Raw genomic sequence first — 1,153,433 nt, 5'->3', positions numbered from 1 at the left:
CAAATCACTTTCAAGCTTTCAGGCTATGCGGACTAGATCATTAAGGAAGTGAGTAATTTGCCTACTCTTCACTTAAGATGCCCAAGATACTGCATCTGGAAAGAATCTTAGACCTACCTAGACCACCAAATTCAAACTGCTGATTTGGAAGATGGAGACTGAGCCCAGAGAAGGAAGGGCGTGTTCCAAAAGCTGGTGGCAGAATCAAGGCTTAGCTTCAAGTCACCCAAAAACCACTGTAGAGTTCTCTCTACAACACCAAGTGTCTTCCTTTTCATTATCTATATGTGTGCCTGTATTTTATGTATCAACATACACGTACAATGTATACATTATATATAAAATGCGTGCACATCACACACAAATATGTGTGAGTGTGTGTGTGTGTACACACACATTTATTCCCCCTGCCCATTTCTTCCACAGTCAAACTATGGGGACTAATGACTTACTTTGAATGTGGTGAAAACAAAATTACTGAACATACTCTATAAATACCCGACTATAGGAACTTTAATTAGAAAAGTTGAAACGACCGTAGTAAATAGAGCTGTCTTAGAGTACAGCTGTGCCTGTTCTTTCTGCTTGAGGATTTTACCCAAGCAGATTTTGAAGTTGGAGATAATTAGAGTTTGGAGGTTGAAGGTCAGAATAGGAGTGGAGAGACATCAGCCCTCAGAAATCCTAAGTGTTTCAGGAAAGGCAGTGTGTCGTTTTCAGGAAAAACAACAGTTAAGTTGCCGTAAGGGTATTCAGTGAGTGAACACTGGATAATCTGCTGTAGGAACGTGAGGAGCATTTCACTGGGAGTCAGAAGACTTGAGTCCTCTTTCCATAAGTGGCTTGCTTAAGGCACATGCCTCAGGAGGACTTCTGTGTACCTATCTGTAAAAGGAGATGCGAGCACCCGTAATTTTAAGAGCCAATGTCAGTAATTAACTACTTCTGTAGTAGCTATTTCAAGCTAAATTTTTTTCAATTTGTGTTTGTTCATTTAGTCATTATTTAGTAAATACTTATTGTCTGTCTATTATGTGGTAGGTATTACACTAGGTCATGGGAACACGGTGGTGAATAGGATATAACATTCCTGCAGGAATTCAAAATCTTGTCGGGATATTCTTCATTGTTGTACTTTTAAGTGTCCTCTTTGTTCTGGACACTAACAGACTGTCCTCTCATCCAAAGTCAGACACTGGATAATAAATCTACGTTATACTAAGGAATTCAGAAGATTGAGCAACACAAGAACAGAAGAGCAGTAGATCCAGGGCCAAGATATTACATGGAAAATATGATAGAAGAGGAGAATTAACTGATTAAATGGGGAGTGGGGAGTAAGCACAAATCAAGGGTCCTATAAGAGGCCAACAGGTTCAAATGGTGAAATGACATGGTATAGGGTCAGCCCAGTGTTCTTCAGAGTCTGGGCTCACTTTAGAATTACTGTGGCCTGGTTGAAATGCAGGTTATAGGATTCCAACTTGAGTTTTCTGGAATCAGAGGCTAGGAATAGGGATAGATATCTGGTTGGTAACAAATACTGTAGATGTTTCTTATGCCCGGTAAAGTCTGAAAACCACTGGACTAGGTAATTGTTCATACTGCACATAATTAGAAAAAGAAATGACATTTTGCAGAACTTAATAAGTAAAGCTTTGATGAGTCTTGTTCTTAAAATTCAGAAAACAAACTTCATAATAAGCAACATAGCATCCATAAATTTTCTACGTTTAATTTGTAGAACAAGTATTGATTGGAATACTAGATAATACACACACAATTATGTTTCTCTGATTAATGCCCTGCTGTGAGAAACTATTACAAATGAATTCCCTGACCTCTATTTTTTCCATTTATTTCTAAATATTGAGTGTCCTCATATGTATGGAAGAGCAAAAGAAAAGGTTAAAAGAAGAGAATACTGAGAGACAGAAAAGGGATATGATAAACGTTTTGCCTGAATATAAAATTATATTTGCTTAAGCATAACACAGTTTCATTTCATGTGGCTCTGATGATTAATATCAAAATGATTTAATTGTGATTAGAGAAACATATTGAAACTGAGTAGAAAATTTTTCCAAATTGAATTGCCTATAAACATACATATATATTGTGAAACAACAAATAGACAACTAAAAAGAAATTAATTGTTTAAACAATTTCTTTTCATGAGCTTGAAGAGGCTAGCTTTTTGCTTGTGACTTTGGTGAGCCAGTTCCTGATTTTTTCACAAGGTGGTGCTATAAATGTGACTTCTCTTTACTGAGAAATGTGACTTCTCTTCTAAATGTTGGGAATTTTGGAAAAATTGGAAGGTTAGCTACCAAACCCTCTGTTTTACGGTTACTTGCCAGTTAACACTGAAGTGTTTATCAGCGACTTTCTGATCACCTGTTATTGGCCATGAGATAATGTACAAGGAATGATCTGGAGAAAAATATGACATCTACTTTGCTCTCAAGGCAGGAAGGGAAATTCTCACTGTAGTTGCTTATGTATCCTGAAGTGATAGATCTCTAGCTACAATTCCCCAAAACATAGTATTGTAGCAAAAACACGAGAACAGGAAATTCTCACTGTGTTTGATTCATCAGGAGTAAGGCTAATTTAATTTTTCTTCTTCATTTTCTCTTTTTGGTTTTCTTTTTACAATTTGCAATTCTGTAATTTGAAAGAAATGATGAAATCTACAGGAACTGAAGGCTAATATTGTGTTAAATTTATAAAAATCTAGATTAATGTGGTGCTCTGGGAATTTGTGTTTTGATAACTAGTTAAATTGTTGTGAATAGTATATCATTATTTATATTTTTGTTCATGAATATGTATTCTGTATGTATATGTATTTAGATATGTATATTCTGATTAATTTAATTACCTTGTATACATTTTAAGTAGTCCTCTCAGAAAATATATTTATTCTATATATTTTAATTGTCTGTGGGAAAAACATTTGCTGTTATTTGCAGTCTAAGATATAATAAAATCTAGAGAGGAGTCAGAATTAATGAAATTTATTGCATTAACTTTTCTCCCTCCACTCCCCAAACTTTTATTTTTGTTTCTATTTTTCTTTTTTTCCGCCTAATCTTGGGAAATTTCATGAGCATTGAGAATCTTTTCTTTTTGTGAAGGTGGTAAGGAATGTAGAGCTAACCATTTTCATCCAATTTCTGTGTTAAGATTCATATAGTCCTCACACATCTATACCCATGTGGTTTTGTGCTCAATAGTACAGAGCTTGACTTTAGAAACTGGAGCCTAAATACAACTTAATCAATTAGCAGAATATTTAGAACTGGAAGGGGATTTAGAAATAATCTAGTTGATTGCCCTTTGTGATATAATGAAAAATATATTTTTAGACTTTGTTGCTGGTTCCTGGCACAGAGCTCCTAAAACCCTTGGAATTCCTGAGTGATAGCAGTGTCTTGTTATCCATAATGAGCCCTTTTGACCACATCTGAGTTTATGCTAATGAGGTGATTCTTGAGGGGCACCTAGATAGCTTCAGGATGGGGCTGGTTGCCAGAAGAAAAACCAACCACCTGATTAGACGATTAGTTTGAGCCCCCTACCCCCACCCCCGGGAGGGGAGAGGGGCTGGAGATTGAGTTTAATCACCAACGGCCAATGATTTTGTTAATTATGTCTGTGAAATAAAACTTTGATAAAAACTCTGAAACAACAGGCTAAGGGAACTTCCAGGTTGGTGAACACATAGATGTGCCGGGAGGATGGTGTGTCTGGAGAAGGCATGAAAGCTCTGCACACTCCCACTTCCCCAATACTTTGCCCTATGCATCTCCTCTATTTGATTGTTCCTGAGTTGCAGCCTTTATATACAGCTGTAATTGTAAGCATAGTGCTTTCCTGACTTTTGTGAGTCATTCTAGCAAATTTTTGAACCTCGGAGGTGCATTGTGGAATCTCCCTAAATTTTTAGTTGGCCGGGGTGGCCACTGTGGCTGGCATCTGAAGTGGAGACAGTCTTGTGGGTCTGAGCCATTAACTTGTGGAATCTGAGCTAACTAACTCTGAGTAGTTAGTAACACATTTGAATTGAATGATAGGCCGTCCAATTGGTGTTGGAGAATTGTTTATTGTTGGAAAATCAAACACTCTTTTTCCAGTCAATACTGACGGAAAGTTTAAAACCAAAGCATGGTAAGTGATGTGACTAAAATCATGCTGCAAAGTACACTGGAAGGTGACAAAACTTACAGGAGACTCAGGCTTCCTGACTGTCAGTGCAGGATCTTCTCTCTACACCTTGCTGCCCTTCTATTACACGTTCGTTTACGTATCTGCTTTTGATCCATTATCAGAGCCCAGTCTTCTGCAGGTGATAAGAGTTAGGAGGAAGGGGTAGGAATTATCTGTACATTTTAAACCACCTACCCCAAGAGAGGGTTGAGAGAGTCAAACGATTATTCTGAATCCCCAAATTGTCAGTAGATCTCCTAAAATTTCCAGAGACTTCTAGTGAGTTCTAATCTAGGGGAAAAAATTCTCTCTCATTAAAAAAAGCATGTTTAAGAGGAGTGGAGAGGAGCTAACAATAATGCCTTACATTTCAATGGGACTTTGAAATATAATATTCCAAGGCCCTATCTCATCCATTATCTAGTTTGCTATTAATAACACTGTGAGATTAAATGGTAGTATACACTTTGACAAGTGAAGAAACTGAGGCTTGGGGGATGTTGGGGTCAAATAAGCCACCCAAGGTGAAGAGCTATGCACAGTGGACCAAGACTGGGATCTTGGGCTTTTGACTTCTATGTTAATACTACCTCTCAGGATCACAGAAGACCATAGAATGGTAATGCATACCATAAAAATTTACTGAGTCAACTATGCATTGTATGGCAGGAATTAGGAAGATGAATAAGATGTAGTCTCATTCTTCAAATGGCTTATTGTCTAGTGTAGGTAACAGACACATATAAAAGTCTGGTATCACACAGAGTGATAATTCCATTGCAGAGCTTCCTTCAGAGTACTGCAGGGGCAGAGTGAAGGCAGCACTGCTTCCCTTCTGATTCAAACCACCAGCAGCTTTCACCTGGACTATTATCCTAACTTTCTGTCTTCTTTCCCATCTTCGCTCTGTCTCTGCACTGTCCACTCTCCTCACAGAAGTAGGATCATCTCTTAAAATGCTAATTAGATCATATCAGTCCTCTATTTAAAATCTTCAAAAGTGTTCCCATTATTGAACTTAGCATCAAATTTAACCCCTTTCAAGGCCCTACAATACCCTGTAATATTTGACCTCTGCCTATTACCTCAGCTTTCCATATTAGCACTTTCTATTCTGTTCACTATGCTCTAGCCACATTGGCTTTCTTTGCACTTGTCAAATATAGCAAGCTTATTCCAAGTAATTTTCATCTTAGGACCTCTGTGCCAGAAATATTCTGGGCCATTTGCTTGGAATGCTCTGGGTTCATATTTTTGCCCAATTGCACCCTTTCTCTCTCATCTATTTATTTTTGTCATTCAGGCCACAACTCAGTCCTTTTTCAGAGAACTCTTGCCTGATGACCTTAATTACAGCACCCTTCAAACCTGACTGTCCTCTAGCGTATCACTTTACTTTACCTTCTTAAGACCACTTAACATTCTCTAAAATTATCTGTTTTTTTACGTTTATCTCTTCATCCCTGTCTTCCCCACACCATACCCACTGGTCCTGGCTCCCTCTACTAAAATATAAGCTCCATGAGATCTGAAGACAATGCATCTCATATTGACAGTTGAATCCCCAGTGTTTAAAGTGTTGCCTGGCACATATGAGCACTTGATGTTTATTTTAGAAATATATACATTTTTCCTAGGAGGGTTGGGTGAAAGTTTCAATTAGGAGGTGACATTTTGAAGAATGAAGCTCCAGCCAGAGAGACTTCCAAGAAGGTAAAATGCCAGGTTTGTATATTGAATCTAGAATTACATATACTTAGGCAATTATTCATCAAATCCCCAACTCTGGAACAGAAATCTCTTTTTCTGGTGAATATGCTGTGTAAGTATAAAATACATTTTCCACTTAGGCTTCACATTATTTTATTTTCTTCTTCTTGAAACATAAACTATATGATCTGTTCAAATAGGACATCCACTAAATCTTTGAAGAGTTGTTGCTGATTTCACAAATAAGACTGTTTTACAGAGGAATGAGAATGATCACATTCTTTCTAACACTGGGTTGCCCTTTCCCATCTTCCTGACTTTCTTCCTTTCATCTCTGTACTTTTTCTCCCTACCTAAGCTCGGGCTGGCCAGCGACCCCTAGAGACCATCATTGTTGGCAGCATTCAGGGACTATGCCTTTGTTGCTGTTGTTGAAGAAACCCACACACTGCAATCGTACCTGCCAGGTCACCTAAGATAGAGCTCAACAAAGGGTAGAGGCTATTATTCAGGCAATTCAAGTGAAATAACAAGTGCTTTATTGCCAGGCAATTTTGCTTCTTTCCCTACTTCATTCTGGCTATGGGGACAGTTTGAACCGAGCTTCTGAGAGAGCCCAAGGTACCTTTGTGGAACTACCAGCTGTTCTTCCATTTCCTCTCTTATGCCGTCTGTGACTTGGTAAAAAAAACCTGTCCCTAGGTTTTTTTTGTGTGTGTGTGATGGGGTGGGAGAGAGGATGATGTGAAAGTCCTTACTGCACCAAGCCAGCCTATATTTCTGACCTTGTGTTAATGAAGTCAGGCAGTTTTATTACTGTAGAAAAGCACTGCAGTATTCACTCCCAGGCATATTGGTATGAAAACACTGGGGCATCTTTGCAACAGTTTACAGAGGGTGCTTTATGTTACTTTAATTTATTTCAAGCAACACTTATTGGGTATTTATTGTTATCAAAACCCCCTGCTTGAAGGATGTAGACATGAGTAATTGAATCTAGAAGGGATATGAAGGGCAAGTGTGTGTGTGTGAGATACATAAAATAATAGCAATGTTTTAAGTAACCTCCTGTGAGGAATTTAAAGGAGGTTAAGATCTCAATATGGTAGTGGTTGCAAAATAAGAATTGGTTTCAGGATGGCAGATTCATTTGAGGCGGATCATGTGCGACCAGCTTAAGTTAAATAGGATAACCCTGGGTTATGAAAGTCATTTTAGCTTTAAGGTAATGGGCTAAACATGAGAAAATTTAGTGCATGTTCAGAAAATTGAATAGGGCAGTTTGGCTGGAATGTATGGTATTAGTTCAGGGTTATGTGAAATGAGAATAGAAAGATAGAAATGAGATATTGTGGAGCTCTTTAAATAACAAGGAAATGACTATCTTATAGATGATGGGGAGTTTAAGAGCTTTTGAGTAGGTAGTTGATATGGTAGGAGGTAATTCTAAATAGATTAATTTAGTAAGCTGTGCAGGGTCCCCTAAAAGCAGAGTATCCAGAACAGAGAGAGCGAAACCATATCAGGTGTTTTACTTGGGTGATTCTATGTTTCTGAACCAGGCACATGAAGGAGAGTGGATCAGGTAGACACATCATCATATCCAGGCTGCTCAATTTACGGTATTTAGAGAAAGAGGGGAAGGATGATGATACTGTCCACAGAAAGCGAGAAATCGTGAAAAGGTGCTCATTTGTGGGTCCACAAAAAACAAAGACCCCTGGTAACTTGCTTGTGCCCCATCTTATCCTGAGACCCTTTCTACCGAGTAAGTAATTTAAAATAGACTTTGACTAATTTTTATGATATGATCTCATGCCCCAAGTTGCAGAGTTAGTTCATACTACAACTCATATGGTAGACAAAGTGAGAAAATTCCTTGGCTTGAGGTGGAATTCAATGTCTGTTCTATCCTTCTGGCAGGTCTTAGTGCTAATGAAGCTGCATATAATAAAAGGTGCATAGGCTTTAAAGGCATGGACCTGAGTGAATCTTGGACCTGCTACTCAGTTATGGTGTGATCATGAGAAAATTCAAGGAAATAAGTGTATGAGCCAAGGCTGTTAAGAACTCTCTACATATGATGTCTTTCTCTATTTATTTCACAATATATTGGCAATCCTCAGTTGTAACTACCCTAGACTTTCAGTAGAATTATATTTTTTTCTTGCTAGGCTTCTATTGCATGTGGATTGTTTTTTTCTGAATTTTGACTCAAAAGAATATGTTCTTGAAATGCCAAGATGGCCTTGCAAGAAGACTATCTTCCCTAAAGCAGCCTTATAGCTGAAAACTAGTTCCACCAAAAGTCAGGCATGTCAGAAAGCATTGCACCTAAAGAAATCAGAGTCAATGAAACTCAGACTGATGGTTTGATAGGAAATTTACTAAAATGCCAAAACACTTCATCATAGCCCTTGTTGTTAGAATTTGGGGAGAATATGTGGGTTGGAGGAGCTGGAATGTGGTGTAAGGTTATCACTGAATTATGGCCTGTTCTTTCCATATTTGGACACTAGGTTCATAATTTATGGAAGAAACTGGCATAAAGAGACAGCTAGGTTAGATAGGTACTTGTTCATATGAGTATTATTCAAATAGTTGGGACTGATTTGTTACTAGAAGAATAGTTTTACGAGGGACATGAGAGCTGAGTTTAATACTTGAAGTTCTATCACATGAGTGCCACAATTTAAGACTAATAGTAATATATACAGCTAACAGATTATGGCTTGATTGAGTGGCGAAATCTAATTGTTGGAGCTTCCCAGACTTGGAATGGAATGTCTAAGGAAATATTGACCTGCATTTAGTCAAGGTGGCTAAGCATAACCATTTACTCGTTTGGTCATAAAAGAAAGTTGTATATTTAGTAGAAAACGGACCAATAGACTTCTAAGGGCCTTTTCACGAATTGCTTGAAGAAATTGGATTATTCACAAGATTTTAATAACAGTGAAGGGCCAGTCTCTGAATCAGCTTAATCTGTCTGTGCTTAAATTTACATTTAAACATCAACTAGAAAAGTTGTTTAGGTATTAAGGTTTAACAACTTCAGGAGATAGTCAATGAAATTATCTACTGTTAGGTTAATAAACACCAATACATCTATTTTAAGTTAATCAGTTCACATTTAATTAACGTTCTCCTGTCTCATTAATTATAAATTAAATGCATAGTTGGCAAGCTAAACTGAAAACATTTTCCAGAATTTATGCAAAGCACGAATACAAAATATGTTAATGGCAGCTGGAGGCAGAGCAACTTCAATACTGTGATGTTTAGCAAAAAGCATGCTGCTATGTTGGTGAGCAAAACCCAGAAAGACAATTAGACGTCTCTATTAAATGCGCATTTTGTTATTCTGTGAAAAAATGTCAAAGGCGTGTGTGGCATTGTCATGGCAACGATGGAAATTTTCCGTCTATAATCACTATGTGCGGATTTAGTAACATTGATTTCATTTTACCTATTCTGGGGGCTATAGTTCAGTGTTCAGTTTCTCCTGGTTAGTTCAAAGACTGTTAATGTAGGGTAAATTGAAGTAAATCGAAGATGCAAAAGAGAGAACTGAACTGTAGCTAAAAAACATGCTGCAACTGAAAATAATATGATGGCTAATTCTCAGAAGAATGAAGAACAACCAACACATTTACTCTATTTATTTCTAATGCTTAGATTTAAGTGAGAGATTTTGTCTTGGATATGACATTTAGTGGCCATAAATAAGTATGATCTGTTGGGAATTTATTAGGAATTTAATTTTATACAAGGGACCCAGTGTCTCCCGAACAGTCAAATATTGACTTCTCTAACTTGTGTAATGATTTTTTAAATAAAGAAACAATTTTTGGAGACATTTCTCTTTTACCCGATCTGTAAGACTTATCCAGTATTTCCCCTATATTATCATTATTATGATTCTTCTTTCTTCCCTCCTGGTTTTCTAGGTTTCCCAGAGGAGTAGGGAGCAGTAAATATTCTCTGTTTTCCCCATAGACATGCCCATAATTTATAGAAATAGAAAGACTTTTTTCTCAAATATTTTGAGAGTTCTTGACCTAAAGAATTGAAGAATACAAAGGATTAAATTTACTGCTGTCTTCCCATGTTGAACACATTATTCAGTAGGTTTTAGAAACATGTGCTGGGGTAACAGGTGAGAAACAGCATAATTTTTATATAGAAGGGATATAGTTTCATTCGGGGTTCTTATCATTTTAAGAATATTGCAGTCATGGATGGGTTACAGAGTCATCAAGACTTAATAGGATTTCCGGGATTAAAAATAGATCCCCAATCTATTTGCTTTAGTCTTATAAATATTACAAGCATTCTGCATTTTAGATCAACTAGAATTGTCAGGTGATAATGGTGATACTGATTTCAATGATTAGATGACATGCCCTTGATCTTATGGCATGAAAAGATTGTTGCTCATCTATTTTCTAAATTAAAGTCAAGACTTGAATATCAAAAGGAAAACCAAACAAAAGAATCAGGATAGAATAATAATATACATAGTTCAGAGGTTGGACTTCTTTTGTTCTGAAGGTACGGTCGTGTCTTTGCAATTTTATTTTCCTGTATATAGAATTACCGTGGATGTAGCTATTGACCTATGTGAATTATTTAAGGCGTAACAGATAAGAAATGGCTATAATTTGCAGCATTGAAATGATCATTTCACCCCCTTTTTCTCCTCCGCCATTTCACTTTAGAAGTCTTTTGAAAGTACAAAAGAAGATGAACCAAGGTTAGTGACCACAATGAAGGTTAAGGTAGGCAACTTGGAAAAAAAAGAGTTTTTTGTCAATAAATTAGGAATTTGATTTTATCTAAAGTGGAAAATTTTTATAGCAGGAGACTCAGATGAGACTACCTTTTAGCATCAACCTCTCTGAAGGGAGGAGTGAGAGCAAACAGAACGGGGGAGCCACATGGGGGATATAATAGAACTCTCTGAATCCCTCAGGTAGAAGTGTGAATGCCTGAGTTTTTGTTCCTAATCTGTTCAAGTTGGGTTACATGACCTTAGGGAAAATCCCTTTACATTCCTGATTCTTAAGATCCACATGTATGAAACGATTTGGTTGGAAAGCAATATTTCGAGGTTCTTTGAATCTCTACCATTCAATAGCATGGCCACCCAGTCTGGAAACACAGATGATTATGTAATAAATGGGTTTTGATACATCTTTGTTTTCTTTCCTTTCATTTTAAGGGAATTCATTTGTATTGTATTTTATAAAAGTATCAGTCTTTGATCCATGAGAAACTTCTTAAAATTCTGCCTTCACTATAGATCCATTGAGAAGCACTATTCTAGAAGATGATAAAAATGAACCAAAGTCATTTTGAGTTCATGTAAATGGAAGCAAAAGTCATTTCTTCTTATTAAATAAGAGACTTCCAGGCTTCCCACCTGCCATATTTGACCTTTGTAATTTGATTTTTGGTGTACTCGCCTACCCCTCTTACTGGACTCCACGTTCCTCAAGGTCAGGATCATCTCTAAATTTCCCCCTTTTACTAGTGTGTGTTTAATCATTAAAGATAACCAGTTTGGTACAGGAGTTTGTTATTGATTCATTAGACATTCCTCTTGCCTAGAAAAGAGCAGGAACGATGAAGAGTGGGAATATATCGTACTTGACTACTAGGCAAAGACAATGAGTCATTTGAATTCCCTCATCCAGGGAAGGCAGCACACTTCCCTAGCCACTTAACAGATGCTCAATTGCTCTCTTTTGTACTCTGACTTTGATGAGGGTTGCATGGTGTCTAAATTTAAACTTCCAATGTGTCGGTTATTTAACTTCTAAGGTAGGGGGGAGGTATCACTCCCATCACAGGAATGTTTTGAGGATCAGCTTTTACAGTGCAAGACTCTAAAATATTTTGCATGGGAACACTGTTATTTTGAATATTTACTGCATGCTGTTTACTCAGCAGGTCAGTACTTTTCTCTCAATTTTATGGGGCAGAGATGGTGAACAGGAGAGAATTGGAATAGACAATACTGCAGATAAAGAAGCTGAGACACCCAGAGAAAGTGAGTAACTTGCCTGAGGTCACCCACAAAATTAGTAATAGATCTGACACTAACAATGAAGCATCCTCATCCCCATTTTAATGTTCTTTGATCTATGCTGCCCTACTCCCATGAAGTAGTTTCAAGCATCTGCTTAGTGTGCTGTGTCTAGTGCTCACATTGCCCTTTATTGAAATAGATAGATCGATATTGAGGATTAAAGAAATGATCTGATCTATTTTTGAAATTGGAGAGGTTTGTTTTTGATACGGGAGGTAAAGGTCATCATATAGATAAAAGACATTACCGTGCCATGCTATGGATAAGCAGAATCAGTGTTGAAGATGTGTCTTTAAGAAAATAATCATTATCTGTTATAAAGCGCTTACTTTATGCCAGTGTTATTTTAATTGCTTTACCGATTTTAACTTATTGAATCCTCACAACAATCTTGTATAGCAGTTACTATTATTATCATCATCTCTACTTTGCAAATGAGGAAACTCCTGCCTCAGAGGATAAGTAATTTGCTTAAGGTCACACAGCTGGTAGGAGCTTAAATTAGGACTTGAACTAGGTTGTCTGGCTCTACTCTCTGTGCTCCTCCCCACTATGCCCTACTGTCTCTCAAAAGAACTGTTTTATCTTTTCCCTGGAGAACTTTTGAAATAAAAAAATGTACAAAGTGGAAAGTAAAGCTCATCCTTGATCCTACCACCCAGAGATAGACACTGTTAACAATACTGAGCTGTGTTGTTGTTTGCCAATAGCAAATCAAATGACAGGAAAATATCCCGTTATGCATTTCAGCAGCACTGTAATTCAATGCTTGAAGTTCCTTTGAGTATCTGTCATTGGATGTTACAATACGTCCAGGAGTAAGATTGCCTCAGAATATTTGGGGCCCTGTAAAATAAAGGGCTGCGGTTTGAAGGTTTACTTCCTATGACCTTAGCACCACACTATGTGCTTCTGGCCCCTTTGGCCTGCTGGCAATATAGATGGAAATGGGCCTTCTTAAAGGAAGTGCTCACCTCTAGACAGATGGAAGCTTCCTATGTATCTGGCCCACCTCCAACCATTACCTAAAGTATAGGCAGGTGGGTTTTGGTGCATCATTAATGTGTGTGTCTTAAATTTATAATGATAAAGCTCTTTAGAATTCGTGATGAAAGTGCCTTTCTGTATGTAAGCAGTAATTCCATTGTTATCAATAACATGACAATAGTGAGAGTAAATCCCGAAGGAGGCATTTGAAAAATAGACAGCCTTCTCCAATTAACACAACACAAGCAACTTTAAGCTCCTTGAGCTCACTCATCTGACTTAGTTCAATAAGGGAACTGTTAATAGGAATCAAAGTTCAGGATAGCATTAGTTCTTAGCTTTGCAGGAATGGGCATTTTCTGGGATCTGACTTAAGCGTCTGAGTGCTAAGCATGAGCTCCATTATATTCAGTAGCATTGTGTCACTAATGAGCAAGTTTTAGGGCCCGCAAATGAAGAGAATTTATTATGTTCTTTAATTTTCTTTTTGTACCTTAGAAAATAATTTAATGCAAATATGCATAATCTCATGAGCAGGTAAAAAGGGGAAAGAAAGTGCTGGTTTCAAATGCCAAAATCCTTTGGCGTCCTAGAAAATGCATGTGGCCTAAACATTACAAATCAATTTTCTTTGCTGCACTTGTCATATTTCTGATTCACGCATTGCCTTTTACTGGTTTATTATACAACCTGTTTTCAAGGTGATATTATTTAATTCTAAGGGATAAATTGCTTGGGGTGTGTGTGTATGTAGAGTCCCGATATAATTCTTTTCACTTGAGCTTCCAGTGAATTTTTAAACAATCTTGGGGATAAAAATCTTTTGTTTTTTAATTATTTGAAAGTAGACAATATTGCTGACATTTATTCTCCAATTAAATCATGATTCTTACAGCCAAATGATGATGTAATCATTGTGAGTTACATAATGAAAAAGGAAAATCAAATAAAGTAGCCACAAATTTAATAAAAGATTTCTAAATGGCAATTCTGGCAAGATAAAAGTGCAGAAAATTCCATTTATTAAAATGCTTTTGGAAGAGGCCAGAGCTTGTGCTGGAAGCTGGGAAGAAACAGACATCCGTAAGGTATGGCTTCAACCTCGTGGAACTTATATCCTAGTTGGGTAATGAAAACTAAGCAAGTAAGAGTGAGGACTCAACTCATAAACTCTGATGCATATAAAATAGTAGAATTTTATGTGTATAGGTTATATCTTATTGCTATATAATTTTCATTTTTATTATTGCCGTAAGTTACTCAAAGAATTTTTGAATATGGAACTACTCTTTCCATTTTGGGGACTGGGAAAATTCAGGTATTAATGAACTGAGCAGCTTGGCCCTATGACTAATGAAGAGAAAAAAAGTTCTTGAGTTTCAGCCCTCAAGTTCTCAGTCGCTCTTCACATCTTCTGCTATTCTAAACAACATGCTCTATTTGTCACAAAATCACAAGGTTGCAATCCATCCTTCTTGACACTCTTGGTGTCACTTGACACTTCTTGGTAGAAGGAAGCATTAATGCCTGACTCTAAATCAGGCAATAGGACTGTTTCCATACTTGAAGATAAAGGAATGTATGACCTAGAGATGCCTTAGATACTTTTTTCCTCTAGGGAGCTCTAAGAAGAGACTAGCTGGCTATTTAGTTTAGACACAGAAAAATTCTGGCAAGATGGGGAAATGGAACTGGCTAGAAGATGTTCAAAGCACATTTCAGCCTTGAGTGTTTATGATTTCTTAAATCCTCTATTGCTATAATTCTGAGTCTAAGAGCTAATTGAATACTAGGATGTGGGTAGAATTAGAATATTTTCCTTGACAAATCTTCAGAAGAGGGCATCTTTCCGAAAACAATACGATTTCTTGACAACATTCTTTGCCATTGGTTATGACATGGAATACTCTCTTGGACAGCAAAGACCACATCCCAATCCTGGAGACAATGCAAAGAACTTCAGCTGACATGTTTGCTATTCCTGCCCAAACAGTAATGGCCACTAGTAACGCTCTGAGTTGGGTGAGGAGAGGAAAGTGAAAACTGGAGTCCCTATCTTCCTTTTTAAAGGCTTACTGTGCACTCACTACTTTTGTACGGGTGCCCTGTGCTTGAGCCAAACCATTACACACTTTTTCCTGACTATGACTTACGCCATCTTCGTTCTTCACCTCCTTAATATTTATTCTTATCAAAATCTTATAATCTCCTTATCAAAATCTTATCTACTTTCAAGACCTTTCTCAAATGCCATCTCCTCAAAGTCTATTCTGATCGGGACCCACTCTCCCTTCATTGAGAGTCCAAAGCATTTGGTGCTTTCTGTGCATGCCCTAATCTCTCTGAATTGTGTAAATTTATGTTCAGCCTTATCCATTCTCCTACACCCTGAGCTCTATATGTGGAAACTGTCTTCTACTTCTCTCCGTATCTTCCCAATTGGCTAATATAGTACCTGGCTCCCAGCAGGCATTCAAAATATATTTTTTACATTAAATTGAATGAAATTCTAATTAAATCTATATCCATTTTCAACTTAAATGGAGCTAATTTAATAGGTTAATGAATATAAGTAAATACACTTATACTTACCATAAAAGATAGTGTTATATGGCTATTAAGAGCTCAGGCCTTGGATTCAGACAAAGAAAAAAAAAGAACCTTGACTCTGCCACTTAAATTACTTGAATAAATTATTCAGTCTTTCTTTTCCTTAATTTTCTCATATGTAAAATTAAGGTAACATTTGTACCTCTCTCAAAAAGTGGATGTCAGATAATTCTGGTAATATATAAGATACTATCTTAAATAAGGTAATTTGCGTAAGCAGTTCAGCATCATGCCACATAGCTATTGTTTTTATAGTATCAGGTGCTAGGGATCTATTGGTATATTTATAGCAACTACTGTCCTCAAGCATCTTGCAGTCTAGTTGAAAGGACACAGAAGAAAATAGATAATTAGAATTCATTGCAATAAGGGATGTGCGTAAGTGGTTTACTGATAAGAAGCATCTTCTTTTTAGCCACCAGTTACTTTCATGTATGCTTGCCAATTTAAGCTGATCACAGGATCAAGAAAATATATGCTTTTCTGCCCAGCAGTTTAATGGCAGTCTAAACTTTCAGACTGAGGAGCTACGTGGAGGTTCTGAATTTATATTAGCACTAAATGAGTGTAACATATAATCCCATGGTCGGAGAAAGCCATTTCTCCTAGCATTTAGTGTACTTTAGGGCATGAAGAGTTATAAAAGTGTTTCAGTCAGCAGTTCAAGAGTCAAACTTCTGTTAAAAATTTATCTTCAATAAAGCAAGCTGAAGGAATGTGATAGTCATAGAATCACATTTTAAAGAATTTTAAAACTTAGAATTATTTTATCTATATCTCGTTTTACAGATGATGAAACTATGACCTTTAGAAGGAAGATGACTTGCCCAAAGTCATGTAGCTTTTAGCTGGGAGAGTTGAGGCTCTGAGGACACCTTATACAACTTTCTAGAATGTCTTAATGTAACAGCTACAGCTTTACATCATTAAACTTAAGAATTCAAGTACCCTCGCCTAACTTGTTACACAACGAGAAATTGCTTCAGGCACCTCTGGTAGATAGCCATCTATCCTATGATTTATCACATACAGTAAAGGGGAACTCAGTACTTTTCTAGACCAGCTTCACTATTAGACAGCTTTAAATGGTAAAAAAGTTATCTTTTCCTTATTCAACTCCTTCCCACCTCCACATACTTAGAAGCAATAAAAATAAAATATTGTGCTTCTGTTCAAAATGACACTGTGAGCAAGCAAGATAGGGAAATTTTCAGGTGTCAAAGATGAAGATTGAATACAAAGCTTTAAAGTGAGTGGGAGTAGTCGCCTCATTTCACACGGTATACTAGATTAAAACCATTGTGGCTACAGGCCTTTTAAAGTCCACCCAGAGGCGAGGATCATGCCAACTAGGGAGTTTCAAACGGAGCTCCCTTCATATACCAGGAATCTGCAAGAGATGCCTGTTATTAGTCATAGTAGTAATAATATTATTATTTACCGGTACTAGAAAAACTTAGCCAAACAAGCTAAGGGTATATTTACTTGCCCCTGGCTTTGGATAGAAAACTAATTATCTGAGAGGTGTTCGGAACCTTGTGCTGAATGAAGATATAGGGCAGGAATTGCACTAGCTGTTCAACGCTGAGAACAGCAGAGAAAAATATAGATCGACAGTGGCGCAGTGGTTAAGTTCGCATGCTCAGCTTTAGCAGCCCCAGGTTTACCGGTTCGGATCCCGCACGTGGACCGACACACTAGTTTTCAAGACATGCTGTGGCAGGCATCCCACCTGTAAAGTAGAGGAAGATAGGGGCCGGCCCCGTGGCGCAGCGGTTAAGTTCGCACGTTCCGCTTCTCGGCGGCCCGGGGTTCGCTGGTTCGGATCCCGGGTGCGGACATGGCACTGCTTGGCAGCCATGCTGTGGTAGGCGTCCCACGTATAAACTAGAGGAAGATGGGCACGGATGTTAGCTCAGAGCCAGGCTTCCTCAGCAAAAAGAGGAGGACTGGCAGTAGTTAGCTGAGGGCTTAATCTTCCTCCAAAAAAAAAAAAAATAAAATAAAGTAGAGGAAGATAGGCATGGATGTTGGCTCATAAAAAAAAAAAAAAAAAGAAAGAACGTAAACATAATAACTGTTATGGAACTGGTGAGCCCAGTAAGGATGGGCGAAAGCAATTGGAAAACCACTCTTCAGGATGGAAGAGAGTGACCACTAAAAGTAACATTATAGGCAAACATTTCACCCCATGGAAGACCACATGTAGTTATGAAAAGCAGCCAGGGATTGTAACAGATAGGCAAATTGATACCCAAGGGATCTGAGAAGATGGACTGATGTGACCAGAAGTGTAATTAAGTATGTTTAAATGTTGAAAAATAAAAAAGGAAAAAGAGAATCCATGAATCAAAAAGATTTTAAAGAGAGAATAGACTTAAGAAGTAAATTTGGGAAAAAATCAAATAGAAATCCTAGGAGTGATAAATATAATTGTCGAAATAAAAACTAAATGGAGTAAAACAAAAACAATCCTTGTGAATAACTTTGGTAACAAAGTAACCAAGAGTTAACACACAAACATGCAATAGTAAAAATGCCTTCTAAGTAATTTCCGGATTATAAGAAATCATGGTGTCTTTAGGTCAAAGGGTAAAGTAGATTCATAATTCAAACCTCCTTGGCTCCAAACATTTAGCGGTAAAATTGTATATATCAGATAGATAGATTGATAGAGACAAGGAAGACATAACTGAGAGAGACAGAGAGGAGAAAGCAAATAAGACACACAAGACATAGCCAGAATAATACAAACATAACTATCTCAGTGGATCAGATACAGAGAGCAAAGTGGTTAGTAGTAGGAGAGTTAGAGTGAATGCTGTGGTCTTGATTTAAAACCAAATAGTAACTGAAGGCTTGGCTCCTGAATGGTAAAAGGGAATAAGTATTCCATGCACACTGGGAACTTGGAGCCAATTTTGCTACTTGGAAGAAGAGATGGGTGTGATATTTGTTCCTTAACTAAGGAGGCTGAAAGGAACAGTTATGCATGGCTGCCTGCAGCCACAGTTTATATGGAATCCTGAACTTGGGAGGTGAGGGAAGGATACAGATAAAGCCTTGAGAATAGGAACTGAATCAAAACACTTTGTGGCTGAATGCTCTGCAGCGTCTCTATATGGTTGCAGGGTTGGATCTGGGGAATGTTATTATAAATGTGGTTCTAGATTGATGGGCTGAAGGATACAAGTGGAAACTGCTTGACAGTGAGAGGTGAGTACAGAGGGATAGTAGAAAAGTCATATACAAATAAACCAACATATTTCCTTGAAATGAACCTGGAATCTTTAATTCTAAATGCATAAAGTTATTAATGCTAAGAAAAACAGCAAGGAAATCAACAATTAGATTTATAATTTACTCTACATGAAATTAATTTTATAGAGCATTTTGATAAAGACTTTAAACTAAGCGTGTTATTTAGTTCTAATAAATCACTGTTTGTTATAGTACTGATACATTCATTCAAATGGGACTGATTAAAAAGAGGTAAAATAAAGCAGTGGATGATAGATTGAAAAGATCCAATCTGATGTCTAATCAGAGTTCCAAGAGAATAGAGAGAATACCCCTGAGGCCACATTTGAAAAGATATTGAGATATTGGCTGAGAATTTTTCAGAATTGAAGAAAGACACGAGTCATGCAATAACAGCCAAATAAGATAAATAAAAATAAAAACTAGGTTTTCTGCTCAGAGTCTTACCAGACTGAAATTAAGGTGTTGGCTGGAGCTGAGATTTCATCTGTGGCTGAGTTCTCTTTCAAGCTCAATACTGGTTAGCAGAATTTAGTTTCTCAAGATTATAGGGCCAAGAACCTCCCTTTCTTGCTAGTTCCAAATGGGGGATTTCTCAGCTCAATGAGCACTTTACCCTGCCACATGACTCTCCCTACAACATGGCAGATTGCTGTTTCCAAGTCAGTACTACAAAATCTCTCACGCTTCCAATCTCTTCTTTCAGGGAGGTCCTAATCCTTTTTAAGAGTTTAATTGATTAGGTCAGGCTCAGTCAGGATAATCTCCCTTTTCGTTAACTCAAAGTCAATTGATTTAGGACCTTAATAACAGCTGTAAAATTCCTTAATCTTTGCATATAACATAACCTAATTTGGGGAGTGAAATCATTATATACATAGTCTTACCCATACTCAATTGATGGTCTAAACTCTTAAAAATAATATTTCTATACATTAGTGACAACATATTAGAAAATTTAATAGAAAATAAAAGTTACTGAGCCAGCCTTGATGGCCTAGTGGTTGAAGTTTGGTACGCTCTGCTTCGATGGCCCAGGTTTGGTTTCTGGGCACCGAACCACACTACTTGTCTGGCAGTAGCCATGGTGTGTTGGTGACTCACATAGAAGAACTAAAAGGACTTACAACCAGAATATACAACTATGTAATGGGGCTTTGGGAAGAAAGAAAAAAAAGAGAGAGAAGAAGATTGGCAACCGATGTTAGCTCAGAGTGAACCTTTCCCAGTGGAAAAAGAAAAGAAAAGTTACTGTTTACCATAGCTATAAAAAAATACGAGATGCTGTGGTAGTCAGAATTCTAAGATGTGCCCCAGTATTTTTCTATCTCAATGTACATGTCTAGACTATGAAAATTATGGATTTTACTCCTGTGATTAGATAAGATTACATGGCACAATTGAGCTTAGCTGGGTGGGTCTAACCTAATCATATGAGTCCTATAAAAGGACAGTGTGTTCTCCAGCTGGTAGCAGAACAAAGTTAGAAAATCACACTCTGGTTGGCCTGGAAGAATGCACACACATATGCTGTGAACTGTCAATAGAGAGAGGCAGCCTTTAGGAGCTGTGAGCTCTCCCTAGCCAACAATTAGCAAGAAAATGGGAACTTCAGTCCTATAACCCCAAGGAAATGAATTCTGCCAACAACCTGTATAATCTTGGAACAATCATAGGTGATTTGACTTCTTAGAGTCAGAAGAGTCTTAAAACTTATAACCATCTGCTTGTTTAACAGATGAGAAAACCAGGACCTGGGGTTATAAAGCCACCAATCACCAGGTGAATGGGAGAGGAAGGCTATGCATTCTGCATTGTTGGGCTTTTGTTGTTTTGAACTTTTGTCATTATCGTGGCACAGAAGCTTATTTCCACACTTGCAAAACAAAGGGATAGAGTTATACAGTCTTTCAGAGTAGCTCCAGTCTAACATTTGAGAAGTTTTAAGGAGTGAAAGCTGTGTTTGACTTTCCTCTAACCCACTAGAACAGTCTCATTTTACTATCTGGATCTACAAAGCAGCATTTAGACTAGGCAGAGGACGAAGAGCAATGTCTAGAAGTAAACAAATAAGATTTGCACTGTGTAAACAAATCCAGAGGACTCTCCGGAAAACAGCTTGAAAGGGCAGCCTTACAGCGTCACAGCACTGCCGCAGGAACAGACCCTCGGTAATGGGACAGGCTTTATTTGCCTGCACACTTTGCATTTGCTTTCAGTCAGATGGGAAGGCACAGCTTCTGCCAGCCCAGCACAACGAAACTCTGTCTCTGTTTATGTCTTAGTCCCCTAGCTAGGAGGTTAACTTTGGGGAGAACAGATGAAATGCTTTGGTTTGTCATTTATACCACTGTGCACAGATGGCTCTGAGGCATCTATATGATCTTTCTCAGTACTATTTACTGCTCCTCCATCCGGTCCCAGGAGACCAGGTGTGAAATCCAGCACTAAGCAGTTCTTGCTAGCTGTGAATTGCGTTGAGCCAAAGAGGCCATGTGGCTGGACTTTGGAATGTGAAATAACATCATTACTTATACCATGAAATTCAATTGCATGTTAACCAAAGTCCTAAAATAGGCCCCAGGGAGGAATTTTGCTCTTTCTAAAGATGATATCACCAACTTGGGTTATCACTTAAAAGTAACATTTTAATTTTCTGGGTATAAATATAGACATTATTAAAATTTATTTTATTTGCTAACGTAATTATTGAGTAGTATGTTTTCCTTTGATTCATTAGATATTTATTGACATCTTACTATGTATGGGTATTGCTTAAAGAACTGTTAAAAATGCAATGATAGCAAACGTATGGTTACTATTGTCAAGCATCCCACAGTCTATGGGAAAGATTGTGGTATGAATGGAAAAATTACATAAGAAATGCAAGAAGTGCCTCTTTGCAAGGTTAGAGGAAGGAGAGATGATTAGCTGGGTGAGGCAAGCATGGATTTAGGATGGGTTGATGTTATGTTTGCTTAGCTTTAAAGCATGGGAAGAATTTCAAAGGATAGAAATGGAAGGGACAGTCATTTCACACTTATGAAAGTCATCTTGATGTGGGAAGGTATAAATTTCATAACGCACAGAGCAAGAAGTGGCAAATAGTTCTAAATAGCCAAAGCTGAGTTCTTTTGCTTTCAAACCGAATAGAGATTTTTTTTTTAAACATTTGTTGCATGTGATAGATAGAACTGCATCCCCCATTTTACAGAGAATGGAACCAAGACAGATAATAATAATAGTAGTTAACATTTACTGGGGCATCATGTGCGAGGCACTGTTCTGAGAGGCCTTCCAAGTGTTTCCTCATTTAATCTGTAAAACAAGCCTTATGAGGTAGGACTGCATTAACCCCACCCTACTCTAGAGAACTGAGATACAGAGAGGTTTAAAAACTTGCCCAAAGTCACACAACTGCTAAGCATAAAGTGAGCACTGATCTTCCCAGTCTATATTCAATATTTTCTACTTACCACTTATGAGGATAAAAGTAGGGAAAAAGGCTAGGCTTAGAAGTTTGCAATTAATTCGACAATGGGCCATTAAAATTTTTGAGCAGAGAGATGCTCAAAACTAATGTTCAGGCAATATTGAAAGAAGAGAGAAGCTGTAGAGAAGAAATAATTTAGAAAGTCATTGCAGAAGTTCAGGTATGAGATATGCACCAGAGTTGTTCTAGAAGAACCATTGGCATGGTCAGGCTGGCTGCCGAAATGTCCTGAAGCTACCCTCAAGGAGTTTGCTCTTTGTTCATAACGAAACTCCTTCAGGCCCAATTTGACCATACATCCAAGAATCTTCATGAGATTGGTTTGGTTATGACACTTTCTGGGTATTCTAATTTGCTCCTGCTGTTGGTTTTAAAGAGACTTACCAGGCAAGATTCTGCTTCTGTGATGGCCAAGTGAGCTCATAACAAATTCACTTTCCCACAGATAACAACTATAATCGCTGGAAAAAATGCAAAAAAGTAACTACAAAAGGATCTGGAGAGTGAAATGAGAATTGAAACTTGGAAGAAGGGCATGCACATGATGAGTTTCTGCTATTTTAGCCTGAGGGCAGGTAGCATTCAGTGCCACGTGTAAGGACTAAAACTCCAATAATTTGCAGAATTTCTGCCCTGAAAAATCAGAGGACAGAGTTCAGGGTAATAACTGCTTCTGAATAGTAAGGTTACAACCCCAGAATAGATAAAGCCAGACAGGAGGATCCCAAATCTGTGTATAAACTTTGCTCAAACCTCTGGTTGACTCCTGAACCATGCATATGTGGGCAGACTCTAAGCAACCTCACTGAAGCAGAACAAAACAAAACAAAACAAAAATCTAGATTGAGATTTGACCTGTTGCCTAGAAGACAAAGGTTGCAGTTTATATCCAACCAAATAATTGCCTACTAAGCAAAAATATCATCACTCTTTGGAAGAATAATTATAGCCCCTTCTCAAGAGAAAAAACAATCAATGGCGGCCAAACTTGAAATGGCCCAAATGTTAGAATAAGCAGGTAAGTACTTTAGTTGGTTAATAAACTATACTTAATAAGATACAGGAAAATATGCTTATAATAAATGAAAAGATAGATAGGATATCTCAATGGAGAAATACAAACTATGAAAAAGAAGCACTGGAAATTCTAGAACTAAGCAGAGTCAATATGCTCTTCATCTTGTGGTGGAGATTGACCCAAAATACCATGGGACCCAGAACAGAGTAGACTTGAGAGTTGTTTTGAGAAATGGTTGGAAGACCTCATGACTACAAAACCCTTTCTGACCCACTCCAGTATGCCTGAAGAGAAACAAGGAGAAAGTTTTAGCCAAAGTTCAGTGGTTGAAAAGAGTCCTCTTAAAAGTGTTTCCTCATGAAATATACTGTTGGAAATTTCACCATTAGAAAAGTAACTCTTTAAAGAACTGTTATCCTTTACATTATATTTTGAGAGCAAAGTGTATGTCACGAGAATCAGATAAGACTAAGGGAGAACAGTGAATTGCACCACCAATGAGATCCAGGCTACAGAATAAAAAGAATAATGATCCACTCTCCATTTTTGCCTGCCAGCTCCCTTGTCCCTCACCTAGAACAAAATCCAAACGTGATCTTTAGGATATATGATTTGCCTGTTTATCTCATTTAATTATATACATCCCTCATACTTTCAGGAATAATTTGAGAATACTTAAAATACCACATATTCATAATAAAGAGGTATAGCTATCAATTTAGATTTCAGAAGTCATGCAGAGAAATAAAACAAAATAATAAATACTCCAAAAACCTGGGATATGATGGTTTTAAAATTGAATAATATATTTTGCTTTGACTAAAAGTTAAAGACAATCTTCAAGCGTAATAATAAATGATATTAATAAATAATGATTTCTTAGTCATTAAAATGTTAATTATGAAGACTCTAGAGCAATGTGGAAATGCTTCTGCTATGACTGACAAAAGCAAATTACAAAATTGTATATATAACTCTGTGTATAACTAAAGTTAAAACTGTCTTTGTTAGGGCAAGATAGAGAAAATCAAGAAAAAAGCAAAAAAGAAGAATTATACAAATGAAGGGATATTATTGTGATAGTTTTTTCTTAATTTATGTCATTATTATGTTTATGCAATAAATAAACTTTAAAAAGCTTTGCCCTTCTGGCAACTAAGAATACAAGGAAACAGGATTAGATTTTACTTTGATCATTAAATGAGTAGTAATCTTTGAATGAAAGAAAGTTATTAAAAACCTAGGAGTTTTAGAACTCTCCAGACTTGGAGACACTCTGAGATTCACAGTGTGGGTCTGAAACCACCCTGATGTGCTCTGATGAAGCACATGGATTTGGGAGCTCCATCTGCCCCTTTGCCTTCAACCCACAGAAAACCAGAGGATACCCTGAGGATGGGCACAGAACATAGGAACCGTCTTGTTATCTGATGATACCAATGAGACCTGGAAGTTTTGTTTTGTTTTTTCAAGACATTCTTAAAAAATGATTCTCTCTCACAAGCCACTTTGGCACAAAGGCCATTTAAATTACATTTCAATCAATAATGCAAATAGTGTTCCTTCAGGTCCAAGAGGAGGAAAGTAGCACATTATAAATGATTTCCTGAGTTTCAAATAGACTGCAGATTTTTGCAGTTCTTGGAGAAAATGAAGGATGGCAATTCCCACATTAGGTTCTTGTCTTCTCAGTAAATGTGTTTAAGTCATGAAGGCACTGCCACACTCATAATTCAATTAGTAATTGGCCGGCAGAAGAGAGAAGCCGTGAGGATTGGACAAAAACCCCTTAAGACACAGAGACTGTACAGTGCTTTATACTAGTTTGGTTCAGATCCTTATACACTGTCTGTTTTTCAAAGACTTTTTTATGAATCCACCTTAAAGAGGTCTCTCTCTTCTCCCAATCAAACAGTTCTTAATTTGCCCTCTTCTTATGGCACTAATCATATCCCAACTTCCGTTATCCCAAAATCTCTGATCAGTATTTATGTGACATCAGGTAAGCCTTCTTAAATTCTGAAATCTGAATATTTCTCATGGATAAAATAGAGATAATCATACTGGATGCATATGTTTTCAGGAAGATTGCATAAGACAATATATGTACAATGTTCAGCACAGATCTGAAAAAGAGTGAATGCTCAATAAACTGTAGCTATGATATACTTTCCTCATCTCTTTTACTAAATTTTAGCTTCTTGAGAGTTAACTCTTTAAGATTAATCTTTTTCTGCACTAGAACGTCAGAGAAGTAAAGAGATAATACTGACCTGGTCTCTGGAGGAGAACATTCCTGAATTATAAGCACATATTATATAGATAGAATGCTTGCTAATTACCCTCTACTACATCTAATGTCTCTGTCTCAGTGAGTATTGATCACGGAGGAGTTCTCGACCTTTCTGTTGGTTCATTGGCTTGTTTGCTTCCTGTGTTTTGTTCTGATACAGCTGATAGATGGGGCTGTAAAACTCCCAGGAAGTAACTTAACTTTGTCTCCCACACAAGATAGCAAACAGAAAGGGAAGAAAGTGTGACTGCAGTTATTAAAAGGGAAGTTTTATATCTGTTCTACTTTATTTAAAAGAGAGGAAAAGAGGTACACCATTAAAAACTATTGATACTTTAGCTACTATGATACCTAAATTATTTGTAATATACTTCACAATTGATCAAAAATTAGGAACGTGGACCATGATTCATTTGCTGAAAGCAGCTTTAATGATTTCTATTTTTCAGAAGTCAACTTTATTTGACCCAGGTGAGGGTTTTCACTTCCTCACGTCTCTCCATATTCCTTTAGAGCTTTCTAATAACAACTTTGATTATCAAATAATATCCTTGTCCTTTTCTAATCCTTATAATCATATTTAGGGATGTTTTCTATATAGTTAATACACTTGGTGAATTCCAAACTTTTAAAAAATACATATTTGAACTTTTTGTGTGTTTTCCACGACATTACAGTGGCTTAAATCAATTAATTCCTTTGTATGTTCATTCTCTCTAACAGAAGGATCTATTCAGTTTATCAGTTTGTCTCATATAGTCTCTTACACAATACCTTTTAGTTTAATAGTATTCAAAGGTCAATAGATGGAAGACTGTCCTGGAAGGTAAATCAGACATTGAGATAATTCACCAGAGACTCACATCTGGTCATATGTATTCTTCCCTATACAAAGCTGAACTGAAGTCTTTCTATTTTGTGCAGAGGAATGATGAAAAGCTCCAGAAAAATTCAGAATTTCACACATTGGACAGTTTTCATCATTTTGTTAACTTCTCTAGCCCTTAAGTTGCCGATTTACTTACAATGTCACAATGGAGATTCTGGTTCATTCTTCTTTCAAGGACAGATCTGATAACCCTAATTTTAAGGGGTTGGCGACATAGAACACTACAAGAACTGAGCCAGAAAATGATGTCTCTTACTGTTTTGGGTGCATTCCTGTTCAGGGGTGACTAAACAACGTGCATCCCCTGAGATGAAAAAAAATCTCTCTAACAGCGGGTGTATCTAGAGACTACAGAGGCTGCAGCATCAGAAAACCTGACCCTGATTCCTTGCCTAATGACACTGGCCCACGGAGAAACTCTGATAACTACGCAGAGGAACTGTGTGTCCGTCTATGTTGTTTCCAAGGAACAGGCTGTCTGCAAGAGAAATCTACCAAGATGAAATTACGGGTAAAACTGTGGGAGGCGCAATTAGCATCACAAATTGTCAGGGGCTTTTGAGAGTTATTCACTCTTAAAAATACTATAATGATCAGCTGTCTCAGGATTCAGCCTTTATAGAAGCAAAAATAAATGTCAGTTTTAATCTCCCAATCGGTGATTTCTCAAAATGAATCTGGCAAACCATCTCACATCTATCTTTCAACATGCCTGTGAGGAAGAAACTGGAGCAAATAAATGGAAACCCCAGCAAGGTAAATGAGTAACGATGATTGCATCTCTCCAATTTATCTTCTCTCTCACGAAATGAGTGGCTGGAATTTGAGATTACCATGGGGCGGTTTGTTAGTGATGGCAACTGTATGGTTTTAGTTTGGAAAATGTGTTCAGTACTGGGTTGTTGAGGAAAATGAGGTTGCTTTCAGTCTTTTCTCTTAAAAAATGACAAAAAGTGATAATTTAATTTTTGAAGTCCAATGGCCAAGTACTCAATGACCAATTCTGCCTAAATTCTCACTTTTGCAGGTAAAAATATCATCATAATTTCGAAGAAGATGAATTTCAAGGAAGTTGAAAGCCAAAATTTTAAACATAGAGCAAGAATTAGAACTTCTAAAAAATAGTTTATTATTCAAAATATGTATTAAGCACATTTGTTTGGGAAGTGTCCTGCTAAATGTTGAGGGGACAGAAATAAAGAATATATTTGTGTCCATAAGGAACTCTTAATTTAGTAAGGGAGCCAGATGTGTAAAAAGTAATGATAAAACAAGAAGGAAACAGATAACTTCCAGAACAGAGGCAGAAATAGCATTGATATAATGACTAAGTTATTTTAAATATTTCAGTGTAGACTGAATATATATATGATTATATATAAACAAACATATATATTATGTATATATTATATATAAACAGCATATATTATTTATTTATGTGTAATACATGTATTATATATACACGTAAGTATGTGCATGTGTTTTTATATATATATATATATAAACACAGATAAATGTAATCATAATCATTGTTAAGCAATTCCCAGGTACATCTGGAATTTCACTCAGGGATACATACTCTGGACATCAGTAAGCCTCTACCCCAGAGGCAGCTATGATGGCTGTATTTCTGGAACTGTTATCAAAGCTTTGCTAGTTTTCATCCTGAATGCCAGAAATGGGTATTTAGTGGTGAACTTGGTGTCCTGTTAGTACAATGACTGGACAAACCCTTGAAATGGTCTTTTATTGGTGAACTTAATGCTTTCCAAAAGAGATCGATTGTCAGAAATATTTGAGACATTCCATACACTTGCATGAACAGGGTCAAAGAATTCAGCAAGGCCTGTATCAACTAAATCCCCAAATATCTAGGATCTAGCTGTGAATTCTGACTTCTGCTTGCCCAGCGAAAACTATAAGAGTAACAACTATAAGAATAACAGAATCCCACCTCTGGAATCTTGTCGTGACTATCTCCAGTGAATTTTTCTTTCAAGGTGATATTTTGAACCCTGAAAGAACAAGAAGGCTGAACTTTCTTATGGCCCAGAACAGATTATACAATTTATCTTGCGTTAAGTTGATAATAGAGGTTTAGTTAATAACTGTCTCTAATGAGGCGAAATTTGTTCTGAGGCCTGCTCTGTTTATAACTTAGTAGCAAGGTTGTTGAGGAGAGTTTACCAAACTCAAACTTCTTCAGCATCTACCATTATCTGCCCAAGGACCCTGGACCTGGGCGTGACAGATGGTCTTAGGACAGTTCACAAAAAGCAGCTTCTACAGTTTGAAATGGATAATTAAGCATGTGAGTGGAAAACATCTATCGGCACCAATGAATACTGTAGTTCATAATTATGTTTCCATTTTGGTATTGAGCCTATCCCTGATTAATGGCTTTTCTCACTTTTTGAGCTGTTTTTCAACAATTGAGACTTATTTCCTGGCAGATATAACTATTTCTTAAAAGGCCATCTACCTTGGATATTTTCCATGTGGCATATAATACAGCCAATGTTTCACTGGAAAGAACGTAAAGTTCAGAAGGAGAGCTACATGAATATCATATTGAACTAATCGATTTGGGCATTAATTTACATTTTTATATATTGATTTTTATTCATAAGACTTCTAAACAGGTTTTACAATTTGGTTCACAAGTTCATGCCTGTATCTGTCAAAATTTAGTTATTTAAAATCATTTATTATAATGACTTCCATGGAAATACGAAAAGGCAAAGAAAAAAGGAAATGTGAATTCAGTCTAAGTATTTTATAGGACAAGTAGTAGTGTCTGAAATTAATGGAGGGGAAAAGTGCCTATTAGGTCTATATTCACAGTGGCAGGGAACAAACGGTCAGCATTTCACATGGTTATAAGAGGTAATGGGGGTAGCGTCTCTAGGCGATGATAACTGTGCACTTCCCTTTCCTACTCTTCCTGGAAAGGGCTTTTATAGGACATTTACTAAATATTATTTATCAATGACCTGCTAAGTAGGTCATCTGTGTTCAGATTTAGAGTCTGATGTTCAGAAGAATTTCCTGAACTTGGAGAGTATGCAATAAAAAATCTGAAATAAGATGGTGAAGTAGAGATTAGAATTCACGCCATTAGTACACTGAGGTTTAAAAGGGATGTTGACATCCACTGTTGAACAGTTTGATCTCAGCTGTTACTTTTCAACCTTATCTATATCTATTTTTCAATCTTATCCATATCTTAGAATTACATAGGAAGATTTTAAGATATCGATCCCCAGGTCACATATAAGACTAATTTACATATGCATCTCTTATAGTGGGACCCAGGCATCAATATTTTTTAAGCACACAGGTAATTTCACTATATATCTAAGTGTAGGAAACACTGGTCTAAATGACAGCAAAAAATGGTTAAATCCTCTGACAATTCAATTAGCAGAGATATTTATGAGCAATTAAAAGAATTTAAAAATAAAACCTTAGAGGGCTGGCCCTGTGGCTTAATGGTTAAATTCAGCACTCTATGCTTTGGCAGCCTGGGTTCACAGGTTTGGCTCCTGGGTGTGGACCTACAACAACTTGTCAGCCATGCTGTGGTGGCAACCCACATATAAAGTAGAGGAAGTTTGGCATGGACATTAGCTCAAGGCAAATCTTCCTCAGCAAAAAAATAAAAATAAATAGAAAGAAAAGCTTAGGGCTGGGGAAAGCTCTGTGACAGGTGAAATTTTTCAATGTCACCGTAGCCATTAATACAGAGGTAGTGGAGCTTTATTTTAAAAATATTTGAAAAGAAATAAGTCAGTATGAAACATTTCTATACCAACAATCTTATCATTTTAGTCTAAAAAATGCTCCAGAAATATCTTTTTATCCTTTTGTAGAAAGTAGGAACAAAGCATATAGTCATTGGGGTTGTCTGGAATATGGAGACAACAGAGATAAATATAGATATCAGAAAGACATAAAATAAATATATCTGACCTCTTTTCCTTAGCCTTTAGCTATAGAGACTAAGCTACTTAACCCCTCCATTCCATTTATCCCTTCATTCTAAAGTCATCTAGTAGGAAATGAAGGGATGCGTGATCATTAGATTTGACAAAGAACTGTCATTGCTGGGAAGTAATAACAAAACACTGTTTACATCACTATGTCTTATTTTCGGGGGATTTCAATACAGATAAGATAAAATGGTATATAATACCCCAATATATTTATGAAAGTGCTTTTAGAACAACTGCTCAGAAATATTCTTGCAGATAGCCAGTCAACTTTGACATAGTTTCTAATGAATTCTAAGATACTAATTAGTACCATCTGTTGCAGCTGGTTCTGTGGCTTTCTTTGTTGTTACTTCTCAGAATCATAGAAGCTTCTAAGATTTTTGGATGTGATAAACATATTTTTCTATTTACTCCCTCTCTCCCCTTTTACTTCACATTTTTCAAGAAAGCAGAGTGGAATACGTTATATTCAAGACCACCACTAGTGCAAATTTTTCCCAGGGTAGTTTGAATTCGGTAAGTACTTTCTTATTTCTCACTCCTACCTGATAGTATGTTAATCCACCTATAATGCAGGAGTTTCCCCAGCAAGAATACAGTGTTTTTGTTGTTATTTTCTTGTTTACTTCCTATGATGATGCCTGGTCCCAAATTTTCGCTCATTCAGCCTAAGAATCATACTATTGTGGTCATTTGTCTGTTTTGGCCAGGACTCCTATGTTCTCATTGGAAAGGAGGAAATATTGATGATATATTTAGGTAAGACTTAAAAGCCTAAATAGTCCTAAATTTATTGTGGATGATTTATCAATAATTATTATTAAAAATATCCAAAATATGTCATACAGAGCAAACAGTGCCTGTGAGAAGTTCCTTAAAAAAAGTATTTGGGTGAATAAATTTCCAAAGTTCCTCATACATTATCTTCCTTAGAGATTCATAAGCCAAATTTACATTCTGCAAAGACCACAGATTGTGAAACACTGGTCTATCAAGGGCAGAGTTGATGAGCAGAGAAAAGTGGAAGCTTTTTAAGTTTGGAGGGAAAGGGAGATGATATTCTACTAAGAATACTAGCTTGAACTGGTTAAGCTTAAAAAATTGTAAGAAGAAAGACAAAAATTTATCTATAGGGGACAGCCCAGTGGCATAGTGGTTAAGTTTGCATGCTCTGTTTCAGAAGCCCAGGCTTGGCAGGTTTGGATCCCAGGAGTGTACCTACACACCACTCATCAAGCCAGTATGTGGCAGCATCCCACATACAAAGTAGAGGGAGATTGACGCAGGTGTTAGCTCAGGGCCAATCTTCCTCATCAAAAAATAATAATAATAATTTACCTATATACAGATGACTCAGGGAAAGGGAGTATGAATTTTTATTTTTTTTTGCCAAGGAAGATTTGCCCTGAGCTAACATCTGTGCCAATCTTCCTCTATGTTTTCTATGTGGGACACAGCCACAGCCTTGCTGGTGAGTTGGGTAGGTCTGTACCCAGGATCTGAACCTGTGAACCTGGCTGCCGAAGTCGAGGGCATGGAACTTTAGCCACTCAGCCATAGGGCTGGGCCCGGGAAGTATGAATTTTATAGAAGCAAATTACGCACAGATCCTTTCCTAACATAACTTATCACCTAATAGAGGATATAAAACAAGTCTGGAAAACTAACATGAAGAATTTAAAATGACTCACAAGAGAGGTACAGATAGGATCCTATGAATACTCTGTGCTCGGAGAGATTATTGTCACTTGGAGATGGGGTGGAATCAGAAATCCCCATGGAGCAATGGCATTAATTGGGCTTTAAAGGATATACTCGAACAAGAAGAGAAAGCATATTAGGCAGAGATGGATACATAGGTAGGAGCTAGAAGACACGGATAATGCTCGGGAGGAGAGCACATTCTATATTTGGGTAGAATATAGGGTGGGAATAGATGTGAAAGCTTGGCAAGAAAGTGGTTAAGTAATTTTAGATCAAGAAAGATTCAGGTTCAGGAGTCAGCTTAGTAGATAGCTATTTGAGGAAAATTAGGTATAAGTAATAATTTTTGTACTGTGTAGCAATGAGGCATACGTAGTAAGCAATTTACCCCAATGACCGTGGCCGGTAGTACATTTTGAAGTGGAACTTGAGAAGAGAGTCAAATGAGAAGAAATGAGAGAATTGGGCAAAGCTAACACTGCCCTCAGGTCATTAGGAAAGCAATCCAGAACACAGCTGCTCAGGCTGTAATGTGCCTGCCGATTACCTGGGGATCTTGTTAAAATGCAGATTTTGAATTGATGTGTCCGTGGAGCCTGCAACTTCAAATCTAGCAAGCTTTCATGTGCTAGGATTTGTTTGCTCTTGCTTTTATCTTTTTCCTTTTTGCTAATTTATAGACCACATATTGAGTTGTAAGGATTTTAGAGCAATGATCCCCAAACTTGACTACACCTACCAACTCCTGGATCCTACTTACAGAGAGTTTGATTTAATTGGGTCTTGGCATCAGCGTTTTTAAAAGTCCCCCAGAAAATTCTAATGTGTGGCCAATATGAGGAGCGTTGCTCTAGGTTCTGTCTTGAGTTAATGTTTCTTAACCCTGGCTGCACATTGGAATCCCTCAGAGAGGTTTTAAAAATCCCAGCGCTCAGGCAGCATGCCAGACCAATTAAATCCAACTCTCGGGGGAGGGGCATGGGCCTTGGTAGGGTTCAAAAGCTCCCGGGTGATTCTGACGTGTAGCAAAGCTGAGAATCGCCAACCTGGAGGAATTCAGGAATTTCTGTCTTGCTATCCCTGGCCGGAAGCCTGGGCCTCTGCAGCTGTTTATATACAATGTACATGTTGTACGGCTGTCAAAAGTATTTTCTTTCTCTATATCATTATTCTACAAGCTTTCTCTATTTTTTAAGATTTTTATTTCTTTTACTTTTTAAAATTTTTCATTAAAAACTAAGACACAATATTCTTATGCACATGATAGTCCATTGTCAAATCTACCAAAAAATAACAGCCTATATATAGATCATTAATGCAAATAAGTCCAGTTGTCTAGGGCCTTTGGTTTGGGGGTGAAGAAACAAAACCATTTTTTTTTCTGAAATGAAAGTGTTGAGGAATAAATACACCAATTAAGGGTTGAGCCAGTGGGCTTAGTTCAGTGGTCTCTCACGGGTCTGCACTGGTAACACATGACTACAGACAGGCTCACTGAAAACCCAGAAAATACATGTGAAAATCACTGTAGAATAGTGAAAAGAAAGCGGTGCTGGAATTAGCAGATCAGGATGAGGCAGGGAGGGACAGCGGGGGTGATGCACGCAGGGGTGGGGGCTACTCAGAGAGTTTGGCCCCGGCTCTGTTACTGACTCATTTATGGGGACCTCAGTTTCATGGTTTGTCAACGGGGAAAAAAAATTGACACCTACATGTAGGGTTGTTATAAAGACATAATACTCATGACTATTTTGGTGTAAATTGAAATGTGCAATACAAGTGTCAATAATTAAAGGCACAGCATATCCAGAACCCCAGGAGTGCTGGTAAATAACCCTCATGTTGTCCAATCCTTTTTTTTCTGTAATCATTGCTGTCAAGCGTGCAGGTACTCAGTATAGAAACTTAAAACTCTGTTTAGGGTTTGACGAATAGTTCTCAATGTGAAATGATCATTTGGGGGAAAATCAGAGACAGGAGAAAGTTGAAAAAAAACTCTTGTCTTGATCCAACCTTACTTTTTTATACAACCCAAGATAGGATATCATTATGTCTTTATAAAAAAAAGCTGAAATCATTATTCAGGCATGGATTAACAAGAGCAATTTTGTGTTGTCTGTACTGAATAGATAGGTAAAACCATAAATCATAAGTTGTTTATGAACTTAGAGTAAATATGAAATCCATCTGGATTCAGATTTAGCAAATTGAAGTAGAGTCATGTGTCACTTAGCGGCAGGGATATGTCCTGAGAAATGTGTCTTAGTTGATTTCCTCATTTTGCGACCATCACAGAGTGTAGTTACACAAACCTAGATGGTATAGCTTACTACACACCTAGGCTATATGGTATAGCCTAACGGTCCTAGGCTACAAACCTATACAGCATGTATTGTACTGAATACTGTAGGCAATTGTAACACAATGGTAAGTATTTGTGTCTCTAAACATAGAAAAAGTACAGTAAAAATGCAGTTATAATAGATAAAAAATGGTACACCTGCATGGCGTATCATATACCGTAAATGGAGCTTGCAGGACTGGAAGTTTTCTGGGTGAGTCAGTGAGTGAGTGGTGAGTGATGTGTTGGCCTAGGACGTTACCGTGCACCACTGTAGACTTTATAAACACTGTACATTTAGGCTACACTAAATTTATAAAAAAGTTTTCTTTCTTCAATAATAAATTAATCTTGGCTCACTCTAACATTTTTCCTTCACAAACTTCTTAATTTTTTTAAATTTTTGACTCTTTTGTTATAACAGCTTAAAATACAAACACACTGTAAAGCTGTCAAAAATGTTTTCTTTCTTTACATCCTTATTCCATAAGCTTTTTCTGTTTTTAAAATTTTTCATTTTTACTTTTTAAACTTTTTGTTAAAAACTGAGACACAGACACACACATTAGCCTAGGGTCAGAATCTTCAATATCGCTGTCTTCAATGTCACTTCCAACATCTTGTCCCACTGGAAGGTCCTCAGGGCAGTAACAGGTGTGGAGCTGTCATCTTCTATAGCAACAATGCCTTCTTCTGCAATATCTCCTGAAAAACCTGCCTGAGGCTCTTCTTGAGGAGGTGTCACTCTTTTCAGAAATATATCCATGAGTTTTGCCTGTTTTTTTTGTTTTTTTTTCATCATAGATTTGCTTGTAAGCAGATAATGCACCATGACCTTTCCTCTCTGTTAATGAAAACCTTTCAGTGCTGGGGGCCATGTTTTCAGACTTTTTAAGGAGCTCATTGAGGCCTGCAAAACCTTCTGCTAAATGCTTCACTGTGAATTTTCTTGGGGGTCCTTCTTTTTCCTCTCCTGCAGTTTCCTTTCCTCTTGCCTCTTCCTCAGCTATGTGTTCCTATTCCAACAACTCCTTATTAGTCAATTCCTCAGGAACCTTTTCTAGGAGCTGCTCAATATCATCCTCATCCACACCCAGTTAAAGTTGTTTGCATCTCAACCACAGCCTTGTTGATTTTTGCAACCTCCTGATCCTTGGCAAATCCTTTGACGTCATGGATGAACCTCTTGAGCGTCTTCTTCCAGATGCCATTCATACACTCCTTGGTGACAATCACCCCAAGTCCAAGCAGCGTTCCTGATGCAGTCATAGCTGTCGTAATCCTTCCAGACGTGCACCACTGTCTTTGTAGTGTTTTTCTCGGTTGCAGCAATAGCCTGGGCAAAGGTCCTCTTAAGGAAGCAGGTATTAAAAGCTGCTATATAATAACTCCTTGATCCATTGGTTGAATCAAAGAGATGGTGTTTAGAGGGAGAAACACTGCTTTAATATTGGAATGAAGATCACCAATAAAAGGAAGATGTCCAGGAGCATTATCAACGATAAGGAAAATCTTGAAAGATATGTTATTCTCCAAACAGTACTTCTCCATTTCACTGGCATAGCGATTCAGGAGAGTTATGTTGGAAAAGGAGTTGGGTTATCCATGACTTCTTGTTGCTCCTGTAGTGCACTGGCCATGTGTGCTTGTTGATATTCCTGAAGGCCCTGGAGTTCTCGCTGTGCCAGATAACAAAGGATTTCAATTTGTAGCCTTCAACATTGCCCCCAAGCAAGACTGTTATTCTGTCCTTATCAACTTGAAACCTGGCATTGACTTGGCCTCCTTATGGATGAAAGTCCTCTTAGGCATCCCTTTCCAGAATAGGGAGGTTTCATCCATATTGAATATTTGCTCTGACAAGTAGTTTTCCTTCACAATCAGCTCATCTAGTGTTTCCAAAAATTCTTCAGCTGCCTTCACATCAGCACCTGCACACTCACCACTCACTTTCACTTTATGAATAACAATTCTTGAATCATGTAAAGCACCCAGAGAGAGCAGAAAATTCAACATCATAGTTGGGTTTAGCCTTTTCTTTCAATATCACTAATAACCTTTTGGCATTGGCAGTAATGGTCATAGTGTTGAAGGGATATTCTTCTGTGTCTGGTCTTCATTCCAGTTCATTAGAAGTTTCTCCATGTCTGATGTTTCTCCCTTCTCAAATTTTTGTTAGTTTCCTTGCATTCAATGAAGAAGATTCTTTAACGGCTTTTGTTATTTTGTTCTTGTTCTTCAGGATCATAGCTTTGGTGGAATGAGACATGCCTGACTGGCAACCAACCAATAGTAGTCACCGATTTTCCACCTTCATAGTCCTTAATCACTTATAATTTTGTTTCCAGGTGGATCATTCAACGTGGCCTCTTACTAGCAACATTAGCAGTGGATTTTGTACATTTAGATGCCATGATGAACAAACCAACATGAGATTAAATCAAGCACAAGAGAAACTGATGCAATCAAGAGATGGAGTAAACACAAGCTATATAAGGCTGTTGCCAGCGTAAACCAGCGTACTGTTGTACAGTAAACATTTTTTTATTAATGGAAAGACTACACTCTAAAATAATGATAAAAAGTGTAGTATAGTAAATATATAAACTTGTAACATAGTTGCTTATTATCAAGTATTACGTATTGTATATAATTGTATGTGCTATATTTTTATACAATTGACAGTTCAGTAGGTTTGCTTATAACAGCATCACCACAAACCCATGAGTAATGTGTTGTGCCATGACATTACTATGGCTACAACATCACTAGGCAATAGGAATTTTTCATTACCATTATAATCTTATGGGACTACCATCATATTTGCTGTCCAGGGTTGTCTAAAACATCATTATGCAATGCATAACTGTATTTCCTTATTTTTCTATGCTATAATCTGATTAAGTTCTTGAATCTATTTCTAATATATTAATTCTCTTCTCATCTGGGTCTCAAGTACTGATAATTCCATATACTGAACTATTTCAATTATTTAGGGTTTTTTAAGAAATCTTATTTGATTCTTTTTCAAATCTCCTTGATCACTTTTACACTTTTGTGTTCCTTGTTCATATTTTCAAGCTTTTTAAACAAATTTGATTTCATGTGGCTATAAATTATTTAAAAAGATGTTTTCTCTTTTTATCTAATGCCAAGTTTTGAGACAGAAATTTCCCTTGCAGGTCCCTATTGAACTCTTCACTTCTTGCAGACCCAAGATTTGTTCCTTGTTCTCCATACTTCTTGAGGTCATGAAAACCAAAGTTCAGCTTTCTTTGATTTGGCAAATGCCCTGTGATAAAGGTCTGTTTCAGTTCCATGTTTACAACTCTGAGTTCCTGTGTTCAATTGTTTTTGACCCCTAAGAATTCCTAATTTTCCTGCAAGATTGACTGTGCTTTTAGAGGGATGTGTTTGTAAGAACATTTAACCTAGCAATTGCAGTTGATATCAGCAAAAGAGTTTGTTCAGTTATCAAGTCTATTTTATTGTAAAAAATATGATTTGATTTTTCTTGTTTATTACACTTTCTCCAAATGCTAAGAGGTATAGGAGGAGCCTGGTACTTGGGCTGTCTTAATCAGTATTATATCCTGAGCACTTGGAACAGTGCCTGGCACATAATTAATATTATTGAACAAATTAGCAAATTATAAGTATTTCCATTTTCTTTAAGATTTATTTATAAGATTTTGATCAAATACAGAAAAATGTTAATAGTGATTACAACTAAGTATATTTCTAATACTTTTCTGTATTTTCTAATTTTTCTCCAGTGAATATGAATTACATTTTAGTAAGAAGATATTTTTAAATTAGAAATTTGAATGTCATATTTGATAAGCACACGTAAAAATTTGAAACTATCTAAAGAAAAAGACTAACAGGAAATAGAACTTCAAGTGAACAGTGGCTATCTATGGGTAGTGGGGTATAGTTGTTTTTTAAAATTTATTCTATGAAACTTTTATACAGTTGTACATTATTTTTAATAAATAAAATATTTATTTTAACTCAGTAGATAATCCATATGGTCTAAAGGTAATTACTTTCCTAAAAATTCTATATAAAATATAAACTTTTATTTTTAAGCTAAAATACATTAATTGCTTAATATATGTGTGGCTGATGCTAAGTGTCTTGTGTATATCATCTCAATTAATTCTCAAAAGGCAATGAAATATTCCCCATTTTACACATGAAGAAACTGAGTAAAGTCAAGGAACTGATCATACATGATCATACATGTGTGTTAAAGATTGTAATAACAGAGAAATGACAGCTGCCAAGTGAGAGAGAGAGCTGGAACCCTTGGACATCCTATGTGTGTTCTATCCAAGGTCAAAACCATTCCTTTAAATACTGCACTAAACTGGCTTGTTCCTTCTGGGAAATGAGGTGTTCCTATCCTAAAGCATCAATGGAACTTTAGGAATACTCTGCCTGCATTCATTTGCTAGGGCTGCCATAACAAAATACTACAGACTGTGTGGCATAACAGAAATTTGCTTTCTTGCAGTTTGGGATGACAGAAGTCCAAGAGTAAGGTGTCAGTAAGGTTGGTTTCTATTGAAGACTCTCTTCTTGGCTTGTAGATTTCTGCCTTCTTTCTGTATCCTCACGTGGTCTTTCTTCTATGACTCATACTCTTGGTGTCTCTTCATTTGTCCTAGTTTCCTCTTCTTATAAGGACACCAGTTATATTAGATTAGAATTTACCTTAATAACCTGTAAAGATTCTGTCTCCAAATAGTCACATTTTGAGGTACTCGAAGCTAGGACATCAACATATGAATTTTTAAGAGAATAGAATTCAGCCTATAGCACTGCCATAGTGAAAGAAGTGAGCAGAAATGCAGTTCCATATTATTGATAGCTCTTGAGGATAACTTAAAGATAAATAAGACAAAATTTTTGAACTCTACAACATGCAAACTTTGGTTAATATATATGGATATTTCAGTTGATTATGTTGGCAGTTTTGCAAGCTACAGATATAATTTGTTGTTGTATGAAAATTTGTTAGAATTTAATAGTGTGATGGTTAACTCTTTTTTTTAAGACTTTATTTTTCTAGAGCGCTTTAAAGTTCATAACTGTGGGAGAAAGATACAGAAATTTCTTATATATCCCCTGCCCCCACACATGCATTGCCTCCCTTGTTCTCAGCATCACTCACCAGAACAGTGCATTTGTTACCAATGATGAACCTACATTGACACATCCTAACAACCCAAATTCTGCAGTTACCTTAGGGTTCACTGTTGATGGCGTACATTCTATGAGTTTGGACAAATGTGTAATGACACATAGCCATCATTACAATACCATACAGAGTATTTTCACTCCTCTAAAAATTCTCTGTGCTCTGCTTATTCATCCCTTTCCTCACCCTCCTGGCCCCCACAACCAGTGATCTATTTATTGTCTCCATGGTTTTGCCTTTTCCAGAATGTCGTGTAGTTGGAATTATAGAGTATGTAGCCTTTTCAGACTGGCTTCTTTTACTTAGTAATATGCATTAAAATTTCTTTCATGTCTTTTCATGGCTTGATAGCTTATTTCTTTTCAGCACTGAATAATATTCCATTGTTTGAGTATACCGCAGTTTATTTATCCATTCGCCTCTCAAAGGACATCTTTCTTGCTCCCAAGTTTTCACAATTATGAATAAAGTTGCTATAAACATCTGTGTGCAGGTTTTGGTGTGTACATAAGTTTGCAGCTCCTTTGGATAAATACCAAAGAGCATGATTGCTGGATCACATACTAAGAGTATGTTTAGTTTTCTAAGAAACCACCAATGTGTTTTCCAAAGTGGGTTACCATTTTGCATTTCCACCAGCAATATGTGAGAGTTCCTGTTGCTCAACATCAAGCATTTGGTGTTGTGGGTGTTCTGGATTTTGGCCATTCTAATATGCATGTGGTGGTATCTCATTGTTGTTTTAATTTGCATTCCCCTGATGACATATAATGTGAAGCATCTTTTTGTGTGCTTATTTGCCATCCATATATTTTATTTTATTTGGGGAGGTGTCTATTAAAGTCTTTGGCCCATTTTTCAATCTGGTTGTTGTTTTCTTATTGTTGGGTTTTAAAAGTTCTTTGTATATTTTGGGTAACAGTCCTTTATCAGATATTTCTTTTGCAAATATTTTTTTCCCAGTCTGTGGTTTGTCTTCTCATTCTCTTGATGTTGTCATTTGCTGAAGAGAAATTTCTAATTTTAATGAAATCCGGTTTATTAATCCTTCCTTCATGGATTGTGCCTTTGGTATTGTATCTAAAAAGGCATCATCATACCCAAGGTCATCTAGATTTTCTTTTGTTATCTTCCAGGAGTTTTATAGTTTTGTATTTTACATTTAGATTTGTGATACATTTTGAGTTAATTCTTGTGAAGAGTGTAAGGTCTGTGTTTAGATTCATTTTTTTGCATGTGGATGTCCAATTGTTCCAGCACCATTTGTTAAAGAAACTCTTTGTTCCATTGTATTGCCTTTGCTCCTTGTCAAAGATCAGGTGACTATATTTTTGTTGGTCTATTTTGCCTCTCTATTGAAATATTTGTCTATTCTTTCACCAATACTACTCTGTCTTGATTACTATACCTTTATAGTAAGTCTTGAAGTCAGGTAGCATCCATCCTTCAGCTTTGTTCTTCTCCTTCAATATTGCGTTGGCTATTCTGGGTCCTTTGCCTCTCTGTATAAACTTTAGAGTCAGTTTGTTGATATTCATAAAATAACTTGCTGGGATTTTGATTGGGATTGTATTGAATCTATGAATCAAGTTGGGAAGAATTGATATCTTGCTAATACTCAGTCTTCCTATTCACGAACATGGAATATCTCTTCATTTATTTAGTTCATCTTTAATTTCATTCATCAGAGATTTGCAGTGTTCCTCATATAGATCTTGTTTTGATAGATTTATACCAAAGTATTTCATTTTTAGGGGGTGCTAATGTAAATGGTAATGTGTTTTTAATTTCAAATTCCATTTGTTCATTGTTGGTATTTAGGAAAACAATTGATTTTTGGATATTAACATTGTATTCTACATCCTTGCTATGACTGCTTTTAAGTTCCAGGAGTTTTTGTCAATTCTTTCAGATTTTCTATACAGACGATTATGTCATCTGTGAACAAAGAAATTTTTACGTCTTTTTTTCCCAGTCTGTATATCTTTCATTTCTTTTTGTTGCCTTATTGAATTAACTAGGGTTTCCAGTAGGATGTTGAAAAGGGGTGGTAAGTGGGGATATCCTTATCTTGTACTTCATCTGAGTGGGAAAGCTCCAAGTTTCTCACCATTAAGTATGATGTTAGCTGTAAGTTTTTTGTAGATAGTCTTTATAAAGTTGAGAAAAGTTCCTCTCTATTCCTCATTTACTGAGAGTTTTTATCATGAATGAGTGTTGGATTTTTTCCAATGCTTTTTCTGCATCTCTTGATATGATCATGTGATTTTTCTTCCTTATTCTATTGATGTGTTGGATTACATTAATTGATTTATGAATGTTGGACCAATGTTGCATTCCTGGGATAAATCCCACTTATTCATGGTGTGTAATTCTTTTTATAATTTTTGGATTCAATTTGTTAATATTTTGTTGAAGATTTTTACATCTGTGTTCGTGAGAGAGTATTGACATTCAAAGTGATTATTGTTTTAATTGGATTAATATCTACCATATTCATTACTGTTTTCTATTTGTTGCCCTGTTCTTTGTTTCTATTTTGTCTTCCTTTCTTTTTCTGCCTTTTATAGTTTAGTTAAGCATTTTATATAATCCCACTTTCTCTCCTTTCTTAGCATGTCAGTTACACTTCTTTTTCTGATGGTCGCCTTAGAGTTTACAGTATACACTAATCAAAATCTACTTGCAAATGACACTATACTACTCCATGGGCAATGTATCTTATAATAACAAAATAATCTTAATTCCTTTCTCCTGTTCCTTGTATCATTGCTGTCATTCATTTCACTTATATATAAGCATACATAAATATATATTACACATAAGCACACATAATCATATATTGTTACTATTATTATTTTAAATAAACTATCTGTTGCATCAATTAAGAAGATGAAAAATAAAGTTTTTATTTTAACAGTACTTACTCTTTCTTCTTTGCTTTTCCTTTATTTGTGTTGATCTGAGTTTCTAACCTATATTATTTCTTTCTGTTTAAAGAAATTCTTTTAACATTTCTTGCAAGCAGGCCTATTGGGATCAAATTCCCTCAATTTTTGTTCATCTGAGAAAGTCTTTAGGATGATTTCACAGGGTACAGAATTCTAAGTTCCTAGACATAAATCTCAGAAATGTGTGAAAAACCCCCTGTGACTTGATCCCCCTGGAGTTTTTAATTCTCAAGACTTGTCCACACAGAGCCTCCAGCAATTCATGAATTATAGTTCAAGTTTTCCTACCTATTCAAGTGAAGAAATGAAAAGTATTTGTAACATCTGTAATAGTCAGAAGTTAAATACTGTTAGGGGCTGGCCCTGTGGCTGAGTGGTTAGGTTTGCGCACTCCGCTTCCATGGCCCAGGGTTTCTCCAGTTCGGATCCTGGGCGCAGACCTGACACTGCTCGTCAGGACATGCTGAGGCGGTGTCCCACATAGCAGAGCCAGCAGGACCTACAACTAGAAAATACAACTATGTACTGGGATGCTTCAGGGAGAAGACAAAGAAGAAAAAAAAAGATTGGCAACAGATGTTAGCTCAGGGGCCCATCTTTAATAAAAATAAAGATAAATACTTCTAATACATAACAATATTGTAGTATCAATATGTAAATATCAAGATGAATGCACAAGTTTTTAACAGGAAATTCATGAAGAATGATCAATGAGTATATGTTTGATGGCTAATTTTATGTGTTAACTTGACTGGGCTAAGGGATGCCCAAATAGCTGGTAAAACATTATTTTTGGGTGTGTCATTGAGGGTGTTTCTGAAAGAGATCAGCATTGGAATCAGCAGACTAGTAAAGATCTACCTGCTGAGGGCAGGCATCATACAATCTGCTGAGGGCCTGAAGGAACAAAAGGTGGAGGGAGGGTGGATTCTTTCTCTCTCTTCTTGAGCTGGGATGTCCATCTTCTCCTCCCTTGCTCTTCTGAGTTCCTGGTTCTCAAGCCTTCAGACTCCAGGACTTACACTTTTTCCCTCCCTACTCCCCCTCCCTAAGCCTTCAGCCTCAGACTGGAAGTTACACCATTGGTTCCTGTGGTTCTCAGGACTTCAGACTCACTCTGAATTATACCACCAGCTTTCCCGGTTTTCCAGCCAGACAGCATATCATGGCATATTTCGGCCTCCATTACCATGTGAGCCAATAATCATAGTAAATATCTCTTATATATCTCTATATATCCTATTAGTCCTGTTACTCTGGAGACCCCTCTAATACAAATAGTTGAATTCAACAAGCAGCTATTGTGTTCTAAGTACTGTCGCACATTTGTTATTTTAAATAAGAAATGACTTAACTCAACACTCTAGAGGCTTGTAGTATAAACCAGTGTGGGACAGAGAACCAAAAAACATGTATATTAAACATTGTCATAGCAGAGAAAGCACTCAATAAACGACAACTGCCAAGTCAACATTATGAGAGATATAAAATATGCTGGATATTAAAAGAATAAATAGATAGCATTTATTAGGGGCAGCCTAGTATCAATCACTTATTATTTTAATTATATGATAGTTTGTGTTGACATTTTTTCCCACTGATATAAATAGATGAAGAAAACACCAGCATAGCTTTGGGCAGACTATGTTTGTTCAGACATGATTAAAATTCATTTGAAAACATCTTTTGTTTTTATGGTGTCTGACCACTTGACAAGAAAGAAGATACTTTGTAAATTGATATTATAAAATGGAGTGAGTAAGATTTTTCCTTAGTGTATCTTGGAAAATGAGTAGGAAGGAAAATGATTTCAGTCACATAAATAAATGTCTATCAATTCAAAAATTTCAAGGGTAAGATGATTACGTTTTTCTAGAGATGTAAGAAATAAGCAACGGAAGCTAAATAATTGAAGTAAATGCAGAAACAATATAAGAGTAGGAGAGAAAGATTACTGATTAATATTTTAAACAGGGAAATATTGTCTCTCATCTCAAATGGTGTGGTTGGCAACGTCTTGTCTTTTCCTGCAGCTTTATTGAGGTATATTTGAGGTATTGAAGTTGCATATATTTGAGGTATACACCGTGGTCATTTGATATATTTTGTGAAATGATTACCACAATCAAGCTAATTAAGACATCCATCACTCAAATAGTTACCTTTTGGTGTTTGGATGGTGAAAACACTTATCTACTTTCTTAGCAAATCTCAAGCTAATCTATATACTAGAATATGGTATTATTAACTATAGGCACTATGCTGTACATTAGATCCTCAGAACTTACTCATGTTATAACAAAGTTTGTACCCCTTAATTAACATTTCTGTATTTTTCCCACCCCCATTCCCTGGCAACCACCATTCTACTCTCCGCTTCTGTAAGTTTGACTTTTTTAGATTCCACATACAAATGAGATCATTTCTCTCTTGGGCATGTTTCACTTAACATAATGTCCTCCAGGTTCATCATTGTCCTCCAAGAAATGGTAGGATTTCTTCTTTTTAAAGGCTGAATAATATTCCATTGTACGTGTGAGACTATATATGTATGTGTGTGTGTGTATATATATATATATATATAATTACATTTTCTTTATCCATTCATTAGTCAATGGACACAAATTGTTTCCATATCCTAGATATTATAAATAATGCTACAATGAATATGTGATATCTCCTCAAGATACTGATTTCATTTGGATACATAGCCAGAAGTGGGATTACTGGATCTTATGGACGTTCTATTTCTAATTTTTTGAAGAACCTCTCTATTTTTTTTCTTAATGTCCATACCAATTTACATTCCCACCAACAGTGTGCAAGGGTTCCCTTTTTTCCACATCTTCGCCAACACTGGTTATCTTTGTCTTTTTGATAATAGCCATCCTAACAGTTTAAGGTGATATCTCATTGTGGTTTTGATTTTCATTTCCCTGATGATTAATGATGTTGAGCATCTTTTCATACATCTTTTGGCCATTTGTATGTCTTCTTTGGAAATATGTCCACTCAGGTCCTTTCCTCTTTTTTTAATCAGTTTATTTATTTTTTGTTGTTATTGAGTCATGTGAGTTCCCTATATATTTTGAATATTAATCTTTTATCAGATATATGGTTTGAAATTATTTTTTCCCATTATGTTGACTTTTCATTTGTTGATTGTTTCCTTTGCTGTGTAGAAGATTTTTAGTTTGATGCACTCCCACTTGTTTATTTTTGCTTTTGTTGCCTGTGCTTTTGGTGTCATATCAAAAAATAATCACCAAGAGCAATGTAAAGGACCTTATACCCTATGTTTTCTTCTAATGCTTTTGTAGTTTCAGATCTTACATTCAAGTGTTTAATCCATTAATTTGTATGTGTGATGTAAGATAAGGATCAAATTTCATTCTTTTGCATGTGGGAGTACAATTTTCCCACCACCATTTATTTAACAGACTTTCCTTTCCCCATTGTATATTCTTGGTGCCCTTTTCAAAGATTAGTTGATCATATATACATGGGTTTATTTTGGGGCTGTCTATTTTGTTCCATTGGTCTGTATGTCTGTCTTTATGCCAGTGCCATACTGTTTTGATTACTATAGCTTGTAATACAGTTTGAAGTCAGGAAGTATGATACCTCCAGCTTTGTTCTTCTTTCTCAGGATTGCTAAATGAAAGAAGCAGGGACACTTCCAAATTTATTTTAAGAGGTCAGCATTAAGCTGTCATCAAAGTCAGATAAGGACACTACAAGAAAAAAAATTACAGTCCTACATCTCTGATGAACATAGATGCAAAAATCCTCAACAAATACTATCAAACCAAATTACAGAGTACGTTAAAAGGATCATACACCATGATCAGTGGGATTTATCCCTGGCATGCAAGGATGGTTCAATGTACACAAATCAGTAAATGTGAACAACATATGGAAAGAATGAAGCATAAAAATCATATGATCACCTCAATAGATACAGAAAAGCATTGACAAAATTAAACCTCATTTCATGAAAAATCTCTCAACAAATTAGGTATGGAAGGAATATACATTAACAGAATAAAGGCTGTATATGACAACCCCACAGCTAACATCATACTTGATGAAAAGCTGAAAGTTTTTCCTCTAAGATCAGGAACAAGACAAGGATGTTCACTCTCACCATAGTATTGGAAGTCTTAGCCAGAGAAATTAGGCAATAGAAAGAAATAAAAGACATGCAAATCAGAAAGGAAGAAGTTAAATTGTCTCTGTAGATGGCATGATTTTATACATAGAAATCCCTAAAGATTTATAACTAATAAATCTGTTATAACAAAGAAATTTAGTAAAGTTGCAGGACACAAAATCAACATATAAAAATCAGTTACATTTCTATATACTAGCAACAAACTATCAGAACAAGAAATGAAGAAGCAATCTCATTTATAATAGCATCAAAAGGAATAAAATACGAGGAATAATTTTAACTAAAGAGGTGAAATCTCTGTACACTTAAAGGCAGGAGACATTGATGCAAAAACTGAAGACACAGATAAATGGAAAGACATCTCATGTTCATGGATTGCAATAATTAGTATTGTTAAAATTTCTATTCTACCCAAAACAATATACAGATTCAATGCAATTCCTATCAAACTTCCAATAGCACATTTCATAGAAATAGAAAAAATTCTAAAATCTGTATGGAACGGCAAAAGACCCTGCATAGACAAGGAAATATCTTAATCCCATAAATATAATAGTAGTTCAATGCTAAAACAATTGAAGATACCAGTAAACTGCACATCTCAGCATAAATCTGAGAAGCTATTAATGGAGCTCTCATAAGACGCGTAATCTGTTTGAGATTTAATCGATAGAAATCAACTGATATAGAGTGGTCTATTCTATCTGTATGTCTGCTTTTCTGCCTAATGCCCTCCTTTCATGAATGCTACTGTGTTTCTCATACTTCTGGACAAAGTAGAACAAATCTTTGATTTTTGCACTTTAAAAGCAGTATTTCTTAAGTTATGAGTAAAAGTCTCCTTTAAGAATTTAACAAAAGCTTAGACTCTTAGGAATATTTATTCAATCAATACATACGCGTTGAATTCTAGTTTGTATTGGGTATTATTTTAAACACTGAATATAGCAATAAGCTGAAAAGACGAGATCCCTTTTACTCTAGTAATAGGAGAAGGCTAGTCAAAAACAAAATATAAAAAGATTATTGCAGATTGTGATAAGTTCTGTGAAAGAAATAAGCAGATTAATGAGATGAAGAATAACTGTGGGTGGAGAACGATCATTGCCAGACAGTTTTAAAGAAGGCATCTCCAAGAATTTTATTTTTGAGCTGAAACCTGAGGGATAAGAAGGATTCCAGGCAGAGGGAGGAACAACTTCAAGCCCTTAATGATGAGAAGGTCTGGATATATTCAAGAAAGAGAGGTGAAAACTGTGGCTGGACCACCATGAGATGAATGGAAAATGATGTGAGCCTGGGCAGGTAAGCAGGGAGCATTGTGTTTCAGTTCTTGAAGGCAATGGGAAGTAATCTACAATTACATTTATGTTTAATAGGATGCTTTTGAAAACTAGTAAGTATGATCTTATTAACATTTTTAAAAGATCTCCCCCCTCTCTCTATTTGTTGTGTGGAGGGGCAAAAGTAGAAGCATGGAGACCATTTAGTAAGTGATTTTAGTTGACCAGATGCATATACAAAGAACCCCTAATACTCAACAATAAGAAAACAAGAAACCAATTGAAAAATGGGGAAAAGCTCTTAGAAGACATCTCACCAAAGGAAATATGCAGATGGAAATTAAGTCTATGAAAACATCGTTTGTCATTAAGAATGTACATTTTATTTAATTTTTTTTTAAAAGATTGGTACCTGAGCTAACATCTGTTGCCAATGTTTTTTTTTTCTCCTCCCCTCAAAGCCCCCCAGTACATAGTTGTATATTCTACTTGTAGGTCCTTCCAGTTCTGCTATGTCGGATGCTGCCTAAACATGGCTTGATGAGCAGTGCTAGGTCTGAGCCCAGGATCCAAACCGTTGAAATCCTGGGCCACTGAAGCAGAGTGTGTGAACTTAACCACTCAGCCACGGGGCCGGCCCCAAGAAAATACATTTTAAAACAACAATGCAAAATGGTTCAGACACTGTGGAAGTTTGACAGTTTGGAAGTTTCTTACAAAGCTAAATATAGTTTAGGTATTTACCCAACTTACTTGCAAACTTATATCCACACAAAATGTTTATAGCAGCTTTATTCATAATTGCCCCAAACTGGAGGCTATCAAAAGCCTCTTGAAAAGGTGACTAAACCAGCTGTGGTATATCCATAGATGGAATATTATTCAGTGATCAAAAGGAATGATCTACTAAGCCACCCAATAATACGGTTGACTCTTAAATGCATACTGCTTAGTAAAATGAGTCAGTCTGGAAAGACAATGTAATGTGTGGCTCCAATTATAGAACATTTTGGAAATAGCAAAGCTATGAGGGTAGTAAACAGATTCCAGGGGCAGTGGAGGGTTGAATAGGTAAAGCACAGGGAATCCTTTTTTTTTTTCTTTGCTTTTTGGTGAGGAAGATTAGCCCTGAGCTAACATCTCTTGCCAATCTTCCTTTTTTTTTTTTTAAATCCCCAAGCCCCAGTACATAATTGTATATCCTAGTTGTAAGTCAGTCTAGTTCTTCCATGTGGGATGCCACCACAGCATGGCTTGATGAGTGCAGTGTAGGTCCACACCCCAGATCCAAACTGGCAAACCCTAGGCTGTTGAAGCAGATTGTGTGAACTTAACCACTTGGACATGGGGTCAGCCCCACTAGGAATTTTTTTAAAGTGATGAAACTATTCTGTATACTTATATAGTGGTGTTTACATGGCACTATGCATTTTTCAAAACCCACAGAACTTTACAATACAATGCATGAACATTAATATATGCAATTAAAAAAATTATTTAAGAGTTTGGGGGTCCAAGATAGAGTGAAGATTATGATTAAAGAATCTACCTGAGTTAAAATTCATGAAACAACCTCACAGAAGAGAATGGGGGAAAAGATGCTGCTTTGGAAACAACTGGAATCTGCAAGACTAAGGTCAAAAGGAACTACACATAAGTGCTACATGCTAGTTGATAAAGTTGTTTCCCGCAAAGGTACAGGTTAACAATTCTGAAAGCTGTTTCATAACATCGAAACTGAATAACTAATTTAATGGATGGCAGATGGTGGAGCCAAGTGTCTCAACATTGGAATGTGTGAGAGGTTACAGATAAACAAGGGTATGAAGACATATAATAATAGATTAGAGATGGAGGCATCAGTATGAACTCATATTTAACTAAATATAGAAACAGATAGCTACATATAGTAATAGTTATAGATAGGTGTATATACACAGGCTGGTATATATCTTGCTCCATTAGCTGAGAAGACCTAAAATCATTGCTATCCCAGTAGGAATGAGAACACCCAGCACCCAGATCTTGGTTTCTAATATAATTTCTATTACTATTTACCAGTGAAGGAACTAGACCTCCTTGGATAAATGGCTGTCTCCAGGTCTGGGAAAGAAAATATACAAGATGAGCTTGGAGCTCTAGCACTCCAGAAAATTAGTGCTTGAAAAAACACAATGATGGAGATATGTCGAACAGATCTAGGAGCCAACTGAAAGATCTTCCAATAGCCAATACTGGAACAACTTGAACAACAAAATGAAGTAATATTGGATTATAATCAAAATTATAAAATAAATATTCATGAGGCCATCTGATAGTAATAAGTAAATAGGAGAAAATAGACAAATCTGTGAAGAATTCCAAATAATTTATGTGAACACTCCATCGTATAGCAGGTGAACTATAACCCCCACTCCTTATGTGTGTATTGCACGTGGTACTTTCTTTCTAAAGTACTGTATGAAAAGAGGGAAAAAGAGTAACTTTACAATGGATAAGCCAGACGATCACTAGGTTAGCCCATTATCAGGATTAACATCAAAAGTGACAAGACAGGTTGTCAGTACACCCATGATGTGATGTGATGAGAATGACATTCTTTGCCATTTTTAAATTTTAATTATGTGGTCTTCCTCTCAAAAACCCATAACGCCAGTCTAACCATGAGAAACACATCAGGCAAACACAACTGATGGAAATTCTTCAAAATATCTGACCAGTACTCCTCAAAACTGTCAAAGTCATCAAAAACAAGGAAAGTTTGAGAAACTGTCACAGCCAAGAGGCATCAAAGAGACATGATGACTAATTTTAAGAAATGATAAGGATGGGATCCTGGAACAGAAAAAGGTCATTAGGTAAAAATGTGAATAATTTTTATTATTATTCAATGTGAGTAATCTATGGACTTCAGTGTATATATCAATGTTGGCTCATCAATGGTGACAAAATCTTACTATATAAGATTTTAACATACTGTCTAAGATGTTAACAATAGGGAGAAATGGGCATGAGGTATATGAGAAACTCTCTGTACTATGTTTGTAATTTTTTGGTAAGTTTAAAATTATTCAAAAAATTCAATGGTAAAAAAATAACAATAAGCAATCCAATTAGAAATGGTCAAAAGATATGAACAGACATTTCAACAAAGAGGATATACAGATGGCAAATAAGCTCATGAGTTCACTATCATTAGCCATTAGGGAAATGCAAATTAAAACCACAATGAAATATCACAACACACCTATCAGAATGACTAAAATGAAACAATGATCCACCAAATTCTGATGAGGATTTGGAGAAACTGTGTCACTCATACATAGCCAATTAAAATATTAAATGGTGCAGCCACTCTAGAAAAGTTTGGAAGTTAAAAATAAACATGCAATTGCTATCCTGGGCCTGTATCCTAGAGAAATGAAGACCTATGTTCACACACACACTAAATCAAACAAATTTGACAATATAATATGAACACCATTATGCCAAAAATTTGACAATTTATATGAAATGGAAAATGTCCTTGAAAAAAAGAACTCACAGAAGTTGACACAATAACAATGAGAAAATTGGAATAGTTTTATATATACATCTTTAAATCACATTATCAAGAACTTTTAGACAAATGAAACTCTGGGCCCAAGTGGCTTCAAATGTGAATTTGATTAAAGACTCAAGAAAGAAATGATGCCAATATTATGATGCCAATCAGACTTGGTTGGGAAACAGGAAGAAGGTGCTGCCCAAATCATTTTATGAGGTTAACATAAACCTAATAGTAAAACATGGCAAAGACATTACAAACAAAAAATAATTATGACTCGATATCCCTCGTGAACATAGACACAAAAATCTTTAACAAAATACTATAAAATTAACCCCCAAATATATAATACAATATAAGCAATTAAATTTTATCCCAGAAATGCAAGCTTGATTTAACAATCAACAATTGATCCATGTAATTGACTATATTACCAGAATAAAAGAAAAAAGTAACTGTTTCAATATATGCACTTGACGAAATTCAACGCTCATTGATGATAAAGCTCTTAGCAAAACAGGATTAGCAGAAGCATCTAAAAACGTATCACGTTATACTGAAGAGTGATAGACTGAACAGTTTCTAGTTAAGATCCAGTAAAAAGCAAAGAAACTGGATTTCTCCATTTCTATTCTAAACTACATTGGAGATCCTACTAATTGGAATATGTAAAGTAAAAGCAAGAAAACATATAAAATTCACAAATAAAAAAAGTAAAACTGTCTTTTTTGGTAGATGTCATTTTTGCTTAAAAAAAAAAGAATCCCATCAAATCTATAAAACAACTGCTAGAACTAATAAGTGAACTTAAGGTTACAGGATAGAGGGTTAATGTAAAAAATAGTTTTCATTTTCATATAAATGTAAAATAAAACTTTTAAAAAATCCATTTACGATAGAAAAATATAAGAAGGAAAACCAAGTTTTCCACACTAAAACTTACAAAACGTTGTTGAGAGAAGTTAAAGAAGCTCTAAATAAATAGAACGATGTATTTTGTTAATGGGTTGGAAGATCCAATATCATTAAAATGTAAATTCTCCGCAAAATTATCTACACATTTAATGCATTTCTCATCAAAACTCTGTAGGCTTTTTTTGTTGAACTTGACAAGCTGATTCTAAGATTTGTATGGAAATGCAAAGGACCCAGCCTTACCTTGCTAAGCACTTTCTTAAAAAGAACAAAGTTAGAATAATTGCGTACATGATTTCAAGACTTAAACAGAAATCAAGATAGTTGGAAGTCACAAAATGTTAGATATATAGGACAATGGAACAAAATAGAGTTCAGAAATAGACCTACACAAATTTAGTTAGCTGATTTTTGACAAAGGTGCCAAGGTGATTCAATAGGTAAAGGAAATTCTTTTCAATAAATATTACTGGAACAATTAGATTTCCATATGGATTTTTAGAAATGAGATAAGAGTGCCCTATCGCATACCATACACTGGAAATTGTGTATAGACCTAAATGTACAATGTAAAATTATAAATTTCTAGAAGGGTTAAGAAATGTTTTCTTAGAACACAAAAACCATGAACCATTATAAAAACTTGATAAATGGAACTTAATCAAAACTTAAAACTTTTGCTCCTTGAAATCACTGTTGCTAAAACCAAGAGGAAACCCATAGACTGAGAGAGAACATTCACAATGCATATATCAGACAAAGAACATGTATCCAGAAGATATAAAGAATTTTCATGACTAAAAAATGAAAATGAAAACAACTCTATAAAAATAGGCAAATGATTTGAAAAAACGCAACAGCAAAGAAGACATACAAATGGCCAATAAGCACTTGAAAAAATTCTCAACATCATTAGTCATCAGTGAAAAGCAAATTAAAACCACAATGAAATGACACTACACAACTTTTAGAGTAACTATGAGTAAAAAAAGACTGAACAAACCAAGTATAAAGGGCAACGAGCCCTCTCATACACAGTTGGTAAGAATTACAGCCAATCATGAAGGTGGGGTCATTGTAGAAAGAGAAAAAGTTTGAAGGCTCCCTAGTCTTTGCACAGAAAAAACAGATTAAAAAAGAAATATCCTTATATCCCAGTTCAAATATGACCTCTTCTGCTAACTTTTCATTTATTTGCCACCCGTCTCCTCCACAAAGGTAGACAGTATTCCCTCATTCTACTTTTGAAACACCTACTATGTATCATCATCTTGTTAGGTGACGAAAAAAAAAAGCTGTAGCCAAGACACACATTCCTGGCTGTCTTGGGGCTTAGAATATGTGTGTTTTCAAAATACTGTGTTGATATTTCTATCACAGCACGGTTACAATATTTTACATTTAGCATATGTGTGTCTATATTCTCCACTAGGTTGCTAGTTGACTATCAAAAAGGATACATGTTAACTTCTGTTGTTGTTTCTTTTTATTTCACAGCACTCAGCATAGTGCTTGGCACGCAATAGGTACTAGAAGGGAAGAAAGAGAGGAAAGGAAGGAGGGAGGGCAGAAGAGCCCATTTAGTTTAAGCTTTTATCTATTTGAATATTTCTCAGAATCTGAGGTAAACGCCATTTCCATAAAATTATAAATCTAGCACAGTTTAAAGAAAAATGAATCTGCCTCCTAAAAAGCTAACCCTGGGCCCTGGGTTCATTCTCAAGTAATTATCCAGTTAATTTGACATTTATCCAGAAGACTGGCTACCAAGCCGAAAGCCAGTTTAGACAATATCAGCAGCTATTTCACAGGGATTCTCACAAGTGCTCATTTGTGCCTGCGTGTGTGAAATTCCTGCTGAGAATTTGGTGTGGGGACCAGCCAGGTGCAACATCCCAGCTGGGCCACCGTCTTCCCAAGCCAATCTTCCAGTCAATTGCTTAAGTGAATGCGGCTAATTGCTCTAGTTGAAACAACTGCCTATTTGCCTCTCAGCCTCCAAAACCACAGCTAGTATGTTGGTTCATAACCTCAGGAGTTCCCTGGATGAAACTCAAAACTGGCCCCTGAACATAGAGGGCAAGGAGAGACCAAAGAAAGGCGAAGACCACTCCAGATTCGTAGGTGACAGGTTTAAAGAGCAAGAGAACTTTTAGACACGCGTCTTGTCTTGGGCAGCCACAAGATGAGTAGATGCCTGCACCCATCTACCAGAATCTTAAAAGTTTATAGAGGCCTTAAGAGGGTTCACTTATGTATACAGTCCAGATGGTCTCACATTGCTCACATGCATGACATGGTCTAACACATTGCTTTCTTAAGGTTGCATCCTTGAAGTGGCTTCTAGTGGGAGAACAGTGAGCAGAACGTACGTTCCAAGGACAGGGGAGGGGGTAAGAAGGCTGTGATTGCCCAGGTCAACCTCTAGATGACTTCCTCCAACAGAGTAAGATGGACTGCCTATGGATTCCATACTATGATTGTACAACAAACCAAATGTCTGAGTCCACTTTATGAACCCCTCCTAACATTCCCAGAAAGATCCTCTTTTCTTGATGTGCTGGAGTCAATAAGGAAGAGAGAATCTAACCCTGCAGCATGTTCCTGACCACTAGAGTTTTGTAGCGTTGCCTCAAAACTAGCATCATACTGAGACAAAAAGGGCCGGGCAGTCACTGCCTCAGATATTAAGAAATAAAGAGAAAATACTACTACTAATAATAATAATAACAAAAACAATGACAACAGTTTTTATTTTACAGTGTCCTAACCATATATATAAATTCAAAATAAGTTCGTGAGATAAAAATATTGCATGCATTATCCAAATGAGGAAAGTGAAGCTAAGAGAACAGAGAAGAATTTAAGTCTGGTAATCTGGAGCTAGAGGTGGCCGTAATGTTCCCCTAGTTGAACCCCGCTTTAAATATGAAGAAAGAAGTTCGAGGGAAATAATAAATATTACCGTATTACAGAAGTAACTACAACACTATCTTTGCTACAGAAGCATAACTAGAGATTTCACTTGTAAGAAGGACAGGCTAAACTAGATCCATAGGAGAGGTTAGCCTGAGTTATACTCACTTTTCTCCTAAAACTTTTGCAGTTGCTGTTTCCTCTGCCTAGAAATATCCTTTCTTAGATATTTACATGGCTCAGTACCTCACTTCATTCACGTCTCTGCTCTGTACATGTCATTTCTTAAGTCAGCCTTCCCTGACCACTTACTCTAAAATAACAACCTCTGTTACTTTCTATTCCTTTACTCCATTTTACTTTCTTCATAATGCTTATCACATTCCAACATCACAGTTTGTATTTATTTGTCTACCTGTTTATTTTATACCTCACCCCCTAGAATGTAAGCGTGATGATGGAGGAGTTTGTCTTATTCCCAGCTGTATCCAGAGTGCCTTACAACAATGCCTGGCACAGATGAAGCACTCAGTAATCATATGTTGAACTGACGGATAGATGAGTTTTCTGAGCAGCTTATAAAGGTCGCTGTTTAAAACAGTGCACTCTAATAGTTTCTCCATATCCCCTTATGCATGCAAACATACACACAAGCACACGTAGCATCCACACTAACAGACATACACACTGGCACACATATATAAGAATTTTTGTCTTTATCAAATTCAGCAAACACTAAGTATCAAGATTTCCACTAGGTTCTGTTCATTTGGGTACAGTATATTATGGAAGTGAAATGGGCTCAAGACATGGTCTTTGCCTTCAGAGAATATCATTGCCTGGGTATAATGAAGGAGGAGACAACTTCTTTTGAGGCAGGCTTGGGTATCATTGACTGGTTAACTCCACGGAGGTTGATGACACAGAGATATATATTATTATATAGGAACGACGTGTTGCCGTATGACATTTTGAAAGGAGATCTGGAAAGGTTTCCACAAGAAGTCTGGAAGAGGTAAGACAGCAACATTTCAATCAGTAGAGAAGGATGGAGAAAGACATTCCAGATAGAGGACACTGTGTAAGAAATGACATAAAGGCATGCAAGGCATGTACAGAAACCGTGTCCAGGGTCCTAAAGGACTGACTAGGTGGAGGCAAGTTCACTGAATGATTAGGTTGGTGCCAACTCTTGGCAATATTTGATTGCCATTGTAGACATTTGGAATTTATTTTCTTGGTGGTGGGAAGCCATTGATGGATTTGCCTAGTGGAGAAACAGTACACAGACATTTTGTAGTATTTATTTAATATCAGGCTACATTCTAAGAAATTTCATACCCAAATCTTGTTTAATCCTTTCAAGAAATTTGAGAATAACATTGTAGAGTTGAGGAAGCAGATTCTTAGAAAAAATAAATAACCTGAAAAGGTAAAATGCTAATAAGTGAAAGAAGGGGTTTTAATACAGGTCCCCTGATTTCGGGTTCAGGGTTTGCTCTATTCCACCTAGCCTGATTAAATTTTCAGTTTAAACATTACTTTGGACACATTATTTATGAGAGACTATAGTGAGAAAAAATCTAGTTATGGAATTCATTTAGGGTCTTCTGCAAAAAAGGGAAAAAATGAAATAATGAGAGCCTGGACTAGACCAGGGGACTGGAAATGAAAAGCCAGATGGGGTAGGCAATGTGAGGTTATTACACAGACCACTGGACAACTGGCTATTTTGCCTCTGGGGTAGTTCAATTTTGAAGAAGGAGATAAAAGCAAATTGCATTTCATTATTATTTATTTATTTGGTCAACTAGCTTAAGGGAAGAAAAATGAAAACAGCAGTAGAATGTAAAAGCAGCAGCCAAGGAAGACTTTGGAAAGAATGGGCACTATAATTTCTTTTCTCCTCTATCATTCTTAAACAAGAGATAGCAAAGCTTTCAGTGTTTGTAGGTTTCCAAATCCACCCACTCACACCTGTTCAGAAACATCTGTTTTCTTGTAAAACAGAAACTGCAAAAAATAAAAAGGCCAGCTAATAATAACATGGTGAAGAGAAAAACTTTTTTGTTAGTTTATTTAGTTTTATTTGGTTTCTCTATGCTATTTGGTAATTTTTAAACGGTATGTTTTGAGAACTAAACTGTACATTATTGGTTAGACCTAGGCATGGATTTGGGTTTCCGGTATTTTCTTATTTGTTAACTTAGTTAGTGCATCTGTTGTTTTTATAAAGTTTTATAGATATGTTGATGTTATGGGTATTTTATGTCATTTTTTAAATTTATTAAGATTTGGAGATCTATAGAGCAAGAGACAGTCTGAGAGATAGATATATAGAGAGGATGATTCTGAGACTATACATATATATACGTATATTATCCATTACCTAAGAACATAGTAAAAAATGCTGACGTCTTTTGTTTTAGGTCTGTAAAGACCCTAGCAACTTGAAATACATTATGATCTAGTGAAAACAGTGAATCTTAGCAAGGGTATATCTAGCTAAGAAGACAATATATTCGACCCTAAGAAATGAGTGGAGGAGACAGTCATACAACACCGGGAGGGAGGCTATTTCAGACAAATTTAAATAAAGGTAAAGATTTTAAGACCAGAATAAGTCTGGAATTTTCAATGGATAGAAAAGTCTAGTGTGAATGAGGTGAAAGAAGCAGTGGGAGGGGAGTAAGGTCATGCTTGTCTTGGAGGCTAAGAAAGAACTACTTTTTCTATTTACAATGGAAATTCATTGGAGTGTTTTATTCAAGAGTAACAGTTCCAATTCATGGGTTCTTTTTTCATTTTATTTATTTGTTTATTTGAGGAAGGTTAGCTCTGAGCTAACATCTGCCACCAATCCTCCTCTTTGTGCTGAGGAAAACTGGCCCCGAGCTAACATTGTGCCCATCTTCCTCTACTTTATATGTGGAATGCTGCCATAGCATGGCTTGATAAGTAGTGCATAGGTCTGTGCCCAGGAGCCAAATTTGCTAACCCGGGGCCGCAGAAGCTGAGTGCACTGACCTAACAGCTACGCCACTGGGCCAGGCCCCCAATTTATGTTTTCGAAAGTTTACTCTGATGACTCTGTGGATAGTGAACATAGGAGTGCAGGGGTAAAAGCAAGGAGACCAGTTAAAGGCTTTTACAATAGTCCAGGAAGAAATGATTGAAGTGTTGGACTGGAGCAATGGAGATGATGGCAGGTGTTCATATCTGGGATAGACAGTGGAGGAATAAGTATAACTGGTAATAAATTAGCATGGAGTTTAAGTCTCTAAATTCATATTCAACTGGTCTATGTTGCACAGAATTTCCTGAATTTTAAAGAAGCAAAAATAATCTGTGATATTTTGAATAATGATTAGCACATGAAGTATTTAAAACAGTTAAAAACTAGAACTTCTCTGTTCAATGCACAATGGTTTTTAGTATCTAATTTTCCCTTAGGTATTAATAAAGTCATTTTATCCATAAAAGAACACTGACAATATAACACTTATACCAAACACAATTACTCATTTATGTGATTTATTCCTTATAACAGCTTCTCACTGTCTTAGTATGTCGTATATCTGCTTTTAAACTCGTTGAATCGGCAAGTTATTTTAGCAGAGATTTTAATTAAGGTATGTGTCATATATATGAATTTCTACACAATCAGGTCCTTATAAACACACAAGTGTTTAAGCAGTGATTTATTTCCTGTGTACATGAGACTTAGGTCATGGGTTTCTCTGTGCATGAGTATAACATAACCAAGCCATTTGATAGTAAACATGGCTAATACGTTTAAATAAAAGCCTATTCTCAATCTAGAAAAATGCCTATTTAGTTGAAATTATGTGAACAGTTTATATTTTCTGCTAAAGAGTGTTCAAACGCAAGCAGTGCTTGTATAATGAGATAGTCTACATTAAGCTTTAATAATGGCTTGCTGCATGATCATCACAAGGATAATGTGTGTAATTTATCACACCTGCCATTGAAGGAGCTCTAAGAATTTTGCAAACAACCCCTCATTAATCTATTCATTTAGCATCTTTTCTCTTGAAAGTTTCTAAAGCTATTTAAGAAATTATGCAGCAACTATGGGAAAGAGAAAGGTTTTAGTTTTGGGGCATTCAGTAAAAAGAAATAGAGTGAGATATAAGGTCTCAAAGATGATAAATTCCAAGTGAAACTATCTGGAGAACTGTCACAATCATATATGTGATAGATTCCTGTTTTGTTAAATCAGGAAATGCCCTAAAATATTTAGATCAGGTTCCTCATTTTAGAAGTTGAGCATCCCTGTCCAGTTCTGCTCTCCCTGGAGGTTTGAAGCACACTGAAAATGTGAGGGTCTGTTGCTCTAAATAAATCTTTGTGTTGCTCCAATGCTGTGTAATTATATATTCAAAGATTGTTTTCCATGGAACTCAAATTGATGCTGTGTTTATGCATAATATACTTGGTATTCTAAAATGTTATGAAATATTATTTATATTGTTTAATAATAAAGATAAAGTGTATCCTGAATATAGTAGTTAGGGTATACGTACTTGGTTGGCGTAAAATTTTAGGCTAGCTAGAATGTTAACAGACAACAAGTAATTGTTCCATAATCTTATGAGCTCTTCATGTATCTATTTACATCTTTAGATTATTGATTTTTTAAGCACTTACAGAACACTTTTATTTGGTAGATGTTACATGATTTTCCCAAAACTCTGACCCTTAATCAAAGATTTCTTCAAGAATAATAAATACCCTGAGAAAAATATTCTCAGGGTGAAGAGGGGAAGGAATGAATAGGCGGAGCACAGGGATATGCAGGGCAGTGAAAATAGTCTGCGTGATAGCATAATGATGGTGAAGGCGAGCAGAGCAGGCTTCCCAACATACGGCACTTCAGCATATTGATCATTCTGAATTAGAGTTACTTGAGAAACAGCCGGTGCAAAAAGGTCACTCTGACCCTCCTTTGTCCCCCTGAAAGCAGGAAATAAAACTCCCACGTGAAGCTATCCTCCCTGTCCAGGAGGGTGGAAGGCATCATTATTACCAGAGAGAGGGAATTTAGGGCCAAGAAGGCTGTGCAAACAAGCCTTGTTACTTGTTCAGTAATTTACTACCCCAAGCTCAAACTTCTTTGTCTTGTCAATTCTTCACCAATTTATTGTTTCTTTGTCTAAAAGTTATAAAAGCTGGCTGTCTTGGTCACTTCTTTGAGTCTCATATTTCTATGGGCCCCCATACACAGAAAATGAAATTTGTTTTTCTCCTGTTAATTTGTCTTATATCAATTTAATTATCGGGCCAGCCAAAGAACCTAGATGGGAAGAAGGAAAAAGTTGTTCTTCCCTTCAATGGATACATGTCATTGTACATCTGTCCAAACCCACAGAATGCACAACGTCGAGAGTGAATCATAATGTGAACTATGGACTTTGGGTGATTATGATGTATCAGTGTAGGTTCATTGATTGTTAACACCTGTACCACTTTGGTGGAGATATTGATAATGGGGGAGATTATGCATGTGTGCAGGCACGGTGTATATGGGAACCTCTGAACCTTCCTCTCAGTTTTTCTGTGACCCTTAAACTGATCTACAAAAATAAACTCTTAGGTACCTCGTCCTTCGGGCCCTGGTAGGTGGGGCACAGGGGATTCACCTCTAAGGCAGATCTTCAGAGAAGTGTCTAGATCACAGATGAGGTGATCCAGCACTTGGAGCATCTAGCTTTTGTGGACTTTGGCAGGAAAGAGGCCAAGGTGTATCTGGAGAAAGCCATCACCTTTGCCAACCTACTCCATGCTGTGGACATGAAGGGGTGGAGCCCATGGAGCCAGTATTGGGGGACAGATGTCTATTCTTGAGATCCAGCATGTGGTAGAAAGCAATTGTTCTCAGGACCTACTACAAACTTCCATTCAGCTATGGAGGAGTATTTTGTGCTCCCCGCACCCGGCTCCCGGTAATATCTCTTTGCCAAAGCTGGATGAACAAGAGCCCTTCTCACATGGCTGCGTAGCTACTCTGGGAAGGGTTACCCTGTGGACACATGGAAGTGTGACTATAGTATTTTGTTATTATGAACACTAATATTCCCACTTCCTTTGGTCACCTGAAAAAAATTGATGGTTAAATATTTTTTAGTAACTAACTCTTCTGAAGACAGAATTGAGAAAGATCTAGCCAAAACAAGGCAAAGAGTTTCTGATGCTAATGGAAGTAAAAGGTGTTTTCAGTTTCCAAGGAAATGGAGCAAGTGTTCACTGACAGGCTGTTCAGTATGCATGACGTTATTCCCCTTGATCTCCTCCCCAAAAGACTGTTTACCAAACTGCACTTAAGTGAATTTTTCTATTTGTGTAACTGTTAGACATTGCATCTGATCACTATGTGACAACCTGAGTTGTCTTTTTTAGTTGTTTCTGTCCGCCTGAGCAGACTTTTATCTATACCAAACACACTTGAATTTGTTCCTGGGTACCCACTTTATTCCAAGCAGAGGGCTGACTTCCTGCTAAGTTCTGAAGAGTGTTCAAAGCAGACTACACTTAGGAAGTCCTAACCTTGGGAACTCCTTAACCCCAGTTGACTTGTGTACATTAAATAAGTACAGCTTTTTATATGTCAATCATATGCCAATAAAGTGTTTTAAAAGATGTCTTAATTAAAAACAAGTTTAAAAATATAATCTGAGGATAAAAATGAATTAACATTCACTTTGATTTAAGAAAACACAGAAATTTAAAAAAGGTTACAGTGATAGTTTATATTACAAAGAATAATTCATATAACAAAAGGGTATTTCACTTCACAAAAACGTTCAATATAGGATTTGTATAGACATCACTTTAGATATCCTTGTTTAAACTGCATATTTTGTGTTGAAATATTATTGAAAGCTCGGATGATGAGAAATAGTTTATACTAGGAAAATATGTAGATTCTTCCTTAGAAGTAATACATTTGGATGGAGTTGAGAAGATGCAAAGTTTTGTGAGGGAGTAGCAGAGAGCAGATGCAGCCAATTAATTATGTAAATGTCAAATCAAACATCCATCTATAGGTGAAGTGGGTTAGGCAGAATAAAATGTCCTATTAATTAGAAAAGGACAGTCCCATTTGGAAGTGGCATATGTCGATATAGATGTCTTTCTAAATGAGTGGGATCAGACCATCTATTGGATTTAAAAATAATGTCCCTTAAACCTGTCTCAGGTTTAGCACACAGCATGCCATCCTTATTTTCTATGATATCAGAACCAACTGCAGAAGAAAGCTGACAAAATAACTCAAAACTTAAGTACTTCTTGGGACTGACTACAAGCCTGAGAATGTTTGATCCCCCAAAATATTAATTGTAAAAAGAATACTTGACAAACACCTGTGTGGTCATCACTCTGTTAAAGTTTACCCACATTATCATGATGCTATCAAAATATAATTTTTATCATGAAACACAACATTACAGATAGGGTTGAGTCCTCTGGGTGCTCCCCTTGGATTCTGTTGCCTTCCTTTTCAAAAGATACTAAATAGGCTCAATTTTGCATTTGTCAATACATTCATAGTTGCATCAGTTTACCTCCTATATTTGCTTTCATTGAGAATGAATTGTATTATCTTGTAAGCTTTCAGCTTTATATAAATGATACCATGCTATACACACTTTTTTGCAACTTGGTTTTTTGCTATGATCTTATGTTCTTTGAGATTCATGTTTGTCGATATAGATAAATATAGTTCATTCATTTAAATTGCCCTGTAGTAGATCACATTATGAATATATAATAATTTATTCATCCATTCACCTGTTGATGAACATTCAAATGTTTTTCTATCATAATGCAACAATGTTCCCTTTTGTTTATGTCTTTTTAATCACATGCATGTTTCTCTGGAAATTGTTTCATATCTTTAACTTTACTAGATATTGTCAAATTGATCTAAATATTTACCAGTATATGCTCCATCAAAAGAATGATCATTTGTTTGGTTTCATTTTGAACTACACATATTATTGTGAGGTTTTACATTTTTGCATGATATAGGTGAAATATTATTTTAAGTATAAATTAGCCTATTTTCTAGGAAGTATGAGCATCTTTCCACATTTCTTGACTAATTAGTTATCCTCTGATATGAACCTTAACCATATTCTCTTAGATTGTTTTCTTCTTTCTTATAGATTTCTAAGATATAAATGTATTCTGGATAAAATATAGAGTGGTAACAGAATCTAACAGACTTTGGGGAATAAATATATAGAAGTTTGCAAATCTTCAGTGATGAATATGATAAAGCCTTATTTAAATACTTTAACTAAGACCAAAACATATGGAAAGATATTTCTCTGTACTGTATGAAAGACTAAGCATCATAAAAATGGCAATTTTCTCCAGAGAAATCTATCAAGTCAATGTAGTTCCAATCAAAATCTAAACAGCACTTTTAAAAATGATACTTGATAATCTGATTCTAAAATTCATATTGAATGTGAAGAATCAAAAATAGCCAGGAACATTTTGCAGAAGAAAAACAAGCGGGAAGGTGTATCAGCCACCCCTCAGGCATCACCCCAGATCCTCTTGGCCTCCCAAGCTATTGTTCTAGCCACCCCTGGGGCATCTCACTGCCCTGTGTCCTCCAACCTGACCTCACCTCCGCTCATGGGCTTGCTGTGTCCTTCTTGCCTCCTGCTTCAGGGACTCCCTGTTCGTACCAAGTCAAGAGACTCTTCTCAGCCCCAACACGCAGACAACATGAAAGTGCATGAGAATAAATTCCTGATGAATAAATTCATTGCCTTTCTCCCCCCGCACGGACACTCTAAGACTCAATGTATACTGCTTATTTGAGGACCATCCTGCACATCCAGCAATCAGTAACACTTCAGGGCTCACCCTCCTTCTGGCTTCACTCCTCTTGTCCCTCACATCTCTCCCTCAGGTTGCACCCCCAATAAAGCTGCAGTATGCAAGCTTTCTACTTCAGGTTCTGTTTCTTGGGAAACCTAGAATAAGGCAGAGGACCTTGCCGCTAAGACAGTCAGGGTTATCATAAAGCTGTGGTTATTAAGATAATTTGACATTGGTGCAGGGATGACAAATAGACTAAAGGGACAGAGTAGAGTGACTCAAAACAAACTCACACATACAAAGAAGCTTAATAAATAGCATGGGAATGCCATAAATTACTGGGGAAAAGATGTACTATTCAACAAATTATGATGAAGCGGTTGTTTTCTATATGGAAAAAAAAATGCTTCATTGCACCCTGGAGAAAAGTCATTTTTTTAGCGGATAAAAGGCTTGAATAGGGAAAACAAATCTTTAGACTTCTATAGGAACACATAGGAAAATACAGAGAATATGACCTTCAAATATGGAACAATTCTCTTTATATATATAAAAAGTGCAAACTCTAAAAGAGAAGATTGATAACCTTGCCTAAATTAAAATAAACATTCTTGTTTTTCAAACAACGCTATAATAAAATGACAAGAAAAGCCAAAGACTGATAGAAGAAGATACGTATAAAATAAACAAAGGCCTAGTATCCAGATCCCATTTATCTTACAGGTGTCTTGTAGATATATCCAAGAAATGTATAAGAAAAAGAAAAACAGGGGCCGGCCCGGTGGCGCAGCGGTTATGTGTGCACGTTCTGCTTCGATGGCCAAGGGTTCACTGGTTCAGATCCCGGCTGCAGACGTATGCACTGCTTGTCAAGCTATGCTGTGGCAGGCATTCCACATATACAGTAGAGGAAGATGGGCACGGGTGTTAGCTCAGGGCCAGTCTTCCTCAGCAAAAAGAGGAGGATTAGTGGCAGATGTTAGCTCAGGGCTAATCTTCCCCCCCATTCCCCCCAAAAAGAAAGAAAAACAACCACCTAAGAGAAAAATAGTTAAGGATATGAATAATCATTTAACAGAAGAGGATAACTGAATCATCAATAACATATTAAAAGATGCAAATTCTAAAGAATGGTCCAGGATACAAAAGCTGTATGCTTGCAACTGGTATGAGAGTGTCTGTGTGGTTTCATTTCCGATTACACACATAGGTGCTAGATGTTTATTTTTTACATAATCTATGTGAAATTATTTCCTTTTAAGTAAGAAGCATTATTTAATTCTCATAAAGTTCTATAAAATAAGTATAATTAATACACTATTTCAGTGATATAGAGACAGGCCCAGAAAAATCAGGCAACTTGCCCAAATTCCTACAGCCAAAAAGGGTCAATGTCAAATTCTGAAATCAAGGAGTCTGCCTCTGCGCTCTGTCACTTTTTTTTAACCATTATGCTATCCTTGCTCTCTAAATGAACAGTGGCAAAACTGTTTCTTCTTTCCTACTAATCCTAGTACCTCTTATTTCTTTATCTTTTCCTAACAGGCTTGTGCAGACAACTGATACAAGGTTAATAGAAGCTCTAATATCAGGCATTCTTTTTCTCTTCCTAACTTTTAAGGAAAACTCACCTAACATGTCAGTTCATTACAGGGTTCAAGTTAAAACACACCAAGTGCTCAGAACAGTGCCCGGCATGCACTATGCACTCAATAATATAACCTGTGATAGCCAATATTACAATCCTGACTGCACCAGACTGTGAAGACAAATATGAATTTTATTTAAATTTATCATGATTAGTTATTTAGTTGGATTTATTTCCTATATCTTTATATTTGCTGTTTACCCAGATTTTTAAAGCATTTTCCCCATTCCTTTCTTACATTTGACTGGAATGATCATTGATTTATTTTCTTTTTGTCTATCCACAGCTTTTTGGAAATTACATGTTCTATATATTTATATAGATATAAAATATGTAGCATATATTTTAGAATCTTTACTTAAAATTTAACAAGCATATTTGATCTGATGAATTCTAAAATTATCAATATGTCTAACTTTATCCTATAATAAAAGACCTTAGTAGACTTTAAATCTGATTATCTCTACCATCTTAGGTGTTTTTTGTTGTCTTATATTTCATTTCAACTTATTTTTGTGTTTCCAAAATTAATCTACACACACACATTTGTTTAGATTTATTTACGTGTTTACCAGTTTCTTTTCTCAGAATTTTCTATTGATTTTCACTCTTTTCTTCTGAGATCAGTTTCCTTATTCCCAAAGAATTTTTTATTTTTTCGGTGAGGATTGGCGGAGTGGGTCACTTCTCCCTGACTCTATGGCAGTGACTTTGTCCTTTGTCAGATGTCTGTCTGTCTCTTTCTGAACTTCCACCTGTTATGCTATTTACTACTCCTGAAAATGTCACACAGTTATAGTTATTGTTGCTTTAACATGTTTTGCTATTATGTGGGGACTTTGCATGTGTGTGACATGTATACACAAATTTATATGTCATTATTATTCTTATTGGGTTATTTTCTCAGATACATTTTTTGGCTAATTTGTTTAATCTTGCTTGAATTTATACTTAATTAATACATTGAGTTGGCAAGAGTGATCATTTTCAAATTTTAATCTGCTTTTACGTTCATTAAAAAAAATACTTGCAGTTAAATTCATATAGATTCCAAATGATTCTTCTTGAGTTTATTCAAATATTTTATAAATTGGATTCTTAAGGTGAATTAAATTTTCCCCTTGTCTATTTATTCTTTGACTGCTTATGGCTAAGAAGTAAAGTTCTAAATTTCTGAATACTTATTTTGTGATTGGAAGCCTCTTAAAGTTTCTTCCCAGTTCTAATTGTTTTACCAGTTGATTCCATAGGCCTTTTATGCAAACAATCACCATTTGGAAATGATTATTTTGCCTTTTCTTTTTCAACATGTACACTTCTCCTTTTTAAAATCCTTGCATTATTGCCAGAACAATTTTGAGTAACTGCAGAGATAGTGGTTATATTTGACTTATTCCTGACTTTAAAGGAAACGTGGCTAGAAATTCATCATTAAGAATAATGTTGGGGCCAGTCCAGTGGCGTAGTGGTTAAGTCTGTGTGATCTGCTTTGGTGGGCCAGGGTTCACAGGTTCAGATCCTGGGGCAGACCTAGCATTGTGCATCAAGCCATGCTGTGGCGGCATCCCACATAAAATGGAGGAAGATTGGCACAGATGTTAGCTCAGGGCCAATCTTCCTCACAAAAAGCAAAGCAAAGAAAAATGTCGACTATAGGTTTGTGATACAAATTCACCTGAATTGTATTCTGGATATTTTTAATTTGACTTTTTAAAAAATATACACTTCGTAGAGTGTGGAGTAAGGCTCTAAAATATTTTTCTCACCAAATAATAGACTAATTATGCAAAAACAACTTATTAAATTCATGTTTCTACCATTGACTTGTGATGGATCTTTTATCATGTATTAGATTACTAAATGTACTAGTGTTTCTTTTTTTTCTTTTTTTTGAGGAAGATTAGACCTGAGCTAACATCTGCCACTAATCCTCCTCTTTTTTTGCTGAGGAAGACTGGCCCTGAGCTAACATCCATGCCCATCTTCCTCTACTTTATATGTGGGACGCCTATCACAGCATGGCTTGCCAAGTGGTGCCATGTCAGCACCCAGGATCCGAGCCGGCGAACCCCAGGCTGCTGAAGTGGACCGTGCATACTTAACCACTGCGCCACTGGGCCAGCCCCTAATTCTTGAGCATGTAATTCTTTAGTTCTTGTGTCACTCTGCTCTTGTGCTATACTGAGACTCGTTTAATCATATCTCTGAAATATGGGGCGCTTGAACAATAGTAACAACAATAAAATAATAATAATAATAAAATGACAGCTATCATTGAATAAGCATTACTTTGTCTAAGATTTTGAACTGTTTTATGTGCATCATCTCAAGTACTACTCAAAACCATCTTATTTATATGGTTATGCAGATAAGTAAAATGCAATTTAGCAATTTAAGTAATTTCTCAATAGTCATAAGGCTAGTAGCAGGAAGACTAGAATTCAAATATAAACCTGTTGAATTCAAGGTCAGATAGAATAGGTGATCAACCATCGCTATCCGTCACATGGTCGGTTATTTGAAACATAAAAGGTACTATAGAGCCTCACAAGTTTGTCTTGCCTATATCTATAAACCCATGCCAAGTGGTGGCAAATGCTGTAAGATTTCTTTTAATTTGATATGTTCATTAAGTGTATTTACAGCAGCATTCACATCTCACATATCTGTTTTTATCCAAACTTTTTAGAAACAAAGGTATTATTTTGTGTACAAAATACACACAGCAAGTATAGTAACAAGAACCAGACTGTTACCCAGGCATTTGCCTCTCCTCTGTCCATTGATAGGAATAAGTTTTCCATTTCTACACTGTGTGCTCTAGTCTGAGCCCTGTTAGTTTACTGTATAAAAGAAGGAGGCTAGATTAGATAATTTATGTATCTCTCTAACCTTATGCGTAGACAGCAACTTATAAAGGGAGAAGTAGCATAAAACATGGAAAGAAAAGAACTGCTGTCAAAAACTGATTCTGAATAAACTGGCTCTTTGGATGTAAAAAAATATTTTCTATTTTACACTGTACGCAACAGAAATTCCAGAGTAAAACCTTGAAAAGTAAGCCTTAATATTCGAGAAGAAAATATTTTCTATCATCTCAGTATAGAAAGGGATTTTTAAAAAGAGGAATTGGAAAGTATAAAGCGTAAAGAAAAAATGGTAGATTTGACTACATTAAAATTAAATATATAGCTATATGAATATATTAAAATACAAATATATAAAACATTAAAGTATATTAAAATACATGGAATACGAATACATAAAGTTATTAATAGATATTCATAACATCATGTGATAGATATATGTTATGAACATCTATTAGTAATAGATATTAATATTATACAAATGTATAACAAATTTAAAAATGTCAGAAATTGGGAGAATATACTAGTATCAGTAAATAAAAGATGAAAAAACCAACACAGAATGGGAGATATGTTTGGTAGTCTTTAAAAAATGACTATGATTTTCCACACAAATTTTTTTTTTAAATATCAAAGATAATAAACAGTTACTCTGTTTAGTAGAAATGAGGTTTCCTTTTGGGGTGATAAAAATGTTTTTGAACTAGATGGTTGTGGCACGGCATTGTGAATGCACTAAACATCACTGAATTGTTCACTTTAAAATGGTTAATTTTATGTCATATAAAATTTTCTTCAGTAAAAAAATTCAAAGATATTAGGTGAAGAAAGTGTTGCTAATTTGATCACTGAAACGATTATTCGAAGTTAGATTCTACTATAAAACGGAGAACAATTTGATTATAAGTTTAAATATAGGATATAATCATTTTAATGTACTAAATATGAAATGAAAATGGATGCTTCTAAAGTCCTGACAAGATCAAGGACAGAAAAAGTTAGAATATATCGTCTTTCATCAGACGTCTGGCACACTAAGCCAGAGCGGTGTTTGATCAAATATTATGCACACTGGAGAAAATGTTTGATTTCCCCAGAGTCAAGGTTAGATGACTACCAAAGTGGCTTAGTCATTCCCCGGGGCTGCATGTCCAAGGTACAAACATTGTTCCCATTTCCTTCTCTTTTACTTCTTTCACTTTCCTTTGATCACCCATTTACCCTAATCCCTAAACCATAGTTAACTACACAGATAATCCCAGGATCTCATTTCCCCCTCCTCTAGCCCACTCTCTGAGCCAGAGCTACATCAGATCAGGTTGTTCAGAAAGAGCTTCATTTAGAGGGTTGGGCTGGAAGCCCCACAACACAATGGTTAGAGCAGGTGCGCTTGGGCCACCCACTCCTTGGCTTCCAATCTCAGCTGATGAGAGACTGATGTGGGTTCCTGATGTCAATTATGTGACACTGGAGATGTGACTTAAATTCCATATACGTCGGTTGCCTGATTTGTATAATGATGATGATAATAGTACCTACCACCAAGGCTATTGTGATATCATAAAAAAGAGTTAGAAGAGCCCTTTGAACAGTGTTGTCACGTGGTAAGAGCACAGTAAATTTTAGCTACTGTTATGATCATCATCAAAAGTACGGTCTCAAAGCAAAGCCCCTTTCCTATCAAGGCACAAAATTCCGCTGCTATGAAGTCAAACACTTTCTGAAATATGAATGAGTGAAGTTTCAAGAGAAAAAACTGCACCACCACAAATCATACACACCCACACACACAGAGTAATTAATTGATTGTACGTGTGTGAGTATTTCATCGTATGCAATTGCGGGAGCTGGTTAAACGTACACATAAGGCTGCTGTCTTTGTGTCTAGTGCTGGAGGCTGAGGCAGGAAAGGGGAGTAAAGCAACAGTCATCTATTTGTTATACTGGGAAGTTTGGTGCAGGGGCCCCGTGTGCTGTGGCAGGTCATTTGCACGGCTGCTTGGGGGCAGGCTGCCCTTCTTAGTGTGGGACGGTAGCCGGACAACTGTTACTGCACTTCCTACCAGATTCTCCTTCAGTTTCTCTGATTTCTCTCCCAGGCTGTTTGCTAATCTAACAAAGGACAACCGTATCATTCAAGTTGGAGGGTTGAAGGTGGTGCAAGACTAGGATGGGTCTCAGCACTTCACGGAGCCAGTCCCTGCTCTTGGGTTTGTCCTCACTCTCACCACTTTATGTTCATCTTCCACTTCTAACTGCCTGTTGATTCACCAGGCCTTCCAAATCTCATGCAAACTCATTTTTCTGGCTCTCACTAATACATAACTCTTCAGTGAAGGGAATTCTTGGAAATGTAGTCCCAGCTTAGCTAAACTGAGAGAATACAAATCCATCACAGTCCACCCCTTGTCGAGTTCGCATCCATTTACATCTCTTTTAACCATACTGAACTTAAGTTCCAAATAAAGATAATAGCTAAACCATGCTTCCACCTAACATAACGCAACTATCCCTCACGAAATCAAAAACATGCAAACCCTCTCCCACCAACAGGCTACAAATTCCCTTAACCTATTTTGGGATGATGTTCATTTCTTCCAGCTGAGTCACGTTCTGCTTTTGATATTCTGAAATGTAAATACTGAGATATAAAATTAACTGCTATTAATATATTTTATCATAGATAGTAGGGAAGTGGGAGAGGTAAAGAGAAAAAATAGTTAACATATACACAAACCTATTCATATCAAAGTAAAGAAGAAATATGCGTGACTAATACGGTTCACATTTCTGCAACTGGTCACATAGTCATAACTGGTATTTATAACTACTTCTTCCACTACCCATTCTATGTTCCCTTTATCTTCAGTAAGGACCTGGTCATAATTACTTGCTGGATAGGATGTCTCCCACCTTTATTCTTGAAGAGTATGGACCATTAGCAGAACTGCCTGTATTGGGCCATTAAAACTTTTCCACTGACTTTAGTCACAGGATATGCATGTATGGAGAGCCATCCCAGCAGATCTTCCTGGATTATTATAGACATATTCCACCTTATCCCCATTGTGTAGTAGCGATATATAAAATCTTATATAGATGTATATAATCATATATATATAATTTTTATTATATATAATAAATATACGTACATACATTACATATATATGTATACACATACAATCAAATAAAGGACAAAAAGTTTAGCATAGGAATTTGACCTATGCCATTGTGGGAGCTGGTTAACTAGTCAATGTAAGGAGGTTATACACGGGGCAGGCAGCGTAGAAGGGAAGACAAATGTGAAGCTGGTGAGAACATGGACAAACTGGAACCCATGAATGCAAGCTGGAACCCATGAGGGCAAAGGGGAACCCACCTCAGCCTCTCGCCATCTCCAAGCATCCAATTTTGGTGCTGCAGGTATTCTGCAGGTCATGCCAATGCCCTTCAACCTGGACCTAAACATGCTCCTGGACGAGAAGTCACAGAAGCCAAAGGACGATCAGGGGAGCGACACTAACTAGGAACTCCTCATAGAAAAGAATTCTGAAAAATGTGCTTTCAGCTTACCTAAGTTGGTGCAATATGTATTCACCAAATATTCCAAGTCAGGGAAAAAAACATTCACCCTGGATTATAACTTAAGAGGTTTCTAATCTTCCAGAATTTACTCCCAGTGTTGCTTGTTTGTTTGTTTCCTAAAATCAGAGATGTACTCCCTGTTTTAAAGATGAAGAACATTCTCCTAGAAGTCAAAATTCTGCATTCTAGACTTAGTTTTGCAACTCAGTTAGTTCGTGACATTTAATGATTTGTTTAGCCACTGTAAGGCTCTGCTTCCCCACCTGTAATTGGGACAAGTGAATCCAGCCTCTCCTCATTCAATAATTTGTTGATATAAGTGAACGAAATAATGAAGGTTGAAATACTCTCCAACTTATAAGGAGTAATGTACAAGCAAGTAACATAATTATTAAATCTGTTTTTGCTTTTGTGAACAACAAAGACAGATGATGTCATCAGAACTGCAGAGAATATAATTGATCTTAATTCCTAGGTGGCCCCAGCCCAGGTCCTTACGACATTTTTCCAGCATTTCAACAAACTGCCTGCTCTACTTGTAAGGCATTTTCTGGCCATGTGGCCAGCAGTAGGAAACGAAATCCATTATAGCCCCATGTAGCTGGTTAGCTTGTTTGAACTGTCGTTTAGCTGGGCCTTCGGTGTCTTCCTAATGATCTCCCTGGAGCAAGGTTGCACGCAACCTGTCACCAAAGCAGCTGTTTGCAAAGATGCTATTTGCTTTTATTTTATGGATTAATATCCTTCCACACTTTAATGAAAAACATATAATGTATGTAAAAATCCCAGAAGAAAATGTAGGAGGTTAGCTCCTTAACATTGGTCTTGGCAATGATTTTTTGGATTTGACACCAAAAGCAAAACCAAAAAAAGCAGAAATAAACAAGTGGGACTACATGAAGCTACAAAGTTTCTGCACAGCCAAGGCAACAATCAACAAAATGAAAAGACAACCTATGGAGTCGGAGAAAATATTTGGAAATAATATATCTGATAAGGAGTTAATATCCAAACCATGTAAAGAATACACACATTCAAGAGCAAAAAATAAAATCCAATTAAAAAGTAGGCAGAGGAACTGAATAGACGTTTTTCCAATGAAGACATACAAATGGCCAACAGGTACATGAAAAGATGTTCAACATCACTAACCATCAGAGAAATGCAAATCAAAACCACGATGAAATATCACTTCACACTTGTTAGAATGGCTATCATCAAAAACACAAGAGAGAGGGGCTGGCCCCGTGGCCGAGTGGTTAAGTTCGCGCGTTCCGCTGCAGGCGGCCCAGTGTTTCGTTGGTTCGAATCCTGGGCGTGGACATGGCACTGTTCATCAAACCACGCTGAGGCAGCGTCCCACATGCCACAACTAGAAGGACCCACAACTAAGAATATACAACTATGTACTGGGGGGCTTTGGGGAGAAAAAGGAAAAATAACATCTTTTTTTAAAAAAAAAAAATAAAACCACAAGAGAGAAATAAGTATTGGTGAGGATGTGGAGAACCACCTTGTGCACTGCTGGTGGGAGTGTAAACTGGTACAGCCACTGTGGAAAACAGCATGGAGCTTCCTCAAAAAATTAAAAATAGAACCACTGTATGATCCAGCAATCTCACTTTGGGGTACATGTCCAAAAGAAATGAAAACAGGATGTCAAAGAGACATCTGCACTCCCATATTCGTTGCAGTATTATTCACAATAGCTAAGATATGGAAACAAACTGTCTGCCAATGGATGAATGGATAAAGAAAATGTGCAATGTACATATAGATGTATAGAAAGAGAGAGAGGGAGGGAGAAATATTATTTATCCATGAGAAAGAAGGAAATATTGCCATTTCAGACAACCTGGACAGACCTTGAGGGCATTATACAAGTGAAATAAGCCAGAGAAAGACAAATACTGCATTGTGTCACTGATATGTGGAATCTAAAAAATAAAAGTCAAACTCATAGAAACAGAGAGTAGAAAAGTGGGTTACCAGGGGCTGGGGGGGGGGGGCGGGCTGAGGGAAATAGAAGGGGGTTGGTAAAATTTACACACCTTCACCAAAAGATGAATAAGGTCTAAAGATCTAATACATAACATGATGACCACAGTTGATAGCACTGTACTGTGTAATTGAAATTTACTAAGAGAGTAGAACTTAAATGTTCTCACCAAAAAGGAAAAAAAAATAGGTGTGTGAGGTCATGGATGTAATTAACTAGATTGGGGAATCCTTTCACAAGTTTGAAAACATGCATATACCCACACACACACACACACACACACACACACACAACATATAGGGCAGTAGGCCAAGCACTGTGGATGAAGTTTGGGGTGGGGGTGATTGTTGAAATGAGAAGAAATGAAGAGGGACAAATAATTTTCTGCTGATAAAAAACTCAGAGTCTAGGCGCCAGCCCAATGGTGCAGCGGTTAAGTTTGCATGTTTCACTTTAGCAGGTCGGGGTCCACTGGTTCGGATCCCGGATGTGGATCTATGCAAGGCTTGTCAAGCCATCCTGTGGCAGGTGTCCCACATGTAAAGTAGAGGAAGATGGGCACAGATGTTAGCTTGGGGTCAGTCTTCCTCAGCAAAAAGAGGAGGATTGGTGGCAGATGTTAGCTCTGGGCTGATTTTCCTCAAAAAAACACAAAAAAACAAAAAACACTCAGACTCTAGTAAGAAATAGACAAATGAGATAAGAGGGAGAAATTGCTATGTGAGTCAAAAGAATGGGGATTTGATGTCAGGGCAATTAGGATGAATGACATTATGAAGAAAGATATGTGTCACCTGGATCTTGAAGAATGTTCAGAATTTCATTAAGTAGAGGTAGGATATGTTTGTGTTGGAGATATGACATAGGGCAGAGGGAAGAGAAAAGATCATGTCTGGAAGAAACACGACATGAGAATGATGAACATGGACCAGGATAATTAAGAACACGGTTTGTGTATGTTCCAGACAGCGGAGGACCGTAAATGCCCACAGACTCAGTTAGAACTTCTCCAGTGAGCCAAAGTGAGTCATGTCAACAGGGCTAGTGATACAATCAGAGCAGTGCTTAGAGGATTGTTCTCTTAGCCACAAGGTGAAAGACCAAAGTCTGGGAAAACACTTGGCTTGAATTAGCGCCTGTATGGGGAAAAGTCTCATGGAGGGTGGAGATTGTGGTCCAAAAAGGAATGAACGTAAGATGCAGGCAACAAAGAATAAAATAAAGACATTGTGTTGCATCGGAGCTCTGTCCTTTTTAAATCATTACGCGTTCCTGTCTGAAGTGAGATATATTCCTTTGACAAAAAAAAGTTGAGTCAGGATTATTCGGTGCAACAGCATCTTTTTGAAATGTTATTGCTGAAAAAATATTAAAGACAACCATGGAAGCATTAGGGTTCTGTAAATCCACCACAAGCCTTATCCTCATCATTTTGGCTCTGAACGATTGGCATTTGGAAGATCACTCCATGATGCAGAACTAATGAGTGAACACAACTCTGCTCTGGGAATGGCTTCATGTGATCCACAGGTGAGCTGAGCGTCCGCTCACGTCTATGGCCAACAGTAAAATTACGGCATATTTGAAAGTCAAATGATTCACAATGTCTCCTCCCCAAACACAACTGAACCACCATCCAAAACTGTGCTCACTGACATGCACCATCACCCATGTTTTTGTATCTGACACCAAATTAATGCAGCACAAAAACTGGCCAGAGGCCAGCCTCCCATCTTACACTCATCACTTGCTTCTCCCATTTCATCTCTATCCTTATGATTTCCCAGTCATCCCTTGCTGTTTTAATTATGCATGCTTCCGTAATTTGCACATGCCACATGCTTTTCTCTCTGCTTAGAGAACTGTAATCCCCTACTCAATCTGTGTGAATTATTATTATTCTTTCTCAGGAACTCAGGGTCATTGCCATTTATTCTAGGACATCTCTGACTCAGTCAAAATCTCTTAAGAAATATTTAGAGGGTTATTCATGCCTTTATCTGCTAAGACTGTACCATGTGCATACTTCTAGTGTTATACTTAATCACACATTGAATTATAATTATCAATTCATATATATCTCGCAGAAGTATACACTCTTCCATAGTCCGCATTTTGTGCAATAAGCTATCTCCAGCCGTATTTTATTGCCCTACTCTTGGTTACCCCAAACCTTATCTTTTACCTGTTTCTAACTCATAGTGTTTTACAGTGTATAACTTTTTGTAGATTACTTTAAATCATTTTTAGTGCAAGATGAGGTATATATAAATGAATAAATGGGTGAATAAACAAAAAAATAATCTCTCCTATTGTTCTGTTCAATTCTTGAGGCAATCACTGAATTCTGGTGACCTTTGATGTCTCAGAAGGTAGCAGAATAGATGGCATATGGCAAGTGCTCAATCCAGTTTGGTTCAAAGATCAAGCCATAACCTTTTTTTCAGAGCTACTTTTGGACACTTTGAAACTAATAAATTGGCATTTGTACCTTAACTGATATATTTTATTGAAAGAAAATGCACATGCTTTTAAATGTGAATAAAATGTTATTCTGGTTATGTAGATAAATAAGAATATAATTCAAGTGTTCTTCTTGGTATCATCAAATAGACCAACTTCAGGTATTCTGCATAATAGGTATATTGTAAATCTCCCTGCTAGAAAAAAAGGGTAAAAAATAAGAGAGGTGTTTTATGCTAATGTACACTGTCTACCTCCTGCCTTAAAAATCACTTCTTTGCATCCTGCTGATCTCATGACTCCATTCTATTGCCAGTAAAAGAAAAAAAAACTTTAAAGTTGATTTTAAAAGTACACATGTATTTGAAATTAATGGAACACTGGAGTTAGATAAAGGGTGTTGTTGTTTGGTTGGTTGGTTTTTAATTAACTACTTGGCTTAACTAGGTTGTATTGTTTGTTTCTTATAACTGGTTACCTGTGCAAATATATGTGATGGACTTAAGACTATACATACCTGTACAAATGTGTAGTGAAACTTTAAGAAAGGTGGTAGAATGAATATTCTTCATGATGGTGTAATCACATCGTGCATAGTTTTAAATAAAACAATCCTTCTTAAGGGACCCGTATTTATTTAATTAATTAATTCAACAAATAATTATTGAGAACCAGCTTTGTGCCAGGCCCCTGTCTTTGGCTCTGAGGATAGAGCAGTGAACAAAACAGGTGAAATTTCTGCCCTCATTTAATTAGTGTTTTAAGTAGATGATCTATGAATAAATGTGTGACGCATCTGTGGGTAACACTCATATGATGACAAACAAATCAATATAAAGGAGTGAAGTGAATTGATAGATCAGTCGGTCAAAAAAAAATATCTCTGAAGAGCTAAGACAAGAGCAGAGGAACATCTGGGGAAAGAGCTTTCCTGGCAAAGGCAACAGTGTATGCAAAGGCTTTTGTATTGTTTTGTGACAGATCAATGCAAAGTACCTCAACTCACTTGAACGGTAAGAATTGTTGAAAGAATTGGTACTCACAGACAGTCTCCTCAAGTCATTAGAATCTTAATGTTTTGATCATGGAAGAGCCCCTACTTTTTACTGTTTTTTGATGGTATTTTTTGTAAGGAAGATTGGCCCAGAGCTAACATCTGTTGCCCGTCTTCCTCTTTTTGCTTGAGGAAGGTTGTCACTGGGCTATCATTTGTGCCCATCTTCTCTATTTTATGTAGGATGCCACCACAGCATGCCTTGACGTGCCATGCTAGGTCTGCGTCCAGGATCCAAACCTGTGAACGCTGGGCCGTCTGAAGCAGAGCGCACAAACTCAACCACTATGGCACCGGGCCAGCCCCTGTCTTGTTTTGTTGTTGTTCTAAAAGTCCCCAAAGGGATGTTTGTTAAGACCAATAATATTATATTGTTAATAAGAGTTTTGAAAATATTAAACCTCCCTTTTGGCATCTTGCTTACTTATTGTTAGTTGCCATCATCTTAAACAATATAACAACCGAAAGCAAAAGTGTAGATAGAGTGAAATAATAGAGTATAAGACATTTGAATGCAATATGATAAGGGAATTAATGTTGGCCCAGAACGCTGATTATTTGAAAGTCCTGAATGAGCAAATATTTTCATAAGGAAAGGTGAACCCAGTTAGCAGAAGTCAGGCCACTGACTGTAGATCAGAACCAACGCCCTGTCTACCTCCAAACTCCAGCAAAACTCATCTGTAATTATTGATTTTAAAGGAGTCACTGCTGAATAATGTTTCTTTATTTATGATGGTGACTATGAAGTTAAAATAGAGAAATTGAAAGTTGCTTCTTCAATGGAAAAATATGCAGGATTGAAACAAAAAAAATGGTCACAGGGGCTGGCCCAGTGGCATAGTGATTGAGTTTGTGGGCTCTGCTTTGGCAGCCTGGGGTTCCTGTGTTCTGATCCTGGGTATGGACATACATACTACTCATCAAGCTATGCTGCGATGGTGACATACATACCAACAAAAAAAAATAGAGGAAGATTGGCATAGATGGTAGGTGAGCAACAATCTTCCTCAAGCAAAAAGAGGAAGATTGGCAACAGATGTTAGCTCAGGGCCAATCTTTCTCACCAACAACAACCAAAAAAAATGGTCACAGTATTAGGACAGAGTGGAAACAAAATCATTTCAGAGATTGATGACATATCTTTACAGTCTTGAAATATCTGTCTTATTCATTAAATTTATATTTTGATCAACCACTTAGGCTGGCGACATATTAAAGTCTATTAACCTTCGTTATTTTGTCCTCTAAGTAACTTTGGATAGTGCAAGAACAACTTTAAAATTGAACGGATTTCTTTCTGCACTGTAAAATATGCTGTTTGACCTTTTATGTTTTTAACAGAAATGCTTAGTTATTCTAAAAGTGGTTTGATATGCCATTATATTGGCCATAAAATATTTCTTCCTGTAATGTCCCTTTTGCCCTTTCTTTCACCATTAGCATATATTTTATACTTTCAGTTCAATGCCTGAGATCACTTCCATGGAGAGAAACTCCTAGATCATTTGTAAAATTGAAATACTATACCCAGGACAAATTCATTGATAAGAAAAACATTTAAAAATTTGAAACATCTTTTTATTGATCTTCTCTAGGCTCAAGATACAGATATAAATAATGGGGACGATAGGGTGGGAAAGGTGTTAGAGGCAGAGGGAAAACCTTGCTAAAGGGCTATTGGATGCAGAGAACAGTGAGAAGAGAGCTGAATCTGGCAGGCACAGCAGGGCTGCAGGAGCCTAAGAGAGCCAGGGGACAGAGGGGGCGAGGGACAGCACAGGCAGCCGTGCTTTCGGACACTGTGAACCTTCTGCTGTGTCTCACCAACCTAATATTGGCATGGCGTCATATTGCCTTGAGAAATAATTTTAAGTGTTCACTTTATGAGAAAGCGAGCAGTTGTTCCCTGCCTCCTCTCTGGCTACATTAGCAGCTACTTCTGGAAGCAGGAGATCAAATTATGGGCCTTGAAAGCTGGCTATCAAATGTTATGACAGGCAAGAAGATAGGTTTCCTAACTACTCCAAGAAATAAATGCTGAAGGCTTGAATGAAGGCAAACAGGAAGAAAAATTAACACTGAAAAGTCCTGAGTACCTACAGACAAAGGCTTTAGAACAAGGATCAGAAACTCAAGATTCTACTGGGGACAGTAAGGTCACATGTATCATGATACTGGCCAAGTGAGCTGCAGAGCACATATCTCATCGAAAGCTTCAGGAGATGGTTCTGTACAGAGACAGGAAGCCTGCCAACCAGGTTTTATGTAAAAACTCCCATTTATTGAAATAATTAATTTTACATTTAGTACAAGTATAATTTTTATTTCTTTTGAACATGGTATTTTTTCAGCTTTATTGAAATACTCTTCGTGTACACAAAATTGTCCCTTGTTAATGTATACATGTTGATGAGTATGGACGTATGCATTCACTCATGATACCATCACCACAGTCAAGGTAATAAACATCTCCATTGCCTCTAAAAGATTTATGTCCTCTTGTTTGTTGTTGTTGTTGTTGTTCTTTTTTGTTAAGGACGCTGAAGATGAGATCTACAGGATGTTAAGTGCACAACGCTGCATTGTTAACCGCACGCACTATATTTTATGGCAGATCATTAGAACTTACTCATCTTGTATAACGATAGCTTTATACCCATTGAACAACTTTCCATTTCCTTCCTCCCCCATTCCCTGGCAACCACCATTCTATTCTCTGCTTCTCTGAGTCTGACTATTTTAGATACCTCATATAAGTGGAATCATGAAGCATTTGTCTTTCTGTGACTGACCTATTTAATAGCATAATTTCTTACAGATCGATCCGTACAGTCACAAATGATAGGATTTCCTTCCTTTTTAAGACTGAGTAATATCCCGTTGTATGTATAGACCACATTTTCTTTATCCATTCCTCTGTTGATGGACTTTAAGGTTGTTTTCATATTTTAGCTATTTTGAGCAGTGCCACAATGAACGTGAGATACCAAGTTTTGACAAGGATGTGGAGAAAGTGGAACCCTTGTGTACCATTGGTAGGAAATTTAAAATGGTGCAGCCATTATGGAGGTTCCTCAAAAAATTAAAAAACTAGGACTTCTTTATGATCCAGCAATCCCACTCCTGGGTATACATCCAAAAGAATTAAAATCAAGGTCTCAAAATAGATATCTGCACTCCCACGTTCAAGAACTCCCAAGTTTTTAAAATGTTGCCATTTAACCCAAATCAGTTTAAAATATTATGCAGCCAAAATAAAATACATCTGATAGTCACATGTAATGATGTTTTTGACTTCTGAATCAGAGCCATACGGAAACAACCCAATTGCAATGCTGTGTGTAAATGTGAACTGACAGTTGATCTGAGTTGTGCAAGACAAACATAAAGATTACTCAAGAAAGCACTTGAACACATTCCAGTATTTGTACTGACTGGAAGTTAAAATAGTCTGCAATTAATCTAATGGGTGCCTTAGATTAATTCAATTCAGAATGTTTGTCTTGAAGAGCATCTGTTTCTATCTATGGGCAGATTTTGCATGGCGAAGATATATTTATATATATATGTATCTTATGAGTAGACACATGTAAGAATAAATAAATACAATTCTACCATTATTTATATGCGAATATAGTATTAATAATATAAATAATAATACAATAACTAACAATGATGGAACTAAATTGTGTGTGTGTGTATGTGTGTTAGGAGTATTGAATTTGAAGTTAGGATGCCTGAGGTGGAGTCGCTTAACAGCTATGGAACATTAAGCAAGTTACTTCACTTGCTTAATCCTGAATATTCTCCTCAGTGAATAGGGCAATAACCCCTACTATTGCCTAGCAGGATTACTATAATAAGGATCAAATAATATTACAGGTGAGAGTGTTGTGTCAAATCATAATGTTTTAAATAAGCCTCAACATTTGGTAAATTTGCTTTTGTTGCTCAGACAACGTATTCTTGAAACAAAGAAGAAAATATAAGACCTGTGACAGTTGGCATAATTTACCAGTCACGTAGCTACAAACCACAGCATGTAGGACACTTCAATATGACTTAACCCCACCAACTTATCATTGTGAAAGTTAGCTGTCTGTGTTTGCTAACAATATCTATCAGTACTGTTTGCTACTGAAATTAATAAACTAGCAGGAGAAATCACTGATAGGGGCTTAGAACACTTTCTTCTTAAGCGATTCAGAAAGAATCTCCTGCAAATCAGCCATCCTTTCTGTGGGATTCTTAAGCATAAAAATCAGCCTGCAGTGACACAATATCACACAATTATCCTAGTTGAGTAACTTCTTTCCAAAAGCATAATAAGGAGAAACTCAGCATGAGTTTATATAATACTCATTATTCAAGGGTGTCAACATGGTCAGCCAACTCCAGAATATAATAATAGCAACAGAGAGGAAGCCCTACTAGCCTTGGGCATCATGGGAATTTGTCCCTCCATCCCTCATAACTCACTGAGTGGGACACCATAATAATACTTAGAGTTTTATCCAAGGCTGAATAACTAATTCGTATTGATATGAGATTAGTCCTCAATATGAAGTAAGTTTGTATTTGCAAATTTTATCTTTTCACATTAGTAAGGATTAAGATGGAATTACCAGTTGGAGGAAGGTGAGAAAACTGTATATTTAATTCCAGTAAGACTACCTTTAAACTGTCCTGTCACCTTGGACAATTTAACCTCCATTTCCTCGTTTTAGTGTTGTCATATATAAAATTAGAGGGTTGAATTAGGTGATCTCTAAGGTCCCATGAAGTTGGAATATTCTATTATTTCTATGGGTTCACCAGATACTTCACTTTGGAATTGACCAAAAATTGATATCAAGTGCATACCAGAGCCAGGAATATAGTAAGTAATGAATAAATATTTATCATTGTTATTTCACTTTGGCTCATTGTTTTCTTTCTCTCAAACATTCTGAAATGATCATTGCTTTAAATACTTTTATATCATTTCTCTTAGGTAAGATGTTATTAAAGGTTAGAATTAAATTTGCTCAGTCACTTTTCTGAATTAGGAAGGAGAAAAATAGTGTACATATTTTTGGTTGTGTTTCATCTAGCCTTGGAAATATTTTGTGTATAAATTTCAAGAAGAAAATAACCTTCAGAACCTTGAATGCATATGTGAAAGCATATCTCTGCAGAACTATTTAAAGAAATTTTCAGATGCCAAGACCCTTACAAAGCAACAAGCCCATGTTCTCGCCTTTGTAGAAATAACAATACTCAAGATCACAGAGTTAGGTAATAGCTCATGACAGAATCAGCAAGTGATACGACTTCTGATTTAATGTGGAATTTATTCATAAACAGTGTCTTGCAGGTGGACATAGTTTGAAAATAACAAATGCCTTATTGATTTATGATCTATTTCTATATGTGGGAAAATTGACATCTTGTCAAACAAATGTCATAGTAATGATGTTACTCTAAAGAACTAAAATCTGTATGGTTACATTGTTCTACACATTTCAAAAAGATTTAAGAAGTTAAGTTTAAAATTCTACCTACATGCATAGTCAAGATTGCTTGTCAACCACGATTATTTATTGAATACAGTTTTGAAATAGTCTGGTGGTGAGAGGGGTGTGAAATGCAAAACAAATCCTGCCCCTCTCATGTGCCCGGGAGGACAAAGTGATGCACATGCATGTGTGGTCACACACACACCTCACAAATGTCACAAAACAACTACAAATGGCTAAACTGCATGAAACTAACAATTCATACAGTAAGAGGTTAGAACAGAGAAATGTTAGTGAAAGTTAACTAGTGGGGAGCTCTCCTTTAACAGGTGGGACTTGAGCTAAAGCACGAAAGATGGCTAGGATTTGGATAGGCAGAAAAGAGAGTGGAAGGTCATTCTCAGGAAATATAAGGAGAATATTCTCAGACTATTTGGAGCCCAGTCTGAGCAATTTGTGGGGAAGAAGAGGAACTGTCAAGAAAATTGTTTCTACCTTTGATCACAGAGTGTAACAAATACATTGAACAATAAGGAGGTGTCAAAGGGACATTCATACTGGGTAAAGAGCTTCATCCAATAAATAATATGGAATTGGGAGTATGGGAATAATCCATTAAAGATAAAATATGGCAATGCCATGAAGGATGGGCTAACTCTGAAAAAAAGCTAGAGAGTAGGAGAACAATTAGGAAGGTTTTCACGAAATTTCCGTACAAAGTGAAAATGGTTCAAAATGAGACTAGAAAAATGAATGAATGTAGCATTTTAAGAGAAACACTGCTGGCATTTGATTGCAGAACTGCTGTAAAGGGTAAAATAGAGAAAACCACCCAAGTTTATTCCAAGATAAAGAGAGACTGAGGAAAAGCCATACTGCGGAGATAAAGTCTTCAGGAAGAAAAGGCAATTCATCACGGGTATTGGAACAGGACAGATGAAAAGGTTAGCGGTGTTGAGTTTGAATCTTAACGTGGTAAATATAGAAATGGAATATAGAAGAGAATATGAATGTGATGAATATATTTGGGAACTGTCAACTTAAAACCATGAAAATAGATATATTCTATATGAAAATAAGTATGATGTGGTTTGTATTATTTTTAAGGTTATAGACATTTGGAGATTGTAAAGAACAGTATTGATCTTCTCCTCAGGTAAAAAAAATACTCATATTAAAACATGCATAATTTTGTACATAATCCAGACTACACTATTATATTGTCTTACACCCTTTGGAATGGCTATAATCACCAAGACAAAAAATAACTAGAGAGTAGGAGACCATTTCAGAAGGTGCTCAGACACCATTTACCTTATCTAAATCTCAGGATGGCAAAGCTTACTTTGGATAACCAAGAGCATGAGGAAATGAAAGCTGAAAAAAGATTATTGTATGCCAACTATTATTTCAATATTTGCATACATCATTTTTATACAGTATTTTCTTTAATCTCCATAATAATCAATGATGCAAAAATTACTTTCTTCTTTTACAGAAAAATTGCAAAAGAGTAAGAAGAAAATAAGTGAACTGAGGGTTCTGAGCCTTCATACATCTTTACCCTTGCTGAAGAGAAATTATTCTGACACTTGTTAAAATGATAAGGAAGACTTCATTTGAGACTTTTTCAATACGATAGAGACTACTACAATAGGAGAAAGAGATTGAAAGCTCAACTCCAAATACCGCAAAGATAGCTGGGGATTTATAGCCAATGAGCAGAGTGAGGGGGGTCAGTGGATGAAAAATTGATAAGAGGAATTTGATTAGACATGAAGGGTAGAAGGATTCTTGCTAAACTGGATTTTTGATAAAGTCAGGCCAGGGTGATCAGACACTAAGGATGGAGGTATTCTCAGTAAACTGGCTTAGCAGATTCTTTGCTAAAATTGGGCTCAGCAGGCCAAAGCCAGGGCCCAAGGATGAGGTCTACTCAAAAATAAAGATCTCAGAGAAACCCGGGTCAAGGAGGGAGCCTCTGTCAACCTCTTCACTTTGCATTAATCTCTTCATTCAAAAATATTGATTGAATTAGAATTATGTGACAGGCACTGTGTTAAGTATACTGAGATCAATTAGACAAGTCTGTCCCTGCCCTTATGGGGCTTAAATAATTGCTACTCCTCCTTTATGTCTCAGCTCAGAGATCTCCTCCCCTATGAAGACTTCCCTAACTTCACCTCACCTGGATCTACATCTACCATCATAGACTTGCGTCTCCAGGCTATAACCTCCTGTTAATTGTCTACATATCCTATTAGATTGTAAGCCCTGTAAGGATATGTTTTATGTCGGCCTCGTTCACTCATCCCCAGTAACCAGCACTAAGCCTGGCCAAGTAGTAACTCAGTAAATAGGTAACGAAGTTTGTGAAATATAAACATTAAAAGACAGAAACAAAAAAGTGATGCCAAATGTTAACCAAGAGAGATGCTAAAGGTATGTTGTTTCTCAGATACAAGGACTATAGGAAAATTCTAATGAATGAAGAATTGAAAAGATGCTATCAAAAGTAGGAACCCTGGGGACCGAGTGGCCAAAGTTCCATGTGCTCCCTTCAGCAGCGCAGAGTTTGTGAGTTTAGACCCCAGGTGCAGACCCATTCCACTCATCAGCCATGCTATGGAGGCATTCCACATACAAAGCAGAGGAAGATTGGCATGGATATTGGCTCAGGGCTAATCCTTTTAAAGCAAAAAAAAAGAGGAGGATTGGCAACAGATATTGGTTCAGGGTAAATCTTCCTCACATACACACAAAAAATGTAGGAATCCTGGGGCCAGACCCATGGCCGAGTGGTTAAGTTCGCTGTGCTCCACATTGGCAGCCTGGGTTCAGTTCCCAGGCGTGGGCTGGAACCATCCATTGGCAGCCATGCTGTGGCAGGGACCCACATACATAATAGAGGAAGATTGGCACAGATGTTAGTTCAGGGCAAGTCTTCCTCAAGCAAAAAGAGGGAAATTGGAAGATGTTAGCTCAGGATGAATCTTCCTCAGAAAAAAAAAAAAATAAGCATCCCAAGATTTTTGAGTTACTGAAGTCTAGAGTTCTTGGAGGACCAAATGGCTGAGATTTCAGACATAATTCGTTAGAACATAGAAAATGGACTTGATCTTGAAGCAAATGACTCTTGGACCAACTATAATACTTTTAGCCAATAGAAGCTCATAGAGCTCAGTTTAATTTTTGGTTTAGTAGATGTCTTCCGCTGGACCTCACTTTTCTCATTAGCAAAATGTGGGTCAAGGACGAGGGAAAGGTTGGCAGTGAAATCCATGAATATGTCGTGTAATACATATGAGCAATAATTCTAAGAGTCTATGATTCCTTGGCATACCTGTGTGTTTTGAGGCACTAGAGGGTTATTAAAGGAGTTAATTAAAGAAATGGTGACATGGGGGTTGTGGTGGATAGTGGGATCTAATTAATAATAGCACACCATATTTATTTTTGTGGAGCCAATTTCCAGTGTATTTTGTCTAATATTAATATAGATATACCCAATATACTTATTTCACTTGAATTTGCCTAGTGTACTTTTTCTCTTCTTAGACTTTCAATGCTTTGTAGTTCATAAATTTTTGTTTTTGAGGATGATTAGCCCTGGGCTAACACCTGCCATCAATCCTCTTCTTTTCACTGAGGAAGACTGGCCCTGAGCTAATATCCATGCCCATCTTCCTCTACTTTATACGTGAGATGCCTGCCACAGCATGGCTTGACAAGTGGTGCATTAAGTCCACACCCAGGATTCAAACCAGTGAACCCCAGGCCACCGAAGCAGAACATATGAACTTAACCGCTGTGCCACTGGGTTAGCCCCTGTTCATAAATTTTTAAAAAATATATTCTTTGTTTTGCTCTCTGTTTTTTCTCCCCAAATCCCCCCAGTACATAGTTGTATATTTCAGTTGTGGGTCCTTCTAGTTGTGGCATGTGGGACGCCACCTCAGCATGGTCTGATGAGTGGTGCCATGTCCATGCCCAGGACCTGAACCAGCAAAACCCCGGGCCACTGAAGTGGAGTGCGGGAACTTAACCACTCGGCCAGCTGGCCCCCTAAAAAATATATTCTGAAAATTTGTATTTTAGCCCTATATTAATTATGATTTCTCTGTGCTTTCTATTGGTCCATTGAAAAATATTTTCTTCTTTTTCCTTTTCTGTTTCTTTTCAGTCACAGCTTTTCCATATGCTGGTTTAGAATTTATATCAAAGCTAATACGTAGTGGTTTTTCTATAAATTGTAAAATTCACGTACACATTGTAATAAATCCTACAGCTAATCTCTTATCAAACAACACACAGAGAGAAGAATTGATTCCCGCTACCGTTATCCCTCTCATATAACATTTCCCACATACTGGTCAGGATTTGTTTCTATCTTAATTGATTAATTTTGTAAACTGGATACTATTATTGTTGTTTTATATATTTAATTTTGGGTTTTAATTTTACTGAACTGTATCATTTTCTTTACTCACGATTTCTTCTTGCACCTTAAACATGACTTTGGAGCTGGTTTTCTTTCTGAGTAAAAACTATGCTCTGAAGTTCCATTAGTTGGAGTCTGTTGGTGGAACATGCTTTCGCTTTGTGTCTATCTGAAAGTACTTTTATCGCACCCCCATCACTGAAATTAATTTCAACAGGTATAGATTTATAAGATTACTTTTTTTTCCCATCGTCTCTGTAAAGATATAATCATACTGTCTTCTGGATTTTAGTGTTGCCAATATTTAATTATAGGGCTTTTATAGCTAGTCTATATTTTCTCATTAACTGCTTTTAATTTTGTCTTTGGTATTTTACTATGACATTCCTAATCTGGGTTTTTAGAATATTTACTCTTCTTGGAATAAATTACTAAATGTAGGGAGTGATGTTTTTCATCAGTTCTCCGCAGTTCTCCGCTATCAACCAAGTGTCTTCAACTATTGCTTTTTCTCCATTCTTTTTCATCTCCTCAGGCTCTAAATGGGTTATATGAGACTTTCTTACTCTATCCAACATAACTTATGATCTCTCTTTTTTTACTTTGCGTGTATTTTTTCTATGTTCTTCGGTCTGTTTAATTTCTTCATTTCTATTTTCCGTTTCGCTGATGGAAGATGGGTCCTCAGCTCTTCCTACTGTATTGTGCTTTTTGTCCACTAAGCTTCTAAATTCAGTTACGACATTCATATCTAGAGCCCACATTTTATTCTTTTCAGATATACTTAGCCATATTTTCCAAAGCATCCTTTTCCTTTAAAGATATTAAACCTATCAACATTATATTCTTTTCTGATAATTCCAATTATCTGCAGCCTTTATGGGTTTGACGTTTCATTTTCTTTTCCTACTGATTTTTTTCTCATGGAGAGAAATATATAAATATTTTCTCTTTATTTGTATGCATATATTGATTTTTTATTTTAGTTTCATCATATTACTCAGAATTTTGTGTGAATTCTTGGAGACTTGGTTTTAAAGTGCATTGTACTAGAAAAAGTACTTATTTTTTCCAGAAGTCTGGGGATAACACCAACCTGGAAACACTTTAAAGGAAATTTGCAGCTGGGGGATTTTTGTTACCAGAAGCGGTAGGACATCTGTCCCCGGATTCACATAAATGCTGGCTTGCTGCTAAGAATTCTCAAAGGAGACTTCTTTTCTTTTTACTTCAGCTCCACTTGGAATCAAATAGAAAGGTTTCTGCGAACTCTCTCTAGGCAGGTTTTAACCAAAGGAAATACTACAATATGACTCAAGTTAGTATGTTTTAAAGGTGGAGAAAACCATTATCAAGTTTCTTCACAATGACAATGGCTATTACGTGCTCTACTCAATTTAATTTCAAAGTGAATAAAAACATTTCAGGAATTTTCCTGGCTTAGTTTCTTATAACGTAACTAAAACAACCAATACTACAAATGCTAGGACAGAAAACCACCATATATGCTATATTTGCCATTAAAAATGGTATAAGATAAATAATATTTGCATATTAGAGTTAAGGAAGCTACTTAATACTTCTCAAAATTTCTCAGGATGTGTCTGGGTCTGGTTTATTGATTTTCCTGGAACATAATGATTTCTGAAACAGAAACAATAATTATGTATGCTTCATGAAAACCTCGATTGGAGATGCTCACCCCGATGCAGTCACATCAAAGAAGACCGAGATCTGTCTCATTTCAAAGATAATAATCATAAACCTGACACTCAGCTGAAATGTACACAATTAGCCACATTGTTAGCACCTCTTTTTGAGATGGTTTAGGTTCTACTTGTTTTTACTGCTGTCTTCATTTCATTCTCCTTTTTAGTAGTCACTTATAGTGCTATAACATGTGGTTTCTCCATGTTATCCTTCTAGTCTATCCCATGCAACAACAGAATGGATAACTGTAATCTCCATTCACTCCAATAGTGAAAAAATGGATGTGGATGAGAAAGGTGAAGTGATTTACCTAAGGTCATGCAAGGAATCACTGGTTGAGCAAATAATGAGAAATCACATCACAAAATCTCTAGCTCTAACCGTTGAATCTGCCTTGTTCTTCTGGAAGAGATTTGTGAAAACATCTTTCTCCCAATAGCAAGAGCCGGGGAGCTTACAGAATGTCAAGTTCCTATATCTATCTAAATGATTAAGGACAAAGTTAAGAAAAAACTTGTGGTCTGAACAGAATAGTTGTAGGTGCACTTTTCCCCAAGATTTTACCCAAGGTATCTGGATCTTTTCAAATAACATTTCAAGGTAATGCATCTCAAATGTCAGCATGGTGTGCTGGAAGTGCCATCCTGGCTTTCCCAGCTTTGAACCTCCTTGCTTTATAAGAGGATGAATAACAACTTCCAGCATAGTGAAAGACAGGCAATTTGATTGCAGGAGGAAAAATAGAACCTTTTTTTAAAGAGTAAAAAACTATTAGCAACTTAAAGATATGTAAAATAAATAGAATGTACATGAAATGATTAAGCTACAGAAGGGTTGGCTATTGAATTAAAATGTGTCATCTCGTTGGCATTTTGGGAGAAAGCCAAGACAGCATCCAAAATGTTTTTCTTAGTTACGAATAAAAGCATCAGGATATATAGCAATTGTGATCAAAGGAATTCAGACAAATTGAAGTGAGATGAGATGTGGATTCCATCAGCTCAGCAGGGCGAGTATCAGATTTATTGAACTCAGCAAGGACAGTGGGTGAAACATCACTGTCTGAGCTGAGAGAGCCGGGCATACAATTCTCTGTCTTTAAAAACAGACAATTGGGAAAGCATCATAAATATTTTGATTTTTGAAAGTTAATTTTTTGGGGGGACGGTGTGTGCTGACTACTTTTTTGTCTTTCAATGAGGAGTACAATAGTTGAAAGGAATATTACTTACAATTAATTACAATTAATTAATTGCAACCTCCCAGCATTCCTTTCTGTCTTTTCCTTTTTTGTTTTTGAGGAAGATTATCCCTGAGCTAACATCTGCCACCAATCCTCCTCTTTTTACTGAGGAAGACTGGCCCTGAGCTAACATCCATGCCCATCTTCCTCTGCTTTATATATGGGATGCCTGCCACAGCATGGCTTTGACAAGTGGTGTCTAGGTCTGCACTTGGGATCCGAACAGGTGAGCCCCGGGCCGCCAAAGTCAACATGCGAACTTAACGGCTGTGCCACCGGGCCGCCACCTGCCCGCACCCCGCCCCCCCCCCCCCCACCGGCATTACTTTCTTTAGAAATAAAATATAGGCTTATTTTCTCATTTCTTTCTCTTTGTTTCTCCTTTCTGGTTACTACTTCTAAAGTAAAAATAGTTAACATTGAAAATTCAAAACAGATATTAGTAAACCACAGACGAGAATTTGTAATTGGATCTGATCAACAAGGGAGCTTCGGGGGGACTGAGGAAACTTAATATGATACGTTTTCTTGTAAAATATAAGCATTTTCTGAGGCTCCTATGCTGGAGAGGAGGTCACTGACACTGAGCTCAGAGCAGCAAAGCACTCGCAGTTTACCTTCACTGCGGGTATTTGGTTTTGCTGGTGGTTAGATAGGCGGGAGGAGATATGGGTTTAAGGAAAGAAAGGAAGAACTGGTACTAATGGAAGTCTAAGCAGCTATCCACCATCTATGGGAGCTATGTCAGAATGTTATTATTCTAAGGTCGAGTCAGTGGCCTGCGCTGAAAGAAACCAGCCTGGGTTAATAATAAGACAGAGTTTTAAAAAAATCGAAAATCTGCCAGAGGTCTTAGGCAATGGTACCAAACCACAGTGAACTGATGTTAAGGAGTCTGAGTGTTGCTAGCAAACTGTCTCATTCACAAGAGGGCTAGAGATCATCTGATGTCATGTAAAGAGCCCGTTAGCCTGCAACCAGAGGACGAGGTTTCCAATTGCTGTTACTGAACACATTAATTGGAGGAGTCATTTTCCTTATGTGGGCCTGAATTTCCCAACTATTGAAACATTAGGAATGGCTCTTGCATTTTATTTTAAATTTTTTTGCAGAAACTTTTAAGGAGTCACTCTACAGAAATAAATGCACAAAGATTTTTCATCCAATTCAGGAGCTTTATGGACCACTTTGGAGTCCATGGATCCCAAATTCTCTCTAAATTAAGCTAACACTAATTCTAAAAGCTTATGATCATAAGATTAAAACAATGTTAGAGGCTTAAAGGTGAGTCCAATGTTCTAATTTTACGGTTGTGCCAATCGAATGTGAGAGATTTAAGTGTCTTTTTCATATTCAGAGCCGCACTGGTAGGACTATTATTCTGTCCTCTTGCTATCCGGCATTATTGCACTTCTCTTAGCCATGTCTCATCTTTTCAGTTGTTTTTATGTTTTGACCACCACTGCCAACCTCAGCCCAGCCCAAGCATCTATGGTTTTGAAAGCTTCCATGATAGTGCACACAGCAAAAATGAATCAGACGTAGAGGGGAAAGAGAAATTGGAAAATCAAATTAGTGCAATAAAAGGAGAGATTAGGGCAACACTTAAAAATCAATTAGGCAGCATCCAAAGGAGATCATATTTATTCTTAGGACCTAGTTAAGTGTTCATTGTTCTTGCTGTACTCTCCTTCGCCCAGCAACAGCATTCTCATTAAATTGAACACTGATGTCATTGCCACTTTTGGGTTTAGGCATCCTATCCAAAAGTAATTGATTGTTAAGTGATGAATGAGATGATTCATACACAAACTGCAGTTTGGAAGGCAATTTTTGAGCTGAATAAATAAAATACGTATGTATATACTATATAGCCATTTTTGTCCTCTATTTTAATAGCATTTTACAGGTCTATTTTACATCCAGTGAGATGAAAATTAAGCAGTTGTGCACAGGTTTCACAACATGAACAGTTTTAAAAGAGATATAGATTTCTTCTTTTAAACAGAAATTCATCCATCATTTCTTTGAGAACACACCTCCCATGCTTTCATGTAAATATCCTTATATTTAAAAATTAATTAAAAACATATGTTTTCTCAATCTTCCTTAACCTAGTCAAAGTAGAAAGAAATAAAAGGTTCTTATAGCTTCTCCTTGAACTCCTACCAATATTTAGATTTTTTTCATAAAATATTCAAAAGATGTATTTGCACATTTTTGCATTGTGTTGTTAGGCAAAATTTAAGGCTAAATCTCAAAAACGCTGAGTAAACTATAGGAGAGTATGATTTTTTAGATCTATTACTAGCTACGTGGCACCAAATTTTGCAAATTTCACTTCTTTCTCTGACCCCTTTTGAAAGCATATCTGAATGCAAGCAAATGAGTGTGACATTATCTAAGGAAATGAACTTCCATCATCTCTAATGGCAAAATTTGAAAATAATTCCCATATTTTGATGCTTAAAACTTTTATTTAACAAACTACATCTAATACCCTTCCTATTTTACTGTGTTGTAGTTGCTGGGTCTGCTCAAATATTTCTGAGTTTCAGGTGATGAGGATGTATCTCTGTTTCTCAGACAGACTGCAAAAGTCAGACAGACTGACTTGGAAAACTAAGGAATGAAGATGGAGGAAAGATGTAAAAGCGTTGGAGTGAGAATCATGAAAAAGGGCTCAAGTCTTGGATATCTTTCCAGTGATTTCTGTGGTCTTGGGCAAGATCTACTCTGGACCTCTTCTTATGTAAAATGGAAATTTTGAACTAGGTGAGCTTGAAGGTCTCTTTTACTCTTAATTATGCAGATGCTTTCATGAATAATTCTCAAATAAACACAGTTATTCCCTAGAACGTTCTGAGAGAGAGAAGGATTTTCTAAATGAATATTAAAAACCAATCTCACAGGACAGGGGAAAAGAGGCTATCATTCCAAGTTTTAAGAATTAAAATTAGTTTTCTTTCCTGAAATTATTAATATTTTGGATATTAAGGAGAGCTGCTTGTTCTGAGATTCTTACAAAGGTGACCATGTGTTCTTTTGTGATATTTTTTGGAAAAAGTCTACTGAAGACTTCCTAAGGTTACTCCTCCCTTTCATTTTGGTAAGTATTAAGCCGTGCTACATAAAGTGGTACAAGATTATGATTATTTATCACAAATTCTTAGTTTAGGCTTTTTCTTTTCTTTTTCCCAGCTTTATTAGGGTATATTTAACAAATAAAAATTGCACATGTTTAATGTATACATGTTGATGAGTTTGGACATCTGCATACAACCATGACACCATTACCACAATCAAACTAATAAACATATCCATCACTTCCGAAAGATTTTTTGTATTTTCTTGCTTTTTTTTTGTGGGTGTGTGGTAAGAACACTTAACATGAGATCCACCTTCTTAAGTTTTTAGGTGCACAGTAGTCTATTGTTAACTACAGGCGTTATCTTATACAGAGGTCTCTAGAACTTGGGTTCTATTCCTTGACCTTGCACACATGTCCATTTGGTGAAAACCTGCTCAAACTTGAGTCTCCTTTAAATTTTCATGAATCCCCTATCTTTACTTCCATACGTGTTATTCTTCCACTTCTGAATTCCCATAGTCCCTTGTCCTAGGGCACCTTAGCATATTCTCCCTTTTACTATATAGTATATAGGACCTTGCATTAGTTGTTGACTCATCCTGGAATACCTTCGCCAGACCTTTCTGGTTGACTCTTTCTTGTCATGCAAGTCTTAGCTTGCATTCCACCACTACAAAGAGATCTCCGACCATTTGAGACCAACTTCCCAGTCACTGGCTATTCTATTATCGTATTTTACTTTCTTTCTAGCACTACTTTTTAAAGTTGCTTATTGTATGTGTCCCTCATTAAAATGTATGCTCCCTGTCTGCTGAGACTTTGTCTACATCATTTGCTATTGTATTCACAGTACTTTAGAATGGTGGCTAGAGACAAAGATGCTCAATAAATTTGTAATGGCTGAATTAATCTTTTAGTCCATATAACTTTTTCCATTTTTCTAGACACTGCATTAATCTGTGAGTAAAGTTGCTTCTGTTCCTCTTTTTCTCTTCTGTAATATCTGACACATGGTCTTGCAGACCAGAAATTCTCAGTAGGTTTTTCTTTTTTGTGGTGAGGAAGACTTGTCTCTGAGGTAACATCTGTTGCCAATCTTCCGCTTTTTGCTTGAGGAAGATTGTCAATGAGCTAACATCCATGGAAATCCTCCTTTCTTTTGTATGTGGGATTCCACCACAGCATGGCTTGATGAGCAGTGTGTAGGTCCATGCCTGGGATCTGAACCTATGAACCCCAGGCAGCCAAAGTGGAGCACACAAACTTAACCACCACACCACTGGCTTGCCCCTCTCAGGAGATTTTTTATTAATAGAATTGTACTAATGTTGCTGAAAAATCAGTAGATAATTGGAACTGTTACTCTCACTCTGTTTGCAAAATGTAGTTTTGCTTGTAACATCATTTCATTTCATGGACACTTGGTTAGATGAAAAATAAAGAAAAATGCCACAATTTTAGAATGCTAACTCAAAAAAATTGCATATCAAGGCAAAGCAATTGTACTCCCAAAGGTAACTTGATTTAGCTCCTTTCTAAAAAATTGTCTATATCTATTCAACTGAAATTTAGCAAATAGTGAGATTATTTAAAAGCTATTTAAAACCAGAATTCTTATAAGAAATCAAAAAATATAATTGTATATTTTTAAATGTAATGGGAATTTTTTGCATAGATGTGGTCTGATCACATAATAATCAATCCACCAGTAATATAACTTTTCTACTTATGATTTTAAAATGTCAAATGATGTACAATGCTTTAACTGACCTAAAGTATTAAGAAAAACAGCATTGGGATTTAAATGAAGCAGATAAAAGCAGAAGATTTCTGAAATCTCTTGTTTATTTTATATGAATTGGGGAATAAATCAAAGTAACGTATTATTCCTGAAACATAGATTGGATGACATTAGCAGCCGACTTGCTACTTGAAATTAAATTTGCTACAAAATTAATATGAATTACAATGTGGGAACCAGGAGAGACTCTAGAAGTCATGCAAATGAGGTACTTTATAGATGAGGAAACTGAAGTAAACCAATTTACTCACTGTTGTTCAACTAGCTACTCTGAATTAGTGAAGCCTTAAAGCTTGGTTAGATGTGCAGATGCAACCTCTGCTTCTCAGTCAAATGCTTCCTCCAAAATATAGCCTGCTGATGCCTATTTTAATCTCACAGTGCATCAAGTAGCAAACTTCTGAAACAGATACCTAGCAGTATTGAGGCTAGTAGGTTTTGGCTTATCAAATTTTAAAATATCATTTATATCAAAAAAGGATTGTCAACCTTTAATAATACCTTGCAATCAAATAACTAATATTAAGGTGCCGGCCTGGTGGCATAGTGGTTAAGTTCGTGAGCTCTGCTTCCGCTGCGTGGGGTCCACCATCCAGGATCCCGAGCACAGAGCTACACACTGCTTATCAAGTCATGCTGTGGTAGGCATCCCATACATAAAATAGAGAAAGATGGGCACAGATGTTAGCTCAGGGGCAATCTTCTTCAATAAATAAATAAATAAGCAAATAAAATTAAAATCATATCTCTTGCTGAAAAAAATTTTCTTTGGTCATTTGGGAGGCACTCGTGTATCTAATTCTGCTTTTTTAAAATGAAATATAGTGAGATCTGCATTGTGTATGCTGAATGGCATTCTGGTTATCAGAATGCAAAGTAGAAGAGAAGGATGTAAGCATACCACTTTAGCGTGTATGTTAGCAACATTGATTATTTCAGTTGCAAATGGCAGGAACTCAACTCAAACTACCTTATGCAAAGAAAGCTCACTAACTGGGAAGGATAAGGTAGTTTAGAAGTTAAAAGGAAGAGCTCAAGAAAAACAAAGCACCCAGGACAGGAATTATGCACTCAGCAATGCTAAAACATTTTTTTTCTCTCTCTCTTTCTTTTTCTCTGCTTATCTATGCATACCTTCATTTGGCAAAAAGCCTTATTCTCTATCTTTTAAGTAAGAAATGGCCCTTGGCATCTCCAGCATTATTTCTTCTCAGTTAAGCAACCCATAAAACAAAGTGGGAACTTCTTTATTCCAGGTCGTATCAATATTAAAGAAGATCTTGAACTGGCACAGCTTAGGGAACCTGGCCGCAGTGGGAGGCACGGGAATCCTGGAGCAGCTTGATGTGATTGACATTTTTCCCAAGAACTGCATGCAACTGGCATAGTGTGATTTCCCAAAAGAAAGGATGCTAAATTTTGAAAAGATGCTAGATTACAAAGAATATATACCCCCTAGAGTATATTTGATAATGGAATCTGTCATGCTAATCTCTTACATGTTAGTTATTTCGGAGATGTCATTATCAATTTTCAGTACTGATCTTACATAGCTTGCAAGTTTTCAAAGATTAAAATATGATAAAACCTACTATTGATGAAGGTGCAGCAAGATGGGTCCTCATATAACTCTAGTGGAAGTGTAAATTGGTAAAACCTTTTTGTAAAGCAATTTGATGTGTTAAGAAGTTAAAATATTTCACGCTCTTGGATCCAGCAATTCCTCTTCTAAAAGTAGATTATCTAAGAAAATAATAAAAAATGTGGATATGTAATTTGTGCAACATTTTTAATAATTTTGAATATTGGAAACAAAATAGATGTTGAACAAAGTTGATTTAGTTAAATATAAGTATCTGATGGGCTAATATCCAGATTACACATACAGATCCCCTCCTCACACGATTTTGCTAATATATTGTGTTTGCAAGTTTGAAGGGAAACAACTGCCCTTATAAACTGTTGGTAAGAGTGTAAATTGATCTAAACTCATTGGAATGAAATTATAAATTAGATAATCATAAAAACATATATCAAAATTAAAAGTTAAAATATAGACTAGCAATTTTATTTCCAGGAATTTATCTATAGATAGTGTTGTATGTACTCAAAGAATGTTCACTGCAATATTGTTTACAATAGAAAATATGTGGAAATAAGTTAAATGTCCACTGACAAGGGACATACTAAATAAATGCAGCTAAAAAGAAATGATCTAGATCTTAATCTGCAAAATATATTAAATAAAAAAGCCGGATATCAAATACTGTCTACAATAGACCCTCATTTATCTAATATTCTATGAATATGCTTGCATGTGCATAGCATTTTTCGGGTAATTTATGTAGGAAATAGACAACAGTTGCATGACAGACATGACTGGTATTCATCTTACATCCAGTTCTCCTTTCCTTCTTGGACATCCAGAAGATTATATTTTCCAAACTTATTGCAATTACCTTAGAGCCATGAAACTAGTTCCTGGAAATAAAATGCGACTGGGAGTGACTTTTGAGCTGACAAAATGAAAAGACCTTTTAAAACTCTCCAGTCTCTCTCTGTATTCATGCAGAAGGTCTTGTGTTGAAACGGTGGAGCCACAAGATAAAAGCAGTCTAGTTGGCTGACTCACATATATGACAGCTGCGTGAGGGTCACCAGGACAGGCAAGAAGTTTGCAGGAACAAGAAGAAACTTTTACTGTGTTAAGTGTTGTGGATTTTGCATTTTGTTTACCACAGAATAAATCTAGTCTATTCTGATTATTATAAGCGTTAATTTGGGAAGCCAGATGTATTTAAATCTGCCTTACTGTTGTAAAATATAGACTGTTAATTGTATAATGACTCAAATGCAACAGAAGTCTATTTTTGCTCACTGAATGATCCATGGAGATTCTGCACTAATTGTAATGATGGAGAAGGGCATCTCTTATTTCATATAGTCATTCAGGAACTCAAGGTCATCAAGTTTGTAGTGTCTTTTCCCTGTGGCTTTCAGTTTCCCTGGATATTAAAATTCAGCTGGAAGAAGGACAAGGATCATAGAGAATTGCATGTGGGAGGTTTTTATGGAAGGCCTGGAGGTGACACATTTTACTTCTACTTATTGGCTAGGAAACTGTCACATGGCCATATCTAACTGCCAGCGAGGCTGAAAATGTAGTAATTTGGTTGTGTGCCCAGGAAAAAGAGGAAATGAATTTTTTTAATACAGTTTTTCTGCCATGGATGAAGGGACTTGCTTTTTACTATATAACCAGTGATTACTGGGCATTTAAATTTAAAACAATTTATTTTACTTTTGCATGAACATAATCACAAAAATGACATGAGGAAATGCTCATGACGCATTTTTGCTTTAATTTTGTAAGTTTTTTGTCATTATTAAAGTAGATACATGTCCTTTATAGAAAATGTAGAAAGTAAGGTAAAAACAAGCAAGCAGAAAAAGTCATCGATCACCCCCATGATCCCACCATAGCAATCTTATTAGGGTAAGTGAAATTACTGTCCTATTTTACAATTGAAGGTGCTAACCCCCAGGGACTTTAAGAAACTTGTCAAATCTAGGAAGTAGGAGAGTTTAGTGGAAAGAAGAGCCAGGGAAACCTTCCCAGAGGAAGACACAAGGATGGAAAATGAATTAGTAACAAAGAAACACAACTCACAAGTTATTCTAGAATTGTGCATTTCTAATTACACCGAGAGAGGGAATAGACTAGGAGAAACATGTCAAAGCAAGGAAGGTAATGAAATCAGCTGTATATATTTTGTGTTTGAGGTACAAATTGAAATCGAGGGGTAACTGTCCAGTAGACAGTATGGACCTGTGTACTAGAAAGAAGACTGATCAGGAAATTGAGATTTATGTGTCACAATGGCAGTGGTTCAAGGCACTGGTATTCAAGGAGAGGCAGAAACCTTAGCTACAACACAATTTGAGAGTTAGATGTTTCACAGATCTTTGAAGGCTAGAATTGGTTTTCGCTTCTTTTGATAATGCCCTGATCTGTTGCTCTAAACAGCTCCCACTGGAACAGTCAGAATTGGACACAGCATGGGAGGCCGGACAAGATCCTAAATAGTGAAAGTGGCAACTCGTTGGCCGCCTGATATCAAATACATCCAGGTGTTCAATTGTCTAGGCCCCAAGGTTGTTATTCTTTACCATCGTGAACTTCCATTCCTGTAAGTACCAGAAGCAGGGAGCTCGAAGAATTTATTTTCCTCCTGTGTCTGTTGCTAATTACTCATATGAACTAGGAGAAATTAGTTTTCCTCCCAAGGCTCTGATTTCCTCATATCATAAATGAGAATAGACTAAATAATCTTAAACTAACTTCCAGCTTTAAAACCCAGAATTTATGAGTCATCATTCCTCTAAGCTCCTGAAACTTGATACTTTCTTCTGCTTTGTTGAAATTGCTACCCTTGTTTTCATCTTATGGTCTTCTACATTTTTAAAAGTCTCATCTCTCCTACTAAACCATGATGACCATAGGGCAGAAAAGCAATAGTTTATCTCTGTGTCTTCCTCTGGATCTAATACAGAACTTTGCACATAGTAGGAATCTATAAAAATTTAAATGATGAAAAAAGACATAAATGTTCAAACTGAAAGCTTTGTGTGGTGTGCTGATTTCTCTAATAATAACGTGCTAAACTTTGAATCCATGATCATGAAAAGGATATTCTAGAACCACTGTACTTAGAGCATGATTCTTCCTGGACAATTGTAGAATAAGGTTTGAGGAGCCACAAAATATTTCTCATGTTCTAGAAGGCTAATGTATTAAAAAAAATCTTTGAAACATATACCGCAAGGATCTATGACCTGGAAAAACCTACTGATTGCAAATTGTGTTTCGGATGGCAATAACCCTTTATTCTATTCCTTGGAACCTTGGCCCTAAACTGCTTTGACAGCTTGTCAGGAAGAAATCTTGTCGAGAAGGGTTCTCCCTTTGGAAAACTTGTGCCACTAGTGAGAAAGAGAAAACATAGCAAGCTTGTTTCATCCAGTTAACAAAGATGTGTAGGTTGTCTTGTTGTGCAACTGGGCAACTGGCAATGGAGGAAGTTAATCTTATGGTCTATGAAAGCCTCTCATTTGTGGTGACAAACTCAGGAACTCAGAGCCCTATTAACTCTCTCCAAACCATTTTGCCTTTTTCTGCTTTTATAACTGTAGCAATAAAAAAAAATTCTCTTTCCTTGTGTAAGCAGGGATGGTTCAGTATTTGTATCAACACATTAGAAAAGACTAGATAGTTCATTAAAATGGATCTTGACTAGATAGGATACTTAGGTTTATATCTTTCTCTTTGGCATTTAAATCTTCTGCTGAATGGTGTTAAGGGAAAAGTACTAAGTTTATAGTTGTAAAAATTTGGAATATATATAAATCTAATACTTGCAGGCTGTGAATGCAAGTTATTTCACAGTTTTGTCATTTGTAAATGATTGTGATGGTACTACATCTTTTTCTGTCATACTATCATATTGAGAATGACTGTATAACCATTTGTGGAGTTGTCAAATTGAAAGCATTATACCAATATATGGTTATGCCATATCACCACTGTCAGACATATATTGCTCCAAAATATTTACAATCACTCATTAAATAGGATGTTGCATCTTTACTGTGTTATGCAATTAATGAGCCATTTTCATGTAGATGTGTCTTCAGAATTTTGCCATACCCTATGATCATGCATTATGTTTTACCCTTTGAGTGACGAAAAAAGAGAGATGCAAAAATCTTCTGTGATTTTTCTCAATAGTAATAATTAAGTCTCAAGATTTGTGGTTCTTTAATCCAAATCCACTATTTTCTGCTTCTACCATGCTATTTTAAACAGATCCCTTGAACGACACTGTCAATTGAGATGATATTTGGACAGATCCCTGAATGAAATGAAGCAGCAAGCCATACCAAGGAGAGGGCTAAGGGTGATCTAGGATGAGGAGACAGTAAGTGCAAAGGCCCTGGGTCAGGGAAGAATTGTAGTCTTCAAAGAATACTAATAAGTCCAGTGTTACTGAGGTTAAATGAATGAGAGAGAAAAAGTGGAAGGAGAGCAAATCAAAGACATGTACAGTTTTCTGAGTACATAGTCCCTCAGACCATGGTAAGTGTTTGAATTATGTTCTATGAGCAGCAAAATGGCATTGAAACATAAATAAGGGAGCAATATGATTTAATTGATGTTTTAAATGGAGCATTCTATCTCCTGTGCGGAGCTTGCAATTTAGCAGCATAAAAGTGAAAGCAGGAACAATATTTCAGTGGTCAGAATAGATATCCTAGTGGTTTGAACTAGAGTAAAAGCAGTTGGGATAATGAAGAATAATCAGATTTGGATGGATTTTTAGGGTAATGCCAACAATTATATAGATTTGTGGAATGAAAGGATTGAGAGAAAAAGGGTAATAAAAAATGTCTCAGGTTTTTCGCATGAGCAACAGTGCTAATGGTGGGGGAGACTTAGAGAAACAAGAGTTTGGAGGGAGAAAATCAGGAGTTTGGGCTTATATATATTAAGTTTGAGATGCTAAAATGTCCCAGGGAAGAGGTCGAGCAGTCATATGGATATAAGTGTTTGGAGTTCAGGTTTTAAAAACAACAAGGAAAAGCTCATATAACCATTGCTATATGCCAGGCACGTGTCTAAATAGTCTGTGTGCATCAACTCCTTTGACGGGTTAATAAGGCTTTGTTTAGGATGTGTCTAGGATGCATTCTATCTGCAGGTGTCAGAATACCTGAGAAATTGTAGCTTAAGCAAAGACGCTATCCAATAACCTCATGTAACTATGTATCTTCAAGTAGGTAGTTCTAGGTTGGATTATCTTCAGTGATATCAACTATCTAGACTTTTACTAATTTTCTATTCTGCCATGCTAAGCATGTTGACTTTTTTCTTTAGGTTTATTGCCTGCTGGCCTCATCAGCTTCAAGAAGCAAGAGCTTATGCATTTGCATTCAAGACAGGATGAATGGGCCAAGCCAATTAAGCAGAGGGCTTTTCTTTATCACAGAGGAAAATCTTCCCTAAGGAGGTTCGGATCAGACTGATGGTTTCTTATTTCTTATTGAACAGATTTTTTTCCAAAGGAGTTAATGAAAGAAATTACCTCTTTTTACTTTCCTTCCACTGCTTTAAACCAGAGATTTGCAGAGGAAGTCTTATGGGACACAGCTAAGAGAGAAATTATGTATTGAGTTAAAATGTAAACAGAGTTGAAAACGCTCAAAAAAATGACAATCACAATCTCTTACCACACCCTACAGTGTGCATATGTGGTTGGTGGATATGTGTGTATGAATAGGTGTGTTTGCATATATTTGTGACTATCTGACATTATTTTAATGAAATGTCTTAAAATTATGGAAACTTTAAATTAGAATAAACGATAATCTATGGCTCAAGATCCATATCACACACTTGATCTTTGCCAAGGGATTCAACTTCCCTGTTACAGAATATTAAGAGCAGAAAAATCTATAGATAGCAAGTAAAATTGAAGAGAGCTAGAATGAGTTTTGTAAGAGATACGCGATACTGGAAATACCAGGACAAATTTTCTTTTCCTAGAGATAATCATTATTAGTTGTAACTTGTTTTAATTGCACGCCTCTCTTGCCCTCCGAGTTAGATATTTTAAAAATTAAAAATTGATTCTGTAAAACTCATCGTCATCCTACAACTGTAGCCCTTATGCTTCAGCTGCTTTTTAAATCAGGGGAAGGAAATAGCTAAATTAATGAGGAAATTTAAGGAGGGATACTTTCAAAGAAAAGTAATGAGAAGCAGTTCCCTTTGGACGTATTCCTAATGTTTAACACAGGAAACCTTCAGCAGTCTTTTACGAGTCACAGAAATTATCAGGATGTAGGCAGTGTTTCTGGATAACTTAGTGATATCAATCTTAGCATGGGACTACACATAGTAGGCAAAATATATGTTACTGAATTTTATTGCAATCAGCATGGTATATAGTAAATAGATTGATTGGCATTTTAGTATTTCTTCTGCCATTTAAGACATGCCATTCATGGCATGATTTTCTAGCCTACCGGTCTTGTTGGAATCTGAAGCTCAGAGAAGTGAAAAACTAGTCAAGGTCATGCATTAGCAGAACAAGAACAAAATGTCATTTTCTGACCTCAAGCTTGGCACCGAGGTTGGTAAAAGCCAGCTAATGACTTTTTCCTGCTTAGTATTTACCTGAAAATTAGGTCGTTTTGAAGAATGGTATTGAGGATAAAGAGGCTTTAAAACAGGGCTGCTCATTTTCTTGGTATTTAAATTCCTTCCTGATAGCTATTATATACTGAAAAAGACAGTCTGTAGGACTTTGCTTCTGGAAAAGTGCATGTTAACTGTGGGAAAGAAACTGAGTAAGCAAAGACATGAGTTCTCTCTTCTGAGAAGGGTTCAGAACCTCCTCAGTACCTCCCTGAACCTCCCTTGGGGTCTCTTCCTCCTGCTGTGTGCTCAGAGAAGGAAGCTCTCAGAAACCTTATGGAGGACTAGTTGTTGATTATGCGTTCTGCTTAGAAATACCCTCCCCACTACCTCAGTGGGAAAAATACAACTCATTTGCAAAGTTTAGCATCAATATCACTTATTGTATGTGGTTTTCCCTCCAAGTAGAATTATTGCTTCTTTCTCAATACTGTTGCTTTAAGTGTCTATGTACACGGAAACTGTCCTAGAAGACAGGCAAACCAAAGGTGTGTCAACGAAAATAATCCATAACCAATCTATAAATGAAAATTTGGGAGAGTTTATTCTGAGCTAAAATGTGAGGACCATGGCCCTGGAGAGTCCTTCCACAAAGGAACAGAGCACTCCAAAGAAGCGGGGGGCTATAGAGGGTGGTTATATACCCTCAAAGAGGATGTTTCACATATGATTGAAATGTCCCTCTTACAATAGTCACAAGACTGCCCTGTGGGCACAGTGTTTGATGGACACAGCAGGTAGTGGGTCTGCTATCTTGGAGGGCACAGCAGGAAGCAAGTCTGTTGTCTCGAGCTGGGTGATCACAGGTGAGCGCAGCAATCTTTCCTGGCCTAAGGAAAGATGCTTAATCTTCAAGGAAATGCCAACGTTGGGAGGGGGAAGGGAAGTTGCACCTTTATCTCAAGGGCCTTTGTTCTTGCCATAGGAAATGTCTAAAGCAGATATACAATGCATGCTCAATGGCCACAGTCAAGCCCTTTTGGAACAACAAGGTCAGGCCGAATTAGGTTTACACCAAATGGCTTCCTCATATACTCCAATATATCCTATTGCTTGCCATTTCTATTTGTCAGGTGTTTACCAGAGACCTACTTGGTGGTTCCTGGGTTCCATTTTGTTCAATGAATCCTATTGGAGTGTCAGAAACTCTTCATGGCTTCTCAGCCTCGGAGATGCAGCTTGAAAATGAACAAATTCTTTAAGAAAAAACATCGGTATGCTAAAGATTGTGCTCACCTTTCTGCACTTCTGTCCTCTCTGATACATTGGCCTCTCAAGTATGATGGCTCTAGAAGATATTGATGATGCCTTCAAGTAGATCCTTTTAACTATTTTTTCCAGTTTCCTAGTTGTTCTCAGAAGAATGGTTGATCTGCTATAATCTAGGCTACCATTACCAGGAACAGAGATTATTACTCTTAGATTATATGGTAGTAAAACCAAGCAAATATAAATTGTATATATAAATGTCTTTTTCATATCAACTTTCTTGAGAAAAAAAGTCATACAAAAAACTACATTCATTTAAAAAGTGTAATCAATGAGTAGTGACAGCTGTGTACACCCATAAAATCACCATTACCATCAAGATGTATAACATTTTCATCATTCCTAAAAGATCTTTCCTGTAGCTTTGCAGTCAGTTCCCTCCTCCCCCAGCTACAAGCAACCACTGACCTGATTTTTATTTCCATAGATTAATTTCATTTTTATAAAGAGAATTATATCATACTATCATCTCTTTGTGTAGCATCTTTCTCTCAAAAAAATCATTTTGAGATTCATCTCTGTTGTTGTATGTATCAGTAGTTTATTCCTTCCTATTGTTGAGTAGTATTCCATTAAGTGGACAACATTTACTTCTTACTTCATTGGTTAATGTGATGATGAACATTTGGGTTATTTACACTTTGGGGTATTGCACATGAAGATGTTATGAGCACTTATGTATACATCTTTGCATAGATATCTGATTTTATTGCCTTCTGTAAATATCTGAGAATGAAGTGGTTCAGCCATGTGGCCCGCAATTAGTAACTTCATAAGAAACTAACAAACTGTTTTTGTCGGTTGTATCAATTTACATTCCCACCAGCAGTTTATGAGACTCTCAATTGCTCCACATTGTAGCCAACACTTGGTATTGTCAGTCTTTTTAATTTTAGCTAATTTTATGGGTGGTTAGTAGTAGCTACTTGTGTTTTAGTTTGCTTTTTCCTGATGACTAATGATGTTGATTATCTTTCCATGTATTTATTGGTTATTTATGTATATATTTTTGTAAATGGCCTGTTGAAATCTTTTGAACATTAAAAAATGGTTTGTTTGTCTTCTAACTATTGAGTTGTAAGAATTGTTCATATTTTCTAAATAAAAGTCCTTTGACATATATATATTTATGTATATAAAGTGTTTCCTCTCTTCATTTGGATTGTCTTTTGTTTCCTTAATGGTATCTTTTGAAGAGCAAATGTGTTCAAGTTTTATGAAGTTCCAATTTATGAAATTTTCTCCTATGGTTCTGTCTCACATGTTCTATTTAAGATGTGCTTTCCTACACTCAAATCTTCAAGATTATGTTTTGTTTTGTTTTAAAATAGATATTTTATGGTTTTAGCATTTATATTTAGGCCTATAATCCATTTAGATCAATTTTGTGTGAGTTAAAGTTGAGATTACTTTTATTTTATTTTTTTCAAACTGATATCAAGTTGTTCCAGAGCCATTTCATGAAAATACATTTTTTTTCCCTATTGAACTGGTTTGGCATCTGTTGAAAATCAATTCACTGTACACATTTGGGTCTATTTCTGGATACTCTATTCTGTTCCATTGATCTATATATCTATCCTTAGGCCAATACTGTATTGTTTTGATTATTACAGTGTTACTGTAATTTTCAAAGTCTGGTAATGTGGATCCTCTCAGTTTTCTTTTGTTTAAAATTGCTTTCACTATTCTAGGTCATTTGCATGTTTATATACATTTTAAAGTCAACTTAATCTTTATAAAAGAGCTTTCTAGATCTTTTATTGAGATTTCCTTGAATTTATAGATCACTTTGGAGAGATTTTACATCTTAATAATATTGATTCTTCCAATTCCTACATGTGTAATATCTCTCCATTTATTTAGATTTTTGTTAGTTTCTCTCTTCTCTGTAGTTTACAGTGAAAAGATCTTGCACATATTTTGTTAAGTTTTTATTTAAGCTTTTATGATTTGGGGGTGAATATAAATTGAATTTTTAAAAATTTCATTTTCCATGTGTTTCCTGCAGGTATGTAAAATGAAGTTGATTTTCTATCCCTTATATATCAAGGAAATTTTGAGAAAATTGTTATTTTTATGTTTAACCATATATTTACTATTCTAATCTGTATTCACTTAAACTTTATTCATTCCCAAAGATTTGATTTTCCCTCTGATATCAATTCTCTTCAAGCCTGAAGAATTTTATTTGCATTTTCCATAGTTTTGCTTTATCTGAAAATGTCTTTTTTTTGGAACTCTGTTCTGTTTTTACTTGATACAAAATTCTGAATTTAACATTAGGTTTTTTTTCTTTCTAGACTTTAAATATGTCATTCCACTGATGTCTGTCCTTAATGGTTTCTGATGTCATATCCACCATGATTTGAATCATCATTCCCCTGTATGTAAAACATTCTTATTTTCCGAGTGCTTTCAACATTTTCTCCATACCATTGACTTTCAGCACTTTGATTATGATGATGTTCCTGGGTATGATTCTTTTCAAATTTATCTTGTTTGGAGTTTGCTGATCTTTTGGAATCTATAAATGGATGTCTTTCACCAGATTTGGGAAGTTTAAGTCACTATTTCTTTTAAAAATTTTCTGCCCTAAATGTTTTCTTTCTTGGACTCAAATTACCTTTGTGTTAGAACTTTTGAAATTACTCACAGGTCTCTGAGGCCCAGTTTATATTTTTTTCACAATATTTTTTCTCTCTTCTTCAAATTGGATGATCTCTATTGACGGATATTCAGGTTTACTTAGATCCTTTGTCATCTCTGTTTTGTTACTTAACCCTCTCCAGGAAATTTATACTCCAGATCTTTTATTTTTCAATTCTAATATTTCTGTGTTGTTCCTTTTTATATTTTCTATTTCTATCTGAGACTTCTTATCTTTTATTTCTTGCAAGTGTATTTTTCTTTATCTCACTGAGTATAATTATAATAACTGTATTTAAAGTTGTCTGATAATCCCAATATCTGGTCATTTTAGGATTGACATCTGTTGATTTCCTTTTTCCTTCAAAATGAGTCATAATTTCTGGCTCTTTGTATATGAAGTGACTTTGGATTGGATTTGGGACATTATGAACACTATATTGTATAGGTTCTAAATTTTGTTATAGTGCTTTACATGGTGTTGGTGCTTTTGTTTAGCAGAAAATTAACCTAGACTCAAATTAAAGATTACACGTTTCTAGTGGCAGTGGTCAGACTGTAGTTGAACTCTTTAAACCTGAACTACTAATTGCTTTCAGTTTGCCTCGGCATGCACACTTCAAGAGTCAGCAATCCAAGTTTTAAGGATTCTTCTTCTCTGCATTTTTCCTTTCCAGAGACCTGCTTTCTCTGGGTTCTCTCCCTGATTCCTCTTCTAAAAAGAACTTTTTCTATCAGAGTTATAGCCACTCCTTGCCCAGTATTGCTGCTGTGATTGCTTTGGGTGTAGAGCAGCTAAAAAAAGAATGTACTTACTCCCTGCTGGTCCCTTCAAAGGATGCTTGCTCAGCTTCCATCTACAATGCCCTCAGGTAGTTGTTTTTTGAAAGTCAATAGCTTTCGTTTGTGGGAAAATGGGCTTATCAAGAGTTTACTCTTCTATGCTGGAAACAGAATCCTGGTATACATATCATAGTAAGGCCAACAAGAACTCTATTTTAAGCCCTTTTCCAATCAAACATCCTGTAAAATTTATTATTCCAATAAAATTAAGTTATGAAGATGGACAAATTATTTTTCTCTGAGATATTTTGTGTGCACACAAATTGTACCATAGTCAAAATATTTCCTGCCCTCTCTTCTTCTGCTCTGAAGCTTTATCCATGGAAAGATTATTGCATCAATCCCATCAATATCAGCCATTCACCAATGACGCATGGGCAGAAGTTATTTGGATGACTTTTCAGCAAAAAAAACAAAAAATTAGAGCTATTACATATCATCATCTTTCTTCCTGCCATGAAACAATTATATCCCACCCTGCAATGCACATGAACATGAGTGAAAAATAAATCTTTGTTATTTTAAGCCTAAGATTTTGGGGTCGTTAGTTACTATAACACAACTTAGCATAAATTAGCTGATATAGACATACTGTATAATTTAGCCTGAGCTGACAGGTAGTATATATGAATATGAGACTGACAGAATGTGAAGACAGAGTCCCTCAGTACACATATTAATAAAAACACAAACAACAAGAATAACAAAAAACAGTGGTTTTAATAAGTAAGTTCATGTTTCTTCAGAAATAGAAGCATAAAGTAGTGAGCAAAACTACACCAAGAGTGAGATGAGCCAAATTCTGTCCCTTATTTAGACACTAACTAGTTGTATTACCCTTTGAAAGACACTTGACTCTTTACCCTTTGGTGTCCCCATTTCTGTAGTAATAAGGTCACCTACATAACCTCTGAAGGTCTGCTATCTCTATCAAATCTAAGATTTGATGAATAACAGCAAAACAAAGCTCACAGTCACTACTTCTCTGCAGTGGGGTACTTAGAGTAAAACCACAAAGTCTTCTGTTATAGCAGAAGAATACTGTCTACAAAAAGAAATACCTGGTGCTCTAACCTACATATTAAGTCATTCATTTATGCTTAAAAATGCTATGATACCTCTTGCTCTTTTCCTCTGCTGTGAGAGTGGGTGTATTATGACATTTGCGATGTGATACAATCATTAGTTTTTAAAATATCTACAGGCACAAAGCAGACTGAGAAAACTTCTCAATTCCCAAGGATGTCACATTCTTCTAGACAAAGGCTGCTCCTACAGCCTATTTCCTGGGATGAAAACTCATATGGAGCAGAGACAAGCAAAGCCATAGCAGTCAGTGTCAACCTACATAAAATATGAGTAGGTAAGTTTGCTGTTACTGAGGTTTTGGTGCTGTTTGTTATGCAGCAAAGCTTACTGTTATATGAAAGGTGGTACCGGATATGAGTATTGCCCTAACAAAATACCCTAAGTTATACCACTGGTAATGTATAGCAGGCCAGTGATGGAACTTTTATTGGCGAGTGGAAAAAATGTCAATGGATATCAGCATGGGTAAACATTTGGTACACTGAAGGTATTGAGAACTTGGAAGGCAAACAATGTACCTAATAAATTTGTGGATTTAGGGGAATAGGTTTTGTGATGCAAAATTTTACTACAGTTTTTGTTTATTAGCTACATTAGGCAAGTAATACAAGACAAGTACTACTGTTTGTGCTCAGAAAAGTATTGGCCCATTTGTAAGCGGAGATGTAAGAAAAAGAAAGACTCAAGAAATTCTCTGTCTTGGTAGGGCTAAGATTTGCAACTCCTACTCATGTCCAATAGATAAAAGAGCAAACAGAGCAATTATTCAAAGATTCAGACTCAATCCCAAGGTGTAAACCAAATCAAGGATGTAGCCATAATTCCCTTTGTTAAGATATTTCTATAGATTAATATGGGTTCCAATACATTTTTTTAGTTGAACATAATGGCTCAAGTAGAAAAGACTAAGAGTGTTCTCCCAAAGAACTTTTGGTGTAGAGAGATACAGTATTTGAAAAGTATTGTGGGTGTGGATAATAATGCAGTCAATTGAAATCCAAGCTGAATTAAAAGAGATTGTGACTGTCACGTGAAACAATCCTTGGTTTTCAAAATATCTACAGATATAAAGTAGGCTAAGAAAACTGCTCAATTTCCAAAGAGGTCATGTTCTTCATTGCTTTCTTCAGATTTGGACAAGAAGGATAATGGAAAAGAAAGGAACACTCAGATGGTAGAATAAAGACTCCTGGAGAATAATGAACTGTGGAGTCACTTATAGTAAGTAGGACCTGGTCCCAATGAAGATAGATTACCAACCATGAGGGTAAGGAATTTAATAATATTTGTCCAATAGAATTTAAGAATTTCTGTAGCCCAATGACTTCTGGGTGCTTTCCCTTCTCTCCTCTTCAAATGGGGTGTGCATTAGAGTGTGGGGGAACAGAAAACTTATTTTTTTAATTCACAGGTCTCTGGACCAAGAGGAACTATATCTGGATCTGATGTAAAGACTATCGTGAGGTCCTGGACTTCAAAGCTGAGAGCATGAAGGGATGACACTTTAGGGTATCTTCCTTGGGGAAACAAACAGCGTATTTTTCATGCAGAAAGGAAAGAAGTAAATATTCATGATCAAGAGAGAAGTCTTTGATAGATCACGCTATTTTTTACCATCATTAACTTCTTCTCGGGAAGAGGATTGTACTTGCTCAGCAATTTCTGTGTTAATTCCCAATGCCTCCTATGGGAGCAGTTTACATCCGCAATACATTCACATGGGGTTTAGCCATGTAGCACACTTTGGCCAATGCTTTATGAGCAAATGTGATGGACTCTATAGATAATCAGAAGCTCTTAGAGGCATCTCAACTTCCTGTCTGTTCTTTTGCTCTTCTGTTCTCTGGCATGAGGATGTACAGGGCCCACATGGGAGATAAACCTTCAGCCTGGATCCCAGAATAAGACAACTTGAAAGGTAGGGATGGAACATGTCCACAGACTGAGCAAAGCTCCAGATGAACTGCAGCCTACACGTCAATGGAGGGATAAATAGACATTTGGTTTTGTAAAAGCTACACGATGAAAATGATCCCAACACAAAGCTACTATTTTTCCCCTTATATTTTAATAGAAAGTAACATTTTTTAAGACACCTCTGTAGGGAAGGTAGTTTGTGCTATTTGAAATATATATGCACATATTTATAATTTGTAATACAATTCAGGATACATATCATGTTAGATTCTATGTATGAGCAGAAAATAAGACTGTACCTCTCCACCTTATATTCAGAACTGCGAGAATAACCTTTTGCAAATAAGTCTCTCTGGACTTCACATTCTTCTGTCAAATAGAAATATATACCCTGTCCAACAATCTTTGAGGGTTTTTTGAGGATCCAAAAAAGATAGGAAGCGAAAATATTTTGTAAGACTTACATTAATGTGCAAACTTTGTTGTATAAAGTTGAAAAGATATACTCTTAAACAACACTGATACTAGAAAGAGCTATTCTCTCTTTGAAATTAAATAGTTTTTTGCATTTAATGTAGAAAATGCATTTGTTGCACAGAGGTTCAAATATACACTTCCCACAAGGAAATCACAGAGGGAAACATGTACTTGCATAAATGAAACCCTGAGGCTCTGTGCATTCTTTAGCACATGCCTTCAGTAGAGAACAATTAGATGTAAATAATAAAATTCCTGTGAATTTTATCATCTTTAAATATAGTAGAAATTGATATTCATACAAAGATTGTTTGCTAAAATTGTTCAGTGATTCTGGAGACCAAATTCTGATCGTCATCGCTCTCTGAATATAACTTTAGCTTTTTTTGGAGAAAATATATTGGAGGAGAGGTGAAAGTTTCAAATTCTTTCTTTTTAAGTTCTTTACCAACAACACTTTCTATGCAATTATGGTAAAAGAGGGACTGTTTTATTTAAATCTTCATTTAATGTGTGAGAGAAGATGACTCAAGGGATATGATGAGAAGTGAATTCCAATTATGTGGTGAATACTGAGCCAGTCAAGATTTTTACATATATTAGTTAATTTAATATGCCATTGAGCCTTTTTAAAGCACATGTGCAAATTTTGTCAGCATATCAGCCTGCTGAACATTTTTGTGATGAGAAGATAGAAAGTATGGCAATGTTTTTCTCATCAGGTAATAATTTCCTTAACTGCAAGTTATTAATATAACTCATTTAAAAAGTGCTTACCAAATGACTGGTATGTCAAGTGTTCTGTTAGCTGCTGGGGTGTCTGGAAGAAAAATTCAACCTCCTATCAAAGAAAAATTATTGTGCCTCTATGGATTTTAAGGTCTCATGGTAGATGATGGATATTAATTTTAAAAATTACACAAATGCATATGACTAGGAGATGTCATAAAAACTATGAAGAAAAAGTACAAGTTGCTTTGAAAACATCTAACAGAGTCCAGGGTCCAATATAGGGATGAATTTGAGATTTTCCCTGAAGCAATGATATGTGAAATTAGACCTGAAGGATGTATGGAGGTTAAGTAGGTGAAGAATGGAGGAAAGAAACAAATTTCTAGGCAGGAAGAACAACATATGGAGATAGTAAAGAACTTGATGTCTGCAGGAATGTGAAGTGGCTGATGTGGCTGGAACTAGGGAGCAAGAAAGTAGGTTGCGATGAGATGAGAGCTGGGCAGAGGCTCTTGCAGTGCCTTTAGGTGGGGTGAAGAGTTTGGATTGTATTCTATTTCATTGCAACTGCAATGAGGAAGATGTAGAAAAGGTGTGAAATGTTTCAGACAAGCAGAATCGCCGTACAAAGGCCCAGGGGTATGACAAAGTATGACCTAGATGTGAAACTGCACAATGCATGAAACCCAAGGCATTCTTGTTCACTGACGAATTCCATTTCACCTGTCGAAACGATTCTATGCTCCTAATGTCTTTTCTAAATTTGTAAGAATTTGTGGACTTCTGGTATCCTCCTCTCTTACTCTCAGCATATTTACGAATTTATTTTCTTTCATATTTTGTTACTGTCATGTTAGGGGATTTCTGAATTCTAAAGTAACTGAAGTCAATTTCTGCATTGAAATTTCACTTCATTTGGCCATCAGAAATTTCTTGAACTATCACACCTAAATTATTTGCTTTTCAAACATATTTTAATATCATGTAGGGCAAATCACATCTTAATGGTTTTTTTTTTTAATTAAAAAATAAATTACGGTGAAAAGGGGCTTACAGAATCCGAAGCAGAAAATAACTTGGGCAATATCAAGTCCATATCATCTGAATGAAAATGTGAGTAAGAGGACCAAAAGTAAATTGTCCAAGAAAATAGATGTGATCACCACATGGAGCAACCTTTTAATCCAGCCTCTCCACCTCCTACCTCATTTCAGAGATTAAACTGGAATTTTAAAAGTATTGGCTCATCTCTGATTAGGTAGATCATTAATAATAAATGTAAGATATTAGGACTTGATTGATTTTTTATGTAATCTTGTGTGTCTCTTGAAATTATTTTCTAGGTTTCAGGATCTATATTTCCAATTCAGGAAGGATGGTTTAGGGATAGTAATATTCAGGCAATAATATCATGGAGCCAATGAACCAAATATCTGGCTTGGGGAAAGAGCACCTAAGTGGAATCATTTCAGTGTCTCTTGGAAAGTCCTGGTTGGGCAGGGGGAGGGGGAGAAAGCATGGGGGTGGTTCTCTTTGACCTTTTTAGTATGGAAGACAATCAATTTTGGGGAACTGTTGCACTTTACAAGCTGTTAACAGTTATTTACACCTTAAGCAAATAAAGGAGCAAGTTTCATCTGAGGAGTGAGGGAGAAAGCAAGAGGCTATTAGGAATACAGGGCTAGTGTGGGAGAAGCTTCCTCAGATGAAGGGAGAAGCTGAAAAATGAGGACGAGTCTGAGAGTTCCACTTTCCTGATTCGCCTGTGTTTCATTCAGTACTGGAACAAGCCATGTTTTTTTTCAAATGGACTTTGTAGCTAGTCTATTCATACATCTTTTTGCTCTGGTACTGATTTCTTTTACATTACCAAGAAGCAGACTGTTACCCTAGCAACCTAAGTGTCAGATCTCACATACAAACACCTCCACTCTTCAAGGAAAAGATCACACATTCGTTGTAGATAATAATGTGATCAGAACAGATAATTTTTTCCAAGTGTCTTTTTAAGGGAGGTATACACTTGAGAGGAAAAATAAAACAATCAAAGCTTGTAGGTAAGGAATATTTAATCTTTATATTTTAATTGGTGACTAGTTATTTCATGCTTACTTGCCAAGTTTTTATTACATATCTTCTTAATATACATATATGCCTACATATATTTGTATTTCCCAATTCTTATATAAACAGTAGCATATTATACAAATTTTCTTCGCTTTTATTTATTCAATCTCAATGTATCCTAGAGATTATGCCATAAAAGTAAGTAAAGATATTCTTCATTTCGTTTTACAACTGGAATGTATGATCTTTAAGGGCTCCTTAAATTCTGACGTTTTATTTAGACTCATGAAAAGAAGCTATATCTATTATTAGTTCTGTATCTAATCTTTTTCCTCTAGGCTTGTTTTTACAATATACTGCTTTGTTCAGCAGTTTCTTACAGAAAACTTATTAAAAAAATAGGAAGGGGGACATTTAGCTCTGAAATCTCTACACTCTTCCTCCTTTTGTCATAAGGAAGTGCCCTCTACTTCAATCAACAATTACAGTGTGTCTACTATGTTTTGATCACTTGGTTAGGTACTAACTGTTCAATAATGACAATCATATTTGCTGCACTCAAAGTGCTTAAAGAATAAACAAAAGGGGTTGTTCTGGGCTGAAGTTTTATATTCCCTCAAAATTCATATGTTGAAATCCTAATGTCTAATGCAATGATATTTGGAGGTGGGACATTTGCAAGGTAATTAGGGTATGAGGGTGGAGCCCGCATGAATAAGATTAGTGCCCTAATAAAAGAGACCTGCAGAGCTCCTTTGCCCTTTCCTCCATGTGAGGATTGAGCTAGAAGACAACATCTATGAACCAGGAAGTGGGCTCTTGCCAGACACTAAATCTGCTGGCATCTGGATTTCAGACTTCCCAGTCTCCAGAACTGTGAGAAACAAATTTCTGCTGTGGATAATCCATGCAGTCTATGGTAATTTGTTATAACAGCCTGAACTGACTAAGGCAGGGATCAAACTGTCTTTCATCACTGGTAAAGATTTATTAAGATATCAAAATGTGCTTCTCAACTACCAACCTACTAAATGAGTTGATTTATCCAAACGCATCACAGTCTAAAAATTGTTCTAGAAAGAAGGAAAGAACTGCTTTGAGTAGTGTTATGTGCAAGAAGGCTGATCTGAGATACAGTTAGCATGAGGCTGTGGCTAGATAAGGCCGAATCTCACTCCGAGAGAAGCAAATGAGAGATGAAGGAAGACTAGAAGTTCTATCTTACAGAGAACTGGGGAAGGGTGTTGAACAAGGCTTGAAGGTATGAAAGAGCATGATGTATTTGTGGAAATGGAAGTGATTCCACGTGGTTTGAGCCCAAGTTGGTGGAGCTCCAGTGTTATATTAAACCACGCAATAGTGCAGATTATTGGTATTACAGATTTATGATCTCCACTCTTACTATGTTCTCAAAGCTGAAACATTATTCTCTGAATCCTTAGGTTTCTCCCCTCATCCTTTACATTTGTTCTTTCAACATGTCTCCATATTTTTCAAGAATTTATTCTACCATTTCCAACCTTTTTCTCCATTCTATTCACAGAGAAAATATATCATAAGACAAGAACTTCCTTAACTTCTTGTCCCCCTGATCCTAGACTTCCTGGTATTCTGTCATTACCATTTCTATTTTTTTTCCCACTTTAGTAGAAAACTTGACTTTTTTCTGTACCAAGAGTTGTGCTATCACCTTTGTTGTGGATCTAATTTCTTAACACCATTGGGACTTAGTAAAAATTACATTTGCTCTTGAGCTTCAAATTATCTCACTTTACCAAACTTTTGCCATAATTTAAAAAGCGTTTTTACAATTTTGTTCAATATTGTGTATAGAATTCATGTAGAAATGTATTCTTCCCATCTGATTTACATGGACTTACAGGTTAAAAGATAAATTAAAAAAAATTCTCTGCCTTGAAACTAACAAAAGAAAATTCTAGAGTGAAGAAGAAACATTAGAAAGTGGAACCTAAAAGGAAATAGCTTATGGGGCCTCTAGATTTGATATAGCTCTGAGTAGCTGGAAATTGGGACTTTTCATCCCATCTGGGATGGAAGCACTCTGGGAATGGCAGATTAAGGACCTCAGAAAATCTACTTCTCCATGAAAGCAATGAGAACACTGGCAAAATCTGCCAAAATCACTTTTTAAGGACTCTGGAAATTAACCAAATACTTGAAACATTCCAAAGAGTGTTATTCAAGGAAAGCAGCTGTATCTTGTAATAACACTGAGCTTTGTGGTGTTTTTAACCTGCCTTAATTCTATCTCCTTTCCTCAACTCAGTGCCAGCCTTGAAAATCAAATGTATTACCAGCAGCTTCACAGCCATGGGAAGGGACAGAACAGGATTGAAGATCCCCAAAAGCTCAATCCCCAGAGTATTATTAGGGTTTGGCCTGCCTAGAAGCTCACTGAAAAGCTTCATTCTCAGGGATTTTCCTTATATGACTTCAGCAAGAAGTAACTCTATGTGAAAAGCCCTATTGCCAGGGCATTTTTCAGAAATAATCTGTGGCAAGTTTTTAACATTGCAAGTGCCTGAGGTGGTACTACCAGTTGGGGCTAACAAGAGGTTGACTGAAAAGAGAAAAAACTTAGAAATGAGATGTCCACAATGTGCTTTGAAAATCTTTGCCATATTCTTGGGAATCTTGAAGTCTACATGCATGAGCAGGGGTGTTCATCTGCTCAGGAAAGGCCTGAGAAAGTACCAAATTCTCTTTATCTCATATGGAAATGCAAAGGACCCAGAAGAGTCAAAACAATATTGAAAAAGAAGAATGTTAGAGACTCACACTTTCTGATTTCAAAATTTACTTCAAAGTTACAGTAATCAAGACTATGTGGTACTGACATAAGGACAGACATATAAATCAGTGGAATAAAATTGATCCAGAAATAAAGTCATACTTTTAGGTAAATTGGCTTTTGACAAGGGTGCCAAGACAATTCAATTTGGGATAAAATAATCTTTTCCACAAATGGTGCTTGAACAATTGGATATAAACTGAAACTTGCACGCTATATACAAAACGTAACTTAAAATAGGTGGTAGACGTAAATGTAAGAGCTAAACTCTTAGAAGAAAACATGAGTATATTTTGACCTTGGACCTTTGATTAGGCAACATTTCCTTAGATATGATTCCAAAAGCACAAGTGATACCAAAAAAAAAGAAGGATAAATTGGGCTACATCAAAATAAAAAACGTTCGTGTTTGAAATGACATCATCAAGAAAGTGAACAGACAATCCATAGAAGAGGGAAAGATATTTGCAAATCCTATATTTAGTAAAAGACTTGTATCCAGAATATATAAAGAACTATTACAACTCAGCAATCCATTTAATTCCCAACATGAGGGATAACATATGCATTAAAGAGGCAAGTAGCGGGGCTGGTCCGGTGGCGCAATGGTTAAGTGCACACATTCTACTTCGGTGGCCTGGGGTTTGCCGATTTGGATCCTGGGTGCAGACATGGCACCGCTTGGCACACCATGCTGTGGTAGGCGTCCCACATATAAAGTAGAGGAAGATGGGCATGGATGTTAGATCAGGGCCAGTCTTTTTCAGCAAAAAGAGGAGGATTGGGAGCAGTTAGCTCAGGGCTAATCTTCCTCAAAAAAAAAAAAAAAAAAAAAGAAGCAAGTAGGGGCCAGCCCTGTGGCTGAGTGGTTAAGTTAACGTGCTCCACTTTGGTGGCCCAGGGTTTCACCAGTTCAGATCCTGGGCACAGACCTAGCACTGCTCATCAAGCCTTGCTGAGATGGTGTCCCATATAGCAGAACTAGAAGGACCTACAACTAGAATAGAATATACAACCGTGTACTGGGGGGCTTTAGGGAAAAGAAGAAAAGAAAAAAGATTGGCAACAGATGTTAGCTCAGAAACAATCTTAAAAGAAAAAAGAAGCAAGTACTGGATTATCACATGAAAAAATAACATTTGGAATTAAGGAAAGAGAGACTGCGAGGGAGAAGGAGGGGTAGAGAGAAGAGGGAAAGACTTGGATAGGAAAAGAATCACTAATGGCAAATCTGAAACACAAGCCTCCAGTACCGGTCAAGGTAAAATCTAAGTGTATGCTGTTCACATAGCTACATAAATTTCAAGCTGATAAATGAAGATAACTACCACATGAGTGAAATGAATAGAAACTCAGCAGAAGCACATATGAAACTTTGATATAAGTATGTTACTGAAGTACCACGCTTCCACAGCTCAAGGTACCTGGAATGCCTACTTAAAACAACCCAATTAAAAATGAAGTACTAGTAAGAAACATTAATTATATGAGAAAATGTATTACCAATAGGGAGAGTTACAAATATTGTACCGTATAAATACAGCAATAAATAAAATAATAAAAATAATATCATACTGTGATATGGAGAAAATATAACTGTCTGAAAGAGATTTCTAAATAAGTATGTTTAAAATCTAAGTAGAGAATAGGAGGATTTCTACTTCTGGTGAAGGCGAAGTAACATCAATTGGATTTACTCACAAAGTTTAAAACACACAAACAAACGAAAATAATATGTAAGAAAAATTGTTTCAACATATTGGACACCAGGCCACAAAGAGATGGGAAACAAATGAGACACAGCCTACATTTGCCCCTCTTACTGCCTTGAGAGTTTCCAGACCATAGCACAATGAGAAGAAACTGAGGTAAAGCCCAACAAACACCGAGTTGAGGAAACGAATCTGAGAATCCAGGGAGATCAAGGCTGTTAGAGTTCATGGGGCAGAGTGCCAGAGAGGAGAAAGCCACACACAGAGAGAACATTAGAGATCTGACAATGGTCACCTCCAAGTATTAGGCAGGGTATTGTTTAGCACATGTGTGTGAGGAAACTACACAAGCCTAGGAAAACAGCCAGATGAAAGATTAGATGGAGTAGTGCCCAGCACTCAGACAAGGTAGGAATAGTGTCTTTTCTCACCTGATAGAAAGTTATAATTCCATAGGAATTAAGTAGAGTACTGCGGAAGATCTTGCCTCAGTATTGGGGAATATTTGGCCCTAAATTGAACCTTGCTCTGGACAAGACTAACACATCTTAAAAGCAAGACCTGAAAGGATAATCTGTTTAAAAGTAACTTAACAGCACCCTGAACAAAGCTCGAGACTATTTATAAGAGTTCAAAACTATCACAACTCAATAAGGTGAAATTCAAAATGTCTGGTTTCTAGTCAAAGATACCAGAAAAATACAACTCATAATGTGGAAAAGCTTAATCAATTGAAACCCACTTAGAAAGAACACAGATGTTACAATTAGCAGACAAGAACATTAAGAGTTTTTATAACCGTATTCCATATGTTCAAACAGTCAAGCAGAAACGTGGAAAATACTTTTTAAAAAGATCCAAATCTAACGTCTAGAGATGAAAAGTACACTGGATAGACGTTGAAAAAGAAAATATCATGGAACTTGAAGACATAGCAATAGCAACAAAAGCTATCAAAATGAAACACATGCACATATACAGAATAGTAACAAAAAAAGAACAGATCATCAGTGAGCTGTGGGACAACTTCAATCAGCCTAACATACATTTATTTCACTCCCTGAATGAGAAGAGTGAAAGGTGTGGGCAGAAAAGATACTTGAAGAAATAATGGCCAGACATTTTTTAAATTTGATGAAAATTATAAACCCACAGATCCAAGAGCTTCAACAAACTCTTTGGGGGGAAAATGGTACATCATAATCAAATTGTTCAAAATCACCAATGAAGAGAAAAATCTTAAAAGCAGCCAGTTACTTTATGCACAAAGGAACAATGATAAGGATGATAGAAAATTTCATACTGGAAATAAAGCAAATAAGGAGACTGTGGACAATTGTCTTTTAGACTACTGAAAGAAGAAAGCCATCAACCAAAAATTCCATAAATAGGAAAATATGTTTAAAAGAGGGCAAAATAAAGACATTTTCAGACATTTAAAAGTTGAAAGAATTCACCACCAGCAGACCTACACTATACAGAATATTAAAGTCCTCTCGTAGAAGGAAAATGGTTGGTAATTTTTATTTATTTTCAAGTTCAATGATTCTTTTCTCTCTTATCTACATCATGCTAGTTAGGTAATCCATTCTTTTATTTCAGATATGGTATTTTCCATTTGGTTCTTTTATTTATTTTCTATTTCTCTGCAAATATTTCCTATCTTTTTAGTTATTTCAAGTGTATTTTCCTTTACCTCTTGGAGTATAGTTCTAATAGCTGCTTTAAACTCTTTATCTCATAATTCCAACCTCTGGATCATCTATCAGTTGGCTTTTGTTGGTTGTCTTTTGTCTTGAGAATCAAGCACATTTTCCTGGTTCTTTGTTGAATAACTTTGGATTAATTTTGGACATCGTGAATATGTAGTGGATATAATCCTCTAGAGAATGCTTATGTTTGTATGTTAACCAGTTATTTAAAGGTCATAATTTTTGCTTTGCCTTCTGTTGCACAAATCTCTGTTCAGTTTCTAAGCCTTTGCTTTGCTGGATTGTGAGTGTCTCATGAACATGTGGTCCAGGGGTTAGACTGAGAACTGGGAGAGTTAATACCCAGGATTAGAGTCTCCCCTTTTCTAATTCTCTTCTTCTCAGACTCTCCTCTCACTTTCTGCCTCACGAGAACTCCTTTCTCTGGTTCCCCTGGCCAGAAAGTTGTCAAATTTTTGAGTTTTTCTCCAGTGCCACTAAATAGCTCTGTGACTAGGATAAAACTCAGGGCAAAGCCATAAGAGGAAAACAAAGTAGAACAAAACAAGAAAGTCCTCCTGAGGCAGGTCATTTCTTCGATTTTTTTCCTTATTCTGTAGTGAGCTTGTTTTTGTTTATTTTTACACATCCTCAGTTAATTTTGAATTTTTTCCAGAGTTTTTAGCTGTACTTGGCAAGAGGGATGGGCTATAGGGTTCTTACTCTGCCATACGGAACTCGACATCCTACGCGTTTAAATTCCTTGATTGAGACTGTTCTGTGAATAAAAGTGACTAGAAGATTTTTAAAAATTTTCTCACTGTAGCCGGAATTATCATAGAATAATGAAAGTACAATCACAAAATGATCATAGGAAACCAAAAGATGAGCAAGTATTAGCCCCATGTGTATTTTATGAAACTGTGTACTTCAATTATAAAAATTAATAAACTATTACTGTACATTGTGTAAAGTATATATGCAACCACAGTACAAAAAACATAAACAGAATACAGACTGCAATAATGATTGCTCAGATGAACCTGAGATATACTGTCTTAAGTGTATACTAATCTGAAAATAGACAAGATGATTAATATCATATTAAATACAAAGGAGAGAGAGAGTAAAACACCCAGTCTGTTCCAACATAACCCCAAGATTGAAAGCCAAAAGAAGCTGATGCTTTAAATTGCAGGCAACGATTTGCAATTAAGCAGCTGTACACATAGGCAGATCTATGTAATCTGCTGATGGATGAGTAGCAGCATTTTATTTAATGCTATTGAATCACTCTCCTGAGTAATGCTGACTAGTCCAGCTAATGCTAACAGAAGAAGTGTTATTGAGCATGAGAGTGAGGAGAAAAGTTTTTAACTCACATATATGCAGTAAAACAATGCAAAAACTGTACAGGAGAGTGATAGGCTAAAAACAACCTGATAAGTGCACAATTTAGTATTATGGTTATGTTTTTAGGTGAGGAAGAGTAATGGGTGAGATCAGGAAGGATACACAGGAAATTCAAAGGTAATTTATTTTTTTTGAAGTGTACCAGTGTTCACTGTATTGTCATTCTTCATATCTCAGTTTATTGTCTAAATATTATTTTGTATCTATCAATATTTAGTAAGAAATTATTAAAAATAAAGCAGGCTTAAGACATGAAGAGGCATTTCACAGAAGAGAAAATAAATGAACGGCAAATATAAAGGAAATATACTTAATCTTATCGGAAGACTCATCTACTGCAGATGACAATGTAAATAGTTACAAACTCCTTAATTGGGAATTTCTTAATAAATTTCAAATGTACCAATTTCTGGCACAATGATGTCACTTCTAGGAGTAAAATCTAGATAAAGTTTTGCCTTATACACCTACAGACAAGGACTCCTGGATAGCAATGCTCATAGTGACATCTTTTGAAACAATTAAACTCTCGATATAACCCAAATGTTCATTTCCATTAAAATGGATATCACTATGGTACAGTCGTGCACCACGTAACCGTATTTTGGTCAATGATGGACTGCATGTATGATGGTGGTCCCATAAGATTAGGACCACACAGCCTTGGTGTGTAGTAGGCTATACCATCTAGGTTTGTGTAAGTACACTCTATGATGTTCACACAATGACGAAACTGCCTAATGACGCATTTCTCAGAATGTTTCATATTTAAGTGATGCATAACTATACTTATACAATAGATCTCTAAACAGCAGAAATATTAATGAACCACATATATAGATATCACAATTGAAAAACCTTAACATAAGGTTGAAGAAAAGAAGCAAGTATTGGAGATATGCATCTTGTACGATTCCACAAATTTAAATTTCAAAAACAGATAAAACTATACACACATATACACTTAGGGATATGGCTAAAGATGTAAAACTATAAAGAAGACCAAGAAAATAATTGACACAAATTTCAGAATCACGAGTGACTTTGGGTGGGAAGCAAGGGGATATGATCAAAGCAGATTCACAATGGGCCTCTGAGGAAATCATTATTTTATAACCTGGATGGTGCATAAACAGCTCTTCATTTTATTATTATTTTTTAGACATAAACTTATAAACTTATAGGCCTCTTTATATGTACATTTCATATTTTTGTTTTAAGAACACACTACTACTTATATTGACCTAATGTTCTATATAGCTCATTAACTGTTTTGACGTGGTCTAAGGAGCAAAAAAGAAATATTAGCAAATTTTGTGCATAATAAAATAATTTCTCTCATTATTACAATTTTTCAGTTTACAAACCACCTTTACAATCATTGAATTTATTTTCATTCGATCATCTCTATCCTCTGAGATAGAGATAGAACAGAGCTAATTCACCATTTTATAGATGAAAAGACAGGTGATTAGAGAATTTGTCACTTTAATAAGATTATATAATGGTTACATTAACCCAATAGAATGGGATACTACATGAAAACAATTTTTCATTTCAACTTGGTCTTAATGTATTAACTTTTTAGTACTTTGTTGAATTTAGTTTGCTAGTTTCTTTTTTTTTTTTTTAAGGATTTTGCTCCCCTGTTCATGAATAAGACTGGCCAAATATGCGAGTTTTTCTCCTAGTTAAGTTTATGCTATTGATTTCTGTCCTAACTGCACTGTAGTTAGAAAATATTATCTGAAATCTACCAAGTTTTTGAAATTTGTTGCCTAAAAAATAGTCAATATTTATTATACTTAATATAAGCTAGAAAAGAATGCATAATTCTTAGTTTGGTGCAATATTCTATACATGTAAATCATATAAAGTTTAATTTTCTATTGTACTTTTAAATCTTCTGTTGCTTTACTTAATTGCTCTCTGCTTGATGTAAACATTACTGAAATAGCTACATTAGAAACCTTGCCGTATGATCCTGGGTTTTTAAATTTCTCAGTATAGCCTACAAATTATTGTTATATTTGGAGTCTGTGTTACTAGGTGATTGTAAATTTAGAATTATCATACTTTCTTGATTTACTGAAACTTTGTCATTTCATGATGATCTCCTTTGCCTTTAGTAATGCTTTTTGCTCTACAGTCCATGTTGTTAGACATTATCCAGGCTCCTCCAGCTTGCGTTTGATTAACATTGGGGTAGTGTATATTTCTCTATGTTTAAGATTTTTATCTGGTTGTCTTCTAGAACTGGTAGTAAGGTGCTGTGGTTAAGAGTGTAGAGATCTTAGAACAAAGCCTGACACATATTAAGTGCTTACTAAGTGATGAGATGCAGCATGCCTGATGTTTAAGAGCTTGGGGTCTAGAATCACATGCCCTAGGTTTCAAATCTTGCTCTGCCACCCATGAGCCAAGTGAACTTGGGAAATTTAAACAACTCTTCTATTCCTTTCTTTCCTCATCTTTAAAATGAGATAATGACATCTCTACATCATAAGGGTCTGTGTGGATTGAGTGAATACGTGTAAGTATTTAGAAGAACATATAGCACAAAAAAGTGTTATATTAAAGTGATAGTTTTAAATGTATCTCTCTTACGTAGTATATCATTGGAGTTTGCTTTTCTTAATTCGGTTATAATCTTGGTATAGTAACTGGAGATTTTAGCCCTATTTCAATTATCTATTGATGTAAAATAAACCACCTTAAAATTTAATAGCTTAAAACAACAACATTTTCTCATCTTTTGTGATTCTCTGGGTTTACTGGGCTCAGCTGGGCAGCTCTTCTGCTCCACATGACATTGATTGTACAAAATCACCTGGGGGCTCCACTGGGCTGAAACATCCAAGAAGACTCACTCACATGGTTGTCAGGAAGGACTTACCTGGGGCTCTCAACCAGTTTGCCCTCTCCATGCTGCTTGCTCTGTTCACACCATCGAGCCGACTCTGCACAGGAGCACTCCAATTGTGAGTGGTCCACGGAGGAGGAAGTGAGAGCTGACCGTTCTCTTAAAGGCGAAGATTGGAACTGGCACAAGGTCACTTCTGCTGTGTTCTATTGTTTAAGCAACCTCAGAGCCAGCCCAGAGTCAGTGCAAGGGGAAATGAAAACCACCTTCCAATGGGCGAGTAACAAAGAAGTTGCAGCAATGTTTAATCCACCACAAGCCTGTTCATATATGATTCTCTTATATCTGGATTAATTTACACCAAATTTCCATGTCATAATCTCAAATGTCTTACTTTCAATCGTCTTTTTATACCTTCTTTCTTGTCTTCGTTCAAATGTTTGAATTCTTGCCTATTTTTAGAAGTTATGTACTCTCTACCCATTATTTTCGGGATCGCCTCATTAGCTTTGCCTGTGTCTACTAAACTTACCAAAATCCAACACCAATGCCCCAGACATACTAAAGGCCCCAGGACACTTTAAGTCTAATCACTCTCTTCCCACCTACATTCTACTGTTATTCAGAATTTTGGTTGTAGCCTGCTTTTACTCAAATTAAATAGTATAACCGTTGTTTGATATAGTCGTTTCTTTTAGACATAACCATTTATTTATCTTTACATTTGTCATCTTTTAAAATTTTTTTTTTTTTTTTTTTGCTATGTCTAGGGATGGATTTTATTTTATGCATCTTTCTTGGAGCTCTTCAATCCGTGGACTGATTTTTCACATCAACGGGAAATTGTCAGCCATTAATTCTTCAAATACTGCCTCTTCCCCCTTCCCTCATTCCTCTTCTGAAATGAAACTCTGATTATGTATATTAGATTTCTACACTCTAACATTCATGTCTCTTAATTTCTCATATTGTCTGTCTCAGTTTTTACTCTCTGACTACATTCTGGATCCTTTCTTTGGATCTATCTTTTAGTTCACTAATTCTGTCTTCAGTTGTGTCTAATATTCTAGTTAATCTACCCCGTAAACTTTAAAATTGCATTTATTATATATATTTAACTTCCAGAAATTCTAAATGCTTATTTTTCAAATATTTTTTTACCTGCTCATGTTTTCGAACTTTCCTTTCTTTAACTGTATGTTTTATATTTATACTGTAGTCTGTGTCTGAAAAAAAGGTAACATCTGAAGTCTTTTGGGTTTATTGTAACTTTTATTACCACCTGTTTCTGTCACTTGGCTTTATTCCCTGATGTCTATATCCTGAAAAGTTGTATGAATAAAATCTCAATTCTCTAGGGTTATACAGATATACTTAGAGTAGAAGCAAGCATTGGTACTTGCTTCTTTTCTAGGAATATATATCACATACGGAATTATGTACATATCTTTAATATATGATTTGGCATTTTAGTTGTTTTAGTTGAGAGAATTCCCTACCTCTCCTTCAAATTGCAAATTGACATTAAGTGGTGGACCATGCTATCTATTTAAGGAGTTATGACCAATACTTTGAAAAATAGAATGAATGAGAATGAAATGGAATGGAATAGAAAATATCAGGGCGCATTATGCATAACAGTGATAGTATTGTTTTGTGAAAAAAAAGATGTTTCTCTACTTCTTCCTCTTTCCTGCCTTTCCCTCCCTCTCACTCTCTCCCACTTTCTCTCTCTCTCTGTTGTTCAAATTTAAAAGTATTTTTTTACTGTGTGTTGCAATCAATAAATTTGAAAGCACATTTAAGGTATCTAATCTGCCTTTGGGTAGTTAGCATATTACAGGATCCTTTTCTGATCTTCCTTATTTGCACAGTCTTAGCACATAAGTGTTTCTTTAAGAATAATCTACCTTACTTGAACAAATTGGAATTCTCTGAGTTCCTACAAAATACCCACAAGAATTTTTTCGTGGAGTTGTAAATATTTTTACTTGGATCCCAATGCATTCTTTTAGAAATTCAATTTGCTTTAGGAAAATAACAAAATCACAATAATCACAAAAGGTAATATCTATAGCCATGTCTGAGACACTGTTGTGAACATTGGCCTTCTCATTGAAGCTGTCTTCATAGAGCTGCATCAGACTCACAGGCAAATGATGAGAATCATGAGCAAAAAGCCCAGTGTGAAATACTAATTCCATCATCTCCCCAGCTCCGAGGAAAGGAAATTCTTTTGCAGATTCCATCAGACCGTCTCTCCCAGGATTTGCTGCTATTCCTGAGCAGAAATTCCCAAAGACTGTGTTAAGGGGGCCCAAGCTTCCCGCCTCTGGAGGGTGGTATAGTCTCTGTGACTCTGAGCTATTAGTGCACCTTGTGACAAGAAGGTATGGAATGCCTTTCCCTGGAGTGCAACCTATTCTGGGCAGCCACCCACATCCTCATGAATATTTAAAACCTGGCTCTGGCGCAGCCGGCTGATCCGTGTCCTACTCTGGGAAACAATGTATAATGGATCACCACTTTTGCCTCCCTCCCTTTCCCTTCCACAAACAAACACAGGATGCCTCTCTGATTTATTTACTTCTAGAATGCACGCCAGCAAGGGAAAGCACTGCAGACTGCATAGTTCAACATTTTACAGTCATATTTTATTAATTTTTCCTCACTAAATCCCACAACATTGACCTAGCTGACTTTCTTCATAGGAAAAGCAGATTTCTAGATATTATAGCTTCGTGTTGTGGAAAAAGAAAGATTTAAACTATTTAGTTAGGACTCTTGATTTCTGACTCTGCCAGTAACTACCTGGGGGAGGAGGGGCGGTATTGTTCTCCAAAATATGTTGTCACTTTCTCAGGTGTAAAATGGGAATAAACCTGCTTTGATTCCCTCATAGCGATGTTGTAAGGATTATGGAAAAATGTTATCATATATTTTTATATGTATAAATGAATGTTAGGAAATCTGGCACGGTAGTTAAGAGGCAGGCCTTGCAGAACTGTGTAAACTTGGGTAGGTAATTCACCTTTTTTGAGCTTGTGACCTCACCTATAATGTGGAGAAAAAAATATTCCTACATATGAGGGTTGTTTGTAGGATTCAATAGGGTAGTATGTGTATGATGTTTAAAAAAATGCCCATAGATAGTAGGTTTTCAGGAAGTGCTTGTTCTTATTGAGGAGACGTACAAACATTCAGTTATAATTGATGTGGGATCTCCAATGGGCTATAAAGATGTAAGTTTCTAGATGACAGAGATGTTTCTATACAAAGCATAGAACATTTTGACAGTGGGGACAGGAAAGCTCCCAAGCTCTAAATAGAATTATAAGCCTAAAGGATAAAACGTGACCCGTATTTCTTTTCACTCGTCAGCAAATTGTTATTTTTGTTCTTCTCTCAGGAAAGCCCTCTGTGGTCAGTGTTTGCTGATCTGTCTGTGGTTCTACCTGCAGCTTTGTGACTTGCATTCTCTTTAAGATTTCTTTCACAAGATAGCTTACTCACTCCTGTTGTACTTGATACTTCCCTCAAGGAAACTGGTCCCTGGGAATGTCAGGTGGCATATTTCTCCTTTCCAGAACTTCTGAATAAGTTCACTTAAAACAATGATGTAATGATTTTGATGAACCAAAAAGACACAAACACTAACTTTAATTATGCAGTTTGCTTATGGACAGTGATGATTCTGTGTAAACTTGCACTGTGAATTTATTCACCAAAACCATAGTACTATCATTTCGTTTCTTTGTCCTATATGGCACATAAAGCTTTGGGAGCACTAGCTGCAGAGTTTGGCTTTGTGTATTTTTTCCAGGACTCTATGCTTTGTGACGTGACTAGGAAAGAGGGAGCTTGTGACTTTCAGCTCTGTTCCAGTCAAATAATCTATTCTATACCCGCGTTTTTGTTCCTCTAGACTGTTTTTGATTAATTTTCCACCTTTTGAAAGCCACCAGCCATGAGCAAATACCACGTTACCTCTGTTCCTCCAAGGCATATCAATGATAGGCTCAATAGAATAGTATCAATTCTCTCTTCTTTTTTTTTAAAGATTGGCGCCTGAGCTAACTGTTGCCAATCTTTTTTTTTCCTCCTGCTTTTTTCTCCCCAAATCCCCCCAGTATATAGTTGTATATTTTAGTTATGGGTCCTTCTAGTTGTGGCATGTGGGATGCCGCCTCACTGTGGCCTGATGAGCGGCGCTGTGTCCGAGCCCAGGATCCGAACCTGGCAAAAACCTGGGCCACTGAAGCGGAGCGCGTGAACTTAATCACTCGGCCATGGGGCAGGCCCCTCAACTCTCTTTAAATACACTATGAAAGAGATTCGCAAGTCCTTTCACCAGTGGCTGCCATCTTGACATGGTCCTTAATTCTGTTTTCTTTCCTCAACCCCTGCCCTTGGTCAGAAATGTTTCTGATCCCCACTTTATCTTCTTATGATCTTGCTTCCTCTTGGTCTCCCTACCCTTTACACTACAGCATCCACAAAATTTATTATGAAAGCAATAATAAAATGGAATAAGCATGATAGCAATAGAAAGAAAACAGATAAACAACAGCAAGTATTTTCATAATTATGGAATTTCAGAGCTGAATGCCATCTTGAAGAGTTCACTTAGAGAGGGAAGAGTATAGAAAAAGTGTTGCTATTTATACGATTTCTCCTTCTTATATAAATATCAAACACTTATAAGATATTAGGGCCAAAGAAAACCTTAGAGGTTACTCAGTCCCTTAGTGAATCAAAAATATATATTGATTTCCTACTGCATATTGGGAAGCGTTCTTTGGCACTGGATATGGCAGTGAACAAGACAGAGAGAGATCAAGCCCTCACGGAGTTTATACTTAAAAAAATTTTTAAAAATTATTGAAATGTAATTGACATGTAACATATTAGTTTCAGGTATACAACTTAATAATTCAGTATTTGTATACATTGCAAAATGATCACCACAATAAATCTAGTTAATGTCCATCACGACACATAGCTACGAAATTTTTTCCTGTGATGAGAACTTTTAAGAACTACTCTCTTAGCAATTTACAAATATGCAATACAGCCTTATTAACTATAGTCACCACGCTGTATATTATATCCCCGTGACTGATTCATTTTTAACTGGAAATTTGTACCTTTTGACTCTCTGCACCTTTAGATGAAGCTTATACTCTTTGAGTGGAAAGAGATACTAAATAGATTTTAAAAGTAAATAATCATGCATAACTTTAGAACATAAAAAATTAGTTGAAATAGGATAAAAAAGCCTCTCTAACAGGAGACATCTGAATTAAAACAAAAATGATGAGAAGATGGCAGCCACGTTTCCATCTAGGTAAGAATGTTCCAAGCGAAAGGAATAATAAATGGAAAAGCTCTGAGATGAGAGTGAGTTTGGGATGTTCAAGAAACAGAAATGTGGCTGGAATGCAGTGAACAATGCAGAGTGCAGTGGGGATGACAGGGAGGTGACAGAGGAGCCATCTGACATGGGGCCTTGTAGGGTCTGGTCATTGGCCGTGGTTGTGCTATTTACTGAGATGGGAAATGCTTACTGGACAGTAGATTCTGGTGGTGAGTCTCTGGGGTGAAGTGTGGGGAATCAATATTTCTCTTAACAGATGAAGGAAGAAATCTTCAAGAAAGGAGGTTATTTCCCCTTACATTCTTTATATAATTGAAACAGGGCTAGAAATAACGCTACTTAACTTTCAGTCCTATTCTTTTCCCAGCCCACTCCTAGCAATGAGTAACTTAGATGTGACCATAGTTTTCTCAGATCTATCCATTGTGCCTCCTGGCCCTTATTTGCTGCTGTGGCTCATTGACAGGGAGCACACTTATGTTTAGAAGTGCAGAAAATAAGCGATCTGATTGCTAGTCTCCTCTGCCCATCTTGGATTTTCAGTAGGTTTCACTACGGGATCATTTCCTTTCTTTCCACATTATAGGATATTCACTAAAAATAAGGCAGCAATATTTTGGCATACATACACAGGAAAAATTTATCCCACTTCTGGGCTGAAACTGTCCCCTTGGGAAGGACACAAGTCTTTCAACTACAATCTGAATATTATCCACAGTTGAGCCAAAATTATATGGTGAAAATAATTACACATTTGCCTGACTAAAACTCTTCTGTATTTTAAAATAATTTCTTTTCCCAGCTGATGCTGAGCTCTGTATTAAATCAGAGGCCCTATACTAAAAATATGCTGCAGTGTGGGAAATATGGTACTCCTCTACAATGTCCCATTAAAAACAATTAAGAGGCTATTAGCTCCTGCACAAAAAAATAATGCAACTATTAATCTTCATGCTTAAGTGCTGACAGGTGAAAAGAAAATAAATGACTGAAACCACAAGGATAGTTGTCTAAAAAGGAAGACAAAAACCTTTTTCTTCTGCACTTTCATGTACAATTTGTGCAGAATAATTTTGTGTTTTGAATATTTTTCCCCAAATATTTTAGAATTACAAAAGGTGAGAAGTAAAACAAAACTTTAACTCACTTTAGAATTTACTTAACTTAGAATTGTTAATTTCAAGCTGTCTATTTTACAAATGAGGCAACCTATATCCGGAAATGAGAGGGACTTCTCAAGGTCACATAGCAAGCTGGTGGCATATCAGGATGAAAATCAGCTCTGATGTTGCTCATAAGGCCCATCTCCCCTGATTTCTCCTTGCCTCTTTAGAAAGTCTTCATTTTCTTCATAAATCTAATCTCAGAATATCATAGATTGCATTTCAGAAAAGGAAGAGATGCTTAGAAATCTTCCAAGGAAAAGAATGCTGCTAAAAATATAGATATTTGTTATTCCATAGATGGTCAATTTTATCTCATATCAAGAACATCAAGATCTTTCCTTGAAAATGTGGAAATTAATAAAAGAAACTTTAACTAAAATAAGGTTTAGTTTAAATTAACTCAAGTAACCTAAATTAACTGAATTAAGATCCTTAACAGGAAGACCTATAGGGGGAGCTCTTGTGCCCTCTCACACATGGTCAATTATACCAAACAGGAAGAGAGGGAGGCTTGCATCTTGGACAGGAAGTAAAACTACGTTACTACCGAAGGAAGATTTCTCTCCCCACCCAGCAACAGCCCAGCCAATGAGAAGCTGCAGCTCAGCCAAGGAGAAGCCATTGCTGCCCTGAACTATCACTTTTCCCCAATGGACTTTTATGTAGAACAGCCTCTCCCTACTCCCCCTTCTACTCTATAAAGGCAGCTCCCTTTCTTTGTTGGGATTTGCCTATGGTTTGCCACAGCATGCACATTCTGAATTGCAATTCTTTTGGATATTCCTGAGTAAACTAATTTTGAGGCTTTTCAAGTTAACAAAAAATAGTGAGGAAAACACATTACACCTGATCCCCTTTGTGAATTGTTTCCAGGTTAGGAAAGCTATTGTAGGCCCCCTGGGCCCTCCTGTGCCACTACTTCTAATGGCCTGGGTCTACATATAGCTGTTGCTTTATCATGGTTGTACTGAGTCATTAGATATCTCCTTGTGCCTAAGCTTCAAAAGGAAATTTCCTTTTAAAAACTGTTTTCAAAGAAATAAGCTTTGGGTCAAAAATTAACTGACACCTTAGCCATATTAACAGTCACTGTAGAGAAGCAGGATGAAAAGGGCATGAATACAGATAAACAGTATTCTCATTTCACAAGTGCCTCTGGGCATCCTGGTTTAGAAAGGAAGATCTTGAATCAAGTGCATTTCTTTTTCTTTTAGTTTTATTTTTTTTAATGGAAAATGATTTATAGCCAGACAGAGAAATAAAAAATCTGCTAATAAAACAGCCACTAATAGTTTATAGTATCTCCTACAAGACAACAGTTCATCATATTTGGATTGTGTTTCCTAAGTGTACAAGATTTCTTCATGTAATCATTTTATTTGATCCTTTCAACAATCCTGTGAGGCAGATAAGCAGGGGTTATTATTCCAGTATACAGGTGAGGAAACTAATACCGAGAATGATAAAGTGATTTGCCATAAATAAATAGAGAAGCTGAGACTTTTGGCTGGACCTTTTTCCTGTGCTCATTTCACCATATCATATCACCCCTCTCTTTTGGAGTCCCCCAGGATTTAAGGTTTTAAACCTAGGGCCATCACAATCCCAGTGTGTTAGGTTTTTGTTCCCAATGCAGAGGAGTTTCCTAGACAAAGCAGTAAGGTATAAATGAAATAGTATTAGATGAAGAGATCTTGCTTCTAGTTCAGGTTTAACTGAGAAAAATCATGAAACTCTGGGAATCATTGATCGATTAAATGAGTGATATCTATCAGAAGATTTCAAATAACTGTTGCAAAGAGAGTTGGGTCACTTCATACAGATTTTTATTGTTGACAGAAGACTAACAAATTCTTAACAAGATAGAGCACAACAAGGGAATGCAGCCAAATCCCCAATCAGACTAGTGGATGCTACTCCCATTACTAAAAGGAATATTCTATGCTTCATGAGAGAGGCACAAGATGGTTTCTACCAGGAGTACTGGAACCAGCAGAGCTGAGCAGACCTTTATAGCCAGCAGGATTTTCTATCTGAAGTGTTTATGGGAGGGAGAATACAATATTTCTTTGTTCCATGAAAGGTTCACCATTGGTGTAGCTCTTGTGTTGATGACCAATACAGACATTTTCCCTGCCTTTCTTACACATTGTTAGTGATAGTAACAATAAGTAGATCAAACCCTATTTTGCTTCCTTCAGTTGTGTTGATTGAAAACGTTCATTTGATGGTGTCTTTTGTGAAAATGTCCATGTCTTCCTCTGCTTGAGAAGGTAATAAATTGGAACACTGGATCACCCAAGACTGAACACAAGCAGATCTAGGTGTTAGTGAGTATATAAATACCTACATGTCTACACACAGACGCACTGAGCATGCATTCTCAACAACCAGTAATGGTTGTTGCACATTTGTTTGGAGAAAGGGCTTTATGTATCAGTAATGTGTCATTGTTAACATTTCAGTGTGCAATTCATTGTTTTTCTCTTAGTTTTTTAACCATAGACATTCTGTACCAACTGTATGCATCTTTATGCTCTGGTAAGGTGATATACTATGATTATTCTATTGGTTTAAGGCTAATTGTTTTGGTTCTTGAAAGCTGTTTGTGCTAAGAAAGCCCACTTAAGACAATAGTACCAAGTAAAATGAGCAAACCACTAGAGTGAGAAGAAATCGGTATTAACAACATGTCGTCTTTAGTGGCAGACAAACAGTGGTCAAAGTTTTGGCCATATTGACCATTCATTAAGTTTTAGTTTTAGGAAAACTGAGCACTAATCCAGTAGACATTGCCTATGGAATCTAATATGAAAGCTACCTTTACGTCTTATTGTTGGTGTACCAAAGAAGAAAATCTTCTGTCTCACTGTACAAGTAATTAGAAATCTAGACTTTATGACTCCCTACCCCTACCCTGCCCCAACAGTAAGGATGTGATTCAGAGGGAAACAAGCACAATTCCTATTTGGTTTCCTGGGCTGTCATCCAAGCAAGTCCTCTTCACTGCAGCTTTGAAGTATGACAAAGAAATAGCTGCCCCAGGTGGTGTAGCAGCACGATGCCTTCACACTGCAGGAGAATCTCATCAAGGAAAATCAGCTTGGTGAGAAATATTACTGAAGTGATTTAGAATGATGGCGTTTCAGAAGGGAATTGCTAAATAGAATTCAAAAGATTACCTAGCTTGACAGTTGTGAAGAGAGAGTCTTTCCTCTGATAAAAATCCCCTCATTCTCCTCTTAGCCCTTTGCTCCCATGTTTGTGATTTAGAATATCAGTGTAGCTGATTTAATATATTATGTGCTCATTAAAAAAGGATACTACATTAAATTATATTTTCCCTTTTGTCTGCAAACTTTGTGAAATAGATAAATATACCTCATTCTTTTTCTTGGTCCTGATATTTTCATCATTAAAATGGAAATAATACAATTTTTAATTTAGATTTTTATTAATTGAGGATATTTGTGAAACCAAGTTTATATTTTTGTAAATTTCGAAAGGGAAGAATGCACTGTATATAAACACAAAGTATTGTATTTGTACATAAGAAGATCCTTATAATCACCCCAAACAAATGCATCATTTTTATGTCAACAGAATTTTCATGTTCTTAAAGGAGGGAAATTTGGGGCGCTGACCCTGTGGCCAAGTGGTTAAAGTTCCATGTGCTCCGCTTCAGCGGCCTAGGTTCACGGGTTCAGATCCCAGGCGTGGACCTACTCCACTCATCAGCCATGCTGTAGAGGCATCCCACATACAAAAAAGAGAGAAAGATTGGCAGTGATATTATATCAGGGCTCATCTTCCTCACCAAAAAAAAAGGGAAATTTTAATTCAAAATATTTTGTTAGTGGTAAGATAGATAAATATAATTAGTGAGAATGTTCCTATAGCAATTTTATTACATTTGTAGAGTGGAATGTCATTCACATAAGAGATACATGGAATGGAATATTACAGTTAAAACAATGTGAAATGAAAATTTACAGTGATCCATAAAGAGTATACTTCTGACTTCATGGGAAAATGGTTCAACAAGCAAAGGATTATATCATAATGAGAAAGTGCAGCCTCATTTCAATCAGGCACTCATAATATTATTCTTTCTGTGACTGAAAGCAGGGCTTGTTTTATCCCCTATAAATTAATATTTTACATGTAAACAAAAGCCCCAGACTGTAATTTACTAAGAGAAATCCTAATGATTTGTATTATGATTATTCAGAAACGTATGTATCTTACCTATTCAATTGGAAGCTGCTTATGGATGAGAATCGTCAACCTGTCTCTTCTCCTTGAATATTATTGATGGGATTATTGGTACGTGGCCTAAGACCGATTATTTGTTTCTCCCAAAATTCATTCAAGAAACATTCTTAGACATCTATATCAATTCACTGTTTCTGAAATTCTATGATGAGAGGCTCTATTATTTTGAGTTAAGCATCTCTATACTCATTGGAATTACTGAGTGAACGTGCTCCAGTTATTAACTGAGATTGATTTAAAGTATACACATAGATTTCAAACCTATTCTTTTTTCCATAGATGGATTTTGGGGAGTAGAATCAACTAGTTCTACAAAGTGGCATTTTGAGCTCCATGGCGATTTTAAAGGGAGAGATATTTGTGAGTTAAAGGGTTGTCATTGCATTGGAAACTGCCAATTCTGCCTGATGTCTAAGCCGGCTGCGGTTAGAGGTGTTGTAACTACAGGGATGATACATAGAGAAAGGCTACCTTGTCCTCTTGGGGGCAATTCCATGATGGCCTCATGGCCCAGAGTTTTCTCTTTCATTTTACAGGGGCAGACAGGTGGTTTATGGGCTCTCTCAAAGATAATCAACTTTTGAAGGTTGATTTCACATTAACCAAAATTATTTGAAATTGAGAGAAACCAAATGAAGGTGGTGAAATTAACTTTCCAGTGACTGAAAGATTCTTTTCTGATCTTCAAGATTTGGTATTCAAGGTCCATGGAAAATAAGAATAGTCATCATAGTAGTAGCTTTTTGAGTGTTGATTGGAGTATTAGGATAGAGACGACTTGAAGCTTCCTTCTAGGTTCCATGGATTGAGAAGAATCAAATTTGATCCAATATGGGCACTCTCTTTATGTGCACACATTGTATTGTGTGTATTGCTACATATTATTGCTTTTTTAAATTAAAAATGACTTGACATGGCTTACTACATGTGATGTCCAATGAAGTGAAATTTTAAGTACCTCATTCTAGTGCCTAGAGTTATTGTAACCACCTGACAATATAAATAAATAAAATATTTTCCAATTATTTTTCCAATATTTACATACACACACACACAAATTTTTCCAATATTTACATACACACACACACAAATATATGTAGTATTTATCAAAACCACTGTGAAATAATCCAATCCAGTTCGTCGGGGAGACATGCTGTTCACTTTTTTTTTTTTTAAAGATTTTATTTTTTCTTTTTCTCCCAAAGCCCCTGGGTACATAGCTGTGTATTTTCAGCTGTGGGTCCTTCCAGTTGCGGCATGTGGGATGCTGCCTCAGCATGGCCTGATGAGTGGTGCCATGTCTGCGCCCGGGATTTGGGCGGTGAAACCCGGGCCACTGAAGCAGAGTGCACAAACTCAACCACTCACTCGGCTATGGGGCTGCACCCATGTGCTGTTCACTTTTATGGCTTATTTGACTCTAGCTCCTGGTATGGGATGACAGCCTCAACTGAAACTCAGCTTCCGAGAGGATCTGATTCCCTAGTCCTGAATAAGTCAACTCTAGGTTGAATTATTTGTTTTTCTAAACGGTCAGAGATTGTGCTGGTAGACCTGATATGGGATCTATGAAAAAGTTCTACAGTCTAAGAGAATAAGATGCATATAATACTACAGAGAGATAGGACAAGAATCTTTATTTGTAGATTTATATTATGAAACAAATCAACTTAACACAGCTTCTGGTTTTTGGCTCTCAATATAATTCAATAAAGCATACAATCTATGAAAGAAGTTCAAAGATGAGATAAAACAACAATCTGAGACAACAGACTGAGATGAAAAGGCAGCTGGCTGAGAGGCAGAAATAAAGAGTGAACCACAAGAGATAAGAAACTGTGAAGAAACTGAAATTGCTATTACAAAAGGGCTTAGTATCTCTGGTTTAAAATGGCATTTGGCTTAGAAGAACCTAATAGATTTTGCTCAACTTTTCTTCTGAAAATGTTATGAAGAAACGCCTTTCACGATATTGAAAACGAAGATTGATAGAAAAATAATCAGAGAGAAAATAATTCAGAGATGCTTTTACTGGTATTAAAAAAGTGCTACATAGATTTCTGCTGCAACCTGCCTCAGGAACGTTGCATTTGTTTTTTCTTCTGCTTGGAATATTCTTCCTCTCACCCCACTCACTTTTAACTATTCAATGAGTTGACTCTTACTGATTCTTCATATCTCTGTGCAAATGCCACATCCTCAGAGAAGCCTCTGTTGAAGGCTAGATTAGGTCAGATCCCTTTTTATACTTTCTCTTGACAACGGGCTAGCCCACTAGAATAAAGATACTTAATGGGAGCAGAAAATTTGTCTTTCTTAGCCGATCTATCCACAGACTTTGGATTAGTGGTTGGCACGAAAAAGGCACTCAGTGAATATTTGTTGACTAAATGAATTAATGATTAAATTGCATTCATCTGAGTCTGTTATTAACTGCTTTTGTATGTATGGTTGTTTGATTGTGTTTTATTATTTGATCAATAAGCTCCATGAGGCTAGATATATGTTATGCTCTGTCTGTCTTAATCACCACTAATGTTGGCACCAAACAGAAAACTAGGTACATACTAGACAATTAAATATTTGTGGAATATTTATTGCATATTGAAAAAGTACTGTAGGCAGAGGCAGAAACATGAAAAGCCTTGGTAGCACTGACCAGTAGGAATTACAGCTGTTCCACAGTAGTAGATAGTCATGCTGTGAAGAAAAGAGGAAGATGGCACCAGCAAAGAGTACGCGTATCCTGGTGGAAGACTAATGGAAACTTGGAGGTGTACATTTTAATCTGTTCTCCACTTGAGGTCTGTTAATGGCGTTTAACAGCCACATCAATAGACAGAGAGTAAGATAAAAGCAATCCACTCCCCCGTCTGTTAACAAATTCCAACTTTATACAGATTCCATGTTGTCTGGGGATATATAGATTGTTTTGGAGGGGAAACTGAAAATTTCTACTGAACAAGAGAAAGGAATATTCAGAGGTACAGTATTCCTCTGAAAATAGTTTAATTTACAAGACAGAGGAACTTTTTAGAAAATTATTTGACATCCTCAGAATAATGCACGAGGATATAGAATTCCACAGATTAGGAGCAGAGTCATAAGGGAAGAAAGGCTGGAGATTAAAGGAGAACTAAATATTAAACAGAAGGGAAATAGATGAGACAGGGAAGGATTTCAAAGAAACTAAAACGCTATAGAAGAAATAAATCAGCGTTGGACACGGTCATAATCAGAACTTATTCTGAGTGCATGTGTATCAGTAACAAGAAGCACGAGTTTGGGAATTTCTTCTAATATTCCAGAAAAAAAGAATATTAAAATTATGAGATTGCCACATTATCATCTTCTTTCTCATAATTTTAATATTCTTTTTTTTCCAGAATATTTTAGAAGCTTGACATTTTTGAATAAAAGACTGGAATAAATGGATCAAAAGCAACAATAGGAGAAGAGTATTTCTTTGACATAAGACCTGACAGTGCAAATCAAAAGAACATAATATCTTCAGGGTTAAACAATGGGAATGATATGAGCACCAAAACATCTTCAGGCAAAATTTCTAAGCTACATTGATAATTTCAAAGGATAAAACATGACACATATAAGCGTATACTCTGATTTTCAGCAATATTTAAAACTAGGAGAAAATATCGTTCATTTTGAGGGACATTATTAGCATCCAAGACTTTTATATGCTGCCAAATAGTTCTTTCTGTATGAAGAAAACAGAAGACTTTCAAAAATGTATTGGCTCAGAAAATACGCCACCTGCATGTCCTTCTTCTTTTTAAAAAAAACAACCCACAAACCTGAAAATGTACTCCAAATAACTGATCAAGCAAATTTAAGAGCCCAATATAGGGACACTTAGGGCATAAATTCTTATTACGATGGTGAGTATACAAGCAAAGTTTAGAATAACTACAGGAGCAAAATTTATAATGCAATAAAAAAAACCTACATTATTTTAACAACTATTTAAAATTAAATGAGGGAAAAGGAGAAATGAACATTGTAGTCAACCAATTGCTGAAATAAAGGAGAGCTAAAAAACAAACTCTTTTATACTCGATTCCAGGAAGATTTGCTTTTATCTAGCAAATGCATATGTGATGCTAATTATTTTTTACTTCTTCCATGTATTTTTTCATATAATAACTCCCTTTATAAGAAAGATTGCTTAGATAATATTTTTAGAGAAATTTAATCAAACTTTTGGTAGACACAAACAGGATGCATACCTTCCAAAACACTAGAGGAGATAAGGACAAAGAGAAAATCACAAAGGAAATAGTAAGAATGTGCCAACAAATAGGAGGAAGAGAACATGATGGCATAGAGGAAAGCTAAGTATTTTATTTCAAAAAGTAAACAAAAATGACATTAATCTTAAAATAAAAGTAAAGACTCTCCAATTGGATTAAAGTTATTTTTGGTTTACAGGAGTCATGCCAAAATGGAAGTTTTATGGCTATGAAATGTAAAAATTGGGCACTATTATCTCAAGGTGAGCAATGCATGGAAGAGATGATGAGAGAAATAGAAGAAAGATTCAAAGAAAAACTCTCAAGACAAAGAGAAGCATCCTCTACTAAGAAAAGATATAATTAGCAGTAAAGATTTACCCTAGACACCTAACATCTTTCTATTCACCAAAGACAAATGTTCTGCCGATGTGTGCTCAGACTGGTTTCCCCACCCCTATTCTAGGACTTCTTGGAACCAAAAGTAATCCAGACCCTGACTGACTCTTCCTGAGAGTCCTCCACCTTCTCCACCAACCAGAAATTTGCTAATGTTAATTATTTTGGCAACTTTCTAGTCAATTAAGTACACCATGCCATAGCTGGTTTTCCTTCTGTGCTGTATTCTCATCACCATAATGTTCAAGCTTCTTTTTCTTTGACTCAAACCCCCATTACTCTCTTATCTTCCAAACATTAACACTGTATCCTCTGGGCCCTGTGCTTTTGATAGCTAACTTTGTTACTTCTTGCCCTTTACTGAAAATATACTCTCTTCTAAGAACACTATTTCCACTGCATCTGTCTTAAACAGATGATGCTCATTCTTCTCACACCCCATACGAACCTGGGTAAGGAAGTGGTATCTGCATTTTCTTACAAGCACAGTGATATTTCCAGGCCATTGCTATTTCACTCTTTTAAAAACCCTGTTCCTTTGAGGCATATGACGTCCAAGTCTTCTGTCTTCTACTGTCCTCATTACCACCACCTAGTCACTGCCCTTTTGACTAAGTCAGTGGATTATCATTCAGCCTGGATTTCAATGCTGACCGCTTCAACCATTCGTTTACCCAAATCCTCAACTCCATGTTCACCCATTGCTTTTACCTGTAACACATTTACTCCAGATCCATCCATATGTCATCTTCTCACCTGCTATATTCTAAATTGGATGAAGACCTTTACAGACACAAAAGTTAAAATATGTATGCTTCCCCTCACACTCTGACATGTGCAGTTCAAAATAAACACAATCTTAAATCATAACATAAATGTAAAGCATACAGAAAATTCTGATTCTTTCCTCAAGACTACTTCCATGATTTTCCTTGAAATATGTGCTAAGTCTCCATGTTGGGCAATTCAGTATGGATTAGATAAAGACTCCTGGATAATGAGGAGAAAATCACACCATCTTTAAATTGGTGCCTATTATGGTTACTATTGCCGCATAATAAATTATCAGTTCAGAATTGTAGTACCACTATTTTATTATACTAATAAATTCTGTGGGGCAGGCATTCAAACAAGGCACAGTTGGAATGGTTTATCTCTGTTCCTTAATACCTACAGCCTCAGCAGGAAAGACTCAACAGCTGAGGGGTTATTTTACCACTAGGCACCGGAATCATATGGAGACACTCACTTATATGTCTGGTGATTAACGCTGGCTGGTGACTGGGATCTCAGCTGGGGTTGTCGGCCAGAGCCCCTATATGTGGTCTCTTCATGTAGTCTGAGCTTCCTCACAGCACAGAAGCCTCCAAGAAGTTGGACTTCTTCCATAGTGGATCAAGACTCCAAAAGTGAGTGCCTTAGCCAACGAAGCAGAATATCATGTGTTCCAGCCTAGTCTTGGAAGTCACACACTATCATCTGCCAAATTCTATCGGTTACCAGTGAGTCATAAGCTTGTCCAGATTCGAGTGAAGGGACATAGGCTCCATGCTCTTGATGGGAGAATTTGCACCATTTTAAAAAAAACGTTTTAATTCCATTATAAATGTATGGTTTCCTTTCTTAGATGAACCTATAGCAAGGCCCCCAAATCATACTAAATAGTTAACTCTCCCTAACATTCTTCAGAGTGACTGATTCAAAATGTTTGCTCTTGTCTTAAAACACTTAAACCACCTTTAGTAGCCAGAATAATAAGATAACACCTCAGTGATCTATACACTTGTATAATCTATCCCTTGAGTGTGGGTAAGACCTGTAACTTGCTTCTAACCAGTAAGATATAGCTAAGATGAAGGGCTTTTTGTGATGCAATTGAAGTCCCTAATCAGTTGACTTTAAGTTAATCAAAGGGGAAATTATCCTGGATGGGCCTGACCTAATCAGATGATCCTATTAAGAGAGAGTCTAGAGATCAGACTTTCCTGATGGCTTTGAAGAAGTAAATATTCATGAGCTCTACAGATGTAATGAAATGAATTTGGCTAACCACTTGAACGAGCTTAGAAACAGAATCTTCCCAGGAAAATCTCTAGATGAGAGCACAGCCTGGCTAACACCTTGATTGCAGCCTTGTGGGACCTTGTATAGAGGGCCCAGCAAAGCCATGCCCAAATTCCTAACCCACAGAAACTTCAAGATGATCAATGTATGTTGTTTTAATTTGTTAAATTTGTGGTAATTTGTGGCAGAGCAATAGAAAGCTAGTATACTACCATAACTCAGTGACTCAGAGAATATTCTTGAATCCTATTTTCCACATAAAATAGAAGGCATCCAGTGGGAACTCACTTCTTTATGACCACGTCTGAAATTTACTTTTCCCCTGTAATAAAACTGTGGTTTTGTTTTTTCTATGAAGATGGAAATGCTTCCTTTCTACATGATTTGATAATACCCTGAGGTAGAACTTGTAACAATACTATTCCCTGAATATACTAAAATAATATGAGAAATTATAGCAAAACAGCAAAAAGTTTATCCTCTTGAGATTTTCAAGATTCCCAATAATATTGGGAATTTTATTGAGTCCTAATGTGTGAATGAATAAAAAGTAAAATACATAATTTGGGAATATCTGCTTCCAGCTATGAGAGAGTGGCTTGTAGCAGATCAACCTCATTTCAAAAACAACTAGAAAAACAACATCAGCAACAATTGTGCGAACAGAATGGAGAGTTTCAGAGGCATCCAGGGCTTGAAGGACCATGAATCCTATAAGAAAGGAATTTCACAAATGTGAGCCCAATGTGTCCTTGTCACTGGTTAAGGCTTAAACTGTAGATAGTGACAGCCTATGAAGCAGGAGAGAGGGAGATTGATTAGAGACTGAAGAAACAGCAGAGAGTCTGGCCCTATAGCACAGTGGTTAATGTCCTATGCCCTCTGCTTCAGCAGCCCAAGGTCGTGGGTTCAGATCCCAGTCACAGGCCTACTCCACTCACTAGCCATGCTGTGTGAGTGTCCCACATACAAAATAGAGGAAGATTGGCACAGATGTTAGCTCAGAGTTAATCTTCTTCAGCAAAAAGAAAGAAAGAAAGAAAGAAACAGCAGAGGCTTCTTCTGTGATTTTACTAGACTAGAGACAGAAATTAATGTTGGCAGCTAGAACTTGAGGAACCAAGACTTTGGAGAGAAAGGAGGTATATGGAAATAAGCCTAAAATTCTGAGCTATCTTTTTCTTTGAAGAATTTATCAATTCTTAAACTGAACCAGCCAATAAGATGTAAAGCCGTAGGGAAATATAAATCTCAGAAGAGCTTTTGGAAGCCTTACAGAGCCAGGGAGAAAAAATCTGGAGTTCTGCCCCAATCAAAGTTGAAGATTATGGTAAAAATTCCACCCACATGCTGCTCTCACAATTCCTGGGAGATACACATTAAAAGTGGGGAACAAACCCAAGCGGTTTAGAATCTTAAACACTAGAAATAATACTTAAGCACAATAAGTAATAGAATTGAGGAGAGATGCTCCTATTCTAGAATCCTGCCAGAGGACTAGGGAAATCTGCTATGGAGGAAGCCTGTACAACTTTTCACACATATTGTCTGGAATTCAGTACAAAGTCACCAGCAATACTGAAGAAATGAACCAAACGTAATAAAAATGGACAATAGAAACAGATCTACAGGACATATGTAGTAGTTGTCAGAAAACTATTTTAGAATAACTGCGATTAACATGTTCAAGGAAATAGATGGTAGAATGGAAACATTCACCAGAAAACTGGAAGCTCTTAAAAGGATCAAATGGAATTTATAGGCTTAAAAATACAATTGTTGAAGTAATAATTCAATAGTAGGGACCTTCTTAATGAGAAGATTACTATTCTAGACAAGTAGTGTCCAAAATGATAGACACTAGACACATGTGACTATTGAGCACTTGGAAAGTGGCTATTCCAAATTCAGATGTGTTGTTAGTATAAAGTGCACATTGGATTTCAAAGACTTAGTACAAAAAATAGTGTAAAATATCTCACTAATATTGTTATATTGATTACATATTAAAATGAATCTGGGGTTAAATAAAATATTAAAATTAATTTCAACTGTTTCTTTTTTACTTTTTAAAATGCAGCTTAAAAAGAATTCAAAATTACATATGTGGCTTGCATTATATTCCTATTGGACAACACTTACTTAGGAGTAGAGTTATTGAAAATAATTAGACTGACACACGCAGAGAGAAAGGAATGGAAAAACATAAAAAAATATAAGACACATATGGGACATGAAATGTCAAAATGCGTGTAATTGGAAATCCCAGAAAGGGAAGAAAAAGAGAGAAAGGATGGTGTAGAAGTAATACTTGAATAGATAAAGACTGAGAATTTTCCAAAACTGGTGAAAGAAATTAATGGAATCAAGAGTTATGGTAAACCGCTAACAAGAAAACAAGTACCTCGGCACATCATAGTAAAACCGCTGATGACTAAAATAGAGAAAACTTTAAAAGCAGGTAGAATTAAAATACTACAAAAGGAGCCACAACAGCCGGTGGTTTAGTTCTCAACAAAAATGATAAAAGGCAGAAAACAACAAATGGCACCTTTAAAAATTGCTGAAAAAGTAACTGCCAATCCAGAATTTTACGAGAAGCAAAAATATTCTTTAAAAGTTCTTTTCTAGCAAACAACTGCAAGCAAAATTGCATTGAAATAAATACTACAGAGAATATTTCAGGCAATAGACAACTGAAGAAATCACAGAAATGTAGAAAGTAATAAAGAGCAAGAGAAATGCAAAAATAATGGGCAAAACTAAATATTGACAGTTCAAAAAAACCAAGCACAATAATTTCTTGTATGATTTAAAGTATATATAAAATTAAAATACATGACTGTAATAATACAAAAGATGAGAGCTGGTGAATAGAATTGAAACATATTAAATCCTAGCATTGTTTGCAAAGTGAATTGCAAACTAACACTACATTGTATCAGACTTTGATCAGTCAAGGATGATATAATAATGATCATGTTGTTGGTTAAATCACTAAAAATATGGTAAAAGAATGTATAACTAACAATCTAATCAAGCTAAAAGAGAACTATAAAAAAAAGCCTTATTATTTCAATAGACGGCAGAAAAAAGAGAAAATATTCAGGAACATAGGGGTCAAAAAAACAGTGAGATGTTAGATAGGAACTAAAATAGATCAATAATTGCATTAAATGTAAATGGAACACAAGCTTTAATTAAAAGACAAAGATTAGGGGCTGGCCCCGTGGCCGAGTGGTTAAGTTCTCGCGCTCCGCTGCAGGCGGCCCAGTATTTTGTTGGTTCGAATCCTGGGCGTGGACATGGTACTGCTCATCAAACCACACTGAGGCAGCGTCCCACATGCCACAACTAGAAGGACCCACAACAAAGAATATACAACTATGTACTGGGGGGCTTTGGGGAGAAAAAGGAAAATAATAAAATCTTAAAGAAAAAAAAGACAAAGATTGTCAGATTAACTTTAAAAGTATCAACTTTATTTTTCCTATAAGAGGAAACAAAATGGTTGAAATTGAAAAGATAGAAAAGATATACCCTAGGAACACTAACCTCAAAGACTCCCATATAGCTATACCAACACAATACAATGTAGCCTTTAACAAAGTAGGATTACCAGATATAAATAGGGATGTTTCATGATGATAGAAGACTAAATCCACATGAAGATGTAAAAATTGTAAATATTATGACTTAAAAATTAGCTTCATAAAATGGACAGAAATAAAAGTTGAAATAGATATACCAACAATCAATGGGAGATTTAAAGACTTCTATCAATAACAGACAAAAAAATTGCAAGATTATGAACAATCTGAACACAATTCAAATTGTTAGCATACAAAATCAGATCACTTATCTCCAGTTAAAAGTGATTTCTGCCTACTAAACTCCAATGCAACTTTTCTGAAGTTTTCTAAAAAATTTCCACATAGGTACAAGAAAAGAAGAAAGTAGCATAATTTCCACAAATGAGACGCATGATGCCAGCTTCTTGGCAGAATTAACACAAAATAATGAGCAGTCAGAGCTTGAAAATTCTTACCAGAATTTCAGTATATTGTAGAAAACAACAGTTTCTTCAAGTTGAAGCCTGACAAATTGTATGAATATACAGTACCTTCTCCAGAAGATTATAATAGAACCAGTAATAATAACACACAAAACCAGAAATCCATTTCTCCTTTTACCACTACAAAGCTACTCTGTTAGGAGTTAGGGCCCATTCGTGTATTCTAAACTGAGAAAAAAAGTTGACATTTCAAAAAAAAAGAATACTGGAAGAGAAATTTGTAATGCTTCTCCTTTCCTCCTCCCTCCTTTCCATTTAAATAGTTTACAAGAGTTTACTTGAAGTAAATAATGTTTGTCCCAGAGGAATGTATCTTAAAGCTGAAATTCAGGGTCTTAGGTATCCTAAGAGGACCATAAGCTTTTTCAGATGCTTCTCAAACACCACGCAGATGCTCCTATTCCAATGACTTTGAAGTACGCCTGCCTCAGAAACAGGAAAGTTACTCCCAACAAACTGATACACTGTAACATTGATCATTCTGATTACGTATTTGGTTGATGACTGATTTTATAAATATTTTTATTTTTTTAAAAATAAATTGTGGTATGGATTTTTATGATTTTTCCCATTATTATATAGTTACTTTTATTATTTCAATTGCTCTAAATACTTACATTGTATTGGCTGAGCTAATATTAATGTTCTCTAAAATTATTTCCCTTTCCTATTGGCCTGCAAAGACTGAGTTTCTGTAGGCAAGGATCACATCCAAATCATCTCTGTTTCTTCACTGCTTAGCATAGTGCCTGACAACAGTGGATACTGAGGAGCTGTTGGGAGAATAAATATGTTGTATGCTGTGGTGATTGACTGTGACATGATCCACTGTTTTGATATTACAGATGGCATCTCAGTAAATTACTTTGCAATAAATAGAAATTAAGAATATAGACAATGATATATCTATAGTTACACTAACGTCACAAAATTCTTTGAAAGGCTCTGGTCCATTGGCATTAGTGCTGCAAAAGAATTTTGGTCAGTCTGTGAATTGTTGATACTAAGATTAGATCTCAATAATTTTTTTTATTAATAGTCTTTATTTTTCAGAAGGCATTTTGATAGCAAGAGGAAAAAAAAATATCCACAGTTTCCAAAACATTGGTCGAGACCAAAGCAATTGGTTGCTTGACTAACATTTTTTAGGCGATTATCTTAGTGGTAGCTTATTGTCATATTCTAGACCTTTTTCAAGGAAAACATCATTTAATTTATGGCAGAATCCAAGAGAATCTTTGCATATACCAACAGATGTTTAAGCGCTAACAAAAAAAAGGTTTGGAATATTTTTAGATATAATTAACACAGCACATGTTATAACTAATTTGTACCTTTAAAAATTGCTTGCAGCAATTTTCCTCTTTATAAATAATTTGACCTTGAATAACACAAGTTTTAGGGGGTGATATAAAAACTTCTGAATTAGGGGCGGATTTAATCTTGGGTTTCTCTAGATATTTTTCGCTATTTTTGTCTTCTTTGCTGTACAAAAAAGCTACTTTCAGAAATCAAAGCTATACATCACAAGAGCGACTTAAGTCAAGGAAAAGTTTCAGATGTTTTAGGTAATTAAGCAGTAATTAATTTTAAGTCAATTAATTATTACTTTTATCCAAATTAAGCATCATAATTCTCGCTGATGCTCTAGAATATTGGGGGAAAAACATTGAATATAAAACATAGAATTTTGGGGGAAAAGTTATTGTCATTATTCTAGTTTATTGTATGTACTTAAATGTAACTGCTGTCTTGTGCTGTAATAGGAGGCTATTCTTGGAATAGGAAGTCAGTACATTCTATTGTGTTATCTTGATATCTAAATGTCACTGTTTTTATTTGCTTGAGTTAAGAGGAATTCATAAAATAAGATATAAAGCAAACTGATTTCTCAAGCAATGCTTGGACCAGTGCTTTAAATATATTCATTCATTCATTCCTTTATTCAAAAAGCATATACTGAGTGCTTGTTACGGGCCAAACACTATTCTAGGCACTGTGGGTATAAATTAAATGAGATAAAGTCTCTAACCTTGAGGTGCCACCGTTACAGATGATGTGAGAAACAAAACAGAAAAGATGATTGTACCACACGTGGAAGTGCAATGATACAGACATGCACAAAGCATTATGGAAGAATAGAAATCAAATAGCTCACCCAAACTTGACAATCACGGATAGGAAGAGAATTTTGGAGAAGACAACTCTTAAAAAGTCTTAAATTGTAAGTGAAAGATTATGGATTAGCAGAGAAAGATGTTCCAAGAAGAATAGTATGAGCAGTGGCAGAGAGGCCAGAAGCAATAAAGTTTCTGAAAGAAAGGTAGGTAACACCCGTGTTGGAGGGTATTGTTCAAAGAGGAGAGAAACTGGCAATACGACTAGCAATAGGCAGGGCCAGTTCAAGAAGAGCCTACAAGGTAAATTAAGTTCAGGAAATTGAATTTGTAGGCAATTTGGAGCCACTGAAGCACAGTCAGTGCGAGAGTCAGGTGGTAAATTTTGGATGGCAGAGAGATAATTTTGGAGGAGTATGGAGAATGGTTTGAAATGAACAAGCCCGGAAGCCATCAGAACATTTGCAGTAAGCATGTGAAAGGTAATGAGAGGAGCTATAGAAACTCAGAGAAGGAAACAGATTTGAGAAACATTTAGCTAGCAAAATCAGAACTACATGATTATTCGGAGAGGGAGGGGACAAGGGTGAGTTTCAGGTGGATATCTTGGGAGAATGGGTGAATGATTGTGCTAAATTATCTGCTTTCCTCCAAATTTAATACAAGAATGAGAAATTCGTATCACCAGCCAGGTGAAAAGAGGCTTGCTACTTCCAGAAACCAAGGTAGTTATCACAAGAGCCATTTAAAGTCAGGGCAAAGTACAGTTCTTTTAAGTAATTAGTTTGATAGTTAATATTCAGAAATTATTACCTTAAATAAATTAAACACCGCAGTCTTGGCTGAAACTCTAGTATATTGAAAACACATTTTTTATTTTATCTGTGAATGTAAGTTATTGCTATCATATACCCCCATGTATAACTGTTGTCTTATGCTTGAGATCTGTCAATGTGAAGTTAATAAATTATTAATTATTATTAAAAAGTTCATTCCAGGGTTTTTATTATTTAAAAACCATTATTATAATTTGAGTATATAATAATTGTCAGCCACTGTGCTATGTGCCAAAGAGGCAGAGGAGAAACATAGAACCCCTGATTATAAAGAGTTGTTTTAGCTGAAAGATGGCTTTTGAAATAGTTTTTTTTAGCATTAAAAAATACCTTTGATGAAGTGTTAGGATTTTTGTCCGTCACAGAAAATTTTACATCTCAATCCGTGAATAACCATAAAATACAAATTTACTCTCAGAAAAAATATAGTACTGGTCAGTTATCAGTCTGAATTGTATTGAAAGTTTTATTACTTTTTGTATTTGGAGACAATGATCAATTTTTGAATCATTTACGTGACCTGAAATATAATTTCATATGTCAATAGAATTGCTACTGCTGGTAATCAGAGTAAGACTGACTTGTGAATTTTCTTTACTTACAATTTCTCGCTCTCATATATTTTTGTGGGACAATCCAAAAGTATAAAGGTACAGATTTAGTCAAGCTCTGGACATTTTCTATTCACAATAAGGATGTGATTCACCTTCTGGAAAAATACATCTTTATAGAAAGTCTGTTTGTTTTTGGATCCAGTCCTCCAAGTATGAGCTTTTAATATTCTGGTTGTTTCCAATAACTGAGCCATCAGGGATATATCCTCAAGATCTTTCTTTCACAGATGTCTCTGAAGTACAAAGGGATTGTGAAAATTTTGGAGGAAAATCTTTTTAAATGGTGAGTTAAAAATTCATAAAATGTATTGACTTAATCTGGCTTATTCACTGAGTGAGTTAATGTAATTGCCATTGTCAGTTAAAGAGTCAGAAGGAAAAATATAGATTATTTAACAAAATTTAAAACCATCACTTTATTAGTAAGGAATGTAAGTTTCAGAGACATTTTTTAAGTTATAGATTCCTCAGGGTCAAACAGATTGATTAAAGAAAATAACAACTTGAAACCATGTTTCTTTTTTTATAATTCAAGTGTATTGAGATATAACTTAAATATACTTAAATTCCCCCCTTTTTAAGTGGATATTCAGTTCAAAGAGTTTTGACAAGTATATAGAGTCATGTAACCAACACCACAATCAAGATATAGAATATTTACATCACTGCTTAGTTCCATTATGCCACTTAATCAGTGCTCCAGCCCCTACCCTGGGCCCAAGGCAACTTCCCACCTTATTTCTATGCCTGTAACTTTGCCTTCTTCAGAATCCTTATAAATGGACTCATCCATTACGTAAACGTTTGTGTTTAACTTCTTTCATTCAGTGTAACTATTTTGATATGAATGAATGTGTTGTATATACCAGTCCTTTTTAATGATAACATTCCATGATAAGGATGTACTGCAATTTGTTTATCCATTCACCAGTTGATGGGCATTTGTTTTTTTTTAACAGTTTTTGGCTCTTACGAATAAAACTGCTATAAACTTTCTGTGGAGCCCTTTGTGTGGACATATGTTTTTACACCTCCTGGACACAGATTGAGGAGTGAGATTGTTACATTTTAGGATTTAACTTTATAAAAAACAGGTGAATTGTTTTCAAAATTGGCTTTTTGTATGTTGCATTCCCACCAGGATGCATGAAACGTCCAAAGACTCTAAATCTTTGTTAGCACTCTGTATCGTCATTTCTTTTTCGGTTTTAGCCATTCTATTAGGTGTGTATCTTGGTTTAGTTTTAATTTAATTTCCATTTTCCAGATGACAAATGATGTTGAGCATCTCTTCAAATGTGCTTGTCATCCATATCTATTTTTTTTTAAGTGTTTGTTCAAATCTTATTCTATGAGCCATTTGCTTACTGGGTAATTTGTAACATTACTATTGAGTTATAGCAATCCTTTTAAAATTATGTACACAAGATCTTTATTAGATACATGTCTTGCAAATACGCTCCTCCAATATAAGACTTATCTTTATATTTCTATGTGTCTTTTGAAGAGCATACAATGTTTATTTTGATAAAGTCCAATTTATCAATTTCTTCTATGGTTAGTGCTTTTTATGCCCTAAGAAATTTTACCTAACCCTGTTTCATAAATATTTTCTCCTCTGTTTTCTTCTAGGAGTTTTATAACTTTGGCTCTTATATTTAGGGCTATAATCTATTTCAAGTCATTTTTTAATATGGTGAGAGAAATGGTTCAAGAATCTTTTATTGTATTGGATATGCTGTCCAATTCTTCCATCAACTTTTATTGAAAGGTTATATTTGTCCATTGAATTACTTTGGAAACTTTGTTAAAAAAATCAGTTGACCACATATGCTTGAGTCTATTTTTATGATCTCTATTCCTTTTCATTGATGTGTATTTTTACATTAATATCACATTCTCTTGATGACTGTAGTTTTGACTACAGTAAATCTTGGCATCAGGCAGTGTCAGCTTTCCAACTTTGTTTTTCAATTTAAATATTATTTTGGATGTTTAAGATTATTAGTATTTCCATATAAATTTTATAATAAGCTTGTGAGTTCCTACCAAAAAGAAAACCAGTGGGATTATGATTTGAATTATTTTGAGTCTATAGATTAATTTGAGGAGAATTGAAACTTTAACAATAATGAGCCATCTGATCTTTGATCATAGTTTATCTCTGCACTAATTTATGTCTTTTTAAAATTTCTCTCATTGATTCTTTATATTTTTCAGTATACAAATCTTGCACATATTTTCTTATAATCATTCTTAAGTATTCATGGTTTTGATGCTATTGTAAATAGTATTTTTAAATTTCACCTAATTTACAATGTTAGTAATTAGAAAAACAACTGAATTTAGTATATTGACTTTTATTTTGTTAACTATTAAGCCCACTTATGGGATCTAGTAGCTTTTATTGGTAGATTCCTTAGAGTTTTAATCATATCATCTGTGAATAAAGACATATTTGTTTTTGTTTTTTTAAAGATTTTATTTTTCCTTTTTCTCCCCAAAGCCCCCCGATACATAGTTGTGTATATTTTTAGTTGTGGGTCCTTCTAGTTGTGGCATGTGGGACACCACCTCAGCATGGCCTGTTGAGTGGTGCCGTGTCCGTGCCCAGGATCTGAACAGTTGAAACCCTGGCCCTGAGAAGCAGAGCCTGCGAACTTAACCACTCAGCCACGGGGCCGGCCCCAAGACATATTTGTTTTTGTCTTACCAAATCATATGCGTTTTTTTTTTTATTGCTTTATTGCGCTAGCTAGGACCTTTAGTATGATGCCAAATAGGAGTCATGAGAAGATACGTTCTTGCATTTTTCCCAGTTTTATGGGGAAAGCATTCAGTCTTTCGCCAGGAAGTACAATATTAGTCGCTGGTTTTTAATAGATATTCTTTATCATGGAGGAAGTTCCCTTTTAGTCATAGCTTCCTGAGAGTTTTTATCAGTAATCAATGGTGCATATTAACAAATGCTTTTTCTGCATCTATTGAGATGATCATATATATGGTTTTTCTCTTTTAGTCTGTTAATATGGTAAATTCCACTGATTTTTGAATGCCATACTAAACTTTGATTTCTCAGATAAAACTAATTGTTCATGATAAATCATCTTTTCTGTATACCCCTTCATTTGCTTGTAGTTTCCTTTTCTTTAATGTCTTAGGCTGGTTTTGGAATTGGGATAATACTGGCTTGGTAAAAATAATTGGGAAGTGTTCCCTCCTCTTCTATTTTCAGGAAAAAATCGTGTAGAGTTAGTGTTATTTCTTTGTAAGTGTTTCTAAATATTTGGGTATTTTCCAGATGTCTTTCTGTTATTGATGTCTATTCTAATTACACTGTGTTGAAAGAAGGTAGTTCGTATTGTTTCAATTATTTTAAATTTGCTGGGTTTGTTGTTATGGCACAGGATATCTATCCTCTCTCTTCATGAGTATTCCATGTGTAATTGCTGATAGTGTGTCCTACAAATGTCAGTTAGGTCCAATTTCTTTCTTTTTTTTTTTTTTTTAAGTGTTACTTTTTTTTTTTTTTTTTTAAGATTTTATTTTTTCCTTTTTCTCCCCAAAGCCCCCCGGTACATAGTTGTGTATTCTTCGTTGTGGGTTCTTCTAGTTGTGGCATGTGGGACGCTGCCTCAGCGTGGTCTGATGAGCAGTGCCATGTCCGCACCCAGGATTCGAACCAACGAAACACTGGGCCGCCTGCAGCGGAGCACGCGAACTTAACCACTCGGCCACGGGGCCAGCCCCAGTTAGGTCCAATTTCTTGATAGCATTTTTCAGATCATTGTAGTCTTAACAGATTTTCTATCTACTTTTTCTATCCAATCTTGAGAGAGGAGTATTGAAGACTCCAGTTAAAATTGCAGATCTGTCTATTTCTCATTTGTATCAGCGTTTGTTTTTGTGTTCTTGAAGTGACGTAAATATGAAAGGATTATAATGTCTTCTAGGTGAATTGATTTCTTTATCATACTAATATTTCTGATAATATTCCTACTTATCTGATATTAATATAGTCACTTGAGCCTTATTTTATTAGTGTTTGCGTTGTATATATTTGCCAGTATTTTTCATTGTAATCTATTTACATCTTTATATTTAAAGTAACATAGGTTTCTTGTAGACAGTATAGACTTGGATTCTGCTTTTTTTATACAATTTGACAACCTCTGTGTTCTACTTTGAGTGTTTGCATCATTTACGTTGAATATTATTATTGAATGTATTGGATTTAAATTTAACATTTTTCGTGTTGTTTCCTATTTGCCTCATTTGTTCCTCATACTTTTTTATAATCTCTTCCTGCCTTCCATTAAATGAAGTATTATTTATGATTCAATTTTGTCTCCACTATTGACTTGTTGTTATGTTTTTTTAAAAATTTGTTTTAGTGGTTTCTCTAAAGGTTTATGACATATTTATCTAATTTATCATGCTCTAAATTCAAATAGTGTCTTTTTTTTGTATAATGTAACAACTTTAGAAGAACACTTTATTTATATATACCTTTACTTCTACATATATTATAAAGCTGATGATGCATTGTAACAACTTTTATCTAACAGGAATTTATCTCTTAAAACAATTAGAACAATATTTACTATTTCTGATGCTCCCCTTTCCTGTAGATCAAAATTTGCACTGCTATATACTTCTGACTAAAGAACTTTCTTTAACATTTCCTATCATTAAGGACTGCTGGTAATGAATACTCACAGTTTTTGTTTGCCTGAACTTTCTCTACTTTGCCTATTTCTGAAAAATATTTTTCTTGTGTATAGAATTGGGTTAAATTTTTTTTCTCTCAGTACTTTAAAGATCTTGAGCCATTGTCTTCTGGATTTCATAGCTCTCATGAGGGCTCCTGTAATTCTCAACTCTGCTCTCTTTTATATAGTTTCTTTGTTGTCTGAGAGCTTTTAAATTTTAGTTTTCATGTTTGGTTTTTCCATAACTTGACTATGATGCATCTGGGGGTTTTTTCTTCGTTTTTGTTTTTTAACATAGTCTGCTTGTAGTTCTCTGAGCTTTTTAAATCTGTGTTTTACTGCATTTTGTTAATTTTAGAAAATTCCTTACTGTTCTCTGTTCAATTATTTCTTCAGTTCTTTTCTTTCTTCTTTTTCTGGAACTAGGCTTACACGTGTGTTAGACTGTTTGCTAATGTCTTACAACCCTTAGCTGATGGATTTCCCTCACTCCTTTTTCTCTTTGTTGTTCATTTTGGATAATTGCTAGATTTCTTAGAGTTCAGTAATTCTGTCCTCAGAAGAATTTATCTCTGACATCATGGTTTTTATATCTAGTATTTCCATTTTGGTATATTTTATAGTTTCCATCTCTCTGATGAAATTCCCTGTCTATATATGTTGTCCACATTTTACACCAGAGTCTTTAACATATTAATCATAGTTATTTTAAAGTCCTTGTCTGGAAGTTCAAACATCTAGTTCACCTCTGAGTCAGAATCTGTTGATTACGTTATCTCTTAACAGTGGACTTTTGTTTCTTTTCTTGCTTTTGGGGTGTCACATGATTAGTGATTGAATGCTAGACAGTGTATAAAGAAGAATCGTAGAAACTAGAGTAAATAATATTTATGCCAGAAATGGACACACCTCTTTTTCCATCGGATAGTGTGGAGGGTTGAGTCAGTCTAGTCAACAGTTTAGTAAGGTTTGAGTTTCATTATTTTTCTAGTTTCTACAGGCTTTGAATTTTTCTAGTGGAGGCCTAACAGTATCTTGTGGTTAGTGTGGGACCTGGGGTGCTGGCACATTTTTCTCAGTATTCTTGTACCACCTTCAGCTTTCAGAAGTTTCTGCTCATCTAAGTCAAAGAAAAGGTTTCTTTCCATGCTTTTCCCCTGCCCCAGTGGTAGACTGTTGATTATTATGCAGTGCTAGGCCTGTGATGGGAACAGTGGATATTCTCAGTTCTCTTGGTCCAACGCCATTCTTAGGCGGGGCCTGTGTATCTGGGTCATGGGGATAGGACCTCTTGATATTTCTTTCCCTCCTACTCATGGCAGCCAAACTCTGCCTTGTATCAGTGGCAGGACTGGGGTGGAGAGTTTCCCTTCCCTCCCTAAGTAGTGGTAGGCCTCTGCTTTGTGCCAGTGCATTATCCTGCTGCCAGTAATTTTCTGCTGTTCCTCTCCAGAGTGAGGCAGTTTTTGCTTCTATATATCCTCTCAGAGGTAGTGAACCTTGTCTAATTCCTGGAGGTGAATGGGAAGATTTCCTAATTTGCAACAGATTTTGTTTTATCCTTCACCAGAAGCAATGCATCTTTCCCTCATATTCAGGGAGAGAATGCTTGATGTCCCTTCTCTATATTAGAGTTTTTGGGTTTTTTTGACTTTATATGTAGGTATTTCTTTGTGCCTCTACCCCAGCAACAGCCAATTGCCCCTGTATGTCTATGAAATGGACAGGATTTTCTTCAGTCTCCTGAACAACCTCTAATATTTTTTCTGAGCACCCAGTGGAAGCTTATTGAAGAGAGCTTTGTTTCTGGGACTCCCACACCCAGCCTTTATGAACTCTCTAAAATTTAGAGGGTTTCTTCTTTTTGCTTCTATGCTACCTCTACTGTCAAAGGTGAAAGTGTCCATGGTCCCATCTCTGCTCAGAGGGACTTATAACTCTTTGGAATTCAGTTTACTTGGTTGATTTGTGACCTAAGATTTACGACAGGTTTAAGAAAAATTACACATTTTTAGATTATTTGGATTTTTCTCACTATTCGGATGAGAAGGACATTATCTTCAGCTTTCTATATCCTAAGCATAATTAGAACGTGAACCCATGAGTCTTGAAGGTAATTTTTTATTTGAGCTTTATTCACCTATTGGTAAATATTTTCTATGCTTTCCTATATTTACTCTGATGACATTGAGGAAAATATAAAGCAAAGAAGACAGCATGTTATAGTACAGCATTGCCCTTAATCCTATAAAAAGCAAGCAAACAAATAAAACAAAGCAAATAAATAAACACTGTACTTCCTGGTCAAATTAACTTGGAAAATACCCACCTCACCAAAGTTCACTGAATATACAGGTTTATGATTATTCCATTGGGCTACATTTTTAGGCTTTTAAAATTGTATTATCAATCCATAAGATGGGATATTATGTTTTTTATAATTGTTATTGTATTCATTCAAAGTTCATTTAAGGGTACTGACATATTCTGGATTCGTGTTTCCTGAACTCCTTAATTTTTAATTGTATGTGTGTGTATGTGAGAGAGAGAGAGAAAGAGAGAGACAGAGAGAGAAACATGATGGGAAATACACACTACAATGAAAAGAAATTTGGATTAAGTTGTATGAGACCAGGAATTTGATTCCGTTTCCCTACATTATTGCTTTGTGAGCTTCGGCACATTGTAGCTTTTGATAGCTCCACATGTAAAATGGAAATTTGGATAAACTTACAAAAAATTCTGTTTCAATCCTAAAATTCGAATGGGCTTGGATTTATAATCCAAGCAAAATTTACCTCAGCTTTGACTTCCAAGGGATAATGGCCTGACTTATGGAAACAGCCTGTGTCATCTATTAATTAAATTTGTCTAATAGCTTATATAAATTTGGAGATTGAGAATATTAATTTGAGGCTCACTAGGATCTGATTTTACAAGTTTTGCTCTTTGTAAGATGTGAGTCCAGTGCCTCTTTTCTAATTCGCTCCCTACCCACTCACCACAATACAGATGAGTTTAAGTTCTTTTTCAAAAATCTAGGTGTACACTCTTATCAGTAAAGGGATAATAGAGCAGCTATTCGTAGTTATTTCTCCACTCACCAATTATGTACAGTTAATTTAGAGAGAGTAGAAATAGAAAAGTCTCAAGGTTGACAAAATATCCTTGAGTAGGCTTCTTATTTCAATTTCAGAAAACTGCATAATTTTAAATAAATAAAACTGGTCTGCATAATTTTAAATAAATAAAACTAGTTAAATGCTCAGAAGTAGTTCAGAGAATTTGAGGAAGTAGGGCCTTTGCACTTTTATATCAGTAGAAAGGACCTGGCATATTTGGGGCCAGCAGAGATGGGTGCATGGCAGAGCTTCTCTCTCAAGTAGCTGTGTGATGTGATCTCAGATGAGTCGTCTCCCCTTTCCTCAATTCAAATTCTCTCATATGTATAAATTGAAGATAACAGTATCTTTCCTCCCAGGATTGTGAGCATTAATTGAAATAGCCTATGGAAAGCCTTGATAGTGCCTGGGACATGGTAGTTGGTGTTGAATCTGAATCCCTCTCTCCTTATATATAAAAAAATGGGGCAAACAACCTCTTCATTACAGCATTATTCCAATTTTGGCTTTACAAGAACCAAGTATGTGTATGTGTCAGTCCCCAGTAGGACTGAGCATCCCTCGGGTGGAAGTCATCTCTGCATTCACAGTAGCTTTAGTATAGTCTCAATATAAGACAAAGCAATAATATTTTCTGTAACATAATTTGAATCACTGATCTGACTACCTTGCATGAGTTGAGGTGTGGTAGATTAGATAGTGGGCATAAAAGCACTGTATAAACCCTAAAATACAAGACAGGGAGAGTCTAGTGATGGTGATGAAGACCCTGTCCCTGCTCAATAGGCAGTTACTCTGCCACGGGTGGGTGGGAGGAGGTGTAAGATAAATTAATCAGAGAACAGTTCAAGTAAAACACATAGCACTTAAGTTTTGGGTTGTTGCAAATGCTTTATGGAAGAGCTGAAGAAATCCTTTCTAGAGATTAAGGAATAACTCTAAGAGTAGACTCTGCTAGAACACTGGAGGAGAAATCTGAAATGAAGCTTTATCAAGCCGCAAGGGAAATACATTCTTTCCCGGTCAATCCTCCTGTTTTTGTAAACAATTTCCCTCTGCCCTTCCCCTAAACACTTGTCTCCTCATAATTCTAACTGAGACTCCCTTTTTCTTATCACTTTATACTTTCAGACTACTTCATACTCAGCTATTGCTATGGTTTCAGTCACCCAAGTTCCAAATGAGAACCTTCAAGATAAGTCTCTCTCTTGAAAACCTGTCTTCTATATCCAAAACCCAAAAACTTTCTTTAATGAGAGTTTCACACCAAAGTCTCACAGATAATTTAGAAAACTCAGATTCCATAAGTGATGACCTGATTTAATTCTCTCTCTCTCCACCCAAATCCCTATCTCTCTAATGGTCCATATTTCATTGAATGACATCACCATCCACTCAGTTTTGCAAGCTGGGAATATGGGCTTCATCTTAGTCTTCCTTATCTCTTATCTTTCACTGCCAAAATCCAGTCCATCGCTAAATCTGAATCCTAAATATCTTTCTGTCTTCCCACCCTCCATTCCATTCGCTCCAGTTTTGATTTTCACCATCTCTCATGGAGCTTATGCAGCAGCCTCTCAACTGGTTTACCTATTTCTATTTCTGTTGTCTCCAATGCCTTCTTCACTCTCTAGGTGACTTTTCAAAACTGCAAAATTGATTGTGATGAGACAAAAATGAGCAATTCACGTGCGGTTCCAGTCTTTTAACAACCCATCCAATAAAGAGAATTCAAGCTTAAACACCCAGAATCTTTCTCTCTTTCATCCTCTATATTTAGAAATGTTATTGATTTTTAAATTATCAATTATATTTTTAATCCATGAAGACATTCCAGCAATAAAAGCTAACAATGCAGAGATGCCTCAAATTTTAATATCAAACTCCTAGGGAAAATAAAAGCCTAAAGATTAAAATTCTCTGGAAGTTAAAGATAAAGACATCAAAATTGAAAATAATTGAAGTCTTAAAATAAAATTATTTTGCCCTACTGAATTAAATGTCCAAAGAGGTTTCAGTGCCCTTGAATCTGTTATCCTGCTCAGTCTCATCTAGAAGAGTTCTTAATGCCTGGGGCAAGGTGATTTTTCCCTTGGCAGTTACGTTCTGGAAGCCTCTCACCAGCTTCAGGGTCTCAGAGCTTGTATTAGTTCAGTGCTCAGTCTCCAATGTGCCTCACTGTAGTCCTGAGAGTTAATGAGACACAGAGTATTATTAGGGCATTAACTTGAGAACTACTCCATTCAAAGAATAAGGCCGTCTACAGTCCCATGGCCAGGTTTACCAGGCAAAATTATGTTCCCAGAACCCACTACCTGAGGAAGGAGAAATTATGTTTTTAGTTCCGTCAGGATCCCAACTGACCTCAGTGGTCCAACAAATGCAACCTGAGAACATAAATTCACCCATGGAAAGTTCACCTAGTCACCTCAGTGTTGATTTGGGCCAGGCCATCCTGCATCTACTTGGCCCTGCCCCTGGAGAAGAGCAACTCTGGAACTTCCTCCAGATTAACGAAGAGTAGTCATCATATTTAACAATATGCTAAAAAACATAATGCTTAACAAAATAAAACACAATTTTACTTTTGTTTTGTCCCTGGATAAAAACTGCAGCAAAGTCATGAATTTTCTGCTGAATTTTAGATAATAGACAACCTTATGGTCATCTTGAGCCATAGCTCCTTGCTTGTGTTCAATCTGCTTCCCCTTCGAGTTTAAGTCACTGCAGACTGTAAAGGGAAATCAGGGCAAAGCCGGCTTCTCCTTTTCTCTCTGTGCTCACCTCCTCCCCTGCTCGCTCCCTGCTGTTTAGATTTCCCACCAAGGTTGGAGTGGGGAAAAGGTAGAAGGGAGAGTTCTTACTTGAACTTGTGCTATTGTGTGCTAGCTTTGAGCTCCCCGGGTGTGCCAGATGTTTAAAGATGATTCTTTTAATGGCTCTTCTCAGGTTTCCTGCTGAGCTCTTGTTCCTTCAATTCCTTGATGCTTCTTTCTTCCCTGCAGTGGTTTGTAGTGGTTCCTTCTGCAGCTGGGTACATCTAAGGGAATAACTCCAGCTTCTTTCTTCTTAGGTCTCCTAGACTCCCCAGACCACCCAGTGGACAGGACTCTGGATAGCCTCCAATTCTGCTTTCCTCTCCCAACAACCTCTGGGTATGCAGATCAATCCTCAGGCAATCACACTCTCCTAGCTCTGCCACCAAAGCTCTCATCGTCAGCCTTTCTCTTGCCTTCAAGATTCCCCAGAAAGGAGTCATAGCCCAGTGTATGTTCTGTTTTAGATTTCTCCAGCTTTACTCAGGCACAAATCATCTGTCTCCACCTACAACTGAGGAACTCAAACTCCCTCTGTTCTGACAAGTGTCCAGGACTGTCAAATGACACATCATCCTCAGGTCCTAGGTTTGTGTGGAGTCAGCCCACACTCAAGAACAGTTCTGAGTTCCTTCTACCTTTGGTCCTCTTTGCCCAGGCCATCCTCTAACTTCTACTTGTCAATAAGAGCCACACTCCCTTTCTCTCTCTTTTCCCCCAGGTCCAGGCTTATCCAGTTCCTATTAGGAGAACAAAATATCTATATATCTTACAAGCAAGATTTTCACTGTTACTTAGATGTTTGTGTTTGAGGTTGGTTCTTTGAAGCTTTGTTTTTGCTTTGGAGTGACTTAGAGAGAATGCTTTTCAGGGAATAAGAAAGAAAAGAAGGGAATGTACAGAGAAAACCTAGATTTATATTTTGAGTTATAACCATGTTACACATCCTCCCATACTAAATTTTTGCATACTTTCAAAGAAAGTTACTTCTTATCTTAAGGCTTTTCCTCCCCAAGAGTATAGGAGCCAGGGCACTCTGGGCTGTGTTTCACCGGGATGGTAAATTTTCAAGTGCCTCCTTGCAAGCACCACTATGAGCCATGTGGGTGATACAGTTTCTCCTGGTTCCCTAGATGAATACACAAACAAAAATACTTATGGATTAACCTGCCTCTCTATCAGGAAGGGGCACAGGTACCTATTTCACCAATTGGAGTCCCTTCTAAAAGAATCAGGGTCATTCACCTCTCTGCCTCCCACCTTGTCTTCATTTCTTATACACATTTGTAGCTTCCAAAGCCTCATTTGACCTTTTTTCTTTTTTATGAAGAATTCCAAACATACCAAATTTCATTGATTCTAAGGCACTCATGGTGTGGGCGGTTTAATTCTTACCTCTTTTTCTTCTTCAGTGGTCCATTGGCTAGCATCTAAGATTTGATAATACACATTGCATAAAAGTGGAGAGAATAGAATAATTAACATTCAATGATGATCCTTTAGATTTAATAATCATCATCTCTTTGTATATTCTTTATCTTTTTAAACTCTTTTTATTGTTATGAAATGTCTATTTTTAATAAGTATTTTAGTAATTTCACTACGTTAATCCTAAATACTATAGTTTCATCTTTAAAAATCTAAGTACATTTTCTCACATAACAACATCAAAATTTAAAAATATACGTTAACATATGCTAATACCAAATTCATTTTCAATTTTTCCCAATTACACTCAAAATAACTTTTTATATGTGGTTTGTTTGAATCAAATTTCATTAAAAGTCTCTTTTAATCTTGTTCACCGTTGCCCCTATTTTTTTTCTGACGTTGGCTTATTGGAGAAACCACAGCATTTCCCTTCTGGCTCACATTCAGGATTTTTCTGATTGCCTCCTTATTTTTAAAATTAAAATTTTTTTTTTGTCCACTATGTTTTCTGTGCATTAGAAATCAGAGATAGAGTCTTGGTTCTGTTCAGGTCCAATATTTTCACAAGTGTACTGCAGAGCTGGAACTGTTTACTTCATATTGTATCATGTGGGGGGACACAATGCCTGGTTGTACCACTTTTAGAGATGATCAGTTGTAGAATTGATTGTTGTCTTTCCACAGCAGTCTTCTATTTCAGTGAATGAAATAGTCTCTCAAATCTTTCCAAAGATATGAGAAGCATGTTAATGTTCATCTCTTTCTTTGTTTGAGTCTTTCTCTTTCAAACTATTTTTCACAAGTCATGGTCATCCATCCACATAATTTATGAGTAGCTTCTTCTAAGAATGATAGCTCTATATCAAAGGATTTTTTTCCTTGAATAAGAACACCAATTAGGATTCCTAGGTAAGTGTGTGAGTTGTGGTGATATACAGGCTTCCATTTTAGGTCTGACTAGGCAGGCTAAAGATATGCTAATATCAAAATGAGACTAGCAGTAGAGCATTTTAGGATATTTCCTACAAGGTAGAGATGTTCCGTATTTTCTCCCAACATGAGGAAGAAGGAAAACATGATTCTGGTCTGAAAAATCTAAATGCATATAACCAAAAATTGCAGGGAAAGAAATTGATTTAATCTCCTCTGAAATTAAATAGATAGGAAGTTATTTGATTTCCTCTGGAATTTGTTGAGTTCATAATAACCTTATTTCCTCCTTTCTTAGTTGAGAAGTGGTCAAAATACATTTCCTATCTTTAAAAACTAAGTACCAGTTTTCCTTTCATAGAAATCTCTAATTCTGATTCCTTGCTTGTCCTTGTTTATACTTTAGGAGTCTGAGTTAGAGAGGTACCCAGAAGGATTAATCATCATAATTCCATATGCATGGTCCCAATAGCTTTATGAACAACAGCAGAAAAAATACATAAATAAAGTTTCTGAAGAACATAATGTTCTCCAAGGTCTAGGGTAGGGGAAAGTAATAAAGTGATTAGGCAAAAAGATGCAAAATAGAGCAATTAAGAGCTCGCTAAGGAACCCACATTTTAAAATTAAACATCATTTCATTTGAAATGTGATTATAGATGTCTACTAATGTAGTATACTATGGTATTTAACATTTTGCAAGGTTTATATGAATTTCAGTGATACAAACACAAAGACTTTGGGTCAGAAGGTGACAACTGAAATACAAAATATGTAGAAAATGCGAGTACTTATTGATAGGCATGCCTATGACAGGAAGCCCTAAAGACAAGATATTCCTTTTGCATATGATGTTTCTGGGAGATGGTAGGCTGTGAGCTTGATATATTTTCAGATGGTTTTGGAGAGACACCACAAGATTACATCTTTTATTTGAACAAATCATCCAATTAGCACGATGATTATACATCATAATGGGTGAGAGCTTTGTTCTCAGAGTGTTCTTAAAAGCTTTAAGTTTTCATGGCAACAATGTCCATCATGAAATAAGTTTGGGAAATATTGGGTTAAACAAAGTTAAACAGATTTCTTTCCTGTGGACTTTACAAAGTTTTCAGTATGTTTTGTACATGATGATTTCTCAAGGATGGAGTATGACAGATGGTGGTTTTGAAAGTTTTTTGATCACATTCCTCCAGACTTTTCTTCTTCTTCACATAGTTAGTAATTTTTTATTGTATGCTAGACACTGTGAGTGATCCGATGTAGAGACTCTGAATTCTATCTATTAAAAATTGAGAGTTTTGTAAATTTTACTCCATCAGACATTTAAACTACTGACAGATCAGATTGTTCTTGTGAAAGATTGGCTTTAGACATTATTAGGGTGGATCCATTTTGTTTTTGTCCTTTGTCCTAGGTCAAATGACTTTAATCCTAGAAACCAGTCCTTGTTTTTAAAGTATGACTCCTCTGTGGTTTCTCTGATAAGTTTGAGAGGCTTACCAAGCCGCTCCAAGTTGACAAGACCTGAATTTACACCTCTATTTCCACAGAAACATACTGTTGCTGATACCTCTTCTTCACTATTTCAGGTTTCCAGGTGCTGCTTTCCTTGGGACCCTGACTCACACGTGCATACTTGAGGAGTTACCCAAGGATTTGAAGGGTATTTTTATGCATATTTGGATGCTTGCACTTTGTAGAGACTTCCTTTCCTGGATTTCTCCCCTAAAATTCACAGTCACTCTGGCAGCCCTGTTCTCTGATATGTGGCTCATCAACCCAATAAAACAGACATGTTCTCTTTGAGATCCATCCCCTATGTGCCACACCAACTGATTACAATCCCCTTTTTAATAGTACTCTTTGTGTTTTACTGAGCACACAATAATGATTGCTACTAAATAATGCAATCATTGAATCTAACGTAATCCAAAAAAATCTATACTTAATATATCCTGATTAAGATAATATGAAAGTTAAGGAAAGCAAAGAATTGAAATATATATTTACCTGAGCCAAATATCGCCAATGCTAATATTTTGTTATAATTTTCTTATTTTTCCATACCCATAGCACTTTTAAATACATGCTTAAATTACATACAGTCATGAGCCACATAATGATGTTTCAGTCAACAATGGACCGCACAAATGACAGTGGTCCCACAAGATTAGTACCATATAGCCTAGCTGTGTAGTTTGCTATACCATCCAGGTTTGTGTAAGTACACTCTGCCATGTTCACATAATGATGAAATTGCCTAGCAGTGCATTTCTCAGAGTGTATCTCCATTGTTAAGCAACGTATAATTATAAAATAATAAAATATTGTAACCTGCGCCTCTCACATAGAAACACTATGAGTAATTTTCCACACAAAGCATTTACTTTTTAAAAATTATTTTGTAATAATCATCAGGTTTATTTGATCATTCCCTGCTGTTTAAATTTAGTTTTTCCCTCCTAGTAAGTTTTATATTTTTATAAATTCAGCTGAGACAATTTTCTTTATAAAGCCACTTTAAATTAAACATTATTTCCATAGGATATTTTCCAAGAGATAATTTCTAGGTCAAGGGATATAAACATATTTAGGACTAGTAATAACGCATTAAAATAGCAATGTATGTAAAAACTTTTCCACCATACCTTTTCAAATTTGTCCATTGTTGTTTTGAAAAGAAGGGCATTAATGCAATAATCAGTCAGGGTTGTTACATTATTTCTGTTTGCATTTCTGTGTTCAGTAGTGAGTATATGCATTTTCAGATTTGTTTAATTAACGTAATCACTCGTGTTGATTAATTTAATAATTTGTCTGTTGTGGTCTTAGAATTATTCTCATTAACTTGTGCAAGGTTTTATAAGACTAACGTGATAACTGCAGTCATTTATAAATCCAAGTAGTTTCTCCAGATCTTTCTTGCTGAATCACATGTTTAAGTTATTAGAGTGATGCATATTCAACTAAAATCAGCCCTAACCAGTATAATCCTTTGCTTGTGCTATTCCCTCTTAACTGGTCTTTTTTCTTCTTTTCTTACTTCCTGTATCACTTGCCATGGGTCTCCATTAGCAGCCAAACTAATAATTTTAAAACATAAATCACAGCACATCATTCCATGCTCAAAACCATCCAACGGCTTCCTGCCACATGCAGAGCAAAAATCCAAAGTCCTTTGCATAATTTCTAAAGCCCTGCATGATCTCAAACTCGGCTCCTGCAACTCTTCTTCCCACTCAATCCACTCAACCCTCACAGGTCTTCTTATCTTTCTTGGACCCTCCATGCATATTCTCCCCTCAGGGCCTTGTATTTGATGTTCCCTCAGACTAATGAACCCACCCAAATATTCATATGGCCCAATCCTTTTCTTTATTAGTTCTCTGCTGAAATGACATGTCCTCTATGATGGCGTCTTCACATCATTCTTTACCCCAACTTCATTTTTTGAAACCGTAAGGACTTATTGTAAGACACACATGCTCGTGTGCATGCACACACACTTCTCCCTCACTAGAATAGAAACTCCAGGAAGGGGTTTTTTTTCATTTCTTTCTGTTTTTTTAATGTTGTGTGTATTTGACTTGGAATAACGTCTGTAACAAGATGTAACAAAGAACATTCAGAAAAAACTTAAAAATAAAAGGAAAAATTGCCCATAGATTGTGCAATCACAATCACTGTTAACATTTGGGCATCATTTTAAGTCTTTAGAATTTATGAAAAAGTTTTTAATTTTGCATCTAGAATAAGTATATTCTACTTATTTTTTGAAAGTTTTGAAATCTTTCATTCAACTTTTTACTTGACCCTACTTTATAAGCATTTTGATGTCATCTTATAGTCTTCATAAGCATTTTAAAGAGCTGAAGATTATTCTTCAGTTTAAACTTAATTTCATTTCAGGGTCACACTATTTTCTTTAAATCTTAGCTCAAATATTCTACAAATTAGTAGGTATCATCCTCTCTATATTTATTGGTGAAGTTTTAATTGTCATTTTAAATTATTTTAAAACAAAATCACCTTTTCTTTTCTTTGAAATTTACATTTTTGAAAGTTATTTACTTTTAAAAAATTATAATCGAGATTAAAGTGTTTTTATAGTGTATAAACTTTGCTCAAGTCCAATATATTAGACTAGAGCTCCTTTCTTTTTTTGCAAAAACTCATTTCTACTTTTTACCTGACTGAGTTTTCTAGACATTTTCTAATCTTACTTTTAAAGATACAACTTCTGTATTTTTTTAATGCTGCTGTTTTTCAGCTTAATTTATTTAGTTTACTTTTTTCTCTCCCATTTGATTTATTCAGCTCAGCTAATTTCTTTTCTCTCTATTTTCAAACAGTGAAAACATTTAGGTTTATGAATTTATCTTTGTTCATATTCAATTAATTTTTGTCTGTCTTTATTTTTAAATATTGACTTACAGAATATTGAAATTACACCTTGCTCCAATATTTGTATAAGAGAATTCTTTTGAACATTCAAGCAGTTGTTGAAAATTTTTAAATTATTTAAATTCATTTAATGTCAAGTTCTATTCAATTTTAAATGGAAAAATTTACTCTGAACAAATTCTTGTTTTATTATTTTTAAGTTTTCCATGGATCCAAATGTGACCATATTTTAAAAGTTTCCTTTGGTATATTTTTCTGTGTTCTACTACTATTTTATTAGTTTTATTAAAGCTTAGTATGGTTATTTTTAATATGTCTGTTTCATTAAATTAAAATGAAGCTTCATGTCTTTTTGCTTATTTTTCCCCTGGAAATCATGTATCTTTATATTAATATTGATTTATTGCTTGTTTGTGTTTCCTTGATATATTTGTTAATGCTTTTACCTTTAACCTTACTATGTCATAATGTTTTAAGCCGTACAAATTATGTTTTTTAATACAAACTTAAAAATGACTTTTCATAGTAAAGTATAATTAATGCCATATATTTTCTTGACCTCTATGCCTTTTCTTGTGTATCTATATATACACACACACACACACACACACATATATATATAATTATGTTCAGCATATAATTCAACTAATACCTAATTTTCAAACAATAAGTATGATACTCATTTACGAAAGATGAAGGAGAATATTTGTTTCACTAATCCATTTACTTGGTTGAAAATCTAAAGTTATAATTTCCAGAATTCCTTTCTATTTTGTTTTTCATGCTTTTTGTTTTATTTTTTTGGAGTCATGTCTTGGTTGTGTGGCTTATGTGTTTGAATAATTTTGGGGGGACTAATACACCTAAGCAATATGTTTTTCTAGACCCTGCATAAATAAAAAGTTAATTTTTTTAACTCTTTTGAGCAACAATTTGATTGAGTAGAGAATTCTGAGTAATGACCTCTTTCCCTTAATAGATTTCAGAGATGCTAGTAGTCCCTAATATTTAGGTTATAGACAAGAAATCTAAGATTTATTCTTTGAAAGTTAATAAGCTATTTTCTGGATTGGTCTATTTTTAAAGAATTCTTTTTATGTATCATTTACATTTTTCCTAATTGTTATCCTTTTATCCTTTTCTTTTGAATTTTGGATTATTTTCAAGATTACCATCTAATCACTTGTTTCTCTGCTGTGACATCATCCATTTCTTGCCTGCAATATGAATTTATATCAAACCAGTCTATTTTGTTTTGCATAAGGTCTCTTCTCACATAAATTTGACCATGACCACAACCAAGTCTTTAGATGTATTATCAAATTGAATCTTCAGAAGCAAACTTAATGTAAATTCTCTTACCCCCATTACAGATAAGGAAACAGAGACCAAGAGAAATTAATTCACTCATTCAAAGTCACATAATTAGTAATAGTTGAATCAGGTGTTCGAATTCTGATTCATTGTATGTCAGAGTCTAAGTTCCTCGCAACTGGGCTCAAATGCATTCTAAAATGTTCTTTGTATTTTTGTAGTGAATTCAGTTCAGAGGAAGAATTTTTCTCTGATGCCTGTCCTCTTCTGCTACAGAAACATCTAGAGGTCTGAAAGGTGTTTTATTCTGTTTACTCATTTGGCTATAAATAAAACTCTTATCAAGTCTGGAAATAGAGAATAACAAGGTTGTCTGAATATCACGTAGCTGCTTCATAGTCTTCTGTATGTCTGGTAGAATAGGAATCTTATCTTTAAAGTTGAAGAGAAGGATCATGCACAGTTCTTAATACTTATCATGTCATCAGGTCATATAAATTCCAGTTTTTGAGATAAACCATATTTTTCATCATCCAGGCTGATGGTTCCCACAATCAGGATGGCGATTCACCCTAAGGTGACCCACAATGATCCAAGTCCTTATATAATTCTTTCCCCTTGACTGTGAGTGGGACCCCTGACTTGCTTCTAACTTGCTGTATATAATATATGGCAAAGGTGATGGGATGTCACTCTTGTGACCATGTTTGGTTGCATGAGATGGTGTCTCAGCAGACCGGAAAAAGAGATACTCCCGCTGGCCTTGAAGAAGTAGATAACAATGTTGTGAACTCCCTCTGAAGACCGCCACATGTTAGTGAACCTGTGGGCAGCCTCCAGGGACCTGAAAGTGGCCTCCAGCCAGTGAAATGTTGGAAAACTCAATAGACAGCTGCATGGAAATGAATTCTACCAACAATCTGAATGAACCCGGAAGCAGATTCGTTCTTACTTGAGCCTCCAGATGAGAATGAAGCCCAGCCAACATCTTGAGTATACAGACTTCTGAGAGCCCAGGTAGAGAAGCCAGCTGACACGCGGCTGAACTCCCTACTCATAGAAATTGTGCAATAATAATGTGTTTTTATAAGCTAGTAAATTCATGATAATTTGTTATGCAGCAATATAAAATGGATATACATGGTTATTTACCAAATTAACCTAGAGGAGGTAGTTAAAAATACATAGTCTTGTGCATTTTTTAAAATTTTTTATAACTAATCATGATCTTGAGGTAAGACCACGCTTTCTAATTTTTTTTTGATAAAGCACACTGGACAATAATCCTCAGGATAATGTTTGAAAATCAGTGCTCTAGACACTACAAAGAGGAAAGCCTCTTTTAGTGAATCACAAGTTGGAGTAAGGGGCCTAGAAAAAATCCCAAGTATATTCATGCGAATGGTGTAAATCTGAGTCTCCACTTGTGGGGCAAATAAGTCTAAAGAGATTTCCTTTTCATTCACTTCAGGTCTCTTGAGAAGTAGAAGCCAAGACAGGGCTGGAAGTCAGAGATTTGCTGAGGGACATGGATGCAAATCACGAAGGAGAAGAGAGCAAGAGTAAGCAGTCTGAGGCTTCCGACAGTGATGCAGGTCTGACACTAAGGAAACAAAAAGAGAGGAAGACTTGGGCTCATCCTACCCTCTCAGACCTCAGCCCAGCACTAAGGATGCCTCAGCCAAAGGGAATCCTCAAGCAAAAGTTGCTTGTTTAAGCAAGAATGGTCCAGCTACTACCGCCACCATGCACAGTTATTGGCTGGGAGCAACCTGAGGAAGTATGGCTTCCAAGTTCATGTCTAGGTAGATCCAGTGATGTGGCAGCGGATCTGTCAGTCAACTATCATACTTAGAGCAGTTAATCTTAAAAGGGCATCTGGCCAACACATTTTCATGGCTACGTTTTTAATTAAGTTCTGTCATCCCCTTCTTAAATGAGTACAGCCCAATTTACCTAAATTAGGATCTCTTTCCTTTGCCAACCATCTGGCTGAGAAACATTCCTCTTCTTTCTAGTGAAAGAATAAAATGAATGTTCGTACTGTGCAAGTGAAATCACCTGAATATTCTAAACAGGGAGATGGCTTTATCAGTTCAGATCTTAGATGACTGTACAATTCAGTCAGATCAGATCACTTGTGCAAAAGAATTGACACACATTCACACTGAAAAGCTTATGATGTAATTGTCAATCATTGAAGCTAGTTCACATTATTAAAACAGTTCTGTCACCTCCTTACTGCCGATGTTTTGTTTAGTTTCCATTACACCATACAAGTTCTTACCTTCTCTTTTCCCCACTATTTTCTTCCTCCATCTTTTTCTTCAAACTTGGTTTTGTGAGTTCCTCAAGTAAAATCATGAAATTAGAACAGAACTCTTTAGGAATTCCAAGAGATAAGTTTATCCCATAGTCAGACCAAATTTTGCTTTCAGATGAAATTACAATAATAGAAATTTTAAAGAGAACTCTGTTCTCATGAGTAGACTTTTTGTGTTGCTCCCATACTTTAACTAATAATTTCTTAATTTACCCTGTTAGGCATAGTATCAGATGCCTTGAAGATATCAATTTATCAATGTATATAACGCATATTTTGGGGTGGAAGAACTTGAAACGCAGAAAGAGATGACACATTAGAATGTGTGGAAAGTAGTGATATATTTAAAAATTTCTATTAGGAATAGAAAACATTAAAGAAATTCAAAGGAAGGTTTCCCCTTTTCAAGGTGGCATACAGAAGTTGATGATTGAACTGAACCTTGAAAAAGATTGGCCACATTTGGGGTATGAGAAAATGAGGGTAGTTGGAATGTGCAGAACCTGCACTGTAGGAAGAAAGGAAACTTATCAGATAAGGAATTATATCCATTATTGAAAGAGATCTATATTCCCCTTTTAATGTCCTCAGAGCTCAGATTAGCCAGTTAATAGAGTAGTAGCAGCTCTTAGACTTTGCAATCTTGCTAAATACCGTATTCCAATCCAATCCCCCTAGAGCAGCACAGTATGTTTAATTGAAGATAAGGTAATTCTGGATTATTTTACTGAAGACTTTAAGAGATTTTTAAGGCAAAACCCATTAAACCTAGTTGCATTATATCATAGAAAAGAAAAAGATAGGAGTTTTATGAAAAATATCACCCCTTCGGTGGAGCTAAATGACTCTTTCATGGCTCAGATGAGGGAGGTTATTTGAGCCTCCAGGACCCCATCTCAGTACTAATTTTGAACTGAAGGCTTCTGCTAATTCTATTTGAGCTTTGCTGGAAGGATCCATCTGCAAATGCTAACACAGAGAATGCTCTTTATTTTATGGTTTTAAAAAAGCTTAGATTGATGGTGTCTTTTTAACACGTTAATTTGTCTGCCAAGTGTGCCTTTTCAGGATGGCTGTTAAAATTTTGTCTGCATCATAAATGTGCTACTTCCTGGAATATTTCTTGATTACTACATCTTTGTAGGAAAGCATTTGCCTTAGAGTTACTTCTGTGCGTGACCGTTTTCCTTTTCATATTTAAAGTTCCTATGGTACAGCTTTTGTTTGATTCCTCTTTATAGCTCAGCAATGTCCAGAACATAACAAGTACTCAGAAATGCTTTCTGGGGGGCTGGCCCCATGGCCTAGTGGTTAAGTTCAGCCCACTCCACTTTGGCAGCCTGGGTTTGTGGGTTCAGATCCCAGGCATGGACCTACATGACTCATCAGCCATGCTGTGGTGGCAACCCATGTATAAAAAAATGGAGAGAAGATTGGCACAGATCTTAGCTCAGGGCTAATCTTCCTCAGGAAAAAAAAAATGCTTTCTGTGTCCCACCTTCCATCACAATATCTCAGTGAAACATAAACTACATTGGGATGACCCTTGAACATATTTGTTATAAGAGATTAAGCACTCTCAGAGTGTTTCCAAGCTTTTTCTAAGAGTTTCCTATGGTACTGACTCATATAAGTTCAGCATCTGATTTTTTAGGTTCTTTCATATCAGCATCCTTATAGTGTAGGCATGTGGTTCCACTTTATAAATGGCCCTTGTGAGGTTTTCACTGTAATAGGATCAGGTGTGTTCCACTGGCTGACATGGATATCACTGCTCTGGCCATGGAGGGAGAATTCAGTGAGCATAATCTTTCCCTAATTACCCACAGCACAACTAAGAAAAATGTGTTATGAGTTTAAATTAACTTTATTGTAGTATAATTTATATATAATAAATGACCCCAATTTTAAGTGCATAGTTAGGTAAGTTTTGATAAATATATTCCCTCATGTAACCACCACCCCCATCAACATGTAGAACATTTATATCACCCAGAATATTTCCTTGGGCTCTTCGTAAGTAATCCCTCCCACTCTTGCTTCAGGTAACCATTACTCTTCTTTCTGTCACTGTGAAATAGTTTTGCCTGGTCTAGAGCTTCAAGTAAATGGAATCAAATAGTATGAACTCTTTGGTTTGGCTGTTTTCACCCGGTATAAATGTATTGTGACTTATCCTGTTGTAAAATGTATCCAGAGTTTCTTTCTTTTTGTCTCTGAGAATTATCCTGTTGTCTGACTAGCTTAGGATATGTCCTTGTGTTGATGAACATTTGGGTTATGTCTAACTTTTGACAGTTATTAATAAAGCTACTGTGGAATTCTTTTACAGAATGTTCAAGATTTTGTGTAGGTTATAGGTTTTGATTTCTTTCAGGTAAACATCTAGTCATGGAATTGTTGAGTCATGTGGTAGAAGCGTGTGTAAGTTTATAAGAAGCTACTAAATTATTGTCCAAAGTAGGGATATCATTTCTCACTCCCACCAGGAATGCATGACAGTTCCCTTCTTCCATCTCCTTTCCAGCAATTGGTGTTTTCAGTTTTTAATTTTAGCCATTCTTATTGATGTGTGGTATTACCACATTATGGATTTATTATACCTGTGTCTGATGAATAAAGATATTTTTGATCATGTTTTCATGCACTTATTAAGCATTTGTATATCTTCTGTTGAGAAACGTTATTGATGTTATTAATGAAATGTGGTACATTATTTTTTTAAGTTTTCAATCTTCAACATCTAGAATGCATTTTACACTTAGAGCATGTCTCAAGTAGGATAGAAAATTTTCATCCCACCTTTTCACTTTTTAACTTTTAAATTTTTTTTTATTATTTTATTTTTTGAGGAAGATTAGCCCTGAGCTAACATCTTCTGTCAATACTCCTCTTTTTGCTGAGGAAGACTGACCCTGAGCTAACATCTGTGCCCATCTTCCTCTACTTTATATGTGGGACGCCTGCCTGCCACAGCATGGCTTGCCAAATGGTGCCATGTCTGCACCCGGGATCTGAACCGGTGAACCCTGGGCCACCGAAGCGGAACAAGAGCACTTAACCGCTGAACCACCAGGCCGGCCCCTCATCATAATTTTTTTAAAATTTTATCTCATTGTGGCAAGACTACTTAACATGAGATGTACCCTCTTAAATTTTTAAGTGTATAGTACGGTATTGTTGACTATAGGGGCAATGTTGTACAGCAGATCTCTAGAGTTTATTCATCTTGCATAACTGAAACTTTGTGCCCCTTGATTAGTAACTCCCTATTTTCCCCTCCTCCCAGGCCCTGGAAACCATCATTCCATTCTTTGATTCTGTAAGCATGACTCTTTTAGTTACCTCATGTGAATGGAATCACGCAGTATTTGTCTTTCTTTGACTGATGTATTTCATTTAGCCTAATGTCTTCAAGGTTCATCCTTGTTGTTACATATTAAAAACTTTCCTTCTTTTTTAAGGCTGAATAATATTCTATTGTGTGTTTATATCACATTTTCTTTATCTATTCATCTATCAATGAATATTTAGGTGTTTGCACATCTTGGCTATTGTGAATAGTGCTGTAATGAACACGGGAGTGCTAACATTTTGAGGTCCCGATTTTAATTTCCAGAATACCCAGAAGAGAGATTGCTGGGTCATATTATAGTTCTATTTTAAGTGTTTGAGAAACCTCGTACTGTTTTCCATAGCAGCTGCACCATTTTGCATTTTCCACCAACAGTGTGCAAGGGTTCTAATTTCTCTACATCCTTGGCAACACTCATCTTTTGTTTTTTTGATAATAGGCATCCAGAATGGGTATGAGGTGATATCTCTTGGTTTTGATTTACATTTTCCTGCTTATTAGTGACACTAAACAGTTTTTCACATTCTATGTATGGCCATTTTTATGTCTTCTTTGGAGAAATATCTATTCAAGTCCTTACCCCATTTTTTAATTGGGTCATTAGCTTTTTAGCTATTAAGTTTTAGAATATTTTCCTTATACTTCTTGAAGATTAACTTCTTATCAAATGTGTGGTTTGCAAGTATTTTGTCCCATTCAATAGGATGGGTTTTCACACTCTTGGTTATTCTCTTTGCTACACAGAAACTTTTTACTTTGATGTAGTGTCGCTTGTCTATTTTTGGGTTTTGCCTGTAGTTTTGGTGTTATATCCATGAAATCATTGCCAAGACCAACATTGTGAAGTTTTTCCCCACGTGTTCTTCTAGGAGTTTTATGGTTTCAGGTCTTACATTTAAGTCTTTAATCCATTTTAAGTTATTTTTGTGTATGATGTAAAATAGTGCAACTTCATTCTTTTGCATGTGAGTATCTAGTTTTCCCAACACCATTTGTTGAAGAGATTGTCCTTTCCCCATTTGTGTATGCTTGGCACCCTTGTCAAAGATCAGTTTACTGTATATGCATGGATTTATTTCTGGCCTCTCTATTCTGTTTTATTGACCTATTTAACTATGAGTTTGGAAGTGCCTCCTCCTCTTCAGTTTTGTGGAAGAGTTTGAGAAGGATTGGTGTTAATTCATCTTTAAATCTTCAGAAGAATTTAATAGTAAAGTAATCTGGTCCTGTTCTTTTCTTTATTGGGAAGTTTTTAATTGCTGATTTAATCTCTATAGGAATTATAAGTCTGTTCAGACTTTCTATTTCTTCATGATTCAGTCTTGGTAGGTTGTATGTTTCTAGAAATCTATCTTTTTCTTTTAGGTTATCTAGCGTTACATACAATTGTTCATAGTAGTAATTCCTTCTCTATCAATAATTAAGTGTAAATAGACTAAATACCTCAATCAAAAGACATAGAGTAGCTGAATGGATTAAAAAAACAAGACTCAACTATGTATTGTCAACAAGAAACTCCCTTTAGATTTAAGGACACACATAGGCTGAAAGTGAAGGAATGGAAAAAGATATTCCATGCTAATGGTAACCAAAAAAGAGCAAGAGTGGCTATTATTATATTACACCATACAGATCTTAAATCAAAACTGTCACAAAAGACAAACAAGGACATTATATATTGATAAAGGGGTCAATCCACTAGGAAGATATCACAGTTATAAATATACATGTACCCAACATCAAAACACATAAATATATGAAGCAACTATTAACTGAAGGGGACATACAGAGTAATATGATAATAATAAGAGACTCCAATGCCCCACTTTCAATAATGAACAGAACATCCAGACAAAAGGTTGATAAGAAAATAGAGGACTTGCACAACACCATAGACCAAGAGGACTTATCAGAGAGATACAGAACATTCTACTCAACAGCAGTAGAATACATACTCTTCTCAAGTGCATGCGGAACATTCTCCAGGACAGATCATATGTTAGGTCATAAAACAAGTCTTAGAAAATTTAGGAAGATTTAAATTGTATCAGGTATCTTTTCTGACCACAGTGGAATGAAACTAGAAATCAACAGCAGAAAGAAAAAACTGGAAAATTCAAAAATATGTGAAAATTAAACAACCCACTCTTGAATAATCATTGGATGAAAGAAAAAATCAAAGAGGAAATTAGAAAGTAGCTCAAGACAAATTAAAATGATAACACAATCTACCAAAACTTATGAGATGCAGCAACAAGTAGTTCTAAAAGGAAAGTTTATTGTGATAAACACCTACGTTAAAAAAGGAAAAAGATCTTGAGTAAACGACCTAAAATCAAGGAGCTAGAAAAAGAAGAAATTAAGCCCACAGTTAGCAGAAGGAAGTAAATAACAATGATCATAGTAGAAATAAACAAAATAGAAAACAATAGAAAAATCAATAAAGCTATGACTTGGTTTTTTGAAAAGGTAAAATTGACAAACACTTAGCTAGGCTCCGAAAAAAGAGAGAAAGCTCAAATAAATAAAATCAGAAATGAAAGAAGAGACATTAAAACTGATGCCACAAAAATAAAAAGGGAAATAGGAGACTATTATGAAATGTTACACGCCGATAAACTGGATAACTTAAAAGAATTCTTCATATCTTGTGTATGCAAGTTCTTTTTCAGATATATGTATTGCAAATTATTTTTTCTCAGTCTGTGGCTTGCACTTTTATGTTCTTAGTGATGCCTATTATGACCAAATGTTTTTAATTTTAATGAGGTACAATTAATGTTTTTTCTTTTGATGTTTATGCTTGTGTTCTATCTAAAAATTTTTTCTTACCTCAATGGTATTATCATACTTCTAAAAGTTTTATGTATTTCTTTCTTACATTTAGCACCATGATGCATTTCAAGTTAATTTTTGTGTGGTGTGAGTTAAAGTTGTGGCTCATTTAATTTTCCACATTGATATACAGTTGTTCCAGTATGATTTATTCAGAAATTTTCCTTTCCTTGTTGAATTAAAGGAGAACCAGTTGAATAAAATCAGTTAATGTGTGAAACTATTTCTGGACTTGATGTTCTATGCTATTGATTTCTATATCTGACCTCACGCAAACACCACATGGTTTTGGTTAGTTACTATAGCTTTGAAGTATACCTTGGAACCAGGTGGTGTGAGTCTTTTAACTTTGTTCTTGTCTTTATTTTCAAAATTTAGTAGTTATTTTACATCCTTTCCTTTTCCATATATATTTAGAATCAGCTTATCAATTTTTATAAACAAACATGCTAGTATTTTCATTGGAGTTTTGTAAAAGTGATTGATAAACTTTGGAATAATTACAATCATAGCCATATTGTCTTAAAATACTGTCATAACCATGTTGTCTTCCTATATCCATAAACAAAGTATATGTCTTCATTTATTTAGGTTTCTTTAATTCCTCTTAGCAATATTTTTCAATTTTGATGTATAGGTCTTGCACATACTTTGCTAAATATATTCCTAAATATTTATACATTTCTAAAATTTCTAATTTTATTTTATTATAAACAAGTGGGACTACATTAAACTAAAAACTTTCTGTGCAACAAAGAAAATTAAAAGGCAACTTACTGAATGGGAGAAAATATTTGCAAATCATATCTGATAAGGGATTAATATCTGAAATATATAAAGAACTAATACATCATACAACTCAATAGCAAAGAAAACAAACAATTCAATTGAAAATGGGAAGGATCTGAATAGACATTTTTTTCCAAAGAAGACATACAGGTGGCCAACAGGTACCTGAAAAGATGCTTAACACCAATGATCAGAGATATGTAAATCAAAATCACAATGAGATACCACCTCATACCTGTTAGCCTGGCTACTTATCAAAAAGACAAGTAATAACAAGTGTTGGCAAGAACGTGAAGAAAGGGAACCCTTGTGCACTGTTGGTAGGAATGTAAATTGCGCAGCCACTGTGGAAAATAGTACGGAGCATTCTCAAAAAATTAAAAATAGAACTGCCTATGATACAGGAGTTCCTTCTGGGTATTTATTCAAAGAAAAATGAAAACATTAATTCAAAAATATATATGCACCCTCATGTCCATTGAAGCATTATTTACAGTAGCCAAGATATGGAAATAACCTTAGTATCCACCCATGGATAAATGGATAAAGAAGATGTGGTATATATATTCAAAGAAATACTATTCAGCCATAAAAAAGAAGGAAGTCTTGCCATTTGCAACAATGTGGATGGACCTTGAGGGCATTATGCTAAGTAATATCAGTCAGATAAAGAAAGACAAATACTGTATGATCTTACTTATATATGGAATCTAAAAAATCTAAGCTCATAGATAGAGAACAGATTGGTGGTTGTGGGGAGGTAGGCAGTAAGGGGTATGGGAAATGAGTGAAGGGAGTCAAAAGGTACAAACTTTCAGTTGTACAATAAATAGGTCATGGGGGTGTAATGTGTCAATTCCCAACCAGCATGTTTGTATGATGAAACTATCCAAGGATGGGGAGAGAGCTACCCAACAGCACCAAAGAGGACAATCCTGAGGATAGTAAGGACTAGGAATATTGCCTCTTCCTCCCAGCCAGAGCATAATTCCTCAACATTCATAGAGGATAAAGTAGAGAAATCAGAAGAATTTTGCCTCAGAATTAAACCTAGACTAAATGATGCAATGATATTACATAACAAAATATAAAAACAAAATAAAATATTTTCCAAAAACCTTAACAACAGCTGAGAACAAAACTCATGAATATTTATAAGAATATGAAAATATGTAGCACCCAACAATATAAAATATAATATCTGGAGTCCAATAAAAAATTACTAGGCATGAAAAGAAGCAGGGAAATGCTACTCATATGAGGAGAAAAACCAATCAAAATCAGCTCCAAACTGGTGTAATGTACAACATGGTGACTACAGTTAAGAGTACTTTATTGTATATTTGAAAGCTGCTAAGAGAGTAGATCTTAAAAGTTCTCATCACAAGAAAAAAAATTTGTAACTATGAATGGTGAGGCATGTTAACTAGACCTATTGTGGAAATCTTTGCAATATATACATATATTGAATCCTTATGTTATACACTGGAAACTAATACAATGTTATATGTCACTTATATCTCAATTAAAAAAAAACCTAACTAACCTCAAAGGATAGAATTAGGAGCCAGAGACATAAAAAGAATTGTTATAACTGTATTTCATATGTTCAAGAAACAAGAGAAAAGACTGAAATGTTCAGCAGAGACATGTAAGATATTTTTAAAAAAGCTAAATTGAACTTCTAGTGATAAAAGCAATGTCTAAAATTAAAAATACACTGAGTATGATTAATGGCATATGCAGTAAAGGGCTGAAAGATTGTTTGGCTGGATACAAAATCTTTGGTTCATTTATTTTTCCATTAATTTTTATTTTTTTAAATACTGCTTCAAGACTTCTGCTTCTGGAAATATAGAATAGATGTAAATTCTCTATTCTTCTCCCTAAGCATAACTGAAAACACTGAATATTATATATAAAACAAACATATGAGGACTCTGAAGGGTGAAAAGAAGAAGGCAGAATAGCTGGGGATCTTGCAACCTTAGGAATGACATGGTGGTGAGTTCCTTGCATTTTCTTTTTCCCTCATACATCCCTGAAACTGGCAACTCAGAACTGCCAAGGCTTGCTAACAGAAAAAGCCTCCCCAAAAGTCTGCTCTCTCTAGCAAAAGGACCAGGAAAGGGGCAACTTAGCAAGACAGAACACTTTTAGCCAATGACTTCTCTGCCAGCTGAACATCACAGAAAAAAACTGTGGCCCGACCCAACTCCACCCCTAAGTGCCAAGCAAGGAGCTTAGAATTCCACCCTCATGAGGTTGCAACAATGTATTACAACTCCTTTATCCTGATAGAGTGCTGACAGAGGGGCCCAAGAGGGAGCCGGACTTTCATCCTGGTTAAGCAATAAAGAGGTCCACCCCACCCCTGGTGTCAGTAGAGACCACAAGGGGAGCCAGAAATTTGACTGCATCCTCCAGTAATAAAGCACCACACTGTCTCCCCATTGGGGAGGTATAGGCAGAGGTTTGGTAGACAGTCAGGACTTTCTTTCCTGCCCACTCTTAAGGAGTCCACTCTCTACAGTGTCAGTGGAGGCCATTGGGGGAGCAGTGATGAGGTACGCCTATGCTTCCCAGCCAGGGAGTATCAGTGAAAGCCTAGCGAGTAGCAGTAATAAGGAGTTCTTTCCCCCGTGATTGTCAAAAGAGGCTGAGAAGGGGAGCTGGACCAGTGGCGTAGTGTTTAAGTTTGTGCACTCCACTTTGGTGGCCCTGGGTTTGCACGTTCAGATCCCAGGCACAGACCTACAGACCACTCATTAAGCCATTCTGCAGTGGCATCCCACGTAGAAGAACTAGAATGGCCTACAATGGGGATATACAACTATGTACTGGGGCTTTGGGCAGGAAAAAAAAAGAGGATGATTGGCAACAGATGTTAGGTCAGGGCCAATCTCCCTCACCAAAAAAGCATACTTTAAAAAAAAAAAGAATGTTTCGATGAGAAATTACAAAATGCATGAATCAAATGAAGAAATAGTCTTGGCAAAAAAAAAGGAAAACATGAAGAACCCAATGCTATGAAAAACACACAGGATCCATCTACATTATGGCTTACAACTGCAAGTGAATCTACAAAAATAAAACTTTTCATTAATTAAAGACACTGGGGGGCTGGCCCCATGGCCGAGTGGTTAAGTTCCTGTGCTCTACTTCAGCAGCCCAGGGTTTGGATCCCGGGCGCGGACATGGCACTGCTCATTAGACCACGTTGAGGCGGTGTCCCACATGCCACAACTGGAAGGACCCACAACTAAAATATACAGCTAGGTACTGTGGGGACTTGGGGAGAAAAAAGCAGGAAAAAAAAAAAGAAGAAGATTGGCAATAATTGTTAGCTCAGGTGCCAGTCTTAAAAAATAAATAAATAAAATAAAATAAAAGACACAGAACTGTACCCCCTCCAAAGATTAGTTTTATAGCATGATGATTGTTTTTAAAATGGGCAAAAGAGAGAAAGACTGACCTTGCCAAGTGTTAGAGAGAATGTCATGCAACCATTTTGGAAAAGAGTTGAGTAGTTTCTTGATAACTTAAACATACGTCTATCATATGTTCCATCCATTCCCCTCCTAGTTATTTACCCAAGAGAAATGAAGCACATATCCCTAGAAAGATTTGTACAGGAATATTCAGGGTAGCTTCATTTGTAACAGCTAAAAAAGGGAAACAATGGGGTCAGCTCTGGTGACCTAGTGGCCACTCTGCTTCAGTGGCCCAGGTTTGGTTGCCAGGCATGGACCTACACCACTCATCTGTCAGTGGCCATGCTGTGATGGTGGCTCACGTACAAAAAGAGGAAGATGAACAGCAGATGTTAGCTCAGGGTGAATCTTCCTCAGCGAAAAAAAGAAAGAAAAAAGGGAAACAATGAAAGGGTCCATCAAAAGGTGATTGATAAACAAATTGTGGTCTATCTACTCAATGCATACAAGTCAGCAACCAAAATGAATGAACATTGATACAGGAAACATAGTGGATGAATCTCAAAATAATTATGATTAATAAATGAAGCCAGACAAAAAATAGCACATAATATAAGATTGTATTTCTATGAAATGCAAATAGAGTGACAGAGAACAGGTCAGTGGTTGGCTGCTGATGAGGGAAAAGGGCTTGAAGGAGCAATACAAAGGCAAGGGAAATTACTGTGGACAGTGATGGATATGTTCCTTATCTTGATTGTGGTCATGGTTTCTTAGGTATACACATGAGTCAAAGTTATCAAATTGTATACTTTAAATATACGCATTTTCCATCAATCAGACCTCCATAAAGCTGTTAATAATGCTTTAAACAATTCTGTTCCATTGTTGCCTGGCTTTATATGTTGGTTTTGAAAATTCTGATGCCAATCTTCTTGTGCCTTTGTAATGCATTTTCCTGGAGACCTTGAAGATTTTATCTTTGCCTTTGAACGATAATAGATAACGATTAGGATATGTTTCAGAGATAATTATTCTGGGTTCATTTTGCGAGGTACATTGTGAGCTTTCTCAGTGTGCCAATTCAGGTCTTTTTCTACTTCTGGTTGGGATCAAAGTTGTCAAGATTAGCTTTGGTCCATTGTTTTCTTTTTCTTCATCAGGGAATTCAATACTATGAAAATTATTCCTTTCTTTTTTTTTTTTTTTTTGGTCTGTTTTCAGTTTCCACTATTTTTTTTCCAATGATTTTAATTTTTTCTTTACCTTATTTTCATTTTCTCGGGTTTTTTAAATAGAATTTTCATCTGAGCCTATTTTCATCTTTCCTGAACTTTAATCTTGTTCCTCATCTCAGGGCTGTGTGCTAGCATTGGATTCCTCTTTGCTGCACCAGGTTCTGGTAAACGTTTCCAGGCAGAAAGTCAGAGCAATTGTGAGGCTCAAGTACTTCATTTGTCTTCTCCCATCGTTGCACAGTTCTGTGCTTCTTCTGGTGCAATGGCTGAAGGAAATTAGTTTTTATATTTTGTCTAGTTTTTCAATTGCATTTGGTGGGAGGGCAATGACAATGTTTTCACAAGACAATGAAAATAGATTTTTGTTGACAAATATCCCAAAGTGTGGCTTATTAAATCTTCTCTAAATTGTTTTTCCAGTGATTCTGGTACTCTTGATTTTTCATCTTTATTGGTTTTGAGGATGCATCCCCAAAATAAGCATATTTATTATTTATAAATGTTATATGTTGTCTTCTAAAGTACTGCCTCCTTTGTGGAGCATGTATTCGATTGGTAACAACAAAGGATGTGATAAAAGTATAAAGTTCTACTTCTGGTTTCTGCGTAAGGTGTAGAGAACTGGAAAGAGTGTTGCTTTCACCATTAAAACAACAAAAAATCAGGGAAATCTGCCAAAGAACAGCGTGTCTTGTATTTATCAAAGACGTGAGGTTGCAGGGCCATCACCTAGCCTAAAATCTAAGGAAAGACAGGATTCTCAGAGGAGAAGCATCAAAGCAAACATTGCACTGGACAAAGGTAAACAGGTGAGGAAGAATTTAATAAAGGCTATTGCAATAGGAGAGACCAGAACTCAGTCTGAACTCAACTCCATGGAAACAAAGGGTGAGAGAGTTTTTAAGTACTGAGGTAAGTTAATGGAAAAGTCCTGGAGGATGTTAGGGGGCGTCATAGGCTGACCTGTGTTTTCTAATTGACTTTATCTAAAGGAAAAATAAATTTCTCATATCTTTACAACCGGAAGTAGCTTTGTAACTTGTAGCAAAACATCCACTGAAGTCAGGCTCCTACCCTTCCGCTGAGACTGGGAGATGGGGCACTGTCCTTCCGGATGATTACATTCAAAAGCAGCACTCCCAGTGTCCTTGAGAGACAGTTTCTGAAACTGGTGAGAGGCTTTTAAAAAGATTTACATCTCAAAGCGGCAGAAACAGTTTACAGTTGCAAGTTTTCTAAAGTAAATGCTCTTAAGAAATGGGAGATCAGGGCCTTAGAGTCAGCAGGAAGCCCGCCTAAAGTTTTGTCAAGCTGGTCAGATGGGATGCGCGCACTTGCTTACCTGGGGCAGACACGGAGTGTTATAAAAGCTAGGAAGAAGAATTTCGATAAAGTTTTCTGTAAATTGCCAGAAACTGAGTATGGTCTAGAATGAGACTATAGAACCACTGGGAGCCACAGACATAGTGAGAATTATCACCTACTTGCAGTTCTTTGTGGATCTCAACAGATGCTCATGAGAAAGATTGAGGGCAGGGCAAGAGACCACAGATAGCCTCCCTGTGGTCCAGGCCTGAGGCAGAGCAGCTGCGGTGCTGTGCACAAGGCAAGAAACTGCTGGATCCTTTTGCCCTTTCTTCCCTATGGAACAAAAGTCTTAAGTCGTTGGGGAAAGGCAACAAACCTGTTTCCCTCAGGCATAGAAGACCTATTGCAGCTGTAGGAAAAGATCAGGACAATAACCGTCCACTTCTGGTGGAGGGACGAGTTACCATCTTGGGCCTGTACCATGAGAGATCCCCTCCTGCCCGCAAAGGGACAGGGTCACTGAGAAGGCCCCACCTCTGAGAGCTATTAATTCAAACTTTAGTCTATATAATAATCTCCTCTACCTAATATCGCACATATTTTAAGGGTTCACCTATGTATGGCTTTTCTATTTTTTTTTTTTAACAAAATGTGGCCTAATGTATGTGAAGAATCTGGTACATAAAGAATATAAAGCATCTTACTGAGAAGTATGTTGGGGTGGGGGGGCGTTACTGAACCAGGTGCATTTTTACCCGCTGCCCAGAAAGCCAAACACGGAGATGACAAGATGGGAGCAGAGAGAGTTTACTCACAAGGGAGCCACATGAGGAAGTGAGAGCATGAGCCTCAAATCCACTTCCCTGAAAATAGGGACTCAGGGATATTTACAGGATAGCAGGCAGGGTGGTCTGAAAAGTGGAGGTAGGTGATTGGAGGTGAGGAGAGGTGAGGTAACTGATGATCTGCACAAGCCTAGTCAGACTCCATGCCTCCTCATAGGACCCACGTTCACAAAATGGCGTGTCAACCAAAATAATCCATAACCAATCTACAAATGAAAATTTGGGAGAGTTTATTCTGAGCTAAAATGTGAGGACCATGGCCCAGGGCCTTTCTTCCCGAAGGAAGAAAGGGCACCAAAGAAGTGGGGTGTACAGAGTGGGTATATACCTCCAAACAGGATGTTTCACATGATTGAAATGTCCCTTTTACAATAGTTGCAAGACTACTCTGTCCGCACACTGATTGATGGAAACTGCAGGTAGGTCTGCTGTCTCGGTGAACACAGCAGGGTGGCAGGTCTGTTGTCTCGAGCTGGGTGGTCAAAGGTGAGCACAGCAATCAGTTCCTAGCCTAAGGAAAGATGTTTATCCTTAAGGAAATGCCAATGTGGGGGGAAGTTGCACCTTTATCTTAAGGCCATTTATTTTTGCCATAGTAAATGTTTAAAGCAGATTTACAATGCATGCTCGATGGCCATGTCAGGCCCTTTTGGAAAAAGCAAAGTCAGGCCGAATTAGGTTTACACCAAATGGCTTCCTCATATACTCCAATATACCCTATTGCTTGCCATTTCTATTTGTCAGGTGGCATTAGCATGATCTGAGGGTGGAGTTTTTAGCCTCTTGATGTCAAAAGGTCACCTATTGGACATCTGCACAGACCCAGTTGATGAGTTGGTGTTCTCAACCGGCCTGAAGTGGTCAAGGAGTTCTAATTCCTGAAAAACAGCTCACACATCCATTTCCATGATGACCCAGGCTCCCAGGAGATGTTATCTACAGGAGCCTAGTGGGAGTCAGAGAGCATATTGGCTCAGCAACACAGTTAACAATGGGTGGGTTAAACAGGTAAAAGCTCTAATCAGTAATTGGAAAAAGGAAAAAACTTTAGTACCTACGTATTTAATCATCAATGGCTGTTTGCCGGTTTCAGGGGTAGTTGAGGGGAGCCTAGCAAATATTATGAATATCAAAGATTTGCAAGTATTCTTTCTCTCCTTGTCCCTACTTCTGAATAAAGGATGTGAAAAATGATGGCATAGAATCCTATTAGGCCTTTTTTCTGAAATTTCTTCGTCCATGATACCACACCCATAGCATGGTCCCAGAGTGATGACTGATATCTTTGAGTAGATGTTATTGCCCCATGATATAGCTTTGGTTTAATTTATTCTTGCACAGTTGCATTGTTCTTTATGCTTCTATGCTGCAAATTATTACAATATAAAAAAGAGGCTTTGTGAGTATGAGTGTACCAGAGGGATCCAGCAAGAGTCTTCTAGAGATATTCAAAAAGAATCAGCTATGCCCCTGGTGCCTAGTAATTTAAAGATACCATTGTGAGGGCTTTAAGGAGGACAATAATAAAAAAATAATAACTAAAATAGCTAAAACGTTAATCCCCACCACATTCCTATTCATTTTACAGCTCTTCATTTTACAGCTGAGATTTCTGAGATACAGAAAGTTTTAATAATTTATTCAAGATCACACAGTAAACAAGATGCTGGAATTCACATCCAGACTGTCATAAAAAGACCATGATGTCAATTTCTTTTTTTTCTTTGCAAAATGTTGTTGGTCATATGACTAAAGAGTAATCTAAATATTTTTGATTTGTCATTTTATTTAAAAGTTCCCTAGAGTATTTTATTAAAAGGTACAGATTCCTAGGTCTCAGTATACTTTTTCGTTCTCTACACCTTCTAAACCGGAATTTCTCAGGGTGTTCCTCTTTAGTATGCATTTTTAACAAGCATTCCTAGGTAATTCTTATGCACAGTAAATTCGAGAGCCCCACTGTGACTGCCTCCAGCTAATGTCACTCTCGAGCAGTTCTTTAATGAGCATGTTGGACAGCAGATTTGGGGGAGCTTCCAAGGAGCTATGCTGGTCCCTCGAGTATGGCAGCCAATTTTTGGAGCAGCATTTTAAGTTTTCCCTATCTCCATGTAAAATCTATTAGTTAGTTACTACAGGGAACTTCCTTAGCTGATCCTGGCAAGCTAGACCTTTCTCATCAGTGTTGTGCATCTGCCACCCTTGTCTAGCCTTGAATCGCCTCTCCTATCAGAAAGGTTTTCTGTATCAGGAAACATTTAAACACATGTAAAACTAAGTCCCTGTACAGCTTAAGGGCAACCCAGGTAGCAAATGGATGCAGGAAGAAGTGAGAAATCAGGGATTACTTAGACTTCCTAGAGAAAAGTTAGAAAAAAGAGAAATGAAATGTAATACGTACATTTACTTACTGATGACAATGGGGCTCAGCGTTTTCATTGAGCATCTGCTACATGATTTGCTCTCTGTTGGATGAGGTAGGCATGGATACCAAATAAGAACCTACACTAGTAATTTTAATACTGTATATCTGAATAGTATTTCATAGCTTTAAAAATGTTTTGACCCAAGTTATTTCACTTGACCTTCAAAAAACTCTTTTGGTAGGTAGGCAAATAGTTGGGTTTTGTTTTTTCTCCATGTTAGCACATAGTTGGTGCTCACTGAATAAATTTTGAGTGCATTCAGAAATAACCCTCTAGAAAACGTGATGAGAAATTAAAGATTCTTATCCGTGGTCCCAGAGCCTTTAAATCATACAAGTAAGTATTATATCCGTATCATTAGATATTTTCTGTTTTTCAAACTTGTCTACATTTCTTCCAATTCCTCCAAATATTATTCCATTAGACTCTTTCCTGACAATCCTATTTATCTCTGTATCCTTAGATCTAACAATGCCAATTAAAGAGTGAATACAGTGTATTATTCCTGTGCTTAGGAGTTTCCAATCTTTTACTGGAAATACTTCTCCATAAAAAAAATAAGTCAGAATACAGGGCAATGTATAAACAAGCCAAATAAATAAATTCATTAACATTTAAATACATTAAAAATTTAAAATGCAATAAAGTAGTTGTGGTAGGCAGAATTTCTAAAAGGGATCTCCAAATATTTCCCACTCTAATGCCCAAAACCCGTGAATATGGTGAGATATCATTCCCGTGATTATATTATTTTCTGTGACCTTAAGATAGGGAGATTCCCCAGGTGGGTCTGATCTAATCACATGAGGCATTAAAAGTAGAGAACTTTCCCCAACTGATGACAAAAGAGGCAGTGGAAGGGATTTGAAGCATGAGAAGGAGTTGATGCACCATTGCTGGCTTGAAGTGGGCCACATGGGAAAGAATCGAGGCAGCCTTAATTGTAGAGAGAAGCCCTCAGTTGATAGCCAGCAAGGAAATGGAGACCTCAGCCCACAGCTGCAAGGAAGGGCATCTGCTGAGAAGCTGAAATTTCTCAGTTTCCAGATTAGAGCCCAAGCTGGCCAACACTTTGATTTCTGCCATGTGAGTTCCTGAGCATAGAATGCAGTTGAGGGTTGAGGCTGCCCATGCTTCTGATCTACAGAACTGTGACCTAATAAATGCATTGTGTTAAGTCACTACATTTGTGCTAAATGCATAATAGAAAACTATAATAGTGGTGGCTGGAGTTCTCATGTAAGCCTTCATGGAACTTGTTTTTCTGAGAATGAAATAAATGTTAATTCTAAGAGTTTCTGCTGCTATAACAAATTACCACAAATTTACTGGCTTAAAACAACATGAATTTATTATCTTAACAGTTCTGAAGTCAGAAGTCAAAAATGGGTCTCACTGAGCTGAAATCAGGCAGGGCTGTGTTCCTTTCTGAAACCTCTGGGGGAGAACCCACCTCTTTGCCTTTTCCCGCTTCTAGAGGCCAGCTGTGTACTTCGGTTCGTGGCCCTTTCCTCCATCTTCAAAGCCAGCAGTGGCCTTTCATGTCCTTCTCACATTGTGTCATTCTCACTCTGACACTTCTGCCTCCCTCTGCCACATTTAAGAGCCCAGGTGACTACTTTCTCTTTGCCGTGTAACCTAACATATTCACAGGTCTCAGAGAATAGAATGGGGACAACTTTAAGAGTCCATTATTCTACCCACCAATAATATTTAGGAAAAAAAATATGCTGGTCAGGCAATGAATTGTACAGAAACTACCCTCGGTAAAATATTAATTGTACTTTATTTTCGCTCATGGGTGAGATATTTACTTATGCGTAGATTTTTTTTCTGGAAAAAGAAATGCTTGAAAAGATGATGAGCCTTGGCAGTCCATGAAATATTTGAACAGTTATGTGTACAAAGTTCTATCATGCTGTGAAATGTCCTCTTTATTGAGAATTGGATGGAGGAACTTATAATAACAATAATAATTTCTTGAATGATATAAATCTTTAATGTTTGAAAAATACTTTCCCAGACATTATTCTACTTATTTATAATGACATGTGTGAAACTTTTGCTGACTTTCCTGGGCTGCATTTCTCTCTTTTCTCAGAAGCATTTTATTTATTTTTTTTTCCCAACAAATGCATTTAATTAGCCCATGGGTCTTTGGGACTACTTTTATTGCTCACTTTTTTTTTTGAGGAAACTATTTTATTTAATTTATTTATTTTTTTAATTTCAGTAACATTGGATTATAACTTTATATAGCTTTCGGATGTACGTCATAATATATTTCGAATTCTATGTAGGTTACATCATGTTCACCACCCAAAAACTAATTATAGTCCATCCCCTCACGTGTGAGCCTAATCACCCCTTTTGCCCTGCCCCCTTCCCCTATGGTAACCACCAATCCAATCTCCAATGCTATGTGTTTTTTTTGTCGTTGTTTTTATCTTCTACTTATGAATGAGATCATAAGGTATTTGACTTTCTCCCTCTGACTTATTTCACTCAGCATAATACCGTCAAGGCCTATCCATGTTGTCACAAATGGCTGGATTTCATAATTTCTTATGGCTGAGTAGTATTCCATCATGTATAAATACCACATCTTCTTTATCCATTCATCCCTTGATGGGCACCTAGGTTGCTTCCAAGTCTTGGCGATTGTGAATAATGCTGCAATGAACATAGGGGCACAAGTATCTTTATGCCTTTGTGTTTTCAAGTTCTTTGGATAAATACCAAGCAGTGGGATAGCTGGATCATATGGTAGATCTATCTTTAATTTTCTGAGGATACTCCATACTGCTTTCCACGGTGGCTGCACTAGTTTGCACTCCCACCATCAGTGAACAAGGGTTCCCTTCTCTCCACACCCTCTCCACCATTTGTTGTTTCCTGTCTTGTTAATTATAGGCATTCTGACTGGAGTGAGGTGATGTTTCCTTGTAGTTTTGATTTGCATTTCCCTGATAGCTAATGCTATTGAGCATCTTTTCATATGCCTGGTGGCCATCCGTATATCTTCTTTGGAGAAATCTCTGTTCAGATACTTTGCTCATTTTTTAATTGGATTGTTGGTTTTTTTGTTGTTGAGCTGTATGAGTTCTTTGTATATTTTGGATATTAACCCCTTATCTGATACAGGGTTTGCAAATATCTTCTAATTGTTAGGTTGTCTTTTCATTTTGTTGATGGTTTCCTTTGCTGTGCAGAAGCTTTTCAGTTTGATGTTGTCCCATTTGTTCATTTTTTGTTTTGTTTTCCTTGCCTGGTCAGACATGGTACTTGAAAATACGCTGCTAAGACTGATGTCAAACAGCGTACTGCCTATGTTTTCTTTTAGAAGTTTCATGGTTTCAGGTCTTACATTCAAGTCTTTAATCCATTTTGAGTTGATTTTTGTGCATGGTGTAAGGGAATGGTCTACTTTCATTCTTTTGCATGTGGCTGTCCAGTTTTCCCAACACCATTTATTGAAGAGACTCTCCTTTCTCCACCGCATGTTCTTGGCTCCCTCATCGAATATTAGCTGTCCATAAATGTATGGGTTTACTTCTGGGCTCTTGATTCTGTTCCATTGATCTGTGCGTCTGTTTTTGTGCCAGTACCATGCTGTTCTGGTTGCTATGGCTTTGTAGTATATTTTGAAATCTGGGAATGTGATACCTCCAGCTTTGTTCTTTTTTCTCAGGAATCCTTTGGCTATTTGAGGTCTTTTGCTGTTCCATATAAATTTTAGGATTCTTTGTTCTATTTTTGTGAAAAATGTTGCTGGAACTTTCATAGGGATTGTGTTGAATCTATAGATTGCTTTAGGAAGTATGGACATTTTAACGATGTTAATTCTTCCAGTCCAAGAGCACAGAATATCTTTCCACTTCTTTGTGTCTTCTTCTATTTCTTTCAACAATGTTTTATAGTTTTCAGTGTACAGATCGTTCACCTCTTTGGTTAAGTTTATTCCTAGGTATTTTATTCTTTTTGTTGCAGTTTTAAATGGGATTATATTCTTAATTTCTCTTTCTGCTGCTTTGTTGTTAGTGTACAGAAATGCAACTGATTTTTGTATGTTGATTTTGCATCCTGTGACTTGACTGTATTCCTTTATTATTTCTAAAATTTTTTAGTGTATTCTTTAGGCTTTTCTAGATATAAAATCATGTCATCTGCAAAGAGTGACAGTGTCACTTCTTTTCCAATGTGGATCACTTTTATTTCTTTTTCTTGCCTGATTGCTCTGGCTAGGACTTCCAATACTATGTTAAATAAGAGTGGTGACAGTGGCCGTCCTTGTCTGGTTCCTGTTCTTAGAGGGGTAGCTTTCAGTTTTTCTCCATTGAGATTGATATTTGCTGTGGGTTTGTCATATGTGGCCTTTATTATGTTGAGGTATTTTCCTTCTATACCCATTTTATTTAGAGTTTTTATTATAAATGGATGCTGTATCTTGTCAAATGCTTTCTCTGCATCTATTGAGATGATCATGTGATTTTTATTTTTCATTTTGTTAATGTGGTGTATCACGTTGATAGATTTGCAGATGTTGAACCATCCCTGCATCCCTGAAATGAAATCCACTTGATCATGATGTGTGATCTTTTTAATGTATTGTTGTGTTCGATTTGCTAGTATTTTGTTGAGGATTTTTGCATTGATGTTCATCAGTGATATTGGCCTGTAATTTTCTTTTTTTGTGTTGTCCTTGTCTGGTTTTGGTATCAGGATAATGTTGGCTCCATAGAAAGAGTTAAGAAGCCTCCTGTCAGAAGGATTTTAAAGATGCCCTTGTTACAGCATTCCAAAATGTGTAATTGGATAATTCATTTAATATTTGTTATTAAGTACAGGGGCATTTCTATTATCATCATTGCTTGGGTAGTACCTGGTACTTACCTATGCTAATACATGTTTACTGATAATGAATATATCTTGAATAAATCAGTCCTAATAATTTATCCATAGAAAAGGAATAAAGAGACCAGTGATGGTTGAGGTTAGCATTACAGAGTGTGTGGCTCTGATTCTGATCTTGGTATCTGAACTCGACATACTTGGTGATCAAAATTTAGCTAAATTAAAAAAAAACTTTATCCGGGCTGGCCCCGTGGCCGAGTGGTTAAGTTCGCGCGCTCCGCTGCAGGCGGCCCAGTGTTTCGTCTGTTCGAATCCTGGGCGCGGACATGGCACTGCTCGTCAGACCACGCTGAGGCAGCGTCCCACATGCCACAACTAGAGGAACCCACAACGAAGAATACACAACTATGTATCGGGGGGCTTTGGGGAGAAAAAGGAAAAAATAAAATCTTTAAAAAAAAAAAAAAAAACCTTTATCAAAATAATCTGATCTCTTCTGTCATAGCATTCATTTCAAAATCTAAATTTATTCAACCTAAGATAATGCCTAGCTGAATAATACATGTGTTCTATGTTCTAGTTTTTATTTTATGTTAATTAATATTATACACATACAAATATCTATGCATATGCATGAATGTAGGAATATATGTCTGTTTCTGTCTTGAGAAGTTTAGTTTGTAAAGGCCACGTATAAGACTATTTTAGCAAATGCCAGCAAGACTTTTGAATGTTTTTAACACAATTTATTTTTAATATTCTTATATCACTTTATTAAAAAAAAATCTCCACATAATGACATGGAAGTCTTTTGCTTAATTTCGTCTTTTCTCATTTTTAAAAAAAATCAAACATCTTTATTATTACTGGAGTGTCCGGTTTTCCCTCTTCCTGTTCCCACAAGCTCCTAGCAGTTCAGAGTTCCAGTTCAAATTTGGTTGTTTCATTATTTTGACAATATCCAGGCACCAGAGTATGCTTCTGCATGCTCTTAATTTCTTTCCTTTCTTTTCCGCCTTTCCTAAGTAAGCATTTTAGCGCCTTTAGTGACAAAAGAAAACATAAACTACTATCTTTACATGATCTCATACGGGAGTAATTTCTTAGCTTCTCATTCTTTTTAATATTCAGATGAAAACAGTGGTGTAAATGAACAATCATCGGATCAGACAAAGGAAGGCTTAGATCCTAGAACGAACTTTCCGTTCACTAGTTACGTGACTTTGGGCAAATCCCATAGACTTTCTGATTCTAAATTTTTATATCTATAAATTATGCAAAATAGCTCCTATAGATGTTAAAGATATTTCAAAAATATCTTTTTTTCCCATTTCCTCATTTTATGCCTTCTTTTCAGTTATTTCTTTATAATTCCATTTTTTCCTCCATTTTCTTATTTACTCTGTGTCTGTTACATTAGTGATTGTCCTAGGGCTTATAGAATACTTCTTTAACTTATCGCCCTCTGACTTCAAGTAATATTTGCCTTTTCTGAGCAGTACTCATTCTAGTGCTGTTAATTCCCCAGGATTGAGGTAAGACCCATCTGCACACTCTATCTAATGTCCCATAAATCATAGATTTTCCCTTCTAGGCAGTGAAAGCAAACACTGTTCACAGCCGTGTTGAGCGTTGGGTATTTTTACCTCTAACTCTTGTGGGAGTCTCTTTCCTCAGCCTCAGGTCTTTTCCTTATACGCAGGCACAGATCACTTCTCAGCTGAATGTGTAAGGGGGGCTCTGCAAGTATCTGAAAATCTCTGTGTGTACCGCTTTCTCCTATCTAGGAAGTCTCGCCCAATGGTCTTCCTAGAATCACAGGAAGTCTGCCAGGCAACTCCTGGTATTGTAGTTTCCTATTGCTACTGTAACAAATCACCACAAACTGAGTGGCTTAAACAAATTTATGGTCTCATAGATCTACACGTTAAAAGTCCAACATGGATCTTACTGTGTTAAAGTCAAGGAGTCAGCAGGGTTGAGTTCCCTTCAGGATGTTCCAGGGGAGAATCTATCTCCTTGACTTCTCCAGCTTCCATAGGATGTCCAAATTCCTTGGATTGTATCCCCATCCTTCATCTTCAAAGCCAACAACATTGAATCTCTCTGACCTTTTTTCCATAGTTACATCTCCCTCCAACTCTGAACTGAGCTGAGAAAGTTGCTCTGATTTTAAGGTCTCATGTGTTTAGATTGTTCCCATCAAGATAATCTGGGATAATCTCTCCACATCAAGGTTCTTAATTTGATCAACATCTACAACCTCTCTCTGCTATGTGAGATACCATATTCACAGGCTCGGGGGCTTAGGAAAAGGACATCTTCGGAGGACTATTGTTCCTCCGAACGTTCCTGCTCTAAAGGTTCCCCTTCACTATGACAAGACCTAGAAACTTTCTCAAGTCAATAAACTGAACATAGGGCTTATCTCCCTTGTCTCTCATCTTCAAGGACTCAGAGACTTGTATTCAGTGTCTTCAATGCTGTGATTTCATATATTTTGTCTGTTTTGTAGTTGTTTAATGGGAATGAGTAAATCCAACCTTTTTCACTCCATCTTATCTATATGCAGAGGTACTTGATATCTCACAGTTTTAAAGTGAATTTCCCTGATTTCTCATAAAGTTGGGCATCTTTTAGTTTCTCTTTTTCTTTCGTTTATCTGCTTTGGCTACTCAGATTTCCTTGTTCTTGAATTGCCTCTTCATTTAATATTTTGATTTTTCTATTGAGAAGTTTATCTTTTTTCCTATTATTTTATAGAAATTACTTATGTGTTCTGGCTGATAATTTTTTACCAGTTGTGTGCAGTATAAATATTTTCTTTCAGTATGTTGTTTATTGTAGTTTCACTTGTTTCTGGAGAATTTTTATTCAGGGAAAGGTTTAATATTATTATAAACAGATTTATTATGTTTTTAGGATTTGTGCTTAAGATGTCTTTCCCTGTCATGACGTTGCAGAGATATCCTACCATATATTTCTCCTAAAAAATTTGGGTTTTTTTTCACATTAGGTCTTTAATCACCTGAAATTTATTTCTATGTAGGGTATGAAGTAGAGATTCTCATTATTTTTTATATGAATAACAAATTACACCCTTTATTGACCAATCCATCCTTTTCATAATGATTTATGAATCCTGTTGCCATTTCCTTTAGTGCCGTCTTTGGGTGATGAATTCTTGCTTGTCTGAAAAATATTTTTGATATCACCTTCATTTTTTAAAGATACTTCCATCAGGTAAAGAATTAGAGTTTGGCAGGTATTTTCTTTCAGCCATTAAAGATATCATTCCACTCTTTCCGATTTTCATGGCTTTGTTTAAAATCATCTGTGAAGTTCTCCTATTCTTTCAATTTTAATTTTCCTCTCTCTAGATGTGTTTTTGTTTTGTTTAAGGAAGATTAGCCCTGAGCTAACATCTGCCTCCAATCCTCCTCTTTTTGCTGAGGAAGATTGGCCCTGGGCTAACATCTGTGCCCATCTTCCCCCACTTTATATGTGGGACACCTACCACAGCATGGCTTGATAAGTGGTGCATGTATCCGCACCCGGAATCCAAACCAGTGAACCCGGGCACTGAAGCAGAGCACACGAACTTAACCACTATGCCACAGGGTCGGCTCTCTCTGGATGTTTTAAGATTTTATTTTTGTATTTAGTCTTTAGAGGTTTTACCATGATATACACAGCTGTGATTTTCTTTGCATTTATTCTGCTTAAATTGCACTAATTGCATCTTTGGTTTGATATATCTTTTGTCAGTTTTGAAAAGTTCATGGCTCCTGACCTGTTCTCTCTCTCTCTCTCTTTCTCTCTTTCTTAAACTTCAATTACATGAACTGCTTTCCCAAGTCCCATTTATCTTTTGATCTGTTCCGTATTTTCCATCATTTGTTTTGTTTATCTGTGTTTCAGTCCAGATTTTCCTGCTGTCTTAAGTGAATGATAAGATTCCTTCTTCATCTGGGCCTAACATGCTATTAAATCAATGCACTGAGCTTTAAATAATTATATTTTAAGCAATGCATAAATCAGAATTTCTAATAATTCTTTTTTGTACTTTCCATTTACCTCTGATGAGTCACTATCTTATTTAATTTATTAAACATTAATTGCATATGAATCATTGTAAAGTATCGTTCTGATTTTTAAAAAATCTAAATTTCTTGTGCATTTCTTTTCATTGTGTGTTATTTTCTCTTGATTTTCAGTCAATTTTTATCTGTGTGGCTGATTATTTTCAGTAGAGTGCCAGAAACTGTGGAAGAAAATTAAAGAGCTGCTTTGAGGCTCTGGATGACGTTATCTTCCTCCATATATAATTTACTTTTCTTTCTGGAAGACAGCTTAAGCCATTCAGGAATTGAATTAACTTATAGCTGGGCTTCAAATGCAATTATCCATTATACAAGCAGTTAGTGAAATGTGCCCCAAAAAATCAGAGTTGAAGGGAATAAGAATTCAAAGGAAAGATACACCTATTTTGCACAGAAGAATCAGGACATTTTCCTGAAAGAGGCGGGATTTGAATGGGATCTGTCTGAATAGCTAAAAGTTTGACATATAGCTTAGAGCAATAGATTGAGCAAGGACAGAAGAGACAGGAGTCAGAAAAGTGACTTTACTAAAGCACTTTTGAGGTTGGTGTAATATATTCAAACACATGCAGAAACATAAGCTTTTCATTATCATTATCCTTTTTTCTGTAGATATGCTAGATTATCCTTGGAAACAGACATTCTTTGTCATAATCAAGTGAGAAATAAGAAATAGTGGTTTTCTGATTCTTCTCTTTCTAAGCCAAATATTTTATAATATTGTCATTCTTTACTTGAAGAATATTGCTACCATTCTAGGGGACATTATCGCATAGAGCGAAAATTTGCTTTCCATTCAGCAATGTATGCGTGAATGTAAACGTTAGCTATTTTAATCACACCACGATTCAGCTCAAAAATTGATAATTATTTGTTTTTGTTTTTAAATGGAGCATAAATCCTCAGAATACATTGAATAAGATAACATTGAGCAACTTTTCCTTCATAGCTCAGAATATCATTTGTAAAATGGGAATTTAGCAGATTGTGTGTTCATTCATTCAACAAATATTAACAGAGTACCTTTATGCACCAGATATTTGCTAGTAATGTCATAGTGCATACTTTTATCGTAGAGTTTTTGTGAGAAATAAAGCAAATAATTATATATAGCATTATATATAACTGGCTTTAAAGACTTAACAAGTGTTTATAATTATTTTATTGCTAGCCATTTTTATACGTAGGGATTTTTTTTGATGATTTATTTGTTAAAGTTCATGGAAGTTCAGCAAAGAGAAATAAAGATTTTTTGTGACCATCTTGAAGAATTTAGGGACATTAATGTAGCAAATTACAACACTTCCGTAGCAAGTGCTTACCACACAAATGTGCGTGCGCGCATATTATTTTCTCCCTCTGTCTGCATCTCACTGTCTTTTGCATGATATATTTGCCTAGGATCGCAAATACATCATGCACTTGGCCATAATAAACAGTGTTTTGTAAAAAATATCTCTCATTCTCTACTTAAAAATGAAAGTATTTTATCAGAAGATAAAAACATGGAGGTTTTTTTTTTTTACAGATCTCTTATTCTTTACACGTTACCCCTCATCTCAATTCCGTGTTACCCACACATTATCTTATTATCCCAGATGAGCTCCTGAGATGTAAGGTTAACGCCGTATCAGGAAATTTATACTTAAGGTATTTTGTCTACTTCATCCCCCCTTGTAAGTTTCTCATTCTTATTTGTCCAAAAGATTACTTTCATTTTATTTCAGAGATAGCTCTGTTATTTTTACATACCAAGGAGAGCCAACATTTTTTCACACTTGCAAAAGATTTCAGACAGTGCTGAACAAAAGGCTTGCTGAGACACTGGAACGCCCTTCTTATCTCTTTGCCCTGGAAAACCAGCGTTTCCTTAACACCAGGAAAGGTCTAGCGCACTTTTTCTGGAATGGTCTCCTGAAGATATTTTAACAAAAAATAAACATGTAAAATTTAATTTAAAATTCTCAAACCTTGACATAAGTTATCTTACGTCATCTACATTTTAGTTCTAGGAGGTAATGAACTTCTTATTTTATGTTTGAGACATCTGTGGCTCAGAGATAATCAAGGAATTATGCAGATTACAAATAAAATGTTTACTGATTTCCTACTACATGGGAAGTACTATGATATGCTCTGTGGGACACATAAGGACATGCAGACTTGGTCCTGGCCCTCTGGGAACTCAAAGCCTCAGAAAAGTGTGTTGGCTATTAATACTTTGTATCTCAGTGCCAACCCTACCCTTGTAAGCTTTCTTCGCGATGCTTGCAGTGGGTCATGCAAATCACATTCCTGCTTTGCCTGCTGCCCTATGATAGTTGTGCTAATAAGGAGTGCTAGAGAAATATTAAAATGTACACTCCATGTTGTGCTGTTTTCTGTTCCTGTCTGCACATCCCAGTAATGTCTCTTTATTCTAGCACTGATAGTTGATTCCATGTTCCAGATTCGTCTCCTCCCTCCAAAACCAACCTCGTTGTGCTCCCCGAGAAACAGCAGCATTCATCAGACCACGCCCTTCCTGAAAGATCTGAGTGCCAGCTCCACAGGTTTCCCCTCAAGATGCTGAGGTCCCAGCACAGCCAGCAGTATCCCCTCAAAAGAGGTCTGGCTACCAGAGCTGAGGGCGCCTCCTCCAAGTTGTAGAGTTCTAACTTATCTCTTCCCTTTTTTAATCTTATATCCAGGGTTGATAATCGCTTCCTGCAGGAAATAGCTCTTTGTTATCTTCATATTTCTTACTTTGCCTTTTCAATCTTCAAATATTTATGCAACCAACTATTTATATATTTTTTTCCTTTTAAAATAGTTGGTTTATTTTATGTTTTCTTGACTGGACCCTGACTGATAGAGAACCATGGATACTCATATAAATGATTCTAGTATAAAGTAATCAATGGTGAGTATTATATAATATTGATTATAACATATCATGGAAATAAAAGACAGAAAAATGATTTCATGCCTACTTAACAGTCCAGGAAAGGCTTATAAGAAGACTTTAGGGGCCGGCCCTGTGGCCAAGTGCTTAAGTTTGTGCACTGCAATTCACTGCCCCAGGGTTTTGCCAGTTTGGATCCTGGGCACAGACCTAGCATCACTCATCAGGCCATGCTGAGGCGGCATCCCACATGCCACAACCAGAAGGACTTGCAACTAAAATATGCAACTATGTACTGGGTAGGCTTTGAGGAGAATAATGATAATAATAATAATAAAGATTGGCAACAGATGTTAGCTCAGGTGCCAATCTTACAAAAAAAAAAAAGAAGACAACTTTAGATTGGAATTGGGCCTAATCATAGAAAAGAAATGGGTTAAGTGGGTATGGAGCTTGTAGCATCCATACAGTGTAGTTTTCAGAAGCAGGAAAGCATATGACTCTTTAAAACTGGTATTAAGAAGTGCCTCACTATGACCAGACTGTGAAGGTATAAGAAGATGTGAGAATTTGCTAGATTTTACTAGATAAAAAGTATTTTTGCACCAAATTGTTAATCTTAATGTTAGTTCAAGGAATTTGGGCTTATGTTGTATTTAGTGGAAGGCCGTCCAGGCTTCTTAGACAGAGAGTCACATATCTCAGTCTATAATTTAGAGTGTCTCTCCAGGCCACATCCATGGATTGAACATTGAAGAGCTGGACTGTAGGAGTTTCTTTAAGAAGAGTGTTACAGGGGTCAGCCCAGTGGCACAGCGGTTAAGTTCACATGTTCCGCTTCTTGTCGTCCCTGGGCTTCACCAGTTCAGATCCTGGGTGCGGACATGGCACCACTTGGCAAAAGCCATGCTGTGGTAGGCGTCCCATGTATAAAGTAGAGGAAGATGGCCATGGATGTTAGCTCAGGGCCAGTCTTCCTCAGCAAAAAGAGGAGGATTGGCAGTAGTTAGCTCAGGGCTAATCTTCCTCAAAAAAACAAAAGAGTGTGACAATAGTCCAGGGGATAGACAAAAGCTAAACCAGATTAGTAACAGCAGAAGTTGGAAATTCAGTATAAGCAGAGCTGGTAGCATAAAAACAATGGTACAGTCATGTGCCAGAAAACAAAGTTTCAGCCAGTGATGGACTGCATATACTACTGTGTTCCCATAAGATTAGTCCCTATAGCCTAGGTGTGTAGTAGGCTATACCATCTAGGTTTGTGTAAGTACGCTCTGTGATGTTTGCACAATAATGAAATGGTCTAATGATGTGTTTCTGCTACTAACCAAGCTCATTGAACTGTTGAAATAAATGTGAGTAAAAACTTTTTGAAAACTTTTAGTACTGTGGAATAACAAAAGCAAAGGTGGTGTCTTTGATCATTTGGTGACATGTAATTCAAAGATTTTTTTGTTGTTGGTACGTTCCAATCTCTGTTTTCTTTAATAATTTTCTTTATCTGGACAGTGAAAATTGTCTTTATTTTTGCTTATTTGTTTTTATTTAGTTTGACGCTTCAGGCTAATAATTTTGAACTCATAGGGGAATGTTTAAAATAACACAAATCAACATAAAAGTCATATTTTTACGAGACAGCTGAATGCTGGAGTGGAGTCAAAGGTGAGGTACTTTTCTGCTTCCTCCATGGATTTGGCGTCTTGCCTTAAGCAGATAGTTTTGTGCCTTATGTCCTGTGTCTATAAAGTAGGTATATTAATAGCTATACCTTTACCCTGATTTTTTGGGAGTTTTGGGGACTAATGTGTGCATTGTTTCTTAACTCTCTGACAACTAGGTTTTTCATCAAGAGCCAAGTGATGTTTTCTGTGAATTTCTTACCTTTGGTATAAGATGCAGGAGTCATACAGATAGATTGTATCCTTCACTCTGGCATGGAACTTCTCTTGAAAGCACTCTTGGTACAGATTTATACTCACGAGTTTATCGCATAGTAAAGAATATTTTAAAAAGTAATTAACTTATGCATATATGACCTTATTAAGACTCTTTGCTCCTTGCCATCAAATTCTCAAAATCTCGATGTCCTTCCCCTCCTTCATAATGGTGAAAATTTGAGATCTCCCTTTTTGGACCTCATGGCCTTTGTAGCATCTGTATACTGCATGGCTCCTGTACTGTGACTCCGTCCAATTCCATGCAGCCTCATTTAAGTGTACAGCTTCCTGTTCTTTTGAGGTCTGTACCCACTTCTGTGGCCCTGGAGGTTATTCAGGGTACTCGGGTACTCCTCTTTTCTCATGAAATATCACAAAATCTGATCACAAACAGTATACATGTAGGTTTCATAAAATATGAAAGAAAAATCATAGTACCTTTTCCTTACTGCTCTGATTTCTTCTCCCTGGAACCAAAATCCTACCCTCTCTCCTCCTTCCACTCGTACACACCCTACCCCCAACAGACCCATGGATTTTCACTATTGGAAAAAAAAGTACTTCTTGCCTATCCTGGAGGCTTTTCTTTGCACGTGACCCTGAGGCAGAGATAGTCATCAGTCAAAATCTTCAACCCCACTCCTTCCATGGTGGCTGACCATTCAGCTGGTGCTTATGCATGTCCCACCCGGCCATATAATTTGGCTGTGCTCTTGTAACTCGGAGCTCTCTATTGAAACGAGAGTAGACATTTTATGTGCCACTTCCTGGCCTGGATCATAAAAGCTCCTGCAAACATTCCTCCATGCTCTCTTCCCCTCCCTTTGAATAGAATGACAATGATGATGACTTGAGAGGACTTAGAGATCACATATTGAAGACAGCAAGGCTTCAGTCAATTTGGGTCCTGAATGACTAGAGAGCAGAGTTTCCTCTTCTTCTTGACCCTGAACAGCTATCCTGAACTATTACAAAAGAAGAAGGAAAGAGTTCTCTTTGCTGAAATCATTATACTTCCATTAGAGTGTGTTTACTTCTAATGACAATGGCAATCCTGATTGGTAGTCCTGCTGGGTCATACTTATTTCAAAGCACATCACCATAGAAAAGCTACCAGTAATGTGAAACTATAACATTCCACAATTATCTAATTTGATCCTCATAACATGCTTGAGAAGTAACCATAGGTTGTTGATCTGGGAGGGAACAGTGAGTTTAGTTGTTTTTAAAGTTTTAAGCTGCAGTAACCTTTTTTCAAATGACATTATGTTGAGTCCTCTATAGAAAACGGATAAAGGTAAAACATTAATGTTTGAAGCAGTATAAAAGTAAGGATTTAGGGAGTGGAGTGGTCCAGAATGAGTCAACAAGGTTCTTCCCTTCAATAGTCGCCCCACAGTTTTCCCTGAGGCACTTTTGTGGACCTTCTAGGCCTCCAAAGAACACTGTTTACAGCACACTTACAGATGAGCTAACTGAAGATCTGAGACTCAATTTTATGAGGCAAACTGAATTGATTTTGTATCACACTTGAATTATTCTACCTTTGTGCTGTAATCTATACTTTACCCTCTGCCTGAGATGCCCTCCTCTTAGTCTCCTCTTTTTGGAATCCTAACCATATACAAAGTCCGTATCTGTGAAGCTATGTTAGTATTCTGTGCTGCCATAGCAATTTACCACAATTTTAGAGGCTTAAAGCAATGCAAATTTTGAATGTCACAGTTCTGTAGTAGGAAATCTTGATGGGCTCAAGTGGGTCCTCTGCTCTGGGTTTCACAAGGCCAAAATCAAGGTGGCGGCAGGGCTGTATTTCTCACTGGAGTCTCTGGGGAAGAGTCCACTTCCAACTTTATTCAGGTTGTTGATAGGATTCATTTTCTTGAGGCTGTAGGACTGAAGTCTTTGTTTCCTTGCTGCCTAGCAGCTAGGTGCTGGTCTTTGCTCCTAGAGGCCACCAACATTCATGATTTTCATGTAGCCCCCTCCAGCGACAGCAGGCTGCCTCTCATACTTTGAATCTCTGACTTCCCCTTCTGCAGCATCTCTCTGACTTTTGCTTCTGCTCTCAGCTGGGAGAAAGCTTTCCTTTTAAGAGCTCATGTGTTTACATTGGACTCACCTGAATAACCCACAATAATCTCCCTTATTTAATGTTAGTTGATTAGCAATCTTAATTACACCTACACAGTCCCTTTTGTTCATATAATGCGACATATTCACAGCCATGACACTGGAGAAGGTCATGGGGTCAAAATTCTGCCTACCACAAAGCCTTTCCTGAAAACCATCCAAAATGAGCTCACCTGCATTGGAAACTGCATCTCTCTCTCTCTCTCTCTATTAGTGCATCTCACAGTGCACTTACTCTATTCCACCTACTGAAAGTCATTTATATAATTGCCTTAACTTTCTTATTCAATTGTAAGATCCTTCCCATGGTGGTTACTTGTGGTTTTTACCCCTGTAGTGTCTAGTAGAGCTGGCACACTAAGGAATTTGGATGAACTGAATTGAAACAACTCAAGTCACAAAGTTAGTAAAGGCAGAAACGGGGCTAGAACAAGGGCTCGGGCAGGACTCTCAGCCCAGTATTTTCACTTCAATAATAAACTGTCTCTCAAACTTGCGTGTGTCTTGCTACTTTATTTCAAGCTTCTCTACATAAACACAATGTTTTGTCTACGTCTATGAATGCTTAGCAAGGACCATGGAGTTTCCTTTGATAGATAAGGAGAAACAGAATATAATAGGTAACATGGGTATGTTAGACTTTTTTTTTTATGAGAGTTCCTAACCCTCATCCCCTACCCAAGAATTGGGCATCATTTATAGATGTAGATTTTTAAAATACATTTTAGGAAAACATCTTTTTTTCAGTAAAAGAAGAAGATACAGGCTTCTGTAATAACCTTTTAAGATCTTGATTTATCTGTAATCAGGGCTGAGCAATCTGGTACTCTCTTCTATTAAACGCTTCAGTGAGCAGCCACACTCAAGTCCCAACAAATCCCAATATGTCTTAGATGCCACCTTAATTTACCAACCTGCCTTTAGCCTAAAGGCTTTTGCTCTTTTCCTTTTTAGTTGCTGTCCTGCTAAGCTCCTATTTGTACATTCTAGAGGAGAATTTCTCATTTTGGTGGAGTGATTATGTGCTCACATGTATGGTTGACACTGTAAACCTTTCAAAATGTGAGAAGCCGATCTTCTGGGACTGAATAAAAGCGGAGGGAGGTAGACAGAAGTAAAAACCATAGCTTTATTGTTTCTATATAGTGGAGAAATCATATTTACTATCCTTCCATAATAGAGATAGCAGCAGCATGCTATGCTAAACCTTGAACTGGCATCAGAACATGTGAATTCAGGCACTGGCTCTGCAACCCGCCACCTTGTTGACCTTTGGTAAATTACATATTCTCTCAGCCTGTTACCTTAGTCACAGAGGGAAAAATATATGCCTTAGGTACTTGGGGTCATTTTGAAAATGAAATGAATTTACTTTATGAGTTATAAAGAATAATACAAATTACTACCAAGAGTAATAACCCAATCCATTTTAAGTGTATGCAAATATATAAACATCACCATTATCATCTGCCTCCTCCTCTTATTTTCAGAGAAGATTAAAGAACAAGTAGGCTCCAAGCCTGGCTTGAGGTCAAACAGCAGGTTAGTCAAAGCCTGAAGGTTAGAAGTCAACAGACCATGATTCCCATTAGATTCATTGATTCCTTGCTGCTGCCTGAGCCATACTGCTTCTCTACAAAATTAATGCCAGTAAAATACAATGTACATCTTAATTGTAATTTATCTGCATTTTCTCAGAATTAAGTGGAGAGTTTTTAGGGACTTTTACTCACTTTTCCAAGAATACCTTAATTTTTAAATATGCTCATTTTCATCACATCTTCATATTTCCGCTCTCACCCTACATAGCATTCAAGTCTCCTGATTAATCTGTTGAAGAAGTTCATCTCTGTGTTTACTTTGAGGATGATTTCTAACATTTGCTAGGTCTTTATTTACTTATTCACTGTTGGGAAGAAGGAGGAAACTATTACGTTAATCTGGGACAGGTGTGAAACTAGAGCAGGGCAACTGTAAAACTATTCTCTTCTTCATTTCCACACTTAAGAAAGTCACATTTAAAGTATCTGTAATGATCAGACTTATTTATGATCTTTTTTGTTGAAGAATAACAACTTTGCTTACAAATAAACAAAAACTACCTGAAAAGATTTGCTTCAAAATAATCCAGTTGGCAGAGTAAGAGGCCATAGAGAATAAGACAAATGGAAAGCGGGCTAGAGGTGAAGCAAGATCATCCAGGAGTTGATAATTGATGAAGCTGGGGATTTTTTTTGTCAACTGTTTTACATTTTAAATTTTCTGTACTAGATACTAAATAAATCCATTTTATAATAAAAGTTAAAAGTACCCACAAAAGTATATTAATATTACTGTGGAGTAAAACACTTGATCTTAAGAATGCCTGTGCCTGTTTATCAACAAGGAAATACTTTCAGTAATTTTAAATTGCCTCCAGATGGAAGAGCCACTTAATCCTGGATAGATTTAATAAATGATAAAGGTTGTCTAAACAATTAAAAACTTAAAGATTGGCATCGATTCCTACATCTAGATCTTTCAGCTCAGAAATCCTTTTTGTCTCTGACCACCTTTGTCCTAGAATCTGGATGTGAATATAATTTTCCACTTCTAAGACCTGTCTTCACAAGGCTTATTATGTGCTATATGGAGCCCTTGCTGCTCAAAAAGTATCATATAATTCAAGCTACTAATAGATCAAGACGCCTTAGGATTGATTTCTGGGCTTAGAATTTTAATAACATCTTATTTTCATTGTAAGACTACATTTCTTTTTGCAAGGGTGATAAAAAGAGTTTGAAAAACACATATTTAACTAGCTGCAATTTCTTTATTAAAGCAGATGCTGAGAATCTTGACAGGTGTTATTTTCAGTCTCTCTTTCAGAGCTACATTGATCCATCATTTTTTGTGTCCTTCTCCCTAACTCTCACATCAATTTTTTTTGCAAGATGTTTGATGACAATCAACTGTTCTACATGTGCTGTAATAAATCCTCAAATAAAAGAATAAGCAGAATTTGAAGTATCACTCTTCAGGATAAATATGAAATGTCAGCACTTAAAAATCTTGACAGAGTACATAAAATGTCTTGGGAGACAGTATCCCCAGAAGGGAAAGCTCAAATTTGATTATCACATAATGTACTATACAAGGTTATAGCCAGATAGTTTATATAACTATATCAGTGAAATACTGACCACCCCAAAGAGACATTATCAAATGGTATTAATATCAACTTTTTTGCCTGAAGACTTATTCAGAAAGAAAATGTTTTTTAAAAATACAAGTAACAAAGTTTATAAGATTTGATTTTATGTGAGAGATCTCACATACTTATTTTCTTCCTTTTCATACAAAAAGTTATAATAACCATATATTGTGGCAGGCAGATGATGGTTCGTTATGTTGTTAATTTTTTTTAATTTACTAAGAATAAAAATTACTCAGAACACTTGAGGCTGAGTCACCACATAATGCTAATGGCTTTATACACTATAAATTCAGATTTGCATCACAAAAATCAAACACAACATTTACTACTTCAAAGAATCTGTACCTACTAGAAGTAGATGGTCAAGCAGTGACATGACCCAGCTATAGAAGCTGATTCCAGAACCGAAGGCAGGATGTACCTAGTGTTGAAGGAATAGAAGTCTTAGTCAAAATTCTGAGAATGTTCGACTCTAAAGGCTTCCCAGCAAGTGGCTTTCCATTAGGGGGACTCTATAGCACCTGGAAATCTGTAATTATTGTAGATTCAGAATAAGTGGGCAATCTTCAAATAAAAGACAAGTACATGAGTTGATAAGCTGCCGTATTTGGGTAAAGACGAACTATCCTGGGACAAAAATGAAGAGAGCAAAAGTGAAAAGGACTCTGGCTCTGACGCCGATGTTCAGGACCTTCATGGACCTCATTGATTCATTCATCCATATATTGATTCAGAATGTAGACTAAAGCAGAGGCAAAATTTCTGATTCTCATGACATTTGAGTCAAACATAGAAGGAAAAGGGCAGAGCTATAACTCAGAAAGGAAAGAAAGAAAGAGAAGGAGGCAGAGAAAGAGAGAAGGGGAGGGAAAGACTTTAAAAACCATAAATCTTTAAAGAATTAAAGGAAGTGTACTGAAAGTAAAAGAAAAATTACCCTTGTCTTACAAAGGCAGTCATACCCGATTTTGCTATTTAATTCCTGAATAGAAGTATGGCAATCACATAATCCGTGAAGTTAATTTATGAACTGCCTTTAGAGCTTACGGAAGACGCAACCCCACCATAAAGGTTCAAAGATGTTTCCAAGTAATTTTTCTGCCTAGTTTTTTTTTACCTTTTCAATAAGTTTTCCATAATTAATTCATAATGTAGTAACTATTTGAAATAAATTGCACTGATCTACATTGATTACAAGCTTTCAGTTCCTGCAAATCAATTAGTTGGATACAAAATTATAAATTGTCTTGTGTGGCCTTAGGGGACAGCACTAGGTGCAAGTAGAATTTGGTTTAATATGTGGAATAGCCTTCTAAGACTTTAGTTGTCTGACACAGTAATGAGGTATCTTGGAAGCTGCAAGACTGCTGCCATTAAAATTATTTATATGGATGAAGAATTACTTCATGGAGTATGTCGTAGGCTTTCTACAATAGGTACAAGAGGTACCTTTCCTCCAAGGTTTCATCAATAATTTCATGGTTATGTAACAATTGTAAGAATATCACAACCCAACCACAATTACAATTTAAAGTTTAGTACTTTTCACCTCTGTTCTTTACCAGTTTATAAGAAAGCATTCTGCTTGTTTATGCAAAAAGTATCACTAGCCTCTTCAATCTTAAGCTTCCACCAGAACAATGTGATTTGTTCTGATTTTGAGGATGTAAGGTCCACAAAGAGGACTAAAGATATTTGATATTAGAACCAGCCCTGATGGTCTAGTGGTTAAAGTTCCACGCTCTCCTCTTCGGTGGCCTGGGCTTGTTTCCAGGTCATGGAACCACACCACCCATCTGTCAGTTGCTAGGCTGTGGCGGTTGCTCAGATAGAAGAACTAGAAGGATTTACAACTAGGATATACAACCATGCTTGGGGCTTTGAGGAGAAGAAAAAAACAAAGAGGAAAGATTGGCAGCTGATGTTAGCTCAGGGTGAATTCTTCCCTGCAAAGAAACAATATTTGATATTAATTATAAGGCACTCGTAGTCTAAGAATTTTTAATGCCTGAATAAAAGTTAAAAACTCCAACTTGGGCTGACCTGGTGGTGTAGTGGTTAAGTTCAGCATGGTCCACTTCAGTGGCCCAGGTTCTTGGGGTCAAATTCTGGGCTCAGACCTATACCACTTGTCAGCCATGTTGTGGAGGCATCCCACAACAAAATGGAGGAAAACTGGCACTGATGTTAGCTCAGGGTGAATCTTCCTCAAGACCAAAAACAAAAACAAAAACAAAAAAACTCCAACTCATCTCTCATCTCAATTTGCCTTCTAAGAAGCTGTTTGGTCCACGGGATTTTATATTTGCAAATGGCACACATGACAACCCAATCTCCAAACCCTATTTACAATAGGGTACACTGACTGAAAAACTAAATCCACTGGAGGGAGCCCATGAGGAAAACGCATAGAATTATATACTGTGTCTTTAAACCAGGTCCCAAGGCTCAGAATTGTCATTGACTTCAAAACACTCTGAGTGAAAGAGATCAATATTCAATTTCACAAAGATAATGCAATACCTTGGAAAAAAAAAAAAGACATGTTTATCAGAAATTTTCCAAGGTATAAGATTTTGGGATATGGAACCAAACCTTGAAAAGTCAAACTACTAGAAAGATTTTTGGAGACAGCTGATGGATTAAAGACCGCTTTGCTGAAACAGCTGATCCCCCTAAATGTGCCAGGTCATCTTGAGTTCCCTAGATTCTCCCGCAATACTGGAGGCACTAAATATCCAGCTACTGAATACTGACAGCCAGTCTTCAAATGAATTGCTCCTGAAATGAAACACGGGGCCATTCTTTATTACAGGAAGCCAATTTCTTCCTTCTGTGATTCCAAATATAAAATTAAAGAAAGGACAATGATTTGGCTGACATTTTAAAATAACTTTAAAACATTTTAAATAAAATTGGACATCTTTATGGTAATGTTAAATAAATGGTATGAGGTAGGGGATAGCGTGTTTAAATAATTTTCAGATTTAAGGGGATAGGAAGATGTTTGCAGCAAGCTTCTTTGGCCATGATTCACAGCAAGGAACCACACTAAAAATCAGCCACAGGATCTAGAATTTCAGGCCTAGAAGGAACCTGAGAGATTGGTTGGTCCGATTTTCCATCTGGTGCCACATTCACCCCAGAACCCTGATAAACTGATGGCCAGTTTCAACCTGCAATGATGTAGAGCTTTATAAGCCCCAAGGCAGTAGTTTGATCTTTATGAATTTTTTATTTTTATGCAGCTTTAATCAAATTTATCTTTCTGGAACTTCTATCCATTGTTTATAACTTTAGAATGAAAAGCCCCATGTACTAAATCCAATACCTCTTCTACATGCTAGACGTTCCAGCCTTCTTATCTCAGTGCCAAGAACTCTCAGTCTATTCAGCTCTTCATCATGGATGTTGTACTCCTGTATGCATCTCGCCACCCTGGTAGTTTTCCTTAAGGCCATTTCTGGGTCATTAGCATCCACCTTAAAGAAAGCTAGCCATAACTTAACACAATTCTCTAACAAGACCACAGTAAATTGTTTTAGTCCCAATATTCTAGATCTTGGTTCTGTGAAAGTGGCCATATCCCACTTGAAACAGAGACGATATAATGGGTTCAACCAAATCCCATTACTCTGTCTCTCCTTGCCACATAACTAGACTACATTTCTCAGATTCCTTAGCAGCTAGGTAGAGCCACATGACTCAGGTTTGGCCAATGGAACATGTGTAGAAGTCATATATTCACTGCTAGGTCTGGCCTAAAACTATTCTCATGAGATTCTCTGCGCACTCTCTTTCTCTCTTTTGTCCCTCATCCCTCAGTTTAATGGAAAGCATCCAGTAGAGCACTCAAAGGCCTAATGGGATGGCAAAGATATGAAATGGAATGAATTTAAATCCCTGAATAAAGTTATACAGATGAGATTCCCCGACTCACTGTCTACCCTCATTAGACTATCAAAAGAGTGTGGAGTGCACTTTTATTGTGTTAAGCCACTGAGAATTTGGATATGCTTGTGAAATTTGAACTCAACTTGTCTCAGCACAGAGCCCACACATCAATACACACAATAGCGTAATAATAACTAGGAAATAATTATGACAGGGCTTCAAGTGAAATATTAATTGATAAACATTTTTTTGTTCACCTCTACTTCTTATATTTCTCAAAAGACAAGAGTAAATTATACCTTAATCCCAAATGTTTAGAGCAGTGTCATCAACATTTTGGGTGTTATGACACTTCCTAATACTAGAATTTGTGGCAGTAGACACCTGAGGGTGTTAAAAGACTCAAGTCAGCAACAAACAAGTCAGTAGTTATAAAACAATCACTACAAAAATTAACAATGTCTCTTAGTGTCTACAAAAGTTGTTCCAGTCACTACACACTTTTACTTATTGGCTCCTCAACACTATGCCATTATTTGAATAAAACTCCTTATTATTCTCAATTCCCCTTAAATTTTTTCACATACTTTAGTAAACTAATCTTTCTTTAGTGGCAGAGTGCTGGTTTCACTGATGTTGTGTTTCTTACTCATTGGTTATAGGACACTTTGTGTGACATAGCCTAAGATCGACATTCTGTATGACAGATATTGTCAGTTACATGAAGTTGCAAAAATGAATTTTGTACATTGATCTAAATTTTGCAGAACACTCGGGAACGATATGCTATACAGTAGTGTGCCACAGAATACCTGCTAAGAACTAATTGAACTGTTGTGTGTTTTTTTTGCATAATTTTTTCTAAGAATGAAAATTAAATATATATATTTTCTGTCTCTTGAGTAAATAAATTCTTTTTGCACTATGTTTGTAGTAATTTGAGGTAGACCTTGTCTAAATATAACCAGTATGATGAATTTTGGCTATTACATATATGTATGTTTGTGTATGTTTTTATGTATGCACATTCACGTTGTTCAAAGGAGACCAGTAGAATGGCTAGAACATTGTACTTACTTTGTAACAAATGATTTCAACTAACTTCCATGAGGTTTGGATAAATTTATAGTCTGCCACACTCACTCTGAGGAATGGAAGGGTTAATTTCAGCTGGCAACAAATCTCAGCCAGGCCCTGTAGCCCCATTAGTAATGTCGCACATGATTTCAGCAATCTCAAGGATCACTCCAACTGTCTCACATCCTGGAAATGTGTTTGACCTATTCAGGCAGTCGTCTGACTTTGATGGACTGATACTAAAATTAAGGTCCTCAAAGAGCTCCAATATTATATCACATTATACTTGGCCACATCTCATCATGCATCTCTTCCTGCCACTTAAATACTCATGCCTGAACCACATCAAACTACTCATTCTTCCCTTTGGGCTGCCTCCTTTCACCTCCATGCCTCTGCATCTGCTGATATCTGCTTAGAATGCCCTCAGAGTGCTTTATAAAACTATGTTGATTTTCCAGTGCCAGCACAAAGGCCTTCTCTTTTGAAAATTCTTATTTCTTTCCCCACCTAGAAATAATTCTTAGATTCTTTGCACCCTCAGATTCTTTGCACCCTCAGATTCTTTGTTTGTACAGCTCTTATAGCAGGAATTATAGTAGATTTTCGTGTGCGGGCTTATCATTCTTACTGGATGCCAACCTACACAGGAGAGGGATTCACGTTTCATTCTTCTTCCATGGCCAGAAGGAGTTGGGTATAACGTGCTCAATATATGTGTAGTGAAGCAAATGAATGTTTAGACAATTGTGAAAGTGTCAGAACGTGTGTTTGGAATAATTTTCAAATTGCATTTTAGAATTACTTTAAAATTTCAAAAGAAAAAATTAAAACAAGCTAAATTAATTTTTAGAAATGATTTAGAAGGCCTAAAAATTTTTGCATTTATTTATTTATTTATTTGAGGAAGATTAGCCCTGAGCTAACTACTGCCAGTCCTCCTCTTTTTTGCTGAGGAAGCCTGGCCCTGAGCTAACATCCGTGCCCATCTTCCTCTACTTCATATGTGGGGCGCCTACCACAGCATGGCATGCCAAATGACGCCATGTCCGCACCCGGGATCTGAACCAGCAAACCCCGGACTGCCGAAGTGGAACGTGCGCACTTAACCGCTGTGCCACCAGGCCGGCCCCATAATTTATTTATTTTTTGACAGTAAGTTTCTTCCTTTAAAAAAATAGGTGCAAATGCTCTGTGTCAATGCTCAATAAGATCTCAATCTGGAATTCCAAAATTATCAGAAAAACGTCCAAACTGAAACAGTAGAAACTATAAAATAATCTCTTGTTAAGATTTTCATTAAGAAATGCTTTCATTGTGATAGTTAATTCTGTGATTCAAATGTTAAGACCCAAAATACTTGATAATATTTTTTCATATTTTTCTCACTTTGTGTCATTGCAAATTTTATGTGTAGATTTAGGGAAAGGTTAATTATTACAATTAGAGGTTAATCCAATCATAATAGTTATATTTGGACAAAACTTCATGTCATATACCTGATTCAGTGAGAATGATACACTAAATATCAAAAGAGCATACAGAGGAAGTGATTTGAATTTAACATAATTGCATTTTAAGTAGATGAAAAATTTATAATAGACATTTCCTATTTTAAATGCGTTTTGCAAGTAGCAGATGATAGCTATTATAGCAAATTGCAAAAGAATGTAACAAGAAGTGATAAAGCGTAGAATATGAGAAAATGGTCTCCATGAGCTTGAAGATGAAGAGAAAGGTAAATACTAATAAAATAAGTTATTAATTCAAAACTAAGTTAAATTCAAGTATGTAATGTATGTTTGTGTGTATATTACTCTATCTGGAAAAATAGTTTATATACACGTTAATGTTTATTTCATAAGTGAATTAGTCACTCTTTAAAAATAAATGACATAGGGCTGGCCTGGTGGCACAGCAGTTAAGTGCGCACGTTCCACTTCAGCAGCCAGGGGTTCACTGGTTCAGATCCCGGGTGCGGACATGGCACCTTGGGAAGCCATGCTGGGGTAGGCATCTCACATATAAAGTAGAAGAAGATGGGCACGGATGTGAGCTCAGGGCCAGTCTTCCTCAAAAACAAAACGAAACAAAAATAAAATAAAATAAAAATAAATGACATGTACGAGAAACACTAATACGAAAAAGTAAATTCAAAAGTATGTTTCCCATATAAGAAAAAGTATCATTGTTATAGGAACTTGTCTAAGTTTGGATTCCCTCAAAAACTGACTTTGAGATAGGATTTGGGTGAAAGTAATTTATTTGCAAGTTGTTCCTGGGAATCACTAAAAGGAAGTGATCATAAGTCAGGAAAAGTAGGAAAGTTAATAAAGAATGCAGTCATGAGTGGGTTACCACTATGGTCAACTGAGGCTCAGTTTCTCTGAGACCCTCTGAGACAGTGCGTATCTCAGAACTGTTCTACTGAGAGGCAAATATTTGGAGGTGTTTATCCATCAATTTCCAGCCATCAGTGGCTGAGGGTTACTTTCTGGGTATCAAATCTCCAGCAGATACTTTCAGCCTGAGCTGAGCATGTTCTAGTGGCCAGAGAAGACCTGCAGACAGGAAGTCATCGGCTTGTATAGGTACCATCTGTAGAAGATCTCTGGGAAGGAAGGGATCTGAGGCTCGGGTACAAGTGGCATTTGGTACAGAATCATGTGGAATTTTCTGTTGTCCTATTTTCACTACATTCAGCCATTATTATAAGGCATTACGATCCTGTCAATTCATATTATCTTTCTATCAGGCATTTTAACCATCTATATGTCTATATATTTATGTATCTATTTATCCATTATATCAATCAGGGAATGTCTACTTATTATATTGTTTCTATAGTTTTAAATGATGAGAATAAAACATATTTAGAGGTTAAAACCCCTTCACATTTACAGTCATGTATAGCACACATACAAACTTACTTCTTTTTCCATTTGTGCGTGCCTAATTCATACTTTCCCTTTCCAGAAATCAGATTTACTCACATGGCAGCTAGAGTAAAATAACCCAAAAGGAAAACTGTACAATCAAATCACGAAAGTGAGAGAAAGATTTTTCAGTATCTCTGCCAACTAAAAAGAAACAGAATATTTCTTCTGTGAGAACATCTGATCCACCATAAGATGATCTATATTATAAAATTAGGTTTAGAGCACATTGAGATGAAATACCATAAATCACGTATGTCTTCATCTTAACCAGGGGAAAAATGCTTATATTCATGTGTATTTTGAATGTACACTATTTTTTTTTTTAGTCAACATGTTCCTACATTTACTTTTCCCTTACTATCCTTTGCTTCAAGTGCATATAATATCTTTCTACACAAATTATTGGGAGCATAGTTTATTTATTTAATTATACAATTATTTACCAGAACAACTTAGATGTCAGGCAATGCTTTGTGGGTGTTAGAGTTATAGGACAAATACGTCATCATCCCTGGCTTAAAGAACTCATAATTTATGGGACAGATTTACATGCAGCAACACTATAAAATAAAGAAGAACGTGTCATTAGAGGTATACAAGAAATACGCTAGAGGAACAGACGGGGGGAAGGCAGTAGTTAATCCTGACTGATGATTAACCAGGGGTTTACAGAGGAGGTATTTCATTTGGACCATGAAGAATAGGTGAAATTTCAATGCACAGAGATGGGGTGGGGCAGGGGTATACCTAGGAGAGCAAATAGAATAATTAAAACCATGGAAACGTTAAAGCGCATAGATTATTTTAGAAAATGGGAGTCTTGGGGATGGTTGGCATATAGCTCCTTAGTTGGGATGCAGAAATACTATGCAAGAAAGACACGCTGGGTTTAGGTTGTGGAGGATGGGCAGGAACTCACAAGGCACTTAAAGTTCTTTCTATCAGCTGTTGTGAGAAATAAAAAATTTTGAGTAAGAAAGTCACACAATCAAAACTGTGTTATATGAAGAGAAGTGACTGTGATTTCCTTGTGGAAATCACTCATATACAGTTACACAAAATGGGTGGGTGATTAGAGAGAAAAATTTATAAACGGGTAGATTTACTTCCAAAATTTATAAGCTGCCGGAGTTAACCATGTTAAAGGCAGAAGGATCCCAAACTACAACAGTAGCAATGGGAATAAAAAAATACAGACATTTCCAGGGTAAAAACTGTCAGCATTTTATGAACCACCAGATTCCAGAGCAGTGGGAATGAGGGCAGCTCAATATAGATCTGTGGTTTAGTGCACATTGTTGGTGCTCTGCCCAGAGTCCTTCTGATCCCTGTATCAGGTTTGAGTGTACTTTCTCCAGAACCCGCGTGTCTTTGCGCTCTCTTCTCTCTTTGCAGGACAGTGGAGAGTCTGAAATGCCTGGAAACTTATATCCCTGTAGGATGGCCTTTAAAATAACTGACTGATGGGAGAGTAGAAAAGCCCAGCCCCCTTGCCTCAAACAGCGACAAACAATGCAAGATAATTTACTGTCTGAGCTCCTGTGGGGAATAAGTTGAGGCTGGTACTTTGCCTAAAATTGCATCCCTGTTGATCTTTCCTTTTTCCCGGGGTGGCTTCCTCCACACCTTTACTCATTTTTTTCTGGGATCGCTTCCTCAATAATCACTTACACATGGACTCCTCATCACAGCGTCTGTTTCTAGGATACCCATCTGAAAGGGAGGTTTCAAGGTTGAAGCTTTTGATGAAATTAACTGAAATAGGGAACATGGGTTCCAACTCTTGGACTCACTTTATGTTGAACTCCCAAGAGCATCTCTCATTGATCTGTTTATGTTCATGGAAACGAATTACCTCCTGTTGGAATCTGAAGTAGAAGGTAGACAAACAAAGTGCTATCAAAAGTAGCATGGTCAAAATTTAAGGAAAAGAGACAAATTGGGAAGGAACAGGGTAAACTATGAGAGAGCAGAGGACTGTGACCACAGGGTATTAGAGCCTGACATGATTCCCATCTCTATTCTATCACTAAATTTTCCTGAGAGCCTCATAATTCCCTCCTTTGTGAAACGGGGCCATCGTGCGTCACTCTACTGCCAACATACAAATTCTTGGCTCCTTCCTCAGGAGACTGGTTCTGTAGGCTAGGGTGAAAAATGAACACCTGGACTTTATTTTTCCAGGTTTATTGAGATAAAATGTCAAATGAAATTGCAAGATATTTAAAGTGTATGGCATGATTATTTTGATACACTATATGGACATTGTGAAAAGATTCCCCAATTGAGTTTACACATCTATCACCTCAGTTAAGACACTTAAGAAGTGTTAATTCTCTGTTGAGGTACTGAAGAATGTTGTGAAAACTTTTCCAGCTGGCTCTAGTTGATTTTTAAATATATGTTTCTGCTAAATTTTTAAATTCTTTTTAATTCGTATCTGTAAGTCTATAACCTAACATAGAGGCTTGGACAGAACAGGTTGCCCATAAAAATAGTTGAATGAATGAATTCCATATGGTAAAGACTGAAGGAGAAATGACTTCTATGTTATATGACTGTAAGTATGTGTGTTTGTACAGATGTGTCTATGACAATGAATTTTTAAAATCATAGATTCAATAATATCTAACCAAGTTCTCATTCCCATAACAGAGTAGCTGTAAAACCTTAGTCTTCAGCTCTATCATATCTTTTCTTTTTGTTTTGAGGAAGATTAGCCCTGAGCTGTAAAAATTTGCTGCCAATCCTCCTCATTTTTTTGTTGAGGAAGACTGGCCCTGAGCTAACATGCATGCCCATCTTCCTCTGCTTTATATGTGGGATGCCTACCACAGCAGGGCTTGACAAGTGGTGTGTAGGTCCACACCCAGGATCTGAACTGGTGAACCTGGGGCCGCCGAAGTAGAACATGCAAACTTAACTGCTGCGCCACCAGGCCAGCCCCTCTATCACATCTTAATGTACTTTCTAGTCATTCAGCCCTAGAATAGTCTGAGGTCATGAAATCACCAAGTAACAAGGTCAAGCTCCAATCTCCCTCCTCCCGTTCTCTCTTGAACTTATTCCTATTAGCTTTCATTCCTCTCAATTCAGTGAAACTGTTCTTGTCATGGTATCCAATGATATCTTTGACAATGCAACAATCCTCATAAAATTCAACATTCCAAAGTATGAAACAATGGGTCACTCTCTTCTTGCAACAATTTCTTCCATTGGCCAGGCATTGCTCTTTCTGGGTCTTCTTATGTCACTTCCAATTTCTTTTTATTTCCTTCTTCCTGTTTCTCCCAGACCTCATTATTTCTACCCCTAAAATTACTCTCTTGGTAGGCTCATCTGTGTACCATCTCTATGTTGATCACTCTCCAATTTTTAAATGCAGCCTGGGCCTCTCTCCTGAACTCTAGTCTCTTATATCCAACTGCCTATTTGGAATTTCCATTTGGTTGTCCAATAGGCATTTCAAAATTAACATATCTAAAAATAAACTCCTGATTCTACTGCCCCAGTTAAACTGAATTCTTAGACTTCCCATTTCAAGTAAGTAGCCATAATCTTGAAGAAATTCTCAACTCCTCCCTTTCTCTCACTGCCACTCAACATCAAATCCATAAGCAAATCCTCTCATCTCTATTTTTAAAATATATTTAGACTTTGATCAGTTCTTATTATATCTACCAACAGCACCCAGATCCAAGCTGCCATCAAATCTCTACTAGTTAAGAGGATTCTTTTAAGTTACAAATCAAAATTTTTGCTCATTTGTTCAAAACCTATCAATGGCTTTTGACCAACTCAAGATAAAAACTAAATCCCCTAACATATACCATTAAGTTCTTCTTGGGTTTTTCCTATCCCTGACCTCAGTCCTTATCACCTATTACTGTCCCCCACTGCTCCAGCAACCCTGGCTCTTTGCTGTTCATAGGGTGTTAACACTTGTTCTCTCTGACCGTAAAACTTTTTTATGGATATACATATGTCTTATTTTCTTTACTTCTGGTTTCTACTCCAATTTCACCTGTAAAATGGTAACTTTTCCCCTCCACACTTCCCAGACCCCATATTCTACAGTCTTTATCTCCATTACATTGATTGTCACAATATGACATACATTCTTTACTTATAGATTTGCTTAGTATTTGTCTCTCTTTATTAGAATGGAAACTCCTTGAGGATAAAGAATATGTCATTTTATTCATTTCTGTATCCACATTTCCTTGAAAAGTTCTTGGAACATAGTAGCATTCAGTATGTATTTGTTGAATGACTTGTTGGATAAATTTATTCCCAATTCTGAATCGCTCCTTGTCTAATGTTTACATTATTCCTCAAAAACAGAAATCAACCTAACAAAGCATTGAAGGCATAGAAAAGTTCCATCAGATGACTTTAAGGAGAAATATATTGCCTAGCACTGACGTTTATAAATGCTTTACCTTTGGACATCTTACTTAGCTTTTTGAGTTTTAGTTTCCTCCTCTACAAGGAAAATCAAAAGCCCTACCTTTCAAGTTCAGTATTGGAATGAAATGAGACAGTATATGTAAAGTGCATAGCTCAGTGCCTGCCTCTTTATAGGGGCTTCATAAAACTAGTTTATGCCTTTACTTTCCAAACCAGGGATTGAGTCAAGTACTTTGGGACAAATACAATATGCTCACTTGCTCAATGCTCAATGAAACTCAGTACAAATATTACTAAGTACCAACCATATATATGGTGGCATTTTTGGTGGTAATTGTGAAAGAGAGAGAGAGAGAGAGATCATAAAATTAAAAAAGATATGGTATCATCATCCACAGACCTTACAATGTAGTAAGGAAATGGACAGTTGATTTACACCAACTGAAACCAGTCTAGGAACATAGCATAGTATAGGAGAAAGCATTGGATTTGGAGTCAGAAGACATTACTTTGAACCCTAGTTCATTGATGAACTAGTTTATCAATGAGTTTAGTTTCACTGATGACTTGCTGGGTCGTTGTGTGCAATGATTTTACTTCTCTGAATTTATTTTGTCACCTGTAAAATTTAATTGTTAATAATAATGCAACTGACAAATTTGGGAACTTTAAATGAAGATGGGTTGTTGGAGAATTTCTGATAAATTGTAAAACTCTATAAATAAGTTCAGTACATCTATAAGAAACATTGGGCATCCTTTTAGCTGTATTCCCATTGCATTTCCTGCACTGCATATTGGCACTTATCTCACATCATCACACATTTGTATAAGTCTCATCAGTGAAGTGAGAGTTTCTTGAGGGCAGAAATTGTTTTATTCAGTTTAGTTTTATGGTGAATATTTAATAAATATTAAAGGAAAGAAAAGGTAAGGAAAATGAATAAAAGCAATAAATGGTTATAATAAAGGTATAAGCATAACGGAGGGAATAATAAATGTCAACTTGCGTAGAGGGATAGAAATAGAGAAGACCTCTCAGGGGTGACATATTCAAATTGAGTCTTGAGAGTTGAATTGGAGTTTGACAGGCAAAGGATAAAAGAACATTACAGGTGCAATAAAGGCTCCTCAGCTGGGCTTAAAGAATAGGATTTTAGGGACTCATAAACTGATTATATATTTTTACGTGTTTATGCATTTTCTCCCAAGGTTAGGAACCATAGTTTTCATGATTTTCTCAAAGTTGTCAATGTCACAATAAAAAGTTAAGAATTATTGAGGTCAAGAGAAAAAGTTGAGCAAAAAGTAAATAGGGGGACAGCCAGAGCATAATTAGGGAGTAAAAATTTCTTATAACTGAGTTGTACTGACCCTGTACTTTCAAATGTGAAAAATGAGGAATCTTATTTTTTTCTTCTGAAAAATAAGTAATAGAATTTTCTTATGCTTCCAAACTCAATACAAACTGGCTTTCATAAGTGCCGATGCCTGATCTGTTATTAAATATAGCTTAAGTACTGTCCAGAGGGAAGAAAGATAAAAACCCATTTATTCATTCAAAACTGTCCACTTACTGATTCACAACAACTCTTTGAAGTTTTCTTGATTCTCTGATTCTCACTTATTCTTAAACAGCAGGATTTTAGTCTTTGATTGTTTCCAACTGAGTCCTGGCCTCGTTCCCTATAGTACAGAACAGCTGGTTGCCTATGGAATCCCAGCAGTAAATGCCAAGCTAAAGATGGGCTATAGAACACTATGTTTCAAGAACAAGTTAGATCTTCATTTTAAAAGAGTCGAAATTGTTCCTGCTGTTGAAGATGGCAATGATTACTATGCTCATTGCAATTCCGAATGGTTTATGCTTTTTATTTGTTTGTTCTGTTTTCCTTACAGTCAAATACCACTTAGATTTCTCCTTTATGCATACTATTAAATTACTCAGAAATTATGTTATCCACCACAAATCTTATAAAGAGGGGCATGCTGTCTGAGGGGCACAGACTCTTTCGTACAGAGGTCTCTTCAGGGAATGGTCTGCTGAGTTATCTGGTGAAGCCATTATACACCTTCTATAACCTTGGGAGAGGTGTCAGCAGCGTCAGGGCTTGTATCATCAGTAATGATTTTATACATCGGAAAGTCCAATTCACTTGATTAACAAATTAGTGGGGAAGCTTCACTCTTACCCTCATACAGGCTCCACCCATACAAACATGTCTTATCTAATTTCTTTCTGCTGGGTGAGTGAAGATACACTGTAGAGCAGAGATAGGCAAAAGGGAAGAAATAATGAACTCAGTAACGATAACTGCACATTTGTGTAGCAGTTTGCAGTTTACAAAGTACTTTCACAGAGTGTGACATACTGGAAAAAGGGTAGAATTTGCATTCAAAGAAATCTGTATTTGATTGGTGGATCTAGAGTTTGTAAAGTTGTGAAAACACTTACTCTGTAAGCTTCAGTCTTACTGCTTTTATAAAGAGGGTCATCTGTCTGTCTAGTCTACCTATCAGCGTTGTGGGGAGAACTGATTGGAATGAAATGAGACGTGGAAAGTGAAGGCATGGGTAAATTCTGAGTGCTCCATTGAGGTTAAACATCATCATCATCATCACCATCATTTCTTTGAATCTGCAGAAGGGAGAATAGCTTCTCATTTAATTAAGATTGAAGTAAAAAAAGTATTGAATTTTTATCTTATCATGATAAATAAATATTAAATATGCAACTAAGTTTTCCAGGGATTTTATTTTCAAGAGGCAATATTAATGGATAGTAAGATAAAACAACATTTTCAGTAAGATTAGTGTCTTGAGAAGATAAATTATCTCAATGTGGGAAAAACGAAAACCTACCTTAAGAGTGGAAAAATTATACAGAAGTCAAGGCACTGAGTTGAGGGAAAAGTAAGAGCGAGAACTAGAGAGAGAGTGGAGAAATGATTTTCAATACAACATAAATATCGGTCGATGAGATCAGGGAACAAGACTTGGAAAAAGTCCTTTCTCTAGCTGTCAAGACTTGTGAGAGAGAAAATGAGTAGCACAGTTTACTGTCTAGAGATTCTTATGTCTAAGCTTGAATTAAATACTTAAAAATAAAAATGTCAGAGATTGGAAAAGAATAAAAATATAGTTGATTTGTAAGATGATGAAAGAATTTTATATTGTAGAAAAAATTATCCAAAACTTGGAATCAAGGCAAAACAAGATCTCATGACTTTTCATGGCAATGCTAGAGCATTGTCTAACAGAATTCTTAGGAATTCTTTAACTATCTAGGGGCCTGTCCCTTTGATTCGGGCTCAGATTTTGAGAAGTTATCTACTAATTTTTATTTTTTTAACCAGGTAGAGATACAAATGAGTTTTGCTCTGTAGAAAAGATAACTCCATACATTTACTGCCTTATAGGACTCTAACTTAGCAAAATTATTCCAGTATGATTTTCCCAACAGACTATATAAATCTGTTCCTCAAATGCTCTTTGAACCAAGTGATTAATTCTTCTATTCATGAATTAAACAATTTGTGACATGCATTACTCTAAATTTGTACATCACATTTTAAACTTCTAAAAAATGACATTTTCACATTTTGTTTTACTTTTGTACCTAACATTATCTGCATACTTTTTTCCCAAAATTCAAGAACACAACAACAAATTTGGCAAATCTGTCTGATTTTAGTAGAATTTGACCTGTGTTTTGCATTTCAATAGCATTATTTTACCAATTTTTTCACTCTAATCTCATTGACCTGATTGTTGGTAAGCAGTAGCATTATTCACATTTCTAACTGAATGAAGTGATGCAGAAAGCTTTTTAAAATTTTAATGATATTAAGTGTTAAACATCACCAAGGATGCCTGCATCAGAAAAGAAATTAGGGTTTTTGACAAGATGGTGAACTAATAAAATCTACAGGCTCCCTTCTCAAATCCCAACTCAGGAAATATTAAAGATTTAAAAGAAATTGAGTATAAATTAATCTTATAAACTAATAAAAAGTTAGTAGAGAAACCAGTGAATTGAAAGAAAGGTGATTCTCAGTTAGTGCTGGAGGTCTAGTTGGTAGAAGGGCTGAGATGGTTAGAAATGTGTCAGGCAGGAAGGATCAAAGAGAAACAAGAAGAAACTAGTCTACCTGCCTTTTGGAGAGAACAGAGAGGTGGAAATACATATTGATGAATGTTTTCATTAAGGTTCTCCTGAGAAATAGAACCAATAGGCTGTGCCTGTGTGTGTGTGTGTGTGTGTGGGCGCGCACACACGTATTTTTCTCCCTCAGAAAGAGAGAGAGAAAGAGATGGGGCCACTAAAAAGTGGGAGGAAGAAGAAATTATTTAGAAGGTAATGTTAGAGGTAAAACTATAAAGCTAACAAAAGAAAATATAGACAAATATGCTCCTAACCTTAAGATGAGAGAGAAAAAGATCTTAAAATACCCAAAGTCATAAACTATAAGGCAAAGAAGAGACAATAACTACACCAAAATTAGATTTTTTTTGTTCATTATAGGACATCAGGAACAAGACAATAATCTGGGAGAAGAGATTTCCACATGTAGAGCGTTATGAAATAAGAATCTAGAATATTGAAAGAACTTCTTCAAAAAAAGAAGAAAATGAAAGGTAATTCCATAAAATAGACAAACTTTTAAAGGGGCTTCAGTGGTGTTCTATGTAACCCCAAATATGCACATTGAAACATCAATGAAGCATTTTATACAAGTCACATCAGATGGAAAAAAAGTAGAGGGCGGGGTAGGAGAGAAAGTTTAACACCAAATGTTTGCAAAGACAGATGTATCTGTTATGGTTAAATCAGAGAAACAACTGCTAACAGAGATATCAAATAATGTACTTATTACAGGGATTTGAACTTCCACAATTATAGGAAATGGTTAATCAGTCTATATGAAGCTGTAGTTTCTACATCCATGCTGGGCCTGAAGGGAAAGCGGTTAGGAAGGAAAGATGGAATTTTAAGGAGGGGAGTACAAGGGCAAATCAAAACCCACAGAAAGGAACAAACTGAAACATGTGTCAGACTTGCACTACCTCCAAACCTTCAACTGTGATGATGCTGAATGTGCACCTGACCCAGGAGTCAGGGGGCTGAAGAAGGACATCCGACAGGAGCTGAAGGAGCAGCGGGCCAGCTGCTGCCTCCACACCACAGAGTGCCTGCAGACCCAGGAGATCCAGAACGTGTGAGAACTGCAACAGTGTCTGATACCATTGCCGTGAGCTTTGGAGCATACAATGCTATGGTTCCTGCTGCTCTTCTGCTTCTCAAAACTCATACAAAAAGTCTTTTGTGGACCACAGTGAACCAGAACAATGCAGGGAAAGAAATTCTAGGAAATGTAATTCTAGCTTAACTAAGATGACCCAATACAAATTCACCACAGGCCACCCCTTGCCTATTTGGTATCCATATATATTTCTGTTAGACATAGTTAATTTAATATCCAAATAAAGACAACAAGAAAATCATGCTCTTGCCAAACATCACGCAAATTAAGCAGGTTCTTACACTTCCAAATGTGCAACTCTCTCCTCAACAGAAAACACACTGTCCCTTGATTGATCTTCGGGTAGCATTCATTCCTCTTCTAGTTGAGTCACATTCTCCCTTTGATATCCTATAACTTAAATATTTGGAAGTAAAATTAACTACCATTAATACGTTTTGTGTTAGATGGTAGGGGAATGGGAGAGGTAAGATGAAAAAATGGTTAATATATACATAAATGTATTCATGTTAAAATAAGAGAAACAGATTCTCATAACTATGACAGTCCTTGTCCCTACAATCAGTCACATGGTCATAGCTGGTATTTGCAACTACCCTTTTTCTACTTTGCTTTTAGCAAGCACCTTGGCTAGCCTCAGTTCCTTGCCTATGGAATGACAAAACCTTCATTTCTGAGAGTCTGAGCCATTAACATCTTCTCCTATATGGGTTGTTGCAGTTTCCCATTGACTTTAATCACAAGGTCCTATGAATAATAAGAAGCAGCCCAGGGGATCTCTGCATTCAGATAGACTCCTCCTTATCCTCATTGTGTAGTAGCAACCTCATCTCTCCTTGGCAGTCAAGATCAATTTTCACAGAAGATTCAGGAACCCCTTTTTTCCCTGTAGATTCTCTAGAACGAAGAGCACAATGTGGCCAGGTAGCATTCTCTCTTTCTAGTTTATGGAAACCACTGCCATGTGTCCTGGTAGAAGCATTGCTATATTCCCTGATGAAGCTTCTTTCCTTTGAAAACTGAGATTTCTGGACTAGTAGAGTCCACAGTTGCAGTAACAGGAGAGAAATTTTGCAAGTGCTTCACAAACATATTAATTCATAGCCACTACCTTTTCTACCCCTTGATTAGCAGATTCGTGAATCCTGGATATGGGATAAGCAACATATATGTTGGTTTCTAATTTAAATCATATACTACATTTTAAAGGACATTACTCCAGCCTCAGAAGATAATGTCCCCTGCCTGGAACCATAACTGAGCCTTCAAAAGGCCATTAAAATGTTCTATCAGGCCAGCAGCTTCAAGATAAGGGGAAATGTGGTAAGACTAGTAAATTTCATGAGCGTGAGTTCACTGTCTCACTTTACTTGCTATCAGATGAGTATTTTGTTTGGTTTGGTTTGGTTTGGTTAAAATAAATGCTACATGAAAAAACATGACAGTAAATAAGGCATCCCATTAACACACAGATAATGGATTTGGTAGAAGTATTGTGGGCAGAGAAGGCAAATCCATATCCAGAGTAAGTGTTTATTTCAGAAAGGACAAAAGATTGCACATTTCTTGGTGGAAGTAGTCCTGTGTATTCAATCTGACACCAGGTGGCTGGCTGATCTCCTGGGGGAATGATGCCATATTAGCGGTTCAGAATAGGTTGATGTTGTTGGCATACTGGACATAGTAGTGGCTAAAGCTAGGTCAGTCAGTGTGTCGAAGTCTATCTTGCTAAGCCCATGCAAAACTTCCGCCTTTGCCAACGTGACCATTTTATCATGAGTCCTTGAGGAAGGGCAGGTTAGATAATTGACACATATCCCAGAATAGGTCATTCTTACCATATTATTATTAAGAGCCTCCTTTGCTGAATTTGCTTGTTGATGAGAATTCATGTGGGCACAAATATCTTCAAACCCTGTGCCTCTTTGAAACCTCTGTTTATATACTTCTTTCTCAGATCTTTTAACTAATTTCCCCATCATATTACTTTCAAATTCTCAACCATCAGCCAAACTATTAGCCACTGCCTACTATTAAGTGTATATCCATTATCTCTAGCCTTTATAGCAAATTGCAAAATCTTGTGCATTGCTCAATATTGTGCCTATGATTCTCAACTTGATCTGTCAATTCAAAATCCCAGCAGGTTATTTAGTGGATATTGACAAACTGATTCTAAAGTTTACATTGAAAGACAAAAGACACAGAATAGACAACAGATTACTGAAGAAAGAGAACAATATCAGAGAATGAATACTATCTGACTTAAAGACTTATTACAAACTTATATTAATCAAGACAGTGTGGTATTGGTGAAAGACTGGATGAATAGATCAATGGAACAGAATTGAGAGTCCAGACACAGACCACATGAATATAGTCAACTGATTTTTGACAAAGGAGCAAAGGCAACACGTTGGGGAAAGGATAGTCTTTTCAATAAATGATGCTGAAATAACTGAACATCCACATGAAAAAAATTGGATGTTGACCCTAACCTTACACCTTTCACAAAAGTTAACTCAAAGTGGATCACAGACCTAAATGTAAAATGTGAAATTACAAAACCTATAGAAGATAACATAAGAGATAATCTAGACAACCTTGATTTTGGTGATATGTTTTTAGATGCAATACCAAAAGCGTAATCCTTAAAAAAATTCATAAGTTCGATTTCATTGAAATTAAAATCTTCAGGTCTATAAAAGATGGTGTTAAGAGAAAAGAAGATGAGCCAATAGACTGGGTGAAAATCTTTGCAAACATATATTTAATAAAGGACTGGTATCTAAAATACGCAAAGAACTCTTAAAACACAACAATAACAAAAATGAACAAAAGATCTGAACAGACACATCGCCAAAGAAGATACACAGATGGCAAATAGGCATACGAAAAGGTGTATAATACAGTGTCTTCATTCAGGCTGCTGAAATAAAGTATCATAGAATGGGTGACTTATAAACAACAGAAATTAATTTCTTACAGTTCTGGAGGCTGATGTCTGAGATTAAGTGCCAGTAAGTGCAAATTCTGGTAAGAACTTTCTTCCAGTTTGCAGACTGCCAACTTCCCCTTGTAACCTCACATGACAGAGAGAAGAGAAAGGAAGCAAGTACTCTTATGACTCTTAAAAGGGCACTAATCCCATTCATGAGGGCTCCACCCATATGACCTCATCTAATCCTAATTACCTCCCAATAGCATCACATTGCAGGGTGTGGTTTCAACATATGAATTTTGTTGGGACACAATCATTCAGTCCATAACAATTTGTAATTAGGGAATAGCAAATTAAAACAATGACCACTACACACCTTTAAGATGGGCTAAAATCCCAAACACTGACAATATCAAATACTACAGAGGATGTGGAGAAGAAGGATTCTCACTCATTGCTGGTGGAAATGCAGAATGGCACAACCACTTTGGAAGATTGTTTAGCAGTTTCTTACAAGCCAAACAGAGTCTGAACACGCAATGATCCAGCAATCGCCCTCCTAGGTGGTTACCCAAATGAGTTAACAACTTTTGTCCACACAAAAACTTGCACATGAATATTTATAACGGCTTTATTCGTAATTCCAAAAACTAGAAGCAAAGAAGATGTTCTTCAAAAGGTGAATGGGTAAACAAATTGGTACATCCATACAATAGAATATTATTCGATGAGTAAAACAATAAAAGAGTTATCAAGCCAAGAAAAGACATGGAGGACTTTTAAATGCATATTGAGGAGTCTATCTCCAAGCCAAAATCCTACGTGCTATCTTTCAGTCTTGACCAGAGGCAATTGCAAAGCCTTTATGTGGCAGGTCTCATCAGGGAAAGCTGCCCTCTCCACGCGAGACTTAGTGTACAGTCTGAAGGGAGGTACAGTCAAGTCCTCAGTGTCCCCCCCCCGCCCCACCCCAGCTGGCCATACTCATGCATGTCTGCCTTCCTAGCTCAAGCACCTCAATTTGAAGCCTCGTTATAGGGGGCCCTTGGCTGAGGCCTTTCTCAGGTACCTTTGCCATGACCACTGTATGGGGAGGCCTTGAAGACAGTTTTCTCCGCTCTGACTCCATATTCAGTACTTTTCCACTCCTTGCCCTCTGCCTTCTCTCCTCCTCTCACAAGTCCCATAAAACAGCAGGAGCCTTCTGTTCAGGGCTCCCTTGGCAGATTCTCCCATCTGCACTGATACATCTGACCTTCCTCTGGCACCATTCTATGGGGGAAAGGGAACACTGGGGAAACTGGTGCTTTTTCCAGGTTAACCTCTTCCTAACCCATCGTAGGAAATGATTAAAGGAGTGACGGTTACTTTCATCTTGGCTCATCGCCTTAACTGACCACCTCCACACCTGGCAGCTCAGCTTTCTCGGTCTCAGCTCTTGGCACATATTGCTTACTAAAAGAAGCCCATCTGAAAAGAGTAGGTACATACTGTACAATTCCAACCTTATAACACTCTGGAAAAGGCAAAACTAGGGAGACAGTACAATATCAGTGGTTTCCAGGATTCAAATTGTTAAGGTGAGTAAATGAGCTTAGGGGATTTTTAGGGTAGTGAAACTGTTCTATATAATATAGACTCTAGTGATGGATATATGGCATTATGCATTTGTCAAGACCATAGCTGCGTATAACAAAAAGAAGTGAATCAATATAATCTATGGACTTCAGTTAAAAACGATGTGTCAGTATTGCTTCACCAATTGTAGTAAATGTACCACACAAATGCAAGATGTTAATAATAGGGTAAACTCTTGCGGGGGGGGGGGTGAGCAGGGGAAGGAGAATAGTTGTATGGGAACTCTCTTTACCATATCCTTAATTTTCTATAAACGTAAAACTGCTATAAAAATTGTCTATGAATTTTTTAAAAATTGTGTCTACTGGGAGAATTTTCTGTTAGGACCATCCTTCAGGGACTCCCTGGTGGGACTGGAGTGCTAGATGTGCTACAAGGCCCAGATTTCTTTTTCCTGAGTCATTGGTCATAAGGAATTCCCCTCGAGACCATAGTTATAGCTTAAGCGGGAGTGCATATGGGGCATGAACATGGGCCATAGGCATCTCTGCCATTTATTCATGAAACTTACTGATGCTTTTATTACTTTCTCAAGCTTGTCTCATATATACCACTTCCATATGATGACAGAATGCTATTGTGCATGCTCAACTTTATAATTTGGTAAGTCAGAAAATGTCCATTTTGCAATAAGCTTCCAAGGTCATGTGACAACATGTTGGCCTATGGTCAGGCATTCTGTCTCTAGCAAGCCCTGCAGTAAGTCAAAAACTGTTGTCCAAAAGAAGAATAGTTATCTGTGAAGGATGGTATAGCTTTTCTCCAAAATCCTGAGGACTGTACTGTGATTCACCTGTAAATGCCTGTGAAATAATCCATATCTCATTTATATCTGCCACAGACAGTACAAGGACCATCAGATTTGCAGAGTCATATGGCTCAAGCGGCAGAGCAGCTTGCATGACAGCCTGGACTTATTGCAGATATTTGTCCTGTTCTGAACCCTGTTCAAAACTGGCAGCTTTTTGGATTAGTCATTTTATCAGAGTGTAAGTAGCATGCCCAAATGAGATACATTTTGACTCCAAAATCCAAAGAAGGTCATTAGGTGTTGCAGTTTTTCTCTTTCTTAGTTGCCAGATGTCGGAACTTACCCTTTACCTTGGAAGAGATATCTTTACATGCCCGGGATCACAGGGTCCTTACAAATTTCACCAATATAGAAGGTTCCTAAATTTTTGTGGGATTTATTTCTAAGTGGTCAATTGTCTCTTGGAGAAGTTGTGCCATATGAGGGGCTCAATATTGATCTCTGTTGATGACAAGTTGAGTATTCGAAGGCAGGTATAGCTAGATGTGCCTTGTAAGTAAGAGTCGATGCTGTTGGACCCATTTGTAGCTTCTGTCTCTGCCACTGTGGCCACTCCCTCCATTTGACCATCTATAGTGCCACTTCTGGCATGGCTAATGACAAGTGTTGAAAAACGTCAACTGGGCAGGTTATTTTACCCACTTGATTGTTCGGTGACTCTTTTATGGTGGGTGTTAAGAGGTGGTGTAAAACTTTTACTCTTTATGCTCACTCTCTTGAGTCCATCTACACACCTCTACCCCTGACTTTCTTGTCACTGATCATCCAGTCCTCCTCCCAGCTCTCCAATAGATGATCAGACCATTGGCCTCCGCCCATGACCCTGTATATATTCTCACTTCAAGCTGTGTTTCCTTCTGCACAAGTAAATAACTAGGTGCACTTCTTGCAGCTCTGCCCCTGGGAGCTAATGTCCATTTCTGGTTGTGTCTATGTACTGAACCAGACCATCTGGAAATCAAGTTTGCATACTTTCCTCCTCTTTCAGCTGCTCACACTACATAGCTATTGATTTTGTGCAAGTCCTGCTGCTGATTGTGGTTTGGCCGTACTTATTTTTATTCTAGATTTTTGTGGAATATTCTGACTCTTAGATTGTGAAAGATGATGTTCATGGACTTTTTAAATTTATACTTCTTGGTTTTCAGGAGGAGATTAGCATGTGTAAATACAGTCATGCATTGCTTAACGGCAAAGATATGTTCTGAGAAATGCATTGTTATGTGATTTCATCATTGTGCAAACTTCATAGCGTGCACTTACACAAACCTAGATGGTATAGCTTACTACACACCTAGGTATATGGCATTAGCCTGTTGCACCTAGGATACAAACCTGTATAGCATGTTACTGTACTGAATACTATAGTCAATTGTAACATAACGGTATTTGTGTATCTAAACATATCTAAACATAGAAAAGGTGCAGTAAAAACACAGTATAAAAAATTGGTACCCTTGTATAGGGTACTTAACTTGAAAGGGGCTTGCAGAACTAGAAGTTGCTCTGGGTGAGTCAGTGAGTGAGTGGTGAGTGAATGTGAAGACCTAGGACGTTACACTGCCATAGATTTTAGAAACACTGGACACTTAAGATACACGAAATTTATAAAAAAATTTTTTCTTCAATAATAAATTAACCTTAGCTTATTGTAGCATTTTATTCTAAAATAACAATAAAATGTATAGTATAGTAAATACATAAATCAGTAACATAGTAATTTATTAGAATTCTCAAACATTATGTACTGTACATAAGTGTGTGTGCTATACTTTTTTATGACTAGCAGAGCAGTGGGTTTGTTTACACTACCATTACTACAAACACAGGAATAATGCCACGATGTTACAGAGGCTGTCACCAGTAGGTGACAGGATTTTTTCCAGCTCTGCTATAATCTTATGGGACCACTGTCATGTATGCAGTCCATCACTGACCAAAATGTAGTTATGCGGTGCATGAGTGTACTACAGTGGCGGTATAATCATATTGCTATTTTATTTCCATTTTGCCAGAATCTATTAAAAAAGATGGAGGTGGAAATGATTGGTGTTCAATCGGTTTATAATTATATTGAAGGCAATTGTAGTATAAGTGATGGCTTTATAAGGCTAGAATCATTTTGGAAATGTTTATATCTTCCATGAATTATTATGGAGCTTTCTTGTCTCAATATTTCTCTATTGAAAATGTATAATATGTAGACAGTACCTAACATTTCTTCCTAACCACTTAAGTAGTCAAAAATACATAACTATCAAAAGAAATTTCTTCATTTAGTACTCTAGACAATAGGGCAATTTATTGCTGAAATTTTCAGTTTACCAGTTTTATAGTATAGGCACTTTGAGAAAGTTTACGTATTTCTAATATCATTTTACAAAGCAGTTGCAGGTAAAGTGAAATTCAGAAAGCAAATACAAAGAATACTTTCCAAATGCCGATAGCTCACTTAGCTCTGTCATTGACTTACTTTAAACCAAAAAAAGATATGCAATTCCATTTGAAATTTTGTAAGAGTTTTCTATTGTGTTCTTCTAAGATGAATGTCACAGGTATTTTACCAGGAGTCATTTATTTTCAAACCATACCGCTCAGAGTAAGTTTCATGGAAATCCTTCTATCCCTTCATATACTCACTCATGCATTCACTCAATAAAATGTGTACAGGTGAAAAAGGTACTGGGAAGACAGAGGCAAGAATATAATTTTGTCTTTCAAGGAGTTCAGTTTAGAAGTGAAGTCATATAAACAATAAATGATTAAAAGCAATATGTTAATTACCCTGCTGCAAGTACTCTAGTGGTAAATACTGTACCAACTCACTCTCCCAATTCATCTCCGGCCCCTCTTTTACTCACTCTTCAGTCGTGACGTACTAGCCTCCATGCTTGTTCTTGAACAAACCAAGCATGTCTCACCTCAGAGACTTTGCGCTAGCATTTGGCCATAAAAACTTGGAATTTAGGAAAGAAGTGTGGGCTGGTGGTAGAGATTTGGCAGAAGGGGAGGGTATTTGAATGAGTAAGTTGTAATGTTGAGAAGTAGGCATACACTATATACAATTTTAAAAGGGCTATGAGAGACCCAAGAGTAAAATTACAATTTAGGATCTCAAGAATCAAATTAAAAAGAGTCAGATAAGGAAACTAAGAAAGAGAGATCTAAGAACCTGCAGGCTACCTAGGAGAAAGTGTTGGGAGTCAAGGAAAGAGAACCAACGGTCAAGTACGAATATAACTGCTAGACAACCAATACGGAAAAGTATCAAATTGATTTGAAGAGAAATAAATTACAAATGAGTTTCAGGCAAAATGACAATGCAGCAGCAGAGGTGGAGTCCATTTTGCAGCATGTGGAAGGATGAATAGGATGTGAGGAAATGGAAACAGAGCATGGAGTATTCCTTTTGGAGGCCTGATTGAACAGAGAGAGAAAAATAGGGCCGTAGCAAATGCAGACTTTCCATGAAGGCAACGAGCTTAAGCTTCAAGGGCCATCATTTGCATGGGTCCCATGAGTGCAGGGCATTGCTGAGAGGTGTGGAATGTTCTATGCCCAATTGCTACAGAAGCATTTCCATGTAAACAACTCTGATAAATTCCCAGAGATCTCAGAAGAAAGGACCTGAATATTCTAGTCCTTGCTCATTTGTGGAAATTTCTGTTGTTCACAATAAACATTTACTTGTACCTAATCTTATAATTTTCTGGGGTTTTTTCTTAAAGAGGCCCCACAAATTGTAAAGCTTCAAACCTCACAAAATCTAGATCTTGCAGGTTAGCAGCAGTAGATAACAGGACAGGGTTTTGGAGGAATTTTTTTAGAGTGGTAGAAATGTGATTATATTTGCTTGCTAAATTAAAAAGAACTAGAAAGTTGAAAATTCTTGAAGCCTCAAAAGAAAAGATGGTGGTGGGACTTGGATATTTAAGAGGCAAGAAGAAATAAAGTTTAATATAAAAACAAGAATTGGTGTTTGACAAGAGGAAAGAAATCATTTCCTCTTGACAAAGATTCTTTGCTTGACCCAACTTTAGTCAGGCTCCTGCACCTTCTCCTAGGCCCAGCTGTACACTTACTTGTAAAACCCAGTTTTAGCAAGAACCCTGCTATGTCAGTTTAACCAGAATGCCCCATCCTCGATGTCTGATCACCCACGATATCTGATCGGGTTTCTCATCCTTCACCATTCTCCAGTGATGTCTGATCATCCTGGCCTGTCCTCAGGAAAGAATCCTGATAGGTCGGTTTAGACAGAATCTCCCTTACCCTTCATGATTCTTCTTAGTCATATTCCATTCACTGACCCCATAACCTAGTTAAAATTCTCCCTTGCCCATGCTATACTTGGAATTGAGCCCATTCTTTCTCCCCCACTATAAAATCCCATTGCAGTGGTCCCTATACCTATTGGGATGATCCTGAATACGATCTGCCTTACCATCTTTAACAAGGGTCATTGAATGTATTCTCCTTAATACTCTAAATCTCTTAAAAGGAAGTAAGAAATTGTTAGGGCAAAGATAATATCGTTTATGAAGTGAGAGCAACTAGGGAAAAGAGGGTAGAAAAGAATGTAAATTGAGGGGGGCTGGCCCAGTGGTGCAGCGGTTAAGTTCGCACCTTCTGCTTCGGAGGCCCAGGGTTCGCAGTTCAGATCCCAGGTGTGGACATGGCACTGCTTGGCAAGCCATGCTGTGGTAGGTGTCCCATGTATAAAGTAGAGGAAGATGGGTGTGGATGTTAGCTCAGGGCCAGTCTTCCTTAGCAAAAAGAGGAGGATTGGTGGCAGATGTTAGCTCAGGGCTAATCTTCCTCAAAAAAAAAAAAAAAGGAATATAAATTGAGGAAATTAGAGCCAAACGTATCTTAAAGATCATTCAATCTGCTTTTCATCTTTTTAGATGAAACTTCAACTCAGAACTAGTCCCAGCAAATCAAGACTATTGTTGATAACACGTGCGCTGGAGTTACCATCTTTGTAACAACCCAAGAAAAGAAATGATAAGTGTAGAAGTAAACACAATAGTTTTCACCAAGAATTCAGGGTGTTTTATCATTAATAGCTAAGAACAAGAAGGGCATTATTGGAAAACATCTTTGTTAAGAGTAGTAAGTGTAACTGTGCTGCTTTATCTTTTCTCAAGGGCTTACAGTCTTTATAATTTATCAGACACTATTTCAGCAGCAGTTTGAAGAAGAGTCCTCTTATTCACAGATGTACAGGGGACCTGTCCATGTACAGACTGATGAAACTCTCTGCAGTTGCGGTGTAGTGGAAGGAACACTGGACAGGAAGGCAGGTATCCACCTCCACGTCTCAGATCGGCTGCATGCCTTTGCATACAGTGAGTGTAAGTCTCTCTTTAAATGTTTCCACATTGTAGAGGATAAATTGCTATATCCACTTGCCTACCTCAAACAATGTTAACAGATCATTAATTACTAAATTATAAGAAAAATTAGTAGTAGCTTTTAAATAAAAAATTAATACATCCAGAAATACAAAAGAAATAAGCCACTTAAAAGTCTATCAAAAAATTCTATGGCAGTGGGGGCCGGCCCAGTGGCGCAGCGGTTAAGTGCACACATTCCGCTTTGGTGGCCCAGGGTTTGCCAGTTCGGTCCCAGGTCTGGACCTATGCACTGCTTGTCAAGCCATGCTGTGGCAGGCGTCCCACATAAAATGGAGGAAGATGGGCATGGATGTTAGCTCAGGGCCAGTCTTCCTCAGCAAAAAGAGAGGAGGATTGGCGGCAGATGTTAGCTCAGGACTAATCTTCCTCAAAAAAATAAAAAAATCTTGTGTCAGGGATGTCGTGACAGACATTACTGGTAATAAGAGTCAAGGGACCTAAAATCTGTCTCTAATAACTTACTTCGAATTTGGCTTTGGCAAATTAAGCAAACATCTAGGCTTTTGTTTTCTCATTTTAAAAAGTGTTTAGGAACTGCCTGGCTTAACCCTTAATCACCAAAAATAAAATTCTCTGTAAGAAACCTTTACTATGCATTGTTGCATTAGAAATTTGATTATTGAGTGTATTCTTTGGGCTTAATTCAAGAAGCATAGGCTATCTATAGTGCCTGTCAGAGCTCGTGCCCAGTTCTGGACAAGAGTAGTGATTATTGTCTGTTCCGTTAATTCCACATCAAGTTGGTCTTGATTGGGCTGCCTGTTCTGCTGCACATACCCCTGTTTATTCCAGTGGGCTGTGAGCAGATGGAGGACAGGACCTTATCTGATTTATTATTTTTAAATTCCTAATATTCGTAGAGTGCCTGGCATGTAGTATAAGTTCAATACATGTAAGGCGTTTTGGTGATGATGATGCACAGGAACAGAAAAAATACTGTGTTGGACCTAACAGTTGCAGTTGTTGAGGAACTGCAATCGTGACTTCTGTTTTGCAGCGTTGAAGTGTATGCTGGTAGATTACATCCAGTGCACTCCTCCGTCCATCCATTTATTCAATGAGTATTTATACCACTTACAGGTGGTATAGCAAATGCTGCAATTTGCAGTGTAGAAATAATCAGACACAGGCCACAACTGATAAAACTACTTCACTATTTTTCTTTACTACCTAAAGAAGACATGCGTATGTCAGAAAGTATTACATATGTCAGAAAGGAAAAGAAAGTATTAAAAGAAAGAGACTTGATTTCCAGTTTGGGACATGATGTTGTGTTGAGAGAGATGGAGAAGGGTAGACTGAATCCTGTCTTGCTCTCCCAAGAATAAACAAGATTAAGACCTAAACAGGGGCAATGATGTTTGTGGTGATAGTATGTGTGAAGAATGAAAGTAGTGATAATGTGTGTGACGTACAAGGTATAGTCAGTAGACATAAATGTGATCAAGAATTCAAATAGGGGAAAATAATTCAAGAAAGCTGTGTCAGGGAGAGTTTTGATGTTCTTCTAAAGAAATCTTTAAGTTGTAGGTATTAGAGAGCCATTTCTGACTTTTGATCCAGAGTAGGCTATGGTGACAATTATTCAACCGGATCCACTGTCTAAAGAGGAGACTTTAGGAATAATTGGCCTAATTATGGAACTGGTGCAACACAGTGAGGGTTGAAATCTCTGTACATTGCTTTGACAAGTTTTTTGTGTTCTGATGATTTACTTTCAGGGCAGGAGAATCAAGTGCTACAAATATCCAATCTTTATGCTATTAGAGACCTGATTCACTGTCTTTATGGAAGCATTTGTTTTTGATACTTCCCAGCTACCTTGGCTATGTTTCATTGTAATATCTGCACAATGAAGATTCTTATCAAAACTCCATCTCAAATGAATCAATATCCATCATCAAAAAGACAAACATGTCCTTCTGTGTTTGAATGTCTTTCTTGAAAGTCCTGAAGGATTGTCCACATGGATGTTTATGAAATAAAGGAAATGAACCATAAAAATAGATTAATCAAAGTGCCGTATAAACGCCTTGCATGGAGTGGTGAGAAATGCTGATGCAAACATTCAAGCACAGGAAACCACTGTTGCTTTGGACAACACTAATGACAAATGAACAAGAGCACCAGACGTAGAACTTCTAAAGCTGCTAAAATTTCAGCACGTGTAGAATTATGTCCTGAGCTATAATGCAAATTAAATTGAAACTTTTTTTGAGGAAGATTAGCACTGAGCTAACATCCGCTGCCAATCCTCCTCTTTTTTCTGAGGAAGATTGGCCCTGAGCTGACGTCTGTGCCCAACTTCCTCTATTTAATATGTGAGATGCCTACCACAGCATGGCTTGCCAAGCGGTGCCATGTCCACACCCAGGATCAGAACTGGTGAGCTCCAGGCCACTGAAGCAGAACATGCACACTTAACCACTGCGCCATTTTGAAATGCAACCATGTAAAAGGCCCACTAGACACCAGCCAACCTCTGTCCCTGGATTCCTTCCATTAAAAAGTATTAGAGATATAACTCAAGAACAATAATACTATCTGTTGGGATTTGCAACGTACAGTACCCAAGACAAGTACCAAATGAAACCAACATTTGGTAAAGTCGTCTGAAAAGATAAAGTCAAGCTTGCCTATTAACATGTTACAATAGAGTCAGGAAGGCTGCTCTCTTTCCTGGCACCTACCATTTGTCTCTCATATTTCTATCCTAAGGTACTATGCTTGCTGCTACTCAGCCATCAGATAGTCTGTGCTCCGAGAAGATTTGTATTAGATGACTTCAGTGTCCTATTCTCATCCTCTGGAAGGTGTTCCCTCCTGACAGTGTTCCACACAGTGCGTCTTTACTTTCTGCCCTAGGGCTGGTCCTGAGAGCTCACCCTGGGAATGCAAGTGGAACTCACAAATGGGAGAGACTTAAAATTCCCGAGGGCAATCCTTAGCCTATTGTGAACAGGAGCCCATGAATAAATGTTCCTACCTCCTATTGTTCAGGCAGATAATTCTGGGAAACATTTGTACATTTCTCAAAAGATCTAGGCAGAAACAAGCTCCCATTGCCCACAATGGTGACCTCAGTACTACTCTTTACATTCTTTTTTTCCTCATTTCCTGCCTCACCCTCCAAGGAATCCCACTCTGGTTCTCCGGGATCATCTTGAAAAAAATAATCCATCACAAGTCTTTCTCTCTGGCTCTGCTTTGGTGGAAAACAAAGCTAACAGAGGATCTTTGAAAAATATAACTATGATTTAGGCCTTCCTTAAAGCCTTTAATGGCTCATCATTTCCTGTGGGATATAGTCCAGGCTCCCAAGGGTGAAGCATGTAAAGTCTTTGATGGCATGGACCTTGACTAATGCTCTTGTCTCTTCTGTCACAGTTGATCCTCAAACACCACTACCTTGGAGTACTGGATTGCTAGCAGGTGCCTCATAATGCCATGATGTCTCAAGCGTCCACCCTTTGCACTTGTTTTTTACTACTTCTAAAATATTTCCCCTCGTCCTCTGGAAAACTCCTACACACCTTCTTTTGTTCAACTTTCCCTTTCCCTTCAGACACAATATCCCACTTCTTTCTTTGAGTCTCTAGAGAATTCTGTTGCATTTACCATGGTGCCATCTGTTAAGCACACTTGTGTATGTGTATGTTTCCTCTGCTTTGCTTAGCTCCACCAAAGACTGATAATTTATTTCAGTTTTAATTCCCAGGCACTCTTCAGTGTCTGATTCATAAACGATAGTCATAAACATTGATTGTATGGTAAAATAATGGTTAATCAATGAGTTTCACTCACTCTCCTGTTTAGTGAATTAATGTACCACTTTCTGTAGACGTAACCAGTCTCGTTTTCAAACTTTCCACGTGGACCTCTGGGCGGGTGTCTCCTTCAGGAACTGCTGAGATTGTACTCATCCTGGATGACAGCAGACTATGGCCACGTAATTCTTGAACAAGTGGAGTTTCACTGTTTATATAATTAAATGCTAATTGTACGTGCCAGTTTATAAGTGCTATGTGATTCTAATATGGTGCTTATTGAATGAGGCAAGGGGAGTTCTCTCTTAAGGGAATTAACTTTAGCATTAAACAATTAAAATTTAACTAATTAATGACACTGATGCATCTTCATTTATTATTTGAATTTTTTACTATCATAAAGATATTGTCCATACATAGGATAATGTGAGCACAATAATTTCAACAGCAAGATTATAGTTTCTCTTTTAAAAGGAGACAAAATGATAGAGAATGGAGGAGAAAAAGTATTTCCTTGAGGCTTAGAGTTATTCTAATCTGAGCGTTTTTTTTTTCCTTTTTGTTACAAGAAGGATAACGTAAGGACAGAATGGCATTCATTTGACCGGTTTAAGTAAAATGTGGCAGACTTGGATGCCAATTAGTGGTAAGTGGAAGCTGAGATAGTTGGAGTCACATCTAAGAATTCACTAACCTTTGTGAATCACTTTCATCTTAATACATGAGCCAAACAGATGCATAAAAAAATCAATAGAAAATTCCATTTTAATTTGAGTTTCAATCATAGAATTGTCCCAAAGAAGCTTTTAGCACCTTTAAAAATCAAATATTCTAAATTTTCCATCTTTCAGCTGCAAATGGGCTTATTTTATCCACTTAAAAATAATCAGTATAATTTGAAAAATTATTAGAGTTGGAAAATTCTTACTGTAACTAAAACTGCTAAATTTTTTGTTGGTTAAAGCTTGGGTGAATTTTTTTAAATTAATATTTAAAATTATGTATATATATGCACATATGTATTTGTCTATATGTACATGTGTTTATGTATACGTACATACGTAATACATATTCAGCATATTATTTTGTTTGTAGAGAACCAAACAATGTTAATTTGAAATATTTTTTAAAAGGTGAATAGAAAGTGTCACTTGTTTGTCATATAACCTAAAATCTTATTCTTTAACTTATCTCTCCAATACATATTCAGAATACTTATTTTTTATGAAATGCTATGAGAGATAAAAAGATGACTTCCATAGAAATAATTTGTAAAGGAAATGTTTTATTTAAGCATAACATTAATGCAGAAAAATACATAAATCATGTGGTAAGTTTTCATGAGATTAACATACCCATGTGACCACCAACCAGATGAGGAGATGGAATGTTGCTGGCATCCCATAGCCCCCTCATGTCCCTCCCAGTTACATCCTCCTCAGAGAGGAACTGACTTCTGATTTCTGTCTCTATAGATTTTTTCTACCTGTTATTGAAAAGTATATAAATGAAATCATGCAATTTCTACTCTTATGTATCTGCCTTCCTTTACTCAAGAGAATGCCTCTAAGATTAATCTCTGTTGTTGATTGTAGCAGAAGTTCATTTTATTTTCATTCTTGTAAGGTATCCTAATATTGAAGAACATTTTAGTTTGTTTCCGTTTCAGACTATAACAAACAATGCTGTTATAAACAATGTTTTACTTGTCTCTTTGTGCACATATATAAGTACATTTTTTGAGATTTTTACCTAAGGGTGGAATTGCTTCGTCAGAGGGTGTATAACCCTAAATTTAGTGGCTTAAAACAAAAATAAACATTTACTGTCTCACACAATTTCAGTTAGTTCGGAATCCAGGAGCGGTTTGTCTGTGTATTCCCAGCTCAGGGTCTTTCACGATGCTGTAATCCAGATGCAGGTCTAGGCTCCAGTTATCTGAAGGCTTGAATGGTGCTGGAGTCTCCACGTCCAAGATGGTTCACTCACATGGCTATGGCAGGAGGCCTCAGTTCCTCACCATGTGGGCCTCTCCATGGGACTGCTCGAATCCCTCATAGTATGGTAGCTGGCTTCCCCAAGAGAGAGTAATCCAAGAAAGAGCAAGGTAGAAGCCACCATGCCTTTTATGATCTGGTCTTGGAAGTCATACACCATTATTTCTACAATATCCTGCTGGTTGCAGAAGATAGCCCTATTCATTGTGGGAGGGACCTCTGTTGAGTGAATACCATGAGGCCTGGATCAATGATCCATTACGAAGCCTGCTTATAAAAGACAGTATGCATATATCAGCTTTCATGAATACTACTCTAGACTTTCCAAAGAAGTTGTACCAATTTGCATTTCTATTAAAATGTATATAAATTCTACTTTCTTCATATTTTTTCTAATATTTGGTTTTGTCAATCTTTTCCTTTTAGTCCTCTGACATGTGTGCAGTAATATCTCGTTGTGGTTTTAATTTGCATTTTCCTGATGAGGTTGAATGCTTTCCAATGTATTTACTGGCTATTTGCATATCCTCTTTTATAAAACGCCTAAGACTTCCAATTTTTGTATTGAATTGTCTGAGTTTTTAAAATTATTATTTATCAGGTTCCTCATCTTGAACTTAATGGTTTATATGATATACGTGTTACAAATATCTTCTCACACTCTGGTTTACCTTTTTGTTACTCACAAGTGGTGCCTTTTGATGAGCAGAAGTTCTTAAATTTAATGTAGCCCATTTTATAAATGAGTACCTTTATAATTAGTGCTTTTTAGATTTTTGCTTAAAAACTATTTCTCTACACCAAGGTCCTGAAGATATTCACCTATACCACCCTTTAGAACCTTTACTATTTTATGTCCCACAGATAGAACTACAAACCGTCTGATATTGATTTTTTAATATGGGGTAAAATGGCGTTGTAATTGGTGTTTTTCGTGCTGCAATCCAACTGAAGAAGACATTTACTGAAAAGTTTATCCTTACTTCCTTGTTCTGCAGTGCAAATTTTGTCATAAATCTGAGGTATATATGTGTATAGGTTGGCTTTTAGCGACTCTATTTTGATCCACTTATCTATTTGATGATAGTGAAACCTTACAGTGAAACCGCATTGTCTTAATTACCGTTACTTCGTAAGTCTTCGTATCTAGTGGTGTCTTTTTCATTTTGATTTTTTCAAAGTTGTTTCATTTATTTTAGATCCTTTACATTTCCATGTGAATTTTACAATCAGCTTTAAAGCTTCTTCCTCCCCTCTAAAAAGAAGGTGCTGAGGTTTTAATTAGGATTTTACTGAATCTATAGGAAAATTGAGATTAGAATATTAAACCTTTGATTCCTTTAATATGGTTTATATATACATTTATTTAGGACTTTAATTTTTCTCAATAACATTTTATTGTTGTGGAGCTGTCTTGCATATTTTTATTAGCCTGTAAATTGTACATATGTACAGTTGTGAATGATATCATTTGAAAAATAATTTTCTAGTCATTTTTATATGGTATAGCAATGAAATTGGTTTGTTCACATTAACATTGTATCTACTAAGCTTAAATGAACTTTTAATTCTGATAGTTTATCTGTATATTCTTTTGAACTTTCTATGTATTAAATTATAGTATCTGTGAATAATGGTAATTATATTTCTTCCTCCCATATACTTATAATTTTATGTATACTTATATAAATATTTAGATCCTATATATTTTATAGTTGCACTGGCTAGGATCTTCAGATAATGTGGCACCGGAGCAGTGGTGGTAAGTGTCTCTATTTTATCCTAGTTATGTGTAAGACTTTAATATGGTATCATTAAATGGGATATTTGCTGTAGTTTCATTTTTCAAGATTCCCTGTATCAAAAGAAATTCCCTTATATCCATAACAGTCAAAAACTCATTTTTTTCTCTTGTTTGTTTTAAATCTTATCACATGATTTTTCTTCATCTATTAAGATGGTCATATGATTTTCTCCCTTTTAAAAGGAAATGTGATGATTTATATCAATAATTAGCATTCTTTGAAATACGTGTAATTTGGTATAATGTATTACTTTTATATACAGTGCTAAACACTGTTTGATGTTATTTTGCAAAGGATTTTTTGCATTTATGCTCAAGAGAAGCTAGCCTGAGGTTTTTATTTCACACAAAGCCCTCCTCAGTTTTAATATCAAGGTTATGCTGGCCTCATAAAAGAAAATAGGAAATGTGTTCAATCTGTTTTTATTCTCTAAAAGTGATTTTTTATTGTTTATATTATTACTTCCTTAAATATTTAGAAGAATTCATCAGTGAATCCATGTAAGATTGCGGTTTTCTTTTTGGGAAAGATTTAAATATATACTAAATTAGGTGATGAGCCAGAGTTTCTATTTTTGCTTGTTTCAATTATGGTAATTGCTTCATTAATATTTATTTATTTACTTATTTTTACTTCGATTCACAGTGAAATATTTGCTTACAACTTAAAAATCTTCCCTTTGCCATTTCATTTTTCTGGTCCACGCTCTTATTTCTTAGTAAGCCTTCGTACTCTCTTTCCTTCCTATTTTCTTGTGGTGTCTTTGTATTGATGCTGTGCCGGATTTTTCCCTCTCAAGAATAGGTTAGATTTTTTGGGTCTGGTGTTTGGGTGAGGTTCCTATAAATGGTAGGAGGATCAGGACAGTTTTTGGACAAATCAGGCTTCTGCATATTTTTCTTTTGTCTAGACCTACCTTGTCTGCTTCCGTGAGATAAGCTGGTCCAGGGACCTTTAAAAACCAGTTTCATCCACCCCAATTCCAACATCAGTAAACAAAGAATTCAGCTTTAGAATTATGTGTGAAATACTCATCTCATGGAGGTTTTCAATTTGATTTAGTTTAGTTTTGTTTTGTACTTTTGGAAATATTCTGACTGTGCAGCCTCTCAGCCCTCTCCATTCTTCCTTCATGACCTCCCTGAATGGCTTCTTTTAGTTATCACACATGCATTTTAGTCAAATACAAAACCAATTTAATTGTCTTTCCCAAAAAATAGCTCCCAAGTCAGACTCTATTGTCTCAGTAACTCAGGTTATAAAACTTTGAATCATCTCTATCTCCTGTATCTCTCCTGACCTTTAGTTAACAAGGTGTTGCCAATCTTTTTTTCTTCTTCTTCTTCTTCTCCCCAAAGCCCCCCAGTATATAGTTGTATATCTTAGTTGCAGGTCCTTCTAGTTGTAGCACGTGGGACGCCCCCTCAGCATGGCCTGATGAGCAGTGCCATGTCGGTGCCCAGGATCCGAACCAGCGAAACCCTGGGTTGCAGAAGCAGAGCATGTGAACTTAATCACTCAACCACGGGGCCAGTCCCTAATTCTTTTCTTATTATTCATCCATTTTTTTTTCATTTTTACTGCTACTGTCCTAGATGAGGCACTCTAACTTTATGCTCTAAATGAAGTCATTTTTCTCTCTCAAGTCATCCTAAAAACATCATCAAACAAGTTTTCTTCAGACATAATTGTGCAGAAAATTACTCAATTTTGCACTGAAAAAAATCCCAGCCATGAATATTAATGACTCTATAGTCTGATCCCAAATAATCTCCAAAACATTATTGTACATTGTTTTTTCATAATCTTTGCATTCTCAATTTCAATAATGCTTTCTCAAAATAGGCACCACTGCCTTTAACTACTAACCCTTTCCTGAGACAATTCTGACTAAGGAAGAGATTATATTTGTAGGCTTTGACTTAGCAACTAAGAGTCTTGCATAGAATCAATATTATTTTTTCATTAAATATTTAGTGTAATTTCCCAGTGAAACCAACTTGGCTTGGTGTTTTCTTCTATAAAATATTTCAAACTACATGTTCAATGCCTTTAATAAATATATGATAATCCAGATTTCTTCTTGTGTAAATATTGATAGTTTGTGACTTTCGAGGAATTGGTAATTTCATATGTTTCAGAATGTATCAGCATAAAGTTGTTTATATTATTTCCATACTTTATTTTTAATATGTGTGGGATCAGTAATGATATCTATTCATTCATTCTGATATTGATTATTTATATCTATTTTTTCTTAGTCAACCTGCAGATGTCTACAGAACAGAAAAGTACACATTGTTTTCAAGAGACATTCTTCAAATACAAGAACAGAGAAAAGTTGTGAGTAAAAAATGGAAAAAGATATACCAACTGAAAGAAAGCTGGTATAGCTATATTAAAATCAGAGAAAATTGAAGGAAAAAATTCTATAAAAAATAGAGATGTTTCATGAAGATAAAGAGTCAAGTCAAAATAAAGATAAGAATTCAAAATTTGTATGCACTGAATAACAGCTTCAAAGTATATGAAGCAAATTTTGACAGGGCTAAAAGGAGAGGTGGACAAATCAACAAACTTAGTTAGAGATTTTTCACATATCTCTCAGAATAGTGGAAGAATTTAACACAACTGCATAATTTACAGATCAAAGAGACAAAATTCAGTGAGGATATAGAAATACTTGGCAAATATAATTAACTGATTTGGCCTATTTAACATATATGGTAAAATTCATCCACAAACTACAGAATACAATTATTTGCAAATGTGCATAAGCCATTTGTCAGATCAAATCATATCCTGGACCATAAAGGAAGTCTAAAAGAAAATAACCGGGGCCGGCCCAGTGGAACAGCGGTTAAGTGTGCAGGTTGCACTTCAGCAGCCCCGGGTTCACGGGTTTGGATCCCGGGTGCAGACATGGCAGTGCATGGTAAGCCATGCTGTGGTAAGCGTCCCTCATATAAAGTAGAGAAAGATGGGCACGGATGTTAGCTCAGGGCCAGTCTTCCTCAGAAAAAAGAGGAGGATTGGCAGATGTTAGCTCAGGGCTAATCTTCCTCAAAAATAAATAAATAAATAAATAAATAAACGAAAATAACAAAAGTATCTTCATGATCTTGTGATGGGTGAAAATTTCCTAAATAAGACACAAAATGAACTAAACACATAAGGAAAGATTAATAAATTGCATTTCATTAAATTTGCATTAAGAGAGTAAAGGCAACACAGAGATTGGAAGAAAATATTGTTAATACAAGTACCCAAGAAAAGACTCATATACGGAATGTACAAATAATTCCAACTGATCAGTAAAGAAAGGATTAAAAAACCCATTGAAATAGGCCAAAACAAAAAAAGAAAGAAATGGGGCAAAACTTTTGAACCAGCATTTCACAAAAATGGTATCTAACTAAGTCATCTCCAAAGTCTTCAGGGAAATGAAAATTAAAACCACAGCAACATAACGGCTTTGATGAAAAAGACAGAAAATATATAAAGTGCTAGCACAAAGGGGATTGTGTTAGATTGCTGGTCTGAGTTTAAATTTTTAAAACTACTCAAGAAAGCTGTTTGGCAGTACGTGCTAAAATTAAAAATATGTATACTTCCAGACACATCAAACTGAAGAGAAGTTAGTGCTTACCTCCACCAAAAGATGCGTGCACACATAGCAATATTATTCACAATGGCCTAAAATTAGATAAACACAAATATGCATCCATAGCAGAATAGATAGATATACTGTGGCGTATTTGTACAATGAAAATATACAGAGCAGCAGAAAATAATGAGCTGCTCCTATATGCAATAATATGAATAAATCTCTAGACGTAATATTGAGCAAAATAAGCCAGACACAAAATATTAATAGAATAGTGTGTATGAGTCCATTTATATAGAGTTTAAATCAGGCGAAACTAACCTATGGTAATGGAGGTCACCATGGTGATTATCTTTACGTATCAACCGGGATTAAGCAGGAAGGAGCCTTCAAGGGTGCTGGCAAACTTTTATCATGATTTGCACATAGATAATTTATTGAGCTTAAGGTATTTGCGTTTTAATATATACATCATGTAACATAAAAATATATATTAGAGAAAAGGCAATCACAAATGTGTAATATCTTCCTGATAAAACTCATTCATAATGTTTTACATTTGAGTAATTCTTTAAGTTTCAGAATCCTTTTCCAAACATTACCTAAATTAAATCCCCTCAGTATACCTGTGAGTTCAGCATAATGTATTTCTCAGACCCTTTTTAGAAAATGCGGAAGCTAGGTAGGGAGGAGTGGAGGGGACTAGGCAGAAACTTTAGATTTGAGAGGGCAAAAAACACCAGTAATTCTGAGTGACAGAATGGCTTACACGTCAATAACCAGTACCAGAGTTGAAGTCACATCTTCTGACACCAAAGCTTAGTATTGTCCTCTATGCCAGGGCATTTCTCAAATCTTAATCACAGAACATGGAAATCCCAGGTCCTGTGCTAGCTTGAAAACGAACAGAAAACTTTTCCTATCTTGAGTTCGAACCCTGGTCCTGCTCATCATCAGCGTTGTAACTCTGAACAAGTCGCTTTCTTTCTCTGCTTCATCATGAATAAAACAAAGGTAAAGGTAAATCCTTGCTGATCTCCGATGAAGGTTTAAATAATATAGTAGCTGTAAATACATTCTGCATACTATTTAAATCCAAGGAATTCTCCCATATGAATTTTCAAGAAGATGATTTTTTAGATCTACATACAAAACTCAACCTATTCTAATCTATGTTAACAAAATTGTCACTAAAATTAAATAGTACAAATATATAACTTTCTTGTTCAGTCTTGAAATAAATTTTTAAACTTTTCCAACTAACTGGTTTCTTGACTGCTTAAAATTCGTAGTAGCAATAGTTTGGGGGTTTTGTTTTGTTTGCTTTCATTGCTTTGAGATTAAGAGTACCGCTGTGACAGAGTCTGGAATGAACCTCAACTGTTCTTTTAGAATTGTAAGTGGAGCAAGAGAAAATATATTTAAAGTTGATCTTTCTACTTACTGCCAACTTCTGATGAATGTAAAGAAATTCCTTTATCAGTATATTTAACTTCTTCTTCTTGATAGGACCATATCAGGCAAACTGATATGGAGGAATCAGAAGGCTCAACCTGAGAACAATGCCTTGATTTTTACCCTGCTATCCACACATAGACATGTTTCTTTCTCATCTACACCTTCAGTGTTCTAATATCTGGTGTGATATTCAAAAAGTGGATGACTAGACTCACTATGAGCATCTGGTGCTGGATAAACACAGCCCTGCAGAGAAGAATTGTTTATCATTGATTATTCATTAAATTATTCAGTGTCCTTAGTTTAGTCTTTGTGTGCCAAGGACCTTCTGGTAGGCAGAATAATGAATAACTCCCTCTCCCCCCAAAAGATGCCCCATCCTAAAATCCTGCATCTGTGAATATGGTGATTTATGTGGCAAAAGGGATTTTGCATATGTGATTAAATTAAGGACCTTAAAATGGGGAGTTTATTCTGGATTATATAAGTGGACCCAATCTAATCATAACAGATTCTTGAAAGCAGAGAATCTTTCCTTGCTGAGGTCAGACTCAGAGGGAGATGGGAGTTTGGAAGAATGGTCAGAAAGATGCAATGTTGCTAGCTTTGAAGACGGATGAAAACGACAGTGAGTCAAGACATATGAATGTCCTGTAGAAGCTGGAAGAGGCAAGGAAAGGGGCTCTCCCCTATATTCTCCAGAAAGGAATGCAGCCCTGCCCATACCATGGCTGTAGTTCACTGGGACCCCTACTGGACTTCTGACCTATGCAACTGTAAGATAATAAATTTGTGTTGGTTTTTAGCTATGAAGTTTATGATAATTTGTTACAGCATCTATAGCAAACTAATACAGACCTTTTTGGTAGTGTGGTGGAGCTTTCAGACACCTTCTCATAATATTTAAAAATACGTAACATAAGATACAAAGACTTAAAAAAGAAACCAAGTATAAGCAGAAAAAGTTACCAAATATTTTTAAAAAAACATTTGTGATAAAATTACATACATATATATATATAGTTTTAATAAGATCTGCTATTGGGTTAATAACTATCATTATTTTGAAGTGCAGAGGAGCACAAATGATATTTCCAGTATCTGTAACAACTGCAATGCAATATGAAACTATATGTGATTTCTATTGCAGACAAAGCTATAGATATGCCAATTTTACCATAATGTCTTGCCTATATTTCTGATTGAGGAAAATTCTATATTTCAATTAAGAGTTAATGAAAATAAATACTTTATCACACCCATATTTTTTGGCCCTCTGAATTTTATTCATGGATCCCTTGCTAAGAACTGTTTTGTTGCTGGAGATCAAGAAATAAATCTTGCCTTTAAACCTCAGCGGATTAGAGAAACAGAAAAATTTTCCCGAGGAAACGTGATAAGATAGTTTGTCTACAGAATTCTGGGAAAACAGCTGAGAGCGACATTCATTCCTACCAAGGGTCCTGGGCAGGTTCTTGAAGGATAGGGATGTTGACTGCTGCCTTGCTTAACTCCTTTCTGCTAGAGCCACTGAAGTCCACAACCTGCAGGTTCAACCCTACCCACTTCTTCAGTTAAAAATTCTGGAAAACAGGAGTTTCAGAAGCCTTAGCTTAAGCTTAGCTTTATTAGGCTATGAGGCATTGTATGTGATGGGCTGATCATCTCTATCCAATCAAGGTTATTCTGGGTAAGGAATAGGTTGCAATTTTAATAAGACTCTGCCCAACTCTTATTCAAATGTTCTTTACAGATGGTCCTGCTGGATTTTTGACCCAGGAAATAGAAGTTCTCTTCTGCTAAGAGTGCAGGAGCGCTGATTCTTCCACTCAGATGTTTTGAGTTTATATCTTTGGTCCCTTACCCTGCATAGCTTAAGTTTTGTCAGATTTCTTGAGGGGAAAATCATCCAAGTCTTTCTCCTTCCTCTAACAATCTTTGTCTCCTAAGTTACAAAAACTACAGAAGGGGTCTTTAGAAGTCCTTCTCTCCCCAGTCTTCTGCACACAGCCCCCAAACTCAGTAAATGTCTCCTGCTCAGAACTTGCCATAAATCTAGCCTCCCCCAGGTTCCAGTGCATCACAGCAGCCCAACATGACCACTGAAAGATTGACTAGTTTCTCTTTTACACAATCAAGTTCTTTTGTCAAGGCCAAGCCCAATCCTTAGCCCTTAGCTAGAATCAGAAAATGAGCCCAGATAAAGAAAACACCTGGCGTTTACTTGTCTCGGAAGGGCTCTTTTTCTGTGAAATTTTAGTACATCTAGTCCCTGCTCCTAAGACTTTCCAATGCTCTAAAACTATAATTCTAGTAATTTACTGATCTGTTTCTGGTTTCACAGTGATAGTGTTGGGCAGCCATGACTTACAACATCCTAGGCAGAAAGGGAGGTCTCTCTCTACTATGTACTCTCTGTAGATTTGTTTTTCTTCCTGTGCTGGACTTCACCTACTTATAAATCTAAGGCATTTGGAAGTAATTATTTTTAAAGTAAGCTTTACATAATAGTTAGCTAATAAGCACCTAATGAACATAGCGCTGAATTAGGTGACCATGGTAGCTCCTGAAAGCAAATCTGATCTTTGAGTAGGTTATCACTGCAGATGCCTATGAGGATGTTTTTGTTTGTTTGTAATTTTTTAAATTGAGTTCATAATAGTTTTCATCAATGTGAGATTTCAGTTGTACATTATTTCTTGACTGTCACCACATAAGTGCTCCCCCCCTTCACCCACGTGACCACCCCCCCGCCCCCCCCCCCCCGCTCCCCTTCCCCCGGTAACCATTGAACTGTTTCTTTGTCCATGTGCTTGTTTATATTCCACATACGAGTGAAATCATCTGGTGTTTGTCTGTCTCAGTTTGGCTTATTTCACTAAGCATAATTCCCTCCAGGTCCTTCCATGTTACTGCCAGTGGGATGAATTTGTCTTGTTTTCTGGCTGAGTAGTATTCCATTGTATGTGTATACCACATCTTCTGTATCCAATCATCAGTTAATGGGCACTTGGATTGTTTCCATGTCTTGGCTATTGTGAATAGTGCTGCAAGGAACATATGGGTGTATATGTTACTTTGGATTGTTGATTTCAAATTGTTTGGGTAGATACCCAGTAGTGGGATAGCTGGGTCGTATAGTAGCTCTATTATTAGTTTTTTGAGGAATCTCCATACTGTTTTCCATAGTGGCTGTACCAGCTTGCATTGCCACCAGCAGAGTATGAGGGTTCTCTTTTCTCCACACGCTCTCCAACATTTGATATGTTTAGTCTTAGTGATTATAGCCACTTTAACAGGCGTAAGGTGGTATCTTAGTGTAGTTTTGATTTGCATTTCCCTGATGATTAGTGATGTTGAACATCTTTTCATGTGTTTATTGGCCATCTGTATATTTTCTTTGGAAAAATGCCTGTTCATATCCTCTGCCCATTTTTTGATTGAGTTATTTGTTTTTTTGTTGTTCAGTTGTGTGAGTTCCTTATATATTATGGAGATTTAACCCCTTGTCGGACACATGATTTGCAAATACTTTCTCCCAATTGGTGGGTTGTCCATTTTGATTCTAGTTTCTTTTGCCTTGAAGAAGCTCTTTAGTCTGATAAACTCCCACTTGTTTATTTTTTCCTTTGTTTCCCTTGTCTAGGAAGACATGGTATTTTAGTTCCATGTCGAAGAATGTACTACCTATATTATCTTCCAGGAGTTTTATAGTTTCAGGACTTATCTTCAAGTCTTTGATCCATTTTGAGTTTACTTTTGTGTATGGTGTGAGATAATGGTCTGCCTTCATTCTTTTGCATGTGGCTGTCCAGTTTTCCCAAGACCATTTATTGAAGGGATTATCTTTTCTCCATTGTATGTTCTTGGCACCTTTGTTGAAGATTAGCTGTCCTTAGATGTGCAGTTTTATTTCTGGGCTCTCAATTTTGTTCCATTGACCTGTGTGCCTGTTTTTGTACCAGTACCGTGCTGTTTTGATCACTATGGCTTTGTAGTACATTTTGAAGTCAGGGATTGTGATGCCTCCAGCTTTGTTCTTTTTTCTCAGGATTGCCTTAGCAATTTAGGGTCTTTGGTTACCCCATATGAATTTTAGTATTCTTTGCTGTATTTCCATGAAGAATGTCATTGGGATTCTGATTGGGATTGCACTGAATCTGTAGATTGCTTTGGGTAGTTTGGACATTTTAACTATGTTAATTCTTCAAATCCATGAGCATGGAATCTCTTTCCATGTCTTTATGTCATTATCAATTTCTTTCAGTCATGTCTTATAGTTTTCATTGTGTAAGTCCTTCACCTCCTTGGTTAAATTTATACTTATGTACTTTATTCTTTTAGTTATGATTGCAAAATGGAATTGTACTCTTGAGTTCTCTCCCTATAAATTTGTTATTGGAGTATAGAAAAGCAACTGATTTTTGTAAGTTGATTTTGTACCCTGCAACTTTACTGTAGTTGTTAATTATTTCTATTAGTTTTCTGATGGATTCTTTGGGGTTTTCTATATATAAGATCATGTCTTCTGCAAACAGTGAGAGTTTCACTTCTTCACTCCCTATTTGGATTCCTTTTATTCCTTTCTTTTGCCTAATTGCTCTGCAGAGCCGAAACCTCCAGCACTATGTTGAATAAGAGTAGTGATAGTGGGCATCCTTGTCTTGTTCCTATTCTCAGAGGGATGGTGTTCAGTTTTTGCCCATTGAGCATGATGTTGGCTGTGGGTTTCTCATATAAGGACTTTATTATCTTGAGGTAATTTCCTTCTATCCCCATTTTGTTAAGAGATTTTATCATAAATGGCTGTTGGATCTTGTCAAATGCTTTCTCTGCATCTATTGAGATGATCATGTGGTTTTTATTCCTAAATTTGCTGATGTGGTGTATCACGTTGATTGATCTGCAGATGTTGAACCATCCCTGTGTCCCTGGTATAAATCCCACTTGATCATGATGTATGATCCTTTTGATGTATTGCTGAATTCGGGCTGCCAAAATTTTGTTGAGGTTTTTTGCACCTATGTTCATCAGTGATATTGGCCTGTAGTTTTCCTTTTTTGTGCTGTCCTTGTCAGGCTTTGGTATCAGAATGATGTTGGCCTCATAGAATGTATTAGGAAGTGTTTGATCTTCCCTAATTTTTTGGAATAGCTTGAGAAGGACAGGTATTAAATCCAATCTGAAAGTTTGATAGAAGTCCTAAGGGAAGCCGTCTGGTCCTGAGGTTTTATTCCTTGGGATGCTTTTGATGGCTGTTTAAATCTCTTTCCTTGTGATTGGTCAATTCAGATTTTCTGTTTCTTCTTGATTCAGCTTTGGGAGGTTGTAAGAGTCCAAGAATTTACCCTTTTCCTCTAGATTATCCATTTTGTCGGCATATAGGTTTTCATAATATTCTCTTATAATCCGTTGTATTTCTGTGCTATCTGTTGTTATTTCTCCTCTTTCATTTCTGATTTTGTTGATCTGAGCTTTCTCTCTTTTTTTCTTTGTAAGTCAGGCTAGGGGCTTGTCAATTTTATTTATCTTCTCAAAGAACCAGCTCTTTGTTTCACTGATCCTTTCTACTGCCTTTTTTGTTTCAATAGCATTTATTTCTGCTCTGATTTTTATTATTTCTCTCCTGCTGACTTTGGGCTTTGTTTGTTCCTCTTTTTCTAATTCAGTTAGGTGTAATTTGAGATTGCTTATTTTGGATTTTTCTTGTTTAGTAAGGTGTGCCTGTATTGCGATGAATTTCCCTCTTAATACGGCTTTTGCTGCATCCCATTTGAGTTGGTATGGTATATTATCATTTTCATTTTTCTCTTGATAGTTTTTTATTTCTCCTTTAATTTCTTCAATGATCCATTGCTTGTTTAATAGCATGTTGTTTAGTCTCCACATCTTTGTCCCTTTCTCAGCTTCTTTATTTTAATTAATGTCTAGCTTTATAGCATTATGATCAGAAAAGATGCTTGTTATTATTTTAATTTTCTTAAATTTGTTGAGGCTTGCCTTTTTTCCCAACATATGGTCTATCCTTGAGAATGTTCCATGCATACTTGAGAAGAATGTGTATTCTGCTGTTTTGGGATGGAGTGTTCTATATATGTCTATTAAGTCCAACTAGTTTAGCTTTTCATTTAATTCCACTGTTTCCTTGTTGATTTTCTGTCTGGATGATCATTGATGTAAGTGAGTGTTGGGTTCCCTGCTATTATTGCATTATTATTAATATCTTCTTTTAGGCTTGTTAATAGTTGCTTTATGAACTTTGGTGCTCCTGTGTTGGGTGCATAGATATTTATAAACACTATTTCTTCTTGATGGAGTGTCCCTTTGATCATTATATACTGCTCCTCTTTGTCTCTCTTTACCTGTCTTATCTTGAAATCTACTTTGTCTGATACAAGATTGCGACACCTGCTTTCTTTTGTTTGCTGTTAGATTGGAGTATCATCTTCCACCCCTTCACTCTGAGCTTGTGTTTGTCATTGGAGCTGAGACGAGTTTCCTGGAGGCAGCATAGTATTAAGTCTTGTTCTTTAATCCATCTCCCCACTCTGTCTTTTTATTGGAGAATTCCATCCATTTATGTTTAGAGGGATTATGGATGTATGATGGCTTAATGCTGTCATTTTATCACTCATTTTCTGGTTTTCCTACATTTCCTTTGGTTCTAGTCCTGTGAGTTTTGATCTGCCCATTGAATTATGTGGTTTTTTATGATCTGTTTCTTTGCTTTCTCTTTATTTATTCTTTTATCTCTGTTCTTATTTTTTGTTTAGTGGCTATGCTGAGGTTTGTATTCAGAATCTCATGTATAAGATAGCCCATTTTCTGATGGCCTCTTATTTCATTAGGCTAAACTGATTCAGTTCCTTTCCTCCTCCTCTCCTAAGCTGTTTTTCTCATATCTTATTCCATCTTTTGTTGTGAGTTTGTGGTTAAGATGGCAGGATCATCTTTGTTTTTGGTGTTTTCCTTCCCTTTAGCTTAATGCTATAGTTGAATATTTGCTATACTATTCTGATTCTGTCTACTTATATATCTCCTTACTCTGCATTTTGTGACCTGTTTCTCTCTCTCTCTCTCTTTTTTTTTTTTTTTTTTCCAGATATGAAGGCCTTCTTGAGGATTTCTTGTAGTGGGAGGTCTCATTGCTACAAAGTCCCTTCATTTTTGTTTGTCTGGGAAAGTTTTAATTTCTCCCTCATATCTGAAGGATATTTTTGCTGGATAGAGTATTCTTGGCTGAAGATTTTTGTCTTTTAAAGATTTTAATAATTCATTCCATTCTCTCCTAGCTCGTAAGGTTTCTACAGAGAAATCTGCTGAAAGCCTGATAGGGTTCGTTTGTAGGTTACTTTCTTCTGCCTTGCGGCCTTACTATTCTTTCTTTGTCATTCATTTTTGCCAGTTTTACTACTATATGGCTTGCAGTAGTATTGTCTTTTTACATTGACAAATCTAGGAGATCTGGAAGCCTCTTCCACACAGATTTCCCTCTCTTTCCCTAGGTTTGGGGAGGTCTCTGCTGTTATTTCTTTGAACATGCTTTCTGCTCCATTCTCCTCTTCTCCTCCTTGAATACCTATAATTCTTATGTTGCATTTCCTCATTGAGTCAGATATTTCTCAGAGACTTTCTTCATTTCTTTTTAGTCTTAGTTCTCTCTTCTCTGCCTGGAGCATTTCAACATGTCTATCTTCAATTATGCTGATATGCTCCTCTATGATGTCCACTCAAGCATTCGTATTTTGTTTTATCTCTTCCATTGTGTCTTTCATCTCTAATATTTCTGATTGATTCTTCTTTATAGTTTCAATCTCTTTTGTGGAGTAGCTTATGAACTCTTTGAATTATTTCTCTACGTTCTCTTTTACCTCGTTGAGTTTTTTGATGATAGCTATTTTGAACTCATTGTCATTTAGATTACATATTCAGTCCCCAGGACTGAATTATGGCTGCTTGTCATTTTCTCCCTGGTCTGGAGATTTGATGTACTGTCTGATGTTGTTAGAGGAGGTAGGTTGGGTCTTACGCATTCTGATATTATTTGGTTGCAGTTACTGTCTATTGACACTGGGTGGGGGCCAGGAGTCACATATTCTGAGCCCTCCACCTTCAGCCGAGGTCCCAGGCAGCAGAGCTGCACAGGCTGGTGGGAGGAGGGGCACTTTCTCCTGTGTGATCTCAGGGTTTTCTCACTCTGCTCTCACTATCTGGTCTCCTGGGGTGTTGGCTTGATCAGGTCACCCCCATGATAGCTTTCACCCCATTAGAGGGCTTCTCTCTAGGCTGCAAGGGCCCTAGGGAGTCCTAGTTCCCATGAACGAGTGTTCCCCTCCTCCACTCCTTCCCTCACACATCCTCTCACAGTTGTGATCTGATCTCAGTCTTTAGGGGAGGGAGCAAAGCTTTCTCTTATCCCATTCCAGCTCCTCTGAGGGGGCTCCAGCCTCTCTGCCCTCCGTTGTGTGGCTGCGTGTCTCTCTCATGTTTTTGTGTTGTGTTAGGATGTCCTCTGTTGGAGTATGGATACCCCTTTTTGTTGTATGTTGGAGGGGAGAAAGTCCCCGGCGAGTTCACTTCACCATGATGCTGATGTCACTCCAAAGATGTTTTTATGTTTATATGAGGCTATCAGTGTGATTCCTTTTCTAGTACATTTTTTTGGCCTCATCTGGCACATTGTTTATGTAGATTGCGTATACTCTGTTCTTGTACAACGTATATTTAATATTTTGATATGTTTTCATCAATATCTTTTCCAATTCAGAGACCACTCACTTGTCAGTTGCTTTGATGCACTAAAACCTTTAGAATCTTTCTATTTATTTGATTTATTTCAGGTCTTATCAAATTTATTTCTGGTTGTGGGTTAGCTGCCTTTAGGCTTAAGTATAGACGTAGGAAATTTTTTTGTCTCAAAGTAAAATTTATTAAAGCTGTTGGAGTCAAGTTATTGAACTCTCTGAAGTTTACCTTCTTTATTGTTTTATATGATAGTATCCTATTTAGATAAGAGTTTTTATTGGATGTTCAGCATTTTCATTTGTATTATTCTATAAAAGGGATAATTCTCTACATTAGAGATTCCTTTAAATAATAAGCAGTCAGTGTTCGACAATGCCTTTTTCCAGCATTTGAAGTCATTGGAGTGACAGAAAAAACATCTAATTTTAATGTGCTTGGATTCTGCTACCTTATCAATGAACATAATTTTGTCTTCACCTACACAGGGTTTTTGTAGGTAGAATTGGAACTTGCTAATGAAGGTTGGGCAACATGCATGTCAATTAATTTTCAGATGATTTGAAGCAGGATCACCAACTGAAGTTAATATAGGGGCTAGACAGAGAAACTAAATTAATGATAAGAGCAGATAAAATGTCAGAGAGGCAGTAATAATTGCTGGGGATGGTAGAAAATTGTTACACCTATGATCTCTTTTATTGGGGGCAGCATCAGTTGAATTTCAGTAAATTGTATCTGTCTAGAAATGCACATCCAGTATAACAGATGTCAGATTTTTCTAGAGAAGCCGTATTTTTGTGTGATATCTCCTGATTATATTTAAGAAATGGGCTCAATTAAAACACGAACACACACAAACATATCTGCTGGTTTGATACCACCCATAGATACCAGATGTGTTCTTCTGGTTTAAAACAGTCAGCTTTATTTACTTTGACTTTATGTAATCAAAACAAACAGATCTAGTACAACTGAAAATTCATTCTGCTATGTGTGCATATTACGATTTATGATTTTGATTTCTAAAACCCCCAAATCTTACAATTCTGAATGACTTTTTTTGTGTTGATCACAAATTTTCATCACATTATAGCTAATATAACTGCTTAAGACTTTCTTGTTTTCAGTTCAATGTTATTCACTCATTCCATAGACATTTATTGAATAAACTCTGTGTGAAAGCACTGCTCTACATGATAAGCATTCATTATGAACAAAAAAGACAGGTTCTACCCTTAATAGTATGCACATGTGAATTTAATCATTAAAATACACTTTTATATATGCTACATAATTAAAGTAACGTTTTTCCCTCGAGGCATTTTTTTCAACATGAAAAGTTATTCGAAATCATTGATGTTACACAGACCAAAAAGAAACTGAGAGGAGCTCCCGATGAAGTTCTAGAGTTAAGTAAAAAATTGGAAAATACTTTGTGACTTTAATCTTGCCCTATTTTGGTTAATTTATGCCTACATTCTGAAAGTCTGCGTATATAGCTAAAATGTGCATTGTTTAAACCTTGTATGTCCCAGATTGTTGAAAAGTACACAGATTTTCTCAAACATATTTTCATACATATTGCCCGAAGAGAGTTTCTCTAACTGTAGTAAAATGATGCATCTCTGGAGGTTTAAGACATGACACTTGCTGAAATGGATATTTTAAAGAGCTAGAGGCAAACGAAAATGATTTCTTTCCTATCTTCTCAAGATGTAAGTTTTCAGTTAGTCTCTGATAGAGTTTAGAGGGAGCAAAATATCAAGAGATAGGCTCTTAATCTACTTTACAAGTTTTATTTATACAGATAAACAACCTGGTCATTGTTCTACATGTCCATGTTTTCTCAGCTTTTGGTAATGGCCTTGTTATTTCAGAGAGAAGCAGTCAGGCTCAGAAATTCCATCTGTTTTAATAGCACAAAGCCATCTTCCATACGAATGAGTGTGCCCTGGGATTGGTTTTTCTGGCTAGTGGTTTGGTCCAAGCTGAAAACACTTGGCAAAAGTTAGAGAGAATATTGTTTTCAATGAAGAGGAAAATAAAGGTTGAGTTTGCCACTGTTTCTTATATAATATTAGATATAGTGTTGAAAGGCTTATAGTAGATGAGCCTTCATGAGCTGCAAAACTTGGCAAAGCCAGCTTAGAAGAGGTGGATCCACTATGTGACTCTAGCCAGCACTGAGTTATGAAAAGGGCATTGGAATGCAAGTAGGGGACCTTGATGTTCTTTTCTCGAATCTGCTAATTACATTTTGCATATCCTTGCATAGCTCTCATTTTTTAAACCCAAGACTGTTGACATAATTTACAGGCCTACTGCAAAATGAAAATGTAGGAGTCCCTGTTCAAAAAGTATTAACAATTTTAAGATATCAATGACCAAACCCAGGGCCCTTCTAAACACAGGGCCCTGTGTGACTGCACAGCTCATATGCCCATGAACCTGGCCCTGCTTAAAACATATGGTCTTTATTTATAAAATCACTATGACTTTATGTACCCAACCTGAGCTGTGAAATTCTTATGAGGCTCAAATTGAATGTTGACAATACTTTGTAAATTATGAAGAACAATACTAATGTGAAGAGTTGTCACTTTACCTAGATAATCCAAAAGGAGCATATTTTCTCACTTGTGTGTGTTAGATTATTTCTCATACTTTCCTCTAGATCCTGGTCTCATGAAAGTTGATTAAAAAAATAATCACCATATATTCTGTAACAGATTTTTCCTGAAAGTCAATGTATTTGGAAATTTATAAGGACAGTTGTGTGTGTGTGTGTGTGTGTGTGTGTGTAGGTCTGAAGGTCAAAAGAAGGGTGTGAGCTACAGGTATAGATTTGGAAGATTGAATGAAAAGCTCACGATATGGGAAATATTAAGTGAGACCATTAAAGGGGGAATGAGCGAGTGACTGGCTGATAAACAGCTTGTTACAAAAGCATTCCAAGTAGCTAATAGTAAATAGGCAGATGATAGAGAAAAAGAATAAACAGAAGATTGCACTGGAATTACCTTTGATTTACTGTGATACCTATTAACATTCAGAAACAATGCCACACCCTTCAAAGAGATGGTCAGAAAAAAAGACAGAGAAGCTGGGCAAGGAATCACATCACATGGAAAATAAATGTAGTGACATTTGTCTTTCCTTTTACCACCTAGAAGGTCTGTGTTTTTTCTCCTGTTTTTCAATGTCATTCATAACCTAAGATACAGGAAAGTTCAAGAGCCTTTGAGCCACTGAGATTGAAACAGAAAAAAAAGTGAAAAAAAAATCTATGATTTTTTATACATGCTTCCTTTAGAAATGACTCAATATCGAATTACCTAATTCCAGCTCCTCAAAGTGTCTCACTAATATTAGTCCAGTCAAATTCCTCCTGCTTGCAATCTTCCCCTGTTTGCTGGCTTCCCCAAACTGCCTCCTGAGTAAGCTTTACACTACCCAGTTCTGCTCAAACCCGGCCTAATTTAAACTTGTTTTATTGGCCTAAAGATAATTCCTATTTTCCTTTTTAGGCCCTTCACGGTCTGGTCCAGCCTACCTTTTCTCTATCTTTCCCTGTTTTCACTCAGTTACTTCACATTCCAGTCCCAGTGAACTGCTTACAGTTCCTCAAACATTTCACATACCTTCTAGCCCCCAGGCCTTTGCACATGATATTCCTCTGCTTAGAACATTATATTCCTCTTCTCCGTCCAGCAAATGTCCTTTTCTTTAAAGCTTACACAAATATTCTCTCCTCTGTGGTTAAGTCCCTGCTGAGTTTCCCAAAGGAGAGTAACTCCTGTGGTTTTCATGATAGTTGTACTAATACCATGTGTTACCAGTAGCTTTGCTGTGGAAACACAACACTCATACCTCGTTCTCATAAAAAAAAAAAAAAAAGCAGAGATTTACTTCTTGCTCATATTTTGTGAGGGCTGTGAATTGTCTGTAACTCTGCACCAGCCAGCAGTCTCTTCTAGATCTACTCCCCTTGTTGCCTTCTTGTGGATTTCAGATAGTGGTTTTTCCATGCAGAGATTGAAAATAGGTCTGGTAACAGAAAATTAGAGTTGAGTTACTTTAAAACAGGGGTAGTCAGTGAAGGCCTTTCTGAATAGGTGATTTTTAAAGCTAGTATCTGAAAGATAAGGAGGAGCCATCTTTATAAATACAGAGGAGAAAAGCATGTCAGGCAGAAGTAATAACAAATACAAGACTGGGAAACAGGACCCAGCTGGGAATGCACCACTGGAGAAGAATGCGAGGAGGAGAGTGAGAGAAGATGGTGTAGAACAGGTAATCAACGACCCCCCCCCTTTTAAAAACAGAATAACTACTTTGTCTTTTATACTAATTATGATGGAAAGCCATTGGATGGTTTTAAGCAGGTGTGATGAATGTGATCTATGTTTTTGAAAGAATACCAGCTGCTGGGTAATGAATGTATTGTTGTGAGGCAAGAGGAAGCCCAACATGGAGAAGCAGAGAGAAAGCAGTTAGGAAGCTATTGCAGGAATCCAGGCAAGAGATGATCACAGCTTATGCTAAGGTGGTGGCAGTGGACCCAGAGCACATGGGGAAGGGTGGACCCTTGAGATGGGCAGGAGCAGTTCATCTTCATTACAGAGGGAAGGCGGTATATACTGATTATGGCGATGTGGGGGGATATCTTTTGTCAATTGCTTCTACTTTCTTAACGAAGTATGTGACAAGATCAATGACTGAGTGTTAGTCAGGGGATTCCTTCTGTGTTTTTCATTCATCCATGTCCAGTTTTCCTGAAACTGACCGATAGTTAAATTTAACTACAGTTGTAGGTTTTCCAAGCTTGTACAATAGAGGAAGGCAAGGTGAGAGAGTTAGAAGCACTTGCAAGGCAGTGTTTGTAATTCTGCATTACATATTCTAAGAATGGAAGGAAGGGATTAAGGAGGCGAACAATAGTGAGGTGTCTTAATCTGTTTACTGCTGCTATAAAAAAATACCAAGAACTAAGTGACATAACAACATTTACTACTTAGAGTTCCGGAGTCTGGGAAGTCCAAGATCATGGTGCCAGCAGATTCAGTGTCTGGTGAAGGCCAGCTTCCTCACTGATGGCTGTCCTCTCACTGTAACCTCATGTGGTCGAAGGGATGAGAGAACTTTCTCGGTGTCTTTTATAAGGCACTTATCCCATTCATAACTGCTCTGCTCTCATGACCTAATTACCTCCCAAAGGACCCACTTCCTCATACCATCACCTTGGGGGTTAGGATTTCAATATATGAGTTTTGAAGAGGACACAAGCATTCAATCTATGGCATGAGGAAATGGTAGGATTAATTGATCGGAGGTCTCAATACAGTTATTAAAAAGTTTAGAAAATGCTAAACACGTGAGAATGAAGCCTGAGGTATGAGTCACAGTGTAGAAAGTATGAATTTGAGATTTTTCAAGTAGCAAAGCTATTGGTAATCCTAAGATTTTAGGTGTTACCAAAGGACTAGGTGGTAGTGGCGGGTGTAAAAATCTAGTGGTGATGAGGAAGCTTAGGAAAACAAAGACAGAAGTATTGAAAACTGGAAATCACGCATAGTGGTCGAATAGAAGATGATGAATCAGGAACTAAAGCCATCAGTCAATGACCAGAGGGCCAGAAAGTGAAAGCGACCATGGGGACTAGCAGGGGGTTAATTCAATTGGCATATACTCTAAAGAAGCTGAGGAGAAAAGAGGTTGGAAACACATTTGAAGCAAGAGAAGGAAGGGACGAGAACACTGACTCTCATCTAGACCCTGAGATGTATAAAGTCTAAGAAAAGAAATAATCTCCCCTCCAAAGAACTGCATGGAAAATAGTGATATTAGGGGAATATTTAAAGAAATTCAGGGCTGTTGATGATTATAGATCATAAATTCAAAATCCGTAGTGGGAATGTTGGGGAGGGGAGAAATCTGTGGATAACTGGGTCAGAGAAGTCAATGCGTAAGTAATCTTGAGGGCAGGGTTGTGGTGATGATAATTTTGAAGAATAGATACTTTTAAGGGTGTAGATATTGAAGGAGTTGGACGTTTGACAGTGAATGAGGTGACTAGAGATCTGTGGGATGCTGGGAGGCAAAACTGTGTCTCTAGCCTTCTCAATCTGTAGGCTTCTAGAACTGGCAACGGTTTAGATATTTTTTTCTTCATCATTTTGGAGAACTTGTCTGGTTCTGTAACATTCAATTTTATATCTAATTGCTTCCTAATGTGAAACTCATGATGCCTCCTGAGGCATCTTATAGATCTTTCTGCATATTTTTGAAGAAGTTTCTATTAATTGAGAGTTTTTTTAAATGTTCTCGTTAATGCACCTAACCTTCCTATACGCCCCAAATAATAATGTAGGATGGCTGAAATCCTCCACATCATCACCCTGAGCTCTGCTGTAACTTTCATGACATCTGAACACAGAGACTCATTTAAAAGTGAGTCAAGCAGCCGAATGCAGTAAGACAGCTGGGTCTATTAAACACTTGCAGTTGCATTTCAATAACTCTCAATTTCTAAAATAGTGTTTCAACAAATTCCAGATGGCTTTCAATCTGTTTTCTTTATACAAATTTTTTTTTAATTTTAAACATATAGAAAAGTGTAGAAAATAACATACAAGAGACGTGTATAGGATTCTCCCTAGATTTAACAATTATTAACATTTTGCCTTATTTGTTTCAAATTTCTCTTTTTAATAAGATATTACAAGTATGGCGAAATACTAGCCATTCCTTTTTCCTCCAGCTTTATTGAGATATAATTGACATATAACAGTGTGTAAGTTTAAGGTGTACAATGTGATGATTTAATATGCATCTATATTACAAAATGTTTACCACAATAAAGTTAGTTAACATTTCCTTAACTTCACATAGCTGTCGTTTTGTTGTTCCTGTGGTGAGCACATCAAAATTCTACTCTTATAGCACTTTTCAAGTGTACAATACAGTGTTGTTAACTAGAGTCACCTTGCCATAGTTTAGACCCCTTGGAACTTATTCATCTTATAACAATGCTTGTGCCCTTTGACCAACATCCTCCGTTTCCTTAACCTTCAGCCCCTGGCAATCACCATTCTAGTCTCAATTTTTTTTTAAAGATCTTTGTTTTACTTCTGGGGAAGGTTCACCCTGAGCTAACATCTGTTGCCAATATTCCTCTTTTTTTTTTTTTTCCTCCCCAAAGCCCCAGTGCATATTTGAATGTTGTAGTTGTAAGTCCTCCTAGGTCTTCCATGTGAGCCACCACCACAGCATGGCAACTGACAGACAAGTGGTGTGGTTCCACGACTGGGAAGTGAACTCAGGCTGCCGAAGCAATGAAAGCCCCGAACTTTAACCATGAGGCCATCAGGGCTGGCTCTCTATTCTCTGTTTTTATGAGTTCATTGTATTAAGATGCTACATATAAGTTGGATCATACAGTATTTATCTTTCTCTATCTGACTTATTTCACTTAACATAATGCCCTCAAAGTCTGTCCATGTTGTTGCAAATGCAAGATTTATTTCTTTTTTTTATGGCTGAATATTGTTTCATTGTACTTACTATGCTACATTTTTTTTCAATTATTTTATTGAGGTCATAATGGTTTATAACATATTATTGTGTAATTTCAGGTGTACTTTATTATTTATCAGTTTGTGTATAGACTGCATTGTGTTCACCACCAATAGCCTAATTTTTATCCATCACCATACATATGTGCTCCTTTACCCCTTTCACCCACCCCTCATCCCCCTTCCCCTCCTGTAACCACTAATCTGTTCTCTTTATCCATATGTTTGTTTATCTTCCACATATGAGTGAAATCATGCAGTATTTGTCTTTCTCTATCTGGCTTATTTTGCTTAGCATCATACCCTCAAGGTCAATCCATATTATTGCAAATGGGACAATTTTGTCTTTTTTATGGCTGAGTAGTATTCCATTGTATATATAGACCACATCTTCTTTATCCATTCATCTGTGGAAAGGCACTTGGGTTGCTTCCACAACTTGGCTATTGTGAATAATGCTACAGTGAACATAGGGGTGCATATATCTCTTGGGATCATTGATTTCAAGCTCTTTGGATAAATACCCAGTAGTGGGATAGCTGGATCATATGGTATTTCTATTTTCAATTTTTTGAGAAATCTCCATACTGTTTTCCATAGTGGCTGCACCAGTTTGCATTCTCACCAGCACTGCATAAAGGTTCCCTTTTCTCCACATCGTCTCCAACATTTATTGTTTTCTGTCTTGGTAGTTATAGCCATTCTGACAAGTGTAAGGTGATACTGCATTGTAGTTTTGATTTGCATTTCCCTAATAATTAGTGATGCTGAACATGTTTTCATGAATCTGTTGGCAATCCATATATCTTCTATGGAAAAATGTCTGATCATATCCTCTGTCCATTTTTTCATCTGCTTCTTTGCTGTTGTTGTTGTTTAGTTGTATGAATTCTTTATATGTTTTGGAAATTAATCTCTTGTCGGATATATGATTTGCAATTATTTTCTCCCAGTTTGTGGATTGTCTTTTCATGTTTTTCATGATTTCCTTTGCCTTAGAGAAACTTTTTAGTCTAATGTAGTCCCATTTGTTAATTTTTTCTTTTGTTTCCCTTGCCTGAGTAGACACAGTACTTGGAAATATGCTGCTAAGATGATGTCAGAGAGTGTACTGCCTATATTTTCTTCTAGGAGTCTTATGCTTTCAGGTCTTACATTAAAGTGTTTAATTTATTTTGAGTTAATTTTTGTGTATGGAGCAAGATAATGGTCTACTTTCATTCTTTTCACGTTGCTGTCCAGTTTTCCCAACACACTTTATTAAAGAGATTTTCCTTTCTCCATTGTATGTTTTTATCTCCTCTGTCGCGGATTAACTGTCCATAGATGTATGGTTTTATTTCTGGGCTTTCAAACCTATTCCATTGATCTGTGTGTCTGTTTTTTGGCCAGTACTATGCTGTTGTGATTACTATAGCTTTGTAGTATATTTTGAAGTCAGGCATTGTGATGTTTCCAGCTTTGTTCTCTTTTCTCAGGATTTCTTTGGCTATTTGGGGTCTTTTCTTGTTCTACATAAATTTTAGGATTCTTTGTTCGACTTCTGTGAAGAATGTCCTTGGGATTCTGATTGGGGTTGCATCAAATCTGTAGATTGCTGTACATAATATGAACATATTAACTGTGTTTATTCTTCCAATCCGTAAGCATGAAATATCTTTCTGTTTCTTTATATCGTCTTCAATTTCTTTCAATAATGTTTAATAGTTTTCAGTGTATAGCTCTTTCTCCTCTTTGTTTAAATTTATTCCTATGCATTTTATTCTTTTGTTGCAATTGTAAATGGAATTGTATTCTTTACTTCTCTACTAGTTCATTATTAGTGTGTAGAAATGCAATTGATTTTTGTATAAGTTGATTTTGTACCCTGCAACTTTGCTATAGTTGCTGATTATTTCTAATAGTGTTCTGATGGATTATTTAGGGTTTTCTAAGTCACCAGCAACATCATCAGCAAATGGTGAGAGTTCCATTTCATCCTTTCCAGTTTGGATTCCTTTTATTTATTTTTCTTCACTAATTGCTCTGGCCAAAACCTCCAGTACTATGTTGAATAGGAGTGGTGAAAGTAGGCACCCTTGTATTGTTCCTGTTTTCAGAGAGGTGGCTTTTAGTTTTTCATTGTTAGGTATGATGTTGACTGTGGATTTGTCATATATGGCCTTTATTATATTGAGGTACTTTCCTTCTATACCTATTTTATTTAGAGTTTTTATCATAAATGGATGTTGGATCTTGTGAAATGCTTCCTCTGCATCTATCGAGATGATCATGTGATTTTTATTCCTCATTTTGTTAATGTGGTGAATCACATTGATTGATTTGTGGATGTTTAGCCATCCCTGTGTCCCTTGTATAAATCCTACTTGATCATGGTGTATGATCCTTTCAGTGTATTGCTGTATTCAATTTACCAATATTTTGTTGAGGATTTTTGCACCTATGTTCATCAGTGATATTTGCCTGTAATTTTCCTTCTTTGTGCTCCCCTTGCCTGGTTTTGGTATCAGGGTAATGTTTGCCTCATAGAATGATTTAGAAAGTGTTCTGTCTTCTGCAATTTTGGGGAATAGTCTGAGAAGGCTAGGTATTAAGTCTTTGAATGTTTAGTAGAACACTCCAGAGAAGCTATCTGGTCCTGGACTTTTGTTTTTGGGGAGATTTTTGATTACTGTTTTGATCTCTTGTGATTGGTCTATTCAGATTCTCTATCTCTTCTTGGTTCAGTTTTGGGAGGTTATATAAGTCTAAGAATTTATCCATTTTTTCTAGGTTATCCAGTTTATGGGTATATAGTTTTCTGTAATATTCTCTTATAATCCTTTGTATTTCTGCCTTATCCATTGTAATTTCTCCTCTTTCATTTCTATTTTTTTATTTGAGCCTTCTCTCTTTTTTTCTTAGTGATTCTGGCTAAGGGTTTGTCAACTTTTTATCTTCTCAAGGAACCAGATCTTAGTTTCATTGATCCTTTCTACTGTTTTTTTAGGCTCTATTTCATTTATTTCTGCTCTAATTTTTATCATTTCCCTACTTCTACTGACTTTAGGGTTTGTTTGTTCCTCTCTTTTGAGTTCTGTTAGGTGTAGTTTAAGATTACTTATTTGAGGCTTTTCTTGTTTGTTGAGATGGGCCTGTATTGCCATGAATTTTTCTCTTATAACCACTGTTGCTGTATCCCGTAAGAGTTGGTATGTTTTATTTTCATTTTCATTTGTCTTCAGGTATTTTTTAGTTTCTCCTTTGATTTTTATTGATCCAGTAGTTGTTTGGCAGCATGTCGTTTAGTCTCCTCATATCTGTGACTTTCTCAGCTTTTTTCTTGTAGTTGATTTCTGGTTTCACAGCATTGTGGTTGGAAAAGGTGCTTGATATGATTTCCCTTTTTTTTTTAAAGATTGGCATCTGAGCTAACATCTGCTATCCCTCTAAGAACAGGAACCAGACAAGGATGCCCACTGTCACCACTCTTATTTAACATAGTATTGGAAGTCCTAGCCAGAGCAATCAGGCAAGAAAAAGAAATAAAAGGGATCCACATTGGAAAAGAAGAAGTGAAACTGTCACTCTTTGCAAATGACATGATTTTATATCTAGAAAACCCTAAAGAGTCCACTAAAAAACTTTTAGAAATCATAAAGGAATACAGTCAAGTTGCAGGATACAAAATCAATGTACAAAAATCGGTTGCGTTTCTATACACTAACAACGAAGTAGCAGAAAGAGAAATTAAGAATACGATCCCATTAACAATTGCAACAAAAAGAATAAAATACCTAGGAATAAACTTAACCGAAGAGCTGAAAGATCTGTACACCGAAAACTATAAAACATTGTTGAAAGAAATCGAAGAAGACACAAAGAAATGGAAAGATAGTCCGTGCTCTTGGATTGGAAGAATTAACATCATTAAAATGTCCATACTTCCTAAAGCAATCTATAGATTCAACACAATCCCTATCAAAGTTCCAACAACATTTTTCGCAGAAGTAGAACAAAGAATCCTAAAATTTATATGGAACAACAAAAGACCCCAAATAGCCAAAGGATTACTGAGAAAAAAGAACAAAGCTGGAGGTGTCATACTCCCTAATTTGAAATTTTACTACAAAGCCATAGTAACCAAAACAGCATGGTACTGGCACAAAAACAGACACACAGATCAATGGAACAAAATTGAGAGCCCAGAAGTAAACCCACACGTTTATGGACAGCTAATATTCGACAAGGGAGCCAAGAGCATACGATGGAGAAAGCAGAGTCTCTTCAATAAATGGTGTTGGGAAAACTGGACAGCCACATGCAAAAGAATGAAAGTAGACCATTCCCTTACACCATACACAAAAATCAACTCAAAACGGATTAAAGACTTGAATGTTGCCAATCTTCTTTTCTCTTCTTCTTCTCCCCAAATCCCCCCAGTACATAGTTGTATATTCTAGTTGTGAGTGCCTCTGGTTGTACTATGTGGGGTGCCACCTCAACATAGCTTGATGAGTGGTGCCGTGTTCCATGCCCAGGATCCAAACTGGCAAAACCCTAGGCCACCAAAGCAGAATATGCAAACTTAACCACTAGACCATGGGGCCGGCCCCGATACGATTTCAATCTTCTTAAATTTATTGAGGCCTGTGTTGTTTCCCAGCATATGGTCTAGCTTTGAGAATGTTCCATGTGGACTTAAGAAGAATATGTTATCTGCTGTTTTTGGATGGAATGCTCTGTATACATCTGTTACATCCATCTGATCAAGTGTTTCATTTAAATCCATTTCCTTGCTGATTTTCCATCTGGATGATCTATCTACTTATGTAAGTGGGGTGTTGAGGTCCCATACTATTATTGTGTTGCTGTTACTTTCACCCTTTAGGTCTGTTAATAGTTGCTATATATACCTTGGTGCTCCAACGTTAGTGCATATTTATCCATAAGTGTTATGTCCTTTTGGTGGAATGCCCCTTTTATCATTATACACTGCCCCTCTTTGTCTCTCATTTTCTTTTTATCTTGAGTCTGTTTTGTCTGATATAAATATGGCAACACCTGCTTTCTTTTGTGTGCCATTTGTTTGAAGTATTGTCTTACATTGCTCACTCTGAGCCTATGTTTGTCTTTAGAGCTAAGATGTGTTTCCTGGAGGCAGCATGTTGTTGGGTCTTGTTTTCTAATCCATCCAGCCCCTCTGTGTCTTTTGATTGGAGAATTCATGCATTTACATTTAGAGTGTTTATTGAATATATGAGGTCTTAATACTGCCATTTTCTGTCTTGTTTTCTAGTTGTTCTATATTTCCATTGTTTCTCTTCCTTTGCATTTCTGACTGCCATTTCAGTTTGGTGGTTTTCTGTGGTGGTTTCCTCAGTTTTCTCTTTATTTATGAATTATGGCTCTGCTCTGATTTTTGTTTAGTGCTTACCATGAGGTTTGTATAAAGGTCTTGTAGATGAGATAGTCCATTTTCTGAGAGCCTCTTATCTTCATTAACCTAAGCAAGATCCATCCCTTTTTTCTTCTCCTTCTGAGTTATTGTTGTCACAAATTATTCTATTTTGTGTTGTGAGTTTGTGACTAAGCTGAAGTGTTTATAGTTACTTTTGATGCTTTCCTTCCTTTTACCTTTTAAGTTATAATTAAGTATTTGCTACCTTGTTCTAAAATAGAGCTGCAGTTTTCTGATTTTGTCTGTCTACTTACCTCCTTGCTCAAAGCTTTGTAGACTTTTGCCCTTTTGTTTCAGGTATGAGGGCATCCTTGATCATTTCTTGCAGGGGAGTCTAGTGGTGATGCACTCCCTCAGCTTTTGTTTATCTGGGAAAGATTTTATTTCTCCATCTTATCTGAAGAATTGTTTTGCTGAATAAGAGTATTCTTGGCTGAAAGTTTTTGTCTTTCAGTATTTTGAGTATATTATTCCATTCTCTCCTAGCCTGTAAGGTTTCTGCCAAGAAATCTGCTGGAAGCCTGATAGGGGTTCCTTTATAGATTATTTTATTCTGCTTTGCTGCCCTTAATATTTTTTCTTTGTCATTGACTTTTGCCAGTTAACTTTTATATGCCTTGGAGGTCTTTCAGCATTGATGTAATTAGGATCTGTATTGGCTTCATGTACTCGTAAGTCCAGTTTCTTCCCCAGGTTTGGGAAGTTCTCAGCTATTATTTCTTTGAACAAGCTCCGTGCTGCTTTCTCCCTCTCTTCTACCTCTGAAATACCTATAATCCCTATGATGTTTTCCTAATTGAGTCAGGCATTTCTAAGAATTGTTTCATTTTTTAAAAATCTTAGTTCTCTCTCCTCCTTCACCTGAAGCATTTCTATATTTCTAACCTCTAAATCACTAATTATTTCCTCCATTAAGTCAGCTCTATTTTTTAAGGATTCTAGATTATTTTTTATCTCATTAATTGTGTTTATCATATGCAGAATTTCTCCTTGTTTCTTTTAATGGTTTCAATCTCTTCGGTGAAGTGTTTCTTCTCATTAATTTTATTCCTGAGCTCATTGAACTTTCTGAGTTTTCTCATAACTCATTGAGTTTCTTTATGACTGCTATGGCTGCTATTTTGAATTCTCTGTCATTTAGGTTGCAAATTTCTGTGACTTCAGGGTTGGTTTCTGGAGACTTGCCATTTTCCTTTCACTCTGAATTGTTGCTGCAATTTCTCAGGATGTTTGATGAACTAATCTTTTGCCAATGCATTTGTGGTAGTATCAGGTTGCAGAGTCCACCTGCTACTGCAAGGGGAAAATAGGAGCTGTGTTTCTGATCCCACCATGGGTCTCTCAGGCATCTTGTTGTACTGTGTGGATATCCTCCCTTGGTCAGTGAATGTCCATTTAGTTGTAATTCAAAGGGGGAGGTATAAAGGGAACGGCTCACTCTGCTGTGTTACTCACGTCACTTCCTATATTACATTTTTAATCTATTTATCTGTTGATAGCCACTTAGGTTGTTTCCATACCTTGGCTATTGTGAATAATGCTGCAATGAACATACAAGTATAGATATCTCCATGAGATAATGGTTTTATTTCCTTTTGCTATATACCTATAAATGGGATTGCTGGATCATATGGTAGTTCTGTTTTTAATTTTATGAGGGACCTCCATAATATTGTCCATAGTGGCTGAACCAATTAACATTCCCATCAACAGTGCACCAGTGTTCCCTTTTCTCCACATCCTTATCAACATTTGCTGTCTCTTGTCTTTTTGATAATAGCCATTATAACAGGTGTGAGGTGATATCTCATTGTGATTTTGATTTGCATTTCCCTAATGATTAGTTATGTTGAGCACATTTTCAAGTGCCTGTTGGTTATTTGGATGTCTTCTTTGGAGAAATGTCTATTTAGGTCTTCTGTCCATTTTTAATTGGATTGTTTGTGTTTTTGCTATTGAGTTGTGTAATTTCCTTTTATATTTTGGATATTAACCCTTTATCAGAGATATGAGATTGTGAATATTTTCTTCCATTCTGCAGGTTGCCTTTTCATTTTGCTTATTGTTTCTTTTGCTGGGCAGAAACCTTTCAGTTTGATGCAGCGAGGTGAAAGCTGCCCTCAAAGTTCTGGGAAATGACGTCACCAGGGGTAGATGGGATATCACTAGAATTACTTCAAGCCACAAAGACTGAATCTATTGAAACCCTAATAATAATATGCCAACAAATGTGGAAAACAAAATAATGGCCTGCAAGCTGGAAATGCTCAGTATATATCCCAATCTTTAAGAAAGGAGATGTCAAGGAGTACAGCAACTATAGGATCATTGCTCTAATTTCCCATGCAAGTAAAGCGATGCTCAAGGGGCCACAACAAAGGCTTTTATTGTATACGGAGCAAGAAATCCTGCTGTCCGAGCTGGATTTTGAAAGGGGACAGGCACACAAGATTTAATTGTGATTATTTGCTGGCTACTGGAATGCTCCAAAGAATTTCAGAAGAAGGTTAATCTATGTTTTACAGACTACAGTAAAGCCTTTGACTTGGATCATGAAAAGCTATGGGTGGCTCTGAAAGAAATGGATGTACCTTAGCAATTGATTATCCTGATGTGTAACCTGTATTGTGGACAAGAAGCCACAGTCAGGACACAATATGGAGAGATGGAATGGTTTCCTATAAGCAAAGGTATAAGACAAGGGTGTATTTTTTCTCCCTATCCGTTTAATATATATGCAGAACACGTACAAAATCTAGCCTAGACTCAAATGAAGGATGAGTGAAAACTGGTGGAAGAAATATCAACAATTTAAGATATGCAGATGACACCATCTTACTGGCAGAAAGCAGCAATGATTGGACATGACTTCTGACAAAAGTGAAAGAAGAAAGTGCCAAGCAGGATTGCATTTGAACATCAAGACAAAAATCATGACTATGGAAGAACCACACAACATTAACATAGACAATGAAGACATTGAAATTGTTAGAGATTTTGTTTACTTTGTTTCAGTCATCAACTCAAACGGACACTGCAGACAAGAAATCAAGACTGAGACTTGGAAGGGAAGCAATGAAAGAATTAGGAAAGATCAAGTGTAAGGAAGTATCATTAGAGACTAAGGCCAAGAATATTCACATCCTTGTATTCCCAATTACTATGTACGGATGTGAAAGCTGGACAGTAAGAAGGCTGACAGGAAAGAAATTGATTCATTTGAAATATGGTATTTGAGGAGAGCTCTATGGATTCCCTGGATTACAGAAAGATGAATAAATGCGTCCTGGAGCAAATTAAACCTGAACTATCATTGGAGGAAAAATGATAAAACTGAGGCTGTCCTACTTTGAGCACATCATGAGAAGGCAGGATTCTTTGGGAAAGACAATAATTCTAGGAAAAGTAGAAGGCAAAAGGTAAAGAGGAAGACCAACTATGAGATGGATTGACTCCATAAAGGAAGCCATAATCAGGAGTGTACAGAAGCTGAGTAGGGCTGTTGACGATAGGACATTGTGGACTTCATTCCTTTATAGGGTCACCAGGAGTCAGAGCTGACTTAATGGCATGTAGTGACAACAAATTTCCACTTGTTGATTTTGCTTTTGTTGCTTGTGATTTTTGTGTTATACATATGCAAATAATCATTGCCAAGACTAATGTCAAGGGGTATTTTCCCTATGTTTTCTACTAGGGGTTTTATGGTTTCAGCTTACTTTTAAGTTCTTAGTCCATTCCAAGTTAATTTTTGTGAGTAGTGTAAAATAGGGGTCCAGTGTTACTCTTTAGCATGTGAATATCCAGTTTTCCCAATACCGTTTATTGAAGAGACTATCCTTTCCCCATTGAGTATTCTTGGCTGCCTTGTCAGATGTTAGTTGAACACACATATGTAGGTTTATTTTTGGGCTCTTAATTCTGTTCCATTGGTCTATATGTCTGTTTTTATGCCAATACCACACTGTTTTATTTACTATAACTTTATAATATAGTTTGATATCAGGAAGTGAGATGCCTCCAGCTTCGTTCTTATTCAAGATCCTGTTGGCTATTCAGGGTCTTTCGTGGTTTCATACAAATTTTAGGACATTTTTTTTTTTCTATTTCAGTGAAAAGTGGCATTGGAATTTTGATAGAGACTGCACTGAATCTGTAGATGGCTTTGGGTCATATGGACATTTTAACAGTATTAGCTTTTCTGTTCCGTGAGCATAGGCTATTTTCTTTTATTTTTGTCTTCTTCACTTTCCTTCATCAAAGTTTTATACTTTCTGGTGTATAGATCTTTCACTACCTTGGTTTAAATTTATTCCTAAGTATTTTATTGTTTTTGATGGTATTGTAATGGGATTTTCAAAAATTTATTTTTCAGATAGTTTATCATTAGCGTATAGAAATGCAACTGATTTTTGTATGTTGATTTTGTATCCTGAAACTTTACTGAATTTGTTTTTTACTTCTGTCAGTTTTTGGTGGAGTCTTAGGATTGTCTGTATATAAAATCTTATCATCAGTAAACAGAGAAAAGACAAATTTACTTCTTCCTTCCCCCTTTGGATGTCTTTTATTTCTTTTTCTTGCCTAATTTCTTTGGCTAGGACTTCCAGTACTATGCTGAATAGGAGTGATGAGAGTGGACACCCTTGTCTTGTTCCTGGTCTTAAAGAAAAACCTTTCAATTTTTCACTGTTGAGTATGACGTAAGCTATTGGTTTGTCATATATGGCCTTTGTTATGATGAGACCTATTCCTTCAGTACCTTATTTGTTGACAGTTTTTACCATGAAAGTATGTTGAATTTTCTCGAATGCTTTTTCTACATCTATTGAGATGATCATATGACTTTTATCCTTCATTTTGTTAATGTAGTGTATCATATTGAGTTGCAGATGTTGAATCATCCTTGCATCCCTGGAATAAACCCCACTTGATCTTGGTGTGTGATCCTTTTAATATGCTGTTGAATTCAATTTGCTAGTATTTTGTTGAGAAATTTTACATCTATACTTATCAGATATATTGGCCTGTAGTTTTCTTTTCTTGTATTATCTTTATCTGGCTTTGGTATCAGGATGATGTTGGCCTTGTAAAATGAGTTTGGGAGTGTTTCCTCCTCTTCAGTTTTTTGGAGACTTTGAAAAGAATTGGCATTAGTTCTTCTTTAAATTATTTGGTAGAATTCACCAGTGAAGTTATCTGGTCTTGCACTTTTCTTTTCTGGAGGTTTTTGATTATTGATTTAATCTCCTTACTCATTATTGGTTTGTTCAAATTTTCCATTTCTTCATGATACAGTCATGGTAGATTGTATTGTTTTTAGAAATTCATCCTTTACTTCTAGGTTTACTTCTGGTGTTTACTTCTATACACCAATTTGTTGGTGTATAATTTTTCATAGTAAGTCTTTTATGGTCTTTTGTAATTTTTTGGTATTAGTTTTAATGTCTTCTCTTTTATTTATAGCTTTATTAGTTTGGATCCTCTCCTTTTTTCTTGGTTAGTCTAGCTAAAGGTTTGTCAATTTTATTTATCTTTAAAAAAAATAAACTCTCAGTTTTGTTCATTTTTTATATTGTTTTTCTTATCTCTTTACATTAATATCCACTCTGATCTTTGTTATCTTCTTCCTTCTGCTAACTTTCAGCTTAGTTTATTCTTGTTTTTCTAGTTCCTTGAGATATAAAGTTAGGTTGCTGGAGTTTTTTTTTTTAAATGTAGACATTTACCGCTATAAAGTTCCCTCTTATCACTGGTTTGCTGCATCCCATAAGTTTTGGTGTGCTGTGTTTCCATTTTCACTTGTTTCAAGTTTTTTTAATGTACCTTTTGATATCATCTTTGACTTGCTGATTGTTACGGAGTGTATTGCTTAAATTCCAACATATTTGTGAATTTTCCAGTTTTCCTCCTGTTATTAACTTCCAGTTTCACAATTTTGTGATTAGAAAAGATACTTGATATGATTTCAATCTTCTTAAATTTACTAGGACTTGTGTTGTGACCTAACACTTGATCTATCCTGGAGAATGTGCCATGTGCACTTGAGAAGTATATATATTCTGCTACTGTTGGGTGGAATGTTATATATATATATCTGTTAGATCCATTTAGTCTAAAGTATAGTTCAACTTCAATATTTCCTTATTGATTTTCTGTCTGGATGATCTATCCATTGTTGAAAGTGGAGTACTGTAGTCCTCTGCTATTATTGTATTGTCTATTACTCTCTTCAGGTCTGTTAGTATTTTCTTAGTATATTTAGGTGCTCCAATGTTGGGTACATATATATTTAGAATTTCTATATCTTCTTGATGATTTGGCTCCTTTATCATTGTATGATGACTTTCTTTGTGTCTTGTTACAATTTTTGACTTAAAGTCTATTTTGTCTGATGTAAGTACAGCTACTCCTGCTCTTTTTTGCTTTCCATTTGCATGAAATATCTTTTTCCATCCCTACACTTTGATCCTATGTGTGTACTTGAAGGCAAAGTGAATATCTTGTACACATAATATAGTTGGGTCTTGTTGTTTCTATCCATTTAGCCACCTAAGGCTTTTTATTAGAGAATTTAATCCATTTATATTTAAAGTAATTATTGACAGGTAAGGACTTACTATTGCCATCTTGTTAATGTTTTCTGACTATTTTGTAATTCCTTTGTTCCTTTCTTCCTCTCTTGCTGTCTTCCTTTATGAATTGATAATTTTCTTAATAGTATACTTTCATTTCCTTATCTTTATCTTGTACATATCTACTACAGGTTTTGGTTTGTGGGTACTCTGATGCTTACTTGAAACATCAACATAACAGTTTATTTTAAGCTGATAACTTAACTTCAGTTGTATACAAGATCTCTACACTTTATTCTTCCTCACACATTTTGTGTTTTTGATGTCACAATTTACATCTTTTTATGTGTGTATCCACTACTCCTGAGTTTTCCCAGAGCTGTTGTGTGTGCATGTGTGTGTGTGTGCCACTGTCTAATTGTTGATCTGTGTGGAAGGATGGAGGCTGAGGTCTCCTACTTCACCATCTTGGTGATGTCACTCCTGCTCCATCTTATTTTTTAATTCTTCTACCTTTATTTGTAGGAATTTTTCTAACAGTCTATTTCCAAAAGATATAGTTTTAAATACTACGATTTATGCATTTCAATAAGTTACATCCATGATACTATATCGTATAGTAGGAAATTTCATTTTTTCACTTTACATTATATTTAAGACTTAGTTATCTTTGGATATATTTTTGTGCTTCCTTCAGCCTAAGTGTCATGTAATATTCTATGGTGTGAATGAATTGAAATTTGATGTTCTATTTCTATAATTAGGGACAGTCAGTTTGCTTCCCCTTTTTTTTCTGGTATTACAGATAGTCATCAATAAATATTCCTGAATGTTTCCTTTAAGACCTGACTGTATCATCTAGTCAAATTGCTTTGACAGTGACCTTTCACAGCAACCTCAAACACCTCAATTGTTGGGGCTTTTGCTGTATTTTAAGGCAAATCTTATTTTTTGTCTACATTAATTCTAATGCCTAGAAAGTTTTTCTTTATGTGGAGCCAAACTTTACTTCCCTGTAACTTCTGCAATGTAAGAAAATTTAGGGGATTATCTTTGGGATATGATGACTAGGAAGGACTTAAAATTTCAAAGTAGTGATCCATAAAGCAAAAATGAAATGAAATTGCTTACATAATAAATAATGATTTCTAGTTCAACTAATGACAGCATGGCAAACTTAGTACAGAGATGACAGAATGGGAGAAAATATTTTCGATGTCCAAGTGTGACTAGGAAGTCTTTCAAATAAGCAAGAAAAGAAAAGCAACTTCATTGGGGAGATTTCAAAGGATATAAACTGGCATATTACAGATTTTAAAAAAAGAAAAACTAGGGGCTGGCCCGGTGGCACAGCGGTTAAGTTCGCATGCTCCGCTTCTTGGCAGCCCGGGGTTCACCGGTTCGGATCCCGGCTGCGGGCATGGCACTGCTTGGCACGCCATGCTGTGGTAGGTGTCCCACATATAAAGTAGAGGAAGATGGGCACGGATGTTAGCTCAGGGCCAGGCTTCCTCAGCAAAAAGAGGAGGACTGGTAGTAGTTAGCTCAGAGCTAATCGTCCTCAAAAACAAACAAACACACAAACTAAAAAAGCATGAGAGAAGATCCTGAAAATCATTAATACCCAAAAAAGTACAAATTAAAACTACAATTAAAAGCCATTTTTCCCTATTAGAATGATAAAAATTATAATACTCGATAATATTAGTATTGTTGGAGGTAGAAGATCATTCACCTACTCCACTGGTGGGATTAGAGACTAGAGTAGCCATTCTGGTGAGGAATCCTGTACTAATTAGACAAATTAGGCATGGACATACCCTTTGGCGCTGCAATTCTGGGTATATAACCCAAATAAAGTCTCACACAGGTCCATAAAGGGACATGTACGAAAATGTTCTTCATGGCTTTATCCATTATGGTGGCGCAGGTGGTGGACATTTGAGGCAATCTTTGTGTCTATCACTCAGAAACTAGAGAGGTAAAGCACAGTAGATATCCACCATGGAGAATTATGCAATAGTTAAGAGTAAAAGGTTAGATACATACACAGCATAGTAAATAATTATTAGTAATATAAAGACTGAAAAAAATTTAAGAACTAAGTAGTATATAATACTATTTAATATATGCTTTTTGAGAACAAAAGCCAAAAAAAAAAATTATTCATATTAAACAGGACTACCTATAGAGTGGAGTAAGATTGGGTCATATTATGGGGATAAAGAGAATAAACGAATAGATAAATCATTGCAAAGAACGTGTAATTGACTCAACCTTTTGTAGTTGCAGTCTCCCAAAAAGAAAAAAATACTGTTCCAGCCCTCTGAAATCACAAGAAGTCTAATTCTTCCACATGATCAGCTCAACAGTATTTGCTCTTATCTTCTGGTTACACAGCTATGATTGCTTCAACTCCCATTGTTACTCCCATGGCATCGTGTCTAGACTCTTCACTCCTCTGGAAAGTCTTCCTCTGCTCACACAATGTTCAGCATCTCTTTTGCACTTTGGCATTCAGAACTGTCCATAATTTCCAGATCCAGATGTGGTTTGACCAGTAGTAATCTTATCTGGACACTTCATGTCCATTGAGGCAAGAGTTCTGACTCTTTTTTTTTTTTTTTACTGTTTATCCAATCCCTTTTTATGTTTTTTCTTTTCTTTTATTAATATTTATTTTATAAATTCTAACTTCTTCAATGAAAATTATTTCTTTCTGTCTATTTTTCCACACTTTCCTTCTATTCCCATGACAAACACTTTGCTAGGTTCTGGAGCTTTAGAAATGACCAAAGTGCAATCTTTGCCCTGAATATACTGGAGAGGGCATTTCTTCTGCAGGAATGCAAGAATCAGGCTTCTTTGCCCTTAATTGCCTAATCTAATTTCTTATGTTTACTAAGGAGTTACAGCAGTATCATTTCTCACCCCTACTGCTATTTTTAGTCAGCCATTACTCTTTTTGAAATCTCTATGAAATCAATAGACCTTTCTGAAGGGCCATTCTTCTTGATATGAAAACAAATACATCTCTACTCCTCCTGAAAATGTTAAGATTTATCTCTAGAAAGTTATCTGCCAATATCATTTTAATGTGCTAGAGGTCTTCTAAATCAGAAATTATTGGATTTTTTATCCCATGTATTTTATTTGTTAAGGAAAGCAATTCCTTAAAGATTTAGGAAAAAAAGTAGAAGCTAAGTTATAATGTTGGCATTGCTTAATTCAGGTCCAAAATCATAGATGCAGGGCAGGAAAGTACTTTAGTGAGAGTTCACAGATAGCATTAATGAATGTGAGTGAGACCGTTCTTTTTTAAAAATGTGATCAACCATAATTTGCACATTTTTTTCCCCAAAAACCAATTTTCTGTACATGTACAGGCAAGCATAAACAAAAGCTTCTCTCACATGTAAATATTTCTGGACATGAATAGACATATTTGGACTGCTTTGATTTCCCATCCAACTTCCCTGAATTTATCTACACTGAAACCTGACTTTATCTCCTTCACTCAGTTCTCCACGGAAGTGGTGCCTCTCTTTATATTAAAGGTGAATGTTAAACACCAGTTTCCTGAATTCCAACCTCTCTTTATATTGCAGCACTCCTCTTCCACCTACTATTTTCTTCCTCTTCTTTACATCCAAGCCGTTTCCTCATTGGTTTATTTTCCTTTGACTACACCAATCCTCATGTTTTTCCTTCCTCGACCAAAAAAATACTAACATTTTTTAAGCTTGCATCCTCCCCATATAATGATCATCTTTTCTCTCTTTCTCTTTCCAGCCATGCCTATACTTTGGATTTCTAATAATTTTTTCCTCCAACACTCCGTAGTCCACCGGTAACTTTACCAAAACTACTCCATTGAAACATGGCTTTCAATGTCAACGAAGCCATCCTAGGTGCTAAATTCAATGAATACTCTAATCCTTCTCTACATTGGCAATATTGGACACTAATGCTGAACTTTTCTCTCATAAAACTTATTCCTCCATTGAGTTCAACAACACTCCTTCTTTCCCAGTTTCTTGCTTAACTATCCCCTCTAAGCCTCTGTCACTAAATTTTCTTCTTCTGCCTACTTGTGGTATCCTTCAGAGGTATTTTCCATTTTCTGTGCTCTTCTAAATTCTCTTCCACTGCATCATTTTGATTAGAATCTATGTATAGATGACTTCCTAATCTATAAATTTAGCCCTGACATTCCTCCAAGCTCTACACACATATACCTTAACTGCCCACTGAATATTTTTACCACAATACCCCAAAGACATATCCATTTGAGAATGTTCAAATTATCAATGAACTCCTTTTTTTAAAAACTCATTTTCCACCATAATTCCCATATGAATTATTGGTGCCATCTCGTACTCCAAATTCAAAACCTGGAAATTATTCTTTACTATTTACTGTTTTAACCGCTTGCCTTTATAGCAAAATGTTTACTCATTCTTGTCAATTTCATTTCCCTAATTTCTCCTTGGTGCTTTTAATTCTCTCCACTCCTACTGCCATAGCCTTAGTTCACAATTTCGTAACCACTGGAAATATGTCTATATCTGCAACACCACTCGTTTTGACATATTGCAATTTTATATTTAAGTGCCTTTTTTGCCTTACCTTGGTCCTGTTGAGCTATCACAGGAGGTGAGTTTCTCACTGTCCTGGAAAACTGTCTCCCAAATCATCTCCTTTCCTATCCCAAATATTGCTAAGTTCTTATGCTCATTGTCCTTTTTATGATGTAAGTAACAAATCATAATTTGAAACATATTTTAAGTTGAGTTACACAAAGACCTTTGGCATACAAATATTATATATGATTACTAGATTTTAAAAATCTTATATTCAGATGTGTGAAATTCATAATTCTAATCACCTCTGTATTAATATTTGGATAATTTACTTATTCCAGCTTGTGTTGTGTTTTTTAGGTATAATAAAGGAATGCTTTGGAATCTTATTTTTTAAAGATTCACACCTGAGCTAATATCTGTTGCCAATCTTCTTTTTTCTTCTTCTTCTTCTTCTCCCCAAAGCCCCCTACTACATAGTTGTATGTTCTAGTTGTAGGTCCTTCTGGTTGTGCTGTGTGGGACACTGCTTCAGCATGGCCTGATGAGTGGTGCCATGTCTGCGCCTGGGATCCAAACTGGGAAACGGAGTGCGTGAACTTAACCACTCCACCAGTGGGCTGGCCCCCGGTTCAGAATATTAATTGCTCTCTACTCCAGAAGCGGATCTCCCTGATCGTGTCTCAGGATATATTTTGACATTGCTTCCACAAAAGGCATAGCATTAGGGTGACAGGAGAACTGCCATTTTTGCCCCCCTTTACAGAAGACAAACCTTCTCCTGACTTCTAAGATGTATGTTCTTGAAAACAATGGGCGGTTGCTCTGATACAGACATCCCACATTATCATTTGTTCAGAAAAACACTATCCATGACAGGAAGAAACTGTGTAAAAAGATCTAATTACAATGTGAGGCCACATTCTGGAGACAATTAGCACATCTTGGGGGTGTACATTGGATATCAAGTACCAGATGGTGTAATGTGAGAAGACTTGCAATTTGAGGAAATGGCAAGAGTCTTCGGAGTGAGAGCCTGGCACTTTAAATGGCTTTTCCTTAGAAGAAATCTTAAGAGAAAAAAAGAAGGAAAGAAAAGAAATGTGAATATAAGCAAGCAAAATCTCAAAATCTCATGAGCTCTCTGGGCAGATCATCTTAACATGTAGCAAAAGAAATATGAGAAGATCTTTGGATTATTCCAACCTAGCTATAGCAAACTTTATTTCATTTTATTTTCAGTTATGAAAGTAACAATAATATAACTTGGACAGTTATATGTATTATACAAGACACTTTTGTTTTCTTCTCATCATCCTCACAGCAAACCTGTAGACAATGCAGATTTTATCCCTGTATTGGAAAGGAGAAATGGAGCCTCAGAGAGACTGAGGGCCTCGGTCAACGTCAAACAGCTTGGATGTGATAGAACTTCAACTTGATTTCAGACCTTCCGACTCTGGATTCCATGCCCTTGTTCTTTCTATTGAGTGACAGGGCCTGAGTAACAGTTCTCCTCTAGGCTTTGCACTCTAAGAGAAAATTTAGCCTCATAAATATTTCTTACTCCAAGGCATAGCAAAGGTCAGCTTAATCACTGCGTGCTGTGGATCTGACCTGTCAGCAGATTGCCTCAGTGCTTCCAAATCTAAGGAAGATTGACCATAAATAAATATCATCCTAAACAAGGCTTACCCAAGGATGGCTTGTCTGGAGCTCTAATGATGCTGATGCAGCCAGTTAGGGAAGAAGCTCCAGCTCCATTGAAATAATGTCCTCGTTTATTGTTATTATTAAGATGAATCTACATAATTTATTTTAAATAATTTATGTCACATTGGCACCAGCAAAGAACAGTTCAGATACAGCTCTAAAAAAGTTCCCAGCAACTATTTCTTTTTCTTTCTTTTTGAATAAGCTGTTTATTTACTGTCTCTCTGTGTTTTGGTTGAATGACGTTGTGGATGAAACTATACTGAATTTAATCCTTCTTTTAGGTTCTCTTCATTCCATCAGTGTCCAGATGCTGCAAAATTAGTCAGTGACGAATATTACTCTGTTTTTTACTGGTGCATATAGCCCTGAAAAGCAAGGCAAGAAGCTCCTAAATCAAGACAGGCCTTCCAGAGTGTTGAACTTATTACACACATTTACAGCCCACTGACTATTTTTGTTCTAATTTCTCTGGCTAAGATTCCCTTCCTGCATTTCAAATGCTACCTTGCATGTAAAATTCACTGAGTTGCTGTCTTCCTCTTAAAGCGCTCCCATATTGCCCGTGCTGTGAGTCATTATTCTCTGCTCTACACTCCCACACTATGCAGATTCTTCGTACAAGAGAATACGTTTATTATTACTTGTTTCTGCCTTTATCTCTACTACAATGATTGAATTATGCTTGTACCTTCTGTAGTAACCAGCCTAGTATCATGCAAATTGTTGATCCTCAATAAGCGCCTATTGTATGAATGAAAATGAGAAATGATGTCATACTTCTAGAAGATATGACTATTGCTGTGAATCTCAACTAGCCTGATTAATTTCTTTCTGTTTTTAGTGATGAGATTTGTGAGGAATTAACAAGTCTTTTCTTGACAGGTAGGGGAGTTGTTTTCCACTCATTAATTCTGATTTGCACATGGATTAGAGACGAATACGCATTTAGAAAGGCAAAAATAAGAGAGAAAAGTATTTGACAGGAAAAGAACTCTAAGAACTCTAATGAAAAGAACAGGAAAAGACAGAAAAGTATTTCATATCCTGCAACTCTCCTCGGTATACGGCACCCTCCAACAAATAAACTACATACTGTTTCCCCAGCCTACCATGTTGACTTGCAACTTTGTGATTTGTCCATGCTATTAATCCTAGATGATACTTCCATTCCCCCCATCTAGTAATTTTTCAATTTTGTCTCAGCTTATATGTCACCGCCTACGTGAAGTGGTCCTGATTCCCAAGAATTAAAGATTTGTACCTTTTTTCAGTGCTGTCCGAGCACTCTGGAGGTACTTCTCTTATAAAATTGTTACATTATTTTACACTATATTGTTTGAATACCTGTATCTCCTTTTAGATGTGAGTTCCTCTAGGAGAGGAATGATGTCTTCTTTCTATACTGCCAGGCTCTTCTATAGGGCCCGACACACAGTTAATACTGAGTAACTACTTAATGAATTCGTGATTGTTAATAGCAGAAAGTATTTATCACCTCTATAAGCAAAGCACCTTGCTAGGCACTGATAGAGAATAAAAAACAAGTCAAACATGGTCAAGTCGTGTAAAAGCTTCCATTAGGGGGACAAAGGATATGAAGATGGAAAGAATAATGGGATCAGGAACCTGAGTAGTGCATCAAAATACGACAATTTCCATGGACAGACAAGGAGTGGGGAGAGGAGAGGGAGAGACAAAGCCACTCCAGGCTGAGGGAACAGTGGGTTATCATAGGAAGCTTTCCCGAAGTGAGTTAAAGGTAAACTCTATTAAATGTAAATAAAACTGCATAACTTTAAAGGAAACAATGCATAATAGATTAAAGTAGACTAAAACTGTAGACAACCCTCTGCGAACCCAGATGTGTTTAGTTTAGTTTGACATTAACTTAATGTACAGAAATTCAGAGACGTTGTCAAGGAAAACAGAATAGCATTGGGATGGCATGCTTTAGCCTCTCTTGTTTAAAACAGCAAGTAGCTGGGCATACTATCACCCCTTAGCATCAATTTATGTCATTAATTATACTCATAATTCATGGTCATGATTAGAGCTTAAATTGAACATTTGCATTGGGAACTATGAGGCATGCTTGACTCATGTTTTAAACCCTATCTAAGGTGGGCACTTGTGTGAAGGGCCGGATGGAGCCTTCTCCTTACTCTACTATTTAAACTGAGTTGACATCCTTCAAAATGGGATAATGAGCAACTCTCTGGTTTCTTGGAGAAGCATAAGTCCATGCCATGTTCAAGAAGCATCAGAGCATGTAGGTTATTGACACCTGGATGTATCAAAAATAATTGGCACATTTTTGGCAGTGACCCAGTGGAGAAACTGCAGAGAAGGTACTGGAATATGCAGAAAGGCACAGTAGAACTTTAAAACATTCTGTGTATAGAGACTATGTGAGGTGGGAGAAAGGGAGTCAGAGAGCAACTGAAGTGAGTGGTGGAGCTAGAAAAGATCTAGACATTGGATGCAGACAGCAGCAAGGGCTAGTGGAGGAGCAGCAACTGGTAACTGCTCTGCTGGGAGCCATTAGAGAAGTCAGTCTCAACTGCTGTGTTCACGTGGACTTGAGCTGTGCCAAAATCAGTTACCAATAAAATGCCATGCTCATTAAATGATTTATTTTGTAAATGAAATAGATAGAAGATTATTCTTAAAATAATGTCACACTCAAAAATTTGCACTCCAACAGGGTTTCTAGAATGGAAGAGAGTCTGCAGAGTTGTATCTGGAATACTGCTTTTATCTATATCAGTGGGTCTCAAAGTGAGATCTTCAGATGAGTAGCAGCATCATCTCCTGGGAACTTGTTAGAAATGCAAAGTCTCAGGCAAACCTAATGAATCAGAAACTTCACTGGTGGACACCAGCAGTCTGTGTTCTGACAAACCCTCCAGCTGACCTTGATGCATGATAAAAAGTTTGAGAACCACTGATCTGTAAGTCTGGAGCAATTGCCTGATGTAGATGTACTTTTCATACAGACGTGCTTATAAAGACGTTTATGAATTCAAACCAAAAATTTAAACATTCCACACTATTAGTTTTATTTCTCTGAAAAGTTGACTTGTACATCTCATCTCAAATCTCTGATTAAACTCATGTATATACTATCCTCTTTTTATAGAAATGATGGACGTCCACTGCTCTTTGCTGATGTGAGCCACTGAAGAACAAGGGGAGGGACGTAGCAATCATCATTTTCTTGGTCAACGATCACACTGAAAACCAGAACGACAATTTGCCGTGAATAAACCTAATGGCATTCCAGGCCCAGATTTTATGGGTAGGCTTCTTAGCCACCTCCAGAGATCCAGCACTTAGATGCCCAGAGGAAGCTATGACCAAGAAAAGAGAGTAATGCTTTTCTCGTGTAAAACTTCCAACTAAACCTGAGACTTACTTCAGTTATAAAACCAATTATTCCCCCTATCCAGGCAACCACTCAAAGCCAAAGTCTGATGATGGAAACTGAAAAATGCTATGGCCTAAAAAATTGAGCTTGCAAGAGTAACTCTGTGTTTGTGTAAGCAATAATACAGGGTAGCAAACACTTAAAATGCCATAAAGGTTTCCTGGAGGTATACTGTGCTAAATGAAATCAAAGGCTAAATGAATTTAGTCCCCAAGTGTTCTGTCTAAGTGGAAAACCTGCAGTGTATCACTGCAGTTAGAAAACGGTTATTTTTAAATTTGCCTATTGAAACTCTCCTGACTGTGTGCATGTAAATCCCATTAAAGTTCCTAGATGATGCGCACACAATCAGTGAGAGCCACGCAGCCCCCTAATGTTTTCTCTAATGAACTCTGACTCAGCAGGTAGGGGCTAATAATCCCACAGCACAGAATCCGTATTAGATTGCTTTCTCAGTTTATGGCTATCTGATAACAGTGCGACACAGTGTACACCTTCTGTCTGAAGATGAGTGCAGGGGTATGTTTTGCAGACTGAAATTTAAACATAAAGCCAAATTAGCCTATTTATGGTCAAAAGATAACAATAGATAATTCTTCCAAAAAAACCCCACCAGTCAATGTTTAAAGTAAAATAAAATAAAATTTAAAAAATAATAATAGGTGACTTTTAATAACAGAAAAGTGTGATAAAATCAAATACAGTTAAGGCTACAGGGAAGACACCACATGGTTTTGGGTTTTTTTTTTCTGTGTAAATTTGTTAGAAATCTGGCTTTCTTTATGGGAATATTCTGGTAATTTTGCAACGAAAATTGCAAAGCATTTATATATTTTACCTACAAATTCATTATCAGCAATTTATCCTAAATAAATAATTCAAGAAATAAAAATTAAATGGGTAAAGATATGCATCATGGTGACATTTTGGCTATATCTTCTTCATGCAGCCAGGTCACTTTCTATTCTAGACTTTTAAAGTGTAATAGAGAATATGGAAAAATCAGGAGTATAAAATGCAGTTAGTTTTTCACCCTGACCACTCATATATAATCAGTACCTATATTAAGACACACAGCTTTGCAATCACCTGAGATGCCCCCTCATTCCCCCTTCCAGTGACAACACTGCATAAGGTCAACAACTATCTTGACTTCCAACAAAAGTAAGTTTTGAATGTTTTTAATTTTATATAAATGAAATTGTGTACTCTCTTATAACTGGCCTCTTTTACTCCACATTTTGTTTATGAGAATCATCTACTTTCTAATTTGTGGGAAACACATTTTTATACATTGTATTTTCCAGTCCAAGAGCGTGGTATTTTATTACATTTTTTTAGGTCGTCTTTCATTTTTGTCTATAATATTTTGTAGTTTTCTGGTAAAAGTCATGCATACACTTTGTTAGGTATATTCCTAAGTATTTTTTTATGCTATTGTAAATAGTTTCCATTTTTTTAATTTTCAAAGATTTTACCACTGTATGTCAACACATCTTTAATTGACTTTCTGTCCAGCAGGCTTACTACATTCATTTATCAATCCTAATGCTTAGTTTGTTGAATTTTTCAATTCCTTACATACAAAATAATGTCATCTGTAAATAATGACAATCTTTTTCTCCTTTTCCATGCCTTTTATTTCCTTTTCTAGTTGTAGTCACTAGCAAGTCCAGTAAAGTGCTAAAAGTAGTGCTTATAGCAGGCATTCGTGTCTCATGGGAAAAACTTTCAATAATTCACCAGCAATGTGATGCCTGTTATGTGATATCTTTACGATTCCCTTTATCAGATCAATGTAACTGCCTTTTATTTTTAATTTGCTGAAATTACATACCATGATTATGTAAAGTTAACTTCCACTAATACTTACAGAACTTTGGAGAATGAAATATGTAGTGTACTACTCCTTGGAAGTTTCCAGGTGTGTAAAAAACAAAAGAAAAATTAAAGCAAACAAAATGTATGAATTTATGACATTATAAAGCTAAGACTTTTTCTTATTCTCTGTCACCAATATTTTAGCAGTCTAGAGAATGTGTTCCTATTTATTTTTGTATAGATAATCTTAACCACTTTGGGCAAAGTGCTATGTTATTCATAACTTTTCTAAATCTTATTACTACAAGAGTTTCAGTATTTTTTTCTAATGTTTTTAGTTTTATCACCATTAAAATGAGTATACTCATTGACTGTTTCCCATGGAATAAAATGGTAAAATTTATTTTTCCTATAAGTATTGTAAATCTATTCAAAAAAGGTAAAGAAAGAGTGATCCATGCAAAACATTCAGTCAGACTTTTTGGAGTCATGGAAACAAACTTTTGCATTATAGGCATTTTTTAAAAATTGATTTAAATAAACAAATTACTTTTGTATCACAGATGTAACCTAAATTAATTGTTGCCATGAGATTTAGGATTTTTTCCTCCAAAGTAATTCAAAACTTAGGGTTCATCAGCATATAAATTTGCTATATTCATTCCTTTTTGCGTACTTTATAATCTATTATTCAAAGCAAATGACTTGAATTTCACTGAAATTCCAATTTGCTGTGACCTTACCCTGGTGATTTTCAAAATTACCTTGGCCTCATGCCAGCCTAAAAATGCTTATTAAGTGACAGACTTTCCGGCTCAGCAACAGTGAGTCGAAAAGAATTATTTGTTAATAGATTTCAGATCAAGAAAAGACTAGATCTTCATGTTGTATGGATTCCTTTTTATTTTCTCATTTTACAGATGAGGTAACAAAGTACCAGAGAGACCAAGTGAGTACTGCAAGGTCACAAAACTTATAGGAATCTTCATTCAACTTAGCAAATTGAAAGCACTGAGTTTTGTTTTCCCGAATCCTACCCTATAGTAAGGCGAAGAGGACCTTTCGGTTTTAAGTTGCAAAACCTGAGAATCCTTATGTCTCAAGACAAATAGTAGTGTGAATGTTTATTACAATCCCAGACTCAGGATTTGAACTGTAGCTATTGCTTCTACTGAAGCAACGCATGCATATATATGTCCACACATAGACTTGAAATCAATTAAAATCATGTGGTAGAGAGGGACAATGGGAAGAAGGAAATGTGGAAAGAAATGATAGATTTTAAGCATATTGAAATAAATTGTCGTATCTAAACTTCTAAGCCTCATTTCTATTCTATTTTAATTCAATGACCTAATTACAAAAGGATCTTCTTAGTTAATCTTCTTCTCTTAATTGGCTTTTACAAAATACTTATACATCTCTGTGCTAATAGAAGAATATTCACTCTGTAACAGCCTGCCTTTTACTTATGTAGATTTCGAAGATGTGCTGTCCTCTCTCATTTGAAAAAAAGAATCTGGAAGTTTTAATTATTCATGATCAAAGCGATGAGTTTTGGGGAAAAAATGAGATTTGATGGGATATAAGATAATCAGCAGATCAAACATTAATAAGTATTTGAATATTTTATTGCATATTACAAGGGGACATTTCAATAGAAATCTGTCTGCTTTTCTTCTACATTAAGGAAGACCAGTTAGTCGATTTAACACTGAAAGCATTTTCCTACTGAAATAGTGTCCAACATTATGAAACAGGAGCTTGCATTATACAACACTGATTACGATTACAGAAACGTTTTCAAAACAAATCTCACACAAACTATTCATACGAGTTTCCTCCATCTTGCCCTTGCTCACTCCATTATTTGAGTTTTCTAATTAGAGCACTGATTGGACTATCCTCTGATAGAAGCCATGTTTCTATGCTCATAGTCAAGTACCAGAATATGAAAGATTGTCAGTAGAACCAACCATCAAAGTTATACAAGGTCTAAATTCACAACTCTAACTCACAGATTCTCAGCTCCACTTTTTAATCTCCAGACATTCAAGCAATATGCTGGACATTTAATTAAATAATATATCTGAGGTTAGTTATTTTTAACTAACTCTCAAAGGGTATAAAGATAATCAAAAGTGATTCCAATATATCTCTTTGATCGTTTTGAGTTTTCCTAACCTCTGGACTTGACAATCTGTATCTGTGCAATATTACCTTTTAGACCATCCAATATTGTAGCATGTCAGAAGTTTTATTTTGAGAGAAGAGCAGGAGGATTGGGCTTTAGTAAAGCCAATTAATAATCCCTTCAGAACATTTCTAGGAAAGATAATTATTTAATGGTTGATATGAATATTTGGATACTTGCTAAAATCTTTGCATTTATTTTGGATACTTTTTAAACAATTTCTTCACTGACTCTAATTTTTTTTAATTGATCATTAACATTCATCTCTCTCCTGAGATGATCTTGTACTTAATCTCATATAAAGATAATAAAATTCTGATCATAAAAGGCTAATGAATAAATGTGACCAAGGTGCCAATTTCTCAATTTTTCAATGCAAATTCTGTCCACTCACTATCCCTAGACTTGTGGCTGAATAATGGAAAAATCTTTACACGTACACAGATAATAACTATAGTGGGAGACATAGTTCAGGACAGTAATAATGTTACGGATATTTTAAAGCCTGATAGAAAGTGATTAATTCTGCCAAGAAATATTGGAAACTGAGAGGCACCATTAAACTTGAAAGTAAACTTGACAATAAATCTGATCATAAAAAAGAAATCAGAGAAAATATTTTTAGATCATGTGTCTAATGAGGGTTTAATATCCAGAATATGTAAGGAACTCAACACAAAAAGACAAATAGCCTAATTAAAAAATGAGCAAAGAATTTGAATAGACATTTTTCCAAAGAAGATAGACAAATGGCCAATAATCCCATGAAAAGATACTCAATAGCATTACCCATTGGGAAAAAACTACAATGCAACATCGCTTCACACCCCCTAGGATGATTATAATAAAAAAGATGGATGATAACAAGTGCCGGTGAGGATGTGGAGAAATTGAAGCCATCAAACATTTTGATGGGATTGGAAAATGATACAGCCCCTATGGAAAACAGTTTGGAAATTCTTTACATAGTTAAACATAAAGTTACAAAATAACCCAGCAATTTCATTCCTAAGTATATAACCAAAAGAATTGCAAATGTATCTCCATACAAAAACTGGTACACAAATGTTTATAGCAGCATTATTCATAATAGCACAAAAATGGAAACAACCAAAATGCCCATTAACTGATAAATGGATAAACAAAATGGGCTTTATAGCTATACAATAGAATATTATTCAGCCAGAAAAAGAAATGAAGTACTGCTAAATGCTACAACATGGATGAATCTTGAAAATATGATGCTAAGTGAAAGAAGACAGGCGTAACAGGCCGCACATTGTACTATCCCATTTATATAAAACATTCAGAATAGGCCAATTCGTAGAAGCAGAGAGTAGATTAGAGATTCCCTGGGACTGGGTGGAAAGGTGAATGAGTAGTGACTGCAAAAGAGTACAGATTTCTTTTTTCAGGTGATGAAAATGTTCTGGAATTAGTGGTGTCTGCAGAAGTTTGTGAGTACTGAAAAATACTGAATCATATACTTATAAGAGATGAATAATTACATATGAGAATTAAATCTCAATAAAAAAGAAATCGTTAAAAGTAGATGATAAAGTGATTTGAAAATACTTGAAATTAGAGCAGAAATTGTTCTGTATTATCTAAGAAGTAATGAAAATATCCCACATAAACAACAAATCTAACCCAGGAAGTCCTACTGCTGAAGAAGAATTGATAAACCAAACTTATATTCAGAAGGTCTATCCCATGGTTTTTTTTTTAATAGGAAGTCAATCCATAATTATCCTTCAGCTTGGCAGGAATTCCCAATAAAATAAAATAAAATTGGCCCTAAGAATAGATTCTATTGATATCTTTATATTAAATGTTTATTATATTTTGAATCTTTGAGAAATAAATCATGGATTTAGTTTCTTGTCGAAACCAACTAAGAAGTAAATGTTTATTCTCATTTTCAAATTCACTCAGACTGAGAATATTTAGCTAAGTATTAAGAACAAATCAGATTATGGGCAATTAAATTTTTAGGGCTCTCAGATGGAGTCAACCAAGATGGCATCAAAGGAGTCTCTTGAATTTCTGGCCTGTCAAGGACACACTGAATGTACAGCTATACACAGAGCAATTCCCTCTGAAAGAAATTGAAAAACTAACTTAGTGACTCTTACACATGGTAAGAATGAGAAAACATCCACATCAAAACAGGTAGGCAAGACTGAATCATGAAGAAACAGAAAGCCTGAATAGACCAATTACTAGTAAGGCGATTGAATCAGTAATCAAAAAACTCCCAACATTCAAAAATCCAGGACCAGATGGCTTCACTGTGAATCCCACCAAACATTCAAAAAAGAATTATTATGACTCTTTCTCAAACTCTTCCAAAAAGTAGAATAGGCAACACTTACAAACTCATTTTATGAGGCCAGCATTACCTTGATACAAAAACTAGACAAGGACACTAAAAGAAAAGAAATATCCCTGATGTACATAGATTCAAAAATCTCAGCAGAATATTAGCAAACCAAATTCAATAATACATTAAAAGGATTATACACGACAATTCGGTGGGATTTATGTCAGGAACGCAAGAATGGTTCAACATTCACAAATCAATGAAAGTGATACACCACGTTAAGAAAATGAAGGATAAAAATCATCCGATCATCTCAATAGATGCAGAAATAATATTTGACAAAATTCAACATCCACTCATGATAACAACTCTTGATGAACTAGGTATAGAGGGAACGTACCTTAACATTATAAAGGCCATATATGACAAGCCGACAGCCAACATCATCAACAGTGAAAAGCTGAAAGCTTTTCTTCTAAGATCAGGACCAAGACAAGGATTCCCACTCTTGCCACTTTTATTCCACACAATACTGGAAGTCCTAGCCAGAGCAATTAGGCAAGAAAAAGAAATAAAACGTATCCAAATCAGAAAGAAATAAGTAAAATTGTCATTGTTTGCAGAAGACATATTATATATAATATTATATATAGAAAATCCTAAATATTCCCTCAAAAATTGTTAGAACTAATAAATGCATTCAATAAAGTTGCAGGATACAAAATCTATATACAAAAATTAGTTACCCACTTCTATACACTAATAATGAACTATCAGAAAGAGAAATTAGGAAAATACCATCTACCCTTTACAATTGCATTGAAAAGAATAAAATACTTAGGAATAAATTTAACCAAGGAGGTGAAAGATATGTACACTGAAAGCTGTAAAACAATGATGGAAGAAATTGAAGAAGAAACAAATATATGGAAAGATACTCCATGCTCACAGACTGGGAGAATTATATTGTTAAAATGCACATCTTACCCCAAGAAATCTACAGATTCAATGCAATCCTTATCAAAATTTCAATGGTATTTCTTAACAGAAAAATTAACCCTAAAATTTATATGGAAACACAAACGACCCTGAATAGGCAAAGCAATCCTGAGAAAGTAGAACAAAGGTGGAAGTATCACTCTTCTTAACTTCAAACTATATTACAAAGCTATGGTAAACAAAACTCTATAATGTTGGCATAAAAATAGAAATACAGATCAATGGAATGGAAGAGAGAGCCCAGAAATAAACCAACATATATATGGTCAATTATTTATGACAAAAGAGTCAAGAATATACAATGGGGAAAATAGTCTCTTTAATAAATGGTGTTGGGGACACTGGAAAGCCACATGCAAATGAATAGAACTGTATCTCTATCTTGTACTATATACAACAATCAACTTAAAATGGATTAAAGACTTGAACATGAGACCTGAAATTGTAAAACTCCTAGAAGAAAACACAGAGGATACGCTCCTTGAAGTTGGTCTTGGCAATGAGTTTTTGGATTTGACACCACAGCAAAGGCAATAAAAGCGAAAATAAACAAACGGGAACTACATCAAACTAAAAAGCTTCTGCACAGAAAAGAAATCATCAAAAGAAAAATCTTATAGAATGGGAGAAAATGTTTGCAAACTACATATCCAAAGAGAGGTTAATATCTAAAATATACAAGGAACTGATAGAACTCAACAGCAAAAAGCCAAATAACACAATTAAAAAATGGGCAAAGGATCTAAACAGACATTTTTCTCAAAAAGACATACAAATGGCCAAAAGGTACATGATAAGGTGCTCAACATCACTAATCAGGAAAATGCAAATCAAAACCACAGTGAGATTTTACCTTACACCTGTTAAGATGTTCATTTTCAAAAAGACAAGAGATAACAAATGTTGATAAGGATGTGAAGAAAAGGGAATCCTTGTACACTGTTGGTGGGAATGTAAATTGATGCCACTATGTAAAACGGTATGGAATGTCCACAAAAAATTAAAAATAGAAATACCATACGATCCTGCCATCCCACTTCTAGCTCTATATCCAAAGGAAATGAAACCATTACCTCAAGGAGATATCTGTACTTATATCTTCATTGCAGCATTATTTACAACAACCAAAGTCTGGAAACAATCTAAGCATCTGTGGATAGCTGAGTGGAGTAAAAAATGTCATATATATATGAATGTTATTTAGCCCTAAGAAAGAAGGAAATTCTGCCATTTGCAATAACACGGATGAAGCTAGAGGGCATTGTGCTAAGTATAATTCACAATATACTAAGTGAAATAAGACAGAAAAAGACAAATACTATACTGCATGGTATTACTTTTGTGTGGAATTAAAAAAAAAATCAAACTCGTAGAAACAGAGTAGAAAAGTGGTTGCCAGGGGCTGGAGGATGGGGCGAAAGAGGGAGAGGTTGGTCAAAGGGTGTAAACCTTTAGTCATAAGATGAATAAGTTCTGAGGATCTAAGGTATAAATGGTGACTAGAGTTGATAACAGTGTCTTGTATAATTGAAATTTGCTAAGACAGTAGAATCTACATGTTCTCACAAAGAAAACAGGTAAATATGTGAGGTGACGGATGTGTTAATTAATTTGATGAGGGAATCCTTTCACAATATAAATGTATTTCAAATCATCAAGTTGTACACTTTAAATATCTTACAATTTTATTTGTCAATTATACCTCAATAAAACTGGGGGAACCAAAGCCAAAAAATATTTTAAGACTCTCTACAAAGTTATATTTACTGTAAATGTTGATGGATTTTGCAGCAACTTAATTTTTGTAATGCACTAAATTAGCTGTGGCCTGATGGCCCCATAGCAATTTATGCAGGATTTTCCAGCACACTCATTGGGTTGTATGGGGCTAATGACACCCGGAGACACCAGCCTGTAGCATTCTGGCCTGGTAAACAATGTAGGCAACCCCTTGACAAAGGTGTCCGGGCTCTGACATTGTGGAAAACTTGAAATATTTCTTATGGAAATATCTATTACTCACTTCTACTTTTAAAACTATTCTACCTTCACGTTGGCACTTGAGCTTTCTTTCTGGAATACAAATCTGATCATTGCAGAATAAAAGCAGAAGGGATCAAATCCAGAGATTATCAACTGTATTGTTTTTCAGTTCTTACCTCTTATGTAGCTACACTAAGAGCCCTGGGCTCCTAGAAACCAAGCTCCCTCTCTTTTGATGGGTTTCTCTTCCTCCTTTGTACCCATCCAGGCTTGATGCTAACTCCTCCGCCTGAGAAACCCAGGGCCAGGCTGTGTTGGTCAGTTCCAGGGTAAACTGTGGACACATGGCTCCCTTTAGGCCCTCTATGGCTGTGCGCTCCTGTTTCTGGAGTGAAAGCAGGGATGACTTCTTGTCTTACTGAAGTGGTAAAATTCTAACATTCTGATTTGAACTTATTGGAAGAAAAGTGTTTCAGCCTCTAGGCCAGATAAAGAAACCACTCTATGTGATAAAGGAGATCTTCATTGAGGACTGAACTGTGGGGTCAAAGGCCTACCTAGTAGAAAGTGAGCAACTACTGGACTTTGTTTCCTTTGTGTTGTTCTTTCCTTCAGGGGCCTTAAGGGGAAGAAGAGTCTTTATGCATAATGGCAGTCCTAGCACCCCTAACACTTCTTCTCTTCTAGTATTTAAATACTTGTGATCTTCATAACAGTAAATCCTGATTTCACTCAACCTCCAACGCATGCCCTTTATAAATGCTGTGTTGGAATGTTCTTCCTCCACTTTACTCAACTGGAAAATTTCTCTTCCTTCTTCAAGCATTAAATTACATGTAAGTTTCTCTGGGCAGTCACCTAGGAGGAAATAATAGTTTGTCAGCAGCCTATAACCGTCTGCATTTTAGCTTTCGTTAAGTTGTATTTTAGCGATGTACTTGCTTCCACAGCGGTCCATCTCACTTAACTTCGGGTTCCTTGAAGAAAGAAAGCATCTCCTATACATCTCTCAATTTTCGTAACCTAACAATGCATTTCACCAAATATTTATCAAATGACTGCATAACAGTTTTGAATAAGGAGTGGAAATTTAAAGAAAGAACAGACAAGTTGGTTAAATGTTAAGTGAGATTTACTGAGCCCAATTCCTAAGCACAGCACTGCAAAGGGAAATATGGAGAGAGGGAATAGATGGACTTCATCAAGCCCAAAGTTGTCTGTCTGCATGTAAGCATCTATCCTGTTTCATTTTAAAGTCTGTCTCCCACTCCTCCTTTATTCACGAGCCACATGAACATGTTTGGTTTTTTTCTGTAAGTATCCAAAATTTTGCTTCTGTGGTTTTGCTCATGCCTTCCCTTAAAATGCTTTCCAGCATCTGACGCACATCTGGGGCATCTCAAAATCCTTCCCTACGCGATTGCCTTGTTCCCCTCACTTCATACTCAGCAAATGAATATCCTGTATGTTTCATCCAAATAACACATTGTTTGTAACTTTTTGTAATACAAATGTCGTTTGTGTACTTGTCTTAACTTGCCTTTCTACAGAGTAAATTTTAGACTAAAGACTGTTCTCTTCGTATTTGCATCCCTTCCTGGTCTGGGAACATAGAAAGTATTAAGCAACTTTTTGTAAAATTTAATTCATGTGCCAGCCTGTGATATGTCTGCAATAAAAATCAAATTGACTATGTGATCTTGGGTGAGTCCTTTTTTTCCTTTATAGGCTTTTATTATTCTCATTTGTAAATTTAAAGCATTGAATTAAAATACCTGGAATGCCTCTTCAGTCTCTAATCTTTTAAGTCCTAAAGATTTTCTTTCAACAATAAAAACAATTTACACATCTTTCCTTTTTTATTCCAAGATTGGATCATAAGCATAAAAATTTTGCCATCTCTGTACTATTGGAAAGAACCATTGTTTTTTCTCTGAATGGGTTTCCCTTATAAATATAAATTATTATTGTTAAAATTCAGCTAAGAGTACCATAAAAATTTGTGCAGCAGGAATAAATCAGAGTATAGAGGCAAAACTAAAACAGGCAAAACCAGATTACTTTTACGAATAACAATAATGTTACAGCAGTAACAAAAAAAGTGGACCCTTTCAAACGTTGCTTCCATTTTCATTAGCATGATGGATTAATGACTCTTTGGCATTAATATTTTAAATAATCTTCATTTTTCACTAAAGAAGAAAGATGACAAATTTTACTCAGCATAAGAGTTTAGGAATAATAGAAAGTCACAAATCAATTATTTTAGGCTCATCTCTCTTGCTGAGTTGTTCTGTGACCTTGAGAGTATTTTTTCAATTACCTGATTTATCCATTTGTACAATGGATAAAATTTGCCACTCTTACAGTCCCTGAATATTAGATTTAGGTATGTTATGCAAAGAAGATTAAAACATCATGATGGAAAGTATTCTTTTTAAAAGACACTGTAAATTCAGAAGGGAGTTGGGCCCCTAAATAAACTTGGGTGGTTGTTGTTGTTGTTGTCTTGAGCAACATTAACAACAAGATGTGAATTGATGGCTATCACTTCCATTTTCATGCTCTTCAATTTACATTTCTACACTCCTTTTTGAAAATGATCATGCTCCACAGCTCATCCTCTGCCACCCCCTAAATGCACCTCAAGAAATGGATAATTCTTTCTTGGCATTGTATTTTCGATAGTTCATAGTAGTCAATGTCTGCTACTTTAGGGAATTCACTAATAAATATAAATTTTAGTAGAGTCTTTTTCTTAACCTTCCCTGTTTTCCGAAGAACGGTTCAGCTGAGGATCTGAGAGTGGGAGCTCAATACTTGCTTGCTGAATTGAGTCACATTTAGATGGATGGATTTAAATACTGGAAGTGTTTAATTAGTACAGAAGCAGATTCTTTCTCTTAAATTTGCTCAGTTAGCTGATGAGGCAAACAAGCTTATTTGATATTCACACAGGCTTGGAATCAGCCAATTGTAAATCACCCAAAGTCAGCTGAAGTACAAAATCCACTCAGATTTAATGATGTCTGTGAATAGAACATGGAGCAAGTAGAACAGGGTGAGAAAAGCCATTTACCTTCAAAATGGAAAGTAACGAGAGTAAAGAGAAAGGAATTCTGGGGCCTCCTAAAACAGAAATTAACTATCAGAGTAATTAGTAATTCAGTTTTTGGGTTTCTCAAATCAATATTTCTCAAGGTGTGGTACCTTGTCCGGCAGCATAAGCCCCACCTCAAACCTATTGCCTCAGACACCGGGACTGGAGCCTAGCAATCCGCGTTTTAACAAGCCTATCAGATGACTCTGATGCACCTTAAAAGTTTGAGAACTATTGTACCAAATCATAGAGGTAACTAGTAACAGTTAGGACTTGGACCTAAACACCCAAAGCCAGGAAATTTAAATAGATAGAGCGAAAGGCGTGCTAGGTAATGTTGTATGGCATCTCAGCTTGTGCTATTTATTTATTTATTTATTTTGAGGAAGATTAGCCCTGGGCCAACATCTGCTGCCAATCCTCCTCTTTTTGCTGAGGAAGACTGGCCCTGAGCTAACATCCGTGCCCTTCTTCCTCTGTTTTGTATGTGAGACACCTGCCACAGCATGGTTTGATAAGTGGTGCATAGGTCCGCACCCAGATCTGAACTGGTGAACCCCAGGCTGCTGAAGCAGAGCACATGGACTTAACCGCTGTGCCACTGGGCTGGGCTCCCCAAGTCTGTGCTCTTTAAGTGGTACCTCTCCACGTGGCATTCCAGGAGAAATATATTGTAAATACATGATTTAGAAAAGATAATACTCTAATATCTGTGGTCTGTGTCCTCTTGGGAAAGCGACCTTTTTATTTTTCCATAATAAACTATTGGCCCCATTTCTCACGCACCCCGCCCCCCCCCCCCGCATCCACATCCATGCCATGGCCTCACTGTGGGCAGAGAGTACTTCTCTGCCCCTTGACTGTTGCCTTGGCCACCTGACTTGCTTTAACCAAGAGAATAAGGTAGAAGTAAAGGCATGCTTTTTATAAGCATAGGCCTTAAGAGACTTGTGTGTTTTTGCTTGCTCTCGTCCATTTCTGCCCTTGTTGTGAGAAGAACATGTCCAGTTAGCCAGCTGGTCAAACTGGAGGTGTGGAGCAGAGCTGCTCTGCTGACCTCCTGCCAGTGGGTGGGTAGAGCCAGGCTGCCTGCCACAGTGTGAAACAGAACTGGGTCAGCCAAGCTGCAACCAACCCAGAGATTTGAGTGTTATATCCCACTGGGATTTCATGATTATTAGGCAGAAAAGGCTATCCAGTGAGCCTTGTTAGAGAAATTAGGGGGACAGACAAAACGATGATTTTCATTATACCTCTCAGCTCCAACTTTTGTTAACTAGGAAATGACCAACCTGCAAGAAAAGTATTTCAGGACACATCAAACCCCATGGTTACTGTTAAAACAGGCTATAAAGTTGGCTATGTTTCTAAGAGTAAAAATAAAGTCTAACTTCAAATACTACTAATATGGATTCAGCTTTCTAATTCAGGTACATCAGCATATCTGAAAGGGAATACCTGAACATTCTACGATGAAACAAATATGTATATACTAAGCACAGTAACAGAAAATGTTAGCATTGACCTCTACAATCCTTTAATTCTTCACTATAACAATAGATCTAGAATTTCATGGTATATGCCCAAGGCAGTCAATAAATGACTGTATCGGGGGAAAACATTATTATGCTAGCAACTCCTCCAGTTTAGCTCCTGTCTGTTTTCCCTGAACATGGTAACTGTTATTTGCTGCTTGTATTTGAATCAATTTCTTAAACTTTCATAGAGAAAGATGGGTAAGAATAGTTTTTCTAGCTTTGTGGCTCTAGAGTTCTTAGTCGATTATGAAAATATAAAAGATAAGGGAAGGGACTACTATGTTTTGAGATTTGACTACTCTGCTTCTCTTTCCTACTTTTGTGGGTTGGATTTCATGAAAACATACACACACATAATAGATAAATCAAATATGGAAAAATAATAATTCTTCAATCTAAATATTAGGTATATACTGCTTTATTACACTGTTCTATTTTTCATATATCTGAAGATATTTGTCATTATAAAATGTTTTAAAAAGTTATTGGCATAACATTTTGGAAAAGGAAAAATAATTCTCTAGTATTGTAACTTTTCGTTAAAATTTTACAAAGGATCTTAGTTTATATGAGGATCAGTGAACACATCATGTAGATATTGGCTGTTTTTAAAGAACTGATTGCTATAAATATTTATTTAAGTTTAATTAAGAGGAAACATTCTAAGTCCAAGTGAAATTTAGATAAAACTACATGTAATAATAAACTTTTTAAGTGCCTGTTATAACAATTACCAGGATTTTGTTATTTTAGTATGCATAATACTTGAGAAATTCTAGCCAATGCAATAACACATAAAATTGAGGTATGCTAATAAAAAGAAGTAGATAAAACTGTATCTATTTGCACGTGAATAACCTAAAGAATACACTAAAAAATCTCTTAGAATTTAATGAGTGAACTTTTTTGTGTTCCAGAAAAATACACAAAAATTAATAGCTTACTAGCATAGCAGCAATAACAGTCAGCTAAAGACTTACTACTCGTAACGATGCATTAGGTAATGCATCGTTACATAAGGATGCAATGTAAATGATGCATTATCTTCGAAAGTCTTTAAAATGAAGTTTTCAAGGCCAATGTTAAGAAACTATAAAATTTCATATAGTTTATCTTCACACAGAGAGATAAACAATATGACTGGAATTAATGAAGAGATATTTCATTTTCTCATATTCTTTTTTTTTATTGTTTATTTTTTTGAGGAAGATTAGCCCTGAGCTAACATGTGCTGCCAATCCTCCTCTTTTTGCTGAAGAAGACTGGCCCTGAGCTAACGTCCGTGCCCACCTTCCTCCACTTTACATGTGGGACGCCTACCACAGCATGGCTTGCCAAGCAGTGCCATGTCCACTCCCAGGATCCGAGCCAGCGAACCCCAGGCCAGCGAAGTGGAACGTGCAAACTTAACCGCTTCTCCACCAGGCCGGCCCCCCTCATATTCTTTATGAGAACTATAATGAGAGACTATTATTTATATTTTGATTTTAATAAAATTATTTTATAGAGGTAATGAAATTTTTGTCAAAAATTCAATAAAAGAATTTTGTCTTTTGTCATTTCTCTAAAGAGAAATAAACAGAAAATAATACCAAATATTTTTTGATAAAAAAATCAAAAGGAGCAAAATGGTTTGAAAAGATAAATCAATGTAAGACTATTTCAAAGGTGGAGAAACATCAATGCAGCAAAAAAGGTAATTCAGAGATATACTTTTATATAAAAATCAATTGAAAGTGAGAGAGGAAGACAAAGAAATTGCTTTTTTAAGGAAAATATGACTGAATTCCGCACAAGATACTTCCTCAATTAGATTGACTTGCTATAGAATCTATTCCTTTCTAACCGGTGCCCAGGGGTTATCAGGAGATTAATTTTAATTCCAGAATGTAACATTAATTTATGAGGAAGTTTTAACTTTTGTGTGAATATGGTAAGCACTTTCTCTCTAGCTGTATGGAAAGACAAATCTCAATAAGAAACCGTTTTATTTATATGGAGAAATCACTGTATCAGAGAATGAGAGTAGTCAAAATGCTTCTAATCAATGAATTTTCTCTGAAGATAGATATGTAAGGGGGCGTATTCTATTCAGAAGTTATACTTGTAAACAGGGAATCAGAGCAATGTCAGTTTGATGTCCTGAATTTGAAATATCCCATTATTGGTTTCTTCTTGCAAGAGATTAGAAATATTTGACCGTTTTTCCTCAATTGTCTTGGCCACAGCCCGATATGTACCTCCCACCAGAGACAGCTTCACCTTTGGGAGCAGAAGTATGTTTAGTCCAGTAGCCAAAGTTTCCTTGTCTTTAAACAGCATTTGGATAGATATTGCTTATGCTTGCTTCAATGACTACTTTTTCTAGATTCTGTGACTAAGAAAGCTTCCCTCTGAATCACAATTTTTATTTAGGTGTACATAATACTTGAAGAAGGTTACACACATTCTGCTGGTCTGAGAAAAATCTTGTCTCTTCCAAGTGGCTGTAGGTTTTCATGGACCTAGAGTCAGAATCATTAGATGGTTAGATGATTAATTCTGAGAGATGAAACTTATTTTCCACATCCTCAAATTCACAGGGGTACATCATCATAGATACCAAATTCTAAGCATAGTCATCATTAGCATATTCCTCTAAAATCTTTTATAAAGTTTTAGCATAGAGAATAAATATTTAATAAGTAGTGCTGAGAAAACTGTTTGGTTACTTGAAAAATATGAATCTAGAACCTCAATTCACAGAATTCACTAAAAATATTCCAAGTGGATTAAAGAGATGAACACAAACAAAACAAAAATAAACAAACTGTATGCATTGGCTTATGTTGTTGCAAGCAACTGAATCAAACCTGGGTAACGTAAAAATGTTTATCGAATATTGTCAAATTTGGAGGAAAAACAGATCAACAAGTTCTTGGGCAAAGATGGAACCAGAAGAGCTACAAAGATCTCAATCAGGAACTCTCAAACAGTCTCACGGGAACACTACAACAAAGTCAGTCCACTCGCCTCTCTTTCTGTCCCTGTGTCATTCTGCTCAAAGCTCATATTCCATGGAGACGCAATTGAGCATGTTTGGCTTTGTTCTAGATATTCTTTTTGAGGAGCCAGCTTGTTAACTGAACGAATGCATTATCCGCTCCTCCATGTTTCTAAGTTTAGCAACTTTGAGGCGAACTCAAGTTCTTGAATGGAAAGGATTACAGGGTTAGGCAGGATGTTTAATTCTGGGGAGTGTTATTCACAGTTTTAATGTCACATCTTCCAGTCTATTTTTCATCAGTAGTAAACCTGGTCATTTCATTTACCTCTGCTTAACTGCTGTACCTTCTTGCGCGGTTGATTCTGAACTCAGAAAGGAGAGAGGAATATCAATGAATAGCTTCCCGAAACTCTAAACCAAAAATCTGTGTGTAAACATTAAGAATGTGGGAAATGGGACCAGCCTTTGTGGCCAACCTAAAAGTGTTTAAGAATCTAGTATGACCCTGGTGCACGTACTGAGCTGTTAGCCTTAGTAAGGTGATCCATGTACTTACGTTTGATAAATCACATGGTTGGTAGTGTCTACAACTTGCTGATGCTCTTTACAATTTAATGGTGGCCTTTCAGCTATTGAATGGCACATGAAGACATGACAAAAGTTCACTGTAGACTTGTGTGTGAGTCTCCTTTTCTTACATGACCCAGACAAGATTAGCTTTTATCTCAGCCTACTTGGCTTAAATTGACTAAAATTACTTTTTCATAAGGCTTACCTCAAAAGAGTCGTGGCATATACAATCTTTAAGACACTGTTGAGTGAGATAATTTGGCTGGTTTTAATGTGTTTCTCAGCCATATCTAAAAGTTGCTGCTTTCAATTTCAGACACGGCAAAGTTCTCTGCTACTACAGAGCACTAGCGGCTTAATTGGGTACCAAGCATCGCTAGGTGGTGTTTGATCAGTGGCCCTAAATTGTATTTCTCTCCATGTTGCTTTTACGTGCATTCATGGCCAAGGACTAAGGAAGAAACAGTGGACAGAACAGTCATTTAGGCACAATAATTATACCCCCTTTCCAATACGGCTTCAAGTTGGTTCTGGCTTTTTAGTTACGTAAGATTTACCTAAGAGATCTTGGCTCTAGATTTTGGAGACCAGTGTGTAGCATTCCCTTCAGAAAGTAGAATTTTCAAAAATTTAATTAATCAATTTTCAGGAACATCACCTCTTATTCAGTTCTAATACTAGTGGCAGTGACATGAGCCACAGGGGTATAAAGCAAAATATGCAATCACGAGAGAGAGTAGAGGCTCCACTACCAGAGCAGGACCAGAATGCTTGAAATCCATAGCTACATGACCAATGTCAGAGGAAGGGGAAATACACACAAGTCAATTTCCCCCCAGATATGGTACACACATAATGCCAATGTGAAACCGTTGTTGAGAGATTTCTCCTACAGGTCATGGATGCCTGGTATGATTGGCAAAGACTGGTGAGGTTGAAACCAAGATTTGCTTGGTCAACCATTCTTTCCACGATTACCTCTCAGTCTCCACTCTATTATTTGATGAAAATAGCAAAGACCTAAACTGCACTGCGAATTGACTTCTGGGAACATTTGCTTTGGAATATCACTCTAAGGACTAGATACTGATTTGTTTCTGAAATTCTCTGGGTTGGGGACTGATAGTGGTAAAGTTTCCCCATTACTACAAAGTTTACCTAACTCAAGTCAATTGTTTTTGAACTAAGAACTCAATGTCATTACTTTTAGAGGCTGAAATGAGAAGCTCTTTATGAGTGCCCCACTGCTAAGAATAAAAATTGCCCCAGTGAGAACTCAGATAACTCATATTAGTGTTTATAAAGATCTCTATAATTATTTACATAAAATAAGGAAATATATATATAAGTGAAAAATATGATGAAATCCTTTGGAAATTTTCTAATTTCTCCATTCACCTAAGAGGGGACTCATTGCACAAGTATCTACTAAGGGTCTACTGCAAACCAATTGTGAATATGCATACAAAGGTGAATTCAGCCTTGTCCATGCCACTAGCGAGCTTTCAGTTAGTGGGAGTGGGGTGACACAAAATATACAGCATCAAACTTAGTATAGGTCCGTTATTTAGTACACCACACATAAATGAGTTGTAATAATAATTATAATACAATATTGATAGGTAATGATGAGTAATAGTAATAAATCTCTAAGAAAGTTACAGGCACTGTGCTGAATATTTTACATTTCTTGTCTCATTTAATTCTCACAACAGCTCTTTGAGATGGTTATTAATATTATCCTCTCAACTTGACAGAAGATAAAATGAGTTTGAGGGAGGTTAATTCTCTTGCCAAAAGTTAGTCAAGTTCAGAAAGTGTAGCAAGATGCATCCCTGGCAGTCAGCTTCCAGAATCCCCATTCTTCCCCAAGGCCAGTTCCCTCCACTATTGTTCTTCAGCATATGGCTCACTTGTTCATGCTGGACACCTTCCTCCACATTTCAGCCACTTCCCACACCTCTCCCTTTATCCCATCCAGGCAGCCTATGGTATGTACTGGTCCGAGCATAGACTTAGAAGATAAATACACTTGGGTCCAAATTCCTTGCTGTCTCACCCAAGGCATGTCATTTTACCTGTTTCTGAGTGATGGAGATAAACAATCTTTACTTTTCAGGCTGTTGTGAAGCTTAAATGAGATAATACATAAAACGGACATTTAATCAAAAGGACCACGTTAGCTCTTTCCTGAATACATCAGGACTTCTCCAATTTTAGGTTTTTTTCTTACCTCTTTTTCCCTGCCTGGAAGATCTTTCAAACTAAATCACTTCTCAAAATATTCCCTATGTGGAAAATATTTTAATCTGTCAAAATCTTATCCATCCTTTAAATTTCAACTTACAATTCACTCCCTCTGTGTGTCCATGACCTCTCTCTGCCCCGCCACTGAGGAATAAACCTCCCTCCCGAATCCACTGGTACCTATTCTTAGCACTTATCGTAGTCTACCTGGTATATAACGTATGAGTTCATAGAGGGCCGAGACTGTAGCTTTTGTCATTTTGTCCTCCTTACCCTCTCCACTAGAGCTTGTATGGCAATTCGTTTAGAATAGATGCTCCACAGAGGTTTATTGAAGTGAGTTGTTTAGTCTTAAACCATTGGAAGCTTGATGTTCTAGGCAGATACTTACAAATTAGGATGTTCTTAGCCCCTGCAGAGACTATAGCTGACAGAATCAATTGTTGGAAGACCGCTCTTTACTCAGCTGCCTCTCTTACTTTGTGCACTTTAACAGTACATAGGAACGTTGTCTACCTTACATTATTATCCATCTTCACTGCTGTTTATAGTCAATGTAGACAGAAAAGGGCAAATCAAAAACAAAACCGTTTACACAAAGTAAGGCCTAAGCTTGTCATGACCTACTCACCCAATCATTATTCAGAATATTCAACTGAGTTGTCCTGCCCATCGCAAAATGTGTTAGGCAGCCTACCACCTTCATAAGATCATTTTTGTTTGCAATATTTGCTAAACAATACTGCTAAATGTTTGCTTTGAAATATGTGTGTGTGCCTGGAGGATGTTAATGTGATAATTTCTGAATGTTTGTGTAGAAGACCCATAATATTTAGTAAGGTTTTAAGTTTATTTAATATTGTAAAGGGTGTGTGACTGGAAATCATATAGCAACCTGCTTAAAAATCTGTGGAGAAAATTCAACATCTAAGAGACAGCCACCACTAAGTGATCTTTGAGACAGATTGGCAGATGAGGTCTTCCACACTCTGATCTTTATGTTTTTAGCCCCACTTTAGCCTCGGTACTTCTTCACATGAACCCTATACTCCAAGAAATGAAAGTCCTTTTTTTTTTTTTTTAAAGATTGGCACCTAAGCTAACATCTGTTGCCAATCTTCTTTTTTTTCTTCTTCCTCTCCCCAAAGCCTCCCAGTACGTCATAGTTGTATATTTTAGTTGTGAGTTCCTCTGGCTGTGCTATGTGGGACGTCACCTCAGCATGGCCCGAGGAGTGGGGCCATGTCCTCACCCAGGATCCGAACCAGCAAAACCCTGGGCCACCGAAATGGAGAGCGCGAACTTAAGCACTCGGCCACAGGGCCGGCCCCCCTAAATGAGAGTCTTGATGCCAGTTCTCCTGCCTCCAAACCTTTGAACATACTGCCTAGAATGACCATCTGCACCTGTCAGAAATGAAAAATCCTACGGCCCCGTTCAATTTCTGCCTCTTGAATCCCTCAACATTTAATAATTATTTTGGTCTTCTCCCTGTAGCACTTTAAATCACCCTTATTAGGTCTCTCACAACAATAATAATAGTAAAGTGCTAAGTACTTTAAACGGATTTTTTCATTTAATATTTGCATTAATCCCAAAAAGAAGGTGCTAATATTGTTTATTTACAAGGAGAAAACTGAGGATTAGAAAGGTCAAATAATTTGCCCAATGGCACCCAACTCGAAATTGGCAGAGGTGGGATCCAAGCCTGGACCATCTGTCTCTAGAGACCAAATTGTTAACCCTATGCTCTACTAACATCCTTATAGTGAATGTTATTGTGATCAGTCTATTTTATCCCTGCTACTAGACTCTGTGTTGCTGTGCAGCAGAACTGTATTTTATTTATTCTTTTTTATATATAAGTAATTTGTATTCGTAATTCATAACTAAATACTATGTGTTCTCTGTACTAAATTGCAACTCTATTAGAATTTCCTCTTGCCTTTCAAAGGTTGCAAGGGGAAATAAAGAAAAGGAAATGTTCATTAATTAAACCATTAGGTCATAGACAGAACCCCCAGTCTCCTACAGTTAAAGGGAAACCTAGTTATTGCTGTTCATTTCTTATATTAAATGTTTATTAGCATAATTAGAAATTTAATTTTCAAAAAGATTAAAAAGAGCCGAAAATAACTTTAAAAACAGATTCACAACATGCTAGATAAACCTTGTTGAAATGAAACTACTCAAATGGGCACAGATATTAAACATTCAAATATGTATATTTACTATAGTCTACAAATATTTAAATAACATGGTGCTACACTGTACAGCATTTTAATTTGAAGAATTATGAAGAATAAACATTTTTTTAAATTGGGAAATCAAAGTCATAATAATAATAGAAACATATCACATATTACTAAGATGTTGATTTTTTTTTACAACGTACATATTGGCATAAATGATTTGGAGAAATTTTATTATTCATGGGCATTAGCAATAAAAATATGAAGAGAAGAATGGAAAATAAGAGCCAGTGTTAACAGAAAGAGATTCATATTCTAATTTACAAAGCATCATCTGACTATCCTGGTGTTCTGTGCAAAAATAAGAACATGGCAAACTAGATAGATTTTTATCACAAAAGATGTAACTTGCCATTGCTTCAAGGAAAATAAATAATTTACCAGAACTAAGTACTAAGGTACATTTTATTTGGTATGTTATAGAATTGATTTTTGAAAGTAAGAATCCTTAACTACAAATTTATAACAAATACAAAATCTGATTTATATAAAAATTTTTCATGATTTCTATAAAGTTGAAGAATATAGTCAAAATATCTCAGTAGAGGCTTCTACAAGAAATGTGAGCTGAGAGGAAGAAAGAAACGTGTTCCAAATATGTAAACATACAGAGTTTAATCATATAATTTGAATCAAATTAAAAAGTAGAATGTGTAGAAAAGAAAACATCCCTTAGACAATTTTCTCTAAATATCAGATTTCTCATTTCAACTTTTATTAGAAGTTTCTCAATTTATGCTCAACCAGTCTATCATCTTATATTCCAACCATCATCTTATATTCCACCCATACACAGATAATTGCAATTCTCTAATCATACTTGTTATTTCATGACGTTATGCTTTCTTTTTTTGGTTTTTGGTTGTTTTTTTTTTTGAGGAAGATTAGCCCTGAGCTAACATCTGCTGCCAATCCTCCTCTTTTTGCTGAGGAAGACTGGCCCTAAGCTAACATCTGTGCCCATGTTCCTCCACTTTATATGTGGGACACCTACCACAGCATGGCATGCCAAGCAGTGCCATGTCCACACCCGGGATCCAAACTGGTGAACCCTGGACCACCAAAGCGGAACGTGAGCACTTAACCACTGCGCACCAGGCCTGCCCCCATGATGTTATGCTTTTTGCATGCTTGTTTTTATGGAAGAATTGCCCATTCTCCACTATTATTCTGTGGAATATAAATCACAGTCTCTTTGAAAATGTCTCTCATCCACAGAGAAAAATCTGTTTGTTTCTCCTCTCTGTTTATATATCTTAATGATAATTGTTAAGGTAATTACTTTCACGTTGCTCTCCTTGAAATGATCTGTAAACTCAGGGGCTTGCAGCATATTTTGTTCACTTTAAAAGAGTGCTTTGTATATAGAAGATATTCATAATTGCATCTTGAATCAATGAATCAGTTTCAATCCATTAATAATCGAACAAGTAGCATAATGCATTATCAAAGAAGACTGGGCATGAAGGTAATCTTTCAAGCAAATGTTAGGTGAAACCAAATGGTTCAGAAAAATGGGCATAGTGTAGACATTTGATAATAAAAGTGAAAAGACTAACTCATTTCTTGTAATATTCCATTCAACATATGTCTATTAAATCCCTACTATGTGTCATGTACTCTACTTGCAGGAATCCACAGGCCACACCAGGGCATAGCATGTGTGCAGGATAATTTCATAATCTACCAGATAGAGGGAAAATGTCCGATACAAATCATCTAGTCTAATCATCAACCTGATAAAGAAATCTTTTTCTTTTCACTCTTTCTGAATAACCAAAAATAATTAGAAGGTCGGCACTATACTCTGACGTTGTTAAAGGATGATCTCTGTGTGATCTCCATATGACCCCAAGAGGAAAATGTGACTGAGAAACCCAAAGGCTTATACAAGACAGACTCACTTAGATCATGTTTAGTTATTCCCTTTGCTTTGCTAACTTTTACCTTTAGAAGCATCTCTCCTCTAAGTCAATCTCTGAAATAGCCATTTTATTCAGAGGTTGTTTTCCTCCTTCCCAAGGGTCTGCATTTATGCAGCTTGGGACAAAGCTCCGGTGCATGCAGAGATTCATAGGTTTTACCTCTCCTCTTCTTCATGGGATGTCCTGATGATTAGAGATTGTTGGTTAACTGCTTTGAGTTAAAGCACTTTTTAGAGATGAATGCTATTCACCCGCAGCCAGCAGATGCTCCATGAAGACTTTGATACGTGGGGAGCTTGAGGGAGAAGACTTAGAAACATATTGTTTCCTCAGATTATTCTGAAGGTCATATCTAAAGAGAGAGTATTTAGAAGATCCCTTAAATAAAGTGGTTGGAACCCACACAAGGTGACATTTTAAGATTAATTCTGGAAATAAATTAATAAAAATGAATTAATATTACCCTTTTTTTAATAGGCATTGCAAATAATTGGTTAAAATTTTACAGAGAAATTTTAAAATTGTCCTTTAATTATGTTTAAAGTATATTATAACTAATAAACTGCTAATAAATCTACGAGATGTCAACATACTGCCAGATTCCAAGTGAACATAAAATTTGTGTATATGTGCATATTGTTACAATTATATGTAAATGTATTTCAGAAAACAACATTCTATATATATAGACATTATATATTATTATATATAATAATATCAATAAATAGGCCTTATAGATAAAAAAGCCAGAGAAGAAAATGATGCCCATAACAGAGAAGCCAGTTGGTATAGGCAAATTTTCTTTAATTTATACATTATATAGAATCCTAGAATATTGTGATGGAAGGGACCTTTGGCTCTCTTTCTAGGCGTTTAATAGACAAAACAGATAATGTAAGACCCAAAATGGCAAAAGCTGAATTGTCAGGTGCAGCTCAAATAAAATCAATGCTTTATGTAGCTTATAGATCTTGCCACTATCCATCTCCATACAAATAATTAGTATGCTTTTATTCTATTTATTTGAACAATTTCTTTCATTTATTCCCTAAAACAGATTTTAAAAATGGTTATAGTTACCAACATGTAGAAAATGGCAGTACTACTTTCCCCAGATTTTTGTCACCAATTGTAAAGTATTCAAAGAATATCCTAAGCCATCTAATTTATGTAATTTTTAAAGGCAGCTTAATTTATGAGTGTGTTCTAATCACCAGATGCTAGGCATATAATTATGGGTAATAAATAACTTCTCTAGTCTTAAATTTATGGTGAAAATGCCTTAAAAAGAGTCACCATTCTTTTGTCATTTCCACATGTGATCGAAAAACACTCAATAGACTAAACTTTTCTTTTCCACACCCATCTCTAACTTCCGTATCCTATCAAATGTCAGAGGAGATGCGAAAGCAAGTGTTTCGTCTGTTACCTTGAAGTCAAGCTGTTAACAGTTCTGTGTGCCTCTTCCCTCAGCTGTGAGCTGTCCCGAGGCAGTCTGAGAAACAGAAGTCACAAATAAACAGGGAGTTATGTACCATCATTAGAATTTTCACATATGTTTCAGTCCAACAGTGACAATGCTCTGAAAAGCAAGACAGTTCCAAAAGTAGCAGGAGGCTGCAGAACGTTCCTTCACTTCCCAAAAATGCATTGACTAAAATTGGACAGGACCCTGTTTGATATTTGGGGGAGGGCTTTCCAGTCAATAACGAATGCCTGTAGCTGAGGATCAAATCTGGAGCTTGAGGATCCACACAAAATGTTTCACTACAAATAAAAATTCCTGTTGCTGGAATGAATAAGCTGTATTTATTTAGGCCTTGGCCATGAACATTTTGAAAGCTGCAAATTCAGCAGTGACATATGGTGCATCCAAAAGGCCTAAAAAATCTCTCTTATTTTTTTTAACAGAGATATTCCTCGGTTTTTTTCTCACTGCTCATGTTACTAGAGGCTGCTGCGATAAGACTATTTTTATAGAATCTTAAAATAAAAATCTGATAAAATACTACACTCTTTAGGAGTTCCCATAATACTATGATCCGTCTACTACTTCTAGAAGTGAGACTCACATGAAAAGGTACATGGTTTAACATATACCTTCATCTTTCAATATTAAATAAATTTAAATTCTAGACTTCTTTGCTGGAGTTTGGAACTTCCACTCACTGCCCTAGTTTCTTTCTGTAAATACATTTTAGGAAGAGTAATTTTGAGTTAGCTATTCTGTTGAGATCTCAGATTATCAGAGGGTCAAATCTGGACTGCTCCTACTGCTATTAATCTTCTTCTCTCAGTGACAGCATTCCTTCTGGCAGTCTCTGAGTCTTCCAGGCACATTGTGGTTCAATCACCCAAAGGGAGTTTCAACTTTGAAAATATATCTATCATCTTCTTAGTGCAATGGAGGAATGTAATTCAGGATGAAGGAGTGCAAGCCATTTTCTATAAGGTCGTTTCCAATGGAAATCATTGGGAAAATGAGAAGCCTTTTTTTCAGCTCAAAGAAACAACTTTATTTTCATGCCAATGTGGGTTTTTTAAAATCCATTTGACGTTATAGTGTAATTATGAAAGGCAGCAAGTCATCCTGAAATTACAGAAAATATACTACATTGAATAAGGACACTACTCTGCTTCAGGGCTTTCTAATCTATTATTCTCCCCTGGTTTTTGCTGTTTAGTTGCTCATTTTATTTTAAAGTGATTTTTACAGAATTATAGCGTGTTGGATGGGAAAGGAATATGGAGAGCATCATGCTGCTGATGAGGAACCTGCAGCCTAGAGACTGAGTGATTTGGCCAAGAGCCAACAGAGAAGTAGTGGCAGAGCTTTTCTTCTGGATATTGCTGCTTTCTATCATCAAATGATATAACATATATGCCTGTGATCAAAATAACTTCTAAAGATTAAGCAACAATAAAACTGCTATTATGTGACTAACAAAGGTATCCAAACATTGTCAAACCATTTGATTTTCTCAACATTGTGCAATTGTCCTAAATTGTATACCTAATCCTATATCCTCGGCAGTTTTAATTTATTTCTTTTTTCTTTTTTCTTTCTTTGTTGTTACTTTGCTTTTTTTTTCTTGAGGAAGATTAGCCCTGAGCTAACATCTGCTGCCAATCCTCCTCTGTTTGCTGAGGAAGACTGGCCCTGAGCTAACATCTGTGCCCATCTTCCTCTACTTTGTATGTGGGACACCTACCACAGCATGGCTTGCCAAGAGGTGCCATGTTGGAACCCAGGATCCCAACTGGCAAACCCCGGGCTGCCGAAGCAGAAGGTGCGAACGTAACCACTGTGCCATTGGACCAGCCCCTCCGCAGCAGTTTTTAAATGTCTCAGTATTCTCTGCTCTATGTAATTCTTGAATTCTAAAAAGCTTGTACTTTTTGGAGTTTGGCATCATGAGTAAATGAATCAGTTTTTCTTTCTCTCTCTTTTTATTTGGGAAAGAACAGATAGATTTGGTGATAGGATATTATGTTAGGAAGTATGAAATGTATTTCAATACAGTTTAGCCACTTTCCAACAGTTTCCACAGCACACTATAAGAAACAATAACTTGGGAGAAATTTTATTACTGTTATTTTATTATTCATCATTCTAATTCTTGAGTAAATAAACATGTGGAACCTTTATTGTCCCTGTTGACATTATCTTTAAAACAGGAATAATGACATCACTCTCCTTACCAAATTTTTGAAGATTAAAGGAGTTAGTGAATTTTAAAACTCCTGGAAATGGTAAATACAGCAATATCCCTAAAGCTAATATTCTGAAGTTTGAATTAAGAATTTCACATAATTTCTTAATTTTTTCTATTATTTTTTAATAGACTTTATTTTAATGCCTATTTCATGTCAGGCACCATACTAATGAGTTAGAGGATACAGAATTGAATATAACATGGTTTCTACTCTCAAAAAAAATACAATCTATACTTCCAAATGAAAGACATCTAAACAAATAAAAGTGAAGTGTCAAATAAATGATGATACCAGCAGAATGCTACAAAAAGAATGTGTTATAATCAGGTGAATAAACCAATATGACGGTAGTGTGGACTACACAGAGAAAATCTTGTGGATGGAACACTCCAATAATGTTGACAATAGCTAATATTTACCCAGCATTTTCTATATGCCAGATACAATGCCAAGTATTTAGCAAATAATATTTCCTGATAATAATAATGATTCCCATTTTGCAAAAGGAAACACTAAAGCCTATATAATTAGGCTCACATCGAGAGGTTATAGAATGTATCAAAGACCGTACAATGTGTACACGGCGGAGGAAAGATTGAAATGAGCATAACCTTATCCAAAAGCCTGCATGGACAACTATGTTCAGTGAAAAAGATGGGTTGGAGCTGGTTTGTAGAGCGTGTTCATTGGGTCTTATATTGGGAAAATTGAAACTTATTCTCTAGTCAAAGGAATAAATATGCAACATCATTTACTTGTTATGTGATCGAGTTAAGGTTTAAATTTTGGAGATCTGAGATCGCTCTATAAAGTACTCTCTATTCCAACTCAGAATTTAAAAGCAACAAATACTGTCATAGGTAGTGAAGCTATCAAGAAAATGTACATTCAATTATAGAATTTTTCATAATGAGGGCAGATTCCTTTTGCAATGATGTTGTCCTACAATGTTTTTCTTTTAAGAAAATAAGGTAACATCACTCCAATGTTTTGTTTTTTCAAATTATAATCAAAGTAATTAACAGGTAATTTTAAAAATCAAACATTATAAAGTGGCTTATAGAAAAGCAATAATTCACTGCCCTACTGTGTTTTTCCACTAGTCTTGCTCCTCAGAGGCAACCAATAAGTCTACTATTTCTTGATTCAAAAATTTAGGCCTTTTCTCTTAATTTTGCACTAAGAGGTAAGAATTTACCTTATTTATACTTCCCCCTTATATTTTTAAATCCAGTGGTTATGTCACTATTCTAAATTCCCTGTCACTTCAACCTTTAGATAACATACCTAAACCCTAATTTTTTCATTTCATCATCCATAGACTCCGCATTTGTCTCCCCATCCATAAACACTCAAATGGCTCTCCATCTAGTAAGCAGCTCAGTGGCACTTTCCACTGAGCCCTGTCTCTTATACACTTACTTTTATATTTTTAGAGTTATTAACATTTCATTCTATTTTGAAGCCATACCTCTCTCACAAGATTTGACTATAGATTGATTCTAAAAGTTGGCAACCAAATCACATCATTTACATTTAATGGTAATGTAAATGTTCTTCACTGAAAAGTCAAGATTTGTGCTAGAATTATCTTTCTTCTCTTTGGATCCAAAGCCACAATTCCTGTCCTTCTCAGTTCGTAGTTCAAAATTTCATAAGAGTCTTCTGGTTGGTACTGTGCTAATTGCCTTGAAATAATTCGTAAGTTTTCCCAAGCTAGCCCTAGGGAATTCTAACTGATAATATAGAGAGAAGAAAAATAGCTTACTTTTTAAAGACATTCAATTAAACCACCTGTTTTCATTTCCACATGTCACCACCATTACCTGGCTCATTGGTCTTCTCTGAGTCCAGAGCCTCACTAATGTTCAATGGGCCAGACTGATTCTCTCGCAGCCTCCTGTTCACCCTGGGTTCAGTCCATCTTTCGCCTTTCCCTGCTACTTGTCAATCAACATCCTTCCGTCTTTATTTTGTCTACTAAAATATGTACTGACGTCTTTTGTTTACCATTTCTCTTGCTACTGTCATTTATTTTCTTAATTATTTTTCTTTTATTTTAATATAGTAGGAATAATATGTGTGCTCAGTTCACCATAATGTCAAAACTAGTTTTAATTTTTTAAATAATTGAAGACACCCCTCAAGTCCCTGCTCTTTTTATCTACAGCTTCCTTACTTTTTGCTTATTCTATAGTTGAAATTTACTGGAATAACTAATACACAGAATGTTAGGATTAATTCAAAAAGTACTCCTATAAAAAAAGAAAAAAACACAAGACATGCTTATAGTTTTCCAATTCTTCTTAGTGAGAAACAGTACTTCCTTTCCCCCACCTTTCTTTCTCTCCTTTCTTCACAACATATCAGAGGAAGAGTCATTTGAGTCATAAAGTCTTCCAATTTGTCCCCCTTTAATTTTTAGTGCATTTTTAGGTCCATGGCAAAACTAAGCAAAAAGTACAGAGAACATCCATATACTCCCTACCCCTACGCTAGCACAGCCTCCCTCACTATCAACATTCCTCCCAGAGTGGCATATTTTTTACAACCGATGAACCTACCTAGACACATCACAATCACTCAAAGTCCATATATTATGGTTCATTCTTGATGTTGTACATTCTATGGGTTTGGACAAATATATGATGATGCCATCATTATGGTATCATACATGGTATTTCCACTGTCCTTAAAATAATCTCCACTCATTCATTCCCTCCACCCATCCCCCAGCCTTGGCAACCGCTGATCTTTTTACTGGCTTCACTTCGCCTTTTCCGGAATGTCATATTGTTGGAACTGTACGGTATGCAGCCTTTTTAGATTGTCTGCTTTTGCCTAGCTATATGCGTTTAAGGTTCCTCCATGTCTTTTCATGGCTTGATAGCTCATTTCTTTTTAGTGCTGAATAATATTCCATTGTCTGGAAGTACCACAGTTTTTTTACCCATCCTCCTACTGAAGGACATCTTGATTGCTTCCACCTTTTGGCAATTATGAGTAAAGCTGCTGTAAACATCGGTGTGAAGGTTTGCAATTTTTGTAACTTTTTATTTGATATAAATCATTCAATATGTGAACATTTATTTATGATGGAAGATGCATCTAGACTCTGAAAACACAAACCAATAATGCTGAGATATATTATTTGGAAAGCACAGGCTTTGAATGTCCTACATATGAAATTACAGATATTTTCAATCTCTAGATATTCTTATAGCATCCTTCAGCCATTAAATGAAGTTTTGAGAATTTTCTCAAAGAGTATCTGGCAAGAGAGTACAAAGTGGTATGTAAAAACCCCATTGGTACCAGCAGAAAATAGTCAAAGTAGTTGTCTTCTTGTTAAAAGGCCAGACTCATCCAAGTTGGATAATAAGTTCAATTTTTTTAATTTATGGATTACAATAATTGTATGGAAAACTCAAGGCTAGGTTCTCTCTCTTTCAAGGTCTCCTCAAGTACACTCTTAGCTATTCAGCCATTTGATCAATGCTTCAGCTACAGACTGATAATTCCATTTCACATTTTCATCTATTATCCTTGGTCCATTTCCTCTGGGTTTTGAGATCCTCACATACACTCACTTAACAAAGTGGATCATTGCAATCCCCCGATTGTGTGTCTGAAAAAAATGATTCACTTTTATTATGCTGCCACTATGTATGTAGAATTTGTATAACTTTTCACACTTGCTTCTACAGGATAGACTTAGAGGATAATTGAGTCTAAACTTTAGCATCTGTCTAGTATCCTTAAATTTCTTAAAATACTGGCAGAGCATTCTTCCCTTGTCCTATGGGAATGTTTATTACTCTAATTGGTTATGTCAGTTCACTTCACTCCCTGTAGGTCTCCCAATATAATTCGGTCTTGGAAACATCTTTTAAGATCCCTTCCAACTTTAAAATCCAAGACTCATCACGAATATAAATTCCCTTCCAATGAGAGGCACCACAGTATTTTTACTCCTACGAATTTTTAGGATACGACCAACTATTTCTCTTTATATTGTCTAAACAAGTTTGTAACATAAATAATAAATGGTCTCCATATCTCTTTTAAACACAAAATACCTAGATCCATAATCTTATGTCTAATCCTGATTCTCTGTTGACTAATAATTACCCAGTGTTACTTATGGCTCTATCCACAAAATCTAGCTTCTTTGCTTTTTGCCATTATGCATTAATTTTTAAACCCATTCATTTAACAGGCACTTATTAAGCACTAACCAGACAGATTTTTGAGGGCCAGGCTCAGAAACTGATCCTGCTAATGAGTAGTGATAGAGGGGGCTCATAATATGACAGCAACCATTCTCACGTGTTCTGTGTATTTCATGGTCCAACCACTCATGATTCAATCACATACAAAACAGAAAGACTCTCACTTTCATATTGCTCCTTCGACTACGTTTTCATCAGACTCCACCCTTGTAAATCAACATAATATCTTTAAAATGTTTGAGAAATATCACTTTTGGAGAATGTGATTGAAGGGAGCATTTGCTTCTCCCGTACTAGCCCCAGTGCCAACATTAGAGCTAGCTTGAAGCATAAATAAAATAGACTCTCACCCCTAAAACACTCACTGTCTATACTACAATCATTTTAATTAAGGTTATTATAAAATCTTGTCAATTATACTTAAGAAATATTTTTTAAAATATTCTGCTCTTCTATTAATTTAGCAACACTACGCCATTTCAAATCCTCATTGTATTTCACCTGCATTTACTTCTGATCAGTTCTCTTGGCCTACAGCCTCGCACTCTTTCAATGTATTCTGCACACTGATGCTGTCAGCATTATCCACTCTTTTTCTAATAAAAAGCATCTCTTTCACTGTTCTCCAAATGTACCAGGGCTTTTCATAAACTGGTATCTCTAAAATGATGTTCCCTTTGTCTGAATACTCTTTCCCTCTTCTTTCTTCTTCTCTCCTCAAACTCCTACTCACTCTTCAAAATCGAGCACAAATGTCACCACCTGTGTGATGCCTTCTCTCTCTCCCCTGGGCAGAGTTAGTCATTCCTTCATGATTGTTCCCAGAGCATACTGTTATTTCTTGGGCACAACACTGTTATTTAGCTTTTTCACTAGGCTATTATTTCTTTAAGTATAAGTTCTTTAAGAACAAAATTTGTGGAGCGCAGGCCTCATGGCCAAGTGGTTAAGTTCACACGCTCCACTTCAGCGGCCCAGGTCTTCATCGATTCAGATCCTGGGCACGGACATGGCACCACTCATCAGGTCACGCTGAGGTAGCATCCCACATGCCACAACTAGAAGGACCCACAACTAAAATATACAACTATGTACTAGAGGGATTTGGGGAGAAAAAGCAGGGAAAAAAAAGGAAAATTGGCAACAGTTGTTAGCTCAGGTGCCAAAAAAAAAAAGAGAGAACAAAATTTGGGTCTTATCCATCTTCATACACGAAGCGCATTGTCTTGAACATAGTAGGTACTCTCTATACATACATTGACTAAATGCAGGGAGGAGTAGAATAAAATGATTTAAAATATGACATATTGAAAATCTTGTCTAGCTATCCCAAAGGAGGAAATCATTCTTTCTAAAACACAAAATTAAGAAACAACAAAAAATTCAGATTAAAAAAGAATAAAAAGTCCATCCGCAGGGAGCTGGTAGCAGAGTTCATTACTGGGAAACTGCTGAAGAGGAGGACCATACATAGACACTCCCTGGAGAAATGTTTGGAGATGCACCTGCCAAAGTTCCTTGTCTGTTTTGCCTTTTGGGAAAATGAAGAGTAAGCTTCATCTGGTCCATTTTAGACACTCATTTTAACCCTGAATAACTCAGCTAACTAGTGCCCCAATGTTTCTGCCTATTTTCTTGCTAGAAAATTCATGTTTTCCTATTCAAAGAAGACCAACTAATTTTATCCCAAAGTTTGAGATCTTTTCCGCTATGGGAGAACAGGAGATTCAGCACCAAATATGATGTAATTCTCAGTGAGTGGAACTACTCACTGAGAATAAGTACAAGTATTATACTTATATAAGTATACTTAGTAAAATTTGATGTAAATGTATAAAATGATATAGCATTATGTACATTGACTTCATTTTATGAATCCCCTTGTGGATGAGAAAAGGGGGTTAAAAGTGGCTTGTTGAAGACCTCCCTATCAGTCAGGATTAGAACCTAGTTTTCTTAATTTTAACTGTAACACTCCTCTAGATGTTTATTGTCATCCCTCAAAACATGGAACACTAATATTGCAAAGACTAAAGTTGAATTATTTATAACTAATAGTTTCTAAAATATAGAAACAGATAAAATATGAGTACCATATTTCTTATAAACTAAGAGTTTTAATTTCTCATAAACTATTTAAGAGTTTTAGTTTGTGGCTATTATTTATGACTTTATAAAACACTTTTTTTTAAAAAGTAGGAGATGCAATTTAATAAGAACATTATAGAGATGTATCAAAAGTTATTTTCCAAATATAGAGCCTATTTTTTTACAGTATACATAAAAAGTGTCCTTGATCCTAAATATCCCGTTATCTTAAGCTCAGTATAATATACAAAGGAGGATAATTCCATTTATTACATTTCTGAAGGTCATTCCATTGAGAGGAATGGGTAGCTTAAATTAACTCCTCGGTTGAGGATATTTGTTTGAAACAATATACAGGCCTTGGCTCCAAGTCAAACATTAGTACCATTCTGGGAAAAATTACAATAGCAATTTTGCACTTGGGAACAAACATGAAGACAGCACAGATAGGAGCTGCTAATTCTTTAACTTTACTGTCTTCATTAGTTGTTTATGCCTTAGAAGCCAGGTCCCCTCTCCTTTTATTCTTCTTGGGTTGTATGATAAGAAATCATTGGTCCAATAACACTCTTTGTCCCCAAAATCATCTTGAGAGCACACATTTTTACTTTACTTAGTTTTTTCTCACTAAGGTAGTATGAACAGATATGAGCATCAATTGTGTATATAAATTTGTCTAGAGCCCAAACGAGAGATTTATCTTACCTTTGGACCTGTTCATTTTTGGAGGATTTCAGAGAGTTAAACCATTTCTTGAGCCTCTTCTCTGTTCGAGACAAAGTGACCTGGTTCACCAGGAACATGTTCTGTCCCGCTTCCGTTCAAGTTGACCCCATACATTCTCAGCTGATTGAAAAGTATCTTATTTCGATGGGTCTGTCTTCTTGTAAACAAAATGTTCCTCTTTTCTGCAAACTACTGTGAGTTTTCTCTTTTCTTCACAACAGAATGTTAACATTAAATTTTCCTCAATGTTTCATGGGGATAAGTTTTATTTATTCGAGCTGGACTATGTTCTATTACCACCAAAAAGTGCAAACTAGCTAAACACAGAGATAATGTAATAGCCGCCTTACTGATTTGCTTTCCTTCTGGTTTCTTCCGTAGCTAATATATCCTAGATTTCCTGAAATATAACTTTGCCCACGTTAATACCCTGCCATGACAACTTTAGGTGCTGCTCAGTACATATAAAATCAAGCTCAAAATTATAATGTTGCCTTGGCAGACTCCCTACATTGGTGTATGGTCTCTTGTGTATTGCCCCATTCTTATCTAAATTTCTCAAAGACAGAAATGGCAAATTTAAAACCTGGTCATTATTATTCATGCAGACATATTTAACTCAAGAGTGTGGACTGCAAACACCAATGCTCTTCATTTACTATTTGCATATAAATAAAACCAATAAACCGCTTCAAGCAATGATAACGCCTTATAGATTAGACATGATGCTTATTCTGAAGTAATTTAAGACAAGAATCCTTTGGCCCAGGAGCTTAGTTTAACTATTTTCCAAATCAATCGGATAGCAAGTAAATGGTGAAGGATAAGGTCTTGTTCTATATATTTTCAGTACGTGCTTAAAAAGAGTGGAGTGCTACCCTATAATGTCATGCGTTTTGTTTATTGTACAATAATAGGGAGCACTGTTTATATGTGTTCAATAAACGTGGCCTCCTTTAAAGTGGTGTGATGAATTATCTACAGAACTGTTTGTGAGGGCTCCTGTATTCCAAAGATACTTGTGCAGTTCCTAATATACATCCATCAAGTTCATTCTGTTGATCATGCTGTTAAGAATTTTGGTATCCTGTCTGAAATATTTGTTTTCTTATTTTATCAATTACTGAGAAAGGCATGTTAAAACTCTCCACTATGATTTGTCTATTTCCTCTTTTAATCTGGACAATTTTGGCTTATTTATTTTGAGGCTATGTTATTAACAGTTTACAAATTTAAACTTGTCGTATCTTTCTGGTGAAAGGAGCCTTTATCATTAAGAAGAGATTCTCTTTATAGTTAATCAATTTTTTCCTTAAAGTCCGTTTCACTGAGTATAAACAATCCGTCAAATTTCTCCTAGTCGCATGGGAAGATTTTCCCCATGCTTTCTTTCAGTCCTTCAATGATGTTATATTATACATCATCCTTTTATAAAGAGCACTTACTTAGAGTTTGAATTTGTTTTCAGTCCAATCTAAAAATTCTTTTTATTATAAATAAAATATTTTCGCTTCCAACTATTGTAATGAAATGGATATGTGGGTTTATATCTATTATTTTATTCTGTGTTTCTTTTGTATACTGCCTTTCACTTGCTTCAATATCTGTAAACTTAATAAATACAGTTACGTCATTATCTGAACACAACTATATGAAGCGTTTTGGGGTCTGTTTTTGTTGATTTTATTTATCATATATGTTTTCCAGTGCGCTTTGCTATATTTTACTCTGAGCTGCTTATTTTGCTTACACATATTTATGAGACTACTCGGAAACCTAGAAGGCTTCAGAGATGAACTATGTCTTCTTTTTCAAGTGGCCTAGAACCACTGGCAGTCCCTCCATCACTTTAAATGCATTGACTTTTTTTCTGACCGTCCAGGTTGTGTGAACTTGAGTTGCAATTCAGCTTGATGCTGACTTATATGTGCAACATCTCAGAGATAGGTATGTTGCTTTTGTTCTTTTTCTCTTGCTCTGCTGGGTGCCAAGGCAATTTTCCTTGTATTCTGTTATGACTGGACTGGGGAAGGGTGATAGTTGACTTACACTGTAGCCTTTGGATTCCCAGCTTTAGATAACAGTGTACTTAAGGGCTCCCCATCATGGGTTAGCCTCCCAAAGGATTAAGTTGACACTCTTCAGCAAAAGTCTTGCATTCAAAAGGTTATTGAGCACTCTGTCTACTTCTAACTTTACATTTTCGCTTACGTTTCTGCCTAATAGTTTCTACACTAAGTTGGAGCACCTTCCCATTTGAAAAGTCAGTAGTTCTATAAGTAATCATGAACTCTACCCTAAACTCTTGCCTTTCAAAAGTATGAAAACTTGTACTCTTAAGAGTTGAAGGGGACTTTACAGTTCTCTAGTAGCAAGATGCTTTTACATTTATTTAATGTTCCAGGCATGCATGTTTTAGTTTTCCACAAACATCATTTAGCATCTGAAAAGTCGAGAGGTTTTCTCTTTCATCTCTTTTCTCATCAGTAGGGTGCTTGGTTCCTAGCACGTACATATGCTGATTTATTTAAGTTTGATAGTCTGAGTTTCCTAAAGATATATTTCCATTCCTTGAGAAGGTGAAAACATCAGAGTAAATTTCAAAAGGCCCGAATATGTCGCAATTAGCTTTTCAGAAGTTTGCTTTAATTAGCAAAAATCCAAAGGTAATTTGACATTTACTTTAATCAGAGAAAATGGGACTCTCTTAAAGTTGGTTCTGTGTTTTTCTCTAACACTTAGAAAGTACTCATCGAAATATTTCTAAACTTTCATCTTGTGGTGCAGTCTATGCTTGTACTTACGTGTCCTCTTACATACTCCCTACACACTGCGATATAACCCAAAACACATTCACACACACATGCGCACAAACACAGACCATTTTGCTTAAAATCAAGAAAAGAATCCTATCTGGGTCCAATTTGTTATGTCAGAGAAAATGGAAATTTCCTGAACAGGAAAATGTAAATGAGAGACAGCATAGGTAGGCAGACTGGAGTTTAGAGGCTTAAAATTTTAATGCTAGTTTTTTGTGTCCCCTAAGATAAATGACTAATTTGCCTCAAAAAGCAAGGAATTGGGAATACCATAGGGTATTTTAGGAATGATGAATAGAATTAGATAATAATTTGTGTTTGCAAAGTATTATAGAAATGCTGACATATACAAATCATCTGAAGAGAATACTTTAATAATATGCCTGAAATATTTTTTTGGCCAAGTTATGAATTTTGCCTCCTACCCAAATACAATATGACAAAAATTTCTACCACATATATGGTCCACTTGAGAAAAAGAGTCGTACCATACAGAACATCTGTGGAAATTATCAGTTTGAACTGTGTTGACTTTCAGAAGTTGGGATAAAACTCTGACTTTTGAAGAACTTATCCTAATGAAATGTTTAGAGGGATGCACTGTGGAGTTCAGTAAAACTCAATACCAAACTCCATTTCAGTTCCTTTTCTACCCAATGGCTACCTATTTCTAAATATAGGGGGAAGATATAGTAACGTTCAGCCCCTCAATGATTGCACTAATTTGAATTCTCAGAATATGCTTCAAATCTTCTTTTACCTAGCTTTAGAGATTTTTCGTCCACTGTGAATACTAATGACCCTTAATGCTTTATAGCAGTCAGAGGATGAATCATCTTGGCTTACATCTTGACAACTGAAAGCTGATAGTAAATTTAGTCTGTATTTTGTGAAAAGAAAAATAAAGCCAGTTAAACCCACTTAAAAGAAACTTCGATTAGATTTGAATTAATTTATGTTCTCTCTCTGTCACTTTTTAGTTAAATGTTTTATTTTCTGGGTCCAAAAAAGCAATAATAATAAAACTTCTTAAAATCCTACAGCCACAATGGCCAGCTGGTCTTTAGATAATGGAATAATGATGACAATATGCATGAAGTAATATAGTGAATGAAAATCCAGAACTTAGATTTTTGTATGTGTGTAGAGTCTTTTTCTTTCTTCGTTTTACTTATCTTTTTTTTCTTTTTTGAGCCAGAGTAGCCCAAAAATCCAAAGAACCTAGGTCAGTTAAATGTTTCACTTTACTTCCCACTTGGAATGAATAAACTAAGTGTGGTCTCGTACAAATTCTGAGAGGGGTACCTAGACAAACCCTGTCCTTGAGGAGCTTCAAGTCACACAGAGAGAAGGCAAGTGTATAATGTCTATGACGAGTCTGAAAGTGATAATGGCCGCAAAGAAGGTTCTGCAAACATTTTGAGAGTCCAGAGATGATAGCTTGCTTTCAGGGGTACCTTAAAGGTGGTTTCAAACATTTAAAAAGGGAAAGAATAGACAGTGTTTTATAGGTGGACTAAGAAGCGTGAAAAATCCACAGAACTAGAAACATGTAAATTTTTTTTTCTTTAGTATTTTCTTTCTTTTTAAGGAAGATTAGCCCTGGGTTAACATCTGCTGCCAATCCTCCTCTTTTTGCTGTGGAAGACTGGCCCTGAGCTAACATCCGTGCTCATCTTCCTCTGCTTTATACCTGGAACACCTGTCACAGCATGGCTTGACAAGCGGTGCATAGGTCCACACCCAGGATCCAAACAAGTGAACCCCGGGCCACCGAAGCAGAACGTGCGAACTTAACTGCTGCACCGCTCAGCTGGCCCGTAGAAACATGCAATTTTTAAAGGCAACACATATCCTTAGGTTTTGGGTGGAGAGTGGTGCCTAGGAAAATTGGTGGAAAATTGCACTGGAAAGGGGAATTTCTCTATGTTACTCTGATAAGTTGAGGAATGTTATTTCTGTGTTATACTTAAAATTATGGTTCTCAATTTTCTAAGAAATAAAACCTGTGGACTCTGACTCTTTAGAAGGTAAGAAGGTAATTATAATAGATTTTCCTTTTTTTCCCCCCAAGGATAGCCTTTATAAAGAATATAATTCATCATTTTTCATGTGAAGTTTTCATGACTTTCTCCAGCAAAAGTAGGGCAGATATTACTTTAGTATCAATCAAAACGTTAAATACAACTGGTTGGTATTGTGGCGCCCAGGAACCTCCCATGAGAAGACCACTGGGAAGTGGAGCCCGTGAACATCTGCTCTAGGGTTAAGGTTAGGCCTTGGCATCAAAGAGGGGAAGGTTTGAAACCGACTCACAGCAGGCAGATTGTTCTGGTAGATCCAGTCCCTGGGGCGTGAAGATGTCAAAGCTGGCCTGCTTTGGGTTTGCAACAATCTGAGATGGCCTGAGGAATCTGTGTCTATTATTTCCTCCACATGAAAGGGTAACATTGTGTGGGGTGGGCTTGTATTGCAAAGCACAAGGAGACAGCGGGATGCTCACAGGTAGGTAATTGTCAGCAACAAACTTCACACTGCTATTGTGAGGATAGTGGAAAGAACGTTGGACTTGGAATGAAAAGAAACGTGGATTTGAATGACAACCTCAGCTCAGGTTTGAATGACAGATCTATCATTAGCTTTGGGACCTTGAGCAAACTCTGTGAATCTTCTGGGCTTCAGTTTCCTCATCTTTCAAACAGAGATAATAATTCTTGGCCTATTTATCTCAAAGGGTATTGTGAGGGTCAAAGAAGATAATGGCGTAAAGCGGTTTGAAAATTGTCAGCTGCTAGAATGAATAATGTTGCAGTTATTTCAATGAGTCTTCTCTAAACTTGAAGGCCTCTTTTAAAAAATACCTGACTTGTGTGACTGTGATATGGGCAGGTTTCTTAAATTATTGTATTTCAGTTTCCTCAACTAAAAAATGGTAATAATAATATTAGCTACCTCTAGAGTTGTTATGGGAATTATATTCATTAAAAATTTATAGTGCTGGGACCCAATCCCGTGGCCGAGTGGTTAAAGTTCCATGCCCTCTTCTTCCATGGCCCCAGTTCTTGGTCGGATCCTGGGGCAAGCCTACTCTATTCATCAGCTGTGATGTGGAGGCATCCAACATACAAAGTAGAGGAAGATTGGCAATGGATGTTAGTTCAGGGCCAATCTTCCTCACCAAAAAAAAAAAAAAAAAAAAGTACAGTGCTTAGAACAATACCAGGGACATAATAAGTTCCATTTAAGTATCTGTTAAATCTATACATAAATACACAAATACATAATCAAACAGATAGATAGATAGAGAGATAGATAGAGAGAGAGATAGATTGATCGATAAGTAAATGACCTCAGATGTCTCCAACAAGATGTAGAAGAGAGACCCTTTTATTTTAATTGAGGTGCTTGCAGGATAAGACAGGCAGGAGGTACAGGATTCACCTCTGTTCTTTCTGTGCTTCATCCTCAGCTTAAATTTCCCTCTTTACCTTTTAGAACTCTCATTCTTTTCATTTCTTCTTCTCACTTATTACTTTCCTGGACTTTTCTTTTTTCATTTCACGGAGGTCACCCCGCTGAGATCAATGGCTACAAGAGCCTACTTTAACTCCAGCTGAAGGAGGCGGCCAATGGTCTTCAATAACCAAAGTGATTTAGTTAACTTTTCATTTGATAAACTTCACTGTAAATTTCTTCCAGATACAACAACCAGTATTCAAAATTGAAGCAAAATGTCCCTGAAATCATTATTTCTGGGCTGCTATACGATGCTTCTCTCATCCATGCCAAAATACAAGAGAAGAGTCAGCTTTCTGGCCAGCTCGTGCAAAATAGTCCACATAAAGATTTCACTAAATTCCCATCACATCACCAGAACTGAGCATTGGATAAAAGGCAGAGTTCTCAAAACTAGTCGAATTTCTCAGTAAGGATACAAACATCTTACTCTTTCTTTTCCATGTCTGCAATGATTTGTTAGTATATGTCTCTAAGGGATACAATAGCTGAAAAACTGGATGAAATGCACCTGTCTTCTGATGTTTTAACAAATAGTCTCATTTGCTCCTCTTCTCCATTACCCTGCCCTCGATAACAAAAATGTGTGTTCTAAAATCTGTACTTTAGTATTCTGCAGGCTAATCTCCAGTTAGAATCTTTTTCATTTTGAATCTGGCAAAAAGGTGGAAAACAGGAGAAAATGCAAAGAAGCTTTAATCTTAAAATCTACCATTTTTAAGCATCAACAATGCAGTAAATTTTCAATCAGTGTTCTGGGCGAATTCTCTTCACGCTTTTATAACAAATATTTTGTGCAAGGCCTTTGGAAAACTTCCAGCCCATCTGTTTCTACTCAGTTGTTATCAACCATGATTTTCTATCAAATTTATCACAAGTCTGACTGTCTATCTGAAAGGAGCACATTTGATGTAAATACCACATAATATAGAAATCAATGACTTCAATTGTCTTTATAGTTAATTAAAATGACTTAAGTCTCACTTACGGATACAAGAAATGTCTTGATTTGTTTGTCTTTTAGGATTTTTTGTTAGACAAAAGAAAACCTGTGCTCTTGAGAAAGAATATTTCAGAAAATAAGCTCATATTTTGGTATGATTAGATGAGAAATATTGACCCTTTCAGCCCAAAACCCAGATTCTTGTTTTCTTTGTCAGAAACCACAGTATATATAAACAGCTAGTACTGAAGATCACTCCAAGATTTAATAAAAAGTTTGAAATGAAGATATTAAAGTAAAAATTTTCATAATGTTTTTCTAATTAATCTAGATTCCCTTCCCTCTATTTTTACTACCTGTACTCTGGTTTAAGCTTCAATTGCTTCTCCTGCCAATGATTGAGGCTGTTTCCTACATAGCTTCTCAGTCCCCACATTCTCCTCCCCTTCGGCCCACACAACATAACCCCTCTAGGATAATCATAACCTGTGCATATTCCCCCACGTACCAATGACCTCAAACTCTTCCATTTGCTGGTACAGTAAGGCTCTTTCTCCCTGACCTGATTTTAAAGTTACTGCTTTATTGCAAACGGACTGGACTATTCACAATTTTGTAAACATCCCCTTTACCTAAGAGTGTTGGTAATTTTCCTTAATTAAAATTGCTTGCTGTTTATCTCTTATTTCTCAATCCCCCCATTTTGTATATAGTGAAATCTTACCTAAGTGTCAAGTGATTATTCAAGTGACACTTTTGTGATACCTTCTTATGTGTTTCTCCACTCCTCACAACCTATGTTATGTATTTTTTTCATCTGACCATGCATACACTTTATTTTTACTTCTCTCATGCCAGGTGGAATATCTTGTGTTATGGTTATTTGTGTTGGAGACTGTGAAACTCTGTAGGACAGAAGCCGGTCTTAATTGTCTTTGCATAAAACACAATACCATGAAGCATAGTGTTCATTTATTTGTTCTTCTGTTAAAGATGTGTTGAGACCCTCTTGTGTCAGCCCCTGTGCTGGGCCATTGGACTATAAAGATCTACAACACAGAATAAGGCAGGTAGCCTGTGTGATGAGGTCATAGGCTCTGAAATCAGACAGTCACGGTCTCAAATCATGCTTCTGCCGCTTACCCTCTATTTGTATCCCGGGTCCCACTTTGAGTCTTGTGACCAGATTTGGGAACAATAACAATCTCATATTATCAGGATTTATTGAGATATCCAATCTAAAACTTCTAGTATTTACAATTTGGTCATTAAATGTAAGTTATTTTTTCATCCATTTTTTTTTTTCAGTCTCCTCAGATTGCATACAGCTTCTCTAGAGGCAAAGACAAAGAAAAAATTAGGAAATAAGATGATAACTATCAAAATAGACCTCTGTACAATGTGATTTTGGAGTAAGAGAAATGGAATTTTTAAAATTTTGACCTAGATCAGAGAAAACTTTACACTGAATTATATCTAAGCTGTACAAGCTGATTAGAAGTTTACAAGACAGTAAACAGAAGGAAGGGTGAGGCCCCAGCAGTCAAGCACAAAGAAAAACTTTAATAAGTTAATGCAGAGAGAGAATAAGGACATTTCCAGGACTGCCACAAATTCTGTACATCTAGAACAGAGTTCTAGAACTCAGGGGACCAGGGCGAGGCTGACAGGGGAGAGCAACCCGCTTCTGGAAGGAAGAGGCGTGCACTTCGTGTGTCTCCGTCTGTTTGGGGCTATTGTAAGTTGTTTTATGCATGTCTTTCTTTATTACTTTAAATTGAAAATATGAAACATACTCAATTAAAATTTCAAACACAAAAATATATAAAATGAAAAGTTCTTCTCTCACATACACACACTCCTCAGAAGTAACCACTGTTATCAATTTAATATGTTTAATACCAGAAATTTTCTAAGGACATACACATAGCTGGTAACATATAAAAGTTTCCCCCCCCCTTGGTTAGTTTGTTAAAAGTGATTATGAACATATTCTATAAGTATTTTTTCAACTGACTTTAGCCACTTAAAGTTTTATAGAGATCCATCAATATAAGCCCAGAAAAAAACTACGTCATTCCTTCCAAGGAATTTTATATTATTTTATATTATATATATATGATTATTTATTTCTTATCTGTGGACATTTTAGGATATTTTTAATTTTTCACTGTCACTAAAATGCTTCAATATCAATTCATAAGTGTATATATATCCTTTCTTTTTTTTTTGAGGAAGATTAGCCCTGAGCTAACTACTACCAATCCTCCTCTTTTTGATGAGGAAGCCTGGCCCTGAGCTAACATCCGTGCTCATCTTCCTCTACTTTATATGTGGGACGCCTACCACAGCATGGCTTGCCAAGTGGTGCCGTGTCTGCACCCGGGATCCGAACCGACAAATCCCGGGCCACTGAAAAGCAGAAAGTGCGGACTTAACCGCTGTACCACCAGCTGGCCCCTACATATCCATTTTTGACTGTGTCAGTATTATTACAGTAAGAATTTTTAGATGTAGAATTTGGGTGTCAAAGTTTGTTGGGTTAAAGTTATTGGATTTAACAGATAATGCCAAAATGCCCTCTGTCATAGACTGAATGTTTGTGGTCCCCCCAAAATTCATATGTTGAAATCTTTATGCCCAATGTGATAGTATTAGAAGATGGAGACTTTGGGAGGTGATTAGGTCGTTAGGGTGGAGCCCTTATGAATGGAGTTAGTGCTCTTATAAGAAGTGAGATCAGAATTTTCTCTCTCTGCTCTCTGCCATATATAGGGACAAGAAGAGGGCCATCTGCAAACCAGGAAGTAGGTTCTCACCAGATACAGAATCTGGCTGGCACCTAGATCTTAGCCTTCCCAGCCTCCAGTGCTGTGACAAATAAATGTCTGTTGTTTAAACCACCTAGACTACAGTAGTTTGTTATAGCAGCCCAAACTGACTGAGACACCCCCCCAAAAATAGTATATGAGTATTATCTATAATCTCACAAAAGTGCCTGTTTTCACACATTTGAGATATCAAGCTTTTAAATATACAAAATTATGAAAGATGAAAATGGTATACTGTTTAATTTTCTTTTTCCTGTTTAATTTTGAGGTTCAGCATTTTCTTGACATTTATTAATAAATTTTTTAAATTGATATATCCCGTGCAAATTTTTCTACTGCATTGGCTTTTTGTTTTGTCTCTATTGGTTTTAGTGTTAAGTATTTGTCTATTACATGTATTGTGGATATATTTTCATCCTGGTTCTCTTTTGTCCTGCAAATTGGTTATTATATCTTTTATTCCATGTGAGTTTCGTTTTTCCTTTTTCGACACAGAGAAATCTGTCAAAATTTAGCCTTGTGGTTTCTGAGTTTCATATCTTGTCTAAGATTTTCCCAAGCTCAAGAGCATAAAAATACCCTCACAGATACCTGAAACAAAAAAGCGTCTTCAAAACATTTTCTTATATTTTCCTCTCTGAAACAGCTGAATAGACGAAAAAGTACAATTCACAGAGTAAGAGTTACTGTATTTAATGAAATCACCAAATGTTTACCCCTTATAGCTATAAACTGTGATGGATAATTTCCAAATATAGTGAATGTGGGACTAATTAAAAAAAAGAGAAAAATGGGCATATTCTGCAGAGGGCATAGAGCACATTCAAAAGTGCACGTTCTAGCTCTGTAGGCCCAACTGATGGTGTCTTAATTCAAACAGCAGAGTCTGGGAGGCACACACGGATGTGAAAATCCCAAGGGCCACATTCTACATTGATGATTGTCAGACAAGGAGCTGCAAGCTAAACCGTTCAGACAAGCAGTCTTCGCTGGGTACCAGATTTCATCGTGGCAGTATAGAGGAAAAGGAGTGGGTTCAACTAACTTTGCTGTTACTAATGACAGTCAGCCCAAGAGAAATATAAACTAAACCACACTTTAAAAAAAAAAAAACCCTGACATATAGGCCTTATAAGAAGAAAAGACTTCTTATCTAAAAGGTGGAAATGCTGAACATTGATACATCAAAGACAGACAATATTAGAATTGGTGAGAGAAATTGATGAGAAATTTGTGGGAAGATTGGTGACAAGAAATAATCATAAGTGAACAAGCATGGCATTAATATATTTTTAAAGATTTTATTTTTTTCCTTTTTCTCCCCAAAGCCCCCCGGTACATAGTTGTATATTCTTTGTTGTGGGTCCCTCCAGCTGTGGCATGTGTGACGCCGCCTCAGCGTGGTTTGAAGAGCAGTGCCATGTCCGCGCCCAGAATTCGAACCAACAAAACACTGGGCCGCCTGCAGCAGAGCGTGTGAACTCAACCACTCAGCCACGGGGCCAGCCCCAATACATTTTTAATCTAAAGATAGATAAGAAAATTGTTACAAAATAAAAGTAGTTAAATAATAGATTGCAATAATTATACTAGAATGCAGAAGAGTTAAACATCCATGATCTAAAAGACATGAAACAAGCAAACAGAACAAAAAAAGCCCTTCTCGGAGAAAAGAGCTCAAAAAATAGATATAAAGAAAATTGAGGGGCTGGCCCCATGGCCGAGTGGTTAACTTCACATGCTCCGCTTTGGTGGCCCAGGGTTTCGCTGATTTGGATCCTGGGCATGGGCATGGCACCACTCGTTAGGCCATGCTGAGGCGGTGTCCTGCATGCCACAACTAGAAGGACCCACCACTAAAATATACAACTACTGGGGGCTTTGGGGAGAAAAAGCAGAAGAAAAAAGATCGGCAAGAGTTGTTAGTTCAGGTGCCAATCTTTAATAAAAAAAAAAAAAGAAAATTGATATAAGACTCATAGTTGAGTATTGTGTTTTTGGATATTCCCTGGAAGAATTTATATAAGATTAAGTGATCAGCTCTGTGAACATTTGATGAAACCATATGAACATTGTATGAGCTTTTGCATAAGGACTTTTAACAATTTCTTCATTTTTTAAAAAAAGTAGAGGACAAATTGGCCATTCTATTTTTTCCTAAATCAGTTTGCTAAGTCATCTTTTAAGGATTTTTCCATCTCATTGATATTTTCACATTTATTACAAAGACTGTTTTTTGGCTTTTAAAAATCAGATTTTAAAAGTAAAATTGGCATACAATAAACTTCATATTCCCACAGCATAAAATTTAATAATTTTTGACCTGTGAATGTATTCTTATTTGTCAGCTTCCTTTAACTCAGCACAATTATTTTGGGGCTCACCCATATTGTTGCAGGTATCAATACCCTGTTCCTTCTTATTGCTGGATGTATTAAAATTTGTTAATCCAATCAATAATTATGGGCTTTGGGGTTGTTTCCAGTTTGGAGCTATTACAAATTGCTATGTGTCCATCTTTGTATGGACATAAATTTCCGTTTCTCTTGAGTAAATACTTGGAATGCCAGGATCATGCGATACAAGTATGACTAACTTTTTAAGAAACTTCCAAACTTTCCAAACTGCAGTGTTTTACATTCTCACCAGCACAACATGAGAATTCCAGTTCCTTCACATTCTTTACAACACTTGGTTAAAAAAGTCTTTTGAATTCTACTTGAATTCTACCATTCTAACAGGTGTGTAGTGGTATTTCATTGTGATTTTAATTTGCATTTCCCTAAGACTAATGTCAAGAATATTTTCATGTGCTTTTTTATCATCCATATATCTTCTTTAGTGTGTCTGTTAAAAGTAACTGCTAAAATCTTTTCTCATTTTTAATTGAGTTGCTTCATTTCTCAGTATTGAGTTTTGAGAGTTCTGTATATAGTGTGGGCAAAAGTCTTTCATCAGATATACGGTATACAAATATTTTCTCACAGTTTTGGCTCCTTTTTTCTTCTAACAGCAAGTTTTAAAGAACAAAAGCACAGGACTTCCAGTTTCAACTCTGACATGTAAAGTGCTTGGAAGATGTCACTCTCATTCTTACAACACGAAGAAGCTGAACAAAGCGAAAATCAATGACTTCTTTTAAACCAGTCAGAGAATTGGTTGTGAAGTTGCATCTTCAAGTGGTTTCCAATTACATTTTTCTACTACTATTGATAATTAACATCTTTTCATGTTTATTCCATCGTTTTTTCATTAACTGTATATTAGTTCTTCTTATTCTCTGCAGTTTCTCGTCCATTTTCACAGTTTTGTTGTTTATTCTTATTGATTGATAAGTTTATTTCATATATTCAAAACACTAATTTTTTGCCAGGCTTATCTGTTGCAAATATATTCTCCTAGTTTGTGGCTCAATATTCCATGTCTTTGAGGCATTTTTGGGTTAAAAAAGTTCATAATTTTAAATACCAACTCTAAATTCGAATGTTTTTATTTATGGGTTTTTTGCGTGTGTGTTATCTAGAAAATACTTTCTATGCCAAGGTAATAAAATATTCTCCATATGGCTCTTTAATTATTTATAGTTTTGGCTTTTACATTTATGTATTTAATGTAAATAAATTGTTTTTTTATATAACGTATGAGATAGGGGTTCAATTTTATTTTTTTAACATAGATAACAAATATTCTCACATAAACTGACAAGTTCAACCTTTCCCCAATGACCTGTAAAACCATCTCTATCATATCAAGTACCCATATTTATGCATATCTGTCTCTGTGTTATTAATTCTAATTCATTGTTCTAAGTATCTAATAGTAAATTGTAAAAATTTGTGGGGAAATTGGTTATTCATGGTTATTTCGGTTATTTGCATTCTCTACAAATTTTAGGATTTTTGTTAGATTGCACTGAATATATAGATTATTCTGGAGTAGATATCTTTATGATGTTGAATATTTCAAGATATATCTTCCTATTTATTTATGCCTTAGTAAATATTTTTTAACAAAATTTCCTCATTTTCTTCATGAAATCTTACACATCTCTTATTAGAATCACCCCTAGGTACTTTATATCCTTGCACTATCTTAAATAGTATATTTTAAATTTAAATTTATTTTATAACTGTTTATTCTTCTTCTATAGAAATAAAATAATCTTTGCAGCGATTCCATTGGAAGAAAATTTCTGATTCATTTTTCTTGATCTGTATATATTTTTTATTTAATAAATAAATAATGTATTTGACATTAATATTTATTAATTAACTTATTATTTAATTAATATTATTTATATTATTATATATTAATATGCATTAAATAATTATTATATTTATATATAACATATATTAATATTAATATTAAATTAATAATATTTATTAAATAATAATTATTATTTAAGTGGTTTTACATTTACAGAAAAATTAAGCAGAAAGTACAGAGAATTCTCACATAGATGCCCCTGCCCCTGCCCCCCACAATTTCCCCTATTATTAACATCTTTCATGAGTGTGGTGGTTTTGTTACAAGCAGCAAACCAATACAACCAATGAACAAACACACAGTTAACTAGATCCATAGTTTGCATTAATGTTCACTCCATGTTGAACTGTTCAGTGGGTTTTGACAAATGTGTATCATCACGGATTCACCATTAGAGTATCACACATGAGAGTTTCCCCACCCTAAAAATCCCCCGTGCTTCACCTATTCATTCATTCCTCCTTTCATGCCCCCTGGACCTTTGACAACCAGTGATCTTTTCATTGTCTCTATAATTTTACGTTTTTTCCAGAATGCCACATAGTTGAAATTATACAGTATTATTTTAAGCCAGACTTTATTTCTATTTTTAAAATCTTCAAGAGACTTTCAAAAGACCCAGAGGCCCAAAAGTGTCTGGGTTTAATGTAAGATCTTGCTGAGGTGATGTCTTTTTGTCCCTCCATGGCTAGAACTTCAGTTTGATCTTAGTTAATTATATGCCCCAATAATTCTTATATTTGGGGTAGTGGCTATTTTCTCTGACTGCCTTCTTTCACAAAGCAATATGCAGTTAAGATTCCTCCATGTCTTTTGGGGGCTTATTTCTTTTTATCATTTAGTGATATCCTGTTAGTATGAATGTACCACAGATTATCCACTAACCTTTGAAGGACATTTTGGTGGCTTCCAAATTTGAGAGATTATAAATAAAGCTGCTATAAACATTTGTGTGCAGGTTTTTTTGCAGACATAAGTTTGCATCTCCATTGGGTAAACATCTGTGAGCTTGATTGATGGATCATATAGTTACACCACGTTTATCTTTGTGAGAAACTGCCAAACCTTCTTCTAAAGTGGTCATACCATTTTGTTTTCCCACCTGCACTGGATGAGAGTTCCTACTGCTCCACATCCTCACCAGGATTTGGTATCATCAGGGTTTTTTTTTTTTTTTCAACTTTAGTCATTTTAATAGGTGTGCAGTGGTATTTCATTCTTGTTTTAATTTACAATTCCCTAATAACAAACAATACGGGACATCTTTTCATATGCTTGTTTGCCAGCTGCATATCTTCTCTGATGAGCTGTGTGTTTAGAAAACCTGCCTATTTTTACAATGGGTTGTTTTCTCATTGTTGAGTTTAAGTGTTCTTTGTAAATTTTAGACAGAAGTCATTTACCCAGTCGTGTTCCACAAATATTTTCTCCCAGTCTGTCTCATCTTTTCACTTTCTTATCAGTGTCTTTTTTTTTTTTTTGAGGAAGATTAGCCCTGAGCTAACATCCGCCACCAATCCTCCTCTTTTTGCTGAGGAAGACTGGCCCAGAGCTAACATCTGTGCCCATATTCCTCTACTTTATATGTGGGACACCTGCCACAGCATGACTTGACAAGCAGTGCACAAGTTCGCACCTGGGATCTGAACCGGCAAACCCCAGGCAGTGGAATCTGAGTGCACTAACCTAACCTCTGTGTCGCAGGGCCGGCCCCATCAGTGTCATTTAGAGAGCAGAAGTTTTTAAGTTTCATTTAGGTCTATGGTCTAATTTGAGTTAATTTTTGTGAAAGATATAAGGTCTAACCCTTGATTCTTTTTGTTTTTTTTACTTATGTCCAATTATTTCAGCACCATTTGTTGAAAAGATTATCATTTATCCATTCACTGCCTATCAATTTTAAACTTCTCGTCTGACAATTGCAACATATCTGTCACATCTAAGTCTGGTTCTTTTTCCTTGCTTTTTCTCTTCAAACTGTCTTTTCTTTTTACTTTTGGCTTGTCCTGTAATTTTTTGGTGAAAACCAGAAAAGAAGTAATGAACAATATAAATTGAGACAATTAAGCTTTTAGTCTGAGAATTTATATTAATCTGGCGAAGAACTGGGCTGTGGTTAATGTTTTCTACAGCAGTAGGTATCAGACACTTCAGTTTACTCTGCCTTCCTTGTTTTTCTTTTATTTCTCATCCTCTCTTTGGTTTCCCTAAGAACTTCTTCTTACATAGAAATTACATATCTTGCGGTTCTTTCCATTATGATCCACTGTTTTTATCCTGGAGCTCTGTTGATGTTGTGGCAATGTCTTGGGGAGGGGAAGCATTCTATAATCTTATGATTAGATCTTAGATTTTAGTGAGACTAACTCCCTGAGATGTAACCTTCAGAAATATTTCTTAGCCTTGTTTTTCTTCCTGTTACATAAGACAGGAAGACAGATTCTTTTGTAATGGAGAATCCGCTGGGTATATTTCAATGTGGTTCCTTTCTATCTCCTCCTGCCTGAGATGGAGAGGATTTTCCTCTGATCTTCACCATGAGAACTTGGTGAGAAAATCCACAGTAGTTTGGGATTTTCCCAGTGACCTCAATTCTTGGCTGGATCTAAGAAAATTTCTTGATTTTCAATTTGTTCAGCTTTTTTCTAGTTGTGAAAATGGGAGTGATTACTTCCAAGCTCTTTATATGTCGGAGCTGAAACCAGAAGTCCTTCTGATTTGTTTTTGATTCACTAAAAATATCACATTGAAAATTTACCTTTTTATCTTGTAATCAATCACGATACATTGAGCATATCCACTATCATTTCACTTATTTATATCATGTATGCCCTGTAGACATGTGACCTTGCATTCATTCATTCAAACATTCTAAGGGTCTTAATTGTTTGTGGGACATAAAGATGAAAGGAATTATTACCTTATAATAACATCGGAAGATGTGTGAGTTACATATATTAGGATAAAATTTGTCGTCTTAAGCCTTGCAAATAAATGAACTTGACCTCATTTTGGAAACAATGAAATAGTAGCTATTTAGCTACACAAATGGATACAGATAATTTTTTATCCAAGTGAAAAATATGTCTGTCTTTTACAGCCGTTTTCTTCTAATGAAGGGTAAATTGTGCTTTATAGTTATAGAAATAACACCACTTTAAATATTAGAGAATGCTAGTATTTATTTATTTTCAGATTATTATCAACCATGGCAGAAGCTCTCAAAATTTAATATCAAATTTAATATGAATAGAAATCACTTAAGAAACATGCAAAAATATATATTTCTGCTAAGACATGGAAACATTTTAAATTATTATAAAATCCTTCAGTGAAAAAACACGTATTTGCAAGGATTTTTGGAGTAAAATTAATTCAGAACCTAAATGTCTAGAATCCAACCTTGGCATCTAGAAGTAGATGTAAGAATCTCTAAATCTCACTTCCCTGAAGTATGAAAAGAGTGATAAAAAAAATACTAGCACTCTAGAGATCCCAGGGTTGCCAGAAGAATGAAACGTGATAACGTACAAGAAACTTTATTGTTATAATAAATACTACATTAAGTAAGTGAAATGTTATTAGAACTCAATTCCAGAAGCTATTATATCCATAAGAAGGAGAAAGAAAAGAAAGAGTTTAGGAGGAGAAAAAAAGAGTGAGTTTAGGTATTTCACCTGTTTTCTAATGACTCTAACTGAATTCCTCATCACACAAACAAGTCCCTGTAATGTTATATAGTGACACTCAGTTGATTTCATTTCAAAACCCAGAGATACATCTTTTCTAGGATGAAGAATTTGCTTTGGTTTAGTAGGAAGAAACACTGCAATCAGATTGTCAGTATACAAATTTAATATTTGGTTGCTCAGATAGAGGATGCACAGTTATTCTTTTCTTTTAATCTGCTTGATTCTTTCATAATCATAGCAAAGTCAATTGACTGAAGTCTCTTCTGAGGAAAACGGGTCCTAGAATAGTAAATGGCACACCTGCGCAAAGCTAGACAAGAAAACATAGGAGAAATCTTTACTTACATATCTCTCTAAAAAGCAAAACAAATATTTCTTTCTTAATATCAATGGCACATTCACATCAAAAAGATTTTTAAAATTCTCAAACACTCCCTAATATCCAGTCTTACAATTACTTAGCTATTCCTAAAGATCTTTTATAGCTGGCACTGTCATGCGTTGCAGGTGTTTGTTGCATCTTATTAGTCCTTTTAATTCTAAAACCCTCTTCCAACTGCTCCAATTTGTTTTTTAATGACATGGAGTTATTGAAGAAAGTGGGCCAATTGTCTCTAGAATATTTTATTTCTTATTCACTTATCTTGTTTCTTTATCACCTAGATTTCCCATAAAATAAAAATTAGTTCAAAAGTTTTGAGTCTATTCAATTAAAAATATGGGAGAGAACACATCGTTGGTGATGGTAGGTAATTCGTATAATATCACATGAAAACCCACCTGAGAAGACTGTTTTGCTGTGTGGCATTTAATGTTTTTAGACATTTATCTGCAGACATGTTGAGTTTAAGGTGCCTATGGGCATTTAGGTGGGTATGTCCAATATATGGTTGGATATTTAGATTGGGAACTATGGAAATTTATGTGAATCAGAGAAAAATTTGGTGGATATTGATGACATCAAGGTATAACAAAATCATGCAGGGAGAGCATATAGGACAAGGGGATAAAGAGACCAAGGAAAGAAGAACCCTAGGAGGGACCAATATTTTAAGGAAAATCAGAAGATAAGGCAGCAAAAAAATAGGAAAGCATGAAAACAGATAGTAGTGTATTTCCAATACATTCTTGTTCCTAGAATAAGATCATAAGATCTGACAGTCTTGCTTTGTTTGGGGAGAGAAGAGATGGTCAAATAGTTGTATTAAGGTATAATTGGCATACAATAAACTGCGCATATTTAAAGTCTACCATTTGTTTAGCTTTGACGTATGTATATAGCTGTGAAAACATCACCACAATCAATGTGGTGAACGTATTTACACTCCAAAAATTTTCTCATGTCCCTTTGTAACTTTTCCCTCCTATCTGTCCTGACCCTCTGACTCCCCAGCTAATCACTGATCTGCTTTCTGTCATTATAGATTGTTTTGCATTTTCTAGAGTTCATGTAAATTGAATCATGTAGTGTGTACTCTTTACTGTTTGGCTTCTTTTGCTCAGCATAATTATTTTGAGATTTATCCATGTTGTTGCATGGATCAATAGTTCATTCCTTCTTGGTTTGCGGTAATATTTCATGGTATGGATATGCCACAATTTGTTTATCCATTTATTTGTTGATAAGGTAAAGTCTATAGTAAGTCATATTATTTTCATCAACCAATATTTAACCTCCTACTGTGGCCAGTCATAGGACTAGGCACTAAGTTGGGATAGGGAACAAGATAGAAAAGCCCCCTGCCCTTGTGGGGTTTGTAGTTTTATCCCATGCAAAGACTGATATACAAATGGTCATAACAGTTCTATTGGTATGAAGCTCTATTCTACATTTTTGTCTAGCAATAAGGAGTGGAATGGCTGAATTATACAGTAGGTACATATCTAAATATTTAAGAACTGCCAAGCTGTTTCCCAAAGTAATTGTACCATTTTACATTCCCACCAGCAGTATATGAGAATTCCAGTTCTAACACATCATCACTAACATTTCATAAGGTCAGTGATTTTAATTTTTAGTTTTTCTAATTGCTGTGTAGTGGTATCTTATTTTGGTTTTTATATATATTTCCTATTGACTGATGATGTCAAGCATCTTTTCATGTGTTTTTTTAACCATCTGTACATAATTTTTGGTAGAGAATCTGTTAATATTTTTTACTGCTAATTCTAATATCTGTGGTAGTTCTGCGTCAGGTCGGTTTTTGACTGCTATTTCTCCTTATGATGGATTATTTTTCCCTACTTCTTTGTATGCCTGATAATTTTTGATGGATGTCAGACATTGTGAATTTTACCTTGTTAGGTGTTAGGGATTTTTCCACTCCTGTAAATATCCTTGAGCTTTGCTCTGAGGTGTAGTTAAGATACTTGGGAACAGTTAGATACTTTAGGGTCTTGCTTTTATGACTTGTTAGTTGGATCTTGAGCAGTATTCAGTCTAGGCTAATTATTCCCACTACTGACGCAAGACTTCTGAGTACTCTACCTAAGTACTCTATTCTCCATTATGAGTTTTCCAATCTGACTGGCGAAAACAGTCACTAGTTTGGGGCCTGTTTGATCTGGGGTACTGTTGCTTCTAATTCTTTCAGTCGGATTTTCCCCCAGCCTACTAGAGTTTTCTCACCCACGTGTGGTGATCATTACTTAATTCTTGAAGGGGATGCTCTGCAGATCTCAAAACTCTCTCTGGACCTCAAGGATTGCTCCTCTCTGTTATTTTGCCGTGAACACTCTAGTGCCCTGGGCTCTCAGCTCTATTTCCTCAGCTCAGATATTTTGCAGGCTTTACCTTGGTTCCCCCTCCCTGTGCCACAGCCTGGAAACTTCCTCAGGGTGAAAGCTGGGAGAAATCATAGGCTCTCAGGGATTGCTGTCCTTAACTGCCTGTCATTTTGTATTTGTCTGCTTTTAGATTGTTTCTGGTAGAAAGGTAAGTTAGCTTCTGATACTTCATCTTGGCTGGAAGTAGAAGATGCTTTGCCTAAGTTTTTAAATTGCTACTGCCATTCTTCTCCATTAAAAAAAGAAAATCTGGCTCTTTATACTTTATACTTTAGGAGAAGGATTGACCATGTCCATTTTTTCATGTCTGTGAATAGTTCAACTGAGTGCTATTTCCAGATCACCTAAGCTCAATCATTTGAGATATGTTAACATTTCTATGACCATAAATCAATTAGTTAATCTCTCATTCAATTTGCAAGTAAAAATTATAATGCTATTCAGGTGTCTTATGAACTCATCTAAAACCAGAAGCACTAAAACTATTCCAGAGGGAAAAAAAGTTAGTCTTCAAACATCTGTTATTTTTGGACGTACTGAAAGGATATTTGCCTAACTTATTTTTTAATTTACTCACAAAATTATCATATCTATTCAAATAATCCTAGATGTAAGACTCAGCAAAATGCAGTATTACTTTAGTGTTAAATAATAAACTAGACTTACAGAGATTTCTAGGTTATGTGACCAGGGAATTTGATAGAGCTCTGCCTGTGATTTTATCAAAATGCATATCAAGAGAAACAAAAGAAGGAAGTTAGCAACAGAACTGTAAACTAAATATGGAAGAATATGTATGCCAAAATCCAGAAGGACTTTATCCTAATTACATTAATGATGAGGAAAAGTTTAGAAACTCTATCATAAACTAGTAGACATATGCTCCATCTTCTGATAGAAAATTGTATAGATAGCATCAAAGAAGTTAGAAAAAGATGTTCACTAAACTCTATTATTCCCATAATTCTGAGAAGGAAAGGTTTAAGTCACCTGAGAAATAAACTTCAGTTCTCCAACTGTATAGGAATTCTATCACGAGCTAATAATAACCAGGGAATCTCATTTGCCCGTCTGCGTCCCCTTACGCTCATCATCCTTCTCCTTCAAAATCCCAGTAGATGTTTTTAACCATCCAAACAATGCCAAACATTGAAATATATAAAAGGTCGTACACTGAGTCTCGGGACACAGAACTCAGAAAAAACAAAATCTTGGGAACTGGGTCATTGACAGGAAGAATGACAGAAGCAAGGTAGATGAAGAAATAAAGCTGAGGGTCCTGAGTCCAAGTTTCAAGTGTCTAGTCTTACTCTCCATTCCATTTCCAAGCTACATTTTTTGATGGTTTTTATCTTCTCTATGTCATTGTTTCTTTGTTTAATGAGAAGATTAAATAAAATAAAGTATGTGAAAAGTTCAGCACAAGAAATTGTATATAGCAAACATCGTATTAATGTATAGTTATGTCATCATTGTCATCATCATCATCATCACCATTTCCTTTATATTGTATGAAAAAAATTAGTAGTAAGAATTTAGCGTAGCAAGAGAAAGAAGGTGATACAGGCCAAAACATAGGACATAGGTTCTAAGCCCTAGTTAATAATATAGAGTGTGTTATTATCTGGACTGTTTGTTTCTCATATCTCCCTCAGAAACTCACCATAATAAAGCATAGTCCCAGATATCTCCTCCAAGAAGATAGAGCTAACAATGCCATTGAGAAATTTAACAATATTTAATAACTATTCTTCATTAAAATGCGAAGTCAATTGAAAATGGAAGGATATTTTCCTCATGCAAGAATATCTGTCATTCTGAAATTCAGTAGCCAAAATTGCATTTAACAGAAAAACTCTGCTGGCACACTCTTAATTCTGGAAATAAACAGCAATAAGGCAAATAAGAACTCTATCTGTTGGAAAGAGAGACACTATCATCATTTTTCAACAATAATTTCTTTTACTTCAAAACCCTAGAATTTCTTCAAAGAAGCGCTTGGAATTAATGAGGCTTAACACAAATAATATGCTAACTTAGACCAAAATAAATCCCTGGTGTATGTAATTTTGAAAATAAAACTGCTTAACTGAAAGGAAATGTAGACTAATTTTTCCAAAGATGAGAGAAGATATTCTAAGCATAAAATCAATGGAAGAAGTCAACAAGGATAGGATTTAAATATTTTATTACATTAATAATTAAATCTATATCATAAAACAAAAAACAAAATGACAAATTATAAAATGGGAGAAATAATTGGAAAATATTATATAAAAGGGCTAAATTTCTTGGTAATTAGAGTTAATACAAATTCATAGGAACAAAACTATCCATTTATATTAATGGGAAAGGCACGGATGTCTGGTTTATAATGAAAGTATTATTAATATATATATAAAAAATAGTAATCAAGGTAATAAAAATTGAAATAAATAATTTTTACTTGGGTTATTAGCAAACACTTTATAAAATATATAAATTAATGCTCACAAAGGTATGTTATTGGTACAGCACACTCATAAGTTGTTAGTGATATCTATCAAGCATTTACTGTATTAAATCTTTTGCATATTTATATGTTACACCACTCCATTAAATATTCACACCATCTTTATGCAGTAGGTACTTATTAAGGTCACTTCACAAAAAATAAATAAATAAAAAGGCACAGAGTGATTAAGAACTTGTCCAAGCACACAATTAACTAAGGGTAAATTGAAGCTTTAACTCAAATCATCTAACTAAAGATTCCACCTCGTTAATCACAGTGCTATGCTGAAAGTCAATACAAACTTTTCTAAAAAGTGATTTAAGCACATTGTATCAAAAAATCTTAAAAATCACATATTCTTTAATGTCTTACTTTAATTTCTAAATTTATAACCCGAGTATTCAAAAGCATAAATAAAGGCTTATGCATAGAGAAGAATAAGACAACATTATTTATTTAAAAGTGAAAACAAAATAAAAACCTAATATTAGAATAGTTAGATAAATTACAATATACAATTTATGAAATATTATTCAATCATCAATGTGTGTTAATACAAATTTTCAGTATCACAAAAATGTTTGTGATAAGTATATGACAAAATGACAAATAGATACAAGAAAGCAAGAGTAAAATGAACACAAAATTCAGAATAATTGTTACCTTGGATTAAAGAAGGAATTTATATAATTCTATTTAAGTTTAAAATTGGGTACAGGTTCTTAATCTCACTATTATTATTTACACCTCTCACCTATGCTACAAACATTCATTTTTATTTATTAAATGTTTTATAAAACAGTTTAAACACAAAATAAAATATAAAGTGATACATTGAATATGATGAAATCTGAATATTTCAAAATGCTGTGTTAAAAACAGAAGGAAGTAGTCCAAAACTTTCATGAGATTCCACTTGGTAGTTATATTACAGTGCTTCTTACCGTTCTATGACAGTTTATTCTCCCAATTATTTACATTGAATGAATCAGATTTCCAGTTTCTGATAATGGCAACTAACCTGTCATCGAAAACAAGAAAAAAGTTCTGAAAAAGGTACCAAGAGCCAAAAGTACAGACAAAAATGCACCAAGCTAGAACCAAAGAGAAAGAGAGAAACTAAAGTGGCAGATTGAGGCTGGAAGCTGCTTTTGTGCTGAGACCATTTACTTAACCTGACAGGAAACTGACTCTTCTTTTTTCCAGTGAGGAAGATTGGCACTGAGTAACACCTCTTACCTATCTTCCTCTTTTTGTTTAAGGAAGAATTTTGCTGAGTTAACATCTGTGCCAATCTTCCTCTATTTTTTGTATGTGGGACGCTACCACAGCATGGTTTGATGAGTAGTGTAGGTTCGTCCCTGGGATCCAAACCCAGGAACCTGGGCTGTCAAAGCAGAGTGTTGGAACTTAATGACTATACCACCAGGCTGGCCCCCAAAACTGACTTTTGTAATGAAAAGAACAGAGACCAAAGCGCAGGATGTACCAAAATTGGGGAATCTGAATGGAGATCCCCTAAGTGACAAAGACTTATGCCTTAGGACAAATACAAATAAGCCCAAAAAAGTTCCAACCCATCTAATCTAATGCACAGCCTTGTGGAGAGTTGCTTTGTCTCCTGCATCACCTTAGTCCTAGACATATGACTTTTTCAAGGTAAAGAAGCAAGTCAGATGAAAAAGTCAGTCTTAACCCAAGTCTTACTGTTTTAATCCTGATGCTGCTTGCACTAACCCAAATTGTGGAAAATTGTAGGGTATTTCGTGGCTTTTTATTATTTCATTTCATATCTCCTACAATGGCATTCTCTCCAGTTCCAGATGGATAGAAGCATAGCCCAGTACTGAAAGAATATCTGCAGAGAATAATTGGATGCCTGTGAAAGAATGGCAACGATGGCAAGGGTGTTATTAATCATAGTGGCGCCTAGGTGCTTTTTTCCTACCTACTTCCTTTTATAATTAGTATAGTCTTCTATCTCTGACAAAGGGGATTTAAAAGACATTTTACAAACCAAAGAATATCCTTTCAAACTAGGAAAGAGTTATATCTAATGGATTCCCACTAGCACTCACCCAGCTATCAATGTCTTTTCCAAAATTTCAGTTCTAATGTAAATTATATTTCCCTCATAATGAGAGACTGGTTTTTGAACCTGAAAAAATAGTAATGTAATACACTTGCAGATGCTTATGCATAATTAATTTAGACAGATTAAAACTTAGATTCCTGAGATGACCAAAAAGCCATGGTTCATAGCCTTCTCCATTCAGGCCACTGATTCTTGATGGGTGGGAGAGGAAGACTTTGTCCCCCAGAGGAGATTTGGCAATTTGTGGATATCAAAACTGGAGATCCAATATTGGGAGAGGCCAAGGATATTGTTCAGCATCTTACAATGCGCTAGATAGCCCTTTACAACAAAGAATTATCTGGTCAAATATGTTGTTAGTGCGGAGGTTGAGAAACCATGCTTTAGGCTGAGTTTATCACTGATTATTTCCTACAGACTAAAGTTAAATGTAGACCTTTCAAGGGTGATTTTGTTATGATATTTCACTTATTGCCAAGTGTTTGTGTTTTGCTGTGGAGGAATTTCTTAGAATCATCTTTTGGTTAAAGCTTGGTCTCTTCCCTCATCCTTATTCTTTTTTCCTCACAAGAAGAGAGGCGATTTTCTGATTAGCAAGTTTGGAAGAAGGAACTGAACAAGCTTATTTTAGCTCTACCTTTCCTCCTTTTCAGAAACAGATTGCTCACAAATGCATACATTCTAGGCATTCCCGGATTCTCCATACCTGGTTACCAAGGCAGCCCACAGCAGGGAGGACTAAAGTTACCCAGTCACGCCGGTGACCCAATGTGTACGATTGTTTAATTCAAACACAGCAGGCTGATTGGCTATATTCTGGCTAAACACAAACCCCAGCCATGAAGCAGACTTATTTATCTACATCTTTTAGACTTCTGTGTTCTATTTCACAATTGGTTCACAATTCAAGTAAAGGAGACGAGTTTAATTATTGTATCCCCTTGGATCTCTACAGTCCCTATTTTCCCCAGTCTTTTAACAACTAGCCTTCTCTAAATTCACACTGCTTTCTTAATGGTTTTGCCCATTATTGCTTTATTTTTTGGACTATTCCAATCACCCAGTTAGTCTCTGCCTCTACTCCTGCTCATCTCTAGTCTCTCCTCGTGCTCCACCATATTAATCTTCTCCTAGCATGGTTCTGATAAGGAGAGTCTTGTTTAAGACACTTAAATTTTTCCTCCAATTCTATCATAAAACACCCAAATTTCTCAGTATTGATTTCAAGTACACTTTCAACTTGTTCCAACCTACACCTCAAATATACACTCCAAGTTGGGACAATCATGATCCCTCTTACATGCTCTAAACATGCCCACAGGTAGAGTGAATATAACGTGAACTTAGGCTCTAATGTGACCATAGATCAACGACTTAAACTCTCTATACCTTTGTTTTTCTCATTTATCATAAAAGACTAATTATTCCTGGCTTTTCTTTTCACAGGATAATTACAAGAACTGAAAAAATATACATGAATGCTGTGTCAAGTTAATGCAAATGTAAAATTCTAGTATAATAATAAGAAAATGTACATATCTCAAATATGTATAGAAAGGCCTTTAACTGTAATTGTCAATGATTGGCAAGATCCTTTATTATACTTTGCCACATTTAATTTGCAAGAGATTAATACTAACTTGCAGATTAAATTCTAGCATTTTATAATCATGTCATAAATTTTGTTACACTGACTTTTTGTCTTTGGTTTTACTTTTAACTGAAAAGTGAAAAATTATACATTGTCAGTGTTTATTAAGTGTGCATTTATAAGATTCATGTTGATTTTGAAGTTAATAATTCCTTTAAGATGAATGTGTCTGGGAGCGTTGAGCGTTCGCACATCAGTGCAGTGAATAATAATGTCCTCCACTGCTGGAATAAGTTTCCTTGAGAGCTCAAAGCACTTTACACATTACAAAATGGCGCAAATTAATACCCATGTATAGACTCAGAAACTAAATACAATCAAGCAAAAATGTCAACTCAAAGAAAAAAGTGGGTCTTACAAAAATATAATTTTTTTTCAGTGATAATGATAGCTAACTATAAAGGAACTACTATAAGCCATTAATACGTTTTTTTTGGAGAGGGGTCCTTTAATCATCCCAATACCCAAGAGTGTTAGTTATTATTATCCCCATTATCTCCATTCATAGTATTTAGCGAATAAACTAAAGAATATGAGAGGTTGTGTGACATGTTCATGGCCTTCTAGCTACTAAGTAGTAACCTAGAATTCATACTCATAGCTCATTCCACATCTCTCACACATATCCACATGTATGCACACGAAATTCTCCAAAGTTATCCCTAGAATGTACCTATAGTGTCATTCAGCCTTGTAACTTCTATAATGAAAGTTGCAACAATATTTCGGCAAATGTCTCCACATACCAGAGGGAAGTGTTGAAATCCAGAAAAGTGAATTGCATAGTCAGTGTCAAGTACCAAGTTTGCAGTAGGAATAATCCTAGAACCAAAGTATTCTGAGTCCCAGGCTAGTGATTTTTGGCTTTCTGGTTGAAAATATATATTTCTACCTAGATACAGATATAACTCATATGTAGCGAACACAAAACAACTATTAGTGAAACTGCATTGAGGGTTGGAAGGTGTAGGGTAGAATGCAGCATTTCCCAAATGTGGGCAACTTGGGAAGGACAGAATCCCAAGGCGGGGCTCTTCACTTAAGGAAGGAAGGAAGGGAAAAAATATCATATTTGAAAAGCATTTTGCCTCATAAGAGACGATCCTTTGGGGACCCCTCAACCCAAATCATATTATTTCCTGCATCAAGTCCAGCAAAAAACTCTTCATTGTCTTGGAAGCCTGTGCCACCCCTTTGTAGGTCATTCATAAAAAGAGTATTGCCGATACTTCTTGGCAAGCTAAGCATATTTGCACTTGAGGGGAAAACATCTCTTGAATTTGCAGAATTTGTACAGATCCGTGCAATAGTTACTAACAAGAAGAAATTGTTGGATTAATAGAAATGCAGTTGATGAAGTCTTGTATTTGTGGCAGAAAGACTTCTTTTATTAAAGAATTCTGAGTAAATGCTGACCAAAGCCTTAGGAACTCTACAACTATTAAATCATAAAAGGATGTAACTAGTCTGATATGGGATCTTATGAGAAATGGAGCGAAAAAGAAATATAAACAAAAAACAGAGTCTGTGAACCATAAGCATGAGAAATCAGTACTCTGAGAAATCTAAGCACAGTGCTTTGATTATACCCTGAGGTCGGACTAGTCATCAATAATAAAACCACACTGTAGTTATGGTTGAGTATTATGTATAGTTAGATCTATTATAACTGTATGAGTGTGCAGTCTTTGCTTAAAATTTGTCTCTAGTCCATTCCTCTCCTCTTGACAGCTTTATATATAAAAATCTCTTTAGATTTTTAAGAATAGAAACTGGAACAAGCAAACAAAAATTTTAAAATTTATTTTTTAATTGAGATATAAATGACATGTAATATCATATTAGTTTGCATGTATGAAATATTGATTTGGTATATGTATATACTGCTAAATGATTAGCATGGTAACTTTACTTAACATCCAACACCACACATAGTTACAGATTTTTTTCTTGTGATGAGAACCGTAAGATCTACTCTCTAAACATCTTATAAATATAAAACAGTATTGTTAACTATAGTTACCATCTCGCACATTACATCCCCAGGACTTATTTATCTTGTTTATCAAATTTTTACTCAAAATCATGGTACCTAGATGAGGCACACTTTAGGACTGTATCCCAGTCACAGGTTGGGCTCTCTGGAAGCAGACATTCATTCAGAGAGTGAGGTCCAAGGTATTCTAAGGATTAGCACACGTGAAGGAAGGTGAAAGAAGCAGGACTGGGCAGCGGAAGAAGTCAAACTGAGATGCACACAAGTTAAAGCCTAGCAATCCAGCAGGCAGTTGTGAAGAGAGCAGTGCCCAAAATGGCTGGGCCTTTCCACCCCTGTCTCACTCAGCTGTGCATGCAGGTGGCCCAGGAAGGGCGAGACCTCAGGTAAGGGAGCCATCAGCAGTTGAGGCAGACACTGAAGGAGCTGACAGCTGACCTCCTGCAGCTGGACAGCAAGTTCTTTCTTGAAGGACTCCCTTTATCCATGTGCCATGCAGAGCCAATTAGAGCCTGAGGCAGAAGGAAAACTTCAGACTCCAACTTTGTTTAGATATTGGTACATCATACATTTTTGCATTAATTTTGATTTTTAAAACCGTTAAAATATTTAACTTGGTTACCAAGTTTTTTGGCACCCCCTTACGTTTTGCAACCCTATTCCTAGCCCTATCTCTTTGCCTACCAATTCTTTACAGAAAGAGATGACAAAGACCCATGTACCATTCCATGTGCTTTCTCTTCTGGGAGACACTTTGTCTTCTAGAAGCTTTCAATAAAATAGGGAGATAATCAATAGTTTATTTTAATAGAAAACAATGTTAAACAGAAACTCTGAAAAATTGTATTTATGTCCCATTTCTACCAGCTATGTAGAATAAATTATTCTACTTCCTGTGTGGATTTCCTATGATGCCTGTACCCCCAGAAGTCATAGCACTTGAAGTAATTTAAAAGAGATGAATGCCATATGGCTTCAATCATATTAGGGAATTTTATTGGCCACGTAGCATCTACCATATCAGTAGATATCAGGCAAGGTGCTGATATAAGCCTGACTGAGAAAAAAAAGGGCTCACAAAGATTTTAGAAGTACCAATATCAGAATATTCTCTAGATGCTTTCAAATTCCATTCAATCCACCGATAAGCCAACTCATGTAATGAAAGTAGCAAGAGAAGAATTTTCTAGTGCCGTCTTTCCAGGAGCCTTCTCTCCTTTAATAAAACATAATTTTCAAAGCCACAATACATTTAACATTGTATTTGAAAGCATATGAGAGATATTAGTTCCTATGAGGAAGAATGAATATTTGAGATCAAATGATTTTGAAACTCCTCGCAGTCCAGGTCCGGTTATCAAGAAAGCTACGTTTATCTCTTGTACCCCAGTCTCTACAAAGGCTGAGCTGTGAGACTAGGGTCATGCCGTGGCAGAACAGAGCTTAGCACAGCGTTTAAGAGCTTAGGGAGTGAAGTTAAACTGTCTCTGTTCAAATCCTAACGCTATTATGTTTTAGCCAGACATTAAGCTAGACATTAAACTATAATCTCATCTGCAGTGTGGTTATAGAAATAGCATAGATTTCTCTCAAACATTTGTGTTAAGAATTAAATTAGGTTATACCTGTGGATCACTTAGAACAGGGTCTAACACTTTGTAAGAGCTTTAAACAGTTTCCAAAAATAGAATTATTGGTTGGAGTGGACCATGAAATATCAATCTACTCTCCTAATTGTGTGTATTTATGCAGTTGTTAATTATTTTTAAAATCCTATTATAATAAAAATCCTTGTAAATTAGAATTGCATGCTCAACTCACATTTTTCAGCCTTATAAATAGATTATACCAATTTATATATCTGCTGGCAGTTTATAAGAATGTCCATTTCGAAAGAAATTTGCCAACTGTATTATTCATTTGCCAAATTGATAGACAAATATTTTATTGCTTAAATTTTAATTACCTAAATTCACAGAGACTTGTATGTATTGGAAAGCTAATTTAGTGTTCATATAATTCATAACTCTTATTATAAATAAGAAACTAAGGCTCAGGAAGGTGAAGTTATTCGTGAAATGTTCCACAGTCATTTAATGTCACACAGCTCCATTCAGAGAGGAGAACTCAGATCTCCCTCTTTCAATCTCATGTGGGGTTCATAATATTCCGTTTTAAAAATTTTCCATGGGTATGATTTTTTTAAAGCATTTTTGTTGTGTCAATTTTGTCCAATAATTGTTTAAAGTAGTGCTGTTGTCAATTATATCTGTGTTTAATCACATTTAAATCCCCTACTTTATGCTGAGCATTTTCAGAGAAGAAAGAGACTATATTTCCTCCTCGTGCGTCCCACAGTGCTTTGTACAGAGGACCTTTTAAGTAAATAAATATTGAGTGATTAAATAAGTATATGAATAATCTGCCAAACAAACAGTGCCAAAATAAACTATTAAGAAGCATTGAACAAGCCAATTTTTTTTAACATTCTTATCATGTTTGTTACTATGAAGTCACAACATTAGTTTGAAGATATGTAGGACAGTTTGCAAAAGAAAAACAAAACAGGCAGAAAGAGAATTTTAAAGATCACTTTGAGGTGGGGGCAGAATCATGAAATTAAGACCTTCACTCCAAGAAACATCACAAACGTGTGCACGACTATAACTCAAACATCATGAAATGGGGGAGTGTGTTTTGAGATTTAGGGGGATTCCTTGTCCTCACTTAAACTGTCATCACATTCTGCCAGGACATAGTTGTTTTTACTGGAAAATTGAATTTAGGACCAAGGTCAAATGCCCCAATTTTTCCTTTTGCTAATGCAGATGAGTCATTCAGGAACAGAAAGAGCCCTTGAATCTGTTTGTTGTTTGGGCGCGCTTACTTCATTCATTCAACCTCTGTTTATGGAATAGCCATTATGTAACAGAAACTGCACTGAACTCCGAGGACAAAACAGTGACCAAGATCGACAATTTCCTTGCCTCAAGGAGCGAGATTCCGGTTGGAGAGGCTAACGTTACACAAGGAAACAAACAAGAAGGCAATGGCAAGGCGATGTGACAAAGAGGAACTGGGGTGTAAGTGGGAGCAGGTGGAGTTGTCAAGAAGACCTTTCTGAAGAGGTAATATTTAAGCTGAAATCATGTGTATCGATGGTTAACCACGTGGAAAGGAAGGAAGCTCATGAGAGAAGGCCCAGGCCCAGCAGCAAATAATCTGTCAGTTTTAAAAACCTCAACCAGTTCAGTAAAGGTGGAGTTAAGCAAGTTTCTAGAGGAGTGAGGAGCGATAATTCTACTAGCGACTTAGGATAGACCTCAGATACAGACAGGAGATCTGGAAAAGTTAAGGGAAGAGATGGAAACACTTAGAAACATCCTATTCGTGTCTCTTTTATAGCAATTATTAAATGCTCTGTGGTCATTTGTTTTCTCGCCTGTCTTCAACAGAACGTAAGCTCTTTGAGGGTGTTATATGGTCACATGCAGCATAATGACATATCAATCAACAACAGACTGCATATATGACCGTGGACCTGTAAGATTAGTACCATATAGGGGCTGGCCTAGTGGTGCAGTGTTTAAGTTCACATGTTCTGCTTCGGCCTTACCCTGGTTTGGATTCCGGGAGCGGACCTACACACCACTTGTCAAACCATGCTGTGGCAGGCATCCTGCGTATAAAGTAGAGGAAGATGGGCATGGATGTTAGCTCAGGGCCAGTCTTCCTTAGCAAAAAGAGGAGGATTGGTGGCAGACATTAGCCCAGAGCTAATCTTCCTCAAAAAAAAGAAAGATTAGTAGTATATAGCCTAGGTGTGTAATAGGCTATAATATCTAGGTTTATGTAAACATATTCTGTGATGTTCCCGCAATGACCCACTTACCTAACAACACATTTTTCAGGGCACATTCCCATTGTTAGGCAACTGCATAACCAAACTTGTCTTATGGCCTGTATATTTGTGGTGCTTCTCCAAGTGTTTGCACATAGTCATCACTTTTTGTATCTGTTGGATAAGCGAACAAATGCATGAAGCAATCTCATATGGAAACACATTTTTGCTGTGTGCTTTTACCCACAGTGCCCCGCATGATATGTACAGCAGCTCCATTATTTAGATGGGGAAAGTGAGACTGACATGGGGAGGAGACAGCCTGCTTACTCTCTCTTCATGTTCCATTTTTCTTTCCACATAATCAAAATAATTTATCAGGAAGGGAAAGAACATCCAAGCAGTGATGGCCATTCGCAATTCACAGCTGTTCCCCATTTCTTCCCATTCTCATTAAAATAACTTTTAAAGATAGGATTATCATGTATGTTTAACTTTTCAAAGCATGACTTTTTGTCATTTTCACAAAATTTAAAAAGTAAAACAGAATGAAAGTAGATTCAATCTTCCATTTCAGTTTATTTTGGGCTCAAGACTTAAGATATTTCAACAAATATTTTCTTTTGAACTAAAGATCACGTTCAGCTGGCGGCTTTCTTAAGTTATGCAGTGATGTGAATGCCAGCATTGCAGAACTGCCATTTTCCACATCAACTATCAAAATAAAATTTAACTATTTGGAAAATATACATCTGATGTCTTCAGTGTATTCTGCATTTATGTAAACAGGATAATATATTTTTTTTCTGAAATATATACCCATAATTGCAAGTGAAATGTTCATTTGAGAAAAGTGAAAGTTCACAATGACAGTATTTGAACAAAGTTATACAACATGTCTAACATCTACTTGTATCTATGTCCTTTTCCTTGGTTATAGTGATACGGCATAGTAGTAAATGATATAGTAATGTAGCCTTTGGGTGAATTTGTTAAAAATTATTCTTGCACACACTATTGAACCAAAAGTCATTTACAGTCCCTTTCTTCCTTTCCTTCCTTTGCTACAGAGGGAGTAAAGCATGCATTAGAGTCATCTAGAAAGCTTGTTAAGTCGCAGATTCCTGATTCAGTGGGTCTTGTTGGAGATGATTTCTATTTCTAACAAGTTCTTAAGTGCTGATGGTGCTGCTGGTCCAGGGACGACAAATTATGAACCACTACCTTCCAACAAAGACCGAAAAGCCACGTTTACCTTCCTCAGTGCCTATGTGACCTTGTATCTCTCAAGAGGGCTTGGGTTAGGCTGTAAATGTAAGTAAGTACAAATGTAAGTAGCTTCAAAGAACTCGGATGTATCTCTCAACTCAAGGTTCACGTAGAAAGAAAGTCACTGTGAACTCTGTTCCATTGGTTCATGGGTCCTGACTCTGGGACCCAGGCATTTACAATTGTTATCTGGAATGCTCTTGTAAACAGGGACAGAGGAGGAAAGATGTGACAGCTTGTGCCCTGGGGTCTTAAAGGTACAGCTTAGGAATAATATATATCATTTTCACTTAAATTTTATGGACCAATGCAAGTGACTTGCCGCACTTAATTTCTGAGGTGGGGGGTGAGGGGAAGGTACTTGGAAAGAGACGGATGTGAATACTAGTGAACAGCTATAAGGGACACTATGGATGCAGTGCTGATCAATACAGCAGAATAGAAAGTCATTGGATGAGGGCTTCCAGGAGAAGATTAGACTTGATGGGCCTGCCCCTTCTGCACTCCACGCTCTTCAATGTACACTTTCTTTTTAACTGGAATGTAGGTGTGATTTCTGGAGGTACAGTAGCCATACTGAGATCAGAGGGGTCAGTAAACTAGAACCTTTCAGACAAATCTGGCCCATTGCCTGTTTTTGTAAATAAAGCTTTATTAGAACACAGTCACATTCATTCATTTACATATTATCTATGGCTGCTTTCACACTGCAATGGCGAAGTTAAGTAGTGGCAACAGAGACCTTATGGTTCACAAAGCCTAAAAGATTTATTCTCTGGCTTTTTACAGAAAGAAGTTTGTCAACTCCTATACTAAGGATTCTAGAGCAGGAAGACATCATCTTTGATGATATCCTTATCTCCCATACTACTGTAGATTGGCTTTTTTAGAGTTCTAGAGAAACGTTAATCCCTATTTGTGCAAGTCAGGCTAGCAGGGTTTATTACTCATGGCTAAAAGCATTCTTAACTGATGTGTCTCCTTAAAAACATTCTGAGATGCTGAAACACTAGCCATTATCCAGATTTTTTTTTTTTTCGAGGAAGATTAGCCCTGAGCTAACATCTGCCGATCCTCTTCTTTTTTCTGAGGAAGACTGGCCCTGAGCTAACATCCGTGCCCATCTTTCTCTGCTTTATATGTGGGATGCCTGCCACAACATGGTTTCCCACGTGGTGCCATGTCCACATCCGGGATCTGAACCGGCGAACCCCGGGCCGCCTAAGTGGAACAGGCGCGCTTGACCACTGCACCACTGGCCGGCCCCCATTATCCAGATTTTCAGATAGTAGATGGACACAGAGGTAAATGATTTGTCCAAGCTCACACAGCTACCCATTTGGCAGAGTAGGTTCTACAGTTAGGAATACAGGTCCCCAAGTTAGAACACCATGCAGATGCATTGCAATATTATCTTTTTGTTTAGCAAAATCTTGGGAATATATATCATCCTGCTGAAGAAGTTATAAATTCAGACAAAGAAAGTTATCACAGTGATGACAAGTTTAGAAGAGATACTTGGATATAAACACACTAGAATACTTCTATTTTTAATTCTAGCTGAAGATATAAGATCAGGGTATAAATGATAATGAAGAGTGTGGATATGGGAAAGTGAAAGTTCTGGGGAATTTATAAAATGGAAATAGGGCACATATTTTCTGAGAGTTTAATTTGTGCCATGGTTTTTCTCAGAGAAACATTATTTAATTTTTATAACAACTCACGTGAGTGAGACATAATTTTTATATCCCTTTACACATCAACAGTCTGAGGCTCCAAGAGTTGTAAAGACTTGTTTAAGGTCACTTAACTAAACTCAGAAAGAGGTGATAGAATGTGAAAAGCAGAAACATGTGGCACATGGAATCCAAGAGAGTTTTGAGAAGGGTTGATCAACAATGGCAAATACAGTCAACAGATCAAGCAAGCTACAACTGAAAATAGCTGTGGTTAGAGAAATATAGAAGTCTTTCCTAATGACTATTTTGTTATGGTGGTGAGACAAATCAAGTTAGAATTGTTTACTGAGGGAGGGAGGGAAGGAGGAAGAGAGAGAGAGAGAGTAAATGAAGCTAGAATACTTGCATCTTAATTTTCTTTAATCAACATTACAAAAATTTTGACAGGATATATATGTTTATTTTGACAGGATATATATGCCCATGTTTGTATTGATTTTTGTAAAAAATAAAATGCTATGAGGAGGGCTTTATTTCATAACCTAGGGGAATATTCTTTATACTTCTTTTAAGCTCAATTTTCTCATTTGTGAAATAGAGTTAATATGAAACTACTCTCAGGTCCATTGTGTGTGTTAAATTTAATAACCCAAATAAAATATAGAGTACATAGCTTGAGTCATAGTGGGCACTTATTAAATGTTAGCTGTAATTACTTCATATTATTGTTTGGTAGCATTCTTCTTTCCTTGTTTCTGTCTCTCCGCCAAGGTTATCAATTATCTGGAGGTAGTTGGTTTATTTACTGGCCATGTCAATCCTATCTTTCATCTTTTATGGAAATTTGCCTTTTTTCTCCTCATTCCGAGAGAGTTTCAAGCATGTGACCAATATCATTGATTTGATACTTTCAATGACAATTCATATTCTGCTGTTTTATTTTCGGTTTCCTTTCCATCCTTGCTCATCTATTCTATCTCCATTTTCACCAGTCTATTTTCTCCTTATGACTTTCAGATCCATTATCACAAAAGCCACGTCTCCACTGATTCTAATGAAGATCTAAAAACAGATTCCTGCAGTTTTCTTTTGGATCCTGCAGAAGCACATTTTCAGAAGTTGTGTTGTTCCTTCAAGTCTCTTGGATGCTATGTTTGCTCTCTTATTCCTTAAAATTTTCTATTAAAGTATATGTTGATTCTTTAAACTTTTTTTTTACTCATCTTCAAAAAAAGATCAGGCCTTTGTCACTAGATAACCCTTGGCATTTCTCTCAGGCCACTTAGGAGGTGGTGTAACCCTCCTCACATCCTTAGCTGAGGAGCAGGGTAGTGTGCCAGCTCTGCATCGCAAGCTGAGCTGTTTCTCACCCAACGTACCACTGCACTACTGAGAAAGCATCTTCCTCCACTCCCTTCTGGCTGGTTCTTCATTAATCTAAATTGATGTTACATATGAAAATTAAAATTGGTAGCAAGCATTGCTACTTGTAGCCTGCCCATTTCTGTTGCCTTCCAATTGCCACATATCACTGCCAGATTCCAGAACTCATGAAAGACTGAGTATACACATACACCATGGCCAGTCTGAATATAAAAACAGAACTCTGACCCACAACCTGAAGCAACCAACCCAAGAAGCCAACCTACTCGCTATCGTAATCAATCCAGGAAGGCCAACCAGTATCGAAAGCAACCAATCCAGGAAGCTGAACAATAACGCCTGTAGCAATCAGCCCAAAATGGCCAAGACTTGATTAATAACTGACAGCTTCCCAAATATTTGCTCCTCCTTCCAACTTAGGACCAACCAGAGAAAGCCAAATGTGTACCTCAAGCCTATCACATGGGATGTCTTACCTCTAGCTAGCCTGCCTCCAGCTTCCCTATGCCAACAGCCTCCCAATCAGGGCACACCTGAGCCTTCCGTTATTTCCGCTATCAAGCTTTCCCACTCCTCTGTCTGCCTTTGAGTCTCTGCCAAATACAAATGATGGTGGCTGACTCCCTTGCTGTAGCAAGCTCGGAATAAATAGCCTTTGCTTGCTCTCATTTGAGCGGTTTTCATTTATTTTCACACTAACCTCCCAGTTAATCTCTGAGCTATACTGCATCTACCTACATAAATAAATATGAAACAATTAATATTTAGGGGAATAGTGTATTTTAAGATGGAAAGCAAGATATAAGCTAAAATTTGGATAATTTATTGTTATATTATTCATTTGCACCTGCCTCATAATTATACTATTAGGTTTTTGTCAATTTTAGTTTTCAATTTTTGGGGGGGGGCGCTTCGTGGATATTTTAGTGAGAAGTTGTGAGAGTGTGCTTAATGCTGGCATTTTATACCTGTAGTAGCCAGGCTACTTTTTACAGGCATATTTTATAATAGCACAAGTTCTGACACACTCAATTCAAGGTTAATAATGTGTTTCTCAGGCTGACAACTTTGTCTCTCTCTCCACACACACCTACAAACACACATACACACAGTCCCAGTGATTAATGAAATCCATTAGCCAGATCATTTTGTTTGCTTTTTTAAAAGTTTGCCCTCAAATGTACCCATATTTTAGATGACAGTATCATTTTCCTTGAATTAACCATAAACTGATTCACTGAACCACCTGGCTGTCTAATCAATCTTCTAATTAATGAGATGCCTTCTAATTAAAAAAAATAATGTTTATTTCCCACATTAGGCTGCTAATAGCGTTGTGGCTTTTATAAATAGATGAGGACCCAGCACTCACACGTAGCCTTAAAAGAAGAAAGGCATCAGGCTATTTGAAAGCAATGAACAGGTCTTCTTTTTAGTTCTTTCTATCAACTGAGGAAAGTTAAATTTCACAACTTGTGTTTGCTATGTGAATAGTCTGTTTCTCTTTTATCTGCGTTTTCACCTCTACACACAGACTTGTGTCCTTGAGACACAAAGTAATTTAGAGTGGCTCTTTGCTATTGCTGGTAATTCAGGCTTGTTTTTCTATTGCACACTCCAAAGCTCAGTGTGAATCATTTATCCTACTTAATCATGACAACATGGACGCCAGAAGGAATTGTGGGAAGCAGCCGTGCAGTGAGGATGAGGATGGGGACTTAGTGAGGAGGAATCCTGGCTCCTTTGTTTCCCCTTGGAACTTCCATTGCCTGTGTCCCTTTCAGTATCTTAATATTTCCTTCACTGCCTCAAATCATCAATTTGCATTCCGCTCCGGTCTAAAGTTATTTTTCTTTTTAGCCTAATCTCAAAAATGTATTACATCTGTGGGTGAAGTTAATAAGATGACTTCTACATCTCCAATATCTATAGGTGAATTCTGTGTGATTTATTTAAATCATGTTGATGATGTTAACATGTTCTATGAGGCGTTTGACTTTAGGATTTCATGGAGACTTACTTTCTTATTTGAGCTGACACTCATGCTGACTCAGAGAATTGCCTTCTCTAAAGTACATAGCTAGTTTGGAGTCAGCTAGTGTAGCATCATGCTAGGCCTCTATTATTTAATTCCTTCCTCAGTATTCTTTCTTTTACCAAACAAAGATACAAAACAGAAGTAGATATTTTACTAAGCAATAACAATTGAGTCTTTTGGTTGTTAATAATAGTTACTGATACTGTAAACTCTAATAATAATTATTGTCAGGGCTTGCTATGTGCCAGGCACTGTGCTGAAGAGTTTATATCTCACAACAACTAGTATTGTCTCCATTTAACAGAAGAAAAAGCTGACTCATCAAATGGTTAAGGAATTTGCTCAAAACCACATAATTTTCAGTGCAAGTTCTTATTTTGACTGGTGTTATTTCTTTGATAATTCTTTTTAAAATTTCCATAATTGACAAAAGTCTCATGTAAATTATACTTCTTAAACTTTATTTCTTAGATACGAGTATTAAAAAATAAAATGGAAAAATGTATGGGAGGGAGAAGTTGCATTGCAATCACGTATTAGCTATTTTTAAAGAAAGCTTTTTAATTTCAAGTCTGATATTTCTCTGTAGAAAGGATTGAAAGGTAAATCATAAAATATCTCACAATTCAGATCAAGCCAGTATAGGAACCAAGGTTGGCTGCCTCCATGATCTGTTTTCCTAAGACTCTCTATTGCTGCCCCAACACTCAAGCTCTGTGACTTAGTGTCTTTGCTTCCTGAGGCAAGTTACTTAGATTCCATGAGCCTCGGTTTATTCATCTGTTAAAACAAGATATTTAAAGGGCTGTGAGGATTAATTAAGATCATGGCTGTGAAATGCATAACCAAGTGCCCAGCACCCACAAAGCCTTCCATAAATAGTAATTACCAGTTGTTATCAGAGGGCATCATAATGCAAGATTTGCCCACATTGCCAGCCCATTCTTTTGCTTGCTGTGATTCCTTCTCTATCACAATTCTATCATGGGGATGAAGATGAGCATGAGTCAATATCTAGCACGGTATAACATAAAGAACACTGAGATGAGGGAAACGAGACCTAATTCTCATCCCAGGTTTCCTGCTAACACAGTGTGACACTCGGAATATAACGAAGCCTCTCTGAGCTCAAATTCACCCTTATGAAACAATAAGTCAGGTATGATGACTTCTGACACCAACCACCTGGAGTTGGGCCAAACTTCACAGGTTAAGGGCATAGTTCCCCATAAGACCGCCCTCACTTCAAACTCAAGCCACAAATTTGGGGGGTCACCGGGCCACCCTTTCTTCTGACCAGCTGGCTACTCTCTCATTATTCCCTCAGGTTCAATAATATGCTAGAAAGGCTCATAGAATTCAGAAAAGCACTTATACATAATACATATCAGAACTCAAGGGAGAGATGCATAGGGCACAGTCTGGGAGGGTCTCAAATGCAAAGCTTCCATTGTCCCCAGGGTTGCCTTACTCTTCAGCACACTGATGTATGACAATGCTCAGAGCATTGCAAACCAGAGATGCCTACTTGAGTTTTGGTGTCCAAAGTTTTTATTGTGGATTTGTTATGTTAAGTATGATTGATTCAGTCATTGACTACATAGTTGAACTCCGTCTGCAGTCCCCCCTCCCTTCTCCAGAGTTTGGGTTGATAACACATGGCTCAAAGCCTCAACCCTCTAATCACAAGGTTGGTCTTCCTAGCATGACCAGCTCCCATCCTGAGTCATCCTCTTAGCATAAACTACCTAGGGGCCCATTGTGAGTCACTTTGTTGGTATAAACTAGCAGATGTGGCCTGAAAGGTTCACCATGAATAACAAGGATAGTCTGGAAAATTCCAAGGATTTAGAGGTTACCACTCAGCAAGTAGAGACAAAGGCCAACCAAATTCTTTATTCCAAGTAGGTGATACAAAATATGCTCCCTCATTCTACTTCCTAATTCACACACATAATCTTGAAAAAAGGATTCTAGGAATTTTATTTTTAATGGAATAAAAAGGTAAACCAAAGGAAACGTGTATGAAGAGAAAGCTCTCTCTTCCATGATTTTTTTCACAAAGTAGGCAAGAGGGAAGAGATGATTCTGGCATTAAGAACAGACTCTGGTAGGAAAAAAAATGTAGCTGGAAAAAAAGTGGGAATGAATTAATGTGTCCAATAGCTTACAGGTCCATTACCTAAAGCATTAACTCATGAATCAGTCATATTCATATTAAGTCCTATACCCTGGGGATCTTTTAATTATGTATCAAAGGCCTTAGAATTATAGTACATTGTGAGACTTGATTCCCCCCTAAATTGTCATTCCTAAATCTTATGATCTGTCCACTTTCCCATACAAAAGTTATTGAGCATTAATGGAATGTTCCACATAATCGACAAAAAAGAGTGTTAAGACAACATACAAAACAAACATACTGCTTTGTTTGCGAGCCATTTCTGAAAGAATAAGCAACTTGTTGCAGGAAAGTAAGTATTTTAAGCATATTGTAGTAACTTATTACTTACTCCATACAGTCACATAACAAATCATTACAAACTCGCTGTTCTTTACTCATAAAAGATGTCTTCTTCTCTGCTTTTCTTCCCAAGCAAGTACGTAGAATATCATCCTGATGTAGGTTTGCTTGTATGTGTGTGGAGGGGTGCACTCTTTGTGATAAGAAGTTATTAATGCTGCAATGGAATGAACAACATCCTTGAATGAGATTAATTAAAATGGAATGCTTTCACATAGGCATGATTACATGTGGTACAGATGTGCAAGAGATTAAAGGAATGTTCTCTGAGCTTTTTCTTTTGACAGAATCATCTTTGAATATTATATACTCAGAAGCTTTTTAAATACCAGTTTTTAGTTTAATAGACTCTGTGAGGAGAAAATATTCATAAGATATAATATAGAACCAAATAAGAATCAATCTTCAAAGTCCCCTTTTCAATCATTTATTTAGCTAATATGTAACCAGGCTAAACCAGGCTAGATCCTAGCCACCGAGAGATATGAAATACCTTGTTCTTCTGGGACTCACCAGGTGTTGACGAAGCAGACGTTCTATGATTTATTTATGTCAATTTGGTGATGTTAACATGTTCCTCTATAATAACTTCTATAATAATTTAATTTTTTTGTACATGTAAGACAGTCTTTTACAATATATACTGAGATTTATTCTAGACTTTTACCCAAAATAGAAAACATGCTATCAGTTGATTGAGGAGAAAATCTTCAGACAAAAGCTTATGTTTCTTTGGCACTTCAGTGAGGCATTCGATCTTAAGACCCCACTCAGATATACCTTCTTCTTTGAGCTAGCACAAATGTACATGTTATTGGGGTATGTGATACAGAATGTTTTAAGAGTTTTGGGTGGACTGAGAGACTTATTTTACCCATGTGCTGTTGGAAAATCCTTCACAAAAGAGTGTCACATGAGATGAATCTTGAAGGATGAATAGGAACTGCCTAAACCAAGCAAAGGAGAAAGGATATTTCAGTGAGTGATGACTTGTGAACAGTGTGAACATAAGACATCAAGGAATGAATGACCAGGCGAATGCAGGGAATGGAGATAAACTGGACATAAACAGGAACTAGGATAGATAGTTTAGATCACTGCTGCCTAAAGGAAGATACAGGCATGGAAAGGAGGATGCCAGTGATATACATAAGTCTCTGCCACTAATAAGCTGCAAGACTAAAGTAGAGTATTGCTCAGTGCTTCTGTCTCTGGTCTGGAGGCTCAGGTCCCCTCAGTGTCTCAGATGTTTCATGTGTGCCATCTCCTACCACTGCCAGGGGGTGAATTCATTGGGTTGACAGTGATGGGAAATGAAGCACCATACAGAAGGCCCCCTTCATTCTACATCTCTCTATTTCTCCCGTTCTGCAACCTCATCCAATTACTTTCTCTTTCTCCAAGTTTACTCTGAACTTCCCTGTTTCTGGACACAATTTTTTCTCCTCCCTAGAATGCTTTGTTCACCCTCTGCCTCACAGTCAACCTTTCAAACAACAACTCTCTTTAAAACCTTCCCAAGCCACCCAAGTTGAGATCAATCTTTCTCTGTCCTGTTTAGTACAACTTGAGCATCTACTTCAACCAATGGTTGCCAACCTTGTATCACAATTAGCATGTGTTTTCCCTGTAGATGGTAAATCTTTCAGGGGCTGTCACCATGTTTGGATTCTCAATGGTCTCTATGATCACGTATGGCACATAATGAATGCACAGTCTACATTTAGGCAATAGAAGCGCAATGGAGGAATATTTTTAATAAATTTGTCAAAGCAGAAATCAGGCCTCTATAATAATTTAATTTTTTTGTACATATAAGACAGCTTTTTATAATACACCTTAAACTTTATTCTAGACTTTTGCCCAAAATGGGAAACGTGCTATCAGTTAATTGAGGACAAAATATTCAAGTACAAGCTTATCTTTTTGGCACTTCAAACTATAAATTCATTTTCCATTTTCAAAGCCATAAACTATGTTCTTTGATAGCCAGTCCAACCAGAAGGTTTTACTATACAATTTTATACTCCCTTTGTTGATGTACTCAGATAAGTTATTGCTTTATGAGCTATAGCCTATTAATAGGCATTCATATTGAACAACTTCTTTTGCATAAAACATTCCTGGGGAAATACGATTACTGCAACGTTATTATTTAAGCAGTAAGGAAATATATCAGGAGAAAACAGAAATCCTGTACTAGCTATATTCCTTTTGCTCCTAGTGTCGAATGCCTTTTAACCAATTAATAACTCTTCTCTAGCAAACTCATTTCCCCTCTGTTTTTTTCCCTTAATAAGTTGTTTAAAAACATCTACAACCCTAATTTGCTATTTCTTGCTTTGCATTATAACATTCATGAGTAAACCCTATCTTTCTGTCTCCAGTTCCATTTATTTAATGTGCTGATGAGTTGTCCTTACTATTTGGTTAAGCAATTATATAAGAGATACACTTTTTGGAGGTACATATAGATTACTTCCTGTTTAAGTCAAAATGAATGTCAATGAGTTGGTAACTTATAAATCTACCAAATTAAATTCTCTTCAGAAAGATGAATTGCCCCACTGTAGCATCAATATGATCAGCTCTGGTTTGCAGAGTTAGCGTATTTACTATTTAATATCATGTTTGACATTATATCCTAAAAGTAAGAATGTGACAAGGAGGAAAAAGAATTAAGCAGGGTGAAAAGAATTTGATAGTTCTGTCTAGCATTCACGTGTGCCAAATCACCTTCCTTCTCTTTGGTTTAGTTTTCCCTTCTCTAAAAGGGGCTCAGATCTGGTGTATAGGGTGCTTCTGTAATTGAGGACTTGATGATTCTTAGGAGATGGCTCTTGTTTAGTGCATTTTGCCACAACCATTCTAGACACACCTGGTTTTCAAACATCCACTGATTCTTTATACTTCCTTGATAAAGTATTTGATAATTTTATACAACTGAGAACCTAAATTCATTAAAAATAGCTGGTTCTTACTGTTTTACATATCTTGGGCAAAATTCCTCTTTGACATTGTCTCTTCTATTTGGTCCAGCCTAAACATCAATCTGCCAGCCAGAGAGATAAATAAATAGATATTTAGTAAATAAGTAGTAGTCTTTTCTCATTTTGTCTGGAATCTTCTTCAAATAGGAAATCTAAGATAGTTGGTTCATTTTTTTTTAATCTTTAGCTGTTTAAAAATTCTCTGCATTTCGATATAGTAGAAAAGTTCCACAATGTCCACAATATCCTGCTGACCCACCTGTGCCTAATAGAAATCTATATTTTAAGGGTTGAACAGTACTGCCAGACTGTAGATGTTAACGAAGTCTCGTATTCAGCAATAAATCAAAGTTCAGTTCTTTTCACATATACACTCCCTCCTTCCTGTTCTGACTCCTGCTTCCCCCACTTTCCACACAGTGTGCTCATGGGTGACCTTCAGTCCCTTAAATAAATCTCCTTCCTTTGTCTTTCAGGGCATCCTGAATGGGTGTCTCACAAATAGAAGTCAACTACAATCGGCATAAGATGGCCTCTATATTTTTACTCTCCTTCTTCAGATAATCCATTTTCATATCAATCTCTGCTCCCAAAAAAGCCACTATGAAAATAAGTCTTCTAGGAGGACACTCCTAGTATTCTTAATGCCACAATTATGTTTGGCCCTATATAAAAGTGGAGAGAATGCCCTCTCCCAAACAAGGAATCATATTTTGTCCTCTGGGATAAGAAATAACACTCTCTATGCTCAGAGAGTTATAAAATATTTCATGAAGGTGTATTCTGCATCTTCAAAACTAATCTTTTTCTTTCTAGGGCATTAAATCCATTCTGAGCCAGGAGGCAGAACCTACATCAACTCTCCTGTTATCCTCATCTCTCCCTTCTTTGGCTTTGCCAGAGGGTCAGATGAAGGTGGAAACGGTGGAAACCTGCTCCCTGCTCAGTCCTCAAAACCAAAACTCCTGCTTCGTGACAACTCAGTTTGGGCTCAGCTAGGAATCTCTGCTACAGGAAGTTATTATTTTCACTAACTCTATCAAAAAGAATCTCTTAAGTCCCCTGAACGTGACACTGGGGTATTTTCTCCAAGTCCATTAAGCATCCATCCTCCATATCTTCTAGGAATTGACTGTGTGTGATTGTCAAGATATCCAGAATTATACTTTACAGCGAGTAGAGTTACATTGTAACTTTTTCCAGATAAAAACAGCACAGTAACCAACCACCTAGTCAGTGTCCGTCCTTCTGGAGACTTTCCCCCTCTTCAAAACAGCTCTGAACCCAAGCTAAAAAAATAAGGCCATTGAGGACCAGAAATTGCTTTTACAAAGTCTTGCTTATTACTTCCCGAGCTCTTACTCAGAGCCTTATCAAAATACTGGCAACTACTCTACAGTGCAAAATGTATTGCGCATGGAGTCAAAGGGTGTGGGTTCAAGTTCTATAATTAAAACTTACTGGCTATATGGACTTACGAAATACGATCTACTTATGTGACTCCCTATTTACTTATTTTTAAAGTATACATAACATATACTACTCATATTTGATCTGATGATTAAACAAAATCATGCATATTAATGTGTTTTGTAAGTCGTGAACTGCCATATAAAAATATTTGGTCCTTCTTACATAACATACAAGTTTTTATTTACTTGGCCACCTGTTTTTCTCTTCACAAAAAATAAAGGCAAGAAGCGAGAAGAAAATGATAGTAAGAAAAATATTCTTAGTGAAAAGCAAAATTATAATGACAGAAATGCCAAGTGACTGACCACCCAACATTAGAGGAGAAGATGTTAAAGCCACAATGGAAAGACTATATTGCTTTAGAATAATATAATGAATATTTATAATGATAATACCCAAAGATTAATTTAAAAATGGACCAACAATCTTTGCCATAGAAAACAACGAAGGGAGTTGTCCATTTTCAAAAGAAAATTTTAGAGTGTAAATTTGAACTATCTGAAAAATTTAATTATGTAGAATACTACATTCTCAAGGCTTCTGAGTAAATGAGGTCTCATTGAATCTGGTTCCTAGTGATGAGTTTCTTTTAAAACTCCTCAAGAGAAGACAGTTTGACTCTCATTAAAATGGGAATCATTTATGGAATATATGCTCATTGATATTGTCTTCCTTGTTAGAGAGACATTGTTTCCTTGTGCCACATAAAAGTGAATTCATTGGACAGATATAAAAATCTAGGTGAGTGAAAAAACAGATGAAAATAGAGGAATGAGCCCACTCTGCCTATTTCTCACTTTAGTTAATGTGGGCTTCTTCACTTCTATCCGACATATTTAATTGAATCATGACAGTTACTCCAATAGCCAGAAGAAACCCCGTAGCTTAAAGGAAACTTATCTTAAAAGGAATTTAGAAATTGGCTCCTCCCATCAGAGAGAAATTAACACATCAGCATAGAGCTTGTTTTATCCTAACATCAGTAAATACTTGTGAGGGCTGGAATAATTTCCCTTACTGTTTGATAGTCAGTAGATTTTGTGTGTGTATATTTGTGTGTATAAAAAACTGGCTAAAGTCGTTTTAAAAATAGGTTTAGTATTTAAGCCTGTTTTTCGAGGCTGTTTTCGAGGTGAGTAGGCTAAAAGCCTTGTGACAGAAGACTTCACTAAACAATGGTACAGCCTGTGAAAATCGTAGAGACTTAGAGAGTTGACTATAAAGTCTATTAAGGGAATGATGGGGAAATAGTCTGGAAAAACAAAAGGGCTTAGAGCGAGGTCACGTGGAAACTTGAGTATTAGACTAAAGCATTGGGATTATATTGTCAAAATAAAGTAGAATATATATTGTCAAATAGAATAGAAAATAAAATCACTGGGAGATTTTGAACAAAGCCAAAGTAGCATACTGTCAGTCTGGTTGAAAAATGAAGCAGGCGGCATAGATGGATTAGATTAAGAAGAGCTGGGGAAATGGGAAACTGGATGGAGCTCCTGCAATGGCTCGAGGAAGCACTAATGGTGCCTCCTTTAAAGTAAGAGCTGAGGAAATGGAGCACGAGGGATAAATCCTTTCCTCTCCATTTCTACTCCTGCCAAATCAACAGGATTTGGCACCTGATTAGATATCAAACTGTGGAGAAATGATGACGTCAAAGATTACAACAATATTTCAAGAACAGGTGACTGGAAATGGTAACTCTATTGCAGTTTAAGCCTACCCCCATTAAAAACCTCATAACTGAAACCGAACGTGTGATTTCTGAGGAGCTGCAAAGTAAATGGCATGTCTGTGGTGTGACCATATTGATTATTTCCAAGGCATTTATATGCATTCATTGCAACACAAATTTGTTTGAGCCTGTCAGCCCCTACTGATTATAAACTTAGGGTGTAAAATGATGTTTGAAGTACCTGTATTAATGGTAACTAGAAAGCTCTGTGATATCCTAGTCAACCAAAATGGTGCAGTCTGAGTGGTGCCAATTCATTTTGAGAAAGATTTATACTTACTGTTATTGTTTATAGATCACTTATAAATGTTAATTTGAGGCATGAAAGATTTCATAGCATCACTTAAAATAGCATCTGCCAGGGTATTTGTAATACCACATTTCTAAGGTTTTTTTTCCTGAAATCAAGTATTTATTTCATACTACAATCACAAGATTCTGTTTTCTTCTTTGGTACGGTGCTTCTTTGTGATGTCTTGTCCTGCTTTTATCTCCTTTTCCTTTGCAACTGAGTAGATTAAAACATCAGACTTGAGAGCAAAGGAAAAATAAGGATGCTTTTGGGGAGACATGAATTGTAATTCTCATAAAAGCAAACTTACCCTAAGGAGTCTGTTCTACAGCTTTGCCAGGTCAGAACAAAGAGCCTCAGACTTATGGAAGCTTTTGGAACTATTAGGTCACTGATGGAAAAATAATTAGAACTGTCCAAAAAATTAAATAGCCTACATTTTGAGGAAATAAATTGCAGAAGAGGGTGATTAAAAAAAACCACCTAGTGAATGTGCTTAATTATTATTTAGAGGCTGTTGTTAATAGGAAGCACAATAGAAATAATAGCAGAATCAAAGGATCTCGATTTGAAATCTGCTCTAATATGAACTGGTGTGAGATCTTGGGGAAATCACTGTCCCTCTTAGATCCTCGTTTCTGCAAAATGTAACCTTAAAAACTATCGAATATGAAAATAAAAATTAAGTTTTTAAATCACTAATAGTATAAAGGTACAGAGTCTTAAAAGGGTGTTATTCCAAACAAGAAAGGCATTGAGTTAATTTCTCTAAAGAATATAAAGATGAACAATACAGAATGGGAAATTAAACACACACACACACTCCATACATTTGTACGTTTACACAAACATTTATTATTAAAAGCCAAAAATAATGTTATTTCATCAAAAGGCATCATGAAGGGTGTGAAAAGGCAAACTACACACTGGAAAAGACATTTGCAATATGAACATCTGAAAAGTACTTGTTCCACTTATATATAAAGAGCTTCTTCAAATTGTTAAGTGTAAAGCAATAATCCAATTTATAAAATGAAAAAGGATCTCAATAACTATACCTCAAAAGAGGATATCCAAGCAGCCAATAAGTATATTAAAAAGTACTTAATATTATTCTTTATTAGGGAAATGCAAATTTAAATCACAATGAGATATCAACATACACCCAATAGAATTACAATTTTTTTTAAACTAACCACGCTAAGTGTTGACGCGGATGTAGAACAGCTAGAATTCTCATACATCTCCGATGAGAGTGTATATTGATCTAAACATACTGCAAAATTATCTTGCAATATTGACTAAGGCTAATTACATGCCAACCTCATGACCCAGCATTTCTACTTGGACGTACTTTCCCAAGAGAAGAAAGTATATATGTTTATCAAAAGACACAAAACTGATGGATATTACTGAAGTTTTATTCATAATTGTCCCAAAGAGGAAACAATCTACACATCCTTCTACAAAAGAGCAGATTGGACATAGTCTTCAAAGGGAATATTATGCAATAAAAAAAGAATGACATCCTGCAACAAATAGATTAATCTCACAGACTAATAATGAGAAAATGAAGCTGAACACAAACTTATATGCTGTATTATTCCATTTATTTGAAGTTCAAGGATAGATAAAATTGAGAATTTCCACTATGATTACAAAGTACAAAGTTGTAAGAGACAATTGCCCCAAGCTTAACAATAAGAACAAGCCAGATAAGCAGCAAAATGATATATATATATACTTAAATCCACCAAATAATCTACCAGACTCAGCCTACAGGTGTACTCATGGTTATGATTTATTTTAGCAAAAAGATACAAAACAATATTAGCAAAGGAAAAATGCAAGGGTTAAGTCAGGAGAAAACCAGAAGTAAGCTTCCAAGAGTCCATTTCCAGTGTGCTTACACAAGACATGCTCACTTCCCCCAGCAATGAGTTGTGGCAACATGTATGAAATATCTGCCAGGGAAGCTCCCTAGAGACTGTTTCCACGGTTTTTATTGGGGGCTGGTCACGTAGGCACTCTCTGCCTTTCACATACCAAAATTTCAGTCCTGCCGAAGGAAAGCAAGTGTTTCACATAAACCATATTGTTTTCATAATAAGTTTAAACACAGTGAGCCATTCTTTTCAGGGAATGCTGGGAACCTTCTTAAAATCCAAGTTCCCCGATGGCAGCTGAGGACCAACTTTGAAAACAGGTCTTCCTAAAGATAACAAGACCACCATGTTAACTCCTTCCTGAAGACTCAGAAACTGGAAAATACTGGGGATATAGCAGAGAGGGAGGCCCTTTGGAAAGCAACCCAATAAAGTAGTTGATAAACTCTTGGGCTTACTCTTGACCCGTACATATGTGAATCTGATGCTAATCAGCATACCAGAGACTTAGAGAACTGAGCCATTTTAGCCAGATGGACTTCAGGCAGGGGAACACACAGGACACATCTGAACAGCATTGCAAAGGCTTTTCAAAGCAGAACTGAGATCAGAACCACAGATAAAAGAAGGCAGGTTGGAAAAGATGACATGAAGCTAACCAGGTCAAATTCCTGCTAAAAAAAAAATATATAAACATCCTCCCTAGGATTTAAACAATACTCAGAGTTGTAGAACTTAATATTCAAAAAGTCCAGGATATAATAAGAGAAATAGTACTCAGCATATAAATAATTACAAAAATCTTAACTGGAATGGGAAAATACAATCAACACACACCAACATTGAGATGACACAGATTTTGGATTTTCCAACAAACACTTTAAAAACAGTCGCCAAAAAAATGTTTGAATGAGCAATTGCAAATCCTCTTGAAACAAAAATTAAACTAGAATTTATCACCAAATAGATAGAAGATATAAAGAACCAAATAGAAATTTCAGAATAGAAAAATGTTATAACCAAAATACAAAAATTTCCTGCAAGGACTAGATAGTAAAATGGAAAGGAAAGAAGCAAGAGTCAGTATGATAGTTAACTTTGTGTATCAACTTGGCCAGGCCATAGTGCCCAGATATTTGGTCAAACATTATTCTGGATGTTTCCCTTAGGGTGTGTTCGAATGAGATTTGCATTTAAATTGGTGGACTTTGAGTAAAGCAGATTTCCCTCCATAATGTGAGTGGGCCTCATCCAACAGGTTGAAGGGCTGAATAGAACAAAAGGCTGACTGCCCCCAAGGAAGAGAGCATTCAGTCAGCAGACTACCTTCAGACTTTAGCTGAAACACTGGCTACTCCTGGTGTCCAGCCTGACTGCCTTTGTATTCAAACTGCAATTCTTTTTTGAGTCTCCAGCCTGCCAGTCACACTTATCAGATTTTGGACTTACCAAGCTTCCACAATCATAGGAGCCAATTCCTTAAAAATACATGAATCACTTTCTCTCTCTCTCTCTTTATATATATATATATATATATATATATATATATATATATATATATATATATACATATTCTATTGTTTCCATTTCTCTGGAGAATCCTGACTAATACAATCAGTAAACTTGAAGATAGATCAATGGAAATTATCCAATCAGAACAACAGCGGGGTGAAAAAAAAAGATTGAACAAAATGAACAGTACATCAAAGGACAATTGATGACAAACTGAAACTTTGTTTCACTTAACAACAAAGTGAAAAGGCAACCCACAGAATGGGAGAGTATATTTGCAATCATGCATCAGACAAGGTGTTAATATCCAGAATATATAAAGAATTCTTACAACTCAGCAACAAAAATGTCAAACAAACCAATTAAAAAACGGGCAAAAGACTTGAATAGACATTTCTCCAAAGAAGATATACAAATGATTAATAAGCACATGGAAAGATACTCAACATCACTAATCACTAGGGAAATGCAAATCAAGATCACGAGATACCACTTCACACCCTTTAGGAGGGTTATTACCAAAAAGCAAAAAAGAAAGCAAAATCCCCTAAAATAACAAGTGTTGGTGAGGATGTGGAGGAATTAGAATCCTTGTCGTTCTTGGTGGGAATGTAAGATGGTGCAGTTGCTTTGGAGAACAGTATGGAACTTCTTCAAAAAATTAAAAACAGAATTGTCATATGATCCAGCAATTCCACTTCTGAGTACATACCAAAAGAACTAAAAGCAGGGACTCTAACAGATATTTGTACCCCATGTTCCTATCAGCATATTTACAACAGCCAAAAGCTGGAAGCAACTCAAGTGTTCCTCAACACATGAATAGATAAACAAAATGTGGTGTATACATACGATAAAATATTATTCAGCCTCATTATTATTATTATTATTATTATTATGAGTTGATGTCAAAAGTCCTGGGCAGATTTGAAAGTCTGTAGGACTGTGCCCCAAACCTTGAGTTTGGCTAAATCTGGGTAATAATTACATAATTTTAAAAAATTGTTTGTTTTTATTATTTTGGCACCCTCTTTCACTCTCAAATATCTCTTTTTGGACAAATGATGGTCATTCTATTATTAGGCAACTAAAATTTTTTAAGTCCCCGTGTGCTCTTACATATCACATCCATTATCACATCCTTTCCTTTCACAATTTTCAAAATTTGGGGTATTTCCTCTGTCTCTCTCACAGAGGCACACACAATCTTATCTAACGATTCTTTAGTTAGGAACAATGCATGTTCTCGATCTTAAATGATGGATTTTGGGTCTCTTGCTTTAGCTTTGGGCCAAACTCCAAAGAAAAGAGTGTAACGCACAGTGCCTGGAAGGCAGGCAATATTTGTCTAGTCCTTCAGCATTTGGGCAATGAACTGCTTCTATCAACAGGGCTAGAAGGATGCCTGTAAAACAGGCAGTGCTAACTAAATATTTGTTAAATGAAGGGTTTGCATGCAAAAAGACATATTTTCAGAGTCAGATCTCTGGTGTGGTGGCTTCGGCCTAGGAGCATACCCCCTCAGGCCTTCTTTTTTTCTCCATTTCGTACACTCCATTTACATTAAAAAATATAGCAAAGAAAAGGAGTGCAGAAGCTGGTGCTCTAGCAGCGAGATGACATCTGTATTCCTCACAACGATAGTTTCAAGGGTTTTTTTTTTTTCCTAAATTAATCGTTTCTTCAAAATTGGAAGGTTATCACTCAGAATAACCCTAAACATTTATTGATTTATCAGCTCAATTTTTACTGATTGTTTCTTCAATTTTTAATAAGCAATTGAGAGTAGTGGTGAAATTTGCTGTCGGCTGGCTTTCAGAGAGCAAAGATTAGCTGTTACCATTTGCAACACTGATTGGCATCAGAAGTAGGCATAGAAGTCAAGGAGTTACGTTTACCAAGAAATATAGCATTTACAGAATAAAGATTAAAAAGGATCTATATTGAGACATTTCTATAATATCTCATTAATATACCCTAAGAGAATCCAAATCTTTTCCTTGATTACTAAGGCAAGGTAAAAGTACCATCTTAAGTATATTCAATGGCAGACACTAAACTTTTGTTTGTGTATGTGTGTGTGTGTGGACTTGGCATATGAAATAAGCTTTCAAGCCCATTTCCCAGATAGTTTCACTTTTTTGGATTTCATTTTAATTTTGCCTCTATATATCCTTACATTATTTTTATATATTAATACCTGTACATCCTTCAATGTCTGAAAAAAGTCTTTATTTGGCACACAAAAAGTCTTATTTGGCACAAAAACTTGACTGGTAATTTCCGTAAAGAAAATTTTAGATTTAAATCTTTTTTTTCTCTCTTTTTTTTCTCTCATAACTTTTAATGCCATTGTCTACTAAGAGCTCATGTGGTGATGAGAAGTCTGGTGTCATATGCTTTGCTAATTTATAGGTATACTATGAAAGCCATGAGATACCATAAAGCACTAAAGAAATGTAAAGAATTATTAGTATTGTGTCATAGAAAGTGAGTCCGGCAAATTTCTGGTATTTTTTACATTCACATAATCACGTTGTCCTGCCATATTTTTGTTTGACAAGATTGCAGCTTTCAATAGGCACACTCACAAAATTGTTCCTGTTGATCCTTTGTTTTTCTCCATAGAAATTTTTAGATCTTCTCTTTTTACCTAAGGTTATGAAATTTCACTATATTGTATCTTTTGGGTTTTTTTTTTCTTTTTGGTGAGGAAGATTGTCCCTGAGCTGACATCTGTTGCCAATCTTCTGCATTTTGCTTGAGGAAGATTGTCCCTGAGCTAACACCTCTGCCCGTCTTCCTCTATTTTGTATGTGGGATGCTGCCACAGCATGGCTTGATGAGTGGTGTGTAGGTCCACACCCAGGACCCGAACTTAACCACTCTGCCACCAGGCCGGCCCCTCTTTTGCTTTCTTAATCTTTCTCAACACTGGGTATATTTCTTCTATGGTTTCTTCAACCCCCACATCCCTACCCCTGCTATTTTCAATTAGAAGAATTCTTACTCTCTATGTCTATCATCTTTTCTGTCAAACTTTTCATCTGTAAATAATATTCTTGGAGATTTACTTCAACTTTCCTCCAATTCCACTGTTGATTTTTTCTTTTTAATTTGGCAAACATGAACTCTTTTTTTTTTCTGATTGCTCCTTTCTAAAAGGAGCATATTTGTTGTATTCTTTGTTTTATGACTGAAATATGTTTTTAATTACTCCAAGAATTATAACAAAATGGACTTTTAGTTACTCTTTTCCATGAACTGTATTGCTCTCTGCAGGGCCAGCTTTTATTTTTTTTTTCTTTTACTTTAGTAATTGTTGTTTGTGCTGCTTAAAGACCTATCCAATGATCCATGTTTGTTCATGTGTATATTTTTAATAAAAGATTGGTTTAAATTGCCTAAGTAGCAGTCATGGAATTCTTCTTCTTTCTTTATAATTTTCCCTGAATGAGACTCTTGACCACAGAACTGTGGCTGTTAGTGGAGCGAATGGAACGACATACTTTACTTGATAAGGATGTGATGCACGCAAACAAGGTCGGCCCCTTCCCCTCTCACCCCCAATGCCAAAGCGAAAGGCTTTTCCTAGTTCCTCCTAAGCGGATCTCTTCCTTCCTCTCTTTGCAGATTTACTTGCAAGATTTACTTTGTGAGTTTACTTCAGCGAAATGGACAAATTGAAAAACTAGATGGATATCAGATATTCCATTTTCTAAGGACTTGAAAGAAACTCATGATAACAAAATGCTGACTTCGGGAAAAAATTTTCAGCATTAGAATAAATATTTCCTTTATTCATATGGATAAATTCATGGCTGTTTGTGTCAGGAATGAAGGAAAGAAGGAAGGGAAGAAAAGTATTACAATACTATTCTGAGGCTGGTTCTCGAGGGAGGGCCTTCCAGCAGGTGGTGGGAGTCGGTAAGGGTATGGCACATCCCTTTGGCACTGCACCCAGCCCAAAATGTCAACAAAGTAGAACAGCTGAAATCTGAATGCTCTGTTGGTCAAATCTCATGCCACCAGGGAAAATCTTAGACCAGATTACAGTCCAAGTCTCAGAGTCTCAATTTTTGTGAGTGTGCCTATTGAAAGCTGCAATCTTATAAAAAAAATATGGCAGGACAACATGATTATGTGAATGTAAAAAATATCAAAGATTTGCTGGACTCACTTTCTATGATGCAATACTAACAATTCTTTACATTTCTTTAGTGCTTTATGATATCTCATGACTTTCATCATCGATTATCTTATTTGAGCCTCACAATAGTTCTGTGAGGTATAAAAGATAGATATTGTCAAATTCGTTCTATTGAAAAGGAAAAGAGATAACCAGAGAAACTAAGTGATTCGGCCAAAGACATAGAAAGAGAGAGTGTTGAAACCATAATTGAAACCCAATTCTATGAATCCGGGTTCAACGTTCTTCTCTCAACAACACAGTGAAAAATAGCTCAACAAGCCCCAAAATACATATGGCAACAAGAGTTGAAATAATCCAGTAAAAGTTGTGAGACTTTGGATTGCCCTCTCTAGTGTCTCTTTAGCCACAATAATCTTCAAGTCATTTTAATTTTTTTTCTCTTGTCCCATTTGCATACCCTAAAATCGTACAGCTGCGTTTTTCTCTGCCAGCATAGAACTAAGACATTCCCAAGATTTAACTGTGATGCGTCCAACCCAGGGCTTGTACCCAAGCACCAGGAACCATGGCGGTCCTTCAGTGAGACAGCAGGGACCATCTTTCATCTCACTCTACTTGTCCAAAAGCCTAGAAACTGGAGATAAAGAACAAAAGGGCTCACAAAATGTAATCTCTCCTCCTATTTTTCCTCACCCTCAGCTACAGTTTTCTGATTCGTTTCAACCTCTCTGAGGTACATTAAGGTATAGAAACTTCAGCAAGACACACAGTAGTAGGAGTGGAGCAGCAGGCACCTTTTAGCTTTATGATTTGTGCTAGTTTGGCATTTCCCAAAGGCATTCCTTTGGGGATCAAAGTACTTGCCACAAAGCCCGGGTCCTCCACAGGGAAATCAGATGACTGAGCAGAGGAAAGCCGTTTCAAAGGCCCACGCATCACTTTGGGAAAATCAAAGTTTCTCGTGAAACTCTAAATCTGGAGCTTAGCACTTTTGACAAGTCAATTCAAACCCTACATTATAATTCCCAATCCCCTTGAAATTGCAGTTGGTTTAATCATTTCTGGATAACTAAAATGTTGTTCTACAACATGGAAACAGGTCATGTTGGAACTTCATGAAGACTGTTTTCTTTTTCATGGTTACTGTCTGACAAACTTAATCACACAGCCACAAAGCCATTGTGTGACCGACTTAATCACAAACTTCTCAGTGGCAGAAAATGCAGACTTGGCAAATAGTCAACCGCCAATACCTTTTTGAACCCTAATTTACTGACGATAACCTTGAACCATTTCATCTTTCAAGGAAGCCTATCACAAAATAAAAAATGAAGTGAAAACAATAAAGAAAGTCAATGGTAACTAAATTATATTTACAAAAGTAATTCCAATTCTTAAATTATATACTTTTGTACAAGGAAAGATTTTACTTGGGGACGTATATGGTATTGAGGGAAAAAACCCCAAAACATCTGTTTTAAGATAAATTACTTGAGTTCAAAGTCTTTATCAAATATTTTTTGAGCTTTAATGGGTCAAAACGCATCTCTGATTTCTATTTTCCTCATCTGAAAAAATATATTTTAAACAATTTGATTATAACCTAAGATCCTGAAAATGTTCTTGTAAGAACCAAAAAAGGTAATAGATGTGAAAGTCTCTTCAGTATTGTAAAAGGCTGTTTCAATGGATGGAATATCTGGTTGTTAGTCTAAGGCCCAAGGCCATGAAGAATTAGAACTTGAGCACCTGGCGAGGCAGGAAGGAGGAGTAATGGAGCTTCAGGCTGATGGCATAAGCCGGGATGTGCAAAGTTAGTAAAAGGACAGTTGTGGGTAGGAAACAGTAAATGGTCCATGCAGTGTGAATGCAAGGTCAAATAGAATGAAGTGGCAAAGTGACATATCAAACGAAATAATAAGTTGGTGGCAGATCCTAGAGGGCTTCAGATGTCACGGTACTCTTAGCCAGCCCCAGACTTTTATATTTTTAAGCCTGGAGTCACTTTTACAGGATGTGAGGTACTTCTCCTTCTGTGCAACAGGCCCAGGAAATCAGACTGCTCTCAGGTCAGCTGTTAACGTACTACTCATTCTATTCCATTCTAGGCTGACTCTATTTGGGTCCCCTGCCCCTTCCTATGACAAGCGGAAACCTACACGTAATAGACTTAGTATAATCTGAAGCAGGCACGAAGATTAAGCTTTTTTCTCTTTTTTTTTTTTTAATAAGGAGGTTGCAAAAACAGTACCTAGTGAATTAAAATTTGCATTTAACTGCTCTGGAAATAGTGTAAATTATAATCAATTGACACTATTAAAACTTGCCTATCTCAATAACTGCTAAATTATTAAAAGGTAACGTATGAACATTGATTTTTGCACACCAAACTAGGATAGCTCTCCAGAAGGGTAAAATGTTATAGCTAGAAGTTAAATCAATGTTAATATTTGAGAAATATCAGTGTATTTGAAAAAAGTAATAAAATATTTCTTGGGAATACTTTAAGACTAAAATATGTTGTTCTGGATTAGCATATTTGGCAAGTATATATACAGATAGTCCCTGATTTACGATGGTTCGCCTTAATGATTTTCCAACTTTATGATGGTGTGAAAGCAATATGCATTCAGTATACACCATACTTCGAATTTTGAATTTTGATCTTTTCCCAGGCTAGTGATATGCGGTCCCATACTCTCTCACGAGGCTGGGCAGTAACAGCGAGGGCAGCTCCCAGTCAGCCACACAGTCACAAAGGTAAAGAACCTATACACTTCCAACCATTCTGTATCCACACAACCATTCCGTCTTTCACTTTCAGTCCAGTATTCAATAAATTACATGAGATATTCAACACTTAATTATAAAATAGGCTTTAGATTAGATGATTTTGCCCAACTGCAGGCTAATGCAAGTACTCTGAGCAGGTTTAGGTTAGGTTAAGCGATGATGTTGGGTAGGCAGGTGTATTAAATGCAGTTTTAATTTAGGATATTTTCAACCTATGATGAGTTTATCAGGATGTAACTCCATTGCAAGCAGAGGAAGATCTATAATTTACACTTAAGAGTTAATACCAATAAACAAAAGCCCTGTGGCACATTTTAAATTATAAAGACAAACTTTTGGCTTTTTGGGCAAAAACAATTATTTGGTAGACTGGGGCAATAAAGAAATCTTGACATATTTCTTTAATGTCATAGTACTAAAATGATTGTCCTTTTATTTAGAGCAATTTGTATATTTGTAAGAAAGAATATTGCCTGTTCTTGGATGTAGAAAAATAGGATGAGATAAGACAATAATGTTATTCAGTTACCTATGTGGTATTGTTTGGCGGCTTTCCTCCAACCAGAGACTCAAGAATCCAAGCTACGTCCATCTTGAGGGTCTACCATTTAGTGACTTCTAAGTCCCACTGTCCTTATCCAGCGGGCAGATGGATAAAGAGCATGAGAAATAGGAAGATTGTGCATTTCACACTTGAATACTTCAGCTATAAGAGATAGTCACACATGAGTACGTCAGATCTGAGAAGTGTGGGGGCAGAGGCATCTCTTTCTTCTTAGGTGACTTTCCTAGAAATCCAAGCTTGATCAGCTGCAAACATCAACTGGTAAAAATGGCGTTCTGCTACAATATTCCCTTGGTATTCCCTTTGCATATGTGTTTCTTGGGTACCTTCCTCCTAGATATTTAGCATATCAGCCTGGTCTTTGCCCAACGTGGGTTTTCTTATACTACTTAATGGGTTTCAAAATAAATCTCTTCCTGCTAACACTAGTGGAGTGAGTTCTGCTGTTTGCAACTAAGAACCTGGAACGATACGTGTCTCAGGTGGTGAACTATCATATATAGTGGTGACTTAGGGAAGGAGGTCTTTTCAAGCAGTGGAATTTTCTAATTTTTTAAATCAAGTTCAAATTTGATGGGATTGTTTTTTTTTTTTTTTTTAGAGATTGGCACCTAAGCTAATAACTGTTGCCAATCTTTTTTTTTTTTTTAATTCTTTTCCCTAAAGTCCCCCGGTACATAGTTGTATATTTTAGTTGTGGGTCCTTCTAGTTGTGGCATGTGGGACGTCGCCTCAGCCTGGCCAGTGCCCAGGATCTGAACCGGCAAAACTCTGGGCCGCCAAAGCAGAGCACGCGAACTTAAACACTCCACCACATGACTGGCCCCAAATTTGCTAGAACTTTCATCCCAGTTATTAGAGTCAATAAAAAGAGAGATGAAGGGCAAAAGACCACTCCCTTCTCAAGCAAACATCGTTTGAGAGAGGCAGAATCCACTTTACTCATGAATGCCAGATGTGTTCATTTCAAAGCTTATTTATTAATAACTTCTGACAATCACTCCCTCTAGTTATCTTCTGGCTTTCAAATTATTTCTTCCCTGCTCACAGATGGCTATAAAATCAAATTTCTTTTTCTCTCAACTAGATTTTATCATAAATAAATTTTTTGGAATACCACTTGGGCTGTGAGTCCAAGCTTTCTATTTTGTTTTAATTCATATAATGATATGGCTGGGAAGAGGTTTAGAAATCACTAATACAATTTCCTCAAGTTATAGAAACACTGAGACCTGGAGAGAGAATGTCGATTGTCCATGATCAATTGTGTTCGATAAAGCTTAGCTCAAAACCCCAATCTCTTGACACCTAACTCAATGACTTTTCAAGGTCCCTCTTCAGTCAGAAGTCCCTATCGCCACAGCCATTGCTCTGTAATTCCCTGATTATGTTTCTCACATTATAATCCATATCCTCTCAAAGTACAGAACCTAAGATTAATAATTAATGCCAAGTTAAACACTTCTGTGTTAAAAGGTGTTATATCAAATAGTTGCTAAAATATAGCTTACTCAGAAGCTTTACCTCATTTGGGCTCCTGTTGTGGTTATTCTGGATTCTAAATTTCCCTCACTGCATTAACTCCCCTCTTCGAATATCATTTTCCTTGCATTCTCATTATTATAATCAAATGTATTGTGTCAGTATGAAGAAGCAAGCTTTCCCACCAAGTTAATTAGTCTCCATAATATGTTTTTTAAACACATTTAATGTATTCCTAGGAGTGACTTTGGTTATACCTTGTTGACAGACATCAGGGTCTACCATGCATAGCTAATTCCAGAGATATATTAATTATCCCACTTAAGTAGCATGCCCAGATACATCAATATTCCTTTCCTCATAAAACTGTTGTTTTCATGGAAGCTATTTATTAATATGCTTTTCCTCAGAAGATGAATTCCTGCCCTGCTCCTATGCATTGGTAGTTGAGTGATACAACAAACTATATCTAAATGTGAATCAAGTCATAGAGGTAATAGAGCTAATCACATTTAAATGGTTAGAGGCCATTGGGTTATAACAAAATATAACATAATTTAATAACAAAAATCAAGTTGAAAGATAAATCAATAATTAACAAAAATCAGTCCTTTATCTGGAGACTCATTGGCATGTACCCAGTCCCATTGTATCCTCTTTGTCCCCGAAATGCTTTGCTTTAATACACAAAACACTTTCTTCAACTGAAGATATACTGCAAACCCCAGTATGTAAAAGTAGAGTTGCTCTGGTTGAAGTGCATACCTGATGAGAACCCTCTTCAGTTCCCATGCCAGACCTTGATGGGGCCTGCAGGAATGCGGAGGACTCCAAAGAGCACAGTTTGAAAGCATGAGAAGACTTGAGACTGATAGGCATCTTAGAGATAATCTGGTCTAGACCTAAAAAGAACCCATTATGCTTGAATTGCAGCAAAAGAAGGCAGCCAAGGACATACAAACCCACTATCACCAGTAAAGGTAGTGTCCTCTTCTGGTATCCTCTCTGGCATTAAAAACACTCCTGACAGCATGCTCCAGAGTAGCTTGGTTTTATTAATGATGCTGCATGAAAAATTTGGACACGTGCCCTAGCATACTTGGTATTTATATTTAAACATTAGTAATATGGGTTTTCACCTCATCATTCCTCCATTAAGTATTTTCTGAGAAGTAGAGTGAGACGTTAATTAGGGAAACATCAGACACTCACAAAATGAGATTTAATGGGCTTCAGATTCCAACCATATTGTTGCTAAAAAAGTATTTGTTGCTCACTGGATGCTAAGTGTTAAACACCAAAAAGGATCACTGAAACTTCTAAAAACAAATCTTTTCATAGTCCTGGGTCATACATATGACCATTCATTGTATTATGTTTAAAAAGTTATTATCAGTTGATAACTGTGACTGGGGTTCAGGGTCACTTTAGTCAAGCAGGTCCTTTAGCCACACAGGTAACCATCAATGTGAATGTCTTGGTGAACTGACTGGTTGTTTGCATTCCTGTTGCCACAGCTACGTAGGAACCCAAGCGTCCTCCTTCGCTTCTTCATAGTTCATTTGCTTTTCCTCTCATGTGGTGCCTCCCCACTCTCCACTTTAGGATTAGTGCCGTCCAGACTTGGTTAACAATCCAGACTTCATCTATTTATTATTTATTTTGAGGAAGATTTGCCCTGAGCTAACATCTGCCTGCCATCCTCCTCTTTTTTTGCTGAGGCATTGGCCCTGAGCTAACATCTGTGCCCTGGCCCTGAGCTAACATCTGTGCCCATCTTCCTCGGCTTTATATGTGGGACGCCTACTACAACATGGCTTGATAAGCAGTGGGTAGGTCCGCACCCAGGATCGGGGCCAGCAAACCCAGGGCCACCAAAGCAGGGTGTGGAAACTTAACCACTGTGCCACCGGGCCTGCCCCACAATCCAGACTTTAGTCGAAAACAATGTAAGAAGCTTTGGATCAGTACTAAAGAAACTCACGCTCAAGCCCACCTGACTGCTGGTTCCTGTATTCCAACTCTTGTAAAAGAGCCTGGTAAAAACAAGACAACAGGTCCAAAATGGAGTTGCTTATGCTAAGTCCCATGTCACCAAACTAAGACTTAAAATTACAGTTTCTGCTCTCTTAGAAATGGAATCTTAAACCAGTCAGTCAGGAATCACCTGACCAGCATAAGTTAGGTAATCTGACTGACAGACTCCTGCCATCCTCCATAAGGAAAGTAAACTAACAATAACCAATCTGCTTTTTGGCCTAGTACGACTTCCTTGTTCCTGCTCCTTTCTGCCTATAAATCTCTCCCTGCAGAGCTCTTTGGAACTCCCTTCTGTCTGCTAAATTGGATGCTGTCTGATTCATGAATCACTGAATAAAGCCAGTAGGTTCTTTAAAATTTGTTCAGTTGAATTTTGTTTTTTGACAAGTCCCTTCTTAGTTCAAGATCACCAACTCAGATAATTAAACTCTTAATTCGTTCCCCTGTGTTTAGGTCCCCAAGATAAATTGTACCTTTCCTAAACAGCGCCTTAGGTGTTTGGACCCCCCCTGTTCAGTTAAAAAGGGATGCCTGGTATTAGGACCGTTCCCTATAAAAAAGGGCTAGATAACCCTGAGGAGGAAAATCCTCAGCATCAAATTTTTACAAGGAAACAATGAAAATAATGTTTTGGCAGAGAACTTAAACAAAAGTCCAATCTTTTATTCAACATAGTAAGTTCAACAAGTATTTATTGAACACCTATTATATGTCAGGTATTGTTTTAGGCCCTGGAGATACAGTAATAGCAAAACAAATTAAGTTTCTATCCTCATAAAACTTACATTCAAATGGAGTAGACAAACAATAAACAGATATAAACAATAGGTATAGAGAATAATGTAAGGTAATAATATGAGCTATAAAGAAAAATACAGCAGGATAAAGGAACAGGGAATGATAGCTCTTTTGATAGAAAGATATTTCTGAGGAAATAGCACTTGAACAGAAATTTGATTTATCCAAATCTCTCTCTTTTCTAACTATGCTGTAGAAACATAAGGCAACGTAGGGCAACGTGGGGGCAAATATAGACAAACCATGTCCCAACAACTGCTCAAGATGGGTCCTGGTGGCCTGCTTCCCTGAGGTGAAAAGAATCTATTAAGAAAAGAATTTAAGGCCCTTTGGCTTCACCAAGCTAGGAATCCCCTGGATCTAAGACACCCTCCTTGTGAGGTCAGCGATATTCTTCTAGATAGTGTCCATAGTCTCTCCTAAGAGTTGAGGATTAGGTCAGATAGATCTGAAGCTAAGGAACTCGATTATTCACAAGAAAGCCAAGGCAAATATAAGAAACTCCACAGGCTCAGACACAATTAAAGGCCACTTCTAGCTATAATCACCTCAACCATTAGCAGCCTCAACACCCTTATCTGCTTGTTCCCCAGGGTTTTAGCTCCCAATTGCAGTGTCTGTGAGGCTTTTAATGAACTCAGAGTTACTAGGCTCTCCGTATATTTCAGGAGGAACTTCAGCTTGAAGCCTGATATTCTCATCTATCCGTAGTCTTCTGGACTATCTCCCAGTCTATCTGCCCTCCCTCTGTTCTACTTCCCCGTTGCAGCCACAGTGATTATTCCCAAAGGAAAATTTGATCCTATCTTCAAAGGATACTGAACGAGAATGTTCCTTATTGTCTTGTGTGTTGGCTGGGAATGAATAAATAGAAACACATTCTAAATAAAACTTCTAGAGGCATTCATGCAGGGCTTGCTAAAATACAGCAAAGACAATAAAACAACCATGAGACTCAACAGTCTATTTGAACAGGAGACTAGGTTTCATTAGGAGAGAAATATTATGTTCTTTAGCATTAATCCTACTCTTCCTCAAGGGAGAAGTAGGGGAAAGGGAACATCAACCCCCTTGAGCTGAGTGAGGGAGATGCAGAGGGAAACAAAACACCTGGGAGAGTGAATTGCTTGCCAGAACGGGGCACTGGCATTTTACTTCGCTCCTGAAGCTTTACTAAACCTCAGAGAGATACAGGCATCACCAACTAAAGAAAGATGAGGACATTTGGGGAGAGCTTGAAATATTTCCCCTTAGGGATAGGAGGGAGTTGCATGTAATTTGGAAGCTGGTGCCTGCATTTCAGCTGGGGAATTCTGAAGGGTGGAAGCTGGTTAGAGCAACTCTTGAGACCAGGGCAAAGAGAGAAGCAATAGCATGGCAAACTTGCAGGCCTACTGTTTGGTGTGGTAAGAATGATGAGTTTTCTGTTGGCCCAATGGATGCCATGGAACATAGCTCTTTAGAAGGGAAGCCATTCTATTGAGGAAGCTGACCTCAGAGTAAAAGACCTTAGTGAGAGAATGTGGTAAAGCATCCAAGTAGCCACTGGAGGAGGAAACATTTGCAAAAGCCCTATCAGAAAGGGTATTTCCCAGATGTATGAAAACTGTCATTTGGAGGTTTCTGTGGAGCCTTCAAAGAATGCAAAAATGCAATCCATGAGAGAATCTCTGCAAATTCTGGGGGCCTCAGGGATTAAGAGTGCAAACCAATCAGTACAAATTACATACAATTTTCCCTTTTCCTCTAGTTTCCACCCTCCTGCCCCGACCTCAGAAAAGTCAACAGCTCAAGGGGTTAGGAGCATTGAAAAAGGCAGACGAGGAGGAAAAGAATGGACTGTGACTTCTGTCTGACTGCAGGTCCCTGAGCCGTGAACTAGGCTTCAGCTAGGAAGAGGATGAAGACACAGAAATAGACAGGAGAGTGACATTTTGTTGTTGGGTTGGACTATATTTTTAATATATTCAAATAAGTCATAGTTGTAAAAAGCAGGTTTTATAAGTGAATGTTGCTGAAAGAAACCTTTCACTTTCAGGACAAACAGAGGACAGATTTTGCACTTGCAACTGAAACAATAAAAAAATAAAAAAGAGTATATGAAACAAGAGTTTGTAGCCATCAGGCATCAGACGGCACAGGACAGTAATTCCTGATTGAGGACAAAACAAGTAAGACAGCTGTGCAATTGCCCCAGCTTACAGTCTGGAGAAATGCCCAGGGCACAGTGAAGGAGAGGAACGTTGGCAGAGCCCAGCCGTCCCCTAATTTAAGACAGGCCTGAGAGTCCCGGGACGTCACACATCTGGATGTTTAAGGCAGAGTATGGAGAGGAAAGCGCTAAAGAAAGAAAAGGGCTCTGGACATCTGCAGAGAATCCTCCGAAGTCTTCAGCTGAGTGCTGACAACACGTCTGAAGAAATTTTTGGAAGTTAAGGAAAAGACAATCTGAAAGAAGCAAATATTCATTAGCAGGTGAATTAATAAACACTGGAATACTGCTTGGCAGTAAAAAGGAATGAGCTATTGATACATGCTACAACATAGATGAACCTAGAAAGAACCACAGTGAGTGGAAGAAAACAGACAAAAAGAACACATACTGTCCGATTCCATTTATATATACTTTTGGAATATGCAAACTAGTCTATAGTGACAGAAAGCAGATCAGTCGAGGAGGGAAGGGACATTCCAAAGGAAATGGGGAAACTTTAAGGAGTGATGGATATGTTCATTGCCTTGATAGTCATGATGGTTTCATAGGCATGTAAGTATGTCAAAACGTATCAAATTGCACACTTTGTACATATTTTTAAAATTGTTATAACCCAGTAAACCATTTTTAAAAATTGGGGAGTAGGAAAAGGGACTGAAAAGCTAGGAGATGTGCCCAGAATATTGTCTAAGAGGGAAATGAAATTAGACATTATTTAATTAGAGCTAATCATGGGAGAAAATAAATGCATTCAATTTGAGTTCAATTTATTTCATCAATTAGTTACAGCTATAGGTGGCTTCAAAGCATGCTTAGGATAAAGTTCTGGCTTCATCACATAATTTCCAGAGCTTCTCATTATGTAATCCCACCTGTTTCTCTAGTCTTTCTCTTTTCAAACATACTACACTGCATCCCTACTGTGTTTTTACACCGTGCTTTATAAACTTCTGAACTTGGCATACTGTTCAGTTCCCATGACAAGTGTTCCCCCAGCACACTGACCCATTGTCCTGTCCTAACACTCATTAAATTTATTTTATTTCACGCTCTGACTCCTCTTCTAGACTATAAGCTGTCTGATTGTTTTGTTGGTATATCCCCAAGAATACAGCCAAACAACAGATTGACAAATGACACTCAACAAATACTTGTTGAATGAAGGGATACGAAAGGACACCAACTCCTGAGTTCAATTTTTTTAACCACTTGAACATTCCTGTTCTATGTTTTGCCTCTACCAATTTACAGTAGTAAATTTGTAAGCATCACATTAGTTAGGGCCTTATCTACATACTCACCAATGTATCTTTGCACATCGCATGTGTTCGATAAATCTTCTTAGGTGAATGGCACTCTCCCAGGCCTTTCTATTCTTCCTCCCTCAGGAAATGCAGCCAGTTATTTGTTTTCAATTTCAAACTCTAAGGTATAAATCTATAATTGCAATAACGCTTATTCTCCTTTTGCCAAATCCCTCAAAACAGTTTTCTAATTAAATAAAACACGTCAATTAAGCATTCTCCTAACAACCAAAACTGAGCCTGTTGACAAACGGAGTTCACAACCTTCCTCTAACCCATCATTCATTTAAAATTTCTATATTACGTAAAAGTCCCCCATCGTTCCTAGGCTCACAACCATGAGTCACCTTTGGTTTCTTTGTTTCCTTCACCCCTTATACCAAATTGAACATGAAGTTCTGCCAAATCTTCTTTTTCTGCAAGTATATTATGCAACAAGTATTTATTGTGTGCCTATGACCTGCAAGGCATTATCAGAGGCACAGATACAAAAATGACTTCTAATATCAAAGGACTTACAATCTTAGAAGAAGAATGTTATAAACAAATGAATAATATGCTATAGGATAAAGAGATTTCCATGCAAACATGCATGCACACAGTGCTCACACAGAATAAACCATCCTGTTGTAGAAGCTCAAAGGAGGTTATGCCTATTTTTAATTATACAGAAATACATTATGGAGGAAGACTTGAGCAGATGTAGGCGGGGAAGATGTAATAAGATGTTGCTTAAATAATATGCGAATACAGTGTGGGCAGTGTAGACTGAAGTTGCAGAACAATAGTCAGACAAGAGAGGGATACATTCCAAGCAAAGCCAGGTAAGAGAAATCCACAAAATCCTTCAAGGTTTGCAAAACACATTGGAGAGAAAAGAAATTAAAATCTACTGTAAAAGATTCATCTAATATATACATAAACTGAGATGGTTATAAGAATAAACAGAAAATAGATTTAAGAGGTGTTGCAGAAATTCTCAGCGCCATACTTAGAAATGATCTGGATTTGGAAAGGAAATCAGTGATTTGGTGACCTATCAAGAGCTTTCATGATTTTTATCTCATTTTGGTCTTCACAAAAATTTAATTAGATAAAAAGGACATAATTTCATTTTATTAGAGAGTAAACCGAGTTTAAAAGATGTAAATAATTTGCTCAGGGTTGTAACAGATAATCTAGTGGCAAAGTAGGAACTATGACTCGTGTATCCTGATTTTCAGTGTAGTTCACTTTCTTTAAAAGCATAGGAAAACAGGAATTGTAATTTTGTCAGAATTGAGCTTTTCCATTTCCACAATCCAAGAAGAAAGGAAGAGATGTTGGCTCTAAGTGGCTCCCTCTAAACAGAAGTATTGCCTGCAATGCTTCATGTATTCAATCCAAGTCAGGACATATAAGCTGTGCCAGTTATTAAGATATTTTTCAGCTCCAAACCTGTACTACTCTGCGATCGTGGGCCTGAGACTGCAAACTTCTGTTTTGGTGGCTTTTCCCTGCAGGCTCTGTCAACAGAGGGCGCTAGTGGGAGGCTGCAAGGTTGGAAGAAGAAGGGGCTTGCTCCTAGGTTGTTTTCCCGAGGGAGCGCTGTCAACTTGCGGTTCTTGTGAGCAGCTCTTCAGCAAAACTTTGATCCCATGGTGGCAGCAGTTGTTCCCATAGCAGCAGCATCCCCTTCTGATGTCTGAGTCCCAGACTCATGAGGCCCCTCCTGAACTCAGAGACACCAGTGTCGGAGCAGAGCCCTCTCCTCAGAAGTCTGAGTTTCAGATCTACAGGACCCCTCCTCACTTGTTCCCTTTGTCCCCTCAGCTGTAGGGATGGCAGCAGCTTCCAGCGTTGCCATCTCCCTTACACCCTAGAATTGTTCTTTTACTCTTTTAATAGTGGGCAATTTTATACCTACTTAAAATTATTTATATTAAATCTTCTTTGTCAAATTACTAGTGGCATTTCTGTCTCCTTTCTGTATCCTGATATATCAGGTTTCCTAAGACTCCTTGACTAATCAAATACCTAGAGAAGACTTCAACTGACTCTTGCTAACATCTCTAAATATTAAATATATGCCAAAAATTTTACCCATCTCTAACAGTTCTTACTTTTGCTTTACAAAAAATGCCACTCACCCTTTAAGAAAATATATTCCCTTTGGTTTCTTATATATTGTTTTAGAATGTCTTCTTTATGCTTCCTTGTTTAAACCACCATTATCTTTCTTTTTCTTTTTTTCTTTCTATCTATCTATCTATCTATCTATCTATCTCTCTTGGTTTACAACTTAATCAGAGCATCTCCAGGCTGGCTCCATAATTTCTACTCACTCTAATCATTTGTTTATAGAAGTCATATAAATAATATATTATATATTGATACAAATACATATATATGATAAAAACTGTATATGTTACATAAATCATAATTTATTTATATAATATAACAATACAATATAGGGAGTGGTATTCTACTTTCAAAAGAACAGCAATTTCATCATAGCGTTATCTAAAAGAGTGACTCATTGAAAACAAGGTAAATATCTAACATTATGAAAGTGTTAAAGCGAAATTGTTTATCCATTAAGTGGACTATTATGCGTGTAATAAAAATGTCACTCACAAAGAATTTTAATGACTTGGAAAAATGATTACGACAATATAATGCGAGCAAATAAAGATATAATATGTAACTATGAGATGATCTCAACTATGTAAAAATGCATAGAATACTGAAAAAAAGCCAACATGTCAACAAAGATTGCCTCTGGATAGTTGGCTTGTGCATAATTTCTGACTTCCGGATACTTTTATAATCAGAAAATGGAAAAGAAACAAAAGCTCATTAAATAAAACAGAAAATTGAGGATTAGTACATTTGATTCTCTTATAATTTTCCTCATAGGCCATTATCATTTTCCCATTTTCCTATAAGCTCACATGGTCCTCAGAAAAGGAAACTTTTGCCTACAATATTCAAAATGTATTCACATTATCTCATGTGGTCCTCTGACTGCAGAAGTGGTGGCAGACAAACGTTGTCAGATGGAGTCATTTCTCTAACCATAATTTACCGACTTTACATATAATTTCCAGCGTGAGATCCTCATTACTGGGGAGTGATGGAGAACCCACAAACTGCCCGGGAGGCTTGCACTTTAGCTCCAGGTCTGACACATTGTAACAGCGTACCTTCAGGCGGATTACTTCACCTTTCCGAGCCTTATTTCCTCGCCTATAAAGATGTCTTTTTCAAGACCTCACAGGATTGTTATGAGGATTAATGAGAGATTACACTTGCTGTTAAAGTGCTATATAAACTGGAAAAGTCATTTCAAATAAAATCTGTTGTCTTCAAATTATTTTTCTTCGAGGACTACTTACCCCAAACTCTTAAAACCATATCACTCCCCAAGCCTCTAAATTTTGGTCCAAATGCTCCCTTTTTGTAAATATTCATCATAATACTACATTTTGAATACAAATGAATTACACATAAATGGGATTTCCTGCAAGGAGTAGTTGCCTTTTTGGGATTCGTTTTCCCTCTCTCTCTCTTTCTCTCTCTCTCTTTTCCCTTGCTGTAGAATTTGGGTGTATCATCTAAACCTACAAGATGACATCCATAAACACAGACAAAACATTTATTTAAGATGAAGAGCTATGTCCTACAAGTAGACTTCCCAATGAAGCAGGTTCCCTGAAGGTCTATATTGCTATGATATATCTTAATTGATCACCGTCAGCATAAGTCATTTTAACGGCCTCATTATTCTAACCTTCCCCTGTTTGGGATTCTGAATTTTAAGAAGAACATATTTCACCAAGCAGCTTTCACAAACATAATCAATGTTAGGGGAATACTTAGCTGCTTTTGTCTCCAATCCTGTTTTCATACAGGCATTACATTATTTGGAGAAAATGTTTTCAATATTAATAATATGACATGGTAATTAGGCAATCAATATTCAATCATTTTTATATTACCTATTTGGCATTCAAATGTTTACCATGATTTTGATGGTATGGTAGATTATCTCCTGAGCTCTCCTTAGAGAACTATATTTGTTAACTCTAAGATGGTAAGAAAGTGACGAATGCATTTCCATTTTTCTATTTTCAGACATAGACCCGTAAACCTTAAAGCTGTGAGAGCTCTTAGTGGTTGTTCATCTATTTCAAACTTCTTCCCAATACTGAAACGCCTTCAACTGCATCTCAAACTGGGCCATGTCTTGAACATTTTTTGAGTATTCCCTGAAATGGAATGCACATGTACATCGAGGAAGTCCATTCTCTTTGAGAGATGAATCGAATTCCTTCATTCAAATATTGAGCATCCTCCAACACAAAGCTGTGAAGGGAGACAGATTAGAAGAGTCAAGGCATTTACTGCCCACAAAATGCCAAAGGATGACATGGTACTCATCTCTTTAGAGCACTAAGCATCCTCTACTACACGTGTGATACTGTACCTTTCTTCTGGATGGAGTATACATTTCATGAGAGTACAGTCCATGCTTTATTAATTTTCATACCCAGTAGTGAATAAATGTTAGTTAACAAATGAATAAATAAATGAATGGAAGGCATCATAACAGAATGATTTTTTAAGGTCGCTCCTTTATATTGAACTGAAATAAATTACCTTTTAATTTGCATGTAGCTAGACTAGTTTTATCTTCTGAAACTACCCCACATAAGCTTTCCCCATCTTTCCAAGGCCAACAAGGTGATCATAGTTTATAATACACTCTTTTCTTCTACAAAATAAATATTCTCTGTACCTCTATCTGTTCTCTATATATGATAATTTACCTGCCCTTCACCATATTGATTATCCTTCTCTGGACATACTTTAGTTTGTCAACATCCTGACTTATCAAGGAATAAAACAGGATATAGGAGAGTATTAAAATGTTTTCCTCCATACAAAAAGAATGCTTTATTTGAAAACTTAAAAATGTGTGTTTTAGCTGGGAAAGTAGCCTGGAAATGGGAAATAAAAGTCTCAGTTGCAGATAAAAATGTGAGTTGGAGGACCTAGGTCTTTTCTTCTGGCCATGACATAGGTTATTTATCCTACACTTTTGACTTGTTGGTTTATATAGTCTACATCCTTAAATTCTAATTCTATGCATTTCCCCCATTGAGACAAGAAGAGTACTTATAATGACTGAGTTTCTGTCTACTTAGTGCTTTGAGATTCTTGGCCTTAGGCTCCATTAATTTACAGAAACATGTTTAGTCCTCACTAATATTTGGTTTCTAGAAGTCAGAAGAGTTTTGTGGGATTGAAATGTGATACATTAATGAAACAGTGGCATGTGTAATTGTTACTATCTTTGATTACAAATGCATTTCAAGCTAAGTCTGGTAGAACTATAAAAGTGCAATCATTGAATCTAGTGTCATAAATCAAATAAGCAGCAGATAAGATCATTTCATTCTCTTATCTCATAGCTCCACCTTTTTCTATATGGAGCCATCCTTTCAGTCTATTAAATACCCCTTCTCCATCAAGTCTCTTTCATCTCTACTCAAAGGTAATGATTTTTCCTTTGGCAGATGGCCACTCCATAAGGTAAACTTTCAAACTTATAGATTAACAAATACTAAAAGAGAAAAACTAGAACTTGAGTTTTTTTTCCTCACTTTGCAATGAGACAGAAAAAATTAATTGACTATCATTATTATATCTCTGTGGAGAAAAAGATTATGCAAGTAGCCAAATAGTATTTGTATTTTTGAGAAATATTGATGATCTCAATCAAGGTTGTGGAGTTTTTAGTTTTGTTTTCATTTTGTAAGTCTTGCTATGGAGTCTATAATTTCTTATCTTTCATTGCTGTTGAAGGGAAAGTAGGAGGACAGGATGACTAGAATATTTCCTTCATGTTGCAGCATTGTGAGCTGATAAGGAGTCATTATATTCACAACATTCATATATGGATGTATAAAAACACCATTTTATAAATACGTCCTATATACTACTTCTAGTTTTCTTTCCTATGTGTCATAGTAGGCAATCAATTTCCAAAAAAGTTCAGCTTTATTCAGGGAATCACAAGTGTTTGATTTTTCACAAAGGTGGAAATATGGCTTGATAGATCCTTGCCTGCCACATTTAAAAACGAATGTGACTTTCAGGGAAATGGGAAATGGAAATAGGAAAGGTGATAAATAAACTCTATGATAACCTTCCAAATAAGGAAAACAGATCAATCAAATTTTTTCAGATGAAGCATTTTAAATGCAAAAAGGACCAGTGCAGCAAATCTCATCCTTTATACACGTAAACAAAAAACCAAGGTAGGTGAGAAATAAAATTCAAACTTCATAAGCACACATTTCTCTAGAGAATGTCAGTAGATGTGACAGAAGATCTGAGCTGTTTTGTCTGATTCTTTATCATAGATGATTTTGATCCACTGTTAAGAATAAAGTTAATTTACATAAATTTATTTTTAAAAACCTTGATCGATAAAATGTATGTTAATATTTGTATTAAAAAGATTCCAGGACAAGATTAGTTCCTATTGAGATCCAGTTTTAAATGAGACAGGAAATCTATCATCCTCCATAGTCAGTCCCAGTCAAAACTATGAAATTTATTGACTAATGTTTCCACGCTCTGCAAAATGTATCCTTTTAATTCTCTCCATTTATCAATAGTTAAATAGCGAAAGAATGTTATAGAATCGAAGTGCTGCTAGGTTAACCCATGTGGATCCTACTTCCTCCACTCACTAGATAGGCAATTTAAATTTTTCTGTGTCTCAATTTGTCAAAATTTTTCTGTGTCTCAATTACGTTATCTGTACCTCCATAGTGCAACTGTAAAGAAAAAATGCAGGAAAGAGTACATTTATACATATAAATCACTTAAACTTTCAGAAAAGAAATGATAATTTATTATTTTTATTTTGAGATGTTTTCTAGACTGTATCAGAAGGAGAACACTTGATAAGGCTCTGGTAATTAATTGGTCCCCCAGCCTCCTCTCTAACACTCTCCACACCTAAGCCAAGTTTATTCTTCAGAACACCATCAGATTAATTTTCCTTCAAGATGTTTTATTTAAATTATTAATCTAGTCTCAAAACCCTTAGTGGTAACCCACCACCTACCTATTAGAATTAGCAGACAATAAAAGTGCTCTCTGAAACGTTTTTGATCATTCCATCTTATAAAGTTTTATTTGATGCTGTTCAGTGACAGTAGTTGCTAAAGAGAGACTGTATCCCTATAGGAGATGTATGTATCCTATGCAAGTGGGGACCACATCTCTCTTTTTCAAAGTTCAAAGCCTAGCACAGGATCTGGCAAAAATAGGCATTCACATATTTCTTGAATGAATGAATGAATGAATGAATGTTATGCTAATGAGATTAATGCCAAACCCTCCTCACAGAAATTAAGAATTGTAGTTACAGATTTAGGCAGCCGGCTTTTGTTGTTTTGGACTGCAAGCATCTTTCCCTCTTTCTTTTGACAAATGCACCTGGATTTTCATGTAGGGAATTACTTCTACCACGTTTCAGGTGATCTTGGAGGCAAGGTCAACAAATGTACCCCTCCGTAATGAGGAGAGAGTTGCCTGACAAAGCTGGATTGATCAGCTATTTCAAAGGTATTATTTTTCTTGTTGAGTATTGGTTATTCAGTTTTTCCTTTGATTCTTTAAAGGTTGCTCACCATATTACTAATAATTATTTTTAGTCTAAGTTAACAACAGCAGGTTTCTATTTCTTACAGTCAAACAATCCAGTTGATATACTACCAGTTATAACTAATATATAACTGATTTAGTTAGGAAAGTAGTCATATGGATACAATACGAATTAACTATTAAAATATTAATACCACCCGGGAGAAATGACACTGTTTATAGCAACAATATTGATAGGAAATGATAAGGTCATGATTACTGTTAAAAATTCCTCAGGCTCAACCCAGTTTAAATAACATCATCCTTCAAGTCTGAAATTACATGAAGGATGAAAACACAGAACACTGAACCATACTGTCCCCTGACAGACATAACAGATGTCTGTCACTCAACCTATTGCACCACTTCTATTCCTAGCTAAGAGGTCTTGAGATCTTGGCTGTTGATTCACAAACCATGAATTTGTCTGGAAATTAAAGAATCAGCTTCTGGTAGTGGAGCTAGATTCCTCCTTCTGCAATTACCTTGACACATCCTTCCATACAGATCCCCCAAACACCACTCTGCAGGCTGAAGTGTGTTCTGTAGAGGTCAAGATAATTTATAGCTAAATAGTGTCATAGAAAAGGTTATTTAGGAAAGAGAAGTAACCTTATCAAGCAAATTCCACTATAAAACTGTCTCAAACCACTGGTGCAAATCTTTCACTTCAAAGGTAGAGATGAATTGTCTGATAAAAAGTTTATAAGCATACCAAAGATATTCAAAGTTAAATTCCTTAGTTCCCCAATTCTCATTTTCCTCAATTTTTTTTAAGAATCCCTTAAATTTGAGTTCTACCAATAATAAGATTCAGAAATTCTTCTAGTATTCAACAGACTTTCCATCTAAGCTGAAGCAGCTGGAAAAAAAAGCAAGGAATTTGGAGATACCCTTGAATTCCATTCCCATTTCTGATTATTCTTGCCAAGGATCTGTGTTCCGTCCTGTCAGATTAGCCTGTTTTTGTTCTTTTTGCCTCGGCATTCATTAATTATGAGCAGTATAGGCAGACTTTACAACTTCCCTTTTTATCAGTACTGGAAGAATCCTACGTATAGCACAGAAAGGCTCATGGACACTGTTAGGCCACCAAAAGTTTGTTATGCAATTGTCACACTCCTTAAATTTTTTTTTCTATGAAAATTCAGCTGATGATATTCTGGTCATTTTGTGGCAGAATACAGGACAAGGCAAGCATTTCAACCATGCAAATGGAACACAAGTAAAAGCAAAGTGGAATTAACAGATGAATATTGTCCTGATCCTAAAGCAGTTTTTTAAAACTTGAATTGCTGCAAGTATGAAGACATAGTACATCTATATTATCAACCATTCACTCAGATCTGTAGGGAAACCAAGATCCTTCCAAAGGCCATAAACTGAAATCCAGGCATCTGTTTATGAATGAGTTAAACATGAGATCCAGTCTGCTGACAAAGGCTGGAGGATGAAGGGTGTCGTAAGCCTTCAACAATCTTCACTGCGTGTAAATTTTAGTCATATATAAACCCAGGAATATGATTTGTAATCAGTCAGCAGTGAGAAATACAAGTATATATCACAAGAGTATCCAATCAGAATGTATACAGTTCTCATTTGGCTGATATCAAAGGAAGAACAAATGGCCCTTGGATCCTAGGTCCCCACAGACTCTTCAGACTGAAGAAGAAAATGAAAAGGGAAGAACTGGATCATTAATGCATTCCTATCAACAAGTTACATACATCGTTACAGATTTCTTTTCTTTTTTTTTAAGAAGGATCTTTTTTCCTTTAAATTCTTGAATAGGGCTTTTCGTGTGTATGTTTGTGTGTGTGTGTGAGGAATATTGGCCTTAAGCTGACATCTGTTGCCAATCTTCTCTTTTTTTCTTCCCAAAACCCCAGTACATAGTTGTATATCCTAGTTGTAGGTCATTCTACTTCTTCTATGTGGGATGCCATGACAGCATGGCTTGATGAGTGCGGTGTAAGGCCACGCCCAGGATATGAACCAGCAAACTCTGGGCCACCGAAGCAGAGCATGCAAACTTAACCACTCGGCCATGGGGCCAGCCCCATCATTACAGATTCTTATGGGAAGTTCATGAGCCATTTTTAATAAGGATGGGAAGAGACTTTTATCACCAAGTACTTTTCTATCTTGGTCAATTACCAAACAACACTTCCCTGGAAATCAACTGCCTCTCATGCTAACTCAAATGTGTTCCAAAAATGGTTGCTATTCTGACCCACAGTTTTATGATACACGGTAGTTATAAGATGTGAAGAAGGAGTTTGGGGTTCCAGGGTACATGTGGATTGAAACTTTTGTTTTACAGACATGGTAACCTCTTAAAGGTGTGGATGGCAGGGCTGTTTTCTTACTCCCTTGGGTCTTTGAAGGTGGTGGGAAACCTAAACTAGAGATCAATACTCTTCCCATACTGAACCTCCACAAGAGCATCCATAGGCAAATCTGAGTGATTCTGGAATCAATTTTAATCCCTTGAATACCTGTACCTCTGCTAAATGTAGGACACTCTTTGATATTAGTGTCCTTGAGCGTTAGTAATTGAATATGCATCATCTTTTTTTTTTTGCATAGCTATCTTTCTTCTTAGAATTTGTTCCCTTTGTCTGCTATTTTCCTTCTTTGGGAGTATTTAAGCTCTTGGTTCCAAAGGACGACCTAAAATAACACTGCTATGTATTTGAGCAAGCACAAAGATTGTCCTAAGGAATTCCCTGTGAAGATTCTCCATGCTGTCTCATCTTCCTAAAGGTAAGAACAGATGAGACCCTGAGCAGACTCCTGAATCCAACTGGAGATTTAAGTACCCTTAAGGCAATTTCCCATTCAGAGATTCTATGCTTTTATAAATTTACTCCTAGTCGTCTCTTACAAGGTCTAACCTCACCTTTTTCTATACTTGACAGCTCACAACACTATGCATGTCCTTGACCACAATAGGCCTGGCTGAGTAATATAGAGTTTAGTATTGCCAGAACTGGAAAAATAATTGACAGTGCCTAGTTTATTGAAGCTGAAGGAGCAGTGTCATTTCCGTCTCTGAGGGCAGGCACATGAAAACATAAAGGCTAATCCGTGGGCTCACAGAGCCCCACTAATCCTTGCAAACCATAAGCTGCTTTGCAAATTTTATCATGAACTTGCAAAGCTTGTTTGCAACTCTCTAAAAATCACAAAATCACTGAAATGTTTGGTTGGAAGACCTGGTAAGGTCATTCACTAACAGCGTTCATTAACCTATCTTTAGTCAACTTTCCTTAAAGCCTTTCTGACAGAGGAGAAGATTCTCTCAGTCTCAAATTTCTCAGGGAAAAGACAGTCCATAGCTCTTTTGTAGTTTCTTCCTGTTCGAAAACATGTCAAAGCATAACATCTTTTTTTCATGTTGTTAACTTGTACCTTTGTTAAAAAATGAACTTCTTAAAAATTAAATAAGGGAACAGCCCACTGGGATTAGAAGAAGAAATAAATCTCATTAAGAAAATGAATCCAAAGAAATATATTAAACCATATCCACCATTTTCCCTTAACTCTTGTTTTAAACACTTGATGATGCTTTGGTGTGACAGAATTTTATCCTATAGCATACAAAGCTCTTTATTATTTGCTCCCTGACTATCTTTCCAGTATTACTTCCCACTACTCGGCTTTTCTTTCAATTATTAAATTTCAAATCAGACAATACCAGTTGCATTGATGGTACCTGAAGTTACTGTTTTATATTGCCCAATCTGGAAAATTAACATTGTTCCTTACGACACATTTTCTCCCTTGTGAGGCTTTCCTGACGTCATTTCAATCCTCCTTGCCTAAATCATCTCCAAACACAGTTCTTGTCATCTACATCTGGAATAGAACATATCACAGATTTATAATTAATTTATATGTATTTCTCCTATATTAAGCCTACTCTACTTCAAATTAGGAATCTGATCTTATTTTCTTTTGTATCATTACTGGCTGGCAAATCATTTGTCTTCAGTAACATTGGCTAGATTCAATATGAGTTGTATACCTTTTAATTATGGAGATAAAAAAAGTATTTAGTTTGATACGTTATAAATATTCTTCCAAGAGTTTTCAATATCATCCAAGTTTCTCTAAAGCGCTTAAAATCAGTGCTGATGCCATGATAAAAAATACTTAAAAAGGAGAGAACAGAGCACTAGTAATTTTTAGTTTTCTCCTTCTCTCTGATAGACACACAGAAAAACAAAGTGATTAAAAGTATTCCATAGTTAAAATTACAATAATTAACTTTGATAAGCCGTATAATGCCTAGAGAAAACTTTCTTACTATACATGTATTAATTATTCATATACAAGATTTTAGAAGGAGAACTTAATTACATTTTTAATCCTCAGTAATATTTTTATCCTGCATATTATTCACAATACTTATGAATTAGAAGACGTGAAGGTGATTGTTTCATGCAGGCATCAATTTAAAAATGCCATTCATATCATGATATTCTTCTTGGATGGCTAGGACTCCAGAGCCCAGTATTCTTTCATATATAAAAAACTAAGAATGACTTTCTTAAAAGTCTAGAGGTTAAAATTAGCACAGAACTTCAGTTTCTACATTGAATTAATAAATATTTAATGATATTATTTTATATGTTTCTAAAGGTTTTTTTCTTTTAACCAAAGTAAGGTAATCTTCTCCTAACATTTATTTAAGTCAACAACTAATCTAGGCCGAGGAGGGAATTTATAGATTAAAAGACTGAAGCTTTGAGAGAGGTTATGTGACCTACTCACAGATCACACTGGTAGTGCATAGACCCACACTTTCAAACTCAGTTCTCCTGACTCGGTGTCTTATGCACATAACACCAGAAATCATAGTTATCACTAGAGCTGGGATGTAAAATTAGGTTTCATTTCAATAACAGAGAAAGAAGTCTGGACTCTTAGTCTCAGCTCTGATATGTAAAGAGTTTTGAAGTTGTTTCTCTTGCTCTTACAACAAGAAAAAACTAGACAAATTAAAAATCAATTACTTTTCTTGGAAATATCAGAGAACAGAGGTCAAGAGCACCACCTAAAAATCTGGAGAGACAGGCACATACAGAAAGACACAGCCAAGACTGCTTACCTTGAGGAAAAAAGCCACTGGAGCCAAGAACTGGTAGGAACACTTAAATGGTAGTTTTGATGAACTGCTGGAGGCTGAATGTGGATTAACTCAAGTGTAGGAAACTCTTGGGGGCCACAAACTTAGTGGGGCCCTCATATTTTCATGTGTTTTACCTGTAGGAACTCCACAAGTTTCATAAATGAAGAGCCAAGAAAAATTCCCCTACTGTTCAAGGAGAGAAAAGTAACCATTTTGAAATGCACATAAAGTATTCTCCATACTAAAGACCTACTCTCCAATGGTGAATATAATCCATCTATAGCAATAATGACTTTAAATATGAATGGTCCACATATATCAATTAAAAGACAAGATTATCAGAAAGGATAAGAAATAAACAAGACCCAACTACCTGTTATCTAGAAGAAATCTATTTTACATATAAAAACACAAATAGGCAAAAAGTAAAGGGATTAAGAAAAATACACTATGCTAACACTAATCGAAAGAAAGCTGAATAGCTACATTTGCTTAAGACAAAGCTCACTTCAGAGCAAGGAAAATTATCAGGGAAAAAAGGAGCGTTGTGGGGTCAGCCTGGTGGCACAGCGGCTAAGTTCACATGTTCTGCTTCTCAGCGGCCTTGGGTTCGCTGGCTTGGATCCCGGGTGCAGACACGGCACCGCTTGGCACGCCATGCTGTGGTAGGCATCTCACATATAAAGTAGAGGAAGATGGGCATGCATGTTAGCTCAGGGCCAGTCTTCCTCAGCGAAAAGAGGAGGATTGGCAGTAGTTAGCTCAGGCTAATCTTCCTCGGCGGGGGCTGGGGGGGAGGAGCATTGTATAATGATAAAGGTGTCCATTTTCAAAAAAGACACAACAACTCAACCTAACAGCAGGGCATCAAAATATTTGAGACAGAAACTGATAGAAAAGCAAGGAAAAATAGCCAAATCCAATATTATAGTTGGAGACTTCAAAGCACCTCTACCAGTGACTGACAGATCTGTCAGGCAGAAAATCAGCAAGGATGTAGTTGATCTGAATAGTCAACTATAACTATAGTTGATCTGAATAGTCAACTGAATAGTTGATCTATCAGTCAACTTGATCTAACTGACATTTATAGAGAAAGAATTCTCAGCAATCCCAATGGAGGTATGAGGTTGGAGCACCTCCTATTTACCTCACCTTGCTCGTATAAAAACATATTAAGTGTGTGTATGCCTGTGTGTGTGTGTTTATCCAGTCCTACACCTGGCACAATACTGAAACAAAGTATGGCTTGAGTGAATATTTATTTGGTCTGAATCTTTAATATTCTGATGTCTTATCTATACTTATTGTTGCAAAGGTCCTCTTTTTACTCTGTATACCACTAGAGAGCTGATCCTGAGTCTTGGTCTATTTTCTGGTACCATGCTACCAAATGGAAGGACTCCTTACTGTTTACATGTTTGGAATAAAAAAATACTCTTCACTTAATTCAAAGGGTGCTGATAAAACCCGTTTATCCCTACAGGAACTCCCCGCTGCTGCTTACACTTGTTGCATAGGCCATGCACACTGAACACTGCTCAGCTGCTGTCTGCTTTGAGATTAGCCTCTCCATTTGTCCTACCATGGGCTTTATCATGGCCAGGTGGCCGTATCCAGTTCTAAGCTCTCTCCCGCTCTTATCCTTCTAAGCCTTCCGTACCTCATTCTTTCATTCAAAATACTCACTGAATATTTTACCATAATTAAAAATTAAAAAAATTAAAAATTTGACTGAGAGTCACTTCATGTAGAAACTCTGTGGCCCAATACCTGGTGACTACATTGGTCCACATTGGGTTGACAACTATGGAGACCACGGGAAATCAGAACTAATCAATCACTCTTACAAAGTTTTCAGCATCTTCACACAATGTATTCCTTCTGAAGTTATGTGAGCAAGTTTCTCTATTTTGTTCCATTTCCAACAGCAAGAGAAAATCCAGTCAGTGAAATTTTTAGTCCAATATCAACTATTCAGGACATTTTCAAATTTCATTAGAACCTAGGGAACAGCACTTAAAACGTGGGCTATAAAGGGAAATTTGGGATATATTGTCATATACTTATGACCTATAATTTACCTCCTTGTTAGTAGCAAAGAGATGGGTTGAATAAATTGAACCCATCCACTGGCCTGAAAAGGAGAAAATTGTTCTCTTTATTTTATATTTCCCTAACTGGCACATAAAGCATGATAGTTATGTTTACGGTCTTTGGAATAAGACAAGCTTGGAATGTTAAGTTTCTTATCGTCTCTGAACCTCTATTTTCTCATCTATAAAATAAGAATAATAAAATTATGGATATTATAGCATTCTTATGAGAAATAAGTAAAATAGCTCATGAAAAATACTTAACTCAGTGCCTTGCACACAATAAGCTCTCAACAGATGTTTGCTATCTGATCATTTTCCACTCAGGAACCAAATACCAAAAGTTAGAGCCCATGTGTTATATAAATTCTGGGCGCAAATTAAGATTGTCATCTGCTACCCACAGGCACATCTGGCTTAGTAAGAGCTATTCATGTTGTTATATTTACATTGTCAGTCTTGATCCTTCCCCACTTCAGCTTCACTCTCCTGGCCCTATGACTTCTCTGGGACACAAATTCCACCTTACCAGCAGCTAAGACGTTTCTGGTGTCCCAGCAGGCATGGCAGTCTGCTCCACCACTGCATCTTGTGTCTCTCTAGATTCCAGGTTGAGACCAGCACAGAGAATTTGAAAAGTCACTTGGCTGCCCAGCCTTGCTTCTCATCATTTAACACTCTCCAGATGTGAATTAGCGTTTTTCTCACAAATTTCATCTTATTTGACATCAAAGCCTTAAGATTTTTCTGTTGCAAACCAGACTAAAACACGGCAAAATACTTCTGTTAGTCAAGAAAGAAAAAAGTAAAAAGGGAATCCGTTCTTCCTTTGTGGCAAGGAGTATGTTTTCAACATCCATACAACTGTGGGGGACTCTGGAAAAAGCAAATCTTTACTACAACTGCCAAACCTGAAGTTAACCAGGACTCCTGGTGGAGCTTCTTGCCATAATCTGGAAACGTGAAGCTGTGAATTCCAAAATTTAGTGTGCATAAAAAAATCACCTGTGTTCGTTTAAAGTAGTCAACAAAAAGTTATTTATTGGTAATGTGCATCAGGCACAGGGCAGGTTCAGTTCTTAAGAAATACTTCCTAATTGATCAGACTACGTAACTACTGGCACACTTGAGTATCTTGCTACTTGGTTCCTATGCCATGCAAGACTGTGCTGGGTGCTTGAAAGTTCATAACAATAATTGTTATGACAACCCAGGCAAACCTAGATTCAAACTTCAGCTCCACCATTGACTAGTTGTGTTAGTTTCATTTTCCTTTTGGGTCTTGCATTAAAGGCCATATGATATCTTTTTCACTATTGATATCTCTCATGCTACTTGCGGAGCTTATACTGTAGCCTAGACCTGCTACAGGGCCTTTTCTGCTCCAGACCCCACTCAGAACTGACAGCCTTTCATGTTACTAGGTAAATAAGACAGAGCAATATTCCCAAGTATGACATATGCTATCTCTAGAACCCAAAGAGTCCTACAAAAGACTGCACTTCCTTCCTAGTGGTAGAAGTTGCAAGCTACATTAATTTGTCCTTTACTTATTATGTACCGGATGTCCCATTATGCCCTCAAACTACAGGCTACAGGCCAAATTCAGCCTGCTACCTGTTGTTCGTGAGCAAAGTTTCATTTTTATATAGCCATGCCCATCCATTTATGGATTATCTACAGCTATTTTCATGCTGCAATGGCAAAGCTCAGTAGTTGTGATAGAGACTGGCCTGCAAAGCTTAAAATATTTACTATCTGACCCTTTGCAGAAAAAGTTTGCCAACACTGCCCTAAATCTCTGATTACTTAATAACTTCTCTAACGTGGCAGAAATCTGAATATTTATAGAGTTTATGTACCATCATTCACAGACCAGGTATTTTATCAAACCTCTGACATACTTGTCAAATTCCGCTCATCTACTCTGATTAAATAAGTTTATAAGCTGGCAAGGACACCCTCTGACTTTCAACATCACTTTAAATTAATAACTAATCACTCTTAGCCTTCCATTGTCTTTTTCCAAAGTATCAATAAGACCTAGCAATGGTCATCCAATTCCATAGTCCTTTACTAACAATTTCTCCTTTACCGTTCAGTCACCTGATGTATTGTAGCAGAACAGCATTCTTATCCATTGTTCTATTTTCCCAGTTTTCCACTTTGCACAATTGCACTGCTGGAGCATGCCAAGGCGACCAGTCTTCCACCTACCACCATCTAGATGATGCAACTCCAAAATTCCACTTTAGTGTCTGCTTCCTTGTACCACTCCTAGTACTAACTGTCTTGGGTCCGCTTCCTTAGAATAGAAGAGAGTTTTGCATGCAGGAGATTTTTTTAGGGATATGCACTAGAGATCAGCTCCTAGAAGGGAGAGAAGCAAGACTGGGCAGAGGGAGGAGTTGAACTGTGATGCAGTCACAGCAGAGGCCTCTGCCAATCTCACTGGGATCTTTGGAGCTAGAGCTAGATAGGTCCTTCGGAAATGCCCCAGAGTGAGGCTAAAGTGCCAGTTTTTGGACCTCCACAGTGACCAGATTTGGATATAGGCTGCCTCAAGGACTGGGGTGTAACTTTGAGTGAGATAGCTCTCTTCAGTTGAGAGTAATCCTTGTAGAGGCTAATACTTGTGAGCTGTTAGCAGTCAGCAGTTTCAGCAGCTGAAGGAATGAAAGCCTTGGTCCTGAGAGGGGTCTGGGTAGCACAACAAACTATCCACTACATGGAGGTAATGAGAGAAAAATGTCTAAAAGTGTAGTGTAATTTCAGTTGTGAGATTGTTGGAAAATCAGACCAACAGTAACAAAAGCTAACAGTTAAATGCCCTTGTATTGGGTTCCTCGGAAATGTAGACAGTTTTGCATGCAGGGTCAAATATATATTGCTTAAGGGGAACTCTGGAAAACAGTTTGGCAGTTTCTTAAAAAACTAAACTTACGCTATAACCCAGCAATTAAACTCTTGGTCATTATTCCAAAGAGATGAAAATATATGGTCACACAAAAACCTGTACAAAAAAGTGCATAACAGCTTTGTTCATAATAGCCAAAAAATAAACAACTTAGACATCCTTCAGTGGATGAATGGTTAAACAAACTGTGATACATGCGTACTATGGACTGCTACTTAGCAATGAAAAGGAACAAATTGTTGTTATACACAACAACTTAGGTGGATCTTTATGCTGAATGAAAAAAGCCATTCTCAAAGATTATGTACACTCTGGTTCCATTCATATAGCATTCTTGAAATGACAAGAGAGAACAGATTAGTAGTGGCCATGGTTAGGGATGAAGGAAGAAGGGAGCTGGCTATAGCTATAAAAGAGTAGCATGAGAGGTCCTTGTACTAGAATTGTTCTCTATCTTGACTCTGGTGAAAACACACAAGCACACAAATGAATGCACATAAAACAAATGATCTCTGAATACTATGAATGGATTGCATCAATGCTAATGTTCTGGCTGTGGTATGGTACCACAGTCACACAAGATATTCCCATTGAGGGAAACTGGGTGCAGAGTGTGCAGGATCTCTCTGCATTATTCTTACAACTACACGTGCATCTACAATTATCTCAAAATAGAAAGTTCAAAAAAACTCCGTGTGATATTTTTTACATCTTAGAAAATACTCAGATACAAATTTTAACGAAATCATAGTTTGCAAGCTTCTTACAAGGTGTTTTCATTTTTGTTGTTGGTGGTGGTGTGTGCTCATATGAACTTGAGTGCCCTTAGGCCAGGCATGCACTCACCAGACCTGGTGTAGGGTTACATATGGGCCAGGGCACTCACATACTGTCTGGTTAGAGGAGTGAAGAGCAAGATCTAAAAGTTCTCCCCAAGTAGAGGCCAAACAGAGAAGCACAGGGCAGCAGGAAGGGCTATAGTCTTGCATCCCATATTGGCTTATTTATTTAGCTTTCTAGTGTTTGTCTCAAAGTAAGGAAGAACCCTTTTAAAATTCATGTATCTGGGCGTAAGTTTAATTCTCAAGTTATAAACATTACTTTACAAACATAGAAACTGTAGCATCTTCAAGAGGAGGGCAAACGATTTCAGCCAAAATTTAATTGAATTCAAATATCAGAAGGAGATAATAATTTTTTTTAATCCTGCAAAAGGAAAGTCTTCATAAGAAGGGGGATTAGATTGTTTTTGTACATTCTCAAGATTCAGAATTACGTCTCCAGGAGCAAATGACAAGGAGGAGTATTTCAGCTCATTATAAGGAAGAACGTGACTGCCAATAGCAGAATAGGCTGCCTCAGAACATGGTGGACTTTCACATCCCTGGATGGATTCCAGCAGGAAATAGATGGCTATGAGAGAAGTGGAATGAGTGTTATATTTAATAACCTTCTAAATTCCCTTTAAATTTGGGAGTCTATAAATAGTGATGAATTTTTTACATTGTTTCTAATGTATTTAGGATAATTGAAGGAATCATTTTTAATGAATAGGATCCACTTAAAATTCTTAAAAATAGCCAGAAAGTAATTTTGGCACAAGTTTCAGTTGGTAGCATTACACCTGATGCCCAAGAAGACAGATAACTTCCTCTGATATGATGAAACTTTTTTCTTCCCCAATAAACTAAAGCAATCTGTTGCCACAGCTTTTCTGTGTGCTGGATGAATTTTTTTCCTCTAAAATAAGAATGGAAAGAATAATTTGTATTTTTATCATCATGTGGATTTAGAATACTAAGTACATTCATTTTGCTATTTTCCACTCTTTTTCTTCAAAGTTTAACAGCAACACCTCCATTTAACACATTAGTACGTAATCTAACCATTGTCATTAAAATTGTCATTTTTTTTCCATCTGTCTCATCTTTAAGAAGAAAGACTATTTACCCTCTAACATTCTGGACTAAGAGATTCTTTTAAAAATTAGAGTAAACTTAGATTTGGTTGATGAAAATAGTATTTCCAATAACTGTAAATCCGCAACGAAAATATTAAGAGAAAACTTTAGAGGAAAATGTTACTGCATTTATTTTTATAATTGGAGAAACATAACATCTTTCACATAATATGCAATTGTCTTTCCTTTATGATATTTACAAAAGCATGTAGGGGAGGAAACGCAGGTATGTCCGAGAGTAATCAGAATAAGTCTTGCCCCATGAACTGTACAGATCAAAATGCACCCTAATTTTAGATTCACAGAACAATATGTCTTTTTAAAAATCTATTTAGCAATTACTTAACGGTATTTTTTTTAATTGCATAGGAATCCTATATACTAAATACTCAGGGAAAGAAATCAAATATCACTAACATAGTTGAAGGCTACTCACAACCGTGTCATTCCACATGACTATGTCATTTTGCTTCTCAATCAGAAGAATCATTATCACATGTTTGGTGTTTATGATACCCATGGATATCACACAATTTCTAAGAACTTTCAGGATATTTTAGGTGCATTTAAGAAATGCACATTGAACCAAACATAGTTACATCATTTTTTTATTGTTCCTCAGCAAGAGATATCAATTGTACCCTGCAGTGGAAAACTCCTACGCTGAAATTCAAGGATCTTAGCTCTCGTCTTGGCTCTGTTATTAACTAACACGTCACTCATCAGTAAACATCATTCTCCTAAGGTCTAAAATAAAGGACTTTCTTTTACTTTTAACGCGAAAAGTTAGAATTTTTCTATGTGACAAAATTCTCAGGATAATTATGGGTGCCTTCCAAAAAGTCCATACATTTTTCACCGTCTACTTCACGGCCAATGTAAAAATTTTAGACATTTATGAGAAAACTGTTATTATAATTGAAGTGCCGAACTATGTGGAATATTATAAATAAATGGTACAGAAGTATAAATAAATAAATAAAATAAAAAATAAAATACAATGCTTGTGACTAAATTAGTGGTTCTCAGCTTTTCACCAGAACAAATTTTTTTTTGTTGCTGTTTGTTTTTCAATTTGAGTTCTGTGATCCATGACACTAGTAAAAATAACTGGCCTACCTTCCTAATCCATAAATTCTCATGAAGTCATCAATAAGTTTTCTGATCTCTGTAAGGGACTCAATACTGTCCCACTGTGTAACTTTAATTCTAATCAAGATGAAAAAACATGTCATTTTAATATTTCTGCTCACTCTTATTCTGAGTACATATTCTGTGAGTGTGTGTGTTTGTGTGTCATATCTATGGTTTTGTTTATGTTGTTTTGGTTTTTGAAAGGTATTTTTCAAATACTGAAACTACATTCTGGTTCCAGAAAGTTTATACAACTCAGGCTGGAAACGACTGAATTGAATAATCCCATTCATAAGAAGTCAGATTGGAGAAGGAAAAAATGGGTCTAGAAAAGAGACATCACTCACCTATAGTCACTGACGCAGGCTCAGCTGATGCCGGCACCGAGGTCTCCTCATTCTTGCTTTCAAAGGCCCCTTTCAGCTCAACAATTCTATTTACGTTTTTCTAGTGCTTCCTCTATTCAAAACCTTCACTCACACTGGAATCTCTAGAAGAGGACACTTTTAATCCCCTGTTTCTTGTAACTTTTTAATTGCCCTATAAATAACTATATGAAGGTATATTTAGTTACACAAGTTTTTATAATTAACTGTAAGTGTTGTTTGATTATCTCTTGGGGTGTTTTTCTACAGTATTCCATTTCATCGAAGAGCTTTGGCCTTGTTTTGATATAGCATGTTAATTCTTAAGTGTTCTATAGTCTAGACACATATATGCTGTGTTCATAAACCATTTCACTCATCGCAGGAATTTTAAGTAGGCCAAATATATAAGCTCAGATTGAAATATGTGTTTGTGTTTTGCCCTTATTAAATTTAAAAGCAATAGAAATGCTTCTAGAGGAATTTAAGCAGCAGCAAATGCTAAAATGAAAGTTACATCACTTCTAGAAAGTATGAAGGAATCCTTTAACAAGCTTGAGTGATTAAGATGTTTGATTTGAAATACATTTCACGCTCAGAGCAGGAAGAGCATCCTTCATTAGAGAGCCACTGTGTGTGTGTGTGCCTCTAGGCAACATCTACAGCATGGTCTTTAAGTACCCAGAGTAAATTGCATCTAAAATCTGTCATAGATTTAGGTGATAACTTGGATTTCAAAGAAAAATGTCTTTACATGTCACTCAGTCCTTTGCCACCAATAACTGACCTCAGTGCTCATTTCAGTCTTCATTCTCATCTTTTGAGAGAATAATAGATGTGTTCAGCTACAATCTAAACACAGACTTGTAGTAAATTTACATTTGAGGTTTGACTATGAATAGCAGTAGTCTACATAACTAAGAATCTCTGCTACTCCAAACAGACACATTTTCAGACGATTTTTATATTAAATGATTCAAGAGCAAAGATATTTTAGAGTAATTCAATCATTATCAAAGTATGGTCCCATGCACGCTTGCATCAGAATCACATAGGATGCTCGTTAAAACTTGAGTTTTGAAGATCCTACTCAGATCAATGAATCCACATGCCATGGGTAAGGGGTTTGAGATGGAAGAAGATAACTGAGAACTACCTTTCAGGTAAGTCCTCTAGCTGATTCCTTTGCTTCAGACCCTTCATCTAGTAGAAGAGTGCAGTTCTCCTCTCTAGCTTCATGAGAGTCTCTGGGATCTGTCCACCATAAGAACAACAACAACAACAACACAAAAACAGCAATAATAATAAAAAAATAATTCCAGCACCTGAATTGTCACAAGCCCTCAGCTCTTCATTAGCAAGAGAATCGAATTTGTGAACTCAGCGGCTTAGTAGATCCCTACTAACAAGAGACTGAGCCTGAGAAGCACTTACATGGTTAGAATCACTGAGATAATGACAAGAAAGTTTTGGCAATGTTAGCTGTTAGTGTTCAGAAAAGATTTATCGTGAAGAATAGAGCATAATTATCAAATTGCAAAAGGTAAAAACTTCTCCCAGAAGCAAGACGTTAATTGACCCAGCAACAAGTGGCCTTCGCGTTGTAACTGATCATTTCTGAGGGAGGATGTCAGTGTGTCTGTGTATGTTCATGTGCGGGGCGGGGGGAGGGCTGGTTAATAAGACCTCTTCCAGCTCTTTGGCTTCAAGGCAGCGGCCAGCTGTCCAAATTAATATGAGATTCATAGGTCCAGGACCTGACATAAATTAGACTGAGAGGAAGGAGAGAGTTTAATGGAAATTGAAAGTAAATCCCACAGCAGCTGCACTGGGCTTTTTAATACAGTGACGACTCCCAGCTGCATCATTGTGATGACTTTCTAAAGAGTGAACTTGGCAACTTGGGGTTCTTTTGTGGGGAGAGGGAAAAGGCGATTTGGGACAGTGCATCATATTTTCACTCTATTGACAAGAGACCAAACAATCGAAAAACAATCAACTCGACTGTTGTTTGATGTTAGCTAGGGGGAGAGGGGGCACAACATTTACACTTAATCTTTAAAATAAAACATTGGGTCATCATAGTTGTGTCTGTATGTTTAAGAGAGACTGCGTGTGTGATTGTCTCTCATAGTTGTCACCTCCACAGTTACTTAGATCTTTGCTAATCAAACTGCAGTACTCAGACTTGTACCATCAGCATCAGCATCAGCACCGTATCAGCATCAGCATCAGCATCTCCTGGAAGCCCATTAGAAATGCGGCATCTCAGACCCTACTCCAGACTTGCTGAATCAGAATGCTCATTTTCACAAAATGTTCAGATGATTCAAATGGACATTAATGTTTTTAAAGCACTGATTTAGATCATAAAATAAGCTGCCTCTGTTAGCTAGTTTGAAAAAGTACTTTAAAACTGAGAATTTATTTTGCTAGGGCCCTAGACAAATGAACCAGAAAGTATGCAACCATCTGAAATTATTTTAGAGCTTGTGGGAGGGTCTTTGAATCCATCTTATCCAGTCCTCCTTTTTCATAGTTTAGGAATCTAAGAGCTCAAAAGAGGAAATGACAAGCCCAAGGTCATGCAGCTATTTAATTATAGAGCTAAAATGCAAACTCGGATATCTTTGCTTCCAATTCAGATGTGGAAGAAAATGCAAGACACATGTGAAAATAGTAGGTGAAATCTGAATCATTTTTACAGATATTTCATACCAGAAAGAAAAAATACAACTTTCCCTTACTTTTGCTTCACAAAAATATGTACATTTATTTGTTTGGTTGGTTGGTTGATACGATAATTGGGCAAGTTGTCATCTGTACCTAGAAGCAGACTTTAAAATTAAATTTCTCTTTACTCTAGAACCTCTCTTTTGCTAGCTCTGCTCATCTGGACCACTTGTCTTTTACCACCAGCCATTTAAAGGCAGGTTGGTCATCTGATGACAGATGAGCTGACTAAATACACATACTATTAGGAGACAATAGGTTGCCAGGGATCAAAGGGGGAAGGCCCTTTTCAGGGTGTGGACATGGATTTTCATTTTCAATGGTGGGCAACTAGTAGTTTACCCTTGCTGAGACAGGAAAACTGGGTAAGCCCAGAACACTGACCGCTGTTAAAGATGTGTCCTATTAAGGGAGAGTGAATCACTAACAGTAAGAAGTCACAGAGCTAGTGAGCTACCGAGGTGCATTACGGTCCTGTCGCACACACTGTTTTAAATGCTAATCTTGACAAAATGTTGAACAAGCTATACATGTAGCAGAAATTTTGAGATGAAGAAACAGTCACAGAGGAGAGTAGCTACAGAAAAATTTAAGGGAATATTTTAAAAATTTGTTTAAAATATTTATATTTAAAAACATAAAAAAATAAATAAAATAGTTAAATTCTTAAAATGTAGTATACCAGAATTTAAATTATCTTTAGCATTTAAACTATACTTTAAGACTCCGGTATTGACAAAGATAGTTAAGTAATACCCTAATATCTGAATGAGCTATGCATCACCTCCTGTAGAGTTTTTTCACCGGTCCACTTAACCACTTACCTCCTAAGAGATTAAGGTATGGAGGCAGGGGGGAGGAGAGGAAGAAGGAGAGGGAAGGAGATTTTTTCCTGAGTTAAAATATTCAGGCTCTATACTCTAGGCTCAGGAGCCAAGGGTTTCAACATCATCTTCAGAGTGAAAACTCCCCAGTTCCCTCCCAGCCTGGACCTCACCCCTGAACTCCACATTTCAACGCTCTACTCCACATCTCCACTTGGTTAATTGCTGTCTCAAACTTCATAAATTCTAAATGGACTTCTGATTTTCTCCCCACCTTTCTTACCTGCATCTCCAAAAGGGCTCCCCATTCTGGTTACAGCCATCCTCAGCGGTTATTTGCTTATGCCAAAAATACTTGAGGTTGTCCTTGATGTCCCATGTTCTCTCAATACAATATTCTCTCACCAAATGCTGTCAGCTCCACCTTCAAGAAATAGCCATAATCTGTCTATTTACCATCCCAGGCCAGGCTACCATCATCTCTTAATCCCAGGATGAGAAAAAGGATGACAAAGAGAAAAAAATGAAGAGAAGATAGAGTAGAAGAGAGGGGAGGGAAGAAGTAAGAATGAAAGTCAGGACATATAAGCGGATTTTTAAATTTAAATAAATATGCAGATATGCAGCTAAATTTTATATATATTTTCCTGATGTCCTTCTAAAATTGAACTTGTTTAACTTATATGTCTTACTCTGTGCATTTTTAAAATGATTTCTGAATATGATATTCTTCTTTTCCAGCACTCCCGTGAATACCCAAAATAAATGATGTGTACAATTGCTGCAAAAGTACGCAAGGGGCTCAGTATTATATAACACATTGTTAGTAAACGTATCGACCGCAAACAAGTAGTCGTGGAAATTCATAGGCAACCTCAGTGTGCAACATACATATATTATACCACAAACTGGTCCTCAGATGGAGTTCAGGAGGTCCAAGGATGCGGTGTCCTAGTATGTTCTTGGGTTCCTCTGTATGTACTAAATCTTAGAAACTGGCATGAATTCCCCTTCCATCCTACCTCAGTTAAAATAGCATCTTTTCTCTCCTCCTCACATTCTGGTCCTGGGAAGCTCCCAGCCTAGGAATGGCAGCTGCTTGTTGAAGGACTCTACAGCTGAAACACGAAATGCATTGTAAGGGTGGTGACATAGAGGCTGTCTTAGATGTACCTAGAAGGAGGAGATAGAAAATCTTTCCGTGGACATTATTTTGTGACATTTCTTCTCTCTTTGTTGTTTAGTCGTTGTATGTCCATAGACTCATTTATATTCTCCAGAATATAGATGACTCGATGTGGCTTTTAGAATTAAGCCTTGTAATGTAAATAAAAATACAAGAGTACAGAGGACTTCTGGTTCTAGGAAAAAGGAAGAAAAACCAGAAAAGTTCCACAAACAATCTAGATGAGTGCTATGAAATAGAGCAAACATCCTTTTATGTGCATAGCTGAATTTGCAAGAAAGAAAGAGAAATCCTGGATGATGGAAAATGCAGGGACATCTAAGGACCAAAACAGTGAACTAATGAGCTGAAGCTGCACTAAGGGTGAGTTTCATAGTTCTTGGGCTGATGCTCAGATGGCCATGTGTAAGGAGCAGAGGAGGCCTTAGGCCCCACACAAAATGAAGAATTGGAATTGAGATCCCCAGGGAACATCTGGATTCATTATCTGGCTGAGCATTTTGTAGAATAGCAACTTAAGAAAAGTTGTCTAGTTCTGGGCTTGGAGTGAGGAGAATACCTCTTGAGACATTGTAACCAGAAGCCTGTGCCTCATGCCTGTTTAATACACACATAAACACACACACATACACATGAATGATAAATTCAGACTAATGATTACCTCAACAACAGAAAGAAAGGGAAAGACAAGGAGGTGAGAAATTTGAGTTGGATCTGCCCTTTTAAAAACTTCCTTAAAAATAGTATTAATTAGGGGCTGGTCCCATGGACTAGTGGTTAAGTTCAGTGTACTCCACTTTGGTAGCCCAGGTTCGGTTCCTGGGCACAGACCCATACCACTCTCTGGTGGCCTGCTGTGGCTGTGACCCACATACAAAATAGAGGGAGATTGGCATAGATGTTAGCACAGGATGAATCTTCCTCAAGCAAAAAGAGGAAGATTGGCAACAGATGTTAGCTCATGGTGAATCTTCCTCAGCAAAAAAAAGAAGAAGAAGTATTAACTAAAGAGGGAGGTAAAGAGCATCTTAGCTAGAAAGAAAGCATATTCAAAGGCTCTGTGGAAGAAGGAAGCAGAGCATATTTGGGGAATCACATGAGGTCTGGTGGAGATGGAGGTGAGAAAGCAAGAGAGAGACTAGAACTGGAGAAACTGGAGGTAGACAGAGTGTGAGACCATGCATACAAGAAGCTACAAATAAGCAGAGTTGCACAGAGCGAGCAAAATTTTAGAATTAAGACATTTGTTCAGTGCTAATTACTACAGGCTTTTTAATGGGCTAGTACATTTTGCAAAGTGAAAAATCATTTTACTATAATTTTAGACACATCCATGGCAGAGGACTACAATCACATGAGAGTCATTATTTGAACTCAAACACTAGGTTTTTGAGCTAGAACTAATACTATGCATAGTTCTTGGAGAATCTTCTAGACTTAATCTTGTCTTGAACAGATTGGGTACTGTGGTAGGTAGAATGCCTCCCCTAAATACAGCCATTCCTTAATCCCCAAAACCTGTGAATATATTACTTTATACAGCAAAAGAGATTTTGTAGATGTGATTGAATTAAGTATCTCGAGACAGAGAGTAGCCTGGATTACCCAGTGGGTCCAATGTAATCACAATGGTCTTTGTAAGAGGGAGGCGTGAGGGTCAGAGTCAGAGAAGGAGATGCGACCACAGAAGTAGAGGTTAGAGCGATGCTGTCACGAAGCAAAGAATGGGGACAGACTCTAGAAGCTGGGAAAGGCAGGGAACTGATTCTCTCTCGTAGAGGCTCCAGAAAGAACACAGCCTTGCTGATGCATTTTAGACTTCTAACCTCCAGAACCATAAGATGATAAATTGTGTTAAGTCACTAAATTTGTTACAACAGCCATTTGAAACTCATACATGTGCCTAGCACAAACTGAATGGTGGGATAAGAGTAAAGCAATTGCAAAGTTTTTTTAACGGATATTATAAAATATAATATATAAAATGATAAAGACGTGGAACTCGACAATTTACACGATTTGACAATATCTAGCTGTGCTGTCCAATACAGTAGTCACTAGTGATATGTGGCTATCGAGTACTTGAAATGTGACTAGTTCTGATTGAAGTGGGCTATAAGTGTAAAATACATAGTGAATTTAGAAAACTTGTTATGAAAACAGAATGTAAAATATCTCATTAATAATTTTCTATTGATTATATGTTCAAATGGTAATATTTTGTATAGATTGAGTTAAAATATGTTGTTAAAATGAGTTTCACCAGTTTCTTTTTACTCTTTTAATATGGCTACTAGAACATTTAAATTACATACATGACTATCATTATTTTTCTATTGGATACTGCTAATATAGACATTTCCACAATATCTCCACAAGTTAGACAGCTCCACAGATTTAGAAATTCTATAAACTCAGAGCCAAAGTTAAAATTAGATAGCGCAGATCCTTAACAAATGTTTTTAAACAAACAAGCTGATGTCTAATATATAAATACGTGCTAAGTATAAAAATACTTGGAGTGTACCTAAGTATTTTTCACAAATATTAAAATCACCAAAATAACCTTCAAGTGTTTTCTATGATATTCCTGTCAGTATCAACTTTGAAGTCTAATGTTCTTTGAAATTTTGTTATAAAACGTGGCTTTTCAATCTCATCTTTTATTCTGCTTCTCTGGGTATGGCATTACTTTTCCCTTTCCCAAGCTAAACAACCTCCATTGGATTAGAATAATGTATCTGAAAGAATAAAGAGTGGTTTTGTTCATCTTGGCAAATACTTTGCATCGATTTCAACAATACTCTCTGTTGCATAGATGGCAAAAGAATAATTGGACACTAGCACAAATAAATGAAATAAAATGTTAATTGAATAGTAGAAATATTAATGGAGATGAATTTTAACAAGTCTCCTAAAATTCCAAGCTTTTAAAACCCCACCAATTGGAATACTTCTAAAGATATATTTCATAATTACCTAAAAGCTTATTATAATCAGCCTAAGTTATTCTTGATGCTTAGCAAATTCTGTTTTTCACTTAATTAGGTAAAGTATAAATGCAACCTCCCCAAAAAAACCCACCATATTTTTGTAATGTTGTATAACTACATAATTTTGAATGTTAGTCTTACAGAATAAATGAAATGATATCGAAGGTGAAACAAGAAATTACAATTGCAAATAAATCACAGTTATAACCTTGAACAAATGAGAGGTAGATTTGAAAGTCATTTCCCTCGTAGCCCATTTGTCGATTAAATTTATCTCATCTGTGAAACTGTGCAGCCACAATTATCATTATTCATGTAATGTACGAGGATTTATTCTAAGTGCCACGTCTGTCTCCTCTGCATTTATTCCAAATGTATTTAAAGGACAATCATTCTTAAGGATAACTTAAAAATTAGCTTTCAAGTTCTATTTTCATTTGGAAAATCAGATTAGAATCCAAATATCCTTTGTTCACAAAATAACTTGGGAAAGATGATTGCACTACATTTAAAGTGTCTAATTCTTAATTGAAATTGTTGTAAAAGTTGCTCCTTTTGAAGTACAAAAAACAATTCATTTTTGTCTTTGTCAAAGGCCTCGAGTATTCTGGTTTGCCTCTATCATAAGCACCAGTAATCTTCTATAGCACAGGAGAGGTCTACAGACCAAAAGAAAATTGTTGAAATGCTCAGATGGTTTTCTTTGTGTTGGTTTTCATTAGGCAGGCAAGTAAGAAATTGTAACCATCTTATGCTAGGCCTAGGGAACACTAACAAATTAAAGTGTTTGATAAAGTGAGGTGAACTCCTATACTGAAAGTCAGAGAGCCAATGGATAAATTTGGGAGCATCATGGCCTTGAAGGGATGGCAGGAAAGAGGCACATACAGGAGATTAAGAAAAAGCAGCCAAGGGGTAGAAAGAAGCCCAGAGAAGACTGTTTCACAGGAGACAAAGAAGCATTATAGCATAACTTCTTATAAGGATGGGCCGGGTCAAATGTCACAAAGGCATCAAGTAAGATCAGGACTTAAAAGGGTCTATTAGAGGGCCAGCCCCTCTGGTCTAGTGGTTAAGTTCCATGTGTTCCACATCGGTGGCCTGGGTTCCAATCCTGGGCAAGGACCTACTCCACTCATCTGTTGGCAGCCATGGTGTAGTGATGGCACACATACAAAAAAAAGGGCCTATTAGATACAGAAATTTGGAGGTCTCTAGTGGCCTTACTGAGAGCAATTTTTGTTGGCGGTGAAAAGGAAGGAAACAAGATTGTGATTAAGAAATACAGAATCTTGAAAGGTTTTAAAAGAATGTTGTCTATGATGCATGTTTCTTGTGGGGTTTATCATGCTAATTTCCAATATTACAGCAGCCCAGAAAGTAAAGAATCATTGCTCCTGTTTCATTCTGCTTCTATCCCATTTTCCTTGCAGAAACTCATTCTGAAAAAATGCCTTGGAGCTAACAATACCTCAGCATATTTCAATCTGTTCCAGACTCTTCTGCTCCCTCTTCCTTCCATCAACCTCCTCCAAAATAAGGAAGCAATGGCAAATTTGGCAAGGGAGAGTGAAGATAGCTCTATATTGGGATAGGTGGAATTGGCGGAAAGCTCTATTTTCTAAGAACATCGTAGGTTGTAAGTAGCTTTATGAAAACTCAACAACAATTAAGAGACTCCTGTAATATTGAACTGGAATTGCAAATATCAAGCGAAAACTCACTAGTTTTTAATATGTTTTCAGTTTTAGTCACTGAAAGAACCTAGAAACAAAGAAATCGGTAGCAATACGCATGCTTCGAGGCAGATCTTGGTTTCTAAATACTGTTCTCTATGTAAGGGAACTAGGGGTTCTTGAAGAAAAGATGTCTTTTCAGGTAAGATTCAGGTGATGCTGGGACATCTTATTTACCAAGAAAGAAAGCAAGTGCCCAAGACTAATGGGGATATATCAAAGGGATACAGAAACCGGCTTGAAGGGGCTCCTTTTGGGGAAATTTTGTAAAAGTTAAATATCAGAAAATTACTAACTCTAAAGAATTGTAAAATATTTAATGAATAAACATCTAAGAATGAACAGAGATTCATTAAAAGAGTGGGAAAAGAGAGAAGAGGAAAAGGAACTAAAAAGAGAAAGGAACTTAAAGATAGAACAAAGAGAAGAGGAACTTAAACGGAAAAGAGGAAAAGGAACGAATTTTCCATCATTGGAGTAGACTGTCTAACCAAGACTTTACTCTGAAAAGCTGATAATTAAAGCAAAAGCATTTGCCTTATCTTTATATGAAGAAATGAGTTCTTTCTCGTTCCATTACTGAAAGCTCTTTATAGAAGAATCCTAGCAAATATATATTATAAATAATGTTAGAATTTTAAAATCACAATTTTGCAGTCCAGGGTGAAATAACTGATTCAGGCAAAGATCAACAAACGCTACAACTATTAGCAAAAAAATGTTGGAGAAAAGACATTTACACAATGCAAAACATCATCCCTCCTTTACTACAAACACACACAGACAAAGGTGTATCTTTACAATGTAAATATCTGCTCACCACCCTCTTAGAGGACTGATTAAGTTTGGCATTGCTAGCAATGGAAAGAACTGAAATTATGTGCTTTCGAATTATGACACAATATAAAGTACACAACCCCATGAATGAAGTTAGCTTGTCAAATGTGTTTAACCCAAAGAGAATTAACACATTAGACCTAACTTTCAGTTTACTGAAAATACGGGGTATGTAAAAAAAAGTTAATGATATAATGAAAAAACTACTAGAAAAATATGATATATAAGGTACTCTATAAGAAAACCGGTGTGGTCATTTAGAAGCATCAATGTCATTACAAAACTGCCAAGAAGGAGCCGGCCTGGTGGCGCAGCAGTTAAGTTCCCACATTCCGCTTTGGTGGCCCGGGGTTCGCCGGTTCAGATCCCGGATGTGGACATGGCGCCACTTGGCAACCCATGCTGTAGTAGGCGTCCCACATATAAAGTGGAGGAAGATGGGCACGGATGTTAGCTCAGGGCCAGTGTTCCTCAGCAAAAAGAGGAAGATCGGCAGTAGATGTTAGCTCAGGGATAATCTTCCTACCAAAAAAAGAAAATGCAAAGGAACTCTTCTTAAAAAAGATGCATAATGACCAAATGCAGAGCTTGAACTTGGACTATATTCTCATTTGGAGAAAGAAAAGGTAAAAGACATATTTAGGATAAATGGGAAAATTCAAAAATAGTCCCTATAACAAAATAATATTGAGGAAATATCAAGTTTCTTAGGTGTGACATTAATATTGTGGTTTTTATAATAGAATGTCCTTCTACTTAGGAAATGCAAGTTGAAGTAGTTAGAGGTGAATTGTCTTAATGTCTGCAACAACTTTTCTGTACAGTGGAAAAATTTTATTATAAAAAGTTGGTAAAATGAATTTAAAATAATTTATGACAGTTCCTAGATGTGCATCCCCAGTCCAGATTGCTCACTGAGCTGCAGATGCATATTGTCAATTGCTTTTTCAAAATCTCACTTTAAGTATCTAATAGACATCTCCAAATTTCCATGACCAAATGTGAACTCCTGATCTTTCCTTTAAAACATATCTGTCTGTAGTCTCCCCCAACTCAGATGATGGAGATTCTATCCTTCTAGTTATTTAGGCCAAAATGTTAGAAAATATCCTGAACACTTCTCTCAAACTCCATATACAATATGTCAGGAAATCCTTGGTTCTAAAATCGAAATGTATTCAGAATCTGACTACTTCTCTGCTGCCACTCGTTCAAGCCACTATCAATCTGTTCTCAAAATTCTCGAATAGACTCCTAACTTCCTTGTTCCCATCCTTGCCAATTTACAGTCTATTCTTAACCCAGCATTCAGAGAGACCATGTCAAAGTTCACTGTTCCAGGGCTGGCAGGGAAGTTCTGCCATCTTACACTTAACACCTTCGCAGGAGTTACAGTTTTTGCTCTTTTATAGCCAACGAAGAAAGGGAAGAAGTCCAGCAAAAGCATCTCTAAGGAGATGACCTGAAAGTTGTGCCCATCAATTCTTCTCATATGCTATTGGCCAAGATTTGGTTATATGATCACAATTAGCTCCACGAGGGATTAGGAAACATAGTCCATTGTTGGATGATAATGAGACCAGCTAAAAATCAGAGTATCTGCTTATAAAAGGAAGCATGGAAAAATGTATACTAGGAGCATTCAGAATTTCCCCCAATTAACTAGTCTGGCTACCTAAGTATTCATGAATTTACTACATCCAGCCCCAAATCCAGAATTTTGTAATGTACATTCCTCTTCTTCACATCTGGATTTGGCTCTTCAAAAATCAAGCAATCCCGGGTCAGCCAGTGGCATAGTGGTTGGGTGTGTGCACTCACTTTAGCAGCCCAGGTTTCACAGGTTTGGATCCCGAGTGCAGACCTATGCACTGCTCATCAAGCCATGCTGTGGTGGCATCTTGCATATAAAATAGAGGAAGATGGGCACAGATGTTAGCTCAGGGCCAACCTTCCTCACGAAAAAGAAAATCAAGCAATCTGTTAACCAAATGGAAAGACAGCTGCTTCCCTCTCTCCTGATATATATTGATAGCATAGGAACAGTATAACCATTACAAAATGAACATTCAGAAAAAGAAAAGAATGGAGAACACAGAGTAGTCAGTGTTCCAGAGCACTTATAAAAGCCTAATGGACAGAAATCACCAAGACTTGGTTACTTGGTTCACCCCTTGGTTTCTGCCTTCTGAGAATACCTCCTTTATCCATTGTCTCCATGGTCCCTGCTTCTGGGACACCCGTGTGCCTTATCTTGTGTGACCAAATCTGAAGTAGGGTGAGTTGGAGAGTGTTCCTTCCTTGGGATTGGGTGGCTCTCCTGGCCCACTTTCTGCCAGTGAAGGTGTGAGGGCTCAAGTTTGCTCCGGGGATCAACGAAAGCTCTGTTGTAAGAGAGGCTTATGGTTTTGCTGGGAAAACAATTCCCTCAGGTGTTTACTAACTTCTAGTTTGCTTCCAGTCAGTAAATGCGAAAGATAGCACACCCAAATATCTCAACAGGTCCTTATTACTAAAACTGCAATCTTTCTACTTTATTTACTGGCTTTTTTTTTTACCATCTTCTTTAGGTCTAAAATTAAAAATAGTTCCCATGGGGGCAACTGAAATAACAGAAACAGTGGATGTCTGTGATCTGATCTTGACATCTGGAGAACTCTAGGCACCATCTTATCTCCTGCTATTCGAAGCACAGACATAGCCAGATTTTTTATCTTTGAAAGATCTCAAATGTCTGGACTTTCCAGCACTTTCACTTTTTAGCCACAAAGAGATTCTCTTTTATAGAGCTCATCTGCTGTCCATCTCCATGTGAGACCTGGAATTCTCATTTGTGTTCATTTCCTTCTTGCAGTCACTTGCTAAAGGTGTAAATAGCAGCCAAAACAATCATTCTGAATTTTGCCAACTAATTTCCTCAGAGCTACAGTCTCAGGAGCCCATGGTCTGCCTTCTAAGTTATGGCAACAACAGTTTTGCTGAACATTTTGCCACAGCATAATGACCTTCTCCGGTTCCCAACCCATAATATTTGTGAATTTTCCATCTGCCACATTGTGCATGTCACATAAAATCATGGTTTTTATAATAGCATCCCACTTCCAGGTACCTTTTTTGTTCAGTAAATGTTTAACAATTTGAGATCTAGAAAGATTTTCCAACATACAGTGGCTTTTTAAAAAAAAAAAAACGCTTTTTTTCTAATATAATGTTTTAGAACTAAGCAATCCAAGACTGGTAGGGAAGTTTCAAGTATGCTCTATGTCATTACCATTATCCGGCTTCCACAGAGAAGAAAATAGAGTCCAGGATAAACGTCTTAAAGGAGATCTCCAGGAAGCGTACACATTACTTCCACTCATGGAGCACAGGTATAAATTTAGTCACATGGACACACCTAATTGTAACCAAAAGAAACTCAATAGTAGGGTGCTCACATACTCACCTAAAACTTTAGTTTTTCAGTATTAAAAGGTGGAGGGAAAATTATTTATCATCATCACCTTTATCATCATCACCATTGTGCCAATTGCTCTACTGGACGTTAGAGATATAACAGTCAAAAATTGAGTTTTACAGAGTGACTCAACTTCAGGAGTCACCTCTCAGGTCTGTTCAAAATTGCATGAAACATTAAGTCTCATGTAAAGTCATTGCCAACCTTGAAAAATAGAGATGGATAAAAGACACATCCCTGGGGAAAAAGGGAGATGTCAGCCTAGGGCAAAAAATGGAGAAAAACAAAAAACTGCTAGAAAAGAGGCATGAGAGGATAGAAAAGAAGCAGCACTTGCTTGAGGGTAAAATGATAAATGAAATAACGCATCTCAATACCTAGGAGAAAGAGGTAAAATTCAGAAGGGATAATTACTATAACTGTGCAATGGTGCAATGGACGTGGGTACATGTATGTCCAAGGAAGGCTGAATTGAAATAGGAGTGCTAGTGAAGCTTTCACTGTTTAGACCTAACTAGCTTTGTCTTTTCCAGTAGATGCCATATTTCCCCATCCAGATCTCCCTTTCAGGGTCTGGGCCCACAACTACAGCTGGTGTGAGTTGTGTTGATTGCTAGTGGCTCACAGCTGTGTGCTTCCCCAGACTGTCCTCACTCTAAGGGAGCTGCCAAATTAAATTCACAAACACTCCCTAAGGAAAGCCCACTTTGAAGAGTACAAAAGCCAGACAACTTGCCTAAATTTGAGACAACACTTAAGAGCCATCCCAGCTCCGGAGACCACACCTCCAGCCCAGGAGTGGACTAACAGCTCCATTTTAATTACTTCACAGTTTAAAATCTCCCTTTGACCAATTAATACTGCTTCTTTCACTCCCATACAGTTGTTGTTTCTGGTCTGACTACTACTGTTTGGAAACTAGAATTTCTCTCACACATCATGTGGCCATGAAAATGGATAAGCTTTACAGGCAGCAATCCAGTAATACTTTCCCTTAAGGATCTCACACTATTCTATGATTTGATCTATTTTCAAGGCCGTAGCTCACCAGTAAATTAGGGTCTGGCAATAACTACAGCAGTCTTCATCAGTCTACAACATACCATGGCAATCATCTAAATTTTACAATTTTCGGATACAGAATATTAGCTCACTTGTGTGATACTCACCTCACTTACTTGCTTAGATGTGTGTCTCTCTCTGCTCTTTCCTGAGGGCAGGGTCATGTCTAAATCACTGTCACATTCCCAGTTTCTATTCAGTACTTTGAATAAAATAGTTGCTTAGAAAGTATTTGTTCATAATGTTCTTAGAAAAGCTGAGAGGAGGAAGGACTAAGATAAACAAGTAAAAATTGAGAGCCATTCTTTATTCTTTCTTTTAAGTTACTTTTAATGTCCAGTTAGTTGTTAGCATTTTAAATTCTAAGGCCTACACATCCTTACAGTGTATACTCTCCTCTCCCTTCCTAGTGTTACTGCTTTGGCAAAGGCTCTCATTATTTGACACTAAAAATTTTAAACTAGTCTTTTAATCCTTAATTTATCCTTCACAACATATCTACAGAGATCATTCTACAATAAATAAACAAATGAGCAAAGACGTGAAAGGAAGGTGTAATGTCCTTGCTTTATATGCTTTCTCTGAAGATAAGATTCCTTGCCCAAATGTCAGCCCCTCTACACAGTGAGCTTTGCCTACATCCCCACCCAATGTTCTGCCGCATCCTCTGGTGCGCCTGTACTGGAGTCTGACAACTACCTTCATCCCAGTGTGTCTTTTCTACCGCAATACTGTTCCCTTTGCTACGAATCTCTCTCCTTCATTTTTCTACTTACTTAATTCTTAATCATCCTTAAATTAAACTACCACCTATTTTAAGGAGGATTCTCTGAATTTTTTTCTTTGCCGCACAGTTTTAAAATGTCTTCCATCATACTGTAGCTTCCTGGAAGATTAAATAATGTGTTTCAAAGTTCAAGAAAAAACAATGTTCTCTTGGGGCTGGCCTTGTGGCCGGGTGGTTAGGCCACCTGCTCTGCTTCAGCAGCCCAGCGTTCAGATCCTGGGCATGGACGTACACACCATCCATCAAGCCATGCTGTGGTGGCATCCCATATGGAAGAACTAGAAGGACTTACAAATAAGATATACAACTAGGTACCGGGGCTTTGGGAAGGGGAAAGAAAAAAGAAAGATTGGCAACAGATGTGAGCTCAGGGCCAATCTTCCTCACCAAAAAGCATACCTTACGGAAAAAAAAAGAACAATACTCTCAATTAGAGAATAAAACAATAAAGAACAGGGAAAACCTTTCAGTTTTAGGTAAAGATGTTTTCATTTATTGGGAGCTGGTTAAGGAGGTAGGAAATAAATGCTGAATTCACCTATAGAGGGAACTCAGAAATTTTAGAAAAAAATGTAAACGCATACACTACAGGAAAAACTATTTGTTATAGTACAGGCATCATGGGCTTCAAATTAGTTTCCTGACCTCTCTCTCTCTCTTTATGTACATACAATTCTCGTTATTCACAGCAGTTATTTCTATAAAGTTGCAGGGAATACTGAATTAGCAAATACTGAACCATTGTTCCTAGGGGAAATATAGAGCTGGGTTCCTACCAGCCCCTAGTCACATCTTTGTCAACTATTCAATACGTAACCTTGTTCTATATGTGTTCATATTTGAAAACACCTTATTTAATATATAGTTGATTCAGTCGTGTTGAACTCACAGCCCACAGCACTGTAACTCATACCTGAATGAAGCTTCTCTAACACACTTATGTTCTCCATAAGGCACATCACAGCCTTCTTGTGCTTAGGAGCTAGACAGCACTTCAACACCACGTGGGGGACTATTTTAAACAGTGAAATTGACAACAAAAAGCTCAAAATTTGAAAGACATGGCACTAAATAGACCATGGAAAAGACACTTGTTTACTGTATGAGAGCAAAACAAGAAGGCAGCATCACCTTGTTTAACCCCAGTTGGGAACATGTACACTGGGTGACTCAAACTTTTTGCTGCTCTGCACATGGCTGAGAATGACCATGTAGGGGCCATGAGTATTGATTTGGGATGACAAATCAATTTAAGTGAATAGGAAAATTTGAAAATACGCAATCCATGAATAATGAGGATTGACTGTATCCAGCTCTAGTTTTAGAATATTCAGGAGAGAAATGGAGAATTGTCCTATCTTCTCTTGACAAGCAGTTTTTTTCCAAACTATAAAAGACATTATTTCACCTATTTGTTTGTTTGTTTCTGAAAAGGTCAAGCATTTTAAGAAGAGATTATCCAAATCAGGGCAGAGAGGATCAGAGTGGCATAAAAATTCATGAGGACGAGCTTGATTAGCCATCTTTCTATCACCACATAGAGGACTTTGAATCACTTGCTACACTGAAACTTGTCATTAAAATGGCTGCTGCTGCTATTTGAATTTTCTCATATAAAAAGTCTTTTTCTTTTAATGGAACAACAATTCTTCTCTCATTTGCTCTAATCCCCTTTGAGAAATGTCCTTTGTTTCCATAGCTAAGTTGTTTTATTTTTAATTAAAGTGAGCCAAAAGAAATACTCTTTATTTCCCCTATAAAAAGGGAACATGAAGTTTAAAAAATCATACCAGGATTTTTATTTAAGAGAAAACATTTCCTCTCTCTTTATGAGTTCCATACAGGGACAATGGGTGATGGTTACTCACTCGGTGACTCTTGCTCTTTTTGTCCTTCAGTTCAGGATTTGTGACAAAAACAGAAGGTCATTTCCTCCCTCGGACTGATCACTTGTCTCCAGCGTATTGGAAAAGGACCTTTCTCTATGCCCTCACTGGATTTTCCCGCTCAGAGTTTAGCCTAGCAGAACCAAAGCCCACATGCTATTAACCAGATGCTCTGCAGAGAATTAGAAACCTGAAATAATGGACAGCCAAGCTCCCTTCGAAGGAAGCATTCATGCAGACTGATTTGCTGTCTCCTTTAAACCCTTAGTAGCATGAGGTAATTTACAACCTGTCATTTCCTCACTGAGTGGGAGGAATTCTTCACATGTTATCAATGAAAGCATAATATAATTTAAAGTGTTTTTCCATTCACCAGCCTTTTGGTTTCAGTTTCCTGCATCCTCTGAAGGGAAAGGGTAATGCCTAACTGAAAAGATGGCATAAGATTAATGCTTCATAAATACAGGTCACAGCAAAGATGGTAGAGAAGGAAGGGAAGGAGAGAGGAAGAGAAGGAGGGAAGGAGAAGAGAAAATACATGAGCAGGAGGGTCTATAGTGTCAAATATTGCTGAAAAGAATAAGGGCAGAAAGGACTGGAAAAGAAGACTTGATTTGAGAACTGGGTTATTCATAAGGAAGGAAAAATTGTAGAGTTGAGAGCCAGCAGCCAGATCACAAAGTTTAGAAAGTGAATGAGGGCATTTCAATAAAGATGGTGGGGTATTTCAATAAAGAAGACACATACTCGATTTGCTCTCTCCTGAAACGCCACTAAAACCAAAATCCCACTGAAATATCAAGGAATGTTTAGGACATAAGCCCACAAAGATGGGGAGAATAAAAGCAGAGACGTCAACAGCAAAACTGCAGGTGCTAGAAAGCAGATGGAATGGAGACAATTGACTTAGCAGCAATGAGAAAGCCAAATCCTAGGACTGCAGTGGAAAGAATCAGGAATCACCTTGAGGAATCAAAAGCGCTGGATAACTCTGGGCGGGGTGGTGAAATCAAGTGCAATGTATGTGTTTAAGGGTGGTGGTGCTAATCCATTCTCAAGTCACATGAGTTCCATCCAGCAATCCACTGTTTCTAAAACAGCTTGCAGCTATCTCCTCTATTTTAGCACATCTCTGAGTAGAAGTTTGCAGGTCTATACACTGAAAGGGTAAAGCTGAAAGTCTATCAGTCAAGTTTTGGACAGGGGCAGAGTGACTATGAGTGTTATGTGATTAGGTATGTGTTTTAGGAGCTAGACATTACATGACTGTGGCCAGAGATGGGGAATGATAGAAATCAATACTCAGTCAATCTGAGAAGCTAAGCATATCCAATAGTGGAGTGGGACAGCAGAAAGGAAGCTCATGGAAGAGTCTACTGGAAGCTATTGCTCGAAGATAGCTATGATCTTCAACAAAGCCTCTGGAAGTGGGTCTGAGGCCCCTGTGGTCAGCATGGTGAATACTCAAGAATAAAACCGAAATGTGGAGCTCTGGAGAGTGAGGGCAAGTGGGAACCTGCCAGCTCCTCAATGACTACCTGACCTATTGACCAGGAAAGATCTTCGGAATGTATTCAGTGATGCTTCTCTTCTTCATTTTAAAATCTTACTAAAGTTTCTCTTTTGGTCAAATCTAACCTGGGACAATGTAGGGAAAGAGATTCTGGTAAATGCAATTCCCTGCTTAACCAAGTTGACCACTGAGGGTGTCTGGACGGAGGCACTCTAAGGACAGACGAAGCCTGGTGTAGTTTATACAAACAAAGGTATCAAAGAAATTGATGCATATAAAATGCTGGTCTCTCAGCCTGCTTCTCCCACTCTTCATATACCCGCAACTAGGTTTTTACTCCCTAGACTACAGATGAGAAGGGAACTCTCATGGAGTCTGATTCCCCCCGCCAAAAAAAGCCTAAATATTTGGACATCAGAGGTTCCCTAATAAATGACTTAGCCCAATCATGTTACAGTGAAACCACCAGTCAATAAAGACCCATCGACATGCTCAGAGTTGCTCATCAGTCTTTTAGTTCACAACACTCTGGAATATGAAGAGATAATCAGGATAGCGAGATATCTAAGAAAGCCTCTAACACAGAATGGGAGTTCAAAACAATAGATCAATCAAAACAACTTGGACAAAGCTGAGACCATGCACAGAAAATAAGAATTTTAGGGGCTGGCCCCATCACTGAGTGGTTAAGTTCGCACCCTCCTCTTCAGCGGCCCAGAGTTTCACTGGTTCAGATCACCGCTCATCAAGCCATGCTGAGGTAGTGTCCCACACACAGAGCAAGAAGGACCTACAACTAGAATATACAAACATGTACTGGGGGACTCTGGGGATTAGCAGCAGATGTTAGCTCAGGGCCAATCTTAAAAAAAAAATAAAATTTTAGAAAGTATTACTGATATTTTAAAAGATGTGTTCATCAAGAACTATTCAGAAAACAAAAGGATATCTTATAAAAATTAAATATGAAAGGGGCCAGCCTGTGGGTAGTGCTTAAGTTCATGTGCTCTGCTTCGGCAGCCGGGGGTCCATAGGTTTGGATCCCAGGCACAGACCTAGCACCACTCATCAAGCCACACTGTGGTGGTGTCCCACATAAAATAGAGGAAGATTGGCACAGATGTTAGTTCAGTGACAATTTTCCTCAAGCAAAAAGAGGAAGATTGGCAACAGATGTTAGCTCAGGGCCAATCTTCTTCACACACATGCACACAGAAATTTAAATATGAGAGAAAAAAACATTCAATAGAATCTTTATAAGATAAGCTTGAAGATATCTCAAGATGTAGTCCAAAATGATGGAAAAAGTGGAGCAAAAAATCAGTGAAATCATTCAAGAAAAATTTCCAAGACTAAATACTGATCTAACCAAAATTATAATAAATCTCTACTAGGAGAACAAGGAGATGGAAGTTTGCATATATCTTTGGAGATGTGGAATGTGGAGAAAGCTAAATTCTCATCTTTCATAGTGGAGAGTCAGTAGATAGTTGCCCAAATCTGAAAAAAAAAAAAATCAAGAAGTAGTGATACAACTACGGTAGTAGAGACATTAAGATCTTCAGAGAATGAAAGCACTTATAAAAGGAGGTAATTGAACAGGATCATCTCTGGAAAACAGGAAGTGGAGAAGAAGGACCTGGAGATCACTATTCGTCTTAACAAGTCTGGCAGAATCAATGACTCTTTGAACTGAGTACATCCTTAACTTACAAAATTTATGCTTAAAAAAGTGAATGATAGTGAGGAAGTAGATGTTGTCAGATTAATTTGATATAGACAGGGAAAATACACAAAAGGCAATATATTAATGCAGGAGATGTGGCAAGGAAGAGTGTGTGGGACACTGTGGGAGTAATAGGGAAGATGTGTGAACATCAGTAGTTCTGTGGGACGGCAATCAATAGAGATGAAGAGAATGACTATAGAGGAGAAGACCAGTTAATGATTGATGTACTGAAGTATGCTTTGCAAAATCAAAGCACACAAAAACAGCTTATCTTTTTGAAAGATGGGAGACACAATCTCCTGAGAACAAAGTAAAAGGACAGAGAAGATAAGTAAAAATCTGACATGAAGAAGTGAATCTTGCTCTAGAAAGACCTTGAAGCAGCCACGCCAAAGCGTAAAGGAGCAAGCTGTCGGTGATGGAGGCGTACCCATTGTCTGAGTCCTCGAATCACAGGGCTCACACAGCTGCACATGGTGCTTCAGTATTTTGAAGTAGGCATATCATTTCAAAAAACAATGTCTCATACAACGTATCCTTAAAAATTAATATAGAATGTCTATGATTCATCTTCTTTCCACCTCTCTGATTTCTTTTAATGCTCTTCAACTTTTAATCTAGGTCTTGATTGAAAATATCCACTATTTAAATAATATATGGAATAAAATTATTCTGAAAAAGTCAGATAAGAATTAATTGACCATATGGGAAGCTTTGTTTTCTAATTAGGTAATTACATTGATTTCTATTAATCTTCACAGTTCATCATACTGAGGGAATCAACTTGATCAACAGGCAAACAGAGAGGAAAATCCTCAAATATACACTAAAACTATTTATAAATGTTCTCTACCTTGACAGAATTCTGTAAAAATGGACATTGAAGATGCCATTATTTAAAATGTTAATTTAAAAAAAGAAAATCTGCCTTTAACAGCCCATTTTTACTAAAAAAAATAAAGCTATTTATTCGAAAAAGCAAACCTTGTCTCATTCTTTACAGTAAATGATTATGAAATGTTTATGAAATATGCATGTGAATTATGCTGTGTACCTGAATGCAAAGGAAACATGAATAATCTTACAAATGTGGCAGTATTCCCGCAAACCCCAGAAACCACATTAGCCAAACAGCTAGACCTCAGTAGGCTTTCCAACAAGACTGTTTCAAGGAAGGTCAGAGTGACCTTGCCAATTGCTGAGTCTGTAAATAAGTAATTATTGAATTACAAAGCAAAGAGACTCCAATGTCTGCCTAGGCAGAAAACAGTATTAGCATAGAAGAAAACCTGTTACTTGCCCACATATCCATTCCCTTCTGAAAATATCCCCTAAGCTCCCAACACCTTTAGTCGAGACAAGAGGAAAAGTCCCATTATTTGCTGAATTCCTACTACGTGTCTCACACTTTATAGATATAATTGCAGAGCTCTATGTCCCATCACTACTAAATATAAGGGGAATTTCTGCCAAGAAGAAATTACTCACAACTATTATAGTTAACATGGATGCCTGTAATGAGGATTTAATGCATGCTGGGCTCAGAACTGTGCAGAGAAAGGGGCAGGAACACTGAGAAGGCCACACATCTACGTCCCAAGGACACTGCCTGGCTAAGGATAAGCCTTAATCATGACAGAGAGAGCCCTCCACTCCCTCATCCCCCCAGGCTTGCACATATCAAGTAACTAGTAAGTTGCTAGAGATGGGTCTTCTGTGAGACACAACAGAGAATGGGAACACCAAATACACACACGCACTCACCCCTAGGATATTGTGTTTGAATGGCTGAAAACAAATATCTGGAAGGTAGCCAGAGAAAAGAGATACTACACAAACAGCAGCGAGATAGAATAACAGCGGACATCATTTTTTAGAAATCTTGCAGAAAACAATGGGATGATATCTTTGAAGTGCTAAAGAAAAAAATCTGTCAAACTAGAATTCCATACCAACCAAAATTATTTTACGAGAATGAAGAAGAAACATTTTCTTTACAAAAACAAACACTCTGGGCATTTATGGCTAGTAGACATAATCTACAAGATAAGAAAAAGGAATTTATTCAGGCATAAAAAATAACATACCAAACAGAAACTTGGGTGTACACAAAGAGATAAAGAGGACTAAAAATTCAATAAATGAAGGTAATATAAAATTTTATTTTTTCTTTTTAATTATATTAAAATATAACTGTGTCAAAAGCCAAAATTGGGGGCTGGCTCCGGGGCCAAGTGGTTGGGTTTTCACGCTTTGCTTTGGCAGCCCGGGGTTTCACCAGTTCAGATCCTGGGCACAGACATGGCACCACTGTCAACGTCCCACACACCAACCAATGGAAGGACCCACAACTGGGGAAACACAACTATGTACTGGGGGGCTTTTGGGAGAAGAAGGAAAAGTAAGATCTTTAAAAAACAAAACAAAACAAAAAGCAAAAATTGTAGCAATCTAATTTGTGTTTATAGCATATTTAAAAGGCATAAAAATAATAGCACAAAGCATGGGAGAGAGTCAATGAGAATCTATACTTTAAAAATATGTGAAGTAGTGTAATATTTGAAGAGAAACTCTGATTAGTTAAACATATATGGTAAACCTTTAGACAACCACTAATAAAATTTTATTAAAAAGAGACAAATAATCAATAGAGGAGATAAAATAGAAAAAAATATGCTCAACTAACCCAAGAGAAAGTGTAAAAAGAAATAAAAAACAGGAGTGGGTGGAGCAAAATGGCGGGGTGAGCTGACCCGGGATTCTCTCCCCTCCAAAATACAACAAAAGATTGGAAGAACTGAATTTCAGAGAATAAACATAATGCCAGCTCGTTAGAGACCTACAATACCAAGAAGGCGGAGATCATAAACCTTGCTTACACCCTCGGAGGCGCTGGAACGGTAGGAGAGAACATCGCTCCCTCCCCTAGAGTCTGCGATGGCAGCGGCGCGGGTCGGGAAGGAGCAGGGGATGGGCCGCGCGACCGGGGGATCATCCGGGACTCCTGCCGCTGATTCAGTGGAGACCCGCTGACGGGGGGAAAGCTTCCGTCCGCCGGGACCCTATAAATCAAGGGCCTTGGGAGACCAGAGAACAGAACTGATCTGAACCCAGACTGGGGCGTGTGAGTAACAGCCCCTCCCCCCCAACAAAGCCAGTGGGCGCAGCAATCTTGCCCCAAGGCGGAGAGCTAACACGCCGCTCTCGACCCCCATCTAGTGGCGACAGGCTGTAACTGCAACTGAATTCTACCACCATGAGAAAAAACCGCTCCTCTACCATCCAGCAATTTATAAAAGCCCCAGACCAGAAGGAAAACAATAAAAACACAGAATTAAGTCCTGAGGACTTGGAATTAGGTAAACTAAGTGATAATGAATTCAGAGCAGCTATAATCAAAAAACTCAATGAGGTAGAGAGAAAGATAGAGAAACAAGCCGAGTTCTGGAGTTACTTCACAAAAGAGATTGAAATCATAAAGAAGAATCAAACAGAATTACTTGAGATGAAAAACACAATGGACCAGATAAAACAGAATACGGATTCCCTGAATGCCCGTGTAGACAACCTAGAGGAGCAAATCAGCATAATCGAGGACAGGCTGAATGGCGCCAGACAGAGGAAGAAAGAGAACTAAGAATTAAAAAAAATGAGGAAAATCTCTGAGAGATAATGGATTCAATGAGGAGTAAGAACATAAGGATCATAGGAATTCCCGAGAATATGGAAAAGGAAAATGGAGCAGAAAGTGTGCTTAACGAAATTATTGAAGAGAACTTCCCAAATCTAGGGATCAACGGAGAAATGTGTGTAGAGGAGGGTTTTAGATCTCCTAGATTTGTCAATGTAAAAAGACCCACCACAAGGCACATAATAGTAAAGTTGGCAAATAGGAATGATAAGGAAAGAATTCTCAGGGAAGTAAGAAAAAAAAAGAGAATAACCTATAAAGGAGCCCCTATCAGACTGTCAGCGGATTTCTCTACAGAAACCCTACAAGCTAGGAGAGAATGGAGTGATATATTCAAAGCTTTAAAGGATAAAAACCTTCAGCCAAGAATACTCTATCCAGCAAGAATTTCCTTCAGATATGAGGGAGAAATTAAATCTTTTCCAGACAAACAAAAGTTAAGGGAATTTGTAACTAAAAGCCCTCCATTACAAGAAATCCTCAAGAAGGCTCTCATACTTGAAAAAAGAAAAAAGGGAGAAAGGGGACACAATCCACAGACTAGGGAGACCGATGGATAGAACCAGAACAGGATAGCAAATATTCAACTATAGCATTAGGGTAAAAATAAGGAAACTACCAAAACAAGGACGATCTTAGCACTCTAACTACAAATTAATAAGACGAGTTGGAATAAAAAATGAAAATAATTATTTAGGAGGGGAAGAGCAAAGGGTCTAAATCAGTATTGGTCGAGTAAGTAGGAGACCACCAGAGATAGACTATATTATACACGAGATTCTAAATACAAACTTCAAGGTAGACACTAAAATAAAGTACAGAACAGAGTCACAAATCATAGATAAGGAAAAATCTAAGAAACCCAGCATAAGAAATTGCAGTATTAAATGGGTAGTCTAAAGCACACAGGAAAAGAAACACAAGAAAACAAGATAATGAGCGACAGATTGACAGCATTAAGTCCACATGCATCAATAATCACTCTCAATGTGAACAGATTGAACTCTCCAATAAAAAGACACAGAGTGGCAAAATGGATTAAAGAACAAGATCCAACAATTTGTTGCCTCCAGGAAACACACCTCAGCCCCAAGGACAAACACAGACTCAGGGTGAAGGGGTGGAGGACAATACTTCAAGCAAATAACAAGGAAAAAAAGGCAGGTGTTGCAATTCTCATATCAGACCAAGTGGATTTCAAAATAAGACAGGTAAAGAGAGACACAGAGGGACAATATATAATGATCAAAGGGACACTTCATCAAGAAGAAATAACACTTATAAATATCTATGCACCCAACACAGGAGCACCAAGATTCATAAAACAACTATTAACAGACCTAAAGGAAGATGTTAAAAACAACACAATAATAGTAGGGGACCTCAACACCCCACTCACATCAATGGACAGATCATCCAGACAGAAAATCAACAAGGAAATAGTGGAGCTGAATGAAAAACTAAAACAATTGGACTTAATAGACATATATAGATCACTCCCCCCTGAAGGAGCTGAATACACATTCTTCTCAAGTGCACATGGAACATTCTCTAGGATAGACCATATGTTGGGAAACAAGGCAAGCCTCTATAAATTTAAAAAAATTGAAATAATAACAAGCATCTTCTCAGATCATAGTGCTATAAGGCTAGAAATTAATTACAAGAAAAAAGCTGAGAAAGGCACAAAGATGTGGAGACTAAACAACACACTACTGAACAAGCAATGGATCATTGAAGAAATTAAATAACAAATAAAAAAATACCTGGAAACAAATGAAAATGATAGCATGCCATACCAACTCATATGGGATACAGCAAAAGCTGTATTAAGAGGAAAATTCATCGCAATACAGGCACATCTTAACAAACAAGAAAAATCCCAAATAAGCAACCTTAAAGCACACCTAACTGAACTAGAGAAAAAAGAACAAATGAAGCCCAAAGTCAGCAGAAGGAGAGAAATAATAAAAATCAGAGCAGAAATAAATACTATTGAAATGAAAAAGGCAGTAGAAAGGATCAATGAGACAAAGAGCTGGTTTTTTGAGAAGATAAATAAAATTGACAAACCACTAGCGAGACTTACAAAGAAAAAAAGGGAGAAAGCTCAAATAAACAAAATCAGAAATGAGCGAGGAGAAATAACAACAGACTCTGCAGAAATACAACAGATTATAAGAGAATACTACAAAAAACTATATGCCAACAGAATGGATAACCTAGAGGAAATGGATAAATTCCTGGACTCCTACAATCTCCCAAAGCTCACTCAAGAAGAGGCAGACAATTTGAACAGACCAATCACAAGGAAAGAGATTGAAACAGCAATCAAAAACATCCCAAAGAATAAAACCCCAGGACCAGATGGCTTTCCTGGGGAATTCTACCAAACTTTCAGAGAGGATTTAATACCTATCCTTTTCAAGCTATTCCAAAAAATTAGGGAAGATGGAACGCTCCCTAACACATTCTATGAGGCCAACATCACGCTGATACCAAAACCTGACAAGGACACCACGAAAAAAGAGAACTACAGGCCAATATCACCGATGAACATAGATGCAAAAATTCTAAACAAAATTTTGGCAACCAGAATTCAGCAATTCATCAAAAGAATCATACATCAGGATCAGGTGGGATTCATACCAGGGACACAGGGATGGTTCAACATCCGCAAATCAATCAACATGATACACCACATCAACAAACTGAGGAATAAAAACCACATGATCATCTCAATAGATGCAGAGAAGGCATTTGACAAGATCCAACAGCCATTCATGATAAAAACTCTGAACAAAATGGGCATAGAAGGAAACTACCTCAACATAATAAAGGCCATATACGACAAACCCATAGCCAACATCATAATCAATGGGCAAAAACTGAACCCCATCCCCCTGAAAACAGGAACAAGACAAGGATGCCCTCTATCACCACTCTTATTTAACATAGTACTGGAGGTCCTGGCCAGAGCAATCAGGCAAGAAAAAGGAATAAAAGGAATCCAAATAGGGAGGGAAGAAGTGAAACTCTCTCTGTTTGCAGACGACATGATCTTATATATAGAAAACCCCAAAGAATCCATTGGAAAACTGTTAGAAGTAATCAACAACTACAGCAAAGTTGCAGGGTATAAAATCAATTTGCATAAATCAGTAGCATTTCTATACTCCAGTAATGAACCAACAGAAAAAGAACTCAAGAATACAATACCATTCACAATCGCAACAAAAAGAATAAAATACCTTGGGGTAAATTTAACTAAGGAAGTGAAGGACCTATATAATGAAAATTACAAGGTCTTTCTGAGAGAATTGGATGACAACATAAGGAGATGGAAAGACATTCCATGTACATGGATTGTAAGAATAAACATACTTAAAATGTCCATTCTACCTAAAGCAATCTACAGATTCAATGCCATCCCAATCAGAATCCCAATGACATTCTTTACAGAATTAGAACAAAGAATCCTAAAATTCATATGGGGCAACAAAAGACCCCGAATTGCTAAAGCAATCCTGAGAAAAAAGAACAAAACGGGAGGCATCACAATCCCTGACTTCAAAACATACTACAAAGCTACAGTAATCAAAACAGCATGGTACTGGTACAAAAACAGGTGCACAGATCAATGGAACAAAATTGAAAGCCCGGAAATAAAACCACGCATCTATGGACAGCTTATCTTTGACAAAGGAGCTGAGGGCATACAATGGAGAAAAGAAAGTCTTTTCAACAAATGGTGCTGGGAAAACTGGAAAGCCACATGTAAAAGAATGAAAATTGACCATTCTTTTTCACCATTCACCAAAATAAACTCAAAATGGATTAAAGACCTAAAGGTGAGATCTGAAACCATAAGGCTTCTGGAAGAAAACGTAGGCAGTGCACTCTTTGACATCAGTATTAAAAGGATCTTTTTGGACACCATGCCTTCTCAGAGAAGGGAAACAATAGAAAGAATAAACAAATGGGACTTCATCAGATTAAAGAGCTTCTTCAAGGCAAATGAAAACAGGATTGAAACAAAAAAACAACCCACTAACTGGGAAAAAATATTTGCAAGTCATATATCTGACAAAGGCTTAATATCCTTAATATATAAAGAACTCTCGCAACTCAATCACAAAACATCAAACAACCCAATCAAAAAATGGGCTGGTGACATGAACAGACATTTCTCCAAAGAAGATATACTGATGGCCAATAGGCACATGAAAAGATGCTCATCATCGCTGATCATCAGGGAAATGCAAATCAAAAGTACACTAAGATATCACCTTACACCCCTTAGAATGACAAAAATATCTAAAACTAATAGCAACAAATGTTGGAGAGGTTGCAGAGAAAAAGGAACCCTCATACACTGCTGGTGGGAATGCAAACTGGTGCAGCCACTATGGAAAACAGTATGGAGATTCCTCAAAAAACTAAAAATAGAACTACCATACGATCCAGCCATCCCACTACTGGGTATTTATCCAAAGAGCCTGAAGTCAGCAATCCCAAAAGTCCTGTGCACCCCAATGTTTATTGCAGCACTGTTTACAATAGCCAAGACGTGGAAGCAACCTAAGTGCCCATCAACAGACGAATGGATAAAGAAGATGTGGTACATATATACAATGGAATACTACTCAGCTGCAAAACAGAACAAAATCATTCCAATTGCAATAACATGGATGGACCTTGAGAGAATTATGTTAAGTGAAATAAGCCAGCAAGAGAAAGATAATCTGTGTATGACTCCACTCATATGAGGAATTTAAAACTATGGACCAAGAACAGTTTAGTGGATACCAGGGGAAAAGTGGGGTGGGGGGTGGGCACAAAGGGTGAAGTGGTGCACCTACAACATGACTGACAAACATTAATGTACAATTGAAATTTCACAAGATTGCAACCTATCAATAACTCAATAAAAAAAAAATAAAAAACAGATGAAACAAATAGAAAATACCTAACAAGAGAATAGGTATTAATTCAATCATACTAATAATCACATTAAGTAGGAATCATCTAAATCCTCCAGTTAAAAGACAGTGATTATCAGATTGAATAAAAAAGCAACACCAAACTATTTACTGTATACAAGAAAATCACTCTAATATAATGACATACGCTAAAAGTAAAGGGATGGAGAAAGGTCTCCTACGTGAACATTAAACAAAAGGAAGCCAGCATAGCTATATTAATAAGACGCAACTTAGACTTCTGAAAAAAGAATATCATCAGGGTTGAACAGGGACGTCACTTGGTAAGAAGGGGTCAATTCTCTAAGGAGATGTAACAATACCAAATGTGAAAGTATCTAACAACAGAGTTCAAGATAAATGAAGTAAAAGCTGATAGAACTAAAAGCAGATGTCCACGTGCAAAAAACAAAATCGGTCTTGATGCACACTTCACACTGTTTATAAAAATTAACTAAAAATGCATCATCAATATGAAAGCAAAATGCAAGAGTATAAAACTTCTAACTTCTAGGATAAAGCACAGGAGAAAACTCTGCATGAACTTCGTTTGGCAATGTTTTTCTTTTTAGATACAATGTCGAAACATAATTCATAAATGATAATCATAATAAATGGGACTATCAAAATTAAAAACAATTGCACTGCAAAAGATACTATTAAGGGAATGAAAAAGATAGCCACAGACTAGAGGAAATTTTTACAAAGCACATACCTGATAAAAAAAACTTTATCCAGAATATATAAAGAACTCTACGAAGACAAAAAAATTTTAAAAAAGTGAGGAAAGGTCTGAAGAAAAGGAACTATGCACAAACGTTGTACTCTAGTTGGTAAATTCGTTTTCAACAAGGGGACTGACTGTCAATTCTGAAACTGCTTTTTATTTATTCTGAGGTTGAACAGGTAAGCAAATATACAACAGAAAATGAGAGCTAGTTTTCTCACTCTTGGAGAAAGAAGCTAAAATAAAAACGGGATAAGAGGAGAGGAATATAGAGAAAACACCAGAATTAATCCTGTGGTGCTGGCTGAAATTGGAACTATCTGTATGAACTCATGCCTTGCCTTTTGGTTCTTTAAATATATATGTATATTGATACATACAGAAATAAATATACCTATGTGTAAATATGGGTTAAGATTATTTATACATATGTATTAGCTCTGTCCTCTGAAGGAGCCTAGAATCAGTGACATCCATTGGCAATAACACCTAGCACACATATCTTGGTTTCTCAATATCATTCTCCAATAAAAGGAACCAGAGTTGCTTGCAGGAGTGTTTGATCCCAGTGCTGGGGCATTAAATACACAAGGTGAGCTTGAAGCATCTTGTGATGCCAGAATAAATAAATAAATACATAAATAGTAAATAAACAAATAAATAAGTAAATGATGGAGGCATGTTGAAAAAGTACCCTGGGGGCTGTCCCCTGGCAGAGTGGTTAAAGTTCGTGTACTCCACTTTGGCTGCCCAGGTTAATGGGTTTGGATCCCGCACATGGACCTACTCCACTCATCAGCCATGCTGTGGAGGCATCCCACATACAAAATAGAGGAAGATTGGCACAGACGTTAGCTTGGGGCTAATCTTCCCCAAGCAAAAAAAGAGGAAGGTTGGCAACAGATTTTAGCTCAGAGTGACCTCACCAAAAAAATAGAAAAAGTACGCCAGAGCCAGGTTGAAAATCTTGACAATGGTCAAATCTGAAACAATTTGAGGGACACATTAAAGAGCTATTGTATTGGATTATAACACAAAGAATGAAATAAATATTCATGATTCCATGCTGGTATACGCAAATGATTAAATAAATACAAGACGGAGAAAGAGTATTGAATCTCTTCCTTACAGAAGAATCCTTGTTAATAAATATAGAATAAAAGAGAGAAATAGAAAATCACCATTAGAATATCACAGTGACAAATGTTACAGGCAAGATCCATGGAATACTAAAATTACTAGGTTAAAGTTTAAGGAGGAAAATGGCATTTGCATAGTCTCAATGTACCTCGTCCTAAATATTTATTAACTATAAGAGAAGAAATAGCAATTTACAGCACACAAATCTGGCAGACACCACCTTAACCAAGTTATCAGTGTTAATATAACCAGTAATAAAATATATTGATACATTAAGGAGGACACATTGCCTCTGTGGCATTTTGCCCACTCATTCTAATCTTGAGAAAATGTCAGATAACTCCAAACTGAGGAACATTCTCCAAAGTACCTGACCAGAACTCTTCAAACACATTGAGGTCAAGAAAGACTGAGGAAGGGTCACAGACTGGGGAAGTCTAACGTAAGACATAACTACAAAATGTTACATGGGATTCTGGATTCGATTTTGGAACAGAAAAAGGCACATTAGTGAAAAAACTGGTAAAGTTCAAATAAAATCTGTAATTTAAGTAGTATTGAGACAATGCTGATTTCCTAGTTTTGGTAGCTGTACTATGATTATATAAGATGTTACCATTAGGCCAAGGCGGGTGAAGGGTAATGGGAACTCCCTGTGCTATTTCTGTAACTATTCGGTAAGACTAAAATTATTTCAGAAGAAGAAGATTTTTTTAATGCCCCATTCTTTTCCCAGATCATGTTGTGTCTGACCTAGATTTTAAGCCTGGGCATCAGTATTTTTTCTAAAGCTCCCTTGTTGATTCTAACGTTAGTCAGGGTTAATAATACTGCTCTTAAGGGGCAAAAGAATCAAGAGAAAGTGAGAATAATCAGACAAAAGAGTCAAAAATTAATGAGTAGAATAAATAGTAATTTACTTAAATTTTCTAGAAATTTCGTATATACAAAATACGTTTACATAAGCCCATTTATGTTTGTTTCAGCAGGATTATGGACATTGTTGAAAGAGAAGGTGACAAAATAACGGCAACGTCTGGGTAATTGCATATGGACAAAGTGTTTCTCTGTTCCTTTATATTTTCTGCTTATCTCAAGAGCAGATTTATAATTGCTAATTTTGTAACCAGAAGAAATAAATTTAAAAGACCCAAAATATGCCTTTTAAGTGATTCTTATGCACTCGAAGTTTTGAAGACTTCTGCTCTGGAGCAGGTCATCCAGATGGCAGGCGTACGTTGCTGGACAGCACCTGGAGACTTGGATGGAAGAAGTGAAATAATCCTGATCTCTGTCTTAGTTCTGGAATACCAAGACCCCAAACTTGATATATGCACCACCAGCAAGTCTTCCAACTCTCTCTGGAAGTGGGTGACTTCGGGCAACTCACTTCACTCTTGCGCTAGATAAGTTATTGGAAAACTGCCCATTTGAAGTCAATACTATGACTCCTTTCTATTCCAATCTACTTGACCCTTGACTCCAGGCCTTGAAACATCATTTAAATTAGCTATCACTTAAAGAATAGAGGACAAAAGTCGATGAGAAGAAAAGTTCAGGGTCAGTGCTTGAGTCAGATTGATTCAGTCACCCAAGGACTTCAAGTACAATTGTATAGAAGTGCAAATTAGAAACTGTAATAAAATAAATTTAAAATCTTCCCATCTACCTCCCCAAGTCCCAAGTCAGTATAAGAAACACTTAGTAGGCTTGCCAAAAGTCACCCCATAGAGGCGTTTTGGTTTAAAGAAAATGAACCAACATTTAAAAATGGGTAATTTCTAATGAGAATGCAGATATCCAACCTTTCTAAACTCACTGAATCCAAGGGCAAAATTCAGCCACATAAAACAAGTAGTTAACTAGTCACCGTCTAAACCACTCCATATTACCTTGCATTAGGGACTGTAGGGGAGGAGGACATTTCCTCTCCCCAAATGTGGGTTCGTCTGGCTGGAGAACGAATTAAATTCACATGAGACAGAATAGCAAGAGAAAATTAAACAAAGCTTTAATGAGGAACCATGGCCCGAGGCCTTTCTTCCCGAAGGAAGAAAGGGCACCGAAGAAGTGGGGTGCACAGAGTGGTTATATAGCCCCAAACAGGGTGTTTCACATGTGATTGAAATGTCCCTCCCACAATAGTCACAAGATTGCCCTGTTGGCACAGCGCTTGATGGACACAGCAGGTAATGGTCTGCTATCTCGGTGGGTGTAGCAGGAGGCAAGTCTGTGTCTGGAGCTGGGCGGTCACAGGTAAGTGCAGCAGCAATCGGTTCCTAGCCTAAGGAAAGATGCTTAATCCTTAAGGAATGCCAAAGTTGGGAGGGGGAGGGAAGTCAGTTACAGGAGGTTACTAGACTAGCACAATAAAATGCAGATTTAAGTCCTTGCCTTTGGTATTGATTAAGAGTTTCTAGAGAGAATGTCATCTCCTTTCTTCTTCCTGGTGCAGAGAGGGAGGCACCTTTTACAGGTAGAGATTTACCTTACAAATGTAAACGTGTCCTAACAAAGGGCAACTTCCATTCCTCCTTCCCTGTCCCAGTTTATCAAAAGCAATCAACCTCAAATAATCCTGATACCAAAGAGACATATCTTGGGGTGGCCAATTCCAGGTCCCCACAGGACATTTTGGTAATTTACACTGCTTGCTCATGTAGCTATATGAGTTTGTAACACCTGATTACATCTTCAGAAATGGATATTCCTTGCTAATAGAAATAAGGTGTTATCTCAAAAAAAAAATGGCTAGAGTAAGTAACGTGCTAGTAAAGATCTTAGGATGCATTAAGTCAAAGGAATAAGTGAGAAGAGAGGGAACAATCTTTGAGGGCAAAATGTGCTAGAAATTGTCCTATACATTTACTATTTTATTTGGCTTACTATTTGCAATGATAATATACACAGGTATTATTAATCCCACTTTATAGACGAGTCTTAGATGGCAGAGAGCACACGTCCACTGCTGCACATGTAAACATGACAAGTCATTCTCACTTCATCAAGTACAGACTTGGCCAATGAGAAGGATTAAGGGAGGAAAATGGGAAATCAAATTGAGTGCCCTTCAGCTGCCACATGCTGGCACACCTCCCTGTTCGAGAGTTAGGATGTTTTGTTCTCTAATGTATCGTATTTTATCAGAGTACTGAGCAGGACCCTTGTATCCTGAGAGAGTTAGTTTTCTACAACCGAAATCTAGAATATTGACAGGAGCCATGTCATCACAGGATAGCAAAGCCAGAGGAATGTAGAAAGCATCTGGTCCAGTCGTTTCTAAACCTTTTATGTTAGGAATGGGAGTATCCCAAATAAACTTACCCAGAAGACACGCATGTTAAATAGATAAATATAGGGCTGCACTAGTTTCAGTAAAATGGGGTCTAAAACATGTTGGGTCATGTCCCTTTCCCAGTGTTTCCTACAAAGGAGGCTGCTAGAGTGCCTCTGCAGGAACATGGAGAAGGGCAAGCGAGACAAGGAAAAGAAAAATTGCCTAAACCTTTCATTTTCCAGAGAAGGAATGTAAAGTTTAAGATCATATCGAAATTCAATGGAAATGAGAAATTCAAGTGGAAAATGAGGGAACTCAAGCCAATGCTGAGACGTTGCATCAGCATAGAAGACAGGGAAAATAGTGACCTGAGCCCCATCGAAACCTCACAACTTCAGCCCATCTCTTGCTGACAGTTCTTTAGAAAACGCCGCAGCTGAAAAATAATTCTTACCTTTTATATCCAACATTATTGGGAAGATGATCTGCAGGCCTGGGTGGGAAGGTAGAAAGACCAATGAATGGACTGGTGCTCAGAGAACAATTGCAGTTGTACAGTTTCTCTCAATCCCAGATCCTTAATCTGCACAAAAAGGTTAATAATCCCTGCCCTGCCAACCTCACAGGGCTGTGGTGAGACGTAAGACAGTGTTTTTTGATCTGGGAAGTTTAAGAAAAGGAAATGTCGCCTTATTTTTTAATGACTAAAGTTCTGCAGTTTGGCAATGCATTGTTCGCATCACTCTGCAGTGTGTTGGACATGACTGAGAGCTACTATTTCATCATCTCTGGCTATTATTATTTTAATTTTCAGCTTGCACGCTTGCTGGTTCCTTTTTCAAAAGCCAATAATAAAATTAAGTAATCAGAATCCTGACGTGCCATGTTATGCTTTCAGAGGCCCCAGTTTCTGCCACCTTGAAAATTGCATTTAAGTTTCTGGAAAACCTGGCCTTAGCCAATCCTTCCTTTACTCCTCTTGTGACATTGCGGGTGTCCATGAGCTGTTTGATGGGCCCAGCTGCAGCCTGGCTCTTCCCAGCAGAGAGGTGACTGTCAGCCTCTCACTCCCCCTTGGCTGGGCTCCTGTGAGTCAGCCCTCTCCACCACCCCCACCACTTCCTGGCAGCTGGAACCAGAGGCTGGAAACTAGTGGCAAACTGTGGCACCAGGCTGTTTGGTCTGCCACTACTGACGGCCCCCCGCTGAATCATGACTCAATAGCTGTAAGTTTCCTTCATAAACTTCCAAGTGAGAGTAAAGGGAAGGCCATTCTGACCTCTGACCTACATTCCCACCCACGTGTAGAAAGCTCCTTTGGACTCTCAGTAGGTGGTAGCAGACTGAAAGTGTAGAAGGAGGTTAGTGAATTTCTCCAGGCCTGTTAATCTGACCCTTGAATTTAGAAAAGAACCATGCTACTCTCAGAAAGACAAGGAGAAAGGGAAGAAAACGATTTGCTTGGCTGCTGCTAAATTACAATAATAATATAAAAACATGCATATGGTTTGAACCTCTTAAGGAAAAAAAGGAAGGGAATGCCCAGCAACATTATCCTGCCCAATGGGCACCCATGATTGGAGGTTGCCCAGTGGTGAGCTGACCTCTCTTCTTCCCTCCTGTCCCTCTTCCACCAATTGTTTCTCCATGGCAACTACTCGAAAACCACTTATATCATCACACTGGTTAGCGTGACTATCGATGTCAAGGCAAGTACACAGTATGACTGGCCATAATAAGACAGCCTGGTCTAACCGTTAAAGAAATGATTAAAGAAGACAATTTAGGTGATACAAACAAATGTTATTTAATATTTCATGAAGCAGACCATCTCCTTTCAGAGAACTGCAAAATGGAGTAAAAGCAAGAAGCTTTAATAGGTTAAAGAATGAAGGACAAGCAAGAGAAAAATAAAAATATCTGATTGGCTGGAGCTGCAGAGTCAGCCTTGCTGGGGTGAGAAGGCCAGAGCTGACTTACCATTTCTGGATTGGCTGGCTGGATCTACCATATCTCTGGTCAACCAGAGCATTTACAGGGACGTGAAAATTCTCTAAATTTTGGTTTGCTGACGTGGCACCCCAGGCAGGAGCAGCTCCATCTTGGGCCTAGAAAGTTATGGTCACCCCCTGCTAGAAACACTTGGCACTTGGGGCAGCAGACAGGCTCTGAGGGCTAGGTGCTGGCAGCTGGGGGCAGGTGAAGAGAAGCACAGCCATTTCTCCTTGCCCTTTGGGCTCCGAAGACTCATCCCTGCCTTGGGGTTCCCTTCCTTTTGAGGGTGTGAACAACTGCTGCATAACCAGTTCTTTTCTTTCCACTTTTCATTGCCACTCATATTGTTTGTTCTCCTTTTTTTTTTCCTTTACAATATTTTTTCTCTGAGCACTTTCTTAATTTACCTCCACTCTTCCATTGGTTTGCATTTATTTTTCATTCCTTTCTTTTTCTTTTTGTTTGCCAAAATAATTTATTACTTCTTCCTAGGTGTACCTTCCTCCACTCAATCCTCCCCCATCCATTATATTTTTTTTTTGGACATCTTAGTTCTTTACTTCTTTGTCCTTGGAATTTGTTTAAAGAAATTTTTTTTCTTTGCAAATATCTTTGCCTTTTTATGGCTCCAGTTTTTGCTTTTGTCCCCAAAGTGAATGTTCACAAATGTTAAGTCTATTGAGAAAAATAAAGCACGTTACCAATTATTTCACAGCAGTGAAAGAATAGATTGTGGGAGCTGGTTAAGAAAGCTTCAGAGACAGCAGTCCTGCTGGCAGCATTAACTCTGAACTGAGCATCTTTTCTGATAAGCATGCCTTACAGGGAGATAAGATAAATCAAAGTCTGCTTTTTCAGCCATGTAGTTTTGAAGTCGGCTAGTACAGTTCCTGGTAGATGCCATTTTAACTCCCTTCCCAATAAAAAAGTCTGAGCTTCAAAATCAAATATTTTCTCACTATTCCCTCAGGCTCCCTTGTCAAACCCTCTGTCTGACTGAAAACACCAAGCTTCACATCGTAAAACAAAATCTTTTATCCATAGAAGGATCAATGAACATTTTACCTGGAGAACAGGTGTGGTTTTGTGGCTATGAGCAGCGCAGTCAGTGCGGCTGGACTTCACGTCATGCATTCCATGTGCTCCCGAAAAAGATTGATGACCATGGATATTTATGCAATGAATCATTTTTTGTCATAGGATTGCACTGTAACTATGGAAGCCTAATACAAAGGTGAAGGAAGATGATAGGCCAAATTTAAATATCATAGCTTGCAATTTTAAAAAGGCTAGCTTTGATAATTTGCCATCAATGTATATTTATTTCTCTCATGTGAAAGCCCAGTAAAAGCAATGATAGGCCATCGACATTATCTGTGAGCATTCATTAAAACGTGCATAGTGAAATAAATCATTCTATTACTAGCTACTTCATCCAGAATTCATTCTAGCTCTAGGAAATAAGAACAACTTAAGTAATAATTCCTGAGAGTTCAATAGACTGTCATCCATACAGTAGGAATACTCTACATCTCTTATTTGTCAGGCCTAGGATACTAAGTTCAAAATAGGTAAAACCGATCATCTAAATGCCCTAACTTCAGAGCAAGTTCTCATAAGACATTGTAAGACAATCACACAAATTATATTTTGGCAAAGAACTTTGAGAAATAATATTTTAGGAAAACATGAGGAAGATAAGCAGCTTAGGTATAGCAATAATGCCAAAGCAGGAAGCAGGCAACTTAATTAATCTTTTCTTCTTAATCATGACAGCTTTTCTTTTTCCCAAATGATCTCAGGACCACCAACTCTATTAAATCAACAGCCTTAACTTTCAAAAAGTTGTTAATATCTTTTATATTTTACTCTTTTCTAATCCATTAATTCGTGAATCCATTTATTTCTTAATTTGAGACAGGTGAGAAGATGCTGGTTAGAAGACTTTTTAAATAGTCCAGGAAGACACGGTGAGATAGAAGAGTTGAAGCAAACATGACAGGTGGAGAGAAAGGAGCAAATTGAAAGAAATTGAATAGAATTAAAACTTGATGATACATGTGTCATGGAAGAACATAGAAAAAGGGAAAATGACTCCTCGATTTCTAGTTCGAGGTTGAATTGACTATGCTTTGCAACAGCTGATAAATTTGTTTTTTCAAATTATCTTTTTATCTTAGAACAGTTTTAGACTTACAGAAAAATTGCAAAGATGGTATGGAGAGTTCCCATGCACTCTCACCTGGTTTCCTGTATTATTAATCTTACTTAGCATAGCTTTTTGGCTAGAATTATTGAACGAATATTGATACACTTTTAGTAAATAAAATCCCTAGTTTTTACCCTCACGGCCTTTTTCTCTTCCAGGATTCCATCTGGGATACAAGGCTATAGTTCTCACGTCTCCTCAGGCTGCTCTTGGCTGTGGCCATTTCTCAGTTTTCCCTTGTTTTTGATGACCTGACGTTTTTGAGGTGCGTTCTTGTGGTTTCAGGATGGAGTTTTGCCCTACAATCTCAGTTTTCTAGTGGGTCCTAGAAGGTCACTGGTTTTCCCTGTTGTCAGCTTTTTCTTATTGTAACGATGGGAGTGATGACTTGCAAGTTCTTTCCAGCTCAGAGCTAAGGCTTAAAGTCAATTAGTTTAATTTTTAATGTATTGCATTTGCGGTCCCTCTGGTGTATTTAGATGGATTTTTTGCTAGAAGAGAAGCTCCTTTCTTTGTCTTCTGCATTTCTTCAGCTTCTGCCTGGAATTGTGGATATGGAATCCTTAAAAGAGACTAGGCCACATGATCTTGTATTTGCATAGCTGAAGGGAACAGATTGTTAGCATTGTGAAGGATTAGATCACTCAACTGATTCTGTTTTGACTATGCATACAAGTTGGTGTGGTCACTTTTGACCAAAGTTTGTGAGGTTCTGTGGGATGACTCAGAGCAGTGAGCCCTGTGCCCACTTGCCTCAATTTTCAATGCTTTGGAAAGGGACCCATCAACATGAGGTTGTAATTAATGTTTTGTTGGCTTGATCAATAAATATATGAAATGCTCTTAAGAAGCAGAGTTGAAACTATGGCTTCTTAGAATATGTGAGCTGTCCTCCAGCTTCAGATGAAGCAAATAAGCTTCTCCTTCTATACGTACCTTCTACTCTACCTCAAATTCCTTCTTTCTGATCTTCACCCCTCGATGTAGTTTTTCCCAAGCAACTGTCATTCTTCTTCTCCTTTACTGATGTATTACCTTCTGCCATAAAATCTACAAAAATTTCCCCCTCTTGAAGGTCAAGACGGCATGCACACACACACCACACACACACACAGTCACTTGATCCAGTTACCAATCTGTTCCATTTTTTCTTTTGTAATAAATTTTTGAAATGACTAACCTCCACTGGCTTGTTCCACATCTTTACACCATTTTCTCTCCTTAATCACTATGAGATATTGCCTTAGTTTAGGCTGCTGTTAGAAAAATGCCATAGACTGGAGGATTAAACAACAAACATTCATTTCTTACAGTTCTGGAGGCTGGAAGTCCAAGATCAGAGTGCCAGTCTGGTGAGGTTTTTGGTGAAGGCCCTCTTCCTGCTCTCTGGTTGTATCTTCATATAGTAGAGTGAGCCGTAGTGTCTTTTTCTTCTTAGAAGGATACTAATCCTATCATGAGTTCTCCACCCTCATGACCTCATGTAAACTTAATTCCCTCCCACAGGCCCCACTTCCTAATATCATCCGTTAAAAGTTAGGGTTTCAACATATGAATTTTGGGGGGAACATAAATATTCAGTCCATAACACATCTATGTTCCCAAACCTACTCTACTAAAACATTATTCTTAATAACCTCCAGTGAGAATCAGCATGATATGAAGGAGAGAATACTAGAATAACGTGAGACCTGAATTCTAGTTCTGACTTGAACTCCTGGTCTGTATGACCTTAGGAAAGTTTCTTCTTATGGAACTTAGTACTCTTTATGTAAAAAAATGATTTATTTATAAGATCCTGAGTACTATATCAGTATAAAAAAGGCTATTAGAGAGTAAATGAGACTATAGGATATCATAGAGAGCAAGAGTAAGTTTATAGTTAAATAAAAATCTCTGCATTATGAACATTAAATATATGGAAAGGAAAAGGGGGTTACTTTGAAACACAGGAAAATAAATATACCTTTCTCATTTTTATCATTTGATTCTTTTGTTTTTCTGATTTTCATTTTACTAGAATAATATATTTGGTCCTCTTTTAGACTCTGTTGAAACCTCTCTAGTTAATTACTGAAAAATACAGTTCCAAGAATAGTGAATTTGAAATGTATGATATTGAATGTGCTTTAAAAGGAACAAAATAAGACCTGAATAAAATAATTTGTATGATATGTATTTTCTTGGTTTCCGGGTTTATGTCATCCTGATTTCATGAGAGTACAATCAGGATGGGTTTTTTTCTTCACTTGGCCATGGGCATCTGGCAACAAAAGTGAATTAAAGTGTTAGATAATTTATTCCAAGTCCAGGACTAAAACATAAAAAATGGCCAGAAGGATTTTTTGCTTGTTGAATATATAAAGAAATATCTACAATGACAGTTACACAGGAACCCACCTTAGTGGCTTCATAGGTAGAGTTTTGCCATATCTGCTTCAGAACTCTTTCCTTTTACAAGAAAAAAAAATACAAAATGGACAATGGACATAGCTCAAGTATTTCATCTCTGTCTCTTCTGCTTCTTTTCTTCCCCAAAGGCATCAATTTATATGAAGTTTTGTTTATCATTCTCATATATGTTTTGGACTCTTGCTTCATACGCATGTAGTCATAAATAATATTCGGTAGAGCTTTGCAGGTTTAACATTTTATACATTTGTTCTTTAACTGAAGACATCCTTTTTACAACTTGATTTCCTACTCAAAAGATTGTTTTTGAAGTTTTTGATGCATATAAATCTAATTTAAACTAGGCATAGTACTCCATTATATGAATAAATCAAAGCTTATTTATCTAAATCAATATTGAGATTGAGATGCAGTTTGCTTGATTTTATTTTTTCGCTATTCACATGGTGTTACAATGAATATCTTCACAAATTTCTCTTTAAGCACCTGTAGAATATTTAGAGAGAAGAAAAATAGATTTACAGAGGCCTAGAGCATCATCATCAATTTTTTAAAGTATTATCAAATTGCTCTCCATATCAAGCATACTAATTTACACTATAAGAAAGTGATTTTTAATCTGATTAATGCCATGACACACATATATTGTCAGTAGTTCTGTAAATTAACAATAATACTAACAACAACAACAACTTAGGCATGCCATATGCGTAGAGAAAGGAGGAAAATGAAATTCGTTGAACACTTAATATAAGACCATTTAGTTCTCGCAAAGACCCTTTGAAGTAAATAGTATTAACATATTTGTGGATAGGAAATTAAGCTTCAGAAAAGTTAAGTATTTTTCAAGGTCATAGGTAGGGCCAGAAAGTAAGATTCAAAGAGAAATCTTTCTGACTCCAAAGAAACTTAATGCCTCTAAACCATAGTAAATATTACCAGAATGTATATTATACAATCTTTAAAATATTTATTATATATATATATACAATCTTTTAAAATATTTTTCTTAGTTGAAGGGAACATTGAGTCAGTTTGAATTATTTCTTTTTCTGCTCCATGATAGCAAACCTCATGGAAAAGGTCATGTCATAACCACAGCAGGATTTCTGAAAACATTGCAATCTTACTACTGATGATAGGTCAAAAAAAAGTTTGTTGTACAATTTCTGGGATGGTATTCACCGTGAGGGAAGGTGAGTGATTTAACAGAAAATTAGGCTTTTTCGAAATCGGACAAAACATAGGGAACAACTATTTTCAAACATTGAAAACCAGGCAGCATTGGGCTGTGATCCCTAATTAAAAAATAGCTAAATAAGGTGAGTCCTGCAGTTAACTAAACTTTGTGCCTGAAGCTAATCGCTGGAACAATACAAGGAGAACAAACCATGATCAGAGTCTAGGGAGGTCAAAACAGTTAAAATATTCGAGGCTGATTGTCTGAGAGGAGGGAGTTACAAAGAGAAAGAGAGACTCAGAAGTTTGCATAAGGAACCCATTGAGTCTTTGGCTAAATACCAATCATGTCTGCAGAGGGCAAACCCAAGGAGGTGGAACAAAAACAACTTTTGAAGAAAGAGCTATGACTGATGACCTATAAGATGAATAATTCTGTGTGAGCTAATTCACCCAGAGCAGAGATTCTTCAAGTTCCCTCCAGCCAGGCTGAGGATACCTATAGAAAACAAGAAGCGTGCAGTAGTGACCTTAACGTCACGCCTTAAAAATGGGGCTAAAGTGGCCTTAGGTTAAAGATTACCCTGGACCCAACTTAAAACACTTAGAAGAAAACCTCACAATGATCAAAGTAACACACAAGTAATTTAATTAGCTGTCAGAAAGATCGAACACTTTTTAAAGAAATGTAACAAAATCCAGAGAGCAACAATTCAGATTAATAATATACTTGTTTACATTAAGTGCAATAATGTACTTATGTACTTATGTACATCCAATTAAAAATCAGTAATCATATGACAAAGTAGAATAAGGTGACCAATTAGTAGAAGAAAAGTCAGTCATTGAAAATAGACCCCAAAATGACAGAGATGAAGGAATTAGCAGAAATGTACTTTAAAGTGCTATCATAAAAATACTCCATGTGCTCAAGGATGTAAGGAAAACATGAAGGTGATGAGAGAAACGTAGGATGTAAAAAAACTAAATAAAACCTATAGAAGTGAAAAATACAAGGAATGAGATCAGCAGCAGATTAGACACTGTAGGAGAAGCAGAAACTATTCTAGAAAGAGAAAAATATTTAGAGATATAATGGTCAAAATTTTTCCAAATTTGGTGAAAATTATAAACTCAAATTTCCAAAAGGGCAAACTCTCTGCCCCAAGAAAATAAGCTTTAAGAAACGCAAACTAAGGAATACTTTTTAAACTGCTAAAAGCTAGTGCTAAAAAGAAAGTATTTAAAGAAGCCAGAGAAAAATGATACAAGTCCAGATGGCCAGAGATAAGAATTATAGCAGATTTCTCATAAAAATCTATGCAAGTCAGAGATACCGGCAAGGTATCTTTAAAGTATTGGAAAAATACATTGTCAACTTAAATATCTATACACAGCAAAAGTAACTTTCAAAACTGAAGTTGAGTTAAAGATATTTTCAGACAAACAGAAGCTCGGGTCATTTGTTTCCAGCAGTCTTGCTCTAGAAGAAACATTAAAGCAAGTTCTCAAACAGAGGAAAGATTATAACAGGTGGAAATTTTGATGGACATAAAGTAATTCAGAGAATGATACATATGTGGGTAAATGTAAAAGACAGTTTATTCATATTTAACCTCCTTTGAATATTGATAATTACATTAAGTGTACAATGTCAAGTAATAGTTGGAAATTCTTGGAATGGATAGAAAAACAAGACTCAACTACATGCTTCTTTAAGAAAACACGTTTTAAAACACACTTTTATGTGTGTGTGTGTGAGGAAGATTGTTGCTGAGCTAACATCTGTGCCAATCTTCCTCTATGTTGTATGTGGGATGCCGCCACAGTGTGACTTGATGAGCGGTATGCAGGTCTGCGCCCAGGATCTAAACTGACAAACGCCAGGCCACTCAGTGAAGCAGTGTGCAAACCTAACCATTATGCCACCAGGCCAGCCCCTAAAAACAGTTTTTAAGAAAAAAATTATGATACATCTACACTCAGCAATAAAAAGGAACCAAGTACTGATACATGCAAAACATGGATAAATCTCAAAAGCATTGTGCTAAGCTGATTTTAAATTTTTGAGGATAATTTCAAATGTCTTATCTCACTTTCTAGCGAAAATGTATGATGTGATAGAAAGAACGAGTTCACAACTGAGGGAGAAAGAAGAGAATATGATAAAAAGTAGAAAGGCATTGTATATTAAGCCTCTATTATATATAAGACATTCATGAGATTTTTCTCATGTTTTCTCATTAATTTCTAACAGAATCTGTTTTACAAATGAAGAAAGAATTCATAAGTTTTGAATTAATTTACATAAAGCCATTTCATCAGTCAGGAATTTGAACTCAAGGTCTAGTGTTTCTAAAGCTTCTATTCTGGATGGTTCTCTTATCCTGCAAAACCGAATTCTAGACCCAGCTCTAACCCTTACCCTCTGTGAAAATGTTCACGTCACGTCCTCTCTCTGAGCATATTTTACTGTCTGTAAAATGAGGTCCAAATTTACTAAACTTACAAGGTTGCTGTAAGGAACAAATTTGTGCGGTAATGCTTTATAACTGTAAGGTATTAAACACACAATTGCTATGATTGCCATTTTTCATTTTCTTACTATTATGAGTTATTGGAATTTAAATTCTGACTCTCACTATTTACTAAATCAACAAGCATCCAGGTCACTGGCTATATTAGAAAATACTGTCAAGATTCAACATTTTAACGTATTCAGAGAACTGCCCTGCCATATTAAACAAGTGCTACTTAGCCACTCTGACTTTGGCCATGTAATCAAAACGCAAGGCCTTTGAAAAAAGGATGGGGCAGGTCAAATACGACCCGCTGTAGAACCACAGAACGAGGACCCAGGAAAAATTAAGCTGTTCAGAGGCATATGACTACGCATGGATAACAACAGTCCATTCCTGGCAGTAATATATGGAGGAATTTGTCAACATTGTGTACATTTCTTACTTTATTTACCTGAATCAAAGGGTATAAAGCCTGTGTGTATTTATTACCACATAAGTTCATCTGGATTCAAACGTCAATAAAGCTCAGAAAAAACAAGTCACTGCAAAAATTCTTGTCATTTTGTTATTTTGTTTAGCTTTAGCCTGTCACTGATTTTGCATTTACAGCTCCACCACTAAAACATAAATTTCAGCATAGAATAGTGATGATGGCTGAGTATAGGTCAGCAGTGAACAGCAACAAGGGACAAAAGGTAGACGTGTGACAGCTGATTTAGCTACTTGTTTTTGCCTATGGAATTGCAGAATCTTGACATAACTTGACCAAGGTGTCCTTAAAGTTTCTCTCAGCTTGACTACACTTTAGACAGGCTTCTTCTTGTCCATAGGCCCCTGACTTCCCTCTTCTTAGAGCATTTACCTTAGAAAACTTGCCACTGTAAATTCTTTCTCTGCCTCTTTGAGATGTAAATCTTCTCCCAGTCTCTTCCCTTTTAAACACAATCTTCAAAAAAAATAGGGCCTCTGTCTCCCAGTCTCTGTGGGGAAGATAGGAGCCTAACTTTAATAAGTGCCAGCTAGCAAACACAGATGGCCTAATCACGTTGGCCAATCTCCCCACTAAAATCCTCCAGTACTTTTCCATTAGGGCACCCCAGCATTTGAAAATCCTCCCACCTTTTGTGTCAGTGGAATTGAGTTCAGTCTCTCTCTCCTATTGTAATCACCTTGAACCCCATTGCAATAGTCTTCAGTAAAGTCTTCCTTGGCATTGTAACTAGTATCTGGTGCAATTTTTCTTTATCCACATATGCACATGAGCTATTAGTGTGCTATAATAGTGTGCAAGCATGCAAAGCACTTAAGTTTGGAAATTGATTTTGATCTAGTGTATTATTGTAGCACTGTAAGACAAAATTAACATCCCTGTGTTCAAGAAAATGAGCGTGATATTTAGAGAAATTAATTCGTGGCTAATGTTGCAGTTATTAACGAAGGGATCTAAAACCTGAACCCGGAGCATTTATGTCCAGATCTAGGACTCTTCCACCTGTTTCTCACTAGTAGTTTTGCTCTAAGAAACATCTCAACAACGTTATGTTCTGGAAAAATATTCAGATATTTGACATTCACTACATTGTCAAGGCTTCCTAGGGCAGAGGGGCATTTATTTTGAAATCCTCAAGAGCAAACTCATTTGGTGCTCTAACATCATGGCTGAGTAGACAAGTAGATGACACGTGTTCGTACCATAACAATGTTAAAACTGAGTTTAACATCCATGATTATTAACAGGATCTACTTATTTTGTTGTATTGACATTAGTAAATGTGTTCCATTATATTACATTGTACACACCATTTTGCAGTCTCATGGAGACTTTAGGTAGAAAAAGCCATTGCCCTTGTATTTAATCAGAAGTAGAGCTAAGACGTAATTATGTATGTTTCCATTAAAAATGTTTAAACAGTAAATTTCTTCCTTATGCAATAACTTCTTCACTGTTACTTGAATAATGAAAAGCACAAGAGCTTTAAAAAATGTAATTTGCCTTGTTCTCGCTCTTCCTCCCCTCCCTACTGAATCCTCCAAGTAGAATTACTTAAAACACGATTTTCTTGGGAATCGCTAATCTTGATACTAAATGACTGTGGAACTGCTGAAGCACGGTGCTCTAGTCTTTATCCCGCTGCATGTGCAGTACCAGAACTGTTTGAATAATTATGAGATTATCTGCCAGTTTGTGAACAGGACTAGGAGACAGACACAGAAAAAGTAGGCTATATGATCAGCATCTGTAATTAAGTGAAGTAATCTTGCACCTCTTCTCTCTAGCTTGAATGCTGAAATTTTAGATGCTGGAACAATGGAAAGTAAAGCCAAGGTCTTCATTTTGGTAATTTAAACAGAATCTATGCTAAGGAAAGTACCACAAATAAACTATTTGGGAAAAAAATGCAAATATATACACATATACAGGTACACAAAAAGGTTAAGCTGCCTCAGGCATATCCCAAGAATTGAAAATTCATTCTAATAATCTATTCTGATTACTTGAGAGTAACTGTGTATGCCAGACCTAGAATGCCTATATTTCAAATAGAAATACTTTTCTTTATGATTTTGAACTTTCTTTGTGTAATCTTTTTCATTAGAAGCTACCCTAGGATTTCTCAGTAGCATAGGGTCAACATCAAAAGCATTGGCTGTTATCCCATAAATGTGCAAAATTAATATGAAGAAATATATTTACACATAAAAGATTGTTGATGGCATATTTAACTCATGCTTTTTGGTATCCAGTTATAATAACTGGTGATTTCAATTATTTTAAAGATCATTGTGAAAGTCTAGAAAGTAAAGTCACAACAAATTCCATTTAAACCTGGGAAGTCACAGTACACAGTATTTTCAGAAGTCCTGGGAAACAGGGTGCTTTGGCAACAAGGCTGCCAATTCAAACAGATAAGAGCTTCTGGAGAGCATGACTCTTGTCTTATTTATCTCTTTGTTTCTCCAAATTGCTTAGCATGAGGCCTAACACAAAGTAATTGGCCAGTAAGTGTTAAGTTGACAGTGTTAAACTTTGAAAGACTTAGGAATTTTTCACTAAATATGAGTCATTGAAGTGTTGAGTAAGTCTGGTATTAGCAGGCATTTAGTTGTTAAAGAATAAGAGCCTATGTTGACTTCATATAAAAATTAATGTCTACTTTATTGAATTCTTTCAAACACCTCCAAAAATTTCCTTCCCATATACTGAAACCCCCCAGCAGAAGGGCCTCCATGATGTGTCAAATATTTAGTAGATTTAGAAGTTTATGGTAATTACAAAAGGTATTTGGTACTTTGGTTCAGTACCTCAAATGGCAAAAGCAAAGCTGAACTCCTGAGTGACATTACCAAGATACTAACACAGAGAAAGTTGATGATAATCTGCTATCCCTTAAGTCACTCTCCTGGACCAAAGCAGGTGCCTCTTCTATGCGCCTGTAGCAAGAACTTCTTGTTGCTCCATCTCGATTAAAGTCTTCAGGAGGCAAGAAACTGAAGCTCTCCGAGTACCATTGTAACATGGAGAATTCTAGGCCCTCAAGAGGACATAAGTTCCACAATAAATTCCTGCAGAGTGGGGAGAAAGCATGATTTAATCCCTCCAGCAGAATGCAATATGTTCGCAGAACTAGATCAGAGAAAATCCTGACCATTATTTACAAGGCCTTTAGGAGAAATCTCATTTTCTCTGACACTTTTCATAAGAATGCCAAATGTCCCTCAAGTCAGTGATTCCATTGGAATCATCATTAGTGGACCTCTTGGCATTGCTTTTCTGCCTAGGACTTTAGAGCAGAAAAACTTCTGAAAAGGAGAGGATGGAAAAAGAATTGAATTCCAGAGGTATAAGGGGTGGGGAAAAAAATAAGTGATTACCTCAGTTTTATTTATAAATTTCTCTCCTGCATGAACATGATATTAGAAATTTTGAAAAACAAATCTATTTTTTAACCAGGTAGAGATACCCTTATTTTAATTAGTGAATGAATCAACAGATGCTGACATTCTATCTGCAGCTTTAAGGTACTATTTTGAAGATCAGTGGAAGAAATCTTAGCTCAGTGATGTCCTAGATGATTCCTGACACTTAGGCATAACAGCTGTGCTAAATAACCTTTTCTTTTGCTAGGACAATTTATTCTCCTCACGCCACCATCTCCTGCTGTTCAAGAGAATGTATATTTTATTCCAAAGGATGAAACAGAGGAAAAAAAAGATCTACAGATATACATAAACTTTCAAGTGATCACTTCTTTGGGACAATAAAAAAATGTTACTTAGAAAATGTCAAATTTATTAATGTATTTACATTTTAATCATAATACAAGGTAAATAGAGTAGGGAGAAATGTTATCATATTAACTCTGTTTTAACATTTGGCTGAGAAGAAAGGATGAAATTGGAAAATACCATAAAATAGGTACAAGCACTAAGTAAACAGCAGAAGATCTTGGCAAAACACTGGTAATATCATCTCGTATTTATTTATTTATGAGTTTAGAGTTTGATCTGCATACATCCATGTGACATTGTCAGGACAGATAATATAAGGTCCTCACTGATGATGGAATTCATAAGGCATAAAGTTGGAGAGAGAATTTTCTTTCCTAATCAGAAGTACTCCACAGTGGTAATCTGAGTAACTCTTTGTGCATTAATGATTAGTTCTTATTTTCTCTTCTTTAGCGTATACAACATAATTTAAGAGTCTATACACCAAAACCAAATCATTCTACTTGGCATTCTTGGAACATTGGCAGTGAACCTGACATGATTCTGCCAGATACAACAGCAAGGAGTTTACATTGCAGTAAAGGGTGATGTCATGTCAAGATGGCAAGAGCTACACCTGTGTGGATTTTATGAATCAAGTATGGAGGAAGACTCACAGAGCAGGCAAGGAGATGTCATCCACAGTTTATGGAGAAAAGGGATAGAAGTTAAGGGGAAACGGATCAGAAACAGTCTCATTACTCTGCGCTTCTTGCAGAGGATGGTGTTTATATGTGAAGATGGGTATTTGGCTTGAAAAAAACAGATAGAGAAAATAAGTACCTAGGATTTTGGTATGCAGCCTATACAACATCCAGCTCTCAGTACACAAGCTTTGGAGCAAGATTGCTAGGGGAACTTGATTTGGCTTCTCCTAAGGTGTGTGAGTCTGGGCACGTTACTTTACCATCCTAAATTTGCTTCATCTTCTGCAAAGCCTCAGAGGATAGTTGTTAAAATTGAATTCACGTAAAGCAAAGAGCTCCCAGCACACAGAAAACATACACTACATGTGAGTTTTTCTTATTATTTAAAAAGTATCAAGATGATAACATTAAAAGATTTCCCAGAAAACAGTTGTAAAAGTGGTATCTTATCACTAAAGTTTTGGTAATACAGAAACCTCTGGCTTTATCATGAGTCTGACAGATTTTCGCCTTGGTAAACTCTGTGACTAACTTCCAATTAACTTGAATTGAGTTACCCAGAAGAAAGAGTAGGAGGTAAGCCTCAGGTACACAGAGCTTTATGACTTACATTTGCTTCTGTCAGGAGTTGTCCAAAATCCATCATAAATCCAGAGATTCATGAGATTGCAGACTTGTACATCTCCAATATAATTATTGGTTTCCCTGTTTCTCTCACCTACTCTCCAATGTTCTTAAGATCTAATGAGGCGAGAAAAACAAGATTTTTATTGCTATTGCTATAAGTGACCTGAATTGTATGATTTTTATTTTCCTCTTTAGAGATAGTCGTAATAAAACACAGGCACATCCTCCCTCTCTACCTAGGACTATGGAGTTGAATAAAATAATTGGAAGCAAGCAGCCCATTTGTTTTAAGCTTTGAAAGAGCTGTACTTGTTTTTGACAATGGCCTGCTCACTTTACATGATTCTCATTGAGAACAGTGCCAAAGCCAACCAGACTCTAAGCTATGTCCATGTGGGCCTTTCATTCCTGCCCCTGCCATCTTCCTCATGCCAGTCCTTTTTTCTGGAATGCCCTACCACAATCTTTGGAAAGCTGAGCTCAAATTAGAGCAGACCCTGAATGACTTAAAATTTGATAATTATGAAAAAGAGTGTATTAATTTCCTAGAGCTGCCATAACAAAGTACCATGATCTGGGTGGCTTACAGCAACAGGGATTTATTCTCTCAGTGTCCTGGGCACTAGATGTCGAAAATCGAGGAGTCAGCAGGGCCGTGCTCCCTCTGAGACTCTGGGTAGAATCTTTCCTTGCTTTTTCCTATCTTCTAGTGGTGGCCATAGATTCTTGCATACTTTGGCTCGTAGCTGCATCACTCCAGTCTCTGCCTTTTGTTACCTGGTGTTCTCCCAGTGTCCATGTCTTTGCATGGCATTTTCCTCTTCTTCTAAGAACACCCATCATCTTGGATTACAGTCCAGCTTAATTATCTCATCTTAACTTGGTTACATCTGCAGAGACATTATTTCCAAATAAAGATACATTCACAAGTACGAGGAGCTAGGACTTCAACACTTGAGTACATCTTTTGGGGTAATAGATTCAACCCACAACAAGAAATTTTATAAAGTATAATATTTCTGCTTATGTTAGATTTCATTTTTATATCTATATTTCAAAACTGTTTGGAATAATGCTTTAAACATAGTAGGATATTAGAATACACATTGATTTGAATTTAATTGACTTTTATCTCCATGGTGACATAAGCTACATTATATTTCCTTTATACACTATAGAATAAAGTTCTAAGTTGAAAGAGATATCAGGTCCTGATGATGACTATAATTATCTAGTAGGATGAAACGGATTTTCCTGGAAATCATGGTTAATTTCCTGTTAAATTGAGTATAAATTGTTGGAGGCAGGAAATTCTAGACTGTATTTCTCTGCATTTTTCTTTAATTTCCCAAATCACCATTTCACCTTTAGAGGTTCTATTGATTTTTTTCACTGTGTCACAACTTTGGAAACAAGAATTTGCTAGTTACTTTGTACAAGTCACCTAAGCGGCCAACTGGGAAGCCGATTACATGGGTTTTGAAACCAGCTTAGCCAACTATTTAGATGCCTGATTTTAGGGAACTATCTTCATGGAGGGTTTTCTTGCCCTTTCTGACCATCTCTTTCTCCATTTGTTAACTAAAAGATTTAGAAATATATGATATACAAAAATTTCTTTCAAACTCAAAGTGATTTTTGCTCTTTACGATGCATTCATCCTGTCACATAGCATTACATGTGTGCTCTTAACAAACACATATTAAGAACATATGTTTTACCACTGGCTCCAGATATTCTTAAATATTAAATCATATGAATACAGTTATAATTATGTAAGGATTAAACTCCAGTTCTCATTTTGTACACTTACTAATATGTGCAAATGTGAAGGCTTATTTTTCAGGATTGTGTAATAATAAAGATATTTGTGATTATGGCCTTGCTGAATAAATAAGAAATTTAATTATATTTTATAATTTTAGGTACAGAATCTGGGAATTCTGATTCTCAGGCCAAGATTTCTATACAAGGTACTATACAGAGGCTTAATTTTCAGCTGTGATGGTAGGGGCCATATTTGTTTTGTCTCAATTATTTTAAAAATATACTTGTGTTTACAGATGCTACTTCTCAGTTATCTAGAGTAGTGATCTAACTTGTAAAGCCGTTTGCCAACCCTTCTGCAATAGCAAGTGTTCATCACATTTATCATATGCAAAGCCAGACCTCACTGATGTCTAAAAGTTTTTCAAACTAAGGCTCCTAGCTTTTGTAAATTTTACTTAATAAACCAATTAAGCCATATTCATTATAATCCCTGGAGGGTTATCCGCCAAGACAATGCTCTTACAACTAAATTGTCTAATTGAAATATGTTCAATCTGTCTGAAATTGCCATTGAAGCCTTTTACTATTGCGGACCAGCAAAACTTGCATGGGATTTGGATTCATCTAACAATTTGGGAGACAGATGGTGTTAGAAAGATACAGTTGTAGCAGCTTCCACAGATTCTTAATATGCCCCTTTTTTGTTGTCTTAAGCATTTTCATCAGCAAATGAAATACTTGTTTTGCTAAAGTCAATGATTTGCATATTAAGTTGGGAGGAAAAAAACATAAGGCAATAACTAGAAACTTGGGCCATTGCTGCTATAGAGAGGAAATTTTCCAAAGGAAATCCTTAATTTTAGAAAGTGTGATTATATCATTACTCATTAATTCATTTACACATTTATTTATCCAATAAATAATTTTGAGCACTTGTCATGGTAGGCACCATGATAGCCACTTGGGGATAGGTATAAACATAATTAAGCTATGATTCCTGCTCTTACAGAACCTCTTAAGTAGAAAATGAGTAATGAATGGGAAAACTCCAAACAAGTTAAAAAGTAGGAAATGCCATAAAAGATAAAGTGTTGTCAACATTCAGACTTGGAAGAGACTATTTGTGACCAAAGTGATGTGAAAAATTACATTTAAAATTGAACTTGAATGCTAGGTTGTTTTCAATAAAGGGAGATGAAAATCTTGACTGATGTGGCAGTACTTGGAAAGCTACAAAGACTAGAAATAACTCAAAACAAATGGAAGGAAAAGCAACTATTTAGAACAAAAGTAAAATTAGAAAGATAGGTAGTTTTGAAAAATGATTAAAAGATTCGAACTTTACTCACTAAGCAATAAGAAACCATTAAATTTTGGGGGGTAGAGGAAGGTTATGTTTAATGAGATTTGTTGGGATGATATGTAGGATAGTTTGAAGGAGTAAGGAGCCTGAGGCTGAGAGATTTTGGTTCCTGAAATGATCTAGGACTAACGAGTGAGAATAGAAATGAAAATAAAAGTGGAGTCAAGATTAAAAGAAAAAATATAAGGCTTAGTGACTGATTAAATGGGGACAAGTTTGAAATCAAAGTGCATGGTGGAGAAGGATTGTGAGACAGAAATGTCAAAGAAGACCCAGGACTAAAGTCAATGGGACAAGAAAAGAGCTACTATCCTATCCAAAACCAAAAATCATATGGAGTCACTAGTTTGAGAGGGAATGGGGTTATTTTGAACAGCACTGTCCAATCAAAATATAATGTGCTCCCATATTAATTTTAAATATTCCAGTAGTCATTTAAAAAAGTAAAAAGAAGCAGGTGAAATTAATTTTCATAAGATATTTTGTGTAACCCAATGTATCCAAAATATTATTTCAATGTGATCAATACAAAAATTATTAGATATTTTACATTCAATTTTGTGGGATGTCTTTAAAACCAGTGTGTATCATACAATTATTGCACATCACAATTTCAGATTAGGCACATTTCAAATCCTCAACAGCCACATGTGACTAGTGGCTACCATTTTGGACACAGCAGTTTCAGAAACTTCAAATGAAAATATCCAAGAACTTGAATGGAAAGTTATCACCATCAGATGGAGGAATTTATGTATAGGGTGGTGACTGATGAGATAGAAGTAGACAAGATCATTAAGAGAACGAAGAGAAATGTAGGAAGGAGATCATAGACATATTTTTGGTCAATATCCATATTTACATATGCAGGAGGGGTAACAGGAGTGAGTGGAGAAGAAATAGATTATTGAATAAGTAGGAGGAGAAAAACTACCAGGAGGTGTCATGGAAGCCAAAGAAAATGGAATATTTAAGAAGTGAAAAGTGCAGAACAGTCCATTGATAAACTTTACAAGATTGAAAAGCAAACAAACAAAAAACCAACTTGATAATTTAACTATATACTAGTGTGCTTGGAAAAAATATATTTAGAGGTAATCTCCAATAACCTGATAGAGGTGTTTTGCAGGAATATAGACAGAATGAAGTAAATCATATTACCTGACTTCGAAAATTTATTCTGGGAATCTACAGTAACAAGTGAGGAAGGCAGCATGCAAAGGAGAAGGGCTGAGTGTAAGCTGAGGTCTTGGAGACAAGAAGTCAAGTCCTTTCAAGCTGTTTAGTGGTAAAAATAGAGATGCTGCAATAGTGTGAGCATCTATAAGGGATGAGAGTGTGTTGTGCATTTGTTTGTTTAAGACTGTCAGAGATGTGAACATTTCAATAGGCTAAAGGATCAGGAAACAGTACAGATGCAAGGAGAATAAAAGAATAATAGAGTAATAGAGGGAGAAAAAATCCTAAAATGGATATGTGTTTCTCTTCTCAAGACAGGGAAAAAAAAAAAAAAGCAACTTAGTACAAGTATAAAAGATAATGAAAAGGAGAGGTAACTAGGATGTTCCAGTTGCCTTGAGCTACCCCTAATATAGGAGAGACACTCATTTGTAGAAAAATGTAGGAATAGCAATCAGACTCTTATCAAAGTGGAAAAACTTTTCCATGGACTGGAAAGTCAACTGAAAAACAGAAAAATTGGGACAGTACCTATAATATAATAGCATGAGTTTGCAGTGAACTTAATTAGTAGTTTTATGAATTTCTTCATTTGCTTTCAATTATGAAGTCGGTCATATCTGAGTTGGGGAATTTGCGTGGCAGAAATTCATCAGGACAAGTGACTGAGTAATTCACTAATTTACATTTTATTTTTTAAAATTTGACACAAATATTCTGTGTACCTGCTATGTCCAGGGCACAATGCTGGATACTTGCAATACAGCAGTAAACAAAATACAGTTCCTATTCTCATGGATCTTACAATCTGATGAGGCAGAAATACAAACATGCAGGCAAACACAATGTATTATGGTAAGTGTTATAAGAGAGCACATACACAGGGTTGTTGGACCACATAGGAGACTCCTCAAACACCGGCATGAAAGATTTCCTATGGATAACTAAACTGTGATTAACAAAGAATGAAAATGTGTGGGGGACGAGCTCAAAAAATAAAAAAGTGAGACCCCAATATTAGATGTGTCATCGATATGTGAGTGGGGCTCAAGTAATTACTGAGGGTTTGCTCTTGGCCCTGTTCTTTACTCTATATTATGGCTGATAAAGTCTATTTCTCTTGAGTTTGGAATATCAACTTCTATGCTTTTCAAAACAAGACATCTATCAAATAACAAAGTTATATATAACTTATGTGATTCAAGCTGCATTTTATTAAAACCACTATAACCCACAGACAGTGCTTAATAATTTTCAGATGGAAACACGAAAATTATTGCACCTACTTCCAATTTGTCAGCAAATTCTATTGGATCTACTTTCAAAATGTATCCAACCACTTATCACCTCCATTTTGACCACACTGGCCCAAGTCACCAGCATTTCTCACCTCAACATGCAATAGATTTTTAGCCAATGCCAATGTTTCCAGCTTTGCCCTCCCTTGAACACTTCAGACAGAGGGATCCTTTGAAAAAATGTCAGTTTTGTCACTCCTCTACTTAAAATCCTTTACTGGTGACCCATTTTACTCATAATAAAACTAAACTCTTACAAAGGCTTTTAGTACTTAATAGGTCCTGCTCTTACATACCCGATGTCATCTCCTACTAACATTCCTCCCTCCCTCTCTGACCTCTCCTCAGTCATAATAGCCTTCTTGCTGTTCTATACATTTTTCATACATACTCTGGCTGTTCTCTCAAGGATGCCTACACTAACTACCCTTATTTAAAAATCACGAACTACCTGCCAAACCTTCTTCTACTCATATAACAGATCCTACTCCCTGAGCTCTTAGCACCTTCCAATATACTGTACAATTGACCTGTTTGTTATTTTTCTCATTAATTGTGTCCTTCCTCATTAGAAAATAAACTTCCCAAAGACAGATGCATATCCCATGTGCCTAGCTCGTGGCACACGCTCCATAAATACTTATTGAATAAAGTAGTACTTACTCTCTGTTGGATACAAATCCTTTTTCCGTAAATGTGTGTACAACTCCATGTTCAGGAAGATGCCCCCTTTGTACAGAATTATGTACTACACTGTCCCTGAACACACCAACGACCTTAAGTACTCCAATTAACATGTGCTACAGCTTTAAACTTACTGTGTTGAGAGTATAGGCAGAAGCTTATGGTTTTATTTTAATGAAGAGGAAAATCTGTCTACATACAAATAACCACAATAAGCTGTATTGGGAACAACTGTACAAAGGTGTGTATAACCTTTGGGCTAGGAATTTCATCAGAATTTGCATGTCGTGACTCACTCAAACAATTCACTATCACCTCTTCTGTGCCAGGAGCCAAGTTTGGGAATAAGAGGATGAAGTGACCAAAAAAGTGCCTCTAACCTCAAAGGAACTTATCTTCCACAGGGGTGGGAAGGAGTTGTCTGAGGGAAAGAGCCAATGGAAACAGCAATAGAAAGAAATTAAGCTAAAGGGAAAAACTCCATAAAAACAGCAATTTTGAAAACTACATAAAGCTACGAAGGCTAAGCATCTTAGAAAATCCCCTTAACTGATTGGTCGTATACTTACTTTTATTAGCCATCACAAGGAGAGTAGACAAACAAAGGTGAATCACCCTGTAAATTAGATTTCTGCATTGTGTACAACCGGGAAGCCTAGAATGGGTACGTCATTAATCCCTTGGCAGTTAAAACGCCTACTTTAGCAGGAGCAGTCTCTTTTTTTCTTCCTGGGGCCTTCTGTTTCTCCACACTGAAGCCATTCTGTGTTCATCCCTACCCCTGCTACCTAAATGCTGATAGTAATAATAACAACAATAATACTAGTAACAGCAATGATAAAAAAAAAAAAATGTGGTTTAGAAACATCTCTAGTTTCTTTTATCTAGAAAGAGCATAAGTTATATTTTCAATGTTAACAAACCTGACATCTTTATCCTATCCTCTGTGGTTGTTTCTGTGACATTTTATCTCTGCCATTTCCACTATGACTTGATTCAACTTTTCTTTTTGACTCTTCAAGTATATATCCTTTTTTTTAACCAACATGCATATCCATGTTATCATCTATTACTTTTCATGTATATTCAATATGTGTATACATGTATATATAGTCTTTTATATATATACGTATATCTGTTTATATACACTATTTTATCTGTTTAAATCTGTTTATATCTGTCTAGACATTACAAACCAAACCATCTTGCTAAATATTTAATACATCTCTATTTTATCTATTTACGTATAAAGACTGAGAAGTCTAAAAGTCATCTAATTCTTTCACTTTCCAAATAAGGAAACAAAGATGCACACTGTTAAGAAATTTACTAAAATCACTCAACTTATTTATGAAAAAGTCAAGTTTAGAAAACAATAAAAAATATTAATATGCTATTTTTGGTGTACCATTGTTCTTTGTATAACAAAATTTACCTTGAACAGAGCAGAGCAAATTGAATATAAATTTAATAGTTTGGAAAATATTTCATTCAAATGACCTAAACTACTTAGGATTTAGATGTTTATTTTATTTTGTAAGATTTTTTTTGCTTTCAACCATCTTTTTTTCTGCACATTGCAGGTTAACATAAAACTAGGCTACAATTTTGCAAGAACACCTGATTGTAGTATTTCTCTGAGATATCCATTATTCCTATGGTAAGAACAGTATCTTTCAAAACAACTTAATATGCAAAATAGTCATCTGTTTACCACTGCTTCTTCACCCTTCTCTTTGCATGTGAATGGATTTCAAGAGACCCTTGATAATGTTTTCCTCAATGACAAGAATTCTTCAAACACATCTTAAAAGAGCAATCGATATTCATTGCTCAAAATCAGAATTATTTAACCTTTTCCTGATGAATCCAATCCCCCTTCCACCTTGCTTTTTATCATTTATAAAATGCTGGAATGGGATCACACTTTGTCAAAATAAATTTGAAATGGAGGTATCTTGTAAAATGTATGAGTAAGAAGCAGATAAATACACATTGTTGCGTTACGAAATGACAATAAGCGAACAGCCTTTGTGCACTATGTAGATAAGTTAGTAAATAAATACGCAAGGCCAAAAAGCTGTGATTGAGCTCAAGTGCATGGTAAAATCTGTGTTGTAACTTGATCCTTAGTCAGAGACCACACATTTAACTTTAGGAGAACACCTCAAAAATTAATGCCTTTTCCATAGGTCCCAAGGTGGTCAAAAAAGAGAATTTAATGAATTAGATCAATTTTGGGACAATGGAAATAAGTGGCCTTGGAATCAAGGGACCCATCTTCCAGCCTTGACTTTCCCAACCAATTAGCAAGCAGGTCACAGTCAACTCATTCACTTATTCACTGAACAATGCATTCATACATTCATCAAATACTTATTAGCATGAAATATGTGCTAGACACTGCACTAGGTGCTAGCAATATAGTGGTAAACAAATAAGGGCCGCATTATGTGCAAGGGTTCTGCCTGTAGTCATGTAAGCTGTTTGGATTTTGACCTACATGAAATAGGAAATTATTGAAACTTTTCCGTAGGAGAGCAATATAATTTGGTTTACGTTTTCTAAAGATCACACAGCTGCATTTCAGTAGGCAACTGAGCATGCATTCATTCAATCAGCCACTGTGTCCATTAAGCCCTGTGCACGTAATTGATCTCACAAGTGTATCAAAATGTTTTCTTTTTATCTTTGAGGAGTGAAGCTACACGATGCTATTGGCTCAGAGACCATTTCCCAGTGGATGAATTTGAATTGAAACATTTTACTCCTATTATCATCTTCAACCAGATTGAAATTTCAGAACCATCTATCATGTCTCTAGTCACCTAATCATAAGACCCCCTAGAAGTCATTGCCTCCTTTTTAGACGTTTATTAGTCAATTTTTGAATTATTAAACAGCTTTTGTCTAGTCTCCCTACTTTCCTGTTTCTTTCAGTTTACAGAACTTTAGCCCTCTAACTTTCATACACTCTGGGCTCTGGAGATTCAGTTATGAAGAAGACAAATCTTCAAGAAATTCACAGAGAAGCAGGAGATATGTGTAAAGAAATGGATTTAATGCAGTAGAGGTAAATAGAATGCTTAATGAGGAAGTATCACATACAATTCACTAAGCTCCTGAATGAGTCAGGGCAAGTTTCATAAAAATGTAACATTTGAGTTGGCTCTTAAAGAATGATGCTGGAACAAAGTTCAGTCCTTACTATCTAAGCTCTCTTTTTTTCACCTCTTAACACCAGTGCTTCTAGAATTAAGTCCACAAAATACAGTTCTCATCACTGCAAAAATTTTTACCCTTTAGTAACTAAACAAAAAATCCAGTCCATTCTATGGAATCCAATGTCCTTGATGTGATGCTGCCCTCCCATTCCTGTAACCACATGACCAGGAACAGAATTTGCCACCCCAAAATATGCCTGTTTGGCATAAGGATTATTTTGAACTGATCATTATTAAGAAACAACAGACACAGGACAAGTTCTGAAAACCTAGCTTTCAGAAGTCACCCTTTTGTAAGGGAAATTTACTAGTATAAGAGAAATCTCCATTTGCAAGAGTGTCTCCCTTTCTGCACCAAGAAGAGAAGGATGACTCTAAGTCTCTAGAAACTCATCAATTAGAAGGCAATGACTTAAATTTGCATGACAAATTTACCCTTGTTCACTGTGCTTTTCCTGGTAACCTCCCACAACTGACCTCATCTTAATAACAGAATATCAAGCTGCTTTTCAGGGCCATTGAGCCAGCCAGTAACATGCACAGAAGAGGAATATTTTGATCTGCCAGTCAAAACTCATCCTACCAGCATTTTCACATACCAGCCAGCCATCCCTAACTCCTTAAACTTTACCCTAAACCTTGGACAGGCAAGATAGATTTGAGAGACTTACCTCCTGTCTCCTCGCTGGTCAACCTAGCAATAAAGCTTTTTCTTTTCTCAAAAGCCAGTGTGCTATGGTGTTGGCTTCTGTGCACATTGGGTGGCAAGCCCTTGCTCAGTAACATTCCTGCCTCATTTTCCACCATGAGTTTTCTCAATTTACAATAAGATACCACAGTTGATGCTCAAGATTATATTAGATGAATAGACATTTTTAATATTAATAGTTTTAGACCAATGTAATGTTCATTAGGAAAACATGTCACTACTATATCAAGCTCAAATGCTTAGGAACAATTTTAACTAAAAATAAATATCAATGTAAAATTAAAAAGTAAATAATGGTATGTTAGTATATTTGGCAAAATGTTTGGATAGGGCAAAAATGTGAATGTCATTAAGTCACTGAAGTTTGGAAAATGCCATTGTAATAGACAGTCCTGCAGCAACACCTGATAACACTTTAAGTGACCTTGAACATATATTGCATTTTGATAACCTTGTGTCTTTGCTCAGGGCATTTCTTCTGTCTGGAATGCTGGTTTCCTCCACTCAGTTATCACCTCCTTTTCTAACATCTAGTTTGTATCATTACTATAGCACTTTATATACACTCTATAATGTATTAAAATTTTTTTGGTATAGCTGTCATCCTTGCGGTACTGGGAACTCCATGAGGGGAAGGCTTATGCAGAATGTATCTCTGATTGTAAATTCTGAGTAGAGGGCTTGGCTCATGCTTCCCAATGAGTGAATGAATGTGAAAGTACAATGTAAGTGTTTAGTTACTATTTGCTGAGTTGAATTGATTAGGACACCGAAAGATCCAGCTCCTTCAAGGTCTCCATTGTTAAATGTCACTTCAGACTTAACAGCAATGACGAATCATGGCTTCTGAAAGACCATATTTAAAATAAGCGTCTGTTGCCTGGAAACAGAGCAATTCCCACTGACAGTTTTATGGATTATTTTATCAAATTAGCTCATATCAGCAAGAAATCCCCGTGAGCATGTATAGAAAAAGAGAGAAAAAAGGAAAAGGGGAAATCATCACGATTATGATGATCATCTGTATAGAATTTTACCATTTCCATGTACTTTCTTCATCTCTGGATCATTTTATCCATGTGATAGACATTATTATGACTGGTGGTGGTATTATTATTATAATCACTATTCCCATATTCCATTGAAATGATACAAATGAAAGTGAAAATACAGTACCAATCTGCCTTCTGTTTTTTGTGGATTTTCACTTTTTATTCTATTCTCTTACCTCACAAATCGTAACTCTGCTTTAGGTCAAATTTTATATCAAGAGAAGACCAGTCTTACACATGGGTGAGATATTCTCTCTTTTTCATAAAGACATTCCATAAGCTCTTCCATTTAACTAAATATTTATGTAATTCACTAGAGGAAATTAACTTTTAAAATTATTTTAAAGCTAGTTTTAAGGTTATCCTCTCTGGATACATATTTAAATTATACACACATTATGTACACATACCCCCTTTAATAAACAGATTTGGATATGAGCTGAAAATTGTTTTGAGGACTAAAGACTAATTTTAAGCACTTGATATATATGAGTATCTACTTTTTTTTCCCCAAAGCTAATTAGTGAAGAAAATTTCCAGGACATTTCATAGGTTATGTGTGTAATATTCTTTTTTTTTTTTTTACCCTACACTGCATAGATGAAGTTTTCACAGAACTGAATAAATTTCTTTTAAACCAAAACTAACAAGGGGATCATGAGTCAAAAAGTGATTCCATTAGTTAAAAGGAAAGTGCTCAGAAGAAAACTATTGCCTTTTCTTTACTAAAAGCTAGAATGAAATTACCCTTAAGTACTGTATCAGAGTTCAATCCAGGAAGTAGAAACACTGGGAGTGTTATGGAATAAAGGCTTTGTTATGGGAGTTGGATGTTACATAACTGTGGGAGAAGCTAGAAATGAAGGTTTAGAATGAAAGAGCTGGAGGATCAGAGCAGAGTTAGTAAATAGCCCTTCCGAAGCCCTGGACAAGTTAGGGCTTACATTGGAATCTGGGAAGCCAGGCATGCCCATCGAATGGTGTATGACCACGACAGGGAGCTGATGGGAAAATCTGTGGAAAGCTGTTGCCTCTGCATCTTGTGGTGAGACTTTGGTTGCAGTTGGTCAGCAGGGTCAATGGTCAGAAAAAACTGGACATAAAACTTGGGTAAGTGAGGATGCATTGGAACCCTCTAGCACATCTAGGTCTATCTCTCAAAGTACGTCTAACCACCGTGACCTTCAGAGAGGAGTGACTCCTGCTTCACTTCAGCCTTCCACACTTCATGCAAGTTTTGATTTTGGTCAAGTCTGACTTGGAAGCATACAGGAAATTAATCCTAGAAAATATATCTGGCTTTGCCAGATCGACTCAGAAAAAAAAATCATGGACTTTTTGAGTTCAAGTTTCTTTGAAGCATTATTGTATCAAAGTTATCAAGTGAATAAAATGTATGTTCTAGAGAGATTCTGATTCTGAAATATCTTGGGTACAATCTAATTTCTAAGGCCTAGAGAAATTTTAGGTAAACATGGATTATAATTGACAGTATTTAGTCATCAGAGAGGAAGATTGATACCAAGATCTCACATTTATATCAACATAACAAGAATTTATAGTAGGTAAGACACTATGGTTATAGAACAACAATTCTTTGAATCATGTATATGTTGACTTTCTCAGTTTGTCATATTTGGACCAATCCTATCCTATAGTTCAATTTATCCATAACCAAGAACCAGTTTTTACCAGGGAGCAGATTTCTGAATTTTCACCATGGAAACTGGAAACAAATGGCCCCTAAAATAGCCAGAATTGCAAGATGAAACTTATCCAAGAGCAGTAAATGGCAATGTCAATTCATTCAGATTAAACCCACATGCTGAGCCATTTTTATTCTCTAATATCTTAACTTAGATAAATTAAAATGCTCTTTAAGCCAGTCCTCAGAGCACTGAAAATAAAAACACTAAATGGCCAGTTTGATTCAGGAAGATGATCAAGAAATCTCAAGAATAGTCAACACAGGTTGGATGTTACAGAAGGGGAGCTTCAAACAGCTTGACGGACACAAAAGAAGGACACTAATTATTCTTTCTTCCCATGAAAAGGAAATCAAGAGTATGGCAACAAACTTCAACTATATGATATTGCCTAGGGGAGGCCTTGGGCAGTATAAAAATGCCGTATAATATAGTGATTAAATGTGGTTTACACAGTTGCAATTTCCAGCATCCCCTCTTCACCAATGCTAAGATGAGGTGTGTCAATCGGTTATAATTAAGGAGCATTCTCATATCCCTGTTACTGTTATTAAATTTATCGTCTGCTTCAAATCTAGCATGGATCTCTGTCATCCATTCTGTCATTAATGTCCTTGCAAGATCTGTCCCTAGCTTCTCTTTTCAGGCTCGATACTGTCCTTCACACATCTTTTCTTAGTCACGATAAAGTCTCTCTCTACTATTTTTTCATATGTGCCATATACATTCTGTCCTCTGGGCTATTATGCATTTGTCCTGGTATCTTGCCACCAATTCTGCCTTTCTGATTCAAATGTCACTTCTCAAGGAAATAGTCCCTAATCCTCTGAGCAAAACAAAATGCCTATTTTGGATCAACACAGATTATCTATGACACAGCTAAATTACTTTTTTTAATCTCCATCTTACATTTTTATTATTTTGGACATGTTCTTAACTTCTACTAGGTATTTTTCTCAATAAAAGTGAGACAGTGCCTTAATTTTTCCCCATCCATCTTGAAAACATAGTATATAAATGACACTCTTTTTAAGAAGCAATGGTGTTGGTAGTCTGTTCCTAACTCCTTGGTATTTGATCCCTGGCTATGAATTGGGCGTCAGTATGTGAAAAATTAAATTTGTGGTCAAAATGAATTATGTCAAAATAACTGTATCAAAATATCATATAACCAAGCCTATAAATCTTAGTTTATGATGGAATCACTTGTTATATGCTTGCCTCTAGAATGGGATCTTCGAGAACTATATTCTATCAATCTTTATCTGTCTGTCTTCTAGGATGACTATTTCTCTTTGTTCATTGAATGATTTGCCCAGAGCATCTAACATAGTAGGATTAAATGAACACTTGAAAAAAATAAATTGGTAATGCAGTACTGGTAGGTGAGTTAAGAAGGAGGAATAGCTTAAGGAGGCATAGGTACTGTTTTTGTTAAGGGATACCTCAAGTTATTTACATAGACAACATGGTTTCTGTGTCCATTTAACAAGCTGTTTTACTAACTAGATGATTGGTAGGATGACATAGAGCCCTCTTGAGCATCTCAGACAGCTGTTTATCTCAAAATCACCACTTCAAATTAGCTAAAGATGAAACAAGAAAGGGAAGAGAGATAGATATAATGTTGAGGGAGGTCAAGAAAGGGAATGGGGAGAGGAGGAGAGAGAAAGGTAGGGAAGGGAATGGAAGGGAAAAGAGAGAAGGAGAAAAAGGAAGGAGGTAAGGAGAAGAGGAAAGAAAGGAGAGAAAGAAGAGAGAAACATTTTAAAAGAGGTACATCTCAAAGAGAGTGTGAGTGACTTAGACGAGGTAAATATTTTAAATATATATACAAGATTTTATAGTTTTCATTTTTTTTTGAATTTTGCTTCTAAGTTTTGGATCTCAATTTCTGAGGGTGAAATTCATTGCACTGCTCAGTTCATGACACATTGTCAATGACCTTTATAGGACAATTGTTTTATTTTCTTTGTCCCTATTTCCAACTACCATTACACTCACTCTCTATAGATAACAATTTTGATTTTTGATATGTTTAATGTGTATACTTATATATTTTTTTTAAAATGTGTTTCTTTGTTTTGTGTATACTTCTGTATTATTAAATTATACGAGTGGTGTCTTACAGAAACTTCTCATTCTCTCCATTGTTTTTTCATTAGTACTGTTTTTAAAACCCAGTGTTGTCGCTGTATATACATCTAGTCTGCTGCTTCTAACTTTTGTGTAGTATATTCTGGTGAATGTCCACTATATTTTACCCACCTCGCCCCTCACCACCCCCATTGAAAGAAACCTACATTGTCTACAATTCTTGCCAACGTAAACAACAATGCAATGGATATCCTCATGTCTTTCGCCTTGTGAATCTGTATTAGAATTTGAGATATATACCCAAACACAGCTTGAGTATACCATAGGTATGGTCTGGGTACTGATACCTTGCTTTCCAGAGTACCTGCGCCAGTCTACACTACCATCAGCAGATTGTATTTCATGCTATCTTCAGAAATAGGAAACTTATCATGACCCCAAATTCGAGAATGCATGGATATTTGCAACTCTGCTGTCCATTCTGTAATGACTGCATCTCCTTTTAGCTGCAGTCTCTTTAAATGTTTGAACTGTGTGAGCTCAGTTGGACTGGGTCCAGGACCTACCCCTTAGTGACTATGAGAACTTCAGCAAGTCACTTCCTCTTTTTGATCTTTCCATTCTGTCATTCATTTAAACAGCCATGCATTCACTCAAGTGATACTAACTGAACACCTACTATGTACTTAGTTATGACTGTATCATCTGATAGACACTAAAAGGTGAACCTCCTTAGTAAGTGCTATAAGACGGTAGTCAGTATGCTGGGTCACCCTTGCTCTTGGAGAGCTTTTGGAGATTCAGAGAAGTCTTCCCTGAGAAAGATAAATTTAATTTGAGACCTGAAAAGAATGAGTTGGTCAAGAAAATAGGGGGGAGAGATAATTATTGGGTTCAGGATGGCAAGAATGAAGCATATCCTGCATAGAGGAAACAATTAGCACAATAGACATGGGGAAACATCTCCCCAGGCAGGATCCAGTGACAGAAAGAGGTGCCATGGGGCAAAGAGAGAGACAGTGGCATTAGCAGGAGGCTCAGAGAAGCAGGAAGGTTGTGCCAGACCATGTAGGGAACTGCAGGAATTGGAAATCTTTTTTGGATTAGAGAAAAGTTTCTATGGATAGTATGGGAATATTCAAATATTAGATAAGATGCAGGGTGAGAACTTCAATGATCTCTTCCAGCCTTTTCATTCTGTTTCTTCTAAATCTATGCTTTTGATAAGGTAAGTGCTAGCCACACATGGCTACTGAGCAGTTCTAATGTGGCTAGTATGAATTGAGATGTTCTCTAGGTATAAAATACACACCAGAAGTCAAACCTTAAAATAAAGTAAAATATCTTATTTATAATTCTTATATTGATCATATGTTGAGATTATAATATTTTAGATTATGTAACTATAATCTAATTATATAAATCTAATCTAATGATATTCGATTATATAATTATAATTGAATTATATATGTTATATAATAAAAATTAATTTCATCTTTTTCTTTTTACATTTTTAAGGTAGCTACTAGAAAATTCAAAATTACTTGTGTGGCTCTCCTTATTTATCTATTGGAAAAGGCTGTTCTAAATCATTTGCTTTCTGGGTAACCATAGAATGCTGAAGGTGCATTTGGAGTGAAGATTTTGAAGACCAAAAGTGGGAATTTTCTTTCTAATAAATCTGAACCCTACAGAATGTTGCATTTAGCTCAGAGATTAATTCAACCAGAATCTCAGGCAGAAACGATCTAACTAGATTATATGCTGTGCTGACTTCAGGCGAGCAGTTTAGAAGATCATGTGGGAGTTAAAATATATGCACATATCCCATTATATATCAACAAGATATGTGCTCAGAGAAAACTCCCACACATCACTTAGAATACTGGCTTAAATTTTTCCACCAGTAAAGTAACTTTGAATAAAGGAGAAAAAAAAACAACTAGCAGTAGTATAGTGAATGCCACATACTGTAGTTAACTGACAAGGGTTCTTTTGCAGAAAATGAATTTTTCATGAGTGTTCTTTAAAAAAATGTCTTGCCAGGATTTTTTTCTTTGATATGGCCACCTAAAAAGTCCATTACTTCTTATTGAAATTTATGATTGATCTTTTGCAAATTTGAAACAATTTGAAGAACATTTATTGAATTCCTTTTTTGGGCCAACATTGCTGACCAGGCTTCATTATTGACCCTTAAAGATCTCACAGTTCCACAGAAGAGATCGGTGCACAAAGAAAGAAAATAGTGTGAAAATTTGAAGAATCAAATTACGTCTAAAGGAACAAGTATAACAGGATTCTGTCTGAGAGGAACATCTTAGTATACTTAGTTATGTTGTCTATGTATTTTTTAAAAATTGTATGACTTCATATAGTCTACAAAATCTTTAGCCACTTTAAAAAGCGGTCTTACATGGGGCCTGCCCAGTAGTGTAGTGGTTAAGTTGGCACACCCTGCTTGCAGGCCTGGATCCGGGGTGCGGACCTATGCACCATTCATCAAGCCATGCTGTGGCAGGCGTCCCACATATAAGATGGAGGAAGAGGGGCACAGATGTTAGCACAGGGCCAATTTTCCTCAACAAAAAGAGGAGGATTGGTGGCAGATGTTCGCTCAGGGCTAATCTTTCTCAAAACAACAACAACAACAAAAAACCTGTCTTAAATGCGCTAAATATGGGAACTGGCCCTTAATTTGAATAAATTAATATTTCCTTTGGAGGATTTGTCAAGAATGTTACAGTGCATATATGTTTTTTACTGGCATTTTATATTTCATAATTATTATGTAGGTGTCACAGAATAATATTTTTCTAATCTTTTTGAGTCTTCCGTAAAAGGATTGGACAGACCGTCCTAATCAGTGTGGTTCTGACACAATCACGTATAAAGTGGCATTGACTTACAGATGAAACGCACCAGGAATGGCAGTCACTGAAGACATGCCCCTCAGTGTCCCACTTAGGCTAAGCCATTCTGTGGATTTTTCTGGGGAAAAGGAGGCTGGGTGTTTTTACTCTCTGTATTTTCTGCAGTGGCCAGCTTTCATATTTCTTCTGAAGCACTAAGCTATAACTACGGCTTGTAGGATGGCTTTATCACGATCTTTAAATATGTCCAAATAAGGGCTGGGCTTTTTCAAATTTCTAAATCTGAATCAGTAGACTGAACAGAAAGGCTGAAATGAACTATTTATGTCTTCTTACTTTTTAAAATATTATTTCAAAAGCCGTATTTTGAAAGTCATACAATATCACATTTTATATTCAGGTGGCAACTGGGGTGTATGGGGAAATTTCACTTTTCTTCAAATGATACAGAATTGGTAGAATATCGGAGTATTTGATATTTGGTTTCTATTTCTCCTGGGTTCCACTTTTTTATTTGGTGGCTGAACTTTAAGGGACGAAAGGGGAAGACTTTCATTCAGTAAACTGCTTAGATAGGATAACTAAAATACACGTAAGCATCATTACATTTTTGGAGTCTAAAAAAATATCAGGGGTCGAGTCTGGATAAGATGGAGAAGTACCAGTCACTCTGTGTTTGCACTGAATAAACTCTGGACAGACTACATAGAGCAGCTCTTTGAGAACTCTGGACAAGAGCAGGCAAATTGGGGGAGAGGTCTAGAATTCAATTACTGATGAATGAGTGGTGACTTTACCATTATTTCCCTCCAATATCCCTCAATTTACACTGCAGTGGGCACAGAGAAGCAGACAGAGAGACCTCAAGAAAAGCCCTCTAGAACTAGCTCAAGGAGCAGGAAAGGGAACTCGATGTTCACAGCAAGTGTGGAAATCCTTTGTTGTATTCCTCTCTCCTTTTTCTGTTCTCCCATTGCCCACCTCCTAAGCAACCCTGTGGTGCACTGGGAGCCCACAGGAGCCAAAGCTCTGAGCGGGGGAACATTCCTCTACCTTCAGCAAAAGAGTTGTAGTTCCAAGAGAGTGGAGTCAACCGCTATCTTGCTTGTCTTCTATTGTTTGGCTGGGGGTGTGAGCATACTTCTGAAGAGTATGAGCATACTTCTACCCTGCAGAGCATAATAACCAAACTCTCATCTTTCTACTGAAAGACAAAACAGAGGAGCCCCAAGGAACCAGAAAGTATGGGGAGGTCATGGAGAAGAAGGAACTCAGGAAATCAACTTCAAACAATTGTTCATAAGCTTTGGACTCATTGCTAAGCTGTGCACATGTAGATCTGATACTGTTTACTATACAAAAGACCTTGAGAACTGAGCAGAGATACCCCCCGTCCATGTTGAAGACTGGTCCCTAGATGACATGTGCACTGGACAGATCCAAATAGCACTTTGAATGCTTTGAAAAGTATACTGTCATTGGAACCATAGACACAGGAGGTTGGTTGGAACTTAAGGTCTGAACCCAACTAGGTTGACTGCCCACACAAATAAAAATGTCAACATTCTCCATAGGTTTAAGTAAGATTTAAAGTATCATAATATAATATAATACTCAAAATGTCCAAGGTACAATTAAAATATTACTTGGCATATGAGCTACAGGGAAAATCTCATCTTGCATGAGAGAAGATAATCAACAGACACTAGTGATGAGATGGCAAAGATATTGAAGTTATCTGACTCTTGAAACCAAGGGGAAAATAGAAGGGGTGCCAAATAAATAGAAGATATAAAGAAGAACCAAATGAAAATTTTAGAACTATAAATGCAATAACCAAAAACCAAAAACAAAAACCTCCCTTGACCAGTTCAGTAGCAGAATAAAGATGACAAAGGAAAGAACCACTGAACTTAAAGATAAATCAATAAAACTGATTCAGTATGAACAAGAGAGAGAATAAAAACAGAGATTGAAAAGTAAAAGGAGCCTTAGAGATCTGTGGGAAAATAACAACAACAAAATCTAGGATTCACATCATTGGAGTGTCAGAAGGAGAAGAAAGAAAGTGCAGCATGGAAAATGTATTTCAAGAAATAATGGCTGAAAATGTGGAAAAAGACCTAGAGATACAGATTTAAGAAGCTCAGTGAATGCCAAACAGGATAAACACAAATAAATTCACAACAAGACATATAATCAAACTGCTGAAAATTAAAGGGAAAGAAAAAAACTCTGAAAGTACCCAGAGAAAAACGATTCATCACCAATAGGAGAATAGCCATGGAGGTCAGAAAGAAGTGGCACAGCAGTTTTAAAGTGGTGAAAGAAAGAACTGTTGACCCCGAATTCTATGTCCCATGAACACACACTTCAGGAATAAAGTGAAATAAAAACACTTCTAGGTGAAGGAAAGCCAAAGGAATTCATTGTCAGCAGACCTGCTCTAAAGAAGCTGGTAAAGGAAGTTCTCTAGACTGAGGGGAAATAATCTCAGAAGGAAACTGGGAGCATTAGGAATGAACAAAGAGCAACAAAAACGGCAAACATCTGAGCAAATATAATCGATTATTCTGTTCTTGAGATTTTTACAATAAGTTTTTGAGTTGAAAGTAGAAATTTTAACATTGTCTGATAGGGATTTCAATATATATAGACAACCCTAACATAAAGGGAGACGCTAAAGTGACTCTATGGTGGTAAGGTTTCTACATTCCAGGCACAGTGGTAAGATAGTAATTCTAAATAGACTGTGAAAAGTTAAACCTGTATACTGTAATCCCTACAGAAATCACCAAATAATCCAAAAGAAGTCAGGAAAAGGGAATCAAAGGAATGTAAAACAGAGAGTTAACAGAGAAAACAAACATAAAGCAAATAATAAAATAGTAAACCTGAATACAAACATATCAACAATTATATTAAATACAGAGGGTCAAAACATACCTACTAAAAGACACACATTTTTGGGATGAATAAGGAATATTAGATGATCAAATTAATCCTGCTTTGCAAACTATCTCCATTTTACGATGAGAAAACAGAGATTTAGAGGGGAAATAGCTTGCTCAAGATCCTACAGCAATTAGATTTAGATTTAAGTTTTTCTAACTTTCTAGGTATCTTCACGTACTCCTTTACCAAATACTCTAGGATATTGCTGAGATTAAAAAAAAGAGAGAGAGAGAGTGAGAGAGAGAATGGGGACAACTAGGCTGCATCCTGTCAAGAATGAATTCAGAGTTCACTGGAATGGAAGTCCTTAGCCTGTGCCAGAGGAGTGTGTAGCTAGAAGATTCATTGGAAAAACCAATAACCATACAGAGAGTCAAAGATAGATGAAATGGCATCAAGCCCTATCGTGATCAGACTAGGTCTGACCCAGTTTCAAGTCTCCTCTTGTTGGAAAATAAAGGATCAAATTGCCCTAGGTTTGTCCTGAGACGAGTTGGCTGGCATTCTGACAGAGGCAGAGAAAGTGAACCAGTTTCCAAATATGGTCTTTTGTTACACACCCCTTGCATTTAACAGGTTCTAAGCGCTGGAACTCAGGACAACCTGAATTAAATTTTTAACTCTCCTTTTCTCATCATTGGGGCAAGTCAAGGAGGCTTAGAAACCTTGACAAGCTGTGTTTCTAATGGAAAAGATAAGGGCAAAGACTGGAGAAATACAGGGTGATGGGCTTAAATGGCAAAATACAGAAATAATCACCACTGAATTACTTAGCATTCCGGAACAGACGCAGAGTACTCTTTTCTTGCTTGTGGCAGCGTCAGTTAGTGTACATGGAATAGAGGAAGAGTCATATGTTGCCTCTTTGGTTTCTAGAGTATAGTGCTAGGCAGAGAAGAATATATCAGAGGTGACAATTTTGCTTGCAGGGGACAGTGCGCTCTGAGTGAATGTGTGGGGAAAGCGATTGTAACTTAATTCTATCCTGAGAATTGATGGTCTGAACTGAGAATAAATAAGATAGACCATGGCACTAAGAAACATCTCATAGCCAAGACTGCACTGTCATGGAAAGTGAACTTCTTTCCCAGCAACAGAAAAGCCAGTCTTAGCATGTTCCCCCTAAAGTAGATGGCATTGTGAACCAGGACAGCAGAGGCAAGAAACAAAGCCAGTTTTCTATAAATGTTCAGATATTTCATGGATGCCCTTGATGTCTTTGGGGACTACCATTTCAAGACAGTAGCCACGCTTATCGACCTCATCCAGATCCAAATATCTTGTTCAGAATGTAAGCACCCATTTAGTGTGAACAAACATCTCTCTGGACTCAGATCAAAGTAACTGTCCTTGAATCAACTCTTATTATATAGGCCAGAGTTTAATACAAGGCCAACTTCCTTACCAAGAAATCTCTGAATATACCACTACAATATCTGGGAGATTAGGCAAGATGCTGGAATATGGTGGGAAGATAGAGTGGCTTAGCATCTAATATCACCTGCTATTCAAATTGTCTAAGCCTGGTCAGAAAGGGAGGTATATCATAGCCCTCATGGATATTTACAACTTACAAGTGGTCTGGAAATCCAGATTCATGCAGCTTTGAATAGACAATAAATATTAGCTATGCTTTTGTAGGAGTGTGTGTAGTAAAATACTTCTTAACTCCTACAGATGAGAATCACCTGTCTTCACTCCAAACCAATTACATCAGGATTTCTATGGGTTTGGCTTGAGCCCACATGATTTTAATATGCAATCAGGATTAAGAACCACTGAATAGGTTCCATAATGGAAACAAAATAGGTCCTTTTGTGAACTTAAATAAATGGAAAAGACCTGAAAATTAAATCACCTCATGCATTCTGATTGATGATTCAATTGTTGGAGTCTTTCACCTGAAAGACAGATGCAAACACTTGACTAGAAGCTAGGTCTAGTTGTAGAGGGAATGCCTGGGGCAAACAGAAGGGGGAAGAGCTAATCCCTCCAATTTTTGCTTTTAGAACCATGTTCCAGATAACTACATACCCTATATCATAGAAGTGGACAGCCTCCTCCAATTCCACAGACAGTTATGTTGGCTGTATTCTAATAGGTCAGTCATTTATTTTAAGCCGAGTCAGAAATAGCACTAGCATTTAAGATAAAGAGTAGATTAGTCAAGTGGGCCGATATCACCTTTGTCCATAATTCCATGCTTAATGTGCATGTGTGCTGAGATGTGCCAGCACAAGCTATCTGATGATAGTGAGTGGGGTTGCATCTCAGTGAGACCATTAAATAGAGGTGTTGTGATGTACGTTCTCTTATTTAACCAGATTTGCTAAGCCAACAGAATCTGTACTAGTTCATTCCACGGCTATCTGGCCAAGGAAAATAACTACTCAAAAGATTAGGGGGAAAAAATTTAAACTAGTTCAGAGCTAAGTCAGTCAATCAAATGATGTGACAATCTCTGGAAATGCGTAGAAGCAGCAAAAAGATAAAGTAAGGAATGAAAATAGGGTTGACAGAAAGAAGCCAAAGCATGAACTGGCTAACGTGTTACTCATATATTAAAGACCTCCTTTTATTGTCTCCTTGTGTATGGCTTTCTTTGCTTCTCTGGGTCAGGGATGTATTTTTAAAGACAACAAATTGCAATGGAGAGGCAGGGCTAATACATGAGCATGTATATAAGAGACATACCACGGTAATTAAGATATATTGTCTTTTAGATAAGCTTGTCAAAAAGGGTTAGAAAAACAACATGCCAATACTGATAATATTTTAAATTCCCAAGAAAAATAATTGTGAAAGCTTGTGCTCAGAGAATGCATACTACTTTCAAATAAAGTCTATAATCTCCTCTGCAAAAAAGAGAGTTGGAAGTCAATAGAAAGTCAACAGTATTTTATGGAAGAAGGTAATCCAAGGATTTGATGCCTACCCAGTTATCACTCCCAGAAAAGGTGAGCTAAAAGCATTCTCAAGTCCTCAAAGCCTCAGAAATGTTACCAGTTTAGGAACTTTTGAGAGAACAAAATTTTGAATAGGAATTTGAAGAGATCAGGAAATGATTATTGAAACAAGTAAGTAAAAATCTAAAATTACAGAATGGAATAATGAATCAGTAAGAAACTAAGCAACGGTTCTGATAAATCTAATTGATGTAATTAATTACTAATTATAATTAGCAATTGCTAATTGAATTAATGGAGACTAATTGAATTAATGGAAGGGGAATTGCTAATTGAATTAATGGAGACTAAAGAGAGAAGAGAATTTAAAATGGAGCAAAACCATGTATCTTCTATAACAGCACACATTTCCTAAAGATAAAGACCTTCCTTCAGAGGGATCGCCTCAAAAGATCTTCACATCAGAATGCTCACCCGGCCCCAGGCAAGCGAGGTGAGAAGATGGAGTGCGCTGTGGTTAATCCCTGAAAATAGATTGATTCAATTACACAAAGTGAAGTAGAGGATTCATGATTAATCATTGAATGGGAATTTTGTAGTATATCTGGAAAATTCTGAACATGTGTCTATCAGAGTTTATGCTTCTCAAAGCCTTACTCAGATTAAAATTATTCTTATTAGGCTATTAACAATCTTCACCTTAATCTGAGTCACAGAGATGAAAAGGTGAAAAAAATTTGCTTTAATAGAAATGAACTTGAATGTTAAAATTCTTTTGATGACGCTGTCAAAAAAGCTAATGCAATCTTGATATAATTTTGTTACAATACCAAGAAGGAGAGAGTGTCTCTGGATCAGTTAGATTATATCAGGAATATCATGTTGGACTATGCACTCCAAGTTATTAGAGTTTGTTCTGAGTAAAAGAAACAGCATACTAAAGAAACGAAAGGGGCGGGCCCGGTGGCGCAGCGGTTAAGTGTGCACGTTCCACTTCGGCGGCCCAGGGCTCACCGGTTCAGATCCCGTGTGTGGACATGGTGCCGCTTGGCATGCCATGCTGGGGTAGGGGTCCCACGTATAACGTAGAGGAAGATGAGCACAGATGTTAGCTCAGGGCCAGGTTCCCTCAGCAAAAAGAGGGGGACTGGCAGTAGTTAGCTCAGGGCTAATCTTCCTCAAAACAAACAAAAAAAAGAAATGTTCAAAATATCTGAAAATATTTCACATGAGTAGAGAATACCTGAAAGGTGAGAAATAAATGAAAATGTTCTTCAAATATCTGTATCACTTTCCTTTACATGGAGGACTAAGTTGACATTGAGTAAGACTAGGGAGTGAAATTTGAAAGTGAATAGAAGCTTCAGAAGAACACATTGCTTCATATAAGAAAGAACATTATAAAACCAATACTTCCCACAAATAGAATAGGATGCCCTGGGAGATTCATATATTTACCATCATGCAAAGTGTTCAAACATATGCTATAATCTGTAGAGAGGATTCAAGAATGGCATGTACTGCTGTCCCAGGTGATTTTGAGCTCCCAAGTAGCCCTGAGATTAAGACCTGGAATGACTGCTTGGGTGACATTTTGAGAAGCATTTTGTAATGGCCTACTCCTAGCAGTGTTGTCGTGGGTATGAAATGGTAGATATGATATAAACCTCTGGTCTAGCATAGCCAAGCTGCATTTTCTAGCCATCTCTGTGAAGATCATCTAAAAGCACTGCCATACCAGATATAGTGAGTTCTTGTCAAATGCACCACTTGTCTTCTAAACTGCAGCTGTTTTATCTTCCTCGGTGATCCACACAGTGCCTTTTGCGTAGCAGGCATTTAATAATGCTCGGGGCATTGAATCTTCAGTGCCTTTATTTGTTCCCCATGGTTTATGGCAGTAGCTTTCATTCATCAATATTTGCATCTCTCTGTCAGTTTTTAGAATATCCAATGAGCTGTGATAGGAAATATATTCATTAACAGATAATGGAGATTCGTCATTTTTTTGCAATTCAGCATTCATTTCTGCTTTCTCTTGATAAACGAACTCTAAATTTCATTCAAATATTCACCCCTCATCTACACAGACCTGTACCATTGGGAAAGTACACCCAACTTACAAGTCCAGGAAAAGGTCTGGTTGACTTAAACTAGTCAACACATCTCAAATTCCTGGTCACAGTGGTTCACTCAAGGATGGACACATGACCCAAACTGGGCCAGTGAGATTTGAGGAGATGCCTTCTAGGGGATTATAAAAGAGAACAGATGATATAAATACGTGGTGTCCACAACTTGTAAAAAAATTCCTGATGCCAAGAGGGAAGCTATTATACATGAAGGTGGGCAGAGCTGAGAGAGCTACACACAAATTAAGCTTCGATGGGGCTGAAGGGAACCTCTAGATGGATGTGCCAGTTTGGCTCGGGGATGGTTATGAGCAACCAGAAGCATCCTAACAGGTACAGAGCTTCTAACAAACCCAAAGAGTGCAATGACAAAACTTTGAATAACTTTTTAATTTTATTAATGTGAACTCAGTTTTTTCCCCCAACTTCCTCCTCTGAACATTCTTTCCTTGTTTCATTCACAAGTATTTCCTAAGTCAGTCATGTTTTTCATATCTTCCCAACTTTTATTCTAACGATTTCCTCTACTTGAGGGGTTTCTTATCATCTCTCTTTTATTATTCAGTAAATATCTAGTCTCTTTCCCATCCCTGTCATCCCTCTAGGCTTCATTGTTGCATCATCACTTGTATATAAAATCTTAGTAACATACTGATTGTAACACACACTTTCGAGTACTGCATTATCTTTTTTACAGGTCTGACTTTCTTGGATTTTTTGAGACTATAATTTAGTTTATGGTCCCTAAACTCAACCAAGTCTCTAGTTAGTAAATTATGAATGAATGAATAAATGAATGTGCTCTAGGACTTAATCCTCAAAAAGCAAAATGTTAGGTTTGCCACAAGTAGCTTCATATTTAGGAAGTAATTTTTACTTTTGACTACACTGTTCAATAAAAATTTTGACTTCTTCCCCATCCATAAATCTATTTTCAATCTTTTTTATAAGACATAGCACTTTTTCAGTGACACATTATAGGATAAACACATTTTAAAAAAGGAGAGAGACTTCCCAAAGAAGTTAGACGTTAAAAAGAAAAAAGTGCAAGTGTTTAGTCTACATGCATGAGCATCTCAAGATTTTAATTGCTTTTTACTTCAGGAAGGTCGTGATGTATAAACACTTTACAAATCTGATCTCAAAAAACAATGATTTGAATAATCTGTGCTTTAATGTAAAAAGAAAACATTAATTTGTTCAGTTTCTCATACAACATGATTATTAAACATTTCGGTGTCAATAATTTCTTAAGTTGTAACATTTAGCCTTGTAATGGAGCTAATACCAATTTTATTAATGGGAGTATATTTTGGACTTTTGAACAACTTTAAGTAAAATGAATGCCTTTAAGCTGTGCTGAGAGCAAAAACAAAGAAACATCAACACATTCTTTCCAACTAATAAAACATCTAATGATGCAATTTTTATCATATTATTCTAATGCTATTAGAATATTAAATATATGTTTGCTTCTGTTACTGAAGCTCAGTCTGCCATCTCTGAACGTTAGCAATTTTGAATTCATTTAGATTTTAAATATTAAATTTTTAACTTGGGCTTCAGGAAAAATTCTGAAAAATAAAGATCTGAATTTGGCATCTTTTTCCTGTCCTTGACCATAAATTTTCAATCTGATATGACTTATCGTGGAAGCTGTATCAGGAAGTATAGCTTTTTAAGATAACTTTTTAGGAATAAAAAATAGTTAGTTCTGCATCAAAGAGGGGATTCAAAATCACCGAAGTTCTGAAGGAGCTTGTGGTTTGATTGTTGCTCCCACCTGTTTCTTTTTTTATTAGAAAGTGGCAATTTATACTATCATTAGAAATATACATTTATATATAAAGTTTTGCATTCAAATATCTTTATTTTCTGATTACCTATGACTAAAGACCACAAATCAAATAAAAATTCTGTATAATATATCCTTATTTCAGAAGCATATGTATATATACACATATATATTTGTAGAACAATCCACTGTTTTAAATGTGATTCTGATTTTTAAAAATGCTATTTACAATTTTATGACAGAGAAATAATCTCAGCCTTTTATGATATTAAAACGAGCAGGGAAATTTTCTGTTCGAATGCGTCTCACCTTGTGCAGATGACATTAAGCAACATCATGGAAAAACCTCAGAGCAAGGCCTTGTAGACTAAACAGTGAAAGTGGAAGAGTAGGTTTGCTATTTCTGGGTCTGTGTTTAAAAAAATTACTGTTGATGTACTCATGCATCTTCACCAAGAAACCAGTGGCCCTAATTAGGACCTTCCAACTTTTCAATACACAATAAGCAATTCTGCATCCTTTACTATTGTCTAAATACCCTCGTGTCCTGCTAGTGGCATCACAGGACCACCAAGCTATATATAATATCTACCCAACAACATTGTCACTTTCTTAAATGGAAGAATTCTCCTAAAAAGCTATCTGGATTAGACCGAGGCCCATAAAGCATCACAATGTGCATTAAATTGACGTCTCTTTATTGTGCCAATCCATTGTGGCTAAAAATGTGCTATGAAATTCACATGAAAAATTCAAAACTCAGACTATTACTGTGATCAAGAATAGGCGGGCTTGCTGTCCTCCAGTTTCCTGAAGCACAAACTTCTCTGAATTAGCAAATGGAACTTCAGCACCATTTTGTTTCTATACCTCGAACTTCTAGCTTAAAAATCAAGTAGGGTATATTGACCGGGACACTATTTTACCAGATTCTCAAAACTTGTTTTCATTCAATACGTGACTATAAGGACTCCAGAATAAACATTTCTTAACTTACATGTACATAGTCAATTACAAAGCTTTACTAAATGTCATATTTTTCCTGAGACTATTCCAATGCATTTCAAAAAAAAAAAGCTTATTTCACTTGTAGGAAAATAAGTGATGGATGAATTGAGACCCAGGAATTGGAATGATGAAAAAGTAAAGAATTCTTTTACTTGGAATAATCTGAAAAACAAACAATTTAAACTTGCTCATATCTTTGGGAGGGAATAGGATAATCATGTGTTTTTATTTGATAGTTTTTTTAAAACCTAGGCAATGAATACTGACTTTTCCTATTAAAGGTTTCATGTATGTAAAAAGTAAACAGCAGTTAAGCAAACGTTCACCCCATGCTCTAAACCACAGTTTTTGTCAGGTTAACGTGTAAAAGAAATATGAGGTTTCCAATTTATTCTCTGAAATTAATTGTAAATAAGACAAAGCTAATTTCCAAAACATTTTACCAGAGTGAACATTTGCTTAAATGATATGGAGAAAAACAATGTACAACTTGGGTAGTTAGAACCTCACTTCTTGATTGCTATCAGGAAGAAGACAAATGTGAGTTTAGATGATAAATGATGGACAGTCATTGAAAGTAGGGGGAAGAGTTTTGTTGGAGTCTCACAACTCTATCATATTTTTCATAATATTTAACTGGACTAAATATATTCTATAATGAAATCATCAGTGTAATTGATAACACTTTGTGAAACTATCAGTTGTGTTACTGATGAGTTTGTGGGGTGTGTGTATATGTGTGTGTGTGTGTGTGTGTGTATCACCACAAAAGCTCAAGTCATTTCGTGCTAAATGAGCCGGTGACCCATTTTGTAGAAGGCTCTTTTTATTTTTTCAAAGAAAATAAGGCTTTGTGCTTGGGATTTATTTGGTCCTGGGAGTGACAGGTGCATTTATAATCAAGTTGAATCAAGAGTGACAAGGAGAAATACAACCAGATTTGTATTTTTTTTACAAGGGTATTCTTTTCCTAGAAGAGTCACATTCCTTTTTTAAAAATTTAAAGGTCTTTATTTGTTACTCTCCAAATATTTTGGTTGAACAAATATCTCTTGCAAATGTGTGTTCAAAATCCTTGCTTAGATGTGTAACTTTTATTCTTTGCAAGTGTTTAGGCAAATGCCTCCATTTCATTTTCTCTAACTTCCTGATAATACAGATAGAATACTTAGTGAAGGACACGAACCACTATTGAAGAATAATGATTGTGTAGATTGAGGGAAACTACATTGACTTTGAAAGAATACAGCAACCAATGGCAAGGTTATTGAAGTGAGGGCCTAGAGTGTCCGCAGGGTATATATTTTAGGAAGTCGTATTTGGAACAATACATGCTGGACAGTAGCGCTATAGGAGAAGTAACATGCTAAGTCTTCTCATTGATAATATCCATAAATCTGCATACATTTTTTAACATTCTCTTTTGCTTTGTTTCAATTTGGGTGTCTCTACACCATTCTTGATTTGTAGGACTAAGTAGATGTATTTTTTTCCAAGGCAATTTTATAACGTTCCTTTCTTCCCTAACATTTTTCTCATACTTTAGTATTCCTAACTATGCATTTGCCTAGTCTTACACAGAGGTGTTTTGGTTTTTTTGACTACTTTAAGCCACTCACACAACCCTGTCTGTTGGAACTATAGCTGTTAACTCCGTAATGTTTCTCTATGCCCCTTGAAAGTTCAATGTATCACAAGGTCCCTTCTGCGTTCTAGGAGACAGACTTGTTGTCAACTAGACTCAAAAATGAGGATATATAGCAACAAACAACCCACTGGCTTCACAAGACAGTAAGTTAGGAATTTTACAGCCGTGCCTCCCAATTTCTTGGCAAACTTTGGAAAATGCTACATACATAAAACTCTGGTAAGGTACAAAGGCAAATACAATTTACTTTGAGCAATTTCCTAGGACTTATTTCCTTATGTAAAACCCCTCTTCTTTCTTTCCTGCTGCAAGAGATGGAATGATACTCTGTAAGACAGCCAGACATACACCTCTACTCTCAAAGGTGTCCACGCAGTAAAAAACCAGACCGAATGGTATGAGCATGTAACTTATTCATCACTTCCCAGGCATGGCAATGACAAATAATTCCCAAAAGTTACCTCAGACTTAGATCAAGGATTTTTATTTTCTAAATGACTAGAAAAATGAGATCCTAGATTAATACCTTTGATAAAAATATGATATTCTCTTAAGAGAATCTGAAACTCTTTTTATGAAGTAATGAAATCAGCTAATACCATTAGCTTCAAAAGAAGACTATCCTTTGCATAAAATAATCTTGAATGACAACTTCGAGAATAAAATTTTAAAGTTTTCTTAATGTTAAATGATTCCTGGCTCTACACCTTATAGGCATTAGATGAACCTACAATTCATACATGTTCAATGTCATGGTAAAAAAAAAAATTCTAGAAACAGGATGTAATTATGTGTCAGTTCCAAATGCCCAAAGAAAACACAGATTCAAAGCAAAGCACACATCACAGCAACATCCAGAGTTTAAGCTATGGAGGGTTTTACATCGATTTGTAAGTTCAATTCTCCAAAACCCTTTTCTTCAAGGTAGTAACTTTATTTCATCTTTATTGTAGTCATATCTTCATTACAATTAGCCCTCTATTAATAACAACACAGTTATTTTAATGTTTGTGGAGTCTTGATTTATTTTTTCCCTTGCTTTTATGTGTGCTAATCTTGGTGCATGTGCATTTTCTACCACATTGTAACAGGCAAGCTTTGGGTCAATTTTCTTGTCCTACACAAAGGAAGATTTTGAGTGCAGAATCTTAGCCACTAGGTCCTGGGTTGCCATTTTATTTTCCTCTCCTTGGGTAGATTTATTGGAAGGAAATGGGTAAAGGGGAGGGGGAGAAAGGGAAGGGATGAGAGGGACGAAGGGAAGAGTTCTCAGCTATGTTGAATCTTGATTCACGACTTTGCCTCCGTTCATGGTGGGTGTTCCAGAACTTTTCCTCGAACGTCCTTGTTTCTCTCCAATTTCATGTAGTGATGGCTCTCTGTACATACACACTGGAAAGCAAAATCACAACAATTACTTATTATAATAGTGGACATAAATTTGGGCTCAATAAATATGTCAAATTTGATTTTACAATATTCTTCACTCTCATCACCAGCTCTTCCCCCACTGTAAAAACGAGTTTTAACTTGACAATATATTTAGTGGATACATATGGCTGTCTTCCAGTTCTATCAGTCACAACGTTTTAAGTCTTCTTGAACTGCAGACATATGAGTGGTTTCTGCTCTCTTACAGATAAGGCTTGAGTCTTTACTGGCTACTAACGTATATAACAGGATTTCCATGTAGAGTTAGAGGAGACACTGAGCATATAATATTTAAAGGATAGAAATAGATATTTTGTTTTTCAGTTCTTGGTCTGCAATCTAGTTTGGGTAGGAAAAAAAATCCTTATTTACATGTTCCTAACCTTTATCTTACTATAGAAGATATGATATTGTCGCATGAAAGTGAAATATTTATTGCCAATTTTCAAGGTATCCTACATAAGAAGTGATAATGGGAGAGAGAGCATGGAAGAGAAAAAAAAAAAGAAAGAAATGATACAAATTTCCCAATTGCCCCAGATTTCCTTCACAGTAATGAACACAGTCCACGGCTTTTTAGTTATTCCTCAATAGGAAATGTGATTACGCAACCGTGAGATTTCAGTTCACATCTATATAAACAGTTCTTTTCTCCTCTATTGTTTTGTCTGGCTCTAAACCTCAGTCATCTGTGAATTATCATGGCTGTTGCTAGATTATTGCATAGAAAGAACAATGTTTTTCAATTCATAGTTATTCTTGTAAGATAGAATCTATTAGCATATTGAGTACATTAAACAGATTCATTATATTGTTGTAAGATGGACAAATGTGACGGTATATGAGCATGTGAAATATTCACATAAATATCAGGAATTATTTTCATCCTTGACATCCTTAGGAGCAAATAGTTAAGTACCTCCATCTATTGACCCATCACTACAATGCCTTGGTAATCTGAAAGTTAGTGCCAATCAAATAGCTTTCTCCCTTGGGCTTTGCCCTGGTACTGGAGACCTGAGCATCGCTATGACTGAATAGACGTCATGGTCATGTAGTGGTTAAGAGCATCATTTTGGGAGCCACACCCCCTGGATCCACATCCTCACTCAGTGACTTTCTAGCTCTTTCAATTTGGACACCTTTTCCTAACTGAAAAATCACAGTTTTATGAGTTTAAATGTCTGGCACATAGTAAGCACCCAAAGACATTTAAGAAAACGAAGGAGGTGATCTCTTAGTAAGAATTCTGAATAACAGATTTCAGGGAACATGGTGATAAGTTGTTTAGGCTGAAGGTGTTGTAAATCCAAAACTAGATTAAGTGAGTTAAGCTACAAGTAAGATTCTCCTCAGACTAGTTCAGTGATGAGGAGAGAGGTGTCTTCCAACATCTCAGTAGCAGAGCTTCTTAATGTGCATTTGAATCACCTAGGGATGCTGTTAAAATGCAGATTCGGATCAGAAGGTCTACAGTGGGATTGAGATTTTGCATTTTTAATATGCTCCCGGGTGATGCTGATGCTGGCGAAACCCAACCTCACGTTGGGTAACACAAAATACGTATACAAATTATGTTTGTTAAGTATATTGTGCAAAATTATTACACACAATTATTGTTTAAATGAGATTTCAAAATATTTCAATTATTGCACTAAATTCTCCTCCAGTATCCCCCAAAGGACTAACTGCCTTTGGCCTAAGTAGCAAAGTGTGGAGGAAACCAGCTCAGAAAGAATTGATCCTGTAATTTTCAGATGGCGCTAGTAGGCAATTCAAGTTTCTGCGTTTCTTTTACCAAAGACAGAAGTTCCTTATGGAAGATCCTGTTGAAATCTTGACGTTCCTCAAGTCTATCTAATGTCTCTTAGCTATATTTCTGTTAGGAGCAAAGCATCAAAATCTCCAAAATTAAAGCATACATTTATATGTGCAAAACATAGCCATTTATTTACAACTGTTTAGTATGCAGGGGAACTCCGAAGAAGCAATGAAGTGGTTCAGTTGGAAAACTATTCTCGTGAGGCCATAAAGCAGTTTTCCCTACTCTGTCACCTAACCGCCCATGAAAACCCACACAGCCCCAAACTGCAGATTGCTAAGTCAGAGTTGCAAAGACTGGAAAAATAGTATTTAAAAAAAACACAATAGATTTGACACACATATTTCTTAAGCTTCCACTTAGAGATACTTGAAGAATGTTACTTTCTAATTTCCAGTAAAGAATACAGTTTTATAACTTTTGTAGCTGCATTTTTTAGTGTTGCAATTTCTTTTTTAGTTTCCTTATGTTGTAGAGTCTACCCAAGATGTTCGTTTTGAACGTTTTTTTCTTTGCTATTTCTCACGTACACATAGAATATTTCAGTTTTGACAATATGAAATGTTATTATTATAAGTACCTCTGTGCATAACTTTTCTGATAACCTAACCCTGCTGGCCATCCTGGTATCAAGTCCCCAGAGAGTTTACCCTGAGTGTAAGCCATAAACAAAAAAGTGACTATTAAAGTCAGAGATGTCCTCTTTGTATGGGACGAGCCAACAATCCCCTAATAGTCAAAAACATTAGTCTTAGCCCTGTCCTAAGAAAGAGAGGACTGAGATATAATTGAGGGGGTATAGGGTTAGTAAAAGGATAGGAGAATCTGATAAGAACATCCTAGGACTGTGCTGCCTAATATAGCATCCATTTTGCCATATGTGGTCATTAAGCACTTAAAATGTGGCTAGTCTTGGGGTTGACCCAGTGGTGTACTGGTTAAGTCCATGAGCTCTGCTTCGGCTGTTCTGGGTTCACTGGTTCGGATTCCAGGCATGGACCTACAGACTGCTTATCAAGCCATATAAAGTGGAAGAAGGTGGGCACAGATGTTAGCTCAGGGCCAATCTTCCTCAGCAAAAAGAGGAGGATTGGTGGCAGACATTAGCTCAAGGCTAATCTGCCCATCCCCGAAAAATGCTAATCCTAATTCAGATATGCTATCAGTATAAAATAAACATTGAATTTTAAAGACCACACAAAAAGAATAAAATATCTCAGTAATAATGCCTTATATTGATTACATATTGAAATAATAATATTTTGGATATATTGAGTTGAATGTTATTGAAACTTATTTCACACATTTCATTTTTAAAATGTGATTACTAGAAAATTTTAAATTACATACATAGCTCATATTATATTTCTATAGACAGTGCTGCCTTAGAAGGGTTTCCTGTTCTCTGGAAGAGAAGTGTCTTGATTAGACCTAAAGCTAAAAGTCACTGTGTGATGGAGAGGACAGCTGAGAAAACTCCCTGACCTGATTGGACCTGACCTCCACATGGAGACGTGGGAGAGGCGGAGTATCTTGAATTCCTTTGATAGGATGAACCGGTTCACAAAACATTTATTGATCCTTTTAATTCAGCTTAACTGATACTGTATCACTTTAATTCTATTATTGACTTTTCATTTTCCTTTCTCTTCTCAAATGTCCATTACTCTTTTGCAAACTAACACCAAAGATGAATTCGTTCAGGTATTAATTTGTTCATTATTCTACAATCAGATATATATCTACTTTGTGCCAGGCACTCTGCTAGATTCTGTGGCAACTGCAAGAAATGACCTTGTGATTCCTGCCTTCAAGGAGCTCCAGGCTAAGACAGCATAGGTATGCACACAAATTGCAGGGTAGAAAGGAGAGAGTCGAATGGAAATGAGTGCATGAAAATAGTGATTTGATGTTGAGTTAGCCTTGAAGGAGCTAGCAGATTTAGAGAGATGGATGTGCTAATAAATAAGGGTGAAGAGATGAACCTCAGGTTATATAAGAAAAACAGTGACTGGTTGAAGAATGGGCTAAAATAGGGAGGTCATGGTGAGAGATAAGCCTGATAGGACTGACTTGTTGTCAGGCCTCCTGAATTCCAGGTCAGGAGACTGAAATCACAGTCATGAAATATATCAGCCTCATCTGATAGTGAATGAAGAATTAATAATATGTCCATCAAGTATACGAGTGTATAGGGAAAAATCTATTTATTTGATCTCTCTATTGAGAGAAACGTCTAACTATGTTTACATGATATGAATACAGCCAGTCAGATTAGTCAAGAAGAATCAGTCAAACGGAATCTTACCGCGTGGATTCCATAAGAAATGGCTGGCAGCATGTGAAACTTTTATGAGTTGTTCTGATGCCTTGCAAACACAATTTCTTAGGAACAGACTTAGCTAAGACACCATTATGTATGAGACCTGCTGCTGGTCTGCTATATACAATATCTAACACACTGCTAGTACCATAATTTTAACTGCAATTGAAAGTAGGTTTTAATTGGTAAAGCCGACTAACATGATGAGAAGGGTTATCCTTTTGTTGTGAGGGAAGCTTAATTTAGCAATTAAAGTAAACAAACAACAAATGATAAATCAAGAATTACTAACCCCACATATGAGAATCACATATAATTTAAGATACAGTAAAAATTAATCACAGTTTTATACAGCTACTAGTACTAGAATTTGGAGTTCTGGTATTAATTTCCAATCATATACCACTAAGCAATTAGGGGAAACCTTTAAGAAGCATGCTAGGAAACTGTCTGGGTTCTGATCTTCAATAGTTATATAAATTCTATGGTTCCTAAATAGTACTCCTCAAATCATTTCTATCCCATGCAAGGGTAAGTTTTTCTTTTCTTAATAATCAGATCCTTATTCGTAATTGCAAAGTACTCCAGTCTCTCAGTTTGCAGTAGTTCAAAGTACAATGATGCTTATGTAGGGGGCTTTTCCATCACTTTCTGTTAAATAAGCTATTATTTCATTAGGAACAGATTTATTCTGCTTTAGGAGCATCTAAATTTTTTTTTTTTAAATCTCTGTTCCGGAATATTTTCTTCCTGTGCCCTCTGTTTTATGCGTTGTGGCCCACTACAGCTATGAGAGCAAAGTTCGACGTTCTAGTTCTTTTGCTGAAGAGTAATTTTCAGACTGGGACTAAAGTGAAAAGACAAACAAAAAAAATCCAGCTCCCTATCTTTCTTGTCCTCTCAGCTTCCCAATCCTATTTCACAGAAACTCCGATTCAGTGTCACTGCCCATTTAGCAACTGCAAACAAATCCTCTGATTTAGGGAACTTGAGATGTTACTATCTGACCATATCTCATTCAGGACCTGTGGGCTACTACACCCATGAGACAGACTTTCTCTTCAGTGAGCATGATTTAACAGCCAGCACTTGGTATGGAACTGACTTCTGTGTTTCTTTCTGATTTCAGTTTACACTATTTTTCCAAGAAAGTTTCAATATCCAAATTTCAAGAATGTTCAGTGTCCTGAAGATGCAATACCTGAACGATAAACAACATTACTTCTCTTTCATCTGGGTCTTCTGAGTTGTCCTGGATCACGTTTCTTGCCCTCTTTCCTTTTTAAAGTAGGAAAAAAATACTTGCTCTTTTTTCACCCCACAGGATATTTTTGAGATAAATATCCTCGTTTCTCTAACACACGTGGTATCACAATAGTTTTGGATAAAAGGTAAAAGGAGATAGTGCCCTGAATGGGGAAGCATTTCTGTTTGGCACTTCAGAATCCTTTCTTCAAATCAGTTTTCTTCCTATTTTTCCTCTGTTCTGATGAATGCTTCAATTGCATCCTCTACTTCCCCTTCCTCCTCCTTCTCCTCCTCCTCTTCTTCTGGATGTTTCCTTTTATTCATGTTTCATGTTTTGACTTTTCTTGAGCTATAGTGCACTGACACAGAGGAGTTCATTCCAGCTTTCAGAGCAAAGACGAGGTGGGGAGATGTGACGAGAGAGAATTCCTTATTTGCAGATGCAAGGACAGGCACAGGTTCCAGTAACACAGCCCACCTCACATATTACGTTACAATGTAGCATTCGCTAGGAATGCCCAGTTCAACCTTTTGATGTCAGCAGAACACACGTGTATGGTGGACATTAGTCACCTCGTGACTTGATATAGTGAAGGTTGTCATTTTCACAGCTGCCTGAGAGTCACTGGCCATATTTCTGAAGAAAGCCCTGCACTCCTGATGTCACAAATAAAATGCTGCACTTGGTCATAACAAGACCGTAAGCTACCAACTTTGTAATAATATATGCTATTGCTCTATTTATTTTTTTGCTTTCCTTTTAAATGCAAGATTGTGCCATTAGAAAAGAGAAAGATCAAATATATATTACTTGGCTTTGAAGTCTTAAAATCCACCCTCTCTTTGTAGGATTAGATATGGGTCTTTCCAGGGCAGCCTTTCCATTTAATATTTTTTGATTATATTCTTTTCACTGGTCCCTCTGTTCCAAAAGCAGTTATCAGAATATGCAGGCGTTTCTTGCCATTATAATAGCTCAGATTCCCTGTTTGCAACTTTTCACATTCAACAATCACTTTTATTTTAGATATCATAAATTTCTCTTGGAAAAGTTAAACTAAAATAATGCCTTTCTTAAAAATGTGAAAAAAGTGAACTCTCAGGAGTTGGTGTTATTTATAAATCAGTCAACTATAACAAACCAGGTGCCAGGTACCATCCCGCGGGTACTCTCCTCCTAGGTAGTCACTGTCCTCATTGTCATAGTTAATATTAATTGAACACTTACTGTACATCTGCATTTTATATACACTAAGAGTATTTTAAATGACCCTAAAAGGTAGACCCTTTTATTGGTCCCTTTTGCAGCTGAGCAAACTGAAGAAAAAAAGGGTAGTTTGTTCAAAGTAGAGCCCTGATATGGGACAGAGTTGGCATTCAAAGTCATGTGTGGTTAACTCCTGGGTTCCCGCTCTAAGCTTATAGTTCAATGTAACTGAAGAAAAATATGAAACTTCGGTTGACTGGCCTGAGTCAAAATCTTGACCCCAAACCTCACAGGGGTGCTCAGCACTTCCTGGAATCCCCCTACATTTCTCTAGCCAATTCGCTCTCCCATTCTTCCCAAGTGACTCTTCCATACTTTCTCTTTCCTTCTCGAACTTCCCACACCGCCCCAACCCTTCTCAGACTCAGGAAGAGGCCTGCTTTCTTTGTTGTTTTCTTTTGTTTGTTTCGTTTTCCTTTTTTTTTTCCTTTCTCTCCCTCTCTCCCTTCCTCTCTCTCTCCTTCCTCCCCAATTCCTGCTCTTTCTCCCTTCCTTCTTTCCCTTTTATCAATAAACTACCTTATTATGTATTTCACGTAGAAAAGAGAAGAGAAAGTTTTCATATTTCCACCACAAAAACTACCAACCTGCACATATCTGCTGGCACACGACCGGCTCCCTGCTTCTTCCAATGCTTGTACTCTTCCTGTCCCTCTCTCAGTGGAGTCTCCACTGGCCACTTGTGTCCTTGATCCCAACCCCTCTAGTCAGTGTCACTCAGTGACCCTCTGTCCTCTAATGCCAAGTTTTACTTCTCCCCCATTGTTCCCATGAGCCTATATATATGCTATAATAGCTTTAAACAAACAAACCAACCCCACCATGTAACCACCATGTTTCTCTCCAGCTCACACTCCATTTCTCTACTTCCTTTTTATAACAGAACTCCTCAACAGTGTCATAGAATATTACTTTCTTCTTTACCTCTTGTTATAACTTAAATCTGCTCCAATTAGACTTATTTCCCACTACTCCACTGAAATCACTCTTGTCAAGTCACTACTGACCATGTGTTACAAACCCCATGGTCGGTCCTCATTCAGCAGCTGACTGATGTTCTGGCAGCATTTCATAAAGATAATGGCTCTGGTCATAATTTTGCCCCTTTTTAGCTGTACAGACCTGGGCGAATTATTAAGCTCAGTTTCCTCATCTTTAAAATTGGGATGACAATCTTAACCTGAAGACAACAAAAGTGGTAGTGACCATCAAATGATACTCTGGTTAGGGAAGCACATTGAAAATAACAATGAGCGATGCAAATGGAATATAAAGTTGAACAACTGCTACTAGTTATTTCTTTGATGTTACTGCTGGATTCTTGCAAACCATTTAAATATTGAGAGTTCTGGTAGTTATGGGAGAACGAGTTGTAAATCTCTGAGTGTCAGTATTGCTTTGGAATAGAGTTGTAAAACCTGTGTGGAGGGCAAGTGTAGTTGTTGCTGACAAATCCTGTTTTCCAAATGGAGGCAATATAACTCCAGTTTCTGATAAAGCTCATAATTGACACTCTATACAGAACTCTGATCCTATATCAGTTTCCATCAAAGACAAATGAAATATGACTACATAATCTTTTTATTACTACCAATTTAATCAAATTTTCCTTGGCCCTCTGTAAATTCTAAGAAGTGGAAAGGTTAGATTGCTCTGTTAGTTAATGTACCATTAAAGATATTTAATTGTCTTAATAGCAGATCATGGAAGGGTGTGGGCAATTAACATACAGCAATTTCACACCTTAATTAATGTCACGTGGAATCCCTTTGGAACTGTTGGAGAATTTTAAGTGCTGGTTCAGAAGCGATGTATTGCCAAAGGAATGCACCCAGTATGCCGTAAATATTTATTATAAAGAGTTAAGAGACATTGTGAACAAAAGGATCTATGTCTTTATTTAGGAAGAGAACAAAAGCAATATTTGTGTGTAAGAGAGAGATAGACATGGAAGAAGAATGTGTGGGGAAGAAGTAGGAGAATTTTCTTGGACTAAATTCAAAACTAGAAAAAAAGCTGCTTTGAATGAGTTGCAATGCTGTGGGGGAAGGTGTCAAAGGCCGGCAAAGATCCAAAATTCAAAAGAGAGAGAGAAATGTAGCTATTATCTTGTCTGTAATTAAAACAATTGGAGCCATCAGAGGTACTTTTTGGCTCCATCTTCTTTTTTTGTCTTTTAGAACCATTCAGTTCTGTTTACAGTTAATCGAAATAAAAATATCAAAATTACTTTGCCATTAGTGTCTCCCAATTGGAGCTTTACAACATCAGGACTCCTCATTTGTTCTGTTCTTTGGTGTCTCATTACACAGTTTTTGAAGAGATTATTTTCCCTCAAATTCAATTTTCATTGTCTCTAATCCCTTACGCAATGCCACACCTCACAGCATTTCTCCAGTACATAAGACAATGTCCAATTTCCAAGGGAAAATGAAAAAGGCACTTTGCATTGATCTGACAGATTTGAGAGATCCAACTTTCTTACAATGTCTACTCTTCATATTATTCCTATTAAACAGATGGGATTTATAATCAACTTCATCTTCAGAGATTACTGAGGCTTAAGAAGGTAAATTACTTTCTCAAAATCACTTAGCAAATCATTTGCAAAATTTTTATCAGAAGAATCAGACATGTATTTATCCTTGATTAACTGATTTCCATTAGGGTATTCTTTCTCAGTGATCAATTTAGTACAATAATTGGTATTACCTCTATTAACTCCATACTATAATTTAACTGAGCACTAAAATACACCCATCTTAATAGCAGTAGGAAATGTAAAAATGTAACATGTTTGATATACTTAATTCCATGGTGTCAGAGTGACAATTGACTCCATATTAGATTAGGCTTAGTCCAATACATTGATCACAATAATTTCAACAAATTTAAATAATTGCCTATGACCAGATTTGATCAAAATGAGCCTAGAAACACCAAATTCAGTTTAGAACACTGAGTCTCAAACCTGGTTGCCATCAGATATACTTGGATAATAAATCAGAACACTTTGGAGATTTGGTCTGAGAATTTCTAGCTTTTAAAAACACTCCAGGTCGTTCTGATACTGATATAGGGGAAACACTGATCTACATTATACTGCAGAGATTTAACTCAGGTTCTATTAGCTTAAAGTAACAGTTCTAATGGGGAAATGGATAATTTGTAACTGCCCTATGGGTGTGTGTGTGTGTGTGTGTGCGTGTGTGTCTGCTGGTCCTATCTCCCCACTAGAAAATAAATTGGTGGAAACAGGTAAATCTTTCTTTATTCCAAGTTTAACATTTCCGTAGCAATGACTCTTACTTGATATTTACTAATTCTACCTTAGAAACATATTTCTCTCTCCAGGATTAAGTTCTTGAACCTTAAATCTTTGAAAAGTGCACACACTCTTTTCGGTGGTATGGGGGATGGGAAATGGCCACTCCAATATAGGTCTCTTTGGCATGAGGATTATTTGGGGCTGGTTACTTTTAAAAACTGCAGATGGGAAGGAGGCTCTCAGGAGTAGAATTTACTTACCCTTTGTTAAGAAACATTTACATTGTAAAGGAAATCTCCATCTGCAAAGGTGTCTCCCTCTCTGGACAGGAAGAAGAGGGGATGACCTTATCTCTAGAAACTCTTATCAATGCAGAAGGCAAGGACTTAAATTTGCATAATAATCTTATTCCTGTTTACTGTGCTTGTCTGGTAACCTCCTGTAACTGACTCCCCCTACCCTCAACATCCTCCTTTGTCTTTAGCTGAAGATGATACTTAAGGTGGTGGCTTCAGCAATTTTGGTGAGTTGCTCAGCTTGCCTGAACCTCGCCCATGTATACATGTTATAAAGCTGTGTTTAATTTTCTCCTGTTATTCTGTCTCATGTGAATTTAATTTGTTCTCCTGCCAGAAGAACCCAGAGAGGGTAGAGGAAATGTCTTCCTCCCCTACAATGGAAAGCAACAAGATTCTGAAAACTTGGCCACCTGCAGGAGCTGAGTAATGAGCTTCTTGAAGAAGGAGGGAGGAGAAAAGGAGGAGATTGTATCTTGTTCTTTGTCAAAGAGTATTTGGCTGCTGTATCTGAAGCTAAAGGGGAGTCACCACCAAGACAATTTGAACCTAGGGGAGTCACTTCTCTGTGGCATAAACAATGCTCTGAAAGGGCAAAATTGGTAATCATGCATGCTGTGGTATTGTCTTAAATTCCAGGGGTGGGGACCCATGTAAGCAAAGGTTGATGTGCAATGTACATAGTCATGGGTTTAAATATCAAGTCCATCCATCTGTCTGCATAGATGCCCTTGCACCCCCTCATTACCACCTCCTATGTTCTAAACACAGGACGAAGGGTGAAGCTGTGGAGGGAAAGGGGCTGGTGGATAATTACTATCATGTAATCAGTGCAGGTCTTTAAGATCCTCAAACTAGCAGAGCTTAATTTTGGGTATCCTGACATTCAAAATGATACCCCCATCAGGAGTGGGGGAAAAGGCAGAGATATTTGAAAAACAAAAACAAAGCAAACCTTCTCTTACTTTTCCTCTATAAGAAGCCAATTCCCTTCATAAAAGAGGGGAGGATTTACTTCTATAGTACCGGACTCTGTCAGTAATAGTAATAGTGGTGGCTTCTCACAGGTTTTCAAAAATTCCTTTAAAAAGTAAAAATAATTAACAATCTTTTTAGTTAACCAGCAATATGGCTAACCTCTTATGAAGCTATCATTTTCTTTCTTTTCTAAAAATGTCTTCTGGCTATGTGCTTTACACTTGGCCTATGGAAAAAATATTATTGAAAACTTTCTTTACAGATAGGCGCTACACTGAGAATGTTTTTCATCCTGCACCCTCCAAAAACATTTCACAAATCGCCCATTTATGGTAACAGCTCATAAAACTGTACTTTACTCATTCAATAATTCAAGAAAAGAAATGTGTTTGGAATCATTTTATATGTAAATCCTATGCCAGGTTCCATGAAGGAACATGGTTTTGCAACAAAGTGCTTATGAAGACTGCCACAGGATGCCATTGTCAAAGAACTTCAGGAATCATCTAGCCCAAATTCTTCTCTACAGAATAGGAAATAAATCCTGTTAAATTTCATCAGGTTGAAGTGATATAATCTTAATTCTTTCTTGCCTCGTTTTAATAAGGCATTCCTATAGCTATCTTATCTGATCATCTACCAATATGAATTTATCTCATCATATTACACATACTTGTCTCAATTTTGCATGGCTTAGAATTAGCTTACTCTTCAAGTTGTAGCCTGGTATAATATTTCTGCTTTGCTACCCCTGACTTTTCTGAGTATGTGCATATGCACAGGCTTACTTCAGATTGAAAGGCAATATAGTGAAGGGATTACGTGCATAGGTGTTGACACTGGGCTTCCTAGATTCCAACCCCAGTTCTGTATTTATCTAGCCCTGTGATCTTAGACAGGTTACTTAACTACATTAAATGTTAGTTTCCTCATCTTTAAAATGAGAATCTTAACATAGGACTGCTTGAGGTTTAACAGAGATAACATAAGCAAATTGCCCAGCAAACAGTAAACTGATAAATAGTGTATGGAAGTAGTAAGACTAGTAATAGTGGTAATAATAGTGGTAGTGAGAGTAGTTGTGGGATCCAGCAGGCAGAAACAGGTCACACTGCACAGTAGAATAAGGCCTAACAAAACCTCGAGTGGACACCTCTTTGATAAATGATGGTAACCTGTAAAAACCATTTAATGATAACAAATACTACTGCATGGAGAATCATTGGGTAATTCTTCATATTTTTTTGTATTATAGTAATGATATCAAGGTACAGACGAGGTGTAAGAGAACTGACCAATTTTATGTGTATCAGGTAAAGTACAATATAAAAGCATGAAGATCTCCATGAATCCGAAGGGCTTTTATTTCTAAGGAGCAAGTATATTCCAGATTGAAAATGAAGAGAAGCAATTAGGAGACATTTATTCGAGAGCATTGACTAGGGTCCTGTTACGCATTACTGAGGTTCAGACCTCGGCCTGTAGTCCGCCTCGCCAGTCTTCACGGAGATTAACCACTTGATCCCTTAGACCAGAATGTCTCGGTTTGAATTCTGGCTCTGCCACTTACAAGCTGCTTGATTTGGGACAAATTGCTTAGTATCTCTGTGCTTCATTTTCCACATTTGTAAAATGGAGATAATTCTAGAATCAACTTCATAGAAATGGAGTGAAAAATAAAAGAGACAATAATTGAGACATGCTTAGCATTAACACCTGTGCAAAGTAAGCCGTTAGCTAATATTAATCAAAAAGTGAAACTTGTTCTCTAAGACAAAAGGCAAAGACGTTTCTAGGGAATTAAAAGGTCTTTGGTCTGAAGCAAATTAATTTCTTGTTTTCGTCTTTGGAAGTGATTCTCATCATATTCTATATACTTCACACTCAAGTTTTCATTCCTACAATCCAAAGAGACACAGAGCCTCAGAAGTAAATCCAAGTATTAGTGAATCTAATTTAGAATGGACTTTATTTTTTCCCCCAGAACAAAAGGAATTTTTTTTCCTTTTGTTCTTATTTAATGATTCTAAAAGTATCAGTAAATAAGAAAAATAAAAACAAAACAATCAACCAAAAGCTGTCACTAAGAAAATTAGGAAATCAGAGAGATTCTAAAGTTAGGATGATGGCAGGCTGATGCAGAGGCTCTTAGTTGTCTTAATCCTATTCTACCACTCTCCCAAAATCACTGAAGATTTGTTTGATACATAGCCATCCAGAAAAAAGACTACATTCTTAGTCTTCTCTGCACCTAGGTGTGAGCACCTGACTGGGTTGTGGTCAGTGGGATGTAAATATCCTATGGCAGCTAATGGGGACTGTCTTGAAGAGAACACTGGCACAGGCTTTCGCCTCTATCTTTTTCATCCATTCCTCTGCCCTCTGACTGGGATGAGGACGCTGGTTGGATGATGGGGATAAGGGCAGATCCATTGTGTGTGGCTGTGCTGATAGCACAGGGCACAGTTGTACAACACAGTAGGGAGAGGGACGTTCAAAGCTGGACACAGACAATGTCCCTAACAATTGGGAAGCCACAGAACCAGCCCTGGACAGCAGCTTGTAGATGTGGTTTGTGAAAAAATAAAATTGTGTGTGATAAAGCCGCTCTTAACATGCGTTTTGTGTTATACGCAGCCAAACCTAATTCTAACATATACAACTAAGAATGTCTAGTTGTCTCTTCCCACATTTGTACTGAAATGCAGCCACAAATGTAGAATTAAGGCAGCTCTGGAACTAGGAGCATGGTCATTGTATAAATTTCTCTGGGAAATGTATACGTGGTCATTCAGGCCCAAGAGGAAGCTTGACCAGCCAAAGCAAACACAGCAGTCATGATTAGGAGGGTAGATTATAGGTATCTCTTTTCTGAGGGGGAGGAGTGCAGCATGGAAAGCATTATCCACAAAAGGAATAAATAAAATACATAGTTTTTTTCCTTATCCTTTATACTTGAATTTTCCAAATGAGCATGTACTATTTTCATTACAACAACAAAAATCAACTTAAATGCACAAATAAAAATGATGCAATAGTTTTGATAGTTTACTCACACTGTACCTGGAGTGTTTTTGTTTCCTTAATCCCCTCCTCTCATCTTAAATGGTCACATGCCTAGCATTTTCAGAAGGTACATTGAAATATTCGCTTTTCAATATCTTCCTTTTGGTGGAAGAAATAGCTCTTGCCTTAAATTGCAATATCATTTCCCACAACGTGTAATTCATCACTTTTTGGATTGTCCTATTGCCACTAGCAAACATGTTTCATATCTCCCAGAATATTATAAAGTTGTCTGGAGCATATAGTTCTTCTTTATCTTTACCTATTCATTCATTTGCTCATTCACGTGTTCACTTATTGAATCTATAAGGATCATTGCACATCTCCCTATGATACATCAGATATCGTACAAGATACAAAAAGATATGAGGAAAAATAAAACATATTCTGTTCACTCAAAAAGTGATCTAACCATGGATAAGAGGAGAGAGAGTGGTAAATAGGTAAATGTAATACAATGTGATAATTTCTAAGAGAGAGAAATGTATACAATGATAAGATGACAGAATATGTAATTCTACTTGAAGAAAGTCAGAGCGGCCTTCAAGGAAAAATTGACTGTTGAATTCATTCTTTACAAGGACTAACAGGCAGGTTCCAGGCCCATGAGAGGATGGAAATTGTGGGGAGAGGAGGGCGAAAAAGCTACCTGGGGCCCAAAATAGTGGAAATATATTGCAAGAAGGAGCATTCAGTTTTGTGGTTAAAAACATCAGATGTGAAGGGAAGCCTGGGAGGGAAGAGGAGCCTTGAATGTCACATTTCCCCCCAGTACTTTGACATGGTATTGATTTGACAAATGTTTGTTGACTGCCATAGTCATATGTTCTCTACAACAGGCATTGCGTCCCTACATCAGTTGACCTCAGCACACCCTGTAGATATTTAGGGGGCAGACAAGTCTGGCTAAGTCACAGAATTGCAATGCTCTGCCTCAATTTTCTAATCTCCTCAGACAAGGAGGCTGGACTAAGGTGACTTTTAGAGATGAACGTTGTGTTGATGAACCTCCAGACTGCTGCTGCTTTCTCATCCCGTATTCAAAAGCTTGCCTGAATACAGTAAATGTGGTCACCCCAATGGTATATTCTCATTCTACTTAAGGAACAACGTGCCAAAAATGGGTTTCCTCAGCATAAAATTATTTATTCTAGTGATAAATTTGAAATAAGTGAACACTATATTAAATGATCATGGGAAGGGAGGTTACAGCTTCAACTGAGAAGGATAAATTTAATACTGTAAATATTTATTGATCACAGTAAATAGCATACTATTTTCTTTCCTCAAAATATACAAAGAAAATTAATACATACATTGTTAGATTTGTTCACAAAGTTGTAGAAATTAGAATATAAACATATTTCTAAAAGCCTTTTGCATACTTTAAAGTACTATACGTAATAGTACTCTTGGTTCTTCAAGAGTGTATCCTGAGAAATTAAATTATTGTATTCAACCAAGAAGGAAATTACATTCCAAATGGTAACCACCACTGTTTTTCTACTTTCAGGAATTTTCTAGCTTCTATATTCAAGCAGCTTTTTCCTAAGAGCAAAGTACTTGTAACAGATTTTTTTTTTATAGACAAAGGTAATATTGTGTTTTCTGAAACTTTGTTCTGATCTGTTGCATTCCAAGAAAACTCAACTGAGCAAAAGGACGAGAAGCACAATTGGCGTTAAAACACAGTTCAGGGTCTAAAGAAGAAAAGAAGTTCGTTTCATACCTTCAATAGGTTTTGGTACAAAATGTGATGAGGGCTTGGTTTTCTTCACTCTGTTCCCTTTCATAATTTGCCCTTCCTTATTGAGTCCCAGAAACCACGCTCTGCCTGATTCTTGCTGACGGTACAGTGTGGAAGAATAGATCACGTAGTAGTTTTCAAACACAGATTCCTTAAATTTGCATTCTGGAGTGAAAACATCCTGCAGACAAAAAGAAGATACAAAAAAGAGAAAGGACATAAGAATGAATCAGCAAATGCTTAAATTCAATGAGCCTGACATACAGGTCTTCTCTTAAGAACAAATGAGAGGCAATTTCTATCAGCACTTGGTTATAAAGATTCATCAAACAAAATCAAGAAACCAGATTTCCTTTCTAAATGACCTTTACACCATAGAACACAGCCGTTCAGGTTTGAATCACTCCTTGGGCTTCTATCATTCGAGACTGTGCCCAGGTCCAAATCGTGAGCTCAGTACAACATTTTGTAAATTTAAGAGATTGGCCATTGTGCGCTTCAGTGGCCCTTGGCATGTAAAATGTATACCTGGGAATCAAAATCAAACATGACCACAGCAGACACAGGCTCTCCAGACCTTTTTTTTTTTCCAAAGAAGATTAGCCCTGAGCTAACATTTGCCAATCCTCCCTTTTTTCTAAAGAACACTGGCCCTGAGCTAACATCTGTGCCCATCTTCCTCTACTTTATATGTGGGACACCTGCCACAGCATGGCTTGCCATGTGGTGACGTGTTCCGCACCCAGGATCCGAACCGGGGTACCCGGGGCCACCGAAGCGGATTGTGCGCACCTAACCCCTGCGCCACTGGGCCTGCCCCTCGCCAGATGCTTTTGAAGGGCCTACCCTATATGTACACAAACCTATTAGACAGCCAAAGCTTGTTCTGTAAAATCATCAGTATATTACATCTTTGCTTGTCAGTAACTTTCCCTTTAATTTCTTTGAAACATTTTTCTACTTAGTAATCCAAATCTCAGGTAAAAACACTTAGGAATAAGTAGTAGAAAAATATTACTATTGCCGTGCATGATCTTCAATAAAACAGAGAAGGAGAGTTTTAGTTTGAGAAGGAACCTTAAAAATCCTCTACTTCAACCTCATCATTTGAAAAGTGAGAAAACCAAAAGGTTATATGATTAATTCAAAGTTATACCAAAAAAATCACTGCGCCAATGTGAGGACTCACATTTATTGCTTCACAATCATGGCCTGTCAAACTCACCTTTTCTGCCTGAGTCTTGTTTAGTGACTTACAATGAGATTGTATAATCAATACAATAAGATCAAATCCTAACACGTCAAATTAACAAAATGTATTCCATGGGAAGAAGAAATTCCTCCCCTTCTGAGATAAGCAGAAGGAAAACAAATGTGATAGCATCTTCTTCAGCTACAAGTAAATAAAACTCCTGCATGTCAGATACATTCGCAATAGTCACTATCATCTTAACCATTACTGGAAGAATCTCTTCCTCGCGACCCTTTCAATGCCAGGCCCCGAGGATTTAATGCAGTCGCACCTGGAGTTCAGTTACTGAGGAGTATGTGGGACAAAAGCCAGTTGAAACCATGTCCTTTATCCCTGGGATAAATGGGCAATGAATACATGAACATTCATTGCACTGCAGCCACTGGTCTCCTTGCTGTTTCTCAAAAACAACAAGCATAGCCCCTTTCAAGTCCTTCACAACTGAAATGCTTTGTTCTTCAAAACCTCTTCCATAACACATTAACCCGCTTGCTCTCTCTTTTCATTCAGGTCACTGCTCAAGTGTGATCATCTTAGAGACCTCCCCTGACTACCTTACATATTTAGCACCTCGTCTAGTCACTTTCTAATCCTTTACCTTGCTTTTTTCTTCATGACTTAACATTACTGGACATTACATGACATATGAATGTGTATAAGCTCCACAAAGGTAAATACTGTGATTGTTATATTTCCCTTGAATTTTCAACAATTCTTGGAATTTCAAAAAAAAAAAAAACAACTCCAACAAAATAATTTGATGAAAAGACATCATGAGACTCAGATTTTTATTCTTGTATATCTCTAATTTGTGTTCAGATTGGAAAGATCACTTTCCTTCTTAGGTTTCCTGTTCCCCTAAATGCAAAAGAGAAGTGTTTGTCAGATTAGGCAATCTCAAACGTCCCTTTTGATTTAAATCTTCTGTAGCTTTATCATTCATATCAAATAGTTAAATAATTTCTGAAATTGAATCAATACAAAATTTATCACTTCAAAAATAGTGCTTACCTACCAAAAAAAATAGTGGTAATATATTATTAAGAAAACAAAATGTAAATGAAAATGTAATCAGAGAAAATAAACTTTGCTATTATGTAAATAATTATGACTAATGAGTCTCCCTATGATATGTATAGATTACTGATTTTTCAAATGTATCCTAGATACAAATGGCCCTCTCATTTTGATTGTTTTCCTTCCCAATTAGAAAACAAAATCTAAACCCTTTTTAATGTACAAAACCATTTTCTCTGTTTGCTGTGCAATCTCATTTCTTGGGTTGTGTATAATGAAGAAAGGAATCAAACGCTCAATGCTTCTTGCAACACAATTTACGACCACCAACTCCAGAGACAGAAAGTGTTCCTTTGGTTATAAACGTTGAATATTTGGCTACGAAGATTCTGCTTTGCTAACTTCATTAATGGCTTTTAGATGCACAGAACTTGAAAATATCTGGTATATTAGCAGTTGTTTTGTCAACTGTGTTGTCAGACATAATGATATTAAATCAAGCATGAGAACTGCTGTTTCCATCCTGACAATAGGCAAGGAAAACGCTAAAATACATTATCTCAAATGAAGCATTTTTTTTTAAAAGGGGTTGCTTTGACTAGAACAAGTCTGATTTTATAACAAAAAAAAAAAACTCTGCAGATATAGGAAGCTTTATCTATGTACTTTTGAGATAATTTGTACTGGAAAACTACTGAGCTAATTTCTCTAAAACTAAATGTTCTTTGTTAACACATTCTGTGCAATATCTTCAAAGGTAACAAGGTAAATTTATACCATCATAAAATAATGAAACTTACAGTGTATCGGAAACATAATTTTGGAGGCAGATAGACACAAAGATTCAAATTCCTGATTTTTGAAGTTGGACAAGTTACTTAATTTCTCTGAGGCTCAGCTTCATCATCTGTAAGTAGAGACTACACCTTCACTACAAGGTTGTGATTATTAGCAGAAATAATAAAAGTGTCCTTAACATAATATCTGGCACATTACTCACCTGCCTTACTTCTAGTTACAATGTTCAGGTGACATCTGATATCCCAAATGAGAATGGATTGGGGAAAACGACTTTACTTGTGGAATCCAAATTATGTGTCCTGCCTATGACTTCCCTGGACTAGGGGAACCAAGGCTACATTGCTTAAGGCTCAGTTTGGCCACCTATTTATAGAGGACACAGAGAAATCCAACAATTTCTCTTTTCCTTGTAGAAGATATTTTTGACATCAACCTGAGATAAGTGATGCGTGATTTTCAAGTTCTTCACACCTCCTAACGAGGCATAATACCACAGGGCCATTTGGCTTAGCCTCTAGCCAGAAGCCTGCAAGTATAGAGGTGTGGTGGGAGTGAGAAGTGGGAGAAGGCCAGTGTGGGAGGGGATATATTGTATTACAATTCACTGTTATCATCAAAATTACTTCAAAAAGTCTCGATGTTCTGGAGACAGAGAGCAGATATTGGGGGAATAGTACCATTCTCCCTGAAAAACACCATTGGTTCTTAGGAAGTGAGAATGTACAAAGATTGTAACCCATTGCCCCACTATGACTGAGCCTGAAAACCTAGGCAAGAATGTTGAATACCCCAACACATTCATGAAAGAGGATGTGGGCCTCAGGTGCCTCAGCTTCCGTCTTCCTTTCTGGGGATAAAGATGAAGGTAGGGATGTTGTCAGATTCCCATATTTCAACTTAAACACTGTTACACCTTTTGCAAAGTCATTTTGAATAGTCTAAAGGGCCACAGAAATTATCAACAAAGGCTGAAAAATGGTTTTTACATGAAATTTACCAATTTTTAAAACTCTGCATGTCAACCTCCATGAAGTCGGAATAACTGGCATCAAACTTAACCTCCTGATAAACAATTATAAAACAGAACAAAATATATGGGGCAATAGATTTGAGGCACTTTTCAACTGGAATTTCAGGATCTCGATCTTTGAGAGAAAGAAAATACACAAGGTAAGCACCACGTTAACTCTGGCTTTCTGCAGGAGGCACTTTTCAACCTGGGAATGGAAGGGTGAAGCTGAAGTATAGCACTGTGTTTTTTTGAGCTGAAGAGGCAGAAATTAGTGTTTGGGACTGCTAAAGTGACTTGAATTTGTGAAGCAAGGTGGCAGAGAAAAGGAACCTGGTGTGATGCGTGGCAGGATACTATATGGAAATTTCCTGAGGATCCTGGGCTTATGGATAGACTGCACACACCCAGGATGAGATTCCTCCAGGCCTACCACAGAACAGCTCTTGCACGATTTAGAGCTGAATGGAGATAGCAGAGATTGTGCAGGGCTGGGATATGCTGAAATTCCAGACTAGCCAGAAAGAAGACACCTCAATAAGCACATTGGACATTCGCTGGAGACCTCAGAAAGGCCACATTTTAGGATTAATGATCACACCTTAAGTAAGATCCCTCACCCCTTGGACTAAAGACACAAGCAAAATAGTCGAGATGTAGACAAACACACACACACACACACACACACACACACACACACACACACAGACTGACAAGACCAAGAGCATCTACTAGTGATTTATCTAAAGGCCAGAAACGCACACTCACACTCCTTACCAGAGAATAATGTAATCCACCCTACAACATATTATACAAATGTCTGACATACAATAAAAAATTTTAGAATGTGAATACAAGCAAGGCAACGTAACCCATAATCAGCTAATTAAACAATCAATAGAAAAGATCATAAGATGACCCAGATGTTAGAATTAATAGATAAAGATATTAAAAGAGCTCCTATATAGATTATAGGACTTAAAGACAAAGAAGGACATAATGAATAAACAAATAAGAAATTTGAGCAGAAAATAATGAAATAAAAAACAAACAAAAATTTTAGAACTGAAAAAGACAAGATATGAGGGAAAAAACCACCAGCCATACTTGTTGACAGACTAGAGATCGGCAAATGAAAGCACCAATGAACTTGAAGGCAGGTTAATTGAAATTATCCAGGTTAAAGTTCACAGATAAATAAAGATTTAAAAAAATCACAAACAGACTCAGTAACCTGTTGACAATATCTAACAGTCTCACCTATATGGAAGAAAAAGAATTAGAATAAAGCAGAAAAAAAAATGAATAAAGAATGGTTAAAATTTATCAAATATAGTTTTTGAATATGGTAAAAATAAAAATTTCTACAGATCTAGATTGAAGAAGATTAGCAAATTCCAAGCAGGATAAATACACCAAAACTATACTCAAGTACATTATAACCAAACTTCTGAAAAATAAAGATAGATAAAACAAATTTTAAAAATGAGCTGAGAATGGAAAAATACACATCAAACACAGGTAAACAATGGAGGCCAGAAGACAATAGAATGAAGTCAGTAAAGCACTAAAATTAAAAAAAAAAAAAATTAAACCCATAATTCTATATCTAGTGAATATATCCTTCAACATAGGCAAGGTAAAGTAAAAATACTTTCAGATAAACAAAATGAGTGAATTCATTTCTAGTAGACTTGCATTATAATAAATGCTGAAAGACGTTATTCGGGCTGAAGAGAAATTCTATCAGATGGAAACTTACATTATTTAGGAAGGGATGAATAGCACTGGAAAACATAAACACATTGATAAATATAAACAAACATACTGTTAATTTTTTTGAGAAAGATTAGCTCTGAGCTAACATCCACTGCCAATATTCCTCATTTTTTTTTTTTTTTTGAGGAAGATTGGCTGTGAGCTAACATCCGTGCCCATCTTCCTCTATTTTATAAATATGGGACACCTGCCACAGCATGGCTTGATAAGCGGTATGTAGGTCCGTGCCCATGGCCCAAACCAGCAGACCCCAGGCTGCCGAAGTGGAGCACGTGAACTTAACCGCTGTGCCACCAGGTGGGCCCCTCTTCTTTTAATTTTTAAAGCAAGAATAATAACAGTGCACTGAGAGGGTTATAACGTAAAAACATACATATGACACTGCAGAAAAAGTGAGAGTTAATTGAAATATATTATTTTAAGGTTTTCATATTTTATGTGAAGAGTTTTAATATTAATTCTAATTATGCTGTCATAAAGTAAGGCTGCCTTTTGCATTCTCTAGAGCAAAAGCTACAAATATAATACAAAGGGGTAGAACTAGGAAGCCAATGTAGGAATTATAATAGAATATAAAAAGTATTAATTAAACAAAAAGAAATAAGAACAGAAATGGAAAAATAAAAATGAGATGAGATAAACAGAAAACAAATCGTAAGGTGGTAGATTTGAACCCAACTATATCGATCATCACATTCAATGTAAATAGAATAAACACTCCAATGAAAAAGCAGAGTCTGTGAGACCAAACAAAAATGCAAAATCTTACAATATTCTGTCTATAAGTGACACTCTTAAGTTTCATAGAAGCTGAAAGTAAAAGTATGGAAAGGATACACCCAAGTCAACAGTAAGCATAAGCAAGTGGATATGGCTATGCTATTATCAGACAAAGGACACCTCAAGACAAAGAGTATTATCAGAGTTAAAAAGGAACATCTTATAACCATCAAGGGTCAATGCGCCAGGACCTACACATATTAATCCTATATATGCATGTGCCTAATAGGAGTACCTCAAAATACAGAAAGCAAAAAATGATAGCTCTAAAGGGAGCAACAAAGAAATCCACAATCATAATTAGAATCAAATTAATTAATTAACTTTAATGCTCTTCCCTCAGCAATTGATAGAAAACATCAAAAGTCAGTAATGATGCAGAAAATCTGAGATCAAAATCTTGACCTAATTAATATTGTAGAACACTATACCAAACAGGAGCAGAATCTTCGAGTGCGTATGGAACATTCACTAAGATGAATGCTGGCCCGCAGAAAAAGTCAAAAGACTGCTATCTCACAGGGTATATTCACTGACAACAACAAAATTAAGTACCTCAAGAATCCTTGAATATTTAGAATTAAACAGCGGACTTATATAGAACCCATAAGTCAAGGAAGAAATCACAAAGGACATTAAAAGTAGTTCTAACTGAACAGTGAAACATGAAATATCAAAATTTGTGGGATGTAACAAAAGGAGTGCTATTGAAAATGGGAATAAATTCTCGTACTGCAATGCATGTACCCTTTGACCCACTTCTGGGAATTTAACCTGCAGATATAGTAACGTGCAAAATGGAGAATGTTCAAGATTATATTCATGGCAAAGATGCTTGCAATATCAAATTATTGAAAACAATCTACATGCCCTTCAATAATGGCTTGGTTAAATAAATTCTACCATGTCCACGAAATGGAATACTACACAGCTGTTGAAGACAATAAAGAGGCTCATTGTGTATTGCTATAGAAAGAGCTGCAAGACACATTCTTAAATAAAAGTAGCAACCTCTAAGTGTGTGTGTATTTATACATATTACCATTTGCATTAAATACCCAGACATCCATAATGCAAGCAGACGTGTATTTTTACATGCTACCATTTGTGCTAAATACACACATATGTGCACACGCACACAAATAGGTATTTGTTCGCATTATGTTTAGAAAGGTACTTGAGTGATATACAAGAAGCTACTAATAATGTTTGCCTTATGGGAAGGGATGTGGGTGGTTGGAGAATAGAGTTGCAAGAAATAGACTTATTTTTCTTTATGCATATATTGCCCCTTCAAACAATATGTTACATTAAGGGGAAAAAAACCTGTAGGTCAAGTAAAATTAGCCTACTAGCTAAACACGGCCTTCAGACCTCTGATATAGAGTACAACTGCTAAAATAGCTCTATTTTAATTCTGATAAAACTTAGACTCTGCAATGGGGGTTTACTTACCCAGGCTAATGCAACAAGCAAAAGCCTCATGACTAGAAGGATATACCATAAGACTGCCTGATCCCATATAAAAGAATGATACTACCTGTGAAAAATTACTGAAGGAAGAAGATGAATGAAGACTGCATTAAATAAATAACCCCAAGTGGACTAGTTGACTGAAAGAGGGAATGAGAATAAACCTGATTACTTACCCCATCTTTCATGTCCTGGTGATTAGACCACCAGAATAACCTTGGGCCTCAGTACAAAGAATATATATATATATATGTAAAAAATTCCTCATTCTTATTTGTACCCTACTTGTTTCATTTTTCAGCTTTTCAATGATTTGGATCAAGCCCAACATCAGAGGGCCAAAAATTTCTCCTCCAATACAACGTAAATTTCATATGAAAGCTGGCAGGAACACTGTGGGCTTTCTAGATGATGATGAAATTTCACCTATGAATATGCAAGTAAAGGGATTTTATTGGGAGTAATGTGTCACTGTGGGCATGCTATATAACTATACCCACTGTCACTGAGAAGAAACAACCCCAGAATTTGCTTGTTTTGCTTGTTCATTGGGTTTAAATTACACTTTCATTTAAACATCTTCCTGGAAGTGATTACAATGCTCAGTGACTGAAACATTTCTCGGTGAGAACCAACTGTAATAGTCAATGAATGAGAAACACGGGCTGGGAGGCACTATGACTACAGAACACCTGTGATGCAGGATTGCTGTGAGGATGCTTTGAGGTATAACAGACACCACAAATCCTTTTATTAATCTGGAAGGAATGTAAGATTAAAAAAAAGCAAAGCAAAAGAATCCTGGCATCGTGTAGGTACCCAGCAGGTGTGAGTAGACCGAGACCTGACATTCTATCCCCAGCAGTGCTATAAAAGGTGTGTTCTGCTCAGTCGCAATCAAGCCTGCGTGTACCATCACACCAGTCACTTTCATTTCAACAGCTTAAAGAGTAATCTGCTAGACAAACAGTTCTGATAGAACTGAAAAGCAAGAGTTGTGTTTTTTTTTAAAAACATCTTTGCTGCGATGCTTCTTACTGTGATGATGAGCCTTCAGAAGGATAATTCAAAGTAAACACATTCGCCACTAAAGAGGAGTGAAGAGAGAGGGGCCTGGTTCACTTTATGCTTCTCTCTAAAGTCCTATGTTATTGAATATCATTTACCTCTACCATGTTTTGAACATACCATCATTCAAAGAGATGACAAGCACACCTGTCTGATTTCATAAGAGGTACTAAAAACAAAGGGAGGTCATAAGGTCTATCATTATGATGAGCACAGAATCCTTGAAATTTAGAGCTGCAAATATATAGCCTGACTCTCCATTTTACAGATGAAGAAATCAAGGTCTACAATCAAGAACATGCAGCTAGATAATAGCAGAGTCAGGATAAGAACCCAGTCTCCTGTCCAGGATCTTCCCTCACTATGCCACAGTGCTTTGGTTATGATTTATGCCCTTTCATAGATTAAGAACGGCCAGGTAAAATACGCTTTTACTTATATTCTTCATATGACTTTGACCAATGTGCTTCAGTTACTATAATAGTTTTTGTGACTTTGCATACCTGTTAAGGGAATGTAGCTTGGTTTTAGCCATTTTGATTGTAAGTAGTGAGTATTTTGCTCTTATGACCCCTAAAGTAGGCAATGGCAATATAATAGGAGGCAAAGGCAAAAAGGGGTAACCACTTTTATATAAATAGGAAACAAAAACAGAGTAAGCTTGACTGATAGTTTTAACTAGAGATGGCGAATGGAGAAGAGACTATATTCTTCAAAGTGGAATTGACATTTGTGGACAAAGAACACTGGGTGAAAGGACAGGAGCAAGCCCATCCAACTCTGAAACTTAAAAGTCACCCTACTACCTAACAGTCCTATTAATGCATGTTTTAAGTTTGCTTCATTTGTGATTCACAACTCATGACTAAATCCTACAGCAATTTTCCTTTGCAAACTAAAAAGGAGAAAGTCACTTACTCAAAGCATCTTCTCAGACCCCACAAAAATAGAAGACCAATGACATGGTTCTGCGAACATGAGTGTTTATCTACCTATCTTCCCATTTCTATAGTGTTTGATTACAAATTCCTAAAAATAAAAGATTCAGACATATGTGGATAACTCATGTTCTTTATCTTCACCATCAGGTTGCTAAATCACCTCATACATATGCATTTATCTTAGTACGTTATTTGTTATATGCCTTTACATCTCTCACATATGCTGCCACAGTTTACACACATATTTCCTGTTGTTTCTGCTGTGCCTCCCCATGTGGCAAATCCTCCCACCTCTATCTGCAAATCCAAATCTCACTCTTAATGGCCTACTTCAAATTCAACTCCCTCCACAAAATCTTCTCGTCCTGTCACCTGAAAATCATCTCTTTCTCTTCTGATGCCCACCACAGCAATTTATCTGCCCTCAACACAATGATCACTTTTTATCTCATATTACACGTATTTGCAAATATGACCTTCCTAAGGACAACTTATTTGAGATCAGGGTCTCTCTCTTATTTCTCCCTGAATCTTGCATATTATCTGGCACCTGGGAGCTTACCTATAAATGTTTGTGAGTGAATGAATGAATTAATATAGCCTGTTCCAAATGTCTGGAATAGGTAGATGAAATAACCTTTATAATGGTCCATCGAGCCTAGTATAGATAGCTTCCAGAGCTAAGCTTCCTTAGAACCAACATGCAAACAAAATTCAGAATCCAACTATTTACATTCTCTTATTTCTTTCTTTAGGTATTTTATAATTAAGCTTAGAAGTTACGGCTAACAATCAAGAGATCAATAGCCTAAAAGGAAATAACCATTTTCTCTTGCAGAAAACATCTGAAAGAGAGAGAAATATTTTTTAATTTAAAAATCAAAATATTTGTAAAAAATAAACAGAAATATACACTCTCAAGGAGCCTAGAACATGACAGAATAAACATAGACATGAATCAACAAACTTTTCACATTCTATGTTAGCTTACAAAAGATAAAGTTTTCATTCAGGGTGTCTAAAGAGATACTATTCCTTTCTTGAATTGAGAACCAATTATGTAGAAATTCAAATATATTTTAACTTAATAAAAGCCATTAACATGAATTAATCAAAGCAAACAAATGGTATTCTGGACCTTGAAGAATATAAGTAGAATGCTAATGCTTTATTTCTGATGTTAAAACTTTCAGAATTACATGTGAATCATTTAAGAGAAAATCCATGCTTTTGACATACTCCGAAATGTCATGGTTCCTGTTCATGTCTAGATATCCCCACCACCTTACATAAGGTCTCACATAAAATGATTTTCAATATTTAGTAATATGTATACAATTTATTCATATCTATGTGGTTCTGCACATATTAAGCTGACTCCCAAGAAAGCTATACACTTCCTTTTTTTATAAATTCATTCTAGTAAAGACATTTTTAGGGAATATCAAATGAATAAACAATTTCATTTTCAGATCGCTAACTACAAAAATTATTCAATTTCTCTTAAATTTTATTTTGTGGAATACTATTTTAACTGAAAGAGAAGTAATTTGTACTCATTTCCTGTTTTGATTTTCACGGCCTTATGTAAAATGGTTAACAGTTTAAAAAACAATTGAAAAGCCATCATCTGTTATGAGTCATGTCTCCTTTTCTGTTAATTTCAAATTCCTTTACCTGCCTACGATTTTAGTCTCAAAGTTTGGGGTTCAACTGTTGACAAGCAGTTAGCATTTGGCCCAAGTGTGCCCAAAACACTCAGAGTCTTTGTTTTTTTCAGATATTTTGCAGCTTAGCATTTTCAGTTTCTTTTCTCCTTAGTAAAAGTCTGGATTATTAGAGATGAAGCTGAAAGGAAACTTGGAGTTTTTCTAAACCAAACCCCTTCATTTTATAAAAGGGAAAGACCCAGCATTGAAAGCCAACCTCAGCACTGATGCTGTTCTCTTAACTTGAAGCCAAGTGGCAAAGTGTCACAGCATCTCACCAATTTAGCTTGTGTTCCGTATGAATAGAATCTGACCATTTTCCCTAATAGAATCAGCATGCAAATTTCTAGCATTTAATTTTGAAAAGCTGTATTTAAAACTACTGTGTGGGAGAGCAGAACAATATGTGAAGGAGATATTTTGCTAGACTTGACCAGTTTTAGTTTCTGACAGATATAACTTTTATTTGAGCAAAGGCAAAAATTCTTATAGTATATTTTTTTTATATTTTCTCATAAACAGGTCAATAAAACTGTAAGCATATGTCTGCTTGTATTCTCAAGTTCAATATATATTTGTAGTAAATCAGCTATAGATGGGCCAGCTAAGGTAGGGAGAGAAAGGGAAAGATAATGTGAAATTGACCAAAATAGCATATTCGTTATCTAATTCCTGGGTAGTCACTGAAATAATTATGTAATTCATGTATTCTTTCAGCTAGCATCTAAATTCTGTCCGTGTTCTTATCAGTCAATGATATAGAGATTAATAGGCAGTCCTTGTAGTCAGAGTTTACAATATTGTGAGGCATAAGATTGAGTAATAAAACCTCCTTTTTGAGCCAGGATCAGGATCACGAAGAGCTTCCTGGAAGAGGCCGTATTTGACCCTTGAAAAATACATAGGAACTTAGTAGGTAGAGAATGAGAGAAAAGAAGGGAAGGGGAGGGGAGAGAAGGGATGGTAGGGGAGCGAAAGGAAGGAAAGAAAATATTAATCCAATTATTAATCCAATAATCAACTTATAATATTCCAATAATCATGTGATTCTGCAAATCAAATCTAGAATCCAAAGAGTCACTAGCAAAGCAGCCTAACCTAAAAGATGGTCAACCGGCATGAATTCTACGCATACGACTTCCATGCTCTGGCTCCATACAATCTAACGCATTTAAGAAAAGACTATTCTGATCTTTCCAAAAGTTAGTGTGGGATTGCAAACTAAAACCATGTACACGTTTTGCTGTCACATTTAAGTTTTCCAAAGGTCGTACTTGACCTCCAATTAGAGAACGCTGCCACTAGGTGGAGCAGTGGGGACTTGATTTGAATAAGCTTCAGCTGGTGTGACTGAGAAAGAGGGGGCTATGGGTCCCATGATTCCTATTGCTATTTCTTTTCATTTTTCTTTCAGAAACTATATCAGACAGCTAAGAAACATGCTTCAAAGATAAGCTTTTGGAAATAATAAATTGTGCGATATGTTACCTGGGTTAAAATACATTTTCTGAGAGGTACAATGGACAAAAGGAAAACACAGGCTTTGCTATCAGATAACGGGTTTTAATGCTGCCATTGCCATTTATTAGTTGGGTAAAAGTCAGCAAGTTCCTTAATTTCTATGAGCCTCAGTTTTCTCATATGTAAAACTTGAATCATCATACTTCTTCTATAAGTTTGTTAAAATATAAAGAAAGCTGCATGGTTCAATGTGCTTTGGAAAGAACAGAGGTAACCACCCAGATATGACCCATGGATCTGCTTCATTTAACCCCAACATTTTTTTCAAATTCATAAATTTGACATAGAAATATGATTTCTAACTTCTTAAGGAAAGTCTGATGTTGGGTCTTCCTTCCCCTATCTAAGAATTGTTGGAGTTATATCACCTGGGTGCCCCTCTCTCCACCACAGGCACTCAGCACTATGGTTTGCTGACATGATTTGGAATAGACTTGCTTGGGACTCTGGTGCATCAATGTCAAAAAAAACCACGTCAGCATTTTCACATGAGCCAACAGTTTATAGCCTTTCTGAGCCTCAGCCTCAGTTGCATGAAATCACCTCCCCTTTTGGAGCTATCTAAAAAGGGCTTTTCAATTCCCCGTTGATTTCCCTGTTCTCCTTTCCCATTTCACTTCCCACATTTGGAGAAGTCCAACAGAGAGAGACAATGTTAATTAGATAATCTCTTTAGGAATAACATTCTCTTCGGTGACAAAGGCATATTTTTCAGTTCCAAAATGAGAGAGAAACTTGACCTGTCCAAGCGGGAATTAGCTAGTCATCAAATCCATTCATTTGTTTGAATGAATGAACTCATTCATGAATTGGATTTAAAAGTGCAAATCTGAGGAACTTCTCTCCTCCCTTTGCCTTCTCTTATGGGCTGAATTGCGTACCCCCAAAATTCATATGTTGAAGACTTAACTGCCAGTACCTCAGGATGTGACTGTCTTCGGAGACATGGCCTTTAAAGAGGTAATTAAGTTAAAACAAGCCTGTTGGTGTGGAGCCCTAATCGACCCTGACTGATGTCCTTGTAAGAGGAGGAGACTAGGATACACAGAGAGATGCCAGAGGATTGTGTGCACAGAGGAACAACCAAGTGAAGAGGCAGCAAGAAGGCAGCCACCTACAAGCCACGCAGAGAGGTCTCAGAGGAAACCAACCCTGCTGGCACCTTGATCTTGTACTTTCAGCATCCCAAACTTGAGAAAAGAAATTTCCATTATTTAAACCACCCAGCATGTGATATTTTGTTATGGCAGCCCCAGCAAACTGATACACTCTCCAAAGAAGATTCTGGGTTGGCTATCCAGTCTCTGCCATTCTTCTTTCCTTTGAGCAGGATGTGTTAAAGATGTTTGTGTTTGAAAGTCAGGAGCAAGGAGGGAAGAGAGGAAGACTATGTGCAGCATAGAAGGTCAAGGAGGAGTTGTCCACCTTGTGAGGGTGAGGGCAGGTTGATGAAATCATGGGAATACCTAGGTAGGGATACAGTTTATGAAAGTTAAGGAAAAGGGTTTATTTTTTTTTTTGAGAGGAAGATTAGCCCTGAGCTGACATTCACTGCCAATCCTCCTCTTTTTGCTGAGGAAGACTGGCCCTGAGCTAACATCCGTGCCCATCTTCCTCTACTATATATGTGGGACGCCTACCACAGCATAGCTTGCCAAGCGGCGCCATGTCTGCACCCGGGATCCAAACCAGCGAAGCCAAGGCCCCCGAAGCAGAATGTACGAACTTAACTGCTGCACCACCAGGCCAGCCATTGAAAGAATTTGTTTTTTGAAGAAGTTTTGAGGAAAATAATTTATTTTGAGATGATGTTGCATAGACTTTGCTCTTTTATCTATGTCATTTCTCTAGCATCAAGCCCAGTGGTCAAAGCTTCATAATTATATAAATAATACATTTTTCACTATCAAGCAAACAAAAACACCATTTACGAGTTGCAGCTGGCATGAACTTTTATGTCTCAAAAATTCCCATACATATAAAAAACCATTTTAAAGGACAAGTGATTCATTCATTGAAAATATTTTTAAAGCAACTACATTTTAGAAGGAAAATCTAACTAGTTCTTTAACAGAGCTATAATATGCTTTTCACATAAGCCAACTTTATACTGATAACTGGATTCTGACAAATTCTAATCCCAACTCTCTTTTTGAAATAGTCTTCCTAAATCCCAGTAGGTCTATATGTCCCCCATGAAAAGCACCAGAATACAAATGGGATAATGTTAGTGACAAGGTCTTGGAAATCATAAAGTACCATATTTGTGCAAGGGATTATCATTTATGCCCATTATCCTGAAGAATGATGACCTCTTAAAAACAATCCATTATTTCTGCCTATCTCTTTAGGTTTTCATTAGAGTGCACCCAAGAGAAATCAAAAACAGATCTAGATAAGACTGTTGTACTGACATCCCAGCGACTTTTTCTGTAAGTACATCTTGCTCGTCAGAACTTCTAGCCTTGGTGATACCCTGACATAACACGGAGAAGTGCACCCGTATTTGCATAAGTAAAATGATGAAGCCCTAAATAAGTAGCAGCAATAAAGAGAAATGCACTGAGTAGGAGGAAATTTCTCCAGAAAATAAATAGATTATATTGAAAATTTTTCTAGGCTCTTTTTATTCTGTGTTTTTCACATGGACATGGGATAACATCGTGTGCCTTTGAACACATGGAGTACACAATTGTGGTAATCTCTGGTGTTCTTGCATTAATTTTCAAGAAAAACTGGTAAAATCACACTTTAATCACATTTAATACAAAAACCTTACATGTACCAAATCTTAACCACTAGACCACCAGGGCTGGCTATACATATCATTGTGTAAATTCAGCATTGAGATGTTTATCATTTTAAACAGGAAGCATTTGTATTATGGAACTACCAACAAAAAAATGGAATTAAAACAACACAGTAATCTTTTAAATAGCAATGTCAAGAATACTTTTAGCACCTACACATTGAGTGGTGTTTTACTAGATTTGTCTGTCATCACTGTCCTGTTGGGACATAGGGAATACTTAAAGTTGGACATGATTTGCTCTAGGTAAATCAGAATTTGGTCTTGATGATCTGGGTTCCCATAGCTCACATTCTTCAGAGATCAGCAAAGGTTTCATAAGTGCCATATGTATTCTTAAATATTCTCAGTACCTCAACACTTCCACATGACATGATTTGACTTGCTTGCCTTGCACTAGGTATGTGCTGGATTGCCAATGTACCTATTAAAATATGGCTCCAAGAAGTGAATGTCTGCTTTAGATATAATCTGATCTGAAGGACAAAAGAATGACTTCAACTCTTAAACTTTGGATCCTCTACTGCCATTGTCCCCCTACCATGTCTTGTGCACTGACACTGGACTGCATGGCACACTCAGTAAGGGCAGTCATTTTCTTTTTGAGGCAATAAAGGATGCACTCCTCAGCAGTGATTCAAGTTTCTTTTTCTTTTAAGTAGGTCCCCATGATCAGTCTTATTTCTCAACAGTCTTGGATTTATAATTCTTTTATTTGACTCTCTCTTACCAAACACACCTATTCTCTTGAAGACTAGTGATAAGAATTACCTTGGTTAAGACTGGTGAACATTTCAAGTCTATATCTCATGGTGTCCTCCTATGTCATCTGTCATTTTCAAGAAAAGTGAGTCTCATATCACGACTCTACCTATCTTGGGATGAGTTCTCAATCCACTACCTTCAAATGTTGGCAAGTAGTCTTTGTTCTGTCTTCTTTTTAAAGGCATTCTGATTCCAAATACTATAATTTGTATGTGTACCATCACTATGTCTTCTAAGAATATGAGGAGGCTGTCATGCAAAGTAATTGCTATTGGCTCACCCTCTTGTACTCAAGTTCACTCCGTGAGTAAATGGCATTGGTTTTTCTCAAGTTCCTGTTCCACCCAATGGCACACACTGGGCCAGAAGGGGTGTGTAGTATGTGGAAAAAAGAAAAGCAGCATATTTCTAGCTGGAACAACATTGCCGCTCCTTACATAGCACTCAATTTGTGCTTCTCTTGACATAACTGTTGAAAATAAACTTGAGAGTTTTAAAATGAAGGCATACTTTTAATAAAATGCATAGCTTTCTATTCAAGAAGCTGATTTATATAAAGTGGAAATTAATTCAAATAGGTCAGAAATTCATAAACTGGATAACAAGAAATTTAGCTCATTATGCTTGTCTTGTGGTCTGCCCAAATTGCCAAAGTGCAGGCTTAAGAGTGCACTGAGCCTTTTCAGCACACTGGCCAGAGATTAGTACATTCTCATCTAGTGCAAGAATAGTAAATTCATGCGCCTAGAAGCAGGTGGTAACCCAAATTAGTGAATCAGGCTGGATGGGAGCTATGGAACCTTGGAGATACTCATTTCTCCACTTGTAGAATGAAAGTGTGGTCTAGAGTCTAGTTGAGTGACAATACCGTAGAGTTACCCATTCATATTACTCTGGATAAAATTTTCCTTCATAGCTCTAAACATCAGGATATTTCCAAATGGCCTTATTTTCATACATTTAGATGTTTGGTACCCTAAAAATAAAATGCTGGATAATTCGTGGATTTTTTTCTCTTTCTATGCATGGATGTCATATAGATGTGTCTAGAGTTGCGTATCATTTTTTTTCCTGAGGGGGTAATCATAGAAATATACCTTTCTTAACATTTAAAAAATCAATAGTTTACGTGAAACCTCATCAAGTCTCCATCCACTTCACATTAAACTATACACTGAGGCATTCTAGAAGACAATATGTATGCTTTTTAGTAAGGAACTCAGTCATTTTTATATAACATATAATTTTAAGATTTCTCACCAATAAAAATTAAAATATTCATGGTGCAACCAATGTTAGTTTTTAAGGCTATTTAATTCACACATCAAGGATTTATAGGATTCCTGCTTTGGGTTAGATATGGGGCCAAGAGCTGGGGTAAACAAGTAACAATGACTGACGCTTGTTCTCATATAGCTAAGAGTTTAATGGAGAGAAACATCCCCAGCAGGTGTACTCTCTACCACTGTGGTTGCCTTGAAGCCACAGCTAGGATGGATGCTGGCAGTCCCATATACGGCCAGCAGGGTCCACCAATTGCTTATCTATTTCAAACAGGCATCTTGAAGCCTCATTTTGAAGCAGGAACTAGACAAATTCTACTTTTACACTTAATTTATGATTGGCCTTAAATTTAACTTTTCCTAAAGGCTTTATTTCAACTAAAGTAGATACCATTTATATGATCAAAGAGAAAAATCAGGGTCAATTAATTTTACAAGATGGAAAAGCCTATTTCAAAGATCATACCTAAAAAAACTGAGATTTTTTTTAAAGGCCTGGATGAATACCACATTTTATAATACCTCAGGCACAGACTTTAAGTAGGAATGTGAAAACAGAACTCGATGTAGAGCTCTGAAAGTGAGAGATCATTATAAATAATAGAGAGATGAAATGCCACCTTTCTTCTTAGCCAATATATAGAGCTTATTGGGTAAGAATACTCAATGGTATAGTAAAATTTTTGAATTGGCCAGGAGACAAAAAAGGCCCATCTATATAAGAAGGTGGTTAGTAACATCTTTGGCTGTTAAGAATGTCAAATATAGATAGAATTAATAACTAAAATATTCTAAGCTGCACATTTGTTACTTTCCTTCAAGAATAACACTCTAAATGTGAACCATCAAAGTAGACTTGACAGCATTTTATAGCATTCTTTCCCCTCTTTTGAGTCTATTTAGTTTTCTGTGACAATCTGACAGTTTTAAACACCCCCCTTTTTTTTTAACACAAAGTAGGATACAGAGTAAAATTATATATTAATATTTCAGAGGGTATATTATCAAAAGCAAGTGCCTGTTTATTTGCAATAAATAAAGTAAGCACTAGTTATAGGAAATAATAACTTAACATGGAAGTGGGCTGATCTTTAGAAAAAAATCAGTATTGACTGAATGGACTCTGCCTTAAGCATAGAGATCAGATAGGGGATCCTTGGGGTTTCTGTTCTTGTTTGATAAGATGCACAGTTACTAGAAATCTAAGGAAAAGTAACTTTCTAAAGCTATTTCTATTGGAACTAATTATCTAAAAATAGTGATAATGAATTACTGTTCTTATTGATTGATTGCTTTGAATTGGCCAAGCACAGTCTCTACTTTGAAAATACACGTACAATTCGCTGTAAATCTTTTTGGAAAGTTCTAGTATGAAAGAAAAAGATGCATTTTTAGTGATATTTTTGTTTTTAATTCTGTATTCTTCTCAGTATCTACACAAAACACTATGGACATTTACTGTTAACCTCAGGATCAAGCAATCACTTTTAAATATCTATCATGTGTCTTCCTTTACTAATCTTTAAAACTGTTCTAGCTTCTGAATAAATACATAAAACCTGAAAAAAAATTTTTAATAATCAGTTGGCGTTTTTTCCTATTGGGGATGAAATTAAGTCTGAATTACCCAAAATTTAATTTTGAATGTGACATCATTTGAAGAGCTGTGTTTCTGTGTTACATTTTCTTTCTTGCCAAGCTTTTATAAAGTACTCTCAGGTAAGCATCACTGCGATCATAAGATACTTACTAGTCCCTGCATTTGAAAACAGTGGCTGGAAAGCTACAGGTTTCTTTACTGTCCAAGGGACCCTGCTAGTGCCCAATTTACCAATCAGGACAGCATGGTACAGGTGCTCATGGGAGGAAGGAAGATTATGTCCTTTACAAGTTCCTTCAGTAGCTTTTGAATGCCAATCTACAAAGCCACATTTTTTCTTTATAATTTTAGCTCTCATAATATCTACATATTTGCTGTCAACAGATTTCTTAATTCCACAGCTGTGTAACAAATTTTGAATAAAAGAAAGAATCCAAAAATAATTCAGAGAAATGCGTTAATCCCAAAGACAAAGAGCTGAGAATTTTGCATTATGATAAGAAGATATGTTAAGCAAATTAATCACATAAATAAGATTAGGAGAGAATGTTCAACTTTTTTAAGACCAAACTGTTTTCAAGCACCTAATTAGAAGTAAAATGTTCACTGATGGCCATTAGGGAATTAATGGCCTTTAAAACTGACGATAAATTTTTTCATTACTTTATTTACTTAATATTTATTTTCTAACCTGTAACTTAAGTAGAAATGAAACTAAGCATTAGAATGAGAGTGAAAACCACTGAGGAAATGGGGAGAAAAACTAAAATTGGGAATAATGCTCTTGAAATTTGTGAATGTTGAGATGTTACATTACCTCTCATGACCTTTACTTGCATCATGTGTGAAGTAGGGTGAGAGAAGGCAGGGGATAAGATAATCCGTAACAGCTGTTCTAGGTACGAGAGCTTATGAGTCTAAATGGAGCACTAGGGATTTTGGAAAGGAATGCTGAGTTGAAGTTGAGATACCGAGGATATAATAAAAGTCCAAAAAAATCAGCTCTTTAAGTCTGATGTTCCCCAAATTCCTGAAGCTTCTAATAACCAATATCTTCCCTCAACTAGCCAGACATTTACATATACATATACAAACAACTGAGGACTGTTTCTGGTAAATCCTAATTATGTGTGATGAAGAGGTAAATATGATCAACATGGTAGCGGGTGTCCATCCTCAAAGAGAAAGTTCATGTTGTTTTTACTCAACTCCTCTTTGGGACAAATGTCATTAGCTTTTAAGGTAATTTCTTCATTACCAGCATTAGTTCATTAAAAGGCTATTTGCAACTTATGTAAGCTTTCCATTCTGGAAAATTTTACACACGTGCTTTTCAGACAAATTAGAATCAACATAAGTAGTAAGCTAATTAAGCTGGTCCCAGAACAGGATCAAGGAAAATATGTGCAATATACGTGAACAAATGGGGAGCAGCTGAAGTCAGTAACAATGCTAGCTAAAATTGTAAATGTTGAGATGTTACTTCACCTCCCTTGGCCTCATTTACTTTATCTGTAAAAAGGGGCAGGAGAAGAAAAGGAACAAAACAATCTTGAAGATCTGTTCTAGGTATAGGAGCCTACGAGTCAGAAATGGAATGTCTGCAAGGCTGGAAAGAAAACTGAGTAGTGAGTGCACCCACCTGTGCTCTTGCCCAATCTTGTTCCATTCATCTGTCTTAACATTTCATCCAAGGCTAACATTTCATATAAGACATAGGTCAGATCACATCAGATGTCTTCCCCATTTGAAATTTCTTACTTTTGGGTGGGGGTGAGGGGAAGAGGATTTAAGATAAAAAAATAGCACTGTCTAAAAATACCAAGTAGCTTTGTGAAGCCTGCAGACATTTGGAGGTCAGATATATCCACTGCCTTTCTTCAGAAGCATGCCAGGCAATACAGAAAGCCCCCTCAAGCAGTGATTGCTCTGAGAGTCAGTGCATAAAGTTTAGGAACATAGGAGAATTATTTGGCCATCTGAAAAAAGCTAAATCCTGCAAGTAACTATTAAAAGATGCAATAAACAATATTCCTTGTCAATCTGGAGAGGTGATGAAAAAAGATCGTCTAGCTGTTTGTGGGATCTAACCACTCCCTTCTCCTCCCTCTCTGAAAACAGTGACGATGTAAGTAATTGTATCATGTACTCTTAGACCAGGAAAGATCAGGAACAAAACCATCACAATCCAGATGGAATGAAAGGTATTTTCTTGGTTGATGACCAGAATGATTCATATGTCAAAGGCCAATCGTATGCATGCACTATCTGAGGGATTATCAAGTCAATTTCCTAGAGATGAAAGGTTTCCTGACTCTAGGAAACAGCAGCGCTAAAGAGATCAATCAAGAAAGCAATGGAAATTACTCATGTTTTGGAACGTAAAGATATTAAACTCATAATGAAAATGAGAATGCTAATCAAGCAGGAATAAAAACTCTTGCAACGTACTATCTTTTTTTCTTCTTCGGTTTGATCCAAAAGAATACCAGATCGAAGAAATGTACATGTTAGACATTAGGAAAGAAACTTTAACATAGAAGCCCAAATAATTCCCAAATTATTTTCCTCTTATGTGTACACTTAATTCCTGTAGCATCTTCACATGCCAGCAATTAGCAAAGCCTCACAAATGTAGTACAGTGTCAACGAGTATTTGGTGACATAGACCTTACTCTAGCTGTAAATATGCTATGTGATCCTGAACAAAAAACTGCCCCCTTTCTCTTGGCCATTAAAATAGGATAGGGAATTGCGGGTAACAAGATTATATCTCGACTCTTTATAGCTCCATGAATTTAGTTATCTCTTGATAGGCCTGCACTCCTTAAGTTTCTTGATGTCAAAGAGAGGCTCTATGTTTTATATGATTGATCAGAAGATCAATTGACTCCTACTAGAACCAGAAGAACCAGAGTTTTATGTCGATAAAATGAGTGGGTAGGATATCTGAGTATTTTAATAGATGAAAAGAACAGCTTATTTTTGACAACTAGGTGAAGAACCTAATAAAAGCACACAAAGTTTTCATAAAAAGTGCCAGAGTCCCAGAAAGTACCACACAGTCTGTTAATTGTGAAATGTCACCTAAAGAAGGTTATGAGTATATATTTGTTTACCAAGTTATCTAGTTAACACTTGGATCCTCAGGGAATGAAATGAAGAGTGTGTTGCATTCAAGGAGCTAAGCAGAACTTAGCACAGGCTTTGACACATAACAGATGGCCAATAAGTATTTGTTGTATGAATGGGTGAGAAGAAATGGAAAATAACAACTCAAATGGAGATAGAGTGAAAGGGGGCAAACACAAAGCTAAAAAAGAAAATGTGAGATATAGAATTATACCTAGTCCACAGATTTACGAATTTTATTTTCATGCATTTAAATAACACTTGCCTTTTAAAAAAATACAATGTCAGTATCTGCTATTTCACTTGACCCTGACCACGACTCTAGGATAAACACAGAGAGTAAGACCTAGACAACTGAGTAGCTCAACTCTGGCCACAGATCTGGTAAAGAGCAGAAGTGGCCCTGGAGCCCAGTCAAATATTCATCCCTCTATGTATACCACTAACATTGGGCCATAAATAGGGAAACTCTATTAGCACAGAAACTCATTAAAATCATGTTTACACTTTTATTAACTTAAAATCATATTTATTTAATTTGATGTCTCATTAGGTTATTGGACTCATTACTGCCTGCCAGTCAGAGAGAGCAAATGGATGAATATCCTTCACAACAGAAGGACAAGCAAGACTGTAATTAATGACTTTGTTAATAACAGTCTCATGTTCATGCTTCTTGATTTTCAGATAAGGAATATATATACATTTAGAACCTCTGATGAACAATATTCTTTTTTATTTATCAAGAAAAATCTAATAGTTATTAAAAGTACAACCTTTTAAAAATTCTACTTCTAACAACCTCTTACATATGGGCATTCCTTCAATGTTAATAAATTAATTGGCTTGGAATCATTTATGCTGCCAATTTTTGCATTTATTTCATTCAAATGATAAAAGTAGATATATCAAAGGTACTTCCTAAGCATAATGAGCTTTATTGCTGAGGTTTCTCTATAGACAGTCCTTGGGTTTTTAATACATAGCAGTAAAATTTGAGGATATTTAAACATATAATTTCACAAAACCTGTTCCTATTAGAAGTTTTATAATTAACAAATTCAAATGAATTTTAAGTTTGAAATTTCTATACTTTAATGTCATATAACATGATTTTCTACAAACTTTTATATAACAAATGGTATAAAATTGGAGTTAACGTTCAATTCTCCTTTATTTTACACACCAACAAAATAATTTCTAAAATATAAACTCACAAAAAACAAGCAAAAAACAAATTGCACACAATTTTAACATATATAATACACGTTTCAGACATACTATAAGCCACAAAAGCATAGACCATGTTTTAATTAGCTCTATATCCCCTAAAATGAATAAAATCATGTCTGGTAAACTGTAAACACTAATAAGATGATAAATACATAGCAACTTAGGGGAAATTAAGTCATTGCATTTGTGGATATATAAGAATGTCTCAAGTGGAAGTGATATTTGGACTGGGCTCTTGAAAGAAAAGTAAGCTACACAACAAAAAGATCAGATGTAGTGGGGAGGCAAGATAGAGGAAATAGCAAGGGAAAACACACAGAGATTGACAAGATGGCATAGTTCCCAAGAACAGAGACTAGCCCTGTGGTTCAAATGAAAGTATTAGAGAAAAGATATAAATATAAATCAAAGTTTTGATGTCAGGCTTTGGAAATTTATGGGTGCTTTGTCTACATGATAGCAAATATTTGCATAATTGTCCAAATTAAAATTTCTGTGTTTAGATAAAGAATATCTACAAAAACCCTACAGCTAACATCATACTTGATGGTGAGAAGCTCAAACCTTCCACACTAAGATCAGAGAGAGGGCAAGGGTGTCCCCTCTCACCAACATGTTTTTCAACATCCTACTGGAAGTACTAGCTAATGCAATATGACACAAAAAGGAAATAAAAGTTATACAGATTGGAAAGGAAGCAATAAAAACATCTTTTTTCTCAGATGACATGATCATGTATGTGGAAAATCTGAAAGAACAGATTTAAAAAACTCTTCAAACTAATAAGTGATTATAGAAAGGTTGCAGGATACAAGGGTTAACATATAAGTTCATCGCTTTCCTATATACCAACAATGAACAAGTGGAATTTCAAATTACAAAATACCATATACATTAGCACCCCCAAAATAAAACACTTAGGTATAAATCTAATTAAATGTGTACAAAATCTATATAAGGAAAACTACAAAACTCTGATGAACCAAATCAAAGACTACCTAAATAAATGGAGAGAGATTCCATGTTCATGGAGAGACTCAAAATTGTCAAGATGTTATTTCTGCCTAACTTGATCTACAGATTCAAGGAAATCCCAATCAAAATCTCAGAAAGGTATTTTGTGGATATAATCAAACAGATTCTAAAGTTTACATGAAGGGGCAAAAGATCCAGACTAGCCAATACAATCTGAAGGAGAAGAACAAAGTTGGAGAACTCAATGTCAAGAATTACTATAAGTCTACAGTAATTGAGGTAGTGTGGTATTGTGAAAGAACAGACAAATAGATCCATGGAACAGAATAGGGAGCCCAGAAATGGACCGACATAAATGTAGTCAACTGATCTCTGACATAGGAGCAAAGGCAACACAATGTAGAATAGATAATCTCTTCAACAAATGGTGCTGGAACAACTGGCCATCCACATGCAAAAAGATGAGTCTAGACACAGACTTTACACCCTTCACAAAAATTAGCTCAGACTGGATCACAGACTTAAATGTAAAATGCAAAATTATAAAACTCTAGAAGATAACATAAAAGAAAATCTAGACAACCCTGGTTATAGCAATGACTAGATACAACCACAAAGATAAAATCCATGAAATAAATAATGAAAAATCTGGACTTCATTAAAATTAAAAACTTCCGCTTCATAAAAGACAATGTTAAGAAAATGAGAAGACAAGCCACACAAAAAATATTTGCAAAAGACAGATTTGATAAAGAACTATTACCCAAAATATGCAAAGAACTCTTAAACTTCAACAGCTGATTAAAAAATGGGCCAAAGACCATAACAGACTCACCAAAGAAGACATACAGATGGCAAATAAGCACGGAAAAGATGCTTCACATCATAGGTTATCAGGGAAATGCAAATTAAAACAACAAGCAGATACCACCACATACCTTTTAGAATGGTCAAAATCTGGAAAACCGACAACCAAATGCTGACAAGGATGTGTGGCAAGAGGAATTCTTATGCATTGCTGGTGGGAATGCAAAACGGTACAGCCACTTTGGAAGATAGGTTGGTGGATTCTTACAAAACTAAACATACTCTCACCATACAATCCAGCAATTGAGTTCCTTAGTATTTATCTAAAGGAGATGAAAACTTATGTCCACAAAAAAGCCTGCACATAGATGTTTATAGCAGCTATATTCCTAATTGCCAAAACTTGGGAGAAATGAAGATGACGCTCAGTAGGTGAATGGATAAATAAACTAGCACATCCAGACAATGGAGTATATTCAGCACTAAGAAGAAATGAGGTATCAAGCCATCCAAAGGCATGGAGGAGCTTTAAATGCATACTACCAAGTGAAAGAAGCCAATTGTAACATGCCACATCCTGTGTGCTCCAAGTATATGACATTCTGGAAACGGCAAAACTATGGAGACGGTAAAAAGATCGGTGATTGCCAGGGACAAGAGTTTGTGGGGATAAACAGGGAGAGCACAGAGGATTTTTAGGGCAGTGAAAACGCTCTATATGATACTATAATGATGGATGACACATGTCATTATACGTTTGTACAAAGCCATAGAATGGAAAATACCAACAGTGAAACATAATGTAAACTATATGCTTTGGGTGATTAATGTGTTTCAATGTAGGTTCATCAGTTGTAACAAATGTAACACTCTGGTGGAGGATATTGATAATAGAGGAGCTATGCATGTGTCATGTCAGAGTGTATAAGGGACACCTCTGTACCTTCCTCCTCATTTTTTGCAAACCTAAAACTGCTCTAAGAAACAAAATCTTTAAATTTGAAAAGTTTTTCTGTTTAGTCTTAGCCATAGATTTACTATGTACCTGTTGTCACTAATGAATATGGACAAAGATGCTGTCTTTATGGAGGACCTTAATATGTTGCTGTTTTTATACAACCCTGAGAAAAATGTTAGAATGAAGGATGGTATTTTACTTTTGTTGTTGACAACTTGTTTCTTCAATTGGAGGGAAAAAAAATCAAGAAGTATTTAATTTTATCTCATATCCAAAGAGTAGCAGAAAGATCACATTGTTGGAATGGAGTAACATGCATTACAACACTCTGCCTACGTGAGTTTGGAAATTAAAAAGTGCTGTAACATGATGAGCACCTGTCTATGTGGAGCTGATAAACACAGACAAAAAAATAAGGTTAATAATTTATGATTATTCTATCTACAATTTCTATATTTCTAGCATTTCCTCCATCAATGAAGGAAAGTGGGAGTGATAGTCTGCTAAACAGTGATTGATGGTGACAATATAATGCTAAAATATTTTATTGATTCAGCTATTTTTTAAAAACTCAGTCTATGCATTAGAAGGAAAAAGATTAGTCAAGACAGTTGTTTGGATCTTAAAAAAATATTTTAAAAAGGTTTTCCTATGCACACTTGTGTGTTTATATCTGCATATGTGCACTAGGTAAAAACAATGCTTTTTTCTAATCTAGAAGACTAGTAGGACTAATTGGGGGGGTTTCTTTCCTAATAAATTGTTACTTTAAATGAATTTGCCCTATAACCTGTTTTTCATCTTGACCTAGCTTAATTATCTTTCTAAACAAGATCTTCTCTAGTGAAAAGTAATTAGAATTACGTGAAATTAACTAACGAGGTACAACTTCATTTTCATTTATTTGCACACGGTTTTATTGAAAAGCATCAACAAAATTAAGACTTGGAAGACCAAGCTGAACTTTCCTGTAAATATCACGTCTATATGTCTACGGACATGAATACATGTTGCATTTGAAATAACTTAAGTATTTCTAATAAATGAACCAGTTTATGTTCTTAACTAGAGTTTCAATCTTAAGAGTTTCTGAGGTCTCCCTGAATAACTGATTGTACTTCTGGTAAATAAAGTTCAGGACTTTAAGCGGCCAAAAAAGAATTAGTCATGTCAGTCAATTGATTTGAACAATTCACCAAACAGTGAATAAAGGAAATCTGAGAAATTGATTATTTGTAATTGTTTGATCCAAATTACCAACTATTGATAGATGGGAATTTTCACTTTTTAACAAGTTGACGTGTCAGACAAAGGACACCCAAAAACTGAGCTGGAAAAAAACTTGAAAAGGCATCCATCTAGTCCATGTCAACCTTTACTCATCTTTTAGCCCCATACTAACAGACCTGAGCACACAGATGGAGGAAAATTCTGTCTTCCTTAAAACGTAGCAAGTAAGAATCTCAACATGAAATGCTCTCTAATAGAACTTTCTGTAAGGATGGAAATGGTCTATTTCTGCACTGTTTTGTACTAGTTTAATACGATTTCAAATCCACTTGTTTATCACTTAAATGTTTTTTCTTTTTTCCACACATGGCTTAAATGAAGGTGTTTAAATCTGAGTGAAGTTTGCTGTGTCAAGATGTTATCATTTGACTTCTGTGGTCCTTGATAAGCAGTCAGTAGCTCAGCCGATGTCGGACACTCCTGGGGGCTTATGATAAGGACGTGTGGAGAAGCAACAAGTGCTAGGAGACATTTAGCCTTTAAATATCAAGAGTTTGTGAGGACTCACCAAGAGTTTTGGTCTGGGCAAGGGAACTCTTCTCTGACCTAAATAACTCTCCAAAGACCCTTGGGCACTAGGTCCTGCCATGGCCAGGCACTGCTGGTCAGAGTGGTGAAAACTGTGCAGTGGCCTTTCAGAGATCAGCCCGCTCATCACCACCAGTGCTGCCGTTCCTTAGCAACATGCTCTAGCAACAAGGGACTTTTATTTTGTGCTGGCAGCTAGACATCAGCTCTCAGTTGGCAAAAATCATCTCTCCTAAGAACCAACTTAGTAGAAAAGGTATACCTCAACTGAATTTGGACTTTATTTCTGTCAACTCCCCTTGCCTGGAACAATAGGGGGATTAATCTATTACTGGTATGGAGTATGTTATTTCTTTATTCCCTTATAAAGAGACATTATCCTGTGCGCTATTGGCTTATGAAATTATTATAATTCCTGCAGTGAACCTGTGTTAAATAAATTGCTGGCAAAGACAAAAACACTTCTGAGCATGAATTTGCCACCCCTGAAAACAAAATAACTGTCCAATACAGTAGCCAAAAACCACTTGTGAGCACTGAGCACTTGAGGAAATGTGGTTATTACGACTGAGGAACTAAATTGTTTTATTTTATTTAATTTTATTTAACTAATATTTAAATTTAAATAGTCATATGAGTCTAAGGTCTACCATATTGGGCAGTTCAGCTTTAAAGTATTAGACATGAATCACACTTTCCCGGAGCTGGGCTTATGAAGTACCTGGATCCAATGAGATAAAAATATACTGCCTTTTAACAACCAGTGATGGCGGGCTGTTCCCTTTTACTCAGGCCCCATGCTGTCAGGGGTTCATCTTTCTTCAGATTTGTCCTGGGACTGCCACAGGAATGGGATGCTCTATCCAGAGAAGTTGTCCCTACTGTGCACCATTCACGGGGTCAATCGGAGGCATAGGTGCCCCTCTGAAAGGGTCCTCAGCAGTAGAGGGTCCTGGGAAACTGAACATTACTCCAAGACCACCACGCCTATTGTTTATGAGCCCACTGCGTGCGTCAGCTGAAGCCCTGGCAGCAGACAGAACAGGCTAATCCACAGCAAGGCCATGACTACCGCTCTACCATCTTCATGTGTTTAGTTATAAGGAGATCTCTGCTTTCCCTCCACTCCATAAAGTTAAGGATCTTAGTTTTAGCCTCCAAAGGAGAAGAGTGATAGGCTGAAATCAGACATGAGATTAGAGCTTTATGCTAAAGTGGACTAAGTGGTTGGAGAATCATAGAATCTACACATTAAGAAGAAGGAAAGGAGATTTGACAAAGTAAACTTAAAAATTATCACAGGAAGAACAAAGCAAAACACAACAAAAATACGTTTCATGTTTATGTCCATCAAGTTGAGATTACTCAATTATATAAGAAATATGGATGCACTTTGTTCTTTGGTCCATTTTTAACAGTGCTCAATCTTGAACTACATTAGTAAGTAAATGTTTCCAAATCGTATCTTTATCACGTAACACTAATCTTTTACTGTATACTTTACTAAAAGGAAAAATAAACTTTTCAATAAGGCAGGGTGGACAACAGGGAGCCCATCTGTAAGTTTTATATCTTCATTTGGGAAAACTGCCTCACTTCTGTTGAAACAAACACTTGGTGGGGAAAATGAAACAACAGTTTAATGTTTAATTGAAAAGGACCTGCACCGAAGTCTAAAGCACTTCCCTGGCTCCAAATGCTCCTGGACAGCCTCTTTGGAACCTGCCTCTGGAGCTGCCTTCAAACCAACCTCAGTGGTGGGAAATCTGATCCTCTGACAGTGAACAGGATTTCTGGAGACAGCCTAAACTCAATTTCATACATTTTTCATGTATTACATATCAATCATGGTGCTCATTTCTAAGGATGGAGCATGTTACATGAAGAAAAGATATTTAGGCTTTGGCATCAAACATAGATTTAAATCCATGCTATAGACTTTATTGGTGGCACAGTCATGAGAAAGCTCTTTAGCATCTTTGAAAATTTATTAATTCATCAGTGAAGTGGAAACAATACTTTATAATTGTATTGAGAAGAATTAATGATATATTATTGGTAAAGTATATAGTATCTGGGGTTTAGTAGACATCCAAATGTTACTCACCCCAACACGGATACATTTATTATGTCATGGCTCCTAAACTTAAAGTCTAGTTGTAGAGGCAGATACATAACAATAATTATAATAAAATGTAACTAGCACTCTCAGATATGAGCAGATTGCTGTGGGAATAGACAGATGATTGAATTTCTTTGGGGAGATGGAATGGAGATATTTGAGTTTAAGCTTGGACGAGAAATTCTTCAGGTAGAAAAGGTGGTGGACAGAGAGCAATCCAGGCACAGCCAAAAGCAAATGCAGAGGAGTATGAAACGTTTGGTATATTTGGAGAGTGGGAAGAAGCGAAGTGTAGCTAGAGCATATGGCACGTAAGGGGAATGGCAGGAAATGTTGCTGGAGAAGCAACTGGGGCCAAAATGTGAGGGGCCATCAGTGCTCTGCTAAAGGGCTTGGCATGTGTCCAGTAGGCAGTGGGGATCCAGCAGAGGTTTTTAGCAGGGCGGTGAAATGAGTGGATTTGTTTTTTAGGAAATATTTCTCTGGCTTCAGAGTGGCTGATGAATTAGAGTGGAGAGAAACTTGTGTCAAGACTTACAGCCATAGCCTCCTAACTGGGCTCCCTGCCACCATTTTAGACATGCTGAAGCTGAGGCGCCCGAGGGACATCCAGTGAAACCGCTCTCACAGAGAGCAACACAGGAAAATCCCACTTCAGGTCAGATAAATTACAGGGAAGTTATTTCCACCACAAAAACATTCCTTGCTTTACAAAAGGATTCATTTCAGGATCCCAGAGTTCCCTTAAATAGCAAATTTCTTCGTGCATTTAGGCATCCCTTTACAGCTCATTAGCTACTAGATAGACGTGGAGAAAGTTAAGAAAATCTTTTAAGATATAGTTTCACAAGTTCTTATGAAAAATCATCATGGAACGAAAATAAAACTTTTGAATTTATTGTTTATCAGTGGGAAAAGGAATTTGATTTACAAAAGTGTTCAGGTGTAATTAGAAATAGCTATTTCCTAAGATGAGGATAACGTATGTTATGATATTCCGTAGAGTGCACCCCACAAATTTCAACAAAAACAGCTCAAAACATCGTTGGTTTGGGAAACCTCTTTGAGGAATGCCTTCAGAACATTCTCTGAACTGTCCTAACTCAGCTATTTGTCTATGAATGTCTCACTGTGTATATATAAAATGTAAGTATACGATATGCCTTATAAAGTACCTTACATTGAACTAGTTCAGAGAATCTCTTTTTGCTAAAGAAAAGTTTTGTGGCAGAAACTGAAAGTTGCCTTTCAACATTCATTCTTATTTTCTTCTCTGACAACAAAAATTCACATTTTTAATAGGTACCTTATAGAAAAAAAGAAAGTCTACCCCTTATCAGCCTTCCTTGTAGCAAAAGCTGATTAAAATTAGCTGATTTGGCTTGAGGAAAATATTTTGTTATCCTCTGCTTTTTCCTGCTGCCATCATGGGTTGCAGTATAATGGCTAGGATTCCAGCAGCCATCCTGAATCAAGAAGTGATGAAAGCTGCTACTGATGATGGAAAAGCAGAAAAATAGAAACCTGAGTCCCCAGTGTCCTCTCAAAATCCTACGCCAGCTATGACTGTATACCTTCAGACCTCTTTTATAAAATGGAAATAAACTTCTATCTTGTTTAAACCACTAGTGTTATAAATTTTTGTTGTTATATTAAAGTGAAATTTAATCCTAACTGACACACGTTGTATAAAAGAGAATGTATTCTTGTTTACATAAGTTATCAGGAGAAGCATGCACAAAATGAATTAAGGAGAAATGTTCTATCATTCTGAATTTTGTAGTTTGACAGATGATGATGAGAATGAGAATATCCTCTCATATGAGTACAGGATTTTAGAGAGAGGAATTTTTTTTTTTTTAAAGATTTTATTTTTTTCCTTTTTCTCCCCAAAGCCCCCCGGTACATAGTTGTGTATACTTTGTTGTGGGCCCTTCTAGTTGTGGCATGTGGGACGCTGCCTCAGCGTGGTTTGATGAGCAGTGTCATGTCCGCGCCCAGGATTCGAACCAACGAAACACTGGGCCGCCTGCAGCGGAGCGCGCGAACTTAACCGCTTGGCCACGGGGCCAGCCCCGAGAGAGGAATTTTTATATCCATGACCACATTTAATCCTTGATGGAACTCTGTGATAAAGGAGCAGGACTTCTATTCCCCATGCAAACAGACGATAAAATTAAACCTCAGAGTGACCTACCCAAGGTCAAACAACTGCATATGAAGGAGTCAGAAATCAAACCCTTTGACTTATACTTTGTGGCTTTTCTGTTGATGACTTGCAGGTCCTACATGTGAAAATTAGTCATATTGTTATATGCCATTCATTACTTGATTCACTAATATGCTCCTTTGTTTAAAGAAAAAAGAAAAAAATGATTTGGCTTCAGTAGCTTTCCACCTGGTTTCTGTTTTGTCTGCGTTGGAGTAACAGTGACTAAATTTACCTTCCCACCTTAAACAACCAAAAACCAGACAATGGTCTTCAGACATTGGAAAACACGCAGCGAAGAGCAGTCATCCTTGAGAGAAAGGAAATAAATATGGTGAGCATTGCCATTGCTCTAGGAGGAACTTTCTAGGTGGCAGCGCAGAAAGAAAGAATCCAGACAGAACACAATCTCACTGAACTGAGGAAACAGAAATTGGAGTCTGGGGGTCCCAGGTGGCCATAGCTCCATGGGAGGGTAGCAGAGAGGAGGAAGAAAACTCTAAATTTCTTCACAGCCCTCTAATTATCTGGATGAGCACTGACCTGCACATGTATGAGAGGAAACTACCCAAGGTTCAGGAAAGAAGCACAAGAAAACAGAAAACCAAATAATTCTTGGAGCTCACACAGAGATGAGAGGAGTTCACGTCCCCACATATCAGAATAGAAAGACTTGATGATACAACAGGCTTTGGAGAGAGCTCTAAAAAGGGAGTTACCTTTATATTTTCATATTAATAAAATTCTGGAAAAGTCAACACTATAGTCTCAGAAAACAGATGGTAGAATGGACAGCTGCATAGCTACCGAGGACTTGATGAAGCTGAACATAAATGACAACTGGAGTACTTCTGCTTGACCTTGGTATCTATTACAGAATTAACCAAATAATTAGTAGTCTAATAATTATTTCTGAGCCAAGCACTGTTCTACATATTGGGTCTAGCAAGGAAGAAAGATATAAATCTTTGTCTTCATGGAGTTTATATTCTGGCAGAGAGTGGAGGGAGACAATAAATGTAATAAATACTACGTTGGAGGAAATAAATGCTATTAACAATATAAATGGGGGTAAGGTGTTGGGATATGTTGTGGTGGAGGGGAGGTGCGGCAGTTTTAATAGGTTCATAGATTCATCAAGGTAGACGAGATTGAAGACCAGAGATGAGGCCCAGGGTGGCTGGAGAGAACTAAGCAAAGAAGAGAGCAATAAAGAGATGAGGTCAGAAACAGAGTAAGCAGTTAGATCCTATAAGGCCATTGTAAAGATTCTACCTTTTAGTGAAAAGGGGAGACAGTGTAAGGTTTAAAGAAAAGGTTACATTATGATGTCTGATATATTTTGAAGGCTGCTCTGGCTGCTGTTTGGATTAGGGTCCAAGGGGGCAAAGGCAGAAGCCAGAAGCCCAGTTAGTGGGCTATTACAATACTCCAGAGGAGAAATGCTGATGGATTGGATTAGAGTGGAAACTGACAAAGTGAGAAGTCATCAGATTATGCTTTTATTTGAAAAAATAGAGCCACGAGAATTTCCTAGAAGATTCTATGGGGAGTATGAAAGAAGAGAGGAGTTAAGGATGATTTCAGAACTCAAATTATGGTCTTCATGTTTATTTTTTAACCAACTGGAAGGGTAGAGTAACCAGTAACTAAAAAGAATAAGATAGTGGATTGAATGTATTTGGAACAAAAGATAATTCTGGACATGGAAAATCAATGACAGTTGAGTTGGCAATGCCAGAGAATCTATTTCAAAAAGAAATTCTAAAGAAAGTATAAGATCCACTGCATGGTAATTTCTAAAAGCTTAAAAAAAGTCACAGCACAAAATCTCTTTTCCTTCCAAAGAACATAATAAACCCTACATAATTGCATATTTTAAAAGAAATAGGAAAACACGAAACTTTACACTCTTGCTACAAAGTCAAGTCGCTCAGGTTATACACAAGAACATTAAACAGCCTACGGTGATCCCCCGAATAGCCCATTGTGCAACTTCAGCAACATAGATTTGCAATTTACCTTCTGTTTTGCCTCACTTCTTTTGTAAATGCGTCCTCTTCACGTTACAACACTGTCATTTATATAGATTTACACAGCAGGGCCTACCTTTAAATACTGAGATCTCAGACAAGTTGATGCTCTTTGCATCACTTATTTGGTTGCAAGTTGATGGGTTGTCGTCATGATTAGCAGTTATTCTTTCATAGACAATAAAAACAGCAAGGTTATATGATCATAAGATTTGGAGTAGGAAACAAAGATACTGAATAGGTAGATTGACACTGTCATTTTACAGATGTGGAAACCGAGGACTGGAGTAGGGAAGGGATTTGCCATAAATGTCAAGGTTCGATTTAGCTCAGCCAGTGGCTTTCAGGAAAAATTGTATTTAAATGTGTTATGTAAAAATGGTGTGGCGAGAAGAATGGTTATGTTCAAACAACTTGTTATTCTGAACACTGGAGGTGACAAGAAATAGTTTTTGCTGCTGTCTGCCCACCCCCTCTCCCTCACTGCTTGAAAATGAGGTGAACTCGGCCAATAATTTACAGTACAATTTGCACAGCTAAAACGAAGATTTCTGCTCGAGACTATTACAATCAAAGGTCACATTTAATACCAACCTTTTATGTTGGCTGGACTCCAAGTAGTCTCAGGATTTGTCTTTTAAAAGTCACAAATAATGTGCCTTCTTTTGTGGCATCCTGGAGACAGATAATCTCTCTTTTCATATTTTCTTCAACACAAAAAGTCACAGAAATGGAGAGTTTAAGAAAAAAAAGAAGGAAAGTAAAAGAAAAACATAACTTGGCAATTTCTATTAATGATTTCAAAAGCTGGTCCTTGAGCTTTGCTGGGGAGACGCTGGTTAACATCAATGAGATGTAATATAAAGACAAATATAGAAATAAATGACCAGTCTGCTGTGACAACTGCTCTTGTCAGAGCTATGTGCTCTGTGCCAGTCCTGGAAGCACTATGACGTCAACAGTCTTGGTCTCACATTCTTCCTCCAGCGTACCTTGTCAGGAAATGATGTGCTAATCCTTAATCAACGTTGAAAGTTCTGTAGAAGAGGGTTCTACACAGAACATTCTTATCCTTCCAGCAAGGAAATGCTTCATGCTGTCCCTCTGCCTTCTTCCTTCAAAGCACAGCTTTCCCAGTGAGGCCAAGCCAGAGCAGACAGTGGGACTCCCACTCTTTTTTGGAAGCTGGATTTGTAGCCAGCGGGGAGCGCTGCAGAAATCAGTAGAGGAATCATCCTTTGAGAAGGGAACACCTTCTAGGTGTTCGGAATTCCACCTCCAAGATGAATATTCCCTGATGAGAATTATTAAGCTCTTGCATTTTACAAATGCTCATTTTATTTCCACATGTATGAATAATAATCTCATTTCCTTAGCAGAGCCATTTTTAAGGTAAGTATTATTATACCACTGTCATGATTATGAAAACGTTTTCAATAAGTTAGGCAACTTATCCAAGATCACTCAGCTTGGAAAGGGCAAGACTGGGTCCAGTCTAGTTCTCCTCTGACTACACTTTAAGCTCTTCATCTAAGGAACTTACGGTATCTTTTATTACAAGATTTTATGTTCCAAAGAATTGAGTTATCAAATATGACAAGAACTGCACCTCTCTGTGGTCCAACAGATAGACAGAACATAGCTCAGAGTACCCAGAGACCTTGTGATGCAATTAAACTGTCCCCTGTTTAATGTGGCTATCAGTACATTGGATGTTCTTAGTCCATTTATTCCAGTGGAGCTTCCAGTTCCACTGTTTATTATGGAGGCTGTGGCCATGTGACTGTGAGTGAGTTCAGCCTGATCTCCAAGAAGTAAGCCCATGACCGGGGAACTTTCTGGAGTGCCAGAGCAAGCCAAACCCAAGTCAAGGAAAGGGAGTGTCACATTTCCTTAAACATTTACATTCCTCCCTAAGTGTCTATGTAATGTACAAATATTATGATGCATATTAACTAGACTGTCAAAATCTTAATTAGGCCATTTCTCAATCCACAGGATGCACTTTCTTCAACAGACACAGGGGCTGTAACATTAAGCAAGCGTCTACACGATTGTACATCATGCTTCACAAGCATTTACTAATTCACTTTCATTTATTCTTCACAATAACCATGTGAGATCCATGTTATATCCATTTTGCTAATGAGGAAATTAAAGGTCATAAAAGGCAAAACATTTACCAATATTTCATATTTAATAAGTGAAAGAACCCAGAATCAAAGTTAAAATTCATAATTGAAGGTAACAGTGAATCTTTAGGCAAACACAAGAACTTTCCTTCCACAAATCTTGATGTGTTTTACTACTTTTATTTACAAATGCTTTTTTTGGGAGAGGTGATGGTGATGACACATATTTTTGCTAAAGAAAGATCTAGAATGAGGGGAAGAGAGTGTACAAAGCCAGCATCATCATATACTACACCTATTTGTAATACCAGTAGAAAAAGGAGCTCTAACTACAGATGGGCTTCCAGTTCGGCCACATTTTCCTGTGTTCCAAATAGTTGTTACTATTAAGCAAATTCCACAAGGATGAAAACCAACATAGAGAAAGGGAGTTGGTAATTGACTTGTTAAAATTTGTTACAAATGTCAAGTCATAAACCTTGTTAGATTATACAATTTGAAGTTGGGTCAAATGGCCAAACAGTTGTCTTAAATATCACACTTAGGATAAAGCTAAATTGCATGGATAGCCATGACCATGTAAGAATGGGTGGAAAGAAATGACTTTAGGATCTTTCATTCTGTTAAGGATATTTGCCAATTCGAACTTACTTATATGAACACAATTGCTTTAGACACTGTCATGTGCAACTCAGATCCTCCTCAGGTAATGAAGAACTTACTCTTCAGCTGCTGGGAGCTCTGCTGGCAGAAATTCCTCATGTTTTTAGTTCCCCCCAAAAGTCTGCTGAAAAGGGTTGGCTTACCAAAGGTCAGAACCCAGTCATGTCCATTTTAGAGTCTGTTTTTCTGATCCAATCATGTCGGGAAAGGGGAGCAACGCCTAATACTCATCCTACAGCAATTTGAGAAGCCTTTCTCATCCCCGCCCAAATACTGCAGGGTGCTAGCTCTCAGCATTATAATTAACGGACTTCACATGGCGACACTTCATTAAAATAGTTACGTTTCCGCAATTAAGACTTTCCTCACCATTCATTACTCATAGTATTGGGTCCTAAACTTAAGAATCTGACTCATAGTCACTTAGGCCTTAAAGGCCAAGAAGACCCCAATAAATTCAAGACTATTTAATGCTGGGCCCCCACCTTAACACAACACTCTTATTGATTTGTATGTATTCTCTCATCAAGTTTCCAATTATGAAGCCCTCACGGCCTCACTACATAGCCAAGGGCCATCTTCGGACAGCTTAGATTATTCCACCTTATTTCCTCCAAAATCTTTTTCCCCTGTAGAGGAGATTCTGCCAATTTTTTCTTCTTCTATCCTTTAAAGTCATATAAGACAAATCCAACTCTTTGATGTATTATCATTCTTTGGTGACAGAAAAACAGCTTTCTAGTTTCCCTGAAAACTTCATCTAACACCCAGATTTTTAAACCTTTCCTCACAGGACTTAATTTAAGACTCCTTCTTCCCGTCCTGCTGTCCTCCTCCGAATGCACCCCACTTTCTTATCATCAGTATCAAGATGTTAAATGTAGTCATGATTCATTCATTGCACAAGCATTTGACTTTCTACTATGTACAAGGCACCATTCCAGACCCTAGGAATAGAGTCTGCAAGGAGCTCAGAGCCCACAGTAAGTTTAGGAAAATTTACTTTCCTCCCAGAAACCAATTTCCAGGCCATTGCTACAAAGACAGCGCAGTGTATTGTCATACTCTGTGACAGAATAAGTCTAATTTTTTCCTATACATAAAATCTGTAATTTATCTCCGTCCATTTACATTCCTCTGAGTGACTATTTCTTTTCTCTCCAAGCACAAAGAACTACAGTCATGCATCGCTTAACAATGAGGATCTGTTCTGAGAAATGCACTGTTAGGCGATTTCATCGTTGTGCAAACATCATGGAGTGTACTTACACAAATTTAGATGGTATAGCCTACTACACACCTAGGCTGTATGGTACTAATATTATGGGACCACAGTTGTATATACGGTCTGTCCTTGACTGAAACGTTGCTATGCGGTGCATGACTGTATTCTCAAATTACTCTTCACCTAAAACATCTTATAAATGGGACATTGTCACATTAAGCCATTTGTTATCTATGCACTCAGGTAATGGAGGTTATTCCTTGTCAACCCTGACCCTCCCTGTTTTATGTCCATTGTTGTCCACAATAAGAGGAAAATTATTTTCCTGGCTCTTAGTCTGAAATGCAAAACGGGATCCCTCTTCCATGAAAAGTAAATGAATTTACACAATAGTCTATAAAATATAATATGTTTTGTATAATTTACATATAATTTAAAAAATTGCTCTTCCTTAAAATACAACTGTCTTCATACCCTCTAGTAAACAGTACCTTTAAAACACCAGATAATCAGAAACTTCTGTGAAAACTTTCATATTAAAGAAAATTATCAAGGACTTTTTCTAGGAAATAATAGCCAGGGTAGAAAACAAGTCCAAGATAATGCGTTTCTCCTTTTTTCATTTTATCTTGGAAATAAAGTTTAATTCATAGATTTTGGAATTTAAAAGAATCTTTAAGATCAACATTTTAAGGCAAGAAAATTGAGGCCCAAAGAAATGCAGTATTTGTTTAATCTGCTACAGAGAGCATACAGCAGACCTGGACATAAACTCTGGTTTCCAACCCATCACTTCTTTTCACAATGTTTTCTTTGACTGCACTGGGTGAAAAGTGTTTTAATCACTGAATATTAAGGGTGAGACAAGACGAATTCATTGAAGCAGATAATTTGATGTTTCTATTGTGTTTGTTTTATAATCTGTGTCTCAAGGAAAACACGTTTACTGAGTGGTACTCGCTATATATTAAGAATACAGTGCAACAATGCTTAAGAACAATGGCTTTGAATGAGATAGACTTGGCTTCGAATCCCCACCCTGCCACTTACTAGCTTCCTGATACAGGGCAAGTCATCACTCTTGGCCTCAGTTTCCTCATCCCTCATAGGCTTGTTTTGAGGATCAAATGAGGAAATATGTGTCATGCGCATAAAACTGCCTGACACAGTAAGCACTGCATGGGGGTCTGCTGTTTTTGTCTTTGTTATTGTCCTTATTTTTAGACTCAAGACAACTTTTTCCATACTCTTTTCAAGTTAAGTTTTCACTGTCACTCTTTCCACTTGGTACCGGCTGGCCATCAATGTCAAACTAAAGCAAAGGAGCCTAATCCAGGGGGAGAAGTGGGCACAAGAGTTTGATACTGTTATTGTAAGTAAATGTTCTCTTCTAGTGAAAAAACATAGAAATCAAAGAAAACACATGGAGCTGTACAATATCTATGGGCATGTCTCAATGACTATCAAATCGTTTTACCATCATTTTTAAAGTGCTTTTATGAATAGCATATAATGAACCCTTAGTACTTTATTAAGAAAAAGATGTAAAGTCAAATTTGAAGATATTTTTCTAAATAGCTTTGCTATAAACAGTTTTGTAAACATATGCAATGTGTCTAGTTCTTTCTCCAATCCTATTTTAAAGGGATCAAGATCTGATTCTTTCCACCAGTAATCCACGACTTGTGACATATTAATGAGTTCTAGCCAGTAACTTATGTCAGGAAACGGAATTGTATTAATGGGCCTAAAAAGTGAAATTTATACAGATAAATGGAAAATTTGAGTTCATCTTGTGACATGTGGGGAGTACATGGAAAGGAGACAATGGCATGTTTTAGGCCAATTAATCTGGATGATATAATTCGTGGCTGCATATACAAGGTCCTTTGACAAAAAGCAGGCAAAGGTAGAAAAGAAGAAGAGCTTTTTTCAAAAATAATTATTTTATTTGGACAGTATAAAACTTTCTGGTTTTCATTTGGTTGACAGATTTGTTCCACATTTATAAAGTTATATATAACTAGCAAATCTATGGCCACAATCCAAACTTATCTTCCTATGGGTCCTGGCCCTACATTTCAGCTGCCTATTGTGTGCCTAAGCTGGATGTCACACCTAGTCTTGTAGCTGGGTTGGCAAACTTGGAAGCCACACATTTGTTTTATTTGGACATCCAATATTATAAAAATTTACGCAAAATCCAAAATTTTAACTTTTTTTTAAGATTGGCACCTGAGCTAACGTGTTGCCAATCTTTTTTTTTTCTTCTTCTTCTTCTTCTCCCCAAAGCCCCTCAGTACATAGTTGTATATTCTAGTTGTAGGTCCCTCTGGTTGCGCTGTGTGGGACGCCGCCTCAGGACGGCCTGATGAGTGGAGCCATGTCACGCCCAGGATCTGAACCGGCAAAACCCTGGGCTGCCGAAGTAGAGCGTGCAAACTTCACCAGTGGGCCATAGGGACGGCCCCCACAATTTTAACTTCTTAAATATCAGGAGATCTGACTAGTGGTTTTCAGTCTGGGTTCCCATTAGGATCACCTGAGGAACGCAAGAAAAAAAAAGCCACCCTGAATTGTTTACTAGATGTGATATGAGCCCAGGTCATGTCAGGCTTTTAAGGCTCCTCACATAATCCTCAGATGATTGTCAGATGCCCCATGGTATATTTAACTAGAGCAGAGTAGGAGAGCTTCTCAAAGTTGTTGACTAGCAACTTAACATCACCTTGGAATATGTTAGAAATACAATTCTCAGGCCACACCTAGACCTACAAAATATTTTTCTTTTCCCAAGAAACTCTGGGAGTAGGGTTCAGGAATCTGTGTTTTAACAAGCCTTCCAGGTGCTTCTAGTGCATCCTCAAGTTGTTTTTATTTTATTCTATTTTATTTATTTATTTATTTATTTTGAGGAAGATTAGCCCTGAGCTAACTTCTGCCAATCTTCCTCTTTTTGCTGAGGAAGACTGGCCCTGAGCTAACATCCATGCCCATCTTCCTCTATTTTATACGTGGGACGCCTACCACAGCACGGCGTGCCAAGCAGTGCCATGTCTGCACCCGGGATCCGAACTGGTGAACCCCGGGCCGCTGAGAAGAGGAACGTGCGAACTTAACCGCTGTGCCTCTGGGCCAGCCCCATGCACCCTCAAGTTTTAGAGCCACTGTATTATAGCATAGATGCCCTGCATCTCTGTTGGTTATTGTAGCCTGTTTTCACTCAATTAAGTGACCTATCTACTACAGTAGTTTGCATTTGAAGACCCTTGAGCTCATTCTCATTTTCCCATACCTAATCTTTCTCTTTCTGTTTATGACAGATAAATTTAAATTTCCTGTTTCTGATTATGACAAAAAGACACCAACCAAGCTTCAGGCATCATTTTCCTTCCCTGTGCTGATGCTACCTTCTCAATATTATTCACAATCATTCTTTCTTTTCAGTCTCACTGCCACTGTTCCAGTTCAGACTCTCATTACTTCTTATCTTGACTATTGAAATTGCTTTCTAACTAGCTTCCCCAACTCTAGTACCTACTCACTCCAATCCATCATATACGTACTGCTGACAGTTTAATCCTCCTAAGAGGCAAGCCAGGTCATAAACGCCCTCAGCTCAGTGTTCTTCTGTGACTCACCATTGAATAAGTTCAGTCTACTCCATCCAGCATCAACAGCCCTCCACGACCTGGTTCCTACACACCTTCCTACACTTCTCTCTCACCATTCTACGTTCCTTTTAACCTTAAACTCAAAATGCTTTACTATTCCCTAAACTTTCCTACTCCATATATATTTTAACTTTACGTTTTAGCTTATGCTTTTTTTCCCACTTGGATTGCCCAAACTTTGTTCTCTGTTATCCCTACTCCAAACTCTTCTCACACTACAACTGTCTCAAACGTTATTTCCCCCTGAAGTCCTTCCTGATCCATCAAATCTAAAGCGGTTTTTGCCTACTGTATACTACCTTAGGTTTTCATCCCACCTCTCATATATCACTTGACATTCTGGGATACACACACACACACACACACACACACACACCCCACACACACACACATTTATAGTCAATCAGGAATTGTCATTCATCCATTCAATTAGCAAAGAATGAATAATTGCTTTCTATGAGCAAAGAGTTGTGCTAAGCTCTAGATGATCACTAAATATTGGTTTATTTTATTGAATAAACAATGTCCTAAAAGTCTATGGGCAGAAATACATTTTCAAAAATTTCTTTGAAGGATTAAAAAACAATTGGAAACATGACATTCAATATTCCAATAGTTTACCGAAGAGGATAACTTGGGAAACCTCTCCTTTCCCTCTTCAAGGTGGTTCCTCTATTATCACTCTCTTTATCAGGTAAAATGAGATACAATGAAGTCCTCTGCACAAGTGCCAACCATAAGTGCCTTAAAAGATCTTGCCCCAAATATGGGAAAGACAAAGGAGCAAATTAATGCACTTATGTGATTCTATGAAAAGTTGGTTTGAAGGGAAGTGTACTGGTGATATGATAAAACTGGGTCTTAGCCACACCTGGTAACTTGTCTACTTTTGATGATGCTTGGATCCTATCAATAACATGCAGTTCTTCAGATTCCCTCTTTATTTGAGGAGGGTGACTTTTTCTCTTTGACAAAGCCCCACTCCTAACACTAACTCCCCTATTCATACATGATTAGTGTTTCTTTTTCTTCTAAACATTTTCCTTGCTCCAGAGATCAGTGGGAAAATGGTAACTAGGTTTAAATGTTATGGCTACCTAATAGCAATTAGAGTTTAACAAGACTTGTTTAATGAGCCATGGGCCTTACTCAAATGAGAGATACTAGTGTGTCTGTGGGCATCATGGCAGCTCAGGGAGGTTTTCGGTATCTTTAAACTATGAGACATCAACAAACACCAGTCATGCTGGAAGGTGGAAAAGATACCAGGAACCAAGTGGGTGGACCTTTCCAAAATTGTCAGTAGTCCTAGAAATAACTAAATCTTAGATGAAATGATGCAGGACAACTTAAAGATGGAGAAAATTGGAGGAACAATGTGCATGGATAATATAAAGAAATAAATATAGTCCAAGTCTTGGAAATACAAAAGTAAAATGTAATTCAGGTCAAGAAAGATTTACTGATCTATAAAATATAGGAAAAATAATACAAAGATATTTGAGATGCAATCCTTATTTCCAGTGATGTCTAGCAGTAGAAACGCAGGATATATCAATTATTAAATGACAATTGTAACTTAAATACCACAAAAGCTAAATAGTGTCAGAATTGCAGAAGTAAAATAAACAAGTAAACCAAAAAAAAAACCACCACCGCAACAAGAAAAAACCCTTATGATAAAAGAAAAAGACTAGGCATTTGGGATGCCTTAAAATCCATACTGAATTTTGACCAGTAAGAAAAGGAAACCGCAGGAGCAAAGAGAGAGAAATGCCAAGTCTGAAGTATACTCAGGCACTAGCCACAAATTCAGAGAGAATATAAGCAAATTGAGAAAGGAAGTGGGAGACGGGACTGAAACACTCTGTGGGGCCCTACTGAGTAGGAGGGGAATGCAGGAACAACTTAGTACTAACTGGGAAGGTGAAGGAAAACCAATGGAAGCCATGTTTCTTATTCTCTTAGGCTCAACAGACTCCTGAGACACAATATTCACGATAAGCAACTCCATTGGCGAGACTCAGATAAGGTTCTTTGCCTGAGAACAGCTTAGAAGGTCCAGAGGAGATTCAGCTTCCATTTCAGATGCTTTTGGGTCTATTCTAAAGAATTTTATAAACTCCTTGGACAGGATTATTCTTGGATTCAAGATTTGTTTTTTCAATTCTAAAATGTCAGCATCTGGAAACCCGAAGGGAAGTAATAATAATTAGTATTTGTTCTTGCACATCAGATTTTCCCTTGCTTTAGTGGATGTTCCCTGGGAGGTAGAATTGGCAGATACCAATTGAACTGGGAAAATGTTTTTTCTCTTCTCTATACTCAAAGATAGAAAGACTATAGCAGTATCTGATCGTTTTATGGTGTATGACACAGGCAAAAATTCAGATGTATTTTTTATGATTACATTGGTTGGTACCTAGCAAGTTATCCCAATACAACTGGTTGGAAAATGGAAAACCTACTCAATCAACCAACTTGGCCACTATTTTCACCAAATTGACTGCTTATTAGAATTCAGAAAAATGAATGTTGAATTAAAACCCAATATCTCCATTGTAATGCAGTGGACAATTTCCTCTAGACATTTTCCTTCTTTCTTTTTCAGCTGAATAGACGATCCTCACCTCCTCCCCATATATCCTGCCCTGCACCTCTACCCACACCTTCCCCTAGACTAAAGGTAGGGAGCTTAGTAGAGTGAATCTGAAATCATTAATATTCTCCGATCAAATAAAATCACATCAAAGGAATCTTGGAATCATCTAAGATAAAACCAGTTTCTTACAGCTATGTACCTTCAACACGTTATACTTATCAAAGGCGCCTGAACACTGAATATTACAGGTTACCTAGGAAACTTAACAGTGACTACACTTAAAAACAACACAAAGCCCTCTTACTGAAGCAGAATGCCATTTTTAAAAACTCTATTTTGGGAATGGTAAAAGAAACGGTTCGTGAGTAAATATTAGCACAGAGATATTGTTCTATCCGGGTTTTTCTTTCTCACGTTATTCTTCAGTTGCCTTCTATTTCTGCCACTGAGTTGCTCTTAAGAATATAATCATGAATCATGAGCAATGGTTTCTAATATCAGCTACGATGCAGTTCATGAAATCCAAGTCTGTGGTTCCTCAGATGATGTGATAAATAACTTTTATGCCTTTTTAGCGTCCATTAATGGAGGGGAACCGTACATACAGTTTGCCTGGTACAATCCCGATTTCTGCCTTTACTCCTGGCAAAATTCTTAATGGTACCCATTTTACTTGAAAACTATCCAGGTTTGGATGATAAATTATATGGTTACTTTAAATATCTATTATATGCAAAATATATTGAGGAATATAAAATTGAATCAAGATAATCAGTGTCCTCAAAGAGCTAAAAATGTATACTATAATTGAAAAAATATAAAAAGTAGCATACTATATTAATTATTTACGTTTGCTGCTAAAATAATATGACGTTGTTATATTATTCTCTATTGCTAAAGTGACAAAAATAACTTTTTCCAAATCTTTCGTCTAATGCAATAAATTGCGTCAAGAAGACACATCCCCATAGCCCATAAAACGAAGAAAGATAAAGTGTATACAGAGTAGGTTGTTATGATTCTGCAAGCCCACAGCAGCTTGGTTAGCAATAAAATCAAGGTCACCTTGGCTACTGCCCAATCCTAAATCTACCACTGAGAGACTGCCTCAGGGTTGGGATTTTGTAAGATGCCCTGAGAGTCGTTGCAGTGTTTTCTGAAATCCAATTACCAAGTCCATTATTACTACCAGGCAAACTGATATAGCATTTCTATATTTGCAAGGTGCAGTGCACACACAGCTCAGCAAAAAGGAGCTTGAAAAGTACTTCTGGAGGATGGTGGTGGTGATGATGATGACAATGATGTAGAATTCCATTTCTTTTAAATCTACATTTCTACTCGAGTCAGTTAAAAACAAATGTGAAAGAACCCCTATACACAATTGGAAAAAGATATTTTTCTTTCCTTTTCTCAGCCTTGTTATATACACAGCAAATAAAAGTTGTACTAATATCGGTTGGTAAAGTAAAAAGATATTTTAGAGTTTAAATCTCAATCCTGCCACTTTTTAGTTCTGTGTGCTGATTAATCCTCCACGCCTAAGTTTCGCATTTTTATAATGAAGACTATAATAGGCTTACTTCGAAACATGTGTTGGAATGAAATCAAAGAAAAAGTGTGGAGTGTCTGGCATGATGTTGGTCGAACTTGAACCTGAATGTCAGTTCTCAGCTGTACATAATCCCCAGAGTAGTCATGGTGAATATTGTCAGTGAGGTTCTTGCAGTGATTCCTTCTTATGTTAGTACCTTAGAACGAGAGCTTTTAAACTCTGGTATGTTGACAAATCAGCGGAAGTACCTCTTAAAACGCAAATTCCTAATCCTACATGCAGAATTCTGATTTTCTGTATCTGGAAGATGCCCCAGGACTTTGCATTTCTTACTAGCACCTGCCCTCCCATTATCACAGACCACACTTGCACAAAAACAAGTTAGAGAAAACGAATCCTTGCCGCCATCACAAGGCTAGAAATTTCACAGTTAAAAAATATATTTAACCACTTAGCAACTCTCTCTGGATATCCTGCCAGCAAGTCAGTATGTCCCAAACTTAATTTACCTTAACCCATCAAACTGTTGTTGCTTCTGTAGATGACGCTTCTACCTCAAAACCTCAATGCCCTCATCTTCTAACAGGGAGGTAAAAAAAAAATTGAAACTTTCATATATTGCTGGTGGGAATGTAAAATGGCCTAGCTGCTTTGGAAACCAGTTTGGCAATTTCTAAAGTTAAAGTTGTAGTTACCACGTGACTAGCAATTTCACTCCTAGATCTGTACCTAAGAGAAATGAAAACACACGCTCATGCAAAAACTTGTGCACAAATGTTCATAACAGCACTATTAATAATAGCCAAAAAGTGGAAACTGATGAAATGTCCAACTAATGAATGGCTAAATAAAATGTGGTATATCTATCCAAAGGAATATTAGTCACAAAAAGGAATGAAATACTGACACATGCTACAACATGGATGAACCTTGGAAACATTATGCTAAGTGAAAGAAGCCAGACACAGAAGGCCACATATTGTATGATTCATATATATGAAATATCCAGAATAGGCAAATCCATAGAGGCAAAAAGTAAACTAGTGGTTGCCAGGGGCTAGGACAGGATGAAACGGAGAGTGACAGTTAATGAGTATGGGGTATGGGTTTTTTGGGAAGAGAGATAAAAATGTTCTGGAATTTGATAGTGGTGATGGTTGCACAACCTTGTGAATATACTAAACCCCGTTGCATTGCACCCTTCAGAAGGCTGGTCTTTTTGTTATATGAATTATATCTCAGTGGGAAAAAAAAGGCTCCAATGGTTCCTCATGGTAAGGAAAACTCTAAACTTCCTAACCTGGCATATGAAACTCATTCTCCTATAGCGCCTCTTCATGCATCCAATCCCCCAGCCTAAGTGAACCACCGCTCTGCCCAAGTACTACTCTGTGTTTGCCCAGATTTAGAGCAGATCGCGTATATCTTTATTTCATATGCGATTACCTCACACAGTGTCACTACTCCACACTCGAATGCTGAGGAAAGGAGCAAACTATTTTCTTTCTTAAAAAGAACGGTGTGCCTTAATTTTTATATGCAGCAAGCTTTATTTGAAGCATGAGCATGCTGCAACTTTCAGAATAGGTATAAAGCAGGATTCTGTCCTTTGCAAAAATAACATAAAATGCCACTCCTGCAGCCGTAAATAAATAAAGACACACCTATGCATACTGCACATGCAAACCGTATGCATAGGCACACATATTACCATAAAAGAATGGATAAGCAGATCTTATAAAGTCGTACAACTGCTCTGTTTTCTCATTCTGCATTCAGTAAAATATTTTAGCAGCAATTTTAGAAAGAGAAGTAAAACCCAGGAAGCATAACTCTTGTACTTATTCACATTTAGAACTTTAATCCCATATCCTGTGCCTCTGTGCTTAGCTTACGCAACATCCTTTCCTCTCTTCTTATGAGGATGCCAGTTCAATCTTCTCTGTCTCCAGAAGTAGCCTATTAAACAGTGTCAATGTCTGAAATGTATATTGATCGTTCGTTGTATTCTCCTTTATCTGATTATTAGAATATCACAAGCTATGCCCAACTAGGGAGAAAATGTTCCTTTCTACCTGGTAAAGCTAAAATTCCATTTTGTTTTTGTTAAAAACATATCATACCACAGTAAGTGAACAGGAGGCAATTAATAAGCATATGAAATTGAAGGAAGAATGCACAAAAAATCAAGGCAAAGTCTAGGAATGGAGACTCATTCCCAGCTATGCATCATTGACAAACACAGGTCAATTACTACTTATTGATGTCTGTGATACACAGTCATTATTTTCAATTGGTGCTTAAAATGGATTCAACTTCAGCAAAAATGAGAATTGAGAAGCATTGAAAGAGAATTGTCAATAGCTGGAACAAGAGGGAATTTTTTTTTTTTTTAATGAACAAACTTTCTACTTTTCTATATTTTATACAAGAGAACATATTACTTTAAAATGGTCTCTTTGTTTACAGGAAAAAAAGAATAAGTGATTATAGACGACATCAAGCATATATCACTCACCACCAGTGTAAAAATCTACTCTCTCTGAGTCCTGACATCATCATTCTGCTAAGCATATGCACTTACGCATGCCAACTGCATTACAGACAGTAACAGTACGTAGAAATTGAAATAGGTTAAACTCTGCTCTCACCACACTGTATTCCACCTATTCAGCAAGGCTGCCAAGTCAAGCTGTCAAGGCTCATCACCTTTGCACAGCACACACAGGCGAGATCCTTAAAAATAAGGCAAACTTTATTACAATCACGATGCCCTCGGGTATTTCTTCCTCGGAACAAGAAACGATACACTTTGTAGCATTAAAGTTAAAAACAGAATCATTGTCACTATTTTAGGAAAGAAATTATACTAAGAATTTAATGTCATATTCTAAGGGAATCTACAATCCATGGTTACTTAGGGCACTATAACTATCAGGATTTATATAAAAGAATATCACTTGCTCCACCGATTTACATTCTAGCATTGGTTACTGAATTTAAGTAGTTATTTCGTGCAACTGTCTAGTTCTGTCCCTGAAAGAAAGGAAAGGAGAGAAACCAAGCATTATGAGAACCTATAAATTGCCAGTCACAGAGCTCAATCACTTCTCTTAGGTGAACCTATTCAAGTCTCACAGTAATTTTCTAAGTTACATAGGTAGCATAATCCTCATCTTATGGTGGATCAAATAATTTCAGGCTATATAGAGCTCACGGTACTGTGAGATTCCCCACCCCACAACGGTGAGCTCTGTGAGTAAGGACATCCCCATATCAAGCATAAGTAGTCGAGCATCTGACACATGGTTGAAGCACAACAAATTTTACGGATCTATATGAATTAAATTGCATAAAACTGCGTGTAGGAGGGTTAAGCACACAGAATTATCTGAAGGAAGAATTTTTGAACCTTAAAATGTCTCCCTACCTTACCAAACCATATTGGTATAGTATTATTTACTGTATAAAATAAGGATTGGTGAGAAAAGGAAAGAAAAATGGTATCTTCTTGCAATTGTTGGTGGGGAATCCTTCACATTTGGTTTTTAACTGACTGCCCTCAGTCACATAGGACATGGAAGAGCCAAAATTTGTACACAGATATTTTGGCTCCAGTATTTTTCTACTGCCTCATAAATGCTTATTAGATAATCCTGTATGTCCTGAAAATTACAGATTTCTTAGAGACTCCAAAATTATTTTTAAAACACTGTTACGCAGTTAGAGGGCAAACATCACTTACTACCAAATAATATAACGCAACAATTAGAAAATTAATGAGATTCTTCAGACTGAGAAAATAGATTTTTAATAGCTTAAAATGAGATAAATATAAATTCCTATGAAAAATACAAAAATGGCTATTTTAAAAGAATTTGAGTGGTCAAGGAATATAAACTGACTAAGGCATATTGTTCTCATACACCTGTGGAACATTATATAAACGAAAGAGATCTGTTCACGGAGTCTGAGGAACGGAGTTCTGGTACTACGTTTACTAACTAGTAGTTCACACACTTGAAAAACTTGAAAAACTCGCATTCACTTTAGTTTTCTTATCTGTAAAATAAATACGTCTCCTTTACCTGCTCCACATAATTGTTGAAAAATTAGACAACACATTGTGCGAGAAAGAATGTTGCAAACTTTAAAGTGCTGTGCATGGTGGAGCTTATTATCTAATACCTTGCTACATAGACTGTGGTCACAGCGCAGCAGCACCAACACCCCTAGGAACTGAACTGAACTGAAGAATCCCAGAGCTCATTCCAGACCTACTTAATCAGAATATACATTTTAATAATCTCATTGTTCAATTTCAGGAATGCATGGATATCCCAAATCTGTGATGTGAAACTTCGGTGACTCCATGGCCACTTATTTACACAAATACATATATGGTGTTACTCTTTCATATTCTAATTAGGCATTCTTCTATAAATCAAGAGTTATGTTGATTTATCCCTTTTGATTTATGTTTTTTTGCATCAGCGTGGCATATTTTAGACTTCTTATCATTGGAGGGCAGGGATTACCCTCAATACTCATTAGTTCATTGCCCAACAAACAAATATATGAAACATCCCTGAGAAATAATGATGATAATATTATAATCTGGCAAGAATTAGAGAAAAAAATGCCTTTGACACAGAGCTAATAGTAAGAAACTCTCAGTAACAATAATTTCGATGCACCCAGACATAGAGATTTTCAGAATAGAAAAAACAAAACAACAAAAGGTTGTTATTTAATATTCTTGAGTACCCACAGTTAATTTTGATGAGATCCTACGTCAGACTGACCTAGAATTTCAGGTGGCAAAAAAAGCATTCTTCCTTTTTATCTCCTTACTTTTTACTGTCATAAAAGTAAAAGCCACAATGTGTAACTTCAAAAGGACAGGAGAACGTCCTGAAATGCAAGGAATGACAAATCAGATTAATTTAGTATATCAGGAAAGATGACCTCTCAGGCTGTGGAAGTAGAATTGAAAGATAAAGATAGTAGATATGGTCTTAGAATTTCCAAAAGGAGAAATGAAACTTTAATAACACTAAACACTTTAAGCTAAGGATGACCTACTTAAGAAAATCATTTACCTTTCTAATCTTTAAGCACCAGAATTGAATACTTTAGATTTATAGTCTCTAGACATTGCTAAATTTGATTAAAAGCGAAAAACTGAGAGTTCACCTGGAATAATATCCTTAGTTAATTTTATCCGTGAAGGGAAAACTTACACTATTCTCTCTGGCCTTGGTAATTATCTCTGATAGAATTCTGAATTTTTCTCTTTATTTTAAATGCTGTTGATACATTATTGATGCAGCTTGCAGTCATGCTGAACAAACCTTGAAATGCACAGAAAATCTGAGAATGGCTATTTGAACAAGTGACAGGCCCTCTTTTTACTAAGCTAATATTTAAAAATCAAGAGTCGCAACGCATCAATAGCAATCAGAGAAGATAAGAACTTGAGTGATGAGGTGTTCTGTGGAACCCCAAATAAATGCTTCACATTTGTATTTTCATGTATTTAAATTAGGGTTGTTATAATGAAAAGAAGTGTATGTAAAACTAGAAAACAACCATACAGAAAAAGTAGACGAATCAGCTCATACAATATGAATTACTGACCAGCAGAAAACAGAGACGAGACTCAGTACTGTCCACTACTTATGATATGCAGAGCTAATTCCTCTGATGGATTTCTATATTCATTTCATTGCTCAATGCTTCAGACATAATTAATTCTCAACTAATACTCATTTGAAATACGTTCTGACCAGTTCTCCCCAATATCTCTAGAATTCAGGAGTAAATCAAATACATCTTATTTCCTTCTTGTGACTTCTCATTCACAAGGGGACATCTTCGAAACCCAGACTTTAAAATGCATGGCTGCTCTTTCCCACTACGGTGAAGGCAATGGATGGGGAATGAGTTTATCTACTATTAATCTATTGGCCCTGGTTGTTTCTCTAACGATCTATATCTCCTAGGGTGAGTCATTGTCTTTCTTTGGGCCTCAGTTTTGTTACCTTGAGAATAAGATGGCTGGACTGAAAAAACAAAAGGAAATCTCATTAAGTGGAAGGACAATTATCTTATTTGATATGCATAACAGCTCTTCCACTAGACAGCACTGTAAATGGAAGCTCAGGGAATGAAGTGAGTTATCTCTAGAAGGGAGGAGAGCTGGGAATGGATCCAAAGTCTTTGCATTACAAGTATGTTGCTTGTACTCGTAACTCAATGAATTCCTTTGGCCATCCCACATCTAATCCTTCTGAAAAACATTATCAATGGCAATCTTTGGACAGTGCTGGGATGGCTGGTGCTTATGCTCAGTCAAGCCTATGCTAATCTAATTCTCCCAAATCTGATGGGAAGTAAACTGTCTACAAACAGTACTCCATTGGGAAGATAGCCCAGCATCTTGGAAAGAGTAGAGGTTTTAGAGTCATACAGATCAAAGTTCCAATCGCAGAGAATGAGCTTGCTCAGCGCAGAACTTTCCCCAGTCTTGGTATTTGTGAAACGACACAACGTCCATGCCTATAGCATCTAGAAGTGTGTCACTCAAAAGATCAGTCAAACCCAATAAATATCCGTGGGATGAATAAAACGCTAGTTCCTTTCCATTCCCTATTTGGCTTCTATACAAATGATAGTGCTCATGCATTATAACACTATTCAAGATTAACAGTAAAAAAAAAACTATGCAGATGGGTTTATTTTATTTGCACTGACTATCTCCAAACTGCTGATTTCAACAAATTTGTTCTTCCATCTAAGGAACTAAGGACAAAGCCCTGAACTCCTACCCTGAATTTTAGTGAAGAGATTGATGATGGAAGAAGTTATTGCAAGTCAGCCTGCACTTTCAATAACACTTTGGAACAAAACCATTAATTGTGCAAAGCTTATTCTAGCAAGAGCTCTCCAAGTATGTGATTGACTGTGTAACTCAAGTCACAAGTAGGTTTTAGGTTGGAAAGCCCCAGTGACTATCTGAGGGCTTAGTGGGGGTGGGTAAAAGGAAAAGTGAGGGAGATGTATTTGACACCAAATGCGCAGGGGTGGAGATCTCAGAAATAATCAAGTCTTTTCAATGGAAGTTCAAGATCTGGTCTTGCTGTAGAACAGAACTCAACAAGGAAACCTGTCTTATAAATTTTTCATAGACCTGTGCAAGTTAAATCCCTACTCTTATGGAAATGCATTAGCGTGCTGAAGGCTCAGAGGAAAGAGGGAAAAACAGGTGCATTCATGCTTGATTCTTCCATATGTTTGTTATTCAACAGAAGCACAATGAGTGATGAATCTTATACCTAATTACCATATATTGGAGAGCTCTTTGGACTTTTCTAGCTCAGTAGTGAAAATGATTGTCATTCAAAAAGACAAGTGGAATCAACGTTAGAATAAGACTACGATGACTTGCCTGATTTTCCCTAATATCCTACATCTACTTAGGAATACCAACTTTTCTCTGAATTGAGATGATTTTCTGATGATAAAATCATTTCTCTTTTTTCTATTTTATTTAATTTTAATTTTTTTTTGAGGAATATTAGCCCTAAGCTAACTGCTCCTAATCCTCCTCTTTTCGCTGAGGAAGACTGGCCCTGAGCTAACATCCGTCTGATCTTCCTCTACTTTATACGTGGGACGCATACCACAGCATGGCATGCCAAACGGTGCCATGTCCGCACCCGGGATCCGAACCGGCGAACCCCAGGCTGCCAAAGCGGAACGTGTGCACTTAACCACTGTGCCACCAGGCCGGCCCCTATTTTATATTTTATTGAGGTTATGATAGTTTACAACCTCGTGAAATCTCAGTTGTGCGTTATTATTTGTCAGTCATCTTGTAGGTGCACCACTTCACCCTTTGTGCCCACCTCCCATCCCCTCTTTCCCCTGGTAACCACTAATCTGTTCTCTTTGTCCATGTGTTTAACTTCCACATATGAGTGGAGTCATACAGAGATTGTCTTTCTCTATCTGGCTTATTTCACTTAACATAGTACCCTCAAGGTCCATCCATGTTGTTGTGAATGGGATGATTTTATTCTTTTTATGGTTGAGTAGTATTCCATTGTATATATATATATACCATATCTTCTTTACCCAATCATCAGTTGATTGGCACTTAGGTTGCTTCCACGTCTTGGCTATTGTGAATAATGCTGCAATGAACATAGGGGTGCATGGGTCTCTTTGAATTGCTGATTTCAAGTTCTTTGAATAGATACCCAGTAGTGGGATGGCTGGGTCATATGGTATTTCTATTTTTAATTTTTTGAGAAATCTCCATACTGTTTTCCATAGTGGCTGCACCAGTTTGCATTCCCACCAGCAGTGTATGAGGGTCCCTTTCTCTCCACAACCTGTCCAACATTTGCTATTTTTTATTTTGGTTACTTTAACCATTCTAACGGGTATAAGGTGATATCTTAGTGCAGTTTTGATTTGCATTTCCCTGATATCAGTGATGATGAGCATCTTTTCATGTGCCTGCTGGCCATCCATATATCTTCTTTGGAGAAACGTCTGTTCATATCCCCTGCTCGTTGATAAAATCATTTCTTACTCTGAAAATCAATTTAAACATGTTTATCTGCTAAAAATAAGGATGATAATATGCAAAAATAAATGTTAACTTAGCTACTATATATGCAAAAGGTTGTGCTAACTTGTGTAAGGGGCAAAAAGACATATCAGAAGTTGTTTGCTGACTTCAAGGTTCTCGAAGTCCAGTAAAACAGACGACCTAGTACACAATGATTATATCACCCAGTTTCCCATTTCCATCCACCTGAACCTTGCTCTCTCCAGGTTTCCCATGTCCTAATCCTTCAAGGCTCAGCTTAAATCCTATGCAAAACTTAACTGGTATTTTGTCAGAAAAAATAAAAAAGAATTCTACCTCCAATTTCTCAGACTTCCTTATCTCTCCGCTTTTTTATATTACTTATAATTTCTCATTTTATGATATTATCATTATACTCTTGGTTACAAAAATATCTCTTTTATTTTTAAGATATATCCTTTTAAAGCAACCAACCTCAAGCATAAAGAAAGGATCCTTTGGAGCTGTCAGGAAATAAGAACAAGCCAATAATAAGACGGGAAAAAACAAAGTTGACTTTAGTTATCTTCACAGCAACATTCAATTCTGGAAGGTAGTGGAGCACTGCCCGCAAAAATCTTCGTGGGAAGAAAAGAATAACCCAAGTATGTAGTATCCAGCCACAATGTTGTTCAAGTACAGGCACTAACAAAAGACAACTTTTAACGTGCAAACATTCAGGGAATATTGTTCCCATGAGTAATTCTTGAGGCAGAATTTCACCCAGCAAAGAGATATTTTTGGAAAGACTATGTAGAAAGATCGGTACAGAAAGTTGAATCTACTTATTTGTGGAACAAAGTTTTAAACCTATGCAAAGATCAAGATGACAGAAGAAAAATGGAAATGTTATATACCCTGACCACGGGTGCAAGGGTGGATAAGTATGGTAACCTCTTCATCTCTAACATCAATGTTAAAGGATATTTTTAATACTTCACAATAAATAATGAGGCATAAGTATATTTAATAGTTCAAAGTAAAACACTAAGAAAGATGATATAATTAACTAAAATCAGCTGGAGGAGTAGAGGAAGGGGAGACAGAAGGAAGAAGAAATATACTAATTGAATCATCGATTACAGTGGAGAATCAAATACTGTTTAAAGAAATAGAGGACTGAGAGTACTCAGAGCACAAAAGTTATACTGGGTCAAAAATGCCAACTTTCCAATTATCAGAAGTAAGACAAACACACAGTAGGCAAAAACAGATTGCAAAAAGCTTTAAGGAGAGAAAAGCATAACATGAAATAATATGATACAATTAAAATTAAATATATCTTCCCTATTGTTAGCTCCAGGAGGGCGGGGTGGTCTGTTTTGCTCACTGCTGTGTCCTCAGCACCTGGAACAGTGTCCGGCTCATGACTGGCATGAAAAAAAATTCTTTAAAGACTGAAATGCATATAGGCTAAACCCGCACACTAAAAAAAAAAACAACTTTCAAGTTGCATCAAGCAGCAAAATCTACTCCATATTATATAGAAGAAAAGCACCCAAAACAAAGTGCTTCAGAAAATTTGAAATAAAAGAATGGCAAATATATACCAGGCAAATACAAACAAAAGAAGAACAAAAGTCCTTATCCTAATAATAGAAAAGGTTGAATTCAAGGCAAAAAAATAAAAAAGTTTTTAGAAAAGGCAAAGAACTGTCATTTAAAGTGATAAAATAAATGTTGAATGAAACTATGTAGATTAAAGAGCCATGATTAGATAGGCACCAAATAATAGAGCACCAATATTCATAAATTTAAATGCCTAATAAATAAAGGCAACCAAAATAGACACTGAAAACAGATCTTCTTTACTGGTGGCCATGGAACATTCATAAAAACTGACCTATTCATGGTTACACACAACACACAGATAAAATCAAAACAGGAGAAAAAGTAAAGACAACATTCTCTGATCGCGTCATGACAGAACTAGAAATTAATATTGAAACTAGAAAAAGAAATCTAATATTTAAAATTTTTTTTTTGAGGAAGATTAGCCCTGAGCTAACCTCTGCTGCCAATCCTCTTTTTACTGAGGAAGACTGGCCCTAAGCTAACATCCGTGCCCATCTTCCTCTACTTAATATGTGGGATGCCTGCCACAGCATGGCTTGACAAGCAGTGCGTAGGTCCACACCCAGGACCCGAACCGGAGAACTCTGGGCCACCGAAGCAGAACGTGGGAACTTAAACACTGCACCACCAGGTTCGCCCCAAAATATTCTTAAGTATATTTGCAGTCAAAAAGGAGATCAATACAAAATTACACGGTATCTAGAAACTAATAATGAAAATATACTGTATCAGAGCCTACGGGACATAACTGAGACATTGCTCAAAGAAATAAATCATGACTTCAAATATTTATACAAGAAAACAAGTAAGGAAAGTAAACTAATTAAGCATCAATATTTAGAAATTAGTTAAAAGATTAATGATTACATTTTTAGCAGTGAGAATTTCTTAACCTTGACACTCAGGGAAGATAATTGCTGCAGGGGCTGTCCTGTGCATTATGTTGAGCAGCATCCCTGACCTCTACATACTAGATGCCAGCAGCCACGCCCCTCCATCCATTGTAACAACCAAAAATGTCTATGGACATTATCAATTGTCCCCTGGGAGGAGGAGGTGTCAAAATTGCTTCAATTGAAAGCACTGAACTAGCCCAATGAAAAATAAAGGGGAAAAACCACAAAAGCCTAATATAAAAAATAATAAGGAAGGAATTATTGGTCAGGGAAAATAAAAAAAAATCTAGAGACCATTTTAATAAACACTGTAAATTAATAGGAAACCTAGATAAAATTGATAAATATTATAGCAAAATGAAATTAACAAACACAGAAAATCTAACATACGGATTGCCAAAGAAGAAACAGAGAAAGCTGTCAAAATCCAATCATTTAAAAAAACAAACAAATAAAAAAAACCCAACCCCTACTATTTAAACTGTTTCATTTTTCTGGATATGCTTGAAGATATAGTTGAACAAGAGAAAAAAAAATCTTAGAAAGAAGATTAAGGAGATAAAATTAGGATTATTATTTAGATGTTGTTTTGCAGCTGATGTAATTGTATACCTACAAAAAAAAAGTCAATTTTACTGAGTAACTATTGAAAACAATGAGGGAATTTAGTAATTAGGCTCAGTTAAATTAACACACAGACATCATTATCCTTTATGTATACAAATAACCTGCATTATAAGAGATCATGGAGAAAACACACAAAATATCTAGGAATAACACTGGTAGTAAATTTTCAGGATCTATGTTAAGAAAATATCAAAGTGCTTTTGAGGGAAACAAAAGAATATCATGTGCTTAAATGGGCATATTCAATCTCATAAATATGTCAACAAACTCTAAGTCAATCTGTAAATAAAATACCAACAAGAAATGTGAGAGAAATGGAAAAGCTGATTTTATAATTCATATAGAAAAATAAATCAGAAAGAATAGCTAGGACAATCATTAGAAAGAAGAGTCATTTGTGGAGGTTGGGGGAGCTAAGCCTACTGTTAGTAAAAAATAATGTAAATATACAACAATTAAATCAATGTGGTACTCAGACATGAATAGACAGAACAATGAGACAGCTTAGAAGTACAGAAATCCAAATAAGTAAAGAATATGCATATATTTAAGGTGGCATTTAATCTTAATGGGGAAAAGATGAATTATTTGGGAAATTGTGTTGAAACATTTGAGTGACTCTATGGAAAAAAATATCACCTCAGGGTAAATTTGAAATATTTAAGATTTAAGTAAAAATTTAAAATTATAAATTTACTTCAGGCATTTTTAATGAATTTAAATGACACTGGAGTACAGAAGACATTCTCAGTATGATTTGTTAAAATCTCAGATACTATAAAAGAAAGAATAATGAAATGTTAACATCTTTATACTGTTGAGTTTATCATACTTGGTATCCATGAAAATGCAAACATTCCTGTATTACAAAAAAGCACCATAAACTAAGTCAAAGTTGAATAGAAAACATTTTCAAGGGCTAATTTTCCTAATATATAAAGAGTTCCTTTAAATCAATAAGTAAATGATCAAGACATAGATAAAGCCAAGGGCAAACATAGGTGACCAAAAAAAAAAAAAAAGACATTAAAATAAAGCAGCTCTTAGCCATTCTCATACAATATACTAAAAGCCATATATCCTAAGTGAGTAAAAACTAACACTACAATGAGTAACATTTTTTTCACCATCAAATTTAAAAAATTACAAAACTCACGGTGTTAGTGAAGCTGTGGAAAAACTGGCACTGTCATATATTGCTTTAGGGAGCGTAAATCTGTACTCTATCTATGCAGGTCAATTTGGCAATATCTTGCAAACTTACAAATGTTCTGCTTCCCATTCCACGTCTAGGAATTTACAGATATACTTTAAAAAGTGCACAAATACTTATGTTTAATGATGCTATTATTGTTTATAATCTCAAAAAAATGAAGCAAACTTTCGTCAACATAGGACTGATGAAATCACGTATGGCAAAGTCTATGTTGCAACACCACATGGCTTAAAAAGTACAGAAACTTCCTGTGTACTGTGTACTGGAATAATCTCCAAGAAATAAAGTTAAGTGAAAAGAGCAAAGTGGAGCAATAGTATGAAAAGTGGCTCCCCTCTGTAATAAAGTAGGTAAATAGACATATCTGCTTATATATGGAAAAAAAAGAAAAACACCCTCCAGCCTTTGCATAAGAAAATTCTTACAGTGGTAGCCCATAAGCAAAAGAGTGGCTGGAGAGAGGTGGAATGAAGATTTTTTAGTGAATGCTGTTTTTATTACATGGTTTTGCGTTAAGTGAATATGCTACTTCTTCAAAAAGAAATACATCATTTTAAAGTAGTTGACAAAAATTTAGTTTCATAAACATGAAAGAAAATAGGCACAATAAGATGAAATGAAGCCAAAACAAATGCTTCTTTTGAAATCCAGAATCTAAGCTTACATGATTCATAATTTTTTAAATTTAAAATTCATGTTGACAGATAGAGCTATCAGTATAGCTTTATTCGGTTGATTCGGAGCACTGCAAGTCTGAATTTTCTCTGATCCAAATGATTCTTTTCTCTATGTGCACAGGATTCTATCTCCCAGACAAATCAACATTTTCCCCTTTTGAAGATTCTAATTCTCAGACTCCTATTGTAACTGTGATGGTCTTCTCCTCTAAGTGCAAACTTCAGAAATATTTAAACAGGCAGTAATTATGAATTTACTCAAGCACAACTGATGGCTCTGCAAACACTTACTGGGTGCCAATTACATGCCAGGTAAAATGGAAGGCCTTGGAAACAGAAAGATACAAAGACCTGGTCCCTGGTCTAAAGGAATTCACAAGGTAGTCATACAAGGAGACAAGGAAATGGCATTTAATGCAATTTCATCTGTGTTAGAATAGTAGTCATAAACAGTAAGTGTAGTGGGAGGCTAGGAGAGGAATGGCAGAAGAATTCTTGGAGATTCAGAGAGGGCTTCACAAACCAGAAGACACTCTACCTCTGCCAGACCTCGTAAGGTTAAGCGTGACAATCAAGCCATTGCTTCACAGTACTTAAATACTAAAAGACTTAATAAATTTAATAGTAAAAAAAATGTGATTAGTGGGATGATTGAAGTTTGATTTCACAGTTGGAAATTTCCATTTCATATACACTTTGCTCATCAACTTCCAATAAAGTTGCTTGCGAAAATATTGTGATTGTGTCACTAGACATCAAAGCCAAAACATTAGGTACTTTGGGATAATTCACATCCAAGTGTCTAACAATTCCTAGTTCCTTAGAACCTCATCTCATTAGAAAATTCCATTTTAATAACTTCAGAACATAAACATAGTTTCAAAACATCTACCAGAAATCATATTTAGTTTTAAAATGATTCTTCTAAAAGCATGCTCCAATCCAAGGTAAATACATATGAATTAGAAATATGAATGTCATCATTTACCTTCTTTTTTTTTTTGAGGAAGATTAGCCCTGAGCTAACACCTGCCAAAAATCCTCTTCTTTTTGCTGAGGAAGACTGGCCCTGAGCTAACATCTGTGCCCATCTTCCCCTACTTTATATGTGGGACGCCTCCACAGCATCGCTTGACAAAAAGTGCGTAGGTCTGCACCTGGGATTGGGGCCACTGAAGTGGAATGTGCAAACTTAACCACTGTGCCACTGGGCTGCCCCTCATCATTTATCCTCTAAGAATAATGATTGCTAGTCGGAGTTTACCAAAATATTAAAAGGAAAATAAAACAATTGCTGTGCTATAGTGACATCAATGACCACTAAAAACCACAAGGGAAAGAATTAATCTTTAACGTAAATGGAGCAAATATAACTACACAATATGGGCAAATAAATAAATGAAGTAGATCCTTTTCTATAGTGGGTCTTCAGGGACTCACCATAAAGCACCATCATTGTAAACACAAATTATACCGAATCCTGTAGTGCTGCCCATGTGTTCTGAAGGTCTTAATATTTTGTAGATGGAGATGTAGTCTCCTTGACTGAAGATTTTAAGAACTGATTTTTCAGATATTATGACAGGCTTTTCCATGTCGGGCCTGGTTCTAGTTGATATAAGTGTTAAAGTGGTAAGAAAACCTCAAGCAAACTTTCAAGAAAAACAGAATGTTGAGGATAGAAGCTTGGTGATGCGAGAGGGTGCTGAGGCACGGTGACAAGGCTGCTTGCCCAATCCTGTAGGCATATTTCCAGTCTAATCCCAAACACTCAAGAGGCAGATTTAACTAGTTTGGCATCCCCAAAAGACTTCAGCACTGAAGAATGGTTTCTTTATTGTAAAGTATTAAATTGGTAAGTAATTTTGTCTTTCAACCTGGCTACAAAAACATTCATTCAGAGTCTATTAGCTTAAAGGTCATTGTATTTTGCAGTCACCCATGCATGCAATCAGATTTGGCTCAGTTGACTCTGCCCACCTCACAAGCATGCATACAATACTATTTAAAGGTTAGCCAACTTTCACTCTGTCAAAACAGCATGGAAAGAATACTAGTGACATGGGTCTGTATGATGGCGTATATTTTGCTGACAGCTTTCTGAAATCCACACCTAGATATCAGTGGCAGGAGCATGACAATTCAGGGTCAAGAATTTAATTAATGCTTTCATTATGTTTATTCTACCATATTTAATGAAGAATGTATGAAAAACCCAAGACATTGAATCTGGAAAGGATTTAAAGAAGAGACAGTCAAGAACTTCTGTGTGGCTTAGTGGAGAGATTAAGACCAAATGAGTGAGGTAGATTTTGACTCCAAATAAGGCCTTATCAATAATAAGGGATGCTGAAAATGGAAAATGTTTACCTTCTGAAAGTAGAGGTCCTGTCATATGGGTAAAGTAGATGATGGATTAACACTTAAAGACATTCTTTATTAGGACCCATACACTGCTTAATAAATTGAACTACTGACCCTTAAAGACTCTCTCTTTTTACATTCTATAAATCAATCATGAGAACTTTCAAGGAGGGATAAATGCTTCAATGATATTTTTGTTGTTGTTTTTGCATACTAATATCTGGTATCAATGGAACCAAACCATGAACAACTACTTCCCAGGAGACAACTTTCGTCCAACCATTAAGTATGATATACAGGTTCAAAAGAGGCTGAGATAACAATCACAAATAGGAAATTAATAAACAACCATTAAAGAACCTTGCAATGTTTGATATACATTGAACTTGAAACATGGTCATGGAGGACAACCTTGACAATTCTCAAGTATGTTCTTTGGAGCTATTTTAAGGTGGAGAGATGTGGCCCAATGCAGAATTTTTCATGTTATCCATGCAACTGCTTTCACCTATCCTGACATCTTCAAGTTATCTGAATATAGAAATTATCACTGTTCATGTTGCACAAGTGTTAACACTGAATATACTTAGCACGTTCTCTGGAATGTGGCTTTAAGCTATCCTGAGTATTTGTGATAGCTAAGGTTTTTTTCTTTCTTTTTTTATGATCCAAAAGTTTCCCTTTAATTTTCTTTAATAGTCTTCTGGACTAATAGTAATTATAAAACCTTCAGAAGGCAATTTTTTAGAGGGCACAGTATTGTTTCCTAACATGATTAAATTGGTCTATCGTCAAATCTTGACTAGTTGGTGAAACATATTTACTACTGCCACCTTTTATCTATAATTACAATTGATGATTATTCATTGGTTGGCCAAGAATTTTCAATACTTTTGCTTTAGCAGCCGTTTTATAGTCAACATGAGACGTGGTTTCAAATGCACAAGTCATGATAAATCAGTCAACCATGACTAAAATGGAAATGTTCTAATTATTAAAAAATGAATGTGATGGCACTTTTTTATTGTAAACTCTATATACATGCAATACACTCTATTGTTGTAATTATAATCACAAGCTCTTTGAGACAGGGCACGTGAGATAATCCTCATGGCCCTTAACAGAGTCATTCACAAAGCAGATGTTCATTAAATGCCTGTTGAATTCATAAAATACTATTGTAGAAAACTCCAGTGTGGGTCAAGTGTTCTGTTTTTAAAACTTGCCTGTAATTATACTAATATCCAACACTGCATGATGAAAGTACTCAATAAATATACATGAGTGAAATAGTAAGCTTGAGAAACAATTCCTGTGAAATTCCTGTGAAACAAATCCGTGGTACAGTTTCCTGACTCAGTCCTCCCAGAATATTTAAAATACAGCAATGCATTAAAAGGATTTCTCTGTTCTTCATGAACAGTGGGTATGGTCTGGAACAGTATCTTTAGATATGCAATACAGAGACCTTAGGAACAGAGATTTTGTTTTCAACATATAGAATCTGTTTCTTATGAATGACTTTGTGAAAACACCAGCTTTCATTGCTAGGGAACATAGATTATTTTGTGTGGTGCTTGAAAAGATTGTTTGCTCTGATTCTTTTGATGAGTTGAGACTGTCCATATAGTATCTTCAGAATAAAAAGAACAAACCCCTCTCTTCTTCTGGTGGCACCGTGACTACAAAAAAGGGAGAAGGATGTGAGGTGACCTACTCAATGCTGTCTGAACAATGAGGTAATCATTATAACTCACATTCGATTCATTTTTCCATGACACTGACCAAAGGCAATTTTGGGCTCTTTCAAGCAGCTTGTATCAAAAGACACTGAATGGCATCATCACCTTTGCTGTAACACAAAAAAGATCCAACAAACAAGAGAGGCTGAAGTCTAGCCACAACACAAGAATGTTTTAGACATGGATGTCATTGCTCTGATATTTGAAAATACATTTTAAAAACAACGTTTTTATTGATTTATATATACATTCACATAGTACTTGAAGTGTGCACTCATGTGGATAATCTGAAACTCTGAGAATTCAAAGAACATTTACATTAAATCTGGACTTATATTAAATCTGACATATATCATAGCTTTTTAGGGGATGCAAAAGTGTGCCTTTCTATTTCTGTTTACTCTGATAACCTTTGAAATTTGGTTCTCTGACTCTGAATATGCCATCTTTAGCCCAGGAAAAACACTTCCAGAAGTATGCTTTTGATTGTGGGATATATTCTAGCTTTAAACATTAGCTAGCTAAGTAGCCACATAGAAAAAATGAGTCATGATTTTGATGGATTTGATGCTAGTTACAGTCAGAATAAGAACACAAGTCACCTTCATACTTGGTCACCAGAGAATAGCTATTTAATATTACACACCTCAAGAGAAACTAAGGCCACAATTACCAGCATAAGTGATTCTTGATCCATAAATAATATTAAAGTATTACAGAAATTAAATTATAAAGGCTATTTTTGCCTTAAAATTCTGGTCATTTGCATACCTAATTAATGAGGATAATTTTTATTTCCTGTTAACACTAATTCAATAATTATAATATATTTAGAAAACTGCTTCTTAGAAAATGTATCAAAAACAATAAGGGAGTATATCTACAATCTTCTTCTTCTGAGAATCTAAACACAATGTAAAATGGATGCGTTCTTCACGCTGTAAACAATTTCATAAATTATGGGACAAATAAGTCTATTCTGAAGGATTTTAAATTTATGGTGGGCTACAAAAGGAAGGACACAACTTGGATGCATGTTTATTTAAAATCAAACATAGACGATTACATTCACAAGAGCCAAAGACCGTAGGTCCTCCTGGAGAGAAAGAGTTCTCTTAGATGCATAAATCAAGTGGACCATACTTAAGTACTGGTGTCTAGATACTGGTATCCAGAAAGAGCAAAAGCAGGAGATGCTACTACTTCTAGGAGAAAATATGTCATTGCTTATAATAGCAGACTTTTAATAAAGGAAATTAAAGGTCCTAGGCTGAACGAGTTAACAAAGGAAGGCTACTGGGACAAAAATTATATTCTGTCCTTCTCTCAGGATACTCTTTTGTCTCACCACTCCACACATGGGCTACTGATCAAATATTCCATGTCCATCCAACTCAGACATCTTAGCACAAGTTTCTCTAAGAAAAAGCTACTCATCCTCTTTTGTAAAAAGATTTAAGGTGTATATACTGTTTAAGGTGTACAACATGATGATTTGACATAAATACACGTAGTGAAATGATTACTACAGTCAACCTAATTAACATGTCTTCTCACATAGTTTTTTGTGTGACGAGAATATCTAAAATCTACTCTCTCACCTTTTTTCTTTTTCTTTCTTAGAGCAGTGAGTGCTCCATTCAAATACTGTCATTGATAAGAACCTGCCTTGATTCTGATAGAGAGTAAGTTGTGCTTTGTCGCTAAAGTCATGCTGTGCATTGCTCTTAAATCTATTGTTATATTACGTTCCTAAATTTGACTATGACATGAGAGTATTAATTGATTCAACAACTTTAAAAATATATTTGACACTATCTACTAAGCTAAACATATACCAACCTATAACCCAGAAATTATATTCATATGCAAACTCCAAAGACAAATGACTATATATAAAAACAGTGACTAGAATGTGCCTAGCAGGTTTATTTATAATATCCCCAAACTAGAAATAACCCCAAATGTCCATAATCAGAAAAATGGATACACGAATTGTGATAAATTCATACAAAGGAATACTACATAGCAATAAAAATGAATTAACTAGAGATACACAAAACAAACTGATTTATATGGGCAATCTCCATTCCTTCCCCTCCATTTTGCTAGGTACCTAAAACTGCTCTAAGAAATAAAATATTAAGGACCAGCCCCAGTGGCCTTGTGGTTAATTTCGGCAAGCTCTGCTTCGGCAGCCCAGGTTCAGTTCCCAGGCTCGGACCTACACCACTTGTCAGTGGCCATGCTGTGATGGCGGCACACATACAAAATAGAGGAAGACTCTCAACAGATGTTAGCTCGGGCAAATCTTCCTCAAGCAAAAAAAGAGGAAGATTGGTGACAGATGTTAGCTCAGGGCGAATCCTCCTCACCAGATAAAACAAAGTATTAAAACAAAAACAAACAAAAAAAATGATGAATCTCAGAAACATTAGGTTGAATTAAAAACAGACAGATACAAATGAGCACATATAGTATGATCTCATTTACATGAAGTTCAAGAATAGACAAAAGTAATTTATATGATAAAAATCAGAACGGTAGTTAATTTTTGGTGGAGTTTATCTGTGAGGGGGCACTAGGAAAACTTCTGGGGTTAATGGAAAGGTTCCATATATCTGGGTGGTGGTTACACAGGAGATTTTAACTTTAGACTTGAGCATTTTGTCTATCAATTCTATCTCAAACATAGAGTGTATATAATTATTTAGGATGTAGTCTGTGCTAGGTACTCATATAAGAAATGGTGATACATTGGTGAACAAGATAACAATTACACATTAATTATTTCTCTGTGATTCTTTTCCACATAAATTGGGAGTTAGGTGAAGTCAGAGACCAGCATGATTCATTTGTTATTTTCCATTTCTGGCACAATAGCAGGCACACATTAGGGAACTGCTAAAGGTTTGGATTAATGCCTTCATTAAAGCTGAGTTTTCTAAAAAACATTATTTACTGCTATAGTCAGTAAGTATGACTTGGACTCATCTCCCCTTGGGAGAGTTTCTTAAATACAATTACTTGATTTTGTTCACTACCACAAATAACAGCCTTTCACATTTATATTATCTTCCAAATGGAAAAAATACAGAGGATTTAGCAGCAACACATTGCCCCTATGAAATGATGCTTAAAAGAAATAAAGTTGAATCTACAGAGGAAACAGTTAAAAAAATAAGTGTACCTTTGAAATAGTGAAATTATTTTATAATGGCAATTACAACCAGATAGTCCCTGTGTCCAAAACTAAGTAAACCAGAGATGCTTTAAATGGAGCCAAGGAAGAAATTCTTCATCGACAGGATGATAAAACACCCAGGCTCTTAAAAAGGGTATGGTATTTCCAACCCTAGAGTGACAGAGGGAATAAACATACATGTACCTAGGTTGGCGGCTTCTAACTAGAATCAATGGCTTTGTCAAGGTGCTTTTTACTGCCAACTATTTCAGAAATAATCACTCGTCTTCACGTAATACAATGATCATCTTTATTTGGATCAATGTCAGCCATGGTAAAAAAAAAACTGTGACTGGATAATCAGAAAAAATATTCTGAAAACTACGACTTAATTCACAGGAGACACATAATTCAATGAAACTGAAAAGAAAAAGAACTCAAGAAAGATTAATGATAATCAAAAGCATTATATCAAGTGTCATTTTCTTGTTATTGCCTTTCTAACATTACTCTCACTATCCCTGAGGGAACTGATTTCATCTTACTACCAAGGAAAGCAACAAAAAGGAACTAAATCCTATTGACAAGTTAGTTGTTTAGTAAATATTTTAGTAGTATGAAATGCATTCCCTTGAAAATGAATTTATGAATTGATCGATGAACTCAGAGATCATTTCTGACCAATGGGATATAAAATATATCAAGAAATCATCTGATCTCCCAACTTTTGCACTGAAGAAATGTACTCTGACTCTGGGTGAAGAGACATGGTCTGATTTCCCAGAGCTCCTGGAACCTGAAATCTCCCTCTCAATTGAGTACTTTACAAAAGTGCTCAGTCACCTACTCCTTTTTTTTTTTTTCTTTTTTTGGTGAGGAAGATTTGTCCTGAGCTAACATCCATGCCAATCTTCCTCTATTTTTCAGTATGTGGGCTGCCAGCACAGCATGGTCACTAACAGAGTGGTGAAAGTCCATGCTGGGAACCAAACCCAGGCCACCGAAGTGGAGCGCACTGAACTTAACCACTAGGCCACCAGGGCTGACCCTCGGTCATCTACTCTCACCTCCAAAAGATAACATTTCTGAGAGCAGATAGACCATTTTATTGATCTTTGACTTTGTTCCTAGACATGGAACTAATCTGATTGAAGAAAAAGAAAAGGGAAAGAAGAAATAAGACAATATTAACAAATCATGAATCCTGGCAAGATCCATGTATATTACATAAGTTTGATAAAAATATGGCAACAAGGAGGGAAGGAGGAAAGTGAGAGGAAAAAAGGAAGCGAGAAGGATGGAAAGATGGAAGGAAGAAAGGAATTAGTTAATTTAGCTTTAGCCAAAGGTAAGAAACAAAGACTTTCAGGAAATTAAAACATACTATTGACTTTCTGTAAGATGTGTCCAGAAATACAAATTAAAGTAAATACAAGAATTAATAAAAAGGGTTATAAAAAAAAAAGGTTAGATGTGGCTGAAGCCTGAGGTCTGGAAGGGAAGATGGCGTTATTTGAATTACGTTTGGAGCGTTGTCCACTCATGTTAGTCCAGAGAAATTTTAATGTTTTCCTGAGACTCCCAACATAAAAAATGCAGAAAATTATCCCCAAAGAATGACTTCAGCTATGAAAATTATTCACTTTGTAAAGGGGATGAATCATGTATTATTGTCAGCAAAATATTTGTTATTCATTTATAACTCCTTAAAAGAACTATATGTAAAATTACCTCTGTATTTTGATGCATTTTTGTAAAAGAATAGTAGGTATTCAGCTGCAGCTTTTTTCAGCACAGTGACAGACAGTATAGGATATTTGAAATTTATCACTTAAGATAATAACAGAGATTTTAAGGACACGTACAGAGGACAAGCGCACTGCATGATACTGGACTGGTAACAGTCTGTAATTTACCTTTAAATTCAAAATATCTGATTCTACAAATAGGCAAAAGCCAAGATTCTGGAGCTAATATGTAAACATTAAAAGATTAAGTTAGAAGACATTAAATGTTTACATTAAAATATCGAGTTTAACAATTCAGTCAAAAGACGTCATGACAAGTAAACAAGCAAATACTTTCTTATGATTTGGTTTATTTTGAACACACACAAAACCCCTCCAAATTATTTGGGGTATTAAGTAACACTGCACAATTTTGCTAAGGTTCTCCTGCAATGTATACCATGCCACAGGCTAGCACAGATGAAAGGCAGTGATGAGAAGTGGTAAGAAGAGCTTGCATTCAGGAGGCACACTGATCAGGGTGTGAAGTGTGATTCCACTGTCTACCACTTGTGAGACCTTAGAAAAATATTGTATCTGGGGATCCTCGGTTTCTTCATCTGCAAAATGGGAGTTAATAACACCTCCCTCCCATAAAAGGCTATGGTAAGGATTTAAAAGAAATACTGCAAATGGAGCATTTATCAAACTGCTGGCACATTGTATGTAAGACCTCAAAAAAGGGTTGCTGTTATTATTAAAATACTAGAAAAATTAAGATTATTAGTATTATAAACACTGTGAACTTTTCCCAGTTGCAATCTTTCCAGCAAAGACAAATAAATAGGTCTGGGGGTAAAGTATACATATTAAAAAGGACCTGAGGACAGAAAACATTTCTGAGTTTTACTATATTAGGTGCATTGTGAGTAGATTGATCTACAATGAGAAAAATGGTTATGGTATCCAGGAAAATTTGCATTATCAATGCACTGTAGGCATAATGTTGATATGCATATCATAGCATAAGTTTTTATGAGGAATTGAATTCACATTTAGTGTGATACAATTTGGATTCAAGTCAGATTCTGTTTTACATATCAAAAATAGGCACAACTTAATCTCCTACTATTATTTCTAATTTTTATTGCAATCACTGATGAATCATCAAAGATAAACTTAATTTAGTTGTTTAAAAGCAATCATTAAAAACTATATTTGCCAAGGATTAAACTTACATATTTCTCATGTCTGACTTTTATGTTTTTAACATAAAAGAGAGAAATCTATTACATTTAATCTAAACATAGCCAAACACATACATTTTCCCTAGAGAGGTGTTTATTAAACTTATGGGACATCTCCAGAGGCCATTAATGTCCTTCCCGGGGTTACACAGCATCTAATGAGTGTACCCACCTGTCAGGACTCTGGTTGGTATTCTACAAGGAGGTCAAACAGCCCATTAAATGAGATTTATAGAGCTTTCTGACTCGAGTTCTGGTGGGTAGGGAAACTGCATTTCACTTCTGTTATGGCTTGTCTGGTTATATTATTCGAGATGATGAATTCACTGTCATAAATATTCAGGTTCAGGCCAGAGAACAGTGAATCCAGCTAACTGGTCCTACTGCCATCCTCATGTTCTATGATAATTGTATCCAACCAGCTACAGTGAGGCAGTCTTGCTTCCCATGTAACTGAGTCATTCCTTTGATTTCCAACTTTCGATTCATAAATTTACATAATTTCATAATAGTTAATTGAAACTTTCAATAATCTAGCCAAATATATATATATATACATATATACACACTTTTTTTTTTTTGCAGGAGAAGATCCACCCTAAGCTAACATCTGTTGCCAATCTTCCTCCTTTCTTTTTTTTTTCCTCCTCATAGCCCCAGTACATAGTTGTGCATATTGTAAGTTCTTCTGGTTCTTCTATGTGAGCCACCGCCACAGTATGGCAACTGACAGAAGAGTGGTGTGGTTCCACACCCGGGAACTGAACCCAGGCTGCTGAAGTGGAGTGTGCTGAACTTTAGATGCTAGGCCATCAGGGTTTGCTCTCTTTTTTCTTTTTAATGGGAAATTATATATAAAGAGGAGAAATCCTTTGATATTTTTGCAATAATTTATGCACTTGTGGATTTTTACCCTCTATCTGAATCTAATGCTGCATTTACTCATACACACACACATCCCACTATGGCTGACAGACTTGTTAACATATAGGTATTTTACATTTTATATTTACTTGTAAATACACATTTACTTACAAATATCTTATTTATTTATAGATTTTTTGTAAAACAAGGAAACTAAGATAGGCATACATATCCATGTTTCCGTACTTTAAAAATGATGCATACTAATTTGCATGCTACTTAGTATGGCCTATATTATATATTTAATGCATTTAATGTAGAAATACTTTTTTAAAACCTCTTAATATTTTTGCTCCCTTCAATATGCTCTGTCTCTGAGCCATTTTAATTGGATCACAATGAAATACATTTCTTGTGTAATAGCATAAAAATAGTAAAGCAAATTCTAAAACTCTTATTTGAGAATAACTTCCTTTATGATTTTATTTGATATAATTATTTATGGATAGATGCACACATGGATAGATGATAGCATGTATGAATAACGAGCATTCCTGAACTCAGGCAATTTGAACTCAGGTACTTGGAACTTTTGGACTTTCATTTTATTAACTTTGATGTGGTTAACCACTATCCAGAAGTTAATATTAGTTTTCACCAACTCTAATTCTCAAGTGTGGATTTCAAGCATTATTGCCTCTCAGAAAATCTCACACTTCAATAACTGCTTTCCACAAACTCATAAACTGCAACTATGCTCTGGTAGATTAAAATATAAGATCCCACTAGTGTTTGGGCAACTACATAAAGGTAATATAATGTAACTCAGTTATTGTTCAAAATATTAAATCAGTACTATTATTGCTACATGCCTTTTCTAATTTCCCAGGATTTTATTGGATTCAATAAGTACGATCTCATCTCCTTTTGGGGGAATCTTATTACTGTCATAGTCTCAGCATTGGCATTTGGCTATAGAAACAGGATTTTCCATTTATGCCTCAGCTTTGCAATTATGTTAGACTCAACTTCCTATTCAACAGCAATCATAACATAGCTTGTCCATCACCTAAATGATCTCTACATCAATATCAGAGGGAGAGAGAACGCCCTAATCCCTGTATCAGTCGCACACATATTTCCTGTCATCACGTGAATCCCAGACTTTGAGTAATTTCTCTGAAATCCTTATCAGACATTATCCTAGGGTTTTGATTTTTAGAAGTTTCTTTCTCCGTGAATGGCTTTCTCCATCTTCTCCGTTTCAGAGTCACTTGGGCTTCCACCTCGGGTGCAATGATGATTATGTGTAGTTTATCTATATCAGGAAGGAATTTTTCGTGCTGATTTTGCTTGTTGGTTGGATTAGCCAAACGTTTTAGTTACTTGACAAGGGAAGTTTTTCACCATTAAGCAAGAAAACACTACCTTGCCAGCAATTTCCCTTAGAATAGTGTCCCAGTGGTCATAGTAAACACTAGCTTTCTCCCTACTTCATAACAAGAACTACAAAGTTACACTTTATACAAGATACCCTGAGCAAATTCTAAACAATAGTAAATGTTGTGTTTTAAATCTTCCGCTTGACTTCCGAGAGGCCTTGACATTGCAGCAAAAGTAAAGGAAACAAACTCCTGAATTCTAATCCTTAACCATCCTGTGATTCAGGAAACTCAAACTTCCATACTTGTAAGACAGCAGTAAAACAACAGCCAAATGATGAGAAACATTCCAAATTAACTGTGGGGGAAAGGTATTTTTTTTGGAACCAGGAAAATTTTACATGGGGAAAAATACAATAGATGATCATAAATACAAGGAAAAAAGTAAACACTGGCATTTAGCATCATTGATTTAATGAATTAAGTTTGTTTATAATAAAAATGCATTTAAACCATAAGTAGCTTGGAGTTGAGTCATTTTTTAAAAGAGTCTAGAAAATATAATATTGACTACCTTAGTCTTTTTCTCTAAGCCTTAGTCTTTTGCTCTAATCCTTTTTTTCAGTTGTATACCTTTAAAGAAAATGTAAAAACGTTTATGTGGCTCAAGAGCAGAATAGCAAAAATTGGAATATTACTGCCTGGAGTTACTCTAGCAATGATATATGAAAGGAATCTTTGTTCCATATAAAGAGAGGGAAAGCAGTGAACAAAAAAACTTAAGAACTCTTATGTCTCTAAATTTATTGAATATTGTATGCTGTCATCAATATTTAGCAACTCAAGAAATGTATCATTGATGAATCAGATTTTATCGTGCGTGTGCCTGAGGTCTGTGCGTCTGCATGTATATTTATCCCCCTCATCTGTAATACCATCAGTATTACTTAGGTAACTGCAATAATTCAGCTGAATACATTCTAATAGAGGATACAAAATCATTCTCTTGAGATTCCAAGCAAATTACTTTGTTGCATTTAAGACCCAACCAGAGTGGCTTTTCTTGTGTCAATTCATTATACCCAAGGGCAATTCCTCTATTTATTCCCTTTTTCAAGGTCATGGAGTTGAGCTTGATTAATACAGCTGCAAATCAGAAACACAAAGGAAAAATACTGGTCTAGTATCAGAGAAGGTTTTGCTAAGAAATTGAAAAGAGGAAATCTTTATAATGAAAATATTGCATAATAAGCCAACAATTGCATTGTAATTTTTTTATTTTTTACTGTTTTGGGGTGATAAGTAAGAACTATAATAAAAAATAGATGTTGAGGCAATTGTTAAATGGGTTTAAAGCAACTTTCTCTATGTAAAACGCAGCTACCAATAAATCTATAAAACAGAGGAAAAAAAAAAAGAATTGAGTGAGGTGAACACAGTCATGTTAGTACAAAACCCCAAAAGCTTAAGATTGAAACAAGGAAATTCTAAGTGCATGGGTGAAATGCAATAAGTCCCTGACCAGCCATGTATTAACATGCACATTATGTAGATGGGAGAAAAAGAAGATTTCAAGGAAATGTTTATAAGTGGAGTGTGGGGATGGTTTATGCTTTCTTCTCTAAGGAAACCTGTAAATTGAGAGTAGTTTAAAAATGTTTGCTCAGAGGAAAAACACAATCAAATATTCCTTCTCCTCATATAAGATATAAGAATAATATGAGTCTCTGTTTGTCATAGAGCAGTGGAAATGGTTTGACTTTAAGTAATAGTTCAAGGACAAGTTTGTCTCAGCATGGGATACAGCCCGAAGATAGGCTGGATGTTGGATTTCACGAGCAAGCCAAGGATTCAAACCTAGGACTTTGAGTCTAATGCCAGAATTCTTAATCATTAGCCCATCTTGTAGGAGAGATTTTATATGACACTCCCTTAGATATATCTCTATGTTTAATTGCCTTCATTATGAACGCTTTTTGCAGACAGAAATTGCAGCAAAATATGTAGACATAGCATAAGTTTATTATATAATCAGTAACCTATTCCAGGTTAATTTACTGTTAGATTTTTTCCTTCCCCAACGTAATCTTCCATTTCTTGAAGTAGCTCTATGATAGCGATCAGTAATTCCACCAATTCCCAAGTGAAAATCATAGAGTCAAAATATCCCCATGCCTGGCAAAATAGCCTTTCCCTTTGCCAAATACCAAACCATCTGGATTGCCAAACTACAAGATGCCATGTCAGTGTAGTTTGATTAACTATATCGTAGGCATATTCATCTATATTGAGCTATTTACAGCATATCTGGCTTTCCCAATTAGGTTCTGTGCCCATGAAGGCAACTGCTATATTTTGTACATCTTTGATCTCCCACACAATTCTTACTTGTGTCTAATTAACAGTGCCTAATCAATGGTTATGAAACCACACTGAACGGAATTCTCTCCATCCTCAACTTGTTCAAATATGTAACATATTTAACTAGGATTCTTCCTGCCTCAGATTTAACTGAGGAACCAATATAGAGGCTATCAGAATGCATTCTGTGTATTACACAAATCTCCACATGCAGAATTTACATAGATGATGAAAGGGAGCATATTCTATTACTCTTGGACTCCTTAGCTACTATAAGATATAAACGGAGGTCCAACGGTCAGAAATAAGACTTTGGAGAAAAATGGTCATCAGGCTTCTCCAGAGAAGCTTATTGTTGTGCCTTAAGCTCTCTTTTCCCGACTACGTTGGAGAAAAGGTTGAGGGGTGCTACTTCTCCGCAGTAAAAGGACTGGGGCCTGACTCACATCTAAGAAAGTTAAATTTTACTAAGATCTAAGTTGTGTCAGAGAAAGACAGAGAGAGAGAGAGTTGCTTGCCTTGGATAGGCTAAATTGGAGTGCAGTGGTAGAGGGTCCTCACCACAGACACTGGATGTGCACCACAAGGTATGCGGGAGCTGAAGAAGGATCCACAAAGGAACCATGTGCAATAGAGACCCCAGTTAAGGAAACTGCAGCTGAGAGAATGCTGGCAGGGAATCTTCAACAATTCCATGAAAACACTCATGAAAGAAAACGACAGCCTTTACATTGGCTTGGTCCACCCAAAGACCTCATCTTTAAATGTCAGCCAAGGCCTGGAGTTTAGGAAGCCACGGAGACAAACAGGACCTGGGCTATGCCTACACTCCCTTCCTCCACAGCACCGGGGGAGCTGATACGGCAGCTACATCGTAAGCGAGAGTACGCAAGAGACTCTATGAAGGAAGGATTTACTCGTCGATAAATCAAGTTCAGAGGTTTTGATTAATACCTTGGACTCTGTTCTAACTTCTGAACTGACACCATGTTTTGACTTAATGTGTCTGTAGGGCTGTAGCGAGGCCACGCGCCTGCCAGAGGTTACATCTAGGAACAGATGAAAATTATTCCCCACTGCATAAACTGTAAGGGGGGCAGTGGGAGAAAAAAGAATCCATTTTGTTTATCTCATAAGACATGTTTTTAACCCATTGGTTACAAATACATTAGGCTTTGAATTAGTAGAATGAGTTCTCCCTACCTACAGTAATTTTATGCAGAGACTATAGAAAATTCAATAAGTCATTTCTCTAACAGCCTGTGGGATAATCTGAATTGTTTGTCCTTTACAGGGAAAAGGGTGTGTAAAGAAGAAAATGGTGGCAGTGGCCCATGGAAATTCTGCCTTATGGCCTGTTTTCCTGAGAAGGTAACTAGCTGATTTTATTAGGGAGGGGGTCGAACGTCCAAGACAACAGAGGCTGCAACCATAATACTTGAAGAATTAGAAAATGTATTCAGGAAATAGCTTGAAACCCGAGGCGTGCCAAGAGGAATGGAAAGAACAGGCTTCAAAGAGGGTTTTAAACAGTGTTGTTAAAATTCGCACTCATTTGCTTAACATTAAAACCCAGCAATTAGCTAACAAACCTTGGTGACAGACTGCTATTAATTTTGTGCTGACTCCATACATGTAAATTAAACCATGACAAGTTCGCCATGTGCTGCCTCTGACATTTGTTTTGTACAAGAAAGCTGGCAGCGAGGAGGGATAAACTTTGCTCTTAATACCCTTGGCAAATGAGCTGCTGATCACTTTGTAAATTTCTTGAAAGATATTCAAAAACTGGTTTTTGAGGATAAAAAGAAGTGATTAACACAATGCCTTCGACTGAACATGTCTTAAGAACTAAAAGATATACTACGATAAGAAGCTTTCACAACAGTTTTTAGATCTGGCTGGAGACACTTGGATAATATTACATAATTATACTATATAATTATATATTGTAAAGTAACATAAAATAAGTTATATTGATTTTCCCATGAAGTAATCAAAATCTTTTACAATTTATCATCCTCACTAAATCCTAAAAGGTACATTAGAGGGTACTACTATGTGCTTTTTGATCACATAAAAAACTGAAACAGGGAAATAGCTGTTTATTAAAAAATAAGGTAATAAATTGGAAGAAAAGATCTTATATTTAGAGAAATTTCTCATCAATGACTAATTGAAATTTATAAATTCATCACATAAGTCCCATGATCTTCTATTCATCTGTAGGGTCAAAGTTTCCAACAGAAAACTAAATGTTCCAAACAAGTTGTCCTCTCACCCACAGTTTTCAGTTAATTTCAGGAGCTTGATTATCTGATACGTAAAACAGGCCAGGTGAGATCTACTCCTCGGTATGGTTTTGAAGTGCCTTAGCTATAGTAATTGCTCTGCAAATATCCTTCTTCCATTAGTTCTCTAGCTTTCCCATAATGAAACTCCTAGATGCAACAGGATAGGTTAGGTTTCTTTCTCTTTACTATCAGCTTGCTGTCACCCTGCTTGTTTCAAAAGTCACAGTTTCTAAATACTAGGTGGCAGCTATCTGTTAGCAATCATTCTTTCCACCCACATTCTTCACAGGTTTTCAGGCAAGCACTGTTCTAGGTACTTTAGAGACGCCCATCAACAAAATAGATGAAAATCCTTAAGAACCACCCCACATAAACACACAAATCCTTCACAGAAAAGGAAAAAAAAAAGATTTTAGACTTCAAGAATTTCCAAAACCTGAAAAGCGTCTCTAAGAAAAAGTCATAACATCTCAAAATTAAGGGAAAGATCAAAATTTTTACTTCTCTTATAATGCTTTGTACGTCGAATTACAGTCATTAGCATTATTAGCCTTTTACTCCTCTTTGAGTGACTTAAGCACAAGAGTTGTATTTTTCTACTCCGTACATTCTCTGCAAACCTGGCAAGACAGTGATCCTGCAATAGACGCTCAATAAATGTAGGGTTGAATTAAGCAATGTGACAGTAAGAATGGTCATCTTTTATAGGTAGAGTGTGAGATCATTTTGAGAAACTAATGAAGCAAAAGTTATTTCATGGACAGTAGTTAAGTCAAGGCATTCATGGATAAAATATTTCCCAACAAAATAAGGTCTTAATTTAGGCTTTTCTTACTGAAAATGTGATCCTTAGATCAGCAACATTGCCCCCATCAGAGTCCCACCCCAGATCTATAGAAGAATCAGACTCTGCATTTTAAGAAAATCCCCACATGGCTTATATGCACATTAAAATTTGGGAAGTGCTGACTTGTATCACTGCTTTTTAACCAAAACTACATGTTAATGTCATCTGGTGTTGTTTAAGAAATTTTTTTAAGAAAGGAGGAAAAAGAAAAATCTATGTTTGGGCCACACTCCAAAGCAATTAAATACGCATATGAGCTCAGGGATGAGCTTTCATTTTTCTTTTAACTCTCCATGTAGTGGTCAGGTACAGCCAAGTTGAGAACCACTGATTTAAACAAACAGTAATACGTAATGCTGGCTCTGCTATGGAATTCTATGAATTGAAGTAAAAGAAATTGAGTTTTAAAATTCAAGCCAAAGGAAATAATCTTCTAATATATAAAAACTCAAATAAGGCCCTTCTGATTTTAGGGCCAAAGGGAGAAACATGTTAGTCTAAAGACGTCCGCTGATGCTCTGATGCCATCCAACAAAGCATCCTATTCCTATTCTTCCTTGATACAAAATCATCTTCAGCTTTTGATACAAAAGCATCTTAAACATCTGAATCATCAGTTTGCACAGTGGAAAGGAGCTTTAGAGCAAAGTTCCATAGAATTAAAGCAAACCCTCCTTACTGAGGCTCAGAGGAGGTAACCTTTGTTATAGTTCACTGTTTTCCCTTGAGGAAAATCAAATGAATCAATCTTCCCATCATGTAAACTAATATCTCATTTTGAGTTAGGCTCTTGCAAAGATTTGGCATAAGACATTAAGATTTGTTTTCATAAATTACCATAACTATATAGCATATTCAGAAATCTGGAGAATGAATAAATGTTCTCCTAGCACACAGCAACTAAACTAATCTAACATTTTGTGTTAATTCACTCCATCAACAAAATGATTTTCAAGAAGAAAGACTTTCCTTAAAAGCCAAAGAGTACAATCAGCTGTATACATCATCCTTTTTTTTGTTGTTGAGGAGGATTCGCTCTGAGCTAACATCTGTGCTAATCTTCCTCTGTTGTTTAGTATGTGGGCTGCCAGCACAGCATGGCTGCAAACAGACAGGTATAGGTCTGCATCCAGGAACCAAACTGGGGCCACCAAAATGGAGCCTGCCAAACTTAACCACTAGGTCATCAGGGCTGGTGCCATCATACTGTTTTTTGACAAGTGTTTGACAAGAACAAAGATAGGAAATGATTTGTTCACATTCAATATGGAAACTGAAAGGGTATAAGAACAAAAAGTTGGGTTTACCGTAAACACAGCAGGGAACTGGAATACTTGAATTCTATTTTTAATTCCATCACGGATAAAAAGAAAAACAAAAATTCTAAAAATAAGGAAGCTAAAATAACTAAAATGATTCAGTAGTTAATTTAATCCTTGCATCAACCCAAAGAAATGGCTACTATAACTCCACTTTTCAGAGGAGAAAAATGATACAAAGCAAGGACAGACAAGTTGCTAAGGCCACTCTTTACACTTTATTAAGAGGACTCCTGATAATTCTTAAACTCTTAGAGCCTTTGAAGTCAGACAGACCTGTAAGAAAAGCTCTAGTATTCTAGTGGTTATCAAGTCTATCCTTTTACTTTATTTTTTTGTTTTTATTTTTGGTGAGGAAGACTCACCCGGAGCTAACATCTGTTGCCAATCTTCCTCTTTTGTTTTGCTTGAGGAAGAGTAGTCCTGAGCTAACAACTGTGCCATCTTCCTCTAGTTTGTATGTGGGATGCCTCCACAGCATGGCTGATGAGTGGAGTGGGTTTGCACCCAGGATCCCAACCCACAAAGCCAGGCTGCTGAAGCAGAACACATGGAACTTTAACCACTTGGCCATGGGGCCGGCCCCCCAAGACTCTACTTTTAGATCAACAGTGATAGAATTCCAGAAGTCTAACTCTAGGAACTTACAGCAAAATGGCTAATCAACCTTAAAATGTCCCTGGGATCCATTTTCTGATACCAACAGCTTTGTCTCTTTCTCTACTGATCTGCTGCAAGGATATTCAGGTGTACCAGATCTTGCTAGGTATATTCAAGTATATCAGATTTCATCAATGCTTTCTAAGGATAGTGTCAAACTTGCATCAGGTGTAATTTATAAATAAGTCAGGCTTCAGGGCTTTTCTCATACTCTTTTTAATCAAAATGAGACAGAAGAGTACTGCATCGTTCTTGAAGGAGATAACACAAAAAGCTCCTGCTCTTTAAAGATGGACAAACAAGATTACTTAGGGGATGACATATTTTTGCTCATTCCAAGAGCAGGCCTGGAAAAATTCCTTGGTTCAATAACAGAGTCAAAGTCTTCTCTTAGCTGATTTCCTGACCTATTATTTTTCAGCAGATGGATCTACATAAAGGAGAGTAGTGCCCAAAATTGTCTGCCTTGGTGGTGGAGTGTAGGGCCTCTGGCAGCTCAAGCTGCAGAGTCCACAATTAGAAGCAGTGCCTTTCACATAGACTCGGAGTCACATAGAGGCTTCAGGAGCTGTTTGATGCAGCAGCCTTGGACAAGGGGTAGGGTGCTGCTTCTTCTGTTAATTGTTTTCCACAATAAATATTTATTAAGCACCTGTTATGTGCCATCAGGGGTCAGCAGGCTATGTCCCACAGGACACATCCAGCCCACCACCTGATTCTGTAGAGCCATGAGCAAAGAATGGTTTTAACATTTTTAAATGGTTGAAAAATTCAAGAAAAGCATAATATTTCATGAAATGTGACAATTTATGTAAAATTCCATTCAGTATCCATAAACAGTTTTATAGGAACATAGCCATGCCTATTCACTTGCATATGGTCTATGGTTGCTTCTGAGCTACAATGGCAGAGGTGAGTAGTTGTGACAGAGATTATTGTGTGAAAAGCCTAAAACATTTATTACCTGATCCTTTAAGAAAAAATTTGCCAACCACTATGCCAGATGAACAAAAGAAACATGTTCTTTCAGCTTAGGAAACAGCGCAGTGGTTCCGCTACTTGCACTCCGTTTTGGCCTGAAAACAAGGTGGACCTCTACAGGCTTCCATTTTTTTCCTCTGTATTGTGGGGATAAGAAAAGAACTTGGCTCATAGGAAAGGATTCACCTAGCATAGTGTCTTGCACATCGAAAGCACTCAATAAATCAATATTTTCCTCAAAATGGAAGTCCCAGCACCCTTTCCCTTTCTCTAGCTATCAAAATCCCACCTGTCCTTCAAAGTCATGATGAAATGCTACCTTTGCACGCAATGTTCTAGGACCTTCAGTTTAAATTGCTCCCTCTGTGTTCCCACAGCATCTGTTTACCAATCTGTTAGAGTATGGTCTTCAATCCGCCCTGGACTTTGGTTATTCATAAATCCCTCCTTAAAAGCAGAGATCATATTAATTTTGTAACCCCCACACTATCAAGCATAGATGGGTCATTATATATTGGAGAGGGTCAATTAATGTTTTCTGAACAAATGAAAAACTGAATGAATGCACAAATGGACAACCACGTGGGGGTGTTTAAACAGGTTTATTGCCCTCACAAATAATAGCTACACAGAAGCTGCGAGGCTCCATCCAAGGAAACTTGAGGAAAGGCTGTGGCCAACCGACATGAAATACTAGGCTCTGTCAAGGAGACAATCTGGCTGTGTGTTCCTTATAAAGACATATATTCCACTCTAGGCCTTATTCTCTAAATTATAAAATGTCAGGGCAATAGCAATTGTCAGAGCCAGCGAAGGCATTAAGGAGGAAAAAAGATTAACCAGTAAAACTAATATGTTAATTAGAAACTTTAAATACATTCCATTTTTTTTCCTGTTGCATACAATCAATCTTACTCTATCCTACATTACAAACCCAAGTGGTTCTATTAACCACGTTCTTCTCAAAAGTCAATTTGGTCTATCTTTAAATACCATATACGTACGCATACACTTTTGTAAAGGGAAGAGGAACTTAGGGAAAAAGCAATAAATGTGAATTATGTCTTAATAAAGCTGTTATTAAAGTAAAAAGCAATAAAACCTGAGTTATAAAAGAAAAGTAAATCTCTTCTATTGGCTATTTGCTCCAAGACACCAATGCCTTGAGGAATCAGACGATGTTGCCTGCTTATTTAAATTTTTGGTACTTGCAGGTTTTGATTACGTGAAACCTGAAAAATAGCTTTTGAAACAATGACAACAGATTTCGCAACAATGCACGGAACAGATGTCACCAAAGTAGGCAGGGGAGGTTTTAATGGAGCATTAGTCCTTGGGGAGATGACATCATCTGAGAGGGCATCACAGGTTACATGGCTGATTAATGCACCTCAGAAAGCTAAGCTTGACCAGCTGGCAGCATGGTATCCACAAGGAAGAACCCCAGGACATCATTCTAAAGCCCTGAGCCATTTTTATGCCCAACACAAGGTGCAAGGTAGAGCTCTTGCCCCACTGTAAAATTCCTACGTGCTATACTCTTCAATTGCCCGAGATTAAAGGCTTTTAAATGTTTTTGTTATCTTATCATTTTGACTGAGAGTTTCCAACAATGAATTTAGAAGACTCAGAACATTAGGAGGAATCAACAACACTCTCCAACTGTATGCAATAGACTCTTTCACTCAGTCTATCTATCTATCTATCTGTCTGTGATGACCAGCCAGCCTTCTCTTTTCCTATAACATAGCAGTGGAGATGCAAGAGTAGCAAATTTGGCTTCACAGACATTTAAGGATGTCTGATAAAAAGCATAGATGCTTCCCCATAAAAATGCTCATATGCACATATGTAAGCTTGCAGTAAAATTTCACGGGTTTGATGTATCGGTCTAAACTCATTCATGGACTCCAAATTAAAAAACTCTTGCAACACTATTTTAAATTATAAAATATAATTTTTATCCTATTCAAACTCATTAAAAAACCATTACAGGGCCAGCCCTATGGCCTAGTGGTTAAATTCGGCATGCTCTGCTTCAGTGGTCTGGGTTTGGTTCCCAGGCATGGACCTACAATACTTATTGGCAGCCATGCTGTGGCAACAACAACAATGTGCCAGTCCACATTGGCATGGATGTTAGCTCACGGCAAATTTTCCTCAGCAAAAAAAAAAAAAAAAACCCAGATAATTTTGCACCAAAAATCACAAATTTCCCATAAGCATCTTTAATGAGTTTTACATAAATCACACATTTCTCCTTCTCACTCGTGTATTCTATATTCTACAAAGTACTTCACCTCTCACCTTTGTCTGTAAATATTCTTTCTTTCTCTATATGAGCATTTTTGCTCCTCCAAGGGATGGGTAGCTATAGGTTTTCAAGACAAAGTCTTTATCTTAAAACATGAATACACAGCACAATACTATTAAAGATCAAAAGTTCTTGCTAATGTTTAACTTAAATTTTCCTATGCAAGTTATACCTATTATCCTTGTCGCTTATGCATTACGGGCTAGAAGATTATGAACAGATTACCCAGACCACAATTCTCTGATGTACATATTAGCAAATCCTGCTGCTTCCAATTTTCCAGAAAAGTCTCATTCTTCAAGCATCAACTCTTCCAATCTAGGGCTCTCTGGCAAGTTTTATCTAGTATTAGACCTAAAACTAGACCTCTGGGGGTGAGTTTTCAAATGGAATAAGTGGCTATGCAGAATGGGGAGCCCTTCTCTTGTGTAATATGTGAATGGAGTATTTTAATAAAGTTTGAGCTTTGTGCTCAAGTGTTGCATACTACTAAGTCATATTTTCAAATACCAAGCACTCTATGTTAGAACATTAAAGGAAATAAAAAAATGTGTCTCTTCAACAGTATATTGTTTTATTGTTAAAAGTGTATTGTTTCAACGGGATACACTTTTATTTCTGTATATCCTCCTCCAGCTTTTTACACACCCACTCAGAGAGTTACCAGGTATAATCGATGTGAATATATCCATTTGTTTGCTGATCTTATATAGAGTAATGATTAAGTGTGACCTCTGGAGACAGCCTCTCTGGGTTTGAGTCTCAGACATAGCAGTAACTAGCCTGCAACCTTGCTCAGTCTCTTCATGTGTAAATTGGGACTAATGATAGCATCTACCTCATAGAATTATCGTGAGAATGAATAAATGCAAAGTGCTTAAACAGTGCTTGTCACACGAAAAGGGCCTAATAAATGTTAACTACACTTATTATGATTAGTGATCAATTTTTCCTGTAAAACATGAGATGGAAACCAATTTTCTACAGTTACATAGTCTATCTAATAACTTTTAATGGCTACAGAATATTTCTTTACCTCTGTATATCTGGATTTATTTAATAATTTCTATACCAGTGGGTATTTAAATTGTTTCCATCTTTCACTATTATTAAACTAATACTGCAAAGAATATCTCCAGGTATATAGCTTTATTTTTCTTGTGTAAAATTATTTTATTAAGCTAAATTTCTATGAGTTGAATAAATGGGTCATAGAGTTTGAACACTGTTACTGAGTCCTAGATGATAAAGAGAAACAGCATTCATTCAGGTTAGTGGCTGGATGTTTCATTCTTTTAGATAGAACATGGAATATTTGTAACACTGTGGTATTACTAAAAGAGAATAACTTCCATAGAGTTACAATTCCAATTCTCTGCTCCATACACTCCCACCTCCCAAGGTCAATGGAGTCAAGATGGAGCTGTTTGTTCAGAAGAAATCTTTCACAATGTGAAATTCAAGGCCTTTCTGCTCTGATGACCACAGAGCTCTTTTTCACAGAAATGAAGCCTTTCCTGATGGTCTTGGAACAGTTTCCCACAGCTCATTGAAAAGTGAAAGCATTTTTCTTCCCTCCAAGGAGCCTCAGGCTGCATGTAATATAGCACTTAATTTCCTGCACCTTAGCTGGCAACTGTTAAATCAATTCATGAGCAAAAAACTGGACTTTCTTGAAATTCTCTGCTTATGCTGTTCAACTTTATGAACATTTCATAAAATTTCCTTTTTTCTCCTATCATTTTGCAAGGTGAGGTAAGAAAAAAACCCAGCAACTCAATCTACATTATTATGAACCTTAGCAGGGCTCATGAGATACTGGGAGAGAAATAAAGTGAGTGCATTACAAGAGCTAATGAACTAATTGTGGATGAGCCAACTCCAAAAAGCTCACAAGAATTAATATATTTTATACTTTACATGTCTTTCACACTTTCAGCAAAGATAAACTAAAAGGACAAATATGTTTCCATACATATATAATCTGTGTATTCTTTCATATTATAGAAAGGACAATGCAAGGGTGAAAAATTAAAAAAACAAGAAAAGTACCCAATAATTCAGTGGAAAGAATAACAGGGAGAAAAAAACTGGTGTGGAATGGATGGTGGAAATCCACCTGAAATTCAATTCAAATTGAATTGATGGTAGATTTTTCCTGCTATTCTGAGTTTCCCAGTAGGCTACCACATTCCATCCCATCGAGATCGTTATTTAGAAAACTGGACCATAATCAATCAATTAGTTATTGCCACAAATCTTTCTCCTAGTGTTATCTAAAAGTCATTAACTTTGGGCTCAAAACATGATGGCCACTTTATAAGTAAGAGATCCATGCATCATTCTGGAATACCAAGGAAGGATGGACCTTATGTTTGAAACTGCAGGGTCTTCTTCCTGTCAATGTATTTGCTGACATCCAAAAGATCACCTGGTTTTATATGAATGTAAAGGTTCAAATTCTTTTACCTTGTATTATGTATCACTCACTCATTAAACATTTCCTGAGCCTACCTCAATATCTGCATTGTTGAATTTTATAATCACTGCGTCAACCAGATGTATTGTGACTGATTCTCAATCCATTTGCTGGAAGTGACAATAGCATGGCTGAAAAATGCTGATTTGCCCCCGAGGTCCTGAATTACAATTTCCATCAGGGCCCCCTGCCAATATTTGAAATTCAACCTACAAAACCTAACTTACCGTTTCCCATCTACCTCCCTGAGCCTAGCTTCCTTATCACCTTCTCTGTCTTCCCTCTCTATACTAATGGCATCTTCCAACCTTGACCTCATTTACTGCCACTTGTTCCTTCAGGTACCCACTCAAACACTGCTGCTTTGGGGAAGTCTTTCCCAACTCCCATCCTTAAACTGGATCAAGGTATCAGGTTTTGAATGTTTAGAAACAAACACAAAAGCAATTTAATGCAAGAGTCTGAAAGACTTTCAGTGTGTCCCAAGGAAGAGGTACAGAAGCTTGGGGCACCATTTTTGAGGGACTATGGGATGAACTACTCCAAGGAATCAGTTCTCAAGGTTATGAACCTACGCGGTTTACTAAGACCCCATAAAATGGCTTCTAAAATTGCTCTTTTGGGAATGATTCTGGCCTGGAATGTGACCTGGCCCTACTCATTTCTCTTCTCCAGGTCGAGGGTTTTCCAGGTGGACGGGAGAGGAAAGAATATTGACTTTCTTCCCAGTGATGTTATTAAGTATGACTAATAAAAATGATGGCAAGTCCTGGAAATTCGGAGTGCTGCATAAAAAAAATTCATGGCCCTAGTTCCTTGGAACCATCTGAAAATGAAATAATCACTCAGGGACAAATCCAAAATGAAAACAAAACAAAACATTTCCTATAAACACAATTTACTCCAGAAATTTTCAATAACTGCTATTGGTTTTTTGTGGCAGCAAAGCTTCACAGAGGGCTCATTTCCTTCCGAGTCCACCCTTGTACCCCTGCAGACAGGGAGAGGGCAGGGCTGAGGTTATGTGTACACCAAGACTGATTTTGTGAAATTTCTGTGTCAAAATGTAATCTATAAAATATTGCCACATGATCATAGACATAGAAACTTGAACTTAATTATCAGAAAGTTACAAACCACTCCACTAAATGGATATAAATTCTCAACAATGGAAAAGGGGGCTATATGCGTATATGATTTACTTGCTACTGCTTTAAATGATCTTTCCCTATTTGAGTAAAATAAAGAAGAAATTACATCTAGATGAGGCTAGACGTCTATGGCTTATGTGTCACAAAGTTCCCAGTTGCTTGATTTTTCCCTCTGTGCCAGAGAATCTGCACTCTGAAAGAGAAAGAGCTCTCCATCACTGGGAGTGCCCAAGAATAGCATGACTGACCAGAGCCATTGTAAACACATTCCTGGGTGAGACCGGAAGGTCCTTTCCTAGTCTGACGTCCTCTAACTTGTGATCTGCTAAACTTGACAAGCCATCATTTCATATCCTGTTTTACAGACAAACTCCTTACTAGTTTTAGAAGAAAAATATCATCTATCTTAATCTCCATCTCTCTTTTGAAAACCCTCATAGATGAGCAGAAATGAGTGATGAGTACATTTTAAGAACTAGTTTCTTGGGAGATTGGATTCAGGGCAGGAAAAGAGTACATGAAGTTTATAGGGCCATGTTTCCCACAAATGCAAGAGCAAGTTAATTTTATCACTTTTGTGCAGAGCAAAGAAGAATGCTCTATGCAGGGATTTTCTCCCTTCATAAAAATATCAATTTCCTCTTCTAACAAAGCTACTGACCCACTTACACTGTTACATAAATGAGTTCATGGGGGAATCCACTCAAACACTTACATTAGGCACTGGAAGTCTACAGACATGGACGAGGTTGAGAGACCCTGCCATTCCTGACACTAAAGAGATTCTGGTGGGAAAAGGCGAATATGTACAACAAACTATCACAAGAGGAGAAAGAAGAAAATCTCACAAAACATCAACTCATTAAAAAGACAAAAAGGACCAGACGTCCGTCCCTTGGGCTGAAGGTGGGTTCTCAACACAGACAAATTTGGAATCTCTCAGATTGTCTGGCATGCCAGGCTTTATTTAGAGTCACACCCTACCTACAGCTCAGGATTCACTCAGATTTGAGTTCCCAGAGTCAGGCGGCCCCTCCTCACATTATTGGATGTTTGTGGTCCATGTCTGTGCCTGAACAGCAAACCATGCTCAAGGAGGTAAGTATTCTTTCCAAGACTTTGCACACGGCCAGCTCTTAGTAAATGTTAAATGAGTGTATGCATTTCGGATACTGAGAGTGTCAAGACTTTAAAAAACTTACTTCCGTTTATAGAAAACTTTTTCTTTAAAAAATGCTGGCAAAAATTCTAGATGAAGGGATTCAGTCTCTGAGTACAACCTTGAGACAGCAAGCTGGGAGATTGGTTTGTCTGCTTGCTGTCTGTGCCCTTCCTGCTTGGTGGATTGATTCAAGGATTTGAGTCTTCAGGATGTCAAATAAGTGATTAAACCAAGTAGAACTGGAAACAATGACAAATGCCTGTCATCAGCATCATAATGATTGATCACCACTAGCCAGACAATTATTTATGCCGAGGAAGATGGTTAAAAACATAAAACCTAAAATAGATGCCTCAAGGTCAACACATCCTAATTACCTTTTTAACTTCCTAAAAATACTTTTATACTCTATTTTTGAAGGCAAGTCTGAAAAAAATAGGAGGAAATGGAGCCAATAAGAATTACTTCCTACATTCAGAGAGATACCAAAATTATAAGATAAATTTTCCCCATACATTCTTAACTAGCTATTAGAACAGGGTAAAGATTCCCCAATACAACCACGTCTGTAAAATAACATATTAGTTCAGTAAGCACACTTACCAAAATATTATAGTGAAGAATTTAGTGACAATATACATGTATATAAAATGTGTACAGTAAGTGATACCAAAAATAAATGACATAGCAAGACACATAAAATACTTCATATTTGCCAACTGTTTATGTACTTCTCGATTTTTCAAAATGTGTCTATTAACTCACTTGAGAGAAAGCAGTTAGTAATAAAAATTGGAAAGTGCTTACACTGTTGGCAAATCATAAAAAAATTTTGGTCATAGCTAAGATAGTCAAGGTTGAAGAACCTGGCTCTGATGAGAGAGAGGGAGGGAGAGGGAGAGAGAGAATGAATGAATGAGGATGAGAATGGAAAAGGGAAAGAATAACAAAGAGCTGCTTTCCAATTACAGTGGGCATCTAATTGGTTTTTCTGAAGTCAAAGCCAGTGATAAGGAATACTTTAATCAGATATAAGCATTTACTCAAATTGGCATGACAGTTAGGGGCATAGGGACATGTCCTGACCCTAAAGAAACGAGGTTGCTTAAACCATAAACCATTTCCAAATAAACTTTGCTCCCTTCATGTTAGTCATCATGGAAGGCTTCACATTCTTTTTTTCCAATGAAGCCATCAGTACTAAGTACACAGTTGAGATGTTTTTTTAAAAAGATGCCTGAATGACCTCGGGCACATTCCTTTGATTGTTCTTAACAGGAAAAGACATCCTTAAAATGTGAGAAACACATGTGTTGAATAACATGACAATGAACCTGGGTATTACTATTTTAGATTAAAGATGATTAATATCTATTATTTTCTTTGTTTATTACCTGTTACCAGAGCTTTCATAAGGATGCAGACATTATTTTATATATATGTGTATATATATATATATATATAAGAGAAAGTTAAATTATATCTACCTGTGAAAACTGAAAAAGACTTCTGAAGGGTTTCTGAGTGGGATCTTGAAAGACTGATAGAAACAATACAGGGAAATATAATAGAAAAAGAATGGAGGGGCCACCCGGTGGCACAGCTATTAAGTTCCTGTGGTTCGCTTCGGAGGCCCAGGGTTCGCTGGTTCAGATCACGAGTGCAGACCTATACACTGCTTATCAAGCCACGCTGTGGCAGGCATCCCACATATAAAATAGAGGAAGACTGGCACAGATGTTAGCTCAGGGCCAATCTTCCAAAGGAGAAAAAAGAATCAGATCATGGTCAGACATGATTGGATATCCTTAAGAAAAATTTAAATAAAGCTTAGAGTAAGAAAAACAACTAAAAATGTACTTTGGGGACAAAATGTAGAGAGATATGAATGCCAGGCCAAGGAATCTGGACTTTATTTCTTGTCCTTTGGGAAATCATTAAAAATTAAAGTTCAAGAGATTGGCTTGATCATATTCTCCAGATAATTCCACATCCCAACCTCCTAGTTAAAGGTGTCTCCTGCAGTGACAGGAGTCACTCTACGGGGCTGGATTGGAATCCATGTTTCCCTGGAATCTGCAACTAATAGAAATTATATTACCTAGAGCATCTTCTACACAACAAGCCAATCTATATAAACACAACACAGACTGATGAGAGATGCAACAACAGTTGCTTCCTTTTCTAGATTATCAATGTTAAAAGCCAGCAATTCATTAAAAATTATGCAACCTTGCACTTAAAAAAGGCCCATATATGCAATGTTCAAAAGCAAAACCTCGAAACCACCCAAATGCCCATGGACAGAACTCATTCACTAGTTGAGGTGTATTCACCGCATGGACTGTAGTCCATATATAAGCACTGAACATCTTCCTCCCCTTATAGCAGCACAGCCCTCAGAGGAAAGGTGTGGGGAAAATGAGTGGACCCCAGGCCTATAGAAGAATTCTAGAAATCTAGTGCTGAGTGAAATGAACAAGCCTGTTTAAATTGTCATCCAGAACAAATCACAACATTCTGAATATAGTCGGACAAGGTTTTAGGGTGTGGATTCACTGATTTTTTTTTTGTTTTGGTTTATTTTCAGATTTATGTTTTCTCATAAACTCACAGAAAATCAAAGTGGCTTATGGGAAAGTGATTCTTATTTTAATGTTCTATGTCCATCGATAAGATGGTTCACTGCCGTTCCTATCAGAGAATAGATTGTTTCTAAGTGAAAGTGTTGCCTCAAGTTTATTCTGATGTAACAGATAAGTTTGGACCAGAAGGAAAAAGCCATAAGTGGGCAGGGAAAGCCAAATTTGAGGGGTAGTCATAAATCGTCTACTACTTTTCTCTGGCTTAATGAGAAAGCACGGTAGCTGTCTCTATCCACACGCACGGCTGTGACTGCAAAACCAACACAAGACACAGACCATTTCCAGAAGTGAACAAAGAATGACAGAATGCTGCTTGGTCTGCGGTGGGTTCACCTGTTTGGCAAATGCCCTTTGGGGCCCTGACTTGAAGCTTTTATTTTAAATAGAAATTGTATATATTGAAGGTATTCACCATGGTGATTGAATACACATATATCTAGTGAAATGAATACTACAATCAAACTAATTAACATATCATCTCCTTACATAGTTACCTTTTGTGTGCATGTGTGTGATGGGAGCACCTGAAATCTACACATTTTTCAAGAGAGGAAATTCTTTTAACTGATTGTAATTGGGTAACTAAGAGCGTTGCTTGCAGAAGCTATGACGGTGCTGCAGTACTCTCTACTGTTTCCATGGTCTTCAAACATTCTTCCCTCCTTGCCTGTGTTCAGAACAGCGGGGCCCGCTGCTCCTCTTTTGTTTGGGGATCTGGCTGTCACAGGTCTCCTCCAGCCCAGCGCACATCCACACATTGCCCTCTCAGCGATCTGATGTGGTGATAAACATTTCAGCTTATCTATGAGTTGCATTCCCAGACGTTCACCTTAACCATCGCTTAGAAAACGGAAGATCATCAATTCGTTAACAAATGTTAATTGAATAGACATTGTGTATCTAACAGGATTTTTAAACACTGCAAATTTTGATAGATATAAATTATGATAGACATGAATTCTAAAGAATGATGGCAAAAAAATAGACATTTAAAAATATGTAATGTGAAAGTTGGTTACACTGCTCTAAATTCCATAAGGATGAAATAGAAAGTTTGAGGGTTGGGTAGGGCTTGATAATATCTTCATCGCAAACCTAAGAGAAAGGTCTTCAGTAGGACCATTCAGAGACCTTGATCTTTTTCTCGTCATATTGAGGAGCACAGTCGTCAAAATATATCCCCTCCTGGGAAAGTTAGAAAGCAGGGGATAGGAGCTGATGGAGTGGCTATATTTTGGCTGACCTGAACTCTCAAAGTTAGTCAAGGCAAAGGAGACTGAGGGTTCCTCATAGACCAGGTGTGGGCCACATGGAATCCACAAGAAAGAGTCCACCCAGAATCATTTTAATTCCAATCCAGGAGGATAGGATGGGAGGGTGATGGGGTTCCAGCATGGGAAGTCCACATAGCGTGGAAACTGGAAAACCAGGAGCTGACAAGGGTGTGGTGATTTGAAGATTAGAAATCATCACTGACCTGAAAGAAGTGCAGTTGGAGATCCCAGTAGGGGAAGTCTCTGAAGAACCCATGAAAAACCACAGGAGTGTAAGAGTCACCCCCAAATATTTTCCTACGGCAGCATCAGTCAAGTAAGAACTCTGCCTCCCTTTCTGCTCTTCTTTCTCCATTCTCTAACTAGCCCCAAGGGGATCAATCATAGAGGTCAGATTGTGAGCAGAGGAGGTGAGTGCAATGTCAGGTGGCCTCTCTGCAAGCATGGCCCAGTTAGGCCCTGACTTGGGGTAGGAGTGGGGAATGAATAACCTTTGAATAAAGAAGTGTTTACATTATATTGGACTGGGTGATTTAAATTTATTAAATGGACAAGTGTTATACAACTTAAGAGAAGTGATGGGTTTCATCCAGACACATGGGAAAAATTCCCATCAATCTATAATTTTTAAAGAGCAGAGGAAAAAAAATTGTTGTATTTTGATTTCATCTTGTAAATTATGCTTGTTTAATGTACAAGTCCACCTTTTTCTATATATGCATCATGCACATAGAGAATTTTCTTTAATCCTGGCAGTAGCTCTGTGACATAAGTGTCTCTCTTAGTTTATAGCTAAGGAAAAGAGAGATCCCATAAGACCATCAATAGCTCACTTTAATTGAATTACTACATGTCTGACACTCTTCTAAGTATTTTCTATATTTACCTCATTTAATTCTCATAGCAACACTATGAGATAGCCACTATTATACTCCCCATTTTATAGATGAGAAAAGTGAGATCCAGAAATATTAAAGTCCACAGCCAGCAAGTGATATGCTGGTCATCTAACCCGACCAGCCTGGCTCCAGAGCCCACAGTTCTAAGTATGAGGCATGTGACCTACAGAGGAAACAGCAACATCATAATCTGAACAGTGACTGATCCTGAATGGACTTTCCCCTATATCAATCAGAAAGGGCTCAGCTGTATTATAAAGAACAATGCAAACGATAAAAAAAGAAGGAAGGGACCACAACAGGCTTGTTACTACCTTGCTATGTGGTAGGCGGTAAATAACTTCCCTTCTTGGGCTTGAGTTTCCACATCTATTAAATTAGGGGAGTGGACTGGGGAATCTCCAAGGGCTCCTTCCAGTGGTGGATTTGATTTCCAGCTCTTAAAGAATATGCGTGTGGTAGGAAGGTAATGCATATTAAATTATGCAAACAATATAGCTTTGCATCTGACTGATACGGCTGATGAAACACTTTGAAAATTTACATTTACCTAAGAGATCCTCTTTTGAAAAATGTTATCTTAACATAACATGCAATCAAAAAATATTTTTTTATAGCATGTCGACTGGATGAAAATATAAAAATTTCAAAGATAGAAGAAGCCTAAATGTAATTTTTTAAGAGAGTATGATGGGGTTAAACATAGATTCATTATTATTATTTTTAGAACTGCACAGCTGTTTTGGCAGTTTGTTTTGAGGATCCTACTTTGCAAATGTAATGAGTTTTTTTCTGAACAAATTTTAGTTAATGGAGCAGATAACACATTTATTTCCTTGTCAAAGCTTAGCATTAAATAAGAAATGCAACAAGCATTCAGAGTTTAAAATTTGAAACATGGTATTTGGCCTTTTTACTTGCTAGTTGTAAGATTAGAAAATAACTCAGTATTTTAATTTCTTTCTATATATTTTAATGATATTACCCGTGATTAGATAATATTGTTCGGAATTTCATTTCCTGACACACAAGTCTTCCCTTATTTTAAAGTCAATAGTTATTATGATTTAAAGTCAGTAGTTAAGGCTTGCCTCTCCAAAACAGATCTTAAGTGGCTGAGCAGAAACTTATAATATCTAACATGTTTTAGGAACTTCGTATATGCCAAGTACAGCTCTGAATGCTTTGTGTTTACTGATTTATTTAACCCTCACAACATTTCTATAATTATGAACTATTATTAACCCATTTGACAAATCAGGAAACTGAGGCTGAAAGAGTAACTTGCTCAAAGTTCATCAGTTAGTGAGTGGGTGAGCTAGGATCTGACCCACACTATTGACAGGTGCAGAATAAAACCAACAACAAAAGGATAAAAATAATAATAATATATGATGAAATATTCTAACTTTTAGTCAAAACGTTTTATCCTTAAAAGTGACCCATCAGATGAATTTCACTCAAAGCTTGTCTCAAAAGTAGAAAAACTGATGCCTTTTGTGAAATTGATTTTTTTTTTTTTTTTGCATTCTGTTTCATTACAAAAAGGATTTGGCAAAATCCTGCCTTTAAGAGAAGTTTTGTTTTCAACTTTTTATTTACTACACTGAATGATGAGCCCTCAGAATTTGGTTGTGTGTTTTCCTTGTATTTCCTACAGTTTCTCACACTGAGTGTGTGTAGGTGTATGAGGGCTGCCGTAACAACTTACCACAAACTGGGTGACTTAGAAATTTATTCTCACACGGCGTTGCACGTTAGAAGTCCGAAATCAATATACTCTAGCAAAGAAGTCTCTCTTGCCTTTTCCTCATTTTGAGGGATTCCCAACAATCCTTGGCATTCTTTGGCTCGTAGTTGCACTCTCCAATCTCTGTCTCTGTCTTCATATGGCCTGATTCCCTAGGCATCTCTGCATCCTCTCCTTTTCTTATAAGAACACCAGTCATTGGATTTAGGTCCCCCTCTAAACCAAGTACAACAGCATCTTGAGATTCTGAACTAATTAGCTCTGCAAAGAGCCTACTGCCAAATAAGGTCACATTCTGAGGTGGACATGAATTTTAGGGGATAGTATTCAACTCACTGCAGGCAGGGTGAGATATTATGGCCTGGCAATCAGTTGTCATTTTGTTACACCTCTGAGATTCCCTCCATCAAACACAGCATCCATGTAACAACTTCGCAGAGGTCCCCAGGCCTGCTATAGGTAACACTGTGACCTCAGCCTGGGCAATTAGAAACACATGGGGAAAACAGGTTTCAGAGATCTCACAAGACGGGAGCAGCGGGATTAGGGGTAGTCCTCTGGGTGAAGTATACCCAGGGCTCACCTAAAACGTAACAAATATGTGGCTTCAGCCCTCCCAAATCTATTCCCTACAGTCCTTATGCAATCCTGGGGTGAAAAGGCTTCAATGTTTCCAGCCCACATACTTTCTGGAATGGCCTCCTGACTATACTGCAGATGCTGCTATGGGAATGACTGTCTACTTGGAGATTTCATACAGAGCTGTTCCCATAAATCTCCAATAATCGTATCCATTAGAACCAAGAGCAACCTCGACTCACCTGCATGATATGACAGACAGGGCAAACTTCTACTTATTTGTGGTAAATCTCTTCTTCATTCACTATAAGAATATTAATAAGTGATATATGGTAATTTTAACAAAGGATTAATGAACAGAATGTACATTTTAAATTATTATGGAATTATATTTTCAATACTTATTCCTGAGCCTATCACTGTTGAATATTTCTGCATAATTGTGCAATTAATTCACTAAAGTGTAAGCTCCAATTGTTCTCAGATTTATCCCTTATATCTAGATAAATATCTGAAAATAGTAAGTGTTCAACACATATTTTTTGATTGAATGAATGAACTGAATCTAGAGGAAAAAGAAAGTACACAAAATTAGTAGACTCAAATATAAAACATGTCCCCATTCATTGTTATAAAGAATCAAAAATAATCTATTTTAGTAGAGTTACCTTTGTGTTGTGGATTCTTTTCTGCTGTGTGCCACCCCTCAATACTCACTCTGTGAGATGCTGTTTGAAAATTTTCTTTAAGGAGTAGCCACATTTGCCATGCCCCAAAATTAAATGATAAGAGCTATGTAAATGACTATATCTCTGTTTTTACTGTGGCTTCTAAGTGGCTCTGGGTCCGTTTGTTGTGTCAAATATAGAACTTCCATGGGCCTTTATGTCTACAGGCTCTGCATATCTGATTGGTTTTTGTATATATGTATTAACCTTCTATTTTAATCTTTATTTTTTACGGTTTAATATTTTCATTTATGATTGACATGCTACTTTTGTGTTGCCAATCTCCACGAACCATCTCAAATCTATTGTGGACTAACGCAAAGCATCTTTTAAAAGACTACACTCTCATACAGTCTTTCAAAAAATGACCTCAAATTAATTTTTCACCCTTATTTCCCACACTAAGCAGGTAAGTTCACTCTTTAGAATAGTTTTAGGTTTACAGAAAAATTTTGCAGAAAGGACAGACTTCCCACATACCTACACCCACACACACAGTCTCCCCTATTATTAACATCTTGCATTAGTGTAGTACATCTGTTACAAACGATGAACCAACATAGATACATATTATTAAATAAAGTCCATAGTTCACATTACAAGTTACTCTTTGTGCAGTACAGTTCTATAGGTTTTGAAAACTGTATTATGTCATGTATCTACCATTACATTTTCATATACAATAGTTTCAACACCTAAAAATCCTCTGTGTACAAACTTTTCATTTCTCCCTCCCTCCCCTTGGATCCCTGGAAATCATTGATCTTTTCAAAGTCTCTATATGTTTGCCTTTTCTAGAAGCTCATATAGTTGGAATCACACAGTATATAGTCTTTTCAGACTGGTTTCTTTCACTCAGTAATGGGCACTGAAAGTTCCTCTATGTATTTCTGTCGCTTATTTCCTCTTGTTACTGAATACTACTCTATTGTATCGTATGGATGTACCACAATTTGTTTATCCATCTAACCATGGAAGAATATCTTTACAGCTTCCAAGTTTTGCAAATATGAATAAAGCTGCTATAGACATTTATGTTTATGTTTGTGTGTGGACATAAGTTTTCAATTCATTTGGGTAAATACCTATAACTTGCTTGCTGGATTATATGTTAAGCCTATGTTTAGCCTTGTAATAAACTGTTTTCTAAAATGGCTGTACCATTTTGCATTCTCACCAGCAATGAAAAAGAGTCCCTATTGCTTCGTATCCTCCCTCACTAGTATTTGATGACGTCAGTGTTTTGGATTTTAGCCATTCTAATAGGTGTATAGTAGTGTCTTGTTTTAATTTGCAATTCTCTAATGTCATATGATGTTGAGTATTTTTACATAAGCTTATTTTCCATCTGTATATATTCTTTGGTGAGATATTTGTTTAAAACTTTTGCCCACTCTTAAATTGAATTGTTTGTTTTCATATTGTTGAATTTCAAGAGTTCTCATATTTTGGATATAAATCTTTGACTAGATACATGATTTGCAAATATTTTCTCTAAGTGTGGCCTGTCTTCATTCTCTTAATAGTGTCTTTCACAGAGCAGAAGTTTTCATTTTAATGAGGTCTAACATCAATTTTCTCTTACATGGATCCAGCTTTCGATGTATATAAAGTCATCATCAAACACATGGTCATCTAGATCTTCTAGGAGTTTTAGAGTTTTGCACCTTACATTTAGGTCTATGATCCATTTTGAGTTAATTTTTGTAAAAGGTGTAAGGTCTGTGTCCGGATTCATTTTTTTTTTTTTTTTTTACATGTGGATGTCCAGACGTTACAGCAACATGTGTTGATAAGACTATTTTTGTTCCATTGAACTATCTTTTCAAAGATCAGTTGACTATTTGGTGTGGGTCTGTTTCTGGGCTCTCCATCCTTTCCATTGAACTATTTGTCTATTCTTTCACCAATACCATGCTGTGTTGATTAGTGCAGCTTCATAACAAGTCTCGAAGTTGGGGTAGTGTCAGACCTCTGACTTTGTTGTTATTCAGTATTATGTAGGCTACTCTGGGTCTTTTGTTTTTCAGTTTATCTATATCCACAAAATAATTTGCTGAGAATTTTATTGAGATTTCATTGAATCTATAGATGAGTTGGGAAGAAATGATATTTTGACAATAACAAATCATTCTATCCATAAACATAATATCTCTCCATTTATTTAGAACTTCTTGGATTTCTTTCATCATAGTTTTGCAGTCTTCCTCATATAGATCTTGTACATGTTTTCTTTAATTACACCTAAATATTTCATTTTTTTTCGGTGCCTATTTACATGGTGTTGTATTTTTACTTTCAGTTTCCAATTATTCATTGTGGTATAAAAGAAAGCAACTTACTTTTGTATATTAATCTTATACACTACTACCTTGCTAGAATTGCTTACTAGTTCTAGTTTTTTCTGTTGATTCTTTCGAATTTTCTAAATCATGTCATCCGTGAGCAAAGATAGTTTTCTTTCTTTCTTCCCAATCTGTATATCTTTTATTGCCTTTTCTTGTCTTATTCAATTATCTAGGGCTTCAAGTATGGTGTTGCATAGGAACGGTGACAGAGGACATCCTTGCTTTGGTCCTGATCTGAGAGGGCACCTAGTTTCCCATAATTAAGGATGATCTTAACTGTAGGTTTTTTGTAGATGCTCTTTATCAAGTTGAGAAAGTTCCCCTCTATTGTTGGATTGCTGAAAATCTTTATTAGGAATGAGTTTTGGATTTTGTCAAATTCTTTTCATGCATCTATTGATGTAGTCATATGGCTTTTCTTCTTTAGCTTGTTGATATGATAGATTACATTAATTGATTTTCAAATGTTAAGCCAGACTTACATACCTGGAATAAATCTCATTTGGTCATGGTATATAATTTTTTAAAAATAAATTATTGGATTCAATTTGCTAATATTTTGTGGAGGATTTTGCATCTGAATTCATGAGAGATATCGGTCTGGAATTTTTCATTCTTGTAATATCTTTGTCTGCTCTTGGCATATTAGGGTATTACTAGCCTCAATGAATAAGTTAGGGAGTACTCCTCTGCTTCTATTTTCTGGAAGAGATTGTAGCAATCTGGTAAAATTTCTTCCTTAAATATTTGGTAGAATGCACAAGTGAAATGATTTTCTGTTTTGGAAGGTTATTCATTTCATTTATTTAATAAATATAAACCTATTCAAATTATCTCTTCCTCCGTGGGTGAAATTGGTAGTTTGTGCTTTCAAAGAATTTGTCCATTTCATCCAAGTTATTAAATTTGCGGGCAGAGAGTTGTTCATAACATTCCTTTCTTAGTCTTTTAATGTCCATGTAATCAATCGTGATGGTCCCACTTTCATTTTTGATTATAGTAATTTGTGTCTTTTCTCTTTCGTATTTGGTTAAAAAAGTTAAAGTGCTGGCTAGAGATCCATCAATTGTATTGATTTTTTTGCAAAGAATCTGCTGTTGGTTTTGTTGATTTTCTATACTGATTCTGTTTTCAATTTCATTGATTTCTGCTCTTAGTTTTATTTCCTTTCCTCTGCTTACTTTTGATTTAATTGCTCTTATTTTCCTAAGATGAAAATTTAGATTATTGATTTTAGATCTTTCTTCCTTTCTAGTATATGCATTCAATGCTATAAATTTCCCTCTAAGCACTGCTTTCACTGCATCTCATGAATTTTTATGTTGTATTTTCATTTTAATTTAGTTCAAAATATTTTTTAGTTTCTCCAGAGACTTCTTTGACCAATGTGTTGATTAATCTCCAAGGATGTTGGGATTTCTCCAGTTATTTTTCTGTCATTTATTTCTAGTTTAATTCCATTGTAGTCTGACAGTACACTTTTGTATAATTTCTATTATTTTAAATTTGTTAAGATGCGTTTTATGGCCCTGAATGTGATCTATCTTGGTGACTGTTTCATGTAACCCTGAGAAAAATATGTATGTTGATACTATTGGATGAAGTATTCCACAAATGACAATTAGATCCAGTTGATTTACGGTGCTGTTTAGTTTAAATACATCCCTACTGATTTTCTGCCTGCTGGACCTCTCCATTACTGGTAGAGAGGTATTGAAGTCTTCAACTATAACGGCAGATTCTTTTATTTCTCGTCACAGTTCTGTAAGTTTTTGCCTCACATATTTTGATATTCTTTTGTTTTCAGCACATACACATTGAGTATTGCTATGTCCTCATGAAGAATTGTCTCCTTTATTGTTATGTACTGCTGCATTTTATCCCTGATAATTTTCTTCGCTCTGAAGTCTCCTTTGTCTGAAATGAAAATAGCTACTCCAGCTTTCTTTCAATTAGTGTTACCATAGGATATCTTCTGCCATCTCTTTACTTTTAATCTATACATATCTTTATATTTCAAGTTCGTTTCTTATTGATGGCATATGGTTGGATTTTCTTTTTGCTGTTGTTTTATTCATTCTGACAATCTCTGTCTTTTAATTACTGTATTTAGATCATGCACATTTAAGGTAATTATTGACATAGTTGGATTAATATCAACCATAATTGTAACTGTTTTCTTTGCGCTGTCTTTGTTCCTTTTTTTGTCTTCCACTCTTTTTCTGCCTTCTTTGGTTTTAACTGATCAAATTATATGATTGCATTTTTTCTCCTTTCTAAATCCTATATCCTAGTTGATATAATTATGTTTCTTTTTAAAAAAATTTAGAAGTTGCCCTAGAGTTTTCATTTATAACTATCCAAGTCTACTTTCAAATGATACTGCTTCACAGTTAGTGCAAGTACGTTATAAAAGAGTATTCCCAATTCCTCCCTTCTAATCCTTATAACATCGCTGTCATTTATTTCACTAATCCATAAATTATAATCAGCAAATACATTGATGCTATTATTAATTTTAACAAACAGGTAAATTAAGAATAATAAAAATAGGAGATTTTATTTTACCTTCATTTATTCCTTTTCTAACCCTCTTCCTTTATTTATACAGATCCAAGTTTCTGACTTTTACCATTTTCCTTCTCTCTGAAGAATTTATTTTAGCATTTCTTGCAAGGCAAGTCTACTGGCAACAAATTTCCTCAATTGTTGTCTGAGAAAGTTTCTATGTCTCCTTCAATTTTGAAAGAAAATTTTGCAGGATACAGAATTCTAGATTGGTGATATTTTTCTTTAAACATTTTAAAAATCTTACTCCACTCTCTTCTTGACTATATGTTTTCTAAAGATGATTCTAATGTAATACTTTTGCTTGCTCCTCTACAAATAAGGCAGTCTCCCATCCCCTTCTGGATTCTTTCAAGATGGTCTCTTTTTCTTTGATTTTCTGCACTTTGAATATGATATGTTTAGGTGTTGATTTTTTGGTATTTTCTTGCTTGATACTCTCTGAGTTTCTGGATCAGTGGTTTCATGTCTGTCATTAATTTGGAGAAATTCTCAGACATTATTACTTTAAATATTTCTTATGTTCTTTTCTTTCTATCTTCCCCTTCTGGTATTCCCATTACACATATGTTAAACCTTTTGTGATTATTGCACAGTTCCTGAATATCCTATTTTGGTGGGGTTTTTTTATTTCTTTTTATTTTTCTGTTTGGGAAGTTTCTATTAACATATAGACAAGCTTCTGGATTCTTTCCTTGGCCATGTCCAGTCTACTAATGAGCTTATCAAAGACATTCTTCATTTCTGTTAGTGTGTTTTAATTTCTAGCATTTCCTTTTGATTTTTTCCTTAAAGTTTCAATCTCTCTGGTTACATTACCAACCTGTTCTTACATGCTGTCCACGTTTTATGTCAGAGGCCTTATCATATTAACCATATTTATGTTAAAATCTTGCTCTGATAATTCCAAAATGTCTGCCATATCTGAGTCTGTGTCTAATGCTTGATTTGTCTCTTCTAACTGCGTTTTTTGCCTCTCAGCATGCCTTGTAACTTTTGTCAAAAGCAAGACACGATATATTTGGTAAAAGAAACAGGCCTTTAGTGTGAGGCTTTATATTTCTTTGGCTACGAGTTAGGCTGTGTTTACAGTTTGCTACAGCTGTAGGTGTCAGAGTCTAAAACTGCCTCTATTATTCTTAGTTTTGTCTTCCCTGTAGTCTTTGGTTTTCCTTAGAGGCTTCTTCTTAAAGAGAGCATGAATCTTGTAGTTCTTTACAGCAGTAGTCCCACAGGAGCCACATAGATGTGATGGTTAGGTGTTAGTGTGGGGGGTGGGGGTGGCATTCCTATGACTAGTTCTCAGTCTTTTATTGGGCCTACGTGCATGGGCTGTGTCCTTCATAAGTGCTTCTCAGCTTCCACCCTACACCCTTATGTGAGTTGGAAAGGCTAAAGTGGTCTGGAGTTTGGCATTTCCCTTCTCCCTCTTGGTTAGGCTCTGGTGAAACCCATGTTGGCTAGACTCTAGTAAAATGATTTCCCTTGAGGTCAGGTGTTTGCCAGTAAGAACAAATGCTGTGGGTATACTGCAAAATAATTACTTTTACCCTCCCCCTGCTACATACTAGAGGACTTTTTCCTCTAATCTTCACCCTGAGAAGCTGGTAGGGCTCCTGAAGCTAAAACTCATTAAAGTGTGCCCCCAACAAAGGCTGGGGCCCAGGAGTTTTTCTCTCTCAAGCTAGTCCATGCTCCATCTCCAGAAATTAGTCAATTACCCTTTAAGTGTTCCTACCACCATCCAGCTGCAGCTCAGCTCCAGGCAAGCTCTGACTCTCAGTATTTTCCCGTCTCCCCAGTTTTCAGTTGGTGGTTTGCTCTGTGACCTCAATTCTCTGACATAGCTAAGCATTTTTTCTTGTAGTGCGGAGGGCAATGATGACGTCTCAGCTTTCTATAAGTAGGACCAGAAACCAGGAGTCAGCAGTTCACTTTTCATTGGTCATCCCACACTCTTTGCATTTTTTTTCCTTTGTATGTGCTGTTCCGTCTGCCTGGAATGCCCTTCCTCCTTTTCACACAACAATAAGAGCCTCAACGTTTCTCATTAGTCAGTTCATGTATTACTTCCACTCTGACATCTTTACTAAGGAAATCTACTAACTCCTTAATTACATGTTCTCATACTATAGGATGACTATATCACTTATCACATTATATTATGTTTATATTACATTATTTACAACATTATCTATGTTATGGTGCATATTGTGGGCAGTGACCATAAGCTATGGTGTACTGATAATTAAACATAAATAAATAATTTACTTGTTTATTGATTCCGGGGTTGTTCTCTCAGGTCTGGCTCTGATTCACTGGATAGTTCCTTTCAGCATGAGCTAGGTCAGACAATCTCTGAGATGATATTTTTTGAGATTACAATGGAAGCCTGTGGTTCAGTCTTATTTCTTAAGTAAAGGTGGCAGCAAGTTAGCAAGATGGTTCCAGAGAATAATGCAAATTAGTAGCATACACTCATAAAATTCTGAAGATTGATTACTGCTGCCTAGTGTTCAGTAAATTCCCTGATAAGGTTAAAAAGGGTTTGCAGATAATCCCAAACTCTGTTGCCACATTAATGTAGGTTAACATCACTCATCTTGCCATTTTTACTGGTTCCTCCTTTAGAAGGTTGGAATCATTTTCTATTTTAGCAAATCAGGAAGAAAATAGATTGAGAGCTCTGAACCAAACCTTGCCTAGCTTGGACATGAAGCAGAAGTCCCCTGTCTGGGGACTGGCTTCCTTGTTGCTCCCATAGTTACCAAGAGATACATGGAGCTAAACTGCTAATATCTTGGAAAAGCACAACACTTCCCATTCTTCAATCATAACTTCTAGTCCTTAACTGCCACAACTACTATGCTCTCATTTTATCAAGTGGGGAGTTTCTTTTTTATAGGGAAATATACTGAAGCCTCAAAAGGGAAACTAAAATTTATGCTCCATAAAAGCAGAAATATCTGTACATTTTGCTCACTACGATATCTCCAGAGCCTAGAAGAGTGACGGATATACAAGAAGCATTCCATATTAGTTGAATAAGAATGAAAGGAATTCCCAAAGTCCCAGTATGAATTAGAAGCTAAAGTGGGAATAGAGCAAGGTTCCTGATTCCCAAACAGGTAACCTTTCAATCACATGATGCTTTTTCCCCAGCATATTCTATCTCTTAATGATTATTCTGCATATCTTGGAAGACGGAGATATTACAGAACAAAACTGCCAAAATAGGAATTCATGTTTCTCAATTTAGGATTAGACCATGTGGAAAAGTTTATTTATCATGACTTGTACAATATCCAGTAAGGAAGGTTTAAAATGTTAAATTACTGTCAGAAATAAGCTATTTTGCTGTGCATGAGGATGAAATATATTTACCTTTCATATAATTAGGTTAATCATATGAATTAATGACATATTTAAACAAATACAAATTCAAATTATGAGGATTAAATCCTCCTAATTTCTAACTCAAAGAAGGTATTATCAAAAGTTAATGATTATTGCATATTTATTGTTTGTAAGGCACTAAGTGAGATAAGATTGAGGGGAAAAGTACAGAGACACATTGAGCTTGATTTCTGCCTGTGAGGTAAGTGAGGCTTAAGACACAGACACACAAACAGATAAAATGAATGCCTTGTGCAATTGAATAAGTGCTGACTGTGTTTTACAGGGAGTACTACAGGATTTCCAAGAACTAAAAAATAGTGTAGATGAGAGAAAATTATAGAAGACTTCTCAGAAGGCATGATTCCTTAACTGGACCTTGAAAAACAACTTAAAGGTACGCCAGAGGTACCAGAGACTTTTTCATAAGGTGACTACGGTATAAAATATATCCTTGAACGTTATTTTAATAATTTGGATTAACGTTACCACCATGAAACCTCTAGCACAGGCCTGACACATAATGACCATTATTATCATTTATATTATCTGTAATATTAATAAAAGTATGAAATGTTCTCTTTCAGTTGTGATCCTCTCTGAATAGAACCTTGTGATTTACTTTGATTTCTTCACAAATAAAATGTTATTATTTTTTGGATTTCTTTGACCTCAGAGAAGCAACTGAACTCTTCATTAAAAGATAAGTACGAGTATTTATTTGGTTATTTATATCCAGCTTGCTCAAAAAGAGATTTAAGATAATGTCCACAAACACATGTAATTAGTTACAGTATTTAAATTTTTAGGGGACTTTAGTTATAGGAATTATCTGTATACACATTTTATCTCTCCTTGTTAGGATAGACCCCATTTTCTATTAGAAGAGTAAAATTTTACCACCACTCTCCTTCACCACAACAGAGAAATGAACTTTCAGTGGCTACGTCTACCTCTTTATTCCACACGAGGAGTGGGTCATCTTATAGGTCAAATTTTCATGTTCATTGGGCCATATAAAAATGTATAAGGATATTTAGGTTGAAAGGTGGGGGGAAAACACAATTCTGTCTATTTCACTGCCTGCTTCACGGAGACTAAGACTCCTCCTTCTCCTATCGCCCTGTGGTCAGCACGCCTGAAACAGGATCCAGGTTCTCTCATCTGAGGCACAAGAAGAGACCTGCCATTCTTTCCTTCATCCCTGCTCTGCCAGAGACCCTTCTTGTAGCTGAGTGGGTAAAAGCACTTGGGACCACTTTACTGACACAGCTCTCCCCACAGGTAGGCTCTAGCTCTAAGATCTACGTTCAGAAACCCAGACGTAACCCCACATTTTTTTTTTTTTTGAGGAAAATTAGCCCTGAGCTAACATCTGCCACCAATCTTCCTCTTTTTGCTGAGGAAGACTGGCTCTGAGCCAACATCCGTGCCCATCTTCCTCTACTTTATACATGGGACACCTGCCACAGCATGGCTTGACAAGCGGTGCATAGATCCACACCCACGATCTGAACAAGGGAACCCAGGGCCGGTGATGTGGAAGGTGCGAACTTAACCACTGTGCCACCAGGCCAGCCCGTAACCCCACCCTTTTGTCTCAGGTCAACACTGAATTGGGCACTGCAGTTTTTCCAACTATTAGGCACTTGCCACTTATAATAAAACTGATAATCTGGCCCTCATTTGCACTCTTGTGCCTATTTTCAACTTGCCAGCACCTGGAAAAGAGGCATCAATAATCAATATTCCAAACTTCAACACCCTTTCTAAAGTGGAAAGTTCCTGATAGTGAGAAACATGGTGTGCTGGCCTTTCGCATGGCACCTTACCCATCATGGATGATCAGTTAACATTGCTAAATTGACATCTGGTTATTCAAACGTTTTGCGATCTTTACTGAAATATTCTCCAATCACAGTTGTCCCCTACCCTGCCTTTCAAATAATCTTTACACAAGAATTTTTCAACCTAATTGCAAAAACATAGTATTAGCTTTGTAATTTGGCTTCCCAATGATATGTCTATACTTAGCTACAGGGGATGGGAACAGAGGAGAGAAATAGGTACACAAAGGAAGAACAAAATGTATTGATCTATTTGAATTTTCGAGAATCAGGTCACACTGCAGAACTGCCTTTTATCTACCATTCCACAGGGAGAGAATAATGTTTGTCATGACTCTCATAGCAGATCGATACAGTTAGGGAAGTAAAAAGAACAAAACTCCAAATCTTAAGTTTCCAATAACTCAGAAAACATTCAACTCTGGACAGACCCTATTGTAATATATTAGCTTTCACAGAGTCAGAATCTTAAAATCTTAAAATCTGCAAGTCTTAAAATGAGTTCCTGAAGCCACTTAGAAAACCACTGGGGAAGCTGGACCTTTGACTCATTGGCCCTGCTGTTATGCAGAGATCTCCAAGCTCCCACCAGATTGGTGGTGACACTGAAATGATGTGTGTTACTGTGATTTATGCTCAAAAAGCTGAATGGACTGCCTGGGAGCTACTCCAGTTAGGTTCCACCAATGAGTGAATGAGGAAAGTAATCTATATTTTCAAACATAAATTACAGTCTAAACATACAACAAGCTATTCCAGTACACTACTTACCATGTGGGATTTAATATGACCTAGCAAATGAAGGAGATGTTCAAGCCTTGAATTATACGTTGGTCCACTATGACATGAAGTATAATATAAGTCACCCCATTTAATCCCCACGGCCCTTAGTGGTAGGTAAGCAGTTAATTCCTATGAGACTGGAATTATCTCCATTTTACAGATAAAATATCTGAGGCTCAAAAATACAGAGGGATTGACTATAACCATATAGTTCATGGTAGGTCAAACCAGTACTAAAATTCAAGCTTTCTGACTCCTAATCTAGTGCTCTATTCACCACAATCCCAAACAAATCTCTTTATATCAAGGATTTATTTTCTAGATCAAAGAATTATGGAGAATATCAAATTATTATAGGGAATAAGCAATATGAGTAAATGAAATATTATTAGATGTAATTTGCTCCTATTTTTTTAAATGGCCTGTGTAAATAACTAAGCATTTCTCTAAGAATCCAGCATGTGAGTATAGTTTTGTTACTGTTATTTTCTCATAACCTGAAATTCTTTTAAATTCTGAAGCTCTTGTTTCATTTCCTACACCTCTCTAATAAAAACTGAAATGTACTAGAGCCTAATTGTACTTTTATTTTTGGTGTTCATGTTGTGAACCACCTTTTGGGTCAGATCAGCATAATTATCTTCATGGATACCCTTAGTAATTAAAAGCCCTTGCATGAAGTAAATGAAATAAAATGAAATACTCTTTGCAAATACATCCTGTTGTGAGAGTGTTTAAATAAGATTCTAGACTATTTCAAGGTTACATTGTTTTTAATGGAAATAACCAGAGACAGTCAAGCCAACCAATAACTAAATGTGCTCATTCACTATGACAACAAATGTTTGAGCATCTAGTATGTGCTAGAAATATAAAAAGGAGCAAAACCTGGTGCCTGTCCCTGAAGAGATCACAGCTTAGGAGAGATGGATATATATTCAATTAAACAAAATGTATCCTGTTTACTGACAGTAGAACAGAATGACCGACTTACAGAGGGCAGCCATTCATTCTGTTAAAACAAGTGAAGATTTCCAAAGGAACTTAACCAAATATCAAAGTAAGAGACACTTTTGCTACAGTATGAACTGAAAGAAGCCGAGGAGGAAGAGGATTAATCCCAGCGCTCCAAATGATATGTCGTCAGATGTCTGGCTGGATTTTCCATCACATGTGCTGTTGGCACCCATCAGAGAGAAGTGAATTTTATAATGGAACCATTAGAATTCTTTTTTTTTCTCTCCAATGTGTTAGCCTCCCTAAGGTTCTTGCCAAGTCATAAAACACTCCACGTCAAATATGCATCAATGGTAGGCTCTGGTTGGAAGAGTTTCCATTCACAGTTACTAGCGCTGAGCACGGTGGTGTTAAACTGAGTTATGGAGGATTCAAAACACCCAGAAATCTGTTCTTTTTTTTGCAGTTACTCAGAGTGATCTGCAGTCAGACTGAATTGATTGATTTCTAGAATCATGACCAGAATTTCGGTTGTTTTAGGTACACATACTAATGGAGGATGCAAAGGTGTCCATCAAGGAATGTTTCAACAGTTTTGAAAAAGGCACATATGCGAGGATGCGATGGACATAGTCATAAAGCCAAATGAAGAAAGATTTCATTAATTAATTAATTTTGTTAATTGTAATAATTTATATTTTAAAAACATTTAGGATAAATTTTTCTTGTTTTTGAGTGTGCTCCTGAGATTGATTGTTTATCGAACTGCCTTCATTTTATCAGCAAATGATCAAATAATATAATTGGTCCATAAGAGCAGAGGATGTTTTTGGCTACTTACACTGAACTTTAAGGCATTATACATTTGCTGTTGAGACATGACACACACACCTGTAATGTATATAAGTGTTACTGCTTGTTGCAGAGATATAAACCTCATGATCTGTGAGTCAGCTCTGTTGCGTAAAACATTATCATCCATTCTAAACTTTCAAAATATTTTCTTTAGAATTTACATTCTACCCAATTCCAAATGATGAGGCAATCTACAAATGAAAATAATGCTGAAATAGAAAATGAATGGTCAAACATAAATGGAATTCCCTGAGTGACCCAGAAGAAATTAGAGACTCCCAAGTCTAAAATAAGAACAATCTAATAATTGGCTGTCCTAGACTTTTTCCTCCAAATAACTTCCATATTGTCAATCACCCCATCTGTTTCTCTCTGGTTAACTTTCAAGGTTTAGATCTAATCACATGGCCCACCAAGATAATTTAAACCTTCCTTGATTTCCTAATTCCCTTAGTCTTACTTCCTTTACCCTCATCGGCATTGCACAATTCAGTACTGAATACATATTATCTCATTCTTCAGTTGCGTTCTCTTTTTACATATTGCCTCTCCAAATAAAGCGGGGTTGGTGGGGGGGCTGTGTTTTGTATTTTCTTTGTACCACCATGATACTTAACACAATGCTAAGCATATAGCTTTGTTCGGAAGTTAACAGTCTGTAAAATTTAGCTTATTGTTTTAATGTGCTTAGTTATCTGGTCCATTGCATCAAAGAAGATGAGAAGCAGCAACCACGAGAAAGGACCTGAAACCTAACACAACTGAGAAAAGATTACACGGGAAAAGCTAACCAAAGCAATGAAACCACTAACCCCATGTTTTGCCTGGGGTCCTCGAGTGGAGGAGCAAATAAATGCAAAACCTTAAATGCTTCTGAGAATGTAACTAGAAAGAGCAAAGTATTCATCCAGATTTCAAATTCATCAATTATTTATTTAATGCTTACTATGTGCCATGAACTATGCTGGAAACTGAGTTTACAAAAGTTGACATAGTATCTGGATCACCTGCTTTTGAGAAGCTATCTATTAGGAGAAAGACACATATTCTGCTATTTCCAAAACAAAGTGGTAAACGGTATCATAGATATAAGCACCCACACGAGCACAGATAAATAATACTTCCTTGTCTCAGCCTGAGCCAAAAAGGGTTTCCTGGTGGAGTAACTTTCCTTGATTACCCCAGTTATCAAGAAAAAGTAGAGCCATCAGTCATTGTTTAATAAGGTGGTATCACCCTTAGAAAAAAGTTTAAAAAGGAGTTTTGGAATAAAAATTTTGCCAAAACTGCTTCAGGATTTGGGGTGTTTATTATAGGAATAACTTTAGGCAGAAGTGACAAGTTTTCAAGCAAAATGTGGGTACGGAAAAAACGTTTGTGAATTGCAAAACTACTCTGTGCGAGAATGATCCATCATTCACAAAATGCGAACAATTACCTAACAGCGGAAAAATATTTCACAGCAAGGAACCAGAGCAATTGATAGCAATTAATGCAGATTACACCTAGTTATCAAGAAATATTATCAAAGCTGAAGCACAATTACATAAACCATCTGGTGTCATTGAAGAGGAATACAAAACAGAGAACCTATTCTCCCAAGGGATTCATGAATCTTCCTTTAAAACTTAGATTGACGCTTATGATTAATTTTTTTTTAAAAAAACAATCTTCACTAAATTATAATATGATCTTTTGCTATAGATGATATCCAGATTAAATTTGTGTTCAAAACCCAAATGATATTTATCTTAATTGATGATTTTGCATTCTCAACTAAAAGCCTGAGAGTTCATCCGTGGCCATCCTGTTTCTAGAATCATCAACTATAAAGTTTTCATAATTAAGATTATGCTATGATAGATGCACTCAAGCAAGCAGAGCTCAAATCAACCCCTTGAGTAATGAGTTTTCAGCAACAAGGCAGACAAAATCTTTAGTTAGTGAATCCATCCTAAAACTAGCTTGTGTTTATTACCAAGGCACATGGACCATTTTTATAAATTCACTTTTTTATTTGGAACTGCAGTTTGTAGTGTGGCTGCAAACTGTATACTCAAGATATAAGCATTCTCTTTGTATTTTAAATGTCTTCAAATCTTCCTCATGAGTTTTCATGTGTACCATGTCTTGCATGTTTTGCTTTATACCATGATCAAGAATCACCTATCATGATGCCAGAACAGACTCTATATGAGAGTGACCTTGCTGTTACCAGCACAGATTCAAATTATTCACCAGTACTCTAGCCTATTAGTACCAAGAAATCTTGCAAAAAATTAGGTGACATTTAGGGAAAATACTAATAATCATTCAGGAAACTGCAGGTTGCATTTTAAGTGATTTGATAGCCTCAGGCTACATAGAAAATAGATTTTAAGAGACAACTGAACACCATTCACTCATTCAACAATTGTCAATGGTACCCCTATTGTGCCAAGCCCTTTCTAAGTGCTGGGATGTAGGAGCTAACAAGATAGACATGGTCCCTGGTCTCACAGAGCTTATATTCTACCAGAGGAGCCAACCAATCCTGGGATAAATCTATGAATGAGTTCAGACAGTGACAAGGGCTACACCAGAGAACAAAATAGGCAATGTGACTCGTGATTAGGACAGGCAAGACAGCACCTCTTAGCTTTTGTGCCAAAATAAAGGTAAAAAGAATAAAAAGAAGGAGAGGCCATTGAAAGACACACACACACACACACACACACACACAAAAACCCCAAGTAGAGAATTCAGACAGGCAAATACAAAGACCACTCAGCATCAACCTCTGTGAGGACCAGACTGCCATCTTGCTGGGTACTGCAGAGACCTTGCTCCAGTCTGCAGAGGAAAGAGCAGAGTCTAGAGTGGGATTGTTGGCTCTACTCATCATTTGCATTATGTGAGAGAGTTAACCACTTGAAAATCTCTGTTTACTCATTACAGAACTGGGGTAATGACACAACTTCTAAGTTTGTAGTATATTAACTAGCATAAATAAAGCACTTGGCACATATTAGATGTTCAATAAATATCAGTTCCCTCTTCATTAGGGGATTAACTAGAATTTACCCAGTAGGGATTAAAAAGACATCTTAGGTCCAAGTATAGCAACATTTTATAATACAACTGACAATGTCTCATTCAACCTTCCAATAATCCCACAGAATAGGTTTTAACATCCTCCCATTATGGATGAGAGAACCGAAGCTCAAAGAGATTAACTACATTTGCAAAGCGGCTGTGTGTACGAGAGCTTGGACTTGGACCTAGGTCTTCTAAGATCCCATTTCAAGCCTTTTGGCTACACTACACTGCCTGCTAATCATATTTCTATATTCAGTTAATACATCAATATGGCATTAGATAAAAGGGTAAGTGCTTTCCATACAATAGTGAATGTAAGGGAAGTTGTGGTAGTGACATGTATCTGCAGAGGACAGCTCTTAGGTTCAATGTGACGAAGGGCATGTCTGTTGAAGCCAGATAAACCGAGCTTTGCAGCCTACCATTTGTTAGCCATGCAACCCTAGATGAATTCCTTTTACCTTCAGAAATCCTGCTTCTCATCTATTTATCCTTGTCTGGAGTTAATAATAGTATTTACGTTCACCAAAATGTGCTGATGATTAAAGAAGATAATGCGTAAAAAACACCTACCACACTATACGGCATATATCAAGTGTTCAATAAATTGGTAGCTATAGTTATTAGAATGCTACTTCTCATTTGCTGAAAGATTTCACCAATTTGTAACTGATAACCTAAAAAAGAATGTCTTGGGGCTGGCCCGGTGGCGCAGTGGTTAAGTTCGCACGTTCCACTTCGGCAGCCTGGGGTTTACCGGTTCGGATCCAGAGTGCATTCATGGCACTGCTTGGCACGCCATGATGTGGTGGGCGTCCCACATATAAAGTAGAGGAAGATGGGCATGTATGTTAGTTAGGGCTAGTCTTCCTCAGCAAAAAGAGGAGGATTGGCAGCAGTTATCTCAGGGCTAATCGTCCTCAAAAAAATAAATAAATAATAAAAAAAACAAAAAAGAATGTCTTTTCAGAATATCACCAAATCATGATTTACCATTTTTGTACAGTAATACTACCCTCATGAAGGAAGTATACATATTCAAGCTAAAGAATGTACTCTGATTTTTTTTTTTTTAAATCTGCATTAAGATCTCTAGTCTACATGGCACATAGAAGGAGGAAAAGGTCATAAAGCTTCATAGATGATGACTTGGACACAGGAGAGAAATCCACGACTTACTATACAGATGACTGACCTGTCCGACTCACCACTGCATCTGCTGATGGTGCCCAGGATCCGGCATCACAAGGTTAACGTGATACAGTGGGGTCCATGTCACGTTAATCATGGGGTCCTTTTGAAGAGTTACAAATCTTCTTATAACAAAATATTTCTTGATAATGTGCAAGACTTTGGGGCAGAACAGGCATTTTGTGGCTAAGGGTTCTGATCTCAGTGCTGAGTAGCCTGCAAAAGTTGTAAGGACCTTTTATTTTTTAATGCACCCTATAACATGTTGATCACTAGAGTGTTCAATATCGGCATCATCATTTACCTATGGGTAGCATTTGAGGGCTTCCAGAGTCCTTTCACAGTCATTACTTCATTTGATCCTCAGAATATGCCAATGAAGTGGCACAGCGAAGATTAGAATTCCTACTTTATAGAATAGGAAGCAGAGACTTACGGAGGAGAACTGATTTGCCCCAGCTGTGCACTGCTGGAGGACTTGACCTCTGGAACCTCCACCACATCATCACATCACGATACTTATTTTTCAGGTGATGAACGGGAAAATTCTACTTGCTATACAGAATAGACAGGTCCTTATACTATATTTTATTAAAGTGACTCTTTATTAAAATATAAAAATGGTCCACCCAGTTATGTACAGTTTGTGTCCTTGTTAATAATTTGAGGGGCTTAGAATCCATACTGCTCTGGTAAGCTATAAAGTTATTTAATTAAAAATGTATATATACACACACAGAGATACATATATGTGTACATATATGCACACACATATACACACGTGCATCTATATATAAATATAATATATATGTGTATACATATACGTATATACATGTCTGTCTATCTATATATCTACAGCTATATTATCATTAGCCCTTGCTTACTAAATAACATTAAATTATCATTTCCCCAGTTCATGGACTATACATTATCTATATATGAATAAATGGCTTTTTCTATGGTCATCTGGTGATTTAATATGATTGACTAGGAGAGGTTTTTAGATATTAAAAATACCTGAAAATATCTGAATATATGAAACACATAATTTATTAATTATTCTATGGACAAAAGAGTCTGGGAATCTTGTGGGTGTTACTTTTTTTTTAAATTAGCACGATAGCCAGAGGAGTGTTCCAGGATATTTCTCCACAAATCTGACTTTTTCTTCAAATTAATACTCTAGGAAGTATTGGCTTATTCATAGATATATATTAATAGGTATAAATGTGAGAAACCGATGGAAATAAGAAACCTATGGAAATAAGTATCAAAGGTATATATTAATAGGTATAAATGTGAGAAACCTATGGGAATAGTATGGAAAAATAAATATACGGCAATAAATTAGCCACAGAAGTACATTTTTTCCAAGTTTGAAGACAAAATATCAAAATTACGTAACCTTTAACAATAAACTTCTGGAGGAACAGATTGTGAATCTTAATTAAAAAGAAAAAAGAAAGTACTTTCCCAAAGTCCTGATAAAAGCAAAGTGTGCTATAGTTGACAATATTTGTAACAAATTAGCATTGGCACCATGTGTCTAACCCAATTCAAAACACCGTTTAAGTGGAAATAGGAAAGCAATGGATAAGGATTTCACAGTCAAAGCTCAAAACGTGTACAGTGACACCCAATCAAAATACGAAAATCGCTAAAATTCATACTAAATTTTAGTTATACTCACACTAAGTTTAAAACCAGTCACTATCATTGCTCAGAAGCCGAAGTTTGTTCAGTATGATATAAGCGACTTTCGGCAGGTTGAGTTTGTTCACATACTGACCCAACTAGCTATTCCCAAACCAAGTGTTTTCTTTTCAAATATGCAGTAGCTTTGTGTCGGGCATAGTATCAAGAACAGCAACGAATTTTATTCAGTGTTCACAGACCCGTCTGGCATCATACAGTCACAGACGTAAAACAATATGTTCCACCAAGTCAGCATCCTTCTTTTCTAATTTTTGTGAAGGAAATTATTACCAGGAATATTAAAGGAAAAAAATTCATTTATTTGAATATTAATACAATTTCCTTAATGTCTAAGGTATCGAGATAATTATGGGGGAAAATATTTTAAAGGCCTATATAGTTTTCTAGTTTGTAGAGTTCATCTCTTTCTCTCTCTCTGACTGGCTCTCTCCATCTATCTAAAAACATATATATGTATATGTTTTCGCATCTATACAAAAGATTTTCGTATATATAAACGTGTATACACACACACACACACATATATACTAGTTAAACAACTGACTTCTTAAGAGGTGATTTTGATCAAATGTTCTCTCAGAATTTTATTTAAATTTCTTCCATAGACAGATGAGGAGAGATGAAAGCGGGAGAGAGAGATTTTATTTAAGTCAAAGTTTTCTCTGGTTAATCTAATTCTGTGCCCTTGTCATGTTTTTTGATGGAAAAATAAAGACAGGATGTGGAAGAGGAAAAACCCTTTCTCTAGGGATATAAAAGAAAATTATACGAAAAATTACTTGTTACAATTTTTGAACTGAAGAGAAAATGAAGTGTTAGTGTCTGGGGATTTCCAGTCCTCTATTCACTGCTAAATTCTAACCTAATTTAAAACAGTTTTCTAAAACAAAATTTAACATATCTTTCCCTCATGCATCCCCAAGTCCTCAACGCCATTTTGATTTAGGGGTTATTCCACTGTCATGATTTGCTACCAGTTTGAGATCTTCTGTATCAAAATGAAGTGACTAATTGTGTGAGATTTTTGAAGAGAAGAGTTTAGTTAAGTAAAATCTCAGTAAACTGGATTTCTCAGAAGTATACTATGCTGGATTGCTATTTATGATTAATCAAAGATTTGGAGATTTTGCACCTTTCAAACTCTCTTCCTTTTTCTGTGGACATTTTTCTAATAGGTACTTAATCTGCCCCTGCCTTTTCTTTTCATTCGGATTGCTTTCCCAGCTCTCACTCCCTATTACTGCTGTCACTCCTTCCTCTGTCTCCTTTTCACGTGTGGTTTCCTACTTCCTTAGACAAAGAAACAAAACCGCTTAGGTTGGTTGGTAGAGCTATGGATATCAGATGCTATGAATGCAGAATAATTTCTTCACTTCTAAGTAAGATACAAAAGATTTCATGCAAAGATATTGCAATTTCTCTTTTGAATGTTTAGAGTGGGTTTTTAGTTTGTTTGTTTCACTTTCTTCCTGGTTTTCCAACATATTTTACTTTAAAGAGAGTAATAACTGAATAGTTAAAAGTTTTGCAACTATTAAATAAAAGAATAAAACAAACAACATAATCTTCCAAATGGATAAGGGCAAAGGAACCATAATAAGATTGGGTAACTACTAACACATAAAATACAATTTCTCTATGTAAATACATACTATTTATCTCTAAGAGGGTTCCTTTGAGCATAGAATAAGGAAGTCATCAAAGGCTTGGTTTCTTGGGACACAGACCCTCAAAATGTTAGCCATAGGACTCTATCTTCAAATAACACCAATGGAATCTAGCAGGTTAAATATCCTTCGAAGACTGCGGGGTCTATACAGATGTAAGTGTGTTGTTTCTAGTGATACAAAATGATAGGACTTTGAGGCTCAGAGCTCCCTCGTGGTCAGCTCACTCACTGTCTCTGGCTTATAAAGGCAGACCTATCCAAGAGAACCCTGCCTGGAACCTTCTGGCAACACATGGCATTCTTTGGCTTGGATCCGTGGCAGGACTAGAATTAGCCATGGGATTTCCTGACTCCTGGTTCACTTACCTATCCACTACAAAACGTGATAATTTTATCAACATTGACACTCCAAGACCATCACCTTTGCTAATCATTGGCACCAACCGTATGCAAGGCATCTCGCAGGTCTCACACAACTATAATCACTGCCCTATGACTCAGACTTTAGATGACATCTCTCCTATAGAACTTGTCAACAGATGTGAGATCTCAAAAAAAGAAAATGTGTTAAACTTAGAAAGAATTCAAAGACAAAATATCCAAATGTAGATGGATCAGATTAAGGTCTACATTTCTTCCCTGATCTTCTGTCCGACTAAGAGCGACAGAATATAATTACAGGAGGGATGCTGCTGTTAAATGCTAAACAAGTGTTTTAACAGGAAACTCAGCAAAATATATCTACCTGGAATGGTTATTTTGATGGACAATTTTTAAAGGTAAATCTGGATGTGCTCTTTAAATAATAGTCAATTTCATACAAAATCAAATCATTTCTTCTCGGCAATATGCGTTAAAATCAAGACTTTGTACAGATGCTATTTTTATCACAAACATTCCCATATTTGGCAGTCATTCCAATACAAGTCTGGTTTACAAAAATATTGCAATACAGATATTTCATTCCACTTTTAAACCAAATCTCCAAAAATTGTCATGATTTAATAAGGAAACAAAAATCTCAAAACATGAGGTTCATCTTTTTTAGTTTCATAGATTCTTTAGTTCTTTATAAAGAACATTATTATGCCTTCATAGTGAATTAGCTAATTGCTCTTTACAACCTAGCACACACAAGTCATCGATAATTTTGTACGAAACTTTTACAATCCCTGAAGAAATTTTATGCAAATTTGATATGTTCAAATGCGGAGAGAAAAGAAAAGATCTTTAAAGTCCAAACCTTACATTTCAGAAGAGAAACATGGCGGAGTATTGGAGTGGTACAGTCTAATCCTCTTATCTCATTTGCACTGATAGTATTATTCTTGAACACCTTTTAGCCCAAACCCAGAGAACACAGGCTTACACACAGGTTTACAAATAGAATAAAATCCAGGTAGTCAGCAGAATGCCCCCAAATGAAATAGCCTAACTTCTTTCAAACTGCTTGGTGCAAGTTTAATTATCTAGGCTTCTTTTTGGCGCAGCAAGGATATTACTAATCTTTTACTTCCCTTTTACCAGCACATGTTATCAAGCACAATTAAAGTATTAAATTCAGGGGCCGGCCCAGTGGCACAGGAGTTAAGTTCACACCTTCCACTTCTCGGTGGCCCGGGGTTCGCCGGTTTGGATCTCAGGTGCAGATATGGCACTGCTTGGCACACCATGCTGTGGTAGGCATCCCACGTATAAAGTAGAGGAAGATGGGCACGGATGTTAGGTCAGGGCCAGTCTTCCTCAGCGAAAAGAGGAGGATTGGTAGCAGTTAGCTCAGGGCTAATCTTCCTCAAAAAAAAAAAAAAGAGTACTAAATTCAATGGACAGGTAAGCCTGTTCCAGAAAAGAATAAAGAAACCTATTTGGCTAGAATTCTCCTTCAATATGAGTCACAGTCCACAAACAAGAATATTTCATTCACTTTCTGAAAATATCCTATGAAGCAAAAATTTCAAAAAGGAAAAAAGCGCTATTTTGGATTGCTAGCCTGGTTCAGATGCAATACTTTGTTTCAAGAGGGAAGAGAAAGTGCACTCTTTGGTAATTGAAACTCAAAGACCACATCCCATGTTGTTCAATGCAGATTTCTCGACTGGCATCACAGGAAGGACTGCAATATAATTATTTGTAATTGCCAATTCACCTATCTAAAGAAGAGAATGTGAAAGGCTCCCCAGAGGCACTGTTCTACAGCGGGGGTTTAATACATCAATGCAGGCTTTAGCAAGTGGGGGCTTTTGTCAATATTTCACTGGCACATCACCCACAGTATAACAACCACCACTTAGAATTTATATAGGCCTTTCATTTGCAAAGTGCTTGACAATAATTAATCCTCAGAATGGTCATTTGTGGGGAAAAGAGAAATAGATTATAGAAGAGAGGATTTCAAGCAAGAAACGGTTTGGATAAGACCATAAAGGCGTCATTATTTCGGGACTGAAACAGAATCTCTAGCATCCCCACAAATCGGTGTGCTGTTTTGACATGATTCATCTGTCTATTATCTTATAGGCAGTGATAGCAGGATCACACTGTTTTCTCCATGCCCACTGTATTTCTCAAAAGTTCACTTCTATGCTTCGAGTGTTAAATTTTTAAAAGCCACAGATTTGTCCAAACATTCTCAAAAATGGCAGAATCCCTATGTTTCTGGACATATATTCTTTAACACGGAGAGGACATTTATAAGTGTTATTATAACTTAGACCATCAGTGCTGTGGCAGCAGACACAAGTTCACCATAGTATGTATGCTCAAGATTGAACACAGCACATGGCACACGGTAGCCTAGTAGTCATTCCAAAAATCTCCATTGAGTAAAGAACTAATATTCTTTCAGCTTCATTCACTCATTTATTCACTCACTCATTCATTACTTAACCATTATTTATTGAGAGCTGCTATTTGCAAGATACTGAATTAGATGACTTGGCAAAAAGAAGAAAAAAGAACCATCACTTGATCTCGTGGAGTTTATAATTAACCAGAGACAAACAGGTAAATGAAAAATGAAGATGATTAAGAATCACAATAGAGGGATGGGAGCACAAAAGGAGGAATAAATATTTCTATTTGGTGAGGATTCAAAACAACGCTTTACAAAAGAAGTAGTGTTTACTTAGGTTTTGCATGAGTGTGGTTTCCATAGGCAGAAGAAATTGGGGAACATCCCTTGCAGACTAAGGGAAGGCCAAGATGTAGGAACAGCTTTCCTGCTCCCACCAATCTGGGGAAGTTTGTAGCTAAAATAATATCACTTTTGACTACACCCTGTAAATTCAAACTGGATTCACGTTGCTGAGAAATTTTGGATGAAAACGGCTTGTCATTACCATACAAATTGGTTGCATGTAAATGTTGGCTTCTCTAGTGCTTGAGGATACACTTATTCTTTCATATATTTTAAATATCCCTAAAATTGTTTCCCTTCTAATGTATATTGTATAAAAAAATAGGGGACTTTAATCCTCTTTTGAATAGAAGGCTGAAAGAATAGGTGTGGGACGCCATCATTGCTTCTATGGAAACACGCAAGAACTCTACAGGAATTCCTCAAATACATGTTGTTTGCTTAATTTTGCTCTAGGCAATATGCAAGATATGGGATAGGTCCTAAAATGAGGTCTAAAAGTGCTGACACACTGTAAATGCTCAAAGAAATGCTTATTTAATTAAACACTCCTTGATGAGTTTACAGTCTGAGAGTAGCAATGACCCTAGACAATGAGAATGACTGGAATGTCCTCAAGTTTTAAATAGTGCCCTTTGCACATCGTGAGAGGGACAAAGCACTGAGTCAGTATTTGACCTCAACTCTTCCAGCTCCAAGACTAAGGTTCTTTCCAATGTGCCACAGATACATTGATTCTATTGGATATTTCCTTAGCGGGAGGACATAATTTCAGTATCAGAATCGCAACGCTTCCTTAGATGTTTATGCTCTTTATTTTTCTTCCATGCACTTATTGCTCCACCTGTCCTACTGGAGCACATTTTCTCTAAGGTTTGTTTTCATCTTTCACAAAAGCCAATGGAAACTCCCACACAGCCTAGGAGAGCACAGGCAATCCTCTGTGCCACCCCAGGACTGGCTCAGGAAGACACTGGTACCACTGCTGCTAGCGCCTGTAGATTGAGTGCCCTGGCTTGGAAAATCTTACGTAGTCTATCTATCACGAGGCAGCTTTCCTCCCAGCACTTGCCATCAATGGTGCTTACATAATTATAATGACCCACTCTTAATGTCAATAAATGCATGGGTAATCAATTTTAAACCAAAATTGGGTATCTGCTGAAACATAGCCCCCATTGAGAATAATTATTAAAAGCTATTTAAAGTTTAACAAAATAATTGTTGGGAAGGGACCTTACAATTTACATCGATTTTCAGCTTAAACACAGAAGCCCAAATAGATCCGTCCAACATCACAATTCCTGGACAACCAACCTACCCACCTGCCAACTGTGCCTGGCACCAGAGCCTGGGAGTAGGGTGGGAAGAGATCATTTTGATCAAACCAGGTCTTCTCCAGAGGCAGGCATGAGGAGTGAGATTCCTAGATAACTATATTTCAGTATAATTGGTTTTCTTTTTAATCTTATGTATTTTCTATTTTATGCATTGAAAATTATTATTCCGAAAAGGGAATTCACAGGCTTCACAAAACTGCTAATATGATCTACCACATCAGAGGATTGAGAATCCCTAAAGGTTGTCCAGAGATCAGTTAACATGAGAGCATGCCAAATACATTAGGGCCAGAGAGAGGAGAGAAGTCACTCTCCATAAGGAAAATACGATGAGATTTTAAAAGTCCAAAGGAACAAGAGATCTAAAATTTTACTGTGAAAAAAAACTAACAGTGATAGAAAGGAGTTTGTGATGTCAGGATGGGGGCAGATTAGAACTAGGCAAACATCAGGCCATCCCGGGGCATGGAATGGAATCATTCTAGGCCAAGCCCCAGGGAAGCGAGTGCTCTCCTGATCTTGCAGGTAAGGTCTTCAACGAACAGGGTTTCACTAAAAACTCACTAGGCAAAGACAGACAAGAACTACGAATAAATGCTTAATTCATTAATTTATTAAATAAACGTTTATTGAATGTCTATTGTGTATCAGGTACCACGTATTCGGTGATGGATATCTAACATGTAAAACACCACAAATGGTCTCTCACCTAGTGGAACTTGCAATTTAGTTAGAGAGACACACATTACATGAATAAGCACACCAAAGATTCAAAATTATGATAAGTACTATGGAGGAAAATAGTATTGTAGCAAGACGGTATCATGTAACCTGGTAGTGAGTGAAATGGAAGCTGTGACCTGGAAAATGAACAAGAGTTGGCGAGGCAGATGGAGGGAGCCATGTTCCAGGTAAGGGGAAGGGCGTGCAGGAAGAGAAAGAGGCTAGCACTGCTTACTCTCTTAAATTATTATACTTTTCAACCTAATGGACAATTTGGGTAGTTTTTCCATCTTGAGAAGAGGGAATGAGTAAGGAATTACAAGACAGCTAAGGAAGGGAGCAGGGAAAGAAACAAGCATGAAGCGGCAAAACTGTGCTTCCTAATCTTTTATTGGAGGCTGGGTACACTCTTCTTCTATTTCGTCCCCAAACAGAGCTCTCTTTTCTCTTTCACACCCTTTGTGAGGAAGAGAATGTGAGAAGGTGAGGAGGGGAATAAGAGAAGCCCTCTTTCATTTCAATATTTACTGAAAATCCAAAATGGATGACTCTGAAAGTGCTATGGACAACACAAAAGTAAAACACAACACTTGCTTTGCAGAACAGTTGTGTGAGACAGAAACAACCTAATAGAATGCTCACCTTGGGTTGAAGCACAGCTCAGCCACCAGCCCTCTGGGTGGTGGCCTAGGGCAGGTCACATCTCCTCTGCAGGGTTTCTTTTCTACATCTGTCAAAGAACATGTGGGCCAATGGACTCTCTGACTATCCAGTTTAAACAGACAGTGCTCCATTTTTGAGACTGTAATTAGAGAAAGCTCAAATTCCTCCAAGTATGGGTATGATTGGAGGCAGCTAATATATTTCAAGGTAAAAGATACAATTTTTTTTTTCTTTTATGCCTGGCTTTTGAGACTCCTGATCCTGAATAGAGCTGTTTGAAGATCGAGGAGAATGATACGTCATAATGTGTACTCGCTAATTCACTAAACACTTTGGGGCTGGTGTTGAGGGTTAAAGAGTGGTGTCTACTAGATGCAGGCACAGTACTAGGTGCTAAGAATTTAAAAGTGGACATAAGATGGTCCTTGAGCCCTTAGACTATCGAAAGCTTAGTAATGGAAACAGCCATGCAGAAAATAGTGACTATAACGAGTTTACTATCAGAAGCCTCAAAATAAGAATACAAGTGAAGCATTTTGAGGACACAAAGAAGGGAGTGAATAAGTGATGGTGAAAGAGGTGCTTGTGGAAAGTCCTGCCGCAGTCTTGCATCTGAGTCTGATCTTAAGGAGTCAAGAAGAGTTAACTAAGCAGCTTGAAAAACATTCCAGGCAGACACATCACGATATGTATAGGCAAGAGGGGAAGAATGAACATAATGCTTTCCCTTCCCCAGCATCTATTTCAGTCACGTTGCAGATAAACAGGATTTTAAACATGGGAAGCCATCCAAATCGAACAATTCTCATTCTTTCACCAAAATCCTAAAGGGAACATTTTAAACTCCCTTTTGTAATTGCCAGGAAAATGATGTGTACCCTTATTTAGAAGAAATAGCTCTTACTTCTTTTAATCAAACAATATATCACTCTCCCACTAGAGCTGGAACCAAATTCTTCTGCGTTTCAGATGTTAATTGGAATTTACTTATTCTTTTGTAAGGTGCATGAATATGGTCTGTCGGCAACTAAACAAATTTAAGCAAAGAAAGGAAGGAAAAAGGACAAAAATAGGCTTCATGAAAAGCAAAGAAATGCATCAAAATCAGGGATTCTGTCAGTCTAGTTGACAAAAACATTGACTTGAAGGATGTCCTTGCCAGGTTAGGACACGTTCTTTTTCTAGCTTCTGTCAACCTGGGCTCAGTCAGCTCCACTCAGAAACGCCTGCCCGGCTGGCAGCTGCTGAAAGACGGCAACTCCTCCTAGCAACAGATGAAGCCAATCGAAAGCCAGCAGCAGTGATCCTTGCTGTTAAGTGCGGTGGCATCTCATTTATCTGGCAACTCCAGTGAAGATTGTGTAATGCATAAGATAATTGCTAAGAGACTGAAACTGACATTCCCAGGCACCAGAAACTATTAGATGTTAGCCAATTTGATTGGAAATTTGCCTAAAATTAGACATGTCTACGTGAGTTTAAATTATGAACAGACGTCAGAGCACAGCAGACTATGCTTAGATTTTGGAGTAAGTGGTCTTGAAGTTGAATGTTCATTCTATCACTTACTATCCATGTGTTCTTAGCTGTGATAGTTTTCCTGGGCCTTAATTTTTTCATCTCTTAAAAGGGATAAATAACTTGACCTAACATACCCCATGGGGGTGTTGTGTGAATTGTAAATAATAGCAAATGTCAGAGCCCTTTGAAACTACCAAGCACCACATAAATAAATATTAACTGACATTTTCTTGTTAGACAATTAGTATTTAATACAGTTAACAGCTTCATCTCCCATATCGGTGACCTTAGGCAAGTCACTTCATCTTTATTTCCTCACCTGTCCAAGGAAAATATGCTAGGACACAATTTAGGGAGTCACTGTGAAGATTGAGTGAATAAATCTGTAGAGTCCAAATATGTGGTAAGCATTCAAAAAATATCAACTAATATAATTATCATCATTTCCATTCCATCATTTAATACTGTGAGAACCTGAGGTGGTGTTAAATTGGATACAGCTATTCTCTCTACTAAATGGCCCCAAAGCAATGGGCTATAGAACTCCAAACACACATATCCAAGGGATCTTGCACAGTAATCTCTTAACCCTCCACAGCTTTTTGACACATTTGTGTGTGCGAGCCGTTGATCTCCAAGCTTTCTACATTTCCTGTTGGGCATTAACACTAACTTTACCTTCACTTCTCTCCTCCCCATGTAACTCCTCTATTTTTTCCTGAAATTACATCCTTCCTCTCCACATATAAATAAAAATATAGGCTAGTCCTTGTCTGTTTGATTAAGCAGGTGCGTCAAGCATATAGTTCCTCCTAGGTCTTTCTAAACAGAGCATCTGCTTTTTATCTTACTACCAATTTACTCTCTTGCACAGGAGGGAGGGGACAGGAGTTTTTATTAAGGGACCCAGAGTAGTCAGTTTCTCATGTCACACTCAACTCCATTTGTACATGGTAATTTTTAATACTAAAAAGGTATGCCATATATTACCGTATATACCATATTTTATGTGGTACAATAACATAATCTTTTATACAGTTTAGAACAGGTTATAATGGCCAGCATTTTCTTGAGCCCAAAGCAGTAGGACTTATTGATATGAGCTACATTTCCAGGCCAAGGCTTTACAATATCTTCTCCATTCCACAACCTCAACATTCCACTTTGAGTACCTGCGATCTCACTTATTCCACAGTCAGAACTTTGGCCGATTCCATGGTGGATGTCTTGGCATTTGTACTGTCTATCTACTCTGCTGGACTATAAGCTCCTTTGAGAGCATAAGTTTTATATCCCTCCTTGCATTACACGTATCCAGTGCATCCAGCTCACTTTGTTCACAGCACATGCTCAATGAATGTCTATTAAATAAAAAATTACCAGAAAAAAAGAGAAACAAGTTAAAGTTGGAGGGATGAAGGAAAAACAAGAGAGATAGAGAGAGAAAAGAAGAAAGGAGGAAGGAAGGATGGAAATGGAAGAAAGAAAACAAGAAGAACAAAGGCACATGGGCAGAGATCTCAGAAACGCTTAACTACTTTAAACAAAATCCCTGGATCACTTTTCACACAGACTAAAACACCATTTCCTGTTGCCCATCTTACATACTATTTCTTGTTGGTTAAGATAATAGGCATCACTATTGGGTACCAAAGAAAAATGGAAATTTAACGGCCTTAATTCTCCTACAAACTTAAGAGGCTTGATATAAAAAAACAAATTTTTAAGCAGAGATATGATTTTTGTTTGTCTTTTTTCTTCCCTTCCCAGAAATACAGATTGAGTTGCCCTTTCTCTATCTCCCTCTCACTCCGCCTCCCAGCCAGACTCTCTGCTCCCAGCTCTTACATCTTCAAAGCACAGTATTCACCCTTCCAGACACACACGCCACACAGTATTCTGGCCTCCAGTAAAAAATAAACAAATAAATAAAATTCTTAAATAGAAATCCTAAACTACTGAAAGCAATGGAACATTCCTTTTTCAAAAAAGGGAGAAAAGGAAATAAAACCCAAAGTCAGAAGAACAAAAAAAGGAGAAAAGGAGGTTTAGTTACAAAACATGAAAATCTTAGATCGGACACTGGTATTGGTGATCCCTATCACCTTTCGCTAACTTACCATATTTTTAATATTGTCATCATTACACTGGTCTGATCAACCTTTCTGGTTTTTTTTTTTTTAAAGATTTTATTTTTTTCCTTTTTCTCCCCAAAGCCCCCCGGTACATAGTTGTATATTCTTCGTTGTGGGTCCTTCTAGTTGTGGCATGTGGGACGCCGCCTCAGCGTGGTTTGATGAGCAGTGCCATGTCCGTGCCCAGGATTCGAACCAACGAAACACTGGGCCGCCTGCCGCGGAGGGCACAAACTTAACCACTCGGCCACGGGGCCAGCCCCCTTTCTGGGGTTTTTATGTAGATCCAAGGACATTACAAACATGAAAATTCCTTGAACATAAGTAAAAACAATGCACACCAAAACATACATTCAGAAACATTTTCTGGAGGCTTATTTTTATTGATATGATCTCTATCACGTTAGAAGAAAAAAATAAGTTGGAAACTCCTGCACAAATTCATCTTTTATAGAAGCCCTAATCTACTGGCTCCTACCACCTCCATTAGATATATATAAAAACATGCTTCAGAGTCCAGCTGATACTCCAATGATGCAGAAAGGGCATCATTTTTCTGAGAGGCATTACATTGACCATCAAATATTTGGCCAAGGAAACATCCTCCAGGTAAGCACAGAATAAGACATTTTAGAAAAGGGCTTTTGGTGTATATATGAAGGAAGAATTAGACATAGATTGAGGCTATGCGAAGGCTTTGTTAAGTGGAGCAAGTAAGAATACAAGTAGGGATTTGTTTGAAATGTAATGTAGTGGAAAGGAAAGATAGGGGACAATTCTATTGAAAAAAGATAGAGGCCAGCAAGGGGCAAAATGAACTTCTAAGAAAGGCCTAAAGAGTCAATTGTCAGTGAGAGAAAATCTTTTATAATAGCATGAAATTCCCTTCAGACTTAGAGAAATGACTACCAAATGGAAGTAAAAGCACGTATCACGGGAACTCTGCCAGCAACACCATATTGGTTCCCCTGTAACACAGATGTCTTTAGCATGGAGTCAGCTTATGATGGATCTAGTTCAAGCCACCCTTGGAAACATGATAAAGACCAAGACTATTACTGGTCAAACATAAAGTCAATGAAAATATATATTTCTGCAGGTTTATCATCTATCAGAAAATCAGGTAAGCTCTCATTGGAAACCACCAGAATGATAATAAAACTGTTACCTTCAGGGGAGAATAAATCAATGCTTTAAACTAAAGCAATATCAGAGAATTTCTCAAACATGCTGACCAATACATACTGACCATGAATGGTTTCTTGATGTCACCAGTATTCAGTAAGGGCTAACCCAGGGCAGAAACTAATAAAACATCACTTGAATGGATTATAATATCACATTTTAGGAGAGATGAGTATACATAAAAGAGTGAGCTCTGAATGATGAAGGGATAAAAAAAATCTAGGCTCTAGATTTCTATTTACTAATCTGAAAAAAAAGGGAGGGGTTGACACAAATGATTGATAGCTTTCTTTCAATTCATAAAATATAATTATTCAATGATTCTCTTATTTGCTAAATAATATTTATTAACTTTTTTGTGAGAGGACTGGAACTGGTTAATACTCTCATGGGAACCATAATCAGTTCCTACGGTATCTAAATGTGTTCAACAAATAGTTGAAAATATGTCATGTGAGAAAAAAATAATAATTTTCATAAACATTTTTAAACTCCTTATTAGGTGTCAGGCATCATTCTATGTGATATAAAAGTAGATAGATAGACAGATAGGTAGAGATATTGATTGAAATAGTGATAGAATGGACAGAGAAATAGAAAAACTGATTTGATTTTCCCAAGTCAACAGCTTTAGAGTGCCAACTATGTGCCAAGCATTGCTAAGCAATTAACATATTGTGACTTCAGATTGCAGAATGATGACCAAAAAAGGCACAATAAAGAGATGATCTATGATCCTAGCAATCGTCTCCAGTGTAGAATTCAGATAACAGAGCCCTCAATCTTAGAGATGGTTCAGCAAAGATTGGATTTTAATTTTGGTGAATATTTGAGAAAGAGGCACAGATTTAGTCTAGTTGACCTATATGATCACTTTTATTAAGTGAGAGTCCATAAAAATGAAACCAGAGTGGGCACAGTGCTAGACAGCAGAGACAGAATTGGGAGATTTGGAAGATCTCTCAATACAACAAGGAGAATTAAAAAAACAACAAACAGCTGATAGTCAGGGGAAGCATTTGGGCTGGGCTTTAAGAGTTTTTGAGAGGCTGATTTGCAGAGTTAGGTACACTTGGACTCCAGTGAAGTAGTCAAATAAATAACAGTGCTCAAAGAGTTATATTTACTGCCAACAAGATGAATCATGCCTCTTTGGTGAATGTTTTTTTTGAAACTTCATTTCCCATTTTGGACTCCTGGATCAGTCTCTCAAAAGAGTTTGGAAGGTGGCCAATTACTTCCCTCTACATTTTTCATCTGAGACCTATGCACTGTACAACTCCATTTTCCATTCTCACATAATGCATCTTAGATATTGGGGACTTTGCCTGTGTCTCTTTATTTTGTAAAGAATAAGACATTGAAAGCATAGCCTGTCTGCAAATATAGATTTGAAAATGAAGACCAGGAAATACAATTAAGAAGTCTTAAGAAAAGCACCATAATAACCTACTATTCTATACTTCATATCTATATTTCAGATTATAATAATAATAAATAGTAATAATTCATTTGGATGATGAATTAGCAGATATCACTAAAAACTTCCAGGAATAAAAACCACACCCCAACAATATCCACATTAAGGCATTAAAAAGGCATACAAACAAACTCTGAAAAAAAATTCAGAAACCAATTTACCATTGCCCCAATCATAGATCACCTCCCATATCACCCGGGCACTCAAAACTAATGTGATATTCAACCAACTTGGAGGCTACGTGACACTGGCAGATCTAACGGGAAAATAGACAACTTAAAATATCAAAGTTCAAACCAAATAAGGGCGTTTATAATACTAAACCTACAACAACCCATTTTACTTTATGAAGCACTACGGGGAAACTGCAGGTAAACCATTTTAAGAGATCAACTTGTGTGCATTTTACATATCCCAGCATTATACAGTGGAAAGTGTCTTCGAATGAGCACAGGAAAATTAGTTCAAGGTCTGGCACCAGCTTGTGACATTAGGTAAATCCCTTAAGCCCCCACAGCTGCCACCGCCTAATCCATAAAATAAGCACAATATTCCTTGCCTCTGCCTACTTCACTGGGGTAGGAATCAAATGAAATGATGGATGCAAACATGCTTCCTAATCCATATAATACAATGTAAATATTGTATTTCATTTATAGAGATATTGCTTGCTTTTTGCAAATTGAAGAATTGCCCTCAATGTGTCATGCAGGAAATAACTTTATTTCTGGGTATCACATCATTTTAAAGCAAAGTTGGAAACCATAAATATATCAAATATATTATTAAAAAAATATGCAAAGGGCAAAGGAAGAGAATAAAATAAAAAGCCCAAAATAGCTGCTAATGGAAAGAAAGCCTGTGATATAGACCACAAAGGGAAAAACCAAAACAGAAGCCATAGTTTGTGTCCCTCACGTTAAGATTAAAATCCCAAATATTCAGTCTCATGTGGTTTTAAGGAGGCAAGATTTTGCATACATTTGAAGAGCACTGGAAGCCCAAGCAACTGGGGAAACAGCCAACTCCATCACCTCTGTGGAGGTGGTGTTGGGTGGGTGATGGGGTGGAAGAGTTTGCAGGAAACGGGTAGTGGAAAATCAAGGATGAATCAGATGCAGGCTTTGCCTACAAGATGCTGATAATTTAGTTCTGGAGAGAAAAGTACAAACTGAACCTAAGGCAGAATGAAGAGCTGTGAGAGAGGTACAAGCAAAACACTATGCAAGGATAAAGAAAGGCAGAAATGATTTCTTTAGTTTCAACAGGGAAGATCTCATGGTGGCAGTATACTGGACCTTAAAGAAGGAACGGGATACTGTTAAGTAAATGACAGAAAAATCATTAGGACTGAGTGTGTGGAAAAGTGAGATATATGACTTTTGAGAAATGGTTCAAAAAGAAAAGAAAAAAAATGAAAGGAATGGAAAACATGTCATAAAAGGAAATAAAAATGGAGATGAAACCAGAGAGTTATGTTGGGGTGTAATTGTTACTGGGCTTTGAAGGCTAGAAAAAGAATTATGGATTTTATAGTAGGGTTACTAGAATTCATTGAAGATTTTAGAGGCAGTAAATGGTGGCTAGCTTATCTTTAAGGTGCTGAAATACAAAATAGCAGGAGCAACAGAAGGTACTCTTCCAGATTGTGCAAGACTGGAGATTTCGGGGAAAGGAGAGAGCATAGAACAGAGATAATGAAGGAGGTTATGAGGGAGGATGACCAAAAGAAGTATGACTATATTTCCACTATAATCAAAATAGATAAATAATAACAAATTTTTCACATGCAAAATATACAACTCTGAGATATCTTGCATCTTGCCAAATGCTTTGCCATTTATAGGGGGTAGGAAGAAAATGCTACATTTACTGGGTGTTCATTACTGAGCTGAGTGTATTATTTATGATTTTGTCTTTTAAATTCCTCTAACAAACTTAGAAAGTAGATATAATGCATTCAATTTAAAAAATGGTATGAGGAACTCGGAGACATTAAGTCAGTCACCTAAACTCAACCAGCGGCAAGAACAAAATTACAATCCAAGTATGACTGGTTCCAAACACTGTTCTTCACACCACACCAGATTGCTCAATAACAGCATGAGAAGTCTCTAGGGGTGGGGTGCCCCTCTAGAAAGCGAGGTGTTCCAGCAGAGACTGAATGGTACACAGCAATCAATTACCTAACGGTATTTTAGGCTAAACTATATGGAAAGTTTTCAACTCTCTTAAAACTCTACGCATCTCGGGATTTCTTTTAGAGAATTCTATTGTTCTCTCTTTTCTTTTTTTTCATTTTTAGATGGCCTAAATTAAACAAGCCTAACTAGATACAGAATATTTAAAATGGTAAATCTTTTGAGAACAAAACCTCATCCAATTCACTGAGTGGAAGTGATATTGATTGACCCAGCCGCTGGCCTTGAAAACAGACATAATGAATGCTGTAATGAACACAAAAGAGTGATGGTAAAATAATTGTGACAACGCCATGAAATAAAAGCTGGATTAATAGCCACACTTCACAAAATAGGCTTCTATTATGGCTTGAGATGTGCTTTTTATGTCTAATGACGAAGAAGGTGAAACAAGCTAGGTTGGGAACAGAAGATACACGTTGCCCCTCAACTGTATGCTACTTTGGTTTCTTAGAGATGATCTTCAAGTGATTCTATCATAATATGCATAAAATAAAAATAAATATTTAATTGTAAAAAGTAGATCTTTATGGATCTTGCTTTATTCCAATTGGCTGCAAACTTTGGTTAAAGCTGGTTTAAAATATTCCTGTTTAAAAGTGCTCCATAATTTGGAATTTCCAGATGTCTATAAAGATGGAACATGCTCTGTTGCAAGGCTCTAAAATGTGCATTGCTAAATAGATACATATATTTCTATACATCTTTTCATTAACTAGCCCCAAGATGAATTTTAAGGTACAAAATATTCAAAAGTACCTCACAAAACTTTTTAAAATTGAACCAAAGAGAGAAAGAAAAAAAAATATTCTATATGTTTATGTTTAAACCAAACTTACACCTATCCAATGTACCACCCTCATTAAAAGATATGTATAAACCTTTAAAGCACTGGCAATAATAATTTAAAAGTCCAAGTTCAGGAAGGCAATTCAAATACCATCAGTCCTAGCAAATATTAATCTTATTATAAAACCCATTTCTTTCATAGCTGATATTTTGTGGTCAAAATCAACGGTGTTTGCAGTTGTAGGACACAGTTCACAATGAAAACACGAAATCTACTCTGTTTTCAATCCTTTTACCACTTTTCGCTCCCACACCAGAGTGTTAAAAATTTTGTCACACCTCTCCAATTGTGAGGAAATTCACACCTTTGTGTTACTTTAAACAAACAAAAAATACAATTCAATTAGTGTGTCTTGAATCTAATAGAGAAAAGTGATTTTATTTACTTTTAAAATCTATTTTAAAATGATTAAATTGATATTTTAAATAGAACTAGCTTTTTAAATAAGAGTACTATTGATAAAATTTACCTATCATACCGTTCACCCATTCAAAGTCCACAATTCAATGGTTTTTAGTATATTCACAGACTTGTGCAAACATCACCGCAGTCAACTTTAGAATATTTTCATTACCTCAAAAAGTAACCCCACACCCTTTAACAGTGACCCATTCCCATTCAGCACCATACAATCATTAATCAATTTTCTGTCTCTATAGGTTGCTATTCTGGACATTTAATATAAATGGAGACAAAAGAAAACATGTTGCTTTTGTGACTTTCTTCTCTCATTTAACATAATGTCTGTATGGTTTATCCATGTGGTAGCATATATCAGTACTTCACTCCTTTTTATTGCCAAATAATATTCCATTGTATAAATATACCACACTTCATTTATCCATTCATTAGTTGATGGATATTTGGATTGTTTACACTTTCGGGCTATTACAAATAATGCTGCTATGAATATTAGTGTACAAATATTTTTGTGTGGACATATCTTCATTTCTCTTGCTTATATACCTAGTAGTGGAAATGCTGGGTCATATGGTAACTCTATGTTTAACCCTTTGAGGAACTGTCAGGCTGTTTCGGCAGTCTGATGGCTGCATCATCTTACATTCCCACTAGCAGTGTCTGAGGGTTCCAATTTCCCCATACACACTTGTTATGATCAGTCTTTTTTAATATAGCCATTCTAGTGGGTGTGAGGCGGTATCTCCTTATGGTTTTGATCTGCATTTTCTTGATGGCTAATGGTGCGGAGCATCTTTTCACATGGTTATTGACTATTTGTATATCTTCTCCAGAAATATATCGATTCAGATCCTCTGCACACTTTTAATTGGGTTATCTGTCTTTTTATTTTTAGATGGCAGAGTTCTTCATCCATTCTAGATACACGTTCTTTATCAGATTTATGACTTTCAAACTTTTCTCCTCTCCTCTAGGTTATCTTTTCACTTTCTTGATTATGTCCTTTGAAGCAAAGAAGTTTTTAATTATGACGAAAGCAAACGTATCTATTTTTCTTTTCTTGCTTGTGCTTTTGGTGTCCTATCTATGAAACCACTGCTTAATCTAAGGTCATGAAAATTCACCCCTACGCATTCTTCTAAGAGTTTTATAGTTTTAGCTCTTACACTTAAGTCTATGATTCATTTTGAGTTACTTCTTTATATGTAGCGTGGAGCTTTTAAAATAATTTTTTTGGCAACATGCTACTAATTAGACTTCAAGGTCTTAAGATAATGCCAATGAAGTATTTTTATTGAAATAACTAAGAAAGTTCTTGTAAATCTCTAGGAATATAATAATGAAGAAAGCATTTCACCAAATAGCATACAAATTTTTTAAAAACATGTAACTTATTCCTGGATTCTATGTCAAAGAGTCAAAATACCAGGATAAGACAAATTACAGAAAAAAATTCATGATGAGAGTTAATGCAAATTTAAAAGTTCAAAAAATATGCCAAGACATAAAGTGTATCATGTGTCAATAACCCTGCTTCCTTCTTTTATGACCTTTAACAATTTCAATCTTATATTATCGTATGAAAGCACGGTGTTTGTCCTTTTCCACTCTTATGATTAGAGCACCTAAAATAGTACTTGGCACATGAATATTTTAAATCAAATAGAAGAGTAAATGAAAATTAATGAATATTGGAACTGGCACTTCAGATGCAAGAAGTATAATAGAAGAGGTGAAAAACGGTAAGGTTTACAAACATTTTGTTCCTATGAATGTTTTGCTCTTCCCTCTACTAATATCGCCCTTCCCTGGTTTGGTGCATGACTCTCTTTCTTTTCATATTTTAGATTTTTGCTTCAATATCATCTCCTTAAGGAAATTTTCATGGCAAAGCTGTTTAAATTAGTTTCCTCTATTATTCTCTATTACAAAAATATAGTTATCTCTTTCATAGCACCAACCCTCAGTGGTAAATTTTCATATTTATTTGTTTACATGTTGTCTTGCTCTCCCACTAGAGTGGAAGTGTTTTCCATTTTATTTCCAGTGCCTAAGACAATGTATGCCATATTACCAATTCTAAATAAATAGATAGTAAATTATTGGATAAATGGGACCAAGGACGGCTGTGGATCCCTGGATTTACAGACACACATGTTAATTTTTACAATTAAGGCTAGCCCTGGAACTAAAGTATTAATATTTTCTAGAAGTTATAAACTCCTGGAATAAAACCAACACAACTTACTAGTGAAAATATCATAATAAGGTAAAAATGGATGCTTACCATTATTCAGTCATTACTGAAAGTATAACTAATGACTTATTGATTTTTTTTCAAAGAAAGGAAACCTAATTCCAACAAAAATATCCATGTCATGTGGTTGCAAGCAAGAACTGCCAGGTTCTTGGGCTGGCAGGATTCCATATTTTCTTTGTGTTTTTAGTTGAAAAGAACACTCCAATTTAGTTAATTAACATACATGAGAGTAAAAAAAAAATAGGCAAAATAAATAATTCTTTTCTAGATGCTATGGCCAAAAATTAACTTAAGATGAAAAAGAAATGTCATAAAATTCAAGGACACCACAGGTATATGAAAAAAAAATATGTAAATAACTTAAAGTGAATATTTAACAATCGAATTGCTGAACAAGCCTCTGTGATTTGGCCTTTGACTTCTCTCTATTTAGAGGCCATTAACTTCAAAATTCTATGATTCATTGGGCATTAGTTGCTAAGATGTTCTCTCTGTCTCTCTCTCTCCCTCTCTCTCTCTCGCTCACTCGTGCTCTCCTTCAATGTTAGGGACTTTTCAGAGATTCTATTTGCCCCAAGAAATAGTTCTACACAAGCTTCAAATTTTAGAATATTCCATGAGGAAATCAGTTGATGAGGAAACTCAAATTATTCCAAAGCAGGTAACTACTTCGTACCTCTATCCTAGATGTATTTGTTTTAAAAATCTGCCATCTCTTTTCAACATGGAATGGAAATCTTTTACAAGAGATGAACTATAATGACCAAGTGGCTTCCCAAGAAGATGTCCTGGACAAATCTTTGCTCCCTGTACCCTCCTCCTTTTATAAGCAGTGTTTAGTACAGAAAGGAAAGCATGACAACATCAACTCTTAAAACACAATATCAGCCTCAGTGCAGAGAAGCATGAACAGTAAGATTCCTCTAGCAAACTATCCATGTTTCAACAGAACAGTGATATCTTACTTAAAACTGAACTAGTTAGCTGAACAAGAAAGTGTGTAGAGTCAGAATCAGGAAAATTATCACAAAAACCATTAAGACCAGATGGCCAATGAATTATTGCCGGAATTAAACTGCATGAAATGCATCCATCAACTGATTCAACAAGATTTTAACAGATACCTTTATACGGGAATTGCAGCTTTCAGTGAAATGGGAGATATTAATCTATTTCAGAAACTTCCCTAACTTCAAGGAGCTTGCATCTGATGGGATAGATAAGGCATGAAAACAAATAATTCTAACAAAAGGAAGAAAGGAAATATACCGATAAATGTTTTATCAAAATGCAAAATGTGGAAGTTATTTTTGGCTGCAGAAATTTAGAAAATTTTTAGCGGGTCTTCAGGGCTGGAAAATTTTGGATATCTACGATAGTGGGAAAGCAAAAGAAACTACAGGAGTGAAATAAAAAGTACTTTCTTCTAACGTCCACTTTGTGGACATAAAATAGTTTTCTCCTTATACCTCTCAATATTGGCCTTCTCTTTTCTTCTTCCTCAGAGACTCCTTACATGTTTCTAAGTAACTCTTGACTCAGATTTTCAATATAAAGTCAGTATCTTTTTGCAATCTTGACATCGTTGGCTTTCACTGAAAAACCAGAGTTCGGTATGGAATTCCAAATGGTGAGAAGGAACATAAATCAATCAAGCAATCTCTCTCTTATTCTTGTTGTTATTGTTGCTCTTGATACCTTTAAATATAGCCGTCACAAAGGACATTGGGCTAGCCAGAGAATAACAATGACTTAGGGTAAGGACATTGGAATCATGCAGTATCAGTTGACCTGGACCCTGGGATCAACCTCATGGGTACTCAGTCTTATTTTATTTTATTGTATCCCCAATAAAACTCTTAACAACAAGGCTCATGAGAGTTTCCTGACTGACAATTCTCCATGTGTACTGTCCCATATTAATACTGGAAGAGTAACACATCCTGACTCCAGGGGAAGAGGATAACAGAAACTCTGAATTTGATACTTTTGGTATTTCCTGGACTCTGCTCCATGAGCTTCTTCCCTTGGCTGATTTTAATCTGTATCCTTTTCCTGTAATAAACCATAACCATGACTATAATAATAATAATAATAGCTTTTCCGTGAGTTCTGTAAGTCCTAGCAAATCATTGAACCATGGGGTGGTTTTGGACTCTTCCTCCAAACTTGCATTTGGTGTCAGAAGTGAAGATAGTCTGGGGGACTGTGCTCCCTAACCTTGTGGTTAGCCCAAACTCCCTGCAACAGGCAATTATGAGGCTAAGCGAAAACTCCAGGAGGATAAGGATCTTTGCTCTTTTACCCGTCTTTGTATGCTCACTACATAGTGCCTGGTATTGGTAGAGTTCCAACAAATATATGTCGAAGGAATTTAGTTGTACTGAGATTGACTTTGAGGGTAAAGCAGCATTTGTGTTGTGATTTGTAGAATCATCAACGTAATCATAGTTAATTATCCACTTATTGTATGGAATTTGCTACATCTATACTTGGAATAGGCAATTCTTTAAAATTCAATGTCTTTATTAAGAAACTTCCTTTAGCAGAGAATGTATTTAATGCTGTGATTGGGGGATATATGAGGCCCAGGGGACAGCGATGAATACAATATAATTCCTGCCCATCAGAAAAAAGGAAGCCAGGTGCTGTGATATTAAAGTAGAAATAACATCTCTTTCTCAATGATACGAGTAATGGAGAGAGGTGACATATCAGTTAATATGTGAGCTGAGCTACAAGGAATGTTAACAATTACACAGGTACACAATAGACAAAGGCAAGCATACCAGCATCGACAATGTGACTATAGTATTATAATTTTAAATCCTTTATGCATCTTATTACACATACGACTCTCTACAATAATTATGTAAAATATTTTATCACCAATCTTTTAACCAGTTTGACAATAATTTGTCCTTATAACTTTATATCAAAAAATGCTCATCTGTAATTGTTTTACGTATGCAAGGTTCAGTACAAACTACTTAAATATAAAAAGATACCAATCTTATAGCAAATACCAGTTTTATAGTAAATTTATAGAGGATGGTAGAAAGAAGAGATCTATTCATCTTGATACTCTGTTTATATGATGAAAAGATGTCCTCCCCGGACCCCCGCCAACTTCAACCCAAGTGTTTTTAAGTACTGTGAGACTAGGAGAAAATTTAAGTAGTTTTACAAACTTTTTCAAAAACTTGTAAACCTCAAAGAGAATGAAACATCAAAGGACATTAAATTTCAAGTCAGCTAGTACTGGTTAAACAGCAAAAATAAAAAAATTAATGGCACCGTCCAAATAAGGTAAATTTTGTAGAAGAATCTGTCTCAATAGATTGTAACACAAGGAAGTATTTCCTGAACTACTGAAGAAGGTGTTTCACGAACAGAAGTTTCTGATTTTCATGAGCTTCTTTTGTTTGGGAAAGCGATAGCTTCTAGAACTTCTATTTACTTTTTTTAAAATGGTATTATTTAATGCCATTAAAAACTATTTCAGGCTTTCTTTCAAAAAGGCATGAGTATAAACTTAACCAAGCAAGCAAAAGACTTATACACTGAAAACTACAAAATGTTGCTGAATGAAATTAAAGAAGAAGCAAATAAATGGAAAGACATCTTGTGTTCACAGATTGGAAGACTTAACATTGTTAAAAACGTCCATACTGCTCAAAAGAACCTATAGACTCAATGCAATCCCCATAAAATTTACAATGGCATTTTTTGCAGAAATAGGAGAAAACATCCTAAAATTCATGTGGAATCTCAAAGGATCCTGAATAGCCAAAACAATCTTGATAAAGAAAAACAAAGCTGGAGGCATCATATTTCCTGATTTTAAATCATGTTACAAGCCTACAGTAATCAAAATGCATGGTACTAGCATGAAGACAAACATATACACCAATAACAGAATAGAAAGCTCAGAAATAAACTCTTAAGTATAGGGTCAAATGATCTCCAAGAAGGGTGCCAAGATACACAATAGGGAAAGCAAAGTGTCTTCAAGAATGTTGCTGGGAAAACTGGATATCTATATACAAGAAAATAAAGTTGGACCCTTCCTTTATGCCATATACAAAAATTAACTCAAAATAGATTAAAAACCTAAAGGTAAGAACTGAAACTGTAAAACTCCTATAAGAAAACATAGGGGGAAAGCTTCATGACATTGAATTTGGAAGTGATTCTTGAATATGACACCAAAAGCACAGGGAGCAAAAGCAAAAATAGACAAACGGGACTCGATCAAACAAAAATGCTTCTGCACAGCAAAGGAAACAATCAATAGACTGAAAGGCAACCTAGAGAATAGGAGAAAATACCTGCAAACCATGTATCTGATAAAGAGTTAATATTCAGAATATATAAAGAAATCCTACAACTCAACAACCAAACACAAATTTAAAAATGGGCAAAGGACTTGAATAGACATTTCTCCAAAGAAGACATACTAACGGCCAACATATATGTGGAAAAGTGCTCAACATCACTAACCCTCGGGGAAATGCAAATCAAAACCACGATGAGGTATCCCCTCATATCTGTTAAGAGGACTAATATCAAAAAAACCCCAGAAATAACAAGTATTGGCAAGGATATGGAAAAATTGGAACCTCTGAACCCTGTTGGTGGCAATGCAAAGTGGTACAGTTGCTACAGAAAACAGTATGGAGGCTCCTCAAAAAATTAAAAATAGAACTACCTTACGATCCAGCAATCCCACATCTGACTATATTTCCAAAAGTGTTGAAAAGCTGATCTTGAAGAGATATTTGTACACCTGTGTTCATTTCAGCATTATTCACAAGTGCCAAGATACAGAAATAACCTAAATATCCATCAATGGATGAATGGACAAAGAAAATGTGGTATACGCATACAGTAGGATATTATTCAGCCTGAAAAAAGAAGGAAATCCTGTCATATGCTACAACACAGATGAACTGTGAAGACACTAGGCTAAGTGAAATTAACCAATCACAAAAAGATAAATACTGCATGATTCCACTTATTATAGGTATCTAAAGCAGTCCAACTCAGAAAGAGAAAGTAGAATGCTTTTGCCACAGGTTGAGGGGAGAGAAATAGTGGAGTTGCTGTTCAATGGGCATAGAGTTTCAGTTTTACAAGGTGAAAAAGTTCTAGAGATCTTTTGCACAACTGTAGTGTACATTTAAAAATAGTTAAGATGGTAAATTTTACGTTATGCATTTTTTACCACAATAAAAAACAAGAGGAGGGAAAAAGGCATGAGTTCAGACAAGGATGCACCCACTCTGCTCCAAACAGATAGTGATGATGAATAAAATATTAAAAAGTAAGGGCTAAATGACATAGCCAGGATCAAAGCAGGCCAAACACCCCCATGAGAGAGAAACACAAAGCACTGAGCAGGCTGCAGCTGCAGCTCTACTGGGCTTCCAGTCCTGGAGGCGGTGTGATCCAGAGTTCCACTCTGGTCACGTCAAAAGGAACAAAGTCCTCTATGTAGGACAGAGGGCTGGAGCAAGGCTGCCTGCTCATACCAGGGGCTGGGATCGTTTTCCTGCTCCAACCTTAAAAACGCTGAAAGAAAACATACTGCTACTACTTAATAAGCAAGATGCAATGGTAGACACAGACTCACAATGAGAGGAACTAGACCAAGCCATCCCCCAGCCCGGGCCCCGTTCCCTAACCCAATGTCCCCCTAGAATAAGAGCCGTGATATGACTCAAAATCTTATTATAAACTACAGCCACTAAGGCTGGATAAAGGCAACAAAACACTGCTAGAAAGTGAGGGCAGACCTCACAGGAAGACATAGACTAGGGAGAGGGAGGGGAGGGAAACGTGCCTGCAGACTGAAATTCCAAACACGTGAAAAACTACTTCCAATATGATCTAATCTAATTCGGAAAATGACAGCCCACAAAATCAACAACTGAAATATGAATTCGTTACAAAAGAAATTAACTTTATGGAACAGTCTGACAAAGCATTACAAGAATGCTCAGAGAGGTTAATCAGGTAATGACTTTCCACAAAAAGAGCCAGATAGCAAAAACAGGAAGAAATGAATCAAGAAGAGGTAGATATCAAACGGAAGCCATCAGACATCCAAAAAGGAAAAACACAGTGATTGAAATCACAAAATAGACCGCATCAATTCGACAGTAGATGAATTTGAAAGTTTCTAGTATAAGTCATTTGACTATTGTTAGTACAAGAGACTGGAAAACATGATAGGGAAAGAAAACGTATATGAGTTAAGAGTTAAAATTTTCCAGAATTGAAGAAATGTGATGCCTTAGATTAAAAGAGTATTGTGGGGGCCAGCCCGGTGGCGCAGTGGTTAAGTTCTCACATTCCGCTTCTCAGAGGCCCAGGATTCGCCGGTTCGGATCCCGGGTGCGGACATGGCACCACTTGGCAAAAAGCCATGCTGTGGTAGGCATCCCACATACAAAGTAGAGGAAGATGGGCATGGATGTTAGCTCAGGGCCAGTCTTCCTCAGCAAAAAGAGGAAGATTGGCAGTAGTTAACTCAGGGATAACCTTCCTAAAAAAAAAAAGGAATATTCTGAATTCCTAACAAGACAAATTAAGATAGATACACAAGTAGACGTTATAATGAATTTGCAGAACATGAAGTATAAAGAGAAAAAAAATCTTTTACATTTTCCATGTAGATTACCTACAAAAGAAAGAAGATTAAACGCTCAGCAAACTTCTCATAGTCAACAACAGATATTGGAAGCCCATGGAAGATAATTTTCAAAGTGCTGGGGAAAAATTGGTGTCCTTATAATTGTCTAACTATCTGAACCGTGATTCAAGAGGGAGGGAGAGTGGAAAGAAGGCATTTTCATGGAATACCAGGGTGAAGTGAGCTCACCATCTACATACTTCACACACAAAACAATGACAGATTTCCTTGAGAAGAAAAGTAAACTCACAGAGACCAAATTTGATACGCACACAAAAAACCAAAAACTATATGCATAGAAATCATCTTAAGGACTGGCAAATTGAATTATTAGCTATAGAATAATAACTAATCAGGCATATGATTTTATTTTAGTGTAACTAATAAAATTGGTGGGAAGGGTGGTGGTGTTTGCTAGGACGAGAACATCCTAAGGTCCATTTGGAAGGAGGATGGGAGCACAAAAAAATGTTTAGCAAACTATATACTTACGTACGTATGTCAAAATAAGTAAGAGTGAATCACTAAAGGAATAGAAACATAAACTAAGGAAACTAGCAGAAGAATGAATATAGAATTAAAAAAAAACCGTTCAATAACGCAAAGAAATTTTTTTAAAAAGATAAAATACAAACTACAATGGTAAAAACAAATCCAAATGCATCAAAAATCTCATTAAATACGTACAGATTAAACTCACCTATTAACACACAAGATTTTCAGAATGGATCTTAAACCCTTAGTTCTAGGCTACCTAACGGTCACTCTGCGTTTACCACTCTCTCCTTCTGTCTCCTGGTGAGGGGAGAAAATCAGAAGCAACGAGGAAATCAATTCCGAGCTTACATTTGAATATGAACCAGGTAAATTAAACCATTTGTGAATGTCTCTCAGATTCTAAGTTAGCTTCTTTATGACCTCTTTGGTTTGCCCCCAGCCCCACACCACTACCCCTGCCCTGCCATATGTTCCAGTTAGGGTCTTCACCGGTGTGCCCAACTACACTATTTCACATGAAGTAGGACATTGCTTTTCAAATGACTTCAAGTCTTAATATACCAAAAGAGCCTCAGGAAAGCCTATGTTAACAGCCTGTTTTTAACTCACCACAAGGCTTCCGGCTGCACTAGTGCTCTCCTGCTGAGGCATGCCACACAGACACACAGCAGTACAAGGGGCAAGAAAGCCTTGACACCCCATTCTCTTTCAGGTCTGCCTCGCCCAATATTGACCCTCTTTGGTCCTATAACAAAATCATCAGGCCTATGGGTACTGTTTAATATTAAAAGCCAGCACTTACTCCTATTAGTCTTATCCAGAAAGAGGGTGATTTTGAAAGTAGGGGTGCTGATGATCTATGTCAGTGATGCCATGTTTACAATTAAAGGAAAATTGTCCCCAGGAGCCTCATAGTCTCAAAAGCAGGGAAAAGCATTGTGATTCTTGGTATGAGGCAAGGTTGATTTAAGTGAAGAGAAAAATTGAAAATCTAGGTGCCCAAATGAGGTAACTCAACAGATGGTTATTAGCTTTACTACGGTGTTAGCTCTTTCACAAAAAAGCACCTCCATTAAAATTCTCTAGTCAAGAATTTCTTAAAACCTCCTGCTATGGGCTCAAGCCCCCAGGTTAACACTAGCTCTAAGCAAGAAGGAAAGAAAGAACACATCTTTGAAAAGGCTGCAGAGGATGAAGTTCTGTTATTTCATACTGAATACCCAGGCTCCTCTCCCAGGACCTTTGGGATTACACCCAACAAGAGTGACTCCTCCCCACCCCCACCCCCTACACACACACACACACACGTGCGCACGCGTGTGCATGCACGCTCCTACACAACTACCTTCTGACTACAATACTGTTGTCAGAATTTGTGTTTTTCTTCTTCTCAGTAGTTTGGAAATCAACTCTAGTCCAAAGGTCTGAACTCTACAGTTTTTGTGGAATTATAACCTGAATTATGACCTTTTAAATAAATATAAAAATGAATAATGACCTTCTAAATACAGGGATAAACGTAATCTAATCTACTTTTAGTTGTTTACTTGATGACTGATTAAATCTTTGAATTAATACATCTTAAGATCATCTCCATGTTTTAGTTTGTAGTACATTCAAAACTTTTTTAAAAGTTTAACTGGAATTATTCAAAACAATAACCTACCTTTCTTTTCCTTATTTTAATTCTTACGTTTCAAATATAGACTCATAGTATTTGGACATTAAGAACTGTTAGAATTATGTCACACCAAGAATGAAAGCCTATTATTTTGACCGAAACTGTATATATCTTTAAGTATTGAGTAGAAACTATAGAAAAACAATGTGTATGTACACATCTAGGATATAAATGCATATTCATATCTGAATATGTTCAGGAGTAAAATAGCAACTTTAAGAATTCTAACATGAATGACAGATGTATTATTAATAAACAAACATAATACCAGGGATTGATTTAATTGAATATTGAAAAAGTTTAATAAAGGTTATTCAATAACTAATTTAGACTCTAGTAGGCATAAATGCATTTCCTGAATAATAACTTTATGTTATTTATAGAGATCATAGAAAGTAAGAGTGGAAATCTGTAACCATGATTTTCAAAGATATTTCTTCACAAACTACAAATAGGTGACTCCCTTATGAGAGAACAGAAATGTGTTTTATATTCGAAAACACATGATTTGGTGCAGCCACATTCTCTCAATGCATGATTTATTATCTTGAATGAAACAGGCATCAGAACAGCGTTAACTACTTTAAAATATGTTAGGGCTGATAATGTAGTCACTGATGCTACCTAATTTTGTCAACTGGATTTAAAAAAGACTTTAGACAACATGGTATCCAACACTCTCATTTTAAACGTCCAGAAATTAAACCAAAGAGAGGAGGTGACTCGTCCAAACTGAAATGTAAATCAAACTCACATATCCCAGCCCCTAATCCAGAGCTCATTCCAGAAATTCACATTGCCAGTTATTCCAGGAATCTGATGCATTCGATACTACACAGATTTATAAATACAAACAAAAGCACAATCTATTCAGAAAGCTCTTTCTCCACAATAAGACAGGGAAGATTCCCAGACACACTGAAGAATTTAGCTTCCTAAACCATCCTCTGCGCTTGAAAGGAGAGGTAACAGGAGAAAAGAAAAATATCTTACCCCTTGAATTAAACAGAAAGGTAAAATTCAAAAGATAGATTATCCTCCAGGAGTGGGAGCTAGATGAAGGGAATTTATATTTCACGGAGACCAACTAGCTCTTTCTCAACAGAAGATGATCTTTAACGCTCTAAATTATGAAATCTTCATAATAATCTTGACATACTGGGTCAGAAAATATAAAACGACTTCAACTTCCAATTTTCTTCCCTAAAATAATGGTTACTCCATTACCTCTGAATGCCAGTTTACACACACATACGCATTACAGGGTACTTACTGAGCTGTAGAGATAGCCTTCACCATTCATGGCCACATAGAGGCTGGCCTTCACCCCTTGGATGGCCACCACACGCAGGCCCACGGGAATTAGATTGAACAGGGCTAGAAGGGAAAAAGAAGACAGAGAGAAAGGGATCAGTGACCTTTTGAATAAAATTATCTTGCTTCTTAAGATGACTCGTGGGAATAAAACCTGTGAGTTGAAATTGCTAGGGGGAGACAGAGAGCAAGGGAGAGAGAGTCAAAGAGTAAGGAAAATTGGCTTCTTGTCTCTGCGCCACCACTAATTACCCGTGTGATTTCAGGCAAATCACGGAAACTCATCTGTAATAAAGGAGTTAGATTAGAAGGTCTCTAAGGCCCCACCTGGATCCGAGAGTCCAGGATCTCTGCTCCACAAAATGAACACACACCCAAACAGTGTAACATAAGATGATTTTTTTCTAAAAAACAAGTAATTTGAAGCAAAAAATTCTCAACAGTAGAAAACATGTTTGTAGTCATGAGTAATATAAAATACGGTCTTTAAAACATGTGAGAACTTGTTTTCAGTCCTCTCCTTGTGGTCCTTAACGTTGTCTTGAACACAAAAGGTGAACACAAGAATTACTGACTCACTGTTAGCTACACTGGTGGAAGGAGAACATTTCTCTTTTTTTAATTTAATTTTATTTTTTATTCTTTCCTTTTTTCTCCCCAAAGCCCCTGTGTACATAGTTGTATATTCTCAGTTGTGGGTCCTTCTAGTTGTGGCATGTGGGACGCTGCCTCAGCATGGCCTGACGAGTGATGCCATGTCTGCGCCCAGGATTCGAAGCACGCGAACTTAATCACTTGGTCACGGGGCTGGCCCAGAACGTTTCTCTTTATATTTTATTTTTTGACATGTAAATGTATATAGATAAACAGATGGATAGAAAATCGATACCTTAAGTTATAATGGACATATTTTATATCTCAGGATGTATGCACATATATATATATACCACATTATATATATATACCACATATATATTTATACATATGCACAAAACCATTAAAATTAACTTGGTAAGTTTAATTCAATATCCTAAGATGAAAGGGAAATATGCTTGTAGTCTTTAAATATTTGAGTCGCCTATCACTGAAAATATTCAATAGTTTATATATCCACTTAGAGAAGGTATTCATACACCAGAAAAAATATAAATAAGAAGTTCATCTATTTTTCTTGTAACAATGTATTTCTATGAATTATATATCCCTAGCACTATTCTACTTACTGTTGGGATTACAAAATGAGCATAAACATAAAACATTGCCCTTATCCTGAAAGAATTTGTATCACATAAGGGAGGAAAACAATCATATTGTTAGGCTCTGCAGATGGCAACATGGACATGAACTAAATATTTCATGACTTCATGCATAAGCGAGTATCTCTGTAGTTCACTTTAACATCCTGACTTGGTCAGAAGTCCTTACCCATCTTTTCTGCTGGTAAAATTCCCATCAGTTCTGGTCATCTTCTCAGTTTTGAATATAAGATATACATAAATTAACCAATGTACTACCATTAATGAGAAATGTTTCCATTTGGGGGGGGGGCTTCTCTCAACCTGGGATAGTAAGCTAAACATACTGACACACACACACAAAACATAGTAGTTGGCTTTCAGTCAAATGTTCAATTGATAGTTGTAAAGGATCAAGCCTTAGACCACAAGTTCAGTACAGCAGGATTCAATTCCTAGATGTTTGACATTGGACCAGTCTCTTTTCCTCTTTGAATCTGTTTCCTCTTTTGTCATGAAAGTTGAGACTAGATCTTAGTAGATGCTTAAGAATTAATAGTTGGCTCAGTTTGAAGGTATATTAGTTTTCCTTCTTCCTATGTTTTTACCACTGTCCTTGTGCTGCTGAAATAAGAAGAACAAGACCTTAAAGTCTAGTTGAGAGAAAACTAAGACATATGGAATAATCTGATATAGTGTATAATTTATTTCTATAATTAAACATAATATATGCACTCTATATATATTCTCTATGTTACAGAAGTTCAGGAAAATAGAAGATCTGGGGGGCCTGAGGTATTCAGGAAATGTCTCACACAGAAGAAAGGACTTGAGTTGACACCTAAAGAAATGGCAGAAGTTGGGTAAGCCAAGAACAGAAGGACATTTTCGTGGGGCAGGAAATTAGGTGGTTCTGCAGGGTAACGTGTGTGTATAGGAAGAGACTGGAAGATTGGAGGATCTCATTCATATTGGGGAGGAATGAGAAAGAACACCAGCTAGATAAAGCAGGGATAAATAACTGAGAATCTGTCACTCTAATCTTAGACAACTAGACTTTACCAAATGGGCAAGAAGAAGTTGACATACAAAGATTCAAGCAGCAAGATTACAAAAAAATGTGAGAGATTTGCAGACAACATAGTTTCTAAACCCATCATTCAGAAGCTACATGACTTTGAGCCATTCATTTAACCTTTCTGCCTTAGTTTTTCTATCTGTAAAATGAGCATAATAATCCTTACTGCACAGAGTTTATAGAAGAACCAAATGCATTACCATGGTCTTCAAAGTGTTTCATAAACAGAGATATGTTCTCTCTATATAAGAGTTGTCATTAATATTTCATTCTTCTGCTTGTCAAATAAGGTTACCATGGGGTCTGATGTAAAAATTGACATATCATCCCAGTAATATTTAGAGTCCATATTCAGAACCTTGTTTAATACTTTAAAAAATGATATTTTATATTTGCACAACATTTAATTTTCAAAGAGCTGATAAATCCATCATCATACTTGACCTTCAACCACAAACACTATGAAGAATTTAGGACAGAATGGTTATCCTAATTTTTAGAAGGGCAAACAGGTTCAGAGAGGTAACCCCGGTGAAACCATCTCAAAAAAGGTTTTCTAGCTCTCCAATGTGCTTATCTGCCCCAAATGTCATATTTCCCCCTTCTTCCACTTAAAATTTAATTTCCTCCTATATCCACTCTCACCTTCTTACAAAGTAATAGATGATTTAGCTACATTTCCCTACATAGCCTGCAGCTAGCTGTGGCTATGGACTCAGTACTGGTCAGTGAGGGTCTTTGTATGCTTGAAGACTCCTTCCTTAAAGAGAGCTTAGAAGTGTCCTTTGCTTTCTTCTCAATCCTTTGCCTTATTGCTGTTTTTACCAGGATGTGGTGGCTGGATCATCTCATTCCGTGAAAACAAGGGCCACCCCTGAGGGAATGGTAGCAGGCAAGCTGGAAAGAGTGGGTCCCCGAGGACTTTGTGGAGCAATGGCACCAGTCCAGCATTCAATTATCCAGGTCTGGATTTTATGTGAGAAAAATAAGTCCTTGTTATTTCAGTCTGTGCAAGGCAGAGCCAACCCTAATCCTAACTGACAGAGATTGCTAATGAAAGCAGAGTTAACACGTAAGGTGTGAACTAAATGTAAGGTACTTATACATTGTAAATATAGGCAACCACTAGAAAATTTCAAGTTCAGTGACAATTCTTATGAGAAAGAGTAATGAAATCCAAAATGCTGAATGATGTTTTTCTAAGAGAAAGATTTCCCAGGATAAATGCTAAGCATATTGGTTCATTTCACTGAAATGGAAGTATAAAAGTAACTATAAAGCTCTTCCTACCTGTGGAGAGTGAGAAAGCCACTAAAACCAGGCAGAGACAAAGGGAAGAAACTTGTGTGAAAGTTTTATATGAACCATAAGGTGATAATGCTTTTAGATGGTATGCTTTGGGAGATTTAGCAAGTCCATTAAAAAAAAAAATCAGGGGCCAGCCTGGTGGCATAGTGGTTGTTTACATGTTCCACTTTGGCAGCCTGGGGTTTGCAAGTTTTGATCCGGGGACAGACTTACACACTGCTCATCGAGCCATGCTGTGGCAGCATCCCACATACAAAATACAGGAAGATTGGCACAGATGTTAGCTCAGGAACAATCTTCCACAAGCAAAAAGAGGAAGATTGGCAATGGATGTTAGCTCAGGGCCAACCTTCTTCACCAAAAAACCCCAGACAAATCAGTAAACAATTTGGGATGAGACATTTTAGTGGTAAAAGCTTAAAACTATTCTCTTTGGGAGGGTCTGCATCTGCCTCCTAAAATCTTGAAAAGCAGCAAACAACTTACCTTCATCTTTTATTTATCTTCAGTGTAGCACACTGGCTGTAGCTCACAGGAGCCCTTCACTATGCAGCCAGAATTTCTCCTGAGCCTACAGTCTTCTTCTCCAACCTCAAAGCCACTGTCCTAACTCATAGTAAGAGGGCCACACCATTCCTCAAGTCCCTTGCATCTACTCAGGCCATCTCCCTGCTTACAATCTCTAGTGAATACTCATGTCTACAAGAAGGATCCAAAGTCTTTACTCGGACCCTCAATGGCCTTTACAACCTGGCTACAAACGACATTTCCAGGTTATCACCTGTCACTCATTTCATTCACCATAACCAGCTTCAGAAAGCTTTTTGCCATTTCCTAAGTTCCCCCTTGATCTTTAACTAGCCTGGATTTAGTTTTTCTTTTGCCTCTTTTTTTAGAAAGCCTATCTTCCCTGTTAAACTGCGCCATGAGTCTTTCCCAAACCCTTCCGAGACAGTTGTTTCCTTGTCCATAATTGTCTATTTCATGGGCATATCTCTGTAACGGCATTTGGAATGTGGTATTATAATTGTTTATTTACACATCTGTCTCTATCCCTAAGCTGCAAGCCTCTTGAGAGGAGGTTTCTGCAACTTCTACCCCAGTTATATGGACGTATCTTATATTCAATAAATGTAATTGACTCTAAGGGGCATGAAAAAGCACCTTATTTCCAGGAATTTAGGTTTCCTTATTGGAATAAAAGTGTGTTTTTAAGATAAAAAAAGAAATTTAAAACTTCTCAGCCTGGTATTCAAGGTTATACATAGTCACAGCATACATTTCTGCTATGTGGCACTATTCACGGTAATATATTTATTTCCTTATTCTAGTAATTTGATTTCCCTCTTGCCACTTTTTAACTCCGTGTTTTTGCTTACTTCATTCCCTCTGCCTAGAATGTCACTTATGCCATATCCTTATAGTGAAACCCCTGCACACTTGAAATACACAAAATACCAAGTGTTCTTTCTCACTTCTCAGCTGCCCTAGTCCTGGATCTAGACTATATTTATGACAATTTATAACTTTCTTCCATTAAAAAAAATATGTTTTCTTTCCTAACCACAACTAGATTGTAAGCACTCCAAAACAAGATCACATCTAAACCAAACGTGTATTAAACGGAGAAAAGGAGGGAGTGGAGGAGGGAGAAAGAGAGACAGAGACAAAAACAGAGAGAAATTGACAGGGAGAATAAGCCAGGTAGTATATATTCTATTTATATTCAGCATCCCAGTAAACATTTGCTAAATAAAGACAACAATGATAAGCCAAACCGAGTTCAAGCATCTAATCTGACATGTGAGCATCTCCTCAATCTTGTCCTTTCCAAAAGTAATATCTCATTCCAAACTTCTATGCAAATCTGACTCTTATATTATTGAAAATAAAATAATTGAGTTGGTGTTCTTGGGATCCATAACAAACTCAATCACTGAACCACATGGAAAAAGGGTATGAAAAAAGGTAATGAAGGGAAAGGACAGTTTCTTCAATAAATGATGCTGGTAAAACTGCATATCCACATCCAAAAGAATGAAATTGAACCCTTTTTTATCTTATACACAAATATCAACTCAAAATGGATTAAAGATCTAAACATAAAGCCTGAACTGTAAAACTCCTAGAAGAAAACATAGGGAAAAAGCTTCTTGATATTGGCATTGGTAGCGATTTCTTGGATATGACAACAGAAACATAAACAGCAACAAAAACAGCAACAAAAGCAAAAGTAGACAAGTGGGACTACATCAAACTACAAAGCTTCTGCACAGCAAAGGAAACAAGAGAATGAAATGGCAAACTACAGAATCGGAGAAAATGTCTACAAACCATTTACTTGATAAAGAGTTAATATCCTAAATACATGAGTAACTCCTACAACTCAATAGCAAAAAAATAAATAACTCAATTTAAAAATTGGCAAAAGACTTGAATAGACATTTCTCCAAAGATGATATACAAATGACCAATAAGTACACAAAAAACGCTCAACACCACTAACCATCAGGGAGATGCAAATCAAAACCACAATGAGATATCATGTCATACCTGTTAGAATGATGACTACCAAAAAAAATAAAATAACCAAAAATAACAAGTGCTGCCAAGGATGTGGAGAAATTGAAAACTTTGTGCACTGTTGGTGGAAATGTAAAGTGGTGCAGCCACTATGGAAAACCACATTGAGAAAATGGAGCATGGAAAACAGTATGGAGGGTCCTCAAAAACTTAAATATAGAACTACCATATGATATAGGAATCTCACTCCTGGGATATATATACAAAAGAATTGAAATCAAGATCTCGAGAATATATCTGCCCTCTTACGTTCATTGCAGCATTATTCACAATTAGCCAAGATATGGAAACAACATAAATGTCCCTGGATGATAAGTGGATAAAGAAAATGTGGTATATACATACAATGGAATATTACTCAGCTTTTTAAAAGAAGGAAATCCTGTCACATGTGACAACATAAATGAAGCTGGAAGACACTATACTAAGGGAAACAAGCCAGTCTTACTTAGAAGGACAAATACTGCATTATTCCACTTACATGAGGTATTTAAAATAATTAAACTCATGAAAGCAGAGAGTAGAATGATGGTTGTAAAGAGCTAGAAGGAGGGGGAAATGGGTAGTTATTGTTCAATGAGTATGAAGTTTCAGTTATGCAAGATGAATAAGTTCTAGAAATCTATTGAACAACATAGTACCTATAGTTAACAATACTATATTGTGCACATAAAAAACTTGTTAGGAGGCTAGATCTCATCTTAAATGTTCTTACCCCCGCCCCCAAAAAAGGGAAAGGGACAACTGGAAAGTTTTGGAATTGATAGGTATGTTTATGACCTTGATTGTGGTGATGGTTCCATAGGTGTATGCATGCGTACAAACTCATTAAATTGTATACATTAAATACATACAGGGTTTTTCTTGTATATCAATTATACTTCAACAAAGCTATTTTTTTAAAAAAGTAATGAAAGAATATGATAAAAATAAATAAGTAAACTAGTAGATGAATTGCATTGATACATCCAATTCTCCATTTCTCTCTGTAACCATGTGCTTTGCCATTTCATCTGCAAAGCTGTGGAAGGATATTTTGCCCTAGCCTTTGATACTGGGCTCAGGATGTGACTCACTTCGGCCAATAGGATATTAGCATATGCAAGCAGAATCTTTTTGTGCATTTCCCCTCTTGCCACTACATTAAGAAAAATAGGCACAGACTAACCCACTGGTCCTAGAAAGAGAATGTAAGACACCTAGAACATATTGAAGCGGCCTCAGGAATCCAGCCAAGGGCATTCTAGACTAACTGAGAGATAGCTGACCCCTAGATATGTAACTAGACAAGATCAGGAGAGCTGCCTAGCCAACCACCCCAGACACATGAAACATAAACACTCGCTGTTGCATGCAGTTGAGGCCATGTGATTGTTGGCTACATAGCATTATTGCAGTAATGTATAAAGGAGTAGCAAAAGTTATTTATTGGAGGAAGCGGTTGGTAGATTTGAAGTGTTCTGAAATCTTACAACAAAAAAATTTCAATTTTGATAACAATCCTCAATATATACATGACATTGCCAATTATGAACTGTGAAGCTAAAATAAATTTTTATAAATTAAAAAAATACAGTCATGAGCTGCATAATAATGTTTTGTCAATGACGGACCGCGTATATGATGGTGGTCCTATCAGATGAGTACCTGTAGCCTAGGTGTGCAGCAGACTATACCATTTAGTTTTGTGTAAGTACACTCTGTCATGTTCGTACAACAATGAAATTGCCTAACTATGCATTTCTCAGAACGTATCCCTATCGTTAAGCGATGCATGACTGTAACAAAGAATCAGTTTTGATTAATCATGCTACAGGAAAGACTGAATTATTTTTCTATAGAAAATGTATTATAAAATTGTCATATGAAAAGATGTTCAAAGATTATACAAACAAAATAATGGAAAAGAAATATATAGACTTGCATGCATCAAATAAGTAACTAAAATATTTTATTATTTCCCTGGACTTTATAATCTTAGCTTTTTAAAATTTAACCTTTTGTCATTTATTTTCTCATCCTACTTTCTTTTGTATACCTAATTTTCATTTCATTATGTTTTATTTATTTTTTCAAGGGAGTGCCCAAAATTGTCTAAATATTAGGACTTATAAAACCGAAGTCGGTTTCAGGCTGAAATTTAAGTAGCAGAGAATGAAAGAGAAGTAGCAAATGAGAAAGGAAAAACTAAAAAGATTATATTCATTGAATGCCTACCTTTTTTTCTGGCATTGTGCTAGGATTTTGACATGCAAAATGTCACTTTTTAAACAAATTAAAATATACTAAAAATAAACTAAATATCTTGCCACTACATTACTAAATATCTGACTACATGGCTTTATTTCAGGACTTTATAAAAAGTCCTAACTTGTTTTTTAGGTACAAAGTAAATAAATGAAGGGAATGAAGTGTTATCCTAAACATTGGGGTGAGATTCCATGGCCTTAGTTAGTTGAACTCTCATACAGTACCTTGTAAATATCTCTATGATGTCCCTGATTCATATGTTATTTATCCTTTCCATAAATACTTATTAAGCACTTCAGGTACACCACATGTCATGCTTAGGATAGGAAAATAGTGATGTCTCCTATACACGTGGTCCCTGGGGAATACACCTTCATCTGTAAATCTTTCTGAAGCTCCCACAATTCTGTGGGCAAGTGGAAACTTGTACTATCATTCTCATTGCCTAGCATTGCAACTTGGTCTTAGAGGCTGCTATTGAATATCTGCCAAATAAATAAGTGAATCTGAAGTGGTTTCTCTTTACGCTTGCTTATTCATAGCTTTTTTAGGTCGCATTTCCATAATTAAACATGTAAGAAACAATTGAAGATAATATTTACCACACGGAATATATTCAAATATGGAATCTTAAGGGAAAGCCGGAAAACCTACATGACACAAAGTTTGAGAGCTCAGAAGTATAGGATGCACGGGGCTGGTGTGTGTGTGTAGGGTGAGGCAGGTTTTGGAGAGAATGAAGAGGAAGGGAAGAATTTGGGGAACCTATTACAAGCCAGATATTAGACATCTTGTAAAATTATATTGGACCAGAGAAAAGCACTCTTTAAAAATGCTGTATTCTTATTCAACTTAATTTCACTTGTCTATTATTCACACAAGTTATTCCAGCGACAAAAAGGTGACAATCAAACCAAAACACATTAGAAAGCACTTAATGTGACAACCAATGAAGACGCAAAGAAGAAAGAGAAAAAGAAACAGAGAGAAAGAGGAAGAGGGAGGGAGAGAGGAAAAGAGGGAAGAAGGGAGAAAGAAGCTCATTGCAATTCTTCTTTACAACAGGGAAATACAATACTTCCCAAGTATCTTCTAAGGACAGACTCCTCACTATTTGTAATAATGAACAGGTATAAAAGAGTACAGTTGTATTTTGAAATTCTGAGCTAAATGTGCAGAATGGGCAATTAAAAAAAATGCTTTTATGACCCACTAAAAACCCAAGTAAATTTATACTGGAAGATGCTGAGAGAGAATGGAGATTTTTAGGTTTATCATTTGTGCACCCTGAATATCAGATTGTTTTGAAAATTCAGTATCATTTTGCACACTTTAAGATGTTCTCAATAAAGATATTTTATTAGAGTGTGAATAATACTGAAACCTACAAAATCGTAACCTAAAATTAAGTTGGTAACGGGTTATTTTCCCCTATAATCCTGAGTCTCTTGCAATAACATTTGTAATTGTAATACTTAGGATAATATTTGTAGGTCACTCAAGTGGTCATCCATTAGTCATGAAATTGATATTTATTTCTGGCATTTAATTATTACTTACTAAGGTCAATTCTTCCCCCTCCCCGTTTTCAATAGGAAAATGCTCTTATGGAAGAGTTGACAAACTAGGAGATGGTCTGAGCTCACATCCTCCAATGCAAAAGTGGTTATTTAAATTATAGTACAATGCCCACAACTAAAATATACAACTATGTACTGGGGAGATTTGGGGAAAAAAAGCAAAAAAAATTAAAAATTTCAAAAAATTAAAAAAAATTAAATTATGGTGCAATGAAGTATTCACTCAGGCAAATTAATTGTTCCCTCATTCTAATTCCACAGCATTCCACACCTAGCACTTATTGCATTACTTTTTCATATTTACATGTTTGCCTGAGTCTCCTTGCAAACTAGGAATTCTTCAAGAGTAAGAAATATGTTGTTAGTTTCTTTGCTTTCATCCAGAGCACACTGCACAGTAGAAGCCTAAACAATTGTAGTCATTGGATTTAACTCTCTAAAATAGCACATCTTGCAGAAACTAAAGGACAGATGTGATTGCCCCTACTTCTTTTGCTTATAAGCCAAGGAAACAAGACTGAGATGAGGACTGAACTTTAGTCCAGAGGACGTAACTCCTGGTCATGAGCCTGAGTTCTAACATCTAACAGCTTTGTGACCTCTGTGACTTGAAGCAATGTAGCCTCACTAATCCTCAGTGTCTGCTCTGATTGCCTCACTGACTCGTTATGAAGATTAATTAAGATATTTTAAAAAAATTTGTTAAACTAGGAAAGTATGTATAAGTGTCATTATTGGTGCTGCTGGTTGGTGATGGCAATGCTGTTGTTAAAGCCTTCCTAATGGGGGCAGTGGTGGGGGACACAGGGGTCATCATTAGCTCATATTTATCTTAAATTTCTTAAAACATCACAGAAGAAAAAAGAGCAAGGTATTTCATCTCATATATTTAAGATCAAGTAGGCAAAAATAACTATGTATTTAAAATAAAAAGAATGTAAAAATCAACATACTTTAGGCAATGTTGATTCAGTGCTTTCAGCCTGATCCCCTATTTTTTAAACAACTGGTCAAGTAATCCAATTGTCTGATTTATTTTCCCCACTGAATTTACTGACTTATGGAACTGATTAGTGGTTTGGGACTTAGAGACTTAATATTTTTCTTCTAAGTATTGGCTGACGGGAAACGTTGTGAATTTTCAAAATGAGCAACATCATGATCACTTTCTTTGACAAAAGCTAGTGAAATGTTTGCCTTAGCTCAGGCAGAAATCCTGCCATTGGCTTTTAATCCCAATATTATCATATAACTTTTCCTGTGTTACTTCAGAGATGTTCAAAAACTTGCATAATTAACAAGTCAATTCAATGTGATTCTTTCATTTTCCCTTAAGATGAAAAATGTAGCCTATCACTATCGATAATAAAAGCAAATGCCTGTCATCACTCATCCTCTGCGGCCAATTTGTCTTACGCAGAAGACTTGTCTCATAGTCCCTTTGAAGAACTCAGTGAACAGCACAGGTGTCAGTCCATAAGATCAATAGGTGAAAGCATCCTTCAAGAAATCTCTGCATGTTCTGAAGCTGTTTAGATTTGTATCTTTCATCTAACACTATGTTGCCAAAATGGACGCTGTGATCTATTAGGTTTATTCATTAATTCATCATACGTATTCCAGACATTGTGCTAGGCACTTGTAATACAGTGGTGTAAAATATAGACATGGTACCTGCCATCAAGGTGGTGAAAGTCTGAAATAAAAAAACTAACTCCACATGTGTACTCTGCATCCATCTTTACCGATGAGGGCACTGAAGCTCAAAGGTGTGGTTTTCGCAGCTCATTAAGTCAGCCAAGAAAGAGTTAGGATGCCAGCCTAGGTTCTGGTGGCTATAAGGCTAGAAAATATTGTTGCTTCTAAGAAAGAGAGGGAAATTCTAGTAACCACAATCTAAGTAGTTGTAAAGAATGTGAGGAAAAAAATGGAACTATAATAAATAAATTTGGAAGCCCTAAAAGGAATTTTTCAGCCAAGCAGAAATGTCCCACCCAGAAAGTACAAAACCTTTAGTAAATCACACACAGACAACATAAGCAAACTTGCTTGAGGTGGTTTAGATATGCTCAAACAAAGCTTTGTACTTCATTATCATTAATTACCAAAACAAGAAAGCACTTTTGAAAATTTATGCACACAATACTGATGAGCAATTATAATTAAATAAAAGAAAGTCACTGAAAGAGCCACAAAGGAAACATTCATGATTCCACTCAAGTTACGTTGATGGTGCTACTCTTTATATTTGCTGCTCATAATTTAAAAAAAATACGTATATATGTATATATGTAATCTGCCTCATTCCAAAAATATTAACTGGATCTGTAAAACTAAATGTGGTAAGATTTTTTTTTAGAAATGGAGGAGCAAAAAGAATTTGAGAAATAAGATGATTTTGTCATTACTATTCTCTACCTTAAAATCTCTCCTTCAGCCCATCTCTACTGTAATCCCTAGTTACAGAATTTCCTAAGCACCACATTTCACCTATCACTCGATTGCAATTGCTCAATAACTTGCACTGATGCCCCATGTCCTAAAATATAAAGTTTCAACTCCCGTGTGTGTCAGTTAAGGCACTCTAAAATATGGTCCTGTGACACTTCCACACAATCTCTTTGCTTCACCGAAACTAATCAGCTCGTTTTTCCCCAACATGGCAGGAGCTGTCTCCACTAGGTGATTTTGTGCCTCCTTATCTGAAATGCAATTCTCCTAATCTTAGCTTACATATTTTGTTCCTGTTCTTCAAGACGCAGTTTAAAATCCACTTTTGCTGAGCACTATGGCTTTTGAGGATCTCTCTCATCTCTGAAATCTGGTGACTTTTCTAATCACTTGGCAGTACCAGTGTTAATTTGCATTATTAAGTTTTGTTTTACATAAACGTTCAGCCTCCTCTACTGCTCTGGGAGCAGCTCGAAGGCAGGAACTGTAACCGAGTCATCATTGTAACCTGGTAACTAGAACACAGTTGGCTCTCAATACAGTGGTGTTAATGAAGATGAAGCATGCATATTGCAGACATATAGGAAATTCCAATCGTTTTGGGGTAGATGCCCGAAACCATGTCTGAAGAAGACATCTGAGGCTAGACCACAATGATGTTGTGAGAATTTAGTGACGTATATCGTGGACACAGGACAGGCACTTGGGCCATTTATTTGTCATCTCCAGCTTGGGGGCCTCCTTTTACAATAAAATATCACAGAACATTCCATAAAAGAACAGCAATGATTTGCACTGAACTTTAACGAATCTCATTGCACGGCTCTGTCTCAAAGGTTTTGGCTGCATATTCCAACCTTCTGTAGAGGTTTTTTGCTTATTTGTCTTATTAAGGTAACATTGATTTATAACATTATATAAGTTTCAGGCTAGGGAGTTTGTTTTTTTTTAAATTCTGATGCCTTGGCCACACCCAAAGCAATTAAATAAAAATTGTCAGGATTGAATTTAGGCATCAATATATTTTAAACTCTTCAGATAATTCCAACGTGCAGCATTGTTGAAAAGCAACTTCAGGGGCCAGCCTGGTTGCCAAGTGGTTAAGTTCGTGCGCTTTGCTTTAGCAGCCCAGGGTTTCGCAGGTTCGGATCCTGCGCGGGGACATGGCACCCCTCATCAGGCCATGCTGAAGTGGCGTCCCACATAGCACAGCCAGAGGCCCTCACAACTAGAATATACAACTATGTACTGGGGAGCTTTGGGGAGAAGAAAAAAAGAAGAAGATGGGTAACAGATGTTAGTTCAAGTGCCAATCTTAAAAAAAAAAAGCAATTTCATATTCAGTAGTTCTGGGGTCGTTCTAAGAGGCTTCCAAGTGATACTAATGCTTACCAAACCTGGTACAGTCAGTGGACCAAAGCTTGGTGTGGGTAGCACAGACATCTCCTGCAGCTCATTGGAAAGCCAGAGTCTCAGGTCCCATCCAAGAACTGCAGAATCAACATTTGCAGTTTAACAAGATTCCCTGATGACCACTATGTACGTAAAGTCTGAGAAGCAGTGTTCTAGAGCAGTGGTTCTCAGAGTACGGTCTTGTGAACTTGTTACAAATACAAACTATCCAGGCCCGGCTACATGCCTAAACAGAAACTCCGGGAGTAAGGCCCCAAAAGCAGTAGTTTAACAAGCCTTCCAGGTGATTCTGATGCACGCTAAAATACAAGAAGCAATGTTCTAGAAGAAATCACTGTTATTATACTTGACTGCACTTTGGAATCATCTGTGTTATTTTAAAAGATTACTGATGCCTGGATTCCATCCTCAGAGATTCTGATTTTATTGATCTGGAATAAGACTTGGGCATCAGGGTTTTAAAAGTTACCCAGGTGATTCTAATGCACAAAAGTTTTGGAGACATTGTTCTAGAGAACTTGGACACAGGTGGGAGATGGGCTGTCTTCCTTTGCTTCTTAGTAGGGCTTTTCCTGATCAGATTGTCAGCAGAATCAAAGGACTGAGTACAGATCATGTGTAATTGTATTCATTCCATCTCCCTCAGGAGGAAATTCCAAGTGTAGAGGGGTTTAATACTGCCGAATTAGACTTTGATCAAATTCCCCCAAAGATGAGAAGGCTGGCTCTAGGGCCTAGAAGAGTGCTGAAACTACAGATGAGTTTCCAACAAGTCTTGTTACACAGTTCTTCAAAGTTCTGCTCAAGTCCTACATTTTCCCCTGAAATTATTCTTGGTAATCATTCAGGTAGCACAGATTTCTCCTCTTTTGACTTTTCAAAGCACTTCCTTCCATGAGGGTAAATTTGATATTATATACTTTAAGTCTTTACATATAATTCCCATTTTGCAGATGAGAAACTATGGTTTCAAAATGCTAAGCAAATTGCCCGAGTTTATACAACTGGTAAGTGGAGAAATGTATATTAATATCCATCATTGTCTGTCTTCAAAATCCTATGGGCTATTCATACACCACAGTGCTTCCCCAAGTATCAGGACTGATCTCTGGTACACACTAAAGGAACGATAAAAATGATGTTTTCTGCCAATACCTAAGTAAGAGGGAGCAAAGAGAAGTTGTCTTTAGGATATTTTTTAATTAAATTATAATACTATGGAGGGGGCTTAGTAATGCTGTACAGACATATTTGACATGGACCTTTGCTCCACATTCTGTCTCAGCACCAGGGAAAGCAGATGCACTAGGACAATTGCTGGATGTCTGCTCAGTACCAGTCTATCTAGGCTACTGAGAAACATATGGAAATAGATATATACACACAAGCACTCCTATCCTACACACCTCAGATTTCCCAAGTCAGATATATGAGACCTGATCTTTCATATGTATATATTTAAGATCTTTAAAATCATTGTATAATGGTTTACTATTTCCAAAAAATGTTGTAATTTACAGTTTAAATACATCAAACATATTGGAGAAAAGTCCTCTGGAGTTCAGTGTTTAGCTCGTCTAAAGTAAACAACCATAATATTTTTTAAGTAAACCATATTCCCGTCTTAATACTTTTTAAGTGTTGTCAAAAGAATGCAGTGATATGATTTAAGAGAATGTTTATTATGCACTACGAAATATTAACCAGGAAAGACAAATGGGAGGACTCAGTGTAGAGTGGGTAAAGGCATTAACTCCAGAACTAAACTCATTGAGTTCAAATTCTGGGTCTATCATTAAATATCTGTGTGACCACGGGCTAATTACTCAAACTCCCTATGCCTCGTTTACTCATCTTCAAAGTAGGAATGATTGCAGTACCTGATTTATAGGATTGTTATGATAAATGAGCAAAATTTATAAAACTTTCATTTCTGTACTAGACCCTTAGTACTCAGTAAACATTGGCTGTTATTATCTAATATGCCCCCAAACTCATAGGTTAAGAAATGCATGGCACATAGGTGACCATTTTATTTTTCAAACCCCTCATTGAAAATACATAGTTCTTCCTTTATACTGCATGGTAGTATGTCCTGGAAAACAGGACACATGAGAGAAAAGTTATGATTTATCTCTTATTTAGTTGGTGGCTACGGCCTGAATACCTAAGCAAACCAGCCACATACAACAAATCCCACCGCCATTAATTACAACCTACATTAAGTGTGAGGATGTAGGCAAATCTGCAAAACCTCTCCATCAATAACTTATACAGAGGAAGGAACACAGGATATGGGGATATAGCAGAACTGAATTTTGCTTACTCCATCTCTAGCAAATCAAGTCACATCTCAGAGCCTCCGAATCAAGTAATTTCAGGGGAATTTTAATAATCTCTAACTCATCATAACTCTAGTCTTTTCTACTCCTTCAAGAACCCCTCACTTCCCCCTTTTATTCCTGACTCCTAAAGCACCTGAGTGTATATTTTCTTTCTCCTGCAACATAAGCTTAAATTTAGCTGCTGGTCCTAGTTGAATACTAAAAGCAACGGCTCCCTCTCTTATGGGTAAATGTACCATTTTCATGCTTTCAGAAAATGACGCCTCTGTAATTATCACCATGAATATATATTCACATAATGCTTTGAAGATCTATTTAAAACTGTCCAAGAGTGTCTTCTTTTACTATTATTGCTATAGAGTTCACTTTTCCAGACTAAGCATACTCAATTTTCTTCGTATTTTCATAATGGGAAATGATTTCCTTATCCATCCTTTGAAGTCTCTTAAATTGTCTGTCATTCTCAAAACAAAATGCAAACATGATCCACTTTGCATTAATCCTTCAAGTTAGGTGCTGTTCCACAAAATCATATTCATTTTTGATGGGGTTGTTCTCGGAATTTACTTTCATTCATTTATTCAACAAATATCGAAAACCTAACATGTGTCAGGCACTATTCTAGGAGCTAGAGATACAACAGGGCAACATGCAGACACAGCTCCCTGCCCCTGTGGAGCTTATATTTTAATTAAACCTTTCAGTTTAAATGGTAGTCTGATTATACTATTGCTACTATGAATTAAACTATCCCTTTCTATTATTAAGAACTTACGACATGCCAACACAGAGATAAACCAGACATAGTCAAAGCTCTTAAGGAACTTATAACCCAAAGGAAGTAAATAAGTCATATATATGATGAAACTGCATAAATATCTTAGATGTACAGTGTATGCAGGGAAAAAGCAGGACTTCCAGTTAAAGAAATCAGAAAAAGGTTTTAAAAACAAAAGGCAATTGATCTCATGGTTAGTAGATGATATAATTAGTGGAAAAGACATAGGTAAGTCTGAATGAGGAAAATGTGTGTTCTATACAGGGAACATTTTAGTAAAGGAGGGAAATAATAAAATAAATAAGTATATTAGATAGTGGTGAGTTTTCTAGAGGGGAAAAATAAATGAAGTTGCCAGAGGAGAGTGAAAGGTTGAAGACCAGGACTGAAATTTACGTAGATTAACCAGAAAAGGCCTCCATGAGAAAAGGCCTGACTTTGAGTAAGGAAGTGAGGAAGATGAGGGAGTCACTATTTACATATTGTGGTACCAATGCATTGAAGATGGAGCATGGTTGGTATGTTAGAGGAACAGCAAGATTAGTCAAAAGAAAGGGGAGAGAGAATAGCCAGGAGGTAATGGAAGGGATTGTGTAAAACCTTACTGGTCATAGTATGAAATTTGGCTTTTAGCCTTCATGGTGTATGATGAAAGAGATTGAGCAGAAAAGTGAGTTTATCTGACTTATGTTTTAAGTGGGTCACTCAGGCTACTGTGTGGATAATAGGCTGAAGGGGGAAAGTTTTAAGTAACCAGATCAGTTCGGAAGCTATTGCAAAAGTCCAAAGATGAGAGTAACTTGGACTAGGTAGTGGCAATAGGGGTATCAAGAAGTGGTCAAATTCTATATAGTTTGAGGGTGGAGTGAATTTACTAGTCTTCAAATTCAGTGCAAAGGGGCCGGCCCCGTGGCAGAGTGGTTAAGTTTGCGCTCTCTGCTTAGGAGGCCCAGGGTTTCACGGGTTCAGATGTTGGGCTTGGACGTGGCACCACTCGTCAGGTCACACTGAGGCAGCATCCCACAGAGCACAACCAGAGGCACTCACAACTAGAACATACAGGTATGTACTGAGGGGCTTTAGGGAGAAGAAAAAGAAGTAGAAGAAAAAAAGAAGAATGGCAACAGATGTTAGCTCAGGGGCCAACCTTTAAAAGAAAAAAAGAAAAAAGAAAGTACTTTCCCTCCTCTTTCTCTCAAAAAAAAAAAATCAGTGCAAAAATTATTGTACTATCTGCTCTTATAATTTTGCCCCTTTTTGTAATATGTTTAAAAGGAAAGTTTCAAGTATTTCAAAGGTAGAAAGAAAAATCATTGCCAATTTATGGGCTTTCAAAGTTTCAGATCTGTCTGAGATATTGGAGATGATCTTTTCCAAATACCTCATTTTACAGAGTAGAAAACCAAGGAACAGAAAGCTACAAAGCTTATGTGACTTAAACAAGATGACACAGCTAATGAGGAACCAGACCTGGCCTGAAAAGCAGGTTATCTGACTAGCTGTCCAAGCTACTTTGCCTTACAGTTCATGATATTTAAGTGATTTACACTCTTCCTTTGAAGTTGTATCCAGTTATTTTGATTTCACAAACATTGAGTAAGAGCCACAGGTATCCTAAACTCAAAAGTCTTCAGGGTCTACATAGGTAGGAGGAAAATACGGGAGAAAGTAGGTGCACCCATTGCTTGAATACATTCACTTTTTTTCCCTGAAGTGTGCTAGTTGAATGAAACATATCTGCGTAGACCTCCAGTTTGGGATCTTGGAAAACGTCCATTGCTCTGGTAGGCAGAAGGGTAAATAAGGTCATTCCACTCTAACATGGGAAACACAAATGCAGATAAAGAATTGCAGTATAATGTGCTTTGTGCAGCTGTAAATGTACACACAGGGTTCAAACACAATAGAGTGAAGTGAGTGATTACTGTGGGTTTTGTGTGAAGGTGGCAGTTTGGGTCACAGATGGAGAAGGCCTCACAGAGACAGAGGAGATAAGAGTGGAGAAGGGTTCTGAAGGGTAAGAGTGGCTTAGCAGGTGGGTAAGATTGGGGAAGTCATTCCAAGTCAAAGGAATTAGCATGTGTAAAAGCTCTAAGAAATAAAACTATATGGTATAAGCTTACTTATATCATTATATATGTTTTTTGTAATTCCCCAAACCTATGTTTGATCACATATCTGTCTAGAATTGAGCTCTGACTCTTTCCAGAAAATAAATCAAAATGGAACAGATTCCACACGTTTTAGATACTAGAAAGTCTGAATTTCAGTATGCTTTTCATCAGAATGCCTTCAGACCTATGCTTCCCCTATTAAATTAGGAATCAGGTACGCCTAGAACTAGGTATGACAGTCCCGAAACACAGATTGCCTTCCTTAGCAAATGTGAACACTAGAAATCCTGGGTGCAGAGGCGAGCTACCAGTGCTACCTCTTGCAGGGCATCAGAATCATCTGGCGGGCTTGTCAAAATAGATTGCTAAGCCCCAGCCCAGAGTTTCTGACTTAGCATGTCTAGGGTGAGGCTCAAGAATGTGTATTTCTAACAAGTTCCCAGATGGTGCTGATGCTGGTGGTCCGGGGACTACGCACTTGGTGAACCACTGACTTAGAGTAATCTTCAATACCCACCAGCTTAAGCACCTTGAAATGCTTTCATGTAACGATAGTCACCACCAATAAGAATTCTACTTGTGTTAAATTGCCACTGTCTATGAGCTCCTTTGAAAACCAAGACTCTTACCCCTAATGATGAGACTAACAACAACTGACAACATGTAACTGTGTTTTAGTCACTAATTCAAGCACTTTTTGTGAATCGACCCATTTAATTTACGCAAGAACCCAATAATCTAAATTCTATTATTATTTCCACTTAACAAATGAGGGAACTATGATACGAAGAGATTAAATAACTAACTCAAAGGCACAGAATATCAAGTCAGATAGCCTGCATTCAAATTCTGGCTCTATGAGTTATGTGTGTGACTCTGCAGATGTTTGTACACACCTGGAGAATATCACAGAGGGATTTGTAAACTGAAGATTTCCTGCCAGTAACATACCTTTCAGAAAGAACGGTATTAATGGAAATGAAAGCTGTCAATCAGTGTTTCTGAGCATACATTCGCTTCTAACGAGAATTAAATGAGAGGCTATCAAAATCTTAGAGATTCTCTGTTCCTCTCATTTTGTACAATCAGAGATTGTATTTGAGAAAGTTTGCATCACTTGCCCAAGGCCAAAGCACTGGTTACCTCACAGAGCCAAGAAGAGACTAAAGGCAACCTCAGTCCTCAACTCTTTCTAGGAATACACTTGGTTAAGCAGCTCCCATAAGATTCTCATCTACCATGTATACTGCCTATTAATATGCCCATAAATGGTCATAGAACAACTAGGAAGGAGGATAATTTTAAATGGCTCATGCTTTGCTGTGCTGACCAGAGGGACACACAAAGGGAGAAGTCTTAGGATCAAAAAGAAATATAAGTCCCATGAGAAGGTAAGAGGCCAAGGTTAAAAAAAAGTCTGAGGAGTTATTTCCTTATGATTTTAGGTGAATGGGTAAACTATTCAAGGAAATGATTGGTTCTTGCTCAAACCTTCCACAAATATTATTTGGAGGCATGGTCTTTAAAATTAAAACACAGTCAACAAAAAACATAGATTTCTACCAAATGTCCATTACTTTTCTTCTACCTATTAAATCAAAAGGCAACATTTTTCCACTGTTAAAAATAAATCAAGTGAAGTAACTGCATTTGTAAGCTAAGACTGAATATTAATTTTGCTCTTGAAAAGATATGCCACTATAAGAGTAACGGCGTTACATGCACCAATGTGTTGCTCAAGATTATGTAAATAACCTTGGTTGAGGAAAATCAGCAGTCTAACACGTGCATTTCTTTTTCTTTTCATCCAACCTGTAGGTGTGATTTCACTCATACAAATTGATGACATAGTCTTAAAGTGTAGATGACACTAGAAGGAAATAATATCCCTATAATTGGATATGGCATAGCTCTTACTCTCTTATGAGTACTATAATGTGTATGCTTCACTAGGTGAAAGAGATGAAGTCCTTGTCCAGAAAGACCCCTTGTTAGGGAGACAGAACATCTTTAGAGGGCTTTACAGCATTCCTTATGTCCTTGAGAATTTCTCCACCAAACCATTTGGATCATGTTTCTGTTCATACTTTAGCAACACAGAGCTCTGTTGGCTGTGACTGTGCCTATATACTTGTGGCTGGTGGTATCAAAACATCATATGTTTGGTATTGTATAGAAAACATAACTAGACAATTTTCAAATTTCCAGTTGGATTTCTGAAACTTGGATACAGACCATTTTGAAATTTGTTTCTTTATGCTGAATTTATGGAGATTTCAGTATATTCATAAAATCTGAAGAAACTGTATCTGAATTTGTAATCGGTAGATAAGAACACAAAATATTATAAGTCTAGAATAAAAAAATCTCAAGAAATAAATTCCACATTAATTAAATATTAAGTATAAAAATGAAACAATACCTTATTAAAACAAAACATGGGAGTTTTTTTTATAATCCTGGATTGAGCAAAGCTTTTCTAAATAGGAAAGAAAAACTGAGGGCATAAAAGTATATTTAAAATAAAATAGCATGGCAAAAACATTCAGAGGCAAACAACAAAATGAGTAAAAGTATTTGTAACTTATATAATAAGAGCTGATTTTTAAAATATAAATAGATTTCCTACAAATGGAAAAACAAATATTGCATTAAAGCAGATATAAACAGACCTTTCATAGAAAAAGAAGTGCAGATGGCTCTTAATATATATGAACAAGTGTTCAACCTAACTCATTATAAGAAAAATTAAAGTTTATGTTTTTAGATAACAAAAAACCAAAAGTTGGATAATACATTGTGTTGACTGGAAGGTAAGGAAACAGACATTCTCAGTGTAAATTTTTATGATGGGGAACAAATAGATATCTTTCAAATTTTAAAAAACGCATACCCTTGACCCAGCAATTTCACTTCTAATTATCTACCCTATAAATACACTTGCGCACATGCAAAATGACTTATGCGAAAGGATATTTTTTATAGTATTGTTTACAGTAGCAAATATTGGAAAGAACTGAAATTTCCATCAATAGGAAGCTAGGTTAAATAAATTATCCCATTTAAATATGTGCTAATATGCAAAACTCTTTTTTTCAAGTAAAAAAAAAAGGTCCTCAACAAGATATAGATATCAATGATATAGACATAGATATATAGTATTGTATATGTTGATAAATGCATAGGCTATATCCAAAAGAAAACCAAGAAATGCGGCCAGGTGGCAGAGAGGGGAGAGACAGAAAATTGCTTTGATTATGTCAATGTTTTCCAACCAAAGAAACACATCCATGGTCGTCAAAGTGGGGTTTAATGACTCACAGCAAGGAGGAAAAATACACACCATGGCAGAACTGGGATGTCTTAATAAGAAGGTGTAAGAAAGGACTTACACAACTTGGGCTGTGTTAAGTGATTTTAGCGAGGGCTTAAAGAAATGTCGATGTACTCCGGATAGGATGCTCTAAGGAAGCAGGTATAATTCTACGATTGGGTATCTTAATAATTCTTATCTGTAAGGCAAGAAGAATAGAGCAACGTTAAAGCTGTGTTTGGTGAATAAGCAAGCAGGAGGCACTCCTATAAGCCAGGATAGAGAAATATTTGATCATTCTGTAGCTTGGACGACGTTCTTGTTTTTGTCTGTGTTCAGACGTGATTACAGAGTGGTTTTGTTTTTGTCCTGATCCATCATGGTCACAGTGGCCTCTTCTGATTTGATTTCCTGTGAAACTGTTTCTATTCAATGGAAGAGCACCAAGGTCTGCTGGGAATGCCAAACCCACTCCCGGCTGTCAGGGACTGTCAGCAACTGTTTTGCTCTTTCTCAATTGTATACCCTTTAGCGCCTTTACAAATTTGTACCATATACTTATCTTGCTTATTCAAAATAAGTTTTAAAAGAACCTCAAGACTGAAAGAGGTCTTAAAGTCACTGACTTCTACAACTACCCCAACCACCACCACCTTCTTCCCCCTCCCACATGAAAGGGGTTTTCTTGTAAAACCCTCTTCCAGAACCAGTACAGCATCTGCTTGCATATCTCCAGCTTCACCATTATACTAATTTATCAGGCAGCTCATTCCATAGTCAAAAGGCTCTTAATTTTTTATTTTTTTGTTCAGAAGAAAGGAGAACAATGAATTTGGTTATAATATCTTAATTGTTTTCCCCTCAGTATGCTTGACCTCCTCAAAAGCATCTTCTCTTATGGTAACTGGTGGAGCAGAATAATTACCTTTCTAATTTTACGTAAAATATTCCTATTAATACTCTCCAAACTGCAATTGTCTTTTTTGTGCCAGTGTTCCAACACAATTTTACATCTTTTGTTATCATTACATTTGCAGAGATTCTTATCTGTTGCTGCTGACAAGCCCATTTGTTTTTGTACTCAATTACATGCAATTAGTCTTTGCTTCATGAACAAAAGAACAGGTGTCTTTATCAATTCTATCCAAGATACCCTGGTAAGGTTGGTCAGACCTAATGATGTTTAGTGAACCAAACAACACATTTCTGACAGATGCTCATAGTAACAAGATTTTTTTTTTCAAACAATCAAATGCTTTTACTCCTGCCCACACAAAGTAGAGAAAGAAAAGGCATTTTAACATCTTAGAGGCTTATAATTTTCTGTTAAAAACACAAGTGGAATTTAAATCCTTCTCTGATATTTTTACCTCTAATTTCCCTCTCAAAAAAGTATAAATAAAAATTATTTTTGTTGGACATTTTTCAATTAAAAAATATAGGACAGAACAGAAGAAAGTACATTAGTTGAAAAACTGGTAAAATATAAATGATGTCAATTAATAGTATTGTACCAGTGTTAATTTCTGGGTTTTGATAATTGTACTATTGTTACATAAAATGGTACCATTAGGGGAAGCTGGGTGAAGAGTACACAGAAATTCCCTATATTACTTTGTAATTTTTCTGAACTCTAAAATTATTTCAAAAGAAAAAGCTAAAAAATATTTGGGTAAACAGAGTACTTAGGCAATGACCTAGAGAAACTTTTGCACATGTGCACAAGGAATCATTAATTCATCTGTTCCATTGTTGTATGTATTAGAGATCATTCTAGGTTCTAAAGATACATTAAAAATCAAAACAAAATCTCTCTTCATGGAACTTACATTCTCCTGGGAGGAAGATCAAAAATAAAAAAATAAATAGCAACAATATATGCATCAGGTGGTCATAGGAGCTATGAATAGAAAAATAGTGGGGTATCAGAACAGAGGGAGCCAAAGTGAAGTGTGCAATTTTATAAAGGATGCTCAGGGAAGGTCTCTTCAACATCTATAATAAATATCTTAGCAGCACTGTTTGCAATTGTCTTAAAATAGAAATGATAATTATCCACCAAAAAGAGAGTGTATAAATATACTAGGGTACATTCGTGCAGTGGGATAGTTTGCAAAAATGAAAATGAACGCTAGAAAGCAAATATATCATCCATATGCATCTCACAATCATAATATTGGGGAGGGAAAGTACATAAGAGTTATATACAGTAATGTTTTTACTTATAAAAAGCTTAAAAATATGTAAAACAATAGTAAAAATGATTTAAATAGATATATGTGAAAAATGTATTTTAAAACTGCGTGGAAATAAAAAATTGCCCAATTCAGGATAGTTGTTATGTCTGGTACTAAAGGAGCACAGGACTCTATCAGAGAGAGCACACAGGGAGTTCAAATAGACTGATATCTTGAACTAAATTTTAAGCCAGGGGTTGGGTATCCAGATGAAGTTATCTTAGTCTTATTATTTTATAAATATAACTGTCTTTTTATTTTAGGAAGATAGGCCCTGAGCTAACATCTGTGCCCATCTTCCTCTATTTTACATGTGGGGCAGCTGCCACAGCATGGCTTGATAAGCTGTGCATAGGTCTGCACCCAGGATCCGAACCGGCGAACCCTGGGCTGCCAAAGCGGAGCGCAAGAACTTAACCACTGTACCACCAGGTTGGCCCAATCTAAACTACTTCTAATACCAACACGTCAAAAAGTGTATGTAAACGTTTATCTTAATAAAAAATGTTTAAATTTGTGAATTAAAAGTTTCTGAAAGTATTTGACAAAATACATCACCCTCAGTGTGTGTGTGTGCTATGCATAATGCCATTATGCTTACATATATATATTTTACTATACATATATAAGTATTTGTGTATAAATGTATGTAGTATATGTGGGCGTGGATTTACACCAGCCATTGACTTAGCATTAGCAGAGAAAGCACTTTCAATTATTTCGCTAGAAATAGTGAAGGAAGGATTTGTGTTAGTTGACCTCACACTTTCACTCCCGCCCTCTGTCACTGCCCCATGATAAATGTCACGCATCTGCAGGATAGCTATCTGGGTTACAGTTGCTTTGTGTGGAACCGAGTATGACTATTTACTTTACCTGGGGATTGAATCTATCTTCATCAACTTATAACTTTTCAATCTTTTTTTCTTAAGTTGGGTGAATGGTGCTGACAGAGAATATTAATATTATCATCTCCAGCCCCCTCATTTTATAGAAAAAGAAACTGAGATCAAGGCATACCCCAGGGACAGCCCAGGTGACACAGCTAAGCAATCCCCCTGATTCTTTCCATCTACACTTTTAGCTTCACTGAATCTACATTCAATTACAAATGTGAGAGATGAAAATCCTACGTAGAGAGAAAAGCATCCTCGCTCTTCCATACTCAGTTGAAAACATGAATCATTTAAAGAATGCATTCCCAAGAACACAAACCAGCAATGCAAACCACAAGAAGCTAATCAACTACTTTGCAGAAAACTGGGATGAAATTCTCCACAATAAGATCTTTTCTTTAGTGTAATTCATACTTTGCAATGTGTAATATTAAGTGAACAAAGAATAATTTAGAAAGGGTAGACAAGAGCATTTTCACACTTCATGGATTGTAGATTTTTCCTCAAATCTTTATTTATTTATTTATTTATTTGAGGAAGATTAGCCCTGAGCTAACATCTGCTGCCAGTCTTCCTCTTTTTGCTGAGGAAGACTGGCCCTGAGCTAACATCTGTGCCTATCTTCCTCTACTTTATATGTGGGATGCCTGCCACAGCATGGCTTGATAAGCAGTGTGTAGGTCTGTGCCCAGGATTGGAACCAGAAAACACCAGGCCGCCGAAGCAGAGTGTGTGAACTTAACTGCTATGCCACCGCGCCAGCCCCTGATATCTTTATTTTTTTATTTATTTTTTTCCTTCTCCCCAAAGCCCCCCAGTACGTAGTTGTATATTCTAGTTCTAGGTCCTTCTAGTTCTGCTATGTGGAACGCCGCCTTAGCATGGCTTGATGAGCAGTGCTAGATCCACGCCCAGGATCCAAAACAGGGAACCACAGGCTACCAAAGTAGAGTGCGTGAACTTAACACCAGATCACGGGGCTGGGCCCCTTTATTTTTAATTTAAAGGATATTTTACTATAAAACACCAGGCGTCTTAGATGACCTTGTGCAATTTGGGAGATTGTTAGTCTGACCACAAAATCACATCCATCAGAAGACAACGCAATTGGACATTTATTTAATGAGCATATACTATGTGCTAAACTCTAAAAATCTAGCAGAGAATACAGCTGAACTCTAGGAAACAATAGGACACCCTGCATAATTTTAGAATAACACAAATGTTCCCCTGGGTTTCTATATATGATTATGCAGAAACTGAAAGATACGATGAAAGTGATCATTCTTGGCTCTGAGGCTTGTATCCCACACTTTTCTGAAATGCAAATATTCTCTATCAGACCTTGATGATTTTTTTTTAGTTATTAAACTTCTCAACTCTATAATCAAATTAGTTAAAAACCATTTCCAGGGACATTATTAAAAATCTTTTAATATTTGACATTTTATGTCAAAAAATTATAAACAAAATTTTACATCTATCAGTCTTTATTATCCGATTATCATATATACTGTAAAACATGACCACACTATTTTAATATGTTTTTCTTCTAAAATCAATAATTTTGTCACCAATCAAAATAAAATAACATGTAATATACATGTACATGTATTCAATGTTCAACTTAAGAAGTAATTTTGGTCTGCCAGAAATGACGTTCTGAGAATTATTATAATATGTTTACTATTTGGATCTAGGATTAAAATATCATCTAGTGCTAGAAGATCTGCCCTGTTACTATGAATACTTATCACCATCAAACAGTGGGATGGGAGGATATTCTTGTCCATTGACCAGTTGGAACTCCACCAGGTCTCCTATCTCCTCATTTAGTACATAATCTCTCCCGTTTACTGTCTCTTTGCTATAAGGAATCATAGCAAGAAGGATAAAGGAAAAGACACCAGCTTGCTAATAGTTAAATAGTTCAAAAGGCAGCCTGGCCAAGCTCTAAGTCTAAGATACACTGGGCCATACATCTGATTGTAATTGGATTTCAAGAAGCTAATGTTCCTTACTGTAGTCACTGTTTTCGTCCTTGGTCCCGTCAATGGTACCATCTGGGTGCATCTGCAGGAAATATCCCTGCTGGCTGAATAACCTTGTCACGATTCCCTTCAGCTGGGGTTCTGCAACACAAAAAGAAATGATTATTCAAATTTTTATTTTGTTTATAAAAATGCACGCTTGCAAATTGTCAAAAACATTCTCTAAAGTAAACACGTAAATGCCAATGGCTTAAACATTGAAATAAGGATTTGGGAAGGGGGCCTTTCAGTAACATATCTTTACTTTTTTTTTTTTCCTTCTAAAGGCAGAGCCATAATACTTATAGCAGTAAACCAAATGTAAGTAAATAAAAGCTAATTATGATTAGGGAAATACAGAGGCATGCCAAAAAGTGAATTATTTCTCTCCCTCGTGCACCTAGTGTCTGACTACAGGATGTCACCAATTTCATGGTCCCATTCCAGAATCACTGTTTAGACCAAACTGCCGCTATAATTCCTAAGCTTCCGGCAGTCATAGTCAGGCCCTGGAAGACTTCTATTTCTGCTGAATGTCAACCATCCTTCAGAAACTCCTAGATTTTGAAATTCTGATCAAGTTCAGCCGGAAATAATGACTTGGATGTGAATCACAGGAAAAAGCAAAAGCCTCATGGCCATGAGATGTCACTAGAAAGTATGTGGAAACAGCTTTCAGCTTCAGTAAACACCTCACCAGAGAGGAGGTCCAGTACTACAAAAGTCATTTTTCCAGTACAAAAAAAATCAAGTCATGCATAGTTCTCTAAGTAGTTCAACCTAGAAGTTGTCCTCGGCTTTTAAAAACTCCCCACACACCAATACCATCAAACTGACCTTTGTAGACTGCATTTGGATTTTTGTATATCAGCTAACATAAATATTTAAAGCTTTCTCGTGGTGGTGCTGGCTGTCAGCAGCAATCCATTTTCTATGGCAGCACTGCCATCTCTGCCTCTACTTTAGTGTTGGGCAAAAATTAGACTATTCTAGTGCATTTATAGCTCTAATTATTTCATAAAAAATGAGTAGAAAAAGAAAAATACTGCTTCTGGTGATACAAATTGAGGCAAAGATGGAAACAATATGATTGCTGAAGTAGCAACATGTTATCCTCAAAAGGACAATCACTGAATTTCAACTGCCAGTCAGTTTCATTTCTTCATCCATTAACTCAACCAATATTTACTCAGAATCTCTTCTTTTGTCGAGCAATATGCTAGGTACTCTGTGTTAAACTAAACACATTTATGATGTTTAGGTCTAAATAAGAATTCTAGTTAATAATCTAACTCTTTGAGAATGGATCTGCCCTCTATTACATATGTCTATGGCTAGCTTTTGCACATATGATTTGGTCACACACATTCAGGAACATGAGGCAATGCCTATACAAACATGTCTTCTTCAAAGCAGTCCTAAGAAGCAGAAAAGATGCCAAGAAAATTGGTAATGAGGAAGCAGGGAAGTGAAAAAAGATCAGAACTGGAAATTAGGCATTTTGATTGATAACCAAGTATTATCTTTGTGAATTAAATAAATTCAAATTATTTAATTTGTAGGCCTTAATTTCCTTATCAATAAAATCCGGAAGTTGAACTAAAGTGATCTTTAGGTCCCTTCTATGAGTCGCTACTGACTTTGAGCACCTTTGACTTAAAATCACTTTGAGTTTAGAATCCTCTGCCCTAAGTGGTCGCAGAAATCAAGGTATAGATTCATCTTCAATGTGCTCCCTCCTTGGGTCCACCCAATCTGACTTACTAGGGACATGTTGGAGGAGCATGTAGCTAACTAAGCTCACTGCAAAAAAATATCTTGTCCCCCTATTACCATCTATCAAACTCTACCAACCTTTCCAGGCTCAGCTCAAGATCGCCTCCTCCATGAAGGCTTGGCTATTGTAAGTGAGGATCACTTTTATAATCGGGAGAAATAAATAGAACATATGAGCCTCTGCCATGAGGCTAACTGGTTGACAGGCAAGTGCTGATGTGGCACACCCAGATTTTGACGTGGAGTCTGAAGACACAGCTCTGAACCACAATTGCCATGTGGTCTTAGACAGGCCATTTAACATCTGAGGCTCAATTTTCACAGCTGCATAATGGGAAAAGTAATTCCTACACTGACTATAATCATTGGGAATTTCAAATGAATAAATATATGTGATAGTAGGAATTGAAAAACCTCATAAGAAAATAAATCCTAATTATGGTCTAATTTTTCAACCATGAAAATTGAGGCAATAGTGTAAGCAAGGTAAAAGGAGCATTCTGTGAACAGACTCTATGTCTCCGAATTTCTATTTTAATAAAATATTAATGGAGCTCGTAAAGTCACTAAAGTCAGTGGGCTAAGAGTAGATAAGGAAAAGGATAGAAGGAAGGGGACAATTGTCTTCTCTTTTTTTTTTCCCTAATTAAAGCAACCTGTGTTTTTGGTTTTTGGTTTTTGTTTTCTTGTGAGGAAGACTGGCCCTGAGCTAACATCCGTTGCCAATCTTCCTCTTTTTTTTCTCCCCAGAGCCCCAGTACATAGTTGTAGATTCTAGTTGCCGGTCATTCTAGTTCTTCCATGTGAGATGACACCACAGCGTGGTTTGATGAGCAGTGTGTAGGTCTATGCCCAGGATCTTAACCGGCACACCCTGGCCACCAAAGCAGAGCGTGTGAACTTAACTACTCTGTCATGGGGCCAGCCCTGGGACAACTGTCTTATATTCATATTTTATTTCTAATGAGCTTGATAAGGTCACTTTAAGAAGTCATGTGGTGGTTGGTAATAAGATGCATGGCAGCTGAGTCATTAATGCCCACAAATGATTGTTTTGTTCATGCTCCTCTTTCTGTAGCTGTAATTAAACACTTCTTTCGCTATGGTGAAGCTATCCCCCTGTTGGGGCCCTGGGAATTCAGGTTGGTAGCTCCTGTTCAGGATAATGAGCAGCAGGCTTTTATACCATCCCCCACCGTCCAAGAGCAGTGCCAGAACAAGCTTGGAGTCTGAGTTTTAATCATGTGATGATCTATGAAAGCGAGTGTCTTGCACTATAGATGTTTTAAAGGAGACCTGACCATGTATTGAACAAATGCCCTGAACTTAGGATGCATCATAGAAAGCAGGACAGCCTGTCTGTACCCTTATTCCTATCTATCAAACCCTACCAACCTTTCCAGGCTCAGCTCAAGATCACCTTCTCCATGAAGGCTGGCTATCATAAGTGAGGGTCACCTTTATAATCAGAGGTGAGGGGAGGGTTGGAGAACATGTTTTGTTGTATTTAAAGAAAGAGGTTAAAAAAACGAGGCCACTTTTTGGAACATCCAGCATCCTGGGTGCATTCAACAAATTTGCTTATTTGTCAGACTATGCTTAGGGATCTAAGAGGTTAATAAAACCTGTGCTGTCCTCAGGGAGCACCCACTCCAACAGATGAAACATATTCAGATAGAATACCAGTGTAGGATAGCTGTTAAATGATGAATAGAAGCCAAGTGACATGATAGCACCAAAGACCAAGGGACTAATTCTGTCTTGAGGTTGGATGAAGGCACTTCATCTATCACTTGAAGAGTGAGTAGAATTTTCCTAGACAAAGAAATCAGAGGAAGGGCATTCCAGACAAACAAACAATGGGCAGAGGCACAAAAAACAGCATGGCTGGGAATGATGCAGTCTGCTATAGGCATAATATACGGCAGGGGTTGTCAAATGCTGACATGCGAGTAACAGCCTACTCTCAACAAACCTTCACAGGTCAACAGTGAAATAAGAAAAATAAAGTCAATGGAATATGTTTTTTATTAAGCTAAGTTTTTATTCAATTTGTATGACTCTCCTTGATTCTAAGATTATGGTTTTCCTTTTTTTTTTCATGAATTGATGGCTATATTATTAGATGGGGGGCATGGGTTTGGTTTGTTATCTTTTGTATTCTAAAGTGGTGTAGCAAATACTGCTAGCTTTTCTCCCAAATCCATTTCCTCCTTTTCCTGGGCACCCAGCTAGACCATATGTCCTAGCCTCCCTTGCAGTTAGGTTTGGCAGATGAATGAGTGTCATATGGAACGTAAGTGGAAGTGATGTGTGCCATTTTCAGGCCGAGGCTTTTAAAAGCAAACATTCTCCTCCACACTCTCTTTTCCTAAAACTGGCTGGATTTAAATGACAAAGTCCTAGGGGATGTCAACAAAATAGAAGAATTCTGGGCCCCTGAATAACTGGTGGAGAAAAGACAGCAACCATCAGAAATACCCACCTTGGACAGTTAGGTGAATAGGAAAGCAACTTTCATTGGTTGTGCATCATGACTTCCTTTCTAAGAGTACAATATAAAAAGGGGGTGGAGGACTGGTGAGTAACTTCACAGTGGAGAAACCTGACAAACAAAATACTACCTCAGCCAGGTGATCAAGATCAACATCAACAGTCATAAATCGTGCTGACAGTATGTACCCTTGATACGATGTGATGAGAACGGCACTTGACCTCTGTGATCACCCTCCTCAAAATCCACAACTCCAGTCTAATCATGAGAAAAACATTAAACAAATCCCAACTGAAGGACATTCTACAAAATAGCTGACCAGTACCCCTGAAAACTTGTCCAGTTTATCAAAAATAAGGAAAGTCTGAGAAAATGTCACAGCAAAGAGAAGTCTAAAGAGACATGACAACTAAATGCAATGTGGTATTCTAGATGGAATTCTGGGATGAAAAAGAACATTAGGTAAAAAGTAAGGAAATCTGAATAAAGTATGGACTTTAGTAATCATAATATATTGATACTAATTAATTAATTGTCATAAATCTACCAAACTAATGTGAAATGTTAATATGGGAAATTGTGTATAGAATACATGGGAACTCTTTGTACTATTTTAACTTCTCTATACATTTAAAACCATTCTAAAATTTAAAAGTTTATTAAAAATAATAATTATAGCCACAAAAGCAAGTAAGAAATTTTATCCTCAAAGAGGTTGGATGAGAAAGAAGGTAAAGGATAGAAACTCCTGTTCAGCACTGCTTCCCTTCAGGATGACATGGCAACTTCAAAAGAAGGTTTGAATTCGAAGCCACTCAGAAAAGCTGAGACCTCAAGGAGCTATCTAGACATTCCAGCTGTCTTAAAGGGCAGTGCTATGGAGCAGTTACCTAGGGACACAATGGAAACCCAGAACAGAGTTGGAACTATGGCAGCCTGATCACACAGCTCAGGATGAATATTAGATTGCAGAAAATCAAAGGAATTTTAGAATTGGAAAGGAACTTGGAATCCAGCACCTTCCTTCATCAAAATACTTTCCTCCATCAACATCAAAGATTAAAAAGACAAAACAAAACTGAGGCCCACAGGGAAAGTGTCTTGTCCAAGGCCATAGCCAACAGATGGATGAGTTAGGACAAGAATTCCTTTCCTAAATACTGAAGGAACATCATCCTCTCCTTTCCAAAAAGCAGCCAAGACATAATCCATATCTTGCGCAAGTTAGGAGGTTAGGGAGCAAGAAGGTAGGGAAGAGAGGAGAAGCAGGGGAGGAGCACCTAGCTGTGCCTTGGTTATTGGAGTGTGGGAGTGATAAAGAAAAGAGGTTAATGGGAAATGGTGTAAGAAATATATATACGATCCGCCCTGCGTATCCAAGGGTTCCACATCTGCAGATTCAACCAACTGTGGAGTGAAAGGCCTATGATGGTTGCATCTGCATTGAACACGTACAGACTTTATTCCTTGTCATTATTCCCTAAACAATATGGTATAGCAACTATTTATATAGCATTTACATTATATTAGGTATTATAAATAATCTAGAGATGATTTAAAGTATACAGGAAGATGTGCCTAGGTTATATGCAAATACTACACCATTTTACATAAGAGACTTGAGTATCTGTGGATTTTGGTATCTGCAGGGGTCCTAGAACTAAACCCCTGCAGATACCAAAGGATGTCTGTATATATATACATATATTTGGTACTAAAATTGGATTGTATTTATCTCGGGCCAGCCTATTCAACATTGCACCCAAACTTAGAGAAAGTGCCCCAATACTAAAATGAAAAATAGAACAGTGATCCAAACTCTGTTATGGAACCAATATCCAGAGAATTAACACTACTTATTACGATACGAACGGCCATATTTTGAACCCATCTACTTTGTACAAGGCACTCCCTTGATGATTTGACTACAGTTTTATTTAGCACTCAGAACAACTGGATGTGCAAGATACTTTTTCTCATTTTTCAGTGAGCTTATTGAGATTCAGAGAAGCTGCCTCACTTCCCCAAGGTCACACAACTAGTACATGAAGAGGCAGATCTAACTTAAGAGTCTATGATCCTACCCGCTCTCCAGCATCGTTCAGCCACTTGAAGAAGGACACTGGCTAAACTGGAACGTGTCCAGAGGAAAGGGAGCCAAATAAAGAAGGTACAAAGGACTGTCATATAAAAAATGGCTGGACGAATAGTCGAATGCAGCGGGAAGAAGGGAGGACTCAGGGAGTGTGAGAGCTGTCCCCACTTTCGTGAGAGCAGGCAGAGGTAAGAAGCCAATTTGTTCTGAGTGGCTCCACAGGGAAAGAACTAAGGCCAATGAGTGCAAGGTACAGAGAAGCAGGTAAAAAAGAACTTTCTGTCAATTGTATTCAAAGAGAGAACAAGCTGCTGAAGGAAAGAGTGAGTTTTCTACCACTAGACAGAAGCAAACAGGGAGAAGCAGAAGACCTACAGGTCAGAAGAGCTGAGAAGGACACGGGTGTCTCTAAAAGGTAAGGCATTCTGCTTGACAACGCCAGTCCTCTCCAACCCTGAGGTCCTGGAAAGCTTTGGGATGAGTCAGATGGCCCACTAAATACAAGCTGATTTCTCTGTTTCTTAGTTTGTGCTTAGGACAGGGAATTGAAGAGACTGTTTACCAGGCAGCACTAAAAACGCAAAGTTCTTTGGAAATGTTAAACATGGGCTGTGGAGTAATTTCAGGGAGTTTTTTAATTTTTAAAGAGACCTTGCTCTTTAATTCAATTTTACTCTTTACTCTTTAATTTAAAGAGACTTTAATTTTTAAAGTCTCAGTGGGTTTACAAATGGGCCCTCGGTATTAAGGTTTAATGCTGCCCATTTAAAGGAACTGAGATTGAAGAGGCTGTGAAACGTGATTCTTGTCAGGTACTTCTGGCGCTTCATATTGCTGTAGATTTCAAAACTAGACTATTAAGGTTGAAAATGGTTCATAAACAGATACATTTCTGACCAATCACAGCTAAAGGGTATAGATTAGGGCACATTTATGTATCATAAATCAAAGTCCCAGACAAATCAGAAATGGGATACAGTAAGTCATTTGAAAGATGATAGACCTTATCCGGGCTTAGAACACACTAAAAAATTACAAACACATTGAGTGCTGGAATTCATTAAAAATACATGTTGTTTAGTAAAAGAGACACATGCCTGAGGCTCCTCATTTACTCAGTGGACTGCGGTGGAAAGAGCGAAAGGAGAACCTTGAGGAACAGAACGCGTAAGGCCTGAGACATGTCACCATGGCCTAGCAGGATCTGCTCTATGGGGTAAAGAGAGTCACGTCTTGTCTGAGGCCTCAGTTTCCTCATCGATCAAATAAAGGTGACAGGAGCCATCAGCAGTTTACCTGAGGGCCATGGAAATCCCTGTGAGGTCTTAATAATTGCAAGAGGACTCTGTTTCTCTAAGTGCGTATCTATTTTCCCCATCAACACATACAAATGGTACATTTCATTCAAAAAACAAGTATCTATTAAGCACTGGGCTTTGTGGAGGTTATTCTTCTAGGCACAGGTGTGCTAGCAAACCAGCTCTCAAAAAAAAAAAAAAAAGCCCCAAATCTGATTTCCATGAGACTGATTTCCACGGAGTAAATATTCCCACCGTGGCCGATTTAAAACTACCACTTGACATCACTGAATGCAGAGTTGGAGCTGGGAAGAGATGAGCATAGTCAGCTGCAGCACACCCTTCAATACAGCAGAGATTAAGACACGAGGCCCACATTCTAGTAGGAAAGACAGAAGGGAAACACATAAACAATTAATGTGTAATAGAGTTTTAGTGTAAGTGCTATGATGAAAACTAAAGCGATGAAAAAAGATGGAGTGCACAGGGGATGACTATGCTATTGTGGACAGAGTGATTAGAAGATGACATCACAGAGACCCGAATGAAGTGAAGGAGCAAGCCATCGGGTATATCTAAAAGAAGAGCATTAAGAAGAGCATTCCAGGCAGGCACAGGGGACAGCAAGCGCAAAGGAATCCTAATACTTGAAAAGATCAGGACCTATCAGATTAGAGGCTCACGAAAGATCCTTCCTCTAGACCAGAGTTGGCAAACTACAGTCCTGCCACTGCCAATTTTGTAAATAAAGCTTTATTGGAACACAGCCATGCCCATTCATTCACACACTGCCTGTGGCTACTTTCATGCTACAACAACAGAGATGAGTAGTTGCAGCAGAGACCCTACAGCCTGCAAAGCCTGAAATATTTATTCACAGGCTCTGTACAGAGAAAGTCTGCCAATCCTTGCTCTAGACCCTTGCTGACGCAGTTCCCCCTGCCTGAAATGCACTACCTCTGTCTTCTTCTTCTGTATAAAACTGCTCCTGTCTTCTAGGCTCAGCATTCTTCCACAGGGCCTTTCCTGACGCCCTGAGGCAAAATTAATCACTCGCTCTGTAGAGCTCCCTTGTGCACAGGTTCGGAGAGGACTCCCCACGCGGCTTCAGCTGCTCGCTGTGTGTCTGTCTCTGCCGCTGAACTGGGAGCTCCTGGAGGGCAGAGACTTTGAATTATTCATCACTGTCCCAGCACCTAACACAATGCCAGGCACAGGGTAGGTGAGAAGTGTTCAGATGTTGAAAGAAGGAGGATAAGTTATATCTGGGATTTTCCATTGTCACTTGTGACTTTCAGAGGAGCTCCAATTTGTAATAAAGCTGTTTGCAGCCTTTTAATATAACGCCTCTGGCCTTCAGTGCATTTCTTTCCATTTTCAGTCTCAGCCCCTCCACAGCGAACACAGTCTGACAAGCACAGCGGCATCCTCCATAAACTGCACAGTCTCCAAAGCCCTCAGTTGCCTCACACTTCAGTGGGAATCAAGTGACCTTGAGACGGGGAAATCTTAACCTTCATGCTGCCTCAAAGCTAAATGGAAAGAAAGGACATGCTTTCCAGAATATCCTCTTCGCTGAAGCAGTCTGAGCTGGGGAAAACAGGAGAAGCAGGGCAGGGAAATTGAGCTCGGATGTGAAATGCCAATAAGGACGGGGATTTTTGTACGGAGCCAATTTTATTCCTCATACCATGAGCCCCCTCCCTCCCTGATTCTTCCCTATAAGATGCTCATGAAAATTTAAAATAACTCAGACACCGTTTCTTGACTTCCGACATGCTCTAGGTGGTGGGTACAAAGATGAGTAAGATGCAATTCCTGCCTTGAAGGCACCCACGGCCTCGTCAGGGAGACACATACACAACTAATCGTTACAGCGGTGAACATGAAAAGCGCTGTCATAGAGCAACAAACAAGATGCAGTAGAATCACAGAGCGAGGATGCTAATTTTGCCTGGGATGGTGAGCTCTGGGACAAGAGGCAGTTAAGATAGGGTTCGAAGATAAAGCAACGTTTTAGACTGAGCTTTGAATAGGCAGGGGATTCTGCTTTGAGCAGCGTCAGCAGGAGTAACAGCCCAGTGGGACGCTCGTGCTGGGCATGTTTAGGGACTGGGCAAGCAGATGGATGTGGTCAGGGCGTGGGGAAATAAGGGGGTACAAGCAGTGAATGAAAGCGACAGCAGAAGGGAAATATGAGTCCAGAACTCTTGAGGTTCCTTAAGCAAAGCTAATTAGTTTTACTTTATCCTGCAGACAAATGATCTCTAAACTCTTTTGATTATGCATCCTTACCTTTAAAAAATGTTAAATCTGTAGGCTTCATATACGTATTTTTATTATTTATAAATGATGTATGCACTACTCCACATATTATGTGCATATTATAAATCAAAGTTGAAATGCTTAAATGAGGCCAATACTAAACATAAACAGAAATTAAGATCATTTCTTTCCACATGACAAAGATTGTCTTGCCCCACCCACTTCACACAGGAGAAGCACTAGGTACCAGTGCAGTGGTCAATGGGGAAATATTAAAGGATTTTAAGTCAGGGGATAAATTATGAGGGCAGAATTAGCAAGCCAAATTGGGGTACAATAGAGAAGGATGAATTAGAGTGGGTGGTACTGTGGTCATGGAAGCCACTTAGGGAGGTGTCACATATAATAAGGGCCTTAGGTAGGCAGTGGCAAAGAGAGTGGAGAGAAGACCTCAGCCTGAGAAGTGACTAGTGCTTGGGAGTGCTTAGTGGATGACAGGATGTGTAGCTTACCTTCAGTTCTAGAAAAATACATGACTCCTCCATCCCTAAATCCAAATCTAACATTAGGTAAGAAGCCCTGTTTAAGTGTAAAATAACATGGAAGGTGTGGGTAAAGAAGGCTTAATGTGAGCATTCCCAGGGGGCCAAATTATGTCTTTGCCATTCTCAGGATTTCCATTCATGAAGGGGAGTTTGATTCTGGTCAATTTCATTGAGTCACAACTCCTTGGTCTTTCTCAGACTACTCCCCAGGGAAGTAGACCTGGAATGAACACTGCCTTTCAAGCAACTCAAGAATGAGCTCTGGAGAAAGCAAACCACAAGATATTTCAAACATGAAGATAATCTTAGACTCTTAAGAATTTTTTTAGAACCAGAGAAGCCATTCAGGATGATCTAAATCTACCTCATTTACAGATAAAGCAGCAGAACCAGGGGGTGGTGATACCCCTTACAGCACATCTTCAATCAAATATCCTATGATCCCTCTACTCTGTGTCCCTTAAGAGGAAAACTATTTTTCATACTTCCCAGAGGTATCCCAGCCTCGTGGTATGGTATCCAGAAAGCTATTTCATTTCATTATGCATGGGCATACTTTGCTTCTTGTGAAATTATTTGAATGACTAGGACTTGCTTCTGAAGGCTGTTCTAAGGAATTAAGGATACACATTATGGCATGCTATATGCCAGGAAGCAACCAAGCTTGTATGATGGATTTAACTTTCAGACAGAATTAAAGTGGTTAGGAAGACCTATGGTTAGGAAGAGCAGCAGTCAGCAAATTCTCCTGAGTTTTCATTCCCAGATAACAATTACCAAGCATTTTCCACATATCAGGCATTTTATGTGGATTACATCTCTAAATTCCCATAGAAATAAATGTAAGGCAGGAACTATCATTGGGCCTTTTTAATAGATTAGGAAACTGAGGCTTATAGGGGATAAGTCCCTAGCTCGAAATCACAGAGCTAATAAATGCCAGAGCCAAGTGTTGAAGCCAGATCTCTCTGCTTTGTAGACCTTCTCATTGCTAACCATCAGTTGTCTCTTGAAGAAGTCTAACATACTGATACTTCTCTCTTCCTCCTTAATTGTGATCAGCCCACAAAAACAATAGAAATCTATGAAGCAAAGGACTAGGAATAAATGGTAAGCACTAAACTGGAGTTAAAGACATGGCTTTTGGCTTCCTGGTACCAAAAAGGGGTGGAGGAGAAGCTATAAACACTTCTAGGCATAGAGAAGTGATCTGTAATGAAAGCATCCTCATCTGGCATAGAAAAATCTTCTCAGTTAATCTTAAGGCCTCTTTTTCACAGATATATCTTTTGGCACCAGAAATAAATGAACAGGGCACATTATTTGAGAGAGCACAGGCATGACAGTTCCCTGACATGAGAGGAGCTGCACAATGTTGAACCTGTCCTAAAACTGTCCTTTATCTCAGAAGAGACCTGTTCATCCAGGTTGGCGAGCCTGGAGAATTCCTTCATACACCACAAATCTAAATTACCTACAGGTAAAATGCAATTCTTGTAAAATGTGATCTTTGTCTATGATCTTTCTTCATAGCCTCCACCAAGAAAAAATTGCAGAGTCAATCAGAGTGAGTTGAAGAGGGAATAATGCTTTCTACAAAGAGCAGTTTAGGGCTCCAAGAGCAAATCAATCAGCCTCAACCCAGTGGCAAGGCCAGGCCAGGCAGTGTGGTGCAGTGGGAAGCCCGGGCCATGGGGCTCCAGACATCTGGGGTCTGATCCAACTGTTTGCTCCTCTCCGTCCCCACTGCCACCACCTTTGTGCAAGCCATCAACAGCTCCTGGCTAGATTCTTCCAACAGCCTCCTCACTAACACTCTTACCCTTTTCTCTTCCAAACCACACTACAGTGGAGGTTATATTTTACAATATAAATTGGATCGTGTCACTCTCCTGCTTAAACCCTTTAATAGCTTCCCGTTTCATTTACAACAAAACGTCAAACCCTTAGCATGGCCTGGAGAGCTTTGCACCATCTGGCTCCTGTCTACCATTCCATCATTATCTCAATTTACTCTCTCCCTGGCTCACTAAGCTCCAGGCACATGCACCTTCTTTCTCTTCAGACTGAAAGATCTTTGCACATACATTTCCTTCGGCCTGGACTGATTTCTCCCTAAGATAAATTCAAGTCTCAGCTTAAAGATCACCTCATAGAGGTCTTGCCTAGGCCCCCAATCTAAATCTGCTAGCACACTATGTTTTTCCCCTTCATAACACTTATCTCAATTTGTAGTTAGAATCTATTTCTCTTTATTTGTTTAATATCTATTTGCCCCTCTAGACTGTAGCATCCATGGGAGGAGGTCATGTTAGTTTTATCCATCACAATATACCCAGGACTTAGCATGGTTCCTACTAACACAATGCACTAGTACACATATTCGTTCAATGAACTCATTTGCTCTTTCTGGGCTTTGGGTTTCATCCATAAAATTACAGCATTGGAACAGTTCAGTGGCTGCAAATCTAGGATCCTAAAAACCTAAGGGATTCATAAGTAGAAATAGATACAAGCTATTTTCAATAAGTTAGAATTAAAAACCAGAGAGGGGCTAGCCCGGTGGCCCATTGGTTAAGTTAGCACATTCTGCTTTGGCAGCCCAGGGTTCGCTGGTTTGGATCCCAAGTGCGGACCTACACACTGCTTGCCAAGGCATGCTGTGGCAGGCGTCCCACATATAATATAGAGGAAGATGGGCATGGATGTTAGCTCAGGGACAATCTTCTTCAGCAAAAAAGAGGAGGATTGGTAGCAGATGTTAGCTCAGGGCTAATCTTCCTCAAATAATAATAATAATAAAAAAATTAAATAAAAAACAGAGAAAGTATTTTTTATAGATTACATCTCTCATCACTATCAATAGATATATCAACAGTCAATATCAATAAATATCATTAAAATTTCATTTAAAAATATAATCTACACAAACTACAATAATGCAGTTAACTTATTATCTGACATTAAAATACACAAAAGAGAAGTGGATATATTTATCAAATGTGGATGGTGCACTTGTGATATAAATATAGATTGTATATTATAACCCAAATTCACTTTGGAGGCTCTCAGGGTCACCTCGAAAGCAACTGAAATAGAAGTACAAGGAACTACCACTGTGACTGATAATGAGGGACCATTACATGGATACATAGTTGAAGAATTCCATGGACAATGAACCAATGGTATCAGACAAGAGTGCCAAGACAACACTCTAACTCCAGACATTCATGTACCAAAAACTTGCTTCTCTCATGGCCAACTCAAGAACCATACATCAAGGTTCAAGGCAGGAAGAAGAGAGCTATCCACAGCTAATGATTCTCCCAAACAACGTGGAGGAGACCAGCTTGACCTTAACACCCATAACCCATTTAAGAAACCATCAACAGTTTCCCATTTATATGTGACACATCCTATTAAGAAAAGGCATGACTTGTCAATAAATAAAATTTTAAATTCTCATATTTTTGTGGGGAAACAATTAAACGTTAAAATGTGCATTAAATTTTACCTATGTGTTACAGAACCAAAAATAGGAAAAAAATTCATATTTTATTTGGTTTCAAAATCTTGCACTTGGTTCTATAAAAAAACTGTTTTAATTTTAGAATCTGTGTTTTGTTTCTAAATGACAAGATAAAAGAACAAATGTGAAGCTCTTTGCAAGTTTGTATCCACACATAACCCATCCTGCGTCTGGATCATCTTTATTGTCAAAAATGGGAAACCAAATTAGATACAATGTTTATGAGATTTTTCTGTTTTAATTTTGAGATTGAGCCTCTAAAAACTTCTTGATGTGCCATATAAGAATTTTGATCAGTGATTTTAATTTACATTTTGGTGAAGAATATCTTGATTACAATTTGCATGTTTATTATGATTTTACCTATGCATTAACTCTTTCATTTCTTTGAATTCTCTTTTTAACATGAAATATTTCAAACATGCGAAAAATACACAGGTAACAATAGCCTTCAATAGGTGCCTACCATGAACCAGGGGCTATTAAATGATTTCTTTGCATAGAATTTACTCATTCAATCTTTACAACAGCTCTATGAGGTTAATGTTCAGTGGTGGTTGTTTTTTTCTCATTTTAAAGAGTAAGAGATTGAACTACAAAGAAGTTAAGTAATTGCCTAAGGTCCCACATTTCATAAGTGGAAGGACTTTGAGGATTTGAGCCCAGAAAGTCTGGCTCCAGAACCCACAGTTCAGGCTACCATTCTTCATTGCTTCTCAAATATCCATGAACTCACCATCCACATTAACAAATACTAACATTTTCCATAATTACTCCAAATCTTTTTACATAATTAAAACACTGTAGTCATCTCCTTTATTCCACTCCATTACTTTCCTAATCAGACTCAACCATATTTCTGAATTTGGTATGTAGCCTTCTTGCTCATATTTTTGTTTCTTCATTACCTGGTACATATCCACAAAAATACATAGTGCTATTTTGTGTATTGTACATTTTTACATAAAAACTATCATGCTGTACATCCCATTCAGCAATCTGATTATCTCACTCAACATTATGTTAATATTATATACATATTTGGATTTTGAATTTTTATCTGATCTGAAAGCCCCTTAATAGATGACTATAGTCATTTTGCATTCATCATAATTTCTGAATTAGTTGTTTTTATTTCTGTCATCTTAGTTTGTGTTTTATGTTTATGTTGCATTTCTTTACTTCTTTACTTATCCTTACGTTCTTTCAAATGGATTGATTTAGTTTTCTTTATTCTCCCTCCAAGTTTTCCCCTTATCTTGATCTGGAAATTACAGTTCTATTTCTATTATTTTAGTAGTTACTCAAATGTTTAACATAAATTTATAATTTAGCAAAGTCCAAATGTCATAATCATCACTAAGTTCCTACCAAAACACGCAAGCACCCTAAAACTCCACAATCCCACCACTCCTATTACTGCTTAGTAGTTCAGCTTCTTTTTAAGCCCATGAGAGACTTGTCACAGGGTCTTTCTCAACCATTATGTATCAGACATACCAGCGTGTTTACCATCTTTTTTGCTCACCATTGCATTTTCAACCCCTCCTTCTCTTTAGATTCAACCTCTTCTCTGTGAACCAACAAGGAGAGCCTGTAAATGGTTAAATTTCTCAGTGTTTGTCATGGCATTTGTTTATTTCTTTCTCTCTCTTGAATTGTAGTTAAATGGATATACTGTATCAAATGACGGTTATTTTCCCTCAGCCTTCTGAATGTATTATCTCATTGTCTTCTAGCAACCATTATTCCTGATGACAAGTCTGCAATAAGTCTGCCCATCTTTCCTTTGTAGTTGATCTGTCTTTTCTCTCTGGCTGCTTTTAAGATATTTTGTCTTCATTGTAACGTGGTTTTACTAAAATAAGCCCAGGTGGGAATTTTTTTTTAAGCACTCGATGGGATAAGGTCACATGAATTTTTCAGTTCTGCAAATTCTCTGTCTTAGCCTTTGATTATACATGTTCTGGCACTGTCTCTTTCCTTTTTCAGAACACCTATGAAAAGCATGTTGGAGCTTCTCCTTCCATGCTTGGTATCCCTTAAATTCTTGTTCACTGTTTTCCATCTCTCAGTCTCTCAGAGAAACATTTTAAGTGATTTCTCTGATTTCAATTCCAATTCAATCATTTTCTCTTTGTGTATAGCCTACTTTTGAACACATGCATAGATTCTTTCCTAATATCACAATTACTACATAATTATTCTTAGATTCTCTTAATCTAATTTTTTCCCATACTGCCCAGTTCCTGCCTATGGTTTCTGCTTCTTTTAATTATTAAACATTTAAAATATTCTTAATTTAAAATCTATTTCAGATTGATCTAGTATCTAGAATGTATGAATTGTGAATACGAATTCTTCAATTAGTCATGCTTTATCCTTGCATGGTTTCTATTTCTGGACAATGAGATTTTCTTCAGAGGGAGTTGTTCTGTGCTGCCTTGGTGTGTGAAATCATGAGGAAGGGTTTACATTGGGCTCTGATGATGCTTTGTGGATTTCTCCAACTGCAGAGAAGTTTTCCTTTAACTTCTCAGGCTGGAATTCCTACTTAACAAGGAGATATTGTTAATATTTTACAATTTGATATTGCACCTCACCTGGGAAGTGGTCCAGATTTAAGTTTCTAATTCCTCACAGGCCACACTTTCCACCTATTACCTTAAATGGGCATCAAGCTCCTCTCAGTTTTCCTTGGCAGGTGGGAAGTTTTTCTAAGTCACCCTTTCTCAGAAGGGGCAGTGCCCCTGTTACAGGTCCCTGCCTGCCTCATACAGGCCTGAGGACTCATCTCCTGTTCCTGTGTGGAAGTTAAACCCAATGCCTATCTATCAATGCCCATGTCCAATTCTGATGATCACCCTTGAAGCAGATGAAATCAGTTCCTGCTTATCTCTATGAATATAAATTCCCTCTTCCTTTCTGGTACCAGAGGAGTTCCCCTCTTTGGTTTTGAGCTCAACTATGCATTTTAACTTTTGCTGTTGTTATATTCTCTCCAGCAGATCTATCTATTTTAAACAAGGTGCAGAGTCCTTTTCTAACAGTTCAGATTATAATAGTCAAAGTCTTATCCTTTCAAAATCAATGCTTCTTTTGCCTCCTGTCTTTAACAAATGGTACATATGGGTATAACATTAAAGCCATATAATATTCAAAATATCATTGCAGTTAGAGCTGTGCAAATAGGACAAAAACAAAAGAAGTCTTGAAGGACTGAGTCACAAGCACACCTGTCTGATCCATTTTACATGTCAAGCAGCCATTCATTCAGTAACTGAGAGTCTATCCAGGTCAGGCACACGCAAAGACAGTGGAGTACAGTAGGGAGCTCATTAGTTCCAAACTTTAAATCTTAAAGGGAAAACAAATTTTTAAATAATTTACTCAATTACTTGAAAAAGAAAAATACATATAAATAGACATCATTTTCCCTAGATGTCTGCAAACCCCCAGTTGGGAAAGCAATTCCTGTTCTCTCTCTTTACTTTACAAGTGCAGGAATGGGGCTACAGTGCAGGAAAAATGACTTTTTGATATTATACATTCATCAAAATTCGACCAGAACTTTTTCTCCCAACTATTAAAAGAGGTTTTCTAAAAATGCAAATATATGGACTTAACTACTTTTGTAGTTGGAAACTAAATAGGTAAATCCTAGATTGTTGATAAACCTAATTTCAGTAAATTTAAATTCAAGATTTCTAAAAGCAGTAGAGCAAGAATTCATTAACTGCATTTTAGCAAGATAACTCCTAGGATTATTCTCTGACTGCCATAAGTTTACAATCTGATTTAAGAAAGTAATATTTATTTGTTCTGTCTTGTTTTATTTTTAATCTTCTTTTCCCTAACTCCACAGAATCAGAGATACATCCTATCTAGCTTCAATAATTCATACCTACCTTTCCCTTATGACTATGCAATAAATACACGTATGGATGACAATTTATTAAATATTTTAATAAATACAAATATATAACATACATTCTGTGGCTAACCTAGGCAAAATGTCAAAAATATCTCTTTGTCCTCTGATATCTGCAATAATAAAAGGAAGAAACACGAAGACATGAGAGGCACTAGAAAAGCTTTAATTTTTTTAGAAACATTCAACAAAGCAATGAAACTTACAAAGTGCCTACTTCCCAGAATGTCACATTTCACACACATTCACACGCACATGCACACACAAATAAACAGTTTGTAGCTTTTTCTTAAATTTCACATACCTAAAGATACTGTACTATTTACTGAGTTAACGATATTTATTTCTAATCACTATAGTTTGGAATCAATATACTCTCAAGTTAGTAGAAAGAACACTGCAAAGTGGCTTAAATTCTAGTCTTTGTTCTGTCACTTTAGCAATTTATTTCATTCCTCAGTTTTCTCAAAAGGATTGTCAAGAGCTTTTTTAGGTCTTTTACTCTATGATTTTAAAACAATGATGACAGTAATTATAAGGCTTTGACTTATGATTTTATTATGTTTTAGTTATTGGGTTCCAAGAAATACCCAGATTTCAACAGATTCAAACACCACAGTGGTATACAACAGAGACCTTTTACAGCTCAGTGCTTGGGGAAAAAAAGAGCTAGAAATTAATAACAAGATTTAAATTAAATGATGTGGCAGAAATCTGTAAGAACACTAAATCAGTACCAACTTTAGGCAATAATAATTAATATCCATTAATAATTAAGTGGGTGATGTGTAGTTTCATTTGCAGGTGCCCAAGTTTCCCTTTCTTGTCTCATTATTAAGAATTAGAATTGACTGTGCTGCAGATAAACCTTTAGGCAAAGCATATTTCATCTGCTTACTTAATGGACTGGCATCTTCTTGGAATTCAGAGTCCTGGAACTTAATATTGGTTGTGAGATAATTTATAGTTGACTTCAACATCCTCTTTCACATCGGGAAAATTCTCAGGCTATTTCAAAGCCTGAAACTTTATTAACTTTCACTTGCTTAAGTGAAAACATACCAAACCACATTCTAGAATCTAGCAGAGGAAACAAAGATAATGGCCATCAGAGCAGAAATTCACAAAAGAAAATAAATAATCTAAACTAAGAAACACTATGAGAAGCTAACAATGATGTTATTTCCAAAATGGTGCTCTTGTCCAGAAATTCTATTTATGATAATGAGATAGTAAAAATAACCTAGGGAAATCAGCCCCTAATTGCCCAGGAAGGAGTACAGTAGAACTTCTTAGACTTCTTAGCACAACATTGTTAAAGGCAGTTACCTCATTTCACCAGAATGGATTCCCTCTCCCTCAGGGTCTAACAGCAAGGGAAAGAATGACATGTTCTGAACCTAGGTCAATGCCATCCAAAGACAATATAATACCAGCCATAAAGGTAATTTTAACTTTTCTGCTAATAACATTTAAGAAAAGAAAATCAATGGTTGAAATTATTTTAATAACATTTTATTTAACCTAATATATCCAAATATGTAATTGAGATAAAAATTATTAATGAGATATTTTACCTTCTTTTTCTTCCTGCTAAGTTTTCAAAATCCACTGTGTATTTTATGATTACAATGCATCTTAATTCAAACTAGCCACTTTAAAGTGCTCAAAAGCCACATTAGCTACTGAATGCCATATCGGACAGCACAGCTCTGGAGGGTGGCACATCTTGATAGACGTATTTCTCCAAAAAGTAACTAAATGCTTGCTGCATAAAGCAGTAATTATCACAATGACCCAGAATGTGAATCCTCGGAATACCCAGATGGAGGTAACCAAAGACCACATATGTTCTGAAAAATACACATTAAAGGAAGGTGAAAAACAAACATCTTATCCTAACCCTGCTGCCTAACTGCCTTCTTTCCTTCCATCCTTATACTGATCCTGCCTTCTACCAACATTCTGGCCTTAGTAACATGCCAAGAAATACAAGTGTGAACAAGACAGTTATGGTCAGTGCCCTTGTGAAGTTGACCCTATAGTGGAAAAGAGAGAACTTAATTAAATGATTGTATAATTAATTAATTACAAATATGAGAAGTGCCTGAAGGAATCCTGGCTGCTATGGAAGATAGACCTTACCTAGTCTCAAGGGAGTTGCTGTAGACTGAATATTTGTGTCTTCCCAAAATTCATATGTTGAAATTCATATGTATTAGGAGGTGGGGCTTTGAGAGGTGATTAGGTCATGAGGGCAAAGCCCTCATGAATGGGGTCACTACCCTTATAAAAGAGGCCCCAGAGAGATCCCTGGCCCTTTCAACCACATGAGGATGCAGTAAGAAGAGGGCTGTCAATGAGGAAGGTGGCCCTCACCAGCCACCGAATCTATGGGTGCCATGATCTTGGAATTCCCAGCTTCCATAACTGTGACAAATAAATGTTTATTGTTTATAAGCCAACCAGTTTATGGCATTTCTGTTATAGTAGACCAAATGGACTAACACAGGAGTCAGAAACGGCTTCCAGCAGGACATAGCATTGAAGATGAGTCCTAAAGAACAAAAAGGAATTAGAATGATGGAGCAGGAAGGAGAGAGAAAATCGGGGAAGTGGAAAGGAATAACATTCCACACAAGGGCAGCAGTATAAGACAAAAGGCTCAAGGACAGAAAAGACTTTGGTGAGTTTAAACAACTGAAAGTGTGGCTGGTGTTCAGGGACTAAGAGTTTGGAACGTGGCCCAAGACGAAACCAGATCATTCAAAACATTATAGATCAAGTTGGAAGAAGCAGTGTGAAAGCAAGAGTCACCTAGGAAACTCTGGATTGGAAAAGCACAAGATGTATGGGATACATAGAAAGGGCAGTTTAGGGTACACTTTTTATTGCACTTGCCCATCAATTAACCACTGATGCAGTGGCCCATCTATACCTAGCCAGCCACCCGTTTCCCAACTATGCCAATGGTGTAGAATTTCAAATATATAGCTGTAAAAACCCAAACATCACTATACAAACCTAGCCTTTGACTTTATGTAGTCTTTCTTTTCTTATCAGTTTTTAGCATGGTCTTCTTCTCTATTCCTGTAGCAATATCAAAGTTCATTGCTATAAAAAACGAAGTACAAAGTGGCTCAAAGAAAGTAGCCAGTTTGTCCAAGTGATAAAATTATTTTTTCCTCCTTTGCTATTACTAACTTACCACAAATAATCAACACAGATAAATCATAATTGTGTAGCATTTATAATTCATAATTATATAATTTGTATGGATTATTTTCTAACTGCATTAATCCAATATATATAATTATACACTTTGGATTATAAAAAAAAACCCTACCTGTAGAAGAAATGCTTATGTTTTAAAATTTTAACTTTTGCAAGGAGTAATGGAAAGACATTGAAAAGTTTTAAGCATGAAGATGATATAATCTAACCTATACTTTAAAAGCCCAGTAGACTGCAAGAGAAAGATTAGATAGAAAGATAAAAAGGGAGATAAGTTAGAAAGCAACAATAGTAGACCAATCAAGACACTGCAGACTTGGATTAGAGTGTCCTGGAGACAGAAAGTAGTTTAAGATGTAGAACTGTCTTGACTTCATTATTAACTGCATGTGGGCAGAGAAGGAGACTCAAGAAAGGGCAGTAAAAATAAAAAGTGGAAGTATGGAACTAGGAAACAGCTAGAGTTTTCTTATAAGAAAATAGAGTAGAACCTTAACTGATATATTCCCCCCAAAATAATATACACATCCCAGCATGCATGAAAGACAAACCCCAGAGTTTATATTTCTCTGACCTAATGAAAAGCCCTCTCTCCTTGTGAGCTATATTGACCACCAAGCTCGGAATGCCTTGGCGAGATATTAGGGAGGCAATGGGGAGCTGCATGTGTTAACTTGTATCCTTGCTCTTTGCACGGTTCATATGCTGGTGTGAAAGTAAACCAAAGGGTGAAAAGGCAATCTTAAAAGTGGTCATTCTCACCAGTCTTTGAACCCAGATAAATCTTTGTGGTCAGACCTAGCTTAACATATCAAGGATGAATCCAAGGTTTCTGGCTTAAACAAGATGGATATTGGTGCCATTATCTGAGAAGAGAAACGTGAAAAGGGGAACAGATTTGGGAGTAAATCTCCAAATTCAGTTTGGGATATTTTCAGTTTGAGGCACTAAGTGTAAGTTGGATATACAGGTTTAAAGCTCAGAAGAGAAGTCTTTACCAAGGATGCAAATGAGGTGGTAGTCGACTTCTGAGAAAACATGAGAGTACATTGGGAGTGTTTAGGACCCAGGATTGAGCCTTGAGAATCTCTAAAGATGGAGTAAAACAGGATAAGCTAATCAAGAAGATTGAGGAAAAACCAGAAAAATGAGAGTTAACAGTATTTCAAAAGGAGGGATTGACCAGTGTTGAGTGCTACCAAGAGGTCGTGTAAGTGAGGATTGGAAAATATCCACTAGATTTAGTAAATTGCTGGAGGTCATTAGCAATCATGGCAAGACTGGTTCTGTTAGTGTTGAGGATGTACTCCAGACTAGAAAAACTGGGGGTGTGAGGGAGGGGTGGAGAAAAGTCGACAGTAAATATAGAAGGTTTTAAGCTTGAACATGAACAAGAAGAAAATTGAGAACCTGACAAGCAATTGAGGATTGTGGCAAGGCTGTCTGATTGTTTTAGAAAGAGTTAATCTTATTGAATTGAAAACAACAAGAATCCGAGAGAGGAGTTAAAGGTAAAGGATCCTTCCTATGAAGGTGGAAGGGGATGAAATTTAGAACATAGGAGATTGGTCTCAGCTAGAAGAAAAAATAACTTCATTATAACAGAAGGAAAGAAGGATAGAACAGATGTCAATTTGCTTATTCAGATGCAAACGTGTTGAGGAGCTCCCAAATATGGTGGCTCCTCTTTATAGCAGGTAATTCTCACTCAAGATTTCCAGTACATATGTGAGAATTCTGGGAAAAAAATATATATAAATTTTTTCTCTTAAACTACATTGAATATCTACTGAGTAATGGCTTTATCACTTAGTCACCACAGGTTTTCCACTGCCAAGCTCCAGGGCTGCCATTCGGAGCACCATCTGCACAGATAGACCGGAAGGCCAGGTACCTGTGTACTCCTCAGTCAGTCTAGAAGAGCAAAAAGGAACCGTCTTAATTGTCAAGAGAACTTGACTCTATTACTAACTCTGTCACTCTCATTTTGGGGAAGTCACTTACTTTCTCTGTTTTATAATGTCCTCATCTCTACACACTAGCAACAGATGATAGATGATAGATAGATGATGATAGCTAGCTAGCTAGCTAGATTCCGGTAAGAAGCAAGAAAACAGGATTTTTCAGGAAGCATATGCAAAGACTCAAATACCAAAGGGCTTATCATGTTTAATGAATTTCATTGTGGCTATGGCAGTGAGTTGCTACAATGTCCTAAGCCCTATGTACTGGGGTTGCATGTAAGTATCATGTATCTCATTACCGCTGAGTTCCTTCTGTTATCATTTATTTTTATATTATGACATAGTAATAACATATCCTAATTTATGTAGATTTATTCTAATTTAACCAATACTTTAACATATATATGTCCTATTTGTTCGATAAAATACACTTTTAAGGTAGGTATTATTCAAACCCATCCTTAATACTTGTAGGGCCCGAGACAAAAGAACAAATGGAGACACACACACCATGTCCAATATTTAAATTTATAAATCAAGATAACAGTTTAATAAAATACATTTGGTTTTGCTACTTGAAAATTATACTTTCCCAGTGACCCAGAAGCCCAGGGTCAAACTTTTGCCAAATGCGGCAGCACTGAGAGAATGTGCCCCCCAGCCCATAGCTCAGACTTCTCTCTTCCCATCCCTGACTCCAGCCAACCAACACTGCCAGGGGCTTCATATGGATGCACGTGGACACTGGAGCTTACGTGTCCAAGCGCCATCCACGTCTCCTGCAAACAGCCGTGGTCACCCTTCAGGCCTAGGGTTATACCCCTTGCAGTGCAATCTGACCCTGGGAAAAGGCCCACACAGCCTGGTAGGGGGCTTAGTGCTGTTGCGAAGGGAATTCTAGGGCTCCAGATACCCAGATGTGGTAGAGAGTGAGGAAGCCTGGGCTCCAGCTAGATTGGAAGCCTCAGCTCCTTGGTGTCCTTGCTCCATGGAGAAAGACTAGCCTGGAGGAAGGCCAGAGTCAGTCCAGAACAAAGGCCTCCTATTAGAAGACCCATTAGTACTCTTATTAGGTTAACATTAAGGTAACTGGGGCTCAGAAAGGTCAGGTAACTAACTGTTACTTAGCCCAATTACTAGCACATGGTGAACTTTCAATATGGGCTAAATAAATGACATATATACCTACTTAGTGGCACTGCCTGAATATGAACACAGTTTCCCCTCTCCAGAGCTAATTCTACGGTTTTAAGCTTAAATACACACTGCTATGAGAGTGTTTCATGGTTCTGGATACTTTTTCTGATAGTTCATTTATTCATACATTTTTTTTTGGTAGTGTGTAAGTAAACACACGCATATGCACACACACACAAACACACATACTATAGGCTAGCTTCAGTTTCTCTTGGGAACATATCTTAAATACGGTTTGTTGCAATTACTGTTTGAGTCCTATTTTATTATTTGATTTTTCCCTACAGAGATTTCCTCTGTCATAAGTTCTGACTGATTTCTGACTCATGGATGCAATGCTTATACATCTCATCCTCCAAAACAACATTCAAATCTTATCAAAAATTACTTTGCTCATTTTCTTAAATTTATTGTAGATATAAAGTCCTATCATCCAATGAAATCCAGAAGACTAAAAGTGAACATGAAAGTTAAAGGAAGGCTCTGATATAATCATTATTACAGTAATTTATGTAATTTTTCTCTTTTCTTTTTTTCCTTCTACATACATAGCAAAGCAAGAACAGAAACAAAGAAATGCGTAAAGAACATGAATTGAAAATGACCAATTGAGTAAGGGCAGAAATAAAACTATTTCTGATCTACCTAATAAAGAGGCTACTAGGAGAGACAACCTTAATCAGAGTCAAAAGCTAGGAGACAAAGCAAAAAAAGGCATAGGGCTAGTACCTTTAAGTATTTCATTGTCTTCCATAAGGTTGACACCAATCTGTCTGGTGCTCCCTTATCTCTAAACACTGTAGATGGCTGTAGTAGTTACTTACAAGGCAACACAATTCTATAACAATAGTATGAATAACAATTATATGAATACGAAAAAGGGCAATTGTTACTAGGGATCTGCACTGTGTTTGAGAAAGAATGTAGAGAAATAGCCATAGTGCTCCTGTCTCAGACGTGGGATGACTGCCCTACAGTCCAAGGATCGTAATCAGATCCCATTCTAATCAGTGAATCAGAACATGCCCTGGCATGCCTGCCTGTGCGAAAGCGCTATAGAGAAGATGGTTAATATTTTATGATGATATCACAAAGGAAGAACTCGAATGACACCATGGAGTTGGCCCTTTTGTGATTTCACAGAATAGATGTGACAAGTATAAGACCAGATAGGATTTCTCAGACGCTTAGAATTTTAAGGTTCAAATGAACTGAAAGTATATCTAACCATTTTGTTAGATGATTAGACATCCAAGGATGTCTTTTTTTTTTAGGTTTAGAGATAGAAAATGGCTTATTAATAAACTTACTCAGAAAGCCAAGTTCTGCTTGATTAATCTTTGATAAATTTTTACAAAATAGATTTTATTTTATGTCTTATTTCATTCTTTCAATTTATCAAGATAGTTATTTTCAATAAGTAGGGTAATGAAACAGAAATGGCATGACTTTAAAGTTGGACTGTAGCTACTCTTAATTATTTTATATAATTGAAAGTACATAAAACATAATCATTCATGAAAATAAGCAAAGACAAAGGCAGTTCAAATCAGTGTAGTAGATTCCCAACTACAAAAAATGAATTATTACGTTGGAGAGCATCAAGATTTATATTGCATTCTATTTAAAATATGTGGTTATAGAAATTGACATATTTTAGTTTTTTGTGGGTGTCTTTGGCTAGTGAAGTATGATGAAATGCAGATATTGTACTAGGAGTTGTGGGGGCTACAATTAGAAATCATGCACTAAAAAGAATTCCATTTATTATGCGAGACATATGACTTACAAACACATAATTTCAACACACTAATAAATGGAATAAGAGTTGGAGATAGAAGGAGTATAGAAAAAATTAAAAATTTAAACACTAATACTATTTGTTTTCTAATTAAAGGCATCATAAATGTATTTACATTTTTCAGATATTTCACCTTTTTGAAAGCAACTTGCTTTAGGTTGCCAGACTGTGAAATACTGTGAAATAAATAAGTACTCAAGTTTGGAAAATAAATTTAAAAAATTAAACATATGAAAAACAAGAAAACAGGATGAGCAAAAACTTTTAGCTGTATCTCAAGAAACACAAAGCAGTGTCAAAACTTTGTCACTTATTTCCTGATATTGATGTCTATGATACCCAATGATTGAAAAAAGAATTCAAAGAATAAGAAAAAAGCAAAGACAACCAAGAAAAAAATAAAAGAAGATAATCTTATAAAGATACAGAATTGAATGGCTAACAAATGTGAAAAGATTTAATTTAACACTATCTATTCCACACTTCTCCCTTGAGGTCTGGGACCACCTGGACTGAGCAGCCCCTCAAGAGGAAGGTAGGGAACTGGATACATATATTTTAACGCTATCCCTTCAGCATTCTATTCTCCTTTCAGCATATCCATTCAGCTTCCTCCTTTTTAATCCTAAGTTTCAAAAAGGCAACTAAGCATTCCTAGTGCTTAGTATTCAATTGACTTCACAAAGTGAAAAAATACCCAAAACTTTAGATCAATTTCACTTTATTTTGATTCTAGTTAAAATGAATTTTAAATCCTTACCTGATGCAAAAAGTTAATATATGGGCATTCTCTTATAAGTGTATTAAGTATAAGACCCACCTTACAAAATGCATTATTTCTATGAGAGGTTATAAAGCGAAGGTGTCTGGTATAGGGAACAATTCAACTAGATGATAGCAGCAAATTCAACCCGAGGAACAAACGATGAAACAAACATTATATGTCTGTTTAAAATCACCATCTATAATATCTGGGCAATAAAAAGAGCTACCTATACTTAAATTCCAAGTTTCTCATTTCAATTTAAAAATATTTAACCTAAACCAAGAAAGGTGCTGTGGTAACCCAGGTGTATAAAGAAAGAGCTCTCTCATAGGCTCACTCATAATCACTGACTTAGTTCCTTTAGTTTATGAAAAACATTCAAATGTCCATGAGTTTTCCTTCCATTCAGAATGGCTGCTTAGATTGAGAACTGCATGGGAAATATCAAAATGGAGGGATGGGGGAAAGCCTTTTTCTGCAGTGTATTTTTGAGTCTCAGTAACTGCTGGGACATGCAGGCATACAGTTTCCCACCCCTATTCATTTGTTCATGTGCTTACTGCCCACATTTACTCCTATTGAAATCCTTCTCATCTTCTCTAGCCTGGCTCAAATGCCACACTCAGAGTGTGGGGGCTGTGGATAAATGCACTCCAGTGCATTAAAAAGAGGATAAAGAGATTGATGGAACAAGATCTCAGGGAATTGTAGCCATTTTTAGGCCATTTAAAGGTGCTTTTGTAGTCAATTGGGAAACTTTACAAAGGTTTTCATGGGAAAGTAACATGATATTAAGTACGTTTTTAAAAAAAATTCTGTGTAAAGACTGATCAAGGATTCAAGAACAGGGAGGCTGAGACACCAGATGGGAGAATTTACAACATTCCAGGTTGTAACAACAAGCCCCCAAATCTTGGCAGTGACAGGAGGGCTAGAAAAAAGATGATATGAAACAAAGATCATCAGTTTATATGTTAGTGACTGTATCTGATTCATCTTACTATTCCTTATAGTCACCAGAAAGTCCTCAGTTAGTACCTGATGAACAAATGAAGGACTAAAGCTTTGTAGAGATCAAATCAATGAGGAACGTGACTGGATATGAGGACAAAGAAGAGATGAGTCAAAGATAAGTGGGGCTCCCTTTCCCTTCTTGGCAGACAAGAAGGTTAATGTAAGAAAACTACCCATATTTGCTAAGTGCATACTAGGTATCATAAGCAGTGCCATTCACTGGGATGGGAAACTTAAGATGCAAAGCAGACTGAGATCTAGAGGACGATAATAAATTGAAGATGAGGCAAGTTGCATTTGAGTTACAGTGGAACCACATGGAGGTATCCAGCATGTAGTTGGAAATTTGGATAGGGAGCTCAGATATCAATCTGTGAGTCAGAAATATAGAGGTGACAGGTGAAGTCAATAAAGATGAGCTCATCCAAGGAGAAACCATAGCAGAAGAAGGATAAAAAGATAAACAACCAACCAAAAAAACAGGACTATCTCTATTAAAGACTAATGCTCACAAAGATTACCCTGCTCTCATGGACCCAGCTGTCAACAAGTTCAGAATCTAGCAGAAGAACCAAAACTCTAGGAAACAATTTCAATAAAATGTCATGCGTATTATGATAAAAGTATCTACAGAGTAAGTGGCTGCACAAAGGAGAAGGTGGAGGATTTTACTTGGGAAATATGTCTGAATGATGAATGAAGCTTCCGTGGGCCCAAGGAGGACAAAAAGAACTACTGTCTTGGGAGTAGTAAAATATATCTCTCTTCATTATATCAGTGCACAGACTGTCACAGTGAAATTGTGAACAAAGATATGCTCAGAACTCTTAAAATTAAACACAATAAGGCCTTATTGCATATAGTTTACAGGCTGTGAAATCTACCTGTGAAAGTGCCTGGATCTATTCAGAAGAGGTCTAGACCAAATGGAAACTTAATTTAGAAGGCAGGCAAAAACTTCTTATGAAAATCCTAAGAGTTTAGTTAACATTAAAAAATAATAAAATCCCAGGGCCAGCCTGGTGGCATAGTGGTTAAGTTTACACACTCTGCTTTGGCAGCCGGGGGTTCACGGGTTCAGATCCCAGGAGCAGACCTACACATCACTTATCAAGCCATGCTGTGGTGGCATCCCACATACAAAATAGAGGAATACTGGCACAGATGTTAGTTCAGAGACAATCTTCCTCACCAAAAATATAAATAAAATAAAGTCCCTACTGTGAAATTATAAAGTTCTTTCGTCAAAGCACCTTATAAATAGCAGTTGCAAAAACAGTCAACCAAATATTACTGGGCAGAGGGATAAGGTGACCTCTTAAAGTCCTCACAGAAATTCTAATCTAGACTGAGAGTATTTTACTCTGGGGTTATTAGACCAAAGCTGGATTATTATGTTTGATTCCAAGCAACATCCTCCACAGTGGACATTGATAAACTGGAGCTTGTCCAGAGGCAGGTAATCAGGATCATCAACACATCTTCTATAAGCCTTGCAATTTTAGGTGCTATAAATCCTAAAAGTGACTTTGTGTTAGACTTCAAATTCAGGAAACAGGTCTAGCTTATTTTTGGTGAAATAACATAGTCAATGTTTCAAAAGATAAAACTGAATTTCCCTATGTATACTGTACCCATACTGCATAGATAAAGAAATGAAAAAAAACAAATAATTAAAGAACTCTTAAGCTGTTCAAGTAGAAAGCTGGACTACACATGAAATTCTTGGTGTTCCATACCTCCCACTAACCCACAACTTCCTTAAAAGAAAGACCTGTGTCTTTCTGTTGCCCCATACCACGGTGCTAGATTATAAGTAGACAATGGATGTGTGTCAAATAATTGTATGAAATTGTGAATAAATGAATAAATATCAAGTAAGTTAGATGATCTTTAAAGTCTCCTATGACCCTTTGACTCTATGATTACAATATTAATGACTAAAATTTTGCTTTGAATTCTATTCATGTCCTTTTTCATCCAAGATGTGGGACAGAGCTGAACCAGAAAATTTCGACAAACTCAGATTTCCCAAAGGATCAATAGCATATATATGAAGAGGACTCTACTTACGGATGCTCACAGAACATCACTGAGTGCCCCCCCCCCCCCCACTGACTCTCTCTCTCCACCAGGAAGAATAATTTATATTTACCTTTCTAACTAGCAGTAAATTAAATGTCTTTACTGGTTTTGTTGGGCCTATGTCATTGATAAGATTATTCATTCAACACATAAATTTATGTGACATCTATGTGTCAAGCACTACACTAGGCTTTGTCTTTTAACATGAAATAGATTAATAACCATGTTCTATATAAGAACTAAACTCAAGAAATGACTTTATTAGGCCACGTTCCAATCAAACTGTAAAACCAGCCAGTGATTCAATAGAATCATACTTTCACTGACAATTCACTTCTATATAGAGAGAAATAATCCCATAAGAGCCCGCCAAATTGTTTCCCTGAAGATTCCTCATACTTGGGAGACATGGTGAGGTAACCTCTACTGATTGTTAATGACATTCTCTTCAAAAACAAAAAGAACCCTTCTCAAGGAAGGGTTAAAATTGACTTTATCTTAGACTTCAATTTGAGGGAACAGGCCAAGCTTATTTTTGGTGAAATAACAAGATCAATGGTTCAAAAGATAAAACTAAATTTCCCTTATGTATATTGTAACCATACTGCACAGATAAGGAGATGTAAAAAACTAAAGAAGATAAACGTCAAATATCAATAATACCATGAGAACAGATGATATGGATGATACGCATAAACAAAACTCACAGAAACTCTAAAAACTCATTTTAGGCAATATTTTAATTGTACTCTTCTTTTCTGAATCTTATAGTTTTACCACTAATGAGCAGAATTAAATTTCACCAACTGTCCATAATAGAAATCAATGTGATGACTGCTAAGAGTATGTCAAACCTGATATTCAGTAAATGTTGATTTCTTTCTTCCTTTATTGATGAAGTCTTGGTGGAAAACATATCAAAAAGTGTATCCCAAGGTCTGGGGTATCTAAAAACTTGATAATTAAGGCATGACTTTCCTCTCTACTACCATTCCAATTTCTATGTTCTGTATACTTTATTTCCACCGCTTAATTTAAAACTGTCGTGAAATACCATTTTTCACATTAGCTTATTCAGAAGTCTTCAACTTTCACTCAATATCACATAGTTCCTTTTCCTGTCTGTTTTGTATTGTTATCTTCTCTTTGAAGCTGCACTAGTAAATAAATAAACGTACTTTCCATTAAAACAAAATCTGGTTCCACCACCTTATTAAATCTCTTCACTGCTGAAGTCCAAACTTATGTCTTTCTTTGCGCAGTGAAATGCTAGAAACTAAAATAATACAGGGAAAATTAGAATTACAGTCAGTTTATATTCAATTAAATTAATGGATCTAAGAACAAATAAAGAACATAGAAGAGAACAGTTAAATGAAAATATATTTGTTAATTTTTTTGCTATTCCATTTAATATATAAGTCAAATCTTCTAAGATTTCACATTAAACATATCACGAAGCTATTTTCTTACATCCTACATACACATATCTTGGAATCTAACCACTTATCCTCTATAAGTATTAACACCAGAAATATACATCAAAAATGATAAAGCTGAAAGCATTCTCAGAAAACATCTGATATAACCCCTTTATTCTAAAAATCAGGAAACTAAGCTGAAGAGAAGAAAAAGGGTTTCCTCAAGGTCAAAAAGGTCAGTGTTATTTCTATGACACGATGTTACCTTAGACTGAATCAAAGGCCTCTTTTATTCATACCTTCCTAAGAAAAAGGCTGGGTTTCAAAGCAAGCAAAAAAATAAATAGAGAAGATTGCAGCATACACAGAAGACTTCCTTAATGCTGCTATCAATAGCTTTAAAAGTAAGAGAAGAGGAAAGAAGAAAAGCCAATGAGGTAATAAAGAGTTGACAGAAAGAAGCTTTTTCATTAGACCCAATCAATATTGTATTCCCCCATCTCTTAGAGCTTCACCAAGGAAAGTGAAACCACAGTGAATATGTTCCCTCGAGGGTATTTAACGCTAAAATGACTTGTTGGTCTCAACTGTAAATGTAAGGACCAGACACGATGGAATTTGAAATCAATGGTGAGGGTTATTGCTCATTAACCCAATGTTAAGAAAACAAAGTCAGTCAAAATGGAAATGTGTCCTTTTCCAAAATGGCTACATCAGCCACTTCCCTTCAGTTTCTGGGGCAAAGACATAAATTAATATAAAGATAGCCCCTCTTTTAGCACTCCCATAGAAACTGTCCCCTTTATAAGTCATTACTCTGCTGAGAAAGGGGAAAGTTTATACTGAGTGAAACAGGGTAGCAACTGGGTGTTGGGTTGGGGAGGAAGGAAGACATGAATTGTAAGTATTTCTCTAATAGCTTTATATCAAATGAAAATCGATTAATGATTTTTTGTATTTTAACATCAAACCAAAGGAAATTAATACTTGCCTTAAATACTAATTCCTTTTCTTGTTCAGCATTTTCACATTTGTACAGAAATTCCCTTGGAGCCTGACTAGTACTGATGTCATGAGCACATTAATCACCAAAAGAACTCTTTTCCTTTTGATGAGTTATTTCTGACCACCTACTATGGAGAGAACATGGAAATGATAGGGTCCTTTTCCTGTAGGAACTCACCCTCCAAAAGCAGAGACAGGTACTTGTAGAGTAATTATAAAACAAGACAGACTGAACTGCAGACAACAATACAGGGACAAAGCCAAATGAAGCCTAGGCAGGCGGTGATTCATTTCACCTGGGAGGATCTGAGAAGATCTGGCAGAAGAGATGGGAATTGAGCTAGGCTTCAAACAATGGGCAGGACTGCAGCAGAGTGGATAAGTGAGGGGCTGTGTCTAGGTAAGTAAAAGATAAGTGTGGAGGTTAATGGCATCCCCCATGGAAATAACTATAAACCAAAGGAACTGAAAATGGATAGACACAGTAAATGTTCTCTGAACGTCAACAGGGTTGGGGTTGGCTAGAGCACTGTGTGAGGAGGGGTGGAGAAAGAACCTTGATTGTGCAGCCTATTCATGATGACAATACGTATAATAAAACAGTATGCTCTCAGCCAGGCCTTGAACCCACATGTGCATTTTTAAAAGACAGGTTTTGGCTAATTTTTTTTAAGTTAAGGAATTATTGTTATTTTTCTTGAAATATAGCCATTAAAGGAGAAACTGTCCAAAAGAACACAGCAAAACCACAACTTGGAACACAGTAGTACAAATCTGGCTAGAGTAAACAAAGCCTACTTATGTATTGCCCCACAGGAAAAGAACGGGGACTTCCTCATTATTGCTGTGACCCCTTCCCAAGGACATGATAGACAGACATTCGATAGGTGCATGGCAATATTACTTGACTATAGATATTTAAAAGCAACTGCCTACATTTAAATTGCTCAAGACAAAGAACAGGTGAATAGATTTTGCTACCAGCATTGGGAAATGTCCCACAGGAGACAGCTATGGTGTGGCAGTAAGCCATAGGCTTATGCTTAGTGTCAGTGCTTGCTCTGCCTTTCATAGTTGTATGACCTAATTTACCCCTTCAGAGTCTCATTTCCATCTTCCATAAGGTGGGTGATTGTAATGAGCTCTGATATTTTCCAGTTCAAACTCACCAACACTTTAAGTCACATCCCCAACTAGGTAGACCTCCCAAGGCTGATGTCATAGATACTCATCCTCAAGCACAGACATGGAATAGCATGAGACAAAGTCTTAAACAAAGTACCAATTCTAATAAGAGTTTTTAATCCAAATTTCAGACATTGCCTGGATTCAAACAATGAACCAAGGTGCATGAAGCTTACTGCTCTCCAGCCTTCACCCATCAGCTCCAGGGAAACAAGCTGCAGAGTGAATGTGGTTGCTTAGCATGAGAAAGAAAGGGCAGGACTGTGGTTTAGGTGAAAGTAACAAGAGGGCCATGGAACCTCCATCTTCAGGTTTCCAACAAAGATGGTGCTCCCCTTAGCAGAACCAAAATGAATGGAACTCTAACTCAAGAAGCCAAGTAGTAATTCAGAAATGCAGCTAAGGAATATCTCAAAGAAGGTAATTTTGCGGAAACACTAGGAAAAACATGATTTCAAAGTAAGTTTCCTTCTTGGGGCTGCTTTTCGCACGACCTGTAGGTGGAGAGGAAAGAGTAGGCAGACCTCTTAGGATCCAGAGCTGCAGAATGTGGAGGCAGCCCAGCCAGGATGCTACAAACTACTTTGCCTGAGTAAAAGCTGCAAAGGATAATGGCCCTGAGGCCTGTTGGGGAAAGACAGACTCAGCAGGGAGGCAAACAGGAACCCTCTCTACTGTTCCAAAGGGAAAGTAAATCTCCAATCTCTCAGAGGGATATCCCACGTGAAGAGGATTACAGAAGAAGCCTGGGTTTCTATCAATGTGACTTCTTTTCCTAGAATTCTGAGCACCTGGACCATCATATCATATGCCACTTAGCCTTCACCTCATGACTACACTCTGGTTGCAAAAATCCACTGCAGTCCTCTTTTGAAGCAATAAACCATGACACCAACGCAGCTATTACTCTCTTCATAGTGAGAAACTTGCGTTTCCTTGAATTTGAGATCCTCCTTATTTTCCATCATTTTTTATTACTTATTCAGACATTGACCAATCTTTTCTGTTCCAGCCTCTTTAGGTGATGTTTGAGTAGCTGTCCTCTCTTAAAGTCTTCTCCCCAACATAATGTTGCATATGGGATGGATATTATGTGGACAGCTCAGCTAGAGCTATTTGTCTAAAAAGAGTATCTAACACTTATTCTAACCAGGCACTTTGAATATGGATCCCTACTTTCAGTACTTATTTAAATTTTGTCCCTGGTTCTTAATTATGTGAGGAGTATTATCTGATTCTAGGACACTATGAAGGTGATCTGGGTCATCTTTCAAATTCCCAAAATTAAAATAAAATGTTTAAGTCACCAGTAGCAATAAAAAATATATCTTCTGGAAATTTTTATTTTTTATTTTTACAATAACTTATCCAAGTTCAGAGTTTTTCTCTCCTGAATCTCTTTCACACTTCGTTTCAATCCCCCCTTCGACCTTAGGTTTAAAAAAGTCTAAAACGCTGCAGCACACGATTTAATTCCTAATCCTTGAAGGGACAGAACAGGCCTAAATTGGGGCCAAAAGAAATAAAGACTGATATTTTAAACAAAGATATGTTTAAAAGCACAATACAAGTAATTAAAACATGGGATGCAGTTAGGAACATCCTAAACAGCACACTAAGAAAATAGTTTTGATACTTCCTGTGTAAGTAAGAGCAAATGAGTATTTCAGGTCCCCAGTCATGAGTATTTCTCCTGGGCGGAGGGGAGGTAGTTAATGACTTTTCAAGCTAAAAAGGCCCTTAGATAACCTTTGATATAGTTTTCTTGTTTTTCAAAGAAAGAAACTAAGGTTCATTTCTAGTGCTGGCGGAGTGGAAAGAAAAGTAGACTAGGAAAAACAAACCTGAGTTCAAACTCAGAATCTACTTTGAATTAGTCTTGTGAACTTGAGAAGCCCCAGGCTTGCTAGACCTCAGCATCCCTGTATGGGAACTAGAGACACGAACCTAAGAATCCCTCTTTCTCTGAGGCTTGCTGTAAAGGAAAGACTCAATGAGTCACTATGCCATTTCCTCAGTTAGTTAACAGAGACGGAGGAGCTGCAGTGACACAGGCAGGATGCTAGGCACCGAGAATCTAGGGAGGATCAGGGCCGAGGTCCTGTCCTGAAGAACTCACACGCTAGTCAGGAAGATGAGGCACACAAACATATCACATAACGCAGCTCAGGTTTTGGATGCCATTAAACACTTGTAAGATTCAACAATAAGACAAAGGAAAGGATGATCATTATAATTAAAATCGGGTGTACACAGTTTCTAGGTATCATGAATGTGTTTGTAAAGGCATTAGTGAATAAAATAAGTATTTTTTGTTTAAGCTCACAAGGTACGAAACGATGGGACTGGAACAGGTCAGTGGTTCTCAACACTGGTTGCACATCAGAATCACGTAGGACGTTAAAAACAAACAAACAAAACTGATGACTGATGTCGGATGTCTGAGCCCCAGAGTGGCCACATAAAACCACATTCTCTGGGTGTGTAGCATGAGCAGATTCTAAAAGCTCCCAGTTGATTTAATTTTGCAGCTAGGGCTGAGAACCACTGGCCTATATAATCTCTAAACTCTAACATTTTGTGATTCTATTTGTCCCATGTCATTCTCCTCCTCTAAGGAATCAAGTTTGGTCTTTAGGCCTTAGGGCCTTCTCTAGCGAGCCCTGAAAAGTCATTAAGAAAAGACTGTAGACATTTAAACTCCAATTAAGAGACATTAACCAGAAGTATGGTTAGAAGCAGGGAGCCAGGGGAGGTATAAATACCACAAACTCATCAAATGACTAACAATAGGCAGACAAATAAGGAGAATTTTACAAAGTTAGTCTTTTCAAAGTCACTTGAGTACACAAAGACCAGTGAACTTGGCCCCGACTCACCTATGAAATCCATCTCAGTGCGACACAGATAAAAGCCATATCATGTGCAGGACTGAACCAGGTCAAATGTGTTCGAAAGCCTGTTAGATACCAAATATTGTTTTTCAATTTTAAAAGATTAGAAGAACTATTAAGGTTTTTTACTTTGTTTAATATTTTTCTCTCCCTTCTAAGATTGCCCTTGCAAAGTAGTAACTCTTAGATCAATAGTGGAAGGTGAGTATTCTAAAAGGTTTCCTTGAGAGTTCAAGAAAAAAGTAGATAGCCTTAAATAGATGGGTAGTCACGATCTTCATCATATTGTAAAACTATCAAACAATAAATAATACCATTCCCCAATTTTTTCACCTTAGCATTCTACAGCGCTTCACAGTTTGGAATTATATTATTTGACCCATATTAGCCCTGCTTCTCCATCAGATTTCCTCCATCTCGGCAAAGGTGCCACTCACATGTGAATTGTTCAGCCAGGAATCATCCAGCACCTTACTCTCTCTTGACTCATATCCACCTATTATCAGGTATGCTCATTCTACCTCCACCTACTCCTTTCATATCCAAGGCCACTGCCATAACGTTTCACGTCAACATTATGTATAGCCCAGACCAGTGGTGCTCAAAATTTTTGGTCTCGGGACCCTTTTACACTCCTAAAAATTATTGAATATCCCAAAGAGCTTTTGCTTATGTGGTTCATATTTTCAATGTTTACTGTGTTTGGAAATTACAACAAAATTTTTCAAATATTTATTTATTTAAAATAATTGGGGCCATCTCAGTAGCATCATGGTTAAGATCACATGCTCTGCTTTGGCAGCCTGGGGTTTGTGGGCTTGGATCCCAAGTGTGGACCTACACACCATTCCTCAAGCCATGATGTGGTGGCATCTCACGTACAAGAAATAGAGGAAGATTGGCAACAGATGTTAGCTCGGGGCCAATCTTCCTTGCCAAAAAAATAAATAGATAAATAAAAACAAATAACCCACTAAATACTAATATAAATAGCATGTTTTAATGAAATATAACTATATTTTCCAAAACAAACAAACAAAAATGAGTGAAAAAGCAGTTGAATGGCATAGTGGTTAAATTTGTGCACTCTGCTTTGGCAGCCCGGGTTTCATGGGTTTGGATCCCAGGTGTGAATCTACACCACTTGTCAAGTCATGCTGCAGTGGCATCCTACATGCAAAATGGAGGAGGACTGGCAACAGATGTTAGCTCAGGGCCAGTCTTTCTTACCAAAAAAAAAAAAAAAAAAAAAGCAGTTTACATGTTTGCAAATCTCTTTAATGTCTGGCTTAATAAAAATCAGCTGGATTCTCAAAGCTGCTTCTGCATTTAATCTCTTGCACTATGTTGTTGTGATTGAAGTAAACAGAGATAACCTGGCCTCACACAGATATGTGGTTGAAAAGGGAGGAAAATTTTAATAGCCTTTTCAGATGATTGTAGATAGATCCAATAATCTCTGGAAAACTCCACTGGACACTGATAGAATGAATGAACAAGGTAAATTATTATTATTATTATTAAGAAATATTATTATGAAAATAGTTTTGAACTTGTGGACCCACTGAAAGGTTTTCAAGGCACCCCCAGGGCCTCTGCACCACACTCAGAACCGCTGGCCCCACTGATGCCCTGGCCAACTTAGGATTCCTTAGCTTTCACTCTCCTCTCCAAAGCCAGAATGTCCATTGAAATATGCAAGTCACATTATATCACCCCCAACTTCTGACTCTTCTTTGGATCCTAGATTAAAATAGAAACTCCTGGGGCCGGCCCAGTGGCACAGCGGTTAAGTGCTCACGTTCCGCTTCGGCAGCCCAGGGTTCACCGGTTCAGATCCTCAGTGCAGACATGGCACCGCTTGGCAAGCCATGCTGTGGTAGGCATCCCACATATAAAAGTAGAGGAAGATGGGCATGGATCTTAGCTCAGGGCCAGTCTTCCTCAGCGAAAAGAGGAGGATTGGCAGCAATTAGCTCAGGGCTAATCTTCCTCAAAAAAAGACAAAAAAACAAACTCCTTCTGAGGGTTTTCAAGGCCCTGCACAACTCAGCCCCTGCCAAGCTTTGCACGTCATCTGCACCCCTTGCTCTCGTTGTCCCAGCTACACTTCCACTTCTGCAAAAGGACAGAACTCCCTCTCGCCTCAATCTTCAAGCCAGTTGCTCTCTTCTGCCTTGAACATTCTTCCCTCCCTCTTTGTCTGCCTCATCTTTCAGAATTCAGCTTAAAGGACTTCCTCAGAGACACATTTCTTGACCAAATGCTGGAGATAATATCTTCATTTTACAAATCTGCAAACTGAGGCTCAAATATATTAAGAAACTTACCTAACGTTCTTACAAAAAAAATATATTCAGAATTCAAATTCAAAGACTATTTAGTTCTATAGGGCTCTCCTGACCTTGGTACTAACCTCTTTACCTTCGAAAACATCTAAAGCAATTGTTTATGTTTACAGTCAAGAAAGTCAGCCCCTCTGGACCCACGTCTCCCAGCAGGTCCTTACAAGTCCCAAGTGGCACCCCTTGATACCTCCGAGGCTCCTGGCACGCAGAGAGGGAGAGCCCAGCCAGGAGCTGGGACCAGCACATCATAACAACAGAGCTGCAGGACCGCTCCTTCAGCACCGGCCCGCAGAGCACCACCAGGCAGACCTCCGCCAGCCTTTCCACTTCCCTCCTCCTCACTAGAGATCCCCCGAGAGGCTCTAGATCACACACAGGGCAAAGCAAACGAGTCATCACACTCCACACTTCCTTGAACTCTTCATCACGTCCCGCCCCCCCACCCCCGCCACAAGAGTTTCCCAGGGTCATATCAAATTGAGTTATTCAGATTCAGCCTTCTTAGCCCAACATGGTGGAAGATAAACACAGAGGATCTGCAGTGTGGGGGCTGGGGAGTCATGTGACAGCTTAGCCACTTCCTGACTCCGTGAATCTGAACAAGTTTCTCAGCCATTTTGAAGCTTAGTTTTTTTATTTCAAAGAAAGGGTCACCTATGTCAGTGGATTGCTATAAAGAATAACAGGGCCAAAAGTTGTGAAGAAACTATAAATCCCAAAGTCACACAGTCAAGTTAGCTGTTATTATTATGCATGATTAACTTATAGACTTTTTGCATCTAAGACTCCTCCTTCTCAAAGATACTTAGGGGGCTGGCCCTGTGGCTGAGTGGTTAGGTTCACATGCTCCACTTTGGTGGCCCAGGGTTTCGCTGGTTCAGATCCTGAGCACGGACCTACACACCATTCATCAGGCCATGGTGAGGTGGCATCTCACATAGCAGAACCAGAGGCAGTCACAACTAGAATATACAACTATGTACTGGGGGGGCTCTGGGGAGAAGAAGAAAAAAAAACAAAGAAGATTGGCAACGGATGTTAGCTCAGGTGCCAATCTTTAAGAAAAAAAAAAGATACTTAGAAGGTGGCGTCAGAATCAAACCCCTTTAGATGCGGTGCATCTTTCTTTGGACGACAAGTAAAGCTCTGTAGTTCCATGTAGGCCATTAGATAGAATCCAAAACGTAGTACTGTATTAACTGGCTCCCTTATGTCCAATAAGGCTGTTTTTGTGAGTTCTCATAGGATCTATAATAATTCCAGAAGGAAAAGTCATAGCAAATATACATTATGACAAAGCACTCAAGGAAGAGAGAAGAAAAAATTAATCACTATTAACAAATTTCCCAAACCAAATCAATGCCATAATATCTATGCATAAATATGCTCTCACCAAGAAGAAAAGCAATGTGGTGCTCTACTGGTAAGCCCAGTATTTTTTTTTTTTGAATATAATTTTATAAAACAAAGCTCTAGTTTCTAAAGATCTTCCAAAATAATCCTATTGCTTTCCCAAATACAGACTGCCTCATTTCCTGCAAATTGTTTTCTAATTCTGTTCAAGAATATTGACTTCATTAAAACTTTGAAGATGTAATCCTGAGTTACGGCTTGATGAGATCTCTGTGGGATGAAAGAAATCAAGAGATCACAGCACCTGCTATTTTAGAATGTTCTTACAATGGAAACACAATTTGTTGATGAGAATGCACTGCTGTAGAGAAAATAGGATTAAAAAAAACACACACGCACAAAACATCAGTTTAAACCCTAGGGTGAGTTCTGAAGAGAAAATCTTGTGTTTTTTTTAACGCACATCAAGGCAAATATCATTTAATTAGGCTGATTTTGTAGTTCAGACATGAGTCATACTTTTAAAAGAGAAAATACAATAAAAGTACTTGCTATAAATATAAAACATCACCTGTCGTATGAATCTACTCTTGATCTATATATTGACCAAAATTATTTCAATTTATAAAAATCTAATTTATATTCCATAGGTCACATGATGAAGTATTATTTTCCCTTTTTTATCAGTTTTCTTCTTTAAGTTTCTGATTTCTGTGATGTTTCCTTCGTATATGCAAAAGGATATTTGATAGTAAAAGGTTGAACGAGTGTGCTATTAAATACTATACATCTACCAAAACAGTTTGGAAGAATACTAAAACATTTTGAATAGCCACAATTTTCATAACAGCAGAAACAAGGACTCAGAAAAATAAGACAACGAAAATCAACAAAACTTAGTAAAATTATAATCCCTTCTTTGATGTATTTTATTCACTCAGTGTAAATATATTACACTATCTTTAAAAAGGGGGGGGGGCATATAACGCCAAATACTTAAGTTACAAGAAATATCTAATGATTTTAGGTGAGAAACTTTTCCTGATTGCTGACTGTTTTTAATGCTCTGGTTTGAGGGAAGGAATTAAACCATATAGAAAAATAATAAAAACACAAAAGAACTTAAAATACATAGATCTAGGCTCATGTGGTTACTCTGTACTTTCCAGAGAGGTTCTCGTTTGAAAAATGAAGGACGGATACTGATGACCTCCAAGGTTCATGGCCGCTCCAACATTCCAAGATTCTATGAACACCCTTCCTCTCTTGCTTCTGAATGCTCTCCATTACCTGCAGTAACTTCTCAGTCAAAACATACATAATTTGCAGTGCAATCATTTGTACAGTGTTTCTACTCAAAAGTAAACAGTGTTGGAAATGAATAAAGCACGTAATTCACATGGATGTACTCATAGCTTAGATACAGCAAATTGAGCGACGTCAACATTTAAGCAAACACACTAGCAGGCCTGGCTAATACAGATATTTCACACATAAATAATGACTCAATAATGACCAGAAGAATGTTCCTCTCTTTATTAGAAAGTGCACAGACAGAAATGTTCTAAAGGCTTTTTTACGGTTCAATGACCTCAGTCAACTTGCCAGTTCAAGGTCTCCAATGTTTCATTTCCAAAGAGATACAGCCCACACAGTGCCTAGGGGCTGACTATCCCTATGCTGTCTGTACGGCTTCACTATTGGATTTGCTTCTATCGTGCATGCTAGTTCTAGGATGGTCCTGTTAGAACTCCAATCGCCTGACAGCCTAAGCGTCCTTCTACCAGTTACCACCTCTACTCTACCCTCCTCCTGTTCTAATTACAAAATAAGAATAATAGCAATAGCAATCCCTAATGGTAAAAATAAATAATCCACAAAATTAATTCCACCATTTGACAGAGGACACCCAATTCGTCATACTACTTTTGTCAGTGTTGTGCTGTGAAGAGCACAGGCAAGAAAAATCAGCTGGATCTAGTTCTAGTCCCAGTTTTGCAACAAGCAAGCTGTGCAACCTTGTATAAACCACCAACTTGCTCTGACTCTCGGATTTCTCATCTAAGTAAAGATTGTGCTGCACAGTCCAAGGGTAAGCCATCACACTGGGCTCCAGGGATGGCATTCACAAAGCATCGAATGTGCACTGTGTCCCGGGAACGGTGTGATGTGAGGTCTTGCTTTGCCACTTCTCACGTTTTCATTCTGCAATATCATGATTTTGAAACCTGATACTTTTTCCATGTAATTTCAGTATTCCCACCGTGTTTATAAAGTTTCAACATTATACACATCAGAACTTGGTGAGCTGAGACAAAAGATTGGGAGACACTCAATGTGTCAGCCCTGAAATCAGAAACACAACCATAGCCTTTCCCATCCAACACTTGGCTTAGCTTCACTGTCTCAGCCTCACTACCCCTGGAAACCCTGGTCAGTGGAACGTATGTCTCAAAGAGAGAAATTCAGAGTGGAAATTCTTTATCAGGACAAGTTATTCCATTTCACTGCTTTACCCTTTGCAACTCAGTTTGTCGTTCACAAGGACACGGCTTAGAAGGGCTAGCGATTTCAAGAATAACTCACCCATCAAGTGAACATAACATCCAAGAGCTTATAAAACAGATTCTCTCAACTAGTTTTTCTTTTTGGTGTTTAGCAACTTCTTCCCAATCGAGCTCAAGAATTGTCTCTGGGATTGAGATGTGGAAGGTGCCATCTCTCTATAAATAGGCTCATCCCATGCTATGTGAATCATGGTTGCTGACAGCAAATCAACAGATTAATTATTTGGCTTTGTTAGTAACGATAACAGCACACTATCACCTTCCCAAAAAGCTTTACTGCGCCCCACACTCCCATTTTTCTACACTAAGCTTCAAAACTAACTGAAGTCCATGGTGTACAGACACACGCATGTTGCCTGCGCACTAGGCACATCTTAACAGGTCACGTCATCTCTCTGCCAGATTATTACTGTGACACTTTAGCTAAAGGAAGTCACCAGTCAGGATTCTGTCTGCCAAGATGTACACTAAGCAGACAAAAAAAGAGAAGCAGATTAAATGAACACTGAAGAAAACAATAAACTCAGCAATTTCCTCAAATTCTCTATTTTGCAATGAGATGCTAAAGAAAGGGCCACAGGAAGTGATTTTCCCATGCAAAATTAAGCCAAGAAATTGCTCATCTCCAAATCAAGTTCGACAAAGATCAGCTGAGTTTACCTTATCCATTCACAAATATAATCCACTTATCATTTTTATTACCTTGTTTTTAACTGAGAAGGCTGAGTAAGATCTGTTCACAGACATCATATAATTATCCCAACTAGGGTGCAAGAATATACTTCAGAGATTGAGACAGAAGTGTCACACTGAATTCAGAGCCTTGAAGTTCCTTGCAGACCACATAAACCCTAAGAGAAGATGGCCCCCAAAGGACCCCAGCACAGCAATACAAGGGATTTTATTTCCCCTAATATGAATCATTTACTACCCAGAGATAATTCTAGTTTTTGCATAAATCTTCACTTTATGAAATAAACAGACTATATTAATTGGATGTAAAATAACAGAGACTTTCGTAGCTCCTGCCTTGGGAATCATAGTCATTTTTGTTTACTCCTGAAATTTACTATTTTATCAACATCACAGAATAATAAAATGAGCCCATTATGGAGTGAATAATGTCTGGAAAACCCAATAGACAGATGAGATGAGATGACTTCTTTGCAAGACTTAAACCCAAATTTCTACACTAATTTTGGCTCCGCTCATCCAGACTTTCCAAACGGTTTCCTTAAGCCAATGACACCAGCCCATATGCCCCACTCCTGGAACCTAGGAGAACATTACAGAGTTGCTAGGAGCTAACCTAAACCAGCCAACTGATCACAGAGCAAGCTTTCTTTCTAGATAGTATTTCCTTTCAGTCATCCACAGTAAGCACAGAATATCTACAGATTGCACATAATTCTGTGGACCACACCCAGAGGATCAATAAAGGCTGGTGGCAACACAGACCTAGGCAATGCTTCTTTCATTCTCTCAAGCTGGCTTGGCCTGAGCTGGGAATTAATCACTCTGAAACTCAAGGTATCCAATTTCCTTTTGTAAATAGAGACACATGAAAGACCAACCATTTGAGTTTGGGGCCAAAGAAGAGAATCAGCTGCAGAAAGACCATGCCAAGAAAATCTCTGATCAATCTGAAGTTTTCTTTACACTTTCTGAGGCCAAATTGCAGATACTATGTTGCACCCTTAACATCCCAAAAGTAAGTGTGAGTGTGCAAACGATAGGAATAATAGGACAGAAAAGTTAATGAGAAGAGCTCTAGGAAACCATGAGAGTGGTTGAAAGAAGAGAATAGGAAAAGAAGGTGTGTGTGAAAGGACAGGTAGGAAAATAGGGAGGTGAGAAATTAGAATGTCTGAAAGATGCAAGATCATGTGTTGTTGGAGGAAGAGTTAGAAAAAAAGAATATGTTTAAGTTCATCTGGTGTCTACTATGTGTCAAGAACTATGCTAAATTTTATGAGAGATACAGGGAGGAAGGCTTATATTTAGGTCCTTAGTAGGCAGTATAAGCATTGGATGGTTGGATGGATAGGTGGATGGATGGATGGATGGATGGATGGATGGATGGATAGATGGATGGATGAAAAAGAGAGAGAGAATGAGGTGGTCACTGCCCTCAAGGACTATACAGGCTATGTGGGACCAGGAACATCTATCATGTACCTCTCATCCTAGTCAAACCATGGATTCATCAAGGTATAAAGTGTTTTTCTGAATATGGGACAAGAAGCTATTAACTGACAGAGGGTAACTGAGAGAGAGAGAGAGATGTCTGGAAATTAAGGGAAAAGGGGTGCCAGAATGGAAGAGAGGGATCCTGGTTCCCATCCATCAGTGCCCCCAGGTGCTTTGCGGAAGGGGAGGAGGGTATCAGCCTCTGGGGAGCCCACCATCTGGGCTTCTACTGACCTGGTCTCCGCCTCACTGGCCTCTTGCGGCCGCTGCAGAAGCGCACTTTGCTGAATACCCCGAGGACGTGCCTCTCGCACAGGGAGCGCCCGTCTTTGCTGGGGCTGGAGCGGCGCTTGGAGGCCGACACCCGGTCGCTGTTGGACTCCCTCGCCTGTCGCTTCTGCCGGATCAAGGAGCTGGCTATCGCCGCAGCCATAGCTGCTCAGCGTGGGCCCCAGGCCCCGGGTTCCACTGCGCCCTCGGGATCGCACTCCGCCGGGGCGAGGGCAGGACCTCGGCGGCCGGGAGGGACAGGGCAGACGCGGGGAGGCAGTGCTAATATTTGAGGAGGCTGCAGTACCGAAAGCCTGGCGCCCACAAGGTTAGTCAGAGTCTGGGCAGTGGCGACAAAATGTGTGAAAATCCAGATGTAAACTTCCCCAACCGCTGGCGGCGGGGGCGGGGCGGTCCCAGGCCTTCCTGTTAACTAGACTCTTGCACCCCAAACTTGCACCCCGAGGCGATCCGCGTCCAAGGGGCAGTGGGGAGTTTGGTCACACTGCGATCGGAGTACCAAGTGGAAGGGGAAGAAGGCTTTCCAAAACAACAAGCCGTGCCCCTGTTGGAGAGGCGCAAGCGTTGTAAGGTGTCCAAAGTATATCTACACATATATACATATAAAACCCGTTTACAAAGCAGAGTCTGGACCGAGGCGGGTAGCGTGACCCCGGTAGAAAATACTAAAAAGTGAATAAAACGTTCCTTTAGAAAACAAGCCACCAACCGCAAGAGAGAAGGAGAGGAAGGCAGCAATTTAACTCCCTGCGGCCCGCAGTTCTGGAGATTAGGAGGTTCGTCCCGGCTGGGTAAGGTCTACGGAATGCATCGCACCGGCTGCGGTTCTCCAGGGGCTGGCCGCCCGAGTTCTGGAATTCCGAGAGGCGCGAAGTGGGAGCGGTTAGCCGGAGTCGGGGTAGGGGAGCGGGGCGGGGGCAGCTGTTTCCAGCTGCGGTGCGCGCGACTCCCCGCCGGCCGGCAGCGCTGCAAAGAGAGCGGGAGGCGAGGGAGGGGGGAGGGAAGGAGGGACGGGGAAGGAAGGAGGGAGGGAGGGAGGGAGATCCTCGAGGACCAAGCACCCCGCCGGGAGAAACCCGCGAGAGGCGAGCGCCGGGGATACGTGGGGTCCCAAGAGCGGGCGCTCTTTCTCTTTCCGCTTGCTTTCTGGCACAAGACGGCACAGTTGGTGATTATTTAGGGAATCCTAAATCTGGAATGACTCAGTAGTTTAAATAAGCCCCCTCAAAAGGCAGCGATGCCGAAGGTGTCCTCTCCAGCTCGGCGCCCACACGCCTTTAACTGGAGCTCCCCGCCATGGTCCGCCCGGGCCGCCGCACCGAGCCGGTCTCCGCACAAGCTCAGACGGAGCGAGGAAAGGAGGGAAGGAGGGGGCGCCCTGAAAGGCTCGGGATCAGGTCATCGCCGCGCTGCCCGGGCCCCCAAGCTCGCGCGGCCCGGCAGTCGGCAGCTCACAGGCAGCAGATCAGATGGGGATTACCGGCCGGACGCGAGGCCGATTACTCGGTCCCGCGCCGCCCATCCCGGCCGAGGAAGGAAGTGACCCGCGCGCTGCGAACCCCCGCGCGTCGGCTCAGGTGGGGCGGGGGCTGGCTGCGGGCGACGTGGGCTAGAGGCGGCTGCGGCTCCTGGCCGGAGCTGCCCACCATGGTCTGGCGCCGGGGGCGCAGGCGGGGTCCCGAGGCCGCCGGGGGCGACGGCAGGAGGCAGCCGAGCGCGCAACCGGGGCCCCCGGGGCCGGACGCAGACCCTGGGGCCGGGGCCAGGAAGCAGGTGCGGGTTGCAGCCAACTCGCCCAACTTGCTGCGCGGGTGGCCACTCAGAGCCGCGGGCTGGCGGGGCGCCCCCAGCCGCCCCGGAAGGGGCGCTCAGGGCAGAGTCCCATTCATAAGCTGAGGCTCTGGGCGCGCCGAGCTGCCGCCGCCTGGCCGCCTCGCTCGGCTGGAGCGCTAGCTCCGCAGGAAACTCCAGGCAGGGAAGACCGCCACCCAGACGGCGGGTGGGATGAAGAGCCGGCGGCCGCGGAGTGCCTCCTGCACTGCTCGCCCACCCCGCCGAGAGCTCGAGAGCGCCCAGGTGGGGCCAGGCTGGGGGCCGGGCTCCCGGAGCGCAGAGCGGCGCAGCGCGCGCGGGTCCTCCTCCCCTCCCTCACGCCCTCTGTTCCCAGACTCTTCTCCTGCCTCCCTCCTGTCACCCCTCTCCCCCTTCTCTGTCTTCTGTCTCTCCCCTTTTCTCCTCTCTACGCAATCCTACGTGATTGAGGTTTGGATGAGAAATTCTCAGAGGCAGAGCAAAGGAACTGCAGCTCGGGTCCGTTCTGTCCTGTCCCTCCCCCAAGAGAAAACCACCGGCCGGGCGGTTAAAGGACCCTGGGTGCACAGAGAAGGCGGGGCACAAAGAAAGGGTTAGCGGTGGGGGAGCTGCGAGAACGCGGTCCACCCTGTCTCCAATAAGCTGGAGCACTTGGAATTCTCTGTTTAGGAAGGAAGGCAGTGGACACCGGAGAAAGTAACAATGACCTCTTGGGCCCTCATGTTGCCCCCCACCTTCAGCTCATTTTGGAACAGGAAAAAGTGTTTCTGCATCCTTGGAACCCAGATTTCTTGGTTCTATCCAGAAAGCTGCAAAGCAGGCCAACATGAGGGACCAAGTGAGTACCTCGCACAGAGAGAAGGATGGAGGTGGGGTAGGAGGGTGACTGTGGGCAAGGGCAGTCAACAACCAGCTCTGGAGTGCAGTCAGGTCTCCAGGAGTGCTGGTGATGACAGCTGGATTTTACAGAGAACTCAGCAGAGGAGATAATGTCACCCAAGTTAAAATGCAGCATGAAAGATTTTGGAAATCTCAAAGGAGTGATCACCTTCCATTCATGTTAAGGTCTGAAGTGGCTATTAGTTATACTCACTGTCTGTCTTCAACTTGTCTGCAAATATCCCTAATCCCTCCCCGTCACAGACACCTGGCTAAGCATCAAGGGCAGTGCCAAAAGATTAAATGCACGATTTCCAAGCAGAGACAGGTGCATGTTGGAAAGAGCCTAATAAAGGTCAAGGAACATGCAGGCCCTGGAAGCGACTGAAAATAGATGTGGGACCTGGAGCAGCCCCAGGAATTCTCTAGATGTGGGCACAAACCTGTGGGCCTAGCAGAAAATCACTTGGGCAATGGGCAGGATGGAGGCCTGTGAGGTTGTTTAGAGCAGGCACTGTGTCAAACAACCCAATTGTGTTGGGGGGCCTGGACCTTTCATGGTGGCCCTGGGCATAACACAGGCAGACAGGGGCTTCTGGGGCAGACAGATGGGAGGAGGATTAAATAGGCCCGGTGCCCTGAGAGGGGAGAGCACATATCTCCTGCAGCAGTTCAGTGTAGCTGAATAAGGACAGTGAACTTGGGTTTCTAAGAATACAGAACAAGACAGGTGAAAAAGATACACACACACACACACACACACACACACACACACTCTTCTTCTTCAAAAGTGAAGCCAGCCAAATACATTTTCAAAAGTGCATCTGGATGGGAAAAGAGGAATTACTTCAGATCAATTGGTAACACTATCAATTAGGGAAATGTTCACATTCCACAGATACAGCTATTTTCCTTCCTTGGCTACCAGAAGACTTGTCTCGTTCTGGAGCAAGGTAGGCACAGATAGTACTAGCTGGCTTTGAGGGCTCCTTGCCTTTTGCAGTTCAACACTCAGAAAGAAAAAGTTCAGCTAAGGCAAGGAATTCAGAGAAATGGGCAAGAGGGAGGGTGTACAGTGAGGCCCTGAGGAAATCACTGCTAAATTTGAGCCTCTTATCCTCAAAATGGGCATAATCATTCCCATCTACCTCACAGAACTGAATATGTATGTGCAAGCATTTGGAAAACTGGAAAATGCCAAATGAGTAAAAGAGATGATGACAGTGTTGTTTTGTTTTTTTTTAAGAAAATGCATGATATTCTTCTAAGATGCTTTTTGAAAATGCAGATTCCTGATGGTTTCTCAGAACGTGAAGCAGAAATCTCAATGAGTACATCCCAGGAATTTGAGTTTTTACCAAGTCTTTCAGTTGTCAAAGTTTGAAAGTTTCATATATATATAAAGTGTAGATAATACTAGAAGGGAGAAATAAACCCAAGACTCTCAAAATGTAGCACATTTCTCTGAAATTGCAGTCTTCTGCCCAAAAAAAGGCCTGGAAAGAGAAGGTGTGTTCTTTAATCTTTGAGTGTGTTGATTTTTTTCTGTGGGTTCATGAGAAATGAAGGTTTTTCTTTTTAAAGATTGGCACCTGAGCTAACATCTGTTGCCAATCTTTTTTTTCTTCTTCTTCTTCTCCCCAAAGCCCTCCAGTACATAGCTGTATATTCTAGTTGTGGGTCCTTCTGGTTGTGCTATGTGGAATGCTGCCTCACCATGGCTTGTGAGCGGTGCCATGTCTGCACCCAGGATCCAAAGCTGCGAAACCCTAGGCCGCCGAAGTGGAGTGCATGAACTTAACCACTCGGCCACGGCTGATGGTATTTTGATGCAGAAGGTAACTAACAAATGTAGCACCATAGGCTAGAAGAAGGTGACGGAGAAGAGAAAAAAAGAAGATAGCAAATGCTGTTTGAAGTACTCCCCTCTGTCTTGACATGACAGCATCAAGTTAAGCATTTGAGGAACAAAACGAAAACAATAAATGTCAGCTTTCCGACAGCAACATTATACCTGTCTTTAGATCTCTATTAAAAGAATGGGATGTTTTTGATTTAATTAGACAACAAAGACCTTATTTTTTCCTTTGCAATCCTGCAGCTATTGTCAGAGTGCTTTTTAGCTGTTTATCCCTGTAAGTCATCATCAGCATCATTGACTCCATTTCTCCAATGAGAAGAGGTAAGTATAGGAAAACGTGCGAAGTCTCACACAGCTGTTGAGATCAGAAGCAATACTTAAGTTAATTTTTTGATTTTCAGAAGTTCATAACCTTCCTACCTCACCACTAAATCTCCTAAATCTTCCTCCGCAGTTACTAGGACACTTCCGGGATCTTTGCATTTTGGGGTCAGGAATGAGATTAAATCAACCTTCTGATGATTTAGGTAAAGCAATCAGGTTATTTTAAATGGCGCTATCTCATGGATAACAACATCTTGATTTTTAGCTATCTTTCTTTGAACAACTTGAGAATTTCCCTTTGTAATTCTGAAGACATCATGGGTGGAAGCAGTTTTAATTACTTTGGAGAAAGTTGTCAGATACACACTGAAAAGATAAATACATAGTTATATTTATACTTCTGACCTCCAGTCAAACAAATAAAACATGCACAGTCTTAATCATCTTCATATTTCAAAAGGAAAAAAACACAGAACGTTGAATAGTCTTTCCCTTATTCATAGGCCAAGTCTTCCAACTCCCAAATCAAACTATTAGGACTATTGCAGCCATTCACCTGACACCTTGAACTGAGCACAGATTGCATCCGAGGCTCTGTTTCCGTTACCAAGGGGAACTCTACACACCTCTATATTCTCCCTGCCCTCAACAAGCTTACAGTTCGTAACATCATGTTCTAATTGGGCTTTTGTCTTAATCACCCACTAGCTGTATGCTACTGGACAAGTTATTCAATCGCTAAACCACATCTGCAAAATAGATCAATGGTAATGACACTAGCAGTACTGATCCAACTGGGCTGCTGCAGAGCTCAAAGATGTGATAATAACGTAAAGTGTTAGACTGAGCATGCCGTCATTAAAATATCCATTTAAATCAAGTCCCTACTCTAAAATTCAGACGTTCCCAAACAGGAAAACTTACCTTGTGATTCATACACATCATCATTCACTCCTGGACATAATGTATTTAACGAAGGCTGGAAGTCTACTTGAAATGAATGATTAACCTTGACATTGTAATGGCAAACAAAATTTTCATTAGTGGAATATTGTCAATGTCCTGGTCTGTTGGGAACACAAAGGAGCCCAGCTCTGCTCATACATCATCCTGCTCTGAGATCAGGCCCCTGACTCAAAGCTTGGTGACTATGAGCTCAGTGGGCTCTGACACAGCCAGATTGACAAGCAGAAGACCTCTTCTCTGTGAATTCTGTCCCATACAGTAGCTGGACTTCCATTTACTTTTCTCTGCCAGGTTGTCAGTTAACATAGGTTGGCAAAAGCAATATAAACAATTACTTTCTAATAATTTGTGAATTCCTTTGTACAGCAAATTCATTTATGGTGCTTTATTCAAGAGTTCAACAACTGAATTACTGTGTGTTATATGTTTGTCTGGTTTTGGTTATCTTTCAAAATAGGAAAGACAATAGATTTAATTCTTCTTTATGACACAGATTAAGGGTGGTATCTTTATTGCCCAAGTAGAGAAATTATCAATGTTTTGGAGAATGTCTATTTTGACAAGAAATTTTGATATAACTAATGTGAGCCTGCGCAGCTCTAAGTGCACTGCAATTATTGACGCACTGAATCTTTATAACAACTCTATGAGGTAAGCTCTGTCGTTATCCTCATTTTAACAAATGAAGAAACTGGGACACAGAGGGGTTAAGGTGCTTAATCAAGGTCACCCAGTTAGGAATTAGCAGAGTTCAAATGTAATCCATGTAATTTATTTCCAGAGCTCCTCTTTTATCCTCTGTGTTACACTGTATGGCAATAAAAACATGACACCATAAATAATTATAACCATGTAACAAAATTAATAAATAAGAATGTAATTATCATTTGCATTTATATAGGCTTTTACTGTTTAGGAATCATCTTCCCATATATTATCTCACTGAGACTCTCAACAATCTTGTGAGGAAAGTTAAGGAGATAATAATAACCCAGTTTTACAAAGTGAGACTCCAGAAGTGATGTAATCTGCCAAGGTCATACAACAGATGAAGGAAGATTTATGAGTTTAATCCAGACCTTCTGACCTCTATGTCTCTCATGTCCTAACTAAGGTCACATAGAGCAAAGATGGAATGTTAAATGTCCTTTCAGTCACTAACCTCTAGTGCCCCCCTCGCAGGGTTTCACCTCTTGTAAATGACCTTGAAGAGATCATTTGATGTTGGAAGGGAGGGGGATGTAAGTGTCTCAAATCTTCTCCCTCTGCAGCTTTTACCTCTCTCTGGCCTAGGGAGCTGAGGTGGTGGTTTTCCCACTCTTAGCCATGAGAGAGTACCCTTTGGTTCTGAGAGTGTGGCCTCCAAACACTCTCCTCCTTAGTTTAGTAATTCAAGTTGAGCTTCATAGGGAAACAATCAAAACAAGAATTAGAGAAATTTATAAGAAGATAAATTTACGTTTCTTCCATTTCCATTCCTCAAAAATGTACATTCGTTTGGCTTGAACCACATGGTTGGCACTTACATATTTTCCTTCCCAGCTGGATTAAGGATGTTAGAAACCTGCCTGAACTGATTCCCCATCATTTTAGCCCTCTCTAATTTCCACTGTCACTGACACAGTGATACCCCTTCCTTCTAGAAGAGAAATGTAGCTAGAAGATCCCCGTTACAATGTAAAACCTGTAAGGACAGGGAGATTGTCTATTTTACTTTCCCATCTCCAGTGTCTAAAATAGCGTTTAGTATATAGTAGATGCTCAATAAATACTTGAATGAATTTGTTAATAAATTAATTAATCCTTCCATCTATCTTTTTAAGTCAAAAATGGAACATCTATCCTTATATCAAGAAACAAACTCAGCTAACTCAAGGGTAGCGTCCATATTTACAAGTTGATCATTTTGCTTTATCAATACCCTCTAAAATTATCTGCCGAAATTCAATCCATTAAAATTTGACAGCATGAAAGGTGTACATGGTACCTGAAGTTCTACTCTGACCAAGCCCAACCCCATATTTAGGCCTATAGTTTCAGTTCTGATCTTTCTCTCTCTCTTTCTCTCTCTCTCTCTCTCACACACACACATTCACATTCACAGAAGAAAAAGAATATAACCAATAAGGAAAAAGAGAGACCATAGACATCAGATAAAATGAGTAGTCAATTTTTAAATCCTCAGAATATGATCAAAATGGCCTTAAAATGGTTTGATGATCCTAATATTCATGCTGTCACCCATCTTTACTGAGCTGCTTTCTTCAAGGACCAGGCCTAGTTGCTCTCATTTCTAATTTTAGATTCCAAATTTTCAGGGAATGGATCTTGTTGACATAGCAGTCTCTTGCAGCACCCAGTACATGACTGATACTCAAACTATATTATTAAAATTATAATAAATTCATTTTTGTCCTCTGCATGCACATAGCACTGGGCGCTGTGAAAATAACAATTAGTCAAAGGCCCCACTGATCCCGTGCTTGTAGGTATTTGATATTGAATAAGATTTTATTGAAAATAACTGAAATATAAACACTGATTAGGGAAAACTGTCAAGGGATCAAATGGGAGTTCGGACAAGGTGACCAGTAAGGTCATTTCTAGTCCTAACTTTTTAGAATTCTCTAAAACTAAAATGCCAAGTAGAAACAGTATGCAATTTAAAGTCAACAATTTGTCCTTTCATAAAGTTACTTAGTCTGTCTGAGCCTAAGTTTATTTGCCTGCAAAATGACTACTATATAGGATCTAGATTAGTTAAAATAATATATTGAAAAGATAGCACTGGTTTGTGAAACAAGGAAAAGTATGAATGAGTGAATGAATAAATGAATGAATAAATGGATGGGCAGATGAGTAGATGGATGGATGGATGGGTGAAATATAGCATCTTTCATCTAAAAAATCTCTAAATTCACATTGTTAAGCTAAGCAAAACAGCTCAAAACAAAAAATAAAACGTATTTGGTGAGCTTCCTTTCATAATACTGGGAGGCAAACAAGAAAATGTTTAAGAATTCCAAGGTAGTCTATGAAAGCACTTAGTAAAGTTCTCAGCTATTCACTTGACAATCATTTGCACATAAAACTATAGTCCCTTTGCCCACTAACCCAGTATATGCAACAGAAAATCAAGGGGACATTGGTGTAGATGGCTGTGTGTTTATGAAATCTAAGCCAGAATAAATAGATAGCTAGCTAGCTAGATAGATAGATAGACAGATAGATAGTCAGATAGATAGATAGAGATAAATATGCATTTTGGTGCTCACATATCCAGAAAGGGATAAGATGATTGTATAAAGATATTTCTTTAAACAGTATTTGGAGCAAGAAGGAGCAATAATATTTTTGCAATGTTTTGGATGGGATATTAATATTTCAACTTGTATTGTTAGCAAGAGGGATCTCATGAGGTCATCAGCCCATTCTAGATCATGTATGCATATTGTAATCAGCTAGAAAATGAATGAAAAGACGTCTTTAAAAGTAAGCTAGAAAATTGTCTCTGGTTGATTGAGTATACTAGGAGCACAGCAATGGAGAAGAGGCAGTTTTCTTTCTCATCATTTTGAGAGTTCTTCCACTCATGTCTAAAAAGAACAAGACAAGGAAATAGCCATAGCTGGCCTGTAAAAGATAAGTAACCAGAAGCATTTATTATTTGCTGAGGACAAAATTCAGGGAAAGAATGTTGACTTTATGCTAAAATAAGTGGATTTAATGATAAAAAAATATAAATATGATCTGTGTATAAGATTAGAAATGGGATTTGGGAGTGAGAATGGTGAGTTACATTTTTGTACCGGTAAGGATCTAGCATGGTACTTCGACTATAGTAGATACTATGTAAACATCTGTTGATTTAATTTTGTCTGGAAAGTAATAAATGCTCAGGATGAGTAAGAACAATCTCAAATTTCACCTTAAGCAAAACCTTAGGCGTGCTTTTATTAATAGTGGTATCACCTTTAGTCTCTGATAGCATCATTTAAGCAGTGACTATAATAAAAAAGAAACAAATGTCTGATAAATATGGTGGAAAGCACATGGTCTTAATCTGGGAATGTGCTTCCCTTATCCTCTTTGTACATCTAGCACAGATGTTGAACTCCCATTTTTTGATGATGCTGTCCTGATAAAATCCTAGGCGAAGGGTGATCCCCTAAAGTGAGTAGAAAGTCATAGTTTCAGGCATCAGATAAAAAAGAGACCTGGGCCTGGTTAGGTGCATTTAAAAGTCAAGGAAGAACGTATGCCTTTCTCTCTTGTACCTGCATTTTGAGTAATCCATCCATGCTTAAGGTTGTTCTGACTGTCAGAGGAAGAAATCCCTTACCAAACAGAATCAGGCCAGAAACTATACAGAAAAACAATCTCACAGGGGCTGCTAAGATACTGGCCTGGAGCTGTGGACTCCAGAGAGTGAACTTTATCAAGCTGTCTAGATGTCAGTTGCAGATTACTCTCCATGTTGTAATTTCCTCTGTTACGCACTGGCCTTCAGTGAAGTCTTAAATTAGCCCCAATTTTTATTTCAGGCACATCTTAGGCCTTTTGGTTCAAATCATGCAAAACGGACAACTGAAAATTCTGTATTCAAGGTATTTGTTGTTGCTAGTACCCTCAAGTCAACTCTGACTCCTAGTGACCTTGTGTACGGCAGAGCGGAACCCTGCCCAGTCTTTTTGTGCCATCCTCTCACCTTCGGTGCTCTATCAGACAATACTTCGCAGCTATTCATAGGGTTTTCGTTGCCAAATCGTTCAGAAGTGAGTGGCTACGCCTTTCTTCCTGGTCTATCTTAGTCTGGAAGTTCCGCTGAAACCTGTCCACCATGGGTGACCCTGCTGGTATTTGAAATACCAGTGGCATAGCTTTCAGCATCACAATAGCACACAGCTGCCACAATATGACAGCTGACAGACAGGCTGTGTGGTTCCCTGACTCAAAATGAACCTGGGCCACGGCAGTGAAAGTACGGAATCTTAACCACTAGACCACCTATAGGTTAAAAGTATTTGAGGAGAAGGAGGGATAGGAGAGGAAAGGAAAGGGAATATAAGATTTATTAGCCACCTGCAATGTACCAGGTACAGTACTGGGCTCTTTGCAGGTTATTTTACTTAATCCTCACCATAACCCCGTAAGGCCAACATTGTTATCCACATGTACCATGAGAAAACTGGAGGTCAGAGAGATGCATTAATTGTCTGAAGTACAGGTCTGGTCAAAAGTTCACATAGTTTACCTGACTCCAGATCCAAAGCTCTCTTCATGACTGTTTTTTGGTGCTGAACCCACAATATGAATTTATAAGGGGATCATTCATATTCTTGAAGTGTTAAAAAGTTAAGCTAATCCATGAATTAAGGCCACTCAGAATCTAAGTCAGAGGCACCCATGCTATTTGCTCCCCAGTGATCATGGCCTCATTTGAAGTACTACTTTAATAACGAGAGCTAGGGAAAGAAAAATTGAGGAGAGTGATGTCTATTTTCAAGCATCTGAAAAGTTCTTATTGAAAAAATAAAGAAGCATCCTGTGCATCTAGAGACAAATTTGGATTCAGTTAAGCAGTTATATGAAAGGAAGTGAGGACTGACCATGAAATAGCCTGCTTCACAAAATGGGGAAGTGAGTTTCCCATCATCAGAGACATTCAAGTCAAAATTAGTAGCAAGGCCACAGGAGGAGGGTTCCAAGAGCTGAGATGGACACTCTATAAAATGGTTGCAGTTAGCATTGCTGGGGTGGAGAATGAGTCAAAATCACGTTCGGCTGCATCCACGGCAATTCTTGGGAAACTTTTATTTTATTTATTTTTTTTAGAAAGTAAAAACTGTAAGGATGAATGAATGGTGAAACTGATTGCTAGCAGGAAAAAAATGACAGTAGAATGGAGCAAGATTCAAGGAAAGAGTCAAAGGAAGCATGTCAAGATAACCCTGTGAAGAAAGCACAGGGCTAATACTTCTTTCATATAGTATTAATGAGCTTTGCTGGCATAGCTGATTAAAGAGGTTGCTTCTTAATGCACAGTTGAAAGGTTAAATGATAATATTCCTCTGAGTTGTGGCATTCTAGACAAGGAACAGAAAACAAATGAGCCTATTAAAATGTAAGTGAGGAAAGCTCCCCAGGAAAGGCCAGTATAAACAGCCCCTAGGTTGAGAGTCAAAACCACAGTGGATCTTGTGGAGAGTGGCCATTGACCCTTCCAATTTCTGTGCAGGAAAAAAATCCCACATTGAGATAAGAGACTTTAAAGTAACCAAAAGCTAATGAGATTAATGGTAAAGAGACCCAAAGGAAAATGATTAGGAGGGCAAAGAATAGTATTAGGAGCTCTATGATGGTTCTCTGCTCAGAAGGTCTTCTCCAGGTAGACCATTAGGCTCACAATGGAGAGTGTGAAGAGCAAATACTTACTTTGGCCTGAAGCTGCAGTTGTCTGCCACAAGATCTACCATTTCTGCTACCAGTAATCATAGAGAAATCTGGAGACTCCGTTTATGGTAATAAGTAGGAAATATTGAAACCTATGTACACCTTCTCAGCTTTTAACATAATATCTTTGATTTCTTTTTTTAGGAATAAAAATGAGAATCACAACTCTGAAAAACTCATTTGAGAAAACTTACTTCAAACTGAGAAAAATTCTTACAAAGTGATTACTCAACTAACTGATCCAAAGAACAATGAGGAAGATGGGGAGCTATTTGATGGCGGATCAACAGTTGTCACATTCATGAAGTCAGGAAGTTGGAAAGGCAACCTTCCCATCTCCTGGTCGACGATTTTTAACTTAATATCTACACGGTATTGTCTTTAAAATTAGAGAGTAAGTATGTGTCCACTAGGAAGCATTTTTGAGAAGAAAGTTGTGTGACCATAGAAAGGTCATTTAACTTCTGTGTATTAGTTTACTCATCTGTAAAATGAGAAATTTTTAAAAGAATAACTGATAATCTTTATGTTTTAAGTCTTTGAATGGAAAGTTACTTTTGGAAAGGTCCTGGAACCAAGAGTGACATTCAGTTTTAAGGATTCTAAACAGCAAGAAAAAAAGAGTATATAATCTAAAGTGCCCAAATATTTTCAATGTGACCACTTACTTGCAAAAGAAAGGACATTCGTAGCTGTAGGAAAGACTGTCATGAGAATAAATGACTAATCCCAACGATACTCTCTGAAGCTGCTGATTTCTCCCAATCTTTGTTCAAACTGGGTCCCTCTGTCTCTGTTGAATGGTAGTGGGGGAGGAATAAGAAATGATGAAGTGGTCTGTTAACCGTGAAGACGGCACAAAACAAAATAAAGCTGTTATCATCTTAGTTGGACTTCAGAGGTTGTTTTTCCTTTTTTCCTGTCAACAATATCCATACAGATCAGCAAATCTTAGATGACTGTTAATAAGCAGTTTTGTAACAATTGAGAGAAAAGAAAGAGAGAATTCTGCAGTGAGGAGAGTCAACAGAAACAATAAGTTCTAATAGGCCTACTCCTAGCCTGAGTCGAAATCTCACTCTTATGCTATTTACTCAGTATGGAGTAAATGGGACAAATTATTCCTTCTCCCTAGGTCTCCTGTTCTCATCTTAAAATGAGATTCACTGGGTGATTGCTATGGTCTCTTCCCTCTCTAAAATTCTATGACTCTAACTATAATGTTCACCACATCATATTACTTAATATAAAACAAACTAGGATACTCCTTTTATCTTCCAAAGTAACTTCAGGGTAGTTAACTAAAATAAAAGTAGTGATTGGGTATTCTTCATCCCCTGGCCCATGGCTAGATGCCTTCAGTCCCCAGAGGAACTAAACTCAACTGGTTATCTTTCAGCACAAAGCACTCCTTTACAACTCTGGATAAAGGCAATAATAATTAAAGCAAATTTTTGAGTGCTAATTTTTACCAGGAACTGGTCTAAGCACTTTATATGTATCAATTATTTAATTCTCGGAACAACTCTACGAAGCCGGTATTATTATTATCAGTGAGGAAATGGAGGAACAAAAAAGTTAAGCAACTTGGCTAAGATTATCCAGCTAGTCAATGGAATGACCAGGATTTGAACACAGGAAGTCTGGATCCAGCCTCTTACTAACAGATCAGTCGCCTCCCAGTTATGTGGTTCTGGTGGTAGTGAGGGAGAAGGAAGTGGTGGTGTGCTAGTGATGGCAATGGTTGTTATAGCTCTTCTCTATTGTCCTATATGAAAAGAAAAGACACAGCTGGGCAGGGTGGGAAAACCTGATATGAAGGATGCTGTCCACTAAGAGAGGTTGGGAGCAGGCCCATGCTTTCTTCTTGTAAATAGCTGAGGATGTGCATGAACTGGGAGATTAGATTGAGAAAAGGTCATATCACATCTTATGATTTAAGTGTTTTCAAGCATTTAATATAAGCATCATAGATATTATTATTACACTATTACAGAATAAAGCATTGAAAGAGGAGTAAATTCAATTAGGCAGGATCAAAGCTAATAAGTGATAAAACTAGGACTTAAATCTGTTGACTTCCGAAGAGATGTCCTCTCTGCTCTACCGCATTGGGTCTGACCCTTTCTAGGTCTGACAGTTTCCTCTGACCCATTGAACAAATCTTCCTGTCTCCATCCGTCCTTATTGTTCAACCCAAAAATTCACCAAGGAGAGGATGCTGGCAGGTCTGAGCTTGCTCGGAATGCCTTACCAGGATTTGTGTTCTGGCTCCCTTTGTCAGACAGAACGCTAACCGTCCAATGTCACATTGTTGTCCTAGAATCATCAAAAAGTAATCCTCAATACTGACATTCCCCTGCATTTATAATCCTAACTGAGCCCTGGAATAATAGCACAGCATCTCACTTCTACTTCCTTGAAAATTGCAAGCAAGACTTATTCTGCTTCTGAAGCAGAATCAGGCCTAAATGTGTCTCTCACTAATTTTCTTCTTTGTTAGAGAGCCCCCTGTTGCATAATCTGTGTAATTAAAGTGTGTGTGGCTTTGCTAACCAATTCTCCTAGAGCCAGTAAAATGTGTGTAAGCCTTTAAAAGATTTATACAGGCAGTATCCATAAAATGCCAACCTCTGATTTTCTTTTCAGACTACTCAATCTCAGGGAGCCACTGTGTAAGTGTGTATCTAGAACTTAACGCAGCATTGTCACTAAATTCCAGGGTTTTGCATTTTAATGTATAACTGCTGTTAGCTTATGGAGAGGGCCCGGGCTAACAGCTCAACCTTTTTGTTCCTTAGGATTATTTGGAAAATGAAAGTGGTAGACTTTCATTACAAACATTTAGATGGAGAATCACTGAACATAAGAACTGGAATGGAAGGAACCCTAAGAATCATCCAGGCCAATGCTCTCATTTTAAAGATTATGAAATTGAAGACTGAAAAAGACAAAGCATACCTTAGGTCACATAGTTATTGGTGGCTTAAGCCAAAATATAGCTCGAGCTTCTTGGTTCTAAGATCAATAGTCTCTTCAATATAAGATTTAAGTTTTCAATTAAAGACCATATTTTAGGCTTTGTTTTAAAAGAAGAAAAACAAATATATATAGTTTGCTTCTCATTCAATCCTCACAACCACTCCGTAAGTTAGTAATTCATTATCATTAATATTACTACATGCCTGATCTACATATGCATAAACAGAAGCTCAGACTGCTGAGGGAGTGGACCACGGTCACATTCCTGATCAGTGATGGCATTTGCGCTCCGCTCTGATCTTCTTAATCTGAAATTCTTTAGTCCCTTCTTCAGACCTTCCTCATCCTCCCGCCTTTAAACTTACTTGTTTAGGTAAGATCAAATGATTTACAAAAACTTCATTAAAGAATATTAATGCTTTCCCCCAAATGCCCCCAATTATAAGGCAGGCATTTCTTCTGTCTGGCTTCACTGCCCACTTCCCCTCATCCTCTTCATCCAACCTTTATTTTCAAATAAAACAGGATTCTTTAGAACCATAAGAGTTTCGCTCAGTGGTTTATTGCATAGGATAAAAGCCTCATAATTCTCTTTGTAGCCACAGAAGTACCATCAAAATACAGAATTCTTTGTGATGCTAATGAGAATTTTCTTCACCAGGTAGTGCTGCTTGCAAAACATCTGGTGCAGCCTGCCAAGAATACATGTGAGCTGAAAGGCGGGGCACCGAACTTGCCTCAGGATCTCCTCCGCCAGGTAATTTCACAGCAGGCACTGCCTTTAATATATGTATTAGACGCTGCAGCATCTGATAGCCACATAAATAATTTATTTAATTAGTTCACCCCTTGTGCTTCTTTGGCTTCAAAGATTAAATTAAACGCAGAACTTGCAACTCATTGTTGGAGTATTCATTAACCTGCAAGTCATCTTTAAAAACAACCAAAGCTTAGGGAAAATCCAGTGAAGAAATGAATTTGCTTATCTCTTGAACATATGTAATTTGAATCACATGCCAGGGAGGAGAGTCCATAAATGACCGTCTTTGTTCTAACAACTCACCTCCAGAATATTTATAATTTTGTGTATATATATATATACACACACATATATATATATTTTTTTTTTAAAGATTGGCACCTGAGCTAACATCTGTTGCCATCCTTCGTTTTCTTTCTTTCTCCCCAAAGGCCCCCAGTACTTAGTTGTATACTTTTGTTGTGGGTCCTTCTAGTTGTGCTATGTGGGACACGGCCTCAGCATGGCTTGATGAGTGGTGCTAGGTCTGCGCCCAGGATCTGTACTGGCCAAACCCTGAGCCACCAAAGCAAAGTACATGAACTTAACCACTCGGCCACAGGGCTGGCCCCTACGTATATGTAATTTTATTTTTTTTTTTGAGGAAGATTAGCCATGAGCTAACATCCAACATCAATCCTCCTCTTTTTGCTGAGGAAGCCTGGCCCTGAGCTAACTACTGTGCCCATCTTCCTCTACTTTATATGTGGGACGGCTGCCACAGCATGGCTTGACAAGTGGTGCGTAGGTCCGCATCAGGGATCTGAACCGGCGAACCCCGGGCCGCCGAAGTGGAATGTGCAAACAACTGCTGCACCACCAGGCCGCCCTACACATATGTAATTTTTAAATGCTAAGTAAGGAGACTGGTAAAGGGACGAAACATGATCTATTACTAAATTTTCTACCAAAGTATTTATTTTCCTTTGTTTCTATACCTTTATTTATTTATTTTTTTGTGAGGAAGTTTGGCCCTGAGCTAACATCTGTTGCCAGTCTTCCTCTTTTTACTTGAGGAAGATGGTCCCTGAGCTAACATCTGTGCCAATCTTCTTCTGTTTTGTATGTGGGATGCCGCTACAGCATGGCTTGATGAGTGGTATGTAGGCCCGCACCTGGGATCCAAACCTGTGAACCCTGGGCCGCTGAAGCAGAGCGTGCGAACTTAACCACTATGCCACCTTCCAGCTCCACTCTTTCTATACCTTTGTTTTTGTCTATTCATACATTTTACCTAGCTCTCCATTCCTTACTCCTCATTCCTCATTGCTCTGGTGATATACCACTAGGAAACAGAACATATTGCTACAGAATCTGTGTCTCCTCTTGAAGGCAACAGAGAGCTATTGAAAGGTTTAAAAAATGACTGTGATACAATTTAATCAATAAAGTTTTGTACTATTGCATCTTCTAATAAAAGCGATTTGGATAAGCATGGTAAAACAGAATTAGTAGTAATCAGATTCTATTCATTACATTAAAATTTAATTATATGAAACTAAAATTCTATTTATTAAAGTTACATAGAGATAGAATTGTCTTCCTGCAACTTTCTTAAGTGGATATAAATAGCATATGAGACAAAGCTCCAAGACACCAAGTTCTAAGGTGTCACACTTAACTAGCACCAACTCAACAGTTCTCTACAAATGTTATTGAAAAGTCCCAGGGGGCCACATTTTCCATTTTTGTAAGTAGAAAAACAGGTCTAGAAATCCACAAACTTTCCCAATATGTTTCCTACACATGGAAAACAGCACATGGCTAGTAATGTAAGACCTGGATTTAGTCCTGCTTCTACCATTAACTTCTACCATTAACTTGCCCTAAAACCTGGGCCTTTCTTCTCCCTTCTGGGCGCCACTCAACTCATCTATAAAAGGAGGGGATAGACTGGTCCCTGCCACAATCTGCTTGAGTTCTGATGGTCTGTGATTCCAAAAAGGTAAGTGGGATGGGACCTCAGACATCACCCCGTGAGCCTCCACACTCAGCACAGCAGAAGCTGGGGTACACTTTGTTGAGTGATAGTATCTTTTTAGGGAAAAATGAGCAAATAAAGGTGTAAAGTAAAAGATGAGACAGCAAGGTACACAGATGCTATGATCTGAATGTGTATGTCCCTCAAAATTCATATGTTCAAACCTAATGCCCAATCTGATGGTATGTGGAGGTGGGGCCTTTGGGAGGTGGATTTAACAGACACCCCATATAGCTTCCTAGCCCCTTCCTTCCACCATACAATGTTATAGCTAGAAAGTGCTGTCTATGAACTAGAAAGTGTGCCTCAGCAGAAACAAAATCTCCCAATGTGTTAATCTTGAACTTCCCAGCCTCCAGAACTGTGAGAAATAAATTTCTGTTCTTTATAAGCTACCCAGTATAAGCTATGGTATTTTTGTTATACCACAGATATAAGCTACAATATCTTTGTTATAGCAACCCAAATAAACTAAGACACTGGCAATACTGCATTACGCCCAATGCTACTTTTGAAAATATATTAGACTTCAAATTTAGAAATCTGCGTAGCTATTCAAACAGATGTTTCATTTTACCCTAGAGATGACCCCATTTCAGAGGATGGCAATCCAGGATGCATAGTAATATTCCTCGTTAACTTCCTAAATTATTTTAGAATTGTAGGAGACAAAAAGTGTAATACAAAAGAAAGATGGTAACACCTAGTAACTCTGTTAAGAGCTGGAGAGACCGTGCACACACTTACTTTTCTCTTTAGCTATGTTAGAAAAACAGACACTTACATAAGAAGTAGCAGGATGTGAAAGAACCAGTCTCAAGAGTAGAAGAGTGTCTGACTTGTAATCGGAATCCTTATTTTAAATTTTAATTCTTTAACTAAGTAGCTACAGAACTATAGGTTCATTTATTGTCCTTTAGTTTAGCAGTCACCTTGGAAATGGAAATAAAAATACCAATATGATTATTTTGAGGAATAAGTGAGAAAATACATTAAAGTAATTATTCGACATGGTTCATGCCACATAGTAGGTGCTGAATAATGGTAACTGTTTTTATTATGATGCTATCACCTGGGACTTGTCAATAACATTTGCAGGGAGCTGTAAGTGTGGGTGAGAGTAAGTGTAACACTTTTGCGTGACACACGTGGTAGTGTCTAACATAGACCAGGTACTCAATAAACATAAAAACACAAATAATATTTTAAATTAGCATGGGATTTTCAATTTATAATTTGTCTTATCTGGATGGAAAAAGAAACAAAGTGTAGGGCAATCCGAAGTTGATTCCAATCAATGCTTCATTTGGGAAAGAAACATGAATAGTGGTGGAGTGGTTCTCACATTGTTTCATTTACTGCCTCAATAGTATGTGTTTATGAGGGGAAATGTAAGCACTACATTGAGAAAAAGATATTCTTCAAGAGGAGATCCCGAGCAGCACTTAAAGTGCACTTGCTGGTATAGTCTTGAGGGAGCGTCATTGTAGCTAAGACTCAGCGCAGGAAGCAGATCCCTTCTATATGATTTCTAGGAAGCAGAGAGACAACCCACTTACTGCAGCCACCTGCAGAGCAGTGTATGGGAAATACGGCCTTTTCTTAGGCCTAATGTCATCCGAAAAAATATCCCTGTTAATTTCCTATTTGTTTAGACCAGAATGCAGATCCAAGACACTCAGGTGATCAACCACAGAGAATGTCTTAGAACCTCAACTGGGCTCTTCCAACCGAAAACAAAAGTATATTAATATTATAGAAAGTTAGGTCAGGTGGAAAATTATTTTCCTATTCAAGCTCCTCAAGATCCTTCCCAATTGCAACTTCTCTTGTGAACTCCTAACAGGACTCCCCCCACTCTCTTCTGAAGGTCGAGGGCACTTTCTGGCTTTCTCACAGCAAAGACAGCTTCCTGCCTTGCATTTCAGTGGTATGCGCCTTAGTCATGTCTTATCTTCTCTGCTAGACTATGATCTCTTAGAAGGCAGGGAATCAAGCTTCCTCGCTTAGAAGCAGACGTTCTAATTCAGTGTGTGTTGGAAGGAAGGAAGCAGCGGAGGAAAGAGGGAAGGGGGGAGAAAAGTTCACATGTATGAAAATAAAACAGACAAATTACTATGACTGAAAACAACCACTCTGATAATGATATTGCTGTTTATACTTCTGAGTTGCCAAACCAATAACTCAGAGAAATATTCAGAGTATTAGGAATAAAAAAAGAAGACAAAAAACACTACTTGGGATGTTACCAACATATAGAGTACCTAAAACCTGTCAGGGAATCTTCTCTTTTGTTCTCATAATTGAGCAGTGCTTTGGGAGATGGTAGAAGGAACTCCAAGTCTGCACTTAATCCCACACTTCCCCAAGCTGGTGACAGTGCCAGAGTTTGAAATAGTGAAATGGGAGGGAAAACACTGTTAGTCAATACCTGCATATTTTACAACCTTGCAGGAAAAATAAGAACGGACTTTCCTTAACTTTAGACGGAGAATCTGAGGTTGTTCATTTAAATATTTCATACGCCGTGAAACCTTCAGGACTCTGCACGTGGTAACCCTTCTGCCTGGAATTACCTCTCCTGTGTGTGTCCCAACTCAGATGTCCTCTCCTCTTTAACACTGGTTCTCTCGGTCATTTTATTAATTCTCCTTCAAACTCCCTGGATCACTTTTGTACACTTTCATTCATACACTGATACATGCTTTTATATGGTTTTCCCAACTAGATCATAAGTTCCTTTGGAGCAAGAACTGTGTTTGTCTTACCCACCCCCAAACACCCACATAATGCCTAAAAGAAAAAAAAAAAGGACTCCACAAATTGATACTAAATGGAAATATCCAAGTTCACCAAAAAAGATGGGCACAGAGGCTGGCATCAGGCCCACCTCTTCATGAAGCCTAAGACACCTGACTCTTACGTGTAACACCCCTCACGGACTAATCATTTTAAATCATAAAACACAGGAACACTTTCTTAAAGACAGGTTTGTGAAGGCTAACGAAAAGAACAGATTATATAGTGATACAAGGGAGGAAGGAACTGGTCCTTTATAGCACAGTGTCTTGGAGAGAGAAATGGATTGAAAGAAACCATGCTTTCCTCTGCTAACTCCCTCTTTTCTCCTCTCCTTCCTCCTTCTCTTCCTTTGTGTGTTCCTTCTCCTCCTCCTCTGGATAAAGATGAGAAGCTGTATCTTAAAAAAAGGCTGTATCTTAAAAAGTTATAAAGTCTCCCCCTTTCTACATCCATTACTTCTTCTCTAGAGCCATGCACCTGCACTTTATCCCAAAGGTCAGGTATTCTTCAATGAAGGATGCTAGGAAAATAAGAAAAAAGAAAAGCTGGTCCCATGTTGCTGCTTGCTGGTTTCAAACACAATCTATACTGCTTTTGATGGGGGTTGGCCTGAACTTTGGTGTTTGTTGATTTTAACAAATGAGTTAAGGTAGATAAGAATATTTATAGATTTGAGAGGATATCTGTTAATGCCATTCTGAAAAAACTATTGCTGGTGTGTTGTGTCAGAAAATACTATCAAGAAAAAAAAAATGAGGCGAAAGGCATTTAAGATATTCTTTGCAACAAGTAAACAACAAACAAATATAACTAGGTACCAATATTCCAGTTGCTTCCTTCAAAACTGCACACAGTAGGTTTTCAATGGTAATAAAATTATTCTCTCAGCTGCCACTATGCCGTTTTTGTTAAATAGTACCAATAATTTTAAGATAAGCTTATTTTTGGAGGTATTATCATTACTTTAAGAATGGAGCCTTTCTTTGCACATCCCTGTTCAGAGCATCATTATTAACAATAGCCAAAAGGTGGAAGCAACCCAAATGTCTATCGATGGATGAATGGATAAATAAAATGTGGTATATACATACAATGAAATATTATTCAACTTTAAAAAGGAAGGAAAATCTGTCACATGCTACAACATAAAGGAACCTTAAGGATATTATACCAACTGAAATAAACCACCACAAAAAGACAAAAACTGTATGATTCCTCTTATACGAGGCGCCTAGAGTAGTCAAATTCATAGAAACTGAATGTACAATGGTTTCAGGGGCTGGGAGAAGGGGAAGTGGGGAGCTGTTGTTCAGAGGTACAGGGTTGCAGTTTTATAAGCTGCCTGAAATAATTTCGACCCCACTCCTGCCATTTAGTTTTTGATTGTTACTCTCTGAATAGTTACTTTAGAACATACAAATATTTCATAAAGCAATGCGCAAGTTGGCTAGAAGGTATGTGATTCATTTATTTAGGTCCTGTTATGTGTGAGGTAATGTATTGGCTCTGGATGAAATGGGAAAAGAGGAAAGCACTTCACTAACTGCTATTTTTCAATAGAAAACATTACTAGAAGGGCAGTGCTGGATGGGTCTTACTGAGTACAGGTAAGGAAGGAGACTATTCATATCAATTCAGAATCAAGAAACCTGCTTCCATACTGTAAGCAGTATACTGGGACATATTTGTTGTCTGAATTTCTGGAAGCTTGAGTCTTTCAAACAGTTGTGACTATGCACAATATGAACAATTTCTAAATTCCACTGAACTTCTTTATGTCGAGATACCTGAGGTTGCCTGTCGGCCCCACGTTACAATGGAGCCAAACCACTTTCCCCAAGCACCAAATATTATTTGGAAGCAATCTCGTAAACCAAAGGAGTGAAGGAACATGAGTTATATTGAGAACTCCAACCCAAATGGGTTCCGAATGGAGAAATTACTTGGATCATTCTAACAAAGGCGAACACTTCCTTTACCTCCTTCAATGAACCTCAGAGATGAGCTCTCTACTTACACAGGAGCTGGGGTCTGAATAGAGAAACGTTGGCGGCAACTGTAAGCAGTAAGTAGAAGGTGAAACCTTTTAATTTAAAGTTTGTATCAGGTTGATTTTCTTGGAAGTCAAAATAGAAAGGAGCTGATTAGATCTGAACTAAGAGGGAGAAACGAAATAGTTTCATTCTCTGATGGTAAAGCTGTATTAAAAAGAAAAACTGCAAAGGAGAATTTAAAAAATGTATACCACTTTATTCCTGTATTTTTATTCGAATGTGTCTAGAAAACTAATAAAACCAAGAGGCTGTTTTTACACCATTATTCTACTTCCTATAATCAAAAATGACAGGGAAAAGTGACAAATCAGTTCAAATACAAACCTGATGAACAGAAAGTGATTCTGGGAGAACCACAGAAGCCTGGGATTGGAAGGCTAAGTTGCCCAACTTCTCATCAAGTGACAAGCATTTCTTGAAAATCCCCACTGATAGACTGTCACAACCTCTTGAGACCTCTCCTTTATCTTTGGCCAGCTATGACTGTAAAAATGTCCTTCTAATATTAAGAGAAAATGTACCTCCCCTGGCCCTAGTTCCACCATTTGGGTACACTCGGAATTATTCTCGCACCTCCTCCGCAGGGCAGCCTCTCAGATCTTTGCAGAGAGCAGTGTTGTCTGTCTCTTTCTTCTTGTCCCTGTTTACGAAGCATCCTTACTTCCTTTAGGCGTTCCTCACAGAATCAGGTGGCCTCTTCCACCTGAATGCACCCTGGTTTTCAATAACTTTCTTGATTTTCACATCTCTGTCACCTCTAAATAAGCTAGCCCTGAGTCCTAGTCAATTTCAACTCTGCTCATTAAAAAATGACTTTAAAAATTGTTGACGTCACAAAGGCTATAAATTACTCACATATGTGTATTTCAACATATTATTATTACAAAGTGTAACTTAAACTTATTTTTTAATTATCTGGGAGTGTTGGTGAAACATTAAATTTAGTATGTCCAACCAGCCTGACTTGGCCCATCAGCTAGCCAGTAACAGCATTGACCTCTGCTTGGTCATTAAACAGAAATGTTGGGCATTCTCTTTGACTGTAACCTCTCCTTCACATACCCTAAGCACAGCACACACACACATCTGCACACAGGCATACTTGGCTCAATGTTATACCCCTACAATGTCTCTTTGTTGCCTCTTTTCTATTCCTACTGCTTTGCCCTCATCCAGGCTTCCATCAACACTCATCTGGGCAGCACCCTTTAGATCAGCTCTGCCTTCCTGTGGACTCTCACCCTGAGTTCCCATTCTTCAAGAGACTTCTTTCAACAATCAACATTCAATGTTTACTGACACCAATGATGCTCTAGGCTCTCCCCTAAATGCTAACAGAGATACAAAACTGAACAATGAAATTTGTCTTCAAGTCGTTAAGAGCCTAATGGAGATAACAGAACTTAATAAATAATTGTTCTAGAGGGCAGGATAAACAAATACAACTTGTTCAAAAATGCGGTTGGAATCTTGATTCAGATGGAAGAAGGGATGACAGTAAAGCCAGGCCTTATAAAATAAGACACATTCTAAAAACTACAATTTAAAATAGCTCTTCTCAGGTAATGTTTTCAAAAGGCAAGACCAGAATTGGCTAGGCATAGTGAGGCGTGCATGGGAGGTAAGACCTAAGAGAGGTCCAACCATTTCAGAAGACAATTTGAAACATGTAAGAGATGTTGTAAAAAGGTAATAACCTAAATATCTAAAAAAAAAGTGGAAAATTTAAAAAGTATGCTATATACACAAAGAAACACGGAACAATCTTTAAAAATCATATTACCAAATCAAATAAAATAACGAAATAGAATATAGTATTAAGAGAAAATGCAAAATGCAAAACTTTACAATACATACAATCTCAATTTTATTTAAAGTTGCATATTGCACAAAAAATCTAGGTATGAACATTGATATGTGAGTTTACATATAAGAAATATGTATCTCTGTTATTATGTAGATGTGTATATAGGAAATATAAACATATAAATATGCAAAAAATAGATATGCAAACAGCAAATATCCACAAAAACTTTCTTCTTTATATTGTCTATATTTTCTACATTTCCTATAGTTAATGTTTTAAAATTATCACTAGAAAATCCTTTTCCCAATATATGTTATTTTTAAAGAAGAAATAAGACTCGGATGAACAGATAACAGTGTGGAAGTGGTAACGAGGATACTATACAAAGAGAACCTTATGGACAAATGAGTGTGAATGTGCATGGTGTGGGGGACTGGAATTGGCCACCCCAAGATATGTCTCTTTGGCATGAGGATTATTTTGGGCTGGTTACTTTTAAAAACTGCAGATAGGAAAGAAACTATGAAAAGTAGAATTTACTTACCCTTTGTTAAGACGCAATTACATTGGTAAAGGAAATCTCAGTCTGTAAAGGTGTCTCACTCTCTGTACCAGGAAGAAGGGGGGACAACCTTATCTCTAGAAACTCTTATCAATGCAGAAGGCAAGGACTCAAGTCTGTATAATAACCTGACTCTTATTTACTGTACTATCTGGTAGTCTTCCATAGCTGACTCCCCCCATCCCCAACATTCTCCTTGGTCTTTAGCTGAGGATGGTATTTAAGATGAGAACTCCCGCCATTTTGGCAAATTGCTCAGTTTGCCTGAGCCTCTCTCATGTATACATGTTATAAAGGTTTGTTTAATTTTCTTCTGTTATTCTGTCTCATGTGAATTTAATTTGATGTCTAGCCAGAAGGACCCAGAGCAGGTAAAGGAAATGTCTTCCTCTCCTACAATGGTATATGAGGGGGATGCCACGTGGTCCATAGAAATGGAAGCATTGTGTAAATTACTCAGCACTAATTGTTTAAGTCTCAGTTAGAACACTTGTATGTCTTTTGTGGATTTTTTTCATAGATTTTTAAGAATGTCCACTCTAATCAAAAGATGACAAATAGTATTAACAAGTAGAGAGTCAGGATTCCCATCTTTATGGAATGTCACAGAGAGAAGGCAAAAATTCACTCATGCATTCAACAAACATTTTCTGGCCACATAGGAAAAGCACCCCACTAGGCACCAGGGATAAAGCTGTGACCAAGAGTGGGCAGCACCTGAGCAGCGAGGCACCCAGTGAATCTTAAGGAATTAAATGGATCAGGGCTGCATATGAAACACAGGTTGGCAGTACAGTGAAAATGACTCAACATCCAGAGATATTTCCATAAATGTTGTCAAACTAAATGGCAAGCATTTCCCCCATTCTATAGCCCTACTTTCTCTAAAGGGTCTTGAGACCTGAAAACAAGGTCCAGGCTAAATCCAACCTCATTCAAGGAAACTCCCAAATCCCCTCAAGACAATCATTACTTCCCTCGTGCTTGAGCAGTACCTTCAATAGCCTATAATATGATTTCCTAGAAAACTTGAGTTGTAATAATTTATAGTTTATAGTATGTTGTCTCATAAATCATCTCATTTGATCTTCACAAGCATCCTTACGAGACAAGTTTTACAGACAGGAGAAGCTGAGGGTTAGAAGGTTGAAGGGATTGATAAAGGAATGTGCTGAGCCAAGCTCTCCAGACTGCGTTCAGTGCTCTGTGCACTCTGCCATGATGACTCTTATGAAAACTATTGTTTAGAACACGTTCCTGATTAATTTTTACTTCCCCCACTGCTTTTCACATGGGAAGCTCAAGAAATATTTGCTTAATTAAATTGAAAATCAAAAGTTGGACAACTTGAAACTTTGGGTAGGTGAGGGGTGCTTAACATTTAAACTGTCTTAGGTATTGCATTAATTAATTAATACACACACCTTGCATTTATGAAGCCCTGACCCCTGGAAGAGGCAGGACGCCTCACAAGACGATTGTATGCTCCATGTGAGCTGATGTGCTCAGAGAGGCCACAAAATGCCTTTCTGTGCAGATAGGGAATCAATTCCTGAGGCCATGGGGTATTTGGCAAAGACCTCAGGCTTTCAAGTCAGATAGACCTGGATTCAAATGCAGATTCTGCTTCTTTGAGTCTGGGCAAATTACTTGATTTCTCAAGCCTTAGTATCTTGATTATGAAAAATAGGATAATCATACCTGTCTCACAGAATTATTCTAAGAAATAATAGAACATAAATAAAGTAGTGCATGGTCGGTACTCAAAAAATATTGCCCTTTCGCTTCTGTGGTAGGCAGAATTCTAAGGTGGCACCGCCCATCCCCTGATGTATAATCCACTCCCCTTGAGCATGAGTGGGACTGTGAATATGGTGGACAGTAACTCCCTGGATTATCTTATATTATATAAGATTCCTCCTTAAACAGAGAAAGAAAATCTCCTGTTGGTCTTGAAGAAGCAAACCACCATACTGTGCATTGCATATAGAGATGGCCATTTGGTATGGTCCTGAGGGCAGCCTGTAGGACCTGAGAGTGGTCATGGCCCACAGCCAGCAAAAAAATGGGGGCCTAGGTCCTACAACCTCAAGGAACTGGATTCTGCCAACAATCTGAATGACCTTTGGAAGAGAGCCCCAAGTTCCAAATGAGAACCACAGAAACAGTGATGCAGCCTAGGAGATCCTGAGCAGAGGACCCAGCTAAGCTACACCCAGATTCTTGACCCACAGAAACATAATAAGTGTTTGTTGTTTTAAGCCACTAAATTTGTGATAATTTGTTACGCAACATGAGAAAACTAATATACTTTCCTTAAATGAAATGAGCCAGAGTGGTCTACAGGGTTTTTGAGCTTCCTGAGGATGTCAAATCATTTTAGCAATACTCTGTCACCCACACAATTCCTGGGAATGGTACCCTTCAGATCACCAAATACTCGAGAATCCAGCTGTCATTGATCATCTCTTATGTTCCACTCAAGGGATTCCTAGAAAGGGCATTGACTCATCATTCTTAGATTAGTTATTTTCCAGGGCAATCTGGGGACCGTAGCACACCAGTCATTGTGGAGAGAAGACAGAATCACAAAACTTTAGAGCTGGAAGGATTCTTAGAGATACTTAGGAGTAATCTTGTCCTATCTTCATTTTATGGATGGAAGTAATGAGGCCCAGAAAGTATCTTTCTCAACTTCTCACAAGTTGTCAGTTGTAGGAACACAGCCAAGTTTTGTGTGGCCTGAAGCTTATGTAATTTGCTTTCAAGAAATCTTTCAAGAAAATACAAAATCACAAATCAAATCAAAATCACAAACCACAAATACAAAATTACTTATCAAGTAACTATTTGCTTGAAATAAGAAATCAGACCAAATGACACATTTAAAAAAATTACAAATAAGCTAAACATCAAAACATCCAAACGCAGCTTGAATACTTACTCCTGACAATTTTCGTCTGTATATGCTTTCACTGTTTCTTCATACAACAATTTTGCAATATTTTCTATAGAGAAAGTAGATGATTCAATCTTGCCTCGCATTGATTTACTTGTTTTTAATTATTAAAAGTTAAAAAATGTTTAATTCAGCTTTACCACTCATTATTGTTAATGTCATATAAATATCTGGGATTGTTGTCAAATTCAATTTAAAGACAAACTCAATTTATATTACATATACGGTGTAAAATTTGGAAGAATTTTCCATGGACTAATTTCTGTCCATTTCTCCTCCACATGGGCCAAGGTCATATCACAGCACAGTCTCTGGGCCTGCCCTTTGTGTCATGCCCCCCACCGAGTCAGCACAGTGGCTAATTGGAACATTCCTGACAATGATTTACTCAGAAGTGACTGTAAACATAATGATAATAAGTCCTACTGAACTCAAATTAAGTGTATCCCCAAGTCAACTTCCTCTTAGCCAGATCCCAAAAATGGCAGTGACCACTCCATTGTCCTTCAACAGGGGAAGAGTGATAAAGGAGATGGCTAAGAGGAAAAAGCTGGCAGCTTTAACCAATTGCAGTAAAAAATATCTTACTTTTGCAAATTTACAAAACATGTGAACATGTGAACACATTCCTAGGGCCCCTCCCAGGGCCTTGGAAGAGTCTGTGAGGAACCCATGAAGCTGCAGCTTGACCAGCCTCTGATGAGTGGAGGTACAGGACTCAGTGTTACCCTGAAAACTGTAAAACAAATCAAGCTTTTTGTGGAATGAGGAAAATAAGACATGGAAAGATTAAAAAACCTCCCAACACCTCACAGATAGTAAAGAGTAGAGGTGGATTTGAACCCAGGCAGCCTGAATTCAGCTTTCACATGCTTGCTTTACCAGTATGCTACATGTACTACCATAGGAGCAAGCCTGTGACCATGCATGTGTGAGTGCATGTGTGTGTGTGTGTGCGCATATACACGCATGTGTGCACATGTGTGTGCTTGGCAGAGAGGAAAGGAAGCAAGTATTCTGTGATTCAATCTTAATGTGGAGTTAACTTTTTTTGAGTTCTTATTTGCTCTACTTGATTGCAGTCATAGCCTATAGGAATAGAGAATGGGTTGTGGAGTTGATTTTAGGGACCATAAACAGCAGTCGCTGCTACTCAAAAACTAGTTTGACTCAGCAGTGATTGGAAAGCCCATCTCAAGGCTTTTCCCACCAGACCAAAGTATGTTAGCTAAAGCCCCCATGATCAGGGTGTCAAAAGTAGGAGGACAAAGTAACTCATGATGGCTTCTCTGTCCATTTAGTGGCGGCAGCAGTAGTTTTTCATCCAACTGCTTTCTTATCAGCAAGTCTCCCAGTGGTGACATCTTAGGCATTGAAGGATTCAGAGAACACTGAAGAAAGAATTCAGAGAAATGGCTTTATGTCTCATTCTCACAATTACTCCATCTATGACATTTTGGATAGGAGTTATCCTCTCTCGGTCTCAGCTTCCTCATGATATAGCTGCTCCAACGTTCTATGATGTATGTTTTTATCTTTAAATCACAAATTGAATGCTTCAGAGGAGACAATATTCAAGTCCGTGAGGGAGGGGGAATATGGTGGGTTTATCTCAGATCCAATTCTCATTTAGAGCAATACCAGTTAAAAAAAAATCAAAACACTAATTTGATTTCTTTGAACGCTAAATGACGAATGAATTTTTAATTATTTTTAAAGGAAAAACCATGAGAACTTCAATTCTGAAATTGAAAGCCACTTACAAGAGACAGGAAATCTTAGCAAAAGTCTTCGAAAGAGCCCTGACTTTCTGACTCCCTACTCCTAGGGCCTCTCACTGGAATAATCCCCAGGCTCACTGGCCTCCTCCACCGTTTTGACAGGACACATGAAGTACTGGAAGTCACGTTCTGGTCCCAGAACAGGATTGCTCAGGCAGGGGACTGTGGGTGAGTCTCCTGAGCCTTACTTTCCCATCTGTAAGGAAGAAAGCTTACCTATTTACTTCTTTAGGTCTTTCCATGTCAGAAATTCTGGTTTTTAAAAAGCAAGTTACTATGAAAAGTGAAATAAGCTATTGTTTTTGCTGCTGAAGTATGTGCCAAGCCTTAATCAAAATAAGCATTCCTTCTCCTTGTTCTGTTTGGTCTCTGCTGACCCGATCTGCCTCTGCTGTTTTCCCAGCGCAGAGTAATTTTCAATGTGTTACCATGCTAAGCCTCCTAATCAGGTTTTCAGAAGCAAGAATGATAAAAAACATTTGCTTAACTGAGTTATGTAATTCCCTAGCATTTTTAAAAAGAATATTTATCTTAAGGAGTATTTTTAAAACAACACAACTAAGGCATCTACTTCTTTCAGTTAGCTGAGTAATCCTCAAGCTCTTCTTCTCGTCCTTACTCAACACCTCCTTCACGCCAGGCCCCGGGCTAAGTGCTACGGTCCTGAGGGAGAGAGAACACGACTGCAGGATGACACAGTCACAGTCCTTGTCTTCAGGAAGCTCACTCTCATTCTAGATGGTCGTCCAACATACACTGATAAGAAGCAGAAGCCCTCTGGGCCAAAAATGATATATTTTCTTATTGTAATATACCAGAGAGAAATACTCACCTTGTTTTCTGTGTAGCTTCGTCCCGTGGGATACAGTGGGAAAGAGTCAGAGTTCAGTGCTGAAAATCAGTGGTTCCCAAATGTTCATACACATCAGAATCACCAGGAGGATTTGTTAAATCAGTATGCTGGGCCTCACTCCCAGCTTTCTGATTCAGAAGGTGTGGGGTGGGGCTGAGAGTTTGTAGCTCTGACAAATTCCCAGGTGACGCTGACGTTGCTGACATGGGGCTCACACTTGGAAAATCTCTGTTGAAATGATCATGAACGGAGCTGTTTAATCTGGGATGAGGCTCTGGCATTGGTGGGTTTAAAAAGCTCCTCAGATGTATTAATGTGCAGCTAGGCTAGGAGAGCCAGTAGCTTAGAGTAGATGACGTTAATTTCCCAAAATAATTGCACGCACAACATACCTTTAAGCTTATGTCTGTTTCTGAGTAGCTTGCCTGATTAATGATTTCTTTCCCTATAGGTTCAAACTTCTGGGTAAAGTTATGCTTAGGATGAGATTTCCCAGAAAAGACTAGAATGTAGCCCATATTTTTGATCACTGACTACATACAAGGTACTGTGTCTCCCAACGTTGTATTGGGTGATGGAGAACACAAAGATGGAAGCCCGCTACAAACTGGATAGGTGCTTAAGGACACAAAGTTTCACTTATTAACTTATTCATTCAAAAAACACTCCTTACATGCTCACTCTATGCTGTGCGAAGGAGTTCAGGCTTTCCTCTTTAAAAATGGGAGGCTACAGAGGTTTTTAAGGACAAGAGTGATATAATCTGAATTGCATCTTTGTAGTGTGTGTCTCAGATTCATTAGAAGATCCTTGGAGCAAGAGATGCTGCGAGAAAAGATCATAGTTAAGTAAGCAAAGGGGAGGAGGAAGAACTCTGGGAAAAGGAAGAGGAAATAGAAGTTACTAAGGAGGCTAGTGACCGGAGAAAGAGGCTGATAGAGCTGCAAAGATTCCAATAAAATACTGACAATCTCAGTCTCAAGATCACTAGGAAAACAGAAATACTATTGTTGCTTTGAAAAGGCGTCCATGAAATGCAAGATGATAAAGAGAATGCTACTTGTATAAAGAACAAGCTGGGTAGCAGCTTTGCCCTTTATCTGGAAGTTTTAAGGAAAAGCCAATGGAATTTATACAAAGAGTGGGAGAATATTTGCTAGAAAGCCCCACTCCAAATTTACTTATTTCTTTAGCCTCCTGTCATCTGGAAACATTCTTGAATAACCCTTCTACTAAAAGTCTCCAGTTTCCTTGAACTTCAGGCACTGCCTCCTACTCTTTGCCACTCCCTTGTTCACCTCCATTGCCTGTCTCCCCTTTCTTTTGTCCCCGAGTAAATGTACTCTTTGAATCCTATTCTCTTTGGCAGCCATATCACCTCAATTGACTAAAAAGATCTTTTCTGTGGTAATGAATCCAACCTTTTTCTCAAACCCCTACATCTATCCCAAGTTTCAGTCTCTCATTTCCAGTTGCTTTCTGGTTGTATCTTCTGAGTTATCCCTTAGGCACCTCAAACTGGAGGATACTATTTTATCCGTTTTCACTCATTGATGAGATCTTACCATTCCTTAAAAAATCTTAAATGTACTATGAAAGTATCTCTGATTCTAACTGTATGTGATTCTCAACTTTGTATTTTCTTCATTCCATTAACATTATAATGATGGCTCATGACCTTCTAACTTTACCTGTCTTTCAGATGTTAAAATCATTGAGGACAATGAGCATGCCTTGTTCATCTGCATGTCTGCATCCTGAGGCTTCAATTTATCATTTGTTAAATTGATTTGGGAAGGTAAAAACTGCTACCAAAAGCTTATTTTAAGACTTCCTGAAAAATTACAGCCAATCCAGAAGAAGCCATCCTCAGGAAAAAAGGAGAACAGAGTTGGCTCTCCTTACCAGTCAAGAGATACAACCAGGAATTTCCAGTCTTTCTATTTCCTGATGGCAGCGCAATCAGATCACTGGTTAAGTCGTCTCCTGCTCTAGCCTCAGAAGGGTAAAAGTCAGAGCAGAGTACTCAAGGAGAGACAGTTTTGCTGCTATAATCAGGCAGATATCACTAAAGGGGGAAACATTCATGTCAAAGATAGACAATTTACAATTCCAGCAAAAGGAGTTCATGCTTGACCAGTACATCATTACCGTGCCATTTGCAGTGTTACTAAGGAAGTCAGCCTGCATGTACCGAAACATTTCAGAGCCCTTGGGGCCCGCAGGCCTCTCTGGCTTTATAAAGCCCTCTGGTTTCAGAGGAATGGAGGTTGGCCTTAGAGAAGCACCTCCCCAGGTCTGACTCTAAAACAAGAGAGTTTTGGCATGAGTCACAAAGTGTAGGCAACCCTCCCAGGCCACTTCGTCCTGATCTGCAACACTAAGTATGTGGGTCTAGTTACAAGTGTGATTGTTCATTGCAGTGGGTCTTTAAGAATCATCCAAGACACGGTATAAGGAAGATGGGATTGTCTGCCTTTATCACATTCTTATGGATGATTGTAAAGGGCAATCAGACTCAGACTTTAGATCTAAGACTCAAGCAGAAATGTAAAACTGCCTGAAGGTTTTTACTGAAACGGTAACTTTGTTTACTACAATAGCCCCTTCAGATGTCCACTGATCCTGCCTTTATGTTCTCCTGTTAACACACATTCTTCCACTGTCAATATTATTTATATAGGATTTAGGGCATCCACTGGTAATTCATCCCATTATTTCTTTATGTTTGCACAATGTAGAGCTCTTTTACCCATTCTTAGTAGAGCTGAAAAGAACTTCAGACTTTTCTCAGTGTAATGCAGCTTACCATGAAGATCCCTTTTAAGCCATATTTTAATCTTCTCTTCTTGAAACCAGAATATTCCCATTTTTCTTGGATCATTCACTCAACAAATGTTTAGTGATTTCCTTCTATGTGTTGGGCATTGTGTTGTGCATGAAGATACAACTGTGAGTAAAACCAGATCTGGTTCTTGCCTCAACTGAGCTCAAAGTCTAGAGGCAGGAGAGAGAGATGGAAATCAAATAATCACACAAGTTAAATGTGAAATTGCGTCTGTGAAGAAAGAGAGGTACATGGTTGTGTGGGAGTATAATACAAGGAGAGGGCAGTCAGGGAAGTCTTTACTAAAGAAGTAAATGTTCAGCTAAAGTTCAAGGGCTAAGGATGGAGGTACCTAAGTGAATACTTTTTCAGGTAGCAGGAACAGTATGTAGGAAGACTCTGTGGCATGAGAGTATAAAGAATAAGAAGAGTTGTTTTGTTTTGTTTGTTTGTTTTTAAGACTGGAAAAAAAGTTGTCTTTGTAGACCATTGGGAAAAAATTGAGAGCAATAGGCTATCTATTAAAAGGTTTTTAAGAGTTGATGAGATGAAATGAAAAAATTTGCATTTTGAAAAGTCACTGACTTCAGTCTGTGAAAATATCAAATGGAGGGGGCATTTAGTCCCAGGGTGGACTGGTTGGGAGTATTTTGCAATAGTGTATGTGGAAGAAATAAGATTAAAAGTGATGACAGTGGAGCAATTCATGATTAGTCAGATGAAGTATGGGGTAGGAGCAACAAGATGAGTCAAGGGTGATCTTTAGGTTCCTGGATTAACAGGATAGTCTGAGCACCATTCCTGGAACATGGCAATATTGCCAACAAACACACTGTGGGTGATAAGATCATAAATTTGAATCTTGGTGTGTGGAGCTTCAATATTTTCCTTCACTAACTCTCTTCTACTTCCTAGTTTTTAAGCATCTTTTAAAGGTTTTCTTCTGGAGTCTCTAGAAATTCAAAAAAAAAAAAAAAAAAAAAGAGGGCCCAAAGATATAAGGCAGAATCTCTTTAAATCTTCTGTTTTGCAGATGGTAAGAGAATTTCAAACATCTGCTACATTTGAAAATTCAATGCTATTTGCTCTTCTATTACATGTTAATTACTCAACAAATTTAAAATAAAACAAATGATACCTTACTCACCAGCCACACAATCTAACTCATCGGTCCCTATGAGCATCCACCATGAGGCTGATAACATTTCTCCATCCCATAAAATATAATACACTAATTTGATAATGACATTTGACTTACAGTTTTACTTAAATGTTAATGTATGTAGCATCTCTCTCCAGATTAAGTGCAAGCTCACTGATGGCAGAAACCACATCTTACATTTCTAAGGAAAATGCTCTAGGATAAAGCACCTCAATCCAGATGCAATAAATACCAAACATTTCCCAACCCTGACACTGTTTTGAGCATTGGTATGGGTATAATGGTATGTGGCATAATAAAGTGGAAATTATAGTAGTCTCTCGTTATCTGTGGTTTCACTTTCTGCAGTTTCAGTTACCCGTGGTCAACCACAGACATCATCTGCTCCTGACATCCAACCACCAACATCATGGCTTGATGATCCTCCTTCTGATGTATTGTCAGAAGGTCAGTAGTATCCTAATGCTTTGTCACAGTGCCTGTGTCATTCACCTCACTTCATCTCATCACGTAGGCATTGTATCATCTCACATCATCACAAAAAGAAGGGTGAGAACAGTACAGTATTTTGAGAGAGAAAGAGACCACATTCACACAACTTTTATTACAGTATAGTGTTATAATTGTTCTATTTTATTATGAATTATTGTTTTTAATTTCTTACTGTGCCTAATTTACAAATTAAACTTTAACACGGGTAGGCATGTATAGGAAAAAACATAGTATATATACAGTTCAGTACTAGCCATAGTTTCAGACATCTACTGGGAGTCTTGGAACGTATGCCCCGCAGATAAAGGGGGACTGCTGTATATTTGGGGACTTGAATTCTAATGCCAGTATTGACACTTAACTGGTTCTGTAAAAGTAGGCAAATTATTTCACTTTCCTGGGCTTCAGTTGCCTCAATTATTAATCTCTGAATATTCAGTTCAACGGGATCCTGTACCCTAAAGCATAAGCATTTATCACAGAAGCCATGACAGCTTCCTTATCTTTCCTGAGTAACTATTGAAAAAATAAAGGCGTGAATGAATAGATATCTGAATGAGTGAAGATGAGAGAGGATGTAATGAGTAGAAGGGGTATCAATTAGGTAGGATCTTGGGAAACTGGGACCCTAACCCCCGTTTAGCCACTGGCTCACTCTCTGATTCCAGGACAGTCTCTTCTCCTCTCTGCTTTGGTTTCCTCTCTTATGAAAGTTCTCCCAGTGATGCTGTACATTTTTTCTGACACCCTATTGTCATAGCCCCAGAGCCAGGGAGCCACACAGAGAAGCTCTTTAGTCAATTATATCCCTTTGAGAATACAGAGAGGGATGATAAACTGAGAGCACTGTTCATTTCCAGTGTGAAAAGACCTCTTCAAACGGGAAATGACAGCACTTAGATTCATCCCTTAGATCTAGTCTGTATTATTTTCTTCTTCTCCCTGTGCAAAGGACAGCAAGAGAAATTCTACTTTAGGAGACATGATTGTTTAACAAATGAGTCCTCTGTGATTCGAAAGCCAGAACCTTGTGGGGTAGGAATGGGTAGGTACCAATCACCTCACAAAGACTGGCCTGGGCTTCCAGGTGAACAACTCCAACAATTACAGTATTTCTCTGTTCGTAGTTCAAAGGTTTATAGTTATCCCAGAAATGTATGCTCTAGGTCCAATTAACTCAAAACAACTCACTTTCCCCTAAGAAAGACAATTAAAAACTGCCTTTGCTGCTGACTCGCCTTAATCTCACCAATTGTGTATAAATATTAGAAGCCTAATTTTGATCTACTATATATCACATAGATCAAAATTAGATGTCATTGAATGGCACCAAAAAAATGCTTCCAGGTAATTGAGATGAGCCCTACCCCAAAGAACTCATTATTATTATCAGATAGAAAAGCAGAAGCCATAGGATTTCCATCACTAATGGGGTCTCTCATTAAGCTGAAATGATGAGTTTTATTTGGGAAGACGGGATTGTAGCTAAGACTTATAACAGAAGAATTCAGACATTTGCAACGATGTCCATCCTCTTTGTAACATGTAAACATCATGTTACTCACGAATAACCTTAAGCGAGGTTTTCATTACTCTGGGTGCTTCTATCACAGTGGCTCCTAAGTCCAGATTTGAGTCAACACTGGAATGTGACAGAATGGAACATTCTTTGTTTCTCTTATACAAAAATCTTCAAAGAATGTAGATATACTGTATAAGATATATATTTTATAAAAACGTAAATAACTGAAATATTGTAGGACAGTATAAGAAATACTGCTGAAAAGGTTAATGGAGAACTTTGAATGCTTAGCTTTGTATTTAACTTTATCTTTCAGTCTACTGAAGGTTTTGAAAAACAGGTGCGACATAACCAGCATTCTGCTTCAGGAAGTACAGCTAATAATTTTATTTGGGCTTAATATTTCAAATAACATTTTGTTTAGGACCTGAGTTCAAAATTTATCTCAGTATTCTTTATAAGCTTAGAAAACAGAAATTGTTTTCAAGATCATTTCCAGCTCAGCAAAATCTGCATTTTTTGGTGTGGACTCTGCTCTACCCTTCATCCTCATATTTAAGGCATTTGCTTCCCACAAAATGAGTCTGGATGAAAACTCCCCGTCACAGTCAAGTGCTGCTCCACGATGTATGTGCAGGGCTCTGTCGCTTATTGGAATCAGGAGAGGAGGAAGTGAGCAGGTGGCAGTAAGAGTGTTCAAACATCCTAGCTGAGAAGCTCCGGTAACTGAGGGCACAGTCCTGGCATGATGCCAGGCATCAGGTTCATCCGGGAACTCAGAGATCTATCTTCAAATTCAGGGACCATGGATTCCCGGAGTTCCAGAAGTCTCGTAGTATCTTACAAAGTGATAAGGTTTTACTGGATCACAGACACTTGCATGAATTTTAAGGAGTTGATTGTGAGGAAGAAATAGAAAAAGGACCATCAATCTGGCAGCCCTGGGTTCTTTAGCCAAGCCCTAGAACTTGGACCAGCTTGCCACGGCTCACACTCCCTCCAGTGCTGTCCAATCTGACCTTGAGAGCTGACCTTGGGAAAAGGACAAGAAAGATTTGAGTTGACACCACCTGCCACACATCCCTTCTTTGCTCTCACCTTCCAGTATTTTCCCATTCAGTGTGTTTATTAGAAGAATTACATGTTTTTCACTCTCAGATCTCATTTCTTTCTTTCTCTCTTTCTTTTTTGTCTTTTCTCTCCTTGTCTTTGTGTGAGAGTGTTCTTGTGTTCTCTATTTAGCCAATTGATTCTAACATTGTTTCCGGAACAGGATAATGTGACCTTCAGCATTTAGACAAGACTGGAAGAAGTGGGAAAAAAGCAGAGGATATTGTCATTTCTAATATTCTAAGAATAATTCAAACAAGCCTGTTCCATAATGCTGACAGGATCTCCCCAGATTCTCTGTTTTTAGACACATGGTCAACAGACCCGTGGGCCAGGCCTGGGAGGCCAGGAACGGTCAGAGAGTGCCACCTTGTGGAGCCAATGGAAAACGCTTCCCTCTGCGAACTCCAGAGTTTTAGATTAGCTCTCAAAACACGTTTAAGTGAACTGTATCTTAAAATGCCTTGAACACCTTCCAGTCGCTGAAGCGAAGCTTGAATTTATGAATTCTCCATCCTAGGTATTCTCTGAGTAGCAGCAGAAATATCTGTACAATGAATCTGTTCTCAGGTAAAATTTAAGGTGAAGGACAACCCTAACTTCTTAAAATAAAGGATTTGGAGCAGTCAGAAATTCAAAGAAAAGGGAGCACTCATTATGCAGATTACATTCAAATTAAAATTTACATAGTATCAGAGCAGTAAATTCTACCCATTCTTTAAAGTACAGCACTAATTACCACTATTCCATTAAATCTTCCCTGAGGAAATCTCTTCTTTCCTGAAACTACCATTCATTTTATGAAAACCGGTTACCTTTTCATATTTAACACCAGCGATTGTCAAACGAATGTTTATGGACCATTTACACTGAAATCACCTATAATGTTTTCTTAAAGTGCAGTTTCTCGGGCCCTACCGTACATCAATTAAATCAGAATTTCTGAGGCTGGAACCTAGGAATGGGCACTTGAAGTTAGCACTCTGGTTGATCCTCTTGCATTTTGTGTTCTCCAGTTAGAGACCCCAATGTTCTCTGCATCGGATCCAGAAATTAGGCCAGTTAGGGAGAGAATTGTCCTTATTTCTCTATATTAGACTATTACCAGTTTTTCATAGCTTAGCTTCTTGGAACACCTTGGCCGGGAAGCTTTCCCAATTGATTGCAGAAAATTCAAACAGACGCTTCCTCCTCTGAGTCCTCCAGCTCAGTCACATCCTATACACATTGTAAGTTGTCATTTTATTCCACCTTTCTACTTGAGATCATCAGAGATCTGTCTCTTTGCTAAGACATCCTGGAAGGTGGGGGCTCTCACGCATCTTCTTAGGGGATCCCACAACACAACATGCGGCAACATATTGCACACGGCAAGGTTTAAAGAGTTCATCCCACACTCTGTTTCAAATTGTGCTTGGATTCTTTCGGCTTCAAAGAATTAGCCAAGCAAGAAGAGTTGCAGCATAACTGCTAGAAAACAGTCTCCCACCCACCCTAAAAGCAGCAGACCTAATGCCTCCAGTGCAACAGAGCTGTTCCCTTCGTCCCGACTCAGGCCCCGAGACCGCAGTTACCCAGCCACACCAATCACGTACCAACTGCTTGGTTCTCTGCAGCGCCCCAAGAGTTCTGAGTGACAAAGGAGACAGTCATCTGTTCCTCAGCCTAGCAATTGTGTCATTACACAAATTGCTCCATAACATCAGAAGAGGCATTCTTTGTGACATCTAAGTGATATAATTTGTCTTGATTCCAGACATTGGAGGCATCTGTCTGGAATCTGTGCATTTCATTTGATGTTGCAGGTTTATCTACAGAAAAGTGAGACTACAGCCAGACATTGATCAGAAGTACAAACATTAAGCGACTACTTAAAAAGCCATAGTTTTACCTTTTTAGCACAAATGCGTGGAAACTTTTTTCTAAGCTGTGTTGCTGTATTCAAAACGAAAATCACGGATTGCTATCCTCTCGACAAAACTGCTTTCAGAATATGTAAATCAATTTGCCTGAACTATTGGAAAATAACAATAGTTCCAGGTTAAACACAGTTCGTTTGGCTCAGCATGTCCGTTCCTAACAGTGAGGCCTCATGGAAGTATTAAATTCAGCAAATGTTTATTGAGTATCAATGTATGTAATGAGCCATTAGATGTTATGGAATGCAAGGAAGGAAGGCATGTAACAAACTGGGTAATTCAGAGACGGCCTAATAGAATAAGTCACATTTCATGAAGGTCTTAAATGATCCACAGTCTAGGGAGTCTAGGCAGAGGAAACAGCACAAACAGCAGCCAATGGCAGAGATGTTCTTTCCTTTCTACTCCTCTCCTATTATCTTTCTCAGTGAGGTCAACATCCACGTGTATAACCCATCCAACACTGGCTCTCAGATCACTGGCATCCTCACCTTGAACGATCTTTTCCTCCACCCCACCCAGCAACCCACTTCCACATCACACATCACACATGGACGTGTACCACCTCTGACTCAAACTTCCAACTCTGACTCATTTCCTCTTATCCTTCCAGTACGTCCCTCCACCCCCCCCCCAACAATTCCTCAGCCTTCTTGAGATCCATAATCCATTGTTCTCACCGCTATCTTCCATTCATATCCTATCTCTTGCTCCTAGTTCTTGCAGCATCTGGTGGCTAGCAGTGTGCAGAAGCAAGCAGCTTCCCCCAGTACTGACTCCAGCAACTTTGCAGCAAGTCTTGAGGTTCAGAACTACTTCCTCATGGAATGCAGTCTGAGTATACCAGGAGGCAGGTTTCTAGAAAGTCCCAATGGTAAGATACTTGAGTGACTTTTCCATCATCCGATAAGCTATGGCCATGTCTTCTCCAAAGGGGTCTGGATCTCAGCCTGGGGTGGGGGTGGGAGGCTCTTTCTTAGCACTTTTCCTTGACCCTATGGATAGTAGCTGTTCCTTATATGCTATTTCTACACTCTATACAACTCTCTCTACTTCTTACTAACCGATTCTCTGTTACTTCAATCCACATTATAGTTAATAATTCTTATATTAAGCTTTCCCTTTTCAAATTACTGTGTAGGTTCTGTCTCTTGATTGGACCCTAACCATTTTACAAGATGAGAGAATTCAAGTGCAGCCCAGACAACCAAAACCCAAACCCAGATCTTCTAACTCAAAAGTCCCATGATTTTTTCACTAAACCAAAATACTCCTTTCATGAATAAGAGCATATCAAGTAAGAAAGGAAGAATTACTTAATTCTATGAAATGATTAATCTCAGTGTCACTTTATAGCAGTCCCCTTCCAACTCATTCCCTTAGATACTCGAAGGCAAAAGCATCACATTATAGAATCTGCTATGTTGGGACTACACACTACACACAGATAAGCTTGCAGGATGCTGTTATGGAGCAAACAGTGAAGACTGATCCTATATCCAATTTCAATCACAAAGTGAATTCTGGAAGCCACAGGCAATACTCAACACAGGTAAAAACTCAACATAGGACATTAATACAGATCACAGGTAAAACTCAACACAGGATGCCAGGTAGACTAACCTGCTAATTTTTGGTGAAATGACTACACAGTTGTAATGAACACAATGTAATCAGGTTCTCATTTTATGGCTCACCCAAATAAACCAATCTGAACAGAAAAGATGCTTGACTCTTCATGGTAGTCAAGGTTCATTTACTTAGCATATAAAGAAAAATTGGCTTCTAAAATCAGATTCTAAAGAAAACTCAATATAATGCAGTTCAGTGGATTAAGCATCCATGCTTACCAAGCTGGCCATGGTCCCATCTCAATTTATGATAGTGAACAGATCATTTAGCCTCTATATCCAATGGTCTTAACTTCAAATAGAGTAAACATACCAAACTCTATGTCAATCTCGTATTTCCTTCAGTCTCCAGAACCCTTATCTAAAGCATTCTCCTTGGTTACGGTTTGTCATGTATGTTCAATACACCTCTGTACCTTCGTACATGATCTTTCCTCTACCTGGAATACATTTCCCAATAATTTTCAACTCCTACTCTGATACTCCCGCTTCAAATACCACCTCTATCGTTAAGCTTTTCCTAATGTACACTAACAGTATGAAATGTGATTGCTTCATCATTGGAAGCCCATAGAATGATCTGTGCTTCTCTTATAATGCATACAGTGCTCTGCCTTGTATGGTCACCATGCATGTATCTCCCTTCATCTCTCTGGGCGCTGCCCATTACTCAGAGACAGGAAATCTTTTATCATTATGTTTTATTGCCAAAATTGCGAACACAATTGTTTCCCCACTGACAGTGCTTAATGATAAATAGTTAGAAAATTTCTCATGGTCACACAGGAGGTGCAGAAAATGACCAGGAATAGAATCCAAGTTTCTTGACTTCCTAACAACCTTCTGTGTACGATGCCATTGTAAATGTCAAGAGATAAGGTTTAAAGATAATAACATCAGGTTTTGTGGAGAAGAGCTGAGAGAATGGAAGCACGACGGGAATTACCAGTTTGACAGCATAGTATGTACTACGCTTGGCAACAGGAAAAATTTTAAAGGCTGGTATGGAAACCATGAGAAGTGAAACCAGCCTACAGTGCTTGGAACTTATTTGGTGTCATTATGACTATTGAGCCAGGGACATCATATAAAAAGCTCTGTTTGTGATGGTTATTACATGTATAATGGACTGGAGGTAAGTAACGTTGGGGACTTAAGAGATTGCTAAAGTTAGGAGGTTACTAAAAAGCCCACACGCAAAGAATGTGTCAAGATCTGGCATGGCATCACATGTATTTAGCAGATTGCATTTAATCTTCTGCAATTTGCTTTTTCATCACGAATCTGTTTCTAAGATTCATCCACGTAGTAACATACAGCCTTAGTTTATTCATTTCATGGTTCTATAGTACTCTATTGTGTTAATTTACTAAAATTTATTTATCTTTTACATTGTTGATGAAAACTGGGTCATTTACAGACTTTTGCTAGTCTAAACATTCTTGTATGTGTCTCCTGGTGATGTGCGAGAGTTCTATCTACAGCATTCGCCTCAAAGTAGAATAGATAATTACAGAATATGCATATTTTCAACATTATAGATTACTTTTTCACTTCCTTGACTCTTTATTTTGGCAAGGCTCTCCAATACAATATTGAATAGAACTAGTGAAATTGGACATGCTTACCTTATTCCCAATTTTAGTAGGAAAGCATTCAATATTTAACCATTCATTTTGAGGTAAACTGTAGGTTTTTGGTAGATGCCCTGTATCAAACTGAGAAAGTTCTTTACATTTCTAGCGTGATGAGAGGTTTTTTGTATTGTTTTGTCGTGAATGGGTGTTCAATTTTGTCAAATGTTTTCTCTGTATCTCTTGAGATGATCGTGTGGTTTTTAAACCTTTATTCTGTTAATATGGTGAATCACACTGATTGATGAGTTTCAAATGAGAAACCAACCTTGTTTCCCATGGATAGATTCCACCTCACTGTGGTTTATTATCCTTTTTATGTAATACTGGATTTGATTTGCCAATGTTTTGTTAAGGATTTTTTGTGGCTATGTGTTATGTCTGTACTAATTTTCTTATGAATTTTTGTCAGGTTTTGGTAACAGTTGGCCTCATCAATTGAGTTTCAAATTGCTTCTTTGTTTACTTCCTGAAAGATTTGGGGTCGTTCTTGAAAGACGGTTTTGTTGGATCCCAAATTCTATTTTCCGAGCATTGGCAAACTCCAGGGAGTACAATGAAACTGAAGTCTGTGTGACCAGCACTCCCCTGGAGTTGTTCAGTGTGTGGCTTTTGTGACTATGCACAGTATCTTTGCTGTGATTTGTCTCAGAACTTTGACAGCATTAGTCCACTATCTCCTAGCTTTCATTTTTCAGAAATCTTCTGTTTACCTAATTATTGTTCCTTTGCAGCCAATCAGTCTTTTTTCTCTGGCTGCTCCTAAGATCTCTTTTTATTTGGTATTCTTTAATTTCACTATAGTTTCTAGGGTTATTTCATTATGCCTAGGTGTGTATGCTATAGACTGAATGTTTATATCCCCCACCAAATTCATATGTTGAAACCTAATCCCCATTGGGTTGGTATTTGGAGATGGGGTCTTTAAGAGGTAATTAGGTCACGAGGGTGGAGCCCTCATAAATGGGATTAATCCCCTTATAAAAGTGACCCCAGAGGGGCCCACCCAGTTGCACAGCAGTTAAGGTTGTGCACTCCACTTTGGTGGCCCCAGGTTCACCGGTTCAGATCCCGGACATGGATTCATACACCACTTATCAAGCCATGCTGTGGCAGGCATCCCACATAAAATAGAGGAAGATGGGCACAGATGTTAGCACAGGGCCAATCTTCCTCAGCCAAAGGAGGAGGATTGGTGGCAGATGTTAGCTAAGAGATAATCTTCCTCGGGGGAAAAGAAGTGACCCCAGACAGCTCCCTTGCCCTTTCCATCAAGTGAGGACACACCAAGAAGACAGCTATCTATGAATCAGGAAATAGGCCCTCATCAGATACCAAATTTGCCAGTGCCTTGATCTTGGACTTCCCAGCCTCCTGATCTGTGAGAAATACCTTTCTGTTCTTCATAAGCCATCCAGTCTGTGATATTTTGTTCGAGCAGCCCTAACGGACTAAGATGCTACTATACATGTTGTGTATCCATGATGCAGGTCTTTCCTTAGTTCCAGACAATTTTCCATCAATTGTTTTCTCAATTGCCTCTATTCTTCCCTTCTGAGACTCTGATTGGATGTATCTAGATATTTATTGTGTCCTCCATATCATTTAACTTTGCAGATTTTTTATCTTCTTAACTCTCTGCATTATTATAATCTGGGTAACCACTTCTATATGGCTTCCATTTCACAAATTCTCTTGTTAGTTGTGTCTGATATGCTTGTAAACGATCCTCGAGTTTTTTATTTCAATTAAATTTTTCATTTTTAAAAGTTGCGTTTGATTCTTTTTGGAAACCAGTTTGGTCACATTTGAAGATCTCTTGTTCCTTCTTCATGTAATGTTTTCATCTTATTTCTGAAATATTTTTTACAGAACTCTTTAATTTTCTGAAACTGATAACGCTAGTATAGGAAGTTCCTGGCCCTTGAGGGCCTAAATCTATTATTTGTTGTATCTGATGACTCTCATTAAGAATGGCTGGGTTTTTTTCAGAGTTTGATAATATTTAATTGAAAGCTCAAATCTGATTGACTATAATCTCTTTAAATTATGGGGATGTATCTGCCTCTTAGGGAGTTGAATTCAATAATGGAAGTAAAAGCCTCATAATTCTTTAAAGTATTGTTCAAAAATGATCATTGTGATTGCTTTCCTTCAGAGAAGATTTGCATCTTTTTTTTTTGTTTGTTTTTAGTCAAGAGTCAGAGGATGCTACTGATCTGTGATGACTTGTGCCTGTTTGGGGTGGGGGGAGTGTCTGCTTAAAGGAAGAGTCTTGGGCTCTGTTCTCCCACCACAATGGCCCCCAGGATTCATCTTCCAATCTCACTCTCATATTGACCTTTACCTTGATTAGTCAGTTAACCAAGTTCATTTGTTTAAATCAAATTTAACTAACTTAGGCTTAAATTCTATTTCTCTATCACTTCAAAGCTTTTTCTGAAAGAATAGTATGACATCTGTGTCAATAATACATCTTTAGGATCAGGAAGATTTTCTTCTCTCTGTGCAATATTCTTGGTCTATTATTTCTTTTCTAATCAAGATTTGGCAAAAAGACAACCATGTACACATCCATGTTTTCTTAACAAGAAGGGCTTGCATGTTCTAATTCCATAGTTCTCACATAAAAATACAGAGATTTTTCTGTTTCATCAGCAGAATAAACTAAACATGGGGAATGCCTGATACAGATGCAGTCCAGGAAGGTTATACACTCAAAAAGAGAGACAGGCATAAAAGAAGGAAAAATAATTGAATGCCTGGTAGAAGGAAAAGAAAAGGCAAAAGTTTGTGAATAAACAGGTCTACTTCAGAAGCTTAAAAGTGAATGAGGCTCACTGGTAATGAGATGATATAAAGCGATGCTACATTTCAGAAATTCTGCACAAAAAGTGGGAAAACTCCCTTGGGAAGCAGGAAGGATAGAAACATAGCAAAGCATGAAAGGTATAGTCACCAGACTATACGGTTCAACCCTTTTTCATACAGTGAAGGAAGGTTCTAGAAAACAATAAAAGGTATCAAACCATTAGCCAGGACCTCACCAAAGTTAAGAAATGGTGCTGGTGGCTGATTACTGCAGATCTCAGGAGAGGAAGATGTCACAGCAGGGAAAGGGTCAAGTGACACTTAGAAGACATCTAGTACATAACCAGAAAAACAATTGTGACCACAATGATGAAAGAGACACGACCTGCTCACAACTAAATTACAGCTACTATGGATGTCTGTGGGCTTGGACATGCGGGGGCCTGGAATTGGCCACCCCAAGATATGTCTCTTTGGCATGATGATTATTTGAGGCTGGGTGATTTGCAGACAGGAAAGCAACTGAAAAGTAGAATTTACTTACCCTTTGTAAGAGATATTTACACTGTAAAGGAAATCTCCATCTGTAAAGATATCTCCCTCTCTGTGCCAGGAAGAACAGGGATGACCTCATCTCTAGAAACTCCTATCAATACAGAATGCAAGGACTTAAATCTGCATAATAATCTTATTCCTGTTTCTGGTAACCTCCTGTAACTGACTCCCCCCACCCCCAACATCCTCCTTTGTTATTAGCTGGATATGATATTTAAGTGGGGACTTCAGCCATTTTGGTGAGTTGCTCAGCTTGCCCGAGCCTCTCCCATGTATACATGTTATAAAGCTTTGTTTAATTTTCTCCTGCTATTCTGTCTCAAGTGAATTTAATTCATTCTCCAACCAGACGAACCCAGAGAAGGTAGAGGAAATGTTTTCCTCCCCTACAGACACCTCAGTTCCAGAGAGTTTTTCCAGTATTGATTTCCCTGGAACATTATTTGTTCTCATTTTAATTACTATTAATTTGAAATGAAGAGAATATTTTTAAAATAATCCCCCCACCAAATGTGTTTTCTCTTACTGGTAAAGAGTTTACTTTTATTGAACTTCTAACATCCAGGCTAAGCCATCAGACTTATTGCTTGGAAAAGAGTGGGCAAGTATACTTCCCAGATTAAGTCTACAGAAAGGAAAGGAGGATATGATGTACAGAAGGTTTCTACTGCATGGAAAGAAGACATAGAAACCTTTTGAGGAAGAAATACTGAGTTTCTGTTACAGGGGATAAGAAGAGGGTCATAAGCTTTCTGGGACACCCAGGTTCTCAGTGCCTCCATCACTCTGGTTCTCAGCTCAGGGTGGGGTGAAGGCAAGAAGACTCAAACTCTTGTTGAAGAAGAAACTAAAAGTATACAGAGCTTTGGCTCTGATGTTTGTTTGGAACTCTGGGAAGAGAACTGATTTCAGGGAACCTCTGAATCAACATGGTGTACCTCCAGCAGAATAGAAATGATAACAACACATTTAGACAAAAAGAAGGTTGGGGTAAGCCCTGACCTCGCATGATCTCTTAAGAGCCATGTATTTATGACATGGCTGAGATTTCGTAACTTTCTTATTTAACATTATATCATAAACATATGTTTTGTTGTTACAAAGTTTTTATAACATTACCAATAACTCAATAATATTCCAATAAGTTGTTCTCCTAACGTACTTAGTCTTTACCCTACTGTTGCATATTTAGATTGTTTGCAGTTTCCTCTATCATAAATAACTGAGATTTTCTCTTTTGAATGAATAAATAGAATTGAGAATACACTTTGAATAATCGCATGCTTCCATAATACTAAATGTCAACAGTTCCATTGGCCTTCCAATGCAATTCAACACATATGCATTAGAAACCGCAAAGATGAAAACGTACTTCACACAACTTATGGGATGTTCGAGATAGAAGCCAAGTGACTAACAATTTGGGGCCTTGCAGAGTGGTCACCAAAAGCCAGGAACTCAGTCTTTTAGATCCATAATATGTTATCGCTTCAGCCTGACTCACTTTACCTAAACTCTGAAAAAGATGGATTGATTCATTAGGTGGCACTGTCTTCTTGAACACTGAGACAAAATGTGATACACATGGTCTGACCAAAGCTTTTCCAGTTACTTCTGGGTATATGACAAAATTCGGGAGATGCCAAAAACATTGTAATATCTATGATATTTTCCTTGTTTACGAGGAAAATAAGATAGAATATTTGAAATTTAATTTGGCTCTAAAATTAGAGCTGCATTATCATTGTGCAGTAGTTCTATTCACTCCTCAGAAATTCATTTCTGCTTTCCAGGGCTATGCATAAACTAAGTCTGGAAAACCAAATTTGTTATACCACTGAGCGAATTTGGAATTAGGAGGCAGAAGGTTGGCTGAGACTTAGGGAATTCTTAACCAGAAGCCTGGTCCCAAGCAGAGCTAGCAGATAGAATCTCATTATAAGTAGATAGTTCTGAATAATGCATGAAAAAAATATTTTCAGAAATCTTTCTAGTTGTAAATGTGATACAAGCTTATTATAAAACATTTAAATGGAAATATTTAAAGAATAAATGAAATCCACCAGCTTAAATTCCACCAGCTAGCGATAACTAGCATTAACATTTAACATTTTATGTATATTCTTCTAGGTCACCCACTTGACTTCTCTCTCTTTCTTTCTCTGTCTCTCACTTTCTCTCCCTCTCCCTCTGTCCTTCGTCCATCTCTCTCTCTCCCCCCTCCCTCTCTGTCTCTCAGCAACAGGTATTTTCATCAGCACTAGGCATTTTCCTTTTTAAAAAAAATTGGCTTGGGGCCAGTCCGGTGGCGCACCAATTAAGTTCGCATATTCCACTTTGGCAGCCTGGGGTTTGCTGGTTCACATCCCAGGAGCAGACATGGCACCGCTCGTCAAGCCATGCTTTGGCAGGCATCCCACATATAAAGTAGAGGAAGACAGGCACAGATGTTAGCTTAGGGCCAAGCTTCCTCAGCAAAAAGAGGAGGATTGGTGGCAGATGTTAGCTCAGGGCTAATCTTCCTCAAAAAAAAAAAAATTGGCTAATTATATATACTAAAAATGATAGCTCATTTTAATTTTTATATTTCTTTGGTTAACAAAAATATTTAAAATTGTTATTAAAAATTATTATTAAACAACGTATTCATAGAACAAATACTTACTGAGCACTTACTCTATGCCAGGCACCAATCTCATCATCCCTGTCAGAAAGAGTCCCTCCTCCTTGCAATCTCCCTGTGTGCTCTTCCTAAATCCGTGCTGGCATGGACTGGAGTCTACCACTAGTAGTCAGTTTCCATTCCTAACTCCCACGCAAGGCTATGAACTCTGCAGGCAAAGACTGCAAGGCAAGTACTGCACCCAGCAGCATTTAGCTCTAAGTCTTGGCCACTATAGATGCTTAGTAAATATCCCAGGGACTCAGTTAAACCATTCTCCATTGATAGGGATATCACTGTGGGAATGTTTGCTCCTTATACCTGCAAAGTCTAGTCGCTCTCCTCTAGACCCTAAGATGGAAAATCCACACACGCAGGGAGGGCATCTTACTGATTTTTGTAGCATCGGTCTTTGCATTCCAGAGGCAATCAGAATTAAGTTCTCAAATACTGTGGTTGCTTGGTTTCACTAACTCAATTAAGTTAACGAGCTTCCCATCAGATACAAGGGTTAAGGCTCAGTCTTGCTGCAAATGCTAAATGGCAAGGCCACAACATTTGTCATTTTCTGTTTCTAATTCTCTTCCATTTCAAAGGAATTGCCTGGCACGTAAGAGACAAAAGTTCGTCAACTAAAGTTGTTCCATGCCTGCTGATTATGAATGCCACATGCAAAATAAAAGAATTTGGAAAACGCTAAGCGGTGGCAACAATCACAAAACCATGAATCTTACTTCATCTCGTCTATGTCTGTGGCTTGGTTCCCATGGGAATCAGATACATTTTAAAGCTGTTTGTTTTTAAAAAGGAAAAAAAAAGCGCTATTCTGCTTGAGCCTTGCACTTAGGCACACCATGTGCATTGATTCAAATGTGGAAATGGATTAATAACAGAACTCATTTTAGAACGGCTGCCTGGTTTCCAAAAGGGAAAATAAACTAATTTTGAAAATGTATGTGCTTTAACCTTACTGATTAAAATATGGTGATGCTTACATGTGAACGATATGTTTAAAAAAAAATTGATTCTTACCAATCCCAAAGATAATCTTCCGTGTGTGTGTGTGTGTGTATTTCGGAATTCAACAAGCCTTTATTTAGTGTCTTCCATAGAAGAAGGCATGTGTTAGACATTTAAACTATAGAGATGAACTAGATCAAATCCCGCCTTCAAGTCCGGCGGGATAAGGAGACACAAACACATTTACAATACGGTGATAATGCAACTGCAAGGAATCGTTGGGTGGGTGAGAGGGAAAGGGAATTTAACTCTACCTTGTGTGCCAGAGAGAGTTAGGAACACCTTCATAACTATCGGAGATTTAATGAGAAAGGGAAACATTAGATCTTTGGTCATATAGGCAAAGAAAATATAAAGCATGCTCCAATCTTTTCTCCCTTGCTTAAATTTCTTCCTCTCCCAAAAGAACCAGCTGTCTTAGCCACTTGGATCATACAAATCTATTCCTATTCATCTTTAAGTTGCACAGGAAGACAGAATTCTTTCTAAATTCAGAAACCTTCCTGGATTATAGCCTCAGAACTGAGCTAGATGAATGACAAGGGAGTTCAGAGCGTCCACTGGAAAACATGCCGGCCTCCTGGGCTGCTTGGCTGGTGACATAATCCAGGGCCTTCTCCAGAGCAGAGAAGGAGTTCATCTCCCGACACAGAAGTGAAATAATCTGCATGTGAAAAGGAGGCCCACAGAAAGGGAGGGCTGTTTACTTACATCAGAGGCTAAAACTCCAGGATACAGGTCAGGTCTAACCACATGTTTGACCACAGAACACTGTTTAAGGAGTGGGGTTTCTTCAAGTTCTTAGGAGAATTTAGCCCTTGATTTTAACAACTGTCAATCATCCGTGTACTTGGAGGGACAGTAGCACAAAGTTACCCAAACCAGACGTGAGCTTTACCTTTGGCGTACACCTCCCTGGTATTTGCTGAGGCTAACACATGCACTCAATTTCCTGAGAAAGCACAACCCAGTGATGGGTGGTTCTGAAAATGCAGAGTGCGGGGAGGAAAACCAGTTTGGTAATAAATATGTGTAGGCAGTAGAGCTGTGATTGTAAAAACTCTGCATTTCCTGTTATGCTAACTATCCTCACCTCTCCCCAGGTTCATAAAGGCCCCTACCTCCTGCTGCTCTTGCATCTCTGTCAGGATTCTCTTTCCCAAGAGGCAAGTTCTACATGGTTACCATGCAACCCCTTGCTGAAAGAAACCACTCTCAGGAGAGAGAACACGTTCTGTTTCCTTTCCACCACTGTAGTCTGTTTACAGCACTTTCTGTTTCCCACCCTGGGACATGAGGTTTCCAGCAAAGTTGATTGGGATAACAAGCTTCAGCAGGAAACTGCAGATTCCCCAGTGAGTTCATCACAGATCCCTAGAGTGTACATTTTTCTACAGTTTTGCTTTGGAGCAAGCAACAAAAGGAGGAAGAAAGGATTTTAAACCCATAAGAAATAGCCAATAACATAAGAGCCCCATGCCATGCAAGGAGCATGTGTAAAAGCTGTGTGGGAAGGAGGGATGCTTGTAAGTAGATGATATGATTACCAACTGGAAGAAATCGAAGGTATCTGGATTAAAACTGTTTCACTGTTTTTGCTCAATAACAAATGACACACAAATATACAGCATGACCGGTACGACCACTTAAAAGGCAATGCGGGGAAAGTAGAGGGGCTGTAAGACTTGTGTATTGGGTTTTGGGGGATCGACTTTCAAACAAATGTCACATAAACCCACTGTTCTCAGACCCAAAGTAGAGTACATGCTCTGCAATCAGCAAGCACAAGACCTCAGAGGCTCTTGTGTCTCCCCTCGAAATCTCCACGTCATCCCTTACCACGCGCCTCGGACCCTGTGGTGGTAGTCGCAGCACGAGTCCCAGTGTGCATCTAAGTCTTTCCTGCTGGATTCTGGGCTCCTTGAACTCAGGCACTGTCCCTTTCAAGGTCTGTACAAAATGTCTCCCACCATCAATGACTAATGCAATGCTCAGGAAATGTTTGTTGAGTATAATATTAAAAGGCAGAGGGAAGTGGGAAGGAATTTCTTTTCATCTCTCCTGAACATTGGAACAGGACCGTTTTTTCTCACCCTAAAAAAATCCACCTTGCATTTCTATAGAGTTTTGCAGTTAGTGACTTAATTCCCATCTGTTACTTAACCTGCTTCTTATAAGAGGGCTTTGAGGTGGTGAGGACAAGGATTACAGGGCTCAGAGAGATGAAATGAATTTCCCAGAGTCACTTGAATTGAACTGGAACAAGAAGCCAAGCATTTTAATTCCTGTGCACTTCCCACCACACAGAGCTGTTACTAGCCTTTCCTTTTCAACCAAAGTACATATGTTTATTAAACACTTGATATATTTCAGAGTTTGTGCTGAGTGACATGGCAGGGGACAGCAGTTTAAAAATTAAGAAGCCATGATCTCAGCCTCAAGGAACTTCATGTTTACGCAGCACAATAAAATATACACCAATAAGGACACATGTTTTTCACAGGCTGAAGCTTACCTGGAAAATGCAATCATAAACAATGGGATTTTTGTGAATGTTGTAGAATATTTGCTACACTTTCTAGTAACAAATGCAGCTTGAATCACATTGGCAGGAATGCTTTAAAAATGGAGAACAAGCCAGAAGCCTGACCCACAGTCATCTTTCCAATTCCCCAGATATAGACTTGAGATCATGAAAAACACACACAGTATTTTCCTAGAACATGTTTGCAAAATTTATGACAATTGAAAATATTGGCACTGTGGTATCAAAAATGATCAGCACTAGAGAACACACCCAAATTCCATTAAATACCCTAAAGTCAAAAAAAAAAAGAATTTCTTCCAAGCATTAATAGCGATTGGAATTGTATTTTATTTATAAAGGAAATTATTAATTGGAATCTACCAAACCCTAACCAGTACTTTTATACCATATGTTTTCTTATTTCTTAATTTAAAGAAATTTTATGTTTTCATCCCTATGAAGTATACAACTGGGATTACAACTGAATTCACTTTCCAACTATCTGACCCTAAATAGAAGTGTGTGGGGGAGAGATGTTTAAAAGAAAGAACTATTATTTAAAGGTTATTGGATGATAAGGGAATGAATTAAATACACAGGGCTTTGTTCCATTTTGAAATTGAAAAGGTATATTTAAAAAACTCACTAGTAACCAAAAGAATGTACTAAAAAGGATGTAATTAGCAAATATTGAAATTAATAAGAATTCCTAATGTCCATAAAATGATGGGAATATAAACTGTTCTTGACAGAGGTCTCGACAGGGATCTGCCTGGTCAAGAAGGAATTCTTAGGGCTGGTCCTAGGGTATAGTGGTTAAGGTCAGCACACTCTACTTTGGAAGCCTGTGTTCATGGGTTCAGATCCTGGTGTGGACCTCCACCACTCATCAGCCATGCTGTGGTGGCAATCTATGTATAAAGTAGAGGAAGACTGGCACAAGTGTTAGCTCAAGGCTAATCTTCAAGCAAAAAAAAAAAAAAAAGAGGAAGATTGACAACAGATGTTAGTTCAGAGCAAATCTTCCTCAGGAAAAAGAAAAAGAAGGAATTACCAAAGGTCTCTAACGTGAGAGTTCATTGAGATAAGATATTAAGTACAAAGTTCCCTAACTCAATCTAGGAGTCCGTAGGGGAAATAGCCTTAAGCAAAGAAAACTAAAAAGAATTTTATGTATAAAATTGAACATGATAATGACATGTATTAATTATACATATAATTGATTTTTTCAGATAAACAATTCAAATGCCCAACAATATAAGAGAAATACTTTATAGAACCCACACAGTTATAATGACTTATGAAAAGCTTGCAGGGAAGTGAAAAATAAAGCATGGAGAGTTTGCAAAAACATGAAATCATGCTCATGCTATTGTGTTAAATGAAAAGAGGCAAGCTGCAAAATTGCAACTATAAAAAAGTCCCAGGTATGGGGGCAAGCCCCATTGCTGAGTGGTTGGGTTTGCACACTCCGCTTCAGCAGCCCAGGGTTCGGCACTTCAGATCCTGGGCACAGACCTACACATCACTCATCAATCTGTGCTGTGGTGGCGATCCACACAGCAGAACTAGAATGACCTGCAGCTAGGATATGCAACTACGTACTGGAGCTTTGGGGAGAAAAAAATAGAAGAGGAAGACTGGCAACAGATGTTAGCTCAGGGTCAATCTTCCTCACTAAAAAAAAAGCATAAAAAAAAGTCCCAGGCATAAAGGGGGAAAACAACATCAAAAAGACTAGAAAAGAATAGATTAAACTGTTCCAAGTTGTTACCTTTGGACGATAGAAGATTTTGTTGTTGCCGTTGTCTTCCTTTCGGAAATATCAATATCCTCTATACTGGAAAAGTAAACCTTGTTTCCATTAACTGAAAGGGTTGGCTATTGTTTTGCATTTGGGGAATGAACTCTTCAAGTTTACCTAGTCAGTCAAGAAGGTTACCATCACGCATCCTAGGGGTAGCATTCACCAGTTGTGCATTTAATTTTCAACGATCATTAGACATCTTCTCCGGCCAACGTGCTGGGTGGCTCTAACCTAGATGGGAGCCTGTGGAACTCTACCTCTAGAAGCTCTCCACATGACAGCATGATGAGGTATTACTTGAAAGGAGGATGGAAGAGGCAGAAGAGCCTGGGGATAGAACATGAGTTCTAACTCACTTCAACCAGAGCAGCTACTATTCATCTGTTTTGTTCTCTGGTTTCCTTTGGCAGAAATGGTTTCTGCTTTACTCCTCTGGACCACAGCTCGTCCCAGTGGATTGGGGAGAGGGTGGAGCAAGTCTGTCTGACAGTGTTAAAGAGTGAGAGGTGTGGAAGGGGAGACAGCAGGTGCCGGAAATGCCTTGGAGAGGTCTAGCTGTGAGGAAGAGAAGCACCCTGAAGCTGGAAGAGAAAAGCTTAAGCATAAAATGGAAAGTTTCTAGCTCATTTTCATAATTCTGAAGTTAATAAGAAAAGGCCAGGTCTCTAGTGATTTTTAATTGTGGGTTTCCTTATTAGAGAACACATACATATATTATAATTAATATGGAATATCATAATTTCTATTTAACATAATGGAATGACATTTCTGTGGGTGTATATTAATGTAAATTCTCTTTTGGCAGCTAAATTCCAACAGATTAAGTCTCAGTTAAACAATAAAAATTTCCAGTTATAAGATGAATAAGTTTTGGGGATCTAATGTACAATACAGTCATTACAATTAATAATACTGCATTACATACTCAAAAGTTGCTAAGAGAGAAGATCTTAAATGTTCTCACTACAAAAAGGAAATGGTACTTATGTGCCGTGATGGAGGTGTTCGCTAACTCAATACTGCCAATCATCTTGCAATATGTGAGTGTATCAAATCCACACATTGCTCACCTCAAACTTACATAACGTTATGTCAATTATAGTTCAATAAAACTGGGGGGAAAGCCCCAATTATTCACTAAGGGCTATAGGAGAATTTTTACATTGCTTTCTGTTAAGGTAAATGCACATTAGCTGGTCAAGAAGGCATTACAAAAATTCTCTGATTTGTGAGCCCATTGACAAACATAACTCCTCAAAGAAGTACTCAGCATGATGACAGTGAAAGACAAATATCTTCCAAAAATCTCCCCATTTTTTTAAGTATTTTTTTTTTGGTGAGGAAGATTGGCCCTGAGCTAACATCTGTTGCCAATCTTCCTCTTTTTTTTCCTCCCCAAAGCCCAGTACCTAGTTGCATATCCTAGTTGTAGGTCATTCTAGTTCTTCTATGTGGGATGCTGCCACAGCATGGCTTGATGAGCAGTGCATAGGTCTGCACCCAGGATCCGAACTGGGGAACACCAGCCACTGAAGCAGAGCATACAAACTTAACCACTTGGCCACGTGGCCAGCCCCCTAAAATCCCCAAATTTAAAACATATTCTACAAATATGCAAACGATACAGGTAGAAGCTGAGAATTAGCATATATACATCATATGACTGCATGAAGTTCTATGACAATATTGATCAAATAAACCCAAAATGTACTCTGCACTGAGAATCTGTAGAAACAATCTTGACTAGGCTGTTTCAATTTTGTGTACTGTGCAGAAAAAAAAAAAACCTGAATAAGGCAGGCCTGAGGCTGCCATCTCTAGAGAGGCTGGCTTGCAAGGTTGGCCTTTGGCTGCCATCTTGGAACTTGGCTTTTGAAATATTCCACGCATTCTCTAACTGATGAAGATGGTTCCTTGTGCATAGACTGTTTATACAAACATTATTTCTGTTGAAAATCCACTTCCCTCCTGGAGTCTAGAATTTTGTTGGTTGCCAGGCAGAGGGAGCCTGTTGGCCCATCCACAATAAAATCCTTGGGTGCTAAGTCCCTAATGGACTTACCGGGGCAGAAACATGGCAACATGTTGCTGCATTTTTCTCTGCTGGAGAAAGGAGCGGACTGAGTGTGTCTCCTCACAGCACACAGAGGGCACTCGAAGCCTATGCATGGATTTCTACAGACTCTGTGTGTCCTTTTCCCCCTTGCTGCATCCTTGCCCTGCAACAAACTTTAGAGGTGAGTATGACCACACGCTGAGCCCTGTGAGTCTTGATAGCAAACTAAGAAATGTGTGCATTCATCTTGAATGTCCCCAAACAGGCACTTAAACACACCCATCTGCACTCAGACAAAATTAAGTATGTAATAAATTCATTCCTGCACAGTGGCCTGGCGCCAGAGCACAATGTGCCACGTACCTCCATATAGCATGAGACCAAATGGACTCACATTTACCAAAGGTCCCTTCCTCGGCAGGAGAGGGATAGCAGTCTCTGATGGCTCTCATACCCTCAGATTCATTGATGGATTTCTTTACCTGATCTCAATCCAGTCCATGGTTAAAATAAAATCATATTCACTTTTATTGCACTTTACAGTTTACAACCAATTATACCTTCATTTTCTTCACAAAACTACCGTGAGGAAGGAATTCATTATTATAGATGAGGAAACGGAGGACCGGAGGAAGCAAGGCAGTGCTGTGACCAGAGTTCCACCACTGTACATTCACAGAATGTGAAGGAGTTGAAATCAGACCCAGGTTTTCAAACCCCCGGCCCCCTGCCTTCTCCTTTTTCCCAGCATTTCCCTCAATTGTGGTTTGTGGACGGGCGTTTATACCAGCAAAGAAGCGCATTAGCCCCGCAGGGAAGTGAGGAAAAAATAAAGATGTAACATAAAAGAATTTCTATCTATTCTTATTAAACTTATTCTTAGTTATGTTCTGCCTTTTAAGGGTTAAAATATCTATTCTGTTAGAAGTGAGTACAAATAGTAAATAGTGGCTGTATCTATTTATAATTTTTAGTTTTGTGCCTAATTGTTTGTAACATCTTCATAAAGCAAAAGAAAAGAAGGACAAATCTATATCTACTTGTTCCAAAAAGGTTTTAGAATTCCTCCAGTTAGTCAAATTTCAATGTCTTGGAATCGTTTTCCTTTTGTCATACATGGCTGATGAATTAATTTCAACTGCACCGGCCTGGGTTCTGTTCTTAGTTCTACCACTGATCACTAAGCAGCACGGTGCAGGTCACCGTCCCTCTCTGGGCATCAATTAACAAATGGATCCACTGAGGTGAATTCTGAGGGATCTTCCCCATCTACAAGTCTTATGATTCTGTAATTTCTGAACCTGTTTTCTCTTTGAAAGTTAGTTTTCAGGTTCTACAGTACCTAGAACTGGCCACAGGGTGGCAGCAGAGTTTTACTTTAGTCAGACTGCGAGCGGAGCGGTCGAGAAGCATGCCCAGAGAGCCGTACCGAAGGGAGAAACGCGGAAGATGCCGTCGCATGTCCCTTCATTAAGCGGGAAGCATTCACATGATAGCTGCCTCACAAATGCTGTGTCAGGAATCACAGCTACGTCCACAAAGAGGAAGAGAACTACACGATTGTAAATTCACAGAACAAGAAGCTGAAAAGCCTTTGATGATTATGTACTTTTCCAAAAGATGGGCATACGATACGTACAAAGCTCTAGCCCAGACGCAGCGCTTCATTGCTGGGCAACCGCAGAGCTCAAACTAGAAAACAGATCTTCTGACTCCCAGGCCAATATCCTGGACTTAACACGCGGCAAAGCTTTCTCAGAAAATGCATGTGAACTGAAATTTCAAAGAGGTTCACAGAGAAGTCTTGTGCCTTCAGCCTCCCGGACTTTGGGCTTCGTGGGGACCCCAAGAGCAAGTGGCCCACACTGGAGAGTGAGCAGATCCTGACACAGAGATTCAAGTGCCCCCTTTGATATGAGTATCCAGGAGTCATGGAGTCCTGTGATCATAGTTTTGTGACTAAAGTGGTCAAGGTTTCCTGTCTGGTGGGTTCCAGGACAATCTTTTTTTTTTTAATTTTTTATTTCAAGCTAACTTTAGACTTATAGAAAAGTTTAAGTTAGCAGAGTTCCTGTATATATCCAGCTTCCTCTAATGTTAACAACCTATACACCCACAGTACAATTGCCAAAACCAGCAAATTAATATTGGTACCACATTATTCACTAAACTACAGACCTTATGCAAATTTTACCAGATTTCCCATTGATGTCCTATTTCTATTGCAGAATCCTATTTAGGACCGCAAATTGCATTTAGTTGTTATTTCTCCTTAATCTCCTCCAGTCTGTAACAATTCCTTAATCTTCCCTTGTCTTTCATGATCCTTACACTTTTGAGAAATACTAATCAGTAACTTTGCAGACTGCCCCACTATTTAGACTTGTCTGCTGTTTTCACATGGTTAGATTGAGATTATGCATTTTTTTTTTTTTTTTTTGGAAAGGAAGCCACAGAAATAATGCGTCCTACTCTGTGCATCTTATTAGGGAGTTAATGATGTCAATATGTCCTATTACCAGTGATGTTAGCTTTCAGCCCTTGGTTAAGGTGACACCTTCTGGGTTTCTCTACCATGAAGTTTAATCTTTCCATTTGTAGTTAATAAATATCTTGGGGAGGGTACTTTGAAGCTATACACATGTCCTGTTTCTCCTCGAACATTCACCCACTGATGTTAGCATCCACCAGGCACCTTAACTGCAGTCATTACTACTGTGGGGTTTGCTTAATAGTCATTTTTCTGTTTCCCTCTTTCCCTCTGCACATATTAATTGGAATTCTTCTGTAAGGAAGAACAATCCCTTCTCCCCCATTTATTTATTTATTTGATCATTTATTTATATCAGCATGGACTCTTGGATATTTATTTTATCTTTTGGATTAAAATTTAATACTATTATTACTTTCTTGCTCAAATTGTCCCAGCATTGGCCATCATGAGCCCCTTCAGGTTTGCTCCTGTGTTCTTTTGACAAGCCTTCATCCCTTTTTGAGCACTTCCATATGTTTTGGTAATCACAAGATGTTCCAGGCTCCTCTTGTATTTTTCTTGCCCAAGCCTTAGAATCAAACACTTCTCCAAGGTGTCTTGGTTCCATTTACTGGAGAATTTTGTTTAGAAACTAAGATCAGGGTGCTAAGTGTGCTCATTGCAGCTGTTGTAGCTTTGTTTCCAGAACCTGTCAGTCAGTAGATCTAGGCAATGTGGATACGTTTATTAACACATGCATATTTACACGTCTGTATTTCCTTATCTATTTGTATGTATATTAAGTACTATGAGTTCCTGCCAACACCTCTAAATCCAGTTCAACACCACAGGGTGCATGGTAGCCTTCCTTCTTTGTTTGTAACTTTATTCTCCAATGATGAGAGACCTGGATCTCAGAGGACAGTCAACTACAGAGCCTGGCCTCCACGATCACCTATACCCCTATGTATAACCAAGCCAGTAACAATATAAAAACAATACAATAATAAAAAATAAAATAATTACATGAATGCACTCATTTAAAAAGTGAAAAAAATGTGTTCTATTTCAGTGTTTTAAATTTTAGACATAAAAACTCTTCAAGTGGTAACAGAATTGAAGTAACTCCAGTTGTTTCTTCATCTTTACAAACCCCATGTTACTATTGTTTATTTCAAATCTGCTCTTTAAATCCAGGAACACAGACACACAAACTGCACCCAAAGCCAGATGGAATATTTTGAACCCTCACTAACTTACTCTCAAAATGAATATGTGTAGCTGAGTTTACATGTATTGATGGCTGACTGTATTACTGAGAGGTTCCCAAATTAACATCCACGTAGAATACAGTGTTTTAAAGAATAAGTAATTTTAAAATGTGCTAATTTCAAGCTTACACATATATTCTTAAAACTCAACAGGAAGCAATTGCAGCAGCAGATCTCTTAGGGGAGGAGTATGTTATCACTGACACTGTTTAGAACTGCCTGCACACACTGATAATAAAATTCAAGTGGATTTTATTCAGCTTTATGAATGATTTTAAATCTTCTATAGACATTGCACCCCCTTATTGTCTGTACTGGGGTGGACCTCCCCATCACCCCTCTCTTGCTATACCATTGTGTAGGCTCAAATACTAAGAATGAAATGGAATGTTTCCTTTGATAACACTTGCTCTTTCACATGGAACCTGGACACCATTCTATGTTGCTCCCTGGCTTTTTCTCCCTCTGATTTCTACCATCTCTTAGAGTCCACAGGTCCCCAAAAGCCCGCAGCTCAAGGGCCACCAAAATAAAAGCTTGAAGACTTAAAATCTCCCAGAAACTCCCCAAAGGCCAATAACCTGAAACTTGTAAAGAACGTCCAGCTGTTCCAAAGAAGAAAGAGGAGAAGGAGAGAAAGAATAAGAGGAGGAAAGAACTCTCTTTGTCCCAGGACAGAGAACGATCTTGCTTTGTCTACCTCTCTTGCTCTTATCTATATGGCTCCTCAGTCCTGTCTCCTCACCTCCTTCCACTATATGTCCTTGATTCCTCCTAAGGGTATTAAAAAACAGACAAACATACAAAAAAAGTCTATGTCTCTATGATTTTGAGTTTGTCCTTGCTATTCCCACTACTTGGTACTTCCTAAGCAGAAGTTCAATTTCTACCTAAAAGTTTCCTCTTCATTGTTCACAATTTTGCTCAAGCCTCACCTGTTCCAGGAAGCCTCTCCCTGTCCCCATACCTGCCCTCTCATGCTAGGGTCCAGAGTGATTCAGTTATTTTCTCTTTAATGCTATTTCTGATATTTGAAAAATTTTCTATAATTTACATTCTTTTCATTCTATTTACAGTGATTTCTTTTAATGAAGGACTTATGAGTTTACTCATCTTTTTAATCCCAACTCTTACTATGTGTTCAGTAAATGAATAAATATTTATTTGATGGAGCAGAGGAAATCGAGAACGCAGGGTATGTTTTGGGGCCAAGTGAAACTCAGCATTAGAGAGGAATTCTCAACCAAACCTCACCCTTCAAATCACAGAGGTTTGACTTAACTTAAGGAATGGCTGAAATTGATTTCTGTATGCTTTTACTGATTTGTTCCCATGTATACTTCCAACAAGTTTTCTAGACCAGTTGAAATGACTTGAAGTCCTTTATCACGAGTAGGTGATTATTGTAGGGTAACCAAAACATAGTAGTCATCAAAGTCTGCATACCTGGGTGGTGAATCCAAGAAACTAAATACAGAGGTGACATAGGTAGGTTGACTACAAGCTATTGAATCTCCATCTACTCTAAAGAAAAGTAATGGAATTATTATTATTTACCAATATTTCATTTTTTCAAACATATCCCAAATGAATAAGAGTAAAAACCAAAAATTGCTTTACAAAGTGTAGTAGTTTGAATTATCATCCCCGATCATTTGTTCCCTCTCTATAATAGACGTATACATCTCTACTCATTGTCATGCAACTTGTCATACATTCTGTTTGTGGGAAAAGACCACATTCCTACCTCAGTGATTTTGGGCTTGGCCATGTGACGTGTGTTGGCCAAAAGAATTGTGAGCAGATATTTGCCAAGATTAAGCAGAAGTTTCCAATGTAAAGTGTGATTTCTCTCAAGCTTTCTTGCTCTTGCCCTTCACCAGGAGAATATCATGTCTCAGAGAGGGGCTACTTTTTTGGCATGGGTTGCAGAATGAAAATATACACAGAGCAGAGCTACACTATGTCAGAACTCACGACCTGTAGCGCTCATGAAATGCAAGTAGGAATTAAATATTTATTGTTGTAAGCCACTGAGGTTTGTGGTTGGTTGTTACACAGCACATGAAAGAAAACCTGGCTAAAACATAGGGTAAGTTATTGAAAATTTATTTTTTTTTTAAATTTAGGGAACATATCATATTTGTCTTTTTATGATCTGGCACATAACAAGTACTAAATAAATATTTTTGAATAAATATAACTCTGCAATAAGGTAAAACAGGTTTTGTTTAATTGTGTAGAAATTAAAACTTAAAAAAATTAGTTTCCCTTTGTGCATTGGACATCTGTTGTTTTTGTCAGTTCAGAATCTCTCCCTCTACTTCCAGTGGAAACATCCATCTTTTTTTGTAGGGGCAAGTTATTCTTATAAAGTTTCCAGTCATAGGACACTGGCGTTTCAGACCATAGTAGTAGGTACGTAACCCAGATCTGGCCAATCGTAACACCCTATTTTCTTCGTCACAGTGATTGATGCATGGACAGGAATATGAGCCAAGATAATAGTTCTTTCTTGCATTTTCATGTAATGAAGTGGTTGGAGAAAACTCTCATCTTTTTTGTTCTGGGTTCACAGCTACAACGATCTGCAGCAATGCCCAAACAGCATGAAAAGAAAGAAAGAGAGAGAGAGAAAGAACAAAGCCAAGAGAGAGAAAGAAAACAGTATACGTGACAGAATGTTCTGAAGGTTCTTGAGTCTTTTGCCCAGTCCCTGAAATCCCATAGCTAACCTTATTCGTGCAGCTCTTTCTTTCTGTAAGCAAGCCTAGTATCCTTCTAAAAATTCCCTCTTTATCTAAGTAAATTCGAATTGAAGTTCTGCATCTGTAACTAAAGAATTAGCGTTCAATACAATTGGAATTAAAGTAGCCTCCAGTCACTGATTTTATAAACAAAACCATAGCAAAACATTCATTTTGCTAAAGTGATCCAATCCAAGAACTTGGGTTGTAAAATGTGATGCTCTTGTGAGCGTGCCAGCGAACCCTAAATCAACGGTCTGTTCCAGCTCAAAGTTAGTGAGGATTGAGGATTGGTTGTCCCTGAGCATCCCCAGAGCTTCCAGCCACACCCAGAGAAGACTCTTCCCCCTTAATTTGTAAATTGAATGATCAGGACACAGAAGGCTGATAAGTTAAATGATGCACTTATAAACATGAAACGTGTAAATGTCAATAAAATTTATAAGGAAGTACAATGAACATGGTTGCAAACCTAAGACGACCTGGAATATCAGCTTATTCCCAGAGTTTGTTCCCAGAAGTACTGAAATAAATGCAGAAAATATGAGGAAACTACAAATTCAAAAATGTTTTTACCCATTGATGGGAGGTTGTAAAGCTAAAATACTGGAAAAGGCCAGAGTCTCTTACGTGATCGTGGGTTACAGCATCACTAGGACAGAACCAGTTCTTCTAGAACCAATACTCTCATTTCATGAATTTTTAATGACAGAGAAATGGAAGGATTACAAATTATTGCCGAAGCTGTTCTTATGACAGGAAAGTTTGGAGTGAAAGAGCACAGCTCCTATCTATCTGAAATATGATCCTGATTGAACAGCCACAAAACATCCTTCTAGAAGCTCACTACATGCAAGCCTAAAATCAATAAAGTAAATAGATAGTTAGATAGCTATACAGCTAGCTAGCTAGATGATAGATAGATAGATAGATAGGTAGACAGATAGATAGATAGATATAAAATCCTGCTGAAAAATAGCCTAGGCAATTCAGCAAATAATGTTACAATCTATGAACTCTCCATGCTATCCGGAAATGAGTAGCGACATGCCTTCATGGCTAGCTAGAGGTAGCTTTACAGGAATGGAGCTAGAGGAATAAATACTCTGATCTCATTCTGTCTTCCTTCCACCTCCTGCCAAGATTCCCCGTTGGACAAACCCAATAGAGGGCCAGAGTATATAGGAACCTCTCGAAGAATTCACACAGGGCAGCCTCTCAGGTAGAAAGCAGAGGTAAGAGAGTGGAGAAGGGATCTGGAAGCACAAACAGAAGCTATCTGGCTCAAAGTTTTCCAAATAATGAAGAATATTCTATTGCAGGATGGTTTAGAGACAATTTTTAGTTATCTGTATTACCAGAAATGAAGAGTGAGTAGAAGCAGTGATAGAACAGCTGAAATTATTACCAGTATACAGGACACTTTATTCCTAGCGATTACGTAACATAATACATTTATTTTTAAACATTAGACTGTATTTATATTGTATTTCATTTCAAGTGTCCATAAGTATACCAGCTATTCAGATGGGAGGTAAGCCTGGGGATACAGGAAGAGTCAAGAGTGGCTCAGAAGTACACACAAGATAATTTGATCTAGGGTGAAAAATTAGCCAAGAATTATTCATAGTAGACAACTGAGCGTAGATAATTAAGAATTAACTTCACTTGAAGCCACATATTGATATTAGTAGTATAATATGCTATTTGATCAATCATATCTTTCAAGTTCATGACAGAAAAGAAAACTCCTGTAAACAGAAATTTTGGTGCTTCCTAATCAGGCTAAGTGATTGTACTTTATATCATTTAATTAGACAGTGGATTCAATTCCTGAGACATTGCTTTTGCACACGGGCATCCATAGGGTGCACTTTGATGCCCCTGATAACACATCAGCTTGTGAAAAATGTAGGCCAAATTTCCATATTTAGCTCTGCCAAAAATTGATAAAATTAAAATATTCTTGGCAGGCAGTAGGCCTACAAGCAAGTCCCATTTCAGCTCTCTGGTCTTGGGTAAGTCTTTTGTCCTTTTCAAGCTCATGTCTTTGCCCTCTCTAACCTCTCACAGAAAATATATATTGAGCATGTACTATTTTCCAAGTGACATATTTAGCTCCCTTCCACAACAACCCAAGAAATAGGTACTCCTGTTATCTCCATTCTACCAATGAGAAAACTGAATCTTGTTAACTTAGGTTAAGTAATTTACCTGTAGTCTTACACCTAGCAAGTGATAAAGTCAGGATTTGAACCCAGACCCTGGCCTGGCTCCAAGCTATATACTGTAGCAGTATGGCCCCCTCCCTCATAATAAGCTTTTGAGATTTGAATGAAAGAACATATGTTAAAGTATTGTGTGAAGGTAAAGTATTATATAAACGTACAGACTTTTGTTATATAAAGTCCAACAACTATCACTACTCCCTAAGTATAACTTTCCAAAGAGATTATTCTATTCACTCTTCATATAAATATCTTTATTGTACATTAAGGGTTTTCAGTCTTCTTGTGATTGAGGCAAAATTTTCAAATACTAGATTATATAACAGCATACTTGAAAGGTGAATACTGGCTGAAAGAAAAAGGAAGTTTAGAAAACTGAAAAAGTATACCCTTTCCACTAATATCATAGTTTATTTAGTTGCTCTTCAGAATGAAGTCACCGTTTCTGTATAACTGCTGACTTGAATGAACTCAAAAGAAACTTTTCCTCATATTCCAGCAAGCATGCAACATTTCAGTGGCATTATCTTGATGTTGTGCTATGTGTCTGAATTCTTACTACAAATTTTCTCTGCTCAGAACCTGTTCAGCCCACTTTTCTGTAGAACAGACATTAAAAAACAGAACAAATCCCTAGGTGTACACATTGATCAATATATGGAAGCCTACAAGAGGCATGCTCTTTGAAAAGTACTGTCAAACATGGTGCAGACATATATTCTCATCTGAAGCTCGGTGGTTCTGCTCTCCCTCCAGTTCCCCTTTTGCTGGATACAGGAAATGCATTCCCTTTTGAACAGCAATGTGCCTGGGCCTTCCTATTTCTCCTCATAATAGAGGAAATTATTCTACTTCCAAGTCTCTTTCAAGGCCACAGGAGACTACATCAGTGCAGTCTATGTTTAGTCTCGCTCCATCATCCTTCCAGCAGGCAGAAGCAGCTCTCTCAAGAGAAAGAGCAGGAGGATGGGTGCCGGGGCAGAGCAGATACCCACGTGCCCAAAGTCCCATTCTCCATGTGGGCCAGATGTTATCACAACAGGTGACCCAGAAAAGTCACATGGAGTCTTAGTAACACAGATTTAATCAACTTCTTTATTTCAGTTGTCCAACTCACAAAAACCTGGGAGACTTTAAGCATTACCTAGTTTGTTTTCACCAAACAAAATGATAAACGAATGAAAAAAAGTCTACAAATTCTCCTGTGTCCCACTAGTAAACCAAAACAAATAAAGACAGATTTCTTGCTCTTGAACGGTGGGTGTAAGATGGGGAGAAAATTGAATAAATTTATTAACCTAGTTTGGTTAAAAAATTATGTTTTATATTTTCATAATAATGATGCCTCGTTCATTCAGTCCATTTTGATTGAGTGCCTCCTGTGTATCCAGTTCTGGGGACTGCAAAATTTGAATTCCATGCCCGATCCTCCACAATATTAAGGTGTATAATGTTTATAAAAAGAGCAAGACGGGCTAGGCTAAAGAATAAAAATTATGGGTGATGAAGACCCTAAAGAGCATAGCATATAAATTCAGGAATTTATTAGAGCCTAGAGTATTAGGGAAGGGTTTGTGGCACAGGTATGAACTGCATTTAAAAGACAGATAGAATTTGGATTGAAAAAGAGAAGAGAAAAAGATTTTCTGGGTTGTCACGCAGACGGAGGAAAGATAATAGCAGAGAGCATATCAGTACTCTGGGAATATTCATCTGGCACCAGCGCATAGAACTATTTTCCGTGGACGTCGAGATAAAGAAAGGGAATCAAAGAATCTAATGAGGATCTAACTGAAAATAATCTCAGTGCTAAATGTTGATGATGACAGAAACAGAATATAAAGGAAAGAAATAATCACGAGATATTTTGCAAAGGAACCTCATCATTTTTCTTGCCCTTAGCCCAAAAACCCATTCTTCTTCCCACAAAACCAGGACTATGGACCTCAACTTTCCACTTGGTATAAGTGGAAACACACTTGGTATAGGTAGAAACTTATACCACTTATTCCACTTGCTATAGCTTTAGATCTCAACGTTAAATTCCTTCCATTCTCCTCTAGATACAGTTAACATATTGAAGGTCAGTATGAGAGCCCATGATGAATTCTAGTAAGTCACTCAGCATAGAAAAAACGTATGATTGCTGTACTTGCCAATGGGAAAAGGATGTGCTGATTAATAGAGAGGATTCTGAGGCAAATAGCGCTGCCACGAATAGAAACAATAAAAGAAGAAGCTATTTTACAAGTAGAGTCACCAATTCAGTGGAATAACTGCTAAATGCAGAAAGTAGATATCTCACAATGGAGAAACATTAAGAGATCTCTTTCAACTCTCCCTAAACTGAGCCAACATAAAAAGTCCCCACTCGATGTCTCAATCACTAGCAATATGGGACACAGTAGAAGTCATCTAGAGTCTTATGCTATATATGATGTACTCTACACTAAAAAAAAAAAAAAAGGGAGGAAGAAAAGAAAGGGCTAAGTCACTACATTCCGAAACTTAGAACGAAATTCAAATCAGCTTAACATTTGCGAATTGCTAATGATTGATCAAAGTGTTTTTTTGTCCACATGTTGAGCTAACACAGATTAATTACTCCAATATCCACTTAAAATTAAATCATGGGAGAGTGCATTATAATTGGTTAGCTCTAATCATGCAAGCAGGCAGGAGAGTAGCACTGGCTAATGCTCCACATGCTTAATTTATTTTTCTAAAATAACATGCTGAATTTCACCTCCCCCACAAAATGAACTATAATGCTGACAGATGAAATTTTTCATTCATTGCATGTCCTCCTCAGAATACTGTATATAACAGAAATTTCACTTCAAAGGCCTCTATGGTTTGCTGAGTAATGACTTCATCAGCAGTGTCCAAAGCAAATTTCATATAAAGGTATGTTGACATAATTTTTTTAAAAAACTGTTTGAAATTGGAAAAAGCATAAATGCCTTGAATGGTTTAAAAAATATCACTTATCTTGATGTATAGTAGACATCGGTTTTCTTTTCAGTATCCATTGGACAGGAGCCATTTTGTTTCCACAGGATTTGCCAGTAGCTCCCCAGCTCTAGAGGGAAGGTCCTGATTAATCTGCTTCAGTCAGGGTAATCCCTCCCACATTGCTTGTTTAAGGTAAACTAAGTCTATAGCAATAAATGAAGGACAATTCTCTGGTCACAGAACTTTTTCTATTTTTGTTCAGTGGTACTCAAAGTGTCCCACAGGGTGTAGTCTCAGTTTGCTTCAGGCAGCATCCTATCTATGGCCACAAGTGGAACCAGCCTAAAAATGAAGCCAACAACACTGTAGATAGCGGAGCAAAAGATGAAGAAAAATACAGTTTTTGATGAGAGAGTTGTACCACTCGACCAACGAATCTGAAGTCTAGTCTACCTAAGTAAAATGAGCCAGGTAATCACCTTGGTGTTTAAGCCGTATTGAGTCAAATTTTCTATCATTCTAGTCAAAAGGATCCTTACCACTATGCCATGAGTGTTGCTCAATTCTTCTCAGTCTATGCTTAGTCAGAAACCAGGAAAATGAATTTTAAAGCCATGTCTCAAAGCCCAATTCAAATGCCACCTTCTTTATGGGGATTCACATACTGTCACTAGTTGTACTCTCTCATTCTCTAAATTCCTACAGCCCTTTATGTGTAACTTGTTTGCCCTTAAAAGAGAAACAAAACAACAACAACAAGAAACTTTACACAATGTTTGCATGTGAAAATATCTTATTTTCTTACTAGATTGTGAACTCCTTATGGGAATTATGTCTGATATGGTTCTATCTCCTTAAGATGCTAAAATGAGACAATTCACAAATAAGTATTTAGTCAATATCAGTTAAATTAAAATATACAAATAATAGAAGGAGAAAATGGCACAAAATACAGGGATGAATTAGTGTTATAAGCTATGTACATATGATGAGAAAAATTCACACCAAGGAATCATCATTCCAATGTTGATATCCAACAAGCAGAAGTGTGGTGAGGCATGGCTTGAGAGAAAGATAGTATTTGGATTAATTGAGAAGAAGTTGAAAGGCATTTCAGGTAGAAATTATATATTTAGAAATATATATACACACACAGAGTACAGTAGCCTAGAGGAAAAATGAATTTTGTATGTGGCAAAGGCAGAGAATTAACTCATGTAACAATCACATGGGATATGCTGAACAGCAGTAGGACAGCAGTAAGAACTGTTGTAAGGCCAAATTACAAATAAGTCCAAAGCTTAAGGCTTTGGTCTATTTACTGTAGATACGAGGGAGCCTTTACATTATTGAGAAGTCACTGGTAGCATAATACACATTGTAAGGAAAAAAGTGTTAATGATGTGATTTATTGATAGCAAAGAAAAATAAAATGAAGTACTAAAATTAAATCCAAGAACTTGAGACTAGAAAGTTGAATAACTGATTATATTCCTAATAGAAAGGAAGAATACCCATGGGTGGCCCTGGTAAGTAGATGAGATGGCAATTGTGGTCTTGCTGAATCGAAGAGAAAGGGCATTTTGGGGAGAATTGATACTGTGAGAGCAAGTGTGTCCCTGAGTGAGCACTCTCTGTTATCACCTCAGAGGTGCAAAGGTTCTGATCTCCATGCAAAAGGACACTCAACCATCAGATGCTCTTGTAATCCAAAGGAGATCATTCCACCCCCCTAAAAAATAGAGACATCTGTTTTTATTGATCTAGAACTTACTCTAAAACCTGATATAAATATAGAATCTGAAATACCACACAGACCCTTCAACCCAGGCTTACACATAATAAGAGTATAAGCAATGCTGACCACCTCTCACATCTATATCTCCACAAAAGCAAAATAGAGCCTGTTGCTCTAGCTTCATTACTCTATGATGTGAAATATTCAGTATACACCGGAGTTAACTTTTAGAACGTGAATACCTCTGTGAGGGGAAATGCTCATTTAAACCAATACTGAAGTGGATGGTTGGCCGTGAGAGCTAGAGTAGGAAAAGTGCAGGTTTCTCTAGGTCGAAGGAGATGACAGTTGCCAGAGAGGTGGAAGAATGGTTATACACTCTCCTAATGCTGAATGGACAGGCCCACAATGCACAGCTTCAGGGGACACTATTCACATTGTACTAATGTGAATGGCATCTCCTGAAGCACAATTCCAGAAAATCATAGGAAGGGTGTCCCCAGAACTGTTGGCCTTTCCCCAAACCAGAGCTCAGTTCAAAGACAACAATGTATTTACTCGAGTGAGTTTCATCTTCTTATTTGTATTTTTATTTTCAGCCTGTGTGTTTCAAGACTAGTCTAGAACCTCACTTTCCATAGTCAATGCTAGGCTTCCGGGAGTTGAAACATAGTTGGGTCTTCTAATATACTGTTTCTCAAATTAGATAAGGGGTGGAGTAGGGAGCATCCATAGGAATTTAAAATTTAAATTTTAAATTTTATACGTATCCACACGCACATATATACATCCACATATATTATATATAAAATATGTATGCATGTTTATCTATATATTTGCAAGTAGACATATTCTGACGTATCTAGATGATTATAACTGATTATTGACACAAAATTTTGGAACCAGTGTTTCTGTTTTTGATTATGATCTGTTTCACTCAAAGTAAAGGTCAGATGAAATCACCATGCATTGAATAAACAATTGTTTATGCTAGTTCAAATAGAGAAAAACAGAGTAATCATCTGACTTTTGAAAACTCAACAGTACTTGTGTCTCAGTGGTAAGAAGACATATTATTTTGCTGGCAGATGTATTACAGAAATCCCAGCTCTGAGCACAGCATTGTTGCAGCAAGGCATTCATAGTAAGAATAAACAGCAAATGTGCAATGAGAAATTTTTCTGTCCCCAGTTCCAGTAACCAGTTCACACAACATTTTAATGTAGTTTTCAGAAGTATTGCCTTATAAACTTTACCTTTAAGTGAAAAAAACCACAATTTTGGAGAGACATGCAATTAAATTTAACATTTTGGGTTTCTAGTAGGCAGAGATCTTGTTAAATATAAGGTCAAATATTTCAAGTAACAAAGAAAATCAAGAAATTATTAATTCTGTTCAATATACTTATGTGAACAGGCATCTTCTGCATATGTATTACCGAAATAAAGGCGCGGAAACACTAAATATGGAACTGCATCTGAAGTGAGAAAATGTTATGTCATCTAAATGTCACCTATAACATTAAATGAATATTATTAATTTGAATTGAACTGCTTTTGTATAGATTTGTTTATAACTTAATTTGTAAATTTTCTAGTTTCATAATTTTATTAGCCATAAACAAGAGAAGTTTATGCCTAAATTTATATACAATATATGTTATATGTAATAAAAATAATTTAAATTGCACTGGATGGTCACTAGTATAGTTTTTCATTAAAAGAGGTAAGCACTTTAGCTAAATTTGAGAAACACTGCCGTACAAGATCTATGCCCAGAGAATTCAGCACCAAATTAGCATATAAAAGGCACAAATCTTTCAAGTCCTCTTATGCAGTGGTCCATTCATTCATATTTATTAAATGCCTGCTGTGTCTTAGATGCTGAAGTTATATCAGTGATCATGATAGACACGTTCCCTATCCTCAGGGAGCTTACAATCAAATGAGTGTGAGATAGATAATTAACATGTGAACAAAACTTTTTTAAAAAATTCAAATTGCATTCAGTATATGGTATGAGGGAAATAAAGAGGGTCCAGTGGTGAATAGAGTGACTTGGAGGACCAGTAGAGATTAGGTGATCAGTGGGGGCCTCTTGGAGGCATATTGTTTAAGAGGATCCTTAGATGAAACAATGAGCCATCCAAACAAAGAGCAGACACAAACAGCAAGGGGAATTATTCCAGAAGACGGAATAAAAAATTATAGCCTCTAAGGTAGAAAAAGTTTGGCATGTCCTAGGAAGTAGAAGAAGAAGAATGCGTCTGGGAAATAGTGAGCCCGGGGAGGAAGGGGATGAGATGAGGCTGCAGAGGTAGGCAAGGAGCTTCATTACAGGACTTAAAAGCCATATGAGGAGTTTTTATTTTATTCTGAGAGGAATAGGAAGCCACTGAGGAGTGCAAGCAGTGGAAAAACATCTTATAATTTATATTTTAAGAATACCAGGTTGAAGTGGGTAAAATAGCCAGATATGCCACAGACAAAACACCAAACTCATAGTTAGACAAGATGCAGCCTCCTTCACTCAGGACTGAAACTGCCTTAAAAGCAACCAGAGCCGAGGCAATGTTTACAAGTGTGTTTTCTGTTTTAATTTGAGTTACCAAAATTATTAAAATTATCAGATTTCACCTAAAATATCTGGGTTTCCTGAATCTCTGATTTTTTTTAATTAATTTCTGGAAAATCCAGTAACACTGAGCCTGCATTCCTTCCTAGAACCAGTTGGCTGGAGCTGAGTAGCTGCAGCTCCATTTCCCCATTTGGAAAGTGCTGCAATTTCCTGCTTGTCACAGTTCTTTAAACAAAGCCCCCTCCACCATTGCCTAAGAACTAGAATACTTTATTCACTTTCCTCACCTGTTGGATGTACCTAGATGCATTTATTTTGTCATCATCTCTTAGGGACCACAGCAATTAACAGTCATAGCCCTTGGAATCTGTCCGGAGTGCTGACTCAAAACTTTGGTAAAGATCATGCCTGACTTGATCTTTTTCCAAGACCTGATCTTTGTTCATTTACCAACCCCAGGTTCTTTGCCCAATTGTCCCTTCAAGACCACACCTAAACACGAAACACAAACTTACCCTTTCTTTTCTCATGGCTCTACCTCAGGTACGTAAAACAGTGGCACATCATAAGTTTATCAGTAAACAGTCTGTTGAATTACTGAATGAATGTCAGGCTGTTGGGTACTCAGCCCAGTACTGTGCTTTGGACATATGAGCTATAATAAGAAAAAACATGGTTGTACTTTGTGAAAAATCTCCAAAATAATAGGAGTATAATCTATATCACTTACTTCCCCAAACTCACATCCAATTACTTAACTGTGAGCTATGGCTTTTAGCTTACATGTTGTTTTCCTAAGCCTATGTATATTCTGGATCTGTAACATCCCTTAGAATAATGAAATTTTTCCATTAATTACCTCTTGATAAAAGCAACACTTCTATCGGTTCTACACATAGTCTTGAAACAGACCAATAGACACGATAATCATGAAATTATAAAACAATCTGGGGAACATTTCATAATATGGAAACATTCCACTCATCAGTAACAACCATATATGAAACCAGAGCCATCCAAATATTGCTGAACTCAGGTCTGAATTGTACTTTCCAACTACGCTCACATTCCTTCCCTCTTTTTTGCTCTCCCTCAGCAAAACTTCTTGGACAGAGCAGACATTCATCACACTCAGTATAAAATGAAAGTCTCTTGATCCATTAGCTTTACCTCCATCAATATCACATTGGAGATGACACAGTTATGATTCTGTCCTTTTTCTTTAGTTCCACCCAATACAGAAAACTTTAACCTTCCTAAATTAATAATTCATATCACCAAACAAAACAATAAACAAACACCCACTAGAAACAGAAGTATGCTTTGTGAACCTTAATTGAATAAGCACCTTATTTTGCAGCTACTAGGGAATAAATTATCCGGAAACCAAATTTATAGACTGACCTGATTTCTAAGACTTGCTTAAAACAAGAAGAACCTCATGTGATCATTTTTCTCCCTTTAGGGAAATACATATGAGTTTTTGAAACAACATCTGAGTCAATGTTCTGTTCTTCTGTGCATCTCAACTGATTTCATGACAAATTAATTTGTTAGAAATCAACAACTGCAGGTTAGAGAGAGAAGTAAAGTCACATGAAAGACCAAATTGGGGCTATTTTGGATCTGTTAGCCTTATGATGGGATGTTTTAATTTATGCATCATAGACATTTCTTTACACCATTCTGCCTGTAATTGCAGCAGCTCACAATATTTACCTGCTCTTTAGTTTCACTTTATTCTAGAAAAGCTGGTAAAAAGTCACTTCATGTAACTGACACTTTGCTAAGGCAAGCTCACTTTAAGAGATACTATCCGATAATTTTTTACCTCGTCATCTCACTAATAATAATAATAACAATACTGAGAATAAAAAGGCTTGGTGAGTTTTAAATCAACAAATGGAATGATATATTCATTTTCTCTATAAAAATTTCCAATTTTCCTATGTGAATGCAAAATTTATATCACATAAAACCCCTTCCCCTAACCCATTCTTTGCTTCGAGGCCATCATTGCTTTTGACGACCCATTTAATTGCCTAATACCCATTTCCTTTTTTTCTTTGCTAAGAGAGTTCCAGTATTCCTCGGGGCAACAATATGCTTCAACCCAGGCAATGAATGGTAACTGATATAAGCCAATCTTAATAATACTATGCCCCAATTTCCCAGCCTCACTTTCAGCTGAGAGTCACCCACTTTTGCCAAAGAGACTTGGGAGGAAGTCTTTGGGGAGATGTTTGGGAAACCTTTACTCCTTGATGAAAGAGAACTGACGTGGGTGGCATCACTCTGTCACCCTTTGTTTTGAATTTAGACTTGATATCTGGAACTACAGCAACTATCTTGAGACTAAAAAGCAGAAAGTAAGAATATGGATGGCAACATGCTAAGAGTGCTACAGTACAAAGACAGCGCCTAGATCTTCGATGGTTTTGTTGAATTTTGAGTGAAAGCGAGCAAAATGCCTACTTCCAGACTTCTTAGTATTTGAGAAAAATCAATTTATATGATTAAGACACTTACTGAAGTCTTCTGTGACTTGCAGATGATCTAACTGATACAATTATCTTTCTGTAAAATAGCTCAGGGGTTCTCAAAAATCTTCTCTTTTTCCTTGTCTCTCTCTCCAAATCTATATTACACTATAGCTCTCAAACACAGTATACTCTTGCCACCTAAATTGCTCATCACTCTCTGAATTCTCTCGGCAGTCCATCACAGGTCTTTGTAAATGGTTCCTCCTCCATTATGAAGTCCTTTGCCATCCTTACTTTCCCTCCTCAAAAGCTATGTTAGTATAGGATATTCTGTGACTCAGAAAATCCACTCCTAGGACTATTCCCAACAGAAATGCATACATACATTCACAAAAAGACAGGTATGAGATTGTTCACAGAAGCACTGTGCATGATGACCACAAACTGGAAACAACACAAGTGACTATGAACAGTAGAATGGATAACAAACGTGTAGTATATTTACAGCAACAAAAATGAACAAACTACAGCAACAGCTCCATGAAACAACGTGCATAGGTCTCACAAACATAACATTGAACAAAGCATCCAGACATAAAAGAACATACATTGTATTCCTTCATTTAAAGCTTTTAAACGGGCAAACTAATCTATAGTGTCAGAGCAAGATAATTGCTATCCTTGGGGAAGGCAGTCACTGGAAGCATGCACAAGAAGAGCTACCTGGATGCTGGGAATGTTCTGTTTCTAATCTACATGATGGTTACATGGGTGTGCTCACTTTGTGAAATTATACCAAGCTGTAAATGTGTGATTTATGCACTTCTCTATATGTAATATTTAAATTAAAAGTTTTCAAAAACAAAAAAAGCTTAGCCATATCAAAAAGAATCATTAACATACCCACATTTATCCCATAAGCTTTTCTCTGGTTTCTTCTTACTTTCAATTTCACGTCTTTCTCTCTTATTCCTCTGTAGAGTTTTGCCTATACCTACCATGTAACATACGTCCCAGGCTGCTTTGCATTGAGGTGTTTGTACATGTAACAGTCCCCTTCAAAAGACTGTGATGTCCCTGAAGGCAAAGGTCACATCTATGCTATCTCACACCTCAGTGCACATATTAGGTCAGGAAATATGTCTGAACAGAGTTTTAACTCAAAATAGCTTCTGATGAAATATATGTACCAAAGATCAGTTGTTTGTACGTGTGTGTTTGTGTTTTTGAGTTTTCATAATCTAATAATACGAATGTTTGACATTCTGAAGCCAGCTTTAGTGTAGCAGAAGATTCATTGGATTAAAAACGTAGCAACTTCACTTGCAAGTCCACCCGCCAATCATTTAAGCTGTGGAAAATTACACAGATAACTTCACCTCTCGGATCTGCAGTTTCCTCACCTGAAATATATGGAAAATAATGTTTGCCTCACAGAAACCCTATGTATCTCAAGAGAGCTGATGCACATAAGTATTTTGATAACTCCAACAGCTATACAAACTAGAGGCATCGTCCTTCATAGTCTTACAGTAGTATTCCCTAGCCTTTCTCATGTCATGGCACCTCTGGAAAACTACAATTATCGTACCACATTAGAACAAAAGAACAAGGCTCCGTAGGGCTGGAGGACAGAAAATATGCACAATGGTTAGAAAGGCCTATTCTAGAAAACTATGAATTCATTAGAATTAAAAATTCTGGCTCAGATGGGATCAAAGCCTTTTGTCTCCCCTTCAAGCAATGAAGTATCTCCATTGGTAAATCAAGCTCAAACACAAAAATTAGGTCTAGGAGACAGATTGTCCCAAGCATCATCTGAAACCAAATAGGAGTGTTATCCATCACATAAAAGCACAAACCATAGATTCAAATTCCTGAAATTGAATTTACAATGCTGTGGGTCTTTTTTTATATTTATATGGATCTTTTGGTGGCACTATAGGAAAAATACTCTTTAAGAAGCCTTTATTTGTATCTGACATCTCTAATGAGAATTTGTAAACAAGTGATCAATATTTAAGCAGGAAGGAAATACTTATTTCACACATGTTCTTAATCACTTTTTCTAGTAAAGAGATCCTTATCATTAGTTAATGTCACCTAATTCATTCATTTTCTAAGAAATTATTTCATAATTCTTTTTTCCCTACTTCCTCCATTTTCACGGAGAGAAAAAAAGTATATATGATATTTTTTACAGAGATATCAGTAGTGGGATGGGGAGGACGGAGAGGAAGAAACAACTATCATTCATTACATTAGCAGAGAGTTTATTGAAATAGTCTCCCTTCTCTGGTATTTCCCAAACTGTGGTATGCAAAATCATTTTAGGTGGTATCCAGATGAAATCGTTAGGAAATTATGGTTATACTAAAATAACTATTTTTATATTAGAAAAAACCCCAGCATGTTAAACTTGTGATTTTACAGTTATAATTACTAGGACAAGGCTAAATTGATTTCTTAAGTGTGTTGATTTAAAGAAAAGCACAGGGAGCACACAGACGTAGCAAAATTACGCAGGAGGTGCATGAGTGTCTAGAGTTTGGGGCTACTGTTTTAGTTGATGTTTGCTCCTTTTGTTATTAGTACCAGTCGAGTCAATTCTGACTCCTGGCGACCCTGTGTACAGCAAAGTAGAACCTCGCCCAGTCTTTTGGCACCATCTTCTCACCTTCTGGTGCTATATCAGATAATGCTCTGCTGCTATTCATAGGGTTTTCACAGCCAATTTTTTCAGAAATGGGTGGCCACGTCCTTCTTTCTAGTCTGTCTTAGTCTGGAAGCTCTGCTGAAATCTGTCTGCCATGGTGACCTTGCTTGTATTTGGAATACCAGTGGCGTAGCTTTCAGCATCACAGCAACACACAGCCACCACAGTATGACAACCAACAGACCAGTGGTGTGGTTCCGCGACTAGGAAACAAACCCGGGCTGTGGCAGTGAGACTGCCGAATCTTAACCGCTAGACCACCAGGGCTGGCTATTTGCTACTTTCGTATCATTAAGTGTGGGAAAAGTCTTCTTAAGGATGCTTTCCCCTGAATCAGTTTCAAAAAACTGCTGTAATTCATATATAGGATGGTAGAGATTAAAAGTGATGCTGTAAGATAAAATTATTTCCAGGAAAACTGAAAAATAATCATCTGGAAGCGTGATCATAAGACATACAAATTTAGGAGACAAGTGGTAGTGTGGAGAGTTAGTATGCCTTAGACAACGTGGCAGGGGTCCAAGGTATTAGCCTCAGTTCTGAAACTGTGTGCCTGTTAGCAGATTCCTTCCTTGAACCTCAGCTTGCTCATCTACGAAAGAACCAAATTGTCTCTAAGGTTCCTTCCAGCAACATCAATCTATGAGTCAAAGTATAAAACATTAACTCTGCATTAGGAGCACCGCTGGCTGTTAAGTACATCAAATGAACTTATTGTTAACTAAGTGGCCCATAAATTAAGTTGTTGCTTCTTCCCTCAATTTATCCACTTATTCAGCGCTCTGTGTGAAAGGGCTTATTATTTTACAGTGAATTTTGCCCCTTCAAGAAGGATATGAAGAGGCCTCAGAGGCTGACATTTTTTCTGTCACTTAGAAGAGACGAGGTTACACACCAATGATACTGTTCTGACCTCCTGGATCAGGATAGAATGACAGAACAACCTGTACTCAGAGATTTACCTAAAGACTTGAGAATTGAAGTGGCTAGTTTTGTATTCCTAGGCACCTTCTGAACTAAACTCAAAATCCCCTCTACTACTTAGCATAACCAGTCCATCTTCCTCTACCTTCTTCCTCCATCTTCCATTACATCTCAGAAAATTCACTAGCTCTTCCTCACATAAAGTCTTAGATTTGACACAGAGTGTTGGAGCTAGAAAAGGCTTCATAGGTCATGTATTTCTGCTTCCTATCAGATGTTTAAATCCCTCTGTAATATCTCTACAGTCATACAGCATCTGCTTGTACAATAACAGTAAGTGTTAAGTCATAAGCAGCCAAAACATTCATTATGTGTTCTCTACAGCTGTAGTCATTGTACTTCCTGTTCAGCTCAGAGCTGCCTTTCAAACTCAATCCATCAAACCTGATTCTACTTCCTTGAAATCACCAGAATATCATATTATACTTGAATCTTCTCTTCTCTAGGGTAAATATCTTTATAGCTTTTACCTGTTCCTTATAAGTCATGATTTCAAATCCTATTAATATCCTGGTCGTCATCTCCTAGATGTGCTCTAGTGTCATAATATCCTTTGGGAAGCATGCCACCTAAGACCAAACACAATCTCCTCCTTCCCACCTCCAAGCATCTTGTGACCAGCATGGAGTACAACGGTACAACCTACTATATTTTTCTATTCACTCTCCCATTTGTGATTTCTTTCCCAAATTTTTGGGACACAGATTGAAATACAGCTTAGTGAGGAGAAAGGTGAGGTTCTAGGGCTGATGTCCATATTTGAAACTGCTATGGGAAAAATCTGGGGGTTTAGGCTAGAACATAATTCCACACTCTCCTTAATCATAATCCACAAATCATCCTAATCTCTGAGGAAACCTAAAAAAAGTAATACTGAACAAAGCTAGACAGCTATACATGCATTTATACATGTGCATGCACACACACACATACATACACATTTTAATCAGCTTTACTTTGCGTCACAAATGGTGGCGGGGGGTGAATGGTCACTTTTCCAAGATATTTATGTCTTGCAGTATAAAACTGTGTTTGCAAAAGCTGTTTTTCACAATTCACACCAACAACTACACACACACACAAACATCTGTAAGTCTTTACCAATCATGGAATGTTTTCCACTCATTTGATCTTCATAACTCTAGGATGAAAGTAGGGAAAGGTTAGCATGCTAATTTTCATATGACACAAATAACTTGCCAAAATTCACACAGTTTGTAAGTTGCAAAGCCAAAACTATAATTTAGGCCTTTGGATTCCAGATCCAATCTCCCTTCATGGTATTATTCTCCCTAAATAACCAATCGTCTGAGCATCTAGTTTGGTTCTAAGACTCAATATATCGGGTGTAAATCTTAATGGTCCCCTTTGACCAAATTTCTTGAACATGTTTGAGCTAGATTTTGCAGTCTCATGGCTATTTCTGTGCATTCCTACAAGAGAGGAAAGCATATGACCATCACTTTTTCAAAGGGTAACTATTTGCTTAAGATCTTAATCAAAGTGTTTCTAATCACAGACAGTGAGAGCCAGACACTTCCATTAATATCCCCCAGAGAAACCACATGGGCTCCAAAAACCATTAGCAGCCTCCAGCCACCAATGCTAATATCATTCTTAGAAGGGGAAATCCAAGATCAAGAAAAGGCAAAGCTAAGAGATTAAAGATTTATAAAAAGTCAACATTTATAGCCCCATCTTCTGCCACCCCAAGCCAGTGGGCTCTTGCTACCACTGCAACATATTGTATTGCCTAAAACAAAAGTTCTCAAATCTAGCTCTACACTATAATCACTGGGGGAGCTTTTCAAAACGATAAGCATATTGGACCTTTTTGACACATTGGAGGTCCAGTGTAGGACAAGGCAATCTGTTTTTTTAACAAGAGTCTGATGAGACTATGATTTAGCTGGTGCAAGCTTCAGATTTATTAATCATGGGAAGCCACTTACTCTTGCAATACCCCCAATCTCTCTCTTGCAACAACGGTTTTCCTTTTTTTAGTCAATCATTCTCATCAACATAATATTTATTTACTTTAAATATTTATTTACTTAAATATTATTTACTTTAAAAAAAATTCTATTTACTTTTTTGCATGTTACTCTACATAGATATTTCACCAGATTCAACAATCTAGAACAGAAGTTAGAACATAAAATATGTCACAATACTTCTCATAGAAACAATGCTCCCATGATCCCACATTCCCTCATATCTCCACACGTCTTAACTGCAAAACTCCTAGAAAGGTTTTTATATACTCATTGTCACCACCATTTCACTTTCTAGTCTCTTGAACTCATTCCAATCAGACTTTCACACCCCTGCTAGTCAAGGTTGCCAATGACCTTCACATTGCCCAATCTAAACATCCATCCTCTGTCTGCATATTACGATCTCTCATCAGAATGTGACCCAGTTGGTCATTCCTTCTTGCCACTTCTATCTATCATCACACTCTACTGAATTTCCTCCACTCCTCAAGCTACTCCTTCTGAATCTCTTTAGTAACATTTAGCGCCCAATGGCTAAATATAGGAGTAACACAGGGTTAGTCCTTAAATCTCTTCCATATCAACACTAACTCCTCATGTGACTGAATACAGTTCTGGGGTTCTAAATACCATCACTATGCTCATGAATCACATATTCATATCTCCAGCCCTAGCCTCCCCTATATTCCATACTTTTTTCTTTTTTTATCCCCTGAAGAAGATTCGCCCTGAGCTAACATCTCTTGACAATCTTCCTCTTTTTGATTGTGAACTACTACCACAGCACGGCCATAGACAGATGAGAGGTGTAGGTCTGCTCCTGGGAACTGAAGCCAGGCTGCTCAAGCAGAGTGTGCTGAACTTAACCACTAGGCCACCAGGGCTGGCCGCAGACTTTTCAGTTTCTATTCAACGTCTCTACTCAAATTTAACATAGTCAAAATAGACCACTTGAGTTTTTCTCCCCAAAGCAACTCTATCATTCTTTGTTTCCAAAATCAATGAAAGATACCCCTCTTTAACTAGCTGCTCAGGCCTATTTACCTGAGTCGTCTTTGACTCGTCTCTTTCTCTCTGTGATTAGCAAATCCTGTCAGCTCTACCTCAAAATACATCCTAAATCAGAACATGTCTCATCATCTAATACATTATGACTCTAGACCCTATTCCAAGCCTCTCACCAGAAATACCATACGAGCCTCCTAAATAGTCTCCCTGATACAGCCTATTTTCATCCTATAGTCAGAGTAATCCTTTAAAATGTAAATGGCTTATCGCACACCTGTTCAAACCCTTTCACGACTTCACATAATCCTCAAAATAAATTCCAAAGTGTTTGCCATGGCCTGCAAGACCATAAACAGTCTCAGTTCCTACCATTCTTGCCCACTTTGCTCCTGCCACACTGTCCTTCTTGCTCCTCTCTGAATACGTCAAGCCCACTTCTGCTTCAGGACGTTTGTACTTGTTGGTCCTTCCAGCTAGAGCAAGTTTTCCCTCGGTATTTGCAGGCTTGCTCCCTCACTTCCTTTGGTCTCTACTAAAAAGCCATTCCCTCATTCACTGCTACATCTAAAGAGCTCTTCCTTTCCCTCTCTATCCCCTTAATGCATTTATTTCTCTTTGCAGCACTTACTGCCGCCACCTGACATTACATTATATGCGTGCTAGTTGTTTACTTATTTATTATTTTACTTCTGCACTAGAAAGTAAGCCCTTAAAATAGACAATGTTTTGCTCATCACTGAATCCCCAGCAATTAGAAAAGTACCAGCAAAGAGTAGGCCATCGGTGAACGAATGAAGGAACGAAGGAAAGAATGAGCACATTTAGCCTGCAGGACGTGCTCTTCTTGGCCCCAGGCATGTTTTCTGCTTTACCCAGAAGGCCTTTCTCATCATTTTCTATGCAAGGTGGATGCCTATGTATTCTTTAAAATGCACCTTGGGGGCATCTTCCCCCGAAGCCATCCCAGATAGGCCTCTCTGACTACACACACACACACATAAGAGCACACGGGAGCAGAGCAGCACATGGACAAGCAGAGGGAGCTGCTCTCATCTCTCTGTGCTTCCAAGACAAATTGTTCCTACCTTTACTCCAGCATCTACTCTTGAAGATGTGTGTTTTGCTATCTTTTCTCCCTTACCATACTGGAGTTGACACTTGACATAAGGAGCTTGCCATACTCCCTTGCCAATTCCTTGGAGCAGGAGTTGATTTACCTTTATATGCCCAACGCAAGCACATACTAGGAACCCATGTTCAGATGTGTCTAGAATATTTCTGATCATTAGTGTTCACAGGAGCTTTTAGTATTTCCTTCTGTCTACGCTAAGTTATTTTTATTAGAAGGTACTGTTCGTTAATGTGGTTACTACACCTAAAAGTAGCTCCTTTATTCTCTCTGCCTCACAGACAAAAGTGCCTGTAGATTTCAAGAATTAAACACCAATATGGTGTATATTTGCTCACCATTGACTGAGAATTCAGTGATGCAAGCCCTCAATAATAGTTGTTAGACTGGATATTAAAGTATATTACCACATCCTTTGCAAGAGACTAGTTACTAGTCATCAGAGAGAGTAAAGCTTAAATCAACAAAATGCCCTAAACTCTATCATGTAGTCCTACTTCGCAATGCAGACTGAAAAGGTTCTATACTTTTGATGGGAATAGCATCCTTTGCAAGTGCCATCATAAGAGTGTAGACCAGAAAAATTTGTGTGCAATAAGATGTGAAAGCTATTGGAAGATATAATCCTTATGCCAAAGAAACTACAAATTCTCATGTTGATAAAATTGGCTTCTGCCATTAACTCCCTCTCCAAGATAATATAAAATGGAGCTTTATTTCAACTCCAATATAGCCTTGTGTCATAAGTGAATCAAATATAACAATAGTAGTAATAATCAATTTTACATCTGCATTATGCTTTTTACATTTTGCTGCTTTGCACCCATATTATTTCATTTAGACTCCAAACAATGCTTTGATAGGGGCAAAGATGATTATACCCACCTTATAGATGAATATTTTGAGGCTCATAGAGGTTAAGAAACTTGCCTAAAGTCATGAAATGAGTGAATGAGAGAAACAGATTCCAAATTAATGTCCAAATCCCAAGTATACCAAGAGTTAAGTCCTAGATTCAAAGACATATCCACTCTACACAGACAAGGGGTTTTAAATAATTATTTCAAGTTTGCTGGGCCTGTTTCTTCATCTGCTAAATAAAAATGTGTATTCAATTCCTGCAGTTGTTGCTAGGATCAAATATTATGGTTCAACGTTTTGAATCACTTATGCCCTATGCATAATAGGATAATTGGTCCCTCCTTGCTAGGAGATTACAACGTAGGTATTATGTTTCCTTAGTAATATCTGTGTTGTGATAATGACAGCAATGTTCATTAGAATCATTGAAATTTTGTCATGCCAAAAAGCTTCACGAAGTGGAGAGATCAATCAGAACAAGTCTTAGCTTAGTTTCAATGTCTGCTTTAGAAACACACTTCCATCTTTGAGAGAAAGCTGGCTATTTTCAGCTATAAGGAACCTGCTAAAGAGGCCCAGGTGTCTTGGAAAGTAGAGCTGACATAGATCTGAAGTCACTGGACAGTCTCAGCTCCACCTATTCCTTCATTTATTTTTTCCCTTAAAACTCTAGAGGGATTTGATTCAGTCTCAAGTACTCACTCTAGCTCCAGCTCAGCCAAGAACTATTCCCTCTCAATTCAAAAGGTGAGATGAGAAAGTGCATCTATTTACAATTCCTGAGAGAGGGGAGGTGAAGGTGGAGCATACAATAAGAGGGAAATGGAATTGGACTTCAGACATTCTCAGTTGTCTATGTGCAGCCCCACTGATATAATAAAACCAAGCCCCCAAGTAATAAGGCAATTCTTCAGCACACGCTGCAAATTTCTTTGCTGCCAGTCCACTGTGCAACAGCCTTGGTCAAAAGATGATTTTTCTTACTAACTCACTAACCTCTCCAGCTTAGTTGACTTCCCATTCTGCCTGACTCAATGCCCAATTGTCCCTGACAGGAATCCAACCCTGCACACAGAGGCTTTTTTCTATTTAATGTGGTGCTGAATGTAAAAAGCAGGGGATATGAGCAAAACAAAGATCCTCCTCCTACCATGAGTCAATACACATTCCAAGTGAACATACAGACAATACTTATATTGCACTTAGTGTCAGTATTCTAAGAGCTTCATACATATTAATTCATTTACTCCTCAACACATCCCTGTAAGGTAGGTGCTATTGTTACTACCATTTTACAAATGAGAAATCTGAGGCCCTGAGAGGTTAAGGAACTTGTCCAAGGTCACATAACTGGTAAGTCTCAGAGTCAGGTCAAAAGCAAGCAACCCAGCTCCACAGTTCCTGCTCTCAGCCACGACCATTGACTCCCTCACAGCAAGCTACACATTTGTGAAGCTGATAAATTTGTATTAACAGAGATGAATTTCAAAAACACAAAATTGAGTGAAAAAAATAAGATGTAGAGAGAGAAGTACAGTTCAAGATCATTTATATAAACTTTAGAAACACACAAAACAATATCATATATGACACATATTAAGAATATAAACACATTGATGGGAGGAACACACACCAGAGTCATTATAGTTGCTACACTTGAGGATGAAGGGACTCCTGAATGGAGCTGGGGACAGTTCTAAGTGATTTTAATTTTATCAGTAATGTTTGACTTATTTATTTTTTCTTAAATCCTGAAATACATATGGTATAATGTTAACAATTTGTTAATTCTGAGTCAGGTATACTAGTGTTTGTTAAATTAACTCTGACCATTTCTGTATTTTAACCTTAAAAACAAACTACGTATAGTTTATCTCTTATTCCTTCCTGCACCCTCCCAACTCCAATGGCATGAATACCAGTTCCAGTTGAGGTAATGGAATCCATATTATTGCACTTTGGAAAACAAAATAATAATGATGATCCATCTAGGGCTAGTTAGCCTAATGTTACCTACAGCTGGAATATTTCCAGATTAGAGTGATGAAAAAAGTTAACAGCCAATCTACTCAACTAGAACTTGACCTGAGCACGTGCAAAAATCACAGTAGCAAATAGTAACTATAAGAGAAGATAATCTAAAAACAAAAATATTGGGGAGACAAAAAAATGTGTCTACTACAAACAGAGCAGTCCCTTCTAGAATAATGACAATGCTAACCAAGAGTGACATACTATAGACATCATTAATAGCTTAATTGGGATTAGTTATGCTCACATATTATCTCCCTAATCAAATTTTGAGTTCTTTTAGAACGGAGTTCATGCAAGCCCATTGCTTGGCATGTGGTGTGGGTCTCAGTAAATGTTGGTTGAACAAGCATATAGATAAAGTGATGTTCCATAACGTCTTTCCTTTGACAAACTTAACATATTCAACTCTTCAAGCAATAAGGTACCCAATGAGGCTGAGCCTTAAAATTCTTATAAAATTCTTATTTGGGGTGAGGCATTAATAATTTTTGCTCCCTAGGAATTAGAATTCCCCCTTGTCACAGAAACTCCTTTGTTTTCAGGATGACTGAGAGTGAAGCAGATGCTTCCATCTAAGATGTTAAGTATTTTGTACAGTACTCTAAATTGTATATATTTTGAGCAGAACCAAGTTCATGCAGAGTTAAAGAATTTTCTCCTGCATTTAGGCTGCCCTATTTGAAAATCCTTGTTTATTCTTAGAAGACCTGTCTGATTTGTTCCAAGAGTTTGTGAGAAGAGATTATGCCAAGGAGAGCACGCCAGACCAATCTCCTTCACAATCTACCCTAATAGAAAGATGGTGGAAAGGTGCAAAGCTACTTGGGCTGTACACTTAGCATTACTAGTCTGGTATTACTTAAAATGGAATGACCCAAACATTTAGAAATGTACTAATAACTACCATGATTACTTTTTCTGGACCAGGACTGTCCTGACCATATCCTGTGCTGGGAGTGAGTGTTTCTCCTAAAGGACATGGATGCTCTACTCTCAGTCATCCTGCAATAAAAAAGCAATGAACCTTGGAATAAGAATGGGAATAACTTCATTGTCTCTCTGGAAACTTGAAGAGTAGTTCCTAATTGGTAGGGGGAATAAAGAATATCCATTATGTAGAGATATTCTAGGGGTTAAAGAGAGATGACCAGGAGGCTCTCCCAGAGAAGGACGTGGCCTATGGACTCTAGAAACAGTGATAGCTAATATCTGTCTTTATATTTCCATTCTCCGCACTGTTACACACCTATGCTTTCCTCAGGTATTCAGTAAGCTATTCTGAAAACGCACAGTCTGGTTTTCCGTAAGATTGGAAGAAGAGAGTGGCAAAGCTCTTGCATCTCCATGGTTCAGGGTGAAGACAATTGGTAGAGATGTCAAACACCAGGACAGATTTGTGGAATGTGTAAATACTCTTCAGTATTTCCTAGGAATTACTTCAAGAGGGAAACAGCAAAGGAATGGAAAACCAGAAATCTACTAAATGAGCCTAGCTGTCAGGACTTGAAAATGAAAGTGAATTTACTTTTTAGTCCTGAGGAGGTCAGGAAGTTTTTCAGTTACACTGATTCTACAATGTTAAATTTTATAATGACTTTTAGGTGCCTCTTGTCTTTATCTTCTAATAATCTACCAACACAAGAGAGAATTGAACTATTAGCATCATGAACTATTAAGAATAAAGTTAGGGCTACTATGCTTAATTCCAAAAATCCAGTTATCAAAAGTCACTTCAAAGAGTATCATCCAAATTACCTATTACAGCCAACTCACTCCCCAATACCATTTTACATTTGTTTCTATCAATGAAATAAAATTCAGAATCCTTCTTAATGTTGTGGATAGTATGCTGATTATTATTTTTACGGAAATAAATTGGATTCCTTACAGATGAAATTGGCTAGATATGACTCCTATTGCTTTTTACCAGAGTAAAAGTCTGTCTTAAACAGTAAAGAAAAGGTAAACATACAGATCAAAAATTTAAATATATCCTAAGATTTAGTCTGGTGTAAGTATTTTTTTTTTATCTTAAGAGAAAGAATAAGATGGAATAAATCACACATTAATAGCATTCATTTGTTATTTTATGACACCAGGAGGAAAGAAACGCATGAAGAAGAAGAGCAGAAAATATTAAGTACTGACTATGTGCTCAGGATTTCACAGGGTAAGAACCTTATGGACATTAACGCATTTAATCTTCAGAACAACCCTATAAACTAGGCATCATCATTAAGCCCCATTACATATGAGGCACAGCAGACCAAGGAATCAGGCCACAGTATTGCAATGCCAGGAAAGTATTATATGGCAGTTGGAAGTATAAGATACTGGAGGACATATCAACACCCTTAAAAAGTTATGCCTTTGAAATTTACATGCTATAAGGGTACATTTCACTCCCACTTTCCATGCTTGCTGCTTAGTCCACAAAAGAGGTGCTTCTGCCTTTTCCAACATACGGGAAGAGAGTCTCTGACCTTCCATCCATCTTTCTCACTCTTTCCCATGGAAGAGGGAAAACTTATCCAATTGGTGAGATTAGGCGAAAAAATGGGGCAGGTGAAGCTTAGCCTGTTGTGGGTTCCCTCCCCTCCCCCCCAGCCCCCGTGGCTCTTCCTCCCACAGGTTGGACACTTGCTGAGCTGCTGCAGGCACAAATAGGTCAGGACCTAGACCTGTCTTTTAGAGGCAGATATGAAGTCCAAATCTCTCTGACTCTATACTGGGGTTCAAAAGGGCTGAGATTGGAATTCTTATCAGGAGAGCCTGCTCTGTAGACCCAAACCTTCCCTCTAGTGGGCTGCATGTGTTGAGCTTTAGTTTGGTGAGAAAGGTGTTAAATTCAATTTTGACCATTCTCTAATCCAATATTCCAGCAATCCAGTAAGAAAGCAGATACATTTAATAGCTATCTGTTTGACAGCTTTGTCTATTTTCTCAATTGTTTTGAACTCAAGATTAAGGAAGGAGGTAGTGGGAAGGAAGAAAAAGACAAGTCAACATTGATTACCATCCCCCAAGCCCACCACACACAAAGATATCTATTCAAGGATATTCATCAAAAAGTTTAAAAACAAAATTTAAAGGCATAGAAAAATGGATGTGATCTAAATATCCAGTAACTTTAGGCAGATGATAATTGTGGCATAGACATGTGACGTCATTCTATAAAGTAATTTAAACTCATCCTTAGAAGAATCTTTTGTAAAATGACATATCAGCATTTTTTAATACAGACAAGTAAAGAAAAAAAAATACAAATGGCCCACAGTTTCCACCCAGCTATATCCTGATTTATATTTATATAGGTAAAGTCAGTATATGTACAAATTATTAGAAACAAGACAGAAATGCACAAAGCTAAAATGAGGAAGACTCCTTTTTTCACTGCCCCCAAGTATTTCTCTCCAACTCACCACTATTAATAGCTTCTTGTAATTCCCTCTGGAAAAAAGTATTTCCCAAATATTTCAGTATGAGTATCTATATTCATAACCCAAATAATTGTTTAAGCTCCTAGGGGAAAAAAAAAACCTTTCATGTGATAACTTTTTTTCAAAAAATCACATACAAAGAATGGAAGGGATTATATTCAGGTTATGGTTTTATAAGCAATTTTCTTATTCTACAGAGATTTTACATTTTCAAAGTTTTCTGCTACTGTATAATCTGAAATATATATCACTGGTTTTTCATTATAAAAGGAATACATTTTCATAAAAATATGTAAAGCAAAAAGCAAGTCTCTGCCATCAAACTCCCTAAAGGTAACTGCCATTAACAATTTTGAATGCATTTAACCAAAGATACACACATACGCACACACACATACACACACATTCACAGAAGTACACAGACATTTGAGATAGCTATCGATACACTTATAAATTTAAAGTTTTCAGGAGTAGGGAGTTCATGGCTATCGATTTGAGAATGGCTTCATAAAGACTTGAACTGTGCTATCTACCCACACGTTCCTTAGTGCCAAGGTCAGACGGTGAGCCAACATGGCAACTCACTGATTCTCAAGTTCCTCCAAGTTAAGCAAATGATTAGTGCCTTAGAGAACTATCCAGCTAGCAACGACCCCCCTCCCCTCAAAAAAGAGATTCATTTTGTGCCACTAAGTTTTATTTAAAGACCATGCAATCGAGCCCAGCTGGCTTCATTGAAGCAACAACGTGGGCAATCAGTGACTCCAACTGCAATGCTATCGTTTCTATAAACAGTAACGAGTGGAGAGGGTAGGACGGTACTAGAAGCTTATGTATAAACAAGAAAGATCATTTCAGCAAGAGAGATTGTCTTGGCAGATTCACAGTGTCTTTTGGATTGGCACCTTAGGAAATGCAAATATCCTGCAACATTTAATGGCATTAAAAGAAATATTCGGACATGGCATTCATCACATTATGCAGTGAAAAGAACATGGCACAAAGACAGCAATTTCATACACTAAGTTGTAGAAAGGAAAGCTTCATTGTTTCAAAGATATTGCATGGAGATTGGGAGGACAGATCTGTAAGTACTCCCTGGATGTCCTTTTCTAACTCTGATATCGGGGAATAGAACTTGCACCTTTCTTAGAAGCTGATGTATTATATCTGTCTGTGAATGAGTGGACATATGTTGCAATGGAAGCAGAGGAGAGAAATAACCTAGATAACTAGGCAGGATATCTACATATGAGCAATACTAGGTAGGTCTGAGTTGAATTGTAGGGTAAGTGCCTTTAGAAAAATTGTTTTTTTATATGTGCATCTTATATTTATTCAAATACATTCTTCTGGTAAAATATCCGGAGATCCTATTTCTCTCCATTACAGACTCCATCTGTCCCAGGACTACCTTTTGAATTCCTAAATATTTTTCAAGTTCAGAGAGATTTACGTGAACCCTAAACAGAATTAATTATTCTGTCCTTGCAGTGATCCTTACCAAAGAACATTATCCCAGGTAAGAGCTTGTTAAACTGAAACAAACTGAGGCTGCTAGTATTACACTTTTGGCATGTATAATATCCTGCCTTGTATTATACCTCTTTCTTGTGCATAAATATCTCCCTGCTGGGTCTCCAGTGCTTGACACAGAACATAGCATGGAATTTCTCTTCAAGGAGTGTTGGCTCAATTAAAAAATGGCAACCCCTCAAGCCTGAGGCATGCTTCTTTAACTTTCTATCCTCATTTGGAGAAGGGCAGAAAGAAGGGAGGGTTGCAAACTGTAGAGGGCTAGTTGGCATGACACAAGTATCCTACATTTCAGAAAAAGTCTGGCTTCCCTCCTCTCTTTTGCTGTACTTAACTCAGAGTTAAACAAATGGATGGATTGCTGGTTCATGACCCAGATGAGAGCATTCAGCCCAACACCTTCACCATAAAGCACTGCCCTGGTTTTCTTCCCATGCACACAGCTCTTAGTTTATAAACTGGGAGAAGAAAAATAATTTTATTTGTCCTTTCCTTGGTCTGGCAAAACTACAGTAGTGATGAGAACTGTCACACTGTCACTTCTTTTCAGGTAATGTAGCTAATTTTTCCTTTCCAAGATATTGTTGGGGGCATCAAAAGATAATTTCCACATTTCAGAGTAAGTGGATAGGAGTAACTGAATCTTTAAGGGCCTTGCAATTAAATTACAACTTCAAAAAAATAATCTCAAACATCATGGAAGCCTCATTACAATTTTGGGAAAAAGATAAACATTATTTAAGAAACACTGTACTCTCTAGGCTCAGGAAACACACTAACTAGAAGGATGATGACAAAACCTCATAGTTTGGTATGTTAAACTAATTATTGAAAGATTATGACAGGAAACCAATGTATCTATCCCTTACATACTACGGATGATATCATAGAGAAATGGGAGTGTTTGATTGGAGAGCACCTTAAACATAGCCCAACAACCTTCCATCAACTTTTATTACTTTAAACTATGCTGCATTACTATATCAATCAGAATAGGCCAGAAAACAAATGACCTTAAAAATCTACCTCACTTACAAAAGGAAGTATTCACTTCTCAGTTGTGCTAAGTATCCACTGTGGTTCACATATTGGGTCTCTGTTTATTACAGACACTCAGGGGCACAGCCTGATGGAGAAACTATTACCTTGGACATCATCAGAAGGAAGGAGCCTGAGTTGAATTGTACTCTGGCTATTAAAGCTTTCACATGGAAGCAAGGTGCATCACTTCTGCTCACATTTCCTGTGTTAATGCAAGTCATGTAGCCACATCTAACTTCAAAGAAATAGGGTAATGCCATCTTACAATGCACCCAAGAGGAGAACCCAAAATACTGGGCGAAAAGTAGCAATGACTACTACATTTGAACACAGTAGGCACTTAGCAAATTGCTTTTTAAAAGTACTATAAGACAAATGAACTAATAATAAGCACTAAATGCTTGAATTCTCTGACATTAGCACTGAAAATTTCATGTAAAACAAACAGAAAAATCCTGTTGAAAATGAAAGCCATACAAAAATGTTAGACATTTTGTATATTGTATAATTCACATTTATTTTAGCCATTGGAGTATCATTGAAATAGTGAAGAATTTCAAGCTCAGGACATAAAAATCAGCCCAAGGAAAGATTGTACCACAAATATACTTGCCATAAATAAATCATCAATTATCCTTTAATGAAGTTTTCCAAGATTGGATAATTGAAGGCAGTTCCACACTGAAGTCACTCACATTTCAAAATTAATACAATGTGAACGCCTGAGTACATGGCTTCAGAAGGTAGATGATGTCTTTTATTTTTTTATTCGTTGGGTTTCTGAATATTGAATTTGAATCTAAAATATACTCAATTTACAAATACACTATTGTCATTTGTCCCAATTTGGGAAGGCACCTGCCAGCTACATCTATGAAGGAGAAGTAAAGAGATTAAAGGACTATACGGATACATAGCAGTAAAGGTAAAGTGGAGGGGAAACCACTGTCGAATGCTATCCTTGTAGAGCATCCCCTTCTGGGAAATCAGCTTAAAGCAATAACCACCTTGCACCAAACATCCTTTCTCAGATCCCTTGACTGTCTCATAGATTAGTTAAAGCCTATGTCCCTTAGATATACATCCAGCTGATGCAACTCGCCTGTCAGTGGCCAGTTTTAATTTAGATGTCGGTGCTACATCTGAAAGTAAGGGTGTGACTGGGTTTTACTTTTGCATTTTTAATAGGTTTGATAAGTTTTTTGTGCCTGGAGTATTTCAGTCTCACACCAAGGCCAATTGATGTGACTCTATCGCTCAATCTCTAGACGTTTGATAATCCTCCATGCTACCAGGGTGTGCAGGCCCTAAATGACTGAATAGCATGGAAGAGTTATGACTGTACACAGAAGGAGGAGAGCCTGAGGGCTGGTGCTCTGGAACAGTTTAAGGTGATAAGAGGAGCACAATGTGCATGCATGCATGTATGCACATGCAACACACTCACATTGCTACTATTGTAGAGACTTACTATGGAAAGTGCTGCCCGGCTCTGACAGGTTGAGATCTAAAGCAGCTTTCTCAGGAGCCCCGTTGTTAGGACAGGAACGCTCTTGTACAACACGAGAATGGTCTTTCCCACTAAGGTGAGGAGAAACCTGTAACCTTAACCCCCTTCTTTGATGGACCGCTTCTGCTTTCCTCCCAGTTAGATCTTCAAAGGAATGAGAGTAGGCGTTAAAGCTGGTGTTTTAATTCCTGCTCTTCTGTGAGTTTATGTTTCCTTGTAAAGGTGCCATTTCCAGAGAAAAGGAACCTGCCTTACTCTCCCTTTGAACTCAGAACTTAGTATTTTATCAAGTTAATAGAAGTGCCATATACTTTGAGCAGAATTGCTTAGAATTTTCAACGTCTAATCTGTCTTTTAATAGATAGGCCCCCAAGCTAAAAAAAAATCATTTCATTTTGAGAAATGGGAAAAAAATGAATGATAAGACACCAGAAAATAGCCTTAAACAATCTACTTAACCTTGTCTAAGATTATTTCTATTTGATAGTTCATGCTATCTCCATCCTACTGAAGTACAAAAGATTTATAAACTAATACAATGAGTAAATTAGGTAAGATATTAATATTTGATAATGCGTAGAAAAGAGAGAGACAATAAAATATTCTAATTATACAAAGAATCTCAAAAGTAAGTAATGATTACTTTGTATGTTCTTAACACCATGTATTTAATAAAACCTAAATAAAATATTGAAATATTTACAATTCCAAAAATTCAGCAATCCATTAGGACGATCTCTTAACTTCTTTTAACAAATTATGTCACTCCCCTCCTGTGGCCCTCACTTTCCCCAACTGTAAAATAAAGAGAGAGAAGTAGCTGGCATAAAACTTTGTACTCCATGCTGACACAGTTTAAAATATTATAGTTTTTTTCTTTAGGTAAGTTTAAAAAATTAAAGTAGTGCATTTCAGCTCTATTTTTATAAATTTGCTCCATGAAAATGTATCTGCTGTCTTTAGCTCAATTTGCATGTGCACTCTGGGCATAACAACATTTCATGCAGAACTGCTGTGACGTCATGCTAATGGTACAAGTCACATGAAAGAAATCTTTTTAAAAAGGAAAAAATAATAGTAATATCTAAAATATACTGAGCATGTTGTTTATGATAGGCTCAAAGTTCTTAGAACAATGACTGACATATGGTGAGAGCTCAATAAATCTTTAGGTATTAATTCATTTAATCTTTGCAACCTATGAGGTAGGTATTCCTGCCATCGTAGTTTATACTTATGCTTAAGTTGAGGAACGGCAAGGTCAGGTAAGTTATCCAAGATCATAAGCTGAGAAAAGCCGCAATTCAAACAAAGGCAATGTAGTTCCCAGAAACAATGTTTCAGTAACTCTATGTATTACTTCTGTTTGTGGAAAGGCTGTGAAAGAACCTTCACCTTCACCCCTCGTGACTACACTATTTTTCACGAATGTCCCCAGAGTGATAATTTCCCAAAATAACCAACTAACCCACTAAATAAAAATGCATGGATAAATAAAGTGCAACAGTTTTCATAGGATCACATGTTAAATCTAGGATTAAATAAGATATAAGAACCAGGCTAGAGCTACCGTTATTCCCACGTTTTTTTTTTTTTTCAGATGAAAATACTGAGTTTAAAATATTCCTAGTGATTTTCTTGAGGCTGCTTCATAAGCAGGTCTTCTGACTCTCAGTCTCATGATCTTACAACAACCCATGCTGCCTGGTCACATATGTTATCACTTCTATTTAGATCTGCTATTATCTGGGAAACCGACTTTGCATCTAAATTGAACAAGTTACCTATTTTTACATAAGAAAGTGCCCTGTCTTTACTGCACATCATACATACTTAAAATTTTTTACATCTAGGAAACATATATTCAAGTTACAATCTATTCACACTGTATTTAATGTAGACAAGGAAAATTGAAATGATATTAACATACATCTCTACTGGCCTCCTGAAATATGTATTTTCAAACATAAAACTTCCACATCAAGCATGTTAGTTTAGAATGTAGTGATTTGATATCTTTTAGCACTTATTTATGGTTGCAAGAAAAGAATGTCTAAATAATCTGCTGAATTGAACAAAAGTAAAAACACAAGTTTTCACTGCCGATTTTATTTCAAAAGTGTATATTCTCATATTTCACATATTAAATTATCTAATTAGTTCTTTTAAAATAGTTTTATTTTTCATTTAGAGTGATGAGTAACCAGAAAGTCAAAGTTTTAGAAAGGATGAATGAAGCCTACATATATCCTAATCTTTCCAAATATAATCTTCATAGCTCCAGAACAGAGTGAAAATAGATACGTAACCAAATGAATCAGATCCCCCAGAATAACATATGAGGTTTTAAACATGAAATATATTATAATATTGTTAAATTTTTGAACATTAAAGTTATTTGGAATTCACAGACAGAATTCTTTTTTTATAAAGAAACACTTGTTTAGACATAATAGGGGCACCTTTCCTCTCTCCTCACACCTCACCCTCATTTTGTAAAGAGAAAACCAAAAAACACAAAAACTGGATTAGCACTTGCAAGATTACTAGACATAATCACTTTAAAGAGAATTTATACCTTCAAATAAAAGAGAGAGAGATGGACAACGGAAAGTGTAGTAAAACACACCATTTGGAAGTTTTTGGCAGAAAAGAATCACGCTTATTTGGTTTTAGTTCGGTATTCTTTCATTTAAATTTTTAATCGCTTTTCTCAATATTGCAGGTCATTAAAAGTGTCTGATTTCCTTTCTTTGCCTCCCTGAGGCTTTCCTGAGGGACCTGGTTGGTTAAGCCCAGAAGTAACTGGGACTCTCCTGTTTCAGCACCAAGGACAGAAATTGCCTGATCTCTAGGGCGAAACTTACTCTCTGACGATGACCACAAGTCTACCTTTTAGACAAAGCAAGAAAAATAAAAGATACCTGCCTCGCCAGCTACCTGTTTAAAAGTCCCTTCTCCTGTCGAACGCACCAGCAACTTCTCAAGAGAAGACACTGAGCAACTCCAAGTCGCACGCCGCCCTCGCAAGTCACAAGGGGAGAGCCGCGAGGAAGTGCGAAAGCAGGTCATTTTAAGCACCCCTGGAAAAGAGACCCGCGGGTTCCAGTTCGGACGCTCGGCGAGAGCTAAAGCGTTCTATAAAGCGCTGATGACGACTTCAGGGATTTTTTTTAAAAAAAAAGAAAAAGAAAAAAACTAACAAAGCAACACCCAAAGACAGAACCGGCTGCAGGGCTATTATCTCGCGCCAGTAAGGAAACGCCTTCCTGCCACTACTTATAGCGCTGAATAAAGGAGGCGAGGGAGGCGGAGAAGGGGCTAGGAGGAGGGGGTGGGGTACTTGCAGTGTTTTAGGGCTGGGAAAAGAACATCTTCTCACCACTTAGGCTGTTGCTGGACCTCAGGCTCCTTCCACAGAGACACTGCAGCATATGCACTCCTTTCTTCAAAGAAAGCTGAAGAATCTTCATGGAGAAGAGCGTGTGTGGGGTTCGTCAACTCCCCGCCCACCTCCGCTAATTGTCCAACCAAAAGGCGGCCTGTCTCTGGCAGCCGGGTCCTGAGTCCATGGTGCGCGCGTCCCAGGTGGGCAGCAGTTTGCACATCCACCGGGCAGGAGCCGGGGCGCAGGGCAGGAGCGGGGCGGGCGCGCGGCCAAGACGCGGAGGGGAGCAGGAAGTGCCGCTCAGCCGGGGGCAGCCCCGGAGGAGCCAGAGGCACGGTCACACCCCAGTGGGCTAGAGTGTGCCACTTTGGGACTTCCCGAAGGAGGCGGGCGGTCTGCGGGAGGGTGAGCGGACCCGCGCCGTGGAGGACGTCACCGTGGGTTGGTGCCCCCAGCCGGGTGCCGGCGCCCGGAGTGACGAGGGCGGGGTCCCGCGCCGGCCCTGGCCTTCCGGCCTGGGGGCTCGGGACAACCCTCCGCTCCGGCTCTTAGCGTCCGGCGGTGAACCCTGGGCTCCCGCCCGCCTCGGGGCCGCGGTCCTGCGGGGATGCGGGCGCGGAGAGGGGCTCCGCGGGGCCCGGGAGCTGGCCCGGAAGGCAGCGCTCCCGCGGGCTGTGCGCGGGCCGAGGGCGACTCCGGCGTGGGAATCCGGCGGAAGGGAAGCGCCCGCAGGAAGGGCTGGACCCTGGAGGCTGCCGAGCGTCAGAAGCGACTCCGGGGAACTGGGGGGGTGGGGGAGGGGGGATGGGGATGTGGAATAAAGAAAGCTCTTGTGTGCTGGCGAGGAGAGCGAAGGTGTGCCTATGCGCGGGCGGAGCGCTGATGGGGGGTCTGGACATCTGGATTTTCTGATCCGGGCTCTCTGACCTTGGGTAAATCACATACCACCCTGGGCGTCACTTTCCCCCTCCCTAAGTCAGGGCGGGGAAGAGGGTGTGGAATAGAATTGGCAGCTTCGTGATTGTTTGTCCTCGCCTTCCACTCACCTGGAAAAGCTTCCCATAGGTGCAGGGGGAAGGCAGGTGCAGAGAGGGAAGGGAGGCCAGAAGGGGAGGCCACAGGGACAGAGGGAGAGGCAGATGAAGCGGGAAATCTGAAAACTGAAAACTGAAAACTGCAGCGCTTCGCTTTGGCGCAATATTCTGGGAGGCTCTGCCTCTGCCAACCGGCCCTGAAGACGACCAGTGAGCTTCCTTGAGGGCCTAAAGGTCTCGATTTTTTTTTTTTCCATCAGCAGCCCCTTTGGCTTTATTTATTTGTTGGTTGGTTGGTTTATTCCAGGAGACGATCAATGCCCTTTGGGAAGTCTTATGAGTGAAGCATACAAAGAATGCTGGCGATGAGACGGGATTCCATCCTATCTGGAACCTCACAGTAAGAAGGGACCTTAGGGGACACATCAATACAGCAAGTGGTTAAAAGCACAGACATTGAAGACAAACAGCCTACTTGCTGTGTGACCTTGAACAAATTACTTAACCTCTCGGTGCCTCAGTTTCCTCATCTCTAAAAGAGAGTTAATAATAGCATCTACCTTATATACTGCTTGTTGAGTGTTGAAAAAACACTTGATATAAAGTAAGTGCTATAATAGTATTAGTAATTATTATTGCTTAGCCCCCTACCTGTAGGGTTTTTGATCACTTTCACTTTCTGATGAATGCCAGTGTCCACACCAATGTCTGCCTTTCTGCTTGAACAGTTCAGGTGATAGAGAACTCGGCAGCTGCCCAGGTGGTTCATTGCACAAAACCTCTTAGAAGGTTTACCCAAACATTGAGCCAAAACCTTACTTCATTTTCTCTCCACCCATTGTCCCCAGGCCACCTAGCACTAGCTGGTTAGCTCTTCCCTGCATGGGAGTAGACAAGGTTTCCATCATCCCTTTCCTCTTTCTCTTCTCTAGGCTAAACCTTCACAGTTCCTTTGATGTTCCCTAACGGTTGAAACTTAAGGCTGAAGTTGCCTGGAAAAATATTCTTTCAGAAGTCTCCTCCTTTATCCTCTCATAGGTGGTGGAAGGAAGCCAGACCATCTAGGGGGCCTCTTGAGCCCACAGCCACTGCTGGCTCCACATTCTCTGAACTTCTTTCATAACTGAGCTCCAGGCAAGGTCATTTGGGCTGGTTCTAAGAGTCAAGAAGGTATATCCAGGCCTTCCTTCCAGTCGCCTCTTAGTCCCTTGTTCAGTGGGATTGTGAAGCTCTGTGGGCTCCAAGGTCCTTGAAGATCTTCCTAAAGCCACCACACTGTCATCACTGGCAGTTCTGAGGCCCCAGGGCACCCTGGGCCATGGCCTTTGTCTTTCTACTCTCTGCGGGAATTAGTGAGAAACTTGGCTCATCTGGGGATTCTACCCATAGAAATTCCCCACAGAGGGAGAGACGATTAGCAAAAGGAAAACATCTAAAAATAGTCCTTCTTGCTGCAGCAGAGGCAGAGAGCTTTCCGGTAGAGCTCTCCTGCTCTGGAACCCAATGCCTGGAGCTGCTTCTTTACTTAGAGAGAAATGCTAGTCTTTGAAGTGTAGCAAAGGAATAGGATGAGGCCCTGGTTCACCTCAAGGAACCCGAGCAGAGTGAGCAGGTCTCTGGTGATTTTAAAACACACACAACCTCCGGAGCATCAATTTTCATATTTATAAGGAGCCTCCCTGCCTACCTGGCAAGGTTGTTGCAAGGATTCATTGAGGTGCAAAGAGAAAGTGCTTTGAAAATTCTAATTATCTTGGCAAGAGAAGGGGCTACTATCAACTTCCCTGAGTTCTGGGTGCTCCTCAATGATCTATCATAGGGGCTCTTTTACTTGATTATAAGAAGGGTTTATGTGCGAATCTTCTGTCTCCTCAACAGGACTGTACACGGAGGAGGCAGGGCGGGAAAGCCAACTCTGTCACAATGAACATTCAAATGGCCTGCTGGCTTGTTGAAATGGTGGTCCCAGTGATTCTTGACACAGTGGCCAAGTGTATTCACCTCGAAGAAATGGACCATCACAGTATTTGAGAAAATAAACTGAGGGATCACATTTACAGACTTTTTGTTGTTACTGAACTCTCAGATGAGTTCAAATTAAACTAAAGAGAGCACATAACATTTTAATGCAAAAGATTTCCTTACTATATATTATGGACATTTGATCAAAGTAGGTATAAAAGGGAATTTTATTACTTATATTCTGTTTACAAAACATAAAGTTTCTTACCCTTATCAGGACTTCCATGTACAGGCTTGTGAAAGCAACTCTAAGGTGACTGTCATCCAGTTCCACAATTAAGCATTTTGATGCAGTCTTCCTGAAATATCTTGGGCCATACTTAGGTAGAACCCACTTTTTTACATGTACCATAACATCCAAAAACAAGATTAAAAAAACAACTAGTAGGAGCCAGGAGCACAATGGAGGCTAGGAAAGTGGCACATTTCAGTTTAAGCAAAACTTCAAATTTTTCTGCTTTTTCTGTATTATTCCATAAGCCAAAATCAAATTTTTACTGGCAAGTGTATTTTAAATTTTTTAATTCAAGACATATTATGTAATGACCAAATTTAAAATGATGTTATCTGTCTCTAATTAAGAGTTTTAAAGTTAGGCATTCTTTCTATTTTCTAAGTGACCTTGGACCAACTCTAGCAAGTGCCTCACCAGTGTGGTTTCAAAATGAAATAATTCATTCCTTTCTGAGAGGGGTTGGGAAATCTGGTACGTAACCATAGGTGAACTTGTTTAAATTCCTAGTATCTAAATTTTTTCTTTTTTAAAAAGAGTTGTTTACTCACAGTTTGCAGGAATTAGTAATTGTATGAGGGAGTTCTGAGATTTTTAAGTGGTGACTTATCTAAGATATTTTCTGTTCGTATTAAACATAGGAACCTGTTGACTCTTGGCACCAGCTGTATAATTAATCACTGTATTTATCTGCCTGGAAGCCCACATTGAATCAGTAATAACATATTCAGAATTTTGCCAGGCTCAGAATCCTTTAATGAGTATATTAATGGCCAAATGTCTATCGAATGGAAAACAACTTTATTTTCACAAAGAAACCAACACATAAACTAAAAGATCAAAATCAGTACGACAGGTAAGAGAGTACCTTTGTTCTGTGCTATATGTATGGTCTGCTGACTGCTAGGCTGAAAATCAGGCCTGTATCTCATGGCTTAGAAATACCTTCAAATTTCTTCTTGAGCAACTGCCAGAGACTGAATATTTGCATCCCCCCCAATTCATATGTTGAGATCCTAACCCCCAAGGTATTGGAAAGTGGGGCTTTGGGAGACTTCACCCTCACAAAGTTAGTGCCCTTATAAAAGACACCAAGGGAGCTCCCTCATCCCTTCTACCATGTGGGGACACTGCAAGAAGACAGCCGTCCGTCAGCCAGGAAGGGGGCCCTCGCCACACATGGAATCTGCCGGGGCCTTGATTTTGGACTTCCCAGCCTCCAGAACTGTGAGAAATAAGTGTTTAAGGCACCCAGTGTATGGTATTTTTGCTATAGCAGCCCTAAGGACAAAGACAGCAATAAAATCAATCTGATTAGATGATATGACAAAAACAGTCACTAGCAGCTAAGTTACTTTATTCATGACATATCTGGTCCAAATAACTTTGAACTATTTTTGAAAAAGCAAACGCATAGGGTTTTTTTTGTTTTTTTTTTTATCTTCTCCTCTTGTTCTTTTTATTTGTTATTGTTCTTCATCTACTTCTTCTTCTCCAAACTTTTTATTTTGAAATAAATTTAGATTTACAGAAAAGTTGCAAAATAATCCAGAGTTCATGTATACTCTTCACCTAACTTCTCCTATTCTTAACAACTTACACAACAGTGTACAATGATCAAAACCAGGATATTTACACTGGTACCAGGCTATTAAATAAACCACAAACTTTATTGAACTTTCACCAGTTTTTCTCCTAATGTCCTTTTCTATTCCAGGTTCTAACTAGTATCCACATTGCATTTAGTTGTGTCTCCTTAGTCTCTTTCAATTTATGACAATGCCTCAGTCTCTCCTTGTCTTTCAGGACCTTGACACTTCTAATAAATATGGGTCAAATATTTTGTGGAATGTCTTTCAATTTGCATTTGTCTGATGTTTTCTAATGATTAGTCTAAAGTTATCCCTTTTGGCAAGAATGTCACAAAAGTGATGTTGTATCCTTCTCAGTATATCATTATCAGGGGTCTACATGATGTCAACTAGTGATATGAACATTGATCCTTTGATTGAGGTAGTGTCTGCTAGGTTTCTATATCTAAAGCTACTTTTTTTCTTAATTTACAGTTGATAAATATCTTGAGGAAGAAGCTTTAAGGCTATACTAATATCCTGTTTCTCCTCAAGCTTTCATCCACTGATTTTCGCATCCATTTGTGGATTTTGCATGCAGCAATGATTATTGTGCTGTTTTCCTAATGGTGATTTTGTATTTCCTTCAGTCCTTCTACAGCAATGGGAATTCTTCTGTAAGAGCCGTCCCTCCTCTCCTACTAATTTATTTATTCAAATGTTTATTTATATCAGAATGGTCTCCTAGATATGTATTCTTTGAGTTATAATCCAATACTGTCATTATTTATTTTGTGACTCAACTTGTTTTGACTTCAGACATTGGGAGGTCCTTCTATTGTTGGCTCCCCTGTCCTCTCTTTGAGCAGTTCCTTAATTTTCTGGCATCCCAAGATGCTCCAGGTTTATCTTTTATTTTCCCTGTCCCAGTTTTGGAACCAACTAATTCTCCAATGAGTTTTGGTCTCTTTTATTGGAGAATAGTACTTAGGAACTAAAATCTGGGTGCTAAGTGTGCTCATTGTTACTGGGGTATCATTGCGCCTAGTCTCTCAGTGGAAAGAGGTAGGAAATATACGTATACAGACCCACACATGCCCATACGCCATATTTATCTCTCTCTATTTCTCTTTATAGGTAGAGATATCTATATGCATCTATATGTATATATATCTATGTGTAGATGTATCTATATATAGATGTATTTATATTCAGATGTATAATAGATAGATGTAGATATAGACAGCTAAAACCTATGATTCCACTCCAACACCATGAGTTTCATTTTAGTCTTTGCCCTTTCCTTAGTTGTAACTTCTTTTCCTGACAGTGAAAAACCTTACCTTTATTATTTATAATTTATTAACTTATTCATTCCATCCTAGTATATACAGAATTCCTAACCAATATTCCTCGGGGAAACAGATTTATTACTAGAGTACAGTACTTATTTACACTTGATTTTGTCTTTAGTCTTACAGTTATCCAGTCAAAATACTACTTTTCAAAGTGACTTAGGTTAGTTCTTTTCTTCTCCATTCTCTTCAGTGAGGTTTAGTTATTCGTTTGTAATCCATTTATGTTCATTTGTTATTGCTTATATTCCATACTGGTTGATTTTAATTATTTAATTAAAATTAATTAACTTTAATGTTCTCTTATTTTTTGAGTATACAAAACATTGGTATGGTTCTAAGAGTCAAAGCTTTCCAAAAAAGTGTACTCCAATGAGTGTCATTATCTCTCATCCCTCCTGTTCTGTTCCCATTTCCCCTTCTTTCCACTCCTTCCCACTCTCCCCCTGTAGGTAACTGGTCTCTTTAATTTCTGGTTTATCTTCCCTATGCTTCTTTTGCACAAATGAGTACATACTCTCCTATGTAGTGGCCTTTTGGTTATTTCCAAATTTGGCTATTGCAAACAATACTGCAAAAAATACCATGTGCAGTATTGTCATATTGTTGGAGGTGTAGCTCCAGAGTAGATTCCTAGAAATGGGGATGCTAGGTCAAAAAGTAAGTGTATGGGTAGTTTTGTTAGCTATTGCCACATTTCCCTTCAAAAGGCTTGTATGAATTTGGATTTCTGCCAGCAATATGTGAGAGTGCCTGTTTCTCCACAGCCTCACCAACAGAACGCATTGTCCTCCTTTTTCCCTTTGTTTCAGTTTGATTGTAACGTTGTCTTAATTTGCACATCTCTAACTGTGAGTGCATTTGAACATTTTTTTCATTTGGGAGCTTATATTTTTGGGAGGAATTGCCTGTTCATGCCATGTTCCCATTTTTTGATTAGAAAAAAATCTACTTTTAAAAGACCAATATTTGCTCCCATAGAGGCCACGGAAATTAAATTAAATCAAAAAAAATTTTTTTAACTTTCAGACAGGAGTTCAAAATAAGGTCACTATCATTGGGAAAAGGGTGTAAGGTTTCAAGATAACTTATAACCCATTCATTCATCCATCTATCCTCCCCACGAATATTTAGAAACTAAAACTAACTCTTTACCCTAAAAAGCTAGTAAAGGAAGAAAGATGTGTAAACCATAAGTAAAATACAGCTTTGCAGTACTGGTAGCACTGCAGAGTTCAACAAAAGTACAATGAAAGGAGTGGTTCATTCTACCCTTTGAGGGTAGGAAGTAAGCAGTTGGAAAAGGTTTCATACAGATTAAGAAACTTGAACTGAACTGAAGGAGATACCTCTCATTTAAGTTTACGATGTCCAATGCTTAATAAATGCTACCACCTTACTCTCTAGCCACACTTAATAGGTACTGCCTCCAATAAAAAACCAAATCTGCTTCTGAAATGAACCAGCACCCAGAATTCAGCCTCTACAGTTACCTCCAGCCCTGTCCCATGTTCCATCACATCAATATTAGCTACAGGCAATAAAGCTCACTCACTGTAGGTACATCTCATCTTACCAGACTCAAAAAGCAGTCAAGGAACAGTGTTCTTATTCTTACAGTAGTTTGCTGATAAAACTTGCCGAGGTCAGGTTAACAAATAAGACTTCTATGCATTTTCCTCCAACCTTCACACCCCCAGACCCCAATCTTTAAATAAATAATACTTCAGGATTTTCTGCTACCGTTAGACATTTTCCATTCTCTTCTAATAGCTCTTCAACAAGTTGTTTTGAATAAACACAGAGTTTGTCATCTATAAGAAAACTTAAAAGATGAGTTATCTGAGTCAAATAGAAGGAAAATGTTTTTACCTTATTATAGCCAAGTATGAGTTATTTATTGTGAGAAATATGAAGTCAATCAGTCCAAGAGAGTTATAACTTATGATTTTCAAGAAGGCAACATTTATTAGTCAAAGCTCATTATCACAATAGGGGCACAGTTCCAAAAGGGTGTTGTCACTTCTAACTTCTCTGAGCCTAAAAATCCCACATATCCTTTAACACCTGTCACAAATGCCACAGTGCTCTCTCTGGGAAATTTCCTCTGATGTCTCCCCACTCTATGCCGAATCAGTCAAAACTTCCTCTGAGCTCCCATAGCACACTCTATAGCTCCCCTACCATAGGGTCTGTTTTATTCTGCCTACACGTATATATCTTCCCCCAAGAGATTACAAGCCCTTTTACTTACAAATTTAGTTATCCATTATCTTTCATTTTTAATATCTCAGTACCTAGAATGTGTAAAAATAATTTATTAAATAATAATGGAATTAAATTAATATTTAATATGAAATATTGATGCCTATTAAGTTTGATGAAATAAAATAAAATGGGGACTGCTATTGTGAATTTTCCATTTGGGGAAAATATTTGCAACTGTACATTAAAGTACAATAACCCACAAAGAAGTTAGAGTAAAGATATGAGCTATGCAGGAGATATATAACCCACTTTTAAATATGTGAAAAGTCATCAGAGCCACTCATAATGAGAGAACTACAAAATAATATCAATTATTCAGATTTCAGGGATGAAAATGTTTGGTAACTCAGTTTGGTAGAGAGACTGTAAAGGGACTTCGAACTCCTACATCCTTGGTAAGAGTATGCATTGGGAATGCCTTTATGGATGACAATTTGATTCTATCTTTTAAAACTTAAAAAGTCACTTCTCCCTTTGTCAATGCCTTTTCTAGATATTAACTTCCAGATATAGCTGCACAGGATACAACTGGGGACAATAGCACAAGGTATCAATACAACATTGTTGATAATGCTACCTGATGCTAATGATACTAATCCATCAATAGGGAACTAGTCAATTCTGGCACATTCCCACAAAGGAATGTTTTGCAATTTTTAAAAAATGTAGGAACTCTATATGTATTGATATGAATAGAGCTATGGAATTTATTACTAAATTTAACAAGCATATAAAAGTATATTAGAGTATGCTACAATTTTTGTGACAGAGAAGAAAAGAATGTGCATACATTTATATTTATAAACTCATGGACTCTTTCTGAAAGGGTACACAAGAAACTGGTACCAGGTGCAGTCTTAGGTGGGGGTTTAGGATGCTGAAGACAGGGGAGAGAGGGAGACTTACAAGTGACTGCACTTCGTTTTGCACTTTTATAGCTTGGTACTCTGTGTATATATTAACTCTTCAAAATAAATAATATATCAAAAATAAAGTTAAATATATACATTCGCTTTGGTTAAAAAATTGTTTATTATTAAGCCTGATTAAAATACAAAAACACAGAAAGTGAAGGAGATATATTAGAACTAGAAATGTCATTTCCAAGTCACTACAGGGATGCCCTGATGGTCTGAAGACTAAGTCAGGATCATACCTTCTCGCTGCCAACCAATAGAATGTTGGTACCAAAAAGAGTTATTAGGTATTGATGGGCCTTATCCTCTAAGATAAAGCAGTACATGAAATAAAAGATTTATAAAGTGCAAAGTACTATAAATCTGAGATATTACTCTTACTTTGATTTTAACTTATGTACTCTCTTTTATAAATAAGGTCTTATATTTAGGTGACATTGGGAAAAATAGTTATTATCACCATATAATTGAAATAAGCTATATTCGACTCGCCCAGGCCCTCATGGAATTTCAACAGTCATAAAAATTAAAGACACCAAAACAATAATAAAAACCCCTGTCAACTCCAGTAATGAAAACTCGACCAACCCCTTTTAGCTTTCACATTATCTATCCTCTCTAAATAAAAATCTCATTGAATTTTACAGTACAGCAGTCCTCCTTTATCTAAGGTTTTGCTTTCTGTGGTTTCAGTAACCAACGGTCAACTGCAGTCTGAAAATTTTAAGTGGAAAATTCCAGAAACAAACAATTCATAAGTTTTAAATTGTGCAATTTAAAACTGAGTAGCATGATGAAATCTCAAGTCATCCGGCTCCATCTCACTCAGGACATGAATCATCCTTTTGTCCAGACTATCCACACTGCACGTGCTTCCCGCCCATTAGTCACTCAGTAGCTGTCTCAGTTATCAGATCCAGTCGCTTAGTAGCATCTCAGGTATCAGTGCTACACTGTCTCGGTACAGCAGTGCTTGTGTTCAAGAAACCCTTATTTTACTTAATAATGGCCCCAAAATGCAAGTGTAGGGATGCTGGCAATTCAGATTTGCCAAAGAGAAGCCTTAAAGTGCTTCCTTTAACTGAAAAGGTGAAGGTTCTTGACCTAATAAGGAAAGAAAAAAATTGTATCCTGAGAGTTGCTAAGATCTATAATAACTTTTATTACAGCATGTTGTTATAATTGTTCTATTTGATTAGTAATTATTGTTGTTAATCTCTTAGTGTGCTTATTTATAAATTAAACTTTGTCATAGATATGTATGTACAGGAAGAAACAAATATACAGGGTTTGGTACTATTTGAGGTTTCGGGCACCCACTCAAAGTCTTGGAATGTATTCCCCATAGATAAGGGGGCACTACTGTATATACCAAGTCTACCTGTTATTAGACGTTAATTAAATGAGTTTAATTAAAATAATTTTTAAAATTAACTAAAAAATTAATCATTTGTATTCAACACACATTTATTGAGTTTATTGAGCAAATATTTCAAATTGTAAAGCCAACCACTGTCCTCAGTGACCTCACTCTCTAGTAGGCACAGGGAAGACCACATAGCCATACAAATAATATTGATAAGGCTAGAGTCCTGTGAAAACTATTGTGAGAGCAAAGATGAGAGGAGCAATTCCGTTTGCCTGGGAGGGAGGTAAAGGATGGGAAAACACACTCCAATATAGTGACATTAGTCAAGAACGGAGTTCTTCCCAAAGGCAGATAGGAAAAGGAAATTTATTTGTGAATTGACTTCACTAATGGTTTAAGGCAGTAAAATTTCAACATAAGTCAAACCAAGATAGGCAAAAGCTAGCCCCACCCTTTAGCAGAAAAGAAGACAGAAACAACACAGTGATTTCCCCAAAAGTCACACGGCTCCTAGTGACAGAGCTGTGACTCTAAGTCAGGACACGGCCTCTCAGTGCAATATTCTCTACAAGACACTATGCTGCTGCTTCTGGTTTTGATAGTTTAAGAATCAAACTTATTTTATAAAATGCAGAGAAATGATTTGGGGGCATTTTCCCTCCCCTGGAAACTGAATTTTCTCTCTGCAAGTTGTCTACTTTCCAGAGCAGAAGACAGCCATTCATTTAAAGAACTGACAACAATAAAAATAAGTGGTGCCTTAAAACTATGAGGTTTTTACTAGTGTTATCTTTCAGAATAGGGCATGGGAGACCGTCTTAGCTTATGTCTTGGGCTAACTCTCAAAATGGCGAGCTTTAATTGTCCTAGTACAAGTGGTCATGGATCTATGGTTAGGACAGGATGAGGAGGAGAGAAAATGCTAACTGGAGCCACTGATTAGGGTCATATTGAAGGTTTGATGGAGATGTGGTAATTTGGAGAGGATATATTTTGGCCCCCTTATTTAAAGTGCTTGTCATAGACACAAATATATGCACAAATGTATATGTGTGTGCCTGTGCAGAACACAGTGTAAGGCCAAGAATGCCACCCCCATGTACCAAGCAGGAGCCTCATGTAGAATTTCCAAAACCCCTCCTTGACTGTGCATTTTCTTTCTGTCCTTTCTTTCCTCCCATAAACATACAGACATCTTAAAGCAGAGTCTCCATGTACTATCTCCACTCTAGCTTTTTTTTTTTTTGAGGAAGATTAGCCCTGAGCTAACATCCTCTGCCAATCCTCCCCCTTTTGCTGAGGAAGACCGGCCCTGAGCTAACATCCATGCCCATCTTCCTCTATTTTATATGTGGGACGCCTGCCACAGCATGGCTTGATAAACTGTGCCTAGGTCCACAACCTGGATCCGAACTGGAAAACCCTGGGCCACCAAAGTGGAGGGCGCAAACTTAACTGCTGCACCACCAGGCTGGCCCCTCCACTCTAGCACTTTTGATCCTTTCCTAAACCTGTTGAATGCTGCCTTTTGCCCACACAACCCCATTGACATTTTTCCTATAAAATCACCATAAACTAGGCTCTTCTGGATTCAATGGGCATTTTTGTCCTAATCATACATAAACTAGTAGTTACATGTATTAAAATTATTGATTGCTCTCTATTTCATGAAACTCTTCCTCGTTATCTTCAGAGACACCATTTTCTTCTTGGTTTTTCTTCTACTTCTCCATTTAACTTCACAGTTTTCTTTCTTCCCATCCCCCCAGTATTACTGTTTCCCAGAGTTGCAGCCTCTAATCTTTCCGCTCTCTTTACTTTTAGGGGGCATCCTCTTACATATTAAATTTCTTAGACTGTTGATTCCTGGATTTGGGCCTGCTAACCAGACCCTTCCATAGGTTTAATTACATCTTGCTAAGCCTTCCTGGAAAGCTCCACTTATGTGTTCCACAAGTATTTCCAAAAAAACAAATCTAGAACTGGACATATCTCTTTCCCCCAAAACTTGCTGAGCCCTAAGTTTTAGTAAAAGACTGCATCATCTATACAGTTTTCAAATTTAAAACCCTGTGAGCCATCCTGGACTCCTCTTGCTAACTCACCTCCAGTCAGAGACTATTAGAGGTACTATTTCCTGAACATCTCTCACGTCCATCCCTTTGGTTCCTGCCTTGTTTCAGGCCCTTGTCACTTCCTGCCTGGCTATTATAACATCCTTGTGACAGACAGTCCAACTATCTTCAATTCGGCCTCCACACTGCCAAAATAATCACCCTAAAACTCAAATCCCTGAAGAATTTTTCTGTTCAAAAACTTTTCATAGCACTCAAGATAAAGTCAAAGACCCTTGATGATTTTCTTCATCTTCTCCCATCTCTCTAACTTCATTCATAGCCTTGAGGCATGCTGTTCCATGTGTGTATATCTTTGCACATGCTGTTCCCCTTACCTGGATATCCTGCCTTGTTTCTTGTCACAGTAAGTACATATCCATCTTTCAAAAATTGCATCCAGGGTCACCTCCACCAAGAATCTTTCCCTAATTAGATTAGATGCCCCTCTTTGGGGCTCACCTATGCATATTTCCTAGCATGAAACATTCACACAGTTATCTCTGTATTATTTATAGCCTTTATGTCTACTAGAGTTACAAAGGAACCAAAGTACATTGAAAATTCAGCCAAATAATTATACAAATTGCAATTGTGATAGGTGCAAAAAAGGAGAAAAGCACATGGTGTTCTAGTGTCTAAAGTAGGGGGTTGGGGTTAATCTAACTGGAGGAATCGGGAAAAGCTGAGGCATTTATCACACCATGCCTTCTATCACAATTAGTGGGGCATATCTTATATATACATTTCCTCACCTCAAACACACACACACACACACACACTTTATTCCCTTTCATGGCAATTCTGAGGTTTATTTTCATGAAATACCACCACTACCACCTTCCTCCATAAAAAGACTCTGCTCAAAACATAGGAAATGGTCAATAAACAGGTGCTGAAGTAAACTGAAATTTTCACCCAGAGTTGCAGAATAGTTATGATTCTGTTTCTTTCACACTGAGTTAACCATTTAGTTCATCTGCAGATAAAGCCTTAATCAAATTTATTGTAAACTTATGTGGCTGTTATATACAAAAACAACACGTGTCATGCATTCTGTCTTTCCTGAAAATCAATGACACACCTGCCAGATGGTTTCAGCTATGATAAAAATAAAGGAGGTCTTGAAAGGAGCAAAAAAGAAACTCAGTCCAGAAGGAAATCGGCATTTTCCCTTTCATTAACTAGTCTTGCATAACGATCCTGGAAGATCAACAGACAAAGACCTGGAAGAAGAGGTTTCTATAGTACCAATCCTACTGCCTCACTTGCAATTGTTTCCATTTCTGATTTGATAGGTTAATTAACAAATAATGAAAAATGGAAGGACCAGAAAGATCTGGTTTCTGTAGCTTTATGCAAGTGTACACTGTAAGTATCCAGTCACAAGGATATGTAAGTCACTGGCATAATGCTTCCAGAAGCTACCACTAGATAACCTTCTTCAGGATCTTGGGCTTGTGTAAATTTTCCATCTGGAACCAAATGCTATTTGTTCTCTTTCAATCCATTTCCTCTCACTTGGTGGAGGGGTCAGTGCTCAAGCTGGCGCTTTCAAATCAAACTGGACCTGGGTCTACTTCTCAACCCTGACACTTCATAGGTGACTTCACTTCTCCAAACTTCAATTTTTCTCATTTGCACTATGGAGTAGGTATTAATAACTACTTCACAGGATTGTTGTCAGAATTAAATGAAATAGAATATCTCAATATAGTTCCTGCCAGAGAGTAAGTACTCAAAATAAATCATGGTAATGATGATCATGCTGAGGGGGTGGATTTTATTGACACTGATAACTTTTGGGAAATTCTCCCATCAATAATCCTTTTCATACTCAAAGATATATTCAACAACAGCAACATCAATCATCTGTTATGTGAGATTATTTTTATAACTTCTCTCCAACATCTACATAAATAACTAAGTTCATTTTTGTTTGAGGAAGAATCTAAAAAAATTGGATTTTTAGAAGAAAGATTTTCAAGATTTTTGCTTCATCAAAACGCTATAAGAAGTGACTGCTAATGGGTATGGAGTTTCTTTTTGGGCTGATGAAAATGTTCCGGAATTAGATAGTGATGATGGTTGCACAGCTTTGTGAATATACAAAAATCACTCAACTGTACATTTTAAAAGGGTTAATTTTATGATACCTGAATTATATTTCAACTTTAAAAACTTCTGTAACAAAAATAATTGGCCTCAGCAAGATGGTGTACAACTACAAAATTGATTTAAGTGGTGATTTCTTTTCCTTTTTCTCTTTCCATCTTAGTTGCCTTTCCTCTTTGGGGAAATCCACTCCAGCTCCTAAAGACCGTGATTGTCAAACTCTTACGTGACTTCATAGGAAACATTTGAGACCTCAGAGCTGTACATTCCTGAGTTCAAATCCAAGTCCTACCAGTTACCAGCTGTGTGTGTTCACGGACAAATTTCTTAACTTCTTTGAGCTTCATTTTCCTCATTTGCAAAATGAGGCCAATGACCTGCCTTGCGGAGTTGTTGCGGTAACCAAAATATGGTGGAAAAAAGCAAAATGAGATGCTTAACTTAGAGTTCAGCACACATAGACTCCCCACAAATAAGAGTTTCTTGTCTCCTTTTTCCCAAGATCTGAGATCTGCTTAACAAGGACTAGCGCAATTTAAAAAGAGAGTTTTTTGCTTTATTTTTTTTAAGTCAGGACATAGTATAAATCACCCACTGGCTATTCCTGTATTTAAAATTTATAATCTATAAATGCAGGTGGAAATATCTTTCTTCAAGGTGGATTCTAAAACTTTAAAGTTATTAATGATGTTTTGGATTCTTACATTTGGAAAGGAAAGGATACAAAGATAAAATTTGGAAAATCAGTCCCCCTTCCATTTTCTGCCACATGCCCGATGCCGTCACTGACAGCTCGAGCTGAGGAATATAAGTAGCTTTTGCTTAGGAGGAGGCGTTAGCACGATGCCCGCCTCTCCAGAGAGTGTTTTCGCTTGTAATTCAAGGTATTATCTAGACCCTCAGCATTAGGGCTACATTCTGGATCAGCAAGTACCAAGATCATACTTTTGCCATTTTATTGGTTAATAGGTTCAACTATCAAAAAGACCAACACTGAAGGTGTTAAAAAAAAAAAAAAAGCCTGTACTAGGATTTCAATTAAGTTTTAAAAATATACACACACAGGGAAGAAAGACTGACAGCAAAAATATAACAGTGGCGATTTCTTGATGGTTACTGGAATTTGAGGGGACGCAGCATGTATGGCTGTTCAGAACATATATTCGAGAACTAGACTCCTTGGGCTCCACGTCTGCTGTACCACTTACTGGCATGATGACTTTCTGCAAGTCACTTAACTCTCCAGCCATCAATTTCTATTTGTACGAAATGGGAACTCTAATGCATCACAGGGTAAGGTTTAACTGCGGTCACGTATGTAAGCATGAGGTACGGTGCCTGCGGGACATTGAAACACTCAACAGATATTATCATCAATATTGATTCCTGCATCTTTATATTTTTTAACTTTCAACAACTAATGTTGAATACGTTTAAAATCAGAAATAAATATTATTCGTTTTTAAAAATATCTTAATTTTTTATGTGTCTCAAATATTATAAGAGTGTCAAATATTTAGACTAAAATTCTTGAGGTTACAGCATCAAAAACTGCTTCTTCCACGACCTAATATATATGCTTTATCCTCGGACTCTAGTGGGGGCCATAAAATGTTTGTAAACATGCTATTATTATTCACAGTTCTTCTGAATCAAACGTAGAAATTTTCTGGAAAAGCATGAGCTATGAATTGGATGGAATTTTCTGATTCCTTGCACACACTTCGAGATATTGAAATATCACTTCTAGGAAGTGGATTTAGTTATATTCATAGGGCAGTTACCAAATACTCTTTTTGAAAAGTATACCAACTCACAGTTTTATTACATATGCCTACCTCTACTTCTAGGCCCTAAACGACATTTTCAAAAATGAAAATACAATACACTTTTATTCCTGGGGTCCCAGGATCAATTATCACAAACTCAGGAACAATGAGAAACCAACTGACTATCCAGATATTCTAAGAAAAACCGAGATGGGTAGACTCCAGAGTCAATTTTCTGATTCCCAAACTTTTGCTGCTTGTTTCCAACAGCCGACTTTAAAGACTTACCATGAGCCACACATACACACACACATATACACACACAGCATTGTTAAATTTCAATTAATTTTCTTTCTTTAATTCTTTCGTTTTGAGGAAGATTGGCCCTGAGCTAACATATGCTGCCAATCTTCCTCTTTTTGCTTGAGAAGGATTGTCACTGAACTAACATCTGTGCCAATCTTCCTCCACTTTATGTGGAGTGCCACCACAGCATGGTTTGACAGGCAGTGCTAGGTCCAGGCCCGGGATCTGAGCCTGCAAACACCAGGCCACCACAGCAGAGTGCACAAACTCAACCACTATGCTACTGGGCTAGCCCCCTCAATTAATTTTCTTAGTTTAAATAGAACCAAATTATTTTGAAAGGAATTAGAACAAAAATGAAAAATGTTACTGTTTCTTGTGGGTTTTGCTTGTTTATTTTTTCTTCCAGGGAGGAACTTATGCACTTTCAAAGTAAAGTCATTTGTGGACAGCCTACCCTGACCATATTTATATGCTATGACTCTTAGCAAGCTGCAGACACAATCTGAAATGGCTTTCTCTAACCCTATTTATCCCACACACCTTCACAAGGAAACAAATGATGGATGTAAACACCAATTTTCAACAGGCATTTCATCTGACATCATTATCTTACTCAAAGAAAAATATCCCAGGTTTTGCAATTGTTTTGGGGGAAAGAAATTCAAAATACTGTGTGTTCAGGAATATAAACTAATTTTGATAAAACATTGCTGAATATTTCACTCTCTTCTTCAAAAGGCTATAACGGTTTCTTTACAGCCAAAGGTAGAATTTCCAACATCTTTAACTTGGCATTCAAGAACCGGCTCAATCTTTGTCTAGCTTTCTGACCATAGTTTCCACAATATCTCATCACTCAGAATTACTTCAGGTCCACACTCCCATACCTGAAACACTTGGGGCTAGGTATGTATTGTAATTCAGGTTTGGGGGGCACAAGATGGTATTTTTTTAAAGTAATACTGTTAATGTACAAAATATTAGCAAAATCTGTGAGCTGCGGCAGCCAGTATAATAAAAAACATTGATATTTCTGCAGCAAAATCTACAAATATTCTCAAAAGTGGAATAAATAAAGATTATAAATAGCCTCACGTCAATTCAGGTCAGGTTGTGCCACCAGATAAGTTTGCTGCAAACTTAAGAAAAAGAACAATGGTTTTTAGAGTCTCTTGGATTTAGAAACTGTAGATAATGGATTGTGAGCCTGCAGTTGCTTCACTTGGACATAGATTTTTGAACCTTTGAGCCCTTGCTCATTTTCTTTCCTTAACCAAGTACGTCCTTTGCATCCTTTCTAGTTCAACTCTACCTTGGCCAGTCCAAAGGTCAACTCTTCCATAAAGCCTGAAGTCAGAAGCACCCATCCTTCCTTGGGGGTCCACATGTTTATTTCTCCCTCTAGACTAGAAACTCCTTAAGGAACAGCCCTGTGTCTGCTTTGCCTTTGTATACTGCAATACCTGGCAGTGTATTTTCCTCAAAAGAACAAATAAATTGAACGAAGCAAGCCTACAAAAATAAAAGTACCAATAAAACAAACCAAAGCATTCAGTGTCATATCTCCATTCCTCTTTATAAATGTGGGTTTTCACAAGATGACAAATTTTGGGTTTTTTTAAACTAGTTTTACTCCGTATCTATCTTTTCTGGTCAAATACTTTCTAGTGATGCTAAGAAAAAGTATGTGTACACAATACAATTACTTGCTTTCCATTCCAGTTCAACATTCAGAGCAGGCTTCAAAGAGACCAATTTTAGGTTAGTGTAGTGCTTGGGAAATATGAGTTAAAAACTAACTTTCCCATATGTTGCTCTCTTTATTCTTTTCTAATTATTTCACCATATTTGTATTATTTCCAGGGGCAGGTTTTAAGCTCTTTAGTGGATTAGAAATACATCTTCTTATTATATATCTTTTGCAATGCTTTTTGCAGACAACTAAAAGTTGCTGAACAAATTAATATATGACTGAATAATAATAATTATGGCTAAGGATAAATCATTTTTATGTTAAGTATTTAGATGAATGGAAGAACTATGTTTCTAGTATTGGAGATTAGAGGACACACCTCCAGCTAGAAATACCATGCTATTATTTTAAGTCTGAGGGGATACAATGTAGTGCCTTTGAGTCTAACCCTAACTTTTATCTTTTTCTGTGTATGATCTTATATTCTATTTCTATAATTTAGTTGATGGCCATCTGAAATGATATTTTTATTCCTTTTGTAAGAAAATCATTATTAGGATATTTAAAAAGCAAACAAACAAGAAATAAATAAGATACTTCTTTATGATGTGAATAATAATAGAAATAGCACATTGGGTGTATTTTGGTGATGAGGGTTGAAGAACAATCCTAAATAATTCCTAGATCAAAAAATTAACTCTAACAAGCCAAATATGCGTTATTCACACTTGGTATTATTCTTCATATGGAATATTAATTAGAATTCATAGTGCTGAATAACATCTGTCTAGACATCCATCCATCCATCCATCCATCTGATCATTCATCTAAACATCCACAAGGGAAAAAATTCTACACAAAACTTTAATTCCCTTATTAGGAAGATGGTTCAACTAAAGGAGAAGAGGTCCTTTTGTTCAGCAGATCATCTTGGTGGATTAGAAAATGGATAGAGGAGCCAGAGAGGAGTTTGGGAGTAAGGTTGGAGAAAATGGAATTAATTTGAATAATGAAGTGAGAAGAATTCGGAGTTCCTGGAATCATCTGGAAGGGACTGTGGAAAGCTGAGAAACATGGTAGGAGGCTGGAGTCTGAGGTGTAGAAATAGGCAAGCATTTTTTTAGAATAGGAATGGCTGAACAATCTCTACACTGAATATCGAATTAGTTTGGCAGAAGTAGAATTCAGAGTCAGAGATGACCATAAACATATAACCTCCCCTGAAAATTGGAATAAAATTGGTGGCATGGGTGGGAATATTGAACTCTCCAAAATTCATAGAATAGAGATCAAACCAACCTTATCTACATCTTAATTGGTACAATGACTTTAGCTCTATACCTGAGAGAAAGAAACACACGCATGCATGCATTCATAAGAAGCACATGTATCTAGAGTTCATTTATCTAATAACCTCAAATATCTGAGACATAGACACAAACCTGAAAAGATGCAAAGAAGGGAGAAAGAGAAGGAAAGACATTTAAGTGCCCAAAAGCACTGTCATAAAATTGTGGCACAAAATTTCATCTATTTTGCTTGTAGGGGCACATTAACTCCTTATACAATATTTATTTACTTAAAAAAATTCTATTTACTTTTTTGCATATTACTCTACATAGATATTTCACCAGATTCAATAATCTAGAACAGATGTTAGTAAACTATGGCCCACAGACCAAATCAGCCTTACTGTCTATTTTTGAAAATAAAGTTTTATTAGAACACAGCCATGCCGACTCATTTGTGTGTTGTCTATAGCTGTTGCATGCTACAACTAGAGTTGAGTGATTGTGAAAGAGACTGTATGATCCACAAAGCCTAAAATATTTACTATCTGGCTGTTACAGAAAACGTTTGCTGACCTCTGGTCTCAAAGGGGAAGAAAAAGAAATTGAAAGAGACAGATTTTAAAAAAGTGAGAAATAATTTTAAGGAGAAAAAGTAAACAAACAACCAAATCAATAAATATTAGGCCTCTGGAAAAGTCACAATAATAAAGGCCATTTGGTGTGGGAACAAATAGTGTCCCCATCTTGACAAGACTCTGAGAGGGACTGTATATTTTTATGGTGCAATAAAATTATTAATATTAATGATACTGATAAATCAAAGTTGTAAAATACATTCAGAATCTTCTAAAAAATAAGAGATTTGAAAAGTATATTTTAAAAAATGATAAGAAATAAGGTTTTGCCTTTTTAAATTTTTTTAGAAGGGGCTTTATACGAAAAGAAGTAAGCTTTGATATCTGGAAAATTCACTCATGTAAACTACCTCATTCTCCTGAGGATTTTACTATAAATTTAAACTACCTCTGTATTAAATATCTCTAAAAGAGTCACTGAACATGTATCAAAACATGCAAGATTTCTCTCCTGATAATTTAAAATTTTACAAGTCGTTCTTCTTTTCATGGAAGCACGATGTGGATCTCACATTTCTTTTATTGTTTTGAAGTCTTATTAGTGAAGCAAAATAATATAGAGTTTAAGAGAACTGGTTGTAGAGCTAGGCTGCTCAGACTCATATCCGAAGTCAACTGCTTAACAGTTGTGTGACCTTGGGCACAAAATTGAGAGGCATTTTTGGGTATTAAACCAGCAGACCTCTGTGGTCTGTTCCAGTCTATGAGTCAGTACGTCTAGGTAAGAGCTAGGCATCTATTTCAGGGCTATCATCACAACTACCTTGTCTGGACTTTGACTTTTCCTGCTCCTGGAGGCTGTAGGGGAAGCCAGATGAGGTAGCTTGAGGAGAACTTGAACCCTCAGATACAAAGATTCACAAGAGATCAACTGAGACATGACGGACGGAAATCCCACCTTCCATCCCTGGCCAATGTAGATGGCCCCGTGATGATCAGAAACACTTGTTGTAAGAGGCAGTCTACAATGTAACATTATACAGGATTCCTGTGCCAACTAGACTGAGGAATCAAATACCATAGAATACTCCCTCCTGTAGATACCAACCCAACACATGTACTGCTCCCCTCAACTGCTTATGTATAAGGTCTAATTAGCAAGACAAGTATATTGATTCATCATGACAAACACATTTTCCCAAGCACTAAATTCCAGGAGGCATTTATCATGTGCATCCACAGAAAAAGGGCAGGGAGATACAGAAAGGACACAGTCTTCAACAGCAATGTTGGGAGTAATATTCCAATAATCTCTGAAAAGTCTTTCCTACATGACCATTGATTATTCATTCCCACATAAAACCTTTCTCAAATATGTGCATAGCTTTTATGAAATGTTTACCTTCTAGCTAAGCTGTGGATTCTGTCCTATAGCTATCCTTAGTTCCAACTGGTCCCTGTCCAGCGGAGAGTGACCAGCTGATACGTGGTAAAGAGACTGGAATTGAAGCAGCTAGAAAAAGTAACTCCCAGGAGAAAATAAAATTGTCCATAAAATATCCAGAGAGACATTTTATGGACAAAATATTGTAATTGTTCAGTGTGGTGGTACCCCAACAAACTCAGGGAAAGATTTTGGTACTTTAAGGAGACAATTCTCAACTCAATATAAGAAAATCTTCCTATCCCTCAAATCCATCCACCATTGGAGTTACCTAACTCTGCTTTTAGTGGGCTTCCTGTCACCTTTAGAGGATATTCAAGCTTCAGCCAAAGGAAGTTGAACCAGATGGCTATACTTTCTGAGACAAATTAGGTCTCAGAGATTTTAACAAGAAAAGTGATACACTCAGATTGCCTAAAGGCCTAGTGATCTCTGGGTCCTGAAGAGATTCTACTCAAAGAAACTAGGGAAAAACTCATAATTTCTCTAATTCGGGGCTGGATAAAATTAGCTAGCTGTAACTCTTGCCTACTAACTGATAAACAGAGTAGTTTAGCAGAAAAGAACCTAACTTTTGACTCTGGCCGACTTGGATTCAAATCCTGATCCTGTCACTCAGTTTTGTGACCTTAAACAACTTATATAACCTCTCTCAGTCTCAGGCGCTTCATCTAAATATAGGTAAAACTGCCTTATTACAGAGTATTGTAAGGAGACTATGAGATATTATACATAAAGTGCCTAGCACAGTGCTAGGCTTAGAGTAGGAACTAAGTAAATTGAAGCTATCATTAATATTGTAAGTTATACCGCAGAAATCTCAGCCTTTTAAGATCATCTGCGGAAAGATCAATTTCAAGTACATTCATAAATAAAGGAGAAATTTAAAATAGGTTACTATTTTAGGATTTGTAACACGATTGTCATGGGAAACTGCAACTTTTCAAAAACAAGAAGACAATCTGACAGATAAAGAACATACCAAAACCACAGTTGGAGAGTAAGGATTTAACAGTAGTTATCTGGTTCAGTTCTTCTCTCCTTCCACCTAGAATATAAGCTTTATGAGGGCAGGAACTTGGTTTATCTCATTCATCAATGTATTTCCAGAAACCAGAACCTTATCTGTCACATAGTCTATACTCAATAAATATCTGTTTACAAATGAAGGAATAAATGAGTGGTGTTGTCCACTCTATACCTGCTGACCATGAGGATTTTCAGACACTGCGGTAAGGCAAAGGCAAATACCCAGATTCTAGCTCAGCCTCTCCAAACATCCCTTAGAAATATCCAACTCTGTCTGTAATAATTACACATGTTCCTAGAAAACATGTAATTACTATTTTGGTTTTCCATGAACTGTATATACATGAAACCCTTTGTAGAAAACACACTGGAAATTTCCAATGGCAGTGGAGCAAATGTACCCAAACATTATTGTCTTAATGATGTTTCTTGTGCACAAGTCACCATGAATCAGTCTTCCTGAGAAGACTAGAAAAATCTTCACAAAACCCCTGCTCCTCCAGCAAATCCCTAGTCTTTCTCTTTTCATCTCCTCAACTGCACCAATTCATTTAGGGGAAAGTTGTATCTAATTTGTCATGACTATACTTTATAATAAGCTCAAGTATTTGCAAAGGTATATTGTAGCTGATGGACCTTGGTATTTATAAATTATAGCTTATATTGCAATAAAATTGGCCACATGGAAATGCCATTAGATTCTAGACAGCTTGCTGAATACAAAACTGATCCAAAACCAATAGGAAAAATTCTCCAAGAAAAAGTTCTTCAAGGGATTTGATCTAGGTTCATAAGACCAGTGCTTATCTACTGAACTAGTGTTCTGACTATGGCACTGGCCAGGGTTATCACTTGGTCACTGCAGTTCCCATCATCATTTTTTCTCTACGGCCCCTCTCATCTTTTTCTCCAACACATGCTAGGAGAGAGTGTTGTATTCCTTTGAAAATACTTCCCAAGTATTAACTAAGAAATTTACTGGAGGCCTCTTAGGTTCAGACGGTAGATGACTAGAACCAGCAGTAAAGTCAAAAAATGAGCTGAGACAAGAAACTCAAACTATTACAGGGTTTGGGCATGACTTCCTCAGCTACACATCTAAGTGAGTAATTTTGAATGATATCCAAAAACACACACATTTCCAGTTTTGTAGGTGTTAGGATATGCTGAGGGAGAGGAGGGGGAGGATTGGTCTCAAATGCCTAGAGAGGGGCCTTACAACTCTTGTCAGTTGGACTGATCGCAATAGATAATATAAAGCAACTTAAAAGCCTTAATTCCCAAAGCATTGATACACATTTTAAATACAAAGCATGAACTGGAAATACTTCTTTTAATTTCAAATTCAAATAAGAATATTAGAATTGATAGAGATTCCAGATGCTACATAGTCCAATGCCTTTATTGTACCAATGGAAAAAATGGAGGCCCGGAGAATGAAAATTAATCACTCAAGATAATTAACAACTGGCAACATAGTGATGCAACTCGGAGCAGACTTCAGGGCTTTCATTTCTAAGTCCTTATCCAAAGGATTTTGCCTCGTTTCCTCCTATCTGTTTAGCAGCTGTGTGGCTATCACCTGTGTTTTCCTTGATAGTACCACGACTCATCTACTGCACCTAGGACAGGGTCAATTAATTCATCAAAGTATGTATTAGCCAGCTTCTGAGCATTATCATTAATTCTGATGGTAGCTATTCTTTAATTATGGCACCATTCTGTGCAGAAGCAGACAGATTGAAAGACAGGCATGTATTTACTGATCTGTAGTGCTACATGCCTCCAAACACATGTACTGATATTCTTACTCATCAATAACAATAAACAGTATTTTTAAAAAACTGGCACCATTAACCTAAAAGTCAGAAAGGAAAATTAATTCCCATAACTGATCTACAATATGTTTCTATGGCAATAACTCATTAAAATACAACTATCTTTCTTTAAACTTAAAAAAAGTTCACTTGGTGTATTTCCATCAAAAAAGCCTTTCATATGTCTTTATGTTACTTTCCTACCACAAACCACCACTGCTTTTCTTAATAGGCATTAAAATGGGTGTTTTAGGTTATGCTTCCCTAAACTATACCATGCAAGCTAATTATACTAATAGTTGGTCACGCTAAGAAACTTGGACTTTTTATCATGCCAAAGCCATTGAAAGATTTTAATTCAGGGTTTGCTATAATCAAATATGTGTTTCAAAAGGATTACTCTGGTTTGCTGTAATCAAATATGTGTTTCAAAAGGATTACTTTGGTACCAGTCTGGAGATGGAGAAGACCAAGTTGTTCTGACAAGAAAGTGTCAGGCCTAAGCTATGGTAAACGCAGTAGGAATAAAGATAAGAGAACAGACTTGGATGCTTATGACATGTAATTGATGGAACTTGGTAACTGCGTATGAGAAGTGAAAGAGAGAAGCGATGATTTCCAAGCTCCTAGCATTGCGCTAAGTAGAAAAGGAGCTCAAAATCAAAAAGGAGACTTGGTAGACAATTTTTATTCATGAGAGATTAATAGCTATTCTCAGTAGAATGCATGAAGTGCCATTTATGGGAAACAAAAGGAAAGTAAAACCACATTTGAAAACAGAGATAAGGAAATGAATCATAGGGAACACAGTATCTCATGTTTGCTAGACCTTAAAGAAAGGCAGAGGGTTTTTTTTAAAAGAAACAAAAAAACAAATAGTCCAATCATAAGAGTAGAAAGATAGGTTGGAGCCATGCAATGGAGGATTTCTGGTACAGAGCTAAACAGTTCAGAGATAATTCAAGAGAAAATAGAAGTCAAGGAAGGTTGTGCATTAAAACATTTCAAATAATTTGAAGAACACAAACTTTTTTTCTCTTTCTTTAAGAAAAAGCAAAATTGCCTCCACTGATTTTAGGTTCCTCTCCTTGGAATGCATGTAAGTAGGAGGTTCAGAGAGTCACCTAAGCCAAGAACCCTGGCAGCCAAGAATGGATTGTGTATGCCATATGAAATCAAAACAGTGGATAAAGTTCTAGAACTTCTACTTTTAACTAGTATCAGACTTACCTTCCTGAGATAAACAACAATGATACTGGACAAAACCTATTAGGAAACTATTTCTAGGCACTGGACAACAGACAGCACAGGACAGTGATCCCTAAGAGACAGGGAAACTATGAGCTGAGCACACATTAATTTCAGCTTTCCACCTGGGACCATTTCCCAGAGGCAGCATGGAAGCCAGAGCCCAAACAGAGAACGTCAATCTAAGATAAGGAGGCCTCTATCAGAGTTGGGCCTGCTGAGGTGGGCTAGAGTTTGTGGGAGAGAGTAATGGAGAGAGGTAGCTGCACAGAGTAGAGGAAGCAAGAAATCTTGATAGAGGTTGCCCTCAGGTCCTTGGCCAAAATATGGACAACTCATATGCAGGTGAAGATTCTTTGAGGACTTCCTGAGAGCAGCTACTGCAGTGCCAGGTCCTGTGTTCATCTGAATGGAGGTACCAGACATTAACCCATGCACAGAGTTGTACAGCAGATTTGACACTGCAAAAGAAAGGGTCAATCAACTTGAAGCCATATGAATACAAATTAACCAATCTCAAAACAGAGAAAAAAAGAACAGAGCCCTAGATCTTCAGGTAATCCAACTTAGTGTACTTTAAGACCCTGAAGGAGAGGAGATGTGTGTGTGCATGCGTGTGTGTGTGTGTGAGAGAGAGAGAGAGAGAGGGAAAGAAAGAGGCAGAAAAAAAGCTGAAAATTTCAAATTCTTTTTAAATATCATCCCACATATCCATAGCTACATATCCAACCCTAACCCAAATAAATAGAAAACTTCAAGTAGGTACACTATAACCAAATCGCTGAAAACAATGATAAAAAGAAAGCCTTAAAAGCAGCCTTAAAATATAGAAATATTACATACAGGAAAACAATAAGAGGACTGACTTCTCATCAGAAAAAAATAGAGGCCAGAAAATCTTGGAACAATAGCTTCAAAGCACTTAAATTTTTTTTAAAAAGTCAACTCAAAATTCTCTATCTGGTAGAAACAATACTTCAAAAATGAGGATGAAATAAAGAAATTTTTGATAAAGGCAAGCTGAGAGGCTTTATCACTAGAATTTGTCACAAGAAATGATAAACACCTGTGTGCAGGTTTTTGTGGACTTAAGTTTTCAATTCATTTGGGTAAATATCAAGGAGCATGATTGCTGGACTCTGTGATAGGGGTATGTTTAGTTTTCTGACAAACTGTCTTCCAAAGTGGCTGTACTATTTTGCATTCCCACCAGCAATGAATGAGAGGTTTATAGCAGCTTTATTCATAATTGCCAAAACCTGGAAACAACCAAGGTGCTCTCCGGTAAGTGGGTGGATAAATAAACGTTGGTACATCCAGACAATAGAATATTATTTAGTAATAAAAAGAGATGAGCTATCAAACCATGGAAAGATGTGAAAGAAACTTAAATGCATATCACTCAGTGAAAGAAGCCAAGCTGAAAAGGCTACATACTGTATAATTCCAATTATACGACATTCTGGAAAAGGGAAAACCATGGAGACAGTAAAAACATGTGTTTGCCAGGGGTTAGACGGAGGAAAGGATAAATAGGAAAAGCACAGAGGATTTTTAGAGCAGTGACAATTCTTTGTATGATACTATAATGGCAGATATATGTCGTTATACATTTGTTCAAACTCTTAGAAGGTACAACTCCAAGAGTGGTCCCTAATGTAAACTACAGACCTTGGGTGATAAAGATGTGTCACTGTAGGTTCATCGATTATAATAAATGTACTACTGTGGCAGGGGATGCTTATAATGGGGGAGGCTATGCACATATGGGGGCAGATGGTATATGGAATGTCTCTGTACCTTCCTTTCAATTTTGCTGTGAAACTAAAACTTCTCTAAAAAATAAATTTATTAATTATTTTAAAATTCAGTAAGTAGATAGAAGATTTGAGCACCATCTCAACCAATTTGACCTAATTGATATTTATAGGACACTATTACAAGAATTGCAGAATAAACATCCTTTTTAAATGCTTAGAATATTCAAGAAGATAGATTTGTGACAGGCCATAAAATTAACCTCCATAATTTTAAAAATATTTAAATCTTACAGAGGATGTTCTCTAACCACAATAGTATTAAATTAGAATTCAATAACAACAAGGTGAAGAAAATCTCCAATATTTTGAAATTTGAAAGTACACCTGTAAATAACCCAAGCAAAGGAAGAAATCACAAGAGAAATTAGGAAATATCTGAAAATATAGATTAATGAAAACAAAACACTATACATTTGTGTGATCCAGCTTACGCAGGTCCTAGAAATAAATAATATCAGCTTTAAATTGTCACATTAGAAAAGGAGAATATTTTTAAATCAATAATTGATGGTTTAACCTTAAGAAGATATAAAAAGTAGAGCAAATTAAGCCCAAATAAATCAAATAATGGAAATAATAAAAAGCAGAAATCAATGAACTATAAAACAAATAATACAGAAAATTAACAAACACAAAAAAATTAAAAACACAAAAATTTTTGGTAAAAATGTAATAAAATTCCTACATGCTACAACAGCTAATAAGGTAAAATACTAATTAGTAATACTAGAAATAAAATGTGGTACGCTACTATAAAACCTATAGGCACATAACATGGGTAAAAATATTATGAACACCTTCATATACTGGTATATTCAAATTAGGTGAAATAGATAAATTTCTCAAAAAGCATGAATTCAAAACTGAAGGAAAAAGAAAAAAATGTGTATAACCTTATGCCTGATAAAGATTGATTGTCACTGAGCTAACATCTGTACCAATCTTCCTCTGTCTCACATGGGATGGGGCCACAGCGTGGCTTGACAAGCAGTGTTAGGTCTGTGCCCAGGATCTGAACCTGCGAACCCTGGGCCGCAGAAGTGAAGCAGGTGAACTTAACTACTACACCACTGGGCCGGCCCCCAGATAAGGATTTTTAATTTGCAAATAAAAACCTTCCCACAGAGAAAGCTGTAGGCCCAGTTGGTTTCACTGCTGAACTATATCAGACATTAAGGAAAGAACAATACTAATCTTAAATAAACACTACCACAAATTGGATGAGGAAAGAAAACTTTCCCCCAAACTGACAAAGCTATTAATGAAAACAAAGTACAAATCAATATCCTCATAAACGTAAGTGAAAAGTGTCATTAACAAAATTCTAGCCAAATCAACTGTAAAAAATTGAATAAACAAAATGTAATATATCCATACAATAAAACATTCAACCATAAAAAGGAATGAAGTATCGATTCATCCACAATTTGGCAAACCTTGAAAACATTAAGCTAAGTGAAAGAAGCCAGTCATAAAAGCCAGAAATTGTATGATTCCATTAACATGACATGCCCAGAACAGGCAAATCTATAGAGACAGAAAGATTAGTGGTTGCCAGGGATAAGGGAGTGAGGAGGACGGGGAATGACTGCTACTATACAATGACCAACTTGTGTACAAATTTTGGGACAGAAAGTACATTTTTGGGCGATGATGTCAATGCTATCTCTAATAAATCCTCCCTCTCTCTCTCTCTCATAAAGGCTGGAATTTATTATATTTATATTAAAAGGCTGGAAACACTATATATCAGTGATGATGTGGACCAACTGGAACCCTCATAAATTGGGAGTATAATATGTTACAAAAGATTGGAAAACAATACTTCTCAAAATCACTTACGATAGCATCAGACTGTTCAGAAAGTTGTTTGGTAGTTTGTTATAAATTTAAGCATATACTTACACTACGACCCAACACTTTCACTCCTAGGTTTTTACACAGAGAAGTGAAAACATAGTACAAAAATACTTGTACATGAGTGTTTCTACCAGTGTTATCCAAAATAATCAAAAAGTGGAAATAAACGAAATGTCTAAAAAATAAAAATAGATAAATAAATCGTGGGATATTTGTATAATAGAATAATAGTCTACAATTAAAAGAGAATAAACTACTGATACACAATAACATGGATAAATCTCAAAAATACTATGTCGAGTGAAAGAAGTCAGATACAAAATAGTATATACTGTATGATTCCATTTATATGAAATTCAAGATCAGGCCAAACTAATCTATGATGATAAAAATTGGAAGATTGCTCATATGTTGGGGGTGGGTAACTGGCTGAAAGGGGGCATGTGGAAATTTTCTCAAGTGATGGAAATTCTATGTCTTGATCAATATGTTGGTTACGTAGTTTACATTTGTCAAATCTCAATGAATTATGTATTTAAGATTTCTGTGTTTTATGGAATTTAAATGTTACCTTAATTAAACAATAATAAACAAAGAATGCATGCATTTTTACAAAAATAAAAGCCCACAATGAACTAGAATTGTACCAGACATGGCTCTTATTAATCGACAAACAGACTTTTATATAGGCCATCTTGTCACCGTGGGATAAATAATTGCTTTGAATTATATATTATTTTCAATAAAAACATGTTTGTCATCAGCAAATAGGTGTACCATTCCTTATGTCAACTAGCATACAAATTCGGGAAAGAAGGTAAATTTTGGGCACTGTCAATCCTCCCTCTAAGAGGCTTACCATGTTCTATCTACTAACATTTTCTTGCAAACAACTGTCTCTCTTGTTTACTCTGTTCTCACTTTAAACATCCTCCATCAAACATTCACACAAAGCTTCCCATTGAAAGCGACATTGTTTGGCTGACATACTCATAGACACAGTGTTCCCCACAAGAGGAAGTTCAAGCAAAATGACCAGGGTGATGGCAACTCTCAGAGTCCTGTCATAGAATCAGTCAAAGGAGCTTGAGAACTGAAGACCCACACTGCACACGTACATGGCCTTTACATGCCATGTAGAAGAAGACTGGACTTGTTTATATGATCCCAGGAGTTTTAGAACTGGGACCTATGGGTGAACTTGAAATCAAAGAGATTTCAGTTCAAAATAACAAAGTTAGATCCATCCAAGATTAATGGAACATGTCAAGAGGTGGTATAAATCGAAAATGATCAAATAGACAAAATTCAAGCATCTGATGAATGGTTAGATGACCCAGACTTTAAGATTGCTCCTAACTCAAGATTATATGATTCTAGAATTCGATGCTTCACCATGCTCTTTATCCCCACCCCCAAGCTCACAACTCATACATTGAGCACATGTTCACACAATTATGACTTTACACACACAATCTCATCTTCCTCTTAGCTTGTTTTCTGCTGCTGTCGATGGTTTGATATTAGAGATTGAGGAGAGCAGGCTAATTTCAATTTTCAGTACTTCCTAAAGAGGAAAAATCAAGCTAAATTCAAAGAGAAAGAATGGCAATGTTTGAGGATGGCATCTTGATTAGGACTTGGCAAGTTTAAATGTGTGAACACAATTACAGCCAAAGGGAGGGCTTGAGTGGTGCTTTTTTAGCAAGTATATATCATTAGTGTCTTGAAACAAAGAGAGAGACCACACAACTGTGCAATATTTAACTCTGCTATTATCAATAGATAAATATAGTGATAGATAGCATGCGTTAATAGTTGAAGTGTGGACTTTGAAGTCAGACTTCCCGCTTTGGAATCCTAAACATAGCAGGAAGAAATATCAGTTAGTTTAATAGGAAGAAAAGTTTCTTTAAGGAGACAACTTTTTTTGATTAGGATTATACCTCCAAAAGCAACTGTGGCCCTGAAGGAGGGGAGAGGAGACATGAAAAGAAAGAATGGAGTCTGTCTTAGTCAGCTCGAACTGTTATAAACAAAATACCACGACTGAGCAGCAAAAAGAAACTCCAGAAATGGGGCCGGCCCAGTGGCATAGTGGTTAAGTTCACGTGATCCACTTTGGGAACCTGGGGTTCACAGGTTCGGATCCCAGGTGCGGACCTAGCACCACTCATCAAGCCACACTGTGGCAGCATCCCACATAAAATACAGGAAGATTGGCACAGATGTCAGCTCAGCAACAATCTTCCTCAAGCAAAAAGAAGAAGATTGGCAACCCATGTTAGCTCAGGGCCAGTCTTCCTCACAAAACAAACAAACAAACAAATTTACTTCTCAGAGTTCTCTGGAGCTGGGAAGTCCAAGATCAGGGTCCAGCAGGGTCAAGTTCTGATGAAGGCTCTCTTCCTGGCTCACAGACGGCTGTCTCTCACTGTGTCTGCAGATGGTGGAACGGGCGGAAGGGGCAAGGGGGCTCCCTGGGGTCTCTTTTATAATGGCACTAATCCCATTCATGAGAGATCTGCCCTCATTGCTCAATCACCTCCGAAAGGTCCCTTAATATATACATTTTTAGGAGGGACGCACACATTCAGACCATAGCAGAGTCCTGACATCATGTAGTGTTTAACTAAATCCTGAAGAGAAAAGAACTCAACGAGAAATTCCATGTGGTGCGTTGGCAAAAGTAGTCTGTGAATAGAAACCTCTCCCATTGCCCCAAATCTTCAACAAAACTTGGCTACATTCTTATTCTCATGTCAGTGATTCTTGGGTAAAGCAAAGGAATGAGGTAGTGACCAATGAGTAGCAACAATGAGTAGAGAAGTGATATATAAATTGAGCTAATTCTGCAGAAGCAGTGACTTAGAGTTGCAAGTGTCTAGGAGAAACGCAGCGCCCCTAGAAAATCACTGGAAAGAAGACAAGGAATGAGGAATAAACATTTCATCCACTTTTATTTCCATCTTGAAAGATAAAATGATTCCTAGGTTATATTTACACCTACCTTTTAAATATCTTTAACATACTTAATATTCCTGCTGGCACCTGGCACCATTTTCTGTACGGTAGGTGATCACACGTAGTTTTGAATAAACTTTGAATGAATGAATAAATGAGAAAATTATTATGTGCAGTAAGCTGTATCAGGTAGACGAGATTCCCCCTAAAGAATGCTTGGGGAAGATACAGTCTCTATGCCATCTTAATGTTCTTTGAATTCAGAGGATGCTTAATAATTATTTATAGGACGGATGAATGAGTATACCATAAAAATAAATACCAGTGGGTAAAAAATCAGCACAGTGGGGCCAAGTCTGAAAACTAGACCGTGTATAGTCTTTTGGAATATCTGGAAACTCAGGCTGCTCCGTTTACCTGAGGGAATGCATTTTTCCAGGTCCACTTTGTGCTTAAGAGTCCCAGTATTCTCAGAAAGACTTTCCAACATAAGCCAGCAGCTGGAGCAGCAGGTGGTTTGGGGCGTGTCAGACCATAGACTATTGGAACGGAATCATTGTTTCACCTACTGTAGAAGCTGAAAAAGACTCGATCCTTGTGTCCTCCAGACAAGAATTGCAACAATCCCAGTACAACAGACACTAGGGATTACAGCTCATCGTCACACAGAGCACTGTTCACAGAATAAGCTCCCGCAAGTTGAGGCCTGTGCAACACGAACACAGTGGCGAGCTTGGCACTCTGCATGCCACTGGGTTTGGAATTTTTAAAATGTGTTCTGTGTTTTGATGTTCAGAAACAACATCTCAGAATTAAAACCAGGCATTAGAGAAGAATGTATTTAGAGCATAGAAGTCACGTAAGAATGTGAGCTCTTGAGACAAACGGCATTGGTTCTAATCTCGCCTCCTCTTCTTAGCCATTGAGTGACTCCTCATGCCTTTGTTCCCTCTGTACAAGATGGGAATGCTTATAATAGCACTGATCTCAAAGCTTTGTGAGTATTAAATAAGGTTTTCCATATAAAGCATTTTGAACAGAGTTTATCGCATAGTAAGTGCTCAATAAATATTAATCACTGGTTATTAACGGAAAATATAGCAAGTTTGAAAATTCTCTGTATGTTTTATATAAAAAATCTTAGAAGGCCTTTTCGATGACGTAAGGAGAGTTCCAAGAAGTGAACCGAATGTACCATCAGAAACTTAGTGCTTCTTCACCCATATAACCAAAAATTTTATCAAATGACTCCAATGTAAAAGTGATGTGTGAATTTGAAGATGCAAAGACAAACCACATACAGTCTTGAATTCAAGGAATTCACACTCTAGTAGGGAGGCCTAATAATAGTAAATACGAATTGAACGCTAACTAAATACTAGGCGCTTGGATGTGGATGAGCTCATTTACTCTTCATCACAAACATGTGAAGGAGGCACCAGCAGTATCGTCATGATACAGATAAGGGAATTGAAATACAAGATGTTCAAGTAACTTGCCCCTAGTTATTACCCAGTTAGAACCAAATTCATGGAGCTAGGGTTCAAACTCTGGCAGTATGGCTCCTTACTCTTAATCACTGTTCTGCACGGTTTCCCTAGAGCTCCATGAACATTAATCTATCACTGTGTGCAAGGTGAAAGCAAGAGGAGAGATTATGGAGATAGGAAGACTGGGTACTGAAAAGGTCCAGACAAGAATCAACAAGGGCCAGAAATACACAATAGCCATGAAGCTGAAGGTTACAAAACAAATGAAAGAGATACTGGAGAAAAAAAGCTAATGAGACTTGGCAAATGCCTGCCTGTGGGGAGCCCAGGAGTCTTTGAGCTGTTACTTTACGTGCAGGAAACGTTGGAATTCAAACAATTGTATTTGATGGACGCCCGTTCGTTAGGACAAGTGCTCTCACCTCTCGAAAGTCCCGAATACTGTCCATTGTCTCTCTGATCAGCCAGCCTCTTTCAATCTCCAGATTTATCTGCCATCATTTTTCAAATTCTATTTCCAAAGCCTAGTGTCCTAACTTCTGTCAAATAAGCACACAGAAAGACACTGGAAATTTTCAGAATTGTATTCTCCATCTTTCTTCGAAAAGAAAAATCACTGTTTTAAAAAAAAAATCTTTGAAAGTTTCTAATTAGAAAAATCATCACCGAAACTATTGAACATTAAAAACAGTAACACTGACAACTACCAGAAGGACCACAAGATGGCAGCAAAGTATAGCATCAAAGCAGCCTGAGCAGGTGTCTAGAGGGCGCCTTATATCACACACTTCCTGAATTCATACATTTTGTATGTATTTTGTACATATTCATCAACAACTATAACATTAATAACATCACCCACACACAGCTCCTCACAGTTTGCAGAACTCCCACAAACACTTTCGCTCCTCTGATCCTCACCACCACTCCACGAAGTCCACAGGACAGAGATCATGACTTTTGTGGAGAATAAGGAACAGTTTTACCTCAGGTACCAGAAGCTTCTCAGAGGCTCAAAAGTGAGACAAAGCTCAAACATTGCCATTGTTTCCATTAAGATGTGCTCCAGGGCCAGCCTGCTGGTGCAGTTAAGTTCACACGTTTTGCTTCAGTGGCCCAGGGTTCACAGGTTTAGATCCCAGGCACAGACCTACACACCGCTCATCAAGCCATGCTGTGGTGGCATCCCACATACAAAACAGGGGAAGTTTGGTACAGATTTTAGTTCAGGGACAATCCTCCTCACCAAAACATACAAACAAAAAAAGATGTGCTCCACGGGAAAAGAATATGAACGGGGATACTGTACATTCAACTTTAGAGGGAAAAAAATACATAACATTTTTTTTTTATATAACTGAAACTCTTTTAAAGGGTTAAGGGCTGTAAGGAATTTCTCACCATAAATGGAGGGAAAAAAAGAAAAAACAGGAAATGATAGGCTTTCCTTTATAAGAAAGGTTAAAAAATTTCTCAAAGACTACTATAGACAACATAACTGGAAAGAAATATGGCCGGGGAAAAAATATTTATCCTCTGAATGATACTTTTATTGGTTTCCTAGGGCCACCATAACAAACGACACAAACTCAGTGGCTTCAAACAACAATTCTAGAGGCCAAAAGTCCAAAATCAAGGTTTCTGCCCCAAAGGCTCTAGGGGAGAATCTTTTCTTGCCTTTTCAGTTTCTGGGGCTCCAGGCCTCCAATCTCTGCCTCCATCTTCACTTGGTCTCCTCCTCTATGTCTCTCCTCTCTGCCTCTCATATAAGGACACTTGTCATTGAATTGAGGGCTCATCCAGATAATACAGGATGATCTCATCTCAATTACAACTTCAAAGATGCTTTTTCCAAATAAACTCACATTCTCAGGTACCAGGTGTTAGGACTTGGGCATATCTTTTTTGGGACCACCATTTAACCCATTACAATACTCTCATGACTTTACCTCCACCTGCCTTTGGAGGAGCTGTCAAATCTAAATATTCTGGACTCCTTGACCTTCCATGTGTTTAGTTGCAACAGAGCAATAACATCTGGTTTCTGCTCCAGAGTCTGCCACTATCTTGCTATGCCACCTGTGTCCTCTCCTTGGGCTCAGTCTCCTCATCTGTAAAATAAGAAAGCCTGACCAGCCAATGGTCACAAAGTCAGAAGTCATGCTGCATCTGAGAGGAAATGGAGAATGGATGAGTGTGGGCTCAGAAAAAGGAGAGCATTTATATCTTATGTCGGTCACTTGTCATATTACAGTGGAATTGTTTGTCTTATCTCCTTTGTTAGTTTCAGGAGTGCATTTGTTTATTTTTACATTTTATTCAATATCTACTTTGTGGCAGACGCTGTTCTTGGTTCTGAGGATGCAGAGAGATGAGCAGGTCCCATCTCTCAGGGACCCCACAACCAGCAAGAGGGCCAGACACGTCACAAGATGGCTGTGGTCTAGTGGGAAGCGCTAAGGAGCAGTCCTCTGTACAAACGAGCATAGTAGAAGCCCAAGTGACCAAACCGGGGTGTGCAGGCACATAGGTATGAGGGAAGCCTCCACAGGGGACACACTTAAGCTGGCTCTTGAGTATTGAACAAATCTGATCAGCCGAGCAAGATCGTAGAAAACAGCACATGCAGAGGAATCACAATGTCTAAAGATGCCAAGATGCGAAACAGCAAGTGGGTAGGTGTCTTTGGGATAAAGTATGCTAAAGGAAAAAGGAAAAGCATGTTATCTGGAAAGATAACCACGGTCATTGCTACCATTACCTGAACGCTTGCTTTGTGCCAAACACTGTGCCAGATGCCTTTATGCCTTACACAAATCTCATAACAACAGGTAGAATGGAGGTTAGGTTAGGCTTGGCTTGCTGAGGTAATAAACAACTTTCAAATCTCAGTTGCTTCATCCAATGAATGTTTATTTCTCACTCACACAAAGTGTTGGGATCTGGGTCATTCTCTGGGACACCTGTCTTCTATGTGTTGGCTCAGCATTCATTCTACTTAATTCTTATAGCACCTTCATATCAACACGTGTTTTGACATTCATCAAGAGAAAAGTGGGCAGGAGAGTCTGGTACCGGTAACTGAGTGCCTCCACACGGAGGTGACACATATCACTTCTGCTTACATTTCTTTGGCTAAGCAGGTCACTTGGGCATGCCTAACTTGAAGAGAGAGAGAAATATAATGTCCAGAATTAGAGGAGAGTCAAGTATTGAGGAAGAGAAGGCGCTTACCACAGGTAACTATCATTATTATTCTCATTTCACACATGGGGAAATTGAGACACAGAAAAGTTACTCAAGGTCACACAGCTGGTAAGTGGCAGAACCAGGATTTGAACTCAGATCTGCGTGACCCTCACACTTTTCTTTTTTGAGAAAGCCATATGTCATGAAAATGAGTTTGGGCTTTATCCTACAGGTAACAGGGAGGTTATTGGAAGGTTGTAATAGAGAGAATACAAATTTTACTCGTAATTTAGAAAGACGTGTATGAAAACAATGACTGGGGAGGGACAAGATGGAGGTCTTGAGTCCAGCAGATCTGCTATCACAGTTTTCGGAAGGGAAATGATAAGCCCCTAAATTGAGACTGTGCCTGGACTGAGGACCGTGAGGAGGCAGAAGATGTAAAGGCAGCTAAGAATTAGAGTATATGGGTTTTAATAAATATGTAGATACAAAAGATGATGAAAAAGGAAGGAGGGGCAGAGTACAATGAGCACTGTCCTGGCTTGGGCAGTTAGGAGGACAGAGGTGCCATTTACCAAGACAGGGATGTAAGACGAACATTGGGTTGGCTGTCTTTATTTGTTTTTGTTTTCAGTGGGGAGAAGGATACACGGGCTTCAAATTCAAACATGTTGAATTTGAGTTGCCTGTGGAAGTTCAAGTAGAGTGCTCCAGCAGACATTTAGACATATGTTTCCGAAATTTATCAAAAAGATAAAGGTTATAGATAAATATTTTGGAAAAATCCATGCAAGAGTGATAGTCCGAATTAGAGAATTGATGAAATTGCCAGGGGAGAGAGAAAGGAAAAGAAGACAGTGGAGGATGGAGAAACCTCTACGAAATACAGAGGTTTAAAACACGCCTCAAGGTAGGGATTTCACAATAGTTGCCTTTGATCTCGCCACCTAATTCGGGACCAAGGCCAGAAGATCTTCCCAAGTATGGTTGGCTAAATTCATGAAACAGAAAAGACACCAGAGGGTTCACCATCTGGAGATCAGATTAAGATCCACTGTGTTCATAGCACCGTATTGTCGACATCCAGAAGGATGCAGGTCCCCACACTTCACAATCCTAGAAATCAAGACACACACACATATAACACTTTTGTCTTTTTATAAAATATTTTATTTGTTTTGGCTTATTACCAAAAGAATATATGTTTATCTGTAAGTAACAGTAATAATACGTTTAAGAAAAAGAAAGTAAAACTAGTTGCAATCCTCGCAGGCGTCTTCTTAATAACTACGCTAAACTGGAAGCTCCCTTTTGGCACGCATCGGAGGAAGGCTAGGAAGGCAACTGATGTAGTAATAGGAAGGGGAGGGGGAACGGACAGGGGAGTTCTACTCATTTCGGGTTCCACGATTCCATTAACCTTCTGATGCTTCAGGGCCTCCCCACACCTTCCAAATTAGGCTCCGCTTTCATTTCTACCATTGGGGGGAAAAAAAGAATGTAGCTTATTAACCACACATAAACATCTTCCATTAAACTGCTCTGAAGCTATTACTGTAGTTAACACAATTAATGGACTGTCAACGTCAAATGTGAAACCCTCTCTGCTGGAGAGGCAACAATGACTTCGTGAAATTGTTTTCTGTGCTCCAGCAGAAAGGAAGGCCTTCTGGAAAGTCACTCTTTCTGCAAACATCGCGGCCTGTGAAATCTGCCCAAAAAAGAGCTGATCATATGCCTGTTATCCCAAAATAGCACCTTCCTCCATTATGCCGAGGTTCAGCGCAAAACTGACTCATGCAGCTCCGGGATCGCAGCCAGAGCAGAGCGGCGGAGCACGCGAGCCAGCGGTGCAGCATCAACAGGCGGAAGACATGGCGGGAGGGCACCGAGGTCCCCAGGTCTGCTCCGGACTTCCCAGCCAAGAAGGAAAAAGCTTTCTGTATCCACCTTATTAGAGGACAGACAACTTAACAGGGTTCTCAGGGCCTTATTCAAGGGTATCTGTGACATTCAGATTCTGCCCCTGAATCTTCTCCCTATCCTGAAGTTGCTCCCCCAAGGCAGTAATTCAGCTTCTGCAAGTTCCTGCATTTGTTACTCAACACCAAAGTAAGGCAAGTAGCTTCTTCCACCCCAAGGCCGAATCACCACCCTCCTTAACAGCAGCCCCAATAGCAATCTGGATGTTCAATCTATCCCCATCTCACAATGCCCATGCCTCCCAGAGGTCTTTCCTGAGCGCCTCCAGCCAGGCATCATCTCCCATCCTCCCAACCCTGCAAGGAACCCAGTGGTCCTTAGTGCTGCTTTCTTTATATTCTGCTGTAATATACTAGTCTTAGCAATCCTCCTTGTACATCTCTGAGTTATGCACAGTACCTAGTATATGATGGACAATTCACTGAACAAATGAATAAATAAGAACAGCAAGGATGAGTTAGGAAACTGGGATTCATCATGCACTCTCATGTCTAGGAATCCAGATCCTAGAGGGAAGTTATTAATAAACACAACTCCTATTGTCCTTCTTCTTTGATTTTCTTTTCTTCTTGAAAGAAATTTTTTTAATTGAAGTAAATGAGCTCTTTTCCTTCTTCCATCCTCCGGGATCCTAAGACCAACAGCCTTCTCTAAATGGTTCTTGGTCATCTACACTTTAGATTTTCTTCCCTGAGTACCCAGTTCATCTTCCTTAGGGTCATTTGAGAAACTCTTATAACAAGGGAAAAATCCACCATGATCATACAGAGATTCAAGTTCTAGGCACCTTTTGTTGGTTAATGATGCCGACGAGCTGGCACATGATTTAGGGAGAGAGTAATGGCCCTAAAACTCATCAAAAAGACATAGTAAAGGAAAATGTGCCGTGTAAGAGCAGCAAGTTTTATAACGACCAACAAAAACCAAAGAAATGCGAAGTTGGCATGCATAGCATTTTAACTTCTTTATTTAAACCTAAGGATTCTTTGCCAAAATCATACACCAATGAACACCACTCATTGGGCCCAAATGCACAGTAGCATAAGGCTACAAATTGGTCTCTTAGATTATTTTAGAAATTCTCTGCTAGACTATCTTAGTAAGAGTTATAAAAGTGTGTAGCGGCCCATTTGCAACAATCCACACCAACAATTCCAGTTTTTTAAATAAAATTAAACACGCAGGAGGACTCACTGTCATCACAGGGCCACTTTACAGAACACTTCTTTGTAGTTTTTTTCTAACCCTTGGAATTACTTTACATAGAATAGATGCTTACTAAATGGTAGAAGGAGGAAGAGAGAGAGGGAAGAATGATGAGCATGTAGCTCTAGGAACAAAGCAATAGCAATTAGAAAAGGTGTTTTCGATACTTGGACCGGCCAAGGTCTGAAGAGATGAAGAAAGGTCTATGCTAAAGAGGTCCATCTGACATTTCATGGTCAGATAACTAATAAAGGTAATTTTGGAAAAATGCTCCCTTGTTTTAGGATAGGGGTTCTCGTTCTCACATGCTTATGAAAATAACCTTGTATTGGCTTTGAATAGAATCTTGGGAAGGAGGAGGTGGTGGTACCTTGTGTAGTTTAAAAGGAAAAAACAAAGTCAAAATACCTGGGATGGTTAATTTTATGTATCAACATGACTGAGCCACAGCATGTCCAGATATTCAACCAACCATTACTCTGGGTGTTTCTGTGAGAATGTTTCTGGATGAGATTAACCTTTCAATCAGTAGACTGAGTAAAGCAGATTGCCCTCATAATGTGGGTGGGTCTCACCTGATCTGTGGAAGGCCTTAAGAGAACAAAAGGCTCACCCTCCTCCAAGTGAGAGAGAATTCTACTACCAGACAGTCTTTGAACTGAAGCATTAGCTCTTTCTTGTACTACAGCAGCTTCCAGACTTTGGACTCAAACTGGGACATCTGCTCTGCAGATTTTGGACTGTCAGCCTCCATAATAATGTGAGCCAATTCCTTATAATAAGTCTTTCTCTCTCTCTCTTCAAAACTTATCAACTTGAATATATATGTGTGTACACACACACACGCATATATTCAGTTGGTCCTGTTTCTCTGGAGAACTCTGATTAATACAATACCTATTACTTTTATAACACCCACTAGAGAAAATAAAACTCAACAAAATTGTGATTTGGAAAGATAAACAAAGTAAACAGGGCAAGAAGATATTTTAAAGGGTCTGAATTTTAAAAAACAACACTGCTGGTGTGTCAGCAACATTTAATTGCCATCATAACATGTCCCTCTTCTTACATAGTCAGAAGAAGACTTAGCCCTCATTTGAGTTAGAAGCAAAAGTACAATGACAGATTTAACCTACTTTTCTTCCTTCCCAGCCTCTCCAACCCAAGGGTCACCTGAAGCAAGAGCCTCTGCCTAGCCACACCCTAATAGAGGATCACAGGAGTGAGGAGTAATGTCTGTTCACATAGATCAAACATTACCACTGAACCATAAAGCTAGTGGCCCCATCATTCTGTTTCGGGAAGGGGTCACACATGGGAGTCAGATATGAGCTTCTCCTACTTTGGTGTCTCCTCTGCAATTCATAATTCTACCTATTTCTCCTAATGCATAATCCTAAAACTCCAAAGATGAGTGCAGAAGTTAGCTAGTTGATGCCATTCATTTTGGACAAGGGCAGACCAAGGCCTAGAGAGGAAAAATGACCTGTCTGGACCAGACAGCAATCATTAGCAGAACTGTAAAGCCTAATATGTAATGAAGCCTGCACTCTTAGCAAAGCTTTACGATTCAGGAATAAGAAAAGAATGTGGTTGGATGTCTCGTGAAACTCTACTGGGTCTCTGCTCTGAAGGAGAGACTGTGATTCTGACTCTTTTCCATAGAAACTTTTGCTTAAAGGGTAAGACCAAGGAAAGAAAACCCTGAATCTTTCTGACCAGCAGTGCCCATTTTGATGGTGCTTGTTCCACTAAAAAGTGTGCCACCTCCTGTCGTTGAAACCAGACTCCTATGACACACGTCATCATAGCATTCCCCATTCAAACACCTGCACTGATTCTCTATAGCTTAATGTGGGGGAAGAGAGAGGAAAGGGGCAAATGTTCAAATTGCTTAGCCTGTAATTTGAGGATGTCCATAATCGGAGCTTAACCTACTCCAGCAACACAAGTTTAATGAATACATAGTCATGCAAGGCACAGTACATGGGGCAGTAGATGAAATAGACATTTGGAAGTGAATCCTCCAGGTTTAGTAAAGTCTTCAGATGACTGCATTCCTGGCCAACATCTTGATAGCAATCTCATGAGAGACCTTGAGCCAAAACTACCCAGCTATGTCACTCCAAAATCTCTGGCCCACAGAAATTGTAAGATAATAAATGCTTGTTTTAAGCACTAAGTTTTAGGATAATCTGTTGTGCAACAATGGATAACTTGTACATCTATCAACAGATGAATGAATAAACAGGCTGTGGTATATCCATACAATGGAATACTACTGAGCAATGAAAAAGGGTGAACTATTGATACACACAATATGCTTAAAATCTCAAAATAATTACACTGAGTGAAATAAGCTAGACAAAAAATGAGTACTTACTGTATGATTCCATTTACACGAAATTCTAGAAAAGGCAAACTAATCAACAATGACAGAAAGCAGAACGTGATTGCCTAGGAATGCAGTGGAAGCAAAGAGGGGAAGTAGGAGTTCAAAGGGGCAAAAGGATGTGAGTGTTATATTCATTAATTTTATAGTCGTGATGGTTTCACACCAAAACTTATCAAACTGTACACTTTGTGCACTGTTTATAATATGTCATTACACCTTAGTAGATCTGTAAAAGAAAAAAAACTAATAAAAAAGTGATCACAGCATTGGCCCTGTCCTACTGCACTCAAGTTTGGAATGGAGAACATTCACTTAGCCAATACCCACAGCACAGTGGGAGAAGGGCTAACACCATGACATGGAGGAGGGGTCGGAAGTCTCTTGCTCTCTGCTCCCACTAGAGGGCATCCGTGCCCGAGTCTTGTCTTTGTTAGTTCCTCTGAGCCATTAGGTTTGCCTTTCATATCTCCTCTTAAGCCTAGTTTCTTTCTAATGAAGACTGACATATTTAAGACCTACTCTGGATCTGTTTTCTAAATGATTTTGGCCTAATGATAGACTTTTCACCTCAACATATAACTCGTAGGGTTGTTAAGAGGTTTGAAACTGGATACATAAAGCACCTAGCTGTCATTCTGTGGTACTTAATACACTGTAATTATTACGTTAATATTATTTCTACTATTGCAAGGTTATAGTCTATGATAGGGATAAGAAAGGTAATTAAAAAGAAATAACTAAAGTTTTCTTCGTCAATGGATTTGCTCTTCATAATGGACATTTGAGAATTGTACTTTCTCCATCCAAGGAACGGTATTTTTAAATAGCCAGATAAGTGAGGTCACTGTGGGAAAGGGGTGAGTTGAGGTTAAACATTAACAAATCCTTTGGGAGGTCAGGAGGTTGAATAATGCTCTTTTTCAGCAATTTAATGCAGCCTTTCTCTGCTAAAAAAGAAAAAAAAAGAAAGAAAAAAGAATCAACGTTGCCTTTGGGTTAGAAGAGTCAAGCACAGGGAGAGAAGAATCCTTCATTTTATAGTTTGTAGAGCAATTTCACATTCACAACCTCATTTCATCTCCACAAAATCTGTCTTCTAACAAAGGAAAGGAATGTCACCCCATCTTACAGATGCCAGCGCTGGAGGTAAGTCAGAGGAAGTGACTTGCTGACTACCACACAAGCTGGTATTAGAACAGCTGACCCTAAATCCTGAACATTTTCTATAGCACTCAAATGTCTAAGAAGAAAAACTGACTGGAAAAGAGCACGAGATAAGGAAGTTCTGTGTGACTCAAAGTGAAGAGTAATGTTTTTAAAGGTACAGAGGGGAAACCAGGTCAGTGCATTATTTGAATACTATGGCCTTTGCTTATAAAAAGAGAGAGATTAAGTAAATCATAAATCAATCATAATTAAATCCATCAGATGGATCCTTTAAGAATACTTAATGATGTGGGAAAGTGCCCACATTTTAATAATATTAAGTTTGAAAAGCAGAAAAGAATAACAGTTTAGTCCCAAGTCTATTAGGTGACAGGGGAGGAGAGAAAAATATATCAAAATAGGAATGGTAGCTATGTTCTTTCTGGTGTTGAGACTATAAATATTGTTTTCTTTATTCTACTTTCTTACTTTTGAACCATGGAATATATTTTTGCCTTTAGTACAAGAATTAGAATTATTTTTTTAGAGGAACAAATAGTTCTGAGAGTCATTGTGCCTGATTTTCTAAAGATTTGGACCACTGTATTGTCATGTTCAAGTCCAGCAGCAAAATCCTCACACGGGGTATTTGTAACAAAGTGGAAACGTGATCCTGCCAGATTACCTGGAATACTGGGTGCATTTTGGCAGTGCTGGAGAGATGAAGCTGGAACGGACTTAGAAAAAAGCTGGGACAGAGAACAAAGGAAGAGGAAATTTTGCCATATGACATAGAGGAACTCATTTAAAAATCAGGAATCTTAAATGGAGAGAGATCAAGACTAAGGGATATGATGGAAGTGACTGAAATTTATAAAATAGTCTACCATATATGTGAATGTCTGAATCCCACTGGATCTGAATCTCTTTAATAACAGCTGTTTTATTCATCTTTCCAATCTCACAGTGATAGGCATAGTACTGGTAAATAATAGGTGCCTCTGTTGAGTTATAGTTTATGGTTGAATAAATGTGAATTTATCCAATAAATCTTAAAATGCTAATGTGGGGTTGTTAGGTGAAGCCATAACATTAGTTTCGATTTGAAAAAGGAAAATTTCAATTAAAAAAAGTCATCTTTTTTTTTTCATTACAAGCAATAAATGTGAGTGAATATCTGGCTCCAAAGACAGGTGCCAGCAGATAGCAAGGTCTGATAAGAGTAGGAATTTGGGGTGAGTGAGGGGGGATATTTGAAAATAGCGACATTGTTCAGTCACCTCCTGAAGGATGACCAAGTTCTCTATGGCCACAAAAATATCTTTGTGTTACATTTGTCTGAAAAGAAATTCAGACTCTAGTTACATGTATTATATCAGAATAATAACAAGTAAGTAATAATAAAGGCAATCACTATGTTTATACAGCAATTACAATGTGGCAGGCACTGCTCTAAACACTATGTATATTAACTAATTTAATCTTGCAAACATCCTTGTCAATAGGTACTTTTATTCTATTTCCCATCCCCTCCATTTTACTGGTGGGGGAACTGAAGCACAGGAAGGTTAAGTGATTTGCCCAAGATCACACAGCTAGGAAGTAGCAGAGCCAGGATTTGAACTCAAGACTTCTGGCTCCAGAGTCTGCATTCTTAACTCTCTACTATCTTTCAAGGAAAAACAACGCAAGAATGAGTACACCTACACACATATGAGAAACTTATTTATTAATTGCTCTTATTTCTTAATGCCATAGTAGTTTTGCCTCCCAAAGTAGATCTGTAAGCAAGAAGAGTGTCTTCATTTTTACCCCTCTTAACTCCCATGACATCTAGTATTCTTAAAGCCACACAAGAGATATAGCTCTATATGTCTCATCTTTACATGCTTGATGTTCAAATTTCTTTTGAAAATACTACCTTTTTCGTTCAAATTGTCAAATGTAAAGAAAGAACAACTCTCCAGACAATTAATAAGAAAATAAGAAGAACTGGGTCACCATATGTGAAACACTTCTGGGATTTGCTTTTAGCTCCCCTGACACCACAAAGTGAGTAAGCTCATATTATTCCCACCTGCAAAGGAACAGCCTCCATGAACTACATTTTCATTACATAGACACACACATCCACTTTCTATAAGAGCGCTCAGCCCATCTGCTCACATTTAAAAATAAAATTGAAGACCTCCCACGCTGCCTTGGTTTGTAAAATGTCTGTCACCAAATCTTTATTCTAAGACTCCTTTAAGTCTATGATTTCTTTTCCTTTCACTTTTCTTTTAACGGCTTTCACTAGTTCTCTTTCAAGTACCTGCTGTTCATCATTAAGGTTTTCTTTAATAGACAATACTTAATAGTGTAGAGTTTCAATGTTACTTCCATCTACGTGTCTTCATTTTGAGGAAAATTTTTATTATTTGGGAAAAGGCTACTTTGCAGCCTGGTACTAAGCCTGTTTCCAGGAAGGAAAATTAGGTTTCTCTATCTCTTTATCAAGGTACAAGACTTGGTTTCAATAACACTATGAAAAACAATCCTTAAAAACACACAAAAAAGGAAGGCTGGTCCAGTGGCGTAGTGGTTAAGTTCGCACGCTCCACTTTGGCAGCCCAGGGTTCGCCGGTTCAGATCCTGGGAGTGGACGTACGCACCACTTATCAAGCCATGCTGTGGCAGCATCCCACATAGAGAACTAGAGGGACTTACAACTAGGATATACAACTAGGTACTGGGACTTTAGGGAGCAAAAAATAAAAGAGGAAGATTGGCAACAGATGTTAGCTCAGGGCCAATCTTCCTCACCAAAAACGAGCGTACTTTAAAAAAAAAAAACACACACACACAAAAAAAGAGAAGACAAAATTGTGTAGACAACTCTTGTATCTATTCAAAGCTCATTTCCTCAAGATATGTTTATGATATTAAAAACTAAATTGCACATAAATGTCCCCAAGAAAAGGGGTGGAGGTACTTCTTGGGGTGTCCACCCCCTCTGTCCTCAAGGAGATGTCCCCTCTTACGTTGGCAGACTCAGGACATATAAGAACTGTGTCCACATTGCTGTAAACCACATTTTCGTCTTCTAAGAGCATCAGGCTTAACGTTTATTCACTTGTTCATTCGTTCTTTCATCCATTCATTCATTCATTCATTCAATTTGATTGTACTGAGTGCCATTTGCTGGACATTCTCACAGGCAACAGAGGACACAGCGATGACAGATCATGCTCCCTGACCTCAAGGAATTTACTGTCTGGGGAGGGAGGAAGACCAGTGCTGGGTCTTCTGACTTTCAATTCAGAGCTCACTCTTTTCTTTTTCTTTTTTTTAGAATCAGAGACAGGCAAGGTTGGAGCCACTTCTTTATTTGCTTATTTACTTCTTTTAGTGAAGACACTTCACCCAGGATCTTATGCAATGAGCCATTTCAAGTTACAAACAGCGTGCCATGTCTCTAGATGCTGAGGTGACTGCCAATGCATGGTATTAGAGCAAACTACTGGAATTTGTTGTGGAGTCAAGATTTCTGCATTTTGCAAATGTTACTGAAATCCTTTTTTTAAAAAAAAAAAAAAGTGATCAGAGACTAATACTGCACCAAGCTTCCACTGAAGTCCAACTCAAGACTATTTCAGGAAACATCTAGAGACCTCTGAACTACGGAGTGGATTTGCTAAGGGAATATGCCATTATATGCCAATACTAGGGCCTTAGAGTATGGCTCCAAATTGGTTTATGCCTTCTGAGGACAATTGGTCTATGTCTCACATGAGAGGCTTTTCAGAAACTGCTTCTCAATAAAGAGCCTTCAAGGACACTAACTCATGTTGATGAGTGCTCATTTGGGGATGGGGTTGTTTATTTGAAATACACAGTACATCTGATACTAAGGAAATAATCAGAGATATGTACGAAATGTCTAAGAAAATGTTCTCTTTTTATAATAGAGAAAAATTGGACACAATATATTCAACAAAAGGGGGCTGGTTAATTATGAGATTATAATTACGTACATAATTGTGCTGCCATTAAACATTATATAGAAGAATTTTAATGCCATGGGCCAATAAGCACAATTTATTATGAATAAATTAAGTGGAAAACTATATGATCCAAAGTATGTTAAAATATATTTCCATACATCTTTAAAAAGAGACAAGAATAATACGTGCAAAAACATCAAGAATGTCAACTCTGGACAATTGAACATCCTAAAGTTCCTTGACTTTGTCATGTTTTCTCTAATCAAGGTCTTCTGATGTTGTGTCCCCTCTAGTTGAAACACTCAACTCCTACCACTCTTTCACTTAAAGAATTCGTACTCATGCTTCAGAAGTCTGCTTAGATCTCAGTACCCGCCACTAGGCTCCACCTTATCATTGCTCCTGTTACATCTCACCATGGTACCCTGCACTTTGCCCATCATACCACTATTGCCCACTCTATTTCAACTGTCAGTTCGCTTATCCAAGAGATAATTAGCTCCATGAAGACCTCCACTATGCCTGTCATGCTTAAATCTATGGTACCCACGTCTAATACACATGGTTCATATTCAAAAACAAATTTGTGAAAAGGGTAGATAAATGTTTTATTTTCCTCTCATTGCTTTTCTGGATGACACATATTTTATTCGATGAGCATCTATTTCTTTTGCAAGTAGAAAAAAGATAAATGTATATGTTGTTATTGCCTTTGAAGATCTTTGTTAAAATGTAAATGAAAACATTTTAGAAGAGTTCAAAATTTTCTATCCTTCAGAACCCAGAGGCTCGATGACTTCTTAATCCATCTGAGGAAACTATAATTCAAATTTTCCCCACAACTTTAGAATCTAAATGGCATGGTGAATTTATAATCCATCAATGTGATGAGCACATTTACCTCTAAAATATCATCATGTTGAATTACCTAAAAGATTACGAGCAGATATCAAAATGCCTAGAACTATGAATGCCTTTCTCTCTTTAGGGTATTCAAATGCTCTGATGGACTCAATGTTTTACTCATTGACAATATTTCTGCTACATTTGTACTGTTTAGGATTTGTGGGAAAACAAAGTAATGCAAAATAGAGTGCTTCCGAACCCTTGACTATTAAGGAGTATATATAACAACTGTGCAAACCCTGAACTGAGTTCAACATAATTCACCTTTGCATTAAGCTTTGCCATTTTATTTCAGAATTACTCAGATTATGACAGCTTTAAAAATAGCTTTAAGCTTTTAAAAATAATTATGGCTGTATACTTAGAATCTCTATAAAGTTATTTTTAGGTTTCTAGCAGATCTATCTTAGACTATGAATATAAAAAACAATTTTATGTTTTATTTTCTATCTCCTTCCAAAGCATATTCCATAAATACAGCTGGGAGCAATTGACCTATAAAAAGGAGGAAAAAATAAGATTTACCTTCTGAAAGTTAAGGTTTCTATCAATGTCATGGTCACTTATTCTTATTCCTGGATTACTATTTACGGGTTTAATACATAGCTTAGCAAGCTATGAAGAGGATGAGCTGACTCCTTACAAGGCTGAAGGCTTCCAGTTGCTGAGCACTGTAAACCCTGGTCCAACACACAGAGAAACAAAAGGAGACTTCAAATGCTGTGTTAGAAGTGAGGGCAGTCCTAAAGGCCTGCAGCGAAGATGGCTTGAATAGCTTTAAAGCAAAGTGGAATCTCATACCTGATGGTTGGTAACTAGAAGATGGGGCCGGAAATGCTTCCCCAGCTGGCATAAGAAAACCCTTGTCTTATTGTCTTTGTGAGCATAATTAGAGAGGTTTGGGAGTGGACCAGAATCAAGGAGAAGGTGAATGCAGTTAGTTCAAAGGCCTCTGCCGGCCTTCGAAGATTCGTCTGACCCCACCCTGCCTGAGCTTCCAAAGGGGACCCTCCAGGCCAGCTCCTCTCTCTCTTTTCTGCCCATCCTCAACACAAACACACACATTCTACACTTTTCATTCCTCACTCTCTAATTTTCTCACTTTTTCCTCCTTTCTTCCCCTCTCAGCACAAATAGCCTGATCTGGATGAGATTTTCTCTCTTCTTCAATTGTGAACTAAGAATTGAAATCTCCAAACGCTCCCCTTCCTTCAAGACCAGCCCACCTGTCCAGACCCCCATGAAGGGATCCTTGACTACTCTGGCTCACATTAATTTCCCCATTTCTAACTCTTTATTTTACACATTGTTAAATGATTCTCAGTTTGCCATCTGACTATACACTTTCTCAAAAAGCATTCACCTTTAATTTCCCTCCGAGTCACTGGTGAACATCACTCTCCTCTTACTTCTATTATATTCTCCACAGGGCCTAGTAAAAGGTATACAAATAAGAGGCGACACATGTTGATTGTTTAATGACATTATTGTTTAAGTAATTTGTGCTTTTCCAAAGATCTTTACAATACGATCTTCTTCCTTTTCTACAGAAAATATTGTTGGTCTCAAAAGGATAATTTTAATGATGAGAGTGAGACTCTCATTGAAGTCGGCTTGGTTTGCTTTACTGGGAGTTTTCAGCCCTTCTGAAATTGTAAGAACAGTTTAAAAAATCCAAGCCTTGGAGATTAAGTCACAGATAACCGCAGAAACAGATCAAAGAGGTGTTGAGTTCACAAATGGCAAATCTGGCTCTTCCTAAAATGGATCAGGAACAATAAAATCCTTCACTTTCAGATGCTCTGACTTCATCTTACAAATGCAGAGCCAGCCCGGTCACAGCCTGGACCACCTGAACTGTGCCCCAGGGTGCACGCACACTCGGACAGGTGTCCAGGGGAGGCATCATACCAGCATTCCTATCTCTCTAGACATCTTTTACAAAGATAATTTCTCCTAACCCTGAATTTCAATTTAGCTTGCTTCATAGGCCTTAAAACAATCTGTTTGTGAAATCATTGTTTTATCTTTTTCTCCAGTAATTTAAGTCCTGGGGAAAATTCAGTCTGACCAGCTTCAGCAAGCCTGCTGAGTTGCTCTGAAGAATAAGGTTCTGCTGACCTTAAAAGAAAACTGAGCTCATCATCTTCTTTAGAAACACATGGGAACATCAAACTGATGTACCATGGAATCATGGAGTTGAATGATGAAGGTGTTTCTGAATTCAATAAGAAACCATTTCGGGGACCTGGGACCAGCTTTATCCTCTGCCTTTATCTCCTCTGACATTTCCTATGTTCTTTTTTAGAACAGGTAGAAGAAATGAAAGGTTGCTGGAAGATTAGCCATAGTAATTATTGTTTCTCTGACACCTTTGTTAACCTTGCAAACCCGTGGTCATTTCCTGAGAACAGGGCTCCAGATTCTCTCATTTGCATATATGGAAAAGTTCTACCCTTTTTCTTTGTTGCATGTCTATCTTCTTCTACCTCATGTGAAACTGCACAATCTCTATGTCAGGAATATTATTTGCACTCATTTTTTTCCATCCATAAAGACACAGTTATAAGAATTTTTATCTAGACGTTACAACAGAGATCTTTGTGGGAAACAGAGGCCCAGAGAGAACTAGAGGTCTCCCTGACCCCTCAACCCAAGTCAGAGGTACATCTGGGCCCAGAAACAGACTCTAATCTGTGGGTTCAGAGCTTGAGGCTCTTTACATTTAATGGGCCACCTTACTGTTGCTTTCACCTAGAGGGTTTGGCTTCATTTAGCAGCATATCAGAATTTCAGCCACATCTCCTATATGCATTCATCCTCCACTCTGACCATATCACCCAAATTTGTAGACAAAATCTGATACTCCTGCCTTCCCACCTAGATTGTGCCAACCTGTCCTGCAATGTCTGTTCCCCAACTGTGTTATCAACTTCTAAGATTCTTCCCTTTCTGTGCTCCCTCTGCTTGGCTAAGGCCCCTCCCCAGGTCCTGAGGGTCTCTTGGGCTGTTACTCAATATTCCTTTTCCTCTGTTGATAAATTCTTATAAAGCTGCCAGCAAAACTCTGATCCTCCACAGAGGATGTAACTCACGTCTCCAGACATCTCTGGAATACAATATCCATTTTTCAACAGTTCGTGCCAGGCCCTAACTGGGTGCCTTGTTGAAAGCAGTGGATCAGTTAAACAAAACGTGCTTCAATTATTTACAGATAATCTGCATTCTGGAAACAGACATTCCGTTAGATTCAACATCAAGTGAGAAAAGGTTGCTCTTCTTTCAGTAAAGTAAGAGTGGCAATAGCAAAAGTTAATTCAATATTTACGGAACAAATTGCATGCCAAGTCAGTTCTTTCTAAGTCAGTACCAAATAACACGTACAAAGTACCTAACAGTGCTGGGCTCTGGGCTTCCTGTATATTTACATTGGCTTTACTGTGTCATCTTAGATGTCACCAGAACCTTGGGAGCAAGAGGATGCACCCAGGTCTGTCCAACTCCAAATTCTGTATTTTCCACAATATATAATGAAAGTTTGCTCTTTCCAGCTGGGGACAGAGGCTAGAGGTAGGGTAGTTTCAGGTATACAATCAAATCCATTTGTGGTCTGGCACCACCTGGTGACAATTTTCCTGCTCTGCTTAAATGTCCTAAGGGATTCTAGGCCCAGTGACTGGTTGGAACTTCCAGCAGCAGCAGTGATTCTGGTATGTGTCTCACCAGCTTGACCTAAGGAGATTGACCTATAGAATTCTGGATACTCCAGGATCTTCCCTTCAGCTCCCCTCTCCCTGGGGAGGGATCATCTGCCATTTCCTACCTTCCATCAACTCCCTGCACATCCCACCCCACCTACCACCAACCAGCAAAATAATAACTGGAGGAGAAAGACTGGAGCCAATAGTCAATTGCCTTGTGTGGAGATGGGGAAGGGAATTAACTGATCTTACAGAAATGGAATATTATGTCTCAGAGCTCAGCTTCACTGATGAAACTCCATGACTGCTTATGTTTAGTTGAATATATTCATATATATTTAGTTGAAATCTAGCAACATTTCTAAGAGCTAGTGAAGAGAGCATATATTAGTAGCCGCAATAATATACGAAGATGAGATAGTGTGTTGGGCCTAAATTATCAAAAGACAAGAGCTTAATATTAGGAAGTGAGGAATAGCCTATGAAAGAAAAGAATAATCATTATCATTATGATTACTGTGCATGAAAATTTGCCAAATGTATGCGTCCAAAGGCATCATACAAAAATTGAATGAGGAGTAGGCAGTCATCGCTTACTGTGCACTTGTGGTTTTTTTTGAGTAAGAGGGGACTGGATAACCCAAATGAGACGAGCATAGGTAACAAACAGATAAATAACATGTAAATCCCTTAAAATTAATCCAGAGAATCACTCAGATCAATTGCAATATTGAGGCAGACATATTTACCTGCTCTGGATTCCTGGCTCTGCTACTTACTAGTTTTACAAATTTATAAAAGCTAATTTCTTAGAACCTCAATTTCCCCATCTATATATAGGAAAGCAATATTCCTCTCATTGGTTGCTATAAAGATTAAATGAAACAATGTAAATAAAAAACTCAGTATAGCGTCTGACACATAGTAAATCCTCAATAAATAGGAGTTGTATAATTAGCTGTTATTATGGACATTATTAATATTATTATTATGGGGGAGGGCAAAAGGGGTGATTAGGCTCACATGTGAGGGGATGGACTATAATTAGTTTTCAGGTGGTGAACATGATGTAATGTACACAGAATTCGAAATATGATGTACATGTGAAAATAAATAAATAAATTTAAACACTAAAAAAAATATATTATTATTATTAATTCAATCAAGAAATGATGCTTGAGAAATTGACTTTAATATTACCAGGAAGAGCTTGATTGCCTCTTAACACATTCTCTGTTGCAATATAACTTCACCTGAACTGTATAGGGAGCAGGACGCCAGCAAGTAAGGCCCTATTTTCCACCAGATGTAGGTATCAAAGAGTATATTTCATTGTCTCACTTTAGTAGAGAAGCCTCAGTAAATATAGCTGCAAGTCTGGGTAACTCCTTAGAGATCTGTTTCTGTTGGAAATGCGCATATGTCCAGCTGTGGACTAGACCAAACTCATTTTCACTTCTCCTTAAATCATTCAAGTCTTGTTAAAGGTCTTTCTATTAAAATGTTGACAACTATACTTCTTGTTAATATAGTTTGCATTTGTACACATTTCCCCATGTGTCTCTCCTCTATAAATCTAATAATTTACCATTTCAGAAAGTGTAACACAATGATTTGTAAACTTTTTGGAGTCACCGAGCTCTAAGTGACTAGAGGTCTTCTCAGAATAATACGCATATATATTGTATACACATTATATATACACATACATTATATATACACACACTGTATATAATGTATTGTGCATATTATAGGTATAGTATATATGCATATAATATATACATATATTATACACGCACACACATGCACACACACTCATACACAAAATATATCGTCTAAATTCTGGAGACCTAAATCAAATTTAGAATCACATTAAATCTTTAAGATTAATGCTAGCAAGGCATTCAGAGGGAAAGTGCTGCTCATATTATCTCCATCTAGCATGTCTCGCCATGACAAGATGTTACCTTCTGGTAGTAATAGAGTCACTCAACCTTCACTGCAGAACTTAAGTAAGAGTGATATTCAGAATGGTTACCAATTGGTCATGCATTGGCATCAATTAATCAGAATGGATGCTTTTAGTGCTATTCTGATTTGAGTTCAGGACTCTTTCCTCTACGTTAAAGCATTCTGGAATTCTTGGGATTTTTCCTTACGTGGAAAGTCAATAAGTAATTCATAGCACTCAAGAGATTAAAAGGATGAAACATACTATCTTTTTACCTTATTAGTGTATTTGTGGTCACTTCTTGAGATCTAATCTGAAACTCTCTCATACCCAAGTCCTCAGACCAAAAGAAGTGTGATAGAGTCCCTGGAAATCTGTGTCAACCTGGTGCTGGGATGAAGAATTTCATATTTTATTAGCTTATTTTCAAAGCCTGGTCATACTATTGTTGTGTTTAAAACATACAAATCAGCTATAGTGGACCCAGGAGTTTACTATTAGAAACTAATTGCTACAGGAGTGGGTAACAAACCATTTATGTAAGCAGATTGTGCTAAATTGTCAGAAGATGCAAAATTATCAGCGACTTGCAAATCATAATGTTCTCAAATGAAAAAGAAAGTCAGCTAACAAGAGGAAAAACACTGTTCTCCATAGGTAGCTCTCAGCAAATTCTATTAGCCTATTTGTAAGCTTAAGTCTTATCAGCAGCCCCAGTGTGTCTGACACAGAGCACCTATTATGTAAGTCACACTGGAATGCAATAGGATTCATGGGCCGAGGGAGGGAATGGCCAGCTGAGGAAAAGCTGAGCCAGGAGGAAAGTGAGATGCCCCAAACTCACTGAATGACAGTGCTAGAAGTAAGGTCCCTTAGTAGTCAACTTTCTTCCCCTTCCTTTAACCCAAGAGTGACTGATGCCCAGAGGACAGAAATTACTTCTTCAAGGTCATACAGTGGGTGGTGGTTTTCAGGGCAAATGGAAGGTTTTAGGAAAAGGAGTGAGCAAACAAATAGCATATTTTACGGGCAAGGAGAGGGCCGTGGAAGGGAAAAGAGAGAAGAGGAGGCATTGCTCAGCCCCTACCGTGTGCCAGGTACACTGAGAGAAACTCGCACTTCCTTCTCTACAAGCTGGAGGTGGGCATTGTTTGTATTACCATACAGATGAGAAAATAATCTCAGGAGAGTTTTTAAAAATTGTCCACAGCCACTTAATAAAGGGGTAAAATGGGGATGCTGACCCTGGTTCTTCCATCTCCAAGGTTGCTTTTGTCATCCTACCATTGTACTCACTCTAAAACTCAGGCTACAGATACCCAATTCATGCAAAAATTGTGGAATGAGTGCTAAAATCTAGATATCCTAGTGATTTATTCTGGAACTAGTATGCATATAAAATCAGAGAGGTGTGTCAAATCAGAACATACAGAGAGAATATAAAGAGAAAAGTCTGAAACCACGAAAAAAAATTTTAAGCCTAATCTGCCTTGCACGTTGTTGGTACTTTATAGATCAATTAATTCATTCAGAAAACACAGTACTCAGGAAATCAAATGTTTACAATTCTAATTCATTTATCCTTAACCAAAATCTGTGTTAATATGTCAATAGGAACTGCAGAGAATTCAGAAGTGTTTACAAAAGTTTGAAGGTTTTTCTTTTCCGCTGCCAAACATTTTTTCCAGCAGTACAAAGAAATTTCATAATGTAGACACGTGTTCATTCCAAATCAAAAAGCCCATAGAAGTCAAGTGCTGCTTGAAATTTGTCAAAAATAATTTACACATCCATCTTTCAAACAAATCACTTTCTTTTGCTTGAAAGCCAAAGATAAAGGTTTGGGTTACAATTACTCAACGTTCCACCACTTTCTATACCACACATCTAGCAGATACTCACATGTACCTTGCCACATTTTCTTGAAATACTGACTTTGCAAAATACAGACTTCTTGGCCTCAGATTTTAAACCTTTCTGAAAATGGCACCATCAATTTACAGTTCTGACTTGATGAGGACTGAGGACCCCAGACAAATCAATGACATAACTGCATGCTATTTCCTATGTGTCCCTGTTCTTCCTCCTTGCCCTTCTACACACTTGCTTGACAATTCTAACCACCACAAACTCCCTCCTAATAAGACACCAGCCCATCTCTTCATCTTTTCAAGAGGACTTGCCTTCCTTAATCCAATGGGCTCTCCTCTCCCCATTTTCCATTCATATCCTTTCCTACCTAGTGTTAGAAAACACTTTTTTCTAAGGGACTAAACCAGAAAGTATCGAGGTGGTGGCACCGAGGGGACAAGGTTATAAAATAAGCAGGCCATGGCTCCCAGCTTAATCTGCCTTATTCCCATTACCCAGTGGGGTTCAGGCCAGGGCCAAGCAGGGCTATTACCTCGAGCAAGGCCCTGCAGTGGGCTCAGTGTGCAGTCACCCTTCTCATTCATTATTCACTCATAAGGTAGAAAGTCATTTAGAACCCAGTATGAGCACGGCACTGTGCCAGACGCCAGGATGAGTGATAGGAAAGGGGATAGTGTGGCTGAAAAATGTTTAAGTTGCAGTCGCCAGAAAGTCCAATGGCTATAGAGGTAAATGATTTATAAAGATTTTCTGCACAAACCCTTTTACAGATGGAGAATTTAAGACCTTGCGGGAGGATGGGTGTATGGGTCTGGGTGGAAGGGAAGCTGAGACTAGACTGTTCCTACCACAAATGAAATTGGATGCTGTTAGCACTTTTTTGCCAGAGTGTCTAATCTCAATATTTTAGCCAGAAAAATTTATAAGACCAACTAAGTGCCACTCGTCTCACTCTATTTTGCTACAGTCTATGTAGACAATAAAAATAGATTAGGCAGGGGAAAAATCTCTATTAGGGCAAAGAATCCTCAATACTCTAATACCCTCCCTGATTCAAGACTCTAGAATTATAACAGCTCCTCCTTTGACTGAACCCTAGTTCTGTCTGGAGTTGTTCTATCAATGTTGTCTTAGTGATGTTGAAGATGGCATACTTTTTATGAAGCTCTGTTAGGATAAGTTCTCTTCTTTGGAAGAGGAGATTCTGTCCTGGTCAACTGCCCCCGCCATTGCTGGCATCCCCTGGGGAACAGTTCAAACTATCTGGTCCTGGGTGTTGGAGCCCAATCCTTCTTCTTCTGTTGTGACCAGCATCTCTGACCTTGCCATGGACCCTGGTAAACAACTATTTACACACTGTGTTCTCCTGGTCCTGGTCACAGATCCTTTTGGTCTGCTGGCTTCCTTCCCTCCTATCACTGTTTCCTTCCCAGGGTTGTGGGAAATTTTGGGTTGCTCACCATGAAGGGTACATAAGAGTTTGAGAAGTGGCCCTCTTGTCCATCTTCTCAGACTCCTCACCCAGCTGATGCTCCTCTACCATCCTGATATCAAGCAGGATTCAGCACCTCCCCATGAGGGTTAGAGTTGCCCCTGCAGGACAAAACCCCTCTGCTCCGGAATGCCCTCAAACTTATCTGAGGGTCCTTATCTTCCCTTGATCTCCAGAGCTTGGTCTCAGGCAAAGGGCAAAGGGTATTTCTTGGAGGCTCAGTGCATGTCAGCTCAACTCATAGCTCCTCCAAGTGCTCCTTCTTGCCCTTTAGTCATAATCTTGTCTCCTTTGATGTTTTATGGGTCTGACTCACTACTCAAAATCCATCCAGAAGCTGATAATTCCTCACCCCTCCACCACTACCATGACAGTCTGAGCCACCCTCATCCTTCACTTGTCTTATTGCAATTGCTTCCTCACTGGTCCCTCCATTTCCTACCCTAGTTCTCTAGAGCCTATATTCAGAACAACAGCCACAGTGACTCCTTCAAAAATACAAGTTCATAACACCATTCCTCTGCTTTACAAAACCCTCCATTGGCTTCCCCTTCACTCAGAGTAAAACCCAAAGTTCTGATGTTGACCTGTGAAACCCTATGTGATTCGCCCTTCCTTCCTCCTCTCTGACACTCTGCTCTGGCCATTCCTGACTCGGGCCTTTCCACAGGCTGTTCCCTTTGCTCAGACCCCAGATATTTGCATGGCCTTTCCCTTATTGCCTTCAGGTCTGATCAGTTATCACACATCAGAGAGACCATCCTTCCCTCACAACCATATGTAAAATAGCAACCGTACGCCCTCTGTGACACTCCTTGTCTCTTTCTGTCCTTTTGACCCCATAGCACCTATTGCCACCTGACTTATTATTTGTTTATTTGTCATATACTTATTGCCTAACTCCACCCATCAGAATGTAAACTCCATCAGAATGCTTTGCTTTGTTCACTACTGTATATCCAGTGCCTGGTACATTTGAGATGCTCAATAAATAATTGTAGGATCAATGAATACATAAATGAGTGAATGAATTCTAAACTAGGATTGCACCAAAATTTCATTCTTTATATACAAAGTCAATGTTTTAGAATTGAAAAAGAAATTTCACAAGAAGCCTGCATTGGGTTTCAAGACCGTTTCCTCTTGTGCACTTTTAAAAATCTATTTTGAAACTTAAAACTGAGCACTGATTTCTTTGTTCTTGGTTGCCTCTGCCCTCCCTCTGAGGCTTGAAAGATACGGGCTCAATCAGTAGAAGCCTCCGGAACGACAAAGGAAAAAGCAAGAAGAAAAATCCTCTTTTATGAAAATCTTCAAATCGCATCTCTCTACCTAAGAATGTGGTAATAAGGATTTAAATGGTTTGGATCTTACTTTGCCTAGACACTTCTTTCATTCTCAATCTCGCCTTGAATTCCTTAAATATTGATAGAGTAAGCAGCTTGTCTCTTAGGTTGAAGTTATGAGAGAATGCAAACCGCAAGAATGCAAAGCTGCAGATATTTTCTGAAGCACTCAGGGGGAGCTGAGGCCCCCCTGGTAAGGACATTTGAACAAGAGACTTCCCTCTTAGCTCTGCCTTCAAAGGTTGGATAATAGGCTTTAATAATGAAACACGGAGGGCTTAACTGGACACAATTGAGAAAATGAATAGAACGAGTGGCCTCAAATGATGAATAGAATATTTTTGGAGTTTAAAAATTCAATAAAGCTTTATACATGGGTTGCAAGGTGGCAATCCACCTATCTTCAAGCATGTTTTATTAATCTATATTTGATAATGGAAGAATTTCACATGAAAGTCCTCATTCTCAGTCTCCCTTTAAAAATGGAAGGCCTGCCATACTTATTTGTTAAGAAAAAATTATCCAAACATTTGAAATAATTCAAGAAGATTCCGACATACTTTCAGTAGTAATAGAGCATGGTCGAATAAGCCTTCCTGAGATGTATACCATCTTCTCGGCCCTAGACAATCTAGGCCCTAGACTGCAGGGATGCAATATTGTTTGAGTTACTGTTTACTATTGATTAGGGCCAAGACTCTAAAGTTAGATGTTAACTTGTAGAAAGTCGATTGGTTTCAAATTATCTTTTTCCAGTAGAAAAAATAACCCGATAAGTTAACAGTTTTATTGTTCTATAGGGTTTTAACCACCTTTGTAACTAACTTAATCTTATTTCACCATTCTTTCTTGTACTGACTATATACATATGCCAGCCTTTTATTTTCTCCTTTGAACCAGCTTTATCATCTTGCTAATTTCTTATTAATGAGTTAAATTCCTCTTTGACGTGTGTTCACTATATGTTTGTAAGACAGTCATGTTTTTATCTTTTGGAAAATTATATTTTGACCTGTTTCACATTCCTAAATGGCAACCAACGGCCAAAATCATCAGTAGCTGCTCCCATTAAGAAGGGTCAGATCTCAACTTCAATAGTCCCCTCCTCCCTACTCCTTATAATCTTATTCCCAGCCCCCTCCCTCATTCATGTGTCCTCCCTGGCCACTGTTAGCCTATTTGTTCATAACTTCTTTTCTGTTTGTTTGTCTTTGTTTTTGCTTTTTTGGCGAGGAAGATTTCACTGAACTAACGTCTGTGCCAGTCTTCCTCTATTTTGTATGTGGGATGCTGCCACAGCATGGCTTGATGAGCGGTGTGTAGGTCTGCACCAGGGATCTGAACCGTGAACCCTGGGCCACCGAAGTGGAGCACATGAACTTAACCACTATGCCACCGGGCTGGCCCCAGCCTATTTGTTCATAACTGCTGACCTGTAACTTGAGGTTTTAGTAGAGCAGAGGTTTTTACACTTGAACATGCATCAGAATCTCCAGGAGGGCTTGTTCAAACAGAGTACCGAGCCCCACCCTCAGAGTCTTGGACCCAGTAGGCCTGGGGTCTGGATCAAGAATTTGCATTTCTAACAAGTTCTTAGGCCATGCTGAAGGTGCAGGGGCCACACTTGGAAAATCTTTGCCCTACTAAGTGGTGGGACTTGCACTTGGTCTTGATGGGTGAGAAGATATTTTCCACTGTAGCAATTTAGCAAGTTGAATGCAAGACACAGCATTTCATTTTAAAAGCTCTTAAAATCTGAATTATAAAATATCGGATAATTGACAGTTTTCTGCATGACGCTTATTCCACTTGAGAATCAACTGTTGATGGTACTGAAGGAACAGAAAGAGCAATTATTGTAAACTTCTTATAAAGTCAAGGCCCAGCTCAATGACTCCATTTTTCATTTGTCTTCATTTTAAGTTCTTTGGGGGCAAGACAGTCCTAGTAGCCGCACCCAGTGCAGTCCCTATAAGTCATCTCATAGTATTGGCCTGGCAGATACCCAATCACCTACAATTGATATATTTCAATGTATTCCTATGGTTTGCAAAGCTTTTCATAGTCACTACTTCATTCAATACTCATAACAATCCTTTGAGGTAAATAGGGCATGTGTATTACACTATTTTATAGGTAAATAAGTTGAGTCTCAGAGGGGTCATGTGGCTTTCCCTAGGATACACAGCAGACACATGGCAACATTGGGACTAGCACTTGATCTTTCATCTTGCTCAGCAGGATTATTTACTGACACAAAAAGAGGACCAGATTGATAATACCATGAGGACTCACAGGAAGTTAAAAGATTCTTAGAATACAACTGGGCCCACAATATATTGCTCACAAAATAGCAGAAAACATCTATTTTACCAAAAAAAAAGATTACATACAAGTTTGGTAGTGGCCACTTAGAATAAGATAAAAAGTAAATTCCATACAACCAATTAATCAGCTTCACATAGCCAGGAAGTGTGCTGAACTTTCTGGAATTTAAAAGTTTGCAAAGAGAGAAGATAGTGTGTGGAAAGGAGATGGATGCTAGACTTGAACAAATCTCCACTCTGTCATTAACCACCTGTGAAACCTTGAAAAATCACCTCACTTCTATGAATTTTAATTATCTTGTCTATAAAATAAATCATACATATGTATTAAAAACCTACATTTCTTGTAAGGATTAAACAAAAATACATGTAAAAATAAGAACGGAGGGGCTGGCCCCGTGGCCGAGTGGTTAAGTTCGCGCGCTCCGCTGCAGGCGGCCTAATGTTTTGTTGGTTCGAATCCTGGGCGCGGACATGGCACTGCTCATCAAACGACGCTGAGGCAGCGTCCCACATGCCACAACTAGAACGGACCCACAATGAAGAATATACAACTATGTACCGGGGGGCTTTGGGGAGAAAAAGAAAAAAAAAATAAAATCTTAAAAAAAAAAATAAGAATGGACATTTAAAGTACCTAGTCCAGGGCATTGAGCACTGAGTGACCAATAATGGCTAGTTCCTACCTCCACTCCAGTTCCTTGCAAGGGAAGAAGAAGGTACTGGGACTGCTGTAACTTAAACATTAAGAAAGATGTGGCGTGAACGTCTATTGCTCATTCCTGCTGAATCCTCACAATTTGGCTGAATTGTTCAAGCATCAAATCACAGCATATTCCAGAAAAAGCAAAAACAGGCATATTATTGCAATGCTGATTCAATTCTCCATTGACTGCTACACTAAGAAATCGTATCTATCAGCACCATGGCGGGTGATTTAAATGGATAAGTCAGGTGCAACATATTGTATTTTCATTTGATTGTGTTGTGATGCAGGAATCAATGAGAAAGAACAAGCCAGCAGCTTGAGTTACAAAGGAGAAAAAGGGAGAAAATTGGATGAATTGCATTCATCCTGGATGCAAAAATCTTATACAATTATAAGTGGTATGAAAGGAAATATACATAATTATAGTCTGCATAGAACTGGGAACAAATGGAAAGGGTGGTTATGGTGAGGGAGAAAGAGAAGAGAAATCTGAGAAACTGGCCGCTCTGCATTCCAGACACAGGAAGATTTCCTCTGCAAACAGCGCCCTGGCTAGACTTGCCAGTTATGTGTATGACAAAGCAGAAAACAAACGCACTGATTAAGGTGCTGAATTCATCCTCGGACTTAATTATAATTTACAAGGAAATGGGAGAGCTTCAGTTGGATGGCAACCTGGCATTTTGATGCAAACAATCCTGGGATAGATGGCATAACTGGAGTAGCTAAATCCATTTCCCTGGTATATATGCTCATTAACGGTAAAGTGGGTAGCAAAGGTTGAGTTTGACTGGAACAGAGATAATAGAAAACGCACAACACTTTGTTCCCTATCGTAGGAACATAACAGCCTCCAGTTGTGCTAAAATTGACCACCCACAACATCCCTGGTGGAAATGCAGTAACATTCTGTGATTTGTAGTAAAACTTCAGCCCTCTCTGGCAACACCCATTACCACATGATTGCAGGTGTGCTACAGTCTAAATTGCATTACAGCGATCTAACCAACTACACTTAGAAAGGCCTGACATTACAACGTCCCCCAGATACCAACGCCACCACTGAATCACGGCAAGAGAAAAACAAGCTGCATTTCCTGTGCATTATTGGAAGAGAAGATTTTATACTGTTTGGGACCTAGAGGATGGCTCGTTCACACTCAGCTACATTTAGCTCTTCTATTTGGTTATTTCATTCCTTGTGTAATTTAAAATAATTCCAAGTATTTATTAAGTGCCCGAGTGCTAAGGAATAGGATAAGCATTTTACGTGGATGGCTAATTCCTCCTCGAAAGTACAAGCTGCTCTGAAAGCTGAAACTCTGGTTGATTCATTAGTTGGGGGCATGGGAGTTTTTGGTCTTGATGTCCTTATAGAGCAGTGTTTCTCAAACAAACATCTCATACATACAAATCTCCTGGGGATTCTGTGTCAGCAGGTCTGGACTAGAGCCTGAGACTCTGCAATGCTAAGAATATCCAGGTGACTCTCTAGAGCACATGGCGCAGCAAACAGCAGATGCTTTATCAGTGTTAAATGGACCAGGGTGAAGGTCAAGGTGCTCAGATTAGCCAACCATGTTTCAAATTCAATGAGTGGAATGGATCAGCCAGATTTCCTCCAGCTCTAAATTGTAACATACTGTTCAAGAACATGAGCTTTGGAATCCAACGGACCTAAGTTTGGGCCTTAACTGTGCCATTTACTAACTCTGTGACCTTGGACAAATTAGCCTCTCTGGACCTCATTTTCTTACCTGTAAAATGGCGAGACTATCTAAATACTACCTATATTACCTGTTAAACGGTACCTACCACAGAAGGTAATTATGAGGATTAAGCTAAATAATACTCTTAAAATACATAGCTCAGTGCCTGGCATCTGGGAGATAATAAAAATGACAACCAAGATTATTACTGCTGTTTGTGTAAGTATCTCCAATTACCAGTTTCTAACCTCAGCAGAAGGATTAGAGGAATTCCGATGGGAGAAAGATTTACTCATTTAACTAAACAAATACATATTTATTGACGGATATTCTGAGCCAGGCATAGTCTAGCACTGAGGATACCTCATTTACAAAGTGAAAAAATGACCCTGCCTCCCTGTATCTGACATTCTAGTGAGAAGGGAAAAACAACAAGTAATTAAGCATATAAGTAAATATAAATAAGACAAAAGCTTTTTAAAAATGAAGCATCCAACTATATGACATTCTGAAAAAATCAAAACTATCGAGACAGTAAAAAATCAGTGGTTGCCGAGGGTTAAGAGGAGGGAAGGATGGATAGGTGGAGCACAGAGGATTTTTAGGGCAGTGAAGCTATTCCACGTGATACTATAATGGGTGACACATGTCATTATATACTTGTCAAAACCCACAAATTGTACACCAAGAGTGAACCCTAATGTAAACTATGGACTTTGGTGTCAGTGATGTGTGATGTGTCAATGAGATGTCAATGCAGTTTCATCAATTGTAAAAACCGTACCATTTTGGTGCGGGATATTGATAGTGGGAGAGGCCATGCATGCATGGGGACAGGGGTACATGGGAACTTCTCTGTACTCTCTGCTCAATTTTGCCGAACTTAAAACTACTCTAAAAAAATAAAATCTATTTAAATAAATAAAGTGGAGTCAAGGCGACAGAGAGCAGCTGGCGGGGGGGAGGTGGGTGGGTAGGGTAAGGGGCATTTGAGGTACTGTGGTCAGGGAAGTTCCCTCTGAGGAGGTGGCATTTGTGCAAAATTGGATGATGGGAAGAAGCCAACTACACAACTCCACCCTCAAATTTTCAGCTCATATTGGGTCTGTTGACACGTTGAAGGTTATACCTATCCTCAGAGGTGTGAAGTGGAGTTGAATTAGACTGATAAGAAGCGTCTGCTCTGAGGGGTGCACAGTTGCTGTCACATGTGACTGCAACTCAGTTTCTAAAAGGCAAAATTTCAATACGTCCTTGCCAAGGAGAGGATCTAGGATACCGCTATGTGTATGACCCGAGCAAAACATCACCGCTTACGAACAGCTGGCTTTTCTAATGAAATCAGTGCACATGAACAATAACTGCTCTTCACTCGGCACTATCTAACCCGTGTGCCACGTATTGGATTCTCATTACCTCAATGATCATCACAAGGAATCCTGTAACAAAAATATGGTTATTTCCTTTTACATAGGAAGAAACGAGACTTAGGAAGTGATATAAACTGTCCAAGGTCATACAGTTATTAAAAACTAGAGCAAAGATTTGAACCCAGGGCTGTCCTACTCTCAGGTCCAGGCTGCCAAACAGCTTCCAATGAAGAATCTCCCCCCAGCAAACTTCAGTCTTCCATCTGGCTCAGAACTATAAATCTTCCTCTTCCAGTGTGCTATATCTTAGAGCAATCGCAGTAGCAGGCTGAGCAAACCATGAATACAAATGTTTATTACGGGAACATAAGAATGCAAAGACACAGCTTCAGAGACAACACACACACACACACACACACACACACACACACATCTGGCCACAGTTTCACCTTTCATCTTCTGATTGCTTCTCCACAACTTTTGAAATGTTTTTATTGTGGGACCACAATGTGAGTCGTTAGTTAGCCATGACTATTGGACACAAGAAGCCTGTTATTTGACTAAGGTTGGGAAAAAAAGACCTATACCAAGCAACCACATCTCATAGCAGTCCGCTTGAAATTCACTCATGTCCAGGGAGGCCTTATTAGGGTACTTAGGGGCAGTGTCATGAGCACCCAGAGAGGGTACCTCAACGCAAAGGGAAGGAAATCAAGGTTTGGAACAAGAAGGGGAAGGAGGAGGAGTGCCGTGGTATTTGGAATTAGTGGAAGAGGAAGGATTTTAGAGATGTCAGACTGGAGTTTTCACCCTGCTGCGCACTAAGCTTCAGTTTCTTTATAAATGCAGAGAGCAACACCAGGGTGAGGGGAGGCTAAATGTGATGGCAAGGCTATTACATATGCCTGGCACATAGCACGCTCCCCAAATAGACTAGTTTCTTAGTTGGAGTAAAAGATTTTATTCGTTTTCAATCCACTGTTTTAAAAATGTGTTGATTATTACCCTTGTTACTCCAGTGCATGCTTCATTAATTTTATTTAAGCTCTCCATCTATTTCAGTAGAACTTTGACAATTAAAAAAAAGACATAAACCTTTTGTTGGTGGAAATTTTCTTGTCAGCCCTCATCATTTTAACACCAGCAAACAAGAATAGTTAACATTCCCTGAGTACTTACTCCGCACCCAAGGAGACTGAATTCAGCCCCACAGCAACCTTGCTGGGAGGTGCCGTTATCATTCCCATTTTACAGATGAGGAAATCACAGCACCAAGAATAAGTAATTTGCCCAAGTTACACATCTAATAGGTGGTAGAAACGCGATTTGGAACATGACTCCATAGCTCCAGAGCCATGTGGAAGAATATTTACCAAAAGGAGAGGAATATGTTTCAAATCTAATGCTTCATCACCTTGTAAGAAGCCATTGGCAAGATGCAGAGCCCGCCTTTGAGATTTGTATAGAACCTACTCTTCTACAACAGAATCTTCTCACATTTTCAGTCAGATATAAAGTTCATTTTCAGCAGGACCCAGACCAACCACCAAAGAGAAAAGGCAGCAAATTCCTTTTGACTTCCTGGGAAGATGCTTTCATATCTAGGAGATAATTCCATTATTTCCACTTTACTGTGAGCCTCAAAATTGCCGATGATTAAGTCAGTCAGCCCTCTGGGAAAATCCAGGTCCCAGTTTTAAGTCTCTAACCCCTATGCCAATCTGATAAGCAGATGGACATAACATGGCTCTTTAGGTTGTCTAAATTTACCAGCTCTGAAAGATTTAATGCAGAGGAAGTCCATTATGACATGGTCAATTCCACATATTCTGGCACATAACCAATTTAGCAAGGCAGGTTTCAAGAGGAAGATACTAAAAAAGGTGTTTGGTTGAGCTATAATGGCCATCCAGTTTAAGAGACAGAATCTGTAGTTAGTATACTTTGGAAATTTTATGTTCCTACTGGATAGAGCTTTTGTTACTCTCTTCTGCCCCTAGGCTTCTTTTAATGATTGGGGTCTAAATAGGTCAAATAAACTAAAATTCTGTAAATTCTCTATATTTGTTATACAGGCCTAGAGTATGGATTCTGGACAGTAGTCATAACCTTGATTCAGATAACTGCCTCAAGAGCTGAATGGATGATGCTCATCCAGACCTTGAACATACTTGATCAGATCCCATACAACAAAGATTTTCCTAAAGCTAATCACGAATCGGAGATGAAGCATGTGAAAGGCTGCATTTGCAGGACTTCTTCTTCCAACTCTCCAAATATTCTTTGTCTTAGGATTGTTGGTTCTTTTTTTTTTTTTTTTTGAGGAAGATTAGCCCTGACCTAACTGCTGCCAATCCTCCTCTTTTTGCTGAGGAAGACTGGCCCTGAGCTAACATCCATGCCCATCTTCCTCTACTTTATACATGGGATGCCTACCACAGCATTGTTTGACAAGTGGTGCCATGTCTGCACCCGGGATCCAAACCAGCGAACCCCGGGCCGCAGAAGCGGAGCGTTCGTTCTTAACCGCTGCGCCACCCAGCCAGCCCTGGATTGTTGGTTCTTAAAGCACTGGGGAGGACCTAAACCAGGAGGGATCATGAATGTGGAGAAGGGCTCTTACTCTGTATGAGTTCTGTCTCAGCGTGATGAATGCTGGCTTCAGACATTGCGATTCTGCTCCCATGATGCTGGTGAGCATCAAGGTCAACAAGGTTTCCTAAAATCTTACAAGTCAGCTTGGTTTCTTCTTTCGTTACACTGCTCTGAAGCCTCAGCAAGGATGCAGCTACTAAGGTGGGGGCAAGGTGTTGGGAGGCCAAGAACCTATGAAATAGTTGTTATTGCATCATATGTTGCATGATTCTCAATTTGTTCTGAATGCAAAGTTAAGTCTTTTAAGATGGATTAAAAGCACTCAGGTCACAACCATATCTTACACTTCTTTTATATTCCTCTCAAAGTGTCAGATGCAAACCTAGACACAAAGTCTGTGTTCACTATGCTTGCTCAATTGAATTGGCTTAAACTAACACAGAATTTTGTCAAACCATGTCTGCTAAAGTACCATTTGATTCGCACCCACACGTAAGCAGAACGGATATTCAGTCAGATGCATGGCGTTACCTGTTGCTTTCAGCTGGCATCTGTTCTGATTGGTCAATGTCTGTGCTGGGCTAGTTGTAAAATATTTTGAATATCATCCATGATTGTTAGTATTCTTTTCCAGCTTATTGTGACAATCGGTACCACTACCATATATAATATGGTAAGTTTTCAGTCCTTGCACCGCCAGATGATTTTCAGAGTTACTAAGGATCACAGAGTCATAGAATCTCAGTGTTGGGGGGAATGTTCAAACTCATCTCTTCTCACTCTTTTCTGGGTGCAGAAATCCCCTTTTCAGCTTCTCCACAAGAGAAGCATCCAAGAAACGGAAGCTGAAGTCTTGTTGAAAATGAATCACATTTTTCTTCTTTTATTTCGCATTGTTTACAATTAAAAAGGGAATCATTAGAAGTTCACACAGGGCTCCAGGAAAATCTAAAGATAAGGGTTGTTATAACACATGTCCAGGGAGGAAATTGTGTGTCCTCTCCAGTCTTGTCTCATTGGTCCATAAATCAAAGAAGAGATCACATAAAACCTGACCACTGCTTCTCTCTCATTATTAACATCCTAGTCCAACCACCATCATCTCATTTGGATCATTGCAATTGCTTCCTAATTGGTCTCTTGGCTTCTATTCATTATCCCCTTCAGTCTATTCAACATGGCAACCAGAGTGATCCTGTTAAAATTTCAGCTCAGGTCACTCCTTGGTTCAAAACCCTCAATGACTTTCCATCTCTTTAAGAATTAAAACGAATACCAAGGGTCCATACTGTACCTTTCAAGGTCCTACAAGATCTGGCCTCCGCATTTCTCCTTTGACTTCATGTTCTATTCCAAATCACCTGGCTGTTCCTTAAATACACCAAGTAGGTGCTCATGTCTCAGAGCCTCTGCTCTTGCTATTCCCTTGGCCTGGAAAACTTGTCCCCCAGATATTCCTTCACCTCCTTCCACTGTTGACTCAAGTATCACCTTCTCAGAGAGGCCTGGGCTGGCCCCCCCCCCCCATCTACAAATTGCAGCCTCGCTCCAACTCCCTATATCCTCTCCAGCTCTATTTTCCTCTTTTGTCCTTATTGTCATCTTACATACATGTTGTTTTCCCCAACTAGATGGTAACTTCTCTGAGGACCAGGATTTTCGTCTATTTTGTTCATTAGCATATTCTCAAAGGCTAGAATAGCATCCATCACATAGTAAGCACTTAATAATTAGGGAAAGAAGGAAGGAAGAGAGAGAGGGAGAGAAGGAGAGAGCGAGGGAGAAAGAAGGAAGAAAAGATGAAAGGATGGCTCCCAGGCAATGCTGTACTTGAAACTTTTAGGAGGGTTATGCTTTCTTTTTTGCTTCTGGAAAAAATGTAAAACTCTTCAGGCCTCTAAAAGATCAGAGTATCCTCCTTTTAAAGCCTACATATCCAGGAATAAGAAAAGGAAACAGCTATCAGGGATTGTTTCCCTACCTTTGATACTAGATTTCATTTTAATACTTTTTGCATTATTATGTTTTAGGGTGTCATCATTCATTCAACAAAATATTTACGAGAACCTACTATCCACAAGGTTTCTGAGTTAGCCCTAAGGGGATCTGAAGCTCTACTAAATACATTCCCTCAAATACATAAAGAAAAAGTGTGCCATCAGGCAGCGCTTCTCAACACAGCTGCATGAGGGACCCATCGAGAAAACTTAAAAACAAACCAAGGCTCGGGACCTACTTCCTGAAAATCTGAAGAGCAAAGTGGAGGTCTTAAATACTTCCCAGGTGATTCTAATGTTCATCCAGGTTTTAATACTGCTGCAATATAGAAGGGATAAATACAGAGGGAGCAACAGATCTAAGGGATACGGAAGTACCAGAAAGAGAGTAAGCACTTCTAGTCAAGAGCAATGCTCCTCAAACTGTGTTCCAAAGAAGAGCAGTCATTTGTGAAAAGTTAATAGCTTTCTTTTGGGGCGCAGGGTGGAGAATAGCCCCATGTTCAAATAAACTTAGGGAATTATTTGTTCCCCATTCCCTTTCTTGGAGATTCAGTGTCCCAGGGATTCTTTCTGCACTCAAGTGAGTTGAGGGAAATGAGACAGAGATTCAGGAAGAGTCATTCGTAGGTTCAGCCCCTAAGACAGCCACACAGGGTCTGTGGGATTATCATCATGCTTGGACTTCATGCCACCAAATAGGTCTACCTATGCCCATTTAGCTTAGCCAGGGAGAGTTGCAACCAAAGCCAGTTCTTTGCCATGAAAACAAGCCAGCCAGAGAAGTAGACTAATGGCTGCGTTTTTCAAGATATGCTTAAAGTGACTGGATGGAGTCTGCTCTGGTTTGCCTTCCATGACTCTTCCCTTTGGGCACCCCTACCTACCTGTTTTCTTTGTGTCTTCCTCACATTCTTGAACCAAGCTTTTGCATTTGTTAACTTATCGAGTTTGTATATGGTTTCCTTCATCTGCCTTTTGCAAGTAAATAAATCATTTGGAAGAGAGAGAAATCAAGTTTTGCTCTACTAAGCTAAGGTGGGATCTGTAATGGACATTATTTGAATTTCATAACTGTGTTTGGCTTGCCTGACTTCTTATTCAACCAACACTATGCTTCTTAATTAAAAATAAAAATGTATATAAACAAATAATTAATAAAGGAGACATTAAATAAATTATGATGGATCTTTATGATGGAATACTTTGCAGAATTAGAAATATCATGGAAAAAAAGTGCACCATATAATAAGAAAAAAATTTTGGGTGGAGGATACAAAGCTATTTATGATATAATACAAAATAAGACATACAAGTTCTATCGATGGGATAAGATTATGAGTGCTATTTATTTTCTTCTTTTACTTATTTTATATTTCTTAAATCTTCTAAGGTGAACATATATTAATTTCAAAACAGAAAACAATAAGACACTTCAAGCCAATAATTTGTGATGTTTTTAATGGAAACCAAATAAATGGAAATCAGTTTTCTTTACACCCCTCCTTCAAGAAACATGCTACTTGATGCCCAAATTTTACTTTGAGATTGAAATTGGCATAACTACTCTGAGTTGAAGGTTCCCAGAATTTTTAAGAAAAAAAACTAATTAATGCTGATAAAAATACTTGGAAACCACAAACTGTGAGAGAGACATAAACGATACTGAAATCACAAGATGGTGACCTTTCTCTGTTTGATTTTCTTGCTGGGAAGATGTATTTCTCCTTGTTTATTGCTCTTTTGCTGATCTTTTTTGTTTTCTTTTCTTTTGTTTTTTTTTTTTACTTCAAAGCAAAAAAGTTTTTGCTGACCAGTAGAAAGCTTGCTGAAGTCAATTATTCCTTGAAGACTTTCTTTGCACAATTTCCTTGCTGAAAATTTTCTCAGAAAAGAAATTAGTGACTTTATTGTGCAATTTGTGCCTTATTGATTGCCCCCAAGCTCTTTCTCATTTTGTTTATGAGCATTTTTATATTAATGGCTTTTGGGGTAGAGGAAGTAACGTAGGCAAGCTCCTCACACGTGCACCATAGATACCTTGCTGTGTTTTATTTTTCTAGCATAGTGTAAGGAGAAGCTGTTTGCTGCACCAATATGACACTGAAAACTAAGAGGAAAACAAGGGGACCCACTTCACTTCTCCTGATCTGGTTGGATGATCATGTTTTGGTTTCAAATACATGCAGCAGAGAAACAGTCCAATAAATGACCCTTCTGTGAAACAAACGCTCTTTGACCTGTAGGCCTTCGACATAATTTTCCAAAAATTTACAAATATTTGCCAAGAGTTATGACATGTTCAAAGAAAAATCAGGTGTGGAGCAATTTCCCTAATCATCCTTCCAATTGGGAGAAGTGGAGGATGAATGATCGCAAGTGCACTGGATAAACAAACCCCAAAGACGCATTCCCACCAATATTCATATTACTGAGAACATTCAAAAGGGAATCTTTGATGAGTAAAATTCCAAGACTGTGTGCAGGCTGAAAGATGCAAACTTTTTCTCAGTAATTATGCACAAAGAGCCCAAAACCTCACTTATAAATTTGCAATTATAGTAAAGTCATTAAATGAAGAAATGTATATTAATTCATTTATCAGTAACAAGAATGATCAAACTTGGAATGATGGATGGGTTACTTAATGGACCAGAGTCACAGTGCCATGTGGTCCCCTGGCATCCTAGCATTCTTCACCCATCCCTACTGATCTTCACTAAAGACAGTATCATTTATCTCTCCCACAAATGCAGGCTTGCTCTCAGGAGTATGGCATGAGAAGGAGCGTTCAGTGTGGCACTCTCTGGGTATCCCTACTACAGGCCATTTCATTTCTAAACTGTCATTTCCCCCATGCTTTTTTAATTTCTTTAATTGCATTTTGAGGACTTTTCCCCTACAGGTCAATGTTCACTGTGGTTAAGCTAAAATTATTTCCTTTAAACCCTCCTTTTTGAACAGATCTACTGTCTAAGTCCTTTGTTCTCTCACCCCTATATTTCTAAATCTAGACTAAAAGAAAGATAATAGAATGAAGATCTTAGTATTCAGAATTGTTTTAACTGTTGACAAGAAGGAAGAAGCCTAGAGCCCTCAAGCATTTTTTAACCTGTAAAAAACGTCTGTGGTGGTTGAAAAAGGATTTGAGCCGGTTAGGAAAGACACTATTTAGTTTAAGTTAAATGGTCTTTTTCTGTACTATTTCTTAAAATTGCTCATTACCTCAAATGCATTGACTGAGCAAAATATGTTTTCCTCGTGTTGCTGTAGGTGTTAGTTTATTCTTTATTCTTTTTTTAACAAAAATTCATTTCTTCTCAGTACTACAAGATTAAATTTAAAAGAAAACACTTTTAAAAGTTATTGAATAGTCTCTGTGCTGTAAGAAGGCAAGGGAAGAACGAAGACACTTCTGCCAACAGGGTTTCAGCAAACTTGCCTTTGAAAAGTAAGAGAGAGAAAGGGGTTCTGTGAGTTCTTCCATGTTCCGAGTTCCTAGATTCCATTTACCCCAAACTCTCTGCCTTCGAGAGAACTGACTGGTCTTTTAGATTCTGGGGATATTTTTGGTTTGGGAGTTTTTTTAGTTTATTTGTTTGCAGAGAAGTTTTGCTTCCATTATATTGTTCTCCACATAAAAATTTCTTATGAAAACAAAATTATCTTGACCAGATCTACTTTGCACTCAAATAGTCACAACAAGGAGAGTCTTTCTACTGCTCAAATGTCTACGGTGCTCCCTGCATGTGACAAGACCTCCACTAGGGGCTGAGCTGCAGACTGGCAAAGACAGCCGCCACCTCTGCCCTCACGGAGTTTAGAGTCTAGTTTTTCTGTGCTTTTGCCTTTATGACATGAGGAAAATATTATAAATCTTCTTTAAGGAATTTAAAAGGGATTATTCAATCTATAAATACTTGCAGCGTTGTGCAAAAATAAACTGCTAATTACACACTTAAATGTGCATGTATGTGTGTTTTCTATTAGGAAGCAAAAAGGTTGGAAATTCTTCCTTTTCTGTAATTACAGAACTAAGATTTCCCATTATAAAAATCACATTTTTGGAGTGTTTTGGGTTAACTAACTGGTAGAGTCTTGGATCATTTACTAATAAATGATTTTCTTTTTCTTTCCTTGAAAATATATAACTCTAACTGTCTCCCCCTTACACACACACACACACACAAACAAACACACACACACACACACACACACACTACCAACTTCACTCAAGTGGCATGTGTTGAATGCCATTTTATTTAATTTTATTTTTTTTATGATTAGCCCCTGAGCTAACATCTGTTGCCAATATTCTTTTTCTTCTTTCTTCTTCTTCTCCCCAAAGCCCCTAGTACATAGTTGTATATTCCAGTTGTAGGTCCCTCTGTTTGTGCTATGTGGGACGCCACAGCAACATGGCTTGATGAGCAGTACCGTGTCCACACCCGGGATCCAAACTGGTGAAACCCTGGGCCCCCAAAGCAGAGCGTGTGAACTTAACCACTTGGCCACGGGGCCGGCCCCTGAATGCCATTTTAATTAACTGACAAACTAAACATTATATACTTTTAAAAGATATGCATGATGTGTCTACAGCTTTTAACTCATTGATCCCAATTCACAGAATCCATCATGAGGAAATAATCACAGAAATGGCCAACATTTACACACAAAGATATTCATCCCAGTGAAAACAGTGAAATAAACAGTGAAAAAAATCTAAATGTCCAACAATAAGGGAATAGTAAAATAAATTATGGTATATTCATGTGCTGGAATATTACGCAGTAATTAAAACCAAAGAATATGTAATAACATGGTAATATATCACAGATGAAAAAAGCAGAATGCAAAATTAAATATAATCAATAATCATACCTATGTATATGTTCATATACTTCATTGGGCAAAAAAGAGAATTAGAAAACAGTATGCCAAAATATGAAGTGTTTATCTAAGAGTAGTGGGATTAGGGGTGATTTAAATTTCTTTGTGATTATCACAAATTATAATTTCAAAAGTTCTGCGATAAGTAGTCATTAATTTTATATTTAGAAAAACACTTTATATTTTAAAATATAACATATATAACCTTAAATGTACTCTATTGATAACTATATTGTATAGTTGTTCATATGTCTTCCAATGGAGCAAATTGTACTGAAAGGAGAAACTTAGGCTGTATTTGATTATTTGAATCATTGACAAAGTAAAGAAAGTGTGCCGCATTGTCTCAACCTCAGAGAAGTTTCAAAATCACTGATGATCTATGCAGTTTATTTTGTTTGCTTTTGGTATTTCTAAAGCATTATGATCTACAATCCGAGAAGCAAAAGACTACTGTGATTCTTGCCTATGATTCTAAGACAGTTTAGTGTTTACTGAGACACGCATCTCATCAACTCAGAAAAGCTTCAGCCATCACAACAGTTCTCACATCAGATTTACTACGATCCCTAAGTTTAGTGTTTCTAATATTCAATAACTTGAAAAGCCCTGGACATACAGAGCCTTTGAAGAAGAGACTCCTAGAATTTTATTGCTTAAAGAGTTCCTAGAATGAACTCCAAGAAACTAAAATCTAGAACGTAAACAAACTGGAAAAAAAGGTGAAATGGACAGTCATGTTTTGAAAAGAGATTATCAGTAGCTCTTCTGCCTGATGCCTGAGAGGCAGTAAAGTAACAGAATTATTTTCCAGCCTGGCTGCTACTAGAAGTCTTCTTTCTGCTACATGGAATGCAGCCTCCTTTATTATGAGACTGTCCTCTCTTGTTGCTCGCTGCCTTCCACAATTTCCTGGTTATGGTCATCAGTTTATTTTGTGTTCAGTCTGTATCATCCATTCTTAGAGTGTTAATCTAAATTCTGGGAAAATGACTGAAAATCAAACATGAGAAAAAGAGGTGAAAGAAATGGGAATGTTCAGGTCACAAATGAGAAGATTTGGGGCATGGGAGTGTAAAAATTCTCTTCAAATACCTGAAGGACAGTCATATGAAAGAGGGATTTAAAGCATATTTTTCATGGCTCCAGAAGGCAATTAGAAATAGAGAAGTTTTTGGAAAGTATATGTCAGTTCAATATAAGTGAATATGGGATGGTCCAGTTAAATGGAAAGGCAATTCAGATTTGTTCAAGTGTGTCTGATGTATTATTGGGAATTGGTGAGTCTATAAGGGTCTATTGGCCTCAGCCTATTTCTAGATAGGCTTTTAGATTTCAGGCTGAAAGAGAAGGGGCAAAGGATATATTAGGAGCCTGGGAGAGAGGTTTGAAAAAGAATCATCGGAAAGGACATTATGCTGTCTGCCCAAAAGTGTACATTACTTTTCTGGTCGGCCTCCGGAGAAGGGACCCTAGGGGAGAGAGGGAGGTTCAAGGAGGAGTTTTTATAAAAAGCTCCACCAGGAAGGAACTCAAGACATGGCTGCATGGGCCCCTGCTTGGGTGTCAAATTAGTCATAAATTTGGAGAGGTCATCTGCCACTTGCTGTGCAGAACTTATGTCAACTCGGTCATTCTGATTTGGGAATCACACAGCAGCACCTCTTTTAGTTCTGACATTAGTGTTATCAGAATGGGCCAGACCACAGACATCATGAGGCACCATCTAGACAGAGTAACGCTTCTCAAACGTCAGTGTACATACAACTCACTTGAGGATCTTGTGAAAATGCCGATCTGATTCAACGGGTCTGAGGTGGGACCCAAGACTCCACATTTCAAATATGTAAGAGAGGGAGAGACTGAGAGAAGGGGGTTGGGGGGTGAGAGAAAAGGAAGGAGGGGAGGAAGGAAAGAAAGAAGGAGGGAAGGAAGGAAGGGAGAAAGAAAGAGAAAAAGAAAAGAAACTTAAAGAGGATGATACACAGTAAGAAGAGTTAGGAAATGTATTGAAAAGGCAGCATGTTAATGATAAATTTGAATATTCTCCTCCCCAAAAGTGGAGCCAAAAATATTCTCTCTAACCCTCTGAAATCAGAAATTGAAGGCTTCAAAATCTTAGTCTCAGTCTCATTCAAAGCTGTTAAGCCTTTTAAATCAGATTCACAGATAGAGAAAAGAAAAGTCATAACCCTGTTCAATTACAAATGTTGCTTCTGCCTTCATGGATCAAAGTTTGACTGTGTCACAAACACTAAACAAAAAAAGGAAGATTATCTTCTGCTTGGCTGAGAAAATTTTAAATAATTGACCTCAAATTAACACAAGTAACTGAGTTCCTACTAGGTATGAAGCACTTGCCAGGGGCAAGATGCAAAGATAGGACCTGGTTTACAGTCTGATGGAGGTTACAGACTGATATCCAATAAAAAAATTATATAACATGTAACTACTAAAAATAGAGCTGTAAAGATAATCTTGCATCACAGACGTGGGAGAAATTTAATCCTGCTTTCTCCCCCCAGGACTGGGGACCTAGAGGAGACTTTACAGAATCAGGGGACATTTGAGCAGGGCCTCAAAAGAGGAACAGACATCTCCAGACAGAAGAAAGAGCATATACAAAAGCAGAGAGGATTGAAGGAACAAGGCAGGAGCTGGGGAAGGTGGACTTGACCAGTGGGTATGCTGGGGGTGCAGGCTAAGGCTAGAGGTAAATGTTTGGGCCAGTCACTCCTGCTCAGTTTCCTCTGAGTATTTCCTGCTGACATCTTTAAGGACTTGCTGTCAAGGTTGTGACCTTTCATTATCTCAGAGGTTTTACTGACAACCTTGATCATGGTGTAATTTGATGACTACTTCCCCTTCCCACGCAGGCATGAGATGTTGTAATCCAAGAATTAAGCCAAACTCTGACACTTGCTTATGGCAAGTCCTTGAATTTTGCTTGTTTAATTTTCCTATCACGTGAGAAATTTGAGTTAAATTGCTCTACTCCAAACTTATTTTGGAGTAAACTCATCATTTCAAGATGAAATTGGAAATATCCCTTAGAGCTACGCTTTCTTTTGTCACATCCTAAGTCAGAAAACCATCTCCAGCACAGGAAAGGAGTTTAGCAGCACAGATAATCAGTCCCCAGTCCAGCTAGGCAAGGGCTTCTCCATAACTCTTGGGGGAGGTAGTTGAGAAGGGTTGGGAGGACAAAAAAGATCTATTGACCTATGGATTGTTTCAGATCTGGATATTCTGTGTTCATTTATGGTCAATGGGTGAGAAGAGCTTAATGGAGCTTTTCCTCTGACCACCCATATCCACACAAGAACTCTCTTTGGCATCTGCTTCCTGCTAATACTCCATTTTTGCCCATCTGCTCCCAATACTCCTAGTTGAGGGAGACATGAAAATCTATTCTGGCTTTGAATTTAGAAAAAAGCTCATGATTCAGTTCAACAAGATTAAATCAACAGTTACACACACACACACACACACACACACATAAGCACTCCAAGCTGAAAAACATTTCAAGGTTTCAAAAGACTAAAAAAGAGTCCACATTCTTCTTCCTTATAAGCGCTCCTTGTGGTAATTGGAGAGTTTGCCAAAAAGGCTTCCAGGATCCATATTTCATCTACCCCAATGGATGTAATACACAAGAAGCAATCTGCATCCTTCCCTGCTGAGAATCATTTGCTGGGTGTGTGCACTGCATGAAAACTATACAGTAGGAAAATGCCACCCTGCCTAAGCAAGCCAGCATGCTTCCAACCTGCTGCCCAAGCTCCTCTTCTGACAAGCTGCTGATAGGAGAGGCCACATTGTCACTCAAAAGCTAATGGGCTCCATTCTCCCCGGTGTGTCATTCACTGGGAATTTCAGTCTATGAGCCCCACACTTACATTTTATTTATGAGGCCCATTTAATCCCAGAATTTTTCCCAGGTAGTTTCTTAGCTCAAAATGTCTAAATTGCCATGCACTCAGCTCTGAACTCTGAACGCGATGGCCTCTGGATTCGCCTTTGAGACAAGCCCAAAAAGCTAGAATGTCTGTTTCCTTACATTTCAGGGAGGCCCAAAACATATCATGGCAGCCCACAAAAGAGAACTGGGCTCAAGATAAGGAGGCTCAGGTTCTCCTGTATGAGCTCTGAGAGCATCTCCCACTCAGCCCCCATCTTTAGAATCAGGGAATGGACTCCCAGCACCATCGGACATATTAATGTTATATTTTATATATGTTTTATTTATATATTTATATTTCTGGTCAGGTAAACTAAGGGAATATGATTATACGTGAATTGAAAATTTCAAACATCCCCTCTCTTGAACCTCACATTCTCTTTAAGGAATCCATTGATGACTTGAAATCCAGCCACTACTTTTGTTTTCACCCAGTCCCAAAATGATACCTGCACATTTTCCTCACACTTCCTGCCTGCATTTAGCTAGTTCCTTTTTTTCCCTCTCTCTTTTTTTTTTTTTTTTGCATTGAAGGATTCACCCTGAGCTTACATCTGTTGCCAATCTTCCTCTTCCCCCCACCCCAAAGCTCCAGGGCATGGTTGTTTATCCTAGTTGTAAGTCCTTCTAGTTCTTCTGTGTGAGCCACCACCACAGCATGGCTACTGACAGACAGGTGTTGGTTCCATGACCAGGAAACAAACTCAGTCTACCGGAGCTGTGAGAGCACAGAACTTTAAACACTAGGCCATCAGGGCTGGCTCTAGCTAGTTCATTTTTATAGAGAAATTTCTTTCCTCAAAAGGATGAGTGTTGGGGCCGGCCCAGTGGCGCAACAGTTAAGTGCACATGTTTTGCTTCGGTGGCCCAGGGTTCACTGGTTCGGATTCCGGGTGTGGACATGGCACTGTTTGTCAAGCCATGCTGTGGTAGGTGTCCCACCTATAAAGTAGGGGAAGATGGGCACAGATGTGAGCTCAGGGCCAGTCTTCCTCAGCAAAAAGAGGATTGGCAGCAGATGTTAGCTCAGGGCTAATCTTCCTAAAAAAACACACAAACAAAAGGATAAGAGTGTTCCCCAATAGACAGCAAGTTGAGTAAGAAACACTGTTAAGAAATTGTTGCCTTTTTAAAAAACTAAGTTTCTGTTTAGTTTAGCTATGTAGAATTGCATATGACAAAAAGTATGGAGTTTGAAACCTGACCAGAAGAGGGCTGAAATTCAAGTTCTGCAACTGTGGTCTTACAGAACATAGTAAAGAGTTCCTCACTTCCTCCACTGGGTGCTGGCAGCCCCTACATTGTGGGCTATTTTAAGAATTAGAGATTATGTAGATAAGTTATGGAGCATAGTGCCTGCCACAAAGTAGATATTCTTACTGGAGGAAAAATTGTGTCTTCAATTTAAGGAAGTAGCAAAATTAAGTTAAATAAGTGCAGCAGATCTTAGGCAAAAACGAAATGCAAGCAAAGAAGAAAGCAACACACACACACACACAAACACACACACACACACAAATTAAACCTCCTGCCTCTAGCCTAAGAATCATAGATCTCAGAACCAGAAGGGACCTCAAAAAATTTGGAATGATTGGCAAGATGCTTGACACTACATTCTATCCCAATAATAGAAATGATATGGCTGCAAATTGTCTTATTGGGGCAATAAGGGAAATGGGTATATGTCTTCCATCCCAAATATTTACTCTGTGCAGAGAAGTCAAACATGGCCAGACTTATACGAAGAAAGTTGTAGCAGACTAGGATTGAAAATTCAGATCTTTACAGTTGTTGGTGAGTAGCCCACTGAGAAAAGGGCCTTCTTCCGGATCCCTTTACAAATGCAAGCCAAATTCTAAATCTTACTGTTGTCAAGTGGCATGGGCACAAATAAATATGCACAGCATGGCTTCCTTGTACCAACTGGCATGTAGATGTAATCATTTCTCACAGCATGCCCTCCTTCAGCCCAAGGGCACCGAGCAAAATGCAGAAGGGAGGGACAGGAAAGCTACAGAGCAGTGCAAGGGGAAGCAATGGGACAGACTAGAACCCAGTGAACTAGTCGAGGGCTCCTTTCAACCTCACCTTGACCCATTCTTTATAATTATTGCCTAAGGGATGAGACAAGAGCTAAGTCATTTGGTAGAAAATGCCCTGAGCAGAAAGCACTGAAGTAGAAGTAATCACTGGGTCAGAGGTTTTTCCCATCCTCACTGTACCCTAAGACACCCCAGGGATGCAACACTGTCTCATGGAAACAGTGATGAGGGAAAGGAGGGAGCAGGAATCACCACTAAGGGAGGATATATGTGAAGTTTAAAGGTCTTCAGGTAATTCTGAAATGCCGTTCTCCCCTTTCTTTGCAAGAACAGATCCAGGGGCCAGTCTTGGTTCTGTCTCTCGCTAACTAGGAGACCCTGGGCAAGTCATGGAACTGCTCTGAAGTTCACCTTACTCAATTATAAACTAGAGAAAGTATTCTCACATTGTTTTGAAAATCAAATTTGATAATGAACAAGCATAGATGCACTTTGTAAACTGTGACACACCCCATACCCTGAAATAAACAGGGTTGTCACTCTTCTTTGCCAGGTGAGGATGCAAACACACACACACACACACACACACACACACACACACACACACACTCGTGGTTGAAGAAGTAAGGGCTTTGTTATTTTCTTCGGGTGGCCTGCCTAGTGAACCTAAGGGCTGGCAGGTGAGCAAGTCAGTAGCATCTCCTCTCACAGACATGGAGGGGTGACCAAACATCATTCTAGTTTGTGGCACTTGCAGCTGGAGTATAATATGCTAGAAATACAACCAATTTACAGTTCATACCTAGCTTACCCCTTCTCATCTTTCCCCTCTAGCTGTTTACATTTGCATGATCAAAGTGTCACTCATAATTCAATTGAATCAAATGGACACTAACTGTGTAACAACTAAATGCCAGATCCCATAAAGAGAGAAATAACATAGTCCTTGCCCTCAGCTTGTTCACATTCTAGTGGAGAGGGAAGATGTAAGAACATTTGTTAACAGCTTTGGATCAAGTTTCTGATCAGGGATTAAAATGTTTACTTAAGTTATTTTTTGGTACTTAGTAGCTGAATTCAAGTATATGGTACTACTAGTTTCGATTTCGGTGTGATGCCACAATGTCAACTTAACTCCTTCAAAGTCCTTCTAAACATTATACCCTAAAACTTGTTGTTGTCCTTTAGTTTTGTGCAAGAGGGCCTAGTGTATGCTTTGTTTTGTATTCTGTTTTTTATCAAGATATGTTGGTGTTATGTAGAGAAAGCCTGACTCAATCCCAACGTGGGAAGCCAGACTTCCATTAGATTCTTTCCTGTGTTCGCCCAGAGTAGAATGCTGGCTTCTTTAGGTACAAAGAACATAAATAGGTCACTCCTGGTGCAGACTCAGCATGAGGAGGAGAGGCTGCAAAAAAAATAGAGAAGATAAGTGAAGTCTGATAACTTCACCTCCCTCCCCAATGTCATTAGTTCTTGGGGGTTTTCATGGAGCATCCAATCTGAGCCCATCTTAGACAGTCACTCACAGGAGGTTGAGAGCAATCATGACTAGTTGCCAAAACTGCATGTTTGAAAATGTAATTCTTTTGTGGAGCCTCCAAAAGCATGTTCAAGAATATATAATCAATTTTAAGATTGGGTTATCACAGTATTAGACAGAGGTTAATTAAATATGAAAACCCACTATATCTTGAGCCAGATCAGGATGGCATTATGAGGCTAAGTGTTTTAAGCTCCTTTTTCCATATCTTCTCTAGAATTGATAGCAAAAATTAGCAGAATGTACTGATGATCTTTATGGAAATATATACAGGGCACACATCTTCCTTGGCAAATGTAGAATACTCTCTATTTTCAAAGAAAAAAAAAGTTCCCAAAGGAAACTAAAGCAAGAACTAATAAAATCCCTCCTAAAATGAAGGTGGTATGTGCAAAGAGTAAATATAGTCCTGTTTCTATTTATATGAGCATGGGAGCACTTAATTTAAATGAAGATATGAATATTAATTCACATAGGTTCTCCATATACCCATATTTTGGTGAATATATTTTGAAAATTCTCCCAAGTTCAACCAATGCTACAGAAAAGCCAAGCAAGAATAAGTGTTAAAAAAAGGAAAGAAGAGGAAGAAGAGGACGAGGAGGAAGAGGAGACAGTGGAGGAAGAGGAAGAGGAGGGGAGGAGCAAGGCTTCACTAACTTAGGTGTTTATATGTTTTCACATGTGAATTGAAACAATAAATAATTTAAATACTGTGAAGCTCAGTTCTTCTACTTACACTTTTAAAAATCATTTCCTATTACAAAAATTATATGGCATCTTTCCTTTTTAAGGAGAATGTCAGAAAAAATTAACTCTAACAAGGAGAAAGTTGGTTTTAAGCAGTTCCATCAATTATAAATTATATATGTATAAATTTATTACTATATAAAGTTAATTTATTTTCTGATTAGGTGATATATTCACATAGTAGAAGATTTAAAAGGTACAAGAAACCTTTAAAATAGTTTCTATCCCCATCGTCCAGCCAAGAGCATCTTCCCATACACCAACCGTTTTGCCATGTTTTAACGTATTCCTCCAGAGGAATGAACGAAAATGTATTATGAAAGAGCAAATAGGTTGCAGACAACTTTCACAGTCCTGTACCTTTGCTTTGTCTACTTAACAAGATAGCTTGGAGATTATTGAATATGGCACATAAAAATCTCTCTTGTGTGTTTCAAATACATAGAATTCCATTTTATGGATCTAATTATCATTCCTTTTACATAGTCATTATGTTAGTTTCATCCAATCTTTTGCCATTATAGATGATGCTGTGATGAATTAGCTTATATACTCATCTTTAACATATCCAAGTACATCTGAGATAAATTCCTAGAAATAGAGTTGTAGGATCAAGACGTGTATATTTAATTTTGACAGCTATTGTCAAATTGCCCTCAATAAAGATTAATCCAATTTATTCTCACACCAGTATTAGATGAGGGCCTGTTTCCTCTGCAGCCCAGTCAATAGAGTGTGTTATACAACTTTCTCATCTTTGCAAACCTGAGAATTTAAAAATGGTATATCAGAGTTAAATTTTTAATTTTTAACTCGCCTTTTTCTTATTGTGAGATTGAGCATGTTTCCAAATGTTTACCAGTTATTTGAATTTTTTCTTATTTGATATTTCAAACGTTCTCTATGAGAAATAAAAATGAAAAGCTAATGAATTCAGGCTCATTTAATATCTTCTTAAAATTTGATAAGAAATATTTTTTCTTGGAGCTTGAGTGAATATAGAAAGAAAATAATTTCTATTCTCAGAAAACATATTTCTTTAAGAATTCATATTTTTTCAAGCAACTTGTTATCATGTATGGGTGTCTAGATTACCCCAAGAAGTATTCAAGTTATAAAACATTGAAAAAAGCACTCAAAACATATTAAATGGAAAAAGGAAAATGAACCAAGAAAATGAGACTAAATAATGGGCAAAACAATTCTGAAATATTATGTTTCTAAACTTTAGAAAATTAATGACATGAATGGCAATTTTTCACCAGATCTTAGGTTTGGGAGGAAAGGGTTAAAGATAGATTGATGGACTGATGAATAGGTTGGTGGCTACGATTAGATTAGATAGACAAGCTGGTCCTCTGTTTTACATGTATTCCGTAGCTCTTGTTACCCCAAATCACTCTTTTCTTTGACAGGGTTGCAATGTCTCAGGTCTACACAATTTTCTGATGCCTGCTACAATGGCTGCCATTTTTTTAAGGCAAATTAAAGTTCACCAAGAATAAGTAAATAATTAAATTCTTCAGAACTTGACCCAGTAAATGGTTGGAGTTCTCAATTCTAATCACCAATACATCATATCAGTCTTTTCAAAATAACCAGCGTATATTATTGATTTCATGGTGGCACAAGTGATTAATTTCCCAAGAAGATAATTATCTGCTGCCAGAATGAACGGTAAATATTTCTCCATACTTTATTTCTGTCCTTCAAGATCAAATCATATTCCTTAACTATAATCCCTAAAATAGGTTAAATACTTAAAATGAAAAAATTAAACACCCAGTTCAAAGGCTCTCTCACATTCCAAGAGAATCTTTAAGGAAAGTTTCAGTTGGATAGAAGTTTGCAAAGTCCTTCTACCTCAGAAATTGATTAGATGTAGGTGTTCTGGATGTGAAGTCAACATCAAGAGAAAGTAGTCATGATTGGAGAAAGAGTAAACTTAAGCTAAACACGTTTTTAATATATATAAAACATTAGTTTTTAAATACAGTGCATTGTATGATCATTGTGAAAGAGTTTTAAAATACAGAAGAGTGTAAAGATGGGTAGTAGTATTACAGATAAAGCCACTATTTAAGATCCACTAAAATCTATGTGTGAGGATACTCTTAGAAGAGCTTTAATCATTTAATTTTGTTTTTAAAGGATGAGTTGGTACTACCATATCCCTACTATACAGATAAGAGGTCCACAGAGAGGACTAGCAATTTACCTAAGATCACACAGCTAGTAAGTATGGGAGTCAGGTAAAGATGTAGCTATGGAGTTTGTGATATAAAATAGTAACATATTGGGGCCAGCCCAGTGGCATACTGGTTAAGTTCGTGTGCACACTGCTGCGGTGGCCAGGGGTTTGCCAGTTGAGATCCCAGGCACGGACCTACACACTGCTCATCAAGCCATGCTGTGGCAGCTTCCCACATACAAAACAAAAAGATAGAGAAAGATTGGTCCAGATGTTAGTTCAGGGACAATCTTCCTCAAGCAAAACGAGGAAGATTGGCAACAGATGTTAGCTCAGGGCCAATATTCTTCATCGAAAACAAACAAATGAAAAAACATATTATCTTATATTTTGTACTTAACATTATGTGATGGGCATTTTTTCCAATTAATAAATATTTGGGGGAAATACAATTTTAATGAAGTGTGTAAAAATATTATCTTTTAGGGGCCAGCTCAGTGGCACAGTGGTTAACTTCACACGTTCTGCTTTGGTGGCCCAGAGTTTGCTGGTTCCGATCCCAGGTGCCGACCTATTGCACCACTTGTCAAGCCATGCTGTGGCGGCATCCCACATATAAAGTAGAGGAAGATGGGCATGGATGTTAGCTCAGGGCCAGACTTCCTCAGTGAGGAAAAAAAAAGACTATCTTGTATACGTGGGTTATTTTTAGTTTCATTACTGGCATAATACTACACTATACTATATACCATAGTGAAAATATTTACACATAAATTGTATTAATATCTCTGATTATTTTCGTGTAACAATTTCATAGGTGTGAAATTATAGAATCAAAGATTTTAATATGTAAAATCATTTTCAAAAGTATGGCAGTTTATATTCCCAGAAGTACAGTATAGAAAAATGTCTACTTAACTCTATCCTCACCAACACTGGAGTAGCACAAAAACATCCTTTTGTCCATTTGACAAAAGAAAAACACTAACAGGTTTTTTTTTAACTTGCTTATTAGTAGGAGTACCTTTCAGTTAATTGAAATTTGTGTGAGACAATTTTAAGTTCACAAGCAACTGTAAGAAATAATACAGAGAGTTCCCATGTACACTTCACCCAATTTCCCGCAATGGTAACACTTTTCAAAACTGTTATATCACAAGCAGAATATTGACATTTATATAGTCCTCTAATCTCTCCCGTTGAACTTGTACTCGTGTGTGTATTTAGTTCTACATAATTTTATCACACGTAAAGGTTTATGTGTCCACCACCACAATCAAGATAGTCAACAGTTTTATCGCTACAAGAATCTCTCTTTTTAATAATACCCATTCCAACAGGTGTGAAGTGATATCTCATCGTAGTTTTGATTTGCATTTCTCTAATAATTAGTGATGTTGAACATCTTTTCATGTGCCTGTTGCCATCTGTATATCTTCTTTGGAAAAATGTCTGTTCATATCCTCTGCCCATTTTTTGATCAGGTGATTCTTTTTTTGTTGTTGAGTTGTACGAGTTATTTATATATTTTGGAAATCAACCCTTTATTGGATATATGATTTGAAAATATTTTCTCCCAGTTGGTAGGTTGTCTTTTCATTTTGTTGATGGTTTCCATTGCCATGCAGACGCTTTTGAGTTTGATGTAGGCCCATTTGTTTTTCTTTTGTTTCCCTTGCCTGAGGAGACATAGTATTCAAAAAGATACTGCTAAGACTGATGTCAAAGAGTTTGATGGTGAACACGATGCCATCTATACAGAAGTTGAAATATCATAATGTACACATGAAATTTACACAATGTTATAAACCAATTTGATGTCAATAAAATAATTTTTAAAAAATTTAAATAACAAAAAAAGAATCTCTCATGTTGCCCTTTTATAACCACCTCCTTTTATAACTATCTCCTTTCTGTCCACCCCACCACTCCATCCCTGACCCCTGGAAATCACTAACCTGTTCTCCACTTCTAAAGTACTGTCATTTAAAAAAATGTTACATAAACTGAATCATACTGTATGTAAACTTTCGGAATTGGCTTTTTTGCATTCAGCATAATTCCCCGGAAATTCATCTGGATTGTTGCATATATTGATAGTTTGTTCCTTTTTACTGCTGACTAGTATTTCCTGGCATGATGTACCACAGTTTGTTAAACCATTCACCTGCTAAGAGACATCTGGGCTGTTTTCAGTTTTTGCCTATTACAGATAAAGCCACTATGAACAATCACGTACAGGTTTTTAGGTGAACATAGTTGTCATTTCTCTGGAATAAAACTCAAGAGTACCATTGTGGGGTTTATAGTAATTCAATGTTTAGTTTTATAAAAAACTGCCAAACTGTTTTCCAGAGGGGCTGTACAATTTTTTATTCCCACCAGCAATATATGAATGATTCAGTTTTTCCACATCCTCACCAGCATTTGGTATTGTCATTATTTTTTATTTTGGCCATCCTGGTAGGTGCGGAGGATATTTTTATTGACCACTGAATGCACAGCTCAGACACAGATAGGGACTGTCTTGCCACTAATTTGCTGTGTGATCTTGGGCAAGTCATTTCCTCTCTGGGACATGGTTTCCCTGTATATAAATTAGAAAATTCCTAGCAGTCCTTTCAATGTTAACTTTATATGAGTTTAAGATAAGGAGAGACTTCTGTGGCTGATTATGAAGGTTAAGAACCTAGGAAGAGTCTATAAATTATTTCCCTTCTAACAGAAAAAGAACTACTTTGCTTACTGAGTAGGAAATTGTCTTCCTGGAGACAGGTAACATGTGAACCCCAGGATATATTATTTCCTCCCAAATAACCGGCTGCACATAGCAAGTTGATTTACTTCTTCTAAGATGAACTCCAAGGAAGGCTTCCCTTTGTCCTACATGGCAACAGAAATCACTTAATCTCCACAGTGATTTCATCCTTTATTTATTTATGAAGACTCTTTTTCTCAAAGAATTTGAAATCCTGGGAAGATGTTACTAATTAGGTTTCAGAAAAACCTTATGGCATAGAAAAGGGACACCTGAGATTTCAAGAAAGTCCAACTCTGCCTCTGTGAAAATGGGCTCAGGAGCCAGATGAGAGCAGATCCCATGTTAGACCTCCCATGGCTTGTGCTGCTGTTGAGGCTGAGAAAGTAATAAAAATGAGCTTTCCTGAATCACTTGGCTCCTAGACTTCAAGTGTCAGTTGGAAATAATGTGCCAATAAAACTTCATTATTGAATCTTTGAGCAACATCCCAGTCTACGAACACAAAGAGGTGCAAAGGCAAATGATGGAAAGAGAAAATACTAAAAAGAGAATGTTGAAGAAACCCCAGTGGCTAATCTTATGTAGTCTCTTATTTAGGTTCCTTCCTGAGAATCACATGGGGTACCTGTTACAGGCACAGCTTCTCGGATCTACTGCTGACTATTTCAAGCACAGCCTTAGAGGGTTGAATCTAGGAGCATGTATTTATTTATTTATTTTTGAGAAAGATTAGCCCTGAGCTAATGTCTACTGCCAATCCTCCTCTTTTTACTGAGGAAGACCGGCCCTGAGCTAACATCCGTGCCCATCTTCCTCTACTTTATATGTGGGACGCCTACCACAGCCTGGCTCGCCAAGCGGTGCCATATCCGCACCCAGGATGCTGCCCGGCGAACCCCAGGCCGCTGAAGCAGAATGCGCGAACCCAACTGCTGTGCCACCAGGCCGGCCCCCAGGAGCATGTATTTTTAACAAGCTTACCAGGTGATTCTTACTAGCAACCCAATGCCAGCCCACAACCTGGCATTTGGGAACTACTAATAGAGAGCAACGCTTTCATTCTATAGATAGAGAAATCAGGGCTAGAAAGAATTTTCCCCCAATAAGTCAAGATCACGCATCCAATAACTAACAAAGGCTGAACTAGAACTCTTGCTACCCTTCATGTATGCTTAATCTCCTGGAGTTCTAGTCAACTCAGCCTTGTTCCTAACTTCATCCTTCATCCATCCCACAGCTGAGGCTAGTGCTATGTTCCATACCTGCAGGTGCATTTCCAATCCTCATTTTCCTCCAAAATTTTGTCTCACGACACAATTTACCCAGCTGGCTCCAGTCCCTATTCTGTAGTTCATGAATATCAATTCCTTCTTGCTAGCAGCCCACTCTTTATCTTGCTCCCCATTCCTGAGCCATGGCCACTCTTTTTGGCTTTGTTCTCATCACAGGGATGCCTTCCTGCTAACCTGCCTCATACTCCAATGCCCTCTGTCCATCTGCTGGACTAATTTGCTTCTCAGTCCCCCTTTCATACAGAAAGTCTTATTCCTAAACCTCAGGCCCCTGGTTAGGTCCTATTACTCTGATGAAGACTATCCAGATGTTTGAGATGGCCCACCCCAGATCATGCATCATTAGATTTAGCCTAACTATTGGGATATAATGCTACTTCATCTAACATATCGCTCCTGGCTTCCTACCAAAACTGCTTAACTATAACAGAAAATCTTGCTAACATCAATTGTTCACCAGATTGAGCCCCTATTGGCACCCAAAGCTGGATAATGCTCCCAACTCCTTATACCACATCAGTTGACAAATCTAGCCCCAGGATGATTCAGTCTACTCATTTCTGTCACATCTTGCTGAAAGTAAGTGGCCTTGTCTAGCTAACCTTGAACTCCAATAAAGGTCATGACCCTTACCACACTGTGCTGCAATTGTCTATATGCCTTACTAGACACAGCATGAAGGCAGGGGGCAGAGGCTGTTATATTTACTGTTGTATTTCTAGATAAGAGGCAATGGAATAAAAACTGGGAGACCAAAGAGAGAGCAACAGATTTTGCAATAAATCATGGAATTTAAGCCTAGAAAAGTTCTTTAAATATTTGCAGCACGGTCAGGGGCAGGTTCCTGGGGTCTTCCCATGTCAGTGGGGGTCAGAGGGCGGAAGCCCATCGGCAAGTAAAATCCTAAAATTCCAGGAGTCCAGCTTTAGCAGCAACACCTATTCCTTTTATTCATTTGGTAAATCACCGAATTGCTCTATTTAAGCTTCTGTGTTACAAAAGAACACAACTCACAGTTTTCTCAGGAGAGCAGTGAGAACAAATTAGCCAACATTTACCAAATCATTTGAAAATGAACCGAGCTAAAAAGCTTTACACATTCATTTTCTCCTGGGACTCCAGATTACACTTACTACATGGTACATGGAGTTCCTTTACCCCCATCTCATCCAGATCAGGCAGGAGTGAGAGGTGTGCTTTTACTAGGCAAAAGTGAGTAGTAATTGAAAAGCCAGGCATGGAATACAAACGCCCACTTAGATTTTTATTTTAACCTGATGTACGTATTTTACTTATTAAACCATAGCATAACAATTTTGCTTATCTGTGGGGAAAAAGAAATGATTCTGACTAAATGAAAAACACTGCCAGAGGGTACAAATGCATTAACCACTTCAGCTTGGCAAAAGCACTCATTTTTTCCCCCCAAGTAAGTAAATATCTGCAAAAAGTTTGTTGCTATGAAGTTTCAAATGCCAAAGAGAAAGTGACGTAAGATTAGACAACTAACTATTGCCAATTCTACCATGAGACAGCAGGCATGACGTCCCTAACGCCCTGCTTGATATAAAGTTAATGCTCAGTAACTGTTAGACATACTTCACATTCCTAGCAATTGATATTTAAATTTGCAAATATTTGTAGACACGTTACAATTGACAGATCTCTTCTAAATTCAATTCTGGTTCATTTAAATCTCACCAAAACTCTCAGAGGTAGGGATCATCATCCCTATTTCATAATGAGGGAAACTAAGGTTTAAAGGTGCATTTGTTTCCTAGAGCTGCCATAACAAAGTACCACCAACTGGATGGCTTAAAACAAGAGAAATTTATTCTCGTACAGTTCTGGAGGCTGGAAGTCTGAAATCAAGGCGTTGCATGGTTGGTTCCTTCTGGAGGTTCTCAGGGACTGTGTGTCCAGTGCCTTCCTCCAAGCATCTGGTGGTTGTGGCAATCTTCAGTGCTCCTTGTCTTGTAGACACATCACTCCAATCTCTGCCTTTGTCTTCACATGGTGTTTCCCTCTGTGTGTCCTCTTCTCTTCTTATAAGGACACCAGTCATTGGATTTCGGGCCCACTCTAATCTAGCATAACCTCATCTTAACGTAATTATATCTACAAAGACCCTATTTCCAAGTAAGGTCACATTTTGAGGTTCTGGATGGACATGAATTTTGGAGGAACACTATTCAACCCACTACAGAAAGGTTAAATGATTTCCAAAAAGCATACAGCTGATAGGTTGTGGATCTGAGAGCCAAACAAAGGTCTATACAGCCCATATCCCAATCACACACTTTTTATGTTATATTATGTTGCCCAAGTCAGACAAATCTAGATGTGCAGCTGTAGCACTGGAGTCATTCTGTGTCACCCTGCAAAGGAGATCCTGCTTCATTCAATGTGTTCTAAACTACAATAATCAACACAGCATGAAATATACGTACAGTCCCCTACAGAGCCTCAAACAGCTTCCTTCAGCCAACAGAAGAAAGCTCATGGTCTTCCTGCCCACAATACTCTAGATTGACATCTGACCATCACTTCTAGCAATCTCTCGCACAGCTCAGCATCCTTTGATGTACCTTTATGTTCAAACAAAATGGGTTAACTAACTGCCCCCGTCCTCTTGTGCCTATTCATAACTTTATATCCTTGTTTATTCTCCTGGAATGTCCTTACCCTCAGTCCATATCTGCATACACAAAACCTGTTTAAGTTCAGATTCATCCATCCAAAACCTGTTAAGTTCATTCATCCAAAGGCGCAGGGCAGATATAAATTTCTCTATCCCTCCAATTCCCAAGCCCTCTATCTTTGCTTTAAGGTGGTATTAACCAAAATCTAATTTGAACACTAATTTATTCTTCCTCCCTTTTTTACTTCCTTTCTTTTTTCTTCTTTCTTTCTATATATACATGCATGCATACACAAACATGAAAATACACATATGTACATATGCACATGCATGTGTGTGCATGCACACACACACGCCTAGCTCCAAAAGTAGAAACCAAACTCTTAGATAGAAGGGTTCATATCTAACTATCTCCCAGAGTGTATATAGCACTATGCTTTGTACCAGGAAGGTGTTCAATAAATTATTGATAAATAAATGGATGACTTTATATATTTAAGAATGAAAGAATTATGAGTTTTAAAAAGAATTACAGATTTTAAGTATAAGCTCATAATAAATAAGAAATGGGAATCATTTTTAAAAGATCATGACCTATTACTACAATCTCAAAAAAATTGGAAAATATTTTTATGATTTAAAAAATCAGAGCTATAACCTCGTTCTAGGAGTTGTCCTAATCACTCAGCCTCTGTTTCAGTGTTTAGAATGTTTGAAATGTTTTTCAAGTACCTCCAGACTCATAATGCTTCTCCCTTTCAGCCAAGCATAGTTGTGCTTAAGAACATCACCGTCAGATCATTAAAATCCCCACAGATCTTAATGCTAAAATTGATTTCACAGGTAGATAGATACACAGATAGATAATCATACAGCATTACTGCTCTACTTAAGTACAACCTGGTAAAGCCCTGTCAATTTGGCTATGTCACCTTACAAACTTTGATAACTTGACATTGAGTGCCCTTGGTATACCAGGACCTAACAGTGCTTGACCTTAGAAAGCTTCTATAATGGTCGTGACTTGGCCTGAGACTGTATACACACTAAGCCAGAAACAAAATAGAATGACCATTTATTTGATATCATTTAAGCCAATAAATTGATTCTTTAAAATCTTTGCTGTGCATTTTTTCTTTCCGTTCTTTTTTTCTGTAGAGGGAGGGGATTTAATGGAAGCCGAGGGCCATAGTCTTAGAGATAGAAAGATGGTTTCTCTGCTGAACTTCTATAAAGAAGTGTGGATAAAATGTAGAACTGATTCTCTTTTAATTGACGGAATCATACAATCTCACGATGAGACCTTAAAGAGCAACTGGTCATCATCTCTTAATTGAAGATATCTATTCAAAGTACACTATAGATTTTGTTCCTACCTCAGAGATGGCAAACAAGTTTCTCTCTCTTGAAAAATTCAACCATTTGACACCAGCTACCTGAAGCAATGCAATGAAGAAGATTCTGAGGCTTAGCCTGGGATCTGGAGGGTAAATGGCACATATGTACTTCCAATAAATATGTACAAAATCTTAACCCAAGAAACTCTCAGGACCTTTCTGCTCAAATACAATTATGTACAGGAAATGACTTTATAACATATGTTCTATGACTAGGAAGACACCATACCAATATTAGCACAAGTAGAATAGATCTTCCTAGATTGTCAGTTCTGAGTATTTGGATATTTTGACCCATAGCTGTCCTAGCCTATACGGTAGCCACTAGCCACCTGTGGCTACATAAATTTAAATTAGATGAAATTGAACAAAATTTGAAATTCATTTCCTCACTCTCACGTCAAGTCCCACATTTCAAGTGTTTGCTCACCATATGTGGCCAGTGGCTACTGTGTTGGACAGCGTAGATATAGAACATTTCCATCCTTGCAGAAAGTTCTATTGGACAGCACTGCAAAATTTTCACCAACCAATACAAAACATCATCATTTCATGATGTTGAAATCTGCACAAGTCAACCCTTAACAAACGGATCATAAATCTCTTCTCTTCTTCATGAAATCAGGAATGTGGTAATGGCTGGTGTCCTGCAAGTGAGTGTGGGTGCCTGTGGGTGTGTCAGAGTTGGTGTAGGGAGGGGTGAGGAGTCATAGCCATTGGCTGCTCTGCCTGCTGAGTCTTTCTCTGCCATGAGGTGACTTAGCCATGCTGGTCAGCAGAGGTGACTTCAGGGGACTTCTCCCCAGTGACTCAGGCATCCAAGAGAACAACAAAGATGTTATCAGAGAGGCCTGTTCTAAAATTCTGCAGTCGTATGATCCTAAACAGAAAGCACAAATGGAAACTAGGATACATTCAGGATGGCCAGGGTGTTAGGAAAGGCAGAGAGAGGAGAAAGGCAATGGCAATGAGAGAGCGCTACTGATGAGGGAGGGGGTTGGGGGGAAAAAGCCAAAGACCAACTGGGCTTCAGAGAATTACCTGGCAAACCACCTTTGGCCTGATTATCACAGGCTGTCGGCTCGGCTCCACAGTGGATGACTGAGAACACAGCTGATAAATAAAATCTTTTTATAACATCTCTCTCCTGCTCCTATTCCTTTGGATAAGGCAATGGAAATCTTGCTAAATGCTGACAATGCTGTTGGCTGCTTTTGTAATGACACTTCAGTGGTGCCAAGTTCCTACTGCCCTCTTCTCAGGACTGCTATAATAGCCATGTGCTGCACCTCTCCTTTGGCCACCAATGCACAGGCTGCCTGGCAATTCTCTTAACCCTTTCACCCATCCTTCCTTTCAACTTAAATACAACTATAAGCTCTGGAGGACGGAAACTGTGTCACATTGGCCTTTGTGGCCCCAAGCAGGTCTTAGCATGGTGCCGTGAACAATTGGAGGCAATATGGTGCTGAGGTTGCCAACGTGTGGGCTCTGGAGTCTGATTGCCTAGGCTGAAATTGCATCACTGCCAATTGCCAGCTGTGTCTTTCAGAGACAGACCTCCCTGCTCCAAGCCTCATTTTCCTTCTTTGTTAAATGGGGATAATAGTATCCTCAGGAAGTTATGGTAAATTTTAAAAGAGATATGAAAGTAAAGCTCTTAAGCACATTGTTTTTCTTTTTTTGCTGAGGAAGATTCACCCTGAGCTAACATTTGCTGCCAATCTTCCTCTTTTCATATGTGAGCCGCCACCACAGCATGGCCACTGAGAGATGAGCAGTGTAGATCCATGCCCGGGAACCAAATCTGTGCTGCTGAAGCAGAGTGTGCTAAACTTAACCACCAGGCCACCAGGGCTGGCCCAGCTCTTAAGCTCTTGACATAACACATTGTCCAACACAGGTGAATACTCATAATGATCATGTTTGGGTATTAAATTAATACTGATTAAACTCAACTGCTTAAATTTTCCCTGTGCCTGATAGTAGAGATTTTAGAGCTAAGAGAGACCTTAAACACAATGTACAACCTCCACATTTTACATATGAGGAAACTGAGATGCACATAGAGGACAGCACTTGCCCAAGTTCACAAACCTGTCAGTGGCAGAACAGGGGCTCCTCAGGGGCAGACTTTCCATTTCATCCACGGCCTCTCTGAGATGCTTTGGATGTACAGAGAATATTATACACATCGCATGGTGGAAAACATCAGGCAAAGGATTCTCTTTTGTAAACTCAAAATTTAAGGCCTACAAATAGTAGCAGATATGGTCATGCCCCTGTCACAGTGTCAGTGAATTCATCTTCTCAAATGACAGACAATGACTACAACACCCTGGGAAGCATGGCTTTCAGATAGGTCACTTCAAGTGTCACTCTTTTGACATCCTATTAAGGATGGAGTCATTTTTCAAGCTATAGGATTCAAGATTGAGTGCTATCACATCAACACAATTCAACATACGTTGCTGAGAACTTACTTTCTAAAAAAGTATTGTGTTTACTAAATGATAATGTTGGCACTGACAATCAGGCTGTATTTCTGCCTTATTTTATATATATATGTTTGTTTGCATGTATGTATAAATATACATGTATATATACATATGTATATGTGCTTACCATTTTATTCTGCGTAGCAAGTGAAAGACACAAGCCCAGCTTTTAATAATTGCTTCTGAAATTATTTTTGTGGGTCAGAACTATGAGGTTTCCATAGGGCAAAAAGAAATAGACATTGGAACTAGCATTTTAAAAGCCTCTACCTCGTGAAATGGAAAGTGCTAATATAGCACAAATTATTGACTTCCATTCTCCTCTGTGCCTTAACTCACTCCCCAGCGCAAGAGGCACTTAAGCAGGCTTATTACAGCTCTTTCCCACTTGAGCCACACCTACTTGACTTTAAATTAGTGTAGAGACGCTGGAAGCAAAAATTTGGCTACACCTAAAACTTAAGAGAGGATAAGATATTGAGAAAAATTATGACAGGTAATTTGCCAACCATTCTAGTAGGAGTTCACAGGATGTTTGCCTTTCAAATGCTATTTATTTATTTATTGAATATTTTATTTATTTAACAGAGCTTCTATAATGCATAAGCCTCAGGAATTAAATTTCTCTTTGGTCCCAGAGCTGATGATTGAAATTCAAAGGCTGTTTTGAACAGCTCTGTGTGTGTGTGTGTGTGTGTGTGTGTGTGTGTGTGTGTGTTGTTCAGCTTCATCTGGGATACAGGGTATTATCTGGTAGGATAGGATGCCAGAGCTGGAGGGGGTCTTTTGGATCACAGAGTGTCTTTGAAATTTTTTCCTAAGCAATGAAAATTTTCAGATGCAAATTTAAAAGGAATCTTAATATATACATAGGAAGAAAAAGATATGAATTGGGTCCTTGGGAATATAAATCTTCAATGTTTGTTGAAAAATATTTAAGTGTTGGTAGAAACCCTGAAGCATCTGTTCTGATTCTCAAATGCCAAGGGACACAGTTTGAAAACCAATGGTATAGTCCAATTTGGTAAGGACCCTGAGACCCAGAAAGAGAAGAAACTTGCTAAGAAGGAGAAGAGCTGAGTCTCTAAAGGGTGGTTTTCCTCCAGCCCAGTGTTCTTTCTACTATAACGCACGGGGCTGGCTTTCACATTTTTGCAAGTGGATATTAAATAGCACAACTTCTAAAAATCATAAGCCCTTCCCAGCTCATGTATACATTATGGAAGAGTGACTTAGGGTCTGTCTCCAATGGCTCTTATCCAAACTAGAATGTTGATCAACATAAAAGGTCAATTACAACTATTAGTAAATTATTGGATATAACCTTTTTTTATCCCTTTAGACACAGACTTATCATTAAGAAAACTATTAGCCAGTTATGTTACTAAATCACTTGATCTAATTGGAAAAAAAATTTCAACTAATTCTTTCTTACACTGATGGCGATGTTATTATTAAATACTAATAAACCGTATGAACGGCTAAGGGAAGGTGGTAGTAACTGCACACCTAATGACTCTGGGGAGAAGGGGGAGAAGGTTTCATTAAAACGTGACCTGTAACTTCATGCACTCTGCAAGCAAAACTCAAATGTCAACTTGTTTCAAAATTACTGCCATTATATCCTAATAGCAAAGCACCTACTGGGAAATACAGAGAGGAAATAATAAACAATAAGAGCTCTTAGCAATTGAATAATACATTTTTCCACAGATTTGAAAGATCTTTAGAAGCATTAACTAATTAAGTTTCACTACATGCCCACAAGGTAGGTATTAGTTCCCTGTTTTGTAAATGTGCTCATTTAGTGTGAGTTACAGCCCACATTTGTGGGAGTATTGGACGGGGAAAATCCCACTGAAATAAAACGTTTCAGATTCCCTGGGCAATGCAGTGATAACACGGCGGTGTCCCAAGTGATATGCGGGAGAGGTTGAAGAATTAATGCCCATCCAATACATCTCATTTAATGCAGAGAAACTTGAGAGAAGAGAACTGAACCCATCAAGATGTGGAAATCAGCCTCTAGTTATAAATGCATTTGAAATATTAGAACCCAAAAGCTTGCTGCGAGGGCTTTCACAGATGCGTTTCACAGATGCACAGATGATATGCACAGATGCATATCACATACAAGTAAAGATGGACCTCAGTAGAGGGAGGTTACCCAGAACCGTTAAACCACCAGCTGTGAGAAAGGAAGGCTCCCAAGAGATAGTCAAATGTATCTCCCTTGTTTTACTGGAAAAAGAATGAGGCTCAGAGGATAATGTGGCTGGCCCAGTGTCATACAGTCAGGTCAATCTTGCATAACTGAGTAAGGAAATCAAAATTTTGGTTGTTGTAAAAGTTCATTTTTCTTTTTTTTTTTTTTTAAGATTGGCACCTGAGCTAACAATTGTTGCCAATCTTTTTTTTTTTATGCTTTATCTCCCCAAGTCCCCCCTGGTACATAGTTGTATATCTTAGTTGCAGGTCTTTCTAGTTGTGGCATAAAGTTCATTTTTCTTTATACAAATTTGTTCTAAATTACTGGTTGGCAACTATGGCCTACGGGCCAAATCTGCTTTGCAGCCCATATTTGTATGGGCTGAGAGTTAAAAATGGTTTTTACTTTTTTTAATTTTTTTTAATAAAGATTGGCACCTGAGCTAACAACTGTTGCCAATCTTCTTTTTTTTTTTTCTGCTTTTTCTCCAAAAATCCCCCCAGTACGTAGTTGTATATTTTAGTTGTGGGTCCTTCTAGCTGTGGAATGTGGGATGCCGCCTCAGCATGGCCTGATGAGCAGTGCCATGTCCACGCCCAGGACCCGAACCTGTGAAACCCTGGGCCGCCAAAGCAGAGTGTGTGAACTTAACCACCCTGCCACGGGGCCAGCCCCTACATTTTTAAATAGTTGAAAAATAATAAAGAGAATAATATTTTTTGATAAATGAAAACTATATGAAATTCAAATTTCAGTGCCCATAAATAAAGTGGTATTGGACAAGCTATGCTCATGTGTTTGCTCATTGCCTATGGCAGCTTTCACGCTGCAATGACAAAGTTGAGTAGAGGTAACAGAAAGTATGTAGTTCACTAAGCTGCAAATATTCATTCTCCAGTTCTTTACAGAAAAAGTTTACTGACTCCCTCTCTAAATGACACATCTCGGAGATATGTTATATATTTATGTGTGTCTGCAAATAGATTATCTTTGTTTATAAACTAGAGATATTCAGAGTTTCATTTATATCCTACTGTATTTTGTTTACACATCCTTGAGTTTATCAAACAGTTTCATCAAAGATCTGAAATGTCTGAGAATGTTTTCCTGACTTCTCAATAATCACTACATCCATTTTCATATCCATGATTCCAATAAGCTCTCACAAAAACTATATGAGGTGCTCATGGAAAGAACTACTATTTCTACATTACAGAGAGGGAAACTGAGGCTCAGAAAATTCAAGTGACTTTCCTAAGAGCACGCAGCAGTGAGCAAAAGATTCCTGCCTTAACTCAGAACCCAAGCACTTCTGGGAAAGCAGTACTCCATCTAAAAGAACAAACACAGTCATAGGCGAGATTGGAAAAGCCAAAAACTTAATAAGAGCGATATTATAAAAACACAAGTTTTAATTCTTTCCTATGTGTGGTGTCTCTGGAAGGCTACCTAGGAAGGATTTTCTATCTGGTTGGCTGAAGAGAGAGTTAAGGGACACTTACCACTCTTTCGTTTGAAATTTGTATCACATACATATATTACATATTCAAAAAACAAAGTTTTATATCTCCAAACTACTATAGGGTAACCAAGTAGCAACATCTCTTGCCAGTAAGAACTGTCTCTTTCTATTTGAGGAAATACTTCACATGGCTCCAATTGCCTCAAGGAAAAGAGAATTTCAAGTTAAATGTTAATCTAAGGTCAGCGTAGCACACTTGCCATGAAGCCCATTTTGATGGGCCATTTACTTGTATCTTAAAGAAAATGATGGAGGACATCACTGCTCTCTGTCACCATGCCAACGCTGTCAGGCAATTGAGGAGGGGCTTGAAAGAGCATCCTGACTAATCCATCTGGAGTGCTATTCTTTTTTTCTTTCCTTTTTATTCCCTTTTTACTACTAAATGCTATGACTTACAGTAAGACCAGCTGTCAATTACATTTTCTTACCAGTAACAAATGGTCTTGCAATATATTCACAATCAATATGTGTTCCTTGAAGGAATGATGTTACACAATAGAGTTTTCTGCACAGGGTTGGCAATTGTAGCTTTTAAAAAATAATTCAGAATTACACTTAACATTATTAGGGCAATTCTTAACTCTTCCAATCTTCTGAAAACAGTTGGGAATTCTCTAGGATGGATGGATACGTGGACAGATAGACAGGTAGATAGATGGATAGATAGATAGATATAGGTACATAAATACATAGACATAGATCTTTCTCTCTCTCTCTCTAGCTAGCTAGCTGGAATACATACTATTTATTGATCTTGGCATGCTGGAGACATAAAATTAAAAAACATTATAACTGGATGAGTCATTATAGACAATCTAGTCCAATTATTTCAATCAGTGAGAAAACTTTCACCATTTTGTCAAATATGAGTCTTAAAAGTAAGGATTGTATATACATTCAATTTGCCTGCAATCTGGCCTCAACCCACATTTTTAATCTTACCACCTATCAGCTCTGCTTCATGCAAGCTATACTCACTGTCCCTCAACCCACTCCCCCACAGTCATGTGATGCTTTTTCCTCTTTGTTCTTTCTAAATGATGTGAATGTTCTTTCCTCTTATTTTTCATATTCATATCCTGCTCACTCTTCAAGTCTCTATTCCTCTCAATTCCTAATGCATTTTATTGGTGGCCATTTCCAATGGCACTTATTTTTATTCATCTATCCTTCTGGTTTTCACCATTTTATATGAGTGTTAGGATTATGAATAATTTACATTTTTAAATTGTTGCTAGACCATATTTTTAAAACCACAGAAAAGATGATTGAACGATAGAGGGTTTTGGTGCCTGAATTTTGGTGACACAATAAAAGATGAAAAAACAGTTGAATTCCTACACTCTAATAAACAGCATTAACTCATTCTCACAAAGTAAGTGGGTCTTCATTGCTCGAGAGTTTTCTTGTTCAGAGATATCACTGATACCCTACTTGAAGAGTACCTCAAGTAACGTTAGAACTTTTAAGTTTAAAAGAAACTAAAGGAACCGCCAGACCAAACTTCTAGTCTTACACATCAAATATGGAGATCTGAAGAGGTAAAGTGAAGTACCCACAGCTAAAACCTGGGTTTTCTGGTACTTTATGCCCATATATTCCCCATTGATCATATTGCCTCCTCTAACAACTATTTTTTAGCTGGTGATGTCTATTGCCAAAATGTAAATACATGTTTGTTACTGTTAACATCACGTACATACATTTTTAGAAGACGCCTCAAGAAACCATAACTTCATTAAATAGTTTATCAGGGCATAACTTAGGGATCATGAAGTCTTGTACGAATTCTCTAAAATTTTTAGATCTGGCCTTCAGCAGATTTGGGGTGAAGCAGAGCCCAATTCACCCACTCCTCTCACCACTGTAGATGAAAACACTTGCTGTCATGTCTCTTCAATTTATATTGTACAGTTGTCTTTATGGATCCAGCTCATAACTTTATGTTTACTCCTATTTTACTTTATTGAAGTTTGATCATGATTCACCAAAAATAGAGCAAAATTCTACTTAATCATTGATGCACCAAATGTTGTTGCCACATGTCAGTTACTGTCCTACCCATAGGATAGAACAGCTACTTCTACTATTAAAAATAATATGATTTGGGGGCCGGCCCCATGGCCGGGTGGTTAAGTTTGCACGCTCCGCTTCGGTGGCCCAAGGTTTCGCCGGTTCGGATCCTGGGCGCGAACATGGCACTGCTCATCGGGCCATGCTGAGGTGGCATTCCACATGCCACAACTGGAAAGACCCACAACTGAAAAAAATACACAACTATGTACCAGAGGGCTTTGGGGAGAAAAAGGAAAAATAAAATCTTTAAAAAAAATAAAAAATAATAATAATAATATGATTTGTGGGCCGGTCTGGTGGCATAGTGGGTAAGTTTGCATGCTCTGCTTCAGTGGCCTGGGGTTCATGGTTCGGATCCCAGGCGCAGACCTAACACTGCTTGTCAAGCCATGCTGTGGCAGCATCCCACACAAAATAGAGGAAGATTGGCACAGATGTTAGCTAGCAACAATCTTCCTCAAGCAAAAAGAGGAAGCTGGCAACAGGTGTTACCCCAGGGCCAATCTTCCTCGCTAAAATAAAAAATTAATATGAACAATAATTACTGTTAATGGGAAATGCTTACTGTATCTCAGGTACTGACTAGGAGCTTTACACACCTCTTCTCACTTAAAATGTTAAATGGCTCACCCAAACCCCAGAAATACAAGTAGGGATCAGGATTTTAACCCTTGTCTGTCATCATCCAAAGCCTGAGCCCTCAAGAGAACAATTTTTGCCCTTGAAGAGCTGGTGGCTAGTATCAGGGAGAGATACCTACCACAAAGATCAAAGCAATGTGATGCAAGCTATCATGCAGGGAAATACACAGTGTCATTGAGCATGGAGGAAGGAATTCTAACTCTTCTAAGGATAGTTAGCCAAATCTTTGAGGAATACATGGCATTTGGGCAAAATATTAAAGAACGACTAGAAGTTTGTTAAGCAGACAAGAGAAAGGGGCTTTGTGGCTAGAGGGAACCCTAGAGGAAAGGGTGCATTGTTTTAAACAACAGCATATTTGGGGGACTGAAGGCAGTCTGGCATAATTGGAATAAGTGAGAGACTGGCTCCTGCTGAAGGGAAGAGGCAGGAAGTGTCTTGCAGGCCAAGCAATGCAGCTGGGGCCTCGCCTGCAGGGAATGGATAATCATTAACACTTTGAAGCAAGGGAACAGAGTGAAATTTTAGATTTAGAAAGATCACAGTGGCATGTAGTATGCATTAAGTAAGACCAGGGAGAGAGAGAGAGAAGAGTTAGGAAGATATCACAAGATATCACAACTGCACAACTGAGAGAAAATGAGAACTTGAACTAAGGTAGTGGTGGTGGAAATAAAAAAAATATACTAATGGAATATTTAGGAGACTGACTCAATTGGACCTTATGACCCATTAGATATGAAGTGCTAAAGAGAGAAAGGGATCTAAGGCAATGCTCAGATTTCTGGCTTAGATAATAAGAAGTCATTAAACAGGGCAGGTAGAAGCAAAGTTGGAGAGGAAAGATAATGAGCCCAGTTTTAGAAATGCTGACTTTGGTGTCCGTGAGGACCATTCAGATAGAGATGTCAAGACGGCAGCCCACACCAGAATGGAGCATCAGAGAGGTCTGGGAGAGAGATGCCAAGTAGGGAGTCATCAGGGCACAGGTGGTAATTAAAGCCAATTGATTGTTCAACAAATATTTATTGAATACCTATTGTGTCCCAGAAACTATTTTACATGCCGGGGGATATGGCAGTTAACAAAACAGGTAAAAAAAAAAAAAAAAAAAAAAAAGGCCAGCTCTCAGAGCCAACATTCCAGTGGAGGTTATATTTTAGAGCATACAAATAAACCCACATTACAAACTGTGTTAAGTAACTTTTCCAGAGAGTAAAAGTATAGAGTGCTATAAAAAAAATAAGTAAATAACAGTGGACATGTAACCTACATTGGGTTGGGAGACAGGGGGGTGGTCAGGGAAGGCTTCTTTGAGATATGGGGTATTTAAATTCCAAGTGGGAACAGCAGATGTGAAGATCTGAGGCTAGAGTTAGTTGTATTCAATATACTGAAAGGCCAATGTGGTTGGAACATAGTGCATGAGCCCAGCATGGAGAGGTAGGAAGAGGTAAATTTAAGCAGATCTATTCATGCAGGGAAGAGGTGTAGCTTGAGACACAAGATTAGTCAATCAATCAATCAATCATTCATTCAATCAGAGCATAGGATACAGGAAATGAACATTTAATTAAGGGAGCAGGGGAAGAAAAGCCTATAAATCTAGATTTTTATAATTTCCAGCACAGCATGGTATCTACTAAAGAGTCCCTTACTCTCAATTAATATAAATAAAGGAGCCATTATTCATGGCTAATTTCTCCACCCGAAGTGTTCTCTTCTGGGAGGCTGGAGGAGGAATCCATGAGGCACTTTGGTGAGACTACAGATCTCGTGGAATGGATAAACAAAATTTGGTATATTCGTACAATGAAACACTATTCAGACATTAAAAGAGAATAAAATACCAATACACATTACAACATAGATGAACTTAAAAACATTATGATAAGGGAAATAAGCAAGGTACATATGGCATGATTCCATCTATACGAAATGTTTGTAATAGGAAAACCCTTAGAGACAAAAAGTAGATTAATGGTTACCAGAGGCTGGGTTTAAGGGGAAATGGCGAGTGACTGCTTAACGGATATGGGGTTTTCTTCTACAGTTATGAAAATGTTCTAGGATTTGATAGTGGTGATGGATGTACAATTCTGTGAATATACTAAAAACCACTGAATTGTACACTTTAAAAAGGTGAATTTTATGGTATGTGAATTACATATCAATAAAGCTGTTACTAAAACAAAAATTACACGGGACACCTCCCTGTAGTCTATTAGTCTGACTAGATGGTAGACAGACGTAAAGAGAGAGAGAGATAGCTTGCTTACATAGGATTTTACCAGAATTAATTTTTTAAGCTGAGATTATCTTTGACGAGTTGTGGCTGAATGAGTTACGTCTATATTTAATAATAACTATGAAAGTTCAGTTCCATAAGATTAATTTTTCACCTCGAAACATGCTGAGAAAGCTTTTAGTAATCCATCATATAAATAACAATGTTAGATAAATAACAAGAGAGAGTCCATGTGTCTTACAAAACATTGCCCCTTACTACCTGTAAAGGTATTATCAGGGAGTCTCATTCCTTGTGCTGAATGATAAGGATGATAGATAAAAAATGAGGCAGAACTATACCACATTGGGACTTTAATGAGGCTTGGGATTCTATCCCACATGACATATTTATCAATGAACCAGAAGATATGTTTCACACACAATTTGTCCTTCCAGTACTAACCTACTAGTTTATTTCAGTCAAGAAAATGAAGAGAGCTTTAAATTCATCTAATATTTTGAAAACAGCCAACGTAAGATTTTAAACTTTTAATATATTTCCAGTTTAAGAAACCCAGTGACTTACCAAGATGTTGAATCCCTATAATGCCCAAGTACTCATGAAATACTGAGAAACAAGTAGTCTTATCAATTTTTCAGTTTTCCCTTGATAGTTAATAATCAAAGAACGGTTACCTGGAATTTATATCAACCTGGGGAACATGGTTTGACACTTTATTTATTTATTTTTGAGGAAGATTAGCCCTGAGCTAACAACTGCCACCAATTCTCCTCTTTTTGCTGAGGAAGACTGGCCCTGAGCTAACATCCATGCCCATCTTCCTCTACTTTATACTCAGGACGCCTGCCACAGCATGGCTTGATAAGCAGTGTGTGGTTTCACACCCAGGATCCGAATCAGTGAACCCTGGGCCGCCAAAGCAGAATGTGTGAAATTAACCACTGCACCACCAGGTTGGCCCCTGGCTTAACACTTCTATTATGGACATTTAGAGAAAAACAGATATGTGAATATACATGATGCAGATCACATCAAATTAGCAAATTCCTTAGAAAGTAAGATGTAAGTGAATGAATAAACAAAAAAATAAGCAGGCAAGCGACCTAAGAAGAGCTGTTCAAGAAGAAGCAGATTAAAAATATTTACCAATAAAAGAGTTTAGTATTTTATAGGTCTCAAAATGTTTTCATATCGATTAATAAATTTGATCTTCACATCTGCTCTATGAAATAAGCAGCGGAGAGACCGTCCCATTTCACAGAGGGGCAGAATAAGGCTTGACAGGGTAAGGCCGCCTTGTGCAGACTCACACTTTTGGTGAATGGCATATCCAGTTCTATACCAACTCATGTCTTCTAACATTAAGTCCAGTGCATGTCTGACATGACACAGTGTTCTGTCATTACTTTTAGTATTATTATTAATGTTATTTTTATTATCACTGGATAACATGATATACACGGCTATCAGATAGAAAGTGAAGAATGGTTTATGGTATAACAAGAATGGTCTATGATATAAAAACTGACTAGTGGCCTAGAAAAGAATGTATTTTTGAAAAATACTTGATTTTGGGAGTTTTGTTCATTGTGTCATTGCTTTTGCTCATTTTATAATGAGAATCAAGGCGCTCAGATACCCACACATACACAAGAATGAGTGTCTCCTCCCACTATGTGATCAAGTCTCAACTATCCACGGCCTTATAGGGACAAGAATATTTAGAATTTTTAAAATCTCTCTGAATTTCAAATTCTCACATCGATGGGTGTTTCTCCTTTTGCCAGAAACAAATTATCTTTAAAAACCCACCAACTTGACAGCTTTTGTTGGTTTTTCCTTCTTCTCCAACTAGATAAGCATCTCCTAAATGATAATTGCTTTGATTAAGGTCATGAGTAGAACTACTCATGATTCTGCTCTACGCTCCAGAATTTAGGAGAAATATGAAAAATGAAAAATGGCCTTGGAAGGAAGCAATGGAGAGAAAAAACGCTGAGGAAAAATTATGCTTGTAGGAAATAGAATAATTTATCCTTGAGATAAGGCTTTCAATTGAGTAACAACCCAACATGAACTAAATTTACAGTATGGGGTGAGAAGGCAGTTAGGGATTTCCTCAAACTTGGGGTTGATTAATCCCCAAAATAGATTCTCCAGTAAATCAATGGACTCGCTCTTGGAATTATTTTAAGTCATTATTATCTCTGGCGGATAGAATAGATGTTGAGTGTGGAGGAAGGGGAATTTTGATCTTAGGGGTGATGCATTATGTTGAAAACTGGCACAACCAGAGTGTCAAAGTCAAAGGCTTATGAGTCATCCTACCCAATCACAGAGATCTCAGCTCTCGGGTCAATACATCTACAAGTGGCCCCCATCTGATTTAACTGACAGTGGAAAATTCATTACTGTGACCCAGCAAGTGATCTCATCTACCCCTTACCTGTCAGGAGAGGATTAATCCCCAAAGCCAAAACCTTACCTCCACACAGCAGTAAGCTGTAATAAATAAGGTGACTCAAATGATACTGTGTACTCAGTGCACAGGGAGTGACTGGGCCTCCGAAAGTGCAGGAGATCTAAGGATTGATAAACTTCCCCGTAAGAGATCTGCTCCTTAATTAAGAACAGTTTTAGTTCTTAATGCATAGACTACCTTGACAATCTAGTTCTCTCCTTCATATTTTAACTTTGGGTTGTAATAAATATCCTGAGCATTGGATGTTATCAAAATTTTACTGAAATCTTATATCAATGTCTTCACTTATGAATTCTTTTCATATAAGATGATAGTCTTCTTTTTAAATGCAGCTTAAGTTATTCTGTGGTATATTCTACTGATATTTTTCTTACTAGCAGTTTTAGGCGGAGAACTTGGTTTTGCAGGAAATGCTTTTTCTTTGATAATTTGGCAACATGCAAACCTGTTCCCTTCACTTCTTGCATACCTCATGTGGGAAACCATCTATTACTCTGTTACAGACTATAAGAAAGAGGGACCAAAGAGAGTCATGGGGAAATGAGCAAAAAGAGCAAACTATCTTCTTTAAGTATAAATCTGACCAGGTCACATGTCCCCAAAATTACACACTCTCAAAACTCTTCTTTGCCTGCATTAAAGAGTGCCAATGCTTTGATAGCCTTTACAAGGCCTTCCAGAAACTCACCTCTGCCTTTCTTTTCATCTTTAGTTTCTACCACTTACCTACACAAATTCTGCATTCTATAGATATCAACTGATTTATATCCACCTGAAAATGCCATACTGTTCCACATCGCCATGCTTTTGCACCTGCTATTTCTGCTACTGGAACTGCCATCCCTTCTCCTAGGCCCTACTTCCGATGAACTCCTACTCATTCTGGAAGAGAGTTCCCGTCTGCAGTGCTTCCATGAGCCACCCAAACAACTGCCCACTCTCTTTTTCATGTGCCAAACTCTCTACCTATTATTTACCCCATTATTGCATTTATTATACTTCACTGTAATAATTTGTTTTAAGTACATTTATCTCATTGGTCTGTAGGTTTCTTCCAAACAAGACCTGTGTATTGTTCAGCTTTGCATCATAAGCAGTTTGCACAGCCCTTGGCACATGGAAAATGTTCCATAAAAGTTTCTGAATGAAGCTGAAGTATTCATGACCTAAGGAATGAAACATTATAAAGTGTAATGACTTTTTTTAAATCTAAAAAAAACTAATATGTGGCATTTTAATATATGTCTAATGGGACAATCCTGGCTTTAAATATTCTGTTCTATCATCAGATCATACATCCTGATTTTTCATTGAGAAAATATGAATAACATAGATATAAAATGTAAACAACATGCTTTAGGATCAATGCTTAATCCTAAAACAATGAATAAGATACTAAGTTAAACTGAATTTTGTCCTAAAGTCTCAAATTGCCAGGAAGATGTTGGTGATCGAAACACCAAAAAGGAGAGTTTTCAGCTGAAATCTGTATATCTGTGTCCTTTATATTCATAGACACAGACATCTATCAGGAACTAAAAGGGTACATTCAGTAAAATTCCGCAACACAAAAAACGTCCAAATTACTTGTGTCAACGGACTGGTAGAAACACAGTCCCAGGGCTAAAGAGTGTCAGAACACTGAACTTCTTAAACTAATAGACATTTGTTGCAGGCTTTGGGTGGGCAGGATTTTCAGGTGGGGTGAATCGGGTACCAACCAGCTGTGTGAACCTGGGTAGGTCACCTCTCTCTGAACTGCAGCTCCTCCTCTGTAGGATGAGGGGCCTACACAACATCAGTGAGGGCCTTCCAGCTCCCAAATCATACAGTTCCGGGACTTTTTCATGTTATAGAAAATGATTAGGGAGGTTGAGTGACAGTTACCGGTAAATGGCAAATAATAGATCTGCTTCTCAATTTAACCCTCTCATCCTTTCCCTTCACTTTTGAAGACAAACAAAAACCAAAAACCAGATGCTTTTCTTCTAGGCAACATATTTAATATGAGCCAACAAAACATTGAGTCTAGTACATTATTACTGTACAAAATGTGCTGAAATCACTCTTGCTTTCAGTCATTCTGGAAGATGTACATCCTTTTGTTATACATAGAAAATTCAAGCAACTAACACCACATTTACAGGTTGCCAAAGCATTCGAGTACAGTATCTCATTTAATCCTCGAACCATCTCTGATAGTTAGGATTCTTTGCATTAGACAAATAATGGAACCGAAGTTCAGAAAGGTTCAGTGTACTGCCTGAGGTCAGGCGATTAATAAATATAGAGCTAAGAATCAACTGTCAGTCTCGATTTCAAATTCAGTTTCATTCGGTATCAAATCTCCCCCTCCCTCCAGTCATACTATTCACGCAGAGGATGCTAATAAGTGAGAGGAAAAGGGATTAAAAGATTTATTTATTCATTCAAGAAATATTTGCCAGGCCCCTACTCTGTGCCAGACACTCTGCTAGATGCCAGGAAAACCAAACCCCACTCAAACCCTGCCCTCCTGGACTTCCAGCCCTCACACTTATAGGAGAGATTATAACGAATAAAACTAACTATAGGACATGGGCAGATGTTACATGTGCCACGTAAATATATAAGCAAAGAGCTATGGAAGCACATTGTTTGAACAATTTATTCTGTCTGTGAGAGTCAGAGAGAGCCTCCAGCATTTAGCTGGACCTTGAAGAGTGAGAAGTATTTCAATAGGTGGACACAGAAAGGGAAGGCATGCTAATGTGAAAAGAACAGCATGAGTGACAGCTTAGATGAGTGAGGGTGCAAGGCTCATTGAGGGAAGAAGTTTCTTTGGCCAGTATGGCAGGATGAAGATAGAGTGGGCACCAGCTTTGTTCGGAGGAAACCAGACCAGTTCTGAGGCTGCAAAGGAAAACCTCCCTCTGCTTTCATTCTCCAACCTTTTCCCATGAAGATGCCTCTGTGCTCCTGGCTTCAAAATATCCTTTAAGAAATGGTTCTCAGTATGAGCTGTCCACATCAGTAGCATTGGCATCACCTGGCAACTTTGAGAAATGTAGATTCTCAGGCCCTGGTCACAAACCTACCAAATCAAAAATTCTGGGAGTGGGGCCCAGCACTTCGTGTTTTAACAATCCTACAGGTGATTCTGGCACCTGCTCAAGTTTGAGAACCACGGCCTTAAAAGATTTCTTCTGTCATTTTGGATGTCTACCTCTTACTGTAAGGCATCAGTTCTAGCTCCAATTACCTGATCCCACCCCCTAAGTCTACAGACTAATTCTTTGTGTGTGTTTGTGGATGGGTGGGTGGGTGGGTGGGTGGATGGGTGAGTAAGTCTGCTGACAAAAGGTAAAATGGATTATTTGGGAATGAACTAGGAACTGATGGCAAGGTGCAGAGTCACACTCTTCAGAAAGAGATTTAAGCGTCCGTTGTTGATTTGAGTAGATGCCTTATCCAGCCCTTTTCTCCTTGGGATAATCTTCTCTGGTGACACAGGACTTGTTACACCATATTTCAAATGGGTCACAAATGGGAATTATGAAATTCTCTTTATGGAATACCCATGTCACATTCAAGCATGACAATTACAGAGGAGAGGGTAGGCACACCTATTTTTCTGCAATCTTTTGGTTTGGCTTAGATCTGGTTGCAATGCAATTTTTAATCAATCACCAAATTCTCTCTCTTTTAGCATGACTAGGCTGGATGTGGTGATGGGTCATAGTCGCAATTCTTATCTTCGATGAGTTTATAGTCTATTTCTTTGGAATGTTCAAAAAATCTTCTCACTTTTCCCCAGTTACCCTTAGGAATTTCCCTGCTCCCCACCTTGGGAGTTTCTTCTTGGAATGCTCACCCAGAGTCATTTTCTCTGCCCATCAAAACCTTTCAAAGCTGGACTAAAATACCACCACTTTTCCCTTTGACCAGATATGATCTCCTCTTAGACAATGCAGACTAAAGAATTATTTCTCTCTTACAGAGCTCTGTGGTCTTCAGGGAACACAGTACGGATCTGTATTATTAAAAATATTCTAATTAGTTCCTGTATGCCCTGTAAGAAAACCTTGATGCAAATCAGTTCTAATTAAGAAAAAGACAATGGACCAAATTTTCATTAAATCAGAATAAATAAATTAAACTCTTTCCTTTCAATATCCATTCCCCATTTTGGACTTCTTAAGGTGATGGTGCCACCCCAGACTTTACAAATACTGAGTGCTCCATAACAAATATATGAAGGACCTCAGGATTTTGTCAATGCATAAAGAGATAAAGAATAAATGAATTTTAGACTTGGAATTGGGCACATAGGAAGCTAATGTTTTGTGGAAGTCTATGAGTCAAGTAAGAGGGCTAGGACTAAATTGTATGTTATCTGGTTGTGCTTCCTACATCCTCCTTAGTTAGTATTAATGGGTAATACACCATTGCAATATCTCACAGAAGAGAAGAATTCTTTCTGAGATAGTTGATCACTATTAGGATATTTTTGGAGAAATAGAGTTTATTTGTTGGCTTTTGTTGCCAAGAATGGCTAAAATATGATCTGGATGTAAAATAATTAAATCAACACCAGTAACAAATATCATTTTGAATTTACATATACTTTTATGAATGATATTTCATTTAAGGCTCATAACAGCTCTGTTCTACAAGAGTGTCTTGCCGTAGGTGAGCATCCAATACATCTATGAGAAAGGACAACACAAATAATAGGAAGGTTAAAGATTATTAGCCCCATTTTAGAGATGGAAAATGGAGGCTTAGAGTGATTGAGCAGAAGTGACAGAGCCAGGAAATGGTCAAGGTGGAGCAGAGAAGAGCCCTCTTGAACACAGTCTATTCTTTATCTCACACCATACTGCCTCAGAGTTTGAAAGACCAGAGTATTACTCCTCTCCTTACATGTCAAAACTGTTCACAGTTTTCATATACACAAGAGAAAGAGTGCCCTCATGATGCTTCCCTGATAAATTCTAGCTGTGTATAAAAACCCATAGCTAATCAGGCATTTCTGACCAATCAGTTGGGGAAAAAAATAGACATGATAAAGAATCCTCCCAACTTTGTACTTGGGCACAAAGAACCCATGTTAACAATAATAGTACTAATATAATAATAAATCTTTGCTGTACAGAATATGAAACATCTTACTGAAGTCCTACTTCACGCGTGGCACATATAGCATCAATGATATGAATTCCTCTCAAAATTCTCAATAGGGCAGAGATGTCTGCTGCCTGACCAATATCTATTCTCACTTCCTCCTTATTAACATAATCTCTATACTGTTGGCAACAGCAATGTGCCCAAAGACCTATCCCAGCTGCCCCCTTGTGGAAAGGCTTTAAAATTTAAACAAAACAATTTTAAGGAACTTAGGGGGAAAAAGAAAGTATTCCATTGGTGGGCCCTCCTTTTTCCCTTCTCTTTTTCTCCATCTCTCTGCCTGAAACTCAGATGTGAAGGTCAGAGCTGCAACAGACGGACATCTTTTGATCGTGAAGTGACCTTGAGGATGGAAGCTACACAATAGGAAGGGCAGAGCTGAAGGACAGAGGAAAATTGAGAAACTGATGAAATCATGACATCATCTTACCGGCCTTGGGCTGCCTATCTTTTGACTTCTATGTCAAGATAAAATTAATTCTATTTAAGTCACTATAATTTTAGATTTCTGTTACTATTTGATCAATTTAATCATAACTGGTGAATCTCCCCAGATATGGACTGGAAAAAAAGAGCTGGAAAAATTTGATGATGATTGAGTTTTAGAATTAAAGACCGACTAAGTAATAGATGGACCAGTGTTCCACACAAATGTGAGCTAAAAGAAGCAGATAATTTTGCCTAAATGAGGCAACTAGAAATGGAACTTTATCAGAAGTCTGAGTCATGCCAGAAAGAAGATGGTGTTTGGAATCCTGCATAATGATGCAATAGAGGTAGGGGTGGAGGGTGGAGAGGTGAATTAAGGAATAGGGCCTTTACAGCAAACGATTAATGGAGCTAGAGGAAAAGCAAGCTGTCTGAACTGGAGGGGCTAGTGTCTCTAGCCCCCAGAGACACAAAACCAGAAAAGAAATTCCCTTATCCAAGTGGTTCAAAAAAATTCTTCCTTTCCTTGCAATATCTGGCACAGGACTTAAAAAATGGGTATGTGTTTGATAAATGTATGTTGACTAATTTAAAGCCATCAGAAAATCAGCGATTGAAGGTCACCTGGAAAGCCTCATTCTCAAAAGACTGCATGGAACACACTATTTATCATTCTTCTTTAACTGTCTCTAAAGAATATCTAACTTGTAAGGGGAAAAGATACACATAGAGATGATTGAAATAAAACAGATACATGTCATCAAAGCCTCATAGCACAAAGGGAACAAGAATTTAAAAACACTCAGCATTAACTTGTGACTACTGTTTAAAACTCGATATTTACACATTTGTTTCTCTAGCACAGTGGTTCTCAACCAAGATGATTTGGCCCTGCAGGGTCATTGGCAATGGCTCTTGAGCCTTTTTGGTTGTTACAAGTGGAGGGGGCAGAGATGCTAACGGCCTTTAGTGGGTAGAGGCTGGGGATGCTGCTAACCAACCATCCTACAATGCACAGGACAGCTCCTGCTCCAACAAAGAATTATCCTACCCAAAATACAATAACAGGGTTATGTACTACTTCAAGGTTATGGCAAAATCTCCCCAGTGTTGACCGTCTTTTAGTTCATGTAACATACTTCAGAGTATTCAACAAGAAAACACCTAACAGTGTAGGATCATAATGTGATGGATGGTCTGTAATTCTTGGTACTACTCAGCTTTCAATGTATTTGCTTGTTCACAAAAGGCCAAAAATAAATAATAGCCACAACTATTAAATACACATTATTTGGCAGGCACAATGCAGAAGAACTCTGCAAAGAAATCTTATTGAATCTACAGAAGACTCCTGAGGAGTAGATGTTACTGTAATCACTGTACAGGAGAGAATTCTAAGGCTATGAGAGATAAAATCCCATGCCCAAGGTCCCCAAACTTATAAATAACAGAGGATCCTAGTGCATACCTACCACAGGAAGCTTAACATATAATCATGAAATGGTTTCTACTCTGGATACCTATGTTTTCTAGTGAGTTACGGGGGGAGGGGGTGTTTCCCCTTTAAGTTCATAAAAGCAATGACTTTCTTGCACAGAATGCTTCCGGAAGTGCTCTATACATTTCTGCTCTTTACTAAGCACACCATATTGGCCATAATTTAATCTTCTGAACATGTCAGGATGAGTATGATGAATATCCACATTGTGCTGTCCTGCAATGTCCTCTGGATCTACTGAAATACATAGGGCTTCCCGTCTCTTCACTATGTGGCCTCAATGCTTTCAGAGTTTTTCTGCCTGATCTTTGTCATTTTTCTTTCTCTGCCTCTTCCAGCAGAGTCATAACTGCCTCTTTTACCTATAGCCACTGTACTTGCCTCCAGTCTTCTGTGGGATGAAAAAAGATCACCAGGTCTATTAGAACTGTATCTAACATTAGATCCTAAAAGAATCTCCCACACTGTGAGTGGTGGAGGGGGCGGGGAAGAGGAAGAGGGACTAAGAACATGTAAGCTTCAAGCTTCAACGTATCAATTTTATCTCTTCCAAACTCCTTCTGGCTTTATTTCCTAGTTTGCTGCTGGGTTTCATCCAGCTGAATTTGTTGGAACTGTGAGCTTCAGACTCATGAGGTATTATAATAATGGACATTTTAATCATCATAATTTAGAAAATCCTATCTTTGGCTGAATTATAATGGGATGTTGTACTCGGCTTCCACCACGCTAAGTATGTCTACTAACAATTAAACACAAATTTATCAATAGAAACAAATTTCCTATATATAGCCAAACAATGCTTTTAGTTTTTAAACATGCAGCTCCCCATTTTTAAATTGAATAAGGATCAAAATTCTAATAAAATTCTCAAAACTAATAAATGTGGCAAGATAATATGAAATTTCAAAGGCTGTTTTATTCCAGAGGAAACTACGTTTCTCCAATGAGGTCCACGAGACCATTTGGGGTATTTTTTCACTCCATCATTGCTGCTTTGGAGAATGGAAAGGATCCTTATCACCACTTTTCAATTGCAGTTGCAAAATGGTGCACTCACAGAGACGTCGTGAGGTTTAACTAGGACAAAATACCATCAGACACATCAGTGATTCTTGAAGATGGCAAAAAACAATGACACATCGGCTAAACAGTCGATCAGTCCATTGGTTTAAAAAATATCACATTTGAATAAATTTCCTGTATAGTTTTATGTCAACAACATAGGTGGTACACTGGGTCCACGCTTTGGCAGGCTGAAAGCTGGTATTGAAACTGCCAGTTGTCAGGTACCCAGAAGTTGGCATGTCAGTGCTGCATTGCTTCTGTGGCTCGCCGCTTGCCTCTTTCAACTCACATCAGCTGCTGGTTGGCACGAATGTTCCCTTGGGTACCTGAATCCTGCCACCAGCAGTTTTACTACATTCTGCTGTGACTTTGTGAAGCTGAGCAAGCTTCAGCCTTTGCACTAAGATCGTCATGGAAAGCAGAGCAAAGCAGAGTTTGGAGCATGCTAAGTAGTAAATGAAATTTTCAAGTGCATTCGTTTTATCCTAGAAAGCAGGGCATTTGGTTTATTTCGAAAGTAAAGGATTAGCTTTAGATGAGATAAAAATTATGTTTTTTTCCTAAATCATGGTTTTATATAACTTAGCTTTTCAACAAAAATAATTTGTTTTTCCAGTGGAAGATTTAGTATGAAACTACCACTGCAGTTAAGATGATCACAAAACTCATTGGCTACATATCAAAATAGTTATCAAATTAGGGACTAAAGATATAGTGACTGAAAAGGAGCTGTGTTTTCCCTTGAAATCTTTACAGGCCTCTTCACCTGCTCTATAGTAACCAGAATTTGGTACATTCTGGACAGCCAGGTGCCAGGTCCTTTGCAAAGTACTTAGGATGCAAAGATAAGTCATACGTGGCCCCTGTCTTCCAGGGATTGGTGGTCTAGACAGGACACTGAGTTGTTTCCCCATGTGCCTTGAGTTGACCACAGGACAGGATGAATCAGATATGAAAATCACAAGATTGTTAGACTCAGCTGTTAATGCTAGCTTTCCACTGACAGAAAAACATGAGCTAAAGAATGGATAACTGCTCTTCTAAAAGGAGTCCAGGAAATTATAGCTACTGAAGATAAGTCTGCGGTGATACATCAGTGTGACATCGTGTGGAAGAAAGTGTTGATACATCATATGGCACTTCATTTTTCTCTCTCTGTTTCCCATTAAAATACACAAAAAATAAAAATATAACCACACATCACAATAGCAATAGAAACCAATAATATTAGCGACAATTTTTCAGCATCTGGGAGAAATCAATTCTCATCTGAATACATGAGCAGTGGCCTCATCCCCAGTTGACGTGTCTACACACAGCTAGAAAAGCAGCAGAAGCCATCAGTGCTTCCCATTGTGTACTTCCAGCTCAGAGATGCAGAAATCAGAAATCTGACATCCACCTCCCCCACATATACAACAAGGAAATAGTTTGCTATGCCATCCAGCATCATTTTCTATTTCCCCTGACATTTACTCCTTCCCTAATACAGCACTAGAAGGCTCCCTTATATGAAAATACCCAGTGGTGCAGAAAGGCCAAGTAAGAAAGGAATGCAAAGTTGGCGTTGGGCACTGGAGAAGATAGAAAGTGTCTTGACAGTTGTATATTCTGTTTCTGGAAAAACAAGAACTAAAAATTGTTTCAGATCACTCAGAGAAAAAAAATAACTTTTTCACAGCCAAAGGACCAGGCTGTGATAGTTAATTTTATGTTTCAACTTTACTGGGCTAAGGGATGCCCAGATAGCTGGTAAAATATTATTTCTTGGTGTGTCTGTGAGGGTGTTTCCAGAAGAGATTAGCATTGAGTTGGTAGACTGAGCAATGCAGATGGGCACCAGCCAATCCTTAGAAGGCCTGAATGGAAGAAAAAAGCAGGAGAAGAGCGAATTTGCTCTTTGCTTGAGCTGAGAAATCCATTTTCTCCTGCCCTCAGACTTTGGAAATCAGCACTCCTGGTTCTTAGGCCTTTGGATTCAGACTGAATCACACCACTGGCTTTGATAATAGGACTTCTTGGCCTCCCTAATCATGTGAAGCCAATTTGTATCATATTGGTTCTGTTTCTCTGGTGAGCCTGATTAATACACAGGCATTGGAAGCATAAAATACTTTCTTATTTAGCCAAAGCCTTACTAATTGATCTCCTAAAAATTAGTGAACAGCTTTGCACAACAAATAAGCCTTCAGCTTAACACCTGAGAGATGGAATCTATCACATTTATATGGAAACTATTAGGAAATAAGGGAGAACACAGAAGCCTAGCTTTGGGAAAACTCCAGGCTTGGATCTATGCTCAAGGGAAAAAAACAAAAACAGCACAGGCGGGACCCATGCTACAATATTGGAATGAGGGAGAATTGCTCTGAAGGTGCAGAAGGAAACCATAGTTTAAAAAAAAAAAAAAGATTTAACATTATAAAGGAGAAAACTCTGAAAATATCTGCTCTATGCTTTCAAGTAAATACATGAAACGGTCAACTTCTTATGGAAGGGATGATGGATGAGATTAAGAGATAATTTACAGACATTCAGTATGAATTATTGAGGAACCAGGCTGAGAATAGCAAAGCAGCAAAATCCAAATTAATTCACATTGGAAATAGAAAAGAACAAAATGGCACTATTAAAAAAAATTAAATCATTGATGTAAAGAAGAAATTCTACCCCAAATCAGAAAATATGAAAAAATATGAAATGAAAGATCATAAATTCAGCAAAGACTATAGATTTAACTTTACAAATAATTTCTACCCCTAAAGAACAAGTCTTACCTAATGGAATGGATGTAACAAATAAAGGAAATAGTCCCTGAGTTGAAGACCAACCAGTCTGAGATTACCATGTTCCAGACAAAGTGTAATCAATCTGGAAAATAAAATAATGACTGACATTTGAAGGGTCAGCCTCCTGCTATTCAAAACCAATGGGAGCCAGACCTGGCATTTCCTTGGGTCTTCTGCATTCAAGCCAGACAGACCCAGTTGAAACCATGGCTTTATCACTTACAAGCTGTATAAATATGGGCGAGTAACTTAAACAACGAGCTTTCCACAAAAGTGCTACTTCAAGAAGTTTTCTCACCCCAACACATTCCTCTCCCTCATGAGGAATCCTTTTCACTGATCTCCTGCTGCATCTGACTTGGTCTGGGGAGGCTTCCTCGCTCCTCACTCCATATTCCACAGCCTTCCTTCACCAGGGGGTGTCCAGAAGGAATGGTGGAAGGTAAGGAAAGGAAAGATCAGAGAAAGAATGAGGCAGCCTTAAGGTCATCCTCCCTGGAGCAGTAGCAACTAAACTCAAAAGAGAATCACAACTAACCTTTAATAAAATATCCCCAAAGACATGTTACCTTCATCCTCCCAGAGGTAATAGTCCTGTCTTATTGTAAAGGCAGGTTTGCCTGCGTAGGCTAAGCATTCCTCTTGTTAGCTTATTTCTGCCATTTATTTTCATTACAAATTCATTTTCAAAACTCGGAATCACTGCAGGATCCAAACTAATAGTCCTCAATAACTCCAATAACAATATTAGCCATCACATCAATTAACACTCTAAAATGTTCTTTTCCATAAACTTACCTGAAAGCTACCTAGGTTGGCGTAAGTCTCCAACACATTCCTTTTCTCTGAGACAGGCTGAGATTTCTATAGGCTTTCATTTTCTAGAGCAGGATGATCCGGGTCCTCCACAGAGAGGATCACTTAGTGTGCTAGCACTCCCTTAAAGACAGCCCAAACTGTGCCCCACTTTTGTACAGATTCGATGCCTAAAGTTGGGACTTCTACAAGTAATGCAAACTTTAAGCAGCTTCTTCTCCTGTGTCCCCAAGTATCATCATGTTCATTCTAGATTGGGATCAAATCTTTACAGTAAATCTTTTTCTACTAATATTTTCCCTTATTTCATTTTATAGTCAAAGTCTTATCTACTACCTGAAGGAATAAATCATAATTAGACCTTTTGATTAAATAACGACCTCAAAGAATGTACAAATACTTATCTCTTTAATATGTTTTATCTCCAAAGATCCTTGGGAAACCTGATTCTCATGAAACCAGAGTTCTACGCTGGATTTTTCTACCAACTAACTAGACTAGAGGTAAGAAAGTTAACTGGTGAAGGAGGCAAGGCCAGAGTTCTGGTTCTCGTGCAGGGGTCTTCTGAGCCACACCACCAGAACTCAGAAAGAAGGAAACAACACATAGGCATGCCTTGGAAAGGTTGGGGACAGAGAAAGTATGAATCAAGTAAGGTAATTTGTGTGGAAATACTTTATAAATGCGGTTACTAGTAAAGGTATATGTGGCAGGGAGTGGAGGTAGGGTCTATAAAATGAGAGCGTACTGGATTTAGAATTAGAAGACCTGAGTGTAACTATAGTTTAGAGAATGCCATGTCACCACTTTGAGATCAGTTTTCCTAAACGTATTAATGCTATAATAGTACTCTTCTAAAATAGTTGTTCTGAGGGTCAAATGTAATACTTTAGTCAAAGCATCTACCACAGAGTGTTGTACCTAGTAGGGTCTCAATAAATGATGTTCAAGGCTCATAGGCGGCTAGTTCTCTGGTCTTTCTCAAGCCATACAACTGGCCTCCTTTGAAGTCTATAAAGCCTTAGGCAGCCGAGTCCCCTCAGCCAAATGCACTGGTCCAAACTCATTTGCTCCTTTCTGGTCACCAACCTGAGGTTAGCCTTGCAGCAATTTATAGCTTTTGTGATTTAGTGGGCTCTTATGTCAGAGAAGTCACTTAGGAGCTAAATTATTATTGTGAAACATAAAGAAACATGTTCAAGCTGTCAGAATATTAAACAGGCTCTGACTCCTATTCAGCGTCATTTTACTTCTCGAAATGGTTTCCTTCCAGCTGCAATCAATATACATTTTTGGCAGAAGGGATGCCAAGGAAAAGAAAATCTTCCAGCTTGTTTCCAAAGATCTCACTTTTGCCCATACATAAAGATCCTACAATAGTGGTAGCAATATCCATCTGTTCTGTGCTTTGCAATCAATCTAGCATTTTTACTTGCATTGTACAACTCTATTGGATAGACTGGCAGGTAATAATACCAAGTTAGATGGGAAGTTCCTGACAATCAGAGGAGCCACATGAGCTGCTCCAATTTCTACCATTAATGAGCAGTAGAGCAGATCCTTGATCTGCAGACACGAAGACTAACACGCTTTTCAACACGCTATATGCCTCCATTTTTCTCAAAGTATGTGGAAAAGTGGCTGGAATTTTGAAGTCAATCCAATGTCTTCCTCATTGCAACACAGCTTAACATTCATTTTGTGCCAACCAAATAAGCCCATTATGAGATATAAAAAAAGACATTTTTATATGAAGATGAAAAGATCTTAGAACCCAATAAAATTAGCACTGCTTAAATCAAACAAGTAGAAGCCACTGAGGAGCACAGTGTGAGCGCTTTCTGTTTCAAATGATCAACAGATTTGCCAAGTGGTCAAAACCACTCCCCACAGTTGTCTTAGGACCAGAGAGCTTCTGATGTTAAGTCTTAGATCACAGCACTAAAACTTTCCCCAGCATTAATTCCTTAATTTATACAAAAAAGACTTCAAAAATCCACAAAAAACAGCCCCACATCAAACTTGCTTGTCTATTCCTATTTCTTCTGCAGGGAATATAGAATCCAATACAACTCTAAGTGATGTCTACTTTCTAAAATTTTAGTAACATTTAACTTTTGCACAACTAAGTAATACCTATGCAGTATAGAAGAAATAGAAAACACAGAAAAGCAAAAAGAAGTAAAGCAAATTATCCAGAAACCTCACCCAGATGGCAGTGAGATTTTTACTGCATTAATTCTGAAAACCCAGCAAGATCAGGACCACAGTTGATCTAAGGGTAATCATAAATATGATTTCCGTATTAGAGGGCTTGAGGCTTTTGCTGAAATCCAGGCAGTTTCAAAATATTTCCTGAAGGCATGCTTTATGTCAGTACTAGGCTGGAGGGGGGCAGGGAAGCGTGAAAAAATGAATTAGGTACAGTTCCCCTTTACAGGTTCTAGAAGTTGATTAAGTATGAAAAAATCATCAACCAAGTCATGGTTCATGGAACTATCACAGAAAAGGGAAGGAAATGAAGACAACCAAAGATAAGCCAAAAGGAGAAGAAGAGATTTCTGTGCCATCACCATAGATGATAAATCTGAAATCAATAAATCTGTATGGTTTGTCTATAGTCTCAAATTGGTGGCACAAGCACCTAGCACACAATTTCTGGCTCAGGGTATTCAATTCAATTAATTATGGAAGAAGGTCTTTCATACTGAAAACACATCCAGTAATGGTGAAGTTTAATTGATCATCAAAGGGCCTGGTTTGTTGTCGTTGTTGTTTTGGCTGAGTTCATACATCAAATTTTAATACCACTAAGAAATAATCTTTAGTTCCCGTGCAATTAGGACAAAACAAATATAGGCTAGTGGTGAAATGGAAGAGATAAACGTTTTTGGAAATAAATGTACCCCAAACAATAGCTCTCAATTTGATAATAAAATAAATATAAAGAAAAATAAAGCCATGTCATTCTATAATACCTCCCTATTCCATAATCAAGTAAGAAGCTATCTTGAATTTTATGTCTGTTTTCCACTGAGTTTTATTCTGCTTTGCTTAATTTAAGAATTCATTTTTCGGGGGTCTGGGTCCGTGGCGTAGTGGTTAAGTTTGGCATGCTCCACTTTGGCAGCCTGGTTTCACAGGATCAGATCCCAGGCATGGACCTACACCACTGTCAGTCGCATACAAAATAGAGGGAGACTGCCACAGACGTTGGCTCAGGGTTAACCTTCCTCAAGCAAAAAAAGAGGAAGATTGGCAACAGATTTCAGCTCAGGGCCAATATTCCTCAAACACACACAAAAAATTATTTTCACTCTATGAACTTACTCTAGAAAGCAGCAAAGAGTTTAACATTTTTGCTATCATTTCAAAATTTACCAGAAATATAGGTGCATGCTCAATTGTAGTCAAAATATTTCAAGAAGTGGTTATGCCCCAGAACTTGCATAAGTCACTTCTCCAGACGTAAGTCGAAACATAAATACAAGTGTTATGTCTCCTCTTTAGGACTCTAAAAATGACTGCAAACAAGAGCTATTATGAAGTGTGGGCTCACTTATTTCTCATAGAATGGGGCCATAGTCTGAGTTTGGACACAGGATTGTAACTGTGAATAAGAAGATAGACTACTAGAGCTGGAAACTGTCTTAAAGGTCTTCAAGTCCAAAGTCTTTGATTAACCTGACAAAACTAAGAACGGGAAGGGGGCTCGTCCAAGGCAGGACGGAGTGCCAACATCCTGATGGTCTAGCAAGTAATGACCTGCAGCAGACTGCACAGGAAACTTTCTTCAATCTCACTGAGACTATAATTTTGCCTAATAGTCAATCAAACAATAAATATTTAGAGGATACCAAGAACATGATTCACACTGCATTAGTGGATTAGAGTTAAAAAGACACTATGATAGATAGATAGAATATATATATATATCCTATAATATATATATATGTCATTTGACATGATATTACTCACAAAGTTATACAACATCACTCACTGATCAATTATACATTGAGCCAGGACGTTCTATGTATCATGTACTGTGCTAAGTGCTGGGGTTCAAACAACAATTTTTGAGGATTTCCCAACCCATGGTGGAGACAAGCATGTAAACAACTGTAGTAAATGCTATAATAGAATAACTGTAATAGCATAGAAGAGAGAAGTGCTTTCTGGAAAGGTCACAGAAGACTTCACAGCAGAGGGCCCACCTGAGCAGCTGTTTTAAGGATGAGTAGATCACTGTGCAAAGAGATGGGGAGAAAGTGTCCCTGACAGAGGGAGCGACACAGATTAAGACAAAAGGAATGAGAGAGCATGGTATGTCTGAAGAATTTCAAGGTAAGCATGGGAGAGTAGTAGATTATGAGACTAAAGATCTCGGTAGGAATTCGATACTGACACATTTTTAACACCACATTATATTGTTCAGGCTTTATCCTGAAGGCAAGGAAAATCTGGAAGAAGGAAACGGTCAGGCATGTATAATGAAAAGGTAAAAATTACCAGTAGTTTTATTTCTGAAGATGTAATCTAAAGGTATAATAATGTATACATGCAAATATTTAGTTATAAAGATGTTCATCATTGTGATCATTATAATAACAAGAAATCAGAAACAACCTAAATATCCAAGAATAAGGAATTGGTTTATTAAATGTTGGTAGATTCTTATAACAGATGAATGGGCCAAGACAGCACATCAAAAATTCCCTCTTCCACTCTGAACTCAGAAATAACTGATAAAATAAATAACAAAAAGAAATGACAACATAAATTATGAATAAATGAAAACAGAACTCTCAACAAAGAATGGAAAAATTCTGCACGGCAGAAAATAACAGGATAAATGGGGATGAAGCTATCAGTCTGTAGGTGATTGGGAACAGATATAAAGATTGGGTCAGGATTCTTAATGGGATCATGCAATAGGGAACAAATATGACTACTGCATGGTAGGAAGAACAGAGATGGGGTCCTCAATGAATCCAGAAGCTGGGATTGTACTGCCCACCTGCAAAGATGATGGAAAATGTCTTCCCACTCTCCCAGGGCTACTCTGAGGGCAGAGGCAGAAATACCCATGTAGAAATGGGATCTAGGTCTGTGTGGCAGACAGATGCAAGACCTGGGATTGCACTATTCCCAAATGGAAAAACTCAAACTGAGCTGCCATCATAAGACCTGACTTGGAGCTGTCCATTCTGTAGAACTCAGATCCAAGAAAATCCAAAACTGCACTGCAGAACTGGAGAGAAATTTCCAGAAATTGGAGAGAAATTCCCAGATATAAAATAATCAGACTCAACAAATAGGCTAATTCATGCCCATGATATAGAAAAAATAGATAAATCTGAATAAGAGTTATAAATAGTAGGATTAAAACTCTCAGAGATAAGAAAAAGGATTAATAATTATGATACAAGAACTGAAGTTCATGAAATAAGAATAGGCAATTAGGAAAGAATAGGCAAATAAGAAAAAAATGAAATCTTAAAAGTGAAATAAAGTTATCAGAATAAAAATCTAGGTAGATGAGCTTAAATAGTATAGAAGTGGAATTTAGCATTGGTGAAATGGAAGTTAGAATTAGTATGATAGAAAATGCAAAACAAGTAGATACACTCTAGTATGTCTAATAGGTACTCCCAAAATTGATAGGAGAAGAGAAGCACTATTACGATGGCTGAGAATTCTCCAGAATAGAACACTGGCATGAGTCTGATTGACAGATTGCAGAAACTCTTAGAGGGTAGTCCAGAGAATCCTAGAGGTCCCTAGAATCTTTCCAGGGGGTCTACAAGGTCAAAACTATTTCTGCAATAATATTAAGGTGTTATTTGCCTTTTCATTATAAATCTCTTGTGATAGAAATGTGTCTTCTAGAGGCTCCGTAACATGTGATGACATTATAAAATGAAATATGTCAACATCTGGAAGATCTTCCTAACTTAGTGAACCAATATTTTCCAAATGATCAATGTATGATGCTCAAACATAATGTATGGGTAAAAAGATCCATTCAAAGTAGAAGGTAGACCAATGTGAAAGGATAAAAAGTTTACCGGTATAACCAAATTCCCTATTGCAACTAACCTTTAAGAAATCATCACCTTTGGAGTTCTGATACAGTGTTAAAGAAGAATATCCACAATTATTTGAAAGCTCTATTGAAATATTCCCCCATTTTCCAAATATATAACTGTATGAGGCTGGATTTTTCAAATATACTTTGACCAAAACAGTATTTGCCACAGATTGAATGCAGAAACAGATATGAGAACCCAGCTTTCATCCACAAAGTCAGACATCAGAAGAGATTTGCAAAAATGTAAAAAAATGCTATTCTTCATACTAATATTTTTGTTTTGAAAAATATATCTATTTTAATAAATATACGTTGCTTAAAGTAATGTATAATCATTTATTTTATTACTTATTTTTTAATGAATTACTTTCAAATTTCTTAGTTTTAATTTCTAATAAATTAAATATCAATAGATACAACTCAAACAAAAGCTTATTAGAATCTTCAGTAATTCTGAAGTGTGTAGATCTCCTGAGTCCAAAAGGTTTGAGAACTGATGACATGTGGATAATCTTTAAAAACAATAATTTCTTAAAGATATGTAAATAATATATAGTGACCTACAATAAAAAGATCAAATAAAATGATCACGAGATGTGAAAAAACAAGTTAAACCATATATAGTATTTGATTGATCCTTTTTTTAAAATAAATATTGATGTCTTTTATACATATTGAATAAAACTACATGATAAAAATGTTTACATAGGTTATTTGATACTTACTAGCCATTAGGTGATTTTTCTCTCTATTCTTTACGTGCATTTGGATTTTCCAAATTTTCTATAATCCATTTATTTAATAAATATTATTTAACAAATATTGTCTTGGCACTGGGCTAGTAGCAATGAACAGGGAAGACATGATCCCTCCTCACATGGACCTCATAGTCTAGCAAAGAGTAAAGAATAAATCAAACACTTACACCATTTAAATATAAGTATATAAATCTTGTTTAGTTTTACAGAATAACTGGGGGGAGAGGACATAACTTTCTTTGAGAATAAGGGAATACAGACAGACAGACAGATGGATGCATGATAGCTCTCACTCTGGGAAAGTGTGAAAAACTGAATAAGCATGAAAACAAGACAGAAGGCAAACACTGAACAAACAAACTAACGGAAATGAATAGAATTCCCAAAAGTGCTCCTAGTGCTAAGGAGATCTGGATGCACTTAAAGATGGTGGGGTTAATTAGGAAGGCATTTCAAGGAGGTGTTTGGGTCTGTGTCTGGAGAGTAACAGAAAAGCTTCTCTCTCAACTGAATCCACAAGGCATATGTAGGGGTTGAATTCATAGTAAAACACCCATTAGACATACAGGAATCCACAGCATAGATTTCAATATAGAATAGTGATCATATCTTCATTTGCTATCAAGTTTCCTGTTGTACTTAGGAAAATGGAAGGTAGATAGGTTTGTACAGATTCACCGAATAATACGCACTAACAACAGCTTAGAAGGAACCCTGGTCAGAATTCAATTTTCAGGGTTTCTATTGGTACTGTTGAGGAAGATTCATCCTGAGCTAACATCTGTTGCCAATCTTCCTCCATTTTTCTTGTGAGTCACCATCATAGCATGGCTGATGAGTGGTGAACGTCCGTGCCCAGGATCTGAACCCACGAACCTGGGCCGCCAAAGTGGGGTGCTCTGAACTTAACCACCATGCCACAGGGCCAGCCTCTAAATTTTCAGTTTTTCATACTAGGATTTTCATCCTCTCCTCTCATATTTAGGTATGCTATTTTTAAAAAATCAGTAATTTTTAAAATTCTTAAAATAAATCTTGCAATCCTACCAAAGCTGGAATTGTATGTAAATGTTCATTTATTTTTTAAATAATATAATAGTAGATGATCTAAAATAATTTGGGCACAAAGCATGGCCCATATCTAGTTATTTCCTCATTTACATGTCTGCAATAGGAAGGTTTATGTACAGTGTAAACAGCTGTAGCATACATAGGTTCTGGTTCACCCATCCATTAGCTGCCAGCTTCTGCGGTTCTCTGAAGGTTAGCTCAAGCCAACAGCATCACTCAAGAGTCTCAGCATACTTTGCTGAAATGGCAAATTATCTAGTATATGATCTAACACAAAGAATAATGCATTGGAATATATATCCATAGACAGATCAACATTTCTAAAAATAATAGGAACGGTAAATGGTGTTGTGTTCCTGGGCAGAGGTTTATTGATTGTGCAGTCCTTTGACTCACAAACTGTTCAAGCACTAAATAAATGTTTATTGAATTTCCTACCTTCAAGGCATCTGCAGTCTAGTACACCAATGAATGTGGTTAAAGTGTCACTGGTGCTATAATGGAGATATATACAAAGTAAAATGGAAGCCAAAGGATGGTTTAGTTCAATTCTCCTTGAGATTCAAGGAAAAGCTTCTTAGAGGTGATAGAGATTGAGTTCTGAAGATGAGTCAATGTTTGCCAGGTGGAGGGAGGATGGATGAAATGGGAGGGCAATCTGGGCTGAGCAGTGTCAAATGCATGACATTTGGCTCAGCTGGATTGTAGATGGTTATCTCAGATAGGGCATCACATAGGTCTCATTTATCAACTTTCATCTCCATCCTAGCACGGAAACTGGAATATCATGAGTATGAAAGTTGGTTTGAACAAATAAATTGAGGGCATGGATATGGCCAGGGCGGTGTGGGGGTTTCTGCTGAGTAAGGCAAAGACCAGATCATGAATGGTTTTATACATCAAGTAAAGGAATTTATATCACTCTACAGAGCTTCCAAGAAGACCGCAAAAAACACAGCAAAAGAGAGCAATATGATTATTTTTGAGCTTTAGGGAAAAAAATCTCTCTGATTGTGGAGTAGAAGATGTATTGAAGGAGACAGGATTGGTGGTCAGGAAACCAGATTAATGGGTAAAAGACTTAGAGATTATATGCCCCACTCATTATTTCTTCTGGATTAGGAAAACAGGATCCATAGAAGTCAATCATTAATGACAAAAAGTTCATGAGGCTTTCATGGCTATTCCATGAATCACTTATGTTCTCTAACGACCAGCTGCCTAGCAGTCAAAAGTTAGCCCAATAGGTGATAGAAGCATTGGATGAGTAGGTGGAAATATCCATCATCACTTACCAGTTGTGTGACTTTGGGCCAGCTGGGTGGTTTTAACCCTCTCCCCTACTGTAAAATGGATATGAAATGTCCTGCTTGATATCTCACACACTTCCTATAAAAATCACAGGAGATGATGAGTGGGATAGCCCTGTAAAGACTCCTCTAGTTAGATGAGAAGCTGAAACCTATTTTGCAAAGCATCCTGGCCAAGAAAAAGAAAGAAATTTCCAAAAAGAAACAAAATTCCAAGATCACCTAAGAAATCTGAAGTCAACCAAGTCCATAACCAGCGCTAAAATCACGTGATTTCAAGTTAATTTTAAAGAAATAAGTAACTTTTCATTCTACACTAGACTAAAATAAAACTATCAACCCTTAGGTCACCATGCCAAGGAGCTCATATAGACAAATTCCTTTATTTCACCAACGAAGAAACTGAAACTCAGGGAGAAAGTTGGGCTCAGTCAACGTTATAGTAAGTTAATGGTCAAGCCAGGACCAGAACCAATCTTTCCTGACTTCCAGTCCAACAGTCTGCTACAACAGACTGAGTGAGTGTGATAATTACAGGAAATAATGCAGAGGTTTTCTGTGTTCCACAGAGCCCTAGAATTGTGAGAAGGGCTGGGATGGGGTGGGAGGATATGATAAAGAGAGGCAATCCCTCCAATACACACCTCCCAGCCCAACTGCTTTGAGAACAACTCTAGACTTTTTATGAAAATACTAAAAAATAAAGTTTTCCTGCTGCCAAAAAAATTGAAAAATAAAAGCAGTACAGTGTCAGAATGTTCTTTTTTTGAAAGTTTGGTATGAACAAACCTGAAAGTTCCAAGTTGATGAACACATATGAAAATTGTCACTCTAAGCTGATACCCATGTACTTATCTCTCTTTACCTCAAATTCCTGCATATGTATTCCCAAGCAGCTTGTAAAGATGCAAACAGCTTTTCCCCATGACTAATCATCACATTTTACCACTGCAAGCACAAGAGGACAGATCAGAAAGAAGGCACAGTTATTTACCAAACTATTGAAGTGATAACACAAACAGGCTTATTTACAAGAAATAGAGCACAGGAGAAGACTGTGTGGGCTTCTTTTTGACCCTTTTATTAATTTGCTTAAATCTCCATAAACATTTCTGAGCTTCTCTGCTGCCAAGTTACTGCCAAGGAATCCATCAAGGCCACAGAAATTTGCAGCCTGGGTACAAAAATGAAGTTTAGAACGCTTGGCACTGATGAGAAGAGTTGGAAGAGTTCCACAAGGAGTAAAGGACTGGCCCTGATCCATCGTGTTCCCCGACCCTATCTACCCTCCTCGACTCAATCTCAGTGCAAATTTCATGAGCTCCTACCATGTGTCAGATTCTGTGCAAGCCATGCTGGAGGATACAGAAAAAAACAAAGCATAGACTAGAGCACAATAGAAAAGGCAATGAGAGGCACGCACGCACATGAGAGGTGCAACTGCTATGGTTTAGAGGAATGATCACTTCAGATTGAAGGCTCTGGCTAGGAGGTGATGTTTGAACCAGGCCTTGGTAGGAAATTGAGGATTAGGAGGGTAGCTTTTGTCTACAAAATGAGTAAATCCAGGTGATTCACCTCCCTGGGCCTCCTAAGCATGAGGAGGTGCTCTCATCATTGATTTACTCTCTCCAGGTAACATGCCCACACCAGCAGGTTGCCTTGAGGAACCTCAGAGAGGGAGCAACGTCAAAGAGGCCTGTGATGTTAGTGAGAAAAAAGCAAAGAATGCTTATAGAATTTCAGTAGACCTCGTATATTCATGAAGACTATATCCAGTACCTTCCCAAATCACTCAATCCTTGAATCCAACTCATTCAAATATCAGTGCTGTGTGTTTTATGAGTAGGGTCTCTCACTAAGTAATTGCCCCTATTTCCAGCTTTGCAGCCCAAGGAATTCACCTTCATGCTTAGGATTCTTCTTGCCTTATCCCACTTAATCCCTATAACAATCCAAGTAGTAGTTATTGTCCTTGTGACAAATTATTACATGCCATAATTATTACATGATACTTACATAATAATTGCATGACAAATTCTTACATGCCATAGTCTGTGGTCAGCTGCTTTTTAAATGATCAAAGCACCATGAATGTTAAAAATGCTGATGCCAGAGTCTAGCCACTGTAATCCACAGAAGGAAGAGGCTCAGCATTTGTGAGACACATTTAGAAACTAAACAATCCATCTAGAATTTTATTATTCATTGGCAAACACTTATTACATCCAACACATCTTGTAAAAACAAAATGATAAATAGATGACTGTGAATAGTATGTTAGGAAGAAATCTTGAGCCTGGAGACCTAGCATGAGACTCACTCTAATGAAAGGGCAGTTATTCATCTCCAAGCATCTATTTTCTTCAACTGTGAAAACAGGGAGCGTGGTGCAGTAGATTTTGTGATCCCTAAGTTGCTTTCCACTGCTAAAAATTTTAATGATAATAGTAATAAAAAATATACAGTTAGATGAACAAAAGTTCTTGTTAAATGAGTATTCTCCTGTCTGTAAATCCTCAAAAAAGCAAATGCTCATTCAAGGAAAGGCTATAACCTATTATTCAGCATTAGCTGAGGGACAAGATGTTGACAGAGGCATGCTTTTTCCCAAAGGAGAAAGTGGAGTCTAAGGAAAAGGAGAATTGTGTTATGTTCCAACCTTAGGCATAAACGCAGAGGACAGAAGCCCACTGGGGTTTGCAGTTACTGTCACAGCAAGGGAGTAGAGAAATATAGACCAAGGACTTTGTAGGAACATCTTATCCCTTCTGAAGCTTTACAGCCTCCCATGTTTTTATTCTTTTTATCACCATCTGTCTACCAGTGTGATCAGTGTCTTTATCCTCAAAATGGACAGGGCCTGAGCACTTGTCTTTAGGAGCAAAAAGGAGAGGGTGCACTAGGGAAACCAGTATCATCCGGTAGCCAGTGCTGGGGGTAGGAAAGCTGGAGAGGAAAATCAGTTGAGTGACTGAAGCCTGTGGACAGCCTGAGCACCGGCAGGGCCTGGGATAGCCCTGGGGCAAGGTAGCAGCAGTACTGGAGTGTACATGGCCCATGACATCAATTACATGAATGGGTGTGGGTGTAGAGAGCTCATATTAAGTCAGTTATTCTGTCCTGCAAAGTGAGCAAAAGTATTTTAAAAAAATTTTTAAGTCAAACTATTTAAGAACCCAGAATTTAAGATCATCTATATAGTGACATGAATGATAAAACCAAAAATCCTCATTCATTGTTTTATAAGATCATCGTATGATTTATTACGCAAACTCAGACCTTTTTGAGAGTACAAGGAGATGCTATTATCACCCCAAGACAATAGGTATAAACAAGGAGCTATGGTCTCTCTATCCATAAAGCCCTTTGCTTGTTACCCACCATTTCAGCTGATCCATTTCACAATCCTAAGAAAGGGACAGAATAGAGGTTTTCATACCTGTTTTCTAGATGAGGAATCTGATGCTCAGAGAGGCAAAGCACCTTGCACAAGACACAGATAGTGAACTTACAATACTTGAAAATGAATGCTCTGATAAAGTAGACATATATACACCAAAGATCAAAAAACAAATTAAGAATCAAAAGGTCATAAATGCATACAAAAATAGGTTACTAAAATGTATGAAATTCAACCTTTCCTAGGTGTGCCTCACAAGGCACTCAGAAACGGCAAAGCAGATCAGTGAAAACAACTTAGGTCTGTGAAGCGTGGCTCACCATTTGCATTGGTTGTGAAGACTTGGTGACATGCAGTGGTGTCCATACTCCAGTAGGGTCTTAAACCCAAGACACTACCTCAGGTGGTCAGGCTCATTCAGGTTGACATATCCTAGGTAATGTTAGACTGAAGAGGTTACACTCTTGACAAAGCCCGTTCATGTGGAGAATGTAGAGGATAATGAAGGCACAGCTGGGAACCCATCAAACATCCACAAAACCAAAAGCTTGCATAAGTATTCCTGACAGTTCAAATAAAAGCATAAATCATTTCTCCCCCCGACTGTGATAAGTGCTTGGAATTCTCTGTTGGGGCAGTCCTCTGGCCCAGCTCAGGTTACTATAAGCCAAAAGGGTAAGTATGATGCTATTTACCAACAGAAGACTTCCTAGACAGGACCGGAGAACTTCAGAGAGAGATATGCAGAGTCCTGGAAGACCAGAGATGAAAGAAATCAAGGGAACAACACCAATCCCCCTCTTTACAGAACACGAAGAGGCCTCTGAGTCCATGTGTCTGAATCACATTGCAAATCAGAGGGAGAGCCGGCATCACCCTTCAGGCTTCCTGTTTCTGGTCCACGGCTGTATCCATGTAACAGTGTAAGGGACTGAATTGGGGTGGATTCACTATATGTGAATGTGCGGGGGTTGCACTGTGTTTCCCAAAAACTCACATGTTGAAGTCTTTACCCTCAGCCCCTTAGAATGTAACCATATCTGGAATTTACAGTCTTTACAAAGTTATCAAATCAAAATGAGGTCATGAGGATAGGTTCTGATCCAATACGATGGGTATCCTTATAAAAAGGGGAAATTTGGAGACAGACATGTATGCGGGGGGGTTGCCACGTGAAAATGAAGGCAGAGACAGGGTGAGGCTTCTACCTGCCGAGGAATGGCAAAGATTGCCAACAAGTCACAAGAAGCCAGACGAGAGGCATAGAACAGATTCTCTCTTGTAGCCCTCAGATGAAACCAACCCTGTCTATACCTTGATCTTGGACTTCCAGACTCCAGAACTGTGAAACAATAAATTGCTGTTGATTAAGCCACATTAAGTTCGTGGTATTTTGTTAGAGCAGCCTCAGCAAACTAATACAATGATTAGGATAGAGACACAGTGTTTCTCCAGTGTTTAATAAGCCCCTGGTCTGCAGTCTGGATTTGCTCCTTCGTACTGACAGTCTCCCTGACTCCAGCCCAAACACATGCCACAGAGACTGTCTGACTTTGTATAATAGGAAAGTCCATAACCCCAACACACACACTAAAGATAGCATTCCATGCAGTGGCCTCCCTCCTTCCTCACCTTTCAAACTGTAAACCTCCAGACAATGAGCACACAATTCCCTCAACTCCCACCCTGAGAGTTGACTGAGCCTAGTTCTGCAGGTCAACCTGAGCCCAGAATTTATAACTTGTGAACTTCAGGGTTGAGATGACTTCACCCTTGCTCTCATGCCTTTTCTCACCTCTGCAGAAAGCTAGTGCAGAGAGGAACTCTGAAGGTTGTGTCAGGCGAACTCCAGGACATTTAGTGATGCTCTCATAGAATTTCCTCTTCTTCGAGCTGTATTTCCAATTGCTTCAATAAGTAATACGTTCTAATCATTTTACTAGTGAGTTCAACATGTTGTCCTTTTCTTTTTCTTCTAATAGGAAGATGCAAATGACTTCAATAATAGCAAACTGTAAATCTGGAAATTTTTAAAAAGTCACTTGGTCTGTGCCTGAGCAAAATGCCTTGGCATCAAAGGGGATGCGATATGTCCTCACCTTTTATATTTTTTTGATGTAAGCTGCCCCACCCAGAGGCCTGTGGATGATCCAAAAATAGCTTCTGGCATGTTTTTCATCTTACACAGAGGTTGACCTGAAGTGGACTGCCTGGCATGGGAAGTTCCGAATTAGGCAATACTAGCCCAAAGGTTTGGAACAGACTGAGAATCCATTCACCAAAAGAAGAAAAACTGGAGTGATTTACAGATTAAATAAGTCCTGGCACTATATTCTTGACCAATATAAAGTAATGCCACTGTGTTTAGCTGGGCTTACTGACCAAATGCTTTCTAGAGCTACTCCATCCTGGGAAAAACATCACAAAAACAGTCTTACTATACAAGACCCTTTTCTGGGGGTGTTAGACTAGTTGCTATCACAACACTCAGTGACAAAATAACAGCTAACGTCTGCTGAGCCAGGTTCAGTGCTCCAAGAGCTGCTCATCTATTGTGTGCTAATCTTCACAGCAACTCTGTGAGGTAAGTACTTTTATTCTTCCCACTTTATAGACGAGGGAACTGAGGCAGAGACAGAATGGTTAATTGCTCAAATTCGCACAGCTAGTAAAGGGCAGAGGCAGAAAGTGAAGCCAAGCTGGTTGTAGAGCTCACACTTTGAACGCCCACCCTGGATTGCTTCTCATACTGGTAGCCATGATTGTTGTGGCATCTTTGTCCCCCTACTGTGAGCTTTTGGAGGTTGGGGACTATGCCTCTCTCAGCTTTGTTCTCTCTTCACCAGCACTTGATCGCTGTTGACTGACTCAAACTCATCAGTGTCCCCATGCCATAACCAAGAACCATTCCTTCGCTGCACTCAAATTTCTCAGTTCTTCATAGATCATTTGACAATTTCTGCCTTGTAGTTGTTTGCAAATCTTCAACCTCTCTCCTTTCTCCATAGTTTATATAGGTGTAAAATTCATGGCTGAGTCACATCTGAAATTTCTCCAAATCACACTATATTCCCTTGTATTTAGTAAGGTTTTCTCCATAAATATTTATGGAATAAATGAAAATAGGATCAGCTCCATGGCATGACATAGAATCCAGGGCCTTCCTGAAAGCCAGCCCAGGCCCAGCTTCTCACATGCACTATATGGGACCTTTGACAGTGCTCCCTGGGGAATGGGGAGGACCTGGAATTCACTCTAGAGCAGTGGTTCTCAAATGCAGGTATGCTTCCGAATCCCCTGGAGGGCTTACTAAAGTGCAGATTGCCAGGCCTTACTCCAGAGTTTCTGACTCAGGTGGTCTCGGATGGGGTATGAGACTGGCACTCTTAATAAGTTCCTGGGTGAGGTTAATGATGCAGGATTGGGGACCACACTTTTGAGAAGCACTCCTCTAGATCCCAGCTTTGGAGAATAGAAAGTATTGGAAGTGAAAAAGAAATACACAGATAAGCAAGCAGCTCCCTGGTGGAGTAAGGGTGTGGAGGAAATGAAGGAGGCGTGGAAGGTCAGCCTTGTACGGGTATATGAGACGCTGGGTAAGACTGGAGTGTGAGATGTGCAAAGTGGAGCACGGGAAGATAAGCAGAAAATGTGGACTTGACTCAGAAGATAAGCAGTTCAGCTCCATCTTCATATCATAAAGAGATTTAGGTTCACCTTCTTATACAGGGAGGCCCCGACTCCCACCCATCTCCACACCACACCCAGGGATCAGAACTAATGGTCAAACGTCCTATTGTTCTAAAGCTTCTAACCCCTTATAGCTGCTGTGTGTTGTTTCTCCACATACTGTGCCATGTTGTGGGGCCCAGCTGAATGGGAGCCTGAGGAGCTGCATTTCAGAGTGGTGGGGCAGGAGACAGTAACTCTTCCTGAGCTACAGGGCCATAAAATTCTCTCTCCCATTCCCTTTGCCACCAGGTGCACGTATGCTAGTAAAACACCACATTTTAAAAGATGGAAATAACAAAAACAAACATTTTCTTTGGCTCTTGTGTTGGCAAAAGATTTCTATACTGTGGGCTTCTTCCATCAATTGAAAAATAGCTTACTCCATGTGTCCCATTGTTTCAATGCTAAGAAAGCAATTTTTAAAAGGCACAAATAGAGAGATAGCAAGGGAAGGATTTTGCTGGACCCTCAGTAAAATCTGGAAGTAAGCATCACTGCTCCAAATCATTTTTTTTTTTTTTTTTTTGGAAGATTAGCCCTGAACTAACTACTGCCAGTCCTCCTCTTTTTTTGCTCAGGAAGCCTGGCCCTGAGCTAACATTTGTGCCCATCTTCCTCTATTTTATACGTGGGACGCCTACCACAGCATGGCGTGCCAAGCAGTGCCATGTCTGCACCCGGGATTCGAACTTGTGAACCCCGGGCCGCAGAGAAGCAGAATGTGCGAACTTAACCGCTGTGCCACCGGGCCGGCCCCCTGCTCCAAATCTTTTGAACGAGGAATTAGAGGGAGTGGGAGTGACCAGAAGACTTACTCCATATCCAGGTGCAAAACAAGAAGGAAGGAGTGATGACTGCGCAGAAGGAGATGGTGCAAAGGGGACAAGAGATTCTGCCTGGAGCCCAGGCTGATGAGGTAAAAGGAGCTGGAGGGGCTTAAACCCAAACGGACTCAGGCAGGAAAGCAGGAGGAGGTGGCCTTTGGTTAGGAGGTGGTGAGAGGAAAGGAAAATGAAGAAAAAGGCTATTGCAGGGGTTATTCAGGTCATTACATGGTGAAAGCCAAAGAGGTTAGACTGTGAGGTGAGCGCTGTGCAGAAGGAAGAAAACTCAGCAACAGAAAAGACCAGTGATTGCACAGCAGGAAACCCAACAGGGGACGTGAGAGGCATCAGAACAGCCCGCCAGACAAGCTCGTGTTCACAATGTGACTTGCTTCCTCTCCCTTAACCATAGCTTCGACATTTATAAATGGATGGAGTCATTTAAATTTTCTCTGAGGGTCTCCCAGCTCTCAAGGACATGAGGAAGTACATTCTTGCATTCATTCAGTCCACAAAAAACACAAGCACCTACTATTTGCCAGGGAATTAATTGGATACTAGCCCCATAATAATACACAAAAGTGACCCTACCTTTAAGGATGAGGCTCAGGAGCTGCCAGGACCACAGAATGGGGAGGTTTGGAGCCCGCCCTAAATTAGGCTAGCTAATTTATTCACATAAAGCTATTTAATAAGGGTCTTGTGCTGCACTCAGCTGAGCAAGTCCTCAAGTTGCCCTACTGTTCAATAATATAGTCGGCTGAGGAACGCACTTGTAAACATTTCATTCATTCAGTACTGCTCCTGACTGCAAGCCACATGGCTCAATATAATACAGGGCATAGAATTTGTGTTTTATTGTAAATGGAAGAGGGGAGAAGGGGCGCTGTTAGAAGAAGGGAGCCCAGCGAGGTGTCCATCACAGGAGACAAGGTAAGAGGTGATGAGAGAGTTCAGACTGAGGGACGAGAACTGGAGGGACTTCATAATTGAAACTAGAGATGGTAAAGGGGTACATGGAGTCAGACTGGGCGAGGAAAAGGGAGCCCTAAGGATGATTCTAAGTTTCTGATAGATTTTGGTGCCATTTGGCAGGTTGAGTAAACAGGGAAAGGGGAGTGATTGGGAAGAAAATAAAGAGCTCAGTCTGAGCCAGTAGAATTTGAGGTACTTCGGGTCTGAAGTTCAGGAGGAAGTTCTGGACTGGAGCCACACAAGTCAGGGAGTACAGGAGGCAACTGAAGACAAGGACGAGATGATATCTTTCAGAGACCTGGGCTAAACTGAGGCCTCTGTCTTCCACTGTCCCTTCTCTAAAAGCACAAGGCTTAGCAGCAGAGGGCACCTACTTTTAAAAGTTGCTTCTTAACCAAACAGATTTAGAAAGTAAAAAAGAAAGTGCATGAAGAAAAAAAATGTCAGCTAGCTGGAAGACCTTTTTTGTTGGTTCCCACTCCCACCCCCCAACCTCCCCAACCCACCCCCACCCAAGCATTACACAAATCCTCCTTTTATATAAAGCAAGTATCTGTACAGGGTTGCAGGAAGCAATGACAACTACCCAGATATTCACTGTAAAAGCTGGTTGGGGTCGTAAATATCATCTAGTCAGCCCAATCCCTAAATCTAGAAGAGGAGGAAAAGGGATGTGCCCAGGGTCACAATATGATGATCGTACTCGTTGTCTTTACATTTCTTTTTATTTGTTCCTCAAAAAACATCGTAGAATGTTTCATAGACATTCTAAAGTGCCAGAATGTGACACTATTCCTCTTGCCCCTCTTTTTATAAAAACGGAGAAGACAGTGGGAGATAGGATTGATTCCCCATCATTCTCATGAGATGACTGAGAGTCAGAACAGAGACAGACCCAGGCTCTTGATTTCTCTTTTACAACAAGGGTTCCCTGGTCCAGAAGAAATGATAACAGCCCCCCCTCTTAAGTTTTATGTTTCAGTAACTCCCCCTGCAGTGGTCTAAAGAGCCCTTCATTAACCAGATGGCAGCCCTGGTACTGTACAAGCAAGGTGAACAGCAGATGCCCAATATTCTCAACTACAAGCCCCTTAATGCACACACACATGCTTGTCTCTCCCACTCCTCCCTCCAATCCCCACTGTTTCCCAAACGGAAATATAGATCTAAGACATTTTCCATCCTGGTCTCAAAGCTCTGACCCTGAGATTAAAAAAAAAAAACAACCAAACCTGGTCTGATTCCAGCTCTACCTCTACAGAATTGGGGAATTCTTTTCATCTATGAACCTCAGTTTCTTCATCTGTCAAGGGGGAGGTTTGGACTAAATCATTTCTAAGATTTATTCGTCCTCTAACAATGTATGAGATTCCAATGGCTAAGACTTATTTCATCTGAAACATAATTTTCTAAGGTGTGGTATAATAAAGAATGTGTCTGGTCTTTGTCCTGAGGATGTTCCTGGGATGAAGGTTCTAAATCCTCGGAATTTCTCAAATGATGGGAGTGTCTTTCTTATTCCTGGTGGTCCCTTGAATGGCACCTGGGTTTAAGCTAAGGTGATAACTCATGATGGGGGCTAATTGTGCCATAAAGACCAACTATGTGATTAGAGAGTGGGAGCTCTGAGCCATGGTTAGAGAGGGGAGGGAAGCTGGAGAATGAGTGCACACGGTCAATGATTCAATCAACCATGCCTGTGTAATGAAGCCCCAATTAAAATCTCTGGACACAGAGACTCAGGTGAGCTTCTTTGTTGGCGAACACATCAATGTGCCAGGAGGATGACACGTACTGATTCCACAGAGAGAGAGCAAGGAAACTCCAGGTTTGGGACCCTCCCAGATTTCACTCTATGTGTCTCTTCATTGGACTGGTCCTGATTTGTATCCTTTATAATAAAACTATATTCCTAAGTGCAGTGTTTTTCTGAGTTCTGTGGGTTGTTCTAGCAACTGATCTAGTTTGAAGGGTCTATGGGAAACCTCTCTCCAAATTTGTGGCCAATTGGTCAGAAGGGAAGGTGGCCTGGGGACCCCCAAATTTGTGGCTGGTATCTGAAGTGAGGGCAGTCTTGTTGGGGACTGTGCTCTTAACCTGTGAAATTGCGGCCAACTCCAGGTGGCTAACGTCAGAATTAAATGGCAGTATTGCTATGATATACCTACTGGACAATAACTGTAATTTACATCCGTCCTTAGACAAATGAATGGATCCCAAACACCTTCTCCAAGTGCTCTCTGGCTTGAAGTTGGTGGTGTGCTCCAGTAGCAGCATGAGTGTTACGTGATTACAAGAGATCAGCCTCTACCACCATTTTAAAATCATGGTCATGCTGGTGTGATGAATAACATGAAAAACTGTTCGAGATGTCAAAGAGGACACACTCTTCTGCGCCAGCACCTCCTAACAGGGCTTTAAAAAGAAACGTTTCCCTGCTATATTAAGCAGCTGTTACAAAGTTTGAAAAAAAATTTCTGGGGGGCAGCTGCCATCATTGAGGTGTTGACTAAAACGCAGACTAATATATCATCTCTTTAACCACTACTCCATGTGGCTTATTTCCATCATTCTCAAGCAGTTCAAATATTGGTCATCCAGAAAATTCATTCCTTTTTTCCTTCCTACAGGCATAGGGAACAGAATTGAAATCACTGACACAACTGAGCGAAAACAGATTTAAGAATATGTTTTTGTTGTAATACAAACTCAGTCTGCAAGCTCTTGTGCAGTTATAAGCATCAATTAATTGATCACACCCAGCAGAAAAAAGAGAATCTGGCATTCTTTTGGAAAAGGTCAAATTAAGTTCTAGAGCCGTTCCCATCCTCCATGATGCTGAATAGGCCACTGTCCCGCCTCAGTGGTTGCAATGGGCTGAATGTTCATGTCCCTCCTAAAACTCTTATGTTGAAGCCCTACTCCCCAAGGTGATGGGATTTGGACATGAGGCCTTTGGGAGATAAGTGGGTGCAGATGAGGTCAGCAGGATGGGGCCCTTGTTATGGGATTAGTGCCCTAAGAAGAAGAAGAGAAGAATAAGATTCTCTCTCCCTCTTCCAATGTTCTTGCACTGAGGAAAGGCCGTGTGAGCACACAGTGAGAAGTTGGTGGCTGTCTACAAGACAGGAAGCAGGCCCTCACAGGAGCTGAATCTTCCTAGAACCCTTATCTTGGACTTCCCAGCCTCCAAAAGTGTAGGAAATAAATGTCTGTTGTTTAAACCACCCAGCCTATGGTATTTTGTGAAAGCAGCCCAAGCTAAGACAATGGTAGTTAAATTCTGTGTTCTACGAGTCACCTTGGGGATGCTTACCATTGATGAAACATCTTGGAATCGTCCCCCAGAGATTCTGAATCAGTAAGTCCAAGTTAGGTCCCCTAAAGCTGCATGATTCAACCCTTCCAGGTAATCCCAACAGGTGGTCTTAAGAAACACTCTCTAGGGCTTCTCCCCAAAGGTCACCATCGCACAGCACCAGCACGTGCTGTCCACAGCTGACTGTGTTTATGGAGCTAAAATGGAAACACACATCAGACCCACTAGAAGGTCTGTGGTATAATGTTAGTGAGCAGTGAGTAATCATCACGGGTGATTTGTTGTAAAAACTGATCAAAGGCTCCTCGACTCTGCACATGCCAATCAAGACCGACTGATCAGGGTTTGTTTTTTCATTTGGAAAAAGGTCAAGCAGCTGCCCGTTTGCTTTTTTCTCTCCAGGGCCATTTTAGGAAGTTCATCTGCTCTAAACAGCTGCTTGCAAGTAGAATTGATCCTTGCAGAAAAATGACTGTGGGACCACACTCCAGCGGTGACATATGCTAAATTATTTTCCATTTTTTGCTTTCCTTTGATTGAAAATAAAATATGAATAGCAGTTTCTTCTTTCAGTAATTTAAAATCAGGCTAAAAAGTTTGGGGTTTTTTTGAGGAAGATTAGCCCTGAGCTAACTACTGCCATTCCTCCTCTTTTTTCTGAGGAAGCCTGGCCCTGAGCTAACATCCATGCCCATCTTCGTCTACTTTATACGTGGGATGCCTACCACAGCATGGCTTTTGCCAAGTGGTGCCATGTCCACACCCAGGATCTGAACCTCGAACCCCTGGCCGCCGAGAAGTGAAACGTGTGAACTTAACCCCTGCACCACCGGGCCGGCCCCCTAAAAAGTATTTTGATGATAATCATCCAATTTCTATAAAGTGTTATGCTTATAATGCTCTCTTTTTCATCATTGTCATGACATGCATTTATATAGCACTTTTAACATGAATCAAGAACTCACCTGCCTTATTCATTCAACATTTTGCAGTTTACAAAATTTACTTATATCTTTCATAGTCTTCATGAGAACCCTTCCAAGAGACAAGGCATATAATATTACCCCAGGGCAGATAGTATTAACCTAGACATGAATGGGTTCAAATCTCAGCTCCGCTACTTACTTGCCACGTGGCCTTGGGCAACTTAACCTCCCTGTGCCTCAGTGTCCTCATCTGTAGAATGAAGATAATAGGACCCACCTCCTAGTGCTGTTATCAAGAGCAACAAATTAATATTTCAAAAGTGCCCGGAACAAAATAAGTACTGTTAAAAAGTTTGTGAAATAAAATTAAATTCAACAAGAATTTGAGAGTTCACATGTCAGGTCCTGAATGAGGACACAGAGATAGGAGGTCTACCCCACGGTCACTGTCCCCAAGGAGCTCCCAGAGTAGCGTGGAGGGGGAGGCATAAGATTCAACAAACATAAGACAATTTCTTAGGTGCCATGAGAGAATAGTGGGAATATATTGAACTAGGGGGAAGAGAAGGAAAGGAGACGGGAGCAGCTGCCAGTGCAGGGCAGAGCATTAAACGATGAGCAGAAATTTGCCAGGTAAACTGGACGGATGTGAGAAGGACAAAGAAAATTTTCAGGTCAAGGGTACAATATGTGTGAATAATTAAAATATTGCCATATCTTTAGTGTCTGTTATATACAAGGATTGTGCTAAGTAGTTTACCTATATTTTATTCAGTCCTGGCAACAGTACTTCAAAGTTGGCCTCACTGTTATCATTTTAGAAATTAAGAACTTGAGAAAGGCTTACAGTATATTTTTTTGAGAATATACAGTAAGTGATAGAGTCCATCTGTCGCCAAGACTGGAGCTGCACAGGCTGCTTCTCCAGCACTCTTCAGTTCTGGAGATAAACGTCAGGGGCGCAATCAGGGACTTTGCGAAGAAAGGAGAGAGTTAAGGAAGGAGCTAGAAAGAGATGGAAGGTGAAGAGAAGGACTTTTCACCTGCTAGTTTTGTTTATAACTAGAATAGACTTGAGCATGTTAATAAGCTGAGAAGTCAGTAGGGAGAGAAGATGAAAATACCACAGACTTAGGAGTAAGTGGTGATAGAGCACCCCACAAGATACATAAAGTGACAGGATTCAGGGTAAAATCTGATGAGCTTAGGGGGCTGGCCTGGTGGCGTAATGGTTAAGTTTGCATGTTCCACTTCGGTAGTCCGGGGTTTGTGGGTTCAGATCCCGGGCATGCACCTACACACTGCTCATCAAGTCATGCTGTGACTGTGTCCCATATACAAAAAATAGAGGAAGATTGGCACTTATGCTAGCTCAGGGACAATCTTCGTCACACACACACAAAAAATTCGACCAGCTTAGAATGATGGGAGAGCCAACTCTTTTTCTGAACAAGGAAGAGGGAAAGATAGGCACAGATAGAGGTAAATTCATGTATAATGAAAGGGGCTGGAAGGTTGGGATTCAGACCAAAATGTAAGCCCTTATGATCTTAGTGAGGAAAGTCACCAGTGGAAGACGCCCCCCTCCACTCCCTTGTCCCCACCCCAACAAAGTATCCAGGGTAAGCGCCCACCATTCTCCTTCACCCACCTCATGCCCCAGGCACTCTGAATGCAGCGCAGCTGTTTTCTAAAATATAAACTTAGATTTGTTCTTCTCCTTTTCCTTTGCTATTTGAAGGAGGTCACTTAAGGTAGTATTTCCTTGACTCAGGGATTTTTCTGGTAAGGAAAACAGAAGCTATCTGAAGATCACAGCTCTTGGAAAAGAATGAAATCACTGAAGAGACTAAGAAAGGGGTCTCTTAAGAACATCTTGTTGGGAGAAAAAAATTTCCCTTGGGACAAAAAACACACATGGAAGACAGTGCTGAGGGGAAGCACGGTGGAGGTGAGCAGCAATGCTCGGGGAAGTGATGACTGCCTGGCTCTCCTGGGGAGCTGAACCCAGGCAAAGAAGAGTTCTTGGTAGCAACACACATTCTCACATCCCAGGCATGGCACACAGTCCGACACAGTGGCCAGTGATGGCAAATGCTCTGAGGCTCATAAGACCAAGGCAGGACCCTGACTGTACCTGGTTGGGGGTGGGTGGGGAGGTGTTAAGGCCCAATAATGACTTTACCACCAGGGATAGAGAATGAAAGTCAGATTTAGGTTGATTTAATTAAAAGAAAATAAAGGCATATTTCTTTTGCTTCTGAGTTAATAGGTTACAAGTCATATTCAACACATTGTTCATTTGCTGCTCCAAATACAAACAGAGCCTTTTCTTCTTGTGTCTTTGCTTGCACTGCACTCTCCCCGACTCCCCCATGATTTTCCCAACTCTGGAGACTCAATGTCCAAAGCCTACCTTCTGTCCAGAAAGAACTTGAATGCCACCTCCTAGGTTGAGCCTTCATTCTTTGGGTGGGGGCGGAGCATCCCTTTGTCCCGCATTACAGTTTGTCCTATACATGTACATACATCCCATTAATCTGCAGGCTCTTAGAGAGGATCTCATTCATTACCAAACCCTTCCCACCATCTATTACTGTGAACTTCACGCACATAGTAGGTTCATAGTAAATGTCATATATTTTTCATTGAACAAATCAACTAATACAACACAAAGATTCAATCTGAGATTGGTGAGCTTTAGTTACTCAAGAATTATAGCTCAGGATCTATGAATTACATCTTTAAAATTCTCTTAGAACTTTTCCTCACCCAAAGCATGATTCCTATAGATGGAGCGTTGTTTACCCAGTAGACCCAGCTTTGCCTGCCTGTCGGGTCAATTAGTCAGTGTAGGATGGAGCACTGGCTTTCTGAGTGACACCTCGGCATAGTTTTACATCCTTAAAATGGGAATACTAATATTTTCAAGGTTGCAGTAAGCCATGGTGAACAGTGGGCTGGGAAGCTCTTTGCAGACATGAGAGGGCTTTATACACATTTTTTTCTGTGGTACTAAGCTAGATGTCACATCATCCTATAACCATAAGCAAGAGTGGAAAAATCCATTTGCACCCATCAGAACGTCTCATCTGCCTTCCTTCAGTCGTCTTGTTCTGAATTTGTACCCTTTTCTTTCAGTGAAGCCGAAAAGGTTTTGCAGAGAAGCCCAGCGCAAGTGACTGATGTCAGCCATTCTTATCAGATTCACTCATTATTGACTCCATGTGGCCAATGCTGCAGAGCTTTTCAGGGTGTTTGCATTTCTAGAACCAGCAAGCAGATGAGGGAGGGGCCCAGGGAAGCTAGTGGAGAGAATAAGAGAAGGTGATTGTCTGGGCTCAGAGAAGAAGGGTTGTTTTCTTTCAAAAGCTCGTACATCACAGGTAAGCCATAAAGGGATGGAGGAGTGGAAAGAAGTGACTTGCAGCTGAGAGACTGCTGAACCAGGAGGCATAAAGCCTGGGTATGAGGCCTGACTTCACCATCACTGAAGTGGGTGACCTTGCCTCAGTCCCCTAACCATGCTGGCCCTCCATTTCTTTACCGTAATGAGGGGAAATGATGGTCTTATGGACCTCATAGCAACGCTTCTTAAACTTCAAGGGGCTAAGGGTCTTAGTAAATGCAAATTCTAGCTCAGTAGGTCTGGGTAAGGCATTTCTAACAAGCTCCTGGACGCAGATCAGCTGGTTTGTAGACCTCATTTTGATAACAAGTGCATGCAGGATTGCGGAGGAGACTGAACGAGTAATGGATAGGGAAATGCTTTATAAACTGTAATGTATTAAAGAAAGGTATTATGATTAGCAATTATAGAAAGAGGTGCTTTCTCTGGGTCTACTTCAGTACAGCACTTCCCAGGGGTGCTTGCACTGCACCCTACCCTGAAGATCTGAACCCGTTTTTAAGGGCTTCCCTGCCCTCCCCCATCTCTCAGTTTGTTCTCAATGCAGTTGGTTCCAGCCCAGGGCTGACTTCTCCTGCTGACAGAAGCAGTGGGATTAGCTTTTTCCAGAAGGCAGCAGGCTCATGCAGTGATTTAGCAATGCAATGAATTCCCAGAGGTTACTCAGGGGGCTCTGAGGAAACTTGTGGAAAAACACACAGCTCCCTGAAAGATCAAACAGCATCTGGATCTCCAACAGTTCTTCAGAGGTGTCCACTGGACTCGAATTGCTTTCAGAAACAGGATAGAAATTCACCTCTTGCAAACTCATTTGCATTTCAGTCTCTCCCTCCTGCACTGTGAGGCTTTTGCAACATCAGAAGAGATGTTCACCTTTTCTAAAGGGAAATTTTCGGGACTGTCCCAAATTTCGGTTATATCATGGCATTCACAGCAGGTCAACTCTCAGCCCCACTCAAAATTCCAGAGCACTCACTGTTAACCCAGCAGATTCAGATGTTAGTTGTCTGAAGGAGCTGAAGCACCCTCCATTAGGGAGAGGGTGGACTGACCAGTCCCAGGGGTGTCCTCTTGCACATGTGAGAATTTACTGTGATGGAAGCCACTGGTCAGGAGGAATGGGGCATGAAGATGAAGACGTACTGTGGCCTCACCAAACCTCATCTCCAACACTCTCTCCTGAGGGACTTCATAGGCCTCCTTGGTGCTCAGCAAGCCTGCCAGGCAGACTCCCACCTCAGAGTATTTGCATTTGCTCTTGTCTCCACCTGGAATGTTGTTCGTCCACTTGGGCCCTTGCTTGCCATTGCTTGATCCCTTAACCTAACTCAAGTCTTTGTCCAAATGTCACCCCTTCAGTGAGGCCTTCCAGGACCTACCAAATTAAAATTCTAAATTAACCCCTCAATGTCCTCTAGCATTCCCGACCTTCCTTTCCTGCTCATTTTTTTTTTCATGGTACTTTTCACTATCTGACATAAAATGTTTTACTCATTTTACAGTCTCTTCCCCACAACAGAAGACAAACTCCATGAAATCAAGAAATTTTGTTAGTTTTCTTCACTTTTCTATGTACACCAGTACTTAGCACACAATAGGTCTCAAGAAAGTTGGTGAATAAATAAATAAATATGTAACCACTTACCTAATTAGTTAATGATGGGGTTACTAAAGTCTTGAATCTCAGATACTGTGGTTGCTCATCACAACTAAGTATATGTTTTGCTAACAAAATTATTTACTTAAAAATATCGCGTTCTGGATTGGGAAATAAGTGAAGCTGGTGTATCCAAGTCCTGTTTATGGTCTACAGCTATGTAGCTATATAAATTTACACAGGCCCCTCTCCTAGCTTCAGCCTCTACTACAAAATATAGAAATTACATCAGATTTTTAAGTCTCTTCCAAACACCAACGTGATATAATAGTAAAAGTAAGAATAGCAGTTGTTTCATACATAGCAATAATAATAAAAATATTTACTGAGTATTAACTATGTGTTGAACACTATCTTAGGGACTTGAAGGCCATAAGGCTGACTATAGCTAGACTTTGACTCCAATAGAGCTCATTTACTACCAAGAGCAAGAATAGAACAGACAAAAATGAAATGAAAAGTTAAATATTAATCCAAAAGATAGATTAGATTCCTACATTGAGCAGCAATGATGAATTCTAATATTCCTGCCAGCTCTATAATTTACCTTTAGTTCTCTGGAGATTTGAAAGGCTTAGATCCTTGCCAAAGATACCCATCAAAGATGATCAAGTAGCAACAGAGATCTTACCATTTTTTTCATCTCCTCCCAAAGGGTGATGATCACTCCCATTTTTCGAAGAGAAACCAGAAAACACCAGTGAGGAGACCTGCATTGTTGTCAACAGCTCCTCGGCCTTCCAGAGTACTCATCATGTTGTTCTTTTCCTTTTTAAACATTAGTCCCATTGTCCTTTCAGAAAAACTCTCTTATGTTAATGCTATAAAGAGAATTATGTGTCATGAGAGAGATGTCTTCCCTCAGCCTGTCTAAAGATATGTATGATAACCGTGTCTTAGTCCTTAAAAACCTGCCATGACTGTTTCCAATGAAGTCTTATGACATATTTGTAACTTTCAATATCTTTTTCTTCTCATTTCTGCTTTCCAGTCCTCGCATACCACCAAATACCTGCCACATCTTTTTTTCTGGATTCAGGTTTTACATCTGTTGGATGAGAGGTTGGGCAAAATTACACTCACGCCATTTGCAACTCTATCATTTTGTTTATACCTTAGTGTTTTCCACAAACAGGAAATCATTGGATCTCTCTGTTCTTTCCTTTCCTACAGAATATGAAGTCATAGAAAAGGAATGAGCCAGTGGTGATCATGGCACTCAGAAAGGTATAGCTGGTGGGACGTTAACTGCACTGCTGGGTGTGAAGAATCCCAAGTAATAACTGTTCAGTTGTAGTGTAGCAAATGTGCTGTGGCAAGACATCCCCTCCTGCACATTGATTTCAGGCTCGTGAGAGAAGAACACAATGATGTAGGACACACAACAAAAATTCCATAATTTCTAACTGTTAATCTCCACAATCAACAAATCTACTCGTCCTTAGCAACACTGGCAGAAAGCCAGTGATCTGACAGAATGAGCCACCACCTGCAACATTTGGAAAGAGATACATTTCTCAATTTATCCTGAGCTTGACCTTCCATCCCAATCCTTACTTTAATTTTGTGTAATGACCAATAAAATCCACTGCATGTTAGATCACAAAGTCAAGTGTTCAGAAGTAACGCAGAGGGAGGGAAAAGCCCGGATGGAAGACTCAAGAGATCTGTATCTAGCTTCTCTCTCTACTGATCTCTCTGGGGGTCCAGTTCCTTCTCTGTAGGGTGAGGGGTTGGCAAGACAATTCCCACATCTTTTAACTCCATTATTTCATTGTACCTAATCATTTTCACCGGAAAAGAAATCATTTGACTCTCTCTGCCCCAAAGGTAACAACGGAACTCAATGATAACTTGAGAGATTATTTTATTCAAACATCAGAAAAGATAACCTCAAAACCCAATGGTCATCGATTCTTGTCTTAAGAGATGAATTAAGATTCAGCAAGAGTCTCCTTGCTGAATCCCTACTATGCCCCATCACCAGTAACACAGAACCAAAATCTTTCCTTTCTGGGTGGAAGGGGAAACGACAGTGCCCTTCATAAAATCACTTTGAAGCCTAAGGGTGGTAATTAGCACATTTCCTGAGCTCCCTCTCTTTTTCAGGTTCAGCAACTTCAATTCCTTAACCTGTCATTAAAGTGTTCATTTCATACACATTCTCTCTCTATTTTTACCAAGTTCTTCTAAACTGCAGAGTCCGAAAATGGACACAATACTTTAAAAATATCCAAATGAGAGGCCGGCTCCGTGGCCGAGTGGTTAAGTTCGCGCGCTCCGCTGCGGCCCCCCAGGGTTCGGATCCTGGCCGCGGACATGGCACCGTTCGTCAGGCCACGTTGAGGCAACGTCCCACATCCCACAACTAGAAGGACGTGCAACTAAGATATACAACTGTGTACAGGGGGGGATTGGGGAGATAAAGCAGAAAAAAAAAAGATTGGCAACAGTTGTTAGCCCAGGTGCCAAACTTTGGGGGGGGGGGGGGGGGAAGGAAGATTGGTAACAGTTGTTAGCCCAGGTGCCAATCTTTAAAAAAAAAAAAATATCCAAATGATATAGACTATAACCAAGAATCACATTCATGAACCCAGAAAATTATACTTCTTTAAACAAAAGATTCACTATATTCAAGGTACTAAGATAAAATAAAATTAGAATTTTACTTTGCAACAAAACAAACCTAAATAAAGTCCTGTAGCATCATAATAAAAAAATATTTCATCTTTTAAAGATTTTTCACTGAAAACGAGGCAGAGATGAAGCAATGACTTCTCAGCACCATATTTCCTCATTTTATGAGTGGAAGTCACTTAACATATTTGAGAAGATAACATTATTAAAAGCATTATGTGCCACAAAAGAGTCACCTTCCTCGAAATATTAGCATTTACAGTATTAGTAACTTTGGAGACAGCATTAATTATTTTAAAAGGCATTCATGGAAAAGTACTGTGTGAACAGCAAAACAGAGACTGAGACCATTTTAGGAATCTCTCATCTCAAATGAAGGCCTACTTACTGCCGTCTTTAAACAGACTCTGGGCTGTGGCATGGTGGCAAAGAAACTGGCCCAGGGGCCCAGGATTATAGTCCTGATTTTGTACTTGAGCAAGACACTTCTTTTGTGAAAATAACTTTTTTTGGAAAAAGAGTATGTTTTATTCTTCATCTGTAAAATTAGGATTGAACTAAGGTGTTTTTTAGCTTTGTGATCACAAACCAATGTGGTATAAATATTAGATAAAATCAATTAAAAAATATAATTGAGTTAAATACGCACATTACATAACTTAGGGAGTTTTTTTCATAGCTTCTCATTTTAAAAGAGGATGGTTAATAGGCTGATATTCATGCTCAAATATAAAAAAATAGTCCAAGTCACTTTGGGCAAAACTTCCAGAAATTTGAGAGTTGATTACAGGTACCTACTTCAATTTTTAAAATAACAATATGTATTATTGATGTTTTCTCTATATTGCATAGATTTCAGGAGTTTCAGGAGATTTCACACTAATTTCTGACTCAGAAGATGGTTTCCTGTTCTATATCTGTCAGAGTCTTTGTAACACTTAAACAAGATACTACACGGGAAAACATTTGTAATCTACAAAGCATTTCAAAGATGCTACATTTTTTACCTTCCCTCCGACTCCCCAGCCAAATCAATCTCTTCTTATTCTGTACTCTTGGAATTTTGTTTCACCTCTGTTATACTTTATAACCCGTGCTGTTTCGACACTAGATCAACCATCCCTTGTAACAGGAATTGTCTTACTCACTTGTGCATCTACAGTGTTTAGCATAGTGCCAGATTTTCAACAAATACTCAATAATTTTTGGTTGAATGAAGAAAAAAACAAATTTAAAGCTGCTAGAGAATATATCATAAAACGTGCTTTAGGTGTTGTGGACATAATTGGTTTCTTATACAGAGGTTCATCTGTGGTTAATACTTAGCCTCCTCTTTAAATGTACACATTCCCCCCAGAGATAACAGAAAAATTCAGTGGATAGCAGCTCCCATGGGTTCCTTTTCAGCACTTAAACGATTAACTTTGGCCTTTTCTTTAAAATAATTCCTTAAAATCATGTATTCAAAATATATTAGTAATAATTATACAATTACATAATTTCATAAAATAAAATAAAATTAGTAAGACTTCTGATTAAATAATCTAAACTTAATACACCTTGAAATAAATAATAGTCTCTTAGCACCTATACTGAAAAAGCCTCAATTTTTTTTAAGCTAGAAGAGAGTCTCCAGATCATCATTTCTTTAGCCCACCTCATATTACTGATGACGCAACAGAAGCGCATGAGGTGAAGTGACTTTGCCAAGGTCACATCAAGTCAGTGACTGAGTGCTGAACGAGACCAGGATGGACTCCCAGCCCAGTGCTATTTCTTTCCTTCCTGTCCTCTCTGATTTATTCATCCAGAATTAACTGACCAAGCAGAAACAATTGGGAAAAGTCAGAACTCTCTTAATAACAACCCACTTTTATATAGCACTATATAGCTTACAAAGAACTTTTCATATACTCTCTCTCCTCAAATCCTTCCCCAAGCCCCAGAGATAGGACATTTATTTCCTTTTACAATAAAGTAATGCATAAAGAAAGCCCTGGTGGTCTAGTGGTAAAGATTTGGCGCTCTCATGGCCATGGCCTGGCCTGGGTTGGTTTTCTAGTCAGGGAACCACATCGCCCATCTGTTGGTTGTCTTATTGTGGTGGCAGAAAGGCCTTCACTGCCTACTTATTCCAGCTCCCAGGTTTGAGCTGAGGGAACTGAGAAACTATCCCCAACCCCCAGAAGGTAGAAATCCCAGGGTACCTTACAGAACAAAAGTTATGGTAATCATGGCTCCAGAAATGCCACCTCTTTGAACCCATTCAGAATCTCTTTGTTGGCACCCACAAAAGGACCTGAGCAGTACTGTCTGCACCCCAGTCACTAGGGTCAAGGAGGTAACTAAAGACAAGGCTGCACGCAGAATGTGAGCAGGTATTCAGAGGAGGTTTCACGGGAATGGCATCCGAGCTCTGACGGGAGGGAGGAGAACCAGAAGTCTGGTGGCAAAGGTGACAAGACACATGCACAGATGATAATGTAGACCATGCCACTCCCCATTGTACAAGGATGAGAACAACAGAGAAGAGATTGTTTTGTTTCCCATTTTTAGAAACAGTAGAGAAATTGCTTCTAACAAGGTAGAGAAAGAGATCTTTAAGCCTAACCAGATTTCCCCAGGATGAAGATTGATAGCTCTCTTCCATGGGCACCAGGAAGTTAACTCACAGTGAATACGATCCATTATTTAGAGGGCCATATCTCAGCTCAGGGTGAGATCAGAGTGATGTTTCAAAAAAGAAAGGAAGGGGAAGTGGATACTGTGGGCTACATGTGTGTCAATTCTCAGTATTTATCAAGTAGAGGATATAATGAAAAGTGCAACAAAAATCAAGTAAATATTATATATCAAGGACTTTATATTTTAATTCATTCAATTAACTTTCTATTGTATACTGAATATGTGCCAAGTCACCAGAATTACCAAGAAGAAAGACACAGTCTTTGCCTTCAGGATGCTCACAGCCTAGAAGAGAAGTTGTGCCCAAGGAAGTATACAACACAGTGTGGAAAGGAATCAACCCTGCAGAAGGGTTCAGAGCACCAGAGGAAGGAAAGACTTTTCTCAGCAGAGAAGGACCAAGAACAACTTGATTGGGAAAATTACAACAGAATTATTTGTGAATATAAAAGGTTAACATACATTGGGAAGATATTATAAGACCTCTTTCAAGTTGCTCAGTTTTGTTTTTAGTGAGTAATGTAATTATTGTTAGTATTATATTATTGATAAGGAAGTACTGAACAATGAACTATCAAACAGTGCTTTTTATAGTTCTTAGCTTACCCATAATATACCATTTGCTGGCAGTTAATTAAGTCAGGAAACCATAAATTTAACAGAATACATTACATCGTTAAGTGTTCGCTGGAGACACATTCTCCGCCTCTCCAAAATGTTTAAATTCTAAGTTTGCACATCTGTTGTATGCTTTCAAGACAACGTAAATATGGAAAAAATTTCAAAAATATATTTCAAAACAGCATAACCAAAGCTTCATTTGGGAAGCTGTCCCCTAAACTCTCTGGGTGAATTTAAATTCAACCAATATTAACCTGTGCAAATGAAAAGAGGCCTGTTCTTCCAGTTTAAGAACTGTGGCCCAGCTTTCAAAAGAAGTAATAAGAACTCTGAGACATTCTGTCTTTATGACACTACATGAAAGAGTTTGCAGTCCTACACCCATGTCCAAAACGTAGCTCCTTCACTTGAATTGTTATTTTTAAAGAAATCTTCAGAGGGGGCTGGCCCGGTGGTGTAGTGGTTAAGTTCATGTGCTCTGCCTCAGCGGGTGGCCTGAGGTTTCCATTCCCGAGTGTGGACCCACACACTGCTTGTCAAACCATCTGCGGTGGTGTCCCACATACAAAATAGAAGAAGATGGGCACAGATGTTAGCTCAGGGCCAATCTTCCTCACCAAAAAAGAAAAAAATCCTCAGAGATTTTTAGAACTGGTACTTCCAGATCTCTGAGACTCAGAGACACTGATTAAAAATTTTGATCATATTTATAGATAACTGAGATTTAGGGAGGGGCTCAATATGATTTAGTAGATAGAAAACTAGTGTGTGAATCACGAAACTGGAGTTTCAGTCTTGACTTTACCAGGATTAAGCCACTTTTACCCCAGGCTCAGTTTTTCCAGGTCAAAGAAAGAAGGTGAAAATGACTTCTAAAGTCCCTTCTGACCATTTACAGTACTGGGAAGTTAGTAATGTTGCCAGTTGTGAATTGGCAAAAGAACTTTTTCTGAGAAATTATTGCTTGAATTGCCAGAGCTGAGCCACATTTCCAGCACGAATTTGAAGGCTGACATAATCCCCCCACCCCTTAGAGCCTCTGGCACTTGTTAATATCTCTGTTATGGCATTTCCCATATTGCGTCCTGAGCAGTGGTGTGTGTCTTCCACGCCAGTGTGAAAGGTCCACAAGGTCAGAAACTGTCTCTTACTCAATGTCTTGCAAATGCCCAGTAATGTATGACTCAGGATAAGTCTCCAGTGGCTGCCAGGGTAGTGGAAGAATGAATGAATTAGCATGTCAAGGCAACTTTTAAAAATTGTCTGGATATGATCTTGATAGTTCTCTTAACCTTGCAACTCTTTTAAGGTATTTACACACTGTTTTCTCATGGGAAGACTATTTTAATGGCCCTGATGTCTAACAACCTAAGTGTGTCTGATAAACAGAGGAAGCCAGCCAGGGCACGGCGGAAATCTCCACAAAATGTTATCACTAGGACCTCTGAGCTGAGATTATCCTTCCGCAAGATTATTTAGTATCTTTCAAAAATGAAGAGACTTCTAAGCAAAGATGTGGAGATTGAACACAGGCTTTTAGTTTCATTTCTACCTGGAATACCATTAAAAGTACAATAAATGGTGTGTGCGTGTGTGTGAAAAGAGAGAGAAAGAGAGAGAGAGACATAAATCTGTAAAGATGGACCAAAAGGGAGAGAAGACAACAACAATCAAATTTTGGAGAGGGAAAACAAGTTGGTGAAGATAGAAAGGATTTAGCAGACCTGAGGAAGCTGAATTCTAAGTTAGCAGTGGAGAAAGACCATAAGCAACCCGACGTACACTGTGGAATCTTCAAAAGTTTAGACCGTGGTAGCACCAGGTTTGCCTAGAAGTAAGGTGAAGGAGAAAAGGATAAAATATGCGGGATTGGTGGAAAGTTTGTTTTTAAGAAGGTATTAGAACCTCAGAGCCGCTCCTAAACATTGAGTATATAGACAACAGCCCTCCCCAATCTCAGCAGAAGACTTGAGATTTAGTCTTTGTCGAGGATAGAACAGAAGCTCCCTCTACAATGGGCAGAGTGAGTACTTCATTGAAAACTGGGAGACTAAGTGAACATTTATACACTCATTTCTGAGACACACAGAATCCTGGCAGCCAGGTCTTTACCATCCAGGCAGGATAAAGAGTCTTCTCTGAGGAATCTTGCAAATAATAAGAGGTAAGACCTAAAGATACTGATATCGGGAATTTCACAGTGAAATCCCATCAAGATCACCCTATAGCTAAGATCATTGTCAATAAGCCCCACCCATGTGCACAGAGCTGCCAGCCACCTTTTTAGCCTCCCACCATCACTCTTAAATACGAACATGGAACCATAAAACATCTGCGGAAAGTCTCTAACATGAAAGATAGAAACCAAAACAATCTGGGGGATAAAACTGACTAGAAACAAACGCTACGGAAGGAGACGAAATTTCTAAAAAATATATTCTCAGCAAAGTATTAGAAAACATTGTCTCAGTGAAACAAGACAGCATAATATAAAATCAAACATTCAAAGAAAACCAACAAATAAGGATCTTGGAAACAAAAAGTATGATATCAGAAATTAAAAACAAAACCTAACAGAAAAACTGGAAGATAAAGTTGAATCAATCACCCAGAAAGTAGGGGAAAAAAAGGCAAAAGAGATGGAAAATAGGAAATAAACCATACAAAAAATAAAAGCATAAATAAATAAATTTAAGATATCAATTTCTAAATAACAAGATTCCCAAAAAGCTGTAACCAAACAAAAACTTAAAAAGAAGAAACAGAATAGGAAATCATTAAGAAAAAAATTTCAGAAAAATTTTCTAGAGGTACAGAACATGAGTTTCCACAATAAAGAAGCTCACGAGGTAGCCAGCATAATGGGTGAAAATGAAACCACAAAGCAAATTTTTATACATTTTCAGAATTCTGGGAAAAAGAATAGATCCTACAAGTTTCCAAAGAAAAATTCAGGCATGTTCAAAAAATAAGGAATCAGAACAGCTTCAGACCAGAACAACAAAACTGAAATGGAGAATACATTATAGTGGTACCACTTAAATTCTGAAGGAAAATTATTTTCAACCTAGAATTCTATATCTAGCCAAATTACTGCTCAAATAGGAGTAAAGAACATATTTTCAGATATGCATAGGCCCAGAAAATTTAACTATTACTTACCCTTTTTTCAGGAAGCTACTAGAAAATGTATTCTACCAAAATAAGGGAGTGAACACAGGGAAGAAGAACACAGAGGATGCGGGAAAACAAGTGCTCTGAGCAAAGAGCCCTGTAGATTCTTCCAGGGTGTTGGAAAGGGAGATCCCAGGATCAAACCAGTGCACAGGGCAAAGAAGGAAAAGAGGACAAATAGAAGCAAGTCAGAAGGTTCTGAGAGAGATTATTTCAGGAAGATGAACTTGATAAAATATCTGTGCATCTGATTGTCTTTGAGATGAGATTCAGAACACTGGCAGAGATTGCAGTTAAATAGTGAAAAATATGTAGAAAGCTAAGCAAACCTAAAACAAGACAAGTATCAACCACAGAACAAACAAACTCTTAAGAGGAAAGGAAGAGTAATCACGGTTTAACTTGACTTAGTCCTGACAAGCATTGACATAGTCATACACTGTAACCACTAAATACTGATCTAACCAAAATAACAATGTAACAGCCCTGGCAAGATGGTGGGATGGAAAGGTTGCCTGTTGTGGTGAGAATGTAATGATGCGAGAGAGAAGGAAACTTCATTTGCATGATGGGACATCAAAAATAGAGCTGAGAAATTGAGAGGCAGTAAGAAGAGAACATTATTTACAGCACAAAGGTGAATATCAAAAAGAGTTGAAAGTGACCGTCTCTGGAGAGAAATAAAATTGCAGAAGACGATGAGGAACTGCTGTCTTTGATAATATGCTTTCTATAACTGTGACAAAAGAACAAGCAGAAAATGATAAAGAAGAAATCACCTCAAATTTTACTCATGAGGACTGCCTTTATAACTCTCTTGCTCTGGAAGTATTTCTGAAGGAATGAGCAGCACAGGAGGCTGCAGTGTGTTCTCCGACACCCTCACATCTTCGCTAAGACATGATTCAATGGTCAGTCGAGAACAAAAGAGGCAGCTCAGAGAAAAGACAAGGCTGTCCTTGCCATCTGTCTAACTGCTCCTTATGGTTATTGGATGAAAATCATCCGCTGACCTTCATTTCAAAATCTTGTTCATAAATCTTTCACCAGCCAGGCTGAGACCTTCTCTATACAAGGAAGTATTCTGGATTTCAACCATTGATTATAGCTGTTGAGTTGGGCAGAAAGTGTCTTCCTGGAACAGTTTTAAGACTTTGATCCAAAAGCAATATCTTTGCGGGGTTACCATATTTCACAGCTCCATGTTGAGTTACAACTAAAGGCTCAGACTGGAAGTATGATGCTTGGTATTCATTTAACCAATTAAACAAACCTGCATTCATCAGTCTCAGCAAAAGCCACGGTTCTGATTTTGTACCAGAGGTTAGAATGAGGCAGTTTTGAGATACTTAACCATAGCTACATTTTATTGAGTGCTTACTATACGCCAGGCTGTGTGGTACACACTTTCCTATAGTATCTCATTTAACCCTCAAAGTAACTCTATGAATAGATACTATTATTATGTCTATTATATACATAAGAAAACTTAAAGTTATAGAGATTAGGAACCTTGCCCAATATCTCATTTAGAAAGTGGACAGACAAAAATCAAAACCAGAAGTGGGTTCAGAAACTGCCCTGTTTAATTTCTCTATAATCTCCAAAGAAAGATAGGCAAAATGTCAAAATATATCACTGAAAGAGTGATGGTAAGGTTGAAGTCAAACATATTTCCTACATGAGTCTTCATATGCTTAAGAATAGGAACTTCATATAGCACAGTTGCAAAATTCATCTATATTAGTACGTTTTTGACTTGAATAGGTTTTGCCCCGCCATTATAATTCTGAGACTTGATAATAATTTATAGATCTTCAGGGAGCAATTTTTGAGCCTGACACATTTTAAAAAGATTTTTTGGACCTTTCTCCTAAAATAGCAATCTGTAAGTTTCAATGCAAAAATTTCAGCGGATAGAGAGCCAAAAGTGAACAGAAATGAAACTCACTGTTCCATTAAGCAAGGAAGTGTGTCAGCAGCAGAGGTTGGTAAAATTCATGGAGTGAAATACTGGATCACAGCATTTCCTGTGGCCATGGCAGTGTGCTTGTAGGTATGCCTTGTTTTGTGTAGTAGATGTTTTCTTGAAAAGTGAGGGAATCATTGAAGCTTTGCAAGTAGAATTGTGCTCTAAAAGCCTGGGGAGTCTAAGTTTTTAAAGACGATTATATTAATTAATATTTTTGAAATGTAAGTTATTATCACCTACATTATGTAACTTGCAACAGGCCTCCACAATTTCCCCCCAATCATTCTTTCATGATTCATCATTCACCAAATCCTGTCCCAAACCCTGCCTGCTTCATGAGGGCAAGAACACTATCTTGTCACTACTATATTCAGCACCCAGAACAGTGTCCGGATAACAAATATTTGCTAAGTGAATGAATTAACCAATAGCTTAACCTTTTCCCAGTTGCTACTTGTATCTTAATGACCCTCTACTTTTGCATATACTATTCCAAAAGCCTGGAATACTTTTCCAATGTTTGAGTTCCATCCTTTCTGCAAGACCAAGCTCAGATGCCAACTCCTTTCTCTGTCTTCCCACAAATTATATTTCAATATCTGGTAGAATAACAGAGGGTATAAACCTTGACTTATTCATTTGTTCCTGGCTAATAACACCTAGCCAGAGCAATCCACACATAAGATATGATATTAAAAGTAAATTTAAGAGTTAATCTAAATTTTCACATGCATCGCCAGCTGTCAGCTCTTCCTAGGCTTCTGTTTGTGTCTACCTTCAGAAGTTAGTCTGCAAGGTCAAAAACTGTGTCTTTTTATCATTTCCAGTCTCGATGACAAGCAATGTGCCTGGCATAGATAAATGGATAAATGGATACATCCAAACATGCATTATTTGTATGCATGTATCATTTGTATACGTTATTAATAGAATCGTAACTAACCAGCATGATTGTGGGTAACGTTGGGGTGATTTTCTTGACGTGGTCTTGTTTATTCTTTTAAGCTATGGAGTTCCCTCATGAGAATGCTACCTCATGATCCCCTATTCTAACATTCCTCAATAATCAGCAAAATACACATTTATTTATAGATACAACACACAAGAATCTTCGATGAGGTTGTCCACACCAGTGGTTCTCAAAGTGTGATGCCTAGGCTAGCAGCGTCAGCATCTCCTGGGAAATTGTTAGAAATGCAAACTCTTGGGCCCACCCCAGACCCACTGAATCAGAAACTATGAGAGTGAGACCCAGAAATCTATGTTTTAACAAGGCTACAAGTTATGATGATGCATATTTAAGTTTGAAAATCCCTGACCCCATACCACTGGGCAGAAAGTTGTTCTCACTATTCTGACATGTACAATGAAATGTTTCCTAGACCCAGCCAACAATGTCGCCATTCCTATCACAACAGTCAAGTTCTCTCTTCTGAGGAAACTGGACTTCATTTTAGGCCAGACAATGGGAACAAATTAGAAAAATTCAGATCAAAAGATCAGTGGATTAACCAATTGATGTCACTACTCTAATTTTTACAGTATGACTTAAACTAGTATGTCTTAAAGAAATATGGTTTTAAACCATATACCACAGCTGCATGGCATTCTGGTGGTTCCAACCAGAGAAAAATGAGTGAACTAGAGCAAGGCAGGATGAACGAGAAAACTAATGGGAGCAGCAAAGGTCAGAAGTGTAAAGAAAAGTATGAAGAAATGGAGCCAATTCTAGGCCAGTCACAGCTGGTGTCAAAGTAGCGAGGAGAGACAATGATAGAGGAAGGAAGAAATATGGTGTTAAGGGTAAGAAAGGCCGCAGCTTCCAGCACCAAGTAGGAATCTTGTTCTGCATCAGGAACATTCACATGTGGTGGCGTGAAGGATACCAAAAGCTGTATCTAGTTCGCTGCAAAGGGGCTAACGTGATAGTGGGGAGTTTAAGGCAAGAAGCCAGCCCCATACAGGAACAGATTAAGTAGTAAACCTAAGGATCAGATAATAACCACAACAGCAGCAGCTATTATTATTCAGTACTGATTTTGTGCTTGGTTCTTTATATATATTTTCTTTATTTGTCCCATTAATCTTGAAAGAGCCATTGTACAAAATGAGGAGGCAAAGACACACATATTTATCTTGCCCAAGTCACAGGGATTAACAAGTTGCCAGTTGTGTGTCAGACTTCAGGTCTTTTCATCTGTCTACCATACCACTGAGCTTCCCAGATAAGCAGGACAGCTATTCCAAGTGAGCTGGGAAAAGGCAGTTGCAACTCCAGAATTACTTAAGCCCCTGGGCTTGGAAGCCAACCTGAGGCACAGGAGAGCAGTGGGCTCTTTCTCATACTCACCTGATAGCAGGCAGGAACTCCTAATGATTCCCCAAGTCTGGCTCTCATTGGCCCAGGGCTTGGGAGAGACTGAGCCTGCAGAAATCGGGCATCCTGAAGGCTAATAAAATGTGCATGTTTTATGTATATTTACACAGCTGGACTAGTTTTTCAATAATAAAGGTAGGTTAATTGACCAGACTAGAGCAAAGTTTGCCTTAGATATTCAGTAGGGGTTAAGCTCACAGACTCTGAAGCCAGTCTGCCACTTACTCGTTGTATGATCTGGACAGGTTTTTAATGTCTCTGGGCCTGAGTTTTCCTCTCTTTAAAACAGGGATAATAATAGTGCCTGCTCATTGGATTGTTACAAGGATTAAGTGAGTTAACACGAGAAACAGTGCTTGGTATATAGTAAAAGCTACATACCCGTTATTTCAAAAGACTCAGTCATCTCCTCAAATGTCCTTTCAATATCTCACATGAATAAAGCATGAAACCATGAAGCATGAAGAGATTTGTTTGAGTTCATTTTAAATAGATCTGTTTAAAAGTTTATAACTGAGCCCAATACCTAGTGTATGGATGCTTTATTTAAAAAACTAAATACTGATGAAAGATTTGAAAAAGGAAAAGAATCCATTCATAATCCAATAATCACTACCCACATATTGCCACTTTGTGCATATTACCATCTACGGTAGGCTCAGGGACATCTAAATTATACATTATTGCAATCAGTACATATATTCACATCACTGTTTTTTTAAATAAGTATCATCAAATTACTGGTATTTCTGGTTATAACTCATGTTCATAAACATGTTAATGGATGTTAAATATTCCACCCCATCAGTGTATTTTATTCTTTGCATAATCAAGAAATTCAGCTTACTAACCACAAGACTCTTAGACTTTGGATAACTTTCATCTGGAAGCAAAAAACACTTCTATCTAAAATGATCAGTAGCCAATGAAACATCAGAAAAGATAGTTATTGGTTTTTAAATTGAAGACAATGAAGGACTAAGTGCAATTAATTTTTGAATAATATATTACTACTGATTGAGAACTAAAAGAAAATCCAATTTCCTTTCTATAATGTCAGTAAAACACTCAGCACTTGGGTTCCTTGGCATTATTCTATTTGTCTTTCCTTTTTGTAGGGGGAAGATGCTGGTTAGGGGTCAGAGAGAAGAGAAAATCATATCCACCAAATCAACTTCACAAATGAGTGACGTATAAATAAACTAATCTTATAGTAAAGAAGACACATGTAAGGGTGAAAAAAATTTCAAAAACATAATGTACAATCTGCAAAAATGCCACCGAGTTGGCCGAAGATACAGGAGAGATCAAAGCATCAACCACAAATCCTTAAACAAGATGTGTAGTCCCTACAGAAACCTCACAAATGCTGTTCTTACAATCGCAGAGATAAAAATACTGCTGCTAATCCACCCTTGTTTCACAGATGAAGAAACAAGGAAAGAAACAGGAAGTGACCAGCTCAAACTCATAATAATGAGTTGGGGCAGGAATCAGGATTCAAATCTAAGTCCCCAGACTCCTCAGCTGGAGTCTTTTCCATGAGGCCACTGCACCCACCCATCAGTTCAGACATAGCTGGGCCCATGTGTGGTCAGAGTCATGCAATCGACAAACTCCAGCCACGTAGCAATTTTCCCCAGTCTTGGTGCTTTCTCATTTGAAACCAAATTAATTGCTCAACCCAGTTATAGACTCAACAACTTCAGTCACACAACTCACAGCATTAGAAAGCTAGCTCAAACCTTTACTGGGTCCTTCAAAATTATTGTGGTAATTATGACCACCCTTTCTAGAGACGTCAAGCCTAAAAAGGATCAAGTAGAGGAAGAATACAAACAAAGCTGAAAAAGCAGTTTCTTTGTAAGAAGAAAGTAGAAATCGATAAGCAAATAGAGTCAAAAAAAAAAAAAAAAGACTTAGGACGTTGCGCTCCAGTGACAAGAAGGAAGAGTTTTCCCAAGATTCCTTCATTGAATAAAGGGACTAGAACCTGACCCCCGGTTTTCTAGCATCTAGTCTAATATTAGTTTTATTTCACCAGAACATGCATCACATTTTCCATACGTTAGTGAATCACCCCAGTATACAATCTCATAATCTCACCACTATGCATACCCTAGTTTGAAAAGCTCAGCCTTAGGAAATCTAACACATGATAGGTACTCAATAAATACTGCTTATTAAACAAATCAATGAATCATCTTGTTTTAAAATTGCTTTCATTGTCTCCCTCGCCCTAGTATTATCGAGGCTTTTGCTATATTTGCATTATCAATTTGCTTTTTATGCTGATGCTGATGCAAAGTCCACAGATAAAAAGTTCCCATGTCATCTCATTTTGAATTATTGGTAGGCTTGCAAATAAAGCTTGATTTACGTGGCAACCTTCCTCTTGACACATAGCAGATATTTCTCCTTTAAATCTCAGAAGAGAGAAAGAAGTGAACAAAATTCATCTTTAAATCGTGCTGGAAATGTTAAAAATATTTTGAAGTGAAAGCAATGCCTTTGGAGAAAACTGCTTAAATAACCTAATTTTAAACTGTCCAGATTTTAACAATTAGAATTATCATGTAATAAATATTGTGAAATTCTCTTACTTGTAGATCATCTAAACCCAGTTTAGTATGTGAATGAAACTAAGAGAAAAAACACCTCAACATTTTTTTAAAGTCAGAAATATATCTAGATTTTCGGTTTCCAAAAAGTTGAAATTTCCCAATTTGCCTTGTGTTGGGTTTGCTCAACCTGTTTGTATGCTATCAGTATTTGAGGATTTGAGAAAAACCCGACCGTTTCACATGCATGATAATTGTAGGAAGGAATAAGGGTAGGGAGAGATGGACATGTTACTGGCAGATTGGCACTGCCTGCTGGTTAAGGGAATCTTTGATGCGTTTAGTTATCTTCTGAATGGGTTCTGGAAGCTTCTGGGTTTCTTTTCTGCAGTCTAGTCCCCTTTGGCTGCTTCTCAGGTTAATGGCCAGTCCACAAACAGGAGAAAAACAAAAACCGAACCACAGAATAACAGCCTCCCTTTCCTTCTTTTACAGAGTTTAAAGCCCACTTTCAATTAGTTATGCTCCCTGAATCACTGGTGGTGGAGTTTGTTTCAAGTAAAAAGCCAGGCAGAGGAGCCAGCCTGGTGATATAGTGGTTAAGTTTGCATGCTCTGCTTTGGTGGCCCAGGGTTCACAGGTTCGGATCTCGGGTACAAACTTACACGATGCTCATCAAGCCATGCTGTGGCGGTGTCCCACATACCAATTGGAGGAAGACTGCTACAGATATTAGCTCAATGACAATCTTCCTGAAGAAAAAAGAGGAAGATTGGCAACAGATCTTAGCTCAAGGGCCAATCTTCCTCACCAGAAAAAAAAAGCTAGGTAGAGTATATGCTTAAAAAAACAAGTAAAAAAGAAAAGGTCCATGAAGCAGCAACAGGTGTCCTTTGGGACTTCTGCCAAGGTACCATCAGCTGCATCACAGCAGCAAAATACCATGATTTCCTTGGGTGGGAGTCCCACATTCCCAAAGACAAGGAGATAGAGACTGCTTCAAAAAGTAACTGGAGAGAAGAGCAAATTAAAATTAGAATTATAGCCATAGATCTTGGAGAAAAAATCTACTGTGTTCTGCATGCAAGGATGTTAAGGAGGAGATGAGGATGAAGACATTGGAGGAAACAATGTGTCTTCTTAGCCTCAGACACTTGCCATCTATTTACATGTTTATTTTCTATCCCAAGCCTGTAGTACAGGAATTGGGTCTCTCTTCTATGTGTACATTCTCTTAACACTAAAGAGGGTGATAACAAAAGTCACAGCCCAAGCAGTAAGGGTCCTGTGAGTTTTCCTCATAAGGGACACAGGTACATGTTATCATTTCATATTAACCACCCTGTAGCTTATCTATTGATTCATAATTGAGAAAGCACATCCTAATCACCTAAGGTGCTTCTTAAATAGCTGAGTCCCATGTACCACGAGGTGCCTGGTGATTCTGATGTGCACCCCGACTAAGAATCTTGTTAGTGGCCAGATTTTACACAGTTTATGTTTTATACCCATCCAACGTGTAAAACTTGACCCAATGGATCTCCAGCCCCACACCCACAGATGTTATACAACTATCTCAAAACTAAGTCCAAGCAACACAGAGACAAATTCAGGTATTCAAGGAGTTACCATAAAAAATATGGAATAAGCACAGAATAAATTCCTTTTGGCAAATTAAAGCCTTTGCAGAAGTCAATGGAGATGACTTGTGGAATGTCTATGCAGCATGCTTGCTGCTGAAATTACAAAGATGGCAAAGGACTAATTTCTCCTCTCCGGGATCTCAAAGTCTAGTAAAAAGACAAACACAACTACTAGTGATGAAAGACTATGATTCTTTGTTAGTGCCATGGAGTAGATTCTGACTCCCAATGACCTTGTGGACAGCAAAGCAGATCACTGCCCAGTCTTTTGGTGCCATCCTCTCACCTTCCAGCGCTATATCAGACAATGCTGCACTTCATTCATAGGATTTTCATGGCCAATTTTTTTAGAAGTGGGTGGCCAGGTCCTTCTTCCTAGTCTCTCTTAGTCTAGAAGCTCCACTGAAACCTGTCCACCATGGGTGACCCTGCTGGTATTTGAAATACCAGTGGCATAGCTTTCAGCATCACAGCAACATGCAGCCACCACAGTGTGACAACTGACAGACAGGTGGTGTGGTTCCCTGATGGGGAAACAAACCTGGGCTGCGGCGGTGAGAGCCCTGAATCTTAACCACTAGACCACCATTACGATTCTAAAGAACTCTAAATGCTTTTTTGGTATAAGTTTAATTTCATAATCATGATATTATGGTATGGGGCTTGGGGTGGGTACAATAATTCTTATTTTACAGAGAAACAAAAGATGAGTTGTCTATGTCACTTAGTCTTTCTGAGCCTGTTTCACTATCTATTAATTGAAGTTAAAATGCCTAATCTCAGGGTTTTAAGGAAAATTACATACATTAAAGCCCTTTGAAAAAATACAAAGTGTCTCATGAATGTTATTTACAACTGTTAATATGTGACAAATCAGAAAACCCAATATTAACAAATCCAATACACCATTATTGGTCACTTAGTAGACACAAAATACCATACCTACCAGGGTCAGTACTTCAGAAACTTAAAGACATAAAGGACAGGGATAAGGGAATGACGGGAGAAAACTAGCTGGCCACCTCCAGACTCTTTACTAAAACTAGAAAGCCTCATAATAAGTCAGACAATAGGTTACTAGCTAGGTAGCTAGTCAGTCGGAACCAGTTTTAGAGTAGATACTTAGCTCAAGTTCAAATGTTCTCACGCACAAACATTTTGTTTAAAGAAATCAAAGGGGGAACAAAAGGCAGGCATCAGTGCTGTGGAATGTTAAGTGCCTCTATAGAGGTCATTAATCGCTGCAAGACTTTGTATTCTAGTCTCCTGGGTAACCTACCAGAACTCTGAAAGATGAATGCAGAAGAGATATACAATGTTAGAAATCAACATGTCGTAAGCCTGTTCTTGTCTCCCTAGACTGTAAGCCCCAGGAGGGCAAGCTAACACACCATTTATATCTCCATCCCCTGCATTTGACAACATGCCTGGAAAAATGTGGCAGCTCAGTAAATATTTTGAATTAAATGAAATGAACTCCCTCTAACATTTAAGAATCTTGAGATTCAGAGAGGGAATGTGATTTGTCCAAGGTTATACCATCAGGGCTGAGATAAGAACAGGGATTTCCTACGCCCAACACCTATTCTATTATGTCATATGTTTTACTGTATTATATTTCACTTATCCCTCCACAATGGCCTCAGAGTTTTAGTTGTTTGAGGATTTTTTTGCCACAAAGTAGCTTTTCTTGAAATTACTGCCCAGCTCGGCTAAACTAGTTACTACATAGACATTTCCTTTCTTTCCTGCGGGGCAAACCATCCTGGTTTCAGAGAACGACTCATCTATACTTTAGATATGTTGGTTCATGCCCCTGACTCAAATCTAATGGTTGGTGTGAAACTCAGAACGGAGTTGAATCTTCATTGGGAACACATCTGCCGCTCTCTATAGAGAAAGCAGGTCAGGTTATTGCCTTCTATGTTCTGGAATCAAACTGATGTTTCCGATAGCCAAGCTTCTTTTGTCTCTCCTAGTTTACAACCTCCTGGATGTATGAACAGGGCATGATAAACTAATTAAGCCTATTCAATTCAGCATATATAATCTGAATTCCTACTATGTAAACCAAAATTTTTATCTGAGGCCGGCACCAGGGTAGCTGCAGGAATGTTAGAGGTGCAGATTATGCCCTCCAGAAGGTTAATCTATTAGTGGAGACAGGAGAGTGAGGTCTTTAAGATCAATAATTGCATCTTAGTTTTCTTTTACATTCTCAGAACTAAGCGCATTGGGACCATAGCAGGTACTCAATAAATACCTGCTTAAGTAAAGAACAGGAAAATTACAATGCTGATTGTAAAAACTGCAGTATGTGAGGGACAAACAGGTACTTAGGTTATATAAAGAATGTCAATAAAATATTAATTAGATGTGAGGTGGTTCAGAGAAGAATTTATGGAGCAAGGGGCATATCAAATGAATCTCAAAAGAGTTGAGCAGAGACATACGACAATGGGAAGAAGGTAATACTATATTCACTCTGTTAAGATGTGCCTGGATTTAAGCAGTCTAATATCACACTACCGTGGGTTAATACCAGGGCATTGTGAGTAGCTCAAAGGGAACCCACAGAATAAGCCTTTACAGATAATCAGGAGTTGAAAGTAAATGGCTTGAGGAAGAGCAGCAAGGGTATTTAAAAGTGAGTCCATTTTCTGATCTAACCATGAGGCAAGCAATTCCTTTTGCATTTTCTTTGCATCTTTCCAAAAGCAACCAAAGACCTATACCATGATCACATATCCAGGAGTTTCCACACTGATTAGTCGGATAATATCAAATCTCCTGTACTGAGGTTCCTGGAGTGGTGTCATTCTTAGATACAATCAGTTCCCTAAGATCTAGACCAGTGCTCCCTTAACTTTAATGAGCATACAAATGATCAGCACATTTTGTTGAAATTCAAATTTGATACAGTAAGTCAAGGGTAGGACCTGAGATTCTGCATTGCTAACAAGTTCCAAGGGTCCTGGGGTTTATCCATGGACCACAGCTTGAGTAGCAAGTGCCTAGACCAGTGATTAATCCTGGCTATCCATTACCATCACTTGGGGAGCTTTTTAAAAATACCTACGCCCAGATCCCACTCCAGAACCAATTAAACTAGAATGTCTAGTGCGTAGCCTAAGCACTTCTATGCTTTAAAAGCTCTACAGGTGTTTCTAATATGCCAGCCTGGGGTTGAGAACCTAGCTAGACAGAGAAAAGATGTGATACAGGCAGGAGGGGGAAAAAAGAGCAGAGAGAGAGAGAGGAAACCTCTTTCCTCACTCTAAATCAATGCCTCTCAAATTTTAATGTGCATACAAACTATCTGGGGATTTTCCTAAAAATCAGATTATGATTCAATAAGCCTGGAGTAACGATCAAGATTCTGCAGTTCTAAAAAGGTAGTCTTCAAACCACATTTTGATAATCAAGAGTCTAAATGAGTGGTTCCAAAACATCACTGCACCTGAGATCTTTAAAAAATTCCTATGCCTCTCTGCCACCCCAACATCCTGATATAATTGCTAGGGGGTTTGACCAGGCATGAGGATGTTTAGAAAGCATGCCGGATGATTCTAATGTGCAGAAAAGTTTGTGAACCACTGAAAGACACAAATTCTGTCAAAGCTGTTCAGACTGTTCACCAACCCAAATCTTTGAAGCAATAATAACCACCTTGGTGAACAAAGATCACTGAAATTAGATCATGAATTGATTGCTAGGTCAACTGATTTATTTTCCTCTCCTCTTTACCCTGGATAACAGGAAGTGATGCAAAGCAATAAGTAAGAAATAAAAAATGATCTTATTTATAGATAACTGATGTTCAACTTGCTGGAGACTCTGCTAGAGGTAATAGGAAGGTTGTCAAATGCTGGCAACAAGATTTAAGATGAATCGGGCCATTAGATTTTTTTCTGGGATGGAGAACTCTTGAACCCTCAACTGAATCATGCAACAATACTCTCTAAGTATATCTTAAAAGAGTTTCCAGTAAAAAAAAATAATTATATGTACTTACATTTGAGAATGTCTTCCTAGAATTAGATTTGAATCTGTTGGGGAAAGAAGTTTGTACATGGCAGCACAAAGTATGAAAGATGCACCAATCAGAATAGGATACACTTGTATTAATACACTTTTTTCCCTTTTATAATAAAAATTTCAAGTGCGCTACCATTTTTAGCTGTGCCATTTGCATCAACTTAGAAAGAGAGGCCAATGTGTAAATAATTATGCATCCTTAATATGATCACTATCTGGCTAATTCAATTTTGTAAAGGAAATCCAAGAACTAACATGCATAAGGACCTTCATCATGTCTTTGGCCTAAGGTAATCGTGGTACCTCTGCAAAATGACCACAATATTGGCTTGGGGTAAATTCTTCATTGCCTTTGGGTCAGCACTGTGATTCACGCCTGTATCTCTGCTATCTGGATTAGCACAGAACTTCTGGCCTGATTCTTCTCAGATATATTTCTGAAATTCTCCTTTCTGAACTCCCAAGCCTGGCAGAACAGCTAGAACGCTACGGTTCTCAATCTAAGATATAAACCACCTGGAACTTTGAGTGACATGTAGCATATTTTATAGGCAAAGAAGGGAAATAAAAAATTGTCGCTAAAAGATACATCCTCTTTTTATGATGGACCAGGAATTAGTGTATAAATTGGAGGCAAAAATGTTATCAAGAACTCGTGCCAAATAACCAAATAGCAGGTGTCATCTAAGTACAAAAAAACCTGCTTCATAGTAAAATGACACTCTGTCTGTTGTTAAGCTTATGTTCCAGAAATACTTAGTCAACTAGAATATTACAGACCTCCAGGAGTGAAGTCTGGCCTCTCATTTTAAAATGGATTCTACAATAGAGTTAATAAACATACCTCAGTACATTTACAGACTTGGGTTCTCTCGTATATGTGCATCATTGTTAGTCATGCCCATCAGTGAATCATAAGAATAATTTGTCTAAATTGAAAATTGCCAGCTAGTCCGAATCCATGTCGATTCAGTTCTTTTCATATTGTAAATGCTTACCTAGGTTCAAATACTTAACTCTACTAATTAAATACTTAAAATACTTCATTGAACATATACCTGCTATCAGCAGACACTCCAGTTTTATTAATCAGCCCAGAAATAGGTAACCCACCACCACTCTCTGATCCTGAGCATATTACCACAATGACTGACATTCCTGGTTTAAAAATAAAACCTTGTTTCAAATATAGCTTCTCGAGTTCTGGGTAATGAATATAGTTTCATAAAAGTTGACATCATTTCTTCTGATTTCACCAGAATTAAATACATCCAATATTCCTCCTGGATATGTGACCACATCACTCAAGGCTCTTGCAATCTGGTGGGCGTTTTAGGCAGGAGGAGAAGAGGGAGGAAGAAGAGACCTGCATAGATGGAGTTAAACCCAAAGGATATCCAATCTTACAATTTTAATAGTCATTTTGTTTATATGTGTTAAATATGCCATCAGAAGTTGATTTTTACAGTTCATTTACCAGTTAGTATGTGTACATTATGCAGATTTGCTTATGAGGAGAATATTAATGTATACATGTCCAGAACTAGTAAATGCATCATGCTTGGGAGCCAAGCAGTACTCCGATCCACTGTTCTTCTTAGAGGTCAGTTCTAACGCACACTGTTTCAAATAGACCCAATTTCCCTGCTGATATATATTCAAAATGCAGTAGGATGTGGTCATACACACCCAGAAATACCATTTACATGGGGTGGGGGTGGAGAAATCAAACATTTTTTTATAGCAATGCATTATTGCATATCAGATAGAAACACGCCTGTCAGCAATCCTAAAGCAAATGAAATATATTTATTTGAGCCCATCCATTTTACAGAAAAGAAACTGCTCTACCAACACATTTCTCCTCCCCCACCATCTAAAGGCTCTCCCCTTCACCCAAAAAGAAAAAAAAAAAAAACTCATCACACTTCACTACGCAACTGATGGAGTATTAAACACTGTCTTCCAAGCTGTGGGAGTTAAAAAGAAGTCGCCTTCCTGCCACACTTCCCTGGTGCTGCAACGGACATAGCATCTCCTCCTATCGACCTAGTATGAGGCTCGCTCCCCAAGCACTGCAGTCCCCTCGCTGAGGACTGCCCCGGCCACACGCACATGCAGAGGGAAGTCCCCCGATGGGAACAGCCACATACCTTTGCTCTCCATTTCGGTCCCTTTCGAGTGCTGGGAAGTTCAATGGAAGTTAGCCGGAAGATGTGGGCCCGCTTCAGATTCCCAAATCTGGGAAGCCAATCTGATGATTTCGCCCGTACTTCCTTCCTTCCCCTCAGGCTTCCTGAAAGATGGGATTTCTTAAACCTTGAAGCTGCAATCTGCCACCAAAGGACACTTAGCAGCAGTAGCAGATTGCCTCTACAGGGGATAGGTTGCGACGCGCATCTGCTATTGAAAGACATGCACACAGTGCCCTCTCAGAATTTTTTTTTTTTTTACCTGAGTCTGGAAGGGGCAAGCAGGAGCTGTCCTCCGAGCGTGGTGCTGCAGGTGTAGTGACAGATCATCCCACTTTGCTCTCTGGATGTACAGCAGATTTGCATGGACTCTGGCACGCATGCGCAGGGCGTCCCTCCTCCCCTTTTCTCCGCCTCCCTCTCCCCCGCCCCCCTTCGCTTCTCAGCCCAAAACAGTCCTCAGTTATCCCCGCTGTAGCGCTGTAGCATTCGGTCACAGGGAAGCGCTGCTAAAAATAAACGCTGGACCGGATTTTCCTTTGCAAACTAGAAAATGGATTGGATTGGGATTGTGCATCAGTCTCATACGACTTTCCGGGATGGATTACGGAAGGCTTAGAGGAGACTAGGGTCTCAGAACTGGGTCTGGTTTTATTCAGAAGACAGAAGGGAGGGAAGAGGAGGGGAGTTACAAAGCCTCTTTAATGCTCACAATGTGGGGTTCCCTTCCTCGCTGCCGCAGTAACTTTCCAGGTGTATGCTTCCGCCTCCTCTACCTATTTTCCCCACTGATTTTATATTCTCTTCGCATTCCCGTATTTGTTTTGTTGTGTTTTGGGGGGGAGGGGTGGGAGTAGCCCTGGGTCTACCAAAGATTAATATTCTCCCGCTTCTTTGCTACGCAGACTCAGAGTTTTCTTGCCTGCCTGAGATTCCTTTGGCCTCCCCCTCAAAACTGTTCCATGAACGGGCTCCAAGGCTTCTAAAGTTCTCCAAAGCCACTGAAGAACTTTTAAGGTGCTCATTTTAGCTTCTTTTCAATAATCTACCAAGAAGCAGAGTCCCCAAACGTGGGGAGGTCTCTTATTGATAATCCCGTACTTTAAAACTGTATACGTGATCATTTTTACAAGGTTCACAGGAAGAGTGTTTTTCTTGTATAAGGCTCTAGGGAAGGTGGCAAAGCCAAACACCCCTTGAAGTACTTACTGCTTTCATATCGGAATATTTTAAAAGCCCACACTAGAACCCTTGGGCACTGTTGGTGGGAATGTAAATTGGTGCAGCCACTACGGAAACAGTATGGAGGTTCCTCAAAAAATTCAAAATAGAACTACCATATGATCCAGCAATTCCACCTTTGGATATTTATCCAAAGAAAACAAAAACACTAATTCAGAAAGATATATGAACCCTGTGTTCTTTGCAGCATTATTTACAATAGCTAAGATATGGAAGCCACCTAAGTGTCCATTAATAGATGAATTCATAAAGAAGATGTGGTATATATGTACAATGGAATATTACTCAGCCATAAAAAAAGAATGAGACCTTGCCATTTGCAACAACATGGATGGACCTAGAGGGTATTATGGTAAATGAAATAAATCAGACAAAGACAAATACCATATGATTTCACTTATATATGGAATCTAAAAGACAAAACAAGTGAAGAAACAAAACAGAAACAGACTCATAGATACAGAGAACAAACTAGTGGTTGCCAGAGGGGAGGGATGGGGGGGGCATGGGTGAAATAGGTGAAGGGGATTAGGAGGTGCAAACTTCCAGTTATAAAGTAAATAAGTCACAGGGATGTAATCTACAGCATGGGGAATATAGTCAATAATATTTTAATAACTTTGTATGGTGACAGATGGTTAGTAGTCTTATCATGGTGATCATTTTGTAATGTGTATAAATGTTGAATCGCTATGTTGTATACCTGAGACTAACATAATATTGTCTGTCAACTATACTTTAATAAAAAAGAAAGAATGAAAAAAGAAAAAGAAAAACCCCCTGCACTATATTCATATCTGCATAATGTGTAATAGGAAAAAAAAGTGTATATATACTACCTTTTTTTCAATAGTCCAAATTCTCCCAAGAGAATATTCTTCTCTCCTTGAGATTAAACAGTCTTATTCTCAGGCATAAAAACAAATCTAGAAAACTCTATTATCTGGAATGGCTGAGGAGAGGGATGCGCAGATTAGTCACACATCGCAGGTTACACAAAGATCCCTCCACAGTAGACTTCTAATCCCAATTTTCAAAACATTGAAATACAATAACATGTTCTCCCACCAAGAAACCTGAGGCAGACTATAATTCAGTCTTCTTCTGGTGATTCAGAAGGCATCCTGAATAAGGGACTTTCCATGCCTTAGGGCCATGAGTACAAATGTTAATCATGATGGCTCAGCCAGATAGGGACAGGAATTAGTGGAGGACTCCCCTTGATTGACTACTGTGACTCAGCAAAGCCCATGCCCATTCAGCACCAAGAAATTGAAACACTCGAGTGTGGGGTTACAGAGGCCATGACCTAGGGTCTCCTAACCTTTAGGATCTCCTATTGTATGTCCAAGTAAATATTTGGAAAAATCTCAAAACTCAAGATTTCTTTAAAATTTGATAGGGTTAGGATGCCTGCTAAGGGTAAGAGTAGAGTTGTTCCTTAAGAACAACAGCCTATTTCGTTGGGATTAATAATTTCTGCTCCTAACCCTGCACCCATTACATGCTCTTTTCTCTCAAAAGTTTTAGAAAAGAAGATACCTTTAGAGTCCCTCTATATGCACCCTTAATATTTATTATTTTACAAGTGGAGAGGCAGGGAGGGTACTTGACTTGGTAAGAGTCACATAGTGGAGCTGAACCAGACTCAGAAGGGTCCTGCCTCACAGACAGAGGCAATTCATCTACTTCAGGATAATTTCTTATATAACTGCCTTCCCATTATCTACAGTGAACAGGAACAAGGAGAACCTCCTAGTTCATGAATTTTCATTATTTTTATTTATAATTTTTAAAACCCTGATGGTTTATTAAATAATAAATCAGATTTAATGCAAAAATCTGTGGTCTGACACTCAAGACCTTTCTATCAGTATCTGGATCCAAACTACCTTTCAAGTCTTCTCTGAGCTTAACTCCTAGACAATACTTGCCATTGTCCTAAGCAAATCTCAAGATTTTCCTTCTCCAGATCTTTACTTACATAGTCATCCTTGGAATATCTTCGCCTTCTTACATGACCAACACAAATGTCAACATATCCAAATATTGTATTTTCCTCAAGATTCAACAAAATTCCATTTCATTCCAACAGTCTTCCCTGATCCTTGCAATCTGAAAATATCCTCTATTAGAAACAGCAGTGTTGCTATATCTTTACCTCTTATATTACTTATTATCTTTTATTTTGTATTAGAATTATTTACATGCATATCTCATTCCTGTTCCTCAACCATACTAAAAAAATGGGCTCTTGATTCATCTTTGTAGTCTATAGAGTGTCTTGAATATAGGAAACACTAACAAATGTTTGATGAATTAATAATATTTAGGATACATGTTTTTGTATGACATTGTCTACACAATATGACATTGACTACAGGCACTAGATAACAAATAATGATGATGATAATAACACTAGTAGTTAACACCACTAAGAGCTTACTATGTGTCTGGTACTATTACAAGAATTCTAAATGTTTTCACTAAGTTTGTCTTCATAAAACTCTATGAAGTTAGTACTATTACTATCTGTATTTTAAAGATGAGCAACCAGAGGCACAGAGAGATTAAAACATGAATAAAACATGATCTCTGACCTACAGAAGCATAAAGCTTATTAAAGGTGATAGAAACATAAATAATTTTAAAAGATATGGTAAGGTACAAGATAGAGCTCATCACAGGTGGAGTGGGAGCACGGAAGAGTTGGGCAGTTAGTCAGCCTGAAGGTTTAGAATTAGATGCTGGAAGCCTTCAATTTTCTCTCTCTCTCTCTTTTTTTGTTTTTTTAAAGATTTTATTTTTTCCTTTTTCTCCCCAAAGCCCCCCGGTACATAGTTGTATATTCTTCGTTGTGGGTTCTTCTAGCTGTGGCATGTGGGAAGCTGCCTCAGCGTGGTTTGATGAGCAGTGCCATGTCCACGCCCAGGATTCGAACCAACAAAACACTGGGCCGCCTGCAGCGGAGCGCGTGAACTTAACCACTCGGCCACGGGACCAGCCCCCCTCTCTCTTTTTTTAACAATAAAAGGGCCCCCCTTCACCCTGCCAAAGTGGGAGAGAATTTAAGGGCAGAATTGCTTCATGAAAGTGCTAATAAGAAATCATTTGACCTAATTACGATGAACTCTCTTGATAATGAACTTGAAAAAGGGGAAACAGACCAGCAGCCTGGTAATTTGCTATTTCAATATGCCAAGAATTAGATGGGACTACATCCTTTATATTTGAGGTGCTCCCTTTTACAACCAAAAACTATCCTAGTTTGGACAGTAAATTAAGTAGCCGTATTACTTACACTACACAGCTGAATGAGAGTAGCACCACCAACAATGACACTCCAGCCTAATTCTGGTTCATCCATGTAAATGATTGGCTACCTTGTATATTCAGATTCTCTAGCTTTGGTTCCTACTAGAATGTACAGAGACAATATAAATGATTGGGATTAATTGACAGCAATGTATTATGTTATAATTAACAATTTAAAGAGCCTGGCTAATATGTCAAATCAATTACCAGCCCACATAGATTTGTTTTCCGATATATTCATTCTGTTCTTCCAGAAGTGCTGAATATAAACTGAGAGGAATTTGTGATCTTTTCTTCATGCCCAATTGTTTTCTTACTATTTATCTTTTATAACTGGATGATCTATTATAAAAAGTAACAATTGACTATTTAGAACTCTTTTTAGTGATGATACTGAGGCCAACTCACCACTACAAATCAGTATTCACTGTAAGATGGAACAGGTGTTCAGCTCACAGTCTCTACAGAGGGTGTCAATTCCAAACTGTCACCAGAATGTATGCTCCACAAAGACAAAGACCATGTCTATTTGTTCACTGTTGTATCTCCAGCATCTACAACAGTGTAGGGAACTTAGGAGGTTTTATTTAATACCTGGTAAGTAAATGAATGAGTTTAACGAAATAAAGCTTTTCCCATGGCCACAAAGCCAGCTCACTTGGCAAATGAGAGGCATCAGTCAGCTATCCTGATGGCTCCTTATGATGTTAAACAGGATCATAAGTGACCTGCAAGAGGCAGCAAGATTATCACTGATGAGGCAGTTAACAAATGGACTCAGTGTATACTCTTGGGCAAAGATAGTAATAATAATAGGTAATAATCAGATAATATAGAGATAATAATAATCATGCCTAGGCTCAAGTATCTCTCAGACAAACTCAGAGGTAGGCCATGTCTTCACAAAGAGTCTAGGAGACTGGAAGAAATTAGTTGCAGAAGAAGGCAAAATAAAGTAGATGACAAAAATGGCAAAGGACAAAAAGATGATGAGTCAATGTGGCAAAACCGTGTGAGAATGACAATGCTGTAGAGACTAGGAAATGTCCCTCAGAGAGCAAACATATCTTAATTACCTACTACGGGCGAGGTTTTCATTCTCATCTTTGGGTGAAGATAAAATAACAGTCTTCCTAAGAAGAAAATGGCAAGTGATGAAGTTTAAATGGAAATGATGCATATTGCAGGTATGCAGTGGAGGTAAGGAACAGTCTATGAAAGATGGGAAATGGCAGAAAAGGACACAGGTCATCTGGGTGTATCTTGCCAAGGAATCACCTGTCCATACAGTTTAACACTGCTTTCTCTGGAGGATAGTAAAAGTCTAAAGAGACTTGCAGAGTGGTGAGGCAGAGTAATGATGCATGGGTGAGGCATCTGGAGGCCAACTGACAAACGTTTTTGACATTTCTTGTTAAGGACTTTGTCCGCTTGACAATATTAGAGATTTATCCACAAGCTATCAGCTGACAATTTCAAGGCCCATCTGTTGCACTGGCATAATACCCACTAAAATTGGGTATGCCAACCTCATTAATATTTAGGTCCCAAGTAGACACAAATTAAAAGAATCAGTCCAAACAGAATACTGGGAAATAACACTTTTCAACTGATTGCCCCTTTCTACTCTGGGAATAAGAAATAATGTGGCAAAATGACATGCAAAAATAACTTCTTGAATCTGGTTGGGATCATTATGAAGACCAACCCAATCACTGAGTTTTGGTGATAAGAGTAGACCAAATATACATCAAGTTTTAGTCTAAAAATGCACCATAAAAATGCTACCTTAAAGAATGCAGACATTTGCAATAAACCCATTTCCTCACCCTATACTCTAATCCCCCCAAATTTCAAATACATGGATGCTTGTTATTTTTTTCTGGTAAAAATAGCACATGAACAAGTCGTCCTAAAAAGTCAACAAATATAACCAACGTCTGTCATTAACTCATTGAATAAATATTTATTGAGAACCTACTATATGCCAGGTACTATTTTAGATGTCGAGGTGTACCAGCGGTCTATGGACTCACAGTGTTCATATTGTAGTTTTACAGCTGGAAGAAGGAACTTCAGAAATTCTGTAGTCCAAGTATGTGTCATACAAAAGTGAAAAATGAGTTGAGGCCCAGGATGGGGAAAAAACAATGGCTCCCAAGTCAAGTGGCAAGTTACAAACAAGATTAGAAGTTAAGTCTGCCAATGCCCCATTTCATTCTAGCTTTCTCCGTAATGGTGTGCACATTTGTGTGCATTCTGTGGTTGGATGCCTTGTCCTATTTGTATTACACTGCAAACTATCATTTTAGAACTCTATTCATTTCACTTAGTAAACACAACCAGAAGTTCTTGCTGAAGGGCTAGAAAATGTTAACTATTGTAAATGTGTTGCCAGCAATAAACCACCTCCATGATGTGTTGTACATGATGCCTGATCAATGTGGCACAAGTGGATCATTTGTGTGATGAATAATAACAAGAATTTCTTTCATTACCAGTGTTCTTAACTTGGTGAAATTCTTTCTGTTTTATGTTTATATTCAAATCCCAATTCAATTAGCTGCTGTGGCTACCTAGGCAAAGTAGAATACAGAAATGAAGCAATTAGCGATGTTACTAATGCCAAAGAAAACCCGCTATTAAAAAGGGAGGAAAAAATTAATGAGTAATTTCAGCCAACTGAAATTAAATAACAGCAAAAGAATACAAGAGCATAATGGATCCCACAGGTGTATTAACCCAAGGGCATTATTAACAGAGACCTAGAGATTCATAACCAATTCTTGATAATACTGACACTCTACAATTTACTAGAAAGACAAATGGATTTCTATATTTGCTATCCTAAGAAAAGCATTTTCCAGAATTTTTTACATTGCCTCTTTTTCCCCTTTAATCATTTTACTCGACTGAAATGAGTCTACTGGACTAGCTGCTAAGGAAGTAAAGCCAGGGTTAGAGATGAAACCAGGGAAGGAAACCAAGGAAGTAAAGCCAGAGTTAGGGGTGAAACCAAGGCTGCTGCTCTCATGGAGGGTTCTCTTGTACACTGATTTCTAGGCCCTGAGGTTGTATGACCATGATGCTGCCAATGCTCTCAGGCCCTCTCTCAGTCACCTAAAGTCTGTCTCACTTTAAAATATCTATTGCTTTTCATCTGATTTTAAATTTATGTCTCTATATGATGACTGGCAAACCTCTCATTCAGCCTACCCAATCTCTTCCAAATTCATTCAATCAACATTTTTCCTTCTCTCTGGAGAACTGCAAGCTATTAATAATTAATAGCTGTTATACAAAGGATATTGGGAAGCATTGAGATTTAATCCTGGTATCCTCCTCTGTAAAAGAAAGGATTTGAACAAAACAGTCTGTAAGGTCCCTTCTAGCCCTAACACTGGAAGTTTCTGTGTGTGGACAACAGCATCACTCCTCATTAGAGAGCATGCTAGCCCTTGGCTATTACACAGGATGTCACATTCCTTTTGGCATCATTGTCAGAGCTCAAAGGGCCAAGGACTCTCTAGCCCAACTCCTGCAGTTTGTATGTGAGAAATCTGAGGCCCACAGAAGGAAAGACTTTTGGATCTGAGCTTGGAATTGCTTGAATCCAAAGTCAATCCTTTTACCCATTATTTTACTGTCTCTTTACCACCTGACTATTCCCCATGTTGATGAAGTACAAAAGTACTCAAGTACAGAACATAGAACAGGTTGAAGTGAAGACAGAGTAGTCCACTGGGCCCTGTTAATGCCATTCAACCACTGAACGAAGTTACAGATCCTGTCAAAACAACCCCCTTCCACTTGCCTCACAGCTCCTGTCTCCCCTATGTCTTTTCATTTGTTTCTTTCTTCTTCACCCCCAACGTCATGCTAACAACCCAAGTTGGCAGATGAATCCAGGCTATAGTAAATAAAGGAGGAAAACTCCATTTCATAGAGCTACAGGATTGGATGGAACATTTGGTTTCACTTTCTCTCAGCCTAGGAAACTTACTTATTCTTCAAAAGCCAGTTAAAACTTCCCCTGAGAATCCTTCCCTGAATCTTCATAGTATTTTCAGTATTTTTAATTCATGTATATAATTTATTTACATGTCTACTCTCTATAAAGGTGGAATATTCCTATCACATAGCATAGTGCCCAGCACATAGTAGGCATAGAGTAATTATATTCTGAATTCATTAATAAGTCAATCAGTAAATCAACTCAGCTGATTCATTCATTCATTATATCCCTGGAGCAAATAAAAGCCAGCTTTGAATAGCAGTGCTTGTTCTAAACTAGGTCTACGACTGAGTCCTTCAATGTAGCCCATCAACCTGCTTTATTCTTGCTCTTTTCTCTCTGAATCTCCAGGTCAGAGGTCGGAGAAACAAAGTTCTCCACTTAGTCATTGTTAGACTTGAGCTTTCTTCACTCTTTATTTCTTCTACCTCTGATCTTGGGATTTCCCATCTCCCTAACTTCCCACCTTCTCTCCACTACCACCGACATACACACACACAAATACACACACACTCCTCATTAACAATCTCCCTCCTTGTCTCCATAGACATCCATGAGCTGAACCAGCGTCCTGACTCAGTCCAGGGAAGAAGGAACAATTTGAAGAAAGTAATGCACAAGTGACAATATTTCATAGATTTTGATTTTCCAGTTTCAAGTCCTAAATATAACTGAATGTTACTGTTTGATCCTGTTGCCCATTTCCCTTAGTTTTGTCCTAATTATTATTTCTCTTTTTAAGCAGGGAACTTAAAATACCTTGATTCTTGGTTTTCTCCCTGAATAGAAGATTTTTCTTTCCCCCATAAGTGAGATGTTAGCTCCAGTAGCTAAATATAGCAATCATCTATCAAAAATCCTCCCAGAATACAAAAAGCCACTCTACCTTTCTAATAATGGATGTGGTGTTTACTCGACTGCATGTAAGTATGCGTGAGAAGCATATTTAAAAGATGATGTATTCTTGCAAGATACATTACTATGCATTTGTCAACCCTGTTTCCACATTGATGAACATGCCAAATCATTTGCTATTATTACATTCAGCATTATTTGCTCTGGATAATAGTGCCAAAAGACTAATGTATGTACAGAAAGCAGACATTTTTGGGCAGCACAGATGGAGATGGGAGAATGGCCAACAGATGGTGCCTTCTTACACTTGAGTTTTGTTTTTTAATTATTTTAAAGGGTGGAGATCATGCAACAGGTATCCCTCAGGCCCTGAATGGAGGACCATGGGAGTCTGAATGCAACAAAACTGAAAGGATATGGAAAAGGAACAAGAAATGGAATAGGTCATCCATCTTAATGATAAACTGAAAATCAGAATTCAGACGAGAAATCAACACTGAGAAAATCAAATAAGTTTGTGAAATTAACTTAAGCATCTTTCTTTGTGGATTATATGTCCAATAAGATTAAAATGTCAACACTTTATCATGCTGGTAAAATTGCTAAGAGAAGAGAATGACTTGTTCTTGTGTAATATCAGAGAATTTATCAAAAGGACAGTGTGATAATGTAGGGAATCAAACTTCTTCCTCAAGCTGAAGGTAGCCCCTAAAACCACATAAGGTACCTGACTAGCTTATATTTATATTCATTCATATTATGAATTCCATACATTGAATTTAACAGACATCTTAATTTTTGTCTATCATGCTGGGTGCTCTATATCCACTGTCTTATTAAGTACCGATAATAACACTGATCAGGAATTGAGGCTCCAAGAAGATATATTATTTGCTCAAAATACATGCAAGTGAACTACAGAGGTAGGAATCAACCAATCACCTCCAGAATTTTAAGTTTCTGCCTTGGCACAGGCCTCAGAGACATATACTAGGTAGGTAAGACAGCTTCCACCACTGGTGTTTGGATAAACTAGTGCTATGGAAGCCCAAGAGTGGGAGTGCATTTCTTTACCAGTCAGAGAAGGAGCAGGAACCATGAAGGATGAAAGATTTAATTCTGTCCCAATAGCCTTGACCATTTCAGGTAGTTGCTACAACATTGGGGCAGAGGAATTTCCTGAATGGAAGGGCCTTCAGTGTAACTTATTTACATCCATCAAAGCCCTTGGCATGCTCTCCTTTGGACTATGCATTGACTGTTTTCATCTTTGTTTGTCTTGTCAGTCTTAGCTCTTGGACTACAAAGACTGAATCTTGCACATATGTTTGCCCCTAGACCCTTTAGAGTGCAGCTCCTTTGAGGGTCCAACCTTGACTTTCCAAGCTGTTGAGACTGCACAAAACAAATCTGGCCACATGCAAATTTGAATCTCTATCCTTTGACCTCACGTACTCAGCAATTTGATCTTGGGTTCTTTCTCTCCACTTGGCCACCAGCTTTGCATCTGACTTGCATTTACATCCTCAGCTCCCTAATCAGCATGGTGCAAGATCCAGCCTCTGACCTTCCAGCTGTGGTGTTGTCTCTCTTCCTTAAGCCCATGTCTTCCAAAACAACCTTCAGGATAGCAGCCCTACCAGCTCTACCTCTTCCAACGCTTCTGCTCCCACAGAAGTCTCACTGGTTCACCGCTCCCATCTGCCCTGCCCTGGTGGCAAGTTAAAGAGAACACTTGGCACAGAGCCTGAAAAGCGATAGTACTGTTTATTAACCCCTTACTCTATATACTATGCACTTTTTAGTATTATTTCTAATCCTTACAACTCTTTCAGTTTGTGAATGATTATTATTAATATTCACAAGATTACAGGTAAATAAACCTAACAAAAGTAGTTGAACTTCACATGTGGTTGAAATCCGTGATCATTGGTCAACTGAATTTCAACACCTCTCTCACTGCAATTTCTAACTTTAACTTTCTTTTCTGTTTAGTTTTTAATTTGTTACTACTACAATAAATATGAAAAATAGTTTTAATTTGAGTGCTCATAAAATTGTGCCAAAAAATGAAAAATATCCTGAATGTCTATGCTCAGGAGAATGAAAGCGGGATAAATAGTAGCAAGTTGTAGAAGTATTATTCTTAAGAATATGCTAATATTTGAAGTAGTTTACCAAAGCACTTTGGTGAATATTTAAGTGAACAGTTGTAAAATTTTATATCATGCGAGGACATCATCATTTCCATACTTCATCATTTCCTGACATTGGTAACATGTCTCGGTTAACCCAGCAGATCTTTCTAATACTTGTTTGTATTAGAGAAATGGTGCGATACCTATTCAAAATGACTATTTGGTAAAAAGCTAGGCACTCTGCAACTCTAAATTTGCCGATCTTTAAAATCTACAAATATGCTTAACTTGTATTTTCAGTTCAGTCAACAAAAGGTGGTCATCATTAGCAGCAGTGGTATTCTCAGCTAAGTCTAACAGGGCTTCACCACTACATTTCCAGCTCCATTGTCCTCTTTTCCCAGAGCTTATCCTTCTCTCCAACCAGGAGCCTCCCGCTGTTCCCCGAAGTGTATCACACTGTGTCATGCCTCTGTGCATTCATCTGTGCTGCTCTCCCTGCCTGTGAAGACTTCATGCCCCCTTGTCTTTCTAGCTCACTCAAAATTCAACACAAATGTCAGCCCCTGCAGGAAACTTTCTCATATCCTCCTGTGTGTTCGATGCTCCTCACCCTGGGCTAGCATAGACCCCTGGACATTCCTCTTCCACGACTTAAACTGCTGGGTGACCTTAGGTCTCCCCCTTCAGACTTTAAGCTTTGAGAGGGAAAGCACCACGGAATCGTATGTACAATATCTAGCACAGGGTACAACACCTAACAGACATCAATAAATACCAGTTGAAGGCAGGAAAGCGGAGGATTTTCCTGAGGGAAAATCAAGACCCACAGCAGGTATGTGCCTTTCTCAACATCACTAAGCTGCCATGTGGCAGACTCCCTGTAGAATCTATTCCTCCTGCCTCCCAGGGTCAGGTCCAATCCAGTATTCTACACTGCTCTGACTGTTACTAGTTTAGGGCTCTGCGTACTTTAGAAAGAGTGGAACTATATATACATACACATATATATTCAATTGGTGAACTTCTTAAGAAATTTGAAACAGAAATACTTAAATGTGAATCTATTACTTTGATCAAAACTAGACAACTAGATAAATACACCAATTTTCCTAAATCACTGAGAATATTGTAACAATTAAGTGAGGAACAAGAGGAAACTACTTTAAAAAATATACCTATATATTTACCTATATTTAAACTAAGGAGAAAGGTGATATTGTTATTCAAAGGAATATAGTCAAAAGGAGGAGAGAGGAGTTTCCTTTTTCTTTTTTTTTTTTGTCTCATCTAAGCCAAAATATTATTTATCAAAATAAACTAAAGATTCTCTATGGTTATTGAGTTTCTAGGGCCATTTTGCCAAAAGCAAGAAAATTATTCATGGTATTCACATTTTCACATCAAATCCCAACTAAAGTGGTGGTTGGAAAACCCATTGTGGTTGATATTTCTGAGCCTTCATTCATCTGGAATTACAATGTCATTTATTATTTGAAAATAGGCTGGATTTCCAGTTGCCCAGAGAAGTCTATGCCATACAACAGACTGGGTGAATTGTGAAATAGTAACTGTAGACCAGGATTTAGGTTGTACAGGGGCAATCATCAAATGCTTCCAGATAGCACTTTCAAAGTTTTACAGTATTGCCTATCTAATTAAAGAGAAGTTAAGCTGGCTGTCAAGGTGCCCCAGAAGAACCTTTTCTACAGTACTTCCGATTGACCCCTCCAATCTGTCCTAAGAGGACCACTCTAGGTGCCCAGAACCCTTCCGTTGCCCTGCCTTTAGGACATTGTTCACCTCTGAAATGTACCCTTCCTATCCAAACTTTTTTTTAACAGCTTTATGCAGGTATAATTGATATACAAAAAACTTCACATACTTCGGGGCCAGTCCAGTGGTGCAGGAGTTAAGTTTGCATGCTCCCCTTCCACGGCCTGGCATTCACCGGTTCAGATCCCAGGTGCAGACCTATGCACCACTTGTCAAGCCATGCTGTGGCAGGCATCCCACATATAAAGTAGAGGAAGTTGGGCATAGATGTTAGCTCAGGGCCAGTCTTCCTCAGCAAAAAGAGGAGGATTGGCAGCAGATGCTGTCTCAGGGCTAATCTTCCTCCAAAAAAAAATACTTCAAATATTTAGTGTATCCAATTTGATGAGCTCGGACATAAGCACACACCCATGAGATCATCACCACAGTCAAGGTAATAAACATGTCCATTATCTCCAAAAGTTTCTTTGTCTCCCTTTGTTTTTGTTATTGTTGTTGATTTATTTTGTTGTGGTAAGAACACTTAATGTAAGATCTGCCCTCTTAACAAATGTTTAGGTGCACAATACAACATTGTTAACTATAGGTGCTATGTCGTACAGCAGATCTCTAGAACTTATTCACCTTGCATGACTGAAACTTTTTGTCAGTTGAGCAATCATTTTTCTCAAAAAGTCTTCTCAGTTACCTATAAAACTATCCCAAATACGGTATTCTAGAAATAAAACAAAACAAAAAACATTTTCTGGTTCCATCAAATCCTTTTTACTCTTTGATGAATATGATTTGGGTAAACAAATTCTGTCAAGAAGTATTGTTGAATGAGTGGCCCCCTCTAATTATTTTTGGATGTTCTTAATCAACCCATAGTGAGCCTCTGGAGGGAGAAGGTCCAGTCACCTCTGCATCTTTCTCTAGGGCCGTAATCCCTCAGAAAATGTGTCAAATTGACTATCACCAATCATATCACTGAAAATGGTACCTATAGGGGCCGGCCTAGTGGAGCAGTGGTTAAATTCACATGCTCTGCTTCAGTGGCATGGGGTTTGCCAGCTCAGATCCTGGGCGTGGACCTTCCCACCACTGATCAAGCCACGCTGTGGCAGGCGTCCCACATGTGAAGAAGAGGAAGATGGGCACAGATCTTAGCTCAGGGCCAATCTTCCTCAGCAAAAAGAGGAGGATGGGCAGCAGATGTTAGCTCAGGGCTAATCTTCCTCAAAAAAAAAATAAAATGTTCCTTCTCATTAGGGTCCAGCCCCTTGGCCGAGTGGTTAAGTTCGTGCCCTCCGCTTCGGCAGCCCAGGGTTTTGCTGGTTCAGATCCTGGGCGCGGATATGGCACCGCTCATCAGGCCATGCTGAGGCGGCGTCCCACATAGCACAACCAGAAGCACTTACAACCAGAATATACAACTATGTACTGGGGCGAGGGAAGGGAGGGTTGGGGAGAAGAAGAAGAAAAAGAAGAAAAAAGAAAGAAAATGGTACCTATGATTTCTGTTTTCCTGTTCTGGTTAAAACTGCTGGGATATTCCAAAGCTGTGGAAGCTCACTCAGAGCCCTGGGGAGGCAATATCTCTGAGAGGCCACAAGGCTGAAAATGGGAAACGTACCTCATGCTCCTTTGTAGCAGCTTGGGGGCTGGCTTACACCATCCTTGCTGACTCCCTGCTCTCTGAGTCACCCGCACATGAAAGGTGGGCTTTTATCCCAGTATCTTAAAAATCCTATACTTGGAAGAATGAGGCTGTTCTCTCAGGAGGATAAAAGTGAAATTGCAACTCTGTGAAATGTGTCTGCACCTGGTATGGGGCTCTGCGGGAGTCAGCTCTGGGACAGACTCAAGTCTCTCTCAATCAATGGCTACATTTAAACTTTTCTTTCCATGTCTGAAACGGAGCCGACCAAAGCAATTCAGAAACCTAACCCATGTAACCTGGGTCACACAATATGCCTCTCAGCTACTGACATCATTTCTCATTATGAGCAAAGGTCCAGTGTGCTATAGATGAAGATATGTGACTCAAACCAAAGATGCCCAGCTTCAGGTCATGAAACACAATTATACTTAGACAATGTAGACCACTACTACGCTAAGCTCCAAGCTCCACCCCTGACTCCCACTTTGTCAACGCATGCAGCTTTGTAAGAGTTCCTTTTCTTCTATGGATTTGCAATTTCCCACAATGTCACAGGACATTAACAATACCAGCAACCCACCCACTGTCTAAAATACAACTTGATACCTGGTAGGCATACAGGAAACATTTGTTGAATGAATGAATGAGTGGAAATTGGTTGAAGAATGATGGATCCAGCTTTTAACAGCTCTTGAGCTCAGAAGAAAGGCATTCTGTAAATAAGGACCCAGGACTATTAACATTGATTGGCTGTTGTTCAATCCCATATTGGGTATTATACAAACTGCTAAATACAGTCTGTACACTTAGAGGCTCAAAGAAGCTCTAGAGACCGCATTTATGTCCCATGGAAATGACTTATAAAATAATGATGATGATGGTGATGATGATAATAATAACCCCTCTTATATGCGGAGTTCTTTTCAGTTTGCAAAGCACTTTAATATCCATTATCATATTAACTCCTCCCAACAACCCTGTGCGGCAGATCTCATTATCTTCAGGTTGAAGAGATTAGACTCAGAAAAGCGACGTGTCTTGTCTAAATCACACAGCTAATAAGAAACAGAACAGGATCCCAAAATGAACTCTCCCCAAGAAAAATTCCCAGGCAAAATTTTTCCTACTACATGGCATCAACCTTTGAATGGATCTCTTTTTAAAGAAACAAGAATAATTCAGCCAAAAGTTCCACTTTCAATCGGACAAGTCTCAATTATAACTTTGTGAAAAGTATCTTACTTCTAAATGGATTCTGGTTAACCTTGCTTCAGAACAGGTATTATGTTGTTTTTAAATCATAGAGTTAGTGTTAGAAGGGATCTTAGATCTCATTCATTCATTCAGATAGTCATTAAGCTCTTACTTCACTATGTGCACAGCTGTTGGGAGGGGATAGGACACAGTGAGGTGTTTGTCATCAAGGATCCCAGCCAGGCAACAGCACAGGCCATGTAGCAAACAAACAACTATAGTACAAGGTGGAAGTTGTTAAGCATCGCCCACAAGTCAAACACGTGACTGATAGGTCACTTCTAGTTGGGAAGTTAGGGAAAGCATCATGGTATTTGTGCCGGCCTTAAAAACAGGAAGAATTAGAATAGTGAGGAGAACAAATCAAGGAGAGAGGGGCTTAGAGAAGCAAAAGCAGAGACAGGTTGCCTCCTGGGCAAGAGAGAGAAGTTGAGTTTTCTGGCATAGAGTATACAGAGTAGCAGTGTTATAGAAGGTCAGAGGCACATGGCAGAGGGCCTTGAAAGCTGGATTCACTTACAGATGAGGAAACTGAGGCCCAGAGAGGCATGATTCTCCTCTTTCTGTCCTTCTCTCTTAGATATTCCTGATTGCATCTGCCAGTGTCTTGTCAGCTAACAAGGAAAACTAGTGTCTTGACTTACAAAAGCTAAAAGATTTTCTGGCCATTTTCTCCCCAAGCACAATACTGTCAACATGTAGAAAATGCTATTCAACCTAGGCCCACACTAGGCTTTAGAAAATTTTTAGACATGAGTCAGGTCGCAAGTGTCTTTTCTCTGGGAATGCTCCAGCTATCCCCACTTGACTACGACACTTCTTCCCACACTGAGTTTCACCTCCATCACTGCCTTCTACCTCCTCCAGTGTGCTCTGCTTGAGCATTTCATTGACGTTATCACACTTGGTCCCTCTTCACATCTCCCCTAACTACCCAAGACCCTGCTCTGAGCCTGGCACCAACAAGACCAAAGTCTTGGAAGTCCAAAACATAGTATAGGTAATTGTTCTGCCTACAATTGGTCATGAGTGATGCTCTTTTCTATTGTGAACACACAGGTGTGCACGCGTTTTTGTGATGCTGCTGGGTAGCCATTTCTGAAACTAGTGAAGCAGTGAGGCAGCATGGAAAGAACACAAGCTGGGCAGGTAGGAAGTCAGAATAGCTGGACTGCCCCTTTCTTTATTAGACGCTAGTTTGTTCTGTGACCTCGGTCAAGTAACTTTTCTTCTCCCTGAACTTCTTTAGAAGACAATAATAATAACTAGTTGCTGAGCATATACTAACAGGTTTGTTGTAAGTACCCAATGACTTAATGGATATGAAAGTTTTCTACAAGCTATAAATTGCTAAACAAACTGGGGTCCTGTTATAACTATCATTATTTATCTTGTTATTTATATGTTCACTATTAACCATAAAGAGAGACCTCAGAGATCATTAGTTCCAAGGTTCTCATTTCTACATGAGGAAACAAGTCTAGAGAGGGAAAGTGACAAGGCACATAGATCAAGTGATTTGGCCGAGTTCCAACAAGAAGAGATGAATAAGAAGGAAACAGTGGAAAGTCGGCTGTTCCCTGGAGGTCAGCCTGCTAGATGAGGCAGCATCACCAAATTCCTGAAATGAATGCATTCTATTGCTGTCTCAAATCACCTCAGAAGTCTGCACAATACAGATCCACATATTTTGACCTAAAATTTTCATTTGAAGAATTCCATGACCCCACTTGCAGTAATTGGAGTCAGCAGATGTAGGATTGCCAATTCTGCACAACTCAGTAACCTTCTCACCCGCACCCGTTCTGATGGCTCCAGAAACAGCTCATTTCCTGGGAACTTTGGGCAAACAATTGCTTCAGCTTACCCTTGCTTTTTTTCCCCTACCATATCACATGTAATTTCAGTCCTTGGAAGAGAAGATTCACTCTAGTACAAATTCTAATTTCCCTTTCTTAAACCTTTGGGTCCATATATATTCCAAGAGTTCATTCTCATTGGGATTTTAGAATGAGAGTTCACTACCTTTCTTAACATATTACAGATACTCCAGCAGATCTGGGGCAGAACGCCATAATCAATTTAATTTAATATTTGATTTAATATTTCTGCTGTAAAATATATGAATATTCTTAATGAGTGGGATAAGTAAAAACTATAAACAGCCTCACATCAGGACAGGTCACGTTTTGCTACCAAGTGAATTTGCTGCATGTTTACAGAAAAACAATCAAATTTCAGAGCTTTCTGGATTTTGGAATTGCTGATAAGGGATTGTGAATGTGTACAACTTCTTAGTTTGTACAATTACTCAGATCAAGTCAACTAGGGTTGATGTTTCTGTTTGTCTCTCTAAGAGAGCCATCAATGTAGTTAACTTGTATCGAGTTGGTTTTGTCTGTGGACCTTTTCTGTCTTCATAAGGAAACACCACAGAAAATAAAATAGATGTAAGGTGCCATTATTGATAGATACTCTTGCTTCCTCTTTCCTTTCAAAAGCAGCATCTTTGTTATTGCCTGTGACAGCAGATACTGGCCTCCATGGGTACCAGTGTGACCATGGGAACTTGCCAAAAGACAAATGGATGAGGGCTGGTCTGAAGATAATTGTTCACTGAACTGTGAACTGAACTGTGTCCTTTCAAAATTCATAACCTGAAGCCCTAACCACCAATATGACTGTATTTGGTTATCTGGCCTATAAGGAGGTAATTAAGGTTAGATGAGGTTATAAGAGTGGAGCCCTGGTTCGATGGGATTAGTGTCCTTGTATGAAGAGGCACCAAAGTGCTCTCTCGCTCTCTCTCTTCCTTCCTCTTTCCCCACCACTCAAGGACACAGAAAGAAGGTGGCTATCTGCCTCCAAGCCAAGAAGAGAGCCCTCATCAGGCACCAAATTCACTAGCACCTTGATCTTGGACTTCCCAGCCTCTAGGACTGTGAGGAATAAATTTCCGTTGTTCAGGCCACACAGTCTGCAGTATTGTGGCACCCAGCCTGTGGTACAAGCCACCCAATCTGTGGGTTACGGCAGCCCAGGTTGACTGATGCAATCATTGTTACAATTTTGCTCCTCATACTGGCTGTCTTCTCATGTCTTATACAGTCATGAGTTTTACTCATAGTAATTTTATTTGGAGTACACAGTAAATGTCTGGCTATTTGTAGAGCACTTACTGAACATTGAGCTTGGTGCTGGGAGGTCTAAATTCTAGACTTGGCTCTGCCACCAACTAGATGTGTGAACCTGGACAGGTCACTTCCTTTCTCTGGGGCTCAGAGAGCTATGGACCAGATAATCTCTGCTTCCTTCCTGCAATGACATTCTAAGATACTGAGAATTTAACCACACTCAGTTTCCATTTCCCAGCAATGCTTTTTGGCAAGGCCAGGAAACAATTCAAGAATCATTAGGCCATCCCTTGTCCCCACTCCACCCCTAAAGCCATTTTTATTGTTCTAACACTTACCTCTAGGGTGTTAGTAAGATTGATGAAGCTGTTTGTGTTTCTTAGATGGAAAAGTTTCCCATGAGTGTCTGTACAGCTTGATTGTGGTTAGAGCTGCTCCATGCATTGCTGACGACCTGCACTTCTGAAACACGCTGAGGTAAATGGAAATTACAGCAGGGTCAACTGGGGAGTAGGAAGTAATTCTTCCCAAGATGCCCATCTGGCAATAGCCTGTGAGAGAAGGAGGCAAAGATCAGGGAAACATTCTCTACTTCTACAAACTATCTTCCCAGCAGAGGCCAGGTCAAGGAAGAAGACAACAGAGACATGGAACAGACTTCTTCTGTCAAAAGATCTTGTGTTTTTGCGCCAGCCCCATGGGCTAGTCATTTAGTTAGGTGCACTTCACTTCAGCAGCCTGGGTTTGGTTCCTGGGCACAGACGTACACCACTCATTGGTGGCCATGCTTTGGTGGTGACCCACATGCAAAATAGAGGACAATTGGCACAGATGTTATCTCAGGGCAAATCTTCCTCAAGCAAAAAGAGGAGGATAGGCAACAGATGTTAGCTCAGGGCGAATCTTCCTCAGCAAAAGAAAAAAGAAAAGAAAATGAGCTTGTGTTCTGCTTTTGCTTTTCCCCTTGCTTCGGGCCAGGAATGCCTGATGCTAGGATTGCTCCTGTGAATCAGGTAGAGGGGCAACTCCACTTCCTCCACTCACCCACCACTCCTTATTCCTTTCCTATATAACATCTTCCATTCTGATCTTCAGTTCTTCACCATTCTTCCACCAAACACTTTATCCTCAAGTCCCCATCCTACTCACCTTAGACAGGCTTCCTCCTTTCCTCAGAGGCAGAATGTGACTGCCATCACCTCCCAAGTACTACATATTTTAGTCCATCTACCCAGATAACTTTCTCTTCCTTAAGTCCAAATTCTCAGGAGAGGATTTGATTGGCTTGGATGGCATCAGGTGTCCACTCTCCCCAAAGTAAACACACACTCATCTTCATTCTCTCTCTCTCTCTTCCATGAACTAAGGCACTAAGTCCATTAAAAGATTTCTGAGTCTCCCATTTTTGTATCATGTGGTTCCTTTGGCTGGTTACTATGCTGGGGTGAGTTTGACATGGGAGCTTTCTCAATCACCCTATGGTTAGAGTTTGGTGGGTAGCAGCAGTTCTCAGAGAACTCTGGGAAGTTTCTATAAAGGACAGCTGGAGGGAGACGTGCTGGGTGAGCAAAACAATGTGTGCACTATCATATATCTCTCTTAGTGCCCATCGTGGTCCTTTGTCTCTAATAAATGCTCAGTAAACATTCATTAAATAGAGCCCTGGACCAGAAGTAGTTAGAAGATCTGATTTCAAGTGCCAGTATCAATACTTACTAGCTGTGTAAACATCGAATCTCTAAATCAGTTTCTTCATCTAAAGAGTAGAAATAATAATATGGTTAGTTGGTGATGAAAAAAATTCAAAATTATACACACACACACACACAAACACATACATTTCCATTTACATATGAAGTTATTGTAAACCATAAACAACTCTATAAATATTAAGTACTATTTTGAAAGATATAAAATATATGTTTGGATTGAACCTTTCCATTCATTATTAAAGACTTATGTGCTTGATTTAATAATGTTATTTATTTATGGGAATGCAAATGGAAACCTAGAGCCCACCTTGATTGAATGTTTTCCCTTTTATCAAACTTATCTACCGTTTTAACGCCATCCTTCAATAGAGTCTGCTACTGGGAGCAGCCACTGGACAGTTACTACGTGACAAGCATCATGCTAAGCTCTTTACACACATTATCTCATTTGATACACACATCATTTGAAACAGGTATAAATAGTATCTCCATTTTACACAAAAAGAAGTTGAGTCTTAGAGAGCTAGGGTAACTTTCCAAAGGACACGCAGATAATAAGTAGAACCTAGATTCAAACCAAAGTCTCAATAAAACAAGTGTTTGAATTTGTCTTTCTTAAAATGTCATGGAAATTTCTACATTATCCAGAAACATATTATGGTTAATCGTCTCCCTATTCTTGCTCTAAGATATGACTAATTCAATGTTATCATTATGTCTAACCCTTTTAAAATACAACACATTTCATCCTCAAGGCTGAAGCTGTAAGTGTTCTTCATTCAATTATTCCCTGAACCTGACTGTGATGTGTTTTTAATTGAAAAACATTGTGCTTAGATTAAATGCAAAAAAGCAATAGCAAAATCTGTTTGTAAGCCAGATGTAAATGGCAAGATGACTCCTAAAAAGCCTATAAAGATTCAACTTGTAAATTGCCGACAAATAAAACAATTAAATTTTGGTCTTAATTTGTGTCACTTCTGGGTTTTTTGTCCTTCTGGCCTAGCCCTTCTCCTCTCCCACAGTCTTTTCATTCTTGTTTCTAAGTAGAATTTCAATCCAGATTCTCAAACAAAATCAAAGTCCTATGGCATTATATAAACATTGTATAATGATTTTATGCATCATAAAATTATTGAATCATAGAATATTATAGCCAGAATGAATCTTAGTGATTATCTGGTATAACCCATTCAGCTTATAAAGGACAAACTGAGACCCAGAGAGCAAAGGTCATACAGCCAGTTAGTAATCTTCTATCCACAGATAATTCCATAGAGAACGCTGATCTAAAAATCAAGAAACCATAGTCATACTGCTAATTACTATACACCAATCCCCCATTCTTGCTTCAATTCACCTATCTGAAAAAAAGAAAGACTCACATTCACATCCATATTTATTTTATGCTTGAATATTCATATCCATTATTCTAAGTTAACTCAATATTCAAAAAATCTAAATAGCGAATTATTGGTAGACTAGTTTTCATATAATCTTCAACTTCCATCTCAAGTCTATTCTGAAGAGACCATGATATTACATATCTCTTCCTAGTAACATGGCATTTCAGTCTAGTTCCATTAGACACTGTTCATAGCCAGACACAAGGTAATAAAAGGAAGCTGTGTTAGATTCCATTTGGTATAACTGACAAAATCCAAGCAGGCTTAAGTATAATGATAAAATATTGGAAGAATACATAAGTATCTTACAAAATAATTGAAGAGCAAAGCCATGACCAGCTTCAGGAATAGCTAGAACCAGGGACTTCAGAGTCTTTAGGATGCCCTCCACCACTCTGCACTGCTTCTCTCTAAAAATGGCTTCATTATTCTCTTAGAATAGATCACCTTTCTCCACACTTTGGAAAACCTGGCTGTCAATATCAATGATAATCTTTCAGCCCACAGAGAGACCCTGACCCTGTTCTTAGCCCAAAGATCAAAAATCTCAGAGATGTGACTCTGACCTGGCTTGCGTTAAATATGCCCTCTCCTGAACCAAACAATTTGGGTGAATAGTTAGAGTCATGAGGCATTAGTGTGATGATTCTCTTATTAAGCAAGTTGATGAGAAAAATGGCATTTACAGAAAAGGGGTCTTTAGCAGATCATCTCTAGGTTTCTGTTCCATCAGTGAAGTTCTGAGTTCCATAAGTACTAGGTTGGTATTTGAAATCAAGGGGAAAATTATTTTCTGGGGTGTCTGGAATAATTGAAAGTTAACAGTGGGATTGAGATAATGCTGCAATAGGAAAATTAATGGCTTGGTTGGAAGTTCAACTCCAAGCACATTTATACTCATATTTTACATGCCAATATGCTACAGAGATTGCAATCAATTTAGCCTTTTCTAGGCAAAAATGTATTAATTCAGTATATTAGAAACACTGCTTTATATGGCAATAAAATTTTTGATCTGTAAGGATTAACAACGGTGGAAAAATAGAATTTGTTTTATATAAATTCATCTTCAACACCTTCAGTTTCAAATGAAGTGGCAAATATTTATATTTACTCTCAAAAATATGACTACTAACTATACATAGGGGCCGGCCGGGTGGCGCAGCAGTTAAGTTCCACTTTGGTGGCGGGGGGGTCGCAGGTTCGGATCCCGGGTGAGGACATGGCACTGCTTGGCAAGCCATGCTGTATTAGGCGTCCCACATATAAAGTAGAGGAAGGTGGGCATGGATGTTAGCTCAGGGCCAGTCTTCCTCAGCAAAAAGAGGAGGATTGGCTGCAGATGTTAGCTCAGGGCTAATCTTCCTCAAAAAAAAAAAAAAATATATATATATATATATGACTACTAACTATACATTTCATATGGTCCCTCACAGTTTACCTAAGGGTTCTCTTACTTCATTCAACTACTTTCCTATACCCATTTGGAGGTAAAATACCAGCCATGACAACAGGAGGGCATGTGCTGTACTGTAAGCAAAGCATCCATGCTTTCCAGCAATCCTTAACCCTTTTCCTAAATTGCGTGGGTTGGAGTAAGCTACCAACCAGCAGTTGGGATAGTGTGAAGAGAAGCTGAGGAGACCAACACTATTTCCCTTGTGCCATGAGTCACAATAATATTGTTCTCCTGGGAGTTGAATGATGAGGACGGAGGTTCATATCATGAATATTTACCAGTTGTTTTGAATTATCATAAGCCAAATATGAGGTTTGTTTTACTTTTCTGGAAATGCAATAAATTCATTAAAGATATTCTGGGTGTCAGACTTTTTTTCAAAGACTTTTTTCTTAAAGCAGCTTTAGGTTCACAGCAAAATTGAGAGGAAGGTCCAGAGATATCCCACATATTCTCTGCCCCTACATATACATAATCTCCCCCATTATCAATTTCCCCCACCATAGTGGTACCTTTCTTACAGTTATTGAATCTACGTTGACTCACCATCATTATCCAAAGTCCATAGTTTACATTAGGATTCACTCTTGGTGTTGTACATTCTGTGGGTTTGGACAAATGCATAGTGACATGTATCTACCATTATAGTATCATATAGAGTAGTTTCACTGCTCTAAAAATCCTCTGAGCTCTGCCTAGTCATTCCTCCTTCCCCACTAACCCCTGGCAATCACTGTCTCCAACATTTTGTCTTTTCCAGAATTTCATATGGTTGGAATCATATATTATGTAGCCTTTTCAGATTGGCCTCTTTCACTTAGTAATATGCATTTAAGCGTCCTCTATGCTCTCGCATGGCTTGGTAGTTCATTTATTTTCAGTGCTGAATAATATGTCATTGTCTGGATGCACCACAGTTTATTTACCCATTCCCCTACTGAAAGACGTCTTTGTTGCTTCCAAGTTTTGGCAATTATGAATAAAGATACCATAAATATCCATGTGTAGGTTTTTTGTGTGGACATAAATTTTCAGCTCCTTTGGGTAAATACCAAGAGTACAATTGCTGGATAGTATGATAAGAATATGTTTAGTTTTGTAAGAAACCACCAAACTGTCTTCCAAAGTAGCTGTACCATTTTGCATTTTCACCAGCAATGAATGAAAATTACTGTTGCTCCACCTCCTTGCTAGCATTTGGTGTTGTCATTGTTCTGGATTTTGGCCTTTCTAATAGGTGTGTAGTGGTATCTCATTGTTTTAATTTGAATTAGACAAATAGATCAATGGCACAGAATAGACAGCCCAGAAATAGACACACACAAATATAGTCAACTGATCTTTGACAAAGGAGTAAAAGCAATACAATGGAGAAAAGATAGCCTTTCCAACAAATGGTGTTGGAACTGGACATCACATGCAAAAAAACGAATCTAGACACAGACCTTACACCCTTCACAAAAAAAGCAACTCAAAATGGATCACAGACTTCAATGTTAAATGCAAAGCTATAAAAATTCCAGAAGACAACATAGGAGAAAATCTAGACGGCCTTGGTTTTGGTGATGACTTTTTAGATACAACACCAAAAGCATGATCCATGAAAGAAAGAATTGAAAAGCTGGAATTCATTAAAATTAAACATTTCTGCTCTGTGAAAGACAGTGTCAAGAGAATGAAAAGACAAGCCACAAACTGGGAGGAAATATTTGTAAAAGACATCTCTGATGAAGAACTGTTACCCAAAATATATAAAGAACTCTTAAAACTTAACAATAAGAAAACAAACCAACTAAAAAATGGGCCACAGACCTTAACAGACACCTCATCAAAGAAGACAGATAGCGAATAAGTATATGAAAAGATACTCCATGTCACATCATCATATGCGACATTTTGTAAAAAAAAAAAATCACTAGGTTTCTCAATTTTCAACAACAGATTGAGATGACTATTAGATTTCTTAGTAAAAATTGTGGCAGATTAATATTCTGTCTTATGTTTTAAAGTTAATCTGTTAGAGACATTTATCTTACCTGTAAGACGACTATTTATTAGGCATAGCACCTTAGATGTGCTCTCGTTCTAAGAGAATATATAGTTTTGGCACTGGTGGAGTTAATTAAAGGAAACTTGGGGAGGTCATAGTAGGTTAACTATCACAGTTTTTGAGCACACACAATCTCCCATGAGAAACAGTTTACAATTTTAAATAAATATACACAGTTTTCTATAAATATTTTTACCGAATACCTAATTATAATAAATATAATCTCAAGTATGTAAGCTGACTGCCTTTCAAACTACTAAAATTAAAATTTTAATATTATAGGAAAGTTTATCTCTCCCCTTTAGTAAACCAACAGATATAGACTCCAGTTTTTAAATGACTAGGCACAGTTAAGTACAGATTTACTTAAATTTTCTGGTTAATGATGACGTAAACATTTACTAACCTTTCCCTTTTCTATTTAAATATAAGCTAGTAATTACTCTGTCTTCCATTCTCAAAAGCACTTGTGTCAACAGCTTATCTGGCCCTCAAGTTTCCCGCTTTTAAAAAAAAGAAACCTGTGGCCTCGGCCTTCAATTTTCATTTTTAACAGAGCTAACTCAAAGATATTTAAAGATTTATAATAACTTATCTCTGCAGAACTATAGAATTTCATCAGAACTACAGAATGACAAAAATTTTAGAGAACGTCTGGCTAAAATCCCTTAACTTTACAGATAAGGAGAAAAATATTGGAAAATAGAAATATCTGCCAAAAATCATAGAGAAAATTAGCACCAGAGTTAGACTTGAGAATTCAAGGTTCTCCTGATCCCCAGACCTGTGAGACCTGACCTGCCCAGACTGCTTTCAAAGTCATGTTTCATTAGGCAAAATGGAGCTGAGTGTGAAAGGCAGTTATTGTTTTAATCAGAATATACTAGACTCGTTGCTAGATTTTTTAAAGAGATATAAGCTCTGTCTTCAAAGACAACGTAATCTGATAGAAGAGCCCAGGTAGACACCTGAAAGATAAAATAAAATGCAACGTATTTCTAATTATTTAGAGTAATATAAGGAAATAGTGGTGCTCTTATCAAAAATAAATATAATCCTAAGAAAGATACCTATATGTGTTACTGCCAATTTCTATCCCTCCTCAAAAATTAACTCTTTTAATAAATACTGCACACAGAAGAGGACAGATATATTAGACATAATTTAGAAGAAAGGTAAAGACACGAGGAACCAGTGGTTCTGAGAACAATCTAGAAAAGACAAAGCCAGGTCACAGTTATTTGGGAAATATTGTTACGGTCCTATAACGAGGGACACTTTGGAAGAAACAATGTGACAGTGGGATACCTTTAGCATGTCTCAGATATGTAATTTGACCCACATTTATAAAAATCATTTAAAAATTCTTTGCGAAGTACAGCAGGAGATAAGATGTTCCATGTCCTTACTTCCCCGGGCTTCATCTTGCTTCTTTCTATAGTAAATAACAATGCTAAGCGACATTCCAGTATTTCAGACCATTTCAGCCTTCACAGGTATAATCAGCAGCTTGGTTTGTACAGGTCTTAAGTTGTTGGACTTTTATATACATGAAAGGTAGAGGAGTGGTGCATATTCCTGTAAAGAGTTGTATCAGGCAAGAATGATGCGTAGGCATCAGCAAAGATACTAGTTAAAAAGTTGGGAGAAAAACAGGAAAGACAAGGAAAATCTGTACATAGATCAATCTGGGTGATTCAGCTTTTTATCTTCGATAACACCAAGTTCTTTGCAATGAAAGGGGATTATCACTCTTGCCTATTTGCATAATTTATTCTATTTTAATATCAAACTTCAGTAGTCTTACTATGTCTTAACAATTGTTACTGCAGTCGAGAATTACTGTCCTGGAAGCCAACGCAAAAAGGAAATCCAATACGTTGCTCAGTTCTCACTGGCTGATAAACAAATTCATATCTGATCACACCAGTCCATTAGGAGAACAAGACATTCAAAAAGGTTCTTATCACATGCAATCTAGACAATTTAATAAACAATATCTAAAACACTAAAAAGGCACCAATTTTATCACCTTTGACATAAGCCAAGTATAAACAATTAAATCATTAGACCTAAAGACAGTCCTCAAGGGGTCCAAAAAAGTCAAGATAAGTGTCCTAACTAGTCTCAGAGACTTAGTGCACATTTTTCTCCTTTTTTGTGTGTGTGGAGGAGTGGTAGTGCACATCTTGGTACTCAGAGTAAGCGATAATATTTGTATGGCATATTAAACAAAATTGAAAGTTATGTTGGAGATTCTCTAGAGGGTTTGGTGAAAAGATTTTAGATTTTCTTTTTAACATACAATTATAAGATGAATAAAATATTAGGAAAGAGATTAAATACTAAATTTAATAAAATTTGTGAATAACATATCCAAAATTTGAAGAAAAAGTTGAAATTTTGCCGATGAACATAAGACGTTTAGTTTAGGTTTTATGCTTGAAATGGCAGTCAGCCTATTCCTGACAAGACTTCTTAATGACGAGCTCTTCAAATTCTTGATAGTCATAGTTGATGAGAAACCATTTGGAAAAGTAGATGATAAAAAAATTAAAGCCATTGTATTTTTTACAACCATCTAAATATTTTAAACAGTTGAAATTACATTTAAAGAATCTAACAACTTTTCCTTAACTTCCATTAACAAATGCAATGGTGAATTTTCTTTGTGACTTGTAAGCAGGATTTGAATGCACTGAAATTTTTTTCACATCAAGTATTTCAAAATAGTGATGATGCTTTAACTTGCAGTCAGTACTTGCACTGTTAGGGCAGTTGCATGAGAGCTAGCTCAGACTCCACTAAGAGGATACATCGGCCACAAAAATGACAGAAGTATCAGAGAGTAGTGAAGACAGATTTGAAAACTGTATCACCAGGAACCCACAGTCAGCCCTCCATGAACCATTACCTGACTGCACCTTGGGCTACGTCTGCCATGCTTCTTGGTCAACTGGAACATGAACTCCTGTATCATTGCATGCCTCTTGCCAAATGTTCAGCCACTCTCTGCCATTGGCAGCTGAGATAGAAATCTAGGTGGAAGAGCACCTCCTTGGACATTCAGGGTTTCCTATCAGAGTGGAGAATGCCAACTTTCATTCTTCGAGTTTCTCGGCGCCGTGGGGCATACCCTCAAATTCTTCTCCAATCATCATGCCTTTGAAGGAGCCTCAGATGATGCTGTTTATGTCCTGAAGCAACTTGCTTAGGAGCCTCCGCTGCTGCGGAACCTGAGCAGTTGTAAGTTGATCGGTTTCATACGACACACGTGTTAAACTGTTGACAGTACACTAGGCTGGGAAGCTCTGCTTTAGAAAATAATTAGCATATCTCTATGACTTTCTTTCACAAGTATCAATGATCTCAATGTTTTTAGGCAAGGGCTAGAGAGTAGCAAATTTGGAGCTAGGAACTCTCACAAATGTCTTTGTTTTCATATAGTCCAACTGATTGATGAGTTCATTCATCTACTTAGTTGACAACTACTGACCAAGTACTTATTCTGTGCCAGGCACTAACGTTAGTCTAAATAGTGTTGCAAATTGAATTGAGGAGAGGTTCAGGGATCCTTCATTTAGGCACTGGGAGTCTGGAATCTTACCTCTAGAATCAAGCAATGTTACCACCCCTACCCCACATCACATCTAATATTAAATGAGCTAACCAGTGATGACCCACACTGAGTTTTTCACAGAATGTGCGTCACCTCTCCACTAGTTGATTGTAAGATCTATGTTTTTCTGTATATTTGTCTGATGTATTGATACCAAGTGAGGGAAAAGGACCCAAGTGTCAAGACATCTAAAAATCCTGGATCCCTTCATTCTTAAGCCCCAGAATGTCAAGATGCCTCAAGCTCACAAGGAGAAGCTGCAAGGAGAACAATGAACAATGGTTGTGATGAGTTGACAACATTTCATCTTTCCTGGTAAAGTCCCTCCTTGCCACCCGCCATGTCCTTGCCTTGTAATGTTGTAGCAGAGTGAGGGCTCGTATTGCTTATTTCCCTTGGGGCTTTCTGGCTTCAACCAAACAATAAAATCTGCTAATTTTCTGCAAACCAAGTTAGTCTTTATTCTCCTAAAAACCCCAAAGAGCCATGAAAACCGCTAATATTGATGAAGGGGTTAATGGATCTTAATCTCAAAGTATATAAACAGAGATATTATGCCTTAAAGGAGAGATGCACAGATGGCAAAGCTGACCATCTTGTCTTCCCCACTTCCTCACAGGGACATTCTCTTACGGCTCAATCAGACAGCTCACCACTGCCCAGATGTGCAGTACACACTTTCACCTCTCCCTGTTCTTTCTCTTACTACTCCTTCTCTGAGACCTGGTATCAATGTCACCCACATCTGAAGTCCTCATCACCACTACCTCCCTGCCCCTGTAGTCACTGGTTTTGAATTCCTACAGCACTTTGTGCATTTCTTCAAAGCACCTAACACATTGTACTTAATTACTGTTTGCATGTCTTAATACCACGTTGAGCAGAGAACATATTATACCCCTCAAGGGCCTGACACAGATCAGATACTCAGGAAATACTGGATAAAAATGTAAATATTACTGTATTTATTTAACTGCCAAAAACCCAGCTCTCATTCCTAGCTGAGTTACAGTTCTTCCCCCAGGGCATACTTGTATATATTTTCTTGATCCCAGTGTCCTGATACTTTTCTACTCTTGTCTTCTGGTCTTCCTCTCAGGCTGAAGCTTCCCCACAATCCCATGACTCCTTCGGACTCCTCCAGTAACTGCCAGGTAGATGGCAACTGCTACTCTGCTGCCCCCTAGGGGACCACAGCCAACACAGGCAGGCTGGTTTCTACTGGTGATGTAAGGAACCCCATCAAGGGAAGCATCCAAGCGATCAGTGGATACATGAAAATAGAATGATGTTTGTCTCCATGAACAATTGCAAGCAATAGACATGATAATAAATTACTCCTTGGGGTTGAAGGTGTCTTCTGTAACATGGAGCTGATTTCTAAGCATCAAAGACTCTGTAGACGGTATTGCACTAAATTAGCGTCAGTTGGACTACCTCACTATCCGGACAGTTTCTTCCTGGTTAATCTTCAACATTTTCAAATAATTTCCTCCAAAATACTTGAACCCAGAAGGAGTATAAGTGATAAAACACTAGATTAGTCTTTCAGGCTTCCTAAGACTTTCGTTTCTTCTCCTTTTTCTGTTAGCCAAAAAAAAGCACAATGAAGTTTTGTGGAAAGAATCTTAAGTTTTGAGTCTCTTTCTAATAACGTTCTTCATCAGACAATGTCTATAATATTCTCTGAAAGTCTCTAATGAAAGTAACCACTGTACATAAATGCAAAATATCTCCTATATTACTGTTATGGGGACCAGGGGCTTTAAATTAATACATTCCAATAACTGCCACAGAAAGAACAGAAACCAAGGAATCGAATATAGATGGGGTGGAGACATTTATGTAGCACCAGAGATTCACAATAAAGCCTGCAGAAAAATAAGTCGAATAGAATTTTGTAATGTATGAAGTTCCAGGCCTGAGAAAATTTTTTACTCCTAAATTTGATGCGACCTAAATTTTGAATTAGTGTAGGTGGCAGTCACTGAAGAAAATATATATACAGGAAAAACATATTCTGAAAACATTAGTCAAATCCAAGATTATGGTTTTTGCTACCAAAACAAGAATATCACAAAATCATAAGTATAATAACATGCCTCTTGCCCCAAAGGACACCATCTATTAATAAAACTATATGTCACGGAACTGACAGAAAAGAGCATACTTGAAAGAAACACGGCAAGAACCTAAATACCTCACACACCTCCTTCATAGAAACATCTGTCATGGCTAGGAGAGGAAAACCTAAGACGTTTACAAATGAACAGAATTGGGCAGCCCACATCAATACAAAGCTATCACAAGAATGAAACAGGAAATAAGAATCAAAATATTTAGCTAATGAAAATTGTCCACCAAAACAATCACAAAACTGTACCAAAATGCTCCAATGTCAATTCAAAACAATTAAACAAGAATTTGCAGATGGGAAAGAACATTTCAATTCAGAAACTGAAAAACCCAGAATAGAAGTAAAAAAAGAAACAGGAAGATCGTGAACCAAAAGTGGACTGAAGCTAGGAAAGATTAGAACACACAAAATCCTCTCAAATTAACACCATATTACAAGGTGCCCAAAGGAATAGGTTTAACTGAAAACAACAATAAAATCCTAACTGGACAATTAGATTTAATAAACAATGCTGTTTACAACAGCATTAAAAAAGTCTAATACCTAGGAGTAAATCTAATAAAATATGTGCAAGATCTGTAAATTAGAACTGTAAAATATGGCTGAGAGAAATTAAAGAAGACCTTATAAATGCAAAGCTATCCATATTTACAGATTGGAAAGCGCAATATTTTTAATTGCATCTTACCCCCAAATTGTTAAATGTCCTTCTCCCCAAATTAATCCATAGATTCAACACCATCCCAATCAATCCTAGCAAGTTGTGTGTGTGTGTGTGTGTGTGTGTGTGTGTGTGGAAATTGATAACACTGATTCTAAAATTTATATGGAAATGCATAAAAGCTAGAATAGGTTTTGAAGAAGAAGAACAAATTTAAAGGACTTACATTCCAGATTTCAGGACTTAAAGACACAGTAATTGAGACAATATGGCCTCGGGCATAAGGATAGAGAAATCAATCACAAAACAGAACAAAGTATCCAGAAATGTGTATGTGTGTCTGCGTGTGTGTATGTGTTGTCACTTGGTCTTCAACAAAGTTACCTTTGCAATTCAGAGGAGATAGATAGGATGATTTTTAATAAATGGTATTGGGTCAATTGGATAGTCATATGGCGAAAAAATTAACCTTAATCTCCTCCCTCATACACAAATTTTAAATTGAGATAGATTATAAATTTCAATGGCAAAAGATGAAACAATAAAGCTTTTAGAAGAAACAAAAGGAAATATCTTCATGACATTTTGAGTAGGTGAAGATTTTTTAACAGAACACAAGTAACAATAATCATAAAAGAAAAGACCTAGAGAAATTACACTTTGTTACAATTAAGATTCTGTTCATTAAAGACATCATTGGGGGAGTGAAAAGACAAGATATAGACTGAGAAAGATGTTTACATTTACATGATAAAAAGCTTGTTTCTGGCTATATAGAGAACCCTACATATTAATAAGGAAAAAACAACCTAATTTCAAAAATGGGCAAATAACTTGAACAGGCAATTTACCAAAGAAGGTATACAAATACCCAATTAGCATATGAAAAATTATTCAACATCATTAGTTATTAGAAAATGCAAATTAAAATGGCAACAAGATACCAGTATACATCCACCAGAACAACCACAAATTAAAAGGCTAGCAATATTATGTGGCGGTCAAGGATGTGAAAAAACTGGAAATTTATAAACTGGCACAATACTTTAGATAACTGTTTGGAATGATCTACTATCACCTGAATCAGAATTTCTATTCCTAGATATATACCTAAGAAGAACAAGCGCATATGTCCAATAAGAAGACATATATGAGATGTATATGCAAGCTTTATTCCTTACCATAAAAAACTGTCAGAAACAGTCAAAATTTGGAAACAACCCTAATGGTTCCAGATGGATTCTAGACATAAATTCAAAGCAATAACTTTTTAGAAGATAATGTGGGAAAATGGCTTCAACCATCAGGTCACAAGGAAATTTCTAAACAGGATAAAAAGATTGATAAATTTTATATTAAGATAAAATTAAGAACTTCCGCTTATGAAAAGATATCATGAAGAGAACGAAAAGGCAAGTCACAGAGTAGGAGAAGATATTTGAAACACATCACTAACAATTCTACTTCCAGATTTATGTCAAAAGAAATGTGCGCAGGGGCCGGCTTGGTGGTGAAGTGGTTGAGTTCTCATGTTGTGCTTCAGCTGCCTGGGCTTCACTGGCTCGGATCCTGGGTGAGGACCTACGCACTGCTTGGCACGCCATGCTGCTCTGGCATCCCACATATAAAGTAGGGGAAGATGGGCAGAGATGTTAGCTCAGGGCCAATCTTCCTCACCAAAAAGAGGAGGATTGGCAGCAAATTTTACCTTAGAGCTAATCTTCCTAAAAAAAAAAAAGGTAAAAAAAAAAAAAAAGAGAGAAAGAAATGTGTGAATATGAGTACCAGGAGGCATGGATAAGAATGTGCATAGCAGTATTATCAATAAAAACTAAAAACTGAAAACAAGTCAACTATTCACCAACAATCAACAGTTAAATAGTGGCGTATTCATGTAATAGAATATCAAATAGCCTTGGAAATTAACAAACTACAGCTTCCTGAAACAACAGGGATGAATCTCACATAGAGTTGAGTAGCAGAAATTAGACACAAAAGGATGATTCTATTTCTACCAAATTCACAAACACAGTCAAACGATATTATCCAAAGGTACAGGGGCATACAGAAAAACTACAAAAGATGGGCCGGCCCGGTGGCGCAGCGCTTAAGTTTGCATGTTCCGCTTCTCGACGGCCTGGGGTTTGCTGGTTCAGATCCCGGGTGCGGACATGGCACTGCTTGGCACACCATGCTGTGGTAGGCGTCCCACATATAAAGTAGAGGAAGATGGGCACGGATGTTAGCTCAGGGCCCGGCTTCCTCAGCACAAAGAGGAGGACTGGCAGTAGTTAGCTCAAGGCTAATGTTCCTCCAAAAAAAAAAAAACCTACAAAAAGAAAAAGACAAGAGATAATCATAAAATTTAGCAAAGTTACATTTGCTAGGGCAAAAGTTGCCCTATTTCTTGATCTGGGTGCTAGTTAAATGGGTGTGCACTTTTATGAAAATTTGTTAAAGGTAAGTTGTATATTGACGTTTTATGCATTTTACTGAATAGTGTTACATTTCACAATAAAGACAGTGTGAAAATGAACTCTATTTTCATTATCCTCACATAATTACAGGCTTATGCTTTGAAGTAATATCGCACTCACTTTAAGACTATACTCCCAAAGGTGTGAAATAATTTGAAAGTTCTCCTTTCATTATGAAATATGAAATAGAGCAGAAAATTATCTCTCAATAGTAATTATACCTCCATACTATAAAATTATATAAAATTATATCTTACCAGTCTCATTACACTGCCTATTTTTCTCTCTCTTCGTCAGGAAAAAAAAAATTACAAATAAAAAATTGGGATAAAATTGGACAAAGCTAGAATGTTAGCAAGATCAAACAGGATGTCTTCACGAAGGAGCAGCTCCTATACTTTCGGTCAGGCCCCAAAGGCTGAGCTGGAAGGCTGACACAACGGCTCTTTCCAGCTCATCTTTAGAAAGAAAGGATAGGTGCCATTGCCAGGCATAGAGGAAGAATTATCCAGTCACAAGATAATTCAAAAGGAGATTTAGTCACCAGAGAATTTAGGCCCAAATGATCAGATCATCACTGTCTGAAGTAGAAACTATGTAAATTAAAAACTACTTTCTTGGGGCCGGCCCAGTGGCACAGTGGTTAAGTTCGTGTGCTCTGCTTCAGTGGCCCGGAGTTCGCTGGTTAGGATCTTGGGTGTGGACCTATGCACCACTCGTCAAGCCATGCTGTGGCAGGCATCCCACATATAAAGTAGAGGAAGTTGGGCAGGCATGTTAGCTCAGGGCCAATCTTCCTCAAAAAAACCCCCATAAAACTACTTTCTTCATAGACATTTGAAGTGAGGAGAAGGGATCCATGCCTGTTGGTTGGCAAACTGGCCTCCGTACACAGAGGGAAAGGAGAGATGGAAGGAATAAGCAGACCTCTCCAGATTGGTAGGTGGCAGGTTTAGAAAGCAAGGGAACTGACTTACAAGGCGTGTCTTGGGTGGCTAAAAGCCAGCAGATCTCCCCTGGCAGAATCCTAAAAGTTTATACAGAGGCCTTACCTGGGTTCAGTCACATAGACCAGCCAGATGGTCTCAACAACACGTTGCTTTCTCAAGGGTGTGTCCTTGAAATCAGCTCCCAGTGTGAGTACAGTGGGCAGAACGTACATTCCAAAGACAGACAAGGGGGTGTCTCGATGACCTCCTCCAACAATGCCTTTTAGCCACCACCCACGAGCTCTGTGGCCTAGGAAAAGCCCTTCTGTTTAAGCCTCAGTTCCGTGAATTGTAAAATGAAGGAAATAATCTTTGCCCTTACTATCCCTTAAGATGAAAGCAATGAAAAAATAATGGTGAAGTCATCTTATACATCACAAAAGGATAAGCGTATGTGAGGGATTTGTGTGAGTTTTATAAGCTCTGAAAAGGTGATTTCACATGTGTGGAGTGGATGCCGGGGAATCAACATGGGGTTTCTTCAAACAATTCAAACACTAACCCAGTGAATCATTGGCATGAATAGTTGCATAATGTCCCTTGGGTATGCTGGGCTGGGATAGAGATAAGACTGACAATGCTGTTCCAGAAGCTATAATGGGAACTCAGAAAGCTAATCAATGACTCATTTTGAGATTATAGCAATCAGCCTTTCAGAACTGGCTTAAGTAAGTGATAACACCAAAAGAAGGACTTGTCAAAAGAACTTAAACTCAGATTATTTTGCCAGTTTAATCATTATTTAATATCAGAATATTTGCTGGTTTATTCAATCAAAATAAATTCCCAAGAAACTAGGAAGCAAAGGATATGTCTTATCTCAGTATCCCCAACACTGTGCAGTGCCTGGCATATGATGTTTATTAAATGACTGAATTAACTGGATGGTTTTGTCTCTCTTATGTCCTATAAAATGTATTAAAAACTTTAAAAAATGCAAATGTAGCCCTCCCACAACATGGCATCAGTCCTAGCTGGTTTTAATGGAATTTCTTTAAATATTCAAGGAATAGATAATTCTTAATATTTAAACCCTTTAAATGAATTTTTTTTTTTTGAGGAAGATTAGCCCTGAGCTAACATCCACTGCCAATCCTCCTCTTTTTGCTGAGGAAGATTGTCCCTGAGCTAACATCTGTGCCCATCTTCCTCTACTTTATATGTGAGACACCTACCACAGCATGGCTTGACCAGCAGTGCCATGTCTGTACCCAGGATCCAAACCGGTGAACCCTGGGCCACTGAAGCAGAGCACATGAACTTAACCGTTACCCAATGGGCCAGCCCCTCAAGTGAATTTTTAATGTCAATCTTTTCTATTAATTTCACAAGGCCAGTCTTATCTTGATAATACATTTTTCTCTAGAGTTGTAGTAATTACTAGGAAACTATATAATGGAATAGGAGTGGAAATCACATTTGCAGTAATGGGAACTATGAAGAAAATCAGAAAACTTTACTGATATACTGACATGATGGATATGAATTCCACATTTCTGAAAGGGACCTCTAAGGTGTAGAATATCAATTAATCAATTTAACAAAATGCCTCAAAAATAGCTGGAATAGCCAAAGTAAATTTTGGAAAAATAGAGTGAGATAAATTTATTTTTTCATATAATAAAACACATATTCAAGATGCAATAATTAAAACACTGTGGATCTGAAACAGAATCAGAATGGCAGATGACTGGAGTAGAATAGTGAGTTGAGCTCCAGAAAGTCTACACCAGAATTTAGTACATTTTGTGGCATTACATACTGGTGGGGAAAGGACAGATATAAACAAATGTTGGTGGGGGGGAGTGGACCAACCATTTATAAAAATAAGTAAATTAGACATTTACGGTAAACCTTGCATAAAAACAAACTCCAGGAGGATGAGAGAATTAAATATTTTTAAAATGGACAAAATAAAGCATGAAAAGGATATACAGGTGAACATTCGTATAATCAAAGGCCTTTCTACAAGTGATTTTAAAATCAGTAAGCATAAATGAAACTATTGGTAGGTTTTAGGCAAAAAAAACCTCAATATTTCTGTATATGAAAAAACAAACAGCTGAAGAGTTGTAAAATGGTGAAGTAAAGATATCTTTGCTCAGTTTTTTTTAGCATTGAATTGAAAGCAACAACTGAAGTGAGATAAAACAAAAATCCTTTCTGAGACGAAACTAGGAAACACTCATACCTCAAGTCATATATATTTGAGGAAGAACTGCCAAAGATGGTGCAAATTGGACGGGGGGCGGGGGGCGGGGGGGATGTGGAGGGAGCATGCTCATTACAGAGCTCAAGTGGAGCAGCTGGCCAGTTGCTTCTAAAATATGAGGCACATGAAGGAGAGCAAAATCAATGACCTTTTGTTTGGAAACGAGAAAGCAGCACCTGGGAGCCTTAATGAATTCTCTTTAAAACCATAGAGAGACAAAGGAATTGAGAATAAATGAGAAAAGGAACAAAAGAAAAGAAGCTTCAAACATGCCACATTGGCTACCATGTGGCAGAGTAGAAGGGAATCCGTGATGGGCAAGAAGTTCTGCCATCGCTGATCTTTCTCATCCAAAGTGAAGAACAGGACTTAAGCCCTTACAACCACAAACCCTGCTTCACATGGGACTTTATTGTGAAGCAGAGAGAATTCCTGGCTCTTCTACACTATCCTGTTGCAAATAACTGGGCCAGGAAGAATTCACTTCATTTAAAATCCAAAGCATTTGCTGTGAGTTGGCACTGCATGATCTGGTTTTTAATTTTACCAAAACTTCCTGAAAAAGAAATACACCCACCAGTACAGGGGGAAAAAAGACACGGACTACATCTTTAACAATATCCCCCAAAAGCCATTTGTGCCAAACCATCAATAGTAGCAGGACCTGCATAAAATAACTGTTGTGAGGTGGAAGTCCATTACTGCATCATAAAAGTTATTGAAACTAAAAAATTACCAACAAGTGCTCATCCACAAGAAGAGAAAACACCATCCCGATGGGAAACCAGTATGGCTTGTTCTGAGAAATATGAACAGGGAGAGATTCTCACAAAGTCAGAGTCTTGACAAATACAAAAAAAAAAATCATATAGATCAAAAAGTGCTAAGTCCCCCTGAGCCCTTGAAACCTCAGAAATAATCACCAAACATTCTTTTCCAGAAAGAGAAAGCCCTATCTTGATGAAAAAATATTGGAAACAAAAACCACATTGAGCAGAGCAGGGACAGTGAAGATAAAAAAGAGGAAGGGCTCTGAGGAAGCAGATCCCAGGAAGTACCATAATGGCAAAGCACAGAGCACCAACCTGGAAGCAAGGTCTGTAGAGGTGGGAGTGGGAGCACATACGGCTAGAGGCAGAAAATGTTATTGAATCCAACTAGACTACACAGAAAGGCCATATTTCAAGTTTTCACGGCAATATCAGAGAAGGGAGTCATTGAGCTCTGAAGCTGGGAAAGATATCCTATTCCATCCCTCCCACTCAATGGAAAACTCCTTCTAATAGCCCAGAAAAAGTCACCTTATTTAAACAGGGGGAACGAAAAAGAATACAACTTAACCCCATAAAATACAAATTACAAGAAAAAAATAGTAAAATTAACCTCATAATATTCTGACTATGAGAACACGGAAAAATGTGCCCACAAGTCAGATGAAAACTAAGATTACAAAATGAGCTAAAGACATTAAGAAAATTATTGCACCTTTGAAAGAACAGCACAAATCAGAAATAGAAAAGCTCAGAAATTAAATAGTTAGAAATTACATGGAGGATGTGAAACAAAAAGCAAGTGATCTCTGGAAATATCTGAGAAAGGCAAAAGTTTCCCTCCCCTCAAATAATTCAGTCCCAAACTATTATCATTATTGTTGAGTCCCAAACTCAACAAATAGTTGACGCCAAGCGTGGTAGGCATCCACGTGAAGTATGTTTGTGTGTCAGATGCATGTTAGCCTGGAGAAGGTGCACTACCATGTGAGAAGGGGAAGGAAGCAGCCCAGGGGGGCACGTCAGAGCTGAAGTGGGATGAGGAAGGCATCCCCTTTGGGGAGTGGGAGTGACAAAGAGGTGGCAGAGGAATAGAAGATTAGATACATAGCAACTGATCCAATATATAAATATGTTAAGGCCAGGTTTCTCGATAATAAAGATCTAATATGAAAAGTCGAAAAAAGGAGGAAACTAAAATGAACCCTGTGGAGGTGGATTAGAATTGGAGGTGTCAGAATGACCTCGTAGTTTTTAAAATATTGATGCACATAGAAATAAATACTGACTTAAGTGTGTGTGTGTGTGTACACCCTAGTTCTCTCCACTGAGATGGCCCTAGAGAAATGATGTACCAGTAGTAATTAGCACACCCAGTACCCAGGTCTTGGTCTGTAAATACAATTTTCTAGTAAAAGGAACTAGAATTCCTTGGAAAAATGAATGATCCAGATCTGGGGCAGGGAAAGTACACAATGAGTCTGGAACATCTTTTTTCCAGGAAAATAAAGAGTGCTCAAAGAGTGATGGGGTCAATTCAAGAGGACATAGAAGCTATCTTTAAGGGACTCCCACTGGCTAAATCCAGGACAATGTGAATGTAAACATAAACGACGATAACGGATTATAAGCCTTCACATTTTAAAAACTCCACAAGTCCACCTTAATTTAAATAAAGGAATTAAGTAGTAATATGTTGAGAAATAGGATATGTACATAGTTTGAAAGCACCTTATTACAAAATACTTTGAAAAAAAAAAATAACTACAATAGAGAAACCCGGAAGACAACATTTTAATCAGGTGGCCAAGTTAACATTACCAGTAATAGGAAAATCTAAATAATGTGTTATTGGATGGAATACATTAAGAACTCAGCATAGATTTTGTGTTTTTACTACCAAAGACACAAAAATTAATTCTAAACATGCCGGAAAAACTTACAAGTCTAAATTGAGGGCCATCCTACAAATTAACTACCTAGTAATCTTCAGAAGTGTCAAGGCCCTAAAAGCTAAGGAAAGACTGAGAAATGGTTCTAGACAGCAGGAGACTAAAGAAATGTGACAATTAAATGCAAATGTGAGAATCTGGACTAGATCCTTTTGCTGTAAAAGACATTCGTAGGGTTATTGGTCAAACTTGAATGGAGTCTGAGGATTAGACAGTAACAAAGTATCATTGTCAATTCTCTAATTTTGACAGTTGTATTGTGGTTATGTAAGAAAATTTCCTTGTTGGTAGGAAATACACGTAAGTATTTGGTGGTAATGGGCCATCAGATCTACAACTTACTCTCAAAAGATTTAGGCAAAAAAATCTTTGTATTGCACTTTCAAATCTTCTGTAAGTTTGACATTGTTTCAAAAAAAACAAAAAGTAAATCAGAAGCAAGATAAGAATAGACACACAGAAAGCAGAGGAAAAAAATGAAAAATGGTAAGAAATAAAAATAAAATAAATAAAACAGCAAATAAGAAAAAAAGGTTTTAAGACAATGACAGACATGGAAGACCATCAAAGGAAATGGAATATGGGTATTAATAGAATCCTAGGAGAAAAAACTTCAAAATGAAAACGAATATTTAAAACTATATCCTAAGAAAGCTCTCTAGAATTAAAAAAAAAAAAAGAGTCTTGAATATCTATGCTGAGGTGACACTCCAGGGAATTGGTAAATATTTCCCAGAATGGTCAAACCAAAACCTATTCTAATATGGACTATCAATGTTAGACAAAATAAAAGACATGGAGGGCGTAATACAAATAGAAGACAAAATGACATCAGGGGCAAAATCAATAGTCAATTTAAAAACAAGACAAATGATTTTGAGTGGTCTTCCCTGGCTCTTGATGAGTTCATAGGTGTTATCAATATTGCTCTGTTCTTGTTTATTTGAGGAATCAATGCAGAGTTTAAGGTGACCAAAGAATTAGCCTCTATTAGTCTGTGTGGAAAAACTACAAGTGAGAACATTTTCAAAGAAGTTTAGAAAAACACTAACTCTCTACAATCTGAAGTGGAATCTGCCAAGATGTTACAACTGATAGTGGTAAAAATATGTGTGGAGCAGAACAAAAGCTTAAATTGACAAATTTACAAAACTTGTGAAAATGTAATGTTTAAACCTATTATTATTTATTGCATTATTCATCAGCTGGTACTGTGAGGACAATAATTGAATTGATCATGTGCTATGAACATAGTGGCATCAACAGTGAACTCCATGTGTTCTTTTAGACTAACCACTGGCAATTCTGAGAATTTTTGTTCAGAAACAGAAGTTGAATGGCCTTAATTTCCCAAACACACAAAAAGTTAATAACTTAGCACTGGTAAATTTTTTCTGTGACTTTTTTGGGCACCGCTGTGGCTGAGATTGAAATTTTTCTGAATGAGAAGAACCACCCTTGATGGCTATTATTAAACCTTGAGTGGCTTTGGAAATTAGCTATTGATAATGTTTCTTAATGAAGACAACTGAAAATAACAGGGTAAAACAGTGTGTATGTGTGAAACATTCAGCAGTAAGTAAAATTCATTTCAGTGACAACCAGTGTTTGAATCTGAAGTACTTTGAAACTGCTTTATACATTTCCTGTGCTGTCAAAAGTTAAAACAAGTGAGATTCCACTTCCACACAAATTTGCAGCAGATATATTTTCCAATTTCAAGCTATAATTCCAGCAGCACTTTTCAGACCTCAATGTATGAAAGAACGGAACTATCTGTATTTCTTATCCTTCATTCCCATATGTGGCCCCTCCATACCTTCCTCCTAAGATTTCCCCCATTCTATAACACTCTCTCAACCATCGCCATAGCTTTATAAATCCTCATTCTTCAAAGCCTTACCTAAACATCCCAGCCCAAGATTTCTCCCCAAGCTCAACTCCTCTCATGATTATTATCTGGTCTTTCATTTGACACTCTCTGTATACTCCTTTTGCTGCTTATTATATCTCCACTTATAAATTAATATCTCCCCTTATGCACTGTAAGTTCCTTGAGAGAAAAAAGCTACATTTGAAAGAGATAACCCACAGCCTCTGTTGACAATATTTGAGGCTTTGGAAGATGTCGGTTGATTAACTGCTTGAGCAAGTATTTTGGCAGTTACAAACATAGAAGTGATTAATGAAGGACTATGGAAAGACTCATCAACACTTTGCTCTTAAAAATTTAATTCAGCCAACATTTCCTAGGTATCTACTTACTTGCGCTTAGTCATAGAAATGAACCTGAAATTGTCTCTAACCCCAGGAAATAGAAGGTAAGGTAGAATTATTTACTCCAACGGTTCTCAACTAGAGGCAGTTTTGCTCCCCAGGGGACATTTGGCAATGTCTGAAGATATTTTTGTTGCACCTGGGGTGCTCAGGATGCTACTGGCATGTAGTGAATACGGCCCAGGGATGCTGCTAAGCATCCTACAATGCACAGGCCAGCTGCCTACAACAAAGACTTCTCTGGTCCCAAATGTCAATAGTCCCAAGGTTGAGAAACTCTAATTTACTGTGTCACTGTGGGCTGAGATATGTGAAAATAGTTCTCAATATTTGTTTTCATCTTCTAAATTATGAAATCTACATATAACTTATTTTCTATATCTGAGAATCTAGAGCTGATGTCTTCCTCCACACTCACCCTCAATACATTAGAGGCTGGAATTCACGAGGCTGGAAACTGGTCCTCTTTCTTTGAGGTGCTCAGTAAATGTTTGCTCAGCCTAAGTGCTCAATAAATATTTGTTGAATGAATAATTAAGTATTGAAATATTATCCACTCTTCCTTCACTCCCCAATGCATTGGTCTAACATTTGCCTTCTGGAAGTACTAACCTTTGAGAAATCTAAAAGGACCGTTAGAGAGGATCTCATCACATGATTTTTAGTATTGTTAAGACAATGACACCTTTTTTTCAAATAACTTCTCATGGGAAATTCTAACATATAAGGCAGATAAAAATAGAGATGCTCCCAAGGTGAGGGATCTGGAGCCTAACCACCGGCACACTGTGGTATCCCCTGACGAGGACATTGAAAAGCCAACACACTCAAATTACACTCAAATAACAATCAGCAAAACTGAAGTAGAAAGAAAAAGTAACCAAAAAAAAGTCATACAGCTACATGGTGGTAGGTCACTAATGGAAGCAGCATTCATTCATTAAATGCCCTGAAAGACAGGTGCAGAACAAAGTCTCCTATTTTGTTGACTAACCTAATATCACAATATGCTAGTGTGTGTGTGTGTGTGTGTGTTTATGTATGTATGGTTAGAACTCCTATTTTTTATATGAGTATTTAGAGTTAGTGTTCTCCCCTCACATTCACCCCATTTTCGTTAGACTAAAACCTCCAGAAGGCCCTCTCCAGCATGAGAATTCAAGGCTTGCACCAAATCCGTGGATTAACTAGCTGTCGAGACATTTCTTTGTGAATTATTTTTTCCAGAGTCAGGTTCTTCTATGAGATCATCTTAGGCAGAAGAAATTTAGAAAACTTCTTTAACACCCACTTGCCCTTCCAGGTAGATAAATGATTCTTAATGGGGTGAGGGTTGTTGCATACTGGTGTTTTGGAATCAGGAGAATGTGTAGTTTGAAAAAGCAGTCTGTAAATTTATTTTTAAAACCTCCTAATGCCTATAATTTTCATAATACAAATCTCAGAAAGCTTGTCAAAATGTTTTTGGCTGGCTGGGGCATACTTAGAAGACAGTGCTTCTCTAACAAATAATAGGAGAACGAAAAAAGGATGTCTAAGAATCTTACAAGGAGAGGTTGAAGCATGAGGTTGTGTTTATCAAAAGACTGCAGGATGTTTAAAGGTGGGAGGTAGAAAACAGGGAATTTCACGTAATGACCTGGGGCCACTCAATGTCCTACATAGCTGTTGTTAAAAACAATGTAAAGAGGATTGAGTGTGGGCATAGAAGATATGGAGAATAAACAGGCAGCCAATGTCACAGTTCAGAGCTCTTCTAGGCCAGGACCTTCATTGCAAAGATGAGGAAACCATTCTTGGACTATGTTGCTTTGTTCTATTCTCTGTTATACCTTGTTGTGATTCTTCTCCACAATATCAGCATTAAAAAAAAAAAACAAAAACGATGACTAGAAGGTCAACATGAGAGCAAAGAAGGATCTCGCTGGCTGGAGTTATGCCGTGACCTGTTCAGTCACAAGATTATGATGGGAGACATTGCCCCAAATGTTTCTACCAGAAGGCAAACACGTGATAGGTAGAAATCAAATTTAAGTGGATTATTTACCCAATCTCGTCTTACCTTCTTGTCACTAGAACCTCCAAATGGCTTCCTGTCTCAGAACTTTTGTATAAAAAAGCTGAACAAAACTGATGTGAGAGTTAGCTAAGGTCAAGGCTTGAGCTATAGTTAGCAACCTGAGAGCCAAAAAAGCTTTCAGTTTTCAAGTAAAATCCTTTTGTAAGCAATAGCTTTATAAAATGCCACAAACACAGCTGTGCAGAGGGCATAGAGAGATCTGTTCCTATGACCATAAGACTGGCCTTCAGGAGCTCTCGGGACAATGATGCCACCATGGAGGGGAAAAAAAAAAAAAATAAGAGGATAAGCAAAAGCAATGTCCTTTCATTAATCTGGCCTCAGCGAGCACTCATCACCATTTCCACCCACCTCAGTTCATCTAGAGCCCCTACCTGGGTCTGCAAATCCCATTTATTAGTCATAAATTGTCATTGATTTATCTTCTCTGGGGTCCAGCTTCTGTTTTTGTGTTTTTTCCCTCTTTGTAGCCAATAGCTCTTCATGGAAGGAGGGGTCCTTAGGGGTCACAAATCTCACTCCTCAATTTACAAATGAGAAGAGGAAACAAGACCCAGAGAAGTGAAGGCGTTTGCCCAGAATCGCATAGCTAATGTGAGAACTGGGTGAACCCAGGTGGTTCAGCTCTCAGTCTCGGGCTCTCTTGGTGCCGGTTGTCTCAGCCTGATCCTCTCCATCCTCTGAAGACTGTCCTTCCTCCACCAGAGTCCTCTTCAGAGGACAGGCATTTGGCGAATTTCAAAAAGCTTTATAGAAAGTACCTGCCAATCACCACAAAAGATGGGCTGTCTTTGATTTTACTTTTAATCATTCTTATTATCATGTGAAATGGAAGGCTTCTTTGCATTTATTTATTTCCATTAATAAGGAAGAGCTTGGCTCATGATGACAGATACTTTCTTCAGTCCTCCAACCATAGCCTGTGTCTAGGCTGGAAGAAACAAGAGTCAGAAACAAACCTCTGTTTATTTCAAGACTGTCATAAACAAGGAAGGCCATCTTGTCCTTAGTATCTATCACTTAGGTCATCATTAAAATCACTTCACAGTCTTTAATTTGGTGATAGCCTATGAAAACTAGTTTAAGAGTGATTTCTATGAAAAGATTTATAAATGTAAATGGTAAATGTACAGATTTATAAAATACAAGTGGTAAGATTTTGTAGTGGGTTTTGTCAACCAAAGGTTTAACAAATGCCCAGAAATTTAAAAAAATATCACATTATTAGAAAAACCTACAGAAATACTGTTTTAAAAATACAAGATGGGTCTATCTAATATATTTCCTTTTTACCTCAATGCCAGCTGAAAGATCCACTAAATTTGTTGGTTACCTATCATTTGTAGCTAATTTTTAAATGGAACTAAGTTCTCAACTACACGTTTTTTCTTTCAAAGACAATGCCTCTCTCCCTACAACTTGAAAGGAGAGTAGTGTTTTGCTAATAGTAACAGTTCTGCTGCCCGCTCCTCTGAGCTCAGGAATTGAAATGACGGTAGTCGTTTGTCCATTCCCTACCCGAACCAGAAACTTGTCTACAGTGGTCCTCTCACTTCTACCAGGATCTGTCAGTCACAGAAAATTAACTTTCTCTAAATGATCTATCTATTCTGCTGATGAAAAGCTCTGAAGGAAAGTTGGCTCCAAGTTCTGTTATTTACGGTTTACCTTTTATCAAAATACAGGCCCTCTATAAATGCACATAATAGAATTTACCCTTAATAATAAGAATAAATTCTAATACCAGAGGCAGGGTGACAGAGCAGAAAGTTCTTAATTTTGTAAACAAACATTTCAAATCCTGGCTCTGTGATACCACTTAATTATGTATGGAACTTTGAACAAGTTATCTGAGTCTTGCTTTGCTTAAATATTTAGAGCTATTGTGAGACTTAAATAGGTTCACGAGTATAAAGCATCTAGCAAGAACATCTGTACTTACTAGGAAGTATTCAACAAATATTTGCTATATATGCTGGTCTAGTGAAGATTTTTAAAAATAATATTCTGCCAAAATGAATATTCCAGGTGTGCAAGTAGGTGGACTTATAAATCTAAAATTGAGATTATTTTGGAAACAGAGGCAATCTTAGATAGGGAAGCCAGAAAGGGCTGGAACAGCTACCCCAATTCTGCATTTTACAGATTAAAGATGTAAAGTCAAAGAAACAAGTTATTTCCTCTACCCACATTCAGCCCCCTTTAGCTTTTGTGATTAATTGGTGGAGCAGAAAATGCAAATGAAAAATATATCAATGTGCCTGCCTTTACCAAAGTCACATTAAGAGTCCATTCATCCTGAAAAGTGAGGGAAAGTGATCTAGACATGCAAACATTCTCATCTCAGCTGCCATACCAAATTAAGGCTAATTATGTCTCTAAAGATCTTTGAACAATAGTGCTTTTATATGGGGGCTTAATATTAGACTTTTCTGAAATTTCTTCATTATTCTTAATGACACAGACCCACGCTTATGGGCTCCCTGATGTTTGATGAATGTCGGGACCCGATTGTGAACTGAAAATTGTCAACATAAACTTAGAAAACAAAGATCACACTAGATGAGTATAAAAGTTCAGTGCCATATAGCAAATGGTGCAGTTTATGAAACATGTTGCTTTTGAATGTACTAAGATATCACTATAAAATGGGCATAGAGAAACACAATTATTGTAGTTAAATTATTACAGCTTGATTTCTGCTGTGTATAATGGATGTTTTCATAAAAATACAAGATATTTTCTCCAGCTAATTAACAGAAGGTAGAATTGTAGCCATGTTGCAAATAACTCTCCATTGGCGAATATTTATCCTGAACGATGTTGAGATCATATAGTCCCTGTTTACCTATTGAGGAAATTACAGCTTAAGAGGGACATTTTTAAAATTTGCTATTTTCCTGAGAGGAGCATTAACTACATTGTTCAATCATTTAAAAAAATGCCTATGTATTTACCTGATATTAGTAAAGTAACAGGAAATGATACCCATCCTTCCTTTAGTATAAGTAGTAGTGTTCTATTAATTGGCAAAGTTTTACCCTTTAGGTTAGAATATGGGGAGCGTGTGAAGTCTTTCCCTGACTCCTAATAATAGCCAGATAGGAGGTGAAACAGCCATACGAGCAGCTCCTTGGGCAACTCAAGGGAAGAGGTTCTGGAGAGAGCTTATCAGGATGGGAGTTCAGGTGCCTTGCCCAAAGACCACTGAAGAGCTCTGGAGCAGCAGGCAGCCACCCGACCCCAGAGTCCAGCAGCTGCTGCTAAGCACAGGCTGCCTCTTCCTTCCGAGCAACCCATCCACGGCTGAACTCCAAGTCAGGAAATGTTTCTCGGCAAGGTGATTATCAGATCCAAAATCATCACCACTTAGCTGTGAGCAGCCAATGGGCTGAACCCTCCCAGAACGTGTTACAAAACACTCACCCTAACGAAACCCCCAATTGGCGATGGGAAAGCAAGTGTGTGCGTGGAAGGGAGTGGTGCAAAAGTCACGAGAGGCTCTGCGTCGAGCCCCCGGAGGCTTCTCACTGCTTCCTCACATCTCCACCTGAAAAGAAAATGAGTCACATACGCTCGCCTCTCATTTTCTATGAAATAATTCGGTATGTACAATAATTTCAGGGATGTTCTTATTTTCAAAATGTCTGGTCTTGATTGGCTCCATCCATTCTGAACCAACCTTTACTTGTATCTTTGGGGCTTCCATTTCAGATGAGAAAGGCAGAGCATGGAGAATAATATACTCTTGAAATATGTGAAACCGGGTCCCATCAGAGAATTGAAGCCCTACGGAGCTACAGCTAGTAAATTCCCACAACCAAAAAGGCAGCTATAAGTCATGTTGAACTGAGGAATTCAGCCTTAAGGCATTCTATATTGTACTTGAAATAGAAGTGATTTTAAACAATCTTCTGGGTTTCAGAAGGACAGAAGGTTAGTAATTCAATGATTTGCTTAAGTTTCAGACAAGGAGAGGTATCAAACTATTCCTATAAAATATAAATATAAAAGGTTTCACCCTATTTCCGCCCACCTTCAACAATGTCTGACCTAAGAGTCTTAGGATTATGGTACTGATAGCAAATCCCAGGAATTAAACAAACAAGCAAAAAGTTTTAAAATTACTAGGTCCCAGAGGCCTCTGGACTTTTTTATGAAGCTTAACCAAAAATTTATAGAGTTTCTTCACTAGGACTAGAGGTGACAAAGGGAAAAAAACGTGCCAAGAGGATCACTCAAACTAGGGTCTTATCCCACTTGTAATGAAATTTTGCCTGCAAACACAGCATTTACATATTGTTAATGTTGCTAATTGTGTTTGAGATGCCAATTCAAGCACAGTTTTGGCAGTTTATAGTTGACTTTATTTTTTCTGTTTTTTTTTTTTAGCAACAAATAGCAACAGCTGTTTGAATATGCTTGCTACTTCAGTGGCTTCTACAAGTTCTTTTAACCTGTGAAGTTTAACATAATGGTCAAAGTATAATAAACTTTAACAGAATTTATCAAGTGTATATTTATTAGTCATAAAGATTATGATATTCTTGTGAATTAATCAAATTAGACAGTATAAACCAGCTCTTATATAAACTATATAGATATCCTGGACACCTATCCCAGAAAGAAAAGAGACAGACAACAAGTGAAATAGTTTAAATACACTGAAATAGTTTGGTATACCAGTTTAAATATTTTGATAAGTTGAACGAAATCCAAATTGGCTAAAAGAACTAAGTGTTGACTCATTTAACTAGAAAGTCCAGTGGGAGGAGTGGTCTCAGATTTGGGAGGAGAGGGTGGCATCTGGTGGCTCATGTTTTTCTTTCCCATTTCTCCATCATCGTGCCACCCAATGTTAGTTTCATCCTAAAGCTAGCTCTGCTCATGATTATGTGACAGCTGTCAGTAGCGATAGAGGCTAAGTGCTTCATCTTCCATTTCCAGAGTGCCTGCTGCCCAGCATTCCAAGCTAGAATCCTGAGCATGGCCATCATTGGAGCAGCTTACACCATATGCCCAATCCCTAATTAATGACTGTGGCCAGGGAAATGGTTATGACACCTGGCTTACACCAATCAGGATGCACAACTGGAACTGAGGGTGAAGTCATTTCCCAAGGAGGACACAGATTATGTGGAGGATAGGTAGATACTAGTAGGAAAATTGGGAAAAGGGAAGAATGAATACTGGATGTTCACTACATGGAGATCTGGCCTAAAAGACCAGAGCAACCCCAGGGCTATATTTACTGAAAATTACTATTGGTATTACTAATCAAAAAAGTAGTTTCCAGATTACAAACTCATAACAGCAACAACAAAATTCCAAGGCCAGTATGTTTCTTTTATTATTATTTTTGTGTTTGACTTAAGATGGTTGAATGATTTCATTTTCATTTATAAGCATTACATTAATTCCCATGCAATAACCCAAGATCGCATATGCCTGATTTCAATTGGCCAAAATCCAACCTGTGAGTCTGGACATTCAAGATCCAAATCAAAATGTTGCTTGACCTTTCCAATAGTAGACATCATGGGCATCATTTGAGTTATCGGCAGGCCCCCGATCTCTCAAACACCACAGTTTGCCATGAGTCTGTACCAAAACAGGGAGCCAATGCCTGGTGGCACCTAAGCCTGGCAAGTAAATTCATTCATGAAGACAGGACAGATCCACACCAAGGCCCATCCACAGATATGTTCTGGTTCCTGCTCTATAGCAAAACCTGCCTTTGAACAGGCATGGTATCTTCCATTGGGCGATTCTAAGTTCTTCCTGCCAGTTTTCCTCAAAACTCTCAGTAGACGCAAAGAGACTTTACAAAAAAGCTTACTTCTATAACCCCAAAAGAAATACACACAAACACACCTACTCTATCAAGTATATATTTTCCCCAGCTTCTGATGAAGTCACTTAGCAGGTTTAAAGCTTAAAAAACTTCTCTCAGTAAAACAGGCACCAGGAATATCTAAGAGGGCAAAACAGGACCCCACAATTAAAGGAGAACTAAACAAGTGCAAAGAATCATTCTATTGATTGAGAGAAATGGGCTAAATGAAAAAATGACAACATTTCAACAGTGGATGTCAATTTATATTGAAACACATACATTGGAACTCTGACAATGGCAAAGATTTCATTAGTGCAAATAACAATTATAATGGTATGTTCTTTAATAGGATTTAAATAAGGCTTCAAATCATTACACACGCTAAAACTACCATTTGGAAACCTTAATTCTGTTTGGAAAGTTGTCAAACGCACCGTCCAAACCATCTGAAGTTCTGAGTTGAGGACAATTATATTCAATGAAGTTGCTCCAAAACACACTTTGTAGCATTATGACTTTCAAAGTCTACGTTGTTTGGTGGAAAGGGGTAAAAATGCTCTGGGCACTGGTCAAAAGAAAGAAATCCAGCTAACATACCAGGTAGTTCTTAGGTTCAGATGATTCTCAAATATCTGTAGTGATGACAGCTCACTACAAAAATAAGGACAAAAACAAAACAAAAAACAGTAGAATCTTGAAGTGTCAGAGACTCATTTCCCGATCCCCATTAACAAATTTGCACAAAGTATGAAACAGAAAAAAAGAAGAGAATTCATGGGCATTTCCATCTATGGCTCAAGTTCTCCTTAAAAAGCAAAAACAAAAACAAAAACAAACTATGCGACAATAACTACAAAAAGTAAACGACAAAACCAGAGGCAGAATATGAAATAGTAATATACTGTTTCAGAGCCTGCAGAACCAGGAAACTTAAAAGGTGTTCTTAACAGATCCAATCTAGGCTGGATACGTAAAAAACGGAAAGACAGCATCACAAACCACACGAGACTTTATGAGAGTTTCAGAACCAGGAAAAAAACAAAAGGCAGTAAAACGCTCAGAAAAATTTATCATCAATTCTGAAATGAGGCCTTGTGACATCATCAGGGTTAATAAAGACAGAGATGGACTTCCCCGGGTTCTCAGTCACTAGCTGCTGCAGTTTTTTGGCCAAACGGTCGTCAGGCTGGTTGGGGTCCCCTCCGTCGGACTGCGGGGAGGGGATGCTGGTGGTGCTCCCTCGCCTCTGGAGCTCCAGCGTCAGCCTGTTGGCTGCCTTGACGTGCTCAATGGCGGTGCGCAAGTGCTCGGCCGGGTCTGAGCGGACCGAGGAGAGCTTCCGCGCGTGGAGCATGACCGTCTCCTCTGACAGGTGCTCCAGCATGTTGCACTGAGGGATGAAATAATTGGGGCACATCTTATTGACCAGACAGTGCTGAAGGTCATCGATGAGGCCCAGCAAAAAGTGGGCTGCATAGTCTTCTTGAGCCAAGTAGTTGGCAGGAAGTCTGTCGCAGGCCCAGAGCATCATGCTGCGCAGGTGATAGGGACTGATAGCCTTAGGCCGGGACAGGAGTTTAATGATGATGGCTTTGCAGGCCTGGTAGGCCTGCATGAGGCTGCTAGAGATGCACTTCTTCAACTGCACCTCGCTCCTGGCAAAGGACAGCCGCCATTCGTTGTCCTTCTTACCCTTGTAGGAGCAAGCAGGCACCAAGTAAAACCCACTGATGACCTCTTCCTCGGTGATCTTCCCATCCCAAAAGTGGTTCTCCATGAGCCAGCTCTGAGCCACTGCGGGCCAACCTTTAAAAGACACCACAGGGACAATATCGTACAACATGCGACTGCTCCCCACACCCAGAATGATGGAGATGATGGTCCCATTCTTTTCTACCTTTTCCACCTTTGGCATCCCTCGCTGGGGTTTCTTCTGTATCTCTGATAGGACAATGCTGATGGAGTCATAGAACCAGTCAGCCACTTTGGTTGGGGAGAAGAAGTAGTTGGTGGCACCATTGATGTGATCTACAATCGTGCAGCAGTCTTTCCATTTACTGATCGTCCCCTCATCAAAGAGCCTAAGGCTCAGCCAAGAGTGACACAAGGCTGAGTGGCGCATATCAAGTGTCACAGGCTGATTACGGTCATGTAGCTTAAGGGCTGGCACCAGAAGGGTAAAGTCCATATCATAGTCGGTCCCCCGGGCATAGACATTAAGCTCATCTAAGTCCAGGTCCACCACGCCTTCCCGGACTCCTCCAGAGAGCAACAGGTACTCATTGGCCACTGGAAGTTTTTGGTCCAGCTTTTGCACCATTCCTAGAAACAGAAAGAGAAAACATTATTACAGGAAGCACAGACATCAGAGTCTTAGGCATCAACATAGCATGTGCTGAGTTTCCAAGAGCCACTGTTCATTACCAGTACAAAACCAGATCATAGGCTGCTGCACAGACCCAACTAAGGGTACTTTGTTCTTTCTCATCAGCTCTAGAATCATCCTTTTCCCAGTGGGAGAATTACGATAGATTTTCCTCTCACAGTGAAAGCAGTATCATTTTCAATCATAAACCAGGGCTTCTCTTCCCCCAGTCATCACCTCAGTTTACGCTATTGCCGTCCACTCAGTCACCTAGGCTCAAAACCTCAGCAGGCTTAACTCCTCCTTGCCTTTCTACTGCAACTCTTATCTAATAACCTCTGCAACATTTCTCACTCCTTCCTGTTCTCCACCTCTGCGGCCATCATATAAAGCCAGGCGCGTTTCATCTCTTGCCAAAGCAGTCTCCTTCCCCGGGTCCTCCCTGCTTAAAGCTTCTTCAACACAGTGATTCTCAACGTGGACACTGCAAGTGGGACACTGTCAGGGGGCAGTGAGGTCATAACTCTTTTCATAATAATACTAATGCATTATTTGCCTTTTCACTGTGTTGACACTTGATCTGACACTTGATGGTACAAAAGCAATGGAGGGCAAAACTGTTGGTGCCTTAGCTTCAGTCGAGACAGTGGCACCAGACTATACTTACTAGCAGTCATTGGATTTTTTTTTTTTTTTAAGGAAGATTAGCCCTGAGCTAACATCTGCTGCCAATCCTCCTCTTTTTGCTGAAGAAGACTGGCCCCGAGCTAATATCGTGCCCATCTTCCTCTACTTTATATGTGGGATGCCTGCCACAGCATGGCTTGCCAAGTGGTGTGTAGGTCTGCAACCGGGATCCGAACCGGCAAACTCTGGGCTGCCGAAGTGGAACGTGCAAACTTAACTGCTTTGTCACGGGGCCAGCCCCTACTGGATTCTTTACTACTGACATGCACTAGCATTAAAAAAAAAAAATCAAGTTTCACTTAGGAAAATCCTTAATGGAAAATAAAAAATGGATTAATTTTATTAAATCCCAACTCTTGAACCATCTTTTTAATATTCTGTGACGAAATGGGAAGTAACCATAAAGCACTTCTGCCTCACATGAAATACAAACGCTGTCGGCAAGAAACGCATTCATGGGATCGTTTGAGTTGTGGGCTAAAATCACTGCTTTGTTCATGGAGCATCATTTTTATTTTAAAGAACGACTGATAGACTATGGCTATTCAGAGTTGGGTATTTGACAGACATTTTCTTGAAAAAATGAACAAAATGAGACTGTCTTCGAGAAAACAACTGAAAATATTTATTGCCAATGATAAAACTGGAGCTTTCAAGAAAAAAATTAGAGAAAACTCATCTCCTGCAGCATGAACTTTAACATCTTCCCAAACTTAATACTTTTCTGATGCGATTGGTAGTGATATTACGAAGGTGAATTTTTTGATGAGATTGTGAGCTCTTTGAGGATAAAAACCAAGTCTTGAATAGGTATGAAGTAGGCATAAGAGTCTGCACCCAGTAGGCACACAATTGAAGCTATCACTGAATGATAAAGCAAGGAACAGATGGAATTAATAGGGCTTAAACATGAAGTACTTAATTAAAGGCCTGACATAAATGTTCCACGAACGACACACAAATTTACTCTCCCCGTCTCCTGCATTTTAATTATATATTCACTTGCCCTTCAATATCTGACAAACTACCAGCATCACTCTGTGACTTATTAACTTCCCCCCAAAGAGGCCAAAGAACTGTGATCCCATTATTCATTGCAATTACTTTGACTCAACACAGTTTGTTATCCACAGGACAATCCCAATGCAAATAAATAAACTGTGGAGTCTAAGTGTCCGTGCTACCATTATGTTTCAGAATTTAACACTCATTTATAAAATGTATTCTTTTTCATTCTTTAAAATTCTATTTTCTAAACCATACTAACCTTGAAAAAGTCTTTTATTTAGTACCATTTCCTTCCATACAGATAGGAATATAGCAAACTATCATTTTTGTTTCAAAGCAATTGATGAGTTATCTAACATTAAACGGTCAACAATTAATCAGAAAAGAGAAGCCAGTGTACCTGACTTTTGAGGCTGTTTCTCACACTACCTGTGCCGTGATGGTCCACCTAGATCCTTCTTCAGTAAAGGTCTTCTTGTCTCAGCTGCTGAGAGTGATGTGAGAACAGTCCCTTAAGGATTGTCTTGGCTGCAAAGAGCCACCTCAACCAAGGTAATGTTTCATGGTTGAGGTGCTATGGGGCGGGGGGGTGCACATTCAATAACAGATCCCTGTGAGAACGCCCCAGTTCAGGATACTCTGAAGATCCCAGAGGGGTCAGCTGAGGCTGACACTGGGCCTACAAGGAAACCTGACTTTTCCCTCTGCCTCATCCTTCTTCCGCCCCCTTCCTTCCACAGGTGCTGATCCCCAGGGTACGTCTTAATAAATATTCTAACTCCATTTCAGTGGTTGCCTCCTGGGGAAGCCAATCTAAGACACTACATACTACCCAGGCAAAAACAGCCTTCACTACAAATTCAGCATGGAAAATTTATTTTCCTTTTTAAAAGTGTTTTTTTAAAAGCCAAAGTTAGCAACCAGGATTGAAAGTTATCAAAAAAACCAAGACAAAGATTCATTTCTCAATTGTCATCATGTTCAGTATTAACTTCATCTTTACCAAGTAACAAATACCACCACCCCAAGTTTTAGCTATAGTTATAAAAGATTGACTTCTCAGAATGCAGAGTAGGTTGTGAAAATCATCTTCACTATTTTATAGACTCACGTGTAGGTATAGTTACTTTCAAAGAGAAACATTTCATAATGACATAATTTACTCATTATTTCAAATACTCTTTCACTCTAGCATTTGGAGTGCCATAAATATACACGGGAAAAATGGTGAAATGCTGCGCTGTGATTAGTAAATAAGATCTGAACTGATTAGAGGTGGTGTTGTTATCTGCATAACATATTGTTGTCCCCTCTTAGGCATAAATAACTCAAAATTCTATATATGCTTTTGCCCTACACAGGATCAAAGCAGCTCTGAGCACACTATCTCAGACTTGTCTATACCACCAGAATAACTTGAGCATTAATAGCCTGGGAATAATTTGTTTACAAACGTGCCACTGAATTTTTGCCTTGGGATTGTTACAATTTTCTTTGGATAGTTCTAGGTGAGAAAAAAATTAAAACTCCCTTTTGCCCTCTGCTGGATTAAAAAAGAAGTTTTAATGTATTTTCACTTGTTAGTATATATACTAGCATACTCCTCTTTCCTCCCAATTACTGCTTACGTACCCAGTTAAAATGCTGGCCCTTATTTCAAAAGAGCCATGTCGAGTATTTGGCTAAATTCTAATACTCAGGAGTTAGAGTCATTTTGCACTCTTCTTATTCCTTTAAAGCGCAGAGAGAACTTCAGCAGCAGACAGAATATTGCTGAGGCTCGTTTGCTAAGCTCCTAGAAGTTAGAAACCAAGTCCCTAACTAAGGCCACATTGATCCGGAAGCTAATCCCCTGTGACATCCACAGTTACATTTAGCCTGCCTGAGCCCATTAGTCTGCAGTTTTACAAATGATTTGATAACACAAACTGGAGCCTGCCCCAGCATTATACAAACTCAAATGCCCTCCTTGAAAACTTTCCTGGGCTAAGTGTAAGTGAAAATGAGCTGACATCAGCTATCATGGCAGATGGGTTACCATGCAACTACAGCACAGCCAGGGGCTGAGAAGGAAAAAGACAGAGGAGGGGAAAAACTTCAACTGTATACTTTAGCTGTAGGCATCAGTGCCAACAAGTACCATCTCTGAATTAATCCAAGGGTTTTTGTGCAATTACAGGAGGGTAAGATCAAGTGATTTTGGCTGTCTATTTTTAAATTATCCAAAGCCAGAGTGGGAACAAAAAGAAGATGCGCACACACACCACTGAAGTTATTAGCAGCAAAGAAAAGGAGGGCTGGAGAGGCAGCTTGTTCCCCTGGGTGGGTCTCTTCTTTTCCTGGAAGGCTCGGCATATGTTTGCTCCTAAAAACACAAAGTAAAACTGCTTTCCAGTCTTCCTTCCTGTAATTGATTCCTTGATTTCGGTTTATTTTGAGTTTCTACTTAAGAAGACCTTAATATTAATCTTTTACGTAGGTACTGGGGCCTCGAGTTTAAGGAATGAGTTCCACATCATCCGCTAAGTTCTTTGCTCATTATCCTTTGAATGTCAAGTGAAAAATGGAACTCTGTCCCTCACTCCCCTCTATTCTAGAAAATAAAACTTCATCATATTCCAATGAATTCAAATAACTAACCTCCATCACTCAGACATATAATGCCAGATTGTTAACACCTGAGCACAAGAACTAAGCATCACTTTTTGTCTTCTCCCATCTTCACAGTCCCACTCCAGCAGCTACATGAGAACTCAAGTAGAGAGTTTAATAAATACTAAGCAAGTAAGTGAAATCAGTACTTACATAGATTCTTAAAAGAAAAAAAAAACCCTCTTACCTATGTTGAAGGGAGAAAGATCTATAAAGAGGTAAAACTTTTATGTCTTCTAATTAATGCTATGGAATGCAAATGAAAATCTCATATATCTTTATGCATATAAAAAAGATTTCTATGTAGATAAAAAAGACCTGAATATCTCAATAATATTCATTGTTTCATAAAAAAAAAAAGAGTTCTCTTTTTCACCCCAAATCATGTGGCACACCAATAGCAGTGCCTTCTTATTGCAGTGATTCATAACGGTAGGAAAGGTACAGAATGGAACTATGTTGACAAAGTTCTTCTGTGATTCTGACATATCCCCTTGGCAAGCAGTCTCCTTGGTTGTTAATAAATAATATAAAACCTTCCTATAAAAATATTATGATTTATGCTTCAAAGGAGCACATGTTTTTGTCACGCTTACTTGACATTCTGAGGAATATTCTGAGAAGCAAGCACGGCCACTACCTTCTAAAAAGTCACCAATCTATAAAATTTTTAATGACCCCAATTTTGGGAAGGTTTTTAGCAATTTCCTCCTTCATTCATGGCCAGAAACCAAGAAGTCTCTTACTTTATAGGTGAAAAAACTGAGGTTCAGAGAGGAGAAATAAGTCATTCAAGGTCACACAGCCCTAGTGACAGAGTAACAGCACTGTCTTATTCCCACATTTGTTGAGAAGCTCAGAATGGCATCTAGACTGTTCTCCCCGTGACAGTGACCTGGCTTGACACGGATGCAGAACGGCTCAGAAGGAAAGTAGCAGAGGTCTCAAGGCAAGGTGCCAACCTTTGAGCTTTTGTTGGTCAAAGCTTTAGTGTGACCTTGAACGCGCAGCAGAAGGTGTCTGACTAACCACATTTATCACAAGGAAGAATGGACTTGATCTGTCTTGCAAGAAGCTATTAGTATTCCTAAATAAATGGACTGTAAGACACAGGAAATACAAAAGTGAGACACCAATGGAGCTTCCCAGTTTTTTAATAATCTGCTGAGTGATCATTCATATCGACAATTATAGCAATATGTTTTCTAAGTCAGAGTCTGTTTTATCTGGAATAATTTCTGAGACAATTACATATAATTTTGTTTAAGTCTTTTAGAAAACTGATTAATTCATGTACCGTAACGACCTATTGACCAAATATATATAGTAATAAGACTGATTCCAAAGATGCCTCCTCAAAGAAGTCATCTTCGATCTCTTCCCATTTTGACACAAATACGTGTGCAAGAGCAATGGAGCCAGAATAAGGCAGGCTTGGGTTTGAATCCTGGGTTTGTCATTCACTACTTAAGCCTGACAAGTTATTCAACCTCTGAGCTTTCAATTCCCCATCTTTTTAAAACAACCAAACAACCCCATAAAACCACCCTTAAAGGCTTGATATGAAATGTCTACGCACACAGTAGATACTTAGTTCATTTTCCCTGTATCTTCTTCCCTTGTCCACCACCCATAAAACTGGACTTGCCAAATCACACCTATTCCACAGTTACTTTGAAGATTTAACTAAACAAGGGAACCTATTTAAAGCATTTGTTAGGCATACACAGCAGGTTAGATGAAAGGAAAGGAATGGAGCATCTCTCCCCGAGCTGCACCTGACTGCTGCCAGCCCAGGGATGCCTCCGCTGGTGGATGCCATCATGTGGCAAGGCACACAGTTTGGCAATAAGAGGGCAGGTTGGATTCCAGCCCTTCCTTGTTCCCTTTGAATACGTGTCCTGTGCAATGAACAATCTGTGCACCCCCATGGAAAGCCTTGATCTGAATTCCTTTTTTTGTTGTTGTTTTTTGCTGAGGAAGATTCGCCCTGAGCTAACATTTGCGCCAATCTTCTTCTATTTTGTATGTGGGTCACCGCCACAGCATGGCCACTGATGTGTGGTGTAGGTCTGCGCCTGGGAACTGAACCTGGGCCACCGAAGTGGAGCATACTGAACTTAACCACTAGGCCATGGTACCTGGCCCTGCATTCTCATGTTAACACTTTCTACACCTGTTACCATAGTGGGCTGCACTCATGGCTTATTTTCCCTCCTAAATGAGATAACAATATAAAGCATTTGACACAGTAATTGGCAAAGAGGCTCAGCAAAGGAAAGACACTATCACAGTCAACACTCTACAAGCTCCGGTAGTTGAGGTTTTATTACTGCAGTGGCTAATACAGACCTGGGATCAGGAGGCAACTGCTCATTGAGTGGATCGTTTGTTTCAGTCAACCCCAATACATCATTAACCATAACCCATCCCTCATGGAATTTACTACACAATATAATAAGAAATACTGCCAGCATATGCCTACAAAATCACTTACCAATAATCCAAAAGTCAAGTGGAAAAAAAAAGAAAAGCCTCTCTAATCTCAATTTTCCTTCTTAAAACTTAAAACCAAAGTTCTAAAAATTGATGGGCTTGGTCAAGTCTACTAAGCTATTTTTTTTTAATGATTTTATTTTTTTCATTTTTCTCCCCAAAGCCCCCCAGTACATAGTTGTATATTCTTCATTGTGGGTCCTTCTAGTTGTGGCATGTAGGATGCTGCCTCAGTGTGGTTTGATGAGCAGTGCCATGTCCGCGCCCAGGATTCAAACCAACGAAACACTGGGCCGCCTGCAGTGGAGCACGCGAACTTAACCACTCGGCCACGGGACCAGGCTCTACTAAGCTATTTTGAACAGAATGAACATGAGTTAGGCCTGGATTCAAGTCCCATTCATCTGTGACCAACATAATTAACTACTCTGGGCCTCAGTTGCTCAGAAATTAGAGAATAACAACTAAAAGTTTGTTGGGTGGCAATGGGGATAAAACAGGAAAATGCACGCCAAATTACTTAGCGTGTAGTCTGGTCCTTACTTGGCAGTCAATCAACAGAGGGTTCTGGGCAGGTGCATGCACATATGTCATCAGTATATTTTTCCCATCGAATAAGTCCTGCCCTTTTCCTTCTTTTTAGTCCTTAGGGGAGTTTAAAAATTCATGGTTTCTCCCAACCAGAACTTACTGGCAAGAATCAAAAGAGAGTCTTATTAGCCCCCCCTAGCAGCTTCCCACAGCCACAACAGGGCACAAAAGCTACGGACTGTCAATTTACAAGACTGTTCACTTTAGAAAGCTTATTCTTTAAAAATAAAAACAAAAGCAAGTGGAAAGCAAGAGTAATGCCAATATGGTATCAAATGGCTACATAAGGACAGAGAAATGTTTCCGTGGTGACCAGATTACCCCTCTCCCGATCTCCAGCAGAAGCACTAAGTTTGTGATGGAGATGCTCAGAATTAAGCCAGCTGTACCCCGTTCACCTCTGCCTGTGGCCCAGCCGAGTGTGGTTTGCATTCCTTTCTCATTTGGGGATGTTTAGGCAAACTACTTAATTACTCTGAAACTGGAAAGCCAGATTTGATGGAAGGGCACAGGCACACATTTTAGAAGAGGTATAATGAAGTAAGCCAAGTCCAGGAAATTGCAAGGATAGAGATGGGATTCAAAACTCAGGTTTGATTTATTCATGCATGCAACACGTAAGTATTAATGCCTCCTCTGGGGAAGTACTCTGCGAGATACTCAAGATAGAAAGGTGAAGACAAACACACAGTCTCCACTGCATAATGCTTATCATTTAGTGAGAAGGCTGGATATAACCGTATCAATCAGGATAGATGCGGTTATGCTGAGTAACAAACCTAAAACCTCAGGGACTTAAAACCACCAAGCCTGATTTTTCATTCAGCCTACATGACCATCAGGGCTTAGCTGGGGGTTCTTCTTTCCTTAATCTAGGACCCCACTGGATAGAGCAGCCCTTATCTAGAATTTTATAATCACTTTACTGGAGAAAAGAGAGCCCTGGAGGATCTCTTTTCAGCAGCTAAACATTCTGGCCTGGAAATGACATACATCAATTTCATTCACAAATCATTGGCCAAAACTAGTCACATGGTCCCACCCAACCCCAGGGGAAAAAGTGCAATTCTGCCTCATGCTGGGAAGGCAGAGAGCCAGAAATATTTGATAAGAGCATGAACAACTCCCACACTAATCAAATAATCACACACTAAGGAACATATAAGTATAAGCTGAGATAACACTGAAGGAAATGAATAAAGGTCCTAGCCAAAACACAGAGGAGGAAGGAGAGGAGTGCAAATTGTTTAGCCTGGAGAATAGAAAATTCAAGAAAGCAATGAGATCCACCTCCACATCTTTGATGAGTGGTCCTGGTAAAGAAAAAATGGACTTTACCTATATGATTCCAATAAGTAGAAGGTATATAGAGAAAAATTCAGTCTAATCTGTAAATGGAAGACTCGTCCATCTGGTAGAATTTTCTACCAATGCTGCCTGTGGAGGGCATATAATTCCTATCCCTAGAGATGATCAATCAGAATCTTCGGCAGGGGTTAAGACTATAAATGCACGCTTGTAATGGAGTCTGAGTGTAGACGCCTTCCAAGATAGCTGCCCATCACAAAAGCCAACTACTCAAGACAGAAGACTATAATTTAGACTCCTGTAGCCGCCTACGGCCATCCAATGTGGGCCCCGTAACAATGGCAGTAAGAAATCCAAGAGAGCATTAGGCTTGAATGCTGGATGCTGCTCTTCCCCCTTATCTGGTTTACTCGGTGTCATTTCTAATCTGCAGCCTAGCTGCTGTCACATTCGCCAACCAACGCTGCTGATTTACAAGGAAACAGCCCAGTACTAGCAATAACACACCTCATAGCAAAAGAAGGATTGACTTTCTAGAGCACATTTTCAAAGTCCGTACATCTCCTGTCAAGGGCTCTCTGAGAAGGGCGCACGTATTTATTGGCTCTACTATGCACTCAGGCATAGGCTGAATGTTTCACCTATGTCATCTCGTTCAATCCTCTTGGCACTTTCAAGTAGGTGATATTGTCCTCATTTTACAGATGAGGAAATCAAGATAAATAACAGTCCAATAAACTGTTCATGGTCATATTAGCTGGGATCAAAATTCAAGTTGATTCCATACTCTTTTCACTATCCCACACTGCTTTCCAGCATTAAATGGGCTCTCCTAAGAGAATAAACAATTGAATATCTTCGGGCCTTTAAAACTGCCATGTAAAACACTATTAAAAACAGTTAGTGGAAGCTTATTTCTCTATCCAAAAATAAAAAAAATTCTACTTTGGAGTAAAATGATTTCTGAAGCAGATTAAAAGCTGATTTTAGCCATCCCAGGGGAATAAAGTATATGAGCAAAATGGGTAAAGGGTCATAAAAAAGACTTGATTTTAAATGACTTTTACAAAAACGAATATCTAGTGCTGACATACAGCTATGTGTGCATGCACGCATGTGTCTGCGTGTGTTGTGTTGCATACTTAACTCTCAGACAGTCTCAAAGAGCATTCCACAAGTGTTTTAATCACAACATCCTTGGAGTTCTTTCAGACCCCCAAAACAAACTCTGAGAATGTTGCCATATATTCACAGGCACAGTCTAATTTGCTTATTTTAACTTAACAGCAAAGCCTTAATTTTAAAGTCCTATCCCCTAAATTTCTACCACTAGATTAGGGAGACCAGGAGATGGATGGAGGGTGGCTGGGAACATCATGACCAAAACAAACAAACAAACAAACTAACTACAAAGCCAGAAGCTCTTACTGAGTTCTGAAGCAGAAAGACTTTTTCCTCTGTGGACAGAGCAGAATTTACCCTAGTTGCATTTCTTCTCTCTGCAAAACTCAGCTCAGGCACACTGAGCCATGGAGAAAGAACATGAAGAATTCTGCGCCTTCTCTAAAAAACCTCCAAACCCCCAAGTCAAAAAACCAACTGGTATCCATGAGCCTGTAATAAGAGATACTCTTTTTGTGACCCAGCAGCCTAAGAAAATATGTCACCATTGATTAAAAAGGAACTCCATAGCTGACGTCTACACTACACACTCAGAGTTGCTACATTAGCTCAAAAATGATCCCAATTAACATAAAGAAGTCCCCTCTAAAGGATTTTAAAACTATCATTGGCTAGCAAAGACCTTGTCTTAAAATTAGTTTACTCTGGAAATTTTCAACATACATATTAGTAGAGATAATAGTAGAATGAATCACCATATACCCATCACACAGCTTCAACAGTTGTTTGCCATTCTTGTTTCATTTATCCCCATTTTTTTGCTGTGATATTTTAAAGTAAATCCCAGATATCATATAATTTTACCCATAAATACTTCAAGATATTTACCTGACAAAGACCTCTTTAAAACTCATTCTCATATCTGAACAAAATTAATAATTTCCTATTATTATTATTATTGACTTCACTTGACTTTATCTTTTTCCTAATATGTGTGAATACATGAGTATGTTGCGTATGCATAGGAAATGTTGACGCACTGCCCTGCCCTGCCCTTGCACCTATGGTAGGCAGCTTCCTGCAAGCTGGCAGCTTCCTTCTTCAAGGCCAGTGATTCTGCTCCTCTGCCTGAGGGCCATCTCTGCTCTGGCACTGCCAGGAAGTGCAGGGAAATTAATGTGGAGAACTGACACCACGGGGACAAACCAACAACCGAGGACAGGAATCGGTGGACAAATGCCCCAGCTTGCCCAGACTCCAGGGAGACAATTCTAAGATGGGTTCTACACAACTTCCCAGACGGTCCCACAAGATTAATCTGCTCATCAGCTCATTAACAGACGCTTTATTGGCTCTTCTCTTTTCAATGTTTCAGTCATTCTACCCCCTCACTAGTGCTTCTTAGTGTCACCTCCCAGCTGAACTACCACACCAAGGTAGGTCTTGTTTCTGGAAGGGTGTGTGTGTGTGTGTGTGTGTGTGTAGCAGTGCTAAACAGGTTCATCTCTTAATAATTCTGGATGAAATCACACCACCTCAGACGCATAATTGGCCATGAGAACAGAAGTATAAGCTGATGACAATAAATTACTTGTTCTTTCCCACAATTAAGTTATAGATCTAGTACATGTGTTTTATAAAGTGAGATGTGAGCACAAGTCTCAAAAAGAGTTCATCAGCTTTCTCCGATCAGCAAGCTTGTTTCCACCTGGCTTGTTCATTTATTGCGTTGTTGATATTCCAATTTTCCTCATTCCCCTAAGGACATTCTAAGCCTCTTCCAATTCTAGAGAACTTCGGAGAGATGAAATTCATACATTAGTTAGATACAGCCATTTCTTCCTCAATCTTCAAAGAAAACAATGGGGAGTAAGGTTTGAAGAGAAAAAGTAAAAAGGTAGGTAAGCCCAGCTTCCAGGTTACTGCAGGAACCAACCTTCAGAATGGAAACTTATTCAAGTGGACCCGCCTTCTTCATGTGTGAGTCTCAAGCCAAATTCGAAGACCAAAAGAACATTTCTCTTTCAGCCTCCACTTGGGATTAATCTGCCTCTGCTCTTCTGAATTGTATGGAAAAAATTCTGAATGACATATTTCCTCTCTCCATTCAATGACCTTTGTCCACACTTTCTTTAGTGTAGTGCTTAGACCAATTATCAATTATTTGTTGACCTGTTGCTGTCCCTCTGTCTGATAACCCATGTATCTCTTAACATAACACAACAGAAACTCAACAGATGTCAACTGAATGAATAAACAGATGGGACAGCCTAAAGATAGGGTTTACAGGAATCTTCCAGGATGAAAATTGTCAGGTGATATACTTAGATTGATGAGCGATTCCAGAGCCACTATATCTGCAAGCCAGGGAATCATATGACATACTCAGAAGAGATGAAAGGGAGAAGTTAGGAGCCTGCTAATGAGCTGACCATAAGCTAGATGGTAACGACCATCTCTTCTTGTCCAAGAATAATTTAACTCTAGGACATTTTCCAAAGCATCAACTTTTAGTCAACAGTCCCAGCCATAGATTAGGAGATAAAACTACTATATAATTACATTGCGATCTAAGATCAAAGTCTAATACCTGATTTTTTAAAAAGATGGTAATGGTGCAGTTTTCTTTGATGAACAAAAACAGGCTGTGTAAATAAATGGATTCCGTTTTACTAAGCAATTCCCAACAACAGCCAGGAGAGGGCACCCACTTTCCACTCATTTACTAAGAGCTTCTAGCTGGGATCCAAAGTCATAAAATCTTAGAATGAAAGCTCTGGGGAAAGAGTCTTATCGAGTCTTAGGCCCTTGAAAAGCCTCTATCTTAAAAGCATCACCCCGGGGCCTTTTTGCCCCCAGGTACCAGTCAGGAAATCTCCTGGTAACTCAGAAGCTGACAGGCTCTATCTAGGTTGAGCCAAGACTCAAAGACGCTTCACCTGGGCAGGCAACATGGTTGATAACTGATTCTCAAACTACGTTGAAGACCTTGTCACAAGGAACAGAGTTTCTGCTCTCATTTGCTGTCACTGAGATAGAAAAAACCCCACAAATAAAGCTTCAGGTGTCAGGAATAAGGGGAATAGAAGGCAAAGGAAATAGTTTTGATGTTATGAAGGTAAGGCACCACTCTTTCTGCAAAACTGTTTCATTCTCACTACAAATAAATACATACACTAAAAGATTTAGGAACCAAAATGATTAATAAAAAGGAAATTGATTTTTAAACCTGGCTCCAATCAATCAATAATGCAAATTAGCTTTGCTTTACACTGTATGATGCTGTGCAGTTCCCAGAGAATGGCCACAGTCATTTTCTCATTTGTTCCTGGCCGTGACTCTGTGGAGTATTATAGTTCTCACTGCACAGCTGTGGAAACTGAGGCTCTTGGTGGCTAAGGGATTACACAAGATAAGTGCACAAAATATCCACATAGTTCTTTGGCCTAAGCTAGATGAAAAACTAGTCTGACCACACACAATTATTTCAAAGGAAGGAAGGGTGTGTCATTTGGGTTCTGTACCAAGTTATTGTTTGCTGCAGGGGGAGCAGAAAGGGAAAGAAAGGGCTTAAAATGGAAAGCTTGCTCTGCTGGGGCAATATTTTATAGAGGACAAACCTACAGGTCTCTGTTATGCCTGGACTGACTGGGTTGTTGATAAGATACCCTCTTTTCTTATCTATACCATCTAAATGAACACACATCATTCCTAGAAAATAACCTTTCTTTTTTTTTTTTTTTTTGAGGAAGATTAGCCCTGAGCTAACATCCATGCCCATCTTCCTCTACTTTATATGTGGGACGCCTACTACAGCATGGCTTGATGAGTGGTGCATAGGTCAGTGCCTGGGATCCAAACCTGTGAACCCCGGGATGCCGAAAAGTGGAGCATGCGAACTTAACCGCTGCGCCACCGGGCCAGCCGCTGAAAATAACTTTTCTTTAAGCTTCAAATAATTAGATACCTAATAGTTACTAATTACTTTTCCATATAGTTCATTGTTGTAATACCTAATATATTAATAATGATGACCTCCTTGCCTGTATTGTCAGTATCTTGATTGAAATAAGTGTCATTTCAAATATGAATATCCTCAATCACGTTTCCGAGCAACAAAGTAGGAACATCCTAAAAATCTGCTATTTCAAAAAATAACAAGTCTGTGAACACATCTTCAAAGTTTCGCCATTGTATAAAGCTGGAATGTCCCACACAAAAGTTCAGATTAGTACGACTACATGCATACCTGTAATTTAAGGAAGGACGAAGGATCAAATAAATGTTTCCAGGGAAAAAAAGTAAGGACAGACTATTAAAGAGCAGAAACTGCCTCTGAGCCACAACTGACTACCTGATAATTACTTTCAGTATCTGGGTGAAAACATAGTTTAGTGTTTGAGCTTGGAAAAGTTCACATCAAAAGAAGTCAGACTTAAAAAACAACCAGGCTAAGCCCTGTGTGAGGTTGAAATTTGCAGTTTAAACGCATGAGCAGATCATTTGAAAGAGGGTCAAACTGTGGCACGTTTGCACAACAAAGAAGAAAAGTCAGAGAGAAAGTCAAAAAGCGAGGCTCTTAATGCTGAAGTGAGAAAGCGATCCTTTGAGAGATGGCTGCTTTCTCCTAGTTTTCCTCCAACTGTCAAAAAACGGAGCAAGAGTCAGTGGTGTGGGGAGGAAAAGGGGAATTCAATATTGTAGCAAGAAATTGTGAACCACAATGGTGGTTATTAAGGGAGATATAAAAGGGTTTTGGTTTTGTTTTTTAACTTTATTGGGTTGAAGGATGTTTGAATCAGTTGCTAATTCCATAACTTTTGGATTCCAGAGGACGAAGTTTAAGTCATATATTGTTTCCCACACAAATAATGAATGAATCATAGATTATTGAGGACACAACTCTCAAGGTTATGTCCTCCCACTGTCACGGTACAGATCAGGGTGCTGAGGTCCAAAGGGCAAAGGTGACACAGCACAGCACCTGACGCAGGTGCTGGGAATAGAATCCAAAGTCCTGATCCTCAGTCAAGGGCTCTTTCCACTCTACACGTGGGTCTCTAACCAAGGGGTTTGAGGCATCTGAGAGAGTTCCGGTCCCCGCGTCCCACCCTAAAAGGAAGAAGCATAATCTCCAAGGAGACACCCATGTTTTACACTAGCAATATTGAAATGCTTTTAAAAACTGAGACTGTCTGGTCTCGCCCTCGATTTCAAAGCAGAAAGTTTAATTGCATGGACTCACGAAAAGCAAAGCTGTCAAGTCAGAGGAAGAAGTTCATGGTACCAGCAATTCTCTAAAATCTTGAAGAGCTGAGATGAACTATTCTTCAAGTCAGGAAAGACACAACTTTGGTGGGTCTTTTGAAAACGTGACAGGAATTGAGATTCAGGAAAGATACGACATCTCTCATTCCTCGCAACTGGGGGACTCGTTTACGTCTCCAACCTCCCAGTTATTCACTTGGCTTTGAATGAAAAATATCTATTTTTGCTAGATTTCTGCCAGTTATTTTTTCCACACTGTCTATCCCTCCACTCATCAGAGAGCGGCTGATTTTTGTCCTCTCTTCGCTCTTAAGTGTGGACAAAGCAATTGTGTAATCAACCAAGAGTCCTTAAGGGCACTTGCACACACAGCACCGCTCACTCGGGAGCACGTATGTGGGTCAGTGAGCATCAGCAGCGCGGCTGGCTTGGCAGCCAAGCAATGAACCTGTGGTGATGGGCACAATTACAGCTCAGCTTGTGGAACCAAAGATCACACAGTTTGAACAGAAGTATACAATGTCCAAAGCTATCAACTGTCCTGCAGGTGAATTTAGATACAATGGATTAAATATAAAAACCCATATTCATACTGTGTCCCTTCCAAAAATCCAGTCAGATTAGGTTTTTATAGTGAAGTGGGAAAAAGACTAAGTAACAAGCATTCTTTTAAAAGATGGTGCCTGCTTGAGAAAGGCCATTAAAGGACTCAAACCCAAGGGTAGTGTGATTGTGAGATGCAGAAATCTTTTTTTTTTTTTTTTAGTGAGGAAGATTGGCCCTGAGCTAACATCTGTGACCAATCTTTCTCTTTTTGCTTGAGGAAGACTGTCCCTGACTAACATCTGTGCCAATCTTCCTCTATTTTGTATATGGGATGCTGCCACAGCACGGCTTGATGAGCAGTGTGTAGGTGTGCACCCAGGATCCACACCAGCGAACCCCAGGCCACTGAAGCGGAGCACATGAACTTAACCAGTACGCCACGGGGCTGGCCCCAGGAAATCTTTTTTTTAAGATAGTAATAAAAACGATATTTTGCACAGACCCAACTCTTATCATGAGAGTAACTTTCAGCTGAAAAATTCCATAATTCCATTTCAAAAGGGAGCAGGGGAGCGGTTTGGGGGGAAACCCTCCTGCAAAACCATATGAAGTTCTCAGTGTTTCCACTAGAGGTCGGTTCTTCCTAATTTTTCTTTACAGTGTTGGACAGGCTCCAACCAAAAAAGTAAGAGAGGAAAAAGGCCCGAAGGGTGGATATAAAATTTTAAAATTCATACCTGGCCTTACTGATATGCTTTCAAAGTGCGTCAGAAATGCCTTTCAGAAACAGTGCTTCTCGCCGGGGAATCCCAGATGCCCACATGCTGTCTGCAGCAATCCTACTGAAACGGTGGGACGTCGTCTGTCCACTGCTACAATTTCACAGCGTTAGGATGAAAAAGCCATATGGAAAAGAAGGATGCCCCTAAGAGATAACTGTTGATGTGGTGGAGAGATGATGAATTTACGGTACAGAAAAGCTTGAACGTGAACCCTAGCTTTATGACTTATTAGCTGTGTGACATAGAAGTTACTTACTTCTGAAACTTTAGTTTCCTCATTTTTAGAAAATGAGGATAATACCACCTCTTTCACAAGGCTGTTATGAGACTTGACTGAAACAGTTACATAAAACCTCCCAATACAGTTTCTGGAACTTTGCTGATGTTGAGAAAATGCAATTTTCTTTTTAAAACAGCATTCTGTTCACATTTCTCCAGGTCAGTTAATAATACTGGTTTTTATCTTGTTATTTGGGCACGTGCCTTTTTCTTAAAAAAAGAAATGTTCTAGTGTCTATTCAACCATCTCCCTTCCTCTCTTCTTGTTTTTTTTCTTTTGATTTTGGTTTTCTCAGGCTTTGTAAGTGTCAAGTAATGTGGGTGGAATGAAGGAGAGCTCATGACAACTTTGCCAGTTTTGTAACAGACGGAAAATATTTTCAGTGAAAAGTTATCACAAAGTTCCTGGGTGGTAGCAGTGATGGAGGAAGGGGAAAAGAGAGGAAGAGAAAAAGACAGATGTACTGACTTTCATGGTCAGTTTTAGCTTAATACCATCTTTTATGTTCTTTGATGAATTTGATATACGAGCAAACTGCAGTGAAATCCTGGATACTGAATGGATTCTGTCTTGTTGCCACAGTGGTTCTCTAACTAGTGTTCTGAATCATCTGGAGAAATTATTAAAACACAGATTGCTGGGCCTCGGCTCCCGGAGTTTCTGATTTAGTAGGTCTGGTGTAGGACCCGAGAATCTGCATTTCTAACAAGTTCCCAGGTGACGCTGACGCTCCTGGTCCACAGAGCACATTTTGAGAAGCACTGGTTTAGTACAGCTACAGGATTTACAATCCAACTGTAGGAAAGAAAGTGGAACCAGAATACGAAACCTAGGCTCTGGGCCTGATCCTCCATTAATTCTCTACGTGATGGGGAAGCCTCATTACCTGTCGTGCCTCTTTTTGCTCACCTGGAAAGAGGAACAATGTCTGTCCACCAATGAGGTCAAATGAGGGTCAAAAGAGGAAACGGGTTAACTAAAACTTTGATAAACTAGAAGATGCTCTGTAAGAACAAAGTATCCTGATCAACAATTTCAAACAGCCTATGATAGTTAATTTGTCAACATGACTGCATCAGGGGATGCCCAGAGTTCTGGCTAAGTATTTCTGGGAGTGTCTGCGGGTGTTTCCATATGAGATGAGCATTTGAACTGGTGGACTGAATAAACCAGATTGCCCTTCTCCATGGGGGTGGGCATCATCCAATCCAGTAAGGGCCTGAAGAACAAAAAGCTGGAGGAAGGAGGAATTTGCCCCTTTTGTCCGCCTCATTGTTCAAGTCAGGGCATTTCCTCTCCCCCTCTCCACCCTTGGACTGGGATTTACATCATCAGCTCCGCTGGTTCTCAGGCCTTTGGACTTGGACCAAATTACACTGCCAGCTTCCCTGGGTCTCCAGCTTGCAGATGGCAGATAGTGGGACTTCTCAGCCTCCATAATGGCATGAGCCAATTCCTCATAATAAATCTCCTTTTACAACTTGTTAGTTCTGATTCTCTGGAGAACTCTAATACACAGCCATTACTTAAAGACTTTCTGACGATTGGTAAGTGACAGTTCCAGGTTCTAGTCTGCCTTCTGCCTCTGACATACCCTGGGCATACATGTGACTTTTCTGGGCCCCAGTTTTCTATCCAGCAAAGGGTTTAGAGATAAGATGATCTCTAAGGTCTTTCAAACTTAAAAATGCTCTAGTCCTATGATCAGAACACGAGCAGGGAGTGGGGCTCAGGGCAGGGGGGTAGGTCCCAGTAGAGGGAACACCATCTCCTCTCCCAGAGCTGAGGGCAACTCGTTTATTCTGTCTGCATGGATCACCCAGTGGTAGGTAACCTGTGAGTCACAAGCTTTGCCCCCACTTCAGTATAGACCGGTTGCAGAATCCAGGTGTGCCCCAGCCCCTGCCGGCCCTCAGCATGAGCTCTCAAACATTCCAAAACCAAGCTCCAAATTGGCTATCATTCCCCAAAACAGTAAATTGGTCATTATCAGACAGGTACCACCAGAGCCCTTTACCATCCATTTAGCTGACAAACGCTTGAGATTCTGTCTCTAAAATGTCTGTTGTGTCACGCCATCTCCACACATCCCACTGCCACTGTGTGTCACTGTCACAGTCAAGCTCAGGCCTTCATATCTCTCACAGGGACAAGTGCAACACCTCTTAACTGGACTCCACTCCCCACCACCATCACCCAGCATAAGCTGCCAAAAGGGGCTTCTAAAAGGTCGGCTCTGATTACATCACTCGCCTGCTCAAAGCCTTTGATGGCGCCCCCATCCCTTCAGTCAAGGCCTCCCACATTCTGAGGCCAACCTCCACGTCAACCTTGTCTTACTGCCCCCTTATATTCCTCAGTGGCTCCAGCCCCAAAGTGGAGCCCCCAAACCATGCTGGTACCCAAGCAGCCCTGTGCTTTCCAGCTGCCATGCCTTTCTTCATTCTCTTTTTGCTCTCCATCCTTGCCCATTGAAATCCTGACAATTCTACTCCTTCTAAAAGCTTTTGCCTCCACAATCGGGCATATTATTTCCTGATTAACCAGACATGTTCTGAGATTTCTGTGTGACTGGCATTGCAGCTATTTGAGTTCATTCCCACATCTCACACAAGACCACGAGTGTTTTCAGGACAGAGATAGAGCCTTACTCACTGGACAGAGAACTCGGGGGATCAGGCTCTTGAGATCTAGAAATGGGCTGTCCTGATGCAGAACGTGTCACTGTAATATGAACTAGCTTGTCTAGGGCTGGCAAACAGTAGAATTATGTCACACAATAAAAAGTAGTGTTAATTCATATGCAATTTTCCCAGAATGTGAATATTCTGTAGAACCAAGGAATAGCAACTCAACAAAATGTCCTCAATCACAGCAGAAAGCAGCAACCCAATTAACACTCTCATTCCTCTTGGCTCAGATTGGCATGTGGTCTGTCACGGAAATGCTTCTTTTTAATTGTTTTCTATGACTTTAGTGCATTTCATCCTTGTCTCCAAAATTCGATGACTTTATCCCTTCCTAACAAGCCTTTTTAATCAAGCCACCTTCAATCTTTTTTTATAGGTAAAGTCCTATATTACAGCGATATTTATTTTTCAGTATTGTTATTGCTTTTGTTAATGTCCTGGTTACAAAGTCAAATAGGTTTTGAGCGATCTGCTCATAACCCTAATTTTTCCGTAAGCCCTGTTGTGTTTAGAACGCTACTTTGCAGAACACAAGGATTTTAAGGAATGCGTACATAGTATTGTCACATAAATGCCTAGATTAGTGCTGGAGCAGGGACAGAGAAGTCAGACTGCTGGTCGGAAGAAGAACGATCAGGAAACCCCTCAATACAATTCCCTTGAATGTCAATTGTTGAAGCCAGCTCTCAGTTAACTGAAAATCAGAGAGGCAGTGATCAAGTTCTTCTGCCAGAATCTGGAAGCATCATGGAACTCCTGGGGAGGACAGAGCTGACCTGAGCTGACACTAGAATAGAAGTGATTCATAGTTTTCTCGGAGAGCCAAGCCTGTCTGGCCAGTGCTGGAGCAAGAGATCTCTGGGTTTCTTAAGAAGGAGGGGACATCTAAAGGGAAAAGGAATAAGGGGAAAGGGGAAAAAAACAAGATAAAAAGAGAGGTGGGAGTCTATGTTTATAGAGAATCTGCTGTGAACCTAGTATATGATATCTCACTTAATATTTACATGCAAAAATCTTCCAGTTTGATGCTTTATTCTCAATTTACAAGAAAAGAAAGTCAGGCTAGTGGTTAAGGGATTTGCCTATGGTGACTAACACAAGGTCACCCAAGTCCGACACTGGCTTTTCACCGCAATGGTGGCTTCCAAATGGAGCGTTAAGGAACGCCAAGGGGCCCCAAGAGCCAAGCCTCCCACGGAGTCCAGTAATGAGTGGAGGAAAGACTGAGCACCCCGAAAGGGCAGAACCCGGGCCTCCCACCCCCACTGCAGCCACTTTCATCTGTTTTACATATCGGGCTCCTCTGATGCCTCTCCTACTTGAAGTAAGAGTCCTGCAGTTTTAAAAGGGAGGAAAAAAGGGTTTGAAAAATCACTGCATCATATCAAGCTGGCTATTTCCCAATTCTGCCTGAGGCTGGCCTTCAGCAGAAAAATAAATCAGTGCTTACAAAAGAGCTACTCCATACAGAACGCTGTTGGGGGGTCCCCAATTCCCTGCTCTAATCATTCCAAAGCTGTCTAAAAGGGCTTCACTTCTTCCCAACTTTCCCCCGCTCACTGGACTATCTCTGCCCCTTTCCACACATTCAAGGCAGGGCAGGAGCCTGTGGAAGTGCAGGCAGCTTGGAGAGCAGACCCTCCAGCCCTGGAGCTGGTGCTCGGGGGAGAAGCTGTGGCTCTGAGCCCTGAACCCAAAGCAGGACACCCAGGGCGCAGCCCTGGTGCTCCCTAAGAGAGGCTGTCACTTCCCTCTGCAGGCTGTTTGCTCCCTAGCAAGTGAGCTGGTTGGACAAGATGGTCTTTCATGCTTTTGCTCACTTTCAGGAGTCCAAACAGAAAAAGAGTGTGTGTGTTTCTGAGTGGAGGGAAAAGAGAGGGAGATGTACTGAGTGAATTGGTAGCAAGTCAGAGCTAACAACTGTAAAGCACAGGCTCCCAAACACACGCAAATACAGACTCTTCAGACGGATGAACTCTCTAAAATGCATGAGTGCTAAGGAACAGATGGAAAAAAAGAAAACAAAGACATTACGAATGCCGATATAACTTAAGCACAAAGGAATGGAAAACATCTTTAATTCCCCTGAAATAACAACCCCTGACAACACAAAAGGCAATTGCAGATTTTTCCCAAGACCTTTGGAAGTGTGGAGGTGAGGCTCCGTGTTTCCGGGAGAGGACGTGCGTGGAAGTTTCTTTAAAGCGGTTAGAAAGAAAATAATGGGCACTGGATTTACAGCCAGTCTCTGGGCAATGAATGATTTGTCACCTTCTCCTTCTGGTATTGATTTTCGCCTCAGACAGACAACAAATGACTGCTGATGAAAGCACACGTGTCTCGGTGACTGCTCAGGCTGCCTTTGAGACACTCCTCCAGCATCCCGGCCCAGGCTCTCTTTGCAAAGGCCTTGCCCTCCTCAGAACAACTCAGCGGGCCTCAGCTGCACACATCTGAAGGTATTACCCCTGGAGTACCTCCATCAGAGCTTCATCACCTGATTTCCATTCCCAGAAACCTATTTAAAACAAATAGAATAGTTTTTGACATTACGCACCCTTCAAATAACAAGGACTTGTTATCACTGCTTTGAATCTGGTTATCACTTTTCTTTTATTTTCTTTGAAAATTCTCTTTGATGCTGCTGCCTTCCAGATATTGCTAATGCCACTATCCAACCACTCCTGGCCTCTTAAAAACATAACCCATTTATTGAGCATCTATTTTGGGCCACCAGTTTTTTTAGGTATTATCATTAATTTTTATGATACCCCCAGGGAATGTGAAGAATTGGAGACAGTGAGGTTAAATCATTGCCCAAAGTTACATAGTCCTTGGATCTGATCTTTGAACCCAGATGTCTGACTCAAAAGACAGAGTTGACCTACAAACACCTCACCCAGGTAACTGGTGACAACTATCCATATCTGCTTTCCTCTGCTCCTCCAGCTCCTCTTCATAGTTCAGCTATTGTCAGGGAGATGGCAAAGTACCCAAAGCTTTCACACACTAGAGGAGTCCAGAAATGAAAGAATCTGAGAAATCCAGGGGCAGATAAGGAGAAGTGAACCCAGAGACAAATTTTTCAGGCCTAAATTTTCTGTCTTTTCCCTCTCTTCTCGCCTGAAATTCTACCAAGTAGGTTCATTTTCACAATTAAAAAAAAGAAAATGGAAATTGCTTCTTGGAAGTTAAGGCTCTAATTACCATTTACTCTTTAGCAGAAATGTGTTCAATCAGAGTGTGACATTCTGTCAGTGGTGGAGACCACCTGCCCTGCCAGAATGGGCGTTTTGATTCAGAGCGGATGGAGTGATTTGTAGATTAACCAAGTACCATGGTGGGACATCAGAATGCTGGACCGCCCTGAGGACAGAAGTTAGAGACAGGGAGGCCTCAACAGGCAGGGCCAAGGAGAGGATCTGTCACTTTCAAAATTGGGCTCAGTTCTCTTCCTCTTCCTTCCTCCAATATAGTCTCCAACTTTCCAAATACAAGCCAATAAGATGAGGATTACAGCTCAGCTGCAAACCGAGTTAAAACGGCACCTGTAACCTAGGCATCACTTGGGATGTTTTTACATGGAAATACGTGATCTGATTCCAAACAAACAGATATGTATCCATCATACTCTTAAAGGTGAGGCTACCAAGAGACATTATTCACACCAAGTAACATAGAAGCTAATTACACAAGCCACAAACAAGCTTAACACCACTAATCTAAAGGAAAATGGGAAGTGATGAATCTGTGTAAATTCTTCATTTCTAATAGGAGTTGTTTCTAAACGTGGTTGAAGAGGAGAGTTGTGACGCCCTGGAGAGTAGCTTCCACTGTTTCACTTTCATTACTGGTTTCTCCCCAAAATAAGATCCAATAGAAAAGGTAATATAAATTCATTGAAGACATCGATTTTGATTGGTATGATGAGAGAGAATTCATTATTAAAATGGGATCTTGACAACTTTATTACTCTCATGCCTTTTACCTAGAAGTTATCCTAACAGCCATAAGAGCAAATGCAAACAACCAGGCTTTGTAAACAAGAAAGTCCAACACCAGGTAGGTATTACCAGGATGACCCTGAGGGAGCATCAGGTCCAAAGGGTTGGAGAGACCAAAAAATCTGAAAGAGCCTGACCTACACCTACTGAGCTGGTGACTCTCCCTGTGGCCACAAGCAGGTCACTTTATCTGTCATGCCTTTTGCTTCTCTGGTACAAAACGAAAGGAAACCTTCCATCACTCACATTCATTTATCTCAAAAGTGCATGGGTCCTAGAACATGTAATCTAACCACTTCATTTTATAGATGAGAACACTGAATGCCAAAAAGACACAGCTAAATAGCTAAAACCCACAAAGCTAGTGAGTGTCAGAGCCACGATGAGATCAAGGTCTCCTAATCCTTAAACCAGTGCTCTGATACCCTGGTATAAGAGTCAAGGATGACCACACAGAGGCGGTGAGAGGGGCTGTAAACATGTAAACACATATCCTTTACAGGACAGCCTGACCATCACACTAATGCCAACAATCAGTTAACATTCAACCTCTACAGTTTCTACTAAACAGATATGCTAGAATACGATAATAAATGATAGAAGTCATTTCTGACACATTTATAAGCCACTATATAGTATTCCTTCAAAGTTAAATTTGCATTTTTATACATAGTATTTTCACACTGAATATCTTGGGTCCTAGTTTATTTATAGATGGCTTTAACACATTTAAAATAAAGAAAATCAAGATTCTGTTTAGAACAGGTTTAATTTTAATGAATGCCATACCAAAATGGATCCAATTTGCTTTAAAAACATTGAGTAAATAAATGTCTGATAATCTCTAAAAGGACTGGAGACGTCCTAATTGTCTACTCACGGCTTAAAAAATGTTTTTCTCCAAATCTACTCTTCTGAGAGCTGAACAGACATGAAAAAGATTATTCATGGCTGGCTTGGACCTCGAGATACACATTCATATATGTAAAAGGTTAATTTTAAAAGTCCAGTACCCGAGCCAACCTGTTTTATTTAATCAATTTCTGCTTTCGAATAAAGCTAACAGACTAAAAGGATGAGAAAATATAAAAATCGCAGAACTAATAATTGGTTCCTATGCCAAAACATAACAAAAATACTTCTACTGGAAGGCTATCCCATAGACAGCCTAATGGTCTTTGGGGCAAAAAGACAAAAATCACTGCATCTCCTCTCTATGCTGACATGTGTTTAGAAGGAATTTGTTTCTGGGAGAAATCTGTGAGTAAAAGGAGCAATCGCTTGTGTTGGGAATGTATCCAGCTTTACCGGGAGAATCCTGGACAGTATGGATAGGGTCTGATCACTGAGGGACTTAGAATCTAAAGGAAGAACTGAAGATTTCATCCTTTAGAAGCATATCATCCATCTCCCCTCTTAGACTGTAAGCTCTCTGAGAACAAGAACAATGGCCCCCAGTGCCTAAGGATCTCATTGTAAAAGTTCAATGCACATTTGTTGGACAAAAGAAGAAAAAAATAAATCACTACAGAATGTTAGGAAGTGTCATAAGACCTCAATTTAGAAAAAAAATTCAAGTTATTTTTTTAAATGAGGGAAAGTTTAAAGTTGGGGTTTGTCAGAAAATAAGTGGGCAAGAATAGAGTATGGGACAAAGCTTTCCAGAGGAGGTAATATCTTCTTGAGTCAACCCTGGAAAGGAGAAGGTGGTTCAGGGATATGAAGAGGGTTCTAGAGCTGGCTCTGCCATTAAACTGATTTCTGAAAAAAATAACTTTTCTGGGCATCAACTGCCTCATGATGAGTACAGACAACTTTTAAAATATTTTTCAACTCTAACAATAGCTCATGTTCATAAAGATGTGCTTGAGTTCAATTGTGTGCAGTCCACAGACTATATTTAAGGAGGAAAGTACAAAATACTTATTTTTAAAACTTTCTTTTAAAATTTTTAACCTTTTTATAATGAGAGCACTTTGAGTGTTAACCTTTTGTCGTGCCTTCTCCAAAAATCATTCCTTTTTCTCTCCACCCCGTGATTCTACACCAAGCAAAGCCTGTGTTCTATGACACCCTCACAGTCCACTTCTATGCCACCTACACATAGAAAAGGTCCTCAAAAAGTCCTGGGAGGCACAGAGAGGAAAGTGCATTTTCCTCCCCATCTTCACCTTCTTATTTCAAGGGGCAACTTCAGATATTCCATCCTCGGAGCCATTTTCCTTGATTATGCGTAGCTTAGGGGTTCTCCTGTGTGTTTTCATACTGCCATGCGCTCCCCCTACTATATCCCTGACACACCCTACTTACTTACCTATCATCCTATTAGAACACAAACTCTTGAGAGTAGGGGTCTGGTGGTGTTCTGGACTATTCTCTACTTTATTTCTACTTCCCAACACGGTCATCGGCACATAGTAAACATCCAAAATGCTTACTGAATGAATGAGAAAATGAATGGGAAAAGAGAGCCCTGGATAAATGTCTGTGTAGGGGAATGTAATTCATTTCTCCTGCCAAGTCAGTCAAAAAGTGGAGCATGGAAGAGATCTTAGAGATCATCTGGTCCAACCCCCTCATCTTCCAGAAGCCAAGGAATCTTGGCAGAGTGCCTTATGAAATATAAAAGAATATTTCAGGAAACATACAAAAGAATATTAGGAAAAGCAAACATTCTAATAAATAGAGATACCAGCCCACACGATCCACAGTGGAACTTAAATAACTAAAATTTTCACAGCACTAATTTTATTTGGCCTTTATTAGTACCTTCACATGTGTCCACCTATTATCCAGTAGTGTCAACTCTACGTCAGCCAGGCTCAATTACTTAGTATGTAGATCAGGCAAGATTCTCCCTTCCTCTCCCTCCTGTATTTCTCCAGCCTTTCAATGCTCATTAGCACCTCCAACAGAAGGCTGAGGAAATGAAACTCCAATTTATCAATGTCAACTGTTGAACCAGCAAATTGCATCAGTCCCGCCCCCACATGGAAGTGTTTGGACAATTCTGAATCAACAAGATGTTGGCAGCTGTGTTCCTATGGTTCAGTAATTGCATTGTTTCCTACTGTGCTCTACGGGTTGTGAAATGAATTTATTAAACAACCTACACAAAGGGAACGTGCTGTGGGCTAGTGGAAACAGCTCCGGCTGGTGTTGGGAGACTGTCTTACAGCCTCACTTTGACCACTAGCCTTGACTCTAGCTTTTCTAATCCTCAAGCTCCTAACCAAGAGGATAATAATTCTGCCCTGAGCAGCAGAGAAATCTCTGGCACCTAAACCATTGTGTGCTGTCCCCTCCATACACACCTTTAACATTTATCAAATTCTCTCTGTATTGGAAACTAGCATGCATACATTCAGGAGCCCAAATTATGCCCTTTGAGTACAACATCCATGACACAAACTGGTGCACTTAGCTTGACAGCATGCACTAGAATCTATAAGTCTAACTGACCTCTTGACATTGGAAGACAATGGTTAGGACAGGAAAGTTGAGTTCAGACACATGAAGCACATAATGGAGAGACTTAAACATCCATTGTATAGAAACCAATTCTATTGTCGTTGGTAAGTTTGCCAGCTGACATTTTGCCAGTTGTCTTAGGCTGTTAAAACTAGTTGGTGTTTCGTAAATCTGAGCTTATTCTGGCTGTGTGACAGAATGAGAAATATTTTCAAGTGAAGATGGAAAACTTACTTGGTATATTACTGCAATTGAAAAAAGAGGAAAAACAAATAAGTTTAATAAAAATGATGCTATTTCAGTTAGGGTTAAATGGGCCTGTAAATCTAAGATGGCGGACAGGGTTTGAGATTACAGAGAATGTCCCCAAAGAGTCACCCTGCTGAGGGAGGTGGGGAGTCTCTTTGGCTCTCTGGGTTTAGCTGGCCCCTAAATAGCACAGGTCTCTTGGGTTGTCGGGGTATTTTTTCTGGACAAAGATAGAGAAGGCTGAGTGAAGATGGACTGGGGAGGACCACCTTCCCTTCAACTGGGAGTTGGGTGCTTCACTCAAGGCCCTAATTTTGGCCTCAATTGTTTTAAAAAGCAAAAAAAAATTAAAATAAGCCTTTCTCTCAAATTATGAAGGAGAATTCCACTCCTTTCCAAACTCCCCAACCAATTATCTTATAAATAGGGCTTGATTCAGATCCATAATGATTGATTGAACTCTACACATAGCCCAGTGGTTCTGGCCAGGAGGTATAATTGCTGACAGATTACTTACCCTGGGCTTGCTCATCTCCACCTTGGGGATGATGACTGTTAAGGTTTGAGACGCATGTAAAGCACAGAGCCCCGAGCTGAACATGCTGGAGAAGTCCATCACAGCTGGGCTAGGTACCCTATTTCCCAATCTCTCATATAAAACTCACAGGAAGTTTAATTCCTCATAGGAATTATGGTCACCATCTTGCAGGCAGAGAAGTTAAGTGGCTACTCAAGGACATGAAGTTAGGAAGCAAAGGATTTAGCAACTAAAACCAGGTCTGGTTCACTCCATATCTCACCTGCTTTCTGGGACAAGATGTTGGCGAGAACCTTCAGGATATTTTCTTCTTTCTAGATTGACTAGGTGCAAAGCCCTAATAAGGAAGACTTCTGAATAAATTAATGGTACTGTTCTCCCTTTGTTCACCCCTCTGCAAAACACTAAAATGGAATATGAACATAGAAGTGCATTATTGGAGTTTTATGTTCTTTGGACTACGGCTGGATGCACATTTACTTTATTTTCTAATTAGAAGCCGTCTAGCCAAATTGCAGGTCAACAGCCTGACGAGCAGCACAGTAGAATGTGAGTTTTAAAAAGCTGCCCATAGAGCTATAGTGAGAGCTGAGGATCGACACTCCAGTCCTACTTGGCATGTGCTCTGGACTAAGACGGGAGGCCAAAGTTTCAACTTCTGCCTCAGGTCTGGGGCTGAGAAACCTATATTCTTGACTCACAACTGCTGTAGCAAGTCATCTCCTCATCTGGGCCTCTTTCCCCATCTGGAAAATGGTGGGTTTGAACTGGGTCAGTTTTTTTTTTTCCCCTGAGGAAGATTTGCCCTGAGCTAGCATCTGTTGCCAATCTTTCTCTTATTTTGCTTGAGGAAGATTAGCCCTGAGCTAACATCTGTGTCAATCTTCCTCTATTTTGTATGTGGGTCACTGCTGCAGCATGGCTGACAAGCGGTACAGGTTCTCACCTGGGATCTGAACCTGCAAACCTGGGCCGCTGAAGTGGGGTGTGCTGAACTTAACCACTATGCCACGGGGCTGCCCCTGACCTAGGTGATATGTTTTTTAAAGTCACATTTATTGAGGTATTACTTACATAAATTTACCCCTTTTAAAGATACTGTTTGATGAGTTTGACAAAGGTTTATAGTTGTATAACTACAGCCACAGTTAAGAAATAGAAGATTTCATTATTCCCAAAATATCCCTCATGCCCCTTGGAAGTCAGCCCCTTTCCAAGACCCCAGGCAATTTTTGATCTGATTTCTGTCCCTATAGTTTTGCCATTTCCTGAAAGGCACATAAACGAAAAGGTATGCAGCGTTTCAAGGCTGGCTCCTTTCACTTAGCACGATGCTTTTAAGATTCACCCATGTTGCTGAATTCATCAGATCAATAGCTTGCTCCTTCTTATTGCTGAGCAGTATTCCATTGCATGGATGTGATATATTTTATTTATCTCACCAGGTGATGCTCAGTTCAGTTGTTCCTAGTTTCTTGCTAATATGAATAAAACTGTCATAAACATTTGTGTACAGGCCTTTGTATGGACATAAATTCCATTTCTCTCAGGTAAATACTTACGAGTGTGATAGCTTTGCCATTTGTTAAGTGTGTGGTATGTGTGTCACTTTTTCATAAAGTGCCACACCATTTTTCTAAAGCGGCTGGACCATTTTGCATTCCCACCAGCCAACGATGGACTGGTTGATGTTTAATGGGTAGCCTCAAACAATGATTATAATTCCTATCAATGTCCCATTAACGTGTAGACTCCTCTGGAGTCTCAGAGATCCCATGAAATGCATCTCAATACCACGCACAGCATCAAGGACAGATGCAAAGTAAGTTCATGGACTCAATGTTGAGAGCCCTTCCAGAACGCTAGTCTTATCATTCTCTTTTTCCTTCTCTGGATATCTTGTTCTGCAACAGTGGACACTACGTACCAGCTTTAGGCTGAAGCGTGTCTGGGATAGACCGCAAAACTGCCACCTTCCAGCTGTGTAAGGTAAATGCTTTCACCTCTCACAGGCTTGATTCCCTCCCCTGAAAACTGGGGGTGATGATTATCTTCCTCTTAGGTTGTTGGAAGATTAAAGGATGTAACATTTGTTCATGGCACACAGTGAGTGCTCAGTAAATAGCAATTTCTGGCTTCTTCGGTTACAGACCTGCATGGCTGATAAAGAAGCAGTAGGTGATAAACTTGATCCCCTTCCAAAGGTCCCTGACGACCACCAGAATGTGAAAATGGAGTTCCCTGTGTCCCACTGGGAGACCTCACCATGTTTGCTTGCTAGATTCACAAGGTTCAAGAGTTCCCTCTCACCACATATTATGTTGGTTTATTCAGTGCTCTACTTATTTATCATGTATACGTGTGTGTGTGTGTGTGTGTGTGTGTGTGTGTGTATTTGTACTACATACATACAGAGAGAGCAAGAGAGATGAACAAAACAGACATAGCTCTTCTCCTGTTCAGCTTACAGTCCATGTCCCTCTTAACTGATGTGCAGGACAACTAAGGACAGAAGTTTTGCCAGGGACAAGAAGAAAGGCAGAACGCCAGGGCCAGCATTCCGGATGCAGCTTAAAGCGTGGTAGCGCTAAGGGGATTGTTTCAGCTCTGATTTTCATTTTATTCAGGGAAATATACTGTGAGTCTAGAGTTTTCCTGAGTGCTGATATGTGCCTGCGTGTGTGTGTGTGAAAGGGAGGAGGAGAGAGGAGAAAGGAGGATGAGGACTCCACTGATGGGCATCTGAGCTCTGAATAATGCATTGACACGTTTCATTTTAAGCACTGTTTGTGTTCCATCCCACCCCAACCCCCTGCAAGCTAATTACCTCGCCATTTTGAGCACCCAGCTGTTGCTGTCTGAAACCTGACCTTCGCTGCAAACAGGCTCACAGCTGCAGTGAACTGTCTCCCTAATAATGCATGGGCTCGTATCTGCTTCACACCTCTCTTAACCAACTCAGTGAAGTAGGCTGGTTTCCCTAGCTCCTTCTCCCCAAACCATCTGTCTCTCTGCCAAAGTAAAAGGAGGAGGCAAGTACCCTCGAGGGGAGAGGAGTTTGGGCTGCGGTGCAGCCCTGCAGAGCGCTACTGGAGGTCTGCCTGGCTCTGTTCATTTTGCTACTCAAAGGGTCGTTCATTGACTAGAAGCAAGGGCACTATATGGGGGCTCATTAGAATGCAGAATCTCAGGCTGCATTCTCGGCCTACTGAATCAGCGTCTGTGTTTTAACAGGAGACCCAGGGAATCTGTAGACACATTAAAGTCTCAGAAGTGCTAGAATGGGATAGAAATCCCAAAAAGTTTTCATTTATTCAGTGGAACACTCTGCCCTAAGGGTATGAGATGGCCCAGCTGATCAAGATAGACCTATAGTGGAAAGGCAGTGCCGTGTGAAGGAGACAGCCAGCCCTCAATGAGCCTCACTTTCTGCTATCTGTTCCCGTGCTGCCCCCTCAAACATTGAGTCACGGTTGGTCTGTGTGGCAAATCAAACGTGTAGAAGTAACAGTGTGAGGCTTCTGAAGCAAGGTCATAAAAGGCATTGTGATGTGTTCCTGCTTTGGTCCCTTGGACAACTTGCTTGGGGGAAGATGGTCACTACACTGTGGGCCCTTTCAAGAACTTGCAGACAGGCCCACTTGGGGATGAACTGAGGCCTTCCACTGACACCAGCATCAACTTGCCATCCATGTGAGCAAGCCAGCTTGTAGGTGTAACCTCCAGCCCCAGTCAAGCTTTCAGATGGCTGTAGGCCTGGCTAACACCTCACCTGCAATTTCATGACAGACTCCAAGCCAGAACCCCTCAGCTAAGCCACTCCCAAATGCTTGGCCCCAGGAAACTGTGTCAGCTAATAAATGTGTAATGTTGTCTTCAGCCACTAAGTTTGGGGGTAATTGGCTACTCAGCTATAAATCACTAGTATGTACAAGCACAAACAGCTAGGCCCGACACTGGGCTCCCCCAACTAGCAGTGATTGTCTATGGTCACATCACCTTCTTAGTGTCTCAGTTTGTAAAAGGAGCAAGCGCAGGTCATCAAATCTCCAACACCTCTGAATACAGAGATGCACATGATTTTACGTATCACTAAGACAGAAACAAGGCGCCATCAAATTCATGCATCGACTCTAAAATGCATACTTATATTAGAGATGTAAAATTGTGGGGAAATTTGCATCTTAAAATCAATGAAATACAGTATTAAACTTGCTCTGCCCACCACACGGAGATGCTACAAGGCTCAGTGGCCTAACAGATGAGAAGGCACCTGGCGGGAAATGATGAGCGGCATCCTGAAGCACCACCTCTTGAGAGAGGGAAATGACATTATGGTTCCAGACCAGATAATTAAACGAGCTCTGCTGGACTTCATCCTCTCACTTTTAATGCTACTGCCTCAGGCTCCTATCACAATTTATGCTCAAAATGACTGCTACAAAGTCCAACCGAGAGGAAAAGGTAGGCAAGGAAAATTGTCTATGGCACTGCTCCCTAAACTTGCTCGAGCATAAGAAATCACCTGGTGCATTTGTTAAATATACACTCAGGCCCCTTGCTTGAGACTTTGATTCAGTAAATCTCAGGCAGGCGTTGGAATCTACATTTTAACAAGGGCCCCAGGTAGTTCTTGCGAAGACGCATTTTGAAACACTGACCTAAACAACATAATATCCATCCACTTACTAATATTTTTCCTTGCATCAAATCATAGTAGAAGACTGTAAATCTGGATTGCCTTAGCTATGTTCCCATAGAAAAATGCCTTCAACCCAGTATAAGGTTTTACTGTAACAAGCTTAATGTAAAAAGACTGTCTTATCAAAGACAGTCTCTGCCATCAGTGGGAAAACTTACTGAAGTTATGGAAAGCCACTTAATGTTTACAGTATAAAAATCTGCATAAAAATATATTAAAGAAGATATCTCCTGACAGGCTGACCTGTTTCCTTTTTATCAGTCAACAGAAGTTGCTGGGTAACCATATTTCCCTTTTTTGCTTAGACTGCTAGGAACCTTGCACCTAAAATTCATGTCTTACCACAATAATATTAACAACAGTTATATACCTTGGTCAATAAAAACACACTTGCTGCTGTACAAACCCCCTTGTGAGGTTTCGACTTTGTCCTCTTATAATGGTCATGGGAGAGCCAGGACTTTTTCCTTAAGACCTTCAAGTCCTTTTGGAAGGAGGCAGGGAACACATTTTCAAATCAATACCCTTAGTTCTGTTTTGTTCTGTGTCTAATCACATTTAGACTAAACGACCAAGATCCTGTTTCTAGCAACTCTTCTCCAAGTTGCGTGGGTTCTCTCCTCTCATGCCAGTCCCTTGGCCAGCTTTTAAAACAGAGCAGGAATGCTAACCCATTCTTGGCAAGGAAACTCTATTTCCTTCTCAAGCCAAATACCTAAGAAAATAAACAGAAAATAATTTTAGTAGCTCCCCAAAAGGCTCTTCTTGTCTCTCTCTGGTGTGTAACATGATTTTCTGACAATCTGACTCAACCGTGGCAAGCACAGCCAGGCCATTAAAATCCGTCCCTGGAAAAACAAAACCAAACAAAAACAAAAAAAACCTTCCACTTCATTTTTAAACATCTTACTTGTGTGCCTTCCGTTTTGCAACAGAAATTCATCCTTGACCTCAACTTCTAAATATCCCACAAACAATAATGAAGTCACTAGAACCCCGCTGTGAAAAGGGCATTTTCTGACAGATGGGATACCACGCCAGAGCACAGAAACCATTTCCACTTTTTCCCAGCCTTATAGAGCAAGGAGACTTGGGGCAAGGATTTCTATAATCAACCTTGGAGATTTGGGGGCACATAGAGTCTCGAAAGGGCTGGACTAAGTTGTCAATACTTTAGAGTATGAGGTAGCGTTACTCATTGTTGTCCCAATGAATATTTCCAGTCTTCATGGATATTTCTGTACCATCCTGTCTGCCCAGGCTGACTTTGCCCTGTTCTTCTGGTCAAAGATCCTTTACTCCACGAAGTCCTCCTGACTGCCCCTCTCTTCCCATTACAGCAAATCTCATTCCATCCATCTTTCCATGACACTCACAACATGGCACCACGACTGGTTGTCTCATCTCTTTGTCTCTGCTGCTAAACCAAGTTGCTTGAGGTCAATGATCCCAGTCGATTCATATTTGAACTGCAAGACCAATCAGATTACCTGGTACAAGGTAGGGGCTCGGTCAATTTGTGTGAATGAAAGAATCTAGTTGGGGATTCAGAGATCGCCCAGGTCCTCTGTTTCGAATTTAGTCATTATGCAAATAAGGACATGAGCCCCAAAGAAGTGAAGTGATTCTTTCCAAACTTACACCAAAAAAGGAAGCAAGACAGATAAAAATCCAAATTCATTCCCAAGCTAGTGCTTTTCCACTGTGTCACCTCTTTGCACAAGCTGTCCTTCTGTCTTCTGCAGCCACTTCTCAAACCTTCCAACTGAGCCTCTCCCTCATCCATCATTTCTCAACCCAGAATCAGCTTCTCAGGGGGAAGCCTTCCAGCCTGGGCAGGCTCCTTCATTATCTGCCTCCATATCTCTTTGAATCATCTTCCCTTCCTTTGGGGAATCTATCCCAGCTTGCAGTTATACTTTCAAAAGTGAAATTATTTTATGGAGACCTATCTTTCTCCCTAAAATATAAATTCCCTGAGAGTGGGAACAGGTCTTAGTTGCTACTGGTCACCATACCCTTAGTGCCTAGCACAGGAAGCCTCACTAAGTATTTGTTGAATGAATAAATCATTTAGGAACTCTCCAAAAACAGCGAGTGGGTCTATGGCACAGATATTTTATCTCATGAATAGCAGAGATACAATAAAAGTGGCAAATCATTCTTGTACAATATTAAAAGATTTCTCTATTTTTGCATTCAGATAATTCACTTTATAAATAACATGCAGGCAATGCTTAAACTCAGATGTCCCTGTTTTAGCCTCTGGGAAAAATCTGGGCAGCCTCTCTCTTTCAGTGGGTTCACAACAAGGAAACACTAGTTATTTTAGCATTAGATTAAGACAAACTGGGACCACCAATGTGATGCTCATAGAATTCTTTCCCAAGATAGACTGAAATGGCTATTGGATTATGTAGACAATTGCTTTCAACCACAAGTACAGATATTTGAGAGAATTATTCTTACTTGATTTGCCCATGGATCTTTAAAAGGTTTCTTAAACGTATCTAACAATGTTTGCAAATGTTATTCCATTTAGCCCAGAGAAAGGGCCAGGTCACATCTCTGATTCTCAAGACACTTATGGATTCCAGAAAGAAATGATGACAATTTGATGTAATTTCTTAAAACACTGTAACAGTCTGTTGGGTCTAAAACAATTTAACTAGATATCAAAAACCATTTCCAGTCCTAACTCTGGAATTAAACTAAAGAAGTAAATGGATCACTTCTATTATTGTTTCTCTCTGTTCTTTACCTGTTTAAATACAACAAAAGTCTACCAATTTGCAGATTTACTGGCCTTGCTCCTATAACTCATGGTGAGAAAACTGCCCTCCTTTGGAAGAGCAAGAAGAAAGTGTTGGAAAAAACCCTCCCTTGGATAAAAAGCTTTTGATTGCTGGATGTCACTATTTTTGGAATGCTCTTAGCACATTCTCAGTGATGGACCATTATATCCTCCTCTCCTTGGAGCTTGAAAAAATGTCATACCACAGCTAAGTTGGAGTGTCTCAGAGGTGCTGGAGTGAGGCAATGGTGAGGTCAGAAAGTCTGGTTATTTGCTCTGATTTGAGCAGATGGAATTGGGTTATAAATCAAGAGACCTAATCATAAACCTAGCACAATCCCTCGCTGGACCGCAGCTTCCTCTATTATTAAATAAGGGGCATTACTCGAAGGTCCTCTTTATCACTAGCATTCTGTGACTCTAACTTTGACTCTCCTCACACAGAGAGATCATTGCAGAGTTTGTTTCTGGAAAAGCAGAGAAAAGTCCAGATATCTTTAGGGGTTTACTCTGTCTGTCCTACCTCTGCTATAGACACCCAAGGGCGCCCTGCATCCACCCCCAGCCATTGCTTCACAAGGGACCTCTAACATCCAAAGGTAATCTGGATGCATGTATGGGCTGAACTGTGTCCCCCCCAGATTCATATTTTGAAGCTCCAACCCCTGGAATCTCTGAATGTGACTGTATTTGAAGATATTCCCTTCTTTACAGGCCCTAAGTTAAAATGAGGCTGTTAGGGTGGGCCCTCACCCAATCTGACTGGTGTTCTTATAAGAAGAGGAGATTGGACACACAAAGAGATACCAGGAATGTGCGAGCACAGAGGAAAGGCCATATGAGGACACAACAAGCAGAGAGCCATCTGCAAGCCAAGGAGAAAGTTCTGAGAGTAAGCAAACCTGCTGACACCTTGATTTTGAATTTTCAGCCTCCAGAACTGTGAGAAAATAAACGTCTTGTTTAACGCCCCACCCCCGACCCATCTGCAGCAATCATTATAACAGCCCTAGCAAACTAACACAATGCTGAATCAATTCACCTGGTTAGATTAGAACTTGGATCATCTTGCCTACATCTCTCCTTTCTCCAATGAACAGATTTTCATTCTAAAGCAGGAAAATATCTTTCCCAAAGTCACATGGGTACTTAGCGCCAGAAGAGACACTGGAACAGAGCTCATGGGAGGAAATAGGTACCCTCAACCACCTGGACTTTTTCCTTTTAAAAACTGCAGATCATACAATAAAACACTGCAATTTGGCAGAGACATCCAAACAGTAGGCATCACAGAAACAATACCCAGTACAGAGTCATTATGGTTGAAGAATCAATTTTAAATTAAGATTATGGTTTTCACAGAAGAACTAAAAACACACACTTCAAATATGCCCTCTTTGTGCCCAGAACTCTGTCAGCATCCAGAGTAGGTATCAGGACTTCTTCCTTCGCTCCAGAAGGCCAACAAGTTTCCTCCAGGGAGTGCTCACCATGGCTACTGACTCTCCTCTCTGCTGTAGTCTTTCCCAAAGGGGCCTTCTGAAGTCTGTATACATGGAGAGACACTCAAACACAAACATGCCTGTTTTTGAAAATAATACCCAGCATTAGACTCAATATTCACATTGGAACCTGTCTCCATTCTCTGCTCCTAGTCACACACAACGCCTGAATGGGCAGTCCCCCATCCCTGGTCCGGCCTGGGCTCCATGCCAAGCACGAGATGGGGCTCGAGGGGGGATCTAGCTGCAGATCTAACAATGGTTCATCATTCCAAAGCCTGCTCCCCTTCCACAGACGACGTCATGAGGAGGCCCTGAAAGAGAACTAAAATGGAATTATCCTTGCAAACCTTAATTATCAGAACTGAATTAAGGACAAGGCTCTAGCTCAGTGGTTCCCAAATGGTATTCTTTGGACACGTTCAGACTGTTTGCATCTGAATCATCTCGGAAGGGTTTTATTTAAATAGAAATTCTAAAACTCCATCCTTAGGATGTTCTATTTCATGGGTCTAGGGTGGGGCTTTGAATTGTGTGTTTTTAAGTGACCCCCAGGTAATTATACAATTTGGGAAACACTCAAAACTCCTGTGCATTTTCAGAGTTGAAAGAAAACAACTAAGTAGCCTGTGTCTACAAATCTCAGTTCCTATCATTGAGTCATTATCATCACCCATCAGAAACATCACGAGCCTGAAACTCTTTGAGTACCATCCATCCATTTCTGTATTAGTCTTTCCATTATTAGATAACAGAACACCCCAAAACTTAGTGACTTGTAACCTCAAACATTTCTTATCTTTTAGTTTCTGTAAGTCAGGAATTCAGGCATGGGGAGGCTGGGTATTCCTGGCTCAGGGTCTTTCAATGTGGGTACGTCAATGGCTGGGGATGTAGTCATCTGAAGGCTTGACTGGGGCTGAACAATCTGTCTCCAAACTGTTGACCAGAGGCTTCAGTTTCTCACTGGCTGCTAGCAGAAGGCCTTAGTTCCTCACCACAGGAGTCTCTACATAGGACACCCTAAGTGACCTCATGACATGGCAGCTAACTTCCTCCAGAGTAAGTGACCCAATGGAGAGGGCAAGGAGGAAGCCACAGTGCCTTTTATGATCTAGGCTCTAAAGTTGCCATTGTTATTTTCACTTCTTTCTATTCATTAGAAACGAGTCACTAAGCCCAACTCACATTCAAGGAGAATAGGCTTTGTCTTTTGAAGGGAGCATCAAAGAATTTGAGGACATATTTTAAACAACCGTAATTTCCAATGTCTGTCATTCTGAGACTGGAACAGAAACTAGAAATACAAAAATATCTATGTTCTTGACCCTGCCCTCATGGAATCTGGGAACAGGGGTAGAAGAACGAACCAGGGTACCTAATATATTATTCTCCTTTTATGAAGTCAAGCTACTGAATGCCCAGTTAGGTTAGGAGCAGAGGCATGTAAGTGGACTCAATTAGAAGCCAAAAAGCCTTGGCTGTGAGACCTTCTTTTCCCAGTTTTAGCTACGTACATCACTTAGCCACTGAGCTACTACCCTCTCTCTTTACAAAATGAAAATTATTTATTACTTCATGGTGGTGAGGGGGTGGACTTGGGAGCAGTGCTGGACAAATAGCTAAGTGCTATACATATTAATAATTATGATCATTAGCATGTTTATGATAAGCAAGGGTGTACATATCAGAAGGTGATGAGGCCAATATCCCAGGTCAACCTTAATTCCTTTTGCATATACCCTCTCTGGATCTGCATACCCTCCTTCTAGGGGCCAAGCAGCCCCTGGGTATTTGCTAAGAAAATCCTACTAACAGGGACACTCATCTCCCTGCTCCAAACTTTGTTTTCTTTCTAGTGGACATGTCTTACCATGGTGTTCCTGGCAATTAAAATGTACCCAAACTGCCTAAAGCTAGCTGATCAGGTAGCACCTCTCACAGGTGGACTTACAATTGCTGCCCTGAATTTTTAAATGCCCATTTATATTGAAGGTTGAGAGTGAGAAGGAACTGCAAATAAATGTGGACATTTCTGGAAATACTTTGTGCTGAGGTCTACACATATATTTAAGTATTATTTACGTAGATATAGATATATACAAGAACAAAAACAAAATGGTGAGACAGACTTCTACTATCATTACAAAGGGAACTTCCTCAGAGCTCCAGAGAAAAGAATTTGACTCAGAGTACAGCTGCTAGAGAGAATGTCAGTCTACAGGGAAAACAACCTCCGCACCACCCAGGAGCATGAAAATATCAGAGAGAGCTCATTCCCAATTCTTTTTCAAATCCCTTCTCATCCTCTCCTCCTCCCCAGTGTTTTCAGACTCTTTACAGAGATCCAAGAAATTCCACAGTTTTCGGGAAACTCGTTGTGGTGAGGCATGTAATATTAAACCACACCATGGCCATCACAGGAAAAAAATAAAAAATGAAAAGCACACCCATGCAGAGAAAAGAAAAGAACTTGAAAAACAATACTCAAAACTTTTCCAAGTATTGAGGACATACCTAAATCAAAAAAACTTTTTCCCTTTAAATATATCTATAGCCCTCAAGTCAAAAATCCAAGGAGCATTACAAGAAGAAGTCTAAATGTCCCCTGCAGACATAAAAGAGGATCAGGAGAGGGAATACAAAAACTCGAGGTGTTTAAGTTTTAGAAAGCCACCTGCAGGGGTCCCCTTTTTGCAGAGAATAAGGGAAGGACTGAAATTAGAAACACTTATACTTGTTCCACATTTTGAGGCCGACTAAGGGCGCCAGAGTTCTGTTCAAAATGAAAAAGAAAACCAAAGCTCCTTTAATTCAACCACCATCACTTTGTGCCTGAGGGGACAGCAAGGACTTCCCTTTTCCACTCTTTTTTTTCTTTTCTTCCCTTCTTCCCACCCCTACACCCCTAGCACCACCCCACCACCACCCCAATCTCCCTGTGAGCTGAGTCACAGTATCTGGGACAATTTATCAGGAGATATTCCAATTTAAATCATGGCCCAATCCCACCAAACCTAGAAACCCCAAAGTCTGTTTCCAAGATCCTTCCCTGTTTGAAACAGACGAGCAAGGTTTTGTGGTAGGAAGTTTCTTGTGGTGGGAGGTGACAGGCTGGATCGCCCCAGATCACCCAGTATGAGAAATCCTGGTGAAACATGGCACCTCTTGTGGGCCTCTTAGGCTGTCTTGTTCAGTAGAACAGTCAGATCAATCAGAGGCTTTGCTTAGGCAATTGCTGAAAAAAGGAAGGCCAGGAAGATGAAGTTTTGGTTGATTTAGACAATTTCTTATAAACTTTTCCTATCTTGGAATTGTTATACACAAACATTTCCCTGCATCATTGGGTGCTATCAAGTCACTCCTCTTAATTATCACCAAAGCTAACAGACAGGAAGCAGGCTGTAGAAAATATTTTCTAGAAATCAAAATCATGAAACCATTTGCATAATGGAAAGAACACAGGATTTAGATCAGAAAGACCTAGTAGTGTATTCACAAGCTCTGTCACATAGTGGCTGATTGACTTAGCTAACTAACCCCTCTGGACCTTAGTTTCATGCATCAGTTAAAAAAAAAAGCCCAATAGGTTATTGTGAAGACAAAATAAGCATTTCCATGAAAAGCACTTTGAATGAAGTGTGGGGGAGCCACAGCAGTGAACGAGACCAGTCTCTGATCCCAAATAGCTTCCAGTTCAGCTGGAAAAACAGAATACATGTATGAAAAAGACAAAGCAGGTGCAGTAACCAGCCTCCAAGGTGAACCCCAATGACCTCACCTTCTGTTAGTCACATCTGTGAGTGGGCATCTCCCACAATGGACCAGGGTTGATCAATGTGACCAACAGAAGTGATGGTTTTTACTTCCAAGATTAGGTTACAAAAGCCTGCACCTTCCATCTTAGTCTGTTTCTCTCTCTCTCTCTCTCTTTCTCTCTCTGGTCGCTCACTTTGGAAAATCCAGATGCTTATGATTGAGCAGCCCTATGGAGAGGACCAAGTGGAGAAGAAGTGAGGTCTCTTGCCAACAGTCTGCTTAGAAGTGGATTCTCCACCCCCAGTCAAGCCTTCAGATGAATGCAGCCCTGGTTGACAGCTTGACTGCAAACTCCTGAGAAACCATGAGCCAGAACCACCCCCCTAAGCCACTCCCAGATTCCTGACCCTCAGAAACCATAGGAGACATGTTTGTTGTTTTAAATTGTAGAGTAATCTGTTACATGGCAATAAATACATTAGGCTACACTAAGAGTTGCAAGGTCTGGAAGAGGAAGAATTCCTGAAGGCTGGGAGTTCTTTGTCCAAGAAGTAGGTTTTGAAAGAAGGATGAATTTGTGAGAGGCGAGGGAGTGGTAATATGCTGCAGACATGAGTGAACGAGGTAGAGGGGCAGGAAACTATCAGACAAGTTCAGTGGGCAGTGTAGAGAGGGACATGGATGCCAGGCCAGTGTCTACCACTTCTAATTCAGGCAATGGGGAGCAAAGAAGGGTCCTTGAGCAAGGAGATGAGTAGGGAGTAACTAGAAACGACAGTTTCCACTGGTGGGCATGTAAAAGATGGATTAGCTACAGAAAACCAGAGGCAGAGGAGTCAAACAGAAGTCAAGCTTCCTCCCCTTTTGTAGCGACTCAGGAGGAAATAAGGAGCTGAACCAGAGTGCAGCTGAAGTGGGAATGGAGAGAAGAGATGAGTGAAAGGTATATCCGGAACATGGTCCACCATGCCACACACTGGCCTATCACGGCTGCCAGAGCCTGTGGTTTCTGAACACTCATTTGGTCATTTAATCTGTGTGCACATTTAGTTACAGGCCTGAGGACAAAGCTACCAGGGGACACATCCTTCAGTCAAAGCACCACTATTCATGCATATAACATGCTATTCTGGTATATAACACATTGCACTACAAAATTAATGCCATAAATACTGTAGATATTATAGATACAAAATTAGACTAAATGTGTAAGCTTTGTTTTCTCTTAAATCACCTCGACTGTAAGAACTGACTCCAAATTACAGTGTTATCTGTAATAAAATAAAGTCAAATACTAATAAAAGAGGACGCTCTATGGAAGTGATACACAGAAAATTCAAAACCAATCTTTCACAGCAGTGACGGGTCTGAGGAGGAAAGCACGGAGAAGCAATATTAGTATTATCAATCTCGTCCAGTCATCCTACGGAACAAGAGAAAAATCATCAAAATGCCAATAGAAATTCAAACTACATTTAGATTGTGGGATCTTCAGGGTTCTCTGGGAAGTGGACGCTGTCCAGCTAGTCGGAGGATGTTGAAGACATTGCTCACGTTCAGTGCAGTTAGGGCCATTCTGGTAAAACTTTAGCAGGAAAGCTGACAAAAGGGCTCTGCCCTTTGGCAAGCTGTATATGACTAACAGAGTCTTAAGGGCCCAGAGGAAAGGAGCAACATGCCACTGGGGTGGAAAGAGCACATGTGGCCTTTCCATCCCAGATAAACAAGGCTGGCGCCCCATCTGGCTTAGCATACATAGGAGGTCAGCTGGCCCACACTCATCTTCCAGTTAGGGAAACTGAGGCCGAGAGAGGTGTAAAGCTACTGGCCCAGGTCATGCAGTCTGGAGAGTCCATCAGGACCAGCATCCTGGCCTAGCACTCTTCCTGTTTCACTCAACGCCATGATGGAGAGGAGGACGAGGATGAAGGAAGATTCTTCTAAAGAGCCTCCAGTGAACGCACTATGCTCTAAGATACATTGATCCCATCCAGAAGCAAAACTGGAACCCTACAATCCAGCCAACTTTGAGCATCTCCTCTAAACACAGCAGCCTGTTAGGTCCTGTGAGGTAGAGATGAGTATGTAAGCTTATGGAAGCAAGCACTGGGTCAGCTCAGTCAAGACAGAAAGTGGTCACAGCTGACTAACCAAAGGTGGACTATCAAGGGTGAAGGAGGAGCAGACTTAGTGGAGATGGTGACATTCAAAGGGTGGTTAGTGTCCTGACAGAGGGAGGCGGTGGCAAAGGCCATTGAGAAAGGCTGGGAAGGCCAGGGCATATGCCAGAAACCTGGCTCTAGGGAGCCCAGGGAGGGAGATTACTGAGAGAGCAATTACAGTTGCAAAGGGAGGCCCAAGCCAAACTGCAGAGGCTTGGCGTTCCAGAAGAAGTTGGAACTTTACCTCATAGACATGGCTGCTTTGACTAAGAGTAACACGATTCAACCCTGGACAGGGAGAGGCTCAGTCGGCCACGTCTACAGCTTGTGAAACGATTGTCTGTCGTTAAGTTAGGCCTATCAGTGGAACTACAAAAGACAAGTGCTGGAAGCAAGCTGCTTCCTGTCTCGACACATCGTAGCAGAATGCTGACAAGCCTTCCCACGAAGCGAAGTGAGGTGCTAAGAACCCGGCTTTCGTAACCTGTGATTCCCCACCCACTAGGATGAAACAGGACTGTCACCACAGCTTAGGGGCCAGCTCTGCTTACACCATACTATGCTGGGACTACAGACATGCTAAACATCCTTCTAGGTTCAAAAGAATAGAGGGAGAGACATTTGCTCATGAAAACCGGACTTGATAAATTCACAGAAATATAAACATCTCTCTTTGGGGAAACAGTGAAATCTGTCAAAGGAAGTATGGACAGTATGTATATGTAAACAACTAGAGCTGAGTGAGGAAAGAAAGAGCACCAGACATGGAAATAGAAAACCTATATTCCCATCCTGGCTCTGTCACTTACCAGCCACATAACCTGCAGGTTATTTCACCTTCCTGAACCTTAACTTGCTATCAGTAAAATAAAAATGAATAGCCTCTACTTTGCCCAGCTGTCAAGACGACTACAGGAGAGAAGTGCTTACACAGTCCCTACCCCAATCCTGGAAGCAGCCATGGCCGCCCGCTGAGCAGGATCAGACAAGGAGCCTGCTGGAACTTACTCCCCATTTGCATACTGAGTCCAAGCTGCCAGGCTCGGGCCAGAGCTCCTGTCCTTCCAGCTCTGGAACCACCACTTCTCCTCTCGTACCATGCTCGCCTCATCTGCTGATGATGAAGTATGCTGTTGTCATCCAGGCTCTGACTTCTGTGCCATTTTCTCCTTTCTAGTTCTGCCTTCCTTGGCCAGAAACCTACACTGAAATGAGCGAATGGAGCCCTCCTGACTCAGCAGCCAGTGCGAGGAGACACGGAATGCAGCCAGGCCCTCTCACTTACCCATCCCTGCCTCCGTGATGATAGTGCCTGGATACACAACACCCATCAACATTCAAGTTTGGTTTTATTTGCCTTTTGAACTTTTTGGAGGAAACGAGCTTAGAATATTTTTGTGACCCCTGAATGCTAGTTAGTGCTCACATGAATCAAGTCTCCCTACCTTCACTGCCCTGGCATGAGCTGCATGCCCACATTCATGTGGTTATTCAGAGGCATAGGCACCTTCTCCCCAAAACCTTTGGCAAACTCCAGTCACTTCCTCCCCGGCAGTTTTCCTCCCCGCCTCTTCCCTTCCCTTTCACAGACTGATGGGTAAATTAGCAGACCCGCCACATAGCTACGGTGATGCCAAAGCTTCAAAGGCAACCCAAAAACGCAGGTGAGGGAGGTCAACAGAATGGCACCACCACTTCTGATTACACACAGATCTGTCCTAACACCTCTCTCCTCTGGCAAATGGGGCCAGCAAAACCCACTGAGAGAGATGTGGGGGAGGCTTAAGACACCTCTATATCAGAGCTCCCAAATCCCAACAGGCTGGGGACTCCAGGGGAGATGAAATGCTTCAACATCCTTCCCCTGACCATGACCCCTTCCCCACATGAACCCCCGGGGCCTAATTCCAGCCTGTCTCCTCACAAGGACACCATTCACACATGGCCATATTTCGCGTGAAAAAAGAAACCTGAATAAGCAAAGGGCCCTCCTTTGATCTGCAGGAGAAAGTCTGCTTCTAAGCCACCCATCTCTCAGCCGGGCATTTGGCAGCCCGCTTCCTTCTTCTCCTCCAAAGGAAGGCCAAGAAGATTAAAGCTCTGGCCCTTTAGTTCCCACTTGGAACTTTTACAATGAGTGATTAACAGCCTCCTAAACAAGGGTGATCCCCAACTCACTCTAGATTTGGCTACTAAGTAAATCTGATTCAAAATAAAAAGAAACACATGCTTCATCGTCTCATTTCCTTGGGAAGCTCAGAAACTGCAGACCAACTGATGAAGAAACCTAAAGAATTTTAAGAGAAGGATTATAGGGTGACTGACACATATTATTCAAACGACATAATTTACTGAGCAAGGTTTTTTTCCCTTGGTAATTAAGAGCCAGGGAAAAAGTCACCCCAACCACTTTCATCAGTTAGGGGTCACAGGAAGAACAATGCACCATCTCTAACTCAGGCAAGTGGCCTTGGCTTACAAAAAGGCTCTCTTGTCACAGTACAGAGTCCATGATGATCTTTGTGGTGGAGACCATCTTGCATATATAATCACAACTGTCATTTAGAAAATGTTTCCTCTCCCTCCCCTGAATTGCTGAGCATCCTCATCTACGCTCCGATCATAAATTCCTACCACAAGACAGAAGGCTCTCAAAGGTGAGGAAATTCTTGGCCTCCTTAGCTCATAATTCGCATCTCGGCTGTTAACGTTTCCACCCTGACAGGTTGATAATCTCTGCCGTCCCCACCAGCGCTCTCTGAAGGGCCTCACGGGAAGACAGCACAGACACTGAAATGTCAAATATCACTCTAGCCCACTGCCTTTTCCCTACACCAGAGACTTGGAACAAGTGGCACACAAGAGTCCATATTCACTTTATTGTCTTAAATAATGCCTTTAACCGAATCATTAAAGAATTCTGAATGGATACCCAACATTCTCACCTGTCTGCTTTAGACCCTAATCACAGTCATCACCCAATTCTGTCAGTCACAAATGTTATAAAACTCACACAGCATATCTTACTAACTCATAAGCTTTTCTCGCATGCATATTTGACATACATAGAACAGTAATAGAAGCAATAGTAATAACATAAAAAGCAATATTTACCAAGTACTTACTATATGCCAGGCTTGGAGCACGTCATATGTATTATTTCAGTAAATCTTCATAGCAATCCTATGGTGTAGGATTTTGTTTTATTTTTATATCTAATTATTTGGTCCACCTCTCCTTCTTTCTCCTCCGCTCGTACCACAAACCATATGCTTGGATCAATGTGCTCACGGGCACATACATAAATCCACACCTCAGGGTGACTAACAACACTGGTCCCACTCCTAGCGCTACTCATCCCACTCACTCCTAACCCACTCGTGGCATTACCTCTTACGGAACCTAGAGGTTTGGGATCTCAGACAAATCTCTCTCTATTGGAAACACACCAAAAATACTGTGAACAAGAAACCCATGCCACTTCACTTAAAATCAGAGAAACAGCCATCATTTGACCAAGCTGCATTCAGAACAGGCACAGCTGGGAAGAGCTCCTTAGAATAACAAAGCCAGGGACCACCTATCACTCCTGCTCTGCATATCATAAGCTTTTAGTCTGTGGTCCTCTGGGGACTTATCTTCACTTTTCTATTACACCTGTGTCAAGATGCAAGCGTGTGGCACACACAGGCAACCATGTGCGTGGGCACTTTGATTCCAGCAAAGATTTTTATTAAATGTCAATTAATTTAAGATCTCCCAGGTGATCTGGTTTCAGGGTTCCCTGAACCCCTTTATTTGGAGGTAGCAATTAGAGCCCAGCTGGGGAAGACTAACCACCACATAGAGGCAGAGGCTTTGGAAACACCCTGGAAGGAGCCATTTTTGAGTGTTCGTGGTCTCAGGGTAACAGAGCTGGAAGGAACCTAAGGCTTCATCAGTCCCCAAGATGATCCCACAACTGCCAAAACAAGATTCGGATGACTGGGTCTCAGAGACCCAACATCGCTTTGCTGATTAAACGTTGAAAAGAAAATCATCATCAAGGAAAAGCATAGGTTCTCCATTTAATTATCTAGAGGCTAAGAAACACTGGATCTATCAGACCCAATCATTTGGGAGAGGTTAACAAACAGCACCTTGCTCCCTCTCTAGAGTCAACCAAGGATAGTAAAAAGAACCCGGGCTTTTGAGCAGGTTAGAACCGGGTCCATATCTTGGCTATGCCACTAAGTAGCAGTTAGGGATCTTGGGAATAGTGCCTCTCAAAGGCTAATTTTCCTCATTACAAAACAGGAATAAGATTAGGTCACATGAGGATTTAGGATTACACGAGAGGGCACGTGACAGGATGGTTCTTGACACATTGAAGGTACTTGATCTTCCTTCATTTCTAGGTTATAACAATGGAATGCAATCCCCACAAAACCCCAAAATCAGAGTTGTTGCAGGACAAACAACAACTCCCAATTCAACACAGCATCAGATCAGCTACCCAGACTCTTTAGAAATTCAGTAACCTGTCAACCCGGCCGACAATTTACTTGAACCACAATATCCCAAAGCTGTTTGCAAAGCACTTTTCCCCCAGGGAGCTAGGGATGGAAATGATTATTTGGGCATAATCATCGTGTAAACAGTTGCATCCATTTTACATGGGGTTAAAATATTCTAGCCAATATGGCCTGGTAAAATCAACACACAAATGAAAGCTCCGGCGACAAAATTCAAAGAGAACCCTAATTTGGGCTCAGCTTCCAACTACTGCACACTCTCAAAAATAAAATATAACCAACCAAAATATATTTATGTCTACAGCTGTAAGATTAACATTAGTGGCAGCTTGTTTACATTTACCAGCCAAGAAATGCTCTTCCATCTGGTCACATAGCCGGCATGACACACATTTTTAAAGTTATTCAAATATTTCCTGTGTGAAAGCAGAGAGGTTATTTCATGTAGACAAATTTGGAAGAAGTCAAGTGCTAAATATGCTGCAAAGATCTTGCTTAACCCACAGAAACTGACATTTTCCTTTCAGCCTGCCAGTGAAATGCCTACTCTGCTTTTTAATTCATTCACCCACCTCTACAAACGTTTGCATTGACATTTTGCCAAAGAGCAATCCCACAAATCTCTAATGGAGAGGGGAGAAGGGAATACAACAACTGTCACATGAATTCCAAACACTGGAGGCATCTTCAAAAAATTCTGGCCCAGAGAAGGCGCCACATCAAGCCAGATAAAATAAGGGACATCAGTAATTTTACACAATACTATTACATATTTATGTCACAACAGGCTGTCCATTCATACAGTAGATAATATGCTACTGTCTGACCCATTTCCTACTCCCAATGGAGTAAGTTGGGATTATGCAATACACTCAGTATTTTGCAGACTAAAAGTACATTTCTGAGTTCATATTTCTAACCTGAAGATAACCTTGTGAAATGAAATAAACCCATGTATAACAGTTCAATACACTAACATGCAGGAGCTATGTGCTACGTATCTCCATTTCCTAAAGTATACATTTAAGGTATGCAAACGATTAGTACTAACTGCTAAATCTTCCCAGAATAAATAAAACTCAAAGCCTGGTCATGTACCGCCAGCAGCAGTAAAGCCCCTCCAGCATGACCGTGGCACTGGATGAGCTTCCGCTGTAGAAAGAGTTCACCTCCCCTTGAGGGTCGGATTGACCACAGATGAGAAAAGAAGCCAATGTATTCAGAGGGCCGCTGGGAACCGAACAGAGGACTCCAGAGTGCCTCAGGGTCTGGGCCCACTACAGGCAAGATTTTTTATTCCCCGAATAGTTAATCTGTTTACTCAAGGAAGTGCACTTAACATAGTACAGATTCAATATCATTGTAAGATTCTCAATGCTGCAGCCAGAGAGATCATTTTCAAGCACAGGTGCAAACATGTCACTTCTCTGTTCAGTCCTGAAATGCTGCCGTTCCGCTCAGAGGAAAAGCCCGAGCCCTCCTGATGGCCGGAGGAGTGACGAGCCTGGCCCCACCACCTTCCGTGCAATCACACTAGCTACACTTGTCTCCTTGTTGCTCCCTGAACATCTCGGAATTCTGCCGTCTGGAAGACTCTCCCCCTGACGTTCTCATAGCTCGTCTTTAACCTTCGCAAGTTTTTGCTTCAACATCACTTTCTTACTCTATTTAAAATTTCAACTTCTTCCCATCCCCTTTTACCCTTCTCTATTTTTCCTTTTTCCTAATGCTTACTGTATTAAATAAAAAACAAAATGATAATTTATTATCATGTCAATTGTTTATTGTCTGTTTCCCCCTGTAGAATGTCTAAGTTCTAAGAGAGCGGGAGTCCTTCTCCATTTTGTTCAATGACGGGTGCCTCAAGTGCCTAGAACACTTCTTGGCACATACTAGGGCCTCATATATTTATTAAATTAATAACTGAACAACCAGAGACAGAAGCATTCTATCACAGAACTCCCTGGGGCTCTACTAAGGCAAAGACTAGACCTGGAGAGTCCCATCTCCCAGGACATTCACTGTAACGCCATAGGAAAGGACCTGACAGTGTCCACAGGCAGATGCTGGACAGAAGCTCAAGCACAGCAACAAAAATAGAGTTGAGCAAGACATACCATGCAAAAAGCAAGTTTCGCATCACTGTAGGGTTCAACACCTTCCAAGGCACCCTACTACATGGATCCTTCAATTTGAGGTTCAAGGCTCTCCAATCTGGCACCCACCAGATTAGCATCTCTCATTCATTCTGTCATCCACCACATGCGCCATGAGCCAGGTACCAGGCTAGCCCTGCACATGCTCCTCTGCATGCCAGCAGAAACGAGCTGCTTGCTATCAAGTCCCTGCCTGCCCCAGCCACACCCAGGAGCACGTACCCTTTGAAAAGCTTTGGCCTCAGGCTCAGCCCCACCCACTGCCTGAGTTAGCCATGAATGCACCTGGCAGAGGTTGGGAGCCCCACCCCACCTCCATGTGGCCTAGATCACGTTTGCTGGCCTAAATCCACTGTGTACCATATTCCAAAGGTCGTGTAAGAATGGTTCACACCCCAAACCACAGGCCAGCCCAACTCTGAGCTACTGAGCCCCGCGGTAGTTTAAGACTTTTGTAACTTTCTCCCATGTTCATAACCATTTAAAAACAAGTCTTATAGCCTCTGACCTGTAAGCAGGGTGGCGGTTGTGTGCTGGTTAAAAGCACAGACTGTAGTTAAACCAAGCCTGCTCTGCCACTTACTACCTGTGTGACCTACCTCTGCCTACTTCCTTATGTGTAAAATGGTAATGATAATTGTGCCTACCAAGTAGCTTAAATGAGAGACAGATGAAAGTAAAAGGTAAAGCTCATGGAGCAATGAACGTAGAAAACATCAGAGCAAACACTCAAGGTATTATTCCTACAAACGAAACATGGTACATCCACACAATGGAATATTACTTGGCTATAAAAAAGGAATGAAGTACTTTTACAGGCTACAACAGGATGAACCTTGAAAACATTATGCTAAGTGAAAGAAATCAGACACAAAAGGCCACATATTATATGATTCCATTTATATGAATGTCTAGAATGTCTAAATAGGCAAATCCATAGATTCAGAAAGCAGACTAGTGAATGCCAGGGGCACTGGGAAAGGGGGAACAGGAGGTGACTGCTAGTGAGTATGTGTTTTCTTTTTGAGGTGATGAAAATGTTCTGGACTTAGACAGTGGTGATCATCGCCCAACTTTGTAAATATACTAAAACCACGAAATTATACACTTTAAAAAAAAAGGTATTATTCTTCCTTTTCCTTCCATTTGAGCTACTCCAGGACTGTGCCCAAGTCTTGTCACTGTGGTCCCCTGAAGTCCTTAACAAAAAGCAAGACAAGCTAAATGTCAAATAAACTAAGTAACCAATGTCAACGGAGGAGCCAAAATTTTCTAGGAAATATCAACAAAGATTAGAACAACGGAGCAGCTGCAGGAATGATTGGCCAAGTTGGGCCAAGTTTTATCCCCGGGGCGTTTGGAGGAGTGCCAGCACACACACATTCACTGTGGCTGAGGGTCAAAGGTAGGTTCTGCCAACAGGGGAGATGATCAAACAGCAGAACTTGTACAAACCAGTTCAGGGAGAAAAGGGAGGAGCGGGAGACTATCTCATCCTTTCAGTTGGGTTTGGAATCAGAGATGGCAATCAGCATGCACAGCAACAATTTCCAACATGCAGTCTCTCTCTAATCGATGTAACAGCTACAAAAATAAATGAACTGGAAAGGAGGGCTAAAAGGAGAGAGGATGCCATAGGAAACAAATAGGCCCATATTTCAAAGCAATGATTTCTTTGATTGAACTGGCAGTCAGTAATGAATTCTTAAAAATATTCTAGCACTCAGCTGAACCATCCTTGCAACCTGTTACATACACATGTTCTAGAGGTCATTTTCTTTGCAGAAATTTTTAAAGGAAGGAAAAATGGAAAAAGAGGAAATGAGGTATAGCCCTAAACAAGAAAAAGAAAAGTCTTTTCATTTTATGGTGGAAAGAAAAAATAAATGTTCTTTCTTACATTTCCTAGAATCCAATGGCTATAAATATAGGAAATTTAAAACAATCAGAATAAAATAGAATGTATCGGTACAGCTGACATAATTAAGAGATGGAGAGAGAAGCAGGTGACACCCAGTTGTCCAGTAAACCCTCAAACGGCCTCAGACTTTTCAGAACCAACGCCCCTCACAGACCCTCTGGACAGTCTTTCTAGTTCACTTTAGTCAAGATGCCCATAATTTTCTGCACTAATATTAATTAATTAATAGCACTATTATTACATTTCCAAATTACTCTGAGTTTGCCTGTTTCTACTTTCATGACCACCTGAAAATCCAGATTCTTAAAAGTGCTTTGAAACCATCTCATCGTCTTTGATTTCCTTCAGCTACTTTTCTTTCCCACTATCACCGTCCTGAATCCAGCCCTCATTATCTTTCTCTCTCTCAGATGATTTTAATCACCAATGACCTGGTTTGTGTTTAGTATATTGACTCTCTGGAACATCTTCCACACACCTCAGCATTAGAATGAATGAATGAATGAGTGAGTGAATGAAGCCTAAACTCCTTAGCTTGGCCTTTAAGACCAATCATATTCACCAACCACATCAGCCTTCCAGGCTCTTCTCCCACTTCAGGACACTTCATGCCACATCCCTACATCATCCAGCAGTCATTCCATCCCATGATGATCCTGTCAGAATTCAACACTCCTTTGTTTACAGGGCACTTTTGTGACATGTGGTTTTTCACACTAAGATGGCATTTAATACAATGTGACTTTAATCATTTGACACTCACCAAGTTTCAGTTCACCACAAATGTAACCAGGCCTCATCAACAATGCCTTATTGAGCACCTACAATGGTCCAAGATAGAGGTTACAACAATAGTGTCGGGGTTACAACCTGAGTGTCGCTCAATAAATGCACACAACATGTAAATGAATAAATGACCCCAACAGAAAAATACCATCTGCAAATATTTATTTTGCACTATGCTAAATGCCAGGTGCTGTGTTGCATGCTTCACATACATTTCTGGTTGCTTTTTTTTTTAAATTAAATCCTCAAATGACCTTTCAGGTAGGTACTATCATCTCCACTTTACAAATAAGGAAACTGATGTTCAAGTTGCTAAGATCACAGAGTCAAAATGCAGCAGTGCCAGGATTCTGTAAGAGGTCTGTTGACTCCAGAACCCATTCTCTTGAATACTAACCTCCTCTCCCTCTCTCCCTCCTTGTTCTCCACACTCTTCCACTTAACAGATAGATAGACACTGAAGCTTTGGGAGAAGTTGTAAAGCAAGACAAAGGCAGCACCGAAGATCCATATGCACCAAAGATCCACATGTACCAAAGATCTCCACGCCAGGGCCGGCCCAGTGGCGCAGCAGTTAAGTGCTCCCATTCTGCTTTGGCGGCCTGGGGTTCACCAGTTCAGATCCTGGGTGCAGACATGGCACCACTTGGCATAAGCCATGCTGTGGCAGGCATCCCATATATAAAGTAGAGGAAGATGGGCACGGATGTTAGCTCAGGGCCAGTCTTCCTCAAAAAAAAAAAAAACTCCATGCCATAATGTGTCCAATGTTCAGAATAAAGGAAATCAGGAGAGCCTCCCACTGTACTCAGGAAGGGCTGCCTCAAGTCGTCTTATTAGAGGGTGGGTCTGAATGGGGCTAAGACGTGGCATCTCTTCCTTTAGCACACAGCCTCTAACACTAGCCCAGGAGCCCCCACACTAGAATTTAAAACTCAGCTCCAATACTTTTTAACTGTATGAGCTCATGCAGATCACTTCCACACCCTGAGTCTGTTTCCTCATGGGATAAATGAGACTCACAACGCCAATCCCACAGGAGAAATGACCACACGTGGAGGAATCCAGACTGTAAGCACTGTGAGGAAAGAGACCCCGTTTATCCTCTTCACAGCTCTCCCAGCCCCTGGCATTGCAATGGGCACATTTTCTGAAGTCTGGATCATGGCTCCCTGGGCATTTTTCTTGTCCACTAATAACCTTCTGCCTCCTTGATATTTAGGTATAGGAACAGATTTAAGAGGAAAAAATTTAATAATGATGTTATCATCACTATCATTATTAACACCACCCTAAAACATAAGGAAAAAACTAAGTAAAAAAAAAAATCATACACTATAGCAGGCAAACAGGAAAAAGAAGTACTTGCATTTCCTTACAGCTACCATTTCTGCATGCTTTTCACAAGGGAAGAGATTTAAAGGGAGAAAGGCAAAAAGAAATTTGAGTGACTAGATTAAGAAACCTAACTGATATCCTAAATGTGTAATCAGAAAGAACAGACCTTGGAATATAAATTGAAAGATCTGCTCAGAGAGAACCAATTGAAGGCCCAAATGGAACAGTCTCAGCAATTTGCAGGAGAAGAGATATTTTGAAATGGCATAATGTAGGAACAAAGAACAAAGCATTTTTATCTGGCTCCCAAACAATTAAATGAACCTGCCAATTCCATGTGGAAGATGAGTTTTAAAGAACTGCAGCCGAGTCTGGGGAGCATTCAAAGTCAGTCAGAATTCATTAGATGCCAGAGGAGAAGCAGCTACAGATTTCCAAACAGGCCTCTCCAACCCAGGCCAGAAGGAGCCCAAGGCCGCCCAGAGCTGGCTGAAGGGAAGCCACTCTGATGAAGCCATCCAGCGTGCGCATCCTGCAGAGCTTCCGGGCTCGTTTCCTCCCATAGGCACTGCCGGTCCACACGTACAGAGTCCCCGTGGAATTACAGAAATGAGGCTAAAGAGGAGAAAGCTCTGGGTGCAAGTTAGGAAGGCATGGGATCAATTCTCACCCTGCCTCTCATGCAGAGAGGAGGAAAATTCCTCCGAGACAATTTCCTCCTCTGTGACATAGGCAAGGGGGGAATGCACCACGTCAGGAAATCAGTTCCTAAGTCAATGGGTAAGGCAAAATCACATATGTTAAAAGCAGCCTTGGAAATCCCTAAAACCCCCCAAAAGGTAGAGCCAACATGTTTTAGCGCATATGGGACCTGAGGCCAGAAGAGAGAAGAGACTTGGGTCTCCAGCAGTCATCTCCTGCCCCTGAGCACGCTGCCTCACGGTGGGACTCCAGGCTCCAAGTCACCAGCACCATTTAAACTGCTCAATCTCTCTCAGTTTTTTCCAAGTTATATTATTACCCTTCTGTAATTTAAAGGGCACAAAATGTAACTTCATATTATAAGTCCTACCTCAATCACAGGGATGTCTAAAGAGGAACAGGGTAAAATAGATGCGAAAGCACCGTGAAAACAACAAAGTGCTTTGCAATAATATTATTCATCTGACATGTGGACTTCCAGAGGATCATGGAAAAGTATTTCCAGTATCTAACACGGCCTATCAGATTTTCCAGGCACTCGATAAATAACAGGCAGATGGATGGAGCTATGAATCAACAAATCCTCAATCGTGTCTTCTACTGCAGGTTATAAAGGGAACAAGATATGTCCCCCAGCCTGTCATGTAAGTGCTCACAATCTAGTTGGAGAAGACTCTCTCCCAGGACACATGGTGCCAACGACAATACACCCATAGGTGCCACTTACCAGGTACTGACTATGGCACAAGCAGTGGGGCAATCTGTGAGCTGGACTCATCAGCAAAGGATCCTGCACAAGATGAAACTGGAACTAGGATTTCCTGAGAGAAACTGAAGAAACTCTGGAGAGCTCTTAGGAGTCAGTTATTCAACTCCCTTATTTTAAGGTTGAGAAACTAAGCCTTTCGAAGGGGTTCTTGGGTTCTGGGCTCACACAGCAATGGCGGTACCATCACCAGAGACCATGGACCCAGAGGGGTCCCTGATCTCTTCTTGAACAATATGGCACAGTACAGAATAAATCTCGCTTCACCTCACTGGGAATGGCAGTAAAACAAACCTGGTCAACACTATTCATTCCAAAGTCATTTGTTAAGTACATGACACAAAGAGCCAGACAGCTTGGGAAGTGCGCGTGTGCACAGGCACAGACATACTCTCTCATAACTATCCCCCTCAACGTGGTTCTTGCCCAAAACACAGCTGTGAGAACGCCAGAAGAAGGCCATTCAGAGGAAGAGGATGGCACTTTCTCCTTCAGATCCTAACTCAACATCACCTTTCCAGCAAGGCCTCCCTCCTGGACCATTCTCTCAAATGACCACCCCCTCCCTGCTCCACCACCTAACATCCTGTATATACATTTTCCCCCCTCTCTCCTGAGTAGAACGTAAGGGCCCTGGGCAGAGATCTTTTTTCCTCCACAGCATCAAGCACAGGGCTTAGCACATATTAGATACACAATAAAATGTTTATTGAAAACAATGAATAAAAACAGAAATCAGACGAGGCTTCATGAAGACGACATTTGATCTCATCCTTAAATGATAGATGGTTTTCAGAAAAAAATAGACATTGACGTGAAGTAGGGACCAAAATAGACATCACAGATGGTGGGAACAGTGTGACACCAGGAAGGGATTCCTTTGTACGAAATGTAAGGTATATAAAGAAAACTAAAGCAGAGACAACGCAGAACAGAGTCCTAAAGGTCTAGTAAAGTAGATACACATAACACTGCATAAATAGGGGTGGCAGACTACCACCCAACCTCAAGAGGCCACTTTGGTGTCCCCAGACTCACATGGGCCCTGTCAGAAAGCAATTCAGCTAGGAGTACGGGGAATGATTCCTGAAAGCCAATGAAGGTAGCACAGGCTTTCAAGCTGTTGTCCACATGGCCAAGTGGTTTTCTGAGCCAAAACCCAGCCTCTCTCTTCACTCTGCCTTGGCCCAACAAGGCCAGCAAGGGTCTCACGGCAGAGCAGCGTTTCCCACCCCCATTCAGATTCATGACACAAAACTCCAGGCGGAAACTCACGGCGATGTAAAAGGCTTTTTTCTTCTTTTCTTTTTTAGTTACTCTATTTATTTACTTTTTAGTGTTGTTGCAAAGACTGATCTCAGAAACAAGTACATTTCAAAAGCAGAGAAGTCATTAGCATGCATAAAAAATAAAGGCAGTAGAATATTGATTGTGGCAATTTAGGAAAGCTGGCACAAGGCACCTCCCCAATTCACAGGAAATTGAGAGAAAATATCGTCCACGTTGCATATTAAATGGAGATAACACGGCCTCAGGATGCAGGCAGTTGCTGAACGTGCACAGAGGGCTTCTGCACTGGGCCTGCCCACCCTGGGGCCACCACTGCCAGGCCACTCAGCAGAAGCAGGCGCCATTCCCAACTTCTCCACTTAGGTCCCCGTCTCAGAGGACAACCGTTTCCCACAAGTCATCTGGACACATCTGAAATAAAGCCATAGACACTACAGAGGAAGTCAATGGATGTTCTGGTGAGGAAGGTTTTAAATACAAATCTTATTTATTTTCCTGTCTTTATTCCGTAAACAAATATAGATTGGTAAATAAACATAAGCTGATGACTTCTGAAGTGCTGGAGTGGTTTAGAGGAAAGAGCTTTAAATTAGAAACCAAAAAGCTGAAGTTAACCTCCTTCCCGGTTTAGGGCAGCACACGCCAAGTGACCCTGGGTGAATCGTTTGACTTCTTTGGGCCTCAGCTTCCCTTCCTGACTGCATCTTAGTGAAAATTAAACGGGTACTATTATCTCATTTAATTGTAACAACTCTCTGAGTTGATACTATTATTAATCCCTTTTTACAAAGCAATTTTTCCAAAGTCACAAACAAGAGGTGGAGCCAGGAGTGCAAATCTGCCTGATTTCTGGGCTCACGTTCTTAACCCAGACCCTATCCTGTCTTTAGGTTATCATCTCCCTTCTGGTTCTGACCATCCGTGGCAACATTTACCCATCTGTGTAAATTCATTCAAAGAAAAAGGGGTGGGACCACCAGAGTTTACTTGCATCCAACTAGCAAGTGTCAGAGGAGACCCCCCACCTAATGGTATGAAGCAATTGGCCCCCACCTCAGTAGCAAATCAGAGTAACAGTAAAAAAATGCTCAAGTCTTTTCCACAGCTAGCCCCAAATCATATCTGGGTTCTGTTCTGATCAGCTGTCTGGGGATGCGGAAGCAGCACAGTGGCCTCTAACACAGACTCATTTCTAGGTATGGCCCCTCCCTCTACCCTCCCTCACTGTGATCCATTATCATCCAATGTGCAATGACAACTCTGTGATGCCGTGTCTCAACAGGCTAGGACCACAGGCCACTGCAACAGAGATAAGTATAACTATATAAAGGCCAGGCCCTGCTCTTGGGGGTCAAAATGCTAAATGAGAAGAACAGTGCTTAGCAGCATCATATGCAACCAAGAGTGAATCCATATGTTTCAAGGGTGTGTGTTGGTCGCCAAGACAGCGTGACTGAGGCTGCAGGAACAGAAGTGGAAGCAGATGTGTCTGCTTTGATGGGCATTCATACCACACCTGGAAGATTCTCGTTTAGTTTCACCAACACACTGATAAGCAAAAGGTTCCATTAGCGAGGAAGCAGCTTGGTAATGAAATTATATCCTGGAGAAGATTTAAAGACACCTGGAAGATTTCGAGGGGAGAAGCCTTGGAGGCCAGGAACACCAACTTCAAAACCTGAAAGCTCCCCATCCTCCGAAAAGAGAAGCAGCTTATTATTCCATATTCGTCCTGATTACAGAAGGACAAAAGGGAGATGGAGTTAAGTCCCATAACAGGAAAAATTCCCAAACAGCTGCCACTGAAATACAGAGAATTTTCCTCTGAAAGAGGAAAGCAGAGGCTGGACAACCAGTGGGAGGGGAGGCTGAGGAGTTAAGGAGTCAGGATTTCATGATAAGAGGTCAAAGTGCCGCTGTGAGTTGAATTGTGTCCTACAAAAAAGATATGTTCAAAGCCTAAATCCCCCTACCCCCCCACAACCTGTGAATGGGACCTTACATGGAAATAGGGTCTCCATGGGTGTAATCAAGTTAAGGTGAGGTCATACTGAGTTAGGGTGATCCAATGACTTACATCCTCTAAAGAAGAGGGAAATTTGGACACAGATACACACAGAGGGAAGACTGCCATGTTAAGATGGAGAGAGAAAGAGAAGTGATGCAACTGTAAGACAAGGAATGCCAAGGATGGCCAGCCATCACCAGAAGCTAGGAAAAGCTTCTTCCCTGGAGCCTTCAAAGGGAACAAGGCCCTGCCAGCTCCTTGATTTCAGACTTTTAGCCTGCAGAAACGTAAGAGAATAAATTTGTTTTAAGCCACCCAATTTGTGATAATGTGTTACTGCAGCCCCAGGAAATCAATCCATGTACCAATGCCCGAACCTGGTGACATTCTACGTCTTGGCAACTGACAGTTGTTTCCAAATGAACATGTTGCTGGGGCACTAACATTATTTCTTGAATCAGAAGGAATATTAGGAAACTGGCGTAGTTTCATTTTTGTTTCTTTTTAACTCATTCAGGTACTTATTAACCATTCACTGAGTACTTAATATTTAACAGAAATTCTGCTAAGCCCTAAGACACAAGGATGAAGGAGACAGATTCCCACCTTCAAAGAGCTCACTATCCATCTTCCACCATAACCTGATGGATGTCTTTACATCAGTGGTGGGTGCTGGGCCGAAGGTGTTCACAAACACAGAGGTGAGGAAAAGATACGAATGGTCATCCGTGACAGCGGGTATCAGGGGAGACTTTCTGCAAAGTTTATATCTGCACTAGATCTTGACAAAGTAGGTGTTCTGGTGAAAAAGGTAAGGAAGTGCATTCTAGACATGACAGCCCCGTGTTCAAAGGCTTTGGCCAGACTCCTCCAGATATAGGTAAATGTAGGTACAAGGAGGGACGAGAAATAAAACTCAAGAGCTACACAGAAGTATCTCAACACGTACGTGCACTAGTCCAGGAAAACTCACAGGTGCTCAGACAACCCCAACACCAATTTTTAGGAGTCCTATTCATCTCCTTGCATACCCAGAGGACTGTCACTTTCATCGCTTCATTTTAGAATAACTTGATCTCTATTTTCCTTCCCCTACACTGGTTATACACCCACCTCGCAGTTTCAATGGGGATATCAAAACTTAAATACTCACTGATGGAAAGCTAGACAGAAGACACATCAGATGGCTTCCCCCACCCCCAACAGATTTTTAATCCATTCATTTCTCCTCAGTCTGGCATATGGAGAAGGGAGAGGCAGAAATGAAACTAACAGCTGCTTCGCAACAGTGGTGGAGCATGAGAGGATGTCAGTGTGTCACACTTGACAGCTGTGAGCGTTCTCAGAACATAATTACATAACCTCTTACGTACAGAGCTTTCCCCGCTTCCAGAGCACTCTCACATGTCACTGGGTTTTATTCTCATAGCAACCGAGGGAACCCAGCAGTGTCGACAAGGCTAGAAGGAGACCCAGGGGTTAGGTGAACTGCAAGTTAGAGGCTGACGCAAGATGAGACCTCAGTCTCCTGACCCCAGGATGCTGATGCCTTCAGAGTTTTGTATTTTTCTTTTCAAGTGTGTTAAGAGTGCTTCTGGGATTGTCTACTGGGAAAATGGATCGGCAGGAGTAAAAGGAAACTACTCGAATTACAGGGATGAAGATTGCACTGGAAGAGCAAAAGGAGCAAGTCTTGAGTTCCTTCATCTTACAAGTAAGAGACATTTGGTGCATGTGATCAAAATAATCCCACCTCTGATCTCTGAATTTGGGGTCTTAAGAAACGAGTTGAGGGTCCAGTAGGAAGTGAAGTTGTGGGATGCATGAAGCTGGGATGGAGCATGAAGCTGGGATGGAGCTCAGGGAGCAGATGCAGTCTACCAGCCCCTGCTGACTCCTCCCCAAGCCCCCACTCCCGCCATTCTTCTATGGCCAATATAGGACTATATCTGCCTCCTTTAAAAAGCAAGGGCCTGGAAATTGCTGATACTAAGAGTAACAACGAAATCAACTCATCAGAAACTGAGAACAGAGCTGGTGACCCTTGTGCCTCATGGACTTTTCCTTAAATATCATTATATTAAGCTAATTGTTCATCTCCAGGGCTCCGAATTTCTCCCAAGCGCTCAGGTTAAGAAAGCAGCTGTAATACACTATTAAATACAGACTTAAACTACAACGTATGAGTGTAAACAGGAATCACATTCCTCCTGAAAGAACTGAAAACACTACTGGCGTTGTCCTTTTACTTCGCAAGGATTAAAAAACAAAAAGAACATCAATCAGACCTCATCTTCTGGTTATGTCTCTCTGATTAAGAAGGGAATTAATGCAAGGAAATAATAATTAAATGAAGGTTACATTTAATTAATCTCCTCACCTCATCCTACCCCCTTGCCTAGTACATGTGTTTTAAGGATTTCGTTTTGCCTGATCTGGAATGTTAAAGACACAGGGCATCTCAGCATGCATGCGCACACACACACACACACACACACACACACACACACTCACAAGCAATTCTGAACTGTAATTTATTCTTTTCCTGGTGCCCCAGATTTTGAATTAATTCTAAACTAATTTAATTATCCTGCATTCCCATGAAGATAGTGCCTGCTTTTGAGGTATTTGGATGATCCCATGAAACATAAGGATATAAAAAACAATCTGTCCTCACACCAGGTATAAGATCACTTGGAAGGAGAGAAGAAAGTTCCCATCTTTAGAGGAGGCGAGCTCTCTGATTCCCTGAGAATGTGCTGAAATACCCTGCACAACCATGTTGTCTGACCTTCTCTCTCTTCCTGCCTCTCACACCTAGAAATAGACATCAGGCCCTGTGTGAGGAAAGGTTGCAAATTTTCCCTCCTCCGAGAGAGAGACCATAAAGGGAATGGAGAAAACCATTTCCGTCCCCCTCATATCCCTCCCTTGAGCGCATACATGCACACCAGATGGTGCGAAACTGCAGGTTGAAGGGAGACAATAAATCCATAAAATATTGAAATAGTATGTTATAAAATGAGTGACTTTCAAACAGGAATATGTCAGCGGCCCACTAATGAGTGGGAAGAGCTGTGGGGTGAAAGGAGGACGAAGGAGCTCCGAATCCTTAGTGGGACCCTCAGTCCCTTGCACCCAGACTTCCGCACCCCATCCAGGGAGGAGAAAGGTAACGAGCCAAGGGATGCTCTATAACTCGATCCAAGCAAACTCACTCTCTGCTCTTGGCTGAGGAAGGAGTCCCAGCAGAGCCGAGTGGCCTGAGGCTGAGGCCAGGCAGCTCTCTAAACACTGACAAGCAGCATTTTGCCAGCATCTTATTTGCAAAGAGGAAACCTCTTCTTGCCCCCATGGCTCACTGACACAGACCAAAAGGAGAAGGTAACAAAAGGTGGTGAGTGCAGGGATTCTGGCTGGACAGGGTACGGACTTTTATCCTGGTTGTTGTTTGTTTTCACTTTATTTCTGAAAAGGGAGCTCTGAGAAATTAAATCAATCACTGGTTCTTTCGGGGCCTCCAGTGTTTCATCTGAGAACAGAAGAGGTCCTCTCCCCTTGAACCTCAGCAGGCTCTGTGACTACTTCACCAACAGAGTACCATGGATGTGATATATTGCCGGGTTTTCAGTGCCAGACCATAAGAAGCTAGTAGCTTCCACTTCCTGTCTCTTGGAGCATTCTCTCTGGGAGCGTTGCTCTTCCATGTGAGAAGTCTGACTTACACTGAGGCTGTCATGCTACGCGAAAGGCCAAGCTAGTCACATAGAAAGACTGGAGGTGGGGGAAAGACCGGAAGGAGCAAGAGAGCAAGAGATGTCTGGCCAGCTCTCAGCTGAGGTACAGAAACCGTAGAGCAATTGTAAGCTACCCGCTCTGTGCCCTGTCAGAATTCCTGACTCACAGAATCATCAAATATAATCAAATTGTTATTTTAAGGTACTAGATTTTGGGGTAGTTTTTATGCAGCAATCAGTAATGGAAACAGGGGCCTATAAAAGCCCTTCTGGCTCCAACAATTCTGAGCCTGTGACCTTTATGCATCTCGGTGGTCCTCCACTTCTCACCCCATCCTCACTAGGGCAGCCAAATCCAGAAGTTAGTAGGGCTGAGTGCATATGTGTGTTGGACCCTCATTATCTGAGTCTTCTGCATCTATCCTCCTCATAGCCCGGTAACAAGCTTGTCATTTGAGGAACTGCCCTTTTCCCACTCTCAGTCCACATAAAAGGAGGGGACTCAGCTTCCACTGCTCCTGGGCTAACCCCACTCCCTATGCCCATTGGCCTGATCATCCCTGTGATCGCAGTGATCGCTTCAGGGGTGGCTAATGATTTACTGAGGGCCACTGAGACATAATGAGGCTTTTGCCAGGAATGCTGGAGAAGAGGCAGAGCTTCTCCTGCTGGATTTGAAACAGACAAGAGGCAGGTGGAGCAAGAGAGGGGAATTTCTCTGAAAATGGAGTCAACACAATGGCAGACACAGCCAGGAAAAGGAAGGAAACAGGGACCGATGATACCATTGGACTCTTCATCAAGCTAGCCCTCCCCCTGGACTTGTCAATGATGCAGGTCAATAAATTCATATTTTGCTTAAGTAAGTTTGTGTTGAGTTTTCTGACACTTTGCTGCTGATGGAATTCCCAACTGCCAGTTAATGGGAAAGGGGTTCACTGGGCCTTGCTTTCTTCCATTCCTAGCCAGTCATCAGTGGTAAAAAAAGAAATCATCTTAAGGGAAGGGGGTAGACACACAGGCAAAATTTTTAAAACACATCAGGACTCCATTTTCTGGTCTTTAAAACGAAAAGATTGGACTGAGTTATGTCCAGGGAAGGAAGGATTCTAACATCCCTAGGACTCTGAGTGCAACTCTTCCATGCTATTCACTGCCATACATAATCATGAAGAACTGGAAATAACCCAGCCAATTGGTATTAGTAATGGTGAAGCAAACTCCCATAGACGGCACAGTGGGAAATGATGGAGCCAATGAGATGGTAAGTTCGGGGCCTACGATACTAACTGAAAATGTGTCCATGAAATAAAACACTAAGTGATTAAGTCAGCCACAGACTAGTTGTTAAAATAAATGTGCTGTATTTAATAATGAAATAAGAAGAGGAAGAATAACATGACAGGATTGGGTGGTGGAGGAGACAGGGAACGAAATAATCCAGAATCTGAAAGCTGCCTCCAGCTGCAGTCTGATGCTCTAACCATCCTGTCTCCCCTCTTAGAATGAGAACAAACCCGAAGCACAACGATCCAGAGTCACACAGTACACAGCTGCCCTACCCAGGCTCTAATCACAGTTGGGTTTCCCAGCCGTGCCAGAGGAGTGAAGGCTGCCAATTACCCAGACTAGACACTTTGCTCTACAAACCCCACCCCTCAACAGCCCTTGACCTCAGCATGCACTTGGGGCTATGGCCAGTTCCACAGGCAGGAAGACCAGCTGCACCTTCCTCCATCAGTGAGCCTATTCCAGCCTGCACAGGCCAAAGCAACCAACCTGCCACTAACGTCATGAATAAGAGAAGAGACCACTGCTCTCTGGGCAGCCACCAGCACTGTCAAGAGTCTGCTGAACTGAGCTAAGAAAGGGAAAGGAAGAGCAGGAAACAGGGCGGCTGCAGCATTCACATTATATGAGAGGCACGCAGAGCAACTACCAGAGGAAAATAAATTGTACGGCAATAGTATTTAGATGGATGATGCTTGAGTGGAGCAAGGGCCTGAGATTTATCAGAATGGCTCGCTGAAGAAGGCAGCCAATAATCATCATCATGAAATAAACTATACAACCAAATACCGATGATCTTGGTATTTGATCTGAACAGCATAGACACTGCATACCCAGAACTGCATAGACACACAATGATCCCAAAACCATGCAATCAGGTCTGCCCCTCACTCTCAGTGCACAGAGAGGACCTCCCAAACGTGAGTCAGGAGACCTGCATCTGAAGCTCAGCTCCATTCCCCAGCTGAGTTGCCCTGGTAAATGATATCCTCTGACTCTCTGCTTCTCATCTGCAAAATGGGTAAATAAACTACAACATTTAAAGCAAAATGAGTGCCTTGCATTAGCTGGGAATTTCAGTCATGCTACCCCTGTACTTAAAAACACAAAACCCATGTTGAAACAGGCAGGTCCAAAGATTGCTTCTTGTCACATGCCTTGTTAAGGCCAAAAGACATGACTTCCAAACTCAGAATGGTCTCCCATGGCTGTTGTAATTCTGTACCATTCTCCTGCCGATCAGTGTGGCCTGACCACTCACCTGCATCCCTCAGAGCAAATATTCAACGCAACCTCTCAACCAGACAGTATTCGGTTATCGTCAGGAACATCTCTTATTCGTAAGATGGGGATAAAGCCCTTCGCTCTGCCAAGTTCAAAGTTTATTATGGGGCCATCAATGGAGATTATGCAAGTGAAAATTTCCTGTTATAAAGCTTTAATTCACATGAAAGGTGAGCATGTTCACGAAGGCAGGGCTGAGTCAGTCACTTCTATGTACAATCCACTTTCCACCCACCCCATCCCTGATGATAATTCCCAGCATGAAAAGTGACAAATATTTGTAGATTGAAGTGATCCAGGTTCTTTGGAAAAAGACTACTAACTTGTTAAGAATTATGGTTATCTAGGAGTTGATGTGACCTACTAAACACAGATTACTAATGTCAAAAACAACTTGACTAGTGTAAAGCACACTTTTCATTTTTCTCAAATCTTTCCTAAGCCTGCACTGCTCGCCAGGCACTGAGAAGGATGCGAGGGATACCAGAGTAGACAAGAACCACCCAGAATTTGTCTTCATGGGGACCATCTCCTGTGGAGAAGGACCGACATTTTGTAAGTACTAACAGTACAGGTACAAATGTAGGAGTATAACAGAAAAACCTGGGCTCGTCTATGGGGTCAGGAAAAAACCTGAAGCATAAGGAGAGGCAGAGGGCGGAGAGAGTATGTCCCAAGGTCTCAAATCAAGAATGGGTGAGTCAGGCTAAAGGATCTTGAAAGAATCCAGAGTAGGGAGAGCAAAGAGACAGAAGATGAGGCTGGGGAGGTGGGCAGAGGCCAGGCGGTCCTCACAGACAGGTTAACAGGGCTGATTTTCAATTTAATGATAATGGGAACCGTGGAAGATTTTAAGAAGAGGAGTGGAATGATGGGGACAAAACTTTGTGGGGAGAGCATTACTCAGACTCTACTGGATGCTTCAAAAGGCATTTCAGTAACTAGAAACACCTTTGGGTACTAAAGAGAGATGCTATAAGGTGCTGAGATATAAAGAAAAACAATCATTGTGATAGACTAAGGTAGAGCTGACCTAATCTTGTGACATATCCTAGATCATTTTTTTCAATAATCTCAATCCAAGTCTGTTTCTCATAATACTGAGAAATAATTCCTGCCCAGGTTTCTGGCTGTTTAGATTTGGACAAAGGAAAGTTTACTCATTTATTACTCAAACCCCCACCTATTTCCAAAAAAGATCAGAGGCAGTTTACAATAAAAAGGTCAAGAGACACCAAAAACCCAAAATGTCTCTCAAGTTAAAGGAAGTTCGCTGTTGGCCTTTTGCACTGCTCCTGGAGGCCTCAGACCAAAGGGGGAAGAGCTCGGAGTTTAGGGCCAAACATTTCAAAACAGAGAAAAGAATCCTAAGTACAGGGATGGGTGAAGTTAAGGTACAGTTTCCAGGTTGTCTCTAGAGTCACCTCTGGACAAGCCCCTCTCCCTCCATCAGAAAGGCAAAATGGAACAAAACAACGGAAAAAATCAATAACTTGACAGCAGTCAAGACCCCCGCACACTATGTCTTTGAATACTAAAGCCACAGCCAAGGTGTCATTCATTCAGAGACACACACACACACACAGCCACTGAAGATGCCATTGGATTCTGATCTCTATTCCCTCTTCCCCTGTGAGGCTCAGCACAAGGGATTCATTAGCTCCCCAAGCCCAACAGATCCCCAAATTGGCAATGCTCAGCAGAGCACCAAATATGAAATTCATAAGTTTATTAGACACACACCAGGTAAGCGCCCGCCTTGTCCTATACACCCATCATTGGGGGAAGAGTTTGTGTGCTTCGCTCCCTACTCTCTCCAAAATGAGACCCTTACCCCTGGTCCCATCGGCCTCCCCCTACCGTGGCAATGGAAAGGCCACTGTACACACAGTTACTGTGGATCTGATTACATTAGCGTTGAGTAATGGTTGCCAGTAGTCAAGTGTGCAGCTTCAGACATTACAGGGAGAATTCTGGTATGACCGTACTTGATAACTGGAAGAGCCCCTGGACACTTCCCGACTTCATCATGTCACAGCACACAAAAGAGAGTGGTAATATTGGTATGATACAGGGGTGAAGGGGAAGAGGGCCAGAAGTAACCAGTCTCAGGAGGCCTCCCTGCCCATTCCCCCTCTCCATCTATAACCCATTCATTGCCCCAAACTGAAAAGCTCTGCCTGAAGCAACAACTAAGTTCAACTTCTCTTCCTCCCACCACCTCCATTCAGCCAATTCCACAGCTGGAGAAGCCAAGTAGCCTCTCTGTGCCCCTCCGCCGTCATCCCTCTTCCACCCGCCTCTGTGCTGCTGTGCTGGTCTGCGAGCTTCACTCTCTGGAGGCAGACGACGCCCCTAGTACATTACCCCCCTTCTCTTCAGCACTGAGCACAACGCCTGCCTAACACACTGAAGACGCTTTTAAAATGTTTACTTTTAAAATGTCTCCTCCTCTGGCCCCTTTAGAAGAACACGTGCTTTACAGTCACTGGCATGGAGAACTGCATCATCTTGGTGGTTTCCTTACACCCTGACCACACCTTTGTAAATTGTCGCTACACAAAACCCTCCTCCATTTACCCTAATTTGGGCGTGCCACCTGCTTCCTCCTGAGATCCTGACTGATCGAATGTTTAACAACAAGAAAGTAGTTATGTTACATCTCCAACATGAAAACAACATGCTACACCATGTTTATTGACCCAGTTGCAACTTTTTTCTATTGGGCTCTATCTGTTAACTGTTTGCTATGTTCCCCACCCAACCACTCCCTTACTCTCCAAATGTCAGCTTCAGGAGGACTGACCTATTATATCCTCTAACCCCCTGCAGAGCACCTAGCATCTAGAAGACACTCAGATGTTTGCAAATGGATGAATGCATGAATGAATGAAGGAAGGAGTGAACAAACACTTGCAAAATATGTGATGAAAGAAAAACTAGAAAAGTGAATGCAAATTAGGGCTACCATATGGATGTGGAGAGAAAGGGAGTAAAAAAATATAAAGCTTGAATTTTGTTGTTGTTATTATGGAAAGAGTGTGGGTGGATTTTTAATTTTTAATTTTTCGTTAAATTTGTGGTGTTTATACAGCAATAATATTTTTACAGGAAAATATTTTTGTGTCACTGAAATCTGGAATGAAAATGGAAATGTAACAAATAAGCATTTATATATTTTATGGGTACATAAATGGAATACTAAAACAAACTTTTTCAAGAGACAACCAAATGATTAAACATTAAAGTTGACTTTCCCTCTGTACATAGCTATTAAAGAGTAATTAAGACTTTCCACTGTGTTAAGCAACCACTTGCCTAACAAAGTTGCCATAATCATGTTCAGACAGGGCAGATGGAATCAAATGAGATGCAAATGGGGCAGAGTCCCAAGGCGGATTTATGGCCCACATTTTTACTGTCAGCGGTTCTTCCCAAGCAAAGGACGACACGGCTACATTAAATTTATTTCTACATGTTTTTCAGAGGCTACTAAACCAACAACAGGAGCAGACACACTCTTAGACAGATACTAGGAACTTAGATTCTCAACCCAGATCAAGGAGCTGTGTGACTCTCAGCAAGCTGTTCCACCTCTCTGGACTCTACTTTCTTCCTCCTTGTAAAATTAGAGATTCTTTGCCAAACTCCAGTTATGCTCATCACCTTTAGTGTTAGGACACCTGAGGGCAAAGGCGGAAGGTCAATATCATTTCTTGGATGTTCCCCAGGCACTGCCAACACAACAGGACCAATGCCAAGCTCTCCACCTCACCCTGAGACTTGCTTCCCTTTGCTCTCCATACTCCCCTTCTGTGAACAGCTCCACCACGCGTTCTTGGGCCCAAGACAGCAACCTGGCCTGTCACCTTGGATTTCTGCCTCTCCTTTACCACCCACACCAAAAACACTCAATGGATCAATCTGACCTTCTAATTATCCCTTGAACCGGTCCAGTTTTCTCCATAATTGCTGCTCCTACCACAGTCCAGGCTCCTATCATCTCTCCCCCGGACTATTGCAACACACTCCTAATCGGTCTGCCTTTAGTTAGTCTATTCAGATGTTCTCAACATTGTTCCACAGAGGTCTTCCTAAAGCGCATTTCACTCCCCTGCTTAAAATCTTCCAATAGTGATTGTTCTATATCTTGAGGATAATGCCCTATATTTTAAGGTCGGTGCACAGGCTCTTCATTACCTAGCTTACGTTTACTCTTCAACCTCACTTCTTGCCACTTTCTCCACTCACTCCATTGTGAGTCACACTAAGCTACTTATAGCTCTCCCAAGGGCTGTTTCCTTTGGGCTCTCAGTCTTTGAACATAATATGCCCTCTGATTAGAATGCTCTTCCTTTTCCTCTCTTTCCTCCTTCTTGGTTGGGCCACTTCCTTAGGGCTCCAAAACTGGCTTAGGAGCTCTTCCTATGTGCTCTCATAGGACCTGATATTTACTACTCAGAATTGTAATAGTCTGTTTTCTGAGTGAAACTTGAGGGCAGAAGCTTGCTCATCATTTATTTTCAAGATCTAGAACAATGTCTACCCACAATAATTAACATACGTTTATGGATAAATGCATGAAAGAGAAAGAGGGAGAGAGAAGAAGGGGGGGAGGGATGAAAAGCCACCAATTCTTAAGCAAGCCCAAGACCTTGTACTATACAGGATGCCAGCCAGGAGCCCCAAGGATTCCATGAAGGCCTTGGCTGCACACTTACATTTTCTTAGTTTTCTAACTTAGGAGATGGAATGAATTCCCAGAGATTACCATATCTGTCATTTTGTATTCAAAGCTGGATTACCCTTGAATCATTCCAGCTGATTCCAAGATCGTCTTTAAAGGAACATCCGTAACCATCTAGGTCATAATTCAAAAACAAACCCTGAAGGTATGAAGTAACAAAATCTGACAATCATTCTGAGTGTTCAGAACCATTTCAAACTAGTCAGCCTCCACCAAACAGGTCACGCATGCATTTTTACAATATCTGAGACTTTCTTCATGCCATTCCCACCTCTCTACCCTGAGGCCTGCCCATCTCAAATATCTAACCCATGAAAGCATCTCTGGCCATCCGTGTCAGTGACAGTAAAGGTACGGTTCTCTCCCCGTCCTCCCAAAAGGCTTCACACGGAGCACTTCCCATGGTCTACACTGCTCATCCGTAATTACTCAGATCTACATTGGTTATCTGTAGTCACATATTGTACATATATATTGTACAACATTTATCTATAGTTACTCAAATGGTTGCTTAAGGAATTTAGTTCAAACTCCTATTCTAAGCATCTTTATTAACAAGAGTAAGTAACAACTGTGTGGCATCAAGCTACTCAGACTGGGGGCTGAGGGTTTGGTAAACTCACATGCAAGTATTCCAGTTTGATGTGTACGTTTTGTATGTCTTTCTCTCCAGAAGTTTCCATGTCTACATTCTGATGGGCATTTTTCCTGTCAAAACTTGGAAGGGCCAAAGAGACCACTGTTGGAATTGGGAATTCCCAAATAAAACATAACCTCCCTTTCGCACAAACCTACTGCTGAAAAAGAAAAACACCACTGAGAGGCAGCATGATGGTGGGGAGAAAAAAAGGTAGGATGGACCAACCAAACGTTCATCTTCAAACAACCCCTCCCCTTCTCACCTCCCAACACCCAACATAAAGAGAGTGAGCTACAAGACTTCTAAAGGCTTTCTGACTCCATCATGTATTATCTACTCATGAGTTCTCTTCCCCCAGGAAAATTCAGGACAGGACTAAGTCATTAAAAAGGTGGACACAGATGAGTGCCTTTACAGACCTTTCTCCCCCTACAGAGAAAATTGGACAAGAAATAAAAAGCTTAACAACTTCTTTGATATCAGCTCTTCGCCTATCACCTTCTATAGAATAAAGACTTATTCAGCAGCATCTTCTGGTCTAGTTTGCCCTTTTATGAAAAACTAACTTTTTTATAACTTTAAAAAACATCCATTAAGCAAGTGAGGCTTTTGAACATCTGCATTTATATGAACTACGTCTTTCAGACCTTACTGCAAATCCCAATTCCACTGTTTGGTCCTAGCTAGCTAACACGCATGCTGATCACGTGGTGGGCACTGAAGAGCAGAGTCACTTGTCAGCAAAGTTCTAAAGGAGCAGCACTCTCCCCCCTAAAAAGACAGAAAGAGGGGCTAAAGAAGCAATGGCCAAACCTTCTGCAGGTTTTCCTCATCTCCCTAAAATTCACACAGATTCTAAAACGCACACAGCAGTTGCTGGCTGAGGCTGCAGGTTAAAGGCACCAAAATAAACTGAGTCTTGGGGATTAGAGAGGGAGGATCAAGAATGTCTGTCTCTGCCCCCAATGGTACTTAATAAAGAGAAAGGAGAGGTTCTCTTCACAGAGCACATGTGGCTCTCTTCAAGTCACTGTGACCAACACAAGAGCTGGTAGCACAAACAGCCTTGAAACGAAGGTCTCTAAGGGGACCTTGAGAAGATGGAGGGGCAGTGTCCAACGGCGCTCCCAGCATTAACCAAGACAACAAAGCATTTGAGCAAATACAGTGAGCTGAACAAATCGAGGCAATTAGGCCTCGAAAAAGCATTCCCTGCTTCCTTCACCTTCCATCTCCAAAGCCCTTTCTAGCTGATTAGTGAGAGTACAATTTCTGCTGGAAATTAAGGAGTAATTGGAGAGGTTATGCAAACAGGGACCCTCAAGAAACCGTGCATCTTTGGGCAGGCTGGAGGTAGGGAGGGCCAAAGAAGGGATGGTATCCGTTGGAGGCAAAAAAAAAAAAATCCTTCTTAATCAACTCTTAGGCAGGAGCTTTCAAGTGTTCTAGAGAAATTTCTCCCAGAGCAGATAAATTTGTAACTGATTGATGTCATAAACAATTAAAATGGATCTTTATTGTAGAGAATATCCATAGCAAGAAAGCCTCTTAAGCTTTCCCTTAAAACCACAGAGCAGTCAGCTGCAGCACCAGCCCAAGGTCAAATTCTCCAAACACCAAACCTCTGAGGCAGGTAGAGAAGAAGGGTGTGCACTCAGTCTGAGAAGAGGCCTGGATCAGGACATCCTGAGCTCCCTAGGATCCCACTGGCTCCCAGGAGGACCTCTGCAGACTGCGAGAGGAGTTCCGGCTGCACCAACAGCGCCTGAATCACTTCACAAACCACAGAACCCACTGTTGCAGATTGGGTTCTGCAGTAGCAGCAGCTGAGATGGAGTTTGGAGTTCAAGATGCTTATCAGAGATCAGTCCTTGTAAAGTGAGGAGGAGGAAGCAGATTGGGCAGAGAAAGAGGCGGAACGCCAAAGCAACCAGACAGAGCCTCAGCCCATCAGGGAGGCGTTCTGGTGTCCGGGGAGCCTTCATACTCCATATGGCCAGATGTCACCAGATGCAGGTGGCCCAGGAAGGGCATGGCCTAGGACGAGCAGCAATCTGGGCAGCCACAGCCAAGTGGCATCCTCACAGAGCTGATGGCCAGCACAAGACTGTCCGCAGGCCACCCTCCCTCCAACTCCAGCTCTTCCCTCAAAGGGAACCTGAGTGGGGCATATCTGTTGCTCGCACATCCACCTCTTCCATAGACATAGCCTGTCTTTATATTTATGATTAAGTTTAAGAATATTAAAAGTTTAAGTTATATTACTGGAGATACATTAATATGAGTAAAATACAAAACAACAGGAAAACACTTCCATTTGTACTTAAAATAAATTGACTATCATTTTTCAGATTAAAAAAATCAATTGCAAGAAAATGTCGCTCTTCCCATTTACTGAAAATTAGAGAGAGAGATACATCTGTATCTGTATATACATATAGATATAGACATATACATTTATCTAGAGGATTGTCTAGAAGGAGGTTTCCACAAAGGTTTAGTAAAATTATCTCTGGAGGCCATGATTTCATAGGATTTTTGCTTTCTTCTTAATATCTTTCAGTATTGAATTTTCTGTAACATGCGTGTATGTCTGTAAATAGTTACAAAGATGCAAACTCCAAACAAAGGCATCCTGTCCCGGACAACTTCTACATCCCACCCACGAATCCAGTTGAGGAGCACCATCACAGACGAAGGACCCAAAACCAGACAAGAGTCTCAGATCCAGTAACGACTCATCAGGAGGACAAAGGTTAATCTCTGGCCACTGTGTCCCTCAGTTTCCCCACAGGTTAGCTGGGGGAGGAGGAAGCTAGAAGATTATGGCTCTCTGCAGCTCATTGTTCTAAGACAAATGTCAGCCACTCCCCACTCCCACTATTTTTTGAAATGAGAAAATTTAACAACCAACCAAAATACCCTAAATAAATGTATATATTTGCTGTAAGAAAATTGTACTGACAGCCATGAAGTCTGAGCTATCAGTTACCAAAACCCTTCTGGGGAAAAGGAGCCTCTCTAACGGGTCTTTGTTGCTACAGAAGTTGCTGAAATTTATATCACAAACTGGTCTAACCAGAAATAAGTCCATCGGTCCCTGTGGAGGCAAACAGAGGGAGGCCTTGTGGAAAGGTGGCAGGACAGGCCATGTCAGGGACCTCCAGGTCAGAGGGTAAAATCTTGATCCTGTAGAATTTTGTAACTGGAAAGGTATAAATGCCGTGTGAACAAAAAGAGGTGGCCCCATTGTTTGTCTGTTCTTGTCCCCAAAAGCCCTGGACTCTGGTTCTCATTCTTTGTGATATTTGCATTTTATCTTAGGCTTATCAGCACGGAGACCCAAAAAAACTGTGAGCTGAAAAAGATGATTCCCACTGCTTCTCCCACAATACAATTGATACTTCTCGAGGAGAAGAACTCCCTGCCTCCCTTTTAGGATGTTAATGGGGCAGCCTCTGAGCAGCATGAGAGCAAGGACCATCTGCCTAGAGTTACAATCTTTACTGCCCACCCTACTACTTGGCTCAAAACCGACATTCAATAATTATTAAACAAAACGAACAAACAAATGCAGGCATACACTCCTTGGCTACGTGCAATGACACTAAGGATATTAGAAAACATTATGCAATGCTCAGAAATAAGGCAAAAGGAAGGTAGTACGTACTTCACTGCCATACTGGAATCTTATCTAACAGGCTCGCTCAAGGATTATTTGATTCTCTACAAGATGTACCTGTGTTTGATTTGCTAATTACCATTGATTTGGGCTCAGACTTTGTGAAGTTACACGTTAACCTGCAGATTTTTATCCATTCTAGATGACTATGATTTCTGATTGGTAGAAATGAGAGCCCCAAATGTTACCGCTTTATTGCCCTGTAGGACATTAACCAGTTTCGTATCTAACCTAGCAATCTTATTTCAATATTTTTCAGTGCCTATAATTACACAGTTCCTCAAACGTTCTTTGAATCAGCTTTATCTTCCTAAGGTTCCCTCACTTATGAGTTAAATACTATTTGACATGTTCATTTTATAGCTGTATGAGAGTCACATCTATAACTTCAAACAAAATTACACATTGGTAAGAGAAATGCAAGAAAAAAGATAAAGTTTCTAGCCTAGGAGGGGAGTAAAGCTTGTACATAAACATTTACATTTTAGGTTAGAAAGGGTAGTATGGGAGACAGATATAAAGAGATGGTGAAGTGCAGGGAATTAAAGACATTGCTTCCAGCTTAGTTCACAGCTACGTTTAGTATTTACGGCCAAGGATGCCAATCCTTAACCATTCCCTAAAAGCAGGGGGGGAAGGAAGTAATCCATTAGAAGTACCTAGAAACACTACACAGTAGCTGTGTCTCTGCTACAGTTTGGTGGGAAGGGTCAGTAGAGAAATTTCAGTTCCAGGGCTGCTCTTGTAATTCTTGGCGAGTCACTTCTCCCTGAATGCCAGTTCCCACCTACCAAGTTAGATGATTATCAAATAGCTCCCTGACTGGAAAGAGTTCATTCACCTCTGTCCCAGCTATCTTCATTCTCCTTAGAGGCATCTCACCATGGGAGACAGAGAGAGGAGAGTCTTTCATTTGCTTAAAAAAAAAAGATCAGTTCTATTAAGGGTGGTGGTTCTGCTGCCTGAAGGCAAGAGTCAAATCTGGATGAAATCTCACTACCCTCTTGGGCTTGGTCTGTCTGTATGGTTGTCTCCGGGCATCTGAGACTCTGTGTCACAACAAAGGAGCTGGACATGAGTCAAAACCACTGAGATTCACAAGGACACAGGTTCACACACATAAAAAACCAGGTCGAAATCCCTGCCTGGGGATAGATCAGATCCATCAGATGAGACATTCCCTGTCCTTTCCAAGTTAGGGTCCAGTGTCTACGCAGTGATGTTAACACGGAATTGTACAGCATTTCCTCAGGGGCTATTGTTTCTATCCTAAAGCAAGAATTCCTTAAGTTCCCCACCATTCAAACATAGTAAATCATCGTGTGATTTTGCACCAACCCGGTTCCCCTTTTAACCACCTGCAATTGAAAATTAGAGTGAACTCCAGCAGTGCTAGGGGGTTGAGGTAAATAGAGGTACATGGGTTTGTTTGAAAACCAGCAACTGTTCCGTCCTGATCAAAGTCAAACAGAAATTCTGAGAATCTCTTTCCCTCAGCATGTGTGTGTCTTCCCAAGACAGCATCCACCAGAGCCCCCTACACAGAAGAGGAGCTCGATAAATATCCGATGAATACCTGAATGGGAGGACAAATCCATAAATCACTCAGAGAGAGAAAAGGACAGAGCATCATTGCTCCTCACTCTCAAGAGGTAAAACCTGATAGAGAAAGATTTAGTGTCATCCAGAGCCAGGAGCAATTCTTCTGCTACATCTGGCACGATTCAGACCCTTAAAAGATAATTATATACGTTTCTGGAAGATTAGAGATATTTGGGAGTTGAGATAAGAGCAATAAATATGATTAAGGGGACAAAAATCGGTTCTGTGAGGGAAATAAAATCACAGTAGCAAGGGTTACTGACATTAGGCTAGAGGCACACCTTCCGGCTGTCTTCAGGTACCGGATGTGGCTACAGCTGTAAGCTCAATTGAGTTACTAACAATAAAACATCGACAACTAAGGGATCTTGATGCTAGATAACCTGCAGAAATAGCACGTTATTTAAACTCTTGGCAAGACATATTCTATCATTTTTTTCAGTGTAGCTTAACTAATAATGTTTCTGCTCCCAACCCCCAGCACACATACTTTGGTTTAAAAGCCCAAATCTTTTCCATTGTCAGAAAGAACATCCACAGTGATTGGTTTCAGTTCTATATTCATGAATAAATAAAACATGTGTGACTTTTATGACGCCCCATAGGTCAGGATTATTATATGGAGACCACTGATCAGCAGATCAGTGTGAGGAAACCCAGATGTGAGGAAAGTCATTCTCATGGGAAAGGTGATTAAACACACAACAGTCCTCCAAGAAGCCCCGAGAAGCCCCTTCTCAGTGATCTTTAAAACCACCATCCGTCTCAGATGACTCGGGAGCAGTGCCATCTACAGAGGAGACAGCAAGAGATGACAGTGGGAGCAATGTGCAAGCTCTGTGAGCCCAAGCTGCTTTCAAGGCCACGAGGCCACAGCGAAGCTGGTACTCTGTCACCTCAAATCTTCCTTGGAAGCAGCAGAGCCATAAATTCCAATGCAAACAAAAATGGCCTTGGCCCACTAGTCTAACTCGTTGGAACTTTACCAGAATCTACACAGATAAGGCGGGCAAGGCACAAGAAGACGAGTTCAAATTTTGGACAATCCCACACACTTACCAAGTAGCTCCTTTCAATTTTTTTTAAGTCTTTAACCCTACCAAGAATGCCACCAGCTAAATTATTTTCATAATTTTTGTATACAGCATCACCTTCTTTGTGATAAGCTGGGGGTATAAATAAATCATACTTACTAACATTTTTGAGTACCTGAGTTTACAAAATACTTGCACATAAATTGACCGGTTTTTAAAAAGTATTTCTTTTGTAGTATTTCCAAACATACGTAACAGAAATAATACCACGAATACCCATGTATCCATCACGCAGCTTTAGCAAACCTTGACACTTTGCCACACTTCCTTCAGATTTTTGAATAATAAAAAACTACAGATACGCTTGTTTCATTCTACTCTGTCATTCAGAGGGGATTACTATTCTAAGATGTGCATGTGTCATTCTCAAGGCTCTTTCCATACTTTTAGTTTGTGTGTATAGTCATAAACAATTTATAGTATTGTTTTTTAACATTAAATAAACAGTGTCAGGTTTTACAAATCAGTCTGCAACTGCCTTTTCTAAACTTTGTTTTTGAGATTTATCCATATTGGAAGGATAACTAGTTCATTGGTTCTAATTGCTGTATGGTATTCCAATTTAATTCAATTTTTACAGTAAACTTGTGCTGGAAATGATGAAAGAGTAAATATTTTACCCAATTCCAAGAAGCAATGACTGACTCAGACTTAGTTCTTCTTACTCAAAAGTCCGTGCTCTTTTTACCACATTTTTGAAAATACATGAAGATTGGAAATTACAAAGTCTTCATACAAAATCCTGTCAGGCTGCGGGTTAGGGAAGGGAGAAAAAATTCCTCTCACACTCATCTCTAGATTCTTTACCGAACAAACAAGGCCGCCAACTTCACGTAGAGAAGATGCTGAACTAAATGCCTTGATTTTTTTTTAGGCTAAACACAGTTTGGGAAATTTGAACATTGGCTGGGTGTTTGATGCTATTAGGAATTGATGCTAACTTTTTTTTGACGTGTGATGGGACTGTGGGTTTTTTTTTTTTTTAAAAAAAGATGCTATTTAACGTTCCAGAGTTTTGATTTTGCAAGATGAAAAAGTTCTTGAGATTTGTTGCACAAAAATGTGAATGTACTTAACACCATTGAACTGTACACTTAAAAATGGTTAAGATGGTAAATTTTATGCTATGTTTATTTTACTACAACTTTTAAAAAAGGGAAAGATATATTTAGAGGTAAATTATATATCTGGGAATTGCTTTAAAATAATCTAGGGTGGGGTAGGGGTTATAGATGAAACAAAATTAGTTGAGTGGAGAATTGAGAAGCTAGGTGATAAGTAAACAAGGGTTCATGATACTAGTCTCTACTTTTATACGTTTGAAATTCTCGAAAGCAAAGGTTTAACCCGATCAGGAAAAATTCATTTCATTAAAAAGTGGTTTCGCTTTTAAGGAGAAATACAAAGCAACAAATGTTTCAAATGCTAACGGTTCTGAGACCCACTTCACCTGTTGTGGTTCTAGAATGGACAGTGCTTCTCAAACTGGAATATGCATATGATTCGCCTTGAGACCTTGTTAAAATTCGGTTTCTGTTCCGTGGGCCTGAGGTAGGGCCTAAAATGCTGCATTTCTAACAAGCTCCCAAGTGATGCTGCTGGTCCGTGGGTCCCACATTGAGTAGCAAGGTCATACGGGCGTACAGGCAGCAAACCAGTGTTTGCAAGAGGACTGGCCAGCAAAGCTTTATTTAGAGTGTTTCTCTGGGGACTCGAAAGGTCTTGCTACCACTTTGCACCCCCAGTACCAGGAATCCCTGTGCCTTTAGTGGTAAGCACCCAAACAGAGGACAGTACAAAAACAGAAGAATCCCAGAAATCAGATTTTGTTTTTTGGGGGCCAGCCTTATATATCCAAACTCATCAAATAACAATGAAAAATTACTGCCCTGATAGATTTCTGCCCCTAGATCTATTAAGTAATGACTAAACCAAAGAAACATGTCTAAAAGTTCAGAGGCCAAGGCAAGACTTGGGAAACATTAACAAACCGGAAGAAGGTTAAGAGAGCAAAATATCCTGGAAACTCTAGTAAATTCCATCCGATGAAGAAGTAAAATCCATCTAAGCATGCACATTCCTAAACAACCAATAAATCTCTGAAGATCCAAAAAAAAGAATTTCTACCCGTAAAAAATCTAGTCCACAAAATACAATTAGTTGCTCTAATGTTTTATGGTCATCAGCTGGATCTGACCAAAGTCTTCTGTCCTCAGACTGCTCTATTATCTGTCAGACGAGGTAGGCCCAGAGGGCAGGGATTATAATTGAGGATTCCCTCCTGTAGCCAGGATGATATGTGATTAAGCCATTACCTTACAATCCTATGGTTCCCATTTGTTGAGAGCTTGCTAAGTGCTAGGCAAGCGCTAAGCAGTTTATATGAATTATTTCACTTAAAATGCTTTGTCTTCATTCATTGTCTTTTGAAATCTAATTATAAGCTTCTAAATCCCTTCCTTCTTCACAAGTATTTTTCCTGAAATATTAACTCTTGCTTCCCTCATCAGGGAATGATGTAAAGGAAAAGACGCTCTGCCCTCTGCCCTGTGAATTTGAAGTCCAAGCTACCCAAAGTCTAGAGGAACGGCCCAGACCACGCCCCTCCCTCACCATTCACACAGGCATGACAGGGACCAGCATGGGGAGGGGTACGGAAAAAACCCACAGAGTTCCTGCCTTCAACAAACATTTAGTCCAGTGGAAAAGTCAACCAGCAGAAAAATTAAAATATTTATTTACTCAACAGACACACACACACACACACACCCCCTATAATTCCATTCAGAACAGGCAGAGGGAATCCTTCTGACAAAAGGATTAAGGAGGTCTCCATGAAGATGTTTTTCAGGCCGGGCCTTGAAATACAGGTACTTCTAATACGTGAAGAGGGAGAAATATGAGCTAAGACACTGAAGCATGTGAGGACCGAAACTAGTGAGCAGCTTGGAATGGCTGGAATGCAGAGACCCAGACTGCTGGAGCTCCCTGGAGAAGAGAAGACAATGAATTGACTATTTTAAGAGGTTCCTTGCCTCTGAATCTCTACATTTGCACTTAATACTAAACTTTTACTCAATATGCATTATTCTTTCTAAAAGTTTCATTGTGCCTAATCCCAGAAACATCTCCTTGAGACTGCAGTCTGCAGGGAAACTAAAAGACACCTGCCCAGGCCAGGCCTTACCTGCTCTAGCCCTAGAGTGCATCACAGGATGATAAAGCAACAGGCCCAAAAAGAGTTTCTAGAAACTTGTTCTAGGGTGGCTCAAGACCAAGCTAAAACTGGCACCCGAATACTTAATAGAGAAGCAAAAAACCACGCAACCAGAGTACAAAGACTTGAAAAGTGTTTCGTGGATTTTTTGTAAAATGTCCAACACAACAGTAAAGCCTTATGGCAAAGTCTTCATCCACTAGGAGCAATAACTCGAACATTCCTAAGTTTAAATCTAGTCCAAAAGCCTCTGATAGAAAGACTTCAGGTCCTGAACACTCAAATCCTGAGAGTCAACAAGCTTAACGAAATAAAAGAATAAAAATGTAGCTTAGTCAGGAAGACACTCAAAGGAATCCAATGCTTGGACTTCAGAAATTTCTTGTCTTCTCTGCAAAGGATGGATTCAAGAAATAAGAAACATCTAATGCTATTTCTGAAACTAGAGCTAGTCAGAAGAACAACTCTTTTTACTTTTCTTTATTCTCAGAACAAACAGAAGCTAGAGCAATCTTTTCTCGATATCCTTCAATGTTTCTGGAAAAACATAACTGAAGAATGTTCCTGCCGCCATCACAGGAGAGGGACGAGGATCAAATATGTAAAAGTCATTTGTTAATGGTAAAGTAATGTGCAAACAAATAAAAAGTCTCGTTGTGTAGATACTCTATTTTCACAGATCACAGCTGCCAGAGAAATTCCCAACAGAAAGAAAAAGTCAAAGATTTTTCTTAGTGTTTTCAACTCTACAGACTTAGAGAAATCATGATTTGAGTGAATCTTGAAAATTCAAGACACCAGTTAAACAAAGAGCTTGTACTTGTCCTTTAAAGAAACCTGGGTTTTACAAAGTGGCAGGCTTAGCTTTAAATGACTGATGGGGCATCAAGACAAAAGATACACTTGAGCTTCCTGCATGATAATTTTCCAGGTATTGAAAAAGTCTGATGCAATCTGCTTTGTAAGCAATGATTAAAGAGAAGCCTTACCTATAAAGTTAACAGTCGGCATACCATGCCTCTGACTGCACAGGTACAAACTCATAAATTCTGAAAGCCATGAAGCCAAGTCATTGTGCTATCTTGTAAAAACCTTTGAAACAAGTGAATTTCCGCGAAAATGATATATGGTGTGAGAATATGGCATGAAGTCATAACGGCCACCCTCACATCCCCCATGGCAGGAGGTTACTCAGAAGTCCCTAAATATCAGGTCCAGGTGAGCAATGGAGAGAGGGAGAAAGAACGGCAAGTTTAAAATATTAACAATAAAAATTCCAAGATTGTCTTGAATGGGGGAAAAATGATGGTGACAGGCTCAAAGTTGTTGTATTTTTTAGAGGTCATTTTCACCACTTCTTAACAGCTTATCTCAAAGAAAAAGAACGCCACTCAGGAGAAGATGAAACCAAAGATTTATTTAGAATACAAAACACACATCTTCTTCTGACTTGTGTCAAGTTCCTCTGGAAGCTTCCTGCTCAAATTAGTTGAGTGAGCCGTTTTATCTCAAATAAGGAGGTAAGGTCCTGCTTTGATATTTTTAAACTTGCTGTCTTAGCGCCCTCCCCAAAAGAGGCAACTCAATCTTGGCCAAAATAAGTACACATCTCCTTCCCTTCCCTTCACCCTCTCCTCCCCATCACACGCCCACATCAGGAGGTGTCAGCACCAGCTCCACATCCCATAGCTGGTACCTTTGACCAACCATTCCTATCTTTCTGGGCTTCTATTTCCTTTCGGTAACAATGATGGTCGCCATTTTTCTTAAGTACCAACTACATGTCAGGGATCGTGCTAAGAATATTTTATCTTTAATTTAAGCTTCACAAACATCCAAGGAAGTGCCATGAGGGTCAAGGAAGTTAAGACTCACGCCAACAATTAGATCGGAAAAGGCAAAGGTAGGATTCAGACTGTCCAATTCCATAGTCCTTGTTCTTTGTTCTTTCCACATCTCTACACAGCAATAGTGAAAGGAAAGTGTTAAGCCTAATGACTGCTACGGGCCCTTCTAGACCTGATGTTTTATTCCCAGTAGTTTTAATCTCCAGATCCAGAATTCCATCCATCTGAGCTCACTTTCGCCCTGCCTAATCATTTGCCTACAGCACGCTCTGCATAGGGAAGGACTTGGGTCCAAGCATCAGAGCAGCTCCAGCATGTGTGTGACTTTGACTCTATCATTCAGTGTCTCACACATGGCTGGAGCTCTGTGGCCTCCTGTCACCTGCCTGCCCACACACCTGCCTGGCCTTGGTTCCCTTCATCCAACAGCACAGATCATGCCCCAACTTGTGTCCAGGAGAAAGCTTTAGACAACAGCCTAAACTAAAAACTGCAAGCTGCCTAATGTATGTTGACACTCTGCTTGATGTTTTATGTGCATCAGCTCAGGAAGGTCCCAAAGATCCCCATCCTTATTTATTTATTCATTTATCTAGCACAAAGATTGGGCAGCTTCCCTATGCCAGGCGTCTTGAGTGCTGGGTACTAACACTGGCCACATTTATATATATATATACATATGGAAAAGGCTCAGAGAGGTTAAGTGGTTTGTGGAGCCAGGTACAAAGAGGCAGAGAGAAAAGATGTAGAAAGTCTGCTGTAAGTTTGAAATGATAAAGTGATAATGCTCTCAAAACACCTCCAAAAACTTATTGGCTCAATACCCAAAAATACACAAAGTGCTTTCACATACGTTATCTCATCTAACTCATCAAATCTATGATTTATTTTGAAGAAAATATTGTTTCTGCGTATTACCAAATGCTGGGTGGTACAATAAAAGTCATTTTATCAAGAGTAGGCCTAAGTACATCACCTTTTCACTTTTAATGAGTCACAGACCTTCTAGCAGAGGGAGAAAGCCCTTCTTTCTTTGCATAACAGACTAAGCCTAATATATCCATCTGTACAAAAAGTACCGTGAGAACAAGTTACCTCACAAACAGCAAATATTCTGTTACCAAACTAAGCCTATTTCTTAAGTCACCAACTTTAATTCAACAGACACTCACTAAATTTCTTCTCTATGCCAAAATTTACTTATTTTTCTATCTTACATAAAGTTCTACATACTCCTAGGGACCTCAGTCTGGTAGTTAGGTGGGGGATGGAGAAAGGAGATAGGGAGGAAAAACGAAAATCCTTTCCAGTCTAAAGGGAGAAATCGGATGCTGGTATGTGGATAAGCAGATCCTGTATTACCAGTTTTTCATGAAAAACCATAAATCTAGATTTTTCTTTTTTAGAGTCACCTGAATTTTTAGATGTCGTCATCTAATTCAGCTGTGTGTTTGTTTTTAATACAATCAAGGCCAAACATGACAGATCTGCAAGTTAAAGTCAGACTGTAGAAAGCCAATACATAAAGTCTGGATTAGGATGATAAATGTACTAGAAGGAGAGTAGGAAAAGCATCATCAGTGGCACCGACTTTTGCTGTTTCCAAATGGGTAGGAAAGAAACAAAAGGGGATACTTGCAAGTTGACTGAGAGAGGGGAGATGACAGGAATTCCTCACCTGCAGAACATTTTCAAGAGCTCCCTTTACAGGCTTCGTGGGCCACCAAATTAGGTTCTGCAGGGCGTTACTTAACACACTGCCCGGCACCTGTCCAGTCAAGAAGGGCTAACGCTTTCAGCAGTAGTGGTAGTAGCGAAAAAGCTCAAATGGGTCTGCTACCCTACCTGTGCAACCTTTGGCTAGCTACTTAACATCTCCGTGCCTCACTTTCTGTAAAATCTGTAAAATGTGCCAGCATAGGCCACGCTTCAATAAACGTCAGCTATTTATTAATGTTACATAGGGGATCGGAAGCCCTTCCCAAAGTAAAATGTGACAAATGAGAAAAGAATGGCTCCAAAAGCTGTGTACACAAGCCAACAGTTTTAACAAACTGTTTTTGAACAGTTTAATCTGATTTTAGGCACACTACTTAACCCATCTCCACTTTAACGGCTTGGTTGGTAGGAGGGGAAAAAACAAAACCACTGACCTCCGGAGTCTTGGGGTAAAACCACTTTGTACGCTACAATGTGTCAAATGAATACAGCGATTATTAGCCCAAATATTAAGTATAAATTTCTATTCTACGAAGCCCATGCATAAGACCACCCAGAAGCACGTGAGAAAGTGGCAGCTCCCTGTCCCTCACACTTCAGAACTGTACTAAACAGCAACCCCCTGCTTATCATGTGTATGATCCACCATCAGCTTCCAAAGTGCCTTCACGCCCAACAGTCTGGCTGGTCCTCACATCCACCAGTGATGGCGACGTCAGGTGGCCCCCATTTTCCAGATGAAGATTTAGAAACTGGGTCTCTGAACTCTTAACCCAAAGCACATCCCCACATATCAACCTGTTGCCTGCAGTAGCACAGGAAAGCTACGGAGAAATGCCCAGAAAAATCTTAATTTAGGAGTCTGCTGAATTCTGTTTAATTTTCAGTCACTGCTTATTAATATGGCCAGTACAGGCAGATGCAGGGCTAATATCAGAGCAATTAAAAAGCAGAAAGTAGCTCTGTAATTACCCTAATGTTTCTAATAGAGTTACACAATGGACACAGAATAATGTACAGGGTGTGGGGAATAGTATTAGACACCTCTGAACCTTTGAAATTGTATGACTTAGATCCTTGGCAAAGGAGCAGTAAGTATTTAAAGATTAAGAGGAATTTCCCATTTGGTGTCCTACTTAACTCGCATGAAAATATCTGGCTGTCAGTTTCAGTGTAAACGGCATTCTTGGTACCATTGTGAAGTCACAGTCCGAGGAGAAACCAGCCATGAGCTTTTGTACCACTAATGGCAGCAAGACTAGGTTCCCAATTCCTAATAGGGCCAAATGTCCCCAGAGTTTAATGAGTCACCCGTCTGAGAGGCACAGGAGGAGATGTGGGCTTCCCCACGTGTCGTGTGATGTAACACCATGACTTCCTCAAATGAGAACAGAAACTGCTCTCCAGACATTCCTTTGAATAATAAGAAACTGTCTCCAAACCAAACACAGCAGCAAATCTCCACATCCATCCCAGGGATTTCAAAAGTACAGGCATTTGATGCAAGTTTTGGTATCAGCAAGAGAGAGATGATTCTACTTATGGAATCCTAAAATCGTAGACTTACAAGAAAAGCCCAACTTCCTCATTTGAGAGTTGTGGAAAGCGAGGGCTGGAGAGGGAAAGCGACAAGACTGAAGACGACAGATCAGTAACAGAGCAATGTCTCCAGCGCCATGATGTTATAGGACAATACTCCATTTCCTGAGACACCTGGGAAACGTCCTTAACAGACCTTGGCCTTGTTAGGTAGGCTTTGCTGACCCTTTCTCAGGGCCCAGCCCAGGCATTTCCAGGCCCAGGCTCTTCTCTCCACATCAGGTTTTTGAGCAGAGCATGGTCTCCCCCAGCTTTTTGCACAACCCCTCTACCTGGCTCCCCCTGAAAACAACTACAGGGCCTTTTTTATCTTGGAGATCTCCACCTCTCACCGCAACAGAGGCAACAGGTAGTTGAAACAACAAAGCCAAGAACACCTTGAAGCTGCCAGAATCTTACAAACTTTTTGCCCATGGTCCATAATGTACAGTCTCATTTTTTTTTTTTTTTAAAGATTGGCACCTGAGCTAACAACTGTTGACAATCTTCGGTGTTTTTTTTTTTTTTGCTTTTTCTCCCCAAATCCCCCCAGTACCTAGTTGTATATTTTAGTTGTGGGTCCTTCTAGTTGTGGCATGTGGGATGCCGCCTCAACATGGCCTATGAGCGGTGCCCTGTCCATGCCCAGGATCAGAACCAGTGAAATCCTGGGCCGCCGAAGCAGAACACGCAAACTTAACCACTTGGCCATGGGGCTGGCCCCTCATTTTTTTTTCTGAGGAAGTAATTAGAGCTTCCGCATCTATTCCTGAAAGTGGAGTGAAGTTCCACCCTCCTATTCTTTAAGAAGCCCTCTTCTCCTCCTTACCCAGCACCCCACCCCTCCATCTCCCACTTGAGTGACAGCAACAAGCATTCTGACTAGGGGTGCACCCATCTCACAGCACAGCTATCCCTCAAGGGAAAGACTTGCTTTCAGCTTTTTCTGACGCAATCAGAACAAAAAAGGTAAGACTGACAAGAAAGATAAGCATTGATAAGAAATTTCCTCTTTGTCTGACATCTCAGCACATTTCCAAGCTCTTCTCCGTCTCTCCAAGATTCTTTTTGGTATTCAACTCATCAAGTTCACCAACCTTCTTCACACAACCAGCCAGTCACCAGAGGCAGGAGACGAAGGAAACTGGGTGGTGGGTATGTAGTTGAGTGGGGGACCTGCTGGGGAGTCTCTCCATGGACCCCACTTCTCAAGGAACCTGGAGGAGCAGAAGTCTCTTCTTATTACCTTTACTTCTGGTCCAGGGCCCACATTCTTCATTCCAGCAGCAGGCGCCCCATCTTCGGCACCACCCTGAATTCTCAAAAGGATTAGTGTAATCTTAAACTCCATATGCAGACTTTTGAGTGAGAGTTCCACATTCTCCCACCCCTGAACATATACCCCAGTTACCTCCCAGTTAGGTCTCCCCTAAATGATCTCCCTCTCCTCTAGGTGAACAGTAGTATAAGCATCAGATTTAAAACCTCAGCTTTATTTCTATTACTTTAATCCAGGCAGGCAAGATGTTTTCAAGTCATTCAGCCCATCACTGTGGAATGGGGGCACTCTGTTCCCCTGTCGAAGGACCCGTGGGATGGGTTCGCAGAGTGGCTGGGAAAATCATCCTGCTTGGTCAATCCTACACTTTTTGAAAGGTCTGGGAAACTATTAAAGGCAGGATAAATTTCTTTTAGTTTCCTGAAAAGTCTAGCTTTCGTTTATTTACAAAACTTAAAAAAAGTCACTAGGAGCGCCATTCTACCTACTCAAGAAAATGTTGAGCCAAAACGTTTGTACACAAAAAAAATCACACTAGACCTTTATTCAGACAACTTTTTGCTACTTCTCTGTTCACAGGCTGACCCACTAACCCTATTTAGAGGAGGGGAAAAAAGGATTTTCAGCGAAAACATATAAGAGAAAGGCAGCTTCATGTAACGTGCTGTTCATTTAGCATAATACACATACACTGATTTCATCCTTAAAACAACCCTAGGAAGTTGGCATTCTCTTCAAAGCCTTTAAAAACTAAACCAGAGGCTAAAACTAAAAGATGAAACATGTTCTTTAATCCCTGTTTTATTAACGAAGAAAGAGGCTCAGAGAGGATAGTTTGTCCAAGGTCACCCAGCCAACCTGAGTCCACATTCTCTCTTTCCACTCTACCGCCCTGCTTCATGTCATCTCAAAGACTCACGCTCCTGTTTATCTCCTCTTTTGTGGCATTGATGTCTACCCTCCCTTCCAGATCCAGAAGGGCAAAAGCACTGGTATTTTTCCTTTCAAACGATGAAATTTAACACAGAACCACAAATTTTGCCCACAGGGACAATGCTACTGAAAACTGAATCCTGGTACCCTGTTAGCATTTCTTAGACATTAGCAGTGCCACAGCTGGCTAGTTACTGAGTATCTCAACCGCCAATAATGCAGCTACAATTCTTTGATATTTGGAGTTCAATTTTGAGGTGTCTTGGGTGTCACTACAGGAGCTCATGTATGGTTGTGAGACTCCCAGCAGAAACAGAGGACATGGGATAAAAGGAAGACAGCTGCTCCAGATATGACAGAGGTAAGAAATGGTGGGGGAGAGAAAGTCAGAGAGAGCCAATAGCTCCCTTCTCATATTTCTAAAATGAACATCAAGGTGCAAGAATAAACCATAAATCCCTCCATGAGAGAGAGCGAGAGAAACAGAAGACACAAGGAAAGAGAAGATGGGGGAGTTAATAACAAACATGTTCCATTATATTAAATAATTTTCCCTCAATAGATCAAACAACTCTGTGGGGTCCAGGAGGTATTTATTATAAGTTGGGGACACATGACAAAAGCAAGGCTCAGAGAGATTACATAGCTTGATCAAGTCACCAAGCTAGTCAGTAACAGCGAGAAGACAAGGACCCAGGTTTCCTGACTCCGGGCCCAGGGTTCTTTCTGCTCATAGCCTCTGCGGAGATGGACAGGAGGCCTCGCTCACTCAGGAGTGAAGTCACTAGGTTTCCAGTTCTCATTCTACCAGCAACTTGCTATCGAGCAAGAGAGATAAGTGAAGACTGTGACAAACAGAAGAAAGTGTGGCACTTAGAATGGAGGCAGCTGCTGGTCAGTACCAGGTGATAGGGCCATACCAGAAACAGGGCCTAGTTCGAATTTCCCAAGCTGGAAATCTCCAGCTTTTAAATGTTTGCTCTAAATTTTTATGAACACCATGCTGGTCAAATCAAACACACAGACAAAGGAAACTGAGCCCACAGGTAAAAAGTTCTAAATCTGATGTAAATGTAAAATAAAGAGCCAGACCAAATGGCTGGTTCCTGATGGAGAGCTCGGGAAAATGAAGTTGCTGGTGCTATAAATCCATATGCCCACCCAGCATTAGTTCTCATGCATATATACCACTGTTTTTCAAATATATGTAGGTGCTGTTATGAGAAATTTCAAAGTAATTTACATGATTAACTAAATTCATAGTAACTTTCTGTAACTACTCATCCTCTCCCAATGAACTGATAGTAAAAACATAACCATTAACATTTGAACCCTCGTAATTTTTTTCCTCAAAAAAAAGGACCCTTATATCTAGAAAAGGTTGGAAACAATTGGACTAGATAATTTCTAAAATCCACATTTTTATAATTCCATACATGCTGCATGTGGGAGACAAGGAAGAGAAACCCTCTAAATACACCAAGGTACGTACTTAAAACTCAGTACACACATGGCCACCATCGCAAACTCATCATGAACGGTACACGACCTAACAGCTAAGTTCAAGAACGAAAGCAAAAGAGCCAAGAATACCAGCAATATTTACCGAGCCCTCCCAAATATTTATTAAACAATCATGTTTCAAGCAATAAAAGACAAGACAGACAGAAACAGACACACGACAGACTATCATCGAGCTTTTATGGCAGTGGAAACGTCAGACATCAACCACAAATAATTGCAAATTCATAACTGAACAGTGCAACTAAGAAACCCGTGAAGCTAGAACGCCAGTTTAGGAGAATTTGACCTGTTCTGGGCTAGCCTAAAGGGCCTCTTTAAGAAGTGATGATTTGATTAAGCTGAGACCTTATAGGTAAGAAGAAGTTAATGAACTGTGTGGGTGTGTGGTAGGAGGGATGGAGCATTCCAGCAAAGGGCCGCAGGGGGAGGGGATGTGGTTTTTCCAAAGAACTGAAAGGCCAGCGTGGATGAAACCAAGAGAGTGAGGACATCTGAGGTTTGCGACGAGGCTGAAGAGCCCGTAATCATGTTCAGAATGTTTGGGTTTTCACTCTAAGAGAGATTGCAATGACAGTACTCATATAGTGCCTATCTCATAGCTGGTGTACAAGAAATATATGGTAAACCCGAAGTGGCGGCAGGAGTCGAAGCCAGAGATGTGAGCACGAGCTGGGTCTCCAAAGGCCTCAAAAATATGCTAAGGAGTTTGAACTTCACGTAAAGAATGATGGGCTGCCCCAGAAGGGTTTAGGCATATATAAAAAATGACTCAGCACAGAATGGATTGAAAAGATGCAAGAATGGAAGCAGAAACCCCAGTGAGGAGATTATTGCAATAATCCAGGAAACAGATGGTAGTGGCCCAGATGCAGACGGTGACAATGGGAATGGAGAGAAGAAAACAGAGGCTAAAGAGGAAGGCAGAATTCACAGGCCTCAGTTCCTTTTCTGCTTTGGGATAGGAGGATGAGGCGGGGGGCTCCTGACGACCACCAAGTTCCTGTCCTGGGCACTCTGGTGAATGGTGGTGTGGCTGACTGAGGAGAAGCAGGTTTTGAGCACGGACAAATTCACTGGGGACACTCAATTTGTGGCACCTTTGGGTCATCCAAGACGAACTATGAGAGGCAGTCAAGAGGTCTGGGCTGAGACACAGGCTTGGGAGGCAGCAAGAGAGACAGAAAATGGTGCTGTAAGATAGATCAGACAGTGTGTGACGGGAGAAGTGACAGAAGCAGTTACTAAGAGTTGGACAAAGGAATACAAGTCTGTCCTTCACATGGAGGTTGAGAAAAAGGAGAAAACCAGGAAGAGGGTGTTGCCATGGAAGCCAAGGGAGGAGAGTTTAGGAGAGAATGGTCAACAATGTCAGGTTGGAGGAGGCATGACAAACCACAGTAACATGTTCTGTTTTGTTTTGGTTTTTCCTTCAAGGCATTGATCGTGATGTGTACTCTTTTTTTTCACTGTCCATCTGCTCCTAAGACCCCTATCAACAACATAAAGTTTGTTCCCCATTGTATTCCTACTACCCGGCAGAGGGCTCGTTGCACAGAGGTTCTTCAAGATCTCTGTGGAAGGAACACATGGAGAATGCATGCGTGAATGTTTAGGAAGAAATCAGTAATGAAGGAGAAACTGCAGGTGACGGGGGCAGGAATAATCCCCAGGGGAGAGGCCTGAGCCCGCAGACAGAATGAGATCCAAGAGACAGGAACAGGCATTGGTCGGTCTTGAATGACACAAAGATACTGAGTAAAATCATTTTCCATCAATCCTCTTCCCCAAGAGATTATAAAATTCTCTCCCATGAGTTTCTACATTGTCCAGATGGGTTCACCAATCCAGGAGGCTTCCATTCCCACTGATATTTTATTGCAGGAAAACCATGAGTAAGTAGGTTGGGAACGAGGTTTCTCTGAGGATTCCGATTCCAATCCTCTGCATCTTAAGCAGGAGGATCTCAAGAAGTTATTTCATCCCAACAACTGATTTCGTAGCATGACGCCAATGTGCTTCAATGTTTTAAGACAAGGCAGTGTACAAACAGCTGCCCTTATAAGACGAGGAAACCGGACAGGGTTATTTAACAAATAATTATTCACTTTTCAAAAGTAGTTATTTATAGCACTGAAGAGCCAGATCTCCTAGTTCACATAAAATCCAATTCAATTCATAAATTTTGATGTCAAAGTAACTTTCTTAAGAGTACATTTGGCATCTGCCTTTCAGTGAAAAAAAGATCTGCTCCCCACTCTCCCCACAATGATAGATTACGTTAACCATGCCCTAATTAAATGCTCTAAATCTGGAATGACACGCAGGGGGGAGGGGGGACATGGAGCAGAGAGAGGAAAAAACCTGTGCCTCCATAAGACTGCCCTAATTTACTGTGCATCAGGGGCCCAGGTGACCTTTATACAGCCTTAAATCAATCACTTAGCCGGGACACACCTTCTCACTTTCAAAATGAGGAGACTGTGGATGAGATGAGATTTCATACAAAGGACTTTCAATAAATATAAACCACAAGCATCAAAAGAATGCTTGTCCTGAGGGCTGCTGGGGAAGGCCAAATGATAGAATGGAAAGACTCTGGACCAGGAAGCAGAAGAACCACACAGCAACTGGCTTCCAGGACAGAACCACCATCTTCTCCACTCTGCCCACCACTCCCTCACCTCCATCCCCCCTCCCGCAATGTTCAGCACCACCTGACGTTTATACTCCAGCAACCAACACAGAGCCTGGCATTGTGACGGTACTCATGTTTTGGAAAGGCACAAGGAGAAAAGGAGCCTAGGTTTGAATCCAGCCTCCCCCACCAGCTTGAGAAAGCGACTGAACTGCTGTAGTTTTGTCATAGGTAAAGTGGGGATGGTAACAGTACCCTCCCTGCAGGTTGTTGTGAGGATTAAACAGGTTAATGATCATGAAGCACTTCAAACAATACCTGGCAAACAGTGAGCGTGCTTCCCAGGATCATGGTCATCGCCACCATCACCGGTTTGACCTTGAGCAAGTCACTGTCCACCGTGGGGCTAAATTTGCCCGCATGTAGAATGATGGGGCGGATGAACTGATCTCAGAAAGATCCCCACTGCCTTAACTCCTCTGTAATTCTGTGAATCCTATTACAACTCTCTAAATCCTCCTAAGGCGCCGAGCTCTCAGACCAGCAGCAGAGAGGGAAGGTAGAGCTGGTTCTCCTTCAAGTCCCAAGGAGCTGACTAGCCCACGGAGCTTCAACTCCTCCCAACCACACCTGGACCGAGAGTCCCATGGTCCACCCAGTCAGCCCCTTCCTTACTGTACATACAGACTGTCCACAGATGAAAACATTCGTCATGATAGTCAAAGCTGCGGAAACAGCACAGGTGGGAGAAAAGGACACGCTTCACAGGAAAGAAACCAGAGGAGGAGAGACAAGGAACAATCGAAGGACAAAAGCCAACACGCCCGACCAGAAATACACTGCCCCCACGAGGCTACTTATTTAGCATCCTTCATCTAACAACAATTAAAAGAACTTCAAACTACACAGGGCAGCTCTGGAGCAAGGGAAATGTTCTCTACCTTAAAGCAGAGCCCTCTCAGAGAGACCCTCCCTGGGGAGCAAAGGCTACTGGGTGGACCCCCTCAGGTGCAAACACCTTCTCAGGGAGCAGTCACGTGCCGACATTGACCTAACCTCCACTCTGCCCAAAAGTAAAATCAGTGTTCAGGATGATCAAGTCTCCTTTCCTTTTGGGGCCTCAGTTTCCACTTCTGTAAAATGGAAGAGGAACTTGGCCCACGTAATTTCCAAGTTCCCTAGCAGCATTCAATTTGTAGTATTCCCTCAATGATTTCATCAAAGTTTTTTTTTAATGAGATAAAAATAGAAAGTTCATAGTTATTTACCATTTTCTGCCTGAAGCTGCACTCCCTGGGTTTAAACCCCACTCTACTAGAAGCTCTGTGATTTCAGGCAAATCACGTACCCTCTCTCTGTGCTTTGGATTTCTCACTGGTAAATAAGACAAGGAAAAGCAACCCTTCCCCATAGGATTGGGTTGTTGTTAGGATCCAGTTAGTTAATACACATAAAGCATAAAATACCCAGAACTGTGCCTGGAACATGGCAAGCATTATTTTAGTGTGGCTACTATTATTTTCAAAGTTACACAGATAGTTTTTGTATTCAAAGGGGAAATTTGGGAGACAGTATGCTAGGACTAACACCTACCCACGCGCGCACACACACACACACACACACACTTGGCAGGTAGACAGGAAACCTGGGTTCTAGTCACAATTCTGCCCCAAAACTGGCTGTACGCTTATAGACACATGACTGTCCCTCTCTGGGCCTCAGTTTCCAGAGCAGACAGCCCAAGGATTTCCCGGAAAGTATTCAGATCAGAGGTGATAAACTGGCAGCCACAGTGTTCAGTGTGACCTACAGCTTTAAACCACATTGTGTTCCTTTAATATTTGATTTTATTCTCAATATTTAAAAATCTAGAGATTTCACATAAAAATCCAGATTCACTGGGGTTCTTAAGACATTCAAAGTTCTATCAGCCCTGGGCCCTCAGCAGTGGTTCTTAAAGTGTGGTCCCTGCGCCAGCAGCAGCCGCATCACCTCGGAACTCATGAGAAATGCAAACTCTGGGGGCTGGATCCCAGACAGACCGAATCAGAAACTCCAGGAGTGGGGCAGGCACTCTGCGTTTTAACAGGCAGGAGACTGATGCACAGTCAAGTTGGAGAAGCACTGCAACGGAGGAACAACTGGCAGGGGCTGAGGAACCGTGTCCCCCTTTAGTCAAGAGGGGTGGGAGGTGATCTCGTTCCCCAGTGCACCCCCCCACCGCCCAGCATCCCAGACTCCGACACCGAGGACCAGATGGCATTTACTGAGCTGTCCACCGCACTCATTTCCCTTACCGCCCAGTCCCTGGTGGGCCTTTGGCTCACCAGCTCTGCTCTAGACGGCCCACCGCTTCTCACAACAGGGCTATGAGCCCATCAGACGCCGTACGCCAGGGGGATTGTGCTGTTCCAAATCAGAAACACAGCCTGTAGGAAGGCAAGCGGCGCACACCAAGGGCACAGCTGAAAGAACAAACTGTTGCGCTTCCTTTATTAATCATAACACAATCCACACAAGCAGTTGCTATTAAGAACAGCTGCGGCTGCTAAAAGGGTGAGCCTGAAGCAGCCCAGAAAGTGCTTACAAGTTGAATACCGCTAACAGGCACGTGCAGACTTGCTGTCCGCTGGCTGGGTTCCTCCTACTGATCCTCATGCCCCTCTCTGGACTGGAAATCCTCCTTCCGAACCCTGGGACAGGGTGGGGAGAGGGAAGGGCGAAGGCTTCTAGAATTAGCACAATACAAAGAATTTGGGGTGAGCTTCACAGGACTCGAGTTTGATCCCACCTCAACCATTCAGTGACCTTGAGCGAGTTACTTAAATTCTCTTGGCCATCGGCTTCTTTGTTAAAATAGAGACAATAATAATACCTACTTCATAGGGTTGTTGTCAGGAATAAGTCAAAATGAGATTATACATGTGGAAGTATTTTGTAAACTGGGGAGGACCAGATATAAATAAAGGCTTATTATCATCCCATGAAAACTGCAATTTGACCCACAAATTGTCTAATACAGGACACACTATTTCCAGCTCAGGGCTATCAGAGGTGAAATCAGAGAATCACACGACTACAAAGGGCCTTTTGAGGACCCGTAATCCAACCTTTCTACACTGTCCCCTGCCCCGAGTCCCTGAAGGCTACAGACCAGAGCCAGGTCAAAGCGGGGCCCCACCTGGAAAACCTCCACCTGCAGGAGGCTCCCTCCGAGCCGAGGCAGGCAGCCCTTCCTTTCACCTGAGGCCTAATCTGAACACAGACCAACCCTCCTTGGAGAAGCCAAATCAGACTTGCTATAATTTAAGCAGCCTTGAAAGCTGCTTGCAAACTGACCCCTTTGCACGTCCCGCCCTGCCTCCCTGGAATACTCCTCCATCCCCTCTTCAGATGGTCGGCTCCTTATCCTTCCATTTCAAATGTCTCTGCTTCAGAGAGGCCTTCTCTACCGCTCTTCATTCCATCCTACCCAGTGACCCTCCCATCATAAGATTCTCTGCTTCTCTTTTTCATAGCACACATCCCTATTTATCGGCACGCTTAAATCTTGTTGACTTCCCCAGAGAACAGAAGTCCTGTAGAGGTAGTGACCTTCCTTCTCTTATTCACCACTCTGTGCACTTACATAGCAATTGCACCAGTACATGGTAGGCACTCCAACATATCTGGATTGAATTTATGAATGAATGAATACTTAACACCATTCCATGCACATTGTAGAGACCCAAATACTAGTTAGAAGAAACAAAAACCAAAACAAGACTGACACCAACTCCCACTACTGACTTGACAACTCACAGAATCATGTCGTCGTGTGTGGAGGATAAATATAAAAAATAAACCAAGTGAACAACAGGTCCCCAAGCCAGCTTTATTCACAGCAGCACTGTCCCTGGTTATGTGTGTCTTTATCTCATGCAGAGGGAATTCATCAAAAGGCACTTAAGGAAAAGCAAGATAGCTGCTTCCTGGAGACAGGGCCTCACATAATGGCATAATCATGAACTGTCCTTAAAGAGATCACTCAGCTGGCAAGTACTTATCCAGGTCCACTGTGAACACTGCCACAGACCCTGAGAGCCAGCTGGGCAAGGCCTCACAATCAGAGGTGGAGAATGCATACCTAGAGGGCCTGTACTTCCCGTCCAGCCTCAGCCAGCCTCACTCACTAGACACCCTCAGCTCAGGAGGAGAGCACAGAAGCTCAGAGAGGAACGAAGGCTGCCACCCTTGCCTTGTCTGGGAATACGGACTCACCCCAGCAACCCAGGAAAGATGTCTGAGGGTAGAAAAGCCCATGAGCTCTTTGCAGGCAGTGCGCTGCAGCAGACGACACTCGAGATCTGGGTTGAGTCCTGTTCTAGAACTTACTCCATGCCCTCCAACTAAGTCACATCAACTCCCAGAGTCTCAGTAAACAGGAGGTAACAGTTTCTACACAACCTTTCTCAAAGGCCTGTTCTAAGAATAATACATACCATACCAGCTGTGATTATGTATTATAATCTATAAAGCATTGTACAAAGGGAAGTTATTACTATTGATGGCAAGTAACAGTAGTTTATAATAGTGAAGAATTGCTACAATATGGATCCCAGAGTAGGCATCTAGACACTTGCAGGTTGACTGATCAGCATACCAAACACCTTCATGGGAAAGACAACTTATGCCTTCTCTGTGTTCTACAAAGCCTCAGTGTGGGCACGCAGGAGGTCCATGAGTACTCGACATGCCCATGGAAGAAAAGTCAGGGTCTCCAAGAAAGGAGACATTCCCACAAGTCACCATTTGCTTCCCTCAGTCAACAGCTACTGCAACCACTTGGGACATTTCTTAAATTGCCCTAGGATAAGTCTTAAAGATGTTATTCTTGGAATCTAGAAAAAAACTCCCCTACACCTGTCTGCCACATAAGGAGATCAGATCAAGATATTCTTGACTCCAGAAAAAATAACACAGCACAGCTTAACGGAGAGGGAAAATCATAAAGAGCCAAAGTCAGAAAGTGCCTACTCCTTAAATAGAGCCCGAAACAAGACGCTTCACATAGAAAAGCTCTTTCAAAGTGAATCAAGCCACTTAACACTCTGTGAGCACCTACTGAGTACATCACCCCACTGGGTGCTGCAAAGATAAAGAAGCCAGTTCTTTAACCTAGAGTGTGGAGAAGAATGTGCTAAGGGCTATAAAAGCAACCAGGTGTTAGGAGAGCACAGGGAAAAGCAAAATTTTCCTCCTTGGACAGACACAGGAAAGTTTTATGAGTCGAGTGGCATTTGAGCTGGGAGAGGACAACAAAGCAGAGATAAGGTGTCACTGCTCTCTTTAGAAGCTGACGCTCCTAACTGCCTTGGTGATATAGATCGTCTTGACAGGCTGGAGAAGTCTATGGGCCCCTGCAAAAAGTAGCACATTTAAATGAATATAAAATCACAGGGGACTTTATAGAAAATCAGTATTAAAATACGAAATGCATTTAAAAAGTAAATTTGTGATAGAGTACCATTTGTGATTCTTTATTAATGCACTAAATAAAATCTAGCAGCAAGTCTAAAATCCACCATAATTTCAGAGATAAATGACTTTTTGAGATATCTGTAACAACTATAATGTGAAATGAAAATATCTGTGATTTCTGTTGGCAACAAAAGCAAAAAACATAGGTACCGCTAACACTACAATGGTTTATTACCTACTTTTATAATGGAAGAAAATGCTATATTTTCAGTTAGAGGTTAATAAAGATAAAGATGTAATTTTTTTGCTATTCAAGTTCACAGACTCCACACCACTGTTTCCGTAGACCAAGGTTAAGAATCCTGATGGAGAAAACAGCCGAAGCAAAGGAATAAAGTGAGAAATACGGGTAGTGTCATGCAACCATGGAGGAGATGGTACTGAAAGGCAGGTAAAGCCCTCAGAAGTTACCAAAATAAAGGTTCATCACCTCCAATTATCAAGTCACAGAATGTGCTCTGAGTGCCAGAATAGTACCTTCTTTTTGGAATGAAAGAAGGTAGGAGAACATCTTTCCACAGGTTTCAGTTATAGCTCCTTTTTAAAAGTGTGGTAGACGACAACATATTGATAAATTTACCAAGAAAACAACATATCCAATATGATTATTGTTCTATAAAACTATATGCCTGTAAGTATGAGTGGCTGTAAGCAGGTGTATAAACACAGATGTCTAGAAAAAATGTAAATCAAATATTAACAGTAATTAGAATTTGGGGGTGATTTTACTTTGTTCTTTGTATTTTCTATATAGTTATGTCACCTAATGACCAGGATACATTCTGAGAAGTGTTTCATGAAGCAATTTCATTGTTGTGCGAAGACCATAGAGTATACTAAAGGGGAACAAAATTTGCCACCCCAAAATGTGTCTCTTTAACATAAGGATTATTTTAGCCTGATTCTTTTCTTTTCTTTTCTTTTGTTTTTTTTTGCTGAGGAAGATTTGCCCCAAGCTAACATCTGTTGCCAATCTTCCTCTTTTTGGTTGAGGAAGATTTGCCCTGAGCTAACAACTGTGCCAATCTTCCTCTGTTTTGTATGTGGGTCACCACCACAGCATGGCCACCAAGTGGCATAGGTATGTGCCCAGGAACTGAACCCAGGCGGCCAAAGCTGAGCATGCCAAACTTAACCACTAGGCCATGGGGCCAGCCCCAGGCTGATTATTTCTAAGAAACAAAAGACTCAGGACCAGCCCCAGTGTCCTAGTGGTTAAGTTTGGCATGCTCCACTTCGGCAGCCTGGGTTTAGTTCCCTGGCACAGCAGAGCAGCCCACAACATTCATCTGTCAGTGGCCATGCTGTGGTGGAGGCTCACATTCAAGAAATAAAAGAGGAAGACTGGCAACAGATGTTAGCTCAGGGCAAATCTTCAGCAAAAAGAAGATTAGGGGCCAGCTCAGTGGCATAATGGTTAAGTTCATGTGCTCTGCTTTGGCAGCCTGAGGTTTGTGGGTTTGGATCCCAGGCACGGACCTACACACTGCTCATCAAGACATGCTGTGGTGGTGTCCCACATAGCAGGGGGAGATTAGCACAGATACTAGCTCAGCGACAATCTCCCACAAGCAAAAAGAGGAAGATTGGCAGTATATGTTAGCTCAAGACAAATCTTCCTCAGCAAAAAAAGAAAAAAAAAAAAAGGCTCAAAGTTTTTGTTACTCCCCCAGCCCCCATAACTGCCTAAAAGAATTCAGATAAAAAACCTGTCTCAGGAAGAGAGCTATCATCTTAACATAACATGAACTAGGTAGTAGAAAGGGAGGAACTTAGAAAAGTCTGTTTGTTGGGCTCCCCTCCATGTTCTTCCATTTCTGTATGACCAAACACTTGTTTTCCCTACCTGTGAATTGCCTTCCTTCCCTCATTCTCTACCCCGCCCCTGCAACATCTTTTGTCTTTAGTTAAGGATGGTATTTAAGGTGAGGGCTTTGGTCGTTTTCACGAGTTACTGGGTTTTCCTGGGTTTCTCCCATGTCTACATGTCATTAAACTTCTGTTTGCTTTTCTCCTGTTAATCTGTCTCATGTCAACTTAATTCTTAGACCGGCAAGAAGAACCTAAAAGAGTAGAGAAAAACGTCTTCCTCCCCTACAGTGCTTACACAAACCTGGGTGATCCAGCCTACTACACACCTAGGCTACTAATCTTATGGGTCCATGTTCGTATATGCAGCCCATCATTGACTGAAACATTGTTATGCAGTGCATGACTGTAATTGGAAAATGCGCAAAAAGAGGCCCAGAAGAGGTTAGGAGACTTATTCAGGGTAACACACAGACCACACAGTACAAAACAGAGCTGTATTAGAACTCAGAAATGTCCTTCTTTTTCACTGCACAAAAAGTTTCAGATTCAGAATTAAATGCACCTCAACACATGAGGTAGTCTAATTAACAGTGCCAACTTACATATTCAGAAATTAAGGCTCAGAGTCTGTTAAGTGACTTGCCCAACGTCACACAGCAAGAACAGTGTAACTGGAAGAGTCAGGGCTAGAATCCTAGCCTCCCCCACTCCTGACAGCAGAATAATGTCCTTGTTAAAAGCAAGAGTTTTGATCAGCCTGACCCCAGTTGAGTCCCAGCTATGCCACTTACTTGCTGGTAAACTTAGGAAACTCCTGGACTTTTCCAATCCTACCATTCCCCGTTATACTTTACTTCAAAGGGTTATGGTGATGATTAAATGATACAATGATGTAAAGCTCTATGACATCCTCTGCCGCAGAGTAAACCTCTAATCATCTCAGTCACTGTGCCTCCCTGTCTCTCTCTCCGTGGAAGGACTCCAGTTCCAGGAGCCAGCAGACATATCTGCTCATTTGGCTCAGCAACCTGGTTCTAGTCTCAAAGGTCAACTGGGACCACGCTCATTGTGTGCAGGAGCAGCTCTGCTGGACAGAGAATGCACGACATCAGGCCTAACACAGGACAGGATGTCGGAGTGCTGAGCAGCCAGTCTGGGGATCTCCAGCGATTCTGATTCAATAGGTCTAAAACAGGACCAGAGATTCCAAATGGTTAAAAAGCTCCAGGAGAGTCTAAAAAGCTAATATTCAATGACAAGTTCTCAGTTTGACAAGAGAAGCTAACATTTCTGTGAATACTAAAGGCCCCAATCTAATCTAGAGCCATGCATTAGCCAGCGGGGGCCACAACAAGGACATCATGGGAAGGACCAAGGATCATCAACAGTCCTAGGGCTCTTCTGTCAAGGACAAAAGGTAGCAACTGCCCAGAACCCTGGAGGGAGAACTGAAACCAAGCCAAACCCAACCAGACCAAATCCGGCAAAAATACATGTTCAGACGGACCTCCCTACCCTAGATGCATGTTTTCAGAGCTGGAACAGACTTCAGAGACGACCTCGCCCATTAGACACATACAGCACAATAGTAACTAGAACTCTAAGGAACTTATCAAGACTTGCAGGACCATAAAGCAACAACGCACAGTAAAACCCCTCAATAAACATTGCTGGATGAAGTCATCAAGAGAAAAGGGGCATTCAAACACTGGAAAGACAGGGTTTCAAAATGGCCTATTCTGAAGACACAGAAAGTGCCTAAAACCATGGCAGGTCCAGCCACATGCAGAAGCACCACAGTAGAAGGTCAGACCTTTGAAGCAGCCAGGAGGGATTTACAGGCCTGAAAGGAGTCAAGAGCCAGCAAACTGTTCTAGAGTTGGTGGGCAAAGGAGATGAGGAGGGGTCTCCACAGGCCCGTATGAATTTCTCAGGTTTTAAGCACTATTTTATCTTTAGGACCCCGCATATGGCATTCAGCAAATATTTGTTGAATGTGTGAAAGTAAGAGAGGTCTCAGATACAGGTAGTCAGACAAAGGGCAAAACATCCCTGGTCCCACAGGCTAAGCAGGGCTCCTGAGTGGAGCACGCCCCAGGGAGTGGGCCTTTCTGTTGTCTGACCCAAGAACGATGGAAATGAATTGCTAGTACGACAGCAGGAACACAAGTTTTCGAGTCAGACACAACTGGGTTCAAACTCAAACTCCGCATGCTCTTGGCCTAAGTACTGGACCTCTTTGAGCCTCAGTGTCTCATCTTTAAAAGGGGATAATACCACCTACTTCACTGCCAATATAGGTATGATGATATTTATCTTTACAAAGCTGTTGGATGAAAATTACATGAACTAATGGATTTATGCAAAGTAGCTAGCACACTGGCCAGCACACAGTATGAGCTTAACAAATGGCAATGGGTGTTGTAATTAATCACGCCCTCTCTAGCCAGAGTCTATATTCTCCTAGGCTGCCTCTAATTGTACTCCAGAGTTCTTTCTGATACCAAGCCGCAGAAATAACTCCAGTTTAAGTTCACTAGGTTTTCTAGTAACGCCCATTTCTTTAAATAAATAATCAGATCAGGTATACATTCCTTTTCAGTTTACAAAGTAACTTCACACTCACACATAACTCTGAAACAATGCATTGCTATTATCCAGGTTTAAGAGATGAAGACACTAAGACCACCCAGCTGGGAAAAGGCAGACTGGGATCGGAAGTACAGGTTTTAACATTTGATTATAATGAGCATCATTTTCTCAACCAGAAATTCAAACAAGTGATTTTATTATGGAATAAAGTACTTGAACTCTGACTGCGCCACAAATCCCCTCAGATGCTGTTTGGATCACCCTAATACTTAGAGCTAACATCAGAAACAAAATCCTGAAAGAAGAGGCAATAATTTTTTTTTAAACAAAGCCCCTCGTCTGGAGTAAAAGCACCTATTCTTCATGGTCTCAAGTAGAAGAGGAACATGTCCGAGAGTCAGGTCCACGTGCGTTTTAGCAACATCTCTACCATTTATTAGCCATGGGACCCTGAATGATTCTTAACTCCAGTAAATGTCAATATCTTCCTCTGTGTAATGGGAAAGCATTACTCCTAAGGTTGTGTGAGGTTTCTGGCATTGAGAAGGCAATTGGTAAATTTCACCTACTCCAATAACCATGCCATGGTACCGACCACATGAACTGCAGGGTAAGCGACCGCTTGTCTTCCTTCCTGGCTTCTACAGCTTCTGCATACCGGCCCCCCCCCCCCCCCCGCCCGCCCCGTTCTGCATCTGTTCAATGGGGACACAACCAGTCTCCATCCGACCTCGCCAGGGAATGAAGATAACAAAAGAGCTGGCAGAGACATTATGCAAATACCAAATATTATTAAAACATTAATGAACTCTGGCAATTTCCCTGACTTTTGATAAATAGTGTTTATTATGCACTGCCAGCCTCTCACACAATCTGGGTTCTCAGATATTAACTAGATAATAATAGCAATCATTCTCCTAAAAGAGCAAGGTGTAAAGAAATATGGAGCGAATGTAGATTCCAGCTAACACCTGCCTCCAAAGGAATCAGAATCTCTGTACAAGCAGAGAATGTCAGGACAGACCATGGAGACCACGGGGATGACCACAGTGACCACCAGCCTGCTTACATCAAGTCCACAGCCTAGACAGAGCCCTACTTTGATATGATAGTGGAGTTTCTTCGTGCTGACAGGCCACTGATTATAACAACTGTCTACCATCACTTTGCTCTTCTGGGTAAAGCTGCCTCCAAACTAGACAAAACAAAAAGGGTCTGGGAAGCTGGGGGGCTTCCATCCAAGCTAATAACCTTAGAGAGAGAGAGTGGCAGCTGCCCTGTCTGAAAACAGGGGTGGTGTTATCCACAGCTCCATGAAAAAGGCTTGCACCAAACTCCTCTGCCACCTCATTCTGGGTGAGGGGATAACATTTTTAAGCTGCTGACACTCTTAGGTACAGCTCAGACACAGGCAAAACAAAGCCAAGAGGACTTGCCCCCCACAAGTCCCAGAAATAAGGGCCTGGTGCCACCTTAACAAGCTGAGGGTTATTAAGACACCTCATTCACATATTCATGAAAGACTCAAGGCTGTGTGGCAAGTGAAACAAAGTGCACAAAAAGAGATTCTGTTTTTTAAACCAAGCGAAAATCCGCTTTAGAAAAAGTAAATCCACATGGGGACTCTTGCAGTCACCAAACCTTCACTTGTCTAGAGCAGCCAGCACCTCATTAAAGAAAAGCAAGGGACACACAAATGAATGCAGCACCACACACAGGCAAGTTCATCTCGCCATCTGCCTTGGAGGGTCCAGAGGGGCAAAAGGCTTACATGACACTCTCCTGAATTTTCTCTCCCGCAGGTGGAAATACCAAATTCCCAGGGGGCAAGAAAGACTTCTCTTGCAAGGTCAACTGGGTAAAAGGAATGGAAGATGATATAGTTTACTCTCAACACAATGCCACATATGACATTAAACACGTGTGTAAATTAAGCACCCTGGAATAATTCACCCTTCATATTTGGGTAACAGCTTTGCTAAATCAGTGTATCAGCTGTGGGGTTGTCACAGAAGTTCCTAAAGAGCTGGGCATTTAAACCTACCCCTCCCCATATCCTCCCACTTTCTGTCCCATGACTATCCTGACTGATGGTGACCTAGTACATTTTCCTAGTGAAAGATCAGGGCAGGAGACATTGGAATCGATGTGGGGGCTGTAACACTACAATGGCAGAATTCCATTATTTATGTCAATGAGGAAGGCCATGATTAAGCAACTTAAATAACTACCCTGACCCTTCCCTGTGTGTCCCCACTCTCCTGACAATCACTGAGCTGGTTTTCAGATCTGGAAGCTTTGTAAGCTTGTGAGCTTCCCCACCAGGTTAGGGAGTTAACAACAACACACATTTAATCCATCTCAGTAGTAATGGTCACATATCTCAACAGAGAGCTTTTCAATCCCACACACAATCTAGGATACACTGGGAGATCGTGGAGCAAAAAGTAAAATGCAGCCCCAAGTTTTAACACGCTTCATGCAACTTCCCAAAGCGTTACGACTACCGGCGACCACACATTCAGTTTGTATTACCCCCACACGGGCTGTGGGGCGGAACAAATCTGAGAGGGTAGAAGGTACTCTCCTATAGACCCAGCAACAACAGATAGCCGGCTGAAATCCAAGGAGACGGCAGGAGGAAAGCAAAAACTCACAGATCTTTTGCAATCAAATTCTCCACTACCTGGAAAATGGGCTGAGGATATGTGTGTAGAGCGCACAGAGACATGCCTTGGGGCAGCGCCACACTGGCGTCCCGGTTCTGCGGGATGTGACCGGCCAGGCCACGTACCGCACGCCGGCCAGGGTTGCGCTGGTGCAGCCGCAATCGATGTTGGAGGCTCCCAGCAGCGGACAGTCGTACTACATCTCAGTTGCAATAATCCGAACGACAGGACAGCTAAGGACGGGTTCGGTCTCCCTGACTCAATTATTTTCCTTTCCACATCATTCAACAATCTGTCTAAAGACCTGTAGGTGCTGGGCTGGGGGTGAGAGTGGGCGTCATATTTTCTATCCCCCGACGTCTCCCAGCTTCGAAACTCAGGGCACCTCTCTCGGCCAGCGCGTGGACGACACACAAAGAGGAGGCGGCTGGCGCTCCTTGGGATCTGAGCTCTAAGCCTGGTCATTTTCGAGCTGGGAATTAGGAATTCCGAGCTCAGCAAGAACCCTACAGAAGCACCGGAAATGCTTCCGAACGCTTCAAAGGGAAGTGGATTTGCAAATCAAAGTTGCAGGAACACCGGGCGCCCAGCCTACTTTAGCGGGTTACTAGGGAACACCCAACAAGTTTGGCCACCGGGGGCTCGGCATGACAGCGCCGCGCCGCAAGACTAGAGAAGCAACTTGTCGCTCGGGCGCGGAGCCAGAGCCCCAAGCTGTCTCCGCGCCCCGAGCTCAGGAGAGGACCCGAGACTCGGCGTTGGGAAGGCGCAGCTCCGTGCCTCCGAAGACATCCTGAATTGAAAGGGTCTCACCTGGACCGCGCTGCTTCCAAGGACGTCCCCCAACCGTGAGACGTTTCACTACGAACACTTCACCTACCTACCAGCCCCCGACCGATGAGAAATTAACAAAAGAGCCAGCCATCGGGGGGAAAAAGGGGGACCCGGCGCAAAGTAGTAGTAAGGAGAGGAGGGAAGGCAGCTCAGCTTGCGGCGGAGAAAGAAGGCAAGAGGCGGAACAGAGATGAGTTATGCCCCAGGCACCCGGCTCCAGGAAAAAAACCAAGAAGGAAAGAGAGCGCGAGAAGGGGGAATGGGTTCTTACCCCGCTTCCCATCACTCACACACCTCCCCCTTTTTCCTCCTTACCCAGCATGGAAAAGATGAAATCCTTGGCTGTGTGAATCTCCAGCGCTCTCTGGTCGTCGTATTCCCGCTGGTCGTGCTTCGTGAATTCTTGGATGAGTTTGTTCAATTCCTCCACCCGAGCTCCCGACCTGAAATCCAGCTCCGGGAACGTAGGCTTGTTGTTACAGCCCAGGGAGGCTGCCTTGCTGGCGGTGGGAGCCGCCATCTTCATGCAAAACGCGCCGAGTAGCAGCTCCGCGGCGGCGGCAGCACCCACCCCCGCCCCCCACCCCGCCCCCCTGGGCCTCCTCCCCTCGCCGGTTCCCTGGCTGTGGCCCCGGGCCGTGGGCGGGCTGGCGTCTAGGCGGGCGGTCCCGGCTCCGGGCGTCCCGGCTTCGGGAGGAGCTGGACTGCAGCGAGGGTGCGTGTGTGGCCCCGACACCCTCGCCTGCGCCCCCACGCCGGTCCCGATGCTGCAGGTCCTTGCCCTCCCCTGGCCCTCGCTGACAGCGGCGACAGCGGTCGTAGCGCCAACCGGAGCCTCCCCCCTGGCGAGGAAAGTGAAGTGGAAACAATGTGAAATTCACCAGCTCTGAAATCAACAAGCTGCCGGCTCCCGTGTTACGGAGCCAGCACCAGCGTCCCCATTTAAAGGGACAGCGCACCCAGTGGAAAGAAAAATGAAAAAATGACAAGAGGTCTGCGCGCCTCTGCCGCTTGCCAGTCTGTACTCGGGCAGACGTGCGAGGTGTGGGCGCATTCTTTCTCTACCTCCACCCCCTTTGGGGACAAGGCTTGTCAAGCACCTTCAAGGAGAAGGGAGTCTTCCTCCGTCTAATTTTAAGGGCGGTGTCCTGGACGAAGACATCTCTATGGGAGCATTTCCGTATCAAGAACTCCAGTGCCTTTAGATGGTGAAGGAACCTGTCTTAAGGAATTTGAAACTAGTCTTCTGCCCTTTTCTGCATAGATTGCCAAACGATAAGACTCAGCGTATCAAAAAAAAAAAAAAAACGAGTGCCCACCCCGGGCCGGTAGAGACACTCCCCTTAGCCACTAAAGTCTCCCTACCTTTGCCCTAGGTAATTTTCCTGTGTAATGGCATATTCACCTTAATATATAATGAGTTAATGAGCTCCAGCCTGCTCTAATGTAAAGATAGGGAAACTGAAGTGTGGGTGTGGGGGAGGGGAAACGGAATGCATTGCCCCAGGTTCCAGTGAATGTTGAATGACGAGGTGAAAATTCTCTCATTCAAAACAGTTTGAGCACGCACTATTTGCCGGGCAGAGTGCCAGAATCTGGGTAGACAGTGATAAGACAAAGGACACGGTTCCTACACAGGAGTTAGACTTACTTGACAAGGTACCTTCCATCTAAGTCGTGGCCCTTTAGACAGAATAGGATCTCAGAGGTGTTTTTGTGTTTATGAAGTTTTTGGCTCAAACACTTAGGAGGCCTATTCTTAGAAACAAAGTTTGCCTTCATCTCTCATTCTCCAAAATCCAAGTCTTTCCTATCCCACCGTCCCTGTTTGAGAAGGACCTTTTCGTTTTCTTACCTGGCTTCTTATCATAGCCAAGGATAAAAACTCTTTTGTTAGTCTAGGCTCTGCCATGCTTTTCCCTACAAAATGGAGATGATGATAACTCCCGTCTCCTAGGTTGTTTTAAGGATTACATGAGATAAAGTGGGTCAAGCACTTAGTGGATGCCTGGCATAATGAGTACTTATTTAAATGTTCGCTGCTACTATTGCTGTTGTTATAAACGTCATTCTTTCCCTTCTCCAACCTGTTCTCCACATCGTTGCCACAGTGATCTTCACAAAACACAGATCTGGCCACTGACATCCCCCTGCAGTTTCTCTCCTCCTTACTCCCTTCCCAACTTCAGACCAAAGCCAATTTCATACCTGCCTTTTCCTGAACGCCTTCCCTAAGACCCTTCCCCAAGCTGGTGGCAGTGTCTCCCTCCTTAGAACCTACACTGCATCCTTGCAGAAACTTTCGTGTGACACTGATGAATTTTGATGTGGCTTTGTCATTATTAATGCAAGTTTCAAGCTATGAGATTCTTTAGGAGAAGGGCTACGTCTTATTCATCTTCATATTTCCCGCAGCATTTAGGCCTGCACAAAGGTCTTCAATGTTTATTGAATCAAGTAATGACTGAAGAAGACCTTTGGCATAGCCAGTTAATTTCTTTTGCTTTTGGTTTCCTTCTCTTTGAAACAAGTTTTCTCACCCAGTCTATATTAAAGAAGGGAGATACACGCCCAAATAAATGCTGGTGAACTGATGAGGTTGCCACTTAAACCTCTGGCTTTTGCAAGTCTGCTAGGCTGCCCTGACTTCTCGTCTGAGAGGGGATTAGCGTTACTTGGACAGTGGTGTAAGCCATGCAAGTCATCGGAACTCCAACACAAATCGATCTGCTCCCATCTGTCAGTGCTTCTCTCCTGATCAAGGGCAGGTATCTGTGAGGGAGCCGGCGGAGGCACAGTCGTTCCATGGCTCGGGGTGGTCCTAGTTCACCCGTGCAAGCAACAGACTCCAATCTACACAAAACAGTTTGAAATAATTGAGGCAGAAGGGTCAAGATGGCTTGAAGGAGGCATTGTTCCTCCCTTGTTTCTACCTTTGCCTGTGATGCTTATATTCATAGAGAGAA

At 38.0% G+C, this 1,153,433-nt stretch overlaps 2 protein-coding genes and 1 long non-coding RNA gene across 8 annotated transcripts; 1 reads left to right on the top strand and 2 right to left on the bottom strand.

Moving 5' to 3' along the window:
- Nucleotides 1–491,118: 491,118 nt before the first annotated feature.
- FGF12 (fibroblast growth factor 12) lies at nt 491,119–993,194 on the bottom strand. Of its 5 annotated transcripts, none has more exons than XM_014843391.3 (6): nt 993,030–993,194; nt 992,729–992,871; nt 680,296–680,406; nt 652,653–652,756; nt 507,634–507,832; nt 491,119–491,597 (listed from the first exon to the last, which is right to left on the bottom strand). In XM_014843391.3, exons 2-6 carry the CDS (start codon nt 992,739–992,741, stop codon nt 491,479–491,481), a joined length of 546 nt encoding a protein of 181 aa, XP_014698877.1. In that variant the 5' UTR covers nt 992,742–992,871; nt 993,030–993,194; the 3' UTR covers nt 491,119–491,478. The 5 variants fall into 5 exon arrangements, with proteins under 5 accessions (XP_014698877.1, XP_070365299.1, XP_044627239.1 ...); XM_070509198.1 differs by lacking the exons at nt 992,729–992,871; nt 993,030–993,194 and adding exons at nt 716,789–716,868; nt 719,339–719,514; XM_044771304.2 differs by lacking the exons at nt 992,729–992,871; nt 993,030–993,194 and adding an exon at nt 822,274–822,984.
- LOC123286031 (uncharacterized) lies at nt 725,572–738,733 on the top strand. Of its 2 annotated transcripts, none has more exons than XR_011503240.1 (3): nt 725,572–725,859; nt 726,246–726,343; nt 737,992–738,733. It is a non-coding gene; the product is annotated as an uncharacterized lncRNA (long non-coding RNA). The 2 variants fall into 2 exon arrangements; XR_011503239.1 differs by lacking the exon at nt 725,572–725,859 and adding an exon at nt 730,345–730,425 and having other exon boundaries at nt 726,316–726,450.
- A 50,070-nt stretch (nt 993,195–1,043,264) lies between the features above and the next one.
- On the bottom strand, nt 1,043,265–1,151,334 carry MB21D2 (Mab-21 domain containing 2). Its single transcript, XM_070509197.1, has 2 exons — nt 1,150,783–1,151,334; nt 1,043,265–1,046,097 (listed from the first exon to the last, which is right to left on the bottom strand). Exons 1-2 carry the CDS (start codon nt 1,150,991–1,150,993, stop codon nt 1,044,833–1,044,835), a joined length of 1,476 nt encoding a protein of 491 aa, XP_070365298.1. The 5' UTR covers nt 1,150,994–1,151,334; the 3' UTR covers nt 1,043,265–1,044,832.
- Between the last annotated feature and the right edge of the window lie 2,099 nt (nt 1,151,335–1,153,433).

Source organism: Equus asinus, chromosome 5, assembly GCF_041296235.1.
Source record: "Equus asinus isolate D_3611 breed Donkey chromosome 5, EquAss-T2T_v2, whole genome shotgun sequence".
Taxonomy (NCBI): domain Eukaryota; kingdom Metazoa; phylum Chordata; class Mammalia; order Perissodactyla; family Equidae; genus Equus; species Equus asinus.
Note: the sequence above shows the minus strand (reverse complement) of the source record. Positions and strands in the feature narration are given on the sequence as shown.

Coding starts and splice junctions, on each gene's coding strand:
- FGF12 (XM_014843390.3), bottom strand. CDS start 725,694: ATGGCTGCGGCGATAGCCAGCTCCTTGATCCGGCAGAAGCGACAGGCG. Junction 507,833..652,652: donor AAGGCTATCTCTACAGCTCA/GTAAGTACCCTG, acceptor TTTTGTCTGCAG/GATGTTTTCACTCCAGAATG. Junction 491,598..507,633: donor TGTACCAAAACCTATTGAAG/GTATGAAACGAA, acceptor TTTGCTTTCCAG/TGTGTATGTACAGAGAGCCA.
- MB21D2 (XM_070509197.1), bottom strand. CDS start 1,150,993: ATGAAGATGGCGGCTCCCACCGCCAGCAAGGCAGCCTCCCTGGGCTGT. Junction 1,046,098..1,150,782: donor TTTCATCTTTTCCATGCTGG/GTAAGGAGGAAA, acceptor TTCTGTTTCTAG/GAATGGTGCAAAAGCTGGAC.